Source organism: Heterocephalus glaber, unplaced genomic scaffold, assembly GCF_053883595.1.
Source record: "Heterocephalus glaber isolate CG9 unplaced genomic scaffold, H.glaber_assembly_v1.0 deba00001497, whole genome shotgun sequence".
NCBI lineage: Eukaryota > Metazoa > Chordata > Mammalia > Rodentia > Bathyergidae > Heterocephalus > Heterocephalus glaber.
In genome coordinates this window covers 69,445,629-70,433,707 of record NW_028258320.1, presented here as the reverse complement: position 1 = coordinate 70,433,707, position 988,079 = coordinate 69,445,629, and the positions used below count along the sequence as shown (strand labels likewise).

Here is a 988,079-nt window from a genome sequence, read left to right as displayed (position 1 = left end):
CTCCACTGAATCCTATACCCTACAAGACTGTTAGTGGAATCTCCCGGCTATGCCAAAATGTTATTGGGTAGCTCCTTCTAAAAATGGCTCGCCAATTAAACATTACCAAGCTCTGGGTTGCTCGCCTCTCCTCTGGAGTTAGCTTCCAGATTCTTCTTCTCTTGAACAAAGAATTGAATAAAATATGGAAAAAGCAGTGGCCAAGTTTATTTGAGAAAGTAAAAGTGAAGAGTGAAGGAGAAGCTGGCTCTGCAGAGCAAGCTTGGGCCCAGTAAAAGGAGAAAGAACAATAAAAGAACACCCTGGAGAAAGCAGGACAGACTACTGGGAGGAAAGTCATGATAGTGGGCTCCTTGTGGTGTCTGCATTCTTACATGTTGTCCAAATCTCCAGGAAACCTGTGAGGACTTCTACATATGAGTCCTAAGAGGTGGCTAGGGGATCCCAGGCCTCAGGCTGATGATAGTCCAGGACATCCTATTGCAAACTTGCTCGAGTTAATGAGAATCTGGGTGCAGGGCTTTGGGAACTGTTCTACGCGTGTGTTCTGGGATGTTGTAATAACTGGTCACGTTTACTTCCCCAGCCAGCTTTGCCATGCCCTAGGGTCCTATCTCAAGACCAAGACTATTGCTGTCCGCCACTTTTAGATGGGAAACCAAAGCACAGAGAAGTTAAATAAGTTGCCACAGCATGACTAGCAAATGCAAGACAGAGCTGGAATTCAAACTGCTTTGGAGAGCACAAGGCTGTCTCTACACATGTGAGAGCCACCAGGAAAAGGTGGTGAAACTGAGCTGCATAACAGTATACTCCAGCAAGGGACAGTCATGTAGGCAGAAGCAAGCATGGAGTGCACTTCCCAAGTAAAAACAAGGCATGTGTGGGATAATAGTTTTTTCTGATTTCAGTAACATGCATCATCTTCAGGCCTCTTGCCTAGTAGAACCACAAAAACTCACATCTTGCACTCCAGGAACCAGGGAAATTTTACTGAGGCTCCTATTACAACAAGTCAGTATGTCTTCCAACCTTCCTTTTATATGGCTACCTGGCTCTATGTGACAAACAAGTTAACACATATCAATGCATATCTCCACTGACAAAAGCATTAAGTTGGTCTTTCTGGATTGGAGATAAGGAATAAGGAATCCTTTACTTTGCGAACCTTGTCATCAAGCAAAGATAATACAAACATATACACAAAAAACTACAAGGTAAGTCTTGTTGTCCCAAAGTCTTTGTTAAGATACAAATTTCCTGACTTAAAGACTAATCCTATTTAGTTGATTTAGAAAAAGCTAACTGGGAAGGATAAATTGGTGGTAGGATTTCATATCTCCAAGAATGAATAGAATTTGTTGACATTTCAGAATAGGCCAGATCCCCATTGTACAGCAACTTAAGTGTAACTGCAGGGCCATGAACTTTTCAAGAACCTAGAGAACACCTTAATCAGGTCTCATTATTGGCACTTTTGAGCACTTCTTGGATTCAGGGCACTGTGCCAAGAACTAGTGATGTTGACAGGGCATAAAATGTATTCTCTAGAGCTGATAGCCTAATTAAGGATAGGGGTGTAGAAATTGTTTAGGGGTAAACATTTCCCATAGAGAATGGGAATACATATCCACACATAAACTTGTAAACACTTGTGACATAGCACTGTTTCATAATAGCTAAAAAGTAGAAATGTCCATCAATTGGTGAATGGAAAAATAAAATATGATAAAGTCATACAATGAAATATTATTTAGCTATAAAAAGGAATGAAATACTGACCCACACTAAAACATGGATAAACCTTGAAAACACTGGGCTAATTGAAAGAAGCTAAATCAAACAGACCACATATTATATGATTCTATTTATATGAAATATCTAGAATAGACAAATCCATAGAAACAGAAAGTATTAGTGGTTGCTAGGGTAGGGAGTGATTGTTAATGGGTTCATTTGTGGGAAGATTAAAATATTCTGAAATTAGTTATTGGCGATGGTTGTATAACTCTGTGGATATACTAAAAAACACTGAATTGTATACTTTAAAAAGGTGAATTTTATAGTATATAAATTATATCTCCATAAAAATACAAAAAAAAAAAACCCCACTCCAGCTCCAAACTAGAGTAAGGAAATTAGATATTAAGGCATCTCCCAACTTTGGAGACAAGCTTTATGTACAGTTCATACAGGCAGGGGCAGCCTTGCTAATGTGATAGCCAACCCGACTCCATCTTGAGCTTCAGCACCATTTTGTGCTTGTACTGGACAAAGTACCCAAAACCCACATTGTGTTTGGCAGTAAACTTGCTGCAGCTGCAGGATGTTTTGTAGCTCACCTAGTGTGTGAAACTTTCTCTTGCCCCCCACTAACCTGGCCTGGCTCTGCTTCTGTAAAATTCCACTTGTGCTCCCCTTGAGCCCTCCCCAACTGAAAACATGATTTAAAAGGAGAAACCAAACCGCTTCTCAGTGCCCAGAGTCCTTTCCAGGCACTAGTCCCTCTCGGTTGCCTGCTTCAAATAAACAGACTCAAATCTGACTCAAAGTGTGGCATCTCTATTGTTCCAACTCACTCGGTTAGAATGCTATGGTTCAGTTAATCAGCCTTTTCTAGATTTTTTTTTTTTTTTTGGTACCAGGGATCAAACTCGGGTCCTTGTGCTTGAGCAGCAGAATCAGCCTTTTCTAAAACATCATTTCATGTGAACCTGGTAAAACTATCCCTGTGTAAGAAACACTTGATGACTTGGTTAACAAGAATCCTTAATTTCTTTATGGGCCATAGTTCTTGCAATCATCATATCTTTTCAGGGGGAGGGATAATTGAACCTAGGGCCTAGTGCATATTAGGCAAGTGCTCTACCACTGAGCAGTATCCCTAGACCTTTTTACTTACAGTCGTTTTTGCTAAGTTGCTCAGGCTGGCTTAGCACTTTTAAACTTCCTACCTCAGCCTCCTGAGTACTGGGATTACAAGTGTGTGCCACTGCACCTGGCAAACCATCAGATCTTAAAATTACTACAACAACCAGTTTATGGGAAACCAGGTGTGAGATGAGGCTGGGGTTGAACTCTCCTTGAGACATGAAGGAGGGGATAAGTTGCTGCCCCCCTCCCCAAGCTGTTTGCTAGCATGCAGGTGTCAACCAGTTTCAAGGAAGAAACAACTACAGCTGAAGCCTAAATACACATTCAGGTATAGTCTACAAATGATGAGAACCTCGTAAAACTTCCCTGAACCCTGAATCACATGCTTGCTTGCTTTTTCTTTGTGCGAGTCGAATAAAAGTGAGGAGCATTAGTTCGGGGCTCTTTGTCCACTAGAGGCAAGAGTCTCCTGGACCCCCTCTTCCAAATTAACCTTGTATCTTTGTTCTTTAGGCCTCATCTGCCCCCTCTCCCACTCCCAGGTTGGGGATAAATTCATAGGCTGGCCTTCTACACCAGGTGTCCCACCTAAAGTTATACTAATGGATGACTGACTATGTGAGTCTTAATTTAAGGTAGAAGGATGGCAAGAAAAAGAAAGAGGGCACTCCGTGCTAGAAAGCAAGATACACAGAGCTATACTACAGAGAAAGAGGAACAATGCCAGAAAACGCACCTGTGACAAATACAATGGTGCCTTGGTTCATGAACTCAATTCTTTCCATGATTCTGGTCACAAACTGAATTGGATGAGAACTGAATCAAATTTCCCCGTAAGGTCAACATTAAACCTAACCATTGAATTTTGATTTGGTTCTCATCCATTTCAGTTTGTGACCAGAATTCTGGAAAGAATTAAGTTTGTGAACTGATGTAGCACAATAACTATTTCTCAACTTATCAATATTTAAGTAGCTATTGATACTGGCTAAATTATCAATACTCTAACCCCTAGGAACTGCTGCAAAAAATTGATTGCTATATTTGCATATTTACAGCTAGCAAGATTTTCCTCTATTCTAAAGAAAGGTAACTCTTTCATCAATAATTTTTGCCTTATATGCTAACCCAAACTTGACTTCTCATAGACTATCTTGCAGTCCCATTATCTTGCCACACAAAAAATCATATACAATTTAACACCCTAGAACAAAAGGTCTCTGAAGAACCAGAACAATGACCAAATCATGGAGACCCTACCTAGGACATGAGAAGCCCTAAGCAATGAGCTAAGTCGAGGAGCCATAGAGCTCCAACTGAAAAAGAAGGAGATTGAGGAAGAAATTGGTTTTCACCATCACAGATGGCTGGCAAGATGCTGCCAGCTCAAATCAGGCTGGATGCTGCAATCCCACTTTTCTTTAATTAATATCTCACACTTCTAAACAAAGTGTGTGAAACTACAAAGGACTCTTCCAGGATTCCTTCCAGCTTACATAACCCAACTTGAGGTAGGTTGGGGATTTATTAGGCAGCACTGTGAACATTTTTAATACAATATTTATTTACTGAGTTGTATAAATAGACTTGATACTAGTGTCACTTTCACTTTAGGAAAGATGCTTCACTCACACAGTCCTATGTTATCTGTTAGGCATCTGCACATTACTCACTATCCTCAGACTGTTTTCATGCTCATAATTTCGTGCCCCTTTACAATATCTCTCCCAACTCACTGGATTTGAGAGTATAGACCATCCATATCATTAAAATAAGATCAGAATGGACTAATAAATTCTCTGTGACATAGAAATGAAAAGTGAGAGAAAAGTAAGGCACCATGCTATGAACACGTTTCATATAGTATTTATATACAGGCATTCCTCGATAACAACCTACCTGCTTAATGACTCTTCGGACTTAAGACCAAGGCACACTGTTCAGACTTAAGACTTGCCACTTTGACTTATGACCCATCTTTTTTTTTTTGTACAGTTCTGTACATCTCATTTATAGAGCCTCAGTGTCTTTTTTGTGCAGTATACTTTATACAGTACTGTAATGTTTGCTTATTGTACTGTGTAATACAGAACTGAAGTTCTATGTTGTAATGCATTACAGTACTGCATGTAAGAGTTATGCAAATAAAAGCAATGTTGTCAAGTTAAGAGTTTCGTGTGACCATCGCTTTGTTCTCAATATTGTAATATACAAACTATATATAATTCCTCATTTAGCGACCAATTCAGTCAATCACCTAGTCGCATGAATGGGACTTGCTGTTCAATGAGGAGTCTCTGTACTTGGGAAACATTCAACCCACAAGGTCCAGCTCAAATGCCATCCTTCTCTACAGCTCTGTGCCCCGCCCCCTCTTCCAGGAAGATATGATCACCCCATCTATGTTTTCACATCACTTTATATCCATTTCCTCTGTGGCACACAAATCTACTAAACTTACTTGTAAATATGTAGTCATCCCTCAATATCCTCAGAAGATTGGTTCAGGATCCCCAGTGAACACCAAAATCCATGGATGTTCATTTTCCTTATATAACATGGGATAATATTTGCATATAACCTATGCACATCATATGCTTTAACTCTTTTCTAGAATACTCACAGTGCCAAATGCAAGGTACATGCTATGTAAATATTTGTTGTCCTGTATTGTTGAGGGAATCATGTCAAGAAAAAGGTCTGTATATGTTCAGTACACCCATAGTATTTTTTTTTATGTTTTTAATCTGAAGCTGGCTGAATCTACAGATGTGATTCTTATAAATATAGAGGGTCAACTGTAACTGCTGTTTCACACAAATCTGTGGCTTTTGTGGGAAAAGCCACATTCTGGACACTTTTATATTTAGGACTCTTTAAGAGTACTCAGAAGAATAATGAATACATCCCAAATTAAAATGAAATAGGAGATCACAGTCTCACAAGACAACGTTTTTGACAAAGAGCAGTTACAGTGTCCATGGGTCTACCAGGCCTCCTCTTGGTTTTAGCTACACAGATTGGTACATGAGTTTAGAGATGTGTGGGTCATGATGTGACTCCAGGGATACTAGAGTGCAACATGTGTCCCTAGAAAAAGTCTCCCACTTTGCTCTTGAATCTATCAACCAAGTAAGTAGTCAGGCTTAGTAGGCCTGGAGCTTAGAAGTTGTAGAAGACTCCTGTCTCACAAGCGCAAGGTCCTGAGTTCGATCCCCAGTACCAAAAAAGAAGTTGTAGAAGATAATTTGTCATTGTTGAAGACATAAAAAGGAATAGAAAGAGATCTGATTTTTTGAGCATCTACTCAACAACACTGGGCACTGTACTATGGGAGTTGTTTATATTATTACTTTTAATCTTCTCAATGATTCTTCAAGATAAGTTCTACCAGATTCATTTTATAGGCAAGAAAACAAAGTTCAGAGGTTTGAGTAATAGTCTCAAGGTTATAGATTCACATCTAGATTGGCTGCCTCCAAAGCCTATGTGCTCAGTCTTTGAAGTCTGCTCACCTGCCACTTAGTTGCTATTTGACTTGATCTTGAAAAAGTCAGAATTGCCCCTCAGTTACCACATCAGCAAAATGGGAATGCTACTACCTTTCTTGACAAGTGATAATGTAATAATGTAATTTTTTAAAGGAATCCTTGTAATCCCATCATTCTAAATCCATTCAGAGAGCTATCATTATCATAAAACAAGTACAGTGCAACAGAAAAAAATGTATTCAAGTGCTCAGATCCATCATATAAATCATAAACCATAAAAGATGCAGGAATTCAAAGGAAGAGAAAAAGCATAGAAGCTAATATACTCCAACAAGGGCCCTTGGAACAGACAGGGCTTACTATAGGACTAAAAGTATGAGTGACAAGGTGAATGAATGAAAAACAAGAGAAGAGCAGATTGACCCAAGGCAGAAAAATGAGTTTACAATGAGTATGAGAGTGAAGTGACCACTGCCTATATTGATAATAAAGTCACCATCTATTGAATGGGTACTACTACCCAGCAGGGAGCAGGCCACGGCCTCTATTTTATTTAAACCTCTTGCTAATTTTTATGAGGTTAAGGTTAGTTTTTTCCCATTTCACTGAAGGGGAAACTTAGGCTTGAAGAAGTGGAATGAGTTACCTGGGGTCACACAGTAGCTAAGTTGTGGAACTAAGGTTTCACTGCATGCTCTTGACTGACCAAGAAACATGACATATGCTGGACAGAGGTTTATGGAGAATACACAAAGCCAGGTGACCTCCACAGCTACTGGGAGTATCAGTCTACAAAAGCTAATTTTTCCCATGAAATGTTAAGAGATCCAACACCTTAAAGACCTTCAAGGTTGAGGGTCCTAGCAGTTTGCCCAGGGTGTGTAGTAGGAGGGAGCATAGGGGAAGCTGCTATGGTTATACCCTTAGTTGACTTTCTTGGGGTGCCAATTATTAAACATCCAGCGAAAATATGTCTTTTCAGATGGGAAAATTCTGGATCCTGTGGCTCTGGACAGAAAGATTGCATTTGGAAAGAAAGTAGACTGTTGAAAGTCCATGTCCAATACTAATCACTGCATTTGTTCTGAAGAATGCGGGCAGAGAGAGGAAGGTGTGGTGAGGAGGCGGAAAGGACACTTACAGCACCGTCTCCTTGAGTTCCCAGCTTCCCCTGGTGCCTCCAGTGAAAATCCAGCCATGACCTCTCCTCAGCTATGTGACGTGAGCTCTGCTGAGACGAGGACAGCATAGAGCAAACTTAGCCAGTAACCGTCATGGCCCTTGAAGAGTCCTTGTACTGAAATACTTAGTAACCAAAGTATCTTACTACAACATAAATCCAGTGTAAAAACCACACGGGAAATTATGCAGATAGCATTTTCTTTGAAAATGACTGGCAGGAGGAGAGGAATTGTGCTGCATTTCCCCATATGTTAACTCCTTTCATGTCAGATCTTGAAATAAAGGCAAACTTAATCACTGCAGCAGGACTGAATAGCAATGTCTCTGTTTGGTCCTTATGTTGATCCTTGCCCAGATTAACATTTGCCAAGAAGAATAGAAAGCTAATCTTACAATTTAAGTTCCCTAGACCAAGGTAACTCTATAAATATCCATTGAATAGCCACTATGTACAAGATACCCTGAAGACATAAAAGGAAATTTAAATATAACATTTCTATCTACAGTTATCTCTGGTTTTGCAAATGGTCAAGGTGAGCACATGACTGCAAATATATGGGCTGAGATTTAGGAAACACAAATCAATGTCAAAGCCAAAAATCCCTTCCTGACTTTCAAATGAATGATCAACCTCTACTTGAAACTGAAGACAAGATCCAAGCATTAACAGCTATTTAATGTTGGTGAATCCTGCACATTTTTAGTTTTGGCCACTTGCTACCAATTTATATTTGTGAAGAAAAGTCATACACTGAACTTATTTCTAACATCTATTACCTTCCAGGTATGATTCAAACCACAAGAGCTATTAGCAATGGACAAAAGAAGCCAAAATTGCTGCTTTCATGGACCTTCATTTTGCTGAAATCATCAACGGCAGCATAGAAATTATAATAACACCTTTTTTCCATGTAAGATTTTTAGAGACTATATATTTTCTGCCAGTTTTTAAGAGAATTTTTATTGACTGACATCTAAATTGAAAATAAAGTTCCCAGTAATATGCATATTGGTTATACTGTAGGTTGATCACATCCTTATTTTAAAAGTTAATAGTGTACTAACTCTAAATTAAGAATAACTATGCTATGGACTAAATAAATATATTTTAAGTTAATTATCTAAACTTTTAACAGCATGTGATTTTTTTTTTTAGTGAATTTGCTGTTATTCCTAAAATCTTGAGTCTTGCTGGATTGTAGTTTCTGCTGCCAACATAATCTTGGCTTTCTTTTTTCTGACAAATGTAATCTCTTGAGAAATAGCACCCCAACATGTGCATACTCTTATAAAGGCCCCAAATATTTTTTCACTTCAGAATTTTACTGCATTTTTTCAAAGTATTTTGGATGGCTCAGACATTTTCTAGCAACATCTTTTGGATATCAAGAGCTCTGGAATTTAACCTTCAAATGCTAAAATGAATTGTTTGGAAAAGGCAGCACCTACAGAAGTCTGCAATGTATCAAAGGAACCAAAAACAGGGTAACATCATCGATGAATTCAACAAATGAATTCACCCAAACCAGCTGGGTGTTGGTAACCAGAAAAACGTCTGTATTTAGCCTGACCTTCACGACTGACTAAGTATATAAATCTCAGCTCTCTAGCCCCTTCTCCATTTTAAACTTGGCCTTCAAATTGTTACACCCAGTGAGAGGGAACCAACCAGAGACCGATACTAAATCCACACAGGAGTTTATTACAGGCCGGGACCCAGCCGAGCACCAGACTCGGACTCGAGCCTCGACTTGGGGGGGAGATTAACATATTTTATACACCTTTGAGGCCAGCAGTTTCTAGGCCCCCCTATGGGATAGAACTAGTAAAGCAAGCAAAAGGTACAGAAGCAGAACGTCCTGCTGTTAGAACATTTGTAAAACAATAGTTGATCAATTGTTGTTTCTAAGAGACTCTAAGGGGAGGAGGTTTCTAAGCTTCCTCCTTTAGAGTTCATCTAAAGGGCAGGCAGGTGGGTCGTTCAGCAGCAATATGGAGTCTGTCTTGCCAACTAGGGTCCAAATAATGAGCCTTCTCTCCCGAACAATTGGGGAATGTTTAAATCCAGTAACCTGGATCTCTGTAAGTAGTCCTATTTAAAGAAAAGCAGGTGCAATAATTTGGTGATAGCATTTTGATTTATATTGACGTTAATCTCAAGAATTTAAAATCGGCTATTTACTTTTCAGTATCAAAGGGCATTGAAATGATTTCTGTGCATGTATAAAATAATTTTAGTGGAAATTTGAAAATCATATTATTCTCCTTACATGTATTCTGAATGATCAGAGCTGGAATCTCAATTAAGTTCAAAATTATAAAAAAGGAAAATTCACAGGAAAATAATCTAATCTTCTAGATAAAATAGGATGAGAGACTGGACTAGTGGGCTGTTTTCGCTCTCAATATCACATCTCCCTAGTTTTGTAACTCATTTCTTCAACCATGAAAATAAACAATTGCACAATATTTTCAGAACTTAAATCAGGTTGAAATCAGGCAATAAGATTAAAAACAACTGAATTTACCCTGCATCCTTGTCACATTTCCTTAATTTTTGTAGGAGCTGTACCTATGAAGAATCTTTTTAATTTCGGTGAAAATTTCAGATCCATCTTTTCAAGGGATAGGTTATATTCTGTTATTTAAAAGGGTTTTTTTCTCCCAATTAAAATTGCTATTGGGACTCACAGTTCTCTCCCATCAAACTGAGATATCATTCCTTAACCAACACATGAATTTTGTGTGTGTTCCTAAAATTTTTAAAGCTCAGAAAAAGTCTAAAAGATACTAGGTGGAAGCCAGGCCTGGTGGTGCATGCCTGTATATCCAGCACTCAGGAGGCCAAGGCAGGAGGATTGCCAAGAATTAAAGGCCAGTGTGGGTCAATAAGTGAGTTCAAGACCAGCCTGCACTACATAGTGAGACCCTGTCTCATAAAACAAACGAATGAACAAAAACAACAATAACAAAAAGATCTTAGGTAGGTTTTTCATTTGATTGTTTTGTTTTTAGTCTTGTTTTCTAGAAGGATCACACAATTAAGGTGAAAATGCAACAGCTATAGTTTTTTCAACACTGAGATGAGGGGTAGGACTCAGAAGATCAGAGGACCAAGGTCTCTTGGATACAGCTGAGGATAAAAATCTGTAACATCCTGTTCGGACAAGAGAGGAAATATCCAATTGAGAAGGACCTATGAGAAATTTTCATTTTGGCTGATGTCAGTGGGGTTTGCCAGGGTGTGGGGAGCTTCCTGACCTGCAGATCTATGGAATATCTCCAAGGAACACAGAAATAATGTTTGCTAATTTTAATAGATATTTTCTGGATCGTATGTTAAACTTACTTCCAAGAAAATCAAACCCTTATCCCCACTGATTTGTAATACTATGTGAAAATACATAGAATCTATATGTGATGTGAGATATCTTCGTTACTTTTCTCTCATTGCTGAGACAAAATACTTGATACCCAAAGCTAATGGGGAAAGGGTTCATTTAGCTCACAGTTTTTGAGGTTTCAGTCCATAATAGGCTGGCTCCAAGGGGGCGTCAGAGAGGACAAACAGTTCATGGCGCCCACCTGGTACCAAAAGCAACAAGGGAACCTTAACAGCGTCTTTCTGCCCCTTCTATCTTACCCAGACTACTGGGCTTAGAGCAGTGCCAAACCAATCAGTGCACTGGTACAGCAACCACACACCCTTAATCCCAGCATCACACATTCAGATTCAGCCACTTCTCAAAAAAGTCACCTATGACCACATGAGGCTTTGGGGAGACAGCTAGACCCAAACCATGAGTGTGTGTGTGTGTGTGTGTGTGTGTGTGTGTGTGTTTAAAGCTTATATTATTTTCTCCTGAAATTGTTCATTTTTCCTCATGACTGGACAGAAATTCAATCTCAAATAAATTGACTTTTCAATCTACCTGCTTACAAAAGTAAGCAGGCCTCCAGTTTCTTAGTCTACCATGGAACTCGTGGAAAAGGAATGCTAAGTTTATAAGAACATTAATATGAAATGCAAGCCTACGTCTTTCTAAATTATACATTTTTATAACTCATTTATTTTAGTATTCATTTATATCATGGTTTATAATATGAAATGTGACAAAATAATTGTGCTGACTTATTTTAGCCTAGATTCCATTTAGTCATGAGGAAAATCCCGAAAGCTTAGAGGGAAAATAATTGATTTCAACTGTTCTTAATCCATAAAAATCACATCGAGTTGAAATGAGTTGCATTTTGGATATGAAATGAATTGGCAAACTGGTCTAGAAATGGCAAAATTAAATGCAGATTTTTCCCAATTACATTAATTTAGTGAGATTTTATTACTTAGGTCAGTGGCTCTCAATGCTGACTACATATTAGAATTCTTTGGTGGGCTTTTCAAAAAATACAAATGACTTCCCCCAGACCAAATGGAATCAGAATCTCTGGGAGTGGGTCTTGAGCAGTCAACATATTTGCAAATGTCCCATATGACTCTAATATCCAGCTAAAGCTGAGAATCGCTGATTTGGGTCCTACAGACACATGAGTGATTGCATGCTCTACGTTTTGAAGTTGCCATTGCAGACCTACTACCAGCAGATAGCAGTAGAGGGAAATAAAAAGTCAAGCCAGATGCCAGCCTGTGGCTGAGAAGCCCAGCCAATGCACATTGAGCACCAAAAAGGATTCTTTAAGGATTGATACACTTGTTAAAAATTAGTCTTAGTGATGTGTTTTCTTGGCTTTTTATGAAATTTTACTTGGGTCTGATATTTGGAAAGCTCAACACATGCAATTAAGACAAGATATGTGAAATCCCAGAAAAGGGTAGGAAGGAAAAGAAAATCACAGAAAAAAAAATTTATTTCCTAAAGGCATTTTGTCTCCAAAGCATAAGTTATTAGGAGAAATGTATCTGTCTATCTATATTTTATTGTATTGTATTTTTATCAAATCTTGATGATTTGATATATTTATACATTATGGAATAATTAAATCCAGCTAATTAACATATCAATCTTCACTATTGCTATCTCACTACTTCTCATTTTAATGATGAGAAGGTTTGAAATTTTTGTCTATCATGCATTATGATTAATTATTATTATTATTATTATTTTTTGGTACCGGAGATCGAACTCGGGTCCTTGCGCTTGCGAGGCAGGCGATGGAACCACTGGGCTAAATCCCTGGCCCTATTATGATTAATTATAATCACCATGTTGTATAATAGATTTCCAGAATGTGTTCTTTTCTTACTGAAACTTTTTTCCCTTTAACCTACATCTATGTCTATTTACATTTATATCTGTATTTATGCTTTAAATCATGACTTTAAAAGAATTATGGAATTTAAAGTTAAAAGTAGAGGAATTTTGATGCCACAAAAATGTGATCTTGAGCAAGTCAACCTGTGTGAACCTCAGTTTCCTCAACTGTAAAATAGAGTTCATGAGGGAAAAATATGAAAAGGCAAACCACTTTCAAAATCTGCATATGCACAAGTCTTACTTTCTTTAATTAAAGTTGGCTTTTTGGTATATTGGAATTTCAAGATCAAATCCTTCGCTTTGTTTTTTTGAAGGCCTACCACTTGCAGAACTCAAAACTATTATTTAAAGAGGAACTTGTTTCATTATCAAATATAGTTAAGAATATTCACCCCAAATGTGGCCATTGTTCTAAATACTTGTTCGTGCCTTGATTTTTTTCTTGGTGTTTCAACCATTAGCTAATAAGGAGTTAATGATTCACTTAAAGGTAACTCCAATAGGATATTATATTTTTCAGCAACTGGAAAGAGAACTGTTGCATTTTGGAGTCTGGCCTCTGGAGAGCAGCTGAGTTTTTAAATGTTTATATCCCAGGTGTTCCCACCCCAAAAGGCTTAATAAAGATTCTGATTGGAATTAAATTTATAATATGGTGACTAGACATTTCATTTTTACTGAGATGCAGTATAATCCCCTTAGAGTATTGCATTTCATCTATGTAAATATCTAAAATTTGCAGATGTCTGTCCCTGTTCCAGCAAATTGCAAAAGACTGTTGATGGTATTTGGCCTCCCAAGAACTCACAGATTTGTTTACCAACTAGATTCAGTATTATTTTCAAGCTTTGCAATCAAAATTGTGAGCTTCAGCAGTCAGCTGCTTGGGCATTTCATAACACATAGCCTTAAACTGATAAAATGTGACTCTTGTTTGTATACTTAATTCTGCAACTGCACCAAAGTACTGAAGAGCAGACACTAAGGATTCTCTATAATACAAGGAACATTGGATTTGGAAAGTGTGTGGAAGGCCATCTGATCTAACATTCTCATCCACAGAATGAGACTTAAAGATACCAATAAGTTAAAAGACTTACCCAAGTTTACTCAATAGCAAAATAAGAATTTGAGCCTAGGACTCCTATTCCCAGATCTGTTGGATGAATCAGTAAAAAAGATTAAGAAGCTCACAGAAGACCAGATGGTCTGAGAGGCTGCCACTGAAATTGAATAAAGGGTGTGGAAACATTCTTCTTCCCCTATTTCCAAGCACATATAGGATACCAGGTTACAAGTCTGTGTAGAACACATGGAAGCAGAAGTACACATGACACTGGGGGATATATAAAAATATATCCCCAAATATATTTGGGGATATATTCGCGGGGACGGGGGAGAGTTGCTTTACCTCAACCTGCCTCCAGTAACCAGCTGGTCAAGATCCAGTGCAAAAAATAGAAAAACAGGCCAGGGATTTAGCTCAGTGGTTTTGCCACCTGCTGCGCAAGCACAAGGACCCGAGTTTGATCCCCGGTACCAATAAACAAACAAACAAACAAACAAATAAATAAATAAAATAGAAAGACAAACTGGTTCACCAAAATTCTGAGAGGGCTTCTGGGATATATGCATATTATGGTGTGGATTTGAGTGAGACAGGCATCTGTACAAAAATAATACCAGGCAAGCATGAGGGAGATCACTGACTCTCCATTATTTTTAATCCAAGAAAGACTTGGCTTTTGCCTACATTATTGAAATTTGGAGCCAGAATAAAACAACAGCAAGAATGCTACAGAATTTGGTCTTGGCTTTTAAAATGCAAAATGGCCACACTTTGCTCTACTTGTCATAAGAAAGATCCAGCTTACTATGGGTGAAGTGCCCTTGCTGTTTCTTCATTCCTACATACATGGGAAGCACATGTAACTCTTCCTGGATTCAAATCCACACAGGGTTAGTATCTCATAAGTTGAAAGTCACATAAACAAAACAGCTTTGTAAACAATCTGTGCAATGTAGTGATTTGAGGGATTTGGCACTTAAAAGTTTACAAAGTTAAATATCAATTTCAGCTTAAATCTCAGAAGTAATAAAGACAGTGAAACAATTAGTATTATAATTCATAACTCTAGCAAAGACCCAGCATATGCATACTGGCATCATGCCTAGCTCGAGGAGCGTTAGTGGAACTCTAACACGGGATGTCCTTGAGGATCAAAGGATACAGTTTCTCTAACCTGAAGGCCACATTTATCCCCAAATATGGGTCTCAAGAGCGAAAAACTAATTGTATACAAGCCAAATCTGCTAGTGTGGTGGCACATGCCTGTAATCACAGTAATTGGGAGACTAAGGCTGGAGGGTCACCACAAGTTTGAGACCAGCCTGGCCTACACAGTGAGTTCAAGGCCAGTTTGAATTACACAGGGAGACCCTGTCTCAAAAACAACAACAAAAAGGCAAATCCTAGTTACAGACAGAATGGGCATCTAAAGCTAACATGTAAATTAGCTCAGCCTAATGGATTTAGTATCTAATACAAAATCAATCCTGGCCAGAACTAAGACTCAGTCAAAGATTAGGGATAGATGGATTATCCTTCCCTGAATGGAAAATTGCAAATATTAATGACTTCTCAAGCATCAGTTTGCTAAAATCAGTCAGGTGATCAAGAATTGAAATCTTAAGTTGAACTTCACATTGATTTTCCTAGAAGCAGAATGCCAAACTAGTAAAAATCAGCAGCAAAAGAGCTTGCTGAGTTCTGAAAATGGCCAGGATGGAGGTAGAAATATTTCAATGTAGGCAAAAGAATAATGGAAACCGTGCTTAAATAATTATGATCATAAGTTGGCCTTGTGGTTTCTGAAAGTGTGATCTCAAAGTACTATAATTAAAAACAAATGTCAACAAAATGTTCTCAGGAAGAGATGTGCAAACCAAACTGTAATGAACTCACAATTTTTAAACAATCTGAATGGCCATATCAGGATTCCTCAGGATGAAACTTGGAGGGAACTTCAAGATGACTTTCTGTACAGTAAAAGCCCAGCAGAGTAAATAGTAGTCTAGGGCACCAATTGCACCAGTCTGTGCTAAGCACCCAGTGTGCAAGAAGCTTTTCATTTATCATTCATAGCACCTGGAAAACAGACAAAATATCAGCCCACTTTATAGAGATAAAAGGCTTAAAGAGGTTAAATAATGTGCTTCTAAGGTGCAAGAGTTCTGACTATACTAAACTGTTTTCTTTTGGGTTTTTATAACATTTTCATTTCCTTTTTCCTGGGGAGCCCAGATAGCAGCCATGGTAATCAATAGCTCTTTTTGTGTTTGGATAATGCCCCTCCTCATATCCCATCCTCCCATCCTCACCAGCTGGTCAGAAGGACTACGAAGTCCTATCATGTTGTTCCCCTCCTTCCTTGCAGTGCCCCACAGAAGCAAAGACACTAAGCCACTAAGCTTGAGTAGAAACTGAGAGTAGAGAAGTAATGATATTTTGAAAGTATAATTTGAGAGAAATGAATATGAGATAAGCAAATTTCTGAATACCTTATAAAATTAAAAATTCCTCATCCCACCAGGAGATATAGGTTGAAAATGTGAGTGATTTCAAGAGAGCTTTAAATAAGTTCTTGGATGGTATGTTCCATTGGCTCATTCAAGGACATTGTGAATGTCTATGGGGCATCTCTATTCCTTTGGAAATAATAGAGCATTCAAATCACATCTCTCGGTGTTAATATCTAAGATCATTTTTTGAGGAATATATTTGAAATTTTATTTCAAATAGAGGGTTAACATCCATAAAACATAAAGAATACATAAAAATAAATAAACTTCCATTAGACAATTTTGTCTAAGGTCATTTTTATACTAGATGAATTATAGTTTAGCTTAGTTGGAAAATTTTACTTAACTTCTTTCACGTTCCTGTGTGTCAACACTTTTGGGAGGAAAATATCTCAAAATATGTACTCAACAGCTCTGAAATTCAATAAGCAATCATCAAGCAACTATTATGATTCAGCTGGTTCCTGGCTACATTTTTAGTTATCCCCAAAGTGTGGTAATTTCTTTAAGTATTTTTTATTTATTTAAAAATAATATGAGAGCTGGGCCAGGGATTTAGCTGAGTGGTTCCACCACCTGCCTCGCAATCGCAAGGTCCTGAGTTCGATCTCTCGTACCAATAATAATAATAATAATAATAATAATAATAATAATATGAGAGCTAATCAGTTAGTGGCAATAAATAATCAACCAACCAAAAAATTTAAGGCAATAACAAAATATGGATTATTATATTATCTTCTTATTCTAACTTTATTCACTGCCAAAGTTTGAGCAACAGGTTTAGATTTTGAATGTGTGGGTCAGGTCATTCCCAGAGCCTCCGACGGCCTTCTATGTCTCTTAGCACAGAAAGAACCCAGTTTCCTTGTACAGTCAGCAAGGCCTAGAATGACAGCACCACCGCCAGGACTGTCACTGACTCTGGACCCGCACCCCCCCCACACACCAGCTTCCGTATTGGATTCTTACACAACCCAAATGTGCTAAGCCTTTCCCACAGCAAGGTGTTTACACGTGCTTTTCCCCTCTTCCTCACCAGCTTTTTCTTCCTTTCTTTTTGCTAGCTGGATCTTTCTCATCTGCCAGCTCTTTAGAAAAATCAAAATGCAAAGCAAACATAACATGTGGGGTCTGTAGGTAAGCAGTATTTGTCAAAATCTATCAGGATTGAGTAAAAATGGAAAAATCCCTAATTTATCAACATAAGCCCTTATTAATAAAAAACAGAATTATTTTCTATCCAACTCTCTATCCAACTTTCTATCCAACTCTATCCAATTTCTCCATGAAATTTTTTAAAAATCCACTCAAAGTGGATGATTGATCACTAAAATCTTTTAATTCTGGATACCAAATACAAACTATCATTGATTTTTTTCTTTTCAGTTTTTAACCCTTCATCTCAATTGCTTAAATGATCCTATTTTAAGTTTTAAAATATGAGAATTTCTTTATTTTACTCCCACCCGTGAAAAATAGGTTATTAAGGGATATAAAATGGAAAGCCAGGGGATCTTTGGGCTGCTGTTTATTTGGTTGGTTGGTTTTTGCCTTCTCGGATGAGGTTTTCAGTTGCACTCAATGATGCTTTATCTTTCACCACATTATTATCTGGGTGTCCTCTTCCCATGACCCTTACACTTCTCTCCCCTCTATTGGTCATTTATTTTCTGGAAGCCTCTGCATATTAAGCCAACAGCAAAGAAAACTCAGTGGTTTGTGTTTGCATAGTGAGAGTGAGCCAGTGACCTGGCTGGGCATTAGATCCCAAAGTTTTTTTCATCTCAGATCATAGTACTATTAAGTCGGCTGTATTTCCTGGCCCTACAATATTCCAACTGTGGGTATTGAACGGTGTGCCTATCAGAAGGCAGCTTATGCTAGAAATTCACTACAGAATGGTGTGTTAAGATAGTGTAACAAAGCTACTTCCTTTTTCACATTGCTTTCAGGTGTGTTATCCTTACACATGTTGTTTTCTTAAACTACCACCAGATGGGGTTCCTAATTCTCTTTCTTTTTCTTTTTCAGTACTGGAAATTGAACTCAGGACCTTAGGCTTGCCAGGCAGGCACATTGCCACTGAGCTAAATCTCCAGCCTCCTAATTCTTATTCTTAAATGGGTGATTACTCATCTTTTATGATGACCAACTCTGTGGCACAGCAGCCGAAAAACTCCTTTCTTTTTCAGTATTTGTATATACATATTCTTCAGTGTTTTAGGATACTTCTAGCTGAGCAACACCCACCTTTCTTTCCTTATGATTCCAGTGCTACCAAAACTGCTACATTTTATGTTTTATTGGGAGAAAAACAGCTCTGAGTTCTGTGGATGATTCTCACATTTTTGCTGACATCAAAAATTATCTTAAGCTTTTCCCTTTTAGAAACAAAAGAAAAAAAAATCCTGTAGATTATAAATTCCCAAACTCTCACACCCTACTCCTAGAAAGACTGACTTAGACCTAAAAACTTTTCTCCCTCCCCACTCCTTCCTCTTCTTCCTCCTTCTTTGTCCTCTTCCTTCTATCCCCATCCCACTGATCTTAGACAGCCTAGAATGAAGAGCTGTTTTCACCAATCTTGTCAATCTTGTCAGGCTGTCTCTGAGGTCATTTCTGTCCAAACAGAAAGAAACCCATGAGGAGTTTAAAAGTCCTTCTTCAGTGAACTGATTCTGCAATGGGAGGTTTCTGGATGCCTTAGGAACAGATAAAGGTAAATGCTTCATTTTAATTTTTTTAAATGGCCTTATTTTCTTTCTACTTCTTAATCCTCCTCCTCTTTTGGTTAATTTAGGCAGATATTCTTTTCTCCTCTCATTATCCAACCCTATATTTTTAAGAAGATGAAGGAGGTACATGTCAATTGCTAGCAGAGTGTATTGATTAGGAATAAATCACCTTTCTTATTTTTAAAGATATGTAGGCATGATATACAATAGTGGAGGAATTCAGTAGCATAGAATGTTCAGATCCTAGCAGGGAGCATTCTTCCCCATCCTACTCCACCCCCATGATGGGAACAGGCACAGTGTCCCACCAAGTTCAAAGCCATCACACACCGGAGCTAAGGAAGACTTTCAAACAGCCCCAGTGGAAACCTCCAGGAACTGATTATGAAAATTAGTAATCAGGGCAACTCACAGCCTAGGAAAGAAGCAGAACTTTTGAAGAAGTATTCGGGGAACGTAAGGGTAGCACAACTAATGTAAGAGTTTGCAAACGCAGTCAAAGCTATTTACAAGCAAGGCCTTTCATCGCTTTGTCAGTGAAGCGAACCAGATGCCCTCTTAGTCTTGACACTAATCTGAGCATTGAGATGGCAGTTGATTAACAACATCCTCTCTCCAAACCAGGAAATGATGAAAAATGTCTCCATGGACCCTTTAGGGATAAACAGAAGAAAATGCTCACTGTCTTCTGGACATTTCAGCTGTTGGAATGGAAAGAAAGGAGCTTCAAAAACAGGCTAACCATCAACAGTGGAGTTTGAATCCTGAGTGTCTTTTACTCACCTCCTGGAAGTAAAAGGTACTATCCTGGAAGAATAACCCTGGCAGAGCAAAGAGAATGAACTTTAAAAAGCTATTCCTTTCTCCCCCAAAGCAGAACATCTTTGTCCTCTGTGTTCCTAGGAGGAGCTAGACATCTGTATTGCCTTCCAAAGGAATCCAATAGGAATCACCAAAGAAGTTCCAAAGATCTGCTGAAGTCTGTTCATGTATTGCACCACTAAATTCAATCAGGAAACTGCAGTTCTGAACCATAAGGAAGTGTTTAGCAATTGATGTGATATATAGAATTTACCAATTATTTGTATCAACACACTCAAAAGGAATAATCTGCATTTGTGGATTTGCTCTTCTCTTGTGTGCTCACTGTACTAGCGAACTAATGTGCTCTTTTTGCTCAGTCTTTCACTTACTGATGGGCTGCTTCCTTGCTATCGGCTCATTCTGCAGTCAATACAACCGTATTACAGTTAATACCACTGTGAGAAGTGAATTCCTCCATTGCTCTACCTCCAAGGTCCCAAACCTAAGCAGAAAGACATTCCATTTATATACAAGAAAAATTAGATAAATATTAATAAAATAAATTGGTTCAAAATATTTTCTCACCTGACATATTTTTAAATTATAGAACATACCCATTGTGATAATCAGCTTGTACAATATGTTCATGTGCAAGATATGGCAGCATTAAACACTTTGGAAAAAAAATAGCAATTGAGCTAAAGACTCATAGAATTATAGGGGTCCTAGAGATCAGTTTTCTCATTCTAGCTAAACCTAACAGTATCTTGATCTTGGAATTCCCAACCTCCAGAACTGTGAGAAATAAATTATTATTTATAAATGACTTGTTATAGTAGCACAAATAGACTAAGATACGTTCTTAGCTTATTTGGCTAATTTCACCTTGTTTAATTGGAGCTGGTAAAAGTTTCTTCTTCCTTTGGCTGGTGATCTTTCCAATCAAAAGAGTTTCACCAGCTAAGGAGCTATGGTGGGGAGTTGGGGAGTTTTACCCATTCATGCCAATTCTTAAAAGGTCCTTGGATCTGCCATCCATCCACTTATTGGCCCATCTGGGTGACCATGGTAGAGACCATCACTTCCCTGTGGGATGCTGTCATGGCCTTATCTCTATGGATTTCCATGTGTGGGATCTAACTTATCTCTTCTTCCAAACATCCTACTAGAATCAGTGGCTACCTGATGTTTTCATTAATTCATGGACTAATTGAATAGGTACTAGGTGCCAGTCACTGAACAAGGGCCTGATGGGCTGCCACCCAGAAGGCGCTCAGTAAAGTATTTATACATTAATGTGTTGATAATAAGAGAGATGGTATAACAATGAAAACCATTGTTTGAACATGGTACATTGTACCATAAAACAGTCATGCCCTTAATATTTCCATGTAATTTGCCAAATCACTTATTGCTTCAAGGAGTTATTTACAAAGTGAAAATCAAGAAATGAAAAATGGAAAAGATGACACAGAAACTTTATGCTGCTCAAGCAGAAAAAAGAAATGGGAATGATTAATTATAAAGGACAAGTAATAATATCCTGGAATTGTGACTTTAAAAAAGAAAAACAGTGTCTTGAGGGAATAAACAAGAAGGGAATAAAATTTCTACTTAGGAAATAACTATGTGCTGAGAATGTCCTTGGTTAAAAAATTTGGAAAAATGTACACTCCAAATATCAATCAATAATCAAGAATATGATGTCAGCCTAATTTTTAATTTTAATGTTTTAAAACTTATTACTCTTTTTTGGATTGTGTATTTGTGTTTACTGTAGAAAAGGGTAAAAAAGACACTCTCTCTTGGTTCTTATTTTTCCCCCTTCCCCTGCTCTCCCTTCAATTGTATCTGTACTATATATATATTTCTTTTTTGTTTGTTTGTTTGGTAGCAGGGATCGAACTTGGGACCTCCCGCTTGCAAGGCAGGTGGTAGAACCACTGAGCTAAATCCCCAGCCCTAATAAAACTATTTTCATGGGTGTATTACACATAAAAGAATTTTAGAAGTCAATTCTTAGCATGTAGATAGATTCTGTCACTGTTCATTCAAGATTCGTTTAGGCATTTATCATTTATGAGAACAGTCTGGGCTAGACACTCAGAAAGGTATTGCATTATGAAATTAATAGAATATAGGCCCTGCCCTTAAAGTATTTACAACTCACAATAGGGAAGGATCGCAAAGGAGTCTGGGTTTTAGTGCTTCAGAAAAAAACCTGCTAATTGGCTTGACATTGATGAAGCTGGAAGTTCTTTAAAATATACTCTCTTAAGGGATAGGGATTTGGCTCAGTGGTTTCGCCGCCTGCTGTGCAAGCGCAAGGACCTGAGTTTGATCCCCGGTACCAAAAAAAATAAAATATCCTCTCTTAAATTTGGTTGGGGGGAGAAGAGGGGGAGAGAAGGGTACCGAAAATGATTAAGATACGTTAAACACGTATATATGTACTGAATCCCCAAAAGGAATGTAAACTTCATGACTGCAAACATATACCAATACAAATTCAGATTATAATATTTATGCTTCTGCATAAAGACAAAGCTAAAACAAAATTTTCTTTACAAGTTTACTTTTATTCACCCAAAGAGCAAAACAGCATAATGTAATGCTATGAATCAGGGACGGGCATAGAGTAAGGCAGACGGGTTTCCCAGTACAAAATTTAAAGAGGCACTGATGTTCAAGGTCCTGCAAGTGAGTCAGTTTTAAAAAGGAGCGGCCCTTTAACTCAAGCACCTATGGATCTGCTCTACCTCACCTTAGTTCTGGCCCAGTTATGAATGTTTAAGAGAATAATAATTTTGTGTTACACATGGTTTTGTATACTGGGCACACTGTAACACATGCTTTACAAATTATGTCTGGTTTATCCAAAGCTGAACTGTGAGATCATGAAGGGAATGTTTACCTCTGCACATCTTCTGGGAGGACAGGGTAGGTATGAAGGGGACAGAAGAGATGAACCCAAAGTAGCCTATTAAAATGATTGTCGAGTTAAAACTTCCTAGTATTCTTACCTATACTGTTCTATTATTTATAAATATTAACTTATTCCTTTGCTGACTTCAAATCACTTCCTTATTGGCACCTTTCTAAGATCTATACAAAATGAACTAAAAGAACATGAGTAAAGCAACCAGATAACTTATAAGTGCATATCAATTCTCTCAAACCAGACCACTTTGCAGTTTAGAACCTGAAGATGTTGCTTAGTCTAGTTACTGATGCTGATTCAGAACCAAATAAATTTGGGATCCACAGGAATATAACTTAAGAGTTGAATAGAGAATTAATTTAGAGGTCCTGAAAAAGTTTCATATTTAGGCACATTTTAAAATATGTAAGTGATACTTCAGATTTAATAGGCATTGCCAGTAAGGGAAAAGGTTTTCCTATTAGATCAATGTCATAAGAAGTTGAAATTCTTTCAAGTTTCACTGAACCTGGTAATATAATGTTCAATATCAGGGAAGATTGTAAAGAAGCTTTTTGAGAAGTTTGAAGGAAAAGAAAAGTATTTCTTTTGTTGTTAGCTTGATTCTACTTCCTCTTCTTTATACTTTTATTTTTTGGGGAGGGGTGTTAAGAGCTGTCATCCAACTATTTTGGGTCCATGGTAGATTTCTTCTTTCATTTCGCTATGAAAAGGAAATTTGGGGGCTGGAGATTTAGCTCAGTGGTTCCTCTGCCTGCCTCGAAAGCGCAAGGTCCCAAGTTCAATCCCTGGCACCAAAAGAAAGGGAAATTTTTTTACCTGTCAAAGTGTTAAGTATGAGAACTAAGAATTTCATATATAGCTCTCAAAAGGGCCTAGAAAAAAATTGGTTTTGGTTGTTACTTATTTATAAAACTATTTTGTATGGCCCCTAAATGAAGTTTTGTACCAATAAGCAAACCAAATCATTCCAAGCTGCCATAAATGGTGATGTTTCTGTAGAAAGATGTTTGTGCATGGGACAATAAAAAGGCCGCTGTTGCTCTTAAAACAACACAACTGAATTCTCAGAGTAAACCATTTAAAATCATGAAAAAAATTTTACTAATTAAAAAATACAATTCTAGGAAAAATTAATTAAATAAAAAATAACACTAACTTAACCATCAAATGTCTATAATTACAGACTAGTTTTTTAATTATAATTCTTAATAACTTCAAAAAGCTTAAAACAGCAAGCCAAAACAAGTTAAAATTTTAAATTTGTAATTGAGTTAACTGAGAATATAGTTAAGTAGTACCACCATGCTTCTAAATTCTCCCCCAAATATAATCCCCAGAACTCTGAAACCCCACAACAAAGTAAAATCCAAGCTTATAAAAATAACGTTCATGAAGAATACTATTCTTGCGAATAATGTTACTAAAAATTTTCTGTGACTGTTTTTCTATGAAAACATTTATCAAGAAATCCCCAAATTCATTTCAGAGCTAGAGTTAATGCAAAAATGCATGTATACATTCATTATACTAACCGTTTTCTTATTTAGATGCCATAGAAATAATTTTAAAACATGCATTGGCCTGCAATTTTCACTTTAGATCAACTAGTCAATTTATGGTGTTAAGATAAAGATCTTAAATTACATAATCTCATTTTTTAAATTTAACTCTGCAATTTAAACTTACAGTTATCTGTCTCTTGAGCAAATAATTCAGATAAACATCATCCATGTAAACTTTTCTGCATGTTTTATTGGATGATTAGGCTCTTTGAATCATCATGATGGATGTCACAGCTATAAATCCTAACAGCCAAAAGATATTTGATAACCTAAATGAAAAGAGCAAATTCCTTGAATGATATAATCTGTCAAAACTCTCATAAGAGACAGAAAATGTGACTGGGTCTATAGCTATTAAATAAATTGAATCAATAATTAACTTTCTAAAACAGAAAGCACCAGGCTTGGTAGTATGATGGTTCACTGGTGATTCTACCACACATTTAAGAAAGAAATTGTACCAATTCTCTACAACCTCTTTCAGACAACAGAAGCAGGAGGAATACTCTTTAATTATTTCAGACTAGCATTACCCTATTACCAAGCCACGCAAAGACATAAAAGAACTACAGAGCAATATTTCTCATGAACATAGATGCAAAAATCCTCAACAAAATATCAGTAAATTGAATCCTACAATGTATAAAGAATTATACATTAAAACCAATTGGGATTTAACTTAGGTCTGGAAAGCTAGTTTGAAAATTAATGAAATTCATCACATGGAAGTCTGAAAAAGGACAATCACATTATCATATCAATAGGCTCAGAACAAGCAAGTGACACAATCCAATACTCAGTGATGATCAAAATTCTCAGTAAACTATAAAGAGGGGAACTTCAACTTGATTAAAAAATATCTATACAGACCCAATTGCCAGCATCATATTCAACAGTGAGAGATTGGAAGACTTCCTAGTAATACCAGGAATAAGACAAGATGTCCTCTTACCACTCCTTTTCAACACTGCAATGGAAGTCCTACCTATTGCAATGAAACAAGAAAAGGAAATAAAAGGCATACAAATTGGGAATGGAGAAATAAAACTGTCTCTGTTCACTGATGACATGATCATCTGCGTAGAAAATTGAGCAATCATAACAAAGTTGCAGGATACAAAGTTAATACACAAAAGTCCATTGTTTTCCTACACAACAGCAATGAACAAATAGTTTGAAATTCAGAACACAGTATCATACTAACACCAAAAAATAAAATATTTAGGAATAATTCTAAGAAAATAGATAACTTTTATATGAGCAAAACCATAAAACTCTGATGAACTAAATAAAAAAAATAGAAACATGTCACATTCACAGACAGGAAGACTCAATACTGTCAAGATGTCAGTTTTTCCCAACCCGATGTAAGGGTTGAAAACTATCCCAATCAAAATTTTAGCAAGTTATTTTTGAGGACGTGAACAAACTAAAATTTATATGGACAAGCAAAAGAGCAAGAAAAATTAAAATAATATTGAAAGAAAACAAAGTTGAAAGATTGACATTAAAGTTATCACAAAAATGTAGCATTGATGAAAGAATACACAAATAGGCAGACAATAAAATGGAAAGGAGAATATTTTTTAAATAAATAGTGTTGGAACAACTGGACAATCACATACAAAAAATTAGACATATTCATTACAAATATTAATTCAAAATGAGTCATGGAGCTAAATGTAAAACATAAAACTATAAAACTTCTAGAAGATATCATAGGAGAAAATCTAGATGATCATGGAATTAGCAATGCGTTTTTAAATACAACATCCAAACCACAATCCATGAAAGAAATACTTAGCAAGTTAGACTTCATTAAAATTAAAAACACTTAAAAATTTCTGCTTGGTAAAAGACACTGTTAAGAGAATGAGGAGGGCTGGGGATTTAGTTTAGTGGTTCCGTTGCCTACCTCCCAAGTGCAAGGTGCCAAATTTGATCTCCCGTAACCCCCCCCAAAAAGAGAGACAAGGCCCTGACTAGAAGAAAATATTTGCAAAAGATATAACAAAGGATGTAATCCAAAATGTACAAATAACTCTTAAAATTCAAAATAAGAAAAAAGCCTAATTTAAAAAAAGGCAAAAGATCTGGACAGATACTTGAACAAAGATAGGTAGCAAATAAGCACATGAAAAAATGTCCCACACTAGTCACTAGGGAAATGTAAATTAAAATGCAAAATGTGGGCTGGGGATTTAGCTCAGTGGTTCTGCCACCTGCCCTGCAAGTGCAAGGACCTGAGTTCGATCCCCGATACCAAAAACACAAAACCACTTCATACCTATTACAATGACAAAAATCCAGTATGACACCACCAAATGCTAATGAGGATATGGAGCATTTGGAACTCTCATTCATTGTCAGTAGCAATACAAAATGGTAAAGCCACTCTGGAAGACAGTTTGGCAGTTTCTTACAAAATAAACATACTCTTACTATATGAGCCAGCAGTACTCAAAGGAGTTCAAGAATTAGTTTCACACAAAAGCTGCATATGGATGTGTTACAGCTTTATTCATAACTGTGAACACTTGGAGGTAACTAAGATATCCCTTGTAGGTGAGTAGATAAACAAATTCTGGTACATCAAGACAATGGAATAGTGTTCATCACTAAAGCAGATGAGCTATCAAGCCAGGAAAAGACACGGAAGAATTTAAATTCACGTTACTAAGTAAAAGAAGCCAATGTACTAGCCAGGCATGGTGGCATATGCCTATAATCCTAGTCCAGGAGGCAGAGGTAGGAGGACTGGGAGTTCAAGACTAGCCTGTACTACCTAGCAACACTGTCTTAAGGGGTGGGGGTGGGGTACCTACTGTATGATTTCAACTATCTGACATTTTGAAAAAGACAAAACTATGGAGATAGTAAAAAGATCAGTGATTGCCAGGGGTCATGAAGAAGAAAGGGATGAATAAGTAGGGCATGGAGGATTTTTAGAACAGTCAAAAGTTTGTATGATACCTCAGTGATTGCTATGTGTCATTATACATTTGTCAAAACTCACAGAATGCACACCACCAACAGGGACCTATGCACTATGGGTGGTTATGATGAGTCAATACGGTTCATTAACTGTAACAAACATAGTGCTGTGGTGGGGAATGATGATAAAAGGGGAGGGTAAAAATGTAGGGTATGGGCATATAGGACTCTACTTTCTGCTGAACTTTGCTATGAACCTAAAAGTGTTCTAAAAAACTGAAGTCCATTAAAACAAAATCCATCAAGACATTATAGCAAATTTTAAAATAATTTTTATTTAAAAATAATATATATGTTTTATCTCATAATTTTAAAGATACATAATTACTTATATATAATGCTTTTAATCTAGTTATCCATTGCCATGAATCCTTTTGGTCCCTGAACCTGCTTTTGTTTCTTTCCCTTAGGCTGGGTACAGAATGTAACTGTCTCCATAGGGGAAAGCAAAACTAATTAAGGCCGGGGATTTAGCTCAGTGGTTCCACTGCCTGCTGCGCAAGCGCAAGGACCTGAGTTCGATCCCCAGTACCAAAAAAAAAATTAAGGGTGCTAGGGAGATCTGTCGGCAGGTATCTCTGATGATGCTGAGAGGCATTCGGCACCATGAATATGTTATTCAAACATAAATGAAAAAAAACTATATGAGCGATCTTCATGTGGGGCTTTATATTAAGACCTATTTCATTATTACTATAGATTTAACAACTAACAAGCTACACCCAAGATACTTAATTACACATGAGTCCTCTATGGTATCATCAATATCCAGCTTCAAGTTTCCATTCTTTAAAATATTTCTCCATTGTGCTCCGAGATTTCCAGGTGCCAATATTTACAGTAGGAATGATTTTCTGAGGCTTCAGCCATTGGACAAAACGTTTCATTTCTAGGTAGCTGCTGTGTTCACTATAAGGAATGCCTGCAAGACCAAAGAAAAGACATTGCCTATTAAAAAATCAAACTAATAAACTCTCAAATATAAAATAAAACAGTAAAGCCACCCAGACTATTGTCAAAAACTCCTTTGTGCTTTTAGTTCTAAAAATAACTTCATGTCTTTTATGGATAATAAAGACTAAAACATTAAAATGACATAAAACTTACAATATTTAAACACCTATTACTTTTCTATGTGTTTGGCTAATAATATGCACTCCTAGACAGTCCAATTTATTTGGCATTTTCTTCTTTTTAAACAATTCTTCCCTTTAAACACTTAACTCAGCTATTGATTTTGGGAAAATCTGGAAGAAATCTGAGTAAAAATGTAAAGAATAACAAACAAGAGACTCTTGATTTCTAGAGCAAACAAGCAGATTCTAGTCCCAAGATCCCAGAAATCCCTTTATTTTCTTTAGTAAAGATCAAGTACCATAGAGAAAGGTTGGAACAGTCTTAAGTAAGCTAGGATCTTCAGAAGCTAATGTGAGTCACTGGTTTAAAGTCACTAAACATGTTTCCGTTAGCCATCAGTGTACTAAGCTGGTTGGAGGGTAAACGTAAACTTCCTCCAGGGGATGAAAACACCAAAGTCAAGTATGTTACTCCTTCTGTCACCTCAACTAATCATTCATCATCTTCCTGCTTGTAAGCTCAGGGCATCATTTAGATTTCGTTATTTTTTTAAGACCTCCAGTATTAAACCCCAGTATCTTCACTTCCAAATAATTCTACAATTTCCTCTAAGGAAATTACAGGAATGAGATGATCTGTATCAAATGTTTATCTCCTCCTTTGTATCAGCTTACAATGGGCCAGATAGAGGTTTAGAACTGTAGTGAGATTTGAAACTCGAATTGTTAAATTCTTTAGTGCCTGCTTTTCTTGTACCTCAGTTTTTCAACACTTTTTTAAGACATAAAGTAATTATCAACATCAAAAGTGAGAAGAAAACTTAATAACTATACCATATATTGAAATATTTCCTTTGGTCTGAGGAGTAACATCTGCTATGCAAGTTAACTTATTAGAATGGGTCCATCCTGTAGGTCGAAAAGCCAAAATCTGGTCATATTTCTCACCATACTTCTTCAAATGACTTTGTAAACTCTGTTAAATAAAAATAGCATAATGATTTAGCAGTAAGGGAAATGAGTTATATGGAATTAAATGATTAAAGATGTTATACTAGCATAGTCACAGGAAGTTTTTACTTGTTAAGAATGGCTTGCAAAAACCTAGTGCCATATTTTTTAAAGAAATAAAATCCCTGAAAAAAAACCTTCACTCATCTAAAGAAGCTTCAGTATTGTCTGAAAAAAAAGTACAATGGAAAAAAAATACAAATAATTATGTATGAGCAAATTATGGTTCAGATAGCTTAAAAAACCCTCTCCAAATCCCAATGCACAGAGACTAATATTAACAATGGTAAACATCAATGCAAACATGACTCTATGCATATAAACTCACAGAGGACTGAGACACAAAGAATTTTATAAGGAGATTATACTCAGCAACAGACACACACTTTAATGATGCATAATAGCATTCTTCTCAGGGATTTATTCCTTTTAGCCTTTTTGACATGAGCTAGATTCATTTTCAAACTCTTCATACCACTACAATTGGAAGTACTACGCTCCTCTCATAAATTTTGAATAGAACTTCTCCACACTAAAGTCATGATTGATGATGACATTTGATAAAACTCAGAAAGTCAATGACCAAAGTTCAGCCTTTGAAAGCTAAGAGAAATCCAATTAAAGATAACAGTGCTATAAGGGATTAAAAAAAACCCCAAAATCTAATACTTTTGGCTTTAAGATTAAAACCCACAGTTTCAAAGGCTTAGAATGAATTAATAATAAAACTCACTTCACTGATGAAATAACAATCCTTTGATTTCTCTTTTGTATCAAACAATAACCTTTTATTAATTTAAAGCCAATACAAGAATATCTACCACAAAACAATCATATTTCTAACTATTAGGCCTATCAGAAGAAAAAAAACTTGGATGCAGAAGTTTCCATTACAGCATCCCTGGCTCTGCGAACTTTCAGGTCCTTGTCCTGGTAAGTCTAAGCTCCACCTGATGTACCATTAGTTGGTTAGTTGCTATTCTTTTGCACCTTGGCCTGACAGATAAAGGAGGTAACAGGAGACTGTGGTTTAAAGCAATTATGCATGAAATATCATAAATTCAAGAGAACAATTTTCAAAATATGCCATCAAATCTATCCATTCCCATTTCTCTTCAAAAGCATCCAGTAGTGGGCTGGGATGTAGCTTAGTGGCAGAGCACTCTGTCTAGCATGCGTGACCCCTGAGTTTCATACCCAGTAACACAAAACATAAACAACATGGGAGAACTAAATACCCAGGGGAATTAAATGACAATTACTTTTGCCTTTTATGAGATAAGTTACAGTTACCACAAAAACATCATGTGGCATGGGGTAATGCTACAAACAAAAACTTATGAGGTTATCATATAAGCCAAACCTACAGAAAAGACTGCCAACAAACCACTAGTTGTCCATTTTCTACAATATCAGAACTACTAATGAGAAAATTTATTATAAACAGTTTAGTCAAAACAAAATCCCTAATCTATGACTGTTTCAGTTTACTAGCAACAAGTTTATGAGAAAAATGCTTTTGGGAATGTTACTAGACATTTTTTTCAGTATGCAAATCAGCATCTATAGCATTATTGTTACAATGTTTTAACACATTCAGTCAATCGGGTCTAAATGAGAGGTAGTAGTCAACACATACAGGACTCTGGGATGAAACAGCACAAATGTTATTATTGATAGCATTTGAAAGGCTTTAAAGAATGCCTTGGACACTGAAAACTGTAATTAAGTTTATCTTTTCATAAAAAGTCATTACCTCTGCAACAAAACTATTTTTGGCTGGTAAAAAAAACTATAATTACTAACTGAAACATAACATTATGATAACCATCAATTTCCACTATATCTGAGTTTTTTGCTTTGTTTTGGAGACAGGGTCTCTGCTCAGGCTGGCCTCGTACTTGTGATGCTCCTGAGTAAAGGACCACAGATATGTGCCACCTCTAGTGGTACACTACATCCGTACTTTGAAGATTAAGTAATCTTCAAAGAATGTGATCAATACTTGGTCACTTTAATAGAGGAACGAGAGGGTCTGTTAAGTATCTGCTCTAGCATTACGCCCAGAATGTCAGTGTAGCGGAAAGGGAACACAGATGTCACCTTCTAGAAGCTTACAGCCCAGTGGGCAGATAGCCCATAAGTCCCACCTTCTGGGTCTTTTCCAATGGAACTGTCCACCTCCACAGCTTTTTTTTTTTTTTTTGGTGGTACTGGGGGTTGAACCCAGGGCCTTAGCACTGAGATACATTCCCAGATACATTCCATTTTCATTTTTAGAGTCTCACTAAGTTGCCCAGGTGGGGCTTAAACTTGCAGTCCTCCTGTCTCAGCCTTGCAGAGTGCTAGGATTATAGTTGGGATAATGCATTATAGTTGTACATTCCTGGCTCTACCTTTTCTTGGCTTTCTCTAATTCTGATCATTTAGGAGCCTTAAAGATGACCTTTTCACAAAGGACTCATTTCTTAGTATAAATTCCTAGAAGTAGTAAAGTACAAACTTAATATTAAAAATACAAACTTAACACCAGATCATCCCTTTTCCAAGGACATTACCCATATGTATATACAAAAACTTTGGTTTTCAAAGTGTTCTGCTCATAATGCAAAGCACTTGTGTACCAAAGCAGTGAGACGGGGAGAGACAGAGAGAGAGAAAGAGAGAGATCTAATTGTGATCATGTGATGTTTAGCACGTCATACCACTTTTATTGCAAGACATCATTTGTTTATCAAGTTAAAATGCCTAGAAATGTTTGCTTGCCTTGCAGAACACTCATGGACCAAGTTACTCGCAATCCAAGGTTTGATTGTGTGTACATATATACAAATGTAGTGAACATTTCTTAATCATTAAAAACAATTTGAATTGCATAAAAACTGTACTTGAGCCTTCAATTGTCTGAAGCTTTAATTCTTGTTTTAGTTTGCAAATATATGATCTCTAAAGAAGGCCATGTGTTAGAGAGCTGTAAAGTCATATGTTGTGAGGGAACTGTCAGAGAGGAAGAGGTGGCCCTCTTCCTGCTTCATGGTGATGAATCTCTTTACCTGTGTTCCAAATCCTGCTCGGAAACCTTACCTCATCAATTATTCATCAATTATTGCCTTATCTCCTGTATTTCAATATCTCCCTATTACTCAACATAAAAATCCTCATTTCTAATGATTAAACAAAGCCCTTCCTGGGAACCTCCCTCAGACCATCAACATTATCTGGTCCTCTTCACAACCATGTTCTGTGCTTCTGCTCTCCAACTTCTCACTTCTCGTTTGTTTTGTTTTCAGCTTCAAGGACCACTTTCTTCCTAAGTGCTCAATGCAGCAGTTTTTAGAATATTCACAGTCATGTAACCATCACCACTATCCGATTCTAGACCATTTACATTATCCAAAAAAAAAAACCTGGTACCATTGGCAGACATGCTCCACTTCCTCTCCCTCAAACTTTGCAACCACTAACCTACTTTCAGTCTCTACAGATTTATATTCTGAACATTTCACATGAGTAGAATCATACCATACATATCCTTTGGTAGGAGCTTCTTTCACCTGGCATAATGTTCTCAAGGTTCATGCATACAGCAGCATGTGTTAGAACTTCATTACTCTTTATAGCTGAAAAGTATTGTTTTATGGTTATGTCCTATTTTATTTATTCATTAATTATTTTATAGGCACCTAAGTTGTTTCTACTTTTAGATAATGCTGCTATGAACAACCCTAGAGAAATTTTGTGTAGACATACGTTTTCAATTTTCTTGAGCATATGCATAGGATTTGGATTGTTGGGTCACATGGTCATCCACATTTAACTTTTTGAGGATTTACCAAACTGACTTTCCTTACTCAAGCAGTAGACCTAAAACATTCTTTTTTTTTTAAACACAACAGGTATTATTGATAAGGCAAAGAGAGTAATAAGCATCCTATTTCAAAAAGCTCCGTAAGAGTTACTTCATGAATGTTATACGAAAAGTGAAAACGAATTTCTTTGTGCATTATGTTCTGAATCACATTTAACACACAGGTTTGCTATATTTCATTGCCAGGGGTCAAAATGTTAGTAAATGGAATAAACCTTAGTGCATAAGTAAATCTGACAGATAAGGCCCTAAATCACAGTTGGGTCATATTGTACATGTCTTAGTTTATACCTTGGAATTAATCTCAGCATCTACTCCCACTATTTCATTTAATCTTCAGAATGAGTACATTTTCAATATATGCCAGTGCTGCATTGGCTTAATATTAATACAGAATGGAATGATCCGAAGAAAAGTAAGTATTTAGAATTCTTCACTCATTTCCCCACTCACTCAAAGACTGGAAAATGATCTGGAAATGGAAGGTTTGAATGATCTTATTGCTAGATACTTTCCTACTTTTGTTCCTTCCTGAATGGCAGTTTTCTAGGTCCTAAGCTCCTGGTAGGCATATGAATTATTCTGAAGAGCTGTACACACAAAAAAAACTGTAAAGATTAAAAATTCCCTTGAAAGACTTTTAGGGCTAATTTTACCATAAATGACACTCCGCTATAATAGAATTCCTTGAAGGTAAATGCGGATTAATTGTGATTCCAGTTTACAATCTCAGATTAGCTTTTCTGGTCAATCCTAAAAGCTATCTCTTGAATGCTTACCTTAAAATTAATTTGCATCATTGGGAGAAGGTGAACCAAAGAATTGCACATGTCTGTAGTGATGAGGGAATTAATTTCTGATATATTGAGGCAGCGTAATGTTTCATATTTTTCCTTGGACATGCCCACTTTTGAACCTAAAACATCAGCAATGGCTATAGACAAAGTAAAAGTTTAAAAATAGTAAAATGATGGCTTGTGAAAAAACATCAAGTTGCAACTTCAATTTTAAAATAAGAATTTATCACATAAAAGCAATTTCAAAACATTCGCACTTATACCATAGTATCTTTAAATGGTTGAATCATTTTATTGGTTAACTATGTGGACTAAATTGAGAAAAAGCCAAGAAATTTATTTTTAAAGGCCTATTGTAGAAAGGTGTAGAAGGAAAGGAACTAAATTTGAGAAAGTTAAAACCCTGGCCTAATCATTTCATATCTCAACATTTGACATAATGCAACCATACTTAAAAAAGAAACTGGAGGTATTATGCAAAAATAGTACAACACTCTCTAGACAAACTAGAAACAAATATATACAGACATTAGTGAGGTACAAAAATTAAAACTGTTCTATAAAATAATTGATGGTTATCCATAAAGAATAATGCACCTATGCTTTGATCATTTTTCAAAGATAATTAAAATAATATAAAGTGGACATTTGCTTTTAAACATAGATTGTAAAGGCTAAGATAAACAAATTTATCAAATATTTTTAAAAAGCCTTTCAAAGTTTAAATGCACCAAACCCACTAAATTTTCCTTTCACTTCAAAGGTAACATTGAATAATTTCAAGATATAAATTTCAAATGTACAAGGAGAGACTGATGGGGCTTTATGCAAAAAGAATCTGATCTTTATAATATATTAATGTAAATTAGATACAGCTACCACTCACCTAGGAAGACTTTCTCTTTTCCGATACAGTAAGTGCCACAGATAATAAGAGCGCGTGGGTTTAGGGTTACAGCCTCAAAGGCAGTGTTGATGGCAAACTGGATGACCTCTTGCTGGGATGGAAAGGTGTATTCTGGGCTGCAATATCTGTAATACAGAAATATGTACTTATTAAAAGAACAATAAGAAACCTATAGCGACTGTAGCTCTAACCTGGATATTATTTTAAAAAACAAACTTAAAAATTATATACAACAGCAGTATAATATATTAAAATAAGTTATTTCACTGGAGTTAAAATGTTTGTTAGCAGTTTTGCTAATTTATGATAGAATTATTATAAGTTTTCAATATATCTTTTTAATTATATTTCTTTTATCAGCCTCAAAAAAATGCCCCTTGGAAGACCTTTTTTCCCTCCAAGAATATGTATAGCTAGTCAGCTCTTTTAGCCATGGATTATAAACCTTAATATACCTTTTTAAAAACTCCAATCAGTATATAAGAAAATCCTACTGAAAAGGATTATATTTCAATTAAGGAATTTTGATTTAATACAAAATTGAAATAATAAAATTGAACATGAATTTGATGTAGTTTTTAATATTAATGAATATTCACGTGGATATCATCTCCTCTTACAGATACAGAAATAAATTTAGTATTATAAGAATACAATAGCTCCAATAAGGCCTAAATATAATAAAACCAAGTAAAAGATTAACCCTAAGCTACTTTCTATATATTTTTGATAAGAAAAGTAAGCACTATTTCACTAAAATGTAATAAACTATAAATACCAAATAAATATTTTTCCCAATTTTCAAAATTGTTTTTTTCTAGTCAAACACCAGGAAAGAGAGAAAAAACTCCAACTTTTCTACATAAAACACACACAAAGGGAATTTATTTTCTTAATTTATCTATAACTTAAAGTAGATATAAAAGAATGGAAAAACTACTTATTGTGAGAAAACTGGGTGGGGAAAGACTATCTTTTACTAAAATGTCCCATACAAACTTCTTTTTAATACAGTTTGAAATACTTAATATAATTCATTTTTAACAAATTGATGAAGTATTTTAATATACAATATTATACACATATACATATATAATTTTTACTTGTCAAGTATACCTTAATAAAGCTGAGAATATGTATATGTACTTAAAATATAATGGCTTATACCACTGTATATCACTGAGGATTTTAAAGCTGTCACTTATAAATTACCTTTTGGAGAGAAAAAAAAAGCAATTTTCAATACTCAGAATCACATTTTGGCCTTAGCTTTCTCTTCACAATTATTTGGAAGGGTAACCTAAGAGGGGTTTTCTCAAAGTTTCTCCCCCAGTTTTTCTCCCTTCTTTCAGGATTCAGCTATAAAGATTTTCAAAAATTAAAGCATACTCAATTAATCCAGCTGATACCAAATTGTCCTTTAGTGAGTGTATTTTTTTTCCGAACAGCATCCTTCCGATGAATAGCCTTGAAACAGTAACTGGCAAAAAGCCATCATCTTAATTACCCAAGCAAATGCTTAAATTATTCGTAAAACACAGAGCAAATGCTATCAATGGGCAAAAGAAGTACTCAAAGAAAGCTCTTACGTGGTGTCTAAGTACAGCGTGTGGACTTTCTGGCCTGCAAGAAGAGAACGCTCCATGCTGGGATCTGCTCTGAAGTCTCCAGTGTGTAATACAACAGTCCCATTAGGAAGGTAAAAAAGGACCATAGCAGCACCTGGACAGCTGAATACAAACACTTAAAGACATATTTGTTACACAGACAAAGCACCTATAGGAAGTGGTATTTCAGTACCAACAAGTTATGCATCTTATTAGCTGACCAACCAGTGACAACACTATACTACAGAGGAAATGCAGTATGTGAACTACAGGAAATTTACATCATAAAAAGAGGTGGTGTGCAGGAAAGAATTAATTGCCCAAGGGGTTGTTCAAACCCTGCACATTCCCAAGAAAGGCCTGTCTTCAAAACTCCTTGGTTGCCTCCTGAGAAATGAGATCTAAGCCCCTGGAATATTTTTTATGAGAAGAGTGTTTTATGTTTCTGAGGCATGGGCTAAATCATACCAGTTTGATCAGTAGTTTATACTAACTATGTGATTTATTGTGAATACCGCAATAAAAGTTGACTTAAAAAAATCAGACCTCAAGTTAAGGACCAAAAAAAGAAAGAGCAGCAAAGCTAGCTAATGAAGTGAAAAACAACCTGAAGTAACAGCGTTGGCCTGCATTTTAGGAAACTTAGGTTTAGCTTATTCCCTTCCCTAAGTATCTACGATTTCTACGGAACAGGGGACTAACAAACATTAGGAAAAGTAGAAAGAAGCATAGTTAAGGGTCATGTTGGGCAACATGAATGCTGATAATACTTTCCATTAAAAAGATGGGTGGGAGAAGGAAATAATTTTCAAGAAAAAATCTTCCAACTATTTGGTATTTAAAGTTTGAAAGATTTCTTAGTTTAAATGTAGCTGGTTAGAGGCAGAGGACCTCTGGTGTCTAAATGGGGCACAAATTATTAACTTATATATAAATAATATTAAAGAAAATGGCAAAAGGTTATCTGCACAGCAAGTTTTAATTTTTTCTCCCCCCTCCCTTTGCCAGTGCTGGGATTGAAGCCAGGGCTTTCATATTGGGCTATATCCTCATGTTTTCCCAGTTTTTTTTAAAGACAGGGCCTTGTGAAGTTGCCTAGGATGGGCTCCGACTCAAGATCCTACTTACTGCCTCAGCCTCTAGGCATGTGCCACCACACCCAGCTATTAATGTGCTTTAAAGAAATAAGCTGGAGTCTCATGTCAAGTGTAGCGATTTAATCCTCTAACATTTGGAAGATTTCACTACATTTAATCTGATTCTATAATTGGGTATGTTATTTTTTTCAAAAGTAGAAATGTTTTATTCAAATTTTAAGAAATATCAAGCATACCAATTTTAACAAAAAAGTTCTTAACCATCCCAATGTGTTTTCCTTTTGAATTTTTGAAAATAAGCTATTACTAAGGCAACTTAAATACTTACTGATTGGCATCAAGCAAAATGACTTTGACACCATTCACTATACATTTAGTGTCCATTGGCAACGGATGGATATATTGTTCTTGCACATGAAGCTTGCTCTTCAACAGATTGCCAGTTATCTGCAAAACAGGATGTGCTTATTGCTGATTTGGTAAAACACTAAACATAAGGTATGATTAAAAAAAATATAGCTAATGCTTAAATGTTTAAAAATGTATTGCATTAATCCCCCTCAAAATATACTCCCTCACTTTGATACACTTATACCATCATCTATCTCTTTCTGAAGCAGTTCTGGAATTCGTTTCTCATGTCTTTAGTTGCACTGTTGTGGCTGTCTTGATGTCTTGAATCGATTCAAAACATTTTCCTTTCATGGTCATTTTGACTTTGGGGAAGAGCCAGAAGTTGCACGGTGCCAGATGCTGTGAATAAGGTGGATGAAGACGCATCATGTTTTTATAAGCCTGCCTTTTTCCTGGATGGCACTCAACAGCCCCAGAAGGGAGACCTTCAGAACTGCTTCAGAAAGTGCCAAGAATGATACATATGTTGTGTTTGAAGCAAGGGGAACTACTTTAAGGGAAATTAATGACAATGTGTCTTTTATTATAATAAAATTTTTAATTTAAACATTCACTGTATATTTTGATCACCTCTGTATAAGCTATTTTTAATATATAAATAAAAAGACAAAAAGAATTTTAGTATTGTATTCTACTTTTGTATAGAAATAAAAAGACAAATTGACAAATTATATCTATTTAAAAAATGTTAGCAGTGTTTTCTAAGTAAGGGATACATTAGAAAATGTTAGGGATCTTGATCACAGTTTGTATTATGTTTTAATTCCAGTTTAGAACCATAGCATCTGAATAATCTCCCTACTTTCCCAGTTTGTTCACATAAACCTTCAGGGACAACAAATACTTCCTAGAAGGACAGTGTTATTCTTCTGCTTAAACACTGGCCCTCTGTCACCAATAAAATGCTCATCATTCTCAGCATGATGCACGAAATCCTGTCATATGGTCCCAACCCATTGCTGTGGATTTATCTCCTGTGCTTCCCTACAGCATGTTCCAGCTTTTCTAAATTTTCTGGGTTGTTTTTGTTTTTAATACATGGTCTCACTACATAGTTCAGGTTGGCCTTGAACTCAGTATACAGCCCAGGCTGGCCTCAAATTCCCAGCAATCCTCCTGCCCCAGCCTCCCAAGTGCTGGGATTAAAGATGTACACCACCACTCCCAACCTGAATCTTTTGAAGTAAGTATATTTTTCAAGCTCCTTCATACAAATTCCACTCTCTGCCGGGTATGTTCTCTTCTCTTTCCTCTGTCTGGGAATCAGACAGACCTGCATTCAAATTTAAACTCTGCCATTACCTACTCTGTGACTTGGAGGATTCACTTAACCTCTCCGAACATCACTTCCTTCACGAAGAAAAAGCAGATACTTCATGAATGCTGTGAGGATTAAATCAAATTCTGACTAAAGCCCTTAGTAACAGGGATTTATCTCCTTTTAATAATTAGTTTATGGTATCTATTTCATCATGATAATCCCTCTCCACCCTAGTGCACAAAAGAATAAAGTAGTCCCAGGCACTCTATTTATTTTTCTACTAATATAAATCCCAGTTGGTGTGATTTGTGAATGTTTCCCCTGGAGGCTGTAAATTCCTTGAGGTTAGTTATTTAGTCTTTTATATTTATTTAGGCACTCAAAGAATGTTTCCTGAAGGAAACTGGTTTTTTTAGTACATCATGAAAGTTCATCTGCTCTTAAATAATAAAAATGTTTTTTAAAAATAGGTTGCAACCATTGACATTAACTCATTTGATTTTAGAATCGCGATGTACAATCTGTTTTCTCATCTTTTCTAGTAGAATAGTCTTACAGTTTTAATTTTTTTTAATTAAATGTCTTAGAAACTCATACCACTCTACACAGTCAGAATTTAGAATACTCAAACTTACCTCACTACAATAAACTGGAAAGGTAGAGTTTTTGGACAACCCAGCATAGTGATCAGAATGAAAATGTGTGAGAAAATATGCCGTACAGCCTTCAACTTCGCCATACTGAAAGGCATCGACAGTAAAGCCAGTTCCTGCAATGCAAACACCAACACAGTAGGATGAGAAGGGCCAACAAAGACAACTGGTGGGATAATAAATACTGAACCCTCCTCCTCCTTACACCTCCTCTCCAATTTTACTATAATTTATTTAAAAGGTATGCTACATAATACAACAAAAGGTGAGAGAAAGTCTTGTTAAGTTTCTACGAAATATCTTACTATACAGATTTTTTTGTGAATAACTGCACAAAAAATTAGTAAATATAAAAAATACTAAGCCACAAACCAACTACTTCTCTATTTTGGTTAATACTTTCACAGTTATTTTCTGGACACCTGAAATCCTCTGCAAAAGAACAAGAGAATATTGTAGAATTTCTTCTAAAACATTAATTCTCCAAGAGGCAATACTGATACACTTCTAAGGAGGCAAAAATGGTTGAGGGCCATAATAATCCTAAATCTTCCAAAAGTTTGTGACCTTCCAAAGGGCCACTATACAATAAAAGATAAATAGTACTTATATGGTCTGAATTTCATTGCAGGGTGGTAGGTATGGGGGTGGGGAAAATGCCTAAAAATGTTCCCTAAACCGGAAATAATGAAAAGAAGTTCTAAAATGTGTTCATGAGAAAACTACCAAGTGTGTTGACAGACAAGCTGCATGTATACAAGCACAACGTCACAGTGCTACTGAGGCTCTCGACACGTGGCATAAAGGTTTCAGGCTCACTTGAAGTACAGAAAATTAATCACAATAATCATTAAGAACAAAACTGGTGCTATTCTCCACACAAATTCTTTTTTTTTTTTTGGTAACAGGGATCGAAGACACAAATATTTTTAACAAATTATAGATTTAGAACACCAATAAAAGTTTTACAAAACTCTTTTGAAACCAAGTGTATTTTGGCCACTTTAATGTATATTCAGAAGTTACTGGTTTCTTCAATAATAAAATTCATTCCTCTATACATTTTGCTATCAAAACTCATCTTTGAAAGCAAGCAGTTACAAGAATATGAAAAAGCAAAGAAACTAAGTTCTAAAATGGTTTTTCAATGCTTGGCATTAATTGTGACAGATACAACCTGTTAAGATTCCCTTCTCTACAGTTATTTAGTATTCTCTTTGAAGCTACTTTGTATTTCTCACAAGTGTGTAGATACTGCCTTTTATTATATTTACTTACAAAAATGCTTTTCCTCCTTCTGAAGTATGTTTATTATGTGTTACTTAATAGACTTTCTAGTCTGTAATATCCACCTAAGTAGTACAGTAACTTGTGTAGAGTATGTTTAATCAAAGTTTGCTGAATTGAATGGAGAGGAAAAAAAGGAAAAACCAAAAACATAAAGGCTCATGAAGTATCATTAAAAGCAAATGCATACAGTACAAAAAATTATTTCATACACACACACATATCCATGGACAATGAACATGATGATCAAAAATTTTGTGTCTGAGGGCTGGGGATTTAGCTCAGTGGTTCCATCGCCTGCCTTGAAAGCATAAGGTCCTGAGTTCGATCCCAGTTACCAAAAAAAAAAAAAAAAAAAAAAAATTTGTCTGTTGATACATTGAGCACTGATATTCCAACTTACCAGGTATTTTCTTATAGAATGGACAGGTCCTTTGTCTTAATTCCCCTGCATTAGATGACTGTGAAACCTTCGTGTTCCCTCTTTGCAGCCTGCCAGGAGCTGATTTTATGAAGACTTTATCTTTACTTAACTTGACTGTCCCAGATTCTGCTTGTGTATTAATATAGTGTCCTGACTTCTGACGTGTCCCTTCCTGTGATTTTGACGTTTTTAGTCTCTTTCTTTGATGCTGTGACCTGTCGTCAGACAGTTCCACGGAGGACTGACTCTCATCTAAATTCTTTGCATCAAATTCTAAATCACTTAAAGATTTTTCTGCTTTCCTCTTGCACTGCTGGGGCCTCTTTTCATTAGGACTTAGGCTCATCACTTCTAATGCACTTTCCTCCGGCAACTTCTCTTCTTTTCTCTTGGGTGGTAATCCAAAATATACACCTATATCCATTTGCTTCATTACCTTGCTAAGATGTCTTGCATTACCTTTAGGACTAGAAGACTTAGCAGCAGTAGATGCACTAGATTTTCCTGTACTTAAAAGTGTAACTTTACCATCTGGCACACCATCTAACATCTTTCTGCAGACACATGCTGAGTTGGCATTGTTCTTAGCACAGAAGTTCTCATTTGATAATTCTCTAATTTTACTTTGGCTTGGATGCAAAGAAAGACACTGTTCTCCTTGACTTTCTAAAGATTTTGACAACTCACAATTGAGTAATGGGAGAGAAGCTTGACTATAAACAGCTGATTCTTCAATTGCCTGTTTCTGTTTATTTGACTGAGATGACTGAAATTCTGGCTCATCAGGTTTTGCTTTAGTGGTCTGACAATTAGAAGCAGGCCGTTCCCCTGCTAATGCAGGTGGAAACAATAGAAAATAATCAGTGAATGCTGCATCATAAGAGATATCACTTTCAGCTTGGGAGAGAAAATGAAATGAATCATTTAGAGCATTGCACTTACACAGTCCTTCACTGTACTTATCCTGAGTTAAGAAGCTATTCACTTTAGGGTAGCTTTCCTCTGGATTCTTCAGTAAATGACCACGGAGGTTTTTAAACACAGTAGAGCTTTCGTCATCTTCTAGGCTACCATCTTTAGAACTTTCAGTAAAAAATAGTTTCTGTTGTGAATCATCCAGCTTTTCATTTATATCATAAGTTTCCTCATCACTTTGAAGTGGAGAATAGGAGATTTCACAGCTGCTGAAGCCATTTTCTGATAATGGTAGATCTGTGTGTTGTGAGGTGCTTTGGCCAACTGATTCTTTCCCAATAAGAGGCAAACCAACTCCAACCAGTTTGTCATTCTTAACAAATTCTTTAGGTTGTAGAGCTTTCTGGGAAGTATGAATATTTGTAGAAGAGGAAATCTTTTTATTGGTTTCAGTTGTAAGCTGAGATGTTTTTAGATTCTGTATCGTCAAGAAGGGATCATTGGAAACATTTTTTAAGTTTTCAGTTTGTTTCTGATGCAGAGACCATTTTTCCTCATGGGTAGGAGAAAAGGCTGGCTTAGTCTCACTGAAACATGTCCCATCTGGCACATGTGACAAGCCACTAACAGGATCGTTACTAGCTCTCCTTTGAGCAAGCAGAAGGTGAGTGTATTTCTTATAATGAGAAGGAATTGTTGAGGTACACAGAAGACCATCTGGACACTCTGAAAATTTTAATACAGAAAAGAGTATTGTAGGGCAAGCTCTGATGCATTAGCACCATAAATAAACCTGTAAGTACAAAACCATCAGTTCTCCTCTGAGGCTTTATGACAATAGCTATTGTGAACTGCACAGTAAACAAAAAAAAAATCAGCATTAAGATATTAACACTTAATCCAAAATGGTTTTAGAAAGTACTGGCAGCTGAACCCAGGGTCTTTGCTTTGAGCTACATCCCCAGCCCTTTTTTTAATGTTTTTTTTTGAGATAGGATCTCAAGAAGTTTCCCAGGTGGGACTCAAATTTGCTATCTTCCTGCCTCAGTCTCCCAAAGAGCTGGGATTACAGTGTGTGCCATCACACCCGGCTATTATTTATTTTAAAGTTAAATACTCTTTTATATTGCTCTTCAAATAATATTTTCTAAAAAAAATTGAGGTAACTTTAAAATATACAAATCGTTACAACTCAATTTCTATGTAGTCCAAGTAGAACTTTCCATATGCTAAATATGACACTTCTTTTAAAATACAATCAGAGCATTACTTGAGCTTTTTTGGCACATTTTTGTAAGAATTTTAATCACCTAAGATGCTTCCCAGTTCCTCTTCCTATACACTAGCATGAAAAATACATCACAACCACACTTAGAATCCAGAATGTATTTGTACTTTTCTATACAGTTCCCCAAAAGATAATAAATTGGGCAAGCTTTTAAACTTTTAAGAACCCTCATTTATTAAATGTCACTACCACCCACCTTACATGGTCATTGTGAGTCAAGTAAGCAAAAACAAACTGAAAGTACCTAACACAGTAAAAGGTTCAATGACTATTTATAAAAACAATTGAGATACTTAGGAACTTTTATGGAAAACCAAAATGTATTTAAACTGTTTTCAGTATAAATTTTCTTCGCGAATAGACCATTGACTGGTATAGTGTCTCAACTTTCTTCTGGTTTATTACTTGCCCTGCTGTTTCACTGAATAGGCTGACCTAATCCAAGACTTCCAGACTATTCGAGACCACTACCTTTTCTGTAATCTTACCTGTATCAGAGATGGGTGGAGAATCCAAACATTCAAAAACGTGCCATCGAGGGGTTTGACCTAACAATGTGGAAAAAGGCATCTGGCAGTTTGGACAGTGTCCATCATAAATTGGACGTATCTTTGGGGACACTTGTCTGTTTTTGTGAGTTTTACAGTGCTTTCTTGGAGTGGTCTCTTTGTCCTGGGACAACTGAATATCATCTCCACAACTCGAATTCTGACTAGAAGATACACTACTCTGGCTTTCTGTAAGACACATTTCATGGTCTTTCCCCTTCCCTTTAGCTTCTATAGTTCTTGGTTTTTTTCCTTTTTGTTTTGACTGGTATTTTCTATCTGCTGGTTTTTCAACAGATTTTGGGATATTCTCAGAGCAATTATTTGGATGTATTGGTTTTGGTTTTCTTTTAGATTTGTATTCCCAGATGTCTTCTTCCAAAAATGTGTCTTCTAACATAGCAAAAATGACTTTACCATTAAAGAGGCATTAATATTCAATAAATTGAGAGTCCATTTCTTGTTCTAAGTTTTTAAAATGGAATTCCTTTACTGAAAAAAGAAAGGTAACCAGAAACCTACTAACTTGATGAGAATCTATAGTTATGGTAATGACTATATTGGCAAACTACAAAAATTATACTTGAGAACACCTGCTGTCCCATTTATACCATAATAAAGTTACAAGAACCTATCACGGAGGTAGCAGTTGTAAAGTTTTTCACTGTGGCTATTTCATTCAGGTATTTTGGCTTTTTCTAGGACTTGATTTATAAAAACAAGAATCAATACTACTTTAAAAATTACGCACTACTGAGAAGTACAGATTCAACCACTGTCTTAAAACAAGTTTTGTGTAACTGTTGTGTGAAGCTACTGTCTGTTCTCTTTCAAGTGGACAGCTGTTCAAACAATTCACAAGTCCAGTTACAGCCTCTGGGCAGTTGGCTACCTCAGTTTACTAGTAAAACTAGTCACACAGTAATCAAAGTGTTGCGTGACTCTCCAAGAACCTAAGTGCCCTTCTCCGTGACTCGTAGGTAATCAACAACTTCAGTTTCTTCAATCAGTCCAGTGTCGTCCTCCCGCTTCACGGTACATCCCTGCGCAATGAACAAAGTTCAGACGCGTGAGGTCGGGCTCAGGCCGGGGTCCCACTGAGCCCCACTGAGCCCCACTGAGCCCCGCAGAGCCGGGAGGCTGCAGGCCCCATGCCGGACCCCTGCCGGCTCTGGCTCTCCCTTCTCTTTCGATCTTGGAGCTGCGAGGCCAACGACCAAGGCCTTCACCCTCTCCACGTTAAGCACAGCCAGCTCCAAAAGAGCCTCCAGAGCCCTCCCCTTCAGGAAAGCACAGCCGGGCGTCAAAGCCCCTCGTGGCCGCCACAGCACTCCTGGGCCCAGCTGCGTCCGCTCCCCTCTGCACCCCCTTCCCCGCTTTGGCTAACGGTATATTCGCGCTCGCACTTTCAGCACTCCCAGGTCACAAAATACAACCTTTGTGTACCAATCAAAGCCCTTCCAATTTAAAAAGCCTTCTCCCTGGAAGACACTGTATCCCTAGCGCCTTACCTCTTTTGTCTTGGCGGGAACCACTTCCCGCTGGCAGAGAGTGTCGAATCGGCTGATCCAGGTCTAAGAGGGGGGCTTAATTTTTTTCTTTTAAGTGGCCTACTGGTTTATTTTATTTTAGTTTTGTTCTAAAGCCTGCCAGTTTTCAAGGTGGAGGATGTAAGAATGGGTGCCACGGAGCCCGCAGAATGCAGCCCCTGAGGCTTCTGCCCTGTTGAATCTGGTGTTCTGAATGTCCAGGCTGGACCGCGGAGGGGCCTGGAAGGGGCGGGGTGGGTTGCGACAGTAGTTTAATTACGTGCCTGGGAATTGCAGCCATTCGGACTTTGGCATTCGATTGCATGCTTAAAAATCAAAAAACGTGTCTCCGGCGTAGAGTGGGGCTGGTGGGGGTAAGGCGGGGCACCGCGCCGAAGCCCTGGGCCCGCGCGCCTCCTCCCTGGGCGTCTTCTTGGCCAAAGCCTCGGCCCGCACAACATGGCGGCGTCCGGAGTCCGAAGCTGTGGCCTCTCGGGGCTGCTGCCCGCGCAGACCTCGCTCGAGTACGCCCTGCTCGACGCCGTCACCCAGCGGGAGAAGGACGACCTGGTCTACCAGTACCTGCAGAAGGTGGACGGCTGGGAGCAAGACCTGTCGGTGCCCGAGTTTCCGGAAGGTGAGGGCTGGCCTCGGGGTGGGGGCCACTCCGGGACCTCCCCTTCCTCGGGCTCGGCGCCCTCCCCGGACGGGGCGCGGTTGCGGGTGCGGGTGCGGGTGCTGGGCGCGCGTGCTGCGCGGTCCCCCGCGTCCCCGAGCGGCGACGCGCGCGGTGGGCTTCTGGAGGGCGGGGGCCTGCTCGGGCCTGATGTCAGCTAACAAAACTCGGAGAATGTTTGTGGCCCCGGTTGGCCGTGAAGGCAGTGTCCTCAGCACTCTGTCCCTTCAGTTGTTTCCCTGGAGCCGTCGTCCTCATCTCGTCTCTGCAGCGTCCTAGCTGACATTTACGGATCACTTTATACGTGCCAAACAGTTCTGAACACTTCAGGGGATATTATGTTGTTTAACCCTTCCTACAACTCAGTGACGTGCCCTTGTTCGTCCTGTTTTACAGTTGAGGAAAGCGAGGGACAGAGGGACTAAGAAACTTCCCAGCTGCTGTCTGGCAGAGTTGGATTACTGCTGTCTACAGCCCTCAGATTTTGCTGGTTTCTAGCTTTGCTGGTTTTTCCCATTCAGTATATTGAGAAACTTACAATTTAAAAAGTCTGAATCAATTAGAGCTTGTCTCCTGGGTTTGGATGCTGGCTGTGTGAGCCTCAAATAGATACTCCCAGCAGTGCAGTTTGAAATGAAACCGTACTTTACCTTCTTTGGTTGGAGTGGCATTGTTTTGCCTGGTAATGTTGGCATGTGTCCTGGTGTGATACTGAGACCACATGTATAGTTAATTGGTTGGTGGTGGCAGGGTTCATTTAGCTCATCGGAGGCATATCGGAACCTCCTCTGACAACAGTCTTGGGTGTCTTTCCGAGCCTTTTGTACTTGCCTTGAGAAGTCCTTATTTTTTCCATTACTAATCTTGTACTGGATTTGAAATATTGAGGAATCCTTAATCAAAAAGGGGGGTGGTGGTGGTGCATGAATGCTTATCCTATCAGACAAACTTCAAAATAGTACATATGTAGATATACACACACACTAGTGTACAGACTTTATAAAACCTTGCAAGATGGTAAATATTACGTACATGTATACATACTTTGTGAAAACATTGTAAAGAGATATATAGTACACTATTACACACAAGCAGGCCACCAGCTGGGATTTGGCAGTCTAGGCCGTCTCAGGCCTCCACCAGCAGTCTTGGAACATATACCTCATGGGTAAGGGAGGACTAATGAATTTACTTGCTCCACCCAACCCTAGGTTTCAGTAACTATGAAATATCCCTAAATACCTACTTCAAGGTATAATAAAGAATTTTAATAGCTACATTTATTTACCTACAAGCAAAAAACTTTGTTTTTGTAAGTTGTTTAAATAGGGATGCTGCACTTTTTTTTTTTTTTGGTACTGGGGATCAGAACCCCTGAGCTAAATCCCTGGAGGGATGCTACACTTTTAATATTTAATATTTAAAATCTTCATAGTACAGAGTTAAAATTTTGAATCATAGTCAAGTAATTATAAATTCTGATTTACAAAAGTACAGATTAATGAGATCCTATTTTTCTTTGGAGGGAAGGGAACACATTCTTCATTAATATTAATGTTGCCTCGGATTTTGCATTTAAAATATTTTGTATTTAGAGTTTCATCCAACTCCAGAATATTTCAGCTTCCTTTATATGAGATTGGCTTAGGCATTTTATATGTTTATCGTTAAATACATTTTGTTTTTTATATTTAGTTATGTCTTTTTTTTTTGGTACCAGGGATCGAACTCCGGTCCTTGCGCTCACACAGCAGGCTGCGAAACCACTGAGCTAAATCTCCAGCCTCTATTTAGCTATGTCTTAATACTTTTAAACTCAGCTTTCATTTTCAATACCCAGTTTTACCTAATTGTATATGCAATTTCTTAATATTTGATATTTCCTGTTGTTTTTGCCTGAATGTGTTGTTTTACCTCTTTTCACATACAGGCAATTACTCTAGCTGTGAAAGAATTTAGTAGCTTTTCCTTGCTGTATGTGCAGACTGCCTCATACATAAAAGCAGCTTTCCCATCCTTTCTCCTTCCTACGTGCCCTCCCCTGTCACCCTTTCTTTCTTTTCATCTTTCCTCTTTGAACCTTTAACCTCTAACAGATGTGGCTTTTTAGTCTTTTCCTTCACATCACAGGTACCTATGTAATTATAATAATGAAGATACATCATGTCTTTAATTTCATTTATTTATTGATTAAAAGGCCAGTTCTTATAAATGAAATAAACTACCACAGACTGTAGTGCTATCATCTCTTGCGATGTTGGACTAATGGGGCCAGGGGTTTAGCTCAGTGGTTCTGGCGCCTGCCTCGAAAGCGCAAGGTCCCGAGTTCGATCCCCCGTACAAAAAAAAAAGATGTTGGACTGTTTGCAGTAGTACTAGAAAGAACAAAAATTGTAATGGAAAGTTTTAGGTAAATTGTCTCTGTCTTTACCTTTAATCATTATAATTTATTTTGTATAAATTTCAGGGTTAGAATGGCTGAACACAGAAGAGCCTATTTCTGTCTACAAGGACCTACGTGGAAAAGTGGTCATCCTTGATTTCTTCAGCTACTGCTGCATAAACTGTATCCACCTGTTGCCTGATCTCCATGAGTTAGAACACACATACTCTGATAAAGGTATCTGCTTTTTTATTAGTTTCTAACAGACTGTCATGGCATAGGCAGTGGAAGAATAGCTGGCTCATTTGCTCATAGGAGAATGAACATTAGCAAGACTTCAGTGATTCTAAAAAAAATCTCTAATCTATGAGTGTACCTTTGCATAAAGGGTTAAATTTAGGTTTGCTTAGCTAAAGAACCTGAATTTAGGACAAGGTTTACTGAGAAGGTAAAGGCATGAATTACTTTTTTCATGATCAGGTATTTTAAAAGATCTTTTGTTTCTCTGCTGTTACCTAAATTTGTTCTATGGAGGAAAAAAACACAAAGGAATATCCAACCCAAATTTTATACTCTTCTCACTGTGAAATGAAGGTTTAAAGTTCTTATTAGGAAATATGATGAAGCTTTCATTAAAATTGAATGACATGAACCACAGTACAGTGCAAAGTATTGTAAGAGATACTTTTTTCTTTGACTTGCTTCATTAAAAAAAGACTTACTACCATAAATGTTTTCCAAAGCACACTGGAGAATCCTCTTTTGTTGTACTAAGGATTCTGTAGTTGCAAGGGATTATGCTTAGTATTTATTTTATTAGTTTGAAAGAGTACTAGATTTTGTTTCTTTTTTCTAAAAATAATGGGAGTAAATGAAATTGATTAAAGGTTTCATTTAATTAGGTTTAAATTAATTGAATTTCTATTCTTGAACTAGAGACAATAGGTAAGGTCACTGATTCTGTAAGAGTAAGGACGGGATGGAGTCATGGCTCACGCCTATAATCCCAGCACTCCATGTACTATGAAGAAATAAAAATCTCAGTAAAGGAAAATACATGGGCAATTATAAAAGCTAGTACTGTATTATTGTAACAATGGTGTATAACTTCACTTTTTGTTTTCTACATGATTTAGTAGACCAATACATTTTAAAAATTAGTCTCTAAGCCAGTGGTGGCGAACCTGCATGCTGCAGTGGGCTGTTATCACTGAAAACTCTAAAAGGTTCACCAACAGTGGTCTAAGATGTGCGTGGTGGTACATGCCTGTAATCCCAGCACTCTGGGAGGCTGAGGCAGGAGGTTCAGGCCCAGCCGAAGTGATTAAATGAAACTTTGTCTCAAAATAAAAAATAGACTGGGATGTAGCTCAGTGTGAAGGCCCTAGATTCAAGTCCCAGTGCTGCCCCCCCAAATCCAAAGCCAGTGCTATTTTAACTTCACTTTATATTGCCACACTTTGTTTTTGTATAATTTGAGAGACTAACATATTTGAAATAATTATCAGTTGATGGTTTTGGATACATAATGTATGAAGATGTTATTTTGAGACCTCAGCAGTTGGAAGGGGTATACATGGAACTCTTAATGTCAAATGAGTACTTTTTTTAGTGTTATTGAAGTTAACTTGGTAAAAGTTCACATTAGAGTGTTATGATTTTAGTGTTTAAAATGTAAGTACTGTGCTAAGCACAAAAAGTTGCAAGAGAATATACACAAAAGTAAATGAGAAAGAAATTTAAACATTTTACTACAAACAAAAGTCAACTAAATAGTAATGTTATATAGAAAATGAGGGACAGAAAAGCTCTGAAGTATGTAGAAACCAAAATGTCAGAAATCGGTTTCTCTTTATCAGTAATTACTTGAAATGTAATTGGATTAAGATCTCTAATCAGAAGGTGGAGATTTGCTGAATGGATACAAAATATCCAAAAACCACTCTCTATAAAGAGTCACCTTAAAGCCAAAGACATAAATAGGTTGAAAGTAAAAGGATGAAAAATATATCCACTGTAAATACTCTCCAAAAGAGAATAGAGGTGGTTGTATTAGACGAAATGTACTTTTAAATCAAAAAGTTGGTTACAAGAGACAAGGTCATTATATATTTTTAAAAGTTCAGTACAGCTAGGAGCTATAATAAACAGTTATGCATTTAATTACAGACTATCACAATATGTGAAGCAAAAATTGAGAGAATTGAGGCTCCCCTCAATTTTAGACAATTCTACAGTGGTGCTTAGGGAATTCAATAGCTCCTTCTCAATAGTGTTTAAAACAACTAGACAGAAGATAAGAAAATAAAGAATTTATAATAAACCAACTAGATCTAATAATATACATATACAGGACTTGCTATACAACATCAGATCACACAATTCTTTTGAAGTGCACATGGGAAATTTTCCAGGATAAACTATATGTTAGTCTGAGTATATTTTTAAAAAATAGGTATTACACAAAGTATATTCTCTGATTAGAGCAGAATGAAGTTAGAAATCAGTAATAGAAGAAAAAATGAAAAAATTTTAAATTGTGGCAATTAACATACTGTTAATCTGTGAACCAAAGAGGAAACCACAAGGCAAATTAGGAAAGATGTAAGATGAATGAAAATTTATGGCACACAGTGAACGCAGTGCTAAGACAGGAATTTATGCAGATTCTTACATTAAACAAGAGATATTGTATTTCAAATCAATAACCTAACATAACAGGAGGACCTAGAAAAATAACTAACTGAACCCAAAGTAGCAGAGAGAAGGCAATAATAACTATTTGAGTGGAGAGAAAGAAAATAGATAAATAACAGAGGCCCAAAGCTGATCTTTGAGAGTATCAATATAGAAACTTAGAGACTTAATTACTAAAATCAGAAAGAAAAGTGGGGACATTAGTACTGATTCTACAGAAATAAAAAAGAGTATTAAGAGACTGTGGATAAGACTAAAACAAGAATAAATAAAAACTGAATAAATCCATTATCTAGTAGCACTATGTATAATAGCCAAGATATGAAAGCAACCCAAGTGTTCTTTGATGGGTAAGGAAAATATGATTATGTGTACACAATGAACTATTATACAACCTTAAAGAGGAAGGAAATTCTTCTGAAAGCATAGATGAACATTGAAAGCATTGTGCTAAGTGAAGTATGCCAGTCCCAAAAAGGTAAATATGTATGATTCACTTACATGGAGTACTTAGAACAGTCAAAATTATAGAGATTGCAGGTGGAATGGTGGAGGCTGGAAGAGGGGGAGAATGAAGGGCTACTGCTTAATGGGCACAATTTTCAGTTTTTCAAGATGAACAGTTCTAGAGATAGATGGTGGTGATGGTTACACAGCAGTATGAATGTTTATAAAACTGAGCTGTGCACTTTAAAGTGGTTAAGGTAGTTTTATGTAAAATGGGGTTTAACTTTTAAAATGAATACAATAAGAACAAATTTGTGCCCCTCAGGAAAGGGTAGAGTAGGTGCAATCACCCTGACTCCTACAGTACACGTGGGCTTGTCATTTGTTAAATGTTAGGAAGTTTTATGCACCAATCAGGAGCTTGAAGTCTTCTGTAGTGGGATTATGTCTACCATGAAGTTACTGAATGCTACAAATTAAGGATGGAGGGGGGTTGCATCTCTCCCCCAACATCAAAGAACTAGTTTACTAGCGTGCCGCTCAGTATGATTTGTTACCCAAATAGTTCATTTGTTAGTGGCAGAATAGACTACTGACTAGTTTGATTTTCTGCATTTGGCTGTTCGAATATTGTTTGGAGAATAAATCTTAAACTCTTAAAAATACACTGTAAGTCATCTCAGTGTTATAATTTCAAAGAAATAATTGCTTCAATAATATTTTGCTGTATAAAAATCATGGAAACTAAAAGATTTGTAAGTTGTCAGAAGACAAGTCAACTCATATTCACAAAAGAAGACATACCCAGAGAGTATCACATGAAAGTTCAATGAGATACCACTGCATTAACTTTGCTTTCTTGGAGCTGTCTTCTTCCATTACTGTCTGATGTGTTTCTGAACCATATCTGGAGCAATGCTCTTTATGTTCTCAAAGTGTCATGTGGCAGTATATTTTAAATCCCATGCAATATTCATTCACTTCATTTTATCAGTAAGCCAGAAATGCTCAGCTTAATGAGGACGTGCTTATTATCTCAAAACACTTTGAAAGAGGCCCAGTTTAAAACCCAGACTCTTTCCTCTGTAAAACAGCTTTTAAACTGTTTTGCAGTAGTGACCAGTATCACTTTCACAATAGCATATGAGAAATGTTTGTGCATGATTTTGTGTGTGTGTGCATGTGTGTGTGTGTGATACAGGAGACTGAACACAGGGCCTTGACACTGAGCTACATCCCCAGGCCATTTTGTTGTTGTTTTGAAACAGGGTTTCTCTAAGTCACCAAGTTGCCTGAGATGTGGGGTCAAACTTGTGATCCTCCTGTGACGCTCAGCACTCCTAGAATGCTGGGATTACAGACGTGCACTGCCATTCCTGGCTAAAGCAAAATGCTTGATATAAATAAGTTGTTCTGATGTTTTAACATTTTTTGTAACTGTGCCCTAAGACTGTTACTAATTCATAATAATTAACACATTGTATTATATATTGTTAAGAACCTCAAGGGGTTTTTCTTTCTTTTCTATTTGACTTTCTAAGTTTAACTTTTTACTGTGTGTAATGACATGTGATTATGTAGTACCCAAATTGAACATAACATTTATCAGAAAACATTCATTAGGAGTATTTGTATATTTAACATGTGATTGGCAAATATAACTCAATCAGACTTGTAAAAACCCAAATATCATGTTATTGAGTAAATGCTAGTATTTTCATCATGTAATATATGCATTCCCCCTGTTTTATATTTTATGAAACACCAGAATATACTTCTAATTTTATAGTAAAACTAGGCTTTTAAATGAATTGGTATCTAATTTCATTTTGTTTCAGGGCTCACAAAACCACCCCTGTTCAATATTTCCTTAAGAGTTACAGGATTCAGCACGTAGTTAATACTCATGGCTGTAATTTATTACAGTGAAAGGATACAAAGCAGAATCAGGACAGAGAAAAGAAGCATGGAGCTAAGCCCAGGGAAGACCAGGCACAAGATTCCAGAGTCCTTTGTCAGTGGAGTTATACAGAACACACTTAACTTCTCCCAAAAGGAGTTGTAATAGCACATTTGAAATGTTGCTAACCAGGAAAGCTGATGAGAAGCTCAATCCCAAGGTTTTTATTGGGGACTGGTCACACGGGCAGGTTCATACCTGCTGGCATTTTCCAAAATTCCACACTCCCTGAAGAAAAACAGCAGATCGTATTGTTGGTACAATTTAGGCATAGTGAGCCACTCTTCCCATTTCTGGGAATGGTGAGAATGCTCCCAGAATCTACTCTCTCAGATGATAGGCAAGAGCCAGTCTTAGAATCAGGCCTTTCAGGCCTGCTTCTGTGTTAACTCTTTTCTGCACGTACTTCACATTTTCTTTTCTTCAGCAGGCCATCTATTTATTCTGTGTTCTTTTTTTGTTTTTGGTACCGGGGATCGAACTCGGGTCCTTGCTCTTGCGCAGTAGGCGGCTAAACCACTGAGCTAAATCCCCAGCGCTCTGTGTTCTTAAATAGCTAATGTACAGTGAAAATGTTGATCAACCTATGGCAAATTTTCAAAGTTTTTTGTGTGGACAATAGCCTAATGTCAATTTTTTATTGTCTTTAAAATTTGCTTCTAACCACTGCTTTAATTTAGTGTTTAGTGACTTTGATCCCCGTGTTTCATGCTTAGCATACAAACCAGAACCCCACCTCTCTAGCATCTTCTCCAGATACTTTCGTCCTCCTACGAGGCTGTTCTAGCCTCCATAGCTTTCCCCCAGTTGCTCTGTATCACCATTCCTATTATGTTAACACTGACCCATTCAGAGATAATCTCAATGTCTGCAATTTTTGAAACATCATCCTAAATATTTTAATACTCTCAGGCTTTGTATTTTAACTAGGTTATTATATTGCTTTTGGTTAAACTGCCACCGTATTTTCCATTATAGTATATACAGTTTTAATCAATTATAATTGATTCTGTATATGTATACCTCTTTAGGAAAATAATAAAATTGAAGCTTTTAAAATGGTTTATTTAAAAAAGTTATTTTAGAAATCAAATATTTTAGAATCTAATATTTTAGAAGCAGGTGTAGTTTATATACAGTTTCTCTTTTCTCCTTCTCTTCCTGCCTCATTTCTTCTCTTTTCTCCTTCTTTCTCTCTCTTTTCTTTTTCTTCTTTTAAATGGGGTGGTTTTGGTCCTTGTGTTGGCCTAAGATTCACAAAGGGCAGAATCTCATATATCCTACTTTTTATTATGTATAATTAACAGAAAAAGCAAAATAGTTCAAGGAAAATCTATACTTTAAGGTTCTTAACATTGAAAAACTGAGAGTAGTAGATATTTAGCCATTGTTTTTATATATAGATCAACATAGTTATACTATTGGGATTATATGATGTACACATAAATTTGTAAGTATATACATGTCTTCAGTATTTATATCCTGTCTATTCTTTTATTTCCTACTTACATAGTAGGCCCTGTGCTAGTGAATAATAAAACATGCATGACATAATTGGGGGTACAATAATTGAATAATCACATATATATTTTTATAATTTCTGAATTAGTGGTAAGAAGGAAAATTACAGGGTGCTATGAGGACAAATAGTGAAGTTTAATCTGGAAGAATTAAAGCTTTCTTATGAAAGTAAAACTTGAGGTCCGGGGATTTAGCTCAGGGGTGCCGCCGCCTGCCTCACAAACACAAGGTCCCAAGTTCGATCCCCAGTACCAAAAAAAAGTAAAACTTGAGCTTGAGATATAAAAGACAAGTATGGCTTTAGTAGGTTAGAAAGCATGAGAACATTCCATACAGTTTCAGGCAAAACCAATGCAATAGCACCTCCCACCTCCAACATCCATGGGGAATTTTTTCCCCCTGTAGATCCATGAAACCACTCATAGCACTAAACTGTACAATGCCTTTAAAAAAAAAAATCATTATAGCCAATTACCATACACAGTGGCCCTATGTAACCTTTACAATTTAAACTTGTAAAAAGCAGTAATAAAAATTAGTAGTTTCTTTACCCTTTCTAATAATTTGACAAGTAAAAAATTAATTCTTACCATAGATATTAGCAACCTCAGTATACGATTTTTTCTTTTTGAATTAAGTTGCAAACTTTCAAATTTTCACTTAAAAGAAGAACTTTATGGCTTCTCTGTGGCATATACAAGTTGTCAGAATCACTGATGTTGAGCTTTGGGGCCATTAGTAAGATAAGGATTACTTGAACTCAAGCAGTGTGATACCGCAACAGTTGATCTGATAATCATGAAGCTACTAAATGACTAAGGTGAGTAGTGTATACAACATGGATACCCTGGACAAACACATGATTCACACTGCAGGTGAGATGGAGTGAGACAACATGAGATTTCATCATATTACACACAATTTAAAATTTTTGGATTTTTTTTCTATATTTTTCTATTTAGTATTTTCAGATTGCAGTTGACCTAGAGTGCTTAGAACCATGGAAAGCAGATAAAGAATGGCTATCAGAGTGCTATTCTTGATGTACTAAAATAGCCTGAGAGAGGAGAGGAGGTGCTAGAGAAATGAGATTTTGGTTAAGAGCAGTAGAAAACCAATGATGCATTTTTTACAAGAGGGTGATATGATCAGATTTGTGTTTTAGATTTCTGAATAGATAACTCATTGGTGAACAAGAATGATACCGAAGATCTGTGGTAAGGCCACTGTGTCTCTGTGAGACCTGATAATAGCTTGAATCTACTTGTAGGTGATAGATCAATAGAGCTTGGTCATGGATTAAATATGGGGGATGCAGGAGGGCTGATTGGTTATTGCAGAGCTATCACAGATAAGTTTTTCAGTTGTATAATTGGATGGATGATGATGCCATCCAGTGGCAGGATGCAGTGAAAAAAGGATAGGTGTGGAGGGATAAGTCATGAGTCTAAAGTATCTTTCAGACTTTTATTTTGTTCTTCATACGATTTCCATTGCTCTTAGAATAAAGAGCTAAATCCTTACCATGACTTTCAAGGCACTTATCTGTGTGTTTATTTTCATTTGGCCCATGCTCCCCTTTGATCTCTGCTTGGTTCTGTCTCTTGTCTTTCATGTGCTGTTTTCTCTCCCTGAAATCTCCTTCAGCACCCTCTTCACCTAGTTAACACCTTATCATTCAGATGTCATCTCAGTCATTACTATTTCAAGGAACCCTTGGGGTGTATTGATTAGAAGGAAGGGGTGTGTGTGTGTGCGTGTAATATAAAAATTGCATATACGTAAAATCTGTAAAATATGTATGGATTTAACTCATAGATTCTTACTTAATTCAAGAGGTTATAAATCATTACTTTCATTATTTCCATGTTTGAATTGTCCCAGATCTGACTAATGGGATTCCCTTTAGGCTGTCTCCTATTTTCTTTTTGACATGTTAGCATTTTTTTCAGCACTTCCTTATTATACCACAATATTTCCAGATTTGTCTTATGCTTCAAGCCCCATCCCTGAATCAGCCATTTCTCTAAGAAGCTCTGATTCCTTACAGTGGAGAATGCTGTTCAGAAGCTCCTGGTTAGTGGGATGTCTTTGCTTTTTGTTTCCAGGATTACATAGTTACAAGCAATAAATAATCTTGGAAATGTATTTTTATATTGTTGATGGTATATCTTTTTTTTTTTTTTTTGGTACCGGGGATCAAACTCCGGACCTTGCACTTAGGAGGCAAGCGGTGGAACCACTGAGCTAAATCCCCTGCCGTTGATGGTATATCTTAAGGGTAAATTCCTAGAAATGGAATTGCTAGGTCAGAGTTAAATGCAAATGTAGTTTTCTTAGCTGTTGCCAAACTCCCCACCAGGAGGGTTGTATTAGTTTGCCATCTCACTAGCAGTGTGTGTGTTCCTCTTTACCTACTGCTACTCCAGTAAAATGTTTCGACATACTTTTTTAATTTTTACCAGTCTAATAGGTGAGAAATGATATCTTATAATTTTAAAGTACATTTTAGACCGAGGTTGAATATCTTTTCATATGTTTAACATGGTTATTTATTTTCCATGGGATTCTGTCTATCATTCTATCACTAACTGGTATTATAAATTATTTGGGTATATAAAAGCTACTGAGTTCCATGTGTTAATTTTATATTTTGCTACCTTCCCAAATTTTTTTACTATTTGACTTAGTTTTTAAATTGATCACCGGGATTTCCTTGCTGTATTATCTGCATATAGAAATTTTCCAGTTTTTATGATTCTAATTGACCTATCTAATGTTGGCTAACTCCCCACTCCTACCCCAACTCATAGTTAAATAGTAGTGACATAGCAAGCGTCTTTGCCTTATTCCTCACTTGGTTGGAAATATTTGTTTCTCAGTTAACTAAGATACTAGTTTTAGGACTTAGCTATATTTATTTAATCAGTTAACAAAATATGAAGATAAACTTTATGTATTTTATAAATACGTGTGGAAAAAAAGTCTATCTGTACTATTTCCAGGCCTGGAGAATAGTGGCCACCTAATTTTGAATCTCTTCATGTGCCATCTCTTCCTTCCCCAAACATAAAAATGAGCAAATAAAACCACACTTGAGCCTGCATTTCACAGTATTAGCAGATAGAGTATATATTATGGCTTTCACATCAAATGCAAGTTGAGAAATAAGCTAAATTCCAGTAAAGGTCCAGCTGCTGCGAGCCTGGTGTTGCTGAGAAAAAGGACAGAAGAGGCTTAAAAGGCTCCATGAAAAAAGTAGAGTGGTTCAAAATATTTAAGCAATGCACAAACAGAATAGTCCCTTTCCCCAGAGAGAGAAACTCCAGTATGAAGTGCAAAACTCTCAACACAGATTTGGATGGGCTAGGACATATCTATAGCTCCTGAGACTGTAGGACTGGGAATGGAAGCCTCCAAGAAGCATTGCTTTTGGGAGAGAATCAGATACATAGGCAAGGTGTAGCTTCCCTTGGAGACAGGCCACTGCAGAGAAAGAAGAAAGAGGAAAACATTTAGGATCCAGCAGAAATTAAAGAGAAAACACATCCATCCTCTCCAGCAGTACTCACCATAAATAAAATCACCACCAAAAAAGGAACAGTCAGAACAGAGCACTCTTAAATTGGGAACCCTGCCCACAAAATGAAGAGGAATAGGAAATAAAGCTATGAAAAGCTAAAGGTGCATTTCAAAATTAAAATGCTGTTGAAAATTCTCACTTTAACAATTACAGAATTGAAAAATACTTACACAAAGCTTTATATTGGATTAAATATCCTTAGGAAAAATAAACAACTTGAATCATACATTTAAAAACTACTATAGACCAAAAAAATGAACATATGCATGTTGATTAAACTCAGGAAAGAAATAGAAGAAAAAGTTCAAATTTATATTAGACTTGAAAACTAAATTACAAGGTGCCCAAGGAACAATGAATTCATATAAAGATATAGTAAGGGACACTTACATGAGGTAGAGGGGATAAAAACCCTAGAAGATAAAAATGAACTAAAGAAGTAAAAAGGTATAAGGAGGAAATGACTGAATTGGAACACAGGCAAAGACGGTCCAAAATCAAACTACTTGGAGGCCATCAAGAACAAAACAATTGACTAAAACTAGTATCTAAAATTAAAATCCAAGGAAACTTTGTGGAAATGAGAGAAGCCATACTGGTTACCATGTACCAGGGAGAATTGACTCATAATAATCCAAGATGTATCCTAGGAAAACCATTACACTGTAAAGATTGAAAAAAAAAATCCTCAAGATCTTCAAACAAAAAGATGATTTGTAAAGGTACAGAAATTAGACTGGTCTAACTTTTCAGAGATACTATATAAAGATATAAATCAAAGCAGCAGTAGAGGAACATATACACAGCACAGTGCTATTGTGCCATAAAGAAAGATAAACTTGAGGCATTGATCGGTAAATGGATGCACTTTGAGACTATAATATTACGTGAAATAAGTCAGACACACAAGTTTAAATATTACATAGTTTCTCTAAAATGAAAAAGAATATAAATATGAGGGATCCAAAATAGAAGATAGAAAATAGGAAATTGGGAGGTCATTTTCAGATAGACAGGGGAACAAGAGATGAGGGAAGAGGGAAGATAAGGGAATGGGAAAAATTGAGGAAAAAAATGAAAATAGAGCTTTTGCAAATGAGAAAAGGGACCAAGAGTTGGAAGGATCAGGGTGGGTAGGAAAGGGTAGAGGACAAACAAAAAGGAATTATGTATATGTACCAACTCCACAAGATAGATGCAATCATATGTAATATATTTTTGTTTGTTTTTTGAGAAGAGTCTTGCTATGTAGTTCAGGCTGGGCTTGAACTCACTATGTAGGCCAGACTGGCCTCAAACTTGCAGCAGTCCTCCTGACTCAGCCTCCCAAGTGCTGGGATTATAGGCGTGCGCCACCATGCCCAGCATAATATAAGCATGTATTAATAAAAAAAAAATTTTTAAAGAATCTTAAGGACTATAGGGCTATTATGAACCTTACATTTGTCCCTCAGTCATCACCCAGGGCTGCAGAAAAAGTTTGAATGTCAAGAACCCAGAAAACACTGCATTTATGTGCCCCTTTCTGCTGAACACAATTGAGGGAGAACTTCATCCACATAGGGATGACTTGGGAAACTACCCATGGATAGATGAAGATTTCATACACATAGTTTCAGAGCTAAGACCAAAACAGGGATGTAGGTGTGATCTGAGAAGCAGAAGCATAGGAGAAATGAAAAATAATATGGGGCTTATTATAGGTACTTGACCTTACATATTAGATACCTGTGGAACTGGCTAACTGGTCTTGTTTTAGGCTGGCATATATGTGTCTGCTGCCTCAGCTTGAAGATGGCAGGTCAGGCAGTCGAAAAGGAAAGATGGGTATGAAGTAGGGAAGAACAAAGAGCAGATTCGGAAGCATAAGCTGGAACCTGTGTAAGCTTCCAGGTTATTAAATGAGGTAACTAGCAGAGTAAGGTGGTATCCTTTGTCATGGAGCTGAATGCTCACCTGGCCCCAGAGTTAGAAAAGCTGAGGGAGGAGATCTGCTGTGTTTTATTTCCTTCTGTTCAATTGCCTGCTTGCCTTTGCCTATCCTTTATTCTTAGCCTTTTGGATCCACTTTTAGATGTACCTCATGTACACAGTGTATCCATCTTTTTAATAGATGAGTTAAGCTCATAGGTATATTGTACGATTAAGTATTATAAATATTCTGTGCCTTACGCAGATTAGCTCTTAATCTTCCTAACCTAGGAGGCAGTTACTGACATTTTCCCCATTTTCCAAATGAGAAAAGTGATAGAGAGGTTCAGTAACTCACGAAAGGTACAGGTGCAGTCCTTCTCACCCCTCCCTACCATCCCTACCCCAGTTTTCAGGCAGTCACACTGCACTATATTTTTATTCCTCTGGTTGCTTTCAAGATGTCTTTGTATCTATTTAATCTTCAGTTTTCAGTAATTATTTGATAATGTGGCTAGACCTGTTTCTCTCTGATTTGTCTCACTTGGTGTGTGCTAACTTTGAATTCTGTAACTTGTTATCTCTAACCACATTTTGGAAGTTTAGGCATCACACTCGCACATTTATTCTGCCCTGATCTTTCTCCTTTCCATGTAGGCTTCCAGTTAAACTTTAGATCTTTTAAATTGTTCCAGAAATTGTTCTGTTCTTTTTAATTCGATCTTTCTTTGCATTTGTTAGATTGGCTTGTTTCTGTTGTACTATCTTTAGGTTCACTGACTTTTTCCTCTGTCATTTTTTTTCTTTTTTGCCTTTGAGTAAATTTATTCCAATAGGTATATTTACTTCAGAGAATTTATTTCAAATAGATATTTTTAGTTCTTATGTTTTTATTTAGTTATTTTTTATGGTTTCCGTTTCTCTGTTTCCTGTTTTTTCATTCATTTTATGTATTTTTTTCTTTTACATGTGGAGCAAAGTTAGCATCATTACTTTAAAGTCTTTGCTAATTCAAACATGTACTTTATCTTGGCACTGATATCTATTGATTTTTTTATAATAAGCCTCATTAGCTTGCCTTTTTTTTTTTTTTTTAGGGTCCCGTTATAGTTCAGGCTGGTCTTGAACTCACTATATAGCCCAGGCTGACCTCACAGCAGTCCTCCTGCCTCAGCCTCCAGAGTGCTGGGACTATCGGCATGTGCCACCATGCCCATCTACCTTGCTTTTTTCAAGTAGTTTGAGTTTGTACCTTGGACATTGCAATGTTATGTAGACGAGGTTGTCATAGACCTCTGGAGAATATTGATAGCTTTGTGTTAGTAGACATTCAAGTCTGGTAGTTCAGATTGTAAACTCCGTCTCATCCTCCAGCAGCCCTCCTGTCAACTCTAATTCAGGTCTCAGGTCTCTGGTCTCTCAGCATTTACTACACTTTATTGGGTCTGGGTTGTCACATTCTCCAGTTTGCTTTTCCTTTTAGCCTCGTACTCTCCAGCTTCCCTGGTTCCTTGAAGTTTCTTTTGGAGTTTTAGCCACCTGTATACCTTCAGAACTGGGGGTCTGTTCTCAGAGCAAAGCCGGGGAAGGATAGAAGGAATAAAACTGGAAACATCCTCATGCATGTGATTTTTAAGTTTTGAACCCCCCTCTACAAACTACCTGCTGTGTTTACTTTTCTCAGTCTTCAAACAGTGATGTGTTTGCCTGTGTTTTGGTTTCAAGTTAGTAGTTATAACAGAACAGTGGGCTGTTGGGGAGTTAATGCCTCTGATTTGTATGGTTTTATTTATTCTTCATGCTAATTTGAGTAGGTTTTGATGGACATGTTGAGAGATTTGAGTTTATTATGTCTTCTACCTTAGTATTGTTTTTGCTCTGAATCTAGCCTAAATGCTCCCCTCCCATTCTAACTTCTTGAAATAATGCATTGATTAGATAAAGGAAGTATGTTATCTTTAGTTTGTAGCAGTTCTGTTTGCCAGAAAGTTTGTTACAAGAATGACATAATAGGACTTTCACATGAATTGAAAACCTTATATTATGGGGAATCTTGTTTATATTCATTCAGTTAAGCTGTAATGTAAGATTAGATCAAAAAATTTAGGAGAATAATATGATAATAGATACATAAAAAAGCAGTCATAGTCATTCTGAATTTCAAAGAGGCTTATTCTAGGTAAGAAAACTTCAATATCTAGACTATAATTGCTATTTTTCAATGGCTTTGTCTAGCAAAAGGACATAGTTTTAAGCCTGGAATGGCACATGAATTTGATCATGTTTCTGTATAGAAATCAAGATTGTTATGAGATTTAAATTTGTTAATTTCTGTACATGTGTTTAAATGCAGTTGACATTAATGTACTTATTTCTTTTAATCTACAAATTATTTATGTTTATTAGTGACATGAAACCTAGTGTATGGATAACACTATTAATATTTCATCATATTTAATATATACTTTTCCCCTTTCAGATGGTCTCCTGATTGTTGGTGTTCACTCAGCTAAGTTTCCAAATGAAAAAGTCCTGGACAACATTACAAGTGCAGTTCTCCGATACAATATCACCCACCCTGTGGTTAATGATGCAGATGCCAGCCTTTGGCAAGACCTAGAGGTGTCCTGCTGGCCAACACTGGTCATTCTTGGACCCCGTGGAAACATGTTGTTTTCTTTGATTGGAGAAGGACACAAAGAAAAATTATTTTTGTATACTTCAATAGCTTTAAAGTATTACAAAGACAGGGGACAGATCAGAGATAATAAAATTGGAATAAAACTCTACAAAGATTCTCTGCCACCTTCACCACTGCTGTTTCCTGGCAAAGTAACTGTAGACCATGCTACTAATAGACTGGTAATAGCAGATACTGGACACCATAGGATTTTGGTCATTTGGAAAAATGGACAAATTCAGTACAGTATTGGAGGTAAAGATCGTTTTCAAGTATCCTGTATAGTATGTTTCACAGTTAAAAAAATAGTTCAGGTAAATACATGAAAATTGAAATTTATAAATAAGAACTAATAGATGGCATGCATTGACTTCACTATAAAATTATATTTTTGTTATTTAACGTATGGTATCTGAACAAACCTCTACTAACTCCCTGAAACATTAACCAAGAAAGCTCTGTGTCAAAGGAGGAAATCATTAAGTTACATATCTTAAATATATTTGTATATCCATTTTGTTTTTTAAAAATTGCCAGTTATTATATCTTATGAAAATATGTATATTGAATTTCTGATATTTTAAGTGGAAGTATTATATTTTACTTTCTGGCAAAATTTATTCATATCTTTTTCAAGACCAGGACAATGTCCCAGCAACCTGACATTTAGATTATAAAATAAATAAGCTAGGATTTGTACATAATTTTATTATGCTCTCCTTCTTTCCCTAGGAACTTAAACATGCTTTGGGATGTATTCTCTCTGTAGCAAAGTAGACGTATCAGGCAAGGACATACCATTTTGTTCCATTTCTCCTTGACCTTATATCAAAACCTGCCTTTTATTTACATACACTTAATAAAATTCCTTAAGCATATTCTTATTAAACCTGCTTATCTAGGCTGAACGGACGTGTAACAACATATCAAAGAGAAAACTAATCCATCTCTGTAGTCAGTCTGCTGTAGTAATATATGCAGCATTGTACATAAAGTAGGGTGATCTGACTTACAATGCAAATAAGCCAATCATATTTCTGAGTCATGATGCCATTTTTAGTGTGCTAAGATAGGATTCCCTTTACTTCTTGAATTATTTGTGTTTCTTATTTGTTTTTATTAGAGTATGTGTTATGTTTTGTATTTGTTTTGACTACTTGATAATTTTCATAGGATAGGCAGTTATGAGAATTGTTACTCAAAAAGTATATTTTGAAGTAGCTCGAATTTAAATAATTTAAATAGTTTTAATAGATATCTATAGTTTTCAAAAACAGTGTAGGTTAATATTCTGTTAGAGAAATCATCAAACTGTATTTCTCAAACATGTTTCTAAAAATACTGATATTTTGTAATGTAAAATCGTTCTTTGGTCATATACACTTAGGAAATACTGGTTTGATGTGATTTAGCAGATTTTTTTGTTGTTTTGTTGGGAGTATCATTGGACTTCTCAAACCTTTTACTCTGATAACGTGCCCATGAATGTATAAAAGAGGGCTGCAGTGCCCAGTATTTTCCATCCAAAGTAACCACAGAATGCGCCGTCCTTTTTTTTTCAAGGAACTCTTACAGCATCAGCAACAATAATAGTATTATTGACTACAGTGGTAATGGCAAACAGGATCTGGCTAACTATCTAGCACAGTATCTGTGTTAACTTTTTCATTCTCATATTACTATGTGTTGGGTACGATAATTAGTTCCATTTTATAGAAAGGAAAAAAAAGAGTGAGAACTTGCCCAGACCTAGCATTAGACTCTTGAGTTCATTTTCTGGAGACTACATTATAATACCATTCTGAGTCACATCTACAACGATGGGGTTCTGCAAAGCAGTTTGTTTCTGTTGACTTTGGGGCTTTGACTAGCTTTTTCTTCATATCACAGAAGTAACAGTTATATTTTATTGTATCATACTTTCCACCTTTAAAACTCTAGATATATTGCAGAAGCAGGCCATTGGATCAGAATCATCACACTGTATCTATCTTAAAGTGTATATGTGATACTGTAGGATTTTATGGCAATGTGAAATAGGAAGGAGTCTGAAATTGTTTTTCTTTTTCTTTTAGCAGTATTGGCCAGCCTGCACTAGTCATTGTAGGGTCATCCTCGACTACATAGCAAGACCCTGTCTCAAAAAAAAATTTTTTTTAAAGAAAATTATTTCTTCTGATACATGCTATAACATGCAGTGAAATCTTTTATATTATAATCCCTGTCATTATCAAAACTCATTCTTGAGAAAAATACATACCATGAAAAGCATTTTAGTTTTTAGATAGAAATACAATGTTATTTATCTTCAAATCCCAGCGTTAAATACAATTTCTTTAAATTTTTGTTAATTTGAAATCACTTTTTAATAGCAAAATCTTGTCTTATGACTGTCTTATCTTTTAGGACCTAACCCTGGAAGAAAAGATGGACTGTTTTCAGAGTCAACTTTTAACTCTCCACAGGGTGTAGCCATGATGGATAATGTCATATATGTGGCAGACACTGAAAACCACCTTATAAGAAAGGTAATTTTCCTTTTTAAGTTTTTATTGTTTTTAATAGTTCTAATCAGAAAAACTAATACTTATTTGCTACATGAGATATTTGAACTTATAAGGTGTGACATGTAAGTATGTCAGAGCATCCTTATTCCACTTTTCTCAAGAGCATTTGCTTTAGTTTTAATATCTTGTTTTTCATTTTATCAGTATGTAGTTGCTATAGAAAAAAAAATCCATTAACTTTTTTTTTTTTAAGTCATGTGCCCAGTTACCAAACGCTTCCAATTTTGAGGTATTTTCCTAACCAGTAGTTTACAAAATGATACTTGGTCCTTTCCGGTTAAATTTTCTCAACCCTAGAAAAAAGATCATTCCATTCCTGCCTCCCTTCACCTCTTATGCTTTGGCTGAAAATTACTAGTCAATTAGTCTTAAAATTTATTTCATGGAGCCAGGTAGAGGTGGAGAAGGGGATGGAAGAAGAATTAAGAAATGTTATGTACACGCACCAACTCCCCATGAGGAATGTAATCATTATGTACCGCAAGCATGTACTAATAAAAACTTTTAAAAACTTATTTCGTCTCATTAAAGATATGGCCTTGTTTTTTAAAAAGTCAACTATTACATAAAGGTACAAAAGTTCCCTGACCATCAATTCTGTTTTCCCACAGGTAGCCAACTACCCTGAAATCTTGTGTCTTTCCAGAAAACCTCTACCTGCACATACATACAGAAAGATCCGTATTTAAAAGAGTCTAGCCAGGTGTAGTGGTGGTACGCTTTTATAATCCCGGCACTCTGGGGTGGGAGGATCGAATATTCAACCCCAGCCTGGGAATTTAACGAGACCCTGTCTTAAAATTTATAAAAGGGCTGGTGATGTTCCTTAGTGCAAAAGCCCCGAGTTTAATCCCCAAAACTGAAAGAAAGGCAGGAGGTTTAGAGATTTTTAAAAAAATTTTTTTATTTTGAGACAGGATCTCATTAAGTCACTAAATTGCCCAGGCTAAGCTTGAACTTGCGATACTTCTGCCTTAGCCTCCAGAGTGCTGGTATCACAGCTGTGCACCACAAGCCTGGCTATTGAAATTTTTAAATGGAATCATACTAAATATACATGTTTTGCCAGTTTTATTATTTCCCATATTAGTCACATGAATGACATGACTATCATATTTCATTGTTGATATACCCAGTTATTTTAAATATTCCCTCCCTGTGGCTCTTTTGGATATAATCCATTGGTCTTTAAGTTACCATCTATTTGGAAAATAACCAAGTTCCTCTAACCTATCCTATTGGATGAACATATTTTTTTCAGATACTCCCTTGTTTTTCTCACTGTTTCTTTCAGTATTGATATTTACCTTCATTTATTTGTCAATATTATCACTTAACGTACAGTTAATGGCAGATACACATATTGAATATCTAATAACTCCCTGCCATGTATATCTCCATGAGGGCAAGAAATAATGTTTACTTTGCTGTTAAAAATCCTGGCACTTAGGATAGCACCTGGCCTGTGGATGGCGTTCAGTAGCTATTTGTTAAATGAATTTATGAACAAATAACATCTGCTTAATCATTTTCAAAAGTGATTCTTTAAAGTCTTGGAGACTGTTTGTGGGACTTAAGTATGCTAATATATTGTTGAGTACTGTATATTAGTGGGGATACTTGTGCAGCGTTTCCAACATTTGATGAAGGAGCCTTGTTAGGCAGAGCTTCTCATAGACTAGTGTTTCTGTAGTAAATACTTTGCAGAAAAGTGTTTTTCTAATGTTAAACACTTAAAGTTCAATATTTCTTTATCACTTTTTTCTAGTGTTGAGTATTTCCATAATGAATCAGAATGTCATAGATATCCAGCTGTGGACTGAACCAGTGAGATAGCTGGCCTGCGTCATTCAGAGAGTACTTGTTCTTTCTACCTGTACATCCTCTCTCCTCCTTTAGAACTTAATGGGTTTTGGAGTATTGACCATGATGCTGCATTTTTAAATGCTTATGCATTAAGTAGCATAATCACAACGCATTTAGCTTTCCTAAACTTGTTCTATATTGTATTATTTAGTCTCTATAGAAATAGGAAGTGGAATTATTTTTTCTTTTCTTTTTTATAAAAATATTTCTTTTATTTTGTTTTTGGTTAAAACCACATTTGCAGAGAATTGTCCTGATCCTCCTCTTAACATTCATGCACACAAATGCATTGTTCCATTCAAATTCTTCCTTGTCTGGAATAATTTAATAAGTTACAGATTCTCTACATCCCCTTTCCCCACTCCCACTGCCCTTCCCTTTATGTGAACAAACCAGTAGGCAACCATTCTGCTAAGCTTACTGCATGTCTTTGAGACTTGTGAAACAGTGTTTTGTGTACATGATAATCTTATAAGACTTTATTTTGGTGTATCATAAAGTTTAGCCATGTAAGTATAATTTGTTAATTTTTTGTAGATTTGACAGGTTTTACAAACATAACCATCAGTTTTTAGAATGTTTCATCCCCCAATTAAGAACTCTCATAATAGTCACAGATAAACCCCATTCCTAAGCAACTACTAATTTACTTTCATTTCTATTAATTTGGTTTTCTTGAAATTTTTATATAAATAAAATGATAAGATACATGGTTTGTTTGGGTTTTTTTCATTTTACATGCTTTTGGGGTTCATCTATGAAATAGCATAGATGAACATAGTAGTTTATCCCTTTGTATTGTTGGGTAGCATTCTATTGTGTGGATATACCACATTTTGTCTATCCATTTACCAGTTGATCAGCATTTAGATTTTGTTTTGTTTTTAAGTTTTTGTTTGGTTTTGGAGTCTCACTGTGTAGTCCAAGCTGGCCTTGAACTCACTGTGTAACCCAGGCTGGCCTCAAACTTACAGCAATCCTGCTGCCTTGGCCTTTCAAGTGCTACGATTATGGGTGTGCACCAACACGTGAAACTATAGGTTGTTTCTAACTTTTGACTGTTACTAATAATACTGCTATAAACATTTGTGTACAAGTGTTACATGGGAATACATTTTCATTTCTCTTGAATAGATACCTAGAACTAGAATTACTGCTATATGGTCTACGTTTGACTTTTTGAGACTCTACTAAATTGTTTTCCATAGCAGTTGTGCCAGTTTACATTCTCACCTGAAATAGATCTGTTCCAATTTTTCTACTTCCTCACCATTACTTGTTATTTTCCTTTTTAAAAAAATTAAATTCTAACCATTCTATGACATATGAATTGGCATTTCATTGTAGTTCTTGTAGGCTTTTCCTGATGACTAATGGCATCAAACATTTTTTCCTGTGCTTATAGAAACATTTTTATCTCTTCCTTTGAGAAGAATCTATTCAGATTCTTTGCCAGGTTTTTTAATTGAATAATTTATCTTTTTTGTAATTGAGTTATAAAAATTCTTTATATATTCTGTGTAGAAGTTCTTTATCAGATATGTAATTTGCAGCTATTTTTTCACATTCTTTGTGTTGGCTTTTCAATTAATGATATCCTTTGATAAAAAATTTAAATGCTAGTGGTGCCTAATTTATCTACTTTTCCTTTTATTATGCATTTGGTATTATCTGGAAAGAAGACTTCATTGTCAAATCCAAGGTCACAAAGATTTAGTCCTGTGTTTTCATCCATAAATAAGTCTTTCATTCATTGTGAGTTGACTTTTGGATATGATATGAAGTAAAAGTCCACTCCATTCTTTTGTATGTGGGTATCTAGTTATCCCAGAGCCAATTACTGGAAAGACTGTTCTGCCTCTTTTAGTCTTGGCAAGCTTGTTGAAAATCAATTTATCTTAGATGCATGGATTTATTTCTGCACTTTCACCCCTCTTCCATTGACCTGTATGTCTTTCTATCACCCAGTACTACACTATTTTGATTGCTATATCTTTTAATAAGTTGTAAATCTAGTAGTGTGAGTCTTCCTACTTTCTTCTTTTCCAAGACTGTTTTGGCTATCTGGGGTCCCTTGCAATTTCATATGACTTTAGGATCAACTTAGCCATTTTGGTTTGGATATTTCTTAGGTAAATAATTGTCAACAAAAACAAATCATTTTTAATTTTTAAACTTTTCTTCCCCTTTTATTGTGTTGTTAGCTTGACTTCCATCACTCTTAAGCATTAGCAATGATGGTAGGTGGGTATCATGTCATCCTTATAGTCAAAGGGAATGAATGTAAATTTTCTCCAGAAAGTTAGCATTTGTTACAGCTTTGGAAAATAAAATATCTATTTTGTTAAGAAAATTTCTTTTTATTCCTAGTTGCAAAGTAAGAATTATTTTATTAAATATACTTCCTACACATACTGAAATAATTATATTTCTTGTCCTTGGTCTGTCAATGTGATGAGTTATATTAGTATATTTTTCTGAGATTAAGCTATCTTTTTATTCCTAAAATAAACCTTACCTAGTCATTAATTTTTTGGAAAATCAAGTTGGATTTGATTATCCGAAATTATATTTAATACTTTAAAATTCATGCATATGAATTAAATAGCTCTAATTTCTTCTACTCTTCTCATCTGGTTTTAGAATCAAGGTCACACTGACCTCATCAAATCAGCTAGTCTCATTCTTTTCCTCTATTTTAGAATAATTTGCCTAACACCAATCACTGTTTTGAACATTTGTTAGAACTCCCTTGTGACATTAACTGGACCTGGTGCTTTTTGTAAGATGAGTTACTTGATTTTCATATCAATTTCTGTGATACACTATTTCTTAAATCAAGATCTACTTCAGGGGCCCATCCCAAGCTACCCCTGTATTTTCACAGATTGGGTTCAGTGAATATATAGATAAGGTTAAACTGATGAATTTCTTTATAATCTCAGCAGATTATAGAGCAGACACTAAAGAAATAATATAAAGATGAATCGTTAAAATAAATCATTGTAGGGCTGGGGGCTCAGTGGCACTGCGCCTGCTTCACAAGCGCAAGGTCCTGAGTACAATCCCTGGTACCAAAAAATTTTTTTTAAAAAATACATTAGTGTAATTTACTATAGTTGTGGAATAAAAGCTAATAACTTTAGGATTGTTTTCATAAGAGTAGAAAAACATTTGAAACTATTACTTATTCATGAGAAAATCAGCAACCTTGAAAGGGAAGTTAATACCCTCTGTATAACTGTCTACAAAAAGCCTCTAGCCTCTCTTAATGTAAACTATTGAATGTTTTCATATTGGGGAGAATTGGATTGGAAGTCCCAGCCATTATAATAAGACAAGAAAGAGAAATAAAAGGTGTATAGTTTGTAAAAGAATAATTGCCTTAATTTTTTGATGACATCATATATAGAGAAAATTCTAAGAAATCTGTGAAATAACTACTCAGATGTGAATTTTGTTACGTACTAATAATAATCACTTGGAAATTGGAATGTAAAAATTTTATCTACATTAACAACAAGATAGAATACTTAGAACAAATGTTATAAAATATATGCAAGACTTGAATATAGTTTGCTCTTTCTACCTACAGGTTCTATATCTATAGATTCAGCTAACCATGATTCAAAAATACATTGTAACAACTATATACCTAGATTTGCATTGTATTAGGTGTAAATAATTACAATAATCTAGTCCTGATTTAACAAACACATAAAGTACACATGTAGGTTATGTATAAATACTGCACCATTTTATATAAGGACTTAAATTAGATACCACATCAAACTGACCTGGAACCAATTCCCCAAGAATACTGAGGTACTTAAAATTACAAAATATTACTGAGAAAAATTAATTATTTTAGTAATATGAACATATTAAATAGAATTAATATTAAAGACTCAATGTTAAGTTGTCAGTTCTCTCCAAATTGAAATTCAGCATAATCCCAATCAAAACTCCATTAGGCTTTTTTAAAAGATATTTATAAATAGATTCCAAAATGTACATGGAAATGCAAAATAAAGTATTCATATATCTAGAATAATCTCATGAAAGAACATTAAAAGACATACACTGTTTTTTATTTGAAAACTTCCTATATTGCTACATTAATCAAGAGACTGTGGTACTATCAGAAGGATAGACACAGAACAGTAAAAAAGAATGAAGAGCCTTAAATAGCCCCATTCCTATATGGTTCATTTGATTGTTTTAAAAACACCAAACTCAACTGCAGAAAGAAAACAGTTTCAGCAAACAGTACTAGAACAACTAGATACTCATGTGGAATTTGAAATAAATTGCCTTTCAAATAATATACAAACATCAGTTGCATCACAGACCTAAACGTAAAAGTAAAAGTAAAAACAAAGCTTTTAAAAAACACTTCTTAAAGAAAGATAGTACAGATAGCTCATACACATAGGGAAAGATGCTTGACATCTTTAGTAATCAGAAAATTGCATATCAAAACCACCATGAGAAGTAGCTTCATACTTCTAGGATGGCTGAAAATATCTTTGTGATTTGCAAGTAGGCAAAGATTTTTCATGACAACACAAAAACAATCATAAAAGAAAAATGATAAATTAGGCTTTAGTAAAATTTAAAATGTCTGATCATTAAAATTAACTTCAGAAAAGAAGACAAATCATAGGTTTTTGGCAATATTAGCAAAAATCTACAAAACATGTCTTTCAAGAGGCTGGTGTCCATGATATATAAAGACTACCACAAATGAAAAATGATAAGATAGCCCAATAAAAAAATGAGCCAAAGATTGGTACAGACTTTTCTTAAAAGAAGATACAGAATGACCACAAGCACATAAAGTGCCCAACATCCTGAGATAAGAAGGAAATGTAGTTAAAACCACAATGGTGAGCCAAGACATGGTAGTTTATGCCTGTGGTACCATTACTAGGGAGGCTGAGGCAGGAGCATGGCTTGAGTTCAGGAGTTCCAGATCAGCCTGGGTGACATAGCAAGATCCCTCGGGAGAAAAACCAAAACTACAGACAAAACAGTGGTATGCTGATCTTTTAATGACAGTGAAACTGATACTGGCAATTTACTTTGAAATGCATCAAAAAATGAGTGGGTTGAAGAATCGATAGGTGGATAAAATATGTGCTAAATCGAGTAAGTGAAATGTGGATAGCAGACTCTAACCAGGTGGTGATTATATGGATGTTTGCTGCAAACTCCTTTTAGTTTTTCTGTATGTGGTAAATTTTCATGGTAAAATGTTTGGAAAAGGGTCTAAAGAGATAAAAGCAGAGCATCTTGTTTTCAGTGGACTATATTACAATAGTCTCTCAATGTATGAAGTACAGTTAACATAGTGTCAGTTGCCTGGATTCAAATCTCAGATCCAACATACTAGCTGGGATCTTGGGAAAGTTACTTAACAGTCTGTGTCTCAGTTACCTGTAAGCTAATCAAAGTCACAGTCATTGGGTTAGTCTGAGGAGGGCTGGTTGTCTGACTCACTCTTGAGTTGTGCTGAACACCTATTGAGTTCTTTATGTGTTAATTACTAGCTAAGTGTGTACATAGCTGAAATATGTACATTTAATTCTAAGAAACATGCATTTAACTAGATTGTGTTTTTAAATTTCACTTTCTTTTAAAATATTTTATAGTTAAGATGAGGCCAGCCCTAGTTCTGATGGAGGCATGGTGGGAGTGGGGGAAAGAGGAGGAAAGTAGAGGAATAGACAGGTGGAGAAATGAAAGAGACTGATTGTGTGCACTTGAATTACAAGGTCCCCATTAGCTTTTTAAAAAACATTGTGTTGCAGGGCCGGGGATTTAGCTCAGTTGTTCCGCTGCCTGCCTCACGCAAGTGCAAGGTCCTGAGTTTGATCTCTGGTACAAACAAACAAAAAAAATTGTGTTGCAAATACTGCCTGTATGTTCTATTAGAAGTCTTCACAAACTAAAGGAAAAACAAAAAAAAAAAATAACATGCATTGCATAATACATCAATTAAATTTTTATAGATTGACCTAGAAGCTGAGAGGGTGAGCACTGTAGCCGGCATTGGAGTTCAAGGTACAGATAAAGAAGGAGGAGCAAAAGGAGAACAACAACCCATTAGCTCCCCTTGGGATGTTGCTTTTGGAACATCAGGTATGTAAAGTTTTAAATGTAAGTATACTTTGCTTAATCAAAGACTTTAAAAATATGCTTGAAGTATTCATTTGGATAATTGTGTTGGTAGTTATTTTATACTCATATTTATGGTGTGGAGTTTGTTCATTATGTGCAACAAAGTCAGCAATAATATATTCATGACAGAATATGTATTATATGTAACAATATACATTTTCTATACAAGACAAAGTTTAAAGAATTTCATGTTAGATACCTCTTCCAATTCACCTAGTCCTGAATATTCTTAAATTGAAAGGTTTATAGTTTCAGAACTTCAAAAGGTTATTAAAATTTGGGAGCTGCTTTTTCTTTTGATTTTAAAATTTTGTGTAGTATTGAAATATGATTACTTCTTTTGAGCAATTAAAGCATTTCATCCTACTGAATTATGCAAATATTGATAATGAATTAGACTTACATTATCCTTGTGATCTTTATTACCTATATTAACTGGTTTGAAAAGAAATCCAGGAGTACTCTTATCAGAGTTTTTTATTTTTTATTGGCTCTTAGCAATACTGAACTGGTTATTTATGTCTTTATGAAATCAGACAAGTGAGTAGAGAAAGAATACATTGAAAATGGAATTTAAGGCTAAATTCATGTGGATTTCATGTGGTCTTAATGTATTTAAAGACTGAATAAGTTCTAGCTCAGTTGATTTTATATTTGAGATAATTTTATTTTACGATGCCACTTAGATTATAATTCAGAGACTGTACTTGTACCATTGTGATCAACTTTTGGAGGGAATGTACAGTGGATTGAACCCAGAGACTTTACATTGAGCTATATCCCCAACCCTTATTTTATTTTATTTTTATTTTTTAAAAATTCAGTATTTAGGGCTGGGGATTTAGTTCAGTGGTTTTGCTGCCTGCTGCACAAGCGCAAGTACCTGAGTTCGATCCCTGGTACCAAAAAAAAAAAATTCAGTATTTACCGGTAATTTTTTAAATATAGAACTTTGGCTGGGGATTTAGCTCAGTGGTTCCGCCGCCTGCTTTGCAAGTGCAAGGTCCCAAGTTCGATCCCCGGTACAAAAAATAAATAAATAAATAAAAATAAAATATAGAACTTTGCAAGCTATGAATAGACACCATCTTTAACAAAATTTTCAGCAGGAAAGATACTGAAAGGTATAACATCAAAAATTCAAAAATAAGACAGACACATACTACTATAAATACTATCCTGCATTTCTCTGGAAGTTCTAGTCAACAAAATAAAATAAGCAAGGGCCAGGGATTTAGCTCAGTGGTTTTGCTGCCTGCCCCACAAGCGCAAGGACTCGAGTTCGATCCCCGGTACCAAAAAATAAAATAAAACAAGCAAAAAACAATAGGTTAGGGCTGGGGATTTAGCTCAGTGGTTCCACCGCCTGCCTCGCAAAGTGCAAGGTCCCAAGTTCAATCCCCAGTACCAAAAAAAACCCCAATAGGTTAAAACACTGAAAAGAGAAGAAAAAAACAGTTGTTATTAGATTATGTGAATGTCAACATTAACAAAACCAAGTGAATTAATAAATGATAAGTAATAGCAACCTTTACCAAAATACATGGATATAAAGTCAATATGTAAAAAAGTTTCCGGTAACTTCTATTTTTCCTGGGAATTTTTTTTTTAATTCAAAATGGACCATACTCATAGCAAGAGCAAAAACCTTAACACAATCCCAAGAATTGGAAATCCTGCAAAATGAGCTCTCACACCCTTGTTTCATTTTCACACAGGGTCACATTAAGTTGCCCAGGCTGGGCTTGAACTTGTGATCTTCCTGCCTTAGCTTTCCAGAGTGCTGAGATTACAGGCATGTGCTGTAAGGCCCAGCTATCATTAACTTTTACGAAGCTTTTAATGTTAATAAAGTGAATGGATGATTTTCTGGTATTACTTATATTTAACAAGTGTTTTATGTGAGTTATTTTTGAAATTCTCTTTCTAAACAATAATGAGTTGTTTTATGGCTCACTAAGGTAGATAGTGTAGTGGAAGCAGCACATCCCCAGTCCAGGCAATGGGAAACATATGATATGTAGAGAATTAAACATTAGTAGTGAACCAATTAAAGCACAGTCTCCTTTTTATTATCACGCATCAGCAATTCTAAACAATTTGAGAGTTAAGTGCCCACCAACAGTTACCACACTTCTTTCCTTGGCTTTGATGCAACACTGAGCTATTAAAACATACATCTGATAAGTGGAAAACAGTTATAGGTGGTACATTTATAGATGGAAAAACAGCCTGAAGCATAGTAAAACTGTCAGTAACATAGGCAAAGTGAATAAGAATTCCTGCTCATCTTTCAAGGGAAAAAAATTATGAACTTTGTATGTGCATAAGCCTGCAAATGCTTTATAGTCAGTAGTGCACATAGCAGTTTAGTTATTGATGCTTGCATTTTGCTACTTTGTATCTACTGTATCTGCTAGTAATTCCCATAGTTATGCTACATAAGAAATCATCCCAAGACTCGTAGAAATCTTGGCCTTTATTTCTTGCTCATATATGGGGTTGGGGTTTAGTCTGTTGAGGCTGAGCCAGCCTGGGCTTGGTTCCAGGCTGTTTATTGGGTCCAGATCTGATGCAAATGGTACTCATCTTTCCATGGACCACTAGCTGTCTGAGAGATAATCTTTTCTTGACAAAAGGCAGAAGTCTTACAGGGTAATCCCTGTCATACACACATGAAGCCTTTGTTGTTGTCATACCTACTTACCACATTATTAAAACAAGGCACATAACCAAGCTTAAAGTCATGGGACAGGGATGTACTCATTATCCACACAGAGGCCATGGCGGGGATGTGGATACAGATGAGTGAAGAAGTGAGAATAATTAATGTATCCCATTATCAAAATTAAACTGCTTAAACACTGACTATGTTTTATTTACTAGATGCTAAACTAAGTTGGATTTATTTAATGAAGGCATACCTAAAATATTGTCTAGGCTAAAATTTTTTAAATCACAGTTTATGGACACATCCAAATTACTTTCCAAGGCAATTCTAGCTTTATACAAGTACTCCATCAGGTCCCAACTCACAAGATGCCCATTTGAGATGTACACTTTTATCAAGATCAGTTTTCAAGGAAGGAGGTGAAGTTGGCTTGGCAGCACACTTATCTCAACACCCTGGAAAGCTGAGGCAAGAAGATCGAAAGTTCAAGCCCCATCTGGCAATTTGGTGACTTAGTGAGATCCTGTCTCAAAACAAGAAAAAGGGCTGTGGATGTAGCTCAGTGTGAAGGCTTGGCTTCAAACCTCAATACCATGCACACACACACCTAAGAAAAGAGGTGAACTCCACCTTAGCCCAACAAAGCATGGTTCTGTATTGAACTTAGAGCTGAAAATGTCTTTAATTCCAGGCTCTGTTGGAAGTAATGCTAGGTACATTTAGTGCCACACCTGGCAGGATGCTGGCTAAGAGAAAGGGAGTTTCCAAGCACTGTGTGCAGGTTCTACAGTCACAAAGGTCACTCTAGCCCAAGAATTTTTGTCTTAGGTTCGGTACCAATGAATAGTTGAATAGGTGTCATAAGGTAATTATAAATCTGTATTCTCAGAAATTCTCGTTAAGATTTTCAGGAATTGTTTATATTTTCATCAGACTTTCAAAGTGATATGTTACCCCAAAACATTTTAAGAGTGACTGTTTTAAATTATTCTAAAATCTCATTCTGGATTAATGTATATTGTACATTATAATCCATGTTGGACATTAATATATATATCAGAATATGGAGAAATTGCATCATAGATATTAACTTACAGTTGTTTTTAGTAACTTGCATTTTACCATGTCATTCTTTTTTTTTTTTTTGATAACTGGGATCGAACTCGGGACCTTGTGCTTGCGAGGCAGGTGGTGGCACCACTGAGCTAAATCCCTGGCCCTCACCATGTCATTCATTTAAAAATATATCAAGTTGTATATAAAACTCATATGTATGTATTTCATATCTGTTTCATCAAAACACAATCCTGTGGGACTTGTTACTAGTTTTACTATAGGAATTTGCTGACCTTATTACCTAATAAATGACCTCTGATTATCTACTGAAGAAACTGTTTTTTAGGCTTTGTGTTATGGATAACTGTACTTATTTTTCCTAAGAATTAAGGTTTTTTGTTTTGTTTTTAGGTTCTTTCCTTACTTGTTAAAATGTATTGTTTATTAAACCTTTATGTTTGTTTTTAAGCCCTAGGATATTTTGACTATCATAACTGTTTTATTGTATTGATTTCTAGGAAACAGAGACAGATTTATCCTTAGCAAAGTATAATGTATAACATAATGCTTATTTTTTAATACTACCCTGTATACATGTTTCTTTTGTGGCCTCATTTTCCTTTTTGCTTTAGTTTTCTTATTTCAAATTTTATTTATCTCATTAGACATATTTTCTTTGAGCTGGGTTCAGAGGTCCACACCTGTAATTTCAGCTACTGAGGAAACTGAGGCACAAGGTGTGACGTTAGAGGCCACCCCAGGCAGCTCAGCAAGACCTTGTCTCAAAATAAAAAATAAAATGATCTGGGGATGTAGGCCAGTGGTAGAGTACTTGCTTAGCCTGTGCAGCACCTTGTGTTCAATTCCTAACTCAAAATGAGAGAGAAATACTTCTTGCCTACAGGAATCCTTTGTGAAATAAAAGTACATGTAGTAGAATCTCTCTTTACTGAGGTGATTGAATCTTTGAATCTGATATTTGATCTATATGGAAAAAAAATACAAAGTTGGGAATTAAAAATTTTTTAAATACATTCAAAAATTAAAATACATTTTAATTTAAGAAATGTACAGTTTAAGAAATAGAAATTTGGGCGAGGGGACAGTGCTCAGGATTGAACCCAGAGCATTCCAACTAAGCTTCCTCCCCAGCCCTTTTTATTTTTTTATTTTCAGATAGTCTGCTAAGCTCCTGAGGTGTGGACATTGGCCTCAAACTCAGCACTCCTGCCTTGGCCTTCCTTCCTAGTAGCTAGGATTAAAGGTATGCACCACTGTGCCGGGCTTAAACCAATCTCTTTCTTTGCTGCTGGGGCTCAGACTCAGGACCTTGCACTTGTGGGGCAGGCAGTGGCACCACTGAGCTAAATCCCCGGCCCAGACCAATCTTTTGATGTAGGAAGAGAGCCTTTGAGAAGCCACTGGCAGTCTTTGTTAACCATTCATAATATATTGTTTTGATTTCCTTAAAGGGTAGTGAGAGATTTTAAAAATATGTGCAAAGAAACTTGAACATTGAAATCCACTAGATTTTTGTGAAAAAAAATTAACTCATTCTTTCCAATTATGTTTTCCATACCTACTTAAACAGTTTGACTTAACTATTTGCCTTTACTGAATCTTTCCAAAGTGGTGTACTTCTGTTCAAAGTAGAAACTGTTTTTGCATTCTTATCGCAGTAATTCATATATATCTAAATTATATAATTGTACAACTTTTTTAAACAGATGTGAGAATAAACACAAAAGGGACTGTGGGTAAGGAAAGTTGTTCTCCTTTTAAACACTTACATTTTGTTTTGTTTTGTTTTTCAGTTTTTGCTTTTCAGTTGAACTCGGGTCCTTGCACTTTCGAGGCAGGAGACGGAACCACTGAGCTAAATCCCTGGCCCATAAATTCATTTTTTTTAACACCTCCTTTGCCAAGTTTCTAAAATGTATTTTGCCCTGGGTTGACTCTATTGATGCTAGACAATAACCTGAAAAATGTTTTATCATAATGGCTAAAACCCCTTCCAGTTTCTAAGTACTTTAGCTGTTACCTGATTTAGAAGTATTTATAGCAAAGATAATGTGCCTGAGTCCCATTAACCTTCCTTGGCCCTTTAAATCAGTATTTTCCCTAGATAGAAATTTAGCTTTTCTTATGCAACCTTTAATAATTTAAATCCAATTATTTAATATGGTAGTCTGATAATCTACATTGTTGGTGATTATATGCTTAGATAATATGCTTCTGTGACTTCTGTTAATGTGCTGTATTTTTGCTTTAAAAGTAATCAATCTTACAGAAATTTTTGAAGAAATTTGTTTTATGTAATATGACCAGTGCATTTTTATTTTGAAAACTGGTTGTTGTAGCTTTATATCAAAAATTTGAGAGAAGACTCTTATACTAGTTTGTCACATTAACTTCATGTTGATGATTTTTTCATAGGTCAATGAGGTATAATTTACATAAAGCGGAATTTACCTTTGCTAGGTATTTAGTCTGAGAATTTTGACAAATGTGTACCATTGTGTACCTGTTACCCATAATTGAGATGTAGGGTGTTTCCATCACCCAAAAGTTCTCTCATGACCCTTTGCTGTGTCTCCCCACCTTCACCACACCCACTCCAGCCCTTGGCAGCAGTGATCCCCTTGCTATTCCTCAGGGTACTAGTCTTTTATGTCTGGCTTCTCTCATTTAGCATGATTCTTTCAAGATTCATCCCTGTTGTTCCACATATCAGAAGTTTATTATTTTTTTATTGATGAGAAGTAGTCCAGAAGCTGTACCAGTTTGTGTACTCACCAGTTAGTAGACATTTGGAATATTTCTAGTTTCTGATAATTATGAATACACTGAAGCCCCCATAACAGGGTTTGGTGGTGGTGGTGGTGGTGGTGGTGGTGGTGGTGGTGGTGGTAACCTGTATTTACTTCTCTTGGGCAAATGCCTAGGAATGGAACTAACTGCTTCTAGTCAGTTTCCCAAAGTGGCTGTTTTCTGAGTCCCAGGTGTCTGTCTGGAATCATTGCTTCTGCCTGAAGAACTTTTTCTAATCCAGGACTTTTCTTTCTAAACTTTCTTTTAATCCAGATCTACAGCATGATTTCTTTGGGGTTTTTGTTTGTTTCTGACCTAAAGATATTTTTACTCTATATGTTAGTCTAGATTGAGATTTTTTTTCTTTTAATACTTTCAGGATGTCAGTCATTCTTCTGGATAATAGTTTCCCAAAGGTTTGCTTTAATTTTCTCTCTTGTTCCTTTATATTTTTTTCTCTAGTCATCTTCAGACTTTCATCTTTGCTTTTCACCAGTTTGCCTGATACATCTAGGAGTTATCCAGCCTGGAATTCTTGAAATGTGGTTTGATGTCCTTTATTATTTTGAAGAAATTCTCATCCATTATCTCTTCAAATGTTTTTTCCTGCCCCTTTGTTTCTTTTCTTTCTGGGACTTCAATTTTTCTTACATCAGATTCTTTGATATATATATATATACTCTTGTATATTGTGTCCTTTTACTTTATTTTCTTTTTGTGCCGTTTGGTAAATTTCCATTGATTTATCATCAGGGCCAGTGAGCCTAGTCAATTTGTAAGCCAGTTGGAGAAATTCTTCATCTCTAATATCACAGCTTTTTAAGAAACAGCATTTCTGTTTTATTTTTCTTATAGATTCATTGCTCTGCTGAAATTCTCCATCCTTTTAGGTATGTTGGCTATCTTTTTCTATGGAGTGTCTCCCCCCCCCCCCCCCGCCCCGTACTGGCGATCTAACTCAGGATCTCTTGTGCTTGTGAGGCAGGCGTGGTGCCACTGAGCTAAATCCCCAGCCTTCTATGGAGTCTTTAACATAGTAAGCATAGTCATTTCAAAGTCTAGGTTTGGTAATTCTAAATTTTGAGTTATCACTGAGTCTGTTTCTGTTAATTTCTTTGTTTTTCAAAAATGAGTAATTTGTCCCTTGTTTTTATGTGTGTTCTTTCATTTTTATTAGATGCCAGTCATCTTGGGTAGAACTGTAGAGACTGAGATAAATAGCATTTATACCATTGTTATGGGAACTAGGTCAGCTTGGGCTGAGGATAGGGTGGGCTTGGGTTTTATCACTGCTGTGGTTGTCAGCGCACCAGAGCTTTCCACTTCGTCTTCTGGGCTGCTCTTGCCTGGTGGGGTAGCCTCAGTACAGGGCAAGTGGGGCAGTGCACCACCCTCAGCTTTGAGTCATCCAGCCCCTTGGAGCTGCAGAGTGGTTCTCTCTGAACACTCTTGTGGAGCTCCCAGGGATAGACTGCTGCTATTGCTTTGCACCAGGTCTGCACTGGGGGTGGCGGTGCTCTCTGTTGTTCTGGTAGAGCCCCAGTTGGTAGGGCATTGCGGGAAGGAGGTGGGGAGCAGTTGCATTGTCCCTGTCCCTCCTCTCTGGTGGCTAAACTCTGTCTTGTGTCTGTGACCAGCTGGAGAATGTGCTGCTGCTTCTCTCCCAGCAGAAGACCTCTGCTTGTTTGGTTGGAGTCTTTCGCAGAAGACAGCTGTGTACCCTTCCCTTGGGTGGAGTTTTCTCCTCTGTCCTTCCCCAATTGCAGTTGGCCTTTTCCTGTGTCTTGGGGTGACAGTTCACTGCTTTTCCTCAGCGGCTCAAGGCTTTGCTTCATAGGAGCTTTAGAGTTTGTGGAAACAAACCTATTTACACTAAAAAGAGGATCTCACAGAGCCCCTCGGGAGGGTGCTTAAAATAACATGGAATTTTAAAAAGTTAAATTTCAGGTGATTTTCATATCATTTGTTGATTTTTATTCCTGTTTTCTGAAACTGTTTCTTTAATCTTTATTGATAATTACAAGAGGTTTTGCCTTTAAAAATACTTATTCCCAAAACCATTTCTGTTTTTGGCATTGTCTGTCTGTGTGTGTGTGTGTGTGTGTGTGTGTGTGTGTGTGTGTGTGTGTGACTGTTGGCAGTAATAAGTATACTCTTAATTTAAAATTGAGATGCTGATAATTGCCACATTCTTGTTGAAGGATCCAAAACAATGCCATACTCAGTAATGTGGCTACATTCTTTGGACTCCAAATTCTAGGATAAACAGTGTAAATTACTAATATAACAGTTACTAATTTGATAGATATGGGAAATGCCAGGCCACCTTATTGTTTTCTTTTTTTGAACTTTGATTTTGTTTGCAAAAACAATCTTCAGCCCTTGGTGAAACAAACCATTAGGCAGAGTGAAAATTTGTTGCAAGGTTGGCTCCTGTGATTCTGGGAGATGGGCTCTGGAGGCAGACTGTCTGGACTCCCAAGTTCTGCATCTCATATTTTTTATTTATTTATTTATTTATTTATTCTTTTTTGGTACCAGGGATCGAACTTGGGACCTTGCATTTGCGAAGCAGTCAGCAGAACCACTGAGCTAAATCCCCGGCCCTAGGTGTATAATTTTGACAGGGTGGTCAGCCTCCTTATGCCCCACTTTCTACATCAGAAAGGAAGATACAAATAGCACATACTTCTCAGGCTGTGAAGATTATGATAATTAGTAAGGTGTAGTGCATACAAAGTATTGTGTTTTCTACTGTCTTTGTTTACTATAAGATAGTTTTGTCATAAAGGTCACAAAAAAGCCAGGTAATTTGAACCAAACCAACAACAGGAGGTAGAGAATTGGAAAATACACTTGTACAAGGTTATTCAACCATAGACTGCTTGTATGGGTCAAAGGAAGAAGAGTAGAAGGGGTAAACCTAGCTTCACATCCTGGAGTAAGAAGCTATGCATACATTTGATCACACCTCACTCTCTGATCATGAAAATGCTCTTGGCTGCATTGGCCCGAGCTAAGTTCATAGGTCAGAGCCAAGAGAGGAAAAAGAAAGGGGCCCAAGCAGGGGCTGAACAGAAGACCACAGCTCCCTTCCGTAGTTCCGTTCTTATCAGAACGCTAGTACCTAGATTCAATTCACTAATAAACCTATAGTCCAGATTTTTTGTGTGAATTTTTGCATACTATTTAATCTCTGAATGTAGGTTTCTTTATTCAATGAAGGTGATAATATTTCTCAAGTTTCTTTCTTTTTTTTTTGAAACAGGGTCTCGCTGTATAGTTCAAGCTTGCCAGGAACATCCTATATAGATCAGGCTGGCCTTGAACTTGCGGCAATCCTCCAGCCTCATCCTTCCGAGTGCTGGGATTACAGGCATGCGCCACCATGCCCAGCTTCAAGTTTCTTAAAGGAAATAATCCATGTATGGTGCTTAGCTTAGTGCTTAAATACAGAAAATGATCTGTATGGTTATCATATTGCCATCATTCTTATCATCATTTGTTTCATAGAATCCCAAAACCCCTGAACCCTGATCTGAGGCAGCCCCTGCTTCTACACTTTTTTTCACTGCTCTGGCTTCTCAAGGAAATAAGTACACAGAAACCAGGAATAGACAAGTGCTCATGCTTCATCACTGCAAAGCTTTTGCCAGCTGAGCTGGAGGCCATGTTTGATCTGGTGTTTATACTTCTCCTCTGCCAAGACAGAGGCTCTAAAACTTCTAAAGCTGAGAGCTAACTTTGCCTTAGCCTTCCCAAATGTTCTTAGAGTAGGACATTCATGAGAAAGGCAGCTTAGGGTGGGAATGGGATGGGAGGCTAGTTGGGAGGTAACCCTTGGTGAAGATGCTGAGAAGTGGTCAGATTCTGATGAATTCTCAAGGAGGTGCCAGCAGGATCTGCTGATGGATTCTGTGTGGCCTGCAGAGAAGGGAGTGCCAAGGATGACCAGGGTGTGTGACCTGAGAAGCTGGAAGGATGGAGACTTTCATCTGTTATTTTGTTACCATGTAATAGTGATTCTCAGTCCAGAGGGCATGTACATTTTTTATTAGATTTACCCTTAGGTGTTTGATGTTTTTCTGTTTATTTGCTGGTCTGGAAATAGAACTTACTCTTATTTATTGACCTTTTCTCCAACAACCTTGCTAAGCTCATTCATCAATTCTAGCAGTTTGTCTGTCAAATTTTTAAGATGTTCTATGTATATATAGTCATATCATTAGTTAATAGTTACGGTTGTATTTCTAGTCTATACTTTTTGGTTTTTGTTCCTACTTTGTTGTACAAACTAGAGCCTCCATATGCTGCTACACCGAAGTATTGATAGAAGGTGTATTCATCTTAATTTTGTTCACAGGGGGAATAGTTGCAGTATTTCACTATTAAATGTGATGTTTGCCACAGATTCTTTTGAAAGTATTCTTTATCAGATTAAATAGATTGTCTTTTGGTCCCACTGTGCTGACTATTTTTATCATGATTAGAAATATGTTAGAGTTGATGAAAGGCTTTATTTTTAAGTGTACTTTAGAGTTCTCAGTCCTATCAGATCCCAAATCCCTCTTCCCATAATAAATTATGTGAAAAATTGAAATTTGCATAATGTAACCCACCTACACTTACATATTTTTAAAATATAAAGAAGAAAAAGTGTAATTTATAATAAAATAATTATTCATCATATCAATGTTCTGGTATGACTGTATTACCATAGAAAGTATCCACCAAATACCCAAAGCTATTTTTAGGGTAGTATTTCACTCCCATTTAGAATCAGTGTTTTAGAGGATAATGGTATAGATTTACATTTATAGCAGACTTCTTTGATCGGAGATGAATCATTAATACTACTAGGAAATACTGTCATTAGGATAACTATAGGGCTGTAGGTATAATGACAAAAAGACCATTTTTCTTGTGATATCTGAGATAAAGTTTATTCAACAAATATTTACTGAGCATCTGCTAAGAGCCATGCACTGTTCTAGTTCTTGATAGTAAAACTGAGTAAAACAAGGCTGCTTAGATGATGTGCTCAATGGAAGAGTAAAGTATATAACATGTAAGAAAGTGATAAGTGCTACAAAGAAAAGTAAGTCAAGGTAAGGGACTGGAGAGCTGTGGAGTAAGTGTATATATGTTTTTAGAGAGGGGAGCAGGAATAAAGTCTGAGCAGAGATTTTTGGCATCTGGTCGTTAAGCATCCTAGGAAGAGGAAAGGGAGCATGCTTTGTCCAAGAGTTGAACAACAGCAAACATTATTTACTATCCAACATGTGCCAGCAGTCACTATTTGTTGCCTTATTCATCCTTTTAAATGATCGGATGAAGTTGCCAGTGATATCCTCCTTGACAGAGGCAACAAGGCACACAGATTACAAAGTGTTGCAGTCAGGATTTAAATCCCAGGGCACCTGGTTCCACAGCCAAGGAATTGGAGAACTAGATGCTTCCTAAAGCTCTCTTCTTTGCAGGTCTGTCACGTGACCATCAGAACAGTTTGTTCAGAGAAAATGGAGGACAGAGTAGTGAATTTGGTGTTGTTGTTGTTGTTGTTGTTTTTACAGTGTCTTGTTACACAGTCCAGGCTGGCTTTGAACTCACTATATCATCCAGGCTGGACTCAAATTTATGATTGTTCTGTCTCAGCCTCCTGAGTGCTGGGATTACAGGCCTGGCTCACCATGCCCAGCTGAATAGTGAGCTTGAAACCATAATCATTTGCAGTTCCTTATGTAGTGTTCTAAAATATTACTGAATAAAGATAGGGTTTTTTAAAAATATTATGAATGGAAAGCACTTCAAATTAAGTTAAAATTAATAAGAATTATTCATTTGGGGGGTATCTTTTTTATATTACTTTCTAACATTTTATTTTGGCCGTTTCCTTAATAATAATTGTCTAAACAGAAATATAAACTCATTTGAACTGATTAATGCTGAAAAATTTATAATCTTGGATTTATTGAACTTATTATAGATTTAACACAAATAAGCAACTGTAAACTGAGAGCTTTGTGAAATATCGTTGGTAATATGTACATTGTTAATACTTAACTATGAAATTTTAAAGTTCAAGTGAAAGACATTGTGTCATACTTTTGACCCTCAGGGCCATCCATCTAAGAGCTATTCAGTTTGTAAATGTATTTCTACTGCCCTAATGCTACAGCGTCCTGTGAAACTGAGATCCAGATACATTAAATAATAATCATGGCTGACATTTGAGGGTTGCTACCTCTAAGTATTATTCTGAGTTCTCCACATGCTTTGAACCTTTAATTTGAATGTCAGTATATCTAAAAGAAGGGAATATTTTATTAGCTTAGACGACCTGATCATTCTAGTAGTCTAAGAGTATTATCCTTAGAGTAACTGGAGGAGCAATGTGATATATTAAAAATTAATTGTGGAAAGCTTTTGATCTAGTTTTAAAGTGATTAAACAAAGACTGAATCCCAGGAGTATATGGACACCAGTGTCACTTTTAGTAAAATCGATGTTTACACACACATTTGAGTACTAAAAGTAAAACAGATTATTTTAGCCTTTATTAGGTAGCAGTTAAAAACAGGGAAAGAGGCAACATGTGCAGTGGTTGGGCCATAGATTTTTTTGTTGTGCTGCCGGGGTTCAGAGCCATTCCTTCATATGCTGCCTCAGTGAGCCGAGCAAGTTACCTAACCTCACCACGCCAAGCTTCGTTTATTCGCCTGTAATTTAGGCTTCCTGACAATACTTGTTTCAGGACGAATCTCTGTACAGTTCTTGGCATCCAGCAGTCATGGTTCCTTGGGAGCATCATCATACATTGGAGTCTTCCTTGTTAAATTGAAAGGCAGAGGAAAAATTCCTTATGGACACAGACTACTTGAAATTAAAGGAAACACAAATAAAATAGCCTTACTAAGAAAATTCTTTTATTATAAGACAGTGTCTGGCTAAGTTGGTTTTTTGGGTTTTTTTTTGGTACCGGGTATCAAACTTGAGACCTTCCACTTGTGAGGCAAGCGGCACCACTGAGCTAAATCCCCAGCCCCTGGCTAAGTTATTTTAATTAAAATATCTTGATTCAGAATGCATTATTAAAATAATTAAATAATGTAACAGAATTAATTTTAGCAATATAGTTTTGCCACGTGTTATGACAGGATTGACCAAAAAATAGAACATTATCAATGTTAGTAAATAGCTGTATTTTAATATATCATACTCTTAGTCTTTTCATATGTTATTACCTCTTTTATTTAGTTTTATAACCAGTTAGCTAGTGGATTTTTAAATAGCTGTTCTAATTTGTGTGTGAGTCCCAAATCTTATACTGTGATGGAATATACATTTCTTGAACTCTTAGTTCAGTTCTTGCATGGAAATTGTTTGGAGAACCTGATACTAGTATGTGTAACTTAGCAGGGTTGCTCTAGGTGTTTGACTGGCAAAGAGTTTCTTTGGAGAGTATGTGTCAGCCCATTTCTTCTGTCAGACTAAGAAATCAAATAATTAAAAACATTGTGCTGAGAGATACAAAGGCACATATCGCTATTAAGGAGACTTTGTATGTTTTTAAGGATATGTAGTTGCCAATTACCCTGATGTGATCATTATACTTTGTATGCATGTATTGAATTATCACACTGTGCTGCATTAAAAAAACAGAAAGATCACTTTGGAAATCCTTATAAGTAAAATTATAAGTCTGAAGAAGAAAACCTTTTACAAAGAAAACAAAATTTTCAAAAGTTAGAACATTGCATATATTTTTTCTATTAGATGATTTATGAATATATTGTTATTGCCCATGATTTTAAATATCTGAAACAATTAGAGTGTTCATATTAACCAAATAGGTGTATAATAACTACTATTTATTTTTATAAAGGTTCAGAGGTCAAGAGAAATAACATCTTGTGGATAGCCATGGCAGGAATCCATCAGATATGGGCACTCCTGCTGGATTCCAGCAAGCTGCCAAAGAAGAAGTAAGTGTCTGCACCTCTCTTTCAGTGGACGCACTCCTTGGAGTTCACAGGATTCCCTTTCCCAGCCATGTAACCACACCCACTGTACTAATCAGGATGTGCTGTATTAAAACCACTGTAACAAACAGACCACACTCTGAGTGGCTGAGAAGAAGGCTTTTTTCTTGCTAACTTGCGTAGGTTCAGTGGGAAGCATTACTTTACCAACCAGGATGAAGCAGCTACCATTTGAAGCTTTGCAAGTCATCCTGGCAGAGGAGGAGAGAAGGAGGTGGTGAGTCACTGGCTCCTAAAGCTTCTGCTCCGCTCCAAAGTGACACAGCACCTCTACTCACGCTTCCTCAGCTACAGTAAGCCCTGCAGCCACACCTAACTTCTAGGAGCCAGGAAGAACAATCCTCCTGAGAACCCTGTAGGAGAACTAGAAATATTTGACGGGCTTTTTCATTTAAAACATAGTTCAGGTATCTGTAGGAGTTCCTTCAAATAGGTGAGTGCCCCAAGGCAGTTATTAGTAACACAGGTTTTGTCATCAGGCCTGAAGTTGAATCCTGACTCTGCCACTCACTATCTCTGTGCACTCGAGAGAGGCCCTTTTACTCTCTAAGCCTGGCTTTCCTGACACATCACCTCATAGGCTTGCTGAAAGAGTTGAGCAAAGTGCCTGACACGCTGAGTGTGGGTAGCTCTGCTGCCACCTTTGGGTGTGTAAAGATGAAAAGGCAGTGTGCCTGCCCAGCCTCAGTCTTCTCCCTCCAGGGTCCTCCCTCCTGCCCCACACAGAGCGGCCGCACGCTCCTCTCTGGCCTCACTGAACCTGTGTGTAGTCACATCACTGCACTGACAGCTTTGGCCTGCCGCATTCCCTCTTCTCTCCCTCTCTCTCTTTGGTTGTACTTACTTTTAACGAGTTCTTCCTATCAGACTACCTTTTAAAGAAAGGAGCCCTGTCTTGTTCGTTTTTGTGTCTACACTACAATATCTGATACATAATAGGAGCTCATTAAAACCTTGTAAAATAAATACATGAGTGAAAGTCATAGACTATAAATGCTGAGTCGCCATGAAAAGTAAGTGCTGGTTATCTCTCATTTTTATCAGCAGAAAGGAGCAATTGTGTAGATCAGCCAAAATAGCAGATATTCCAGATAGTGTGTATGTGTATGGATGTTGCTTTGGAACACATTTATATCATGCTTTGTAATCATTTATTTAAAAATATTAATATACTATATGCTAGGTACTCTGCTGGACACTGAGGGTGAAATTACATGCTTACTGTTAAAGGTGAAATGAAAACATGTGGTGACTTCATTGCACTTAAAGAAGCAGAATAGATCAGCAAACAAGATGTAGTGTGTGTAAAATGAGTCACTGAAGTAACCCTTTAAATTGAAATTGTCCTGTATAAAAGTTAAGAGAGACACCCATTATCGGTAAGATTTGAGATGTCAAAGAAGACCTCCTGGAAGTGCCAGGAGTTAGGGAGGTTTTCCAGGCCCAGAGCTGACACGACTGATGTCAGTGGAATCCAGATCACGCCATGCCTTCTGAGTCCTTGTAGAGATTCGGACATTCTGCAGGCCTTACAGAAAGTTTTAAGCTGAGAAGTGACACGATTAGGTCTCTTTGAAAGAACCCTGGCAGCATTCTGAGAGACAAGGCAGGAGACCGAGATAGCACTAAGAGAGGCTGTTGCTGTTTTCCAAGCAAGAGAACAGCACAGCTTACCAATAACGAGCCTGTGAGACATAGCTAAACAGCCAGCAGAAGTAACAGCTTGCCAGAATGTGCTGTTCTGGGTGATGGCTGTATTGGATGTAGATGATCAAGGGCTGCCTAAACTTCCTCATAAGTGGAGTCGTTAACTTTTCTTCATAATAAGAAAATGATCACTCAGGTCACGTCGACTGCATCTTAATTTTAGGTATGTTTTATCCTTCTGTGTGACTGATCATCAGGTGGTAATAGCCCCTAATGTTTGTTTGCCAGTACTGGGTACCAAACCCAGAGCTTAGATAAGCACTCTACCACTGACCTACATCCTCAGGCCTCCTGATTTTTAAGTTATAATTTCTTGCCACTCCTTTTTTTTGGTACCAGGGATCAAACTCGGGACCTTGAGCTTTCGAGGCAGGTGGTGGCACCACTGAGCTAAATCCCCAGCCCTCCCCACTCCTTTTGTTAAGGAAGCTTCTTTTTTAAACTGTTAAGACTCCTTACCATAATTACTTTTTGGTTTATTTGTTTTGCATATTATTACCCATATTTCACTGGCCTATTGTTATAAGCTCCGTGGATAAATGCCTGTCTTTTATACACTCTTTGCCCCTTTGCTTTGTCCCCTGCTTCCCACCCACCTTAGCATTGGGAACCAATCAGTAAATGATGGTCATTTTACCTTCTCCACTTGCGTCATATTTAAAAGTTATGCATATAGCCCCTCACTTTGCATCCTAAGCCTGCTTCTTCCCTTCCCTCATATAGCATACTACCAGTCTTCTTTACAGTCCTTTGGGCATAAATTTAGAAATCAAGCTGTAAAACTTTCTCTAAATTACAGGGGTACCATCGGAATACTCCTTTAAATAGGCATTTCCCTAGTATACAAAAGAAATTGATTCTGTACACTTGATTCATTAATTTGGTATAGTCATTCTGTATCATCTTCAAGAGCTTGATCATTTTAGATCTCTTTTAGCACCTGCCATTGCATGAAGCTAAGAAGAAATCAAGAAATGGAAATAGATCTAATTTATGTCTAACTGTTATTCTTTTAATTCTGATCCTGTCAGGAATTTCCTGTGTGGCTTTTGAGAGACATTTCAGTTATTTGCATGTTGCAGGAAAGTAGGAAGGCCTGTACCTACCAGCTATATAAGTTAATGACTGGAAAAACTGCAGTGAAAGGTGCCTGGCAGAGTTTAGGCCAAGATCATTTGTTTTCTTTTCTTTTTTACAATGTTGTCACCATTGATTGTTTCCCTCACATGCATTTCATACCTACCTTGAACACGTTTCCTACTTGATGGCTCCACCTATGAACTTGTCTTTCAGTGAGCTAAAAAAAGGAACCTGTCTTCGGTTTGCTGGCAGTGGAAATGAAGAAAATCGAAACAATGCATATCCTCACAAGGCAGGTTTTGCCCAACCCTCAGGTCTGTCTCTGGCCTCTGAAGATCCCTGGAACTGCCTGTTTGTAGCTGACAGCGAGAGCAGCACTGTGAGAACTGTCTCCCTGAAAGACGGAGCAGTGAAGCATCTCATTGGAGGAGAAAGAGATCCCATGGTAAAGAAAGTCACTTTTACAGTGTGCCCAGACCCTGACCGTGCTAGCAGCTTTCTGAAATGTGAGATGTTATCATGAAGTCTAGGAGAGATGACTCTTGGCCTATCATCCATCCATTAAAATGGAAGTCAAATAAAAGGAAATGTAAATATAAAGAAACACAAGTAAAGCCATCTGAGAAAAATAATCTCATTCTACTTGTTCATGTATAAATGTTAAAGCCTCAGGGAAAAAGAAAGGATAAAATATTGATTACTAGAGAGAAGAGAAATATCTACCTTACCTAAACATTTGCCAGAGAATTGGAAAGAACACCAGACTAGTAGACTTGACCTGTTCCTGACCACGTCCCGGAACTGTTGTGAGTAAAATGACAATGCACCAAAAATTAGTACAGACTCAAAAGTCTATAATTTTCTAGTCTGCATCCATTACCCAGCCCTGTTTATATGAAAATCAGTCCTTTCCCCTCGAACTTGAATAGCACATTCAACTATCTTAATTTTTACTTTATAGCTTAAAACACTGTAAAAATTTTAATAACTGCTGTTTCTTTCTCCTTAAAAAAAAAATAAAAGAATTTATTTGCTTTTGGTGATGTTGATGGAGTAGGCATCGATGCAAAGCTTCAACACCCACTTGGAGTAGCGTGGGACAAGAAGAGGAATTTGCTTTACGTGGCAGACTCCTACAATCACAAGGTGAGTCTTTACAGAATTATGCAATACCTTGCTATCTGTCCATGATGTTCAAAATGCTGAAATATCAGTGTTCTTCTTGCAGGTTCTATTCTAAAACGTAGAGGAACAACGGCCCTTGGCAACTATATACCTTTTATTCTCTGCTTCTGTTCTCTTTCTTTGTCAGGAGGTTACGATGGTATCTGAACTAGGGAAGGCACTAAACCAATTCCAATGGCTGTGAACTAAAGTTGTGAACCACTTAGTAACATATTCAGGAAATAAGAGAAGGCAAGTAGCAGGGAAAATGATAGCTATTAAAAGATGAATGTTTTTGAGTTGTTGCATACTTGTAGTGCCTGGTGGCAGATAATCCCATCGTTAACTGCACTTCTATTTTTGTCTCTTCAGTTATTTTGGTTTTTATTGCATGTTCCTTTTTATAAAAATCAGTGATAATAAATTTAATTCTTTGTGGTGAGAGGCCATACATTTAACGTACTGAGATATAACTGGTAGTCATTAAGTTTAATACCTTCAGGTACCCTCAGGCAGTACTCATGAGAAGGAAGTTCAGTTGTGAAAGTGTGTTCTATTGTGACGAAAAACAATAAAATTGATTCATTTTAATTTCAGACATAATTTCATCCAAGATCACCTCTAGAAAACATAACTAGGGATTTTATAGTTTTTGGTCTTAAAATAGAGTATCTCCCCCTAGACTGTATAATTTGAATGTTTGGCTTTTCAAGAAAACAGTAAATTTCTACTTTTTTCTGAGATCTGTTGAGAATGCTAATGGCAATCCGGATTCTTCTTACTATTATTTTTTTTGATACTGCACCTTTCCATATGACAAACATGAGATTGGTCTTCAGATAAATAAATATTTTGTTCCTTCTTCAGATTAAAGTTGTGGATCCAAAAACAAAAAACTGTACAACATTAGCAGGCACTGGAAACACGAATAATGTTACTAGTTCCAGTTTTACTGAGTCGACTTTTAATGAACCAGGAGGCTTGTGTGTTGGAGAAAATGGCCGATTATTATATGTAGCGGACACCAACAATCATCAAATTAAAGTGATGGATTTAGAAACAAAAACAATTTCTGTGGTAAGTTAAAGCATAAATTAAAGGTGTGGTTTTGATGATGATGATACTAAAGGCTACAATACTTAGAGACATGTTTAGTTAGACCCTCTCTGGTGGTGAAATTGACACATTTAGATAGACTAGTAAGTGAATGCCTCCATTGTTTTGTTTTGTTTCATTTTGTTTTTGATAGCTAGACCAACAGGCCTGCTTTAAGGCTATACTAATTCTTGGAATAAAAGTTCTGTCTGTGCTGAAATTTTGAGAAAAAGACACTGGAAGTTGGAGAGAATTTGATGAACCTTCAAAAACAAAAGGAGAGGGACTTAGATCTGTTTTAAAAAGTATAGATACACTTACGCATGCTTCAGGCCTGTACCGTGTGGGTTGGATTTGTTTTATTCAGTGATCCTTAGAATATTGTGTAATCTTTGTTTTGGATGGTGAACCTATTACCAAATAATCTTCCAGAGGAATATTTAGAAGCTGTATTTCTGAAGACATTGAAGATTGGGAGAAAATCAAGTTCCAATCAATTTTTAACAATACGGACAGGGTCTCTAATAGAATTTTCAGTGAAAAATGTGGATTATAAATTACCTCTTGATGTATCACATTGACCTGAAAATAATGCAGAAGTTTTTTTCTAAAATTCCAATAATTTGCAAGATATTTTGAAATTTAAAAAAGAGATTAAAGAGTCATCCCTCTTCACTAGACCTCTGATGTATGAATATGCCAAATAACATACTTGACAATGAAAATTATAAGAGAGTATATATTATATCCACTACTTTAAAATTCATACAATTTTTATATAATTTCCTGCCATCTATAAAGATATTAGACAGTTTAATTCTGTCTCCTTCATAAGTGTTGGTAATCTTTTTGCTAAGGTGAACTATTTTTCTGTACCCATTAAATAATCTGGAGGTTATCTATATAAATGCATCCTAATTCAGATTAGATGGCAATTAGTTTCACTGATACAGAACTCTTTTTCTCCTAAAGTCTGAAAATAAGTTCTCTTACTCCAAAGTATTTGTGCTTTAATAACAGATTTTCTGATTTCCTAGCTGCCCGTCTTCAAATCTGAAAACGCTGTGGTAGATGGCCCATTGCGCCTAGAAAAACCAAAGTCAGTACCCAAACTACCGAAATCTGCCCCAAGCATCAGGCTTTCCCCAGTGACTGTTTGTCCTGGTCAGACTCTTCAGTTCAAACTCGGACTGGACCTCCCATCAGGAACGAAGCTAACTGATGGAGTACCCAGTTGTTGGTTTCTAACTGCTGAAGGTATGCATATAATCTTGTAAATGTAAATATTCAACAAATTCTTGATATTTAATCTAATAATTTTTCTGACTTGTTATATTTCTGACATTTGGGCAAGATTTATAATAGATGTAAGAAAAAATTAATCCTGATCCAACTCTACTTTGGCACTTTTCTGTAGTCTTCAGGATTTTTGCCTCCCTTTACTAGAGAAGTGTAACTCACTGAGAGCTACACATCAGTTGTTAGCAGAGTTTCTTTAAATATGGAGTTGCCTCTGTCTCTTCCCTAACCTTGTTCATCATTTTTGTTCTCAAGAAGAACCCCTTGGGTTAAAAATATCTGAAAGAGAAAACTGAAGTGGAGCCTCCTTATTTAATCTTTTTCCATAACTCTTCCTTCTGGTCACCGTCATGCAGTCCTGCTTCCCGACATCTGTGACATAGTAAACAATGATTCTGAAGTGAAATAGTGATGGTCCAGAAGTCCTAACATAGGACTTTGTATCTCAAGTGATCTTCTCCCTAGTCTCCCACGCTCTTTCACATGTTCTCCCTCCATCTTCCATTTCCTCTTCAGCTCCTCTCATGCCCTTTCACACACTTTTTTTGTATATTACCCAAATCCTGGCTTCATGCCTTTTTACCTTCGTAAAGGGCACTCTCAGGGCAGAAGCCACTGGCCTGCAACTGTCAATTCAGTATCCAAACCAAAAGGACACCGATCTTGGTAGAGTAGCCAGGCAGACTACTGGTTAGAGTTTGAGAGCCTGGCGCTGCAGTGATTGACTGAGCCTGAGGGGAAACCACCCCCCTGACTCTCCACAGGGAAGAAAGCTGGCCATGCATGCAGTACTCAGGTGGATGGGGCTGGCCCTGCGGACAGAAGAGTACTGAATCCCTGGCCACCCGCGGCCCTCCGTGGGCTCATAGCAGGTTCTAGATTGCTGCTTTACTGGTTGTGTCTGTGTCCATAGGTCTGAAAAGAGTGCATCAATTGGAGAGCACGAATTTAATTTCTCTTCGGGTAATTAAAGAGCAGTGTATTGATTTTTAAAATAGGTTATTGACAAATTAACATTTTAAATTCTCCTTGTTAAAGGCTCAAATTAGTTAATGTTAAGTCTTTGGGATGTAAAATACCAGATAGTATTAAAGTAAAGTAGGCTGCAGGGGCAATACTGAGCTATTTTATCACTTGCCCAAAGTACTGACTTTTTTTTAAATACAGAAACAAATAAGCTTTTCAGGCAAGACTCTTAATAATTTTAAAGGTTTTGAAAATTATTTTATTGAGTATATTTGCATTTATGATTAAAGGATATTTTTCCTTTGGGGCTGGTTGGTTAGAGGCAGATATTTTTAGGGTGGTTAGACTTTGTGAAGTTTTAAGCCAAAACAAGCAGCATGAAAAAAATGACTGGCATACTATAACTTCACAAATCCTAATATATACCAAAAACATCTAAAGAAATATTTTGTGCTTTATTTCTAGATTTGAATATTAAAATAGCAGTTTATTATTTTCCTGTCCTAATTTAAAATTTAAGAAGTTCTCTATTCTTCTCTCTAGTAAAATGAAGAATTAAGTAAAACATACTTCCCAGTCCAAAAATAAGCAAAGAAAGCCAGAGTTGTGGAGAGAATTATTTAAAAGCTCCACATAAAAGCTCTGCACTTAACTCTTCAGATTATTACCTTTCACCTTCTTATTTCTCTGATTTAACATCGTTTTCTCAAATCTGATTTTTCAACAGAATATTAGAGGCAATAAAATGAAGGAGCTATGGAGAGGACTGATGAAGGCAGGTGCTCTGAGTCCGTTGACTCATCCTAAGAGGGAAAACTGGAGACCAGAAAGCTACAATGTCAACATCACATCTGTCCCTCCTCCATGGATGCTCCAGTTTTTGTACAAATGTCCTGAGTCACTGATAAGTTGTTAGATTAGGGTCCATGTACTCTCTTTCAGATGGCAGGAGAGCATTTCAGTTATTTCCCAAATCTGGGTGCTGATGCCCACCACCCTCTCGAATGTCCACATGATGCTGTGCTCCCTCAGTAGGCACAAGTGTTTCTTCAGGGAGAAGGCTCAAGATGAATAAAGAAAAAGAAGGAAAAATTACAATAATAGAGGGCTTAAAAATTTTTAGTGGTTTCTTTGACATTTTTTGGATAGATATTTAAGTCTGTATGTTAAAGTCTAGGTAGAATTTCATATATTAAATTGAGGTAGATAAAATCTCTTAGTTTCTACTTTAACTCAAGTTATTTGCAGTATTACCATTTTCTAAAGGAATGGCTGGTTTTTTATTGTTCTTGGATATTTCAGAATTCACAGTCTTAACTAGAAAGTCACTATAGAGTTGTACATCCATTCATATTCCATTAGACAGAGTTCATTTTGTAGTTTTTATATTTTATCCCTAAGTATTTTTATCCATTTGATAAAAATGATCTACTGTCTCACTTATCCTATGCTTATTTGTACAACTTATTAAAAGATTTTATTTTTAACTTTGGGCATTAAGGATCTAGAGCCATCTTTGCAGTATTCTGTTTGATTTCAATAAAAATAAGTTCATGATATATTTTACAGTGTTCAAACAAAAGAATAATTGGAATAATTAGATATAGTGGTCATCAAACTGGGAACTTCTCATAGATGTCATTATATCGTACTCATACTCATGTCCTTCGCATAGGGTATAATGCCTGGCACCTAGAGACTTTTGTTGACTGAATGGATACTGTCTTCCTCTGATTTTTTTTCCAATTTCCTATTTGTCTTCTTATGCAGTCTTAATCATTTCCTTTTTTTATTTTCCAGGCAATGAGTGGCTTCTTCAAGGACAGATACCATCTGGAGACATAGAGAACATTTCCAGCCAACCAACAATTTCACTGCAAATTCCTGGCAATTGCTTGTCACTTGAAGTAGTTCTATCTATCAGCGTGTTTCTTTATTACTGTAGTGCAGACAGCAGTGCTTGCATGATGAAGGGAATTTTATTCAGTCAGCTCTTACGGATAACAGAGACACAAGCAGGTTGCATCGCTCCAGTGGAGCTCAAGCATGCATTTTAGCCAGTCAGCCAGCAGCTGCTTGCCATATCCCCCATTCTTCATCCCCACCTTCACTGTAACTTAGGAAAAAACTGTTTCTGCCCTGGATCCCAAGATGGATATTGCTCACTTCTAGCAACTTAACTTAAAATAAAGCTATGTTCCTTATTTACTTTTTATTATAAAGAATTCCTTCATTCTAGCTCTGCTATCTAAATCATTGACCATCATTCAAACCATGACAGTATAATCTGTGCTGCTCTTTGTTACAAGACTTTAGTCCACACTGTAGTAGAAAATACTACCATAAGATAATTTGCAGTGAATACTGAAAATACCAGGCATTTTAGCTAACTTTAAAAAACCTTTTTAAATAGCATTCAGCATATTTGAATATGTAAATTTCACAGTAACTTTACACAGACTTAAGCTCCAGTTCATATTTTTGTATTAGGACACCTGCCATTCAAGCCATTAGGTCTATTTTAAGCCAAAAAAACTAAAAAAAATTTTAAAAAGTGTTTTCATTACAGTAGAAACTTAAGAGTATGTGAGTGGCTACATATCTTTATTTTCTTCTGTGATATTCTCAGTTGAGATATTTTTAACAGAGTTTCAATTTATTTTATTATAAATTATTTGTTGTTTTAACATAGCACTATTAATGCCTTATATCTTTATATAGAAAAAGCTGAACGTAGATTCTCTAGGGGGATGGAGACCTACTCCTTTGACGTGTTTGGTGGTGGTAGTGGTATACTGGTAGTGATGGTATTGGTATTTTCCTTTGAATGAACACATTCTTATCAGATAATGACGGGTCCCCAGAAATAATATGACTTTCAAAGAGAAAAGACTTAACACACATTACTGTCTGTGATAAAGGAATTATTGTGGTAACTGAATCTGATAGAAACAGGTATGTATGTTATTTTAGAAATTTACATTTCACTTGAAAGTATCAAATGAAGATTTGTTGGGTTTGGGGGTTTCTTTGGTACCTGTATTCAGAATTTAAATTATGATCATTCATTGTGATGTTTTAAAAATCAGATTTGAGCCTTCAAATTGAAATTTTCAATGTAAAATACTACATATAGTTAACAAGTTTAGTAGACTCTAATATACTACTCTAAAATATTAGGACCGAAACATGGAATGAATCATTTACACAGTTTTTTGGGTTTTGCTTTTCTAACCCAAAGGAAACAGTCACTGAGTATTAGCAGGTCTGTAAAATTTATTATCATAATTTATCTTATTTTTTTTTGAGACAGTGAGTGTTTCTTTTAAGTTTCCCCACCTTGGTTGGGACTTGGAGCCCGCTGAGCCTTCCTCTTGCCTTAGCCTTCCCGAGTGATGGGATTACAGGCATGCACCACCCTCCCACTTCATAATTTAACTTGTAATTATTTAAAAGTCTATCCTTGTTTTTCCTAAAACTTATGCAATAAGTTTGTAATTTAATCAGCTTAGATTTTTAAAACATCAGGTGAACCATGTTTATTTAAAATATTTATAAGACAATATGGCATAATACGCTTCCCCTCCTTGAGAAACAGTGGTAAATTTAAAGTGTAATCTTAAACACCATTGTCTGTCCACTTCTTTATATTTTTTCGAAATACAGTTTTGAAATATTATTTGCTTATCTTATTTATAAGGTTAGCAGAATTTCTGAAGTAAGAGAGTATAGATTATGACTAAAATTTAATTAGCACGCTAAAGCTATTTTTAAATAGAAGTATAAATGTAAAATGGAAAGGAATCCTGTTTAAAATTATACATAATTACCTCATAAACCTACTCCCTCTACAACCAATCAAAATAATAATATTCTGTAATAAAATGATGTATAACATTGATGTTCTCTTTTGTGGAGAATAGGCCTTTTTAATCTCATTTGACACTGTACTTCTCATTTCCAGTTGGACAGGATGAGAATATTTCGGGCCAGTCATTTCCTGTTTGAGTACATAAACAGTTCACCATCTAAAAGAAGAATATACAGTTTTAACTTGCTGATGCAGAAATAATTGATAATTTATCTTTCAGTGTAATACACAGATATGCACACAGTATGTATTATATAGTTTCATATACATTAAAATCCCAAACTACTTTTTAGTATGCATTAATTTTCCCTTTGTCTAGGTTCATTTTAGGTTAGTCTTAAACTAATACTTTTCTTGATTTTTCAAAGTACAGTTTTATTGAACATTCTTATCCACTGCCAGTTTGCATTCTTTTACATTAAAAATATTCTTTATAATGAATTAGTATGATTTTGAATAAACCACCCAAGAAATATGAATAAGTTCTTAGAATTTATGACAATATAAACTTCTTACATAAGAGGAAGCACTAGAAGTTTATTTTAAAAACTTCTTGATCCATATCTGCCTTCTGTTTTCTATAGGACTTCTTAATGTTTTTTACTTTTGCTTTTCTTGCTGCATAAATTATATCCAGTGATAGTTTAAAGAGTAAAATTAAAGTGCCGGCAAGGTGGCATTACACAAATTTTAACGTATAATACCTGGAATCTTTTCCCTAAATCATTCTATTTTGTCCCTGTTTTTCCTCCTCCATGAGATCAGTTCACAAACAATAAGCTTTTTAAAAATTTATGCTCAGGATTGCTATGATCTTTGTAAAGAATTTTGCTTATCTTAAATACTCTGTCAAGCAAATATTTATATTTAACCTATTTGCAAGAGAAAATCTTGGCAGTTTTAATCACCCATAACTATAACTTTAATAAAGTATAATGACTATGAAAAACAAGTTTCTCCTTAACTGTCCTAATAATATATTATTTATAGTATGACCAGGCCTTCCAAAGGTTGTAAATCTTAACAAAGCCAAATAGAGTTTAACCCATGTGAATGAGTTTATGTGTATATGTTTATATGTGCTGGTGTATGTGTTTATGTACACAGATAAAAAGTTCAAGAAATAAATACATTTCTTTTATGGCCAGCCTTCTTTTGAGCCAGTACCACCGAGATAAGTCGATCTTTGCTTATTTTTCCAAAATTGGAAAATTTAAGAAGATAATAAAAACACTTATCTATAATATATTAATTTTGCACCTACTCAAAATTTATTAGTTTATATATGCCAATTATAAAGACGTTATGGTGTTTAAGAACAGTCATTAGGTGCTACAGGTATAGGTCAGTGGTAGAGTACACATACACAAGGCCCTGGGTTCAGTCCCCATCAAAGACTACATTTCAGGGCCAGGGATTTAGCTCAGTGGTTCCGCCGCCTGCCTCACAACCACAAGGTCCCAAGTTCGATCCCTGGTACCAAAAAAAAAAAAAATTCATAGTTCATAATTACATAAAATTATTTGCTGGGGAATATATTAATAGTGGTTCTGGATGATGAGACTTTGGAGTTTTTATTTTTCTTTTATGTATTTTTTTCAATCATGAGCATTTTATTTCTAAAACCAGAAAAAGAAAATTATAAAAAGTTTTTTAAAGATTTAAAATTACATTAAAAGCACTAACATATAATAACTTTACTAAAATCACTTTTATTACCAAAGATCAGAATATATTTTGGAGTCCTTTGGTCTACCAGTTCTCGTTATTCAAGTATGTGATTTGGTAAAGCTAAAAATAATTATGCCCCCTTTTTTTCTTTTTTTTGTAGTATAATAGTACGATGGTTAAGCACATGGACTTTGTGGTTAACTCAGTTCTAACCCTATAAAATGGGGCCAGTCTACTGCCTCATGGAGTTGCTGTATTTAATAAAATATTATTCACTGAGCATGTAGTAATTAACGACATAACTACCTAACAGCTTAAGTAATAATGGTAATAATTTGTGGCCACAGGCTTGCAGGGCTTGACATTTCCTTTGCAATTGCACTTTCTAAAAGAAAACATTTCTCTACCAACTATTTGATGGTAGTATTCTGTGTAGAGTTGGGGTTTAAGAAGAGAAAGATACTTTTATAATAAAACACATTGTTATTCTATAAACTGTTGTAAAGAAGCATACCTACAGTTGTATAAAATTTTTTAAAAGCCCTTCTAGAACTATGAGTAACAGACTTGCTTCAAAGACCGTTTAGTCACACTTGTATTCACCTTAAACCACAGTCTACAACGTGTGCTCAACAGCTTGCACCCAAATAGCATCTTGGGGTTTTTGGTACTGAGCATTGAACTCGGGACTTTGCGCTTGCAAGGCAGGCACCAGTACCACTGAGCTAAATCCCCGATCCCCAAATAGTGTCTTAACCGAAAAGATTCACTGTGATGGTGCTTTATAGGATCTCCAAAGTGCTTTCCTAGGTACTGCCTAAATCGAGCTTCAGATTACCCTTGTAATCCAGACAGGTAGCTGTTGTGTCCACTGTGGGAGTGAGGACACAGCTTTAGAGTGGGTGGCATGTCTGGAGATCAGAGAGCTCCCAGGATGAGGCTGATGCCCAGAGCAGGGCCTGGAGCCAGTAGATACTTAGTGCTGACAAGTGACTGAAGGGTGGGAAGTGAATGTCAAGTTGCTCATCAGGCAGTGTCTTAATTCCTGGTTCTACTACAAAATACAGAGTAGAAAGTCTGCTAAAGGAAGAGTTCTACTATAGACATTTTAAGCCTTCAAATAAAGGAATAAGAGTACTAGCCCTATTCATTGAGGTCTTACTATTTTGCCAGTGCTTTGTGTGTGTTAACTCATTTCATCTTCACACAGCCTCACGAGTGAGGTATCATGTTCCCTTAGTTGACTGATGAGCAAGCTGAACAGAGCAGTAAACATAATCAAGGTCACACATTTAGGCAGTGGCAGAGCTGTTATGTGAGTCTGCTCATCTACTTGCTGTATTGCCTCTCAGAGTCCTTTTTCTTTTAAACATAAATCTTTCATAGTTTTATGTAGTTAACTCTTCAAAGAACCCAAAAGTTATAACTTTTCATTATATATTCTCATTCAGGCCTTGGAATTGTCTGTATAGTTGTTTCCCAAAAGATTTTGTGTACCACTCTCCCTTCATTTCAGATATGCACAGTTTTTCTTAGCAAGTGGATGTAATAAAGGAACTCCTGTGTTCCATCCTTGCTGTTTCAGTTGATCTTCATTGGCACTTGAGACTTTGTTGTAAAGAACAACTAAATTCTAAGCATAAGACTGTCTCAAATCGTGAGTTTATTCCTGTCTAAGAAAATTTTGTTTCATTAGCTAAAGGAAGCTTAGAAATATAAAGTCTTCTGCTTTCTTCCAGCATAAATAATGCTGGTATGTAGACCACCCTACAGTAAAGTTTCTGCCAGGGTCAAGCAATTATTCCAGCATTAGATACTATTAAAAGGAATGAGGCAAAATCGTGCATACCGGTGATTATGACTCATGATTGTCCTTAACAGAATGCAAACATCTTTTCATTATTAGTTTGCTAGTTAAGCAGTAGTGTGGTGCAGTAAGGAATTTATCGATTTTGTTATAAAATCCCATTCTAAAATTCATAAGGAAATGTACTTAAGAAATTGATAGTAGTGTCACACTTTAAAAGTAATCACCCAAATTGCTTTTCCACCTGTTGCACATAGTTTATTTAAATGAAGAATTAGCACTAGTCTTAAGTCTCTGTTTTGTCCTGTATAATTCAAAGTTTGCTTTTCTTCCATTTCTTCACAATAGGGTAACAGAAAGAATAATATTAAAAGTTAGAGACTTGAATAATTACCTGTTAAGTATTCTGTGACTAACAAACGCTGGCTTTTGCATATAGTGGACCTGCATCTGAGACTGGCTGCCTGGCTTTCCAGTGGGCAAGTCTGAATGGAGAGCCTGGGTAAAGAGGCAGCTCTCCTCAGCTTTCCTGATACAACCCTTCTGTTTTGTAGTGTGCTGGTTTTTTGGTTTAGTCACTCAAAGGTTAGAGTTGAAGAGTTAAAGCCCTAGGCACTTGTGGAATGTTTGCCTAGTCTAGTTATTCATCGTTTGGTGTGTCCCTCTTCCTCCCTGGCTTGTGGCTGTCAAGTATACCAAAGGATATTTTGTTCTGTTGAAAGCCTCAGGAGTAAAAGGAAAGTGTTGCAAGCATTCCCAAACATACTTCCACCTGTCCAGTGGTGGTGAACCTGTGGCACACCACAGCAGGCTGTTTGTTATCATTGAAGGCTCTAAGAGGTTCGCCATCACTGACATCAGTGTTAAATTAAAAAGCACTAACCAAGCACAAGTGAGCCCTAAACAGCCTTATGAGTTTCTTCCTCTTTAAGCAGCAATTTAAAGGCCTGGTCATGAAATAGAGAGTTAAGGAAAATTGTCAGATATATATTTTTAAACAGTGAAAATGTAAAGGGTAGTGTGAACAAACATAGTTTACTCCCTTTTAATTTTAATGTCCTTGGTTACATATTTCCATATGAAAGTGAAAAGAGAACTATGCTAAGGAGTAGAGAAGAAAATCAGCTCTGATTTAAATATGACCAGTTTAAACAGAATTTTTGTTATTTCCTTTACCAAATTTGTGCTGTGCTCATGAGAAATATATAGTGAAGTAAACAAGACAAACCATTAGTTGATCGATTATGCTTACGAACAGTAAAAATAGACAAGTCCCTCATTGCCATGTAACTTCTATTTTTAAAATTTGTAGTCATTATCCTTAGTTCTACCAGAAACACTAGCCAGTTTTGTTTGTATTGAGTTGAAGGTATTGCTCATGAATGCCTGATACTTATCATTGCAGTTTACCTCCAAAAATTAAACTGTCACTTCCTCTCCTCACCTCAGGGTTCCCTCTTTAAAAACTAGTAGTTTCTCCAAAAGTTTTGGTGAGTTACATAAGCAACCATAGACAATGAAAGAATGATTTTGTAGAATAATTTTTTTCTAGAATTCCTAATCAGTTTTCAGAGAGGGAGAACAATACCCTGTGTGACTTCAAATTAATTTTCTCTACTTTGAGGTGTAACTTCCTGATTATATTTTACAAAGCCTATTATTTTAAAAAAAGTTTAAAAGCCTCTTGCTAGGATGTATCGAGAGCCAGTTTATAAAGCTTGTTATTGCTGCCTCAACTTTACATGTGAGTTGTAGACAGAATCAAAGTTTGCTGTGTAATTGAGATTCACCTATATTTCAAATTACAACATTTCATAAATATATGTCACATTATAGAGATGGAGACTCTTCCTGATCTTTTGTGTGAATAATTTGTGGTTTTATTTCTGAAACTAGAGTTGATCTGTGCTGATTTCATACCTATCATTCCAAAGATCTGATTATATTTATTTTCTTTGGTAATTAAAAATGCAATGAAAATCTAATTTCAAAGTCAGATATTGATATTTCTAGACATGGTCTAGTTCTATAAGAATTTACTTGTGAATTTTAAGTATTTGATGTAGATAGATTAATATATTTTCATAGAACACTTTTTCTAAACTTATTTCAGGACTGTATTAGTCGCTTTTTTCAGGTGTATGTGGTAACTGTTTGGAATGAGAGTGCAGTGCCTTCACCAACTCAAAAATGATGTAATACATGTGATATCATAGAAGGCGAATGTGTTTATACTGTACATGGAAACCTAATGCCTCTTTTCTAAAGCTTTGTACTTTTTCCATGAAATAAATATTTTCTCCTGAAGCCATATTTCTGTTTCAATATGCTTTCTCTTTTAAATATATCATGAGATGATTTTACTACTTGGAAACCAGCAAGCCGTGGTTTATTTGAACTTTTGGGAAAATAAGGAGCATAATAGTTTTTTAAAAATCTGTAACCATATACTTCAAAAATCAAATTGTAGTGGGCCGGGGATTTAGCTCTGTGGTTTCGCCGCCTGCTGCTCAAGCCCAAGGACCCCGAGTTCGATCCCAGGTACAAAAAAATCAAATCATAGTAATCACTATAGAAAAATTTTAATATGTTGGGAAATGATGATCTGTTCAGTAAATAGTAGTGGGAACCTTTGAAAAGAACAACAAAAATTAGATCTCTGCCTGACACAGTGCACACAGAATTTGAAAGGAAATAATGACTCAACATAGAATTATAAAAATGCCAGAAGGTAAAGGAAAAAGTGTGTTGAGGGTGTGATTGTCATTCCTGAGAATGACCTAAAATCCAAAAGCAGTGATTGGAAAGACTGGCGTGTATGTCCACGTACAATTTTAACCGTCTGTAACAAAAGAATAAAAGTAAAAATTTAAAAGGAAAGGACAAGTTTATTCCCAAAACACAAGGTAGATATAGAATTAATGTGTATACTCATAACATGTGAAGAGCTCCTATAAACCAATGAGAAAAACATTCTACTTGAAGAAGTAAAGGATGTGAGCAGGCAAATCCTAGAAGAGATACAGTAAAGATGTCCGGTCCCTCTAAATCAAGAGTTACAAATTCACTCTGCTACTAATTAAGTGGCTACTAACTGAGTTTTTTCGTCTTTTCTAGGTCCAGTGATGAACAGACTAGACAAGGTTCCTGTTCTAGATTTTGTGTTGTAGTTGAAAGAAATGAATGCCTAAACAAAGGGGTTAATTACTGTAACAGGGTGCCTAGGAGAGCTCAGGCCTCACACTTGTATTTGAATGATGAGAACTCATCCTGCGTGCACCTGTGGAAGTGCAGAGAATGTGTAAACCACTGTTTCTAAAGAGGATCTGCCAATTACACTAACACTGGCAAAGTGTATGAGAGCTGGTGAATCCACATTCTATCTGACTACTGTCAGACTTAAATTTTTGCCCTTCAAATGTAAAATTAATTATTGTGTTGATTTGTATTGCTGTGACCATTATTGAAACTGAATAGTTTATATTACTGATCACATAATTGCACTTCCAGAAATTGATTCAGTAGAATACTTGCGTATGTGCACAGGAGTATCAGCATTACAATAGTATAAAACTGAAAACAGCCTAAATGTCCACCAGTAGGGAAATAATAATCCAGCCTTGCAGTGGATACAGTGCAGCCATTCAAAAGAATTACAGATACCGTACTTACACAGTACAAAGAATGCAAGCTTCAGAATTAGTGTCAATATTCTAAAAATATGCATACATATATACATAAACACTCCTTTGTACAGTTAATACAAAACTAAAAAATGATCGTGCAAGCTGAAACCTCAAAGCAACCACAATAATAAGTGTAACAAACTATGGTTGTTTCATGACCTTTAAAACATTAAAAACTATAAATATATGATTATAAATATATGGGGAACTGAAAAAAATAGTAAAGCTAATACTTATTTAACATGACAAGACATAAAATACTGAGAATTAAAATTTTTGTCAAATATCTCTCCAAGAGTATTTGAACAGTGCCTGCTTTCTTATAATTTATGATACAGAGCAAGTATCATAACTATGCCTTGGCAAATTGGCATAGTCCTTTTATGCTTTCAGTTGTGAAGTATCTCCAAGAGTTCTTTAATGTGAAGTTTTGTGCCACCATCACGTCCTCTGTGGTGTCATCTTTTCATTGCAGCCACTTTCTTCATTTGCCTTTTTAAGTTCACCTTCACTGAGTTACTCTAGCTTCTTTGCTATCTCTCTCTGTGTTTGGTTGGTTGCTTGGTTGGTTGCTTGGTTGCTTGGTTGGTTTGTGTCAGGGTCTCACTGTGTAGTTCAGGCTGACCTTGAATTCACTGTGTAGCCCAAGCTGGCCTCAAACTCGCTACCATCTTTCTGTCTCACCTTCCAGACTGCTGGGACACAGGTGTGTATCACCACACCTGGCTCTGGGTTATTATCTCGAGTCTGTTAGTGACAGTATTGCCATCTGTAGGTCATTTCGGATTTCGCTTCCGTTGTTAACACTTTTCATTTCTTTGTTGTACTTCTTGTCTTTATATTCAATTCCCTCTTCTGACTCATCATTTTTGTAAAATTCACGTGGTTCTACCACTAGGAGACAAGAAGGCAACACAGCTACATGTCTACTGTCTGTGTAAGAATGCACAGTGCCTAGTCACTCACAGATTTAAAAGAAGTGCCATTAGTTTCTCGTGAACACATCTGTGATTACATGGTGAGTTGTGGACTGATGAACAACACTGAATTTTGTAACAAATTTGATCATGTGCTTGGAGGAACCAGTGAGGAGGTGCATACCAGAATTTTTCAAGGACTGCCTGCATACTTATTGAAAAATACGCAAAGGATGAGCAAAAGATACGGTGAATATTTACATTTTTAAAATTTATTATAGCAAAAGGCACATTGCCATTAATACCCCTCAGGATATTCCCCCTTGCCTCCAACACTTATCCCATCATCCTTGCCACTTCCTGAAGCAGTTCTAGAAGTCCTCTGTCATGAGTGTCTTTACCAGATGTGATCATAAAATGACAGATCCTGCAACCAAGTGCCAACCAAAGAAAGGCAGGCTCATAAAACAGTACAGTGGTGTCCTCATCCACCTCATTCACTGGATCTGGAACTGTGACTTCTGTCTCTTCCCCAAAGTCAAAATGACCATGTAGGAAATTGATTCAAGACATACAGGCAGCCATGACAGCACAACTAATGACACACATGAATGTACATGGCTAGATAGATGCTAGTATTAATCTTACATATTTTTATATCAGTTAATTTTTACAAATTAATTTTTGTCAAAATTTTAATAGAATTTTTACCACACTTAATAAGATTACTTGTTTCTCACAGATTCATATTTTTTCTTATGTGCATCTCTCGAAAAGATACCCAGAAAGATAATGAAGAGTGAGTGATACAAGAAACAATGTTTAGTAATGAATGTTTGTTGAGGGGAAGGTTATGAATATGTGCAGAAAATGCAAAATGAGTATAAACTTGCCTCACAGCCTAGTGTCCTGTCTCCTTGGTGCCAGCTGACCTGGCACTGACATCTAGCAACAGAATGATCTGGAGCAAATTACAGTACTTATCTCCATGTGCATCCAGTTTCCATCCTATACAAGAGAGATTAGTACCTCAAGAAATCATTTTATGTAATGTTAAAAAAGCATATAGCACAGTGACGTGTAATTGTTCAGAACACTGAATGGTTCACACCCCAGGGAAGTGAGTCTTCTGCTAGTGCATGTCTTCAGATAGTCTGTAGGACAGAGGCCCAAGGGTTTATCACTTCAGGTGTGACTAGATGAAGTGATGACTAGATGACCTCAAGTTCTGAGCCATCCTCACAGTTTGTTTTGGAATCTATAAGGACAAATCTGTTTAGTTTTATTCCAAAATAGTAACTTGTTATTGATACCTTTTAGGACTTCATAAAATAATTGTTTAGAATGAGACATACTCAACAAACCAACACAAGTAGTACACTTGCCAATAACAAAATTTTAATAGGACTAAAAATTATTTAAAATGCTTTAATGTTGTGTATCCACAATCTCTAACTAACTCTATTTATATTTTGAACTTATAACTAGGTAAGGAACTCAGAAAGATCTTAAGGTAAAAAAGTGGGTACCTGTATTCACTCTTGGTTTTGCTTTTGGCAGTACTGGGGATTGAACCCAGGACATGTGCGGTAAACTACAACCCCAGCTACCATAACCTCCAGCCCCCATTTTTAAAAATTTGAGACAGACTCTTGCTAAATCACCAAGTTGCCCAGACTGGGCTGGAGTGTGTAATCCAAATTATAGGCCTGTGCCTCCAAGCTCCAAACAGTTTGGTTTTTTTTTTTTTTTTGGTACCGGGGATCGAGCTTAGGTTCTTGTGCTTGCGAGGCAAGTGGCGGAACCACTGAGCTAAATCCCCGGCCCCACCTCCTCCTTTAAGTTGTGTGTGTCAGGTTATTTCTCCCAGCAGTGGGGAAGCTGACTAATACAATATGCAATATACATATATGGTATATATGTGTATATTGGACAAGTCACAATTTCTATTCTCTCATGACTCCCAAAGTCAAATTTAGTCATTCTCAAGTACAATTTTAATAAATAGTAACTAGTCAAATTTTGAAAGTTATGATTTTTAAATATGTTGAGTATATTTTAATTTCAGTTGCTAAGAGAAGCTAAGTGATAGTATCACTGTTTGCTGTTACTTCCCCTTACTGAAGAAACCACTCAACTGCCATTGGCAAAGTAGGGAGGTCCCTAAGAGAGGCGGAATTCTGTAATCCTGCCAACACATGATAAGCACTCATTTCCCCTAATATGTTCAGGATTTTAATTTAAAAAGAGTCACCCCATTTGGCAGGTTGAAATCCAGTTTTTCCAACACCATTTATTAAATAGGCTATCTTTCCTCCAACGGTGGTGGTTGGCTCCTTTGTCAAAGATGAGGTGGCTGAGCATATCTGTAGTCATTTCTGCATCTTCTAATCTATTCCACTGATCCTTGGGTCTGTTTCTTTGCCAGTACCATGCTGTTTTTATCACAGTAGCTTTGTAGTATAGTTTCAAGCTGGGGATTGTAATACCTCCAGCCACATCTCTGTTGTCTAAAATTTCTTTTGCTATTCTAGGTCTCTTCTGGTTCCAAATGAATTTTTGGATTGTTTTCTCTAGTTTTGTGAAGTATATTGTTGAAATTTCAATTGGCGTTGCATTAAACCTATATAATGGTTTTGGAAGTATGGCCATTTTCACTATATTGGTTCTTCCTATCCAGCAACAAGGGATGTCTTTCCATTTTCTTAAATCCTGCTCAATCTCCTTTTTTCAAAGTGCTATAGTTTTCAGTGTAGAGGTCTTTTGCTTCCTTTGTTAGATTGATTCCTAGATTTTTTTTTTTTTTTGGATGCTATTGTAAAAGGAATTGCTTCCCTAATTTCTCTCTCAGTGAGTCTATTATTTGTATATAAAAAGGCTATTGTTTTTTGAGTGTTAACCTTATATCCAGCTACTCTACTGAATGTGTCAATTAAGTCTAGAAGTCTTTTGGCAGAGTATTTTGGGTCTTCTATATAAAGTATCATATCATCAGCAAATAATGACAGTTTAACTTCCTCCTTTCCTATTTTTATTCCTTTTATTTCTTTCTCTTTTCTAATTGCTGTCACTAATGTTTTGAGAACAATATTAAACAGGAGTGGTGATAGTGGGCATCCTTGTCTTGTTCCTGATTTTAGTGTGAAAGTTTTCAGTTTTGGACCATTTAGTATGATGTTGGCTGTTGGTTTTTCATAGACAGGCTTAACCAAGTTGAGATAAAGACCTTCTATTCCAATTTTCTGTAAGGTATTTATCATGAATGGTGTTGGATTTTGTCGAATGCCTTTTCTGCATCTATTGAGATGATCATATGGTTTTTGTCATTGACTCTGTTAATATAGTGTATTATGTTTATTGATTTACAAATGTTGAAACATCCTTGCATCTCTGGGATAAATCCCACTTGGATACCTATCACCATGCACTAAATTAAGATCAAAGTGGATTAAAAATTTAAATATTAAGACAAACACTAAATTTGCTGGAAGATAAATTAGGTAGAACTCTTGAAGACATTGGTATAGGAAAAGATTTTATGAACAAAACCTCAGTGGCATGGGAACTTGCACAAAGAATCAACAACTGGAATCTCATCTTATTAAAAAGCTTCTGCACTGCAAGAGAAACCACCAACAGAGCTAAGAGACAACCTACAATGTGGAAAAAAATTTTCAGCAACTATACCTCAACCAAAGACTACTATCTAGAATATATAAAGAACTGAAAAAAATCAGACCCCCCAAATTTAAAGACCCAATTCAAAAATGAGCATCTGAAATGAATAGACATTTCTCAGACAAAGAAGTAAAAGCAACAAATAAATACATGAAAAAATGTTCAACATCACTGGTCATTTGAGAAATGCAGATGAAAACAACACTGAGATTCCACCTCACCCCAGAAAGAATAGCTGCTATTAAGAAATCATCCAATAACAAATGCTGGCGGGGGTGTGGGGAGAAAGGAACCCTTCTCCATTGTTGGTGGGAGTGCAGACTGTTTGCAACCACTGTGGAAATCAGTATGGAGATACCTCAAAGAATTAGGCTTAGAGCTCCCATTCAACCCAGCTATTCCCCTGCTGGGTATCTTCCCAAAAGAATTAAAAGAATCATACCACAGCAATATATGTGCACCCATGTTTATAGCTGCACAGTTCATAATAGTGAAAGCTTGGAAACAGCCCAAGTGCCCATCAACTGGAAACTGGATAAAGAAAATGTGGGGTTTTTTTGATAAAATGGAGTACTACTCTGCCATAAAGAACGAGAAACTAGAGACATTTATAGCTAAGTGGATGCATATTGAGGCCATCCTCTTAAGTGAAATAAACAGGACACACATGTAAATACCGAATAGTTTCTCTAGTGTGAGAAACTGAAAGTGTAATTAAGGATACACACGGATGAAATTGCCTAATAACATATTTCTCGGATTGTGTTTCCATCGCGTGTCATACGACTGTATCAAAATTTAAATTAGGAAGAAGCTTGGCTTATGTGGAGTCTGCTAACTAACTGGAATTTTTTCCAGACCACTATTTGTTCATTGTTGGTTTTGGAGATCTTTCTGAGACAAATCACATCCTCTGGTGTCTTGTTGGTGCTTGAGATGCTTTTTTAAGTTATATAGAAAAATGTTTAAGTGCTTTTCAGTTTTGTTTTGGTTGAGTTCTACTGTATTTGAATATTATTGTAGCTTTTTCCCTTGCATTGTTCTTCTTTGAATGGTTTTAATTTTTGAATGTGTGTGTGTTTGATAATAAAGTTATTTTTTTAAAAAAGACTCATCCCATTTAATATCTATTTCTTTAAATTCAAATTGTTCTATATTTAGCATTTTATTTGAAATGGCACTATAACCAAGTCCCCTATTAGAGCAGTCAAGATAAGGAGAATAAATATTTGAAGTAAAGTTTATCTCTCCATCCTGGAAAGGAAAAAACACTAGCCTGCCCATGTTCAGGAAACTGGCATGACCTCAGAATCCAAGCATTGCAGGGGGGCTGATGAGTCTGTTTACCCTGTCCCCTGTCTTTGGGCAATAATACGCCCAAATCTATTACCCAGGTCAGCTTTGCAGAAAGCCAAAGGGGGAAAAACAGCTGCTATTATTTGTTTCACTTTCTGGAGGAAGAAAAGAGTGATCATCAACATTGTCAAGAATCTTACTTGATTTCCTTACACCTTGCTGGTACAAGCTTTAAGATTCTCTTGGGCATTTTTGCTATGAGTTGAAATCATTTTAATAATTTGGGTTAATAACGCGCCTCTGTCACATTCTACCACAATGAATGAGGTGATAGAGAGGCTTACTCACGAGATTAACCCTAGAAAGATAAGGATTTAGACTTTTTTTTAAGAACATACTATTCTGCAGAATTTATGGGAAGTACATTTAATTATTTAATTACCAGGAGAACATTCCTTGCTCGGTGTCATAAACATTCCACTGGCTTGTTGGATGAATGTGTGTACTAGTTCTTCATAATCTCAGCCTTCTGCTCTCAAACTTGATCATTTCCTAATTTAACTCTTCAATTCAGTATTAACCCCCATATGTATGCCTGCTATTTGCCCTTTACTAATCTACCTTCTGTCAACCGTACCCAATCTGTTCACGGCCACTTTAAGTTATGAAGCCAAGAATTAACACATTCTGTGGAAAATATTACCCATGCCAGAGATGAGGGCATATATCCCAAAGGACACGCAGGAGCTCTGAAGTTTCTTACCAATGAATAACCATGACTGATAAAAATTATTTTTAAATAACCATTTAAAATCTCAGGAGATTGTCACAGGGGCATATAATAAATGGAACATTCACTTTTTAAGAAAATCTGCTACATTTCATTTAGAACTGTGAGAGTCTATGGCACCAGAGCCATGATCAGAGTGCCCAGGAAGATGGGACTTCTCCCCACCCACCCTCACCGCCACTCCCAGGAAGGAGCCAGTTCCCCACAAGAGGCAGGCTGTCAGCATGACTTCCTCCAGCTGTGTGTTGGAAAAGCTAAATTCCAAGTAAGTGCAGCCCAGAGGCCAGGGAATCTCTTCCTCCTCCCAGCCCTGAATCAGTGAGTGAAGGTTTTATCCCAAGTATAATGTTGGGATTTAGATCCAGAATGCCCCGCCAAAGCTTTATGAGTCCAGAAACAGGGCTAGGGGGAGGTGATTGGACTATGGGGGCACTACAGCTGACGTGCGGTTTGGAGGCAGGGGGCCTGATTAGACCCCTGGTAGATCAGTAGGGGTGTGACTTGGAAGGGCATTACCTCCCTCTCCTGCTCCTCCCTTGACTGCTTCCAGGTTACCTGACTGAGCAGCTTTCCTTCACCCAGGCCCTTCCACCACACACGCCATTTCTGCACTGGAACCTGTTAAGCACAGACTGAAACTTCTGAAACAGTAAGCCAAGATAATCCTCTCCTCCTTTAAGTTATGGGTGTCTCAGCAATGAGAAAGTGACTAAGACACATGGTAAGCAGAGAATACTGAAACCAGTACACCTTCACCTCAGCTCACTGTAGGGCACAGGTTCCATACCAGAAAAGCTGCGAAGACCAGAGGCTACTCCCAGCCCCATTCTCTGTTCAAAAACACGGTGTAACTCCAAAACAATCAGGGCATTGACCGCGTCTTCAGAACAGAGGCGTGGCAGAGAGGAACAGAAATGTAAAAGGGGACATTACTGCTGATTGTACAGAGAGAGAAGATTCTAAATAAATGCTATGAACAATTTAATTTAGATAAAATAAAAAATTTCTGTAAAGTCAAAATGAAAATGACTCACAAAGAAATAGAAAATTTGAATAGACCTTTATAGATAGAATTAGCAAATTTAAAACATGATACCAAAAAAATTCCCAAGAACGAATGACTTCACTCATAAATTCTACTGAACATTTAAAGAATAAATACCAGTTCTCCACAGAATTCTTCCAAAATAGTGGCAAATTACTGCCCAACTCATTCTGAGCCTGATACCAAGACAACACCCAAAAAAAATCACAAGAAAAGAAAACTACAATGTCTCATGAATAATAGATGCAAAACTCCTCCAAAAATACTAGCAAACTGTTTAGCAAGAATTATGACTGTTGTATAATAAAGACTTTGATCTTTATCCAGGTTCCTGGCATAGAGATTCCAAAGCTCTAGGGATTTCTTGAATGGCAGGAATGTATTTGTTATTTGTAAGCCTTTTGGATCACACCTGTGTTTATATTAATAAAGTAACTCACTGTACGCCCGAGATAGCCTCAGGATGGAGGTTAGAAAGACTGACTCTGTGGTTAGTTTGAGACATGTGATAACAGCCTGACCTCATAGCCTCCAGGAAAGGGAGGAAGGGAATAGAGGTTGAGGTCAATCACCTGACCAGTGTTCAATAAATCATCCCTTGTAACAAAATCCCAATAAAAACTCTGGACACAATCAGTAGAATTTCCTGCTTAGTGAACACATTGATGTACGGAAGGGTGAGGCACCCTGATTCTATGAGGAGAAGACACAAAAGCTTTGTGTCCCGAACCCTTGAAGCCCTCACCCTACGCGATTCCCCATTTAGCTATAATCATAAGTATAGAATTTTCCTGAGTTCAGTGAATCATTCCACTGAATTACCTAACCCACGGGGTTCATAGAAATACCTGATTTAGAACCAGTTGCTTTGAAGTGAGGACCGTCTTGTGGGACAGGTACTAACTGTGGTTGGTTAGTGCCAGAACTGAGTTGCAATACACTGGCTACTGTCAGAATAATGACCCACTGGGATTAATTCCAGGAGCACAGGGCTGTCTCAGCAACCAAAAATTAATTAATGTGATACATCATATAAACGGATACGGAATAAAAATCACATAACCACATCAGTAGATGCAGAAAATTATTTGAAAAAAATCTAGCATCCTTTCATGATAAAAGCAATAAACTAGAAATAGAAAGGAATTTCTTCAAACTGATAAAATCATCTCTAAAGCTCCACAGCTAACACTGCACTCAATGGCAAAAGTCTGAATGCTTCCCCACCCTTTCCAGAAATTGATAAGCTGATCCTAAAACTCCTGTGTAAATTCCAGGGACACAAAATAGCCAGAACAGTCTTGAAAAAAAAAACAAAGTCAGGGCACCTACACTTCTTAATTTCAAAACTTATTATAAAACAAGAATAGTTAAGACAGTATAGTGTCAGCATAAGGCTAGACATAGATCAATCGAATAGAATTGAGAGTCAAGAAATAAACATATTTGTGGTAAATTTTAAAAGCCAGCTGGGATTTTGATAAGGATCGCATTGAATCTATATATAAATTTTGGAAATATTGCTATCATAAGATCAAATCTTCCAATCCACGAACATGGCACCGTGGCACGTCTCTCCCTTAACTCAGATCTTCTTTGATTTCTTTCAATGATGTTTTGTAGTGTTCAGAGTATACATTTTGCACTTAAACTCTGGAATACCAAGAATTGCTGACAACCACCAGAAACTAATAAGAAGAAAGAAAGATCCTCTGTTAGACACAGAGGGAATATGGCCCTGCTAACACCTTAGTTTCAGACTTCTTGCTACCAGAACTCTGAAAGAGTAAATTTCTATTGCTGCAAGCCTTCCAGTTTGTGATACTATATTATGGCAGTCCTAAGAAACTAATATGGTTCCTCTACCCCTAGGAACTTGCGATTCATCTACTTACCTATCTGTTAATCTTCCACTGTTCATAGTATTCTTTGATATCTTTTTTATTTCTACAAGTTCAGTAGTGATGTTGCTGCTTTAATTTCTGATTCTAATAACTGGCTTCTCTCTCTCTCTCTTTCTGTCTCCTGTTCATCCCTCTGATTTAGCCAAAAGTTTTTCAATCTTTTCAAAGAGGCAACTTTGGATTTTGTTGATTTTTTGGTATCATTTTTCTAATTTCAAATTCATTTTTTCCAATCTTTACTATTTCTTCCTTCTTCTTGTTTAAGGATTTTTTTCAGTGTCTTAATGTGGAAGTAAAGTTTATTGATTTAAGATTTTCTTCTTTTTTAACATGGGCATTCAAAGCTATGAATGTCTTTCTCAAAAGACCTTTAACTGCATCTCATATGTTTTGATCTATTATTTCACTATTTTCATTCATCACAAACTATTTTCTGACTTTCCTTTGATTTCTTCTTTGGCCAATACATTAGTTAGGAGTGGGCTTAATTTCCATACATTGTGAGTTTGTTACATTTTTTTCTAGCTGTTATTTCTAATATCATTCCCTATAGTCAGAGAACATATAAAACATCTAACTTGAACCCCTGGGGTAAATGTTTTAAAATAGACATTTTTAGATTCACAGTAAATTGAGCAGAAATTACAGTTCCCATGTACTCCCACCCCCTTACACACACAGCTTCCCCCACTCTGAGTATCACTTAACAAAGCTGTCTATTTGTTTTCTTTTGTTTGTTTCTTTGTTTGGTACCAGGGATCAAACTCAGGACCTTGCCCTTGCAAGGCAGGCATGGTGCCACTGAGCTAAATCTCCAGCCCCAAAGCGGTCTATTTGTAACCACTGATGAGACTATTCTGACAGCACAGTATCACCCAAAGCCCATAGTTTATGCTAGGGCTCATTCTTGGTATTATGTATTCCATGGATTTGGACAAGTGTACAATGACATGTATCCACCATTATAGTTTCACATAGAAGAGTTCACTGCCTTAAAATCCCTGTGCTCCACCTATTCACCACCAATTCCTGGTAACTACTGATCTTTTCACTATCTCTGTGGTTTTCCCTTTTCCAGAATTTCATATAGTAGAGTGGCTTCTTTGCATTTAAGGCAATATGCATTTAAGGTTCCTCCAAGTCACTTCATTGCTTGGTAGCTCATTTTGTTTTAGCACTAAATAATATTCCATTGTCTAGGTTTACCACAGTTTATTTACCTACTCACTTCTCATAACACTGCTTCCTCTTGAGCCAGGCGAAGGGAGGTCAGGGCCCCATTATTCTCAGTGTACTTTGCCCCAGAAGGACTCCCATTCCGCTGAGTGAGGGCTGGGCAGAAGGGAGTTCACACTTCTTGACTGCACTTGCCAAGGACTTAGCCTCAGCAACAGGTAGCAGGGGGCCAGGTGAGAAATGCTGAAGTCCTGCTCTTCCCAGAAGAAAGCCTTCCAACAGGAAGTTGGGTGAGGAAGGCTTGCGTTCTTGGCAGCAGCAGATTGGAGTGAAGTCTTTGCCTCCCTGGGCTGGAGGAATGAAGCATGGAACTGTCCTAGTTCAAATACTCGGGATTTAGCTCAGTGGTTTCACCACCTGCCGCTCAAGGTTCCAAGTTCGATCCCCGATACAAAAAAATATATATATATGTATATATATATATATATATATATACCACACACTACCCTTTAACTGAATTTTTTTTTAGATTTTCTCAAATGAATACATTATTCTTTGTGTTTTGCAAAGCTCATGTGTTAGAGACTTAATCTTCAGTCATATGTGAATGCTATTTTGAGGTGAGGCCTTGAGGAGGTAATTAGGATCAGAAGGTCCCCCGTGATGGCATTAGAAGTTTCATAAAAGAAGGAAGAGACCCAAGCTGGCACGCTCGCTCTGTCTCTCCATGTGATGCCCTTCGCCATGTCATGCCACAAGAAGGTCCTCACCCAATTCTGAGCAGATGCTTGTGCCCATTCTCTTGGACTTTGCAGTCCCCAGAGTCATAAGCCAAATAAACTTCTATCAATAAATAACCTAGTCTCGAGTATTTTGTCATAGCAAAAACAAACAAACAAAACCAGATTATGGCAACATGTTTCTGCATTTACTACTTGCCCTTAGGACCATTTCCTGAAGCTTGAACTGGCTGCTGTCTTAGTCCATTTGCACTGTTATAGCAGAACACCATAGACCAGGGGGCTTATAAACAGAACTTTTTTCAGTTTTCTTAATAATATGAGTTCAGGTCTCCTGGAGCCGGGAGAATCCAAAGCCATCACAGCACTAGTAGATTCTTGTCTGGTAAAGGTGCTCTTCCTGGTTCATACGTGGCTACTTCCTGGTTCACAGGTGGCCACTTCCTGGTTCGTAGGTGGCCATTTCATTGCTGTGTCTTCATATGGTGGAAAGGGATGAGAACCTTCGGGGCCTTGGTGTCTTTTATAAGGGCTTTAATCCCATTCATGAGAGTGGAAGCCTCACGGCGTAGCCACCTCCTATAGGTCCCCTCCAATAGCATTCTGACGTCAGGGGTGAGAATTTCAACATAAGGATAGGAGGGGGACACAGACATTCTGTTTTTAGCAGTTGCATTTTTATCACTTTTACCAGTTTCCCTGGGCAGGGAGTCAACAGAGCTTCTCGCGCTGTTGTGGTAGAAACCAGTCTCCCCATATCCTCTCATGTTATACTCAAAAATGGGCCATCATTTCCTGTTTTATACTCATGAGATTATTCTTATCTTGATGTGTATCAATTTTAGCCAACTCCAAAGCCATCAAGAATCTTTTAATGTTACCATAGAAGGGAGACTTTTACCCAATCACTAACAAGTATAAAAGCAGCATCGGTAAAAATGCTAAAACAGCCACCCATTAAGCCGACATTTAGTGGCTTAATTCATAAAGAATTAATGTGGATCCTAATCTAATGGCTGGTATCCTTATGAAAAAGATGAAATTGGGCACAGACACATGAGAGGAGGAAGCTATGTGACAACATGGAGACACAATAACACAGAGAGAAGGGGATGTAAAGGAAGAGGCAGAGACTGGAGTAGCAGATCCATAAGCCAAAGAATGCCAAGGATTTTGGGAAGCTAGACAGAGAGGAATGGATGAAATCCTTCCATGAACCCTCAAAAGTAATATGGCCCTGTCAGTACTCAAGTTTGAACCTATAGTTTCCAGAAGTGTAAGAGAAAAAGAAAACTTGGGGTTGGGGGTATAGAGCCATGGTAAAGTACTTGGCTAGAGTATACACAAGGCTTTACTTTCCATCCCACTGGGTGGGTGGGGAGTTAGGCTATGCAGTTTGTGATACTTTTACAGTAGACCTAAGAAACTAATACAAAAACTACTTAAATTAACTCTGTGTGAGTATTTACTGTCATTTAAAAAACAGAAAGCAATATGGAATTCCAGTAGTGTAGTACTTGCTTACTTATACTAGTACGAGTTTAAATTTTACCTCAGAAATACTGTTAGGGATTTCTCAATCCCACAACCAGTGTTACCATTACCAGTGGATTTTACATCATGTTCTTTAAAGTAGCTGTGTTTGCTTCTTATGTGTCAAGTGCTCATGAATATGGAGTAAAATCTGAATTTTAGTTCCAGTCCAAACCAATTTTTAAAATGTATTAAGCATGCTGAATTCACTTATTCATTCTAACAATTTTAAAATTAATTTTATCGGTACATTTTAGATATGCAATATAATGACATTCATCATTGGAGATTTGTACCTTTATATGATATATCTTGATTCTTATTTTTTTCCCCTTCCCTTGCCCTCCCTTCAACCCCTCCCCCTGTCCCTACTTCTTTTATTTTTCTGTACTGGGGATCGAACTCGAGACCTTGTGCTTGTGAGTCAGGTGGGCAGGTGGCAGCACCACTGAGCTAAATCCCCAGCTCTTCTAACAGTTTTTTAACAGAAGCTTTAGGGTTACCTCTGTATAAAATCATCCATCTACAGAGACTATTTTACTGCTTCCTTTCCAATTTGGATGCCGTTTATTTCTTTTCTTGCCCAATCACTCTTATCAGGAGTCCCACCAATGTGCTGAATAGAAGCAGTGAGGGTGGGCACTCTTGTCCTTCCCTGATTTTAGAGGAAAAACAATCAGCTTTTTATCACTGAATACATGATGGCCTTTATGATGTTGAGATGCATTTTTTTAATGCCTACCTCATTGTGAGTTTTTAACCAGGGAAGGATGGTGAATTTTATTAAACAATGCTCACAACATGGAAATATCCTAAATGTCCATCCATGAACGGATAAAGAAAATTGTGTGTTCATACGAGTGTATGTTATGTGACCTTTACAAAGAGGGATACACCGGCATTTACAACAACATGGATAGAATGTAGGCAATTACGCTAATTTAAATAAGCCAGACACAGAGAAAACAAATAATGTATACTCTCATTTACATATGGAGTCTCAAACAGTGAAACTTATAGAAGCAGAGAATACAATGCCCATTACCAGGGACTGATGCTGGAGGAATGGGATACAAACTTTCAATTGTGGAAGATGAGTAAGTTCTGGTGATCTAATGAATAGCATGATGACTACAGGTAATATAGTACTATACACCTGAAATTTACTAAGAGAATAGATTCTTAAGTGTTCTCACTACCAAAGAAACAAAGGTACCTAATATGAGGTGATGCATGTTCATTAGCTTGATTGTAGTGATTACCCCATAATGAATATGTGTATTGAGTCTATCAAGTCTACTTGTACACCTTAAATGCATACAGTAAAAAAGATATTGAAATTCAGAATAAAATTTTATTAAGCAAACAAATAAAATTTACTTGTTTTTTTCTCATTCTCTGGCACATTGCCATTGCTAGTCAAGCTTGTTCTCCAAAGAAGGTCTTTTAAGGAGCTAATTCTTCAGAAACAACACATGATAATCAGATTAAAGATAAAAACAATGACAATAAATTGGTCTTTGTCAGAGGTCTTTACCCAATCTCAAACTTTATTATGAATGAACGTAATCTCCTAATCTACATAGGCCACTGGCCCCCAAAAGTAAGGCCTAGAAGAAATTTCATAAAATGTTTCCAGTCTACCTTTTTCTTTTTAAATATTCCTTTAAAGATTGTAATTCTGTTGAAGAAAATAAAGACAGCCTTAGGTCCTAGTGGGGAAATGTTTCTGTTAAAAATACTAATTGTACTGAAGCCATAGGCATAGTCTGTTCCTCTTGTTTTGGTGATGGTGGCAGTGGCTGCAGTTTGTTTTCTTGGGGGGAAATCCAGTAATGGTCTCTGCTTTGGGAAACTGCTGATTTTATTTACCACAGGGCAAGGAATAGGTGCAGACAATGGTACTTCCAGGCAGGGCCAAGTACATTCAGTAGCTTGGTGAAAACTCCCTTTATGCACATTAAAAGCTCTCAGATTTTTCATCACTTTCCTACCGGCACCACCCCCTTCTTTAAGGTTTTATCTGGAAGACTCAGAATCTCACCCAAACCTGTGAAAAATAAAGGCTAAATTCAATAGAAGAATCTGTTCCTTTTATATGACAAATAATTCTTGCATGTATTTATATATACTTCTTGTTATAATACCGATCTACTTAATGTTGTGGTAAAATCACAGTGAACTGTGTGGTTTTTCAAGAAAGAACCCGGGATGAAGACTCAGTTCAAATCTGATCCAGAGGCTCTGGACTCTCAGCTGACTCAGACAGCTAACGTCAAACCTGAGCGTGACTTCCATGCACCATCATTGCCTGCTGCGTAACCCCACCCTGCTCCCAGCAGCAGCCAGCACTTCTGGAGGTGTGGCAGGCAGAATAACAGCCCCGCAAAGATGTCCACAGCCGCGAACCTCTATGTTACCACACATGGCAAAAGAGACTTTGCAACTGTGATTAAAGACCTTAAAATGGGGCTTTGATCCTGGATCATTATGAGGGCCCAGAGTGCTCACATGTGGCTTTGAAAGAGAGAGAAAAGATATGATTACAGAGGCAGAGGCTGGGGTGAGGCTCTTGCTGGAAAAAGCTAAAAGCCAAGGAATGAGAGCAACCTCCTCCAGAGTCTGGGAAGGAGCATAAGATAGATTCTTCCAACAGGCGCACACTGTCCACACGTTGGTGTTAGTTCACCGAGACATTTTGGACTTCTGACCTCCAGAGCTAGGATAATATATTTGTGTTGTTTGAAGCCACTGTGTTCGTGGTAACTTGTCATAGCAGCATCGAAAACTAATATAGATAGGAAGTTCTAGTTTAAAGAAAGAAGACCCAAGGTCTTTGCCCTGAGATACATCCCCAATGTATTTTTTATGTTTTATTTTCAGACATGTTCTCTGCCTCAGCCTCCCAAAATACTAGGATTACAGGTGTGTACCACCACACCTAACTTAAGCGCTTCTTTTGGGGGTGGGTGGATTCGGCTTTCAGGTGAAACAAGTATCATGGGCACTTATGTCAGGAAGAAATAGCAGCTGGCACTCCCAGTGAGACAGCTGGCCTGCCTGAAGCACTGGGGATAAGGATGTGAAATGTGGAATTAAATATGGAAAATTCCAGAACTCTGTAGAAGACTGTGCTTCACTCTGAGCACTAGATAAGTTTTGCTGCCCAACTGGATAATCATGGAGGCTTCACTTAACAGTAGTTCTTCATGCAGGAGAGAACCTTCCTCCCCTATTTATCCACAGTGCCCAGAACCCTGATATTGGGCAGTGCACTTATCAGCATGCGCCAAAAGAGTGCCTGTGAGCCTGTCTTGTGTCACTCCAGGGCACAGCCGGGAGGGGTCTTTCCCTTGGACATAAATATCCAGGAGGAAGAACACATCCTACCTAGGGCCTCTTTCCGAGGTTAAGTTCCATGGGCTATCTCATCACTATCATTAAAATCCTCTATTAACTCCCAAAGTGAAAAAGTACAGCCCATGAAAGCTGTTGTAGATTTAGGAGCTCAAGAAACTGTAGGGACCAACTAGCCGACCCATCACATCTTAGGGGAAACAGACCTGTAGACCATGGAGTTTAGGACGAATCCATGATCCCATGGTTCATAGCTATTGTCTGAATGTGTGAACACCCAAAATTCATATGTTGATAATTAAATCCCCAATTCAGCACTAGTTAGCCTCTGGGGAGTGATTCAATCATGAAGATTCCACCCCACAAATGGGACCAGTGGGCTATACAAGAGGTTTTCGAGAGCTCTCATGCCCCTTTTGGCCTGTGAGGCTGTCACAGGAAGGCACTGAGAAAGAACAGGCCTCATAAGACAGAATCTGCTGGCGTCTCAGTCTTGGACTTCCCAGCCTCTAGAACTGTGAGCCATAAATTGCTGTTGTTTGTAAATTTCCCAGTCTGAGGTGTTTTGTCAAAGCAACCTGAACAGACGGAGGCAGCAGCAAAACCCAGGCATCCAGAAAACCCAGTGCAAGGCTCTCCCCTCACACAGACACCAGCACGGTCACAGGTACGGTATCACCAGTTTCCCCAGGCTGCTCTGAAACTCACACTGCAACTTCCTTACTCTACACATCAGGAAAAGTGGAAAAAATGATGTCCTTTCATCTACTGTTTACTTTGTCTGAAGAATGATAAAATGTTTCTGTGCCTGTAACAAAATGCACTTGCTTCCCATGAGATTAGATCTGTTATTTACTTAGGGTTTAAACCTGGGCACAGCAGGCACCGTCCCTGTCATCCGGTTTCCTCCTAGGAGCACAGGGGCCTTTTCAGATTCTGACGCTGGCCTGATGAATCACTCTTCGTGCCTTTTTTCTCGGAAATCCCTGGATAGTAGCTGATGTTCTTTGCAGCTTGCGCCCAACCCTGTTATAAGTGGTGATGTGCACTGTGTCATCTTATCTTCACAACATCACCAGGAAATGAGGACTGTCATTATTTCCATTTACCAACAAGGAAACAGAACCCAGGAGAGGCTAGCGTGTGCCCAAAGTCACCCACCAGTGCCGTCCAACCAGGGCTCAAACTACCAATTCTACTTCATTGTAGGCAACCAAACAGTTTTTAGTGAAATGTTATCAATGTAGACTCTGACACGTTTTGGGTAGAGATAAACTATCAAAAGATCATAGGAGGCAATTAAAATTGCCTTTAGGAGTAATTTGAAATATTTCAAAGTCCATAAAAAGACAAATGGCATATGTATTACCAATGTTTTTTTTCCATTTGAGCAAATCCCAGAAACTTCACTCTCCCAAGCAATTGCCTGTTTCTCAAGTTCAAAAGTAATGAAAACGCATTTCTTTTAAAATAGTCTAATCCTGACCTTGCATGCATTCAGGTCAAATTTGATTTCTTGCTGAAAAGACTATATTTGTTTACTAAAATACAAAAAAAAAAAAAAAAAAGAAGAGTTATAAAGAGTACCAAATTAGACAATCAATATATCAGGAAACCTTCAGAAATATACCCATGAGAGAGAGAAAGACACAACAAGGCCACATCCGGCGCTCATTAAAGTCACTAGTTGCTAATTGTCCTCACTCAAGAAACAAACATCAGGCTCCAAAAAATAAAAGGGAGAAAGAAAGAAAAGGACAAAGCCAGATCTGTGCGATGTCTGTGCCTAGCATTTATTTCTGCTTGCTATTCAAACGGGTTATTTCTTTGATGTCCCTTCCCTTCACATGTGCAGGTACAGTGTAACTTAATTTGAAACATCATCAGCCTGGTTTTTAAAACTAACCCCAATAATACTGCCTTAGTCTATAATGAGGATTAAGCACTTGAAAGGGCTCTTACATTTCAATTGAAAATTGCTATGTGTGGTGGCTGTCCATAATCCTTATGACAATTACTGGGAATTGGAAAGGGTAGGATTGCCTCTTCCTGGGGAGCAGAGGGCAAGCCGGTTTTCAGAAGGCTGTACTTCCAGGTGGTGCATTTCAGCCATCTCTGGATGTGATCCTCTCATCCAGCTTCGGTGTGTGTTGGAAACAGGGTAAGAAGAGGTAGCTGCAGAACTAGAGGATTGGGCAGTTTGGGGTCCTGCAAATCCATCTGCTGATGTGCTTCTAATTCTGGGCAAGGAGGTGGGAGAAGTGGGCTGGTGAGAAATGGAAAGCACATCTGAAGCCAAGGAGAGTTCTGAAATTGTATTTATGCTGAGCAATTGCAGAGGGCTTAAAACTGCAGTGCTTGGGGGATTTGTTAAGGGAGTGATGCATCTTACACCCTGAGAGCTACACCCGGAGAGTGCTCGGACTTAAATGCCTCAGGTTCTAGGACTGCTCCAAGGCAGCTGTGCTCCGCAGAAGAGCCCGCAGCCCCAGGCTCACTGACAGCACGTTCTTGTTGAAACTGCACCTCCAAATGCTGGGCAACGTAGGTGGTGTCTTCGCCCTTGAAGCAACCATATGCTTAGGCCAAAGAGGAATCCTTTTAAAATCTAGAGGTTCAGGACGATGTCCACATTGAGGAGATTGGAGAGGTTAGCCTGAGAAATGAAGAAAACTACTCCCTCCACTGACACCACCTATGAATTTTTTCCTTTATATTGAGATACAAATCCAAATGGCTTTAAAAAGAAATTTTTAAGAAACACCTAAGAATCTGTCACCTCTCTGGAGTCAAGTTGTAGAATCTGATTTAATTGCAATTCTTTTTTTATTTTTGGTACTGGGGTTCGAACTCAGGACCTTGCACTCGTGAGGCAGGCAGCAGCACCACTGAGCTAAATCCCCAGCCCTAACTGAAATTCTTTCAACAGCTCATCACCTAAAGAAACCTGTGGATTTATTAAGCAGCCCCAATCTGGATGAGGCGTTTGAATCTGGAATGGAAAATAGACACTGACAGTTCTTTCCCCTCATCTGCTTGCTCACTAAAATAAGAGAATGAAAACCTCATCTAGTGGAAACGTCAAGACTCACTCCTACACATACAACTGAGCGCTTCACTTCTCTTTTTCAGGAATCCTCTGCAATATCATTAGTCAAAGTGAAGTTTGCAACATAGTAGCTTTCATAAAATCATTTGGTCCTTGATTTTCCTCATTGTTCTTTTTCAGTTAACTTTTAAAAAGCCATTTTCTCCCCAAACATCTCCCACTTCAGGAAAGACCTGACCGCCCCTCATAAGCCTGCATATTTTGTGACAGATCTATGATTATGTTTAAGCAGCCTCGTCGAGAGGCACCCTCATGCCTTTTTTATTGCCCTGATTTTAAAGAGGGCAGTAAACTCACCGATGTTCTCATGAGAGCTTCTTGTACCTCAGGAAAGGGGGAAGGCAATAAAAGGTGGTGGTGATCACTAACAGATAAGAGTAAAATTAATAAACACACCAAGCTAAGCCACACCACCGATCATCAGTGCAGACCCAACTCTCAGGGAAACAAGAGCATCAGGAAGGTGACTTTTTCAATCTGGTAAAGGGATGTCAAGCACGTTAGGACCCGAGAGAGACAGGGGTTTGTTGCAGAAACTCTAGAACACAGCTGCCAATAATGCAGCAGGAAAGCAGGTTTCTTTTGATTACAGAGAAGAACTTTACAACAATTAGATGTGTCTGAAATGATGGATGGAAAAAAATTGTGCATTCTCCATCACTGGGAGTACAGGTGCCCGGGGCCCAGTGATCATCAGGCAACAAATGTGTAGAAAGTTTCTCCTTTCAGTCAGTGTGAGACTGGATAGCAGAAGGCCTGGAGTGGCCTCCAGCTCTCAAAATCCAAGATAACCCAAGCCGGGCCTCAGTTTCTTCATCTGAAGAATAAAACATGAAACAGGCTGGTAGGCCCCTCTCAGCCCAAGATGGTGTGAATTACCACCAGGTACCCTTGCTGTGCCGGGACAACACTCTCTGTCCAACCCAGCAAGGGTCATTGAACTGCTCTGGACCTTGCTCTGAAGTCTTTCCTGTAACCCATGGGCAGGATGGAAGCCAGGGAGACACAACACAAGTGCACAAAGCACCACGGTACAGGAAAGCAAAGGTCAGATGCCTTAGGCCAAACCATTGCTGAGACAAGTTTTCTGAACTTTATTTCAGGTACCAGGCACGAAGGGAATGGAGCCCATGCTTCAGGGCTCCTAGGCATGGAGTTTAAGAGAGCTCACCTTTCGGTTCATGTCGATAACTTAGCTTGCAGAGTAGGTTTCGGGTCTGAGAGGCTTGGAAAGAGGATGCCCCAGCAGGGGAGCCGCAAGTTCGGACCTCTTTCCCACAAGACTGTACTACCAACCTCACTCAGCTCTGAGTGTTTGGTGTACACTTGCTGCTCAAAATATGTTTGAAAATGTCTGTTTATAACAAGGGTATCCTAACATGTATATCCACTTCAAACATGCATGTAACATTTACCGTGACAGTTCCAACTGGGACGCCAATACGACGAAGTGAGGACGGTAGCACAGGGCTATCACACTGCCCCACATATGTGGTCTCACAGACGGGGCAAAGCCGCGGGGGACTTTAGGCCATTCCCTGACATGCTCCCTAATTTCTGGTTAAATTTGTCCATGAGTAAGTAGTCATTCTTCTCTCAGGGAGCTATTTGTCTCCATACATGGATACAAAATATATTGACTAAAGAAAAACCTTAACTTTTTTTTCCTCTATGCTGTTGGAAAGGAGAGAGTAGGGACTCCTTTAACTATCAACTGAAATGCAAAGGCTTTTAACTGTAATTCCTGAGTAGGATATGTTGAGTCTTCAAAGCCTAGCCATTCACCGAGAGCTGGCCTAGCAGGGTTTGTGCTGGGTCAAGGAATCGAAGGGGTGAACCGCTCTGACTCTCTCCCCCTCCTCAGGAGCTTCCCCTGCTCCTTTCCACTTCTCAACACTCATTCCAAACTCCAGCAGGAATCCTCCCCACGCACTTGCTGGTGCCTGATCTGAGCTCTTCGTCATATCCCCTCTCCTCTTCAGCTCAATACTCCAAACTTCTTGACGCTTTCATCCAGCTTCATGTTTCCTGTGTGGCATCTCATCCAAATCAGGGCAGCAGCCAGACGTTGGTGGCACATGCCTGTAATTCCAGCTTTCTGGGAGGCTGAGGCAGGAGGATGAAAGGAGAAAATAGCAGAGAGGGAATTAAAGAGAGCAGCAGAGAGCAGAGCCCTTTGTCCACCTGATTGGAGTAGGGCAGGGAGAACAAGGAAGGGACTGGAGAGCTCTCTGTGCCTGTGTATTTCTGTCTGCCACAGGAGTAAGCTTGGTTTATCTTTCAGTCCTTTTTAGCCCACTGGACCACAAACTGTGAATTAATAGCTGTGAATTAATAGCCGGATAGTAGCAGGCCTTTCTGAGCCCTATTTCAAGGAAAACACTTAAGCTTTCATCATGAGTCACACAATGAGCTATTTATCTTTCCACAAGAGGAGATTCTTGAATTTTGAAAAACTGCATATTCAAGCATGCCACGCCACTGAACCTGAAGAACATCTTTTTCACTCCCGTCCTCTTTGCACAACATGCTGATTCCTCCCTCTGTGGGAGTCTGCCAGCTTGGAGGCACAGAACGATGTGTCCCACAGCTGTCCACCATGCCCGCCTCTGCATCCAGCTCAACCCTGACCCCTGCTTCTTATTATAAATCAGCACAATTGCAGGCAGCAGAGATGATCAAAAACCTCTCTGCACATGTGCGCATACACAAAACTGCTGTGGAAAACCTGCTCAGGTGCATTCGAGTTCAAGAGGATGAGCAGGAGAAGGCCAGAAAGATTTCCATCTTTGGCCTATCACATGGAAGAGAAAAGACACTCTCACGTGACCCATGCCTGTGCCCCATAATGTTTATCATCTGAGATCACAGGCAATGAATCCACTGTGTCCCCTCTCCTCTCCCGGGCCTGGACTGGGGCTGCTGGCTTGGAATTAGAAAAGATAGGATTCGTGGCAGCCAGGTGGGAATCCTTGACGGAGTCTCTGGAGGCTGGTAGGAGGGGACTTACCTGGAATCACTGTGCCCCTTTAACACTCTATAGGCTTTGGGGGAGTCAACGGCTAGAATCTTTCTCTGGAAAGATAAGACTGGTATTAGTTTCCTAGGGTTGCTGTAACAAATTACCACAAACTGGAATGACTTGAGACAACACAAAATCATTCTCTCATGTTCTGGAGGTCAGAAGTTTGAAATGAAGGTGTTAGCAGGGCCACTGTCCCTCTAATGGTTATAAGAAAAACTCTGCCTACTTTCTAATTGGTGCAGGCAATCCTTGGCATTTCTTGGCTTGTTTTTGGATCACCCCAATTTCTGTCTCCCTCTTCATATGAACTCTCCTTACCTCCGTGTGTCTGGATCTCTGTATTCTAATGCCCTTAAAAGGACAGCAGTAGACTTCTTTATCTAATTACATCTGCAAACACCCTTGTTCCAAATCAGGCCACATTCTGGGTAGATAAGAATTTGATATATGTGTCTCTGCTGAGGTGCTAGAAGTTAGGTGATCTGATTCAAGCACTGATTCTTTTGCTTGCTTATTAGCTATGTGGAATTAGACAAGTCACATCAACTCTCGGTGCTTTAGTTTGCTCAGCCATAAAATGGAATAATGTTAATATTTTTTTTTTATTAAATTCTTTTATTGGTACATTGTAGGTATACAACACAATTACATTTCTCATTGGGAATTGTACCTTTACATAATGCATCTTGGTTCTTATTTTCTCCCCATTCCTAGCCCTCCCTTCATACCCTCCACCCTTCCCTATTTACAAAGACTTTATTTCCATTTTTTCCATTTCTCGTCATTTTTCTTTTCCCTTCTTTCCCTTCCCCTGCCTCTTCCACTACCCCTACCCCTTTGGACCTTTTCTTCCTATTTTGCATTATCGATTATTCATTCTAATCATTGGTATGGAATAATGTTAATAATATGAGCATCTCCAGCTTGTTGGGAGACTTAAGAGTGAGAAAGACTGTGAGAATTGTGCAGATACCTAAAGTGGTCACACTCAGAGAGACAGAAAGTGAAATGAGGTGACCAGCACCTGGGAAGGGGAAATGTTGTTCTGTGGGTACAGGTGTTGAGATTTGCAAGATGAAAATGTTGTAGAGATCTCTTGTACCATAATGTACAGATAGTTAACAACACTGTAGTATGCATTTAAAAATTGATAAGTTTATATGTCATGATTTGCCAAAATTTTAAAAAAGGAACAAGAATGGAATAACCTTCCTATAGTAGTCAGAGTTTGCAAGGGAATCGTTTAATACAGGGCACATCATTTATAGGATTATTTTATAATATTCACACAAAAAGTCAAATGCAGAGGAGTGCAAGAAATCTGTCCCCACACTAGAGATCCAAAGAATCCAGCTGAAGCCCTGGATCCCACAGCAATGCCCACAGGAGTCCAGCTGAAGGCCTAGAGCCCAAGGCAGTATCCTCTATGAGTCCATCCAGAGGCCCAGACCCCACGGCAATGTCTCACGCTTGTCCATATGGAGGATCGGCACCCGGCGGCCCAAAGACCAGTGGTGGAAGCTAGAAAGCTTGCACCGGGGTTGAAGGACCTGTGCCACCAGGCAGAGGGATCTGCACTGGAGCCAGGAAGCAATGCTCAAGGTAAAGACCAGAGTTCCCCTGAGAACAGCAGCCGTTCCCAGCAACAACGAGGACCCGAGCTCCTCCTCTGATGAGAACAGCTGAGTTCATACTAGGAAAACCAGCTGCAGTGAGCTTCTCCAGGAAAATCAACAGTGTATAATCTTCTGCTCCAGTTCTCACCTTATGCCATTGACAGCAATCCTTAGGTGGGTCTTCTATGCCCAGACCATGCTGACTCAGCTCAGCCGGGCGTTCCAAGTTGCTCATTAGTTAATCCACTACACTTTCCATTCGAGAAATGTGTGATTCTTGGACAGGTATTAGTAGAAACTAATACAAGACAATAACCTGTGTGCCTAATATGAATAATTCTTGGATTAGCTGTGGTTTTGAGATATCTAGGTCCTTCTGCACCACCATCCCCATGGGTAAGTATGAAGCATATTTAATGCAGAGCTCAAGTGTCTCAGAGGTACTTTCAGCTCAGGGACATTCGATACACTCTATGACAGCTTTATAGCTGGAAAAGTCTTCTCCTGTGTCATAAATGTGCATGCAGGAAAGGGATGGCCTCACATAGGGAGGATTGGGGAAGCTTGTACCCCATCACCAGTCAAGGCTGGCCAGTGTCCCCGGTACCTAATCACCCTCTGTGTGCACATTCAGACAACTTCTGTGCTCTACCCCCAGACAGATGGCTTCCTTCCGACAGTGGGCAGCCCGCTGGGAACCCCACCTTACATAACTGAGGAATTCTTTCGAGGAAAAGGAATTCCTTTCCCATTCACCCATTATCTTGTAAAGATAACATTTTTGTGAACAATGTTCCCACTGTAATCACATGGCATGGTGGGTCTGTAGCTCATGCCTAAGGAAGGTTGCTTTGATAGCCCTTAGCTGCGAGAAAACCTTTTATACTTTAGCCCCTCCTTTTTTTGGTACTGGGGATTGAACTCAGGACCTTGCGCTTGCGAGGCATGTGCAGTGCCTCTGAGCTAAATCCCCGGCTAGCCCTTATTTTTAAAAAAGGAGAGCTACCGATGTCTAAGATAGGGTCAGGTGCTACCAGTGGTCAGTTTTCCACGCAGATGTTGTCTTCCTGCTGCTTCCCACTGTCTACCAATCGGGGTCTCTTATGACATCTCCAGCTGAAGTTTATGCCAGGATGCTGTGAGGTCTACAGTGTCCCTCAAATGGAGTTTTAATGAACTTCAGAGACTGTCAATTATAATATTTGGTCCTCATTTGGAGTTTCCAGCTCTGTTTGAACTAAGCTCCATCCATCTAAAAAGAGAAAGAAAATACTTGATACATTTTTTTAACTGCAGGATCCAGCCAGATATTGACCCAGCTTTATTACCCATGGCACCAAATACTGTACCATCTGCTCAGCCTGGAGACTCCAACCCATTGTCCAAGGCCACGAGCCTCAAGTAGACTTGGGTCTGGGAGGAGACCAATGTGGATCTCCCAAGTGCATGTCAAGTCATCTCCTGAACATGGAAACATTTGTCAGAATGATTTTTAAGTCCAAATTAACACGATGATTTTATGTTATGATTTGAGGCATCCCTCTTCATGTATTTGTAGAGCTGGAAGAGGTTTAGCCCAACCCTCTCACCCTACAAGAGGGTCATCAAAGGACACCCTGCTGGTTGGTAGCAGAGATAGGACCAGAACCCAGCCAGTTCTCCTAACTCCCCAGGATCGCATTCTCTCCACTACAACCTGTCAGAGCTGCTAGATAACCACAGCATTGATGAGACGCTGCCAGCGGCCCTCCAATTTCAGTCAATATTTGCCACAACAAAATTCCGGCAGAACCTAGAGATTTTGAAATCTGCACTCATGTAATTTGATGTGTTCAACCAGGAAAAGACATTTTTTTTTCTTTTACTTTTCTATAAGTGATCAGGGCTCTCTGTTAATTTAGTTCATCCACACTGAGTGTTTTTGTGCTCCTTTACCAGATTCACATTCCATAAATGTTCCATAAACATCCAGCCCACTTCTCCCCGGAAAAGACCCACTCTTTCTGGTCCCCTGAGCCAGGCTGGCCGTGGGTGGCAGAATTAGGACTAGGACTTTCTCACATTTGGTCCTGGGAGTTTCGCTTAATGCAGCCTTGAAACAGAAGTCAGGGAACCTGCGTGTGAGTTTGGTCATAATGCTCATTCCTGGCCTAGCTAGGAGGAACTTAGGGAGTCTACACTGGGCTTCCTATTTCAAGTCAGGCTGATCACTCATTCCACAGATCAGTATCTGCACTTTGTCTAGGTCCTGAGTAGTCACTTGCTGTGGCTGCCAGGCTCTGTGCTTTGCCTTCCTTTGCAAACTTATTCTCCCCTCCTCCCCCTCCTTCTCTCTCAACCCTGCCTAGCACAGATTTCCTAGTGCTTAGTCCTGGATGCCCTGTTCCTGTCTTGCCCAACTCTCGGGACCTGTGACAATCTTGGGCTAGTCCTCTCCAGTGCTGGAATGGGCTGCAGTAAAGCGCCTGGTGATCCTGATTCTAGATGTCTGTGTGTATGCAGATCCCAAACCTGATGGCCCACCAGGATCGGGGACCACCAGACTAAACCACCATCTAGCTTCCCTCTCAGGCTTACGTGCTCTGCACACCCGCCTCCCATTCCTCCTGTAGCCCTTGGATGGGCCCAGTTCCCAAGTAAGGCCACCCTGTCTTACTGAAATCAAGGAGGCCAGGCTGGACACACATGATGTATGGAAGTGCTCTGCACACAAAACATGGAAACACAAAGATTATTCCCCAGGTTGTTGGCATGAGACACATATAGGACAAGGTGAAGAACTCTGCCCGTAGACACAAGGTAAATCATAAGAAACAGCAAGCATAAGGTAAGTTTTTTACTAGTATATTTTCAATGATCTGGTCTTGAAAGGGAGTTGAAATGTACCCATGAAATGAGGAAAACAAACACGTTGAGCAACTGAACATGCTGACAGGGCCATCCTGTCCCCAGGCTCACATGGAGGTCACTGAAATGTGGAAACTCATCAGCCGCAGTAGAGATCAAAGCAAGACTGAATTTTGAGGATCTATTTTTTAAGCATGTGTATGTTTCTTGTTAAAAGCACTAAATCCGGTAGTATAATGAAGGGCCTCCGTTTCTATTTAAGTTTTGTTGATCAAAAATCTGGGTCCATGATTTGTCCCCTTGACAATTTCTAAAAGCATGTGTCTTCCTTATACAGCTCTCAGATGAACCTTGCATGGGCCTTGTCCTACACCAGGGACTTTGTCTCTCTCCTAACGGCCTGAGAAAGGTCATGCAGGGAGTGTAGTGGGAATAAGCTGACGACCCCTGGGTGGAAAACAGTGCAGACCAAGCAGACCAAGCCACCCAGGCCCCCAGAGGCCTAGGAAGATAAAAATGCTCTGCTGCTTTGGTGACTGGCGACATGCATAAAGTCGGGTTGTGGCTGGAGTCATATGTAAGTGACTTACAGTGGAAATCCCCTCACGAGGAACCAGCAGAGAAGGGGCAGAGGCAGGACAGGCAGATGAGAAGAGATGCAGTGAAGAGGTGGTTTCTCCCAAGGGGGCCCCTAGAGTCTAAATGACACCTCAGGGAGTCGTACCCCGTCCTGTCTGTGCAGCACCCTCCCCTCTCCTCACTTCCAAATCGCAGCCTCCCAGCAGCTGGGACGCCCTCAGGCCTCGGAGCAGGTCTTCTGGCCTCCACCACCCAGGCTCGGGCCACCTTAGGAAGTGGCTGTACAGCTTTGGGGGCTGTAGCTCATCCTGTTGGTCTGTTAGTGTTTCTTCCAAAGCAAAGCTCTGACTCCTAGGCCCGGATTCACACAAGCTGCCGCATTCTCTGCAACCCTGCCCTGGCCAGCAGGATGTTGCCCCTTCAGCGCTTGTTTGGATAGCAGCTCGTCACTCGATGTTGGAGACAGAAAAACCTGAGGCACCAAGACCAAGCATGAGTCACGGGCTGTGCTCAGCTGGGAAGCAAGTCCCATCGGGGTTTTCGGATGGGCATTTCCTCCTTGAAACTGGGAAAGACCTGAGAGATCTTCTGTTCCAGACCGTCCCTCTGAGGGGCGGCAGAGCCAGGATTGGGCTCTGGAGTCACCATGCCCACCTGGGTCTTAACTTTGTGGCTGTAGACATACCTCGCTCCCCCTGCCTGTTTTCCACTCATCCATAGTAGTACCTGTCCTAGGGCTGCAGGGACAAGGTGAGTTTACTGCACATAAAGAACTCAGGAGGGAGCAGAGGAAGCGCTCTGAATAGACTAACCTACTAGTATTAATCTTGTCCTTTTTTTTACAAGAATCAGACAGCTAAGGAATTTACCTAAGCACTCCATGCCGGGAGATTCTGCTCAAATGTCACTCTGTCGCTGAGGTCTTCCCTCCCACCCTATGTTAAAAGGCAGCCTTTCCCACTTCCCATACACCTCCTTTTACCCTCTTCTCCTGTCTCCTTCTAACTTACTGTGTACTTATTATCCACCCACCATGGGGGGGATTTCCGCCTGCTTCATCCCCTGCTGCATCTCCCAATTGTCTGGCACACAGTAGGGGCAATAAAGATCGATTGAGTGGCAAAATGGCAAATCTGGTGTTGCCTGGGTGGCTTGAGTGATGCCCTTGAGTGTGGCTCCCAGTGCACAGGCTTCCTCTCTCATCCGCACTCTCAACACCAACAAATACACACGACATTTCAGCAGCTCATCACACAGCCACTGCCGGAACTAGGGGGAAGGGGCTGGCTGCCAGTCAAACATATCCAATTCCCAGCTCTGCCTTTATCTAGCTGAGTGGCTTGAGGCAAGGCTTCTGCCTTCTGGATCCTCCTGGTGAACATGGGCTGGCTTCCTCGGTCCTCGCTGGTAGGGGCCAGGAGTGTCAAGGTTCCTGGCCTTGCTAGCTGCCCCTGATCTAAACCAGGGGAGCTATGGGCAGCGCTCAGAAGGCAGACCCAGCTGCAGAGGAGGAAGTGGAGATGGCAGTCCTCTTTCTGAACTGAGGTTGAGCAGGAGGGGCAGGGACAGCCTCTGAATCCTTTGAAGCTGGGATAGTCCCCTGGCAGGACATGCATCTGGATGGGGAAAGTTTTTTCTTATTGGCAAGAATTTCCGCTTCCAATGGCATGCAGCATTCCCAGGAACTCCCTTCAGCTAAAAGAGAAAAGAAAAAGAAAACAAAACACTCTCCCTGAATAAGGAGATTTTCTTTCTCTGACTGTGAGTCCCTGATAAGAAAAATCCTCTGCCAATTGTGGCACCCTGTTTTAGACCCTCTCCTGCAACTCCTTTCCCCGGCCAGGCCTCTCGGACAAGATCAGTAGCCATGGAGCGCTGAGTGGCCTTCAGGTGGTTGCCACAGGGTCAGTGGTCAATGAACTTTTGGTACTGGGGCTCTAATTCAAGCTGCCAACCAAGTGTACAAAATTGTCCAGGTGTGACTGATTTAGGTTTCTCTCCCTCCTTCCTCTCTCTCTCTCCCCCCCCCCTTCTTTCTCTCTCTCACTCCCTCCCTCCTTCTCTCCCTGTCTGTTCTCCACGTCTGTTGTACCCATTTCTTAAAAACAACTTAGACACACTTCCCGGTAGACATTTAAAGGAGATTTTTTAAAATGACCACATCATCCTTCCCATTCTAAAATACCTCTCCTACTTTAGAAACAGACTACTGAGGCATAGATCTGTTCCCAGATGGGGCCTGAGGAGGTCCCCCTAAAAGAGAGGACGGGGACCTCAACTTGGCCCTGGTAGATTTTTGACTTGTCATGGAAAGAAAAATGTATGCTTTGTCAGTGAGAGGCACAGGCAGATTTATTAGGCAGACTCAAAGATCGAAAGTGGGTGCCCAAGGGTGAACTGGAGTTGGAAGCATTTATGTGATCTTAGAGTATCCTCAAAACAGATGGTCTGGGCATCTTTGTTTTTTGAGTTACTCATTGCTTATCTAGTGTCTGTTTCCTTCAGATCAGGCTGCTCATTAATGGGCTATTATTGCAAAACTGGCTTTAGCAAATAAGTTAAAAAGCAAACCATTTGTTTGAAGTTTGAAGATATGATAACCAGTTAATATTACTGTTTCTTTGAAAGTGGAAATCTTTGGAATTCATGGATTTATAGGGTCAGAAGTAAAACACCGGCCAAATTTATTGACTTATAGTATCCGTAAGACTCTCAGGGATTTAGGAGTGAGAAGCTTGGAAGAAAAACAGGCCTGGGCTGAAAAGTTTGAGTAACTTTGAGTGTTGAAGCTACAGGTTTTTAAAAATTATAATTTACTTTTCCCTTTTCTGCCTATCTTTATTTCTTCTATCCTACCTCATCTCCTCCTGAGACTGAATTCCAGGAGCTCTGCCATCCAGCAGAGGCACCTGCCACACGTGGCCACCAGGAACTCAGATGGTGCACAAGTGTGAAATACACCCAGGATTTCAAAGACTTAACTATGACAAAAAGAAACATAAAAAAGACTCAATAATCATCTTTATATTGATTCCATGTTGAAATAATCATGTTTGGGATATACAGGGTAAAATAGAATATATTACTAAAGTTAGTTTTTAATTTTTTCATGTGACACCTGGAAAATTTTAAATTACATATATAGTTTGCCTTATATTCTGTTGGACAGTGCTGGCGTAGAACTTAGTTTTCCTGGAATTCTACGTCAGTAAGACAAACATTTTGCCTTGCCCACCTCCCTTGCATATTCAAACCATTTTTCCCTCAGGTTCTGAGATAAGCAAGAGCAATGTCCTACATTTTGCTAATTGTTCACTCTGAAACACCTGTGAAGGGAGGTGAAATTAGCTATCAATCACTCAAAAGCTCCAAAAGGAATTAAACTTTTATTTTTTCCCCCAAGGCTAGCCATGGCAGTTTCTCTAGTGAGCACCTACACTTTTTGTAAACCACCATTTTTTAACCAGTTAAGAGAAGGTGCTCAGAAAGCTGTTTTTTAGTAGTTCAGCGAGATCCCTAGTAGGAAATGTTTAGGAATGTCATATCATAGTTGCTGTGTGCTACCCTAACCTAAAACTCAGGTGATTTCTATGTATAAGACTTAAGAGACAGATACAAGTACCAATACCAATACCAATAGAAGTAGCTCTGTGAGCTTGAGAAATCCACTTCCCTGGGCTACAATTTCATCATCTATAAAGTGGGTAGTTGGCTTCTATCTTTTATATTAGATTTAAAAACCTAGACTTAAAGTTTTCGATTTTTCAGTATTGCATCTTGATCAAGAAGTTTAATGATTTGTATCCCAACCAATATGCAATAACAAAAAGTTGAACTTTCCAATATTGCACAGCAGTTATCTGACTATCTTATAAAACTTTGTCTTCTTTTTAAGTGTGGGGCTGTCAAATCTAAGCAATATAAATTCCCTTAGCATATACCCAATTATTTTATAGTAAAAACCATATCCAGTTTGTTCAGCCATCCCAGGGTAATAATTTAGTAGTGTCTCCCAGGAATTGCAGAGGCCATCTTGCAAAACCTTGTTGTTTCTCCTTTTGGAATCTAGCATAAGAAAATTGTCAAAAAAAATCGAACAAAGATTTAGATGGAGCATTAATGAGCCAGACTACTTCACATAGCAAAATAATACTACTAATAATTGGAAAGAGCCCCATGTTCAATAACAGGAAAACAGCTTATAGATAGATGATAAAGTACGTCCACACCGTTGAGTGTTATTACAGCATTAATGATAGTTTTAAAAATCTACTTCCCAACATGAGAAAATTCTCCTTGTATCTATTTTTAGAATGAGGTTGGAAGAAAACTCTTCAAAACCTTAATAGCAATTCTCCCCAAGTAGAGTATTTATGGGCGGTTTTTATTTTTGTAGTTGTATTTTCTATATATTTTCAAAATCCTTAATAATCCTGATTACTTGAATAATCAGAGACATAATTACTTTAAACGAGAAAACTCTCCAGGCTCCTCTAAGCTCCACAGTGTTGGAAGGTTTGCTCAGTTCTCTGGCACATTCATAGACAAGCTGAAGAGCCTGGCCATCCTGACTTGCTTTAGAGCAGAGCCCAGCACATAGTAACGCTCAAAAAGATTTGGTTAAGGGTTAAATGAAGATCTGGAGAGAAAAGAAATAAAGCATGAAGAGCCACTTAAAATAACTTTTAAATTTCTGGTTTCACTTTCAAATGCATAGTCATAGAAAATAATTGCGCTGAATTGAAAGAAGCGTGATCACAATGGAATTAGCTGGAGAGGAAATGAAGGCAGACACCTGGATTAGCCAGCCCGGGCTGCTAGAATAAAAGATCACACCAGTGGGCTGGTTCAAACAACAGGAATTTAATTTCTCAAGTTCTAGAGGCCAGAAGCTCAAGGTCAAGGACCCAGCAGGTCTGGTTTCTCCTGAGGCCTTCCTCCTTGGCTTGCAGTCGCCGCCTTCCTGCTTGCTGTATGTTTGGGAGGCCTTTTCTCTGTGTTTCCATCTGATTCTAATTGTTCTTATAAAGACACCAGTCAGATCAGATTAGGACTGGCCCTAATGACCCCATTATAATTTCATTATTCTTTTAAAGGTCTTACCTCAAAAATAGTAGCATGCTGAGATACTAGGGGCTATGGGTTCAGTACACGAATTTCAGGGGGACACAATTCACCCAGTAACACTACTTGACTCCACTGGAGAGGCTGGGAGGCAAGGCAGCTGCGGGGGTCTTTATTCATCAATTGCCACCAACCACCAACTGTCAGGGTGAGGATGATTGGAGAGATGTTAATTCTCTGCCACTCCTTGTCAAAGGCTCCAGGCCTGTGCCCCACGCCATAGTTATGGGCACCGTAGAGAGAAGTTTTGGGAGGAAAATCAAGGTGCCAAGTAAGAATTCAGCATGCAACAGAGCCTTCTATCTTTGTTTAAGACATTGGACTTGATCCTGTAGGTAATGGGGAGTCACTAGACAGTATGAATATAACACTTGCGTAGCTTTCCTCTTAACTTCCCTGGTATTTATTGTGTTTTGTTTTTAACTCTGAAGGCTAAAGATGACTATTGTACGTGAGACTGTAGAGGTGTTGCATATTAATACAGCACATTTAAATAAAGATAATCTCGGCAAACAATTCTTGGAGTTGAAAGAAAAGATAGCCATTGTTCCCCAAATAAAAATATCACGGAAATGAATAAACACTGCTCTGTCTCACTGTGCCTACACAGCCAAAGCAAAAAGTCAAGTCCATTATTCCAGATAAGTCTGCTTTGTTTGTGGAGTTTTTAGCTGTGGTGGAGGATGCCTAGTCTTATTCCCTTCAAGAAAGCAATTAAATCCTGAGTTATTTAAATGCTAGGGCTGAAATAATCATTCCATCTCGAATTTTCTTTTTTAAAAAGTTGGGGTTCCTGTATTGTACAGGATGCCCCACTCTTTCCTAACCTTTGACTCCCTCTGTCCTATGAGTTGCCAAGTTTCCCAGGAAAAGAACCCAGGATGGAGGCAGTGACAAGAAAACTGTCAACTGGCTGTGATAGAGCCCACTTTTCTTATTGAAATGGAAATTTTAGATCAGGGAACCAAACAATAAATAAAACAAAACAAGCTCATCTAAATGCAGGCCCCTAAATTGAGAGGAACATTGCTTGACTCTTAATTTTAAAAAGAGATGGGACAGCATGCTATTGGCCTCCCAGAAACATGGCACTGTTCCCTACTTAAGCAGAATAGATTTAATTTGCCTTCTATTTTGAGACTTGGTCCACATTTTGTCCCTTCTTTTGTTTTCCTGATACCTTGTCTCTCTTACCAATGGTTAATCTTCTTATCATTGCAAGGCACCTTAAATCCAAACACACTCAACGCAGCAAACGTAGGTCCTCACTGATCATGCCATGGCTAAGGCTTTCTTCTTAGCCCAGCTTTTCTCCTAAAAGGCTGGAGAAAACCAATAGCTGGGTCTCGAGTACCTGTAATATCAAGTGGATGTTGTTGAATGTGAAACTCAGAGGGTCCATAATTTGCATCCAGAACAGTTGCCGCGTGTTATGTTGACTCTTTGAATTCACGTGTTGAAGCCCTAACCCCCAGTGTGATGGTGTTAGGAGGTGGGGTCTTTGGGAAGTGGTTAGGTGTAGAGGAGGCTATGAGGGTTGTCCCCATGATGGGATTAGTCCCTTCAGAGAAGGCAGAGCTTCTTCTGTCTGCCGGGTGATGACACAGTACGAAGGTGACTGTCTGCAAGCCAGGAAGAGAGCCTTCTCCAGGAGCCAAACCTACCTGCACCTTGAACTTCGCTTTGAGGCTCCAGGACTATGAGAAATAACTGATGTGCAAGCCACCCAGTCCATAGTATTTGGTTATAGCAGCCAAGCTAAAGAACAGGCTGTGGTTGCACTGGCCCAGCCTTAAAGGTAAAGTGGCAAACTTCCCAGCATGTATCCCCCTGAGCACCCAGCAGGCCTTGTGCATGGATCCCAAACAGCCCTGGTGGTTTCTACCAACTCTCTGTTGAGTACCTGGGACTGGTGTGCCCCTTTTTGGTCCTAAGGATCCCAGAGCTTCCATTGAGTTGTTTCTCTTTCCCTTAGAAAATCTGGAAGCATCGTTCCTGATAGACCCAGCTCACAAAGCTCGTGCCAGCTCCTTCTATTCCTGGCATTTGCTGGAGCTTCCCAGGAAGTACAATCACCCTCCTGGGTGTTCTCTTGGGAGCTGACCTTTCTCTCGTTGTCAGTGTTGCTTTTCCATCAAGTCCCACCATATGCCATTTTTCTAAATTTATGACCAATTTGCTTTTTTTCCCTTCACATTCAATGAAAAAGTCAATAAAATATATATTATGTTTTTTAGCTGGGCAGACATTCCAAGTTGATGGCAATATGTTAATTACAGAAGCTTGCCCTGTTCATCTAACTGAAGACCAATAAGGCCTAACTGCCTCAATTGGGAATGAAAGGGGGTGTCTTAATTACTTTCTCATGGCTGAGATGAAATACCCAACACCCGAAGTTAAAGGAGGAAAAGCTAATTTGGCTCACAGTTTGCAGCAGTTTCAGTCCATAATCAACTGTCTCCAAGGCAGGGTAGCATGGAAGACAGGCATCAGAAAGGAGAAACAGTTCATGGTGGGCAGAAGGTAGCAAAGCAAGCAAAGGACAACCATTGCTCTTTCTATCCCTTATATCTTATCTGGGCTACTTAGGGTGGGCAGCACTCACACCTTTAATCCTACTGCCCTTGATCCAAGCATTGCACCATGAATCAATTCCAGCATCACACACTCTAGATTCAGCCACCACTAAAAAAGCTCTACCTATAACCACATGAGGCTTGGGGGGGACATCTAGACACAAGCCATGACAGGACACAATTTTAAAACATGTGCCATTGCCTACTCAGCAAGCACGTCATGTTTCCCTGAAGTGGTTTACACAGCATGGTGGAATGAAGTTAAGATAATTACTCTGAAATTAATCTATATGAAAACCTACGTAAACTAGCATGACATTATGATCAAAGCACCACTTTAACTTTTCCTGTTTTTGTGTCTTCCAATTTTTATCAAGTGAAGGTAATATTTCCCTGTAGCAGAGTTGCACAGGCTTTTCTGCATCCTCCAGTCCCTTGAGGAACCAAACATTTGGTAAATGGAATAACCTCTCTCCTTCTCTAGTGTGGAATGATTTTTGAGTGGGAAGTTTAATAGTTCTTTTGATCTTTTTTGAGGGATACTGGCAGTCAAATTCAGCCTCATGCATCGTAGGCAAGCACTCTTCTGACCTTTACTCACTCCTTGATCACCTGCCAGATGTAGGGTTGCAGAGGGTTGGGGAGGGAAGAGAAGCAGAAGCTGAAAGGGAATCTTAAGCTAGGCCCTGCTCCTGGGTCTGGCAGACAGTTAAGACTGACCCTCTCTCAGGGCCTCTCTCCTGTAGTTTCCTTAGTAGAGTAGATACATTTCTATCTCCAGTGACACTTCATCAGCCCAGGACATCCTCAGCATTCCTCCTCCGAGCTCTCTCTTCTGGAACCTGCTGACCCCTCATAATCATTTAGACAAGACCCAGAATGGCCCCTGTCTGGACTGTTCCTGCTGCTATGATAAAATACTACAGATTGGGTAATTTATAAACAGTTCACAGTTCTGCTCACAGTTCTGCAGGCTGGGAAATCCCAGATCAAGGCACCAGGTTAGGTTTGGTGTCTGGTGCGGGTGACTCTGCTTCCAAGATGGAAGAGTTGTTGTATCTTCCAAATGGGTGTAGTGTTGTGTCCTCACATAGTGTAGGGGACTGAAGGACAGAAAAGGTCTAGCTAGTTTCACATTCCCCTTTATAAGACACTCATTCCACCCATAAGGATAGAGCCCTCATAGCCTAGTCATCTAAATGCCCCATACTTTGAGTTTTAACATGAATTTTGGAGGCCACACAAACTTTTAAATCCCCACAAATGTGGGGAGCAAGGAGCCCCAAGTCTAGCAGCTAAACAATCCTCTGGCCTTCAGAAACCCCTGCAGCACTCAGACCACAGTCCATGGAGTCAGTGGCCAGCCAACTGGGTCTCCCGACAGCATGAATACATTGCCAAAGCCCTAAAGGCTCCTCTGGAAACCTGCAGGGTTATATGCTGGTGAAAGGCAAGTGGAGCTCACCACATAACACTTACAGTTCCCTAACTACTCATTCCACCATACCTCAGCCCCTCTTTCTTCTTTCTTCTGGCTTTGGGGTTTAAGAGTTATGGGCCAGTTGCTAGGGTCATGCCCTTTAGGAAGTACAAATGAGAAGGGATCTATATCTACCCTATAGTCCAGTGGTTCCTAGTGGAACAAAGTCACCCCTCAGAACCATAGGGGAAGGGGTGGGGAACTTTTGGAGAACTGCTGAAACAGTAAGTTGAGGATTCTCTGGCATTTGGTGCCTGGGAGCGGGGTTGCTAAATGTCCCAAAATGCATGGAACACCACCTGGTGTCCAATGGGAACTTGATGCCCTCATGGAACTGTCTTGCCCCAAATGTCATTAGAGACCCTCTCCCATCCCTCCCCCCATCCTGGAGAAACACTGATCATCAAAACTAAGGCAAAAGAGTTCCATTCTGACGAACTAATATAACCTAGAGAGGCCTATAAGCTTCGTGAGACCTACTGTGAATGAAAGACCAGGCTGGGTTTGACTTGGGGAAAATGCCTCTGCTTATTTGTATCCTTCACCCCAACCATTAGAACCTGGAGGGTGGACGCCATTTCTGACCCCCTGAAGAGCACTTTACGCAGTGAGTTTCAATAAGGTTTGTGAGTTTGGGGAAGTGAATTACATTACACTACTTTAAGAGACTATGAACAGGGACTCAAACAAATGAAACCTGAAAAATAAAGGATGAAAGCCCCAACTTAATGGGAGAAAAAAACTGTATAGAAAGTGTGTCCACTGTCTCTTATAAAGGCTGTGCCCAAGTGCAGTCCTGAGTTTGATCCCCAGTACCAGAAAGCATGTGCCCTAGTGGCCCCCATTTCTGCTCTACCTATACCCCCTAGCGTGGCCAAGAAAAATTTGGTAAGTGTCTCCAAATCAACCCCTGGGCCTTAAGTTGATCAAGGAAGTAGTGAAGAGTCATGACAAATAAGAACAATGAAGAACATAAAAAAGCAACATAAAAGGGTGTGCTTTGGACCGGGCAAAGGTTAACATCCTAGAAGGAAAAAGTAGCATTGATAAGAGATCAAGAGAGGGGCTGAGCTACACAGGGTGGCTGGGAGGAAGGGAGGATGCAGGTTTGGGAACAGTTGCATACTGGGAAAATTTTCAATGTGGGAAAACTTTGAAATATAGGTGAATTTGAAAGCAGGTTGCTTTATGTATTTTAAAAAGCTTTCCTCTTAGGTTTGGGAGACCGCCAAAGGAATTAGCTCTACAAATAATTCCAACAAACAGTTCCTAAGGATCTGCTATATGAAAAGCTCAAAATGTCTTTGAAGAGCATGCATTTAAATATTTTTTAATTATGGTAAAATATACACAACCTAAAATTCACCATCCACCATGCTCCAGTGTTCAGCTCAGCAGTGTTAGGCATACCCACATTGTTGGCTAACAAATCAGCAGAACACTTTCATGCTCCATTTCCCGCTCCCCAGGCCCTGGCAACCACTATTCCACTTTTTGTTTCTGTAAGCTGGACTACACTGGGTAACTTGTATCAGTCATATCGTACAATAATTTTTGTCTCTGTGTGGAAGACTAGCATATTTCGGTCCTATGATAAATCCATTAGTGTATGTGACAAGGACCAAGGAAGGAAACGTTTGAAATGGACTGTCATCGCCACCACCAACATCATTGGTGGACCTGGGAAGAACCCAGAAGTTGGTTATGAACCCTTGCATCACCCCAACCCAGAGCATAGGTGGCTACACCCCAATTTCTATTACAGTCCTAATTTTCCTCCCTGCCCTCATCCAATACTGCCTGGACTAATTGTCACTCTGGACTATGGAACAAACGACCTCACATAAAACTGCTCATGGCTGATAACATACTAAATCGTCACACTGTGATTCAACAGAAAGGGCTGAATCTCTAAAAATGAGTTTCAGATGACAGCCGTGGTCTGGGAAGGGAGTGCCTGTCCACACAGCTTTTTACCTACACGTTTGCACAAAGTGACTGGGCCTTAAGCCTGTGGCCTGTAGATCTGAAACATGTTAGCTTGTGGACGCATGTGTCTAGAAGAATTTGTCTGCAGAACCAAAGTCAAAGGGCAGAGCACCTTCTGGAAATGTGACCTGCTGTTGCCCTGTTCTGAGCTGGAGTGGAGCCTCCATGACCTTCCCTGCAGCCCAGGCGAAGGAAACTAGAGAAACAAACAGAGCTGGCTGGGGAGCCATCTGTGACACCAGGTAAAAGACCCTGGGGTAAAACCTGCCAGGGAGTGAGGGAAGGAGAGCTGGGAAAGGACAGCTCCTTAGGGTAAAGCCCAGATGTGACCGAGGCTGAGGGCCACGGGAGCTTCTCCGTGTGGCAGTCACATTGTCCCGTCTCACAGCTGGCCGCTGCTCACAGTGGTGGGGCTGACTTCACAGGTCACAGTGCTCAGGATGAGCACCCTGTCTGGCAAGAGGATCTGGATGCTTCTCTTGGAGGAATGCAACATCTGCGTGACTCATGTATGCAAACCACCCACATGCTAGCGAGCCGAAGTGGTTGCTCCTGGAAACAGAAATAAACTACCATCCAATTATGAAGTTTTCCCTGGCTTTGTGACAACTCCAGCAAAGAACTTTCCAGTGTGAGGACTGAGCTTAAGGTTTAAGGTAACATGATTTACCTATGGGCACCTTAGGTATTACCTGCTATGTTATAAAAGATGGATATAGCACTTAAGAGGTAGAGAAAAATAACTCAGTACACAAGTCAATTGCCTGTAAACTCCACATCATAAAATCCCCTCTGATAAGAATCAGCACCAGGCAGACATTTAAATATTTAGCATCTTCTGAAATGTAATTACCACTCTGCTTTGTACATCTGTGTTTGCTGTACCCTCCGGATGGAACAGGATATAATTTTACTGATTTGGCAGATTTATCCACCTGGCTAAGCAGTGGGTCATTTTTCATTTCGGTGGTGAAGGCCTTCCCTAGCCCCTTTGGCACACAGCAGGTGACCCTCAACCCACCCACCCCCCACCCCATAGTTCCTACACCCAAAAAAAAAGCTCAGAAAAATGAACTGAGGTTGGCTGGCTTTTCAGTCAGTTGCCTGATTTATGATCCTTCCAGAACATCCAATGGCCATTCTGCTGTGACGTGACAGCTGAGAATCCAAAAATGACATATGTCTGAGAATCCGAGGGACAGCAGCTGCTTGTTGACAAAGTGGGTGGCTCACAGAGAGGTGTGGAAGAACAGGACTGGGTTGGACCAGCGAGGAAGACCTTGGCACGCAAAATGGAGACAGAAGCGAAGCAGGCATTGCTATTGCTGTCCTACAGAGCTTGAACCTCACCTTCTAACCCAGAGAGGCATCTCATCTGGGTTTCCCTTTGGTTTCTTGCAGGATTTTTAATCAGCAAGGCAGCACTAATTTCAAGGAAGTACAGTGGACCCTTGAACTCAATGGATTCCTGAGGGCTGGTTGTAACTCAAGTTGGTTGTCAGTCAATACAGCGGAGATCTGGATGCTTACCTTGGTACACTCTATAGATAACAAGAGGCAGATGACTCTTCCATTAACCCAATTAACCCAATTTGTTCATATGTCAGGCTGGTCATAACTCGAGGGTCCACTGTAGCTTCTCTGTTTCTTTATGAATGAATATTCTGCCAGGTAATGATTTCCCCATCTTTGACAGCGACAAGATTGTGCCCTTCAGGGTTGGGTGCCTGCTTTACCCTCCTGCAGCCCATGCTTACTGCCTAGGCTTTAATCCCCAGGAGTCAGGCTCTGTGCATAAACTTTCAGTGCTAAGGCCAGCCAAAAGGCCTAGATACCCAAATCACACAGAAAAAGGAGCCTCCTCCTCCTCTGAATTTCACTGTCAACTCTGCCCTGTGGTCCCCAAAGCCTCACCCCCACCCCTCACTTTTCATGGTCATAGAGTGTTGGGACTGGCAGAGAAGTGGGCATCATCCAGGGGAGGTGGCCTCACCCACGCTTTAGCTTGTGCTTCTCAAACCAAGGCAGCCCAGGCTGATGCTGAGGGGAAACAGAGCCCCACTCCCTCACCCTGCCCCATTCCCAGGCCCTGCAGGAGGTCTGTGGACCTCCAGGGATCCCCAGAGCACTTCAAAAGCCACCAACATAGTGTAATCCCTTTTCTGCACAGGAGGAGACTCGGACCTAAAAGAGAAAGGAAGCTCTGTTCCTAAGCAGCAATTCAGATCCTTCCTGTCACCCAAGAAATTGGCCCCCATCCTTCCTGCTAGAGCCACATCCTTTTACCCAGGTCAACTTCTCACTCTGATCACTGCTCAGCACAAAACACCTGTTGTAGAGTTTAGTTGTTCTCAGAGACCTTCAGCCCCATAACCCTCAGGCTTCTGCAAGCTTCTGTCCTCGCCCATGCATGTCAGGGGAGGGAGGCACCTAGCAAGGCACTGTTTACCTTCTTGAGGCAGGGGATGAAAGTGACTGCCTTGTTTGATGTTGCTAAGTTATTAGGGGGGAAAAACCAACCCAGGCTTGACAGGGCAGCTTTCACTATGACGGGGCAGCACCGTGGGGCGGAGCTGGGGCACGGAGACAGCAGGCTGTCACAGACTGTCAACGACAAAGGGATAGAAAAATGGCAAGGGGAGGATATTATTCCTGTGGGAGCTTATGCATCCACCTGCCTCCCATAACAGGGACTCATTAACATGGAAATAGCTGGGGATTTACCTCAGTGGTTCTGCCGCCTGCTTCGCAAGCGCAAGGTCCAGAGTTCGATCTCGGGTACCAAAACAAAACATGGTAATAAAGAAGGCCTGGCCCTATGAGATGTCTTTTCTGGCATCTTGGCCACAGTCCTCTTCTCTCCACTCCCTGCTCTCTGCCTTTGCCCGCTGTCACTCACTGTCTCTCTCCTGCTTCTCCCATTCATTCCTTCTCTTGCTGTTTGGCCACCTACCTGTCCTCCTTACATCCATGTCTCTGCCTTTGTCTGTTGGCTCTTTTATCTGTCTGTGTTTTTATCTCTTCCCTCTGTCTGTTTTTCCTTTAGGTGAAGGCCTGAATACACACTTACATGCACATATAATACACACATGCACTCACATACACAATCCCATACCCGTTCACACCGACATAACTACACACAGAAACATGTACATTTGTGCATGTGTGCACATATAATCCACACACATGTCTTTATCCATAATCGTGCATCATCCAACATAAACAACCACCCACAGCTCACACAGAGAGTCGCAGGTAGACACATAAATATGTGCATGTGCATACACACACACGCGCGCACACACACACACACATCGTTCCATTCCTAGGGCAAGCTAAGTAAACTCAGAAGAGACTAACTCTATACACACAGTCTTGTTGACACCTCTTTGTATTAAGAGTGATTAGCAACCATAGAGGTGTCTTGGTTGGTCAAATAGGTCTGAAGCTCCTGGCTCACAACCTGGGAGGCCTTGTGGGTAAGACAGATTCCAGCTACCTCATCCCCCAGAAAGGATCCTCCTGTCTCAGTCATTTGAGCAGGTGGTGACCTCAGCAGCTGCAGCCAGACTGCTAAGAAGTGGAACTTCACAGATGCCTTTTGAAGAGGTTATGGTTGGAGCGAGGAGGCCTGTTTGGGCTTAGATCTTCTGAGACCGGGGCCAGGAAGGAAGTTTCATTTGAAGGAGGGAGCTGGTAATTGTGCTGGTGTGTTTGGTTGGCTTGAAGGGTCCCTGGAAGAGATGCAGGGTTCACCTCTCAAGTTGAAGGCAGGAATAGGTCTACCAGGTCCAAGAACAGGAACTAAGGGAGCCCAAAAGCCATGGCCCTGCTACAGATCAGCTGCTGAACATCACACCAGGCACCTTCTCCCCGCCTCGTCAGTTGACCAATCTCATGCTGCCAGAAGCCCAATAGTTTATTAACTAGAAAGTTTAAGCAGAAAACTCTATTGGTGTTGAAAAGTAGCAAACAGGAAGCTACATAATATTTTTATTTCTGTTTAATAAATTTAAGGCAAGTAAATGGATTAGGGTTCCCTGCTAGATGACATTTGGGGGACATTTACTGTTAAAACAGTAGAACTACAACAACAGTGACCGTGGTACCTGAACCGAAAATCTGGAAAGGCAGTCTGACAAGAATAAGGAAAGGATGGAATATTTACAGTTGGGATCTTTGCTGCAGATCCCAGGAGTAATGACAGAGTATTGGTTAATAATTAACACTCAAAATAAGAAATTCTCCCACATATCATGAAAGGCTTTTTTCCCCCCTCGTGGTAGGTGTTAAACCCAGGGCCTTCACAATGAGCTACATCCCCAACATTTTTTTTATTTTTTTTTATTTTGAGACAGGTTCTCATTAAGCCCAGGCTAGACTTGAACTGGCAATCCTCCTGTCAGAGGGCTGTCAGGAAAGTTTTAAGTAAAGTTCAATGTATTCTGTCTAAGCAGAAAAGAGAGTGAGTGAGTGTGTGTGTGTGTTTATGTGTGTGTGTTTGTAATTACATATATATGTGTGTGTGTGGAGATTTATGGAGCTATATATTATATATAAAGACATATATGGAGATAGAATGCTTATATCTATATATCTATTCAATGCAGAAAGAATTTAATCTTTTCAGTGGTTAAAAATGTTCATCTTTTTTTTGTTTTGTTTTGTTTTTTGAGACAGGGTCTCACTTTGTAGTACAGGCTAGCCTTGAGCTCACTATATAGCCCAGGCTGGCCTTGAACTTGTGGTGATCCTCCTGCTTCAGCCTCCCGAGTGCTGGGATTACAGGTGTGTGCCACCATGCTTGGCTAAAAATGTTCATCTTTAAAAAGGCTTTAAAGTTTTAAAAAGCTCTCGGTCTTAAACAGGTAAGCTCTCAACTGTATGGAAAACTTCAGCTTTCACTGTGACATATTTTGTGAGAGTTCCAGATTTCCCCATGCATAATTTATAAACAGTTCTCAAGTACCTAGTCACGATGAGGAATCGTTTGCTTTTATATCTTTTGTGGGCATGCCAATCTGGACTAGGGCCTCGTGTAGTTGTCCAATGCCATTTGTTGTCATATTACAACCAATTTAGTAGCTTAAAACAACACATTTATTATCTCACAGCTCAGAAGTCTAAAACATGCCATACTGGGCTAAAATCAAGGTGTCGACAGGACTGTGTTCCTTTCTGAAGATTCCAAGAGAGAAATGATTCCCCAGCCTCTTTCAGATTATAGAAGCCATCCACATTTCTTGGCTCCCGGCCCTCCCTCCGTCTTCAAAGCGAGCAATGGTTATGGTACAAATTTGTCTCACATTGCACCAAATGGACCCCTTTCTTTCATAGTCATGGCTCCCTCTCTCCAAAGCTGGCCAGGCTTCTTCCCCTTTAAGGATTCCCAGGTCAGATAATTCAATGTAATCTCCCCATCTCAAATCTTTAGTTTTACTCACAGTTGCAAAGTTCCTTTTGCCATGTAAGGCAACATATTCCCAGGTTCCAGGGACTAGAAGGTGGATAGCATTGAGTGTCCATTATTTTGTCCCATAGGCAGGTAGTGGCCAGGATTCTATTCCTGGAATTTACACAGGTCAATTCCAATTCAATTAAGCAATTGCAGCAAATTATTCCATGACCAGTGTAAGACATGGATTTGCTATGAACTTGAGCTTTCTCCTCTGGTCAAATAAAAATAGGAGTGGCTTTCTGCTTAATTTACCATGCCAGACAGCAATTTGAGGCTGTCACGCTCCTAAACCATTATATGAAATCCTGGGACGAGGAGGCTGGCAGTGTCCTGGGAGAAACAGGGGACAGAAAGCGCTCAGGGAATGTCAGAGCGTGTCACAATCGACAGCTTCTGAGAAAATGCTACCAGATCTGTATTTGGAATTTGATACTTTGAGCAAATTTATGGAGTAAACTTGTTCACACTTCAGACGAGTTGGACTCTAGTGCAGAGACAGTAAGGAAAAGGTGATGAGGTTGAGGAGAAAATGAAGATAATTTCAACATTTGAGTCCCTAGGTTCAAGCTCTGTGTAGTTTAGGGAAGGCAGCAAACAGCTGCAAAACTTGGATGTGTGGCAGGATGCAGTGGATGATGCCACTCCGGGAGCACCATATCACAGGGCTTACACCTGGTCCATCCAGGTCTTTGCTGTCTTTGTTGGAGAAACAGAGGAGCAGTTTGGGATAGCTCAGCTGAACTGAGAAGGCCAATCAGTTTAATACATCTGATTTCCCTCTAATTGTCTATCTTGCATGAATTTTTTAAAACATGAGTTTTAAAAATCTAACATAGTTATATAGGGCCTGCAGACCCTAAACAGATGGAGAGTTGATGTGGTCCCTTCTTCCCCAGGAGAAAGTCATTGGTGAACTGCTTCTTGTCTTTGTTCCTCCTTAGGAGGATGGTGAATTGATTATCTGCCTTGCATGGATAAGAAGGCCATGGTGAGGCACCAGTTATTTGTTAGTGTCAGTAAATACGACTATTACCAACTTTCCAGGTGCGTACAAGGAGCCCACCATATTCTTTGCAGTGCGCTTGTTAATTCATGTTGGAATGAGATTTTTCAACGTGGAGGCATTGTTGGGTTTTTGTTTTTATTTTGACACCTTCAAATTGACATAAAAATGCAAAATCAAGGCATGCTGAGCAGTCCAAGATGAGGGAAGTGTGTGGGAGGAGAAGTATGGATGAGGATGGAAATATATCAAAATGCCCACCATAAAAACAGAATCAGGACATGAGGGGGGATGGTTGATGGCACAAAAAAATGAGGATCTACATGTGCATTTGAAGTTGTAGAGCTAAGGGTGGGAGGAATCCAGGGTAGGAATTCAACAGGGAGAGGGGAGAGGAAGAAAGGCAGAGAGGCAAGAGATGCACGGGGCAGAGGGTGAGAACAGAGTGTGGGAACCAAATCCACATCTCTCAGGGCAGGAAGTCACCAGACTGTGTCTAAAGTTGATAAAATGAGAAAGAGTGGTATAAGCATTTTAGTTAAGGGGAATGGCTAAGAAACAAATAGAGAGAAGCGATCCAATACAGTTAGCTCTGAGACTAGAGGACACCAGGACTGCAGCTGGAGAGGGATGGGCAGAGGTCAGTGCTGTTCTCTTAAGAGCCCTTCACCCCAACTGATTCCCTAAAAGCCAAGTGTATGTGTTATCCAATGAAAAAAGTGCTGGGCAAATCAAATGTAAAAACAGTCCTCATTTTTATAAGATCCTACTCATTCAGAAAGGTTTAGTTTTTTAAAAATTAGTTATATGACATGGACTTGTAATCCCAGCTCCCAGGGAGGCTGAGACAGTAGGACTGCAAGTTCAAAGCCAGTCTGGTCAATTCTTTTAAAAAGAAAAAAAAGGAAAAATTAATTACCAATATTAGGCACATATATATTTAGGGAGCATGAATAAAAATCTTAATTACTACCTGATCTTTTCATTCTTTGCTAATTTCATGCTCTGAAAAATGTACACATAGAAAAACTTTTACCATAAATAGTCATATAACCATTACCTAGATTCTACAATTAATATTTTAGTTGCCTTATTGCTGATCTTTTCATCTATCCATTCCTCCATCTGTGAGTTTATCTTAGTTTTTGAATGCATTTATTGCTTTGATTTTTTTATTGTGGAAAAACACATAGCAAAATTTACCATCTTGGCCATTTTTAAGTGATAGCTCAGTTGTGTTTAGTATATTCACATTGTTGTGAAACAGATCTCCAAAACATTTTCTTCTTACAAATCTGAAACTGTGTATTTATTAAACAATTCCCCTTTTTTTCTCTCCACTTCCAGGGCCTTGGTAACAGCCATTCTATTTTCTGTTTCTATGAATTTGACTACTTTGAATTCCTTATTCTGTATAAGTGGAATCATACAGTATTTGTCTTCTTATTACTGGATTTATCTCATTTAACCCAATGTCCTCAGAGTTAATCATGTTAAGACAGATGCCGGAATTCCGTTTTGTTCAGGGCCGAGTATATTCTGTTGCATGTACATACCACTTTTTAAAATCCATTCATCTGTCAATGGACATTTGAGTTGTCTCCTCGTCTCAACAATAGTGAACAATAATAATAGCAATAAGGGCCAGGGATTTAGCTCAGTGGCACCACACCTGCCTTGCAAACACAAGGTCCTGAGTTGGATCCCTGGTACCAAAATAATATGATGATAATAATAATAATAATAATGGCGATAAGAAGTGTGCAAATAGCTCTTTGAGATCCTGCTTTTAAATTCTTTTGGATATATACTGACAAGTGGTATCTTTGTTTTGTTTTGTTATTTACATGGTGCTGGGGATTGAACCCAAGGTATTGCATAATGTGGGTGAGCACTCTACCACGGTAATACATCTCCAACTTCTATTTTTAGTTTTTTGAGAAACCTCATACTGTTTTCCATTTTATAACTTGTATTAGTCAGCTCTCTGATTTCTGGAACACAATACTCACCACTCACAACATAAATGAGGAGAGGCTTAATTTGGCTAATAGTTTCAGAAGTTTCAGCCCATAATTGGCTGGCTCCAAGGCAAAAACACCATGTTAGAAGAGCACAGTGGAGTGAGGCAAGGACGCAGTACTAGACAGGAAAGGGTGAGTGGCCAGATATAGAACCCAAGGTCATGCTTCCATGACCCACCTGTACACATCCAAAAGTGTGTTCTACCAATCCCTTGAGTGGCTCCCAATTTAACTAAGTTGTCACAATCAAGCTTAACCATTACCTCCCACCTCTGCTCAACTTGACACCCAAATACATCTCTCTAAACCATACTTAATCCCCTAATAAACACAAGGTTATAATTTCACCTAACACAATACGACTGTCTGGAAAACAAGTGAAAATGAAAAAATCCTTTCCCCATAGTCTCAACAGTTCCAGCATTTTTTCAAAAGTCCAAGTCAAAAATCTCTTCCAAGACTCAAGGCAAATTCTTAGCTGTGAACTTCTTTGAAAATAAAAAACAAGTTATATAATCTCAAGGTAGAATGGCACAGGCTAAACATTCTCATTTCAAAAAGGAGTGGAGGATAGAAAAGAATTAGGCAAAAACAAGACCAAAAACCCAGCAGGGTAAATGTTAGTCGAGACCTGTAGCTCTATATTCAGCATCTGGAGCATGTAAAGGTAAAATGTGGGTTTCAAAGGGCTTGGTGGACCCCAACCCTATGCCCCTGCTGGCTGCAGCCCACACGGCATCTCCTCTGGGCTGCCTCCACTCCTGGCCTGTAGCATTCCTTAGCACATGGTCCATACTCTTGGCAGTTCCAACTTTCTTTGGTTTCCAGTGTATCTTTGGGGTTTTTTCCCACAGCTTCATCCACTGCCCTCTCAGGGGCGCTCTGCCTGGCCGCCCATGCCTTCCTTTGAAATCTGAGTGGAAGCCTCCCAGACCTCACAACTCTTACATACATTACAGTATTGTCAGTAAAAGCATTGCATAATGTCTGCTGTCAGTAGGGACAATAGCCGGGCTTCCTCAGACCATGGCAGCAGTAGTCTCTGAGTGCCTACATGGCTGAGAAGAGGGATATCAATCTAGGCAAACCAATGTCTAGGAAGCTCTTCTTGAGCAGGGGGCCCAGGGACTCTCTTCTCAAATGAAAGGTTTACACTTTTGCATCCTAGAGTTTGATGAGTGGAATCTTGCTCATTCCTAAGATGCCCTTGAGGCATCTTTCTTCTTGTCCCTGCACAAGGTTTTCTTTTTTTCTTTCTTTCTTCCTTTCTTCCTTTCTTTCTTTCTTCCTTCCTTCCTTTCTTTCTTTCTTTCTTCCTTTCTTTCTTCCTTCCTTCCTTTCTTTCTTCCTTTCTTTCTTTCTATCTTTCTTCTTTCATCTATTGGGCATTGAACCAGAGGCACTACCACTGAGTTACATCCCTAGCCCTTTTAGTTTTTTAGTTTTTGCTTTGAAACAGGAGCTTGCCAAACTGCCCAGGCTGTGCTCAAGTTTATGATCTTGACTCAGCCTTCCAGAGTTCTAAGATTACAGGTATGTGCCACAATGTCTGGCTTTGATTTCTTTCTCATGGGCACTAACCTCTTCAGCAACCGCACCTCTTTTGGCTCCAACTTTATCCATGGTTCCTTCAGGTCAAAATTTCAGTTTTTAAAATTTTTCTACTCTGCTGTTTGTCCCTAATTTTCACTGACTATTGACTTAAAAGCAGCCAGCAGTACCCACGCCACAGCCTGGAAGTTGGATTGGCTTATAATTTTTTTCTGCCAGATCAATCAATTCACTGCCCTTAATCTCAGGCTCAAAACATAGGCAAAATATAGTAAATTTTCTGCTGGAGGACAACACACATGGCTTTTAGTCCAAATGCTTATGGAGAATTCATTCCCACTTGAAACCCCCTGAGCCCGGCCTTTACTGCCTGCATTTCTATGAGCGTTCTGGTCTTCTGAACTCTGACCAGAATCATCCATCAGTTTCTGCTTATAGCATTCTAGGGCTTCTCTAGCCTGCATCTCCAAACCTTTCTAAATTCTTTGTGCAAACCACGTCCAAAGGCTTCTAAACCACATGATCAGGTACAGTCATAGCAATGACCCCACTTCTCAGGTACTCATTTTCTATATTAGTCACCTTTCCTGTTGCTGGGACACAATACCACACACTCACAACTTAAAGGAGGAGACATTTAATTAAGCTCATAGTTTTAGGGAATTCACTACATGATCAACAGGCTTCAAGGCAGGAACATAATGGTATAAGGGCATGATGGAACACAGTCTCTTAGTTAATGGTAGCCAGGAAGCAGAGCAAGGTAGCAGCACCAGAATGAGGGGGTGAGGTGTCAGATGTAGTATCCAAGGTCACACTTTCATGACCCACCCATACACACTCAGAACTGTGTTCCACCAATCCCTAGTGCCTCCCAAGCCAATCATGTTGACACAATCAAACTTAACTGTCAACAGTCTTAACAATAGTGTACAAGGGTTCTAATTGCTCCATTTTCTTGCTAATGATTTTTAGTTTCCATTTTTTAAATAGTATTTCTCCTATTGGATGTGAACTGTTTACCCCATTGATTTTTTTTTTAAAGTTCATATCAACCTTGTTCTGGGTAACGGAAACTAGGATTTCCAGGAGAAATTTCAGTGGCTAGCTGGAACTAGACTATTCTCAGTAAAAAGCTTTCCCTTAGAAGTGAGTGTTGGTCATGGAGCTCTGGAAAGAATTCCAGAGATGATGGGATTTCTCTTCATAGTAAATTTCATTCTTATTTCATTGTTAAATCAGTGTTGCCTCATAGGTCCATTAAAAAGGGCAGTTTTGTCACCACTGCAGGTGTTAGAGTAACTGTAAATTCTATGTGTTAAAAGTCAGATTAGAGACTATGTTTAATATTCAGACATTTTCAATTGATTCTGAACCATAGGGCTTCTTGTACTATCTGCACTGGATTAAGGCATTGTTCCCTAGTTGAACATATCTTTCAGATTAAAATTATATTGGCTTTTGAGCCAAAGTTACCTTTCAGGCTTCTGAAACTTTGACTCCATTTTCCTTATATGGAAATGTTTGTCCCTCTGCTAAACAGATGGTCAGTCTCTTTCCCGTTCCCTTTGTGTGCAGCAGCCTGGTGATCACCTATTTTAATTACCTCATAAAGAACTCAGGGACAGGACTGCACTCTGTCTTATGATATTATCACCCTGGAGTTGCATTACAATGGACTGATCTACACTAAACATGACCTTGGGGTGTTTGTGAAGCTAGTGAGGAGATTAGCAAACAGAAACCTTGAGAACAATTAATCCTTCTCTGCATAGCAGCAGGGTAGTGGCTCTGCAAAGACAACTCTGCAAATGGATTTCTGAGTCATTTTTAGCACTGTGCTTGCATTTTGGCAGATTGAAAGGCTGAAGCTGAGGAAGTGTGTGGGAAACCAGGTGATTACTGCTCCCCAAATACTGCATGACGCTCATCACCCCTGACAAATCAGCGGCAGAGTAATCCCACCATAATTGGCTGACCCTGGACTAATCTTATTTCTACATCATATTTCCTTGGCAGGTCATTTCACTCATCTCATTAGCATTCTTTAGGGTTATTCCACCACCCACAGATGGAGCCCTCTGGAATACCACATGCACTCTGACATTTGATAAGAAGCAAGGTATATGCTTATGGCACACCTCTCTTTAATTTCTAACTAATTAGTGTTAAGTAGCTAACAGAGGGCTTGCCATGTTGTACAGATCTGTGCTCAGCTTTGAGCAACAGTATGTCACTTAATTCTCACTATCCAACAATTGAACTAATGTTATATATTCCCATTGAAATGACAGACAAAGAGAGGCTTCAAAAGATGAACAGACTTGCCAAAGGAGAGCTAGGATTTGAGCTGGGTCTATTTCAGTCTGCAGCACACCCTCTAACCCTACCCGAATCACCCTTCTTTGTGCTCCTGAGTTCTCACAGCGCCTCTCACTTCCCAACCAGACAGTAAACTCTCCAGGAAAATGTTACCTGCTATCATAAGTCCTTGCTGTAGTGATAATGGAAAAGAAAGCTTCAGAATGACTTTACGGGCAAAAGCTTTAATTGGAAGTCAGGAAAAGATTCCAGCTTGAGAAGTTGCTGGTGGGGGTTGGCCATTGTGCTAAAGAGCATCAGACTCGCCAACCCACAAAAGCAGGGGGCCAGCTTTTAAGGATTAGCTGAAGTGGCCCAGGGTCCTTGATTATTTTCTGGGTTGTGGTTTCCATCGCTCCCAGGAACCTATGCCATGAGGGGCAATTCAGCTGTTGTGTTTGTTTCTGCTTGGGGCTCAGGCCCCTTGCAGTTAAGCCCCTGGATTGTCTCAGTCATGTGAGGCTCTCCTGGAATCCAAGGTGACCCTAGGTTTAGGTCAGTGGAGGCTTCTGGACTTAGCTGGATATCCCTGTAAATCTCTTATCTTGATGGTCTCAGTCTTGAAGGGGGGGTGAGACAGGTTAGGGATAATAAGCTTTGTTTTGCCAACTTTTCCTAAATGATTAACATACCTATATCCAAAGTCTTAAGGTAATAAAGGATATAAAATGAAGGTCAAATTTTGTTCTACTTTTAGTTACCTATTGTAACCTGTCTTAGGCCCAAGTAGAGTCACAGTTTTTAGGAAAAACTGCTTTTAAGTCCCTGACAGCCTCAGAAGAAAACACAAATCATTCTTCTACTGAGTAACAGGGTAAGAGCCCAGGAGTTTGTCCTTTGTCCCTGTGGTGGTCTCAGGCTGTGACTGAGGAGCCATGCTTTCTCCTCTTCCCTTGTTCCACACGGAACTGTCCTGCGCAGATGGTAACTATGCAGTGAGTACCTGGTGACTGATGAATATAGAATTCCACGTTTAAAATTACTTCCTTGGACCATTAGACCAGCTCCACCTAGCATCCCAGGCATGATGGGTTCCTTGGATTCCAGGGACTCTGGCCACTAAACACAGAGTGGCTTAGATGACTAGCTAAGCCTACTGAAGCCACTTCTTCCTTTCCTGCAAATAGAGTGTCAGCCATATGATCTCTCTGGAGTTTTCCTGCAATGAAATTTGCATTCATAAATATAAATTATAGCAAAATGTTGCCTCTACTATGGCCTCAACTGGTAATGAGGGCCTGTAGCTGAAAGGAGGTTAGCTATGTAACCCATCCTCTACAAGGAGCTGTCAGACACGGAGGCAGAACACACTCCAACACTCACAAGATGATGGCAGAACCTTCCTCCCCTAGCCCATACTTAGACCACAGAAGAATATACGAAGCACGATCTCATCGTGGTCTTCAATCTTTGGGGAGATGCAGTGTTTGAAAAAGACAATTCTCTTTCTTTCCTGTCAGGGAGAAGAGAGAATATTTCTCTCCATTATGTTCTGAACTAAGTCAGTTTTATGTTTCATGATTACTGAAGTATTTTTTCAACTACTGATATATTCTAATACTTTAAGGTTCCAGAGGACGAAAGGTCTCTTTCCCCATAATTCAGAAGTCCCAGTCAAATTCTGATACACGTATTAATTTTGATAAGCAAGCAGGCACAAAACAAAATAAATGAAGAAGTCACCCAATGTTCCTATAAACTTGAGAAAATCTCAGCAAGCTATCCTCTGACTTTCTGAGTACCTGAAACAAAAAATTCTCTTGAGAACATTTTAGTGGCAACTTTCAGCCAAACATCTCATCATCCCCAAAGTTCCTAGGCGAAACTATTAAGTGGATACTAGACTCAAAATGACAATCCAGAAGGAACTGGTGGACAACCTAGATTCTTACACTCTATTTCTGCAAGGGCAGTGGTGTCTGCAGTCTAGTCTAGCCAGCTAATTCTACTATCTGGATCATTCAGCTTACCAGTATAAAAATCATTTCTAAAAATCTCTATTCTAATTAATAAAGCCTCTAGAGTTGACTTAGAGAAAAGTGTTTGTATTGTCAAAGTCCTTGCAGAAAATGGACAACACACTCAAAAGGCTAATGGAGGAAAGTTTAATGACGGACTATTACAAAAAAGTGATTAGGGGTAAGAGAAACTAACAAAAGAAACGCATTCTGAGGCCAGCAATTTGAGAGGCTTTGCTTCTCTTCTAAGCCTGAAGGGACATAGGAAGAAGTGGTCTTTATGCAGTAGGACAGGGACCCTCAAGAGGACAAGAGATAAGATTCTCAGGCCTCAGTCCATGACCTGCTGCCCACTAAAGGGGAAGACACATCTTGCCCTATCCTCCTTGGTAACAGCATATGGAGTGCACCCTCCCCTTGTATCCCTACTCTTACTGTAAGGACTAGGTGCAGTGTAACAGCAAGGGACTCTCTAGGATGTCTCCAAGGGTGAGGATGGCTGCTAATCCATATCCTACAGGGAGGAAATCCCTTAAAACATGAGGGAGAAGTCTCAAACACCATATCATACTCACAACCCAATAGAAAATTACCAGCCCCTAGCATCCTCCAATTGCCACAAAAGTAGCTCTGTTCTTTTGTGAACATGTCTGATTTCCTACACCAAAGCTATGTCCCCTTCAGCTCTTCAAACTGAAGTCCCTTCTTCAGGTTCTTTTCCTTCTCAATTAAAGTTTTTGTCTGTAAATGCATGCTGTTGCTTCAGTGTTAATTTCCATTATCATTGAACCCTAAAACATGCTCTCACGGATGTCCTGTATCACTTAGACCTGGAAGGAGCCACATCCACATGGGCCACAGCCTTAGGCAGAGGGATGCAGTCACTGATAATCTGCAGCCCAAGAAGGCTTGGTTGGCTTCATGAGGGCAGTGATGAATCCCCAGAGTCTCCTTCTTCCTGCCCTCCAGACTCCTGCTAGTGTGATCCACTAGCTGAACACTATGGGAACCCAGAGTTGAGGCACTGAGTTGATGCTGTCCATAAAGGCCAACTTTTATGTTCTGCATACAGCAGTGTGAAGCACCACACAGCATAGTCTATTCGCTGCAATAGCTGATAGCTTGTAATGACTTCACAGTTTTCAAATGCAAATTCACTATCTCTAGAGGGTGAGTTCCTGACTAGGGTAGCTCAAATGCTAACTTCCCCGAAAATACAGTTCAATGCCAACATGTGTGTATATCATACTTTGTGCAGCAGAGTTTTTTACAGTAAACTACAGACAAAACCACCCCTTCCGTGAAGTCAAACATATCTCTTTCTCTTGAAAACTGGGTATACCTGCAAAAGGCAGACACTGGCATCTGATTCTCCAGTTGCATGTCTGCTTGAGCTGCTCACCTAGTGATCTGCACCAGAACAGCCTCCTCCAGCCTTTGAACACTGTGGCTAAGGCTCCAGCTCAAAGGAAACTCTCTGGAAGAGTGGGACTTGAGCTTCAGGATGCATTTTGTCTATTAATCTCTAAAGACTCCTTGGTGGCACTGTGCCTCCAGTAGAAAGGGTAAATAAATTTCAAAATGAAGGATTAGAAGCAGAACTAGCTTCACTTACCACACTCCTGATGACCCACTGGGGAATTTTGAGCTTTCTGTCCCTGCAACTCTGGACACTGCCTGGTTGAGGGTTCTGGTTTCCCAAAAGGACCCACTCTTGTCAGGGAACCCAAGGATCTTCCAGAGCTATAACGTATAGCTTTGTTTTGGTCCCAGTTTAGCTGTGCTAGAAGCTGGACCAAAATGACTTTCAAACTGGGGTCGAAAGTCCACTGTCCACTGGGCTATGTGATCGCTGTGGGCCTCGTCCTGAGGATTCCAGACTCCCCCCTATAACACAGTAAGTGTCTTGTTATAAGATCTGCACACATAGTCTGACTCTTTTCTATATCACCTACTTCTCTCTTTTAAATGTGATCATTCAGTGCCACTAGATCATAAGTTAACTCACAGCCACCACAGGTCATTGTATATTTCTAAATAACTCCAAGTAAAGCCTTCAAGTTCCATCCCTGGAGGATTCCATGGAGGCACCTTCTCCCTTATCAACTGTTAGTCACTTTCCCATCACCAGAACAAAATACCTGACACCCACAACTTAAGGAGAGGCTTGGTTTGGCTCATGGTTTCAGAGGTTTTTAATCCAGTTTCAGCTGGCTCCAAGGCAGAAGCATCATGATGGAAGAGCATGCTCATCTACCTCCTGGCAGCCAGGAAGCTGGTGGGGAGGGGACACTCAGAGGAGCCAAGAACAAAATACACCCTTCCAGGTGACTGCCTCAGTGACTCATCTCCACCTGTGTCCCACTTTCTCACTGCACATTGAGCTACAACTCACCAATGGATGGATCCACTGATGAGTGTAGTGCCCTATGATCCATTCATCTTCCAAACACAAGAGATATTGGGGAAACATTTTAGATCTAAGCCATAACACAAATTCACTTTCCAACTCAAGTATGCTCCCTGACCCAAGATTTTTAAAAACCCAAAACCAAAAAAAACCCCACTAAAATAAGTCTTGAGAAAACTGCGATTTTTGCTCATTGAGAGACTTAATTTTATTTCATTCTGGGAAATGTAGACTCTTTCTGCTTCCAGAAGAAAGGGTAACTGGTTCTTTGGAGGAGAAAAGACTTACGTTCAGCTCTATATCAAAATGTCTCATAATCTAGAGATGCAATCTAGGATAGTCTATATTTTCAAACTTAGTTCAAGTTCATGTCCTTTGGTTGCCTCAAACTCAGTATTTGTCTTGTTTGCTGACGCAGAGGGGAACATGTGCTTTACTCTCAAAAATAAAAAGGCCAAAAAAAAGAGGAAGAGGAAAAAGAAAGTTCACATCTCAGTGGTTGTGTATGTTCTGGATTAGGAACTAAATTCAGAAATGCTTTGCTTGAAAGATAGTTGGAATTTTTTTTACTTTGCAGCCCTCACCCTAGCTTAATCAATTTATACCTTCATTTTATTGGCTTCTGCCTCTATAGTTCAGTCTTATACCAATGGAATCAGTAGAATTAGTAATAAGCAAACATTTCTGTTGAACTGACATATGACTCAATTCAGTCCTGTTGGTTTTAGGATTTCAAATCCCAAATGGGCTACCATGTTAGATAGGACCAAGGAGCACCTCACATATGTAAGCAGCCAATGGAAACAGATCACAGGGGCTGGGGTAGATTTTTCCAAATTCTTCATCTTTCTACTTCAATTTAAGCCTTGAATTAGACATTCACAACTGAGCCCCTGTAGGTAGGAATGTCCCATGCAGTAGAGAAAAGCCCTAGGTACAGTTTTCATTCTCTTATTGTGCTCCTTGTCTGCATTTCTTCATGCATTCTCCCTCACAATTTAGTGCTGGTAGGCTTTCAGTAAATAAAAGAAAGAATTATAAGCCAGTGTATTTGCTGTTGAGTGATCATTCTGAACCCTAGATACAGAAGAAGTAGGTCTTCTTCAAAATAGACATCCTGGGAAACTGTGTTGTTTTGTTCTTTAACAATGCTATGGCTACTGAAAATAGTTTGAGAGTCTGCTTTTAGAAGTCCTTTGAAAGGCTGCTCAAACAGCCTTGCAGGGCAATGGGATGCAATAATCTGTACTAAATCTTTTGGTAGTTTATGAACACAGACTGTCACCCCCTTTGAAGTCAACACATTTCTCTTTGTCATTTTATGTGAGGAATTATCCAATACCTATGACACTGCTTTTGGTATCATCAGGCAGTTATACATGAGCTATTCTCATCTGTTTCTCGTATAGGGGAAATTGGGGATAGGCAGCAATCAATAACTAATACACCTTTGGAGCAAGAGTGAAGTAGAAGAAAATCTGACCCTCTCCCCACCTTTAACCCCACTTGCACTGGGACACACCTCTCCATGGATCTTTAATGTTTCTGTGCATCTTAGAAGGGAAGCACTCACTCCCTCCACTCTGGACTATTTTTTTTTTACAAGAATGTTTGTATAATGAGCAGCCTTAGAAGAAACAGTTTCTCCCTCCAGTTCAGCCAGAGGCCCACCATTCCATCAGTAAGTACACGCAGATCCCAGGGAGCAGCTGGGAGACCCAGACTGGCACCCCTGCAGGTGGATTCCAGCCAGGGCTCCTCCCCAACCCCAGAAGCTCCTGCACACCCTCCCAAGCCAAAGTCCTGCCCAGAAAAGAGCTTCACAGGTACCCAAGCTTCAGCCAGACCCCCTCCATACTATCAGCCACAGTCAAGGACCCACCTGGAAAACAGCTACACAGGCGCACAAGCAATACCCAGAGGCTTGCCCTGATACCATTCATAAGTGCATGGAGACCCTAGCCAAAGCATGCAGAGACAATAGAAACTGGGGTGCACAGCTCCCAGCCAAAGGTCCTCCCAGACATAGGGGCTCCAGTGAGAGGCATTCTCAAGTGTGCTCAGGCTCCACCCTGAAGCCTGCCCAGACAACAGGTCAGCTCAGGGATCCAGAAGGCCACCACTCTGAACCCGGGAATCGGTGTAGTGGTGAGCAGCAGAGTAAAGGCTGCTCGGTGGCTTGCTGAGAATTCAAGATCATTGGGTGAGCAAAAAGTCACCTCAACAAAGGGAGAGCAGGATGCATCTGTTGAAATGAGAAGACATGTAAATAAGTCTCAAAACCAGACTTCCAGATCACCTAAGGCAACCCAAAGAGCAACAAGAAGGAACAATCTGATACTCAATCACCTGGACTCCCTGAACTGGCAACAAAAGAGGACCTGGAAAAAATAAAATCAGAAGTAATTTCCTAGATAACAGCAGAGGTTGTGTCCATTGTACAAGATATGATTAATAAATCTAAAGTGGACACAGATAAAAAAAATAGAGGAGCTGAGGTACATGATGGAATCCCAACCTAGGAAGCAAATGGAATCTGTAAAACAGATGCAAACATATTTCCAGGAGATTAAAAACTCCATTGAAAGTTTACATAGCAGAATGAGCCAATACAAGGACAGAATTTTAGATATAGTGACCAGGAAAAGAAAAATTTCTTAAAAATAGTAAGAGACCACAAGAAATCAATCCAGCAGCTGCTAGACAATGCAAAGAAGAATAACATCAGACATATTGGAGTCAATGAAGAAACAAGAGAGAGTACAGATGACATAAAAAAAAAAAAAACCTGTTCATAGAACTAATGCCAGGAAACTTCCCAAATAGGGGAAAAGAACTTGACATACAGATAAGTGAGGCATATAGGACTCCAACTAGCCATGATCAAAAAAAATCTACACATAGGCATATAATAGTTAAGATTCCAGAAACTCAGGCCGGGGATTTAGCCCAGTGGTTCTGGCACCTGCCTTGAAAGAGCAAGGTTCCAAGTCTGATCCTTGGTAACCAAAAAAAAAAAAAAAAAAAAAAATCCAGAAACCCAAAAGAAGAACAAAATCCTACAAGCAGTTAGAGAAAAGAAACAAATCACATACAAAGGAAAGCCCAGCAGAATCACAGCAGACTTCTCAAAACAAACCCACAAGGCAAGAAGAGCTTAGAGTGATGGATTTCAAGCCCTAAAGGAAAACAACCTCCAACCCAGATTGATATACCCCACAAAACTATCTTCCAAAATTGAGGGAGAAATAAGATGCTTTCATGACAAAGAGCACCTTAGGAACTTCATGAATACCAAACCAGCACTCCAAAAACTTTTAGACAAAATCCTAGGAAAAGACGACAAGGATCACAACCCCAGGAAGCCAAGCAGAATAAATCTATCAGGCATGACAAGAAATTAAATGCAAAGGGGGAAAATCCAACAAAAAGAAAAAGTCATGACAAGAATAAGTCAATACATATCAGTTATAACCATCAATGTTAATGCTCTCAATTCACCAATTAAAAGAAATAGACTAGCAGAATGGGTCAAGAAGCAAGATCCAACAATATGCTGCATACAAGAAACACACTTCATTCGAAAAGAAACTCATAGACTGAAAGTTAAAGGGTGGAAAACAATACTCCATGCAAAAAGAATCCCCCCAAAAGCAGGAGTAGCTATCCTCTTTGCAGATCAAGTGGATTTCAAACCAACACTGATTAAGAGAGACAAGGACACTACATCCTTGTAAAGGGAACAATCCAAGAGGAAGAGACGACAATCATTAATATATATGCACCAAACACTAGTGCACCCAACTATATAAAACAAGTACTAATGGACATGGAAAAACATATAAGCACTAATACAATAGTAGTGGGGGACCTCAATATCCCATTATCACAAATAGAAAGATCAACTAGACAAAAAATAAGCAAGAAATACTAGAACTCAATCAAACTCTTAAACAAATGAACTTAACAGATGTTTACAGAGTGTTCCACCCCCACAAAATCAGAATACACATTCTTTTCAGCTGCACATGGGTCGTTCTCCAAAATAGATCATGTACTTGTTCATAGAACATGTTTAAGTAAGTGCAAAGGAATTGAAGTTATCCCGTGTATATAACCAGACCATAGTGTGATGAAATTAGAGATCAATAGCAAAAGAAACCACAAGAATTTCATAAACACATGGAAATTATACAACACACTTCTGAATAACCAATGGATCACAGAGGAAATTAAAGAAATCAGACAGTTCCTATAATTAAATGACAATGATAATACAACTTATCAGAATCTATGGGACACAATGAAAGCAGTCTTAAGAGGGAAATTCATAGCAGTGAATGTTCATATTAGGAAAACAGAGCAAAACCAATTAAACAACCTGATGCTGAACCTCAAGCTTCTAGAAAATGAAGAGCAGGACAAACCCAAATCTCATAAAGGAAGAAATTATAAAGATTAGGGCAGAAGTCAATGCAATGGAGACTAAGAGAAAAATACAAAACATTAATGAAGGCAAGCATTGGTTCTTTGAAAGAGTAAATAAAATTGACAAACCCTTAGCCAACTTCATCAAAAAAAGGAAAGAAAAGACCCAAATCCATGCAATTAGGAATGAAAAGGGTGAAATTACATCAGACCCAACAGAAGTGCAGAGGATCATCAATACCTACTTTGAGAACTTATACGCCAATAAGATGGAAAACACAGAAGAAATGGACAGATTCCTAGATACATGTGAATTACCAAAGTTGAACAAAGACGACCTAAAAATTCTAAACAACCACAATATCAATGAAAATGTAATTAAAAACTTAGCAACTAAGAAAAGCCTGGGTCCTAATGGCTTCACTGCTAAATTCTACAAGACATTTAGAGAGGAACTACTGCCACTACTGTTTAAACTCTTCAATGAAATTGAAAGGGAAGCAATACTCCCGAATTCATTCCTGGAAGCAAGCATCACCTTGATCCCCAAAGCAGAGAAAAACCCAACCAAAAAAGAGAACTATAGGCCAATCTCCCTAATGAACATAGATGCTTAATAAGATACTGGCAATCTCCCTAATGAACGTAGATGCTTAATAAGATACTGGCAAATAGAATGCAGAAGATCATCAAGAAGGTCATACACCCTGACTAAGTGGGATTCATCTCAGGGATTCAGGGATGGTTCAACATACTCAAATCAATCAATGTAATACACTATATCAATAGAGCCAAAGACAAAAACCATATGATCATTGCAATAGATGCAGAAAAAGCATTTGACAAAATCCAACATGCCTTTATGATAAAAACTCTCCAAAAAACTGGAATAGATGGTCTCTACCTCAATCTGATAAAAGCTATCTATGAAAAACCAACAGCCAATATCATACTAAATGGTCAAAAACTGAAATCCGTCACACTAAAATCAGGAAAAAGACAAGGATGTCCACTATTACCACTCCTGTTCAGTATAGTCTTGGAAACGTTAGCCACAGAAATTAGACAAGAGAAAGAAATAAAAGGAATAAAGATAGGAAGTTAAAGTGTCATTATTTGCAGATGTCATGATATTCTATATAGAAGACCCTAAGAACTCCACCAAAAGTCTTCCAGTCTTAACAAAATTCAGTAAAGTAGCAGGATACAAGGTCAACATGCAAAAATCAATAGCTTTCCTCTACATGAACAACAGACTCACTGAGAGAGAAATAGGGAAAACAATTCCTTTCACAATAGCTCCAAAAAACTGAAATACCTAGGAATTAACCTAACTAAAGAAATCAAAGACCTCTACTCTGAAAACTATAGCACTCTGAGAAAAGAGATTGAAGAGGATATCAAAAAATGGACAGACAGCCCCTGCTCCTGGGTAGGAAGAACCAATATAGTGAAAATGGCCATACTTCCAAAACTGCTATATAGATTCAATGTAATCCCAATTGAAATCCCAACAATATATTTCACAGACCTGGAGAAAACAATCCAAAAATTCATTTGGAAGAAGAAGAGACCCAGAATAGCAAAAGCAATACTAGGCAATAAAGACAAGGCAGAGGGTATCGCAATCCCCAACTTGAAACTATACTACAAAGGTACAGTGATAAAAACAGCATGGTACTGGCAAAGGAACAGACCTGAGGACCAGTGGAACAGATTAGAAGATGCAGAAACAACTCCAGACACACTCAGCCACCTCATCTTTGACAAAGGAGCCAAACACCCTCAATGGAGGAAAGATAGCCTCTTTAATAAGTAGTGACATTGGGTTTCAACTTGCCAAAGATTAAAACCAGACCTATATTTCTCACCATGCACTAAACTAAAATCAAAATGGATTAAGGATCTAAATATTAAAACAGAAACACTGAACCGGCTGGAACAGAGGTTAGGTAGAACACTTGAAGACATTGGTATAGGAAAAGATTTTATGAACAAAACCTCAGTTGCCCACGAACTAACACAAAAAATCAACAACTGGGATCTCTTCTTTTTTTTTTTTTCTTTTTTTGAGGGGGAATCTCTTCTTATTAAAAGGCTTCTGCACAGCAAGAGAAACCACCAACAGTGTGAAGAGACAATCCATAATGTGGGAAAAAATTTTCACCTGCTGTTCCTCAGACAAGGGTACTATCTCGAACCTATAAAGAACTTAAAAAAATCAGACCTCCCAAATTTGAAGGCCCAATTCAAAAATGGGCATCTGAAATGAACAGACATTTCTCAGACAAAGAAGTAGGAATAGCAAATAAACACATGAAAAAATGTTCAACATCACTGGTCATTTGAGAGATGCAAATGAAAACAATGCTGAGATTCCACCTCACCCCAGAGAGAATGGCTGCTATCATGAAATCAACCAATAACAAATTCTGGCGGGCCTGTGGGGAAAAAGGAGCCCTGCTCCGCTGATGGTGGGAATGTAGACTGGTGCACCACTGCGGAAATCAATATGGAGATACCTCAAAGAACTAGGACTGGAAGTCCCATTTGACCCAGCTATTCCCCTGCTGGCTATCTTCCCCAAAGAATTAAAAGAATCATACCACAGTGATATATGTGCGCCCATGTTCATAGCAGCACAGTTTGTGATAGCTAAAACTTGAAGATAGCCCAAATGCCCATCAACTGGAGACTGGATAAAGAAAATGTGGGTTTTTTTATAAAATGGAGCATTACTCACCCATAAAGAATGAGAAACTAGAGACATTTGCCACTAAATGGATGCACATTGAGGCGATACTCTTAAGTGAAATAAATAGGACACACGTGTAAATACCAAATACTATGAGAAACGGAAAGTGTAAGTAAGAACTAAAAGGTATAATAGGTAATGTGAAATAGGAAGAAAAGGTGCAAAGGGGAAGGGGAAGTGGGCAGGGTAGGAGAAAAGAAAGAAGAGAATAGAATTAATATGAGAAAAAGAAAAAATGGAAACAAAGTCTTTGTACATAGGGAGGGGTGGAGGAGTTGAAGGGATGCCAGGGGAATGGGGAAAATATAAGAACCAAGATGGATTATGTAAAAGAGCAAATTTCCAATGATGAATGTCATTATATTGTATACCTTAAATGTATCGATAAAATTAATTTTTTAAAATGAGGAGATGAAATCAGCTATGAAGAAGCTGGTCAACCAACAGGTGACTTTTCACTAAATTCTCGCTTTCCACAGGGCTACATGTTCCTACCCATTCACTGGATATAGCCTCTTTAATATGATTCTGTTCAAAGATCTCCTTCTGTGGTTCTGCCACCTGCCTTGCAAGCGCAAGGTCCTGAGTTAGATATCCGGTACCAAAGATCTCCTTCTGACATTATAGTTATATAATTGTAGTACATTATGTTGCACATAATTAATTTCAAATATATATATATATATATTATATATATATATATCTCCTAAAAGCCCTCAAACACATTTTAGAATAAACTGTATGATTTTGTTTTTTAAAACTAGCTTTATTTGACTAGTTTATTTGATGTAGAAGCTGATACAAAAATGAATTTTCATGTCATAAACATTGTTCAACAAAGCAAAGGGGAGATATTTGAGATACGGGTTATTTGACACAGGGAAGCTAGACAAGGATTAAGTAGTAAATACACACTGCATCTTTGGTCTGATTTTTGAAAGCTTGAGAAGAGGCAAAAAAACAAACAAACAAACAACCAAAAAAAAAACTATGAACTTGAGATCCTACTTTTTTTTCTTTTTTGGTACCAGGGATCGAACTTGGGTCCTTGTGGTTGCAAGGCAGGGATCCTATTAATTTTTAAAAATATACATCCTTTGTATTATGCTTTATGTTTTAATCTAAAACAAAAACACAAGCCAGTAACATTAAATCATGGAAGTTAACATAGGAAAACTATATTTTCTGGGTATTTCATGGTATATATGTCATTGTATTATATTTAACATGTATTGTATTATTAAATTACTATATTTTCATACAAAGATTCAATAAGCAGTGCATCTCTTAAAAAAAAGGTTTCTCCCTCCAAAGCAAAGAAGAGTTTTGCTTACAGCCTCAGAAAATAGAGGTAGTGCCTTCCTTCAGAGCAAAGGGCACCCAAGCTTATTATCCACTTTAACAAAGTTACCGTCTCCTTGTGGTACCAAAGGAAGACATGTTCATTGGTCAATATAAAATGTTCAGGTCACTCAACTGTATATTTCTTTCCTATGATGAAGCCAATTATACGTGCAGGTATTATATGATTGTTTCCATGTCACTCTTGGGAATCGAGAATGGGAACTGACACAAATTCAAATACTCTGCCTACTGCTATTGTATGAGTAACAACCTTTCCTTTGCTTCTGACGTGGGAATCTTAAATCTTCTGCCAGTATCCATGAAACGGTGACAGGCTAAGTTAAAGTCAAACGTTCTTCACAGGTTTTGAAATTCTCCATCCCAGGGGAAAGCAAGGGATGTTGTCTTGGCTGAGCTGGGCAGGAAAGGTACAAAGTCCTAGCAGAGGTATAACTGAGTAGCCCTTATGTGGATTTGGAACCTATATAAATTACTCCAAACTGGGTGGCTCAAAACAATGGACATCTGTTCTCTGACAGTTCTGGAGGCCAGAAGCCTAAAATCAAGGTACTATCTAGGCTGTGCTCCCTCCAGAGGTCTGGGGAGATTCTGCTCCTTGCCTTTTCCAGATTTGGGTGGCTCTTGGTTGGCATTTGGTTTGTGCTGCATCACTTCAACTTCTGCTACCTCTTCTTTATGTTTCTCATCTGTGTGTCCCCCATAAGCAACTTGTTTTTTATTTAGGATCCACCTGGATTATCCAAGATGACTTCAATTTAATTATATGGGCAGAAACTCTTTTTCCAAATAAACTACCAGGAGATTAGGAAGTGAGCATATTTGGTAGAACCACCATTCACTCCCCCGCAAGATCCCCAATTCATATTACATGGATGGTCAAAGTAATCTTAAGCTATTAAGTTGATTTAAAGTAGCCCTAGACTAATAGAGTCTTTAAGTATCTGGTAGAATAAAGTGCAAATATTTGGAAACGAAAATACATTTCCATTTTAGGTGTCAAAAATACTACAAATTCCATTCTACCCTGCTATTTCTCTTCTAGGTATCTTTCCCAAAGAGTTAGACATATCTCACAGTAATACATGCATAATTATGTTTATAGCAGCACAATTCATGGTAGCTAAACCTTGGAAATGGCTTATGTGTTCATCAACAGATGAATGGATAAAGAAAATTTGGTATTTATACATAATAGAGTGCTCTTTGCTATAAAGAAGAATAAATTTAAGGCATTGTTTAGGAAAATGCATAAACTTTGAGACCATAATAATAACCACGCTATATTGAATGTGTGTCAGATTCAATATGGCATGGTTTCTCTTATGTGAGAAACCCAAAATATAAATAAAGAGCAAAATAAAAGTAATAAGAAATAGGGAGATAGGTCTTTTGCAAATGGGAGGGGGGGCCGAAAGACAGAGGGAAGGCGGGGGGGGGATGAAAAAAGAATTAAGATGTGTTATGTACATGCACCAAATCCCCACAAGGAATGTAATCATTATGTCTCTCAAACACATACTAATAAAAATTGAAAAAAATACTACAAGTAATTCCCTAAGGGAATTTAGTAGGTCATGGTAAAATATAACAAAGCCCACAGACCCTGCTGCCCAAGAACCCAAGTTTTGAACAAGTTGATAGTGGCCTTTGCCCCCCACTTCAGCTGATAACCAGAATGGGCATCAGACTCAAGGGCAGCCCATCTACTGGTTGGCTCATGATCTATGATTTCATGCAAATAGATGGCCTGGTTCTTTCTCTCTGTCTTCCTCTATTACTCTGTCTTAATTACTTTTCTCATTGCTGAGACAAAATACCTGACATTCAAAGTTAAAGGAGAAAAGATTTATTTAGTTCATGGTTTGTAGAGGTTTCAGTTCATAATCAGCTGGCTCCAGGGTACAGTGGCATGGCAGAGGGGTGTCACAGAGAAGAAACAGTTTATGGCGGCAGAAGACAGCAAAAGCAAGCAACAAGTGACAAACTACAAGTAACTAGCAACAAGCCTCTTTCTGTCCCTTATATTGTAGCCGGGCTATCTGCCCTTAGGAGCTTGGTCTTTACTGGCAGGATTTCTGTCAGCATTCTGGTCTTCTGAGCTCTGATAGAAATGCTGATGATAAAAACCACACACTTAATCCTAGCATCTCACCTTGAATCAATGACACACTCTAGATCCAGCCACCTCTGAAGAAGCCCCACCTATGTCCACATGAGGCTTTGGGGGGACGTCTAGACACAAGCCATAACATACTCTACTCAAGAATTTGAACCAATAAAGTAGAACAGCATTAGTCAGTTAGAGGTAGAAGCTAACCCTAAATCTTACAATATATAAGAGCCTAAAGAGACTGTGATGGTCAGGTGCAACTCAGAATACTGGGGAAAAGACAGAGGGATCAGAGGAGTCAAGTGAAAGCACACCTGATACAAGCAGAGGGTTAGCCGATCTTTTATGTAAAGGAGCTTAAGGTGAAGACCAGTGAACTCAGTGAATAAAATATGAGGAAGACTTCCTTTGTGCTGGGTCCTTTGGGAGATACAGGTGTGAATAAGATGACTGCTTTTCTTATAGCTTAAGAGAAGTATAGAGCTAAAAACCATGGAGACACCCAAGTTTCTAGCAAGTTGTATGAAGAGGGCAAATGCTACTATTGATACGCCTGGCATGAGTCAAGAATCATCTCCTATCTCCATTTTCTGAGCTCATGTGGCCCTGTTCATGAATCTCCATGAAAGTGTCCTTATCTGAGCTCACTTGAGTAGGTCCCTGTTCAGACAATTGAGTGTCTCCTCTTCTGTTTCTTACCTGAGTCAACATACCAAGCAGTCAATACTGAGTGATATGAAGCAGTACAAGTGGAATATAGTCAAAAGTCCACTCCTTGTAATCTTGAGCATAGGTGATTTGCCGAGATGGAAAGGGAAGAACTTTTAATTAAATTTTCTTTCTACACCAACTTCAGCTCTGATGCCAGACTCTAGCACTGCAGGATCTTTTCATTATATACTCTTGGGCTATTGCCAATGCAATGCTATTTGGTGGACCTTGATCTTCCTAGAATGTGCATTAGACAGACCAGGATTTTCACTGGGATGTATGCCCTGTGCCCAAGGCAAGAAGATGAGTTGAGATCAAAAAAGAGCTCCTAAATGGGAGGTGGCCTGGTGACAGCAGGTAAGCAGGTAAACAAGGCTCAGAGGAAAAGTAAAGAGATGCTGCTACTGCTCTCTGGGTACCAAGGCAGAGGTTGTGGTGGACATCTGTTATTTCTGCTCAACTTGCTCCTCTTCCTCATTCTTCTGGAAACAATTTTGTTTTATTTTGGGGAGTTGCATCTTCCAAGCTACAACACCTAAACAATTTCTGGCCCCTTTCCATCCATTTTTGGTTCTTAAAAGTAATAATTGAAATTTCATTTCTGTCACTTGCCACCAAAAAAATTAGGAAGATTTCTCTTGGTACTCTCTGCCTTCAAGAATTGTGCACTTAAGCCAAGGAAGCCTGTGAGATTACTAAGCAGAGTATCCCAATGAGGTTAATAAGAATGGACTTCTTTATGGAGAGAGTCCACCCAGACTCTTATGCCCAGGTGTGAATGTGGACCCTGTCTGGGCCACATGTTGGACAGATTAAGTTGCACTGAGATACTCTACTTAAGAGGTACTTTGATTGAAAGAAACATATATATATATAAAAATTATAACTCATTTCCCTTACTAAGTTATACCTTTTTATGAAGGTGACTTGAAAATAAGAACCTTCCCTTTATGAATAAATAGAAATGAGATGCCTGGACAGGGCACACTATGAGTCATGCTTTATGGCATTTCCCTGTTCACTACCTTTATTGCTCTCAAAAGAACAGAGCACTTACATTTTCCTTTGGTTATGACATGATTCCTTTATTAGTAGTTTCTTTTACAAAAAGCTATTTGATTCTCATTATCTGTTTTTAAGAGATTAGTTCACTTCAAAACCACCTCAAAGCCTTACTGACTGCTAAGTGTCTACTCTTGCTAGTGTGGCCTAGCCTGGCATTGGAGCCAAGTGTCTTTCCCTCTGGCTGTATCATACATTTTCACATGGACAGCCTGTGAAAAGTGAGCCCAACAGGAAGTCAAACCTTCTGACATGTTGTCTTGCAAAATCCCTCAGTGCCCATGTGGAGGGAGAAAAATTCAACCTTCATTCTAGCCAGCATAAAGGAGCCCGGTGGTCAGGGGTGACCACCTGCTGTGCCCTGGACAGCCCTGGCCTGGCCAGTAAAGACTCCCTTCATAAGAATGGTGGGGGTGGCCAGGGGAAATGCTTGTCTGGCCTCCTGGGTAACTCACAGTCTGAGTCCCTCACCCACTGCTGCGCCAAGCAGGAAGTCCAAGAGGGACCCTTTTCCAACTCTGGCCACAAGGCTACACGGGGCCTGCAAAGACATTCCAAAGCTCCCTGAAAGAGCATAGAGCAACCATTGTCATGTAAAATTAGCCTGGGCACAGCCCCAGAGAACATACCGTTAGATGTCCTCCTGCTCTCCCTGCCGAAGGGCATGTGACAGATAAAGACTGTTCCAACTCCTGGTTTTGGTCAGTGGCATGTGCCCAGTTCCTCCCCATCCATCTGCCCCTTTTCTTCTCCCTCACTGATTCAAATGTGCTGTGCCGGACTCATTGATCGCCACATTCCTTCCCAGAGCATGCCCAGGATGAGGAAGGCTCATGAGGGCCTTGGGAGAATCCAAAGAATGAACACAGGGCATTGGAGTTGCCAAGGCTCCATTGAGACTGTCCTGCTGTTTAGTAAGCTGGTTTGGCTCCCCTTCCAAGCTGGCCTCTCTCTGTCAAATGTCTACTTTGCCTAAGATCACCCTTTGGCCTGATAACACAGAATGAGGGCACTGTTTGGATGTCCCCCTGAGGCCTTTCATTCAAAGCCAAGACTGCTGACACTCTGCCTAATAATGTCTTCCCCAAAGAGGGCTTCAGCTTTTTCTTCATGCCTATGGAAAACTCGGATCTTGCCAATAGTGAACTGTTCTGACCCACTACAGTCAGCTAGTTCCAGTATGGCTTTTTGTGGCTTCTCATCAATTACTTTCTATTTTTCAGGCTGGCCACTCCTTGTGGAGCAAGGCAGAAGGCTGAACCATGCTCAGAGAATACTCTGGCAATGAAAATACCAGAGTGGTAAATGAAAAATCGATTATTTCCACACTAACTTCTCCAACAGCAGGCCTCATAGGCCACAGCAAAGATGAATACGCACGCTATTGTTTCTTGGCAGCTCAAGTTGAATTTTTTTAGGACACAAAGATATAAGGAGTTCCATAATCTTGCTCCTTTTTATGATCTATGGGGAAATAGAAAAGAACAAATAATTGGATGCACCAAGGTACAGAACCAATGCAACTTCCAAAATGCTCATGATCCAGGCCTCGGTCCAGTTGACTGGCTCTTAAATATGTTAGAAATTTGGCTTTCCTCAAAATGAGACATGAGGACTACGCCTTCAGCAATGAGTCCAAAGTAAGTCTTTCAAAGGTTTGATAAAGCACACAGTATTTCTAGCTAACTATCCAATACTCAAGAAAAAGTGTTTTTTCTGACACCTTGTTTTCTGTTTTGGAGCTGACCATCCATGTAATCATCTTCCCCACTAGACTGTAGGCTCTAGGAGAACAGAAATCCAGCTTGGTTCATTTCTGTACCCTAAGTATCTGGCCTCTAGAGTGCCCAGCACAGAGGAGAAGCCAGGTAAATGTTTGTTTGGTTGATTTAATAAAAGGATGAAGGTAAATAAAATAATTAATACAAAGCTCTCTATCATACTTTTAGTTGTATTTAAAACTGTCTCATCTAAAGAACTGAAGAAAAAAAAAAAAAAGCAAATCACATCAAATGCCCACTGGTCTCTAGATCAGTAATGGTGAACCTTTCAGAGCTTTCAATGATAATAAACAGCCCATGCAGCATGCATGCCATAGGTTCGCCACCACTGTTCTACACCTTTTCTAGATCCTAGACATTTTTCCCCCTTGACTCTAAATTCCACATTCTAGGCTTATTTATCTCTCTCACTGCTTACCACTACATCCCCAAGCCCTCAGACAAGGTCTGTCAGGGAATACAAAGAAGTGCCTAGTGAAATATTAAGGCATCTGAATAGAGCTGCACTTAGGATTTCTGTCACTAAGGATTATAGGTGACAGAATTGATGCAACCAATGTATCACAGTGTATTTCAGTAACAAAGGATTATGGGATCAACACTGAATGACAGAAAGGTTCATGTCTTGAAAAGAATCTCCTTATAGGAGTAACCATTGTAGTATCTATTACCTTCTGCTATAATGTCTCTGTAGATCAGCTAAAAAGGAAGACAAAACATCTCATAGGCAATAAAACTTGGCTAACACTCTGCCAAAGTGCCTGGAGTCTGGGTTCGATTCCATGTATCCATTAGCTGTGTAACCTTGGGTCAGTCACCTAAGCTTTTAGAACTTTTTTCCTCAATACAAAATTAGGAGAGGATTGAAGCAGTGTCCTGACAGAGAGTCAGAGCCTTAAAAGTCTGTGCACAATAAAAAAGTCAGTACTCGAGCCATGGAAAGACAGGAACTGGACACTCCTAGCACTGCTCCTGTAGGCCCTTGTACGTTCTCGGCCAGATTTTTAAAACTCCACTAAGCCTCAGTCTCCTAAACTGAAAAAAAGAGTGTTTATAAGATGGAACTTCCAGAGCTGTTGGGAGGAACAGAAAGCAGCACTACGTGGTGAGGGGCCATTCTGGAACGGTTGAATTTGAGGGCACACAGCATAGTGATGGGAGTTCAGATCCACCTGTTTTCAAGTCCCAGTTCACTGGGTGACTTCGGGTGCAGGATTCACTTTCTCTGAGCCTCTGTTTCTTCCTGTCGCAAATGGAAACAATGATGGTACCTACCTCAAAAGGTTGGTGAGAAGTTACATAAAATAAATACAGCCAATACATTTAAGGAGAATACACAGGCTCTGTCAATGTTTTTGCTCACTTTTCTGTCTGAACTGGTCCTCTGGACCAGGTTTCCCTTCCACACCAGCTCCTTCTTAGCTCACTTCCCTGAGGTCAGAGGGCCTCTCCTTCCCATCCTGCCCAAGAGAAGAGGGAAAGGGGGAGCAAAGTCACAGTGACAGGGGAAGGGCCCAAGGTGACCTTGGAGGCAACGAGAAAGCAGGCCTGGAACTCATCTGCCCTAGGAACCCACTGGTTCACCCCACCTCACCTCCTTTGGTTTCCGAAGCTTAAAATAGCCTGAACCGGTATGGCCACATTTCACTGTCCCCTAGGGTGTTTTCAAAGCCTGCTCAGAGCTCCTCACTATCCAGGCTCCAGTTCTGAGCTATTCATACACACCAAGCTCTGCCAGGTCTGCCACAAGAATGTGTTCTGAGTGTTTTTCTGCTGAGGCCTTGTCTGCAGGCAGCTCTGCTTGCTCAGTGGGTTCGAATCAATCAGCCGCTTTATAGGCCAATAGTTAGGGATGGTGAGACCCTTCCTGAGGCAGAGGCAGGTAGGAGTGCTACTGTCAGGAGGGAAGGGATTGCAGGTCCTAAGCAGAGGCCAAGGCCATGTGATGTGAAAAAGCCTGCACTGGAAGTCAGGTAGCTGGAGTTCCAGACCTACCTTTGCCCACCCTCTGTCCTCTGACCCGAAACAAATCACCTCCCCACTCAGGACCTTCTGGTGGCATCAAGATAAAGCCTCTGTAGGTCTCTCAAATTGGTTCTATTCCCCACTCTACTAGCTTCATTCTCAAGCCAAACTAGGAGTCAAGATGGCTTTCTGCAGCAACAAACCTAGTTCTCCTGTCCACATCCGGCAGGAAATGAGAGAGCTGCTCTCCTCCTCCTCACGCTGTCCAGTGCAAAGTCCTGCCCTGATTCCCATGGGCTGAGTTGGGCTATGCACTCCTCTAGGGTGGGGGACACTGGCCCAGGAGCTCATGATGACCGTGCCCCGCCCCCAGGAGGCTTCCCCACATTGCAAACTGGAAAACAAATCTACATGCCCAGCCTCCTTCTCAAATAGGGTTTTGCAAGCAAACTGGGTCCCACCCACCAAATGCTCTAGCATGAGGTATTCGAGGCAGCAGTGAGAGGGACCATTTTCTTGTTGTATCAGCTGTGGCTCCTGGCAAGGGCAGTTGTTTCAACGTCTAGCCGCTTTACATGTGTCGAGAAGCTTCCACACCCTGAACTGCAGCAACTGCATGTGTTATCAGATGTGGGGGTTTCAGTGGGGATCCCTCACTTTTCACCTTCTTGTTGGACCCCTAGCAGGCAAAGAGCATCTTTCCCAGAAACCCTGCACCCTTAGCCCTTCCAGGGATTTCTGAGCACCCACCACCTGCTCTGAATACCTTTCAACTTAAGAACTGTCAGAGTGGTTCCTGGCCCGTGTATCTGACCCCTGGACAAGGCATTACCCGGAACCAGGCAGTGGGCCAGAGGGAGAGGAATACCCAGCCACAGGGCCTTGATTAGCATCTCTGCCAAAAGACTCAGGCTAAGAAGGAGAAATTTCCTGAATTTGCTATTATTTTAGTATTGCTAAAATACTTTAATCATTAAATTTCAATGATTAAAGGGAAGGAGGATGGAGATCCAGCAACCTAAAATAGAAAATGTCCATGTTCTCTCCCTACACCAACCCAGATCTTAGGGTAAGGACCCCAGGAGACAGATGAATAGTAGAGGAGGTCAAGATTTTGTCCAGGCCCAAATTCTAGTACAGAAGGCACTGATGGTTTCTCCCCAAACCCTCTTCCTGTTTCATGTGCCCACTCCCCCATTCTGTCCGGCAGAACAGGTTGGCCTGCCCAGGTTGGTCCTTACGCAATGACTGACCACTGCAGAGCAGCGAAGGGCCAGCTCCCTTGCCTTGAGGATGGACGGATGCGAGCATAATTATATCGTAGAGTGGCCCTGGAGGATCAGGCCATGGCTGAGTTTGGCCAGAGGTTAGACCTGCACCTGGCTTCTTGCCCTTCTTCATCCTGCTCCTGGGTCCCTGGAGAACTTCTGAACTGATCACACGCGCACACATCCTCATCCTAGGGTCTGCTCTGAGGAACCCAGTCATATTGAAGTGAGCAGACTTGTTAGCAGCCAATGAAAACCCTGACTTCTGCTCTGACTCATTGTGAATACGCCTTTGTCAACTTTGAGGTGAATCTTACCTCTGAGCTAAGATTCTGGATGCAACATAGCTTTCTTCTGTTCAGAAAAGAGATCATTCCATGAGGACTTTCTATAATTCCTTCTTTGCCTTTCAAGCAAGATTACAGCATTGGAAATCACAAAGAGCATCGATTCATCCTGGGATTAGTTTCACAGCTCCTTGATTAGGAAATGCTAACTGTTACCAGAGGTATCCACTTAAACCCCAAGTTCCTAAATAAATAAGGAAGGAAAGAACCACTTTTCTTTCATGAACAATACCAATAAAAAAGACCACTATCTGTGGTGGAGAGTGGTCCCCCGAGCTAAAGTGAGGCTGAGGAGAGAGAAGGAGCAGCAAATTTTGAGGAATGGGTGGCAGGACACATGGAGGATTCTTGTGGACTCTGATGGCGTGAACGAGAGGAACAACTGTCGGCCACAGGACCTTGGAGTCCATTTCCTTATCTACAGTAATGATGACCACATGGGTCCTTGGCTGCCTCAAAATTCTCGTCTCTTCTGGGAAAGATGTCCACACTGCTACACAGCATTATATTTTAATTCTGAATTTTATGTTTTTAATAGAAGGCAGGGAGCAGGAGAAATAACTGTATTAAGTGTCCTTTGATTTTTCTAAAAAGTAAGCACATTCATGGCATTATAAGCAGATACATAAATGTACAAAGCTGACCTTGCTGAGTCCAAGAACAATTCCTGGCCCCTGCCGAGATGAACATTGGGAATTTCCTTCGTAAGCAGCAGTTCAAGTGTCCAAATCAGAAATGTCTTTGTCTTGGACCCATGCAAGCCCGGGTCTCACTCCCTCCTACTGGGCAGGACCATTATTTGGAAGATGATTATATTGTTAAAAAAAAAAAAAAAAAAAAAACCCTCTACTTGCCAAATTGGAGGGCTGGGTAATTACAATTCCGGGACTTCTCGTAGGTGGTTTCTTCAAAGGCTTTCATTTATTTGCTGCTTAATGTAGAAAAAAGCTTATTTATGCAGTTTCTTTTTCTCTGGGAGGCTGAGAGCTTGGTACAGCTAATGGACTACATATCACTGACTTTAATACAGTTCTAGGCAATTTAATGCTAAAGCAATTTGATGATTTGATATTATGAAAAGCATCTATTTTTATTGGAAATAGAAGATTAACTACTTGGGTGTCCACTCAGAAAACAATGTAACTGATGAAAGATATTTGTGTCTAGAAAGAGAAGGGGAGGAGGAATGGACAAAGGAAGGGAGGGAAGGAGGGGAGAAAGGAGGGAGGAGGAAAGGAATACGTTTATACACGCTGGTAATTTTCAGTCCCGCAGACTAGCGCAGCTCTGTCCAATAGAAATACGATGTGAGTCATGTGTTCAATTTTTAAGTTTCTGGTAATAACGTTAACAAAGAAAAAAAAACAAAAAAAGTGAAACTGCATTTGAATAACATATTTGACTTAACCTAAAATATCCTGACTTTCCCTAATATATTTTCTGTGAAAAATCACTTTCACGTGTGATCAGTATAAGAATTAGTAAGTCATATTGCCTTCTTTTTCCCCCTAATTTTTCTGTCTTCGTAGTCCAATGTGGTCTTTACACTTGGAGTACATTCCACTTCAAGTGAGCCACGGTTTGACACTCGGTGGCCACCGCATTGCACAGGCCAGGTCTGTTCTCTATGCCGCAGGATTTTAAAGACACCAATGATCCCCTATGGCCGCCGGTCGCACCCAAGCCTCCTTCTCATTCTGTCTGCTGCATCTGCGTCTGCAACTTGATCACCTACCCAGGTGCATTCTGCCCCCTCCATTGACCTTCCCACTTCCTGTCTTGTCCTCCAACGCTGTACTCACAGTGCCCACACCACTGCATTCCAAATCTAAGTTCCTTCTGTGTGTCCCTGTGTCCCCAACCCAGTCTTCCAGGCTGAAGCCAGCTCCTCATTTCCGGTCACACATTGCTAGTTGCCTGAGGTCCCCACGCCTACGACCAAACATTTCTGACCAGCCCCCTCGATTCACTCATTAATGAGACACAATATCTGACACGGCAACGTAAAGAAGCAGATGTTTATTTTGGCTCCCAGTTTGTAGAGGTTTCAGTACCTATTTGGCTGGCTCCAAGGCAGAGGGCACACGGTGGAGGAGGGTTACTCAAGGCATGGCAGACAGGAAGCAGAGAGCAAGGAAGGAGCTGGGAGGGAGATAAACCCTTCCAGGCCACGCCCCAGTCTTCCGCCTCTTTTAACCAGACGCCACCTCCTAACAGCGAGTCAGCTATAAGACTTCATAATCCAATCCCCTTCCAAAGCCCCACATATGAGTGAGTACACAAGGCTTGGCGGGGGTGGGGGGCACCCAGATATAAACCATAGCCCCTAAAGCCCCTATTTTCTCCTCCCACCCATGCCAACTCTCTTCCCTGACATCTCAGTTTTGTCCACGACATCATCACCATTGAGCAAATATTTAATGAGCACTTACTTTGTGCCAGCTGTGCGAATACAGGGGTAGAATACAGCAGGGAACAAACCCTTCTTCACAGAACTGGCACTAATAAGGGCAGTCCTACAATAAAACATAACCAATAAGTAAAATGATACAGTATGTTAGAAAGCAATGTTCATGATGGGGGAAACTGGAGCAAGATAAAGGGAAGGGGGAGTGTGGGGAGGCCTGGTTAGGGGGCCTCGGAAGGAAGCTAACACTGGGCCAAGGACCTGAGGGAGGTGAGACCACAGACATACAAATGTCTGGGAGGAGCCTTTGGGTTGAGAGAACCCATGCAAAGGCCCCATGGCTGAGTTTGTCCAGTGTTTGAAGTTTGAAGAAACCACTGTGGTTGGAGCAAAGGGGAGAAAAGAAGGAAAGGAGGTGAGATACGGGGACCCCCGGGGTGACAGGCTCGGGGGGCCACTGTGAGGGCTTTGGTCTTCCAGGCTTGGAATGCAGGACTGGTTTCTCCCTTGCCTCCCCACTGACTCAGCTGATTCCATTCCCCCTCGCTGCTCACTTTATTCGGTCCCCACAACCCTAGCATTGTTGGTAGGTTACTCTCCTACAGCCCAGCAGCAGTCATAAACTCCACCTTCCGAGTAAGCTATAAAGCCTCAGATGAGCATCTCAGGGCCCCTCAGTCACCCTGTCTTCCTTACCCATGGCTACATTTCCCTGTGGCCCGTTCCCTTCACCTGCTGCACACCGAGACACTCCCGGTTTCCCTGAATAAACATTCTCTTCCATCCAGACCACCCCTCTGGTTAGTCATCACCTCCAACTTGTAGTGACTTCTTTGAAGTTTCATGGCACCCTGCATTTGTCTTTGATAGCACATTTGCCACATTTGACTTGCATTATGGTTATCCTTGTCTCCTCTCTTGAGTTTGTGCAGGAAACTTACCTCTTTGGTCTGGGCACATCTCATAGTTCCTGGGGCTCTACCTTCCTTAAATGGGATAGCATGTATTTGTTGAATATTCTAGTGAATAAAAGGCTGAGTTACAGTAATATAAACAGCTGCTGGGGAATTGGGCATTTTCTTTCTTTCTTTTAATCCCCCAAAATGGAGAGTATATCTTTCATTGTTAATAGATTTATAATTATTTAAAGATCACTCAGTCACACTGGGCCACTGGTCATCTGGCATAATTAATTAGACCTGTCTGAGCCTGACTTCTCCACTGTAAGAAAGGGGCACAGATTTTTACCCTATAGAGTGGAAGTGAGAATTGATATGAGATTGTGTATAAGTTATAAAATTTAGTACAGTACTGTATTTATTTTCTCCCTCTTCCAAACATGCCTAGATCAGGTTCATTTAATATTGATTTTTGACTTGAATTATTATTACTACATATTACTTCATAATATGTATCTTTTCTTTCAACAATTATTTTATTTACATTACATTTTATAACCACATTAGCAATAATTATTTATCTAAATAAATATTTGATAATATTTTAATAATATTTGCCACTCATATACTTAAACACTATCTATCCACTCTAATTTGCCTCAGTCAGTTGACTGGTACTCTTTTTCAGGTAATTTTTCTCAGGCAGGTCATTTTTTTTGGTACCAAGGATCCAACTCAGGACCTTACGCTTGCAAGGCAGGCAGCAGAACCACTGAGCTAAATCCCCCACCCATAGGCAGGTCATTTTTGTAGTTGACTTTCTGAGGTCTAAAATGTCTCTGTGTGTGTGTGTGTGTGTGTGTGTGTGTGTGTGTGTGTGTGTGTGGTGTGTGGGGGGAGGGGTGTGTATTAGCACGGCTGCATGTAGAATCAGTGGTTCAGAAACATTTCCCCTTAAAATCATCAGTATTGCTCAATTCCTTCATGTAATAGAGGACAAATGGAAAGGCACACTCAGATTCATGTAGTTGTAATCATTTACCTGGATACTACCTTTTTTTGTTTTCTTTACTCTTGAATTTCAAAAAGTATCATTAGGTTAAATTCATTGGTCTATTTAAATCTCGGCTAGTATTTAATGACCTTTTCTCATCTCTTGTCCACAGTAATTTAAGGTCCTCCTGTTTGGTAGCAGGGGCAGAAGTAATAGACTTCAGGGTATGGGAAAATGGGCAAGTCCCAAGCTCTCTGGATAACTATGCGATTGAAAGGCAGTGAGATGCGATGGAAGGAACCCAGCCTGCTGAGTCACCCCTGCAGATGGTCTGGCACCCGATGATGGGTATCTTACCTGATTCATCTCTGAACCTCAGATTCCCCATCTGAAAATGGAGACAGGAAACTCCTTGGAGACATGTGGGAAAGGATAACCGGGATACCGAGCAGACCCTCCATAAATCACCTATGATCTTCCGCAAGACAAACGGAGTACTGCCTCCCCTAGACTAAGGTCAGGGAACTTCGATTCAAGAAAAAGTAGGATTCTACATCGGGATTCAGGTGCTCTTGTTACAACTACAAAGGGTCTCATACAAGTGGCTTCAATCCACGAAGGATAGGAAGAGGATGAACACCAGAAGCTCAGACCTAGTTACAGAGCGTGAACTCCAGCCTTGGAAAGGGCAGAGGGGAAAGAAATGCTGTCTCCCTCGTGGTCGCTGATGTATGCCTTTGTCCTTGCCTTGTGTGTGCCTGTCACTCTTGTCCCTAACATTATGAGTCAGAACTGTGGGCGTGGTGTTGAGAGACCCCATTAGGTCACCAAGCCTGACCACTGGAAGAGTGGTCCCAGACCAGCAGCTTTGCCACACCACCCAGGAGCTTGTCAAAAATGTAGAATCAAAACCCTACCCTGGAGATACTGTGTCAGAATTTGCATTTGAACAAATCCTCAGGGAATTCGCAAGCACATCAAAGTTTGAGAAATTCTCATCCAGGCCACGTGTTAGTCAGAATTGGAGTTTTAAGTGACTCCTTTGTCACTAACCAGTAATTACATTTTCATGCCTTTATAAAATAGAAATAAAAGCACACCATAAGGTTCTAGGATAAATGAAAGTAAAGCATATAGAATTTTTAAACACAGGATAAAAGTCTAAGGGCTTCTCACACAGCCAATGGAAGCCATGGGAAGGCCTCATTCTCCTTCCCAGGCCGCCTTAAGCTGCTCCTCTACTCCTTAGCATTTGTCCAACACAGAATCATTCTTCTCTGAAGTGTTCTCAGCCTTCTTGTTTGACCGCAGTAATGAAGGACACAATTGCTGAAAGGCCCAGGCATGCCTGCACCTAATACCAGAGGATTATGCTGTGTCCATAGATGTGACCACAAAACAGGAACTGGCACCCAATGCTGCCTCTTCTGCAGGTGTTGTCTGGTCCCAGCCTCGACCTCTTTCTGCGCCCTAAGTTCTCTGTCACCTCTTCTCTAGACCCAGCCCAGAGAGTGAATCCGGTCCCCAGCACTGGCCACCAGTACCTTGCCAGAGGCAAAGACAGAGCCAGAGGGGCCAGGGATTTAGCTCGGTGGTTCTGTCACCTGCCTTAAAAGTACAAGGTCCTGAGTTTGACCCCCAGGACAAAAAAAAAAAAAAGCAGAGCCAGAGTAGATGTTGGGTGATGACAACTCTAAGACCTTGCCTCAGCTCCTGGGACTCCAAAGTCCCCAAGGTGGGCTGAACTCTGTGGCCCCCAAGCTCGAGAAGCACGAGCCCTTCTCTAAGTCTAGCCTACTTCAAAAAAGTAAACTAGTTGGAGTTCTGGGGTTCCAGGGTTCTCTGTAGTCGCCAGCTGGCCTTCTTCATCAGCTGCAGGGGGTCAGGAAACAGGCCTGTTTTATCCACCCTTGTCTCTGGAGTACCCACTAGAATGTCTGGTACATATTAGGCACTTAATGTATATCTGAACCTAAATCACAGTGCAGCAAAGAACCTGCCTGGCTCTTGTCTGGAAGACCGTAACATGGCTTAGTGAGAAACAAAGCTAATACCCAAACTGTTGATTGTGCCCGCTGACACCTTGTAGAAGAATGATGTGATTCCTCTCTGCTGCAGACTGTGGCTTCCTTCTTTCATCGTGGAGGATGAGCGTCCTCACTGGTTTGGTGGATCATTTGGTGGAGAGAGGAGAGGCCCTCTGGGCATAGTCTCTCCTGGAAGGGTGAGATTAGAAAGCCCAGGAGGAAAATAAAGGGAGAGGACTGTGATTTCAGAGCAGCCTGGCTGAGAGGATGAATAGGATAGCAGGAGGTGCGGGGAACCAATGGGAGGAAAGGTGCATGTTTTAAGGCCAGTTCCTGGAGATAAAGGTGGACCCAGCAACACTAATACTGCAGAAAGCCAGGGCCTGAGAAGGACATTCACACGTAGGCCACTGCTATGTACCGTTCTGTTGGGGTGCAACCCATCACCCCCACCTTCAGTGGAGTCTGCTGAGTGCCACTGTCTTGTGGTAAGGAACCTCCGTTGGATATTGGGGTGAGTGAGAGAGAGGGTCAGAGAGAACAGTCCCCAAGAGGCTAAGCTGGTGAGCAAGGGGACTCTGAAGCAGGGAAGTCATGGAGTCTGGAGCAGTGAGTAGAACTGCAGCTCTGTCAAGAATCCTCAGAGCCAGTGGAGCAGATGCCCCCACGTGTAGGGGCCCAGGGGCCAGTGGGTACTCACGACAAGAAGGAGGACCCCAAAGGCAAAAGACTTAGACACCCTCATGGCTGTTACAGCAGCTACATGAGACCCCACCCATTTCACAGAGCCCCCTCTGTGTTCTGGGGGAGTAAGTGAGTTTTAGTCCCAATGCTGTAAAACCTCTCTGGGGACTCGTGGGTGAAAGTGAGAATTGTCACTGTAAAATGACAAATGAACTGGGATAACCAGGGTTGGATGACCTCCACCAGTCACCCAGCCTGTTTCCCATGGTAGCCAAGCCCTCCCTGCTTAAAGGGACAGAGGTGCTGAGCACCCCAAAAGCCATCAGAGGCAGAAGCCCACCCACCAGGGGCTTTACTGGAGAAGCCCACCTGAGCTGGGGTGTGTGGCTCTCCAGGAAAACAGGAGTGTTCAGTGCTGCAGTGATAGAAAATGAATGATCTTATTACTTGGAAAGAACTATTTCAGAGAGAAATTAGACTTGAAAAACCAGACGATTCCTTTGTTTCCAATAGCTGTCTATAAATTCTCTATTTTTTCCGTTCTGTGGAATTACAATTGATCAAAATTGACATTTTTTTGGTCATGAGTCAGTTGACAAGAAAATGAGAAAACAAACCAACCAGTGCCAAAAGGATTTTTTTCTCTTTATTTCTTTCCAAACAAGTCAGTCCAGAGGTTCAGATAAGCTTTAAAAAAAAGACGAGAAAAGTAAAGGAAGTCGATGCTGTGTCTTTAGAAGTCTCCGGCGGTTCCTTTTCTGAAGGTGCTGTGCAGATTTGTGGGCACACAATTTATCCCACTGCTCCACATCTGGAACCTTGGCATGGTCCCTCTAGTGCTCCATGCAAAATAGCAAAAAACCAGCTTTTGGGTTCTTTCTGACCTGTGTGGTTTCACGGCCTTTTCCAGGAGGTAAAATCCAGACTTAAGCTGTGGAAAATTGCTGTTCTTGGCTTGAAAGTCACCGTTTAGCAAGTGGGGTGTTTCAGGGGGACTGGTGGCCCTGAAGATTAATTTGTATTTGCTGCCTCCTGGGGTTTCCTATCAGCCGCTTGGCTTCCAGAACCTCAGTCTCGGGTGTTGCAAGACTCACCAGGGGCAAGGAAGAATGCAGCACAAATGTCACCAGAAGGAACCGTCTTACTCTCTGGGTGTCTTCTGGCTTGTGCACTCCCCCCCCCCCCAGATCACCATCACATGTAAAAAACGGTGACAGTGAACAGCGATGTCTTCCACTGACCACAAAATGCCTCCCATCCGGGACCCCTGCAGGTGGCGGCACTTCAGTGCAGCTGTGTCTGGCTTCTCAGTGATCCACCTGGGCTGCCTGAACATGAACGTGAACAGAACCAGGAGCGTGAGCGTGAGCATGGGCAAACAGGCTGCAGGGACAAGCCTTTCTCTCCTTGGTCTCACCACCATTAAGATCAGGGGCCTGTTTCTCTATTCATGATATACATGTGAGGCAAAAGCCACTGGGGTCTATATTTTCTCATTGAAAATAAATTTTTGTGTGTTTTATTAGTACACGTTTGCAATACATAGTGATTGCCTTCATAGTGAGCCGTTTGTACATGCACGTAAAACATCTTGATTCGTGTTGCTCCCTCTTCCTTCCACTCCCTTGTCCTCCCTCCATCTCTAGACCCTTTCCCATTTGACCCACGTGTGTCGAATTAGCTAGCAAAGAGCCTTTCCTATTCCTTGGTAGAAAGGAGTTCCAAAGGATGCTGAATTTTTCATATATGAATTTTAGAAACTGAATGGAATTTTGGGTGGCGAATGAGGATAGTAGTGTAGATATTTAAATATATATAATATATATATATATATTTATGACCTGCCTTTGTTTTAAAGAAAGTCCGGGGGTCCACAGCATTTTGCTGATCTCTGTAGTGCTTTGGAGAATGTGGGATTTTTTTTTTTAGTAGGCTGGTATTATAACACTTATTAAAATAATGCTATGGGTTAACAGAAACAGCAAACAACCAAAAAATTAAAATGCAAGCTATGTAAAATCACAACTAAAACCCAAAAGTGTCTAATGTATTCATTCATTAGCTAACTAAAAGCCCAAAAAAGACAAGACACCAAGTATAATAAAGTACCGCAAAACAATTGTCAAGTTTTCAGTTATCAAAATTGTGGATTTTGCATTTCGTATCCTTTTTTCAATCAAGAAAAAAATTCTTTTTGAATGTTATATAACATATATATAAAACAAGACAGAAAAATACATTATGAAGTTGTAACAATACCTGTAAATACATTATCTTACATGTTTCTCATAGGCAATAGGTTGGTTATGATACATACGTAGCATGAAACTACTACAGTAATAAAGAATAGACAAAAAAATACATGTCGGCTGTACAATAACATACAAGTGACACTCCCATCTACCCATGCTAAAAAAATTACATAATATTGTCAGAAAAAAGTCTTAAAAACTACACTAATAAGAAATAAATTCAAAAAGAATAATACTGAGAACCAAGGCATTCTGAGATTTCAAAAGTCATGCTTTTTTTTTTATTTGATCCAAAAATTTGTCAACTAACTTTTCAAAACTTTGTTCTGAGCCAAAATTGCTTATAAATGTCACACATTTATTATTTCATACATTTACTTTCTTCCTCGTAAAAGACCTTTGATAAACATCTAAAATGTCCAGATATAACACAGTTGAGATGAAACTGGATCAAATACTGGTATCGTTTTTAACTATCAATGTGGGATTTTTTGATACAGTTTCAAACAAAAATGAGAAAAGCAAATGTTATCCTACCCCAAACTTTGAGTGGTGCTCAGCTTAGGCATTAGTATAGACTCTAGCTCCACATCTCGTCTGCAAACTCATCTAACTTTGCCTATTATGAAGCCCTATAGCATCCATTGTCTCTCAGTTTGCATGGAACATTTGGAATAATTGGAAAATAATAATAACTTCTCTGGATGTTCTTTCTACTTTTTTTCAATTCTTTTACAAGTCCCTGGAGGGTGGATTTGTGTCCTTTTTATCAGCAGCATCGAGGTGAGGGCCCTGTCTGTAAAGGGCTCAAAATAATTCAGTGATGCAAAGTCTCACATATAAGTGGATATGTGGCCCTCCCCAAGTGAGGAAAATAGTCTTACAGTAGGAAATGACAAGGACAGAGTTCAATTCAGCAAGCACTGGCTGATATCTTCTTATGGTCATGGCTGAAGGAGACCATAACAGGAAAAACCCTAACACTGAGATAAATATCATTGTACTGGGCATCCTGCCATCTTCAATATGAACTGGAGGCATGGATGCAAAGAATGGAGAAAATGTGACAAGTCACAAGAATCAGGGCTTTGAAAGTGTAGCCTGTCCATTATTATGGAGAGAAATGGGATGGTGTACTGGATCCAGCTGTTAAATATTCAAGAAAATTGCAGGAATTTTGAGAGCCCATTGTTAAACCATTGGTAACGTGAAATTAGCTATGGAGGAAGTATATACACCACGGAAACTGGTGAACACTGCAACTCAGGGCTCTTCTCTCACCTTATCCTACCTAGAGAGCTGCTTACCAAGGTACTATTGCTAGCATTCGACCATCTGTGAACAGGCAAGAGTCATTTTTAAGCACCACCCTGCAGCTGTGACCTTAAGTGGCTTTATTGCACAAAGTAGCATCCTCTGCCAACAACAGCCTATGGTTCCAGGAACAAACTTGGACTTACCCGTAACTAAGTGTGCCAAGAATCTTTGATCACTTCTTGGTCTTATCACCTACATCGGCACACCTGACGTTGCTATAGTCGCAGCTTTTCTTACAGAGCACTATAGTATGCGTGTGTGTAACAGGCAAATTGCATTTGTAAATTTACATCACGGTGAACCAACCCTCAGAGCACTAAATTAGAATTAGATAAACCATTGTTCCCTTTAGCAGCTCCCCGACATAAAGGAAGCACAACTGGGAAGAGCTGCAGATGTCTGGAGTGTCTGTGAACAACACCCTCTTCTCAGATCTTTTCTGCCTTCTTTCGCTCTTCTCTACCCATGATTTTTCTCAGGCAGAGCTCATCTAATCCTGGCACAGAGTACTATTGTATACCGAAGATACCCAAACCCTGGTCCGATTCTTCCCCAGAGCTCTGGACTCACATCCAACTTCCTCCTGATGTCTTCTCTAGGATGCGTGACAGGTGTCTCAGGGACGTAAGTCATCTCCTGTCCTTCTCCTTTTCCAGTCATTTCCCACCTCACACTAGACAGAAATCTCCAAAATGGTCTGAGGGACATCCCCCGTCTCTGTCCTGGTTCCCACTGCCCTCCCCCTTGCCCTGCCACGCTGGTGCCCTCGCTCTTTCCGGCAGACAGTAGACAGGCTCTGTCTCGTTCCATCTCCCTGGAAAGTTCTTTCTCCATTTGCACTCGGGGCTTCCTTCCCCCCGCCCCCCTTGCTGACCTAATTCTAAGTTACACCTTCCTTTTACTTCCCTCCTACCTCAGCTCCTACATTTTACCACCTCTCGGCACACTAACCCTTTCTGACTTTCTGACTCTTCTGATTATTATTTTCTCTTCTCCTAGAATGTAAGCTCCCTGAGGGTAAGAATTTTAGTCCAGCTTGTTCATCGGTGTATCCTCAAAATTTAGCATAGTTCCGAGACCTTAGTAGGGGTTCAGTATTTATTTGCTGAAAGAATAAATAAAAAATCGGATTTCTATCTTCAAAGCTGCTTCTCTTCCAATCTTTATTTCTGCTAATGGGTCCACCCCCTATCTCTTCCGGGAGCTCTGGATGAAACCCTGAGTTACCTTCATCCTCTCTATCCAAACTTAGCAGGTGCCTTAGCTCTACCATCAAAGTAGATTCCGGAATTCTGGATCTGATTGCCAGCCTCCAGCCCTCCACGTCTCTGCGGTCACCATAGCCCAAGCCATTCTCATCCCCGTTGGATGATTGCAGTCACTACTTCCTGCCTGGTTTTCCTGCTTCCAGGCTTGGTCCCACCCCACATGCCCAACACTACCACTCCACACACACACACATACACATACACTGCGGGCGCAATCTTTTTATTGGGGGGGGGGCGGGTACTGGGGATCGAATTCGGGACCTTGCGCTTGCAAGGCAGGTGGCGGAACCACTGAGCTAAATCCCCAGCCCCGTGCGGGAGCAATCTTAAAAATACCAAACACATCACTGGACTCCTCTGCTGAAAACCTTCCCAAGGCTTCCCATGACCCTCAGAATGGAGTTCGATACAAGCTGGCCACCACTGACTCCTCCAGACTCATCTCTTTCCCGTTCTCTTTCCCTTGGCCATGTTCCTTCTTTCATTCCACGGTAACTCTTAAAGGCCATTATGGGACAGAGCTGCTGTAGGTGTTTGGGACGTAGCAAGAAACAAAAGGGAAAAATAGTTATACTCCGTAAAGCTTTTGTTCTACTCATGGGAAACAAAAAGCAAGCCACAGACACAATAATATGTAATTAAACAGTATATAAGTGGGTGGGGAATGCAATGAAAAATAAAGTGAAACTGAAGCAGAACTGGAGATCATGAGTTGGGGCGAGAAGAGCAGTTTACATCACCAAGCAGGCCCACACCACACTAAGGATATGAGCAAAGGTGAGGGAGCCCAGCCTCCTTGGGCACCCTCCTGTTCCTGGGATAACCTGGGGTGACCTTGTCTTGTGTCCACTCGGCTAGCTGAGGCTCTGTTTCTCAGAATTCCCCTCCCTGCATAGTTCCAGACTACTGTGGCTCCCAAGAGAAACCCGTGCAAAGATTTGGAAAGCAGAGGCAAAGCTACCTACCTACCTTCCCCTCTCTCTCTCTCTCTCTCTCTCTCTCTCTCTCTCTCTCTCTCTCTGTTCCTTCCTTCCTTCCTCCCTCTCCCTCTCCCTCTCTCTGTCTTTTTAAAATTCCTTCCTTCCTTTTTTTCTTTCTTTTCTTGGAAGGCTGGGCCAGGGCACTAAGTGCTGTTTATCTGCTGGCTACATCTGCTGCACGGCAGCTGCCCACAGCTCCTCTGGCTCCACGGTTCTCTCCCTCACTCTTCCCATTCCCAGCCAGATACATGCCCAGCCCCCAGCCCCCAGGTTGGAGGCAGGGAGGTGCTGGGAGACCAAGTGAGCTCCAGCTCCTCCTTGTCCTCATGGTCTTCACTCCGTGTCCATCTTCCCTGTCCACCTGCCTGCCCACTGCCTCTGGACACAGGAGCGACTGCCTCACAGATGAGTGAACAGCAGCTCTCACTGTCCTGTGAGGCCCAAGCCCTCCAATTGCTGACTGATGAACTAATGACCTAGTGAGATAAAATAATCAAGCCATCATGCATGTCTGAATGTTGTCTTACCTATCCCACCCTCAAGGCGGAGCCTAAGGGAGGTGATTCAGTCAGGAGAGCTCCGTCCCATCAGTGCGATTAGGGAGCCCCTACATCAAGGCAACCACCACACCTGCCCGCCCACCATTTGAAGCAGAGCAAGAGCCCTTTAGGACTCAGGAGGGCGCCCTCACCAGCCACTGAGTCTGGTGGCATGTTGCTATTGGACTGCTGACTGTTTATAAGCCACCAGGTTATGCCATTTTGTTATTGAACCCGGGACAGACTAAGACTACATATATAAAGAGATGTTTGTTGTAGGGATAATATTTTATACTTAGTATATAAAAATGGCTCCTTATCATTCAATCTATGTCATATGCCATCACCTTTTCTGCAGTCACTCCTACTCCCTTAACTGTGTCATTTTCTTCATGGCATCTGTTCCTTCTAGTTATTTTTTTATTTGATTACTGGTGCACTGGGACCTATCCTATCCATTTCGCCTTCCCCTCTGCCTAGAATACAGGATTAAAAAAGATAATGATCAAATGAATGTTCGATGTCTTGTATTTTTGGTGGCTGTCAATAGATTTCTGAAACACTAAAATATGCTGAAATGGTTTCACCATAAGCATTTTGAATAGAAATCTCACAAAAGCCTAATGGAAAATTTCAACATTTATCCATATAGCCTACAAATGATAACCACACCATGTTTACTGATTTCCCTTGCCAAAATTACTTTTATCAATAGACAAATGTTAAAAGCACAAATAAATGAAATAAAAACCTTTTTATTATATCATCCTGTTCATTTTGTCATTTTTTTAAAAGTTCCCTCTTGGTTGAAGGGAGGGCAGAGGAAGGGGGAAAAAAATAAGAACCAAGAGAGTATGTAAAGGTGCATATCTCCAATGATGAATGTCATTATACTGTACACCTAAAACCAATAAAAGGATATACAAAAAAAAGTTCCCTCTTTCTAGGTTAAACACTGAAACAATTATAAGGTACTCTGGGTAATAGGTTATACTCAACCCTAAGAAGATTCTAAGTTAAACTCAACCTTTGGTGCTAACTCTAGCAGGAAATTGAATTTTCCCTAGCAAGATTTTTTCCCCCACAAGAAAATACAGATTTAGAAATTTTTAAAAATTAGACCAAAATAAAACACCCCTTTAAAACAAATGTCTTGTTTCACAGTTTAGCCATTTCAAATCACATAAAATTCCAAGTCAAAATTCTCTTGCCTATCTTGCATGGAATAGAGCTCCTAATTTTCCCAACTAACTCATTTCAATTGTCATTCGTTATTCTTTCTGTACACTTACTTGCCTGTTATTTGCTCATCTTACTTTCTTTCTTTTAAGGTCTATGCCTTCAGCAGCCTTCTTGGCTGTAGGTTTTATCCACTAGCAGAACCCAAATGCTTTATTACATCTTGCCATCAACTACAATTCCCTCTTTAAAAATGTTGTTTGTCCATTCATTTATTTGACCAATATGTATTGATCTGATCCTCTCCCGTGAGTTCCAGTGAGTTCCATGGGACTGGTTTAGTTTCAAGGTCATCTTCTTCGAGAAGCTCCTTTTTTTCCTACCCCATAAATGTTGCACCATTGACCCTAAGTAGCAAATCTAGCCCTTCCCTGGTTTCCTGAACATTCTCCTTCAGATCTTTTGGGGCGTCAACACTTCCTGCTGCTATTCCTACAATTCTCAGCCACTGATTTCTCTTTGTCCTTGGTTAAGTACTCTTCCTTCCCATTTTTGTTCCTGCCCTTATAAAATCTAAGCGCATCAGAGAATTTCCTGTCAGCCTCTGTTTTATTAGCTCCCTCCCCCCTTCTGCAGCAGAAACACTCACAATTGCAGATCCACAGTGACATTTCTGAGAGCATCCCAACCCTCCAGAGAGGCCATTTATTTGAAAGTCCCTGACTGTGACATCTGGCCTATCTTTCCTCTCCAATCTTTGGGAAATCTTCTTCCCTAAAGTCTAGAATGCATGTTTAACTGAATCTTTCTCTCTTGTTGTCAATCATGAGCTCAAAAATGAATTTACGATCCTAGTAACCATGGATTTGAAGCCTGGCTTTATTACCTATTAGAAATATCACCTCACCAAGTCATTTGTACCTAAGTCTCTTCATCCTTACGAAAGGCAACTGCTCTAAAGATTAGATTTTCCTAAGATGGCCACATACATAGAGAGATAGAGGTGTGTTCCATCAATATGCTTTCCTTACAATGTGAGCTTGACAGGCCACAGCCTAGGCAGGCAGGAGAATGCTATGCAACTTCTGGGATTAAACCATAAAAGGCAACACAGCTGCTGCTTGGCTCTCTCTCAGGACATGTGCCTTCAGAATAAGGCTGCCAGATTTAGCAAACTACAGGACATACTGCTAGCTTTCTTCCAATCCACTTCTTCTTGCTGGGCACCATTTAGACATCTTTTCTTGGGTCACCTTGCAGTCTGGTATGGCCTGTGACCACGGTAGCCAGTGAGATGTGCATAGATAATGGGTGCCATACCTAGGTTGCCCTGCCTCGACTTCCCCGTGCACGAGTCTCCATGTTTTTTACCCCCCTATTGACGTGATGCAGACAATCAACAACCTTGGAAACCATATGTTAAGATACCAAAAACAGAAGGAACTTTGGTCCTTGAGTTACTGATTGGAGAATTACCAAGAGATCAGGACCATCTGCTTTGGACTTCACATCAGTGAGAAACTAACTTCTACTGTGTTAAGTTTTGTGCCTTTAAGAGATATTTATCAGAGCAGCTAACATTATTTTAGGGCTACACACTGTGCAAATCCCAAATACTGGGGTGCGCGTGACCTGTTTTGCACACGGGATCTAAGCCACCTGGAAGAAGCTGACAGTGGCTGAAGTTTCACTATGGACACAGCAGGTTTTATAAACACACCTAGAAGAATAGTTCTTTGCAGGTTTTCCTAGATCAGCTCAATTAAAGCCACTGATGATACAACAAACTCTTCTCTCAGTGCATTACATAACTTCTATTAACAAAACCAGCATGGCTTTAATACTTTCACTGTGGTCTAAGTTGAAATGAGGAAATCATTTAGTACGCTTTAGCTTTGTCCAAACAGTTCTCAGGACACAATCATCCAAACCTCCCTTAGTGTCCAAGACAGACACTCTCCCACCCAGAAGTGTACACTGGACCCAAGGATCCCCGGATAGAAGATTGGGTGGCTTTTCATTTCAATTTGCCTGAGATTTAGGGCATTACTAGAATATGAGGCTTTCAGTTCAGAGAAAGTCCCAGGCAAACTGGGAAGAGATGGTCAACCTGTGAGACACTGTGTTGCTAGAAGCAAGTCTACATATTTGGATGGAAACTCAGAAGAGAACAAAGAGGGACTTTCCCTTCCTCCCACCAAGAAGGGCATATCCTCAGTTTAGGGAATGATATGTTCCTTTAAGTCATCACCAACCAGGAAAACCCCACAGTCCCAGATGCAGCTGATGGTTGCACCCAACCCTCGTAAAGGCCAAAGGCCCACACTGAAGGTAGACTGGTTGGGAATGTGAGTCTAATTTTCTTTCTCACACAGCAGGGCAGCAGGGCTGCTGAAGGTTACAAGAACAGTCGTGAAGCAGAATAATAGAGTCACAGAGGGAAGGGGGTGCAGATGGCAGCGAGGAAGAACTGTCTCAGAAGCACAGCTGGGGTGGGAGTGCAGGGGCAGCCACAGTGCCATGTGGTGCAGCCACCTGCTCCTCTGCAGGGTGCCCATCACAGTGCTAGCTCACAGACACTTGTTGTTACACTGGTCCATGAGGTGGTTCCTGAAATACTGAGCTATTCATTTATCAGTGTAGTTCCTACCCCACAGCACTGCCCGCCCACCTCTGGGGCTGACAGGCTAAACTCGCAGGCATGAAAGGAGCTCACTGTGCCTATGCCAATGAACATCAGGATGGGCAACACAAGGAAAAAGGGTACCCCCTGCTCTGAGTCTTTTCTACGTCATCTTCACCATTTTGATCTCATATCCAAACTAGTTCTACTATTATTTACCATAGATTTTTCTTTATATTGCCTCAATTTTTAAACTCACAACATTTTGTTTTAAAACAAACTTGCATATCACTAACATAAATGAAAAACCAGTAGGTATCACTTGACAGAAAGCTAACAATCATTAAAAAGTCAAGTACGATGAAAGCAAAGCAGTGTTACTAAATTCCTACTTGAGGTAATTTCAGTGGAAAAAGCTCCAGGTCTGAAGCTTGCCCCATCTGATTAAAAGGAGACCCACTTATATCACGCGGAGGATTTCTTCTTAGTTAACTGAAGAATTGGGAAAGAATATGGCATTCTCGCCCCAAGATTCACTGTTATTTAACCTTGTGTTTTGCGTCACAAAAAAATTATCTCACAACTGATGGACAATTGGATTTCACTTTAAATTAATTATCCTAAATGGCAATTGTGATGGTTAATGTTGCTTGAGAGATGCCTAGGAGAGAAGTAAAGCACACTTTTAGGGGTGTCTAGGTGGGTCTTGGGGGACTACACCTGGCTCCCAACCCTTCCCGCCCTGGCTCTCTTCCTGCTGTCTGCCCCCCGCCTGTTACGGCTGGAGCAGCTTTACTCCTCCAGGCCCCTCCGCAATGATGCTTCTACCTTGGATTCTGAAACCATGAGCCAAAACAAAGCTTTTCCCCTTCAAGTTGCAGGGGTCAAGTATTTTGTCCAAGCCATGGAGAGGCGACTCGTGTGGTCTTTAACAGAGCCTGATATTTCTGATTTCTAGTAAGCATATTTCCTCATTGAACAAAATAACCTCCCCAAAACTTTTCCTCTCTGTTCTCTCCACACAACAGTCCTTAACTGCTAATCTTGCCTCCTACATATTTGAAAAAATTAAAACAATCAACCAGAGATGTCTACTTGTTCTCACTCTTAAATCTGTGAGCCTGCCTGCATGGATTCACATGTCCTCCTTCCTTTCTTCTCTTACCTCTGAGCAAGTATCCATCTGCCTAGCACAGCCAGCAGATTTTGGGCTCCCATTCTCTCTCTCTCTCTCTCTCTCTCTCTCTCTCTCTCTCTCTCTCTCTCTCTCTCTCTCTCTATCGCTCTCGCTCTCTCTCGCTCTCGCTCTCTCTCCCTCCCTCCCTCTCTCCATTCCTCTTGCCTGGCTTCTGTGCCACCCACATTTCCTCCTCCTCTTTGCCTTCTTCTGAGTCTCTTCCGCGAGAATTTCTTTCCCCATCCAGCCTCTAGGTGCTAAAAGTCCACCGGGACCTGTCCTTGAGCCCTGTCCTCTCCACCTACCGCACTCTCTTGAGGGGACCTTAGTGTTTCTGTCACTCCAAGCATCATCTGCAGGCTGCAAGTGCCCATATTTGCCTCTGCAGCCTGAGCCACACCTTTGAGTAATGCACAGATGCTCATTTTCTCTCTCCATTTGGAAGCCATACAAGCATTTCCTGTTTCATACAGCCAAAAACAAATGTCATTTTTCCCTCCATGCTTGTTATTCCTTGGTTTTCTCAATTGCAGTGAAGGATACTACCATTCACCCTCTGCCTGAACAAGAAATCTGAGAGTTATGCTTGCTTCTCTTCCTCTCTCTTCGTTTCATCTCCTACACTTACACGTAAAATATACCCTCAATCCATCTTCCTCTCTCCATCTGTACTCTTGCCTCCGTAAGCCCAGCCACCATCATCTCTTTTCTGGGTTGTTGCTGTAGTATCTCCAACATTCCAGAGGTATCTTTTTTTAAACGTATCATGTCATTTCCTTCCTTAAGACCCAACTGTAGCTTCCTACTGAAAATAGAATGAAACCCAAAATACTTGCTACCAAACCTTCAAAGCTCTGCAAGGTCCACCTCTGCCCACCTCTCCACCCATTCAAGATTTCTCTTATAATCTTGCACCTTCTACCACGCAACCTACTGGCTTTCAATGAGTGAGTAGCTCTGAATGAATGAATGAATGAATGAATGGATAAAATGCCCATATTTACAGAAAAAATACATATAAAAATTAGAATGTGATCCTAGAACTAATAAAAACTATATATTTCAAATTTTCTCAAAGATACTTGGATGATACACACACTTATTCCTGAAAATTGCAGAACTCCTTAGTTTGAAGCAATGTTTACATCAGCCTAACTCAGATAATACACACCTAATTAGTACACACACACACACACACACACACACACACACACACACTGAAAACACCATCAGTATTCTTAGAAAGGAAACCTGGGATCTATGATGCCAGGAAGAGAAAGCTATTTCTCATAATAAGTTAGAATATTTGTGCTTTGCATCTCTCAGCCACAGGCTTCGCAGCCAGGTGTTCAAGATCTTTTTCAGGTCAATGCAAACTCACTATATGACTTTTTATAAGCAACTCACCATTTCATTTGGGCTCCATTTGCCTTTGTCTCTTTTCCCCTCAGAGTTACAAGAAGCAAAACCATTCCTAAGATGTCATATTATTTTGAAGAGAAGTGTCACATGCATGAATCCCAATCGATTCAGAAAACTCTGGAACTGAGCAATGAGAAATTGGTATATGCTAGGGGGATCTGAATGGGTTGCCTTTATTGGGTGAACTATAGCTATAACAAGGGTCCTAAAGGTTACCTGCCTGAGTTATATATAGGCTTATTTTAGATCAAATTTTTAAGAAAATTTTTTTCCACCATTAAGTTTATTGGTACATTTTAGGTATAAAATACAGTTACATACATCATTGGGATCTTGTACCATTACATGAGTATCTTGGTTCTTATTTTTTTCTCCCTTCCCCTGCCCTCCTAAGTAGAAGCTATTTTTCCTCAAAAATGTACATAGATAGAGTTACCATATAATCTAAGAATTCTACTCCTACATGTGTTCCAGGAGAAACAATACATGTCCATATGAAGATTGGTATGCAAATGTCCGCAGCAATATTATTCATGATAGCCCCAAATTGGAAACAACTCATGTGTGAGTCTATCAACTGATGAATGAAAAATATGTGAGGTATTTATAATGGAATATTATTTAGCAATGAAAATAAATGAAGTGCTAATACATGCTACAACATTCAGAAACCCTGAAAACATTGTGCTAAGTGCAGGAAGTCAGTCACAAAGAACCATACATCATCTTATTTCAATTGATATGAAATGTCCAGAATAGGCAAACCTAAATAGAAATTAGCTCTATGGTTACTTAAGGCTGGAAGTTACCAAATGAGGGGAGGGAGAGATTAGGGAGTTATAGCTAAGGGGCATGGAGTTTCTTCTTGGGTGACTAAAATGCCCTGTAATTTACTGTGGTGGTCATTGGACAACTTTGGACATATACTAAAGATCACTGACTTGTACATATTAAATGGGCAAATTGTATGACATGTGCACTCTATCTCAGTACAATTGTTGCAAGCCATAATCATATGCTGTTTCCCTTAAATTCGTTCTTCTCCACAGTCTTAGAAGATTCATTTTGTTAAATTAATTAATACTGTACCGTTAAATGCCATCTTATATATTTACATTTTTAACAATATCAAAATTAACAGAAGTAGATTAAACAGCTGATGTTTCTCACCTGTGGGCTGCATATGTTCATTTGTAATCACCATCTTTGGAAGCCTGCAGGATTGACCGAGCTGTTTGAAATCTCAAGGCTTTGTTTGTTCAGGCTGCTATAGCAAAGCACCATAAGTGGGTGGTTCATAAAGTACAGAAATATGTATTTCTCACAGTTCTGGGGGCTGGAATTTCAAGATCACAGTGCCAGCGCCCTGCCACCTTCTCACTGTATCCTCACCTGGAAGAAAGAGGGCAGGAGAGCTTTCATCCTCAGGACCTGATCACCTCCTGAATGCCCCAACTCCTAATGGCATCACTTTCGGGGACAGCGTTGCAACAAAGAACCAGAGAGACGGAAATGTTCAGTCCATAACAAAAGTCTGATTTTTTTTTTGCCTTTGGAGTTTATCTGCCTTCCCTCTAGAAGACAGAGCAAGCACTATTTCTGTCAGGGAAATTAAATGTCTCTTTCCATTGACTATCTTTTTTTTCTTTTACACTTTTAAATATTTAGATTTATTCCTCCTTATGAGGAAAATCTCACTGAAGGTCCACGCGGTCTTACAGCGAAGGTGTTTGATCATCACAGCACCGTGGTCTTGAGCTTGCCCTTCTTTCTTGTCTTCCATGCAGCTATAGCTAAGCTCTCGGGAACGGTCTAACATTGACCTTGAGACAGTGATAGCCCAACCATGTTATTGATCTAATGTCATGTAATGTCATGTCATGTCTTAATATTCAACAATGTCAAACAAGACTGTCAAGGGCGCATTGTGCTTGTGAAACTGACTTTGGTAACATGGGGTGCTCATTCTAGCAAGCACTCTGGATTCATTTTTATTTCAAGGTTTTGTTCCTCTATGTGTGATGTTTCAATCTTGTGGAGTCTCTGTATTAAACATCAAGGAACCAAGCTCGATCTCTAGTACCAGGAAGAAAAAAAGAATGCCAAAGAACACACTGTCATTACGGTTAAACCAAACAAAACAATATTCCCCAGTTATTGCAAACATATACTTCACTTCTTGATTGTAGGTTTTAATAATTTGGAGTTAAATTGTTGTTACACAATCCCACATGGATCCATGTCATTCAAAAGACATATAAATCATATTTAATATTTAAAATTTTCAAAGAATAAGATGCTTAAGCCATTGATGGCTTATATTTGTGAAACACAAATGTAACTATTCCCACAGAATCCTAAGTACTATGCCCTTCAAGAAAATAACCAAAATAAACAGTATAAAATACCACTTGTTTTGAATTGTTGATTTAATTTTCCTTTCGTAACAATGCTTGTGATGTTAACACCCAGAAGTATGTCATCAGCTTTGGTTTTGTTTGGAGTTTAAGTATTCCATACAATAGCAAAATGGGAGTACATTTTATTGGGGGGAAAGAGGACTCTTCTCTTTTCTGTAAAACTCAAAACAAAACAAATTCATAGTTTCCTGAAGTAACTGGTATGCAGGTCATAAACAAGCACTGGAATCCTGAGGCAGGAGTCACTCCTCTCCTCAAGTAAGGGACTCTAATGTGGGACAATGGGGTCTCAGTGGCCCTGGAGCGGAAGGCGGGTCTGCCCAACTTTGAATAAACAGTAGCGGGGGGGGGGGGGGGGGGCGCCTCTGGTCTCTGGTCGGGGGGTGGGGACACAGGAAAAGTAGAAAGATGAGAAAAATGTTAACACGATGATAAGCGATTGGACTCAGACACAGATTCAACAAAAGATGCAGATGGCTACATTTCCATCTTGAATCAGTGACGAACAAAATAAATGAGATGCCAACCCGGGATCTCTGGAGGATCAGTGGGCCTAAAACTACCACTCAGGGATGCTCTTAACACACACAACAGCCTCAGACCCAGGCCAAGGTCAGGGAGCAAGGGTCAAGGGCCCTGGAAATCAGTACCCATCAGCACCCCCAGGGATGCTACGCTAGACTTTCTCTATGTGCCAGAACTAACCTGCTTCACTTTCTTTTATTTATTTTTTTTAACCAGGCCACAACAAGCCTTTATTAGGGGACTAGATCTGCCGGGCCGTCTCTGAACAAAGAAGAGACAAAAGCAATATGGCTGGGGCAGGGAGAGTCTTTTATAGAGACTGAGGTGGGGTTTGTAGGGGCTGAGGTGGGGTTGAGTGAGGTAGTGACTAGGGAATGGAGGAGCCGGTGATGTCACTAGATGGTAGGAGGTGAGCGAGTATTAGGTTACTTTCTAGGCGGGAACAGGGGCATGCTGGGAAGAAGGGTTTATTCTTTGGTGGGAGCAACCATCTTGGCATGACGTCACACAGGGGAGGGGGCAAGGCACCATAGGAAGAGGGCAGCTACTATACATAATAGCTGCTGAGGTAGTGGGAGACCTATCATTCCAGGCTTTTGTTTTATGATAGTTGGGCGAAGGTCTCTTCTTCTGGAGCTGCTTCCTGCTGACAAGGGGCGAAGATCGGGGCTAGACCTGGATCTGATGAGGCCCGTGGCAAGTGGGGACCTCTTCCTTTTGTCGTACTGGCTGGTACCCTGCCATGATGAACTCTGTGACTGTCTGATTGGTGAATGCCCTCAATCGTTCCTGCAAGAAATTTTGAAAACAGCGAACCAGGCACGGTCCCAAACAGAGAATTAAACAGATAATACTGAGGGGTCCCAAGAGTAGTAATAGCCACGGGAGCCATGAGCTCCAGGAACCAAACGTGCCCCACCATTGATTAGTACCTTGGGGGGCATATCTGTCTGGCCCATTGAGTTTTAATTTTTTTCATTTGACGTGTAATTTTTTTATTCATTATTTACATAGGTTTTACAGAGACAGCTGGATGTTTAGGGGCTCATTTGTTATAGAAGTAAGAGACTGTGATGGAAGAGATCATAGCTCCTGATCTAAGGACCCATGTGTCATGTCCTTGCTCTTAGAGAATGAGTGGAAAAGTGATAAACACAATTTATATAATCTTTATAATCCTTTTTTTTTTTAATATAAAAGGTGTAACTGAGCAAATATCTTTTGGAGGCCAACATACTGATGAGTGTAGTGTTACTATGAACCTGACTGGTCCTTTAAATTCAAGGCCATGAAAACTCACATTTTAGGTTGACAGTTCCAGCAAAGCCATGGAATAGTTGTGTAAAGGACAGTTTTATTCCTGTATCTCTCAGTTTTTGGAGGCCTCCTAGATATATTTAAAAATAAAGAGAACTGATAACCTCAACAAGGACCCTGGCCAACTTAAGGCGATCAAGTGTAACATAAAAGGCTTGATCTTTTTAGACACGGGTAGGTATCCAGGAACTATGAGCACAGTGAGAGAAGAGGCATCATAAACAGAGAACAAGGATGTACATTATTTTAAAAGGAATAAATCTTGTAGCTGCTTGGTATAGAACTTATCCTGACCGTGGCTGAGAAGCAGGTGATTTTTTTCCCAATATTCTTACTTTATGGTTTTTTGTTTTTTTGTTTTTGATCACTACACAATAGTTAATTAGTTATCACAGAATCAGAAAAACACTTATCTAAAAGGAGAGATCTGGAGACCAGTGGTTTCTAGGATTGGACACCTGTAAAGAACTTATTTTAAGTTTTCTGGAAAGAATCTGTACACACTTGTAGCTAATTAATGATTTTCCCTTCTATTTAGTACCCAAAGTTTTGTCTTTTTGAAATGACTGTGTCATGAGTGAACCAAAAGATTTTAATGGGTGGGCTATGTCTTAATTTTTCTAAAGTCTAGCTTTATTATTATGTCATTGTTTTATACCTCTTTTGGTTATTTTTTCTGCTGGGTGTTTAAGACCAAGTTAAAGTGAGACCTGTGTCAATCAATATGAACCTCTTGTTATCTATCAAGGTCAGTTAAGTCTCCCCAGGCCATTACTTTAGAACCATGTATAGAGCCTCTCTGCTCCTCTGTCAGCATCAGCCATCTGGATGGGTCATGGCCTTACTTGACCAAGTTGTTTTCAGTGAAAGCGTGGGAGATCTTTTCTGGTGACCCTCCTTTGGCACACAGTACATTGTCCTCTGGTGACCAGCAATCTCCCTGTTTAGGAGGTTGAGTGACTTACCAAAGATGTAGGACCCTGTAGAGAAGGTTCCCTCATGTCCTGGATCTTTGTTGACCTTGAGGGGCCAGGGCCAAAATATTGGCTGTCCTCATAGCCCAGTTACCTTTTTAGTTTTGGTCTTCAAACTTTAGTTGTTGAACACCTAGAAGAGGAGGGCAATAGCATCAGCATTGTAACAAGAGTAATGAGTTTAACTATTATGGTTTTACCTGAATAACAACCATTTTGGAATTTAAATATAGAGAACTGTTATTGTTATCAGTCATGGTTGTTTTAGTAGTTGAATTCCTGTAGAATATTAACAGAAAAAGAGCCACAAATAATATTTTAACATGACAATTATGATGACTTTACCTTTGTAACACATTTAAATGTCCATCTTGATATAAAATAGCCATTGTTAAACACTCGTTTTTTAAAAAAACACCAAAAGTTCTTACCTAAATTATAATATTTAAAAAATAATAATAAAAAAATTATTATCTTTTGATAGGATGCCATCTAAAGAAAATATCTCAGCCTATATATGTATCTGTTGTCATAAATAGCTGGAGTGTATGAAAAAGGCAAATACCTGAATCAGAAAGAGGTTATTATCATAAACAAATATTAGAAAACCTGTACAGTCAGAAAGTATAAATACATTTAGTACATTTAGTACACCAGAAAAAATAAAACCTTGTTATTGTTGTTTTTACAGGATATTTAGTCCTTTGAAAATGACCAGTGTAAGCATACCATAATAACATATTTAGAATTTATCCCTATGATGACAACTGATGTAAACATAGTATAATAATATATTTAAGTAATATTTATTTCTGTAAGTCTTTTATAAGGCTATGAAAACTATCGGGTCAGTCTGTTGTAAGATGAAAACTATTGAGGTCCCCCTAGTGAACAAAGACTGGAAAATATTTCCGTGCGGCCGCTCCTTTGTTCACCAAGGGGAGCATGCCTTGAACTTCATAACCTTTATCTATAAACAAAACAGCTGTACGATTGGACAAAAAAAAAGATATTCTAAACAATTTCTAAAACTAGAGTGCACTCAAATATATTTAGCCCAATGGAATTATAATCTCTTTATAATTTTAGGTTTATAATTATAAATAAGACAATGTAAAACTTTTTGTAAGTCAATTAACAGAGATCTCTTGTAGAATTAGAATCAGAAGGAATGAAACCTCTATTCCTGTAAACCTTTATAACAAACTTAAAACCAACAAGCAAACATATATATTTCCTTCACAAATCACTTTTGCACACCTTCTTGACATACCTAGGCCTTTTGGTCTTGTCTTTTTAACCAGACGTATAAAATCCTTTTATATCAAAAATATATCTTTTATTATAGCTTTTTAAACATTTTGTCTCCGACTCACTATAAACCTTTTATGAGGCAGAGAGTCATATGGTCTCTGTGGCCTCTATCTGCCTAGCCTAGCTGAGAGTCCCATTGTCAGACAATTTTTGATATAGACATCAGGATTAGAGAAGAAGGAGCCTAAGCATTTTTTAATTTGAGAAAGATCAAAGAAAGAGAACGGCACATGTACTCTAACAATGCCCTCAGTCCCGGCAACCTCTCAGAGAGGCATCTGTGTGGGTGGGGCCCAAGTGGGAAGGGTGGGTAGCGAGAATGGGTTCGGGGAGATGGTGGGGATGGGGGAGGAGGAGGTAAAGGTGGATCACAAGATGGCGGAGAAGGGCCATGTGGTGAGGTGGAAGGAGACAAAGGAGAGCTACAAGATGGCAGAGGAGGACGGTCACAAGATGGCGGGGAAGAAGAAGCACGGGACGAGGCAGAAGGGTTTAGAGGGTTATAAGGTGGGGGAAGTGTGAGTGGTGAGTGATCAGCTGGATTGAATGTGTTGGAATCAGAAGGAGTGGAATCAGGAAGTGTGGACAGTGAACCTTCTTCACTTTCTTTAAAAAGAAAAAAGTAATAATATTTTATGCTTCTGAATATAAGAATGAAATATGTTAAAGAAAAAAAAGTATAAAAAAAGAAAATAATCAAATTGCCTCTCTTCTTTCTATTCTGAAATAATTCTCATTAACATTTTAGCATTTTCTCTTGCAACGGTTTTCAATACAGATACGGTTATAAAGAAACTGGAACAATGGTGAATATCCAGCTTTGTATCCTTCTTTTCTCTCATTGAAAATCACTTAATCGCCCATGGTGTAAATTTCCCTACAACATTAAATATCCTTAGAAACATGATTTTAATGTCTGCATAATATTCTAATATAGGGATGTTTCACAATGAACTACATGCTGACCTTCGGCATTTAGGTTGCTTTCAACTTTTCATTAAGACAAATGATTCTATGATGAGCACTCTTCCTAACTTCTGTTTAACAACCTAGGGGAGAATCTTTGTGTTCAGTGTGGGTAGAACTGCTGTCTGCTAGGGAAAGAAAAAAAAGTACAGTACATATGCTTGGTGGGTGGAGGTTGCCTCATACGTGTGTGTCCATCAAGGATGAAGGGCAGTTCTGCTGAATTAACATAAAATCAGCCTTGTTCTCTTTACCGTTGTGCCCCATGGCTCCAACTCATTTTGAAAAACATTTTGGTTGCAACGCCAGTCGACAGCTAGCTTCCTCTTGATGGGCTGCCACTGTCACCTACGCGCACTAACACAGATCTCCCTTGGGAACCTGGCTACTGCGTAGGCCTGTGCTCCTTGTGAACGACAATGACACATGACAAGGAAGGAGCCTGATCTCATCACTCTTAATTTGGTTATTTAGTGGCAAAACATACATAACCCAATGTTTACTGTTCTAAGTGTACGACTCAGTGGTAACAACTATCACCATGGTCCCTCTCTAGAAACCTTTCATCACCCCAAATGGCAACTTGTGAAATTAACCCTTAGCTCTCCACTTCCCCCTCTCTCCAGTTCCTAAAAGCCACCAGTCTTTCTGTCTCTGTGAATTTGCTTTATTCAGTACTGCCTGTCTGGAGCCTTACATTTGTCCCTCTGTGTCTAGCTTATTTCACTAATGTCAGAGGGATGACTATGTTGTAGCATGCATCAGAATTGCCTTCATTTTAAAAACTGAATAACATTCTGTTGTATGTATAAACCACGTTTTGTCTATTCATTCATCCATTGCTCTATATATGGGCTTGAGATCCTGCTTTCTCCTCTTTTGGGTTTGCATCTCTACACACAAAAGAAGAGTGGGATTGCTGGCTCATAGGATAATTCTACATTCAGTTTTCTGAGGAGACAGCAAACTATTTTTATTTTCCCCTTCTTTTTAATAACAGCCATTTTATGGGTGTGAAGAAGTATCTCCTTGGGGCTTTGATTTCCATTTCCCTAGTGACTAAATAGATGAATGTCTTTCCATGAGCTTACCATTTGTATACCTTGCCCGAAGAAAGGTCTATGTATGTCCTTTGCCCAAGTTTTAGTTGAGTAGCTTGAGGAGCCTGCTTTGGCGAATGTGCAAATTCCTGGAATCAGAATATTTTCCACACAGAGCATTTAGTGGAAGTAAATATTGATTCCCAAAAAAGGCACAATTCAGAGGCAGTCATTATGAGGCAAGGGGGCATGTCCTGGGATCATGATGCAGGAAGCTCTGTGACCCTCCTGGGACCTGGAAGAGCATCAGGCCCCTACTCTGTCCTTGTCCCTCTCTCAGAGGCAGTGTGGTCCTGTCTCTCCCTGCCCGTCTACTCCACGCTGAAAGGGCTTCACCTCTGCTCTTCACCCCTTCCCCAAGCTGCTGGCTTCCCATGATACAAGCCCAGGCCTCCTCTTCACATGACCTTGGGGCCCTAGGGGCCCCCATTGGATTCCAGCTTCTCTGTCTCCTCATTCAGGATTTGCCCTCGGAGGTCAGAAGCCCGACTTGACCTAATCAGCTGTGGCCAAAAGGCCAAAGGCAGAAGGCAAATACAATGGGCCTCTGCCTTCAGCAAGGGCTGTGTCGAGTGGAGGACCTCAAAGAAGGGCGTCTGGTGGGTGGGTAATGACAGCTGTGCTTGGCACATGGAGGAAAAATTGAAAGGTTTCAAATACTCTTAATATCACACAATTTATCGTACCCATTTCTCAAACACCCGTGAGCATTCTACACTTGACAGTATTTGCCTTTGCCTTGGTGTGCTTGTCTTGCATGCAGCCTCACTGAAGTGCTCTGTCAGCCACTGCCAGCTGATAGCATAGTGTGCGTTCAATGGTGAGAACAATCGCCAAGCACATGATTGCACTTCCTTTCCAAAGGCCAAATAATGATCTAAGAAAAGCAAATTGCTCAGTCCAGAATACTTCTACACAAATGAGCTGTCTGTCAATCTCCCTGGCGTTAAATGAAAATTATATTCTCTTCCCATACTTTCATGAGGTTCAAAGGGAACAGGCACTATTCTTACCATAAGAGTGTCAGAACTTGCAGAAGCCAAATACATCGTTTTTAAGCGCATATCCTTAGTCAGCCTATGTGGAACTTAAACACATTTGCGAAACACTAAATTTTCATCATTTCCAAGTAACTCACAGTCTGTGGTGAAGACAATAAGCAGTGTTGCCTCATTGTTAGAACAAGAACATATTACAGATGAATTTTTTAATCTGAAATGTGAATAAAAGATAAATTGAGGGTTTCCTCGCCGTGCCTCCCAGCCCCTCCTCGATCTTTGGATGAAATATCTATTTAAATGCTTCGCATTCATTTCCCATGAAAGGAGAGGTGGAAAGTGTCTTTTCACCAGTTCTCTGCTCCCAAAGGAGAGGACTGGGCTTCCTTTCTCAGCCAGACATCGAGAGATGTGACTGAAGTCACAATGGTACATACAATGGTGTCATAGGAGAGAAATTGGTGAAGAATAAAAATGGGGAGGAGGACAATCAGACAGCGAGAGAAGTTGAACACGGGTTGGTAGGTACACTTGAAGGACTTGTTTGCTCCAGGGTAAGGGGGCCTGAGGCGGTGGGATGACATGTATTCCATTTATTGCCATGCCTTAAAAAAAGTAGGCTTTATTTTTTAGAGTAATTTTAGGCTTACAAAAAAACTGAACAGATGGTACCAAAAATGCCATATACCACATCTGTGTCACAGTTTCCCCTATTATTAACATCCTGAAGTTTGAGATATTTGATATAACTGAAGAATCACGATTAATACATTATCATGTTGAACTCGTGTTCACAATAATACATTATCGTGTTCAACTCTTCATGTTGAACATCCTGCAAGTTTTGACAAATGTATGATAATATGTACCCACCTTGTCATACAGAACAGTTTCCTACCCTAAAAATGCCCCATCCTCCAGCCATGTATTCCCCTACCCACCTATGCAATCACTGGCAACCACTGCAGTTTTCACTGTCTTTATAGTTTTTGCTATCATGCCTTTTTAATAAACTCTTCTGGAATAGTAGTGAAAACTGGTCAACACAGGATTACAGTCGTCTCTTAGTATTCATGGGGGATTGGTTCCAGGTCCCCCAGAGACACTGAAATCTAAGGATGCTCAAGTTCATCATATAAAATGGCAGAGTATTCACATATAACCTATACACATCCTCCTATACACTGTTATCTCTAGATTACTTATTATACCTAATACAATGTATGTTGTTTTATATTGTTAAGGGAGTGACATGTTCTGTACAGAACCATTTCCCCTACTATTTTCCATCTGAGATGGGTTATATCCATGGCTGTGGAATCCACAGATGCTGATGGCTGACTACAGAAGAGTGGTGGCCTCGGTTTATTGACCACATCCCCACTTTGTGCCAGATACTCTCTCATGCATTTTCCATGCATTATCTTGCCTGATTTCATCACATGATAGATGCTCTTATTGTCCTGTTTTAAAGAAAGGGATTAAGGCTTGGGCATTGGGTGAGCCATTCAGATCACACAACTAGAAGGGGTGGACCGAGAACCAGAGCCTAGACAGACCAGAGTATCCCTACCCCTACGCTGCTCATCCTCCCTGATTTCTGGCTATTCTCAAATCGACATCATGATCATTGTTCCTCTTAAGCCAAATGAAAGGATACTATGACTTACTGCATTATAATTTACTGTGAGTAGCATAGGTTCATTTCATTGGTCTTAAAATCTACAAGTTTATTTAAAATATAACATGTACATTGAAAAAATAACCACACTTCTTTTATTTTAAGATAAAATGACCAACTCCCTCCCCCACAAAACCCAAATGACCCAATGAAACAATGGGCAAAAGAATTGAATAGACCTTTCTCCAAACAAGAACATATGGCCAAAAAGTACATGGAAAAATGTTCACCCTCTTTAGCTATTAGGGAAATGAAAATGAAAATGATAATAACTTTGAGATTCCATCTTATCTCAGCCAGAATGGCTATCATCAGGAAGACAAAACACAATGAACACTGGCAAGGATGTCCAGAAAAGTGAACTCTCCTATATTGTTGGTGAGAATGTAAACTAGTATGGAAATCAATGTGCAGATTCCTCAAAAAACTAGAAATAGAAATTCCATTTGACCCAGCTATACCTCTCCTGAGAACATTCCCAAAAGCATTATAGGCCTCATACTAGAGTGATACATACATACCCATGCTTATGGCCGCATGATTCACTATAACTAAGCTCTGGAAACACTCTAAATGCTCATCAACAGATAAATGGATAAAGAAAATGAGGCATATGTACACAACGGAATATTATTCAGCCATAAAGAAGAATGAAATCATGTCATTTGTAGAAAAATGGGTAGAACTTGAGACCATTATGCTAAGCAAAATAAGCCAGACTCAGGAAGTTAAATATCACCTGCTTTCTCTTATATGAGAAACCTAAAATAGGAAGGAAGGAAGGACTAGAAGATAGGCCCTTAGATAGGAAAGAAGATCAGGGGAAGGGGACAAAGGGATTGAAAATGAGCACGATATGTTATATGCATATACCAATTTCCCAAAATAAATATCATTATTCTTTAATATAAACACTCACTAATAAAAATAACACTAAAATAGAATAATTTAAATTGCCTAGGAAAAAACAGACAAATGGAATTACATCAAAGTTAAAAACTTTTGTGCATCAAAGGACACAATCCAGGGGGTAAAAAGACAACCTGTGGAACAGGAGAAAATATTTGAAAATCAACTATCTGGTAAAGGGCTGATATCTAGAATGTATATACAATTCCACAACAAAGCCAATAAAACAAAGCCAAAAAGTAACACAGTCACCTGCCTGGTGAGTGCAAGGTCCTGAGTTTGATCCCTGGTAAAAAAAAAAAAAAAAAAAAATGAGCGAAGGGAAGACAGCTCTCCAAAGATAACACACGTGTGCCCACAGTATGTGAAAAGCTGCTCAGCATCGCTGATCACCACTGAAACACAGCTTAAAGCCATGATGAGTTAATGCCTCTCACCAGGTAGGATGGCTATTATTTTTTTAAACTAAAAAGTAAATATCGATGAGGATGTAGAGAAGTCAGAACTCTGTGCACTGTTGGTGCAATTGTAGACTGGTGCAGCTGCTGTCATGTGATCAAGCATTCCCACTTCTGGGTGTACACATCCAAAAGAACTGGAAGCAACGTCTTCGAGGGATATGTGCCTACCAGTATTTTCATGACACCCAAGAGGTAGAAGCAGCTGTACATATGTCTGTCTGCAGATGAATAGATAAATGAAATGTGGTACATACACATCAGAATATCATTCAACCTTTAAAAAGGGGAATATCCTATCATGTGCTACAACATGGATGAAGCTTGAGGATATTTTGCTAAGTGAAATAACCAGTCACAAAAATACAAATACTGTACAATTCACTTATATGAGTTATCTAAAGCAGTCAAACTCATAGAAACAAAGTATATATACAAGGGGTTAGGGTGGGGGAGGAAAGAGAGGGAGTTGTAATTTAATGGATATAGAAATCAGATTTGCAAGATAGAAAAGTTCTGCCTATCTGTTTTACAACAAGGTACAACAATGTGAATGTACTTCACATTGCAGACCTGTATACTGAAAAATGGTTATAATGGTAAATTTTATGTTACGTGTTTTTTTTAACCACAATAAAGAATGAAGTTGCCTAAGGGACTCAAACAGATATTTATACACTAAGGTTCATTGCAGCATTATTCACAATAGCCAAAAGGTGGAAACAATCCAAATGTCTATCAATTGATAAGCGGATAAATATAAAATGTTCTAGACATACAATGGAATACTATACACCCTTCAAAAGCAATGAGATTTTGACACATGCTACTATAGCATGAATGAACTTTGATATTATGCTAAGTGAAGTAAGCCAGCCACAAAAGGTCAAATATTGTACAATTCTACTCATCTGAAGAACTTACAGTAGCTAGATTTGTAGAAAGGTACAAGAGGCTAGGGGGATGGGGTACTGTGGAGTTAGTGCCTAGTGGGTATCGAGTGTCAGTTCGGGAAGATGAAAAAGTTCTGGAGGTAGAAGGTGGTGTTGGTTGCAGGACAGTGTGAGCACACTCTGCGTTATTTTGTACATAATGAACTTAATGTCCCAAGTGAACACTTGAATTTGTCTACAATGATGCATTTCCTGTTACGTATATTTTATCACGAGTAGAAAACCCGAAGGTAACCAACTTCGTTTCCTCTCCAGGAACCAGCCTGTGGGGAGAGCTCACCTGCCGCAGGGGATCTGTCCAGGCAAAGGAGCTCAAGTTGGAGGCAAGCTCTGGGGCTTTCCGAGAAGTTTCAAGTAGGAACCAAGACAGCCAACCCCAGATCTCACTGGCATTCAAGTCCAGTAGTCTGAGAGGCTTCGCCGAGGAAATAAGCAATGGGAAGAGAATGGGTGTCAGGCAAAGGCCTGCTTCCTGGACCCTCGGGTGGCTCCGAAGGTTCCGGGACTCTGGGAGTTGTAAACATCAGCTCACTCGATGTGTGCGACAGCCGCACTCCACCCATGGCCAGCCCGAGGCACAGGCGCTGTGACGCGGCCTCGTCTGGAGTTGCACAGCCAGCAAGCAGGGCCCGGAGTCCAGCCCTTGATGGTCTGGAGGCTGCATTCTTATCCACTCTGCTGTTCTGCCTCCAAGAAGTGAGGGGTAACGATTTGAAGATGCAAATGCAGCCCAGATTTCCGTTCCATTTTACAGACAAAGGACGTGAGGTCCAGGGACAGTTAAGCCGGCTCCCCAAGATGTGGCAACCAGGGAATTCCGTTCCAGCGCCCCAATCCTGATTTGCACAGTTGTCAGTCTGTCATACTTGGAAAGTCAATAGAAGTTTCCCTCATTTCTCAGGGGCAAATGTGGATTCTAGAGCTGTTTTCTTTCTTTCTTTTTTTTTTTTTAACTTTGAAACCCCGATAATTCCTAATTATGGAGTGTTTGGGCCATTTCACCTCTTTCTTGAGAACTCTGAGACCACTAAACAACATGGCCAGAACACTGAGCCACCACATGCTGACGGGCAGGACCCCTCGCTGTGGAACTGATGGGTGGTCCTAACCACAATCCTCCCATCTGGGAATGCCAACCATTGAGTGAAAGAATTTGTAACACTAGCAGGAAATGTGGGAAATGGGAATCCCCTGAGGTGGAAGGCTGTACTCGAGATATTCGAAGCTAAACAGTCTGAGAAGGGTGGCAGATGGGGGGAGCATATTGCAGGGATTGGACCACACAACCAACGGCACCGGGTAACTTGGACCAGAGTGAGGAAAATCACAGGCTCCAAAATAGCTTAAATACAACTGAGGAAACTGTGAAATAAGGTGTTGTAGTGGAGTACAGTTAAACTTGTCACATGAACTAATGAGTTCGGGATACCCAAGGAAATGGATCTCCAGCCTAATTCAGCAGCAGCTGAGGCAGGAAGCAACAGGGTTCTCCTGAAGGCAGATGAAGGAGCTCATGGACTTCTCTGAAAAGGTTATCTTGGTTGGCCCCACCTGGAAAAGGTCCCTCTTGCCGGCCACCACGGTGGAAGAAGAAATGTGATGCTTTCTTTGATGCCTGGACAAAATCAGCCACCAAGTCTGATCTTGCTTCCTCCCACATTCTCAACATTCCTCTCCCTCTTCTTACCACTGCCTTCTTGAGCCAGATGCTTGGCATCTCCTGCCTGCTGCTAGACTGAGCTGCATCTGCTGACAAGGGCCTCTACTGATCAGAAAGCTCCAGGGACTCCCTGCTTCCTACAGAACAGACTTCCACTTCCTCAACTTACTCCACTGATCAACTTTGAGTAGTTGTCAGATCTTCCTGTCTGTCTCCACATCACACCGTATGATGTCATGAGCTTCTCAGGACTGGGACAGTTATCTCTGTCAACCTTGTGGCCTCAACTGCTCTACATAATAGCTTCTCAATTAATGTGTGTTGAATTGGTGCTGCCAATTCACTTGCGTCAGAGGCAGAAGGCATGGATTGCAATTTCAACTCCACCACTTAATAGCTTTGTGCTCTTGTGTAAGCTACCTAATGGGTCTGAGCCCCGTTTTCTTTACAGGTTGAAAATCCTCTATCTGAAATGCTTGAAAGCAGAAGCATTTAGGATTTTGTTGTTTTTTCTCAGATTTTTAAACTTTCCCACGTGCATGGGAGATTCCTGAGGATGGAATCAAACCACTCATTTAATTCATTTGTTTCTCATATACCTCACACACATAGCCTGAAGTTTTTTTTACTGCACCTCTGTTTTGAGTGTAACCTACCTATCACATGAAGTTAGATTTGGAATTTTTCACTTGCAGCAGACTAGTGCTCAAGAAGTTTGATTTTGGAGCATTTTGAGTTGGAGATTTGTAGATTAGGATTGCTCAATCTGTATTGGAAAATGGGAGAAAGGGTGTCTACTTCATTGGATCATTTTGAGAAAAAAATAGGACAAAGTATGTAAAATACTTAGTCAATGATAAACTCTTACTAAATGTTTAAAAATCCACAGCCTGTGGAAAACCTACTGTGTCCCAAGATCCCACCATGGAGCTGGACATCCTCAACCACAGGGACAAGAGAAGTGTCACCAAAGAGAAGATTTTGTGGCATTTACTGAAAGGAGCTCTTTGGTCTGGCGTGTAGTTTTAGATATTTCTTAAGTGAGACAGTTGAGAATAAACAGATGACAACAGGGAGTTTTAAAGGATTGCACTAAGGCAGGTGGTGAACGAAAGAAAGTTACTGATTCAGGAAAAGGACAGTCAGCCAACATTTTCAGTCTTCCAAGGAGTAACATAAGCTCAGGTCCAGTTCTGTACGTTTCAGCTAATCAAAGAGAATGATCAAATCTAAGGACAGTAAATTTAGAATAAGACACATTTGCTTTATGAAATTGGGAATTAGCCGGGATGAGGAAGGAAAATCCCTCCCCCAAATCACTGAGGTGACTGCCACTTCTTTAGCAACTCAGCTTCTTCAACACACAGAATTTACTGTAGCAATGACAGTGGTGAAGTCTGGCAGAAACCAGACTAATGAGTGCTTAAGAGGTCATTTACATCACAAAGGACCTCACATCACCTCTATATTCTACACACACACACACACACACACACACACACACACACACACACTGACTGTTCCCATACTATTTATTCTTCCATTCTCTGTTCTTCTATGTGATCAGCATAGTCCTCTCTTCTTTACCCTAAAACATTCATATTTTGTGAAACTTTTTAAAATTTCAAGATGCCACCCATGTGTGGTTGGTAGTGTCCATTCAGTGGGTTAAAGCAATTATTTTTTTTAAAATGAGATAGAAAATAACACTGCATCACATGTAGTAATGTTGAGTAATGTTTTATGAAATGTGCATCTTGGTTATGCATGCATAGGTAATATGTACTTTTTATTGTGAATCTCAGTCAAAAATGTTTAAAAACTGACAGGTACCTGTGCAGAAGCAGTTATGATCTTCCTGTTTGATTCTTTTTTTAGATTTATGTTAGCACCTGGCACCATGCCGTAACACAGAGGAAATATCCATGACATATTAGTGGAATGGATAGGAATGAGTGAATTGTTTTGTGAATGAATGGAGTGCCTGGTAGCCAGAGTAAGGAAGTACTTCAAGAATGAGAAAACAGGTATGATAACGGGACATGCTGGGCTAATTTCTTTTACTTCGAGGGATAGCTAGCTCTTTTCAAGGCTTTAAGATCTGGCTCATCTGGCATAAATGAAGTCTTAATTGGGCACAGAATCCACTTAGTAGCTTCCTACTTTTCATTGTACTTTATATTGCATTAATATAAGAATCTTTCAGAGCTGGTGCAGTGATGTGAACAACTCAAAATTAGAAGTGGTTAAATTTCCATTTAAATATTAGTGTCCTGTATTAAAATTATTGGTGACATTGGTTGTTACAACAAAATCTAGTAAAGGTCTAAACATACATCAGCTGATGAGTGGATGAACAAAAGAGTCTGTCCATACAATGGAAGTACTGAGCAATAAAAAGGAATGAAGTATTGATACACAAAACAGTATGAACTAACCTCAAAAACATTATGGTAAGTGAAAGAAGCCAAGCATAAAAGACAACATATTTTAGGATTCCATTCATAGAAAATTTCTAGACAAAAAAGCTGATCAATGGTTGCCTGGGCCTGAGTGTGAGAGTGGAGTTTGACTGCAACAGGTTGAAGGAAGGAACTTGGGGATATTGGAAGAATTCTGAAACTGGATTGTAGTGGTGATTGGACAACTCTATAAGTTACCAAAATCTTGAACTGCACTTGGAAGAGATGAATTTAATGCTATGTGAATTATACCTCAATGAAGTTTGAAAAAAATCATAGATGCTTTGAAATGCCTCCCTAGCCTGGCGGAACAAGAGAAAATTTTCTCTTATATTTCTCAGTTGTGGCTTTATTTATAGGAAAAGAGTCTGGACGTCTCATAAATTCAGACTATTATATAACCTCTGCACGCCCCCCTTTCCAGGGATGTAGACAGAACATCCGAGTCTATCTAAGCCTCCTTGTCAGCTTCATGAGCCTTAAAGGTGGCACAACCCACTTGGCAAGCATGGCCTGCCTGGCCTATTGCTCACCCACTCAGCCATGGAAATGCTACGGTGGAAATAGTTCCCACAAAGCCCTATCTACACTGTTGTGCTCCTCAGAGATGGGATGCAGAGCCCTTCCTATGCTGTCAAAAACAAGCAGAAATTGTAAAGAGAAAACACCACACCAGTACGATAAATCTGTGGGTTTTGTCTCCCTGAATAACTCATTTCACTTTGAAAATACAAAGTAGTTGTAATGTTGCCAACCCTGTAGCCTAGAATCATGGAGCCATTCAAAGCTAACCATCAAGGTGGACAGGTAGTACTTGAAGGAGGTGACTGTCATTCTCCTCCATCCTTGTTCATACAAAGAAGAATGTGTCTTAGGCAACTTTCCCCCTCTCCAAATTCCCCATCCAAATATTACCCTGGAACTGTGCTCAGTGCATAATAAGCCCCAGATAAATACTTGTTGACTTGATTGATTCTTTGTCTACCCCAGCGACATGGCCAAATTAGAATTGATGGGATGATTCCCGCATGCCTGGAATGGAATGGAACACCCTGTACGCTGTGGTCTCAGTAATTTGATTAATGATGGTGTGTTTTACAATGATTACTTTCAAATCTCAAACCTCTAGAACCTCTCTGATCCAAATCAGGAGCAGGGGCGGGGGAGAGAGCCTAATTGTCTTCTAGCTCACATCAGCTCGCATCAAAATTCCAGATCAAATCCAAGTAGGTGAAAGTTATTATAACTCACAATAATATGAAACCCAATTTCAGTTTTGCCCATGTTTAAAATGGATAAGACACTGCATTCCATTTGGGGGTTGTTTGTTTTTAAAAAATGGCACTAGAGTTTCCGAAGAGGTTTATAATTCTAACTCCAAAAAGTCAAAGTATTCAGGGCTAAATCCTTGGCACAATACACAAAATACAAACTAATAGGGACAATGAATAGCAATTTGATATCAAACTGGGAATTTCATTTGTGGTACTTTTAAAAGACTTTTTTGAGTATTTCTTTTAAAAACACCCTTCTCCATCTTAGATAAAAGAAGAAGACACACAGATGGCTCCCTTCCAGCCCACTCAGCAGCTGAAAGTGAATGTGATTCTTACACTCCCTCCGCAGGGATCGTCAGGGAAGAGGCATGCAGTAAATAACCCTCCCTCACTTGAAGTGAAGAGAGCCTATGGAGGGAACTGGCTCCAGTAAAGACTCCAAGCCACAGAGGTTGTTTTCTCTGGAGGGGATGAACATGAGCTAGAAAGAGAGGCCACAGCCACCTACATGGTGCAATTGTTTCCCCTAATTTGCTCCAAATCAGGCTCCAAGTCCCTCCCTTACTCTCAAATTAAAAATGAGTGGAACAATATAAGTGGCATCTCTTGCCATATACCTGTGATTTATTTTATTCTTTTCATACACTAAAAGTCTGCTGTATCCCCAACACATGTGTAACTCAATGAATTTTGAGATCTTGTCTTTTTGACCGTCTTCCCTGCTGTTTTGTAAAAATCCTTAGGGAGTGGGATTGAATCCTTCTATCTGTATATCTTTGACCTCCAGCTGAGGGCCTGGTAAAGAGTGTGAATTTAATTAATGTTGACTGAATGGATGGATGAATGAATGGTTGGAAAGCAACTGATGAATGGGTGAGTGACAGGTGAATGGGAGGAGGGATGGATGAATGGATGGATGGATGGATGGATGGATGGAGCGAAAGACCAACCAGTCAATAATTCTTCCCACTTTCAAGCTCCTGTATATCAAGGTGCCCTGCCATTATGATTGTTATATATAAATGCATCACATTATCATTAAGTTCCTATCAGCCATCTGTTTTGATGATAAACCTGGTGGGAATACTCAGAGAAAGAGTTTCTTGCTTCAGCATGCCACATGTGGAAAGCTCTCTGCCAAATGTGCTATTTATCACCTGAAAACTATTCTTCCTGATATTTCATTCCATTTATAGATCCTGGATCTAGAGTGTAAGATTTTATTTTTTGAATTAAAATGTGATAAGAGACCTTTCAGTTCCCAGAGTTTCTCCTCTGTCTGTAGGTCAGAAGTTATTGGCTGGAGTCCCAGTATTTCCCTTGAGCTACTGCATTCTTCTGCTGACCAAATCTCCTTGGCCTTAAAGCCAAATGATGTCATACTCTCTAGAGTTCATTTTTCTAACAAGGTACTTATATTGACATAGGTACATCTACCTTGAATTTCCTATTGCTTACAGAACTCGAAAGCATGTGAGCATATTTTAACTGTACATGGTGAGGGCTTCACAGAAATTTTTTAATCATTATGCTGATGATAAATGTGTTTGCTTTTGCTAAAATGACTACAGGCAGCTGTAAAGTTCATGGTATATTATATAATTTCATGTAATAATTGATGGAAAGGTGTCTCTTAGAGATATTATATTTCTAAAACAAAATATTTATGGTAATAATTAATACTATTTATTAAGCACCCACCAAATAGCAGTTATCCTGCAGGCATTAGTTCATCCTTTTCACGTTATAGTCACAGAAAGTAAGGAATAATATTTCCATTCTGCCGACAAAATTAATGAAGTGACTACTCAAGGACAATCATTAGCAACTGGCAAGTTAGGGTCTAAACTGAAGTCCAGCCAGTGTCCTTTCCACCCTACCACATGAGTTGGATTGTTCTAAGAGAAACATATTTCTCTTGCATATTACACAGGACGTTGCGGTACTGCTCATGCATTGAAAGTCACGCTCACGATGATTGTGGCTTTCAGGAAAAACCAAACAAAACAAAACCAAGGTCAAATGTGTAGACTTTCCTCAACTTCAGTACAACGTGATCTCAAAAAAATCATCGTCATCCTTAATCTTTGAGTACTGATTTCCACAATATGTACATTGACACGCACTCTAAAATGATTGAGCAGCATGAGTCTAGTTGATTGCTTCCAGAGCAATAGGAAATTTGTCCCAAATTGCAAGGAAACCACAAAATAAAATTGTACAAAGCTGAAAGGACAGTGGCTTGGATGTCACAACACTTGGTCAGGTTTGCCAGTGTTTGAGTGCCTAGAATGAGAATGCAGGGCACAGTTACAGCCCCTCTGTTTGTTTTTTGCTTTATGGGGTTTTTAACACACTGGCAACCGGAGGAGGCTGCCAGCTGGCTGGAATCTAGTTACTCTGAAGGTCAAAAAGCCACCTTTGTCTGACATACGCTGTCCCTCTCCACTGCTTTTTAATGTGTGCAGCCAAGACCCTGCAGAGAAAGTCTTCTGTCCCTGGTGTGTGGTGGAGATGTTGAGGTGCTAATATGGCTCAAGTGTTTGGTCTAAGGTCAATCTTCCCCATGTTTCATTTCATGGCCCACTGGGCACAGAGCTTGTGGTTTACACCCTGTCTCCGTGAGCTCATAAGGCTGAGGCAGGCTGCCCAGGACTGAGAACAAAAGAGCACCCAGTTACCCAGCACTGCCAGACCCATGGCAGGAGTGCCACTGGGCCTGGTACCCCTCCTCCTCCAACTCACAATCCCATAAGCCCTCACCCTCACCCGGCACCTTCTTGTTCCTTTTACCCGTCTCCATCCTGATTCCCTTAGCCCTACTTTCTCTTCAGCCATTCAAAAATTTTACTCCTAAAATCCAGCAAGCTATTTCTTCCTTGATGAATTGCTCTTTCTCTACTTCACCCTATAATCTGGCTCTGAGGTAATTTCCTAATTCTCTGACAAGACGGTCAACTCTTGACAAGGATTAGAGGTTATTTTTAACCTGAACCACATACGAGGAAATGATGCAAGGATTTCTTTGAGCTGGCTGAATGGTTCCTCTTTTTCAGCCTTTGAATTAATATGCCTCTGAACTTTAAGTTTTTTCTGGCCTCCGTGAGTAATTTCACAATCACAGAACAAAGTCGATGTCTTCCAATTTGAAGTGCTGGTTGATGGTGATTATCTCCAAAGTACTGGCATTTTTTATCAGACATTGATCCTGATGTCAAAAATCAGAATGATTTTAATGCGTCTTCTGCACAATAGAATATCTTTAGAATCCCAAGTGATCTCTTGGACCCTCTTTATCACTCTCACAAAGCCTGCTCCAATATTGGAAGAAAGATAATAACTCTGCCACCTGGGTCCATCAATTGTCTGCTGGCCCTGCAACCCCTCTAACCTTCAATTTAGCATATATATTTCTTAAATCCATCATTTTAAAACTTTGTGTGCATTTAAGACCATATGTCTGTATCAGCGTTTCCTAATCTAAGCACTACTGACATTTAAAAAAGAATTATAGAAAAGTACTTTATCCAACTTCATTAAAATATTAGGTAGAAATATATGTAATCATAATTGTTAAAATTGTATTATAGTTTGGTTTACTAGTATATGTACCCAGTACATAAGTTTTGCATTCCTTGCGGGAAGTTGGTGCAGGTACACAACACATCTCAATTTTTCCCTCCCTCCCCATCCACCCATCTCCTGATCCTTTTTTTGGTACATGTTTGTGGATATAATGTGTGTATTCCTTGTGTGGAGCTGGTATATGTGCATAACACATGCCAATTCCTTTTTTGTGTTTTTTTTTTGCGTTCATCTCCTATTTCCCCTCTCTCCATCCCTCGATCTCTTTGAGAAAGATCTCTCTTCCTACTTCCTATTATCTATCCTTTATTTGCCTCTTTATTTTTACTCTGGGTCTCTTATATTAAGAGAAACCACTACTGACATTTTAGGCCAAATAATTCTTTGTTGAAGGGGCCTATCTAGCAGCATCCCTCGTGTCTACCCACTAGATTCTAGCACCCATAAGCCTGTTTTTGTTGCTGTTGTTTTGGTTTGATATTGATTGATTGATCAAAGTACTGAAGATCAAACCTAAGGCCTCACATATCCAAGGCAAATGCTGTACCACTGAGCTACGTCCCAGGCTTGACAACCAAAAACGCCTCCTGACATCAACATATATACACTAGGGATGCAAACTTTCTCCCAGTTGAGAACTGGGCCTCTATATTGTTTTAACTTATAAGTTCCTTTTAGATAGGGACTAATGTAATTTACACAGACTCCTGCACACTCAGAAGGCGCTTAGAAAAGGCTGCTCAGTGATGATCACAATCACTAAAAACGTAACAAGAATTTTTGGCTCATGTCTAAAGAAAATGAAAAATTCAAACAGATGATCAAGGAAACAGTAGCTAATTTGTCTTATTCAGCCTTCCATTCCTACCAATATGATTAAAACAAAACAATAATTCTTAGCTCTCCCTTGTTAACCTCACAGGGGAGTTGAAAATTTGCAAGATAGAGTTCATCCCCTCATAGTTAAACTGTTCCCACAAAAATAAGAGCCAGGTTAAACTGAAATCACTCACAGCATCATGAATGATTGCAATCCTCACAGTGAAGTGTCTGCCGGGGATAAACATTCCTTTGTAATTACTGTTCTGAGAGGCTGGGGAATGTGGGGCAGCTCCTCAACTCTTGCAGAATATGCCCCTTGTAAAGTCTCTCAAGTATCTTTTCATGAGTGAACAGGCAAAGAATAGATATGAACTGAGACACCATTATAACTGTTGCTGTTATTCATTCATTCAAATGGTGTTGAGCTGCTGGATGTAGAAAAGGAGAGCTACTAAATGATCTCTTTGTAGCCAAAGAACAAACCTTTTATCAGTTAATCTGATTAATTACATGGGCTATTTTTATTCTATTCATAAGAGACAAGGCATGTAGGTCCTGATTGTTCTTACACACATTGGCTAACAATTCAATTAAACAAATATTTATTTAAACCATGAGTAAGACAGTCTGATAGTCATCAGTCACCAAATTGGAAATACCCAGATGAGCGAAAAATAAGCCTATGGCCTCAGCTTGCAATTTTGAGTTCTATGATAATTGGTTATGTATTTGTATTATGTCTCCATATACAATTGTCTTTGATATCTCAAAGCCAAATAGTGCAAGCTGCAGGTGAGTTTTTTTTTTCTTTTAATATGGTGGTTATCCAAAGCAATAGCTACCTTTTTTTTTTTTCTTTCGTGCTACTGGGGCTTGAACTCAGGACCTTGCACTTGTGAAGCAGGCACAGTGCCAATGAGCTAAACCCCCAGCCAATAGCTACCATATTGGATGGAGTGACCAACACAGAGTTTATGGAGACAGCTTTTGAAGGGAGGGTGGGCATCCAAAAGAGCATTAATGTTCTGGCTTGTGTCTGATTTAAAAATCAATGCATGTTTCTTGTTTTAAAAAAAATACAGTGAAAAAAAAACAAACCAAGCTTAAGAAGAATAAATTTGTCAAATGCCATAGAAGGAATGGGCCAAAGCATAGAACCTGGCCTGCTGGAGTGGCAGAACCTGTCAGGGAGTCCAGGGAGCGATGGTGAAGCATGAGATGGGGTCTTGAATGCAGATCTAATGAGGAAGGCAGGGGGGAGCACTGATGGTCGAGCACTGAGCCTGTCCTGATTGCAACCTCGTAAGAGCTGTGAGGAATCACAGGGGTTCTGCTCAATCTTCAGGCACAGAACTGGAAGACTGAAGGGGTGCAGCGACTTGCCCAGGGGCCCTGCAGCTAGTAGATGGGAGAGGCGGGCAGTCCAAGAGCCCAAGCCCCTTACACAAAGTGGGAATTCAACAGGGGAAGCCACGGATTGTAATGGTCCAGCTGCATGAAGTGTGCCTTTGACGTGAGAGAATGGTCATATCATGGAAAAAGGATTCCATAAACTCAGGCAAAAGACTGAACTCACTTTGTGGATAAAAGACCACTGTACAACCAGAGACAGCCCCACGGAGAAGGTGGCCTGGCAGAGCTCTGTGGTGTGGAAAGCGCCCTCTGTGGCCTTCAGGTACCCAGCTTGGAGACCACTGCTGAGGTACTGTCCCAGTAAGCTCTGAGCAGCTCCCTTCACTTCTCATGGGTGTCTTACGCCACTGGCCTGGCCCACCTACTCTGGACTGTGGCAGAAGACAGCCTGTTTACCGAGGGAAAGTGGCTGGGAAGCCCCAGCCCTTGTTGGAGGTCACCAGCACTGTCTGGAGATTCTACAGTGGATTCCCAGGATTACTACATTGACTCAAGTCTCGTACCAAGACAGGAAAATATTGCTAAAGAAGATTCATGTGTGTGACCAGGGTTAACAGTGTCGGACACTATAGGAACAGCCTGGTACACACTGCATCTAGTTTTGACTTTCACGGAGCTACTAGGCATCTTTGGAGAAGTGTTTGTGATGGCAAACACTGCATGGTTTGAGGTTACAGAGGGAAGGATCAGTGAATAAATACATTAGGTACTATGTACTCTTTCTAGAAGTATGCTGGTAGAAGGAGGAGAGAGGTAAGAGGCAGTAGTGGGGTTAAGAGGGTTTTCATAAGGCCAGGTGAGATATGAAATTTTTCTCCTCCACCAATAGCAAGAAAAAAAAATTGGAGCCTTTTGTATCCCAGCCACTGTCTTAGGATCTGGACCTGAATACAACGGACAAAATCCCTGCCCTTTTGCAGCTTATTTTGGGGAAGGAAATGGGAAAGGGGACAGCAAAGATGAAAATAAACACCACAGTAAGAAAGCCTATAATAAAAAAGAGGGAAAAGTGTAATGCAGGAAAGGGTACAGGAAAAGAGAAATCTTATACACAATTGCTGGGAACGAAAACTAGTACCAGCACTATAGAAGGTAGTATAGAGCTTCCTCCACATTGTCAAACATAGAATTACTATATGATCCAGCAATCTCATTACTAGGTATAAAGCCCAAGGAAAGGAAATGTATATCACAAAGACACCTACATTCCCATGTTTATTATAGCACTATTCACGATAGCCAAGATATGCAATCAGCTTAAGTGTCTATCAACTGAGGCATGGAGAAAGAAAATATGTTACACATATTCCAATGGAGTATTATTCAACCCTAAAAAATAATGATGAAATCCTGTCCTTTGAAGCATCATGGACCTGGAGATCATAAGGTTCATTGAACTAAGCCAGGCACGGGAAAATAAATACTGCATGTTTTCACTCACGAGTAAAATCTACAAAAGCTGGGCTCATAGAAGTAAGGAGAAGAAGAGCGGCTCTCAGAGGCTGGGCAGGAGAGGGGAGAGGTGTTTCGGGAGAGAGCTTTAGCAGATACAAAAGCACAGCCAAATATGAAGAAGGAGCTCTGATGTTCTGTTACACAGAAAAGTGATTATAGTCAACAACATGGCATTGTATAATTCAAAATAGCCAGAAGAGAGGATTTTGAATGTTCTCATTACAAAGAAATGATAAACATTTGAGACGATGGATTATCAAAATATTCCAAGTTGAGCAATACACAATGTATAAATATACCGAAATATTGCATTGTGCTCACAAAGATGTACAATTATTATCTGGCCATGAAAATAAATACATTTTATCAAATATAACCAGTGGGGCAAAATATCCAAATCAAGGGAGAAGGGTAAGAGAAACTGGAACCAGAACAGGCCTCCCAGAAATTAATTTGGATTTAACCCTAAGTGCAATGTGAAATACGGTGTGGGAAGGCTGAAGGAGAATTAAGTGATCCTCGATGTAACAAAGGACTTTGGCTACAGAGTGGAGAAGGAACTCTAGGGATGAGAGTGAAGGCCACTGGGCGTCTGCTGCAGTCTCCGCGGATGCTGACACTGGCTCAGATTAAGGCGCAACAGGCGAGAGAGAGAGAGAGAGAGAGAGAGAGAGAGAGAGAGAGAGAGAGAGAGAGAGGACAGTGTAGCCGAAGAGTTCATCGCATTTGTTAATGGACTGGATGTGGAGGGAATGGTAAAGAGGCAACGAGGACAATCCCTCAGGGTGTCTCCCTGAGTATCCTGGGTAGACAGTGGTGCTATTTACTAAGTCAGATGAGAAGACTGGTGGAGGAGTTTGCGGGGAGCTCAGAGTAAAAACTGGTTCTGGATGAGTTAACTTTGTAATGCAGGATGCCAGAGAAAAGCTGAAGATAACAGCTGGGATAAGTCGGGTGAGGGATATAGATTCCAGCTTACAGACGTTAAAAAGCAGTTGAATTGTTAAACAAACATAAGCAGTGGTCTGAGTGTTGGGATCCCCCCAAAATTCCTGTTAGAACTTCCTTCCAGTGTGATGGCATCAGGATTTTAGGAAGCACTTCCAGAGGAGACTGGGTCCTAAGGGAGCAACCCTCATGAACGGGGTTAGCAGCCTATGAACAAGGCTTGAAGGAGCCCTTCCCCCATCCTTCTGCCAAACAAGGATGGAAGAAAGGGCCACCTTTGCAGCCGAAAGTAAACTTCTACAAGACACCAAATCTGCTGGCATCTTGGACTTTCCAGTCTCCAGAACTGTGAGGAATAAATTTTTATTATTTATAAATCACCCAGTCTAAAGTGATTTATAAATAATAAGGTGATTTATTAGGGCAGCCTGAATGGACTCAGAGAACATAGAAATACCGTATGGCTCAACACTTCCACTCCTAGGTATGGAACCAAATGAACTGAGAACAGGTTTTCAATCAAAAACTTGTTCATGAGTATTTTTAGCAGCACTATTCACAACAATTAAGTGAGATAAACAAAATGCGGCATATCCACTCAATGAAATACTAGCCATACAAAATAATGAAGTACTGATGTGTGCTATAACAAACATAAACCTTGAAAACATTATACTCATCCACTGATTCCATTTACACAAAATAAGCAAATCTGTAGAGACAGAAAGTAGAGTAGTCATTGCCGGGGCCAAGGGAAAGGGGGCTTGGGGAGTGACTGCCCAGTAGGTGTAGGATTTCCTCTTGGGTGATGAAAATGTGCTGGAATTAGATAGCAGTGATGGTTGTACAACTTTGTGGATGGACTGAATGTCACTGAATTGTACACTTTCAAACACTGGGGTGTGTGTTATTTGTAATTTACTACACCAAAAAAAAAATGGCAATGTGACTGGACAGGGTGATCTAATGAGAGTGCATGAATAGAGAGGAGAATTCAGAGTGCTCCCTACTTAGAGAGCAGGTAGTGGTGGGAGAGCTGGTACAGGAGGTTGAAAAGGAGCTACGAGTGATAAGGGAGGAAAACTAGGGAAGTCATTGTCCTAGAATAAGAAAGAAAAACAGTTTCAAGCAAAGTAGAATAGTCACCTCTGTTAAGGAGTAAATACGTGCATGGTTCAGGCAGAAATGGCCAGATTTCCCTACACAGGCCTGAATCTTGTTGCACTCTGATTGGCGATGCATGATGCACTCATTTCCTCTAGTCTTGCCAACACCAGACACTTTGCCTTGTCAAAGCATCTGCTGAGCTCAAAAGTGAAAAGTGTGTCTCAGTGTTGTTCTTGCTTGCAATTTCTTTTTAGAGAATAGGGTTAAGAATCAGTTCAAATATTCAAAGGTCATTTCTCTTGCTTTTGTTGGGAGCTATCTGTTCACAGTCTTTGCCCATTTTCTGTTGAGCTGTTAGCCTTTTAACTATTAATTTCTGTGAATTGTCTAAGCATCAGGGAGTTGGTCTTGTGTGACATATCATCCCCTTCTTGTTTCTGTACCCATATGCCATCCTAGGACTTCTCTCCTCCCAGGATCTCACCTCTGCACTTTGAAATTTCTTTATCACTCGGGGATGTGGGTACTCTTCCCTTTGTACCTTTTTAACATCGGCATTGAGTGTCTTTGGCTGCCTCCTTTCCCTGCACACTCTCCTGTGGCATTCCTCCCCTCCCACCTCTTCCTCCCCAGCAATTCTAATTACAACTGTGTGCTCAGCTACCAAATCTGTATATAACTGTGTGTTAAAATAGGACTTTCTGATGCCTGGGACCAAATGGACACCTCAAAGCTGAGAAGAAGGAATGTGAGATGGTGTGTACACATGCTAAAGAGAGGTGCTAGTACATCTGTGCGGATGCTCCAAAAGTTGACCCCCAAAAGCTGCCCGGACACACCAGGCCTCGTACTTAGGTTCTTTACTGAGCCTGGGGAATTGATCCTGCAATTTTTGCAGAGTCGTGGGAATCCTGTGGCTCTCTCCTTACCCCTCAAACCAAGCAGTGACCTTTAGGAGGATCTTTTGATGAGCCCGCCTGAATCTTACAGAGTTGAGGGAACACAGAGATGGGTACATGACCCATGCTGGAAAAACTCTCCAGGTGAGAGGCTGGCTTGCTTCCAAGGAGCAGAGTGAGGACAAGGCTGAAGGAGGCGAGTGTAACTTCCACCAACACTGTTCCTGATGGTGTGGATTCAGGTAAGAATCCTTTCCTCACAGAGATTTGGAACAAGATCTTGAAGGTACTGAAAGGGCATAGTTGTTGATTTTGCAGGAAGTTGAGAAGAAGACTTGACATGGCAAGAGTAGAAGATAGGAAATGCCAAACAGGCAGAATATAGTAACTTTTGGAGAGCCAGCCTTACATGTCCATGGAAAACATCCTTACAAATAAAGATCTTACAAAAGATAAGCATAGAAAAAATTGATACAATGCTGCACAGTCATCACTTACAATTTTTAATGTCAATTGAACATGGATCTTAATCTCTAATAAATACATAGTTTCAAAAGACAGAAAATTGGATGAAGCCACCTTTTCCATGAAGAGCTTAGGCTTGGGGTCACACCGACCTGGGCTGAAGTCCTGTTCTGTCATTCACTAGTTAGGAAACTGAAGGCAAATCAACTTCTGTAAACTTTGGTAAAAATATCTGACAAGACTATAACAAGAATTACATGAGGGTCCAGGGATTTAGCTCAGTGGTTCTGCTACCTGCCCCACAAGCGCAAGGACCAGAGTTCAATCCCCGGCACCCAAAAAAAAAAAAAAAGAAAGAAAGAGAGAAAGAAAGAAAGAGAATTACATGAGATACTGAAATTGACACCCTTAGCATAGTATCTCTTACTTTGTCTTGAGGTTTGAAAGAGAACAATTAAACTACATTGGAAAGAACACATATTGTTCAATGATTCTATTCTAAGTCTTTAATTTTGGCCATTTTGTTGGGTATTTTCTGAGGGATGCTACTTACCTTCTTGGGTGCATTATGAATTTTCCAGAGACAGTGCTCTGTAATGTGTTCTGAAGGAAGTCAAGGGGAAAATAAACCAAACTGAAGTATGGAAACACAGCTTGAGAGTTCAGAAAAACTATTTGCTCATCATAAATTAAGTTAAAAATACAGTTGCACAAACAGATGACTAAATAATACTCAGACCCACAGATTTGAGCTTTTAAGAGCTGTCTTATATAAGATTGTTCAACTGAACTAGCCAAGCCATTAAAAAAAAACTTAGATATGACATTTTTAAAAATAGGGATTCATATACATCTAAATCTGTGCTGTTTATGTAACAGGGAGATAGCAGATCTATCTGCGAGGAGGAGCTGGCATCAGAACATATAGAATGGCATACTATGCTAGTGTGATCCCCGGATTGTTCCTACTTGGTAAGCATGGGCATCTGCTTGCACATTCAGCTCCTGCCATGGAAGGAACCAGGACAGTCTGAGCCATACTTAGTATCAAATGGCAAGACGAGTCATCAGTGTGAGTTCTCAGTCTTGGTCGGCTGAGGTTTGGGGGTTATGTTCTTTGGCATAAAAGTCAGGTTCATTTTGGTCCATGGCCAGGAGCAGGTTAAATTTTTTTAGCTTTGCCATCCGTATACAAAGGGTAATTAAATAAACAACTTAGGGACACAGAAAACTAAGATGGCCACAGAGCTTCAGAATATACAATAAATCCAGTTCAATATTCAAAGGAACTATTTCTTAGTCAAACCTCTGTTAGTCAATATTTTAGGGTCTGAAGCACTTTCTCAATCAAAATCATGATTTCAAAGTCATAAAAATCCTGTTTTTCAGTGGATTCTCTATGAGTGTCTGATTTTATCTTGCCTCAAAGGCCAGCTTTGTTCTTCCTTTATAAAGATTTGTTGTATCTTTCCTGCCCCTTTCCTGTATCTTTATTTGCTGTCTGTTACGCTGATTCTTACTTGGGAAAAATAACAACCACGTTTCAGCTAGGAGGAGAGATCTTGAATGTGTCTATGCAAAGTCAAAACAGCCTGCTGAAAAGTAGTCTACAGTAAATCAGCCAACTGGATTAACTGATTTTTCTCCTCGAATCCACATTATTAAAGTGAAACTTTTTTTTTCAAATCAATTTATGAGAAAAGTAGTTGAGTTTCATCCCCATCTTCAGCATATGCCTAAGAGGGACATGCCTCGTACTTTTCCCCCAATGCTAAGACCCATGCTGCTTACCCAGCATACATGTGAACTTGGTCTGACAACAATCAATTTGTGCTATTCATGGTTTTGTAACAGACTGCAACCTTATAAGAAATAAATTATGTTCATAATTTATATATGATGGATACCATTTATTTGGGTAGCTATTCTTAGAATGAGATAGGAGAAGTCATTAGATTTATTCTTTGCCCCAAAAGACAAAATAAATACGGCATGTATAAGATGACTAGGGATTATACATAAATTTTCTCATGTATATTAACACCATGTGGAAATGTGTTCCTCTAAAAAGAGTATGTTAAGGTCTTAACCCCTAGCACATCAGAATGTGACCTTCTTTGAAAACAGGGTCTTTACAGATGTAGTCCAGTTAAAATGAAATCATTAGGATGGAACCTGACCCAATATGACAGATGTCTTTCTTTATAAAAATGAGAAGTTGGGGCACAGAGACAGACAAACATAGAAGGAAAGAAGAGTCCTCTACAAGCCAAGAACAGGTCTGGAGTAGGTCCTTCTCTTGCAGCCCTCAGAAGGAAGCAGCTCTGCCAACACCTCCAGTGTGGACTTCTGGCAAATTCACTTGTTCCTCCTCGATCCAGCGCCACTGGAGAGCAAAGAGTCTATATAAATTCACTTTCTAGACGACTGAAGTCTTCTGGAAAATAAGTCCAAAATTTTCACTCTACTATTTCTTAATAAAAATGTTTGTAGGCAGGGGATTTAGCTCAGTGGTTCCGCTGCCTGCCTCACAAGGGCAAGGTCTTGAGTTCGATCCCTGGTACTAAAAAAACCAAAAAAATGTTTGTAAAATGCAACCTCTAGATTCTCAAACCAAGAACAGTTGAGCATCATCTAATCCTCTCTTGGTGACGTGGGTTTGGCCTTGATTGCTGGGGGACAGAGCACAGCCTCACTGGTTTCCCTGTTTCCTCCTTGATATGAAGCTCCCACCTGGCCTCTCCAACCCCTGCATCCTTCTCATTCCTTCACCGCAGTTTGCTTATCCTAATCCGTTGTGAAAGAACAGAAACCAGACAACCAAAACATTAAAATTATTTCTGAAGTAAAATTAATTGTTCTGAGTTAGAGCCTGAAAGACTCTTTGGTGTTGAACCTCACAGACTAGGAAAAACTGCTCTTTTCTTTGGTGGTTGCCTATGCATTTACTTCTTGTTCTCAGAGATGACAATGTCAGATGCCTGGTACTGAAGATAATGCGATGTTTTGCTACCTTGACCCAAAGCAGGTCACAAGAGTTTTCTGGCTTCCTTGAGATCGTATACATTTATATTTTAAAAAGCAGTTTGGATCAATTATAGCTTGGAAAATAAACTTCCCTATTAAAAGCCCAGCAGTGTTTTGATTTGTCATTGTTGTCATTTAATTTATTTGGGACATGGTTATACCATAGGATAGAACTCTCTGGAATGACCTTTCTATGATGCAAATTAATTTGGGGAATTCTAATTCCCCAAAAGGAACAATAATCAGATGAAATGACCACAAAGGAATAAATTTGCCTTTGAAATAAGAAAGTATTTACCAAATTAGATTCTTTACTACATCCTGTCACTTTTTAAAAGATTCCATGCATTCAGCTATTAATTTTCCAATGATTGGAAGCTGCCTCTTTTCCAACTCTTGGTTTTGCACAGAATGAAGATTTTCCTGCCCCATGCCACGATCTTGTGTTGTTACTACTCTGGAGCTGCTGTTGTTGTGTTTTTGTTGTATCAGAAACAAGCAAGTAAAATAAAAGCTAATGTTTAAATACTGATGATGAATCGACCACTATGCTAAATGTCTTGCATACCTTATCTTATTGAATATCCCAAACACACAGATACTATCATTCCCATTTAACAGGTGACAAAACACAGGCCTATGGTATTCAAATAACTTGTTGTGAGTCACCCAGCTACAAACTGGCAGAATCTGGATTTTAGCCCAAGTAGTCTGGGATAAGAGTTTATGTTCTCAGTTATTAAAATGTATATGTATGGAGGTATATGTGTGTGTATATATATGGAGGTAAATGTCCAAATCAATTACTAAAATTAGTATTATCTTGCCAAAATGTTATTATTTGAAATTACCTTTTAAAAAGTCTAATGCAAAAATGTGTACCCCCCCTCGAGATGTTTTAAAAATTTATCGAGGGCCAGGGATTTAGCTCAGTGGTTTCACTGCCCGCTGTGCAGGCGCAAGGACCCAAGTTTGATCCCTGGTACCAAAAAAAAAAAAAAAAAAACTATCGAGGCTGATTATATTAAAAAAATACGGATTTTTTTTCTTTTTGTAGGGCTAATTGTGGGATTTTAATTTGATTCGTAAGAAACTTTTATTCTAAGCTGTCTCCCAGATGGACACAGATGAAAATAATTGATAGGAGTATAGATGTGTGGGCATTTTTTAAACTAAGATCATTTTCCTAAAGATGAAGCTACAAAAGGTTATAGAATCCTCCCTAATTGGTAATGGGAGAAATGTCAAACACACGTGCTGCAGAGTGGTTGATTGGCAACAGAAGAAGGAAGGCAGGCAGTGCAAATGGTGACAAGTCAGAGCACAATCATCACTTTAGACATTTTCAGAATAAGAAAAAAACCCCAGGACTATTCCAATACCAACGCCAAACCATTTTAATGCATTTCCAGGGCTTTGCAGGCATTTCAGAACACCTCAGAGATCAATGCACATAGTACTTAACACCTGGTTTGGAACAATACTTACTAGGATGTGGAAATAACAAAGAGAATAGAGTTTGCCTTTTCATTTTCTGTTCCAAACTCCCTGACAGCTCTTAAATAAAATTCTCAAGGTTGTCACAACTTCTGAGCCTATGATTCTCACTCAGAGTTTTCTGTGAAACCTTAAAAAAAAAGAGAGAGGGAGAAAACTAAATTACTTAATTGCTTGTCTTTTCTTTAGTGTTCTTTGTCTTCAGAGGTAGTGTTCTTGTAGCACTTCTGGAAATTCACACTAACATGTATCCACAATGAGAATTTCATTTGTGTAGATAAACGTAATTGTTGTTCCATATGTATTATTTTTAAGCTAATTGAAAAATATAAATAAACATTTTGCATGATAGAATCTCTCTACTGGTTCAGAGCTATTTTATTTTTAAAATTACTCCACAACTTGCTCCAAGCCCCTAAATATATCATGCAGTGGGATTATTCTGAGAAACAGTAATAAAGGGCCAGTATCTTTTATGGATGCAGGTTCTGGTAATTAAAGATTTGCTTAGGAAGAAAATCAAGACCTCTCATTCCCTTTCCTTGAAATCTTACACATCTCTCTCCTTATGCTTAAAATTTCCTTATTAAAATGGAAAGAGAGCGGGGGAAACATTTCTCCATCACTGTGAAAAGTAATTCATGTTTAGAAGAAGTTTGCAAAGAAGGTCATTGCACCTTTTAACATTTAATTAAGGAATAATATTCTGGAAATAAAAAGCTATCATCACATAAAGGTCTCCAACAGGTTTTATTCAAGGAGCTGCAGAGCTAAGCCATCACGGAAAATAAATGTCATGTCAAAGGTTTGATATTTGTTTTCAAAGCAAGCAGACTGACCACGGTAGTTATCGAAACCAAAATAGTCTTTAGACTCTGCCCTTCTGAGGCAAAGGACTTGGCATACCTCAGCTTACTCAGGAGGTCCGGAGGAACATTTTCACAGTGTGTAAATAATGAGTAAGTTAACTACAAAAATTTCTATACAATACAAAGTAGGAAAACACGTGAAAGAAAACACCTATTTGGCTTCTTCAGAGTACTGAGTGAAGAGAAAGAAATGCAAATGGTTTGCTCTGTCACCCTGAGGCAAAGCCAACCATAAGCCTCTCCCTCTGGCTCCTCTGGGCAAACCTCTTCAGTTAGAGGCCCAAATGACATCTTCCATGGCGGACTGGAGAACACAATGCCTTATTTTATCATAGAGAATGTACCAGACCTTACATCTTAAGGGTTCCTCTAGTCCATGGAATTTATTAAGTATCTAATACAATGGCCAGGACAAATGAGAGGTAAAATGTTGAAAAGGTATCATTTCTGCCTTTGAGAAAATTACAACAGAAGGCTTGGAGATTCTTGTGACTATAAACCCCTCAGCTTCTTACAACATAGTTGGAAGACAGAAAGACTTAAAATAAAACCTAGGTTTTCAGTAATTAGCACAGGTTGTCATCGCAAGCTCTGGACCTGGACAGACTGAAGCACAACCTTCAGCCAAATGCTTATCATAAGTATTGGCAATATTCCTGCTGCCACTAATACTCTCAGGCAGGCAAGTCCAGCCCCACTGATCTGGACAGCCAGTAGGCAGCCCCACCAGGTCCTAAGCCCTGCAATTACATGATTTTTAGCACTGTGTGGTGCTCCAGCACAGGCCATAGGTGACAAGAGAATGCTGCAGAAGGGAAGACACACTGTGGTGTCAACTCCAGCTCCTGCGCATGCCTGCGACACACAACAGAATCTAAATCTTTGTGTATCAGATATTACATGCACTTGTGTGCTTGGTGAGTGAAACACAGCGATCACCAATAATAGCATCTCAACCTACCTGAACAAGTATGCACCCATGAAGGCAGGTGTTTATTATTATTAAGCAGACATGTAAGTTTGCTTATTTATCAAACTTGGGCTGGTGTTATTCTGTAAGGTATTTTAATAAGTTAAAATAAGAGAGTTTTTTAGCAGCTGTAATAAAGTACAAAACATTGTGAGTTTTCTGCTCACGATGTTGTAATTACACATATAACATCAACATATTAGAAAAATAAATGGTTGCTTATTTGTTTTTCAAACATAAAGAGTTGCAATCAGATACTCAAATCAAATCAAAATTTGACCATGTCTCTTTACAAGACTTTTGTAAGACCAATCTTCCCCAAGAAAAATATCCCTCCCTTCACAATCACACCTTATTCATATCATCACTTTTAGGCAGTAAGTACATTTGTGAACAACTGTTTTCAAGGATGAAGCATAAAAAGGGTAAGATTAGATTTAAAAATTTCTGAAGTGCACCTTGAGAACTAAGAATTGCAACCACTTCCATCAAACCAGACAGTGATGCATTCGTTTTGTAGACCACATAATGAGGATCAAAGGCTAATTGACCTTCTCTGAGCACACAAAAGAGAAAAACAGCAAGTTGTGCCTCCTTTGGCAGTGTGCAGACATGCTAGCATGCTGCAAGTTCCAGAGAAGAGTCAATACAGCTGAGATCTGGATGTTTACCTGGGTACATGGTACAGATAACAAGAGGCAGATGAATCTTCTATTAATCTAATTGTTCAATACCGTGTCTAAGTAAAAGTGAGGTGAACCAAATTCTCAGGGCTCTTTGTCCATTAGAGGCAAGAGCCCCCTTTCCCCTCATTCCAAATTATCTTTGTGTCTTTCACTGTTCATCCCCCATCCAAGGATAAGGATAAACTTGTAGACTGGTTCCTACGAGTTTCACAAAAAACATGGTCAAATATCCCACTGGTTTTATATTATGTTGCCCTCTTTTTTAATGCTATAAAAATATTTTAAAATAAAGGAAATTTAATTACTTATATATAACTATATTATATATTTTATATGCAGCCCAAAGACTATTCCTCTTCAGTCAATTCAGCCCAGGTGAGCCAAAAGATTGGACACCTATGCTTTAAGGTAAGATTTCAGCTGATCAATTTTTATTAATTACACAACCAAATGAGAACAGAATTTTTGGAAGTCGGTGTAAGTTTTGCATTGCATTGCCTTTCTTCCCCCTCACACTATTTAACTACCAGTCATGGCATTAAACAGTTCGTTGGTGAAAAAAAATCCTCTCTCTGCTGCTAATATTTCACTCCTGAAATACTGTAAAAGGAATTTATTTCACAGAATCACATAACCAAATACTTCTTAAAAGGATAAGGTACATCCTAAGGAAGGGCATAAAAAAGAAAAAAATTTAAAAGATGATTTGCCAATGATAAGAGCACTTAAAATTAGCTCACTGTCGTCTAGCCTCCGAGTCTCAGTAGTACCCACTGTGAGAAAGAAAGGCGTCAAATTGATCAAGAGGATCTTGTCTAACTGAATTGGCTCTTCCCATAAAAGCAAGTCCTGTTGTCTCTCGTGGTTTGAAATGTCACAGAGATTAAGACAGTAGTTGATGCTTTAAAAAACGTATAATGCTGAGATTTCAAGACGCTTCCACATACATTATCTCATTTTATTCATACACAACTCTGTGAGAGATCAAATGAGGAGTCCACTTTAAAGGCAAAGCCACTATGGAAGGTCAACAGAAAAGTGACAAAGCCAGGACACGAAACCTGGATCTTCTGCCTCCTGGTTCTGAACACTTTCCAATACATCCAAATTTTTAAAAATATTATTATTGGCTCTATCACTGTTCAGTGTACTTGTTAGACACACAAGGAAGAAAAGGAAGCAAAGAGAGAGGAAGGGGGCTGGGGAGAGGAGAACACCTTAGAATTTTCCAACTAGTCCACACTTTGCTATGATTGCTGTTTATGCTTCTCTGTGCTTGCTGCACTAATGATGGCTGGAGTTGCTTGTCCCTGTGTAAACTGTAGCTACACAGCCAGTATATGACCCTAAGTCCCAGCCTTGGTACAGGCTGTTCTTTGGTTAGTTAGTACCAAGTGACTGGTGTAGCAGTTGTACTGTTTTATGTGAAAATCTGTGTTTCCTCAGAAATAGCCATTTGACCTCTGATTAACAAATTATTTGATTTGTTATAGCTTGATTTCAAATAGATTGATGTTATCATCAGCTTCAAGGCAAATTTTGTTAACAAACAAGATTTGATATATTTCTTGGTTTTTCTTGGGAAATTAGTCCCAGATCTCCTGTGGCCTACCTCTCAGCAGTGGTCCAGTTAGGCTGCTTACTTTTATTTTTAACTCATTTTCTAGCAAAGCCAACTCAAGAATGAAAATGTCATTGCCAGGTTCATGGCTTACAACTATGGCTTGGTTAGATGCTTATTAATCACTGCTCTGCGTATCTTTCATTTGATCTAGAACCTGATTCCAGTCATCAGCAACTCTCCCAAGAAAGAAATGGCTGGATACGTAGTTCCATAAAGGAAGGCTAAGGAAAAAGTTATTTACTTCGATCATTTATGAAAAGTATGTAGTACTTTTATTGATAAGGACTTGTATGGCTCCTTTGGAAAACCCTACCTATGTTCTACTTTATTACTGAAGAGATATGATATAAATTTACACATCTCATGAGCTTACCCTGTATTTGTAATGCATTTTGAAGTGCTTCTATGAAAATATTGACTAGGCTATAGAAGTATGGATTATTTTGTGAATTATAAAACATGAGTAAAAATCTCCAAAACACTTATTTCTCATATATATAAAAATGAGAATGTTAAAAAAGTTAAATATCACATATTTATGAGTAAAAGCTAAATATTAATTAATACCAAGTAATTATTAGTAAACATGGAAAATATAAAAAATGTTTAAGGCAGTCTTGACTCTTATTGAGTTTATAATCTGTAAGGGGAAAACAGAGAAGCATACAAAAATTAAATAACAATATAAGAGCTGTCAAGGGCAACCTATTGCTAATCGACACAGGAAGTGCAATTAGTCGGTAACTACCATAGGTCAGGGGAAGGGGAGAGTTCCAGAAGCAGTGGGCTTATGACTGCAAGAGAAATAAGACCTCAGTCAGATTTCTAAGGCTAAATCTAAGGAGACAGAGAGGATTCTCAGTGAAAGGAACACATACAATGAAGAAGAGAGTTCAGATCCAAAAAGGAAAAAGAAAACCACACTTCAAGCTTTGGTGGGATGCATGAAGAAAGAGCAGGAGACAGTGCTGGAAAGGCTGTAGGAACTGGACTGAGGAGGCCTTGGGATGTCAAGTTGAGGAGTGAAGGTTCTGAAGCAAAGAGGACCGTGGTCACAGAGGCATGTTAGACATATTGATTTGATTTCAGTATGGTAGATTAAATGGAGCAGAGAGGAGTAGGGGCAGGGAGATGAAATAGAACCCAAGTCAAGACCTGGTGTGGGGTGAGGGTGACGGGATAGGAAGGGAAGGGCTGGGCGCAGGAAGTCTGAGGAAGGAACACACTACCTCTCAAGTGCACAGGTTGACACTTATTGTCAGAGCTTTCTGTTATAATCTAAAATATTATCAAACCCATAATTTCCTAAGAATAGATTTACTTGCAGAGTAGCAATGGGCGAATAAGGAAATGAAGGAATTTAACACATCTTGAACTTTCAACTGATAAATACCTGAATAAATTAGTCTGTCTGAATATGGCTTGTCACCACCCAAACTCATGTTGAGATGAAACTGTCAATGTAATGGTTATTGAGAGTAGGCAGTGTCTTTAAGAGGTGGGTGGGGTCACGGAGGCTCTGTTTGATTAATGAAAGGATTAATACAGTTACCATGAGAGCAGGTTAGTTATCGTGAGAATGGATTGTCCTTCACACACTCTCTTTTCGGCACAAGCATCTGCCATGTTATGACACCTCATGAGGTCCTCATCAGATGTGGCAGGCTGATCTTGGACATCTTGACCTTCAGAACAGTGAGCCAAAATAAACTTCTCCCTGCATTACCTAGGTTCCAGTATTCTGTTATGGCAACAGAAAACAGACTGAGGCAGTTGACATGTTGAACCTTTTTTCTTGATCTTGAATCCTTATCTAAATATAAGAAGTGTTAGCTAAAAAATGTAAAACAAATAAATAATAAGGTCCCATGAAGTGTAGGAACTAAAGAAAAACTGAGAACATTTTATTTTACCAGAGAGTTAACTCCAGTGGAAGATTCCAAGCCTCTTCTTGTCTTGTTTGTTTGTTTGTTTTGGTGGGGGGCAGGGGGTCTAAGACAACTGAAGGAAAGCTCCAAGAATTTTCCGGATCCCTTTCTGCCCATGGACTTAGGTTGGTGCTCCTGTTAGAAAAATCTTCTCATTTTGAATGTTTACAATATAATGTACTTACTCCACAGAAAGTCAGAGAAACTTGATAAATCTCTGAATGAGCAGGAGAATTTTCCCAACAATGCCAGCATCCTGGCTCCACTGCCTGCTGTGCTCATCATGATATGGTAGAATTATTGGCATCCTGATCCTCTACAACCAAGCCCTGGCCTGGCCTTATCACTCCCAGAAATGCAATGCCTACAGGGGCACTTAAGATCAGCACACTCCATTCCAGTAGCACCACTTGACAGAAAGATGGCGCCGGACAGAGAGCCTCGCCCCCACATTCCCTACACCCTGCAGCTCTCAGAACCCCTTTCCTGGGCAGCTTCCATTTCTATTCTTTCCAATGCTCCCACTATTTTATGGCTGCTCCTTGACCCTACCCATAACCCCAAAGAAGCCTGAAGGGAGAATGGAGAAAGGAAAGGGAGACCAAGCCTGCCAGAGATTGGGGTGACTGTGGGTACAGTCTTCTTCCCTCTCTAGCTCCTGTTTCCTGGCTCCCCCTCTTCACCCTCCCCAAGTTGGCAGAACTAGGCTGGTAAGTCCAGGGCAGGGGTGAATAAACAAATAAATCATTCCCCAGTTGTAACACTCGAATGGTCAAGTTTAAGCCTAAAGCAAGTTCATATGTTTGGATTGATGTAAGAGAAGGTGGCTAAAACTGCTTGGTTTTATAAACTTAGTAAGCATTACTTTTGGCTCTCGGCCTAGCCAGCTATAGAAGTCAGTCCCTGCAAGGTGAGAATGAGTTCGGTCCCCATGTTGATGTTCCTTCCAGATGCTATTCTTTTTATTCCCATACAAAAAAAGATGTGTGAGCATTATATAACACTATCTTGCACCTTTATACTGTACTGACAGCTAGAAAGCTATTTACTTCTCAAAGACTTAATTGCAGATTATTTTCAGGCCTGAACCGAAGATATTACCAGGGCCATTTTGGAGGGAGGCTTGCAGTCCTCATGGCTGTTCTGTCCTCCCATCACCTCGGTATGCCACCTATAGCTAGGCTGACCGTGCACTCATTTCAAACCAATTCATCTGCCAACTTTAGAAAAAAAAAGCACTGATATAACTTTAAATGCTTTCAGATTTAGTCCCCTGTGTATTTATATTTTTTCCCCTCTCATCCCTTCAAAGCTAATCCCAGAATTTTGAGAATTTGGGAACCTGAGCAATGGAGAAACAACCACACAGGCCCAAGAAATTTGAAATCTCAGTTACATTATGTCAACCAAAACTGATAGTACTTTTTGTATGTATTAACCCAGCTCACATTACAAAATCATATGAATAATAAAACACAAAGTACAGGTGTTAGTGCCGAATAAGTAAAGTCTAAAATGTCATCAAAATTTGTTCGGTTATTTACTCCGGACGCTAACTTGGAACACACCCTTGCGCCATACGCACACTAGCTGAGGCTGGGGCGTGTGTGTGTGTGTGTGTGTGTGTGTGTGTGTGTGTGTGTTTCCCAGTGGTTCTCGGCGTTAGCTGTTGCACGCGTAAGCCTTCTCTTTCTGTGTCTACCGCACTTGAAGTACAATACAGCCCCTTGCAAGAACAGCGGGTGTTGCCCCTGACAGAAGTTCGGTTTGCTCCAGCAACCTGCTCCGCTGGAAAGTTTCCTCTTAACCACCAACGCCCGCCTCCGATTCCACAAGCTGTCAGGGCTCGGGCTGGGGAAGTGCGTTACACACACCCTGCTAGGTCGCCCGCTCTGAGACCCAGTCTGGCAGTGGAACTCCCCCAACCCCAGCGAACGGACGCTTCAGAACTCCGAGGCCCCCTGGGCGCTAAAGGGAGCACGATCTCCGCGCTGCAGGGAAGCGGGCACTTGGACGCAGAGGGGCGCAGGGAGCTGGCGGAGCCCTGCAGGGAGGTAAAGGGGCGCGGGGAAACGCGGAAGGCAGGCGCGAGTAGGGGCCGCGGGAGGGAGCGGGGCGCAGCAGGGGGCGTGGGGAAGAGGGCCTGGAACTGGCCGGCGCAGGAAGGGACACCCTCGCGGCAACCGGCGGGCGCCGGGGCAGCGCCGGCTGCGCGCTCCTCCCGGGGACTCTCCCCCGTCGCTCCGTTGAGGGTGGGAGGGGTGCGGACGGCTGGGGGCCCGGGGCGGGGCGTGCCTGTGCAGCCATTGGCTGCGGGAGCCTGACGCGAGGCCCCGGGGGTTGGCTTGGGGAGTGGGGGGAGCGAGGTGGGGTGGGTGTTGGGTGCCGGAGCTGCGGGGCCCGCGCGCTCAGAAACATGCTGAGGTCCCGGCGGCTCTTCCAGCAGCGGCAGCGGCTCCAACAACAGCGGCGGCGTCGGCGGCGGCGACAGCGCTCGGCTCCGGCAGGGAAGGCGCTCGGCGCCCATGCCTCCGGCCCCGCGCCGCGGCAGCCCTGACCCGACCGCGACCTCCCCGCGCGCGCCCCGCCACCCCGACTCCTGGGGTGTTCCCCAGCCACGGCCCAGGCCCGCCACACCCCCCGCCCCCGGCCTCCGCAGCTAGGCATGGGCGCGGGGGCGCTCGCCCTGGGCGTCTCCGAGCCCTTCAACCTGTCGTCCACCGCGCCGCTCCCCGACGGCGCGGCCACTGCGGCTCGGCTGCTGGTGCCCGCGTCGCCGCCCGCCTCCCTGCTGCCCCCGACCAGCGAGGGCTCCGAACCGCTGTCTCCACAGTGGACGGCCGGCATGGGCCTGCTGATGGCCCTCATCGTGCTGCTCATCGTGGCGGGAAACGTGCTGGTGATCGTGGCCATCGCCAAGACTCCGCGGCTGCAGACGCTCACCAACCTCTTCATCATGTCCCTGGCCAGCGCTGACCTGGTCATGGGGCTCCTCGTGGTGCCTTTCGGGGCCACCATAGTGGTGTGGGGCCGCTGGGAGTACGGCTCCTTTTTCTGCGAGCTCTGGACCTCGGTGGATGTGCTGTGTGTGACGGCCAGCATTGAGACCCTGTGTGTCATCGCCCTGGACCGCTACCTCGCCATCACCTCGCCCTTCCGCTACCAGACCCTGCTGACGCGCACGCGGGCAAGGGTCCTCGTGTGCACCGTGTGGGCCATCTCGGCCCTGGTGTCCTTCCTGCCCATCCTCATGCACTGGTGGCGGGCCGAGGGCGACGAGGCGCGCCGCTGCTACAACGACCCCAAGTGCTGCGATTTCGTCACCAACCGGGCCTATGCTATCGCCTCGTCCGTCGTCTCTTTCTACGTGCCCCTGTGCATCATGGCCTTCGTGTACCTGCGGGTGTTCCGCGAGGCCCAGAAGCAAGTGAAGAAGATCGACAGCTGCGAGCGCCGCTTCCTCAGCGGCCCGGGGCGGCCGCCCTCGCCCGCGCCCGCGCCCGCGCCCGGGTCCCCGCGCCCCGCCGCCGACCCCCTGGCCAACGGGCGCGCCAGCAAGCGGCGGCCCTCGCGCCTCGTGGCCCTGCGCGAGCAGAAGGCGCTGAAGACGCTGGGCATCATCATGGGCGTGTTCACGCTCTGCTGGCTGCCCTTCTTCCTGGCCAACGTGGTGAAGGCCTTCCACCGCGACCTGGTGCCCGACCGCCTCTTCGTCTTCTTCAACTGGCTGGGCTACGCCAACTCAGCCTTCAACCCCATCATCTACTGCCGCAGCCCCGACTTCCGCAAGGCCTTCCAGCGCCTGCTCTGCTGCGCGCGCCGCCGGGGGGCCCGCAGGCGCCACACGGCCCAGGGCGACCGCCCGCGCGCCTCGGGCTGCCTGGCGCGCGCCGGGCCTCCGCCGTCGCCCGGGGCCGCCTCGGACGACGACGACGACGACGTCGGGGCCGCGCTGCCCGCGCGCCTGCTGGAGCCCTGGGCCGGCTGCAACGGCGGGGCGGCCGCGGCGGACAGCGACTCGAGCCTGGACGAGCCGGGCCGCGCGAGCTTCGCCTCGGAGTCCAAGGTGTAGGGGACCCCGTTCGGGGCGCGGGTGCCGGGCGCCCCCTGTCCCGCCGCCCCAGCCTGGCTGCGGACTCTGCGCCCCACGGGGCGCCCCTGAATGGCTTCCCAGGGGAAAGAGGAGACCTCTGTTTACTCCAGACCCAAAGCAGGTGAACTCGAAGCCCGCAGACCTGGTCTGAATCAACCAAGACAAACAGAAAAGCCGCGGACCGTTGCACAAAAAGGAAAGTTTGAGGAGGGGTTACTGATTTTTCCTGGGTTCTTTTCTGTTTGTGGTTCGGCCCCTATTTTTGTGTGTGTGCGTGTGATGCATCTTTAGATTTTTTCCCCAGGTGGGTCTTGACAGTCTGCGAGGACCCGAGTAGAAACTGGGTGGGTGGGGAAAGGGAGATGAAAGCCTTTACCAGTTTGGCTTCCATCCTATTCCCCGGAACAGGAGCGGTCAAACGGGAGGGTGGGGGGCGGGGTGGCAGTTTATCAGGACTTGCTTCTTTTTGCTTTCCACAGAAATTGCATTTTAGTTCCTGAGTAATGATTTCTCCTGTTCTTAAAGCCAAGGGAAAGGTCGGATGCAAAACACTCGAGTTTTAAGAAATTTTAAGCTATTCTTAGAACAAGCTTCACCTTGCTTTCCTTCTGTAGGGCAAACCCCTGCCCCTGCGCGCCTCGGTGGTCCTGCTGAGGGTTTTCTACCTCACCCTGTGCATATTGCACAGCAAGACAGAAAGACTTGTTTATATTAAACAGCTTATTTATGTATCAATATTAGTTGGAAGGACCAGGCGCTGAGCCTCTCTCTGTGACATGTGACTCTGTCATTTGAAGACAGGACAGGGAAAAAAAAAGGAAACAGTTCAGATTACTGCACATGTGCGTATAAACAAAAACAAAACACACTAAACAGGAGTGGTTCCACATGCCATTTTTGCACAGTGTTAGGAATTGTAAAGTCCACAGATGTTACTTGCACAAAAGAAATTAAATATTTTTAAAGGGGTAGGAAGGGGGGAGATCTTAAAAACTAAAATAAAATTCAAACTCAGCTTCTGTTGTCTATTATGTTATTGAGCTAATGATTTATTGGGAAAATACCTTTTTATACTCTTATCATGGTACTGTAACTATCCATATTATAAGTATAATTATCTTATGGATTTTTTATTATTTTTTTATGTCCAAGTGCCCATGTGAATCTGCTGGTAAAGCTTAGCACTTGTGTGTAAATTCTATTTCCTCTTGTATGTTTTACCAAGTATTTTTACTCTGGTGCAACTAACTACTGTGTGAGGAATTGGTCCATGTGCAATAAATACCAATGAAGCACAATCAAGATTACGTACCCTTGTGTCTGTAAAGTGTCAGTGAAAATGAAAAAGACAGTTTGGCTTTTCATTAGACTGCATTTCTCCTAGAGCTCTTTTAATAGCTTTTCATGACTCAGTAACTTAGCAAAATGCCTCTAGACCAAATACGATGTTCACCTACAGAGAGCTGCAGATTTGCCCTAAATTTTCACAGCCGGATTCAAGGTATTCCAGACTACTTGTAGGCGCTTTTCAAGATTCCATCTGCTGCACTTGACTTATGAAGTGACATTTGGGAAATGTGTCTACTGGGGGCGAAAAGCCTCGGAGCCAGGTAACTCAGCTGCAGTGTTGCTCAGAAACACAGGAAGGAAGACAAACTCATTGAACAGTCGGCCAACTGAAATTCGGTAAGTGGCTTCCACAGCTTATTTTTGTTTTCCAATCGAAAATCACAGCCTACAGATGATCCATATGTGCAGATTCTGTGGTGGTTGTTTATAGTGAAAGAAACTTCTGTGTCTGAGCAAACATTTATCAAAGGGCTTCTGAAGTAAATATTTCTCTTGTGAAATTCAGTAGCTCATTTCAGCAGAAATTTTGGGCAAACAGGTCAAGGTAAAAAAGCAAATGTGAAATCATTTTATTTCCTAATAGAATTACAACACAAAATGAACAGAGTGTTTTCATACAGTTAGTTCCTAAGGAAAGTATAGTGAAATTCTAGCCTGAAGTTGATTGTACATTCTCCAAAATAAGATGACATAATGTTTATATTCTTAAGCTTTTCATTTTGTAATCATACAGTAAAAATATCAAATGAAGAGTATAAAGTTTGTGCTCAACCTGGCCTTTAGCAGGAATAGACAGTTCTCTTCTAGGGAGTCAGAACAGATCCTGCCTTTTGACAGCGGCGTATCCTGAAGCCCAGGGGCCAGTCTTCTGAGAAAGGTTAATGTCCTCTGTGGTGTAGAGTCCAGCAAGGGATGACAGCAACACCAGCACTTCCAACAAAGGCTGTCCCCCCCTGGAGTTCAACCCCTTTCTGGGCAAAAAGAGGAAACAGGTGGGGGGGGCAAGATTACAAAGATTAAAAACAAAGATAAATACTTAAACTTATTTTGGAGAATGTGAAGAATCAGTCTCAGGATGAAATGTTACAATGATCTTCCTTGACCTAAAACCCGTTTCTAATCTTGTTCCCCCGTTTGTATGTAACATGCATTTTGTTGTGAGTTTTACCCCGTCTTTATTTTAAACTAATAGGTAATGTCTTTAGTTTTATCTGAAGAGCACTAGACTACCACGTTATTGCTTCTCTTTCTGGTTTATTGATTATTTTACCTACTCTGTTTAGATAAGTCTTCACATTTAAATAAAAAGAACTATTCTCATCTAAAAACATATGTACAGGTCCACCAAACTTCAGGTCTTAAAATCATGAAGATCCTTATAACTATTAGAACAAATGTGTATAATTTAACTACTTAGTAGATAGGTTTAGTTTCTTTAGTGAATTAGAGGAAATCACTATAATCTTGGAATCTGTATATATGTATTGGTAGGAAACAGAAAAAGATTTTTGTGTGATCTTCTGTATTCTGCAACTGGGGATTACAAAGATTCAGGAGCAGACCATGTCCCTGATTCCAAATAGCCATGAAAACGACTCTTTCTTATTTTTTGAGCAAGATAGCCATTGACTTGTAATGGGAAATGTGGAAGCTAGTCTCCAGTGTCAAAAACTATGGCAGTGGAAGGAGGAAATTGCCAGTCCTGGGTAGCCTGGCAAAATAGTAAACCACAGAAATGGCAGGAGGAGGGCAATGAGCATCAGAGTCACCCTTACCTGGGGGTTTGTGTGTATCAAAGAACCAAAGGCATAAAACTTAAAACCAAAGCAGTGAACTAAGATGTAATAAAGATTCATTGACTTGCTATTCATCAGAAATCAGATTGAGCACTGTAAAGTCCTCTAATGTGAAACAATCAAAAATTTCCAGGATATATAAATTCTCCCTTCCATGTAGAAGTGTGAAGTTGGTATAGCATAATAGCTTGGTCTCTTGGTGAGCTTGTCAGTATAAAACTTTGCAATAGAGTTTATTGTTTGGTCTGTGCTTTCTTTGGAACTGGAATTAATAACTTCTGTGAGGCAATTGTGAAACCTTTCCTTGTTAAGCACATTTTCCTAGCATATTTTAACTTCACATTTTTTTTGCATTTGCTTTCTCTGACAATATGTAAAATTTCCTGGCAGAAATTCTGCACCCAAAGTATCTGTGTAATATTAACATTTAAGTTTTTAATAAGAGCTTCTAAGGAAAGGTCTAAAGGAAAATTATTCTATAACTTTTGCTGCTAGTTGTAAAAGACTTATTTTCTTTTACATGTCTTTAACAAAGCTGAGCCCGTTCATTCTTTTGAAGGGAAAAAATTAAAACCTTAGCAGCAACTTAAACACATTGGCACAGATAATGTAGTTTTATTTGTACATGTCTGGCATAATGTGCTGAGAAATACTAATTCTTTTGACTCTCTGCCAATTTTCTACTAATCAAAATGGAGAAGATATGCACTGTTTGGATTACACCTAAAAATAGTTCTGCTACAGTCACATCAGCAAATGGAATTAAATTAATTTCTCTTTCTTCCCCTTCACATACACCCTCCATGTTATTTGAATTTCCATCTAGAATATTGCTCCTGAATCTCATGATTTTAGATTCAGTGTGTCCCAAGTAGCATTGCTACATTTTAGTGATCGTGACTCAAACTCCATTTAACCACTTTCTAAGGCATCCCCCTCCCCTGAAATATCTACATTCATTCTCCATTTATTTAAAGACTCTACCAGAAGCTCCTTATGATGTAATCATAGAAGTATTATTACTATAAATAGATGCTTTGTGGATTAATTCACCACATCAGTGGTCTTTTTTCCTTTTGTGGGAGGAGGGAGAGAGAGTTTCTGAATCTATCAGATTCAGTCATTTAATCAGGGAGTAGATAAGAGGTTTCCAAATCCAATTGCTTTAATGACAGACGGGGAAAAAAATAGTAGCCTTGAGACACTCAGGCTAGACTGATCATTACAGCATGGTCTTTGCAGTAATGTTAGCAACACCCAAGAAATCACTGGAAGTAACTGCCTTAAAACCTTTATCTTCCCTTAGATGCTGGACAAAGATCACATTTCCACCTTCTGTATCTGAAGCTAGTTCTTGTCTGGGACCTACCAGATTTTCTGGCCTCCTTTTTGAGCATTTCTTCAGTTCTTCTTGAATAATCTTGAAACATCTAGAACATCTAGTTTTAGATATTATCTTAATAATAACACTTAATTTCTCATGAATGGCTTCCTAAAGTTCTGATTTTCAACGTATTTTAGCACATGCAATTTTTTCCTCTCTTCTCCACATTCCCATGCCCATAGCTCTTAACTGGTAGTAGCAAGGTCACATTTCATTCTTCCTATTTATGACACAAAGTTTATACCTCTGATGAATTTTAAATGTCAAGTGTGGATTTCTGCCTGAGCATTTTTGTATCGCTCATAATTATGTGGCAATTCTGAGGAGAAAAATATTGAAGTTAATTGTTGGTACTTTTCTTATAAAAGTTCTTCATGATAGGTTTAAGATTTGGGGCATGGCACTTCCTTAATAGAAAGTCTTATTTTTTCTGGCACTGTCTCTTAACTATATGACCCTGCCAGTCTGTCCATATCCCAGTCTCGGAGTGTAATGTTAGTTGTTCCTCCTTCAGCTATTTGCAAATTAGTTTTACTAGTTATTATTAGACTAGCTCACTTGTGAGAATTGTGTGTACCTTTGAGAGAACAGAAAACTTTTTCAAGCAGATGGCCAACTTTGGACACTCTGGCTCCTTCTCCAACGGTAGTTCCCGCTGTGCCTGGTGACCTTGGGAAACTGATTCTGCTTCCTTGTGATTCAGGTTTACTTCCCACAAAGCCTGATCAGTAGCCTTTGCTTGTGAATCCCTTTGAGATTCTCTCATAGAAGGAGTTCTTTGCTTTGCGATGTCTGTCATTTCAGTACTTCCTCCTGACCTTCTTTTCCCTTTCCTAGCAGCTCCACCTACAAAAATCCCTCAGTATTTTTAAAGTGAAAAAGAACAAATACGAATTGCAAGAATATATAATACCCCATGCATCCAAACAAATGCTCCTTCATATTTTTTATTGCACTTAAAATTCCACAGAAACCACAACTGAATAAAATAATCTTCTTTCCAAACAGGAGATTAAAAAACCTGTTTGCTATGTACTTTGCAAAAGAGGTGGTTTAATGATTCTCAGCCCACAGCCACTTTAAGAAAAGTAAGGCAATTTGAAAAGTTCCCCAACTCTACAATTTTTGCATTGAGTTGTAAAAACTAATAGCAACTATCTACGTTGTTCTCTTTTTCTTGAAATAGCAATTCAGAGATGAAAAGTGCTGAAAGCCATAGGGAGTTTGTATTTTTGCTTACTTTTCTTTTATAGCTTGCAGGGTATAGGGTTTCTTTGTTCCCAATTTCATAAATGGTGACAAATCTACAGAAACCTTATTGACTTAAAATATCTGTTATGTGAGGTACAGGAACTCACCTGTAATCTTGAGGTCCTTGTTAAAAATGCTTTTAAAGAATAAACATTAATAGATGTTCCAATAACATTTTCTGCACTCTGAGGACTTTTTAAAGCCTTTGTAGGCAGTATTTTAGCAAGATGTTCTTTTTAAGGAACTCATTGTGCATAAATGATTTTGTGATCAATCAAGATAATACATTTTCCCCCCTTTTTCTTAAAATAGACACACCTAAGTAAAACTGAGTCCCACAAAAGAATTCCAGATACTTAGATCCATGCAGACCCCCAAGACTGACAAGATTTAAAGACTTGCTCTCCCTTTTAGTAGCTCACCCTGTCAACAGATGTTTCCTTTCAAACAAACCCAAATCCTTCATGGAGGTTTTTTGGGGGGGGTACCAGGAATCGAACTTAGGTCCTTGTACTTGCCAGGCAGGCGCGTTGCAACTGAGCTAAATCCCCAGCCCTCCTCATGGAGTTTTGATTCATGGTTGATCTCAGGGGCATCTGAAAACTGATGACTGAGCCGCTATTCTGTTTTAAAATCCTGCTGATGAGATACGTGAAACATACACACACACACACACACACACACACACACACACACGCTTTATAGGCACTAATTAATTCAATTTGTCCTTATAAACAGCTTCAAATCCTTTAATTCTTTCTGTTGTTCAATTAAGAGTAATCTCCAGTTACAGAGATTCCTTCTTGCTAGAGACCGAAATAAACACATGTACAAAATGTTAAGCTCAGCACCTGGTCCAGTGGCATTAACATGTCATCATCCCAGAACTATGCTGGTAATTTTTGTTAGTATCACCAAAGCCACAAAACTCTGAAGACTAGGAAAAGTATTGTATGAAGTAAAAATTGTAAGATAGAAACTAATCAGTCTTCACAGTACCATAAAAAGCATCCTGCAAGCACAGGACAAAACAGGCAATATAAGTTTTTCTCAAATCAGGCAACCAATATAACCTCTTGACCAAAAGGCACATGTGAACAGTACTCCTCAAATCAACCTGACACTCAGCCTGTCCCCAAGGCAGCCACTCTGACTGGGGAAACTAGACATCCACCTTGTGAGATGTGACAAGACAGAGGCAGGTGTGGTTGCGCGCCAGACATATGGGCTGGACGTAAGGACTCTAAACCAGTGCTGTCCAACAGCAACGGAATGCAAGCTATGTATTTGCTTTTATATTTTCTAGTAGTCTCTTTTTTAAGAACAAGTAAAAACAAAGATGAAATTAATGTTTCTATATGTAATTGATATAAAACATTAATGAAATGCTTCATTTTATACACAGCATTATATATATATGAAATTTTGGAAATCTGCTGTGTATCTTACAGCCCATTTCAGTTGCCACGAGCCACATTTCAAGGGCTGAGTAGCAGAAGAAGGAGCCGATGATAAGCTGACATAATCTAGAGGCTTGATAACCTTGCGTGATAACAGTGACATGAAAAGTCAGTCCACAGGAAGTTACAAGGGGAATAAAACTGCATAAACAAAAGCACAGAAGTCTGGGTGTAGAGATGAATAGTCATGATGAGTAGCCCCTTGCAGATATTTCCTACCGTTGGAGTAATTAGAAATGAAACTAGAAAGGTGGTCTTAGAACAGACCAGAAGGGTTATGCAAACATGCGGGACTCTAACCTTCTGGAAAGTGTAGAGATTTATGACAAGTCGGTCAGGGTTAAAACAGTGCTTTGGAAAGATTATCCTCCCATCATAAGGTATGATTGGTGGATATAGCATCTCACTAAATCTTCAAAAATATTTGTGAGTAAATTCAGTAATCTCATGCAAATCAAAAAACTAATAGTTGTGTAATCTTATATATGAACTCATTATTAAATTGGCTTTCTGATTTTTATTATATCAGTTGCAGGAGCTGACCTAGAAAAATGCACCCTTACCAAGCAGATTTCTAAGTGCATAAGGCCAAGGGTCATGCCCCCTGTGGAGGTAAGACATTTGAGCTCAGTTTGTTCAAGGCAACAAATAAGCAGAGATCAAGACTAGGTGGCAGACTCCTAAATTAGTCTTATTTATGTCACCAAACTATTCATCTTTTTTGTCCCTCACTGGACTAGAAGTTCCTTTAGTATAAAGGCTTTGTCTTTTTTTTTTTTCCTTTGACCTCCCTAGGCTTATGTATACTCTGAATATTCATTGAATTATACTAGAGTCAGAGAAACTAGATTTTTAGCTACAGCAATAATCTAGGTACGTAGTGGCAACAGGCCTTTATTAGTTAGCTTTGCATCAAATACTTCAAATACTTTTGTAATAAATACTTCAACGAATCAACTTATAAAGAGACGCTTTGATTTTTGGCTCACAGCTTTAGAAGGTCCAGTTCATGACCCGTTGGCCCTGTTGCTTTTGAGCCTGGAGAGAGGTAGCCCATCCTGCTGGGAAGCACAGAGCAGAGCAAAGCTGTTTGCCTTGTGATCAGGAAGGGAAAGAAAAAGATGAAGAAATGGGCTTCCATACCCCCGTCAAGGGCACAAGCCCCCCATACACCTGTGTCTCTCCCACTAGGCCCTCCCCACAGTGCCTAACAAGCTCCTAACAACTGTGCCTTTGGGAGCCACTCTAGATCCAAACACCACAAAAGCCTAACTGTACTGAAAGATGTGACACAACGCTGTTTCCTTTGTGAATCCAGGGTTTCACTACCCAACAACAGTTTCTCCAAGAAAGGTGCGAATCTTCTAATTGCAGTAAACATGGTACAGCTTCTGCTAGTGTCACGGGAAATGTTGAGGTTGTTATCCAAATATTTCTAAGAAAAAAAGTTTATTTCTAGAAATGGCACTACTGGAATTCGGTACCTAAGCAACCTAAATTCAGTGAGTATGAAGGTAGTATATGCTTCATGCTCATCCCTTTTCTTGAAAAATAGTCATCTCACCAGCTCTGTTAAATAAGAACTGCATATTCTAGGTTCTAGGCCACTTATCAATGTAAGAAATACCTGATTTATTTGTCATTTACTGTATTTATCCTACGTGGGCTTTTTTCCTTTTGAACAAAGAGATCCAGAGCTGTTTTTCTCCCTGGATACTACAGGGGGGAAAGCCCTTGTCACTGGCCCAAGTGTTCTCCCTGGAACCCGAAAGTCAACATGCCTAAGAGAATCAGATCACCGTTCACTGAGGTATAGGTTTCTGTTTTAGATTTTATTTTTGCAGTCTGTACTACAAGAAATTTTAATGTGTCCATTAACATTGTAATGGGAGCAAACACATGATGACCCTCTCAAAGTTTGCACATCCCTTTCAGGTCTTTTTCACTTAAAACAGATTCCTAAGCATTATCTTCATTATCTTCCCTTCTCAATGAGAGAGAGAGAGAGAGAGAAATCTATAGCTATTCCAAGAGAAAATTTATTGCCCAAATTCCGTTGGACAAAGCATTAAGACTTACCTGTTACTCTTTTCTCTGTATATTGCTATATATTGTATGTATACATATTCTCAGTAAAGCAGAGTACATTTTTTTAAGTAACATTATATTTGTATTAGCTTCCTGGGATTGTTTGTGAGACACTTTGCATGGAGCTTGGGGCTGGGAAGCTGAGAGCAGGGCCCCTGACTAGGGGGCGCTCCATGGGGGCGGAGGAAAGGCCTCTGGACACTTCCAAACCTATTTGGTATGGATGCATTTCTCTGCATCAGTTCCCGAGTTTGAGATACAAAATCAGAAAGCCACTTTAATAATTCACAGTGTAGCTGTCACATGGCCTGTGGCATACACTTGAGGATGATTAGACATTCTCTCTCTACATCCAGGGAAGACAATTATAACAAAAAGGTTCTTACCAAGCACCGGATCAGAACAAAGAGCTGGTAGCATAGATTTACCAATGCACCCTTCTGCACTGTGGCTTGGAATATTGGAAGTCCTCGGGCTTTGAGACCAACCTGCCTTTCTCCCCTAAATAAGGCTTGGATGAGCAGGGCCAACCTCTGACTCTCTCTCTCTCCTTTTTCTGTCACCAATAGTCAAGTGTTTACCTCTCACCCTGCCAAACTTTCCAACAGACCCGTTCTCCCTTTACGGAAATTAAGACAACTCTGAGGGTCATGGTCAAGTCTTGTTGACCTGGCTATGTTTTTATGAGGGCCTCATACTTCTGCTCTCATCCATTATTTCTGAGTTAATAGAGGTCTGGGAGAAAGGCAAATATTTTACTGCCTCCCCTGCAATTCTGAAATGGAAGCACATTTTCCATAGAAAAGCTCCTGATTCACTTTCTGCATTATAGGAACCACATATTTGATTCTGTTGATCTTGCTAACAGATAAATAGCATTACTTCCATTTCATTCAGTGATATGGTCTTTTTCCTAAAGCATATTAAATATATGTCTAGGCATCATTCATATCTTTCTTTCTCTGCTTTGCCTATTTGAACATTTTCCTAATTCACCTTAGCTAACAGTTCCTCCAAAAACACCACATAGGGTCACCCTAGGCCGGAACTCTGGCCAGGTGTCTGAGAGTAGAATCATATTTATGAGGGGAGAAAAGTTATGGATTTTGTGATGGCACTGAGGAACTGGGTTCAGCCTAACATTTTAGAGCAATTGTAGAGCAAAGTTGAAAATTGTTGCATAACAGACTATTATACTCTCAGACTTTTTGTTTTCAACCAACGTAGAAACATATTGTCATTTTACTATATTACAGATCAATTCATGATTATGCACCTATTTTACCAACATGTGCTAGACTATATAGAGTATAGATCAAGATAGACAATCTTCAGAATCAGACTGGTACTCTTTCTGTTGTTTATTTTTATTTTTGCATGTATTTATTTTTATTATTTAATTGACAAATAATAATTGCATATACTTAAAGAGTACAATGTGATATATATTTTGCACTGTACAATGATTAAATTAGGCCAATTAACATATCCATTACTTCACATACTTATTTCTTGGTGATGAGAACATTTACAATCTACTGTTTGAGCAACTTTGAATTGTGTAATATAACTAAATATAGTCACCATGCTATGCAGTAGATCACTAGAACTTATTCCTCCTGTCTGAATGGAAATTTTTACCTTTTTACCAACCTCTCCCTTTTCCTTTTCCGACCCCTCCCTTCCCCTCTCTGCTTCTAAGAGTTTGATATTTTTAGATTTCACCTGTAGTGATATTGCGCAGTGTTTATCTTTCTGTAGGCAGCTACTCTTGCTTATTTCCTCTACCTATACTTTTGAAACATTATTGGAGACAAAGTCAAGTACTTTTAAAGGTTCATTTTTTCACAAATCAAATTAACCTGCTATATGTAGAGCCAGTTTGGAAGGGCAAGGAAATATTTTGTTGCTTTTTAAGAGTGACCATATAAACTCACAAGTATTGAAAATATCAAAGTTAATATTACATATATGCATACAGTGTATCATTTTAAGGCAAAATATATGGCTAGGTCCACAAGCTCTATATAAGGACCTGATGGGCCAAATGTGTTTTGAAATTCACATTTTTTGAACTTTAAGGAGGTAATAGAGTACATATTAGGTATTATGTGACACCTAAGCAGAGTCCAGGTCAGCATCTTATAATCAAACATTAATGCCTCCATTGCAAAATAGATGATTATTTATACCAAGTAGATAGATACATAATGACTATAAATAGCCTCATGCCAGTTTAAGTCACATTTTGCTGGCAAATGAGTTCAAGTAAGGTCAGGTTAGCTGCCAAATGAGTTATGGAAAAACTCTATCTCACAGCTTTCTGGACTGGGGAATTCGGAACGTGAAATTGCAGGGTTGAGTTGTGGAAGCTTCCCTTGCAGAATGTCATCTTCTGATTAGGGACGACAGTGAAACGTATTTACACTTACCAAATAATAGTAATTACATACGTGATATTATTCAAAATGGAGACTGCATTTAAAAGGAAGACTTACACTTTGTTTAAACAGAGGAGATTTTGGAAAAACTAAGGCTTGTATCCTATTCACAGAAATTAATCGCCACAGGCATAATAGCATTTGGTGGGCAAGTTTTTGCTCATCCTCAACAGTTCAGTATATTATACAGGCAATCTGTGTTTGCCAGACCCAACCAACTGACTAAGCAAATTCCCTTGATTAACACAGAGCTGATTTCATGGACTCTTGGAATGGAAGAACCCTTTAAAACCCACTGAGTAGCCTATCCAGCTCTTCAGCGAGGACTCTTCCTGTTTTTGAACCACCGACTCTTTCAAGATTAAAAAAGGAAAAAAGATTATGATCTTCACTTCAGAATGGTGCACATGTGAGAAGTATCACAGTCGTTTTCAAGGGATCTACTCAGAACTCCTGCCTCATGTGTTTGCCATATTTGCAAAAAAAGAGAATGTTTTAAAATTTCAATCTTTGTTTTTTTTTTTTTGGTACCAGAGATCGAACTCAGGACCTTGCAGTTGCAAGGCAGGCACGGTGCTACTGAGCTAAATCCCTGGCCCACACAGCCATTTTAATACTACAGAGATTGGCTTTATTTTAAGCTGCCTCATAAATTGACTGGTCATGTGCCTCAGTGGCTTCTGTGACATTTATCACCACTTAGTGAATTTTAATGCAGTAATTATAAGATAAATATTTTTGAACTCATTGTGACCCTTTGTCTTAATGTTAAAGTTGGAAAGAAGACTTTATTAGTTTTTCTTTTTATATTTTTATTTCCCATATCATCCAAAACTCAGAGAGGGAAAAAAAGGAAAAGAAATTCTCTAAGGAAAAGGCATAAAATTTCCCACTCATAAATGTATCTAGCATCAATTTTCAATTTGACATTAACTGGGAAAGGAAATTATGAAGTAAATTTTCTAAGTGTTGAGCTGTCACTAGAAAAAAGATTTATATTTGTCTCTGGCATCAAATTATGATTTGAATTTCATAGTATTAGGCACACGATTATTTTTCTTTGACATTTTGAGGTGTCTGATAGAGAATTCTGGGTGAGTTGCAGTATACGTTTTTTTCTACACTCTTATCAGAACTGTTCATGAAGAGCATCCTTCTCCGTCTAAGTGTATGAAGGAGGCTCACCAATAGCAGTCTCGGCAGATCAGATCCCAGAAGGCAGCCGTGAACCCCCTGAACTCATTGAAAAGACTGACTTCTGTTTGCTGGAGAAGCTAAGTGAGCAAAGGCTCCCCTGGCATGGGCAGGGACCGTTCCTAGCCGCCTCTTTCTATTCAGTCCAGTGCATTGCAGTCCACCCACAGTCTCACCCTAACTTGACTTCGTCCGACAGCTCACCCCATTGTCCTCAGGTACATACCAGGGCTGGGTAAGCAGAAAGCCAGGTAGGCCTACAAAAACCTGGGTGCCTGGCTTCTCGCCCCTCACGCAGTGCTCCTTAGCAGGCTCTGCAGCCAGGCGGCCACTGACTTCAGCCCAGATCTGGGTGAGCGTGATGGGGAACTCCCCCTTAGATCAAGTAGCCCAGGGATTTGGAGCTTTTTCCCTCTCACTGTTACCAAGAAGGTCCATTCTCCCCTGCCAGTAAGGAAAAAACCCTCACTCATAAAAGTGAATGCATTTGGGGTGCCTCTTTGCTATTCACTGTCCAAAATATACCTTAAATATTCCAGAACACAGAATCTGATACGACCTGGAAAACAGTATGCTAAGTCATAGAAGCCAGACCCCACATTGCATCTTTCCATTTATATGAAAAACAACCACGTCTAGATGACCGAGATACATTCTTTGAAGTGTGACCTCAGGCAACTTCGTGGCTGTGAGAACACCGTAGAGAGTAATTACACAAACTAAGATGGTTACAGTGTCACTGGGTGATATAATGTTATGGGGCCACTAGCATGTATGTGACCAAAACATCACGCTTCACATTCAGAGCATGCAGTTTCACAAGATGTGGACTAGTGGTTGTCAGGAGCTAGCAGGAGGGAAATAGAGTTATTGCTTGGTGAGGACAGAGTGATGGAAATGTGGAAATATTTAGCAGCCATGGTCATACAACCTTTGAATGTTCTAAATGTCACCAAACTGCATGTTGGAGCAGTTTGAGGGGTTTTATGTTACACGTCTTTATACAATAAAAAATCTTACAGGGTCCTTTTCTACTATTCTTGCAGTTTATTTAGATAAAGTCATATAAGACAAAAGGAAGTACAGAAGAAAAATACTGTGGCTTAAATAATGGTTAAATGTGTTTTTATCAGTTGAAAACAACAAAGCAAAATCTTAGTCTTCGTGAGCCCATGTGGTTCCTTCCTTTTACAGACAAGGAGGTTAAGGTTTCAGCACTAATGTGGTCTTGGGGAGCAGACATCTAGATTCAAGTCTGCTTCTGCCAGGTCTGCTGGTATGAAATGCCAGTCAGTGCAATGTGACTTAGTCTGTCAGAGTCTCCGCTTCCACATTAATAAAGGGAGGCTGGAAACACCTAGTGCCGTCCTCCCCACTGTTTCTCCAGCTCATCTGTGGATACAGCAACACTAAATCGCTTGGAGAAGGAACACAGTCCTGAGAAAGTCTCGGAAGTGTCTCAGAAAGGGGAAGTGGAAATGACTATTCAGAGTGCTCCCGGGTTGGCACAGCAGGCCCTTCAAGGTATACCGGTTGAGACTGGCATTCTCCGTAACACGATCACGCAGAAGTGGGGGACAGCAGCACGAGGGGCTTGAGGCAAGTCTTGGCAAGTAAAGTGTTGTTTGAATAGCGAGTGGTTTGCCTGTTGTCTTGGGTAAATCACTCTGCAGGATTTCTTACAACAAACTGCACAGCTATTCGTTGGTTTACAGGCTTATCCCTCCAAAGGTAGGGGCTCCTGGAACAAACAGTAACTCCTCTTAATACAGGATATCTCTGTTCACGTCGGAGCTCTGCCATCTTTGACGCAGGAGCTGGGAGTTCCCAGAGATGCTGTTTGGAAATATCAAGCACACAGCCCAGGCATCTAATAAATCTTTCATTTCTCCCATTCTGACCACCATCCTCACTAAACCAGTATTCCAGACCTTCACCAGAGCTAGAACTGAGTCTCCGGCCTTGCAGAGCAGCACCATCCCCACTGGCCACCGTTGGATGGGATTCCCCCTTCTTCTCAAATTGGCAAATTAATTCTGCTACAATAAAAAGTTCTGAGTCCTTTCACCACTCTGAGTGAAGCCAGAGCAGAGCAGAGGGATTACGATGTCCACAAACCCAGGTCCTCGGTGCCCTGTACTTCATCCGGGGCCCTGGCCAATTCTTTCCCACTTCAAGCTTGCCTCCTCTTCTGTAAAAAGGGTGATGTGCTTCCCATGGAATACATACTCACCCAATTTTAAAATTAAGTGAATAAATTCTTTCCCTAATTATACAATGAATTTTTTGTGTGCTCTCAAGGCTGAGCGTAACATACATAATTTCTTTTTTCCCTAGTTAATATTTTATTTTTATTGGTACACATTTGCAGTTCATAGTGAGTCCTCGTGGGGGGTTGGTACATGTACAGAACACGTGTTAATTCTTTTTTTTAATCCCCTCCTCCCCCCTCCACCTCTTGGTTCCCTTCCTTTTTACAAAAGATCTTGCTCCCTGTTTCCTATTATCTTTTTAAAATGAAGTAAATAAACTCTTACTGCCAAATTCTCATTTTTTTCCTGAGGTTGGACAAAGGTGAAGTTTTTAAATTTTGTTTCCTTTTGCTTTCAGTTGTCCCTGGCCTTCTGGGAAGACCTGGCAAGAGGGTCCCCAGATACCGAGAGACCAGCCTTTCCTGTGAGTCCTGAGGCTGTCCCACTCAGAGGAAGAAAACAGGATCCCACGGGACAGGCTGGTCACAGGCACCCATGGACAGATTTTATTCAGACCAAAGGGTTTCATGTTGTTCTGTTCTTGCTGTTGCTGTTTGTGATGCAAGGGCTTGAACCCAGCCTTTTGCACTGAGTGATAAGCTCGGCCCTTTTTACTTTTTTCTTGAGACAGAGTCTCCTTAGGTCATCAGTTGTTCAGGGTGAGCTAGAGCATGTGATCCTCCTCCCTCAGCCTCGCAGAGTTCACATTGCTTCACTGGGCGGTCCTAAGTTTAGGGTGGTGATCTGCATGTGATGATCCGGCCTAAATTCTCACGTGTGGCTACTGGCCTCTCTCTCTTTTCCTGCGACTCCCAGCACCCCCTTGGGCTGCACTGTTGAAATGTGTGGACAGTCTTTTTCAAACTGATTTGCTGTCTAGAGGTCAAGTACAACAGTTTTTGTTTCAGTTTCAGAATTCAGTTGTATTAACTAGCAGTTTTCTGACCTGCAGTACTACCTACTTTCATAGGCAGGTTACATCTGTGGTATGAGATGTGACTGATTCCTATTTTAGACACTGAATGGAGACATCAGAAAAAGCTCTTGAACTGGGAATTTGGACTTGCATGGGATCCAATGCCTTCTGCCACCAGTTGGTTTAGGGGGTAATTTCCTATCTGGTACCTGTACTGTCCAAGGTGTAAGCCTGCTGATTGAAGCAGGTCCCTGCTAGTGTCTTTTCCTAGTTCTGATTAACTACCTTTCACCACTGATATCTTCTTAAAATTCAGGCTTTTCTTAAAGGCAAACCTACTTCCTAAGGATCTTTTAGAGAAGTCAAGTTAATCAATTTATATTTTTCTATCAATAAACATTGGTTGAATGTCGCTAGAGGCCAAGACTGTGTTAGGTAATGAAAACAAGAGTTGTCAGTCCTGGCCTCCAGGGAGCTGGAAGCCTGGAGGAGGAAGTGACCAATGTAAGCCTCTAATTTAATCACACAGGGTTTATTGTTGAACCCCAAAGAGGGAGCAGGTTCCCAGACTGGCTAGGACTGCCCAGGAAAGCATCACCTACCAGGTATCAATACACTGGAACTGAGATCATAGATAGTTTGGGCCAAGATGAAAAGGGCATTCTCAGCAGAGGAACAAGTTTCCAAAGGCATGAAAGCCAGAAAGAGCAGAGTATGTCGTGAAGATGGCAAGAGAATTTAGGGTTGGAGCATAAGGCTGCCAGGTCACCATAGTGGGGCAAAATTCTTGCTAAACAGGCGAAAAAGCTCCCTAGGTTAGGAAAGAGTTTATACATCTTAGCAAGAACCCTGGACTTGATTCTGTAGGAAGAGTGTCCCTGAAAGTTTTAAGGTAAAGAATAACCAAGTCAGATTTGGGTTTTATCACACACATTCCATAATAAGAGGGAAGGCAGACTTGTGGAAACAGAAATGGAGAAAGAAACACTAGTCAAGAGTCCAGACGATGAGAGGCCATAGATTATAAAAAGAATGCCAGGGCTAGGAGCAGGATTCCTTGGGGGAAATCCACAGCGAACAGAGTTAGATGTGTGGTGTGAAACTCTTGGGTCTATGTGGACAGACAGGGAGACAAGTCCAACAAGTGCTAAGAAAATAAATTGTGGGAACGCTGGGTGGGGGGGTGACAGAGATGAAGGACCCATTGGCCTGCCCCTCAGGAACAGCTAAAAGTTAAAATTTCCTAACATCATTAATAAAACCACCACATTATAAGATAGAAAATAATGGTGGCAGAAAGGGTGGTGAGGGAAGAAACAGTCTTTTCTGTGATTTTCCTAAGGCTGTTCTCCAGAATGACATTATTCCTTGTATCTTCAAAGATAAATGTCTCTTCTTCATAGCCAATGCAGATATTTTATAATGATAGATAAGGCTACAGACTGTGATATTATTAAATATACATGCACGTGCACTTGTGTGTATTGGATATGTGTGTGTGCACATCACCTTTCTCATTTTAGGAAAAGATGGGGGGCATCGGTTCCAAGCCAGGTTAGCCGCCTGACGTTAGCTAGGCAAAGGTCCTTCTCTCCTGCAGAATTTTAGTTTGTGGTCCTCATATGCACAATTTATGCAGGACTCTCCCTTCCGTCTTTCAGAGAGTGTTTGGCATGAAGGTCTTGGTATCAGGCAGACAACATATTTCTTACTTTAGAAGTACAACTGGTAGGATAAAGAGCCTGAGAACCGGAACTGTTGCCAGAAATAACCGGGCAAATTCACCCACTTCCAAGAAGGTCAGTCCATTTGATTGAAGCAGATTCTTGGCATAGCCACGGCCAGTATGCCTGTTGCATAACTCACAGCCCTTGGTTCCCTCCATTGAGAGTGCTGTGTTGACCTGGCATTTTCTGTTCCTGTCACAGCATTTTCAATCCGCGTCATCATAATCACTGTCAGGCAGCCTCCCCTAATAAGTCAGTCTCCCTTCTTTTTGTTTTTTTAACAGGTACCTGTTGAGAATCCTATTTTTAACCAACAGTTGTAACCTAAGAGATGTCATCTGTCAGGTTTTGAATGTTGTTAAACATAGGAGTCCCAGACATGTAGTCATTAAACGACAGGAAGCCGTAAACAATAGGAAAAGCAAGCCCCAGCAGGAGATGTTAATTACATCGGAATTCATTACTGAACTCCAGCTCTGAAAGGGCCAAAGTCAGTGTCCAATCCTGAGGAGATGGAAGGTCATTGTCCTTCGAAGAAGCAGTTGTACTGACTTTCAGGAAACTACATCCCTGTGGACCCTTGTTCATAAACTAGAGCAATCTTTTTTTTTCTTTTTTTCAGAACTGTCCAAGTCCAGGAATTGAAAAAATAGGATACTAGTTCAAGAATGATGCATAAGTCAAATGGAGAAGGCATTGAAGCAATAGCTAATTTTTTGTGTTTCTTTTGTTTTGTTTTGTTTTTGGTACCCGGTATCCAACTCTGGTCCTGCGCTTGCGCAGCAGGGGGCGAAACCAGTGAGCTAAATCCCCGGCCCTTTTGTGTTTCTTATTTTACTTAGCACTTCACTGACTGTTCTGTGTCGCTTTACTTGACCCAAGAGAACACTGAGATAAAGACTAGGTTACCACATTTTGCCGATTAGGAAACTGAGGCTTAGGGGGATCAAGTGACTTGAAGAGCTAGAAAACAGGCTTTAGGATAGGGCTTTAGGAACTCAGGTGTTCAGTCCAGAGCCCAGCCTCTTACCACTCTCTTGGGATGCTCGGAGCTGTCTCCTCCCTGCGACCCCAGAATGCCCTCTGATGGAAATGAAAGAGATGCACCTCACCTCTCCCCATGCCACTGCTGGGCTCTGGTTCAAGTCACACCTGGTCAGGTGGGTGGTAGAAGCTTGGATTTCAGTTGAGATTAAAACTCCAAATCACCTTCAAGTGGGGGAGCAAAGGTTAACATTTGTCCTACAGTTCCAGTCTGCCTAACTCAATGGTGCCACGATGCCCAGGTTAACTGTAGATGCTCGGGATGTAAAAGACTCAGGAGCCAAGGGTACATCCGCACAGGTCAATTCGGGATCACATTTTTAACATTAATGGCTTCTGTTTTCATCCAATGATTCTTTTTCTCCTCTCATGCACGGTGGAATATGTGCTTTTCTTTCACAGCAGGTCTTACCCCCAGAGTATTTTCCCACTATTTCCCCTGACTTAGGGAAATTCAAACTTGCACATCCACAGAACCCTAGGACATGGTAGACTATTATGTTCAATCGAGCAGAAGACCTTTAAATAGCATCGCCTGGTACACCGGATTCCACAGTGACAGCCGCCGGGGGGAGGGGAAGAGTCTTGCTAATTGACAGTCACTCAGAAATGATGATAAAACATCTCTGAAATGTTAATTGTTAAGTGTTTATTGAAGCCTGTCTACATGCATGTGCTGAATACTAAAGTAGAAAATCATTCCCAAACAGCTTCCAGTCTGATTGCACTTGACAGAGAAAACGTGGAATTATACGAAGTCGAGTGTCCAGATGTGTGGAGTGTGGTTCCACTGATGAGACTGTTTCAGACTCACACCTCTGTTATAAGTGAGCTGCTGTGTTCTCCTTGCAATCTTACTCATTTTTTTTTTTTTTTTTTTGGTACCAGGAATCAAACTCCGGTCCTTGCGCTTGCGCAGCAGGTGGCAAAACCACAGAGCTAAATCCCCGGCCCTCCTTGCAATCTTAAAAGTCCACAGTTTTCTGTTGGAAGCTATGACATCCTGCCGAAGATATCCATCAGAGCTTTCTTTCTGGCATTTAGGTTTTCCCTTTCTTTTAACATCTTTGAAATAGTTAATACAAAAAGCCGTCATTATTGTCACCAAGAGTTTGGGTTGCAAATAAAAACTATTTGCCCATTACCTATTTGTTTCTTAGAAGTTACTTCAAAAATGCATTCTCTCGGATGAGCTAGTTCTGAGAGTTTTGCATTTTGGGACCCAATTGTGGAAACCTCTTTTTCCTTGAAATGCATCCATTGGGAGCCCTGATCCCACCGAGTGAAGGCTGAAGGTCTCCTCGAAAGAAGGCTTCAGAAACAGCCGACTTGGAAGAAGAGAGACAACTGCAGCGGGCAAGGCCTGCACGGAGGACTTCTGAATTCCTTTTTCAGTCTGCAGAGCTGCAGATAAGTTTTTCCATGGAGCGGTCCAACCCCTGTCGCTGCAAGACCTGTTTTTTTTTTTTTTAAACACTCAGTAAACTAACTGGAACTTCTGTCGAGTGTGGTGTCTCTGTGTAACTGGGTGCAGATTGAACTTGACACATTAACTTCTTCCTAGAAAACAATTTATAGTCATAGAACTATGGAATCCCGCAGTAGGAAGGACCTTCACAGTCACCCCGTCCAAACACCAGTCTCACACTTGAGTTGTTGGTTTCTGAAGAAGTCTGTTTCGCAGGCAGCCGCCCTGCGGCCCCAGAGTCACTTGGCCTGAATGTCTCCCCAGCCTGTCCGACTGCTTGGCACGGATATCATCTTGCTGGTGATTCTTCCTGCTGGGTAGTGGCTACATTCTGAGTGGTAAGAAAAGTAAAGATTTTTTAAAAATCATATTTAAAGAAAGATGCCAGTGTTATTTCTATTTCCATTTGAAGACACTGAGCTTTAGAGACCTTAAGTAAGCAGAGTTTGAATCCAGGCTGGCTGGGTTTCCGAGCCCCACACCCCTTTCTGCCATACCACACTGACAGAATATTTTTAAGACAGAATCTCACTAAATTACTAAGTTACCCAGGCTGGGATCAAACTTTTGATCTTCCTGCCTCAGCCTTCTAGTATATTGGGATTATAGGCATGCACCAATATGTTCAGCCCCACACTGCCGGATGCTTTAAACTCAAGAAAGAAAGGCAGAGGGGGAGAATAGCCATTTTAAAGAGACTAAAATAGATTGTTAATATGGAGAACTAGAAACTGATTTTTTTGCCGTCCACCAGCTAGCTAGCTGTATCTTGCTCTGTATTTTTCTTTTCCCTATAAAAGTCTATACTTCTGAAAAACTCTCATTTCATATTTTTATTTTAAATCTCCCCTAAGAATATGCAGAATTGAAAAGTCCCTCTGCCAGCCACCCGTGAAATAGGATGAGTAGTTTCAAATCACAGGGCTGGAAAATCAGCCAGAGCAGAACAAACGCATTAGCTGGCAGCAGCACAGCAGGGGATGAAGCTCAAACACCAGGAGCCGCAGCAGACAGGTCTGCTAATTTGTCCTAGCAAACAGGTGCTCAGAAAAAGGAAAGCTACCTCAAGCTGATTGTTGCAAGAAGGAGACAGGGAGGGAGGGATTCAGTCTTGAAGTATCCGATAACCACATGGTGTAAGGTCTTCCAGAAAGAAACCTCTTGTCTGCCCAGTGACCAAGAGCATTGAGAGATCTGGCTTAGGCTGGAGACAGAACAAGGGGAGAAACAGCCGACGACAGAATAGAGGCCTGATCCGCAAGTGAAGCTGAATAATAGTAGAATCTTACTTGTAATGTACCTCTCTATATTGAGTTCATATTCACAAATCTGACACATACTGCAGTAAGTAGATACATGATAGATATATGATTGATAGATTGATAGATAGATAGATATAGATAAATAGATAGGAATTGTTACATTGGTTTTACAGAAAACACATAGAAGAGGGATTCCAGAAATGGAGAAGGAAGATTAGGTTCATGGCTAGTGAGAAGCTGAAGTTATCAACAGCAGCACTAGGTTTCTGCCTGGTGGCATCTGATTCATTTCCATCTGAAAATCAATCATCTTATACAAAGATCAGATTTTACTTTCTGTCATTGGAGTTTATGTTTGTCTCCCTCCGATGATAGCTGTTTCATTTATGGTTGGCATATTCATTATTTAGTTCCAATGAGTTCAACTAGGTTTTCCTTTTCTTTAACATTTTACATTTTATTAAACAGGAAGATACAATAAGAAAAATATAATCACAAACAGGTATTTCTTTACCTACTACCTACTAGAATTGATTAATGTTAGCATTTGGCCATATTTGCTGGAGATTAAAATATATATATGGTATATTTACACTACACATGTATATGTTTATATATAGTAATATAGATAATATAATATATACATATATATAAAATGATAAATCGAAGCCTCTCGGTTTCCTACTTGGGATCATTCCCCTTTCTTCCTCCCCAGAGTCAGCCTCTATCATGAATTCTGTAAGTATTCTTTACCAAAGTGTTATACTGGTACCATTCTATTTAAACACAGAGATATATAGTCTTGTTAATTTTAAGATTACTTTATTATATTATAGGTGTTAGCTCATATGTATACCATTCTGTAGGTGCAGACCTACATCTGGCTATTTGTCAGCAATCCATTTTGAAATCTTAGCATCTCTGTGACTAGTTTCAAGAAGTACTTAAAAAAAAGATGATTCCCATAGGACAAATGTCCCTGTTAGATAAAGATTAAGGTGACACATATTATGAATAAAAGGAAGGCATTATTAAAAGTACTCAACTCTTCCTACAGAATGCCTTGAGGATCTTTGATTTATCAAATTAAAAACCACGTTTTAAAACACTGCAGTGATTATCATTAGTCTAGATATTTTTGTTTTTCTTCATGGAGCTATTTTATTCAAATGAAAGTGCTTTAAAGATGAAAGCATGCTGTTTTCCCCTGCCAGAATTAAATCATTTCATCCTTCATCCCACAAAGTTCATTCAAATAGAAAAAAATAAATAAATACTTTTGTTCCTCCCTTGTTACGGAGTTTCAGCTTACTTATGTTGGGGCTTGCTCCAATTTTCTGTCCGTATTTTTTGTCACAGTTTGTAATTTCCCTGTGCAGGAGACATGCTCTTTCTCCACCCCTAATTCATGCAGAGTGGTTGTCTGGAGAAATGGGATCATTGACCTTATTTTTCTTGTGGTTTCCTCTTACTGTTTCATCATGTCATTGCAAGGCAGTATTTCTTAAAAGATCTCATGCTGGCAAATGCAAATTGACATAATGGAGCATAACAACTTTTTTGGAGTCTCAAGGTCTGTGATGTAAATACCTCAGTTTGTTTTGAAAAGCTTTTCATAATCCACTGCCTAAATATACATATTTACATAATTTACAAAACATGTGCTTTGAGCCCTTGCTATCTGTTAGTAACCAGTCCCTTGTAAGTACAGATCTGTGGGCTTGAACTCCTGACATGTCACTTTGCCATTTTCAGGTTTCCTGAGAGCTGGAACTCAGAGGGACTTCCCCGTTTTGCTGCAGAGTAAACAGTGTGAGTATATCATCTTCCTGGGAGGAAAGGAGACTCCTGAGTTTTGATGAACTTGACCTCTGGGGAAGTGCCCCAGAGGGAACTCCAGTGAGACGAACATTTTACGCTCTGACTTTAAATTTGCCCCCCAGGTAACATTCACGACTTCTCTGTAAAGCACTTTTTATGTTGCCCTCTATCTTCTGACCAGGGCAATGAGTATTTCAGTGGCTGGCAACAAAAGCCAGACACAGATCCTTAAAACTATGGAGAATATTTAAATATGAGTGGTTTCTGGTGGGCTGGATCTACCTTTGCTTAAGGCTGAGGGAGAGAGAGAGAAGGAGAGAGGAGACAGAGACAGAGGGTGAGTTTGGGGTTTACTTCAATTTGGTTTAATTTCAAGGTTGGGGGTGGAACACCCAAAGGAAATCTTTCTGGGTGTCCCGTGGTGCCCACCCGCAGTGGAAGCTAAAGAACAAGGATGCTAAGAGACACTTTGATAAACTCTCTGCCAGGCTTTCGCAGACATTGTACTTTCCCCTCCATCTTTCTCCCGAGAAGAATCTTCTTGAATTTTTTGCTTCAACAGCATGGGTCATTTGTTGGTATTTTCTGGTGTTTTTGTTTTGGTTTTGGTACCGGGGATCGAACTCAGGACCTTGCGCTTGTGAGGCAGGCAGCAGAACCACTGAGCTAAAACCCTGGCCCTGTTGGTATTTTCTGGACATTCCCATTTGACAGAAAATTCTGCTCTTTTTTTTTTTTTTTGGTACCGAGGATCTGAGCTAAATCCTCAGCCCCGAAAATTCTGCTCTTGACCCTTAGCAGATTTTCATTTTTTACTGCCTTGCAATAATTATTTTCAAATGTTACCTTTTATTATTTCTTCTCTTATTACAATTTTGTTTTCATTTTTGTCTTTTAAAAACTTAAATAGACAACAGCAAGAATAAGGGGAAGAATTTCACAGAAGAGGGGCCAGATGCCATTTGTCCCTCACCAAGCTCTGCCTCCCTCAGTCCTGGCCGTGCTTATCAGTAGATCTCTCATTTCGTTCCAGATGGTCCCCTTGACCTTAAAGAAGTCTGTGAGAAGTCTGTCGTGTCATACCTAAGTCATTATTCTTGGCAGCTCAGTGGAGATGGATGCTAAAATACTTCCTCTTGGGAGCTGTAACCCCAGCCCCGAAGATGTCTCATTGAAGCCTGTAACACTGTCTTATCTCCAAATGAGTAAGCTCACCAATTAAAATTCTTGTTGTTTCATACGAATAACTTTCTCACACTGAAGTGATTGAGGAGAATGCTGAACAGTCTCCTGCCATCGCTCCAATATGGCCTTTAAAAAATTCAACGTAGGCATAAGTGTATCCTTTGAGTTGGATAAGAAGCAGACCATCTAGGTCCTTGGTATCATCATCATCATCATCGCCACCATCATCATCATCTAAAACATTTATTAAACACCTGTTCTTTGGGGGGTTCCTACCATACACAGAAATATAAGGTGGCATCCCTGCCTCAAAAGCATCTCTAACAGCACTTGACTAGAAGACAAGCATACCTGTACATAAAATGAAAACTAAAGAGTTTTAAGGAGAATGATGTGAGCAATAAATACTACAGAAGTCCAGGAAAGGGAAAAAAAACCTATAGCTTGAGGTAGACAAAATGATCTTGAAGAAATGACTCTTGAGACTGAAATTCAGAGAGGAAAGAATATCACTCTTCCAAGGAATATTGTGAAACATTGGTACAAAGAAAGAAGGATCCAATGAGTCTGAGGTGGGTAATGGCCAGCGCTTGATGCTGAAGATGTGTTTTACCTGAGGGCAAGCCCTACCCCCTTTCTAGAGGTGCTGTCTAATGTCTAAGCCCCTTGGTGGAAGGAATATTACATAATAATGTCTGGGGCTTTGCCAAGGAAACAAAATTTACCTTTTGTCTTCTCCCCAGGTTGCTAAGAATGCTGTTTTTAACTTAGCAAAAATTAAGAACTGCATTTATTTTAGATTACTTATTCTTATTCTGGTAACACTGATATATTTTCCATGTTTTAAAATCAATACATACAGGAATCGGGTACATTATGTATAGGAATATAGTACAGGAAAAGTCACCTTTTTTTAGCATACTGTCTTGGAAGTTTTGACAAACGTACATTGTCATATAAATGCAACTATAATCAAAATATTGAAATTTCATCACCCAAAAAGTTCTCCTGTGGCCTTTGTAGGCAACTCTTTTCCTTTATTTCCAGTCCTTGACAACCTCAGATCCACTTTCTGTCCCTGCAATGTCCCCTTTCCCAGATATCATATAAGTGGAATCATACTTTCTATAGTTTTTTGTCTTTTTTTTCCCACTTAGCATAATGCATTTGAGATTCAGCAATGTTGTTTCATGCATTATAAGTGAGATTGGAGGAACTCTGTGTATTATACCACATTTATACTAAATAAAAATAGACCTAGAAAACCATTTTCAAGTGGTTATTAAACCTGTTTTGAACCTTCCGTGCACACCCAGGCTCATACCCCTCATCAGCTTGTTACTCTCCAAGATAAGCTCTCTCTCAGGTTTAGACATGTGCTAGTGCTGACTTGGGTAATTGGGCCTTGTATTTAATATGAATTAATGTCAATTTGTTGAGGTTTTCCTCCGTGACCAAGTTCATTTTGTGGTGAGACTTTGTATTATCAAATTTTAGCCCAAAGTAAGTCATGTTTGCATCATAAATCCTTGGAAAAGGCTGTAATTTATTACCCAAGAGGCTACTCACTCTCTCTATATCTGTCCTTGGCTGTGAAATAAGAGATCAAGAAGGATAGCTAGTGGCTGAGGCCACTTGAGCCTCTCACAGGCTCTGCCTCCTATAGAGACCTTTGGGTGCCACTGTGCTGTCCGACAACACAATGAAGTCACTCACGAGCCATTTGTTGACACCAAAGGAACATATTTACTTGACCTCCTTTGCCTCCAAACACCCAAAAACTAAATTTTAAGAAAGAGTTAACAGGCAAACAAAACTACACAATGTATCTATGAAGAATTTGGCTTCCTGTACCAATGCCTTAGATTCCAATTATTTAAGTTTTTAAATTCAAAGATAGAGTCATCTCCAGTCTGTGTTCCTGACCTCAGAAGTTTATCTTCCAGTTGGATGGAGAGAGAGCAGGGAAGCAAAAGACAAGCAACCTTTACCTGCTTGCTTGAGTCAATGTGGCTCTGATTCTCTCCTCATATTTCATACTACAATGCAGAGTAATCACTTCACTCAGTGAGAGATTGCAATGTGTCTGTTTTGTTCTTAGCACGGTGCCAGAGACTGGTAGAATCAACGATGATCGGGATATGGCATCTGTGCTTCCAGAGTCTGTCTTGGCACAGGGGAGGATTAGACAATCGCCCCTCAATCCTCAGGCTGTTAGCAGACAATTTGCAAAGCCTAGCTTGTTAGCTCCTTGCTGGGTTTTGTCCCTAGAGCTAACACTTCCACATAGTAGGCCTTACTTAAACATTTTGTTGATGAACTGCTAGAATACAGTGCTTTCCAGAATCCTCTATAGGAAAGAATCTTTTTGAAAATTCCTAATCCATCAGAGACCAATGCATTGGTAAAATACAATAAAAATGAGCTCGATGTCACAAGGCCAAATAGTTTTGCAAGTTTTTAAATGCTTTCTCTTGATTTCTGTGGTTATCTCATTGTAGACTAATAATAAAAATTATCCCACAGACCAGTACGAGTCACAGACCACAATTTAGCAATAGGAAGAAGAGGGCACGCTGTGCCTGAAGTGACCAAGGATGTGTAAATCCACAGTTTCCACTCTGTTCACCTTCTAAGCCCAGAGTCTGATGCAAGTAAGAAACTAAAATGATCTCAATGACACCCCATTCTCAAACCCCACCCCAGAGATGTGACTTTGCCTCCTAAACCCTCTTTCTCCTGCATCTACTTTCTATGCAGTCATTGGATGAGAAAAGAAATGAAGGCAGAAAAGGAAGAAAGAAACAAGGCAGGTGTGGGGCCCTGGAGTGGCCAAGACCCATTCTGAGGGGGCTGATACAGGTGTGGCTGTCCTCGCCTCCCTCAGGCTACCTTGTGTTTTCTCATCCTATAACCTCTATTCAGGCTATAGGTTCCCACGCCACCCTTATTAGTTATTGGGTGGTACCCGTCAGAAAGCGCCACCGTCAGGCCACTAGGAGGAGATTCCAGCCACTGACTCACAACTAATGGTTCTCTGATTAGCGTCTCCAGTTTGCTAAACTTCCAGTTTAAGGTGACCGAAGAGTCCTCTCCCCCTGCCTCCCAGCCTTGCCCATGGCCCCTGGCAGCCTCAGTCACCAGAAGGCAGTCAGATGTGACTTTCTTTCCCACTCCATCTGTGTCCGGCCGCAAACCAGTGACCTAGAGAGCAGTCACCACCTCCCATGAGCAGCCCAGGGCATTCATCTCTCTGTGGAAAACATTTTATTTTAAGAAACAAAGCAGACTGTCGTGGTAAGAACTCATCTACAACGCGTGATGACCCTCTCATAAAACAGAGTGCCTGCCGAAAGAAGACAGGAGTGCCAGGGCAGCATTCTCAACTTTCTGGCCAGCCAGGTTTGCTGAGAAGAAAATGCACCACGTTGAAGTTCCACTGTAGGTCTCAATACTTTGGGAACAGTGTCGAATATTTTTCAGGACACAGTAGCAGAGAAATTCTCTGCTAAGTGACCCATTATTTCAACCATTCTCACGGAAGGACAGGACAAAGAAATATTTGCCAGATTTGGGTCACTGATGTTCGGTTTTCAATGATGGAAATCACCCTTGTGTTTTTAAAATTATTCACCAAGGCAGAAGAGTCAAGGGCGGTGGTGCACACCTATAACCCCAGGCACTTGCAAGGCTAAAGCAGGAGGATCACAAGTTCCAGGCCAGCCTGGGCTACACAGGCAGATCCTGTTTAAACACATGCACACACACACATGCACACACACCTGCCTGTGCACACAAAAACAAAAACAAGGAGAGGGAGAGGGAGAAGGAAAATAAAAAAGAAAAGGAGGGGGAGGAGGAACAGGAAAAGGAAGAGGAAGGAGGAAAGGAGGAGGGGAAATTAATTTGCCCTAGAAACGAGATTGTCACATAGAGGCACAAACCTTGGCGTAAAACTCCGAGTAAACAATATTAAAGTTGAATGACATCATTTTGAGACAGCTACTGGAGCTGCTTCTCAGCCACTCTTCCCACCTTCAGACTTCCATCTAGCCTGCAAATTAAATTAATCTTCCTAACATACTCCTCTCATATCCCTTCAGTGCTCATGAATCTTCAACGGCAGCTAATAATACAACTCAAAGAGCCAGTGCCTCACAGAGGAGAAGGAATCTCAGCCATGTCATCCAGGCCCCTTATTCACAAAGCAGGAAGTAAGGTCCAGGAAAGATGGGTTACTCGTGGTCATTTAGCTAGGAAGTGATGGCCATAAGAGCTCAATCTTCAAACCCACCATGTGATCTGTTTTTGTTTTTGCGACATTATTTCCTTCGATAAACTCTCAGAGCACAGTGTAACCTCCCCATCCCTACAGATCATCTGCTCTCCATGTGAACATCCAGTTCCACAGGTCAGAGACCTTCCCAGCCCTTCCTCCCTGGGCCATACCACCCTGCTTCTCCACAACACTCAGCCTAAAGACTCGAATGTTCTTTGCCTGGCTCTGTTTGCAGGCATTGTCTGTACTTCATGGTTCAGCATTCTGTCATTGACTGCTTTGTTCACTCGTGTTTCTGGAGACTTCCTTTTTTGGTACCAGAGATTGAGCTCAGGACCTTGCACCTGTGAGGCAGGCGCGGTGCCACTAAACTAAATCTCCACCCCTGTGGAGACTTCTTAATGAGTGTCATCTATGGCCTTTTAGAGGCAGAAGTCTCTAGAAGTCATCCAGATGGGCCCACATGTGTACATGGTTGTCCCGAACCATGCTGCTCCGAGCTCTCCCAGGACACCACCAACATCAATGCTTGACCTCAAACTGCCCTTTTCAAGTTAGACAACTTCACTTGTCAGACAGCCCTACCCCACTAAACAACACAGAATAAATCAAATCCCTCTTCCATATAAAATCTTTTGGGATTTCTAAAGATAACTTGTATGCCTCCTCCCTTCTCAGACCCTTCCCTCTTCCAAGAGTCTCTTTTCTAGTCCACTTAATCCCATTTATCCGACTCTGCCCATGGCATGGCTTTAACGTGCTACATATGACACTCTTAAATTATGACCCAAAAAATGTGAACATGATACTGAAAATCTGAGCATCACACTGCTGAAGGCTGACTACAGTACCTTGATCACCTTCCTTGCTCTAAATACTATACCTTTGCCGATGCATCTTGCAACCTTACTAGCTTTCTAGAGGGCATATCACACTGAGGATCTTCATGGAGGTTTTTAAGCCCAAGATTTATCATTTGGGTTTGTGGTGGATTAACTAAATGGTCAATTTAAGTGGGAGCACCCAGCTGGTCTGAGTCAGTGTGGTTCGGGGCATGGAAGACCCACCTGAGGATTGTTGCCAAATTGACATAAAAGGAGAATGGGGGGCGGGGAGGGGGATTGCTGTTGATTTTCCTGGAGAAGCTTGCAGTGGCTGGTTTTCCTGATACGAACTTGGCTGTTCTCACCAGAGGAGCTCGGGTCCTCGCTGTCACCAGGGGTAGCTGCTATTCTCTTGGAGGGCTGGGGGAGCATTGCTTCCTGGCTCCGTGCAGATCCCTCCACCTGGTGGTACAGATCTTTCACCTTGCCGGAGCAGGCTTTCTGGCTTCCACCACTGGCCTTTGGGCCTCCAGGTGCAAATCCTCGCTACGGACTTGCACGAGACACTGCACTGGGCTCTAGGCCCTCAGCTGGATCCTTCTGGTCTCTAGTGCGTGGACAGATCTCTTACACTCTTCTACATCTGACTCTAGTAAGTACTGACTAATACTAATACAGTTTCATTTTCCCTTTTGAGTGCGCATGAAGTTATGTTTTCATATTTTTGCAAAATGTTGGTATTTCTTCTTATTAGTGAAAATAACATCTTCCCTTTTCCACTCAACATGTCAATTTTTTTATCTGTTTGTTTGTTTCTTTGTTTGAGACAGGATCGGCAGTGTAGTTCAGGCTGGCCTTGAACTCACTATGTAGCCGAGAATGGCCTTGATCCCTTGGCAGTCCTCCTTGGCTCAGCCTCTAGAGTGCTGGGATTACAGGCATGTGCCACCACACCTGTCTTCAACAAGTCATTATTGAATGCCTGGGCACCCAGTGAGAAAAAAAGAATTAAACATTGGTCCTTAATTGGATAGTGTTAATAATCAGTAAGGTGAGACTTCCATAAAGAATTTTATTCTAATATAAACATTAATAATATCTTTTTAGTGAATTGAGGGTGTCGTACTATGGGAGTTCCGAGAAAGGGAAATTGCTCAGAGGATAGACAGCCTCGGGAGGAAAGGTAGAATTTTAATCCCAGCACTTTAGGAGGCTGAGGCAGAGGATCACAAGTTCAAGGCCAGCCTGGGCAACTTAGTGACTTAATAAAATCTGTCTCAAAATTTTAAAAAATTAAATTAAAAAGGCTGAGGAAGCAGCCCCATGCCAAAGCCCTGGTTTCAATCCACAGCAGTGCAAAAAAAAAAAAAAAAAAAAAAAAAATCCAAAAATGAAAGGACAACTTCAGTTCGGAGGGGTGAAGGTAGAAGTCATGAGTTCCGGTCACCTGCAACTGCAGTCCAGTTTCACAGGGTCTCTGCTTTCCCCCTTCCGTGTCTGCGTATTCTTCCTTCCCCAGTAAGGAAGCTCCAGCTTCCACCACATCCACGTATTTATTCACTGCTCAGTCCCACAACAGCCACTGCCACCTTCAAGCCACCACACACCACAAACCTACTCAGAGTTCGAGGTTTGTTTGCATTTCCCCCTGGATGGAGATCTAGGGTGAAAGTACTGTGTTCAGAAACTTTGGATCTCTGCTCCCCACCACCACTCTTCACCGAGGTTCCTATTCCTTCGAAGTGTTCTTGGGTCCTTTTGTTTCTGTGTTCAGTTTCAGTTCTTTCCCTTTATCTTTTTTTTCTATGCAGAACAGTCATGTTCTTGACCAGAAATTTTATTTAATGCTTCTTTGCCAGCTTACTGGACCACTCATAACAAACAGTAGGAGTTTGTTGTTGTTGTTGTTTTCTGGTACTCAGGATCTTGCTTGCAAGGTAGGCATGCTGCCACTGAGCTAAATCCCCGGCCCAGGAGTTGTTTTTTGATTGACTGATGACTGATGCTAGCTGGGAATTTGGTATAGCAGATTACTGGAGAGATTTTACATCCAGGGCCTCTGAGGCCATCCCTCTGATATCCACTCATTGCAAAGTACAACGTTCCCCCCAAGAGCCACAAGGTACCCAACAGTGTACACCCAGATGGCAGCCCTAGGATGCCCCAAAGGAAACAGACTCCACCTGGGATGCCATGCAGTGGTAACTGAGTGAGGACATCTGTCCTGGGACTTTGATCTTGATGTAGTAGCAGCTGTTGAAGGACTTTTAGAAGCAGCACCTGTGAAATAAACTACCTCCAATAACTGCTGCAGTTTTCTCTGTGGGAGAGAAGAAAAAACTAACCTTCCTCAGAGGCCTGACAGTTCTGTGCATACACAGCATTGCTTGGGGGCAAAGAGGACAACTTTTTTTTTTTTGAGAAAACTGGCAACTGAAATGCAGCCGGGTTGACCTTTCTATGGAGTAGAGATAAAAAATGATATGACTCATTAAACAAATCATTCTCAGAGAAAGGGCCCTAGTTAATACAGGGACTGTTTCATTTTCAAATTATACTTATCAGTCACGGTAATCATTAACAAATTATTTACATAATTGACTGTAACTTGCAAACCCAGGGCCAAAAGGCAAACTACTTTGAGAGTCACCCAAGAAAATACCTTGAAATTATAAAGCTCTATTTTTCCCAAGAGATTCCATATGTTAAACATGATTGCTATCCTTACCTCTTTGTGGGAAGGGAGGAAGATCCGCATTGCTTGGTGGTGTCTGGGAATAAGAGTTGCTGTACCTCTTATCAGTAGTGCCTGGTGGGTTGTACTACTTACTCAGCAGGAAGGGTCCCTAAGGAGGGAACTTAGCCCAGCACTCGGGGACTAGTGAGATAGAAGACATTTGGTAGCTCAGCTGGGACCCAGACTTCTCCCTACAGCTCTCTGGCCATCTCACTGGAGAGAGAAATGTAGGTGGAGAATTGGGTAAACGTGTCTCCTTTGAATGTTGAAAAATGCCTTTTGACGCAATTAGAGGCGCAATTAGAGGAAACGGAACTCATTAACTCATCCATTTTTACATAAACTTGGCTCTGTAAGACAAGATCTCTAAAGCAGAGATAAACTAGAGTCACAGGGAGGTTAAATGACTAACCCCAAATCACAGCATGATCTAGCTATTCTGTACTATTTCTATTCTTTTATTCTGTACCTCCCTAAATAAAAGCTATAGGAAGATTCATTTACTGACTATACACTATGTGTAGGGCAAGGTGCTCATTGTAAATGTAATGAGAAGCACTTGAAATGGTGTACTAGTAATATGTTGCAGTAATAAAACTTACCAGCCCAGAACTCAGTGGTTTAAAATGACAGCTATGTTTGCTCGGGATTCTGTGGGCAGCAGATTGGGCTGGGCTTGGCTAGTGGTTCTTCTGCTGGTTGTATGGCCCTCATGCTGCTGATGTCATCTATCCAGCAACCTGATGGCCCTGAAGGGTCTAATTCAGTCTCACACATCTGGACATTGGTGTTGACTGTCAATGGGGTCATGTGTTTCTTCACAGGGAGCCAACATTCGGAAAGGCTAAGACCCAATTCACAGTTCACAAACTGCTTCTAATATGCTTGTTGGCATCCCATTGGTCAAAGCAAATCACGTGGCCAGGCCTAGAGTCCCGGGGGTGGGTATTACCAAGGCCATGGAGGTAGCATTCCCTGGGAAGAAGGACGGTGATCATCCACCACCCATTGTCTTCACAAGGCTCCAGGCCAGAACTCCTCCCACCCCACCTACGTTCTCTAGCCTCCCTAGTCTAGCACAACTTCCTGGTTGATGTGCCCTTCATATTAAGCTCCGGTCAACTGGGGCATCTTCAAGATGTAGAAGCCTCAACTCCTAGACTGAGCCTCCTACCTCTTTGTTCCTGGCCAGTAATCCTAGTTTATTGATTTTTTTAAAACCACCTTAACAATACAGTGAGGTAAAATCTGTGCCTGGTAGAAGATACACATAGTACACAAACAAATACAAATAAAAATTCTGCAACTTTCTCTTTATAATCTCCTCTTTGGGATTTTTCTTCCAGTATTCAAATTCCAGTATTATCTGAGCTCCCAAGTCCTTCCCATTTCCCACACAGGACTTGAAAGCTACAGAAATTCTCTGGGTCTGTGAAAGCAGCAGGAATGGGCTCTCCATGCCTATAATGGTCTTCAGTCTTCTGCTTAATCCCTCCCAACTGGCTCCGAAGTGCAGGTTTAACTTCAGAACCCTCCAGCAGGGTCACCTCCCTTACACTGGAGCTGATTCTCTGGGGCTGGTGACAAATGGCCCTGGGGCACTGGTGACGCACAGCACTGAGCCATGCTTCTGTGCCCACATGAGCACAGGGGTGAGGTTCCTCAGTGTGTGACCCAGGAGCCACAGCAGCCAGGAAGGTGTTGGAGGTTCTCCATGGGTGTGTCACGGAGCCCAGGTATCTGCCACCTGCAGACATGTTTTCATCTGGCCTTCCAACCGGAAATGTACTTTCCCCACCAAATAAGGCAGAAGTAACCCCTCCCAATGGCATAGTCCATGCCCACTCCACAGACCTACATGTCATGCCGCAGAGTGAGCAGATACCGGGCAGGGGACCAGGAGCACACGCCCAGGTCACAAGGAGGAGGAACCACTTAAAACTGATGGAGAACGAGGGCACTGGTAGAGAGGGACACAGTGATGACATCCGTCACTTCTCAGACCGACATGGGACCTGCAGCACAGGAGCATCTTGTCTCCAGCAGGCCCAGAGCAAAACTGACACCATTTTCTTAGCCACATTAATCAGAGGGTTTTCACCAACTCTGCTGTGCTCAGGAAGTTAATATCCTAAGCATTTACATCAGAAGAGCAAGTTACATAGGTACATCAAATGTACATGAATGAGCCAGGGATTTAGCTCAGTGGTTCCACCACCTGCCTCACAAGCGCAAGGACCTGAGTTCGATCTCCAGTACCAAAAAAAAGTATATAAACGATATAAAGAATCGTTCAATTAACTGCCATACCTGTACCTCTCATAACAATGGCTTCAGCAATTCTTAGCTGACAAAGGAAAAGGTCCAAGCTCTGCGCACATTGCTGCCCACACCCTGGTGGCCCAGAGTGGACGAGCCCAGCTTGGCTCGGTCTGCTTTTAATAAGGCTCCGCTCCACCTGTTCCCAAAACACGGCCCCTCGCTGCCAGGTAAAGTTCCTTTCTAGGAAGAGCCTCACCCCTCCCCTTTACAAACAAAACTCCAGCCATTCAGTGTCTCTTCCCAATGGCTTGGCTTTCGTTTCACCCTCTATTCCTCAATCTGTTTTGGAAATAATATTTCTTGTTATTAAACTCACCCTGTGATCTCTTTTTATTTTCCTTTGGGGTTCTGGGAGAATTTCTCCATCTCATCCTCTCCACCTCGGATGTACATTTCTGTGGTATCCAGAGTCCCCACTGGGGTTTGCAGTTTGGCAATCACACTTCTCTGCTGCACGCTGTCCCCTGCTCTCAGATGTGTTGCCTCAAGGCTGCCGGGATTGTTTCCCCCTCTGCCATGGCCTCTGGGATCTTACTGAAAACACAAATAAGAACATTTTTGCCCTGATTCTAGTTCATGGGCAATTATTTGCTCCATTCCTTAGACAGACCCCTTCTTTACTTTAATTTTTTCAAATTTATTTTTAATTGACATAAAATTGTATGTATTTTATGTGCAACCTATGTTTTGAGGTAGAAGGAGTGATGATATAAAGTGAATGTATAAAATATTATTACAGTAAAAAATATTGCCATTAACCCCCCTCAAAATATAATCCCACTTCAAAACACTTATCCCATTGTTCTTGCCACTTTCTGAAGCGGTTCTGAAAGTCTCTTTCTTGAGTGTCTTTACAAGATATAATAAAAATATAGTGAATTCTGTTGGTGAGTGCCATCAAACAAAAAGGCAGGCTTGTAAAACATTATGATGTAACCTCATTCACGTTATTCACCAGATCTGGCACTTCTGGCTCTTCCCTAAAGTTAAAATGACCATGAATGGTAAATGTTTTGAATTGATCTAGGACATCAAAGCAGTCTCAACAGTGCAACTAAAACCACCTATGAAAGAGGACTTCAGGGCCGGGGGTTTAGTTCAGTGGCGCTATGCCTGCCTGGCAAGCACAAGGTCCTAAGTTTGATTCCCCACCCCCCCAGTACCAAAAAAAAAAAAAAAAAGGAAGAAAGAAAGAGGACTTCCGGAAGTGCTTCAGAAAGTGAGAATGATGGGATAAGTGTGTTTGAAGCCAGGAGGAGTGTTATGGGGGTGATTAACGGCAATGTGACTTTCGCTGTAATCAATTTTTTAATTTTAAATATTCATTCATTGTAGTTTTATATCACTCCATCTACAGAGCTGAGAAAAGTGGTTAAATCTAACTAGTTAACATAAGAATTTCCCCCCCATAGTTATCATTTTTGTAGTGAGAACAAAGTTTCATTCTCTTCACATTTTTCCAGAATACCAAGCATGGTAATTAGGATCACCAGAGCTCTTACACTTACTTGACCTATCCAAGTGTAATTTTCTATCCTTTGGCCAACAGAGCTGCGGAATCTTTCAGCTCCGATGCATTCTAAGAAAAGAGAGATGAGTATTTTCCCTCCGCTTTTAGAACGGAGGTGCCATCTTTCAAAATGATGACCACTTATTTGAATAATTTTTAATGCAGGTAAAGAGATTCACTCTGGTTTCGCTTAGCTAGGTCAGAGGTCCACAGCCTCAACCCCTGGACAGAGGCTTCAGCTACATTCCAGGGCTCCCTGATCATGTTTGCAATAAGAAACACACTTTGCCGATGCAGCTGTCCTCCTGGCAGGCTGCCGCCCAGGTCTCTGACTCAGCCTGGCTCAGCCGTCCTTTCCAAGTGCTGGAGCTGGAGATAATTTCTCCCCATAGATACCACAGTGTAGGTGGAATCTCAGTGCTTTTTCTCCTCTCTTGCCTGCCCCTCACTGTGTCACATGTGCTCCCTGCTCTAGCTCTGACCCTCAAATTTGGCAGGTCTTGGCAAGGGTCTATGGGCTAGATATGGTTTGAGTATTTACCCCAGATGTTTGGGAGCTTGGTCTCCAGAGGGGTGATGTTGAGAGATGATGAAATGGTGTTTAGGTCCTTAGGGGTTCTGCCCTCAGGAAGGATTAATGCAGTTCTTTCAAGACCTCAGTTAGTTTCCACGAGAATGAGTTGTCATAAAATGAGCAAGCCCAGCCCCTGAATCTGTTTGGCTTCCTGTCTCATCTGTAGGCCCCTTCTCACACACATTCCCACCATGGTACCATCTGCCGTGTTGTGATATAGCCAGAAAGCCTCACCAGAGCTGAGAAGACATTTGTGCTATGCCCTTAAATCTCAAGACTTAAGCAAACAAGTCTCTTTTCTCTACGTATTACCCAGTGTCAGTTATTTTGTTATAGCAGCAGAAAGCAAACTGAATCTGGGTCTGAGTCTCTTCCATTTATTAGATAAAGTTCATCTACATATGTATAATAAGATCGAGGAGGAAACTATTTACCAGAATTCCTCCTAAAGAGTACAAGATACATGGAAGAAATAAATTGACAAGCTACTTGGTAGAATGGATGAGATTCCAAACCCATACTTTTATTACAAAAGGCCACTGCTTAACTATAGCCATGACAAAGGGAGAAGAGTTTTGTTTTGCTCTTGGGAGGTAAAACAGTGAGACAGAGAAAGGAAAAGGAGAGAGGGAAGTCACAAAGATGACAGAACACCATTCAGCATGTGGTGTCACCAGCCCTATTTGTGACCCTCAGTTCAGGTAGAGTGTTTCACAGTCCATATTATGATATTTTGGGCCAGATAATTGTTTATTGTGGGAGGGCTGTCATTGGCCCTATAGCATTCCTTGTGTCTACCCACTAGCCACAGTAATATTCCCATTCCAGCTGTGACAACTAAAAATGACTCCAGATATTGCCAAATGTTCCCTGAGGGACAAAATTGCTCCACAGGAGAACCACTGAGTTAAGGCATCTAAACTCTTGAGGTGCCTGGGATGAGTGAATTCTTTGTGCAAAGCATTGATGGGTTTGCATTTCTGACCAAGCTGATACAGGGCCAAGAAGAGGCTGCCTGAAAGACGGGCTGAAGACAGAAGGGATCATGAGAATATAAGCCCCAGGAATTCATAGATATGGTGAGCAGGGCTTTGAAGTTTCTCAGGCTGCAGTCTTTGGGGGCAGGATGTTGCATGATATCTGCTTTAGAGTCAGCCTTGAATTAGATCATCCTTTCCTTTAATCTGGCCAATGTGCTACATGCAACAGGAGTTTCTCCATGTTCTGTCTTCCCTTATGTCCAGCTGTAGGTCAGGCCATGCCTACTTTTCTGTGGGAATCTGGGAGGGAGCTAGAAGTCACCCCACCTAGAGGTCTCCCAGAGAGCCAGTGTCTCCACGCCAGCTTTGAGTCTCCTCCACAAGGCAGAGATCACCCTGGGCCCAATGATGAGTGTCTCAGGCAAGGAGGCAGGAACAGGTTAGGATCTCAGGAAAGCTGGATTCAGGCTCAAATGGACCTTCCTTTGAGAGAGATGTGTCCTGAAAACTTTCGGAGCCAACTGCATGCTTTGCTTTTGTTGGTTGGCATTTGGACTAGGCTGGTCAACGCTGAACTTGTAGGGATCCAGGGATCCAAGTTGATGTCCCACTAGCTTCTGCTCGCTACTCCCATAGGAATATTGGGACCAGTTTCTTCTAAATGGGACCTGCTTGCCTGCTGGCTGGCTTCTCTCTTCCTTTCCTTCCTTTCCTTCCTTTCCTTCCTTTCCTTCCTTTCCTTCCTTTCCTTCCTTTCCTTCCTTTCCTTCCTTCCTTCCTTTCCTTCTTTCCTTCCTTCCTTCCTTCCTTTCCTTCTCTCCTTCTTTCCTTCCTTCCTTTCCCAAGATGCAGTCTCACTATGTTGTGCAGGCTGTCCTTGAACTCTTGGCTCCTGGACTCAAGGGATCCTTTTGCCTCAGCCTCTCAGCAGATGGGACTACAGGTGCACACCACCATGCCCAAATTTCACACTCACTTCCTTTAGTCCCAGATCACTTCCTTCTTTCATCTCCTGCCAGAGTCCAGTTCTCTACCAGATTCCTAAAGTCAGCACGGCTTGAAGTATTGTGCATCAAATCAGTACGTACGGGTTGAGAGGCTAGAACAGGAGGAGGACATGGAGATCATGTCTTATGATTCAATGAACAGTTATTTTGTGCCTTCCAGTACTTTAAGGAAATAATCCGATGGCAATGCCCCATTTAGCAGATTAAGAAAGTGAGGTTTGGAGAGGTCAGGCAGCTTGCCTGTTGTCACAGTGTTCGTGACTCTCTGGTACGACCTCGAACCCTTTCTTTCTCTTCACAATTTCGCAAAACATAAAAAGAGTAAGAATCAGTTACAGTTTTGTAGTTTGGGGTGATGATTGGCATACATTTATGAAAGAAATGTGGCTCTTTTCAAAATTCTACCTTTCAAAGAGATTTGTAAAGGTAGAATTTGAAGCCAAAGGTGATGGACATTTTTTTTTTCAGAACTAATGGTACTTCTTGCCTAATTCCCTCCTTTTAAAATCTTTGCCACTTCAACAGGCAAAAATATCCAATCTTAATGTTTTATTGTGTATTCTTTATCTCTAGCTTTGAACATTCTTTCATGTTTATTGGGTGTCTGCACTTCTCTTTTTATCCTTTGTCTATTTTTTGTGCGGGCCTTTTTAATATTTTGTAAGGATTACTTATAAAATAAGGATACTGATCCTTGATCATAGTGTTGAAATATTTTTGGCACTTGCCTCTTTATTGCTTCGTGTTTCTTTAAATACATAAATCTCATTCTTTCTCATAACTTATGTAATATCTGTGGCACTTAGAAAGTGTTCAATGTGGAGATTTTCTCCTGCTTTTAAGAAGCTTTGTGTTTTACTTCTATGCTAATCCGTAATGTATTTTAATATTTCAGATGTGAGTGTAATGTCAGTCTTTTACAAATAACCAATTTTATCCATCACTTTTTGAATAATTCAAAGCTTTCTCCATTGGTTTCTTTATTATCTGTTAAGTGCATAAGTGTTCTTGGGGTGTCTCCTAGGTTCTATCTATCCATTTATCAATGATTGTGCCCATAGCATAGTATCTTAAGTATCTTTCCAATCTCCTTTAATATTTAAAGTCCCTTCCTCTCCCCATTACCCTCTTCGAACCTTTCTTAACTCTTCTGGCATTGCATTTTTCCAAATGAAGTTCAAAATTGTTACATCATTTTTTTAAGAGAAGAAAAAAATCCCAGTGTTATTTGTTTTTTGGAATTTTTTTTTTTTTGGTACCAGGGATCGAACTTGGGACCTTGCACTTGCGAGGCAGGCAGCAGAACCACTGGGCTAAATCCCCAGCCCAATCCCAGTGTTATTTGGATGGAGGTCATTTAGGTTCCTTACCTGTGGTTTCCCAAGCCTGTCCGGAGGCCTCCTCTCCCCCATCTTGTCACCTCAGTAACCCCAGCTACTGGTTTTAATTGTCCAGTTGCTCGTGATCTGTTCCATATCACCCTCCCCCAACTGCTGCCCTCTTCACTGTGGGCCGCTTAGGACCAGAGGCAGCAGTATCTTATCCTCTGCCACAAAGCCTGACACCTCCCAAAGGTGCTGAAGAAGAGGTTGTGATGGAGCAAGATGGAGGGGGATGTGAGGAGATCTGGGTCGATCGTCGATCAGCCTTGGCTCCAGAGAACTTAGCTAGGCCTCCTGAGCTCAGAGCTCCACCAGCTAACTTCTCTCCCGAAGACTTCCACCAAATCTCTGCCTCACTTCAGCCTTCTGCTGAGCTGTTGTAACACAACCCACGTCACGGGGATATTGTGAGAGGATTTCTGTCAAGGACCCAAGTCAAAGACTCACAGAACTGCATTTTAATTTTGACAGCAGAGTGTGAGTAAACATCACCATGCTTTATTGTTCTAAATCTGTTGCTAAATTCACTGCTTCTCTACGAATCAGAAGCCCGATGAACAACTTCTGTAATGTTCAAATAATTAGTTTAACTGTCATTCCACATATTCTGAAGGATGCATAGAGTCTGCTGATTTCAAACACAAAAGTACTTTCTGTCTAAAGCATTAAACCTGAAGATCCATAACCCTCAGGGTTATTGGAAGTAATTGGAGAAATAAGAACTGAAAACAGCAGCAACAGGATGCTACAAGCAGCATCTTCCTGTATGTAGATCGTGAACTCCATGGGGGAGGCTGGATGATTATTTTCATATCTGCCCTGAAGTTGTCTCCAGTTTCAAAGGTGTGGGAAAAGTCTCGCTCTTGAAATTGAGTGATTGTCTCCTTGTGCCTAGAATAGAACAAGACCATATGTCCTTTTGGTTATGTTCCCAACCAAAGATGCTCAATTTGTCCTGGGTAAGCAATCAAACCCTCTTGCAAATTACCACTCATACCTTGCATTAGAAAATAAGTGGTAGGAAGGCCCCTCATATGAGTGTAGGAGTGTTAAATCTTCAAATCTGTACCAAGATTTTATAAACAGATTACTCCATGGTGTGGTCCTATATATAGGAAGAGCAGGGCATTGCCTGAGAGCCAGGATTGAGAACACTGCTTACGTTTATTGCTCAAGCCCACACACCCACGCCCAACTGTCATAGAGCCTGAAATTTCTACCATTAGAGTTACTACTTTGGGTGGAGGCAGAGAGCCTCAAGACAAGCCTTCCTTATGTACAAATAGCACAGGCAAGGATTGGTCCATGACACTGAGTTGCAAGTAGAAATAACCCTTCTGTATTTTTCTATTGCAAGTATAAAATGGATTAGGGCAGTTTATAAAGCATAGAATGGGGAAGGAAAAATCCTTTACACTGGTGAAACGGAAACGTGGTGGGCATCCCCTTAACCGAAGGAGGAGGGCTCTTGTGAGATCACGTGAGAATCACATGCCTTCTGATGAGAAAGTCACTTCACCCTGTGCCATTCTTCTCCCACTCCCGTAACTCAGCCTAATCGTGACACAGACACCGACAAGCCCAGAAGAGGAGACATTCTACAAGATCACTGCCCATTACTAGTAAGGACTATGGTCACAAACTAGGGAAGACAGAAACTTGCATTAACCAGAGGAGACTGGGGAAAGATGACAATTTGGTGTAATATGGTACCCTGGTTTGGATCCTGGAACAGAGAGAGGACATTAATGGAAAAACTGGTGACATTCGGACAAAGTCTGGAGCTTAAGCAATGATATGTACGAAGGATGGTATCTAAGTTTTGACAAATGTACCATAGGAGCTTAACAATGTTAACAATGGTGAAAATTAGGTGAGAGGTAGATGTGAACTTTCTGTATGTTTTTACATTTCTGTAAATCTAACATCATTTCCATGCAAGTTCTCTTTTTAAGGGTGAGAGAGAGGCTCAAAATCCATTTTGTGCTCTTGGGCTACCACCTCCACTCTTGGCTGTACAGGAACTCTGAGAACTTAGAGGTGCCCTATGCAGTTCTCCAGGTATGGGTTCAATGCTCAGCTGCTTGGCCTCATACTTGTGAGTATGGTCCATGTTGGCTCAGTGCTGTGCTTTCATCTGAAGTGGGCCTTAGTTGCTCCACAAGCCCGTGCTAGCCTGGTCCTGGTGCTCCAGCAGGTAATGCTGAGCATGCCACCTCCTGCATGCCAGTCTGGGCCTTGGCCATCACTTGGCCCTGCACTACACCATCTTTCACTGCCCTCTGGGTAACCAGCCCTCATCCAAAGTATGGCTTCCATGAGGTGGCACCTGCAAACTGGACCAGGTCTTCACCATCCCAGAGTCTCACCTCCTCCTAATAGGCCAGCCATGGGGCTCCATCCTCTTCTATCTCCCCTTAAACATGTAGAGAGTGAACTGAGCCCTGACTCCTTCAGGAACCCAGCCTGTTGAAAACAAAGGCCTCTAAGAGAAGTCCAGACACCTGGATATGGAACCTGGCTTTTCATGGGAAAAGGAAAAAAAGACCCCTCATTCTTTCCTGATGAGCTTACAGCTGGAAAAAAAATAAGCCTAGTTCTCAAGCTAGTCATCTACCACCTTAAACATTCAAGGTATAGCCCTGCACCGTGAGCATGTGAAGGGTGGCACATCACATGGTAGGAAGAATGGGCACAGCACAGTGCTGCCCTCCACCCCCAAGAGGGAGGTGGGGAAGAATGAAAGGGTGAAAGAGTCCTCACCATAGATGGTCAGCCAGAAGCCATGGGAATAGCCAATGGAGAAGACTGTGGTCCTTTGCTGTCTTAGGGGGCTCCAAGGTGACCACTCAGCATAAAATAAGGCTCACAGCGCCTTCGGGAAAAGAGCCTTTCAATGAATATGAGAATTTTCTTTCTTGGTATGAGTCAAGACTATACTGTCCCCTGTGGCTCATCCCTCCTTTGGAGACATGGGTCTCTAACAGATTAAGTAGTTAAGGAATCAGGAGTACCTTCCAAGCTTGTGGCAGAATTGGGAAGAAGACTCGGGCTGGAGGACTCAGTGTCTGTTGGTTTGGACCCCTTCTCTAAACACCACTGACCAAGCTGAAGCCTCAGGGACCACTCCAGACAGAACAACTTCAACCTGGACAAAGGCAAGTAGAGTAGAGAGAGAGGAGAGAGAATGTGCATGCGTGTGTGTGTGTGTGTAATATGATCTCCTTCCACTGGATAAGGATAACTAAACAAAGTGTGTATGGGGGGTGGCATTTACATAGAAACCTTTGGAGAAGGACAAACCAGAGGAATGAGGTTCAAACCTGAGACGATCAGGAATCCTGAGTAGAATTGGGGAGCACACACACAGGATGCTGGCCACTACTGCCAGTTTACAGAGGATCTAGCAGCTGGTCCAATTAGAAGGTGATCAGGGCAAGCTGCTCCCTTTGCCCAGAACAGTCAGTGGGCACCCACCAGACCATCTCTAGAACTCACTGCTTCCAGAGTTCACCCTCCAGCCTTCCTGGGATTCCAGGAGTCACACAATATACTTTAATACATTCCTCTTCTCCTTCAAGGGGTCAGATTTGGTCTCTGTTATTTGCCACCGGGAACTACCATTGACAGATGTTAATTGCTTTTACCCCAAACTTATGTAGTTAAATGTCACATGGAAATCATTACCCAAAGCCTTGAAACATGAAATTAAATGGATATAGTGGAACAGGCTTCTGTTTTACAAAAGAGAATAAAAAGTGTTTTCGTTTTCTCCTTCCATAATACATATTAAATAACTTCATCTTACTTGATATCTGAGCCTCAGAAACCTAAAAACCACTAGAAGCTCATGAAGGCTTGTTAATTATAACAGTTTCTGCAAGGTTTGGCTTGTGGTTTTCCTCTTATAATAAAATGTCAAGAATGGGGGAGGCAGTCTCTGCCGTGTGTTGCTGCTGATGTTTTTAACCAAGGATCTAAGATTATTTGATATTTTTGGCTTCAGAATTCCCATTTCCAGTCCCAATTTGGAAATAAAGCAAGATTGAGGTCCAAAGAAAAAGAGTTTTCTTAGCCATAAATTAGGCTGGTGGTTCAAGTTTAAAAAGTTAAATTCTTGAAGTCTCCCTTCATCCCATTCTTTTGAGTGTGCTTTTTTCCATTTTTTTCACATAACAAACTATACTTTTCTGTTTTACTTTACCCACTCCTTCTTGATTTAGCTATGTAGGCTAATTTCTGCCTCAGTTTGTCACAGTATTTGTTTCATGGCTGCAGATTTCTTGTTTCTTCTTAGGCCTTCTCTTATACAAGGGCCTTTATACTCAGGAGTTAGCACAAAAAAAGTTTGAGGTGTCATCTCTCTACTTTTGGATGTCCAAGAAGGATATAGATTTTTCATCTTTCCCACACTCTGTCATATGAAGTAGAGCCCAAAAGAGATGGGGGTTCTCACAGCTAAGGTAGGAGGAAACCTGTGTGTTATACTTCCTGTTCAGCTTTGAAATTTCAAAATGCAAAAGATAGAGGTCAAAGATGCATGATTGTATTGCAGTCACACTCAATATCTGTGGGTTCTTGCATCTGTGGATTCAACCAACTATAGATAGAAAATATACTTTAAAAACATTTTCTCTACTGAGCAGACTTGTCATTATTACCTAAACAGTACATTATAACACCTATTTACATAGACTTTTAATTGTAGTAGTAATATAATGTAGAGATGATTTAAAGTATATGAGAGGAAGTATGTAGGTTATATGCAAATATTGCCAGTCAGCCTAGGGTTCTTTTGCTCAATTCAGATGGAAATTGTGAAATTATGAATTGGCAAAGTGCAACTCTGCTGGCAGTCCTGATGACACCGGATGCTGTGGTTTCTGTCTAGATGTCTCCACAAAGTCTCATGCACTCATAGGTGGAGGTTTGGGGAAGTGATTGGATTACGAAGGCATGATACTCATCATCACTGACAAGTTTATACCTAAATGTGATATTGGGAGTAAAGCCTGGTTGGAAGAGGTGGGTCATAAGGAGGTGGCATAAAGAGTTTATCTCCTTCTCTCCTTCCTTGATCTCTTTCTGCCATGCTGCTTCTCTTCTTCCATGCCCTACTGCCATGCCAGCCTGCCTTAGAGCCAGCTGACTATGGACTGAAAAGTCTACAAACTATGAGCCATAATAAATCTTTCCATCCTTAAATTGTGGGTGTTGAGTATTGTGAAAGTAACCAGGACACCAGATAATGCTGAGTCCCAACAGTTGACACAGCCAGCTGCTGGTTACTGCCGCTGCCAGTGTCACCATCCAATGCTGGCTTGTGCTAAACACCACACATCTAATCTGCCAGGTGCTGGTCTCAGCTGGTAGTCTCCATTGGCTGCTGGTCTGTGGAGCTCTTTGTGCTAACAGCTCTTAGTGTTTATTGCTCTTTCTCTTTCTTTTGAAACTTCTGCTCTGTCCACACTACTCAGGATAAAAATCTTGAGCTGATTTACAGGACTTCTGGAGCCCACACTACCTTAGAAATAAATCATGAAAGGGTTTACAGAAACACCAAAGTGAGTCTTTATTTTAACAGGGCCTGTGGTGTAGCACAGGGAGTCAGTACGCAGTAGGGAGCCCTTCTGGACTAAACCTCAGAACTGGCTGGGGAATGCTGCTTATATAGCAGCTACAAGCCTGTCAGTGAAGTGCAGGGCTGAAGCCAGGGAATCTTCTGGAAGGCTGGCCATGGGGGTTGCGGACGATCTTCACCATATCAGGGTGCCCCCTCCTTTCTGCAAAAAGGCAACAGTAGCCTCTGAAGTCTTGGGAGCAAGGGAAGGGTGCAGTGCCAACAGTCTGGTGGCACACATGGTAGAGTGGAGAGTGGCAGCTTCATAGCCAACAAGGACACTGAAGCAAACTGTGCCAGTCCATTGGGGAGCAAAGGGAGGGGTGTGACAGCCACCAACCAAGCTGCATCCCTCCTCCAGCTGGCACAGGAAAAGTGAGTCAAGTGTATCTCCTCTGTCTCACAAATACTACACCATTTTATACAAGGGACTCAAGAATCCATGGATGGTATCTGAGGGCTATCTGCCCTGACCAATCCCCGCAGACTCAAGGACAACTGTGAATGAGGAACGTTCTTCAGCATTGGTTGGAAAGCCCTGGGCTGAGGGTGTAGCTTAGTGGTAGAGCACTTGATTAGCTTGTGCAAGGGCCTGGGTTCCGCACACACACATACACACCCCTAACAGTAAAAATTATTAATGCTGCTTTCTCTGTCCCAGGATAGGTACCAAGTTACGTTTTGTGTGTGTGTGTGTGTGTGTGTGTGTGTGTGTGTGGCCGGCCTTTGCTTTCCACAGAACCCAGGATGATCTCACTGTTTGAGCTATCCAGTCTCTAAGAACCAACTGTTGTTCCAGACCCAGGAGTGTTATTCTAAGTCCTTCTGAGCTCCCAGACCTTGAGCAGTCTCTATGGCTGAGGAAGGAAAAGGCAGGGAGCCACTGAAGGTGAGATGTTTCCCATGAGAGTCCCTGTAACCTGCTTGAGGAGACACAGCAGAATCCCCTTCCTCCCAGTGGAGTCCTGCCACTCCCTCGCTCTCCCATCATCTGCACTGATGACCAATCTAGTGCCTAGCACAGAGTAGATAGGCAATTGGTCATGATGGACAAATGAGCAAATTATTTGCAATATCACTCTAGGCTCAAATGTCTAAAAGGCACAACATTTAGTAGCACTTGCAAATTTCTCTCTCCATGGGGAACTTGGCTTCCCGGTCTTGGATGTGTGCAGAGATTGCAACTTTGACACGGTCCTGTAAGACACTGTCGTGAGGGGTTTGTCCCATTTCTAGAGGACAAGAGCTTACCTTTGTAGAGTATTTGATGTTGCCTCTCCAGAACCCTTCCTACTTTACCCCATTGGAGTTTCAAAACAAGAAAAGAGAACAAGCTTTATTCCAGATTCCAATGAGGAAATTTAGACTCTGATATAGACTGAATTGGGTCCTCTCCAAATTCATATGTTGAAGACGTAACCTCCGGCTCATGTACCTCTGAATATGATTGTATTTGAGGTAGAGCCTTTAAAGAAGTAATTAAATTAAAATGGGATCATTAGAGTGAGCTCTAATCCCATCTGAACAGTATCCTTAAAAAGGGGAGATTAGGATGCAGGCACAAACACAGAGGAAAGAACACACGGCAAGAACATGGGCCATCTGCGAGACAGGAGAGCGGGCTCAGGAGAGATCAAACCTGTCCACAACTTGATCTTGTACTTCTGTCCTCCAGCACTGTTAGAAAATGTATTTCTTCAAGGACTTCTTCTCTGAAAACTATAGCACTTTGAAAAGAGAGATTGAAGATGATATCAGAAAATGGAAAGACATCCCTTGCTCCTGGGTAGAAAGGATCAACGTAGTGAAAATGGCCATACTTCCAAAATTGCCATATAGATTCAATGCAATCCCAATTGAAATCCCAGCAGCATACTTCATGGACCTTGAGAAAACAATCCAAAAATTCATTTGGAACAAGAAGAGACCCAGAATAGCAAAAGCAATTCTAGGCAACAGAGACACAGAAGGAGGTATCACAATCCCCAACTTGAAACTATACTATAAAGCTACTGTGATAAAAACAGCATGGTACTGGCAAAGAAACAGACCTGAGGACCAGTGGAACAGATTAGAAGATGCAGAAACAACTCCAGACACACTCAGCCACCTCATCTTTGACAAAGGAGACAAACACCCTCTCTGGAGGAAAGATAGCCTCTTTAATATATGGTGCTGGAGAAACTGAGTTTCAACTTGCCAAAGACTAAAACTAGACCCATATCTCTCACCATTCACTAAACTAAAATTGAAATAGATTAAAGATCTAAATATAAAAACAGAAACGCTGAACAGGCTGGAACAGAGGTTAGGTAGAACTCTTGAAGACATTGGGGTAGGAAAAGACTTTATGAACAAAACCTCAGTTACCCGTGAACTAGCACAAACAATCAACAAGTGGGATCTCTTTTTACTAAAAAGCTTCTGCAGAGCAAGAGAAACCACCAGCAGTGTGAAGAGACATCCCACAATGTGGGAAAAAATTTTCACTAGCGGTCCCTCAGACAAAGGTCTACTATCTCGAATCTATAAAGAACTTAAAGAAATCAGACCTCCCAAATTTAAAGACCCAATCCAAAAATGGCCATCTGAAATGAACAGACATTTCTCACACAAAGAAGTAGACATGGCAAATAAACATGAAAAAATGTTCAACATCACTGGCCATTCGAGAGATGCAAATGGAAACAACACTGAGATTTCACCTCACTCCAGAAAAGAATGGCTGCTATCATGAAATCAACCACAAATGCTGGTGGGGCTGTGGGGAAAGAGGAACCCTGCTCCACTGCTGGTGGGAGTGTAGACTGGTGCAACCACTGTGGAAATCAGTATGGAGATACCTCAAAGAACTAGGACTGGAAGTCCCATTTGGCCCAGGTATTCCCCTGGTGGGTATCTTCCCCAAAGAATTAAAAGAATCATACCACAGTGATATATGTGCACCCTCGTTCATAGCAACACAGTTTGTAATAGCTAAAGCTTGGAAACAGCTCAAATGCCCATCAACTGGAGACTGGATCAAGAAAATGTGAGGGTTTTTTTAATAAAATGGAGTACTACTCAGCCATCAAAAATGAGAAATTAGAGACATTTATTGCTAAATGGATGCACACTGAGGTGATACTCTTAAGTGAAATAAACAGGACACACATGTGTAAATACTGAATAGTTTTTCTAGTGTGAGAAACTGAAAGTGTAAATAAGGACTAAAAGTTATAATAGATAATATGAAATGGGAAGAAAAGGGGCAAAGGGGAAGGGGAAGTGGGAGAGGTGGGGGAAAGGAAAGAAGGAAATGGAATTAATATGAGAAAATGAAAAAATGGAAACAAAGTCTTTGTAAATAGGGAGGGATGGAGGGGTTGAAGGGAGGCCAGGGGAAGGGGAAAAAATAAGAACCACGAGAGATTATGTAAAGGTGCAAATTCCCAATGATGAATGTCATTATATTGTACACCTAAAATGTACCAATAAAAGGATATACAAAAAAAATGTATTTCTGTGGTTTTGGCCATGCAATTTGTAGTATTTTCTACAGCAGCCCTACCTAGCAAACTAATACAGTCTCGAAGAGGTTCCATAACGAACCTTAAAGGTGAAAATTGATCCATACACCCCAGTTTAAAAAACCTCTTCCAGATAAAACAATTACTGAATATATTTACTAACTTCAATGAAACAGTTTACTTGGAGGGAAAATAATGCTATCTCACAGCTGCTGGTGCACAGTGGGTCTAGGATCCACTCAGTTCCACACTGTTTAATTGCTCAAGAGGTAAAATGAGAGAGACTAGGTGGGAGTGTTGATTACAATGTTCCTTTGCTTTCAGGTGACTTTGATTCAATTAACATTTACAGCACAATATTCCTAGGCAGCACAGGAAAATAATTCAGGGTCCCTTGCCCCTCCTCGGGAAAGCAAAAACCTCTCTCCTTATCTGCTTTCATCCAATAACCCATGTGCCTTACTTGAGCCACACACACAGAATGCCAATGATCCTGAGGAAAATGACTTTGTGGGGTAGATCTAGTTTCAGTTAAAACAGCCCTTTGACAGGACATATTTCTTTAGGGTAACTGAAGTGCAGGCCTCTCCTCAGTGCTGGCTTGGAGAGGTGACTGCTTCACTTCTGCTCTGCCTTTCCCTTGTGGCCTCAGGTTGGCTCTGGCGGCTGCAGCAGGGCTGTGTCGCTTTGCATTCTCACATGGAACTGAATCTGGGGCCCAAGCATGGTTTTGCAGTAGGAACTCATTTCCCCCTTTCCTCCTTCCCTCAGGAGGGGAGGCTCAGGAGGTCCAAACGAGGCCCGAAAGGGCTGGGGCTCTGGGGGAAGTTCTCAAATCGGAGGAAACAAGAGTCTCTTAGTCATGGAGATGGCTCAGGAGCAGTGGCTGAGGACACTCTGTTGGGGCCAATCACTCCCCCTGCTGAAAGGGCAGGAAATGCATCTGTCCCTGCCTGTAGTAGGGTGGAGCAAGAGGTCTCTGTGTGGCTCTTTCCCAGCAGGCAGACATCAAGCACTATCCCCTTAAAATAGTAACTGCTGAAAGTGACAGTGACATAATCCATATGTGCAGCCCCAGGGGTGGTCACATTCTGGGTTCTGGAGCCAGACTCCGCCTAAACACTGCGTTGGAAGATGATTTTGCATCTTACTGTGGGTCTAGGACCAAAACCAAACGCTTTGAGAATTCAGATTCCTGATCATTTAGATAACGGACTACATTCATTCCAGGTATGCGTTGTGTCTTCATTATTACCATCCTACTAGCTTTCAAGAGAATCATTAGATCTTTATCAACACGTGCACAATTGCAAATGGTTCCAGACATGTCAAGAAAGGCCCATTTCAATTCTTCCATCTTCATGCCGGGAGAAAGAGTGGGCCCCCTGCCCAGACTGTGGCATGCTAGAGGGAGGTGTGCGAATCTTAGCCCTGGACGGCTGCAACTGTCTCCAGCCTCTACCGCTGTCCTGGCGACCTGGAAAGTAAAGCAGATTTAAATCTGCTAATCCCCAAGAAAGCACCATGAAATCAGGCTCCGGGTGGGGTGGTGAGTGATTTCCCATCTTCTTAAGTGTCCAAAGGCAGACTCAGTTCCCATTACCAACACAGCAATACAGAGCCTTTCATGGAAAAAGTTGTGTTTTTCACTGAACACTAACCGCAAGCCTGCGGATTGCTAGATATACCTGTTGTTGCTGCTGCTGCTGTTGTAGTTGTTTTGGCTCTAGGGACTGAACCCAGAGCGTTTCACATTTAAACACCACCCCCCACCCCCCACCCCCGCAAGCCTCAAAGCCCCGACCCCCATCCAGTTATTATTCTTAGCAGCAGCTAGCAAAGCAAATATCCCCCTACACCAAATGGAAATGGGCTCCGTGAGACAAACGCCCCAAATATTAATCCAGAAACCATGTAGAAGGGGCGAGGAGGAAGGAGGGGCGGTTTTCCTTCCTTGAGAGAACAGCCCTGAGAAGGGACAGGAAGGAAGCCTGGCTCGGCACCCCAGTGGGCTGCGAAGGGCCCGGCCCAAGGACGTTCGCGGGAAGCAGCCGCTGTAAAAGGCCTCGGAGGAGCAAAGTGTGGGCTGTGGCAGGAGGCAGAAGGCGGGGCGGCGGGGAATCGGAATTGAGCCTGGGGAGTCAGTCGCGGAAAGGAGTGGCGGGAAGCCCCAAAGAGGACCTGCTCCCAGCTCGCTCTCACCGCACGGCCCTCCCACAGCCTGGAGATACAAAGGCTTGAGAGGCGCAGTTTGGAAGCCGGGCTCCTCCCCGTCTTTGAGTGCAGCAGGGCCGGGTCGCCCTGGCCTCCCTGGCCCAGCTCCGCTGCTCTCGGCGTCCTTTGATTTGCAGGTGGCTCAGGTTCCACAACCCTTTTGAGGAAGCCAGAGCAGCCCAAGCGCCCAGCCCCCGGCTTGCGGGAAGATAGGGTTTCTCTAATGGGAGGAAAAGAATCTTTGGGACTTAATTTAGACGCTCTCAAATCAGGAGAAAGCTGGGTTTTCTCACCCACTTTTTTGCCCCCGGGCCAAAAAACCAAAAAACCGGAACCTTTGCCCTGAAGCCGCCCCGCCCCGCCCCAGGTGGAGCCTGTGGCGCTGTGGCCACCTCTGGCAGAGCGGCGGGTGGGTAGGAAAACTCTGCAGAGGTCTGGGCTGACGCTGGAGACCAGAGCCAGCAGTGGGAGTCACACCTATGTCGGAGGTGGAGACCCTGACCAGCGCCCCCTACAGGTGGCTCAGGGCACAGGTGAGAGGGAGAGGAATCCAGGACAGAAAGTCCCTCCTCTGCTCTCCCCAGAGCCCAGCCGCCTGTCCCCTCCAGGTGTCCCTTCAGACTGCATGGCCCCCATTCGGTCTCTGCACGAGCCTTTGTCAGGCCCTAAGTGGCGATCTTCAATCAGCATCTGCCACAAGAGGACAGAAGGGCCTCTACGGCTCCTAAACCGAGGGTCTCAGCATCAAGCACCTTGATTTTTCTCTAGAAATCAGAGCGATTAATTGGATGATTATAAATGATAGTGGGAAGAGTTTTGTCATACTTAGAGACTTTTTTGTGGGTTGTTTTTTTCTGGAGACCGGATCTCCCATGTAGTTCAGGCTGGTCTGAGCTCATAGCCATCCTCCTGCCCCAGACTCCTGGGGCTAGGATCACAGGCATGTGCCACCACATCGGGCTGCAATTTATATTGAGTACAAGCCCCAAACGGCTGGATTTCTGCTTCATATGGCAGTAACATGACAGTAAACAGCCCTTTTTGGAAGGGGGACGCTTCCTCTTTGTTTACAAGATTGTTTGATCAAGTCCATCCTGAACTCTTCCCAGATAGCTTGGCCAGAACTCAAAAACAAAAAGAATACCTTACAACTCACAACTTTTTGTTTTGTTTTTTGCGGTACTGGAGATTGACTGCAGAGCTTTTATGCTGAGCTGCATCCTTTTACATTTTTTATTCTAAGACAGGGTCTCACTAAGTCAGCAAGTTGCCCAGGCTGGGCTTGAACTTGCAGCCCTCCCATTTCGGTCTCCCGGAGTGCTAGGATTACATACATATGCCCCCATTCCAGGCTGGAACCTTATCTATTTGTGCACATGTTTGTAGTTTTTTTTATTAGTACATATTTGAGTACATAAAGATTACATTCCTCACGGGAAGTTGATACATGTACACAACACATCTTAATTCTTTTTGTTTTGTTTTGTTTTGGTACCAAGATTGAACTCGGGTCCTTGAGCTTGCTCAGCAGGTGCTGGAACCACTGAGCTAAACCCCCGGCCCCCTATTCTTTTTGTTTTATCCTTTTTCCCTCATCTCCCTCCCACCTCCCTCCATCTTTTGGCCCCTTTCCCTTTTGAAAAAGTTCTGTCTCAGGCCACGGATTTAGCTCAGTGGTTTCCCCGCCTGCTGCACAAGCGTAAGGACCCGAGTTCGATCCCCGGTACCAAACAAAACAAAAAGAATGAAAAAGTTCTGTCCCCTTGTTTCCTATTATCTGTCTTTTATTTTCCTCTTTATTTGCACTTTGGGCTCTCATGTAAGTAAAATCATGCGATATTTAAGCTTGTGTGCCTAATTTAGTTCCCTTAACATTATGGTCCCAAGTCCATCCATTTTCCTACAAATGACCCAAATTTATGGCAGAATAGGGCCACATTGTGTGTAAACACCACATTTTCTTTATCCATTCATCTGTGGATGGACATATAGGCCACCTTCAGGATTTTCCTATTATTAGCTTTTTGAGGAACCACCATCTTGATTTTTACAGTGGTTACACTAATTTTCATTCCCACCATCAATGTAGAAAGATTCCCTTTTCCTTGTTGTCTCATCAGCATTTGTTATCATTTGATTTCTTGATGATAGCCATTCTTTCTGGAGTAAGATGGAATCGTAGTGTTGTTTTAATTTGCATTTTTTAATGGCCAAATATAGTGAGCATTTTTTGTGTGTGTTGGCCATTTGTACTTCTTCATCTGAGAAGTGTCTGTTAATTTCAGTTGCCCATTTTTTGATTGGGTCTTTTGTTTGGGGGGATCATTTTTTTTGAGTTTTTTTAGATATTCTAGATACTAGTTCTTATTTGAGGAGTAGTTAGCAAATTTTTTTTCCCATTCTGTAGGTTCTTCCTTCATTCTGTTGATTGCTTCCTTTGCTGTGCAGAAGCTTTAAAATTTGATATAATCCCATTAGTTGATTCTGGATGTTATTCTTGTGCAGTTGGAGTTCTGTTCAAAAAGTCCTTGCCTATGACTTCAAGAGTTTTACCTATTTTATCTTACAAAAAATTAAGCTTCTATTTAATATTTAGTTCTTTGATCCATTTTAATTTTAGTTTAGTGCCTGGTAAGAGATATGAATCTAGTTTCAATTTTCTGCATGTGCATAGTCAATTTTCCCAAAACCATTTGTTAGAGAGGCTGTCTTTCCTCCAGGGTATGTTCTTGGCCCCTTTGTCAAAGGTCAGACAGCTGAATTTGCCTGGAGTTGTTTTTGCATCCTTTGTTCTATTCCATTAATCCACATATCTGGTTTTTTGTTGTGTGGGGGGTTTTTTCCCAGTACCATGCTGTTTTTATCACTGTAGCTTTATAATATAATTTGAAATCTGGCATTGTGATGCCTCCTTCTTTGTTCTTGTTGCCAGGATTGCTTTTGCCATTCTGGGTCTCTTCTGGTTCCATATGAATTTTAGAATTGTTTTTTCCATGTCTGTGAAGAGTGTTATAGAACTTTTGATTGAGATTGTGTTGAATCTACATGTCACTTTTGGGATTGTTATGGCTTATGTCTAGATGTCCCCTGAAAGCCTCATGTGGTTATAGGTGAAGCTTTTTGGAGGTACCTGGATCGAGAGTGTGTGGTGCTAGGATTAAAGATATGAAGCTGGGACTGATTCATGTTGCAATGCTAGGATTAAGGGTGCCTTACCCTTGGTGTGTTACCTGCCCTATGAGTGGGTAGCCTGAATAGACTATAAGGGACAGAAAGAGGGATACTGTGGTTGCTGCTTGTTGCTTGCTGATTTGCCTCTTTGCTCCTTGTTGCCTTTCTGCCTTCTGCCTACCATGAACTGTTTCTCCTCTGCCATGCCACCCTGCCTTGGAATCCACCAACTGTGAACTGAAATCTCTACAAACTGTGAGCTACATTAAACCTTTCCTCCTTTAACTTTGGGTGTCGGGTATTTTTGTCTCAGCAATGAGAAAAGTGACTAAGACAGGTAGAATATTATACTTTTTAATGAAAAAATAAGATCCTTTGAGATCACTCAAGTTCAATCCAAACTGGTGTTCCACATTTATAGTGACAGTAACTATGCTCAATACACAAAAAGAGTGATATCTGAGATGAAGAAATTCAAGACTGAGATAGCAGTAGAGCTGCCCTCCTCTTTGGAGTGGGTAGGTTGAAAGGCAGATGTGGCCAGTGCAAGGCAGGAAATGTGGTATGTATTGGGATCATCTTCTCTAATAAGTTCTCTGCAACATGCCTGCAAGAATGCTCTGTGCTAGAATGTCAAGGTCTGGAAGACTTGGAAATAAGATTCTCAAAGGTTGGGAAGCTCTTGATATTTCCTGGGTTAGAGCTTTAGGGAACAGTGAAGTCATACTTATCATTTGCTGGACTGTGTTAGTGGTGATAGCCAGGGTAATGGACTCTTGGGGACTGAGTATCTGTCTTTTCCTGACACTGGAAGATGAGAACTCCAAGTCAAGTTACAGGAAGTCTCTCGGGATCCTGTGGACAGGCAGGATGATAAGGAAAGGGATCTGTTCCCAGTACCAGGCTGTGATGATTGACCGATTTAATAACATTCCTCTGCCATCTAGTGGCATTTAGAGTCTAAACTTAGCTCCCACCAAAGTTTCTTGGAGCTCCTTTATGAGGAAGGATTGATCCTCAAGACTTATCTTTTTTTTTTATTCAATTGTAATTTTTTAAAAATCCATCATCAGGCTTATCAGACGAAGAACATCAATGAGAACCGACTGTTCTGGGGCCCTGTGTGATGACCAGAAACTCCTTTACTGTGGACACTGCCTGACAATTTGTGGCTTTTATACAAACTTGATCCATGGCACAAAAAACCACACACACACACACACACACACACACACATCCTTGCTATCTTCACCCTTGGAGACAAGGAGGTCCACAATAACTCCATGGCAGTGCCTTTACTATTTGTACTGCTTTTGTACTGCCTTTGGAATTCTTTTGTTAGGAGTAGGACAAGTCTTTAATTATATCATGCCATTTCCATGACTCCAGTCTTTGCCTAGTGCCTATAACCTTGTGGTGTCCTCAGGCCTCAAAAAGTGATGTTTAATGCTAGTGTTCTGAACTCTGCCATTACAACAGCTAACATGTATCTACTGCTTGACTATGTGACTGGTACAAAACATGGTTTATACTTATTATCTCATTTAAATACCCTAGCAATACTGTGAGGAAGTTACCTACTACCACCATGTTACAAGGAAAATTAGTCACAAAAATATCAAGCAATATGATTAAGTGATGGAGCCAGGACTCAAACTCAGCCAGTCTGATTTCAGGGTGCACACTTAGCAATTTTACCACAACTACTGGAGTTCTTATTATACACCTACTGCTGGAATTTTTGAAAATGTAAAACACTTCAACTAATTTTTCAAGTGATCAAATTGCTTAATAGTGTAAGCTTGTAACCACACACAAATACATATAAAGTCTTCCATAATAAAACAAATAAAGAAACCAAACACACTTATTTCAGGAGGCAGTTGTCATTTTCACATTGCATTTCACATTGCATGTGAAATCAAGGACTTCCTAGCACAAGAGCAAAGGCCTGGAAGTGAATTACACATGTGACTCATAGCACATTTCAGTCTACAAATCTTGGTTAATATTTCCCAGAATCATTCCAGGGAAAGAATTTTCCAATTGGTAGATGGTGTAACAGAAGTGAACGTGAGCCCAGCTCCAAAGTCAAATGCTAAGCTCCTTGTATGCAATCAAACAATTAGTAAATAACTAAAACTCAGTCTTTTTGGGGGGGATCAAACTCAGGACCTGGCACTTGCAAGGCAGGCACCGGAACCACTGAGCTAAATCCCCAGCCTTAAACTCAATCTTTTGATGCCACCCAAAATAGAAATAAACACTGAAGCTTAAAATCCTAAGCAAAATATGACAGTATAAAATACTACTTACAAATATCCAAGTGAGTAGAATGATTTTCTAATGATTTCATATGAATGAAATCATTAGGTTTGTGGTTCCCATTGTTTAAAGTCACTTGAGGTTTTAATGCTAAGTGCTGGTAAATTTATCACATATTCTCTTACCCTACGGAGCATCTTAAATCACCTGACAGTGTTTTCATTTAGACTCTGGTGAGAATAGGATGATGAGAATGGTCAAAATTAATAACATTAGGGGTAACACGCTCTGGAAAAATGTGTATTCGTGTCATTTGGGGCCATTTAAAGATATTTTTCAATTTCCATTTTTCATGATTATATACAAGGAAGTAATTTATTGAACCCATAATAGTTGAATCAACAGACCCCTACCTGAATATTTCTTCTATGCATTCTTCACAGGCAATCAATCCATGTCAATTAGTTGGATTGGAATAAGAAATGCTAATAAGTCGGCAATGGAACTTGATCTTGAAATCTATGAATTACTATAGGCAATATCTATTTTATAATATGTAATGGAATTTAAAATGATAAACCATAATCTTTTCCCACCCAATGACCATTGGAGCTTGGAGAGCTTTTATATTTTACATTTATTCTTGCCAAATCAGTCAACCACAGTAGTTAACTGCAAAAGTCTTTTATGTATCATTGAATTGTTAGCAAAATTTTTGCCAGGGGAACTTTTCATTACGGGAAACAAAATTCCTAAACATATATGGTATGTGACATCTAAGCTCTGTTTCCTTTCAGCTAAAATTTGGCCCAATATTAAGGGGCACACCACTTCCCAGAGTTTTTGTCCTTGCTGCAGCTGACGTCTACTCCCATGTCCTGCTTGCCAAAAATCTGGCAGACAGCAAAGAGCTTTCTAGGTACTTTAACACACTGGTAAGAAATACATGCCATTTTTGTATATTATCATAATATAGACCGAGCATATTCTTTTGAAATCACCTGCGGAGTAAATTGTATCTTGAGCTGCACAAATTAATCTGCTACCCAAGAAAAATGTGACCAATATAGAGATCTATTGTGATATAGTTTATATGCCCATATAATTATTTTTGGCAAGGTACACTTTAGCCTTGCAGCTGCTTAGATACATAATGGTTTAAAGATCAATGAAAAATTGATAGGTCACTCATTTATTTAGTAAGTAATGACTGTCCAATCTCTTTATGTCTGGCACTATGTTGGGGTTGATGAACCATGGTGACTAGGAATTTGATGTTGTGGCTGAGAGCATAAGTCCTAGAATCAGATGGCCTGGGTTTAAATTCTAATTCTCCAGCTAGTAAGCTAACTAGCTGGATGACCTTAAGCACGTTGCTTAACTTTACTTAGAATGTTTATCTCTAAAATGGATTTTTTTTTGCAACAATCAGGTAAGCTAACATAAGTCATGTAAAATAATACCCAATTTAGAGTAGGCATCTGCCATTTTCATTGCTACAGCCATTGATTAAAATAACTGAGAGAAACCATTGCCTCCACCTTGATGTATGCCATCAAAAGAGACAGGTGTGAAATTATCAGAGGCGCCTTTGCTTGCTAGCATTGTCATACTTACTGATATTTTTTAAAATTTACCTGTTCAAGGCCATGATCAATACCACTGACACGCTGATCTCACGTGAGTCTCTGAAGGTAGCCCCTGAATCATTTAGTTTATTCATTGGATTGACCCTGTTTGTTCAGCTGATAGTCATGTCTTCTTTTTACATCACTGGATAGGGCACCCAGAGCTTTGCACATGCTAGACAAGCTCTGTACCACAACTGTACACTCCCAGCCAGAAGTCTTCTTAAAATGGCCAGAGTTACCTTTGTTCTCTTACAACACTCTATGCTATTTCTTTGGGACACAACCTTCACCATTTTCTAAGCACTGTCATTTTTCTCAACAGTTCTCCATTTAACTCACTTGCTCTCTGGAATTCTCTAAGCACTCATTTTTTTTTCTCATGGTCTTGAAGAAAAACTATGAGGCTGAAGGATGCTTTGTGAACTGCGTTTAGATTTACTAACTATGCCCTCTTGACTCTCTTACCGCTAGGTCAGTCCCTGTATCCTAGCCCCCAAACCCTTTGTTGTTATTTTGTGTGTTACCTTGTACTGTCTGCCCTCATTTTTCCTATCCACTCTCAGCTATATTCCACTTGAATTAGGCAAAATGATGGGCAGTTAAAGCTCAATTTCTTGGTATCTGTTAGCAACAGAAAGCAACTCAAAGAAGTACTTCATTGGAAATAGGATAAAAATTAGTCAACTCAATTTAGAAGAAACAAATTTCTCTTTGGGGGAAAATAGTTCAAAATAATTTCTTAAACTGTTTCTAATTTACCTTCAGCCTAAAGTTAAGTAATAATATAATGACGATGATATAGAAGTATAACTTCCTACCTATTAGATATAAAATGTGTCAAGTTTGTGGTCTCACAACATCAAGGAATGAACTCACGAACCAAAAGAAGTTAAGGAGAGTTTTATTAGAAATAAGGTGAGAAGAATAGCTCCTGGATTTCCAGGATGAGTCCTGAATGAGAGTGCCACTGAGGCCCTTGGTCTGGGGTAATTTATACAGCAAAACCACAATGTGGGTATAGCTCTCTGCTTCCTATCTGCCATATTCATGGTTCCTCTGCAGTGCTGCCCTGCCTTGGAGCCAGCAAACTACAAAAATCTGACTTCCAGGAAGATGGTGGAGTGGTAAGCAGCAACAAATCAGCCTCTCAGAGATTTGGAGTCCAGATGCTGGAATATAGAGACTTGGAGAAGAGAAGGAGGGAGATTAGACCCAGGAAAGATCTGAAGGGAGAATTGGAGCCCACAGAGAGAGCAAAGTGATAGATCTCCTGGAGAAGAGGGAGATGGCGAACTTTGCTCTCTCCCTGACTCCCAGTTCATGGTGTGAGAAAAGAGGCTTAAATCTATAGCAGCACAGTGATGGCAGGTGACTTCAGAGGCCTCTGGGGAGAAATGCACCAGTGGAGCAGAGCAGTGGATGCTGTGGACTATAGCAGCTGGTGAGTGACTCGAGTCCAAAGGTCCCCAGGAGAGGGTGATTGGCAGATGCCACTTGGGGGAGGGGCCAGCTGTACCAGGGACTTGGAGCTTATCTCGGGGCTCCCAGTGTCTGAGTGAGATGCAGCCCTGAGAGACATCCACGGTCAGGGACCCAAGGTCAAGCCTGCAAGAAACATTTAGGGTGTTGTGTGCTGAACAACTTGGGTCTCAGGCCCACAGCCGGAGACCAGGATCAGCCTGAACTTCTGCAGAGTTAAAGGCAAAAGAATCACCACCCCACCCTGTTCCTACTACAGGCCTGCTGGGATCATCCAACATGGGTCTGGGCTCTGACTCCTTTGTCTACCAGTGACAGTAGAGACACCCTGAAGTGGACACTACCACAAAACTGTAGACCCAGAAGATAACCACAGCCTTGAAATCACAGAGAAATGTCTCACTTTTTTTTCTTGATTCCTTGTTCTTGTGTTTTCATGAGTGTGACGACTGTTTTTAGTTCTGTTTGTTTAGTTCTTGTTTTGGTTTCTTCCTTCTTTCTTCCCATCTTCTCTTCTACAGTTTCCAAAAGCTTGGATAATCTTCCCTTGTCCTTCAACCATGCTTCTAATCTCATTCTCTTTTCTATTTCTCTATTTTTTTCTTATCCCTTTTAAATTTTATCCCCAAAGTGTAAATTGCCCTATTGAGAGGATATTTACTGTATATAGTTTTCTAGTTTGTTTTAGATTTTGTTATATAACTATAAATCTTGTTCCTAAGCTTAAAGATGGCAAATTCATACTTATCACAGTTTGTCATTTTCTAGGCTGTTCTTGATCCTATTGTTATTACTGATTGTATCACTTTAGCCAAGTGACATAGTTGTTGTGATCAGTTGTTCTTCCTTGTATGCCAATACCAAGACTGTCTGAGGATCATAAACAATACCATAGTACAGTACCAAAGAACTGGGTACTAGGGCAAATAGGCAGTGACTTCTCATCCCTAATAAATTGAAGAGGTAAGATCTTGTGACTCAAAAGCCAAAAGTCAGCTATACCTAGAAGACATGTCTGAAAAGTAGTCATTTCCTAATGAAGTCTTCATACTATTAATAAAGCTACCTATCATAAGTAATTTACAGGCATCAATACAGAAAACAATTTTTTAAAACAGAAAATGAGAAGACATGGAAGCAAGATGCAGCCTCAGACTGCCAGATTGTTCAAGGCAAATCTAGGGGGCAGTGAGGTGGAAGAAATCAAAGGGCACCCAGCTGAACTTTCTGAAATGGTAGCAGTGGAAGTAACAAAGCTGATGAATGAAGCTCTAGAAAAAAATTAGAAATAATTTCTCATATAACTGAAGAGATGATGACAACTATGAAGGACATAGTGAATCCAGAGTAGACACATACTTTTAAAATTTAGAGTAGATACAGAGGATCTTAGGAAAATTATTGAAACCATGAATGTACAACATAGGAAAGAATTGGATTCCATGAAACAGATTCAAACAGATATCCAGGAGATTAAAAATTCTATTGAAAGTATATGCATCAGAATCAACCAATGTGAGGCCACAATATCAGATCTAGAAATCAGGGTTATAGTTAGTGATCATCACAAGAAAGACTTTTTAAAAATAGCAAGAGACTATTAAAATTCAAAGCTGCTAGATGATGCAAAGAAGAATAACATAAGATTGATCAGAATCAATGAAAAATTAGAAGATAACACAAAGGACATAAAAAAAAATCTGTTCACAAAAGTAATGGCAGAAAACTTCCCAAGCATAGAAAAAGATTTTGACATAGAGATAACTGAGGCATACAGAACTCCCATTAGCCATGATCAGAAAAAATCTATACCAAGGAATATACTAGTCAAGAGTCCAGAAATTCAACACAAAAACAAAATATTAAAAGCTGTTAAAGAAAAGAAACAAATCATCTGTAAAGGAAAGCCCATTAGAATCACAGAAGTCTTTTCAACACAAATGCTTAAATCAAGGAGAGCTTGGAGTGAAGTATTTCAGGCTCTGAAAGAAAACAACCTCCAACCCAGATTGATGTACCCTGTGAAACTATCTTTCATAACTGATGCAGAAATAACATACTTCCATGATAAAGAACACACAAAGAAATTTATGATCACCAAACCAGCACTCCAAAAAGTTCTGAAGGATATTCTACAAAGGGACAACAAAGACTACTATCCCATGAACCTCAATAGAATGAATTCCCCACCCAAGGCTAGCAATTAAACAGAGGGGAAAGATAGGGAACCAACAACAGGAAAATAATATGACAAGTATAAGTCAATACATATCAGTTATAACTATCAATGTAAATGGTCTCAACACACCAATCAAAAGAAACAGACTGGCAGAATGGATAAAAAAAAACCCCACAAAATCCAAAATTATGCTACATATAAGAAACACATTTAACTCAAAAAGAAATACATAGACTGAAAGTCAAAAGATGTAAAAATAATACTGCATGAGACAGGAACCTAGAAAGAAGCAGGGAAAGCTATTCAATTTGCAGACAAAGTGGATTTCAAGCCAATACTGATCAAGAGAGGCAAAGTAGGTCACTACAAACTTGTTAAGGGAATGATCCAAGAAGAAGAGATAAACATGCACCAAAAATTAGCACTCCCAAATACATAAAACAACAGACATGAAAAATCAAATAAGCACTAGTACAATTATAATGAGGGGTGTCCAATTACAGTTTCCAGTGAATTTGGGGTGTCCAGGTGAGGCCAGGAGGCTGGACAGAGTCTTGAGATGGCAGAGAGCTCAAATAACAAGTAGAGAGCAAGGGATTAATTGGACACACAGAACACTGAAACCTATCAGTGCACCATGGCTCCCAGCCAGCAGAAGGCTTCCAGGTAGGCGTGCTGCAGCTCCCAGCATAGAGAAAGCTTCCAGGAAGGTGTGCCATGGCTCCGAACCCAGAGGAGACCTCTAGATTGGTGCACCATGGCTCCCAGGCAGCAGAAGGCTTCAGGGTAAGCATGCCATGGCTCTGAGCCCAGAGGAGGTGAGCCACGCGGGCACCAGGAACACAGACCCACCCTACACCCCACACACACACTCGTCAAAATGAGAAGACATGTAAACAAGCCACAGAACCAGACTTCCAGATTACCTACAACAACCCCAAAGAGAAACGAGATGGAACACTCTGATACTCAACCACCTGGACTCCCTGAACTAGCAATGAAAGAGGACCTGGGAAAAATGAAATCAGAAATAATTTCTCACAAAACAGCAAAGATCATGCCCATAGTGCAAGACATGATTAATAAATCTAGACAGGATACAGATAAAAAAAAATAGAGGAGCTGAGGAACATGATGGAATCCCAACATAGGAAACAAGTTGAATCCATAAAACAGATGCAAACAGATTTCCAGGAGATTAAAAACTCCACTGAAAGTCTATGCAGCAGAATGAGCCAATGTGAAGACAGAATTTCAGATATAGAAGATAAGATTGCAATTAGTGACCAGGAAAAGAAAAAATTCTTTAAAATTGTAAGGAACGATGAGAAATCAATCCAGCAGCTGCTAGACGATACAAAGAAAAATAACATACGACTGATTGGAGTCAATGAAAGAAACAGGAGAGAGTGCAGATGACATAAAAAAACTGTTCACAGAAGTGATGGCAGAAACTTCCCAAACAGGGGAAAAGAATTTGACATACAGATAAGTGAGGCATATAGGACTCCAACTAGCGTTGATCAAAAAAAATCTACACATAGGCATATAATTGTTAAGATTCCAGAAACCCAACAGAAAAACAAAATTCTACGGGTAGTTAGAGAAAAGAAACAAATCACATACAAAGGAAAGCCCATTGGAATCACAGCAGACTTCTCAGTGCAAACCCTCAAGGCAAGAAGAGCTTGGAGTGATGTGTTTCAAGGCCTAAAGGAAAACAACCTCCAACCCAGATTGATGTACCCTGCAAAACTATCTTTCAAAATTGATGGAGAAATAAGATACTTTCATGACAAAGAGCACCTTAGGAACTTCGTGAATACCAAATGAGCACTCCAAAAAATGTTAGACAAAATCCTAGGAAAAGACAAGGAGGATCACAACCCCAGGAAGCCCAGCAGAATGAATGCACCGGGCACAACAAGAAATTAAAAGCAAAGGGGGAGGATCAAACAAAAAGAAAAAGTCATGACAATGATAACTCAATACGTTTCAGTTATAACCATCAATGTCAATGGTTTCAACTTACCAATCAAAAGAACTAGACTGGCAGAATGAGTCAAGAAGCAAGATCCAACAATATGCTGCACACAAGAAACACTTAATTCAAAAAGAAACTCATAGACTGAAAGTTAAAGGGTGGAAAACAATACTCCATGTGACAGGAACCTGAAAAAAAGTGGGAGTGGCTAACCTCTTTGCATATCAAGTGGATTTCAAGGCCACACTGATTAAGAGAGACAAAGAAGGACACTATATTTTTGTAAAGGGAACAATCCAAGAGGAAGAGATGACAATCATAAATATCTATGCACCAAACACTAGTGCACCCAACTATATAAAACAAATAGTAATGGACATGAAAAACCATATAAGCACTAATACAATAATAGAGGGGGACTTCAATACCCCATTGTCACAAATAGATCAACTAGACAAAAAACAAGCAATGAAATACTAGAACTCAATCAAACTATTGAAGATATGAACCTAACAGATGTTTACAGAGTCTTAAACCCCACAAAATCAGAATACATATTCTTTTCAGCTGCACATGGGTCATTCTCCAAAATAGACCACATGCTCACTCATAGAACATATTTAGGTAAGTGCAAAGGAATTGAAGTTATCCCCTGTATATTATCAGACCATAGTGTGATGAAATTGGAGATCAATAGCAAAAGAAACTGCAAAAACTTCATTAACACATGGAAATTGAACAACACACTTCTGAATAACCAATGGGTCACAGAGGAAATTAAAGAAGAAATCAGACAATTCCTTCAATTAAATGACAATTACAATACAACATATCGGAATCTATGGGACACTATGAAAGCTGTCCTACGAGGGAAATTCATAGCAGTGAATAATCATATTAGAAAAACAGAGCAAGACCAATTAAACAACCTGATGCTGAACCTCAAGCTTCTAGAAAGAGAAGAACAGGACAAACCCAAAACTCATACAAGGGAGGAAATTATAAAGGTTAGGGCAGAAATCAATGCAATGGAGACTAAGAAAACAATACAAAAAATCATTGAAGCCAAGAGTTTGTTCTTAGAAAGAATAAACAAAATTGACAAACCCTTAGCCAACCTTATCAGGAAAAGGAAAGAAAAGGCTCAAATCCATGCAATTAGGAATGAAAAGGGTGAAATTGCAACAGACCCAGGAGAAATCCAGAGAATCATCAATACCTACTTCCAGAACCTATATGCCAACAAGATGGAAAACACAGAAGAAATGGACAGATTCCTAGATACATATAAATTACCAAATTGAATGAAGAAGAACTAAAAATTCTAAATAACCCAATATCAACCAAGGAAATTGAAAATGTAATTAAAAACTTAACAACCAAGAAAAGCCCAGGTCCTGATAGCTTCACCGCTGAATTCTATAAGACATTAATAGAGGAACTACTACCACTACTTTTTAAACTCTTCAATGAAATTGAAAGGGAAGCAATACTCCCAAATTCATTCCTGGAAGCAAACATCACCTTGATCCCCAAAGCAGAGAAAGACTCAACCAAAAAAGAGAACTATAAGTGAATCTCACTAATGAACATAGATGTAAAAATCCTTAATAAGATAATGGCAAACAGAATGCAGAAGATCATCAAGAAGATCATACACCCTGACCAAGTGGGATTCAGCCCAGGGATGCAGGGATGGTTCAACATATGCAAATCAATCAATGTAATATGCTATATCAATAGAGCCAAGGACAAAAACCATATGATCATCTCAACAGATGCAGAAAAAGCATTTGACAAAATCCCACATGCATTTAGGATAAAAACCCTACAAAAAATCAGAATAGATGGTCTCTACCTCAATCTGATAAAAGCCATCTATGAAAAACCAACAGCCAATATCATACTAAATGATCAAAAACTGAAATCCTTCACACTAAAATCAGAAACAAGACAAGGATGTCCACTATCACCACTCCTGTTCAATATAGTTTTGGAAACATTAGCCACAGCAATCAGACAAGAGAAAGAAAGAAAAGGAATAAAGATAGGAGATGAAGAAGTCAAATTGTCATTATTTGCAGTTGACATGATACTCTATATAGAAGACCCCAAGAACTCTACCAAAAGTCTTCTATACTTAATAACCCAATTCAGTAAAGTAACTGGATACAAGGTCAACACACAAAAATCAATAGCTTTCCTCTACACGAACAACAGACTCACTGAGAGAGAAATAGGGCAAACAATTCCTTTCACAATAGCATCCAAAAAACTGAAATACTTAGGAATCAACCTAACAAAAGAAATCAAAGACCTCTTCTCTGAAAATTATAGCACTTTGAAAAAGATACTGAAGGGGATATCAGAAAATGGAAAGACATTCCTTGCTCCTGGGTAGGAAGGATCAATGTAGTGAAAATGGCTATACTTCCAAAATTGCTGTATAGATTTAATGCAATCCCAATTGAAATCCCAGCAGCATACTTCATGGACCTTGAGGAAACAATCCAAAAATTCATTTGGAACAAGAAGAGACCCAGAATAGCAAAAGCAATTCTAGGTAACAGAGACATGGCAGGGGGTATTACAACCCCCAACTTGAAACTATACTACAAAGCTACTTTGATAAAAACAGCATGGTCCTGGCAAAGAAACAGACCTGAGGACCAGTGGAACAGACTAAAAGATGCAGAAACAACTCCAGACACACTCAGCCATCTCATCTTTGACAAAGGACCCAAACACCCTCTCTGGAGGAAAGATAGTCTCTTTAATAAATGGTGCTGGAGAAATTGAGTTTCAACTTGCCAAAGACTAAAACTAGACCTATATCTCTCACCATTCACTAAACTAAAATCAAAATAGATTAAAGATCTAAACATTAAAATAGAAACTCTGAGCCAGTTGGAACAGAGGTTAGGTAGAACCCTTGAAGACATCAGTGTAGGAAAAGATTTTATGAACAAAACTTCAGTTGCCCGTGAACTAGCACAAACAATCAACAAGTGGGATCTCTTCTTATTAAAAGGCTTCTGCACAGCAAGAGAAACCACCAGCAGTGTGAAGAGACAACCCACAATGTGGGAAAAAATCTTCACCTGCTCTTCCTCAGTCAAAGGTCTTCTATCTCGAATCTATAAAGAACTTAAAAAGATCAGACCTCCCAAATTTACAGACCCAATCCAAAAATGGGCATCTGAAATGAACAGATATTTCTCACACAAAGAAGTAGAAATAGTAAATAAATACATGAAAAAATGTTCAACATCACTGGTCATTTGAGAGATGCAAATGAAAACAATGCTGAGATTCCACTTCACTCCAGAAAGAATGGCTGCTATCATGAAATCCACCAATAACAAATGCTGGTGGGTCTGTGGGGAAAGAGGAACCCTGCTCCACTGCTGGTGGGAGTGTAGACTGGTGCAACCACTGTGGAAATCAGTATGGAGATACCTCAAAGAACTAGGATTGGAAGTCCCAGTTGACCCCACTATTCCACTGCTGGAGATCTTCACCAAAGAATTAAAAGAATCATACCATAGTGATATATGTGCGCCCATGTTCATAGCAGCACAGTTTGTAATAGCTAAAACTTGGAAACAGCCCAAATGCCCATCAACTGGAGACTGGATCAAGAAAATGTGGTTTTTTAAAATAAAATGGAGTACTACTCAGCCATCAAAAATGAGAAATTAAAGACATTCATTGCTAAGTAGATGCACATTGAGGCGATACTCTTAAGTGAAATAAATAGGGCACACGTGTAAATACCGAATAGTTTTTCTAGTGTGAGGAAACTGAAAGTGTAAATAAGGACTAAAATGTATAACAGATCATGTAAAATAGGAAGAAAGGGGCAAAGGGGAGGGGGAAGTGGGAGGGGTGGGGGAAAGGAAAGAGGGGAATGGAATTAATATAAGAAAAGGAAAAAATGGAAACAAAGTCTTTGTAAATAGGGAGGGATGGAGGGGTTGAAGGGAGGCCAGGGGAAGGGGAAAAAATAAGAACCAAGAGAGTATGTAAAGGTGCATATCTCCAATGATTAATGTCATGTTGTACACCTAAAATGTACCAATAAAAGGATGTAAAATGTAAAAAAAACAATTATAATGAGGGACTTTAATATTCTATTTTCACAAAAGAACAAGTAGACAAAAAATCAAATCATATCAGAGCTGAACCAAATCTTTGAAGTAATGGACTTAGTAGATATCTACAGTGTTCTACCCTACAACAACCAAACTTGTGAACAAATGGACTTCATAGATATCTACAGAGTGATTCAACCCACAGGAACAGAATACACCTTCTTAGCTGCACACAGGACTTTCTTAAAAATAGACCACATACCAGCTCTTAGAACATACTTAAGAAAACACAAAAGAATTGAAATAATTCCATTCATATTGTTTGGTCATAATGCATGAAATCGGAAATAAATGGCAAAAGAAACAACAAAAACTGCATAAACACCTGAAAATTAAATAGCACCCTCTTGAACACCCAATGAGTCACAGATAAAATTAAAGAAGAAATTAGGCAGTTTCTACAATGAAATGATAATCCTAATGCTACATATCGGAATCTTATGGGATGTAATGAAAGCAGTCCTATGAGGGAAATATATAGCATTGAATTTCCACATCACAAAAACAGAACAAACTCAAATAACCTAATGTTAAATCTCAAGCATCTACAAATAGAAAAGCAAGTGAAACCCAAAGCACATACAAGGAAGAAAATTATTAAGATCAGAGCAGAAATTAATCCAATCAAGACTAGAAAACAATAAAAAGAATCAATGAATCAAAGAGTTAGTTCTTTGAAAGATTAAATAAAATAGACAAGTCCTTAGCCAAACTTATCCAAAAAAGGGAAAAAAAAACCCTCAAATTCATACAATTCAGAATGAAAAGAATGAAATCACAACAGATCCTGCAGAAATTCAGAAGATCATCAGTACCTGCTTTGAGAACCTGTACTCTAATAAGATGGAGAACACAGAGGAAATAGACAGATTTCTAGATACATATGAATTATGAAAGCTGAACCAAGAAGATATAAACATTCTAAATAGCCCAATATCAGTCAGTGAAATTGAAGATGTAATTAAAAACCAACCAACAAAGAAAAGCTCAGGTCTTTATGGATTCACTGATGAATTCTACAAGAAATTTAGAGATCTAGTGTGACTACTCCTCAAACTCTTCAATGAAACTAAAAGGGAAGCAATACTCCCAAACTCTTTTCTGGAAGCAAACATTACTGTGATACCCAAACCAGAGAAGAATCCAACCAAAAAAGAGAACTATAGGCCAGTGTCCTTAATGAACAAAAATACTCTGCAAAAATAATAAGACACTGGCAAACAGAATGCAGCAAATCATCAAGAAGATTATGCACCATGACCAAGTAGGATCTATCTGAGAGATACAGGGATGGTTCAACATATGCAAATCGATAAATGCCATACACCATATTAACAGCACCAATGACAAAAACCACATGATCATCTCAATAGATGCAGAAAAACCTTTTGAGAAAGTCCAACACCCATTCATGATAAAAACCCTACAGAAAGTAGGAATAGAAGGTCTTTATCTCAAAATGATAAAAGCCATCTATGACAAACCAACAGCCAATATCATACTGAGTGGTCACAAACCAAAAGCTTTCACTCTAAAATTAGTGTCCACTAACACCACTCCTATTCAACGTAGTTCTGGCTGCATTCACCAGAGCAATTAGACAGTGCAGGAGACCAGCTTGAAACCACAATGAGCAGGCTTTAGATACTATTGATTTGGCTTATAATTTGGCTATTGATTAAAACTATGAGTCACTCAAAGGCCTAAGCGTAAATTGCTAATTGGCCTTTTGGCTGGCGTACGGAGATAAACTTCCCTATACCAATGGTTACAACTGAGGCCTCAATGATTAATGAGGTTGTGACATCTCTAATAGCAAGGAAACACTGCAGCTGAGGACTTATGAGTCTGTGCAACCATTCTCCAAGAACAAATGTTACCTAAAGATAATGCAGGTGGTTCATTAGCTATAACCTGCAAGGTAGCACAGGTGCCTTGTTAACTATGACCTGTCCTTCACAAGAGTACATAGTTACCCCTCTTTTACAGCCTGGCTCATTAGTGCATTAGTTCTGCTATTCCTTACATCTACCTTCATGCTCCCTTGCCATGTTGTATAATCATAAGTACTGAGTAATCCAGAGCTCATGGTCTTAGCCAAGATAGAGCTAAGATCACATCTTAGCCAGGACAGAACTAAGATCAGGTGGTCTTTACCTAGGAGAGATCTAAAATTCAATCCTTGGTCCCCAAGGTAATAAACTATCATTCATTATTCTCTATTCCTTGTTCTTTGTATATTATTCTTTAATCCCTTGCTGTACCCTCCTCAGGAGACTGGGCATCGCCAGTAACTGGTCAGGCTATTAACCCAACAAGACAAGGGAAAGGAATAAAAGGAATAAGGATAGGAGTGGAAGAAGTTAAATTGTCATTATTTACAGATGACATGATAGTCTACATGGAAGACCCAAAAAAATCCACCAGGAGACTTCTAGATTTAGTAACCAAATTCAGTAGCATAGCTGGATACAATGTCAATACTCAAAAAACAATAGCCCTCCTGTACACAAATAACAAACTCACTGAGAGAGAAGTTAGAAAAACCACACCTTTCACGATAGTATCAAAAAATGAAATATTTAGGAATCAATCTATGAAGGAAGTAAGATTTTTACATTGAAAACTACAGTATTCTGAAAAAAGAGATTGAAGACCATATTAGAAAATGAAAAGATATCCCTTCTTGCATAGACAGAAGCAATATAGTGAAAATGGACATATTTCCAAAACTGTGATACAGATTTAATACAATCCCAATCAAAATACCAATAGCATACCTCACAGAAGTAGAGAAAACAATCCTAAAATTCATTTGGAACCAGAAGAGACCTAGAACAGCAAAAGCAATTCCAGGCAAAATAGGCAAGGCAGAAGGCATCACAATCCCTGACTTGAAATTATACCACAAAGCTACTGTGAAATACAGCATAGTATTGGGGGCGGGGGGATAGACCTGAGGACCAATAGAATAGAATAGAAGATGCAGAAACAACTCTAAACATATTCAGCCACCTTATCTTTGACAAAGGGGTCAAACACATTCACTAGAAGAAAGATAGCCTCTTTAATAAATGGTGCGAGGAAAACTGGCTTTCCACATGCCAAAGGCTCAATCTAGGCCCATAGCTCTCACCATGAACTAAATTAAAATTGAAATAGATCAAAGCTATAAATATTAAAAACAGAAACACTAAATGAGCTGGAAGACAGAAGAGGTAAAACTCTTGAAGGCATAGATGTAGGCAAAGACTTTATGAACAAAACTCTGATCACACAGGAACTATTACAAAGAATCAACCACTTGGATCTCACCATACTAAAAAGCTTTTGCACAGCGAAAGAAACCACCAACCAAGTGAAGAGACAACCCACAGAAGGGGAAATTTTTTTTTTTACCAGCTATTCATCAGACAAAGGACTAATACCTAGAATATAAAAAGAATTTTTTAAAATTAGACCCCATCCAAAGTTAAAGACCTGATCCAAAAATGGGCATCTGAAATGAATAGATACTTCTCAGATGAAGTAAAAATGCCAAATAAATATATGCAAAAATGTTTCACATCACTGGTCACTCGAGAAATGCAAATTAAGACAACACTGAGATGCCATCTCATTCCAGAAAGAATGGCTGTCATCAAGAAATCAACCAATAACAAATGTTGGTGAGGCTGTGGGGAAAAAAAGAATCTTTCTCCACTGTTGGTGGGAGTGTAAATTGGTACAATCGATACAGAAATCAGTGTGGAGATTCCTCAAACTAAAATTAGAGGTTCCATTTGACCCAGCTATTCCCCTTCTTGGTATCTTCCCAAAAGAGTTAAAAGCATCATACTACAAGAATATATGTACATCCATATTTATAGCAGCACAATTTGTATTAGCTAAATTTTGGAAACAGCTCAAATGCCCATCAATGGAAGAATGGATAAAGATGTGGTTTTTATACACAGTGGAGTACTACTCTTCCATAAAGAATAAAGTTGAGACATTTTTAGGTAAATGGATGCACCTTGATAACATACTCTTAAGTGAAATCAATTTGACACACATGTTTAAATATCACACTATTTCTCTTGTGTAAGAAACCAAAAGGGTAAATAAGGACTAAAATGAATGATAGAGACTGGGAAGGAGGAAGAAAATGTTCCAATGGGAAGGGGAGCAAGAGAGTGGAGTGGAGGAAGGGAAGGAAGGGAAAAATTTTTACAAAATAGAAAAATGGAAACAAAGCTTTTGTAAATAAGGAAAGTAAAAAGGGTTGAAGGGAGGGGAGGGGAATGGGGAAAAAAGAAGAATCAAGATCCATTATATACAGGTATAAATTCCCTAGGATGAATGTGATCATTATGTATATCAAAAGTGTACCAATTAAATTTTTAAAAACCAATGTGGGTACAGCATGGGTCAAACTAAATCAACCAATGAGATTACAAATACAGCTGCTTAAATAATATTGATCTAATAGGGAAACAAGTCAGGTAGCAAGGTTATGTGGAAAGAACAAAGGCATTTGGGGGACAGGACAGGTTCAGATGCTCTGGTCTCCCACCTGGGCATTTGATGCCTATCTAGACATAATGGACCAGGGGGTGTTAATTATACTATAACCTTAAGTTAATTCTTTATGGAGGCATGTATGTCTGTCCATTGCATCTTATCTTGAGGTCTGACCTTTTTTAGATGTATCTTTAGTACAATTCTGATGTGTGTGTGTGTGTGTGTGTGTGTGTGTTGACTTCCTTAAGGGCCCAGTCCCTCTCTGACTGTATATTAATTTTTTTTCTAACTTAGCTGCTCTTCCCCTTCAAAGAGATATCCCTAACCCTGTTTAGGGAATAATGAGTGTACTTGTAATTTAGCAGGTTTGATCTGAGAAGGGTCGGTGTAGGGAAGACGGCAGTCAGAGTCCTGTTCTAGGGAGCCTTGGGTAAGAGGCTTGTTCTAAGAGGCCTTGGGTAAAAGTCATGTTGAGGCTTAGCAGTTATGAACTCTCTTTAGAAGGTTGATGTAGTGAACCTGGGTAAAAGGAGCCTGGCACACTTAACATTGGTTGTATCTGCGTGATCACTTGAAGTCTGGCAACGTCTAAGCAAGAAAAAACAAATTTTACCAAGAGATTTAAAGCATATATGAGCAAAGCATGAGCACTAGAATAGAAAGCCAGAGTGGGGAAAGGAGCCACATCCAAACACTGCTCTGAAGGGATTGGAATAGGGATTGTAACCAGCTGGCTACTAGACCTGTTTACCAATGGAGGTTATTTATAAGTCTGATATTATTTTTGTCACGACTCCCTCCAGTTTTAGCTGTAAGAAGATGAAGAGTTTCATGATTTTGAAGGATAATTTTAGCTAAGAAATTTAAAGACTCTTGTTGAGCTTTTATAGCTTTTTAGTCTCTTTGAACCATAACAGTGGTCAGCTACAGGTGTAGTGAGAGACTCAATAGGAGTTAGTGATTGGAACCCCCTTTGTATATCTAGCCTTTATTACTATTGTATTATTTTTATATATCTTTTCATTATTTTTTTGTTGAGTGTTTAAGATCAAGTGTCTTAGTTACTTTTCTTGTTGCTGAGACAAAATATTCAACACCCAAAGTTAAAGGAGAAAAGGTTTATTTACCTCACAGTTTGCACAGGTTTCATTTTATAGTTGGCTTACTCCAAAGCAGGGTGGCATGGTGCAGAGGCATCACAGAGGAGAAACAGTTCATGGCAGGTAGAAGGCAGCAAAGTAGCGAAGAAACAGGAAGGAATAAGAGGCAATCCTCTTTCTGGCCTCCAAACCTCAGTTGTTGAACACCAAGATCAGTTACACCAGTATTGTAGTGGGAGGAATAGGTTAAATTTTATGATCTCATCTAGATATCAAGCACCTTGAAATATACAGTATAAGCAGAGAACTGTTGGTTTTTAAAATTAGTTATAGTTATCTTCAAAGCTGAATCCCTATAGAATGTTAACAGATAACAATTACAAAGTTTTACAGAGAAAATTTGAGATCAAGGGAAATACAACATTTTAGCATGACAATCATGGTGGCATCATTATATTAGAACAATTAGGCCTTTTTTTCCCCCCATTAACTTTATTGGTACATTTTAGGTATAAAATACAGTTACATTCATCATTGGGATCTTGTACCATTACATTTGTCTCTTGGTTCTTATTTTTTCCCCTTCCTTTGTCCTCCCTTCACCCCCTCCACCCTTCCCTATTTGCAAAGACCTTGTTTCCATTTTTTTTCTCTTCCCATATTTTTTCCTCTTCCCATATTTTTTCCTTTCCCTTTTTTCCCTTCCCCTACCCCTCCCAATTCCCCTGCTCTTTTAGACCCTTTCTTCTGTTACACAATATCAGTTATACATTTTTTAAATTACAGTATCAAGATCTAGGAGACATTACCACAGATTTTACAGAATTTAAAAGGATATAGAAAGCATATTACAAAAATCTTTTTTGAAATAAATTTGACAACTTCTAAGAAGTAACTTAGAAGACAAATGAATGAAACTAACTCTGGAGGAAATATAAAATTTGAATAGCACCTATTAAAGAAAGTATATTCCTAGCTTGAAAACCTACCTATATGACAACAGCAGGCTCATAAACATTTTAACTGATAAATTATACCAAACATTTAAAGCAGAAAAAAGGAACCCTTCTCCCCTCATTTAAGGAACTCAACATTGTGCTAATCATAAAACTGGATAAAGATAATAGAAGAAAAAGTATGAACATAGATAGAAATCTGTTTAACAAAACAAACTCTTAGTCAGATCTGGCAGTATGTAGAAAGTGGTTTTATTATAGGGATGGCAGTGTTGGTTCAGCATTGGAAGATCCACCTCCCAAAAGTAATCATTTTAACAGAGGAAAGGAAAAAGCCATATGATCCTGTCACTAGTTGGAGAAAGAGTATTACACTAAATTCCACAGCTGTTCATGGTAAAAGCTATCAGGAGACTAGAAGTAGAACAGAACCTTCTCAACAGATCAAAGACATGTACTCCATACTTCCAACAAAAACTCCTTCTATGAATGGAGACGATACAATGCTTTCTCCCTAAAGTGGAGAACAAGGGCATTTATGTTTACTCTTCATCTGTCCGTTAGACTTTGAAACATAGGTCTAAACCAAAATAGTCTGGCAATAAAATGACACAACTAGAATAGGATTGGCACGGCAGAAGCAAAATCTTTACATGTAGATGAAATGATCATCTACAGAGAAAATACTAAGAAATCTCTAGGAGCCCCTAGAACTTGTACTTGAATTTAGCAGGATTAGAAAACACAAGGTATATATAAAAATTCAGGTCTGTGTATACTTGCTATAAATGACGAACTGGATATAGAAATTTGAAAGTTATATAGGAGTACAAAGGACCCAGAAAAGCCAAGAACAGTGTTGGAAGACGTTTAGCACCCAATTTTAAGACTTCTTCTAAAGCTACAGTAATCAAGGCAGTGTTGATGTAAGGAAAGACATATAGACCATTTGAATAAAACAGAATCTAGAAATAGAACCACACATATACGGTCCACTGAGCTTTGAAAGATTATTTAACATTAGCATTTTATAGAATATAAACTCAGTTCAAGAGCTGAGGAAGAGATAGTGTCTTCAGCAAACGGCACTAGAACACCTGGTATCCATATGTAAAAACTTAACCTCAACATCTTTTTTCCATACATGAAAATAACTTGAAGGGATCTATGAACCTAAATAAGGAAGCCTAAAAGTATAAAACTTTAAGAAGAAATTATAAGGGAAAATATTTATGAATTCAGGGTAGGCAAGAACTACCTAGGATACAAAAAACATGGTGTATAAAAGAACAAAAATTGATAAATGAGATTCCATCAAAATTTAGAACTTTAAATGATATCATTAAAATGAAAAGTAGTCCTTAAACAGACCATATTTACAATGCATATAACCTATGAGTAGAATATATAAAGAATTCTTAGAGCTCATTAACAGACAACCCAATTAAAATGTAGACATAAGAAGATAAATAGCCAGTATAGCACAAGGAATGGTGTGCAACTCTAGAATCAGAAAAATACTATTCAGTACAATAATAAGATTGAATTATATACTCATTAGGAAGATGAAGTCAAAAGTTTTAAAAGCCTTGTCATGACTTTTTCTTTTTGTTGGATTCTCCCACTTTGCATTTAATTTGTCACGCCCAATGGATTCATTCTGCTGGTTTTCCTGGGGTTGTGATCCTCATTGTCTTTTCCTAGGGTATTGTCTAAAATTTTTTGGAGAGCCAGTTTGGTATTCATGAAGTTCCTGAGGTGCTCTTTATCATGAAAGTATCTTATTTCTCCAACAATTTTGAAAGATAGTTTTGCAGGGTATCTCAATCTGGGTTGGAAGCTGTTTTCCTTTAGGGCTTGAAATACATCACTCCAAGCTCTTCTTGCCTTGAGGGTTTGCATTGAGAAGTCTGCTGTGATTCTGATGGGCTTTCTTTTGTATGTGATTTGTTTCTTTTCTCTCACTGCTTGTAGAATTTTATTCTTCTGTTGGATTTCTGGAATTCTAACTATTATATGCCTATGTGTAGATTTTTTTTTATTAAGGCTAGCTGGAGTCCTATATGCCTCACTTATCTGTATGTCAAGTTCTTTTCCCCTCCTTGGGAAGTTTTCTGCCATCACTTCTATGAAGAGTTTTTTTATGTCATCTGCACTCTCTCCTCTTTCTTCATTGACTCCAATCAGTCTTACGTTATTCTTTTTTTGCATGGTCTAGCAGCTGCTGGATTGATTTCTCATGTTCCCTTACAATTTTAAAGCAATTTTTCTTTTCCTCCTCACTAGTTGCAATCTTATCTTCTATATGTGAAATTCTATCCTCACATTGGTTCATTCTGCTGTGCAGACTTTCGATGGAGTTTTTAATCTCTTGGAAATCTGTTTGTATCTGTTTTATGGATTCCATTTGTTTCCTATGTTGGTATTCCATCACGTTTCTCAGATCCTCTATTTTTTTCTCTGTGTCCTCTCTAGATTTATTAATCATGTCTTGCACCATGAGCAAAATCTTTGCCGTTACCCGAGTAATTATTTCTAATTTCATTTTTCCCAGTTCCTCTTTTGTTGCCAGTTCAGAGAGTCCAGGTGGTTGAGTATCAGAGTGTTCCCTCTCATTTCCCTTTGGGGTTGCTGTAGGTGATCTGGAAGTCTGTTTTTGAGACTTGTTTATGTGTCTTCTCATTTCCACGGGGGGGGTGGTGCTTCTGGCGCCCACGTGGCTCACCTTCTGTGCCCTAGGAGCTTGGGATGGCAGCGGGGGAGCTTCCTTCCAGGTGCTAGGACCGGCTCACCTTCTTGGCCCTAGGAGCCTGGGATGGAGGGGGGGAGCTTCATTCTGGGTGCTGGGACCGGCTGAGCTTCACTGCCCTAGGACAAAGTCTTGCGATCTCCAAAACACATTTAAATTTCTATCTTAGTGTAGAATAACTTTTACTCAGTTATGTTTGTCTAATTACAAGATGTTAAATAACATAAAGAAACATTTACCCAAATTTGTTATCTTTTAATAGAGTGTCATTTAAGAAGGATGTATTTGTCTATAGATGTACTTTATGTGTCATTAATGTCTAACTGTTAATTTTTAGAGTGACATCGCCTGGACTATACAGAGTTTAAGTAACTCTAAGTGTTATAACACATACATAACATACATATAACAATCACAAAAGCATAAGCCTTGAATAAGTATTTATATCTGGCTGGCTGTTCAATGTTGGATTGACATTTTATTACAAATATCTGGAACACAAGGGAAAGCCAGATCCTTGGGCTTGAAAACATTTATCATCATAAACAACTTCAGCTGGAAGTCACAGTGTGATTTTTTTAGTTCGAATCTTTAAAGGTGTATACACTTGGGAAACACAAATATATCATTTAAGTACTATGAAGTTAGCAATGATTAGTTATCACAGTTATATAGAAATCTTTGTATATATTTAGTTTTTTATTCTCAAGGCAAATTTTAGACACCTTTAACAGGTGTTATAGGGTGCAACTATATTATCAAGAATTAAGGGGCCAGGGATTTAGCTCAGTGGTTCCACTGCCTGCCTCGCAAACTAAGGACCTGAGTTCAATCCTCAGTACCAAAAAAAAAAAAACACCAATGAATTAAGGACATCTCTGGAGCTCTTATACATTTTGGAAAGTGTTAATGACTGCAAATAGACTTATAACCAAATATACAAGTGTATCTCATGTATATAATAACAAAATACTTGTTTAATAAAAGCTAATAGATGCAGATTAAGTTTGACTGTCAGGACCAAATTTAAAGAGATGTCAAATTTTGATCACTTTATATGTTTAAGGTCTAAATATATACTGTATAAAAGAACACACCTATGAGTTACTTTGAATATATTAAACTATGTATTCTTAACTCTATAACTTAACTTTAAAGCTTAGACTCACAGTATAGCATATATATAATATATATATGATATATATTCCCAAATTATGTTAAATCATAAACTAAGATAATAATTGTTTATTTTTAATAAATCATGAAATGACTTTTTTTTGGGTTTTTTTTATTAAATTCATTTATTGGTACATTGTAGGTATACAACACAATTACATTTCTCATTGGGAATTGTACCTTTACATAATGCATCTTGGTTCTTATTTTTTCCCCATTCCTAGCCCTCCCTTCACACCCTCCACCCTTCCCTATTTACAAAGACTTTATTTCCATTTTTTCCATTTCTCATCATTTTTCCTTTCCCTTCTTTCCTTTCCCCTGCCCCTCCCACTACCCCTACCCCTTTGGACCTTTTCTTCCTATTTTTCATTATCAATTATTCATTCTAATCATTGGTACATTTTAGGTATACAATATAATGGCATTCATCATTGGAAATTTGCACCTTTACATAGCCTCTCTTGGTTCTTATTTTTCACCCTTGCCCAGCCCTCCCTTCAACTCCTCCATTCCTCCCTATTCACAAAGATTTTGTTCCTATTTTTCCATTTTCTCATATTAATCCCATTCCCTTCTGTCCTTTCCCCTAGCCCTCCCATTTCCTTCCCCTTTGCCCCTTTTCTTCCTATTTCACATGACCTGTTATACATTTTAGTCCTTATTTACACTTTCAGTTTCCTCACACTAGAAAAACTATTCGGTATTTACACGTGTGCCCTATTTATTTCACTTAAGAGTATCGCCTCAATGTGCATCTACTTAGCAATGAATGTCTTTAATTTCTCATTTTTGATGGCTGAGTAGTACTCCATTTTATTTTAAAAAACCACATTTTCTTGATCCAGTCTCCAGTTGATGGGCATTTGGGCTGTTTCCAAGTTTTAGCTATTACAAACTGTGCTGCTATGAACATGGGCACACATATATCACTATGGTATGATTCTTTTAATTCTTTGGTGAAGATCTCCAGCAGTGGAATAGTGGGCTCAACTGGGACTTCCAATCCTAGTTCTTTGAGGTATCTCCATACTGATTTCCACAGTGGTTGCACCAGTCTACACTCCCACCAGCAGTGGAGCAGGGTTCCTCTTTCCCCACAGACCCACCAGCATTTGTTATTGGTGGATTTCATGATAGCAGCCATTCTTTCTGGAGTGAAGTGGAATCTCAGCATTGTTTTCATTTGCATCTCTCAAATGACCAGTGATGTTGAACATTTTTTCATGTATTTATTTACTATTTCTACTTCTTTGTGTGAGAAATATCTGTTCATTTCAGATGCCCATTTTTGGATTGGGTCTGTAAATTTGGGAGGTCTGATCTTTTTAAGTTCTTTATAGATTCGAGATAGTAGACCTTTGACTGAGGAAGAGCAGGTGAAGATTTTTTCCCACATTGTGGGTTGTCTCTTCACACTGCTGGTGGTTTCTCTTGCTGTGCAGAAGCCTTTTAATAAGAAGAGATCCCACTTGTTGATTGTTTGTGCTAGTTCACGGGCAACTGAAGTTTTGTTCATAAAATCTTTTCCTACACTGATGTCTTCAAGGGTTCTACCTAACTTCTGTTCCAACTGGCTCAGAGTTTCTATTTTAATATTTAGATCTTTAATCTATTTTGATTTTAGTTTAGTGAATGGTGAGAGATATAGGTCTAGTTTTAATCTTTGGCAAGTTGAAGCCCAATTTTTCCAGCACCATTTATTAAAGGGGCTATCTTTCCTCCAGTGAGGGTGTTTGGCTCCTTTATCAAAGATGAGATGGCTGAGTGTGTCTGGTGTTGTTTCTGCATCTTCTAATCTGTTCCACTGGTCCTCAGGTCTGTTTCTTTGCCAGGACCATGCTGTTTTATCACAGTAGCTTTGTAGTAGAGTTGCAGGTTGGGGATTGTGATACCCCCTGCCATGTCTCTGTTACCTAGAATTGCTTTTGCTATTCTGGGTCTCTTCTTGTTCCAAATGAATTTTTGGATTGTTTCCTCAAGGTCCATGAAGTATGCTGCTGGGATCTCAATTGGAATTGCATTAAATCTATATAGCAGTTTTGGAAGTATGGCCATTTTCACTATATTAATCCTTCCTACCCAGGAGCAGGGGATGTCTGTCCATTTTCTGATATCATCTTCAATCTCTCTTTTCAGAGTGCCATAGTTTTCAGAGAAGAGGTCTTTGATTTCTTTCATTAAGATGATTCCTAGGTATTTCAGGTTTTTGGATGCTATTGTGAAAGGAATTATTTGCCCTATTTCTCTCTCAGTGAGTCTGTCATTGGTGTAGAGGAAAGCAATTGATTTTTATGTGTTGACCTTGTAACCAGCTACTTGACTGAATTTGGTTATTAAGTCTAGGAGACTTTTGGTGGAGTTCTTGGGGTCTTCTATATAGACTATCATGTCATCTGCAAATAATGACAATTTGACTTCTTCATTTCCTATCTTTATTCCTTTTATTTCTTTCTCTTGTCTAATTGCTGTGGCTAATGTTTCCAGAACTATATTGAACAGGAGTGGTGATAGTGGACATCCTTGACTTGTTCCTGATTTTAGTGTGAAGGATTTCAGTTTTTGATCATTTAATATGATATTGGCTGTTGGTTTTCATAGATGGCTTTTATCAGATTGAGGTAGAGACCATCTATTCTGATTTTTTGTAGGGTTTTTATCATAAATGCATGTGGGATTTTGTCAAATGCTTTTTCTGCATCTATGGAGATAATCATATGGTTTTTGTCCTTGGCTCTATTGATATAGTGTATTACATTGATTGATTTTCATATATTGAACCATCCCTGCATCCCTGGGATGAATCCCACTGGATCAGGATGTATGATCTTCTTGATGATCTTCTGCATTCTGTTTGCCATTATCTTATTAAGGATTTTTGCATCTATGTTCATTAGTGAGATTGGCCTATAGTTCTCCTTTTCGGTTGGGTCTTTCTCTGCTTTGGGGATCAAGGTGATGCTTGCTTCCAGGAATGAATTTGGGAGTATTGCTTCCCTTTCAATTTCATTGAACAGTTTAAACAGTAGTAGTTCCTCTCTAAATGTCTTGTAGAATTCAGCAGTGAAGCCATCAGGGCCCGGGCTTTTCTTAGTTGATAAGTTTTTAATTACATTTTCAATTTCCTTGGTTGATAAAAATTTTTAGGTCTTCTTCATTCAACTTTGGTAATTCATATGTATCTAGGAATCTGTCCATTTCTTCTGTGTTGTCCATCTTATTGGCATATAGGTTGTGGAAGTAGGTATTGATGATCCTCTGGATTTCTGCTGGTTCTGTTGTAATTTCACCATTTTCATTTCTAATTGCATGGATTTGGGCCTTTTCTTTCCTTTTTCTGATAAGGTTGGCTAAGGGTTTGTCAATTTTGTTGATTCTTTCAAAGAACCAACTCTTGGCTTCATTGATTTTTTTGTATCGTTCTCTTAGTCTCCATTGCATTGATTTCTCCTCTGATCTTTATAATTTCTTCCCTTGTATGAACTCTGGGGTTGTCCTGTTCTTCTTTTTCTAGCAGCTTGAGGTGCAGCATCAGGTTGTTTAATTGGGCTCATTCTGTTTTCCTAATATGCATATTCACTGCTATGAATTCCCCTCATAAGACTGCTTTCATTGTGTCCCATAGATTCTGATATGTTGTATTGTAATTGTCATTTAATTGAAGGAACTGTCTGATTCATGCAATGATTTTTATGTTAGCATTCAAATACTCTAACTCTTAAAGCTCACTTTTTAGTAACAAAAAGCCTAACAATAAAAACACAAAAATCTATTTTAGTAAAATATAGAAACTTTGCTTTTAAAATCTAGTTTTGTAATTTTAACCAAGATCATCTCGATATTTTAAGAAAACCATATTGTGTTAGACATAGAAAACTTAACCTTTTAATTATAGCTAAAACGTTATTTTAGATGACTCATAACAGTTAAACCCTTTTAAAGCTATATATTATCTTTGGGCAAGGAAAACTCTTTAGTTATTATATACAGATAATAATAGACATTGTGCTTATAAAACTTTTTTTTAATTTTATCTTGTGTTGTCTAGCAACCTGTATGGAAATATATTGCCAACTTTAAAGACATCTTTACTCTTACCAACTGGTTTAAATTACCCTATTTTTAAACTATGTGAACCACAAGAATTTGAGATAATATCTTGAGTATTTATTTATCTATAACCCAATTTAAGTAAAACTTTTGGAGGATAATATATGCCTAAAAGTTAACATACAGAAACATACATGTTAACCTAAATCATATGTAACCTTTATGTTATCAAGCTTTAAGACTTTTATTTACAAATCCTATGTAAGCCTTCAGCCTGTCAGGCTTTATTTGGTAATGTTTTAAGTGACTTGATGACCCTGAAAGCCTATACCCATAGTTTTTCTATGAAAATCTCAAAAACAGCCGAAAGAAAGAAAGAAAGAAGGAAAAGAAATGAAATTGTTGAGCTCAAAAATTTCTTTCTAGAGTCTTTCCATTTTAAAATTTTTATTTGTACATGTTTGCAGTACACAATGCTTACATTTGTCCTGGGAAGTCGGTACGTGTACATAACATATTTTAATTCTTTGTCCCCTCCCCCTCCCATCTCCCTGCTCCTTCTATCTCTTGATCCCCTTCCTATCTGCAAAACTCGATCTCCATTATTTAGAATCTTTTTTTCCTCTCTTTTCTCTCCTCTCCCTTCCCCTCCCTCCATCTCTTGTTCTTCCCAACTGAAAAGGATCAGCCTACTTCCTATTATCTATCATATATTCTGGTCTTCTTTAATAAATTAAGGCTCTTTACAACAAAATAACAGTAGCAGGGTAGGCTAGTAGATGAGATTGTAATGAATTTAAATCTACTCTCTGTGACTCAGACCAAGATGAAGAGAAAGAGAGTAGCCCTATTTTTCTGTTCAAGCCTGTGGTCAATACAATAACTTTGTTCACTAGCAAAATGCTTAAAAAGAATAATTCAAGTGAAAAAGAAACAGAATTCATAGTTGATTCATTTAAAATAATCTTCACTTTTGAAAACTGTATATTAAATATATGATACATAGTATAATTTTGTGCATATCTAAAACATGTTTTATTATATTTAAATATGTATATATAACAATTCATGTAAGCAAAACCCCCCAAATATTATCAAAATCTTTATTCCTTGGTGATGGGAACTTGAGTGCTCAATTTTTATTTTTGTTTTGATTGCTAAACCTTTAGTATTTCCCAAATTCTGTTCATTAAATTTGTTAACTTACCATATAAAAATTAATTTTTTGGATGCAGGAAAGGAAGAGAACAGACAATAAATCATTTTTTGAATATCTTGAAGGTAACACATGCCTAAAGTCAAAAGGTCCCCTATCCCCACTAGTGATATAGCTACCACTATCAAAGATGGTGCCCCCTACTGTCCATTTTCTATTACTATCATATACTGAGGCTTTTCTTACCAGGAATCTCTTGGAGGATTAGTTTGTTAAATTGCAAAATCCTGAGCTATATCTGCAGAAAAGCTGAGGCTGGAGATCATCAGACTATGAGCTGAGAAACAAGCCCAGAATTTAGAAATATCTTGACCATAGTGTTACCAGGTTTTGGGATGCTGATGTCTCCTCCTGGAGGTGGTTTCTAGGTTCTTTATGATCCTGAGCAAAGAACTGGTCAAGATTACCCAGTCCTCGAGCTGACATCAGGTCTAGGCCATCCTATGGAAAACCTGCTCAAGTACTCTAGAGAAGTCCACGTACAGGGATTTGGGAACTGTTCTATGCACATGTCCAGGTACTTTATAATTAACAGGTCACACTTACTTCCCCAGCCAGCTTTGCCACCTAACCTAACCTCCTGTCTCATTTTCCCCTGAGAGACACATATCCCCCTAATTCATGGAATCCTGAGGGAGTGGAGGTCTCGGTCTTCTATAGTTTCTTCTGGCTGGAAGGGGCTATAGATCCTTCTCTGGAAATTATGTGCTCTCCAATTACTTTAGAATGTTGGGATTCACTGTCTGGGTTGAAGAAAAAAAAAACCTGTTAGAAGACAATGAGAAAAGAGTTAGTAGTATTGAGCTGCCTTTTCAATGGGAGAAAGAAAGCAACTTTACTATTATGTTTGAGATGTAGAACCCAAATATGAGAAGCAGGTCAGATTTCCATGCTTCTTATGGAGGATATATGGCAAAGAAGAAGGTGAGATAAATTATTGAGAGCTTGAGGGCCATAGCCTTAGAAAGATTACCCACATAAGGGAGCTAATTAACAGGAGCCCCAGTACAGGTGCCCTTTTAAACTGTGGCAAATTAGAGTCATTAGTGACTCCACTTATCTGCACCTGAAGCAATACTGAAGTCCTGATTTCTGGAGAGAAGCCTTGGGTCTTTCAGAGGTTCTTAGGAATAGCTTTCTATTAGTTAGCAAGCTTACTTCATTCCAGATCGCCACATGGGGATGTAGCACCAGAAAGGCATATTTGGAATCTTTATACATACATAGCTTCTTGCAATATCAATGCCCAAGTATGACCACTCTTCTTTGAGCAGAGGTCTCTGGGGGAAATTGACCTCCAAGGCCTTTTGTGAACTGACAACTGCATAACCTGCCTTTCAGTCTCCTTCTTGGACAAAAGCTACTTCCATTAGTGAACCACACTTCCTCAGGGTTGTGGAGGTGCATGTCACTAATGTCCTGCATACTTGCATAAGTCTGGGAGAGCTCTTGTTCACAAGATGACTGACCTTCTGGGCTTGTAGGCATCAGACAGGCAGAATTAATGGTAGTGAAAGTTTTTATAACAACCTCAGGGGTGTCTAAGAGCATAGCCTGATACTTGGAAGCCATTCCTCTCTTAACCACAAGGAACCTTTCATCTCAAGTATCACTCTGATCTGATGGTAAGTCAGAACTTCTAGTTTCTGATGTAAAGGTAGTTTTCCAGCTTCCTCTCTCAGTATAACTATAACAGTTACTTCTCTCAGGCAGGGTGGCCATCCAGCAGCCACTCCATCTAACCTGGGTTTTTTTGTGGTTTTTTTTTTAGTACTGGGGATTGAACTCAGGACCTTGTGCTTGTGAGGCAGGTGTGATGCCACTGAGCTAAATCCCTGGCCCTCCATCTAACTTTTTGAAAAGTATGACACTGGGCAGAGTTCTTATTTTAGCCTTTGTGTCAAGATAACCAAAGTCATTTATTCATTATACCATGTAGCAGGATCCACTTATTGGCTAATTAGGTGAAGGAAACATGCCATAGTCCCAACAGGTAAAATTGTTTTGGCTTTGTTGGAATTTTAGAATTCTCCCCAATTTTGCAAGTAAATCTCTTCCTAGCAAGGGAGTAGGACTTTGTGGGACAATTAAAAGCTCATGGTTAAACATCTGGCCCTCAAAGTGACACATCAGAGTAGGAGTAAAGAATCTTTGACTTGGGGTCCCTTTGACCCTAACCATGGCTATAAATCTGGGAGAATTTTCCAGAGAAGTAAAAACAGAATGAAGTAATTGAATTGGCTCACCCAAGACATCCAGTGTTACCCAGGGTTCCTCAGAGGAGATGGTGATATCTGTGGACAGGGACACTGTAGGGTCTCTTGAGAGCAGGAAGAGCAGGACTTTGGCTGACCTAGCTCCTCTCTGGGAGCAAGGACAGAGAACCCTCTAGTGCCATGAGTCAGGCACATTGGCCACCTCACAGAGCAGGACCTAGGCAGTCACTTGGAGATGTTGAATGCCCAGTTTCCAGACTTCTTGCACTTAAAACAGGAAACTTGGTTGCCCTTGGGTTTTGCCTTAGAGGACTTGTTCAACTGGTTGGCCAAGCCAAATATGTTAGCAGATTTTGGAGTGCTGGTATCTCCTTCTGAGTGTGATTTCTAAGTTCTTTCTGTTCTGAGAAAAGCTCAAAAGAATATATTTCTTAAATAGCACAGATGCAGTTGAGTTAACCAGTTATTAACACAGATTAAACAGATGAACAGACAAACATATACAGTGGACCCTCAAGTTACAACTGGCCTGACATATGAATAGCTTGGGTTAATTAGGTAAATGAAAGATTCATTTGCCTCTTGTTACCTATAGCATGTACCCAGGTAAACATCCAGATCTCAGCTGGTTGTATTGACTTACAACCAATTTGAGTTGCATCAGCCCTTGGGAACTGACAGTTCATAAGTCAAGGGTCCACTGTACAAGACAATTATATTTAAAGCAGAGTGCATTCTCAGATGTATTGGCCAAGTTTAACTACAATAACCCATTTACAGTTTTAAGGTTTTAACTATAAATAGACTAGTCAGAACTTTTTCTATAGGTTATCAATTAGCAAAGATCTATTGTAAGTTAAGAATCAGAAGAAGGGAAAAAAATCCTTTTACATCTGTGAAACCGTGGATTGTTTTTAAGAAGGGACCTAGGCTGATGGTTTATCTTGTTGAAATAGCCAGCTATACTGGCTTCTCCTTGTTGTTGCTCTGCTAGTCACAGTTGTTTGATAGCCACAGCTGATAGCCAAAACTGCTGTTTTGGTAGCCACATATAACTATTCCCTCTAAAGGGACAGAGCATTAAAGGTAACCTTAACTATTTTATTTTTAGGGGGTGCTCAGGCCAGGTTTTGAGTGTAGAAAGAGACTAGGTGACACTTTTTGGAGCTAAGTATGTATTCCAAAAGGTGAGGGAAGGCCTGCCAAGGTTCCATTCTGCCCTGGTGCAGATGTCTACCTATGACAGCTCCTTCCCATTGTGAAAAGAAGCAAGGGTAGAGAAAGTGTCCCTGTCTATCCCTCTTCTTCTGAGCCCCTAAAGCTTAGTGTCGTCCAGTGCCAGCAGTGATGAACTGGAGGTTCGAGGAAGTGGCCAGAACCTGATTTATCCACTCTGTGAATCTGGGCTCTCTTCCTCATGATCCTGTGACCTTTGGATCATATTTAACTATAGGGGTTTTTTTGTCCTCCTCAGTTGGCATACCTCCAAGCAAGGTAGCTGGCCTGGCAAGATGTTCTGGAGAGAAATCATGGCAAGAGAGAGGCAATCCTCTGGGGACTGGAGGCTGTAGCTACCCTTTAATATCCATTTCTGTTTAAAACTGCTATTAAATTTGTTAGGGTCCCTAGGAATATTTTTTGTTTCATCAATAAACTCATCTGTGCTATAAAAACCAGTCAGTCTGCCCTGTGGAGAAGCACTGTTGAGCAGCGGCGGGGTGTGTGTGTGTGTGTGTGTGTGTGTGTGTGTGTGTGTGTGTGTGTGTGTGAAAGGAATGGAGATATTCTCTGACTCCAGTTCTGCCTAAAGGCAGAAAGGCTGATAAATTCAGACTAAAACTTTCATATTTATTTTTTGAGAGTTTGAGGATTAAATTTAGACTAGATTTTCATATGCCCCAGGGATAAATCAGAGGTAATAGCAAAGAGCAGCTTCACTCTAGAAGGGTCAAAGGAAGGGAGAAACTCTCCATTTTGGAAACCTGGTCATTCAGGAGTCCTGGAATCTGGCAGCTACAAGGAAGTGAAATACCTTGGGCAAAATGATGCTCAGGGTTGGGGCAGGACAGAATGGTGATCTTATGCAAGGCATAAGAACCAAATTCTCACTGTCTCTCACAATCAAGACCAAAAGCTTTTCCAGCATAGGTCTCTAGTCCTTAGCAAAACACATCTCGAAAGACAAAAGCTACAGTGGACTCCACTAATCCAAGAACCTGAATGACTTTCTTGGGTTTTTTGGTTTGGTTTGGTTTTTGGTGTTCTTTGGAGGGAAGGGGTGAGATAGGGTGTCACTGTGTAGTCCAGGCTGTCCTCAATTCAAAGTGATCTTCCTGCTTCACCCTCCAAAGTGCTGGGATGCTTTTTAACTTTTTGAGAGAGAAACTCAGGACAGATTAAAGATGCTCCTTTAAACTGTATTGTTTTGGGCTCGTAAATATGTGTGCTTTTGGAAACAGCTCTCTCTGGTGTCATATACAGATCAGTTCCTTCCAGTGGTGTCTAGAACAAGGTCTCCTTTGGCAGGGTTTCTCGCATAAAAAACACCTGCCTAGGCACTGGGTCGGCCAAAACCTTCATGCGTGTCTTCCTGGATGAGTATGAATCTGATTCCCTTTTAACCTGAGGATGGGGATTATGTAGTCCATAAAAGAATGCCTATCTCTGGTCCCCTTAGAGATGAACACTTATTTTCTAGGGGTTCAAGAGCTTTCAATTGGAAAAGAAAAACAGATTTTCAAGATTGCAAAGAGAAGCACATTACCATTTCCTGACACATTGATAACAACCATCCCTAACAAAGGTGAATTTCCAAAACCTGTCCCATAGCCTCTGGCAGAATTCTCAGACACACTCAATAACTTGAGCTGCCAGCCAAAAGAACCATTCCAAAAAACTGTTAACAGCCAACAAACAAGTCAAGGAAAGAAATACAAAGCCCTGTTTACAAAATAAGATATTCTTTCAAAAAAGCCATCACAATCTTCTATACTCTTAACTTTTAATGTGGCACAAGCAACCAACAAAAGGCATAAGCAACTAGCAAACAACTGATAACAATTTTGATTACTTCCAGAATCCAGTCAAGATATTTAGGAGTGCCAAGAAACAAAACAAACTCTTACCTCTTTACAATTATCTCAGTGGGACTTCCAAAATGATACAGGTGAAATATAACTCCAGACCTATTAGATGTTAAATGTGCCAAGTTTGTGGTCCCACAACATCAAGAATGAAGTCATGAACCAGAGAAAGTTAGAGTTTTATTAAAAATGAGAGAAGAACACTTCCTGGATTTATTTCCAGGAAGGGTCACAAATGGAAGGCCCTTTGTTAGTGGTAATTTATTCAGCAAAGTCACAATGTGAGTACAACATGGGTCAAACTATAATCAACCTATAGGAGTACAAATATAGCTGCTTAGCTAATATTGATCTGATAGGAAAACAAGTCACATAGCAGGGTACATGGAAAGAGCAAAGGCATTTCTGTGAAGAGATGGGTCCAGATGCTCTGTTCATCCACCTGGGCATTTGATGACTATCTGAACTTACTGGACCAGGTGGTGCTAAGTATAATACAGTCTCAAGCTGTGGTTTATCCCTTATGGAACCGTGTAGGCCTAGCCTTCTTCAGATGTGCCTCCAGCCACAATTCTTATATTTTTATTGTTTTGTGCTGACTTCCTTGAGGCCTCTCTGACTGTACATGAATTTCTATCTACCTTAGCTGTCTGTAATAGCCAAATTGTCAATATACCAGTGTGGATGTGACCCTCATCTGTGGTCTTCTATTGAAGTGGCTTTTCTGGAAAACCTAGCACACTGTATCGTGTGTGACATTCAAAGCTGTTCACAACTTGACTATTAATTAACTTCTGAAGGCCCCTTACTATTTCTTGCTGAACATGACAAAGGTTGGCAATGGCAAAGGAGACACCATCTTGTGCCAAGAACACGATCTAAATGAAGTCCCAGTCAAACAGAACTACTAGTTATTCCCTGTATACATTCACACTGCCCTGAGCAAAAGGCATGGAGATTTCTTGCATTTGAGTTTCAGCTCTCATTTTCCTTGATGTGTAATTTCTACCTCTCTGTAAATGCCCTTCTAAAATGTGGTCTCTTGCAACCCAAAGCTTAACCCCCCCAATCAGTGCTTAGAACACTGTTCTCTTCCCATGTTCCATGTTTTGTATCACCTCCCATAGTTGCTTGTATGTAATGATGCTATATGAATTTTTAAAATAATAGAACAAATTACCTTTAAAAATACTTTTTGGTTTTTTGAAACAAGGTCTCACTAAGTAGTTCAGCCCTAGCCTTGAACCTACTATGTAGTCCAGGTTGGCCTCCAATTTGTGGTGATTCTCCCGCCTCAGCCTCCTGAGTGAGGTAGAAGAAATAAAACTAGGTAGAAAGGAGACAAGAAAATTGAAAGTTCCACTTGCAAGATGAACTGTAGCTTCAGGATGCAAAAATTATTCAAGTCTTTTTTTTCCTTCTAAGAAATTCATTCCAAAAAAGTTCCTAAAGGTCCCTTTGCAATAAGCCTGTAAATCAGGGCTTTTAACCTGTTCTTTTCACCTGTAAACTGCACTTGCTCCATCCTCAGGAAGCAGGAATATTGGTGGGCAGCAGAGCTCTACTTCAACCACATGTTGATGGCTTACACTGTAATTTGACAGTGAGAATACTCATCCTAGGTCACCCATCTTGAAGACACCCCCTCAAATGTACCCACTCCAGCTCATAATGTGTCTCGTTTCTCTGAGCACCCACACTCCCCTCGAGTGCATCTTGTATCTCTAGTAAACCCTTCTGTGTCTTTTTCACTTCTGCATCCTGCAAATTATTTTTCCACAATGGAAGTCAGTGAACCTGCAAACTTATTTTAAAGGGTTGGGATAGGTTCCTTATTTCAGCCTTGGGGACCTCTCAGATTCAGCCCGCTAACATGAGTACTGCAATTACAGGCGTGCACCACCACACTTGGTTTAAATTTTTAAACATAAACCTCTGTGTGAGTGTGTGTGTGAGTGTGTGTGTGTGTATGTGTGTGTGTTTCTACTGGGAATTAATCTCAGGGAGAGTTGAGTAGTACCCCCAGCTCTTTTTAATTTTTTTCATTTTGAGATAGTTTCATTTAACTGCCCAGGCTGACCTCGAACTTGCAATCCTCTTGCCTCAGCCTCTCAAGCAGCTCAGATTACAGGGGTCTGCCACCATATCCAGTTGGATTTATCTTTAATGAGCAAAATGAAAAGCAGCAAGTTCAAAATTTTGTTTTTAAAATTTTACTAATCAATTGAACCTGAGAGTCTGGTTATTCTAGAACTAGTTGTTTCCTCTTAAAGGTTCGTTCATCTCTGAGATTGGTCAAGAGGTCTGTTGGTCTTTGCTTCTTTTATCCAACATAAAAGCAGGCAGAAGAAAATCTAGAGTATATCTGAGTCTGTCACAGAAGACTAGCATGGCTCCTGCTCCTTCTCATTCACAATATATGAAGCATTTCACATCTTAAAGATGTCTTGTAAACTCTAGGGCAATCACTAAAAGAAGCATTAAGTCATAAACCACAGTGAAAATATAATCAAATTATATAACCCTCAAATAGGCAGAAAATCTAGAAAAAGATGGAAAGATTATTTTACACATGTATCTTGCTTAGCATTATGGCTGTCTTAAGGGCAGCAACAAGTTTAAATATCAAAATATGAATTATTTGAGGTAGAAGCAATGTTTGCATTATCTATATTGCTTTGAAAGCAAAACAGAACAGAAAATATTGACAATAAAGCTTTATTAAAGAGAGTAAGTGCTGACTAACTAAAAGGCAGGGTAACAGGTGTGGAGATGCAGCTACTTCTCTGTTCTTATCTTTACAGGCACACCACTATTTGTGTGCTAACCAAGCATGGCTGCAGAAATGACAACCCCCAGACTGCCCCAGCAAGGGAGGTGGTAGGGTGCACCTCAAGCCAACACCTCCTTTTTATTGGACTAGTGAAACTCCCAATATCCGTAGTGCTTTTTCTCCTTTTTCTTCCCCATTCCTGAGAAGGGGTAAGTCACTTACAGTAGGTATACAGCAGAACCAGGCAGCGAGGACAGAACTCTATGAGAATCTCACGCAATTGTTAAGAGCTCCAGTTGGACCTGGTGGTACACTCCTACAATCCCAGCTGAGGCGGAAAGACTGCAAGTCTGAAACTAGCCTGGGTAACCTAGCAACTTAGACTGTCTCAAAATATAAAATAAAAAAGAAAGAGCCAGGAATGTAGCTCAGTGTGAAGGTTCTGGTTCAATGCCAAGTACTGGAAGGGGAAAAAAAGCTCCAGCCACCACTTCTGCTGACACCCATGGTTGTGGAAGGTCAAAGGACTGAAGACAGAGCTGGATCCGAGATCTTCTCAAGGGATGCTGCTTAAAGGAGTATCCCTCCCTTTGAAGCAACCTGCAGCACCTTCTACTTTCCAAACTCAGGCTCTTCCAAGGGAACCAGGAAATGGAATGGGATCTTTTCAGACAGTAACTCTAATATGCACATAATATGCTTTCTGTATTCTCCCTTTTTCTTTTACTATGTATTCCTATAGTGCTAAACATATGACTGTTAATGGAATAAAATTTTAAAACTTAAGTAGAATGAAAATAACAAATATACTCATTAAAGTAGTTTTTAAAACAAAAAATATAAAGTATGAAAGTCTACCACTTGTCAGGGGAAACCACTGTTGAGTCTGCACCTATTGAAAGTTTTTTCTTTCCATATTCACATGGATATATACACACAGTATTTATCACTTTGCTATAAAGGTTATGCCATTGAAGCAATGATTTTTGCAGTGTATATATGTGTACCTTTCAGCTTTTTAAAAATTTTTTTAGGTACTGGGGTTTGAAGCCAGGCCCTTTGTATTGAGCTACATCACAGCCCTTTTTTGAGGCAAGGGTCACCAGATGGCAAGGCTAGACTCAAACTTATCCTCCTCCTGCCTCAGCCTCCCAGAGTGCTGGGATTACAGGCAGTCACCACGATGCCTGGCTAGTACTGTACTGTTTTTAAATTCCTTCCTTCCTTTGTCTGTCTGTCTTGTACTGGAGATCAAATCCAGGACCTTGCACATGCTAGGCAAGTGCTCTACCGTTCAGTGATGCCCTCTGGCCCAAATGTTGTATTTTTTAAAAAATTCCATTTATCTATCCATTCATTCACTCAGTTTTTTGAGACAGGATCCTTGACTTACGATGTAGCCGAGGCTGGCTGTGAACTCATGATCATCCTGCCTCAGCCTCCTTAGTGCTGGGATTACAGGCATGGATCATTATACCCAAGTAATATTCCTTTAGTTTTCAAGATTTAGCTTAATAAGATTCCAAGTCACAGAGCTTTGCAGTTTTCAAAGGTCTTTCCCATGCATTATCCTATGTGGCTCACAGAACTGCTCCATAAGGTAAGCTTTATCGTTCTAATTTTACCTATGAGAAAACTGAAGCTCCAAAAAAATTAAGTGACTTGTCTAAGGTGTCACGACAGTGGCAAGGCAAGGTCTCCCAGCCAAGGTCCAGAGCACTTCACAGCCTTTGTGTTCTCTGGTTGCCTTACATGAAGACAGAGCAGGAAAAGGAATCTGTTAACCGGAAGCACAAGGATGACATCTATTCACTGCCCAGACTGTCAAGAGAACTATGACGAGGTCAGTTAACTGTGACCCCAACAAACCTTAGCGTTTAACTGGCAACACAACTGATTTCACATCTCTTCTTCCTCACTGCACTGAGAAGAGCTAAATCGAAAGACAACCAGGAGAAAGAAAAGGGTCTAAGCTTCCAGTAAGAGTTTACCAAATCACACACTCATTTGTGCACATCTTTTTTTAACTGATAGTCTTTCTTAAGAATCGTATTAATGCAAAGAAAATGAATCTAAATATGACTTTAACCCATTTGTTATCAGAATTTCTGACCTTGGGGGAGGCAGTGAAAGTCCCAACTGAGTTCAAATTCCAGCTCAACATTTCCCTTAGCAGAAAGACGATGGGAAAATGACTTTCAGCCTCGGCTTATCTCATAGGGTGGTCTGAGCCTCACTCAAAGCAGCTGATTAGGAGTTCCCTGTCTCTATGCTCGTCTTTTTAATGTAATTGTGTTATCATCTCATGTGGAAAACAAACATTCTTAAAATACAAAAGCAATACAGTCTGCTGTATTTAATTTTTTACCAGAATAGCTCCTAAATGCTAGCTTGCTTTCTTTGCAAATGTAACACTGAGTATACTTATAAAACACATAATAGCACCTTTAAGGACAAACCATGTCCACATATGTAGCTACTTTTCATAGGCAGAGAATAAGTACCTAGAATCACAGAGGGTGTCTTTTACCTTCATTGTGGGATGGGTTTATCAGGAAGGGAGAACCATGGCCCCCGGGGCCCTCACCTGTGTTTGAACCGGGCCCTTACCTCAGACAATTCCCCTCACCCCAGAGATTTCAGTACTCTAGGCTATGCTATGTAATTACCTGTTATTGAGCAACTGAAAGCAGGTAATCTAAAAAACAAAAAAATCTCAGCACAATCAACAACGGTTTCTTAAGATGGATGGGCTTTTCTTCTAACTTTCACAAAAGTCAACTTTAAATTACATAATATACAAATGTATTCTTTAAAAAATCAGAATAGCAGTTTAAGCCCTCTATAAAATCCTCTGTCCCTCCTACCCCATCCAACCCAACACATTCATAGGAACCAGTGCTAGGATTGATGCTGAGGCGTATCTTTCCATAACCCCCTCCTTTACAAAGAACGTATATACATAAGCATTAGGCTGTTGGATCTCTAGTTTGACTTCCAATCATAAAAAGGTACCAAGTGACATAATGAGTCACTGTAGAATATTCTTTATAAAATATTTTATAGCAGCTCTACTAAAGGCCACCAGCCCTACTTTACATGACATAGTCCACAGCATGTGAGATGGAGCAGTTTTACCATCTGAACTGCAATGTGACAGATGAATAGATGGAAAAGCAGAATTTATATACAAAGGAGTACTACTTTGCCACAAAGATAAACTTGAGGCATCTGTAGGTAACGATGCAACTTGAGAATATAACATTAAGTCAGACACATAAGCTTAAGTAGCACATTTCTCTTATACAAAAGACTACATACAGATAAATCTATCTATCTATCTATCTACATATAAAGAGAGCAAAATAGAGGATAGATAAGTAGGAAGTAGGGAAAATCTTTTCAAATGGATGGGGGAACAAGAGGTGGAGGGTGGAGGGAAGGGAGATGAAAATAAGAATTAAAGGGGAAAAATAATGAAAACAGAGCTTTTGCAAATGGGAAAGAGTTGGAGGGAGTGGGGAGGGAGCAGAGGGAGGGCAATAAAAAAAGAATTAAGACGTGTTATGTACATGTACCAACTCCCCACAATAAATGTAATCATTATGCACAGCACACATGTACTAAGAAAAAATAAGCTGGAAATTGACAAATGTGCAAGGAATATTGCTTTTATTCCTTTCCAGTTGGTCCTCACTTAACTGACTTAGTAAATTAAAGCTCATCAAAACAAGATATGAAGGAATTGGTGAATGAGAAAACCCGGATACTCAGACTTGAACCTGCTCTGGACAGTTAAGTGTTCTGGTTGTTGCTTTGCGTGTGTATGTCTGCTGAGGGGTAGGGCGAAGTGGGCCAAAAGGAAGATATTTTCTCTCACACTGTTTCAAGTTGTTGCTGAAATGGGAAATGTGTTAGAACTGTGAGAAGCTTATGCTTTTTAAAAACCACCAGCGACATTTATGTTTTGCAGTGACACAAGTTCCTGCTGCATTTACCACTTAAACTTCAGAACACTTCTGTGAACCGGATCACCCAGCTTCTTGAAAGGGACCCGAAACCCTTGCTTCCACTTTTTTGTTTGAAAGCTGGTGCCGTGGCGCTTAGAAAGCATTTAACCATGTAAAAGAAAAAAGGCAATGTTTTCAGGGAAGCACACAAAGCCTTTTTTACTCACAAAATGCAACTAGTTCTTAAGAAAGAACTCATCGTATGAAATACGGTTTTTACCAGTTCTGAATTCCAATCAGAGATACCAGGAACAGACCCCTTCCAGCCTGCTGCACCCGCAAGCCCTTCCTACAGTCCCCTCACCCTCGCCCGAATGAACACACAACGCAACACAGGAACCACCTCGGTGAGAACCTAAGGCAGCAGCTCCTTTTTGGCATGGATGCTGGGGCCTGGTTTCCAGGGAGGAGATGAGATCTCTAGAGGCTGCAGTGGAGCTGACGAGACAGAGCATGGTTCACCCATGGAGGTGGCCAGCAACACAGCTCCAGGCCTAGAGCACAGCCCACAAGGCCGCTGGCCTCGGGGGAAGTTCATACGAGGGATATGAGAAACATGAAGTCACGTGGCAGGTTTAAAAGGTCTTTATTTCTTGGGACAAAGTGGGAGGAATATACATAGAACCTACTTCCTGCCCTTGAGCCTTTTCTATTAGTTACTAAGGACAAACAACTACACAGTGAAGGGTCAGGGATTTAGCTCAGTGGTTCTGCCACCTGCCTCCCAAGTGCAAGGGCCCGAGTTCGATCCCTGGTACCAAAAAACAAAAACCAACTACACAGTGAAGTGGATGTGGAAAGTCAGTCTAATATTTAATAATTTTCTAGTTACTGTATCTAGAAGTTGAATATCAATAAGCTGAGTTTTCTTTTGGTGGATCCTAAACTTTCAATTGAACTGTTTTTGCACTGCATTAAGAGAGTAGAGTCCTCCCTTGAATATAGCATCCTATCCCTTGTTGGAGCACAACCAGGGCAGTCTGGCACAAGTGTGGCCTTTGGACAATCAAAAGCCTGGAAATTCCTCAGAAATAGAGTATTTCTTAAATGTATGCTCTTCTCCACCTACAGGTGTTAAACCATAGGAAGAGTTTCTTAAATGGAACTTGCATCTATAGGAGCAGAAACATTACTTCTAGGCATTATGTTCTCAGAATCAGTGAAACTCAAAATGACCACTGGTCAGCCACAGAGGGACTGTCTTCAGTTGCTGAGCCCAAAAGACCAGATACTCATTTGCATTCATCCATTGAAGGTGACTTTATTATGAAAAACAAGACTTGGATATATTTATGGGAGCAGTTTTACAATCTAACTTCCAGTTATGTTAGTGATCTGAACGGGACCCACTGACAAGGATGGAAAGTTCAGGTCATATTCTTCTACTACATGGACCTAAATCAAGACTCAGCCAGTATCTCTTCCCCCTAATTAACCCTCTTTCCCTATATATTAATTTCTCTTGCAAACAAACCCACAGACTCTTGAAAGCAGGCTATTGAGGATGTCAGGAAAGCTTGCTCTACACTCTTACAATTTTAACTATATTCTACAAATCCTGATTTTAGGGGAATCTTTCTAAGAATGAATTCATAAGGAATGTGGTATAATTTAATTGTCCCAGGACTGTTAGAGAAAAGAAAAATAACTGTGGTGTGAAACATATTTTGCATATATTAATTCGATGAAATTAATGCCATTTTAGCATATAATTAGTTCTTTATTATTAAAGCTAGACAACTTGGCAAGTTCCATAATTCTGTGGAAAACTTGAATACATCATTGGGCTATGAAGTTCAGTAAAAAGCTTTCACATGCCTACAGGGATGGGGTGTTTCATAAATGCCAAGTTTTGCTATTAGTAATTTAAACAAGTTTTAAATATAACATGGCATTCAACTTAATCTGCTTACTACTGTTCATTAACTTCTAATCATGATTTCAATATTGGTAGGATGAAGGTAAATATGGAAAACAAAAACTCCCAGTCTGGTTTAAAAAAGAATATTCAAGCAATTTGAATCAATCTCACCAACAGTCTGGAGAAGAGGTCTTTTGGGTAAGTAGTGCATGTAAAGAAATAATCACAGATGCCATTAAAATACAAGTTGGTAAACAGGCATTATCTATTTAATAATATATACACAGAATCCTCTTGAAAAGCTTCATTTTATACAGAATCATATTTACAAAATGAACAGTGTAATCAAATTAAAAGATTATTTATACAATGCACACATATGTACTCTGGAAGATAAACCAGTTTTGTCATCACAGTCAAGATGGACAGCCATATGGATTTTAAAAAAGAATTTCATTCCAGAAGAATAATACATTTTTAATACGCAATTTTATTTTTCATTTATTTTCCTAAAAATCCATGTTTGGATACTTTTTCAATTATTTCTCTTGTTCAGCCTTGTAAATGTTCAGGTTTCTAGTGCCACCAACTGATGTTAGTTAAAAATTAATAATCTTAGTGTCAAAAAAGAATTCTTTTGTTAAAAAAGAAAAGTTACTGAAAAATAGGCTACTGGAGTCAACATTCATAAGGCATGAATGACAACATGATTTATAAAAATATTTCCAGCAGGGTAGCATACGTTACATTTACAACATTAATAATTTGTCATTTTCTTCCTTCCAATGGTAAAACTTGGTCTAAATGTATATGTAAAAATATTTAGAAAAAAATTAATATACTGCAAAACAAAGTTTGGAAACATACATGACAACACAAATTTCTTTGTGAGAATCAATAATTTACTAAAATGGTAAAAATCTTTTTATGATCTTTGGATGTTTTTAAGAATAAACAAACTATGACAAAAGTTAGGAAATGCGCAGAACCACTATGAAAACAGCAACTTTCTCCCAGTATGCCTCAGCCAGGATTCAGTTTCTGAAGCTTCATGGCAGAGTGAGATTTCCAGGCTGTTACCTGCCCAGGGAGATTAATGCTCTTCTCAGCCCAGTCTAAAGGGGGTTGGCAGGAGCTACGAAGCCCAAAGTCCTGCTCATTGGGCCTCCTAACTACCGTCCCTAGACTATAAGCTTCACGAGGACGAGAGGTGCTCTGTGCAGTCTGCTCATCAACGCAATCCCAGTACCCTGTCTGGTGCCTGACAGTGGAGGTTTTCAAAGTGTTTATTAAGTGAATAAATAACATGATCACAACCTGAAATCACTTTAAATGGTTACAAAGGTACAATATGAAAACAAAAATACTATCCAAGTTCAAATTCATTCTCCTGCCTAATCCCACCATTTTAAATCCTTAAAACTGTTTTAACAGACTAAAGTTTGAAGCGGTATGGGGAAAAGGGAGTCACAGCAACTATCACTTTCAAATTAAAACCTATGAAGTGTATACATATACATATACACACAACATTTCCTGCTCAAAGACACTGAAATATTACTAACTAGCCAAAATGGCCTTTAATGTATGCAATTAATAATGAACATATTGAACAAATTTCTCCACAGGTCTCAAGTTTATCCCTGTCATCCCATTTTCTCTCCATATATTCAATATAGTAACACTGAAGGCCCTCTAAATCCTTACATCAGGAGCTTTTGTACATCATTTTGCTCAGTCCTGACCCATATACAAAAGGATGCAGTAGATACTGAAGAGCAAAAAGAAAGCATTTCCTTCAAAACTTTTCTATAGTTTCTTAAATTTATGAAGAAAAAAATGTAATAGTCAAAATATGGCTTTTAATAACTTCTAAAACTGTTTTATCATTAAACTTCTCCAAATAGTTCATGGCAAATATATTAATACTGGAGTGTTCTTTTGTCTGTAATAAATGTATATATTTTTAGAAGTGCACAGGCAAAGGACATGATGGATCTGATCACTGTTTGGTCTCTATTATATATATTTTGTGCCTTGGAGAAAAAAATTGTAATGTATAAATCTGTATCACATGAGAAACTAAAAAGGTTTAGTATGTTTCCTACTCTAGTAGACTTCTGGAGTTTCAACAGTATGTCTAGAAACAAATGGGAAAATGATTCAGATTTTATTGCACTTCTCTTATTTATTTTGATAAATTATTAATAAAGCAAGACACATTAAAAAAGACTAATAGTTTTTACATCTATTTTAAAAATAAAACATCTTTGAATGTGTATTTTCACTCTGAAGTAAAAAGGTTTGTTTTGGGATGACAACATGTAACTCAGTACACAGAAAAAGACACTACACAGACTTATCCAATCTTTAGTAAATTATCTTTTTAAACAATGTTACGCTGATTTTTAAAAAAATGTTAAAACACATTATAAGGACATTTCCATCATGAGCCCAACTTAAGAGCCTATACAATTCCTTAAGGCTTCATCCAAAGCTCACGTCTCTTAATGTGTGTGTGTGTGTGTGTGTGTGTGTGTGTGTGTGTGTGTGTGTGTGTGTGTGTCGGTGGTGGTGGGGATCTAAAACGGAAATGAGGCTTGCTGCAACATCTGCATATGAGCCAAGGTACCCTAATATACAAATGATCTGAATACAATGCAATGTGAAAGAAATTATGATAGGTGAGAAAAATTCAATAGCAAATATTGATACTATGGCAAGATTTAAGTGTACATCTTAAATACTGTAAAAAATCAAAGAACATGCAAAAATTTAGCTCTAAAATTCCCATGATTCTAGACATATATTAAAATAAATACACTAAAACAGCACATTTGGGGGAACTTCATGGTCACTTCACTGTAATATGTAATTAACTGTCAGTAGTGAAGAATGATGCTCAAATGAAATGATTAATATGCTGGTTTCTCTTGGGAAACTGGTTCTTCATAAATATCTTAAGCACTATTATTTTTATCTTCATAAGTGTCAGTAGAGCTAAAGTATTTCCATTTCAAAGTAGTATTCATCTCCCTGTTCTAATGATTGGATCTACTTCACATTTTAAAAACAGAACTGAAGTCCATAGCAATTTTCTGAGTGTGTTATTGAAAATAGCGCTTTAAGAAACTAAAGATTTTTAGAATTCAATGATTAACTCAAACTATCCAAATCTGAAAACATGTACCAGAGAAGGAAAACTGACAAAAGACATATAATATGTAATCATTGCTAGTTACCAACAGCTGCCTTTCCTATTAAGTTCAGTTTTCATTAAAATTAAAACTGAAAGATTTAAGTACTTGAATGTATCCCTCAAGCACAGCTATACGTTACACTGGAGTGTTAAAACATAAAAAAGGTGGAGTTTTAAAATTTTTTGTTTGTTTTGAGATAAGGTTTTGCTGTGTTACCCAGTCTGGCTCTGAACTCCAGGGCTCAAATGATCATCATCCCTCAGCCTCTTGTGTAACTGAGACTCCAGGCATGTGCCCCATGGCCAGGTCAAAATATACAAATTCTTAATGTTTCTGTGGTTTTCTTGATGTTACAGAAACAGTGAATTACTGAATGACTAATATGTCTTTTCATGCATATCTTTAAGAAGATGAATCATTTCTGACATTATATATTTTAAACAGAAGAAATATGGAGAAGGGATTTTTCAAAGTCCTTATAGCAATGTTCAGCACTTCATGTGACTATGAGCACATTAAGTTGTTTAGATTCAATGACAGGCTGTTGTACTGCAACCATATAAAAACATTTCATCAAAGCCTACACTCTTACAGTATACACAGCAATGCATCCATTTGTAAAAGGAAACTCCTTTATACAGATGAAGCAAAACAAGTATTTGACTAGATGACACATAAAGCAGGGACGTTTCCAACAACACTGGTTAGTGGCACCTGCTCCAAGTGGCTCTTGCCTCACTGTATTAGGTCTTTTTTGTCCTTTGTTCTAGTTCATGCTGGTGTTTAATAAGGCGTTCTATTTCTGTTCCAAGTGTTTGTAGATTTTCCTTTAATAATTAGGGAAAAAAGAGAAAAGAGAACTAAGTGCAATAAAAAGATTCAGTTGTAACTATTTCTGAATTCTGAAACTGAAAGAGTGATGATTTGTTGTAAATGCTGAGATAAACTAGACAGATGTTTTTGGTAAAGTAGGCCTGTTCATCTCAAAGTCATATTTAATCTTTTTACTGCAACTATGAAAACTTTTTGTGCATACAATAAATACCTGGTAGATTTAAAAATTATTTTTAAAATCCATTACTATCAAGGTCCATACACAGCAAAAAATAGTTGGATCAGATAACAGCTGCAAAAAATAAAAGCAACAAAATATACTGAAATGCTACAATCTTGGAAAATTATGTTTCAGCAATTAACTATAATTAATTATAATGTACGCTAAAGGCCACCCATCCAAAGTAAACAATTTATCTTGGTATCCATATAATAACTAAACTGATTTAATTTTAAATATTGTACTTTTCAAAAGAGAAAAACATTAAGATTTTGTATCTGAGTAGGACAGCTGTCTTGCGTAACAGAATCAGCCTAAGTGCTAGATGAGACTACAAAAGAGGTCCCGTTTTACCATGTTTATCTACTGGTAAGTGAATGAAAAATACAAATACCTTCAATGTAATATTTTTTAGTAACGTATCCTCCAAAACAGCCTGTAATTTTCGGTTGATTTCCAAAGACAGCTCCAGTGTTAATCCACTATCAGCAGGATGGGATGTATATAAAGATGCCATAATGCCACCTCGCCTACTTAAATGAACTTTGTTAAAATCGGATGCCTCTGAAGAAAGAGTGCCTGATTCTTCTCGTAAAATGTAACTCTGAATTATTCTGCAAAACAAATTGACACTTATCAATTGTGTATCTGTAGAATTAAAAATACTGGAATTTGCAAGAATCATATCCATAAAATACCTATCAGGCTAATAAGCTAGCTATATTAGAAAATAATTTTTCTTATACAAATGTTGCTTAAACTATCCCACTTGTCCTATCACAGTATTTAGATGAAAGATACATAAACACTGCTTTTCTATTTCTTTCTCTTTGTATTTCTCTTGATTTCTGTTAATACTTCCTATTTTCCTATTATTAATCACATCTACCTATCTCCCTCCCTCCCTCCCTACTTACCATCTATCTCTGTTTTTTGAGGCGAGGTCTCACTATAAGTCTAGGCTGGCCTTGAACTCACTGTCTAGCTCAGGCTGGGCTTGAACCTGAGATCCTCCTGCCTCAGCCTCCTGAGTGCTGGGATTATAGGCATGAGTCATCACACTCAGCTACTTACTTTTCTTTAAAAAGTCACAGACAAACGTTTCTGTAAGTTTAAACTTATTTTAAATAGAAATTAAAGAAGCTTAGGAAAAGACCTGTAATATAAAACTATCAATTCTGGGCCGGGGATTTAGCTCAGTGGTTTTGCCACCTGCTGCGCAAGTGCAAGGACCCGAGTTTGATCCCCGGTACCCAAAAAAACAAAAACAAAAACAAAAAAACTATAAATTCTTATTTAAATGAATATGGTATTTGTGAGAGGAATCTTGCCATAGTATACACTCGGAAGTCAGAGCTGGGTTTGGATCTCCAGCTCTAGGTGTCTCATGGGATAAATGGCAACCCTGGCTCACTTAGTGATGTGAACTAAGCCCCAGTGACCTAGAAGCAAAATCAGAGAATTCACTTTCTTTCTTTTTTTTTTTTTGGAATTCACTTTCTTACTGAGTGGTTGCAAGGAATCAATGAGATAATGTTATAAGCCACAGCACAGGGTCTTGTACTGGTGCCCAATTAACTACCCTATTTTGTCCTGCCCAAGAAGAAAAGTCACAATCCCATATATCTTTCAGACTCAGAGTTATACAAATAAAAAACTAAGTAAAGCACTATCATTTTAAAATCCAAAATTATTTTATTGTGTAAAAGAAATTAACGTGTACTGAACTCTGTATCACAATAAAGGAGAGACCTGTGTTTTCTTTCATCTCTGTATTCTCAAAACTTAGAATATAATAAGTGATCATATAAGGTTGGAAGCTGAATGACTATAAAAATGATGATACCAGGCAAGGTACCACATGTTGATAGTCCCGGCTAATTGGGAGGCTAAGGCAGGAGGAGGTTGAGGCCAACCTGGCCAGCGTGACAAGATCCCACGTACAAAAAAAAAAAAAAAAATTACTGTTTGAAAGGTAGGATCTTGGTGTGATTAATTTTGAAAATATTAACCTTACAATGTGAAAAATAGTATTTTGAACACAGATTACACTACCATAATAATACATACTTTGTTTTCTTCCTAATTTCTTCCACCAACTGTTTGATGTGGTCCTCCATAAATTCTATCTTTTCATTTTTCCGGGCATGTGCTTTCTGCAACCTAACTATCCTCTCAATCAACATGGCCTTGTCCACTTCTGGAAAGCTATCCACAGCCACCGATGAACCAGTATTTTCTGGAGATCGATCTTCTGCACTGCTTCGAGCATTAAGGGAACCTGAACAAAGAAAGAAAGACAGAGGGAGGGGAAGAGGGGAGAAACCCGTTTAGATGTTATATGTAATCTAGAGTCATCTCTCGTCCTATACCTGAGAGACATAACAGAGAGACCCTTTTGTACTTTATCATCAGTACGTTCAGAAACAAGAACTCGGACCATTACTGACCCATGGTGTGTTCTATGTCCAGCTCAGTTACAGTGAGCATTTGAAAATGATACTGGAATAAATAATGTATGAGATGAGATGTGGCAATAGAGAAACAAGTCAGAATAACAAATGTAAAGTGAGATCAAATTTAAAGGACAAGTCATACTATGGTACCAATTCTTCCGGAACTCATGATCTGTGCCAAAACTGATGAGTGCCAAAAGAATTCTTCCCATAAGAGATACTGTAATTAGAAATAACTCGTGACGAACTTCCACATTTTACTGGGCTGAAGTTAGCCTTTTACTAATGTAAGTCTTTTAGCTTTAATGGTGTCACAACGTCTTTACAGCCCATAGCTAGCACTTAAAGTATAAGAAACTACTCAGTGGAATATGTGGGGATTCTGCACTGTTCGAGAGCTACTCTGAGGCTGAAGCAAGTGCCAACATTTTTTCTTATCAAAATGGGACAAGTCCTGGGTTCAGCATGTTTTGAAGCTGATGAGTACCAAGGTATGCCTGTATTATGAAGACAGAAAAAATTATGGAAAGAAGGAAGGAATAAATGTAAAAGAGGAAAAAAAGGAGGATAAAAAATAGTGGGTCAAGTTCTGGAGCTAGCCTGCATAGGTTCAAATCTTACTACTCTACTTACTAAGGTGTGTGACTTTGGACATTTACCTCTCAATGTCTTGGTCATTTCATCTTGAAATGGGAATAGTAATATTAATTTCATATGACTGTTATACTCACTTGGATAAGTTAATGCATTAAAGCACTTAGACTTGTGCATACAGTAGGCCTTATGTGAGTGTCAAGTCTTTTCTACCAACATCAGGGAGATTCTCTTTTCCCAACAAAGCTTTGCTTAAAAACTTCATTATAACAGCTTCTTGGCCTTTTGGCTAAGATCAAGTGTACTAAACCCTCATTTTATAGAGACAAATAATACACCTTAGTCAATATCATACAATTAATAAATGACCGACTGGGATCAGGCATAGCAGTTATTTCAATCTGTGCTTTGTGTCACATTTTTTCCACTACTGTAATAGTTGGTTTTGCCTCCTAATGTACAACTCCTAGGAGACAGTATCGTGTAGTGACTTAATAGCATGTGTCTACTCAGTTGGTCCCTCCATAACCATGAGTATCCCACATATGGATTCAACCAACCATAGGTCAGGAAAAAACAAAACAAAAAAACTGTGCCTATACTTAACACCCACAGGCTTTTTCCTTATTCCTTAAACAATACAGTGTAACAATTATTATACAGCATTTACATTGCAACAGATATTATAAATAACCTAGAGATGATTTAAAGTATATGGAAGGATGTGTATAGGCTATGTGCAAATACTACAACATTTTACATCAAAGATTTGAGCATATGAGTATTCTGGTATCCATAGGAGGCAGGGTGCTAGAACCAATCCCCTGAAGATACTGAGGATGACTATATATAAAAAAATCGGCTACTATATAATGACGACCATTTCATTACTCCTTAGGTGTTAAAATATAAAAGAAAAAGAGGGTCCATACTGCACCAAAACTCTCTGGATGGATACAAATCTGAATTTTTAGATATTAAAAGAAGTTGATGCATAGAATAAGAGAGAGAAAATAAAAAAGGAGGTGGTGAAATATGTAGAAGACCATGACAAACTAGAAATCCTGGATAATCATTAGAACTTAAACATTTTAATCAGAAACATTTTTTATAATTACATACAACTCTTTTTATACTTCAAAATGAAGCAAAGTATATCAATACTTTTTAAAACCAACAGTGCAACTTATTTTTATAATCACTAAATAACAACTAAAGCCATTAGTTTTTACCTGATGAACTAGAACGACTTCCCATGCTGCTAACTTCTTTATCATAGCTTCCATTCTCAACCTGATCTAATTTTCTTCGTGCTATAGGAAAAAGAAATGGATTACTTACAACAATTACCATGACCATTTGCCCTATCATCTCTGAGTTTTAGTTGCTAAAATGATGTGGGCAAAATCGCATAGAAAACAAGAGAAAGTTCCTGAACACATACCTGAGATAGAAGGCTATAGGTATAAAGTAACCTTTAGAAATGTATAGGTCAAATACAAAACACAGACATTACATCATGATAACTGACCCTAACATCACTAAGTTACACTGATCTTAAATTTTAGAATTCTGAAAGATTTAGAAGATCCTCCTAGTACCAGAAATTTCCCTTCAACTATACTCACATATAAAACAACCTGAATTCTTACAGCAAATAGCTGAATATATTCATATTCAATAATGCTAAGTATTTTACATCACTATATTTCACCATATTTTAACACAAAGCAGTAGAGAATAGTAGAGAATGGAAAGCTGGAATTTATGTCTTTTCCATCTTTGTATCTGAAGCACACAGCACAGATACTCATGAGTTTTGAATGAAAGAAACCTGGGTTCCAATCTTATTTGTTAACTGTTGTGCTCAGGTAACCTGCAACCTTTCTGGGTCTGTTTCCTGAGAACTAGGTGAAGGGTTAGGTCTCAATAATCTCCATGTTAGAGGTATGCAAAGCGGGGTCCAGGTACCCCAAACACTGCACAAATCACTTCCCAGGCATGTGTAGGGAGAAAATACTGGAATGGATATTTATACTTATGCTTAAAGACAAATCTTTTAAAATTAAATTTTTGTTTTCTTTTTGGAGAGGGAGAGGAGTAGTACTGGGAATCGAACCCAGGGCATCTGCACTGAGCTACAGATCCACCCTTTTCTCATTTTTTATTTTGAGACAGGTTCTCGCTAGGTCACCACGTTGCCTGACTGGCTCAAACTTGTTATCTTCCTGTCTCAGCCTCTAAAAGTCCTGGGATCACAGGTGTGTGCCACCATGTCTGACTCTAAATTTCTGTTTTTCTTATGTTTTCTCATATACATAAAATAGAATGACACATGTTTAAAGTTTATAAAGAAACACATAAATTGCATAAAAATGCCTCAGCACAGAAGACAGCAATTTATGGAATTGCAAGGTTAGCAATTTGGTCTATGAAAATTAATACATTAAAAGAACAGAAGGCGGTAATCAATTTGGTAGAATACAAAATAAAATGTATTTTTCTCAACAAAATTTGTTTGTTTGTTTGTTTGTTTGTTTTGGTACCGGGGACTGAACTTGGGTCCTTGTGCTTTCGAGCCAAGCGGCAGAACCACTGAGCTAAATCCCCGGCCCTCTCAACAAAATTTTTAATGATTAAAAGAAACAAACATACAAGGTCTAAGTAGAAGAATTTTATACCTTGCTGAAGTTGTTTGGTAAGATCCTTAATATTAGAGGCTTGCTTACGCCTTTGAGTTACTAGTTCATCTTTCAATTCTTCTACCTGGACACTCAATGCTTTAACTTCTGTTTGTCTACAAGTGAGTTCAGTTTGCAGAGTCTGGACTTCCTCTTTTCGTAGTTCTTCCTCTTTTAGCAATCTACTTTCCTGAATATTAAGTAAGATAAAAAACACCAACTTTAATGTTTGTCTTGATTATTGCTCCCAATTTAAAACTTTAAAAATAAAAAATCCTGAACAGCAGAGATTCATCTATTACTCTGCGTCAGGTTTTGTTTTACTGAGTTCCCCAAAATCATCATATAGCAAGGCAGGGGGTCACATTAATGGGTCCATTCTACATGTGCAAAACAACATGCAGTACAAGGCTTTGAACTTTTGGAGGGTTAATGATGAATTATTTTTATGAGTAACTTGAAGACACTCATAATTTGGAACTATGAAAATATTTAAAAATCCAGAAATTTAAATTAGTACTTTTTAAAAAATATAGTGATTCCAGTTAAGAACAACAGAAACTATGGTGTTCTTATTTTTAAAAGTGAAATATTCTTCTTTTTCATTTTAGGGAGAAATTTTAGTTAATTTTATCAGTTAAAAGGAAAAACTAACATTTTTAGAGCATTTAAAATTACCAGAAAGTGCCAACAGAAAGAAGCTTAAATTAACTATAACTACACTTCTGTGGTGCTGGGGAAATTTAATCTATGCTTCTTGCTCTGTTGTTTTAAGAGTTAAATGGACATATATACTCACCAAATTAATGTTTGTTTGTTTCATTTGCTCACATTGGCTTTGTAACTGACTTTCACTACAAGAAAGGTTATCAAGTTGAGACTGCAAAGAATTGGATTCAGACTGAAGCTGTGCATTCTTACTAGTGAGCTTTTCTGTGAACAGTAGTAGCTCAGATTCTCTTCTCCTACTCCCTTCGATGTCTTTTTGCAGGTCATTAATCAAAGAATTAAGACTTTCCACTTCTTCCTTCAAATTTTCAATTTCTTGTTTACCTCTAAAAAACAAAGTTTATAGCTAAGAAAAATTAAACTACTAAATGACATTAATGATTTTAGATTTTTCATTGAGTAAAATGTTTTCTAAAGGTACTTTTATTTATTTATCCAAGTATTTATGAATGTCTACCATATGGTTAGAACTAAGACCCAGGAATATAAGTAAGCAAGGCCAATAAACATGGCTCCTGCTTGCAAAGATTTTAATCAAGTAGGGAAATTATAAGTATGACAAAACATTTTTGATGAAAACAGTGTAGGTCACCTAAACTTGTATAAATGATGCTCAAATTAATGCTTCAAGGTAGATGGCATAAACTTTTCCTATAAAAAGCCAGAGAGTAAGTAAGTTAGATTTCTGGACCACACGGATTTTGTAACAAAAGTTCCACTTTGTTACTGCAGTATGAAAGCAGACATAGACAATAGAAGAACGAGTATGGCTATGTTCTAAAAAACTCATAAAAAGAAGTGGTGGGCTAGATTAGGCCCATGGGCCATAAGTTGGTGATCCATGACCTAAAGGAAAAGCAGGAGTTAGTGAGAGAACAAAATATGTTCTGGGTAGAAGGAACAGTATGTGCTAAAGCTAGGAAGAGAATAAGAGTAGAAAGTTTTGTTGGTATTAACAGACATTCGGTATTGATAATAAGGACTGTACTAGATACAAAGCACTTAATCCAAGGCTTGCCAAAATCCACAAACATCTGTTAACCAAAACAGAAGAGTTAAGAAGGGGAGGAATAAAAAAGCAAGAGACTGGTTAATCTTTAAAGCCACGCTAAGACATTCACTAGGTAATCTTTGAGGTAACAGGATATCACTCAAAGGTTTTGAGAAAATGTCATTTTTTAAAAAGATTATGCCAATGATAGTGTAGAAAATGGCTTAGAGATAGAGCAAGCAGAAAAGCCAGTGTAGGAACTGTGGCAGTTTTCCAGGTAAGAGCTGATAGTGGCTTGGACTATGGTAGTGGCAGTGGGGATGTAAAAAGTGAATGGATATAGACAGTATTAGAGTTGGTTTCACTAACACTCCGTGGCCGGTTAGCATGTGAGAGGAAGGAGGGAAGAACCAAAGATGACCCCCAGTTCCTGGGTTGGAGTATAACATATGGATGTTACACTGACCATAGGAACACAAGAGGAAAAGTGTATTTGTAGGCAGGAGAAAGGAATCAGTTTTGAACATTCTAAAGTTTGAAGTGTTTTGGTTATTTCTGTGCTTAAAAGCTAAGCTAAAAGGATGAAGACAATAACTCAAAAGACCTATAGCATATTAGGAAAATAACTGGCATCACTCAGGAATATGATAAAATTCAAATAAAAAAAGGCTGACAGAGAAGTACATCAATGAGAAAGAGTGGCCAGAAAAGTGGAGAGGACACCAGGAAAGCCTGATGAAAACAAAGCCAAAGGAACAGAACAAATCAAGAGAGATAAGTTCAGTGGTGTTTAAAAAAAACACTGAAAATTCATCTGGGCATGGTGGTGCACACCTGTGCTCCAAGAGCTAGGGAGGCTGAGGCAAGGAGATCGCTGCAAGTCTAAAGCCTGGACTACACGGTAAGTTCAAGGCCAGCCTGAACTACATAGCGAGCGCCTATCTCAAAAAACCAAAGACCTAAAGTTTCTAGTATGATAATGACAGCTTAACTGTTATGCTCAGATGCTATGTTTGCTCTTGATTTTAAATTTTCCTAGTAAGACATTGCAACTGTTGTCTGTTAACATGCTACAAGAATTTGACATCTAAGACAACTACGAGTGGTTAAAAAACTAGCAGTTTTCTGGCTATACTTTATATTTCAAAGTAGGCAATATCCAGATGAGATTATAATATCTAAACTTATCACTCCCACTTTAATACTGGTGTAATTGACCTTCTGGGTATTCAACATCTAAGGCTTGGAGACCAAAGTTAGAAAGGCAACTGGGCTAAGAAGATAGCCAATATTTTAGCCCTGGCCCTCCAAGATCAACAAGGACCCAGAAAATGAGGGAACCTCTCTACAGGATCCTACAACTCTTGTAAATCATCCAACCTCTAGAGCAGGGAGACTGATGGACCCCAGATGACAGGAGTCAACTAGTGTGCATTGAGCTAAGAGGAGGGTTACTAAAGAGGGAAATGTTCCCATGTGTCCAAGGGAAGTCGCGTGGTCTAGCAAAAACAGTGACTCATCCTGGCAGATGACACAACTGACAGAGGAAAAACTAAAAGAACTAAGAGGCTCTGGCCATGGCCTCAAAAATAATGCCTGAGAAACCTGAACTGACATTGATATATACAGAGAGAGTAAGGTTAATTCTTATTAGCACAGGTCTCACTTTGACTTGGTCTTTAATACTCAAAAGGAAAGTATAACCAAAATTATAAAGAGTAATTATAATATTAAATCAAAAGCTTGACTAAATATAAAAAGGGGACATTTCAGCCAACTAGTATTTCTTTGTTGGGAACAAAAAGCCATACTTTTGGTACATGGAGCAATGCCATTCAAAATATGGAGTGGATGCCAACCCTAGACTGTAATCACACTACCTGGCTAAAAGATGCTGACTTGTTTGCTCCTGAGCAACAGGCAAGGGCTGGGGTAAGACGGCCAGCACCAAATGGTGCCTGGTGGTCCTGCAGGACAAACCTACAGCCTTGGTTGCCTCCATGGTGGATAGGAAGTCAGACATTAGGGTAACCATGGGTTCAAGGGAACCAGGTTAAAGCCACAGATCAACCAGCTAACACCCAGTCCTGAGGCACTGACAGACCAGATCAGTTTTCCACTAGTATGACTATCTGGGCACTATTTTTATAGTGGCCCTGGAATAGGACTTGAGAATGTAATAGGGCACACTGAATCTCTTACCAACTATACACAAAGGGGATATTTCATTATTAAATCCAGAAGTAAAAATGATGAAAAAAAGGCCATTCTACAAAACCAAATGGCCCTAGATAGTCTAGCAGCAGCACAAGGTGGAATGTGTGGCATTATCAAAACAGTATGTTGTGTGTACATTCCTGACAACTCTGCAAATGTGTCTTCTCCAATACATGATCAACATTCACAAATCAGTGCAACGTCAGACTCTGCCAGAAGCTTTAATGACCGGCTGGCATGCTGGTTCCCTGGAGCAACCTGGTGGGAGAAAGTTCTCATTTTTCTGGCTATGATACTGTGCACTAGAATTCTTTTTGGTTTCATGATTCATTATTTTTGTGAGCTAATGTCTCATATGTCATTGCCCCCTTTGTGAGGCTACCAAAAAATGATGGTTTTTCAAAGGAGAAAACCGATTATTATATGTCTCTAGATTAGTCAGGGCTAGGCAGGGCCAACACCCTTCCTCAGCCTGAAGCAGTTACATGAAGACCGACTCTCAGGCCTTCTGCACCCCCTTAAAAATATACAGAACCCAGGTCTTAGAGGGGGAAAATGAGGTAGGATAGAAGAAATAAAACTAGATAGAAAGGTGACAAGGAAATTGATTTTAAAATTTATACTTTAAAAAACAAACTGCAGCTTCAGGACACAGGCCCATTATTTTTTCTTTCCTTTTCTTCTCCCAAAACATAGCAAACCTGGGTAAACCCCTTTCCCCTAAAAAGGGGTTTGCCCATTCCCTTTTTATTTGCAAATGGTCCTCTTTCAACCATGAATGGACCACCTTTTTGGGGCTTCCTGTATTATCTCACTATAAGTAGGCCACCCTCTCCTACTCACTGGACAAGACTAAGACTTGATTATCAAATTCCACAGATTCGCACCTCTCAGAACATATAAAGACCACCAGTTCTCAACTGTATCGTGCCTCATTTCTCTGAGCACCAGAACTCCACTCTTGGAGGGCATCCTATAGCTACTGCTAATAAATCCTTCTCATTTCTCTTTTTAAAAATTAGTGAAAATTCAAGGAAGGCTGGGTCTGAGCCATGTCTGCTATATAAAAAAGTATCTGTTTTCAACGGATAATGTTTAGGTAGAAGCTAGAATGAAATGGAGAAAAACAGAACACGGGAAGTGAAGAAATGAATGAGTATAGATGATACTATAAAGAAGTCCAATTATGAAGGAAAGGAGAAAAATAACTGGTAATAAACATATAATCACATTTAAACGTAGAAAGAAAAGAAAAATCAGTGGAGAGATGTAAGAAAAAAAGTAAAGAAGAAAGAATCAAGAAGGACCCAGAGAAAGCAGAAGACCAAGGGATTCACAGAAGTAGAATAATTCACTTCAGAGAGGAGAAGGAACATTTCTTTCATGAACCGCTGCAGGTGTCAGCAATTCAAAAGACTGAAAACAAGAAGTTGAGAGAACTGTCACGTGTCAGAGCCTATGCTTTCTGTAAAGAATTAATCAACTGTTAGGACCAAATATACAGGTAAAGGGAAACCTCAATTTGTGGAGGAAAGCAGTAAGGCTTTGAAGGAATAGCTCAGAAGATGGGGTAGAAGGCTCAGACCAAAGACACATGGTAAGATTAGATATGCATTAATATATTCCTGGCTGAATATGGTGACCACAAATTTATACAATCTGGATAATGCTGAGGATATTGTAGCACTACTCAGCAGCTTGGATATAAGTAAGGTGCAGAAAAGAAGACATTTGAATTCAACTTGAATCTAGGCTCTGCCAGGCAATAGCTTGAGTAGAGTTTGTTCAATGGTTTTATGAGAAGCCAAAGAATAACATCAGCTCCTAACATGGCAAGCTATAAACATGCAAAGATCTAGATCTAGATACAGCTCTAGATTTACCATGTAGAAGAAAAAGTAAGCACTGAGTGAAATTTGAAAGCTAAAGTGTGGATTTTAAAAATTAAATTAATCTGTCTTATAAATCACTACTCCAATGATTAGGGAACATAAACTTTGATTTTTAGAAGCCATGAAGGAGGGTAGAGATTATCCAAAAAAGTTCCGGTGAAGATATAAATTTTAAAACTTTTAGCTATAAAGCTCTAAACATTGTTCTTAATGCAATAATTATATTTTAAAAATAGAATCTTGAGATAGAATTAAAAAACTGTTTGCTAATACAAACGGGTTGCTCATTTTATACCTTTGAAGCTGCTCCTGTATTTGATCTGTGATTTTCACTTTGTCCAATAAATTCTGAATTTCGGCTTTTTGGCGATTAATTATTTCCTTATATTTCGATAATTCATCTTCTGTCCTTAATCGTTCATCTTCTAGACATTTTGCCTTTCAAATGATCATAATCAAGTTAAACTATGAATAATATCTTCTTGTTTCTTATAAACTATTTTAAATAGTGCCTACATATTGATAATCTAGGCTTAATTCTAAAGCAGTATTATTTCATGTGTAGAAAATATAATGGGCAAGTTATCAGTCCTAGATTTCAGTTTCAGGTTTCTTATTATTCAGGCATGGGAGTTTAGCACTTTACAGTGGACCCTCAAGTTACAACCAGCCTGACAATGAACAACTTGGGTTATGATTGGAATTTTAGTTTTAACTTACGACCAAATTATTTATTAACCAAATGGTGACCACTTGTGCTTCCAGATGGTCTCAGATACAGATTTAACCCTTAAAGAGTTCTGGGAAGGAACATCCTTTCCTGTGTGGGGTTAACTGAAAAATCCTGGGCCAATGTCTCTCTAAGGCACTGAGATCTGCCTGTATACAGGAGAGAGACTTTTAGGGTGTGTAGAGGAGCCTGAGCCTTCAATTGACCAATTTGAGTTACAACAGCCCTCATAAATGAATTGAATTTGTAAGTCAAAGATACACCTTATTTTTACAGAATTTCCATTTTCTCATCTAGAAAAAGGATATCTCTTCCCTACATACCTCAAATATCTGACACAGAGAACAGAGGAAGATATATAAAAAAACACTGAAAATTACTAGGTGATCTCAATTTCAAAGTGGTTACTTGAAAGCCTGTTGCAAATAAATAAATGATATATAGTAATAATATATCATACTCATATTCATATTAGAAGGGACATTACTCTGACAATAAAGACTATAAACACTGGATATTTAACTATTAAAAATTAAAACTGCATCCATCTAGGATTATTAAGTACATGCAGGAGAAACAGAAAGTCTTCCTATTATTTTCTGATAGCTATAGTTCTAAGGTCCAACTACCTTTCCAATTGATTTGCTGAAAAGACTGTCTTTAGATCAAAGGCCCAAAGATAAGTTACAGATGCAACAAATGTGCTATGAAATAGTAATGTTTGGCGAATGCTTCAAAGGGACTAACAAGGAAGGCACTTTCATCTCAACAAAAGTCAATTATGTTACTAGGGAATCACTACTGTAGAATCACTATTGTAGATCCTCTGAGTTCTTTTAAATTCCTAGATAAATATCCTTTCCCTACCACTTTAAAAATCAGAATAAATTCAAAATTACAATTAAAAGTTTTGATTACCTTTGTTCTCAGTGTCCGTAGCTCATCCATACCTTCTTTAAATGTCCTCTTAAGATCTTCTAGTTCCTTTATTTTCGCATGATGCATCTTTAAAAGAAACCACAAATCATAATGCACTAAACTATCTTTAAAATGCTCCTTCCAAAGTACCTTAAAAGCAAATGCCAATACCCACTCAATCTATCTTTCTGTATTTTATACATAACCTAGAGTACATAAGAGCAAAAGTACTCACCTCTAGCTGGTCAGATTTTTCTTGCATTTGTTTTTCAAGTTCTCCTTTTGTGACTCTAAGCTTTGCATCAAGTTCATTTGATTTAATTTCTTCTGATTCCTAATGAAAAGAAAATTTTTAAAAATATGACAATTTTTGGGCCAGGGATTTAGCTCAGTGGTTCCACCACCTGCCTCGCAAGCGCAAGGTCCCCGATACCAAAAAAAAAGATAATTTTTATACTATGAAAAGTGCAAAAGCTTTGCAATTAAGTACTGTGAAATACATATAGCTTACATATTTAAAACTGAAGAATGCTTTGAAAAATTTATCAATTTTGCATAAACAAAATAGCATACTTATGATATATAACAGTAATTTTTTTTTGAAGTTACACATTTCCTTGCACTCATTCTTCTGATATTTTCTAGAAATTTTATTTGAGCCATAGATACTTTAACAAAGGAGATAACTTCCATTTTATTTAACTGTTTTATCAAATCTACTACATACTTAAAATATTGCAGATACAGACACTGAATGAAACCAGAGTACTGATAGTATAATTTCCCACCAGTCTATCTGAAAATCCAAGCATACCTGATATGTTTTTATCATATCCTGACAGTTTTGTCGAATCTGATCTGCTTCTTCCTTTGCTTGTGTTAACTTTGTTGTTGTTTCTTTAAGTTTATCTTTGGTTTCCTGCAGTGACAAAAAGAACCAAAGTTGGCCACAGTGAATGACAAATGGTGTGGTGACCACAGAGTAGGAAAAATTCTTGACCGGGCACTGCACTGAGGGGTTGAATACTACTCTAGCAATAGTATTTTGTATTTCTGAGAAGTTAAAATGGTCTGTAGTTAACTGATAGCCATTAAATAAAGTTAAACTTGACAGTTTTCAGCAAATTAAAAAAGTACTCACCTAATAAAAAAGAAGAGCAAAGTGTTAAACAGTTTTTTGTATAATCATAAAAGATAGTATTTGGCTCACAGCTGTGGTATTTATTCAAAACTGATTTTTTATTGATTGATGCTACAATATGGTTTCTATTTCCAACCAGTCTCCTAAAATAGCAATTTTTAAGGTTTTCAGGGATTACTATCATCAAATCCCATTACATTTTTCTCTTTATTCTTACCTGCTCCAGTTCTGACCACCTGGGACTCTACATATTTTCCCTCTAATTCCAGCAAGACAATATTCTCCTTTCTTCCTTTACTGGGTTCCTACTCTCTGAGGATTTTCAAAGATATAACCCTTACTCTCAAGCTCTTTTCCTGCAGACAGCCCATCCGGTGTCATGGATTTGGCTATCATACAGATTTCAAATGAGTTCAGATATTATCCCTAGTAGCTTCCCTTCAGAAAGTGGTGGATGCTGCCACTCTGCCTTTCCATAGATAAAATCCAAGGAAGCCCTGGATTCTAACAAACCGATATACTCTACGATAGCTTATATGCTTCCCTAGCTGAGTATGTATCTTTTGGACAGCAACTAGCTCCATGATTAATTTGGTGAATTAATGGAGAAATACCTAATATAAACCTTCTGCTCTGCTTAGTCACTCCAATCACTGAATAATCATTTCCCTTTATTCTTGCTTTTTAACTTGGAATGCCTTTCCTTCCATTTCTTGAACCATTTAAATTGCAACTATGACTCACATGTTGCTTATATGTCATTTAAAAAATAAATCGATTATGGTTTATATCGAGATGCCTCTCAGGAGACTCATGTGCTCATAGGTGTGGCTTATGGAAGGTGATGGATCCTGAGGATGCTACAGATGACTTGCTGTCAGGAGGTGGGGCTGGGTAGAGGCAGGTCACTGGGGCCGTGACATGGAAGGGCGTATCTCCCTCCCCAGCTCCTCCCTGCTTCTGCTTCCTTGCTACCACCAGGTAAACAGCTTTCTTCCACTATGCCCCTCTGCCATGCTGCTTCTATGTTTAGCCTGCTGAACATGGACTGAAGGGTCTGAAACTGTGACCCAAAAATAAATGCTCCTTTAAGTTTTAGTGTCTAAGTGATGAGAAAGTGACTGAGACAAAATCTAACATAGAGTTAAATACTTAGCTATATACTTTGAGTTGCTAGTCTTTAATAATAAATTCATTTGTATTAAAACTATCCCTTTTGAAATATAAAGTCATTTGGATATTTTTCAAATGTTAATTTTTAAAATACTAAACTCAAGAGAAAAGAAAAACAGAATTTTTTCTATTACTAAATCACCAATAACTAAACTGAGCCTGGAACATGTTAGGTACTTATTTCATCTACTCAAATAAAAGTAAGAGTCACATTAAAGTGTGGTTAGGTTTAAGGTATTGTGTGTTTCATATGATCAGTCAGTATTAATGGAGCACCTACTATGCACAGGCACTGTTCTATGTTCTAGGGAAATAGCTGTATAAGAAAACTGTCTTAGTTACTTTCCTTGTCATTGGAACACAACACCGAACACCCACAATTTAAAGGAGGAGAGGTTTATTTTGGCTCACAGTTTGGAGAGGTGTCAGTCCTTCATCAGCTGACTCCAAGACAGGAAGACATGGGACAGGGGCATGGCAGACAGGAAGCAGAGAGAACAAGAGGAGAGCCTGGGAGCGAGATACACCCTTCCAGGCCATGCCCACGTGGCCTGGCTCTTCTGACCAGGCCCACCTCCTCACAGCAAGTCAGCTATAAGGCCCCATAAACCAATCATCTTTCAAAAATCACACCTTTAACTATATGAGGCAAAAAACGTAACAAAACCGTAACAAAACGTGACAAGATCTCTGCCCTCAAGAAACTGATATTCTAGTAACAGGGTATAAACGGAACATTTAAGTAAAAGATATATTAGGAACAAGTGCTAAGGAATAAAAATAAAGCAAGGACGGGAGAAAATCTGGGGGGAGGTGTCAAGGTGTTACTAGGGTAGCTAGGGGAAGTTTCATTAAGAAAGAAGGTGATAGTTAAGTAAAGACATGAGCTGAGGGATTCCCTACAGTGATTAAGAAATGAAAGCTTTTAGCAACTAAAAGGACAGAATGTAATTTATTGAGCCAGGGATGCAATGGGGGAAGTGGCACATTAGTAGTTTAAATTCTGACATGTTAAGTTTCAAATGCCTACAAGTCATCCAAGATGTCAGACGTCAAGCAGTTTATATGAATCTGGAATTCGGCTAGAAGTTATCAACACACAGTTTTCTAATGCTATGTTTTCAAGTACACAAAACTTGCCTTTTGTGGCGTCTAATCTAGTATTAATTCTACTCAATGTATTTTTTATCTGAAACATTATATCAATTTGGTCTTTTTTAAATAACTTCCATGTCTCTCCTTATTTATGCTTTTATTGCCTTGAACCTATGGAGTGCAGTTAAGTAGCTGTTTGGGGTTTTTTTGTTTTGCTTTTAGATTTTTGAGACAGGGTCTTGCTGTGTAGTCCAGGCTGATCCTGAATTACGTAGTCCAGTCTGGCCTCAAACTTGTGGTAATTCTGCCTCAGCCTCCTGAGGGCTGGGATTACAGGCATATGCCATGCCTAGCTTAAAGTAGCTGTTTTTAACATCCTTGTCTATTATAGATACTACTTACGCATTTTAACGACCCACCTGTTTCACTACTATTTGGACTTACCCATCCTCTTTTTTTTGTACAGTTCTGTACATCTTATTTATATAGCCTCAATGACTTTATTTTATACAGTGCACCTTGTTTTTACAAAACTATAATTTTTGCTGATTGTTCTGTACATTACTGTGGTTTTATGTTGTTATACACTACAGTACTGCATGTCAGAGTTAGGCAAATAAAAGCCAAGTCATCAAGTTGGAGTTTCTTTCGACCATTTCTTTGTTCTGAATATTGTAATGTATATATTATCTACAACTCCTCATTTAGCAACCAATTCATCTAATGACCTAGTCACAAGAAAGGAACTAGGTTGTTAAATGAGGACCATTTCTACTCTATATTATGTGTCATTTCTGGAATTGCGCCTATTGATTCCTTTCTTCTTACTATGGGCTACATTTTCCTACTTCTTTGCATGCTAGTAGTTTTTCATTAGATGCCAAGCATAATAAATTTAATGGTCCTGGGTGTTGAAGTTTTTATAGTTACTTTTTATAATTTTTTGTTTTAGGACCTAGTTAATTTACCTGAAACAAGTTTGTATGTTTAAAGCTCTGAACACTATAGACACTTACTACAAGGCTAATTAATCCCCACAACTAAAGTTATACCCTTCTGAGGGCTACCTGATGCCTTGTGAGTTGAGAGGTCCTTTCAGCTGGTGCAAACATGAACAGTTCCTAGCCCTGTGCGAGCTCTAAGGACTGTTGGCCCCATTGCTTTCTCTTCTCTGAAACTCTACAGGCCCTGCATACTTTGAACTCTGTCTCCTAAATTCAGGGAGACTGTTGGGCTCTGTTTAGGTTCCTCTCCTTGTGCTGTAGTCTTGAAATCTCCTAGAATTATACCTCATTTTATCCCCTCCCTCAAGAATATAGTTACAGTAGGACAGAATGATTACAGAACAGAACACAGAATATAGCTAAGTGGGTGGGATAAAATGAAAAGGCTAATTTAAAGTGTACTCTAGTTTCTAATGAGAACTGAACCACTTAAGAATGACTATTGGGCCAGGGATTTAACTCAGTAGTTCTACCGCCTGCCTTGCAAGCACAAGGACCTGAGTTCACTCCCCGGTACCAAACAAAAAAGAATGAGACTATTACTGCTAACACATTAACCTCAGGAGAAAAAGCATACTGAGTAGTGGAGTCTGGCTCTAGAAGACCTATTGGAAGAAATGAATCACATTACAACTGCAATACAGGGAAGTAGGAAGAACATGTTCAAATGGGAAGACAAAAAGGAGAAAACAAATGGAAGAAAAAAATGGAAACAAGGCCTTTTTTGTTTGTTTTCTTGAGATGGCATCTTGCTATGTATTTCAGCTTGGCCTTGAACTCACTGTGAGCCCAGGCTGGCCTCAGATTTGTGGTGATCCTCCTGCCTCAGCCTAGCAAGTGCTAGGTTTACAGGCATCTTCCACCACACCCAGCACAAGGCTTTTGTAAAAGGAGAGGGGGAAGAAGGGTTGAAGGGAGGAGTGGGGAACAGAAAAAAGAAAAAAATAATAATTAATATATATTATGTACAGCTACAAATTCCCTACAATGAATGTGATCATAATGTATAACAAATATGTACTAATTTTTTAAATAAAGTAAAAAAAAAGAACTGCAATACAGGTATATCACAGTGTCTGCTGGCCTAACACCCTAGCTTTCTCTGAAGGAGAAAATCTAGCAAGTCCCTACCACTCCAAACCATGTTGCTCAACAACCCTCGGTACATCTGCTGCCAGCCATATCTATACTTCAGTAAGATCATCTTACCCTGAGACCAGGCAGGTGAAAAGATAACAAGGTACATAATCAAGAGAAGGAAGTTCTTCTTTACTTACTACATTCAACATAAAAGGCTTTTGTTTTTAGAAGCTAGGTATTAAAAGTAATTTTAGTTAAATCGCCAAAGAAGTTTTAAGAGAAGGGAACAGTTTCTACTGTTTGATGTTGTGTCCAGTCTACCTCATCAAGACTTCTGTTTGGTAATATGGCATTAAGAGAAGCTAATGTTCACAATGGATACAGTGACCCATATCTACTACTTGGTGGGCAGGACCAAGAAACTGGAAAGGGAACCTAAAACAAATTTACTAAGAATCTCAGGTCTCTTGTCCACCTCTCAAGGGGTAGCTCAGACTACATAGATCATGATTAAATCTTGTATCCTTGGAACCAGAGACCCCTCTCACATCCACTAAGCACATAAAGTAGGTAAGCAGGGGCCTCTCCCAGGTACTGTTCAAAACTCATTTTGTCTTCCATGGTGTTTATATACTCCATATTACCTAATACAATGCTGTGCACACACCTAAATGCTTGCTGGTTAATAAATGCCTTTACTTAAAAGGAATTGGTAAATACCCAGTTTCTACATATCAGGTCAATACTGTTTGTTATTTTCACTTTTTAGCAATCCATAAAATGTAACCATACAGAAATCAGCCTTAACCTACCTCTCTATCTTCTTACAGAGTGTCTGGTTTCATCTGAGCTCAAAGCTATCATTAAAAATGTCTTATCAGGGCCGGGGTTTAGCTCAGTGGTTCTGCTGCTTGTTGCGCAAGTGCAAGGTCCCCAGTTCGATCCCTGGTACCAAAAAAAAAAAGACATTCTCTTTCTTTTGTGCCGGGGATCGAACTCGGGTCCTTGAGCTTGCGCAGCAGGTGGCGGAACCACTGAGCTAAATCCCCGGCCCCAAGAAAATGTCTTATCACCCATTCTTTGAACACACAGGGCTCACTGATCTTAACTTTTCCACTCTTCAATGCTAGTATTTCAGTAGGTTTCGGGATCCTATCTCAAAATATAGATGAAGGTAACAAAACTGATATAGACTTTGATACTGGAATAAGTGTATTCAGATCTTAAAAAGCAACTCGGGCAGTTAAAAATCATTACGAGGGCCAGAGATTTAGCTCAGTGGTTCCACCACCTGCCTCTCAAGCACAACATTCCAAATTCAATCCCCGGTACCAAAAAACAAAAAAAAAACATTACTGTCCACATGGATTTGGAATTTTAATTCTTCATTCTGTACCCAAAGTAAAGGAAAACTAAATGTGACAGCCTCATTGAGTTCTAGGGATTGTTGCCTTGCTCTTTTCTGGCAGTTCTTTCTCTGCCTTGTAGTTTTCTCACACAACTGTGTGTAGTTAGTTCACTTCAGACTTACGGGGAATACACTGTTCTCTATCCTATCTTTGACCACTGTCAATATGGACTACTCAGCTGGGTGTGGTGGTGCATGCCTAAAATCCCAGCCCTTGGGAAGCTGAGGCAGGAGGATTGCCTCAAGTTAGAGGCCAGCCTGGGAGGGAGATTTTATATATATATATATATATATATATATATATGTATGTCTATATGTAGATAGATGGATATAGACAACTTCCTCTACAGTTTTCCCTGATAAAATTAATATATAAATATGCAAAGGTTATCGGTTCTATCGATTTGGAGTTATTTAATGTGGTAATTCAACATTATGGTTTTAAATAATATCATACGATTTGTTATGGCTGTGTCTAGCTGTCCCCCCAAAGCCTCATGCGGTCATAGGTGGAGCTTTTTCAGAGGTGGCTGGATCTATAGTGTGTGACCCTGGAATTGATTCATGGTACAATGCTAGGATCAAGGGCAGTAGGATTAAGGCTGTGAGTGCCAACCGCCCTAAGTAGCCTGGGTAAGATATAAGGGACAGAAAGAGCTGTGGTCATCCTTGTTGCTTTGCTACCTTCTGCCTGCCATGAACTGTTTCTCCTTTGCCAAGCCACCCTGCCTGGGAACCAGCCAACTATAGACTGAAACCTCTACAAACTGTAAGCTAAATAAATCTTTCCTCCTTTAACTTTCGGTGTCGGGTACTTTGTCTCAGCAACAAGAAAAGTAACTAAGACAAGATCATTTTTGGAAATTGATATATTTTCAAAACATTCTCTTCTGTTTAAGTCACATTTCAGAGTTGTTGTTTTACTTCACATTTTATCAATTGTAAATTATTTTTTCAATTGTAAATTTTTATTACCTCAAATACTAGTCCAGTTACTATTTAAATTTATGGCATCAGTTATTCACTTTTATAATTATAAATTACTTTTCATTATGTTAACCTTTATTAAAATGATTTGCTAGCACAGTATCAATGGAATTATATATATAAAAACAGGTAAGCTGTCAGGCATGGTGGGCACAACTATAATTACAGCACTTTAGGAAGCCATGGCAGGAGAATCTCAAGTGTGAGCCCAGGGTTGGGAATGTAGTTCTGTGTGATACCCTTGGGTTCAATCCCCAACATCAAAAAAAGAAAAAGTTAAAAGAATTATGTCATCTTATTGATAAATAAGAATTTATGTCTCTAGCCAGGGATTTAGCTCAGTGGTTTCACTGCCTGCTAAGCAAGTGCAAGGACCCAAGTTCGATCTCCCAGGTACCAAAAAAAAAAAAAAAAAAAAAAGAATTTATGTCTCTTAATAGTAAGAACCTTAGCATCATTAATTATCCTTACAAATTTCAAGTTTATTTTCAATCATGGTAACTTAAAAATTACATCCCCCCAAATTTTGCATACCAAAAAAAATGTTTAAAGAACAAGGCAAGTTTGGATGTTGTAAACTATGAATGATAAAGTTTAACATTTCAAATAATTTAAATAATGTAAAAAATTTCTTTTCCATAATCACCAAATATTTAGGTATAAGTTATCCTGCAAGAGTCACTAAAGGAACCTCCAAGCCCCATTAACTGTTAACAGCATTTGCTCTTAAAACTAATTCTAATTATTATTCCACTGCATTATATGTACTCACCTTATGTAAATCCATTTCAGCTTTTAATTTGTTTTGTGCCCACTTTACTTTAATGATGTGAGAGTTGATATCTTCCTTTAGTTTGTCTATTTCTCTGATGAGTCTAGTTGTTTCACTTTCCTAAAATAGTATCATTCAGTCACATTTTTCACTTACACAATCTGCTATTTATCGGTTTCTTTTATATTCCCTAAAAGTAATCAGTGCAGTAACACTATAATTCAAGTGCTGTATGGCCATAAAACTGATTCAAAGTTCAAACAATAAAAAGGGCAGTAAATGCTATTAGTAATAATGAAGATAATTAACAACAAGATGTGTAATAAGCACAAACCTATCTTTTATGATTCTTAACAAGCTAACATTAAGGTGAAATATAAACTAAATTGATTTTTCTAGAATTCCTGAAGCTTGTAATAGTATTTCTGAATTAAAAGTTAACAATAAAAAATAAGTTAACAATAAGAGCTCTGAATAACTATCTCAGTAATAAAACTCCCTAAGACAAAATCTGAGGAGGATATGTCTATCTGAAAGAAAAAAAATTATATTCTATGGTTAGTAAGTCTTATATTAAGATTCTGGCCAGATTACACTTTTACAAAATTACTTGGCTCTAAAATTATTCATATTTAACACTACTGTATACATGTTGTACCAAAATATAGTCTCCACTTGAAGCATAAACTAATTTTTCCCATACACAGATTTTTAAAAAAAGTTTTTAAAAAGACATATCATGATAATGGGAAATTAGAAGGTAGACTTTAAAGAGATGGCAAAGGGGACCAGAGAGAAGAGGGAAAAATGGGGAGGGAGGGACAGGGATAAAAATAGTCAAAATATGTTATATACATGTACCAATATACCAAAAACTCATTATTCATATGCACCAATTTTAAAAAAGGCCTATCAAGAAATATTTCTCCAGCAAATATTTCTGTAGACAGGTAATGGGATGCTGCAATTCCTGAACCGTTCATGTTCTTAGTAGATAAACTAATAAAAATAACTTTGCATTTGAGTGTTTTAACCATGTTATGATTTAAGTAAAAGCAAAAAGAATACATTTGAAATAAGGTACAATAGCATAAGTTATACCTTTGTTTCATACAGCTGCTGCAACCGTCCTTTCTCCTGAGAAAGTTGCTTAATTTTGTTAGTGTTTTTCTCAAATTCCTTATTTGCATCTCTAAGCTTTCTCTCAAGTATTTCTTTTTCCTTTCGAAGGTCTAAAGATTCCTTCTCACCTCTTACATACTTCATTACCATTGCTTCTTTTTCTTGGCGTGCCTCTTCACATTTCTTATTGGCCTTGAAGAAATATGATTTAGCATTAATAAGAAGTATTTTTCAAATAAAAATATATGAAAGTAAATATTTTACTACATTATTATCAATTTAAAAAAAAAATTCCCAGGACTTGTGCCATAAAATTTGAGGATAAAGGGGAAAATTCAAAATTATGGAAAAACGATATGGGATTAATATTTGCTTTTACCCGCTCCTATTCCTTTTACTTTGGCTGATACGGAGGTTATTTTCATTTATTCCTCCATATCTGCCTCTCACTATTTTCTGTCCTGCCCTCAGGAAGAAGACCATCACAGGCCATATAAACAAGCACCTTTATTTTCAAACTTTCAGTTGGATTCCACCAACAGGAGGTGCTAGACAGTAGCTCAAGAATTAAGAAAAGTAAGATCTGCCTCCTCCAGTCACCAGTGGTTGGCCCCTCTATTACTGATTTGAACTGCTCCTGAGTCTCCAGCACTGTAAGGCAAATAAGCTTTTCTTTCTTGAGTACCCGGACTCAGGAATTTTGTTATAACACATAATAGACTAATAAAAAAAGATATATACATAAGCATGTATGACTTGCACACATATACATGATGTGATATATAACCAAAATATCAATCATTAGCTATGAAACAAGGAATGGGATGTAAAAAGCTTGGAGGCAGAGAAAGCAGAAACAGAGATGAAGGAGGGCTTTCATTTTTTATTGCATACACTTCCTTGGTTAACTTTGTAACAATTATCATGTACTTAATGTATTGGTTTAATTTTAAAAGGTGAATTTTTATACAAATAAAGTGACCTCTTCTTACAGAGTTAGTTTATTTTAATAAATAAGAAAGAGTCAAGTTACAATGATAATGAATTATGAATACCTGTTCCATCCTTTGAGCCATCTCTTTGTGTAACTGCTGAATTGTATTTTTAGCTGCAACATCCTGAGCTACTAGTTTATCTTTGGAAGCTTTAACTTCTTTATTAAGTTCTTCTATTCTTGTTTCTAGCTGTAAAGAAAATTTCTTTTAGATTATTTTTATAGCTATACCAAACAGACTTAATACCTGAAATAAATATATACATTATAAACAAATGTAATGAATTAACTCTAATTATAGAAATCAAAACTGTTAACATTGTTTCTATGTCGCACTGGAATTGGTATAAACCTGAAAAGACTGTGATATATCAAATTGTATTTATGATAAGCCCTATACTATCTACCAAGAAATAATTCAAAGAAATTATCTTAGTTACTTCTCTCCGGTTGTGGAGACAAAATACCTAATACTCACAAGTTAAGGGAGGAAAGGTTTATTTAGCTGAGAGATCAGAGAAGTTTCAATCCATAATTGGCTACACTTTTGTTTCAAAGATACAAGTAGACTGAATATAAATGGAAAAAGATAACTGTGTGTAAACAACAATCACAGGAAAGTAGAAGTGGCTATACTAATACCAGACAAAAGAGACTGGAATAAAAATATTACACTCTAGAAGTGAAGGACATTTTATAATGATAAAAAGATCAATTAATCAAAAAGATCTAACATATATCTAATAACACAGCATCAAAATGCACCAAAAAAAAAAAAAACCTAACAAAAATGAAGGAGAAAATAGGCAAATCACTAACAACAGGAGGCTCCAATACCCTATTTCTGAAAATGGACAGAGGCAGATGATTACCAAGGAAATAGATTTGAACTATGCTATAAAACATAATGTTATAGTGGATAACATACCAAAATTACTAAATGCAATGTTTAGAGGGAAATTACTAACTACATTGTAAAGAAGAAAGACGTCAAATCAATAATTTAAACTTCTATCTAAAAGAACTGGAAGAAGAAAGAAAATAATAAAAGATTAGAGTGAAAATTAATGAAACAATAAAAAGTGCAGAAACAATCAAAATTAAAAGGTGATCCTTTGAAAAGATTAATAAAAGTGACAAACTTTCACCTATACTGAGACACAAGACTCAATTACTAGAATCAAAATGAGAGACATTATTACTAAATTTACAGAAATAAAAAAGACAAATACCATGACCAGTTTAATTTAGATGAAATGGACAATTCCTTAGTAAAACATAAATCACCAAAACTGTCTCATGAAGAAACATGAAGCCCTGAATAGACCTATAAAGGTTTGAATTGAAAAATAAATAAATGGAGGAAGAAGAGGAGGATGAGGGGAAAAAAAAAAAAAAAAAAGAACCACTAGCCATCATGAAAAATTCAGTCTAGACGGCTACTCAGGTAAATTTTACCAAACTTTTTAAAAATTCCAATATCTCTACAGGAAAGGAACACTTCCCAACTTATTCTTTTCATTCCTAGGTATACATCAAAGGATAAATGAAAGCATATGTTCACAGAGGTATTAAACAGTCAAACAAAACAAACCAAATGTCCATCAACTGATGAAGAGATAAAAAAAAATTTGCACTTCTCTACTGTGACAACTTGATCGTTGGCTTAATTGGATTAAAAGATGCCCATGGAGGTGACTGGATTGTGAGGGCGTTAACTTCATCAATGGATTAACCCATTGATGAGTTCATAGCTATTATAAAATGGGGTCTGGTTGGAAGAAGTAAATCATTGGGGGTATGCTTTTGAAGGGCGTATCTTGCCCCATCTTTTTCCTTTCTGGCATTTTCTCTCTCACTTGGTTTCCTGGCTGCCAGGAGGCTAGTAGCTGTCCCCAACCATGCCCTTCCACCATAATATTTCTGTCTTGAAGCCAGCTGACCATGGAACAAATCCCCTGAAACTATGAGCCAAAATAAACCTTTTCTCCTTTAAACTGTATGTCAAGTATTTTGTCCTAGCAATAGAAAAGTGACTAATACACATAAAATGGAGCATTACTCAATCACCCAAAGAAAAGTACTGGTACACATTACAAGTTGAATGAAACTTTGAAAACATTATGTTAAGTGAAAGAATCTAGACACAAAAGGCTATCATATGATCCCCTTTATATGAAGGGTCCAGAACAGGGAAATGTATAGCAAGAGAAAGACCAGCTTTTCCATGGGGGTGAGGGTTACATAGATGGAAAACATGGATTGACAACTACTGGATATAGGGTTTCTTTTGGGTGATAGAATGCTCTAAAACTGTGGAGAAGTTTTTCAACTTCCAACTGGAAACTACTCAATCATATACTTGAAACGGGTGAACTATATGGTATGTATCTTTAAAAAAATTTAGCTGGGTATGGTGGTGCACGCCTGTGATCCCAGCACTTAGGAAGCTGAGGCAGGAGGATGGATGCAAGTCTGAGGCCAGTATGAACTACACAGTGAGACCCTGTCTGAAAAAACCTAAATAAATAAAGTTTTTAAACACCTCAACATTAGCTTAGGCACATGTGTTATCAATTTTCCTTATAAAATTACCTAGAGTAACACTGCCTAACAGAAAAACAAACCACATGCATAGCTTCGATTTTCTAATGATCACATTTTTAAAGAGCAAAATGAAATAGACAAAAATTTATTAAACCTCAAATACCCAAATTATCATCATTTCAATATATAACCAACATTTAAAATTGAGCTGTTTTATACTTTTTGTACTAAGTCTTCTAAATTAGATGTGTTTTACACCTACAGGAACTTTCAATTTGGGCTAGCCACCTTCCATATGCTCAATAGCTACATGTGGCTAATGGTTACCATGTTGGACAGAGCAGATCTAGAGACAAATAATTATTAAGAAGGAAAGAAAATCCTGCCATACTAATTTTAGATTCAGAAGTATAAACTTTTCTAAACGCTAGCAAAAGAAAGGACCTAATGTTCTCCCCACCCACCCCCACCCCTTTTTTTTTTGCCAGTGCTAGAGATTGAACCCATGACCTCATGCATGGCAGGCAAGCAATTTCTACCACTGAGCTACACCCACACCTTTTTAAAATTTTTGTTTGGGGACAAGGTCTTGCCAAATTGCCCAGGTTGGCTTCCAATTTACAACCCACCTGCCTCCATCTCCCAAGTAGCAGGGATTACACAGTAGCTGGGATTACAGGCATTGTTATGGGATTTAGAGCTAGAAATCACCTCAGAATTTCACATGATGATAGGTGGGAGGTGATTGGATTATCCTCCATCATAGCTGGCTATGATAGGAAAATAATATTGTCAATACAACATAACAGAACTTATGGGACACAATGAAAGCAGTCCTGTGAGGGAAATGTATAGTGGTGAATTCCCACATCAGAAAAACAGAGTGAGCTCTAATGAATAACCTAATGTCATTCAAGTTTCTAGAAATAGAAGACCAAGTTAAACCCAAAGAACATACAAGAGAGGCAATTATAAAGATAGAGCAGAAATTAGTGCAACTGAGGCTAAGAAAATAATATAAACCCTTAGCCAACTTTATCAAAAAAGGAAAGATGCAAATCCATATAATTCGGAAGGAAAAGGGTGAATTCACAACAGATCCTAGAGAAATCCACAAGATCATCAATACCTGCTTTGAGAACCTGTAGATGGAAAATGGAGAAATGGACAGATTCCTTGATACATATGAATTATCAAAGCTGAATCAAGAAGATATAAAAATTCTAAATAACCCAATATCAGTCAATGAAATTGAAGAAGTAATTTAAAAACTACCAACAAAGGGCTGGGGATTTAGCTCAGTGGTTCTGCCACAGGCCCAAGATCCGGAGTTCTATCCCAGGTACCAAAAAAAAAAAAACAATACCAACAAAGCCCAGGTCCTGATGGATTCACGGCTGGATTCTACAAGAAATTTAGAGAAGATCTAATGCCATTATTCCTCGAACTCTTTAATGAAATTAAAAGCTAAGCAATATTCCCAAACTAATTCCTGGAAGCAAGCATTACCCTAATACCAAAAACAGAGAAGGATCCAACAAAAAAAGAGAACTATAGGTTAGTCTCCTTAATAAACATAGATGTAAAAATTCTGAATAAGATACTGGCAAAGAGAATGCAGCAAATCATCAAGAAGATTATGCACCATGACCAAGTAGGATCCATCCCAGGAATACATGGATGGTTCAACATTTGCAAATCAATAAATGTCATACACCACACGATCATCTCAATAGATCCAGAAAACACTTTTGAGAATGTCTAACACCCATTCATGATTTTTAAAAAACCTACAGAAAGTTGGAATAGAGGGTCTTTATCTCAAAATGATAAAAGCCATCTGTGACAAATCAACTGCCAACATAAACTAAATAGTCAAAAAATTGAAGCTTTCACTCTAAAATCATGAACAAGATAAAGGATGTCCATTATCACCACTCCTATTAAATACAGTTCTGGAAACAACAATCCTCGGCCATAAAATATCTTACCTTTTAAGAGTTACATGTAAATTTCTGAATGCTATAATTTTTGTGGCCTCTTGAAAGAGTGGTGTTTTAAACAGTTTAATAGTTGAGTAAAGAATTTTCATATAAAAAAGAAAGAAAAAGCCTTGGCAAGTCAGCTAGCCAGATACCTAAAGTATAAGAGCCAGTGCTCATAGTGTAGTTTATAAAAACACTGAGAATGAAACTATATTATAATGTAAGTGTAAAAACAACCCAATGCTAGATATACAGTTTTAGTTATTGCTTCTCGTTTGGTTAAAAACAATCTAGCTGACTGTAAAATCAAATCATTTTTAGTATTACTTTGAACATAATTCTATTGTATTTAGTAGACTAATCATACAAACCATAAAAGTAGGAATTTACATATAAGAAAGTCAGGCTATGTAAGAGAATGCTTTAAATACCAACCAATCCTGTGCATTTAAAACATTTCAATTTACAGAATTTCAACTTACACACAATTTTAGGAATATATTTTCTGAATTAAGGTATGGTCTTTAAAATTTTTTATTTTTTTACCTGTTTAATTGTGCTCATATGCTGCTTCTCTGTTTCTGTTCTTTTTTTAAGTTCTTCTCTTAAATTGTCTTTTTCTGAACATATGTCTAAGATGAGCTCCTGATGTTTCTTGTTTTCTTTAATTAGCCTAAATATAAAAGGGTAGTATAAATAAAACATAATTAAAACTGGAGAAGTAATCAGTAGAATAAAATCTATTTAAAAATTAAAATATAAATACCTACCACTGTAAGTTAACATTTCTAAATATTTTTATAATAAAATCTTTTCATACAAGGACAAAATTGCCTAATACATTTCTCAGAAAATGTCCTCATGGTTATGTGACTGTACTTTTAATGCTAGGATGCCTCTAATCTTGTCAACTGAAGAAAAGTAGCTTGGCTTAGTCATCAACGTGAGCAATCGTTTTGTTGATCCATTCATCAGTTATTTTGAAAAACATTCTCTGGCCAATCAGGTATTAATTTTTTCCTAGAAATTTCAAATAAAAAGAAACAGGGTTGCTACTGCTACCTAGTGAGTAGAGATAAAAAATGCTAAGGCCAGGGATTTAGCTCAGTGGCGCTGCACCTGCCTTGAAAGGACAAAGTCCTGAGCTCAATCCGTGGGACCGGGAAAAAAAAAAAAATGCTGCTAGACTTCTTTTAATTCACAAAGCAGCCCCCAGGACTAGAATCATCTGGCCCAAAATGGCAACAGGGCCAAAGTTGAGAAATCCCGCTTTAGATTAAATTACTTTAATGGCATTCTATTAGTTACAGAAATATAGTCAATGTAAAAGAAAAAATTAAACAGAAGTTTCATTTTAAGTCCCCCTATAAAAATAGAAACAAAACCTTAAAAATTGCCCACAAAATACTCAGAACTATATAACTAATAAACAGCTATTCTAGATTAATAGCAATAGCTATTACCTAACACTTTTTGCACACCTATTGTTTGCTAAGTTTAGCCTTATAAAAGTGTTATTATTTAATATTCAAAATAAGTTTGTGAAATTTTCATCATCATTTGTATTATGAATTTGAAATAAAACAAAAGTGAAGCCTACAACTTTTCCAGGTCATATAGCTAGTAAGTGTTTAATCTGAGTTCTGAAGTCAGGTGTAATTGCAAAGCTCAAGCTTTTCTCACTTTTCATTGAGGAACACTCGTTCATTCAATAGATGGTTACTGGGTAGCTACTATGTGCCTTACTATTCTTCATGCAGATAATAATATGTCAGCAAACAATCCTTGCCCCTCTTAGAGCTTATATTCTGAGGAAGAAAATTAAAATAAATATGTAAATATACGTATGTATGTTAAGCAGTGATTAAATGCTATTAAGAAACATAAAGGAAAACAAGATGACAGAAAGTAGTCATAATAGGCCTCTGTGAGGAACTGGTACTTGAGTACAGGAATGAGGTGAAGAAATAAGCAAGCAATGTTTGGGAAAGAGGCAAATGCAGCATTCGTGTTTATTCAAGCCATTCATGATACACTGGTTTAACTTCGGATGTTTATATGATTAAGTGTATAATCAATTTGCTGCAGAAAACTTGAGATAAGAATCCTGGCTATAATTCAGAGTTAAAGGAGGGGGAAAAAAGGAGAAAGACAAGAGCATTCAAATTATTTTTGTTGATGTTGTTTTGTTTTGTTTATTGCAACGTTAGGTTTCAAACCCAGGGTGGCCTCACATATGCTAGGCAAGCATAGGCAAGCTCATTTTAGCACTGAGCTACACCCATAGACCAAAATTACTTTTTATATGTTAAGTACACATTATTGATATACCTATTCTTAATTTAAAACTTTGGTTGGGACACTAGACAACAATGTTGGTATGTTAGAAAATACAGGAATAGAAAAATAGTGAATGGTAGCTGCCAGGGGAGATGTTGGTCAAAGAGTACAAATTTTCAGTTCTAAGTTGAATAAATCCTGGAGCCCTAATGTACGCCACAGTGGTAACACTTAGTGACATCATACTGTATACTGAGAGCTTGAGGGGGTCACACCAGACACACAAAGTATGTAAGGTGATGTATGTGTTATCTAATTTGATTGTGGTAATCATTTCACAATGTATTAAATTATCATGCTGTGCACCTAAAATACGTACAGTTTTGTCCTTAGTAAAGCTGGGACAAAACAGAGGATTGGAACTATAAACAAAGATATTTGGAAATATATGCATTTGTGAAAATTTCAAAGGAAATGAAACAAATCTTTTTCATAAAAATTAAATGAAGACAAAAATTTTTTTTAAATCCTGAGTTATATCAGAGCATCTTATTTGCAATTAGTTTGGTGGTTTTGCCACTTGCTGCGCAAGTGCAAGGACCCGAGTTTGATCCCCAGCACCAAAAAAAAAACATTATGTATTTAACAAAAGATCAACCTAACTTTAATATGTGACAAAAAAAATAATAATATGTGACATTTGTAATGCCTTAATGTCCCATAAAAGTCCCACTCGGTAAGTACAGTGCCCGCCCCTCACAGAGATGAAAAATCTTTGAGTCAAAGAAGATGGCTTGGCCAAAGTAGCAGAGCTTCCAAAGAGTAAGGGGAATATTCCAGCTCCAGGATTTTGCTTAGAACTGTGCTTATCCTACTCTACCATGCTGCCTCTGGTCTGTCAGGCTGGAACAACAACAACAAAAATCATTTTTTTACACACCTAAAGTTAAATTTAACAATTTATAACTTGTTAATTTCCAATAGCCACATTTATAAAACTTCTGGAGCCAAACTAAAAAGGTTCAGATTTTAACCTCGTATGACCTGCATGTGACCCTGAAAACAAGTAACACAACACTGTTTCAGGTTCCTCATTTCTAAAATGGGGATAATAATAGCACTACAGGGCCACAGATTTAGTTTAGTGGTTTTGCCGCCTGCTGTGCAAGCGCAAGGACCGGAGTTTGATCTCCGGTACCAAAAAAAAAAAAAACAACAGTATTACATACCACATAGAGTTCTTGTGAAGATTCCCTGAGTTAATATATGCAATGTATTAGGCACATAATCAACAGCATCTAACTGTTTTCTGTGATTATTAAAAGTATAATCTTAAATTTTTTTTTCCTGGCACCGGAAATGGAACGCAGGACCTTGTGCTTTCCAGGCAGGTGTGGCAGTGCTAAGCTACATCCCTGTCCCTATAATCTTAAAATTTGTAAGAGATAAATGAAAGTGGTAAGAGTCCATATCTAAGCAAAATGGGACGATGCATCAGAAGTAATTTCAAGGGGATGATCTAAAACAGTAGGTATAGAGAGCAGGGAAATAAGCGAGTTACCTTTAAAAAGTACAAGTGGTAGAAACACTAATGGTGCACCTAAAAAAAGTACAGTATATAGTTTATTCGCATAATGGTAATAACAACAGTAAGGATACAAATAGAAGTATTAGTTTGGGGAGAGTATTAAGAAGGGCATTGGAATCTTGAAGGTTTTTTTGTACAGCTGTTTTCGTGAGCAGCATTATTCACAACAGTCAAAATGTAGAAGGAACTCAAATGTTAATGAATGAATAAACAAAATGTAGTGGATACATAGAAGGTTAAGTAATATTCAACTTTTAAAAGTATAGAAATTCTAGCCAGGTGTGGTGGCATATGCCTTTACTTCCAACACTCTTGGAAGCTTGAGGTAGGAGGATTACGAGTTCTAGCCCAGTCTGGGCAACTTGGTAACTTAGCAAGTCCCTGTCTCAAAATAAAAAATAAAAAGGACTGGGGATATAGCTCAGTGCAAAGGCCTTGGATTTAATCCCCAGTGCTGAAAAAAAAGTACGGAAATCCTGATACATGTAATAACATGGATAAACTGAGGATGTCACAGCAAGTGAAATAAGACAGTGACTAAAAGATAAGTACCACATGATTTCACGCACATGAAGTACCAAGAGTAACCACACTCACAGAAACAGAAAGCAGAATGGTAGCCACCAGGAACTGGGTCTGGATGTGATTAGGAAGATACTGTTTAATGGGTAGAGTTTCAGATTTACAAGTTGAAAAATTTCTTGAGATTGGCTGTATAACGTGAATATATGTTAACACTACTGAACTATACATTTTGAAATGATAAAATTGTAAATTTTATTTTATGTCCATTTTATCACAATCAAAAATAAAGAAATATAGAAAAGGGGGGACTAGCCCTGAATATTAAGAGATTAAAGTTCACTGGGTAAACTAATCCATTGAACAGGATATTCTGGCAGAGTAGAGAAGAAGCAGGGAGATCATGAAAAGCCAATTACATATCAAGTAATATCTGGACTGTGGTGTATTTTCCTCTGTCATCCTCCTGGCATGTGGACCTCCTCCTTTCTTTTCTCTATATACACACTCCCCTTAATTAAAAGAAAAGCTCTTTTGGGGGGGTGGGTACCAGGGATCGAACTCTGGTCCTTGCGCTTGCACAGCAGGCGGCAAAAACACTGAGCTAAATCCCCGGCCCCTAGAAAAGCTTTCTAAGTACTGTATTTTTTAGAAAGAATCAGTATGTATGTATTTAATGAAGGCTGATCTTTTGTTATAAAAGAGTACCTAAACCAATACATCACTTAGCTACACAAATCTAGAATGAAAATATAGAATGAAATTAGACCATCACTAAAACAGAAGTACACAAATCTGAGAAATCTAAAGACAGAAGTCTGAGTGCTTATTTACTAGATAATAATCAACTAATTTGTCTTCAAATTTTAATTTTTAAACAATTAATTTATACTGAGAATTTTAAGGAAACATGAACTTTATTCCTTTTAATTTTCTTCTGACTTTCTCTTATTTTTGACACACAGTGGTAAATTAATGAACTTAATTGGCTCCACAATTTTGGAAAAGATGGCCAGGTTTGTGTTTGTGGGAGAAAGATGGCCACAGTCAGGTTTGTCACCTGATGTAGAATTTGCAAACAAAAACAAAATTCTGCCAAATGCCTTTGTTTGCAAACCAAACTGCAAACAAAAGCATTTGGAAACAGAGATACTACTCCACTTCTACATCAGTGATGGCGAACCTTTCAGAGACGAGGGCCCAAACTGCAACCCACAAACCACTTATCATGAAGTCCCAACACTGCAATTAAACCTGAGCACTGAAGTTTCGGTTTGGAAAAAAAAACTCATACATTAACACCTTTTGTCTTAGGAGAAAAATTACACATGTGCCGTAAGTTTGCCTCCACTGTGCCACATTCGTACAGAAATGAAACCCGAGGGCTGAGTGTGCAGCTCAGATGGGAAGGCCTTCACCAGCATGCACAAGGCCCCTGGTTTAAACCCCAGAATTGTTAAAGAAATTTCTTATAAAGAAAAGCTTTGGTCACCATTATAAAAAGTTCTAGCTCTTTAATGAACTTAGATAATTTATTATATTTACTCTTTATATTTAGAATATTAAACTACTAAAAAATGTTGACATTTTTATCAATGATGTGCATGGCTCTACTATAGAATTAAAAGTAGACAAGATGGTATTTCCTTACAAGAATTCAATCTCTAATCCCTATGAAATGATGACCTAAAGAAATAAACTTACTTTTTTATAGTATGTTCCTGTTGCAAATACTTATCTTGCACACACTTTTCAAACAGAACTAATGCATGTTCTCCTTTATTCATTCCATTTGGTACTTGGTGTTCTGCAAACTCAGTAGATAAGAGTTCAGATTCTATTTGTTCCAACAAATCTTCTGATGCTGAAACAGTCTTTATTTTTGAAATGAGTTTCTTGGTGCAGTCCGTATCATAGGGACTTTCTGAATAAGTCTTTTGATTAGCAGCTTCTGTAAATGTAGATGACCTTAATTCTGCCAATATTTGTGTTACTGTCTGTTCAGTTTCACTTGTTTTTGACACTTGCTTTGCGGAATCTCCACTAGGAAAGTTAGCTATTTGTTCAGAATTTTCTGGGCATGTATCTATTTTAGCACAAGAATCCTCACCTCCACCATGATCTGGAACATAGTTTTCAGAAGCTTCAATTTGACAGTGTTCATTAGGCTGACATAAGATTTTGTCAAAGTTTAATGACAATAGTTTGGATTCATTTTCTAATTTGCTGCTTTCATCACCAGAAAATGAGTTACAGGAGTCTTCCTTTAACTCGGGTGTTTTTCCAATATGTTTCTCAGAAGGAATGGAGGCTATGTGCTCGGTCTCCGACATGCTGACTGGTACCAATTCACTTTGCATTTCTTCAAATCCACTCCTGATTTTTGTTTTACATCTAAGAAATTAAAACATCAAAATTTAAAAGTTTTTAAACCAAAACTTCATAAATCTTTGCACACACTCCATGATACAGAATAACTAAGATCACAAATTTTATCAGTAATAAATCATTAATGAAAGCTTTCCCTTGAGAAAAAAGACTAAGACAGTCAAGCCAAGTTGCATATAACCAGCAAGGCCACTGCAAAGTCTGTCTCTCCTCCTCCTCTTCATTCAGCCAAGTTCACTAATTAATTTCTGTTTCAGTCTGGCATTCCCCAGATCATCCCTTTAGGACATTAGATAGAGAATATTTGTAACGTAAAGTATTAGTGCTAAAATATATGTAGAATTTCTTTAACTCTGTGAGGGAAAAGAAAACAGCAAGACCTGTAAGACAAATATTAGAGAAAGAAGGCAGCAATGAAACGCACTGGAAGCAAAGAAAGGCAAGATAACAAAACAATGTACTTTGATGATGATAAAAATGTACTGAGAAAGAAAACTAAACAATAACAAGACATAACTACCTATAGCTCATAGGCCTAGCTCCAAAGGATCCCAGATAGGAATTAGTTTTTCATACAGGCAGGATCCAGGAAGTACCATGGTGATTTTCAAACATTCTCATCAGGAATAAAACAATGTTTGGTGCAAATCAAACAGAGCCCATATGCACTGCCTAGGTCAATAAAAGCACCATTAAAAATTAATTTGATAAGATTAGAATAATTTTGGTATCATTTATATAGGTTAGTAATTCAACTACCTTATAATTAGTCAACTTCAAATATTACCCTGTATAAATATAAAATCTCAGAATGATGTTTGACTTGCCAACCTCTTTGTCAGGTATCAACAAAGCATATACAGGATAGATGAATTATCAAAGCTATATGAAGTTACATTAAAAAGTAGCCAGATAAGGGCCGGGGATTTAGCTCAGTGGTTCCACCGCCTGTCTCGCAAGCACAAGGTCCCAAGTTTGATCCCCAGTACCCATCCCCTCGAAAAAAATAGCCAGATAATTGTTTGGACAGCAAGTAGGACAGAATTCCAGATGAGAGATACACAAATGGAAAACAAAAAAAGAGTAAAATTTTGCATAACAGAAAGTTGCATGTTTATATCAGCTTGTGATGAAGGTGGTGGTCAGAGAATACTAAGCAAACACGAATTTTGTTAATAAGGACAAATTATAAACCTTAAGACTTGTATACTTGATTATACTATAGTTCCTAGCACAGAGGTTCTGAAAGATTGCTCAAATGAAAATCTTTTTCTGCTCTTTTTTTTTGAGATAGAGTCTCACTATGCAGTTCAGGCTGGCCTGGAACTTGCAGTGATCCTCCTGCCTCAGCCTCAGGTGCCGGGATTACAGGCATGGGCCACCATACCCAGCTGTCAAATTAAAATCTATAAGCACAGAAATGATGTGATAAAGTTAGTATTTGAGAAACATTATTCTAGGAATGCAGAAAATTAGACAAAGACAAGTCTGTCTGGTAAGCATCCCTGTCTGTCAATTTAGACTGTGCTTTGGGGCATGGATTGATAAAGCCACTGACCTTAGTACTCTACTTATCTGCATTACATTTATTTCAAAGAAACTAAACAGAAATTATCATTATCTTGATGTGTGTATTTTATAACCAAGCCAAAGCTCACACTGGTATTAAAGGCTTGGTTTAGAAAATACAAATATACACAGTAAGTAAATAAAAAGCCTCAGATGTATGGTATCTATGGTAAAGTAAAATGGGTTTCAAACAGAGACACTGACCACTACCTTACCTATAGTAATGCACTTTAAGAAACAACTTGTGAATGTGTTGCTGATGAAATCAATTTAGAAATCAATCCAAAAACGAAGCAGTCTTAAACATAACTAGTTAATGCTATTCCAACAGAAATGGAGCCCAAAGCAGTCAAAAAGAAATGGGTAGGAGATAAAAGAATCTTTTTAAGGGAGAATAAGACTATAAAGGTATTGTAACTCCCCAGCATATAGCAACTGAGAAGAAACTTTATCAATGACTTGAAGGCTCCTATCTGTGTGTCATGATTTGTCAACAGAAAAACACTAAGCAAATATTGGTTTATTAGCCTCTCACATGAACCCAGAGTTCAGTCCTAGTATTTTCTCCTCCTAGAATTCGTCAACTTAGATAATTAGAAGCTACAACTCACAGCTGATGCCTACACAATTATTTTCAGTCCTGTGTCCTTGAGTTACAGATACCTACTTATTTATCTCCTCTTTATTCTATGTCTGTCCCTGTATTAAAGTTTCTCTGAGTACAGGCATTTCCACTGGAAATTTCTCCATAATCTCAAACTCAAAACAGCCAATCCAAAATCATAATTATAGTTCTATAATTAAGTACCCCCAGCTAATCTTTTCTATTCTGTCAATGGTATCATTTTTCTTAGTCATCTGATGTCTTCCTTTAATTTGTCCTCATATTCTCTTAACAATTCTACGTCTTCTACATTTCTATTGTTACCATCCCCTACTTGGAACATATCCAGGCCTCTGGTCACCTTGTATGACATTTAACTGTTGATTTGTCAATTTCCCTCCATCTCCTGTTTTCCTGTGTACAACTCTAAATAAAGGAGCAAGGTTAATACCAAGCACAGGTTACTTGGGAGAGCCCAGGGGTGAGACAGCATCAGATCAAGAAGCAGGCCATCCAATCCAGAGAAGAGGGTTAAAGTGTGAAGATTCTGGCTCTGCCAAACAGAGAGAAGCTACTTTCTGAAGAAGGTCTTCAGTGGCAGAAAGACCCAGGAGCTATAACACTGCCCCTACAACATCTACACACATCACAGATCACCATAAAAAGCAGCCAGATGAGGGGCTGGGATTTAGCCCAATGGCACCTCGCCTGCCTCGGAAGCACAAGTTCCTGAGTTCGATTCCCTTACCAAGGGAAAAAAAAAAAGCAGCTAGATGAACCAGAGAGAAGCCAGGGTTATTTCTCCCCTCTTTAAAAGATTCAGGTAAAAAAAGCTCTGCCTCTGCAGGCTGCTGTCTTCCCCCAACTCCTCAAGGGCTTGTCAGAGAAAGGGGTCTGAACCAGTCTTGGAGTCAAATCACACCTCTTCAAGCCAAGGAGCTGGGAACTTCAGTTTTCTTTAAGAAGAGGAATAAGTTTGTGATTACATTTTGTTGTTGTTGTTGTTGCTTGTTTTTGCTTTTTAAATGACAGGGACCTGTCCTAATCCTGTGGTCATCAAAAGTAGCAGAAATGTTATAAGATCAGAGCATAGGAGAGTGTACTTCAGAAGAAAGGGGACAGGCTGGGAGTGTCTTACACAGTCTTCTTACTAGAGACTCATTAAAAAAAATTTTTTTTAAAGCCAGGTATGGTGGAGCATGCCTGTAATCCTAGCACTCGAGACTGAGACAGTAGGATCACTGTAAGTTCGAGGCCAGCTTGAACTATACAGTGAGACTCTGACTCAAAAAAAAAAAAAAGATTCATTAAAAAAATAGAGCTGGAGAATGGTACAGTGTTTGCCTAGCATGTGTGAGGTCCTGAATGTGTTCCCCAGCAGCACAAAAAATAAAGCAAATAAAAACATGTAAAATCTTTTCATTTGTACACCCCTGAGCTGAGATTACTCAGCAAGCCATTTACAGTTGTACTACTTTTCCAATCTTATCTACTAACACATACCTAAAATCCTAGTGCTTCACTCTAATAAACTAATCCCACGAGTCTACTCAAGATTCATCTAAATAATCTACACATCATTTCCATGATGTTATCTCCATCTAAAATATTTTTCCCTTCTGGCTATCTAGAGACTAATCACATTTAATGACATGACTGATTCTAAGGCCATATCTTCCTCCAAATTTTCCCTCATCACACATACAAAAATGATATGTAAAATTAAAACATAATGCATTTATACTCATCAAGCAGATGGAGCCTTTCTTAGGACATATTTGAACAGGCAGTCTTCCACCTTTTAAATGAGTTCTGTTCTTGCAGAAGTGAATCAAAGTCCTTAAGTTTCAAGCAACATAATGGTAATAATAAATAGATAAATCTGACAAATAAATTGACTACATTTATACTCATTGTTGGAAATGTTCAGCAGGGGTTCTCAATGATGGTGGGACCCACTGAGTTTACATAATGACCCGGGACCCAAACAGCGATTAAGAGGTAACAGGTACTAAGCAGATTTAATAATCTGTAAGACAGTGCGGAACAACAAAAATTTACCTTATACCCTGCTCAATATTCTTCTGGGGGCAAAGGGGAGTATCCTACTTTATTAAGTTTAGAATACCCTGTAATTTAAAAAAGGCTAAATTTGGGCTGGGGATTTAGCTCAGTGGTTCTGGGCGGAAGGACCCGAGTTCGATCTCCGGTACCAAAAAGAAAGACTAAATTTAACCTCAAAAGTTAAGTATTTTCTATACCTTCTATCAGTAATATGCCCATGACCTTTGAAAAAGTCTTCAAACATTAGTCACAAAATTGCTCTTAATTCAAGTGTTTATTTTTCCCAGAGCTGTTTCTGACACAGTACTACAGGACCAATTCACACTTCAAAACTTTCAGTAGGTGAGAACTGGTTTCGCTCTTACTGGAGCTCATCAGCTGTAGGCAACTGGTCAAGAAACATTTTTTATTTGCCATAAAGCCAAGCATTACCTCTTTTGGATTTGTTCCTTAATGAAGGAAATTGCATTTCTATAAAATTATTTCCGTATACAAAAGCTATATAAGTGGGAGCATTGTTTTTAATAGTTTTTAGTTCTGTTCCGTTTTTCTTCTAATTAGCACTATACAACCAGAAAACTTCAGGGTTACTTTAAAAACCACAAATCAAATAAATCCAATCTACAGATATTTGGTAACAGATTATCAAATAAACAAGGCTCAAAGGTATCAAGTTAGAAATAATTCCCAAAGTAAATATTAATTCATTCATTCACTAAATATGTACTGAGCATCTGTTTTGCACAAGCTTTGTTTTAGGTGGTGGGAACATTGCAGTAATAAAATGTACAGTGGACCAATACATAAGTACTACATTAAATCTTTTACTCATTAATGTTCTGCGGCCAATAAACATTAAAACATTATAGTTTATACAGCATGTATTTTAATGTTAAGTAGTTTAAGATCTGTCAGTGTTCCACCAGAAACTATAAGGAAAAAAAAAGGTCAAGTGCTTTTAAGTCCAATAGAAAAGCCTGAGTTAGTTCGGCATAGTATTTTACACAACAAACTACAAGTTTTAAATTATAAATAGTACCATTCAGGTCCCCCAAATAATACAGCTACATACTTCTCAAATAATATGAATCAAATAAGCAAAAGGTGCCTGTGAGACCTGTCCTGTTCTCCAAAATAATGGTTTGCTGTCTAACTGTAGGAAAGTGTAAACAAATCAAGAGGCTTTTTACATATTTCGCAAATCCATTTTGAAAGTAGCATACACAAAAGAATAGTAAGATTCTGACATGGCAGTTAAAGTCAGAAGCAGTCTGGGCTCAGCAGCTCACGCCTATAACCCAACACTTAGGGAGGGTGATGCAGGAGTATCACAAGTTCAAGCCCAACCTGGGCAACTTGGTAATTTTGTCTCAAAACTTAAAAACAGAAATAAAAAGGGCTGGGATATGGGGGGGTGGGCAGAAGCAAAAGCCAAATTGTAAAAAACCACTCATACAGTCTGGTATCATCTGCTCACAACCCCCAAGTAACTTGTTTTCATACAGTATACATAAACTTTAAAAAGAAATCTTGGTTAAAAATTTTTTAAATAAAACAAAAAAGAACCTATAGTACACAAAATCCCTTGTTTCCTATGATGAAAATACCTGACACCAAAATTTCATGTAAGATGAATTTATACCAATCAAATTCTACTTTTAGTTTTTGGTACCGGGGATCAAACTCAGGTCCTTGTGCCTGCTGAGCAGGCAGCGAAACCACTGAGTTAAATCCCCAGCCCTCAAATTCTACTTTTAAAAGATAAACACTGAGCTATTTCAAAGAACTATAGTTCTACAATCTACAAAAAGGAAGAAAAAACTTTTTTTCTGGTACTGGGGATGGAACTCGGGACCTTGCGCTTACAATGTAAGCACAGCGCCACTGAGCTAAATCCCCACCCCAAGAAAGAACTTTTAAAGTACAGTAGTCACATACTAAGCTTTGGTGTAAAATTTAACTTTACTTTATTGCATTTCATTTATGTGCAACATGCCATTTTAAAAAGTTCCTTCAGTTTACCACTTTGAAAAGTGTTACATGAGGCCAAACTCAATTATCCCTGTAGGGATTCTTTAGCTTTCCACCTAAGACTCAGGCTAGTGTGAATTTTATGATATGTACATTATATCGCATACACACAGAGATGTTTTTTAAAAAGACTCAGCGTAATAGACGCAGCAGGAACCCCAATCAGCTACTAACTCCTCTGACAAGATAACAAGAAAAAGAAATGGTGGGCCATCAAGAGTCCAGGAGAAAGAGGGCCCTATATCACATTATTAAGTTATGTATGTCATATTATTGGTTTGGTATATTAGATCCATACAATTTACATACCTCTAATAACTTGTTAAATATTATGCCAGAAAGTAATTGATATAGAATTTGAAGTTGAAGCTATGTGTAAAGATCTCATCATTTGTACTTTAATGAACTTAAGAAAATATTAAAGTATTTTCAGTAACTTTCTTCCAAATCTGGAAACTAAAAGGAGGATAAAATGAAAAGATAATAACTAAATACAAGTTCCAAGTTTGCTTTACACTAAAGAGTTTTGGTTAATATTTACAATTTGAAGCTACTTTTAACCTGGGTTTGGTTAATTTGATGTGACAGTTTCAAAAAAAGTTAAATTATTCATTAGCACTTACTATGTAATACTATAGTAGATGCTTTAGTTTATGGATGAAGAACTCTTAGTAACAGACAAATGCCTCTTGGTATCTTATTACACCTTTACTCCATTTTTTTCTTTTGTTTACTTCTTAGCTCAAATATTTTTAAATCTCAGTAGCTGAGAAAATTCAAAGAAGAAGTATAAAAAAAATCAGAAAATGGTTTGTAGATTTTATCTATGATCACACTTCTGTCCCTAAAATGAATACTAAATATAACATTCACAATATATTGTAAGCCTATTTATGTCAAGGGAACATTAAAAAATTGGCTTTACTTAAAAGACAGAGATAAAAGAGCTGGAGGTCTCAAGGCATGCCTATAATCCCAGCACTCAAGAGGCTGACACAGGAGGATCACTGTGAAGTTCAAGGTCTTTCTGAATACATAGCTAGATTCTGTCTCAAAAAAATCATAAAAGAAAAACTTACATTTTATTAAAAGAAAAAACCCAGAACTTCAAGTTAAGGATTCTTACTTTAACTTGAAACTATTAGGTGACTTTGGGAAGCTAGGGCATATTACCTATCATTTTACAAAGGGAAAGATGGTTTTCTAAATTTCTAACTACAGCTGCTTTCATGCTTCAATCTACTATGTCTTCCCTAAAAAGTTGAATGCACTGCACTGGTTTACAATGTCAGCATGTAGCTATAAACATATGATTTTTAAATGAATATACTAAGAAATTATAATTAGCTATGCTGGCATTGTACAGCATCAAAGGGCTGCCCTTTATGGATGAAGGAACTCAAAGGTTAGAATGGTCACTGTGCCACATGCCAGCAACTTTTCAATTCGCAAAAAATAAAGATTCTGAAATGCCAACGGAATCTCTATGTTTATTCTATGTTTACATTCTATGGAATCTCTACTGTTTAAAGAAACTTTAAGTCTACATGAAGTTATCCAGGTGAGGCCTTAAAAAAATACATAACCCATACATCTTCTGGGAGATGCTTTTCACTAATTATACCTATCATACTATAAAATGGAATTTGAGCAGGAGCACTTGGTTGAGCAAAATCCTGGGTTCAATCCCCAGCAGAGAGTGGGACTGACAGAGGGGGAAGCAAAATGTATTCAAGTGATTACAACAACAGGCATTAAGTTTAATTTAAAAGAGGGAAAATTTCAATTTTTAATACTGAAAGATTTATGATCTAGCCAGTATTTCAGATAACACAAAAAGAAAGAAAAAAACCAGACCAATCATTGTTTGTTAGTCTAATGATGGTTTAAAAACGAAAAAATATGGAGCTGCCCAGGGAAGTGTGCGCTTTATGCAGAGATACCTCAACTTTACTACCAATGTCTCTGGAAACTATCTTTTCCCAAAGATCAACACTGCAAATGTAAAGGTTAACAATTGGGAGTTAATAATAGGGAAAGCCACACCCACAGCTAACATACCTAAACATTTACAGTAGATTAATTTTTCTTTTAATGACTACCAGCACCCCTCTTGAGGCATTGTTTCACTGATTTGCTACACATTTTTCTTAGAAAATCACCCAGCCTATCATTTTGGAAGAAATAAAAACGCTGGGCATCAAAGGAACATGATGCACACGCAGAGAAAACTGCGAAGGACCCGGCGGCCCCTTGCAACATATTTTTACTATATGCTTCATGCCAAAGAAGATTCTGAGATAATCTGACTGCAGGTCTAGGCTTCCTAACAAAGTCAAGATGTGAATATTTACTGAAGTTGCTTAAAATGTTAACAGTCGAGCGCTAATTACATCTACACTCTTCCTCAGGACTGCTACTTGAGAACGATTCACACGTTTGGTGGAGATAAAAGATTTGAAATTCCTTCCTTACAACTAAAGTTTATGAAATGCCTCGATGTCCTTGTAAAAAAAAAAAAAAGAAAAAAAAGAGGGGTAACAAAAACAGAATAGTACTACCTCTTATCACAACCCCAAAGAATCACTTGCAAGCAACTTAAAAGCACAGTAATGGAAGTGTTTGGAAGGAAATAAAAAGTCGCCACGGCATTAAACACACACACACTGCCAACTTCAAAACGAAAAGTGAAACAGGTGACTGAGTCTATCAAAAAGCCCCGAGCAGGCAGGTAGAGCTGAGCGATTCCCAGCTGCAGCCCAGGCAGTCGGCCCCGATTCGGTCGGTCCCTAAGCGCAGCTCCCGAGGCCCCGCCGCCCGTCTCCGCGCCTCGAGAGAGGAAGGCGCGGAGGGCAGGGGCTGCGGAGAGGACGGGACGCCGGAGCGCCCTCCGGCCTAAGTCTTAATCCCTCTCCCCGCGAGAACCGGGAGGGGAGGCGAGGCAGGAGGCGGCTCGTCCCCGCCGGGGGCCGCTGGGCTGCTCGAGAGGTCGACAGCCCAGCCCGCGCCTCGCCAGTCCCTCAGGCACTCACCGCGCTCCTCCAAGCCTCAGGCCGCACCCTAGCGGGACCTCTGGCGCCCCGGCGCAGGGTTCAACTTTTCCATGGCGGGGACCCGCAGACGAGTGGGTGGAAAAGAAAGCAGAGAGGATCGAGACAATTCCCTAGCTCTCTCCGCCGCCGCCGCCGCCGGCCAAAACCCCCGCGGAGCTGACACATCAACAAAGATGGCGGCGCCGCCGAAGCCGGCCCGGCTACAGCTGAGGGGGCGGGGCTTCCTGGATAAGCCAATCGCCGCGGCGCGGAAGGCGTGACGCAAAGCACCTGGAGCTCCGGGGTAACCTGTCCGCAGTGGGCGGGGCCAGCGCAGCGCAGCTTCCAGCCTCCCAGCCCGGGGAGGACTGGCTCCGCGCTCCGCCTCGCTGGGCCACGCCGCCCCCGGTCCTGGTCAGCCGGCTCTGCCCGCAGTCCAGTCCGACGGCTCACGCCTCTCCCGACCCAAGTGGCTGATTTCTTTCAGTGGGAATCACGCACTGGACATTGTCCTTCCTCACCCTTTGGCCCATCCTCTTATGAGTCAAGGGTATAAAATAATAAAAGAATTCGAAACTGGCTTCCGGGCGCTGAGGCGCAAACACTTCACCTGACGTGGTGGGCGGGGTCGGCGGGCAGCCTACCTGTCCGTTCCATAAAATATCTATCTACAGGAGTCCTCTGGAGGTTCCGAAACGCCCGAGTTCGTCTTCTCCGAGGGGCGGCTACTACCACTGTTTGCTAATAAACTCGGCGCCTGGGTCTCCTGCCGTGGGCTCGGCGGCGCGAGGACGGCAAATACCTAAAGGCTACTAGATGCAATTGCCAGGATCGGCCCGCAGGAGACTGCGAGTCTTCCACCAGTGAAACGACGTTCTTTGGTTTGCGATCTCTTGAGCAGAGCTTCTGAGTGAAAATAGTTAATTCAGATGTGTCACAGTTTGTGAAGCAGAATAATACCGTTCTGTTAAGTTTCTTTCATACTAACTGCTGGGAAAAATTACAAAGCTGTGTAACTCTATACTTGTGTCCCCTTCAAGAAATGGTATCTCCCTCTTCGAATGAAGGTCCTGTATTAAAACACACGTTGAAATTAGAATGTTTGTGACAGTGAAGAGATGATTTAGCTTTACAACAATATATCAACCAAACAATCCTAGTGAGGTATATTATTACAAGGAGAAAAAAAAAGAAACTAGTTTCTTTTAGTTTCAGTACTCATTTTGCCAGCAATGAGGATTATTTCTGAAATTTATTTCTGAACTTATAATTGGTATTAAACATATGTCTTTGAGAACCAAGTTTTTCACTATAAAAAATATAAAATTAAGGAAAAGGTACTACCATCTTGTGTTTGAATTTAGAAATATCAGAATGAGCTCATGATGCTTTTTATTTATTTAAGAAGTTCGAAAGTGTCCATCAACCGGAAACTGAATAGATTTTTTTTTATAAAATGGAGTACTACTCAGCCATTAAGAACGAGAAACTAGACATTAGCTAAATGGATGCATATTGAAGCCATACTCTTAAGTGAAATAAATAGAACACACATGTGTAAATACCAAATAGTTTCTCTAGTGTGAGAAACTGAAAGTGTAAATAAGGATTGAGATGATTAAAAAGAATTGATCATGTGAAATAAGAAGAAAAGGTCCAAAGGGGTAGGGGAAGTGGGAGGGGTAGGGGAAAGGAAAGAAGGGAAAGGAAAAATTATGAGAAAAGGAAAAAATGGAAACAAAGTCTTTGTAAATAGGGAAGGGTGGAGGGGGTGAAAGGAGCACAGGAAATGGGGAAAAATAAGAACCAAGCTACATCATGTACAGGTGCAAGCAACCAATGATAAATGTAAACGCAGTGTATACCTAAAATGTACCAATAAAAGAATTTAAGGAAAAAAAAAAAGTTCAGGGCTGGGAGTGCAGCTCCGTGGTAGAGGACTTGCCTAACTTGTTAGAGACTTCGGGTTTGATGTCCAGCATGGGAGTAGGCGGGCAGTAAGTGTACCTATTAAAAAGGCCTACAAGGGGCTGGGGATTTAGCTCAGTGGTTTCGCTGCCTGCTGCACAAGCGCAAGGACCCGAGTTCGATCCCCGGTACCCCCCCCCAAGGCCTACAAGAAGGACCAACCAGGACACACCCTGCTCTCCAGACTATGGAATTGACTATCATTTCCCACTAAAAGTTACGTGGACTGCAAAGTTAGGGGGTCTGGTTGCAAGTTGGGAACAAGAAATGTATAAGTTAGCCTAGGACATGTTGATGGCATCCTATTCGGATGTGGGCTTCACATAAGGGCTTCCTTCTGATGTATTTGCTGTGGAAGGGAGGTAACTACAGTAGCGAATTCTAGCAATCACTGTCTCAGCAAGATGGTCGGATCCAACATCGTCATAAATCCTGTGCATAGGGGGTACGTGTGACATGATACAACGAAAACCTCACTTTACCTCTTCCTTCCAATAACCCGTAACTCCATTCCTACATTAGTAAGACATCAAATTTCAAGAGTGGAGCATCCTACAAAAAGCCTGACCAGTAAGTACTCCTGGAAACTGTCAGGCCCCCAGCACAAGGAGAACCTGAAAAAGTGTAACCATCAAGAAGAGCCCAAGAAGTCAGGCTAACAAAATGGAATGCGGTATCCTGGATGGGATCCCAGCTCAGAAAAGGTAAGGGGTCGGTGGTGGGGGAGAGACCTAAATAAGTCTGAACGAACATAAACTTCAGTTTCCAAGACCGGCCAGAGATGGTGGCTTCATTTGGGAAACGCCGAAAGACTTAAGTGGCTCAAGCAACTCACGTTACTTTCAGAGGCAAGTCTTTGCGTTCACAATGTGCTCTGGGAGCTCCCGGGATTGCCTTCCCACAGGAATCTAAGCGAGCACAAGGTTTCCGCAGTGCTCCGGAGGAAACTGCAGCACTGCAGGGCGCCCCGCAATCCGGACGCTCCGAGGGCGCACGTGGGCGCTCGTGGGCGCAGACTGCGCAGGCGCCCGCAGGATCCGGAAGGCGCAGCTGGGCATTTGAAGCGAGACGAGTTTGGGAGGGTACTTGGCCCCAGGGTCTTGGCACTGGCAGCCGCCATCACCCCTAGGCTTCGAAGACGGTCGGGTCGGCGGTGCTCCCACCACTTTGCAGGTCTGGGTTCCCAGGCGCCAGGGTAGGGTGGGGGCAGCCTGAAGGCCACCGGGCTGTGAGCGCTGGTGGGCGGGCGTTGGGCACTGGACGTTGAGAGCGGGCGAGCGGGCCTTCAAGTTGGGCCTGGAACTCGAGCGAGGCCTGGAAGTGGAGAAAGGACGGAAGGGCAGGTAGAGCAGACCTGGGGACGCAGGCTGGGGAGGAAAGGTCTAGGGTACGAATTTGAGATGGGCGGATTCCGTATTGATGGAGGGGCAGAGGCTCGCAGGGGCCCTGCTGTGGGTTTGGAAAGAGCACTGCTTGTTTGTGGATTCCCTGCTTCTGTTTAACTGCAAAGCTAGAGTGCACACAGTATTAGCACTAGACTTTCCCACCAGGTAGGAGAGGAAGATGCCCCGCTGAGTTCCCGTAGATGTGAGTGGGCGCTGGTTTATTTAACGGGTGTTTGGTCCGCTGTGTGCCAGTTGCTGTTCTTGGTAGTTGGCTTTTCAAGGGCCCCTGCTGTATCTGCCCTGTTGGGCCTCTGGAGTCAGAACAAGTGCTTTTCCTTCCCTCGGTGAGACACCAGGGCACTGTGTGCAGAGTAGCACAGCTAGAAGTCTGACCTGGATTTTCTTCTCAACTGAGGGTGGTGCAGGGTGGGGTTGAGCGTGGGCACGTTATTCAACTTCCCAAATTCCCTCACTCATTTTGGGGAACAAAGAAATACTGTACTACTCAAATTACCTGCATTTTAAATGTACCAACTAGTTCCTTATAAGGGGGAAGCTTTTTGTATGTGAGGGTAGGTGTAAAAGTAGAAGGCTGGAGAGGCAGCTCAGTGCAGAGCGCTTGGCAGTAGCATGTTGGAGGCCCTGGTTTTGGATCACTAGTACTGAGGTAGAAAGTAGGGGCTGAAAATAGAAATAATAAATAGAAAGCTTGTTGTTTTGTTCTGTTCTGTTTTGTTTTGTTTGGGTTTTTTGGTGGTACTGGGGATTAAATCAGGGGTTCCCCTGTGCTAGGCAAGTGCTCAGCTGTCACTGAACTACATCCCCAGTCCTTTTTAAATTTTACTTTGAAATGAAGCCTGGCTGAATTACCCAAACTGGCCTCTTCACTTGCAATCCTCCTGCCTCATTCTTCAGAGTAGCTGGGATTACAGGCATGCAACACCCAGTTTGGTAATCCCAACCCTTTAAATACTTCAACAATGGCCACTGTGCTCCGTGGTTTAGGTAGTCACATTTAATCTTCATGTTTAGGATTTAGGAGGAAGTACTGCTGCCCACATTATACAGTCACTGAATCCTAGAAAGATGAAATGATTAGCTCAAGATAGCATTGCCAAGTGGGGAAAGTAGGACTTGGATCTGAGTTCAAAGATCATGCTCAACTGAAACATTTTTTGTAGTTTTAAAACAGTGTAGAATGACTCTCCTTGAATGTGTAAGGTTAGCAGAAAGACAAAAGCAAACTTTTTTTTTTCATTTATGGGGATTGAACCGAGGGTCTCCACACTGAGCTACATCCCCAGCCCCCCACACACACACCTTTCTCTGAGACAGTGTCTTACTAAGTCACTAGTGCCTAGGCTAGGCTTGAATTTGTGACCGTGGCCTCACCCTCCCAGAGTCTTGGGATTACAGGCTTGCAGAACTTTCAAAGCAAACTGTAAAGGAGAAAATTCATTACAGTTAAATATCTCTGTAGTCACTCTTGTTATTAAGAGAATTAACTCACTGGGGATTTGTTCTGTCCTCTAGGTTCTGGCCTCCTAGAGAGAAAACAGGGCTTACTTGACAGTCAGGAGCCTATCCAGCGTGCTCCCAACAGCCTGAGGGACAGGAATAGAATTCCAAGGGAAGGAAAGAGGGTCTGCCCCTAGGGGGCGTTACATCCTTTGGTCAAAACATGAAGCACAGAGGCCTGGCTGAGGACACATTTAATTCTCACAGTTATGGAGGCTGGAAGTTTGAAATCATGGTGTCAGGCAAAAATGGTTGAACTGGGGTGATGGTCTCCCTAGATAGCCTTCTCCCTGAGTATTCACAGGGCAGAGAGAATGGAGGGGACAGAGCCTCAGTGAGGGAGCTTGAGCTCTCATCTCTTTTAGGCCTCTTTTTTGGCAGTCATACCAGAGAAATTAGTGATTCCCAAACCTAAGAATTTAAGGATCCCACTTGAGATTCAGGTATGCTAGGTGGTTAACGTAGGATAAGGTTTAGTATGTAAATTGTACATGCAGTCTTGCAGGTGCTTTTAATGTCAAAATTCAAATTTAAAAGGCTCTTTGTGTCCTGATATGGTGCTTACACATAAATTTATGTATGTGTTAAAATTTATAGAACTCAGCCGACCTCAGTGGTACACACTTACAATTACTGCTATTTGAGAGGCTCAGTCAAGAGGATTATAAATTAGACACCAGCCTGAACAATTTAGTGAAACATTTAAAATGAGTAAATAAAAGGAGAGAGCTGGGGATGTAGTTCAGTGGTAGAGTGCTTGCCTAGCAAGCACAAGTCCGTGAGTTCAATCCCATGTACCATTTAAAAAATTATAGATCTATAAATCGAAAGAAAAGTGTCAGTACAGTGGTGTGATGGATTAGGAAATTAAGTTCCAAAAGATTGTAGGTGACTGAGAATTTCATTTGAACTCAAAACAGTCCTGGCTGCCAATGTTTGAAGTCTGGGATGTAGTGACTTTGCTGTTTTCTGGCCATCAGGCCACATCTGAAATTTTGTCCTCACTTTTGAGTGAAGTGTGTGGGAGGGTCTCTGACTAGAGAAAGTCTAGAATTGTGCAGAATTTAGAAGGCATTGTATCATGAGGTGAAAAACCTGGAGCAAAGGGGATATCGTGGCTGTCTCCGAGGATTGAAAAGTGGTCGCAGGCAGCAACAGAGGTTCAGTTGGGAAGAAAACGTATACATATATCCGTTAACTGTCCCCAAATAAAAGAAAGTTTGAAGCAAATAGGTCTGAATGTGTATTTGCCTGGGCATTGTAATGGGAATTTCTGAATAGAGTGGGACAGAAAGGTATCCTTCAAACTGAAACATTTCACCACAGGTGGACATTCTTTTAAGTGTAAATTCTATTTACTTGCTACTCTAAATGCTGTTTTACAGTGAGTCTAAGATCTATGTTATTAAGGTCAAATATATTTACAGACTTTTGGATTTGAGAAGAGCTGGTGCAAGGCATGAGGTTTTACTCCTAAATTTCAGTGAATATGACATAATCTAATTCTTCCTTTAAGACTGCTATAATGCTGTTTCATCAGTGAGTTTTATTTTCCCTGTCCAGGTTGTCATGAAAATATAAAATAGTTTTTATCATACAAATTTATTTTGAACGTCTCATTGTACAAAACACCATACTGGTTGCTGTGGGAAATCAAGGTGTTTTTAAAAATTTTTTGAAATAAGACATGGTTCCCACATTTAAGCAACTTGAAGTAACTCAGAAGACAAACCTATCCATAAGTAACAGTGATACAAGGTGGTAAGGAGCTGCCTGGATTAACTGGCAGCCTCATAGATCAAGACAAGTTAGGAAAAACTGTCTCTGGAGCCACTGTTTTGAGGAGATGGTGACTGTATGCTTAATTTTATGGTTTAGCTACTACTATGGTCTCTTTACTTGGGTTAGAATTAAGTAAACGCATTTTTGGGAAAAAAAGATACTTTTTCTATAAAAAGCAGTTTATCCTAGATACAATTCATACAGTGAAAAAGACAAAATTATTTCCTTATCATGTCACCTCCAGAATATTCATTATTATTTAAAATTTAGTGAATTTCATTCATTTTAACATGCAGTTCCTTTGCAGATATAATTATATTGAGTATACAGGATTTTTTTCTGATTTTCCCATTTGTATTGTAACAGACATTTTACAATTTGTTTGGAAACTAGTATTCTAAATGGTAGTTTAGTATTTTGTCTAGAAGAGGTATCATAGCTCTCTCCCTCTTTGTTTTTTAAAATAACATACATTTGTACATGAAATTGTACATATAGTATGTTTTTGTACTTTGGATTATTTTAATAAGATAATTTTTAGAAACAGAGTTGCCAAGGGCCGGGGATTTAGCTCAGTGGTTTTGCCACCTGCTGCGCAAGCGCAAGGACCCGAGTTCGATCCCGGTACCAAAAAAAAAGGGTGGAGCTTTCTTAGAAGTCTCACCAGAAGAACTTTGACTGTGGGCAGGATTAATAATAATGGTGGGCAAACCAAATAATAGTGGGCAGACTGAAAATGGCAGTCGTGTCAGTCAAGCATAGTGTCTGCTACAGTATCCTGATGTTTTTAGTATTTATCTCACGTTTGAAAAGATAGCAAATTTGTCATCTTCATGGTGATACTTATTTCCTAGCCTGTTTAACTCATTTTCATGAAGTTTTAATTGTTTTTGTAGTCATGTTTGCTGTCATTTCCTTTGTGATATTTGCCACTTCAAAAAATAGCAGCAAAACCCTTCACATACACATATATTGTGACGAAGGGATGTGGCCTATATGATACTTAGGGTTTTTGGAGTTAATGTGGTCTCTGTTTTATTATATGCTCAGTGGGAAGGTAAATACTGTTGTATTGATACCTGTTAGATCAAGTTAATTTTGTTACTCAAATACTCCACATCACTGCTTGTTTTCTCTTTTCTCAGTGTGTGTCTAAGGTAGCCATGTCTTTATCACTGTAGATTGAATTTCTCATCCAGTTTTGCTTCCTTCATCTCAGAGTGACACTATTTTGACTCACATTCCTGGCTACTGCTCTGTTTTTCCTTAGAGTGTTTCTTATATCCATGTAAAGTAAGTGTGTGTGTGTGTGTGTGTGTGTGTGTGTGTTTTGTCTCAGTATTTTCTGCCTTGAATTCTCTTTTATCTACTGTTAAAACTAACATTCCACCTTAATTTTGGTTATTTGCATAGGATCTGTTTTAGCCTTTTATTTTCAACCTAACTGTACATTTATTATATATGTACATTTTGTGAATAACATCTAACTGGATGTTTTTCTCCTTCCATCTCTCTCTGTCTTCTAATTGAGACTAACCCAGTGATGACTTGGGCTTGGTTCTGTCATCTTACTTGATGTTTTCAGTTTAGGCATTGTGATTCTATTCTAATATTTTGATGCACAGTATTTCTTGTACAGAGCTAGAGTCACTCAGTGCTCATAGTGTTCATCCTCACCACCACTGTCAAGGTTATTTCCTTTGTAATTTGACATGTCAGCCCCCCGCCCCCCATTAGATCCAATACTGTGGCTCTCAACCTGTTCCTTTGAATTAGTTGGGCTTGTTAGTACAGGTGCATTGTCCTCGGCAGCTGCAGAGTCTCCCGCCACGATTGCAGGCTTGGGGATCTTCTGTTAGGGATCCTCCCAGAATCTGGCCTACTGAGAGTGCTACTCCTTTTGAGTGTGCCTATGTGTTTCTTTTTTAAATTTTATCTTTTATGGATTATTACTGGATTAAGCTAGACCTAATTTCTGAAACAAAAAATGAGGCAGTTGTGTGAGAGTGAGAGGCAAAATTTTATTTTTTGTTCAAGACCGTGTTAAACAACAATTTAATCCCAAGTTCGATCCCCGGTACCAAAAAAACCCAAAAACAATTTAAGCATTTTTCTGGTTTTTTGGTACCGGGGATCAAACTTGGGACCTTGCGCGTGCGAGGAAGGTGGCAGAACCACTGAGCTAAATCCCTGACCCTTAAGCATTGTTCTTTAGTTTCAGTTCTCTTTAACAAACTTTATCCTCTGAGTAAGGAGAATAGGTAGAAATTTTGCATCCAGTTTACAGATAAAACTAGCCACTACTTTAAAAAAACAGTTGTTTGTTTACTTTAGATGGTTCCCAGGGACAGGAAGCTTACTATTCTCGAAGAGTAATAAAAAAATCCACAAGCCACCATCATTTCTCGATAGTTTCTCTGAGGCACTTTGCAACAAATTAAACATGAAAGCATGCAATAATGTCTTTATTTTCCACTAAAGGTGCACAGAGATATGATCCTAAAAGGAAAATAAGCACAAGTTGTAAACTATGGAAATTCAGCTGGAGATTATCAAAACAGGCTGTTTGAGAAAACCAGAGAGAATAGGGGTCAGCTGAGACGAGTCATCAAAGATGAGTGGGTTTGATGAGGCAGGTGGGAAAGTGAAGGCATTCTGGGTACTGGTGTAGCATAAAGTAGAAGGTAGAGGGGTTCTGAGAGGGTAGAAAGGTAGGTGATGACCTGATTTAAACAATAGCTTCTATTGTATCTCACAGTAAAGTGTAGGTTTTAGATTGAAAAAAATTTCTTTTAAAACATGAAAGACCTTTTTTATTCCTCATGCTTCAGAAGCTCTTGATTGTAAGCAATGGTGTGGAACTCTGAGATTAGTTCTTAAATGTCTCTTGTTGGTCTGATGGTGAATTCTTTTAAACTTGAAGCTTGTAGTTATCCATAGAGAAATTTTCTTTTCTTGTGCCTTTAAGCCGAGTTTTAATGTCAGAGTTAAATGTGCTTTGGAATAGTTTATGGGAATTACCTCTTACGTAAATCTTTGAAAGAAGTCATCTGTGCCTGCAGTTCTGCTTTTGTAATTCAGAGTTGCTTCTTAAATATATTTCTTTCCTTAGACTTCTGTGAATATTAAATTACCACTTCATATGATGTCAAGAAACTTGGAAGCATCTGTTTGTCAAATGACAGAGCCTAATTTTGAAAAAGATGAAGTCAAGCTTCCATCACACGATTCTTTAAGAACTCCTGGAGGACATCATAACCATCCTAATTTCAGATTGAAAAGTCCAGAGAATGGAAATGGAAACAATTTTTTGCTTTGTGAGCAAACCAGACAGTATTTATCTAGACAGGAAGACAATTCAGTATCTTCAGATGCTGGTGGCATCAATGGAGAAGTGGTCGGATCCAAAGGAAACAGAAAGACAGGTGAGTGAAAACCACTGGCTGGCTTACGTCTTTTCGGGAGGGGGGGGTTCTGGGGATTGAACCCAGGGCCTTTGTACTGAGCTGCATCATCACTAGCCTGTTTTTCTTTTTTTTTTTTTGAAATTTTGAAGCAGAGTCTTGTTAAATCACTGAGTTACCCAGGCTGGGTTTGAACTTATAGTTCCCATGCTTTAGCCTCCTAGAGTGCTGGAATAAGAGGAATACACCATCACACTGCCTTGGGCTTACTACTTCTTGATTCTGATAGTTTCTCTGACTTATCACAAAAATATATATTATTGGGACCGGGGATTTAGCTCAGTGGCACTGCGCCTGCCTCATAAGCGCAATCTCCCGAGTTTGATCCCTGGTTCTGCAAAAAAAAAAAAAAAAAAAAAATTTTATATATATATATATTTATATATATATATATAAAATATCATATGTGTTGAATATATGCACAAAGTACGATTGAAAAATATACTGAATGTTTAAATTTTTAAAAACTTGCTACAGCAAAAGACACATTGCCATTAATCCCCTTCAGAATACTCCCTGTTGCTTCCAGTACACTTACCCCATCGTTCTTGCCTCTTTCTGAAGCAGATCTGGAAGTCCTTTTTTGTGTCATTAGTTGCACTATCGTGACTACTTTGCTATCCTTGGTCACCTCAAAACATTTACCTTTCATGGTCATTTTGACTTGAGAGAAGAGCCAGAAGTCACACAGGTGGCACTGTGAGTAAGGTGGATGAGGACGCCGTGTGATTTACAGCCTGCTTTTCCATTGGATGATACTCAGCAGGAGCAATCACTATATTTTTCACCCCTCTATCTAAAGACAAAAAAGAGGGCTTCCGGAACTGCTTCAGAAAGTGGCAAGCATGGAGGGATACGTGTGTTTGAAGCAACAGGGAGAGTATTTTGAGGGAGATCAATGGCCGTTTGTCTCTTACTATAATAAATTCACTGTGTATTTTGATCACTCATTGTAACTACACATCAGTGGGCTAATAACTGAAACAGCCAGGTGACTTCCTTGCAGTATTTGTATTTAGTTATTAGTTCAGAAGGAAAATGAGTAAGTACAAGTAGTTATCTTTGGCTTGATTAATCACAGGAAGGATTCCCCTGGAGAGAATGACCACAGATGAGCTTTTTTCCTTCTACAGTCAAGAGAACTGTAGTAGGAATGTAGAAAGGAAGTACATTGGCTTTTTCGTGGGTGTTCTAAAGACTGGCCATATTTTAAAATACCACACAAATTTTATGCAAATAAGGGCTCAGAAAGATAAGATAACTGGTTTAATGTGATTAATTACTCTTTTTGCCCTAATTCTAAAACTCTGCTTTTAAAGGAGGTTAGGACTTGGTAGAATTTAGCCTCTTTGAAGGTATATGAGATGTGATCTTTTAATATTATGTTGATACACTTCTCAAACTATGACCCTTGGACCTCTGGGCTTCCTCAGGAATTCAAAATCATTTTCTTAAAGACATTAAAATATTTTTTGCCATTTTTTTTCCATGCTGACTTTACTCAAGGAGCAAAAGAAAGGATGAGTCAGCTATATTAGCTTTATTATACTGTAGCTCAGGTCAGGGCCAAGGCACTGTCCTGGGCTGGTGGTCATTGAATTTCGTTGCTGTGCCCTTGCAGTTAAACCCAGAAATGCCAATTTCACGTAATCTCTTCGATGAAACTGTAAAGATTATTTTTATTAAACCTTGAGCATTGTATACAGGTATTTTTCTTATTTTGTGTAATGAAGTAACTTCTACCTTCTGAAGTAGGAAGAGCATGGATGTGACTGAGTTAGGAATTTTTCTTAGAACATGCTTTTTACTTGAATGACAGACTTTGATCGTGTGGACTTAAATATTTACCAAGTATTTTCTAAAGAGTTAGCTAAGTGAGCTTGTTACTTCACGGACAAGATCTGACAACATTTTGTTGCCAGTGATAAAATTCAAACTTTCAAGCAAGGTAGGATTGCGGGAAATCTGTGTCTGAGCTTAAGAGCACCCCAAATATTTAAATCTTTTCTTGTGAGATACATGTGATAGTAACACAATTTTTGATATTGTATAATGAAATGTGTCAACATTTGAAAACTCTGTAACTGGATGAAGTAACCTTCTCATGGTTAAAAGTCTATTCAGAAGTCAGGATAAATCATTTGATTCTAATATAAGGGAATAATATAGTTTAGAGTCCTTGTTGTAATTAACAAGCTACATATTAAAGTATCCATAGTTATCTGAAAAGGCCATTAAACACTCCTCCTTTTGGCAATAACGTCTGTGTGAGGCCAGATTTTCTTCAGAAATACCAGCCAAAGCAGCATATGACAGATTGGATGCAAAGGCATGTATATTCATATATGTATAGTATGAATCCAGCTTTTTGTTAAGTCAAACATTAGGTATACAAAAACGTAAACTTTTTATCACTTTTTGGGGTTTTTTTTGGTATATCCTTTTATTGGTACATTTTAGGTGCACAATATAATGACATTCATCATTGGAGATATGCACCTTTACATACTCTCTTGGTTCTTATTTTTTTCCCCCTTCCCTGCCCTCCCTTTTTTGTTTTGAAAAAAATTTTTAATACAAATTATGTCAACATGTAATACATTTATTTTAAAGTAAATATTTTAAAATTTAGTTTTAATTTCTAGTACAGCAAATAGTGATAGACATAAGCCATGTAAACAAAGGCTCTTTGGGCTCTTCAGTAATTTTTATGAGTATAAAGGGGTTCTGAGTTCAAAGTTTGAGAATTGCTATTTTACGAATAGGGAAAAATTCACCATGAGAATAGCAATAGTCAAAATTTTAGACAAGTCCTTATATTCTGTTGGGAAAAGTAAGGTGTTGCTTATTTATGGTGTAGTTATAAGGCCATTACAGAGTAACTGCTGTTTGAATATCAGCCTATTATGGTACTTTTTACAGTATCTGGAATAACTCGTGATATTTGGGTTTTTGTTTTTTGGTGTTTTTTTTTGTCCTGGGGATTGAACTCGGGACCTTGCGCTTGCGAGGCAGGTGCTGGAACCACTGAGCTAAATCCCTGGGCCCTATTTGGGTTTTTTTTATTAAGAATTGTGTTTGTCTTTCCCAGGGAACTCGGTGTCACCATTAAGTGTTGAAAATAATTCATCACCTAGAGAAATAAAACCTGTAAGTCATTTTTTTCTATGTTGCATTTTTTGTTTGGGTAAAATATTCTAACATTTTTGTATTGTACTGATAATACTCAATTTGTTGATATTTCAAGGTCAGATCTTTTAATTTTTTATCAGCATATGTTTATAATACATAGTAATTACAGTCATCTTGGGAAATTGGTACTTATCTATATTGCATCTTGATCAGTTTTGTCTCCCCCCAGCCTAGATTCTTTTCTTTAATCTAGCACCTTGAATATTTTTTTCTTTTTAGATAAATGTAGATTCAGGTGCAGTTGTTAGAAATAGAGAAAGATTTTATGTAGCCTATATCGAGTTTCCCCCAGTGGTAAAAAGCTCCAGAACAATATTAAGACCAGGATGGCTGGGCGTGATGGTGCACGCCTGTAATCCCAGCACTTGGGAAGCTGAAGCAGGAGGATCGCAGTGAGTTCAAGGCCAGCCTGAGCTACATAGTGAGTTTAAGGCTAGCCTAAACTACATAGCAAGACCCTGTCTCCAAAAAAAAAAAAAGAAAAGAAAAGAAAAAAAAAAAGAAAGCAACCCTAGGATATTGACATTGATACAATCAAGATACAGAATATTTCTATCATTATAAGGATCCCTTGTATGCCTCTTTATGGCTACATTCACCTACCTTATGCCCCTTAATTCCTGGCAGCCGTTACTATCTATAGTTCCACAATTTTGATGTTTTAGGGATGTATAGATAGAACTAGTATATAATCTTTTTGGATTGGCTTTTTTCAATCTGAATGATTCTCTGGAAATTGAGCTAGGTTGTTTTATATATCCTTAGTTTGAGCCTTTCTATTGCTTGCTGTGTATGCATAGCTTGTTCACCTTCACCCACTGATGTATATCTACATTGATCTCAGTTTTTGTCTACTGAAAATAAAACTGCTGCATCCACGTTTTTATTTCTGTAAGATAAATGCCCAGGTGTGCAGTTTTGGGGTCATACAATTGTTGCATATTTTGTTTAAGAAACTTCCAAACTGTTCTCTAAAGTGACTGTACCATTTTACATTTTCACTAAGAATGTGTGAGTGAACTAGTTTATCTGCATCCTTATCTGCATTTGGTGATGTTCCTATTTTTATTTTACTCTCATAGATCTTAGTTACTTCTTAGTTCTGGGTTCTGTAGTTCTTTGCCAGTTTCTCTGTTGTTTTCCATTAATCTATTCCTCCACCAATACCATACGGTCTTGATTATTAGAGTTACGTAATAAGTCTTAAAATTGAGTACAGTGATTTATTCCACTTTTTCAAAATTGAAGTAGCTGTTCTAGATCCTTTGCCTTCAAATACATTATTCAAAATAATCATTCATATCAACAAAATAATCTTGCTAGGGTTTTTATGTGAACCTGTGTATCAACTTAAAAGTTATTGACATCTTTACTGACTTGAATCTTCCAGTTTTTTAACATAATAAGGTGTTTCCACTTATGTAGATCTTTGATTTCTTTCACTTTGCAGTTGTTAGCCTACAAACCCTGTGCAGATTTTGTTATATTAATGCTTAAGAATTTCACTTTTTGAATGATAATATTTTAATCTGTGTGTTCTCATATTCATTGCTAATATGTAAAAATATGATTTTTATGTGTCTATCTTGTATTCGTTGAGTAGAACTATTTTTCTACATCCCAAGCAGTTTTCTACATATCTGTGTTTGCATATTTTTTTATACACATACACACTTTTGAGGGGATATGAACACCTTTTAATGGCTCACAGTGGGTTTTTTTCTTTTTTCACAAGAGTTGTAATAAAAATACATGGAATTTCATGAATCACAGTACATTGAGGATGACAGAATGGAAACAGGACAAGTGTGAAGTATAGACCTTCTTGCGGGGCATAATATTCATCCACTGAGAATACCGACATGATTAGGCCCCTCTCTCTACTGCCTGTAGTTCTATTCAGTCTCAGTCAGTGGCAGACTAAGGCTAAGGAGAGTTTAAATTTTGTTTTGTTTTACTTTGTTTTTTGAGAAAGAGCCTCTCTATGTAATTCAAGCTGGCCTTGAACTCACTATATATTCCATGGTGGCCTCAAACCACAGCGAGCCTCCTGCCTGAGCTTCCCAACTGCTGGGATTACAGGTGTGCGCCACCACAGCAAGGGGAGTTTAAAAAAATAAATAAAACTGAATGTAACCAACTGCCTCCATCATTCTGCCCTTTTCCATTTTCTTCACATAAGCAGGTGGGACAAGGACATGAGGCAGGTCTTGTCTAATTGCACTGGCAAGAACTTTTGTATTGAATAAGGGTGGTGACAGTGGGTATATTGATCTTGTTTCCAATATTAGGGAGAAAGCACTCAGTTCTTTACCAGTAACTGTAGGCTTTTTCTTTTCCCGCTCAGTGACAGAGATTGAACTCAGGGCCTTGTACTTGCTAGGCAGGCACTCTACCACTGGTCTGCATCCCTGACCCTTAATTAGTTTGTTTATTTATTTATTTATTTTTACAACAGTGCTCTGGGAAGCTGAGTCAGAAGCATTCCAAGTTTAAGCCCAGCATGGACAATTTAGTGAGACCTTTTCTGAAACTTTTTAAAAAGGACTGGGGATGTAGCTAGCTCAGTATGAAGGCCTGTTGTATTGGTGCTTTTGTCATCATAATGTTCCTCTCTGGTAATTTCTTTCCTCTGAAATTTTTTATCTGATATTAACTCGACGACTTGTTTTTTATTAATATTTGAGGTACTTATCCATCTTTTTATTACCAGTCTGCTTATATCATTATACTTGAAATTAATCGCTTAATAGTTATAATTAAGTAACATCTTTTAATCCATTTGGCCAATCGGTCTTTTAATTGGTGCATTTAGGCCATTTACATTTAAAGTAATTATTGATATTTGGAGGCTTAAAATTTTCCATTTGTGTTTTGTTTTTCCTGCCTTCTTGAGGATTCTTTGAACGATTTCTACAATCCCATTTGACTTGTCTAGTGTTTTGAGTACATTACTTTGTAAAAGTTTTCTGGTGGTCGCCATAGATGCTGCTTTGTAGATGCACAGCCTACCGCTGTTATCATTTTATCATCTTGCGGATATCGACGCCTGTCCTTTTCAGCTTCATGTTTGTTTCATAGAAGAGTGTAGGGATTTCAGTTGTATTTATTGGGACGAATAGGGAAAATTCTATCTGATCAAAAGAAGAAGTCTCAAATGTAGTATTTAAAAGAAATTATTACCAAATTCTAATATGCTGTTCTCTCTACTTAATAGAAGCCTACCAATAATGTGCCTCCTGTGAAGTCCAAAAAATCACACCACTTTGTTAAGAATTCCTTGTCCATAAATAATCCAGCGCTTTTCAACTCTTTACGACTTCCTTTTCGGTCAACAACTTGCCATCGCTGTGGCCTGTTTGGTAAGCATAGTACTCATAGGTGTCCGCTAGATTATTCTGCACATTTTTAAATATTTGTATTATGGAAAATTTTAAACATGTAGAGTGTAAACAATCATATATATACATGTATGTATATGTCATATGTCTCATTTGTTCTTCAGTAGCAAAATCCACCCATGGTCATTATTTTTTGTTTGTTGATGAGTAGTATTCCATTGTATGATTATATTGCAATTTGTTTATTTTATTTTGTCTTACTTGCAGTACTAAGGACCAAACTCGGGGCCTCATGAACGCTAGGCAAGCACTGTACTACTGAGCTACATCCCCAGCCTGGTTTTTTTTTAATTGACAGATAAAATTGCTTGTATTTACCATGTACAATGTAATGTTCTGACACAATTTGTCTATTCATTTCCTTGTTCAAAAACATGGTTTTGTCCAGCTTTGGGTTATTATGAATAGAATGCTCTAAAAGCTTTTGTCTAAGTCTTTGTATAGACATGTGTTTTTATTTATCCTGCGTGTACACCTATGAATAGAATTGTTGAGTGAAAGGATAGGTGTACTTTTAACGTTATAACAGACTGCCAGACATTTCCAGAGTAGTCCCATTGGTAATGATTGCTGTACGTCATTGCCAGCATTCGAGATTGTCAGTCGTTTTAGCAAGAACTGGCCTCGTGGGTATATATATAGTGGTGTCTCTTTGTTCTAATGTTGTTCCCTCATGATCAGTGAGCTTAAACAGTTTTTCTATGTGTTTACTGGCTATTTGCGTTTCACGTTTTTTGTTTTTGTTTTCACCTTCTTTTAGAGTGGAAGTATTTGAGACCAGCCTGGTTTTTGTTTATTGTTATTTGTTGTTTTTTAGATTTCTTGTTTTCTTCCATCTGGATACTGATAGGTTTTTTTTTTTTAATACTTTATTTCAAAAACTCTAGTTTTTCTAAGTGTGTTCTCATCATCATTTTTTGTTGCTGTTTAATGATACATGATAAGCCATTTCAGTCTACTTTGTCTAGTTTTCACTACAACAAAGTTTTCTGTTTGCTTTGGTTTCTTTTATAATATATTTTCTAGGCTCTCTTTTAGGAAAACTCATTTGTGTCTCCAGTCTGACCTTTCTCTCATTTTCATCCTTGAATCCTTTTTCTATGCATTTTGAGAGTTTTAAAAGTTAAATCTCAATACCTGATGATGAGCAGCACACCTTTCTTCAGGTGCTCTTCTTGAGATGATTCGCAGAATGATGTTTGATATGTTTAGTTTCTGGAATTGTCTTGATCTCAGTGTCACATACTTGCATATACCTCCAGTGACGTCCCAGGTTATGCCCCACAGGGTCACTGAGGTGCTCTCAGTGCAAGCAGACGTACTACTGCTCCACTGCATGTCAGAGGAGGGACTGGTCCACCCACAGCATTGTGTGTAAACCTGTCCAGCAAAAGTAAGTGTGCATGCTCTTCATTCACTAGGGAATACTGAAAAGGGTTTTTTCTGATACAGGAGGAATCGAATCAGTTATGCAGGCCAGAGATATGTCGAAGTTACCTTTCTGCTTATTTATTAAAGTATATCAAGATGTATAAATCTGAAGTAGATAGCTCTATAAACTTAGTTTTTACTAATATAATTGCACCTGACAGTACATACTAAGATTGAGAAACTTCGGTGAATTTGTAATGGTTAGAATTTTAGAAATCTTTACTTTTAATCGTGTATGAGTGCCTGAATTTTAATAATTTGTGATTTTCACAGGGCCTCTTGAGCTGTAATTTTAAAATACATAAATTTTACTTGCGTGACATGTACCAGTTTACAAAACGTTATCATGTATAACCTCATCTGATCCTCAAAACTCTGTCTAGGTAACGTAGGGATTGGCTCATTTTACAGATAAGAAAACTGAGGCTTGGAGATGAGCTGTTTCCCTTTCACTCGGTAGCTTTTGGAGGACGCACACCGGGGCAGGCACAGTGTAGACCATTGCTAGGCACCACTGGGTTGTGTAACTTTGTTACTACTGTGACCCTTTCTGGAAGAAGCTGCTTTGTTCTTTCTGTATTTTGTTGTTTGAGATTCTCAGCTAATTGTGATGAATGGCTCCTACTCTTAGTTGCCTCTGTAGCATAAGTATTGCAATCTGTTGCTATATTTCAGTTTTCACAAATTTGAGGAGAATAAATCACCTTTTGAAATGAATGTGGAAGTGAAAAATGAGGTATGGTATTCTTTGTCTTCAGAGAAGATTTTAAATGACTCTCCTTTATTAAGATTTAAGCTAAATAAAGTACTCCAAACTCCTACATCTCACAAATGTTTGTTTAAAGACAAAAATTTCCCACTAACTCTGTATACCCTAGTGATGGGATTTGATAACTGGGAGGTCCTTGCGAATTGTTTCTTTCCAGTCTTTTCTCAAAAAGTTCCTGAGATGGCTGTCTCTCAGTATAAAATCTTTCTGTAACCCTCAAATACAGATTCTATTTGTGCATGCCACTTTCTACAGGGCCTGCCTTTCTAACTAAGCAGCATTTTTTTTCTGTTAATAGGTCTCTTCCATTTAAATATTAGAATCTAAATGACTTGCAATTCAAAACACTTTTATTGTATCCAACTTATCTTTATAGACACGTATTAGCTTTGTCTAGCTGTGCCTCTTCATGTATTTTTATTTATTTATTTATTTATTTTTTGTGCTCGCTTCGGCAGCACATATACTAAAATTTTTTTTTTTTTTTATGGTGCCGGGGATCGAACTCGGGACCTTGCAGTTATGAGGCAAGCGCCGGCACCACCAAGCTAAATCCCCGGCCTCTTCATGTATTCTTAAATTTTGACTTTCTACTTTAAATTTTAATTGATTTATTGATTGCGTTACAGGGGATTGAACCCAGGGCCTTTGCACTGAGCTACTTTCTTAGGCTGCGGTTTTTGTTTGTTTGTTTGGATAACCTTGCTAAGTGGCCCAGGCTGGCTTCAACTTGTGATCATCCTGCTTCAGCCTCCCAGGGTGCTGGGATTACAGGCAGTTGCTGCCACACCTGGCCCCAATTTAAAATGTTAACTGTGTACCTGTTAATGGACTACATCCCTTCTTTTTTTTTATTTAAATGAATTCATCATAATCCTGCCTGTCCCCTCATTCTGGGACGGTGTACAGTGCTGTGTGCATTGCCTGTGGAAAATGGGTTTGGGAATTCTTGGAGGCTGTCCCTGTTTGTGAACTGTCCCTATGCTGAATGTGATCACTGTGTGTATCTAAAATGTACCAATAAATTTAATTTAGTGTTTATGCACTCTTTTACTTAAGAGTCAGACTTTTGAGGTCACGAGTCTAGCAATTGGTGGCCATTGTATCATTGAAATGTGTGCTTGTAAGTTGACTTCTTTATGTGTTCTTTCAAACCAGAGCAACTGTCCACCTGGAGTTACTAAAGAAATAGCCATCGCTGCTGAGAAAATAATGTTTTCTGATTTGAAAGGTTTACATCTCAAGAAAACCATGGAAATAAAGGTATTTGTTCTTTAATTGTCATAGGTAGATATCCAAAGAACCAATTTTTATTTCCTCGTTCCCTATTTTTAATTTGAGATCATAGAGTAGCTGTAGAATATATCTGATTAAATTAGTAAAGATTGAAAAAACTGCAACACTTTATCTTAGTTATACAGCTTTAAGAGGGGCCAGGGATTTAGCTCAGTGGTTTCGACGCCTGCTGCGCAAGCTCAAGGACCTGAGTTCGATCCTGGGTACCAAAAAAAAAAAGAAAGAAATTCACATTTGCTTTTGTTTGCAGTGAATTATTGTATCTTCTCTGTCTCTGAAAGGGTACAGTTACTGAATTCAAACACCCAGGTGACTTTTATGTCCAGTTGTATTCTTCAGAAGCTTTAAAACACATGAACCAACTCTCTGCAAGCTTAAAAGAAACATATGCAAATATGGTGCATGAAGAAGATTATATTCCTATCAAGGGGGAAGTTTGTGTTGCCAAGTATACTGTTGATCAGGTAACTATTGATAAATTAAATTAATTAATAAAATGTTTCAACTTACCTTGGTTGTATCAACTCATCAACCCCAGAGCTTTTAATGATGGAAAAATGGCATAACTCAGACTTAAGTCACACTCATCATTACTCCACACTGTGGGACTCACTTTATTTTTTCCCTGCCCTATCCCTCTCCAGTTGTCTTTGGTTTTTAGGTAGCTAGTCTTAGAGCTTGTGTCTGTGGAGGTGAGGTATTCATGTGTAACAGTCAACTGGGATGAAATGGCTTTGGAATATTTGTGCATGTTACAGTGTCCTAATTAGACAATTTTAGATATTTCTTAGCAATATTCATAGAAAATGAAGTTGTCTTTAATTGGGTGCCTCTGAACAGGACAGAAGCCTTTCCTTTGCATAGTCTGTAAATTGGTTGAAGATCTCTTAAAGGTTGTGAAATGCTGTTTTAAAGCAGAATATTATGTTATTTCTTTTCCAGACCTGGAACAGAGTAATGATACAAGATGTTGATGAGCTACAGAAGACAGCGCAAGTCTTGTATATTGATTATGGAAATAAAGAAATAATTCCAGTAAACAGAATTCACCAGCTAAACAGAAACATTGAATTGTTTCCTCCTTCTGTGAGTCTTTTTCTTTAGAATTCCTATCAGTGTCTCAAAGTTTCTGTTCTTAATGTGTGATGGACACAACATTTTCTTGTATTTTGCCATGTTATTGTCCCTATGGGTATATCTTTTAGCATGTGAATGAATACCCATTGGTTGCCTTCACTCCATTTCTATTATCCCTTATTTAGTTAAGTAGAGCCTCAGCTGAGAAACTAACATTTGGGTACATCTTATCAATCTACTTTCGCGTGTGTCTGTGTGTGTGTGTGAGATGCTACTGATTGAACCTAGAACCTTCACATTAGGCTACATCTCCAGCCCCTTTTATCACTTATTTTAAGACAGAGTCTGGCTAAGTTGCCCACACTGGCTCAAACTTGCCATCTTTCTTGCTTCAGCCTCTCACAGTGCTGGGATTACGAGTATGCACCACCATGCCTGGCTTCAATCTGCTCTTTTCTTTGTTACATTATTTGAGAGTGACCAAAATCATGTATAGTTAATGTATAATTATTATCCTGGCATGAATTTCTTGAGCTTAACATACCAAAAGTTAGCATTGTGAATGATGTAATAAGAGAGACAAATATAATCAAACCTAAAATTGTTTATCTGGTTAGTATTCAAAGACTTTTCATAAATTGTCAGCATGAAATAGGTTCTTTTTTTAAAAAAACTTCACATAATTAATTAGAAAAACTTCATTTTTACATACTAATTCTCACAAGTAACTTACACACAATATTTCAGGCCATAAAGTGCTTTGTGGCCGGTGTTACCCCAGCAGAGGGTACTTGGAGTGATGATTGTATCAAAACTATTAAATCACTGTTGATGGAGCAGTACTGCTCTATAAAGATTGTCGACATCTTAAAAGAGGAACTGGTTGCCTATGCTGTAGATGTTATGCTGCAAAGTTCAGGTAAGTTCTGAGTCTTTCTTTGTAAATTAAACCCTTAATACCTTTTTTAGTCCCTCTCCTATTATTTGAGAAGAAATAAGTGAGGTCAAGTAAATTCCATCTGGAATCACATAGTTTTTGACTGACAACGGGGCCTTGGATTGGCAGTGTGTCAAGTATGTGTCACAAACTCATAGAACTGAGTGGCTTAAATGGCTAGATTTAGATGTATCTATATTAGTATCCTTAGAATATATTTATTGTAATATTTACTCCTGATTTCTCCTTTGAAAGGAATTCTTGCCTTTATTCTTTATCATCAGTGCTTTGCTTTGAGCAACTCCCACAGAACTGCATTTTGTTAGTCCACAGTGTTTAAGCTGTAGAAGTAGAGACATTTTGGAATGCTGTTTTCCATTCTGGATTCATATCTGTTTGAAAAGTAACTTCTTACAGTGTATGTGTAATTTCAAGTTCTCAAGGTTTTGCACCTCTACTTTTAGCATCACGGGTGACTTGTCAGAAAATGTAGTTGATATGCTGAAGTTTATGTATTTTGTTTCTTTGTTAAGTATATTTCATGCTGATTCAAGATTTTGGATATGATTTAAGAGAACTTGAAGTTCATGTCCGTGCTGACTAACGTTTGTTTCAGCCATACTGTCAGTCTGACAGAAATGGAGACTGGTGTCTTAGACTGATCTCTTCTCAGGAGTAGTGGTTATTCTGAGTATGCTTGTGAGATGATAACCAAACCTTTCACGTTCACAATTTTGAAGAGAAACAGGTTCATCATGTTTTCAGTCAAGTGACTGGGAATTTTGCTTCAATTTTATTTATTTGTTTATTGCTTCAGTTTTTAAAGCTGCTCATTATTACTAAACTATGTTTTGCCCATAGTAACTGATATTATAATATATGCTACTATATTAATAGCTACAGTATCCCTGTTATGTGATTTGTTTTTCATTTAAATCTTTCTATGCTTTGTAAAGTATTTCTTTTTTTTTGTAAAGTATTTCAATGGAGATATATTTTCTTGATTTTTAGGAGAATTCTTAGACCATATGCTTGTAGAAATGGGATATGGTTTGAAAGCCAAAGGACAAAATTCTAAGAAGCAATGTACAGGTCAAAGTGAGTATACAGATTAATATTAAAGTAGTGACTTTAGTTTTGAGAGTATCTTCTGTAATGAATCAAAAAAGCCCATGACTATCGTATTGTCAAGACTTAATAGTAACCATTCTATAAACTGTATAAGAAAGATGAGGTTTTTAAATGTAGTAATATATTCTTTCTTTTTCTTTTTTCTTTTTTGGCAGTACTAGAGATTGAACCCAGGGCCTTCACACTGGGTACATCCCCAGCCATTTTTTTTAATTTTTAAATTTTGAGTCAGGTCTCTTTATGTTTCCCAGGCTGGGCTTGAACTTGTTATCCTTCTGACTCCACATCCCAGAGTTCTGGGACTACAGGTGTGTGCCACTACACCTAGTTAACGATTTCTAATCTCAGTTTTCCCTGCCTGTTTCCTTCCTTCCCAGGTTTATTTTATGTTTTGCATAGTTGTATGTGTTTTCATAGTCTGTTTCCTCCTTCATTTTGCTCCTTTATCAATTACTTTATGTACAGATTATAATTCATTGTCTCTTGTTAATGAATCCAGGGGTGATGCCATAACTTGGGTGTGTCTTCCCCTTTATCTCCCATCCCTTGCCCTATCTAGTTCTTATTAACTAGATTCTTCTTCCCAAATACCCTTTGTATATGTCCTTTTTCTTTCTTTCCTTACTATCATTTCCTAGTGTCAGGAATCCTCATCATTGATGGACAGTTGAAACAACCTTCTGATGTAATATCTTCTCACCAGTCTGTATTTTTATGGCACTTTCCTGTGATATCCATGAAACATAAATCTTGGTGAAGCAGCTCTGCTGAAAACCTTTCAGTAGTTCTTTGCCATCTGGAGGAGAAAAACAGTGTCTGGTAGCAGTCATGGTTAAAACTGTAAGTGTTGGTGCAGAGTGAGAAAGAATAATGAAGAAGGTAAACCTAGGGTCCACAACATAGAACAAGAAGCTTTGATAAGAAAAGTAGGAAGAAAATAGGAACAATGAATGGGTAAATGCTTATGAGAGGAGAAGTCATCTGTGATATACTCTGAGAGTATCCAGTAGAAAGAACAAAGAAATACAGTGAACAGTGTCTACTTCACTAAGGCACTGTGGAGGTGCCTTCACGAAGGGTGTTCTGTGATCAGTACAGCCATATAGAGAACAGAGTATGTAACAATGTAATCAGCAAAAGTGCTGGATTCTCCCTTGAAAGGGGGAAGAGCACCTAACCAAGACTTGGAGAGAAGCCTTCTTGGAGTGGCATCACACTGAGCAGGAAATAGCAGGTACTGCGGTGGAGAGTTGTGTCCCAAGAAGAAAGAACACACATGTTAAGGCCTTGAGATATAAAAGAGAATGGTTAGGTCTGAAAACATAAGTATGGCTAGATTGACTATCCAAGGCAGGTGAAGAATAAGGATCAGAAGGTTCAGAGGTGAGTTAGAGGAAATCACAAAAGATCTCAGGAGCTGTGTTAAGGGAGGTGAACTTGATTCTGAAGCCAGTGTAAGAGAATGGAAGGGTGAGAAGCCCCTGGAGTCATGGCCTTTATTGGACATATGTGGTGTTTGTGGGTACAGGACAGTAGAGTTAGAAGGGGTAAGAGGAAGAAATGGGATACTGTTAAATCTTAAGAATTTAACCCTTAGAAGTAGGAGGACCGCTTTGAGTTCAAGGCCAGCCTGGGCCACACAGTGAGTTCAAGCACAGGCTGAATGCATAGCAAGACCCTGTCTCAAAAAAAAGAATTAAAGCCTTAAGAATCTGCCCGTGACCTTGTCACAGAATCCAGCCTGGGCTTCTGTCGTACCCCTTCGTATATGGCCCATTGAGTAGGCTTTATGGCCTCATCTCTTACAGGTTGGAGTACTGCCTCTTGTCATGCTTTTGGCCCTTCTTCTGCGGAGGTGCTCTCATGCCCAGCTCCACTTCCCATGCCTGACTCTGTGACTGTACAGCCCCTTGCCGGGCCCCCTCTGTTGAAATATTTATCATATTTAACTCCTGATGTAGACATTATCTGTCCCTCCTACAATATTCAGAACTTATAGGAACTAAAACCATAGCTTTTTACTGAACTATCTCTCCCCATTGCTTAGCATGGCATCTGACATGTGATCAATGTGTATAATTTTTTTAAAACCACAAGAACCCTTGATCCGCTGATGGAATCACGCAGCTGAAAGACTATTGAGATCATCTACTCCATCTTTTTACATGTGAGGAAACACACGCTGACATACAGTGGGTTACTCTCAGACTGGGGGGAGATCAGAATCCAGGCTACTTAATGCAGTTCAGTGCTCTTTCCACCAGACTATTCATCCTTTCCTATGAGACAACAAGAAGGTGTCTCATTCTTCTTGCTATTGAAAGATTTTTAGAAATGTTTTTGACTTTCAGTTTCTCTCTTGATGTTTTATATTTGAGACCATTGAATTTACATTGGCTAGTGTTTGGGATCATTTATCCCATTTCAGTGGGATTTCTGACATAACTTCAAGAAGCCCTTGTAATGTACTCTGAGATGTCATTTCTAAGTGGCAAATTCCTCCATTTGTGCATTGTGTCGTAGTTTTCCCTTGGTCTTCAAAGAGTCAGACTACATAGGTTCATAATGTGGATCATTTTCTCCAATAATTTTATAGTACTTTAGAAAATCTGTTCTCTCATATCTCTGAGTTTAAAACAATGAAGTGAACCTTATTTTTATCTGAGTATCATTAGCTCCTTAAAGCAGTTGTTTTTGTAGATTATGGTATGTGGATGTCATGATGCCTCTTAAATCTTAACCCTAAAAACACATTGGTTGAGAATGTGGAACTTTTTAGGCCACAGGCTTTTCATTCCTGTGAGTTTTCTTGTTCTGAAATGCTTTTCTGGCGCTTGAAGCCCTTCCTCCATCAGACTCATGTCAGCCCTGGTTTTCTTTTTTTTCTTAGTACTTATGTTGCTTGTTCTTCTTTTTTTGTTGTTTTAGTTTTTGTTTAATGCATTTTTTAATTGTGAAAAAAATTGTGGGTATTTTTGTGTTTTCATTTATGGTTTGATTTGGTTTGTTCTTTGCAGTACTGGGAATTGAACCAGGGACTTCACACTCAACTACATCCCTGCCCCTTTTGTATTATTTTGAGACAGAGTCTCACAAAGTTACCCAGACTGGGCTGAAACTTACAATCCTCCTGCGTCAGCCTCCCAGAGTGCTGGAATTACAGGTGTGCCCCACCATGCCTGGCTTTAAAATTGTGTTTCTAATTCAATTTATTATTTTATTGTGATAAAATTTTTTTGAATAGGATTTGTCATTTCACTGTAGAATGGGCCCTTCTCTGAAGTGTTTTTACTTCAGGATCATCGGAGGTTATGTATTCAAAGTTAAGTTTTCTAGAACTCTTTTTATGTGAGGCTTTTTTGGTTTTTTGTACCGGGGATTGAACTCGGGACCTTGTGCTTGCGAGGCAGGCGGCGGAACCTCTGAGCTAAATCCCTGGCCCTCTGGAACTCTTATAGAGACTAAAGATTCTAATATACAACTTTTTAATCAAATTTGAATTTGTTTCTTTTTATACTACTGGCCATCTCTCTTAGGGCTAGTCTGGCCTTTGGTGAGATAGAAAACTGACTTCATCTCAGACTGCCACCTTCTAGGAATTTTGCCCATTCGTATTCACATTCTCTTTTTCAAAACGATCAAAGTTTGCCTGATTTTTTAAAAATGTAGTGAAACCAAAATAACTTATTTTTCTGTTTGTGGATAAGGTGATCCTGCAGATGTTGGAATGATGACCGCTGAAAACAAAATTGCTGTAGACAGAAGTGACCTAATCCCCAAAGTATTAACTTTGAACGTAGGCGATGAGTTTTGTGGTGTGGTTGCCCACATTCAGACACCAGAAGACTTCTTTTGCCAACAACTACAAAGTGGCCGTGAGTGAATTGTCTTAATTTATTTAATCACAGTAACATACTTCAAGACTCAACACACAAAACTAAAGATAAAGCAGCAAGGTAGTGTTCCTTTTGTTTAAGATGTGATCTGTATCCACAGGTAAGCTCGCTGAACTTCAGACTTCCCTTAGTGAGTACTGTGGTCAAGTGTGTCCACGGTCTGACTTTTACCCAACCATTGGGGATATATGTTGTGCTCAGTTCTCAGGTAAGTAGAGAGAATATTGTGTTTAACTTAGAGCTGAGTGAAAATGAGACAGAATCCTTGGCACTGAATGGATGCATTTGAAGCTTGTGCATTTAGGTGCACCATTTATCTTTTTAAATATGTCCAGTTAAACTGGATCAAAGGAATGTATGGTATGTATAAGGGCAGAGAGCCTAGGGGTGTCGAGAGTAGGGATAATATAGGAGGTATTTTTTTCAGCCCTTTAGTGGTTGGAGATTGGTACAGATAATTCTGTTTATACAGACACCAGATAAAGAACCTCTAGGTTTGTATCCTCCCCAGATTAATTCGGAATAACAGGAGGACTTAGAAGGTTAGCAATGTAATAGTGCAGTCTTTGTAGCTACGCAAACCCACCTGTGATTGCCAGGTTCTGTTACTCTGTGCTGAAGGGATGATAGGTAGCTAATAAGCACCAGTATGTCAGTTGCTTGGCTGGGGGAGTCCAGTTGACTCATACTGCAGGTGTTCTGGAAGTATCCCTGATGGATGCAAATGGTTCATGTATTGATCAGGACCTTAGGATTCACACAATTAGGACATATTCTCTGCCCTGCTGAGCTGTCTTCTAGAGAGACAAGGCATACAAATTAATAATGACAGCATATGTCATAATTAGGAAGCTAATAAAGATTACATTTTAAGAAATGAAGGCTTTGGGTAAGCAGAATACAGTGTTCGGTAAGTATATGTGTTTAGTAAAACTTGATAGTTTTTAAGGTAAAATCTAGAAACGACCATCTAGTTTAGTCAGTGTTTACCTTCATGGAAAAAGTCATTTGAGATTGAGTCTTCTGTGTTTCAGAGGATGACCAGTGGTACCGTGCCTCTGTTTTGGCCTATGCTTCTGAAGAGTCTGTACTGGTTGGATATGTTGATTATGGAAACTTTGAGATCCTGAGTTTGACAAGACTTTGTCCTATAATTCCAAAGTTGTTGGAATTGCCAATGCAAGCTCTAAAGTGTATGCTGGCAGGTATGAAGTTTTATCATCCCACTGTGATTAAAGTATTAAAACCTATAAATGAAAATTGAAATATGAAAAAAATGCATGAGGCAGGGAAAACCTGCTTGACAAAACAATAACATATGATCATATGTTTTGAAATTATCGTGCACATAATTTGTCCCACCAGGATCAGGGCTTTCTTTCCATTTCAATAGATTGGCTTCAGCAGTCTTTATTAAAATGTGTCATATTTTAACTAGTATCTAGAATCAGAAAGATAGTACCGAGTTTTTGCTGTTAGCAGCAGTTCTTTTAACTACATTTAGCCACATATCCAAGATCATTTCCTTAGACTATATGGTAAGATCTAGGTGTCAGTGAATCTACTGCTTTTCTTTCATATTTGTGATATATACTCTTCATTGTCCTCTGGGAAGAGTTGCATTGGTTTTTATGCTCACAGGAAGGTATGAGGGAGTGAACTTCTTCATACATTCGTGTACCAGGGAGCTATTTCTTCATCTTGGCCACTGTTGATAAGGCAAAACCTAAATCATTTCAATTTGCTTCATGACTAGAGGTTGAACATTTTTTGTAAATTATTTGGATCATTTAATGATCTGTCTTAGGCATAACCTCAGGATTATTGATTTGTAAGTGCCCTTTCAGTACTGTTTGTGCCCCAAATATGTGTCATGTGTTAGTGAAGGGACTAGCATTTCTTCTGGATTATTTTATATTTTAGTATTTTCTTAACAGTTTTATTGAGGTATAATTTATACACTCTGAAAGTTACTGTTTTGGATATACAGGTCAGTACTTTTTAGTAAATTTACTGGGTTGTATGCCATCATCATGATCCAGTTTTAGAACACTTCCATCAGTCCAGTGAGATCTCTTGTACCTAGTTTATGGGTAAATCTTGCTCCCCAAGCAGCAAGTAGTATACTATAGATTTGCTTTACTAAACATTTTCTATCAGTGGCATTATGATTTTTTTACCCAGAAGTGTAAAAACATTTTACAGGCTTTTTATTCTGTATTCACTTTCATTTTTAGAAAGGAGAGACTTTTTGGTTCCAGTATTTGGCACAGATTTAAGCTTAAGTTTGCGGAAATCAGGAGTTATATGTCAGAATACTTGTTTTAGGAATTTAATGTTCTTTAAAAAATTGTTTGTTAGGAGTAAAGCCATCATTAGGAATTTGGACTCCAGAGGCTATTTGTCTCATGAAAAAAATTGTGCAGAACAAAATGGTCATGGTGAAAGTGGTGGACAAGTTGGACAGCAGTTACCTGGTGGAACTTAGAGACAAATCTGTGACACCTGTCATCAGTGTTGCTAAAGTTCTCATAGATGCAGGCTTTGCTGTGGATGAAAAGGAGACAGTCACAGATAAACCTAGTGGTAAGTGAATTATCTGCTAGATAATGTCTATGCTGGAGTTCAGTTGGTTCTGTAAATGTGTGGGTTCCGATGGCTTCCAAAAGAATTGATGTTGAGTGCCTTTTTGTCTTTTAAAATCAAGCATTCATCTAAATATGTTTAAGAGTGTGTTTGAAAACTGAAATCTTTGTTGAAAGTTTTATGGGTCATTGGCAGCTGAAGACTGATCAAAAATTCCAATTTGAAATTCAATGAGGAAAAAATGATTAATTGTTAAAACGGATCTTTAAGGTTAACTTTTCTGTAAAGTCACTTAGAATGTCAGGGGACATTTAGGTCTTCCAAAGTAGTTTCATTAGCAACCCATCCCCTGCCAGAGCCTCCCCATACTCTGTCCCTTTGTTGTGCAATATGTTTATTTTCACAGTTCCCCTGAGTGCAGAAGGAAAAGTAAATCCAGTGGAGTGGACATGGGTTGAACTTGCAGTTGACCAAACAGTAGATGTTGTAGTCTGCACGATGTATAATCCTGGAGAATTTTATTGCCATATCCTTAAAGAGCATGGTAAGTTGACTTACGTATTTCTTTTTTGCAAATATATGGGCATAGATAAAAATTTAAGATGTGTTTGTTAGTGAGTATTGTAGTTACTTTTCTCATCACTGATACAAAATACCCAACAACCAGACTTACAGGAGGAGAGGTTTATTTAGCTCACAGCCTGTAGAGGTTTCAGTTTACTTGGCTGGCTCCAAGGCAGGGTGGCATGGGAGAGAACAGTTCTTGGCAGGCAGAATGCGGCAAGGCAGTATGCAGCAAAGTAGTGAAGCAGCAAGCAACAACAGCAGTCCTCTTTCTGTCTCTTACATTTTCTCCAGGCTACACGCCCTTAGAGCAATAGCACTCAAACCCTGGGTGGGCCTTCCCATTATCTACACCCAGAACTATGCCACACCAATCAGTGGACTAATTTAGTAATCACACACTCTAGATCCAGCCACCTCTGAAAACCCCCACCTATGACTACATGAAGCTGGGGGGTGGGGAGTGAATCTAGACACAAGCCATAACAGTGAGTAATAAAAGTATTAGAAGGGCCAAATGAGTATTTGTATTTCCAAGAAAAATTTAGTTTTACTTGGCCTCTATTCTGTCTTTAGCCATTATATTTTCACATTTAGAAATATTTCATATTTCTCATCTTATTTAAAACAGTTTAGATTTCATAGACTGTCTCCCAAATTCATTTTTGGAAATTTATTGTTGACTTTATCAATGTATTACATACATATAGATGAGTTCTCAAAGTGCAGCATAATGAATAACCACAAGGTCAACACAGCCTTGTGATTATATAACCAGCCTCTAGGTCAAGAAATAAAATGTTATCAGTGTTGCAGAGGTTTTTTTCAGGTTAGCTCTTGTCGTTACTGCTCTTTTCTCGGAGAAGGAAATACTGTTTCACTTTCTTATAGCACAGATTTGTTTTTTGTGGGGTTTTTTTTTTTTTTTTTGGTTTTGAACTTTACACAAATGGAATCATACAATCTGTATTTTTCTTTACTTTGTTGCTGTTTTTGCCTTGTGAAATTGCTACCTGTAGCTGTAACTTACTTATTCTACATTGTGTTCTGTTGTATGAGTCCATTATTCTTGTCTACCATTGGATATTTGGCTTATTTCTAGTTTGGGGCTATAAAAATTATGTTGGTCATGCTAGTGTAATATTGTACAAATTAGGTAATACATTTCCATTGAGTCTATACCTTGGAATGAAATTATGACATCATAAAGAGTATATGTATTTTCAGTTTCAATCAGTGAATGCCAGTTTCTAAGTGATTATGACAGTTGTCAGTTTGAAAATTCTTATTGCTATTTATCCTCATAAACATGTGTATTCTTTTTCATTTCAGCCATTCTGGAAAGCATCACTGATTTTAACTTTTCTAAATCTTAGTTTTTCTTTCTGTCAAATGAGGACATTGAACCTAGATAATTGAGTCCAGCTTGACTGTCAAGTTGTGAGATTTGTCATTCCTTCATTTAAAGTTACTTGCTGGGTGGGGCATTATTTAATAGAGGATAAAATTTAAAATTTTCTATTTCCTTTTTATTTTCAAGGGTGGTTTTATAAGCATATGGTATTAAATTCAAAAGTTATGAAAGAGTATATAGTAGAAAGTTCCCCAGTTCCTCTTCTCAGTTTTCTAAACATCTTTTCAGAAGTACTCTGTACATATGCTTGTATGAATATATGTATTCCTTTATTGTGTATCCATAAGTAATAAAATACTTTAACTTTTGTACTTTTTCTCCCACTATATTTGGATATCAGTTAACATAGTGTTTTCGCCATTCATTTTTTAAAACTTTTTTAAAATTTTGGAATAATTTTAGATTTACAGAGAAGTTGCAGAGATGGTATGAAGAGTTCTGTACACCCTTCACCTAACTTTCTCTGTAGGTGACATGGTACATAATCATGGCATGTTTGTTTTGAGTAAGAGACCAACAGTATTACATTATTAGTAGCAGAAATCCAGACTTGACTTCGATTTTGCTAGATTTTCTTCAAATGTCCTTTTCCTGGTCTGAGATCCAGTGTTGGACGCCACATTATTGTTTAGTCTTCATTCTGTTTATTTTCATGATCACATGATGTCTTAGTTATGTTCCCATTATTGAGACACAATACCAGACACCCATAACTTGTGTGTGTATGTGCATGTGTATATGTGTGTATGTGTGTATACTGGGGATTGAACTCAGGACTTTGCACTTGTGAGGCAGGTGCAGCGCCACTGAGCTAAATCCCTGGCCCCAGACACCCATAATTAAAGGAAGAAAGGTTTGTTTTGGTTCACAGTTTGTAGAGGTTTCATTTCATAGTTGACTGACTCCAGGACGAAGCAGCATGGCATAGGGGCATGACACACAGGAAGCAGTGAGACTTTCTTTTTCTTTCCCTTTTATGCTGTCTAGGATACAGGCCTATTGGTGCCACCCACACCTGGGCTGGGTCTTCCCTCTTCAGTAAGTCCACCCACAACCAGAGCTGTGCTAAACCAATCCGTGACTAATCCAGTATCACGCACCATGATCCAGTCACCCCCAAAAGCCCTACCTATGAGTACATGAGGCTTTGAGGGGCCCTCTAAATATAAGCCATAATATATGCTATTCCATTGTGTGGATTTATCCTTGTTTAATTAACCTAGGTTTGGATAAAGGATTAGTACTAGTTTTCAAGGTTTCATTACTCAACAGTCCTTGTACTCTGTGATTTTACTCATTACAACCTTGGGACACATTCCTAAATTGCAGTTATTAGGTCAGAGGATAACATGTGCTTGTGCCAGTATCCTTCCAAAGGTTGACCAAGAAAAGCCCCAGCAACAGAGCGTGAGAGTGCCTTGTTCTACACCATTTCCCAAAACATGCCTTTATGCTTTTTTATTTGGTCTAATCTGAAAGGCAAAAATTTTAACCCATAAGTCTCATTTCTGTGACCTGACCCACTATTAGTATTTAAGAGATGTTGGCTTGTCTTTTACCTGCGTAGTGGCTCAAATCCCTTTACCTTGCATGCTAAAGTTCTGCATAGACTGTGTCTTTCTGAGTACCTTTCTGTAGTAGCTCAACTTTCCACTTCTAGGCTTTGCTCAGCTGTTCCCCACTAAGTAATTTTTGGCTGCCCAATTCTATAACTGTGTAATGTGTTTGAGTCACTTCTTCCAGTTGGAATGCCCTCTCCTTTCTGTCAAATCACACTTCAGATTCCTCTGTGAAACCTCCAGAAAGCAGAGCTCACAAGCTTTCTAAATTCCTCTAGCACCTATTATCTATGCCATCCATTTTAGTAATCATGTTTCTCTTGCGGGACAGCTTTTATTTAACTTCGTGTATGTTTGTATAGTGTTTCCTGTCTACTCACAAAGCTCACATTCTGGTATACTGATGATGATGCCACACCCGTGTATCCATGCCCACTAAATCATTGGTAATGGCTTTGCGAGTATTAATTAAATAAAAGCTTATTTACCCGATAATTTTTAGGTCAGGAAAAGCATTCAGTGTATTTCATAGGTGTTTTGGTATATATGTGAGATTTTTATAATCAAAATGTTTTCTGACTTTAAGGAAAACCTGTGTTTGGTATTCTTAATATTAAATCCTGTATGTATTTTTTTAGCCTTGGAGAAGCTCAGTGATTTGAATAAATCGTTAGCAGAATATTGCCGACAGAAGTTACACAATGGGTTTAAGGCAGAAATAGGGCAGCCTTGTTGTGCTTTTTTTGCGGGTAAGTTGCAGTCGATGACATTGTGACATTAAAACCTTTTTGTTTCTTGACATTCTACCCTTATTTCTACCCAGTACTTAAGCATATAGTTTTCACAGCCAAGAGTAAATGAATAAGATGTCATTGTTTCTTTTTTAACAAAGAACCTCCAAATTGTACATTCTTGCCTAGATTTTATTAAACATTTTAACGATTTTTCTTTCCAGAATTTCTAACATTAAATCAGGTAATGGAAGAGCTGTTCACACAGGGTCTCTGTTTCCTCTGGTCACCCTATACATGTTCATTTTGAGAAGTATTTGTTCAATTTGTGTGCTTCACTGCAAGAGTTTTTGTTTGTTTTGTTTTGTTTTTTGAGACAGAGTCTAGCTTTGTAGTTCATTCTGGCTTTGAACTCACTAAGTAGCCCAGGCTGGCCTCAAACCCTCTCTTGGTGATCCTCCTGTCTCAGCCTCCCGAGTGCTGGGATTACAGGCGTGCACCACCATGCCCGGCCTGCAAGAGGTTTTTATCCACAATTTATTTTTCATGCTATTTTACCAAGTAACAAGTCAATCTAAGTAGTTAAGAGTAGTGTAAGGTTTTTTTTAGGTGTGAGGATCGAACTTAGGGGTTCTCACATACTAGGCAAGCACTCTACTACTGAGATACATCCTTAGCCTTGAAATTACAGTGGTATCTCAGTGCATAAATACTTGTATTTGCAAACAGTTTGATTCACAAACAGAAGCATTTGATGAAATTTTGTTTTTGTTTGCAAACTCTGCATCGGTTGACAAACACTTCTGTGGCCATTTTTCTCACACAAACATAAAGGTGGCCATCTTTTCCAAACTCATAGAACAAATTAAGTTCATGAACTGAGATACCACTGTAATTCATATCAGATATAAAAGTGTAGTATTATAAAAAAATTGAAGATATTCTAAAAATGGGATTTTGAAAAGTCTTGATGTAGGGATTTTTGATTGAAAAACTAAAGGGATGAACTGGGGAAGAGAGCAAATTTATCTACTTTAAAACTGAAAGTGTAAATAAGGACTAAAATGTATAATAAGTAATGTGAAATAGGAAGAAAAGGGGCAAAGGGGAAGGAAGTGGGAGGGCTAGGGGAAAGGATAGAAGGGAATAGGATTAATATGAGAAAATGGAAAAATAGGAACAAAATCTTTGTAAATAGGGAGGACTGGAGGGGTTGAAGGGAGGGCTTGGCAAGGGTGAAAAATAAGAATCAAGAGAGACTATGTAAAGGTGCAAATTTCCAATGATGAATGTCATTATATTGTATACCTAAAATGTACCAATGATTAGAATGAATAATCGATAATGTAAAATAGGAAGAAAAGGTCCAAAGGGGTAGGGGTAGTGGGAGGGGCAGGGGAAAGGAAAGAAGGGAAAGGAAAAATGATAAGAAATAGAAAAAATGGAAATAAAGTCTTTGTAAATAAGGAAGGGTGGAGGGGCTGAAAGGAGGGCTAGGAATGGGGAAAAAATAAGAACCAAGATGCATTATGTAAAGGTACAGTTCCCAATGAGAAATGTAATTGTGTTGTATACCTACAATGTACCAATAAAAGAATTTAATACAAAAAAAAGATTGTTTTTACCCCAAGATAAAAATTTCAAATATTAATAGAAGGTAAACATTCCATCTCACAAACTTTGTGTTAAATCTAGGTGATGGTAACTGGTATCGTGCCTTAGTCAAGGAAATCTTACCAAATGGAAATGTTAAAGTACGTTTTGTGGATTATGGAAATGTTGAAGAAGTTACTACAGATGGACTCCAAATGATACCATCAAAATTTTTTAAATTTCCATTTCAAGGGATACAGTGCTGGTTAGTAGGTATGGTACAGAGTAAAAAGTTTTCTCAACTGTTCTTTACTACTTAGCACATAAACTCATTTAAGTATCGCTATTTATAATTTTAACATTTTATTTGAATATAATATTCAGTACTCATGTTAGAGAAGGGAAGAAGCTGCTTTTCTCTATTAATGGTAATAAAAGATGGATGCCACCTTCTTGAAAGCATTTTGAAGAATTCTTTAAGAGCCTCAAATAGTCATACCTTCTAACTTAGCAATTTTACTTCTAGTAATTTATGCCAAAGCAATCTGAGAACGGTTCAGCTACAGTAAAATTCATTACACTGTTGTTAGTAACTAAAAAGCAACTTTAAGTATAAGGATTGGTTAAATGATGACCTATATTATGGATAGTACCTATTTCATCAGGAGTTATGAGGATTAAATTAATGGTTAGAAAAGGGTCTGGCACTCCAATTTCTATTCATGTGTTTGCTATTATGGCACTGTCATCAAAATGATGTTAAATATATGTTATCAGTAGGAATAATTATTTGTGATTTAAGTGAAAACATGTTAGAAAAGAGATGAATGACTCTAGAGCCAACTTGAGTATAAGATATTCACCTGAGCATAAGATATTCAGGAAAACTAAACATTCTCTGCTTTCATTTCCTTACCTGGAAAACAATGGTACCTTTCTCAAAGAGTTGTTAAGAATAAAAGAGAAAAATACAAAGCACTTAACAGTGCCTGGTATTATGCCTATTAGATGATATTACAAATATTTTAGAGAATATGTATACAAGGGGTGATTACAAAATAAAGTGAATGTTTAAATTTTGAAGAGTTTTTTTTAAAACAGTAAAAGACATATTGCCAGTAATTCCCTTCAGAATACTATCCCTCACTTTAAACATGTTATCCATCCCATTGTTTTTTCCATTTTCTGAAGCAGTTCTGGAAGTCATCTTTTGTATCTTTATGAGGTATGCTCAAAATTACTGTGAATGCTGCTGCTTAGTGCCTGCTAACTGAAAGGTACCCCATAAAAATATTGTGGTCGGGCCAGGGATTTAGCTCAGTAGTTCCGCCACCTGCCTCGCAGGCGCAAGGATCCAAATTCAATCCCCGGTACCAAAAATATATATATATATATATATATAGTGGTATTTCCTCATCCACCTTATTCATAGAATCTGGCACTGTGTGACCTTTAGCTCTTCTCTAAAGTCAAAATGAACATGAAAAGTAAACATTTTGAATCGACTCAGGGCATCGAGGCAGCCACAACAGCACAACTAGACACTCAAGAAAGAGATCTTCCAGAACTGCTTCAGAAAGTGGCAAGAAGGAAGGGATAAGTGTGTGCAAAGCAAGGGGGAGCGTTTTGAGGAGGATTAATGCCAGTGTGTCTTTTATTGTAATAATTTTAAAGATTTTAAACATGGTATTTTTTGAGCACACCCTGTGTATATGTGTATATATCATGTGCACATAATATCTGTCAAAGCAGCTGGATGTGGTGGTATGAACCTGACATCCCAGCTGCTCAAGAGGCTAAGACAGGAGGATCACTTGAGCGCAGGAGGTTGAGGCTAGCCTAGGCAACACAGCAAGACCCTGTTTCCAACAAAAAACAAAACAAAACAAAACAAACCTGTGGAAGGTTGGATTCCAAAATCTTAATCATGGTCATGCTGGGAAGCATTAGGTGTTCGTTTTATTCTGGTACCCGTCTGTTATTGTACTTATTTTACAGTTACATGTTTCAGACTATTTTATTTAATTACCAAGTTTCAGGCTTCTTAAAATATGGTCCCCAGACCTACTAAATTAGAAACTTTGGGGTGGAACCTGGAAGTCTGTGTTTTAACAAGTCCTCTAGGCGAATCAGATGCTTGCTCAAGGTTGAAAGTCACTATTTAAGAAAAAGAGTGGAAAGCCTGTACTCCCAGCTATTCAGGAAGCTGAGGTGGAAGTCACTTGAGCTCAGGTGTTTGAGACCAGCTTGGGCAACACCATCTCAAAAGAAAAAGAGTGTAGGCTAAAATTACCAAGGAAAAGAATAATTTCAAATGAGATTTTGAAATTATCTTCAGAAATTGCACACAAGTGAAAGTATATCAGTTCACATCTTGGAATTGGTAACTCATCACTGTGTATGTAACAGAACATGATGGTGGATTCTAAAAGAAATAACACTCATTTTAACCTATTGGAAAAGTGCCAGGTCACCATACATTACTAGGAAAAGTAAAGGAAGATCTGGAGCCTTCCACTGTATTAGAGGATACATTATCTGTAATTCAGCCATGGAGTATGTAGATACCTAGGAGAGGATTATTTAAAATTATTCAAAATTGCTGAACTGAATGGCAAACTTGACAAGGACCCAGTCCTGGATACTGTAGAAACAAAAATTCAGCTTGTGCCAAGGGCTATTTTGATGCTGTTCTTATTTTCCAGATATACAGCCTAAAAACAAATATTGGACTAAAGAAGCCATAGCAAGATTTCAGATGTGTATTTCGGGGGTAAAACTCCAAGCCAGAGTGGTTGAAATCACTGAAAGGGGAGTAGGAGTTGAACTCACTGACCTTTCCACTTCATATCCCAGGATAATTAGTGATGTTCTGATTAGTGAAAAGCTTGTTTTAAAAGCTGGTTCACCATATAAGGATTTGCCAGATAACAGACCAGTTAATAAACACAATCATGAAACCTTCACCCAGGGGCTTCAAGGTAACACTTTTAAACCACTTGTTACTTAAATTCGTGTTAGCCTTTGCTTAAGTCTGAGAATTTCTCTATCCTAAATGAAACAATTTTCCTATAGACATTTGCATTGTAGGCATAGATTAATGATGAATTAAAGTTAACTTAATATTTATTGAAATATATTTTTTAATTGACCCAACATTGTACTAATTTTCATTTTAGTTAGCAAGTAGACATACATCATTCAGATATATACCCCTTAAACTTTCAGTAATTTTGAAGAATTTCACTGAATGTACTTCAGAAATAGAACTGTACTACAGAAATATACTGTGGGAATGTAATAGTTTAAGGACTGTCATAGACTGAACTTTTTGGTAACACCTACATAATCCCTCAAATTGAATAGATTGTTTTGTGAAATACAGAGCTTTCATTGTGACAATTTGGAAATGTTGATAGTTGAGGAACAGATTGCACATAAATATATTACTAGGAAAGAAAAATAGATTTTTATCTGTTTAACGCAAGAACTATGTTTCATATGTCTTCAGCCTTCTCTTCAGCAGAGCAGTGGAAGACGATAGAACTGCCAGCTAATAAAACTGTGCAAGCGAGCATATTAGAAATCATAAACCCAAACTTGTTTTATGCTATCCCAAATGACATGCCAGGTAAGGAACAAACATCAAAACATCTTATTCTCCTCTTTTAAGCTGGGTACTGAAAGACCTTACTGTGATCTCCTTAGGAAGTGAAAGGGAGAAGAGGGTGATGACTGTGAAGGACAGAACACTTGAGGCAAATTTAGTTCTGAAAATCCAAATGGGAACACCAAGGGAGTGTCCTACATTCAGCATCTATTCAGTAGCCTACTGTAATCCTCTACAGCTTTTTATAACAAAACCAGTGTCCTTAATTACCATGTAATTCCTAACTCCATACATGTATTATCTATATTGAATTGTATTTACTACACTAACCTCAACCATTTGAGTTTGAACCACTTCAAACTATTTCAGATATATTGAGTAATCAGTTCATAGTCATAGTTTTACCATGTCTTAGAAGCTTATAAAGTTGATTTTTAATTTACCTTTTTTTGTTTCATGATGTGTACAATCAAGGAAACTCTTAAATATAGATAAGGTTATGCATTGGGTACAAGTTGGTTGTGCCTATTCAAAATAATTTGCAGGTTCTTCAAAGCTGAAGAAATGAACCTTTGATTCAAATTGTCAAACCTAGAATTGCGGTAATCCAGTAACTGCTTTTAAACCTATCTCCAGTATTACAAAAAATCATATTTAATTAGTAAAAAGTAGTGGTTCAGGCTTATTCAGTCTGATAACTTAAGGTCTGTTGAATTGGAAGTAATATCAGGACAGTTTTTATTAGGTATAACACACTGAAAAGTATGCCAAACCATCATAAAAATACAGCTTAATAAGTTTTCATTGAATGAACACACTAGCATAACCACATTGGTTAAGAAATTGTCCCACCAAATGGTTCCTTCATGCCCCCTCCAAGTTTTACATCCTTTTCTGTAAAAAAACAACCAAATAGTAGGTACATTTATTTTTTAAATACAATATATTTTAATATACAAGGGGTTTTTGAGTGATTAGATTTGACAATATTTTATATACTGTTAATAGTAGCATTGGAAAATTTTTCACAAAAGGTTGCATCTGTCTATTTTAGAAAATCAGGAAAAATTGTCTATATTGACAGCTGAACTGTTAGAATATTGCAGTGCTCAGAAAAGTCAACCATCTTGTAAACCAAGAATTGGGGATGCATGCTGTGCCAAATACACAGGTAAACTTTTTTTAGGCAAACTATTAAAGGGAAAATAGTTCACCTGCTCTCTTTTACATGATATTATGTAGATTTTTATTTTAGATGCATATTTCATTTGATTAGGTAGAGAATTAAGAAATGTAAAGTTGTGGGTTTAATTCACATTTTAGTGTCATGGAGCTTTTCTGTTTGTATTGTTTTTGGACAAGGATACCAGGAAATGTATACAAATATTATCAGTATTTATAGATAACCAGCTCCAGATAAACATACTGTATTATGATGGATAAGTAACACTGAATGATTTACAGTCCTATATTTATAGAGCTGTGTATGTGAACATCCTGAAAGAAGAATATGAAGCAGGCTGGAAGTGTAGTTTTGTGGTAGAGCCTTTGTCTAGTATGGTTGAGGTCCTAGGTTCATTCCCCAACACTGCAGATAACAAAAACAAAAACCAAAACAAAACAGAAACCTGCAAGGACTGAAACATTAGCCAGGTGTGATGGCACATGACAGTAATCCCCACACTCTGGGAAGCTGAGGTAGGAGGATCCAAGTCTTGGGCAATTTAGTAACTTAGCAAGACCCAGTCTCAAAAGAAATAAAAAATTAAAAAGGGCTGAGGATGAGCCACCCCATCTTTGACAAAGGAGCCAACCATCCTCACTGGAGGAAAGATAGACTCTTTAATAAATGGTGTTGGAAAAACTGGATTTCAGCCTGCCAGAGGTTAAAACTAGACCCATATCTATCACCATGCACTAAACTAAGATCAAAGTGGATTAAAGATCTAAATATTAAAACAGAAACTTGCTGGAAGATAAATTAGGTAGAACTCTCGAAGACATTGGCATAGGAAAAGACTTTATGAACAAAACCTCAGTAGCACAGGAACTAGCACAATCAACAACTGGGATCTCTTCTTGTTAAAAAGCTTCTGCACTGCAAGAGAAACCACCAACAGAGCTAAGAGACAACCTACAATGTGGGAAAAAATTTTTACCAGCTGTACCTCAGACAAAGGACTACTATCTAGAATCTATAAAGAACTTTAAAAAATCAGACCCCCCCCCAAATATAAAGACCCAATCCAAAAATGGGCATCTGAAATGAACAGACATTTCTCAGACAAAGAACTAAAAGCAGCAAATAAATATGAAAAAATGTTCAACATCACTGGTCATTCACGAGATGCAGATGAAAACCACACTGAGATTCCACCTCACCCCAGAAAGAATGGCTGCTATCAAGAAATCCACCAATAACAAATGCTGGTGGGGATGTGGGGAGAGAGGAACCCTTCTCCATTGTTGGTGGGAGTGTAGACTGGTGAAACCACTGTGGAAATCAGTATGGAGATACCTCAAAAAACTAAGATTAGAGGTCCCATTTGACCCAGCTATTCCTCTGCTTCTTCCCAAAAGAATTAAAAGAATCATACCACAGCAATATATGCACACCCATGTTCATAGCAGCACAGTTTGTAATAGCTAAAGCTTGGAAACAGCCCAAGTGCCCATCAATTGGAGACTGGATAAAGAGGATTTGGGGGGTTTTTTTTGTAAAATGAAGCACTATTCAGCCATAAAGAATAAGAAACTAGAGACTTTTATAGCTAAATGGATGCATATTGAGGCCATACTCTTAAGTGAAATAAATAGGACACACAAGTGTAAATACTGAATAGTTTCTCTGGTGTGAGAAGCTGAAAGTGTAAATAAGGATTAAAATGAATAATTGATAATGTGAAATAGGAAAAAAAGGTCCAAAGAGGTAGGAGAAGTGGGAGGGGTAGGGGAATGGAAAGAAGGGAAAGGAAAAAAATATGAGAAAAGGAAAAAATGGAAACAAAGTCTTTGTAAATAGGGAGAGGTGGAGGGGTTGAAGGGAGGGCAGGGGAAGGGGGAAAAATGAGAACCAAGATGCATCATATAAAGGTACAAGTTCCCAATGATAAATGTAAATGTATTGTATACCTAAAGTGTACCAATAGAAGAGTAAAAGGGGGCGGGGCTGAGGATGTAGCTCAGTGCAAAGCCCCTGGGTTCCATGCCCAGTACTAGAGGGAGAGAAGAAAGAGGGAATGAAAACTGCCTCCGGTCAGACTCATTGGTTAGGGCATACTTTAACCATTCTCCTGTTCAATATTTGATGTTAACACAATTCCTTTACTAATGTAAATGATGCTTGCAGTGAACATTTTGGTTTGTTTCCGAGACTGAGGAAAACTGGGGCTGTAACCACGTCACACACACGCCAACAGTTGGGTCCAGTTTGGCAAGCTTCTTACTAGGGCACGGTTGCATGTGGCTCCTGCTAGTCCCTGGGCAGATGGAGCTGGTGGCAGGATGGCAGCTGGTGGCAGGATGGCAGCCAAGCAAGACTGGAGCCATTGGCCCAGGGGGACACTAGTGCCTGCAGCCCGTAGCCAGCACTGAATTCAGGGAGTCCGACACCGAGGTTCGGGCCTGCCTTCCCCAAGCGGCCCTCCACAGCCTTGGGCTCCTGGGGCTCTGAAACCGCCTTCCCGATCCCGCAGCCCACACACAGGTGCTTTTGTCCATGGGCAGCTGCCAAATTGTTCTTTTGGTGGGGGTGGGGGAGCCGCACAAGCTGGGGCCCTCCTCTTCCATCTTGCTAATGTCACTCCTACTTTTACTGTTCCTGTCTGTGACAGCTGGATCTGTACTTCCTCTCATTTTCTTCCCAATAGAAGTAGTGATTTTTTGGTTAGCTCCCTACCCGGTAGTGCTTTACAAACCACTTAGAGTTGAGCGGGTAGAATACTGTTACTTAATTTCTTTTTGACGCTTGTTGTTGTTAGTGTTCTGTATTATCTCACTCACTAATTATGTCCAGTTCTCTGTGTTAGCATAAATGCCCTCAAAGAAATGTTCGTGCACTTACTCATACTGGAGGCATCTTCAGGCTTCTGCCTGCCTAGTGTCCAGGCTGTTTATCCTCTAGCCCTGGGACTCTCATCCTCCATCGTTATGCTGAAAATTGTTCAGCACTGTTCCTCTGTTAACTGAATTTCTCTTTCTCCACCTAGTTAGCCAGATTCCTGCCTCCCTGTTAATTGATACTTTGCCTGGATGTAGAATTCTAGTTTGGAAATCATTTTCCCCTTAAAATTTTCCAGGCATTGCTTTTGTTGTGTTTTAGCTGTTGGTGTTTCTGGTCAGAAGACAGATGTCATCCCAGATTCTCCAAACTTTGTACATATTTTTTTTGTCCTTTCTGAAACCTTTAGTATCCTCTTCATTCCATGTCTTGAAGTTTATAATGTGACTTCATATGGTGGCTTTCTTTTTACCATTGTGCTGAGCACTGAGTGAGTGGATCCTTAAGTCCAGAAATTTTAGTTTTGAGAAATTTTCCTGAATTATATTTCTTCCATTTTCTGTCTTACGAACTCCAAGTCTTCTAACGTTGAACTCTCACTGTTGTACTAAATTTCACTTTTTTGTTTATTTTCTTTGTCAAGGGGATTCTTCAGTTTCATCTTCCAGCTTTTCTCTTGAAGTTCTCATTTCCAGCGCTCCATTTTTACAGTAGCTTTGTTTTCTTCAGGTGTATATATGTATATGTGTGTTCCAGTACTACCCTGTTCTTGTTCCAAGAATGTTCTTGTTACTTCTCCCAGGGTATTTACTGTAATTTTTAAAGCTTTCTTTGTCTCTGTTTGCCTAGGTCCTCTTTGTTTACTTTAGTCTCCTCTGGCACGTTCGAGGCTTTCCTCAGACACCTGGCGATCCTTCGCTGCTCACCTGTATAAGATGGGCACTCGGGGTATCTGGGAGTTTAGCCCAGGGGTGACCTGCTGTTTAGGGTGCTCGGCTGTGCCTTCTCCCTGGGCACTAGCGGGGAGGCTGGGCCTCCTCCTCCTCCGAACCCTCACCTGGCGTGGCTGTCTCCTGCCTGCATTGCGCAGCTCCCCTGACTGCTCTCCGTAAACCTCCTCTTCCTAGCCTCATACCCCCTAGCCCGGTCTGCCTACGGAGGGAAGTGCTCATCTCCTCCTCTCTGGTCAGAAGAGTAGTCTGGAGAGAGGGAAAGCATGTCCCGCTGTTCTGAAACATGCTGGGCATAAAGCTTACCATTCTCTTTAGCAACTTTAAAAGTAAGTATTATATGTGAATGTATTTATGAACTAAAGTCCATTCTAATAACTTGGGAAGCTTCTGATGTCTTGGAAAGTAACTCTGCTTCCTTAGCCCAATTCTTATTTCCAGTTCCATCTTTACTCCTGCTTTTGAGTGAGGAGCACCAGTTACTGAGCCTTGGGGGCCGGGGCTTGAGGTGGAAACTATGATGCTGCTTGTCCTCTCCACTGCTAGCTTTGGTTGAATTGCTTTGGCTGTGCTAAATCATTTCCATTCATGCATCTGTTTTCCAGCTTTCAATATTAAATGGCCTTTTTGCTTGGTCATCATCCTTGTTTTATTTAAAAAGCCCTGTTGATGTCTTTTTAGTAGGATTTTAAAGAAATAGAGATAAATCTAGACTCTTAACCAGAATTTTTGGCATGAATTTAAGTGACATAAGTGTAACTTATGAGTAACCATCATAAGGTATGGGGTCATTAACAGTAACTTCTTAGCTAAGATTCCATTCTGTTTTCAGGTGATGATTTCTGGTACCGTGCAGTTGTTCTGGAGACATCAGGTTCTGATGTGAAAGTTCTCTATGCAGACTACGGAAACATTGAAACCCTGCCTCTTTCCAGAGTGCAACCAATTACTGCAAGCCACCTGGAACTCCCTTTCCAAATTATTAAATGTTCATTTGAAGGTAGATATTTGAGTCACTTTCCAATTTGAATGTCTTGTGGCATTTTCTTCCTTTTGCTTCATAGCTCTGAGTCTGAACCAAATGTGTATTTCTAGTATCTGCTCAGATATCTAAATGTCAAGCCGAGTTTTCAAAGAAATTTCATATCCTTTATTCCTTTTTTTTTTTGGTACCGGGGATCGAACTCGGGTCCTTGCGCTTGTACACCAGGCAGCGAAACCACTGAGCTAAATCCCCGGCCTCATATCCTTTATTCTTTAACTCACAAAAACTATAATCAATTAAGTCTGTCTTTGTTCTATAGCTTATTTTCAGAGCACCAAGGTTCAGGGATTGTCTTTTTCTTCTACTGCAGAGTTGCAGTAAAAAGTGTCAGGAGCAGGATGTGAACCCAGGTGGTCTGACCTTTTGTCCAGGGGCCTTGCTCCTTGGTCATAGGTTTCCTTAAGGACTAGGGGGCATTTAAATGACATTTTTGGCATCTTTCCTATGTGTCTACATTCCAATTCCAGTTGGAATTTAAGTAAACTAAAATGCTTGCAGTAGCTTTTTATGGTTACTTCTGATCTCTTTACTCAGTTGTCCTCCAAGCTGATACCACACCAATTCTCATAGTCTGCTTTGGTTTTGACTCAGAATCAGAAAAATATTGTTGTTTGCTTCTCCCATGAGATCACTGGGTGTAGGGGGAGCAGATACTGTGTCTATTTTGTGCCCTGTAAACCTAGATTAGCACTTGACGCCTTATAGGTCATCAGTAAATAGTCACTGTATAAATTTGATTTTGCAGTTTAACAGCAGTACATCAAAGCATACGGAAACCTAGCTAAAGTCAGTCAGCCTTTTGTTTATTATCTTTAGATAATTTATCTAAATATATCTGTTTTAAAGGGTTTTGAAAACTAACCAAAGTCTTCAATTATTTTTTCTAGGACTGGTGGAACTGAATGGAAGCTGTTCTCAGTTAATAATAGAGCTACTAAAAAATTTCATGTTAAATCAAAATGTAATGCTTTCTGTCAAAGAAATTATTAAGAACATTCACACAGTGTCAGTTGAGAAATGTTCTGAGCATGGTACTGTCAGTGTACCTGATAAGCTGGTGAAGTATAATCGGGCACAGAGCATCACATCTAAAAATCAAAATGCTTTACATAAAGGTATTTTTTCAAGTGTGGTTAATAGCAGAAGTAGGTGTAACAGAGCAAGGATAATCATTTTAATTCACCAGGTCTTTCCTCCCTTTGTGGCCATGGTCCTCCCTTCCCCTCTTCTGCATCCCATGGCAGGGCTCTAATGCTCGTTGCCACCTGGGAGGAGCCACCTTGCTTCAGAGTCTTCCATTCCAGGACCCTGGCTCAGGCAGAGCAGCATTGTGGTGAGCTTTAGAAATGTCAGGTGTTCTGCCTGCACCTTACTCCCAGTTCACTTTTGATCCTGATAAAAGGAGAACTCAGATTGCTGAGATTGGGTTTTTCCAGACCTGTTCTCACCAAAAAGAAGTCCCATACATAAAAGAAGACCTAACCCTTGGAATGTCCGTGTTAATCTGTAAAAATTCAGATCACTGCATAGATAATATTAAAGTCCAAATGAGTGTATTATGTTCTTTGTACAGTGGATCCTTGAGTTACCACTGGCCTGACATGTAAACAACTTGGGTTACAACCGGAATTTTAGTTCTATGACCAAAGTCTTGAGTTATGACCTGAATGCTGGCCACTTGTGCTTCCAGATGGTCTCAGATACAGATTTAACCCTTAAAGAGTTCTGGAAGGAACATTACAGCATCCTTTCCTGTGTGGGGCTGAGAAATCCTGGGCCAGTGTCTAAGGACACTGAGATCTGCCTGTGTACAGGAGAGACTGAAGGCTGTGCAGAGGAGCCTGAGCCTCCAGTTGACCAACTTGAGGTTCAACCAGCCCTTGAGAACAAATTGAGTTCGTAAGTCAAGGGTCCCTAATTGGAACCCAGGCAAGAGGGCAGATACATACATACTTGTTCAGGTCCAGATTTCTCTGGACAGAAGAGACATATGTTGGACATATATTTCCTACTTGATTTTTTTTTCCATTTGCTTTTAGAAAAGATGCATAGGATGAATTGCTGCTGCACAGAGTTACAGGAGCAAGTAGGTAAATTTTTCTCTAAGTAGAATTATACTTCTAACATTTTCAGAAACTAAATTATACTATTTTTCACCCATAGGTTGAAAAACATGAACAGATTCTGTTCTTCCTCTTGAACAATCCAACCAATCAGAATAAATTGATTGAAATGAAAAAACTGCTAAAAAGTTAAGTAAGTCAAGTTTGGTGTTTTGGCCACTTGTCAGTGGGATGTCTCCAGTCGTGCTGTGAGGATAGAGCCGATGGAGTGGCACCTGCTTTAAGGCTGTGTTTGATTTTGTGATGTCATGATCTGAGTTTGGCTCTGACGTTAACGCTGCGGTCCAGGCTTTGACCTGATAGTTCGCTTGTGATACCCTTAATGAATTTGAGCCTAAGGTTGTTGAGGTTGCCAGGGCCTTTCCTTATTGTTTGATTTTACAAATGCTGAATGTTGTTTATATGGACTTGTAAAGATTTTTGGGGGAGGTGAAACTTAGCCTCAGACTCCTTGCATCCAGATTTAAAATCATCTCAGATCTCACTTATTTGCATCACTGCAAATAAGTTTTTTACTTTTTGTGAAGAGAACCTAAGGGCATGGCATGGAAAACAGTGCACTGACAGTAGATTTCATTTCCAGGTGAAACATTACCCCTCTTTAGGCTGTGGTGATGCCAGTGTTTAAAGGACATGTTTGGTGACTCTAAACCGATAGTTACCCTGCTTTTTCAATGTCCTGGTATCCTCTCTCCGAAGATGGCCCTCAGAAATTACTCTGTGAAAATATCCAATTAGAATTTCTGATAAAAATGGAAGTTAACTCCCTTACAATTTTGAGTTTGATATACTTTCAGCCAAAACGCAGGAGCTTTGCTTTATTTCAGATGTGTGTTTTTGTTGGCCCAAGTATAGTTTATATTAGATAGTTGGGAGGTAGCTCAAGAGGCCAGGTTGTTGTTTATTGTACTCTTATTGGCAAGGTAAATCTCAAATAGGAAACAATCGCGATTGAACACATTTTCTACACAATACTCTATTACATTTGCTTTTAAGAAAGTATAATTCAATTCTAAGCAAAATGTTATTAATACAGGATCGAGTTTTCTCAAGATGTATTTTTCTCACAAATTTGTGTTATTTCTTTTTCTTTTGGTACTGGGGATTAAACTCGGAACCTTACGCTTACAGGGCAGGTGACAGCACCACTGAGCTAAATCCCTGGCCAAATATGTTATTTCTAATAAGTTCTGATTTAACAGTTGCAATTACAACTTTCCATCATTTCTAACACACAGTTTTAGTGCTGACTGCTGTCTTGTGGGCTTGAGTTTAAAATCCTAAGTTTAGGGCCAGGGATTTAGCCCAGTGGTTCCACTGCCTGCCTTGCAAGCTCAAGGACCCGAGTTCGATCCCCGGTACCAAAAAAAAAAAAAAATCTTAAGTTTAATACTGATTTTGATTTCATAGATTAACATGTAGTGACATGAACATCTGGAATTTTAGTCCTAGCATCAAATCGCCCATATTTTTAGTCAAGTTGATTAACTTGTATGTGCTTTTGTTGTTTTATGTGTGTAATAGGCTTTTTCCATAACGACATGGAGAATGTTTACACACACAATTTAAGATGAAACCTTTTATTTTTTATTGTTGCTAGATTGGAGACAGAGCTTAGTAACTTTAAAAAACTTTGACTTAAAGCATAAATTGGCTTTCTCTCTAGGAATAGATATTTTGTCTATATTTTCCTTTTTTTTGTACTGGGGATCGAACTTGGGACATTGCACTTTAGAGGCAGGCACGGCACCACTGAGCTAACTCCCTGGCCCTTTGTCTACATTTTAATACAGTATAATACCTTGTATTTGGGTCGTACCTTATGTGCACTGTTACATCAAGGCACATACACAGCCTTCACAACACCTTTCAAAAGAAGGTAGGGCTCATAGATGAGGAAGCTGAGGTCCGCAGCTGCCCATACCACTTACTCAGAGTTCTTTCTGCTGCCAGGACTGCTGTCTGTATGCTGTGCTGTGGCATCATTTTAGATGAGGTCACTTGTATAAGGCATGAAATGAGAGGGGTTGTATTGAAAAAAGTTGCATACATGGTTACATAAACATTTTTAGTGTGTGTGGTAATGAGCATCGAACCCAGGCCCTTGGCACAGAGCTACATCTCTAGTCCATTTTATTTTATTTTATTTTTTTAAACTTAGTTTTATTTTAAATTTTTATTTTAATATTTTAAATATATTTAGGGGCCGGAGATTTAGCTCAGTGGTTCTGCTGCCTGCCTCACAAGCACAAGGTCCTGAGTTTGATCCCCAGTACCAAAAATATATATATATTTTTTTACTCAAACTTGCAATCCTCCTACCTCAGTCTCAGAATGCTGGGACTACGTGTATGTGCCACTGTGTCTGGCTGTATATTTTCTTCATTGTGGTGAAGGTACCATTTAATATTGACTCAAGCCATTAAATTATTCTTCCTACAGATAAAATGTGTTTTAAAATCTAAGTATGATGTCATCTCTGGAGGAATTTTTGTTGATAGTTTAATTGTAAACTGCCAAAATAGGAGTGCTCTGGTGATAAGAACATAAACCCTTTGTAATTTATTGCTGAAAAGTAATAATCAGCTACTTTAACACACAAGTTAATATCAGATACTTTTATCTGAAGGAGAGTACCAACATCTATAGTTTGTATTTGTGAAGGGTAATATAAATGGCTTTAACTAACATATAGCACTTACAGGTCTGAAGTGAATGTAATTTCAGTTGAAAGTGATTATTTTGTATGCTTGTACTTCAACTAGAAATTAAGATCCACAGGGATTGAGTTTTTATGTATGGTGTAATGATGGTTGATTTTTCTCTTTCAGAAACAGTGCCTTTTGGAAGCAAACACTAATGAGGAAGGAAACAAAGGCTAGACTATGAGAAAAAGTATACATCTTGTTTTCTGTTGTTGTTGTTGTTGTTGTTGTTTAGAATCTTCACCTACTTTTTCTTTAATGACATTTTTATGCCTCCATTTTTGCTTGCTTCTTTTAGTTTGGTTGGGGCTTTTTCCTCCATAAGTTCTTCCCACTAGATAAGTAAATCTTATATCAAAGATTTATACTAAATTCATAGGAATACCTGGAAGGGATAGATGGAGGCTTTCCACTGTGTATATAACTTGTTTTTGCCATAGAGGAATTAAAACCATGGCATCACTCATGCCAGGCAAGCACTCTACCACTGAGCTCTACCTCCAGTCCGGTGATGTTTTATTACTTGAAAGTATTAAAGAAAATATAGCTCTGTGTTAACACTGGATAAGTTGGTGGATATACAAGTTTTATTATTTTCTGTATGTTTATTTTCTAATAAGATATTCCCTCCACTCCTTATCATCTTCTGCATAATAAATGCTCTGCAGGACCAGGGATTTAGCTCAGTGGCACCACCCCTGCCTCCCAGGGGAAAAAGTCCTGAGTTTGATCCCAGTACCAAAAATAATAATTTAAAAAAATGCTCTTGCTTCTTCCCTCTTTCACCATTGTTCTTTAGCTGTCCACACTGAGGTCAGCAGCTGCTTTTCTCCACCCTTGTTTGGATTGGGCTTTTTGCCTCTGGGCTTGGAGTCTTTCCTTGATCTGTGGACCATTTCCCTGGAAAGGACTTTGTCTTTCTGCTCTTGCCATCCATTCCCTTCCAAATTTGTAGCCAGTTAGATTTTTGCTGTAGAAAGAACTTAATGTTTTCTCCTCTGATATGATGGTACACACCTGTAATCAATCCCAGCTCCTGGAGAGGCTGGGATAGGAGGATCACATGTTTGAGCCCAGCCTGGACAATTTAGTTAGATCCTGTTTCAAAAAGATTAAGCAGGCCGGGGAGGAAATGGGGCGTAGGGATGTTGCTCAGTGGTAGAGCACCCTGGGTTCTAAAGGATAAGTGCAGTAGTACGTATTTGTCTTGAAGCACATAATTTTAAATTCTCCTGAACACGCATGTGCAGAATTATGGGCCAAGTGGAAAGTTTACTGCCAGCCCCCCAAAGTTTCTATTTGGAAAATTTTCCATGATTTAATTATCAGACTGTGACAGTTTAAGGTGTGGTCACCAACTCAAAGCAGATCTTAAAAGATTGGTGTGGTTTTTGTTGTTGTTGTTTTACTTTTATTGGTAATGTATATTAGCTATTCTGTTAAATGGAATTTTTCTTTATGTAAAAAGCTGTTCAAAAGTTGATATGGTTTCTATTTAGATAAAAGATTATGCTTCTTTGCTCAATAAAATCCTTTCAATTGTCAACTAGTTTTCCTTTATGTACTTACTGCCAACATTTTGGTGATTTCCTTTTATTGCACACAATGGAGCACTAGATAGTTTATTCATGCTGTCTGCTCCATTCTTCTCAGAACAGAAATGCAAATGACAACTATGGAATCACAGAATTTGCCTCTGTGTTAAGGAAAAGTAGGGAAACTAGTCAAATAACAAAAAATCAAGAGCCAAAGTTCATTTCTTCAAATGCCAGTGTTGTATCATTTGGCCCTAGAAATTTGAAGATAAAATAATTTAATGGCGTTTTATATTATTTGGTGATTCAGCTATTTATCTTGTTCCCTAAAAGAGATAAATATCTCCTACTGTACCAGCCTGACAGCTAGAGGTATGGGTTGGATTAATTTAACACACTGAACTTCCATGTCCTTTTTTTTTAAGTAGGAAAAATTTATTGGGAGAAAGAAAGCTTCTGCCTGAGAGAGACAGAAGGGGGAGCGGAAAGTGGGTTGCCCGTCTACCCCGCTTTTCAAGGATGTTTTACACAGCAGAACCATGTGGTAAGGCAGGTACAAAGTGGGACAAAACTGTACGACCCAGTGGAAATTTACAAGGTGGGCATGAGGTGGGACAAAACCATGACCAATAGGATTACAAGTACAGTCACCAGGTAATAGTGATTAAATGGCGGTCAAATGGGGGAGCAAGTCCCATAGCAAGGGTACAAGGATTTTCAGTAAGGGTGGGTCAGGGATATTTCCTGGAGGGGCTGGGTTAAGACTTTGGCCCTCCACCCAGGTGATGGATACCTATTAGAATATCAGTCACCACTGTTCCTCCTAATGGGTGTGATAGTTTCTCTCCTTTTACAGTGCTGGTCTTCAGTGAACGTGTCTTCTCTGTCCTCCATGTTGGCTCCTCCTGGGCTGGCCCTGTCTAACTGCTTACAAGCTATCTAATTAACTTACCTATCTGCAATATTCCCCCCTCTGAAGAAGGACCCCTAACTGCTGTGAGGGGGCAAAGGGCGAAGACAGGTCTGGCTAATTCCGGCTGGAGAGGGTTGTAGTTGTGATCAGTAGTTAGAGTTACTCTACAGAGAGTCTATCTAAAGGCCTTCGATGGGTGCCAGGCATTGTCATCTTGGTAGCTGTATAGCTTTGAGTCTGGAGGAGATAAAGCCAAAGAAACAATTAAGAATACATGGGTCAAATTATACGGTCGGCAGGATTGCTATGAATATGGCCAACAAGGGTCTCCCATCAGAAGGAACTTGTAATAGCCTCCCACAAGGAGGATAAGGAGAAGGTCCAGGGGACTTCAGAATCCAACAGAGAAGTCGTGTTGTATAGTTTAGCAGTCATGAGCTGTTTACCAGGTCAATCTGGTGGATCCCAGTGAAAGAAGTCTAGCACATTTGTCATTGGTTCCATTTGTATGACTGCGTGGAGTCTGGCAGTCTCTAGGCAAGAATAAAAAAACTTTTAAGAAATCAGAGCATGTATAATCTAAGCATGAGCACATTAGAATCGAAGGGCAGGTTGGGAAATTGAAATAGTGATTGTAACCTGGTGGCTAGATTCTACCATAGATTTTTCCTAATGATCCATAACTGGTCAGCTACTGGTGTAGCTAGAAACTGCCAGAAGGGGTCAGTGACTGGAGCCCTTTTTACATCTAGCTTTATTACTATGGCATTATTTATACCTCTTTTGGTTATTCTTTTCTGGGTGTTTAAAACCAAGTTAAAGGGAGACCTGTGCCAATCAGGATGAACCTCTTGCTATCTATCAAGGTCAGTTAAGTCTCCTCAGGCATTACTTGGAACCATGCATAGAGCCTCTTAGCTCCTCCGTCTGTCAGCCCTCAGGATGGGTCATGGCCTTGCTTGACCATGTTGCTTTCAGTGAAAGTGTGGGAGATTTTTTCCTCTTTGTGACCCTCCTTTGAAACACGGTACCTTTGTCCTCTGGTGCCCAGCAATCCCCCTGCTCAGGAGGTTGAGTAACTTAGCAAAGATGTAGGATCCTGGATATTTGTTGATCTTGAGGGACCAGGGCCAAAATATTGGCTGTCCTCATAGCCCAGTTACCTTTCTAGATTTGGTCTCCAAACTTTAGTTGTTGAACACCCAAAAGAGAAGATCAGTGACATAAGTATTTCAGTAGGAGCAGTGAGCTTAACTATTATAATAGTTAAAACATCAAGCACTTTTGAAGTATAAAGCACAGTTAGAGGGCTGTTATTTTATCAACCATGGTCATTTTAGTAGTTGGATCCCTGCAGAATGTTAACAGACATCAGTTATACATTATGTAGAAAAACTTAAGATCAAGAGCCACACAAGGTATTTTAGCACGACAATCATGATGACATTTTCTTTGTAACACACGTCCATCTAAGTATGGAATAGTCTTTCAGTCAAACACCTCCATCTGATCACAAGACATTAAGTGACATAAACAAAACTCTTATTTGTTATCCTTTAGTAGGATACCATCTAAAGAGAACATACATATTGGCCTATAAATGTACCTTAGGAATTTATAATGTCTAGCCTCTAATTTTAGTGTGTGACACTGTTTCAACTGATGGGCGACTGAACATCCCTAAGTGTGGTGACACATATACATCACATAAGTTTTTAAGATAACTATTATTTGACTGGTTGTCTCATGCTGGCTTGACATGTACCTCTTATCACAAGTAGCTGGAGTGTAAGAGCCAGATACCTGAGACAAAGATCATCACCATAAACAATATCCCAGAAGACTTGTACACCCAGAAGGCATGAATGTATATACCATGAAATAACAATGAGTATCAATTACATGAAACCCTTTGTCCCTTAATTTTGTTTTGTACCAAGGGGATTTTAAATAAAACCTTGTTTTCCCACAGAAAACTTAGACCATGACCATTGTACACATATCACAATGATATGTTTAGCAATGTATTTCCCATGAGGCTATGGAAATTATTGGAGTTCCCTTTGAACAAAGGATGGGATAAATTTTTTCCAGGCAGCTGCTCCTTTATTTACCAAGGGGAGTCCTGTCCAGTAGTTTTCCTAAGCCCAAGAGTCTTTAATTATCTTAACAAATTTTTAGATGGCCTGTGAGAGCCAGATCATAACAATTAACATTATTTTGACCAATGAAAGATTCCCAAGTTATACATAGACAACAGTATGTACTGTATTTGTAAAACGAGTTGACATTATTTGGATAATCTATCTGGCAACCTGGGGGAAGCATGTCTTTAATTATATTTATCTATAAGCCAACTTGAGTTACAGGCAAACATCTTAAAAAATCCAAAATGCCAAAAGAAAAAACCTCAAACATAACAGCTGTACATGTTACAACAAATTGAACAGACCAGACACACACATAAGACAACTTGTTTATAAACCAGAGTGCACTCAGATGCATTTGGCTAAGTTGAATTCTAATAACTTTTATAATTTTAGGGTTATAATTATGAAAAAGACTAGTCAGAACTTTGTAGATCAATTAACAGAGATCTCTTCTAATAATCAAGAGGAGTAAAAATCTTCACCTGTGAAAGCAAAAACAGTTTTAAGATGGGCCCTAAGCTGATGGTTTGACTGGAATACCCAGCTACACAGGCTTCTCATGGTTGCTTTGATAACCACAGTTGTTTGATAGCCACATGTAATTGTTCCCTCTTAAGGGGACAGTCTATTAAAGGTAATTGTAACTATCTCCACTGGGGGTGCTCAGGCCAGGTTTGCATGTAGAAGAGACGAGGTGACCCTCTTTGGAGCTAAGTATGGATTCTAAGCAGTGAGGGTAGAAGGCCTGCCTAGGCTCCAAACTGCTGCACTACAGATGTCTACCTGTGACAGTTTTTCCCATTTGAAAATAAAAGGAAAAGAAGGCATCTCCTATCCCTCTTGTTCTGTGCCCAATCTAAGGTGGCCCTTAGACTTTATCTCGTGCAGTGCCAGTGGCGGCTGACTAGAGGTGCAAGGAAGTGGCCAGAGCCAGGTTGACTGTTCTTACCATTCTCTAATTTCGTCTGAGGGTTGAAAGACAGATAAATTTGGACTAAAACTTTTACATTTATTTTTTGAGTTTCAGGATTAAACCCAGACCAGTTTTCTATATGGCCCAGTGATAAGTGAAGGTCAGCTTTACTCTGGAAGGATTCCAGAGAGGGGAAACTCACCATTCTGGAAGCTTTGTCCTGAAGCCCAGCAGCCACGGAGGAGGGAAATGCCTTGGCCCAAACACTGTTGAGAACTGTTATTTCTCAGGACCAGGGCAGTGGAGAAGGGACAGAAGAGTGCCTTTAAGTATGGCACATGAACTAAATCTTAACCATCTCAGGTGTAGAAGGACAATTAAGATCAGGAGCTTTTCCAGAGTGGATCTGCGATCCTTAGCAAAACGTCTCCAGAGACAAAAGCTATGTTAGACTCCAAATGCACTGCCAAGCAGAAACATCAATAAGCAAAGAACCCGAATGGCTGCTTTTTTGCTTCTTGAAGGAGAATGAAAGTGTTCTAACTGTATTGTTTAGGGCTTTTTAAAAAATAAATTATTTTGAATCTATAATATCTTATTTATGATTTAAACATCCTACAGGCTGTGGAGCAGCTCCCTGATCTTGTAGAAACACTCCCAAAGCCATATTTTACCTATTATTAACATACAAACTGAAACGGTGTCCTGTAGCAGGCACTTAGAAGCACTTGTTTGAGCTTCTGGAATGTGGTCTGGAAACCAGGTTCCCAGGTTAAAATGTGGGTATCTGTCTTTTGGGTTTCTCTATAAGCTAATAAAGGGGTCACACAATCTCATATCCTGCTATCTGAAGGCCACAAAAGCCTGTCATTTCTAGGACTGTCCTTAGCTCTTTTAGTCTTGGGCTGTGGAAAGGAAAGAATTGGTTTACTTCTTTCTTTCCCCAGTCTTTGGGTTCCCTTAGATATAATAAGCCCTAAATATTTTACCTCAAGGCTGCAAAGCTGTGCTTTACGTCTAGAAACATTATAATCCCTGTCTGTTAGAAAATCCACCAGAGCACAGATGTCTTGGCTAGAAAGCCCTTCTGAAGAGGCACCTAATACTCTACCATCTACATACTGCAAGACTGTCACTTGGGAAAAACTATAGTATTTTCTTTTATCAAATCAGGATCTAGGGATGTCCTCATCTTTTTTTCCCTGACAAATAGTTGACAATTTAAATTAACTGAAGGACTTAGTTCTTGGGTTTCTTAGACCTTCAAGAATACATGCCTGAAAATGTCTTCTATTTAATCTCCTATCTGATTGGCAGGCCAGTGGGGGTCTTGGATAGGAACTGCTTGTGTTCTAGTAGGAACCAGTTGTTCCCCTGGCTGCCTGTCTGTTGAGCTTCCAAAATTAAGATAACATTTGTCTCTATGTAGTAGCAGCTTGTAATACTACTTGTCTCTCATTAGAAATCAATATTTAAGAGCAACATTACATCTTTCTAATCTAGTCCATAGGTCTGAGTAAGTCTTCTATGTTCATATCATGGTAATCTGAAAACTTTCTTAGGTCTCATTTAATCTGTCTTAGATCACTGAGAGAAAAAGACACATGAACTCAGGTAGTCCCCTATTTGCCATTTACTTCCTGCAAGGATGTTGTCTTTGAAGGGCCTGAACAACTTAGCTAAGGATGGATATGGCCTCATAGATTAATTATGGCTGGCCTACAAACTCCACCCTCAGTAACTGGTGGTTAGGGAAAGGAGTAGCCTCAGGCTTAGAGGTACTGAATGTTGTCTATCCAGTCATTTAGGCAACTTTTATTAGCAGCAAGACAAGGCCACTTCTTTAAGGTCCATTTTAAATTCACTAAATATTTGAAACTCATAGGTCCTCCCAGCAGCCACAGTCCACATAGTAAAGGCACCTTTATCAACTTCCTAGGCTCACAAGAAGGAACAGAAAGGCTGACCAAAATACTCCCATATTAGAATTAGCATGTAAAAACACAAATGCAAGTTACTGATTGTTAATTTCCCTAGTGTAAGAAAAAATAGTTGTTGCAACTTGACTTAGTCTGACTTTCTGGAAGGAGGAGCAGTCTGACTACAAGGGATTCTCAAATGGACTCTCAACAAGTTGGAAAAAAGTTTAAGGGGAGTTTTTAACTCATTAGCAGAAAGAAAAAGTCCAAATAAAGCTCAAGCTGGTTAAACATCCCCCAAAATCACCATATAGCATTTTATAAGTCCACAGTCAGCATTCCAAAGTCCACAACCTATTGGAAAAGGCATTTTCCTCCCCTAAACACATAAATGATGAAGACCATGCCTAGGAGGGAGAGAGAAGGTTCAGGTAGTTTTTAATCTATCAAAAATTTGATTTTTTTAACATTAGTCTAGAGGGCTGTCTTACTAGTAGTGGAGAAAGCAGTCCAAACCTGTAGCTCAGCTCTTAACGGAGGCTTAAGAAAGGGCTCTGATGACATCTTTCAGATCGCTCTGAGACAGGATGTCTGATGATCACTGACAGAGTTCCCCTTTTACCTCCCTGAGGAGTCCAGATAGGGACAAGATGTGGAGATTTTCTGCTGATTACCCAGATGGGCTGTCAGAAGCTAGTTTCTTCTGAGAGACCTTTGGGTATCTGCCAGAGAGTGGCCCTGCCCATGAACCCTCAGTTGTCACCTCAGTTTCTGCTAGTTCCACGAAATCAGAGATCTGTCTCCAAAAGGAAGCCAACTGCCTATCTGGTCAACATTCCACCTGCCATTGGCTTCAATGAGAGTGGGGATTCACCAGAGGGCAACTGGAGAAACCTGTCCTCTGCTTTGAGAGTGGCAGCTGCCCTAAAGGCAATTACTAGCTGGCAGAGTAACCACTGTTTGGCATTCTATAAGGGACTGTATTTGAGATGATTTCATAACAGACCCATTTGACAACATTTTAAAGCAACTAAATCCAAATGCAACACACACAAAACAAAAAACATAATTTTAACAAAAGACAATGCCTAAGAAAAACAAGAAATTTGCAAACATTTAAACCACACAACTAAAAATTAAGACACTTTTGAAACAAAAACCAAAACAAAGGCCAGAATCTATGAAACAAGTGTGGAGAGCCTATGAAACAAAAGTTACAATGTGTAAAGCAAAAAGACCAAACTTAGAACCTATGGAACAAAAGCAAACTCTTATGAATAATCTCGGTGGAAAACCTGCAAAATGGTACACGGGGAAGAGATGTAACTCTCAAACCTACTAGACATCCGAAACACGAGTTCGTGTTCTCTAAAATCTAAAAATGAATTCTAGGAACAACGGAGGTTAAAAGTAGGAAAAATTGATTGGAAGAAAGAAAGCTTCTGCCTAAGACGGAAGGGGGACCGGAAAGTGGGTTGCCCTGGACTTCCGTGTCTTAATTCTGCATAAGTTTAAGATGCTTCCAATTTTAATATGTCAACCTTATGTCATTCAACAAATACTTACTGAACTCCAACTATGTACCTGACATCATGGTAGATGCTGGATTTATTGTTTAATAAGACCACCTATGGCCTTGCTAATCTCACAAGTTGATTCTTGACTTTAGGTTCCCTCAGAATATCTAGTTCGGTCATACTGGTAGATGAATACATTAGAGCTGAGATACCATATATCCCAAGTTTATTCCAGGCCAGAGGCCTTGTAAATAGAGATGAATCACACGTAGTTCACCAGGGAAGAGATTTCTGTCATATGGATTAAACAGAACTCCCAGGGCCTGAAGGGAAAACCCCATGTTTTATGTGCCTTTTGTTCTGCTAGAATTCCTTTGCTACAACAGCTAGAAATGTAATAAGCCCAAAATTATTAATAAGGGCAATTAATATTCTGAAATGGGGCTCTCGTTATATAATAAATGCTCCAGAAACCAACACATGAGGAGCCTCACTAGCAGTACTGGCAACTTCCCAGAGAGGATGGAGAGGCTGCCTGCCAAAGCAGTCAGCCATTATTAACGTTTCCAGTGGGCTGGTCAGGAACACGGTGAATGAATTAGGCCTGTGGCATCCTTCTGGGATAAGCCAAAGAGGCCATCTGGGCGGCTCAGCTGTACAAGTGATTCCATAGCTACATTTGTGCCCAAGCAGTTCTTATCAAACACATGAGGACTATTCTCAGGAGTGATTTTCATTTTTTCAGATAAAAGGAATTGGAAGGCAGCCTGTGCTTCTAAACATGCAGAAGGAGGAGTGGTAGAATGATTTTGTTTGCGAGGAGGTCAGGTGGGGTTAGTGGCAAGATTACTGCTCAATACCTAGGGCGAGAGCTGCAGAAGGCTTCCCTACATAGGTATTAATGTCTCTTGCACCTGAGCATTGTTGGGGTACTGTTTAGGCCCTGCAGCCAACACCCCTAGGGATGCAGTAGCTTCTATGTAGAGAACAGGGGAAGGGGACGTTACCAGAACCTCTACAGTAAGTGCTAGTCTCCTGTGAGCCACGGCAGCACACGACGAATTACAGGAAAGGTAGAAAAATGAGACTCAGAAGAAGCTGAGCTTTGGGTCTGATCAGTGCTGCTCTGGGCGGCAAAGACCAAAGCCCCCTAGCTTACTACACCTTTTATTCAGTAAATGGGGAGAAACAAATGTAACAAGTGAAATATAGAGTTCAGTACTTCACATTGGGATAAACAAGGTGTAACAAAAGGCTGGGGGGCCGTGGAAATCTAAGAATAATGAGGAGCTATACAGATGAAGATTTGGTTCCTCCCTGGCGTCTCCCGCAGTGTGGTCTTGTCCTAGAGATTGCAGCATGGGGGGAATCACTGATGTCTCAGTCGTCACCAGAGGCCAAAATGCAATTATGTCTGGAATCTCCTAGCTGGGCTGTAGGCAGGAGAACTAGGCCTACTCAAGTGATTTTTCCCTAGAATTATGTACCATTGCTCCCAACACTTCTAGACTACCTCCTAAAACTGGTTCCATCCATGGTTTTAGCTCCAAGCCTCAGCCATTTTCCTGTGCTTGCTTTTTAACCAAGACCCTGAGAAGACTCCATTTTTACAACCTCAAAATTGATGAGAGGCTGTGAGGAAACAACAGATGCTTTTTGCAGGGCAGACACAACTGGAGCCCACTCTGCTACCTCCAAGGTGCATTGATTGCTATCAAAATTCATCCAGTTAATACTTCAGGCAAAAATAGATGCGAAGACAAAGCCAAATTCATGATCCTGGTAATCAGCAACAGCAGGGAAATTTGTTTTCGGTACAGGGGATTGAACCCAGACCCTTGTGCATGCTAGGCATGTTCTCCGCCTTGCTACATACCCATGTGTGTTTTTTTGGTACAGGGGGCCAAACTCAGGACCTTGTGCTTGCAAGGCAGGCAGCGGTGCACTGAGCTAAATCTCCAGCCCTCAGGAACTCCAGCTCCAACCACAGCTTGCTGGGCAGGCAGGCCTGGGACATTCTGGAGACCCATGTCCCACAGTTCAGGGGCAAGGCAGCAACCTCCTGGGATTCACTGGATCCTGCCAGAAAAGGTTGCATTTCCCGAGTCTTGTATGAGGCCCATACTTGGGGGCTAGCATCCCAGGCTCCAATTGGCTAAAGAAAGCGCCCCTGAGAAGGACCTGGTGTCTTCTGAGCAAAAGAGCTGGCTTCTGATCACTCTTCTAACAGGACCACAAGCCTAGCTCAGCTTCCAAGGGAATGGATTTCCTCAGGGGGCATTGTTAAAATGCACACACCCTGCAAGCAAGGACTGCCCCAGCACAGAGTATGGAAGGAAGGGAAGGAGGGGTGGGGACCGAAAGGCAGGAGTGTGGGGACACTGGATTTTTTTTCCTAGCCTCTGGGATACATAAAATGCGAAGGCTAAAAGGAGAGGGGAGAACAGTGAGTCAGAGGTGCCTGCTGGGCATCTTCCTCCATTTTCCCCTATCCTGGGAGGCCACTGACCCTAGGGCTGTTTCACTTCCCTTAAAGGATTCAATCTTGGGGCCTCCTCAGGATAACGGAGGAGGGTAGCATGGGGGCCTGGGGATTTAGCTCAGTGGCTCTGCCACTTGCTTCACAAGCGCAAGGTCCTGAGTTCGATACCCGGTACCAAAAAAAAAAGTCTCAATTGCTAAGGCTGGCCTTGAATTTGCAGTCTTCCTGCCTCAGTTTCCCAGGTAGCTAGGATTACAGGCATACATCACCATGCCCAGCTAGCTGGACACCATGCCCAGCTATAGCAGCTAGCTGTAGAGCACTGAGTAGTTTTGAATGTTGAATGAATTTTACCCAAGCCTTTGCCTGCACAGAAATTGCATATTTACTTGATTTAGCCACAAGCATCACATTCCCCCAAAAGCAAATCCAGTGTAACTTTGTGCATAATTCTTCCAACTTATAGAAGAGTTGGGCCATATACTTTCATCCTTAGAACAAACAGTGCCTGCTCCAGACACAGGGTGTAAGATGGCGGCATTGCTGCTTCTCAGGTTCCCACTAAAAACTTTGTTCTCTCCTCTCACTTGCTGCCTCACAGCTCTTGCTCTGGCTTAATTTGCTGCCGGTGGAGCACCTGGGGATCGGCCTTCATTTCCCCTGGAATGGGTGCTTTGCCGTTTAATAAACAGACATTGGTTCCTGTTCTTATAAACAAGGCTCTGGTCAGTGGCTTCTCTGGGGGTTTAGGGAAATACACAGCTTCGCAGATCTGTGAGGCATGCTCCTTTGTGCCTGTTCTTTTCATGTGCACTTTTCAAATAGGATAAGGACCCTCATGAGGACGAGGGCTGGAGGGCTTCTCAGGGCTTTAATCTATGACCTGTTATGCACTCAAGGTGAAGATGTCTTTTCCCTCATTCTCCCTTGCCAACAGTGTATGGCATGTGCCCTCCCCATCACCCCTACTCTTACTACAAGGACCAGATGTGCCCTAAGAGCAGGGAGCCATGGTGATGTCTCAGAGAGGGAGAATAGCTGCTGATCTATAACCTACACAAGGAAGAAATACCCTAAAACACGAGGAACAAGTGTCCAAAAATTCCATGTCCATGATCCAGTGGAAAATTACCAGACCCTAACTTACCCAGCAGCATCACAAAAGCTTGTCTCTTTCCTTTGTTAATGGGCCAGTCTGCTCTCCAAATTAAAGGGGCACGGTTCCCCTCCCTCTCAACCTGAAGTCCCTTCCCCACTTCCTCTTTCTTCTCCATTAAAGCTTTTGCCTGTAAATTCATTTTGTTGTCTCCATTTTAATTTCTGTTATCACTGAAGCAAGTTTCCACATGCATCTAGTATCACTTCCATCATTTAAGGGACTGGATGGCAAGAATGTGAGTTGGGGTCCCCCGGGGTTAGGAATCTGTACCTATCACCATCCTCTGTAGGTCAGGAAGCAGCCATCACAGTTAAGCACCTTTTCTGGGAAGAGCTGACAGGTGAGAGCTGGTGGGGGAACAGCAGACTGCTTCATCTCCAAAGCCATGGTCCTGCCACTACACTGAGTGCTTCCTGGTTGTGTACTGCTCAGTGCTGAAGTCCTCACTTAAAGTAATATCCATACCTTATGTGTTTACAACCGAGGCACCCTGTACAGGGTAGTTTGTGAAATAATTCACAATTTAAAAGGGTATTTCCTATGTACAGTGGACCCTTGACTTACAAACTCAACTGGTCCCCCGAGGGCTGGTGGTAACTCAAGTTGGTCGTAAGTCAATACAGCTGAGATCTGGATGTTTACCTGGGTACACACTATAGATAACAAGAGGCAGATGAATCTTCCATTAACCTAATTAACCCAGGTTGTTTTTGTGTCAGGCTGGTCGTAACTTGAGGGTCTACTGTATATCTTACCAGGCAAAGGGGTCAGAAAGATGAATAAGGCAAAGTAAATCCTGAGAAGCTAAGGAGCTCATAAGTCCTTTGAAAGGATGGCCCTTCATAGCAACTTTCTTTTCTCATTTCCCATAAATCTTCACAAAGGAAAGATTGTCATGGATGGCAAGTAGCTGCACAGCATCCCTGCATAAAAGGCCTCCAACCCTGTCAGAGGCACCCACTCATGCTATCCACAGCCTGCCCTTCCTGCCTCCCTACACTGGTAAGACCTGCAGGCAGCCGGGCCAGATGATGCTTTGGTTAAGCTTTGATAAGAAGTTGGCACCAACTGGTATCTCTTCCAGTATTTCTGCTTCTTGCTCTTTACTATGTTTTCAGAGAATGAAAAGATGGGTCATTTAAAGACTGATCAAAAGGCAGGTCTGCAGACGCGGTCCCGAGGTCGCCAGTCATGCTGAAAACACCGAATCAACCCGCACCCCGGCAACAATCCACTGGACCCCCCACCCCACGCTCCTTTGGGCTCTTCTCTGTACAGCCACCTGGTTCCACACTACAAAGACGCGGAGGACACTGGACCACCAGACCACTGTACTGGAGCTAATCAAATTCTCAGCATTTAAAGAATTCCTGCCCACCCCCGCCGCCATCCCAGGCTCCTAGAGCAGAGAAGCTGAACCAGTCCCAGCACCCGGAAGGAAGCTCCCCTGCTGCCATCCCAAGCTCCTAGGGCAGAGAAGGTGAGCCGCGTGGGCACCAGAAGCAACCCCCCCCCCCGGAAAATGAGAAGACACGTAAACAAGCCTCAAAAACAGACTTCTGGATCACCTACAGCAACCCCAAAGGGCAACAAGATGGAACAATCTGATACTCAACTACCTGGACTCTCTGAACTGGCAACAAAAGAGGATCTGGGAAAAATGAAATCAGAAATAATTACTCACATAACAGCAAAGATTTTGCTCATTGTGCAAGACATGATTAATAAATCTAGAGAGGACACAGATAAAAATATAGAGGATCTGAGGAACATGATGGAATCCCAACACAGGAAACAAATGGAATCCATAAAACAGATGCAAATAGATTTCCAGGAGATTAAAAACGCCATCAAAAGTCTGCGCAGCAGAATGGACCAATGTGAGGATAGAATTTCAGATATAGAAGAAAAGATTGCAATTAGTGACCAGGAAAAGAAAAAAATGCTTTAAAATTGTAAAGGAACATGAGAAATCAATCCAGCAGCTGCTAGATGATGCAAAGAAGAATAATATAAGACTGATTGGAGTCAATGAAGAAAGAGGAGAGAGTGCAGATGACATAAAAAACTCTTCACAGAAGTGATGGCAGAAAACTTCCCAAGGAGGAGGAAAGAACTTGACATAAAGTGAGGCATATACGACTCCAGCTCGCCTTGATCAAAAAAAAATCTACACATAGGCACATAATAGTTAGAATTCCAGAAATCCAACAGAAGAACAAAATTCTACAAGCAGTGAGAGAAAAGAAACAAATCACATACAAAGGAAAGCCCATCAGAATCACAACAGACTTCTCAATGCAAACCCTCAAGGCAAGAAGAGCTTGGAGTGATGTATTTCAAGCCCTAAAGGAAAACAGCCTCCAACCCAGATTGATGTACCCTGCAAAACTATCTTTCAAAATTGATGGAGAAATAAGATACTTTCATGATAAAGAGCACCTCAGGAACTTCATGAATACCAAACCAGCACTCCAAAAAATTTTAGACAATACCCTAGGAAAGGACAATGAGGATCACAACCCCAGGAAACCCAGCAGAATGAATCCATTGGGCGTGACAAATTAAATGCAAAGTGGGAGAATCCAACAAAAAGAAAAAGTCATGACAAGGCTTTTAAAACCTTTAACTTCATCTCCCTAATGAGTGTATCAGTCAATCTTGTTATTGTACTGAATAGTATTTTTCTGATTCTAGAGGTGCACACCTTTCCTTGAGCTGTACTGGCTATTTATCATCTTCTTATGTCTACATTTTAATTGGGTTGTCTATTAATGAGCTCTAAGAATTCTTTATATATTCTACTCATAGGTTATATGCATTGCAAATATGGTCTGTTTAAGGACTACTTTTCATTTTAATGATGTCATTTAAAGTTCTACATTTTGACGGAATCTCATTTATCAGTTTTTTTCTTTTATACATCATGTCTTTTGTATCCTAGGTAGTTCTTGCCTACCCCGAATTCATAAACATTTTCCCTTATAATTTCTTCTTAAAGTTTTATACTTTTAGGCTTTCATATTTAGGTTCTTAGATCCCTTCAAGTTATTTTCATGTATGGAAAAAAGAGGTTGAGGTTAATTTTTTACGTATGGATACCAGGTGTTCTAGTGCCATTTGCTGAAAACACTGTCTCTTCCTCGGCTCTTGAATTGAGTTTATATTCTATAAAATGCTAATGTTAAATAATCTTTCAAAACTCAGTGGACCATATATGTGTAGTTCTATTTCTAGATTCTCTGTTTTATTCAAATGGTCTATATGTCTTTCCTTACACCAACACTGCCTTGATTTCTGTAGCTTTAGAAGAAGTCTTAAAAGTAGGTACTAAATGTCTTCCAACACTTTTTCTTTTTTTTAACTTTTCTGGGTCCTTTGTACTCCTACATAACTTAAATTTCAATATCTAATTCTTCATTTATAGCAAGTATATACAGACCTGAATTTTTATATATAGCTTGTGTTTTCTAATCCTGCTAAATTCAAATGCAAGTTCTAGGGGCTCCTAGAGATTTCTTAGTATTTTCTCTGTAGATGATCATTTCATCTACATATAAAGATTTTGCTTCTACCTTGCCAATCCTATCCTAATTGTGTCATTTTATTGCCAGACTATTTTGGTGGGGCCTAGGTTTCAAAGTTAAAGGACTGATAAAGAGTAAGCATATCTGCCCTTGTTCCCCACCTTAAGGAGAAAGCATTGAATCTTCTCCGTTCATATAAGGCATTCTCGCTGGAAGTATGGCGTACATGTCTTTAATTTGTTGAGAACATTCTGTTCTACTTCTAGTCTCCTGATAGCTTTTACCATGAACAGCTGTGGAATTTAGTCCAATACTTTTTCTCCAACTAGTGACAGGATCATATGGCTTTTTCCTTTCCTCTGTTAAAAGGATGACTTTTGGGGGTGGATCTTCCAATGCTGAACCAACGCTGCCATCCCCATAACAAAACCACTTTCTACATACCGCCAGATCTGACTTCTAATAGTTTGTTTTGTTAAACAAATTTCTATTGTGGGACCAAAATGACTCCATTTTGGAGCCGTCTCCTTTGTTCTCTCAAATTTGTGCTTAAACTAGGAATTCACCACTTGAAATTCCTGAGTTTATTACCCAACCACCTGTGTACCCGGGGAGAGAGCGTTCCAGGCACACTATCTGTAGGATAAGCAGTTAATGAGCTGACTGTCCACACAAGATAGATGCGGCCATTAGTGGGTCTGCTAACGATCAGTATGTAACAACCGGCCGTTAATCTTTGCCCCTTTTCTCCCTCACAAAAATCTATACGTAACCCCCTTAACCCCCCCTAAGCCTAACCAATCAAAACCCTACACTTCATATGTATTTAGTATTAACCAATCACCTGGCTACTAACAACCAAAGCTTGTTGTATACTCAATAAAAACCCTGCTAGTTTTGAGGCTCGGGGCTCTCTCAATCTCGATCCGCTGCGTCGGTGACAATTGAGAGTCCCTGCTTAAGCTTGAATAAACGACCCTTGTGTGCTTACATCGGAAACGGTCTCCTGGTGGTCTCTGGGACTTCACAATCTGGGCACAACATTTGGGGGCTCGTCCGGGATCCCAAGACCTTCAGGACTCCCGTACCGGAGGGTCAATGCCGGCTGGTGAGTGTTTTTTGTGTTTGTAAAGTCTGGGCCTATTTTCTGGGAAGGTCGGCAGACGGTCTAGGCGGACGCGCTGCAAGGGCCGCCGACCCGGGATCCTGGAAGACGTTCCGGATTCCGCTGGTGGGGACGGAGTGCCCCAAGAGTACGAGTCAGTGAGACTCCTGGAGGGACGGTGCGGGTCGCTCCCGCGGCACGGCACGAGGCCGTCGTCCCATTTGCATTGCCTCCGATCAGGCGGAGGACGGTTTTGTCTCTCGTGTTTCTTTCTGTTGTGTTTGTCTGTGTGTTGTACTGACTTGGACTGAGACGATGGGACAGACTGTGACTACCCCTCTTTCCCTCCTGAAAGATCATTTCAAGGAAGTTAGGGAGAGCGCTCGTAACCTAAGTTTAAAAATTAAAAAGGCTAAGTTCATCACCCTCTGTAGCTCGGAGTGGCCCACCCTTGGGTCAGGATGGCCCCCCGAGGAAACTTTTGATTTGCAAATTATACGCAGAGTTCGTAAAGCCATCCTTCATCCCGACCAGGTACCCTACATTGCCATTTGGGAATTTCTGATCTCTAACCCACCCCCATGGGTTAAGCCTTTTTTGCCTTCACAGCAGCAGCAACCGGAGTTAATCCTGACGGCCAATGAAAAGGCTCCTAAAAAGCGCGCGGATGAAAAACAAACCGAAACCAAGCCAACCGCGCCACTTTACCCTGTCCTCCAGGGAGGGACCGAAGAAGATCTTATATTTCCTCCCCCCTATTCCCTCCCCTTTCTTCCGCCACAGCAGGCTGGAGGAGGTGACCCAGTCCCAGCCGGGACTAGGGAGCCCGCCCCGGGCGCCGCCGACAACCATGATGGTCCCGCCCAAAATACTCGTCACCGGCGCGCCGCCTCGCCGGCAGGACCGGCAGACTCAACTGTCTGCCCGCTGCGAGCAATAGGGCCCCCTGATGAACATAGAAACCAGCCTCATCATTACTGGCCCTTTGCTACCAGTGATCTTTATAATTGGCGCCGACAACACGCCAATTTTTCTGATAACCCTAGAGATTTGATTAACCTGTTAGAAACTGTTTTGTTTACCCATCAGCCCACTTGGGATGACTGTCAATAGCTTCTGCAGGTCCTGTTCACCACTGAGGAACGAGAGAGGATCCAGAATGAGGCCAGGAAATTGGTTCCTGGTGACAATGGTCAACCCACCACCAATGCTGACACTATCAACACTTCTTTTCCTCTGTCCCAACCCAACTGGGACTTCAACACGGCAGAAGGTAAGGAGAGGCTTTGGGTCTATCGCCAGGCTCTATTAAAAGGTCTGAAAGCAGCAGCGAGGAAGCCTACAAATTTGGCTAAGGTAGGGGATATACAACAAAAGTTAGATGAAAGCCCTGCTGCTTTCCTAGAAAGAATTCAGGAAGCTTTTCGTAGGTACACTCCTATGGACCCAGAAGCAATTGAGACAAAGGCAGCTGTAATAATACATTTTGTCAACCAGGCGGTGCCAGACATTAAGAGAAAGTTACAGAAAGTAGATAGGTTAGGAGAAAAGAGTATTCAGGACTTAGTGGCAGTGGCAGAGAAAGTGTATAACAATAGAGAAACCACAGAGGAGAAACGAGAAAAAGCTGATGACCGCCAGACCCGAAACTTAGCTCGGATCTTTCTGGCTGCCACTGCGGGAGAACAGAAGGAACGTGAACGTAGACTAAGAAAGATTGTGGTGGAAGGAGAAAACAAAGAGAGACGCAGAGAGCGCCCCCAGTTGGGGAAAAATCAATGTGCTCATTGCAAAGAGTATGGACACTGGGCCAGAGACTGTCCCAAAAAGAAACAACAGGAAGGACGCCCCAAGGCCCCTATCCTGGCTATGGATGAATTAAATGATTAGGGGGGACGGGGTTCGGCACCCCTCCCCGAGCCCAGGGTAACCCTAAAAGTGGAGGGGAGACCTATCGAGTTCCTAGTGGATACAGGGGCTCAACATTTGGTCCTACTTAAACCATGTGGCCATGTTTCTGATAAGACCTCCTGGGTTCAAGGAGCTACAGGCATGAAAAAGTATTCATGGACAACCCAAAAAACAGTAGACTTGGGAGTGGGCCAAGTAACCCACTCATTTATGATTATACCAGACTGCCCCTACCCCTTATTGGGAAGAGACTTACTGACTAAATTAGGGGCTCAAATTCATTTCCAACCCGGGGGCACAAAAGTCCTTAATCAGGAGGGAAGGCCCATTCAGGTACTAACCATAAACCTAGAAGATGAATATCTGCTACATCAGAAAAGGGCCCCTCCTGATCCTGACATGGAACAATGGCTCACCATGTTCCCACAAGCATGGGCAGAGACTGGAGGCATGGGGTTAGCTGCACACAGAGCACCAGTGTTCGTGGAAATAAAACCTGGGGCAGATCCTGTACAAGTTCGCCAATATCCTATGTCCCTAGAGGCCCAGAAGGGAATAACTCCACACATCAGGAGGTTGCTTGCTCAGGGGATCCTTAGGCCTTGTCAATCAGCCTGGAACACCCCCTTGTTGCCAGTGCGAAAACCTCATTCTAATGACTATCGGCCAGTGCAGGATCTCCGGGAAGTGAACAAGAGGGTTATGGACATCCACCCCACAGTGCCTAATCCATACACCCTTTTGAGTTCACTTACCCCGAGCCACCGATGGTACACAGTCTTGGATCTCAAAGATGCTTTTTTTAGCCTTCCGCTAGCACCCAAAAGCCAACACATCTTTACATTTGAATGGAGTGACCCAGAACAAGGCCTCAACGGACAGCTGACATGGACCCGATTACCCCAAGGATTCAAAAACTCTCCCACCGTCTTCGACGAGGCCCTACATGAAGACCTGGGTGAGTTTCGCCTCCAGAACCCCCAACTAACTCTGTTACAATATGTAGATGACCTCCTCATAGCAGCTGAAACGCGGAAAGACTGCCTAAGTGGAATCAAGAGACTCTTGATAGTCATAGGAGAACTGGGGTACCGGGCGTCCGCCAAAAAGGCCCAGATCTGCAAACCCGAGGTAAGCTACTTGGGGTACATGCTTAGGGAAGGACAGAGATGGCTGTCGGATGCTAGAAAAGAGACAGTTCTTAAGATACCCACACCAGATTCTCCTCGAAAAGTCAGAGAGTTCTTGGGATCGGCGGGCTTCTGCCGCCTATGGATACCGGGGTTCGCAGAGCTCGCAAGGCCCCTTTACGAGGCAACCAAAGACAATCAGGCTTTTCAATGGACAGAAAAGCTACAAAAATCTTTCGATCAAATTAAAACAGCCTTGCTGACGGCACCAGCCTTGGGCTTGCCCGATATTACTAAGCCATTCCACCTTTACATTGATGAAAACAAAGGAGTCGCTAAGGGCGTCCTGGTCCAGCATCTAGGGCCATGGCGCCGCCCAGTGGCGTACCTATCAAAAAGACTTGATCCAGTTGCATCAGGATGGCCCCCGTGTCTAAGAATGATTGCAGCAGTGGCTCTAATGGTCAAAGATGCTGACAAGTTAGACATTAGGCCAAGAACTGTGTGTGACCACCCCTCACGCTATTGAGGGAGTCCTAAAACAGCCTCCGGATCGATGGCTCAGTAATGCTCGCCTGACCCACTACCAGAGCTTACTCCTAAATCCAACCCAAGTTGTCTTTCAGGCCCCGGGTGCTTTGAACCCAGCCACACTGTTGCCAGACCCGAACTTGGAGGCTCCGCTTCACGACTGCACAGACATCCTAGCCCAGGTACATGGAATTCGAGCAGATCTGAGTGACCAACCATGGCCAGATACAGATGATACCTGGTACACTGATGGGAACAGTTTTGTTCGTGATGGCCGAAGGTATGCAGGAACAGCAGTGGTGACAGAGACTGAGGTCATTTGGGCAGAACCATTGCCCACCGGGACCTCAGCACAACGGGCGGAGCTCATAGCTCTGACCAAGACATTGACTCTAGGACGGGGCCAAAAGTTAAATATATACACAGATAGCCGGTATGCCTTTGCCACTGCACACGTCCATGGGGCCATCTACAAAGAAAGGGGACTCCTGACAGCTGAAGGAAAGACTATTAAAAACAAAGAGGAGATCCTTGCCCTCTTAACAGCCCTCTGGCTACCTAAAAAATTAGCCATTATCCATTGCCCAGGACACCAAAAAGGCGACACTCCAATTGCCAGAGGAAATAATTTAGCTGACCAGACAGCCCGAGAAATAGCCTTAAAGATTAATCTGACACTGGCCACTCAGCTGCCCGATCCGGGAAATGCAGCCCTACCAAAAAAACCCCAGTACACTGAAGAAGATTTAAATTGGATAAAACAATTACCTATGCCTCAGTGCCTCAACGGGTGGTGGAAATCTTCTGATTGTAAAGTCATCTTGCCTAAAGCGCTGGGAGAACAAGTTCTCTCCAAGGTGCACCGGACCACCCACATGGGCACTCGAAAAATGCAAGATCTCCTGAGACATGCTGAAATTAAGATCCGTGATGCTAATTCTAAAATTGAACATATTGTTGCTACCTGCAAAGCCTGTCAATTGACAAATGCCACCCACAATAGGGCCAACCCAGGAAATAGGCTGAGGAAAAGCCGACCTGGAGCCTATTGGGAATTGGACTTCACCGAGGTAAAACCTGAAAGGTATGGTTATAAATACTTGTTAGTTTTTGTAGACACTTTTTCAGGATGGACAGAAGCGTTTCCTACCAAACATGAAACAGCGCGAAGTGTGACTAAGAAACTGCTAGAAGACATCCTGCCAAGGTATGGTTTTCCAGTAATGCTAGGATCAGATAATGGACCCGCCTTTATTTCCAAGGTGAGTCAAACCCTAGCACAGATATTGGGGACGGATTGGAAATTACATTGTGCATACAGACCCCAAAGTTCAGGACAGGTAGAGAGGATGAATAGAACATTAAAAGAGACCTTAACTAAATTAACCTTAGAGACTGGCGGTGACTGGGTGACTCTCCTTCCCTTCGCCCTCTATAGGGTACACAATTCACCCTATAAGATGGGATTAACTCCCTTTGAAATCATGTTTGGAATTCCCCCTCCCATTATTCCCAACCTTCAATCAAATGTGCTTGTTAAATTTGATGACCAAAAGTTGTTACTTTCTTTAAAAAGCCTCCAAAGTGTGCACGAGGATATCTGGCCTAAATTAGAAGCCTTATATCAAACTGGACTGCCTCCCAAGCCCCATCGCTATCGACCAGGAGACTGGGTCTTCGTCCGGAGACACCAACAAAAGGACCTTGAGCCCCGTTGAAAAGGACCCTACGTCACAGTCCTGACCACGCCCACCACTCTCAAGGTCGACGGGATTGCCTTGTGGGTGCACTACACCCACGTTCGCCTTGCAGATCCTCACGCTGTCCTAGAGGACTTCGTTCCATCATGGCAGGTGTCCAAAGACCAAGACAATCCCCTCAAACTCAAGCTGCATCGTCGACGGTCATGATTGTGGTAACTGTACTTTTGACACCGATTTTAGGAGGACAGAACCCACATGCTCCCCTAAATTTGACCTGGATGATCATCAATACCGCCACAGGTGACATTATTAACAGCTCGTCCAAAGTGAGCCCACCATTAACCTGGTGGCCTGCTCTAGAGTTTGATCTCTGTCGGCTAGCCACTGGCAGCTGGGATATCGGACACTGGAGCCTAGAGTCACGGGGAAGGCCTGAATGTGGGGAAACAAAAAAGGGGTGTACCCTCCCCCCGGTCAATTCACAAACACTGGGTTACAACCATGTAATTCGCAGGGCAATATTACGAGACACCCCCTTCTACAGGGAGGACTCTGCGTTGCCTTAGGTGAAAAATGTTGCTTCTATGTAGATCATTCAGGAGTGGTCAAAGAGTCCATGGCTAAAGTTAGGGAGGGCATCGCCAAACGTAAGCGAGAAAGAGAACTATCTCAAAACTGGTTCGAATCTTGGTTTAATTCTTCCCCTTGGCTAACTACCCTAATCTCTACCCTGCTAGGCCCCTTGCTTATCGTGTTACTACTGTTGACCTTTAGACCTTGTATACTCAATAGACTAGTTTCGTTCATCAAAAAACAAATTAACGCTGTTCAGTTAATGGTGCTCAGGTCCCAATACCAGCCAATTCCTACCGACTTGATAAAATTAACCCCCAGAGGCCCATGATTGGCCCTCTATAGCATCATGAGAAGGGGGGAATGTGGGACCAAAATGACTCCATTTTGGAGCCGTCTCCTTTGTTCTCTCAAATTTGTGCTTAAACTAGGAATTCACCACTTGAAATTCCTGAGTTTATTACCCAACCACCTGTGTACCCGGGGAGAGAGCGTTCCAGGCACACTATCTGTAGGATAAGCAGTTAATGAGCTGACTGTCCACACAAGATAGATGCGGCCATTAGTGGGTCTGCTAACGATCAGTATGTAACAACCGGCCGTTAATCTTTGCCCCTTTTCTCCCTCACAAAAATCTATACGTAACCCCCTTAACCCCCCCTAAGCCTAACCAATCAAAACCCTACACTTCATATGTATTTAGTATTAACCAATCACCTGGCTACTAACAACCAAAGCTTGTTGTATACTCAATAAAAACCCTGCTAGTTTTGAGGCTCGGGGCTCTCTCAATCTCGATCCGCTGCGTCGGTGACAATTGAGAGTCCCTGCTTAAGCTTGAATAAACGACCCTTGTGTGCTTACATCGGAAACGGTCTCCTGGTGGTCTCTGGGACTTCACAATCTGGGCACAACACTATCTATGTTCATACTTTTTTCTTCTACTATCTTTATCCAGTTTTAGGATTAGCATGATGTTGAGTTCCTAAAATGAGGGGAGAAGTGTTCCTTTTTTCTGCTTTGTTTGATATAATTTATCAGTTAAAATGTTTACGAGCCTGCTGTTGTCATATAAGTAGGTTTTCAAGCTAGGAATATACTTTCCTTAATAGGTGCTATTCAAATTTTTATTTCCTCCAGAGTTAGTTTCATTAATTTGTCTTCCAAGGTACTTCTTAGAAGTTGTCAAATTTATTTCAAAACAGATTTTTGAAATATGCTTTCTATATCCTTTTAAATTCTGTAAAATCTGTGGTAATGTCTCCTAGATCTTGATATTGTAATTTTAAAAATGTATAACTGATATTGTAAAACAGGAAGAAAAGGTCTGAAGGAGCAGGGAAAATGGAAGGGGTAAGGAAAAGGAAAGAAGGGAAAAGAAAAAATATGAGAAAAGGAAAAAAATGGAAACAAAGTCTTTGCAAATACCGAACGGTGGAGGGGGCGAAGGGAGGGAGGGGAAGGGGAAAAAAATAAGAACCAAGATAGATCATGTAATGGTACAAGATCCCAATGATGAATGTAACTGTATTTTATACCTAAAATGTACCAATGAACTTAATGGGAAAAAAAAAAAAGACTAATCAAAAATGTTAGGAGCACCCAGGATTGAAATATGGTTTCTCCAGGGTAGACTTCACTAGGCAGAACTGTTCAGGGACCCGGGGCAGGAGAAATGGAGCGGGCTGTTGCGGTGGACTTTCCACTTTTACTAGGACTGGGTCTGGCCTCCTGTCTTGTCAGGAGCTGCAAGGCCCACTCACCACTTCTGGACACTGGGCATGTACAGTGTGGCCAGTCCAAACTGAAATGTGCTATAAATGTACAATGGGACTTCAAAGACAGTATAAAACATCTATTTTATATTCATTATATGTTTAGATAATATGTGGGGGTCCATGGGTTAATCTTACTAAAATATAGTTCACTTGTTTCCACTTTTTAAATGTGGCCACTGACGTATTTATAATTCCACATGTGTTTTGCATTACATTTCCCTGAAACCATGTGATCTGGAAGCAGAGCCCAACCCTCCCCGGTATTCAGACCCCAAGACAAGTTCCCCTATCTTTGGAATGGCATGCTGGCGCACCATATCCTGCCCTGTTTGTTTTTACTTTTAGGTGTTCAGTAGGTGTTACTGGGATGAATTAAGTGAAAAACGTTTTTCCTTTTTCCTCTCTTCAGGTTTGCAGCACTAAAGTTATCAGGTGCCAGTTTTGCTGAAGGTTGTTGGTGTGGGAAGGGTGGGAAACCGAGGACTGCAGTCTGAAATGCAGTGTTTTTTAACTTTGAAGAAGGAAGGATGTAAAAATAAGAAAATTGCCATTTGCCTATCAGTTTGATATTTGCAGGAATAATTGGGAAGGGCATAGACAAGAGGAAACAGGCAAACTTCTTGAAGGGCAATTTGATAATGCATACAAAACTTGAATTAAATACACCTTGTGGCCTAGAAATTTACCTCAAAGTTTATTTCAAGGAAGTACCTGGGCAAAAGCACAAAGATAACTAATTGCGTTATGAAAATGGAAAGTTTAGTGTTCAGTAGATAGGTTAAGTACATTTAGAGCATTATGTAGTGGCTAAAAACATGTTCAAAGAGAAGTGGAAAATCTAGTAAAGGCAGAATATATGTTACGAACTAAAATATGTAAAATCATATACATAGAATGACACTGGAAGAACATACACTATGATGTTAAGGGGTTCTCAACCTGCAATGGAATATCAGTGGTTTTCCAAGCTGCTTACTGGTATTTTCTTTCTCTTTCTTTTCTTTTTTTCTTCTCTTCTCTTTTTTTGGTTTTCTTTCTTTGCAATGAGCGCGCACAGTATACAAAGAACACTTTTTTGATGAAGTATGAGAAGGCACGGGTTATGTAGTAATATCCAACATTCACTGAGAGTTTACCAGCCATCGTGCCAGACATTATGTTATTTTGTTCTGTGGCATTTGACTTTTAACAGACCGGGCGCCCTCTAGATTTAACTGACAACGCTGGCCTAAATATCTGCGTATTATCTCCCACGTGCAATAACGAGCCAGACAATTGCCCTGACAAATAGAAACAGTTCCAAAGTCAACATTTCCTTTCGGGTCATTGCAAGCAAGAAAGCCTGCGGAGTAGACAGCTACTCAAGGCGCTTACCGCTGCGCGGCCCCGACAGGGCTGCGAACCCGCACAGAAGTACTTAGCTCATTTGCTCAATTTGGCTAACGCTTTGCTATCAAACGCAAGGGGCGAGGGGGCGGGGCGCCGGAAGCGCTGGCGGCGTGGAGCTTGCTTCCCGAGGAGCACGCCTCGGGGCCAGGCCAAGTCTGGCGCCGCCCTTTCGCCTGCGAGGACCGACAGGTGTGGCACCTGGCTGCCGCCCCGGGGCGCCCCGCCCGCGGCGCACATTGCCCCCTGGCCGGGACCAAGCCCGCGCCCGCGCCCGCGCCGCCCGCAGAAGCGCCTCGGCCGCGATCCTCGCTGCGCCCCGCCGGGTCCTTCGCCACCCGAGCCGGCTCCGCTTGCGCCCCGGGCAAGGCCGGCGGCCGATGTGTAGCGCTCCTGGGGGAGGAACCCGCTCTCGCCCGCCACCTGACCCGGCGCACGGAGACCGCGCCGCCCGCTGCGGCTTTGTTCGGCGTCGTCCGTGCCCACCCGAGGCCACCTTTCCGGGAAGTCGGCGATCGTGGCCACAGCGCACCTGGCGCCCGCCTGTCTGGACTCCGCGCGCTCCTTGCCCGCGGGGGACACGCAGGTGAGCGATGGGGGCTCTGCGTCTGGGGGTGATCAGGTCTGGCTCCCTGCCTTGGTGGCCACGGAAGGGGACCGCGTTTCACGTAAAGGTTTTGGGCACGTGTCTCACCCCCCATTACGAGCCGTGTACACAGGTGCCGCTGTGGCTCCCTGCGTGTTTTCCCCGAGAGCCTCGCCCTTGGGCGATGGAAGTCTAGGGGATTTGCCTCTGCGGGGACCCCACCTTCGAGGAGAAACTTCTGCCCCTCCCCCGTTGCCCCGCTTCGCCTGGCCACCTTCTGAGGTAGGAAAGCGAAGCGGCAGTCAGAATTGGATCTTGAAAACGTGTGGTTTTAAACGTTTTTCCTTTTCCAGCGTGCCCATAGCATTGCAGTCGTACCTTGTGTAGCTTTTTCAGATTGGCTTCTTTCACTTTTATGCGTTTTTAGTTTCTACTCCTGACTTTTTAATGACCATCATAGAGAGACAATTATTAATGGACTGATGACATTGTGGATAAGCTACCGGTGAAAATTCCTTTTGTTAATTATGCTCTAACTGCCCTGTGGGTGCATTTGGCAGTTACAAAGCGTTTTCGCTGTATCCCTAACACCTGGAAGTTAACTGGTCGCCTGGCAGATGCTAATTTTTGGGTAAATGAAATTGTATGCAGTTGTCTCCATGCAAGGTTCAGCAATACTATGAGGTATTTTAGAATACCCTTCATAGGTTAGTAAATATAAAATGATTTTAATTGAGAGGGCTGAAATAGCCTTGGGTAAAATAAAAATCAGCAATTTTATTTTAAGATACACTCAGTATCTTCCACGGCTGCTGGAGGGGGACTCTGCTTGTGCATTCCCTACAGTCTCCCACTTCAGTGCTGCAAAAGCCGGCTTGTAGGGAACAGGGAAAGGGGACTTTACTAGAGTCTCTGCAGTATGTCCTAGTCTCCCGAGAGCCAAAAGAGCACAAGGTGAATGAAAGATGAGACAGAAGAAGCTGAGCTTTGGGTCTGGTCAGTGCTGCTTTGGGCGGCAGATGAAAGCCCCCAGTTTACTGCACCTTTTATTCAGTACATCGGGAGAAACAAATGTAACAAATGACTTACAGAGAGTTCAGTACATCCGCATAGACAAGATGTAACAATCCAAGAACAATGAGGAACTGAGTAGATGTTTGTTCCTCCCAGGATGTTTTCAACTGGTGTAATATTGTCCTGGAGAATCACAGCATCACTGGATCATTGAGGTCTCACTTGTGACCGGAGGCCAAAATGCAATTCTGTCTCAGAATTTCATAGCTGGGCTGTAGGCAAGAGAATTGGGCTAACCAAATGATTTTGCCCTAAAATTATGTAGCGTTGCTCCCGACCCCGGCTCCCTGGGGTAGCTGAATACATTTGAAGCCTGTCCTTCTGTTTGCCTTTTCATGTTCTAAACAGCTCTGGTCCAGTTGGCTTCCTTTTTCTCCTCCACTGAAGAATTACCTGCCACAGTCCCCGAGGATGATTGCTACCCTCAGCCTCCTCTTCCTTTCCTACTCCCAAGTCTCTGCTCTTGATCTAAGTTTCCCTATTTCCAGTTAGGAAACTTTGCCCTTGACTAGGGGACTTTTGCACCCAGTCTCACGGAATCCTGGCAACAACTGTCCAAGTAAAAATGGGTGGGGCCACCCCATTTCAGGGAAAAAGGACTTGATAGACTGAAGTGAAGGAACTTTCCAGAAAGGCTCATGCCCAGGTCTCGTGCCAGCCAACTGCTGCTCTTTCCACTCCATCTGTGCACTGCGCCCTCTTGTCCTGGCTCAGAAGCCCTGGGCTGGACTGCAGGTGTGCAGTCTGCTAGCTGTGTGGCCTTGAACTTCACCTTCTCCAACACTGTTTCTTCATCTGTGAAAATGGAAACTGTGACATCTATGGGGTCGTGAGGGCTGTTAAATGAGATTGTGTTAAATGTAACGATAATCTTTTACCATCGTTCATCTAGGAAATGAACAACCACTTAGCAACGATTTTCCCACACGGTCTCGCTGTGGAACTGAGATTCCCCCCATTCCAGAGGGGAATGAACTAAGGCAGGGATGTCGTTATTTGCAGACTGGGCTATAATTCATTTTCCACTATCAGTCCTGTGTGTATTCCTGAACCTCAGAACCCCCTGCCCCAAACTCCGAGTGCAGTGCATTTGGGTCCTGAACAACATAAAGCATTTCCAGCTATCAGCCAGACAAACATGGAGATTTGTCTACAAGTGTGTCCCTGCAGGTTAGAGGGTGTGCGACTTATGCCTGTGACGTATACCCAACCCAAGGAATCCAAAATGGCAGATGGTCCCTGGGGGCTGCATTTTGGTTTTCCAACTGAAAATTTGCCGATTCTTTTAGGAAAATCATGACCCTTCCTAGGCGGCTCACTCCCTTGGTTGCTCTTTCTTTTTCTGTTAATTTTTTGAGATGGGATTTCACTGTGTTGCTCAGGCTGGTCTTGAATTTATGGGCTCGAATGATCCTCCTGCCTCAGCCTCCTGAGTAGCTAGAACTAGAAGCATGTAGCACCGTACCCAGCTCTTCCAGGCAGCTTTTAAAACTCTCCATAGCTACGTACAGTGTTGCATACCAGTAGTCACAGCTACTGAGGGAGGCTGAGTCTGGAAGATCAGATGAGCCCAGGAGTTCAGGCCCAACCTGGGCAACATAGTGAGGCCCCATCTCAAAACAAAAACCCCACTTTTCCTAGCATATCAAACTAGAAATGGGTTATCCACTTCCCTTCGCTCTCTGGGCCTGAGCCAAATATTTTACCAGTGAACAAGGAAGGTGATTATTACTGTGACAGACAGCAAGAACTTCCTGGCCAAAGACTTTCACCTCCATTTGTAGTCTTTCTGCTCAGGTAGTGCTGCCCTTACAGAGGGCTCAGATTCCCATCCTGTTGATTTGGAGAAGGCTGCCAAGGGCTAATCTCACATTTGGGGTTGGAGTTGCATTTTCTAAGGCAGTGGAAGTGGTTTCTTTTGTCACCCTGCTCTCCATTTCCGGTCACTGAGGAGAAGGTAGGCATTGTCCTGCTGAGCTGCCTTCCGCCAACACAGATCCAACCCTTCTTAAAAAACAGTCTTGTTTTGGCTTTTGTATCCTGCTGCATCGCAGGAAATGTAGTCCCTTGGCTCCTGCGCGTGTAACATGTTTGCAGCATCCTGCAGCAAACCTCCCACATCTGTCACAAATGATCCCGGCGCTATTTGGAACCAGGATCCAAGGGCAACAATCAGAGGCCAAGATCAGGGTGGGGAGCTGTAAGTCTGTGGGAAACTCACAAGTTGGGGTAACACATGGGCTTAGCATGAGTAATGGAACGGAAAGGAAGGACGATGAGGAGCCAGGTGTGTTGTAATGGAAAGGTTTGACCAGGTGCCCCTGGCTTGCACATCATCCCAGCTACTTTGCACAAGAATACAGAGGCCCTGGAAATCTTCTCCTGTCATGTGCTTCAGAGTGGGAGTTGCTGGCAGGCGTTAGCTGGTGGAAAACATCAGGGTGGCAGATGTTTAATTATGGGTCTGTTCTCCATTTCTGCTCAGAGCCCTTTTTTCTGGAGCCTGGGCTTCTGCCACAGTGTTGCCTTTTGCCCCCAGCCCCAGCATCTCTCCCTTGTTCAACATTCTCCCAGACTCTTTCCCCAGAATCCAAAAGACAGGGATTGAACAGATCACAGGGAAGCCAGAGAGGAATCTATGCAGCTGTGTGATGTGGGTCAAAACACTTAAATTCTTTGTGCCTCAGTCTCCTCATCTGCAAAATGGGGATAATATACCCTTACTGGCTAGCCACAAGGGTTAGGAGAGAAGACACAAATGTATGGAGTCTGGTGCCAAGCATGCAATAAGTGCTCACTAGATGATAGTAACTGTTGATGTTTTACAGTGGAATTCATCCTGTAAAGACTGTTGCAGGCTGGGTGCAGTGGTGCACACCTATAGATCCAGCTACTTGTGAGGCTGAGACAGGAAACTCACTTGAGCCCAGGAGTACAAGGCCAGACTGGGTAGCATAGTGAGAACCCATCTTAGAAAACAAACAAATGAACAAACAAAAAAACCTCAACAAACTTCTGCAGATATAGGGCAGTATTTTCAATGCCAAATGAGTATTGTGAGAAAGTTCTGATAATCCACTGAGAATAAGTGTTTGAGATGATCGGGTGATAATCAAAGAATGCAAATAATACTTTGCCGGCATTGAAATACCATGTTTTTCTTTTATCTTGGTAGAAAATGGAAATCAGCACAAAGATGTCCCTGGAAGGATCCTTCCCATCTTTTATGTGTAGGAAACAGGGAAAGGGGACGTTACTAGAACCTCTGCAGTAAGTCCTAGTCTCCTGGGAGCCACAGCAGCACAAGGCGAATGACAGGAAAGGTAGAAAAATGAGACCGAGAAGAAGCTGAGCTTTGGATCATTGCTGCTCTGGGCGGCAAAGACGAAAGCCCCCAGTTTACCGGACCACATCGGGAGAAACAAATGTAACAAATGACTTGCAGAGAGTTCAGTACATCTGCGTAAACAAGAGGTAACAATCCAAGAACAAGGAGGAAGTGAGTAGATGAAGATTTAAGATGTAATCTTGTCCAGGAGAATCACAGACAGCATCACCGGATCATTGAGCTCTCAGTTGTGACCGGAGGCCAAAATGCAGTTATGTCTCAGAATTCCACAGCTGGGCTGTAGGCAGGAGAGCTAAGCTAACCAAATGATTTTACCCTAAAATTATGTAGCATTGCTCCCGACATATAGTTGCCATCGTGGTGCTTTGTTTACCCTGCAAGTCTGTCTTGCCTTCACAAAAGACACCAGGCACAAAGGGCTGAGACTCAATCCCTAGTTTTAGGCGTTTGCCACTTGACACTCGAGACAGGGTTGTGGGAGAGCTAGCTGTACTGGGTTGTGTAGGGGTGGGGACTGGAGGGATGTGCGCTGCTGAGCTTCCCAAGCCTTCACCATCTGATCCAGCACGGGAGGAAGCGTTTGACATGTCACACCCATTTGCAGATTCCCAGCCTAGATTTTTGTTTTAATGTGCAAAAACTTAGAAGACTTGAAAAGCATTCAGCTGGGCAAGCAGAGGCACAGAATACAGCAGGATAACGTTGCTTAGGTTTCTGGCATGGTTTCAGACATGGAAGGGAGGGCCTGTGTTGCCGGTGTCTTCCTGTGCCAGAGGAAATTCTGTTGTCCTTTCCACTTTGTCTTCACAGGGAGCTCTGCGAATCTTTGTTTTATAAATGATTAACAGGCCTGAACTTCAGGCTCCTGCAGGCACCCACGGACAGAAGTGTAAACACCAGGTAATCGCTCTGAAGCTAAGGAATAGACAGCATTAGGAGGTCTTTCCCTCCGCCTGTGTCCCTGCCTGACTCCCCAGCAGGTGGGAGGCTGTTCCTGCACCCGGTGGAATATAAGAGGAAGCATGTACTTGGGACAGAGGGACTCTCAAGCAAGGCTTGCTGGCATGCACCCAGGCTGGAAGCTGGCAGGAAGCTTGTGAGCCCCTCAGCAGGCCACAACCTTCTGGGGCGGCTTTCTCCTCCCTCTCATCATGCCTGGGAGCCCCTGCCGTCCTCGCTGTTAAACATTGTCTATCTGGTTTTCACTTAGGCTGGGTCAAGACTCCCGCCTCAGTCATCTGAAGCAGGATGACCTTGCACAGAGACTGTCAGCTGTTCGGGATATTTGTTTTTTGTTTTTTTGTTGGGATATTTGATTTAGTTTGTTTCAGAACTGTTTTGAAATCCGAGGAGCTGGACTTAGAGCAGAGTAACTCCAACTATCTAGGCCCATGACAGGTGGAGCAAATGGGATTTTTAAAACCAGCAGCCTCTGGTCCAGCCTCCTTCTTTTGCAAGCGAGAAACTGCGGCCTCTCTCAAGGTCACAGGGCATCTGGGTGAGAACTAGGGTCCCTGGATCTGCATTCCACAGTGAGGTGGGTGTGGTTCCTGCCAGGTAGTGTTTACAGATGTGCCATCTCAGGGCAAGTGAAGTTCTTCTGAAGTTCTTCGTGTACTTGATTGAGTCGTTTTAAACTTTTCTGCAAATCAAAAGGAGCAACATTTCCTGGGTGACTTCAGTCTTCAGTGCAATTGTCGCTCTCAGCCTGTTCCACCAGTTTTCTGAATGTGGAGTCCTGCAGCTGGAAGACGTCCTGCAGAGGTGCTGGAGCACTCAAACAAGGAAAGAATTCATTTTGGTGCAGCTTATGTTGAGGGCACTTTGTGAGCTGCTGGAGATAACCAGGCATCTTCTGCTGTGTGTCCTGGAGAACTTATGTTCCTCAGTGGAGGTGGGAGCACAAAGGCTAAATGCCTGGCCCCTACCCCTCCATATTTCTGCTGTGGATTTTTCTTTTTAGAATTAGCTCCTGAAAGAATGTCAGTTATTTATTTGTTGGAAAGAAAATTTAGGAAGACGTGCCTGTAGCATTGTCATGCTCTTCTCAAGTCTCTTTTATTAGGCAAGTTTAATGCAGAGATGGTCTTGAAAATATGGGATTCCAAAAGGGCAAAATCTGGAATTTCTAAAACCTGTTAAGATATTTTTAGGTTTTCCCTGGTAAATTGTACTGGCAAGAAGTGCCTGACTCCTTTCTGTCCTTCCAGTACATACTGGCTTGCTTAAAACTAAGACTGTCTGAATTGCACATCATACTCGTGATTATACCTGGGTCTCACAGCTTAAATTAGAAATAAGCTCCAGGTATTTCTTTTATCAAAGGTATTTCTATCTCACTGGTCTATCCTTTATGAGAAGCTTTCACTTCCTGCCCTTTAATACTGTCCCCAAATGTGATCAGTAATAAGGCTTCATGGAATTGAATCTTACCTATGTTAGAAAGATCTTCAGGTTACTGTAATTATCGTGGCAAGGAGGGGCCTCCACAGCCCTGTTTGTGTCTTGGAAAAAGCCAAGTCATTGCCATCTTTGCCAGTGCTTTTTGGGCAGCTCACAGGAGTAATTGCTAATGCAATTTTTTCTCTTTCTGGCCCTATAGTTCTCTATCAACATGCCCTCTTTCTTGTTGCTGGGAGCCATCTGCATCTTCCTGTTTTCCAGAGGTAAGATTTTTTTTGGTGGGGAGTAAAGTATTTGGGATTTGGTTTGCTTCAAATCCTGTTAACTTTTTTTTTTTTTTTTTAGCTACATCCCCAACACCTTTTTGTATTTTTAAATTTTGAGACAGGGTCTTGGTAAGTCACTTAGTTGCCCAGGCTGGGCTCAAACTTGCATTCTTCCTGTGTTGGCTTCCCAGAGTGTTGGGATTACAGGCATGTTCCATTACGCCCAGCTTGATTTTAACTCTAGAGGCGTCTTGACTCCATCTGTGTCTCCACTCCACAGCCGCCTCCCTGCTCTGAACCCCATCACCTTGTGTTCAGACTGCTACTGCAGCCTCTGAGCTGGTCTGCCTGGGTCCAGCGGGTCCTCTTCCAGACCAACCTTCATGTAGCCATTGCCAAATGCAAATCTGATCATGTCTTGACCCTTCTCCGCCCCCACCGCATGCTTCTAAGTGACTTTCTGTCGCTCATAAGAGGTGCTGTCCAATCCTGTCCCGTGGCCATCTCAAGTCCCCAGTGATACCCGCTCTGCCCTTTGTACAACAGCCCCTACTTTTCCAGTCCTGCCTGGTACCTTTGCTCCCTGCCTTCAAAGAGAAACCACATTGCTCTGTTGGTGTCTCCTTGTAATCACACAATGTATGAGCCCCACTCCCTGCGCGCGTCGTGGGATTCCCTCTCCTTGACCTCTTTCCTTTCCCCAAGGCCCCTTGTGCCCCTGTTCCTTCATCTAGCCCCTGCCCTTCCCTGCTGCTGAGCTCAGCCACCCAGCCTTGTTTCCTCTGTGCTCACTCTGGGTCATTGGCAGCGATTAAGCATCTATAAGTAGACTTGTGCCCTTTGATACCCACCATGTGTAGCTACAGAGGGGCTGACTTTTCCAAACATCTCCCCAAGGTTACCACCCCTACTACCTTCAGGCCATTCACTGTTCAGCAATTCCTTGTTCCTAGCATGTTACCCCTGCCTTGGAAGTGTATTTTTCATTTTTATTTAATTTGTGTGTGTGTGTGTTGGGGATGAAACCTAAGGCCTTGCATGTGCCAGGCAATCACTTTGCCACTGAGCTGTCCCCTCAGCCCCAACATCTATTTTTGGAATTGTTACTCATTGCTGATATACCATTATTATAATTTTATCGCTCATATATCATTATTTATAATTTTATAATTTTTCATTTGGTATCAGAATGCAAAATGTATTCCTGCTTGTCTTAGTGACTTTCCTTGTCACTGAGGCACAATACCTGACACCCACAACTGAAAGGAAGAGAAATTCCTGTTGGCTCACACTTCAGCTCATAGTCGGCTGGCTCCAAGGCAGGACAGCATGGCACAGAGGCATAGAGGGGTAGCCGGTCACGTCATGGCCTCCAGGAAGCAGAGAATGAAGGGAGGAACTGGGCAGGGAGAGACGGCCCACGTCCCAGCCCCTCTGATCTGTGCCTCTGGCAGCCCCAGCCTCCTGACGTGACGTCTGGCTGTCGTGCCCCACAATCCAATCACCTTTCGAAAGCCCCAGTTTTGAGCACGTGAGGCTTTGGTAGAGGGGGCCTCCACATGCAAACCGTAACACCTACCTTGCTCTTTATTTATAGTCATTGCACTGAACAGATATACCAGCATTTACGTAGTACCTCTCTGTTTATCTCTAGCACAAGGAAGCCTGAAGAGGGTGGTCTTAATCCATATTTCCCTTCTCTAAAATTACTTTTCCTTCAGGTCTGTTTTCAGTTGTGATAGGGGCTCAATGGGGGTGAGCATTTTTAGGACTCTTAATTCGAAATATATGGTGAATGTTTATATGTTAAAAATGTATTATAATAAAAAATAGATTGCCATTAATCCTCCTGAAAATACTCCTCACTTCAAACTTATCTCATTGGTCTTGCCACTTTTTGAAGTAATTCTGGGAATCTTCTGTGAGTATCTTTACAAAATGTGACAAAAAATACAGTGTGTGTTTCTGCCAAGTGCCATCCCATGGAAAGGCAGGCTTGTGAGAACACAATTGTACGTTAGCATCCACCTTATTCATTGGATCTGGCACCTTGTGACTTCTGGATTTGCCCCAAAGTCAAAATGACCATGAAAGGTAAACATTTTCAATCAGTTCAGAACATCGAGGTAGCTACAATAGCACACCTAAAAATGCATTTAAATTTTCACATTTAAGATAGTACATCTTGTGGTTTGAGTTCAAGCATTCTGTTACCTGTTTGAACATTTCCCCCAGTGGTTTTCTGTGAATCTGTTTCTTCTGTGAATTACCTGTTCATATCCAAGGTTAATTTTTATTGCAAATGTTTTTGGTGAGGGGCTTACAGGGATGTACATAGATACATCCTTGTACAGGCAGAGAGCCGCAACCAGCGGGGGACACAGTTATGACAACTAATTAGGGACCAGGGTCTTTAGAATTACAGGCTCTCTGTAGTCCCCTATATGTTTGTTTTGTTTTTTCAGAGCTGGTATTGAACCCAGGTCCTCATGCATGCCAGGCAAATGTTCTACCACTAAGCTACTGCCTGAGCCCCCTCCGTGTAGTTATAATCTTTGTCTTCAAAATTCCCAAATCTGAATTCAAAGATACCTCATAGAAGTTGGGTAAGAGGGATGTTTCTTTGTCCTATCCATGTGGCAGTTTTTGAAGCGCAGATATCACTGGGCTCCTCCATAGTCCTATTGCCTGCACTGCTGGAGCCTGGTTCTGGTCCCATAACATGGAGGTAAGATTCCTCTCTGTTCCGCCTTGTCATGAATGCCCCTGGTGTCTTCTCTCCTAGTACCCCCATGCCTCCCTCTTCAGAAAGTCCACGTGAGCAAGGAGACCATTGGGAAGATTTCGGCTGCCAGTAAAAGTAAGCAGCTTTTACTTATCCTTCCAGACACCCATTCAGACACCCAGGAGATAGACCCGGAGGAGACCGTGTTACTTCTGAGAATTTCCACCCCACTCTCAGCTTTCTTCGGGCTGTCACCATATTCACCTTCCTCAAACAGGGGTCTGCTGGTAAAAACAACCTCTGCAAACCGCACCCCCCCACCCCATTTTAGTATTGAGGATTTAACCTAGGGCCTTCACATTGAACTGTGTCTCCAACCCTTTATACATTTTTTAAAATTTTGAGGTAGGGTCCCACTGAGTTACAAAGTGCCCAGGCTGGGCTTGAACTTGCTGTCTTCCTGCCTCCAACTCCGAGTGCTGGAATTACAGGCATGCACCACCATACCCCATTCTGTATAAATCTTTTCTCCTGAATTTCTTGGGCTGCACCTCAAGACCCTCTACTACCTGACCATCATCTACCTAGCCACCTCATCTCCCACAATAATCCCTCTTCTGCCTTTCTAGTCAGCATCTCTCCACATGCTCAAGCCACACCAGCATTCCCACACGCTTTGCCTGTTCCCTCCTTCTCTGGAGAAAACCCTCATCATCTACCAGCTCCAGTGCTGCCCTCTGGGGGCCATCTCTGCTGTGCTTCTCTGACTCCTGCTCCCTTCCTGCCTCCTGGTGAGCTGAGTGGGGGCAGTGGAGTGGAGTCAGAACACTCTGGGTTAGATTTCCAGTTCCACCGCTTCCAGATACCTTGCCCCTAGGGAAATTACTGACTTATTCTGTGTTCTGCTTTCCTCATCTGTCCAGGTGAGTAAAAAATAGCAAATCTCCTTAGGATTCAGGTGAGTATTTTGATGGTAGGTGTTAACTTTTCATTGCTGTTACCAGATACCTGAGAAGAACAACTTAAAGGAGGACATGTTTATTTTGGCTTATGATTTCAGAGGTTTCAGTCCATGGTTACTTGGCTCTGTTGCTTCTGGGTCCATGGTGAGGCAGAAACATGGCAGGGAGCATGTGGTGGGGCAAAGCAGCTCACCTCATGGTGGATAGAAGGAAGACAGAGGGAAAGAGCCGGAGGGGAAGAGGGGCCAGAACATGATACAGTCCCTGAGTTCACACCCGTGATGATCCATTCCCTTCAACTAACCCATCACCTCCAATAATGTCATCAGTTTATGATCTCTTCATAGATCAGTTGATGATCTATCTCTTCATCCACAGATGAAGTTAAAAGCCATCAAGGTCCAATCACTGCTCTAGGGCCTACCCCTGCACATGACTGCACTGGGGATCAAGCCCTCTTTGGAGGATGCATCATCATTGAACCACATCAGGATTGGAAATAGCTAAGAAGTACACAGTTCTTTCTGGAGATGATGCAAACTGCTCTACAGTTGGCTGTCGTAATGAGGGTGTGCATATGTGAATGTGCTAAAGACACTGAACTTGCCAAGTGTGGTGGTGCATCCCTGTAATCCCAGCTCTCCAGGAGACCGGCAAGAAGACTGCACATTGGAGCCCAGCCTGGGCAACTTCTCTGCTTAGCAAGACCCTGCCTCCAAATAAAACATTAACAAAGGGCTGGGGATGTAGTTGAATGCAAAGGCCTTGGGTTCCATCCTTAGTACCTCACAAACAATGAATCGTACACTTCAGATGGTGAATTTTGTGGTATAGGAGCAATTTTCAAAGAAATGAAAAAATAGTAACTGGTCTCACTGTGGCTATGAGTTAAATCAGCACAGCTAGAGTGTCTCAGGTGGCACTAGAATGGAGAAAATGTGCATCCGGTGCTTGCTACTTGAATGTCTGGGTAACAGGGCCTCATGAGGAGGCCGGTGTCCTGGACTAGATGGGCTGGCCATCTAGTAAACTCCTCAGAGAGCTCAATTAGTGTGGCTGAACTTGTGCTTCAGATGGGCCCAGGCATGAGTCTTTAGTTCACCCACACCTGTCTCACTCTTCCTAGTGATGTGGTGCTCAGCCGCCATGGACATCCTCTTCCTGTTAGATGGCTCTCACAGTGTTGGGAAGGGGAGCTTTGAGAGGTCCAAGCACTTTGCCATCACAGTCTGTGATGCTCTGGACATCAGCCCTGAGAAGGTGAGTATAAGTCTTTTCTATCATTGTATTTGGGTATCTTTGTTTGCAAGTGACAGAAATCCAATTGTAAACAGAGTGAACTTACAAGCTGTGGAACTGGAAGTCCAAGGGGCAAATCCTAGCATGGTGGCATACATGGGTCCGGTGGATTCCTTCTTTTTCTCCCTTCCATTGTGCTTTTTTTGCTTGACTTCCTGGTAGATTTTCTTCACATGGCAAAGATACTCTGCACTGTCCTTCAAGCTAGTGATAGCAGGAAAAAAGAAATCCTTGTGGATCTCAAAGAATTCCCAGGAGAGTTCTGGCTGGGCAGGCGTAGGCCACATGACACACCTTGGCTAATCACAGTAGCAGGGGAAGACCCTTTGGTCAGACCTGAGCCAAGTGCTTATACATGTTTTGGGTATAAAGAGGGTTCCCCATTGGAAGCAGAGGCTACATTTGCAGAACAATGGGAAAGGTGACACATTGAGAAGAGTCTCCACACACAGTCCTTTCTGTTTCCTTGAAAAGATCCCCTCCTGCCTGACTGAATCCAGACAGAATCTTCATTTCTTGGCCTTCCCAACTTCAAATAGTAGGTCTTAAATGTCAGCAGAGTGCGGTATGTATGGCTTTTGTTTTTAAAAGGGACAGTTTTGAGCAACCCAGCAGAAGGGGCCAGGAACACTGACAGTTCCCAAAAAACGAAACCCGAATGGCCTGCGGAAACCTCCCTCAGAGCAACAGCAGATCTCCCACTGACAGTGCCATTTTTGACTTACTGATTTGGAAAAATCTAAAATTTATTGATATGTGCCACTGGCAAATCTTTAAGAAACTGGTTTTCCCCTCACAATGACAAAGGCTTGGACTCTCTGACCCAGCCATTCCACTTCCACTTCTAGAATTGATTCTGTAGATATTTCCCCCCATGCAAAATAACACCCACACAGTTATACAGTGCCTTGCAGTATTATTTGTAATTGTAAAAGATTTCAGGAAACCCAAATGTGCATTGATCGGGAACAGGTAAATCCATTCCAGTGCGTTCACATAGTGAATCATGGGGCAGCTGCTGAAAGTGAGTAAAAGACATTAGAGCAAATTGAATGTAAAAAGTAAGGTGCAGATGACATGGAGAATATGTTGCTTTTATGTGAAAATGAAGGGAAATGAATGAAATCTGTATTTGTGTTTGTATAAAGAAAGGGAAGGCTGAGGGAGTGGTTCCTGTTGCAGAGGAGAGAGTGAGCTAAGCAGGTAAAATACAAGTCAAGGGGGGGAGACCCAGCAGTATAGGTTGTTTTATACTTTCTGGATTTTGAACCATCTGAACCTTTGCCAAAACTAAATACAAGATTAGGGGCATTTTGGCCTGGAAAGCTGTAATTATTTGAATTACAGACGAGGTACATATAGGTTGAGGAAGGAAGTGGTGCCATTCCTGAGTTAATCCTGGTAAAACCTGTAGGATTTAGGAGCAAACATGGCTTTTAACGAGGGCCAGGTTTGCTCCAGGCTGGCCTGTCATTTGGGGAGTGTGTGCACTTTCCCCAGGACTTCAGACACTCTTCCAGTCATCTGCAGACACCTGCAGACACTACAGTGGGCTTTATTTTGTCCAACCACAAGCAGCTAGTTCTGAGCATGATCTAAACCAGCATGGACCCCAAAAGGCCAGGGCAGAAGACTGCTGAGTCTCTGCCCTCTCCTATACAGGGCTTTTCTTTTAAAGTGACTCCTTACAAAGTTTACTGGTGATTCCTGGAGGAAGTGGCAAAAGTATTACTGTATTGGTATTAATGTAGTGTATCCTGAAATGAGCGGTGTACAGACCCCAGGGGATGGCAAGTTGGAAGAGAAGAGCTGTGTGAATTGCATGTTTTGCAGGGGAGGAAATGGCCTCAGAAAAAAAGGCTTAAGTCACTGCCTAGGGTTGCACGGCAATCTCAGGCGAGAGCTAAGTGTGGAAGACTCAGGGCTCTTGATTCTCAGCCCAGGACTTGCTCCATTAGGCCCTGTGTCATTCCCAGGGGATAACCTCTGAGGTAGGGTGAGGTAATGGCATTTGGAAATCACACCCTGCTACCACACAGCAAGTGGACAGCCAGCAGTGTGGCAGCGTGGAGGAGGGTGACTGGACAGTAAGAAAAACATGTCAGGAGTCTTTATGGCTGATGCTGTTAGGAGCAGATGATCAGAGTTTAGGAAATTTAGCTTCAGTATTGCTGGATCACATCCAGAATGTGGCATCGAGTTCAAGGGCTGATTTTTAGGTTTGATATTGGAAAAATAGCTCATCATAGAGCCAGGAGAGGGACACAAACCTTCATATAGGAAGGACCCTCGTTATCATTTTCATGCAAAAGAGTGAAATACGGCTCTGTTTTATTGTGAGGGCAGAATCTAGGTGTTTAGGGAGTTTGATCTGGGCTTAACTTCAGAAAGATTTTCTTGTAGCGGGACTCGGAGAGCAAAGGAGTTGGGTGATTATTTGGCTCAGTGAGTGTCTGATCTCTAGGGTGTGTGAACAGACCATTTGCTGCTGTAGAAGGGTTTGTGTGTCCGGGAGTTTAAGATAGCTCTGATCTGTGGCTTCAGGCTTTATTTTGTTTATTTCTTGTGGTGCTGGAGGTGGAAGCCAAGATCTCCTGCATGATCTACTTGCCCAGCCCAAGGTTTTACATTTTTACTGCTGCACTTTTGTGTCTCAATTTTGTTGTCTCCAGGTACAAAGGATTTGATTTGTACCTTGTTGTGCTTTCTGTAACTTTAGTCGTCAGGAAGCAAATTTCCAGTAGCTTTAATGAAGGTCTTTTATGGAAGCTTTGTTGTTGAGGTGGATTGAAGGTGTTTGAAGTCTTCCCCTTCACACTTAAAAGCTGAGAAGTTCGTTTCCTGGCTCTAATAAAGGATTGCAGCAGAGAGATTGCAGTGTGGTGAGAAATCTGGGCGGGCTTCCTTCTGAGCGTACAGTAGACTGAAGATAAAAGGCAGCTATTTTGATCCCAAACCACCAATTAAATTAAATGCCTTAACTACTGACTTAGGCTATTTCCTGCATGTTTTGTTTTGAAGTTGTGTCCTTCCTGTTTAACCCAAGTAAATAGACTCAGGTGTTGGTCTTAATGGAGTTGTTGTTGTTGTTTTAAAGTAAGTAATTCATGCACATGGTTCAATAAAAAGACGTATAGGGAAACCTTTCACCCACATTTTCCATTAGCCAGGTCTCCTGCCTGTTGCTCTCTAGAGTTGCTTAATGCAGATACAAGCAATATGAGTACACATTCTTATTTTCCCCTTTTAACAAAAAGGGTAGCATAGTCTCTACAATAACTTTTTTTCCCTACAGCTAATTATGTCCCATCCTGAGCATTTACTGAGGTTTAATAGCAAACCCCTCTACTGGTGGACATTTGCTATTGCAAATTGTGTAGCATGATCTTGTAAATATATTGTTTCACATACGTGGAAGTATGTCTGTAGATAAATTCCCAAATACCCTGCATTTTTAATTTTTAATAAACATTGTCATGGATGCTGTACAGATTCACATTACTACCAGCAGTGTTTGAGAATGCTTATTTCCTTTTGCATTGCCTCTAGATTTTTTGGCTAAACTGACATGGAAAAATGATATCTTTTTATGAAGAGGTCAAACCCCTTTCCATTAAAAAGCCATTTGTATTTCTCATTCTGTGATCTCTTTTTATGTCCCATTTTCTTTTCATATCTCATAGCCCATTTTCTGTTGGGTTTTTGGTCTTTTATATATCAGTTCCTAGACATTATTTTATGCATTGAAGAAACAAACCTTTCACTCCCAAAGATAGTTGCAAATAATTTTTCCATTTTATCTTTTTTTATTGTATAAAGGTGTGCTTTGCTGTATAGGAATTTTTAGGGTTTTTTTTTTTCTTCTTCTTCAGCTAAGTCAGATATTTTTCTTCAGAAAAGTCCTAGATTTCTTTAGGTAAAGTCAGTCTTTATAGCTTCCAGATTTTAAGTTAAAGTCTTTTGTACTGTCAGGTTAGAAAGGAATTCTTCCAAGAATTCTTCTAGAACGTTCATGGTTAGGTTTTTCACCTTAAATCTTGGATCCATTTGCAGCTTAGCAGTAATGTACATACAGCTGGTGGCTACCTGGTTGTGCTGATGTCACTTGCTCACTAGACCATCTTTTCCCACTGCATGGAGATGCCCCTTTTTATCCATGCACTAAATTCAAGGAAAATCTTGGAAGGGTTCTTACTTGGGAACTCCTTCCTCAGTTTGTCCACTTCTCTGTCTTCCATTATTCACCTCTCCATGTGTCCACCCAAGACTTAAATTCCTTCCTAGCTAAGGCATTCCTCAGCTCCTCCTCAGGATGCCCTGCCCATTGACAGTTCAGAGAGCCGAGGGATTTGGCTCTTTGTCTCCCAAGCAGCAGGCCGGTTAAAGGACTGCAGTGGGGAATTCAAGTAGGGAGCAAAAGGCCACGTAATTGCTTAAATGTGAACCACATGGCCTGGCTAAAATTTGGGCCAGAACTTGTTTTAGTTACGAAAGTAGTTACTGAGAATGTTGTTTCCCCAGGGGACTTGGAGAACCAAGAATTAGGGGCAGGATGTGGGCCCTCAACAGGAAACCTGGATGTTTGTAGCCTTCACTGCTTTAAGACACAGAATGACTTAGTTTCCCTTCTCCGTTTTTGAAAGGCATAGGGTTTTCTCTCATGGCCTCTTCAATTAGGACTCAAAATCTATTTGGATTTACTAGAGCTCTCGCTTCCATTGCTTGTCTCAGTTTGAGGGGTCTGATTGTCCCCGGGTCTGATGCTGGTCTAGAGACACCTAGCCTTTCTCTAGCTTGGCAGGAGCAAGCCTGGATGGAATGAGCACCCAACAAAGGACAGGAAGCAAATGGCAGCTGTAGCTAGTGATGAGCCACCAGTGATGACAGCTGGGGTTGCTTCGGAGGATCCCAGTAGCTGGCCATGAAGCATTTTGCTGAAGGGCTGAGTTGACTTCAGAGAAGGCGAGCAGTAGGGAAGATCAGAGAGCCCAGAGTCTTAATGTCCTGGCCCCTTTCTTGGAGGAAGCCTTTGCCTTGGGCCAGTTTTGTGTCCACTGCACATTTTAGCCTCTCCGCAGCAATGTAGGCGTTAGTCCTGCCTCTGTGGATGAAATAAGGTAATGTATGAGATTCCACACAGTAGTGCCTGGGAGGCAGTTGGCCAGTGTGTACGGAGCTCTGCCCTAAAGCTGCTTGCAGCTCGGCTGAGAAAGTTTCCAGAATGTACTGCCTTTGGGGGATATGGGTGAAGATTTATTGGGGGCTATCAGTACAGAACACAGGCAAATTTGACTGTTTCCTTCCAGATTCTCCAACTGGTAAACTCTGGCACTGGTATTTGTTGGATGGCCACGAGGCAGGGTTGTCGCCCCTTTTCCTCTTTGGAATGCTTGTAATATGACTCCAGTCTTGGCCCCCTGGGGCCACTGCCTCCTTTTGCAGGTCAGAGTGGGAGCATTCCAATTTGGTTCCATGCCTCATCTGGAATTCCCCTTGGATTCATTTTCAACCCGACAGGAAGTGAAGGCACAAATAAAGAGGATGGTTTTCAAGTATGTATGATTGGATACTGCCATAGTAGAATGAAGCCAGTGCTCTTAAAATTGTCCCTTTCAAGGAAGGCCAAGCCATATGCTCAGCTTTACTGAGAGGACCATGGGCCGCTCCTTGACCCCACTGTGCATAGTGGGTAACGAGAACTCCCTTCTCAAGGCTGCCCTTCATCATTACATAATGTCCCAGGTGGTAATTTAAATGCTAGTTTATAAAAAGAAAGGATTTGCTGCTATTGTGTCAGTTCCATGGAGAGAGAGCTTTTGAAGGTCCACGTCGGGTGAGTATGTTTCCTCTGGCTCAGACCACCTGTAATACATGCCTGACTGTCCCATCGGGTGGTAGAAGTATCCTGAATGTGTTAAGAGCGTACGGTTGGGGATTTAGCTCAGTGGTTCCGGCGCCTGCCTGGCAGGCGCAAGGTCCTGAGTTCTATCCCTGGTACCAAAAAGAAAAAAGCATGTTGTAGGAGAAGAGGGCTGGGTCATAGTCCTAGTTCTGTCAGAGGTGATCTCTGCCACTCGAGTGGTTCACTACACTTCTGTGAGCCTCATTTCTGCGATCTGAAAAGAAATTAGTGTGAGCAGGCGCTCTGTTATGTGAATGCTTTCAAACTTATAAATAGCTGTTTATATGCTCAACCATGTACACACCCTATAAATATATGTACATGGAGGCATCTGGCCTCGGCTCATTTGACAGATCGGCTGACAAGTTATATGTCAACACTTTTAAATTAAAGTGTGTAGTCTCTGTGCTCATATGTACATATATGTGTTTTAATTGTATGTGTATTATATATGCACACATCATTTATAGGTATCTGAATATGCATGTGTATATGTGCACACACACTTACATTTTTCACAAGTCCTAACAGAAAAAGGGACTTTGACTTGTTACTTGCCACACTGATCTTTTTGTTACTAGGTTCTGGGGTGCTGGAATCTCCTTTTAGAGGTGATTTCTAGGTCCTTTCCATCCCAGACAAAGAATTGAACAAAACAAGCAGAAATGATGCTTTAATAACAGTGAAACTCCAAAGGTAGGAAACGAACAGAAGGGTAGGAGAAGAAAGGGCTCTGCAGAATGAGTTTAGGTTGAGAAAAAAATAAACAATACCCCCTACAGTGTAGGTGTGCTACTGTGAAGAGGCGAGATAGCCAGTGCTTAATGGTGACTTTCTCTCTCTCATACTTGCCACAATGGACTCATGTTTAGGTCATCCTATCTCAGACCTGCTCCAGTTCTCTCAAGTCTACATGCAGCATTTTGGGAACTGTCGTGCACGTGTGTTCTGGGATCTTGTCACGCCTCCTTTCCCACCTAGTTTTAGCCGTGCCCTCCCTTCCTGACTCATTTGGAGCTGCTCTGGTTTCTGCTACCCTTGTGCCAGTATCCAGGGAAGTCCTGCTGAGGTCTGTGGTCCCAGCTATTTGTGGCTGTCACCTCCAGGTGGCAAGGCCTTGAGGCCTGAGATCCTTTTTCCAGTTGTTCTCAAGAAATCCAAGGTCGCACACTGGTCACTGCTGGAATCTGAGGACCCTAGAGACCCCAGGGAGCCCTAGAGACCCTCCGTAACTTAGACTGTCTATCCCAGTCTGTCCCTCTCACTATGGGTGCCCAGGACCGGTCATAGGAAAGAAAGTACAAAGGGAAAAAGCACATCAGTATGGTTTTAAAATTATATATTACTACACATTGGCCTTTCCTTTTTCCTTAGGGGTCTTCTGCCCTTGGGGCCTCCAAGAATTGCTCTCGTACAGAGGATAGTCTTAGTCCTGCTCTGTATTCTGGGCCCAGACCCACAGTGTAGCACTTGCCAACAGGAGGTCTTGGAGCCACCTGGGTTAGAGTGGTCAGGGAAAAGGGCCCAGTACAGATGCTGAGATCCTAGCTAGGTGTACTGAGTCACATTCTGGGCTGGGCTGTGGTGCTTAGGGGTCTGGAGTTTTATAATGTCTCTCTGCCTCTTTCTCTAGGACTGTAGCACATACTTTGGTTTAAAAGCCTTTTTGACATAATTTATACACCACAGGGGCCGGGGATTTAGCTCAGTGGCGCCCCACCTGCCTCATAAGCATGGGGTCCTGAGTTCCATCCCTGGCACACCCCTCCTAAAAAATATATATATATATACACACCATGAAATTTACACATGTACAGTTGAGTGATTTGGGGTATACAATAACACCTTGGTTCACAAACTTAATTTGTTGCACAATTCGGGGGAAGATGGCTGCAGTCATGTCACCTGATGCAGTTTGTGAACAGAAGCAAAGTCTTGCTGAATGCTTCTGTTTGTGAACCAAATTGTTTGCGAACAGACACATTTGTGCACTGAGACATTACTGTATTTACACAGCCATACAACTAATTGTTTAATATTTTTGTCAACTCAAACCTTTTAAAGGAGATATCCTTTATAGTAGATAAACAGCTAATAATTACATGAAAATAGGCTCAATAACACGAGTTAAGGAAAAGCAAATCAGAACCACAATGAGATGCCATGTAACACCGACTAGTATGGCTGAAATAGAAGACAAATAGTAACAAGTGTTGGCAAGGATATGGAAAGACTGGAACCCACATGTATTGGTGGTAGAATTGTGAAGTCACGCTTGCCACTTTGAAAATGATTTAGTAGTTCCTCCAAATGTTAAATACAGAGTAGCATATGACCCAATAATTCCATTTCAAGAGAATTGAAAGCATATGCCCACATAAAAACTTGTACACTAGTATTCATAGTAGCACTAATAGTAACAACTTCTAGATAAAAGCAACACAAATGTGCAGTTGATCACTGGATAAAAAAATGTGGTCTAGTCATACAACTAAATATTATTTAGGCATAAAAATGAGTATTGATTCATACTGCTTCATAGATGAATCCTGAAAAAATGTTAATTGAAGGAGGCCAGTAGCAAAAGGTCATATTCTGTATGTTTTAATTTATTCTTTTTTTGCAATACTGGGGATGGAACTCAGTCTCTCACATTGCTAGGCGAGTATTCTACCACTGAGCTATATCCCCAGCCCTGTACTCAACAGTATTTTACAGAGTTAACTATCAAAAGATTAACAAAGCTTTGTGGTTATACTAGTAAAGATATAGGGTTTGGGAATGGGGGAATGCAAGAGGAAAACTTCCTGAAACCTTAAACTCTATGATATGAGGAGGAGGAAAGAGAGGTGGTACAAAGGATCTTATTAGGCAGTAGAAGGGTGTTTATAGAATTAGATAATGGTAAGAGGAGGGGCTGATGAGAAATAGAAGATAAAAGAAAAAGGGAGGAAAAACTATATAGAAACTAAAAATTAGAAAAAATTAAAGGAAGAAAAATTAAAAACACAAAAAGAGAAGCAAGGATAAAGGACAAAGGAAAATTCCCAAGCCTCAGTAAATTGGTGAAAAAGAAAGGAAAGAAAATAGAATAAGGAAAAAAAAATTCTCTGTGATTTTGAATATATGGTTTTCTTCAGGCATCTACAGTTTTATGGCAGTGTCCAATTCAAGACCTGTCCCTGCTCACACTGGTAGATAAAAAAGGCAGTCAGCCCCTGGATCCGGGATGGATGCAGTCACCACAGGCAGTAGGATTAGAGGACAGGCACCAATTCTGCAGCTTTCAAATCCAGAGCGATTCAGGCTGAGCCTGGCCCCTGGAGGTGGGAGTGGGCCTGAGTCCTTTTGCTTAAACCCCTCAAGGAGTCTCTTGCAAGCCCGACAGTGGCTCCCTGACCACTGCTGTGTCCTGTGGCTGTCCCTCACCCAGGTCACTGTAGGAGAATAACACTGAGCCCTGAAATGCAGCCAGCCTGTGGGTGCTGTGAGCAGGTTCAGTCAACCCCTTCCTGGAATCTTGTCTGACCAGGCACTCTTTCCGGGAATATGGCGGACATTTGGCCTGGAATCACTCACCAGCCTTGCAATTCGCAGCACCTGCCAGTCCATTCCAGTGCTGCATTTCTCCCTGGAGCTCTCTGTAGTGTGGCCCCCGCCACGTCACTTTGTCTGTGTGGATTTGGTCTTCCTTTCTCACAAGCCACAAGCCGGATGCTGGGGAGAAAGTGTAGATCGTCCGTTCCTTTTTCTGCATTGTGTTCTGTTTCTTTAATTTCTCTGTAAGCTCCAATTTTCCCATCTGATCCTTCCCAGAAGTCTCTGCTGTGTATACTTCATAGGGTGAATTTATGATATATAAATTATATCAATAAGGTGGTCATAAAAAAATCTGTATCCATTACATGCACATTGCATTTAATGTGCATCTGCAGAAGAAAAAGTAGCTTGACTAGTTTAAATTTAGGACTAAAAATCAAAGATTGTTTGGATGACTTTGATTCAAATGATTCATCTGAAAACCAAGAATTGAAAACTAAGAACACACTAGAGATCCTCTGGTATCTATTCTAACACTGTAGTTTACAGAGGAGGATACTAGGTCCCACCCAGCTGACTTTCCCACCCCCCACCCCAGAAAAGAAGTTAAATCTCTTTTCAGCTGCATTGAGAGAGTCAGCTAAAGGCTTGAGTGTTATTCATGATGTATAAAATCTGGAAATACACTAAGAATGTGCAGGCAAGAATGCTGGGAGTTGAAGCCTCCATTTATCTGAAACAGTCCAGCTCATCTTTTGGAGTTGTCTGTCCCTTGTGTGACTATAAGAGGCAACAGACAAGGCAATGAGAGAGTAACTCATTTTTGGCCACAGTCCTGGGGTCACTGAGGACACTAAAAATGATGACATGCTCCTACACTTCGGAGCGGAGGAATGTTGGCCAGAGAGGAATGATGACTTCGCCACACACTTTACCCTTTATTTACAGTGAAGTTTTCAATGCTGGACTAGTCAGGAAAGCTCTGTCTACACTCAAGATCCACTTGCCTTTCCAGATGAAGCCCATCCTCCGAAAGTGTGGTTAAGAAACCACCCTGACAGCTGTCTTACTGATACCTTGGAGGAAGTTTAAAAAATATTCCAGTCAAGCCTCTCAATATCCCACCCCATGATGATGTAAAATCAGATGAAAAGCATAGCTGACCATTGGCTCCTGGGTGTCAGAGCTGGTGGCCGGCTAGCATGCCCAGGCTTGCCTGTTCCCTGCATTCATCTCATGGTAACACAACTCAGAGTTTTCTGTGACTGGATTGTCTACACAATCCCTCACAGTAGCTTTGTCAGGACTCTGTAGCTCTCTCACCACTTTAGTATAGAACCTTTTAGAACCTTCTTTAGACCCTTTCAAGCTGCATTAACATTTGAACATAGCTTTTAGAATGGTTAATTACAAGGCATTTTGTATCTATTTGCTTAATATTATTTGATATGCACTCCATAAAGCTGAATTATTTTCATGTTGATTCATTTTGATGATTATATAAGAATCGGAAGAATTTGGCTACTACAGTGCATTTAATCATTCTCATTCTTCCAAAAGGAAACCTTTAGGTTGATTCCAAGCTTTTTGTCAACTGCTTTTTAAAAAAAAAAAAGCTATAATTGATCTCCCCGAATATAAAAGGAATTTCTTATGACGTGTTTTTCAAAGGCTATTCCATGGCTGGCTCATTTGCCTCAGAATCCATTGAGGTGGGCAGTGCTGCTTTAAAATATACATTTTCAGGTCAGTTGCACACTTGCCAATTTGGATTTCCTGGGAATTAAATCTAAGTCTATTGTAAGTCTCATGAGGGATTTTTAAATGTGCATTAGAATTTGAGACTATACTCTAAAGATAAACTACTTGTAGGCTGCAGCTTTGTTCATAAGATAACTACCACTAATGGCACATTGGTAAGGTCCCAAGGCAGTGGTGGTGAACCTGTGACACACATGCCACAGTGGGCTGTTATCATTGAAAGCTCTAAAAGATTCGCCATCACTGTCCTAGGAGCTGCTTGACACAGCATTTCATCTTCAGTCAAATGCTACCCATAGAACTAATATCTGAGCCCCTCTCAGGAGCCCCTGTTCTTAAACACTTGGCTACACAGATAACAAAAGATTAGATTCTATTCCCCATGCCCCCAGAAAAGTGGCATGGCAAACATAATAACCCCCTAGACAGTAGCCCATCTGTAAACTTCCAACTTTCAACCTAGTTTAGTCCCATTTGAACAGAATTGGGAAAATCTTGGTGTGTTGACTTCAGACCCTCCCTGTTCAGAGCCAGCCCCAGATCTCAGAACAGACTGGGAGATAGAAATGTCCCATGGGATAAATAGGCACATTTCTTCTCACTGGCCAGAGGTCAGAACCCTTAGGAGTTGAGGCTGTCCTTGGCTGGAAGCCTGCAGAAATGCTCCCATGGGAGAGGCTGCAGAGGTGGAGAGGCCAGGCTGTGTAGGTGTTCGTGTGCTGAGCCAGGTGAAGGGTGGACACTGTCAGGCTCATGCAGTGGGTGGCTTGGAACCTCATGTCCTTGAAATTTAACTTGTGTCTAATCACAGGCTGGTGGCTATGAAGAGGCCTAGACCTACTCAGAAAATGTGGACTGAGAGTTTAATACTCTAATGCCTTAGGCATATAATGAATTTTGTATGTTCTTTTCCCTGTTAAAAAAGAAAAAAGAAAAGAAACTAGGTTGAACCCAAGATTTCCCCTGCAGGTGGCACATGGGAAAGAAAAACAGTAACTCTGAAGGGGGGTCCAGGGCAGACCTGTACGAGAAATGGGAACAAGGTCGTCATAGAGAACAAGTTCTTTTCCTTTTGGCCCTGAAGCTTGGCATCTGTATGAGGAGCAGTAGTGATCAGATGGGCCAGGAGGCAAGGGATGACTGGGGAGAGCCTGCCCAATGCCTGTGGGGTAGACGTGCTCCTTGGCTCCTGGTTGGGGCACTTTGGTTTCTGGGGAGAAAAGAGTTTTGTGAGCATTTAGGCAGAGCAGTCTGGAACAAAGGTCGGCAAATATTTTCAGTTAAAGCTTATATAGTAAATAATTTTAACCATTTGCAGGCCATGTAGTTTCTGCATAGGCAGCATATTAATTATTGGAAGTGGCTATTTTCCAATAAAAGTTTATCTATAAAATGGGTGGCAGACTGGATTTGGCTCATAGGCTATAATTTGCTGATGCCTGGTATTTTTGTTTGTATCCAGATGTCCCCCTAAAACCTATGCCATCATAGAAAGGTGATTGGATTATTGGGGGCTTATAGCTGACTTGCTGTTAGGAGGTGGGGCCTGGTCCAAAGAGGTAGGTTATTGGGAGTGTGGTCTGGAAGGGCTCATCTCCCTCCCTGACTCCTTTCTCCCACTCTGCTTCCCTGCCATCCTGCATGAGCTTGCCTCTGCCATGCCATTCTGCCTTGGAGCCAGAGGACTATGGACTGAAACTTGAGCCAAAATGAACCTTTCTTCCTCTAAGTTGTAGGTTTTGGGTATTGTCTCAGTGACAAGGAAAGTAACTAAGATACCTAGAGAGGAAAGCATTGGCTTTAAAAATCAGCCTATGTGGGTTTAAATTCCAGTTCTGACCTCCACTGGGTAGGTGAGAAGCCAGTAGCTTGACTACCAAAATGACCAGACAGTTAAGGATTTGGGCTGTGGGAATAAAGGGCCTAGGATGTGATTATTGCCTGGTAAGAATTACATGAGCATGTGCAAAGTGTGTGGGTGTGTGTGCGCATATGTGTATGCCTGTACATGCCTGTCACACAGAGCCTGCACACAGTCAGTCAATATTAGCAGTTATTACTGGTATTCTCTGAGCAGGGGCTCCCCCTCTGTGTAGTGAGGGGGATATTGGCACCTTTCACCCTAGTTGTAAGGATTTTATTCAGGAACAGGTACTGAAGTTCTGATACACGGTCGAAGCTCAGCGCTAGTGTGATCCCTTACACTTGGGAGACAGTCTGCTCTTCCAGGAGCCTGGGTGGGTGGAAGACCCTGCAGACACAGAGCTTTTAGTATTCATGAGAATAGGAACCTTCTCGGTTGTCTTTGGTGTCTAAAGTCCGATCCAGCACAAGGTGGAAGGAGCTGGTCACATTTGGGGCTCTCTGAGGAAGGGGCGCTGTATTGCTCTGTGATAAGCCCATTGCCGAAGCCAAGCTCTGTTCAGTAGCCCTGGACACAGCCTGTGTTTCTTGCTTGTGTCTTTGCTTCGCCTCTTCTCCTTATCAGCACGGCTCTCTCCTCTGAGTCTACTCGTTTACCCAGACCCCTTCAGACGCACTTTCCCCTCTGCAGCCTCTCCCCTCCAGCCCCACCCCACAAGGAACTCCCTCCCCAGACTACTTGAGATTCTCATTTTTGCATGGGTATTTCTTCACCTGCACTGGGAGTTCTTTGAGGGGTGAGATGATGTTATACTTCGTGGTTTCCATTTTACCATCCTCCCTCTAGTGACCCACAAATACTAGTGGGTTGAAAAAAAGTAAGCGGTTTTAAATCGATGGAATTGCTGTCGTATATTGTAGGCCAAGAGTTAATTCTAGGAGTTGTCAATTCTTGTTGACATTTATTAACTTAATGAAGCTCTACAAAGAGAATTGCCCTTTCAGAGCTTGCATAATAGCAATAAAGGTGAAGAATATTCTAGACTGGGTCTATAAATCCTTCCAAGGCACAATCTACATGCTCTGTTCCCATCTCGCTGCAAAATGCAGAGAACTTTGAGGACTGGGAGGAAGGTGGAACCACAGAATGAAAGAGCCTGGATGCCTGAGTAACTGCTTGGAAGAGAGCCAGCCAGGGGAGATGCCTGGACGGGAGGTCTGTGCTAGATTTGCATGAAAAATGAATGTTTTCAGTATCAAGTTAAAGCAAAACAACACCCACAGACTCACAGAGTATGGTGCCCAGGCTTCTTGTTAGTTGGATGTTTTTACTTAAAGGAATGTCTATAGGCCCCTCCAAAGGGGCTGAATTAAAGGCAGGCATTGTCCAAATCAATAGACTACAATTGAGCATAAATGTGGGTCCCCCTCTGTAGTCTGTGGCTAGTGGTTCAGAAACTTTTTTGCATGCATATAGTTAATTGTCAGAGTGATTCTGTTAACCCTCACACTGTCACTTGTGTTTGGATGTGCTATCTTCCCGCTGAGCATCTGGCCAGGGTGGGATGACAGCTCAGTAACTTCAGATCTATCTAGTGAGCTTCTGTTTTCTGCCCAACTGGCTCAAAGCCAGCAGTCTTTTTTTTTTGTTTGTTTTCTGAGAGGAACAATTTTCTTGAGCTTCTGTTTCAAAATTGAACAGAAATCATGCTCTGAGATTCCAAGCCCAGGCAACAGTCCCTACAGTGGGGCTGTGAAGATTAGAAGATCTTCAGAGCCCTTGGCAAATAGAGGATCATTGGTGTTGGACCACTGTCACCTGAGCTGTCGATGGTTGGACAGCTTAGGCTTCCAGCTCCCAACTCTGGCCCTGGATATGGCCCGCCAAGGTTGGCATCGTGGATCCTTACAACAAAGCCTGCCCATCGCTCTTGCAGATTCTTGGCACAGTTTTCCTAAGCTCAGCTGTCTGCATCCACAACCCCAGAAGATGAACCATGACAAGAGGAGGCAATGGTGGTGATTCATGGATGGGGAGGTGAGGGGTGGGTGTTAAACAAATGATGAATTGTCAGCCTGGAGTCATCACTGGGTTTGGGGGAGAAAATAACACAGCTACAAAGAGTGGCATTGTTTCATATCACAACTGAGATGTGAGGGGGAGCTCAAGTCCAAGGAAAGAGTTAATTTGTGGCTGCCGTTGTGGTTTAGAGCACGAACTTGTCACTTTGAGCCCCTGCTGGGAGTCAGCCATTCCCAGGAACAGGATCAGGAACAAGCTCTGTTTCCAACTTCACCTCCCACCTCATTGCCTTCTTTTTTCTTTCTGGGTGCACTCAGCGGGGGACGCACGGAGACAGGCCTTGCCCTGAGACACCTTCTTCGCAGAGGATTCCCCGGGGGCAGAAATGGCTCTGTGCCCCAGTCTCTCGTCATTGTCACCGACGGGAAGTCCCAGGGGCAGGTGGCGCTGCTGGCCAAGCAGCTGAAGGAAAAAGGCATCATTGTGTTTGCGGTGGGCATCCGGTTTCCCAGGTAAGGACCTCAGTCCGCCTGTGTCAGCCCTTACAAAGTCAGCTCGGGACAGTGCCAAGGCTGAGAGAGCCTGCGAAGCTTTGCCAGGAGCGGATAGGAAAACTGTCCCTGTCCTCGCCTGGTTCTGCCTTCTTACTTTGCTGACTTTGGCTCCTGTGGGCTGGTGTCTCTGGCTTTGGAAGTCTGGGAGTTTGTATTATCCCTGGTTTTGTCTGCTCACTTGATGGAAAGTATCTGAAATTGTCTCAGCTGAGATTTATTTGGGCAGAAATGGAAATTCATAGTCATTTACTTTCCCTGATGGGTCAGGGGTCCCTCGGGGTGGGGGAGCCACACAGCTTTGGTGCCGTTTAGACCACTCTGTCCACTGCACACCTCTGCTGCCCCTCCGCCTCCTCGCAGCTGGTTCTCCTGGGAAGCCGGAACTAGGCAGGGGCCGTGCCCAGCCCTCCCCTTTCCACCCTGGAGAGAGAAGACCCATTTCCAGTTTCAAGTAGTCTCATTCTGACTGGCTCGAGTCGTCCTGATGCCTACAGAGAGAGATTCCGTGACTGGCTGCCCCCTCTCCAGCCACATTTGTTCAGAAGCTGGGCAAATCTGCCTCTCCAGAGGAGCGAGACACCCAGTCCATGACTTTTAGGTATTGTAGGTCTTCAGTGAAATGACTGTGTTCCTGCCACTGAGTCTGCGCTTAGAATTTTTAAAATTAACTTTAATGCATTGTTCTCTTAATTACTATAGGCCATCTTCATCTGTGAGACACTATTCTAGGTTCTTGGGATACAGAGACAACAAAGAAAAATCCTTACCTTCATGGGTTTCTGTGCTAGGAAAAGAACTAGACGATTAGTGAGTGAATAAATAAGAAACAGTTTCAGGGCCGGGGATTTAGCTCAGTGGCACCACGCCTGCCTCGCCAACGCAAGGTCCTGAGGTGGACCCCCGGTACCAGAAAAAAATTCAGATAAAATGAAAAGGAGAAAAATAAAGTAGGGTAGAAGGTTAAAGACTGATGAGGAATAGGGAAGGCACCTACTTTAGACAGGGAGTCTGCCAAGGTTTCTTGGAAGAGTTGAATTTTGAGCAGAAGTTGAAGTGATGTGAACAAGAAGCCTTCCAAACACTGAGGAAAAGAGTGGGAAAGCTGGTAGCCAGATGGCAAGCGCAGAGGCCCCAGGACAGTAGCTAGCTTGGTGAGTTATAGGAGCAGAAAAGAGCCAGGGAGAGCTGGAGCCCAGCAGCGAGAGGGGAATCCTAAGGACTAAGGCAGATAAGTTGGACAGGATTAGAGCCCGGATGGCGGTGAAGACTTGGAGTTGATTACAAGTAGGATGGGAAGCTTTTGGAGCGTTTTGAGCAGAAAAAGATAGTTGAGGCTCAGTGTGAGACGTGGGTTGGACATCTCGGTAAAGAAGCCGAGCAGGAACGTGCTGTGAGGACCTGGCTCACAGGAGAGAGGACAAGCAGAGAGAGCAGCACTTGAGAGGGTTACCCGGGGAGCCAGTGCAGAGAGGGGAGACAGCCGAGGCGCGGCAGGTGCAGGCTGGACAGCGGAAGGGGACTGGGAAGCAGCCAGGGAGGGTGAGGACAGCCACGACTGTGCGACGTCCCGCTGGTGATGTATCATTACTGTCACAGCCAGTAAGTTGGTATTAACACTGGCTGCCTCATCCTTCCTGGGCTCTTCCTGTATTCTCAAACGTAAGGAGTACAACATCAGGAGAGAAGAGGGAGGGACTCGCTTTTAGGCCCTGCCCACCCTCCTCCCACGTAGTGCTGCAAAGAGCACCTGGAAGATGGCTGCTGTGCAGTTCTGTCCACCAGGGTGTCCGCGGCTGCACAGTGGAAGTGCACATCCCCTTCCCGTGCTTTTCTCTCCAGCCGGCTGCTGGAGTAATGCTGCTCAGACTCCAAAGCAATGGACCCCACCTTCCAACCCTCAATGGACTGAAACCTTTTAAAAATACAGAGAAACAAAAAAAAAGGCCGGTAGCTCAGTGGTTTCACCGCCTGCTGTGCAAGCGCAAGGACCAGAGTTTGATCCCCAGTACCAGAAAAATAAAAAAATACAGTGAAGTAGCAGGAAAATGACATGAAAAACAAAATAAGCTCAAACATTTATTGTTCAGCAGACATAAAATGACTGTGGCTGCTGAACAGGAGTTTCAGGTGCTCACCCTTGGGGTTGGAGCTTGCAGAGCTCTGCTCGGGCAGTAAGCAGTTTGGGGACTGGTGCTGTCCATTGGTCACACGCTTTCCCGCCCCCTTTCCCATCTGTCGTCATCATCTTTCCAACCTGCACCTGTGAGCCAGGTCCTCACAGCAAGTTTCTGCTTTGCTTCTTTACTGAGATGTCCAACCCGCATCTCACACTGAGCCTACACTGTCTTTTTCTGCTCAAAACTCTGCAAAAGCTTCCCATCCTACTCCCAGTCAACTCCAAGTCTTCACCACGATGCATGCCCCAATCCTGTCCAACTTACCTGCCTTAATTCTTATGATTCTCCCCATTGCCCAGGCAGGGCTCAGACTAATCCAAGTGCTGGAATTACAGGTGTGCACCACCATACCCAACAGTTTTGCTGGATTTTTAATGGCAGGATTCTTATCTACACATTACTGACTGCCCTGTCTTCTTACGGGTTTCTCAGAGCTATTTAGTCTTTTCTGTATGTCCTAGTGTCATCATCCTGACATGTTTTCCATTCTGGGCACAGACAGCAGTGTCCCCTGGCCATCAAAGCCTGCTGGCTGCCTGCCCTGGATGCCTCACATTCTGCCCTTGGGGTTTACGTGGCCAGTGTTTGTAACACTTAAGTATTTTAGTCTGTCACTAGCTGTCCTTGTCTGCTCTTCTGTTGCAGTTAGTTCAAACTGCTTTCTTTTGTGTGCTCTGATTTTTTTTCTCATAAAACTTACAGTTTTACAAAAACAGACCATTAAGTCTGTCAGGACTGTATCTCAAATATGAGGCAGTGGTCCTGAGGCTGTCCTTTGAGGAAGCTCGAGGGTTTGAGCATGTGCACATGGCACCCTATGGCTGGGCTTGCTTGAGGACTCTGTGGCTCACTTCTGGGTCTTCATCAGCATCCTAGATGGTGGGGATGCCGCCAAGTGGCCTGTGGTTCGGTAGGGTGCTGCTGCCATTCACAAGGGCCCCTCCTCCCCAGTGGGCAGGAAGAGGGGCGTGGTGCCACCAGCCGCAGGGACTTCTCTGCACAGGTGGGCGGAGCTGCGCACTCTGGCCAGCGAGCCCCAGGAGCAGCACGTGCTGTTGGCCGAGCAAGTGGAGGACGCCACCAACGGCCTCCTCAGCACCCTCACCAGCTCTGCCCTCTGCAGCCCTGCTGCTCCAGGTAGGACTGCGCACCTGGGGAACTGCGGAGCTGGGTCGGGAGGGGAGGTTCCCAGGAGGAAGGGGAAGGAGAGCAATGGCCAGCTCTGCCCTGTGCATGCCATTCTGTGTCCTTGGGCCCCTGTGGGTTTCCCTGCTGGTTCCCTGAGCTCGTATCTGGGGGCAGAGCCCCTGAGGCGTGGGGTCCAGAGCTGATGGGGCCCCATCTCCCACTTAGGAAGAGCCAAGCCCTCTCCCCTTGCCTTGGTCAGCACGGGAGGGGGAGGTTCGAGTGGGGGCGAGATCTCTGCAGTGCTAGAGTGACCGTGCTAGACGGGAAGTACAAGAGGGCACACTGCAGAGCAGGTGCCCGGAGACGGGACCCTCGCCTGTGTGCTCTGCCGGACGGAGAACGAAAGTGTCCCGGGTGGGCGAGGCATCATCCTTCTGACCACCTGTTCTCCGCCCTTTGTGCTGCTGGCGCAGACTGCAGGGCCCAGGCTCATCCCTGTGCGCACAGGACGCTGGAGACCATCAGGGAGCTGGCTGGCACCGCCCCGTGCTGGAGAGGAGCCCCGCGGGCTGACGCAGTGCTGGCCACACGCTGTCCCTTCTATAGGTTTGTCCCCGTGGTCGGGGTGTCCCCGAGGCATGGCCTGGGTGGGGTGGTCCAAGTGGTCCCCAGCCACAGGGAGAACAGCATAGCTCCGGCACTAGACATGGCCCTGGAGCCTGTGACAGAGACCCAGGGCGGCCCAGGAGGGAGCCAGTGACAGCTCTGGGGGAACAGAGCTTACAGCTATTCGGTGTCAGTTAACAGCCCACGTGTCTGGGGACATGGGTTCAAGGTGAAGTGGAGCAGCCAGGGAGGGCCTCACAGGGAAGGGAACAAGTCCAGACCAGGTGGTATGGAGATCCCCGTTAACAGGAAAGTCCCTGTTGGCAGCATTTGCTCAGACAAAGCCTGTGTGGGGCAGGGCTTGGAGCTTTCTGGGTTAGGACCTGAACCTGTGTAATGTAATAGAGACGTGGGCATTGGGGAGGGGTTCTCTTTAATGAGCAGATAGCTTGGCACACATTAGCTCCTTGGGTGAGGATCCTGGGGTGGAAGCTTGTTTGGAGGACTTTAGATGATTTTTTTTTTTTTTTTTTTGCCAAAGCTCAGGGGCTTCCCTGTAGCAGGGGCTTTCTGCCTACTGGCTGAGCTTTCTCTCCTGCTGTGGCAGGCTCCTGTCGCCCCAGAGTCAGGTGGTGGGCGTTTGGATCCCAGCCCCGCACAGCCCAGTAACCATACAACTTTGAGCAGCCTTCTTCAGCCCTCGGAACCCACTTCCCCACCTGCAGGATCCTGGTTTCTTCAGGTAGCTGTGGGTTCCAGACGACACCAGGGATACCTGGCACATGGAAGCCCCCCTGGGAATTTCTGTGGTTGTTGTGTTGTCACAGAATGCTAGTGCTCAAACAAGCCTGAGAAGTGATCCAGTCCCATGGTTTACAAATCCCCTCGAGCTTTGAGCCTCACTGGGACACTTGTGCAGGACATCTAGAAGGGGCGCTGGGCTGGAACCCTGCAGGAGGTCTGGCGCTGTGGCCTCTCTGTCTCCTTCCCTCGGCACCAGAGCTCCGAGGAACGCAGTTAAAGCCCACAGGTTGCGTTCTTGTCTAAGAGGGAGCTGAAGGCTGGAGAAGGGAAGTAATGTTCCTGGGTCATACAGCCAGTGCACCCTGAATTGTGGACGTCAGGAAGTAAATTTATAATAAAAGATTGTTCCCATAGTTGGAGATTAAAGACATGCATGTACACACACACACACACGCACGCACACACACTTTGAAAAAGCCCCCTATTCTATGTAGATAAAACTTAAGAAAACAGTCTTTTTTGAACCACTTCTCCATTAGAATCTTCCAGCAGCATTTAATATTATAATTTTTTGTTGTTGTCTTTGCCGCTCTGTTTCCCTGGATTGTAGCTGGAAGAGAGTATTGCTAAGCCACCCTGCCACCTGCTATAGGACCACCTGTCCAGGTATGACCTGCTTCTGGGATTCACCAGCTCTCTGGGACCTGGCATCAGGCTGGTTTGTAAACATGCATTGAGAGTCCTAGAGCAGAGGGTGGGGTTGGGATGGGCTCCAGCACAGCGGAGCCGGAGCATTTTGGAGGCTGGGGAGGAGTGTGCTTGTGCTGTGCTCTTCTTCACCCGCTCAGTGGTAGTTTTACTCTGAGAATGGAGTGCCAGCCTTGGAATTACTCCCTCTAACTAACACTCCTTGCATTGGTGAGGAGCAGAGAAGGGTATATACCATGTGCCAGCTTTGCACAACCTCACCTCCAGTGCCAAACTCAGGGCAAGATATGTGAGTGGGAAAATGGTGAAATGTTTGCCCGATGTCTGGGGTCCCCATTTTCCCCTCCATTCAACAGAAGAAGATCTCATTGAAAAGGTCCTAGAAAGCTTCAATATATTATGCCCGGGGATATGCTTTATCAGCTATAAAATTCCAAATAAACGAGGTATTGTCCACACGGTTGTGTATCGTTCAGCCCAGTTGCCCTGTGTCCTCAATGGTTCTCACCCAGGAATCCAGAGCACCCTGTACTGGGAGCTGACATTGTTCCCAGGTGTGTTGGTGTCCATCCTTGTATGAGCTCACGGGTGATCCCCTTGTCCTGTTGATGTGTTAAAACTTCCATCTCTGGAGACATAGGGGAAACTGCTGATAGGGTTGCTGCTGCTCAGAAGTTAGAGTTTGAGGACTTAAGAGCAGTGATGCCGAGCCTTTTAGAGCTTTCAGTGATAGAACCCACTGCAGCACCCATGCCAAAGATTTGCCACCACTGACTTTGACACGTGTTTGAGTCCTGCTCTGCCCCTCGCCAGCTACCTGACCTTCTACTTGTGACTTTTCACTGAGCTCCTCCTTGTCTGTAAAATGGCAGTCTCACAGTTCCTGCCTCCCGAAGTGGTTTTGACAGTGACACCAGGCCATATCTGGGTCGTGGTTAGCACAGAACCTGGCACAGAGCAGATACTCAGTTAAAGCTCTTTGTTGCTGCGGTTCATGAACCCAGGATATTTACATGCATGGTGCTCTAGCTGCTAGGACAGCAGGGCTGGAGGGTGCTGAATTAGCTTCAATAACTTCTCCCTTTGAAAAGTCTACACTTCAGTTACAGTGATATGATCAGCAAATAATATATTAATATTTTGAAGAAAAAACAGAAATCACCAATGCCGATCATGACCACATTCAGCTGTTTATTGAGCCCTTTGAATACATGATGACATGAAGATCCTGTTTCTCCTCTTTAACCTTGGGAGGGACGTCATGGGATTTCATCTACATTGGTAATGGGAAAGGAAGTTGATAAGGCATTCAGATAGTGACCACAGCTTGTCATCAATGAGACACTGCAGAATGGGCCTGATTTTGATGTAGGCGGTCGTTTCCTGTGCAACGTATCAGCTGTGTGGAGGCATTACTCAGAATTTGCACTTCATATCTAAATGCAAATATTATATTACCGTTAAGAAGTGTTTGCTTCATGCTAAGAACTTCCGTGGACTAATTGATTTCGTGCACACCATAGCCCTGTGAACAAGTGCAGGCACTAGCACTCTGTTTAGATGAGGGAAGCTTGGAGAAGTGAATTAAGATGCCCAAGAAATGGAGGTGGCCACATTTATCACTGAGTTTCCTGGCTGCCGAAATGAAGGCTCACTGTTTTGCTGCGTTAGCCTGCAGTGGGCATTAAGAACAACTATGGGAGAATTTTAAAAAGGCCCTCAGCACCCCCTGGCATTCCCTGAGTCTTAAAGACACACACACTCTCACCTTGAAGCTCCTACGTGCTTCATCCTTGGCAAGCTCCAGTCCAGCAAAATTAATCATCACGACCGCCCGAGCTCCCCCAGGCTTCCTCAGCAGCTGTGGGCTAGTGTGGCCTGTATTTTTGGTATTGGAGCCGGGTCCCACAGGCATGTCCAGGGCATGTAATTCACAGAGCCTTACCGAGCCCACCGATGTGTCTTGTGCCAACCACACCCCGACACTCCTCTAGGTACCTCCCCTCTCTGTTCCGTTGGTACAGCTGGGTTTCTAGTGGGCAGTGGGGGAGGAAAAGAGCTGGGCCCTGCAGCACTCACTCCTCCAGCTGGCACTCTACGCTCCTGTGCCAGTGTGCCTGGCTCTTAATGGGCATCTCTCTGACAGGTGCTTGTGACTCCCACCCTTGCCAGAATGGAGGCACATGCATTCCGGAAGGACTGGACAGGTACCATTGTCTCTGCCCATTGGCCTTCGGAGGGGAAGCCAACTGCGGTATGTACACGTGGGACTTTCAGGATTTACCCACTGGGGAACAGGTAGAGGCTAGAGTCCCCGTCACACCTCCCACCTGCCTGGTTTCTCTGTAGAAGCCAGACCTCGAGTTTGCGAGTCCTGCTTTCCCAGTCCTCCGTCAATCTGACATCTCAGGAGGTGGAGTCTCATGAATAAGTAATTCAGGTGGCGGGGTTCGGGCAGGACAGCGGCTCCCGGCTCATCAGCAGTGGAATGGCCACTGCCTGACGTTTAAGCTTCACTAAACCCAGCTGAAGGCTGGAGCCAGCCCAGCTCTGGGACCTGGTTTGGGCGGAATCTTTTTTTCTTGCTTCTATTAAGAAGAGTAAAGGGAGCCTCTGCCATTTTTGGTTGAAAGATATAAAGGTCATATAGGTGTTAGCTCATAGGGTGGCTGGGAATTTTAAATAAGCATATGTAAAGGGCTTAGCACAGGGCTTAACATACAGTAAGGGAGTGTTAAGTAATAACTTTTAAATATGTGGTGTTGGGTTCATTGGAGATCCATGTGGAAAAAATCTTGACCTTGTACCACCAAACCTAGCCCTAAATCAATCCCAGGTGGAACAGAGATTGGGGTTGGGGGCTGTGTCTCTCCATCTCCCTTAGAGGAGGAGGTTTCTCTGGCACCGAGTGGTGGTTGGGCTGATCCACGCTGCCCTGGCCACAGACTGACAGCCGGTGTTGCTGTGGTCCCAGCAGCCCCAAAGCTGAGCCTGGAGTGCAGGATCGATGTCCTCTTCCTGCTGGACCGCTCCTCAAGCACTGCCCTGGAGGGCTTCCTGCGGGCCAAGGCCTTCGTGAAGCGCTTTGTGCAGGCTGTACTGAGCGAGGACTCACGGGCCCGAGTGGGAGTGGCCGGGTACAGCAGGGAGCTGGTGGTGGCAGTGCCTGTGGGGGAGTACCAGGACATGCCAGACCTGGTTAGGAGTCTCGATGGCATCGCATTCAGCGGCGGCCCCACCTTCACAGGCAGTGCCTTGCGTCAGGTGGCAGAGCGTGGCTTTGGGAGTGCCGCCAGGCCAGGCCAGGCTCGGCCGCAAAGGGTGGTGGTCCTGCTCACAGAGTCACCCTCTCAGGATGAGGTGGCTGGCCCAGCGAGTCGTGTGAGAGCCCACGACCTCCTGCTGCTGGCCCTGGGCAGCGAGGCTGTGCGGGCAGAGCTGGAGGAGATCACAGGCAGCCCGAGGCATGTGATGGTCTATGCAGAGCCTCAGGACCTGTTCAGCAAAGTCCCTGAGCTGCAGGAGAAGCTGTGCGTCCGGCCACGGTCAGGTAAGGGCCCGGTACCTGACCAAGCATAGCCTTCCTCTTAGGCACCGGTTTCTCAAGTCTACTTGTCAAGAAAATGGGACTAATCAGCGCTTTCTGAGAGGCTTTGTGTGAGGATTAGAGGAGATGAGGAATATGCACACTCAGTATAGACTAATCATCTGCACATTTTAGGTGTGGCATTATTCTTAATCATTATCATTAGTGTTAACAAGGAGCTCTAAACCCATCACGCCTGATGGAGAGCAGCAGTTTGCAGGCTGATGGGATCCCACGAAAGGAAATGCATTCCTTGACACACATGTCCTCATATGCACACACACACAACAGCTCAAATATTTTGTGAAATGCTGCCTACCCTGTCTTCCTGGGGTGTACTGTAACACTGTTCTGTTCTGCTCTGTTCCGTTTCATGACCTATAAAGCTGATTTCATGAGGCACTGTTGGAGGGTGCTGTGGGGAACGGGGGCCTGCCCACTCTTACCCTGCCCCTCCAGGCTAGTCTCTCAGGGCAGCCAGAGCACCTTTGTTTCAAAGAAGAGTTGTAGATTTATAGAAAAACTGTAGCGGAGGTAGAGAGCTCCCATATAATCTCACACCCAGAGTTCTCTTGTTAACTCTCTTAGTAAATGCATCTGTTACACTGATTGAATGGATATTGACACATTATCATTTCCTATAGTCCATCCTTTTGTCCAGTTTCCTTAGTTTTTACCTGAGGTCCTTATGTTCCAGAATACCAACCAGGAACCTTCAGGACATTTGGTGGCCTCTCCTTAGTCTCCTGGTAGCTGTGACAGTTTCTCAGTTTTCCTTCTGCTGATGTAGTTCTTAGGAACTGATCAAGTCACCAGACTCTGGGTCCATACTCAGGCCTTCCCCAAGGCTCCCACTGCCACCCTCAGCTGGGCAGAAACTCAACTCCCCTCAGCCAGCTTCTGATGGCTCCACATCTGCTCCCTCAGGTCTCTCTGCAGCCCCTGCAGCATGGGAGAGGCCTTCTCCCTGCTTGGGAGGCATCCTGCCCTGCCAGTTCACCGGCGTCCTTGTCCTTCAGTTCTAACTTCAGTGTTCCTCTCCAGAGAAGCCCTGATTCCTCACACAGGCAAATCATGTTACCCCTGCGGGTCTCTCTCCTGGTTCCCTGCTTTGTTTCCTTTCTTTTCCCTCCATTTGTAATTCTACATTATTTCCTGTCTGTGCCCTTGAGCCCATCAGCCCAGGCATGAGCCCATTTGTTCCGTGTGGTGTAATTAGTGTCTTGTGTACAGCGGGTGGCACATGGAGGGTGTAAGATAACAGTACGGGTTAAGATGTTGTCACAGTGCCCCAAACTCAGTGGCTTATAAGATAGAATCCTCTTCCTCTCCTACGTGGTTCAGAGGTGAGTGGTCTGCACCAGCAAGGTGACTCGGCCATCGTGTCACTTCCATCTTGAGGTCCAAGATCTCCATCTCTCTGCCTGGAAGAAGGCTGGGGTGGGGAGTGGTAGGCAAGCAGCTTCTTGCCCAGTTTGAATTTGCACAATTTCACACTTGGAAATTATAGTTACTTCTGACCACATTTCCTGTATCATGGACTTTTGACACACATCCACACCCAGCTGCCGGGAGGGTGGGGAATGCCGCATTCATCTTTCTGTCTTCTAGGAGAGAGGGGTCCAATGGCCACAGGAGGGCGGGTGGGTGCTGCGTGGACAGACAGCAGACTGGAGTCTCCGCTGGCTGTGGCCCCGGTCCCAATGAGGGTTCCACTCTGCTTGCCCCTGCAGGCTGCCAGGCACAATCAGTGGACCTCATCTTCCTGTTGGACGCCTCAGCCTCAGTGGGACCTGAGAACTTTGCTCAGATGCAGAGCTTTGTGAGGAGCTGTGCCCTCCAGTTTGATGTGAACCCTGACGTGACGCAGGTCGGCCTGGTGGTGTATGGCGGCTGGGCGCAGACAGCCTTCGGGCTGGACGCCCATCTCACACGTGCTGCTGTACTGCGGGCCATGAGCCAGGCCCCCTACCTGGGAGGAGTGGGCTCAGCCGGCATGGCCTTGCTGCACATCTATGACAAGGTGATGACCGTCCAGAGGGGCGCCCGGCCTGGGGTCCTCAAGGTCGTGGTGATGGTCACAGGTGGGAGGGGGGCAGAGGATGCGGCTGCCCCTGCCCAGAAGCTGAGAAGTAGTGGCATCTCTGTCTTGGTCGTGGGCGTGGGCCCTGTTCTGAGGGATGCACTGAGGCGGCTAGCCGGTCCTCAGCATGCCCTGATCCATGTAGCGGCTTACTCTGACCTGCAGTACCACCAGGACGCACTCATCGAGTGGATATGCAGAGGTGAGCAACTTCACGGCCTTTGGGGCTGCCCCCAGACAGGACCTACGTCTGGGGTGGTACGTGGGGCCTTCATATGTATCCTTACAAGGAGAGCAGTGCCTTCCAGCTCGTGAGTGCTCACTTCCCACGTACCACCTTGTGTGTTAAATCCCATACTCCCATAGAACTCCCCAGTAGGTATATCCATCCCCATTTCAGGGGTAGAGAATTTAACCCAGATACCTCCTTTGCAAACTTGAGATTTATGCATTCTATTGAAAAGGATGACATTTTTAGGAAACCCACATCCCCCAGTCACAGTGCTGGTTGACACTGACCTAGGAAATGAATGACAGAGCCAGGAGCCAATAGGGAGGCCCAACTCCAAGGCCTGACTTTATCAGTCACCTTCTTTCCAAATATTTTTTTTGGTACTGGGGATCCAACTCAGGACCTTGGGCTTGCAGGCAGGTGGCAGAACCACTGAGCTAAATCCCTGGCTTTCCAAATGCTTCTAAAAAGCGCATGGCAGTAATGACAGCAGTAAACACTGCCTTGTGCACGGCACATGGAGTCTCCATTTCATGTAGGAGAGCTGGGTGGGATTTGATCCCCTTCAGCCAGGTAGGACAGACGTGTCTTCCATCGCAGAAGCCAAGCGGCCCGTCAACCTCTGCATGCCCAGCCCATGCATGCACGAGGGCATTTGTGTTCTACGGCGAGGGAGCTACCTCTGCAAATGCCGAGATGGCTGGGAGGGTCCCCACTGCGAGAACCGTGAGTGGCTCCCACTCTGCACGTGTGAGCTAGGGGTGCAAAGTCTCAGACTCAGCCGAGGGCAGGCTCTTCAGCCATTTATTCACTCACCCAGGAAAGAGGAGGATCTCCTATATCCTGGGCTTTGTTCTAGGTGCAGGGAATATAGCAGCAAACAGAATGAAAATCTGCCCTCGAGGAGCTTCCATTCTAGTGTGGAAACAGATGTTAAACCAGATAAGTGGAACGTACAGCATATAGACAGGGCTAAGCCCCCTGGAAGACATAGCTAGGCGGGAGGCCTCGGTGAGCAGCACTGTGAATCAGTGATGGTGACAGGGACTGGAATGCGGGCCCACAGGCAGGTGAGCGGGAGGATGCAGTCTTGGGACCTGGTGGTCCCCTTGAGTCTGCCTGCTTAGTGATATAGGAAGAACAGCCATCAGCTGCGAGGACAGGGTGGAGGAGCCGATGGGCAAGAAGGGTGACTATCTGAGGACACATGGAATGACAGTACTGGGCAGCATTAAGGGCCACCTGTGGCTCCTGCTCCTGAGCTGAAAGTTGGATCAGCCAGAAATCCGAAGACAACTGCAGCTCAAGCTCTGGGTGTTCAGCCCCTGGCACAGTGGGGTCTGTGTCGTCTTCTGCTTGGAGGGTTGGTGGGTACGAGGAGGACGTGAGAGGCCCCCGGGGGTGGTGACAGGTTGAGGAGGGACTCAGACACTCATGTCCTCAGGCTCACATCCTTTTGCAGGGGTCTTGAGAGGAGACGCCCCCAAGGCACGTGGCTCCCGCCAGGATCCCGCTGGAGGGCTGCACACACCTGGCTCCCAGCACCTGCAGTGGCCTGGGCACCCTGGGAGCTGAGAGGGCACTGCCTTGGGCAGAGCTCATCTTCTGGGGCCTTGGGTGTCTGCTCCCTGCTCGGTGCACAGCCCCCTTCCTACTAGCCTCCACCAGGGACACGCTGCAGCCTGTGGTGCGTGGGACAACAGGAGCAGCTGATGTCACCTACTGCCAGGGATAGGGATGCTGAAAATGCTTCTTGATGTGTGAGTAAATACTTTGTGTACCCAGTTTACCTTGTCGAGGATGTCGTCTGCCACTTTCCCCGTGAGGATAAACAAGGGATAATGGAGGATCCTGATGGCTTGTGTGAGGTTCACTTTTTGCACAGTTTTGCCAGACAGAATTTTATTGAGACAGAAAGCTCCAGTAGAAAGCATTATCTGGGCCACCCAAACCATGGCCTTTCTGAACGGAAGTGTGGACTGCATCACATCCCAAAAGATCTCCAATATGCATATGCTTTTAGTTTGAAGAGGGACTTAGATGGCACTTGTGACTTCTGGTGACTGGATCTGTGTGACAGAGAGACTGGAAAAGGTCTCCAACTGCATTTGACCACTTGATCTGTTTGGTTGATGATGGGGGTAGGAGCTAAGTGTGCAGATGGCCCCGTCTGGAGGGGCCACGTGGGACCAGTCCAGATACCAGGCATCAGCTCCGTGGAAGGTCTTCCTTTTCAGCGTGTTTACTTGGGAGGGGCTCACTGTAGGTTCTTACTGAAACTTGTTTTTTCCAGCTTTTAGTGGAGCAAAGAAGAGTAGAATTCTTAAATCCAAATAAAGGATAAAGACATTTGCAGAGTTTTGCCTTTTTAAGCATAGAGGGTATTCTAATACTTTTGTTTTTGCTTTGTTTTTTATGCGAAGTTTTAAAAGAGCTCTTTCAAGAGATGTCAGTCATTTAGCAGAACTATTTGTACATATGTAGCAAGGAAGATTGGAATATTTTCTGGACAACTAAGTACTTACCCCTGCAAGTGTTAAGAGTAAGATGGAGGTACTTAAACAATATGACCAGGGGGGAAAATTGATACAAGTTTGGTTTTCAGTAGAAGCCCTTGTAGTGTTCCGACATAAATCCAGAGACATTTATCCTAACTTTTCTTTTTAGTACCAGGGATTGAACTCAGGTACTTGTGCTTTCAAGGCAGGCGGCGGTCATAAGTTTTCTTTTTAATATAAATATTTTAATTTGTTTTACATACAGATGTTCAAGGCTATCTTGATTTAAATGGCATTGAGCTTTAAGAAATTCAGGATTTCTGATGCTAGAAAAGTGCTTGAAGAGGGATCACCAGGTATCGTTACACATAAAGTCTGGAGACCCAAGCACTGAATCATGACAATCATTTGTGTTTGAGGGATATATTCATTCATAATTAATTTCATAGAAGGCGACATCAGCATAGGTCCACATTCCCATCTAGGGGATGCTAATCAGTGATAGAGTAGAACTTGTATAAATTCACTGTCTTTAATAGTAGTTTAAAAATTTTATCATGTAAGCTCTTTGTCCTGTTGAGGGCTATTTGGATGCCTCATTTGAATTACTTACATATTAAAGAGACTTTATAGTTTGTTTTTAGGAGACAGGGTCCCAGTCCTTGACTAGTCTTTTACTAGTAAAATTGCCACCCTTTTCAGTATCCCAGTAGTGACAGAGGGAATTCTTGTTTTCTGGCTTAACCAGCCATGCCCTTTTCTCTCATTTAATTTTTAGGTCTTATTTTTATGTTTTTGTACAAAAACAGATTGCAGACGGGCCATAAATCTCTTTATTTTCTCTCAGTGATCCTGATCCCATCACCTTGCTGAACACTCTAGTTCTAATAATTGAGTTTCTTGGTTTTCTAGGGAAATATTCACAAATAATCACAGTTTTGTTTCCTCTTTTTGAAGTTGAATACTACTTTTTGTCATTTTGCTTTATCTAGGCCCTCCATAATAATGTTTTGGAAAGTAGTGGTAATAACATGTATCCATATCTGATTCTGGACTAAAGGGACTTTTCACCATTATAGGTACAATTCCTCTGAGTTTTCTGCAGGTCACTTTATCAGGTTATGGATGTTTATTCCTGTCCCTAAATGACTATTTGTTGTAAGTGTTGAGATTAAGTTTTTTCACATTTAATCTCAATGTGATGAATTACATATTTGTATACTTTCTAAAAATTCCTTGGATAAACCCTGTTTGGTTAGGATATATCATTTTTTAAACATTGCTGAATTTCATTTGCCAATATTTTCATCTGTGTCTAAAAGTGAGATTTGCTTTCTTTTGCAGTATATACAGACTTTTTGATATGAGAGCAATGCTAAATAAACATTACCACAGAAAAATCCTATTTTTCAGAAATCTTGTCCGAGGGCTGATGTATATCTTAGTGGCAGAGTAAGAGCATGTTTGAGGCCTGGGTTCCATTCCTAGTAACCCCTACTCCCCAGTAAAAAGAGTTACTTTTTATTCTGCTATTTTATATAGCCTTAGGTTGTCTTTTAAATTGCATTAGTCATTTTTCACTTTGCTATGAACTTCCTTAATTACTATTTAAGCAACTGTCCAAGTATTGATATGTTTATATTTTCCAAGACTTTTAGGAGTATTGGTTTTCAATTACCAAATACATTCAGTTTCTGCAGATATGGTACCTTGGTTCATAAACTTATTTGTTCCATGATTCTGGGAAAGATGGCCATGGTCATGTTCATCACTCAATGAAGAGTTCACAAACAAAAGCATTCATGAACTGAGGCACCACTATCTGTATCTGGTACCTTGTTGTATACGATATTAAAATCCTCTTCCAGATTTACCTAGGTTACTTCATTTCAGGAGTCTTAAAGTAAAATCCCACCTTTCATATTTTGAAGTTAAAGTTCACTAGGCCCTGCCCCAAGTCATTCCATGAAATACAAGGGAAACTCCAAATACAAGGAACATTTTATTTTTTAAAAAAATCAAACCACTTGGTAAAGACCACCAAGTGTTTTATGACATAGGAAATAAATGCCCTGGGATTAATTAGAAAGACAATATGAATAAAAAAGACTTAGCTCTCAGGAACCAGTGTTTGAGAACTCTGATTCAAACCCCCCTGAAATGTTTCAACCTGTATTAACAAAGAATGCCATTGCAACGAGAGACAGGACAACACACAGAATAACACTGCCAGAGAAGAGGGAGGCCACCCTCACCAAAATTCATGACTTTTTTCCTGCAGAGGGGCTGGAAATTAGAAACTTCACAACATGAACTATGAGAGCATTGTATTAAATAACTTCCCTTAAAAATGGCCTGACCACGAGACAATTAAATAAGTTTTGTCTACATAATATAGCATCACTTACCATTTTATTTAAAGGCAGTTCACTGAGGCCTGCCTTGGAGTGGGAAGAAAACACATTATTTGGATCAGTGTCTCTGCTTGGTCCCAAATATTTCTCCTGCTACTGTTTCTTTAAAAAACACAACAGGTTGCAGGTGGTTTTACACAGGTGCTGCCACTGCTCTTCAAAATCATCAAAGATACAGTTGGGTCTAATATGGATTGGTGAAAACAAACCAGAAGGCAAGGATGGTTTAATCCCTGATACTGCTAGGTATTGGATAAGAGATGACAGGAGTTCAGTTCTTCTCAGTCATCAAAGCCGAAGGGCCCTTGTACTGTCTTCCACCAAAGTCTAAACATCAGAAGCTTTTTACTACTAAAAAATTTTGATAAAGCAATTGATGAAAACTTCAAAAAAGAAACAGAACATCCCTAAATACAATGTCCAGTAGACTTAGGTCTCCAGAGAAGCCTTTTTTTGTGGTGGCTGTAGTGTTCCCTCTGGCTCAGAAAAAGAACACAGCCTCCTCATGGCCAAAGCTCTCCATTCAGAATACCCCAGTCCTTGCTTTTTCTTTGAAACAGACTCACCCTTCCTCAGAGTTGCTGTTTTAAAGAAGACTTTACCGAAGCAGGATTGTCACCAAAGTCCATACTGACAGTCTTTAGATGTTTCTAACTTGCTCCTTTCTTCTCCCATTCCTAGAGCACCATACAAATAGCAGCACCCGCCCACCCCCCAAAAAGATAGTTATTCTCTGTAGCAAGCTTATAAACATAGAAAAAAAGTAGTATTTTAAGCAGAGAACAAGAATAATGATGGCCAAACTGAAACCCTGTGCGTTCCTCTCTGCATGGATTACATATTAAGAGATTTTAGGGATGTCTACCATGGCACTGAGGCAGTAGAGGTTCAGGTATGGAAATGGATTTAACAGTTTGCATACTGCTGTTACCTCTAGCAAGTAGGCAGGACAGGGACAAAGGACAGTGTTTGCCAAAAACCCAGGCAGTTCCTAGCATGTTCTTTATTGTACAAATAAGTTAAGGATTAGTAACAATTTTTGTCGAGCCCTCAGGGTGAACCCAGTCACAGGATCCATTGGTTGCTTATGCCTTGCTGAGCCTTTTACCACTAGCTGGTTGGGGGACTGGGCAAACTGCATTGCTCCTTTGAATCTGCTTCCTTAATAGTTTTAATAGTAGAAGTCCATGGATTCACTGACTTTTGAGTTTGAAAACTCTTCAGTCACAATCTGTCCCTGAGCTGCAGCTATCCCCAGGGATCCACTGCGAGGTTTAATTAAGAGAGGTCTGGGACAGAAGTGTCCTTGGGCTTACTGGTAATAACACTTGAATCCAGTACAAGCATTCTTGTTATCAGTGCCAGAGACTTAACTTCCTGCTGAGTATAGAGCCCTCACTCAGGGCTGGCACCAAAAGCCACAAAGTGCTACCTGCATCATAAGAGGTGCCCCTCCTTAGCCGTTCTGCTAGCCCTCAGGGAGGGTGGGGGTGACTGCTTACCTTGGCTTTCTGGAGGACAGTGCCTTTGCCTGTGACCATGACGGAAAGAGGCCTATTCTTGAGCGCAGTGGCAGAGTTGACTGGGGTGCAGTCTTGGGTGGGGGCGGTGGCTTTAGGCTGTGGTTACAGAAAGAAAGCAAGGGACTAGGTCAAGAGGAGGGAGACAGGACCCCTCTCTGCCCCCCCCACCTGTGTCCAAGAGGCCCCACCCAGAGCTCAGAAGAGCTGCAGCTCCCACCACTCACTCGGGGGCTCATGTTGTCCAGGTGTGTAGTGTCTACTGTGGTGCCCAGTGTCACAGGTCCAGCCTCAGCCTTCTTCAAGTTGTCCTTCACCTCCATGATGTTGAGCTCAAGGTCCACACGCCTGCTCTCCTTGATCCGGCATTCCTCATCAATTTCCTTCAGCTTCTGCTCCAGGATGGCCAAGATGCCCTTGTCTGGGGAGAGAATTAAGCTGGCTACAGACACAGCGCCTCAGACAAGGCCAGAGAGCCAGGCTGGGTGGAGGCAGGGTTTATATACACCCCTACCCGAGAACCCCAAGTTAACGTGGACCATCAGTCTAGCTCTAATACACAGATGGGGGAGAGCTCTGCCTTCACAGGAGGCCATGAGTGCGAGGCCTGAGTCTCTTCTGGAGAGTTCCCAGAGGCTCTCAGTTCTGGAACCTGCTATTGTTATAGGATCCAAAAGCTTAAGAACCACTTTACCAGTGGCCCTTCAAGGATGACTGGGCCTTCTGACCTGGCCCCCACATCCCTCTGTACCCTTCCAGCAGGGGTCCTCAGCCTTGAGATGTGCTCAGCCCTGTGGTATGCATCTTCTTTTAACCCCAGGGTGCGGAAATCATGACCTGTGGGCGTCCATCCTAGGACGGCAGCCTGGGTTCAATCCAGAGCCCCAAGCTCGAGGCCACAGCCACCAAAACCCTCACGTGCTGTTCCCAAGTGTTACGGTCAGTGATCCCCTGTCAGCCTTCGTCAGAGTGAGGTAGCAGAAATTTTAAAAACAGGCAGAAAGGAGACAAGAAAAATCGTAATTTGAAAAACTGCAGCTTTGGGACACAAGCCCAGTTTAGCCGACCCCCCCCCCCCAAACCTGGACAGTTTCCTTTCACCCGCAAGTGGATTCATCCAGCCCTTTCGTTTTTGCAAATGTCTCTTTTTACTGTGAACAGATCATCCCTTTTGACCTGTAAGCTAGACTTTCCCCTACATTGACAAATTCCAGATTTCTACTGCTCAAAACACAAATATTCCCGGTTCCAAACTGCAGTGTGTCTCATTTCTCTGAACACCCGCACTCCACTCGAGTGTGTGCTTAAATTTCTGTCTAGTAAACCCTTGCCTGGCTGCTACTGACACGTCCTGAAAATTCTTTTTCTGCTACAGAGTCAGCAAACCTATTCTACAGGTAAGGTAGGTCAGGTTCCTTATTTCAGCTTCAGGAACCTCCTTTTGCCTTGACCAGTGGAATAGTGGCCCTATTACTGCTTGTCCTCTTGTCAAGATAAATTCATAGAGAAAAGGAAAGTGGAGAACACGTATTGATGTTTTGGGGACCTAGAATTGTTTTAAAAAATACAGTTCACACTTGGTGGTCACTGCCAGTACTCTGATAATCATTCTTTCTGTCTGTGACTTATTAACCTAGGATCTACAGGGCTTCACTCCCAAGAGCGTAAAAACATAGTGAGGGCCAGGGATGTAGCTCAGTGGTGCCGCCGCCTGCCTTGCAAGCATAAGGTCCCAAGTTCCATCCCCGGTACCAAAAAAACCACCTCAAAGCTGTTTTCTCCCATCTGGAAAATCCGCCTGGGAGAAAAGGTGGGGAGCCCTTGGCCTCCAACAGCCCCAGCTCAGCACCTTCAGGGGTTTCAAAATGAGGCAAGAGATCAGGGTGTGTCCAGCCAGCTGGGCAAGTGGGTGTGGCCTGTCAATGACAGATCCACGCGCAGAAAACCAGTTCTCGAGCCCAGCCCCTGGGACCAGTCAGAAAGTGCTGGCTTCTGTTTTTCGTGGGATGGCCTAGATCTGCGGTCACCCCAAGGAGTGGGGAGTACAAAGGACTGCGGCCTTAACCTCATGGCCGTTGTGCTCTCTTTCTCAGTGGCTCTGTACTCTGCTTTTCCTACCTTTAATAAATGTAAAACCTCCCTACCTTCTGCATGTGTCTTGACCGATTCTTTACTCAGATCAACAAGAATCAAGAAAGAATCTCTAGAAGGAGCCCACAGCACCCCAGAGCCCTGGTACCACAGTGTCTCAGATGAGTGTCCGGTCACCTTCATCTGCTCACATCCAGCCCTTAGTCTTGGCTGGGTGAAAGGAAGCCAAGCCACTGTTTCCTCATCTCAGAGCACTCACAACATCCAAAAACCTGGAACCTCGTAACTAGAAAATTTCCATCTATAGACAGTGCTTGCTTAGGGGTAGGAGAGAGCTGGGGGCAAATGGGGAGTTACTGCTGATGGAGACAGCTTTTCTTTGTAGTGATGTCTGCATAGCTCCAAATATACTAAAAACTACCAGTGTACACTTTAAATGGGTCAGTTGCATGATATGTGCATTAGAACTCAATAAAGCTTATGAACGAGCGACTGTCCTCACACCTTCCTTCATCGATCCTATTATAAGCTTCCCAAGAATCAGCTGTTTTCAAACCTGCTCTGCCAGTTCTGCCTGCTAGTGCCTCTCAGCAATTTAAATATTAAATGAGCACAGAGCTACAGATGTGAGATCTGAATCAAATGCTTCAGAAAGGTTCCACAGAGGTGAGTTGCTAGGACACAAGATATGAGAATGATTTAGAAAGCAATCTAGAAGGCCTCAGATTTCTCTGCAAGAACCTTAGAATTAAGGGTGAAGCCAGCCGGCTGGCCCAGTTTCAGAAAGCCTTGACACTACATCGAAAGATTGGTTTCCACTTAGAATATATTTCTAGGGCCAAACATTTCAGGCCTAAACATTTTCTTTTCTTTTTTTTTGGTACTGTGGGTCAAACTCACGATCTTGTGCTTTCGAGGCAGGTGTGGTGCCGCTGAGCTAGATCCCTGGCCCTGGCCTAAACATTTTGAAAGATTACCTATCTCAATTAGCCCTAGTACCTGCTAGTCCTGTTGACATTGGTCAGAGGGTCCCTCCTTGCAGGGTAGTGGCTTCAGGCAGGACCGGAGGGGAGGGGCTCAGGCCCAGGGCTCTGGAATCCCGCTGGCAGATCCAGGTCCTTCCCTACAAAGCCCAGCAGTCCCTGGCTGTCACCCAGTGGTCCCTTACCTATGCATTTTAACAGGGTCTCTTTCAGCTCCCGCTTCTCTTTCCGGAGCTGAGCCAGGTGGCCTCGGATCTCTTCCTTCATCTTCTCAAGTCTTTCCTTCTCCTCTGTGTACCGCTTCACCTCGGCCTCTGTCCGATTCTTGCCAAGTTTGATCTCTAAGACGGAGATGGGGGAGGCCCTGAGTCAGCAGGCTGGATCCTGAGACCTGTCCCCAGCCGCCTCTCCAGGCTCAGACAAAACCCAAGGCTTGGGCACAAGATGAGCTGGACCCCAGGCCAGCCCTGCAGGGCTGGGAAAGGGAAATGGGCCCACACTTCCTTTGCTGTGTGAGTTTGGGTAAGTCCCTTCACTGCTCTGAACCTCTTGTTTCCTCATCTGAAAGGGAGGGAATCAGGCTAACTTCTCCAAGTCATGTCCAAGACGTTCAGCTCAGAACTAGGACAGGCACCTGCACTGGTCACCCGCAGCCTGTCCTTCACAGGTGGGCTGCTGCTGGCTGGGGCAGCCGCCATGGTGTCAGGGCAGTTGGATGGGAAAGAGATTCTCTGCTGCTCAGCCTGCAGCTTGACAGTGGCGATTCTCAGGGCAGGCTCCTCCGGCTCCTGGCTTGCCAGCTGCCTCTGTGGGGAGAACCAACCCTACTCAGCCAGCTGGAGGGCAAGGACGGTGGGTGGCTCTCCCTCGGAGGGCCCCTGTACCTGCTCCTCTTGGCTTTCTGCAGATGTTGTGCGGAGCTCCTCTGGGGCTTGGCCAGGGTCTGCAGGGAGGACGTTGGCCATGTCATCCAGCTGCGGTGACACGGGGGAAGAGCCCCGGGCCTGCACACTGCCGGGGCCAGGGCCGGGGCCGTGCATGGAGGGCTTGAGTGGCGTGAGGTCCAGGTACAGTCTGTCAGGCTCGTTCTCACTAAGGGCATCCACGGAGGGGGTGGCTTCCTCGGCAGGTTCCACCTGCAGAAGGGGAAGTCAGCCGGCACTGACCACGGCCGGCACCAGCCCTGCCTCAGATGTGTCCCTACTTCATATCCTGGTGGAGTCCTAAAGCAGAAGGCCCAGGACATAGTGCTCAGCTTCCCTGGCTTTCTTCCCCACTCTGTAAAGAGGAAACCAGCAGTGTCTTCCTGGAGGTTGATTAGGATGAGACGAGTTCATCTACGAAGCTCTTAGCACAGCAAGAGCTCAGTGCCCAGTACCAGAATCAGCCATCAGCACGGTCACCTCTCCTCAGCCTCTGTGTGGCCCTCGAAAGCTAATGGTGTCCCCGCTCTGTCCCTGACCAAGGCAGTCCACCAGCTGTCCTGTCTAGCCAGGCCCCAAAGCCAGGCCACCTGCACAGCCCCTCACAGCATGAGCTTGCTGCACTGAGGTGACTTGGAATGCATTCCTCTTAGGGATGATCTGACTGTCTCTGCCGTGGAGGTTTGGCAGGAGGCAGACAGGACAGCTGCAAGCCGCTGCCCACAGCATCCTTACCGCCAGGGTCAGCTCTGACATCTCCACGTCGTCATAGAGCTCTTCCTGGCGGGCCTGGGTGGGCAGGCCATCGATGTAAGTGTTGGGCTCTGAGAACTTTCTTTGCATGAGCCTGGAAGACAGGGCCAGAGTCAGTCACTTCCTTACAGGGTGGCAGCCAGGCCAGCCTCACAGGATTCCTCCCAGATGCACAAGAACCTGGGGACAATGTCTGCCTCCATGTGTTTGGGGGCTTCTCCCTGTATTTTGAGAACCTTCTTCCCAGAACAACAAACTCCCCTGCCTCATACACCCCTCTCCCCCCAGCATCCTGTGGCCAACTTCTCTCCCAGAATCCTCCCTTTTGGAATCTCCTCCTTCCCGATAACACCTGGGGAGGCACGGACAGACTCCACCCCATTTTGTGCAGAGGAAAATGGATTCAGTGGCTCAGCTGGCTTGCACCTGTACTGGCTCTACCTCCCCAGCCTGGGTGCATTTCTCCCAGAGCCCCAGTTTGCTCCTCTGAAAAGCAGAAGTGCCACCTCCTGCCTTGCTTATTCCAGATGTGCGAGGCACCCAGTGAGGGGGCCAAGAAAAGCACTGAGTCAACAGGAAGATCCGCAAAGGTGCCCACTCTGCCCCAGGGAGCTGGAGCGAGTCTGAGAGCTGCAGCTGCTCCTGGGACCCAGGACCTGGCTCGGCCCTGCATGAGAGCTGCTCTTTGACTGCAGACTCTGTACCTTCCTGCTGCTGGACACAGCGGGGCTGAGCCCTGTGCGCTCAGCGGCAATCGGCTCCAGCTGCCCACCACAGGCCAGGCTGGGCCAGGGTCTAGCCGCATGCTGGAGCTGGGAGAGCACCCAGTGCAGAGCCCCTCTATACTCACAAGAAGGAGTTTTTGGCCGCATTAACAATACAGGAAACCCGCTCAGCATCTACGTAGTCGTAGGTGAACTCCTCTGGGTCTGTCTTGGAGCCGGACTCAGACAGCAGGAGGCCTAGCCAGTGGCCCATCTCTTCCGAGGACTTGGCCTGCAAGGAGGCCAAGGGAGACCTGAGCAGGGCCAGTGTGTGTCACCCGGGGAAGTCCCACTGCCCAGTGCCAATCCTGTGGTCAAGCCTGGAGTCAGCCAGGGCTCGGCTCCCTCACTGTCAATATCCTGTCTCCCCCCGGGGTCCCATGTAGCATTCCCTGTTGGTGACATCTTACTGCTGCCTTAATGGTGTCCTGGTTGCTTGGGATTTATATACCCGTGTCTCTAAAAGGTGATAACAATTTTTAGTATCTATGACCTTGTGACAATAGTTATTAGCTCTTTGTTAAAGTAAAAAATGATATGCCTAGGTTGAGACCTCTATTTCATCAACGATCACTGTCATTTTATCACCGTAGTCCATCCATATCCACAGGACTGCCTGGATTCTTGCTAAGAAATGGCAACATTCAGATTTACTTTTGTTTATGACTTCAATAAAGTCAAGGTGTCTTAAAGACTTTATACCATGTCAAATAGTTCTGCTAAATTAACTAAATTCCAGTGAGTTTGAGATTTTTTCCCCCTTAGGGAGCAAAACATTCTAATCAAATGCACATGCTGGGCACTACTATTAAAATGTTAACATTGTTTCTTGCCTTTATAATAAAAAAGGGGAATTCTATAAAACCTATAGGTTTATCTTCATGAGGAAAACCAGCTCCCCTTTGATTAGACTTATTATTATTTTTTCCCGGTACCAGGGATCGAACTCAGGACCTTGCACTTGTGAGGCAGGCGTGGTGCCACTGAGCTACATCCCCGGCCCTCAGCTCCCCTTTGTTAACATTCAATACAGCTCTACCACCCTTACTGCTTTCCCTTAATGAGATGAATTGGACATCTAGGCGGTTTGCTTTTCCCATTTATTTTCAATTGGATTTCTCAATGCCACTTCACAGGGCATCCATCCCCTAGTTCAGGCCACCGCCATCTCTGCCCTGGGCAACTGTGGCAGGTTCTTGTCAGGTCTCCTTTGGTTCCTTCTTGTCTCTTTTCCATCCACCCCTAACCCCAAACCGGAGGAAGCATCCTAAACTCTAACTCTGAGTACCACCCCCTCCCCCAGCCCCGTACCAGGGATCAACAAAGTCAGGACTTTGCTTTCGAGGCAGGTGTGGCACCACTGAGCTAAATTCCTGGCCCCTAACTCTGAGTATGCCACCTCCTTTGCAACCTTCTAGGGCTCCCACTGCCCCTAGGATCAAGCCCTGCCCTACCCAGCCTCATCATATGCCAACCCCAGTAAACATTCACAGCACCGCCCCACTCCATTCCAGAACTGTAATTAAGTGATAATTGTGTCATCAGGCAAATATCACACTCTAAAACCAGAATACAAGTTCCTTGAGGACAGGAGGCATCTTTTCTACCTACCATGTTATGGCTTTGAGCAGGTATTTGCTAACCTGGCAATGAATCCAGGCTTTTGTGGGATGGATATTTTAGCCACCAGAGGGCAGTGTTGGAGTAAAATTTGGAGGAAGACTCCTTGATATAGGACTCCCGGAAAGGAGTTAATGGACAAGCCTGTGCTTAAGTGTGTGTGCAAAGAACTTGGGCTCCGCCTCTGGGGCTCACTGCAAGGCATTATGTCACCTCTTATTTCTGTAAATGCAACAGCACATCAAACAGGGTGGGGAGTGGGAGAAAAGCAGTTGTATCAGAGCTACTCCCAACCCCAGCTAAGCTGACAGCGGTCTTTTCTATGTTCTGGGGCTCAAGGCTCTCCTGGCTGGTGACACATAAACTAAATAGCACCTATTTAATTCCCAGAAGTACTGCTAGCAGCTGTTGGAGTTATGAATACTCCTCCTGCCCTAAGTGGAGGGAGCAGCTCATTGTCCCACTCTTCCACTCCTATAACACAACAACCCTGAGGTCAGAACAGAGAAGGACATTTAAAAAAATGCAAACAATCACAGGCAAAGGAAGGAAGGAAAATAAGATGCAGCTACACAGATTTTCCCTCGGTAGGACTTGGTCCTTGAGACCTGCAGGCTACAGGTCAGCAGTACCTCGAGCTTGGCCAGCTCCTCCCCATTGTGGAGGATGCGGAAGGAGTAGAGGTGGTCAGGGCTTGGGTCTGGGACCACTTCACAGCCTACCAGGCTGAGGGGCTGCTGGGCCGCCTTGCTCCGGTTCCGGTCCTGGTAGAAATGTAGGTGACTGTCCCTGACGGAGCACCAGCGGGACTTCCACTGGCTGTTCACCAGCACGTTCAGGTAACCTGCCAGGGACAGGGAGGCAGGGAGGTGAGGCTGCAGCAGATGAGACCACAGGCTAGGGTGGGGACAGTGGGACAACACTTGTCGGAAGGGACCCAGCTGAAGGAGAGTCAGGCTGCCAAGGGTGTCTAGGGCTGCATGGCCTCTGGGCCTCCTGAGCGTCTCCCCCATCAGTTAGAACCTTTCATGCCTCTCAACTAAGGGAAACTGTGGATCTCAACAGTGCATTTCTTCTTTCTTCATGGAAGCAGCTGGACCAGTGGTGGTGAACGTGCCGCAGCCGGCTGTTTATCATTGAAAGCTCTGAAAGGTTCGCCATCACCCAGCTGGGCCCTTTGAAGGTGAGCAGGAAGCTCATGGAGCCATCTCCTGGCTGCAGGTGCAGCCTTAGCCTCCGAGCTCCCTGGCTATCTTACTGTCCCTGGGCTCCTCCTCAGCCCAAGCACCCAGCTTCTCCTTGTCTGCCTGGTGAGACTGCCCCAGGCCCTCCCTGGTCCGGGCTTCTTGCTCTGCCTTCCGTCAGGTCACCTGGCTCCTGGTACAGTGAAACTTTCTGCTTCCACTCCAGCTTCCCCAGTGGGACACATGTGGTTCAGAAGGGCAGGAACCGGACCAGGTCCTCTAGTGCCTGAGGTGTGTGTCTGCAGCCTTTCCAGCAGGGGCCCCACTGCCTCTAAGGCACAGCACTGGCTCCACCAGCACCGGCACCGTGCTGTCCTTTCTTGTTCTCAAATGGCTGCATGGATTGTGTCCAGCTTACCAAGGACAGAACAAGCCTTTACCCCCAGCAGATACATGTTCACTGAGCTGACACAACACACCACAGCCTTGTCCCTGACAAAGATGAGGAAAAGCCAGCTCAGTGCCACCTGCGTGGCCCTGTGCAGGGCTGACATCTCCGCTCAGCTCAGATGTACTAGCTTACAGAGTGGGCACCTGCCCCGTGGTAAGGGGCCGACAGCTGCCCTGCACTCCTGCCGGATGAACCAAGTGCACAGCGACTGTCCTGCCCTGTCCAGAGCTGGGCACACCGAGGACCACGACTATCTCTGAGCCGTATTAACATCACATCACGGTGGCCAAGTGGACAAATGAGAGGCCACACATACCCATCACAATCCTCAGGTCACAAGGAGATTAGGGTCAACAGATCTGGGAGTCCAGCCCTCAAGCATCCAAGACCTGGGTCCCCGGGGACAGCCCACAGCCAGCAGCCAAGCAGACTTCCAGCTCTAACCCAGTCGTCTGTCACAGTGACTCTTGGGGACCAGGCAGGCCCCAGGCCATGAATCGTACCTCCCGACGGTGCAGGCACAGGCAGAGCTGGGCCACTCCCAGTCCGAGTGGGAGAAGCAGGAGGATCTACAGCTGCCTTCCCTTCCACTGCACCACCCTGCCAGTCTCAAGCAACTGGACCACTTACCTGGGACTCAGGAAAGAGCCCAGGATCGAGCCAAGGCTGGACAGGAAGGGCCTTGAGGCCCCAGGAGGGTCGCAGCCACAAGCACCAGCTTACCAGCTACCTCACTGCAGGACATTTCCCAGGCCAGGCCTGTCTCCCCTCCTGACCTCGGTTTCCACAAGTATGGTGAGGCAGAGAAGAACCCACTGTACCCAAGCACCCTGTAAGCCAGCCACACAGGTTTCTTCCTGTCCCTTCCAGAGGTCTGGCCCATGTTCCTCTCGGTCTTGGCTCCCACCCACCCTCCAAGGCTCAAGCCTACCAAGCCATCCCTGAGCACCGAGCAGGAAGGGCCGCCATATTCCTGAGTCCTGACAACCACGCACACGGCCCACTGTGTACTTAGGGTATGCAGCAACGCTGGGTCTTGGGCTGAAGCTCTCGGGTCTGTGTCTTCCACCGGCCTGGGCCTGCCCGCCTCATCCTAACACTGCCTGTCACACCCCACAAATGCAGATCCAATGAACAGCATTTTATAAGAACATTAGGAAGGTGGGCATGGTGGTGCACGCCTATAATCCCAGCATGCTAGGAGGCTAAGGCTGGGAGATCGCAAGTGCAAGCCCAACCTGGGCGGCTTAGCGAAACTGTCCCAAATGAAACGATCAGAAAGGGCTGGGATGTAGCTCTGTGCAGAAGCCCCGCATTCAATCCCTGCATTACAAACACAGCCCACACATTAGGAGGGTACTAATTGGTGACCCTAGTTCCATGAAGGACCCAACACTGTAGAAGACAGCACAGTTCTGCACAAAGAGCTACTGCAGTGAAGACAAACTGGACCCAGGAGCTGCACACTCTGCAGTTCCGGGGAGATTAAAACCAGCCCAGACACCCCTGCCTTGGCCACCTGGGCCTGCCCGCCTGGAGATGGGCCCCGGGTCTGGGTCCGGGTCTGGGTCCGGGTCGGGTCCGGGAGGGGACGGCAGTCCTTACTGGAGGTCTCAAGGGGCCTCTCCGGGGGCTCCAGCGAGGTGGATTTCTTCCTGCCCAGGTTCATCAGGTTGCTCAGCTTGAGGCCAGCAGAACACTTCTTCTTGACTATCAAGACAAAAGAACGCAATCAGCATGCATATGGCCACCCCCGTGCAAACTCATCCCCATTCTTTCCACCATCCCTACACACACACACACACACACACACACGCACACACGCACGCACACACGCACGCAGGCACGCACGCACACACAGCTGCTCCCTACACCGGGATCAGCAGGACAGTCAGCTGTCTCCAAAGGCACAGCCCAAGGGCGTGCAGACTGCTGGGAAGAGGTGAGCCCTACAGCATCTTTATACACTCTGCCTGCTGGACGGGGGGTTTGAAATAGGATTGGCAGGCAGGAGGAGATGCAAGAATCTTCTTTCCCCAGCCTCTCATAAAGCTTAACTGCACTTTGGCCATTGCTTTCTCTCTGCAGGACCTATCAGCTATGGCATTTTCCCAGTAGTTTCTAAGTTGGAGACCGTGTAAGAGTCAGCTGCTCAAACCCAGCCAGGGCTCGCTGTCATCCCCCAGTCCATGGCTGAGCGGCCTATTGGTGTTACCGGTATTACCGTCTTTGATCTCTGAGACCTCAGGGTGGCCATCCATGGAGCTCCCGTACTCCGAGGCTGACAGGTACTTCTCAGCTATATCTGGCTGTAGACAAAGAGATGTGGGTGGGGTCATGGCTGGAAATGGTTACCATGGAAACTACAATTTAAGGGAAAATAGGTGGCTCCTGGTGTAGGCCAAAGGTCACCTGACCAAAGCCTCAAGGCAAGAACCCAGGCCACTGGTAGGACACTGGCCAAGCTTCCCTTGGGCTCTCTAGGGGACCTGCCCTCACCCACTTCCCGAGGTCCTTCAGCTGTCCCCCGCCCCACTGCAGAGCACCTTCCCTGTCTCCAAGCCACCACTTGCTTGTTCACCAGTTCCCCCAATCTCTGCCCAATCTGATGTGACAGTGGCCCCAGAGCCAGTGGGAAGGGCAGGGGCCTGGGGGTGGCATTCTCGTTGGCACCTCGCCAGATGCGGAAGTCTTCTGAGACCTGAACACACGAGCAAGGTGTGGGGCTGCGGGGAGGTGCTGGTATCTGCACAGGCTCAGGCAGGACAAGGCCAGCTTGAGCCCCACAGCTGGGCCCATCTGGGACAAGTCAGAGGACCCTTTCTGAGCCTTACTCTGCATGTGGGTCAGGGAGGGGTAAATCCCAGTCTGCCATGGCGGGACTGGTGGGGACCAGGGACGACCCCTGGGAAAGCACAGCTGCCACCGGTTGGTCAAGGCTCGACTGTGAAGGGCTTAGAAGGCTCCAGTGAAGCTCCTGCCTGCTCCAGACTGCCAGAATGCAGGCTGCCAGGTGGTGCCGGCAACCACCAGGCCAGCCTGAGGCAGGACGCTGGGGACACAGACCCCAGCCAGGGGAGCACGGCAGTGGCAGCTCTGTCTGCAGGCAGGCTCCCGGTCCTCAGCTCCGCAGGAAGAAAACCCGAATTCTCTCTGACTTGTTTTCCTGTCAGTGGCCAAGGAATGAGCAAAACCACACAAACACCAGCTCCTCAGGAGTCACCAAGGCAGGCCTATGGGTCCCTCGCCAGGTGGCCCGTGCCTGCTGGAGAACAAAGGGCCCCCTCCCTGCCCAGCCCCCTACATGCCTTCTTGCTGTCCTCCCTGGCAGGGCTGGATCCCCAAATGAGACACTGTACCCCTCTGGGTAGGCTGCATGCCCTGGCCCCGGGAGACTCGCCTGCAGACACTCAGGACATGAAGGGTGACCCCACAGATGACAGCCTTCCCCTTCAGCACCCAAACCAACTTCCTGGACCCCTAGAGTTCCATGCAAATGATCTCTGGAGCCCTTTTGGGGATCAGATGGAGACCATGCCATCCAGAGGCTCCAAGGGGGAATAGCAGAGAGAAAGAACCTCAAAAAAATAAATCTCCCGGCTTAAGAACGTGAAGTGACCCCTGCTGTATTAATGCATCCCCCAAGCCCATTAAGAAAATATTTTAGGGCTGGGAATTCACCTCAGTGGCACCACGCCTGCCTTGCAAGCACAAGGTTGTGAGTTCGATCCCTGGTACCAAAAAAAAATTTTAGATCTGTATTTATTTCATCTGTCTTTCTGACAAGTTAATTAAAGTTCCTGCCCCTTTCCAAGCACGGCTTGTTTCTTATTAATTGGGCTGAAATACAAAAACAAAGCTCCCAATTTTACACTTCTGATTTTTATGGAGCAAAACCATATGGATCCTCCTCCTCCTCCAGGCAGTGCAGAGCCTCACCTTCTGACAGTTCGGGCGCTGGGCCTCTGGCGTGTACTGGTTCCCCTCAGATGTTCCCTCAGATGCCAGACCGCTCACCTCCTGGATGACCTGGAGCAAGAAGAATGGCATCAGCAGCAAGGGGCCCTTCCTGCCTGCATCCACCCGCCAGACCAGAGTGGAGGCCCTGGGGGCTTGGGACAGGGTGGAGGTGAGAGGAAGACGCACAACTGCCAAGGTACCAAGGCGACCTCGGCCCGGCTCGGCCCACAGGTGGTCTCGGGACATGGTGCGCAGGCTGCGGTGGGGAAGGCCAGCTGCTCAGGCCCTTTCCTGCAGCCCCCCTGTGTTGCGGGGGTGAGCGAGGCCTATGCAGCACAGCCATGACGACCTGGCCACCAGCATCTGGGCACGGGTGCTGTTCTGCTGTGGGTGCCATGAACAACTGCATGTGCTGGGTGGTCCCTGGCTTTGGGGGGAGGCGTGGGCACCCAATGGAGGCTCCAAGCTGCTTGGGAGCAGCCCTGCAAACTGCACTGGTCTGGCAGGTGTTCTCCAGGCTTATCTGCTGCCACTGCCCCCATCCTCCCAGGAAGGAGCATTTTAACTGGTACCCAGCACCAGGGCTGGGGCTCACACAAGTCAGAGGTGGCACACGCTTCACTAAGCAGCAATGTACCCGGCCCCCCTTTCTGAGCCTTGGGATTCCCAGAGGAAATGACCCAGGCAGACAGGCAGACAGGCAGGCAGACAGACAGACACACACACACACACACACACACACGGAGCCATCAGAAGCTCTTTGCAGGCAGAGAATCGGTAAGAGCAATTTTGAGGACCCGCTTGGTTCAGTCTCTGCTCACAGCAGTTTGTGGAAATGGGTTTAAAATCAGAAGAGCCAGAGGAAGCAGGCAGAAGTGCCATGGGGAGGGGAAACACGGTATCTCTCTCTTCTTAGATGGGCTCCCGTCAGGGACTTGGGCTCACAAAGTGTCAGGGAAAGAGGGCAGGTGCTGGAGTCACCAGGGTAGCTGCATGACCTTGAGCCTGGGTCTCAGTCACAGGATCTATAGGATGGGACCACACCTCCAGGCTGACGGTGAGGACTCATGTGTCAAGAACCCAGCACAAGGCAGGGGTGGTGGCTCACACCTGTAATCCCAGCACTTGGGAGGCTGAGGCAGGAGGATTGTCATGAGTTCAAGGCCAGCCTGAACTACACAGCAAGACAGAAAAAAACCAAAACAAAACAGAAAAGAACCCAGCACAGAGTAGCTGTGTTCTCTGCAGTCCTCATTAGCTTGGGCCTGAATATGGAGATGCCCTGCCTGGGCAGCGCCAGAAGCCGGAAGCCCAGGCTGAGCGTGTGGGGGTCTCTGCTTCTCTGGAAGGCCTTGCTGTCCTTTCTTTTCTGGGACTCTCACCCATACTCTGAGCCTTTCACTTACTGTCCTAACCCTGTCTCATCCTGAGCACACGTGTGATTATGCAAACTGGGAGACAGAGGCCCAGGGAAGTGGGCAGGTTTGACAAAGGCCATGTAGCTCAGAGAAAGGCCCTTGGGCAGGCTGGCCAGCCCCACCTCACTGCAGGAACAGGCAGCCTCTCAGAGCCGGGCACGCAGAGCTGGGCACCACTGTGCCCACCTGTCCAGGGAGGAGAAGGGACTCTGTCAAGACCGGACAGGCAGGCTCTACCTTTGAAAGTGCTCTTGTCTTTGAAGCCCGCAGCAGGGACCGTGGAGGCCTGGGGCTTAGGAAGAGGGTATGAAAGTCTGTGGGGGAAGCTGGGGGCCAGGGAAGGGCAGGAGTGTCTGAGAGGTCAGAGGGACAGCTCTGGAAACTGGGGCAAGAACAGTGTGCATGTGCATGCAAATGTGTGCACATGCCTGCATGTGCACGTGCCCAAATGTGCGTGTGTGTTTACACAGTGGGTAAAATGAAAGGGCTGGCATATCCCAGAGGGAGATGGGCTCTGGGCCTCAGGGGTCTCATCTGTATTAGCAGAATTTCCTACACTCAGTATACATCAGGCACCGTGCGAAGCACTTCGTACGCAGTAAGGGATCAACTCAATACCACACGGCTAAAAAGGGGTGAGGCCAGGATTTGAAACGAGAGCACTCGCTCTACGATGCCAGGCCTTTCAGAGCTAACAATCTCAGGAACACACAGAGCCACAACCCTGTCTGTGCAGCAGCCCTTTCCGTCCTATGTGGCTGTCTTCAACCACCTGGAAACCTTGCAGGAAGGACCGAGGTTCCTGGCAGCTCCTTCTAGAAGCTTGGCTTGGTCAGAATTCTCAGCACATTTAGTGCTTTCACAGAAGCACCTCGCCTGCTCACAATCGGGGGCACTCAGCACTTGGGCCGTTTAGTCACATTTTAATAAGCAGTCTCAGTCTGCTTCTGAGCAGCTTGCCATGGGGGCTGTCTAGCCAGCACGGCAGGTGGGAACAGATGTAATAGTGGAAATACGCCAGCGTGGCCATGACGGCAGGCTGGGCAGCAGGACGGAGGGGAGGGATGGCCATGTCCCACTGGACTCCCCAGGGAGGTTCATTATCCCTCCAGAACGGTGAGTCCCCTGTGGGTGCAGAGCACCACCTTCTGAACTGTCAAGTCACCTCTGATGCGGGGAAGTCACCTTTGTCCCAGGAGCTCGGACAGCCTGGCACATCTGGGGACCGTGACAGCAGAGCGTTTCTGGAAGCAGAAAACCCAGCACTGTGGCCGCACGGCCCCAGGTCAAAAGTCCAGCACTACCACTCACTCGAAGGGTGACTTCTGCCCTGAGAACCTCAAACTCCATGCCTATAAGCTCCGAGCAGGAACATGGCCCCGCCCCTCCAGGGTTAAGCCTGCTAAAACCCATGGTCCCTGTAAATCCTTCACAGACGGCAGGGACGTCTATTCTTTAACCAGGACGCTGACGACCCCTCACTAGAGGCAAAAAGCCAAGTGGTTCCAATTGCACCCCAAGTCCCGGGTTCAGCCTGAGCGGCAATGTGCTGTATCTGTTTCCATGACACCACCTGGGACATACAGGCACCAGCGCTGTACCCTGTAGAAAACGGTGGGAGCCAGCAGTCAGGCCTGGAAGAAGCAGCCTGGGGCTTCCTTACCCGGAGCCACTGCTCGGCTTGGTCCCTGCTCTGCAGGCCCAGCACGATCACATCCGCGTTCATGGGCATGATCTTCAGCTTGTGCTCCTGCTTCCGTACTTGCTTCTCCTTGTGGACAACACTGCTGCCCAACAAGTTCACATCCAGCTGAGGGCTGTGGTCCTTGGACGATTTGTAGCACTAGAGGAGAAGAGAAAAGATGCCACTGGGCGGGGGGCTGGGCCTAGCTGCATTCTGCAAAAGAGGGACCCCTGAACCCTGAAAAGATCCCCTAAGAGCCTGACTTTACCCCCATACCAGAAGGCTGGCCTTGGCCTCAAATATCAGCCACTCCCATTCCCAGCATCAGACCGCCTTCCTCTCCTCGCAGGCATGCCCCAGGCCTGGCCTATCCCAGTGGCTTAAACCTGCTTTGGAGCTCAGGCAGGAGGATCCCTAAACACAGCCATGTACCACTTAATGAAGTCTCTGTCAACAACAGGCTGCAATGACGGCCAGTGGCCCGCTGAGATCGAGGTACCCAATGATGAAGGTGCTTTAGATGAACTACACACTATGACATTCACGGTGACTGGATGGCCTAAGGACACATTTCTCAGAATGCGCCCCATTCCTAAGCAGCACGTGACTACACATTCCCTGTAGACAGCTCTCATCTCCCAGGGTGGAACAAACTGTTACCATTTCTCCACCTCTCTGCTCAGCAAGGGATCCATCAGGTACAAAAACTAAACTGCCTAAAGAGATGCTGTGTTAGCAAGGGGAAAAAAGGGCCTTCGTTTCCTACAAGAGAGAGACTCTGCCCCTCATTTTCTCATTGTCCTTGGGAGGCTGCCCGATAGGATCACCCAAACAGCATAAACAGCATTTGTAAAGAACAGGGACATTGTGATCAGAGGAGAAAGAGTATTTGTTTATAATAATTCCATGGAACTTCAAGTCAGGACATAAAACTAAAAAAAAATTTTTTTTTGATATAGGATCTTAATTATGTTACCCAGGCTGGCTTCAAATTCCTGGACTGAAATGATTCTCCTGTCTCAGCTTTCCAAGTAGCTGGGCCTACAGGCGTGGACCATGGCAGGTGTGCCTGGCTCAGAACTATGAGGTTTAATTTAAAAAAACAGGAAATAGGACTGTTACCAGAGTAATATCTCTGGCTCCCTTATGGATCTTGACTGACAATCAGTCATCCAACGTATTGTAGTTTCTGAGAAGATGCCTACAGTTCGCATGTGGCTTGGCCCAAAGCAGCAGTCAGAATGTGGCCGGGGACTGAGCTGGGTGCACCACTGGGCTCTTCCACTTGAAGTGAGGAAGGACCTGGGGACAGGTCTCTCAGAGAAAGGTGCATGGTACCCTGAGGTCCTGATGAAAATGACTAGATCTTCCTAGTTTGGGGGAAAAAGCACACACAAACTTCTGCACAGTTTTAGATTAGGGAGAGGTTTAAATCCCGACACCAGAAGGCTCTGAGCCTTTGGAACCCCACCAAGGAGCTTCCACCCAAACACGCCCAAGAAGAAAAGGCGAGCACTGACCAGGAGCCGGGTGTCCCTGATCACACACAGCTGCTTGGCCCACTGGCCCAGCCACTTCTTGCGCCACAGGAAAGCACAGATGCGGGCGTCCCGCATCAGCTCGATGCTGGCCTCTGGGGAGGGCCACTGGTAGGGGGCTGACTTGCCCTTGCTGCTCTCCTCCTCATCGTAGGATTCATAAGAGCTGCTCACAGCCTCTCCATCCTCTGCAAAGAAGACCCGCACAGTCAGGGCCGCAGGGCAGGGGCCGTCCCTAAACAAGCAGCACCGGGGAGGACAGGAGGCAGTAGGCAAAGCAATCCATGGCCCCAGGCCACCACCCCTCTGCCCTTCATGCCCTAGAATCGGCCACTACCCCAACACCACAGCTGGCTTTTCAGCCCGAAACCTCCTTCGAGAACCTTCTCGGATGCTGCCTTGGACCACAAAAGACACATAACTTAAAACAAGAAGTCCCACCTTTCCCTCCTCAAATCCTATCTTCTCAGACTTCTGGGATACCCCTGAGATGGCGCTGCCCCAAGGACCCACTGTGTGCTCCCCAGAAACTGGGTCTCCCCCTTGCCCTCTGGCTCTTCACATGAGAAATAAAGCTGGAGGGCGGAATTGTTTCCAGGTCCTCTCAGCCTAGCACTCTACTATCTCAGGGGTCCAGAGGAAGATAACCCTTGCTGCGGGCTGTTATGATCCCTAGCAGCCACTAGGCTGAACCTGGTTCTGTCCCAGGTTGGGGTAAGGGACTGTGGCCCCTCCGAAAGAAAAGGCCACACCAACCATGGCAAGAAATAGCTTCCTGGGAAGACAGCCACCTTCTACCCCTGCATATCCACTCCTGTTCAGAGCCCTTTTTAAGGAATCCCTACTGGATACCCCCAGGTCAAACTGAGCTCCTTTAGATCTTTTCTAACTAACACCCTTCTCCTGTTGCTGGCAAGGAGCCACTTTGGGTTTGTCATTTGAAAGAGTCCACAACCTTACCACAGCACAAACTATGAACAATTCTATGCATGTACCACCTGCCTGGGTCTTTACTTTTCACCCCTTCTGTCCTTGAGTTGTTCCCCTTCTCCAGGCCTCATTGCTGTATTCAAGGCCAACAAAATGTGGGAAAAATGAACCAACCAGTCTATATAAATTTTTGAAAAGCAGGGCATAGAGAAGAGGGAAGCCCAGCATCCCTGGTCCAACCCCTGGCTCGGCACAGCACTCCTGTCTATTAGAACCTTGTGGCTCACTACCTGCTGATCATTGGACACTTTCTTCCCTTTCTCATGTGGACCCAGCGCTTACTTCCCTGTGAGTTCCATAGAGCCATCTTTGTCCTGCTCCAGGTCAGGCTGAATGACACCTCTTTCTGTCCCCATGACACCCTTCAGAAGAGGGGCAGCCCATGGGGCCCCAAAGTGTTCCCAAAAGAATCCAGAGGCCCCTGTCCAGCTGGATAACTGTGTTCTTGCACACTAAGGAAAGAGCAGCTTGTTTGTATTAGAATAGAGGAAAACAGAGATGGGGCGGCTGTAATACTTATTCCAGCCATAGTGCCAATGAAAATATATTCTATTTTAATATTTCTAGTAACACTTTAAATATTGTAATATCAGTTTTCTTTAAAAGTAGTGTGGCTGCTTCTCTCCCTGGGATAATTTAAAAAGCTGCACTGTTATAGGGGTTTTTTCCCCCCATACCAGAGACTGAACTCAGGACCTTGAGCCTGCAAGGCAGGCGGGGCGCCACTGAGCTGCTAAATCCCTGGCCCCCATTATAGGTTTTCATACCTAATAAGCAAAGATGGAGATAAGCAAAGATGGAAAATTGTGGTACTATCCCCTGGGGGACCTCAAAGCCTGTTGCTGGTGGCAACATACATTTCCACAGGGAGCAATGTGGCTCTGTTGCTTCAAGAGCTATAAAAGTACTTATAGTCTTCCCTCTAATAAACTGGATCCTACGCGTTTGTCCTAGGAAACTAGTTTTTCAAAAAAGGGGAAGAGGGCTTAGAGATATACCTCAGTGGTGAAGTATGTGCCTCACATAGATAATACCCTGGGTTAGATTCCCCCGCATCAAAACAAATAAATAAAAAATAAAAAGAGGCGGAAGAATGTCACAGGTGTTGTTCTATTCATGCAAGCGCTAGTTAGCAATCAGCACAGGACTGGGGAAGTAAAGCACAATTTCATCCGCTTAAGAGCATCCATGTGACCCCAGTCAATGAAAACTCTGAAAACCAGTGTGCAGCTCAATAAAGCCTGCAAGATAAGATGGCAGGTGAGAAAACAACAATTAAAATTCTCTATGCAAACAGACCCATACTATAAGGCAACACAGAGAACTCAAAATAGTTTGATAGGGAGGTAGGATAAGGGTGATTTAAAAAAAATTTCCTCATTGTCAGTATTGCATTATCTGCACAAAAATAATGAAATAAGATTGATACTGTTAAAAGTCAGTGGGTTCCTCCTTCTGGAGCAAGAATTAATGGAGTGGGACCATGAAGCTCACTGCGAGGAAGCTGGAGCACCCCCCAGTTTGTGTGCCTGAGGTGATCCTAGGTGTTTCAGGGAGAATTCTGACTCCTGCACAGTCTCTTGCGTGTGGTACGAGGAAGCCAGCTGAGAAGTAACTGCCATCACTGTATCTGGAATAGCTTGAGGAATTTTAGGACAAATGTATCAATAATTTCACTTATCCCTAAGAAGGATCACAGCATACCACAATGTGGAATTTTCCTAAAACAGATTCTTGGCTTGCAGGGGATGCAGGGTGAGCAGGAATGAAAGACAGGCATTCGGATAGTTCTAGCAGGACCGAATCCCACTGTGTCTTGAGGAAAGTGCTCAGCAACCAAAGCAGAACAACCATGCATACTCTGGTTTCCTGATGCCACAGGCAGGCGTCTGAAGGAGGGAGACAGTCACTCTTGGACAGGATGGCACATGTGCACACATGCAGGAAGCATGCATGAGGAAGGTCATGGCCACTGCTGGGACATGCCCATCTCTGTGAGCCAGGCAGCAGACATGGAATCACTGGCGTCCCAGGTCTGGGGACAAGCAGTACCCAAGGTGATCGTGGCATAAATGACTCCTTCGGGCACCTGCACCCAACTAGGGACACCAGCAGGGAGCAATCCGCCAGAGTGACCTGTATGGTATCCAGAAGCACAAAGGCAAGAAGAGAGGGAAAGGTGAAGACAGGGGCACATCCATGTGCAGAGGCTCAGATGGGGAAACATGGCTGCCCATCCCCCAGAGGTCAGTGCTGGCCGCACAGAGGTTCGAGTTGTGAGGAGAGGCCACAGCCCAACTATGGATATCCTTTCCCAGGCCGTTTGATATCCAGAGGTGACAATGTGACCTGTCACTAGTGGAATGTGGGCAGAGCAGTGTGTCTTTACTTCCAGCTGGTGCTTTTAAGAAGCAGAGAGGGCTTCTGTGCTCTCTAATCAGAGGATTCTGTGGCTCTCAAAGGTGGTAGAGCTAAACACGGAAGGAGCCTGGTACTTAAACTACACAGAACCCGAGATACCACATGGAGCTGCTGAGTGAGAAGTGGGTTTTTATCATCACTGTAAACTGACTCTGGGGAGTTACCTGTTCCAACAGCTGGCACCCCTAGCACGGACATCAGGAACGACGGCCCAGTGTCTGAGAAGCAGCAGAGCCCCTCCTCTCCAGCACTCACTAAGCACTCAGAGAGAGGACTCTGACCCAGTGCAGCAGTGTGGGGACACTGCCCATAAACCAGGACAAGGGTTCGGCAGCTGGCCTTTTGCAGGAAGTCAGCAAAATCACTTGTGATCATTCAGATAGAGCAGGAGCTGGAGCCCAATACTCCTTTCTCCTGCTGGAACCTGCACATCACACTGCTCAGGCCGGAAGTGAGGACGGGCCAGCTTGTCGTGCAGGGGAAGAGCTTCTCTGTAATACATGCGGCCACTTCTCCCCATGTTGACCCAGAAGGAGGGACAGGTAATCTTCCCACCTACTACTATGGATTCCCATAGCTGGATTTCCAGCTGACCCAGTCCCTGGCCTAGTCCACATGGTGTGTCCAAGCTGCCCTGTGGTAACCCCTAATCCTGGCCACAGCCAAAAGGCACCCATAGGTGAGAGGCAAACACAGAGATGCCGGGTCTGACCACTTGTTTGGGTTGAGACGAAGTGTCTGTCCCACAGATTGGCCCCTGGGTGCCTCTTGGAGGCAGGTCCTGGCTGGCCAGGTCACACCTGAGAGACAGCCTTATGATGCAGAGGTACTCAGCAGGGTGAGTCAGTGATTCTACCTTCAAGATTCGCCCAGACAGCAGCACCACACCCCTCTGTTTTGGTCTGAAAATCAAGCTGGGCTGGTGACACCCAACACATCACATGCTTTGTGGTAGAAGCTAAGAGACATCTGCCCATAACACCAGCCTCTTAGAATATCCTCAATCCAAACAGGGCCTTGCCACCCACACAGTTCCCAGAATGGAGATGGTGGGTAAGGTGTAAAGGAAGAGAAATCTCTGATGTGGCTCCCAGTTCCATCTCATCTGGGTCCTGTTGTTTACAGAACCAGCAACACCCCCCATTGTCCAAGTTCATTCCAGTCCCTGGGAGTCCTGCATGCTGCTTTATCCTTTCAATGCCTTTTCACTTACAGAGGGGAGAAAGTCAGGAGAAGTGGGTGCTACAGTTTGGATGGTGACTCCACATGCACCACAGGCCCAGTGTGCTGTCACTGGGTGTGCTGTGGACTGCTAGGAGGAAGGGCTCTGTGGGAGGTTCTTAGGTCTTGGGGGGGGTGTCTTCGAGGAGGATTATGGGTCCCTTCCTCTTCCATTCTGTTCTTGGCTTCTTGGCCATGAGGTGAGCTACCCACTCTGCCATCTGCAATCCAGCAGGCCCACTGGAAGCCCCAAAACAATGCTTTTTCTCCTCCTAAGTTACTATCCTACTACATTCATTACAGTGACAGAACACAAACTTCTGACCCAGCTTCTACAGGCTGAGGGCACTGGCCAAGAACCACCAAATGAGTTTCTGCCAGCCTCTGGGTTAAAGCAGTCAGATCCCCTCCAGGCCCCAGCTGCTGGGTTGTACCATTGACAGACGTATCATATGGCTCAGCCTCTTCATAGTAACCCTCCGAAGACTCAATCCTTGAGACACTGAGCTGTTTCCGTTCTGGAATCTGTGGCATGAACAAATAAAACAAACATCTTTAGATATGGTACACTGGAAGCAACCTGGAGTTAGCTCTTCAGGTGGAAGGAGGAGGAAGTCCAGAAGAAACGAATGCCCAACTGGACTTTAAGCAGGTGAGGAGGGGAGCATGGAATACAAGGAACCCAGACTCAGATACAGGATAGCCTCTCACACCTTGCTTCCCTTCTCTGTAGAAGAGGAATCATATCAGGGCTGTTTTGAGGATTCTGTGAGACACACATGGCAGTTTCCACAGGGTCTGTCTCTGTACAAGGCAACAACTGCTGTTGTCAGGGGCCGTATAAAACCCAGGAGTCCACAGGTTGGGCATGGAGGGCAGTTGTCACGACAGAAGCCAAATCATTGGACTAGTGTCCTGCTCACAGAGATAGGCTACATGAAGAGGGTCAGCCAAAGCCATCTACAACCTGGGTCCAGCACCTGACACCTTCCTGCAGGAGCTGGCCTCACCCCAACATCATCCCTGTAAGAAGGAATAGTCATCTGGTCATTTCCTAAGCTGATCAGGTACTGTACTTGATGGCAGATGGCTGCTGAGGAAGATACCTCAGGCCAGCTCCTTCCTGAGGGCCAGAGCCTCACACACAGTGGGTACGAAATCCAGAGCTACTAGGAAATGACTTTTTGCTCACTGCCTTAACCTGGTGACAAGTCTCTGCCCTCCCAGCCATCCCTTGTCCTGGAGAGCCAGCAGCTTGAAAAGGGTCTGCCTGTGAGATGGGCGGGGTTCTACCTGGGGCAGAGGGGAAGTGTCCTCTCCTCTCAGCAGTGGCAAGGTCTTCCCTAGATGGGCCCCGGGGCAGCTCATGCATCCCTACCTAGCTGGGCCTCCAGCCCCAGCCTTCAAGGATCCCCATTCCCAGAAGGTAGAGCTGAGACCCTTTCCTCACTCTGGAGAGAAGCCCTGCACACCCAAGGTCTGCTCTGGGTCAGGATTCCCACAGTTAGAAGAGGACAAAGCAGGAAGGAGCCCCTCTGCCTCCATAGTAGCTTCTGTAGGTCACTGTACCAAAGAGCCCATCACTGGGGCCCATTCCGTCTCAGGTAGAGCAGTAGGCAAGATTCCACAAAAGTGTCCCAAGAGCCTCTCTCTGACAAACCTACTGCGTATGGATCAGTGTTGAGAGATGGTATAGGACAGAGGTGAAGAATCCCATCTCCAAGTGCAGCCCAAATCCTGGCACTGACATGTCCTAGCTGTGTGACTCTGACCAACTAATGAAACTTCTCTGGGCCTCCATGTAAAGTGCAGTAGAAATATCTGTCACATGGTACTGTTGTAAGGATTAATCTCTGTTCAGCAACATTAAATACTCAATAAATACCAGTTTTTATCAACCTAATATACAAATACCAAAGGCAAAAATGTTTTGTGTACATGTGTATGTTAGAGGACTTTTAAAAAAATAAGTCTTTATTATTTTGTTATTGAAACAACAGAAATTATAGAATGTTAAAATAATAGAATGTTGTTTGTTCAAGTAGCAGAGGAAAAATTTAATTGTGCTATATGAATTCATGATCTTGAATTTTATTTATTTTAATGTAATACAAGTAGATATTAATAAAGAACATACAAAATTACTCTTTTTCAGGGGCCGGGGATTTAGCTCAGTGGTTTTGCCGCCTGCTACGCAAGCGCAAGGACCAGAGTTCAATCCCCGGTACCAAAAAATTACTCTTTTTCTATGAAAAAATAAAACACAATTTCATAACACAATAATTATTAGAGTATAACAATTAATACACTGTGTATCATGATCTTAAAAGAATAGCCAATATGTTACTCAGAGTACAAGTCATGGACAAGAAAGACTCTTACAAATTAAAAACAAAAGGACAAAAGTTTCTTTTCAATGAATAAGAGAAACTAGTAGTATTATACCTTGGTACTTGACTGTGATACTCTGGTACTGGACTGCTTTGAAATTTGTCTCACTTGGTATTCCATGTGAAAGTTTTGCCCTGGTACTCACCATTTGAATATTTTTTTTTCTTTTTTGTACCGGAGATTGAACTCGGGTCCTTGCGCTTGCGCAGCAAGTGGCGAAACCACTGAGATAAATCCCCAGCCCTTACTCACCATTTGTTTAGTGTTCAATGCACAAGCTAGAACTTGTGAGCTACCCTTTCCAGCCAAGACAATCCGGGACTGGCTGCACCTCTCAGAACCAATTAAGGATGAGTAACAAGGTACCACTGTATTCTAGAAGGATACAGAGGAGAGTATGGGCCTGGTCTGGCTATACATACCAAGCTCTGCCAAAGGGAACGGTGCTAGCTCTCCAGGCTGCTGGGACATAAGCACTAAGGTCAAGCAAAATGTGAAATCGCGTAACAATTCAGAAGAGAACCTCATAATTACAGATACCATGATCTTCTTACTAACAGGGATCAATGAAAAGAGATCCTAATCTCCCAGGGCTAAGGAGAAAGGGCTCTTATTTTAAGTACCAGCATCCTTGTGTTGAGGAAGAGTGTGAATACTAAATGAAGCCGCAAAAGGGATTTGACTTCAGTACCTGAAACAGCTCTGACTATCCAGAGGAAGTGAGTAAATTGCCCTGCTCAGCAGGATTTACCAGAGAGCCACAATCTCTTTCTTGTAAAGGGCCAAGTAGATTTTACAAATTTGTAGGCTACGGGAGGCCTCTTATCTCAGCTGTTCAGCTCTACAGTTGCAGCACAGCCACAGGCAATGCACGCTAAAGCAGCACACTGTGCTCCAGTAAAACCTCGTTGGCAGAAGCAGGCAGCAGGTGGGATTTAGCCAGTGGGCCATTTGCCAAGCCAAGACAGCAGAGGTAAAGAGAGGTAGCCCAGGTGACGCAGGCTCCCTCGCAGCTCTAAGCACCTGCCCCAGGGTGTGGCCCCTGAGCAAGGTTCCCGGTAGGGGAGGGGGTGGGCCAGGCATCCACACTGACCATGGCAGTGCCCTGTTAGGGGCCAGCTGCTTCCCCAAAGAGGCAGCTCAGTGGAAACCAGTGCTCGTGCGTGCTCAGGCCTCCAAAGGGACGTGGGTGGAGACGGCTGTGCTCGCCAATAGCCAGAGGAGGGGCCAGCAAACATCTGTTTCTCCTGCAGTGACCGCAGCACCTGGCTGGGAAGACAGCGCCCTGGAAAGGCCACAGCTGCCTGAGTCACTGCCCACACTTGTGAGGTTTTTCCAGACCCGTGGCTGCCCTTTTATCGCTGGGCAGGCTGTCCACTGAGGCCATGGGTTGCAATGAAGACCCAAGCCACCATGGAGAGAATTGGGGCTTGTGGCCAACAAGTACGCTGACCCTAGGACAGAGGCCACAGTCCTGGCCCAGATGGTGGCAATGAAGACCCCAGGCAGACATCCAGCTCCTGCTGTAGCTACCAGTGGGTGGCAGTGGCGTGGAGCCCAGACTTCAGTGAACAAGGCCCCATCACAGCCTGATGCTCTAGGGTCAGAGAGGAAGGGAGAGGCTTTTTCTGCCTGAGGAAGAAGGGAGCCCACAGGGTCACTCCAGGCTCAGGCTTTGGGGCGGAGCTGACACAGGCCCTCCCTGGGAGGCTGCTGCTTCAGCCCTGGATTTCCTCCTCTTCCCGGCCTCACCCGACACCACTCCTCCAGGGACCTCAGACTGAGTTACGGCCATTCAGTGGAGAATCACCCAGAGAGGCCCAAGGGAGCAAAGGCGCACCGTGCACCTGTGTGGGGACAGACAGGGCACCCCTGGGGGGTTCCAAACTAGGAGGGCTAGGAAGTAGGAGGGACCAAATGAGGGAGCTGCGGGTCACACCCCGTCCTTCTAGCAGAGCAAGTCCACAGCGGGGAGGGGGCTGGCTGCCCTGCACAGTCAGCTGGCGTGGCTGGAAGTCTCCCCGGGCCTGGACTCGGTCCACTCGGCAATGACCACGCCTCAGAAAGGGCCCCCAGGACCATGCTATTCCTGGGTGTTGACATTTTCCTCAACTCCAGCACCAGGTTTCTCTCAGATGTGGTCACGAGCAGCCCCCCGTCCCAGAGCCCCGGAAAGCTCCCCAGAGGGGAGGCTCCTGCCTCCTTGTCTGTTCGCCACCCCTCGCTCCACTCAGATGCTCTTCCTGCAGTTGCTGCGGGGGACAGAAAGCCTGCACCAGGATCCCAGGGGCTCCTGGACTTGCCACAGTCCAATCAGGTTAGGGTACCCAGTCCCAGGCCCTGGCCTCTCGGTTCACAGTGCTTGTGAAACAGAATTCTAGGATGCTCAGCACTCGGTGCCCTGGAGACCCAGGGTGGAATGCCCTCCATCATTTGTTGACCTAGAAGCAGCAGCCCCCTGCTGTGGCAGATGGGGCACTTCCACTGCCAACGCTGAAGGCCTCTGGGTCAGCTCAGGTGCTAGACTCCAGAGAGGAAAGTTCTAGCTCTTGCTGGGAGCCGCCACCTTTCCACCCCCATCACTCAGGGAGCCATGTCCGAGACACACCAGAAAACCTCCTCTCAGAGAACCACAGCTCCACTCAGCTGCTGAAAGCCATAAGCACCTCCATGGGAGAGCAGAAGGGAGGCCTTCAAAGCACCTGGGGCAAGAGCAAGGGGCAAAGGGCAAGCACAGCCCCACCCTGCCCTGCTGCAGAGCCAGCGGCACACCTCCTTTCCAGCTCTCCTCGGAGCCATCCAGCTACGGGGCCTCCTCGGCCAGTGGTTCTCACTCGCTGAGCTTGTTTTTTCATGTGAGAAATGCTGACAAAGCTGGGTGGGGGTAGGGCCCGGGCTTCAGCATCAGCATCATGGGGATTCCTAGGGACTAAGGATCAGTCCAGCAAGTCTCACCCAGCCCAAGACAGAGCCCCGCTAGCACCCAGCCTATGCAAGGGGGAACCGCAGCAGGCTCTCCAGGACTGTCCCCAACCTACATGGTGACTCACACCCCAGTCTGAGGACTGGTATCCCTGCTGCCCGCAGGAGAGAGCAGAGAAGGGGCTGGTCCAGAGCCATCCTGGGATTGGGACCCCACTCAGTGAGCACGAGCCCACAGATCAGGGGACAGGTCACGTGGCGGGAGCACAGGGACCAGAGTCGGCGTCCTGCTGGCATTACCCTCAAGGCCTCCTGACGCCTACATAAAGCCTTCCCTGCTGTGGCCCTGTATACCTTCTCTCGAGGAAGAACCTGGGTCCTAATCCTGACGCTGCCATGTCAAGGCTGCGAGGCGTTGCCTGTGACACATGAAACCGCCACTTACCTCACTGAACACTACGGGCACAGCGCGCCACACACAGTGCGATGTGGCCTGCAGAACGCGACCAACTGATGAGACAGACACCGACATCCTTTCCACTTTAACTCCAGGACACAAAGGGCTAGAGACCCTAAATAACTTTCTTGGGGTCACAGAGCTAGTCCCTGGCTCAGCTGGGATCTGAGTCCACGCCTGTATGGTTCTCCGTACTCATGATGATGTCCAGCACAGGCATTTGATAAAACCTTGTTCTCATCACCTTTCATGGGGGGAGGTGCCCCCCAGCAAATGACAAGTGGCTTGTGCAGGTTTCCTTTGTCTCCCTCAGTGCCCTGGCCCATGCCCTGCCCACAGTGGGTGCTCGGATAGTGCCAGAGGCTGGGCAGAAAACTGTCTGTGAGGACAGTGGGAGTTCCGAGGGAAACTGGGGTCCTGGATGGACACTTACCATCTTGGGCGGTGGAAGGTCTGGAAGACTCTTCTGAGGGGCCGAGGAGGGCTGAACGGGCTCCCCATTGGTCAGTGGACCCTGCTCCTCGGACACTGTGGGCAGCAGGAAGAGAAGGCTTCCAGGAGGGGTACTGAGCCTCACAGCACGGTCTCATTACCTAGGAATGTCTGGTCTCTCATCCTGTCCCCTCTCCTGTGAGTTCTATTTGAGCAGGTGTTAATTACCCAGGCAGGCTGTTCTTCCTCCAAGAATAGGGCACAGCATGCCCAGTCACAGGCAGATTCCTCAGAGGGAACCAGCTTGGGTTTCTGGCAGGCTCCCCTACCCAGCCCAGGTCAAAAGCAGCCCAGCCACAGAGCTCCAGTGAGCAGAGCCACTGCCTGGCAGTCACTACATTGAGCACTCTTGGCACTGACCCTGTGATTATGGCTTTTTCCTCCCACAGTTTACCGAGAGGGCAAATGACCCTGGGCAGAGTGGCCGCCGCCGGGCTGGGCAGCAGGAAGTGGAGAGGGGCGCAGGTGGTAGAAGAGGTAAGGAAGGTGCACCGAGGAAGTCAGCCCGTCAGCCCTCTTGCCTGGAAAGGCACCACAGGCTCTCTTCTCACCCTGGGTGTTGTAGCCGGCCAGGCCAGGTCCGGGACAGATAGCTCAGCAGGGCTTCCTTAGGGCTAACGCGGCCGACGCCACAAAGCCAAGACCTCTCTGGGACTGAGTGTTTAGGGGCCGTGTTCCTGCCTCTCCCTAAGACTTTCCATTTGAGTCAGGCTTGCGAGCTGGGAGATGAGCTGCTTATGCCCCTTCCTCTGCCGCTGGGGAGCTCTGCAAACTGCTGGGTCCCCTGGGTTCTACCAGACCCACTCCGGAAAACTGAAGAGCAAATCAGTGAGCAAAGAGTGAGGAGCCAGGGAAGACACCATTGTCCTTCAGTAGAAAAGACAAGATGTCGTGCCCGAGAGCATCATTTCGGAATGTCAAGGCGATTGCTGACGCCACCATTTCTCCTCCCTCCTCCCCAAACAGACATCTATCAAAAGACACGAAGCGGGGCCGTGGGACCAGCACCACACACAGCTGCTTTCCTAGAACATCTGAATTATGACTTCCTGTTCTTGGGAGAATGCTGGGAAAAGCCAAGAGATTTTAGGGACAGATTTCTCATGCAATGGGCAAGGAGGTGGCAGCCTGTTAAAACATCCAAAAATACATCAACCCAAAATACCACCAACCAAAATGCGTATTCCAAAAATAACTCCTCCAGGCCTGTCTGTATGCTGGCTGGGAGGAAAGGCGGGAGGATGGAGGCCAGCCTTCTGCCTTCCCCTCCTAGAAGCCAGTCCTCCCAGCACCCACCTCGGCCCCATACCTCTGTCCTGACACTCGGTGTTCTGTTGCTTGTTGATTGTGACTTTGTTCATGTAAATGTACTCCTCATCAGAACCTGCAGAAGACAGAAGACACGGGGCTCACAGGACTTTGTGAAGGCTCAGGGCCTCCAGGGAGAAACAGCGACCCCTTGAGACATTTTCATCTGTTTGGATTCAATAAAAACACTCAGCATTCGGAGTTGATCCATCACAGATAGCTGACAGATTTCCACTCAAGAAAGGACAAGTTCCAGCTGCTAATCTTCTAGCCCAGGAGGATGGGAGGAGAGAGGGAAGGGCAGGGAGTAGAAAGATGGCATTAGGAATAAATATTATATGTTGAAATGTACCCATACTTCAAAGGTCTGCCACATGTTCCATCAAATAGAGATGTCTCTGACCTTCCCAGCATTTCATCCAGGCTACATTTTTTATCTGTCATTCTCACTGTAGCCTGAATCACCTGAAGGGAGTAATCAGAGTGATGTCTGAGAAGTTTAACTCCCAGGCCCCCAGGACGGTGGGGGAAGGGGGAGCTGAACAGGCAAATCAGATGAGGTAGGAGTAAAAAGGGGTGAGGGGGCACCACAATCCTGGACTTCAAGTTATACTACAAGGCCACGGTGATAAAAACAGCATGGTACTGGCACATACACAGGTGCAGATCAAGGGAACAGAACAGAGAATGTAGAAGCAACTCCAAGCACATTCAGCTATCTGATCTTTGACAAAAAGGCCAAAACCATACATTGGAGGAAAGAGCTTTTCTAACCAACAGTGCAGGGAAAATTGGATATCCACATGCAGAGGATTGGATCTAGACTCATATCTTTCACCATGTATGAAACGAAAATCAAAATGGATCAAAGGTCTAAATGTTAAAACATAAACATTTAATCTGCTGGAAGACAGAATTGATAACTCTTGAAGACATAGGAGCAGGCAAGGACTTTCTGAACAAAGCCCCAAATGCACAAGAAATAGTAACAACAATCAACAAGTGGGATATCAAATTAAAATTTTCTGCACAGCAAAAGAAACACCTAACAGATTGAAGAGACAACCTACAAAATGGGAAAAAAATTTTGCCACCTATTCCTCAGACAGGGGACTAATATTTAGAATGTAGAAAGAACTAAAAAGAAATTAGATCCCCTCCCCAAAATAAAAGACTCAGTCAAAAAAATGGGCAACTGAAATGAACAGACACTTCTTAGAAGTACAAATGGACAATAAATATATGAAAAAATGTTCAGCATCTCTGGCCATTAGAGAAATGCAAATTGAAACAACACTGAGATTTTTTGTCTTACTCCAAAAAGAATGGCCATCATCAAGAAATTAAATAATAACAAATGCTGGCAAAGCTAGGGGAAAAAGGAAATCTTCTACATTGTTGTAACAATATTAACTAGTACAAGCAATATGGGATACAGCATAGAGATTACTCAAAAAACTAAAATCAGAAATTCAATTTGACCCAGATGTTCCCTTTCTAGGTATCTTCCTGAAAGAGTTAAAGACGTCATTTTACAGTGATGCACGTAGACCCGTATTTATAGAAGCACAACTCATAATAGCTAACTAAATCTTGGAAGCAGCCTATATGTCCATCAACAAAAGAATGGGTAAAGAAAATGTGGCATTTCTACCTAAAAGAGTACTACTCTGCCCTAAATAAGGATAAATGAGTCATTTGTAGGAAAATGGATGAACCTTGGAACCATAATGTTAAGCGAAATAAATCAGACACACAAGCCTAAATATTGCATGGTTTCTCTTATATGAGAAACCTAAAGTATAAATCAAGGGGAAAATAAAAGATAAAAAGAAATAGATAGGTTTTCTGCAAAAGGGAAGGGGGTCAAGAGATGAAGGGAGAAGGAAAAAGGAGAGGAAGAAAAGAACTAGGATGTATTGTGTACATATGCTACTCCCCACACAGAATGTAATTATTATGCACTGCAGACCTGCACAAAGAAAGAAAGAAAGAAGACTCTCCCTGTGCAACAAAATGATTGCATCCTGCAGTGGCACAACCCTTCCCCTCCTTTAAAAATCACTTGTACGCATATAGGGTCACCTTTCCAACTTTGCAGTGGGCAGAGAATAGCAAACTTCCTGCCATACGCTTGGTTCCTGACCCACAGGCACCATTTCCCAGAGGCTGCCCAGGAGCCTGTCCCAGCCTTTTTCCTCGAAGTTCTTTTGCAGCCTGTTATGGTTTGTGTCTAGATGGCCTGCCAAAGCCTCATGTGGTCATAGGTGGGGCTTTTTCAGAGGTGGATGAATCTAGAGTGTGTGCTGCTGAGAGTGAAGGTGTGTGATTACTAAATCAGTCACTGATAGGTTTGGCACCGCCCTAATCCTGGTAGCCTAGATAGAGTATAGAAGAGGCAGAAGCTGCTAAGGTCCCTTGTTTGCTTTTTCTGTCTTATGCCTGCCATGAACTGTTTCTCCTCTGCCAAGCCACCCTGCCTTGGAGCCAGCGATTACGGACTAAAACCTCTACAAACTGTGAGCTAAATAAACCTCTCCTCCCTTAATTTGTAGGTGTTGGCCATTCTGTCGCAGCAAGGAGAAAAGAAACTAAGACAGGGCCTTTCATTTACATTTCCTAGAAAACTGTGACTGATAAATCCCAGTGGCTGTAGAGCGTTCCTGAGCTGAAGGACTCAATTCCAACCCCTGTGGAAGGAAGCAGTTCAGCTCAGTCTGTTCCACGGCCACAGACTGCCCCAATTCCAGCCAAAGGCCTGCAAAACAGAGGCCTGAGAACCACGAGGATCTGGAGGAAGCAGATGGGTCCTCAGCCATCAGCCCTTCGGATCATCACCTCAGTGCCCGGCCCCGTCAGGGCAGTGGGCAGGGTCACCCGTATGAAGGACTGCAGCAGTTCTGGAAGGAAACTGAGATGCAATGGAGTTGACCATAGCACATCCTCTTCTACCACCTGAGACTCAGAGAGGGGGCTTCCAGCTTTTCCAGAGCTCAGCCCCCGGGGACCAGTGCTCAGCAGGAAGAGGCAGGAGACGGGGGTCTCATCCACGTTCTGCCCTTAACAGCATAATTGAGTGTAAAACATCTAAACCCTGTGCTTCTGTTGGAAAACACTCTTGTTTCTACCTACCTCCCACGTTTTCAAAAGTATAAAACTCAAACATTAGGGAATTTGAAAAAGTACGTTAAGCTTATAGCAAATAAAGGTTTAAAATGACAGATTAGAGATTTAAATGAGATTTAATAAAGATTAAAAATGGCAAATAGTTTAAAGGCTCAACAACAGGAAAATGATAAATTGGGCCACATCAACATAGAGAATGGCGTGTCACCTCTAAAAATTAAATGGGGTGGGCTGGGGGCTGCCCAGTGATGTTTGGAGGAGCCGGGGCACTAGTGACCTGGGCTCACAATCTCTCCATTTAAGCTCATCATCATCAGGGTGGAACAAAGAAGGGTATTCCTGTCTGCATAGGCACAGCTACCATCTTACAGATTTCTACTTCTGGGCCTTGTTCCTAACCCTCAGCTCTTCAGTTCTGTTGTTTCCTTGTTGCTGGGGGCTGGCTGTTGAACCCAGGGAGTGCTAAGCGATATTTGCAGCCCTTTCTACTAGAGTTTATCTTCAGTCATGGTTTTATTATGTGGCCCACACTAGCCTAAATACTGTCATACTCTTGCGTGAGCCTCCCGGGTATTTGGCACTAAAGGCCCCGAGCCCCCACACCCAGGGTCCTCCACTGTTCTCACAGGTACATTTGGAAGTATCAGCCAGGAACGTCTCATGTGACCGCATGGCAGTGACAAAACTACCTGGCATCTGGAATGCCACAGTTACATGATTTTCACCCCATCGGTAATTTTCTCCCTCCCAGTGTTTCATGGGTATCAGGCTCAAAGTAATCCTATTGCTTAAACAAAGTATATAACCTGCCTCAGGGAATAATTCTGACATGAGTGGCAAAGTCTCCAAAGAGGGACAAGTGTTTGGGTTTCTGTCCAGTGGTAGAGTATGTGCTTTGCATGCTCAAGGCCCTAGGATCAATCCCTAGCACTAAAACAACAACTGACAGCAATAAGCTCCTGGAGCATGTATAAATTGGCACAATGATTTGGAAAGTGATCTTGGAGAGTAAATTTTATGTGTTCATATTCTTTCATATGTCCACAGCCAGAACTTTATCCTAAACTTTAGCACATAAACACCATTTTATTAGAGGATGTTTACTGCAATGCTGTGTGAGTTTTCTTTTGTTTTGAGGTAAGCATACAACTTAGATGCCTACCAAGTGGGGAATAGTGAATGAGGGACTGGGGATTTAGCTCAGTGATGCTACTGTCTGCCTCGCAAGCGCAAGGTCCTGAGTTCGATCCCTGGTACAAAAAAAAAAAGTGAATATTAGGGCTCAGTCATGAGTGGACACTGCCCAACTGCGAAAAATAACAAAAGACCTTCACGTTCACTGTTCGCAAAGGTATCCAAGACTTCAGAGTTAAATTAAAAGATCATGGTACAGAATAAAAAAGAAAAATATGTCAACTGCTAACATGTGGAAATGAGTGTGTGCAGCAATTCCAAGTGTACAAATACTGTAAAGCAGAAACCACAACTACTCAAAAATAATTAGGATGACTGACAAGGATCAGAAAAGGAACTGGAGATGCCTGGTACATAAATGTTGCTCAGTGGTCAGTTTTTGTTCATTTCTTTTTCTGTTCCTATCCAGAAAAAAAAATTAAAATCAAGATATTGTTACTATTTTGTTAGATTCCATCCAGGTGCTTTCTTCTCAAGGTGGTGATTGGTAAAGTAGAGAAATGTCACGATGACTACATCAGCAGGCTGCATGTCCCTGCCTTGGGATCTGGAAGCCTGTGGTGAATGTGGTTAGGTGGTTGGTTTTTGAGGTACTGGGGATTGAACCCAGGGTCTTCACACTGAGCTACATCTAGAGCCCTCCCCCTTCTCCTCTCCTCTTTCTCTCTTGCATTTTATTTTGAGACAAGGTACTGCTAAGTTGCCCAGGCTGGGCTCCAACTTGCACTAGTCTTGCTTCCCTTCCAGTAGATGTGGTTTTGAATCACACATGGTTGCTAATCCAGAAGTAACAAGCCTGCGGGTGTAGCTCTGTGATAGAGTCTTGTCTAGTATGCAAGAGGCCCCAGGTTTCATCCCCAGCATCACTCAAAAAAAAAAGAAGGAAAAAATAAAAGAAAAACTCAGTAAGGACTATCCGAGTTGGTTACAACAGGGTCTCGGGACCTTCTGCAATTGCGGGGAAAGCATGGTGAACTTGGCCCTGGAAGGCAAGGCTGCAGAGCAGTCCCAGCTGGGGAGAGCTTCTGTTATTCACTCATTCTCAGACATGCACGGAGAACAACAAAGACACTGTCTCTATCTTCATGAACCCAGCAGTCTGGTGGGGAGAAATGAACCCAATAGCGAAATTCGATAATTCCACAATGGATATGAGATGACAGTGGCCACAGCAGGTGCTGGAAAGATGAACTTGCAGTGCTGGGAGAAAGTGTGTAATTCCTGGGGAATCTGCCCTCGTCTGCAGGGGGTGGTTCTTCTCACAGAACTGGGGAAAGGAGGAGGGACGTGAGCCTCTTTGCTAGCATTGGATGGACAGAGCATTTGAAGTGCTTCTCACCAGAGGGGCAGCCACTGAAAGGTGTCGAACCTCTGAGCAAGGCGGGTGGAGGATGTGGCTCTTGCTGGCAAAGCCGTGAACACACCACAGACAGCCATGTTCCTGACAAACAGCCCTCAATCTGTGTCTTGTCACCACCCACATCAAAAGTAGAGAGGGTAGAAAATCCACGTTAAGCTATAAAGACAAAAGCTCAGAAAACACAAACAGATGATTGATTCCATTGGAAAGTATAAATGCATGTTCACACACACACCTTCCGAGCCACATATGTAAATGACTGCCCAGCCCAGTCCAGCCTGCCTCTGCCTACAAGTCCTGGGACAAAGATAAGCTAAGTTTTTGGTAGATACAAAAGGAAGTGGGCCTGGGAGGCTAATAGGAAGATGGATGCTTTACTTTCAGAGCGGGTAAGGGTGCTTAGGATCTGCTTGGGCAGCACAACAATTAATCTAATGCAGCAAAGCCTAGGGAGGTCAGGGCAGTACACTCCTTAGATCCAACCTGCCCCAGCTTGGCCACTCATGGCCGTGTGCCTCTGGGCAAGTAGCTTTCCAAGCCCTGGTTCCTTCATTGGTAAAAAGGGGATAACAGCAACTGCCTCACAGATCTGGGATGAAGACTAAATGAGGTAATTCACATCAGTGAATGCATTAAGTGCCGTGCTGGAACATGGCAAGTACACAGTCAAGGTTAGCTTTGGGCCTACCTTCTCCACAGTCTAAGAGGGACTGAAGGGAAAATCTCCGTCATACAGCGGTATGAATGAGGGGCATCACCCCTGAGAATACAAGTAGCCACAGGCTTGGCACACCCGAACACTTTTATCAGCAATCCGGGACACTCTGGGGCTGGTACCCACTCTCAGGTTCTCAGGAGCCTCTCAATATCAACAAGCTGCAGGCCTGGGAAGGCCTGACTTGTAAGGGTGGACCAGGGTGGAACAAAGGTCTCCATTGCAGAGGCTTAGCCACATGTTAAACCAAAGAGGGACCTCGTAAGGGAGGAACAGAGCAGTCTGTTCCAAGAATCATGGGTCAGATGGATCACAAAGAGGTGTTTTCCAATTGCCAACAGAGGCAGTCTTTATAATTGAATGTTCTCCAGTCAAAGCACATTTTAAAAGGTCTGGGGAGCGTGCTTTTTAAAGGACTCCACTGATGAATCCTTCCATGGAATGAATCATCCCCCTCTAACGCCCTGCTTTGTAGTGTGGATTTCCCCTCTTGCATTCCCACCGAGTGCTTCTTTGATGTGCTGCCTGGCAGACAGACTCTACAAAGCCAGGAGGAGCCTGGGAACTGGGCAAAGGTGAGGAAGGGCGCCAGGAGACCAGCCTGATGACAGAGTGGGGAGCCGGGATTATTCCTCCAGAAGGGAAGGCTGCAGGGCATATAGCGACAGCTTTCAGCTTTACTGGAGCTGTCTTTCAGGGAATCGAAACAAGTTCCACTGGGGAGGGGAGAAGAAGCGGAAAGGGGCCTTGAAATGCAGGTTGGAAGATTCAGGCTAGATGCAAGGAGCATTTCCGGGCTGCGATGGCTGGGCAGGTGGAGACTGTCCATCCCTGGCACAACTCAGGGTGCACCTGGTGAGAGCCAGATGGATTCAACGCCCTCCAAGAGTCCCTTATTGTCCCCAAACAGCACTTCTAATTTTCAAACCCTTAATGTAAAATTCAACTCATCTGCTAGGTCTTCATAGGGTTTTGCTTAAAAATTTTTTTGCTAGAAATAAAACATAAGAAGATTGTACAAGATTGTACAAGAATGTCCATAGCAGCCTTATTCATTATAGCTCCAATCTGTAAACAATCCAAATGTTTATCACAAGTGAAAGAAAAAAAAAGATTGTGGTGTATTCCCAGCATGGGCCACTCCCCAGCGATAAAAGGAACAAACTACTGACACATCCATGAACATGGATGGATCTCTTAAACGAAGGAGGCCAGACGTGAAGCACATACCATATGATTCCATTTATACAAAGCTCCGGCACAGGTAGCTGCTCCAGGGGGAGAGACATCAGAGCAGTTGTTGCCCTGGCGTCAGGGTGGGAAGGGAGTTAACTGGGATGGGGTTAGAGACAGAACTCTCTGGATGACAGAAATGGTCTACGTCTTGTTTTGGATGTGGGTACACAGGCATACAATTATCAAAACTCAATGAATTGTATGCTTAAGACTTGTATACCTTTTTGTATGGAACTGCTACTACAATAAAAATGTGGAAAGATTATGAACTCAGAGTTCTGTGATTTACAGTCATAAAGGTATGCTTCCCTCTTTTTCCTTTGGGCTATATAATACTGGGCAAGTCACTTAAACTCTCCAGACTCTGTTTCCTCATCTGTAACAGTCACATTGACCCTGTGGGGGCATCTTAAGGAGAGGTTCAAATGAGTGCATGTGGAAAGTGCTCAATTAAGCCTCAGTTATTATAATAGCTCATCACCCCTTCTCTACTTTGAACCAGTAAGGAGAAGTACTCTAAAAATACTTCCTTTACAACCTTACTCATGGGCTACTGTGCTGAACATTCAGGATTTCTGAGGCGCTCCCTCAAGTCAGAGCAGCCCTGCACTTGGGTTTGTTTTGTAGGGCCAAGAACTGACACATCTAGCAAGTGCTCTACCCTCCACCACTGTCATGGGTTAAACTGCATCTCTCCCGAATTTACTTTAAGCCCTAGCTCCCACTACGTCAGAATATGATGTCTTTGGACATGAGGTCTTTAAAGAGATAACTAAGCTAAAATGAGGTCATGGGGTAGGCGCTACTACAGTATGACCGAAGTCCTTATAAGATGAGAAGATGGGACACGGACAGGGAGTAAAGACCACAAGAGGACACAAGATCACCATTAGCAAGCCAAGGAGAGAGGGGGTCAGAAGCAACCAGCTTTACCGGCTCCTTGATCCCCAAATTCCACCCTCTAGAGGTGTAAAACAATAAATCTCTGTTGTTCAAGCCACCCTGCCTGTGCCCGTGTGTCATGGCAGCCCGAGCTGACTGGTACTACCATCTTCCCAAGGCCCCAGGGCCACACTCACTGCTGCTCTTGGTGTAGAGCCGGAGGAGCTCTGCCAGGCCACTCTTCTTCACCACCGCTGTGCTGCTCAGGTTCTCCTGGTCCAGAATCCTGAGGAAGTCATCCAGCTCTGTCAGCAGCTGATCCAAGGCTGGATACGGAAAATGGGAGAAAGCTTTCAGTGGCTGCTCCTCTCCCAAAGCCTGGCGTGTGTGCCCCTCCAGACCCTGCAGCTTTCCACCATGCCACCTCTGGTCACAGGAGGTAGGGTTCTCAGTCCTGAGAGCTCAGTGGGAGAGAGGCAGGGCCCTGCTGTTGAGATGGACAGCCTCGGCCAAAGCTCCAGGTCTTCCTTTTGCCTGGAGGGATGGTGGGCAGGTTGGTCCAACATTCTGAGGGCATTTCCCCCATCACCAGTGTCTGCCCTCACACAGTTCTCGTGGGGAAACAGAACAGCTGCCAAAGAGCTTTCCTGGCTACTGAGCTCTGCCCTCAGAACTGTGGTTAGAATCAGGGTTATCTGATCTTGATCTTGATTCCCTCCGGGGACTCCAGAGACTATTGTTTAACCATTGAAGCCCTATGACTCCAAGACTGACCATGGCTTGGCTGCATGGCTTTCTAAAACAAATCTGTTCTCAGATGCCCATGATTAAAAGCTGCCCCAGCTCCCTAGATACCTACTAGCTTTCCTTCAAACTGCTACAATGTCACCCACTGCATCCATCATCTATTTTGTGGCCCAACCTCTGTACCCAACTTTCTCTGGTGTTCACAAACAATGGACTTCTCCCCTGACAAATCCTACTCATCCCTTAGGTCTTGGTCTAGATAATGTTCTTCCTGGGACACCTTCTCTGGGCCTCTGGGACAGTGAGGGCTCCTGTGACAGATAATCCCATGTGACTGCCATTGGCCCTTACAAAGGCTGAATGGTGGCCTCCAGCGATGTTCATGTCCTCATCCTCTGAAGCTATGAATACACCACTTTACACAGGAAAAAGGGCTTACCTGTGGTTGGATGGAGTGAGGAGAGGACCCTGGATTATCTGGGTAAGCCCCAGGCAATGACCAGACCCCTGATAAGAGGCAGGAGGGTGAGAGTCAGAGAAAATGGGAGGCAAAACCAGGAGCCAGAGAGGAGCAAAGAAGCTACCATGTTGGCTCTGAGGCTGGGAGAAGGCAGGGATCAGAAGCCAAGGAATGCAGGCGACTTCTAGAAGCTGGAAAAGCAATACTCTCCTCCCAGAGCCTCCAAACACAACAGAATCATGTGGACACTTAAGACTCTGATCTACAGAACTGCGTTTTAACGAACTTGTGTTGTTATAAGTCACTAAGCTTGGTAGTGCGTTACAGCAGCAATAAGAAACTAATACAACCTGTCACAGTTCTGACTGTGCTACATATTGTAACTGCCTGTGTCACTATAACTACATGTTCCAAGGACAGGCTTTGCATCTAGTTTACATTCCCAGAGCCCAGCACAATGTCCAATAAATACTAACTGATGAAATGAATGAACAAAAGTAAAGTAAATTCACCCTCTTATTGCATATCTGAAAACACTCCAAGAGCAGTGTGTAAGACAAATAAATCCTAGCCTGGATTGGGACCAAAGAAGAGTCTACTGAAAAGCCAGGTATCTGGCAGGTCCTATGTAACTAAAACACTGGAGCACATAGGCTTTGTGAAAAGCCCTACTTTTCCACTTCACATACACAGTACCAACACTGGGAACCCAAATAAGTCTTCCCTTAAAGATTTCAACCTACTTTTCTACTTCACATCATACAGCACCAACCCTGAGAACCCCAACAAGACTCCCTCCGTGGTCGAGATGAAACCCCTCGTCTACCGAATACACTGGTTGTTGTAAAACTTGGGCATCTGAAGCTTGCCCGCCATCTGGAACCTCTGGTGGCACCTGCTTTTGTCATGGTCCCTCCTCTTTGCACCAACTTGAGCTCCTTAGCTCCTTGGGCAATCTTTTAGCAGTGTCACTCTGGGAGGTAATCGATGGCTGAGGAGAAACAAGCATGGTCTCTGGAAGTCCGCACTCCTTTGGTTACTCCACCCCATTGCTCATCAGACCCACAATCCAACTGAGCAGATTTACAATAACCAGAGGGAGAGAGGAGAGGGCACTGGACACCAGAGGATGGGGCGGAGATCAGGCTCTCCCAGGTGGTCAAATGTTTGCCCAAGGAGGATGCACCACAGGGACTTTCTGAACAGACAGAAAAGCATGGGTAGGGGTTGAGCCCATGGTGGTGACCACGGGTGTCATGAGAGGCTGTGCCCAGTATCCCTTCAACCTCAATGGCTCTTGCCATCTGAGCCAATGGGGCTTCTCTGCTGGAGCCACTGACTCAGCCCCAACTCCTGCTGTGGCCAGACTGGCTAAGTAAGGGCTGAGAGCCTCACTGCCAGGGTCACCCTGGCCTCATCCAACTGAGGGCACTGCTGGGCCTGGACAGAAGAGCCAAACCAGAGAGCCTCAGAGATGGCATAGACATCGAAGGACTCAATTAAAGAAGGAACAGCTGGAGAGAGATGACTTTTGCCTGAAATAAAGTCAGGAAGGCCACCCCATAACCCAAGTCACAAACCTGAGTGGTGGCAGTTTGTGCACGAATATTTACTGCTACTAGGTCCATAAGTGCTGGTTCAGGGAAAGATCTCAAAGGAAAAATAAAGCCAGGTCCCTGAACTGAAAGGCCTTTGGTTGGGTTTTGTTTTGTTTTCAACAGTTATTCATGAGTTTCCTGTTGGTTGCAGGAACTCAACGGGCTTTAGCAGTGAGTTTAAAGAAGTCAACCCAGGGAAAACAAAGGAAAAATATGAGGAAAGTGACTCTGGGCCTCACTCTCAGATCCAGCAGACAAGAAAAAGCGAGGGAACTGGGGACTTGGCTACATTTCTCTGACCCTCTGAACTTCTCAAGGCTGTGCCTTGGCAGCTACTTCAGAGCAAGGTGGAGAGAGGAAAAAGCAGAAAAACTCAAAGTGTCTCTTCCCGTGTACATCCTTAGCTTTTCCCAAAAGCTGTTGGATTCCTGAAAAACAGCCTCTGTTTATATTCCATGTGAGCAAAAACGGACTAAGCCCAAGGGCAGAAAATGTGCAAAGGAAGGCAAAAGTCAAAACGGGTCCTCAACTCTTGGGGGGGTGCCCAAATCAGTAGAGGGGGCACCCAGTGAACATAAACAGAGGTGAGAACAAGATTAATTTGGAAATGTCTCCAAGGAACAGGAATGAACATGAGAGGCCACCTCTGGGCTTATCGAAGAGAAGAATTTATAAGCTGGTCCTTTTGGATCACATAGGAGCTCACCAGAAAGCAGCAGAGGGATTTTAGGAAAAGACAGTGGCATTCTCAGGAGAGTCCAGTGCTGAGCGCACATAGCATATTTGAGAAACCATGACCAGCTCTGTGTATCAGGGACATCAGGAGCACAGGGGTGGGTGCAGACGAGCCTCAAAGGGCAGGAGGTAGGCTCCGAAGCCAGAACTGTGGACTGGGGTGAGGCAGATGGTGTGGCTTTATCTACTCTGGTCAGCAGTCACCGCAGAGTTCTGCAGGGCCTAGAGCAACGTAGCAGGTAGGGCCACAGAAAAACCCAGTTGTGTACCCTCTGCAAGTGCACAGCCGTGGGAAGGGGCTACTGAGGCTGGAATACAAGCCAGCTTGGCACTTCCCCAGTGAGCAGCTGAGCAGCGGTGCTGGGGCTGGGGCTCTAACCCAGGTGTGTCCAAGTCCGAAAGACTCACTGCTGCAACCCACTGGCTGGAGTCATTCCCAGCGAGTGGGAGGGGTTTATCTGCTTCCTGGTCCTCCGTACTCCACAAGGAAGAACATGGGGGCAGGCACAGGAAGCAGAGTCAGAGGAGACGCACGACAGGCAGGGCCAGTGGGAGCTGGCAACCACTCGGTTAGAGGGAAGATGTAAGGGAAGACGTCCCAAGGGGGAGCTGCAAAATGCAATCACACAGAGGCCTGGGGATGCTACGGTGAACTTGGCAGCCATGGTCCCTGCCTTGGAGAATTAATGAGACTAGTACTTGGGGTGCTCTCTGCTGAGGACAGTGTTGATACCCTCCTTTGCTTCTGGAACAGTTGTTTAGGTAAATGGTAAGCACCAGGGTTGAAGAAACACAGGACTGGGGACCAGACTGAGTCATTTTCCTTCCTCTCTCGATCCACAGCATTCTTCAAGGTCCACCCAGGTCCACACTGCTTCCCTCTCCAGGAAGCCACCTGTGACCTGCAGCACTGGGCTCCTCTGCCAGCTCTACCTCCCTAAATCTTTCGGTGAAAACCAGTCGTTCCCAGTCATCTGAGCATATGTCAGGTCTACGCTGCGGCAGGCTAGACAAAGTCCTTCCTGGTCAAGGGTCAGGCTCTGTAGGTTTGGGAATCTAACAAGGTGCCAAGTACACCCGAGCCTCTTGGTGATTCCTCTATGGACACATCCTTTGAGGGGCAGTGCTACAGGCTCTTGGAAATAACAATCAATAGGGCCCAGGCCCTGAGTTGCACCAAGCCCAGTGACATTTTTCAACCCTCAGGGCTCAGCGGGGCTGTGGGCCACCCCTCCTAGGAATGTGGCGATTCCATTGAGGCTCTGGAATGCGCTCATCACATTTCCCTTCTCCTCCACCATCCCCCACACTTTTCATTTCAGTCTCTTCCTCCTTGTGGTCCAGTGGAGGGAGGGAAAAATAAGCGTGTTGTTCATTCTGGAAACTGTAGGCCCTTGTACAGGCTTTCCATCCTGGCTCTGTTAAAGTTCAGAGTTGTCTGCTCGGGGTCTGACAAATCATCAATAAGATTCTTGTTTAGAACTTCCAAGGCCCACGCAGAGCTGTACCGCTCAACTGCTCAATTCATTGCCCTGGGCCTGGCGGGGCCCTGCCTCCCAATGACCTCCTTCCCTGGCTTCTCTCATCTTGAGGCAGTCTCGCTTCTTGGTCAATAGGTTCCCAACCATAAATGTCTTCCCAACACACTAAGAAAGTTGCTTTTCATGGGTCCCCTGCTGTCTCATGCACAAATTTTTATTTATTCAGCTGCATCTGCTGATGACCCATGATTGAGCAGGATTTTCCCTCCAAACATCAAACTGAGCAGACCTGTTCTTTGTTTGCATCCCCCTCCCTTCTCCCAAACAGTTCCCAAGACTGAGTTACTGGGCACAATATCCTCAATTGCTGGGGACCAACAGCAGTTCTGAAGATTTTGAAAAGCAACATCATCATGTTGATGTGGTAGAAGGATGCAATATGCTAAACAGATATCTCCTGATCAGAGACGATCCTCAAGTCCTCAAGATAGGATTTGGGAAAACATATTCCTTCACTCTCTCTGAGAAGGAAATGCAAAGACCCAATGCTCCCTTTCTTCAAAAGTGCCCAAAATGGAGTCAGCCTCTAAGAAATACCTAAGTTGTGCCCAGCATGTTTTCAGTTTTTATGGTAGTAAAAAGCCTATAACATTTGCCATCTTAATCATTTTACAACCCCATGGTATTAAGTGGATCTATAATGTTGCATAACCATCCCCACTGGCTAGTTCCAGAACTTTCTTACTGCCTCAAACAGAAACTCATTAGTCAGTCCCTTCCCACTACGCTCTTCCCTTCCACCTCTGGCAATTCCAAACCTGTTTTCTGTCCTTCGTCTGCCTATTCTGGTATTTCATATAAATGGAATCACACAATATGTGACCTTTCGTTTGGGCTTTTTTCACTTAGCATGGTTTCAAGGTTCATCTATGTTGTACCGTGTGTCAGTACTTTATTCCTTCTTGTGGCAAATAAAATTCCATTGTGTGGGTATACTACACCCTATGGGTAAGGACCACTAAGCTAAATAAAGGTGTGATGACTTTCTTTACGAAAAGTGTATATTATATGATACTACATTCTGTTCATCTATTTATTACTGATGAAGGTATTTTTAACAGATATTTTTAATAAGGACATAACACACAGTAAAATCCAGTTTTACTGTACATATGTTAGAACCATTTATTGTACTGTTCTGTTTCAGTTGTGGTAGCCATCACCACAATAAAGACACAGAAAAAAAGATACAGAGCACATCCACCACCTAAACAAGTTCTTTTGTGCCCTTTAAAATTTTTTTTTAATTTTAAATTTTTTTAAATTTTCGGTACTGGGGATCAAACTTGGGTCCTTGTGCTTGCGGGGTAGGTGGCAGAACCATTGTGCCTTTTTTAACAGCCAACGCTTCCTCCACTATCACAACATGGCAACTACATGGTCTTTGAAGTCTGATTTCTTTTATGTAATGTGAGGCAGGGACCCATCCATGCTGCATGTGTGAAAAGTTTGTTCTTTTTCCTTTCTTTGTAGCTTTTCATCCTATGACTAAAGGGCACGTTTTTCAGCTCCTCTGCTGGACACTTCTGCACAGACTCAGCAAAGCCCCGTGTCTCCACACCAGTGTGCCATGCTGTTGAAGGCACCTCACTGTTGACCTCCAAGGACATGCCTGATCATACGTAAGTCCACCTAATGTGTGGCCAGGGAGGAACGGAGGAAAATATATTCCAAAGGCAAAGCAGTGGCTGCATACTGAAGTCAGCTGATGTTATGGTTTAGATCTAGAACATCCTCCAAAAGGCTCATGTGTCCAGAGGCGGGGCTTGTGGCAGGTAACTGAATCACAGGGCACTGCACTCCTCAACAGATTAACCCACCAATGAGTTCAGAGGTAAATGTGCTATTAAGAGGTGGGGCCTGGCCAGAAGAGGGGGTCACTGAGGTGTGTCCCAGAAAGACACATCTCCCTCCATGGCTCCTCCCTTCTTTCTCTGCTTCCTGGCCACCCTGGGGTGAGCAGCTTTCCTTAGCCCAGGCCTGTCCACCATGCTGTTCCTGCCTTGGAGCTGGCCAGCCATGGACTGAAAACATGGGCCAAATCAACCTCTCCTCCTTTAAGCTTAGTATTTTGTTCCAATGACAAGAAAGCAGGTATTAAAAAAACACCCCCCAAAAACTTCTGGTGTTTCTGGGTGTGGTGGCACACACCTGTAATCCCAGCACTCTGGGAAAATGAGGCTGGAGGATCACTGGGCAATTTAGCAACACCCTGACTCAAAAGTTTTTTAAAAAAGCGTGCTGGGCATGTAGCTCTGTGTGAAGGTGCTGGGTTCAATTCTCAGTATCAAAAAGGAAAAAACAAATCCTGGTGCCTGAGTCCACCCAGGAAAATTCTGCTCTCACTTCTCTGCGTATGACCTGGGGCCTCAGAATCCCTCGAAGCTTTGCTGGTGATTCTAATGCACAGCCAGGGTTTAGAGGCACTGGGCTGCATAAAAGATGAAGTCTTTTTAGTTCATAAAAGTATGCACATTTTCCTTCAAACTTTCATAGTGCTTCTACGTGACTCAATTCTGATTTACATGTAGAACTTTCTTGGTTACACGAAGTCAGATGCACTGGAAACTATTTTTCCTTTCCCTTCAGGACAGAAAGAGTGTAAAAGGGGAGGACTAAGATGTCCACGTGTTTATAGTCACTGAACTCAGTTCCTCATTTTGCTGATCGGCACCCAAAAGATTCAGAGGCTCCCCCTCAGCAGACGTGGACCTCAGGAGATTGGGCCAGGAATGGAACTTTCCCTAGTATAAACATGCCAGGAGATGTTCTTTATCTCTGTCTCTGAGAAATGGGGAGGGGCAGGTCTTGCTTCATTTAATAGCAGTGTAAATGCTCTGCTCTCTGCTGGGCCTGACCTTCAAGGGTCATCTTGTCATCATTTTTGTGAGATCTGCTTTTTCTCACCTATCTTTAAGTCTCATCACTTAAAACACTTTCTCCAAGAGAAGCCCGTCCTCAGCATTCTCAGATTAGCTGTTCAAGCAGAGATGGGACAGATGCTTTTCTGCAGCTTGCACTACTGGAAAAACAACTCGAGCTGCTCTCTGCTGACCTCTCAAATGAAACAAACCTCCCCAAGAACAAAATTCCAACTCTAGCTAAGGAGCCAGCTGGAACCAGAGCCCCTCGAATAGGGCCCTTTGGAAATTCAAACAGTCACAGCTGAAAACTCAAACCAAGCATAGTGAGTCAGGAAAGACCCCAGGGCTGCCAAGAGTCACCTCTACTGTGCCACACTTCCCAGGGGCAATGCCTCTCCATCCAGCCCCAGAGCACAGGGCCATTACTTGGTGATTCATATTGTTTTCTGTTGGCCCCATGAATGCAAGTCTTTTGTGCCCAGGGAAACGGAAAGCTGTGTGTGGGTAGGGGCCGCCACTTCTGGGTTGGATTCCTCCACTGTGCCTAAACAGAGCTTTGTTCATCAAAGTTAGTGCTTAGAAAACACCTGCTGAACACGATGCTCACACACACACACACACACAAGCTCCTCCCACTTAGAGGGTCTGGACAGGTCAGTCCAGTAGGCCATAATTTCAGTTCCCACCTCGGCCAGTTCTCACTACTGGGAAGAGCAGTCACAGGCCTCCCCTGGGGGCTGGTGGGGCTGGGATGACATGAGACATCTCACTCCTGCAGAGGGGACCACTCCTCTAGGAATCTGAAGCCAGGATGAGGGGCGTTCAACCTTCAGCTTGCCAGCAATTCATGGAGGCCAGGAGAGTGGGCTCCAAAGATCCCAGATTCCTGCAGCTACCAGGGTCCAGGGCAAAGAAGCTTTGGGGCCCAGCAGGCTTCTGTTCCCCAGCCCTGTTAGGACATTCCTGAGATGCAATCTGCCAGAAGACTGGCTTCATTCAGAGGCAGCAGGGGCCAGTTATGCGGTGGGAGACACAAAGGTTTAGCTGGATGTTTCCCTGTGTGGCAGTCACACAATGGGCATGAACTGCAGCCACACACTTCGGTCTCAGAATAAGAGGCTGCTGGAGGTCACTCAAGTTCACACAGGGAAATACTGTTAGGGAAAAAGAACACTGGAAGATTATCACAGCGGTTCTCTCATGGTAGAAGGACAATAGGAAATTCCTTTCCCGTACCATCCCCTAGTCCTTCCCAGAGACAAGAGCATTGGTTACAACACAGGAGAAGGGACTGTCAGCAGCCACTACGGTTTCAGTTCAGGCTGTAAATGCAGGCTTTTCCCTGTTCACCTGATTAGAGACAAACTAAAGATGTATGGGATAAAAAAAAAAAAAATCACTGTACTATCCAGATTTACTTACTGCTGCTTTCCAGGATTTGGCCAAAGTGATGGAATGCCATTGAACTGATGTACTGCTGAGAGCCTCTGCATCCTGCTCAGGACTCAGCCCTCAGGGTCAAAATCAGCCCAAGGATCCAACCAGCCTGAGCCTGGAGGTAACGAGTGGAGGCCCCAGAGGCGGCCCCTCCCTCAGCCCGATTCAGTGCCCACAGGACCACTGGGCAAGAGCCCTTCCCTGGCGCTCCACGGAAGCTGAGCTAGGGAAACAAATGCCTCCCAGAGCCCCCAAGCCTGGAGCCCAAAGTGTCTCTCACCTGCCCTCATGTTCCCCTTAAAATGCTGGAGAGCCCTGGGGTCCCAGCTCCTCTCATCCTTGGTTCTTGGTCTCAAGGGGAGCAGTCGCCTCCATGTCTTTCCCACCTGCATCGAGTTCCAGGTTCCAGCTCCCTAAATCTTAGTTCCAAATCTTGGTTCACTCTTGGCTTCACAGCACCTGGCTATGTGGACTTGGAGAACATAAGGAACCTCTCTGGAGCTTAGTTTTCCTCATTTATAAAGTGGAATTAAAGATAGTACCTACTTCATGAGACTGATGAGAAGACTGAAAAACAAGACCAAAGCCAGATGTGGTGGCACAGGCCTGTAATCTCAGCACTGTGGGAGGCTGAGGCAGGAAGACTGCAAGTTTGAGCCCAGCTTGGGCAACTTCGTGACAGCTTATCTCAAAATAAAAAAATAAAAAAATAAATTAAAAATATAGTCAGTGTCAAGGCGGGTTCGATCCCCCGTATTGGAAATAAAAACTACAAAATGGTTACACTGTTACATGTTAGCCACTAAATAAGATCTGAATTCTGTCTATAAAATGGCTATGAAAAGCTTTCACTATTTTAAATATAGACCTGCACAATATAACTGTAACAGGGCAGCTTCAAAAAGCAAATGGAGATGTCCCTGTTTGATCTTGCAGGGCTACTAAATTATGTCCGACAGAGGGCAACAGCAGAGGTGGGATCTGGGTTAAGCTCTTCCAGGGAACCACATTCACAGAAACACTCAGTGCTGAGAATGGAGGAGAATTTTCCGAGCTTCCTACAGTGCAGCCCAAGCTTCAACAGGTTAAAACTGATACAGAGTCAGCACCATACTGTGATCAGAGAGGTGGCTACCAAATCCTTCTGCACCTTCTTTACCCCTCTTTCTACTCCCCCTTTCCACCACCATGCCTGCCCTTCTGTGACCCCACTACCATCCACCTGCCTTGACAGTCACCATGAGCAGTGTTCCTTTGAGGAGACAGCACGACACCATGAATAACACTGCGCCCCACAAGGGATGATCCGTGAGTATTTGCAGAGGACACTTGTGGTTTTCTTCTTGTTCCTAGCATCCGTTCACCCTTAAATGCAGCTGATTTTACTTTGGGAAACCCTTTTCCCCATTGTCCATATTTGTGATTTTGGTGAAACTGGAAAACGTACTCTTGAGCCATAGGCAGTCACATGACTTTGGACCTAACCAATAAGAGCATTTCATTCCACCAGACCACAGTGATTGGCTTAGGAATGAACATGTGACCAGAGCCAAGCCAATGAGCATCTGCCTTGGGACTCTTCCTCAAACTATTACCAAATGGGCATCTCCTTTGTTAATTTTGCGGAACTGCTAGAGCATCAACAGCCTGAAGCAACTGTGGCCATCTGTAGGACCAGTCGCCTGAGAAGGGAACAGACACTAGATTCTCCACAGCATCATTTTACTACTTAGAAACAGCCATCTCTCAAACTATCTGTTCCACTATACTGTTTAGTTATGTGTGACTGGCATCCCATTTTTTTGTTTAAGCCAGATTGGGTTGGGTTTCCTCCGAATGAACTGCCATAGCACATTTTTTGAGCCTGGAATCTGAGCCAGGCAGCCTGCATATAAAATTCCATTTCATCCTGTTAGACAGGCATAGATCTGAAACCAAAGGAAGCTGCATGGTCCCAGGGTCACAGAGAAAGTATCAGAGCTCAGAATCAGCACGTCTTTCTGGACTCGAGCTGAGTTTATTCCACTAATCTGAGCCTGCCTTGCACTGGTAAAGATTTGCTTAATACAACAGACTGTATAGGGGATAAGAATGTAGTCCAGCGGCAGAGCATGTGCTCAGCATACATGAGGCTCTGGGTTCCAAATCAGCACCACCACTTCCCCCTGCCCCCCAAACTGACTATGCCTAAAGGGAAATTCAGAACCAGGCTACCAAAAGCCAAGTATGGAGGAATGTTCCAAAAGAAAGCACTTTGAGAAGGCTTGGCTACAATGTCATCAAGGCCTGGAGACAGGGGGACCAAGGACAAGTGGGGAGGGAACAATGCAGACAAATCCCCTACCAGCCTTATGAGTAGAAAAGGGAAATGTCACAAGCTGGTGGGGAAAAGCTGAGCTGGCCAAGCCTCATGAAAGGGAAGATGTGAAGGAAGGCCTGTGCTTACTCCAGGGACTGCTGATAGTAGAGCCCTGTAGGGCAGCTGGATGGCAAAAACACAGCTGAACCTATAGCTCTTGGCCCATGGGCTACAACTGCTGAAAGAAGCCAGCCTGATGGGCTAGTTCAGTGGCACACACCTGTAATCGCAGGTACTTGGGAGGATGAGGCAGGATGGCAAGTTTAAGGCTGGCCTGGGCAACTTAATGAAATGCTATCTCAAAGCAAAACAAATTTTTAAGGGACTAGGATTTAGCTTAGTGGTAGAGCACTTGTCTGTGAGTGTGCACCGAGCTCAAGTCTCAGTACCCCACCACCACCAAGAAGGAATGCCACCCCGAACTCCCACACATAAACCCCAGTGCCAGGGACCAGAACCTGGAGGACAAAATAGTTCGTGGAAATGGGTAGAATGTGATTGTTATGTTAGGGAGAGTCAAGAAAAGGGTCAACCTAAAGTGATCCCTGATAGTATGAAAAGTGGCCTCACTTTAGCAGCTATTTTATTTTTGTGGGACTGGGGACTCACTTCAGGGCCTCCACACTGAGCTATGTCCCACTCCTATTTATTTTAATTTTTATTCTGAGAAAAGGCTTGCTAAATTGCTCAGGCTAGGGTCGAACTTGCAATCCTCCTACCTCAGAGTGCCGGGATTACAGATGTGTAACACCATCCAGCAGGTGTTAATAAAGCAGGCAGTCGTGAATGGCTGCCCAGCTTAGACTAGGCTCACTTCTGCTGATCATAGCATCTCCAGTGGTTAAGAACCAATCTTCAAGGATAAAGTCTGTATACAGGTGAAGCCCAGCAATGTCACAGTAGGCCCTCAGAAGTCTTAACTGACTTGAGAATCAATAATGAGTGGAAATTGGTTATCTTGGTCTACTTAGCATTATTTCCCCATTCTTTGAGTAACAGGAGGACCTATTTCACATAGTTACGATGTGGCTGATGCTACCTCTGCCATAGGAAGTGGAACATGACCGGAGTCTGGCCACCCTTCAAGCTCTGGTGATAGGTTCAAGTAAGGCCCGGATTGTCTCTGGGATTTGCTACATATATGGGCTTCAGGAGAAAGACTTCCTTCTCTTTGGATTATAAGCCATGAGAATGTATCCTTGGAGCTGCAGGAGAGCTCTTGCTTTCTAAGAAAGGCTGAGGATGAAGTCAGTGCTCAGAGGAGAGCAAACCTGGTAACTCCAGGAAGAGACAAAGCTGTAACCACATGGCTAGGGTCTTTTAATCCAACCATGATTGAAGCTAACTTTGTATCTGCCAGTTACATGGACCATTAAATTCCCTCTCTCATAGAATATAGTTTTTCAGTCACTGACAACAAAAATATGGAAGTGAAAGATGAACAAATGCTGGCTTCATGTAAACTACTCCCTTTATAAGGCATATCCCAATTTTTCAAGGCCATAAAATGGCCAATGGTAAGACTAATTTCCTGCCTTCTTCACCCAAAATCCCACTGACACTGGGCAACATACACTGAGGATAAGGCTGTCAATCAGAGATGTTTAAACTACAACAAGAAGTAGCAAGCCAAGATAGGGAGGTGCTTCCCCACCACAAGCCCGTCTCCTCTTTTTTCTGAGTGATTCCCTTGTCTCTGCACTAGCCTCCATGGTATCTAGTACTGTGCTTTGCAAACTGTGGGCATGACCCTTTAATGGGCATACACACACACACGCACATACACACACAAATATAGTAAGCAGTTCTGAGCTGAGTGAGGTGGTGCACACCTGTAATCTCAGCTACTCGGGAAACAAAGCAGGAGGATCCTAAAATGAAGGCCAGCCTAGGATACACAGTGAGACCCTGTCTCAAAATAAAAAGAAAATCTCAGAATGCACAGCATCTGATAATGGAGCATACACATAAAAACTTTATTAGTCCTATATATGCGCATGTTATGTGTGTCCTGGGATACAATGGATAAAATACATTTCTGACCATGGTTACAATCATAAAGTTTGAAAAACACTTCTACATATCCATGATCTTTTTTTTTTTTTGGTATCAGGGATCGAACTTGGGTCCTTGCACTTGCGCAGCAGGCGGCGAAACCACTGAGCTAAACCCCCGGCCCATGATCTTTTATTTGAAACCCCAAAGCCAGAGAAGTTTTGTAATTCAGGACATTTCAGATTTTAGAAATGTAACATGGTACACATTGCTCCAGCAGGGTCCAAATTGCATTACTATTTCTACACAGAATATACAAACATACTCAATGGGATAAACAAATTATAAATTGCCTCATATCATTTCAGGCAGGTTTTGTCTCCAAATTTCTTTGTGCTGGCCTTACAAAAAAAAAATTTCCCAAATTATGGGATTTCAGGATTAAGGAAATGGGATTGTGGTCCTAAGGAGGGATTCTGGAGATCTTTTTTTCTGTCTTGGAATTGACTTTTAACATTCTAATTTTTTTTTAAGACTCTGTGAATGATGGTGAACCCATAGTAGGCTTTCAGTGGATTCATGCAGAGCCACAATGCCTAAGAAATTCATGGGGCTGTAGGGCCTTTCAACCCACCTCCTCAAATAAACTTTGCTCCTTAGAGGGACTCACGCAATGACTGATGGTCTACACTAGAACTATCCAATTATTCAGCCACTTGACACATGTGGTGAATGAGGACCACATGGGAAGTGTCTATTTTAAATTGAGAAGTGCTCAGTCCGGCTTGCTCTGCCCACTTTTGACCAGGGGACCTAGCCGGTGAGGACCCCCGGGCACGCCCACCAGCCTCCAGCTTGGCTTCACAGGCGCCTATAACAACAGCCCCCCCCCCCACTGGCTGTACAGCTACTTGGATCCACAGTATAGAGGCATAGGGGAGCATAAAGGCCATTGTCCTGAGCTGCAGAGTGAACAACAGAGAGAGGGCCTCTCTCAGGCTCCCTGATGAAAACTGAAGCCCACTGGAAAAGTGAAGAGAATCTCTGCAATAAAGGCACACCAGACCACCATGCTCGATAAGTTGGAGGGATCATTGCCTCCCATGGGAACCTCTGGACTATCTTCAGGGGAAAGGCAGCTAGAACCTGCAGTAGATCCTTGCAGAGTTCAATCCTGCAGGAGGACAGGTAGCTCAACTTGAGACTTGCAGCCAGAAATCTGCCTGAATCTCACGAGTCTGTGACTGCCTTACTGAGACTCATTGACTTATAACTGCACACTGCTGCCCACATTGTCTATTGTGACAGCAGAGACATACCCTGAAGGAGGCTCTTCATTTTTATCTTTTATTTTCAAAGTTACCACTATTTTTTTGCTCTTATTTTTAATTTTTTTCTGTTACTCTTTTAAAATTTTTCTTTTTCTCTTTTTTCTTTTTCTCTTTTCTTTCTCTCTCTCTGCCTTGCTCCCTTGCTGTCCCACACTGTTCTTCATCTCCCTTTGTGTTCCTGTTCTGCCCCTAATTCGTATTTCTTCTTTATCTTTCTTTTATTCTCTTTCCTTCTCTAGCCTGTGTCCTCAGGCCTCACTGGTAACCTTCCCCTATCCTTCTACCTACCTATCCCTCCCTCCCCAACTCCTTCTAACTCCCCATCCCAAAGGCTAAAGTTGCTATATTGAAGAGTTTATCCACTATAAACATGTGGGGTTGGTCCTTGATTTTGATTTAATCCACACAGTTAAAGGTGACAGATTAATAACTACCACGAATTGTCATTTTCTAAGAGGTACTTGATGCTAGGGTGTTGCTGATTGTATCACTTGGGCTAAGGCGTTGTGATTGATCTAATCAGTTGTCCTTCCTAGTATAATGAAAATGAGATAGCCTCAGAGTCATTAGAGACTCAAAACCTAAAGACCAGCTAAATCTGGAAGACACCTCTGAGAAGCAATCATTCCATTAGGTCTCTAATTACGAGCAAAAAAGATACTTACAATAAGCAATTTCAAAGTATCAACCCAGGAATTAAACCAAGGACAGTAACAAAAACAAAAATGAGAAGACATTTAAGCAAATCAGAAACTCAGACTTCCACCCCACCAAGGATAAATTCTGGGGGAAACAAGGTGGAAAAGTCTGATAATCAACCACCTGGACACCCTGAACTGATAGCACAGGAAGTAACAAAACAGATGAATGAAGCTCGAGAAAAATTCAAAGCAGAAATAATCTCCCAGATAACTACAGAGATGGTGAGCAGAGTGAAAGACATGATTAGAGGCTCTAGAACAGAAACAGTTTAAAAAAATAGATGAGCTCAGAAATATGCTGGAAGCCATGAATGCCCAGCATGAGAAAGAAATGGAAACCATGAATGCCCAACATAGGAAAGAAATGGAATCCATGAAACAGATTCAAACAGATATTCAGGAGATTAAAAACTCCATTGAAAGCATGCAGAGCAGATTAAGGGAATCTGAAGATAGAATATCAGATACAGAAGACAGGATTGCAGTTAAGGACCATGAAAACAGAGGTCTCTTCAAAATAGTAAAGGACCACGAGAAATCAATCCAACAGCTGCTAGATGATGCAAGGAAGAATAGCATAAGACTGATAGGAATCCACGAAAAAACAGGAGAACGTACAATTGACATAAAAACAACTGTTCACAGAAGTAATAGTAGAAAACTTCCCAGAGAGAGGTGGAGAACTGGACATACAGGTAATTGAGGCATATAGAACTCCAACTAGCCATGATCAAAAAACTCTACACCTAGACATATAACAGTCAAGATCTCAGAAACCCAACAGAAGAACAAAATCCTACCAGCAGTTAGAGAAAAGAAACAAATCACCTACAAAACAAAGCCCATCAGAATCACAGCAGACTTCTCAACACAAACCTGCAAGTCAAGGAGAGCCTGGAACGAAGTATTTCAAGCCCTAAAAGAAAATAACTTCCAACCTAGACTGTTGTATCCTGCAAAATTATCTTTCAAAATCAATGGGGAAATTAGATACTTCCACAACAAAGAACAACTGAGAAATTTCATGAACACCAAACCAGCACTCCAAACAATTCTAAACAATATCCTAGAAAAAGCCAATGAAGGCCACAACTCCATGAGGCCCAAGAGAGGGAAGCCACCAGGCAAGGTAAGAAACTAAAGGGAAAGGGGAAAAAAAAAAAAGAAATAGAAGAGCCAATAACAGTAAAACATCATGACAAGGATGAGTCAGTATCTATCAATCATAACTCTCAATGTTAATGGCCTCAATTCACCAATCAAAAGAAATAGACTGACAGAATGGATTAAGAAGCAAAATCCAGCAATATGCTGTATAGAAGAAACAAACCTAACTCAAAAAGAAATTCATAGACTGAAAGTAAAAGGATGGAAAACAGTTCTCCACGCAATAGGAACCCAGAAAAAAAAGCAGGGGTAGCAATCTTATTTGCAGACAAAGTAGACTTCAAACCAAAACTAATTAAGAGAGACAAAGATGGTTACTACATCCTTGTGAAGGGAACAATCCAAGAGGAAGAGATGACAATCATAAATATATATGCAACAAATACAAATGCTCCCAACTATACGAAATGAATATTAATGGGCATGAAAAATCACATAAGCACTAATACAGTTGTAGTGGGGGTCCTCAATACCCCACTATCACAAATAGATAGATCATCTAGACAAAAAATTAACAACGAAATTTTAGAACTGAACCAAGCTATTGAACAAATGGACTTAATAGATGTTTACAGTGTTCCACCCCACAAAATAAGAATATACATTCTTTTTGGCTGCACATGGGTCATTCTCCAAAACAGACCACATGCTAGCTCACAGGACATGTCTAAGTAAATGTAAAAGAATTGAAGTTACCCCCTGTATATTATCAGACCATAGTGCAATAAAATTGGAGGTCAATAACATAAGAAACTCCAAAACTCCCACAAACACATGGAAACTGAATAACACCCTCCTGAACAACCAATGGGTCACAGAGGAAATGGAAGAAGAAATTAGACAGTTTCTACAAGTAAATGATAATGCCAGTACAACATACAGGAATCTATGGGACACAATGAAAATACTTTTATGTGGGAAATTCATAGCAGTGAATGCCCATATTAGGAAAACAGAGAGAAATCAGATAAATAACCTAACGCAGAACCTCAAGCTCCTATAAAAAGAAAAGCATAACAAACCCAAAGCTTGTACAAGAAAGGAAATTATAAAGATCTGAGCAGAAATCAATGCAATGGAGACTAAGAGAATGATACAAAAAATTAATGAATCAAAGAGTTGGTTTTTTGAAAGAATAAATAAAATCAATAAATCTTTAGCCAACCTTATCAAAAAAAGGAAAGAAAAGACTCAAATTCATGCAATTAAGAAGGAAAAAGGTGGGCCAGGGATTTAGCTCAGTGGTTTTGCCGCCTGCTGTGCAAGCACAAGGACCCGAGTTCAATCTCCAGTACCAAAAAAAAAAAAAAGAAGGAAAAAGGTGAAGTCACAACAGACACAGCAGACATCCAGAGGATCATCAATACCTACTTCGAGAACTCTATTGTACTTTATTGTACTCTAATAAAATGGAAAACACTGAAGAAATTCCTAGGTACATACGAATTGCCAAAGTTAAATGAAGAAGATATAGAAATTCTAAACACCCCAATTACAATGAATGAAATTGAAAATGTAATAAAAATTTACCAACAAAGAAAAGCCCAGGTCCTGATGGCTTCACTGCTGAATTCTACAAGACATTTAAAGAACTATCACCATTATTCTTTAAACTCATCAAGGAAATTGAAAGGGAAGCAAGGCTTCCAAATTCATTCCTGGAAGCAAGTGTTACTTTGATTCCAAAACCAGGGAAAGACCCAACCCAAAAAGAGAACTACAGGCCAATCTCCCTAACAAACATAGATGCAAAAATCCTCAACAAGATACTGGCAAACAGAATACAGAGGGTCATCAAGAAGATCATATACCATGACCAAGTCGGATTTATCCTAGGAATGCAAGGATGTTTCAACATTCATAAATCAATAAATGTAATACACTATATTAACAGAGTTACGGATAAAAACCATATGATCATCTCAACAGATGCAGAAAAGGCATTCGATAAAATCCAACACCTATTCATGATAAAAATGCTACAGAAAATTGGAATAGAAGGTCTTTGTTGTTTTTTTTTTTGGTATTGGGGATCGAACTCGGGTCCTTGTGGTTGCGCAGCAGGCGGCGAAAACACTGAGCTCAATCCCCAGCCCTAGAAGGTCTTTATCGCAACCTGATTAAGGCTATTTATGAAAAACCAACAGTCAACATCATACTAAATGGTCAAAAACTGAAAACTGGGCCGGGGATTCTGCTCAGTGGTTTCGCCGCCTGCTGCGCAAGCGCAAGGACCCGAGTTCAATCCTCAGTACCAAAAAAAAAAAAAAAGCAACTGAAAACTTTCACACTAAAATCAGGAATAAGACAAGGATGCCCACTGTCACCACTCCTGTTCAATATAGTTTTGGAAACATTAGCCACAGCAATTAGAAAAGAGAAAAAAAATAAAAGGAATAAAGACAGGAAAGGAAGAAGTTAAACAGTCATTATTTGCTGATGATATGGTACTTTACATAGAAGACCCAAAAAACTCGGCCAAAAGACTTCTAGACCTAGTTCACAGGTTCAGTAGAGTAGCTGGATATAAGGTCAACACTCAAAAAACAATAGCCTTGTACACAAATAGCAGACTCACTGAGAGAGAAATTAGGGAAACAATTCCTTTTACAATAGCATCCAAAAAAATGAAATGTCTAGGAATCAACCTAACAAAGGAAGCAAAAGATCTCTACACTGAAAACTACAACATTCTGAAAAAGGAGATTGAGGAGGATATAAGGAAATGGAAAGACATCCCTTGTTCCTGGGTAGGAAGAACCAATATAGTGAAAATGGCCATACTTCCAAAACTGCTACATAGATTTAATGCAATGCCGATTGAAATTTCAACAATATACTTCACAGAGCTAGAGAAAACAATCCAAAAATTCATTTGGAACCAGAAGAGACCTAGAATAGCACAAGCAATTCTAGGCAACAGAGACATGGCTGGGGGTATCACAATCCTCAACTTGAAACTATACTACAAAGCTACTGTGATAAAAACAGCATGGTACTGGCAAAGAACAAACCAGAGGATCAGTGGAACAGATTAGAAGATGCAGAAACAATGCCAGACACACTCAGCCACCTCATGTTTGACAAAGGAGCCAACCACCTTCATTGGAGGAAAGATAGCCTATTTAATAAATGGTGTTGGAAAAACTGGATTTCAACCTGCCAAAGATTAAAACTAGACCCATACCTATCACCATGCACTAAACTAAGTTCAAAGTGGATTAAACATCTAAATATTAAGACAGAAACACTAAACTTGCTGGAAGATAAGTTAGGTAGAACTCTTGAAGATATTGGCATAGGAAAAGACTTTATGAACAAATCCTCAGCAGCATGGGAACTAGCATAAAGAACTAACAATTGGGATCTCATCTTATTAAAAAGCTTCTGCACTGCAAGAGAAACCACAAACAGAGCTAAAAGACAACCTACAATGTGAGAAAAAATTTTTACCAGCCATTCATCAGACAAAGGTCTACTATCTGGAATATACAAAGAATTGAAAAAAATCAGACCCCCCCCAAATTCAAAGACCCAATTCAAGAATGGGCATCTGAAATGAACAGACATTTCTCAGACAAAGAAGTAAAAGCAGCAAATAAACATATGAAAAAATGTTCAGCATCACTGGTCATTCAAGAGATGCAGATGAAAAACAACACTGAGATTCCGCCTCACCCCAGAAAGAATGGCTGCTATCAAGAAATTAACCAATAACAAATGCTGGCGGGGATATGGAGAAAAAGGAACCCTTCTCCATTGCTGGTGGGAGTGCAGACTGGTGCAACCACTATGGTAATCAGTATGGAGATGCCTCAGAGAACTAGGGATAGAAGTCCCATCTGACCCAGCTATTCCCCTGCTGGGGATCTTCCCAAAGAATTAAAAGAATCATACCACAGTGATATATGCGCACCCATGTTTATAGCACCACAGTTTGTAATAGCTAAAACTTGGAAACAGCCGAAGTGCCCATCATCTGGATACTGGATAAAGAAGATGTGGTTTTTTTAAATAAAATGGAGCACTACTCAGCCATAAAGAATGAGAAACTAGAGACTTTTATAGCCGAATGGATGCACATTGAGGCCATACTCTTTGTGAAATAAATATTACACACATGTGTAAATAAAGAATAGTTTCTCTGGTGTGAGAAACTGAAAATGTAAATAAGGATTAAAGTGATTAGAACAAATAATTGATAACTTGAAATAGGAAAAGGTCCAAAGGTGTAGGGGTGGTGGGAGGGGAAGGGGAAAATAAAGAAGGGAAAGGAAAAATAATGAGAAAAGAAAAAAAATGGAAACAAAGTCTATGTAAATAGGGAAGGGTGGAGGGGGTAAAGGGCACACAGGTAATGGGTAAAAAAATAAGAACCAAGCTATATCATGTATAGATACAAGCACCCAGTGATAAATGTAAACGTATTGTATACCTAAAATGTACCAATAAAAGAATTTTTAAAAATAAATAAATTGTGAAGTGGTAGACTTAATGCCAAAACATTAAAAAGAATGAGAAATAAATTTTATATTGATTACACATTGAAATAATGGTATTTTAGAAGTACTGAGTTAAATATACTCTTAAAATTAATTTCGCCTCTTTTACACATTTAAAAAATTTTAGACATAATTTAAAATTGTATATATAGTGCATTTATATTTTTAGTGAATTTTTTTGGGGTGGGTACCGGGGATCAAACTTGGGATCTTGCCCTTGTGAGGCAGGAGCCGGAACCACTGAGCTAAATCCCCAGCCCTGCATTTATATTTTTAACGGGATAGCACTGGTCTAGAACATCTATTGTAGATGGAGCATTTTGCTGTTGTTTGTGCTAGGAACTGACCCCAGGGCCTTATGCATGCTAAGTTCAGATTCTACCATGGAGCTACACCCTCAGCCCCTGGACAGAACATTTTAAGAGCATGAAAAATGTCATCTTTCTGATGAAAACAAAACAATGTTCAGAGAAGGAAAAGGAATTCACCCAAGCCACACAGTGAGTTTGTGGAAAATCCAGATTATCTTTCTGTTGTAACAGTTACATCTTGATCCATTTTTATTTTAGTTCAGTATATGGTGAGATGTATGGGTCAATCTTCTGCATGTGGATATCCAATTTTCTCAGCACCATTTCTTAAAGAGGTTATTTAATAAAAAGAAAATTTAAAAATTATAGGAAAAAAAATCCAAATTTCTTATCCCAGTCCACAGCTTACTAAATCTTAATTTCAAGTAGGTTTGAATCTGGGGCGGGGAAGGAAAGAATAGATCCATTCTTTAACAAGTGCTTCATGTGAACAGTGAAAGGAGCTTGGGGAGGACTTTTCAATGTGCTGGTCGTGATTTACAAAGGTGAGAAGGAGCTAAAAAAAAAGGAAAGTTTTCTGCTCAGAAAAATAGGCATGACCTGGCTGAAGATCTGGTTACTCGATGCATCCTGCACTTTGTTTACATGAATAAGAGCCAGTTATTCATCACAAAAATATTCCAAATTAAACACTTGAAGCCCTATTACATAAACAATTTAAAGGTATCAGAGTGTTGAGTTGGATCATTGTTTTTGTTTAATGTTTCAGCCAAAATTGGTCAAAAGAAACTGCTGATGTACAATTTCAGACTCTTCCAGTGTATTTCATTTTGGGACAACACTTTAAGCTTTCACTTGGCTTCTCATTCAAATCTCCCTTTCTTTCTCTGGCCAGTCTCAAAGCTTCTTATCTCCCTGCCCTACCCCTCTCTCTGATCCAATTTCTCCAACGTGGTGGCCTCAACCTCAAACACTCAAAAGCCACTTTTTTCACTGGCGTAGCCACATTTTCTAACACAGCAGCCATGCATAGCTGTATCTTCTCGGAACTATTATCCCTCTGACCTTAAAAGCAGGCTTTATCAGTGCCCCAAGGAGTGGTCAGCGTGACCGCCAACTAACACTCCCTGCCTCTCACTCACTGCAGCCTGTCTACCCCTAACAGCTGTTCTGCAAATGTTTCCTGGTGGTGACTGTGCATCCAGTGGTCCATCCAAAGAAGTTCTGCCCACCCACTCTCTGCCAGGGCCATGCTAAGCAAAGCAGTGGCAAAGGCAAACAGGAAGATCCCTATTTCCTTGCTTCTCGAAGTCACCCAAGAAAAATGCATGCTGCAATTCTGTTTGCATACAATATCATAACACTTCCTTCATTCCTTCCTCTCAAATAAGGTGCTACTAAATTGAGGCTACTTCTCATAACCCATGACATCCTAGAATCCATCATTCTTCAATCAGTACCTCTCTTTCCAACCATGGTTATCTTCTATTCTCTCAAAGGGGTAATTGGCATTGAGATGTTTCTTTCAACAACAGGCTTTCTCCCAGTTTTCAAGTTCCCTAAATGCTAAAATTGTGTCTGTCTCAACACAAACATTGAATCTCTGAATTCAGCACCCCAAAAACAATCCTAGCTCTGATTCCCAAATTTCCCCAAGGAGTCGCTTTTTTTTTTTTTTAGTACCGGGGATCAAACTCTGAACCTTGTGTTTGCAAGGCAGGTGCTGGAACCACTGAGCTAAATCCCCAGCCCACAGAGTAGCTTATTTCTAAGTGAAGCTTAGGTGTTAAAAACCTCCGAATGCAGCTGGGGATTTAGCTCAGTGGTTCCGCCACCTGCCTCGCAAGTGCAAGGTCCTGAGTTTGATCCCTGGTACCAAAAAAACCCCCTACGAATAATATGTACATGTAACCATTTTCCCAGATGACTGTAAACTGCAAACACGTACTAATAAAATTTTTTAAAAATAATTTTTAAAAACCTAGGAATGAAGGAGCCTTTCACCCTTCAATATTCTGAATATAACTGGACATAAAGTAAAAAAAAAAAAAGAACTTTAAATTCAGCACCAAGGATTAATACATTTTATGATGAGCAATTTCCTACTGAACCAAATATGAAGACAGAATTATAATTAACACAAAATATTATACTAGTAAACCAGTAAAAGAGAAAGAATGCAAGTCAAAAGAGGAAAACTGCTTTGATAATAATAAAGCCAGCCAAATGATGACCCAATTTCTCTCACTGAGCTCAGGCTTATAATAAACCTGTATGGTTTATGATCCCTTAGATAAAGAAACAGACCCAGGAAGCTCAAGCAACTGTCACCTAGCTAGTAAATCCAGATCTGAATTCCCGTCACCTTAGCTGGCCTCCCTTGTAATTTCTTTTTCCATGTACAAATAGTAAAATAAAATAATTCCCAGTAATTTGAAAGCAGACCCTACAAGAGCAGGTACATCTAAGGGAATATTGTTTGCCTAGATTTGTGCATAAATTCACAAAAATTCTCCTAGTCCATTTCAATCCTGTCACTATAAATTGCCAGTGACTAAATCATATCCTCTGAGAACAGTAAAACAATAAAAGAAAATTATAAGACTCTGGAAAGATATTACAACAGGTGCTGATACCACTGTTATTAAGATTTCTGGTGTGTGACATTGAGTTGTTCAAATGCTTGACATGTTTATCAGCAAAACTTGCATAATAATTATTTTGCTAATGTATTTGCTAAGCATGGGTGGCCAGATTGCAAAGCATATCCACTTTATCACAAGGTTTAAGATGACTTTGGGTATTAAAGAGACTAGATGACTTCTATTAAAGTTAGCTTAAAAAAAAAATCTGCCCCTCAAATGTAGTTTATAAAGTCCATGTCTAAGCATATCTTGTACTTCTCAACACAGCACCTGAGAAAGGAAAAGTGGCCAGAGGAGGCTAGACCAGCTCCATAGGTGGTAGACATCTGAGTCACCTGGAAAAGCATCCATTTTCCCAAACCCTGCACAGGAGGTATACTTGGCAGAGTGGGTTCATGGCAAGGATGTCTGCTAATGGGAAGGTAAAACCTGGCTGGTACATGATGTTTTAATGAAGACTTCCCTCTGTCTATTAGAACAGGTTTCAATCAAGCAATCTCTTGGCTTAGTGTACAGGTCAAGGAAATCTAGACAGTGCTCTTGCACTGTAAGTACATATCTTTTCCATCATTTCCTTCATTCCTTTGAAAAAAGTGTACTGACAGGGTCAGGGCAAGAGGAAAAGGAGGCCAATGGAATCTCAGAGAACATTCCATCTCACAAAGCACTCCTTTTGATTTCTGCCTTGGCTTCTCCAATCCATTTCCAATTGCATACGACTTCACCAAGGACACAAAAAGGGTCATGTATATGACAGTGCCACCTCACAAGAGCTGAGAGTAAACAGCTGCCATAGCAAGAGTGTGGTGGCTAATTTTAGCACCAATTTGACTGGGCCACAGGGTGCACAGACATTCGGTCAACCATTAACCCAGGTGTGTCTTCGAGGGTTTCCACATGAGACTGACATCTGAACCAGTATACTTGGCAAGGAAGACTGTCCTCCCTACTGTCACTGCCCTCATCTAATCAAATGAAGACCTAAATAAAACAAAAAAGATGGAGAAAGAGGAGATTTCCTTCTACTTGAGCTGAGACTATCAGTGTTTTATTTTTTCCTGTATTTGGACTTGAACTGAAACATTTGCTTTTCTTGGATCTTAAATTTGAAGGCCTTTGTACTAGAACTTAGCCTAGCAGCTCTTCTGATTCTCAAGACCTCAGACTCAGACTGGACCTACACCACCAACCCTCTTGGGTCTCCAGCTCGCCAAATGCAGATCTTGGAACTTCTCAGCCTCCACAATCATGTCAGCCAATACCTTATATCATATCTCCAAATATATCTCTCTAGATAGATATATCTTTAGATAGATAAACAGATATCCACTGGTTCTGTTTCTCTGATGAATCTTGACTAATATAGAGAACTTTTGCAAACCAGGCAGATGTTCTATTTAGGTTGAATTACACTTAGAAAAAGGCAAGAAAAATTCTACATGGCTAGGAGTAAAAACATTTACTTCTATTGTCCTGAAGCCTAAAACCTCCTACTCATCTATCCTAAACTTATTCCAGTGAACACAACTCAAAATCCAAAAGATACGTACAGTACCTTGAGTGCTGAGGCTCAGTTCACACAACACGGGGCATTTAGTTTCTATTCCAAGCAAAATTTTTCTATCCACCCATGGATTTCCCTCCTATATTCTGTTCTGGTGAAATCATAGGAACAAGTGTCAGAAAATAAACATGGTCAGAAAACAGTGGCAAGTCTCTGTCTGGGAAGGTGTGGAGTTCTATAGCATTACTGTGAAGTCTCAACCAATGCCCGTCCAGAAATATCAATGGGACAATTGGAGATGGTCCCCAAACTCCTGACATGTGTCTGTGTCTTCTAATACAGACTCCTATCCCAAAGGAATGGAGGGAAATAGTAAACTGCAAGTCTGGGGATGGAACTCACCAAGGACAGCATTAGCACTGACATGGGACCATCTTCACTCCTTTTCAGCACCTGAGGGTTCCCATCCCATATGGAGGTGCTGTATGAGGTCTTATCCCATAATGGGCCATTGTCTCAAGCCCAATGTACCACTGTGCTCCATTTTTTTATTCTATTATGGAACACTCGGTGTGAATTATATCTTTAGATTTAGCCACAAAATAAAAAGGTTCGGCCCTCTCAGTATATGCCTACATGGCTCAGTAGTTGTCTTGCTATAGTTACAGTGGTTTTCCTGCACCCTCTGGAGAGACATCAGTACAGGATTCTTGGTGTTCTCTACATCCCAGTATTATTCTACAATTCTCCATGCATGAACAGGTGGCAGAAAAACTTTTTTCTACAGCTATTTTACTATGATAGCTATTATTTTTTTTTTTTTCTTGTGAAGAAAGGTGACCCAGTGCAGTAAAAAGAGCTGGCTTGGAATCTGTGGCTGTGCTGACAAGCATAGGACTTCAGCAAATTTTATAACTTCTTTGAGCATTAGTTTCCCCACAGAAATTGGGGATAAATCATAACTATTTTGCAAGGTTAGTGTGAGGATTAAGTGAAATAAAATATGAAAATAACTAGACACAAAGCATTGTTCAAGAAATGTTTTATTTTTATTCAACTCACTCAGTGGGCCAGATTGTGCTGTCCAAAAAGACATGGTTAAATCCTAACCTCTAGTACCTGTGAGTGTGCTCTTATTTGCATTGAGTCTTTGCACATACAATGAGATGAAGGATCTCAAGGTGAGATGAATGCAAACAGGGAGGGCCCTGAATGCAAGGGGGTCCTCATGGGAGAAAGGAGACTTGGCCATGTGAACATGAAGGCAGAGACTGAAGAGCTGCTGCCAGAGCCAAGGAATAGCTGGAAAAGGCAAAGTGCTCCTTGACAAAAGCGAGAAGGATTTGTCTCAAGAGTCAGCAGAAGAATGGCCCTCTTGACACCTTGATTTTGGACTTAACTCCTCTGGAGCTGTGCAGGAATAACTTTGGTTGTTTTAAACCATCATAAACCACTCAGGTAATCAGCTACTGCGGTCTTAGGAAACTAACAGACTCCAATCGACTCATGGAGTTAGGGCAGAGTGTTCATATGTGGCTTTAGGAAGAAAACAAAGACCACTGTGAGCAGCAGACTTCCCAAAGATTGACCTGCTGGAAAAAGTCTGCTTTTCCACCAGATGATAACAAACTGATTAGGCTTAAAATCAATCAGGATAAAACAAAATTCAGAATTTGGAAAAATCCATTCCAGTGTAAAAAGCCCACCCCCCCATTTTACCACAGGTAATTATGGACAATATTCATGGAAAGCTGAGCAAGAGTCGGGCCTGAAGTTTCCTTACAGTAGCCCAATAGGTACAGTGTGAGGCACAGCTGAGCAGAGCCTGATGGGAAGGACCTTGCTCAGACCACTCATGGCCGGGCCCTGCACCTTACTTGGTGACAGCAGGGAGCCAGCTTCTCCCACACTCGAGTCCTCTTATAGAGTAGGTCCTGGCCATAAAAGCAACATACTGGGGAAATGGGTTCCTGGGAGTCAGGAAGAAGCAACTCAGAACATACAGACTCAAATTCCACAGTTGTGTCCTTCTAAAGTGCTTGAGACCACCAGCCTCCCGTACCACATGCAGCCTGCCACAGTCCACACACCCGCTGCAGGGCAGCACTTTGCTGGAACCAGAATCACACCAGAGGGTCCGTCTGCCAGGCCCTCGGCACTTCCAAACAGGAAGAACAAAGTTGAGCCCCTGCTCTCCCTGCCAGCCTGAGTTCATTCAACTTCATTTAATCCTCCACAACAAATTTTTCTATCTTTTCTTTCCATTAATTTTTTAAAATTCTCTTTGACTTTTTCTCCTGGTCTTCTGTTATCCTCTCTGCAGGTGGGTTCTTCAATCCCCTCATTTTCCTTGTTTGTAGCTTGCTTAGGTCATATTTCTGCATATGAATCCTTCCATAAGTTGTACCAAAAGTATCATGGGACATAGTTTTCTTCTTCTTTGGCTTGAGAGCTTTTGGCATTTTCATAGATAACTTATAAACGTCATCTGAGGCCTGGTATGTCCTCCTCAGAACCAGATCCAATGAAGGTCCCATCTCTTCTAACTCAGTCCGTGGTGTTCTGCAACCAGATTTCTTCAACAGCAACTTATAGCTTCGAAAGAAAACCTTCCCCTTCAGAGCAGTGAAGTGCAGAACATACTCTAACCCAGCCAGGCGGATATTTGCTACTGAGGGGCCTCTGAAGAAATCAATAAGAAGATTTTTAGTCTTCTGTAGTGTCAAAATCATCACCGGCAAATATTAACATGGGTTTTGTTCCCTCAGGACATTTACTGTTCTTAATATCGTTTAGAGACACCAATTTCTCAATACTTAATTCAATCATATCCAGCACATGGTTGTCATACATACAACCTATTACTAGGTTATTTTGCCACTTATTATGGGATCCAAACATAAATAAAGAACAATCTGACTTCTTTGAAAAGAACTCCAGTGATGTCTGATTCTCAAATGGTCTTGTAATATTTTTCTTTTTATACAGAACTCCATATGGTTTTCTCAGTGCATACACGTCTTTCAGTACTTTTGTTACTGTTGCATTTACATTTACCCTTTGATCAGCATACCATTTTTATTATTTTCACTAAGTTTCAGTTCTCTCTTCTCAAGGAATCTCTTGGCCCTTTTTGTTTTGGGTTTTATAACTCGGTCCAAGACATCCATCCCAACCTTTTCTATCTTCTACTTATCCTCCTCCTCTTCCTCCTTCCTCTTCTTTTCTTTCTTTTGTGGTACTGGGGATTGAACCCAAGGCCTTTGCACTGAGCTACATGTCCACCCTGATCTTTAAATCCTGAGACAAGATCTTGTTAAGTTGCCTAGGCTGGGCTCAAATTTAAAATCTTCCTGCCTCAGCCTCTGAGAGTGCTGGGATTATAAGCATGTACCACCATGGCTGGCTGGCATCCACTACCTTGTAAGATAGTTGTTACTATCCAATCTCAGTGACGGACACTGAATTAAGTAACCTCTCTAGGGTTAAAGAGCAACAACTGGCAGAACTAAAATCAAAGCCCAGATCTTTGATGTGGATCCAGTGCTCATCCCCTCCTCCTGGAGGCCTTCCCTGATCAATCCACTTACCTACCCCCTGCCCCGCATGTAGCCAATTCTGTTCATACCATGAAAGGAACAGTGCTATCGTGTGATGGGCTACAGTGCCTGGGCACTCTTCACAATAAGCTGAAGTAAAATAGCACATCATCTCCATTTTACAGATGGGGAAACTGAGGTCGAGGGGGGCCTGGCCTGAAGCAGAGAGCTAATATGGGACAGAGGAGGATTGGAGCCAGGCTACCCAGGCTGTGCCCTTCCCCGCAGGCCCATGGTGGTGCTGCTGACTCCATCACAAAGGCATCTTCGAGCAGCAACTGGTGCCGTGGGACTGACTGAAGGTTAAAGGGCTGACAGCCAAGCTGTCACTTCCATTTGCTCTTTGAGTCCCTTTTCCCATGCTGACATTCTCCAGTGCAGGCTGCTGCTTTATTAGAATTTCAGTAAAATCACAGCTGTGACAGCTGTGGAGGGTTTGCCCTGGGCTCCTGTTGCTGGAAGGACTGAGAGAGGGGCCTGGCATTTAACCTCGTGACCTTGGGACCTCTGTCCCAGAGCTGCTGGAACAAAATAGCTCAGACGTAAGACAACAGAAAGTAACTCTCTCATGGTTCTGGGTCAACAGGGCCGTGCTCCTCCAAAGAATCTGGGAAGAACGCTCCCTGCCTCTTCCTAGCTTCTGGCCGAGAATCTTTAGCATGCTTTGGCTTGCAGCTGCACCACTCCAATCTTGGCCTCTGTTGTCACATGAGGTTCTCCCCATGTGCCTCGGGGTCCAAAGTTCCCTCTTATAAGGACATCAGTCATTGGATAAGGGCCCTCCCTTACCCAGTTTGACCTAATCTTTACTTGTTTATGTCTGCAAAGACCTTGTTTCCAAAAAAGTCACATTCTAGGGGTTAGGATTTGAACATAACTTTGGCAAGGATAGGAGGAAGCCCAAACAAACAAACCTCCTTCTCCCTGCCTCCTTGCTCTTCAGCTACAAGGAGCTGGGCTGATGCTGGCCACCAAGGGGCAGGATGAGGGCCTCAGTGAGTCCTCCTGCTCCCCATCAGGCTACAGATATTCTTCTTTTAAAACCCATTCCCCAGACCAAATAAATCAGAATCTCTCTCAGGGAGTCCAAGCTGCCAGAGGCTCTCTAGTTGATTTAAATGACAGGACAGGATTAAGAATCAGTGTCTTGGGGCAAAAGTTCACTAAGCCGTTGGTTCAACTGAGGTAGAACATTACGGGCAACCTATGGCCAATGGCCTTCTGCGATGCGTGGCCAGGTTTCCCCCCATTCCATCTACCATGACCCTCCTGAACTGCAAGGCTTGTTAGAGGCCAGCCTCTCCTCCCTCCCTCCTGGCCCATCAGCGTCATAGAGAATGAACCTTTGTGTCTTCTTGAGCATTACTACCACTCAGCGCTGTTTGGGGAGTGGCACATCCCAGCTGCTCAAGACAACTTGGTTAAATGAATGAGCAAGGGAATGGATGAATAAAGGAGCAAGTGAACAAATGGAGGTGCACTTCGTGAAGGGCATTTTGGAAAAGACAAAAGCTCTATCAGGAGTGTAAGTGGAGTCCTGTCATCCACCCAAGAGTTCGTAAGCCCACCCAGCTCACCACCGCAGCTCAAGCATTCACATGTTACATACACATGGCTGAGATCCATGGGGAAAGAAAGGAGAGTGGGAAGGGCTGGGATGCTCGGCGAAGGCAGGATGGTGTCAAGCTGGATCTGGGAGGATCTGGATAAACAGAAATGGGAAAGGAGTGTTCAAGGAGGTGGCAGAAGAGCTGAGTGTAAGGGTGGTACCAGGCATGCAAACAAGGAAACATGACTCCCCCCTCAGCAGCGGATGGAGAGACTCTTGCCAAGCAGTTGAAGATGGTCCACCTGGCTTTCCAGTTGAAGCCATCTAGCTGGCAGTGAGAAGGGATGGATGGCTTGGAGCAGAGGAGTGGCAATGAGAACAGAACTGTATTAGAGTTAGCTGGTTGTGACATGTATGGTGACACATAAGAGAAGGAAGAAGACCAGCATCCAGAAGTCTGTCTTTGCTTTGGTCCAGCCACAAACTCAAGTCCACAATTCTCTGACACAGGCTATGCATGAGCACTGTGCAGTGAGCCCTAAATACTGTCCAGAAACCCTAGTGAGTCATATGTTACAAGGCCAACAGCCTGAAATCAGGACTTCAACACTTTTCCAAAGAAAGGAGTTTTCAAAAGGAAGGGATTCCCTTCTCCTTTTCAGTATACATACTTATTAAATCACTGTGGTCACTCTGGCACAGACAGCAGCTAAGTTCTCCAAACCCTGCTCAACTCTTGGTGATAGAATACAGTGTCAGACAAACGAAATGTGCAGAAGTGTCCAGGGATGTATCTTGTTCTCTTCTATTCCCAAACTGACACATAACCCAATCCTAAACACTGTGGACATCCAGGGAGTCGAGTTAGTATCGTTATCTTTGTTGAACCCTGAGCACCAACCTGACAGTAAACATAAGTGAGACACCAAGCTCTCAGTCATAGGCGGCTGTCTGGATGACCCAGAATGTTTGAAATAATTTAAAAACTTATCACGAAAATGAAGATTTAAAATCCTCACAGAGAACTGATACAATATCTAGGGCTTGGCCTGAGAGACGCAATCGCATGGTAGAAACCCATCTGCCATGGTCTCCGATACACTGGAGCCCCATCCTCCACTGCAGTCCCCCCAAGAGCCACTACCGTCACAAAGATCTTTCCAGTTGAGGTCCATACAAGTTCCACTACCATCACTGGCTGAAGGGACAGCCCGTCTCTGACCATTCCTGATCATCTACATTTCATCATGTATTCATAACTGCACCTTAGGGGCTGAGATTGATGACAAAGATCCAGTAAGTGTGTTCCTAAGAGGAATATTTTGTGAGTAGATTCATCCATTTCAGGGAAGTGCCCTGTATCATAATTCTCACTAACAAGATGCTACTTCTTAGCACACAGGTAGATTCTAGACGCTTGTGAAATGTGCCAGTGAGGCAGGCTGGTGAGGATTGTGTCAAGAAGATGCCCATGGCAGACTCCAGCAGGTGGGGTATGGGAGACCCACTGCCTTGATCGGGCCGTTTGTTTGTGCTCTGCACCGCTCCCAAAGGATTTCTGAACAAAGAAACAGAAAACCAAACCCAAACCAAAAGAAGGGTAAAGAACATGAAGTTGAACTCCACCTTTCAAGGCAGTCAAAACAGGAAGGTAAAGAAGGGAAGGTAGTTACTTATATTTGCTATAAAGAAACCTACCAGTTCTCTGGGCATGACCAGCTTTCTCCTGATACAGTACTAAGCCGGACTGGACACATCAGAGCTCCCCCAGTGCTTTTTCATGCTAACACTAAGCAGCAGGGCCGAGCTGGTTGGCTAATATGGCCAGGCCACACCGCGCCCATGGACGAGGCCCCAAGTGTGTGGGAGGCAACAGCCCACATCACTTACTGGCTGAGCCAAAAGGGAAACAGAGCTTTGGGTGACTTCCCATCTCCTCTGTGTAACAGGAGACTTCTTGACAAAAGGCGAGAAGACAAAGAGCCTTCGGGAACACCCTGCCTGTGCCAGGGCAGGACTCCACCAGCTGTGTGCAGACAGACAGGCGGGCATTTAGATTTGCATCAGACTGACCTCAGGTTCTTTGAGAATTTGCTACAGAAAGCAAATTAGGGGGGACATTCCATGCCTAGAATGCCATTGGGAAAATTTCCCAAATCCAGATGAATTTGGTCCATCTGCCAATGGGGGCTGCCTTCACCCACGCCCCTCCTCTACTTCAATTTGGAGAGGCCTAACCCCATGTAGCACCAAAGGGACAGGATGTGGTTGTGGGCAAGAGCTAAATGTGCAAAGGGTTGTTTGTGGAGCAGCAGGACTAACCAATAAGGAGCCTCATCCTGATAACAGGAGGACAGAGGCTAGCATAGAACGCAGCCCCCAGTAAATCATTGTTAATTGCCAGTGAGAAAGGAATGAGGCTCTGCTTGAACTTGCAAGTTTATTTCAGGTTACTCCAAACCCTTCCCAGGCTCCTTGGCAAGAAGGCAGAGGCGGGCAGAGGGGTGGGAGACAGCCTGCTCTCCACCCCTAACTGTGGGGCAATGTTTTGCAATACCAGCAGCAGCAGCTGAAGGCTGTGGGAGCGCACACACATTTAATACAAACAGAAAATCTACTTATCCTTCCCAGCCTCGCAGGCCAGACTGAAGCATGGCATGTGGGATAATTAACTGCACTGACACATTAATGCACACCATGCACAGGCAGATAAGCAGTGTGAATCACCAGGAGTGAGATTCCACAAACAGCTACGAAGAGTAAATTGGTGCAGCACTGTTCTACTTGGCAGAGGAGATAAGAGAATGTGCGAGGCACACGAATACATAACGAAAATGTCCAATATATACACAATGGAATATTATTCAGCCATAAAAAGGAATTACTGCCATTTGTGATGGCATGGATGCCTCCGATGTGCATTATGGCTTCTGAAATAAGCCTGGCACAGAAAGGTAAATACTATATGACCTCACTCATATGGGGGCACTAAAAAAAGTTGAACCCAGCAAAGGAGAAAACAGGTTGGGAGGCCATCCCAAAGGCTGGGAGTGGGGGAAATGAGAATATATGGATCAAAGGTTACAAGCCAGGTAAGACCTTGTTCTAGAGTTCTAACGGACAACAGGGTAATGATAGCTAATAATGTAGTGCATACTTAAAATCTGCTAAGACATAGATCTCAGGGGTTCTCAACACACACACACACAGAGCTGTGCTAATCACTTCACAATGCATATATTTGTCGAATCACCACAATGCATACATTTTATTCTGTCGATTATGCCTCAGTAAAGGTGGGGCAGGGGGAGACCCTGTGCCTGTTCTCAAAGAGTGGGCCCCTCTAGCACACATAAAGCAAAAAGAAAATCTTATCTTTTGTGAAAATCGATTATGAGATTATGGTGGATAAATACAGGTGTTCCTCACGATACTAGTTTTCTGGTCCGCTTAAGAAAAAAATCGCTTCTGATTTTAAAATGCATTATTTATGAAAATTTCTATGCATACCAAGTGGAGAATAGTACAACAAACCCCTACAAAACCATGTGAGCCCATTGGTGAACTTCATGACTTATAAACATTTTGCCATTCTGGTATCTCTGTCCACCTTGGGGTACTGAAAACAATTCCAGTTGAGATAGCATATACATAAGCACTACAATGTGTATAAATACTTCACTGCATCTCTATCAGGTTAGTCTCCCAGGTTTCATCCAAACACCAAGTGTTCCAAATACTGCCTGCAATTCACTTTAATAGCCTTATCTGAACCACGCATATAAGTTAATTTATATCTATACCCCAGGGATGGGAAACTAATGTTTAAAGTATTCTAATCAGATTGCGCACACAAGTGGCTTCTTCATAGTTCAAAAGCTTAAATCAGGGCCGGGGATTTAGCTCAGTGGTTTCGCTGCCTGCTGGGCAAGCGCAAGGACCCGAGTTTGATCCCTGGTACCAAAAAAAAGGCTCAAATCAGAAGTCCACACCCCAGGGGCAGCTTACTACAAGCCTTTGGCTATTCTTATGAATGTTAACAATGTTTCTTTGCTGAAATGAATGGTATTCAGGACAGAGAGACTGGCTGGAAATCCTGCTCAGACACTTCCACTCTTGCATGCCCAGGATAGAAGGATCTGGCTAAGCTCTGTCCTCTATTCTGTCCCCAGTCACATCCTAAGCCCAGGGCCAAATGCAGTATAATCAGCCCATAATGGAAGGTTCTGTTGCCTAATCAGCCTGGGTAGCTCAATGCAGCCATTAGCATTTTCTTGCACTTACCTTAACCCTGCGGAGGTCCCCAGTCAGGTATTACCTTAACAATATGAAAGAACAGTTAGTTTGCATCTCTCAGACAGCCCGAGCTCAGAAGGGTTAAGGGAGGTGCTTTTGGTATAACACTTTAACACCAGAGAGCTGTGGCTTCATCAGGTCCGTAACCAAATCAAGGGACAGACTAGCACCTAAGTTTACTGTTCTTGAGCCTGCTTAGGCTAACAGATGTTTGGGGTGCAGCTGAGTTTGGGCTGAGGCTTGGATTTTTTGTTTTGGTGTTTCTGAGATAGGGTCTCACTATGTAACCCTGGATGGCCTAAACTTGCACTGCTTCTGCTGCCTCAGCCTCCTGAGCTCTGGGATTACAGACATATGCCACTGTGCCAGGCTTGCTTTCATCCTACCATCACCTGAGAGTGAAACGGTAGGGAGCGGACCCACAGTGCCCCTTGTATATCCTACTAGTGGAGGTCACTCGTGTTTGCCAACAGCACGCTCTGAATGGCTCTCTTGGTGCACTTCTACCATTTTACGTGAGTGATTTCTCTCTGTCTAGAACTGCCCCTGTCCCCTTCTGCATAAATTGCATCCATCTGTAAAAGCCCAGATCAAGTCCTCCTCCGTCCCAAAGCCTTCTCCAGCCATCAGGTCTTAGGCAATGGCAAGACAATAATGGAGTGGTACTTGCCATTTCCCACGACCATGAAATAAGAACACTGCACATGTCTCATTGTGACAGGCTGGTGTCTGGCAGGCCTTCTGCAGGGCCCACGGAGAGGACAACCCTAGATGCCTGATCACTGGCTTCTGGGGGCCAAGCTGGCATTCTGCATCTTCCTCATCTCTCCCCCCTGGCTACTGGACACAGAAGCTAAATAATACTGCAAACTTTTCTCAGTCTGGTTGTCAACACACTTAGCTCTCAAAGAAAAGAGCTAGGTAGCTAAGGGAAGAGTGGGGGTGAAAGGGGCAGGGATTTGACTGCCAACTTGGAAAGCAAAATGCAGCTCAGTGGGGAGCAAGCGACTTGCAGGATGAAAGGCTGCTGATATGGGTGGCTCTTAACGCTGATTCTGAAGAAAACAGACTGGAAGGACAAAGCCCCTCATCAATCCAAAAAAAAGAAGAAAAGATTTACTAAGGTCAGAATATGGGTCTTGGAAAATTCTGTTTACTCATGTTTTTAATAGCACAAGAGCAGAGGGAAGATTATTTTATAGTGAATGAAAAAAAGGGCCCCTTTACAACTCATAAGCCTAGTGAAATAAATAGGACTCCAGCGTGAGGGTAATATGAGTTGATGCCACCAAATTTTATCAGAGAAATAAAATGGAATCCTTCTCCCCAGTACATTATCTTCTCCCCTGCATATTACATCCTGTAGAGACAATAGCAACCAAAAGGTTTCTTTTCCTTAACTTGGATGAAACAGCAAAATTCTTGACTAATTTGTTCCAAATTGAAGCTTTATCCTGGGGTTGAGGATTGATGCTCTAAAGTTGTTTTGTGAAGAATCTCAGGGTGGCTGGGAAGGTTAACTCCAGAGGGACCAACAGTCTTGTCCCTTGGTCCTGGTCGGACGTCTGGGAAGGGCCTGGTGTTGTTCTGGGAATCTCCCTTCCTCATCCAGGAGCTTCAGGCACCATTGCCATCGCCTATTCAGTGGGTTCCCAGGTTTCCCTTCTGTCAACACCAAGCTGAGCCCTGGCAGCCTGGCCATTGTTTGTCCCAGAATTTGTGGCTCAGATAAGGGAGCTGCCCAAGCTGGGTGGGGTGGGAGGGGCAGGGGTTGCCATGAGTGAAATAACCCAGTATTTTCTTTTGCTTTATACTCCGTATCTTGATATCCAGAACAGGCTGAGGGTGGCCAGCTCCAGAAGCTTTCATGACACCAAATACCTTTTTAATGACTTCTATTGCGTATTTTCTATTTGTATTAATTTAAGCTCTTATTGGAAAAATGGAAGGTATATACATCATATATATATATCATATATATATATATAAAGAGAGAGAGAGAGAGAGAGAGAGAGAGAGAGAGAGAGAGAGAGAGAGGGGCAGAGACAGACAGACCGCCAAAAAAATGTATACACACTTCAGCAGTTCACCGTACTAATAAATGTCTGGAAGCGAATGGCCACCACTTTGAGCATCTCTTCTAATTGTAGAGGCCAAATGTGACTTGTATGAATCTCATGATGTCTCAATAAATTTAGTATTAAAATATTTATGCAAGTTTTTCTTTTCCTTATATATACTTTTTTTGGGGTGGACTCTGTATATATACGAAGCAGAACAACAAACCTAAGCAATGAAAAGTTTTCTTCCCATCTTAGAAGCCCTAGCTTCATCCCCCTTCCTAGCAACTATATGTTGTGTGTGTCCTTCCAGGACACACTATGCGTACTATTCTAGATATAAAGTATTCATAGAAAAATATAGATAAGCTTTTTTACCCAAGTAAGCACACATACTATATAGTATTATGTACTTTGCTACTTTTACTTGGCAATGTCCCGTGTTGGTTTTTGGCAGTACTGGGGATTGAACCCAGGGCCTTCATACTAAGCCACATCCCCAGCCCATTTTTTATTCTGAGACAGGGTCTCACTAAGTTGCTAACTGTCCAGGCTAGGCTTGAATTTGGATCCTCCTGCCTCAGCCTACCAAGTAGCTGGAATGGATTATTGCATGGCATGTGCACCAAGCCTGGAGACCTCATTCTTTTTCTTGTTTTTTTAATCTTTACTTTTAGAAATATAAATCACTTAGTTGTTTATTTGAGAAAAGTGCTGGAAAGAGCAAGATGACCTTATTCTTTAAAATGGCTACATGGTGTTCCACTGAATTGATGTAATGCATTATTTTAAAATATATCTTTTTGTTTATAAAATGCTAATTATCATTGTGCAAATCTGCATTACAGGAAATGCATATGAATGAAAAAAATATTAATGCATGTTACGAAAATCCCTTTGCCTCCCTCTTTTTAATCCCAGCATTTCACTTAGTCCTCTAAAAATGACAGTGGAATCTTCTCTTGGCTGTCAGCAGAGAGAAGATAAAGGCCATGCCACTAGAGCTCTGGCTCCACAGCCTCGGGCCCCTCTTGGAAGACTCCAGTCCTCTATCACTATGGTTACTCACCAACCAACCCCATCAACTCCACGTAGTAAGATAATCTTTTCCCTTCTGTCCCAGTAAAATCACCAAGGCCCGGCCCCCCGTGCGCAGAACATGTGGACCAAGACTGGAGTCAAGTCCCCTGGACCACATCTGCCTGGCATCCGTAGAGGTCACAAAAGCTAGGAGCCCCTGCCCTCCTGGAGTTTACCAGCCGTGCCAGCCCAGCGAGTAATACAGCATAGCCCCACAGGTTCAAACCGGCTCACACAAGCTTAGCCCTCCCCCTCCATTCTCACTCCGCCTCTGCTGCTTCAGCATTCTAGGCTCGTGAGGACGTTCTGTTAGTCATTTCACAGACCTTACCCGGCTCACCCCTTGAATCTCCTGGGCAACACAACCCCAAACATCCTAGCTAAAGTTACAGATTTAAAACGCCTGCACATTATCATTGAATGTTTCTGAGACTTGGTTATTCAGGCAGAAAGAGGAAAAAGTGTCTCTGGAAATTTTCTCTGTGAGACAAACAACACAGCTGGGAAAACCACTGGCACAGAACCACCACGCTGGGACAACGGGCCAACAGTCAGGCCGTGGGGTCATCACAGAGTGGCAGATGTGCCTTCTTTCCCGGAGGTCTTCAGAGGTGCCTAGTAGAGAAAGACAGCGCCCTACTAATCTCCAAGGACCCTCTGCCCTGGCTTCAACATAAAGGCGGTGCTTCAAACCCTGGCTCGCAGGAAGCCATTCTCACGGGTTTGCAAACAGCAGCCTTTGCTCCGGATTTAATCCCCATCTTTAGCTGCTCAGCATTTACATAGGAGCTGCCAGAGTCCTAAATTCACCCCCTAGCTGGATGATTCTAGAGGGAAAAAAATTCAGCTGTTTCAGCTTCTCCATCCTTGGGAAAAAAAAGTTTTCAATGAGGAGCTGGAAGGGGCCCAGGACTGATGTCTTTCCTAGACAGATGTCAGAGAACTAGGCCTGGGGCAGGGCGGGGAGACCTGGGCTGAAGTCCCAGGAACATGGTGAGGTGACAAGAGTCTGTCGCTAGCCCAGACAGTACCTGTATTTGACTCCAGGGTTACTAGAGTGTCTGAGCTAACTTGATCATGTACAGCATCACTGGGGGCTTCTGTCTCCACCCCCTGAACAGGGGTGAGCTGACTACAGCCTCTGGCCCAGGTCAAACCCATCTCACGCTTCTCTATGGCTCTCAAGCCATGCAAATGGTTTCTACAATTTTAAATAGTTGAAGGAGAGTATTTAGGAAACTCATATTTCAGTCTTCACAAATAAAGTTTTATCGGCACACAGCCACGCACATTTGTTTCCCTAGCATCTATGGCTGCTTACACATACAGTACCAAAATTGAGTCATTGCTACCCAGACCATACGGCCACAGCTCCTTAAATATTGACTATCCTTTATGGAAGTTTGCTGGCCCCTATTCTAGAGCTGCCAACAGGTGAAAATCAAGGTTATTACATCAGCACTACTATAACAAGAGAACATAAATGTCTGCAAACTTTTTATTGACAAAATTAAAAACAGAATAATAATTTATTGCAATCTTCCTTTTTAAAATGGGCATAATATTTTGCTTAACTGGAGTTCAAAGTCAGTGTCATTATCATCAAATTGATGGCAAATGTTTGTGTGTAAAAACCATTCTTAGCTTGAAGGTCATATGGGCTGTAGTTTGCCAATTCCTGCTATACAATAAAAAAGAAAGTGACTTTGATTTTACTTTTATATTTCAGTCCTGTAAGAGTCTAATTAGAAATAAATATTATAATTTTAATTGGATTTGGAACAGCAAAGCATTATATAGACAGTTGTGTAATTGTCCCCTAACCGCCCCCCCCAAAAAGTCACTTTTTTTTTTTTGGTACCGGGGATCAAACTCGGGTCCTTGCGCTTGCGCAGCAGGCAGAGAAACCACTGAGCTAAATCCCCGGCCCAAAAAGTCACTTCTTTAAAAGAATCACCCATACAAAACCTTGTTCAAGAGATTATGAGATCTTCCAGAAGAATCATGTTTATTCATTGCTGCATAAGCATTCTGACTTGGGAAATAAGCCAAAATATATGGAGCATCAAGTATGAACCAAACCTTGTGCTTGGAGCTGGTGGAAGAGGGGTTGGGGTAGCGAGTGCAATACAGAGAAGTATGAACTTCTATTTGCACTTATGGTTTTGCAATTTAGAGGAGAAGAGAGGAATCAGCGCCAGTTAGATGACAGAACTACTGATACTAGTGATGGTACTGAGGCAGCACTGAAGTAGACGCACTACCTGAGAGTCTTCACCAGGTCTTGTAAGTGCAATTTTTCCAAATTTGGGGTAGAGAGTATTCAGTTTCTGTTACTCAAATTGAAGAATCTCTAATTTCTACAATGCTCCTCTTGGAAAAGAATTACAGCAATTACATATCTCAAGAACCACAGGGAAGGTCATTTGGAAATGATCATAGGGGCTGAAATGACAGAGCAAATTCAGACCCTGATAAAGCAGTTGCCAAACCTGTTATATCCAGAACTGTCGACACTCAATGAAAAACACAACAATTTTAACACTATCCAAGGGATAGAAATACTTAAGAACAGAGAAGCATGGGAAAAATAATAGACCACCCAGGCAAAATCAGCTAGAGACTAAGAAACCATTGGAGCTTTCAGGCCTCCCTAGAAGTCACCACCCACAAAGCCGTGAGCTAGGAGGGATGGGAGGGAGATGGTGGAGAGATCCCAGTAGGCGGGGCTCGGCCTATCTGTCAGCTGCCAACCCAATACAGCAAAGCAGAAGGGCACTCACTCCACTTGGTGTTTTCAAACATCATGAGCATAGCCAGGTGGCACACACCTGTAATCTCAGGCTACTTGGGAGGCTGACGCAGGATGATTCTGTGTTCCAACTCATCCTGGGCAAGTTAGTAAGACTCTGTCTCAAAATAAAGAGGGCTGGGGCCTCAAAATAAAAAGCTCAGTGGTAGAGGGTTTACCTCCCTTGCATGAGGCCCTGTGTGCAATCACCAGTAGCTAAAAAAAAAAAAATTCACTAAGGGACATTAAATAAGTCAAGACTACACATGTAAAGCATACCCTCTGGTCCACAGTCTACTAAGTCACACTTACCCCTTTCCTACTTTCAGAATTCCAAGTCAAAGAAAATGTCTGAAAAACCAAATGTAAGAAGCTTTGAACTTCAATTTAACTAGCAGCAAAGAGTTATCATACAAGTTTAGTAGAAGGAATATTTTACTAGATTGTCTGAAAAGCTTAGCAGAGATATTCCTCCTCTAAGACTCAAGAGGCCAGTCTCATAGGTGTAGGCAAAGACTTTATGAACAAAAGCCCAATTACACAGGAAACATTACACAGAATCAATAAGTGGAATCACGTCAAATTAAAAAGCTTTTGCACAGCAAAAGAAATGTCAACAAAGTAAAACAACAACCCACAGAAGGAGAAAAAATTTTTGTCAGCTACTTCTCAGAGGACTAATATCTAGAATATATAAAGAACTCAAAAAAAAAATTAGAGCCGCAAATTTAAAGACCCAGTGCAAAAATGGGCATCAGAAATGAACAGATACTTCTCAGATGAAGTATAAACAGCAAATAAATATATATAAATACATGAAAAAATGTCCAATATCACTGGTCATTTGAGAAATGCAAATTAAAACAACACAGATTCCATCTCACTACAGAAAGAGTGGCTACTATCAAGAAATCAACCAACAACAAATGCTGATGGGGCTAGGGAAAAAGGAACCCTTCTCCATTATCGGTGGGAGTGTAAGTTGGTTAGTTCAATCAATATAGAAATCAGTATGGAGATTCTTCAAAAAACTAAAACTCAAAGTTCCATCTGACCCAGTATTCCCCCTCTTGGTATCTTCCCAAAAGAGTTAAAAGCATCATACCCAGTGATACATGCATACTCATGTTTATAACAGCACAGTTTGTAATAGCTAAAGCTTGGAAACAGCCCATATGCCCACCAACAGATGAATGGATAAAGTAAATGTGGCATTTATATACAATGAAGTACTACTCTGCCATAAAGAAGGATAAACTTGAGACATTTTTAGATAAATGCATTCATCCCAAGACCATTTCACTTATTTCTTAAGTGAAACAAATCAGACACACAAAATCACATTATTTAAATATCACATCATTTCTCTTGTGTGAGAAACCCAAAGTGTAAATAAGGAGCAAAATGGAGAACAGATATTGGGAAGTAGGAAGGAAGAACTTGTTCAAATGGAAAGGGGAACAGAGTTGGAGGAAAGGGAAGGGAAGGAAGGAAAAAGAATTTTTTTTAAAAAATGGAACAAAAAAAATGGAAACAGAGCTTTTGTAAATGAGGAGGGGAGAGGAGGAGAATGGGAAAAATAGAATTATTCCCCATGATAAATGTGATCACTATTTATGGTAAACATGTACTAATGAAAAATAAAGATTTTTAAAAAGGCCAGTCTCAAGGTAAGGATCCAATGTGACACTGTCTTAGTTACTTTCTCATCACTGAGACACAAGACCTGACTTCCAAAAGTTAAAGAAGGAAAGGTTTAAGGTAGCTCACAGTATGTAAAGGTCTCAGTCCATAGCTGGCTGTCTCCAACGCAGGACAGCATGGCAGAGGAAGAACAGTCCATGGTATGGAAGGCAGGAAGCAGCGAGTGCTCAAAGCAGGAGGGATACATATATGTGCCCATCCACTCATCCATCCCACACCAACGGTGACCCAAGTCCTCCCACCATGCTTCACCTCCCAGCATCACAACAGTGGACTAATCCAGTACCACACACCATGATCCAGTACCACACACCCACAATCCAGGCACTTCCAAAAAGCCCCACCTATTAGCACCTGAGGCTTTGGGGGGACATCTAAATATAAGCCGTAAGAGACACCAACCAATCTGTAAAGCAGATCACTCTGGGTGAAGTCCAACTAAAGACAATGATGTGCTTTGTACAAAGAAGTTATCACTGTGTCCACTGGTGTAGCTGACAGACAGAACACAGCATTTGCTGCTGTTTGCTCTATCACAGACACTGAACCATATATATGTAATCAAAGGAGTATAACTATGTATTAGAGGATATTATTATTCACAGAGCCAAGGCTTAGGAAAATAGCAGTCAACAGTATATAGAATAGTGACTGGTTTTCCCCAGTGTGAAGAAAAGTTTATCAACAATTATGTATTGAGCTCCATGCATTTCTAGATATAAAAAAAATGATCAAGATGCATTTATGCCCTCAAATGCCTTGATTTCAGTCTCCCAAGACAGCTCTGAACCAAGTGCTGAGGACGCAGAGTGAAAGAAGGGCCTATTGGCCTGAGAGGCCTATCTAGAGAATGAGATGTAGGTGGCCCCTCACCCAAGGACACTGCAGCCCTCTGTGTGTCTGAGAGACGCCGCAGAGGACTCAAGTGTATTCTCTGCCAACATTTCTTAGCAGTGCTTCTCAAGAAACTCAGTCATAGCTTTTCTGGGTCTTCATTAATGCCACACCTACCATGGGCTGTATCCCCACGGACCTTGGAGCGTCTCAGGCAAGGAGGGCTGCCAGAGCAAAAGCAGCCCAAAGAAAGGGGCGTCAGAATGAGAGTACAAGTCATCAAATGAATTACTCTTCTTGCCAAGACTTGAAGATGCCTTTCTTTACACTGTTTATGGAATTCACAAGACAAATACTTAAAATTCTTTCCTGCTTCAATGCTAAGGATGTTTCTAAAATAAATAGTTTTCACACAGGAAATCGACTGGGGATTTTCAGTCTCACGCTACTGAAGCTTATACCAGTTACTCTGTTAACCTTACAGACACTAGATGGAATCCAGAAAAGGTAAAACACATACTAAAATCAGAGCCCTTTCTAGGACAAGCTGATAAGCACTCTCTGAAAAAATATTTGTTTTCATTATCTCCCAGGAGATTTAGAATGTAAATGAGTATCTTCTGACACAATGGACTACAAGCTGTACGTGAGAAAAGGTGTCTCTCCATGGAGCAATTCCAGATTGTCAGAAATCTGTACATCTGCAATGGTATCTGAAATTACATTAGCTGCTCCCGACAAGACCAAAGCTATAAGGATCTGGAGAAGGAGATACAATGTGCCCATCTTCCAGCTGCCCGAGACAGCCCAAAAAGTCTCTAGAGAGATCAGGTAGAGGAAGAAACTTAGTCTCCAGGAATACCCTGGTCACTACTGGTCAGCATTAAATGGGTGTGGGCACTGAACCCCAAGACCCACAGAGGAAGAGGAAACTCCTGTCCCTGGCTCAGGCCATGCACCAGAGAAGTGTCTACAACAGGTCCTCTGCAATAGCAACATCTGTGACAAAGTTAGCAAAACTCGGATCTTCAAAACCACCTCACACTGACCTGGCTGAAATGTCCCAACTATTTTCCGTGATGAAATAATGAAGAACAAGTCACTCACCGCACAGTGGGATAGTTAAAACTTTGAAAAAAAAAGTTGTCGCATGAAACAAATGGTCTTGGGGGATGAAAGGGAGAGAGAGAAAGAAACCCTTTGCTCCCTTAGAAATTCAGAAATACTGAGGCAACTTGGATTGCATTTTTATTGCTATTTCCAAGGAATATTCTTTTGAGATTTCTTGTTCCACGTGGGTTTACCCCATATTCCTAAGAAGGGAACGCTTCAAGGGCAGTCACGTGATGCTTTCCTAATTCAGTAACCCCAAGTATTTGACCAAGTCTGAGGATGTGAAAGTTAAGTAAGGCTCTTCCTCCAGTAAACCAGTTCCCTTGCCTTACAGCTCCCCCGAGAGTGGACAACAGCCAAGGTCAAAGACTGGGTCTGCTTGGGAAGAGATGAGGATTTCATTGGTTGGGACTTTATGGGCCTTTGTATGTTTTAGTGGCAAATACTTTTGTTATCCCTTAATAAAGGGGTGGGGGGGCAAAACTTCATCCCTGCCAGTGATCTTGAATCACACAATCTGGGAAGAGAAAGAAGCAAAAGCCAACCCCCTGCTTTCTAGATTCTCAACTGCAATACATGCTGGGTGAAGACCACATTTATGTCTGAAAGGCTCCCATTCCAAGGTATGGGACTCTCCACACAAGACCAGCTCATCCCAGGTATTCTACCACTTGGAAGCAGACATCAGCTGCAGGGAAGCCACTCAATAAAACCTCCCGCCACTGGACAGTCTCACCACTGACAAGGCACCTGATCCAGTGCTTTCTGTAACATTGCTCCCAGATTTGTCTCAAATCCTTGGTTTCCTCCTGTCTATGCTAAAAATGAAAAACTCTACCCAGCCTCATAGACTTATAAGGATTTAATTCATGCAACACATTTGTTATAAGGCTTGGGAACAAAATTAGCTCTCATTTTCTAGAAGCTTCTAGGTGGCAGGGATGATGTTGGATCTGATTTGTACAATCTGTAACCCTGTGCTATATATAAAGGTCTAAGAAATGCTCAGAATGAATGGGTTTTTAAAAAGTAAGCGTGAGAGAGCATGCCACAAAAACATACTATGATAATTAAAACAGTATATTAATGGCACATAAAAGGACAGAGAGTTCAGTGGAAAAAATATATGTATTTTATGATACAACCACTAGGAAAGATAATTTTTACAAATACTGTAGGTGCAACAGGGGTAGCCATCTAGAAAAATATTAATTTGGATCCCCAGATCATACCTTATGAAGAGGAGGCCTGAGGTGAGAGATTGAAGGAGTGATCTCTAAATGGTTTCTTTCTGAGGTGAGGAAAATGTTCCAAATCATGATGTAGTAATAGTGGCACATTTCTGTGAATAAACTTAGAACTACAGAACTGTATACTTTAAATGAGTGAATTTTATGTATATATGAATGATATCTCAATAAGGCTGTTTACAAAAACAGAAGATTCTTAAAATATAATTTTAGGGCAAGACTTTCTAAGTATAAACAAAACCCTGAGCCATAAAAGGAGATACATCTGACCACACCAACAAAAAAATTTCACACACAAAAAATCCTACTTTGGAAAAGCAAACATAAAAGTCAAAAGACAAGAAAATAGGGGAAATCTCTGTAGTTCATATCCATATCCAAAGGGATAGTTTTCCTAACACATAAAAAGGTCTTACCAAATTAACTTAAAAGACCAATAATTCCACAGACAATGTACAGGAACAGAGTCGGAGTGTGTCTGTCTCTCCCTCCCTCCCTCTCCCCCACATACACATGTGCTCTTAAATTAGGAAGAGGCAGCCTACAGATACCCTTAGCATTCTGAGGGGCAAAGATGACAAAGGCTGGCAACATTGCATTACTGAAACTATGGGGAAACGCTCAGACACTTTGAAGATAGAGTAAAAAGGCTGGCATGGTGGGCCATCCTTGTAGGCCCAGCTATCTAGGGAGCAGAGGCAGGTGAATCATTTGAGTTCCGGAGTTTGAGAGGACCCTTGGTAACATAATGAGCCCCCACTTCAAAAGAGGAAGAAAAGCTGTATGTTGTGGCACACACCTATAATCTCTGTACTCTGGGAGGATGAGACAGGAGGAATGCAAGTTCAAGCCACCCTGGGCCACTTAGTGACTTAGCAAGAATTTGGCTCAAAAAAAATTTTTTTTTTGGTACGGGGGATCAAACTCAGGTCCTTGCGCTTACGAGGCAGGCGGCAGAACCACTGAGCTAAAGCTCAATGTGAAATCCCTGGGTTCAATCTCTATTACTGAAGAAAAAAAAAAAAAGACACAACCTCCCAAGAGAACAACTTGGCAATATCTATATAAACTATAAACACACACATCCTTTGACCCAGCAATTCTACTTTGGGATTCTATGGTATAGATCTCCTCCATGTGTCAAAAATGACCTATATGCAAGGAGATGTATGGTGACATTGTTTGTTACAGGAAAACCACTAGGGAAGAATTTAATGTTCAATGACTACTATATAAACGGCATGATCTCCACACAGAGAAAATACCAAGAGGCAATACAAGGGTCATGGTAGTCCTTCAGTTCAAGGTCAACAGCGTTACGCTCCATGAGGGGAAAGGAGAGGAATTAAGCATACGGTGCCTTATATGTGGACATGTCTGGAAGGATACAGAATAAACTGGAGCAAGGGATGGCGGATGAAAGGGGGTGGTATTTTCCTACAGCGCTCTCTTGCTTTTTAACTTTGTATCAGAGTTGGAAAGAAGGAAAAGGACAGTAGAAAAGGGAAAGAAAGCAAGCAAGGGAGGGAGGAAGGGGGAGAGAGAAAATATGAGAGTAACAGGAAGGAAGGAAGGGAGGGAGGGGGGGAGGAAGGGGCAGTTAGAATTATTAAAAAGAGGAGACAAAATACATGGATGAATATAAGTCTGAAAGATATTATCAAGGATAGAATTCTAGAGATTTGCATTTCCAGTTTGTAGACTTCTGCTGCTCATGCATAAACTGTAATAAGCATGTATGACTTTTGCTTTAAAATATAGATGCAAAGGTATATTTGCATGAGAGTACAGACATGAAATTACGACACTGAACTCCCTACTGGGTAAAATGGTCATTTGCTTGTGTAGTTGTTGTTTATGACACTACTGTAAATTATTTAAAATAACTCCATCTGAAAAAAAGACAACAAAGAAAAGGAGAGAGAGAAATTGAGTTTGTCCAGTCGGGCCCAAACAGTTTAGAAATCTGACCTTTATCTTTGCCTTAGCTAATCAGGAGACCCAACCCTAGTGGGGAGCAGAAGCAGAATGAGGTGGAGGCGCAGGCTGTGGATACCTTGCCCCAAGGCTCCAGAGTCTGAGGCACCTATTCCAGCCCCAGCCACGTCCAAGGCCAGAGCTCCTGTCCTCCTTGAATCCCCAGTTCCCCTTGTCTTCCTCTCCACCAGGCCCTCCCACTCTAGCCTGGTTTCAGGAAGAATGCAGTCCACTGACTCCAGCTGGTCACGGGGCCCCCAAGGCCAGGGGCTGGCTCACCCTCCACCTCCCTCAGCCCCAGTGCCCTGGTTTTCTCCACAGCGGGAGATGCAGTATCACACGCTGCCCTAGAACGCCAGACCCTCCAACACCCCTGACCCAGGGACTTCAGAGGGATACACAAACATGGCCTCAGAATGAGCCACCATCCTGCCAGCAAACTTCTGGAAGACAGCCTCTGAGAGGTGGGGCCATTCACTCGGATGACTCAGGGCCTCTCTCGGCGACCATGAATCCTGTCCTTTGCACAGACTCTGTCTTCAGCAGCACTCTCCCCATGGCTGTGGAATCAATGGCATTTTGTCTGTGCCTGACTCCGCTCCAAGGGATGAACCAACTTCATTCGGAGCGTCTGCTGAGGGCTCTCTGAGAAGGCCCATTGTTCCCCCACACTTGTCCAAAGGCTCCATTTAGGGCCGGCTGTGAGCGAGGACGGAGGACATTTATCGCTGGGAACATTTGCCAACAAATGAGAGACAGCTGTTGGGCCCGAATGGCGTGTGGCTGAACGCTGCCTCTGGTGAGATTTTCCAAGTAAGAACAGCCTCCCTTATCTTTGCTTTCAAATTATAGGAAGCGGGAAGAATGCTTACCTTCCCCTGCCAAGACAGAAGCAGGAACCCACAGCAGGAAGATGAAGGATCGTCCCCTGATCACATAGCCCTGGAGGTGCCCAGAGCACACCACCTTACCTGCCACACCCACCTCCAGGTCCATGGAGAAGGGCACAGGTCAGGGTCAAAGCCGCCACCACCTGTAAGCTGTGCCCACACAGCCAAAGACCATGCCTTGGCTCTCTTGTCCCTGTGCCTACAGTGGAACTGGGTCCCACACTCATCAGGGGGTTCCAAAAGCTCCAGGCCTACTTGAAAGGGGCAGGTGGGAAACTTGACAGAAACTCCCGGCAATCATCAGGAAAAAGTGGGCACTTGCACAGGTGCCAAACACTTGCTGACTTGCAGACAGAACAGTATGCCTGGGGACAAGACCAAGGTATGGGGAATAGGGACATACCTAGGCCGCTGCAGCGAAGTACTGACTGGGTCCCACACAGAGTAGGAGCAGCTGGAGCCAGATGTGATGGAGGAAAGGTCTCAGGAGGAGGAGGGGCAGTGGATGAAGGCGAGTGTGACCAGGCAGGTGGAGGTTGGCAGACCGCTACCTGTCATATGGCACAGAATGAGCAAAGGCCTGGCTGGAGCAGCTGGTGTCAGAAGGGAGACCTGGAAGCCAGGCATGCAAAGAAGGGTCCTTATCCGGCCAGGGCTCTCTTTCAAGACAGTCAGAGTCCCGCGTTCAGGTCTGAGCAATGCTGAGGAATCCTTTGCCCATCTCAAAGGGATACACTAAGATGCCTAGACTGCAGCCGGTGGACCTGACACCCTACTTAACTCAGATCCAAACCTGGCTGCAGGCCATGTTTGAAGCCGGCTGAGCACAGAGATCATGTGTAGGTCGATCAGGCCAAACCAGGCAGCAGGATGTGCTCTAGAGTCAGATGGAGTCTAGGGTCCTGCTGGCCTAGCTGTGACCTTTGGCTCGGGCTGCTGCTGGCCTCGATTTCCTCCATTCCCAGAAGAAAGCTAGTACCGTTTACACGGATTCCGGCCTCCCCACGCCCACACCAGTCCTGGTTCTGCTGGCCTGGAATAAGATAAAAGCGTCTGACAGAAAAGCTTTAGGAGACCTTTTATTAACATTCCTAGCTCAGTCTAGCTTAGGCGAATAAGTCTCTGCATTCCAAGGGACTTCTCCCTCAGAAAAAGCAATGCCAAGAATGTCAATGGAAGTTCTAAGATGCTTTTCCTATGGGAGCCTTGCCAGCTACTCAGCCAATCTTGGGAAGAACAAGAACCCGGTGGAGGGTGGGCACTGGGTAGTTCTCATCACTTCTTAGGAGTCTCCAGGGATTGAACAGGACAATGAGCAGAAAATGCCAAGGGGAGGACGTCGATGAGAAGCCAGCACAGTCAGTGACAGGGGTGGACAGAGTGACAGCCTTCTAGGCAATGTGACAGGTAAGGTAAAGCCTCCAGCCCTCACTTAGCCCTAACAGAAGAAAAGAAAACAAATCACAGAACTCCCGATACATCTCCCTGGGATATCTGTGAAGGGCAGAGATGGAACATATTTTGAAATTAAAAAGTAAAAGGTACGAGTATTAATTATTTTAATAGCTACTCTTGATCTTGATCTCCATTTAATATCAAGAAGCCGGCAGCAGCTGCAGAGCAGGAAGTTGAAGAACCGGGGCTGACATTGGGAGCTTTCCCCCTGGCAGAGATACCGCTAAGGGGGAGCAGTGAAGTGAATGTGTCCTCAATCAGCCCTGCCCTACCCAGGCAGCAGCCGTTGCTGCTCCGCCCCACCATGGCTCCCACGGGACTCAAGGGTTCCCATGGCCAAGCTAGAGAGTAACTAAGCAAAACATACCCAGCGACAGTGTCCCCAAGCAGAGGCCCTTTTCGAGGTGCACTCAGCATCGAGGCTGTGCAGGGCTTTCCCTTTGTGCTTCCAAAGTGAGGGCCGAACACCATGGACAGGCCAGCTGGCATGGAAGGGGCCACTGTCTGCAGGACTAAAATGCACCTCACTGGCCTGACTAATCCTCTTACTGAGCCTTCCTTTCCCTGTCCACCAGGGTCCTCTATTAATTGCTCATCTCATCAGCTAATCTCAAAAAGATTCCACCCTCTGTCCTGGTCTCTGTGACCAGGAGAGTCTGCTGCCCAGCTCTAAATACTCCAGGGTTGCGAATGAGTCAGGAGCGAATTGGTATTGGCAAGGGTGGCACTACAGACTTCCCTTAGCCTGGATTGCAATTCCCAAAACAACACTGAGACAGTCCCCTTCATATCTGTCTAGTACCTTCCATTCTTCAGGACACTTACGTAGAGTTTTCAGTCGATCTTCCCAACAAGCCTGTGACAGGAGGAAAGCAATGATTGCTGCAGGTGGGGAAACTGAGGCCTGAGCAACCAAGGATTATGAGGCTCAATGTTTTCATGCTGTTAGGTTTAGAAATAGGAGCGCTCTCTTTAATGACTCTGCTCCCTCTTCCCAGACCACAGCCTAATGGCAGCATTATTGAAAGCAAAGGTTGTAGGCGTCAGAAATAGACACGGAGGATATACGATAAATACAGCCCAAAGTCTTACCTTACTAGCACTCACCACCAACAACTAGCACTTCATAGTTCTGGGCACATGTGCTACGCCTACCACCAAGCTCTCCAAGAACAGAATTTCGTCCAATCCTTGCAATTCCCCAAAGACGACGTATCAGCCCTTTTCTGATGAAAATATGAGGCTCTGGAAGAGTGATTGTTCAATCCCAAGTGCCTGGTAATGATACGTACCAGGTCTAAATGAAGCCAAGCCCTGAAATTTCAATCATTATACTTCCTACAACTAAGGTCAGACCTCAAACAATCTGAGCGGTAGAGAGTGAAACATTCATTACTTCTTACAGAGAAGCAACTGAGAGAGGTCAGTGATGTTCAGAGGCCAAGTAGCTGCATTTCCTCCTTGGCTTTGCCTGGTGGGAAGAATGTCGACCATCATTCAGGTGTCTCACAGGGAGCTGAGGGACCCTCGGGCGTTCTTCATGCCTTCCTGCACCCTCAAGCCCTCTTCAGTAGAATGTGGACAAGTGCATGAGGCTTGTAGCCCTTCCTGGGAAAATATGAAGGAGGCTATTTTTTTCAGGATGTGCCTGGATTTTTCCTGTAGAAAACAGAATGTCTTGAATCCAAGGTAGTTGAGCAGGTGGTGGCCCAACCATTCCAAAGAGGCAGTGGCCACGTGGCTGGGGCTGGGAAGCTCAACCTCACAGAAGATGACCAAAGCTCACCGGCATGGCCCAGCTCTCTCCGATCAGTCCCTCCTATCCCTAACCTCCACATACACCACTCTAGCATGTGGTGGCCTCAGAACCTTTGCACTTGCTGTTGCATCTGTTGAAACAGCCCTGGATGTCCACACAGCAGGCTCCTCTTCCCCATTCATGTCTCAATCAAGTGTCACCTCCTCAGAGAGGTTCTCTACGGCCACCCTGGCAGATGCAGCCTTGCCACCCCATATTGTTCTCACAAAACACTGCTTTCTTTATGTTCTTCTTCTTATTATCTGAAATTATTCCGTTTTTGAACTATGTTTGCTTGTTTAGGATTTTCTTTTTCTCTAGCAGAATCTAAACTCCATTAAGGAGCTCCAGGGACTTTGTTACTGTTATGCCTGGCTTACCTCAGCACCCGGCTGCAACACCTGGCACATAGTAAATTCAAAACAATGCCTGTTGTGTGAATACCTGGAAAGTCTTGCATGAAAGGGACTATTCCACTTTTAACATCACAAATCCTTTGAACCAGAAAGCACTATGGGACTGCCACATGAATGTGAGCAAAAAAGAAATGAAAATCATTACTGTTCCATCACTTGAGCAACCAACATTCTGGTGGACCCAGGAACTGGGCACGCAGGTCCGGAGAGTGGAGCAGAAAACAAACACTGTCAAAAAATGGACAGGCCGGATGCAGAACAGCTGGAAGGAAGAGAGAAATACCTATTGATAGGTAAGTAACATCCACTGCCCAAAAATGAACAGTGGGAAAATAGTCGCACCATCAGACCCAGCCTCAGAATTGTGTCCATTTTCTAAAAACCTTAAGGTTTAGTTCTTGGCTTTAAGTATTTGCTGCCCACCTGCTGGGCCCACACCCAAAAGGGTTAGCTGCTGCTCTTCTGCCCGCACTCCAAAACCCCAGCAGCTGAAGTGCTACCTCCTGGGCCCATGCGAACACAGCACAGGGCAAAGCAGGCGGGGACGCTTCTTCTTCTGGTTCAAATGGCTTTTTACCGTATGAAGCCCTGAATCTCAGAGAAGACTTTAAATGAAGGTAAAGAAAAGCAATCTTATTGATTCCAGCAGAAATAGAGATGATGGAACAAAACAGATCAGGAGCCAGATCTGCCCAAATAATCCAGAGCCTAGGTGGGAAAGGAACGTTTGGATACACTCATTTCAAGTGAACTTTCCAATATCCAAGGTGGAGGGGAACAAAATAACCCTAAGTCAGAGTCCCAGTCAACCAAGTACTGGAAAAAACAATTTTACTGCCTTCTACTCAATCTGCCAAACATTTGGTTTCTGGCTCTTGGCCATGACCTGTACCTAGCAGCGCAGGCCCAAAGATGACTGAGAGCCCAGGCACTCAGAGTGGCGGAAGGCATCTGAAAAATATAAAACTATTAAGAACCAGCCCAAATATCCTGGGCTTACGGGAGTATAGGTAGGAGCCTCCTCCCTTCTGTGAGGATGGTACTCTGGTACCTTCCACTATGTGGAGGCCAAATGTGAACTTTAGAGTCAGATGTAAAGGTGGGCTGTTATCACCTCCTGGGAAAGGGCCTTGGGCAGTCCAGCGTGAGAAGGGAGACTCTTTCATGGGGTGGACACGGGGCAGGGAGTCTCCTCCCATTTTTCCCACAGCACACTGCTTCAGCTTCTGGTGCTGCCCTTACATGACAAGTTCTGCTTCAACTCAGACTTATCGGTAGGCTTCTGGTATCATAAATAGACTATAATCAAACTCTTACAATTTTCCTTTCTTCTCTATACTCATTCTGCCCTCCCAAGACCTTTCAAGAGGCACCTTTTTGTTTGTTCTCCTTAATGTATACAACCTTATTCATCTTTAAAGGCTATAAATGCTGTTGTCCAATTTTCTATTCTTCTTCCGACTCCTCAGTCAGCCCTATGTCTTAAAGAGCCATCCAGGTCTATGGACAGCTGACCCACTGTTTCTACCGCTGGAGAGTTCTCTATGATGTGCAGCCGCCTGTTTACCTACTCCCTCTCCCAGGGAACACCTAGAAGCCTTCTGCCACTCCAGTACAACAAATGATGCCTCAGAGGTCGTGCTCAGCCCTGCCCGAGCGGCCTGAACAGATACCTCTTTCGGAAGTGCTATGCCACACGTTAAGGGCATATTCAATGCAACCTACGAAAACCTGCCTGCTTTCCAGACTGGCAGCACTATGCCCCCTCAACAGGGTATGAGGGCTGTGGATCCCAGCATCTCGGAGAGTACTTCACATTCCTGTCGGCCTATAGGAGCTCAGGCATTCTTCAGATGCTTGTTAGGATTCTGGTGGCTTCCTCACATGTAAATGCCTGATTACACCCTTTATTATCTTCTTTTCTATTGAGATTTCTTCCTCTCACTGGTTGATGTGCAGGAGTTTCTTGTATAACCTAAATGTTATATATCTCCTGAAGATTTTAGATACCCCTTTCCTATCTAGCAGCTGCCTATTAAGTTTTCCAGGGTATCCATGGGTGGATGGGCCCCTGAACCTTGACATAATCCAATTCTCAGAAAACCTGAGAGCAAAGACCTTTTCTCAGTCATCTGAGTCCTGTGTCTTGAGCCCTCATGACATATCACACATAGGTTAAGGTGCTGTGAGCACCTGGAATAACGTCATTGATCCTCAAGGAGCTTACAGCCTTTTGGAGATACAGACCTTCCATCCAGTGACCATGGTCAGAGGGGGCTGTGCAAAGGGCACTGAGGGTTAAGAGCTTGCCAGAGGCTGGGTGGATCAGCTGTGCTCAAGGTCAAGGCGTCAAGGCTCAGTGAGCCCTGACAAATAAGCTTGATGGGCAGTTCTGAGGGGAGGGCCTTTCAGGCCAACGGACCGGCACATGCAAAAGCCAAGGTAAGTGGGTACGAGAAGTCCAGTGTGGCTGGGGCACAGTGTGAAGTGAGGGATGACCACAGAGACTGGACTCGTAGGAAGGGGCTTGGGCTTCCTCCAGTGCAGTACAGGCACAACACACTTTCTGGCTATTTCCACAGTCACTAGAGAATCACGCCAGGCACTATCTGTATTTGAGGAAGAAGGCCTGGTTCAGGGGCCCTAGAAATCTGGACTTGTGTTCACTCTGGTGGCAGTGAGTTAACATCTCTGAGAAAGCCTTGAAAGAAAAATCCTAGAAAGAGAAACGTTCATACATATCCAAGTTAAACTATCAAGGTAGGTAAGAGACAGTCTGGATTGTTCTGAAAGAAGAGTTTCCCTTCTTGGCCTCCATTCACAGCCACAAAACTCCTCGACTACCAAGTGTATTTGTGCCAGAAAGGCACCGAATAAAAGTCACTTATGACACATCAGAATCCTACCCAAGACCCCACCAGGATCCCTGCCAGCCAGCTGTTTCCTCCTGAATGTAAACCACTTTCACACTCAATAATGGTAAATATTTTGCTCTAAGTGATGTGACTGCCCTTACTGTTTTTCAAACCAGAGAAGAAACCCATATCCATGGACCCATGGCAGTGGGCACGCAGGCATGGAGGAGGCATCCTGAGGACTCAGAATCCCTCCATCCCTACAGAGCCAGGGCTCCAGAACTCCCTTCCTCTCCTTCATGCAGCCTCACCCTTCCCTCAGCAGGAAAGTGACCTTGTTGGACAACCGTCTTATCTTTGAAGGCATTAGGTACACAGCTCCAGGAGATAGGGCTGACTGCTCTCCCACCCCCCTGTCCTCCCATACACGTGTGTGCACATGTATGTTCTGATCATACCTAGTGTCCGTAAATGCTTAGGGATAAAGGGAGAGGAGTAGGCCAGGGCTTCTCCATAGACAGGGCTCCCCCGTAGTCCCCCAGTGTACCAAAGGTACTCTCCAACACAACCCCATTCACTTTTCCTGAGATAACTCCCAATCTTATTGTCAGGGATGAGGAGTCGGCCAGTGTCCAAGGTCACTTTTACTTTCCGAGGGCTCCTGCTTAGAACAAAAGGTGCCCCCTGCTATGGTCCATGTGAGGCTAAAACATACCAAGTCCACTTATTTGCCCTGATCAGTGAGAGCTGGCCTCCCCTAGAGAACACAGAATGTTGGTCTGCTCTTCTCAACAAGCCTCCTGTGCCTCCTGCACACTTGAAAGAGCCGGGGTAGGAGTGGGGGCGGGGGTCCTGCACTCTTCCCTCCGGTCAGAGAATCAAAGGTTCGCTGCTGAGACTTGCTAACCAACCACTGGAGTCCCCAAAACATCTTTCAGTCCTGAGTGGAGCCCTGCAGGGGGGAAAGAAAGGGAGCCATGGCCATGCTCCTGGAGGGGCAGCAGCTACACTCTCGCTCTGAGAACACAGCAGCCTTCACTCTCGAGGGAACCACTGTGTGGTGGCCCAAGCAACACCTGGATCCCATAACTCTCCGAGATCTGCTCCCAGGCAGAGCTGTTTACGGTTCCACACACCAAACCACAGCAGATGACGGGAGATGGGCGCTTGCCCGCTGGGGAGCCAGGAGGTCAATGGGAAAAATTATTTTAGTCAATGCTGAGCCTCCATGTTTGGAACTTTTATCCAAACAATGCAACGTTCTCATGCTCCCCCTGCACAGTGCCCATGCCTCCTCTGACACTGGTTTCCAAAGAACTGGGCTGGCAGAGGGCGGGGCCACACACAGGCTGGGATTGTGGATCCCACCCCTTCCCTTGTGGTCAGGAGGTTATGGGGCTCCTTAAGGGCCCACAGAAAGAAGGTAAGAGCTCCCTGTCCTGGTCACTGTGATGCTCACCTGAACTAGGCCAGCTGGGGCTGGCAGCGTCCCAGGTTAGCAAGCCGCTAGGCCCCCGAGGGCTGCAAACTTGGCCTTCTCTGCAGCAGGCCACGTGTGGCAATGCCTGTGGGCCTGATGAGTAGCAGAGCTGTACTGAAGGTCTTGGCTCCTCTTCCGGGTGGGAGCAAGATGTTGAGAACGAGCTCTGGGTGTCCTACTCCAACTCTGCTGGGGGAAGCCTGGAATTCTAGCCATGGCCACTCTCCATGAAATTAGCGCCTAAGACTATCAGAGACTTGGGGACAGGATGGTGGGGGTGAGTGCTTTTTTAAAATTTTTCTGGCCTCAGATCCTCAGTGGCACTCGCGTTTCTGGACTCAAGACTCCTTGAAAAATGGAACTGGCAGAAAAAAAGGAGAGCGAAGAAGTGTGAGACAGCCAAGAGGGGTAAACAAAGCAGGAGAAAAGAGCAAGCGAGAGGGAAGGAGAGAGAGAGAGAGACGAGGGCCCTGGCCACTCACCGGCGTAGTGAAGCAGCCCACACTCCCCTGAGCACATGGCTTTGCGACCGGCCTAACCTGCTTTGTCCCAGGCCAGCTCAGTAACATCCCAGATGTGAAGCAGAGACAAGTTGCCCAGAGACAGATTTCCATCGACTCCAGTGAGGCATGAGCCCCACCCAGCTCAAGTATGGCTGATACTTCTCTTAGGAGATCACCAAGGCTCCAGTCACCTGGAGCTGTCACGGTGCAGCTGAGTTGCAGCCATCCAGACAATGGCACTTGACCGCCTCTCACATGATCCTCAGCCTCCAGGCCAGAAACATACACTGCAAGGACGCCCCTCTCTAAAGCTCACTGAGATCCAGGCATCAAGGCTAAGTGAGCCCTGACAAACTTGAGGAGAGCATTTCAGGCATTTGCAAAAAGTTCAAAGTGGGCAACTAGAAGGAGTCCAGTACAGCCGGAGCGGAGAGTGAGGCTGAAGGACAACTCTCCTGGGCCTGCCAAGGACTGGCCATACTGCATGCACTAGGCCGTAGAGCAGCAGGCATGAGGCTGTTTGATACTTAGTGCTTCCATCCAACATCTGCCACCTTGCCGTCATTTATTTCCACTCCCTATAGCAAGAAACAGATACAGTGGCCCACATCTACAATCCCAACACTCGGGAGACTGAGGCAAGAGGATGGAATGTCCAAGCCTAGCTTGGGCAACTCAGTAACTTAGCAAGACCCTGTCTCAAAATATAAAAGCACTAAAGATGTAGCTCAATGTGAAGGTCCTGGGTTCAATCCCCACACTTGCTGCCGAGGAGGAGGAGGAGGAAGTGGAGAAGGAGGAAGAGGAGGAGAAAGAGAGGAAGAAAAGGAAGGGGAAGGGAAAGGGGAGGACAAGAAAGGAAGAAAGCCACAAGGGGCTTCTGTAAACTGCCGTGCCTAGTGATGCTGCACATCTTTATTTTTCCAAAGTAAGTGCTAGCAGGGGATGGCACAGAGGTGCTGACAACACGAAAAGCTCACAAGGAATCTGGGACTGCAACAGAATATTTTACCCTTAAGGAGACCCAAGACCACGAAGGTGACGTCGAGATGCCCCAAGCAAACTTGCCACCCAAAAGGTGCCAGCCCTGCAACCAGGGACACCAACTCTAGCAGAGTCTCTTCCACAAAGATCACATCTGAGATTCAGTAAATCAGCTCAATATGTTCTAGGACTGTGGGTATTAAATAAAAGAAGTCAGTGAAACCTCCAAACAATAAGCTCATTCAACACAATCTTTTTTTCTGCCCCCATCTGGGGACTTGAATACAGTTGACATGAATAAATTTTGTTGTGTAAAAACCGGGTGGGGGGAAGGGGGTGGAAGGAAATGGCAAGGCTCCCACTTATTGGTCTAGCAGGAAGGCGAAGACGGCCCCCAAACCCAAAGGATGCCAGCATACTGGGTAGCCCTGGGAGATGGTGGCAATGGATTACAGTCCAGGTAAGCACGTATCTGGGATCCCCTCACCCACACATGCTTGGCTGTTCCTGTGCATAAGGCAGCCCTCCATTCTTGCACTCAGACCGAAAGTGGGTCCTGAGCTGCCCCGGCTTGGCCCTCCTTAGGCCGACTAGCCTCAAGTCATACCTGAGCCTACATCAAGGAAATCTCACTACAAATATGCACAAAATCACCTCCTACATGTCCAACCTCTGCCCTGTCAGCAATGTCAAGACAACTGAAACTAAATTCTGTACCAGGTATTACTCTGTAATTCTTCCAAAACATCCTAGGACGGGTGGAAGAGAAGTGCCATGGACACGTGGAGATTAAGAAGAGTTGCATGTGTGAAACCCACCTGTGTAATTTCACAGCTCACCATGACCTGGTCCTCAATGGCCAGCCATTCCAACCCACGGTACTTAATGAAGACCCAGGTTCCCAGGGCACAGCCCAACAAAAGTCACCTGAAGCTTTGCGCAGTGGCAGTATCGTGGCCAATGAGGTTCATCCGAGGCACAATTATTGCTAAGTGAAAACTTTTCCCAAAATTCACCTGAAGAACAGGCCAATTTGACATGGGCTTTTTTAAAAAAAAATAAAGGAAACAGCAAGATCTTGTGATTTCAGGAGGACCAACAGAGTGATATGCCTTCATTCTTGGAGACCATATCCTGTCCTGTGAGCTGGTGCAGTGAGGACTGGTAATGCTGTCCTTGCTTCATGAGGCTCCTTCTTGCCTGTAAACAAAAAGACTAACCTCTTACATCACAAAGCACTAGATGCATTATTTGGATACCTCATGGGTTCTTCCGTCTCAAAGTCAATCCTAGCTAACATTGCTAACAACAAAAAGTCAATCAGGAAATAACTATGGTGCAGACTTGGGCACTCAATTCCAATCCAGTAACTTCACTGAAGATCAAGAAGACTTGCAGAAAGGCTGCCAGAGCCAATCCATGTGAGAGGAGCAGCAGAGCTCCCAGGTGGGAACCCAGCTCTCTTGGGTTCATCTGCTGCTGGTCTTTAAGGGAATTTCTCTTCCTTGTCTTTAAATGGAGGGACAGCTTCCACCAGCACAATGATTGTGCCTACTGGAAAAGTCTCTGGCATTTGGGATACTGTCAAGCATGGGCCCTTTTGGTTTGGTGCCAGAATTTTTCACTCTTCTGCTCTACCTCCAGGCTCCACCATGGGCACAACCACATCAAGACTTCGTTTCTTTACAACCTGCAATGATCACCCTCGTGGTAAATGAATCTTTCATCTTATACTGCAGCATCACACTGTGATAGGGTATTTTATTTAATGATTCTTTTAGACAGGGTCTCACTATATAGCCCAGTCTAGACTCAAACTCACAATCCTCCTGTCTCGGCCTCCTAAGTGCTGGGATTACAGGTATGCACCACTGGATCTGACAGGGAGTTTTTAAAAGGCAGATTTACTCATGTGTAATTTATGCACAGAAAAAAATCAACAAAAACAAAACAGGGCTGCCCTATTAGCTACCTAATCTTTTTTTTTTTTTCCTAGTACAGGGGATCGAATTCAGGCCCTTGTGCTTTTGAGGCAGGGGCAGTGCCACTGAGCTAAATCCCCAGCCCTTATCTAATCTTGAGTTCCAACAAATACTGGGTAACCACCACCACAATAAAGATATTGAACATTTCTCTCATTCCAAAAGTGTCCCTCGTACCCCTTTGTCCATGAAGCCCAGTCCCAGTGGCCACGGTGCTTATCTATATTTCTTCCCCTCAGGTAGTTTTGCCTTTCCCAGAAAGATATATACACAGAATCATAGAGTGTAGGCATGTGAGTCTGGGGTCTCTCACTCACCATCCTGGTGTGTATCCTTAGTGTTTATGATCTGCTCATCTTTTAGCTTCACATTTTCTTGTCAGAGACTAAGTGATTGCCTCTAGCTCACTTTTGCAATAGAGAAACCAAATTCTTAATGTAGAGGCATTCAATAAAGCTGAGGTTTGGGAGCAGGGTAACTCATCATGTCAGTTTCCCCAAGACTAAAGGCATTCCAGGGATGCGACACTTTCAGGGGTAAAACTAGCAAGGTCCCACTGGAATGGGGACAGCTGGTCTTCTGACTTGTGAAAGCTACCTCCGGGGCCTGCCTGCCGGTGCAGCAGGGTGCTTTCTCCAGCTGACAGCTGACTCCTTGGTTTAATCACCAGCAGAAGGCTGATTTGAAATTGCCTCGGGCTGAGCTTCCATACCCTCCACCAGGCCTGCAGCTGCCCCTGGAAGTCCCTAGGAGGGCCTGGAGGAAGTGAGATGGAACTCTGGGGTCTGTTTAGAAAAGAGCAGGGTTTCTGCGGGGGGAGGGGGGGTGCCCGGTCCCTGCTCCTCTCTAATACTTAGCCCCATACAGAGTTCGGGCATCAAGGCGCCCTGGCCCATCCTGTCTTTGCAGTTGTCAGCGCATCCAGGGCCATCCCAGTTCTTCCCTGTCTCGGAACATTCTCCATTCCCTCCACTCAATGACATTTCTTATTAGTTTGTTTTGCAACTAAGGAAAAATTGAGAGCCAAGTGATAGAAAATTAGCAAAGAGCTCAAAGCTACTGTTAGAATTTAAGGGTCTCTCCTAGGCAAATGATCTGAGACATCAGAGAAAAGTCAGGCAGCCCAGGCTGTGGCTCCACGGATAAGGCTGTGCAGTGAGCACGTCCCTGCCTAGCTCTTTTCCAGCCAGCAGAGTAGGGTTCCGGGGTGCTGTGCCTGGGAACTGGGTGGGCAGCCCCAACTCTGAGCTCCCAAGAGCTTTGAAAAGCACATCTTGGATGTAGTGGGCACCCAGATTAGCTGTAAGGACTCGCACCTGGCAGACAGCACGGATGTTTTAGGGTATCTGGTTCCTGGGGTTAGTTTAACATTCCTTTCTCTAAGTATTTATAAAGAGCTCTTACAAACTATTCGACCAAGTATCCCAGGAGGCAGATTCGTAATCATTACCCTCACTTGCACAGAGGAGGAAACAAGGACCAGAAAGATTAATTGACTCGCCCAAGGTCACACAGCAAGTTAGTCGCAAAAGCCAGATTAGAAGCCCCAGTTGCCCAGGCTGGCACAGGGCTCATGATCCCCCGGCCCCCATCCAGAGCACAGGCTGAGCTATCTCCAGGTCTTTGTCCTGGGGAGCCGGGGCGGGTGGGGGGGCAGGGGAGCTGCTGCAGAGGCACAGACAGGCTCATACTCACAGGCAGAGACCTGCAGGATCCTTCTCTGTACCACCAGACAGCAACACCCCTGGGCTGGAAAGGACAGAAAGAAGGCTCAAGTTGGGGCAGCCAAGGGCAGCCATGTGGCTCCTTTCAGAATTGGCTCTGAGAGCTCTTTCTCAACCAGGTCTGCTCTTTACGGCCAGAGCACCAGTCTGCACTCTGGGCCTGAGATTCATTCACTGATGACGTTCCTGGCCCCTACTATGTGACTGGGGTCTGGAAGAGTCCCCTGGAAGGGAAAGACAAAGTCCCTTCTCTGAAGGGGCTCAACTGAGCAGCCAAAACAGACATATACACATAATTCTAAGATAATGTGCCATTAATGCAACACATCTGTTGACTATCTACACTGTATCGGGCAATGAGGCTATACCAACAGTAGTAAGGGGACCCGGGGACCCGGGGACCCAGGGGAGGCTTTGTGGAAGAAAAGGCTTGTGGGTTTGGTCCTGAGACTGAAGAACGTTTAAGTGAGCAGCTAGTTCCTTCCAGGCTGAAGGAATACTGATAAGGAATGAGTAGTACACTACTCTGAGCCCTTCCTTCTAAATAAATTCTTGAACAAGTATTCTCCTCTTAAAAACTCAATTCTCAAAGATACTGGATCCTGTTTCCGACTCCTTGAACTGTGGCTTAATCGCTGTAAATTCAGTTGACCTGTCTCTCAAACTGGAGTGAATCATGTTTTGTGCTTCTGACCACATCTCTGGGTTAAACAATCTTTGGAGACACAGTCTCATACAAGTCCTCGAGAGACAAATTCCTCGCATACCCTATGGCATTCTCTTTCCCACCAAGTCTGCAACTCTCCCGGGCGCAACAGGAAATTGGTTTTATTTATAAGAATCACAATCCTAAACTGACCCTTGCTGGGTGACCCACCCTATTCCCTCTCTCACGTTGCTCCCCTCCCCAGACACATCCTCCCTCCAAAGACTGCTCAGTGACCACAGAGCAGCTAGCATGGAACAGCGCTTGGAAAATCACATGGAGAACACTAACCCAGCGTTCTGGATGGGGAGACGGAGGCCTGGAGAGCTCGAGGGTTTGACCAAAGACATGGAGCACTCGGGTCTCCGGCTTCCTGCACTGCTGCTTTCTGCACTGTGCATGGCTGCTCTCCTTCTAGACCGAACAGGCCATCCTGGCTTGGTTTGGGGAAAGACTCCCTCCCCTGAAGGACAGAAGCCTTTAGAGAAACATTTCCCATCATTATAGGGATTTGGAAGAAAATGGGCACAACTTCCTCCACTTTGAAGCTCCTTGGCCCCTCCTGGCCCTGTAACTGTGCTGAAACCAGTCCAGTTCCCAGATCGCCTACCCCTTCAGGAGGGGAGGGTACCAAAGCAGAACCCCCACAGATGGGCCTCTCTGCACCAACAGTGACCTCTCAGTCTCTCTGTCTGAGACCACTAAATCGCCATGGCATCCAGGGCCCCCACACAAAGAGCTTCACAGTCAGCCCTGAGCTCAGGGTCAAGTACAATGAGCAAACCCTGAGCTCAGGGCTGACTCTAAAGCATCACGATTCAGATGTTTTTAAACAGCATTCTTATACCTTTTAAAGCCTCCAATAGCTGAAAGTAAATGACATTTGATTTCTGCAGGTGTTACAAAATTTGGTGGACACATCCTATGAGTACAAGGAGGTATCCATTTCATTCCACATTTGTTATTTTTTCCAGGTGAGGAACATGGTTATGTAATTACAGTCTGCACTCCATAGCACCCTCTGATTCAACCAACCAAGGTTCAAAAATACTTGGGGAAAAATATGTTTTGTTGCCTACAGTACTACATAGCTAGCCTTACAATGGCTTCATCTGTATTAAATGTGTACAGACACTTTTTCTTGTCATTATTCCTTAAACACCACAGGGCAATGACTATTTCTACTGTATTAGATATTCCAAGTAATCTGGAATGATGAAAAGTAAACTGCAGGTTGTGTATAGGTTATATGCAAATACACCATTTTGTATGAGGGCTTGAGCATCTTTGAGGATTCTGAAACCAATCTTCCTTGGATATCAAGGGACAACTACACTTCTTTTCTGTTTGGGCATTTCATTTCTTAAAGGAAATACGGTTCTCAAATGTGGCTATTAGGATCCCTTGCAGAACCTTCAAAACTACAATGCCCAAGCCACACTCCTAAACAAATCAGAATGTCGGGTGAGGCCTCTGCATCCATATCCTCAACCCTCATCTGTATTTAGAAACCCCTGGAGGAGTCCATGTGCAGCTAAGATTAAAAACCACTACCTTGGGTAGAACCTCAATAAGGGAAAAACTTAAGCTGGTAGGCATGAAAAAAGATGGTTCTGAAGGTGGAGTGAAGGTTATCAATCTGCCCTTCTCCCTTAATTTTTCCTTCTTGGACCTTCCCTGACCATAGATTTCTGAAGCTCCAGGCAAAGCCTTCAAGCATTTTTGCCTGGCTGACTCTTCAGTTCCTCTCCACCTCCAGTACCCCAGAGCAAAAGGGGGAAGCAGGGGATCAGACTCAGAAACTAGAGAACACAGAAAAAGAGGGATTGCATTATCAACCAATTACACTGATCCAAAGTGAAGTCTGAATATTTCAACCAGGCCTGTTTGGATCCAAGTGTGATGCAACTTCAGGAAGCTTCAGCACGATGTTCCAAGTGCAATCCACAGATAGTAGGTCAGTCACACTTGGCCCTGGACCCACTCACCAGCTGGGAGAGCAATAGGAACTAGAATCTCTGACCACATGAGGCAAGTTCAGCCAATGGACTCATGTACAGGAATACAGGATGCTCTTAGGAGAGCCATAAACATGTAAACACCCAAGGATGGGAACCTTTTCAAGGCACCCTGTCGGAAGTGATACCACATCCGGGACATCTGTAAGGGTCAAACTGCTTATACAGCACCAAGAGATTCATATACAAGACACAGCAACTGTGTCATCACTTTTTATGGCAACTCTCATAAAAGCCCTATCCCTCTAGAAAGAGAACTCACATACTACACACCCCTTATTTTGCTTGGGAAGGGTCTGGAAGTTTTTCTGGATGAGACATAGGGTGACAGTCCAATGACACGTTCGCTCTCTTTACATCCTATAGGACAATGGGAAGTCAGCCCAGGGCCAGAAAATGTAAAGGACAGCCTAATTTTGGAGAATGTATAAAGGGTAACAAGCAGGCTGGGGAATATGGAAAAACCATTCCTCCTATAGCAATTACTTCCTTTTTTTTTTTTTTTTTGGTACTGGGGATCCAGCTCGGGACCTTGCGCTTTCGAGGTAGGCACTGGAACCACTGAGCTAAATCCCCGGTCCATAGCAATTACTTCCTAAGATTTACAAAATAGAGAAAACCTCTGAGAATCTGAACACAGTCGTGGGTGTTCTACCTTTCTGGAAGAAAGAGATCTCAAAATTGGGAATTTAAAAACATAGGAGGCATTATCGTAAGAATTGTGCTTTATAATTTTTTACATAGGTTGAGAGACAAAATAAACCTTGCTTTTCCACTTAACTTTATTGTTTAAACCATTATACCTAGCTAGTCTGTACCATTCAATTTCACATCTAAAAAACTAAAAAGCTCCCCATCTCTGACAAGCCAAAGACCACTGATTCCAGTCAAGTGGCACCAATTCATCAGAGATCCTTCCTTTCCCACAGATTTCATTTTGCAGTTTCTACTCAATGAGTTTTCAGAGCACAACTCATCAGCTTCTCAAAAGCATAGGGGAATTCTACATCCCTGGGGAATGGGTGGGGGGGGCATCCTCAAATTCCTAATTAAAATGTACAGCAACAAGACTAGGAGGATGAGACTTGAAATAAAAAACTTTTTCCTTGTGAGTCAAACAGTGGAAAATGAGTTGGATTAGCCTCTGTAATCCAGATAATTCTCGAGTTTATCCTTTTATCTCTGTGTGCCTGATTTACTGCAAAATAATGAGGCAGATACATGTGTTTCCCAAAACAAACACAATTCCTTTAGTTGGCGAGAAACTCTTAACTGATCCTCTCTGAGGGTGGGAGGATTTTCAGCTCCAGAGGACAGAAAGGTAAACCAATAAGTTTTACTGGCCAAAGACAGAAACTACTAACAGAAAAATCTTCTGATAATAAGTAGGCATTAGGCGTTTGAACCATGCATGGTGGCACATGCCTGTGAGCCCAGCACACAGAGAAGCTGGAGGATTGCCATGAGTTCTAGGCTAGCCAGGGCTACATAATGAGTTCAAAGCCAGTCTGAACTAAAGAACCTAGCAAGATCCTGTCTTTTTAAAAAATGCATTTGAAAAGACCCCCAGGTGTTATCATTTGCTAATTTCAGAAAGTAGTTTGCAACTAGGCCCCTCAGTCTGCGGCTAACAACCTCAGCTTCACAGTTCTGGGAGCTGAAAGGACCTTAAAGGCCAATGCTGCCTGTCAGCACAAGGTCTGAATTCCCTGAGAGGGCTCCTGTCAAGAGTGGAGGGGCCCAACACTGCCATTTTGGAGGAGAGAGAGTACGGCCACTTGGTGATCCCAGCAGAATCAGCATAAAAACCCCACCCAGTTAGAAATATGAGAGGCTCCAGGGAGGCATCATAGAAAGAAATCAAAGGTTGCCAATTAATCAAACCCTGCTGCCCACCTCCCCACTTCAGCCAGCACCTGCTGCTGGCCTAGGCTCTGCCTTCACAGGTGAAGCCCTAGCTAGGATTTGGCTCCTCAGCCCTGACCAGTAAACCAAACGACCCAGGTGAGAAAAAAAAAAAAAAAGCCAAAAGAAACCACCGTTCAGGGAACTAAAGCCGGTCCCAGAAGGTCCTTTCAACCCTAGAGGTACTGATTCCTTGAGAATCTGATCTTTCTCCCTTATTATTCCCCTCTCCCAAGGGAAAGCACACATAGAAGCAGTGTTTCCTCACAATTTTGGCCAGGCCAGCCCAAGACGGCACAAGAGGTTTTTCCAAAGGAAAGGCGGGATTGGGACGCCCGTGGTGTCCAGCTTAAAGGGCAGCTCTCTGAATGCCTTTTTAAAAAGAGGCTTACTAGACACCGTGCCCCAGACTCCGAAAACGGGTGCTATCCGGGCACCGGGCCGGCCCGCCCACCGGGGTTTGGCCAGGACAAGACTCGGCCAGCTGCGCACTGGGCTGAGCCTGCGCTCCACCTGCTGGGCACCCCACCCAGCCTCCGACCCCCACACCCCACCCGGCTCGGGGGTGCGGAAGCGGAGAGGGCTAGGGAGAAACGCTCACCCAAGCTGCCGGACGTCGGGAGGGGCGACCCGGGCGGGATGCAGCACAGAGCCACCCCACCAGCCTTGGCTCTTTCGGGGGTCTGCGCGAAGCCCACCACCCTGGCTGTCCGCGAGCGAGCGGACCCAACTTGTCGCTCCCTACTCAGGGCCTCCCGGGCTGGAGACAGCTTTTTCTCCGCAGGAGATTAAGAGCGGCGGGGGGCCGGGCGCTCACGCTCTGCCCTACAGGTGGAAAGCCTCGCGCGACCCTCACTCAGGGACGCGAAGATCAAAGGCCTGGGCCGCGGCCAGCACCTCGGAGCCCAACTGCCCAGCCACGCTGTCGCGGGCGCGTCCTCTGGGATCCAGGTCCCGGGTGGGGGGCAGCCGGCTCCGTGCGCTCCAGCCCCGGGACCAGCCCGTCCCCCCTCCCCGCGCAGAAGCGGGCGGGGCCGTGGGTCGCGGGGTGCCCGCCGCGCCCTCACCTTTGTACCGCTCCATCGGGGCCTCGCCTGCGCTCCCGCCGCTCCGCTCGCCCTGCGCCGCGCCCTCCGCGCTCTGCTCCGCGCCGCCCGCCGCGCTGGCCCCTCCCCGTGAGGTCACGCTCGCGGCCGGCCCTCCCGGGCCACCCCGCGCCCGGCCCTCGGACCCGGTCCGCCCCCTCCGGGGGACTCCGCGGCCCGTCGGCGCGGACGTCGGCGCTGCAGTCCCGGCGCACCCGGGACTCGGCAGCTCACCGCGGCCGCCTCGCTCTGCCTTCAGGTCCGGGCCCCGAGGGCGGCGGGAGGGAACGGGGCCGAGCAGTTTCCAAACCCTGGGGGCGGCCCGCAGGGGAGCTGGCGCCGGTGCGCCCGTGAGCTCGGTTCGCCCAACCGCGGGGCCGAAAGCCCACTGCCGGGAGGAGGAGACTGAGGTCCGAGGCCCGAAGTGGAGGCGAGCGGAGAGCGCCTCCTGCTTGACCCCCATGCCTGCGGGCTGCCGTCCTTGGGCTCCCTCAACGCGCGCCTTAAGGGCTGGGGTGGGGCAGCGGAGTCCTCGCCTGCGCCTGCTCTGGGTCCTCTGCGGATGGCTCCCACCCGCCTGGGTCGGCTTTGGGCGGCTGCTGATCGAACGCACACAAGTCAGGACTTGCTGCCTTCCACCTGCTCCCGGGTTTCTGGGGCCCAGGCCCTTCTGAGAAGGGCTGAAAACGTCTAGGGCCACCTCATCCAATCTGAGAGCACCTGGCCGCCCTGGAGAGGTGGCCCCGATTCCATAAAGTTCAGACCTACCCTGATTCTGCCCTGTGGGCCCCCACCGAGCGGCAGACTTCCAGCCTTGACCTCTCCTGCCTTTTACCAATCAGATCCTCATCTGATCTGCCCCTCACAGAGATCCATATTTTGCTTTAAAATGTTTGGGTTTTCACTTTTTAAAAAATGGTTTGTGCTGTGTACCTGGTTTCTGGACACAATTTCCATCTTCCTAGAAAAAAACATACTTAAGGAAGATTTGTTGTTTTCTTAGAGACTTCCTAATTCTTTCGTGGGACAGCAGCTTTAGCTCTGACGCTTGGAGACCTGCCCTGGCAGTCTGCAGAAATACTTTTCTTAGTCACAAGCAGCTAACACGGATGTAGCCCTCTCAGGCAGTTAGGTGGTGTGCTGAGGGCTCACACACCCTGCCTTTAATTTTCCCAGTAACCCTGTGAAGTGGGTATTACTGTTATCCCTATGGTACAGTTGGAGAAATGGAGGCCAAAAGAGGTAAAAGATTCGCCCATGTGATACAGCTGGAACAGAGCAGAGCAGGCATTATATCCAGGGCTGTCTGCTTCCAGGTGTGCATTCGCCACACTTTCTCGGTGCCCATGGGAAGTGCCCGGCCACTTGTTACCATCTCTCAGAGCACACAGACAGGTGGGTCCTCTGATAAGAGGGAAGCACAAAGGTGCTGGGAAGACAGGTGAGCCAGCCTGGAGAAGCCTAGGGACTCTAGGAAGAGGTGCTGGCCTGGGTGAGTTAGAGCTGGGGAGGTGACAGGAGAGGTGGCATGAGCGCAGGCTTCCAGGCAGAAAGGAGCAGAGCAGGGACGGAGGCTGGGAGGTAAAGCACTTCGAGGCCAGCCAGTTCTGTTCCTGAAGCCAAAAGGCAGAAACCAGGTGTGAAGGAGGAGAGGCTGGAGAGGCAGGCACGAGACTGCTGAGCTGGGAGCGGCGGGGAGTGGGCAGCACCGGAGAGGGTGGGACACTAGGGATCCCCAGGAATCCCTCCAAGGTGGAATACAGAAGGCCCGGGGAGAAGTCGGAGCAGTGGGATGCAAGATGGGAAAGAGAAAGCTGAGCACAGGGTGTGAGGGAGGGGGAAGAGCTGCTGAGGTTGACCTGGCATTTTCAGCAATGGACAGTGTCACCCACCGAGTCGCCGGGGCTCTCTTCCGTGCCAGGTGTCACCAGGTATGGCAGAGAAAGCGTGAAGTGCACAAAGGTCCTGCTGCCATGGGGCTGCTGTGAATGAAGCCCAATGAAGAGACGAGCGGCCCCGAGTCAGAAGTGACAGCAGGTTCGGGGGACAAGTGCAGGGCCCGTGGCACCTCCAGGGAGGGAGAGCTCTCGGGGTTATCCACATAGGACAGGCACTCTTCCGGGGAGGCCTGGCTGGGGACAGTTGTTACAACCAAAGAACACAGAGGTTGTGGCAAGAAGGCCGATGTCTCAGGGAACTGGGGTCCGGAACTGTGCCGTACGCTGCTGCAGGTTGGACCTGGACCATGGCGAACACAGCTGCTCTTGCCCTTTCGCGTTTTCTCTCTTCCTTCTGTTCTTCCTTTCCTCAGGGGGCAAGGGGCCAGCATGAACCCGCCCGGTGCCACTTCCTAGTCTACAGCATCTGGAGACTGTTACCAGGGGCCCCAGTTTCCTCTCAAATTCTCACGAATCTGGCTGTGCAGCTCAAATCTTGGAGAGAATTCTCAAGTCTCTGGTCACCCGTGGCCATACGCCAGCTCTGGGCCTAGCAGAGCAAGGTCACAAGGTCTGGTCCCCACCCAGAGGGGCCTGGGCCCTCCCATGAGGGGATGAGGGCAGCCTAGTGCTAAGAGCCGAAGGTTAGCGTCTCCACTCTACAAATGAGGACACAAAAAAGTTAGGGGACTCGCCCAGAGTCTCAAAGTTAAGCTATCTCTCTTTCAGAGTGAGGACTCAAAAAATAAAAATTTGAGTTTCCTGATTCCAAATCCTGTGGTATATCAGCCCCCCTTGGTTCCGGCTTTCCCACGGCTGTCACTTGACAGGCCTGTCCCTCAGTAAGTCCTCCAGTAGTCATTGCCTTAACCCCTTCTTGAAACCACAGCCCATGCCTGCAGCCAGGGGCAGCTCCTTGGTATCTCTCCTGCCTGTCTCATCCCTCTTTCCCCCACCAGCTCCAGCCTCTTTAATTACTTCTTCCCCCAATCCTTTCTAGACAAACAAAAACCAATCAGAAATGTACACAGAGTGAATTTAAAACTGAAAGCCATCACTCTTTTCAAGAATAAAACTGAAACAACACTATTTAAAACCAGTAGGCCTTGCATGGTGGTGCATACCTTTATAATCCTAGCTACTTGGAAGGCTGAGGCAAGACTGGAAGTTCCAGGCCAGCTTGGGCATCTTAGCAAGAGCCCATCTCAAAATCAAATTAAAGGGGTGGAGGTGTGTGACTCAGCAGTAGAGTGCCCAGCAGGTACAAGGCCATAGATTCAATCCCGAGTACTGTGAGAAAAAATCAGCAGGAATTTTAGGTCCGTTAGTTTAACACTGCTTCCCACCTCTTCCCCAGCACAGCACAGTGTCACCCCTGACTTTGGTGGCTTTACAACTTCTACCAAAGGGTCACTCACATTCAAATTCAAATTCAGAATCAGGTGATCTGGTTTTCAATTTGTTCTCAACACTCTACTATGGAGCCCACCCCAGACAGACCCCCATCAGAAATGAGCTCTTCTGATGCAGACAGGCCTCAAGCCAAACTGGAGTCTAGGTTTGGGGGTTCCCACCAAACTCAGCTGGGGGCTAATGGTACCCCAGGCTCTCTGGGTGTGTTAATGAATTTGTCCTAAGCAAGAGAGCTGAAGGCCAGAAAGACCTGTTGTTTGGTACAGTACTCCTTTATCTGCAGGGGATTGGGTCTCAAGACACCCCGTGAGTCCCTGAAACCATGGACAGTACCAAACCCTATATAAGCACTGTGATCCACAGCATTACATCAGGTGATCAAGCCAGCTACCAAGTGATCTCTGGGTAACAGGAAGGTAGCATATACATCGTGGATACACTGGACAAAGGGCACACATCCTGGGTGGGACACAGTGGGATAGCACAAGGTTTCATCACACTACTCTGGGTGGCATGAAATTAAACCTTATGAGTTACTTATTTCTGGAGTTTTCCATCTTATATTTTTTAAGCTATGGTTGACTGGGGGATACTGCAAAAAGTGAAACTTCAGATAAGGGGGTACTGCAGTAATTCCTAAACCAGTTCCCACCAGCAGAGATGTTTCTTCAAACACAAGGGGGCTTCTGCAGCTGAGCAGATGAGGACTGGGTGCTGTCTACCCCTACTCATTCTTTTACCTCCAGCTCCAAGCCACCCCTCTGAGGGATGTCCTCTCCCCAGTCATCCTCACCCCCACTTGGCACAGTCCTGACCTCTGGCTCTTCTGGCAGGCTGCCCTCCTCCCAGGATAGCCCTCCCAATTGTATTGCCTTAATCCCTGTCACTGTGTTGCTATGGCACCCGGCACACAGTAGGTGGCCAATCATAGTGTTGAATGAATAAGTAATTGACTATTCCATGTTTATTCTCTTGGGGTTTCTGTGAAAAGAAAAAATAAAAATTATAAATGTTTTATAGCTGAATGAGCTGGTTTAACTGAATGAGGTAATTTATAAGGAACAATGGCAGGTCTGGCTGGGCATGGGGTGGGGTGAGCAGGAGGAAGGGCTACTCGGACCCCCTCCCTTTCCTTCTGAGGTCATGAATCCCACAGACAGCTAAGCAGCTCTTAGGTAATAAGAGTCTCCACCTCCCAGGGCGCTGGGGCTGGGGAGCAAAAGGACAAATCCCCCAGGATTAGGCATCCTTCTCCTGTCTCTTTTTTTTTTTTTTTAGTTCTTCTATTGGTACATTTTAGGTATACAATTCGTTTACATTTATCATTGGGTGTTTGTACCTGTACATGATGTGTCTTGGTTCTTATTTTTTCCCCATTACTTGTGCGCCCTTCACCCCCTCTACCTTTCCCTATTTACACAGATTTCATTTCCTTTTTTTTTTTCTTTTCTCATAGTTTTTCCTTTCCCTCTTTTCCTTTCCCCTTCCCCTCCCTTCACTCCTTCGTCTTTGGACCTTTTTTCCTATTTCAAATTATCAGTTATTCATTTTAATCATTTTAACCCTTGTTTACACTATCAGTTTCTCACACTAGTGAAACTATTCGGTATTTACACATGTGTGTCCTATTTATTTCACTTAAGAGTATGGCCTTGATATGCATCCATTTAGCTATAAATGACTCTAGGTTTTCAGTCTTTATGGCTGAGTAGTACTCCATTTTATAAAAAACCCACATTTTCTTTATCCAGTTTCCAGTTGATGGGCACTTGGGCTGCTTCCAAGGTTTAGCTATTACAAACTGTGCCGCTATGAACATGGGTGCACATATAGCTCTGTGGTATGATTCTTTTAATTCTTTGGGGAAGATACCCAGAAGGGGAATAGCTGGGTCAATTGAACCTACAATATGGGAAAAAATTTTTAGCAGCTGTACCTCAGACAAAGGACTACTATCTAGAATATATAAAGAACTTAAAAAAATCAGACCCCCCAAATTCAAAGACCCAATTCAAAAATGGGCATCTGAAATGAACAGACATTTCTCAGACAAAGAAGTAAAAGCAGCAAACAAATATATGAAAAAGCATTCAGCATCACTGGTCATTCGAGAGATGCAGATGAAAACAACACTGAGATTCCACCTCACCCCAGAAAGAATGGCTGCTATCAAGAAATCAACCAATAACAAATGCTGACGGGGCTGTGGGGAGAAAGGAACCCTTCTCCATTGCTGGTGGGAGTGCAGACTGTTGCAAGCACTGTGGAAATCAGTATGGAGACACCTCAAAGAACCAGGACTGGAGGACCCATTTGACCCTGTCTCTTCTTTTACTGTGTCCCTTCTGTCTTTGCCTAGCACTTATCCCTGCCCAACCCCCAGGACCTTTGCCTCCTGTCCCCTGCTGTGATTTCCAATCCACAGGTACAGAATATTTCAGGGTTGTTTGGAGACTTGGAACCAAAGGTGAATCCAACCAGGTAATCGGATGTTACCTGGAATCCAGAGCTGCATGCCTCAGAGCCCTGATGCAGTATCCCAGCAAGCATGTTTCTCCACCAGCCTCTCCTCAGAGCCAGGCCATCCTTTTTCAAGAGGGATGAAGGGGTGGATATGCTCCTCACATCAACTGCTCATCGTGAGCAGTTGCCAGGGTCTCCATGTGGGATTCATTTCCTTGATTTTTTCCCCTGACTTAGGAGGCCAAGGCAGAAAAGCAGGCAGACAGGAACTGGCAGCTCCACAGGTTCCCCAGAGCCCCCGACACGGGGACCTGAGAGGAACCCTTCCTTCATGCCTGGCAGCTGCAAGTGCTTCCTCATCAGCACAGCCTGTGCCCTCTGGCACACTCTTCCTCATCTGGGCACAGTCCCAGAGCCAAGCCAAGTGCCTGCCTCCTCCTCATGTCTTCCAACAACTGCTTGAAGGAATGAAGGATGGAAAAGTAACACTTAGTCAAGATTCATTTCTCTTCTAATGACAGAACAAACATAAAGACCATCTTGTTAGGTCACAGACCTCTAAGTAGTCTGTAGGAGTGTGTGTGCAGAAACTCCCTATAGGCCCCTGGGTAGCCAGTGGGGCTGGCAAAGCTCTGGTGGTTGGGTTTATGGTCAGCTGTTGGCCCACAGACCTGCCACAAGCCTGCAGCCTTCACACTGACTCACGCGCTTCTCTGTAGTGGGGCTTCCCTGAGTGCCCACTGCCAGCCAGCTCAGCTCACTGAGGCCTCTCGGGGCTGCCTGAGGGACACGCCGGGCCGAAAGAGCTCAGCTCTTGTCCTATCCCCTTTGGTGCGGTTGCGCTCCTGGGTTTTAGAAACCACCCTCCTGGTCTGTGGGCCCGGCTCCTGCTTCTTCTAGCTTTTAGGTGGGCTCCTTCTGGACTCCTTTTCCCATAGTTGGACTGTGATGGGGTGAAATTTTAAATCACCTGTTCTCTAAAGGCTTCAATAAGAGTAAAGGGTAGAAATAGGGGAAGACACTTATGTATCCGTTGCTCCAAAAACAAGATTTGACTAGTGTTCAATAAAAAGAAGATCGGCATGAGGAGGCTTCCCAAGCAGCCCCGTGGCCGAAGGGAGCAGAGCAGAGGGTGCCTTGTGCCTGTCTGACCCCATCCCAAGATGCTGCTGTGCCTGTGTGCTGCCTGCTGCTCACCCCCGCTGCCTGTGGACTCCCAGCATGTGCATGTTTTTCAAGTACCACTGAAGACAGCACCTCTCATTTTCAAGGCTGGTAACGTGCTGAGAGCTGGAATGACTTTCCAGAGCCACAAGGGCAGATCATGGCAGAGCCAGGGGTGCACGCCAGGGCTGCTGCCTCCCAGCTTCCACACTGAGGGGAAACCACGGTCCTACCCCTCCCTGGTGGGAAATGCTGCGAAATCTGCCCAGGGCCCCCACTTTGTTCTTCTCAAGGGCAGCCTTTCTAGAGCCCCAGACACTAGGCTCCTCACCATCACCAAAGTCCAGACTTACGAGTACCGACAAATCATTCGTGAATGAATGAACCAGCCATTCCTGTTGGAAGTGCGTGTGCCCCCAAGGGCATAATATTAGGATCTTGGAGGAGGGTGAAAAGAAATCTTACATTATATAGACATTATATAAACGTGTGTATATATAGAGAGTATATAAATAGATTTACAGTATATTTGTGGCATTAAAATTTATGGGAGAACAATTGCAACAAATGTCGAAAAGGCTCCTGAGAGGAGGCAATAAATGGGGAAAAGTTGAGAAACACTGCATTACACACTCTGAGTTTAGATTAGAATCTTCCCTCTGCCTCTTTCCAGCAGAATCTAACCTTTTGGTGCCTCCGTTTCCCCATCAATCAAATGGGAATAAAATTAACTCTCCTCAGAGGGTGTTGCAAGCATTACATGAGACAGTACATGCTGCGTTTGGCTCAGTGTCTGATGCATAAGTTTCACAGCAGACATTAGATGCAATAATTAAGATTGCTGAGGCAAGCAAATCCTCCACCAATAGTAAGAACCACAGGCCTCCCGTGGCAGAGCAAACAGGCTACCAGCTGTTTCAGCTGCAATCACCCTATTGGCAAGAGTCCTACTAGGTGCCATGTACTGGAAATCATTAGTGCCACACAGTCACCCAGCTGCCATCCATCTACCCACCACTGTGTACCCTCCTGTTAGCTCAGTATGGAGCCAGGTGTTGTGTTGGGTAATAAATTGCATAAAGCCCTGAAGGGATTTATGGTTTCAAAGGGGAGACAAGAAATAGTCTACTGTCAATGCTTCTCAAACTTCAGCTTGTGTAGGAATCACACAGGAACATGTTAAAACATAGTAGGTCTGGGGCTGGACAGAGCCTCTGTGCTTCCAACAAGCTACCAGGTGATAGTGCCACACAGTTTGAGGAGCAGTCCTTCCTCCCACAGCCAGTCAACCCGAGGAAATGTTGTTTTCCTCTCTCTGCTCATGTTCTGGCTGCACGTTACTTTGACTTCTTATGGGGCCCATAATACATTGTCTACAAAATTTCATGCTGAAAAATTCTGGAACAAAATCTTCAAGGAGCATTCATCCTGCAACCTGGAGTCATAACTAGTCTCAGAGTACAGTGAACACTGCATTCTCAGGAGCTTGCTTCTGTTATATTTATTTTTCTTTCATGATCAAAATCCTTGTGGGGAAAGAAAGGAAAGGAGAAAGAGACAGAGAGGAATCACTGTAATGCAGCTTCCTAACTTCCGGCTGGAAACAGTCTCAGGTACCCAGTTTCTTCTGGCAAAACAACTGAGAGAATACAAATAGCAGTCTTTCACAGAGGAACCCCTAGCAGGACAGGACATTTGAAACCAGGCCACTATACTTGCACAGTGTCCAGGGATCCTGCTTTGTTGCTTCAGTAGAATCTTTGGTCTAATTCAAATAACATTTATGGAAGATCTCAAAGCAGAGGGGTTGGGGGAGGGGAGTCCAGGGCTAAGAACCAGTAAGTCCCAGACAGCAAGAAACACTCGTCATTTTTCATTAATGCATTTGTGGAGCAGTTTGCTTTACACAAGAAGAGAAGCCTGTTGGCCTGTAAAGACATGGCAACTTGAAAATTCAGATGCCTAAGTCACAAGTGTGTTCCTCTGTGGAACTGCTCTTGGATCTGCCCCTGGATTCATATCCTATCTCACACAACTATTGTGGCTTCAAACAGCTGGAAAGTGGTGATCTGTTAGGATCTGTGGTCTAAACTCAGCACAGTGGTGCATACCTGGGGAACTTATTGATTTACTGACAGGATACTGGGATCAATTCCCAGTATTGGGGGAAAAACATTTGTTGTCTAGTCATCAAGTGGGCCTCTTCCCAGGTGGGGTGTAAAAGCAGGGCAGTTTTATTTGGGTTTCTGAGAGAGTCTCGCTTTGTAGTTCAGACCGGCCTTGAACTTGTGGCGATCTTCTTGCCTCAGCCTCTTGACTGCTGGGGTTACAGGTGTGCACCACCACACTGCTGGCAGAGTGAGACAGTCTGGAGAAGCGATGAGGAAGGCTTTCCTGAGCAGGGATCCTGTCTTGATTCAGATGGGTCCTCAGACTGGAGCGCACTGCTTACGACACGTGTTACAAATGAAACAAACACGTGGCTAATAAAGACCCTTCCTTCAGAAACATGTTGCAAGGGTTCTACAGGATAAAGCACACAAATGACGTGAGTGTCTTTATGTAGTAACATGCTCTGTTGTGGGAGGGAGTGGGTGATCAGGGTGAGGAAAGAGCTAAGGGCTTGGGAAGTCATTAGTCCTTCCAGCGCAGAATCAAACTCAGTGCCCTTGACGTTGGTCGTAAGTGTTCATCCCACCTGCCCAGGCTTCCTGGCCCTCCTCACCAGGCAAGAAGCCGACAGCTACTCGTGAGCCTGCCCTGCGGGGGCTCTGGGAATACACTGCCTGGCCCTTGGTTCCCACTTGGCCAACCTCCCAGGGTCTTCTCTGGTGACTGGATCTTTCTCTACTGTAGTTTGGTTTTGGTTTTTTCCAATAAAAACAGAACTTTACAGCTTTCCCATTTGCTCTTGTAGTGGTTACATTTTTAGTTGTTTTATTGAATTCTATCTTACTGATAGATTATAATTTTTATAACCATTCACCCAGTGAGGGGCACTTAGGGTGATTTCCAGCTTTCAGTATTCTACATAGAATGTCTGAGTATCATTTTACAGATCACTTTTCTTTCTTTTCTTAAAAAGCACCTTTATTGAGAGATATGTATATGTGACACATCACATAACTTATACATTTGAAATGTATAATTCGATGGTTTTTACTATGAGTTTATAACTATTCTTGCAATTAATTTTGGAACATCACACTAGAAAGTAACCTCATACCCTTAGTAATCCAGCCATTCTCTCCACCGAGTCCTAGGTGACCACTAATTATCTGCTGACTATAGATTTTCCTACTTAGGAAGTGTCATGTAAGTAGAACTGTGCAATGCCTCAAATGACAATTTTATTGCATGATCTTTTGTGACTGGCTTATTTTACTTAGCATGCATGCTTATATGTACTTTTTTCTTTCCTTTTATTTTTAAAAACTGTACTAGGAATTGAACCTAGGGCCTTTGTATTCCCAGCTGTTTAAACTGCCTCGGCTAGTCTCAAACTTGTGATCCTCCTGTCTCACTTAGCATGTTTTCAAGGTTCATCCATGTTGCAGCCTTTATCAGTACTTCTTTTTTATATTGCCAAGTAATTTTCCATTGCAAGGTTGTACTCAATTTGCTTGCTTGCTTCTTTGTATGAGACAGGGTCTCACTATGCAGTCCAGGCTGGCCTTGAATTCTTTCTGCCTCACCTTTCGGAGAGCTGGAATTACAGGGATGCACCAGCACACCCAGCTCATTTTCATATCTGGGTTGTTTCCACTATGGGACTACTACGAGTAATGTTTCTATGAGCATTCTTGTGGAAGTTTTTTGTTTTGTTTTGTTTTTTGGTACTGGGGATCAAACTCGGGACCTTATGCTTGCACGGCAGGTGCCAGAACCACTGAGCTAAGTCCCCGGCCCTCTTGTGGAAGTTTTTATGTACACACGTTTTCATTTCTATCGGGGCCCACCGCGTGGCTTTATTCCTGTGCAGGTGTTGCTACCCGTGTTTCATTCCTGCTCGAGTTATGTTGGACTCTTGATTTCCCACTCGACCCCAAATCTGCTCCTACAACAGCAAACACTGGAGACTCGGTTTCCCCGCCCAGCCTGTTGCACACACCAGGAACTCAAAAGCCATCCTGCCACTTCCCTGCACTCCTCTGTCCTTCACCCGAATAGCTGGTGTCCCAACCAGTAGCGCCTCGCGCGCAGAGCCTTCCCCAGACAAGCCTTCGCTGATGTTCTAGGGTCAAGCAGGCCATGAATGCTACACAGACTCACAGCCTGCGCTTCCATGGGTAGGAGCGTGTGATTAACGTCTGTCTGCTCACTATGTATCTCAACTGCTGAGCACAGGGCCTGGCAGACAGCAAGACCAGTAAACCTCTCAAGGTTGGATGCATAGCACTCTTCCTTCATAACGATTCACAGGTCCCGATACGGTAGTGTCTATACCAATTTGTTGAACTACTTTAAATTTTCAATTTTTAAAACCAAAGTATAATTTATGTACAACAAAATTCACCCTTTTTAGTGCACAATTCTGTGATTTTTTGCGGGGGGGGGGGGCAGTGCTATGGATTGAACTCAAGGCCTTCACACTGAGCCAGATCTCCACCATCTGGTTTTTTCCCAGGCTGGGCTCAAACTTTCGGATCCTACTGTCTCAGCCTCCCAGAATGCTAGGATTACAAGTGGATGCCACCACACCCAAGTCCAGCTCTGTGAGTTTTTGCAGTGTCAACAGTCATGTGATTATCACCACGATTAAGACAGAGAACAGCGCACTACTCTCTAGCATGTCTCTGTGCTCCTTCAAAGTCAACCCTTCCCCTCAACTTCAGCTCCTGGAAACCTCTGCTAAGAGACTGTCCGTCCCATTGATTTACTTTTTCCAGTGTCACAGAAATACAACCATGCAGTATGTAACTTTTTGATTCTGGCTTTTCTTTACTTGGCATAATGCACTGTGGGTTCATCCATGTCTATAATAATTCATTCCTGTGATGGTTTAGATCTAAAATGTCTGCCCATGTCTCACTCTTATGTTCGGAAGTGGAGCTTTGGGGAGGTGATGGGATCATGGGGTGCTGTCAGCTCAGAGCTAAATCTGCTGGTTGGAGTCCATCACAGCATGCGACCTGGAAGGATGGAGCTCCCTCCTGGCTCCTCCCTCTCCCAGCTGAGGTGTCTGGGCAAATGAGAAACAGTGCCTGCGCAGGACCAGGCCCATTTCTGACCTCCAGAAGGATCTTAAAGAACTTCAAAGCTTTGATAGAGATTGTTTCATCTCAGACTGGAAAGGATCCTTTAAATACTGTGGAGTTTTTTCCTATTCTTTTTACAATACAAAGATTGAGAAATAGAGAACGTGCACCTTAGTAATTTCAACTCAGGCACCTCCTGAGCACCAGAAAAGATTCATTAGGATGAACTTTATGAACTTGGCATTTTAATTCTACAAATAGCTGTTATGTGTATGTAGAGAACTGTATCCAACATGTTTTGAAATGTGTATGCATTATGGAATGGCTAAGCTGAGCTAATTAATACCTCATTTTGCTTTGCATACTTATATTTTGTGGTGAGAACACTTAAGATCTAGTCTCATCAGTTCTCGAGTACATCATACATTGTTATTAACTGTAGTCACCATGTTGTACAAGAGATTTCTTGAACTTATTCCTCCTATCTAACCAGAATTTTATACCTTTTGATCAAGAACTCCCCAACTGTGGGGTGTGGTGGTGCATGCCTGTTATCCCAGCACTTTGGAAGGCAGAAGTAGCAGGATCTCAAGTTTGAGCCCAGTCTGGGCAATTTACTGACTCAGTGAGACCCTGTCTCAAAATGAGAAATAAGGAAGAGCTGGGGATGTAGCTCAGCGTGAAGGCCCTGGGTTCAATCTCTAGTATTACAACAACAACAACAACAACAACACAATAACACAACAACACAAACAAACAAAGTTCTCACCCCCAGCCTTACTCCAACCCCTCATTATACTCTCTCTCTCTCTCTTTCTGGGAGTCTGCATTTTTAACAAACTCCCTGGACCTAGATATGTTCATCCACATTGGAAACCACTAATATTATGGAGTTGTTGTTTTTCTCTCATAGGGATAACACCCAAAACACCACTACTACTGATGCCATTTTGCTAACCTTTCTTGAGTTCACCATGTGCCTGGTGCCACTGTAAGTGTATGATGTGCATTTACTGAATCCTCACAGCAATTCTCTGGGATAAGCATCCTTCTCATCTTCAGTGTGGGGAAGAAGAAACTGAGGTACAAGCCACTTGTCCAGGTCATGCTGCTGGTTGGTGGTTTAGACTTAAAGGAGTCAGTAGTCAGGGCAAGGGCAGGGATTTGTGGGTCCCTCTGCCCCTGACTGCTGGTACAAATGGAGCACACTGGCATCAACATTTGCCCAGAGTTCTACTCTAGAGCATGGCCAGGCTCCATCCTAAAGAGCCAGAGAGTCCCTTGCTGACGGAGGTCAGCTGCTGCCTAGTGGATGGCCAACTCTCCAGCCCAGAGGTGGGCTGTGTCTGCCTCAGGCCTCACCTGTGAAAACACTCCGGCTAGGTCTCGGGGACAGAGTAACTGATAATGACACAAATCTCTCTTGAGTTGCACTGTCATGGCTGCCTTGGTGTCTTGATTCAATTCAAAATGTTTCCCTTTCATGACCATTTTGATTTGGGGGAAGAGCTACAAGTCATAGGGTGCCAGATGCCATGAATAAAGTGGATGAAGACACACCTTTATATTTTTAGGAGCCTGCCTTTCTGTCAAATGGCACTCAGCAGCATTCATATCTCATAAAGACACTCACGAAAGAGGACTTTCAGAACTGCTCCAGAAAGTGGCAAGAACAATGGGATAAGTATGTTTGAAGTGAGAGGAAATAATTTAAGAGAGAGTGATAGCAATGTTTTTTCCTATAACAATTTTTTTAAAACTTAAGTATTCATCATATATTTTGATCACCCTGTATGAGTATTTGTAGGAAGGAGAAACCAGGTTCCAATCTGCCTCCCTGGGGTTGGAGACGTAGACTTCATGGTGGCTGGGCCAGAGCATGGTCATCTAGAGGCCGCTGGCCCAGACTTCTTCAGGTTCCACCTTGTGGAAGAGTTAGAATTTTTTTGCCAATACAGGTTCTCACAGTTTTAGAGGCCAGAGACCCAAAATCAAGGAGAGGGCAGTCCTTGCTTGCCTCTTCTGGTTTGTGGCTCCTGGTATCCTTGGCTTGTGGAACCTCTAATCCCTGTCCTATTGTCCCATGGCCTCTTCTCTGAGGGTCTCTCTGTCTGTGTCTACTTGTCTCTTCTAAGGATGCTTATCATTGGGTTTAGGGCCCACTTCAATCCCTGATGTTCTCCTCTTGATCCTTTCTTAACTACATGGGCAAAGGCTCTTATTCCAAATAAGCTCATTCTGAGATTCCAGGTCTTATGGGAGACACTACTGTATTTCAATTCACTGTAGATGCTTTAATAGGTAAAGGCTCAAAAATACAAACAACCACTTTTACGTGAAAGAAGAATTTGTCATCACCACCCCCTGGGTTAGTTATCTTTACTCTCCCTCGGGCCACAACCTGAGGACATGTACTGAGTTTCCCTAGAGTGACTCTCTCAATAGAAAAGGCAGCTGACCATGGTGCAAACACCTGTCATCCCAGCTACTCAGAAGCCTGGGGCAAGGGGGTCACAAGTTCGAGGCCAGCCTGGGCAACTCAGTGAGGATTTGTCCCAAAATGAAACTGGAAAAAGGCCAGGGATGCAGGCCCTGAGTTCCATCTCCACTACTATCAACCCCCTCCTCCAAACAAAACTTGAGCGGGGGACATAGTATACCTGCCCTCCTAGCAAACAATGGAACAAAGCAAAAGAGAGTACAATGGAAAAGAAGGACGTTGGTCTCTCAGCAGGATTTCTAACCCATTTTCTCAGCATTGGGAGTTTCTCAAGGTTGTAAGTGTAGACAAGCTACTGTGCACCTAATTGTTCTCTTGGTCCATGCTGCTCTAAGTGGAAACAATCCCTTGGCCTTTGGGGTCTGATAAAATTCGGTGGAGAAGGGGGCAAGGGCCAGCTGTGCTGAAGGAAACTGTCCCGTGGCAGCAGACTTCTGGAGCCTTCTCTGACTCCTGCCCTATGAATTAGGGCGGTAGCAAGTGAGGAAACCTGGCAGTGGATGCTTGGCTTGTCCCGGGTCGCGGTGTCCCCATCCTGAGGTGATGTGGCGTGGTTGATCCTAGGAATACCTGGAAGCTCTTTAGGCTTGGGTGCCTGTGTTGCTAAAGATTGAAACCAAAGCTTCGCATATGTTAGGCAAACACTCTACTACTGAACCATAGCTCCAGCACTTTTTAACACTTTATTTGGGACAGGGTCTCGCTATGTTGCCCAGGCTATCTTGGAATTTAAGATTCTCCTGCCTCAACATTCTGAGTAGAGGGGATTACAGGCATGTGCCTCTGTACCAAGCACCTAGAAATGTTAAAATTTTGTTGTAAGATATAGCTTCCCAGCTCCCAATCCAGATCTAACAAGTCCAAACTTCCTTGAAGACTGAAACAAGAGCTTTGCAGTTAGACCTGTGCCCAAATCTTGGTTCTTCCATTAAGGGTTTATTGGAGACACCACTCACCTGTGGATCAGAGGTCATAACACTTACCTAGGATGTCTGTGAGAATCAGAGGCCGTGACTCTGCAGGTGTTGTGTGCAGAGGAAGCCAATGATTAAAATAATTATTAATACTAGCAGTTCAAGCTGACTGAAGTGCTTTGTTTTTATGTGGGGGAGGGGAGGGATACTAATTATTTTTTAGAAGCCAGACGACTTTTGCTATTATCTGATGGGAATGTAACCACCATCAACTTTCTAACTTTTCATTACGAAGTATAGGTTTTAAGACAATAACAGGAACGAGAAGACCTATTCTTTCCATGCCAGCATCTATCCAGTGCAGAACAAAGTGTTGTTATTCATGGCCAGGCTCCACCTTGAGAGGCTGGCATTTGTCTCTGCAAACACAGTCCTTTTGACAAATTCTTAGAAAATCACGTGCTAGCCATCTGGAGACCCAAGACCTGTGACTGTCTTAGGCAGAAAGAATGTGCCATTTGGGCCTGATGGGCAGGGGCTAGAGTACTACCCATGTCAGTGCTGGGTTTACCCTTTTCAGACTGAAATAATCTGCATTGATGATTTAGCTCAGCATCTGGCATTTGGCACCCTCATGACCTTCAAAAGCTGCTGGCTACTTCCATCATCCCAGCCTCTTATCATCAGCCCTTGAGTCCGAGTCCTACTAGCTCTGGGTCTGGAAGCCGCCCCAGGCTCTGAGCTGCCGAAGCCCCTTAGGGTGTTCTGGGAGGGCTCTTGCTTTGGCAGGGAGGATTTCCCAAGCCAACTTTCCTTTTTATCTGATGGGAAAGGCTGAGGTAAGAGGTAGCAGCTGGAGACAGCACAAATAAATACAGAAAATCCTCTTTGGGGCTGGCATTGTGCTGAGGACAATGGCAGGCCCTGGAGACCACTTTCATCCAGTTGAGACTGGAAAGGAAATGCGGTCACAGTACACTCCCCTCCACTGCTACAGCCTACCCTGGGCCCATAGGAGAGGGATACATTATTTTTTCTCTGAGTCCTCATCTCAGGTTGGGCAGGAGGGAGTTTGGAGGTACAGAAGCAGGTCCTCAGGGTGGGGTCCAGACTTCCTGAAGCTTTGGCCACTGTTCTGTCCATCCCTCTGGGCTTTCCTAAAAGCTGCCAACCCCAAGACTCCACCTTTCCTAGTTCTTCCAGCCCACAATGGGCCCTGAGCAACAGGGCAGGCAAGTGGACACACCCAGGCAAGGCTGGCTGGCTGGCTCTGTGGGCGTGTCGAGCCCCTTCCAGCAACTGAGGCTGATAAGGGGGTGCTGAGCTGCAGTGGTAGCTTTCCAGAGCTGAGGAAATGTCCCCAAATACTCTGGACTGGCAGCTCTGTCTGTGGAGCCTTTGGTTGCTTTCAAGTGAGGCATACAGTCAGAAGCATCTTTCCAGAACCAGCACCATCCCTCATGGGAACAAATCCCAGCTCTTTCCCTGGAGTAGGGCAGGGAGTCTGCCACACCTAGGAAGCTGGCATTTTTGGTTCTGAGCAGTCTGTGACCCTGGCTGGCCACAGCTCTGGACACCTGCCCAAAGGTGGAGCTTGGGGCTGGGAGATGGGGTTTGAATCCTCAGACTTCACTCAGCAGGCAGATCTTGTCTGAGACACTTAATCCGAGTCATTTCCTTAATTCTAAAATATAAGCGATGTAAGGAAGTGTACAAAAAAAACCCCATAATATGCTTAGCTCAGGGCCAGGCAAGTAGCAAGTCCTTATTACATGGCGGCCGCTTTATTAATAAAGGCTATCTGAGGGCTCATTTGCATCAAGCTGGATCTTGTTCTACAGGGAGTCTCAAAATAACCCTTTGAAGTAGGCATTATTATCCCTCTTTTATGGAAATGGAAATTGAGGCTTAGAAAAGCAGATCATCACTAGTTATGTAGCTAGTTACTGGAGGAGCTGGGACTCAAACCCAGGGACTTCGACGCTCTGCCCAGCACTCAGCTGCTGTGTAATGCTTTCGGTTATTACTGTTAATCAGCACATTGACAGGGATCTCAACCTCAGACTACTGCTGAACAAGGACAGTGCTGTAATGGGATAGAAGAGGCTGAGAGCTCGTTTAAATGCTTGGGTATTCATATAAGGGTTACTGTAGAAGGGAAAATGCTCAGAACAAAAAACTAAAATTCTCAAGTAATTTTTTTCTTGCAATGCTGGGGACTGAACCCAGGGTCTCACGCATGCTAGGCAAATGCTCCACCACTAAGCCACATGCCCAGCCTCTCAACTGATTACTTAAAATAGTGCTACTCGCCCTATCAAACATGAGAAGCCATCACCACGATATCACTGTACAGCTTCCCTGCCTCTGAGCACTTTTCTTACTGCATTTGCCTTCAGCAGCTCAACACAGCCAAAGCGGGCACCCATTCCGAATTTATCTGTAAGGACACTCAGGCTCAGACAGCTTACATGGTTCTTCAAGTCTAAGCGGCTAATTGCTCTTCATAAAGATCACTAACATTTCTTGAGCAGTTACTATGTGCTGGGTACTGTGCTAAGTGTTCCGCATGTATTATCATAATTTAACAATAGTCTTCTGGTGGGTATTGATATTTTGTCCATTTTGCGGATGAGCTAATTGAGACTTAGAGACTCTAAATAACTGGCCCCGAGACAAAGCTAGTGAGTGACGTCCTGGCCATTGTTCCAAACTGTCCCTTAGTGGTAGTAATGGAGCTCATGGCAGACTAATAGAACTGGCCCTGGGAGGCTTAGACTGGGACACAATCCTGTCCTCGCAAGGTCAAAGGCGGTGGGACTTGGAGGAAAACATGGTATTTGAAAGGGACAGACCTAGACAGCCCCACTTCTGTCGCTGACAGGCTGAGTCATCGGCACATTTGATGAGCCTCTGAGCTTTGCGTCCCTTAGCTGCATGGCTGAGCCACAATTACCTGCCTGGGAGATGCCCTAAGAGATGCGTTAGTACAAAGCTACGCTGCCTGGCACTGAACATAGAGCTCAACTGTAAAGCAGAAACACACACGGAGCTAGTAGTACCGGGTAACCCTTGCTCAGCACCAAATGTGGGGTTCAATCATAAGCAGGTGAAGAATCTGCTGGGGCAGGTTGGCTGGGCCATCCAGACAGGTTCAGAGGAAGGGTGTGAGTGTGGGCTTGTCTTTGATTTAGGGCCAAGGCAGCCCATGGGAAATTCCCGTGGGTAGCTCCAAAAACTGCTTTTAGAGTCAACATTCTCCATGACCTCCTCTCCCTGAGGCCAGACTCCACTCTGGTGTCCAGCTCCTTGAAGAGCTGGGCATTGTCTAGAGGAGATGTTGTGGCAGCAGGGAGGGACCTGGTATGTCTGGGGAAGTTGCAGTGGTCTGGAAGAAGCAGAGGGTGAAAGCCAAAGGCAGAGCTGGGAGGGAGGGGAAGCTGGGCAGTGAGTTGGGGCCAATCGTGAAGGTCCTTGGACTCCTGAAGAGGGCTGGCTACAGGGGCAGAGTCATCTGCCAGTGGAAAGGTAACCCCAGAACCTAAGGCCACAGGGAGCTAGAGAGAAGGGCTAAACATAACCGGGCTGGGGAAGGTAGGGGCCAGTGCTGGTGCTAATGGAGGCAGAGGTGACAGAGAGAAAGAATGAGGAGCCACGGCCTCCTGAATGAACTGTTTCCCACAGTAGCACAGCGAAGATGCCACTTTCCACAGAACGACCCACGTCAGGCTTCTGGGCGGGGGACCCCGGAAACGCCAGTGTGACTGCCCACACTAGACAGAGTAGGATGAAGGTCCTGGCCACTGCAGGCCATCTTGAGACCAGACCCTTGCCTTTTCTGGCAAGCCCAAAATTCTGGCAGTGCAGGTAAGTGAAAACTAGATTTTCTTGGTGTAAAGGTCAAGAGTGCAGAGGAAGTCCGATATCCCAAGATGCTTTCCTCTTGTGCTGCAGCTCCTTACCGGGATGGTCCACACTCACGGTGGCTCAGAAGCTCTTGTCCCCAAGCCTCTCCAGATCCCCAGTTTGGTCCAAATGCTGAGACTGTCACTGCTGTGTCACAAATAGAACTGACATTGGTTAACAACCAGCACAGCGTAAGAAAGAGCTCTACTCAGAATTTATTTCCTCTCCTCAACTTGGTCATTGTGGTCTGTATTGCAGGACAGTGTTGGAAAATACTGTCATTTGTTGTGTGCACGCACACCCGCTCTCCTGCCACCTACAAGATAAATATGGATTCCCAAGGCTTCAGTTTCATTCTGATCTTGGTTTGGTTCTTGGAAGCTAGGTGGGTAGTTTCAAAAGCGGGAGAGACCGTCAAAAGGTGCCTGGGAACAAGAAACGAAGCAGCCATGGAGGAGCCTGCGAATGAAGCACACAGCTTTATTCACCAGGTTGTGAGTGGGACAGCGATCCAGAGTGGAGCAGGCCAGGAACTGCGCAGCTCAGCAACATGGGAACCGGCAGGCCACCCACTCTGCCACACACAAGCACAAGGTCCTCAGGTACAGACACGCACTCGCTCAGGTTCACAGGGAACAAGGCGTAGCTTCTCAAGGTTTCTTCTAAACATTTGCTTTCCTATGTCTGAAAGGGGAGGGAGGCCAGGAAGGCTGTATGCCTGTCACCGGTTGGAAAGAAAACTCCATAAACCCAGCTCAAAATGAAAGAACTCCAGAGATCTTCAATGCAGAGTCGATGGCAACACATGGAAACCACTCACATTTATTACTGGACAAGTCTGTACACAAAACCCAAAAGGAACATGAGTTTTGGGGACAAGTCTTTCCTCTTCCGCAGGGCAAGGAAACATATGCATACACAGTCGGGCAGCGGCCTCGGCCTATCTACACGTTAGGGTACACAGTGCTGTCTCCTTCCATCTCCCACTGAAGGGCTCAGGAATTTACTCATGGGAACCTCACTCTCGGGAGGGACACTTTGGGATGAGTTTTATTTAATGATAACTAGCACTCAATTACACTAAGCTTCAGAAAACATTGGATTTAATTCTATTGTGTATACATTCACTGTTTAAAAAGTTTCAACTTAAAGTGACCACCTCCCCCTTTCTGAGTTTGCCAAAAACCTACCCAAATGAAAATATAACAATCCATATGCAAAGCATATCTGTCACCATCTCCCTCTGCTTCCTGAGTAGCAAATGGAAAGATACTGTAATTTTTTTTTTAAATCCCGAAGTAAAGCTTTCTCTTCCTTGAGTCACAGTGTAGTTAGTTGGTTAGTTCCCTCAATGTACATTATCAGGGATGATATCACTGCAAATCTTAAGCCCCAAATAATCTCTTTTTCTGGACAGAAATGTTCTTCAAAAGGAAGCATTAAAGGACAAACTTCAGGGCACATAAATAAATACTCGGTTTGTCAAAAGAAAATAATTTTGAAAATCAAATAAAATCAAGGCTGGCACAGGAAGTACAGATTAAATAGCTACCAGAAATATAGACAAAGCGATTTAAAATCTGAACTTGCTTCAGGACACAGAAGGGTGGATGCGACAGAGTTCATTTCCCTCCTACCATCATTCTGATGGCCAGAAACAGGGCTGGGAGCGAGTGCCCACGCTGGGGCCAGGCTTGTCCCCCCCACCCCAGAATGCCAATGCTAAGTTTGCACTAAGTAATTTTTTAGAAAGACTCACCTAATCAGAAATTGTTAATTTGAATTCTTTTAAACTTGCAAAAGCATATGTATTTTCTATCATCATCTGAGAAGCAATTCTTAGAAAAAGATGCCTGCTTCAAAGTATAAAGAAATCAGGTCAGAGTTTTAGAAACATTACCAGCTGCACTTCTCTGAGTTACAGGTGACTGATACCGACTAAGATGGGAGAGGTGATGGTTGGGAGAGAAAACTCCTCCAGCCTGTGGCTCAGAAGAGAGGACTCAGCCTGGGGGCAGCAGGGTTAGGGTTGAGGGAGAATAGAGGAGAGTGCAGATAGAAAACTATCCCTAGTTTTTTTCTTTTTTTTGCACCTTATTATCCATCAACTTTAGTTTTTCTCTTCGTGGTTTCAGAGAACAGGCAGTTTGTGTTTAATTAATGAAGAAGTTATATTAAAAACATTTCATAACAACCCCCAAACCAAAACTGAAATGCATAGCTAGCTGTACAGGTTTCCAGATGCTCTTCGTATCTCCTAATAAATCACACGGGAAGAACACATGACTTCCTTGAAGACATCTTAAAGGAAGCACGAACTCTCATTGTCATAGAGGCCTCTTCTACCTCAGGCAATTAATATGCACTTCAAGTTGTAAGTCAAATGCTTGAAAATGTAGCCCTTAATATAGGCATCGAGCCTGCCGCGTATGTAATTCTTTTTCTACAGTGAACAAGCGACTTCAATTGTGTTAACAGTTCACATTTTCCAGTGAAATACAGGGGAGGGTTAAGCAGAGCGTAACAGGAGGGTTAAGCACCTCTCCTGTGCTATGGCCTCAACATTTGGAGGTCAAGGATGCTGAGCCTAGTTTAATAAAATGGAGAGGGCACCGTAACCACCCATGCCCTGGGCTGGCCAGTCAGAACCAGACAGATCCCTGACCATCCTTCCAGCTGGAGCCTTCTCCTGGGAGGGGGGTGCACTCCAGGTAACGTCTCCAGCAGCCCCTCCCCAGGGCAGAGCATTACTCTGCTTGTAGACGGGAGGCCACTGATGTGTTGTAGAAATTGCATTTCCGCACAGTGTAGTTTAAATGAACTTTATATGGAAAGCAGCTTTATCAAAAATTTTAAGCCAGTTACAGAACTGAGTTCAAAAGATACAAGAAAGGCAGGGTTTCTTTAATGGGAGCAGAATAGAGTCCAGTTCTTTAACTGGCACTGCAACCTTAGGCAGGCCCTTCTTTCTGAGTCTCTGACATAAAGAGGGTTGTCCCTTCTTTGTCTGATTTTCCTACTCTGTGACAAAGCCATGTCCTTCTGCAGAAAAGCAAGAACTGGGCCACCCCATCTGATTGCATCCATCCTTGGAAGAACCTTCATTTGTCTCACCCTGGCAATGTGATTGCATGTTTATGGGTGAGGGCTCATTAACCAAAGGCAAACAGGCGGGTTCTTTACTATCGCCATAAGGAAAAATATCCTCTCCATCAGCCAAGTGCTGGGACCCACGTGGCCACCAGTTAGTCACTATGGTGGGGGACACTGAATCCACCATAGTCCCCATCTCTACACTCTGCCAGGGCAAAGCAAGAACTGCGATGTACAGGCTTTGTGCAGAGAGAAAGGACAGTGAAAACACAGGAAAGTGAGAGGTAACTAAGGCCTGCAGGGGAAGACAGCAGGCTGCCTCCGACCAGGTGGAAGCCAGTCTCTTTGCTCAGGCTCATTCTGTCAGAGCCACCTGCTGAATATGTCCATGAGTCCAACACATAGCCCCTACTTGGATTTGTGAGAGTAGTTCTCAAACTCAGATTCCTTCCATAAGAGCACAGAAGAATACTTAAAGCAACCACAGCATTCACCACTGCCCTCAAACCTAATGGGCAGAAGTGCCACAAGTCCAAGGGCTGCAGCACAGGCTCCGAAACTATGCAGCTTGCTCCTTACCACTGGGGTCAGGTGGATGGCTGGTAATCCTAGTCCTTGGTGCAGTGGGAAGAATCTCTGAGCTTCTTTTCTCAGAGGACTTTGCAGGTGAATTCAAAAGCTTTCTCCTTTGGCTTTAACAAAGAGCTTAAACTCTTAAGCACAGCTTCAAAGTATGAGAACAAATGCGATTGCACCTTAGAGATTTTCCCTTATCCAACTCACACCAGGCCTCACAATGTGGTCTTACTTGCACACTTTAGTGAGAACGAGGCTCCAATTTGAATTGAGAGTTGTGGAGTACGAGGGCTCCAGTGTGATGCTCTGAGCTCCAAACCAGCCCAATCCCACCAGGAGCTGCCCCAGCACATGGATACGCTGGCTTCCTAGGACCAACACCTTCCCCACAGAGGAGGTGACATTGGGGGCAGAGCCTAGCCTCATTCTTGATGTTCGAGTCACATGCACTTGTGTGAATGTCCTTTAGAAGCAGCAGCACAGTGTGACATTCAAGCAGAAATTATAAAACACATGCAGACTCACAAGACTGCCCCGGGTGAGTTACACGCTCATGTCTACACGTGCACACACACACACAAACACATATCTCCACTCCATGATGTTAACAGTGCTGGGCAAAATAAATCTGTTTGATGCAGTCTACTTTGGAGTTGCAGGGATTTAAGAGAAAAACGTGCCTTTCCTTAGCCTGTTACTGAAGAAAATCAGTATGGGCTTGATCTGATTCATAGGATGCTGGACAGAGCAAGGGACACAGAGTAGAAGAGCTTGGGTTGGTGACAGGACATTAATTTTTTTTTTCTAAGACTGACAGGATCCATGGACAAAAATCACCAGCAGCATGCAGCCAGGCCACTGGAGATAGTTTGTCTGTCCTTTCTTTGCAAAGGTGGCACCCAAGCCAGCTCCTGTCCTTAATGGGGAGGAAGGATTCAGCACACTACCTGAAACAGGAAAGAACTCCAGGATGGTTTCCATCATTCCTTTTCCTTTTCTTTTCTCCTATAAAAATTTGACTAATGAGGGCTGGGGATTTAGCTCAGTGGTTCCGCCGCCTGCCTGGCAAGCTCAAAGACCTGAGTTCAATCCCCAGTACCAAAAAGAAAAAAAAAAAAATTTGACTAATGGCCAAGCAATTAGCCAGCCTGTTCCCAGCAAACGGGAGAGAACAAGGAGTTTGTCAAAAATGGTTTTTCCCAATAGTCATCTACTTGATCAGAGCTGTCTGGTTCCCTTCCTGATTTCCATGTCAGCTCAAGCACAGGCACTGCTGAGGCTGGCAACAAAAGGTGGGTAGAAAACAGTATGGACTCCTCACTCCTCCGATTCCTCCTCCCCAGCGCAGTGCTACATAATAAATACAGTTACACTTTGGAATTAGCACACTCCTTCTTCCCAAGCAGCATCCTAAGGGCACTTGCTGGCTCGTATCAGTACAGTCAGCACTACGTTGGACAACAGTTACAGGAAAACAAAAGGGGAAAGAGGAAGCTCCTGTTGTGGAACAAGGTCATGTAAAAAGGTCACATGTGGACACTACTGCTAAGTTTTGGGACATAGAAATCCCTAACCCATTGCTGCTTGGCCAGTGTTACCACTGGTTGGCCCAATGTTTGGCTCACGGGTTGGTGTTGTGACCAGACTTTCCCTTTTTGTTGTTGCTGAGAGATGGGAGTTTGTAAATTCTCCAATCAAGGTTGGGCCTTAAAACACATCCTAGGCATTGCTGCCTTGACAGTCCTTTTTTTGCTAACTGCCATGTATGTGCAGGACTTAGAAGAGTTTTGCTTTTTTCTTCATGTCGTTGCGTCTCCAAAGAGGTAACTTGTCAAACTCCTGTATGGACATCCCAAAGATTTCCCGAAACACTTCTGGGGCTAAGTGGCGCTGGGAAGACAGAACAGAGCAGAGGTCAGTCCTGATGGCCACATAGATGGCCTTGGAGAGCTGCTCTCCCAAATACAGGGGCCCTCCATATGGGTGAGCTCCCCATCCTCGGATTCAACCAATAGTGGATCACAAATATTCTCCCTGCCAAAAAAATTGCACCTGTACAGCATATGTATAAACTTTTCCTTTGTCATTTTCCCCTACACAATACAACTACTTATACTGCAGTTACATTGTACCTGTTATTATAATTAATATGAGATGATTTAATGTATGTAGAAGGATATGTGAAGGTAATATGCAACGATTGCTTTATTTTATATAAGGGATTTGGGAATCCATAGATTTTAGGATCTGAATGGAGATCCTCGAATCAGTCCCCTGCAGATATGCAGGAACACAATCAGTATTTTGAAGAGCAAAGCAGAATGACAGGAGAGGGGGTCTGATGCTTGTTACCAAGCATAGATAGGGGTGGAGTCGTCCTCTCCAGATCAAAGAGCTGTAGAAGACTAACAACATGGCTACAGTTCAGTGTCACACCAGCGAACAATGACGGGGGACCAGGAAGGTGATTTATCATGGTGAGGCAACCCCGGGTGCTCGGGATGTTGAAGATGCAGAGAAAAGGGACCACAGCAATAGAAAGTCAAGGAGAGACAGACTTCCAAAGTGGTCTCAGGAGCTCAGGGCTGCTTCCTGGCTCAGCAACAGGGGGAAAGGTGGGTGTCACTGTCACTTCCCCTAGGAAAAGTTCCTTTAGGGCTCTTGGGCCAGTATTCTTGGAGCCAGCCTGACCTCTGATGCAGAGGCATTGCCTTTCGTCAGGGAACAGTAATGCTTCTTCCTGAGACTTGCAGCCAGGATTTTTCTTAATTATAATCATTTGGATGGAAAAGTACCAAGATCAGTCTTCCATGTCTAAGGAGCCTGGGGTATGTGTACCCAGAAAACCCTCAGCATGGAATGCAGAAACAACCAAAGAAAGACACCTGCTCACTACACGCCTCCTTCTGGAGAGCTCCTCCCCTCCCCTCCTGGACTCAACCCAGGCTGAGAGAGAGACAGAAATCCGGGAATATCTGACGACTCCCATGTGCACCCCCAGCTCTAATTATGGCCGTGTCCTATTTCTAAAGTCCATGGCCAAAATCACACTGTGTCTCCAGGGTCATTTTAAAAAATATTAGTAGGGATTTTAAATACTAATATATGTAAATAAATTCAAATCTAAATCCTGTACTACTTGGCCTGGCCGAAGCCAGGAAATGCCTGCCTCAGTGTAGAGGTCAAACATCCTCTGTGCTCTCTCTCCTCACCATATGCATTTCTGAGAGCAAGGAGGGTGTCTGGTTTCTTATGTATGTCCAAGTATTAACAGAATAACAGCAGTGAATGAATGCTTACAAACTTGCTTCTCATGGTGTTTGTTTTTGGCAGTACTGGAGATGAAACCCAGGGCCTTCATACCGAGCTACATCCTCAGTCCCTTTTCATTTTTCGCAGGGTCTTACTAAGTTGCTAAATTGTCCAGGCTGGCCTTGAACTTGGGATCCTCCTGCCTCACCCTGCCTGAGTGCTGAGATTACAGGTGTGTGCCAGCACGCCTGGTGTCCCATGGTTTTATCTCATTAGAGATCCTCTGAGGTCTGAGTTCCCTCTTTGTTCTGCCTACAATTTGAGATTGATAGATCTGCAGCTGGATATGGATTTTTGTTTTTACCTCCAGTCGGGTTCTGTCTACATCTCTTAGGATTTTGTTGCGCCCTCTGTTGGTCACCATGAGCATCTCGTATGGAAATATCTGAGAAGGAAAGAAAACATCTCTTGAACATTAGGAATAAGCAGAGCCTACCTCAAATCTGGTATTTCCAAGACAGAGCTTATGAGAGCTTATCAAGGCAGCATCTGAGTAGAAGGTATTCCTCCTGAGGACCAAAAGAAGCTCCAGTGTCCAGGGGACAGGGACAGATTCTTTCTTTCCCATCTATCCCCAACTTTCTACCAGTGTCTCCTGCAGCACTGTGCCCTGGGAGGGCTTTGCTGAGTACAGAGCACTAACTTACTATGAATGACAAAAGTCAGAAGAGAACTGAAGTTACAGGTGCACACGCTGTCTCTTATATCATGCTGTTAAATGGCAGGAGACCTTTGTGGTTCAACAATCTTGGTTCATGAATGGCTCCTGACTCCAAGTAGCTAGGTAGGCCCCAGAAGCAGAGTGTAGGCAGCTGACACACTGAAATAAGCCCTGGTTATGGTCACCAGGGAGCAAAAGCCCTTGAACACCTCCAGAGGTACAAAATGTTCTGGAGCTAGGGTGATCAGCCATCCCTGTTTGCCCAGTACTAAGAAGGTTCTGGGGGTACATGACTCCTGGCAAAGGTGACACATTGGTCCCCCCTACCTCAGCAGTCTGTAGCTATTCCACTCAGCAATAGACATGCCTTACAGGACACATGGGAGGGTGTCAAGGTGACACCTAGATCATAAGGAGAGAGGTGCTGGTCAATACAGTGCCATGTATACTATAGGCCTGACCTGCAGACTTAATGTGGCAAAACAGTAAACTGTTAAGATGCTTTATGATATGGTTTGTCTGAATGTACCAGCCTAGAAAAAACGGGCCTCACACTCAGAGCATGGTGAAAGGTAGGAAATTAAGTCTTCTTAGGGCTGCGTCATTCCAACATAAGGGGAAAAAAGCAGCTGCACTTGCCTTTGGTTCCAACATATTGGGCATGGACACTCCTCGGTCCATTCTCATTGCAGGCATGTGGCCATCCGGGAGGGTCTGCAATAGAAATGCCGGCTCAGGGACAAGAACCAAATAGCAGGGATCTCAAGGGAGGGCTTTGTGGGCTCCCAAACATCCCCTTTGTATCTGAATCTTCACCATCATTTTATCGACCTGTCATGTTCATTGCCATGTATTTTTCAAAATGAGATCCTTAATGAATAAGAGAGGGAATACTGTTCTTCTGTAATGAAGTTGGGGGAAAAAAATTCCCAACTTGATAACTGTGGCTTAAACTCCTGAATTTCAGCTGCAAGTCTGAGAGTACATAGTATGTGAAAAACTGCCCAGCCTGTTATTATTTTACATTTAATTTTTCTTTGCATTTTTCTCTTTCTCATTTCCCATTAGTTTTATAAGCTTTTGGCTGCAAGGTGGGAGTGTAGCTCAGTGCTAGAGCATCTGCCACCACCTGTGAGGCCCTGAGTTCCATCCCTAGCACACTATGCACACATGTGCACACAAGAGAAAACTGTTCCTTCCTATCGGCCAACACCTAACTTTAGTTTTCTTCTTGGAACAGGCAGGAAAAGAGAGGATAAAAACACTGAAAAGTTATACAAAATTTTTAAAAGTTCAAATAAACTGCACACAGGCAGATCCGCGATGCTGGTCTACTTCCTCCTTGGAAAGCTCCTCTAAGCCACAGCGAGACAGTCTCCCACCCTCGGCCTGCTCGTGCTGTCCCTGGGACACAGGGACAGTGTGATGCAGGCACCAGGCATGCCTGCTCTGTATGATATGGAGCTGTGATGAAAGATCAACCACAACACGCATCTTCTCAGCAGAAATCTCTCCCCCGCAGCAAGCAGCCTGGACTGGCACATGGCCATTGCGCTGGTGTGGCTAGCTCCAGAAAGACAAAGTATTCATACCTGGTAGTCTGGAAAGAAAAGGAAAAGAAAGTATCATAAGGATGGACCATGGGGAGACATGGAACTATTAACAGAGAGCCTATATTCTATGACTACAAGTCCCATGATGTCCCCCAGAGAGCCACACTCTCCATCCTCAGTCGGTACCACCAGCCTCCCTGGAGCCAGGAAACCCTGCACCAGCTTTGGGTATCAGTTAAAACATCTTCTTTTCTCTCTCCTTGTCAGACAAGGTGATCAACAATACAGTGACTTTTTGGGGGTTGGCAGTTTTGAGACAGGGTCTCACTATGTAGTTCAGGCTGGCCTTGAACTCATTATGTAGCCCAGGCTGGCCTTGAAGTTGAGGTGATCCTCCTGCCTCAGCCTAAGTGCTGGGATTACAGGCACATGCTACCATGCCCAGCTAAAATAGTTTGTGTATCTGAAGCAAGGACAGTATTTTGAGGGGGATTGGTGGCAATGCATCTTTTACTGTAAAATTTTAACTTAAACATTTACTGTATTTTTTATCATATTGCATTAAATAGCTGCTTATAGCAATTTCTGTCAAGGAAAAACATTATACCATGCCCTTATCTACCATATTCACCAGATCTGGAACCTTGTGACTTCTGACTCTTTCTCAAAGTCAAAACACCCCATGATAAACGTAACAATTATGTAGCGCAAATATGTATTAATAAAAATAAAATTTAAAGGGTCCATGAGAGGTAGACATTTTGAATCTACTCAGGACATGGGGGCAGACAGAATAGTGCAACTAAAGATGCTCATGAAAGAGGGTTCCAGAACTCCCTAGAAAGTGGGATAGGTGTGTTCGAAGCAAGGGGGAATAAGCTGAGAGGGATTAATGGCAATATGTCTTTTGTATTTTGTAATCTCTTATGTATTTTGAGGGCAGGGGTCGTGTCGGGCTCATGGCGGCCCCTCCAGGTGTCTAACAGAGAGTATGCAGCACACAGGAGGAGCAATGAGCGGATAAGCTTCTCAGGGCTTTGTTCCATTAAAGATCCTCTGGGATTTCAGTGATTGCTCCACCAGCTCACGGGAGCCGTCAGACGCAACACATCGTGAACAGGCAATGCACCTGTGATTATGTGGCCTCCTGTGAGCCTCAGGCTCGGGAAGGCGCACCATGGCCAGCCCAGCCCTGGGGCCTCACCTCGCATGCCCCTGCTGACGTCCCCATAGCTGTTATACTGAGCAAAGTCTGTGGAAACGGGCTGAAATGAAGAAAAGCAGTGTTACCAAATCTTCATGGCCATCATTTTGGAGTCAGGTAAAAAGGAGGAACGGACTTAAAATCCTAAGAATCCTTCCCAGGCTAAATTCCTGGATCTTCATTTTTCTTTTTCTTCCCTATTTATTTTTCTATAACTATGAAATTTGTCTTTTGTAGTACCTCTGTTGCCTCTGCCCACAGATTCTATCTATCTCTTCTTCATAAATAAAAATACATTTCTTATGAGTTACGTGATTACATTTGTTCTATACCTTGGAAAGAAGACAATTGCAATAAACTTTATTTTTAAACAGAGACAATAAATCAAATGATTGTTTTTTGTTTCACTGTAAAAATATTTGCCACAGTATTGCTGAATCTAGTTTCCTATTAAGCTTACACAGGCCATTCATTTATTTAAAGTGAATAAAGTCTTCTTCTCTTAATAGAAATATTTTACTTTGCCGGTAACTTGAAGTGATTTACCAGGTGATTGGGGAGACTACAGTTTTCACTGTAGGCCAACACTGAGACCAAGAGTCCCATGTACTTAGACAGTATGGCAGAACTTCAAGCAGGACTGAGGAAGGAGTAATGTAGAAACAATCAATCGAAGAGAATTCTTACCCGGTGAAGTCCATTTCTTCCATAGCCAGGGAGAGATGAGGTTTTTGATGATGGAGCATGTAAAGCTGAATGAGAAAAAGTTTTTTTTTTTTAAGAGCAACTGTTAGGAAATCAGAAGTCCAATTCTTTCAAGAAATTGGAATCATACCTGCTTCCTTTGCAGAAGAGAAGATTTAACACAAACAATTCAATTCACATCGGGCTCAAATGGTCACAAGTGCTACCGCCATATTTGGGGGACGCAGGGAATGGTACCTAACTAATTTTGCTGAGGAGGGACAGGGATAGGACACACATCACAGCTGGGACTCTGCTAGCTGTGCTTCCTACAATCCCAGCATGCATCTAAGCAGCTGGCATGCTTTACCTCTTTGGATTCTCAATACAAACTCTAATAATACTATTATTATTTCCATTTGGTAGGATACTTCAAGGAACTTCTATTTCTTCCTCTGTAAAAGGGAGGTCAGTCAATTCTAAACAGCCTGGCGAGGACTGAACCCAGGCCTATGTGAATGCATAAGCCCGATGCCTGAAGCATGGCAGCAGTAAGTGACCCATCAGGAGGCCACTGGGTGAGTTATCAACCACAGCAGGCTCCCGGAGGCCTGTTGTAGGGCACAGAAGCATGACAGGCTGTTGGGATTAGCAGACCTGAGCTTGAATTCTGGTTGTGCAACTTAGTACCTCTAAATCTTTAATCTTTTTGAAGCTTTCATTTGTTGACCTATGTGTGTATACAGAACAGTCTCTCAGAATCAGAAGGCGCTCTGGAGATTAGTAAACCTCCGTAAGTGGTCCTGCTTCTTTTGTCACAGGCCTGGCAGGCTCTCAGCTTGGGCAACGCAGGGCCCGCCACTCACCTGAGTGGATAGGAGAGTCGTAGCGACTGGTGGACAGGTAGGCCCTCTCCCGGCTCTCCTTTTCCATCTCCTCCTTCAGGATCAACTGCCCCAGGCCTGAGTTAAGCTAGCCAATAAAAAAAAAAAGGAAAAAAAGAAAAAGAAAAATGAAAGCAAAGCCTGCAATCACTTTCACAGGACTATAGTTTTTTTCCCCCACTGGTACTGGGGATCAAACTCAAGGCCTTGAGCTTGTGAGGCAGGCATGGTGCCACTGAGCTACATCCTCGGCCCTAGGACTATAGTTTTGTTTTTTATATATATATTAAATTCTTTTATTGGTACATTGTAGGTATACAACACAATTACATTTCTCATTGGGAATTGTACCTTTACGGAATGGATCTTGGTTCTTACTTTTTTCCCATTCCTAGCCCTCCCTTCACCCCCTCCACCCTTCCCTATTTACAAAGACTTTATTTCCATTTTTTCCATTTCTCATCATTTTTCCTTTCCCTTCTTTCCTTTCCCCTGCCCCTCCCACTACCCCTACCCCTTTGGACCTTTTCTTCCTATTTTGCATTATCGATTATTCATTCTAATCATTGGTACATTTTAGGTATACAATATAAGGACATTTATCATTGGAAATTTGCACCTTTACATAGTCCCTCTTGGTTCTTATTTTTCACCCTTGCCCAGCCCTCCCTTCAACCCCTCCATTCCTATTTACAAAGATTTTGTTCCTATTTTTCCATTTTCTCATATTAATCCCATTCCCTTCTATCCTTTCCCCTAGCCCTCCCACTTCCTTCCCCTTTACCCCTTTTCTTTCTATTTCACATTACCTATTATACATTTAGGACTATAGTTTTTTAAGAAGGTCTTATAGGAAGTTCCTGACCCTGAGAGCCAGAACACAGGCCCACAGCGTGGTGGTTCTTCAAGTCTCGGGTCAGCTTGGGGGCCTTAAACCCCTCTTGGCTTCTCCCTGTCAAAGCTCCCTTTCCCCAAGCCAGGCTCTGTGTCTGAGGGATGTTTTCTCTTTCTTTTCCCTCCCCCAAATTGCCAGCCTGAGACCTGAGAGGGCATGTGTGAGTGTTTATGGATTTTTAATTGGGGACATGGAGACTGGGAATGGCATCCTTAAAAAAGAAATTACACCGATTTGTTTAAAAACAAAGCAAAACAAAGACAAGGAATATATGCTCCTTGTATGTATTTTACAAAATCCAGAAAAAGAACCTGTAGTCTACCACCCAGAGATAACACCATTTGCATTTTGACTTATATCCACTTATTATACGTATTTATACAAAACTGGCATTGTACTTTGTATCCTTTCTTCCCATATAATTAATGCCATGTGCATTTGTAATCTCTGGAAAGCATCACTCCAGGGGATTCATCAGCCCCATTGATGGGAAGAGGTTATAAATGGTTATCTTTTGGGGATGCTGAAAGGCAGGAGGATATGCTGGGGGTGTCTTGGTGGCAGTCCCCTCCATCCCTGTTCTCCTGGTCCTGACACACACGCAAAGCCCTGAGTCCCAAGGATAGACTTGGAGAAATGCACCAGCCCGAGGGAATTCCTCCAGCAGGTCCCGCATACCCGGGCTGGGTACCACCTTGCTCTAGCCAGCACAGGCACCCTACACACTCAATCCTTGCCGTGTCCCCCTGACCTCCAGCCTCAGTGACATCTCCTCTAAAGCCAGGCAAATTCCTTCCTATTCTCATTACTGAATGCCTGTCGTGTCTCACCTGCCAGACTACAAGCTCCTTGAGGGCTGGGACCACCTCCTTCTCATCTTGCTTGCTTATACTGATCTTAGAGAGCTAGACCCAAAGACCACAGCAAGGTAGATTAAGGACAAACCTTCATCAATTGTTCTTCTTGAAGCTGCCGGCGTCTCAGAAATTCCTCCTCATCTTCCTCTCTGCTACTAGATCTGCGTCTCATGTCAGTTCCTAATTCCACAGCAAAGACAACTTCTCATATCAGGCCCACGACAAAGGAATCCTAACAGACTAGTTCATCTGTGCACATTTGTTAGGGCTTCAACATGTTGAAGTGAACAATTTAAGGGCAACCCCTGACCCCCTAAATAAGCATCAAGGCTGGTTTCTCATGAAAATTGGCCCCTGTGTCAAGCTACGTGGTTGACTATGTATGAGGGGAAAGTGTGAACTTGGGCCTCCCTACAAGTGGCTGCTCAATTATAACTGTGTACATCATTGGACTAACCACTGTGGTAAATGGGAGGGGCATCGCTAGCCACTACTAGATGTTCCGGATGTCAAGTTTTCAAATACAGGATAATCCAAATTTGTGTACATACCAACAAATCAGTAAGACAGTCACTCTATTTGGCAAGTTTTAATATCTTGCAGTTTTCTCTTTTTCTGAATATTTGACTTTTCATAAGACTATCACTCTATTCTTAGTAAATTCATTAAAAAGCACATTTGTTATATTTCTTTTAAAGAAAGGATTTCTAATTTTCCTTTTTCTCGTACTTTGAAAAATGTTCAAAGGAGCTTTATACTGATAAGTAAATAAAAAGTGTTAATATAACTAAAGAGTTACTTTGGAACACTGTAACAAATTTCATACAATTTTTAAGCGTCCAAGAAAAAGGGATACAGGGAATGGAAAGAAGGACTCTGTCTGAACAGTTGGAAGATTAAGATAATTGCTGTTTTTCCTAAATTGCTTGGACTAATCTGGCTGTGGGAGGAAACAGGAAAGTTTGCTAATCTAATCAAAATAAACTTTAACTAATAGTCTTAGTTTTCATCATTGTAATTAATGGGCCAGATATTTTCCTCAATTTGGGACCCAAAGAAGCTTTAATCTACTTAGTGATGGTAATTTCAACAATAAAAATTTAATTTTTCCTCTCCCCAAAAGCTTAGCTCCTTTAATGAGCAACATGATTGAGCTAGGAAATTCAAGAACCTTACACACTTCCTGAAAGGCATAGATTGACAGATTCTTAGTTCTTAAAATTATAAATGTGAATGTGAATTTTCTTTCTTTAGTTTACACAAATAAAAATTAATAGATCCAAGTTTGCATGAATTAGATAAATCACATCAACAAAATTACAGAATACTTGGGAATAACAAACTAAGCAAATTATCCTGGAACTATTTCTATAAATATTGTTTTAAAATCTACTTATATTGCCTATAAAAGTTATCCCAAGAATAATGTGGTAAAAAATAGCCTGATTCAGATGATTAGAAAGTTTTGGAAAATTGAAGGCCTTTTAAGTATCAACAAAAATGTGAAAAATACTTTTTTTTAAAAGGCTAACTCACTAAAGTTTCAGTCCAATATTAGCTTCTGTATTTATTAATATTTCTTTTTCAGGCTGAGTGATTTTACTATTGACAAAACAGTAAAGACACAGACACAACTGGAAAGCACAAAGCAAAGAATGAAACAGCTCCAATGTGACATTTTAGCACAGGACTCGTGGAAATGATAGATGTAAAATCATGTAACTTCACACAAGTCATATTTTATTATACTCACTCTCCACAATAGCCCTTCTTAGTAATGGAGAAGGTGATTTTGCATGAAAGTCAAAGTATTCCCGTGTTAATACTGCTTGTTAAGAGAACTGTGACTACCCAGCCTAAAACAAATTTAACTGAAAGAAGTCACACTTCCACGGACACTCGGTAAATTCAGCCACTAGACTCTAATTATACGGAAAAATGCTCTTGCCAGAAGGCTTTGGCTCAGCTGTGTTCAAAAGTTACTGATACTACTGTGATAGGTCCAAGAGTCCACACACACCATCAGTCTCAGACCAGTTCTGGATCTCGTGGATTTGGTTAGAGACAGGCTCGGGTAGGTGTGCTTTTGTCACCGGGAAGCATTTTTCACGCACACTAACACCACATTAGTTCTCATCACTCTCCTGCCTCTTGGTCATCTGTGCTTAAGAGTTATCACAATAGGACACATTTTCTCCTGTTTCTCAGCATTGCGTTTTGAGCAGCCGAAGCCACTTTCGCTTGCCTTAGCGGCATCAGGTGCCTACCTATGGCAGCCAGTGAGGGGGGACCAGGCCAGTGATCTGTTTCAATCTTTGGTATCTCGCTGGGGTCTGGCGCCTGGGCTGCTGGGAACTTGGAAAACTTGATGATGTCTTCTGAAGACTTGCTCTGGGCTGCCGAGGCGGCTGCATCTAGGTGGGAACCAGGGCTGCTTAGCTACTGGTCAGTAAGGCACCGGCGGTACAACCCCAAAGACAGTTTTCTCATTCTCTGGCAAAAGCTAGCTCCACAAAGCTCTGCTGATCACCATGAACGACAGCCAGTTACTTCTGGGCAACACTTCAGCTATTTCCTTATTTTAGATCAGAAGCAAAGCTTCATTCTACATCTGAAAAAACTTGTTCTAAAGCTCCACACGTCTATTTAAATCTAAATGAATGAAATTAAATAAAACCAAAAAATGAATAAAATCAAAATTCAATTCCTTGGTGGTGCTAGCTGTACTTCAGGTGCTCAGCAGTCACATGAGATCAATGGCTACTGTTCTGGGCAGCAAAGATACAGATCATTTCTACAATCATAGGAAGGTCCATTCCTAATCAGTCTCCAAGAGTAAATACACTTGGAATTAGAAAACTTGAATAATTAAAAATTTGAGTAACTAGGAATTTGAATTAAAAATTGGAAACTAAAGAGCTTAATTAAAAGCACACAATGTCACTGGACTGCAGTTATTAATCCTTTAGAGGGGTGGCTGGGTTTGGATCTTTGGGCCAGAAGCCATGAATAAACTGGTCCAGTTCATTTGGATCCTTACACACACCTTCATCCTTACACAGGCCCTGGTGTCTTAGGAGAAATGGAAATGGGGAATCCCACTTTCAGTTTGCAGGAATTTAGCACTGTGATTATGTTTACCATCCTCCCTCACTGTATAGTTCCAGGGTCTGTATATTCAAGTAAAGCAACCACCTATAAATTAACAAAAGCCACGCTAGCATGAACGTTAGTTCACAAACTTCTCAACGGCTATTCTGTGAGGAGGCAGCCCTGGCTTGGAGCCCTAAATAATTACAGCTGGAACAAAACAAACCAGGTTAAATGGTCGTTCTCTGATTCTGGCTAATTTTACAAACTGGCTTGGGATGTTACTAATATGTAAACGTTTCTTAATAATGCCTTAAGTATCTTTTTTTTTCATTCTCAGCTTCTATTTTAAAATCTGGAAATGATCTTTTGACTCTTCGGCTCCAATTTTCCAATATTTCTGGTAACCTTCTGGGTCTCGATTTGCTTACATGACTTGACAAAGGAGACCCAGTAACAAGGGGGAAAAATCTTGGGAAGGCAGGGACAGTATTTCTCAGTCTTTAACCTCATGAGAAAAAAAAATCTCAAGTTTAGGAAACTGATAGTAGTTACCTTGCCAGAGATAGATAAAACATGTTAACATAGGAAAGACTAAAGTCTGCATTATAAAAAAAAAAGTGATTTAATTTAAATTTAGCATTTCTCAAATGCATGAAGGCAGACACCAGTTTGAGGCATGGCATCTATTTGGTGTGGATAGGCAATCCTGTATTTGCTACAAAGTCCCACTTTGGCTGTGATACTATTAATTAATTACAACAACTGAAACACTTCAAAGTAAATATCATGGAGAGAAGCCAATTAATGCCTTCCAAGTAAAGTGTAACATTATCCAATCTCCTTAAATCTTAATTATTTTATTATTTTTGTTCAGAGTGATAGGGCCTATTTTAATATTTTTTAAAATCTCTAAATCAAACTCTGGGAACCTTATTCATAAATTAAAAAGTATGACTTCAAACAGTACTTACACATTAGAATTGGTGAAGTCAGTAGTTAAACATTCACATGTTAATGAGTATGTGGGAAGACATTAAACCATAAAAAACAGAAACAAAAACAAAAGCAACGTTAAACTTAAAATGCAAGCAGGTGATGTAAAACTTTGAAAAATAATGAAGAAAACAACACATGGCTTTAGAATCATTACATATATACTTTTTCATTTTCTCCCTACAGTTTGCCCTAATATTTTTTTGTGTTATTTCCAACTTTATTCACTTTTCATAGCATCCTGTCTTAATAACTTGTTAATATCCACTAGAGTTCTAAGGGCGGCCTTCAAATTCCCAGGCACAATTTTTGTATAATTTTCTGGAATCACTATCTAGTCACAAAGATTTATGGGAGACAAATCCAGATACCTATAGATGGTAGAGGAAAATGTCATTTACATAAATTAACATGATTTACTGTATTTAAAATATCTGTATTCCCAGAATAGGAGAACACAATTACAAATCCACTTCAGTGTTTCTCATTTTGTATGGATTTCAGAGATAGACCCATCTAACTCACGGTCCTCAGTGGTGAGAAAACTGAAGCCCAGAGAAATCATGTACGCCCCTGACCATACAGAGCCACAGAGGTAAGAAAAGGGACCTGGGCAGGCACCTGTCCACTTGTGCCCTGTCCACTGCATGGTGCAGACATCTCCACACCTGGTAAGAAGCTAGGAGTGGCACAACTAAGTCCATGTAGCCGGCTCATTTTCACTAGTTTTAATTAGTCAAGCTAATTGCAAGCTCAAAGTTGTTTTAGAGGTTGGTTAAATTATTTGATGGCAAAAAAAGAAAAAAATAAAGTCTTGTTAGGATGCTCGTGGGCTATTGGCTGATTCCCTTCTCTGTGAATGGAACGATACACAGTTTGATGGGCCTGGAAATATGCTGGAAACTTCTAATGGAGCTAAGTGTTTTCTATCCAGGAAGGTTAATATCTGCATCTTATTGGACCATAAAGGTAAACTATGTTGGATGCTTCAGTTTGGCTCTCAAAAGCAGCAGTAGGTGAGCTTTCAGAAGACAGCAAAGAAGAGTCCAGCTGACTCTGCTACTTAAAAGCTATGCAGAGGGAAGTGAGTTTTACCATGCTGTTTGTAGATGGGTGGTTTTCGGTAAATGTTGATCCCTTGATCTGCAGAAATGAAAAGCAAAGGTGTGTGATTATGGGAACCAGTCCTGCGATGAGAAACAACAAACCAACCAAGACACCAAACAAACAGAAGACTTGTGAACAAAAATAACCCAAAAGGCTAACTTTTGTATTACAAAGATTGAGTTCACTGGAAGAAGAGATTACAGAAATGGGTGAGTTACTATAGACAGGTGACATGAAAAGTCTTTGTAATACATCATAGCATACAGAGAGATGTGACTTATTTATGAGCCATTTATTTCAAATACTTCACTGAAACTGGGATTAAAACAGGAAAAGATGCAAGCAGCGGAGGCACTCAAATGGTAAGGAAGGCATAACCAGTTTGGGGAAAAATCCCCAAATCGCTACTGTCTAGAAATTGAGCTCCCAGTAGATACCAGTGGCTCAATTTACCTTTTCAGTTAATGAGAACAGTGGGAAGCAATGTAGACAAATTAAAAAATGTTTTAAATCACAGAAATATCTTTTATGTGCAAGGCCAACCCAGTGTGCTGATGGGATGTTCAAACAAAACCCTTACTTATATTGGTCAAATTTTTTTTTAAAAGGGGGGAAGAAAAAGAAAAGTGGTGCTAACTACTATTCTTATATTCAGAGAGAACCCCATTTAATTATGCTACCATTTCACTTTAAATGCAAATACTCAAGAAGTTTCAAGAGGTTTCTGACTCGATGGAGGCATTCTTCATGTGAAAACTCCCAAATGTAGAACAATGACTTTAAGATTCAATGAAACTTTACAAAAAGGGCAGTACCAATGTCATTAAACTTTCCTCTGTTTTTATTAGGTTAAGTTTGCAATGCCAAAGAAAAAAACCACGAATACAGATTCCAAATATGGATACTTACATTAACATGTTGGTAATTCATTAAGCCACTTTCAACAGGTAAAAGAAGCAAAACTGTACTTCTGATGAAAAATAATATCATCACTTCTGATGACCCCACCCTTACCAATTGAGCCAACCCTAAATAGCAAGCAATTGATGTTTTCTTTTTTTTCCAGTGTCTGATGATGGCAAATTACTATATATGCTGTGACAGCAAATGCTTGTGACTACTGGAGCAAAGCCTGCAGTGCCAAGCCTAAATTGCAAGGTATCTGTGTGGGCAGTGGAGGTGGCTTGTCAGCTGTGAAATGCAGAAAGACCATCCAATTGACCCAACGCTACACCTGCTTCAAAAGAAAAATCCATGGAAAAAAATGTCCGCACTAGAGAAACTAGAGACAAGTAGGAAATACAAATGTGGTGACACTGTGGTTCAATCTTTAGGATAACTAAATTGCCACGGCAATAATTAAGAATACTTAACCACAGACTGATTATGTTAGAAGATACTAAAATAAATAAAAAATGTTAACCAAAAAATAAAAAAACCCAAGCCAAACCATCCAACTCCTCTCCTTTATTCCTTCTCCTATCCTTTTCAAAAAATTGGAGGGCTGGAGATATGGTTCAGTGGTAGGACATTTGCCCAGCCTGCATGAAGGCCTGGGTTTGGTCCCCAGCACTGCAAAAACAATAACAAAAATTAGGAAACCTTCAACACAACCTTGGTACTTCACATTCAGCTCTTTTGAAAGGCCCTATGGGTCAGATCCTGCAATTTAGGGTTTGTCAACTGTGTGCATCCCAATTAATGAGCATGAGAAATGGAGACGAGACAAGACAAGGCTACAAGGCTACATTCTACATGGCGACAGGACACCAAGACAGACTGTGTCAGCTCCTACCTGGAACATGGAAATGTTTAGGGGCCTGAGCGTAAGTTGGAGTTAGAGGGCGGCTGTCGGGCCGGTAAGGGAGAGGGGAGTTCCGGCCGCTGGATGGCTCATTGCCTCCAATAAGAATGGAGAAAACAAAATGAGAAGAGAGAGCAATAAAGAAAACCAAGCAAGCGTAATCAAAATTCAACACAACAAATGGAAGGAGGTACGTCAGGGAGGAGAAGCAAAGGAAACACACTCGATTTATCAACTTGGCTTGCAAAGGTGGTATCAGGGTTAGTTTTCCAAAGGGGAGATTTGAGTCCACGTGGGCTGAGGTTCAAAGCAGCTAGCATCAGATGTGTCATTGCAATGGCATGCGGCTGAAGGCTGTGAGCTAGTGGCAAATGATTAGATGCAAGTCCACTGGGAGGGATGGAGAGTCACTTGCTACTGATTCAAGATCAGCCGTCAGGTGATTAACCCCCAAGCATGAAGAGGGCTGGGATATGCGGCACCCCCACTCCGGAAGGTCCAGGTGCTCCCAGGCAGAGGCTGGCTATTGGACTCGTGTTTCTCTAGTGAGGGCTAAGTCTGGGAGCACCCAGGTCACCCAGTCCTTTCCCTTACGAATACAAAGCGCCTTCAATGCAGCATAAGTTTCTGTTTCCCTCACTTTGAAATATACAAAGTAGCATCAGAACCCTTTCTGTCAGGTACGTGGGGACCACTTATAGCTTCCTCCGCCTTCTCTTCCAAGACTGCTGGCTCTACCGGGGCTATTGGCTTTATCACTAGTACACTTCCTGAACACCCACTGTGGGTGGGCACTGGCTACTATCGAGGACAAACAGGTGACTGCAATATAATCTCTACCCTGTAGGGCCTCAGGGTCTACCTACTGAGGCAGACTGAAGACACACACAGGCACACATGCGCACGCGCTCGCTCACACACACACACACACACACACACCCCTACACCCATATGATCGACTACTCAAAAGGTATAAGAAAAACGTGAGGAGATGAGATGCAGGGAGGAAAGCTCCCTGGGCCAGGCACCAGAGAGGAAGCTTCCTCGGGGAACAGGAAACCCCATGTTCTGGAAGGCAGGGACATAGTGAGCAAGGGCAGCGAGGCAGGGCCATGGTAAGGGGGCGACAGGCCCGGCCACTGTGGCTAGACAGAACTGTGCTCTTGGAGGAGAAACTAGGGATGTGGCTGCAAAAGGCACAAGGGCCCCCAGGACGACCACCAGCCCTTGTAACCTCAGGGGAGAACTGCAGGGATGAAGGGAAGTTGATGCGAAGTGGAAAGGGATTGGCTACTGCTCTAATTTTTCCTTCCACCACCACACATCTGGGCAAATATCCTGTCCCCAAAACACATCAGAAGATGTGGGACTATTAAAAGTTAATGAGTTATAATGCTAATTACTTTAACTATTAAGTTGTAATGATACATGTCTTATCAGATATGATTTGCAATTATTTTTTCCCATTCTGTAGGGAATTGAAATTTCCTTTCAATGTGAGCACAGATGCTTCTAATTTCAAAAAGTCCAATTTATTTATTAATCCTAATAATTTCAATTAAATGATAGATCATTAACAGAGAGAGCTCTAGCCAATTTCTTCAAGTCAAACTGTCCTTTGGCTAGAAAAGTATGAAAGAAGTCAATTGCTAGAGTTCTACAACATGCTGAATAGTTTTAATTCCTCAATATGTACACGTTTAAGTAACTAGAGAGTACATCTGTACCGAATGACCAATAAAATATTCCAAATATGAGATCTGAATTTGTTACTAGCTCAGATTTAGATTCTAGGCTTTTGGTGGTATTCTGAAGCTTCCGTCCCTTCTCAAGACTCTTTAGCAATATGTTATAATGTTGATTTGGTCATTTAAGTCAAATATTAGTTTCCAAAAATTATGAAGCAACTCAAACTGCTCATTTTCTAAAAAGCTTAACCGACAGCTAGGCGTGGTGATGCACAATTGCAATCCCAGCCCTGGAGAGGCTGAAACAAAAGGGTGATTCAAGTCCAGCCTGGCAACTTACGGACTTAGCAAGACCCTGTTTCAAAATAAAAAATTAATGAGGTGGGAGAGAGGTGTTGAGGCTGCAGCTCAGTGTAAAAGTAAAAACTGCTAAGTTATGAAAAGGCAATCACATTTAATCTTACTCTCCCAAAGAGCAGTAACTGGCTCATGTTTGAGAAAAATGCATATAACAAAAACAGGCAGAGGTGAGCAGGAGCAGGAAGGTTGTGACTTGCACTTAGAAGGAAACGCTGTGTTAAACCCACGGCTAAACTAGAATGGGGCCCCTTCATCCTCCCCAGCGCTCAGCCTACTGGCTGCCCTAAGTAAGTGCGGCGTAAATGTGAATGAATCATTGAAGGAGGCCAACTAATTAATTCCACAAGGTACTTACGGCCTAATTTAGCAAGCAGCACTACAGGATTAACCATCATCTCCCTGATCTCTTAATTAAAAGGAGCCAGATGCCACACTAGGGCAATAGGACCACAGCAGTGCCCACTTTATAGCTTTCCCCTCCTAGGTCATCCGCAGTAACTCCAGTTTAATTGTCTCACTTCAGAAGAATCCTCTAATCCTATAAACATTAGGAGATTGCTAACAAGAAGAATCCGCAATTGAAAACCAGAATACTTCTTGGGGCTTTTCTCAGAGGAAGGCACAGAAGTTTCCCCTTCTTGCCTTATTTTAACTGTTCTTTTGAAGACTCTCATATGTCCTTGCACTGGCCCCTATTGCTTCTGAACCACATTGCTCCTTGCCCCTAGCCCTTCACTTCTAACTGTAGCGTCCCTACACCTGATCAGGCAAAATGCCACTGAATCTGTTTTGCTAATCGCTAGTGTCACACACATGCAAAAATGTCAGCATATATGGGACACAATGGTTCAAGGCTGTCGGAATGAGACATTTGTCCAGGTATTAAAATATTTGTCAATCAGATTCTCTGCTGCAGGTGGCAGCAGAAGCCCATCATTTCTCAGGTAAGGTCAAAGCCTGAATTCCCAGTGGGTGAATTCTGGCTGAATGCTTTCACCAACTGGGTGCTGCTCTTCTTTTTGGTTGTGTATCTTTAGCAGTCGCAACCTCTCCAGTTGTTTAAAAAGAAAAGAACAATTAATATACTCATCTTTTAAAGTACATTTAACTCTATGATCATTTAAAATTTCCCCCAAAAGCTCTTGGAAGGTAAAGCGCAATTCAACAGCACACTCGCATTCTGTGGAATGTGATTTTCATGTAACACAGCGACTCAGTGGGGAAGAGATCTCCAAATAGAAAATGTTGCTAAGTACCGACTTGTTAGCTCTTAAAATACCAAAGGCTTGAAAAATTTGGGGGCATTTTTAAAAGAAAAAGAAGAATCCTCTTTTCCTTTTCTAACATACATAACCTATCTTTTGGAGGGGCGGGGGGTACCAGGGATCGAACTCAGGACCTTGTGCTTCTGAGGCAGACATGGTACCACTGAGCTAAATCCCCGGCCCCTACACCATATCTTTAAATGATAAAACCTTCAAACTCACCCTGGCAGAAAATTTTGAGCTTAGTTCCTTACTTGGGCAAACTACAGTATGAAGCATCGGATGAAATACATTTGGAAGGAATCAATATTATCATCGTTGTCATCATCATCACCATTGTTACTCATTAGCCTAGAATAAGACACTTTTTTTGGGGGGGGTACCTGGGATCAAACTCAGGACCTTGTACATACTTGCAAAGCAGGCGGTGAAACCACTGAGCTAAATCCCTGGCCCCTGGAATAAGATACTTTAAAAAAATACTATACTAGTATGTGTATATATATGTGTACATACCATACAATAGTGTTTTGTCCCTCACATAGGTCTTTGGGTTGGGTTATTCTAAGTTTTTGGTGACCTTAGCTATTGTAATGAGAAATTAATCCCATAGTTATATTCCTTGGCTTTAATGTTTAGCTTTTCCCTATTAACCTGAAGAGACAATTTTTTTGGTACTTGGGAGATCAGTCATTTACAGGCTTCTCACTGTAATTATGACTTCAAATGCTTTCCTCGATTTCATTCTTCTTGGTACCATGAGAGCCTGAATAGAGATGGAGGTGCATGATTCTGTTGTGGAAGCTGTTGGAGTACTGCCTGGCTTTCAGGATTATGTGCTTGTATTCTAAAATATAAATATGTATTTGCAAGGGGCCTTCATGATGGCAGCATCTAGAATATTTTGTGACAGGGTTTCAAATTATTGGGCCTTCAGCAATCAGAAGGGTCTAGAACTTCAAAAAGAGGTTTAAAATGTATTTTGTAAATACTGAATTTGTATTGGTATCATAGTAACTCATATCTATGGCAAAACGGCAACCATTCCTTTCAAAGAGTCTTAATCTAGGTAGTCCACCACTCACAAATAAAAGTTATACTTCCTGGACAGCGTAGCAGTATTTCAAAGAGGAAGGAAGAGAAACTCATCAAACATTGCACAAACACAGCCCAAAATAAAGTGAAATTTTTTTTTTTGCAAATCTTTCAGCATGACGTTGTCCTCAAGGCCCAACAACGACACACTAATAAAGGTTGAGGCTGCAAGGAAGGTTAGACAAATAAAAACAAACCTCAAAACAAAGATGGGCACTACAGAAAACGAATGGGGAAGCCAATGGAGCAGAGAGACAGTCTGTGACGTGCACCTCAGCTTTGCACCCATGCAGGCATCCTCAGCTCCCTGAGCCCCAGAGGCCCGGGCCACATGCAGAAGAAATGAGCACCAGGAAGTGTACTTGGATTGCCGAGGTGAGGCTGGGCCCCTGCTCCTTCTCGACACCTGACACGGTTCCTGAGCTGGTTATCCTACTACAAATCAAGATCCCCAGCTCACATCCACTTAAATAAATAACTCCCCTATGATCGCAGGTCAAGCTCCCAGACACAAAGGAAAAGTTTAAATCTGGGCCATGGAAGATTCTGGGTGCTGCTGGCCCATTTGAAAGATCTCTTGTTTGTGTTTCTCAAAGGGCTGTAAATTCCCTCCATTCTGAAATTTCCAAGTGCTGGAGAGGCCTTCCTTGTAAATGGATACGCTTTTCAAAATAACCAAGAAGTGATTCTTTGAAGAATAAGCATTTATCCATTCAAATATATTAGGTTTTTAAAACAATATCTTTATACAAATTCTCCGTGATTTCTTAGGTTAGCAGAAAGCTCATCCAGTTAAAAAAAAGAAGCATATACTGTTATGTACATGACATTTTGTTTTTGAAATATATAGAAGACTATTTTATATGAACAAAATACGGGCATATATCTAGTAAAAAGAAAATGAGAGGGAGGTCATAAGATTTTTTTTTTTAAAGTGTAAGTTAAGGGTCATTTTAATTCCCCTTGGCCTAGTGCTATTTATAATTTTGACTCATAATATTTGTGTCAAAAACTTCAGATTCAGACTGAAAATAGAAGCGAATGTATATCTACATTTTAAGCAGTGCAATGTGTAGGCACACAGAGGTACTATAATTTTTATAACCATTTGATATTTTTGTAATAAAGCAAAAAAACTGATTTTGTAATTTAAATGATTGAAGAGGTTTTTTTTGTTCTAGCTTCAATAAGAATGCAATTTTCTCGTTGAAAAGAGATGGAAAATAAAAGACTACTTTAAAAATTATATTTCATGGCTGAGTGTGATTGGTACACACATAATCGCAGGACTCTGGGAGACTAAGGCAGGAGGGTCACAAGTTTGAGTCCAGCCACAAGTTTTTGGTCAACTGGTAACCACAACCTAGCGACACCCTATTTCTAAATAAATAAATGAATAGGGCTGGGAATTTAGCTCAGTGCACAGGCCCTGAGTTCAATCCTCAGTTCACCTAGGGTGCACAAGCACTGCTCGGGACGAGGAGGCCTGCGGTTTGGTCCAGGGGCTGCCTCTTCCTAGCGGTGAGCCTATGGCCAGTTATGAGCTGGGGCCTCTGGTGTGAGCTCTTTCTGCTGGGGCTGTTTCCCAGGGTCGCTATGACGAGTAATGGAATGATGACCAAAACTGCTTCAAGAGCCTCATACTGACCATGGTGTGCTCCACACCATGATCTGGCACCTTACAGAGCCCAACGGCCTAGGACCTAGGGCTCGCCCGGCCTGTAAGCAACACTCAGAAGGATAACAACCCTAGGTCACGCCGCCAGCCAGTGACACAGGCAGTATTTAAATCCAAGATGCCAGTGTCCAAGGACTTTCTGTCTCTTCCGTAGCTAGTCACAGATGTGAAGTATTTTAGTCACTGACATTTTGTACAAACTTTATACAACTTTATAGGCTCCATCATGCTTTTCATTCTGCATTCTGAAAGAAGAAACATAATAACCAAATGAGGAAGCTTACATCTTAACGATAAAAAATGTATTTTTCTCTTGAATGTTAGAAATAACTACAGACTAACTTGGCCAAGGGCTTCTATACTAAGTTGTATTTAGAATACATGCTGACTCTCATTCAATAATTTCTTTATGGGTTTATAAGCATTCTCAAAAGTATCATCTTGACATTTACATGATAAAATTTTTTCCCAAAATACTAATTAGCAACTAGCTTTATACACTCTGTCAAGAGTTTTAGAAAGCGCTGCGCCTACCAAAAACAGTGCTAATGGCAGATGGTGTGGTTCTTCAATAAGCATGTCAGCAATATTATTTTTGAAGCATGGAAAATGCTGAAATAGCAAATCTGTAAAATAACTGCATACTGATAAACTCAGGGCATCTACATTTGAGGACTCAGTTGTTAAAAAACCTAAGTGAGCTAAAAGAAAGACACTTGGGTAGACTGATAGTGAAAGTTCAGGTAACTAGACCAACACTTAGGCTACTTCATCGATGCATCAGTGATGGGAGCACTCGGAACACAGGGCCGGCAGCCTTTAAGATTGCTCTGACATCCACGGTAACATCTGTGCTTGCATCCTCTTACTATTTCTGTTGGTTAATTTGGTTCAAATCAAGACTAAGGAACAAGATGGTGTCCCTCTGGGAGCACATACTTAAATTGTGGCCCCTGCATAGCTTCTGGGCTCCCCAACCTGCGGAGGGCCCCAACTGAGAACAACTACAGAAGCATAAGCAGCAATGAAGAAAACAACAGAAATGCCATAAAGGGAATGGGGCAGCAATGTGAGGCAGGAACAGAAAACAGAAGGCAAAGCCTCTCTTCTCCATCAGATGGAAATTAGGACAAATTGAAGTACTCTGAGAGTTGGTGCAAAGAGAGAAATTTGAGTTATGTTGTCACAGATCATTTTTATGCTGCCCAAACATGTTACTATAGTAAAATGGCTTATCACCACGAAGATGACCTTTGGATATTCATGATAAATACTCCTGTGCTTTGCTGAGATGTATTAAACCCAGAAAATGCACCGAGTATATAACATTTTGCTTTTGATACAAAAACAAAATAATAATACATACTTTTTTCCTAAGTGGGGGATGATAAACTTACAGTCAAATATACTTCCTGTTTCTTCATCTAGAACCCTTAGAAATGACATATCCTTCGGAATGCAAGATACTATGCCAGTTCTAAGGTCACCTTTCGGTACAGTCATGACACACACAGGCATGCTGATGGGTCAGAAGCTCGGTGGCACTAACTCTTGGAGATACACCTTATTAGCCTTGCCAGGGTGCTAATAAATCTCCACTACAGGTGCGCCTGCCTCCTTACCTTTGAGGTGGGGGAGGAAGTGGTGTCTGAAGGGGGGGTTGGGGCGGGAGTCACTGTGGGTGGAGCTGAAGCTGCTGGTGCGCAGGTGAGACAGCCTCTGCACACCAGAAGACAACAGCTCTGCGCGGCAAGGAATCGGGCAGGGCGAGGGGAAACACAAAAGAAGAACAGAAATTAACACAGGAGCAGGGAGAGTGGCATTGTTCCGAGGGAGGAAAATAAAAGAGTGTTAATCAGGAATCGAAAAAAGGAGAAAGGAAAAAGGGTTACAGATGCACCTGCGGACAATCAGGCCAAGTGGGGAGAACCTGCAGATAGGGTCGGGTGGACAGAGTCAGCCTCTGAGAATAAACGGCTGTGACGAGGAGGAATGGTTCTCAGGACATTCTCTGGCAGGACGACACATCACGCAGACTCAACAAAAGCCGTTTCTAAAAAAGCACCTAACAAAACGGAACCCTCTGACATGCATGTAAAAAAGAATGACAGTCACTTTAAGAAACTTGAAAAGAAGAACCCACATGAAAGGATCAGACTATTTTTATTGTATTTATTTATTTTTTTGGTACCAGGGATCCAACTCGGGTCCTTGCGCTTGCGAGGCAGGTGGTGGAACCACTGAGCTAAATCCCTGGCCCCAGACTATACCTATCCCTTTGGAAATCATTTTATTTCACCTACATAGAAGAAAAATCCTTTTGTATTCCTCAAGTGACAAAGCTACGTTTGGTCCTAACGGCTGTGCATGGAAATGCTGGGGATGGAAAACTCAGCATCTCAGAGGGAAGGACCATCAAAAAAAAATGGAACTCAGGCTCAAGGGGATGGAAATCATCATCTGGTATCCAGCAGTTAGAGGTCAACACTTTGGGGTACTGTACATGGATCACAAGTAGGACAAGAGTTTCTCTTTGGAAGGGTAGACCTCAAAAATTATTAGAAAGCCTACCACCTGGTGTCATGCATATCTGGAAGATGAATGAGAAAGGAGAATGTTCTAGACTCCTGGCAACAGAAGCATGATTGGGAAGGATGAAAGCTTCTTACTGCTAAGGACAGGAGCTTTTAGGAGAACCAGTGTGGCCGGCCGGCCAGCCACCCCTCTTGTGTTCAGGGCTCTCAGGGAGAGAGACCCTGCAGGCCCTGCCGCTCTTGGTGCTGGGGTCTCAGTGATCACGGCAGGTGGACATACATGCAGTGGCTGCATAAAGCATTTCCATCACCCAGGCAGATGATGGCCTAAATTGAGACCCACGTCCAGGGAATGAATCAAATAGGCATAGCTGTGCATTAAAAAGAAGGAGATATCCTGAAAACTTTCATTTGATATAATCCAATAGATACTAATTAACATATATACAATGTACACCTGGAGAAATCGATACATTACCCAAGGGTACATTATTTTCAATCTTTTCTGTTAAATCCTTATCTTTAAGGACAGCATTGTAGCCTTTTTTTTTACATTGTTAATTTGCTTCTGTTTTATTTCTTGTACATTTTATTGAAAAGTTAGCACCGAATGAATCTGTTCTCATCAAACAGGCCAGAAGCAAGGAGCTCAAAATGAAGCCTTCAGGGATGTATATCATTACCAAGTTTGTGTAGAGGCCAAAATCTCCCCTATGACTATTTCTGGAGAAATTCTGGATCTGTGCTGGGTTCTCCATTCATCTGCCACACACTTGTGACCCCACTAAGGGTCACAGGAGCGAAATTCTCTGCAGATAAAGGTCTCCTACAGTGTCACATTCTCCACAGAGCACCTCCCTGAGGTTTTTGTTTTCCAAGCCTGAGTCCAGAATCCTGGGGTTGGAAGTTATCTCCAAAGTTACCCAGTACAACCCTTCTAGAGTCCTCCTTCTAGAAGTCCCTAACTGAGCATGGTTAGTAACACATGTATGCATCTGGATATGGGCGTTATGAACTGGTTAACAAATGGCTAACATTGGATTTTCGATGATACTGATCTGCCTAAAAAGGACATAAACTTTTTTCTTTTGGAAATCATTTTCAGTCTCAAAGTGATGGGATGGTCTTTAAGGAAAAAAAAAAATCTCCTTTGCTTCCAGTACCTCACTTTTTAAATACAATTTAATAAATCAAAATGAAAGTAGCCACAATGGGACCGATATTTCAAGAAAAGATACAATACAAAATACAAATGGATACCAGTTTTCATTTTGTTCCAGGAGAGGTGTAGAAATATCTAGCGGTCAGATTTATCAATAGGCTACCAATGGTTGGGGGGAGTCGCACAGAGAAAGCTTCTTATGCGGAGTGGATCCCGGGAGAGTGCCTCTTACCAGGTCTGTGGAAATGCTGGGGCGAGTGTGACGTGGTAGGAGTGTAGCTGTGACGGCTGTAGACAGGGGAGTTGATGGAGCCCTGGCTGGTGGACCGGTGGATCACCCGATCCCGAACATCCTGGTAGCCCTGGGAATAAGGTATGAGAAGCTGTGAGCACAAAACACATCAGACCTGTAGCACTTCCCAAGGAGACCTAGTCCACAAACACTGCTAAGAACCTGTCCTGTCTACCTGTTTGTTTTTACTGGGGGACTATTTTATAAATACACACACTCATCAGCATTCGGTGGCTAATGTATTTTGGGTTTGCAGTCCTTGTAATGAATTTTTTTTTTTTTTTTTTGGTACCGGGGATCAAACTCGGGACCTTGCGCTTGCGAGGCAGGTGGCAGAACCACTGAGCTAAAGCTCTGGCCCTAAAATGTTAAGATGTAAAATAGTAAGTTCTAATCCCTGGAGAGCTGTGGGAAAAGAGGTAATAATCCCAATGAACACATCTATATTGTGCTTTTCAGCTTCACAGAGCACTGTCCACCTACAGCAGATTCGACAGCAGCAAGGAGGGGCAGGTCTCCTCGCATCGCCTCCCTTCCTCACTGATGGAGAAACAGGCTCCACGCTGGTCAGAGACCCATGTTAGGCCACTGGCTGGGACAGGCGGGGCTCGCTCCACAACTGGCACCCTGATGCTGCTCTTGCCCACTACTCTGACCACCAACCCGCGGCACCTAGGACACTGATCTGGTGACACTGTCCTTAGATGCTCCCGGAGAACGAGTTGGTGGCTGATTTATGGCCAGCAATTCTACTTCTCGCCTTGGGAAACACAGGCCAAGAAAATAATTTAAAATGATCTTTAAGGAGAATAATTTATTCCAAGTTTTTTTTATAATACCACTAGTCATAAGGGCAAAAACTGGTACTTCATTCAACAAACTGGAGAATAATTAAGAAATCATGACACATCATAATTCAGTGAAATTTAATGGTAGCACTAGTATATCGCTTATGCCCAACCCAGAAAAGGATGTATTAGGTAATAATTACAAAAAACCAGCAATATAAAACCATCAAAATCTGAAGAACACAAAGAATATTTTATATTTTAGGAATCTGTTGTCTTACAAAGTTTCTACTAGTGCAATAAAAGATTGTGAAAGATTGCACAAAGAACAACTAAATTAAAATCTCATTAATCATAGCTTTGTGAAATCTGAAAACAAGGAGTTAGGGAACTTTAGCTTTATCCTTAAATTGGCTTCAGAATAAATCATGTGATGACAAAACAGTAAGTCCCCAAAGGATGTGCCTCACTCTCGAATCTGGACAATAAGAGAATCTAAATGTTCCCAACTTCAGCTGCAAAGTCTTAGTGTAGTAATAGAAATTAACTATTTATGGCACTTAGCCATAAACCATGAAAATATTTCAAATTACACAGAGACCCCAGATTAGTCTAGTTTCATAATAGAGTACCCAGAGAGCTGTTTGGCTTAAGGTCAGGCATATTTTACACCATCCGGAGTAAATATAGGTGGGGCACAACTACATTCCTGGCAGTCTGAGACAGGAGGATCACACGTTTGAGCTCAGCTGAGATTTAGTTACTCAGTGAGATTTTGTCTCAAAATTAAAAAAAAAAAAAGCCAGGGATGTAGCTCAATGTGAACATCTGGGTTCAATCTCCAGTACTGAAAAAAAAGTTCCGCTTAGAGATTCCACTAGGACCACTGTTGACCACTTCAGATAAGCAGAGCCCCATGCAGACAGTGGCTTCAGTCCTCGCAAACACTTCCCCAGCACTTCAGAAGCACAGGCTGAGACCACTGGGAGACCACTTCTACAGGAAGAAATTTGCTGCTGTCCTAGGGTCCTGCCTCACAAAAGGGATCCCTATGTCCACTGTAACCTCACAGTTTTTCTGCTCCGTGGTGTGCTATGTTCTTTTGCAAAAACTCCAATCTAGGCAAGGCCCAAGCAACTCCCCGATTCCACTAATTCAAGCGGCCAAGATGGTACTCACTTCCGCTGACGGAGTAGGAGACAAAGTCCTTGGAGACTGGAATGAAAAAGAGAATTCAAAGTCACAAGGTTTGCTAACGCTTCACTCGGGTTCATTAGAGCTGATCCCTGAATCAGCCGGAAGCACCCTACACATACGTGGCAGCTTCCCTGCTGGTCCCTGTCCTTGTCCCAAGATGCCGTGTGTAGCGGGCTGACGCTAATGCCCCGCAGTTCCTGGAGGTTCTGGTGCACACTTCTGCCTGAGAACCACAGCTTTAGTGAATAATATTAACAATGTTAATTTAATAAATATATGGATGCCTTAGGGACCGGGCCAGATAAACTGGAACCGCTTTCCCCGAGATAATCAGACTATGCTGGGTTCACTGCTATGAGTTTCAGCATCTACAAAGACATGGGATCTTGTAAACATGGCTGCTAAACTGTAAGCACAGCTCTCCCTGGAACAGTCTACATGCCAGCCGTCATGGTGCACACCTAGTAGCCCATCATGGCTGCCTCACCTTCACACACCTCGCCACCTCCATCTTTCCAGGCACACAGGCCAAGCCCTATGTCACCTCAGGGCCTTTGCACTTGCTGTCTCCTCTGCAGCCCACCACTTCATTTAGACACCTTCAGGGCTCCTGCCCCATCTTCAGTGAGGTCTCCGCTCAAACTCGCCTTCACATAGTGCTTTCTGTGACTCTCCTATCTAAAGGAGCAACCCTACTCCAGCAGGCTTTCTTCTTACTTTGCTTCATTTTTCATCATGGCACTGGCTCCCTATAGAATTTACTGTTTCCCACGTGGCACTGCAATGGCCTGTCTCTAGGGTGTCTCTGCCCACGAGGGGGCCCCGCTGAGGCCAGGAGCCAGCTCTGCCCCTGCTCTGCCCCTTCTGGGTCCAGCCCACTCAAGCCTTCTGATGGCTTGGATGGCAACCCAGAACTTTAAGTTTACTCCTCCTGTGTCTCTAAAATGGCAATACATGGATTCTACAAAAGAGGGATCACTACCTAACGGAATAAATACAGTAGTAGGATAGTTTATAGTGTTTACTTTGATGCAAGATCTACATGTTGCAGATTGAGTTCACTAATATGTCTGATTTCTGCTCCAAAGATACACTGATTACGCATCAAGAAAACCAAAGGTCACCGTTTCAGATTATGACTGTAATAATGTTTTTTTAAAGTAGGAAGATATTTATTGATAGGAAAGCTCCTGAGGGCCAGAGGGGTCCCAAGTGGGTAGCCTGTAACAGTGCTGATTATGAGAGTGGCCAGCATTTCTGAGCATTTTGTTAACATGTGTCAAGTACTGTTCTCTGAAGATCTCACAGAGCCCTATAAAACCTTTGGCGGTAGTATTATTGCTCTCTACCTTGAGTTCACAGATGAGACTGATGTATATAATTTCCCCAGAGTCATATGGTTGGTAAATATCAGTCTGGTTTATCAATGCTGAAAATTTCAATTCAAAGCCCAAACTCTTGAGTGATGTTTTACTACCTTAAATGGAGCCATTGGAAAGCACACACAAACACGAGTCTGTAACATCATAAATAAACTCAGCTCCGCCTTGGCTATATGACTTGCACATTAGTAAACCAGCCCCTAAGTACTCTGTTTCGGAAGCTCTGCTGACCAGGGCTCACGGATCAGCTAAGACCAATCAGCCTGCATTTGAGAGCTGCTGCAGAGGCAGTATAGCTGAGCTATCACTAGGTGGCACCACACAAAAATGGATCTCACTTCCCAGAGCTATGCTCCTGAACAAAACCCAGATTTAAAAATAAATAAATAAAAGGAATACTATAGAAATATAAATAAAGATAATCATAAGTCAATGGATAATATATGTATATAGCTAATAATGAATGAACAGATTCACCACATTTCCACGCCTGTTCTTTATCTCATTTAAGCCTGAGAACACAGTGACATTTGGGTTTAACCTCAGCTGAATGACTGAGTAGAATCCACTACTTGGGTAACACCTCTCAGAACGGATCTGAATCAGTCTAGAGATGATTCTAATTTAAAAATGAAAGAGGGGGCTGGGGTATGTAGTAGAGCATGTACTTAGTCGGCTCGAGGCTCTGGGGTCAAGCCTCAGCATCACAAGAGTAAAAAAGTAAAAGAAGAAGAAATGAGAGTGGGCCCAATAGACAGAAGAAACAGACCAGAGCCCAAGAGACCTGAGTAGGAGTTAACAGTGGGGAATCCCCAACTTGGGATGGGCCAGGGAGGGGAGCCCAGGGCCAGAGGAGCTCTTGTCCAGCAGTGGGAGGGGTCTGCTGGTGGGGCACTAAGAAGCCGCAAGAGACAGTAACAACCACAGTAGCTGCCACCTGCTGTGTATTTACAAGTATGGTGAGCCCTGCGTTAAGCCAGGTCGTTTATTCTGTAACCCTGGCTCCCATACCGGGCTGTATTAGCCAGTTGTCTCTACTTTTTCTTTTCTTGAACACTCTAACTCCAGTGAACTGCTAAAGACCGCAGCTACCAATATTTAGGGGGTATGTTCTTTCTCCCCATGATCCCCATGAATCTACTTCCAACTTACGTCAAGACCAAGACCCCAGAAGCCTCTCCCCCTTACCCTCCCCTGTCAACATCAGCATTCACCCCAGCACCTGGCTCAGTCATCCCACAACCTGACTGAGCCTTCACTGCTGTTTTGTGTGCAGTGAGTCGACCCTCCCACCTTTTAAAAATCTCCCTATGGCTGCAAGCATGTGATAGGATTTTGAATATTTCAAAGAACCTGCTATAGAAATCTCCAAGTAGTAGACAATCGAAAGACTGGTTTAAACTCTAAATGGTAGTTCTTATACCCAGGACTAAAAAGAAAGTGGCTGTTCCACACCTCACAACCACTAGAAATGTATTACCAACCTCTCCAAGGCTCTGCCTCTCCTGTTTGTCATCGTAGCCTGAAGTGTAGAAAGGTTCATAGGTAATAAGATCTGGACGTTCAATGTCATAGATTGCCTTGACCTTGGGAATGGCTGCTAAATCCTTGTAATCCAGAATTTCATTGTCTACTTTTGCCTGGTAAAGTTGAACAGAGAGAAAAGTTACTCTGTAGCTTTATTTCTTCGAGAAACTATGTCAGTGCTTTTAACGTCTTGTTTAAAGTGTGAAGACCTTTAAAACAAACCAAAACATTATGCTTATACTCTTCATAAAACTGCCAATTTATATCACATATCCATTATTTTTTTTAAATTATCAAAAGCTTAAGGAAAAGTATGTGTAGAGTTCATTAACTAGAGAAATGTGTAAACCTTAAGGATACTTTCTTAAATTATAATGAAGGAAAAAAAATCTCAAACAGATGGTCAAAAAAAATCCTCCCAGATGGCTAAAAACAAGAACCGCATCATATTTAATAAATTAAGTATTCAAATACCTTTATGTCAGAATTTAAGAACACTCAGTAGTAGCCTTATAAATGTATAGTGAATCCCCAGGTCTCTAGTGTAATTAGGTACAGTAATGTAAGCCCTGCTTCATACTACTGTATTTTGAGGTTATCTTTTGATGAGATGATCATCTATAAACTGAATTACCTGAAAAAATACATGATTGAGACAACTGATACTCAAAAATGAAAACCAGATTCCATAACAATTAGAAATCATTTTGAATTAGCTTCTGTTTTAGATTATCAGAGTGGCTATTCCAGTTCTCACACCTACCTTCCCTTCCAGAAGTAGATACTCACATAGATGGTGTGGCCTGGTGAGCCAGGGATGCTGGATCCAGGTCTAGAATAAATACTATCAGAGGAGGTCCTGGTAGGCTGTAAAACAAACAGTGACTTCTCAGAGTCCAGACAAAGCCTTCAGAATCAAGAGTGCCCTGGCCCTGAGCTTTACTAAAATCAGCTGGGTGAAAAGGAGAGATCTGACCTGTGTGAACACACAGCCCAGTGGGGAAGCCCAGGGAAAGTAGGTGGGGACTGGCTTTGAAAGTGCATTTGAGGCTCCCTCGGTCCCCCGCCTGCCCTGTCCGTCTGCTGGAGCATGCCCTGTCCATGCTATCCACTCCCCAAGTCTGCAGCCCAGTCCCACTTCCTGTCACCCTCTCTCTCCTCCCAGCAATGCAGTGGCTCCCTGTGGCTTCCTCTCTCCAGTCCCCACCTTCTTCAGATCCTCCTGGCACCCAGTGGACCTTTGAGGAGAGATCTTTTAGGAACAACTTGTATTGTCAATATCCCACTTTCGGCTTCAGCATCCACTAGGACTAGAATAACAAACCCCAGGCCTGGGAATCACGTCCCTGCTTTCTCTTCCTCCCTTGTGCCCCGTCACTGGTCGCAGTTTATAGAACAAGGTGCACAGCCCTGCCTCGGGGTTCACTTCCTGGCCTCGCTCCTCCTCAGATGCTCTTAACCCAACCTCCCCTCTTGATTATTTTGCCTTCTTCAATAATGGCTTAAACATCACCTTCTCAGAGAGTCCCCCTGATCTTCACTCCACTCAGTTCTCTTGGTTTCTCTTAGCGTCAATCTTTTCTTTCCTTCACGAGTACGGTATTTACTGGCTTCCTCGCAACGTGTCTATCCCCTTCATAAACTCTGGTTGTGATCTCTGCTCCCACAGAGGGTTTCTCACTCCCACACATATCCATGCTCTCCACGGGCGCACAGGAGGCATAAACACAGAGTGAAGAAGCTAGAATCTATCTGTACACAGATACTTGGTTTCTAGGCGTTTGACTTACGTTGTGAGCTTAACACCCAGAGTCACTGAGGGAAAGTTGCCCAGGGGAAGATGGAAACAACTGAATTTTACAATAATACATACTTGGAAATCCATGAGAGTGAGTGCTGGTTTCACAAGTGAGATGGAAGGGAAATGTACAAACTAGGATCACCTGCCTCCCACCTCTGCCTGGCATATTCTGGAAAGCTCTACAGAGAAAACCCAAGGCCTAGTTTTGGAAGACCTCATGTCTGTGCAGCTATTCCCTGAAGAGGACAATTTACACCAGGAATAGGAACTTTTTCTCATCAGTACAGTTTCTCCCAAGACATGACACCTTGAATGTGGGTGTCACTGGGCCAGGAGAACTCCTGGAGACACAGGTGTTGCATCACTGAGTATCCCACTCCTGAAACAGTGAACACACACATCTGGCCAGTTTACAGCAGGCAGTGGTTAGACTCACTTTCAGAGCAAGCACTCACTGGAGGACTGCGACTGACCATGCTGGCCAATGTGCCTGGCATCTCAGGGATACCTGGGTGGGTGGCGGTAGGAGAAATCACACATGCTCAGGTGTTGCTCTGCCTGGCTCACTGTTTGGGGGGCCTCCTCCCTGGGATATCTTCCTCCAATTGTCACTGGAATTAATATTTTCCAGTAACAGGCAAATCTCAATATGAGAAATTCTGAATATGCCAGAAAAGACAGGATTCACAAAACACTAATCAAAAGACATTTCTACATCTCCTATTCTTCCTAATAAAAATACAACCCTCCTCAGAGATGCCACTCTGTGAAAGTGGAACCAATATCCATCCATGTCTGTGGGATAATTGTTAAATACAGCTAGGCATAAAGTTCCAACTGGCCAGGATCTAACATTTGCCAAACGTGATATCAAAATGAAACCTCTCCAGCATCAAACCAAGGACATCAATAGCAGCTATAGTTTACTGTCCACTATGTGGCAGGGCTATGCTGGCCATGTCCCAGGCTTGCTTGCATTTCATCTGCTCAATGACCCTGCTCAATGGCATAGGAATTAGCCCATTTTACAGACGAGTTAGAAGTGCAAGTGCTGCTGGCTACCCACGAAGAAATGGGGTGAGTCAGGATTTGAACCCAGACACCTGGGGTCCAGGGCTATGCACTTTGCCCCTGCATTCCACCTGCGTCTATGTTGTAAGGTAAGTGCATTCATTTGTTTCCCAACACCACAGCTACGGGGCAAAGAGTGTGAATGCAACAGAAACCCACTGAGATCAGTAGCTGAAAGGAATGTGTGCTCACTGAAAATATTTTTATTGCGCCAGAGCTACACGACACTGCTTTAGCTCATGGGGGCAGGTGGGGTAAGGGAGGGTGTGCTGTAGGAGGGCACCGGGGCTGCTGTGACAAGGGCCTGTCCTCATTAGCCAGCATTTGGGACATGGTGCAAAGAGCCAAAGGGCATGCTGGAGCTTGGGGCCTCCCACATTACTCATCCCTGCTTCTGCCAGGTGTGGGTGAGGGGCACTTTCTACATTTCCAGGAATGAAGCACCTGGGAGGCTCTGAAGGTGTGGTTCATGCCAGTAAGAAGCCAGCTGAGACCAACCTGAGCGTGGGCCGAGGGCGGCCCCTTACATTCTCATTCAGGGAAAAAAAAAGAAAGGTGCTGCGGCTGAACTAGTGAGTTTTGGTTCACCTTCGCCCTCCTTCCACCTTGACCCCTTACCCTGTGAGTTTTATAGGTTTCTCTGAGCCTTTCATCTTGTTTACTTGCACTATGAACATCGCTGGGCTAAGGGTTTTCGGGGTTATTTAATAATTTCAATTTGCCAAGTTCTATTATTGAAAGGTTTTCAGATCTAAAACTCCCCCAACTTGTATACACCTGCTCCTGAGTTCTCTGTTTCCAAAATAAATACTTCAGATTTTTATAGTGGGACAGTTTTCAAAGTCAGCTGGTCACCAAATCTGCCAACATTCTTAAGAGTGGCTGTTGGGCCTCGGCCTCCAGAGGAGCTGGAATGCCAGGTGTGCCACCCTACTGGAAATTACTCTTTCTTTCTTTCTGAAAGGAAACTGACCACTTACCCTAGTTTATTTTTGCTTCATTCTGACCATCTAACTTCCTGTAGAACCTTACTTCCATAGGCTTCTTACTGATGAGCTGAGCTACATTCCTGCTTGTCTAATTCCTAACAGTGGCCTTCTTGTGACTTCCTGTCTGCATTAAAATAATAGGATAAAAAACAATCATGCATAGTGTAATATGGAACAGGGGAGTTAAAGGCTGGCTTTGGAGTCAAATAACCCGATTCAAATCCACATTCCACTAGTTGCATGATGCCACGGTGAGTTTTTCTTTGAACTTTCTTGAGCTTTGACTCTCCATTATAAAGCAGGGCAGAAGGTATCACCAACAACTGCTGTTATTTGGTATTTGGTGAGATGACATAACACATATAAAGCTCTAAGTACTTTGACAGGCACAAGGCAAATAGTATTTTTCAGACATCTGACATAAGACCATTTCTCAGCTAGTTATTTTCAAATAACAGACAGCAGCATTGCTTGTGTTCTGCTCCTCGTGATAGAATATTCTTTTCAAATGTGTGATACACAGATGTGGCCATCTATAGTTCTCTACAGCTATCATGTTTGGGCTCCTTCCTACCAAGATTCAGATACGTTAAGTAATTTATCACAGTCTCGGGCAGCAGAGTCTGGCAGGACTTGACGAATACCCTTCCCCTCCTTGAGAACTCTGAGAGGTGACTGAATCCTTTTGCTACTAGTGACTTCCTGCCGTGTCTTAACTTTAATAATTAATGCCCCTCCACTTCTGGGTGGCAGTGACTTTGCACAGGCCTGTTTCATCTGTCAGGACAGTTCGGGATCTGCTGCCTCTTGAACTGTGCTCGAGGCTTAAATAACATGCACAAATTGCCTGCTTTTTGCCATAGTCCTTAATGGCTTTTGAAGTATATTTGGTCAACTGGTGGAGATGAGAGGTCTCTCTCTTATAAAAGGAGTAAAATTACTATTTAAAATTGAATAATTATCTTTGGAGTTTTAATCCTGAAGATTTACAATTTTACATTCAATTGGAAATGTTGAATTTTTAATTAACATCTTCATTATTAATAAAAGAACCCCTTTTATTCTTCCTGCTGTGGTTTCTCCCACCAGCGGACACATGACTTGCTAGGATATCTTCAAGGGCCACAGAGCTGTCCTCTGACACAGGAGCACAAATCCAAGCAAAGTGAAATTCATCTCAACTTCAAAGTGGGAAATCAGTCCCATGCTGCCTGCCTCCCTGCCAAATTCCACTGACTGTTTCTTCATCGGCATCTAACTCCAGTGTCACCTTCCTGGCTGCAATACAACCACAGACAGTCCACATTTCCATGTCGAATTGTACTTTTTCAACCTAAATTACCATTTCAACCCATTCGGATGTCCAAGATGGCCACCTAGTAATTACGAACTGAATTCAATGACTCAACAGGCCAGAGATCTCTGTTTCCGAAACTTTCAACAAGAGTTAAGATAGAATCACTCTTGTCTATATTATAGATATAAAATATATACAAAGATGCCTTCAAATATTACTAACATTAGTCCACTCTGTTCTACAGGAATTAGCGAACAGCAGAGCTTAACAGCTACGATAAGCTGTTAAAAGCAGATACAATTTGCTTTCCTGTAAGCACCTTTTTCTTGTAGAAAACCAACTTGAAAGCACAACTGGGAAAATTTAGTTATTTCTTTGAAGTTATCTTTGGCAACAATAACAACAACAAAAAAGGTAAACCGGGGGTAGGAAGAAGAGTACAAAGTAGATAAATAATGGATTACACATAGCTGGGATTTCTCCAAGTATTTTGCCAATAAGATTATGCAAATGGTTTGATCTTTATTTTGGTATCAGGAAAACAAGGACTCTTCACTAGGAACTTTCTGGTTGGATGAGTGGTCCTCACTCAGCCTCTCATGAAGGGGTTCATTTTCTCTACATTTATTTCCTCAGCACACCTTCCCATATTCCCTTTTGATTTTAATGAACTTTTTATTTCCTAAAAACGAAAAAAGACTGGAAGCATTGGCACATACCTGTAATCCCAGCTACTCAGGAGGGTAAGCAGGAGGATCGCAAGTTCAAGGCCACCCTGGGCAACTCAGTGAGATTTTGTATCAAAATAACAAAGGACTGGGGATGCAGCTCCGTGGCAGAGTGCTTGCCCCGCATGCATGAAGCCTTGGGTTCAACTCCTAGTACCACATGCATACAGTTTTCTTCGGAAATCCTTTAAAAGCTATCTTAACTATCTTTCAGTTGATTCTTCTCCCCAAACTTTGAACTTGTCAATTTGCCCTATTATTTGGAAGGCAGTCACAAAAGGATTAATTGAAGGAGATCTTTTGATGTTTCCAACCCCAGTTCGGATCACTTTTCCAATACTGATCATTCAAAACACTTACCAGAGCTCTGCCTATGAGTAAGGGGAGAAAGATGTTTCCATTAACTTTCAATTACAGGCCACAGTGCAGGTGGGCCACTTCAGGGAGCCCTGGAAAGCTCTCTGTGCCCCACCCCCCCACCCAATCCCCAGCACGAGCAGGGATGTGACAACTACGTTCATCTAATTTGCATTCATCCAAAGCCATGCTCTAAGAAGATGAAAGCAGCTACAGGCAATGGGCACCAGATGGGATCCATCTTAGGAGCACCTAGAGGATAACTACCCATGTGAGGCAGCCAGCATCTTATGCCCAGTGCTGCTGCTGTTGACAGTACCTACCCTGAGTTTCTGCTGATGTTCACCAGACGAGGTGGTGCTAACAGCTGCAGAATAAGCAGTATTTGAAAAACTGCACACATCAAATGTAAGAAAAGGATGAAATAATGTCTTGGAAAAAAGAATTTGTGTTTGGAAAGGAAGCAAGAGGGGCTCTGCACACACGTGCCTTCTCTGGAGGCCCGGTGGCCTGCTCAGTACATACCTTACTACTCTACCGCTGACTGCCTGCCAAGCTGTGAAGTCACCCCGGGAGGACAAAACCCCCCCAAAAGTGAAAACTACAAGGAAAGCAGTATGAATAGTACTGACATTAATAAAACCCACAACTACTTCCTTGCTCTGGACACAGGTCTCTAAACAGCTTTTTTTCCCTTAAATTCTTTTATTGGTACACTGTAGGTATACAATACGTTTACATTTATCATTGGGTGCTTGTACCTGTAAGTGATGTATCTTGGTTCTTACTTTTTCCCCATTCCCTGTGCGCCCTTCACCCCTCCACCCTTCCCTATTTACATAGACTTTGTTTCCATTTTTTTCTCTCTTTTCTCATAATTTTTCCTTTCCATTCTTTCCTTTCCCCATCTCCTCCCACCACCTCTACACCTTTGGACCTTTTCCTCTTTCAAAGTATCAATTATTAGTTATTAATCCTTTTAATCCTTATTTACACTCTCAGTTTCTCACACCAGAGAAACTATTCGGTATTTACACGTGTGTCTTATTTATTTCACTTAAGAGTATGGCCTCAATATGCATCCACTTAGCTATAAATGACTCTAGTTTCTCGTTCTTTATGGCTCAGCAGTACTCCATTTTATAAAAAACCACATCTTCTTTATCCAGTCTCCAGTTGATGGGCACTTGGGCTGTTTCCAAGCTTTAGCTATTGCAAACTGTGCCGCAATAAACATGGGTGCACATATATCACTGTGGTATGATTCTTTTAATTCTTTTGGGAAGATCCCCAGCAGTGGAATAGCTGGGTCAGATGGGACCTCCAGCCCTAGCTCTTTGAGGTATCTCCATACTGATTTCCACAGTGGTTGCACCAGTCTGCACTCCCAACAACAATGGAGAAGGGTTCCTTTCTCTGCACACCCCTGCCAGCATTTGTTATTGGTTGATTTCTTGATAGCAGCCATTCTTTCTGGGGTGAGGTGGAATCTCAGTGTTGTTTTCATCTGCATCTCTCAAATGAACAGTGATCTTCAACATTTTTTCATATGTTTACTTGCTGCTTTTACTTCTTTGTCTGAGAAATGTCTGTTCATTTCAGATGCCCATTTTTGAATCAGGTCTTTGAATTGGCGGGGGGTGGGGTGTCTGATTTTTTTAAGTTCTTTATATATTCTGGTCGGTAGCCCTTTGTCTGAGGTACAGCTGCTAAAAATTTTTTTCCCACATTGTAGGTTGTCTGTTAGCTCTGTTGGTGGTTTCTCTTGTAGTGGAGCTTTTTAATAAGAGGAAATTCCAGTTATTGATTCTTTGTGCTAGTTCCCGTGCTACTGAGGTTTTGTTCATAAAGTCTTTTCCTATGCCAATATCTTCAAGAGTTCTACCTAACTTGTTTTCCAGCAAGTTTACTTCTGTCTTAATATTTAGATCTTTAATCCACTTAGATCTTAGTTTAGTGCATGGAGATAGATATGGGTCTAGTTTTAATCTCTGGCAGGTTGAAATCCAGTTTTTCCAACACCATTTAGTAAATAGGCTATCTTTCCTCCAGTGAGGGTGGTTGGCTCCTTTGTCAATGATGAGGTGGCTGAGTATGTCTGGAGTTGTTTCTGCATCTTCTAATCTATTCCACTGATCTTCGGGTCTGTTCCTTTGCCAGTACCATGCTGTTTTTATCACAGTAGCTTTGTAGTATAGCTTCAAGTTGGGTATTGTGATACCCCTAGCCATGTCTCTGTTGCCCAGAATTGCTTTTGCTATTCTAGGTCTCTTCTGGTTCCAAATGAATTTTTGGATTGTTTTCTCTAGCTCTGTGAAGTATACTGTTGGAATTTCAATCAGCATTGCATTAAATCTATATAGCAGTTTTGGAAGTATGGCCATTTTCACTATATTGATTCTTCCTACCCAGGAACAAGGGATATCTTTCCATTTTCTTACATCTTCCTCGATCTCCTTTTTCAGGGTGCTGTAGTTTTCAGTGTAGAGGTTTTTTTGCTTCCTTTGTTAGATTGATTCCTAGACATTTCATTTTTTTGGATGCTATTGTAAAGGGAATTGTTTCCCTAATTTCTCTCTCAGTGAGTCAAGCAGCTCCTTTAAAAAATACATACACATGGCATTCCTTCGGGATGTTACAGATTTGCAAGAGCATATGTTATATTATCTGAATGTTAGTTTCAAAAGAAGAAAAAAATCTCATGCCTAGTTTGTGAGTCAATTCATGCTTTAACCTTCAAGGTATAACCAAGAAATTCCTTTTTACAACAAAGACAAGTGACCCATCCAGATTGTTACAAACCTGTTTTGGGGAATACCATGAGCATTGCCTCCAATGAGTTAAAAATGTTCAGTACTGACTTTTACCTAGAGATAAAAATTACTGCCATTCACAAAAATCTCTTCCCAAGGAAGTAAAACTAGAATGTGTTTCTGTACGCTAACTCTATTTTCATCTTTTTTCTCCTACCTGCAATTCAGAGGATAAAAAGGAATATTTTCTGAACATAAATTATAAACTAACTTGCCTTCCATAAATTTAATTTTCATTTCCAACAAAATCGGGACTTTTTTCTGGGGCACAGTATACTGACCGTCCCTGAAAAGGAAGTGAGTGAATTCCCTAATAACTAAAAGTGCTTAATTTTATGTCGTGAAAAAGAGCTGCTGTGTAGGTCAAAGTACTTAAGAGATCAAAACTTGAGGCCTGCATTGCTTCGGAGTATTGGTGAGCTTCCCCCATCCCTCGTCACCAGTGGGAAAAGGAGGTCTCCACAAACAGCACCTCTCTCTGCCAGCTCCCAAGCTGTTGACAACTTTCTGTGGTGGAGCTAACGTTGACTTCATTGATATTTATGGCTAGATAACGGGAATCAGATGTCCCCTCTGAACAACAGGACAGAAAGAAAGGCTATTCAAAACAGATTTCTCTCTCCCCCAAATCTCTTAAGGGTCTGAAGCAAAGGAAAACAGTTTCACACTTGATGATGATAATTTTCTTCAAGTCATGAAAACACATCAATTGGGAAACAAAATATGACACTAATTAAGAGTTCATTATTAGAAAGAAAAAAAACAACTAAAACAGCAACTTCCGGCCAGGTAGAGGCACTAGGTTTGAGCAGACCGCCCTTGGAGCATCATCTTGAACTGCTCCTGTGGGTTCATGAGACACACTGTCTGTGTGTGGGAACTTTGCCAAAGGAGCTGGGCTTTAAAATAGGCTGGAGATCCCACACAAGCCCAAGCTGGAGGGCATTGGCACCACCGCGGTTGAACACCAGGCCCAGGTCTGCAAACCCGAGTCTGCGGTGGTCTTGTGGGCAAGGCCTGTGCAGCCTTGGGGACGCAGCTCCATCTGTCTGGCTCTCTTCTCCAGATGGAGAAATGAGGGAGCTGATGCCTAAAAGGCTTCTTCCCCCTCTAGAATTCTGCACTTCTATCTTTTGATTCATTTAAAGAAAGAACGTGATGTTTTAATGAAAACAGATGGGAACCCAAAGTTTTCTCGTCCTGAGCGCAGCTCTGGCAGGCTCGGCGGAGGCACAGGTGCAGAGCGCGGACACAGGGCTGCACTGCGGGCCGGGGCCGTCAGCAAGGATGCCCAGTGGGTTTCATCTTGGCTGGTGTGGCGGCACGCGAACAGGCCCAAGTTTCTACTGGTTTCTTAAGGACCTCAAAGAAGGCGAAGTCAGGCATGAAATACAAGGCCTTGCTTTGCTAGACCCCACCCGTGGGCTTCTGGAGGGTGCCCTGGCCAGGTCCTGCTGTTCTTTTCCTCTTAGCCATTCCGGACCCAGACAAGGGCCTCAGCTGGCATTGAAGACTCTCCTCTTGGTGGTGCCCTTGGTTTCTCTCTTGCTGTCCCCTTATGTAGAGTGGGAAGGACAGGACTGTGGGCTCACAGACACTTGGGTACCAGTCCCAGCTCCTCCACTCACTGGTGTGGTGTTTCTGGAGAAGTTATCTAACCATGGTGGGCCTTGCTCTTAGTCTCCTTATCTGCACAATGGGAATAGGGTGGTCTGCCTCACAGGAATTCTCAGGAGAGCAAATGAGAGTGCAGGTGGACCCCCTGCCACCGCTTCCTCGTAGTGGGCGCCTGCTCTCATTTGTGCCCCCCACCACCTTCGCAGTTCCTTTTTGGAGACAAACCACACCCTGCCCTGGGACTGCTTTCCCAGCTCCAACTTTCTGTGTCTTCATGGGGCTCACCCCTTTCTCCTCATCGCCACACGTTCATATCTCCTCCAACCTCCAGAATTCAATTCAAGACTATTCCTCTCCGAAGTGCCCTTGGGACCTGTCCCTCATCCGACATTCCAAAGCATGTGATCTATGCAACCCATGTCCTGTGAGATTTCTGTCTTTTCTGGACATTACTTGTTTTGGGTTCATCTACAAGGCTAGATATACAGTGTCCAGCCCTGCACCATACCTGGTGAACAGATGTGGGCACGCAGGACCAAATGACAGAGTCCCATGTGCTGGGCTGAATCAAGACAATGCTTCAGCCTCTGCTCTGAGGGAAAACAGCCTGAGTCAGACTGTGAGGCACACTCGTTGGGTGAGGAAAGCATCTGCTTTTTGCAGGAGCTGCAGTAAGTTATATGAGAAAAGCAGCTGGGGTGGGGGGTGGGAGTGGGGGGATGGGGGAGGGGGCGACACACGAACAACAGAAGCCTGGGCCAGGACAGCGACTCCTAGTCTCAGCCCCCACACTGCGCCAACCTGAAGAGATGGAGACCGTCCTGTGCGGCGAATCAGACTTTTGGGATAAAAGAAATCAGATGGAGAACGATGAATGTTTGGTGGCTGCCATAAAAGATGAAAAGAGGGAAGAATAAACAAGATCCTCATTCAGAAACTAGAAAAAATTTAAAACCCACGGAAAAATTAATATGATAGTAAACAGCAAGTGACATCACTTTAGTTGATGGGCCTGTGCCAGGTTTTTGGGTCAATTGTGGGCCCACATGAAATGCACATTAATGCAAATTATAGCATATTTATCTCCATCCCCTTCCCTCTGAATCCTTTCCATTTATTTTGGCTAAGATGTATTTATAGTATATGAAGATTAAGGAGGGAATAAAGTCAACTGAGATGTGTTCTTAAGAATCTGTTGTTACAAACGCCCCATGAGTTCTTAAGTATCAAGAATGTGGATTACTCAGTAGAGTTGCTCAAAGATTCTTCAAACATTTTCATTTTGCTATGGAAACTGCTCTACTGTGACATTCGGTGAAAGGCTTAGAAAGCTTAGCTCAAGATCTGTGTGTGTAGACACACCCTTGAGGGAGCACAAAACTTATTCCTCCACTCAAAATCTACTCCTGTCTAAGTCCCACCAACCCAGACCCCAACTCTGGGCACGTAGAATCTCTTCCCTGTGAGGTACATCTTCCTCACTACTGGGTTTCCCAATGACAGTGAGCCAGAGGGCGGAGGGTGACCTGACCTCCCACGTAGTTAAGTGTTGAGATTAGGATAAGAGCTCTGGAATGCTTACTACGGAACAAAACAAGAGCTCCTCTTAGCCAGAATGAAATACTTCACAAGTTGTTTTCATAAGCTTCTCCAGAGAGTTCCATCAAGATGTGATCAAGTATGTTTTTTTTTCCTTCTTCAAAACATTTTACGAACATTTTAGGATTCACAAATTCAAGCTAACCTCACAGAGGAAAAAATATGCATGTCATTCAGTCTTGGCCTCATTAGCCTTCCCTTCTTTATCAGGGAAAATACTTGATTGGGAATAAAGTAAAAATGAACCCTCAAAAATGAAAAGGAACACTGTAGAAAGAGTACAAATTACTGACTACTTGGGTGGTTTTAGGGCAGCTGTCTCAAGCTATGTTTTGAATTCTACACACTTAGGGGAAAAATGACAATAAGTACTACCTTTAATGTTCTTATAGTTTACAAAGATAACCTGTTTCCCAAGCATCCATGGTTCCTCTAAATCCCCAGAGACTAGTCTGTCTGGTTGATGAACTTCAGGAGCAACTATACATGCTCAAGCTGAAGCTGTATGTCTGAAACCGAGCAAAACCACTCTAGTATTGGTGGACAGTTTCTTCTTCTGCTACTCTTGTCTTTACTCAATTATTCTCAGGAAAAGTGTTTTTCCCCCTAGTTAAACATTGCTATCATAATAGTGACTGTTAGAAGAACTGCTTTTGCTTAAGGTCCCAGGCAAGGGACAAGTCTCTAAGATGTACAAATGGCAAAATGTCTCCATCTGATTTACAGATGCCAGCTGAGAAGGAAAAAAGAAAAGCAAAGCCAAGTGGGTAAAAACCCACTCTGCATACATGTGCTTCAATGAAGAGAATACATAAAAGACACTAGACAATAAGAGCAGCAATCCTGGGGTGACAGGCATAGGGATCTAAAAATCTGAGAATCATTTCTCGAAAGTCAAGTCATCCCTTCATAAGTTACATATCAGTGATCAGGTCCTACGGATAAACCGACTGTGCACTGCTGGGAACTACATATGCCACATATAAACATGCCTACTAAGGGCAGGTCAAGAAGAAATCACTCCACACACCAGGGTCTTGGCTCCAAAATAAATCCAGACCATTCATTCCTCCCCCTGAGGTGCCAGGTGAAAGGAAGGCAGACTCCAGTTTTTCCACAGGTGCCACTAAATTAGTTAAAAGAAGAAACTGGGATTCAATCTGATTATCCTCTGAAAAATACTTCATAGCTCAGGAGAAAAACTAGGAACATCCAAACAGGATCCAGATTATGATCATGAATATCTGTGTACATCTTCTAAACCAGATGAAATACTGGCATCTAGCGGTATTCTGAGCTTTGACCAATTTACACATCAGGGATCATCGTTGTTTTCTCCTAAATTTTATGTTTTAGGAGTTAGATGGTACTCTGGCCAATCTGGATTTGAGAGCAAAGTAAAACGTACGACGAGCTGAGCAATGGATGTAGAATTCAAGTGGAATCAGTGCTTCATGGGCTAAGCACAAAAAGTCTGGCAAGAAGGTCACCAGGTGTTGAATGTAGAACTTGATGGGTCATTTTTTCCCCATTTTTTTGTTGACTTTTCCCTTAAATGCTTTCATAGAAAGCCAACAGACAAGGCAAGACTTACTTTGTTCAACAGAAGCATTTAGAACAAAGAAATGACAACAACAAATTCAGGGAAAGAGGGGCCTACATTAGCTGGTCAAATGGCCTTTAAATTTGGGTTCCTATGAGGAAAAAGTTAGCCAAAAAATAATTTCACCCAAACCTTAGCCCCAAGAATTAGTGACTCTGAAGCATGTGGCCTCCAAGTGCACTTGGCATCATGGTTCTAATTGTTTCCTTACCCGCAGCTTTTCCTCTGTCTTAGTCGATTGCTTACAGTCGGGATGCCAAACGGTGGAACCTGGAAAGACACAAGGCACAGTGTGACGGAGATGGAAAGATGCCATCGTTCCGTTCTCCCGAACTGCTGAAAGTGGCTCAGATTCCTCTTTCCCATCACTGGAAACCCACGACAGCCCTGCATCCAAGTGATTTATGACACTGAAATCAACCCCAAACTTTAGGTGAATATTTTTGTCTAACCCAAGCTTGTTCTATATAAAGATCATAACTCTGGACCAGAGAGACCACTAACTGGGGACAAGATTGTTTTAATGAAAGGGATATTTAGCTTTGGTTTTCTAAAAACCGTATTATTGTCCTTCAAAAGTAACGTCTGAGTGCTTAGTATAAGCTGCATTTGATGTCAGAAATAATAAGCCATATTTACAGAACATTGAACAACAAAGCAATCTAGTTGAGAGAAAACCAAGCTAGACTGTCTATATGCAGAAGCAAAACTGACTGTTTTCACTGATGCAGTTCTACAGTCATCTACACCAACATGGGTAACTATATTAATTGTCAGGTAGGTTAAAGTTACACTATAAATCCTTTAATCTTTTAACTAGCTAAAAAGTCTTTGCTTTTCAACTAGTGGAGTGACTATTTAGATGTTATTTCCTGTTCCTGCTTCAACAGTCTCCCTTTCTGAGACTATGAAGCACTTTCATGAGTAGTCTCAGCATCACAGAATTAAGAACAACATTTGTTTCCAAAAGACAGCTCTGATCAAGAATCCACTGCCTGCTCAGGTGATTTTATATGACCAGATGTAACACATGCCATTTACATGACTATGTACCAGGCTGGTAACTGAGTCCTATGTGCATGTGAGGGTTTGTTCAGATGAAGGGTGGGGCGGAGGAAAGGAGGGAGCACTTGGAAAGACTCAAGCCACTAAAGTCGCTAAGTGGAAAGTAGTGAGCAAACGACAGAAATAGAGTCTCAGATGAACATCAGTCTTTCTACATTTCATGGTTTCAGCCTTTGTCTCTTCAAACAGTAACCTGTGTGTACTTGAAAAGTCACCAATTTAAAATAACTCGTGAACTGCTTTATACCACTGAGCTAAGGTAATACACTACATTAATAGCAAGAAAATACATTTTACATCCGAATACTTTAATTTCTATTTAGCAATCACTTCTACCTTGTTTCACTGAGGACTGGGGTAGGGGGAGAAAAGAAAAGAAAAAGGAGGAAAATCAAACAAGTAAATCGCAGACAAACATGAGACCCTTGAGCACTAACACTGGCTGGAAGGCTGACTACAAAGCACAGGAAATCTTTTAATGTGGAGAGGCGAGGGGTCAGGCCCAGGCCAGGAGAGCAGTACTTTTGCCGAGGTCCTGCAGGCGGAGCAAGAGGCGCTGTCCAACACACCCAGGGGCTGCACACAATGTCAGCATTGTTCTCTCCGGAATGGGACTCAGAGCAAACATCAGATGCTTTGGAAAATGAAACTACTCCTTCTGCAGGGATGTGCGAGAGGGAAGGCAAAGGGCAGCAAAGCACAAACCTAAAGGAGACTTGGAATGACCCCTGGAATTCTGAACACGCCTATCTCACGACGTGCGGGATCTGTGCAGTTTGAAATGGGCCCGTCTCTTCAGCTTCCGGAACCACCAGGAATGTGCAGAGAGCTGCACCCAAGCCCGAGTCTCAGGCCAGGCAGACAGACTGACATTCACTCCCATGTCTGTTTTGGGAGAGCTGTAATTAAAACACTGAGTCTAACAGCAGGCTTGGGGACATCAGGAAGAATCAATCTGCTTGTGCAGCCATATGCAAAGTGACACTTCCTACTGGCACTGCAGCTGTGTAGCCTGTTCTTGGGAAAATGTGTCTCTGAAGCCCTCATGAGACCACTGAGGCGGAGCTTGTCACTTTCACAGAGCGCTTCAACGTTCGGTGGTGTTTTTCGTCACATTTTTTCGGAGTAGTCATGCTCAAGCTGAAAGAACTAGGCTGTCAATTTATCACCTATCTAGCATTTTTAAGACAAAGTAGCAAACATGGTGATTTAACACTTGAGTCATTTTTATAGACTTTTCTTAGTTATACAAAAACAAAACAGAGCGGAGCAAAGCAAACCATTCATTGCAAATACACTTAGTGTTATGTGTAACAAGGAATGAAGAAATGACATGCAGAGACAACTGAGAGCCAGTAATTACCCAAACAACCAGCAACTGCTCTTAACAGTTCTTGCTAATTTTACTGATGAAACCTTATCTAATTAATGAGTCTTTTCCCAGCTAAAAATAGTAAAATGCTTTGCACAGATGGTGCCATTTGACTGGAAGAGAATTCACTCCTAAAGCTTTTCCAAGAAGCTTGGAATTTTGGAGGAGATAAAAACAAATCATAGTTTTACTCTAGGAACATTTCTCAAAATTATTTTCAATTAAGAAAAGTCTATGGGCTCCCTGGGAATGAGTACTTCCACGCCACCAGAAACTGCTTAATTTCTCTTTCAGGGACTTTGGGTGTGTTCTCTCTCCTTCTATTTCAGTATGAACCATGTCATTTAGTGGGATGAAATGTGTCTGTGATGTAATTCATCAAACATGAGGTTTTCTTCTTCTTGAAAGCCCAGAGAAATAGTAAGTGGAGGGACTTCAGATAATCTTTCTCATAAAATAGTAAAAAGGGAAAAGGAAATGTAGCCATCAAATAAGCAGCACTTCTAGAAATTTCTAGGAATGTGTTCTCGTTTTTGATATTTTGTTTCTCAAACATATTCCTGGAGAAAGATGGGGAGGAGAAATTGCTGATTTTCACTTATCCCTTACATTCACAGTATCAAGCTTCAAGTCTGATTCATTTTTTCCAAGCAACAACACAAGTGCAGAGCTTTCTTCAACAGCCTCAGGTGCTCACTGCCACCATGTCAATTGCTTGGCTGGTTAACACTAACTGACGATGAGGTAGCTTTTGGCCATATTTATGTTGGCTTTGGGTAGCCTCTTAGCTAATAAAATGTCTCCTTCTCTACAAACAATCCAATGAATACAGCAAGATTTCTTTCCCCAAGTACAGAAAATGTACTTTGTTCTCCAGTCCATCTTACCTTGAAGATACATTTCCTCTCCTTCTGTGAACATCTGGTTGCATCTGCTGCATCGTGCACAGCTGGGGTGATAATGTTTGTCACCTGCCTGCAAGAAAAAAAAGGCAGGGAACTTTTAGTCTACCCATTCGGTCATGGCTCAAAGACTCTTCTGGAGTTGTGCATTTAGAAGAAAAGAGAAGTCGCTGAGGAAGGAAAATAGTGACCAAACTTCCTATACCAGTAACCCTAGAAGTTAAAGGCAAACTCACTGGAACTGAAAAGGCTGGAAGACCAGCTACTCACACCCACCATGATGCGGCTGCTTTGCTTCTCAGTGTCTCTGGCCTCCATTTTTCTTTTCACCTACGCTTTCCTGGATGGTTTCCAGTTAAACACCACATGCCTGAGATGAGTTCACTTTATGTCCCAATAACGCCACTTCAAAACATGAATGCACAAATTTATGCTGGAGGCTAATGTTGGCTTGGCAGGTTCTTGCTTTCTCGGCTCAATGATCAGAAAATAATAAAATCCACTCAGCTTGCATCAAGGTAAGAAAAAACATAGTAAAGGACATAATCCACTGTTCTTGTTTCAGAAAGAGACTAAATTCTCCTTTGTGCTGCTTACATCAATCTTTTTCCAATGTCTTACATTAGTTTTCCAAAGAAGGCATTTTACTGAAGTGGCATTTCACATTCCTAAATATGACAGATGCTATCACTGTAGGTGCTGACTTTCCTGAAGCAAAGCATCACTGGACACAGGGACAATTCTCTAGGCAGGTGCCAGATCATATTAGAGTCATGCTCCAAATGCAAGCCCAGCAAAAAATGCTTTCATTTACAGCTTAGCAAAAAAAAAATCTTCACTTACAAATTATCAAACGTATTCTGTAATGAAATCATTTTTATTAATCAACTATGAAAACTTTCTTTTGCACTGACCATGTGCAATGACAGTGGTGAGAAAGTTAGAAGTGGTTGCATCCTGCTTCTGAACCTGCATAAAACCACAACAGGAAGTCAGAGTCAGGTCCTGATTTCATTCTCACGCCCTTCTGTAAAAACTGTAAAAGCCCTTTAACAACTACAGCGTGAGACAGGGGTCAGCTACTTAAGATGATCAAGAGGGAAACAAATATTAAATTACTTCAATTAAAAATCTAGGAATGACACCTTTTTAGTGATGTCTGCCAGAAAATCACAGAAATGGTGCTCTTATTCTTGTCCATTTGCTGCTGCTGCTTAAAATTTTTGTGGGGGACTGGGGTGCAGGTATGAGTGCAAAGAGAAGCATGAAGTAGGTCCTGTCCTTAAGACATCTGGGGTCAAATGTGAGTAGAAGGAAGAAAGAAATTCTCAGTTCTAAGCCAGGATGGCTGAGCTAGGATGTCAGTGCTGAGGTCCAGGCTGGACAATCTCTGGATTCTTAAGGAAAATGTAAGTAAAAGAATAAAGTCTCCAGAATCTCTTGTAGTGTGTGGTGAAAAACATAGTTTATCTTATAAAAGCAGAACAGAAAGAAATTTTTTCATGCTAATTAAAGCACATTTATATTTAGTGGTAAAACATCAGAAGTGTTCTCATTGAAGACAGGAGTGAGACAAAGATGTACCCTTTCACCAATATCATTCTACATTGTTTGGGTACTAGCCTGTGTGATAAGTTAAGAAAAATAAATAAGTATAATGATCACTGATAAAAAAGCTCAAGCAAGTTGCTAGATAAAACAATTAACATTACAAAAACTATTATTTCTCATTCATTAGCATAAAAAAATGTGGTGGGTAAGCAGGTCCTCATTTGTAACAGCAACAAATAAATCCTCTAATGTAAGATCTACATAAAGAAAATTATAGAACTTAACTGATGGACATAAGAGATCTAAATAATTCTATTTCTAATAGAAACATGCAATAATATTTCTAGGTGCAAAAACTGAATAACGTAAAGATGCTGATTTATCTAAAATGGACCTACTCCTGTGGTGCTTTTACAATCAGAATGCTCACAGGCATTTGCTTTATAAACCTTGACAAATTGTATCTGTAAGTTCACATGGAAGAAAAGAAAGTACAAATAAAGACCTTTTCTTCCCAAGAAAGAGTATTCCCAAAAAAGGGAACTGTCCCTTCCTGATTTTAAAATTTATTGTAAAGCTAAAATAACGAAAGCACTTGAATACCCATATAGAAACAGAAAATAAATCAAACAAAAGAGAGGAAACAGCCACAACTACAAGAGAATTTAGTTTATCGTAAAGGTGGTAGTTCAAATGAATTGACAGAGTGGATTATTCAATAAACGGTGAGGTTAAGGGGAAATAGCTTAGGCTTAGGGTAGGGCACTTGCCTAACTATAAGCCCTGCCTGGGTTCAATTTCCAGCACAGGAAGAAAGAAAAAGAAAAAAAAAGTAAGAACAATTAGTTCTCAACATAGAGAACGATAAATCTAGATTCTTAACTCATAACCTATATAAAAATAAATTCTAGAAAACTTAAAGTAGAAACAAAGTTAAAGTAGAAACAAAATTGTAGCAGTATTAGAAGAATATATAGAAGACCTTTAATAAACATGTGGTAGGAAAGAAAGCTTTCCTAAGCAGGGCAAAACCTAGAAACAATAAAGACGAATATCAGCCTATCTGTGCCAAACACTGCACAAAATAAAAATCTCTCGACATAAAATTAAGAGAAATAACAGAATAATCTTGCCACACATTTCAGGCAAAGAATTATTCAGAATATGTAAATAGTGTATAATGAAAAATAAGTGGCAAGATGGGCAAATGGCAATTTCCAGAGAAAATGGAGATAATCAAAAAAATAATCTGTCCAATCCTACCAGTAATCAGGGAAATACAGTTTAGAAAAATCTTTTTCCTTTCATAAAATTAGCAAAGATAAACAGAATACAAATGTGAGGAAGCTGACTTTCTCATACACTGTTGGTGCCCAAAATCATTCCTGGAAGGCAACTTGATGGTATCTATTAAAATTTAATGTGCACATAACCCTCTGACTCACAATTGCACTTCTAGGTAGCCATCCCACATACTCCCATATATGTGCCCCAGAGTATATGAATTAAGGATATTCAGTACTATTTTACTTAGAATAGCAAAGAACAAAGAAACAGAAAGCAACCCGCCAAAAGGAAGACGTTAAATGAAATACTGAATCATATGCAGCCATTAAAAATGAAGTAAATGGGCCGGGGATTTAGCTCAGTGGTTCTGCTGCCTGCCTCACAAGTGCAAGGACCCGAGTTTGATCCCCGGTACAAAAAAAAAAAAAAATTCAAAGTACCATTACAAAGAAAAACCACCAAACAGAAATACTCCTGTTCTATATCCACATTAAGTAGTGCAAACACTGCATAATATGGCTGGATTCAAATCCAGTTTCATAATCTTTAGCTTCCACATCTATGAAATGGATAATTACATTTATCTTATGGAGTTCAAGAGAAGATTATTAGGAATCTAGCCTATGTCCTGGCACCATGGTAAGTGCTTTAACCTCCTCATCAGTCCTGTAAGGCAGGCACCATCACTACTATTTATGTGCAAAGAGGCACATAATGTAGAAGTAGTGAATGTGTGTGTATGTAGGGTCCTGGAGATCAAACCCAGGGCTTTGCATATGCTAGGCAATTACTCTACCACTGAACTACTTCCCCCCCCCTGCATATTCATTTTATATATGTGCCCTGCATGGAGCAGACAGGAAGAATGTAAACCAATTAGTGTGCTGTGGTTACCTGTGAGGAGAGAGGTAGGAATGGGGAAAGAGAAACTTTCTGTATTATCTCACTCTTTTACATCAGGAATATATTTTACGTCAGTGTGCAAATAGAGAGTAAAGACCAAGAGGAAGAAGCCTATATCTCTTGGAGTCCCAGCACCTGGGCTTGAGATTTTACCCCAATCTATAGTTTTTAGACAAATCAAAAACTCTTGGGATTTCTGTTGCAGAGTAGAGGTGACAGTGGTGGTGACGGTGGTGATGATACTAATAAAAATAAACATTTTTACTGTGCATATTCTGTGACCATTACTGGTTTACATATTTCATGAACATTTGGTGAATTTTTGTCACAATCACCTCAGAAGGCTGAAACTCTTATCATCCCCACTTTTAGATGAGGTACCTGAGGCTGGAGAGGTTTAGTAACTTGCTCACGGTCACACAGTCAGAAGCGGTGGGTCTGAGTCTGGAGTAGATGTTCCTAACGAGCACCACAACTAACGGCCATACAATATTCCACTGCAGTGACTAGGTCACACTGTTCTTGGCTGAATATCAAATGGTATTTTGGAACTGGTGCAATGCACTGCACACAACAACAAAGATGATGATGGTGGGCCTAACAACTTAACAACTCTGCCCAGAGATGGCCCCAGGACCACTCTCAACAAGAAAGCTCGTGAGTGTGGTCTGGGCTACTGGTAAAAGGTTCTCTGGATGTCACCTTTTCCAAGCACAGGCACTGGGGACTAAACATGGTGAACAAGGTGTCACCCAAGAAGGATGAAAGCTACCTCAAGCTCATATGAGGCGGGGCTTTGTATACCTGAGAAATGGTATCACACTGCCCAGGACATCAGTCCTGACCCATCCACTTGCTTCAGGTGCTGCTCATGTCAGCAAATTCACATCATGTCAAGAAGTTCCGAGTCAGAGGTAGTTTCAGAGCCACCAGTGAGGCTCTCTGTTCCTGCAGCAATGCAGGCCTGAGGGGCTACAGGGCCAGGAAATCAAGGACAAGGGAGCCCCTCCTCTGCAGGGCGAGCCACCCCCTCTCTGTTTCATTTCTCCTTATCCCAGCACTGGTGATGGTTCACAGACAAACCCTGTGCACCCAGCCAGAGAAAGTACCAGAGCTGAAAACAGGTTATATGCAAACTAACCAGAAACCAGAACTAACGGAATCAGTCATTTACATTGGAGTCACTTTTAGAGGAAGGAAAAGAATTTCAGATGATAAAACGAAAGAGTAAGTAGCACCCATATAAGAAATGCTATAAACCCTATTTACTGTAGAGATTGCATACTTGTAAAGCAGCGCAGCAGTCTTGCTGTGGCAGGTAATTCTGGGAGTGTTGGTACTTGGCCCTCGGCATGCAACCTGCAACTGGGGCTATGTTGGAGTCTGAAAGGCCAGAGGAACTTCTCGAGTTCAACAGACTTGCCATCACTATTCTCCATTTTTGTACCCAGCTACTTAAAAAAACTGGGAACTTCATTTCTGCATTTTCACATATTTAAAATGTGCGTGTTAAATCAAAAGCCTACACTGTGGCTAGCATTAAACTCTATATGAACAACAAACAATTTTCTTATTAGGTGAATTTTATAAAGTACCTGCCTACACATTCAAAGTGCTAAAAATTGCTCATCTCTACTAGAGCTAGTTAAATTAGATGCTGCTGGTTACTAATACTGTTTGGGTGATCTCTAAATTGAAGAATGAACTTCAGCACACAAGCCAGAATTCTGGGGAAATGCCATCTACTCTAAGGCAAAATTTAGTGTAAGAGACCAGATTTTTGATGAACTCTATTGTCTGGAAGTTCTGAATTTCTTGTGGACATGGGGTATAAGAAGGAAGCTCCAAGATTTAGAATCAGGTTTGGGTAACATTCCCCCTGTTAGCCACAGGGCCTCAGCTATGTCACTACTTACTTTCTTCAAGCCCCAGGACCCTTATTTGAAAATGTGAAATGCTGGACTAGATAATTTCAACTTCCATTCAGCTGTAAAATTCTATGTTTCTGTGTGAAATCCCATGTCACTACATGCTCACAGAAGAGCATTAATAGAAAGCCATTTGAATATTAAAAGGACATTCTGGATGGCAAGGAGTGGAGCTTAAGCAATAACTTCTTAGTGTCTGATACCTCAGAGGAATTGTGAGATCTGGAATCAGCTCCATGCCTACTGAACAGGTGACTAGGACGACAGAAAAAAACATAATTATGGAGCCCATCCCTGGACCGATAATCCTCTGCATAATGATCTACTTAGCTCTCAAATGCAAACTGTCCTTCCAAGTTTCTCTTTCATGCCTTTCCTCTTGGTTTCCTCTACTCATGACCCCACCCCTGAGGTCAACCTTCATTCATTCATAGCTTATGCCTCTGCCCACTGTCAGAAAAGCTTTGCAGATGCTTATTAGAGGAGGCCAGGATTTAAAAACAATTGATCAAAGACCTCAAACATGTTTGTTGTGATTTCAGCTTCTTAGTAGATAAGGCCAAAAAGGAAGATAGTAAGTCACAAAAGTCTCACTGCTTGAAAGAAAAAGGCCACATGCAACATGGCCACCCACACATACCAGAGAGGCAAGGTACGCTGAACTTCAGTCAGCAGCAGACCCTGTAGGCTGAAGTTCCAGAAGGTGCCAAGCTCTGTGCCAAGGCACTCTCCCCGCGTACTTTCCGTGACTTGCCTTACAACAACCCTATAAGGTAGGTGCTATTTTACAGTCTTATTTTGCAAGCAAGGAAATGAAAACTCAGTAAGAATCACTTACCCAAAGCCCCTAGTTCTTCTAGAAGGCAGAGCTGGGTTTCAAACCCATTGATTTTACCACTCTGATAAACTGCCCCCTAAAATTCCTGAAGGAATGAATTCTCACACAGGTTTCCTGACCTACAGAACAGAAAAATCTCCTCCACAACAATTTCGCTGCAGGCGGAACACATTCGATTTCTTTCTCACACAGACCCTTGAGACATGCTAGAGTGTGGCACGGAAAGATTCCTGCAGGAAGTTGTGTTCACAGAAGTTAAACCATCAAGGTCTAGGTCTGTAGCTTTTTTGTTTTTTTGTTTTTTGAAAGATCTAACTCGATTCAGAGACAGACTGCTTTCAGGTCCCTAAGATTCTTCCAAACTCAGCTTTGACTGATTGGGATTTCAGATTAGGGACATGCAAACATTCAGAGGCTGGCCTAGTTCAGGAGTTTTCAAACTTTACTGTGCATAAGCAACACTCAAGTTTTTTTTGGTACCCGGGATCAAACTTGGGACCTTGCACTTGTGAGGCAGGCAGCGGCACCGCTGAGCTAAATCCCTGGCCCAAAACTCAAGTTTTTTAAGGAAACTTTTAAAAAAATGTCCAATAGCCCTAAGGTGGGGTCCAGAAATCAGCTTGATTTAAAAATTTTGTAAGCACTGGATTTATGCAGATCACCTTGAACTAGAAAAACAATTTGGGAGGGATCAAAACCCCAAACACGAGAGCAGATGAAGCCAGAAGGAGGTGCCGCCTCTGTGTTAAGTGGCAGGTACATGGTGGGGAGGGAGGTGTGAGTCACACACATTCCCTGTTTAGCTCTTGCAGAGAGGCAGTGCTGGGGCTGACTCAGCCTCTTTGCAACCACCGGTTTCTCCCCTTGAAGTGGGAGAGGTTTCTAATGTGACTGGACGAGCCTGATCACCTCTTCCAGGAGGCCTTTTTGTCTGATCCAGCATCAAGAACAGGCAGGATAATGAGGGTGTACCTGGGCCTGAAGCTTGGATCCTGGGCAAAGGTAAATACATCAGTCCACCCAGGCAGCTTGCACAAAGCCTGGAGGACACTACAAGTCTATGCAAAGCTAATCTGCACAGATGAGAATATCCTGCTGCCCCACTGCATTACCTACCACCCCCCACCCCCACCCCACCCCCGGGGGGGGGACAGACCGCGGCAAACAAACGTGCTGCGTCAGAGGAAGGGTGGCAGCCTGTGTTTCTGAATAAGGATGCACAAAATAGTCAGAGAGAAATGAATCATTATCTTCTGACTCTCTGGTTCCCTCTAACCACTTGCTCAAAACTTAAGAGACAATAGCAACTCTCTTTTTTAATGGGGGTAAGGAATAAAGATACAACATAGAGCAGATGCGTGTCAGTTTCTTGAAGATGGTTACTGCTTCCTCATCTACTTCTAAGAAATTAAGTCCAAAAACTTTAAATCAGTCTTTGTCATTTAATGGTGTTACAGAAATCTTGTCTGTAAATGTATCATCCCTAAACACTGCCAGTTGCTAAGTTGATTTATAGATTCAGGGCCATCCCTTTTAAAATCTCAGAAGGATTGTATGTAGAGAGCAAGTTGATTCTGAAATTTATAAGGCAATGCAAAGAGCTAGAAAACAAAAAAGAATAGGACCTTAAACTACTTGATTTCAAACTTACAATAAAGCTATATGTAATCAAGACAATGTGGACTTGCATAAGGACAGACTTACTAACTAGTGGAACAGAAGAATGCGTCCAGAAGTAAAACCATACATTTATGATCTACTGATTTTCAATAAAGTATCAAGACAATTTGGTGAAGGTATAGTCTTTCCAATAAACGATGCCCCCAGAACTGGAAATCCGTATCCAATTAAATCCCTACCTCACCCTATACACAAAAATTAACTCCAAATGGATCATGGATCTAAACATTAAAAAACTAACCCTATAAAACTTCTAAGCAATATAGGAAAAAATCTTTATGATTTTGTTTGAGGCAATGATTTTCTAGAAATCAGACCAAGATCATTATCCACAAAAGAAAAAGCTGATAAACTGAATATCATCAAGATTAAATTCTCTTTATCTTAAAAAGACATTAAGAAAATGGAAGGATACGCCACAGACTAAGAAATAATTTTGGAAATCATATATTTAAAAATGGATCTGTATCCAGATTATATATAGAATTCTTACAACTCAGTAATAAGAAGCAAACCAACCAAACTAAAAACTGGGCAAAAGACTTAGGCTGGGGATATAGTTCAGTGGTAGAGCACTCACCTAACATGAGGTCTTGGGTTCTGTCCCTAGCACCAGCAAGAAAAAAAAAGACTTAAATAGATACTTCACCAAAGAGATATAGGGATGCCTAATAAACACAGGAAAATACTTTACATATCATTAGTCATTAGGGAAATAAAATTAAAACCACAATGGAATACCACTACACAGTAACAGCAATGGCTATAATTTAAAAGATTGACCATACCAAGTGTAGAGGAGGATGTGGGGAAAAGAGAACCCTTAGGCACTTCTGGTGGGAATGCAAAATAGCACAGCTACTGTGGAAACCTCTTTGACTCTTTTTCAGAAAGTTGAATGTAAATACACCATGCAACAGAGTACTTCTACCCCTAGGTATTAAACTAAAGGTACTACCCATAGATATTAAACTGAAATAAATAATATATAGCTTATATGTGTAAATTCGTAAGTGTTACTCTTAACAGCCCGAAGTGGAAACAATTCAATTGACTCTCAACAGGTGTAAAGATAAATGAAATGTAAAACAATTTAAGAAATGGGATATTCCTAAGCAAATAAAAAAGAATGGTCTTACAATGCAATGAGATCAATAAGCCTCAACAACATTACATTAAGTGAAAGAAGCGAGACACGAAAGACTACATATTGTATGGTTCCATTTATATGCAATCTCAGGAAAAGGCAAAGCTGAAGGGAGACAAAGTAGACCTGGGTGCCTGAGGATGGGAATGGGGGTAGGAGTGACTGCAAATAAGCAGGCAGCCCAGACTGATGGGAAAGTCCTCAAACCGCGTGTGGTAATGGCTGCACAACTGTATACATGTAGTAATCACATTGTGCATGTAGCAAGTACATTTTATAAATGGAATGTAAACTATTCCTCAATAAAGAGGCATGACAAAAAATCAAAACCAACAAAAATTAAAATAGGGCAAGGAGAGAGGAGGTGAAGATCTTGATCAGAAAGCTAGATAAACTCCTTTACTCACTGTCCACAATGATGATCAGGGTACACAGACGTTCATTCCCGTTTAGAGGTCCAGATTCCTCAGGGAAGCTGTTAAAAATACGGTTTCTTTTTTTCCAGAGCAAAATATATTTGCACATACAGATGGTTATATATGTACACACACATACACATATACAATATTATATTATTAGCAATTATATGAAGATTTTTGTTTATTTTTTGTGGTGCTAGGATCCAACTCAAGACCTCCGAGCTCTGCAAGAGCCCAACCTCAAAGCTATGTCCCAGCCCTAGGTGACGATTTTAAACATTTTCAAAGAGATTTTAAAAACAGTTTGCTTATCTAATCACTGTTTCTCTGTCTTCAGAAGAAATACTATTCCTTTTGGATAAGACAAGAAAGTCAACTGCAGAGAGATGAACTATCTTGCCCAAAACCATAGGAAAGGCGAAAAAAGAACCTGAATTATTGTCTTAATCTTCATATAGCTACTACTAATCTTTAGCTCACTTCATATTTTGTGACTTAACATACAATATTTCTTTTGTTTTTTGTTTTGTTTTGTTTTTGGTACCAGGGATGGAACTCGGGACCTTGCACTTGCGAGGCAGGCAGCTCAACCACTGAGCTAAATCCCCGGCCATAATATTTCTTTTCTGACCCTTTGGACTAGGTGAAATCATTCTTGTTTTACAGTGATTAGATCAGGATCAGAGGTCAAACGATTCGTTGCACTAATGTCGAGGTCACACAGCTACTAGGAAACATTCCATCGGTGGATATAAATTCCCCTGTCCTGTACACCAAGAACACCATACCACACTGTTTCTTGTTTCAGAATTCTTAGGCACCTCGGTAAATAATTCCTATATGATGTGAAAAGATCAATGATTAAGGACAGAATATTTTATTAACACATATCATGGATATTTTGCCAAACTTCAATGCAGAGCAAGTAACTACATGAAAGGCAAAATGGATCTGTGCACTTGAAATTAACCACTTCTCCTCTGGGCTCATACATCTGCTTGATTTTGTCTTCTATATCATGGCTGGGCTGCCGGCCCCAGCCCACTGTGCATTACAGAGCAGGGAGGTAGGCTTTGGAACCAAGAGATTCCAGGTTCTAAATTCTGACTTGCACATGGTGGATCCCTGGACACTTTTCTGGACTGACTTCTTCATCTGTAAGAATCTGCACAAGAAAATCTACCACGTGGTACTTTTATGAAAACTGAAATAACCAAAGTTGAGCTAGTAGCAATGCGCCAACCGGTACCCATCAAGGCAGGTGAGCTTTCTCCACTTCTCACTAGATTACAAATTCCCTTAAAGACATGGTCACACCTGTATCTTCAGAAATCTAGGAGCTCTCTTACTTTCCACATGGCAAATTCTCCACACGGCCCAGTGAATCAGTATGTCCTCAGAAATTCATCAGAAAACCGCTACATTGATTAGTAACCATTCCCTGGACAAGCATAGTGGGCAAAAGAGCAGTAGAAGATGGAAGATTGGGCCCTAGCTCTAATTTCAGAATTTTCTTGTTTCCAAATACTATTCTAAGTCCCTCGCAAATCTTGTCCATCTGACTCTCTTGCCAATACTGGGAGACAGGTATTTATGTCCATTGGAAAGATGAGGAAATAAAGCTGTGGGACAGGAAGAAATCACCCCAGGTGTTCCAGTTAGCACAGGGTGGACCCGAACCCAGGCCTGTCCGAGAGCACGGAGCCAAATGGTGAGAACCACCAGGTCCTTTCTGCAGTGCCCTCCCCTCAGCAACTTGGTTGATGTGGGACAGCCTTGATGAAATCTCCCGGGAAATGCAGATCTCCTATGTTTATTTGTCATCTTTCAACTTATTTTTTGAAGATACAAATACAAGTTTATTGTACAAAATCAAGTCTTCATATTTCACAGTTCATTAAGGGTAAAGAAAGTCTAGGTAGTTTTTTAAGCCTTTAACAAAAATCTTACTCTATCCTTTCTGCTTCCAACTATTGAAAGAGCCTTATCAAATTAAACAAAACTATAGTACAAATAATACAAGATCTTTTAAAATTCAACTATCCCAGGTGTTGTTTGTTTTTAAATGGGTCCTGTTAGGGCTATTTTAAGTTCACAACAAATTGAAAGGAAACTACAGAGTACCCATATACTCCCTGCTCACGCATAGCTTCCGCCAACATCAACAGCCCATACCTGGCTGGTAAGTTGTTAAAACTGATGACCTACATCCATACGCAAGTATCACCAAAGTCCATACTTATTGTAGGGTTCACATTCTGTGAGTCTGGACAAATTTATAATGACATATATCTACCATTATAATGTCATACAGAATTGGTTTCCCTGTTCAACCCGCCCTGTGCTCTGCTATTCACTCTCAGCACTATTTCTTGACATAGATCAACTTTATGGTATGGGATACCGTGACTCTTAGACCCTTGTAAACATCCCAGGCAGCTCCAGCCTGCCCATACTTTTCAAATGCAATTCACGCCCCCCAGAAACCCAGCCTCCTTTCTTGAGGGCAGGAACTGACAAAATAGCATGAATATAATCATCTCATTCCTTCTTCTAAATTAAGACACACAACATAGTTCAGAGGGTAACGGGATCAGAGGTGTGGTACTGAATTTCCTGGGTGTTAACTGAATTTGATGTTCCCACACAAGGTTTGTTGTGAAGCCTGTTCCCACAGCTTTTCTTTTCTTCATCAGCAAAAATGGCAGCATTGTACATATTATATCAGAACGCTCTTTTTTATAAGAAGAAAGTTGTGAGGCTTTTTTATTTTGTTTTTTTGAGGCAGAGTTTTGCTATGTAGCCTGGGCTGGCCCTCAAAGTTTTAGTCCTCCTGCCTCAACCTGCTGAGTGCTGGGACTACAGGTGTGTACCATCATTTCCAAAGAGGAGAGTCATGAAAAAACACTTTTTTCCTTCCTCCTTTGGAGAGGGAAAGTAATGTGACTTTCTCTTAAGTAAAATTCTTTATTGAAGCAAATTGCATTCTAAGGATAATGCATAAATGTACATCATAAATGTACAGCTCAATGAAATTTTATAAATGCAAACACTTTGCAACCAGCACTGAAATTAAGCATGTTATCTGTCCCCGGATATACCTGCATGCTCTCTCCAAATAACTATACAGTATCTTCTGATCACTATGTTGACTTCTAAGCCACATGCTAGTTTAGATTGTTTTGAAACAGAAGCAAATCTACCTCGTTTCTTTCACTAAACACTTTGTGAGATCATCCATGAGGCTGCATGTAGTTGTATTTCATTAACGTTCATCATTCATAGTATTTCTTTGTGTAAATATACTGTGTTTTATTTATCTATTCTATTCTTGATGGACATTTGAGTACTCAAAATTTTTGGCTGTTCCGAGTAGTGCTGCTGTGAAAACCTCTACCTGTGGTTTTTGGTGAATGATGGTCCCATTCCGCTGTCCATATATGTTGAAGGTTGTATGTGGTATATACATGGCAAGGTTATAGGGTATCTTTAGGCTCCACTTCAGTAGCTACTGCCAAACACTTGTCCAAAGTGGATTTTGCCTTGCATTACCATTTTAATCCAGGAGGAATTTGAGGGAATTAAGTAAGAAGAATCACATTAAGAGCACTTTGGCAAATGGATCTCCAAAGTGTTTTTCTAACCTCTGTAAAGTGAGTGATCTTTTATAAAATGGGCTCTAAGCAAACGCTCTGCAGCTTAATCCCATCAGGTACTATGTCCATTATCCTAGGGCCTCCAGAGTGCCACAGAGCATTCATCAGTCCTCCCTCCAGTCTTGTCCCTCTGTTACTGGTATCTTTTGAACTGACGGAGAGACCTAGATGGAATGAAATAACCCCATATTTAATCCCTAAATTGACTTGAAAGCAGCAAGCAATGGATGACATTGCTGGGGTCACTTTGCACTAGTGTTGCCTTTAAGTCTTACGGCTTCTTCTAGTTAGGACCCAGGCCCACTGGAAACAGTAAAAAAAACAACAACTGGGTTTGGAAGTTTGAGGACTTTAGTGGTTTCTGTAAGATCTAATTTTTCCTCTCCTGACTGAGTTTTGGCATTCATTTCCTTATCAATTATTAATAATATCTTTTGCATCTATTCTGTAGGTGAATGTTTGGAAAGTATGTTCATATTTACTTCATCCAATACTTTGCGAGGTATCCTACTATTATTATGCCCATTTACAAGCTGAGAAGAAAAGTCTCCAAAGTTATGGATCCGGTGTTCAAATCTACGGGTTTTTATTACTTCATTCTCCACTTCTTCCATATCCTGCTACATGTCAAGGCTAAGAAGAACTAGATGTGATTTTGGCAGCTTAAAAATAATAAGCATTCTAGATTCTTCTTCCATAATTATCATGACAGCACAGAAGCTAACCATCCAGGTAAGAGCCAATGGATTTTTATAAGTTCATCTCTTGAAAAATAGTAACTCACTTGGGGTGATCATGTTAAACTGTTGACAAGCAAAAGACCCTACGCCCTAGGGTCTCCAGAGGAGCGGGTCAATTGGTTCGCTTTAGATTTGTTATAAGGCCATGCTAATATCTGTAGGTCCAATGTGAGGAACAATAAAAGGGTAGAGGGGTGAGCAATCTGTTAGGCTGGACCCTGTACTAATCTTATGGAAGGACTAGATATCTTCTTTATGCTCCCCAGTCCTATGCACTTTCTGAAAAGACCTTGTTCTACTGTATATTCAATAATGTTAAAAGGCTCTCAAAGTATTGGTTCTCCCTAGCTTATAACATTACAGGGTAGACAGAGGGATAGAGGTCTTGTCAATTATTTATAAATTCGCTTCAAATAATTTTGTAAATAGGTTGCAAAACACCAGATGACTCCTAGCCACTTTCTTTCCAAATACTTTAAAATCTGAAAAGAAATTTTAAAGGAGTCTTTTCAGGATATTGGATCAATGAAGGGGAGACTTGAAATCCAACAAAATGTTAGTGTGAACACCGAGTATGGTATCAAGATGGCTACTGAGGCTCTGCATGTGGTAAAAAACATTAGCATAGTTCCAGGGAAGGAAGGATGAGAAATTCACCATGCTCATAGCTTCATATGACTCAGATGCTACCCTTCCACTCAAGGTCAAAGTTTTCATATCCTTGTTTTTCTTAATACCAGAAGACAAATGCTTGCCTTTAAATTCCACATTCTTGAAATTTAACTCCAAATGGATAATTTTTGTCTCTTGTGCAAGGGCAAGTGCTTCAGGTTTCTTGTTACTCCTGATCTCATTCCGGGTCTCCTCTCTAACACAAGAGCATGCTGGAGTCAGGGCTGCGCAGTCATGGCACTCCAAAGGAGCTCTTTTATGCCAGCTGCGCCAGGCAGTCAGTAAGTGCACACTTCTCACTGGCCAAATGGTACGATTAGGTGCATTTGGTGGGAGGAGGGGTCAGAAGGTGTACTTCGTACCAGGTAAGGAGACAAGTGCCCTTTAATATTTCAATCATAGCTGTATAAATTGGAGCAAACATGCCACAATAAAAAAAACCTAAACCTGTTATAGAATACACAGCAAACGGTTAGCCCATTTCAGTGTAACAGTGAGGTTAAATTCCAGTTTGTCAACTGCTTTTCTTCATCAAGCTGCTATCTCTAAAGCACATTCCAGCTCCGGATAGCTATTCTTCCCCAAGGAATTACAAATATTTCCCCACTGCACCACACCCTGCCCTTTTTCCTTCCTCTGTATATCTATTCTACAATAAATCTCAAGGAACTTCACAGGAGTTGGGTCACACAGAGCTCTGCACATGGTTGGTGCCCTGGCTATGGAGTCTTAGGTGACCCTTTACAAGGTATTTCCACTAAGAATCATTCCTCTGAGTTAGGAAGACTGTTTTACAGATGGTTCAGCTCTGAGCTGCCCATCAGCCCCTATCAGACTAAAAATATTTTTTCTTCCCTAGGGTTAGAGGAGCCTTCAGGGTGGGAACCAATACTGGGGCAGTCAGAAAAACACAGCTTGCTTTTAAAAACATCCTTGTCTGATTTCCTCTTCCATTGTGGCTGGACTTCATCCCCTTCGACAAACAACTTTGCCTGAGGCCTGGAACCCCCCAGCACAGATTCCAGGGTCTCACCAGGAGCAGCAGGAAGGAGTGCCTCTCACAGTTACTGCCAGTGCCAAAGCCCAAAGAAAGAAAAAACACGAACTGAAAAATAAACCTGGAGAAGGAAGGAAGATGTGTGATAGGGTTCAGGACTCCCAAGCTTGGCAGTATCCCAAGCGAGAGTACATTTAAGGCAAAGTACACACCTTTAGATGACAACCAAAGCATTTCTTTAATCCTACAAAAAAAGGGACCTGGGATTCACATTCCAGACTTCTGCATGCTGGGTGGGTGTCTGCCCTGCCTTGAGCCTCTGGATTCCTCTGGAAGGGCAGCCCTCAGGGCCTGCAGCCAGGAGAAGCACTGCACACTGGGTAGTTCGGTGGCCCATCCCACACCACTACACCAGGCTCCAGCCACAATGCGGGACAGGAGGACCTGCCAGAGGGGAATCGGTGTCCTTCGCACTGCTCGATGCTGAGCCCCGGACGGCAGCACAAGCCACATATATCAACTCTGGCTTTGTGAGCTCTGGGTTCCCCCCCTTTTGTGTGGTGACATAGCTCTGTAACCTTCCAAATGTTGGACAGCAGCTGAAGGGTAGGGAAGGTCTGCACCGTGCCTTCAGGAAGCAGAGCCCCCTGAGCTCCAAGGCCAGGCCAAGGCCAAACATGCAAAACTGGGGCAAAGCCAGACGGCCCCAGCCCCATGACACAAAGATGGAAGAGCTCAGCTAAAGCAGCCCCTTGGGACACAAAGGCAGGGGACCTCTCTTGGGTCGGTCCTGCTCCCCACAGCCCAGCAGCCTGTATTCAAGAGACCCTTTACCAAGCTGTAACACTGGGCTTTGTTGCACCTCAGAATGTAACAAATTCTCTTTCTACAGGAGATCAAGATGTCACAAATACAGACCACTACAGGGCATGGTAAGGTGAAGGAAGAGCCCTCAGCACTCAGGAGCCCAAGAGGTTGTCATCAGGCCATGCAGGTCCTAACTCATGAGACTCTGGCCTGGCCACTTTTTCCACTTCTCAGTCTCCTTATTGGGGGGTGGGGGTGGTGGTGAAGCAGTTGAACTAAAGCAAAATTTAAAAAAAAAAAAGTCTCCCAGACCTTAAGCAATTCCCTCTCAGTTTTCTCCCCTCCCTATGGCTATTGTTTCTTCTTCTATTACAAATAAAATTAGTAACTTTGTTCCTATAAGTAAGGTTTTATGACTCCTCACTTCCATAGATCCTGGGTTTTTTTCCCACCAAAATATGCTAAGTAACAAAACTGTCACTACTTGATTCACTGCCTTGCCTTGCTTCCAGAAACCCACTTGACCACCCACTAGTTTCTCGTCACTAGTAAACCGATCTCTTGGACCACATATATAAAACTACAGCCTTTTCTTTGTTTGGGGCTTAGCCTTTGGATGCAAATCCATTGAGCCAGTGGACACCTAAATAAATCCTCCTGTTTCACCCATTGGTCTTTCCGGTCTCTTAAATTCTGCAAGAGAACTACAGGTCTGTTAGGAAAGCTTCTAGTTCCAAAATCCTACATTCCTATGAAATAATAAAAACAGGGTAAAAGAAATTAACTGATATCTAACCATTATTAAAACAAAGAAGAATAAAATGTGAATGGGTAGAACATCTTTTGTGGCAGTTGCTATAAATTAAATAACCTTATACAATAGGAAAGTGTACATTGTGACCACAAAGATTAAACATTGTGCCCGAGTGACAATTAATTGAAAATTGTACAAAGAGATGACTGTAGCAACAGTTAGTATTTGCACTGTGCTTTTCGGTTAATAAAGTACTTTCGTGTCTCTTTCCTCCGGGAAATCATTCCTGCTCGATGGGACAGAAATATCAAGTACTATTGTTGTTCTCATTTCATAAAAGAGCACAGCAAGGCTCACAGAGCTGTCTTCAGCATATTTATTATGGATTGCAGGCATAAGCTAATTTAAATAAAAGGGAAAAATTAAAAAATTTTTTCTATATACTTGGATGCAGTCGTTAACCACTGTACACAAGCACACGTTTAGAAATGCGTTATAGTTTGAACATTACTTCATTGAGAAGGCAGAAAGGTCAATGGTTACAGTTTTAGCTAAAAATCTATGGTCTGAAAAATAATAATTAAAAAAACATATAAGCCAGGCATAGCGATGTTCATTTATAATTTCAGAATGTGGGAAGCTGATGCAGGAGGGTCATGAGTTCAAGGCCAGCATGGGCTATAGAGAGAGACTCTCACAAAACAGAACCACAATTTAATTCTGCAATAGGATTCTACTTCCCTATTGTACTTAAAAAAAATAAACTATTAATTCTTTGTGAAAAAAATGATTGTGAAGATACAAGGAAAAGAAATTCTGATGGAGGATACTGAGAACTTGGGAACAGGAGGAAAAGACAATGATAAACTGCAAACCTTGGAGACACAACAGCTTTACAACCAGGGCCACTTAATTACATTCAGAAAGTGTGGCAAGGACACAGCCGGGTAAGGACAGTGGGAGAAAGGTGCTCTCAGAACACAAGTCAGAAGCTGCGCTGGCAGTCACCGAGGTGCTAGACAACGTTCTCTGTGGCTGTCAGTGTCCCTGAGCAGTCACAGCACATCTCGCATTTGCTGAGGTGACCAAGGAGCTGGGCTTCCCCCCGTCACACTGATTGTTCTCCAAGCTCCATCAATGCTTCATCAATGCTTCCTCTTGATATCCTTCTCCATCTTTTCAACTCAAGTTCCAGGGTCACTATTTAGGCTCAGCTTGGCTCATGCTTGCTCCACAAGCAACAGCACCTGGCTCCTCTCTTCCTCCCTAAGGGATGGGTTTGTACAACCAGGTTAATTTTTATTAAATACCAGGTGGGTCACAGTATTCTCTGGATGAGAAGACCCTCATGTCTTCCCATTGCCTACTGAAGAAAGTTAAACTTCATGACCATGGTGTTCAACAGCTCCTGCAAGCTGGGTTCGGGATGCCCATCCTCAGTAGCGACACACCTTGTGCAGACCGTGGTCACTGAGGGGGGCTCTGCTCAGCCTCAAATACATCAACATGTCTGTGTTCTCACATCTTGAATTTGCCAAGTCAAGGTACTCTCAAACCACTCTATGCATCAGAGTCAACGGGTAATTGTTTCCAAATTATAGTTGCCTGTGGTACCTCTAAGAGTTAGAGGAAGTCTGTGAAGGGACTGGGTGGCACACTTTTTAGGAATCTCTCCAAGTAATTCCAAGACGCAGCCTTGGTTGCAAACTTCTAGACTGGAATGAGCCTTTTCCATCTCCCCCAGACTTAGGCATTCCCTTTGATTTACTTCTTGACAGGAATGTTAATTTTCATATATTTATACAAAGTACACACAATTTATATAATACAAAAAAAATTATAAGTGGTGGCTATTTATGATGTTCCCCCATTAGACTTTAACTTCTTGGGAACAGGATACTGGCTTACTCATTTTTTGCATTTCCAGAGCCCAGTGGGTTGTTTAGATTTTTTTTGTATAAAAATAGTCAATTTCATATAATAAAATACCTATGCTCCAGGCTTAATTCAAATGCTATCTTTTCTAGGGTATCTCTTATCAATCTCAGCAGGACGTGTTTTCTCCCTCCTCTGTGCTCCTGTAACACTTATTTATTCCATTGATATATTACAGAACTTACAGCTATTTGTTTAATGACTTCCACTAAATTTTAAGTTCCATTAAGGCAGGGATTATGCCTTTTTATAATTGTGAAACTATACAATCAGATATCATAGTAAGCAAATGAAATGTTAAATTCTTATTTAAAGAATGAATTACACATCAAATTACTATGCCAAAAATCTGCAAGTACATTGCTGAGAAAAATTCTAACACCGCAAAGCAACAGCAGAACAAAAACTTAAGAGCAAACTATATTGCCGAACCCACATTGGGATTTTATTCTACTCTAAGCTGCTTTCCTGTTTACAGTTCTTTATATACCCCTCTCGCCTCTTTCTAGAATAGTCTCATTTCCCGTAATTTTGCTCCCAGTGTGTTTCTTGGCAGAGAGTAACTCTAATTCTTTTCATATGAAGCAAACGGGTCACCTGTAGTGAATACTCCCAGCTCCCAGCAGAAAGACCAACTGTCTGTATTCTTTAGTTTTCCCTTTCAGCTGCTCAGAGCATTACACAGTTGAAATATTTCCCTTTCCTGCTGGACCCAGCAGGTTTCCCTGTGCCATCCTCTAAAACCCGAAAACATTGGCATCACTTTCTTATCATCAAACAGTCTCGGGTGGGCAGATGCTCTCTCAGCATCTTCCTGGAGCACAAAAGCCTGGACAATCCCCCTCCAAGACAAGTTGGTTTCCTTCTGTCCAATTAGGGCAGCAGAGCCCAGACCTCTTCCTTGCGGCAGGCCAGCCACGCTGAGCACAAGATGATTCAGGTGAACTCCCTGGGGTGGAGAAAGCTACTTATTTCTAAAGTAATGAGTCTATTAAAGGCAGGAGCCTGAACAAAGTGATCTTTTCTCTAGTGTATGAAGAGGGCCAAAATCAGTGATCTAGGGAAAAGAAAATGTGTTAAAATTCAATGCAACGTACATTCTGAATAACTTAAGTGTCACTGACATGCTGAGTATTTTTCTGGACCAGGGGCCTGCCTAGAAGCCAGAGCCTCGTCCATATTTCAACAAATACTGTGCAATAAGCATCTGCTGCATGAAAGAGCCCGTCTTTGGGTGAAGAGATGGGACATTGGTTGTGATTCAGGGGTCAAGGAGAGACTTTATGGAGGATGGGATCAGTAAAGTGAAATTAGAAAGACAACAGAATGTCAACTTTATGACTGTATATACCAAAACCCAAGGATTTTTTCCCCTGTCACTCACTTTACAGTCAGGAAGATATCCACACGCACCATTCCATTTACCCTCCCTTTTCCCAGAAAACCAAACCAAACTCACAAAGCCTAACCTTTGGAGGAACTTACCAGATATTTCATCTAAAATTACTTTTCTATATAATTTTTTTAGGTACAGTGATCAGCTGAAACGGATTCCCAAAACTTCTCTCTTGGACATTTAACTGATAAATGTGATGAATTTAGACAGAAAAAAAAAATGAAAGAAGGGACAGCAAAGAGAGAAATATACTTGTTCTTCATTGTGGAAATGCAGCTATCTCAGGAGAAAAATGTCATTCAGATGCCCCCCAACATATGCTATCATGGCTCAGAACAAGAAGAAAATAGCTTTATTTCAGTAATAGTATCTTACCATCTCCTAAATCAAGAGAAATAACTATCACAAAAAGAAAACAACAACAAAAAAAGAAAGATGGAAAGAAAGAAAAGGAACACCCATTGGCAGGCAGCATCCGGCAGTAATGATTTCACACTCAATTTCACCCCAAGCTGGTTTATACTACATTGTGGCGATTCCATTAAGTTGACATGTTTCAGCTCACCCTTCCTAACCTGTAGTAAATGACCTGCAATAAAAGCCCAACTTGGTCTGCATGCTGGTGTATTCGGGGTAACGTGAACTCCAAATCCCTCATTAATTCTTGTGGCTGGTAAAGCAAAGGCTATCCCTCATTAACCAGGAATAAAAGAATTGCTAAATGAGTTTTTGGTATTCCCTCTCTAGCTTAGAGCTGGCAGACATTAATAATCTATTTTTTCATGACAAGTGATGAACCAAGAAATATGTCCCTTGTCAGACAGAGACAGAGACAGAGAGAGAGAGAGAGTGAGAGAGAGAGACAGGGAGAAAGAGACAGACAGACAGACAATTTCCAAGACAGAGACACTCATGAAAACATCACTGCAGGCCTGAAAAGTTCTCACACGGTGCCATCACCCAAGTGACTATAGCCAGCAACACATGGCCTGTGCTGTGTATTTTCGGATCATCTGTAAATTAGCTATCTTGGGTATCTTTCCCTATGCTGTGCACAATAGAGTGTAAGAATAAAAAAAATTTCCGGAATCAGCTAGAGGTAAATATAATTAAGAAATGAAATAAGTATTTTGAATTGAGCTGTTTTGATAATCTTTGCAGTCACTCCCCTGAATTAATCTTTAGAGTTGAAGTCACACAGCGCCTTTTCTCAAAGTATGTGAAAACACATATAAAAAGGCATTTGAAGGACAAGCAACAGGCTTCCACAGGCACCTACCAACATTTAAGAATGTTGCCACACTACTGTGTTCCCGTCTAGAAGTTTAGAAGCTTCAATTTGAAAATGAAAATAGACAAAAAATGCCTCTCAGTGAGATCAACCCATCGTGGGATCCTTAGCAGTTAAAGATTAAATTGCTGATCACCATGAGCTTCTCCCTGAAGGCAAACACACTGGCCTTTTAGAGGAATGAGAAATATGATCAAACTTCTGAGGGCATCGCCCAGAACTTGAAAGTGGTTCAGTCCAGGTTAATGTAGCAGGGGATGGGAAGGGAGGAGCCTGGACTTAAAAATCACATGAAAGAGAGTCAAGGCAAGGGCAAAGTAACATGCAACCGCAATGCTCCATTCAAATAGGCAAGTATGTTCTGGCTACTCTAAGCTCACTATTTCCTCACTGGTCAGGTCAAAGATTCTTTCCTTCATTCATTTTTTGGTGCTACTGGGGATTGAACCCAAGCAGCACTGAGCTACATTTCCAGCCCATTTTGAGACAGGCTCTTGCTAAGTTGCCCAGGCTGGCCTTGAACTTGTGATCCTCCTGCCTCAGCTTCCCTAGTAGCTGGGATTACAAGTGTGTGCCACTATACTCTGGCTAAGGATGCCCTGTTTTTATGGAGGAGTTCCACCTTCTCCTAACTCCAGAACCACAAGCTGCCATTCCCTCCCATCACCCATGCCCTGTCCCTAGCCATAGATGATATTTCAAGGGACTCTTTCCAGGACCTCCTGACATGAGCTGGGAGTAAAAGAATCCTTTTCACTGTGGGACAGGAGCCCTGAGCTGCTGCAGTCTTGCCTTTCTGACCCACAGGAACTCTGTGAGTGTGAATGATATAGGAAGATAAGCCAGCAGATCTGAGAACACACTAATGACATCTGAGGTCCTGTCCCCTCCAGCAGCTTGGTCATGTGAGCTACTTTATGCTTCAGCTGAGGCTATGGGCTATGTGCCCCCAAAAGGTATGCTGAAGTCCTAACCCCAATCCCTCAAGTATGACCTTATTTGGAAGCAGTCGTTGCAGATGTAGTAATTAGTTAGGGTGAGCTCACCCTGGAGTGGGTTGGGCCACTAATCCAACATGACTGGTGTCCTTAGAAGAATCTGAGAGGGAGGGAGACAGACAAGGAGAGAGCCCCGCCCAAAGAGAAGGCTGTGGTTGCAGTTACGTTGCCACAGGCCAAGGAGCACCTAGGGCCACCAGAAACTGGGGGAGGAGAGAATGGCTCCTCCTCCAGGAGTCTTGGAGAGACTGTGGCCCTGCCAATGTCTTGATTTCAGACTTCTGGCCTCCGGGATTGTTGGAAAATAAATCCTGTCAGCCCTAAGAAACTCATACACCTGGTGTGAGGTGTCTGTCACTTATGACCAACGACACTGTAAGAACTTGAAGTGAGCAGATCTCACTCTTCGGTTTCAAAAATTACAAACATCTTTCATCCAGATTCCTTGTTCAAAACAAATAAGAGCTGTGTCCTCAAACAATTAGCAACAGGTCACATGCCCAGCCACAATCCTTTATTTTTGCATTAAACAACTTTCTCCTGAGAAATTATACAAATAAAAGCAGTGGTTACCCTGACCCTACGTGGATTCAGGCAAACTTGGAAACTCTGACACTCAACAACTGACACAGGTTAACTCCAGGAAGGGCCACCACACAACTAGCTGGAAACTCCCAAGGATTACATATGAAAGATTTCCCTTCCCGTGGTTTTCTCTTCAATTCAAATATCAGACATGCAAAGACTCTTCTCACTAGCACTGCATTTTGCAGAACTCAGGAAAAAAATTCCTAGAAGCCTTGCCGTTCTGGCTGGTGCTTTTCTGTGATTGACCTCAGACTGGTAAATAACCAAGACCAGATGTCATTCCTAGGCTGTTGGTTTTTTCCTCAAAGAGCAGGGCTGCTTACCAGGACAAGAATAAGGCTTTGCCCTTTTTCTCGTTAGGGCAGGGAAAATTTGAGAGGCAAAGAGTGCTCTGACTTTTAGACAAAGGGCATGGGGCGAGCTGAACAGTGTCCCCCAAAGGCATGCACACACTCCTTAGCAGAAGTAAGCAAGGTGGATCCTGAACACAGCTGCAAATCCTCAAGAGAGAAGGGAAAGCAGAGTCAGAGACGCAGCTGGGCCTGTGTGGAGATGGAGGAAGAGATCTCAGTGATGTCCTCAAGCCTAGTGACTCCAAGGCCCTCTGGCCACTGCTGCAAGCTGGGAGGAAGCACAGGGCAGATTCCCCTCAGAGCCTGTGGGAGGAACCAACCTGACAGCACCTTGATTTCAAACTTCCAGTCCCCACGCCTATGAGAGAATACATTTCTGCCGTTTGAAGCTACCAAGTTCCTGGTAATTTGTCATGACAACCCCAGAATATGGCAATGCAAGGCATCACTGACAACACAGACCTAAAGGGCAGCGTATGCAGTGATCTGTCCTTTTGTATTTGGCACTGTTTCTTGGTGTGAGGTACAGAGTGATCCCACTGTGTGGCAATTAAGAAGAATGTTATTATCTATAAGAACCAATCCTGAGTCACTGCTAAAGGAAGAAAACTGCAGAACAACCTGCACAATCTGCTCCTATTTATGCAAAACAGAAGAGATTCCTTCCATCAGGTATCTGCCCAGGAAGCAGGAGAAATGCAAAATAAAGAACCACACATCCTACATGACAGAATGTATCTGACCAAACTTCGTATTTGCAAACACTACTTCTCTGATGGTAGAAGCCACCTCTGGGAATAGGATCAGGGAGAGAAAGGAGGAGGTTTACTTTTCACCTAATACCGGAGATGGCCAATTGCAGCCCATGGACCAAATGTGGCTGGCTGGCCATTTTTGTCAGCACACAGCCATGTCTGTTCATTTCTATGGTGTCTGTGGCAGCTTCAGCCCTGCAGTAGCTGACAGTTGACAACATCGCCTGCAGAGCTGAAAATCTTTAGTATGCGGCCCTTTACAGAGAGAGCTTTCTTCCCTGCCTTATGTGATTCTATACCACGCACTTATTGGCTTATTCATTTATTTACAATTATGTTATTTAAAAGAAAACCTCAACTTTTTGAAGCTGTCTTCTTACACAGTAGCAGCAGATCCCTGAACAGTCACTGACCAAGTGGAAATGCTAGCATTTTCAGGATGAGAGAGGAAAAGATCTAATGGCCTAAGAAAGGGAAGGTGCTTGAAAATAAAGAGTGTGAAACATATATTGGTACTGGGAATCGAACTCGGGTCCTTGAGCTTGCACAGCAGGCAGCGAAACCGCTGAGCTAAATCCCCGGCCCCCAAAAGGCTTTTGGAGAGAGCTGTGTGTCTTTGTACAACAGGCTGACATACAGTTAAAGGAGCTGCTTGAGGAGGCAGGAAGGGGAGAGAGCAGCTCTGGACTGCTCTGAGGTCTACTTTTGGCTCACTGACCAATGGACTGGTCTTGGAAAACCAACTGTGATTTCTGGGTCTCAGCGTCCTTGACTCTCAGAGGGTCAGACTACAGAGAATCCTTGAGAATCTATGGATATTTCTGGAAGTCTTGAGCAGGAATCACCTTGAACACAGGAAAGGATGTAAAGAAGAGATCTGGGTTGGTACAAGGCCAGGTCAGGGAACACCTAAATCACAGCCTATTTAGTGAGTGTGGATTAAGCAAGGCCTCTGAATGGGGCAGTATGAGTGAACAACAAGTTAATCAGAGAGTGCTTTCTAATATTCTCTTCACACTGTCAGCTAAATTGCAAACCACAATGCATATTTATCAGTGAGTACATCCAAGACAAAGAAAGTCCCATTTTTGGCTTTTTGATACAACTTCTCAAATGGCATCACTGGCTGTGTTGAATGTACTCACTAACAAGTATCTCACTGAGGGATGGTTAAAGGGTTAAGTGGTTTGTGTTATTTGTGATGGATAGAGAAGCTGGATGACACGTCAGCATTCACCGGCAGATCCTCCATGCACGCCTGGACTGAGCACTCCTCCCTGGTCACGTCCCAGTGCTGGAGGCATTTTGAGCACTTTTTTTTTGACATCTACAAATAACAGCACATGAGCCCCACCTTCCTGCTTATCACACCTCGAATCCAGGACAAAAGGAACCAGCTAGGTTAGCCCCAAACTTGGGTGAAACTTGATTAGGTGCCAAGGAAAGCTTAGACGGACCAGCCTGACAAGGTGGCTGCTTCTGTCTTGTTAGAATTCCCATCAGGACTTGTGTGCTGGAAAATCCGAGCTGTTAGACAATGAGGGACTTGTACTGTCAAGCAGTGTAAACTGTGAGCTGGCTCATCACAGAGGACACCCCCCCCAGACACAAACCCCTGGGTACACCCACAGTAAACAACACCCTCTTCAACGCTACATGATGATACACATTTCAATTATCTGCAAATTGGATCCATGGAGCCAGAGCTCCAAGCCAGTTTAGAGCATTACATTCATATGTTGGCAACAGTTGCTAATCTTGACTGTGTAACTCAGTAATGGACCACAATAGGTTCAAACAAATCACAAGGACTGGTATCCAGGAGAGCAGGCCATGAGTAACACTGGGTTATATTAAAAACACAAGGACACAGAAATAAAAGGCTAGCTTGTTGTCCTTAGAGATGTCACTGGATTACAAGCTCAGAAGTTCTTCTTTTATATAATGTTTATTCATAACGTTTACATTGTACTACTGTATTACAAATAGTATAAGCTCAAATACTAAGAGAAGGGCTGCAAAGTCTGCAGTTTCATTTACTTGGGAAAAGTCTGTAGGAGACCTGTGGGTCGGGCACCAGGCCCCCGAAGAGGAGGACAGAAAGACTACTGAGTGTGGGCTTTGAAGCAGACAAGCTGGATTCAAACCCTAGTCCTGCCAGAATCATCTGTCTGCTTTCAGAGAAGCTGCTCTGGGCCTGTTTATTTATCTGCAAAACAAAGATGAGAGCAACACTTGGAACACAGAATTGGTACGAGGACTCTAATGACACATGTCTATAAAGTACTATGGTAATAAGAGTGAAACAATGCCTATCGCCATCACTACCCTTTCTAACATATTCCTGTCCTCAGGGACTTCCCATGCAGGTCTGTGAACCAGTGACTACACTGGGATTAAACGACCGTGTAATGTACAAAGGCAGTGGGTGGAGGCAGAAGAGTATCCAAAGACTATCTTGGGGGGTCAGGGAGACATCACTGAGGAGAGGGACCTGGTGGAATTTAAAGGAAGGTAAGAGTTTGCTGGGACATCAGTCCATTCCTCCCGCCTCCCTCCCAAGTCACCTATCCATCCATGCAGTTTAATTGTTGGCACCAGGGAAATGCCTGTCACAAGCTTACCTTCTTCAACAAGGACAGACAACAGGCATGTATGTGAACACACGAATTACAGACAGTGGGGGAAAACAGGAAGAAAGCAGGAGAGAGCCAGGGACAGAGATGACCTGGGGGTTGGGCAGGTGGAAGCAGCGTCAGGTAGATGATCAGGTCGGGAGGAATGAGGAGCACGCAGAGATCTGGGGGAAGAATGTTCAGGCAGAGGAACAGCAACTACAAAGGCTTAAAATGGAAAGAACACGCACCTGAGGGACAGGAAAAAAGCCAACAGGGCAGGAATGAACAAAAGGGAGACAAGTAAGTGAAGAGGAATCCAAGCACAGAGGGCTGTAGGAGCCACGATATAGGATTTTGATAGGTTCTTACAATTCTGAGGTTTAAAGGCAAAACAAAAACCTAGTCAAGCACATTTTTCCTCTTACGCTTTAAAACTCTTTGCAAAACACCAAGGAAACCTGGAAATCTACACCTCTGTCCCCTTTGTGCCCTAAACTTTGTTATGTAAGAACCAATATCTTTAATCTGTTGCCAGACCAGATACATTTGGCATCCTCAACAAGCTGCCAAAACAAGGCAGAAAGCTGGCTCTGACTCTGTTAGAGGATGTTCTAAGCTTTGCAAAACACATTTCTCTACTTTTCAAGTATGTTTATTTGGACAAGGTATACGGATGTAAGCATGGATGCAAGGAGCCAGCTGCACAGAACCAAAACAGCCTAAGAAAACTATTATTTAGGAGTATGGAGAGATAAAAGGAGTTTTAAGCATAAGCCATCTTTCTGCTTCATCTAACGTTTACGAGCAAAAAAATGGCCTCAATATGAACTAGCAGTGCTGAGGAGGACCGGAACGCGTATTTGCTAAAAACATTCCAGGCTGGGTGAACAATCAGAGGCAGGGTTTGCATCCTGTCATTAGAGGTCCCTCTCCCAGGGCTACACCCAAAGCCTCTGCCGCTCAGGCCCAGGGAAGATGGGAAACCCAGGGAAACCCTGAACATGCTGCCAGCTTCACTTGCTTTTTAGCTGACTGTAAAATTAAAATCACTGATTTTGGAAATGTATTACTGGTCTCCCACTAGCCCTGCTGTAGGTGGTTGTGACCTACGGGTTATGATGATGACAGTTTACGAAGGTTACCTCCTAGCGACCTAAAGACTATTTCTGTCGAAACCACCAACTCCTCCTTTGGGGCTGCACAGGCATCTGATGGTGACATTTTGATGTCAGGAGACCAACAACTGCTCTCAGATCAGGATAATACCTGCCATCCTCTGAACAGTGTCCTACAAAGAGCCCCGCAGTTTGACTACACACCACAGACCACTGATTGCTTCCAATCACATTTCCCCACACTTCAAATCACTCTGCTTCTTTATCGCCTAAGTCTCCCCTAACCCCGTCCTCGGGGAGACAGCTCTCAGCCTTAGTCTTTCTGTGCTAGGCTGCCTTGTGAATAAACTTTCTCTTTTGCAAAACTTGGGTGTGTCTGTGATCCGCATGCCATGCAGCCAGGGAAATAGGTCTGGTTCAGTAATGACCTGAGCTCTGTTTGTAAACTGAGGTAGGAGACTGAGATGGTCTCCAGCTTCCTTACCTCTCACTACAGTATTTTTTACATCCCACGTGGAACTTCTGAGTTCGAGTCTCTGTCCCAACTGCAAGCTCCAAGTCCTAACTCCTGATGCAGGAAACATGGGGCCGTCGGTACAGTGCCACTCTGACGCCTCGCATAAAACTTCTCACCCCTGAGGCTCTGCAGGACACACAGCCAGGCTACACAAGAGGTCTGTTCACTGCTGATCACAAGCTCTTTCTTTTGGCTGAGTAATTTTCTTAAAAACAAGGAGGCTGTGAACACTTCACCACTGGGTCAGGTTCTATGGTCAGTGCACTATTTATCTTACTATTTATTTATCTCGAGAGAAAGTGTTACCCTGCGGGGCTTTAAAGAACAGCAGAAATTCAATGAAGAAAGATGTATCGAGCTTTCCTCTCTCCCAGATTCTATCACCCACAGGCGCACATTTCCTGCATCCTTAAAAATTTACTGGCAGCCTCTTAAATATTAAAACATGCCTGGATGGGAACTGGTTTGTCCTCTTGAGAAAAAAATACAGGACAGACAACGTGCACAGGACACGGGTTATAGATAATGGGGTTCAGAAAACAGTACCACATGGCATGACACTTTGGGCATCCCGAATACTTTAAACTAAAGGATCCTGGGAGGCCTCAGAACTGAAGTCTCTCTGACTGAAGTCTCCTGCCCTCCCACTCTCCCAAAGTACTAGTGATAGAAACTAGTACTTCTCTTCCCCTAAGCAAGCCATGAAACTGAGAAATACTACTCTCATCTTCCTTTGTTCTTTTGTGTAAGAGCTGGCCATAAAGAAGTTCTCTGACCTATTCTGTCTGATAGTAGGTTCCAGAGGGTTCTTATCCTATGCACAGGAGGAAGGAATGCTACACAAAAAGCCCAAGAGGAATCTGAATACACAGGCTATGCTGGGAGCCCCCTGTCTCCTACCATTAGCTCATCAGTCCATCACATTTCTTTGTCCAATCACACTTCTGTACGACTGTCCCTTCTTATCAAACCAAGGCGTAAAGATTGAAATTTTTTTCTGGGTCTTTGGGCCTTCAGTTTGAGGGCCTCTGTATCTTTTGATTAAATACTTTTATGAGGGTATTCTTTTACCCACCTTTCGTTCCAGAAGTACTGGCCGTGACAATGAGAAAAGATGTCACTCACACCTTTCTGCCCTGACCCAAACAAGTGAGCTTCTTGCACAACAGGATCCTGGTGGTCTTTCCATGACAATCACTGCCATTCATTTGTTTGTTTATTCATCAACTACTGAGCAAACAGTATGTGCAAGCACTATGCAACATCCTGGGGACAAAAAGATTGAAAATACTAACATTCTCTGCACTTATGCACCTGAGATCTAGTGAATGAGGGAGTACAGTTTAATAATGAAGAAATGTCTCTAAGAGGACGCATGGTGTTTGACACATTGTACCTCCATTTGGAAGTAAACACAAGATCTACTTTGTGATCAAAAGCACAGCAATGCATTATGTTCTTGGACAGACACCACGAAAGCATGACATACACAACTTCTTTTCTTTATAAGACAACTCTTTTATGAGACCACAACTGTATAAATATGAAATTTATAGTATTAGTGGAACATGGGACCATCAAAAAAAAAAGTAAAATAGAACTATGCAAGATGGCCTGTTTTAGATGTTTTGGATCAGTATTGATTGCTTTCTATAACTTCCTTAATTTTGTAATTTGTAAACTTTTGAGAGTAAGTACACAGTAACATATGCTAAAGGTAGAAGAAAATTTTTAAATGGAAAAAAAAATCCCAGCCATTGACTTCACTGTCCTCCGTGTACTGGTGAAAGGCAATGAATAGTCTATTTCATTGACAAGAACAAAGTCCATTTCCTATAAGATCTGAAGAGTTTGAGACCCATTAGGAAAGAGGTGGGGAAAACAAGCAGGGGAAAATAAAAAAGAAATGAAAACATTTATCAGCAAATACCAGGGGGAAAAAAAATCAAATAGGTGTGTCCAAGTTCATCCCACACCCACCTAATAAAAAAGCCTGTATTTGCAGAATGAATAAGCTAAGAATCATCATCAGCTTTGTAAAATGGGTCACTATATGGGTTTCTTTTCTTGCTTAAATAGTATATACCCAGATGCACTTAGTCTAGATGAGAAGCTTGTCTGCTATACAACCACAGCACTGTGAGAGAAACAAAATAAAAACAAAGTGGTAAGGCCAAAATATTTTTCCTGTTAGTCTCCTTAAATTGCTGTACAGCTCATCTGGGGTCCAGTGCCTCTCCTGTCCTTCCCCTCCTGCCCTTCAGCAGACTGCCTCCAAAGTGGGTTCTCTCTTTAACCAGAGGCATTCTGCCCTGCAGGGAACATCAGGCAGGGCTGGAGATATTTTTAGTTTTGCAGCTGGGGAGAGAGTGCTTCTGTTATCTAGAGCGCAGCCAACAATCAAGGACGCTGATAAACATTCTTCAGGATGGTCCCCCACAAGAAAGAATGACTACATCTGAGATGTCACCAGGAATGAGGGCCAGAAACCCTGCAGGAGGCAAAACCCTTAACAGGACTTGCATCTCTCTAGAGTCAGGGAGCACGAACTGAGGAGCTCTGACTGCTTTATCCTGTTGGGTGAGCCAGGGTTTACTGATGTGATACTCCCTGCTCCTGGTTGAGACACCCCGGGTGCAAGCTCATTGAGTCAGGAAATCCCTGAGCAATACATTCAAAAACATTTGACCACAACTTTCATTCAAAGTGCTACCAAGAGATTTTCGAGGCCACACAGTCCTAAAAAGCCTTCTCAAAAAGTAATTTATACCAATGAGCCATGGCAAACTCACCTACTCTATAAGCACATGACAACTCAATAAGCCTTTTGAGCCAGTATAGAATGGCAACAATTAGATTTTAATTAGTTATTTTTTACTTACTTGTCAGAACCTGTTTGGATCATCTACATGACTTCACATCCTCTTAACATTCCTCTGCGACCTTCAGAGAAAGCAGGCTCACATTTTTTTTTTTTTTTAATCTCCAATCTCAGTTAAAAGATAGATGAAGCTGCTATAGGACCACACTCCTGCTGGGCTTGGGCAAACTCACTTTTTTTTCCTTCCCCAAATCTTAAATCTATTTCTTTCACAGTTGGGATAATTTTCTTGTCTCATTTCTTCTTTACTGGCAGTATAGTTCACTTTAAAACATTTTTTTTTCCGAAAAAAAAAAAAAAAAAAAACCAAACAACTTTAGAACATGGTTTGATCACCAGATTTTTAGAAAACTTTTTTCACTATAAAGGTCAGAATGTCCAGATTTCTTTCATTCATCACAAACCCACAGGTGGTAAAAGGTCATACACAGTCAATCTCTTTCAGATTGTAGCTGTATTAAAATGTGAATTATAAGCAGTTTGCAGCCTTGTTTTCATTAGGGAACTTTTTAAAGAAGAAAAAACCCTCATACATTTACAGTAACAGATAAATCTATTCATTGTCTCATACCACTTGTACTACCAAATCTCCCAAAATGACTTCAAAATCTTTTCATCTTAAAAGTCAATTTCAAACCAAGCACGGTGTCACACGCCTGTAATCCCAGCACTCTTCGGGGCTGAGGTGGAGGACTACAAGTTTAAACCCAGCCTGGGCAGCTCAGTGACTTAGTAGAACCTGATTCAAAATGAAAGACAAAAAGGGCTTGGGGATGTAGCTTGGTACAAAGACCCTGGGGTCCATCCCAAGAACTGCAAAAATGTAAATTCCACAGTGCTCTACAGACTACAGGCAAAACAAAACCAGCTAAACATATGAAAACCACTTTCTTTTCAGCCTTTGGAGAAATAATCTGAAAATCATAGACCTGGTTTAAAAGGAAATACTCTACCCTTCTCAGAAAAACAGAAGTTTTAGTAAATGAATCTCAGGGCAACACAAGTAGTCTGTCACCAGCACCCAGCTGCCACATCTAGAGGACGCTAGGGGCCTCTGACCACCCAGGAAGCCAGAGATTTCACATCTGCCTTGCAAGCCACAGGGCACCTCTGCAAAGCCTGCTTTACCTTATGCCAGGGCTCCTTTGCTTCCAATCCTGTCCCTTAGTTGTGCTTGGCTCAGGACTCCTCCTCGAAGAAGCTCTGCAGACCGAGGCTCCTGCTTGCCCTGGTTACATACCCGGGTTCTCTGGGAAGCTAGCCTAAGGCAGCAGTGTGCATCTCTCCTGAGACACACACCGGAAACAGAACAGTGAGCCTGAGCTGCAGGCACTCTCTCCAACGCCTCCTCTCCTCACTCCACTTACTAAACACACTCTGCAACCACACCGGGCCAGACCATGTCTCTAAAAGAGGAGGGGGGGTAGATATTCTTTTTGCAAATGCAGGTGAGGAAAGTACCATTTCTTCACATCCACTGGCAATTATGTGCATCGTAAATCTGACAGTAATTGTTCCTGAGGCAGAGGCTTGCGTTGAAACCATATTCTTATGCTTTTTAAAGTTTCTTTCTTGGATTTGAGGTAATTGAGAGTGTACAGCTAGCTGATCACAGCTTTCAAACAGCCAGCAACCCTCTCTCACAAGTCATTCTTTTGGGGCACATGTAGAAGTTTAGTAAAACTCAGTCTGTCGATTTCCATTTATTCCACTTATTACTTTGATCTTTCTCATTTTCCTGGAGTATTTTGGGGGAATTTGGATTTTAAGAAAAAGACTTGCTTGTCAAGTTTCCTTGATTCATATATATTTTGCATTGTTTGCTTTCATGGCAGCAAAAAAGTGGATACCTACTATGTTACAGACATTTTATTAATTTGTTTTCAACTAAACCAACCCACAGACGTCTCAGATGAACTGGTGACAGTCAGTGGGACGACAAGCTCCTTGTGTGAACAGAGAGGAGGAGCCAGAACCTTTATTCGCATAACACAGCTTTTTTTAGGTGCCCTTTCTTAGGTTTACGGGGAAGATTCTGTAACAACTATGGTCATTTTCAACAAGACTAAGACGACTTAGGAAAATTTTCATGGAGATTATTTGGACATAAAGATCAGCTGATCAAAGACCTTTTAAGTATGGGTGGAATCTCTGTGAGCTGTTTTGGAAGCAATCCTGAACATTGTTGAAGAAATGTAAGGGTTTTAACAACAAAACAATGCTTCTAAAAATGAAGAAGCAGCTACTGATTATAAATTATAATAATTATAGGAGTGTAAACTAAATATGTAGTGTGCTTTTCTTTTGAGGGGTCACAAGTCTCTCTACTAATGTGCCTTTACAATGTAATACAGGGCCAGATTCTCATACTGGCATCTGTGGCCTCTCTGCCCCAAAATTACCCAGAGCAGGATGGCATGTTAGCATAGATTCCCAGGCTCATCCTGGACCCCCTGAATCAGAATCTTTGGGGTGAAGTCTGGGTACCCATATATTATTTTAAAACCACAAGTAACTATTTTTTGTTGTGTAAAAACATCAAACACGAGATTTACCCCCATGCAATTTATAAGTGCACAATGTGCTACTGTTAACAAAGAGGGCTGTGCTCAAAGTCCGTACCATGCTGTACTGAAAACCCATGCTTTACACAAGATAGCCAGGTAGTTCTTATGCACAGTGGTTTTTAGAACCCCAGTCTTGAATTCTAAGACTCTGGAGGTCAGGGATGGTACTTATAACCTCTATAATCCCAGCACCTCCCTTTTGGGACATTAGCAGGCGCCCAAACGTTTGTCAAAGAAGTAAAGGAATCCCAGCTTACAAAGAAAACAGGGAAACAATGTGGCTCTCAGCCACCTGGTTAGAAGTAACTCAACCATTAGAACTGAGCTCACTTCCCAACAATCTTTAACCTTTCCCTACTTGTCTATATTTGGATTATCAGTTACTCATCTGGGTCTCATTTATTTAACCAACTCTAAGGCTCCCTCAAATACACCAGGCAAATTTCAAAATGTGTGAGTTTCCAGATGAAAAGGGACAGAAATCATGACTTTGTGGAGTCAAGAGGTTCAAGTAATCTACCACCTTGGGCAGCCCTTAGTGAGCAACCTGTCCAGTGGACGGGTCTCTGTGCATGTGAACAGATGTACGTTTGGTGAAAGAGACAGAAGATAAAGGGTGGACTAAAACTTGTTCCAAAGCAACTCAGGGAGGTTCAAGGAGCTGAAAGAGCAGGAGCCAAGAGATCTCTTCACTTTATCCTGAGTATCAGTAAAGGCCTCATCAGGGCATTGTGCCTGGCATTATACAGAATGATTTGAGACCACCAGTAACCTGTTCAATTTCATACTTAAACAGATGAATACAGTGAGTACAATAAGAGAAACATTAACAGATAGGAAGTAGGCATGTGGGCATTATTTCACAGGTGAGTAAAAGGAACAGGTATTTAGTGGATTGGTGAGAAAGTTAGGTTACGTAACTCTTTAATATTTTTGGTTAAAAGCAATGGCAAAATTCATAATGGGAAAAGTATTCATCAACACATCTCTACTTAATCACATCAGAGAGGAAATACAGGTGAGCCTACCTCCTTCCTTCACACAGGAAATTTTAAGTACATTCAAACAGGACTTTTGCAAAACATGTTTCTTCCTTTATAAATGAAAGAAATGAAAAAAACACATTTTTTTCTTGAGACCTGCTATGTCGGATACTATCTCAGGTGATTCATTTTTTTAACCTGTTTTAAGCCTGCGAGGTACGCCTTATTGTCCCCACTTTACAGCAGAGGATGATGAGGTTCAAAGTCTAAGCATCTTGCTGAGGACTACTGAGCTCCAAGTGTGGCTGTAGGCATCACCTCTGATGTGTCTGATTTGATCTGTCCTCTCTACTCACATTTTTCTCTTCGACCTCATCGCTAAGCCACATTAAGATTCCAATATTCTAGATTCTGTGTTCCCAAAATGCCAACAGCTTCGCATTTTGCTATAAAGCCATTAAAATAGCTTATAAACAGTTCGTAAGGGCACTGGAGAGTTTCCCTTTTCGCAGAAGAATCACCGTACCAGTTCACTCCTGGCTGGCCTGGATGGGCCCAGCTCTAACTTCACTCCTTCTGAGTAGCTGGCAAACCACAAGCAGGTCCATCTACTGGGACTGGCACATTTACCACAAGGTGGGACAGCAGGAGGTCCAGGAAGCGAGCACATTCAAGTGTAAAACAAGGGAGAAGGGAACTCGTCTCCAATATGAGAGGTATGACGCCAGCGTCACCACCCAGGTCCAAGGGACCAAATGCTCCCGTTTCATCTTGAATATCTGTCATTAGATCCTGAGCCCAAGGCAACTGTGCTCAAAATACAAACTATCCTGGTGATCTCTGGATGGTGCCATTTTTCAACACATTTTCCCAAGTTAAACATTCATGGAAAGAAATGAGGTAGACGAAGTACAAGAGTGAGACGGAGTGGAGGTAGCTTGAGAAGCCACCTTTCCTAGGAGTTTTCATGGATTTGGAAGCTCATGGGGATTGCTGGAGGCCAAAGAGGTAGCTAGAATGCCTGGCAGGGGCCCACCCCAGACTCCAGGAGGCAGGCAGGGGCTGGGCAGGTAGACAGCCCCTTCTCTCTGTCTCTCCAGCCACCACAGGCCAGCTGGGAAGATCCAAGTAAATTAATGAGGATGCTCTTTCAAAAGAGAGTGGAACCTAGTGCAGCCTCAAAATTCATTTTACCTCACAATTAAATCACAATAATGTTAGGCTGTAAAGGAAAATATTTGTATAAGAATAAGTCTAAAATATAAGAATATAAAAATTTGAATAAGAGTATTTAAGTCTGACTATTGATTTGGAGCAGAAGCTAACACATTTTTCTAAACCTGGAGCAAAATCAAACAGTAAAATTAAATCGTGTATTTCAAATCAAAGAAACAAACAAGGAAGGAAAAAAAGTTCACTTGAGCCAACTTTCTGAAGTTAAATAAAACTGAAAAACAAAACATCTTTTTAACTCAAGATAAATACAAATTCTTTTCAAACTGTCATTTCCGGATAAGGAAGCCCTTGCATTTGTGCTGACAGGAAATGGAGTGATTTCTCCATAAATACCAAATCTTTGCTGCTTGTGAACAGTCTTCTGTTACCCTAACAACACATTTCCTCTGTTGTTAATGGAAAAGAAACTGGGTAGCTTTTGGGGGGTACATAAATGATTCCTTAAATCATTTATCATGTTAATGCACTATGCCTGCCTGGGCTGATTCCCAATCTGTTAATGATGGAAGGGACAAAATATTAGCAAGAAGATATTCTTTGCAAATAACTGCATCATAAACCATTTGTTGAATTTAAACTTGGGGTCACTTTCCAGTACTGGGGAGATTTTACATCAATCAAGTCATACTCTGTGATCAAAGGCACCGTTCTGTGCAGGAGCAACCAGTGACCAGGCAAGAGAATGAAAATTTAACTGCCACAAAGGAAGAGAACCGAGCACAGACTCTTGCATTAGGACATTTTCTGACTCAGCTTCTCATTTTGTGCCTTACTCACTGTTCTTATACCCAATAAGTTATACTGTCTGAGACTAGAAAAGAGAAAACAGAGTAGAGAGCTAACTCAGCTACTACGTATACCTGGAGTCTTACATGACTTTTTTTTTCAAATCCCACAGCCCTGTGAGGCAATGATCAATATTATTTTGTAGGTAAGGAGACAGAATGACAGGATACCTACTCTCTCTATATCTCTGCATAGTATTAGGTCAGTGTGTGCATGTATACATGCATATATGTGTATGTGGGTAGAGAGAGCAAGAGATAATGTGTATCACAAAATACCCTATTAAAGTATACAATCAGTGGTTTTTAATATATTGAGAGATGTGTAACCATCACCATCATCTAATTCTAGAACATTTTTATTACTCCCAAACCAAAAAACCACAACAAAAATCTCCATATCCATCAGCAGTCCCTCCCCTTTTTCTCCCCCACCCCAAGCCCTGGCAACCACTGGTCTACTTCCTGTCTCTGGGTATTTTGCCTATTCTAGATATTTCATACAAAAATAGAATTGTATGACATATGATCTTTCCTGATTGGCTTCTTTCACTTGGCATAGGTGAAGGTCATCCGTGTTGCATCATGAATTAGCATTTCATTCCTTTACACAGCTCCATAATATGGAAACACCACCTTCTGCTTAATTCACATTTAAACCAAAACCATTTCAAGCTAGGCACAGTGGCGGGTACCTGTAGTCCCAGCTATTTAGGAGGCTGAGGTGGAAGGATTACTTGACTCCAGGAGTTTGAAGCTAGACTGGGTAACATAATGAGACCTCCAGCTCCAAAAAACAAAGCAAAACATGGAGCCATTTCTCCAGTTGAAAGCGTCCAGCGAGAGTTTGAAAGAGAAAAAGTGACCACTGTCTATGAGTCCTGCTTCATAGGAGCTTCCCAACTATCCACAGAGCTGTGACGAGCACTAGAAAAGGTCTCTGTGAAGAGAATGTGCTTCCTATCCCAAGACAGCGTCATCTATCTGTAACACTAGTGGAGCTTACAGCTGAATAAAGGAGCCAAGACAACATGAGGTCTGCCTCCATAGGAATGCAGCCGGTCACAAGCAAAGTCACTGATCTGCAGTGACACTTTACCTTGGTAAAAAGTAAACCACGCAGCAAATACTTATTGTCCCCAAAATAGGTATAATAGGGCTAATGAGACACTAATGAGACAGGGCTTCTCCATTCCACTAGGTCCTTCAGCTACTTATACCAAAACTGATTTTTCTTTTTTTTCATACCGGGGATCAAACTCAGGTCCTTGCGCTTGTGCGGCAGGCAGCGGAAACACTGAGCTAAATCCCCGGCCCCACTCAGATTATTTTATACAATGGTTATCGTCAGCTAGATCACACAGCTGTGTGTGTGTGTGTGTGTGTGTGTGTGTGTGTGTGTGTGCGCGCGTGTGTGTGTCCTATCTTCTGAGAATCAAGAGACCTATTTTCCAATTTCAGTCTGTCACTAATTAGCTCCAGAAATCCTAGCACTCAGCGGCTTCATCTATAAATGGAAGGCAGTTGTAATGGCCTTGACCACTCCACAGGCCCGCTGTGAGAACTAAATATTTATGAGATCACTTGTAAATGTTGAAAATACTACACAAAGTTCGGATATTGTGGTGGTTCACTGTCTACTGGGGCACAAAACATCTTCATCAACACTATGAAGATAATTCAATTCTTTCCCTTTCCACAATCCTCAAAAATAGTTGGATCCATAATTAAGTAGAAGAAAGCATCAATTTATCTGAGCATAGTGAGAAGAACAAGAATACAATTCATTTTCTGCACAGGTGTGGGTTATGATTCTTGCCTTGTATGTGTAGGATATGCATACAAAAGAAAGGACTTGCCATTTCAGCCTGTCTTTGGCAAGTTATAGCTTCAACAGTGACAAAAAGACTGTGTCAGGCAAATGCCATGGGATAAGCAATTTCTTTCACCAGCTAATAAATTAGCCCAGGCACAACAAGACCATCTCACTGTTATACCTACTATACCAAAATATGCTTAAAATACCTATGCTAAAAGGAAGAAAGGGGATAAGGACCTCCAATTTATGATGCAAATTTGTCTCCCAGGAATACTATAAACATTTGTCCTTGGGTTTTATGAAAAAGCAGTGTTTTAATCAGTTAAAAAGCAAAACAAAACCAAGCCACCTATTTTAAATCCCTCAGAGAATGAAGGAAAAGGATTTGACTGAATCCTGTTGTGATTCCATTTCCTCCACTCCAGGCATTCAGCGGGACGGGTCTAACTGCAAGTATAAATCCCATCCACGTTAACAGACAAAGGCAGTGACGGGCCCTGCTATACGCATGGAACGGCATGGAGGGGTCTGGAGGACTGCTCTGTTCTCCTCAGGGTCTCTTTCTCTCGTGGAGGAAACACAGGCCTTGACAGACACCAGTACGTGTTCCTCATCAGGAAGCACAGGCGGCAGAGTAAACACCACCCCAGGAAGACAGGTGCCACCACCTCTTCCAGAAAGACCAGTCACACCCAGGGGCGTTGGCTGATTGCTGGGTGTGGTGACAGGAAAATGAGAAAGAGAAAACCTGTGAAACACAAGCAAGAGAAGGCTGCCCCCCGCCCCCGTGAGAATCCAGACATGACCCATGCACTGGGTTCCCCAGAAGGGCTCAGGAGAAGGCTCCAGCAACCAGCCAAGAAAGCATCTCTTGCTCTCTGCAAGGGGTGTAATGGGTGGGAGCATTTGTCTGGAATGAATAGTGTACCACGGAGCCCCTGAGGTGATGGGGATTGTGCAAGAGAGCATGAGGGAGGAACAATAAAGCCACCCTCGGTCTACAGGTGGAGCAGTCACTCTACAGGTGGAGGGGACACCAAACAAACCCTGTCCTTTTACTCTTAAAGTTTGTTTTCTGTTTGATATTCGCTCCCTCTGTGCTGTCTTTACAGAACTATTCTGTGGCTGTTTCTTCAGGAAGCTGGCAAGTAACACTGCACTCAGGAAAGCAAGTTTGCTAGTGTAGGGATCTATCTCCTAGGGCCGGCCACCTGAGATGGAAGGACATCTATACCACAGGAATTCTCCATTTCCACTGACATCTGTGACCTAATCTGAAGTCTCTTGTAGCTTCTACAGCAGAGGGGAGGTAGAGGAAGGGAAGGGGGAGAAGGGGTTAGGAAAGTTGTTTCAGAGGAGTTTAAAAGAGGGAGCAAGTTAGGAGGCGATTAGTGAACTCCAGTGTCTCACACTAACTTGCTTCTGGATTCTTAATTAGGAGACACATTGTACACATCTAAAGAATCCTCCTGAACTCATAGGTCAATTTAGCATAAACTTTTAAAGACATGCCCTTTATAGTAAGATCTCTCTAAAAAGAGAATCTTGCTGGTGAACAGAAAACTGAAGGCAAGGGATGACAGATAAAGCCATAATTTCAGTGCATGCTGTATGCTGAGCTTTACATGGCAGTTTCCAGAAAACACCTCCAGAAAAGGACTGTTGGCTCTGATCCCTTGGATCTAAGACAAGAGAACCACAGAATTCTGATCCATAGAGCCAAGGAGACTTTAGGAGCCAAGCAGCCCAAGCCTTGGGTTTACATCTGTATTTCTAAGGCCTGTAATTAAGGAAAAGGAAAACTGACCCTCAAAGAAGTTGAGAGGCTCACCAAAGGTCCCCCAGCTGGTAAGTCCCAGAGCCAAGAGCAGGCCCATGGTTCCCTGTCACCCGGGGCCCTTCTCCTTAGGCCACGTGATCTGCAGACACCCGCAAACCCACCACAGGCTGCCCAGATGTGTGGGGTTTACAACTACTAAGGAATGACAGAGATGAAAGCAGGGTGAAGCTTAGAAGTCACAGGCCGTGGAGCTTAGAAGTCACAGGCCATGCAGCTATAGGCCCTGCCCAAAGCATCTGGGAATCAGAGACACAGCAGTGCCTGGATACAGCTGCACCTGGACACAGCCACATCTGGAGGAGGAGCGTCTCTTCTCATCACCACCCTGTGGCTTCTCCTTCTCAGAGGCCCCTCAGGTGTCTGGTGGGACCTTGTGCGAAACCATATCCAGAAAGGTGCTAACAGGACTCTGATGCTTGGTGAGCACTGAATTAAACCCCAAAGGGGCTGTGGCTCCCCACAGGCTGATCCTTGGGTGAGTCCCTGGTTTCCTGGAGGAGGCTGAATGGTAAACTCCTCTTCCCCAAAGGGTGTGTCCACAGACATCTCTGGATGGCTAAATTATTTGGAAAAAGGGTCCTTGCAGATGTGATTAAGCTAAGAATCTTGAGATGAGGTCATCCTGGGTCATCGGGGTGGGCCCTAAATCAATGACATGTGTCCTTCTATGAGAAAGGCAAGAGGACTGACAGAAGTGATATAACCACAGCCCACGGAACAGCAGGAGCCACCAGAAGCAGGAGGCAGGGAGGCCCCTCCCCCAGCCCTCTAGAGGCTGCACAGCCCTGCTGACACCTTGACTTCGGATGACTATATTCAGGAATGGAGAGAGGACAAATTTCTGCTGTTTTAAGCCACTGCCATTACATAGCAGATATGCTTATAATCTCTATGGGTGGAAAAAGACACAACAAAGGTTCACAGATTTACAACAAATCCACAGTCAGAATGGCTCACCAACAACAGGCCAGAGAACAAGAGCAGTGTGGAGACCAGCTCTGTTTATGCCTGGTGACCAAACCCAGCTGACTCACCAATAGTCACAAATCTTGTGTTGACCTCGCAGGACATGGTTCTAAATCACACACCCAGCTAAGGGGGATGGCACTTGGGTGGACCCAGAATCTGAGGCTGAGTGCATGCAAACTACTCCCGGATGGTCCAACTTTGATAGCATTGCGTGGAAAGTTGCCAAGCCTTGAGCCCCACAAGTGGCCTTCCCTGAAACCTGAAGCCAATTTGGGAAAAGGCCTCTGTGGCCCCAGTGAACACTGAAATACAGAGTTCTGCGTACAGAGTAAGCAGATGTTTCTTCAATATGGCATGTTCTTGGATCCAGCTTTATTTTAGATATTTTTTCCTGCAACTGTTGAACTAAATCTGAAGATGATCAGCACACAGACACACATGCATCCAGCCCTTCTGCATCCCAATTCTTTTGGGGGAACACGTTTCCATGTGTGGACTAATGAGACAGCTGTTTTGATCTGTACCTTCTGCAAACACCGCAATCTCAATTCAGGTGCTGTGCTCAGTATCTTCCTGGCTCTCTTCCTACAGCTGAACATCTGGGAAACGGCTCTAGTATTTTGTTATTGTTCTAAAATGAAATTTCCTGCTCCCAACTCAACAGGTTTATTTCAGTCCTATGCAGACCACACTTGGGAAGTCCAAGGGAAATTCTGTTGGGCCTCAGTCTGGCACCCCTTGATGGGCTCTCTGGGGCTTTTGGGGAGTGAAAGATAGATTTGGGTGACAGGCAAGGGAGCACTAATCAGCACACTTTGAGCACTGTGACATCAGCACTCAGACTTCAAAATGGCCTTCACTGGGTCACATCCCCTTCTCCAATAGCTTCCCTGGGGATGTGCTTCTCCCTGAGCCAGAACCCAGCCTTGAAGTATCATTGGACTGCCAATTAAGCTTCACCGCAGAGGCCACAAGGACTCCTGCCACCTCACTGTGTGTGTGTGTGTGTGTGTGTGTGTAGGCCAAGCTAACACGGGGACTCCAGCTGGTGTCACACCTCAATGTGTGAATCAGCGGGGCTTAGTCACCATACTAAGGGGGCAGGACTGGTCTCCAAACTCCTCCTCCCCACAAGATGTGCAGCAGGCTCCTCATCCACCCTCATCCCTTCTCAGCTTCTTAAACAAACTTCAAGTGAGAAATCACATGGCCTACAACGAACACTGTGTGGCACTTTAATACATTCTCTATGCCCTTCTCTCCTCTGGTTCCCAAGTATTTTTTATCCCCCCGAAGGAAACCCTGAATCCATTAACCATTCTCCATTTCACCTTCTCCCTAGCCACTTGCAGCCATCCAACTGTTTTGTTTCTATGGGTTTATCTATATAAACAATCATATAATTTGTGGCCTCTGTGGCTGGCTTGAAGTCTGAGCAGTCCGACCACAACACTGGAAGCGTAATGGTTGCTGCTCTCCAACCTGTCACCTGGCCTTTTCCACCTAGCATGTTTTCAAGGTTGGCCCACATTGTGACAAGCATCTCTGCAAATATTCCACTGTGTGGAATTTTATTTCTCCATGCATCCATTGCTGGGCACTGGAGTGGCTCCCTACTTTCACTGTTGGGAACAGTGCTTCTGGGAACACGTGGACCTGCATGTTGGAGCACTCCCATCCGTCTCTGTACAGTAGCCTGATCTAATCCCATGACACTCCTACTACCTTGACAGGATGGCTGCCCACCCCTCTTAGGACAAAGCCCAGCCCATGGGATGTGGCCTGAAGGCCTCTCCCCACTTTTCCAGCATCACCTCTCACACCATCTTCCCGCCGGGCCACTTTCTGTTCTTGCATGTGCTAAATGTGTCTTTGTCACCAAGCCTCTGCAGTTGCTCCTCCCCCTTCCAGAATCTTCTTTTTCTGGCTAAGTGGCAGCAGCATCTGGCCACAGTCACTTCCTTATCCGCCACATACAATTACACACACTAGATGCCAGCACTGGGGCACCACTGGCCCCTATGTTTCATGGGAAGAGCCCACAGCAGGATTTAGGAGGCTACACGGCCCTCTGTTGTGAAATCCCACAGGAGAGAATGGCCAGACACAACTTAGGGACCCCCTGGATATAAGTATCCTGTGTCCTTGAAACACTCTCCTCGGAAGTCTGGATGTGGCCAGGTGGATTTATGTCCTGGTGCCTGAGGAATGATGTTACAGCCCCACGAGAGTCCTACTCTGCACACATTCTCCACCCCAGAGTGTGGCAGGCGTCTTTGCTTTTCCTCCAGACTTGGTTGACACCCCACAGGCCTGTGAGAAGTGGGGCAATGACTCCTCCGAACTCTGGCCCCAGAGCCTGGTGAGAGGAGCCAGAGACAGGTGGCGCTGGGGGCTGCTGAGATGGCAAGGACTCTCTGACTGACCGCAGTCACACCTGAAGGGTACGGACTCGACTTAGACCCAGATACAGGGTGCTCTGCGTCACACAGGATGTGGTTTCAGAGGGTGGGGATATAAATGCCTCTGCCTTTCACCCCCTCTTCCTTTCTCAGCTCCGGTTCTGAGCTTCTGTTCCCCGGGTCTGTAACTTCGACACACGTACACTTACACACACACATGTACACGCATATGGACATATGCACACATACACGCCTCTAACGCCCGCGTCTAACTTCTAAACGTAAAAATAGTCCTCCTAATTCCCAACATAGCCTTTGTCACTGTTTTTCCTTTAAATTCTCCATCATTCCAATTTCCACACAAGCATTTGATAGCAACTGCCTCTGAAGAGAGTACAGCACACAAGTCCCTGTGACCATCCGCAAATTCTTTTCTTCTTCCATAGGTGACTCAGATGGACAAAGAGACCCCCTTTTGTGCATTCCTGGGGGCCTCTGAGGAAAATGACCGTGGCTTGTGGAACTCCCTCACTCACTCACCTCCAGCACCTTCCCTGTGATAAACTGGTGACAGGCTTCACACTTCACCCCGAAGAGCCGCTGGTAGTCCTTCTCACAGTATGGGGCGCCGTCCCTGCAAGACAAGAGTCAGCTCCTGAGAAGAGGCAGCTGAGGATGGGGGAGACCCAAAACCCTATGACTCTGAGCTCTTTTCCTCGGAGAGTAGAACTTGCTTCTCTTTTCCTGAGCATTCAAATACCCGGTGACATGTCCAGATACAATCAAAACCACAGACCACGGGCACAGCCAGAGCGAGCAGGGTCTTCCAGGCCACACAGAACAGCCAAGGCGCCCCATGGTCACCGATGCTGGCTCCTTGGTGGTCTCAGGACGTACGACCAGAAAACCCAGCATGAGTTCCTTTCTCGGGGGGCCAGCTGGGCTCAGACGTGAGCTCAGTGTTCATCTGCCTCAGCCGGCCAGCCAGGCCTTCTCTCCCATACCCTCTTGTTGGACGTGGCTCACAGGCCTGAGGGGCCTCCCAGCAGCCTCCACACACCGTCTCTTCAGCCCTCCTTAGCTCTGAGGACCCAGCACCCTCTCCAGCTGGCGACCTCCATTTACTTCAGCGCACAACCCAAAATGCCATTTCCCACCTGTGATAATGTGGAAAAGTTTTAATAAGCAGCACTTTCGACAGCCAAGATGGCTGCTACTGCCCAGCTTTTGATGTGAGCTTAAAGGCCGCACACTTTTCTTGTCTCTCTTTGGTAGCCTTCCCAGTCACCTGTGGAGCTATTTAGTTTTTCTTCTAACACAGGTGTTTCAGTTTGATGCCTGAAGTACCATGAGATTAGATTTCTAGGCTATGGAACTCGAGCCACTTTTGGTTTTTTTCCTCTATATATTTACATCAAATTCATTAATTTTTAAAAAGAGGTGATTCTGTGCGCTTGGGGAAATTTTTTCAAAGCATAAAAAGATGTAGAACAGGATATTCTCCTTCATGGCCAGGGTGCTTAACTCTAGCTATCATTCCGAGCACTCCATAACTCACTCACGAACCTCTCCCTGGCAGGCTCTTAAAAGGTTAAGCGCCCAGGCCTTGGATATTTGGAGCAGGGGGTCCTGCAAATATGCTGCTCCTGGGGAGGAGAAAGGTTTACTAGTCTCCCATAGGGGAGAAACTAGCAAAAGGGAAATTATTAAATGCTTCATTGGTTACAGCAAAGGGTGTACTATTATGTGAGCTTTATTAATTTTTAAATTAGGCAATGATTAATATTTTATTAGGGGTATAGTAGCCAGATTATAGCAAAAGTAGGATAAAAATTCTTTTAAAAAGTTTTATAGCAAAAAGTACTTGGGGATGGGAACGTCCGTTAGCAGGCGTGGGGGTGGGCACCTAGGACGTCCATCCCCACCGAAAGGACCCCTGCCCTGGCCCGTCTTACTTGCTGATGTACTCGCCCGTGAGGACCTTGCCGCAGGACTTGCATTTGAAGCAACCCAAGTGCCACTGCTTGTCCAGTGCCAGCAGCGCCTGCCCATTCTTGATGTCTCTTCCGCAGCCAGCACAGTCTGGAAGAGAGCGGCAGGCAGCAGTTATACCAGGTTCCCTCCGCTAACTCCAGCCCTGCAGTGCAGCCCTCCCTCACACCCATCACCTGGTACTTAAGCACCCTTTCACCGCATTTTCTTTTTTGCACAGAACCTTTCCCAGCAAATCTCCCAGCACCTGTCCTCAACAGTACAGCACCTGCTCGAACCCCCAGTGATCCACCAGGAAAGACGTCCTTCACCTGGTAGTTGGTGCAGGTTAAGCACCCTCAGGGCTCAGCTGCCTTGGCTGTGGTTCTAAGGAAGTGCTCATAGGCCTTTATTAATTGAGGACACGTGGGAATAGCTGAGCATGGCCTGCTCAACACAACGTATGCAGTTCCTGGACTGCTGCCTGCAAATCTCATTGCTCTAAACGGGTCACTACTTGCTTATCAACCTAAAGCAGACTCTCAAACATTTCTAGTCATCAGTTAAATAGCTCTTCGTTCCTTAGCTTTAAATTGTCCTTGGCAGGTTCCCATAAAGCAGAGAGAGGAGAGAGTATTTCTTCCTGGTGAAGAGCGTGGCCCCTGGAATGAGCCTGGTCCCACCCCTGGCTCCATCCCTCGCCTTTCACTGTGTGACTCAGGCAAGTCACTCGCCCTCTCTAAGCCTTGGCTTCCTCATAGGGAGCTAGAGAGGTTACTGAGACCCATCTCGAGCCTCTGATGAGGGTTCAATAAAATAATGGATGTGGTGCAGCACGTGGCCCTATCAATATTTGCTGTTATAGTGCCCTTATTTTTCTGATTATTGTATAGGGGAAGCTGAGTATTGTTTTAAATCCAGAAGAATGTATATGGGTGCGAGTTATTTGGAAACCAAATGCATCGTCTAAAAACATTCAAAATCTATGAATCTAGGAAAGCAAAAGCGGTTGAAGGGAGTGGGGAATGGGATAAAAAGAAGCAAGATATATAGTGTACAGGTACAAATTCCCTATGATGAACGCTATTGTGTTTATCTGAAATGTACCAATAAATGTTTTGCTTTAAAAAACCCCCCAAAACAAAAGCAAACCCTCCCGGCAGGTTGATCATAATGTCAACTACATACACAACGCTCACGGAGAAAAGGAATGAGCATGCCAGGCCATTGAGTGGCTGTGAGAACACAAAGTAACTAAACATCTCCCTCTTCTGACCACATCCATGACTGCTCCTCCTTCACCCAAGACATTCTGAGCCCAACTTTCATTCACAGAAACCGAAGAGGCCTCGGCATCCACGGTTCCTGCTTCTTACCACCACTCAGTTCATCTCTGCTCCTGTTCCCCCGAGCCTCCCGGAAGGTGTCCAGACAGGCAGAATCCTGAAACTCTTCCCCACACCCCATCCACAGCCAGCTCACAGTTTTCTGGTTTTTCTCCTGGTGGCAGCTAGTTAAGTAAGCCTGCCTTTTTCTTTTGACTATAAGTGTGTTTCTGATGATCTTGGTCAGTGGGTGTGAACATTACCTTTTAGACCTAGAAATTTCGTGTGTGTGTGTGTGTGTGTGTGTGTGTGTGTTTGCTCCTTGCAGCATTTCTGGGGGTTTTTTTTGGTACTGGGGATCGAATTTGGGACCTTGCACTTGTGAGGCAGGCAGTGACACCACTGAGCTAAATCCCCAGCCTCTTGCAGCATTTCTGCAACAATAGGAGCTGCAAATAACCATATGGATATCAATGACAACTAGCTAAATCAATTACAGTGTGGTCAATGTTGAGATACTATGTGCTGTTAAAAAGAATGAGGTGGGTTTGTGTGCAGACATGGAAAGATATCCAAAATAGATCAAGTGTGAAAAGCAAGCTGTAGAACAGGATTTGGGGCATAAGCTCATTCATAGAAAATAGTAAAGTGTATGTGTGTTTTCTATGCCTAGAATAGGAACATAAGAAATTCTTAAGAAACTTCCCTCTGTGGAGGAGGCCTTCATTTTTCAGTTCACATATTTTGTGTTGTTTGAATTTTTTTAACCGTGAGCATGTAAAATAAGTACTGAGTAACTATGTATGTATAAAGTTAAAAATCTAAGTTCTTAATGTCACAGATTAGAATTTCTTTTTTTTTCTTTTTTTGGTACCGGGGATCAAACTCGGGTCCTTGCGCTTTCAAGGCAGGTGACAGAACCACTGAGCTAAATGCCCAGCCCTGATTAGAATTTCTTGAAGTATAGCCCATTACAAACTAAGTATATATTAGACGGTCACAAAGTACTAAGCATTTTTAAAAAGACTAAGGTGTGTGTGTAGCCTGATATTTCGCCAAAAATATAAAGGAATCTCACATCTAGCATTTTACTACGAAGATCAAAATGGAAGGCCATATTTATTTAAAATATATTTCGAAGATAGGAGGACAGTATAGACTTAAGATATGTTGTTTCAATTTGGCATATTTTTTCAAGTGTTCTATGTATCTTTACAGTTGTTACTGTGGAATCACCTTCTCTCCTAATAGCTTTGTTAGGCACAACTATTGACCTCATAGGAGCTGATGTCAGTGAGCTTTTTGGTCAACGTAACGTGGTCTTTGGTGAGCCTGTAGTTCTTCTTTGTATTCATAAAGATTTTTTTTAAACTCCCAAAGAAAATCTGAACTCTTCTTGATCTAAAAACTCATCTTTGGGGTAGAGTTAAGTGTGTACAGGTTGTCACAGTTCATGAGGTCAGAAGGAGCTAGGCTGCACCTCGACTCTGCCCCTCCACAGCTGACGGGGGCGGGGGGGCTGGGTTAAGATACAGGCTACTGTATTTCAGCCAGTGGTTGTTGGGGAGAGGTGCCTGAAGAAAGCAAAGCCGCTTCCTTCTTTTTTGAAACAAAATAAACTTTAAAAATGTAATTTTTGGTTTATTAAAAATTGGAGAAAATTCCAATGTCCGTAACCACAAAGGACCAGTTCCACTGAGAAGTGAACACTTGAAACTCAAAATTTAGAAGACATTTAGGGACAGAGAAAATTGACTTTCTGCTATCGGCAAATGTTCCAGTGGGGATCCATTTTTGTTGGAATGTGTTATGGTATACGCACATGTATACGACCCAGAGTCTACTGAGTTTTATAAGGTTCCGAAAAGACGGGTGGAAAAAATCTGGATTTTTGTTCATTTATCTCAGTCAAAGCCCACTGGAACTCAAAAACCAAACAAAACGAATAGAATAGTCTTAGAGCAGGTTTAGGCTCCCAGCAAAACTGAGCAGAAGGTGCAAAGTTTCCATGAGCCCATCCTCTGTCCCCCCCACCACAGCGGCAGATTTTAAATAACTGATGAAAGAACCTGACGTAACATCATCACCCGGAGGCCACATTCTACACTGGGGTTCAGGCTTGGTCCAGACAAGCTGGACACCATGACGGACGAGTTTATAATGACATCTATGCCGTGCTATCATACAGCGCAAGTTTCACCACCTTAATCAACTTGGGCACCTGTCTATGCACCCCCTCTCCCGAACCCCTGGGACCACTAACCTTTTTCTTTTTTTAATCTTCATAGCTGTGCTGCTTCCATGATTGTTATTATTATTATTATTATTTTGTTTTGGTACCGGGGATCAAACTCCTTGCGCTGGCGAGCCAGGTGGCGGAACCACTGAGCTAAATCCCCGGCCCTGCCTGATTAAATAGTTTTTGACCCAAGTTAGAGTGAAATTTTTCTTCCTTTCTCATTAGATAACTCCCACTAGGTGGCAGCAAATACTTAAACATTAAGGAAGCTACCGTGCACCAGAACCTTTCAAAGCAGAAAATAAACTTGAGAGATGGCTTTGCAGTTCTGCAAATGAAGACCGTTGAATGAAGAGAGCCTGACAGAGTTGTCTGAGGTCTCTCCTTGCATGAGCAATGAGGCCAGGGACACGGGTGGCTGCGGTGAGAGGGTTAGGGCACAAGGGCTTTTGGGTCGTGAAGACTTGGGCAAGTCACCCTCTCTCTGAACTTTCCTTCGTCATCTGTGAAACCCTAACAACAGCTGCTTGTTAAGTCGCTCTAAGAGAGAAAAGAGATCCTTCCCTGCAAGGTGCTGTCCTTTCCATAATGCAAGGCTGGGTACGGCTGAGTCCTTGAGTAAGTGTCCCCCTTCCTTGCCTAGGAGCAGAGCTAGGACTCCAACCCAGGTTTCCTGACTCTGACCTTTGCCCTCTTACAAGCACCTCCCAGAGGTACGAAGGAACCACAGACACAATTTGCAAACAATGGCCCCCAGGATCATTCTGCACTGAGGACTTTTTAGGAATCGGCAGGGCTCCGTACACATGGTGCCCGTGAGTCTTCAGAATCACACCATCAAAGTGCCCAACAGTCTGAAGAGCCCTTCGAACCACAGGTAGTGTCTGTAACACTCAGATCCTGTGTCCTCCCCAGTGCTTCACGGAGGGAAGGTATTTTCATAGCATTTTCTAGGGAAGTGATCATCCAAGCTGACCGCTTAGGGCCAGCTGGCTGGAAGCAGAGGCTGGGGTTAAGCTTCCTTTGTCCTAATCCTTCAGGCACAAAAGAACAAAAGCTGACCTCAGGTGTTCTGGTATATTGCATGCAACCGCCCATTCCTCTCTGGAAAAAGTCTGGACCTTCCCCTGAGCCTGCTGCCTTGCTGGGGAGAATGTGAAAGAAGCCAAGACCAGAGATTTGTGCTGAGATGTTCATTTCTCCATGCTCACTCCAACTAAGCTCTTTTAGACAGAACAAAATGTCCTACTCTCCATCTTCATGTTTTTCAGCTGTTGAGAAAATTGTTTCCACATCACTGAAGCAGCTGCTGATAAATATAGAAAGCTGGTGATTGGCACTGGAATTATCATCAAAGTCAGAAATAGGTGAATATGGAGAAGAATCAAGGAAATAAAACACACTAGCAACTTTCCAGTGTTCTACCAAGGAGAAATAATGACCTAATGTGAAAACCAAAAAAATCCAACACTTTGTCCCAAGCCCTTTACTCTTGGTACCAAGAGCCAGAGCAAAGAAGGAATTTGGCTACTCATATCCAAGGTAAACTAATATCCACATTCACACCTGATTCCATATTTATAATATCATTTTGCTCACGATCAATAAATATCCTCAACAATAGGCATCCTACCTGCCTCCTTTAATCTATCTGATTCTTGTGGCAGAGGACCATGGACATCTGGACTGCAGAAATATTTAAGTTGAGAAGGACATATGGCTTTGGGGAGGAAACCAGAGTTCCTAAGCTAATAGGCATGTCATCTCTTCGGCAGCACTTAAGGTCTTGTCAACTTGGATGTCTGTATTCTCCTGGAGAATGATTTCTGTCTTCCTGGGGTTTTTTTCCATTCATGAAATGGAAGGGCCAAAAAGATGTCCTACTCTGTGAAGGTGCCTTTGTGGGAAGGAGGGCTGAGGATACAGATCCATAGGAAAGAAAACTGTGTGGTAGCTAAATTCCCATTCCACCTCTCCCAGGTCTTCTTTCTTCAGTCATGTCCCAAAGGACTCCTGAAGGTAGGAACTGCTAGTTAGAGCAGCTACCCATCTAGGACCCAAGCTTCCACAACATGGGACAAAACTCTTCCTAATGTCTCCAAATTTTTGGCTAAGGCATCAGGGCTGAAAATAGTACTGATAAGTGCACCATCTTCCAAAAATGGGTGCCAGGAATAGCCTTGTAGGACTTATCAAAGATAGTAGAATCTGCCTCTATTGCCTACCTACCCCTGAAATAAAAAATTCATAAAGGGACAGGGAAGAGGTAAAAGGAGCTTTCCACACAGCAGGGTGATAGGGTTTCCTTCCTTCTGCTGTGGGAGGGAGCAGGGGGTCCTAAAGAAAGGGGACAGTCTCTCTGCTCTCTTCCTGTGTGGATCCAAGCGGAGCTTTTGATGTTCATTGGCTTTGGGGGAAAGACTGGCTTGAGTGTCCTGAAGCTCGGAAGCATTCATGAACAAAAAGTCTGGAGCCTGTAAAGTTCTGAAGGCAGGAAGCTAACTGGAGCTGCCCCTGGGGGGCAGACAAAGGAGAAGACAGAAGTGGAGAGGTATGGACGTCCACCATTTGGCCCACTGGGAATAAGTGAGTGTCCTATGAACAACCCACTCCAAGCATCCTGAATGAAACTCCCTGAGAAAGGTGGGGACTTCATTAGTAAGAGGATGTGAGGAGACCAGGAGAGAGCAGGATTTGAGTCCTGCTCAGGTGGGCTACAGGAGATGATCTAGAAATTGCGTACCTTGGTCAAGTACTCAAATGTTTCCACCCAGTGTTAGCAGAAAGAAAAGCACAACAACACTGGAGTTAAAACACCTGTCCTGGGTCCAGCCTGACCCAGGAAAAGGGTGAGGTTCCAAAATGGACCTGAGAATAGAGTTTCACTGGACTGGGCTTCAAGGACCCGGAAGAGCTCAGGAAGCTAAGGAATCTACTAAGATACATTAAGGGTGGGAATGAGAGCTCTGATGGGGGGTAATGGAAGTAGAGAAAAGTGAGGCTCTTCACTGTTTCATCCTCCCAGTTTTCTGTAAGTTAAGTCAGCAACACAGTTAAGGACTTTAGAGTCAAAGAGACCTGAAGTCATTTCCAGCTCTGACACTGGACTCAGGGACCCTGGGCAAGCTGGGCAACCCTTAGCCTTCGTTTCTTCATCTGAAAATGGGAAGGTTAACAATACCTATCTTTCCAGGCTGTTGTAAGGATAAAAGGGACAACTGCATAATCCTTAAGCTGAGTTTCAGGCACACACACGCATACACCCTCAGTGTCTCTGCTGACATCTCATCTTTCTCTTAATAAAACACAAATGGCCACCATCAGTCTCTGGGGAAGCCAGTTTGTTTTCTCCTTAGATCCATAATCATCCTCATAGTATGAACACCCCAAAGTGCACAGTTTTGAACATTTGAAAGGTCTTGTGACCTCAGGCCTTGTCATCTCAGTCCATTCTAGGGCTCCCACTCACCTGGCCAAATGAGGATTGTCCACATTTTACAGACCACAGATTTTACAGACAGCCAGGGAAACTTTGTAGAACATTTGATGCAAGTACTTCATTTTATACACAGGAAACAAAGGGCCCAGAGGAGGCCCAGGCTCTGCTCAATGCCCACAGCCAAAGAGCACCTGATTGATCGTGCAGCTTGTCTTTGGTTCTCAATGCCATTGAAGCCAGGCCCTACTCTGCCAGCCTCTGAACTTAACCTCCACTCACGGGTTTGGTTCTCTGGCTATCGCCTTTTACAACTGCAAATGAACAAAAACACCCTCTTTGGAATGAGAACAGTAACTGTTCACTCATAGGTAAAGACTCCACCAATAAAGAATTATCATGAAAAGAATACAAATCAAAAAGCCTAAGTTGAGTTAGAGTTGTAGCTCAGTGGTAGAGTGTGTGCTTGCATGTGTGAGGCCCTGGGTTCAATACTGAGAAACAAAAAACAAAACAAAACCAAAAACAAAACAAAAGACCCACCGACCCACCAACCAACCAACCAACAAAAACTAAAGAAAAAAGGGGTTGGGGATTTAGCTCAGTGGCACTGTGCCTGCCTTGGAAGCACAAGGTCTTGAGTTCAATCCCCAGTACCAAAACCCCCACAAAAAACAAAAAGCAAAAACAAAAAAACTAAAGAAAAAAAAATCTTGAGGAAAACTCTGCTCATCTAAGCAGTGCTTGCTGAGATACTGAGATGTTGCTATCCACAGGGATTTTGAGACAGTTCAAAGCATGCTCTTCCTTTACTGTAAAAGTTTTAAAATTTAGAATTAAAAAAAATCAGTTTCAGTATTGAAACTATTGTTCAGATATGTTCCTCAAAATTCAAGCTTTCTGGGAATTCTTTTCTACAGTAAGAATAAAAAAATTTTTAAGTTATTTGTCCTAAACAAAATTACTACATAAATTCATGGGCTTCATATAGATAAAAAATAAAAACAAACCATTTCAGATTTAGGTTGCTATTAATAAAAAGTGAAATAAGACTTTGGAGACCCTAAAAAATATCTTTTTAACAGACTAGAGATACTTTATCCCTGGGAAGAACTCAATCTAAGTTCCAGTGTTTGGCTAATTTGAGCTCCTACATTTAATATCTTCTCATTCAAATGTTCCTATGCAACATGAGTTTCCCAATCTTGTGAGATAAAATGATGTCAAAAGAGGACACGAAAGAGTGACGTGAACATGGGATCCAGGTTAACAAGCTGCCTCCCAACCATGCGTTCAATGCTTGCTGCCTGCTGCATCAATACCCGGCTCATGCCCTCTAAGTGTTAGGAGGTACACAGCTTGCCAGAGTCCCTCCCACCCCTTCAGTGGGTCTAGGTGTCAGTTGCCCCTGCTCTCATGCTTGAACTGAACACATGCATCTAGGTCACAGCCTGGCCTTTGCAGGCCCTTGAGCTTGTGACACATGCTCTGAAAAGTTCAGACATTTCTTAGGATATTTTTAAACATAAGAGTTGGCCTATACTCTACGAACTTGAAGTTCAAAGGTTTTGGGTATTTGAAATCCTTTCCTTAACCAAAAAGGCCCCATGATTAGTAATGATAAGGATGTTGGTTCAGCAAGCAGGTATTGTTAAATGTTGACCTTCATCTCCATCTGGGCCACTCAACGCTGCCAGGTCCCAAATTAGACACCTATGACCAGTCATGGTTCATGTTTCACATTTAAACCAAGTCACTGAAATGAGTCCACAATTTTCATTTTTAGCATGTTACGGCAATACCATGGTAGGGGGTAAACATAGCAAAGGATAAAATGCTAGGCTGGAGGTGTAGCTCAATGATAAGAGTACGTGGCCCTGTCTTCAATCTCCAGCACATATGTGTGCACACATACACACACACAACACACACACACACACACACACACACACGGAAGGGTAAAGGATAGGGTCCAACAAAGAATGTGAAACTGAATTTGTTAGACTAAGCACTTTTCAATAATTATTTTTAAAAACTATGGATTTTAACTTCTGAATTCTATGCTGCCATTAGCCCAAAAAAGCAACACAAGATTAGAAGACAAACACAAGTCTGGGGGAGTCAGAACTTTCATATACGCACAATGTATTACCACTCTATGGCATAGGGGGGTTTCAACACTCTAAACAATTTACATCTCTGGTGCTAAAAGTCACCTAGAACGATTCTGAAAGTCTTGTGTGTTGCCTGAATACATAACCTTGAACTAGACTTTCCATATCACCCATGCCCCCACTGAGGTCAGTTGCTCACTTTGCTGCCTTGATGGCCACGATGGAAACATCACAAACCAGAGAAGCCTCTGACATGCTATTTTAAGTGGAGGTTCTTGTTGTCTTTGGAAAACAACTAAGCAACGAACAAGTTTTCCTGGGCCATAATAGCAACAGACTGCCAGCCTTTAATAGACAGTTGAAGCAACCTGGCAGGCGCCACCCTCTAAGCTCTTTAACATTTAATATTTGGCAATATAGCCTATGTTTCTTTTGGTCATAGTTTTTATAAATATAGACCGTTTATATCTTTCAAACTTGTTAATCAACACTCTTAAGCCAGTTCCTACAGAATCCTATGAGGAGACCATGAATTTTAAAGGTCAAGAAGCTCTCTCCTTTAACTAGTGTTTTTTTCCTATAATCATGACCAGGAGTCCTTCCTTCTCAATTAATTGATTAAGAATTTATTAAGTAGGAATTCCATGGAAGGGCTACTAGCCATGATGGTGATCACCAAAGAAATAGAAGAAAGGCTGAACTCCAGCCCCAAATTCCAAAAGCAATAGGATCAAGAGTCTGAAACTTTCTGCTAATTACCATTGGAGGATGGCTTTGGATGCCTTGGGACTATACTTGATAATTGATTCTGATCTATCTAAGAAGGCTTAATTCCTCAAGGCCTGCTTGAAACAGGCTGAATGATATGGGTACATGAAACATAGTAAACGCTACACATTTGAGAGTAGGCATTTATTAAGCAGAATATGTACTTTGGGGGCATATTAAAAACTATTCAGAGCCAAGAATTTTAATATCTGCTTAGAGATGGTGTCTGCTGCCTTGCATATGAATCTCTTGAAGAGCCACTCTTTCTACTACTTCAAGCAATAAATAAAAATAGCGCACAGATGTATTTCCTGGGAATGTAACAGAGTGTTTTAAAGGAAATAAAAGAATATTAGCATAAATATTACTATTTTGTCACCTGCTCCAACTTTTAGTTTTAACATCTTGTCAATGGGAACTCTAGATCATGTATTTTCATACGGATGTTTTCAAAACTAGAACTAAAAGAAGGGGCTATGTGTAGTGACTAAACCATCATCCTACTAAATACACTAACAACTTCAAAACTCCCAACTCACAGTTCCAACAGGCCAGGTGGGAGAAGACAGGACCAAAAGATCACTACCTTCTGGTTCCTTCTTCATCTGTCCCAACTGGTTACTCACCACTATTTTGGATGACGCAAATACCATTAAAAGAAAGCACAATCCTATCATGCTTTGTTGGGAGCCATTCTACATAATTTTGGGGAAAAATCATTTCACAATTAAATTATGATTAGGGCTGGCTGAGGCCTCAATAGTCCCATGATGATGTGATGCTCAAGGGCAAGAGGGCATCAGCTGAAGATCCTGGATCTTTGAGAACCAAGTAAGAGAAGGACAAATTCCTTATCAGCTTAACTCATCCCACCTACTGTTGTAAGAATATTTTGCTCAACTCACTGTCCTAATCAACATAAGCTCATCAGCATAAGCTCCTCATCAGCATAGGCTCATCATCACCATAAGATCCTCATCAGCAAAAGATCCTCATCAACATAGGATCCTCATCAGCATAGGATTATCACTGCCCTGTGAGTCATCTGATATTCCCTATGAATCCAATAAATAGTGGTAAGCTCCCAGTGCCCTTGTCTTTGCGGCCCAGAGCAGCACTGATCAGGCCCCAAACCCAGCTTCTTCTCTAAGTCTTATTTCTTGTCTTTATTCTTATCAGCTTTGTGTTGTAGTGGCTCACAGGAGACCAGGACCCACTGTAGGGATTTTGGTAACATCCCCTTTCCCTTCCCTATAATGCTTGAATCTGTTACCTACATAACAAGAGGAAGGTGGGAAGCGGCAGAAACAGCCAAGCACCACCTAATCATGGGAGGCTCTCAGGAAAGGCCATGATCACACGACAACCTCAAGGATACTGATTTCTAACCTGCATGGGTGGAAAGTTCAGGTCATAACTTCAGTATAAGTGACTACTCAACAAACATGGCCCCTACTTGTAGTCCCTTGTGTCACGTGAGCAGTTCTCTTTTCTGCTTACAGTTCACAACCCTCAGACATGCCTTGCAAACATTATTTGGTTCCTGAGTTAGCCCTCAAAAGACAATGGTTACACATCTTTCTGCAGAAAGAGGTAATGTGGCTGAAACTCAAAACCTATGTCCTCAGCTGATCCCCTTTTTGCTGGCAAGTTTGGAAATTTGGGGGCACATTTCTACCAGAAAGTTGAGCAATGGCTGTGTAGTCATCTGCTCACATCAGCAACAGTGGAAGAAAATGGGTAGGAAAAGGAAGGACCACAATTTGGGAGAGAGATCAAGATAGATACCTCAGAATGAGGTCCACTACTTGCAGTCACCTCAAGCCATTCAACAATGCTTGGCCCATTGCCTGACACACTGTGAACACCAGTGGACAATAATTTCTGGGACAGGTTTGGAAAACTGGCAGCCACGGCTGGGTGTAGTGGAGCACATCTGTAATCGCAGCACTCAGGAGGCTGAGGCAAGAAGATCACTGTGAGTTCGAGGCCAGCCTAGGGGACACAGTGAGTTCAAGACCAGCCTGAAATACAAGAGATCCTGTCTCAAAAAAAACACACAAAAAACAAAAAAACCCCACCAAACGAAACCAAACCAAAAAAAAGAGAAAGAAAGGAAAGGAAAGGAGAACGATTTACTTGGCACCCACTGCTTTCAAGATTTGGGATAGTCTGTAGCAAAGCTCTCTTAAAATTGCACCGAATTGCAATCAAAAGACAATTATCCAGACAAATATTTGTAATGCATGTTCACTGAAGCAGCGTGCACAACGGCCAAAGATGGAAATGACTCAAATGTCCATTAACAGACAAATGGATAAACAGAATGAGATACAGCCATATGATGGAATATTAGTCACAAAAAGAAATGAAATACCGATAAACACTACGACCTAGAAAAACTGGGGAGAGATTACCCTAAAAGAAGAAGCAGGCACAAAAGGCTACATGATTTCATTTGCATAAAGTATCCAGAACAGATAAACCCATACAGACAGAAACCAGACTGGTGGTTGGCAGCTGGGGAAAGACTGAAATGCGGAATAATTACTGAATGCTCATAAAGTTTTCTTCTATGCTGGTGGGAACGTTTTGAGATTAGATAGAAGTGGCCTTTTGCTAATGCACTAAAGGCCACTGAAACGACCACTTTAAATGGTTACTTTCACTCTCTGTGAACTTCACTGCCAAAAAAAATTATGCCCAGAAGGCTTTCTCTTGAGTCGATTTCCCTAATTTAGTTGTAAACTTCAGCATGACGAAAAGTTTTATGATAAATCTTTAACTGGCTGTGGTTTCCCAGTATAGATAGATAGGCTCTTGCCAAAAAGGAAGTCATACTTGAGTTCCACGTCAGCATCTCAGATTTGGGACTCATTCGCAAACATCGATTCATTTACTATATCCCAAAGGCAGGAAGAAAAACAGAAGGCATTGAATGTCAGTTTCAGTACTTTCCTCATGTGACCAGGCAATACACCGCCTGAAGGTCACTGCAAGGGCAAACCAGGGAAACTGCAGCCTGAAATAGGCCTTTTGTTTTCTTTTATAAAATCAATGTTACTTTATTTTTAATACACTTTAGTTTTATACAGGTAAAAATACATGTGAAACAATTTTTTTTTCACAGAGTAAAAAAATCACTTTGCTTCCTTCCCTGTCCCCAGCCACCTAGTTCCCTTTCTCCTTACCTAGGGAAAACTAGTAACAGTAATTTCTCCAATATCCTTTCAGAGAAAACCTGTAGGAATATTCCACTTAGCACCCTTTTTGAACAGATAAATTTCTACTTCTATTTAAAAATTAAACGAGGAAATGACCGCTGTTCAGCCATTAGAATTCCAGTTCTCCTGATAAGTTACAAGGCGTGGGCCTTATTACGTAAGACATGTATCTATTGAAGTGAAAACAAAATAACAAAATGCCATTTAACTTTCCATCCACTGAAGCACTTTTTAACTCACCTTTCAGCTGTACCCACTTCCTGTAAACCAGAAACTTTCCTTCCTCTCTTGCAACCCAAGTTAAATGAGCTTAAGGGCTCTTTGCCTGACTCATAATTGTTAAAGATTTCAGCCTGAAAAATGTTTAATGTTAATGTTTCTCTTTGTCACATACCTTGCCTCTCTGCAATGAACCTCTGGCTACTATATAAATTCCAAACCCTCTCCCCATAGCCTACCCTGTACCCAGAAGACCGACACTCAAACTGGCACCCTAGGCCATGCCCCTGTCCTTCAAGCCAAAGGCTTAGGAGGTGTGCCTGCTCTCTACTGTGACACTCAGGACGAGAAGACATACTCCACTGAACAAGTTTTCTCCAAAACTTGTGATTCTGTGGTCAAAAATTTATCTGAAGCAATCACTAACTCTTTTACTTTTCATTAAAGAAGAATGCTTGCAAGATGAGAAAATCAAAGTGAGTTTTCATGGCAATACACTTTATTCCTCATGCCCCTGACTGTACCTGTACTTAACCACAAAGGCATCTTCACTCAAGCAGTAGTTTCAGACCCCACCACCGGGCCCTTGGAAGCTAAGATTTATTCTCATGAAAGCTCTCCTGTACACAGACATCACTGTGCTCACAAAATCAACACTGGTGTGTTTAGTATGTGTACAGTGCTATTTATAAGAACCAAAACCAATTTCAAGTCTTGCCATTAAGTAGTAGATAGTCTAGTGGGAGAGATAAATGTACCGTGAAATAACAGGGCTATATGGCAATAATAATTGCAGTAAAAAAAAATGCAAGTCACAGCCCGGCCAGGGCACAAGCCCTCTGCTGCCAAGGTGCCCCGGGGACTTCAGAGCTTTCAGCTTTTTAAGACCTGGAAGAATAAGTGCTTTTTTGAGGAAGAAGACACATGAACAAAACGCTATGGAAAATTTCACACATGTCTGTAATTACACATGACTATAGCACTGAGAGAAATATCCAGAAGAATGTTCACCAAAATGCTCCTGGAGATGATCTCTCAGTAATGAAACTTCAGGGGCTTTTTATCATCTTCTTTGTACTTTCTGCACTGTTTATATTGTTTTACAACAAACACTTAAAACCAACCATTTAAAAAGAGAAGGCTGGACACCATAATGTTATGCGAAATAAATCAGACACAAAAGCTCAGATATCACATGGTTTCTCGTATGTGATAAACCCAAAGCATAAATAATTAAACAGCAAGGCAAAAGCTACACTAAGAGGGTACAGGGAGATAGATCTTTTGCAAAAGAAAAGAGCCAAGGAGGGGGGGAGGGAAAGGGACAAAAAGAAAAGAATTAAGTTATGTCATATATTTGTACCTACTTCCCATGAGAAATGTAATCATCATGTACTGCAAATATGTACCAATAAAAATAAAATATTAAATTAGGGAAACAATTCCTTTGACAATAGCATCCAAAAAAATGAAATATCTAGGAATCAATCTAACGAAGGAAGCAAAAGACCTCTACACTGAAAACTACAACACTCTGAAAAAAGAGATCGAAAAGGATACAAGAAAATAGAAAGGCATCCCTTGTTCCTGGGTAGGAGGAACCAATATAGTGAAAATGGCCATACTTCCAAGACTGCTATATAGATTTAATGCAATGCTGATTAAAATTCCAACAATATACTTCACAGAGCTAGAGAAAACAATCCAAAAATTCATTTGGAACCAGAAGAGACCTAGAATAGCAAAAGCAATTCTGGGCAACAGAGACATGGCTGGGGGTATCACAATACCCAACTTGAAACTATACTATAAAGCTACTGTGATAAAACAGCATGGTACTGGCAAAGAAACAGACCCGAGTACCAGTGGAATAGATTAGAAGATGCAGAAACAACTTCAGACATACTCAGCCACCTCATCATTGACAAAGAAGCCAACCACCTTCATTGGAGGAAAGATAGCCTATTTACTAAATGGTGTTGGAAAAACTGGATTTCAACCGTCAGAGATTAAAACTGGACCCATATCTATCTCCATGCACTAAACTAAGATCTAAGTGGATTAAAGATCTAAATATTAAGACAGAAACACTAAACTTGCTGGAAGATAAGTTAGGTAGAAATCTTGAAGACATTGGCATAGGAAAAGACTTTATGAACAAAACCTCAGTAGCACAGGAACTAACACAAAGAATCAACAACTGGGATCTCATCTTATTAAAATGCTTCTGCACTGCAAGAGAAACCACCAACAAAGCTAAGAGACAACATACAATGTGGGAAAAAATTTTTAGCATCTGTACCTCAGACAAAGGGCTACTATCTAGAATCTATAAAGAACTTAAAAAAATCAGACCCCCCCAAATTCAAAGACCCAATTCAAAAATGGGCATCTGAAATGAACAGACATTTCTCAGACAAAGAAGTAAAAGCAGCAAATAAATATATGAAAAAATGTTCAACACCACTGGGGTCATTCTAGAGATGCAGATGAAAACAACACTGAGATTCCACCTCACTCCAGAAAGAATGGCTGCTATCAAGAAATCAACCAGTAAGAAATGCTGGTGGGGGTGTGGGGAGAAAGGAACCCTTCTCCATTGTCGGTGGGAGTGCAGACTGGTGCAACCACTGTGGAAATCAGTATGGAGATATCTCAAAGAACTAGGACCGGACGTTCCATTTGACCCAGCTATCCCCCTGCTGGGGATCTTCCTCAAAGAATTAAAAGAATCATATAACAGTGATATATGTGCACCCATGTTTACTGTGGCACAGTTTGTAATAGCAAAAGCTGGGAAACAGCCCAAGTGCCCATCAACTGGAAACTGGATAAAGAAGGTGTGGGGTTTTCTTTTATAAAATGGAGTATTACTCAGCCATAAAGAACAAAAAACTAGAGTCATTAATAGCCAAATGGATGCATATCGAGGCCATACTCTTAAGTGAAATAAATAGGACACACATGTGTAAATACCGAATAGTTTCTCTAGTGTGAGAAACTGAAAGTGTAAATAAGGATTGAAATGATTAAAATGAATAATTGATAATTTGAAATAGGAAGAAAAGGTCCAAAGGCATAGGGGAAGTGGGAGGAGAAGGGTAAAGGGAAGAAGGGAAAGGAAAAACTATGAGAAAAGAAAAAAATGGAAACAAAATCTATGTAAATAGGGAAGGGTGGAGGGGTGAAGGGAGGACAGGGAATGGGGAAAAAATAAGAACCAAGATACATCATGTCCAGGTACAAGCACCTAGTGATAAATGTAAATGTACTGTATGCCTACAATGTACCAATAGAAGAATTTAAGCAAAAAAAATATTTAGAAAACCAGAAGAGGATTAATTTCAAGACAGAGAAAGTTCTGGGTTCATGTCCAGCATATTTATCTAGGATTTTATGTGCTGATCCTAGCACAAGGAGGATAACAGGATCCTTGCATTCAGTGAGTTCATTATCTTGGGCGCGGAGGTGGGCACACACACAAAATCAAGGTGCAGTATTACATGTCAGTTTATACACCCATGGTTGGTTGGTGTGTCTCTCTTTCTCTTTCTTCCTTTCTTCCTCTTCCCCTCCCTCCCACCCTCCCTCCCTCCCTCTCTTCCTTTTCTTGTATTAGGGGATTGAACCTGAGGCCTTCACACTGAGCTATAGTCCCAGCCCTTTTTTATTTTGAGATGGTCCTGCTATACTGCCAAAGCTGGACTCAAACTCCTGACCCTCCTGACTCAGCTTCTCAGAGCTTTGGAATTACAGGGCTGCCCCACTAAACCTGGCTCATCTATGGTTTCTTCATTGTATCTCTCAGTTGTGATAAATGTATCAAAATAATGTAACATGTTAACTGTATCCTAAAGAATCTATCTGTGTGTAGAGCAGTGCCTGGAATTCAGTAGGTAGCGCTGTCTGTTGGATGGACAGACTCTTACATCTTTCTTTAACATAGTCCTTTCATTCGCCCTAACCATCACTTCTCACAAACATTTCTTGGGACCACGCACACCAGTGTCTCCTGGGACCTGATCTCAGACCACGGATTTTGCACTCCACTATCCCCATCACCACCTTCATCTTTCTAGAGTGTTTTTCTCTTTTAATCTGGTCATGCTCTGGATTAAAAACCATTCTCAGGAGCTACACCTGCCAAACTCCTCAGGCCTCCCTAGACTTGGCCCTGTCACTCTGTCCTTTCAAGTTCACGTCTCAGGGTCCAGAATGAAGAAGCCAAGTTCACTTCTCAGAACACTAAAGCCTTTGTTCTAACTGGGGTCTCCTGCACTGTGTCTGGAAGCCCCCTTTCTCCTCAGGCTGCTCTTCTGAGCAGCACCTTGTTCGCTCCTCAGAAACAGTGCTGTGAAGCAGCTATTTTCCAGGCTGCAGACGAAGACGCAGAGGTTCTGAGACATCAGATCACCTGCCCGAAGCTATGGGGCTGGGGAGAGAGAGGTAGGACAGTGTCCAAATTCAGGCACTGTGAAATATAACCAACGTTCTTATCCACTATGCTGTGTCCATGTCTGTCTTTCCTTTCTGATTCTGAATATATCTGGTTCTAGTCCCACAACTGCTTTAAAGAGTTATGGCTCAAACTTCTATGTGCTCACGGTCTGGATCTTTGAAGCACTTCACTTACACTGCTCTCCACAACAACTCAATGACAAAGAAATGATCACTGTTTCCCATTTTATAGGCAAGGAAATGGGGATGTAGACAGACTGGGTTCTCCAGGCCACACACCCTGAAAGTGGAAGAGCAGGGATGAGAACCAGCCAGTAACCTCTGAGAACCCACATTCTTCAGCAGGCCCTGCCAAGCCCCTCTGCTATTTTGCCCTACAGCAAGAATGCGTCTGATGCAGGCGGGGCAGACATTTTTTGGGATCCAGCCATAAAATACATTGCCATGGGTCAAACTGCAATAAACTATGGGCTATATGTGGGGCTGTGTTCTGGCCTTTCTTGGTTTTTATACTGGTAGAAAATATCAGATGAGTGGACAAATGTAGCTGTCATGAACAGCAGATGAAAATGGAAGTTCCACAAGAAATGGGGGCTGTCCTCCACAAAAACCCAGAAATCAATGCCTGAATAGTGACAGTATCGTTAGAAATTATAAGTAACCAGCACTTTGATATATTTACTCATGTAATCCAATCCTACAAGGTAGGTACTTATTACTACTATCTTATTTAACAGATGAGACAACGGAAGACGGAGAGGTAGACAGTGACAGGAAGTGGAAGAGCCAGGATCTGGCCCAGGTATGAGCTTTACCATTCCACCCACTGTTAGGTGCCTCGGCAGACAATTCCCACTCAACTTGCAAATGATGTTTTGAGAGAGAACATGGAGATAAATGAAAATGATCTTGCGACAATGAAAAGCTATGGCACCAAACAGAAAAGTAAAATAATTGAAAATGTCTTCCTCCCCTTTGAAAATATGCACATGACTCTTTATCTGGAATGATTTAAATTCAGTCCCACTACAGCATTTGCCCTGATACCTGTGGGAGTTCCAATGGGAGTGAAAATAATGACGATGCTATATATAGAGGTCTGCATAGAGGAGGGAGAGAGAGACAGGTTTGGGTATGTGTGTGGGGGTGCGCATCATGCCAATCTGCTGAACCCACACGCAATCAGACACTAGTCAGACACCCTTTGAAATGGGAAGGATGACGGTAGACAGCAGCCCACTCCTGCTCAGGTGCCCGAAATAGACGGGAGCTGTGGAGAAAACCACAATCTGAACCCAAGTCCCTACGCACGAGGTTGCGCGCGCGCGCACACACACACCCCCCCCCGCACCACTCCATAGCCCATGGGAATCCAGTCCCTCAGGTCCTGGTAAATACATGAAGAATGGGGTGGAATTACACTTTGGAGACTTGTACCGAGAACAACGGAAGAGAATGATGTCTTGTCTATGATATTTTTAAAAAGCGTGAATCAGCTCGTAAAGCATAAGCTAATGTTCGTTATAACTCTAGGAGGCACGGCCTGCTACGATCTCCATTTGAGGTTATGTTGATCACTCACTGAACTGAAACTGCATTGGACTGGATGCAACAATCATTTTAACTAATTTGGGGGCAGTGATCTTTTATTGAAGTAGTGCTTCTAGGAATAACTTGCTGAGGGTTTCCATTCAACAAACTCTGATATAACAGGGAGGCAACGGTGGCATATACCAGAAGCACGGTCTTGAATAAGGACTCTCAGGTCATCTGCAGACAAGACAGGTCACTGCTGCAAGGTGCAGCACACGTGGTAAAATAACTATGTCGGGAGAGGGCCACGGCCTCTGGAGCCCCTGTGTGTGGGCCTGTGTGACCCTGAGCAAATTACTTCATCTCTATGTTTCTTCATCTGAAAAGGGAACAGTCTTAATACCAACCTACAGGGTTGTTATGGGAATTTAAAATATGCCCAAGGTAAACCAGTTACTAACGTGAAGAGAGCCTGGTACAACATTGAGTACCATGTGCACGTTCATGAAGAAAATAGAGGTACAGATCAGAAAAACTTTGGTAGGGAAGGAGGAGGTGTGGAGCAGAGGTCTCCTGCATTAGGGCAATGCAGACACAGTAGCCACCGAACAGGGGAAGCAGAACACTACACCTTCATTTGGTCAGCTCAAAAGGAAAGTATTTTGTGCGTACTTTCATCATATCCTGGACTTAGCTTCTGTTTCCACTCGTTTCGCCCCTGCTTCTCTCCCTTTCATGTGGTCTTCACCTCCTATTCAGTGACCTCTCATTCAGAAACTAGCCACAGAATATGAGATAAAGTTATGGTTCAGAAGAGCAAACTCATTTCTGAAGAAAGTATTTTAAAGGGAAAATAGGACCTTGGACTCGGATATATTTCTAGGACTCTGTGAACATTATTAAGGAGAAATTTCACATACACCCATAAAAAAGGTCATTTTCTGCTTCTATTTAGGAAGCCTCTTGCCAAGCTGAGAAAGTTAAAAACAAAAACAAAACAAACAACCAGAACTGAAGACATACCAGGGTAGTTTTGAAGTATTGGGCAATTCTTGGAGAACTACAAATAACAACCAAATGTTTTCTAATTATGTTCCAATGAAATTTCAGCACCTTGCTGAAAATTCCTATTGCTCTAGTATTTGTGTCCCTGTCTAGTTTGGGTATTTTGCATATGCGCCCTTTTTCATAGACACCCACACACCCTATAAATGGCTTTGAAAACTTGTCTAAATAGATAAACACTTCTTAAAAATAAAATGTTCTGACCAAATCAGTTGCATAGAAATGAGCTCTCATCTATTGGAAGCAAAGAGAAAATATGATTTGGCCTAACAACTTGCACATAAGCAGTAATTGTTAAATTTATTAAAATGCAATGGACTTAAATTTGATTAAATTTTTCACTTACAGTGTTCATTTTTTATGTGTATATGTATGTTGTATAAACATAGAAAATATAGATGAGGCCAATTTTTTTTTTTTTAGTTTTTTGGACAAGGTCTCACTATGCAGTTCAGGCTGGCCTTGAGCTCACTATGTAGCCCACCATGGCCTGGAAATTGTGGTAATCCTCCTATCTCTGCTTCCCAAGTGCTGGGATTACAGGCATGCACTACTGTGGTTGGCTTAAAAAATTTTAAATAACTATTAGAACAATCATTTTGGTGGCGGTATGACAAGGAAACACAGTTCCCCAACTGTGTGGCCAGAGAGCTCTTGAAGCCTTTAAGATGACTTGCTTCTGTTTCCTACGCCAAACAACGAGGAGATGAAACAAAGTAGCAAAAAGCCAGGGATCAAAAGACCTGCACCTGAGTCTATGTCATCATTGGATAACATGACCCTGAGTACAGTCATGGGCCTCACTGTCCACCTAGCAACACAGATAGCTGGACTAAGGGCCTTCAAACTATTTGGGGACACTGTCATTCCTATTATAGGTCTTATGGACATGAGCCTCTGCCACAGTTGTCATCTTATCCTAGGGCTCAGGAAACCCTATTTTTCTTAACTAGACTGAAGAATCTTCCAAATATTTTGCCAATGTACTTTTTCACAGTGAGCCCTCCCAAACAATGGGATGACTATTCTTATCCCAAGTCACCTTCCAGCAACCTGGGGCTAATTGTTTCTCTTGTGCTTGAGGGGTGATAAACACTATAAAGGACTAGGGACCGAGGATCACAGTGGTTGTCCTACTCAGGCTGCTGTCACTTATCAGTAGGTCATATAAATCCAAATCCACTTTCTATGCAAATACTTTGGTCATAACATTCTTATTTTTAACAAGTATAAGGGTTCTACTTTAATGGGAAGATTTGGAATCATTGTTACAATTGCGCAGAATTCTCCTGGAACAGAAATGGGTTACCTCATTCTTATATATTAAGCCTCACGGAACCTAAAGGGATTTATTCCTGGGCTCCCAAGGACAAGCAAACTCCACGGAAACCAAGGTCAACCTTGGGTCCAACTCCTAAAGGAAAGAGATGAAGCCAAACTTCCCAACCTAGTGCCCAGAGTTCAGAATACACTGACTTATAAAACTTAGCAAATGATCTACAAGATGTTATTTCCGGGGCTGGGGATGTAGCTCAGTGGTTTTGCCCCCTGCTGCGCAAGTGTAAGGACCCGAGTTTGATCCCCAGTACCAAAAAGAAAAAAAAAAGATGTTATTTCCAATGTCTTTATTAGAAGGAGAGTGCAACTGGCCACGATTTGGGGTGAGAGGGGAGGAGACTTGGTTCTCTTCGGGTCCCCACAGTTCCCATGACACCAAGGCCTAAATGACAGCAAATCCTTGACGTATGCCTAAATCGCCCCCACGTTTTCAAATCTCTCCTTAGGAGTCACCATCCGACAGAGACCTCCGATTGCCTCACATAAATGTGGTCCTTCTCCTGCTTTAATTTTCTTCACATACTAGATATTTCTGTGTGTGCATCTGTCCGTGTGCTTTCACTAGAAAGCAAGCTTCTTGAGGGTGGAAGAGGTTTATTTGCTCATGGGTCTGTCTCCACTTCTAAAAACAATACACACTGTAGGTACTCGGCAAATTGTTAAGTGAATAAATGCCAGACTCCCTCCAGGTGAATTATTTAAACAAAGCATTTATTGAAGCCTTAGCAGAAATCACCGACCTTGCACCTTGGGGAAGCAGAGACAGCTATTTTAACACAGAAAACTACCAATCACATGCTCACCAAGCATTCTTATATCTCAACCTCCATGACTACAGAAGGTCATTTCTAATGTAAAGTCTTACAGTTATTTTTCTGTCCCTGTCAAGATGGACAGTATGATATCCAACTCTGTCTCTGTGACACAATGGGTTCTCCTTGCATGGGATTTACCAGCCATCACATTTTGCAAAGGAACACGCCCTAGATAGGACCCATCTTGGTTCTAGCTAACAGGGTTTCTCAAAAAGGCAGAGATCTCCCAGAGGGAGCTACCTGTGAACTACAAAAGCACTCATGTCGGTGCATCATAGGGCACTTACTGCTGGAGCAGGTGGCTTCTTTAGGGCTGGAAGACATCGGCTGGGCACAGAGCTGACAGAGGCAGTCTCTTCCATTGAACGTGACTCGGTCTCCGGGTGGAAATGGGCGCCTGAGACAGAAAGACACCCCCTCCAGGTTATTCCAGCAGTTTCACTCCTTCTCTTTACTCCTGCTTGCTGCCCTCTGGTGCAAATTTATTTCTTGGAGGAGCACCCACTGAGATGTCTGAAATGCAGCCATGCCCAGCTGGCTCTGGTCCAGACAAACAAACATGCCTCATTATAAGAAAAAGAATGCACTGGTTCTATAGCAACCTGACAGTAAAATGGAATGATTTACATCCACTTACTAGTGCAGGGATGTCCCAACAAGTCACCTATCAGGGCAGGCAGAACAGTACATTTCCAAATGGAAAATCTTCATAAAGAAACGTTTTAAATTCCATGAATTCCGACTGAAGCTTAGGGCCGCGCCCCACTGGTTACTGGCCAGGCATGAGCCTTTCCAGCTCCCTGGGACCATGCCCAGAGTCCTGCGATAACTGTTCCAAGCTAGACTTTGTCCTTTCTGGTCATGTGAATGCGGCACAGAGTTGGAGAACACGTCCCTTACAGGCTCAAAAGAATGGCACAGGCGATAAAAACATCTGCTTAAGAATTAGTAGCAGCTTCTTTTCAGAAAGGTAATTTCTTGTGACCCTGGAAATTTATCAACAGCAGCACATTTTACAAAAATATTACAGCCTGCATGTATGTTAACAGGTTCTCCTCTCAGGTCACCAGGCAGACAGCCTTTAGAAACCAGTCATGAGCTGGGGATTTAGCTCAGTGGTTCCAGTGCCTGCCATGCAAGCGCAAGGTCCCGAGTTCGATCCCCAGTACCAAAAAACAAAACAAAACAAAAAAACAAAACAGAAACCAAAGTCATTCATTAACAGATGTGGCAGTTTCCATGCCCACTGACCTGCAACTGGCCCCTTTGCCATTAATCTTCATCAACGTGAGTTTTCAAGTGTCTGATGCAGTCAGTTAGGAAATGTGAAATGCACAAGTCAGACATCACTGAATTATCTGATTCGGTTCTTGTTCAATTCAGTTTGGGACCAGAATCACAGAAAGAATTAAGTTCATGAATGGAGGTACCACTGTACCTCCAAATATTAGAAGTTCTAAGGAGAAGTGGTGTTCTAGGTAAGACTCAGAGAGGGTAAGTGATTTTCCTGGACAGAGCAGTAAAGAGACAGCCCCAAGCAGGTACAGATGGCGTTTTCCAACTCAGAACCTGCCCTGTCTTTAATAATCAACGTCAACCACTTTCTGGTGATGGCAGTGGTCCAGTCATTTTCATGATCATTAGTTAAACCTCAGCAACCCTCTGAGCCATTCTGTAAGGAGGGTGTGAGAGTTTAGAGCCCTTCACAGCAAGCACGGGCTGTTTTGCCCCTGACCAGCCCAAGGCCTGGGTGAGGCCAGTGGGGCATGTGGGTACCACTCATACCTGCACTCACTCTGCAGAGCGGACTGGCACCTGCATGACATGACAATGAGCACCCCCTTACACGCTGCATCCCAGCTGCCTTGCTTACCTCACCTGAATTCAGGACCTGCTTCTGATCCATGCTTAGACCCGAATCCTACACGAAGCCCCCCATGGCATAGGCCAGAGTCCAGTGCTCAACATGGGGCCGGGCCTTCTGAACCTGGAGTTTTGTTGCTTTATAATGACACTTCTCAGATTTTCCCTTCTGCCTTATGTCCTCTGCCCACACAGGTCTGCTTTCTCTATGCATGAATTTTGTGATACAAAAACTGAATTTAGAGTCAGAAAACCTGAGTTCAAATCTCAGCCTTCCAAGGTTAACCTGCATGAGTCTTATACTCTGAGACTCTCATGAATAGGGTTATTAATTCCAGACTGACTTCACAGAATTGCTAAGAGGGCTAAATTAAATTCTATGTGAATGCAATTAGTAAACCATAAAGAAGGCCCCAATTCAGATCCAGTTATCATCATTTGGAAGCAGTAGCTGCCACTGTGTAGTACAGGCTGAGCAATCTTTATCCAAACATCCAAAATACTCCAAATTCTGAAATGTTTTGAATGCTAATGTACTGCTCTTGTGGAAAATTCCACACCTGACCTCATGTGATGGGTCACAGGCAAAATGCAGGTGCACTAAAAATACTATATAACATTACCTTCAGTCTATAAGATATACTGTATATGAGAAAATTAATTTCGTATTTAGACTTGGGTCCTCTCCCCAGGATACCTCATTGTGTATATGCAAATATCCCCCAAACCTGGAAAAATATGAAATCTAAGACACTTCTGCTCTCAAGCATTTCAAATAACTGATACTCAATCTGTAGCAATCCTGAGCACCTCTGCTGGCTCAAACGTCCAGAGGTAGGCTCTAGTTACTACATTTGCCCATCGTTACTCTGACTTTAAAACAACAATCTCTTGGGCTCGGGAACAGATGGCTCTCAGAGTCTACCTGGACCAGGGTCTTCTAACTGGGCTGCACAACATCATAGTTGGGAACCCTCCAGAAACTAGCAGATTGGGATGGGCTTTGGATATTTTTAAAGGGACTGCAAGCTCACCAGACCCAGGAGGTTCCAGCGAGCAGCCGGACTTGGGGATCACTCCTACTTAGTCCATAGCACCCCCTCCTCCTTTTTTTTTTTTTTTTAACAGCAGAGGCTTCTGGCTTGGAAAAGCTCATTCACAAAAGCTTCAACTCAGCCCAGGAAGTGGGGCCAGATTTGGGTCTTCAAGGCAGCTACATGTCACACCCTGAAAAGGGAGAAGCTAGGGTGGATCTTTACTTTGACTAAACAAGAAAAATATTCTGCTTGTGAGTCTCGAATTTTTAAATTATGATTTTAAAAACAGTGATTCAGAAATGAGCTAATCCTTATTAAAAACAACAGAGTACTACTCTGTCACAAAGAAAGATAAGCTTGAGTCATTTGTAAGAAAATGGGTGCACTTTGAGTCCATAATGTTAAGTGAAATAAATCAGACAGAAAAGCTTAAATATTGCATAGTTTCTCTTATAAGAGAAACCCACAGTATAAATAAGAGCAAAATAAAAGGTAGATAATAGGAAGTAGGAAGATAAGATCTTTCACAAAGGAGTAGGGGATCAAGACATAAAAGGAGAGTGGAGGAAGGGAAGGAAGGGGGAATGAATAAAAGAATGAAGATGTGTTATGTACATGCACCGGCTGCACACAGGAATTTAGACATTATGTACTGCAAACATGTACTAATAAAAAAAGTAATTTTATTAAGAATATTGCATCTGACTTCTGACTTATCTATCAATGTTACTACTAACTGTCCAAAATTAAATCTACCCTTCCAGCATTTGCATCTATCTGGCTTAGAAACACGAAACACTGCAAAACAAAACATCTCCTTCTGAAGGGTAGTTCTGCACTCAGGCATAGGAGGATGGAGCCCCAGCGCACAGGGCACGAGACTGTGACTGAAACTGACCAGCTACGGAGCTGATCCTTGTGGGCCAATCTCCAGTTAGAGGCATCAAGTCCATCTCAGTCTTATAATGTGTAGCACCCAGACACAATACCACAGTTTCCCACTTACACTTCACATAGTTTTCTTCTCTTAGACTGATCATTTTAATCAAGCTCATTTATGCAGCTAAGATTCAACCTTGGCAGATGACAGACTCCTAAATAGCAGGGTTTGGCAAATTTTCCCCTAAAAGACCAAATTACAAATATCTTCTCAGGCTTCGTGAATGATAAGGACCCCATCACTACTTCTCAACTCTGCCACTATAGCGCTCCCATAGCAGCCCTCGATAGCATTCAAACAAACGGGGATGCTGCATGCCAGTAAAACTTTATCACAGAAACAAGGATTGGGCCTACTTTGATCTGTGGGCCATCATTTGCCAACTCCTATGATACAGAAAAAAGAGATGATTTTCAATCCACATGCCACATACATAAGCACTTACACTTCCAAATAAGCTTTGTCTTTCAAGCAGGTGTCCAATCCTCCACCAATGACTTCATTACTCAAAATGTTCTGAGGCCCTGAGCTGCCTGCAGACTTGGTTTTAAGTCCCTTAGGGTCAGTCATGTCCCTCCGTACAGGACATCATGTATACAGTTTCCTAACTAACCTACATTTGGGCTAGGACTGAAAATTCAGCAGGAAGGGGCAAAACAGAAAAGGGATATTTTAAGAATAAGTACTACTCGAGACCAAGTTTTCACTGCTGAAGCCAGTGTTTCCCTGTTGAAGGAAGCTATAGGCTTGGGGAAGACGGTCACTTACTTGCAGATCGTACAAGCAAAGCAGTTGGGGTGGTACGTCTTGCCCAGGGCAGTCACCACCTCGCCCTCCACGAACTCCCCACAGCCATGGCAGCGTGTCCCGTACATCCGCTGGTAGTCCAGGGTGCAGAGATATTCTCTGTTCTTTATGAAGAAGCCCCCCTGGGCCAGGTCACAGCCACACACTGCGGAAAGACAAGTTTACATCTGGTCATTATCTGCCAAGCTACTGGGCAGCAGCTGCCTTCCACTGAATATGGGCTGCTCACTATGATCTCAATGGTTTGGGGCTAGGGGTGGGGACTGGTACAAAGAGCTATTTATTGTTGGGCTCCGCTTTCTCTCTCTCCTCCCTCCCCTTGGGAGCTATGCAATATCTCATACTAGTAAAATCCCCTGGCTGGGTCTCAATGGCTTCTGTCTTATGGAAAGGTATGCTGAGTTCAGGCTGGCTCAGATGTGAGCAAAGGTGTCCATGGAAGACCCATTAGGAAAGGTGCCCACTGTCTGCCCACACAGCTGCTTGGTTTGGGCCAAGATTGTTACTGAGTTGAGTAACAAATTCCCACTATTCCAAAAGCAGTAGCTGAAATTTCCAAAAGCTATTTTTTCACCCTCTAGAAATACTTTTCCATAGCTAGGAAAAACACACAGCAATTTTTCTCTTTGTACAGTAAATAAGATATGCTAATTATTTATAAATTATACATACAGGAAAAAGGGATAGGCAAAAGAGGAAGGAAAAGGGTCATGTCTAAGATAAGACTCATTTACAACCTCAGTACATGCAAAAGAGGATGCTTTGTTGTGTCTGGATTTTGGTATCTCTTTCCACATCGTGCAGTTATGGCAGTGGGAGATGGCACAAAAAGGCAGGTCTTGGGCCTGCTCTGTGTGTCCAGACAAGACCCAAAAAGGTCAGGACAACTTGTCCACAAATAAAGCCTACAGGGACCCTGTGATAGCTAAGATTTTCCACTGCCAAATGACAGAGAAATGACAGAGGAAGCCGGGGAACCTCCAACCTGAACTTCCCTATTCCCAAGGTTAGGTGACTCTTCTAAAATTAAAGGCCTGGGGCAAAGAATCCAGTAATGTTCTTGTTTATTCCTGCAGCGGTGTAGGAAAAACATTCAGTTGGGGTGGGGAGACAGAGAGTTCAATCACAGAATTTCTCTCTGAAGGCTCTGTGACACTTCCAGGGTTCCTCTGATCAGTTCCCATGACTCACTGATGCATGTGATGAACTAGTGCTGAGCACAGCAGGATTCTGATGGAAGGACTCCCCTTGCCTCAGCACTCTGTGAACTGCAAGCTACTAAAGATATTCAAGGTGACAAAGCAGCCACAAATGAGCTTTCCACTTGGACTCATTGGTCTTTGTTCAGATTAACACTCCGCAGATATGACGTTCTTCTTTCCAATTTATAATGAACTAACTCGAGATTATGGCGGGAGTCCATCAGGCCTGAAACTGACCACCCTATAAATACTACTGTGATCCTATTCTCTGGAAAACAGCCTGTTGCCACCTGCTGCCTCCTGTCACCTGCCAGCATCTCCTCCTGCCCTTACGGTTCTCACACCTGCTTCTTCCTTACCAAGTGGGTCGTGTGGGGAGCCCGAGGAGGGACTAGCATCAGTCTCACCTCGATTCTTTCAGCAACAGGAAACAGTCCTGGGGGGTGGGCAGCCACAGAATGCATTAGTTTCCTTCAGTATTTTTCTAGGTACATATGTTATTTTTTTTTTTTCCAAGTGATAAGGTACTTTATGGGTAAGAGTTGTCATCTTTACTCTCTTGGATTCTTTTCTTCAGGAACTTCCAACCATAATTATCTAATCTAATGCAGCACACACAGTTTTTAAAACTGAATTCTGCCTTAAGCTTGGCAGGTTCCCACTGATTTCACACCTCTGTGACACCAGCCATTCTGATGACTCAGTTACTCATAGAAACATAGGTATTTCTCAAAACCCTGAGAAGTGACAAAAGAATGCGTCTGGATCACTAGTCACTCCCTTTACCCTTGCCTCCAACACCCAAGCTTGATATAAAAATTCACAGACCCTTTACAGAAATATCTGGTGGCAAGAGGATAATCCTTATGCTAGTAGAGCTCAGCAATGAGAGGTTTAAAGCAAAAACTGAATGTCTTAGAAATTCTCTGTGTCTACTGCTTCCTCGGGGCGTCTCTAGCAACATTCTCTGGCTCACACGGCTTTGTGCAATTGACATCTCCTCTCCTTATTAAATCCTAGTTTTTATGAACCTAGCGTAGGTTTAAAAATGACTCTGTAATACTGCTGAGATGCCAAACTGTGCCCCACTGAGATCTGATTTGCCTTTCCCCTAAATTCAAAGCAGTGGTGGCCCAAGCTGGTTTACCAAACTGTACCATTATTTCTGGTGGTTTAGACAACAGGGAAACCAGTGTTTAAGAGGCAGGAGTCCTCAACAGGCAGTGGAGAGAAAGCCCAGGTAGCCGACACCTAGGGTACACTTCGTATTATTACATTTCCTAGGCCTGGAGTGGCCGGGACGTAATTTCAGGCTCTTTCTTCTTTTGTATTCCAGCAAAAGGGGCTCAGTCTCAGGGCTCTAAATGCAGGTAACTCCTGCAGATGCCACCTCTTTCCCTCAGAGCCAGATCTCAGCCACTCTCATAGCTTCAATAAGGCTCTGGGCAGTGGATTCTCAAATCAGTGATCTCTGTCTGTGATTTTATAGACAGACAGACACTGACCTCAAACTGAGCATTTTCCAAAGAGGATCTAACCGCTCAGCCTGCTACCCTCCCTTCAAAGCCTCTGTTGTTTTTCTGTTCTCTCTCAATAAATTAGTAGCAGCAGCCACTTCTCCACTCTGACACCAACATTTTCAACTGGCTACTAAATCCAATCTGGTTCCCCAACGAAATGATTCTCAGAGCCATTCCCCTCTCTGCTGTTTTATGGCTGTCACCCGAGATCCTGGCCTTCAGCATCACTCTCCAGCATTGAAACGGTTTTGTTTTAATCATGTTTGTAATGGCAAAACAACAACAACAAAAAACAAAATTGAAAAAAACCCCACCAGAAGTCTGCGAACAAACTGAATTTCCATCCATGGAGTAAGAGCTGAATAAATTATGATACATGTAGTCGGTGAAGCCGGCATTCAAAAGACTGGATAAGATCAACAGACAAAACCAGCATGCAGGCTGTGATGTATCATTAAGTGAAAAGAACAAATGTCAGACAGTAAAGAATTCTAAGAATCCTATTTTTAGAAAACTCTACTTACATCTTTATAAACAAGGAAAAGTGAGTTCACACAGAGGGTTATTAAGTTCTTTCAGGAGGATGATGAATTACTAATTTTTCATAAACCTATGTGTCAGCTCATTCTTAATTTTCTTTTCAGTCGTGATAACATATAAAAAATTTACCAACCTAATTATTTTCAAGGGGACTGCTCAGTGGATTAATTCATCTAGCTCCTAGCAATTCTCCATTCTATCTTCTGTCTATGATTTTGATTGCTCTAGGTACCTCCTATCAACAGACACTCACCTTATTTAACAGTAAGATGTTCAGAAAAATAATCCAAAACTCAGTAACAAGATCAAAGGAGGAAAGTATGTTTTTTCAAAGTCATTCTGGAGCATTTCTTCAACAGCTTAGCAGGATTATTTCATTATCCAGGGGGAACAGAGAGGGTGTTTGACCAGCCCTTTACTGCTGATTAAAGGCCCCAGACTCTGCAAGTTAATGTTAACTGCATCCAGAAGAGATGCAGTTGATTTCTTCCCGGTGTTATAATCCGGTTGCAGCACTAGTGTTTTATCTATCCAGCAATCTCAACCCCACACTCTTTCTTGAATGACTGTATGACCCATTCCTTTAGTTCGTCTTCAAGGCAGCTTTACCACCCTGCTGGTTCTGTCACTAACGAATTGAATAAATCTTTGACACATCTTCATTCAGCATTTGTATGAGAGTCAGAGATTTAACTTTTTAAAAAGTATACTGACAAAGGTGTTACTCTTTTTAATCAAAAATATGTAAAGATGAACATTAAACAAATTTTTAAAAAGATTTTGCCCATTTTATATTAACAGCTTAGCAAATACTTATAACTGATGGCAGAAAGCAAAAATTTCACATCTATATAATTACACAATCTCAATTAGTAAGGTCAAATTTTAGTATGAGATATTTAGATTTTTTACTTTAGGGGCTCCATTTGTCTTTGCTCTAGTTGAAAGTTAACATAAGCCCAGGCAAAAGTATAGATTTCTTTCATTTAAACACAGGGATAAGAGAAGGAATGAGTTCCTTTCTTCTCCATGTTCAGTCACTAGAACATTGCCCACTAAAGGCCCAATCCTGCTCTGAATCCTGGTCTGCTTTGCCATCCATGAAGCCTGGCTACAAACAGCCCTGTGTTGTTGTTGTTGTTGTTTTTAATCTTAAGTTCTTGAATTCATTCTCTACAAACTACTGAACATAATTAACTACTACATTAAGTGGGAATATTTACACCCCAAAATTTTTATATGAAAGTTGCAAAATTAATAACAGACACATTTTGGGGGGTGGGTACCGGGAATCGAACTTGGGTCCTTGTGCTTGCACAGCAGGCGGTGAAACCACTGAGCTAAATCCCCAGCCCAGTAACAGGCACATTTAAAAAAGTCTTTTAAAAAATTAACAAGAGATGCCTGAGTTGTAAAAATATCATGGAACAGGAGGGGAACAAAGTTAGATAGGGGTGAAAACAGAATAGTGTTTCAGTGGCATGAATAGGGCTACAGTAGCAACTATTCCTTCAACTTTCTAAAAGCAGCAGTTATATGTTCCAATAAACTCATCTCAGTGAAATTCCATCTGTCTGTCACCAGTTCACAGTGCTCAACACTTAGTAGAATGAGTCATACTTAAAACCCTGCCCCAAGGTGAGTCTGGGGAAAATGCTACAGCAGGGGACTGCACACCTCTCTGCTGTGGCCGCTGCTCTCACTGGGCTTTTGGTACTGGGGGGTTGAACTCAGGACCTTGCACTTGCAAGGCAGGCGTGGTGCCACTGAGCTACATTCCTGGTCCTCTCACTGGGTTTTGATCAATTCCTGGCAGTAAGAGAGGGTGGGGATGGAATATAACATGATTAACGTTTCAATTTTGTTCTGGGCAACCCAAGAATTTTACTGGGAAACAAGCAGTGTTTGGTGGGGTCGTTTTTTCTCTTTTCTAGGACAGGTGCTGGCTGTCTGCCATTCTGCCAGTGATGACTCCATCAGAGGGTATAAGGAGCTATTCTGAATTTGACCCGTGAAATTAGGCCCTGAGACCTGGGTTACCTCCTTTCATTTCTGGGGATAAGGACCATGTGCTCCAGAAGTGCTACTTTATCCTCTGTGAGATCAAAACCTTGTTCTACCCTGCCTGGAGCAGCACATCCTTGCCCCCTCCCAGGATGCCATGTGCAAGAGACTCACATTGGGTAGACCAGAACTCCCAAACACTTCACCACTGGATTAGCACTGTAAATGCTACCTTTTTACCTTCTTCTATCTTCTACTCCAATCAATTTCTAAAAAATTATTTCATCCAAGGTATACTCTAATAATTAAATTCTTTCTTCATAAAGATTATAAAGATAGACTTCTATAGCATCTTCTCAACTACCAAAATTCCATTTCAGTGGGGGGTCTGAGTCAAACAATTTTTGTTCTGAAACTCAGAGCAGTGTGTTTGAAACAACCACACAATGTAGCTTGGAAGGCAATCCACTATAGCCTGCAGCCCAAAATAGCTGGAACACAGACTCATCAACAATAATGTGAGGGGGCAGTTTCTCTCCAGAAATAACTTTTGCTAATGCATTATCCTGGAAGCAAATACCAAAACTCAAAAACATATTTTAATAGCTTTTCACAATAAATTTTAAACACACATCAAAATCAATGATCATTTCTGGGTAAGAAGATAGTTATAAGCTCAACCAGATGGTAAAATGAGATGCCAAAGCAAGAGATTTGGGAGGCTGTAGTTAATTCAGTTTGAATTACAGTAATAAGAGCCTAGGCTGAAAGGAAACCATTTCAAACCTCCATTTATTAATAAAATCTTTGAAAATATGTTTTTTAGCACTTGTTATGAAACTTCATGTGCAAACATTAATTATAGACGGCTCAAGAAACAAAGATATCATCCAGAATAATGGCTCCTTGAAGTTTTCCACCAAACTTTATTTTCAGGAACCAGGGCTGAAAATATGCACAAGGTAGAAATGATGGTCCTGGTCACAGGACCAAACTTGCTTACCCCCAGGAGTCAGATCTCAAAGTAAGCCACAGGCCTACTTTGGGTTTTGGACCCACAGGCAAATTTAACTGAGGTCTCTATTCTCTTATCCTTTTCCCCTTTCAGTCTCCAGAAGGAACTGGTGTACCTATACCTTTTATGAACTCCCAAACACCAAGGAAGACGCTCCAGAGATGGTTATATTTGTCTATAAACTGACCCTACAGAAAACAGGTAAAGACACAGATATCTCACCACAGGATGCAGTTTGCATGGGGGGTCTTAGAGACCTCCTAAAAAGCTCCTTCAAATTAGTCTAAGAACGACACTTTTATCTAGTAGCTTCCCTGCTCTGCTCTGCCAAATGTTCACCTGACTCTTCCCAGCACTTTACTCCAGTCAAACTGATCCCCCCATTCTGTATCCCTCTAAGTTACTTCCACTCCCTGCTGATGCCAGGCCCCTGGCTCCCCAGCCTACAGGGCCCCTTGATGAAGCTGAAAGCCTCTTCATACCCCTACACCTCCATGCACACCCTTGGGCTCCAGAGCAACTGCTGACATCTGGCTCTTAATCTGATCTCTTGCAATATTCCATATATTGGCAGTGCAATTATCTCCTTTCCATTTTGAGCTTACTGGAGGCGAAGACTACTTTGTGTGCTATTTTGTACCTTCCACAATGCTTGGGGAAATGGAAGATTGTCCGCTTTCCCCTATTTCATACTGCTTTAAGTGAAGCTGGTGTTTGGAGCTTGGGCTCTCTTGGCATAGCATAAGGTCAAGGGCATTGGGTCTGACTCAGCCCACAATCCTGTCTCTTCTCCTGAAAGTACCTAACTGACACCACAGTGCACTGCCAAAGTTATGTGACTCTACTTATGCGATGTCTTTAGCCTTATGAGACTCTTGAACTTCTAGCAACTGAGGCTGACCACAGCTCAACAACTCAAGAGACAACTTCTGTTCATGTATGCCCTGCACAGGGTCAGATTATGCTGTGTTGAGCTTAGCAATTGCAAGAAGGCCTCCAAGAGAGACAGTAAGACTGCTATGAGTTAAGTGTGTCAGAATTTAAGGTCGATGAGAAGAAACTAGAACAGGACCATAAGTACCAACAGGAATAATTAAAGGAATGGAAAAAAACACAAGAGTAGATAGAATAGGGATTAACCCCCCTCTCCCCCCAAAAAGTGGTCAGAGTAATAATGGTCTCTAAGCTTATGGTAGATTATTATTTTTTTTTTCTTTTTTGGGGGTACCAGGGATCGGACTTGGGTCCTTGCGCTTGCGAGGCAGACAGCGTAAATGGTAGATTGTTTTAAGGAAATCAATCATCAGCTCTTTTCCACCTAAGGAGGAAAACATGGGGCAAAGTTTGTTTCATGTATACCAAAAGATGTAGCTTAGATAAGGTTACAGTTATAGCCACAAAGGTGACTACAAACGAGAGGATGCTCCTGAAGGAGGCTGTTCTGCATCTTTGGGTAGAAAATATTCAGGGTAGAATTCAGGCCTTTTTACTCAGGATAGCTAGCACAGGCCCCTTGTGGACATGGACAACACGATGTCCCTTTCTTGACATGTTTATCTAGGTCAAATCATAGATTACAGTGGAAAGAAAAGAACATCAAGTTCACAGTTTTAACCACTTTCCAAAGTTCCATTTCAGAAGTGAGACATGTAGTTAGTTCTTATAAAACCACATAATACAATTACAGTACAGTTATACTCAAGCACAGAAAACCCTGTGTCCTTAACCCCACCTCACCTTTCAATTTTCATCCATTTGCTCCATAAAAATCCTTGTACCTTAGAAGTGCATGTGTTCTATGTGGAATGATACTGATCTGGTAAACACCATCCAAACCCTATGGAAAGTGCTACCAGAGATGGAAGGTTTTTCAAGCCTTTTCATAGAACCTAGTTTCTAACAGACTAACCCTTGGAAAATATATTCTAGCTCGTTTACATTAGAAGTTGTAGTCTGAATTTTCTAATAGGTTTAGAGAAACATTTCTAAATAATTTTGATTATTTATAGGCTTTCTTGACAACTTGAACACTATAAGAGGAGAAAAAGATCTTAGAAAGCTACCAAAATAGCATTTTTCTTACTTTTAAACACATGGTTAGACTCACTTTGCTAATAGCAACAGCCTCTATTAAAACATAATTCTATGCGCATTTCTGCAATGATACCCTAAAAGAAGAGTTCATGTATGCTTTTTAAAACAAGTTTAGACACACATGTTCAGAAGTCTCTTTAAAATGATGTTGACTATAAATAACATACAAAACTAGTTCTATAGTTGAAAAGAAATAAAGTTACTACAATTAATGTTTAAAGTGCCAACTTTTAAACAATAGAAACATCATGGTTCCATTCATTTCTACTAGAAAATCTGAGCCCAAATTAAGGCCAGAATCAACTCTAGTCACACTTCTGCCCTCACCACCCATTGGCCTTGAACCAAGCAGCCCCAGCCCTGACCTCACTGAGCATGCTGCTCCCTCGTTCTATTCCTGGGAAGGTTATTAAGTTTTATAGAATATTCATGCTTTCATGTTCATGTCTTGCCCCTTCGTTGGCAATATCCCTAGACTACCGAGCTGTAGGTGGCCTCTCACTCACGCCCCTGGTGTCTGGACCACTTGCCTGCTTCTCTTGCCTGCGTTAATTCCACTCATAAGCACTTTGCTTCCCAAAAGATCACGGGTTCTTAGGGAGGCAGTTACTGCATCCTATGTACCTCCCATCGCACAGCTCAGCGAATGGATAGATGGTGGATGCTCCCAAACATTTCACACGGCAAAGGTGTGAAGGGCATCAAGGTCCACATTCTTAGGTTAATTTGTGCAAAAGTGAAGTGACTTTGAGTAAGAAAGAATGGAGATCTGCTCTTTGGATTAACGAAGTCCATTTAGTTAACTTTTACTACAAGGAGGAATTAGGTGGTTATTTTTTTTCATCCTCTGCAAGTCAGCTGAAATATCTCTTCTTAAAAAGTAGAGTTGGGCAGGAGATCCTTCCTGACCACTGGGCCCTGGCCCCAACACACAGGCCTCCTTGGCGCAGGCTCACATCTCTCCTACACCTGCATTTTTTCCCTTTTATTTCACCCATCATAGCTGTAAGTCATATTTCTATGATTGTCTGAATGTCTGATTAATACCTCTATGAAGACAGAGATAAATATCTAATTTATAACTGAATCGTGCCTAACTTATTTTTGAGTACTTAAGCACTCAAAAAATTTGTCAAATAAGCACATGCTTTTTGCTTATAATTTACATAACACCTCTTGATTATCCAGGGTTTTCCTCTCTGATAATCATTTGATTTGTCAGCCTTGAACATAGGATGCAAAGGTAAATTGTATGAATTCAGACTGTAGCCATCCTGAGTTGCAATCCCCATGACTGTCCCACAGTAACCCTACTATTTCCTGCATAGTTTCCTAGCAAACTACAAAGAGGCAAAACTGTAAGTGTCACGTGTGGAGCTTTACAACTGGACCCTGGTGCCAGGAATATGCTGGAGTTTTTTGTTGTTTTTTTTTTGTACCAGGGGTCAAACTCGAGACCTTAAGCTTGCAAGGCAGGCACAGTGCCACTGAGCTAAATCCCCAGCCCCTTGACTCTTAAGATACTAGCTGAAGGTAGACTCAGATGAAATCACTTTGTCTTAAACCATATAAACACCGATCTTTCTATCCCAAATTAAAGGGATCCAACTAGTCTTGCTGTTGCCTGGAGCCAAGCTTCTTAAATCCCCCTACTAAACTGCATTTTGTGCAATCCTAGATTTGTCTTTCTTTGGTCTCACGGCACCTTGAGGCCAGTCCTCACTCACAAGGGCTGGGTTGTTCATGAGCAACTGTACAATTCTATGACCTTGCTTTCTTTGTCATATTCACAAGAAGCTGGGCATGGTGCCACATGCCTGTGATTCTTGCTTCTTGGGAGGCTGAGGCAAGTTCAAGGCCAGTTCAGGGAATTTAATGAAAGCCTGTCTCAAAATAAATTTTTAAAAAGCAGGGGGAGGAGCTGAGGTATAGTAAGCTAGTGGCAGAGCACTTGCCTAGCATGCGTAGGGCCCTGGGTTCAATCCTTAACAATTTCCCCTCCACAAAAGTCACAGGGGCCTATGTGGTTGCCCATTTCCACATAACTAGCCAGATATGTTTAGAACGTGCATTTCTACGTCTCCTTAGCTGAGTGTCTCAAGTGTCTCCTACCTAAATTCTATATTTAATGAGACTCTTCTAAAGAAAAAATCCCAATGCCATGGCATTTCCTAGGCCCAAAGAGCCACATTGCTTCTGATCGAGCAGCTGAAACACTCTTTTGCTCTTTTCATGTATTTCTATTATTTTCTCTCTACCACTCCACCGCCAACTTAGGCTAGACACTCCATGCCCAACAAAGCAGTGGTTCTCAACCTGGATGCAAATTCCTACCTATGGAGCTGGTTGAAATGCTAGACCACAAGCAGGATGCTGATCATCGGGGACTCTGGGTAAAATCAGGAAAATGGAATTGTTAACCAAAATCTAGGTCATTCACAGAGATGCTTCCTAGACCATATTTTATAAACCCTGCTTTAAGGAGTTTCATAAGTCTCTCCCGGAAGCTTTCAAACCATACAGGTGGTATCTTCTGATACATCATCTCTACGGAGGGTCTCCCCACTTCTCACTGAAGGTACTGCCACTTGTAATGTGAAAATTCAGTTTTCAAAGCTCACAGGCACAGTGAGAATGCTGCTGCCTATCCTCGGGCCCACTGTACATATGCTTTTCTGGTTTCTGTGGTCAGTGGTGGGACTCTGGGGGAAGGGCTGAGGAGGAGGGCATTTACCTTCCAGAAGGACACTTGAAGATAGCCCCAAAGGCCATTTCCACTGCGGAAAAGGCTACTGCAAGTCCTTTGGCCTGGGTTTAGTGTAGACAAAAAGGTTTTAAGGTCTTGATTGACCTCATCAAGGAATCCTACTAAGAATCCTACTTTCATCCTTTATCTCTCAGTTTACACTACCTCTCTACATGTGATCAAAATGCTTTCTTAGATTAAAAAGGATCAAGGCAGAGTAAACTCTTACATGATTCTTTATTTTTGTTGTTGTTGTATTAAGGATAGAACCACAGAGCTACATTCCCATCCCTTTCTAAACTTTGCTTTGAGACCAAGCTGACCTCAAACCTGTGATCCTGCTGCCTCAGTCCCCTGAGTATCTGGGATTCTACCATGCTCCCCATATTCCATACTTTTTAAATTTATAACCAAATGCTCATTAATTCAGTTTAATTAATGACCAACCTCACCATAATACTTAACATTTACTTGATGACATAATACTTACCATAATACTTAATGACACTTACAAAAGGGCAGTTATCCTACTCTTCAGTAGACAGCATGGTTCTGAGATGTCAGACTGACTCCTAAAACACCACCACGCAAACGGTCTCATCGCTTCAGACACAAACACCAGCACAGTGTTAGGACCAGTGGTTCCCAGGCTTGTTCGGCCTCACTCACGTACCACTTCCATCGTTTGCCACTGTTTCACTCTATCAACTCTATGTCCTTCATTCTGAAAAGATCCCACTTTTATTAAATACAATTATTTTAAAAGGCAAACACACTGGTGGGGGAATAACAAGCGTTAAAGCACTTGTCTATCATGTGTGAGGCCCTGGGTTTGATCCCCAGTGCTGCCAAAACAATAAAACAAATTTTAAAAGGCAAATTTACTCCACTACCTTAAGTCAAATGCTAGTGCTACTTCTCTGTGTATATATATAGCAAATCTATAGAAATAAATACTGCACAATATAATTACATTTGAGCTTTAATACCATTTCTGTGGACCTTAAAAGTTATGTTTCTTTGTTATAAAGACTGTCAGCTTCATGAAAATTTGGATTCAAAAAGTGATTGAAGGGAGACTGTTTTCTTGTATGAGAAAGGTTGTGTTTGGAGGCCAGGTGTGGTGGCGCACTCCTGTAATCCCAGTACTCAGAAAGCCAGGGAAAGATATCACAAGTTTGAGGCCAGCCTGGGAGACATAGGGAATTTAAAATCAGCCTGAACTACACAGTGAGACCCTGTCTCAAAAAACAAACAAAACAAAACAACAAAACACCTGCTACTTTATTCTGCAGTTTTATGAGTTTTCCAGTTGAATCACAAAATAACCTATAGCTAGTCTGCCCATGTGAGGCCAGATGAGACAGAAAAGGGTCTGAACCAGGAAAGATTACACAGGAGCAAGAACTGCCAGAGAGTAGCCTTCAGCACAACTCCGACCTGCTGTCTCTGCAAGGCAGACAGGTGGCTCTGTAATAAGGGACAGATGCCTCTACTTGCACTCTTCAGAAGATAGTACCACTGTAGTGACCATTTGGCGACATGTGTCGTAATAAGCACTTGATAGATCTTTCTGACTAGCTATGCCATTAGAAACATTTACTGATATTCAAGTTCTGAAGAAATCGTTGTTCATTCATTCCCTTATGGTGGACCTGCCAGGTCAGACATTGTTGTAGGCACTGGGTAAACAGTAGTGAATAAAACAACGGAAATCTCTGCCTTCAAGAGGGTGAAGACAAATGAATAAGATATGCTAAATAAGTATAGGTACTAGGGAAAATGATAAAGAAGAGCTGCAATAAAGGAACAGTTGATATTTCATATAGGATGGTCCAGAAAAGGCTTACTGAAGGCGGAGAATTTGGCTAAGCAGTTATCCTGGTCTCCGGGAGCCCTCCGCCCACCACTCCTGCATCGGTCTCCTCTAAATGCTCTAGAATGTGGTGTCCAACATTCTGGCCTCCCTGGCTGCACTGAGTGAACAGGAACTGTCTTGGGCCGTACATAATAGAGTTGACATATAGGAGTAACAAAAATCCCCTTTAAACATATTTTAAGTTATTACATTATTTTATAAAATGGCACAAGCCCAATTTTAATAATTAAATAAGAAAACTTACACGGATGCTTAATAATAAACACCTGTCTTCACAGGTGAATACGTGAGCAAAAAAAGTTGAAATATCAGTAATCACTACATTTTACTCTCCAGGTCACACAAACACAGGTGGCAGCAGATCACAGGAGGTGGAGTTAGTGGGCCATTGTGTCACCCCCTACACAGGATTTTGTTGTCATCTCCACAGTCTATGTTTGAACACTACATGGTGGGATCATGAAAAATATCACTAAAAATCACATAACAATGGTAAAAATGTATGGGTTTGTGGAGCCATAAGTTGGACACACCAGCTCTTAGAACTTTCTGGAAGAACAGAATAGATTTAGGGAGGTACCCTGAAAAATGCTCAAGAGAAACAACAATTATACTGAATATCAAAAGAATGCACAACAAAAATACAGTATATAATTAAAATGAATTATGATTTACATTTGAGAAATACTTAGAAGTGTCAGACATGGCTCATTTATCCCTCCTTAGAAGCCATTCCACGCAGAGAAGAAACCAGCAGGTACACCAACATGACACCCAATGGAAAGTTCCAAGAACCTTGAATTTGTTTTTACATTTCGTATTCTCACGGGGTACCTAATACAACCAAGGTGAAGACAAGGGGATACATTAACCTACCAGATCACTGAAATAATATTGCAGAATGAATGGAGAGCACTGAAACAGCTCCTTGAAGTTAGCACGATGATTGCTGCTAATGGGCTAGAAGAAAAACAAAACTGGTGCGAACTGAAGACAGAACACCTCCACCCAGTACCCTGCAGTCACGTTCTACTCCCTCTGGGTTATTTTAAGAAACAGCAAAAGGAGAATAGCAGATCTCCCTTTCATTTAATTATAGAATCCACCCTTCAATTAAACCACCTTCTTCATCTCATTGCCAGATGGGCACATTTTCCAATGTGATAAATGGCTCTACTTCCTTCAGACACTGACATTCCTTAGTATTCCGTTTCTGCCTTTTACCCTGTCCCAAGGAAATTTCACACAACCGTGTAGCTTCAGAATCCAGATGCCAAAGATTTCCAAACCCTTCCAGCACAGATCAGTACTGCTGGAGTGCTAAGTCCCCTGAACCCTGGAGGTACCATGTGACTTGACCAAAGTGACTTCATTATCTCTCTGCCCAACCGAGTGCACCTGTATTTTACTTGGTGGCAACTCCATTCATCCACCCAAGCAGTCCAGCTGGAATCCTGGGTCCTTCACTCCTCCTATTCAGCTGGTCACCAAATCCTATCACCTTTAAGTGACTCTTAACGTTTGTCTCCTGTTTTCTAACGCACTACTGCTACCTTACATTATTTCTACCTGCAGTTCCTTTACATCTCCCCTGTGGTTCTCCCAGCCTCCACTCTGTGTTCTATGCATCTCCCCATCCAGGACATACTACTCTCAACATCGTAAGTGTTGCTTATTTATATGTGTCTTCAAATAGCTCCTGATTTCTTCCAATGCAAACATGGTATATTATCTCTTTTTATTTTCTGCAATTATATAATACCCTGCATGGAGTATACATTCAATTAACATTTAGTAAATGGAAGGATAATTCTCAAACCAGCAGATCCCAAGATCTCAGACATTTCAGGAGGTGAGATGGGTTCACAAAATTCCTGCTCACCCACCCTGTCTGATCATATTACAGCTAACTAACTATCTGACTACTATGGCTAACTAGAAAGTTGTAGAGACTAAATGTTGATTTAAGCATGTGCTATACGTAATCTCTAATTCCTCCACAGGAATATTTTCCCATTTTCTACGTGTTTACCTTTCAAATAAAATGTTCAGTGTCCTCTTTACTCCTTCTTTCAAGACCTATTTTAAACAAAAAGCATTCATCCTTGTTTTTTATTGCTACAAAGCTTCATATTTTAGTCCTTTCATTCTAACTGCAAAACACAATCACTGCCCCACTCAAGAAATAAGGCTCTGTCTACACAGTGTATGTGTGAAGGACAGCAGTGGAGGAGGATTCCAGGGAGAATTCCCAGTCAGCATGTGAAGATACTCCCATGCACTCTGCCAGCTCTTGACTCAAAGCCAAGCTTGTTTTGGTGTGTGATCCTCACCCAAAGGCCTTTGTCCCAGGACATAAGCTCACTCCCTAGCTAGGCATCACAACTCTGCTTCAGATGTCACAGGAAGAAAAGGAAACTGTTGTCGGAGGGTTGGGCTGCAGTCAGCACTGTGCAGATTAGAAGGAAAACAGCCTTCATCAGAGAGCAGACTACAAGTTCTTCTGAAAAACCATCCTAACTGACTTACAAAGTAGAGGTCCTAAGGAACTCTAGAGTCCTGATCTTATTGGGATGGAGGGAAAAGTCTGCATAGAGGAGGAAGCACAACCAAAATGGCAGCATATAAGTTCAGAATAAGTATGAAAAGTGGCCCTGGCCTGCATTTTTTGCTCAATTTTTCTGTAAGCCTGTCTGAAAATGAGTCTTTTAACTAAAATGAAGGAAGGGGGTGCGGTGGGAAAGAAGGGGAAGGAAGGAAGACAGGCAGGCAGGAAGCAAATGTGGGGGAGGGCTGGCCAGTGAGAAATTTCTGTCATTGCAGATGATCTGAAAATATTAAAGCAGTTGTTGTCTATTCCATGCTAGTCCATGCTATACTCTCCCTGCAGTACTCCAGATATTCAGCAAAGTTTGCTGAAAACAGATGCCAGGTGTTAGTGGTACTTTGGGAAATGAAGGAAGGGAACGATGGCCAGTGTGGGATGAAATAATGAAAAAGGCTTAGCACTCACAAGGGAAGACCAAAAATTTAATACCAGCAAGAATGGAGAGGAGACCACAAGAATGCAAACCTCACTGACACTGTGCTATCCAATATGGTAGCCACTATGTGGTTATGAGCACTTGAAATGTGACTAGCTCAAATCAAGATGTGTTAAGTATGAAAAAAGTCAAATACCTCAATATTTTATACTAATTACATATTGAAATGATAATGTTGTAGATATATGGGGTTAAATAAGATACATTCTGAAAATTAATTGTACTTGTTCTTCTCATTTTTAATATAGCTATTAAAATATTTGGAATTACACACATAGTTTTGCCTCATATTCCCTTTGGGCAATGCTAGTCTAGAATTTTTGGGAAAGTCATGGCTTTTCTATTGTAAAAGCCATAGGGAACTTAAAACTGTTCTGTTTGGGTATTAAAGAAAAGGGTGACCCTAGGAAGATGGGACGCAAGATGGTAGATAATGGCAGATTACGGGAGAGAAAATACAAATTTACAAGAACAGATGACTTGTTCATTTTAGCAACATTTCGTTAATCAAAAATTATTCCTAGGGCTGGGGATTTAGCTCAGTGGTTTCGCTGCCTGCTGCACAAGCACAAGGACCCGAGTTCGATCTCCGGTACCAAAAAAAGAGAAAAAAAAAAAAAGAAAAAAATTATTCCTATAAATAGTAGGTGCTCTTGAGCAAAAATTCAACTTTTCAGGAATGCATGTATAGTGTGGAGCAACTTTTCATCATAAATAAGTTACATTTGGTCCTCAGTTTTAAACTAGAAGAGAAAAAACCCTAAACAAGAAAGCATCCACCCCATGTGACATGCATGTGTATGTATTCTAACACCTAGATGTGTTGAACAGAAACTTCCAAGACCTGAGTAATTTCACTAGAAATATCAAATACATATAAGGACCACAGTCATTTATGGGCTGTATTTATTTCCTACCAAATCTACCCCTCGAGCCATGTCTCACAAAATTTATGAGAAAAAAGTAAAACAAAATATAATGCTGATGCCAAGTTAGCTATACTGTATGCAACCAGAAAACATGCTACCCACCCCAGTACCTCTGGGTTCTACAGTACACACACATCTGGTTATCTGTATACAGAATCTGCAGACTTCAGGGCTGGAGTGATTTAAACGTCATCTGGTCTACTCTCTGTACTTTGGATAAGGACACTGAGCCACAGAGACACAAGAAACTTGCTCAGGTTGCAGAGTTGCTGACTAACAGCAGCAGGACTCAAGCCCCGTGGTGAGGCAGCAGCCTTGCCATCCTGGAGTCACGCTGATGTTTTCTGATCGACCTTAGACTTCCCGAAAACCTTGGTTTGATTATCATACTTATTCAGAGAGGAATTCAGGAGGATTAAATATAACCTTTATATGACATGTATATTACATCATTTGGTTTTAATACATTTTATTGCATGTATTTAAGGTATATGGTAAGGTGCATATATAGTAAAGGAGTTGCTATACTGGCACAAGTTAGCATCTCCATCAGCTCACACGGCTACCCATTCCACCACCCCCAGCGGCCAGGGCAGCTCTGTCTACTCATTTAGCAAAACACCTGGTTATAATACCCTAACCATCCTCACACAATGAGCAGTGAGCTCCTCCCCTTCCCTCTCCTTCTCCTTTTCACCCAAGATTCTGATGCTGACCCTGTTTCTTTCTGGAAAAGTTACTCATTGAAAAGTTACCATACTCACTGAAGCAAATAGCCATGGACTCTGGAAAAGCTCCCCTTCTGTTTGTTTTTTTTTAATCTTTGAGGGTCAGTAGGTAGCCTGGGGTCTATCAACTTGAGAGCCTCCCCAGCCATGGATGGATAGCTTGGGAGGGCAGTGCCTAAGATGCTCAAAACAAAGCCCAGTTTCCAGAGATGGGCGATGACCATGCATATGGTGCAGAGTAAAGCTACAAACAAGCTCAGGGTCTTGCCCTCCCTTCCATCTCTCCTTATTTTACTTATCTGCATCCTGAGCTACCCAGACATGCCCTCAGCTCAAGTAACCTGCTTCTGCAATAAACACACAAACCACTTTCTTTTCCCCTTTTCCCAAGTCAGCCATGCCCTGGCTCTGGAATAACAGGTCAGCATATTTCATACCGAGATGCTGCCCTTTGTGAACTCACAACAGGAGCTTGTTAATGGAAATTAACTTCAAATTGATAGCTTTTTGGATGGGAGATGTTTTTCTGCCTGGAGGCCTTCCAAGTGTTCTCGTTTAAGTAGGAACTTCTCAATACACATGCACAGGCACACACACACACACTCAGAAAAGACAATGACTTAGCATCCAATCTTACAAGTTTTTCAGTCCTCCTTTAATGAACAGATGCTGGAACAAGGTTACTTTGCAGTAGGAATCTTTCACTTCAGAGGGAAATGAATAGAAAGTACAAAACACAAAACCGGATCTTCATTGTCCTTCTATGGAGTTAGTCACTCCACCCAGGATCGGGGACCTCAGTGAGCACCCACAGACCTGGGAACTACCAGTCTTGAGGGACCCTGTCTCCCCCCAAGAGTCTCATCAAACTGCAAACCAAGATGTAAGTGACTCCTCAGGGCTTGTGAAAGCAATCATGCCATCATCCAGGGCCTGGCAAGGCACTGCCTGTGATGTGCTACTAAGCAGGGACGTTGGAGGCACTGTACCTTTGCAGGTGAAACATTTGATGTGGAAGTGTTTGGTCTGGACCCGAAGCACTTCTCCTTTGCATGGCTCCCCACATTTATGGCAGTGAATGACAGGCCTCTCTGATGGATGGTGGGGGTCCTGAGGGTGGGCCACTGGAAAAAAACACAAGATCCAGGTTAGGTGGGAGCATTCCTGCAAAGGGGTCCCCACGGGGTGCATAGCTATCCTTATCATTTGGAATCAATGAGTCACATATTGATTCAATAAGCATGAGCTGAGCATGAGCCCTGCCCCATGCCCTGAGCATCCGATCCACAGATAAGGAAGACAGCAGCGGCCACTGGGGACAGTAGTGTGGCCACTGGGGACACACTGGGCTGGTTCAGCTGTGGAGCCCGCTGTGCTCTGCCCTTTCCCCAGTCCTCTAGGACTTCAAACTGGGCCATTAAATACACAATCTTGTTTGTTTCAACATTCTTAAATGTGCATTTGTAATGTCTTTTTCTTGAGCAAGGATGTTTTAGCTGGAATTTGCTGTAGATTATAAGTTCCTTGAGAGGGAGGACTATTTCTTTGGTCCATTTCTTCCCACTTGGACCTCTCTTTCCTCCCCAGCTCCTATGACATAGCAGATGCCCCTGCACCAAAGAAATGCAGAAGACATTCATTTACTTTTTAATTAGTATGTTGTTGGACACTTTGCGGTCAACTTCACTAGAGAGCATTTCCTTCTCCTAATTTGGCAACTTGGCCTGTAGGAAGCCAACTATGAGACTCCTATGATGTGCCCAGCTCCTGATACACTGCAGGCAAGAATTAAATAATGCTGGATGCACCTTGAGACAAAAATGCTAAGTGAAATAAATCAGACAAGCTTAAATATGGCGTGGTTTTTCTCATATGAGAAACTCAGAGCATAAATAATTTAAAGAGAAAAATAAAAGATAATCGGAAATAGGGAACTAGATCTTTTGCAAATAGGAAGGAGACTAAGAGTTGGAGGGAAGGAGAGGAGGGAGGAGGGGAAGTAAAAAGAACCAAAATGTGTTATGCACATCTATCAACTCCCACAGCAAATGTAACCATTATGTATCACGAAAACACTAACCTTGGAACCACATGAATCCCTCTGAGCCTGTTTGCTTTCTGATTAGGGAAAGGGGGTCAGACAAGGTGATTTCTAGGGTCTTTTCAGACTAAAGTCACACAGTGGGACTTTTGTGGATTATTCTGCCGCTTTCCAGGGCCCCCCTGGCCTGGGAAGAGAATGTACCTCCCTTTACAGAAGGCCAATGGAGAAGGCAGTGAGAGGACACCTGTGGCTTTCAGCCAATGAATTTGCAGCTTCTTCAGCCAGAGAATGCAAACAGGCCCTTTCTGCTATCAGATTCCTTTTCTGCTTTGGCTTCTCATAACCCATGTAACATATACAAATGTCTTAAGTAAGAACCCGCATGAGCATAATACGGGACAAGAACGGAAAACCTAAAATGAATCAACCAACATAAAGAACAATGATGATTTTTTTCTCAAATGGTAAAATGGCACTGGGCAAGGGTATGGAGGCCGATACTGCCGAGGTTCAATTTCAAAGCCACTTATGAACCGGGTGTGGTGGAGCACATCTGCTAGCCTGGCACTCTGGGAGGCTAAGGCAGGAGGATGGCAAGCTGGAGGGCAACCGGGAAAACTTAGCCAGACCCTACTTCAAAATAAAACATTAAAATGGGTGGGGGCTGGGAATCTCGCTCAATGTGAAGACCTGGGGTCAATCCCCAGTACAGAAAAAAAATAAAAAGCACCTTACAGTAAGGAGCTCACTGTGCATGCAAGTATAATAGCTCATTGTTGTTTTTCCTCAGACTTCTGTTATGCTCTCATTTCACATGGAAAGAGTTTGAACAAGACAGTCCAAATAATCCACTGCTGGCTAAATTCTGAGCAACAAGGTTCTTCTTGTGAAATCTGGACTAAGAGCAGAGGCAGTTTCGGGTCAAACACCCGATCTGCACTCTCTGTACCAGGACCTGAGACTGCAAGGCGGCTCACCTGCATTTCCTTATCTACCTGCGGGATCTCGCTCAAAAACCTGAATTTACAACACAACACAGCATTTTCTAAAGGAATGAAGGAGGGGGTGCATGGTATTGATCACTGACTTTGAAAGTGATTTTGTACCAAGGCCAAAAATATATTTGCCTGGGCATTAAGAAAATATTTCTTAACAGTACCTGCTCCAAGTGCTGGAAGGCAGTATGTGACGTTTTCTTAGAGTTAATTCCTACTTCCAAGGGAAGTAACATTCCACCGAGACCAGCCTCCTCTCTCAGTGAGGTGGGCAATATTGTTCCCATTCACTGGATGAGGAAATACAGCCCCAGGGAAGCTGAACAACTTGCCTGAGTATCAGTAAATGTGAACACAAAGATTTATGTCCAGGCCATTCTGACTCCTAAGTTTGTCCTCATACTATATAAATCAGGAAATTATTACAAGTCGGGCAATAATTTATTTAGCAGTTCTAAAAGCAGCAGGTAGGACGTGGCTTATAAAGGAAATATCCACAGTATGTGTGGTAAGGTATCCACAGCTTGGTGCAGCACCCAGCTGATAATTCTCAAGGTGACCAAGTTGACCCCTGAATCAGAATCCCTTGTGCAAGTATTAAAAATGTACTTTTTTCTCTCACTCCAGTTAGAAACAGCTATTACCAAAAAGTCCGAACAATAACAAATGTTTGTGAGGATCTGGAGAAAGAGTAATTATCCTACACTGTTGGTGGGAATGTGAATTAGTACTACCACTATGGAAAACAATGTGGAGGCTCCTCAAAAAACTAGAAATAGAACTGCGATACGATCTAGCAATCCCACTACTGAGTCATTAGTATGTTGAGGAAACAACTGCACTTGCAGTAGTTATGCAGCAAGCAACTGCAGCACTGATCATAGAAGCCAAGAAATGGAACCAAACTAGGATACAGAAAATGTGGTACGTGTACACAATGGAATACAATTTAGCCATAAAAAAGAATTGAATTCTGTCATTTGCAGCAAAATGGAACAGGAGGACATTAAGTTAAGTGAAATAAGGCAGGAAAGGAAAGACAAATAGTACATGTTCTCAAATATATAGAGAGGCTAAAAAGTTAATTACAATAGAAACAGACAATAGAGTAGCAGTTACCGAGGTCTGGAAATGATGGATGTGAGGGTGGGTTGGAGAGAAGATAATGGATACAGGGGTACAGTTAGGTAGGAAAAATAACTTCCAATGTCCTATAGCATGGCAGGATAACAATGGTTCACAATAATTATTTCAACAGAGCTAGTAGGACTTGAGCATTACCAACACAAAGTAATGATGAATGTTTGAGGTGACAGATATGCCAGGTACCCAGACCTGATCAGCACGTACTGCGTGAATGGATTGAAATGTCACACCACGTCCCATAAATATGCACAATTACTGTGTCAAGAAATAAATATTTTAAAATGGTTCTAAGCAGAGGAAACTCAGAGTAGCTACTCGTACATGGCTTGCTGGGTATGTTCACTAGCTTGACTGTAGTAGTAGTCACTTCACAACCTGTAAGTATGGGGAAACTGAAACAGAAAGAGTTCACATTCTTGCCCCAAGTAACCAGTGGGTTACTACGAGAAGTGCCTTTCATCCGCCAGTCTCCCCAGGTCTCCCCAACTCTTCCAGGGATTTATCTTGGAACTTGGGAAGACACAGATAAAGACTCCAAAGCTCACCAATTTTGTTGATCAAGGAAGAAGAGTACAGTGACAAAACAAGAGTGTGTGGCTGCACACTTTCTAAATAATGGAGATATGCAGAGGAAGAGCCAAGGGCGTGTTTGCTTGAAAAGATAAAGAGATTCTTCCACTACCTACGGTCCAGTTTGGAAAGATTTTGGCTACTCAGACAAAACTTCCTACTGTAAATCTAACTGAGAAGTTTTATATTTTCTTTTAATGTCCAACAGAAGCAGATCAGCCATATCTCTGAAACTCCAGTGTAGCTGAGCATGGTGGTGCACACCTGTAATCCCAGAACTCGGGAGGCTGAGGCAGGAGGATTGCCATGAGTTTGAGACCAGCCTGGGCTATACAGTGAGCTCAAAGCCAGCTTGAACTACATAGTGAGACTGTCTCAAAAAGAGAGAGAGAAAGAGAAAGAGGGGAGAGAGGAGGAGAGACGGGGAGAGAGGGGGAGAGAGGGGGAGAGAGGGGGAGAGAGGGGGAGAGAGGGGGAGAGAGGGGGAGAGAGGGGGAGAGAGGGGGAGAGAGGGGGAGAGAGGGGGAGAGAGGGGGAGAGGGGGAGAGAGAGAGAGAGAGAGAGAGAGAGAGAGAAATTCCAGTGCAACACAGAAACCCAAAGTCCCATTTTTAATACGTCACCTTTTAATATCTCAGGGAATGAAACTGAGCTTGAGGCCTCAGATAATCCTATTTCAGGCCTTAGAGGAAGGTCACAAGGCCCGGCCCAGGCCTTTGACATGTTGGGATGATTGGGCCATCCTTCAAAGCCATAGCCCGCCTTGCTTTGCCCAAGCTATGTTACTCTGGGGAACAGATTGTGAGCTAGACCGTGAGAAACAACACATCCAAGAAAGCATTTTTGAAATTAAAACCTTAGCAAGTAGAAAGCACAAGTGTATGACAGAGTTTCAGTATGAGTTACACCTTGCTCTGGGTTACCTGAAATACTCAGGATCTCTCCGGTGACAAGGGACCCCTTCCAAGTCCTCTTCCATTTCCAGATCCTTGAACCAGTCTTTGAAATGACACTGTGCTTGATGGGCTTTCTAAGCTCTCATATCTACTCAATATCGTCTCTCTCACAGAGCTCCATGAGGTAGGAAGAACAAGATGTCGGCCCCATTTTACCAATGGATAAATGAGGACCGGGAGGATAGGCTGACTCACCCAAGGTGACACAGCCAAGGAATAGTTTGCAGTAAATTTATGCCATGACTTCTGATGCAGAGCAATCCCCTACTCACTGACACTGACAACCTCGCAGTCATGCTGGATTTGCTCTTTTATCTCCCACTACAGTGGAAGCCCTTGTGCCTTCTCTCCCCACCCTCGTCCAGGCCCTCAAGCCCTTTCTTAGGGCTGCGAGTTTTCTCCTCCTGGCTTGTTTCTTTCTTCTTCAACACAACCTGCAAGTAGTCTACTAAAGATTATTACTTGTGGGCTGCACACAGTGACAATATGGAAAGGGAGAATAACTGACCAGTGGAGAAATCTGACATACTACCTTGGCCAGGTAAGTAAGGTCAACGTTCACAGTGGTTAAGTCATGTTGACAGACTGTATCTTTGATATGATGGAATCAAAATTGGCACTCTGCCTGTGGTCTTCCTTTCCAATACCCCCAGAATTTTAGTTTAATGAGGAGAAAAATCCCAAATTGAGTTATTCTATAAAATATGAAGTATGATAAAAATACAGTAAATATTTAAACTTTTGAAAAAATGATTACAGTAAAAGATACATTGTCATTAATTCCCCTCACTTGGAACACATTCATCTCATTGTTCTTGCCACTTTCTGAAGCAGTTCTGGAAGTCCTTTTTTGTGAGCATCTTTAGTTGCAACGTCACAGCTGCCTCAATGTCCTGAACTGATTCAAAACATTTACTTTTCATGGTCATTTTGCCTTTGAGGAAGAACCAGAGGTTACATGGTTCCAGATTCAGTGAATAAGGTGGATGAGGATACACCATGATGTTTTTATCTGACAGAAATTGCCATACATGATCAATGAGATAGGATAAAAAAAGGTGAATGTTTAAATAAAAACATTTATTACAGTAAAAGATACGTTGTCATTAATCCCCCTCAAAATACTTCTCTTTGCTTTGAACATCCATAGCCCATAATTCTTGGCAATGGGTCTTTCATTGTAGGACTTTTAAAAAATTTAAACATTCATTGTATTTTTAGATCACCCCTTGTATCTGACCACTACACTTCAAAATTGTCCAGATCATCTAAAACAAGTTCTGAGACACTATCCCAAGAGAGTAAGGAGAGAAGACACTGATATATAACGTACTATCCAAGAAGGGATCTTGGCACAGGAAAAGGACATCTGATAAAAACTAAGGAAATCTGAATAAAGCATGGACTTTAGTTAATATGTATTAATAATGGTTCATTAATTGTCACAAATATATTAATATAAGATGTTAATAATAAAGGAAATTGGCCATTAGGTATATGGGAATGCTGTAGTATAGTCTCAATTTTTAAATCTAAAACTTTAATTTGAAAAATAATGTTTGTTAAAAAGAACAAAAACATTTTCGATAACTCTCTGTGTCACAATCTATCAAGTCTGAAGTTTCCTGCCTGGCTTCAGAGAGGTTCAATAAAGTGGGCCATGGGGGCCGGGGATTTAGCTCAGTGGTGCTGCCACCTGCCTCACAAGCACAAGGTCCTGAGTTCGATCCCTGGTACCAAAAACCCCACAAAACTCCCATCCAATAAAGTGGGCCATGGCAGCCTTTTAGATTTCTGAGATGAAAGTATGTTTACTGAGCACTAATCACTGTGCTAACTGGTCCTGCACTCAGCCTAACCCCAGAGACTGGGCACTAGAATAGTCCACTACCTCTTTGCATTACTAGCCGACCACCCTTCAGCTGGGGTTGGACTACTTCCTGGTCTGGCCTTCAGTTCCCTCAAGGGCTTGGCTCAGCTCAGCTGTACGCCTTCCTTGGCATGGCTCCTCCTTGCCTTGCCTGCTCAAGTCACAGAGCCCAGATGGAGCCTGATGCAACTCTGACACAGTCACCGGGCATAGGCTGAACAAATATTTCCTTCTTTCACATCCTCAATGATCAAGTCAAACTCAGAAGGTACAAGAATAAATAGGACTTTATTTGGGGATCTTAGGAAGGGAAATTTGGGAGACACAGATGCAGATGGTGGAAGTGTTCAGTGTTCTGAACAGGCAGGGAGGTGAGCACTTTCATGAGATTTATTACAAAATCATAAAAATTCTTTTATGGTGAACATCCATTGGCGTTAAGAGCAGGTACTCTGTGGCAGGGTCATGTGACTGATAAAGAATGTATATACTGAGTAAAAATGTCCATAAAGCAAGAGTCCAATTAGCTCTTGATACGCTTCTTGAACATGAGGCACGTGGAATTATCTGCGCTTCCTGCCTGTGGTCAAAGGATGGAATGAACCAAAGCTCCCACTCGAGAAAGCAAGAGCAATCACACACAAGCCCTGTTTCCTAATAGCTTCTCATCTCCATTTTGGAAAAACTCTTTCAACGTTGCTTTCAACATAATTTGCCTTTTATTTCCGCATCTTTCAGCACTGAATGTGTGTACCATCAACCAACATTTAATTTTCTCTTGTTTTGAATTTTGCTTTTGTTTCACAATGCATCAATCCTGGTTTCACAACTGTAAGGTCCATGGTCAATTTCTCCAAATTTCTGGGGTAGTTCTGATTTCAAATATCATATAAGCTAAACTGTCATCCCTGTGTTACTGTTTGATTACTGGGTTAGGGAAAATAGAGTTATCACCTAATACCACTACTGCGACTCCTCCCACACGAAGGTACCAGGTCCTGCACTTCTGACATCAAAATAAATAACTTAAGAACAACACCATTATATTTCAGTAACAGGTAACATTTTTTGAATACCTATTTTCAGACATAGTGATAACTAACTGATACCCATAATCACAGACAGTTCTCACAGATGTCTTATGAGGGTATTTTTGCATTATTTTTTCCTGTTCTGTAGAATAGGAAACCAAGGCTAAAAAGAGTTAAGTGCCTTGTCCGAGATCACACTGCTAAGAAATGGTCCAACCCCAAAGCCCAAGCATAGATGTAGTATCCTGGGGATTTCCACAGGGAAATCTTGTCCAGTGGGGAAGGACATCCAGCTCATACAATCTGCTTACTAGATCCTGATTAAACACCACAGAAGCACTGAACACCCAGTGAGGTGCATCATCATTCTAAACCCAATACCTACTAGTAAATAAGCAGATGGGAAATAACACTTCACATATAAAAATACATTAGTAGGCTGGAGCAATTGATGGGGAAAGAACTCTTACAGAGTAAAGGGGAGACAGCAAGGAAACACAACCTACAATCAGGAGGAGCTTCCTTGCAGCCTGCAGGTTGAGCAGAGGCCTGGATTGGAAATCTGCCTCTGGTTAAGATCTGTTTGCGTCAGCAAAGACAAGATGGCACTCTGTACACTAAGGTTAATTTCTGCCTAAGACAGGGATCCAATTGTCTCTGTTTCTGAGAGACTGCTTCATTACCTAGAATGTTTTCTCTGTGTCTATCCTGAGTTCCCCATTGAGATGCAAGCACACATCTAGAGACGTGCTCTCCCCCACCTCCTACTCTCTCTCTTTGTGCTAGAATGGCCTAGGAAGCAACAAATCCAAGAGTTTAACTAAATGCACAGGGTGCTTAATTTGCAGTTTACCCAGAAGTTCATTTCCTGCTGTGGCAAGTGGTAGTTATTCAAAGCTATGCACATCATTACCCTGTTATTAGTTGTCCAAAATGAGCCTTGTCTTGAATTGGCCTCTACAACCTAATTTCCTTATACCTTGTGAGTTTGGAAATCAGGATTATTACTTGGCACAAACAGTCCCAGCAGGCAGGCTCTGTTCTAGCCTCCCTGCCACTTGTGGCTTTTTGCTCCAAAGATGTCCTCATTCTTGCTTTGCCCTTTCTATGACAATGCACAGTGTCCTCCTTATTCCTCTGAACATAAAAGACACCATCAGCAATGTCTCAAATGGACTCCTGACAACAGAAACAGCCTAGGCTCAAATCCAGTTAATCTGATCCCCCACGGCAAAGACGAGGTTAAGATTCTGTCATCCAGTCAGGCAATTTCCTCCTTGTAATTCATTTGACTCACTCGTTCTGTTGTGCCCCACCTGCCTTCTACAGAAGCCGGTTCATCTCAGAAAGGGATTTTAGCTCAGCTTGTTGCCTTATCTTTCCCTTCCTAAGAGAGTGCCTTCTCAGAGACACCTGGGACTGCTATGGCTCATGGAGACAACCCCCCTTCCCGTGTTAGTGAATTTACCCTGGAGGACAGTCACTCATATACAAGACCCATCACTTCTGCCCAAGATGATCAGAAGGGACCTAGCACTAGAAGCTGGGAATTCTGCTTTGCCTGTCCCATGCTGCACCCCACTGAGACTGTAAGGAGGGGCAGGGAACAGCTGTCTTTGTCCAGGGCGGTGATGGTGAACCTTTCAGAGCTTTCAATGATATCGAACAGCCTGCTGTGGCACGAGTGCCATACATTCGCCACCCCTGGTCTAGGGTAGAAGCTTCTCCCCAGAGCCCCTATGGCACCTGGTGCCTGGAAGCCTGTGTCAGCTGAATGTCAGGACAGTCACTGACCTCTAGGAGCAGGAATATCTCAAGTATGACAAAAACCACTTCTGAAATTTGATAGAACTTTTGAAATTTGATAGATCTATTTGAGAGAGATCTCAAATTATCCTCACACCAGCAATTTCACTTAAAAATGGATCAAGTCAAATAACTGGGCAGTAGCTTCAGTCTAAACCCTGCTGGCAGAATACCACATCTTAATGGACCGCAGGAGAGCCACATCCACCCTGATTTTGAGCCAGGAAGGGACTGCAGTCCGAGCTGAGCCATTTATGGGACTACATGGCACGACACAGGGTCAGGTCTATCCGCATTTGAGCTGAGGGTCCTGAGATAGGACTGACTTTGGTATGGCACCACTACTGCCCTCCATCTAATTCCAAAACCATCCATACATCCTAGAGGTATTAAAAGAACAAAGTCCGAGAACTAAAATGTCGACTGAGATGTCCTGAGTGGTGCAAGTCTGTCTATTAACAGCACAGGGGGCCTCTCAGCTGCCCTGGCCTTTTCTTTTTTCTTTTGCAATACTGAGACTGAATCCAGGACCTTCACACTGAGCCACATCCCTAGTCCCTTCTTGTTTTATCTTTTATTTTGAGATAGGGTCTCACTATGTCATTAACTTGCCCAGGCTGGGCTTCAACTCGTAACTTTCCTGCCTCAGCCTCCCAGAGTGCTGGGATTATAGGAGTGCACCACCACACCTGACTTCCCTAGGTCTTTTCTTTTTGGATGCTTCCACTTATGCCCCGGGACACACTTGGAGTCATTAACTAGTTACAAAGCATTTTAGACAAGCTAGTAGAAATGGTTATTATGTCTATGGCACTTCACAATTTATAAAGTGTTCTAATACAGTAAGTCCCTGGAGCCCCTCCATCCCATTCTGCAGATATGAAAACTGAGCTTCCAAGATGTTAAGGGACTTGACTCAGCACTGGGACCTCTGGAAAGGCCAATGGTGTGGTCAATGACCTCACTGGCAGCGTGATATGGCCATGCACTTACACTGGAAATCTGCACACTTCACAAATCCGGGCCTCCCTCTGCCTGCCCTCTGCAGGGCTGGTTGTTATACATTTATCAGCACCTCATTGTGCCTAAGGTCACTGCTAGTAACTAGCAAAATTAGGCTTTTAATTCAGGTGCTTCTACATTTTAGAAACAAGCATTGAACCCTTTCAGAAAGGCGTCTGCTGCTGGAACAAACACACAAACTCACCTCCCCCTGGGTCTACATACCCAATGGGGGACAAAAGCCCAAGACTTGTGTTCACAGCCTCCCAGTGTCACATCAGACATGTTTCCAAGTGCTGCAGCTGCTCTCTTAGGTACACTCCAGCTCCAGACTCTTCCCAGACCTGAAATTCAGGCCCATTCACGCTCTTACTGTGATGCAACTTTGCCGGGTGTGACCTTTGCCAGAAAAGGCAAACACACATAATCCACACCTGTCACCTTGCTAGGCATTCTCCTCTTCACTCAAGTGACAGATTATTAACCCTGGCGGCTTCTTCATTCTCTTGTTTAACTTCACAGCTTCATCTGCTTAAGTGGAGCCCTATTACGTGACAAGAAAAATAATACATTTGAAGTCCAGCATGAGACTGGAGGTGGGAAAAAGCGGAGGAGACAATTTTTTAAATGCCCCCATGAACTCTCCTAAATACAACCTTCCAGCATTTTGGAAATAGCTTATTAGCAGATTCTGACTCAGTGCAGCCTGTTGCACATGCTCTGCTGTCCCAGGGCTGGTGGAGCTGCAGGACAGTCAAGCCAGCTTCTGAAGCAGGTCCCAGAGATGGATAGGGTGCACAGTAGCCCCTCCAGGGAGCTGCCCCACACAGAGAGGAGGTTACAGAACCAGGGGCGATTCTAGCCATGCGCTAGGACTTCTGCAGTAGGGTGGGCCAAAGATGGGGAAAATCTCAGGGAAAAGAGAGTACACTTGCCTCTTGGGGGTGGGGGGTGGGCAGAAGTGAAAGGGTGACAGGAAATGGGCGGTTCAAGTCAGGGACAGCATAAGAAAGGAGCTGCGGGTGAGAGAGCCCAGGGCACATCTGGGTGCTGTAAATCTGGCAGTCTGCAGGGGCAAATTGAGGGGAAAGTTGTCATCTCTTCTGTGTACACCATGTCAATCCCAGGTCCCACCCTCCAGAATTTACCATTTAGTGGGGTAGAGGTGGGAGGAGAAAGACAATGCATGGGGGTGAATGGATGAGAACACGAGGTAGAGACAAATCATATTCTGGGAGAGAAGTGGAAAAGGGAGAGAAAAGCCAGAAAAATGCTTCAAGAAGGAAGTGCCCTTCCAGCTGCATGGGATTTAAGTAGGAAGGACGAGGAAGGCATCTTAGACAATGGGAGGGGTGGAATGGGGTTCATCTGGGAGATGTTAGGAAAGATGGTTTGGCTGAAGGACAGGGTAAGTGAAGGGCAATGTGGAATATGAAGCAGTAAAGAGATTGGCCTTGTTTGTCCCTGAAGGAGAAGCTAAGGAACATACTTTAAAGGCTCCTCATTTAGCTGTGGCCCAAAGTCTTTAGAGGAGTGATCCAGTCCAGGACTAGTCTGGCCTGCTAAGTCTGTCAGTTCACAGTGCGGGCAGTGCACAAGCCTCTGGCGTACAACAGGGTAGCCGGCAGGGCTCCGTCCTGAGCGGGTCACGGTCACAGTACAAGTGCTGCTTAGATGGCTCGGCACCATCCCTGTTTCTTCCCCTTTTACCTCTGTGACCTTCAGCAAGTTACTTTTCTTCTCTAAGCCTCAATTTCCTCTTCTGTAAAAGGAAGGTGGATCCTACTTTGACATTTAGGAGGATAAATGAGTTCACGTATGCCCAGTGCCCAGCCCTTTTCCTGACAGATGAGTGTGCAAGATATGGAAGCCACGGCTGGCTCCGGGTGTTCCGATGTGGGAAAACTGTGGCTCATACTTCAAGGTCCTGGAAACGAGTGCCCGTGCACACTGCCTCAACTCAAATACGTTGAACTCTGCGCCCTGTTGTCCACTGGATTTTAGCACTGGATACCTGCTTTTCTGCAGTGTAGCACCCAGCAAGTACCCGCCCACCCAAGCGATCTCACAGCTCCCAGGGTCACTGTTTCACTTGATCACACTGTTGAAAGCGACAGTTTCTGGTTGCTCAGTTTGGGTTGTTGGGGGGGGGGGCTACTCAGGATTGAACTCAAGGCCTTTGCTCTATACTACATCCCCAGCCCTTTTATTTTGAGAGAAGGTCTCATTAAGTTGCTAAATTGCCTGGGCCGGGCTCAAACTTTTGATCCTCTTGGCTCAGCTTCCCCAAGTGCTGAGATTATAGGTGTGCACTATCACACTTAGTGGCAGGTTTAGTTTCAACAGCTTGATTGAGATATAATTCAAGTATCATGCAACTCATCCACTTTAAAACTCATATGTTTTTAGTATATTCAGAGTTCTGTGGCCCTCACCACAATCTAATTTTAGGACATTATCATTACCCCAAAAGGAACCTTGTGTCCTTTAACAGTCCCCTCTTACTTCCCCAAATTCTTCAAAATCCCAGGCAACCATTCACCTACTTTTTATTTTTATGCATTTTAAACAAAGCAACAGGTTTGATTGGTATCTATTAGTGTCAGCTCCTCAACATCGGCATAGCAATCAGAAGGAACAACTGTGTAAACACAGACTGGAATCGCCCGAACTCCTACTGTCTCACACCTTGTTAATACATGCGATCCTCCAAGATACTGCACATGTTTTCACTGACACATCTCCCGACAAATGTCCTTGCTATCATTCCATCTCTGCCACCTTCTTAGGAAAGAAGCCATGGGGGAAAAATAATAAGAACCAAGAGAGATTACATAAAGGTACAAATTTCCAATGATGAATGTCATTATATTGTACACCTAAAATGTATCAATAAAATTAATTTTAAAAAAAGGAAAGAAGCCATAAAAAAGAAGAAATGAAATACCAGAATATCAGAATGAGATGCCATCAGACCCAGTTCAGGTCTCCTGTGGGAGTTTTTAGAAACACGACCTGCCTCGAAGTGTGTCAACATGAGTGTCAGCACCAGAGGTCCTCCAGCAGATGAGCAACAGGATATGCCTGTAGGCAAGGGGTCCCTCACCGAAGGCAAGGGCTAGGAGGGATTCAGGGCACAGTTACTGAGAACAAAAGGGGTTTTGTCTTGTAACAGTGTGGACTTTCAACTCATTTCTCAATCCTTTTGCCACACAGCAACCAGAATGATCTCTCAAGGATATACCTGGAGCAGACTGCTCCACAAACTAACCCCTCCCAGAAGCTTCCAGGTGCATAAGATGCCCTGAGTCTCCCCAACTCTCTAGCCTCTCCTCATCTCTCCAATCCGTGTGGCTCCCACGCTCTAGTTCCCACTGCTTCAAGGTCTCCCCACACAGCTCCTTCTCCCTGCAAGGCTGGCTCCTTCTCCTCCTGTTGGTCTCATCCTAAAGCAGCTTCTGTCACGTCCCTGACACATCTAAGGAAAGCCACAGGCCCTGCTTCCCTGTCCACCCTAGCTCAGATTTCTTCCTTTTATATTCCGTGTGTGTGTGTGTGTGTGTGTGTGTGTGTATGAGTGTACATGTGTGTGTATGTGCTGGGGATTGAATCTAGGCCTTTGTACTGAGCTACCTCCTTGGCCCTTTTTTATTTTGACGCAGGGTCTTGTTAAATTGGCCAAGCTGGGATTGATCTCGCAATCCTACCTCAGTTTCCTTGAGTGCTAGGATGACAGATGTGCTCCACCATGCTCAGCTTTTAGTTCCTTTCTTTATACTGCATTCTAAACATTCTACGTCCTTTCTTCTTTGTCATGTCTGTATGTATCGCCAAGGTTCAGGTGATACAAAGCTATGTGCTACAGATACGTTTAATATGGCCATGCATTTAATACTACTCTTATTTTCTAACTGTTTTGCAAAGCAACAGCCTTCAGGTGAACCTGAAAGCCAATTAAGTGCCTTGGGTTCACCAACACTATCAATTTTGATGATGTCACTACAAAAGGTGAAAGACTTAAGTCTCTGAACCAGGAAAAACAAGGGCTGAAAGAACAAGCATACTGACAGATGGATCAACTCTGGCAAAGCTCTCTGCTGAAAGCTACACCATGAAGCAATGTCCAACCAACCTGAGCTGTGCGGAGGGGCTGAGGTGGCTCCAGAGCCTGGGAAGAGCTAAATGATGTGTCCCAAAGCTGGACAGGGTGATGTGGAGTTTGATGCGTGTGACGTGTCCCAGGAAGGACTGCCCCAGTGTCCTCCTTCCAGAGCCTCAAACACATTAAATCAACTGTCCTTATGAGCCCAATACATTCTGCGCCGTTACACATCTCATTTCACTGCACCACATGAAGACAGAGGATGAGATTCATCAGCTTGCTTGGCCAAGGGCTATGGCATCAAGAACACAACTTGTTGCTTTGCAAGCACAAGGTCCCGAGTTCGATCCCCAGTACCCCCCCGCCCCCCCCAAAAAGAACACAACTTGTACAGTTCCTTGGAGAACTCCTATCACAGAACAGTAGGCAATACTGGCCACAAGAAGCCACTTGTAGTCCTGGACTATTATGGCACGATGAAGCTGACAAAGCTTTGCTCTGCTTGAGGTACTACAAAGAGTGAAGCTGGGCAGACCCTGCTTGGTTCCTCAACCCATCTACCCCATCTCTCTTTACTTTCCTGGGTCCTGAAATACTCTGATTCTAAACTCCATATCAAGCCTTGATTTCACTCAGTCTGGAGGAATAATAGTAGCAACAGTGCTAGCAGATAATTCCTGAGCCCTAGCTATGTGCCATAGTGGTTTCAAATGTTTTACATAGATTGATTTAATATTCACAAAAACCCTATTAAAGTGATACCATTATTGTCCTTATTTTCTGATGAGGAAACAGACGCTGTGGGAGGTCAAGTGACTTAACACGGACACGCTGTATAACAAACAGTTGAGTTGGAATTTGAACCCAGTCAGTCTGGTTGTAGAGTTCCTACTTACAAACTTGACCAATTTTTCAGGGAAACCTGTAATATCTCAGAGGCTTAGAGGATAATTTTATAAAGCTACCAGAATACAAGAATGGCGTCTGTGTCATAACAGGCAAACGAAAAAGAGATTGACACAGGGAAGGGGTTCACAATCTCAGGCCCAGAAAATCCAAGCTGAAGGCCATTTGACCCTGGATTTCCATCCAGTGACATATTTAATTCTTCTCATCACCTACACCTTAGTCCTACTTTATCTACAAAGAAATGGGCCATTCCTTTGGCTCTGGAGTGCGCAGCCTACCACGCTACTTAAATAAACTCTACAGACAACTGCTCCTTGTTAGCATTTATCGAGCACTTGCTGCAGGACAGGTGCCCTCTTAAGTTTTCACATCTATTATCTCACTTAGATTAACCCTAACAATAGACACGTGCTAAATGAATTTTTTTTTCCTCCTCATACATTTTTATCAAACATTTTTAAAGCTTAAAATATCAAACAGGCTTATGCATATAAAAATATGCTTATAATGCAGGAAGACAACTGCCTGTCCTTCTCCTCTCACATCCAGTAAGCAAATGTGCTCAACTTTTGGGGTTTTTCCAGTCCTCCTTGCTACATTTCTTAACATTATGCTCATACCAATTCAGCTATCACTTGTGAACATCCTGCTTTACTGGATGACAATTCAGCTCTTATCAGTATGGCTACAGCACAATTTTTAGTTAATTTCTTTATACTTTGAGAATGTAATTATTGTTCTACTAGACTTTTCAATGCATCCTCTGAATAGCACTCCCTTTCTTGTATGTTTTTGTCTGCTTAGATTTGGTCATTTCCTTTCCTCTCTTGCCTAGTTCTTAATGACGAATCCACCACATTTTCTATTGTGATCACATTTGTTACGTGTTATTATTATTGTGACCCACCAATACCTCCTCCCACCCTCACACCTATCTGATAACTGATCAAATCTCTGCACAGAGAGGAAAGTGGGCTTTCTCTGGACTCTTCACTAGAGAAAAACCAGACTGGCAGACAGGTGAATAGCTTGGCTCTATGCCCTCTGGGAGGTGGTAGAGATGTGGTCTGACACCAACCCCAGAGTTGGCTCCCTGGTACCACACTGCCCCAAGAAAAGATGTGCAACTGAGGGCTGTACAACTCCAAAGGGCGCTGCCCCCTACATTAGGATGGAAATATTGTCCTGGAAATGCAATGGATAGGCCCTGTAAGCAGGGCACCTTCCAAAGGTCCCCAAACATCCTAGTCATCTTGCACTGTCCTGGCCCCTCAACCTTGAAAGTATCTCTCAGCCACCTGCTCTGTGACTGGCCTTCCAGTCTGCCTCTTGCTCAGTAGCTGGCTTCTAGTAGTTTACTCAATATGCAAGACCATCACATGAGTGTTGCCCACTGTGGTGCTCACAGCAGGCAAAGTCTTTCCCTGGGCACGTCTCATTATATCAGCTCCTTCCAACCACAGAAAGCCACTCTTGTACACATGTTGCCAAAGCCCAAGTTCTTTTTAAGTCATGTTGTATGTTGCATGGGTGCTTCCAAGTCAAGACAAGTGTGATGATAGACGTGTCCTAGACCTGAGGAATGGCCGCCCCCTTTCCTACTGCAAAGGAGGCTCACTAGGACAACTCACATGCATCCTTGAGGGGAAGGGGAGCTCTCACCAGTGCCTTGCATTATGATTTTTCTGGAAATGTTCATATATGTCAAAAATGAATGCTAAACAGCACCTCATGCTCAACAGTGGAAGTGAAGTGCTCAGGCCCTGATGGGTGGGACAGTGTATGACAGGCTGTTCAAGTCCTGAATGGTCCTCTGTCCTCTCTTTGTGGTTTCCAAGCAAGAGCAAGGGAACCAGATGAACACCAAGAAAGTGAAGTGGTGATGCAGAAGCACAGGGACAAGGCCTCCTTCATGAAACAGCAATGCCACAAACACCAGGCCGAGTTGCTGACACAGCCTAAGGAGGGCAGGGTTTGCCTTGGAGTTTCTGCAGAATGTCAACATTCTACTCTGGATTTAGCATTTGAGTCTGTTCTTAATTTTATCATGAACCCCAAACAGTGGCATCAAATTCGAGTCAGCTTCTGTTTAGGACAGAGTGATAAATTCAGAAATTGTCCCATGAAAACTTTTGCAGTTGCAAGCGAAGAAACCCAACTTAAGAGAAACATACCTATCGGTACTGTCATAGGAGTCTCTAGGACGGAAATGTGATTCCCAGGGAAGTACTTCATTCTGTTTAATGAGAATTTGGTCAGTCTAGATGTCCTACTATAATGGCTCTGAAAGTTTGGGTCTTGACACATGAGAACACAAAATCAATTTAGTGGGTCATGATGAGCATATTTAAAAAAGAGAAGCGAAAACAGCAGAGAGTGGAGGTGAGATTGCTTCACATGGCTTTTATCTGAGCCATTCCTAGGTATCTTTGCCGGGGTCCTGGGTGGGAATGGCATTTCCTCCTGTAGGTAGGGTTGGTGAACACTGGGTAAGCCCCAGATCGTAATCTGCAGGCCCTCTGGCAAAGTCCTGCCCACAGGCTTATTTTGCTTGGCCCATACAATGATTTTTTTAAAGGGAAAACTGATTCATTTGCCAACATTAAAACTTCCAGAGATTTTGCATAAAAATTCCCATTTCTACCCATAGCTCCTCTTGAAGACTGCAGGTCTGGCAACTTGGCTAGTCTTTCTCCGCAGGACCTAGGATGGGACAGCAAATAACTCCTCCCTGTGAGGAAGTCCACGCTCCCCAGTTTTCCCCAGTCCCTGCTTATTATTTATTAGGTCACCTGCCTGGTTCTTGGAGGCCTTTCAAAGGACCCCAGTTCTCACCCTCCTCAGTTCAGTGCAACTTACAAAGCCTTCCAGTTCACCTTCCTTACATCCACTGCTATCCCATGCAGCCAACGGTAGCCCCTGCCAAGCTGAGCTGGCTGTATTTCCACAGATGGCTGCTGCACTGCCCTGCTTCTGTTTCACCAATATGAACCCCGGTCTCTCAACACTCCTTTACCCACTACTGTACTCCTGTTCATCCTTCAAAGCCCCATTACTCACGACTGTCCCACAGAATTAAGCACTCTCTGGATATTACTTCAATAGTTCTCTGCTGTGAGCATTTCGCATTGCATCATGATTATTTATGTGTATACTCCTTGCCAGAATGCGAGTGCTTTCGGGTCAAGAACTGCATTTGGTTTCCACATCTAGATTGCTTATTTCATATTAGATTGTAAAGAAATATTTCTAAATAAGTAAAATGGCCTCCCCCACCCCTACACATCATGCATTCACTAGTTAGTGCATTCAGTACTCAACGAAAGGGTACTGTGGAGCAGACACAGTGTAAGGATGCAAGCTGGATCAACCACCATCCCATTCCTGACAGCAAGAAGTTTATAGAGCCCCTCAAGGCCGATCTTCATGCTCCCTTTCTGCAAAGCCTGCTGAGCTTCCCTGAGATGGGAACTCTTCCTTGTGTGAAGCCCCTGAACGTTGTCTTTACTCACAGCCATTGCCTTCAGCCACCTCTGTGTTTTGATCAACACCCCTCTCAACACATTAACCAACTAAAGGCAGGAACTTACCAGTGTGTCAGATTAACCCCAAAATGCCTCACAGAGAACAGACCCCACTGCCCGTGTGGTGTGGTCAAGAACACTATTGCTATGGTTCATTGCTATGCCCAGGCTGGACCTCCACACACGGCAGGGGTGGCAGAGCCTTCTGGCTAAGCAGGAGCAGAGAGGCACGCCCTTCCTCAGTGCTCAGCCTCGTGGGTTCCATTCCCACCCTTAGTCCTAACACGCTGCTCTTGGACGCCTGTTCAGAAGGGGTCCTATGAGTGACACAGGAACAGCGGTCCAGCAGATACCCATGTGTCACTTACGCGACCCTCCTTGGACCTGGGGACCCACAGCCCCTGCCTTCTTCTGGGGAATATTCAGCCCTCTCTCACATCAGACATTCCAGTGAGAAATAACCTTGCTAGCTTTTCCTGCCATTCACTGTTTTTCATTTTTTCTTAAGCTTCTCCCTTCTCATAATGTCTGAAATAATAAACAACAGAAAGAAATAAGAAAATACACATGTCACTAGAATATAATGGCAGGGAGTGAAATGCTCCATGCTTTAATAATATATTTTAACTCCCCAAAGATTAAACAGGGATGAGTTGACTTTGCAAGCCAAGACATCAAATGTACCCCCTTTTACCCCCAAATCCAAGCAGCCCCACAAACCCCAGTAAACTGTGAATCATGCCTATAGAACAGCACACCTGTGCACACCTGTACCTTGACTCTAACAAATGCCACCTTCCTCAACCCATACAAGCCCCAAGTCATCGATGAAAAATGCCCTGTCACTTCCTCCCACCCTGTACACATCCAGTGTCAGGTACTGACACCAGTTTCTTAGGCACAGGAAACTCACAGGTCTGCTTCACTATGAAATAACAACTTCTTTCTGTCTGCAGGAGAGTCAGGTGAGAATGATGTCCTTTGTCATATGTGCATCATGAGCAAGATAAAGTTTGCAAAAGAGAATGGAGAGGCTACTTCTGTAAAATTCCAACTTACTGAGCTGCAGGGCTGGTAATGTTACCCACAGAAACCACAGGTCACCTATCCAGTGTCAAAGTGTGGTCCCTGGGCCAGGAACAGCAATACCAACCTAGGAACTGTTAAAAATGCAAGATCTCAGGCCCTTTCCCAGACCTGCTGAATCAGAAACACTGGGTAGTAAGGTCCAGATATCTGCACTTTAACAAGCCCTCCAGGAGATTCCGATGCCTGTTTTAGTTTGAGAACCACTGGTCTAGATAGTGATCTCTCTGGAAATATTAAAAAACAAGCACCTTCCTGGTTAAATCCAAGTTATTCAAACAAGTCAGCCTTTTATATGGCAATGGGACACAGAAACTCACTCCTAGTGCCCCCTAGGGCACATTGGACCATAACAGCATTAATCATGTCAGTCCCAGCACAAATATGTTTCAGAGAAAAGAGATCATGCATAACAAATATTCGCTCTCCCCACTCTCAACAACATTTGCCCTTGAATACACAACTCCTGCCAGCTTGGGATAAACATACCTCTGGGTCTGAGTCATCCTCAGCCCAAAACACAACGAAATAGGAAGGTGGACTGGTTTCAGCTATGGTGTGCCCAAATCAGGCTCAACCACAATGGGAAGAAATCCTGCACCCCTCGCTAACCACTGAGTCTTCTGAGAAGTCCTCTGGCTCAGGAAAACACTCAGCACACAAGAGGTTAGCAGGGATAGGCTCCTCCCTCCTGCCTGACACAGGGCTGTGACTGTGAGGAGCACAGAGGAGCAACCTCCTCAAAGTGAATCACAGGCCGAGCTTCTCCCTGTGGTAGCACGAGTCTCCCACGGTACATCTTTGGTGCAGGGATTTTGGAAAAGTCATCTTGACATTCTTTAAAGGGAGTTTTGGTGACAAAATACAGGTGGCTCAGCTCTCCTTGGTCACTTGAGCAGGTAATGGAAACAGCAAGAGGCAGGGCCACCTCCCAAAGGCTAGGAGCAGCTAACACAGAGTCAGCCTCACGCCCAGATGCCCACTGTCTGTGTATTCTTGACCTCATCAAAAACTGCTCTCAAGAGCTGGGAACAAATTCAAATTCATATGCTCCTTCTCTCAAGTTTATTTACACTGTCAGCCTTAAATCTAATTGTGCCAATGACATGTTTTTCTTTCTGGATTTATATCTAGTAGATCTCAATGAATAGATGGCAGAGGGCAAGGGATTTGTTATGATTTTTAAATGCAAATTTCCTTCCCTTAGCCTTGGAAATCTTATCATTCAGACAGTTCTTCTGAAGTGAAGAGAAGATGGTCAGAGCTATACTTTCCAGTAAGACTAGCACTTTTATTTATAAAATAGTAAAGGCAATTTACACTTGGATTTTCTTTTCTCAAGTGGAACACGATGACAAAACCTGAAGCTTTCCTCTCTTGAAGATGCAAACTTCACAACTGAGTTGTGTGGATGAGTCACCAATGAAGGCAATTGATTGTGAAGCCTATAGCTTGTAACTGCTCTCCAGCTCTTTCTTAGGACATGTCCTTGTCATTGGTGTCCCCTTAAAAAGCTTAGAGCTTTTCAGGTTAAGGCCAAGAGGAAAAACCTAGACAAATCCAGGAACTGGGCAGGGGAGACATCAACATCAGCCTGGGAAGCATTGAACACTCAACCTGAACTCAGAGCACCTACTTCCCAAGGAAGAGGGGCAGGAGAGCGGACTCTTCTGCAGTCATCAGGCACTCGAGGAATTCCCACACCACAGTAAAAGCCCTACTGTTCTCACCCTTCCCGGGATGGAGGAGCTAAAGCTTGTTTCACAAGTCCACATAGGAAACCAACAAATGCTTGCGGAGAAACAGCATTCACTCTTCACTAGCACGGGTGGCAACTGTTTAATGTCTCTGCCGGGTACTTAGGTGCACAGGGCAATTCTAGAAGAATCACAGAAGGGATGCGTCTTTGGGGAACTTTACAAGAAAGCAGAACTTGAGTTAGATCTTTGGTAAATATGGAAAAGGGGGATATGCATATTTCTCATGAGGATCAGAGGTAGTTTGGACAAGGTTGGAGAGGAAAATTCTCCTTCCCAGGACTACTCAAACAGGAGAGGTGGAAATACAATTAGCACAGTTTTTGGAGCCACAGAGGTAGAGAGCTAGGAAAAATCCAGCTCTTCTGTCTTCTAGCTGTAGGATCTGTTGCAAGTGCCTAACTCCCACGAGCCTCCTTTTCCTTAAAGGAGGATCACCACCAACCTGACAGACTAAAAGACTAGAGACTGTGGATATAAAGCTCTCAGCACAAAGCCCACCATTCCGTATGTGTGCAGTCACTGACAGACTTAATAATAACATTAAAAATTAAAATCAAGGTGGGCTTTGATTTCATTTCATCATCTTTCATTTAGATGGGGGTGGGGAGGAGGTATTTGAAAGACTTGGGGAGATGCCTGCATGACAAGCAGGAAGCCTTGAACTTGACCTTGTCATTTGCTTAGGGTTTTGAGCTGGGAAAAGACAGGCAGGTTCCGTGTCCTCAGAGGAGTGCCTTGGTACCAGCCTGCAGGTCACAGCTGAGACACAGTACACCACTGGGCTAGGAGCTGCCAAGAACAAGAGTACAGTAGTTTTCAAATGTGGCAGGAAGGAGCGACTTCCAGCCGTTGAAGGATGCTGGATACAGCAGGGTGTGACCGTCAGAGCGAGGGTCTGCTTCTCCATGGATACCTGACCTCTGAAGTACCTCCTACTATTCCAGAGGAAAGTAGTCTGTTGTTACAGCCTCCTTCAAGGGAGAGTCTAGCAAGACCACCTGAATTTGCCCAGTAATCTCAGTATCCTGCCTAGGACGCAGAGCCGGGACTGCACACTTCTGATCACTCGCCAGAGACGTATCCCCAGCACTGGCCCAAAGTTTATAAAACCGATCTTCTCTCTCCTTCCCACCACTAGCAACTCTCTTCTATCCCACTCTCCCTCCCCGTCCTTCCTCTCCCTGAGTCCTTCCCCGGCTTTATCCACATCTAAGATGAGTCTGAGGATAATGCGTTCAAGTGCATCTCCCCTTCCTCCCAGCCAAATTCACGTGTTGAAGTCCTAAGTCTCAACAAGTCCGAATGTGGCCTTGTTTGGAGAAGGTCTTTAAAGAGGTGATCAGGTTAAAATCGGTCATTACGGTGGGCCCTACTCCCAACTGCGCTTCTATAAAGGGGAAATGTGGAGACAGTCATGCACAGGGTGAAGGCAGTGTGGATTTGAACACAGAGATGAGATGATGCTTCCACAACAAGCCAAGGACCACTAAAGACAGCTAGCAAGCCATCAGCAGATTTTTTTTTTGGTACCAGGGATCGAATTCAGGACCTTGTGCTTGCGAGGCAGGCGGCAGCACCACTGAGCTAAATTCCCAGCCCTATCAACAGATTCTTACTCAAGGCCTTCAAAAGCAATCAACTCTGCTAACACCATGATCTCAGACATGTAGCTTCCAGAAGTAAGACAATAAATTTCTGCTGTTTGAGCCACCTGGTTTGCAGCACTGTTAGGCAGCCCAACCAAGACCCTCTGATTTCTCTAGCCTATTCATCACATATATCAAACCTATTAAATCTGCTGTTGGTCCCATCAATTCTAGTGTGCAGGCTTCTCTTAAAACCTATCACTTTGTTCTCATTCAAATTTATCACATGTCTAAATAGCCCAATCTTTCAAAGTCCAGTTTAAGAGCCACCTGCTCCAGGAAGCCTTTCCTGATCAGCATAGATGGAAGCCAAAATGGACCCATAGAGCACTGTTCTATGCTTCTTTAAAATATCTACTTCCCACTAATCATTTGTGAGTCTATTTTCCTTCTTCAATAGATGGTAATGAAGCTGAGGGCAGCCACTGTGTCCTTTAAGTCTTTAAGACCCGAGACCTGAGTTCGAGACCTTCCCTAAGCCAGGAAAAGCTGGCTGGTGGTGTACACTGAATCCAGGATCTCTGACCATTCCCAGTCAGAATCTGGAAAGAAAGTAAGTGGAGAACTGAGATAGACCATCTCTATAGACATATCTGCTTTGACGAACAAGATTATTCCATTTGCAGCAACTTGACACATCCTGGGAAATAAGGCACGTTGGTGTTTCTCTATCATTTGAAATATCTATTTCTGCCAAGAGCTAACAGGCTTCTAGGAGCAGTTGTGGTTTGGTTGGCTTCCTCTAAGGATTTTTTATATCTTTCACTTTCAGTGCTTGAGGGGCTATAAGGACATCTTAATGACAACTGTGCTCAAGGTGTCCCAGAGCCACCCTGTTCCCAACTAGGGCAACTGAGTGTCCCAAGGGGCATTTGATCATGCCTGGAGACATTCTGAATTGTCATGAGTGAGAGGCTAGTTTGTTAGTGTCTAGGGGGAGAGGCCAGGAGTGATGCTAAACATCTTGCGATGCTCAAAATAGAATTACAAAGAATTATGTCAAAATATCAATAGTGCTTATGCTGGCAGCCATGCTTTAGAGAAAAGATTTGCCTTGTGAGTGTGTGTGTGTGTGTGTGTGTGTGTGTGTGTGTCTCCATACACTTAAATGTCAGGTGAAGAATGGACATCCCTCCCTTAAAGGACTGAGATGAATTTTATTGGGTTCCATTTTACCCTACGAGCAAGTTGGGCCAGCCAACAGTGATAGAAAGCTTCCAGGGAACAAAACAAAAAGTGAGGTGCACAAATGTAAAATTCCATTTACCTTGATGTGTCTCTCTTGCTGCTACATTCCTACACTTCCCCATGGTTTCCAAGCCATAAGCATCAGTTATTATTTACTTTGGATGAGTATTTACATAATACAATCTGCAGGATTCCCTTATTCTCATTTTCTCTAACAAAAAAGAAGCAATAACTCCCTTTCATATTTTTAAAAACTACACTAGGCCACATATCAGGCAATTACAGCTTTTCAGTGAGTACAGTGGGCCTCTGGGTGTACGTAGATGAGCGTGTATTCAGAAAGGCAGATATTGACTGATAAACCCACAGAACCCTCTCATGCTTTTTTGTTACAGGATACAGTCAGGGTAAGGTGCCCTTGATCCCATCAGAGAAATAATCATTTCATTGAGATTCTGGATCAATACGTGTCTGCGACTTGAAGTAAACAGCTGACTGCTTAGGAGCACAAGAGTTAATGAGGGTCACAGGAAGTCAGCCAATGGCATCCTACCCTAGGAGGCTGTGATGAGCCACTGCGCTTTTTCTCAGCCTGTGTCAACCTCAACCCAAAGGTTTCACAGAGCAACAACAATGGCAAACCGACTTGGGCACTGAGCAGTAAGCAGCACAGTGGGGAGGTCTAAAGGCCTCCATGCTCCTCAGAGTGGACACTGCCATGTCCTGAGCTTGCTCAAGGGTGGTTTTTGTCCACTCCAGAAGAAGGAAGAAGTGAGGGCTTCCCAGGGGCAAGAGGAAATGGAGGAGACTGGAAAAGTTGCAAAATTGAGAAGACATGGATCCTGTCTCCCTCTGAAAACAAGCCAACCTATTTTCTCTGTTGGAGAATCTACCAGGGGGCAGAAATGAAGCCATGCTGGTTACGGATGGAGACAATGCAGCGTCTGAGAAGCTCACCGTCTAGTGACAGAACAGCAGATGTCCACACTATGGTAACTGCAGTCACTGGTCCACCCACACCATATGGTGGGACACAGAGAATGAGTGTGCAGTCCAGTCATCTGCTGTGTGACTTTGAGCCATTTACTTATCTTTTCTAAGCCCCAGTTTTCTCATCCCAGGATGTATATCTGGGTTCAATGCTCCCCAATACCCTTCTTCTCACTTTCTAGGGCCATAGTGAAGTTCTCTTCCATCTGTGGAAGCGCTGCACAACTAGTCAACAGCCCTGCTTTCCTGCGCTGTTGGATTAGATTGATGTAATCAGAAAGCTGGGAGGCAGCAGTGGGCCTGACACAGACCTCAAAATAAAAAAGGAAACACTGCTAATCATTGGCCTAAGGGCTAAGATAATACTAGTATGTGACCTCCCAGTGGCCTGGCCAAAGTATTCCAGTTCGAAAGTGGCCACTGATTTGCCAAGCAAATGCCAACCCAGGCAGTTTAAACGTTGGGAAGTCCACAGGGATTCTGAAGAAGAGCTGTTACTTGGGGACTCCTGGCTTATAATACGCACCAGGTCTAGCAAGTCTGGAACTGCCATGAGCCCACAGGAATAGAATAAAGAAGCAGATCTGTGATCCCTTTTCCCATCACAAATTACTCTTACTGGGAAACTCAAATCCATTAGCCACAGAGGTCAGGATCACTTTATTCTAGTTGGGCAAGAGGTTCAAATGAAGAGTCAACTTCTAGTAAACGCCAACATCTGCAGTTGGTAGGGAGGGTTTCTGAGAGCATCCTCCAAAGAGAGGAAACATTACAAGCACTTTTATTTGCACCAAATTATTTCACTCCATTACCATTTATTCACTGAGAGACCAAAGCTAAAGCAGGTGGGCATTAAAGATCCCTTCATGCAGAATGAATGCAGCAGAACCACACTTCTTTGTGCTGAGGTGGAACCTTAACATTGCTAACCTGTCAGGGTGCTGTTTCTCCATCCACCCATTAGTATAATAAAAGCGAACCATGTTTCCAGCAGCAAGGAGCAACTGAAGTTCAGCATTTTCATCTCAAATGTATTCCCTTAGTAGCTCTACAAGAAAGTAGACATAATCTACTGACATGGTTCAAGACAGCCCTGAAAGGGCAAATATCTGCATTAGTGGAGGAAAGTATGTCCCACAGTAAGAAAATGTGACAATAAATCCAAACTTACCAGAAGCAAAACTGGCGGTCATTTACATTATAAAATCATTTAAGGCCTCTAACACATCAAGCCACAGCAAAATGATCACAGGGTGATCCCATTTTTATACTCCTCACTTGTATGTACCTAATTCCAGTTTAAAAGGATCTAGAAAGTACACACTAACCACTAACAATTAAGGCTGATGTGTGGGGGGGGCGCTTCCACTTTTCTATTCTCCGGTTACACTTCACTTTAATACAAGTTGTATTATTCATTAAAACAAGTCCTTGTTATGTTCTTTTACATTCCCTAAATAAATAATCTAATTCTGAGAGATTTATCTTAATGTCAGGGCCATGGCTAGTAGATAAATAATATACACCTGCACGGGCACGCCCCCTCCTTTTTATATTCTTAGGATGCTACTTTGCTGCCTTTGCCACGTACAGCATCCTGGAAGAAGGCGTTTGCAGGAGCGGTTAGGGACAACACTAAAATGACTGCTAGGCGTGGGCAAGGCCCGACACGGCCCCACTCAGTAGGAAGGTCCCTTCCATCACAAATCTTAATTACTTCATTGATGGGGGGGGGGTTGTAAATGAGGAAGAGAATGAGGCTAACATGGGGAGAAGAAGGCCAGTTGCAAAAGGCATGAACAATCAAAAGCCACGCACAACCCCGGAGCTCAGCCGTGCAAACACTCCAGAAATAAAACGAGGTTCACACGCCGCGGCTAAACTAAAGGTTCTTAATAAAGTCTCGGTTCAGCAGAAACCCAGGCTTCACAGTACAGATTCTTGCACCGAGAACATGTCTGCCCGGCTTTAGATTGATCTTAGCCCATTAGGTAGCCGAGCTCCGCAATGTCATTCCAACTTCTGCAACCGCGCGCCGTGATCGATAATTTTAATTACCTTTCTCCTTCACCATGGCAACCGGGTCCTTAGCCGAACGGGGCTGAAGGCAGCAGGAATGAACTCCTGGAAAGCAAGCGCGCCTGGGCGGACAGACCCGCGGCTGCACCCAGCGGCGGCCAAGTCCAGGCGGCTTCCCGAAGTCCCGCCCCGCCGGCCGCGCCCGCTGTGGACTCTGCCCTCGCGCCCGCTGACACCACTCGCTACAGCTGCTGCCCTAGCAAATGCAAAATTCCACCGCCCCGATCTCTGGTCACCGACACCACCTTGCATTCCTCACGCCGCCGAGCCCAGGGAAAACGGGCAACGGAATCCACCTGGGCCCTAGCCCCTCCCAGGGTCTGATAAATGATTACCAGAGGAGGGAGCCTCAACTACAGCCAGCGAAGGTTTCCCTAAGTAAAGCCAGTCAATTGTTACATTATTAGTTTCCTATGACAGCTGCTTTCAATTCCTATTACAGCTTCTTTCAGGCAAACTGAATAAGCAAAATTGGCCTTAATAGAAAAATAATGCTAGTGGCAACTTCATTTTCCTACGAGAAATGAAGAGTGACACTTGGTTTGCCCTACTGCTTCGCCCTATATTTTACCTGAATCCCCACGGGAAGGTGGAGAGGACTGAGATACTGAAAGAGTGCCCAAGAAGAGGATCTTCCAGGATTCAATTCCCTATCCGGGATCAAATTCAGGATCAAAGTAAGAACCTGAATTATCCAGTTAGGTAGGATTCTGACTTCCGTTTTCTCCCTGCTTCTTTGGTGTTTTCTAGACAAACTCCTTTGATGTGTATCAGCCAGGGAGATGGCTCAGCGGCAGCTGAGAGGCAAACAGCCCTGTCGAGGACCTTGTGCAACCAGGACCGGCCTGACTTGGATCTGCAGTGGCAGCTCCTGGCTTTTCTGACCCACCAGGTCTCCTAGGAACAGAGGACTTCTGGTTCACAAGGCCTTCCTCCCACCCCACCCAGCACCTGTTCCCCAAATCAGACCCTGGGGTCCCTGCTCTAAGTCATGTATGTCTATCTTGTGGAAGAAATGTGAGGACCAAGACAGACGTCGCTCCACTCAGGGAGAACAGCAGATGGCCAACACATCCTTCAGAACCAGAATGCACAGCCAGTATTACACTGTATTTACTGCAAATATTGTAACGTGTTGGGTCTAGGAGAGCCAGGGGAATAGAAAGGAATGGAACCAACCAACCTGCCTCAGTCTTGACTCAGAGGTTGGTCACGGCTGAAATAAGCTACTTGGGGTGGGGCTGGGGAGAAAGAAAAACGTTTCTTTCGTCATCTCCATCTGGGGCAGATCTTTCTTGCTGGCTTTCTGATGTGTAACAGTAGCAAAGCTCAAACAGCTGTGACATTCTGACATCTGTGACTCAGGGCTTTACTATTAATAGCTTGGGCTGAGTCCCCTTCAGCCCCTGGGTCGCTTTTCTATGACATGCTTTGTCCGCCACCCCACTGCCCTACCGGGTCATGTTTTTCCTATGTCAGCAGCCAGCTGGAATATAAGCACTGAAGAGACTTTACGCAGCTTCTTTAACCTCCATTCATAAATAGGAGCCAGGCATGAGAGGGACGCAATCCAAAATGCAGAGGGATGACATGGTTCAAGAGCACCATGGAGACCAGGCCTCTGCATTCCCCATTTTTCATGGCTAAAACTGCACTTGTCTCCTTTTCAAGTCCTGATCACCCTCAGGGCCTTTGAAGAGATGCTGACAAGCAAAATCAACTGCAGAGAGCTGGAATTAGTTTGTGCTATGAGCCTACCAGGTGAGTTTATTTTGTTACATTTTTGCTGCATAAACAGCACCTCGTTTGGACGCATCTCTCTAAGGCTCTTGGTCATTGAGCCAAAGCTAAGGGAACAGTGGGGCTGGGGGTGTAGCTCACGGGTAAGAGCACTCGTCTAGCATGCAGGAGGCCTGGGTTCCATCTCCAGCACTGGAAAAAAAAAAAAAAAAGCTAAGGAACAGCTTTCTTCCTTTTACCATGCCCTTTTGTTCCCTGCTGGAATGTGACTGTGAACACTGTTGGTTTCCAGTCCAACCCCAGTCATACACAACCGTTCCAGATACTGTAGATGCCATTAGTTCAACTCCTCTTTTTACTCGGGATGACAGCTTTTAATCCTGAGATTTAAGTTTATTAACAAGCTGGTCTCTTCTTGCAGTTCCTAATCTACCTGTAGACCTTTGGGGATAAACTTCACCATCTAGAAAGGTTCTCTGGCAGCTTGGGAGACTGAGAGGTCACAGTAATTACCTGTGCTTATGCATTTCCAGAGAAGCCTTTTCTATAGGAAAACACTACACAGTGGATCAGGCAGAGCTCCCCCTCCTGTGTTTTCCATGGAAAGAATTTTCCTGTATCACAGTCACCGTGAGTGAGTCACCAGCAGTTAGCTGCTAAATAACAGTCATATGGCAAAAGTCCCCCAACAATCAGATGCTGCTACTTTAGGATAAAAGCATCCACGCTGCACTTGCAAGATAACCAGAGGGTATTGCTAAAGTTATTTTTGGAATGTGGGAGAGTAAAACCAAATTGTTTTTGTCTCCTTGCCTCAGGATAGAATCCTTAAGAGCTTGGAGAACAGAAGCAAAGTGGAGATATTTTCTACTTACAGTCAAAGCTGCAAGAAATACAGCAAAATAAATCAGGAAAAAAAATTAAATTCATAGTTCATAAGAAAAGCTTTTTATTCTTATTTCTAAAGATGGTTTGCAAAGAAATTATCTCAGTCCCATTCCACTCTGATGAGATAAGTCTTCATAAGACAGACTGACCTGGGGTTTTATTTGTTATTTTACTCCACTCCCACCCCTCAACTGACTCACTGCTGCCTTCTCATTCACTTGAAAAATGAAGCAAGGACTGTCTACCAGCGACCAAAAGACAGAGACCAGTTTGTTGGAGAGAAAAGCTCGTTAGCATACAACCACTCTTGGCAAGAATTCAAGCATGCATCATTTCAATAGAAATGCCAACAGAGGAAAATGTTACCACTGGAAAATAAGCATCCAGGAAGAGTCCACTTCCTCACTGTGTGCCTTTTGCAGGGCCCCTGTAGGCAGGAATTTCAGAACTCTCCCCTGCTCCAGACCCAGGTGTCCAGGGACCAACCCTCAAAACCTACAGACTCTTTAGCAAGTGAGCACTCCATATCCTCTCTACAGAAATCAGGGACAGAAAGCTTGACAAGGAGCCTCTTATTTGCTCTCTATTAATGTTCACACCCACTGACCTTACTTTAGACGCTGATGTATGGACAGTACAGAAAGGAGAGGAGAGAAACAGCTGCTTTGGAGGAGCTTGCTGTCTAGTGCAGGAAAGGCAGCTCCACGGATACTCCCAAAGAAATGAGGATGGTGCTAAGACAGAGTGAGGCACAGAGCGAGAGCACACCACGAGAGGGGGTGAGGATGGGCAGCCAAGCGAAGAAGGAAAGGTCACTCCAAGCAGAGGAAATGGGGCAAGAAGTTCACTGTTCCCGGGCAGCAGGAGGAGCTCAAGATTAGGCTGGTGGTGGGAGGTCACAGAGGGCTTCCTCAAAGGAGGCCTGACTTAAGAAGTGATGTCTCTAGAATCTCAAACATGAGCTCTTTCTTTCCAAACTAAGTTCCACAGGCTGTGTTGCCAAACCGTCCTGTGATCTGTTTCCAACCGTGTGGCTCCTTTCTGATTGGGCTGCAGTGGCTCTCATGCATCTCCAGTGGTTAGCAGGCTGTCTGATGGGTAACAGAGGCCCAGGAAGCCTCGATGGTTCTTAGTTCTTTTAAACATTTCTCTTTCAAATTGGATAAAAGGATAGCCACAGAGATCACACACAGAATTGTAAGATGCACAACCCATTTGGGATTGGCTTATCCTTCTGTAGTCATGGCTTCCTGTCCACCATGAAGGCTGTGAGCTCCGGGAAGGCAAGGAAGGTTTCATGCTCCACCTCCCACCATAGTCCACAGACCTCCAGGTCCGAAATACTCAAAGTGCTTTAAAAACAGACACCTGTCCTGCACCCCAAGCCTGATGACTCAGGCTCTGCAGAATGAGGTCTGAGCTATAGCCAGTTCCCTCTGTGACTGAGGATCACTGCCCCGAAAGACTGATTTGCAAAATGGAAAGATGGGTTGAGATTTATAAATAGCCGCACGCATGCTATCACGTCTGAAAAACAATCCTTACAGTCTCAGTTGGCCAAAATAACAATGTGCCTGACATTCACTGCAATTTTAATAAAGATTTATTAGAACTGGTGGTTCCAAATTTTCCTAGTGTGAGACAAATTCCTACATGTCTGATGCTACTAACTTTCATGTCCTCAACTTACAATTCTTAGAATTTTTTCATATGAATGTCATATGAAATTTCAATTCCCAGCAAAGTTCTTTAAGGTAGAATTATTTTACATTTGTATCCAAAACTTCCCTGGGATCTTTCTAAGAGCCGACTCTGAATTTGGACCTAAGCAATGGGTTGCAGCTCAAGAAAATGAAAAAAATTACTACAGTTTATCTAAAGGTCACTATAAACAACTCACTAAGGATAAAAATGGCAGGGTAAACATAAAATTTTCTACAAGTGTACTAGAAACTATTACTGGAATTCAAAGCATCTTTTGATAGAGCTTCACAATTTTTAGACTAATTTCAGGCATGTGAGAAGTTCTCATATATAGAAATAGCTCTGAATTCTTTGTGAAGTCCATTTTTAAAAAGTTTATTATTAGCTTTCTTTTCCTTAACATTTTTTTTCAGTAGAAATCCAGTTATTAGTATATATAATCAGTTGCTTTCCATCAGGTAGAATTACAATGTCTTTCCTGGCAATATTTTCTTCTTTTTGACACTTAACATCACCAGTGCTCTGCACTTGACTACAGTACAATGAAAGATCTACATGGTTTTTTGTTTTTTTTTTTAAAGATTGTGGGCTGTCAGAGGGAAGTGGTTAATGTTATGATATCTGCATTCATATAGTAACAAACACAAAGTAGGAATGCAAGTTTGGTTGAAGAGTGCACCAGGGATTGAACTAGGACCTTCATACTGATCTACGTCCTCAGCCCCTTCTATTTTTTGAGATAGGGTCTTGCTAAATTCCCCAGGCTGGCCTCAAACATGCAATCTTCCTGCCTCCTCCTCTCAAGTAGCTGGGATTATAAGCATGCCTGTGCCCAGCTAGGACTGCAACACTTGATGAATGCTAAGTATGTTAGCTTTCCCTTGTTGCAACTAGTACCTAGGATAATCAATTTAGAAAAGGTTTACTTTGGGAAGTATCTTACTTTGGGAAGTCTGTGGTTGGTTGGCCATAGCAGCACATAATGGTGGGGAACACATAGCAGAGCCAAAAGCATCTCTACCCCTGGCCATGACACAAAGGAGGAGGGGGGAGAGGAGCGGGGGAGGGGTGGGAAAGGGGGAAGGGGAGGGAGAGGATTGTCCTCAGTGACTGGAAGACCTCCCATGAGGCCCCACCTCTTAAAGACCCCATAGTTTCCCAGAGCACCCAGCGGGGGACCCAGCCTTTCACACAGGGACAGTCCAGATGCAAACTATAGCATCAAGGAATAAGTGTTGACAGCTTGCCCTATAGTGAGTCAAAATTCTAAATGAGTACTCAGTTTTTATAATCTACTAGGCAGATTTAAAAATCCAACTCAAATACATGAATAAGAAATTCAGAATCTTAAACAAAAATCAGTTTAGCAATTAGTCGAAAATATTTCTCAAGATGCAAACCAATTATTGAATTGGCTTGGAGAGAAAGCAAGCTAAAAAGAAACTTAATCGGGTTGTCATTTTATGAAATCTTAATAATCTACCCTCACTATCACTTTCATCTCTGTTAACTGAGCACCTATTATGTGTCAGCCACCACGCCAGTCTCTTTATGATTGTCACCTCATTTAGTCATAAGAAAAGCATGGAGTACAGGAGCAAAGTGGCAGGTTTGTCAGAGTTCACAGCTACAGGCTCTGCCTGTGGGATGCTGGGCCTTCCCTTCTACACGAGATATTAAAGATCCACTAACTATACCCACACACACACAGACACAGTCACATACACACATTTATACACACACACACACACACACACACACACACACACACACACATTGATTTCTTTGGAAGGCCTGGAACAATGAAAATGAAGTTGCATTTGGCCTTGTCTGTGTAAAACAATCTTCCCCCTTGTTACTTTATCCTTTGCTGTTTCTTGAACTTCGTGTGATGGGACCTGACACCTAAATCCTAACATAGCTGTGGCCTGCTGGTCTCCCCCTGGGCTGGACAGGGGAAGATGGTATACCAAATCCACACATCAAGTCTTCTAAATGCTGTTCGATAATCTACCCTGTCCATCCATGCTTAAGGAAGGGCATTTCTGTGGTTTTGGTTCCAGAATTTTTACAAGCCTTAGAAAACTCCCATCTTCCCCTCTTGTTTGGCCTCACAGTTCTCCTAATTATGCCCTGGCACACTCCCCCAAATAGCTTTTCTCTTATTCTCCTGGGACATTTCAATCGTCGCCCGAGGGACAAGCCAAATCCAACAAGCAACAGGCACCACCATGCCAAGGGCCGGCCTGTCATCTGACAGTTCTTAGGACACAGAGGAAGAAGCCATGCAGCCAACAGGATGCTTTGTGAAAATCTACAACTTTTATTAATAAGCAAGCTCCAATGAATTTGGAAACTAAAGTCCTTAGGCAGACTTGACAAGGGTTACACAATTACTTAGAAATAGGTCAAAGCTCCTCAGGCCTGGCCTCCTACCAGTGGTTATTCTATTGTGCCACCGGGGCCACACAAGTGGGCTGATCAAACACAGGCCACAGCTCAACTTCAGCTCCAGCACGCGCTGAACGACCTTGTGCACACTGTGGGATTCAGCGGCCTCATCTGGCAGTGGCGGTGACACAGTCACGCCAGTGAGGGTGCACTGCGGACAGGGCCAGCCTCGTAGGCGTGCGGACTGTGCACTTGTGGAGGTGGTTGTGGTCAAACTGAAATCTGAACTTGTGTTCTATAAGTGAAGTCCAAGGGGGCAATGGGGCACACGTGCAGCCAGAGGCGAGCCGTGTACTGTGTGTGTCTCCCATTCTTGCTGCCCGTTATCTTAGAGGTCTGCAGCGTCCCAGCAGCACACAATCCAGCGGACCTGACACACAGGGATTCAGGAACACTCAGAAGCGAGGACAAGGAAAGTGTGTCACATCCATGACTGATGGAACAAGGCTGCTAAAGGCCATTTCCCTTTCAAACCATTTGCTTTGAATTCAGAAAGAAGGCAGTGGGAGCCTTATCATTTCTTTTCCTACTTCTGTTCCCTCCCTGGATTAGCCAACCATGTCACACACACAGAAAATGATGGCACAGAAGGAAAGGGAAAGACAGGGCCACTCAGTGCCCCACTTTCTTTCAGACTCTTCTGACTTAGAAGTTAGACAGAGGTAGACCACTGAGATAGTTTTGTGCAGTATTTCCACTGCTCTGGAAAGAATGAAATGCACATACATGCACAATCTATGAAATGCAAACTGCATAATTTCAGTGATCCTACACGAGTTACATGCTCTTATATTTTCATTTAAAATTGGCATTGCATAGTATAAAGATGAAAGGCAAAATTCATATTAACAATTTGCAGTTTTAATTTTACTATAGGACAACACTGAATAGCAATCAAAACACTACAAATTGAAGCTGAACACAGTGGTATACACCTGTGACCCAAGCACTTGGGAGGCTGGGGAAGAGGATCATGAGTTCGAGGCCAGCCTGAGCTTCATGTGAGACCCTTTCTCAAAAACAATAACTAACTAAATAAATGCATACATAGTACAAGTTGAGAGTCCACAAAATAAAATAGCTTTGTATTTTAGTAACTTTAATGGCACGTTTTTCCTGCACTTTGAACCCGGAACCCCCCACGTTTTTCTTTGGCCCTGTACCTCCCATATTAGGTACTCAGCTCTGATGAGAACAGGGAGGGGATGTTCGTTATGCCGGGCACAAGGAAGAAATAAGACGAGTAATAACAGCTGTCACTGTTGACTTTCCCATTACATCATCAATCTATAACAAAGTGAGAAATTTTCATCTGAGCGAACACCTGACAGAGAAGAAAGAAGAACTTCTCTGGATGCCAGAGTGGGCAGCAGAAGCAAATGTCCTGAGACAGGAGCTTACCTGCTGAGTCAAGGCAGGGTAGGCCATAAGAACAAGCATGAAGTCAGAGAGGCGGAAGAAGTTGTTAGAGGCCTAGTGGTCATGGTAAAGACCTTGGCTTTTCCTGTGAGTGAGGCGGGAAGCCACTGGCAGTTCCGAGCTGCAACTTGCAGGATCTTATTGTCATCTCTTTGAGATCCTCTGGCAGCTGTGCAGTGACTGCAATGAACAGGAAGTTGAACAAGTGCATGAAATAAAAAAGAGCTCAGCGTTGAGGAGAGGACACAACAGAATTGGAGGAAGAAAGACTTTAAAAATTAAGAATGGAAACTGAGGACTAGGAGTGTATCAATACTAAGCAATGAAACACCAAGGAACAGATGCCAGCAAAGTATACCTTTATCCTCTCCTAGCATAAAAAAGCTTGAGATGAGGGCTGGGGATTTAGCTCAGTGGCACTGTGCCTGCCTCGTGAGCAAAATGTCCTGAGTTCGATCCCCGGTACCAAAAAAAAAGCTGACTTAACAGTAACACTGATGTTTATAAGACAAAGAGGCCATGCCTGGAAGTCTCAGTAGAAGGAAAGAGTGTATCCCCAAGACCTTACACATAGCCAAAATGGTGTTCAGATGTGAAGGCAGACACTGCAAATGCAAAGCTTCTCGGGCAACACAACACCGCAGACCCTTCTTGGGAAAGCACCGGGGCAACAACACCCAGCCAATTAAGAGATGTGTGAGAACAAATCCAGGAGCTCCAATGCAGTGAGAGAACTAGCAGTGAACGGTGACATCAATTACATACAAAACTGCTACCAGTTACTGAGTTACGGTTACAGAAAAGGATGAGAATGTTTTGAGCAAAGAACAAAATGCAAACAATAGCACAACTAACAAAACTCAGGAGGTAGGTGGAAGAGAACCCAGTGCTGCTCTCGTCAGTTTCGCAGCAGAGAGAATGATGCGCACCAGCCTGTCCTGGACGGTTCATCTCGGCATCTCGCAGAAGCAGTCTCTGATCACATTACCCGGTCACTTCATCTTTACTTAGAGATTATGCAAAATCTCATTGCTGCTCTTATATCTCAGATCTACCCATTTCTTGGACCTGGTAAGACAAAGGGTAGCAAAAGGCAAATTTCTCTTCAGGGTGATCATTATGTACTGCAAACATGCACTAATAAAAAGGGGTAAAAAAGAAAGGTAAACTTTTTTACGGATTATACACAGATCCTCAATGTAAGAACCAAAATTGTTTCTCATTTCTTTCTATCTAGGATTTCCCTAGCCTCTTTCCTTCATAGATTGATGAATGAAAACAGCCATGATACATTGGTTCTCAGGATGGCCGCATGAGGTTTTGGTTTATCTTCTTAGTCACTTAGCCTGCGTATTCATGAGAACGCCATGGAATTCTTATATTAAAACTTTCATTCTTCAGTGCAGAGTCATTGCCCAGGTGTAAGAATATGCCTTGGGAGACCCTGCCTAGCCCCTCTTCTGTCCTCAGTCTACCCCTCTCCGCCCCTCCCCAGCCCTGTGGTACTGCTGTCTGACCTTAGGGTTTTGCACTGAGCTACACCCCCAGGCCTCGCCTCTCTTCCCTTCCCTTCTCTTTCACTGTATTTCCCTATATAGCGTCTTGCTATATAGTTCAGGCTGGCTTTGAACTCACTATGTAGTTCAGGGTGGCCTCAAACTCACACCAATCCTCCTGCCTCAGCCTTCCTTGCTGGCATTACAGGGCTGTGCAACCACACCCGGCCTTCTACCTTTCTTTTGAGAAGGCACTGAGCCATGTCTCTTCCCCTTGGCCAGAAATGACTGGTCTGTCCACACTCACTGGACTGGAAAAAGACCCATACATTGATTATGTAAGGACTTATAATTTATATCATGTCTTAAAAATGATGAACTTTCATTTCTGAGAATCTAAAGAACGAGATACACATAAAAGCCTTGGGCTGTGGAGGGACCCACGTGAAAAGATAAAACAAGTCCAGATGCAGGGCAGGCATTGCAGACCGGTGTGTGTACGGATGCGCTAAGGGCTGGAGTGTGTGGAGGCCCTACAGACAGAAGAGGAAGGACATTCCCCAAAACTATACTGCTGGTCCTGGAGCAGCCTGAAAAGAAAGGAATCTAAGTTCTCCCTATTTTCTGCTAAAAAAAAAGGCTAAAAATTTTGCCTTGATGCACTGATCACTTTCAACAATTCCTCCACTTCTGATAAGAACAATAGAATGATACTCTGAAGAGACCAAACATGTTCATCGCACAGAATGTATTTTTTTTCTCAAGAGAATCAATGATTTATTGCATCATGGTATTGTGCAAACATAATGGAATTTGTATGCACACATACTGTACTAAAGTGCTTCTTGTTTAAAATATGTAAATGAGGGCCACGGATTTAGCTCAGTGGTTCCGAAGCCTGCCCTACCCAAGTTCGATCCCTGGTACCAAAAACAATATATGTAAATGAGCCTACTTGGGTAAACTGTGGTGATGGGGGCTCACAACTGCCTCATAAACATACATGCCCCTAAATGTGTTTTTAGCTATTGCTATGTTTGATGGGAAGAATGTGATTTATGACATTTATCAGGCCCTGCAGAAATGAGTCATTTTATAATGATATTCTACTGCATTTAAATTTTTTAGGTACATGGGCTCTCTTGAAAAAATTTAAAGAGCTGTGTATTGCTGCAATTCAACCAAAGATTGTGCTAGTACTCTACGACATATACTAGGTTGGCTTCTAAAAGAAGTAAAGAAAATAGTTTTCATCACTTCTTCCCTCTCACCATCCCTAACAAGCTGGAAAATATTCTACCTAAGAATTGGATTTTTGGGGTCTGAGGGAGATTAGAGGAAGCACAGGGAGGGAAATATTTAGAACTTCAATTCTTCTTGGTTTGGGGTCTGGATTTACAATAAATTTTTTCCTTTCTGAATAATATATACTTAGAGCCCCAAGCATTTACCAATACGTTTCATTGGCTATTAAATATGCACACACACAAAAACAAAAACAGCATTAAACCACTGTATCCACAATCATGAGCCAGGTAAGCCAAAGGGGAAGAATAGAAAGAAGTGAATGGCTGTCAATTCATTAACATGCTAATGAATATTTACTCATCATCTAAACATGCAAAGCATTGCCTCTGTGGGACTAACCATGGCATACAGATCAAAGAGGGCTAAACTAAGCCCTCAGTGAACTTACATTCTAGTAGGGCAAATGGCACAAATTAACCTTGTAAATTAAAAATGAAGGAGAAAGAGATTCCAAGCAGAGATACTGAGAAAATTGTACACAGACATGAAAGGAGAATACTTGCCACTCAGCAAAAGGAAAGGTTCAAGTAGAATGTGGTCCTCTCCAGCTACAGGAAGAGTCACAGAAAGTTAGTTGGGTTCAATATCTTTTCACCAACAGCTGTAATATATAGAAAGTGAACTGAATCATTCTTAGGATTTTTCTTTTCGTAAAGAAGCTAACCAAGAAAGGTACTGGAGCTGGCCTGGTGACATTCGCTTGTAATCCCAGCCACTCAGGAGGCCATGGCAAGAGCATTCCAAGTTTGAGGCAAGTCTATGCTACTTAGCAAGACCTTATCTTAAAATAAAATTTAAAAAGGGCTGTGGAAGTAGCTCATGGTAGAGTGTTTGTGCAGTGCCCCTGGTTCAATTGCCTGTAGTGGAAAAGAGAGAGGAGAGAGAAGAGAGAGAGAGAGAGAGAGAGAGAGAGAGAGAGCGAGAGAGAGAGAGAGAGAGAGAGAGAGAGAGAGAGAGAGAGAGCGAGAGAGAGAGAGAGCGAGAGAGAGAGAGAGAGAGAGAGAGAGAGAGAGAGAGAGAGAGAGAGAGAGAGAGAGAGAGAGAATGAGAATGAGAATATTGGAAGTAGCTGCTTGCAGCCTTGTTAAACTCTTCAAATGGTCAACTGAACCATGACTTATGTTAGATTGAGTTCAGCTAAAGTATTACTAAACAAACTGACATCACATAATATTTCTATCAAGGATAATATTGGACCAGCTGATGACCTCGACAACTACTGTTACCTATTAAGTCGCCCCTACTGCTACAGTACTGCTGGCTACCAAGTGATTATGGAGTTTATACCCTCTAAGGACAAGACTGGCCCGAGGAAAGGATAAGAGGTAAACATATCCAACTACACACTCGAATCATACAATAGCACTTCAGGGAAAGGAATGATATGAAACACAACTGGGAATTGTCCCACTAGACCAGAATATTCTAGTGTTGTCAAAAATGACCTTAGAAATTATCTGGGTCATGACAGACAGAAGGGAGAAGGCTGGGTGCTGGCAGCGGCCCCAATAATTTGACCTTTCTTTCCAAGCCCATCTGTATCCCATGGGGTTGCATTCTATGTCATGAGAATTCTCCCTTTCCCTTAGGGTGTGTGCAAACCCTTGTGACCTGGGTTTTCTGGCCACTGTGAATCAGAACGTCTCTGATCTCCTCTGATGGATTTCAGCTGCTACCTATGGCTACAGAACTTGGAGGAGGAAAGACTTCTAAACATCAAACAAACAAATCTTGTGGGCTACATTAAGGCACTTGCAGCATTATAGAAACCAGCTAGCCAGGGATTTAGCTCAGTGGCATTGCACCTGCCTCGCAAGCGCAAGGGCCTGAGTTCAATCCCTGGTACTACAAAACAATAAAAAATAAAAATAAAGAAACCAGCTAAATAATGTCTCAGAGTAAAAACTCTACCTTCTTTTACACAGTCTGTTTGCAGAGCTCTGAGTTGTAGGGCTGTAAGGGATTTTGAAAAGTAAAGATAAAGGATGTAAACAGACATGAATGTACATATAGGATTTTTCATTTTAGTGAAAACTAGTTACATTACCTGGGGGAGGGGGCTTTGATTTAATTTTAAATTGTGTTCAGTGGTGAAAATGTGAAATAATGTAGCCACTCTAGAAAACAGTTTAGCAGTTCCTCAAAAAATTAAATACAGAATGTCTATGCCCCAGCAATTCCACTCCTAGGTGTATAATCAAGAAAATTGAAAACATATGTCCACACAAAAGTTTGCAAAAAAGTGTAGCAGCATTATTCATAACAGCCAAAAAGTAAAAACAATGCAAATGACTATCAGCTGGAGAAACAAAATGTGATAAATCTGTACAACAGAATATTATTCAGCCATGAAAAAGAATGAAGTACTGATATGTGCTATGACATCAATGAACCTTGAAAAGAAAGAAATTACATACAAAAGGCCACATGATGTTTGATTCCATTTATATGAAATGTCTGGAATATACAAGCCCACAGATAGATAAAATAGATCAAGAACTACCAGGGACTGGGGAATGTGGTTAGTAGAGAGAAATTCCTAATAGGTACAAGGTTTCTTATGGAGGGAGGCTGATAAAAAATGCTCTGGAACCAATTAGTGGTGGTAGTTGAACAGCTTTGTAGATATACTAGAAAAAAAATCATAGAATTGTACAAGACAAAATGATGAATCTAGGAATTGTAAAGAATATCTCAATTAAAAACATATGACATACCTTCATTTACCAAGCACTGTATTACACACTGGAGAAACAGACCACTAACACAATTGTCCTGCCAATCGGTGCTTACTACCTGGTAGGAGGAGAAATGCAAACTAAGATACAGCCAAGCATGAGGGTCTCAGGGGGGCATTTATGTGTTACACGACGTGGCCTCAAGCCAGAGAGGCCAGGAAAGGGTTCACAGGCAAGTTTCCCCCAAGTGCAGTCTCAACTCAATCTGATAAACATTCAGTCTTCTCTTCTACAGTATTAAAAAAGGGGGGAGTGGAAGGCTAGGATCTCGATCTAATCCCACCTCTGACTACTCAACAGACCCCGGGAAAGCTATTTATTTCTCTAGGCCTCCCTCTTCCCACGCCCTATAAAAATTAAGTGTTTTGTTTCTTTTCTATAAAATCTGAGTTTTATTTCTATCTTTAAAAAACACCTGGTGATATCATAGACCATTTAGAGCTCTGACCTATTTAAAGTTGCAGATTGCATGAATTCGATTCCACAAAGGATTTCAGGAATGCACAATGGGGGTGCTGACTTTTGCAGGTTGAGAAGGGCGTTCACACTGTCCTGGGCCCTCCAGACCCTGAAGGACAGCATGCAGGCTACACGACCTCCTTGACTGCCACTTTCACCTCGTATTCCACTGACAGAATCACCTCCTTGCCTGCTATCCCTCCAATGAGTAACATGCAGTCTATACCACCTTTCAGTTAAGTGGCTTGGTCTTTATCCAGGGCCACAACAGGCCCGTGGCTGATTTGCTAAGTGAACAAGAATCTACAGTTATGGAAACGAGGATGATGGAAAATAAAACACAAGTTTCCAAAAAAAAAAAAAAGAATCTACAGTCACAAGGACTGGGTCCTGTTCAGCGCAGCTGGGATCAAATAAGTCGACATCAGGATTTTTCTGAGGTAAGACACGGTAGGTAAAGAGCAATTTTTTTAAAAGCCAGAATAACAACAGTGCTAAACAATACACTTAAACCATTTACTCTCTAACTTTAAATAAGATTTGTTTTTTAAAAATACATATAATTAAAATAAATCAGGCATTTTAGCATATGTAGTTATGCAAGAGAGTAATTTACACTTGATCTTAGCCAAAAGGCTGAAAGGTGACCAGAAGAGCTATTTAGATGGAAAAGTTTCATATGAAAACAGCTACTCATCCATTTTCCTGCAACTAAAAATAAGACAAAGAAATAAGAACCAACAATAAAATAACAAGCAAACAAACAAAAATAAGACTGGTTTAGGTAACGAAACTAAATGTTCTTACCTCTGCTTTTATTCTCTTTTTACTCAAATCATTGAGGTATTGTCCTTTTATTCACATTTTTGTGTAGATCTTAAACAGTGTCCAGCTCAAATCTCAAATCTCAGATCCTACTTTCTTGTTCCCTGGCTACTTCACTGATCTTTCCTTCCTTTGGAAATTAATTGTATTAGGTAATTATTTCGCCTCTCACACATTTGGGTTGGGAGAAAAAGAAGAGGAAAAGCATTCATTGAACATGTACTAAATGCTGAAATATTTTCTCTTTTATATCTTCTTTTAGAGCTCATATTTCTGCAATGGAGGTGGTATTATCCTCAATTTATATGTGATAAAACTGAGGCTTCAGAATGAGAACTCTGGGAAGTTAACAGGATTATTGATAACTAATGCTTTCAGGTTGCACAACTAAAAAGAGGGCTTTGAACTTGGCAGGGCAATTCAACCCCACAGCCCTGAATCTGAAGCTACCATGCTATACGGCTTTTCCTGCCTCAGCTGCTTGGAGGCAGGAGGACAGTTTTATCCTCAGTATGTCCTAATGTAGTGATTCGATTTCTGCAAACATTCATTCATTCACTTACTCATAAACATGCAGCTCTTTTTCCATGCCAGGTACTGTAATGGAATGAAACATGAACATAGCTCCACCTGCACCCTCAGTGAGGAACTCTCAGTGCAATAAAAGAGAAAGGCCTGGGTCCAAGGAATGGGGAAAAGTGCACCAGGCCATGGAACAGCAGGTCCAAAGAGGGGCCTGGCATGAACGGGCCCTGCAGACATCTGTGACATCCAAGTCCACTGTGGGTGTTTGGGGCTTAACGGTTGGACGTGACAGAAAGGCTGGGCTTGACTGGCAAGGGCTTGAGATTCTTGATTCTGGGAAATACCATTAAAGCGCTGGAATGAGAGCTTTGGGAAGTTAACAGGATTATTGGTTAACTATAAATCAAAGGAAAAAAAAATAAAGCAAAAGCAAAAATGCTTTTCCAGATGCCTGACAACTCAAATCTCTCTCCATCTATGCTCTTCTGGCTACCGTATCATTTCCATCCTTAACAGAGCAGAAGACAACAGGAGACTGCTTTGGGAGGGAACCACACCTCCTCAGCTCTGGATGTGGCCCTGGTTCCCCAGCACATGGAGGGGCAGGAGGCCATTCACTGCTCTGTGTCTCCGAACAGTCTCCGGTCAGTCTCTAGCCAGGCAGCAGGCCTGAGGGGAGGAATGAGACATTCCTTGCCAATCTCTTAGGATATATTTTTTTCACAGCCAGGTAAAACCTCTCTCCAATTTATTTTTTTCTTTCTTCCCTTTCCTTCCTTCCTTTCCTTTTTATTTTTTGAGGTACTGGGGATTGAACCCTTATCACTGTGTTACATCACAAGCATGCTTATCCCCCCTCCCCTTTTAAAGTTTCTATTTTGAGACAGGGTCTTGCTAAGTTGTTAAGCTGCCCAGGCTGGGCTTGAAATTGCAATTCTCCTGCCTCAGCCTCTCAGAGTGCTGGAACTACAGGTCTCCGTTACCATCCCTGGAGGATCTTCACACTTGAGTCTAACATTTGCAAAGACTCAGGACTTTTTCTCCAACTAGCATCTCAGTAACACCAGGAATATGCAATGGAAAAGCTCCAGGAAGTCTTGAAGAATCTGCTCTTCAAACTCAAGACAACAAAGCCCCTTTTAGCCTTTGCCCCACAATACCAAAACCTTCCCTGGGGACTTCTGACATTTACGTCTGGGGTTGTGGATTAGTGACAGTGAAGGGAGTAAGAAGGAGGCATGAAAAAAAAAGCTAAACAATTGTAATATTATGGTTAATCTGAGAACAGGTTGAGATTGCTTGAAGAAACAATGATGTGCGCTGGAGGTTCTCTCAGCTACAAGAGGTCTAAGTATTGGGGCCTTGGGAGGCCGTCCCAGTGATGACAGCGCCTAGGGGTGTGCTAAACATAACAGGAAGCTCCCAGCAAGTGCTTGGTGCAGAGAACTGCCTTTCTATCGTCTGGGATTCAAACTGCTTTTCCAGGGAGGAAAATGCCGAGTCTGCTTTGGTGCCCGGTCTCTAATCTAGAGCATTCTGCTTTGGGATTTGTCCTCAGCTGACTAAATAATCACTGAACCCTCTCCAGATAGCCTTAGAGCATTTGATAACAGAGTCAGGCTCTTCTTGTCTGCCTGTCAAGAGGCAATTGCTCTTTTATATTAAACCCAGACACTCAGAAGGACAGAAAGAAACAGATCAGAAACTTTTTGAAAGGTTTGAATCTTACTTTGGCAGGACTGGAAAACAGTCTAATTTTCTACAGTGGAGTGAGGGAAAAAAATCCCATACAGAAAATGTGTTCCTATGAACTAGAAAAAAGAAATCCTTGCTCATTTTCCTGGCATAGCAATTCTTTTTCTGAGAGCCTTCAAATTTGAGTTGCTAGAGGCTTTATTTATTTACAAACTAGGTGTGCCAGGGCTCAGCAGGCCTCATGAGTGAACTGTCTTCATACTACTCAGGCTGAAGCAGTAAGCAGCATGGTGAAGACCATGAAATGAGGGGAGGCAGACCTCGGTCCAGATCTGGCTCTCTTATTGACTGTGTATGTGACTCTCCTCGTTATGTATTTCTCAGTTTTCCCATCCCAAAGTGAGGGTAAAAGCAACATGCACTTGGCCGAGTTACTGAGAATATTAAAGAAGGAAACTTATGAGATACTTGGCATAACATTTGAGACACAGCAGACCCCCCATAAATGACAGCCGGTCCCCTGAAACCGTGCTGCATCCACAAGCAGGTTGCTTATATCCATTTGCAGGAGCTATTTTATGTTCACGGATATATTTTGTTGTGTGCATACATTCCAGCTTCTAATGCCTTTCCAGTTCTTAAATGGAGAAAACAGTTCCTTTCTTACCGACTTCCAAGGGTTGTTTTGAGCACAACAAAGGACAGATACATGTGGGAACATTTTGAGAAGCAAGAAAGCAAGGAGCACTGCATAGCTCAAAGCTGGGGTTGCACACCAGAAAACAACAGGAAGCTGCAGCATCTTGAGGTCTTGCTGGCAGCTGCGAGAGACCTTTGCCAAATATTCCCAAGTACCCTGCCAGGAACTGTTCCTCAGCACTCTGGGGCTTTGCTAGCACAGGAACAGGCGTGGTTATGGGAGGTGCACCTCCTCCACGCACCTGTCCTAAACAGGATGCTCCAAGCACACACAGTGGCTTCCTGGGAATCCCACTTCCTGTGCTGCATTTATAGTCTTGGGCTCCAGCAGCACAAAAGCTAGGATTCTTTTGCTTCATGCCAGTGGAAGCAACAATCAAAATCATTTTTAAAAATAAATGATTATTATTGATATTGCAGCTAAAATCTACTGGTTGCTTGTGTATGCCAAAATTGCAAACACTTTGATATGTATGTTCTCCTTTAATCCTCCTATTCAGTACTGTCTTTAGACCTGGACAAACAGGGCTCCTCCCTGACCCTGTGCCTTCATTAAAAAAATGTCTAAGTCCTTTTCTGGTATCTAGGTCAGCTGAGGTTGGCAGTGCTGTCAAGGATGGGACATCCCAGACTCCTCCTCTGAGCTCTCTCCCATCATGATGTTCCTCTACACCTCTCCCAGGCTCTGCAGGGATTGACCAGGTGCCCCAAGGAGACCTAGAAGTCATGCCAATGGAATTGAAGGGGGTCATAGAGATGGCTCTGTTCCAGAAAGAAGCCTGGCAAGCAGGCACCCTCAGGCTGTTGTGGTATTTCTTTCTCATGATTGACCAAGATTGGGTTACAAACACATTGATTGAGGGTGATTCAAATTGTTCCTACAGACAGGCTTCCCATTGAAAATATTTGCAAAGAGTCCCACAAGAGGGGCAAACTTGCTCACAGCAATCATATAAGATGTGCTTTCTTCTACAAACCTTATGGACAGAGAAACTGACTGACTTGGAGACATTAACTTCCCAAGGCAACACATTTAGTGAGTTGCAGAGCTGGGACACCAATTCTGGAATGTTCAGTCTCAAAGCAAAATGTTTAGCTAATCACCCAGATTTCCTTGTCTTCCTCCACAAAGATATGGATGTCCCAATGAGGTTCACCCTTTCCTCTATCCAGAGCTCTTCGATTCTGTTCAATCTCTTGTTCTCTTGTGAATGAACCTGCTGACAAGCTATTGTCCAGGACACTCTTACCCAACTACAGTTTACCTGGTTTCTCCTTGACTTCCTGCTTTCTACTACCCACAGACCTTATCTCCTTCAAGAGCAGCCACAGCTCATTGCAAAAGCATCTGATCTGAATCTCTTTCAGTAAAAGCACTCAGTAAAGGGATCGCAGTCTTACACCCTAAATTATTACTTCAAACAGAAATGTGTGTACTTTGTTGTAAACATCTATTTGTAGAATAAAACTCTTTTTTTCCTCAATAAAGGATTTTAGGCACCCACCAGATGTGGATCCAATATTTGAGGAAGGTGCTGTAAACTGCTGCTTCTGAACAAACTCTTTCTAGGGCTGCTCGGTGACAGGCTGGGGTAGAAGTTAGTGTTCCTCCATTCCCATTCCTTGCTGCCTTGAAAGGGAGGAGTCTGGAACAGCAAAATGGAGACTGCTGAAAAGTGAAAGAGCCTAGAAACTGTCACCATAGCGTCAGTCAGAATCAGTTCCTGCCTCAGCACTGCTCTCTTTGTCAGCCCCACCCCGAACTCCGTGCCACAATGAGGTATCAAGTCACGGTCATTAGGGTGGCTAGAAACAAAAAGTCAGATAATAACAAGTGTTGGAGGAGATGTGGAGAAACTGGAACCCTTAATACAGTGTTGGTGAGACTGTAGAAGGGGTAGTTGATTTGTAAAACGGTCTCAAAGTTCTTCAGGAGATTAAACATAGTTAACCCACTCCTAGGTAATTTACCCAAGAGAAATGAAAACACACTGTCACATAAAAAATTGTACATGAATGTGGTAATATTCATAACAGCTCAGGTAGAAACATCCTAAATATCCATTAACCGATGAAGGGATAAACAAAATGTGATATATCCATCCAATGTAATATTAGTAGGCCATAATAAGGAGTGAAGTATGGTGCATGCTACAACTTGGATGCACCCAGAAAACATTATGCTAAATGAAAGAAGGTAGATACAAAAGACCAGGTATTTTATAATTACATCCACATGAAATGTCTCTAATGGGAAAATCTATAGAAACAGAATATAGAGTAGTGATTTCTTAAGACTAGGGGATGGAAAAAATTTGGAGTAGGGAGGTAACAGCTAAAGGACCCAGAGTTCTTTTTGAGGTGATGAAAATATTCTAAAATTCACTGTAGTGATGGTTGCACATGTCGGTGAGCATACTAAAACCTACCAAACTACAAACTTTATATGGGTAAACTAGACAGCTAATGAATTGTATCTTAATAAAGCTATCAAAAATCAATTGCAACAAAACAAAATACCTTAAAATAGATGAGCTCCTTCTATCACCTAAGCTTAAATCAACTCTGCTCTCCTCTCTGGCTGTCTATGAATGACAGGATATGTAGTATGGTTTCAGGCTGATTTAACTCAACTCCACACATTTGTAGGGACCCTGTGCAATAGCCTTCTGGGCCCTGTACAAATTCAGGCACCAATTTGGACAGGGCATGAGCAGGTAGGTCAGTATCCTCGCCATTAGTACAGGTACCATGATAACTTCAAAGTCTGAAGACTCCCATGTGCAATCCATCATTCCACCCTCTCACCAGGCTTCACCTACCTCCTTCCCAAGCAGAAGGATGAGTAACCACATCTTAATGAGCATCACTGAAAAGAAGCCTCAGTAAGTCCTCTCACTATTAAGAAAACGCTGTTTTTTTAAAAAGTTATTTCACAAGAACTTAAGCAACAACACTTTTTCATATGAAAGAATGGCCTATATTGATGGGAGATCTTTCTTTTGCACTGCACTTCCTATTACTGATAATTATTTGTACCAAGTTTGGAATGAGACACATTTGTTATTAAGATCATAAAATCGTAGATAGGAATACCGTTGGAATTGAGTCCATAGCGGTACTTATGTTACATTCTCCATTTCTCCCACCCTTACCCCCATTAATTATATATTAAGGATAGTGTTTCCTTTGAAGAACACATTACAGAAGAATGATCTCAAATAGTACTTTATTACTTATGCCAATCACAGAACACAGAACCATGTCCAGGGTGAGCTCTTTTACTTACCAAAAGGACTGCAGCTGTTAAACACATGCTTAGATGGGCCACAGTCCCCGGGATAGAGATACAGCACATGGGTGATGGTAGCGCACCTCTGAGCAGGCACACTCGGGTCCTCAACAATCAGTCTCCTTCGGGTTGAGCCCCTGATGCTGCTTCTCTCAGATGAGGTGACTTTGCCTTTCTCAGCACTGCACAATTTCCCCAGACACTTTAAACCAAGGAAGGCAGGCATCTCGGCATTGATAACAATGCAACAAGGAATGGACACCAGGAGCCCGAGAAGCTGTCTTCTCTGACAGCCCTCTCTCAGCTCTCCTGGTTTCCTATCGTCTCTTTTTCACACTGTCCAACAAAGGAGATTAAGAGAGATATATTTAAGAGATTACCCTCAAGAGCTTAGAGCTCCACGTTACCAGTTAGATGATCAGGTATAAAAACAGCCACTACCAGAAACTCACAGCTGTGTCAGTCTAAGACACGAGTGCATATTTGAAAATAAGATTAATACTGTATTTAGAGCAATACCTAGAAAGGATTCTTCTGCAGGTATTGCCAGAATCTCCACTCTCATCATGTAAGATTACCAAAAATATCTTTAGCATATACACACACACTGTATAGAATCTAGAAATGCATATTAGAAAACAATTCAGGATAATAATTCCAGGTTCTCTAGCACTTTAGATCTTGCAGAGGGGAAGACTCAATTAAAGTTTCTCAGTTTCAACTAGTGAGAATTCCAGCTGCTGGCCACAGTAAACAATCACTTCCTTTCCATGTTCTAAAGGGGGAACCCTTCCCCTGGTACTATGAAAATCCTTCAGCCTCATTCCATTAATCCAATGCTAATAATAGTCCTAAAGTTGTTTCATGGCTTTTCTGCTATTGCAGAATCTCTACCTGAATCATAGTACGGGAACAGAATTGCCACGAAGATAGCTCCATGCTTTCACAGTTATATGCTAGTAGGACCCTCATGCAATGGAGGGCTGCAAAAGGACAACCTTGGCAACAAACATTTACCTTCTGACATCCACAGAGAAATGCTAAGGTGAAACTCAGGAACTTCTTTTCCCCAGATCAGGACCAGCATTATGTAAGCCCTCATCTACTGCAGGCTTTAAAATGTGCAAGGTGACCTCAGAGAATATTAGGGACTTTCTCAGGACAACCCAGAAAGCCTTGGCGGGGTCGGGGGGGGGGCAGTCCCAGGTCCAGAGCTGTGACTGTTCTTACCATCCTCGTCAGGCCTTTCCACAACAGCCATGGCAGCTGAAGAGAGAAAGGGAATATTTGCTTCTTCTGTTATTAGCTCCTAATCTTTAATGCACTATTTGGCAAAAAGAATTCAAGAACCAGAGAATTCAAATGTGTTAGAATTGTTCTAGCCCAGTGGGAAGGACAGGGAATGGAAGAGCAAGATGGTGAGAGACCTCTCAGCCAGGGTTGGAGCTGAGGATGTGGAAACACGGAAGCTGCAACTACTGAAGTCACACCTCAAAATTCTTATCTAAAAGTTTACAAATTAAGCCTTATAATCCCTCCTAAAATTCTTCCAAAGTCTTTCTCAAAAACAGTTTATACGACAGGTAAAAGAAGCTGTAAGGACACCATCCATTTTCTGACACATTTACAGAGTCTTTGATCTAGTTCAAAAAAACAATTGCCGGGTGAAGGTGGTATGTAGCTCAGAGTTAGAGAGCTTGCTGGGTACATGTAAGGCCCTGGGCTTGATCCTCAGCACTGCAGGAGAAGAGAAAAGGAATTGTCTCCTGAGCAACTGTGAAAAGAAAACATTTAAACTCTTCTTCAATAACAGGGTTATATAAAAGAGGTCTGATACATTTTAAGAATTTTAGGTCAGGATGCAAAGTACTGTAAATGTGGAACATAAAAAAGGCTGATGATAACAACAGATATCTGCTCACTTTTAAAGAAAACCAAGACTGGCACAGTGGCCCATGCCTGTAATCTCAGCTACTCAGGAGGCCAGAGCAGAAAAACCACAAATTCAAGACCAGCACAGACAAGTTAAAGATACCCTGTCTCAAAATAAAGAGGGCTCGGGCCATGATAAAGTGCTTGCTGAGTATACTTAAGGTTCTGGGTTCAATCCCCAGAAATACAAAAAAGGAAAAAGAGAAAGAGACAACTTCGCTACATACAAATGTGAAGAGGCCGACTCCTCCTTCACATGCTGGGGATAACAAGCAGCAAAGGCCGAACCGCCAGTCTTCCCCCAAGAAAGCCCAGTCTGGGAAGACCCTTCAGAAGCATCAGTGCATCCAGTTCTTCCATTGCTGTACACACTAGCTACCTGCTACAGGCCCTGTGAATTGACAGTCACAGCAATGCCAAGGGAGTTCAGGGATCTGGTGACAGCTTGTATGGTAGTATGACAAGATATCACAATAATCTATACTAATAAAGATAATTAATAATGATAATTCCAAATGTTTAACCCTCACCCAACATTTTCCTGGCCACTGTATCTAATCATCTAGGAAGTTCCTAATCATGCTAAAAATTATTCCAATGCACCTAAACAAGCTCTTTTTCTATGAAAAACTATGAAAAGAAACCATCAGCAGCCACACTCTCACCAGTACTTCAGTCTTCACTGAGAGGCACTGAGTGCTCTACCTCTGCACACTTTAGAGCTCTATAAATGTCTGATGAAATGACCCCCCAGCCTAGAGCCAAGTGGCTAGGGCTCCACAGTGCTCAGGGAATGGGGGCCATAAATGCTGCTCTTTTGTCAGTTATAGCTCAATCCACACTGCAATTCCCTATAAATGAACTCTTGATTTTTCTTTCATTTTATTCTATGTAACAACCTAGGTCTTTTTCTCCAGGCAAGTGCCCCCTCTCCTCTTAAATCATCTGCTAAAATCTGCTTCTTGCTAAGAAAAACAATTCAGAAAGAAAATCGCCACCTTAAAATGTGACTGTAGGAATTGGTTTTCTAAGGAAACGGTCTGGAGTTAGCCTAGGGCTTCATTAATGGCAATGCAGTCAGTTGTTCTTTGAGCAAACAAGAGTTCAGCAAACCCTCCCTAAACACCTGCAGTTGCTCCCCATCAGGATGATCTTTGCTGCTGAGCAGATGAAGCAGAGAAAGAGCATTTTTTAAAGTTGAGAGGTCCAAGAAAGAGGTGCCATCAGACTCCCCGATGAACATGACTTAGCCCACAGGCTTCTCTACCTGCAGCAGCGGCACCTGTTCGCTACCACCAGTAAGTCCTAAAGTTAGTCCTTCTGCTCATCTGTATCACCAACCCCAGGTATCTCCTCTGCAAAGGCCAAGACTTGGTGGTCTTACCCATCCCTCCAAAGCAGGCTGTGATTTTCTGGGCATAGTGGCACAGGCTCCTGTCTGGGACGAGCTCCTCTGGAAGGCCTGCTTCGTCCATCACTCTGTAAGCAGCTGCTCTTCTTCCTGTAACACCACTCGCCTGAGACCTGCTCAGAATGGAGCAAGCAGCCAAGCCCCCTCTTCCATATCGTCTCCATTAATAATTCAGTTACTACATAAAATCTGCTGACCATTCAAGATTGAGAGCACCAAGGCACTCTGAGGACTGAAGCATAATTAGTTTAACAGACATCAAGCGTCTCAAATTACTCTCTGACAGTATTCTCCATAGGCAAGATTTCCAAAAGGCAGCAAGAGGCAGGCTTGGAATGCCTGCAAGGAAGCAGCCTCAGACAAGAGCAGCTTGGAGCAGAGTCACAGGCATCCTCTGGGCTCAGAGCTTGCATGCTGGAGAAGACGCTCCCAAGAATCTGCCCCACAGAGCACTACGCAGCTGCACACACCTCACAGTCGCCCACACCGGGGCCTCCATCAATTGCAAACCTTTTCTATGCCCTGGACACATCTCATACTTTCCTTATTTCCTATATTTCCCTTTACCTGAAATTCCTCAATCTCCTTCTTACTGGAATTCTCCACCTGTGTTTAAAAAATGTAGCTCAACTGTTACCTCTTCCTTCAAACCTTCCAGAGTCACTCTGACTAGAATCAATTTCTTCCTCCCTTGTCCCCAAATAGCAGCTCACCGTGGTATGGATCATATGCTACCTTATAATAAGGCGACCTACAGACTGACTTAGTTTGCCTGCCAGCTCCTAAGCTTCTGGAGGGCAAGAGTCATGCCCTTGTGCCCCTACTTCCCCCACACAGGACTCTACACATTCTGGACACTCAATGCTTTCAATGTGACAATTCTCTAAAGAAGTCACTGTGAAATAGGAGTAACTAGTACTTGAATCAAAGTGTGCATTATCAAAGACAAAATACACACTGGCCATTATTTACTGCTCTTCTAGGAAAGGAAAATGTACACATTCTAGGCCCTGTTGTCTGAGAGCTCACACTGCTGCATATATAACTGTGAGCTCCTGGGCAGAGCTCAGCTAAATGCCAGGGAACTGGAAGATACTAAGTGGCAGGCGCCAGCCCAAGGGGCCCCCACCAGCTGTGACCATAGGAAGTTGTGCTAGTGGCTAGTAATTAGGAGACAGGCTGTCCTTGCTGATAGGATAAATAGCTGAGTGCAGAACCAGAAATCCCAGAATCAGCACTCTCTCCTCATCTGCTGACAAGGTGCTGACCCGGAGCAGGTGCGTGGTGCCTGCCTGCTCCAGCTTCCCCTCCATGGTCCTCCCAGGAGGAAACATGCAGAGGGAAGTGCTTCCAATGGCACAGTTTGGAGTATTTATTATTCACCTGTGTAGACTCCGAAAAGCTCCAACTCATTCTGACAAACCTCATGTTCATTGTCAGTTTACTAGAAAAAAGTCCAATAGCCCAGACAGGCTCTTTCCTGGCTATACTATAATCAGAGCTTCTTGCTCATGGGCTTATTTTTTTGAGATCATTCACCTTTGGATTTAAACTTTGACTCCCCAGAACTTCCTATAGTTTAGGGTCACAAGAAATCCATACTGAAGATAAAGAGTAGAAGAAGATAAAGAGTAAATCAGGGCTGGTCGCGCCAAGCACACCAGTGGGGCACCAGAGAGAGGTCCCAGGTCGCGGGGAGCCCCGCCCCATCCAGCCTGCACCAAGCACACCGGCCACCCTACTGGGTAAGTTGCAGGGATCATCACCTCCCATCAGAACCTGTACTATCTTCAGGGGAAGGGCAGCTGGAACCTGCAGTAGAACCTTGCAGAGTTCAACCCTACGGGACAGGAAGCTCAACTTGGTGCTTGCAGCCAGAAATCTGCCTGAATCTCATGGGTCTGCGACTGGCTGGCTGAGACTCATTGATTGACTTATATCTGCACACTGCTGCCCACGTTGTCTACTGTGACAGCAGAGACATACCCTGAAGGAGGCCCTTCATTTTCTTTTTCACTTTTTATTTCCAAAATTATTATTGGGGTTCTTTTGCTCTTATTTTTAATTTTTTTCCCTACTCTTTTCAAATTTTTATTTTTCTGTTTTTCTTTCTTTTCTCTTTCCTTTCTCTCTCTCTTACACTCACTCTCTTGCTGTCCCACACTGTTCTTCATCTCCCTTTTTGTTCCTGTTCTAGCCATAATTGGTATTTCTTCTTTTTCTTTTTTCTTTTTCCTTCTCTCGCCTGTGCCCTCTGACCTCACTGCTAACCTTCCCCTATCCTTCTACCTATCTATCCCTCCCTCCACAACTCCTAACTCCCCATCCCAAAGGGTAAAGTTGCTATATTGAAGAATTTATTCACTATAAACATATGTTGGGTAGGTCCTCGATTTTGATTTGATTCACAGTTAAAGGTGATAGATTAATAACTACCACAAATTGGCATTTTTTAAGATGCACTTGATGCTAGGGTGTTGCTGACTGTTTCACTTGGACTAAGGTGTTATGATGGATCTAATCAGTTGTCCTTCCTGGTATAATGAAAATGAGATAGCCTCAGAGTCATTAGAGACTCAAAACCTAAAGACCAGCTATATCTGGAAGACACCTCTGAGAAGCAATCATTCCATAAGGGCTCTAATTACAAGCAACAAAGATACTTACAATAAGCAATTTCAAAGTATCAACCCAGAAATTAAACCAAGGACAGTAACAACAACAAAAAAGAGAAGACATTTAAGCAAGGCACAAACTAAGACTTCCACCCCACAATAGGCAAATTCTGGGGGAAAGGAGGTGGAAAAATCTGATAATCAAACACCTGTACACCCTGAACTGATAGCACAGGAAGTAACAAAACAGATGAATGAGGCTCGAGAAAAATTCAAAGCAGAAATAATCTCCCAGATAACTACAGAGATGGTGAGCAGAGTGAAAGACATGATTAGAGGCTCTAGAACAGAAACAGATTTTTTTAAAAAAAAGATGAGCTCAGAAACATGCCAGAAGCCATGAATGCCCAGCATAAGAAAGAAATGGAAACCATGATCACCCAACATAAGAAAGAAATGGAATCCATGAAACAGATTCAAACAGATATTCAGGAGATTAAAAACTCCATTGAAAGCATGCACAGCAGATTAAGGGAATCTGAAGATAGAATATCAGATACAGAAGACAGGATTGTGGTTAAGGACCATGAAAACAGAGATCTCTTAAAAACAGTAAGGGACCACGAGAAATCAATCCAGCAGCTGCTTGATGATGCAAAGAATAACATAAGACTGATAGGAGTCCAGGAAAAAACAGGAGAAAGTACAATTGACATTAAAAAAAACTGTTCACAGAAGTAATAGTTAAAAATTTCCCAGACAGAGGCAGAGAATTAGACATACAGATAAGTGAGGCATATAGAACTCCAACTAGCCACGATCAAAAAAATCTACACCTAGACATATAATAGTCAAGATCCCAGAAACCCAAAAGAAGAACAAAATCCTACAGGAAGTTAGACAAAAGAAACAGATCACGACACGCCGAATCAGCCCCCTGCAGACAGGCAGGTCTGCCCACACCCTACGGAGGTCCCCAGTCGCACGGAACACACACCGAATCAGCCCGCTGCAGACAGGCAGGTCTGTGCATGCCCTACCAAGGTCCTGAGTTGCGCAGAAGACACCAAATCACCCCGCTGCGGACAGGCAGCCATCTGATTCCACAATACAAAGACGCAGAGGACATCAGACCACCAGACCAAGGTACTGAGTCCCACTGTTCCCGCCTCAGAGGTAGGGGCTTCTGAGCCGGCATCCCACTGCTCCTGGTCCAGAGGAAGGGGCTTCTCGGTCACCATCCCTCCCGCTGCTCCCAGCCCAGAGGAAAGGGCTTTTGGGCCACCTTCTGCCCTGCTGCTCCTGGCCCAGAGGAAGGGGCTTCTGAGCCACCATCCCACTGCTCCTGGTCCAGAGGAAGGGGGTTCCCGGCCACCACCCCTCTGGCTGCTCCCAGCCCACAGGAAAGGGCTTTTGGGTCACCATCCCTAGCGCTGCTTGCGGCCCCTGTCCCACCTCACCCAGCTCAGAGGGGTTAATCCGTGCAGGCGCTAACAGCCCCCCGCCCCAGTCCAAATAAGAAAACACATAAGTCTCAAAACCAGACTTCCAGATCACCTATAGCAACCCCAAAGGGAAATGAGATGGAACACTCTGATACTCAACCACCCGGACCCACTGAACTGGCAACAAAAGGGGATCTGGAAAAAATGAAATCAGAAAGAATTTCTCAGATAACAGGAGAAATTGTGCCCCTAGTGCAAGACATGATTAATAAATCTAGAGAGGAGCTCAGGAACATGATGGAATCCCAAAATAAGAAACAAATAGAATCCATAAAACAGATGCAAATAGATTTCCAGGACATGAAAAACTCCATTGAAAGTCTACACAGCAGAATGAGCCAATGTGAGGACAGAATTTCAGATATAGAAGATAAGATTGCAATTAGTGACCAGGAAAAGAAAAATTGCTTCAAAATTATAAGGGAACATGAGAAATCAATCCAGCAGGTGCTAGATGATGCACAAAAGAATAACATAAGACTGATTGGGCTCAATGAAGAAATAGGAGAGAGTGCAGATGACATGAAAAACCTCTTCACAGAAATAATGGCAGAAAACTTCCCAAGCAGGGGAAAAGAGCTTGACATACAGATAAGTGAGGCATATAGGACTCCAAATAGCCTTGATAAAAAAAATCTACACATAGGCATATAATTGTTAAGATTCCAGAAACACAACAGAAGAACAAAGTTCTCCAAGCAGTCAGAGAAAAGAAACAAATCACATACAAAGGAAAGCCCATCAGAATCACAGCAGACTTCTCAACACAAACTACCAAGGCAAGAAGAGCTTGGAGTGACATATTCCAAGCCCTAAAAGAAAACAGCCTCCAACCCAGATTGATGTACCCTGCAAAACTATCTTTCAAAATTCATGGAGAAATAAGATACTTTCATGACAAAGAGCACCTCAGGAACTTTGTGAATACCAAACCAGCACTCCAAAGAATTTTACACAATATCCTAGGAACAGACATTGAAGATCACAACCCCAGGAAGCAAAGCAGAGTGAACCCATCTGGCATGACAAGAAATTAAATGTAAAGGGGGAGAACCCAACAAAAAGAAAAAGTCATGGCAATGACAAGTCAATATTTTTCAGTTATAACCATCAACGTTAATGGTCTCAATTTACCAATCAAAAGAAATAGACTGGCACAATGGGTCAAGAAACAAAATCCAACAATATGCTGCATACAAGAAACACACTTAATTCAAAAGGAAACTCATAGACTGAACGTTAAAGGGTGGAAAACAATACTCCATGCGACAGGAACCCAAAAAAAAGCAGGAGTAGCTATCCTCTTTGCAGATCAAGTAGATTTCAAACCAACACTGATTAAGAGAGATGAAGAAGGACATTACATCCTCGTAAAGGGAAGAATCCAAGAGGAAGAGATGACAATCATAAATATCTATGCACCAAACACTAGTGCACCCAACTATATAAAACAAATACTAATGGACATGAAAAGTCATATATGAACTAGTACAATTGTAGTGGGGGACCTCAACACCCCACCGTCACAAATAGATAGATCAACTAGACTAAAAATAAGTAATGAAATACTAGAACTCAATCGAACTCTTGAACAAATGAACTTAACAGATGTTTCCAGAGTCTTCCACCCCACAAAATCAGAATACACATTCTTCTCAGCTGCACATGGGTCATTCTCCAAAATAGACCACATACTCACACATAGAACATGTTTAAGTAAGTGCAAAGGAACTGAAGTTATCCCCTGTATATTATCAGACCATAGTCCGATGAAATTGGAGATCCATAGCAAAAGAAACTCAAAAAATTTCATAAACATGTGGAAATTGAACAACACACTTCTGAATAACCAATGGGTCACAGAGGAAATTAAAGAAGAAATCAGACAGTTCCTTCAATTAAATGACAATGACAATACAACATATCGGAATCTATGGGACACAATGAAAGCTGTCTTATGAAGGAAATTCATAGCAGTGAATATGCATATTAGGAAAACAGAACGAGCCCAATTAAACAACCTGATGCTGAACCTCAAGCTTCTAGAAAAAGAAGAGCAGGACAACCCCAAAGCTCATACAAGGGAGGAAATTATAAAGATCAGAGGAGAAATCAATGCAATGGAGACTAAGAGAATGATACAAAAAATCAATGAAGCCAAGAGTTGGTTCTTCGAAAGAATCAACAAAATTGACAAACCTTTAGCCAACCTTGTCAGAAAAAGGAAAGAAAAGGCCCAAATCCATGCAATTAGGAATGAAAAGGGTGAAATGACAACAGACCCAGCAGAAATCCAGAGGATCATCAATACCTACTTCCAGAACCTATACGCCAATAAGATGGACAACACAGAAGAAATGGACAGATTCCTAGATACATATGAATTACCAAAGTTGAACGAAGAAGACCTAAAAATTCTGAACAACCCAATATCAACCAATGAAATTGAAAATGTAATTAAAAACTTATCAACTAAGAAAAGCCCAGGCCCTGATGGCTTCACTGCTGAATTCTACAAGACATTTAGAGAGGAACTGCTGCCACTGCTGTTTAAACTCTTCAATGAAATTGAAAGGGAAGCAATACTCCCAAATTCATTCCCGGAAACAAGCATCACTTTGATCCCCAAAGCAGAGAAAGACCCAACTGAAAAAGAGAACTACAGGCCAATCTCACTAATGAACATAGATGCAAAAATCCTTAATAAGATAATGGCAAACAGAATGCAGAAGATCATCAAGAAGATCATACACCCTGATCAAGTGGGATTCATCCTAGGGATGCAGGGATGGTTCACTATATGAAAATCAATTAATGTAATACACTATATCAATAGAGCCAAGGACAAAAACCATGATTATCTCCATAGATGCAGAAAAAGCATTTGACAAAATCCAACACGCATTTAGGATAAAAACCCTACAAAAAATTGGAATAGATGGTCTCTACCTCAAACTGATAGAAGCCATCTATGAAAAACCAACAGCCAATATCATACTAAATGGTCAAAAACTGAAATCCTTCACACTAAAATCAGGAACAAGACAAGGATGTCCACTATCACCACTCTTGTTTAATATAGTTCTGGAAACATTAGCCACGGCAATTAGACAAGAGAAAGAAATAAAAGGAATAAAGATAGGTAATGAAGAAGTCAAATTGTCATTATTTGCAGATGACATGATACTCTATATAGAAGACCCCAAGAACTCCACCAAAAGTCTCCTAGACTTAATAACCAAATTCAGTCAAGTAGCTGGTTACAAGGTCAACACACAAAAATCAATAGCATTCCTCTACACCAATGATAGAGTCACTGAGAGAGAAATAGGGCAAATAATTCCTTTCACAATAGCATCCAAAAAACTGAAATACCTAGGAATCATCCTAATGAAAGAAATCAAAGACCTCTTCTCTGAAAACTATGGCACTCTGAAAAGAGAGATTGAAGATGATATCAGAAAATGGACAGACATCCCCTGCTCCTGGGTAGGAAGGATTAATACAGTGAAAATGGCCATACTTCCAAAACTGCTATATAGATTTAATGCAATTCCAATTGAGATCCCAGCAGCATACTTCAGGAACCTCGAGCAAACAATCCAAAAATTCATTTGGAACAAGAAGAGACCCAGAATAGCAAAAGCAATTCTAGGTAACAGAGACATGGCAGGGGGTATCACAATCCCCAACCTGCAACTCTACTACAAAGCTACTGTGATAAAAACAGCATGGTACTGGCAAAGAAACAGACTTGAGGACCAGTGGAACAGAATAGAAGATGCAGAAACAATGCCAGACACACTCAGCCATCTCATCTTTGACAAAGGAGCCAAACACCTTCACTGAAGGAAAGACAGCCTCTTTAATAAATGGTGCTGGAAAAATTGGGCTTCAACTTGACAAAGATTAAAACTAGACCTATATCTCTCACCATGCACTAAACTAAAATCAAAATGGATTAAAGATCTAAACATTAAAATAGAAACTCTGAACCAGTTGGAACAGAGGTTAGGTAGAACCCTTGAAGACATCGGTGTAGGAAAAGATTTTATGAACAAAACCTCAGTTGCCCGTGAACTAGCACAATCAACAAATGGGATCTCTTCTTATTAAGAGGCTTCTGCACAGCAAGAGAAACCACCAGCAGTGTGAAGAGACAACCCACAATGTGGGAAAAAATCTTCACCTGCTCTTCCTCAGACCAAGGTCCACTATCTTGAATCTATAAAGAACTTAAAAATATCAGACCTCTCAAATTTAAAGACCCAATCCAAAAATGCGCATCTGAAATGAACAGACATTTCTCACACAAAGAAGTAGAAATAGCAAATAAATACATGAAAAAATGCTCAACATCACTGGTCATTCGAGAGATGCAAATGAAAACAATGCTGAGATTCCACTTCACTCCAGAAAAAATGGCTGCTATCATGAAATCAACCAATAACAAATGCTGGTGGGGCTGTGGGGAAAGAGGAACCCTGTTCCACTGCTGGTGGGAGTGTAGACTGGTGCAAGCACTGTGGAAATCAATATGGAGATACCTCAAAGAACTAAGACTGGAAGTCCCATTTGACCCCGCTACTCCACTGCTGGGGATCTTCCCCAAAGAATTAAAAGAATCATACCACAGTGATATATGTGCACCCATGTTCATAGCAGCGCAGTTTGTAATAGCTAAAACTTGGAAACAGCCCAAATGCCCATCAACTGGAGACTGGATAAAGAAAATGTGGTTTTTTTATAAAATGGAGTACTACTCAGCCATAAAAAAGAGAAATTAGAGACATTTATAGCTAAGTGGATGCACATTGAGGCGATACTCTTAAGTGAAATAAATAGGACACACATGTGTAAATACCAAATAGTTTCTCTGGTGTGAGAAACTGAAAGTGTAAATAAGGACTAAATGTACAATAGGTAATGTGAAATAGGAAGAAAAGGGGCAAAGGGGAAGGAAGTGGGAGGGCTAGGGGAAAGGACAGAAGGGAATGGGATTAATATGAGAAAATGGAAAAATAGGAACAAAATCTTTGTAAATAGGGAGGACTGGAGGGGTTGAAGGGAGGGCTGGGCAAGGGTGAAAAAATAAGAACCAAGAGAGATTATATAAAGGTGCAAATTTCCAATGATGAATGTCATTATATTGTATACCTAAAATGTACCAATGATTAGAATAATCGATAATGTAAAATAGGAAGAAGAGGTCCAAAGGGGTAGGGGTAGTGGGAGGGGCAGGGGAAAGGAAAGAAGGGAAAGGAAAAATGCTGAGAAATGGAAACAATGGAAATAAAGTCTTTGTAAATAGGGATGGGTGGAAGGCGTGAAGGGAGGGCTAGGAATGGGGAAAAAATAAGAACCAAGATGCATTATGTAAAGGTACAATTCCCAATGAGAAATGTAATTGTGTTGTATACCTACAATGTACCAATAAAAGAATTTAATACAAAAAAAAAAAAAAAGAAACAGATCACCTACAGAAGAAAGACCATCAGAATCACAGCAGACTTCTCCACACAAACCCTCAACTCAAGGGGAGTCTGGAGTGAAATATTTCAAGCCCTAAAAGACAATAACTTCCAACCTAGACTGTTGTATCCTGCAAAATTATCTTTCAAAATCGATGGGGAAATTAGATACTTCCACGACAAAGAACACCTGAGAATTTTCATGAATACCAAAACAGCACTCCAAGGAATTCTAAACAATATCTGAGAAAAAAAACAATGAGGATCACAACTCCATGAGGCCCAACAGAGGGAAGCCGCCAAACAAGGTAAGAAACTAAAGGGAAAGGGGGAAAAAATAAGAAACAAAAGAGCCAACAAAAGTAAAACATCATGACAAGGATGAGTCAATATCTAGCAATAATAAACATCAATGTTAATGGCCTCAATTCACCAATTAAAAGAAATAGACTGGCAGAATAGATTAAGAAGCAAAATCCAACAATATGCTGTATACAAGAAACACACCTAACTCAAAAAGAAATTCACAGACTGAACATAAAAGGATGCAAAAACAGTTCTCCACAAGACAGGAATCCAGAAAAAAGCAGGGGTAGCAATCTTATTTGCAGACAAAGTAGATTTCAAACCAAAACTAATTAAGAGAGACAAACATGGTAACTACATCCTTGTGAAGGGAACAATCCAAGAGAAAGAGATGACAATCATAAATATATATGCACCAAATATGAATGCCCCCAACTATACAAAACAAATATTAATGGACATGAAAAACCAAATAAGCACTAATACAATTGTAGTGGGGGACCTCAATTCCCCTTTATCACAAATAGAGAGATCATCTAGACAAAAAATTAACAATGAAATTCTAGAACTGAACCAAGCTATTGAACAAATGGACTTAATAGATGTTTAGAGAGTGTTCCACCCCACAAAATCAGAATACATTCTTTTCGGCAGCACACGGGTCATTCTCAAAATAGACCACATGCTAGCTCATAGGACATGTCTAAGTAAATGTAAAAGAATTGAAGGTACTCCCTGTATATTATCAGACCATAGTGCAATAAAATTGGAGATCAATAACATAAGAAACCACAAAACCCCCACAAACACATGGAAACTGAATAACACCCTCCTGAACAACCAATGGGTCACAGAGGAAATTAAAGAAGAAATTAGACAGTTTCTACAACTAAATGATACTACCAGTACAATATATAGGAATCTATGGGACACCATGAAAGCAGTTCTACACGGTAAATTCATAGCAGTAAATGCCCATATTAGGAAAACAGAGAGAACTCAGATAAATAACCTAATGTAGAACCTCAAGCTCCTAGAAAAAGAAGAGAATAACAAACCCAAAGCTCGTACAAGAGAGGAAATTATAAAGATCGGACCAGAAATCAATGCAATGGAAACTAAGAGAACGATATAAAAAAATCAATGAATCAGAGTTGGCTTTTTTAAAGAATAAATAAAATCGATAAACCTTTAGCCAACCTTATGAAAAAAGGAAAGAAAAGGCTCAAATCCATGCAATTAAGAATGAAAAAGGGGAAGTCACAACAGACCCAGCAGAAATCCAGAGGATCATCAACACCTATTTCAAGAACCTGTACTCTAATAAAATGGAAAATACAGAAGAAATGGACAGATTCCTAGATACATATGAATTGCCAAAGTTAAATGAGGAAGATATAGAAATTCTAAACACCTCGATTACAATGAGTGAAATTGAAAATGTAATAAAAAACTTACCAACAAAAAAAAGCCCAGGTCCTGATGGCTTCACTTCTGAATTCCACAAGACATTTAAAGAAGAACTATTACCATTACTCTTTAAACTTATCAAAGAAATTGAAAGGGAAGCAAGGCCTCCAAATTCTTTCCTGGAAGCAAGTGTTACTTTGATTCCAAAACCAGGGAAAGACGCAACCCAAAAAGAAAACTATAGGCCAATCTCCCCAATGAACATAGATGCAAAAATCCTCAACAAGATACTGGCAAACAGAATACACAGGGTCATCAAGAAGATCATACACCATGACCAAGTCAGATTTATCCCAGGGATGCAAGGATGGTTCAACATATGTAAATTGATTAATGTAATACACTATATTAACAGAACCAAGGACAAAAACCATATGATCATCTCAATAGATGCAGAAAAAGCATTTGACAAAATCCAACACCCATTCATCATAAAAACCCTACAGAAAATTGGAACAGAAGGTCTTTATCTCAATCTGATTAAGGCTGTCTATGAAAAACCAACAGCCAACATCATACTAAATGGTCAAAAACTGAAAACTTTCATGCCAAAATCAGGAACAAGTCAAGGATGCCCACTATCACCACTCCTGTCCAATATAGTTCTGGAAACATTAGCCACAGCAATTAGAAAAGAGAAAGAAATAAAAGGATTAAAGATAGGAAAGGAAGAAGTTAAACAGTCATTATTTGCTGATGATAGGGTATTTTACAGAGAAGACCCAAAAAACTTGGCCAAAAGACTGCTAGACCTAATTCACAGATTCAGTAGAGTAGCTGGATATGCCACTCAAAAAACAATAGCCTTCTTATACACAAATAGCAGATTCACTGAGAGAGAAATTAAGGAAACAATTCCTTTTACAATAGCATCCCCAAAAATGAAATATCTAGGAATCAATCTAACAAATGAAGCAAAAGACCTCTATACTAAAAACTACAACACTCTGAAAAAGGAGATCGAGGAGGATATAAGAAAATGGAAAGACATCCCTTGTTCCTGGATAGAAAGAACCAATACAGGGAAAATCGCCATACTTTCAACACTACTATATAGATTTAATGCAATGCCAACTGAAATTCCAACGATATACCTCACAGAACTAGAGAAAACAATCCAAAAATTCATTTGGAACCAGAAGAGACCTAGAAAGCAAAAGCAATTCTAGGCAACAGAGATATGGGAGGGGGTATCACAAGCCCCAATTTGAAACTATACTACAAAGCTACTGTGATAAAAACAGAATGGTACTGGCAAAGAAACAGACCTGAGGATCAGTGGAATAGATTAGAAGATGCAGAAACAACTACAGACATACTCAGCCACCTCATCTTTGACAAAGGAGCCAACCACCCTCATTGGAGGAAAGATAGCCTATTTAATAAATGGTGTTGGAAAAACTGGATTTCAACCTGCCAAAAATTAAAACTAGACCCATACCTATCACCATGCACTAAACTAAGATTGAAGTGGATTAAAGATCTAAATATTAAAACAGAAACATGAAACTTGCTGGAAGATAAGTTAGGTAGAACTCTTTAAGACATTGGCATAGGAAAAGACTTTATGAACAAAACCTCAGTAGCACGGGAACTAGCATAAAGAATAAACAACTGGGATCTCATCTTATTAAAAAGCTTCTGCAATGCAAAAGAAACCACCAACAGAGTTAAGAGACAAGCTACAATGTGGGAAAAAATTTTTAGCAGCTGTAACTCAGACAAAGGACTACTGTCCAAAATATATAAAGAACTGAAAAAAATCAGATCCCCAAAATTCAAAGACCCAATTCAAAAATGGGCATCTGAAATGAACAGGCATTTCTCAAAGAAGTAAAAACAGCAAATAAATATATGAAAAAATGTTCAATATCATTGGTCATTTGAGAGATGCAAATGAAAACAACACTGAGATTCCACCTCACCCCAGAAAGAATGGCTGCTATCAAGAAATCAACCAATAACAAATGCTGGTGGGGGTGTGGGGAGAAAGGAACCCTTCTCCATTGCTGGTGGGAATGCAGACTGGTGCAACCATTGTGAAAATTAGCATGGAGATACCTCAAAGAACTAGGACTAGAGGTCCCATTTGACCCAGCTATTCCCCTGCTGGGCATCTTCCCCAAAGAATTAAAAGCATCACACCACAGCGATATATGTGCACCCATGTTTATATATAGTGGCACAGTTCTTAATAGGGAAAGGTTGGAAACAGCCCAAGTGCCCATCAACTGGAAACTGGCTAAAGAAGATGTGGGGTTTTTAGTATAAAATGGAGTACTACTCGGTCATAAAGAATGAAAAACTAGAGACATTTATAGCTAAATGGATGCATAATGAGGCCATATTCTTAAGTGAAATAAATAGGACACACATGTGTAAATACCAAATAGTTTCTGTAGTGTGAGAAACTGAAAGTGTAAATAAGGGTTAAAATGATTAAAACAAATAATTGTTAATTTGAAATAGGAAGAAAAGGTCCAAAGGGATAGTGGTGGTGGCAGGGGAAGGGGAAAGGAAAGAAGAGAAAGGAAAAATTATGAAAAAAGAAAAAAAATTGAAATGAAATCTATATAAACAGGGAAGGGCGCACAGGTAATGGGGAAAAAATAAGAACCAAGATACATCATGTACAGGTACAAGCACCCAATGATAAATGTAAATGTACTGTATACCTATAATGTACCAATAAAAGAATTAAAAAAAATAAATCAGGGCTGGTCTTTCCCCCCATCTTTTGTGTCTATGAAACAACTTCATTCTGCAAACATGCATTGAGCACCTATAATATGATATACATGTATAGTATACATGTAGCCTTATTGATGAATAAGAATGGGGCCCTTAAAGAGCAATTAAATTAGCAGACAATCAGATGTGGATACAGCCAACTAAAGTACAACTTAGCAAATTACCACCTCAGTGTATAGTTACAGCAATAAAAAATTTGGGGTTGGCTTAGAGTTTTGGAAGATAGTCCCTATTAATATTCTGCCTTCTTTTGTATATCCTTTTATTGGTATATTTTAGGTATACAATATAATGACATTCATCACTGGAGATATCCAACTTTACATACTCTCTTGCTTCTTATTTTTTTCCCCCTTCCCCTGCCCTCCCTTCAACTCCTCCATCCCTCCCTATTTACAAAGACTTTGTTTCCATTTTTTATTCTGCCTTAATAAAATGTTTCAGGACACAGAAGTGGTTTATGTTTCACATTTTACATGAACAACTTTATGTATTTTTATTACCTTCCCAACAATGACATGCACAAAAAAAGCTTTTTCCCTTCTAAAGAGTGGGCAGGGGTGTGTGTCAAACATGTTCTCTTGAGTTCCCTCAATTTCACACTCTGATTTTATGAAAGCACATGAAAAGGAGAGATTAAGGCAGCGTGGTGCTCATGAGATTACAGAGAACATGATGTTCCAACTGGACTTGGAGGCTAACTTACTGAGAAATTCAAGGGGCTTAGGGCAGAATGAACCTTCCAAATAGAAGACGCTCCCAAAGAAACCTTTATTCAGCTCACACACGATGAGAGGGAGGTCAGAGGACATGGGCGAGCTCTCAGGCAGAAGAACCCATCCATCCACATGTAAACAACTCTTTTCAGAGAGAGAGACTGTGGCCTTACCTTTGTGCAAATACAAAGCATGCCTTCAAAAAGCATGCTCACTTTCTTGAGAGAGTACCAGAATTCCAGGAAAACGGTTGGTCTCTGCCCACAAGTGTATTTCACACTGATTCATTATTCACAACCTCTCCCAGCATTTGTTTCTGCCTAAGTACTTTAAGACCACAAATTTGTTAATCATGGCAACAATCCTGGGAGCCGAGAGACCCATTCTGCACCAAGCCCTCACATCTTAGACTGAAAAACTGAGACCCTGGAGGATACTGGTTCCCTCTAAACTGAACCCACTGTCAGAATTGGATGTTTGAAAAGAACCCAAACTCCCACGGGCAAACCCAAGGCCTTAATATGAATAAAAGATGCCTTTGGCTATTTTGAAGTTCACAGCTGTGGAAGGTTTCAGAACACAGTGTTTTAAATGCAGCTACAGACGGACAATACTTTTTCTAACAATGGAGAACTTTCCATAGTCTGAGCTGATAATAGTGACCTTTTTACTGCATCCTCTATCTGGAAGGGACAATTTATTGGATACAAAATTGGCAGTCCCTGATATGAAAATGCTTTCAGGCAGAATCATTGTCCAGGCATTCTCTAATCTATTGTTTGCCAAAATAGAGTGTGCAATAACTATCAGATAATCTGCTGCATTATGAGAGGAAAATTCTATGTAGAAATATAAAAGAAAATTACATATATATAAAAAATGTGTTTAACAGTTTTAAATATACATATATTTTAGAATGTACATAATATAAATATAATAAAAGAGTATTATTTGTCAGTAAGTAATATTTATCAATTTTTTTTTTTTTTACTACAAGGGATACAAAAATCAGGAGTTCAGAGACCAGGGATTATACTATTAAAATAAAGCACACAGAAACTAACAAGAACTCAATTAACCAGAGGTAAGTAATATATTTTTACTAAACAATGCATGAAATCAAATTTTAAAATAAACAAAAGGAAACCACAATGTAACTAATAAATTCATAGGCTCTGGTCTAGGGTAAGAAAACATAGTTCAAATTCTGACTTCACTATTTGTTCTGGGCAAACTCAGGTGAGTTCTTTCTTTACTTCTTGAACCTGCAAAATGGATATAATACTGGTATCTCCCTATGTATCTACTAAAACCCTTCACAGTTCTTGTTACACAGGAGGGGCTCCATAAATGTTAATTTAGAGGCTGCAAATTAAAATACACATAGGATTTACAGTAGAAATTTATTTTACATGGAAACATTAGATTTGTCCATTAGATCATTGTGAGTGGTAGGATATGTGTAAAGTAAATTATATTTTAATTTATAATAGGAAGAATCACTACTCATATCTAGGCAATTACTGTTGTTTTGTAATTCAAGCCAGGTATTTACTACCAGATGTTCAAATTTTTATGTGAAATTGTCGAAGTTTCAGACATTTGCAACTAATTAATAAAAACAAAACACAGTCTACATCTCCACCTCCCAACAAAACCAAACAAAAGCACATTTGCAGGCCTTCCCTAGCCTTCAGGCTATCAGTCTAGGGTTCTATGTATCAGTTATTATGAAACTTGTGCTATAAATCTCCCCACTCCCACCCACACAGCTTAAACTAAACAGCTATGATTTATTTCAGCTACTGGAGGAAACACTGAAGTTTTCACATAAAAGGTTCCTAGCTTCTGATTTCTAAAATCAGAGTTTAATCTGTTATGAACCACAGCAAAAGTGTCCTCATCTTGTATTGGCAGCAATTGAGTGTATACAACTAGCAGCGCTTCCAAAGCCAATTTTACCCTTCTTTTCTGGTCACAAATACAAAAGCACATTCTCTCCTTTCCCCATTATATTATTCAGTTTATAACTACCCATGTAATCTTCCCTCTTTAACCACTAGTAGAATACTATTATAAATTTTACTCTGCATTTTCGCCCTTGAATTGATTTTTTATTTCTTTTATGAAGATATAATGTACACATAAGTGAAAAGCATAACTCCTGAGTGGACAATTTGATGCACTTTAACAAATGCATTCACCACTGTAACCCACATCTCTGCCAAGGTACAGAACACTTCCAAAACACCCCCATTGTTCCTTCCCCGTCCATTCCCACACCTGCACCAGAGATAACTGCCCTTCTGATTCCTCTTTTTGTGCATTCCAGAACTTCCTATAAACAGAACCCTAAAATATGGTACCCTTTGGTCTCCAGCTTTTTTTTGTTCAGCATGCTCTTCAGATTTGTCCCATATCTCTCGACTAGGTTCTACTCCTAAAATTTATCCCAATGCACAAATCAAAGCTTTTCTGTAGTAACCTGGTGCTATTGGCTCACAGTAAGTACCCATTCCATGAACTTTTGGAAAGGAGAAGAAATACAATGCCTTTGAGGTCTCAAAGTATGCCCCTGATACCATGTCACTGACAGAGGCAGGCTAGATTTGGTGTACGTCCTGCTGGGCAATATTTGGGGATGGGCAGACTTTAGACTTTAGACGGTGCCCAATTGGAAGGGGCAGAGCTTAAGGGAGCAAATTCATTGGAAGAGGTGTCTCCAAAAATACTGAATCAAAAAGGAAACTGGAAAGGGGAGCATAGACAATTAGATGGGTAATTATTGCATTTGGGAGATGGAAGAGAGAGCTGTTAGTGTAGGTTCTGATGGGAAGAGAGATTAAAAATTTTGAAGACCAAGGGACAAGTAGAATGAAGCAAATTTATCACTACAGAAGGAAAACAGAGAGTTCTAAGATCTTACCACAATGCATAATACCCCACTGAGCCAATCCCTTCTTACATGGATTCATACAGTCAGTCACCCACACTGAGGGGGACACTGTGGACAAGAGGGACCCCAAAAGACAAACAGCCAGAACAAAAGGATGCAAATGTGCACTCATGGGGGATATAAATCTTTATTGTAAGGAGTGACACACACAAAAAAACCAAGGTTAGTGTCTTAGTGACTACCAAGAAGTAGACATTTAGATTTTTTTTAAAAGCATAAGAATGAATGAATTTTTGTGAAAAGATTGATAATAAGCTAATTTCAGATATAAGTAATTATGAGTTTAAGATCCATGGAATGGAGTCCAGCAGGTTACTGAGTCTCCTGCTCGGGATCTCCGAGGAGAAGTCCACAAAAAGGGTACAGATTTGGTGGTGGTGCAGGCTGGAGCCACACGGTGGATGAAAGAGAGGTCACTGAATTATGAGCCTCTTGAAGGCTCTCCCTGTTTCTGTGTCTGCTTTGGGGGAGGTGCTTCACAAATATTTGTGAACTTTACACCTTTAAATGAATATTTCCTGTAGATTATCTTGAGAAAAATAATTATTAAATTGCCCAATTAGCCTCAAGTTTTCTCAGATTGACCCACTGCACATAAATGTCTGATCCCCTCAGCTCAATGATCCCACTCAGCAGTACTTCCTAGCATTCCAATTAAAAACATGTAAATATATATGTATATATATATATATATATTTTTTTTTTTTTTTTTTTGATACCAGGGATCGAACTCAGGTCCTTGCGCTTGCACAGCAGGTGGCAAAACCACTGAGCTAAATCCCCGGCCCATAAAAACATGTATATTTTATTGACTAAAATTTCCAGTAACTTGGCAGAATGCTATTACTTACCCTGACAAGAAAGGGAAAGGAGCAGTTAAAAAAGAATCCCACTCTCAGAAGATTTTCTTTCATTCCTGGATATCGCAGAGAATTTTACAATTTTGTAATTAAACTCACAAGGATATAGATTTGTGGAAAATAGATAAAAAATACTGGATTCTAAAAAAAATTATTCCTTTCACCACCATTTCATTGTTATAAATGTGCACCCATCAGTAAGGAAAAGTAGGCAGAAAATAATCCAAATGGGGCCGAGACTATGATTTCTCGGAAAGCCAATCCAGTCACCATTTATTGTGTATCTTGTGCATGGCCCTGCGATAGGTATAAAACAGAAGAATAACACGCTTTGCTTTCCATTTTCTGATGGAAACCAAAATACTGTCTTTAAAGGCTCCCAAAAGGGAGTTCTCAAGACAAAGCAAACAAAAATAGCCTGCATCAAGATGAAGTGGGAGGTGGATAGCATGAATAAATAGGACAGATGGATCATTTGGGCGTGTGTGTGCATGTGTGTGTGTGTGTGTGTGTGTGTGTGTTTTTCTGCGGTTCTTTTATTTATTTATTTTTCAGGAGGAGAGCATGGCTTGGCACAATTAATTTCTAAATTCACATTGGCATATGGAGCAGTAGGGGAGAAAAGGCAGCCTCAAAATAGAAAATGGAGCAAATGGAAATGCCTGAAAATGTAAAGGGCTAGGAAAAGAACTTTAAAGAATAAAAATTATAAATGGTTTAAGAGCTCATGATGTTAGAAGCCAGGCATGGTGGCGCACACCTGTAATCCCAGGTCTGGGGAGGCTGAGGCAGGAGAATCGTCTTGAGTTTAAGGCCAGCCTGGGCTACATAGTGAATTCAAAGCCAGCCTGCACCACAAAGTGAGACCATGTCTCAAAAAACAAAATGAGAGGGAGGGAGGGAGTGAGGGAGAGGGAGACAGAGAGAGAGAGGGAGAGGGAGGGGGAGGGAGGGGGGGGAGAGAGTGAGTTATGAATGAATCATGTTATAGTTTAAGAAAACTCTAAAATACCTGAAGGACCACAGATTCCATGAAGTAGAAACAGAGTCAGACCAAATACGGGCTGAGAGGCACAGGCTCAGGACACATCGCCACTGACGAATCCCATCCCTGCTTTCATGGTTATCCTTCCCTAAATGCCGTCCCAGCTCCTCTTACAGTTTATGTACCTAGGAAGCCTTGTTTTTTCAGTCTTTCTCTGAATCGCTACCTCACCCCTAAAACTCCAAACCTGATATGTAATTCCCTCAAATTATGTCAAATATCGGCTCAGTCATTTTTTCCATTTTTATTTTTCTAGTATAGACATAATATACATTCATTAGAGACAATTTGGAAAACACTGAAAATTACAGAGAAATGGAAATGTAATCCTCCCATCCAGAAACCACTATCATTCTTTGTTTTCTTTAATTTTCTTTGTGTTTTTGTTTGTTTTGTTTTGCTGTACTGCAGATTAAACACCAGGTGTTCCACATGCTAGGCAAGAACCCTACCACTGAGCTGCACTGCTAGCCCTTTTTATCTTCACCCTGAGAGAGATCTAAAGTTTGGCTAATTTTTCCAGACTGATCTAAAGTTTGTGATCCTCCTGCTTTGGCCTGAATAGCTAGGATTACAAACATGTGCCACTGTATCCAGCTTCTATTTCAATTTTAATGTTAATTTTTACTGAAATATATCTTGCCTATAATACAGTTCACAAACCTTAATATGTACAAAGCACAGTGACTTTGCGTATGTGTACAACCATGTAACTACCTCTCAAATCAAGATCTAGAACACACCTAACAAGGCAGGTGGTGTTTTTTGAGTCCTTCACAGCCATTTTGCATTCACATCCCTCCAGGTAACTAGTATTCTGACTTGCCATAGATTAGTTTCACTAGTTTTTGAACTTCAGAGATGCTTCACACGGTAGGCACTCCTTTATGTTTGGCTTCATTGACTCAATATTATGCCTATATGATTCATGTTGTATGTCTGGATAATCTTGTGATGGTTAAGACGGCTGTCAACTTAACTGACTTAGGAGCTGTGTAGGGGATTAGTAAAGAACACTTCTGGGTGTGTGGGGGTGCGTCATGGAGGCATAACCTTTGGATATATATCTGATCTCCTTCCCCTTCCTCTCTGGCTCTGTTCTCCTGCTGTGCTTCCCTGCCACCATGAACTAAGCATCTTTGCGCTGCCATCCCTTCTGCCATGATGTTACTGCCTTGGAGCCAGTTCACCATGCACTGAATCCCCTGAAACTGTGAGTCAAATTAAACCTCTCCATTTTTTAAGTTGTGAGTATCAGGTATTGTATCCCAACAAAAGGAAAGCTGACTAATAAAATTCCCTAGAAAGAAAGCACCACAATTAATGTGCCTGTTTTCCCATTGGGGGTCATTTGAGTTTTTCCAGTTTGGAGCTATTAAGGATAAAGCTGTTATGTATATTACTGTACACATCCACCAGTGTACATTCACACTATAGATATATGGTATATACATGTGTATATACATATACACATACATATATACATAGGGTATGGAAGTATCATATATTTTTTTCTTTTGATGGTACTGCCAAACACTTTCTCAAAGTCATTTGTTCAGTTTATACTTCTGCCAATGTAGAATTTCAGTTCTGCCATGTCTTTGCCAGTATTTAGTATTGCCGGTCATTTTAATTTTTATGCATTTTGATAGATGTATAATGGTGTCTCACAGAGGTTGTAGTCTGCATTTCACTGCTGCTTACTGAGAGTGAGGCTTTTCTCAAATGCTTCCTGGTCATTTTGAGCGTACTCCTCTGGGGAGTATTTGCCTTTGTGAAGTACGGTCCCAGAGAAGAATCCCCGCCAGCTCTCTCACTGCTGGATTCCCGGGTCCCAGCACAGCAACTGGCACATAGCAGCTCAGCAGACAACGGTGAAATGAGTAACATGCAACCATGCCCTTTATGCCCTTTTTCACTGTGTGTATTTTGATATTTCTACCAGAGCTGGGGGGTGGGGTAACAAACACTTGAGAAAAACAAAAAGTTTTAGAAAACATTTAATAGAATTAAAACTCTTCTCCCAGAAGCCTTCTTCTATCCCACCTTTCCTAGAACTACACTCCAAATTCTTCAGTATCTGGATTTAATCAGCAGAAATCTGTCAAACTACAGGCCATCAGCTATAAGCTAACTGTAATTTAGGATGCAAGTATTAGAGATTTCTAGCAGGAAAAAACCTTTATTTTCTAGCAGCATTCCAGGCTTTAGTCTATCCTTGAACATGGAAGAGTAACATGTGAAGGTCACCAAGGAAAAAATCTAAGTGAAATACAAACGAGGTAGAAAAATACCTACTTACCCACTCGAATTCTGTGTGTTTTTTCCTAATGGCTAAAAAGAAAACATCCTTTGTAATTTCTTTAGTTCCTTTACATAAATCTAGGTCAAAGTAAAAATTTAAAAGTGGCATAAAATCAAATCATTTTAATTAGGTATTACTTTCATTTTGTTTCTAATCCTTTTTTCTCATTCTCCAGATAAGCAAAAACATTAACATTCCTCCTTTCAAAGAGGCTTTCTGAGGGCAGATGTAACTTGGAGCAAGCTACACTTTTGGAGAATGAGTTTTCAACATTGTTTTCATTCCGACTGAACTACATTAACCTACTGAATTTATCACTGAACAACCACACAGTTTTTTTTTTAACTTCATTTCTAAAATGTATCTTAAGCTAAACTAATCTTTATTGCCACTGAAATCACTGTTCCTACTTCAAAAAAGTCTTTCACAGCTTTTCTTTTCTTATTTCTTTTAATAGTCTAGGCTAGTGGCATGTAAACTAACATCTGCTACCTGTTTTTGTAAATAAAGTTTTACTAAAACACAGCCATGTCCTTTCATTTATGTATTGTTTAGGGATGCCTTTGTGCGATAATGCAACAGAGATCATTAGAGAAGAACATTGCTTTAGGCTACTCACACAAAGCATCCACATCTTACATTTCTTAGATTTTGTCCTATGTCCATCCCATTCACTGGTTTTACCGGAATACCATTTCCTTGCACTTGGTTAGAAAGATCCTGAGGGTTAGAACTGTCATTCCCTTCCCCTTTCAAATAAAAAAAATTAGTCTTTCAGGCTAACAGGGCAAGAGACTTATTTTACTGAGACTCAGTAAGTGTTGTTTCATGCCAACACTACTGCCACCACATAGCGGGTCCAGTCTATTGCACAAGGGGCTGTCCTTAGAGCCACACCCTTTGCCACAGATCTGTCACCTGTTACTTGAAAGCTGGACTGGACCAGATGACTTTCTCTGGCCTACAGAAGAAGGGGAAAGTGACAGTGTGTGGGTCCTCGGCTCAGGCCTCAGGTGGTCACGTGTTTCTGCACACGCCCTTGCCCTTCTGTTTCACCAGGACAAGGACATGGCTAGAATAGCCAGCTGTCCAAAGAGGACCATGACAGAGTCATGGAGCAGAGCTATCCCCAAACATGTCTGCGAACCTGCCAAACTGTCCACCAACTTCGTTTAAAACAGCCAATCCCAGCCAAGCCGGCAAATTCATGGAACAATGATAAATGGTTTTTGCTGTAAGCTTCTGAAGTTGGGGATGGTTGGTAAAGCTGCGATAGCTAACTGATACAAGGGTGCCTTGTCTGAAAGTATTTCCATTGATACTTACATTTCCCTGGAGTCTTAAAAGCAAAAATAAAGTTGCAATATTTCTTAGTTGCATGTTTAAAAAAAAATAGGACTATAGTATTAAAGGTAGTGTACATAAATGTTTTCTCAGCCAAATATCAAAAGAAATCAAATAATTAATAAGAATTTAGTAAGCACACACCATGTGTTCATTACTGAGATTTTTGAAAGATGTAAAAGTCATAGTCTCTCATCTCAATGGATTTACGTTTCTGTCACAGATGAAATAAAATGTGACAGTGTGTAAGACAATAATTGAGTGCTAAAAGCTACAGTCTCTATGGCTTTCTGGTTGAACACAGATCTCTGAATATATTTTATCTCTGGGCCTCCCCTCAACTCCAAAGGGAACACAAGAAGACCAACTGCAGACAATACATGTCGGCATAATTTGGAAAACCGGGACGTGAACGGGTGGTATAACCAAAGAGGAGAAGGCAGAAACAAGCTGAGGGCAGGGGTCAGTGAGGGCCAAGCTGGGAAGGGTCCAGGAGTCACGGACACCCAGTGCTGCTGAAGACAGGGATGAAGGCTGGCACTGGGAAAGGGTGGCTTGGCAGTCGTCTTCGTTCTGCCAGGAGGCCAGGCTTTGCCAGCACTGGCGGAAGGTGACATGAGACATTGTGCCAAGCTGGAAGATTTCTAGTCCCTTTCCCAGCATGTACAGCTGGAATTAGAGAGGAGGCAAACTTTCCAACTATTTTAGCTATGTATTCTGCTACTTCATTCTATCTTTCTAAATAAAATACTTCTATGACCATCTCTTGGTATTTTGCTTACTATACACATCATCTATCGATTTACTACGAAGAAAGGTTAGGATTTAATTTTTACACTCTTAACAATAGCTCAATGCAAAGTCTAGAAATAGCACTCCAAAATACTGAGAAAATGTAAGGGTCACGTATCCCAGAAAAATTGACATAATGAAAGAGAAGGGATGGGCCAAGGTACTGTGATTTATAAAATAGCTTAACAATACTATTTGACTTTGTTCATTCTATAAATTTTTGTCAGGTATCTATTATGTGCGAAAGGTTATACTAGAAAAAACCGCAGCATACAGTGATGAATGGAGGGCATCACTTCTTGCCTCGTGGCACGTATAGTCTAGTGAATGGTGAGGACAGAGAGAGGGCAGCATCAGTGATCTCAAGCATCTGAACCATTTTTATGTAACTGTTCATTTCATACCCATTGTTCTGCTAACATTCCACGGCAGGGGTCAGCTGTCAATGGCCTGCAGCCCAAATCTGGCCTACAGACCATTTTGTCCGGACTGTAAATTAACAATGCTGGGTTCTGTTTTTGTTTTTTTTTTAAAGGATTGCTTTAATAAAACAATCAAACAAAACCTAGAAGAAAGAAAGAAAAGCAGCAGTCTAAGAAGCAGCAACAGCAATACAGACCACAGATGCTGTGAAATCTGAAATCTTAGGATCTGGACATTTATTTTTTTAAAAAGTCAACTTCTGCCATAGGGGCTTACCAGACCACTTTGGAGGACTCTTAATTTTCTTCCCATACAGGTCAAGTTAGAAATGGTTAAATCTTTTAATAAATTATCAGTTTATTCAACTATGAAAAGTAGAAAGGCGCACAGTCTCATTTAGAAAAGACACATTCTGTACTGGAAATGCCTCACTTTTGGTCATCTTTAGGAAGTCAGGCCTGAACAACTCTACATACCATGCCTCTCTCATTCCTTAGCCTCCCCTTTATGGGAGAAGACGCAATTAATTAGACTTTGTAAAGCAGGACTCTACATTACTTTGATGCAAATAAGGTAAATAAATAAAACTGATAAAAATGGTTATTCCTTAGGTTTGCATGTCAGTTAAGGGAAGCTTTTACCTCTAATGCACTATTTGAAGTTTCTCAATGAAATCTTATTCTTGTATGATTCACATGAATAAATGAATAAATATATAAGTCATACATACAAATCACCAAGGTAGAAGTAAAGCTTTGGATTCCCAAGAACTATGTGGCAATATATATAATCTGTAAGGATCAGAATTTTCAAAGGAAACTATAATTGCTCATCATGTAACCCATTCATTATTATGGGTGAGGTACTGTGCCGTGAGTTTTATAGATGGTGTCATTTAATCCTCATAATCTCATAAAGCACACAGTATTGTCACCTCCATTTTACAGAAGCAGAAACTGAGGCCTAGGAAAATTAAGAAACTCGCGTGGTTACACAGCTGGTAGCTAATAAAGCTGCAATTTGAACCCAATCTCCAACCCTAGAGCTCAGGCACTTAAACGTACCTTGTCCAAAAGGAGCACATTTTCCTTCTGCAAGTCCATATGCTGCATGTTTAGAAGAAATAATTTTGAAAACCGCCAAAGCACAGTCACGTTAAACATAAGTCCTCTGGCCGGGGATTTAGCTCAGTGGTTTCACCGCCCGGTGTGCAAGCACAAGGACCCGAGTTCGATCTCCACAGCCCCCCCGCCCCCCCGTACCAAAAATAAAATAAAATAAAAATAAGTCCCAACCCCTTGTGGCCCTGGAAGTGGGGAGGGGCAGAGATGGCTCCATGGTGGAGCCAAGGTGAGCGGTGACTCACGGTCAGACTGTGCCCCTGCTAAGCAGTGGGAGCCCAGGCCTTCTCTAGGTGGCACTGGAAACTCTGCAGGTGGCCACCTTCTCTTCACCCTGCCCAGGTCTTTACATAATGTCTCATGATGGTTAGCTGCCCGGCACATCTTTGGCCCACCCAGGCCAATTCTAAATGACACAGATTCATTCTGAACAACACTGAGCATAGGACAGTACCTGCCAAAAGGTGCCTGGTAAGTTAATTATAATGAACAGAATATTAATGAATGACATGTTGAGGAAAACTCTATGACCCGTGGGGGAAACCCCCACCAATGAGGCTACCAATTAAAGACAGACAATTACAGGGAGAATAACTTTAAAGTTTAAAAAAAAGAGATGAGGGTTAAGGCAAGAGCTCAAAAGGGAAATGGCTGCTTCAATTCATCAATCTGTGCACTTGGGCGTTGACGTAGCTAATAACATCACAGTATATATGAAAAGGGGTATAGTAGACTACTTAATCCATTTAAAAACAGTCAATAGAAAGATGCTTCCCACTGCACCAACACGCTGAGCAAAAGCTCCGTGTGACTCACCTCCAGCTCACACATCAGCATGAGGTATGGTTCCCAGGCAAAGTATCATAAAGACAGAAGGGCCATACCAGGCTTGGGGAGTTGCCATCCTTCAGGGTCTTTAAGGAGTCTCACTATACTCACAAGCCTGGGGTGTGGGCAGCCAGCACTGGGGGAACATGAGACTCAGACAGACAGCAGCTCTCAAAGCCCTGTACGCTGTTGACTGAAACCCAGGGCTCCACTCTCCAGCTGCTGCCTGCTCCCACTCCTCAGGCATGTTCCTGGCAATGTCACGCTCTGATTGACCCACTAGTCAACAACTCTGCCAGAGCTCCTTTGCAGTAGCATCTACGACTGCCTCTTAAAGCAGAAAAACCTGTCCAGCATTTCCATTCTCTCCCATGAAACCTAAACGGGATGTCAGTGAGCACATTGAATTTTCTCCTTTTTGGGAATGAGTATTAAGGAAGTCTTGTTAAATCCCAATATTCTAATTACTATCTAGGCTCTCACCTCAACCTTTAAAGTAGATTAACAAAGGAGATCTACATGTCAGCAGTAAGGTTTTAATATAAAATAGAAGGATGAATATCTCAGATGCCTAAATTACCATTAATTGCATGTGAACACTAGCTCTAAGTAGATCCTTTAGAGTAGAGGGTTTTAAATCACTGTATCAAAGTCTTAAATCAACAGCCATTTAATTACCTAATGGTCTCAAGGTGTGCAAAGAGAAAAGGGGCAGGGTGATCTACTCTTACGAATGGAGAGATGGATAAGGAGGTAGAAATTTTGCTATTTTAAAACATTAGGGAACTGGCTACTGAGAAGGAGAAATAAAATTTAAGCTTGGTCAGACTTGGTTATTATATATTCTTCCAAAATATCCCTTCACTTAAAAAAAGTTAATTAAAATGTATTGCCAGTATTCCCTAGGGAGAATAAGATTTTTAAAATGCAGAGTAGTGAAACCCCTTATGTTTCAAGCATAAGGTGTGTCTGCTTTTAAGTCTCAAAATAATTTGCCAAATTCCAGTTTAATTATGACTGAGATTCAAGTCAGTGGTTGAGTGTTCTAGAAATACTCTTTCTGTAGGTTCCAGCTGGCAGCAAGTGAAAAGAATCCAAATACCTTCAAAATAAACCATGGAGTAGAAAGGAAAAGGAGTAGTAAAAAAAAAAAAATAGAGAAAAGAAATAGTTTTCCTTTCTGGTTTGACCACTAAAATTACAGTCAGATGGATGGCCTATTCTATGCACTTGAAATCTCTATAAGATTTTCCAAAATCTGCTCCGGATTTCTTCAACATCAAAATAAAAACCCATTCTGTACAGTATGAGAATAACATAGGACTTTAAATGTATTTAAGAATAGATATTGAGATATTCTAATTTTATCACTAAGACTCTTTTCACTTAGGAAATTCATAGAATCAGTTTTATTACTCAAAATGTCAGTAACACATTAATGTAGTTTAATGAATATGTATAGTGTTATACATATTCAGAGTATTATTAAAATTCAGAAACTGTCTTTGAGAAGGGCCCAGAGAGAGTCAAAGAATCTCGTGTAAACATTAGGTGACGTTGCACTTTGGAAAGAATGAAGGAGGAAGGATTTGAGACAGAGATCTTGGCCTACAGCCCACATTGTCAGCTTTCAATTTTATTATCCTGATATTTGTCAACTTTTGTCTCCCCAGTAAATGTCTAAGGCAGATCAATAAGGAATATGAAACCACACTGCTGGACTTTTAAATGAGCATGGTCTTTCAAAATAATGTTCATTTACAGGAGAAAATGTTATGGTACAAGAAGCCACCATGAATTATTCATCATCTACAGTGTGCCAACCTTGATTCCTCTGTGCCTCTTGGCAAGTAGGTACATGTGAAGCGTAGCAAGTTTCAGGCTCCCAGTCCTCCAAGTCCTGGGAAGGAAGGCAAAGCCACCAGCTCCCTGGTGGTGCTGGGCATGCAGCAGAGCAGAGCGATGGGAAGTGAAGAAGGGAGGGGACATAACCCATCTGCCTGCTGTGGGGTTACCCACTGGTCTGCTCCCCGAAAACCAAAACAAGTCCCCTTCTCTCATCTTACAGGGCCTAATATCAAAACCATCAGCAGCGACTCCCAGTCTGGGTTTCAATGGAGAGATTTCAGCCTGAGTGTGTCAGGCTCCCACTAAGGCTGTCTGGTGGATATGGTGTGGACTGCAGGCCCTGAGTATGCTGAGCAGGATGTGCTGGGTTTCTCCTAAAGCCAGTTCCCCAGGGAAGGACTGCACCCCTAAACACAAAGGAGCATCCTAGGGATGTCATCCAAACTCGCACAAAATACCCAGAAACACAGTCACAATTGTTTGCCTGCAGTCACCGAGGCGACCCCTTAAAGTGCCCAGCAGATCTGGCCCACCCACTTGCTGCTGGTTACACTGAGCTGGAATCCTGCTTCGCAACAGTCAGGTCATTTTAATGTCCCATTAAAGTAATGATACATGCGAGTACGCTGATATATAAGACAGCATTTTAAGTAAGTGTGTATTGTGTACTTAGATTATCATATTATAATAAGAGTAAGACTGCTTTATTCAGGGGAAAGCCCTGTATCCCTTCTCATCTTTAAGGACCTGGTCTACCCCAGAGAGTATGTATGCCAAGTGTACAGAAAGGACAGTCAAACCTTTGTAGTTTTCAGCGATGTGGCGAGGGTCCATGACCTCAGTCATGTCCAGGCTCCTCCAGGATTTCAACGCTTCTTCACCTGGGGGCTGACGCACGGAAGCCTGCATCCACTCCTCAGAGGGAAGGCTTGATCTTGGCCCTCCTCCCGGGGAGTCTGTAGACTGAATTACACTCAGGGAGGGGTGTGCCACTAGTGGGCGTGGCACCGCCAGTGCAGGAAGAACAAAGAGCTTCCTGTGTGGTTCCCGCTCCTTCCTCACCTACAGAATCCCTGTCCCCTTCTGCCAACCCCATCTCCCACCAACTCCAAAGACCACTGGTAAGAGCACATGGGTTCACTGACACCAGTCACAGAAAATGGGCAGTTGTTTCTGGTGCTGTTAAAACACATCAAGATTGCTCCTGGGATTTTCCTGAGTCTGCACAATCCGAAATCCTGATTTTAGCCACTGTCATTACACAATAACACAAACCCATGAGACCAAGAAAGAAAACGGTTGATTTTCCCCAGCTTTCTGCCTCCTCTTTTTCCTTAATGAATTATCATTTCAACCAGATGGAGTTTTTGTTATTGTTGTTTTTTGCTTTTTTTTAAATACTAGGGTTTTAAAAATACTATAACTTGTGGCAGCTTCTTTGTTGTTGTTTTTACTATCACCCTGAATATTCATCATGGTTTTAGAAATTGTTCTCTGACAAAGTGCTGGTGTGAGACAAAGCATGGACTTCGACTCACTTTATATCAGGTACACACAGGCTGAAAACAATGACCTCATCGGGAAAGGCTCAGGAAAGAGACATTTTTTCCTTTACTCAGTAATGTCCTGACACCAGGGTTGGATTATCCGCTACCCATAATCCAACTCTTTTCCCAGCTATTTTTGAATACAAGGGATTTTGCGTATTGGAAAAGTTATGAAGACATGGTTTAAATGGCAAGAAATGCTTAAGATAAACATCCTCAGCTTTAGATATACATATTAGCTAAAAGGTTGAAAAAATCAGCATAATTGTTTTTAAGAGTGAGGGTCGATCTCCTAATTCCTCTAATAAGGATATAACCACTGGCACCAATCTGAGATATTAATTGAATACAAGGCCCATGATTTATCCGCTGAAAGAGAAGACTAGTTCAAACACGTAGGTTAAATACAGACTGGGATTAACTGAAGATTCCTGGTTTCCTCTCTCCCTATCTACAGAGTCCACCAAAAAGAATGTATACACACTTTAGGAAAAGAAAAACAGTATGATGCTTTTTCAACAAATGGTGTTACCCTCATATGGGGGACCTTAGAGGATGTCATATATCGTAGAAAACCCGCTACACTGCCGGCCCTTAGAAAAGAAATTGAAAATGCATGGGCAGCAATCTCAATGACCAAAGTTACCCGAGCAGCAGGTCGCCACACTGATAAACGTCTGGAAGATAATGGCCTGCACTTTGAGCATCTCTTGCAATTGTAGGGGCCAAAGATAACTTGTTCATGTCTCAATAAATGTAGTATTAAAATATTTACACAAGGTTTTCTTTTCCAGAAATGTGTATACACTTTTTTGACAGAAAATGGCTCTGGTGGATAGCCATATCCTGGGCTCTCTATGCTCCCTTCCCCTAAGCCAGCCCACTGCCTGGAACATGGTGCCTCTGGTAGCGCCCTGACTTGGCAGCAGCACCAGGCACTGGACAAAGGATCTCGACTGGATCACCCACTGATGAAATGCTTGGCATCTGCAGAGCTGTCATGTGTTAACTGGTGTCGAAAGGCCAGTGGCACTTACTGAAATCTGATTTTGCCCAATGCCTAGCTTTCGCATGACAGTGACTCCATATTTTAGCCCTAATGTTTTATTTTCTTATTAGTGTCTTGAAATTTTTGGCAAACAGATGGAATGAGTGTTTAATAGTTGCATTTAAAATCTTTCTGGCCTTCATTTAAAATGTAATAGAGGCTAGTTTTTCCTACCCCCCCTTAAATTTCAAATTATTATTCCTGTCTAATTTTAAATAAAAGTTGGAAGAAGGTACCAACTGCAGTGCTTCAGTTATTTTCTGGGGGCTAAAATAGGGTTCTAATTTAAAATCATTGGTTCCTTGCCTTTTACAAGGCAGGACAGAAAGGGAAGAAGGCAATCAAATACTCAAACTTTTTAAACAGTTAAACAATAAAGTATCTCCTTCTTAATTATAGTCCCTTGAATTTGACTTCTGTTAGTTGAACTAGAGATAATTCTATTGGCAAATTATTAGAATCAAGAAACTACTTAAAAACTGCTTAAAACACATAATCACTAAATGGCGATGGTAGTTGTACAGTGTCATTCAAAATCAGACACGGCTGTGTGATCCTTACCTTAAAAACAGTCATCTTCAAAACAGGGGGAAGTCTTTCACAAGCCACACTCCTAGAATTCTTTGCAGGAAAGTGACTGTCTGCCAGAAAAACTAATACATAAAGTGTTTTAAGTTGTGTATTCACCTATATTTAAGAAACCCTCAACTAAACATTGTTAAGCAGTTTTTCTGTTTGGTTTGGTTTTGACAGTCCTGGGGATTGAAGTCAGGCCCCAACATATACTGAGCAACTGCTTTCCCTCTGAGCTACATCTCTTGGCCTAAACAGGTTTTTATCTATGGGCTTAAGACATAGTAATAACCAGGTATGCTGTGTAGCTAAGAGATAAAGAAGAAGCTTTTCCTAAATTAATTAGACCAAAGAAGCCCCAATCCCAGCATAACTATAAACTACAAAACAGAGTTTGGAAATCTCTGCTCTTAGCAAGTAGAAAAGTAATAAGGATTTTAGAGAAGACTTACAATTTATAATTTAGAGTTTGAAAGATGAGAGGTCTTAAACCCCAAAGAACTTATGTTCTTGCCCAAGGCTGCACAGAAATTATGAGGGCAACTCTTCTCCCCAGAGACTCCGGGTTTTGGCGCCGGAATGGCTGTGATGTGCTGGCTTCCTGCTTCTCTTTGCAGGAAAGGTATGGCCCAAATGATGTCATCCTATCGTGGCCTGGGAACACAGACAAAAGGAGCACCTGGCAGCTGATCATGGTAAAAGGCCTTCCTTGGGTCTGCTTTGCAATTACAGAATGGGAGATGAAGCCTATCAGAATGTAATTTATGACAGGCTGTGAGTGAAAATAGCAGATATCAGTAATGAAACATTCACAGGGCCCTGGCCTCGTTTTTAAGCTAAGTAAAAGAGACAGAAACTTGAAAGCAAATTGAATTCCCTAAGAAAAATGATTCTACTGGGAAAGATGAAAACTAAATTTCTTAAAAGGTCATATATTCAATAAGGAAAAATAACCTTCTAAACCTTATCTAGCAACTCACAGGAAAATATTAAGCACAGATGTGTCATTTCCCTTTAACTTGCATCCCGATGATTCTCTGTTATAAACCCAGGTAACTGCTCCCTACCAAAGATCAGCCAGGGGACTTGGAGAGAGAGGTCAGTTGCAAGAGTAAAAGGGCCCCGCAGTCTGCCCCACATTTAGACAGAAAGCTTAGACTAAAAACAGCCCTTGTGGCACACAACTACTGTATTTCTCTGCTACTAGACCCAGTTTCTGCTGAATGATTTCCAGGTGGGTCCCACGAAGTTATTTTTGTGGACTGGCAAACACATTTTATGGGCTTTACTAAGCTACTATATATCTCAGCTTCATAAACTATGAAAAGAATGGCCTTATTATTATTCATAGATCACGTTTCCTGAGGGATCACTCTATAGATCCCTTCTTTGATTCCTTTTTCTCTTTCTATGTATTTATTTAATTTTTTGTGCTGGGCACATTCATGCTAAGCACGTACTCTACCACTGAGCTCCATCCCTGGCCCGCCCTGATTTCTCAGTACTCTTTGAGGCAGGTACCAGTATGATCTCCACTGTAAAGAGGAGGTAACTGGAAAGTTAAAAGAAATTGCCCAAGGTCACTCCGATGACAAGGATTTGAACACAAGCAATCAGAATCAAAGATGATGCCCGGGATGATATGATGACTCCAAGAATATTAAAACAGCTCAGGGAGAGGTATTAAATCAGAGAAGATGCCAAAGCCATTTCTATGCCTGAAATAATCCTGGGGTAATAGAAGAACTAGTTTGGCACCATAGAAAGTTAGCATTTATCCAAGGGCTGCTTATGCTTTTTGTAAAACGTCTAAATACTGAGGACTATACGGAGGAGGTGGTTCTTATTATTTATATTTTCAAAATCACTTTTCTGAGTCACATTGTGTTTCCATGAGGTTCTCCTGAATGACTCTCATCCACAAAGGCAGTCCTTGTCTCTGTCAAGGCCAGGGGAAGGGAGGACCACCACGGCACGCTGCTTCCTCCCCTCATGGCTACTGCACAGGGCAGCACGCAGAGTCCAAGCGGAAGCTGCCATTCAACACTGACCACAAGGAAGAGGCAGAAGACCCACTTCTCATCCTGGTCCTACTAGCACCTCATCACAGACCTGAGGTAAATCACCAAATGGTCTTCCCAATCTGTAAAATGGGCCATTAAAACCTGTCTGTCTATCTCAGAGCAGATGAGACAGGGCAGAGTCCTCCCATCTTTTCTGCCAATTTCTTTTCTTCTTTCTTTCTAGCTAGCATCTGTTCAAAAAGACTTAACATAAAATCCCAGCATACAGAAACTGAACTCTCCGTATTAAAGAACAAGCTGGATGGAGAAAGAGTAATGAGTACATGATTTCCATCACGCAACTTATGCTTATCCAAATCACAAATCACCGCTTGACACTGTCCCTTAACATCTGCCACTGCCACCTCAAAATGGGGCTGGCTAACTTTTTTGAATAGCTATTCGACACAGGATACATGAAGCATTTCTTACATCTCTCAACCACTCCTCTTTACAATCTTAGGAAGTAAGACTACTATTAATCCCGCTTTAACACAGAAAGCTAAGCTTAAAAAGAATAATATTTTTCAAGGTCAGAGCTTGTAGGCAGAAGAGCAGGGACTTGAACTTAGATCTGTAGCTCTTGATCACAGAGCTGCAGGGAGATTTGATCAAAAAGGTTGTTGCCCTCAACATTCTCAAAGCTTTTCCGTGTAGATCTCCTGAAGGAATCCATGTGGACAATTAACCAATGCCAGTACAGTTGTTTGCATGAACTTTTCATATAAAGAAGGAATAACCAGAAGCAAAATTCACTTGGCAGTTGCCATAAAACACTTTCTACAACATGTGTAGGCAGCTAAGACGTTCACATTGATGGACTTGCCCCATCACCCTTCTCTTGCCTCTGAAAAGATGTGCTGACAATGTATATAAGGAAAAAAATACAGTGGTGCCTCCGCTCACGAACTTAATTTATTCCATGATTCTGGAAAAGATGGCCGTGGTCGTGTTCCTCATCCGTATTTGTCACCTGTTGCAGAATTTGCAAACAAAAAAAAATTTGCTAAATGCTTCTGTATGCAAACCAAGTTGCAAACAAAAGGTTTGCAATTGAACCAAGGTACCATTGTATTAATGCTGAAAAAGGAGCTTCTACTTTTGCCTCTTTGTAAGGAAAGCAAATGTTAGGTTAAATCATAATGACTTATTATAGTGTGGATTTTTATAACTTTCATATGAATTACCATTTTCATTTGGCTCAGGAGTGATATATGATGGCAGATATTGCAAAATATTCCACATCTAGCTTCACCCCAGAGAATGAAGAAGGGTATTTGCTGACAGTGCTATAAACAGAGGACTATTCTTTATGCAGAATCTCTTGTTGCTGAAGGGTAGGAAAACAGAATAGAAACAGCCAGAAGAAACATAGCTGCCTAGAAATATTACTTAAGTCATTCTATCTCTCCAGCGTCTCTAATCTGGTGTGCATTACTACCACTACCATGCTGCTCAAGTACATTTGCTTTGGAAGCTGCATTCACAGGGAAGAGAAAATGAGCCACATCTGAATGAGAATGTTACCCCCAACCACCAACTCCAATTTGACTCTCCAATTCAATTTGGGGACTTTAAATTAAATATTATCGATTAGCCTCCCTATTTAACAATTTGATGACAGTAAAACAATTATACCTAGTCTCTAATAAAAAAATTTTATTAATGGTCTCAATCAGACTAATTACTTCAAAGACTTTCCTATTGACTTTGGAAACTCTTGATGTCTTATAACCACCTGCTTACTTTCATCTCTTCTAAGAATATCATTTCCTTACTTCACCAAAGGGAGCCAGGCTAGTCTGTACCAATATGTATCACAGCTTTATAGCACTAAAAGATCCAAACAAAACAAAACAGCTGAATGTGGTGGTACATGGCTAATATCCCAATTACTGAGGAGGCCGAGGCAGGAAGATTGCAAGTTCCAAGACAGCCTGGTCAACTTATAAATATACTGTCTAAAACAAAAAGAAAAAAAAAACCTTTCTACTCTGTTCCTTGCAAGGACCTTCACATTTTCCCAAAAACCTTTCCCAATAAAACACTCACTAAAGTCCAGTTTCAAGAAGCTGAAGTGTTTATTTTCACATTTCCCAGCACTGGTTGTATTTGAAAGAACTACACTTGAGAAGGTACCATGTCTGCATACCCACAGTGCATACGAGAAGCCCAGAATGGGGTACTAAATAAACACCCCTCCCCAAAATACACATACAGGTGCACACATCCGTATGCACAAATCTCCTCAGTCCATGGGGCACTCACTGTACAATGAGCAAACTTCAGGGATGAGAAGATAAGGTATTTTTAATAGTACAGCAAGAACCAAAGTGCATTGAAATCTTTCAACATAAGTCTACACGGAGGAAGCTTGCAGAATCTGCTTAGGGTCCCTAATAACCATCCACTGGAATCAAGAACAAAAGTGCCTTTTGCAGTCAAACTGCACCCCAAAGGAGGCCTTCTGACCTCTCATGTCCTAGTGCTTGAAACACACAGCACAGACGCCCAAAGTGGAGCAGGAGCCTTTCCAGCACCCAGGCTAGCTGCTCTCTGGCCAAGGGGCAGAGCGGAGGTTTTTCAGGGACCGGTGAAGAGAACAAGGAGCAGGAGGTGGTTCTGGTTCCACCTCAACTTCTACCAGAGAAATTTCAATTCTTACTTTCCTTTCTGGGCTTCCAGACAAGCCTTCATTTACAGAAATGGTTCCATAGCTAAAAATAAACACACATTTGGGAAAATTCCCATCCTGCCCACACCTCATTGGAGAAAGGAGGAAAGAAGACCAGTGAGATTGACTAGACCCAACTTCCAGAGGGACGGCATGATCGAGGCAGGGTCTGGCCAGTTCCCAGCTTGGAGCAATGCACTCCATGTCCACACTGCCCCAGATCACCAAGTGCATGGCCCCTGAGGACATGGCCCTCCTCATCTATCACAGCACTCAGCCTCCCATGCAGCTACTCCGGGCTCAGCCTGCAGCCCTGTTGCTGCAGGCTTGCTGGTAAGGCGGTGGTTATTATTCCTATTATTATTTTAAACATTTGAAAAGTATTAGACAGACCAAGCAGGACAGAATGTAGCAAGAGCCCTGCCAATTTAAGGTAAAAAAAAAAAAAAAAAAAAAAGATAAATTTCTAAACTTTAGTGTAAGTCAACAGAAAATAATATTTGTTTGATAAAAGTTGAATTCACACTCGGATTAGGACGGTACCAGGTGGAAAGCTGATGGACACTCTTCAGGATCGGTGTACTTGCTGTGACCTTCAATCTTACAGGCTTCATTCTTAAAAGTTTGGTTACTTAGCAAATCACAGCTGGGCTCACTATGTGGGGCCCAGGACCTCAGTGTGATTCAGAGGATATCACTGAGAACCTGAGTCTCCGCAGTCTGTCTCTGCGATCATGCGACAGTTCAGAAACTGAGTGCTGAGTGTTCTCCCTTTGCTTCCTGGCTGACGATAAAAGCATTTTGCTCTACCACACCCTCCCTCCATGACTGCTGCCTTGCCAGGGGTCCAAAGCAGTGGGGCCAACTGACCATGAACTGGAACCCCCAAAACTGTGAGTCAAAACAGACTTTTATCTTTATAAATTGACTCAGGTATTTTGTTACAGTAATGCAAAACTGACTAATACAGTCTGCATTCCAGATACATATCACAGTCACTGGCAACTAGTGGGCTTTATGTTTCATAAAATGTGATGAAAATCAAAATAGGAGTAACAAAACTAATAAGTGAAGTGTACTACATCAGGGCATACTATACTAGGGTCTCTAATTTACAAAGGGAGTCCTTTAAATAAATAAACTCCTGAACTGGCCCTGTCTTGTCACACATTAGTTGAGCAATCTAAGCAAGTTATTTTATTTCTTGGAACCTCCCTTCTCACCTGTAAGATGGGGATAATTAGAGTACCTACCTCATTTGGGGTGCTGTGAGAATTTAGTAAATGATTCCTGGTACATAGTAACACTTACAGAAATATTACTCATCTTTGTTCTTATTCTTTTTTGTTTTTTAATATTATTAAGTACTAGGCAGAAGCCAGGGGCAAGAAAGTAGCAAGAACACAGCCAATTTTAAATTTTTGTGGCCTTTAAGGTACATTGATAGAAAGTAAAAAGTGGGTTCATAATCGTGGAATTTACACACAAATCTGGATCACAGAGAATTTGCTATGCCATCTCCTCCATGGCCTGGCTACTCAAAACCCAGGGCCGGAGCAGCCGCACTGCCCTCACTGGGAGCTTGGCAGGAACATGGAAGCTTGGTACCTTCCCCTGTGCCCCCGTATACTGAACTGCAATCTGTATTTTAAAAAGGTTCCTGGGGAATTTATTTACATATCAAAGTGGGAAAAATTCTGCTTGATGACAGATACTGAGAGTTTAGCATTTGTAGGACTAAGCTGCATCTCCATATATTAACCTACATCTTATACCTCTTTCCACTAACTCTCATGCCAAATGGTTTTAAGTAACAGGGGTCTTAAAGCAGATGTTCTTTTTATGGGCTAGAACAGTGGAGGCAAACCTATGGGGTTTGGTTGTTTTTTTTTTGTACTGGGGATCAAACTCGGGTCCTTGTGCTTGCGAGGCAGGTGCTGGAACCACTGAGCTAAATCCCCAACCCCGAGGCAAACCTATGGTATGTGTGCCACAGCTGGCTATTTCTTATCATTGAAAGGTCTAAGAGGTTTGCCATCCCTGGAATAGAATAACATCAGGACTAGATCTATTAGGATCCAATACTTTTTAAATTAAAGAATAAAAGCTGCTCTATCAGTTTACTAGAGCTGCCACAACAAAACACCACAGACTAAGTGGCTTAAGCAACAGAAATTTATTATCTTGGGCTGGGGATTTAGCTCAGTGGTTTCGCCGCCTGCCTTGCAAGTGCAAAGACCTGAGTTCGATCCCCGGTACCAAAAAAAAAAAACCCAGAACAGTAACGTCTACCATAAAAAGGCAACAAAAGAGATCCTTGAAGTGACAAAACTCTCTGTACCTTGCCTGAATCAGTGTCAGTACACTGGGTATAAACTTGTACCATCATATTTCAAGGTGTTGCCCTGTCCTGTGACAGAATTAACCAAAAATGTTAATTTACTGATTCTATTCTTGATTATACCAAAGAATTCTATCAAGCATTTCTAGGTGCATAAGCAGTAAATTAATTTGTCATACGTGAAGGACACATTAGAGAACTGGGTATTACTTCCTTTGTAAAACCTCACTGAGAAAAGACATTCTACACAGAACACTAAAAAGCACTGCTGAGATAAAGCAATAGAAAGCCTCAATAAGTGGAGATATATATCACATCTACGAATTGTAAAATTCAACATTACAATATTCATTTCCTTGAAATTAATTTACAGACTTACTGTAGCCCCAGTGATATCCTAAGAATGTGTTTTTAAACAGAAGTTGACAAACTGATTTGAAAATAGACATGGAGGGCCAGGGATTTAGCTCAGTGGTTCTGCCGCCTGCCCTGAAAGCGCAAGGACCAGAGTTCAATCCCTGGTACAAAAAAAAAAAAAGAAAAGAAAAGAAAAAAAAAAGAAAGAAAATTGTCAGACATGGAGACATAAAGGGCCTAAGATTACCAAAATAATTTTTTCCTCCATTTTGTGCTGGGAATGGAACCCGGCCCTTCATACATACCAGGCAGGCATTCCCACTGAGCTACATCCCCAGACTTTCCAAAATAATCATTAAAAAGATCAATATAGAGATCTTATACTATACGCCACAAAGATTTTCTATAAAACAATAATAGTCAAGAGCCAGGCATAGTGGCACACACCTGTAATCCCAGCATTTGGGAGGCTGAGGCAGGAGAATCACTGTGAATTCAAGGCCAGCCTGAGTTACACAGTGAGTTCAAGGCCAGACTGCACTCCACAGTGAGACCCTGCCTCAAAAAAACCCCAAAACTGTAATAGCCAAGACAGTGTAGGATTTGCAGAATGGCCAACAAAACAGAACAGAAATTTCAAAATAAATCCATACTTAACAGTTTATTAATTGATTTTCTACAAATGTCCTAATACAATTCAATGAAGAAAGGAATCTTTCCAACAAATGCTGATGGGACAACTGGGTATCCATTTGGGGAAAAAATAATGTCAATCCCTACCTCACACCATGTAGAAAAATTATTTTAAGATGGACCATTGACATAAACATAAAACCTAAACCAAAAATCCTTTTAGAGAAAAAAATCCCATAGGATAGCTCTGCTATCCTGGAGTTAGGGAAAGATTACTTAGGATACAAAAATTACAAATGATAAAAATTCATAAATTAAACTTCATTAAAATTAAACACTTACATTCATCAAAAGACAGCATTAAGAAAATAAATAGGCGGCCTCCATCCCAGGCTCCTAGGGCAGAGTAGGTGAGCCGGTCCCAGCACCTGGAAGGAAGCGCCCCCACTGCCATCCCAAGCTCCTAGGGCACAGAAGCTGAGCCAGTCCCAGCACCTGGAAGGAAGCTCCCCTGTTGTCATCCCAAGCTCCTAGGGCAGAGAAGATGAGCCACACGGGCACCAGAAGCACCCCCCGCCCTGTGGAAATGAGAAAACATATAAGCAAGCCTCAAAAACAGACTTCCAGGTCACCTACAGCAACCCCAAAGGGAACAAGATGGAACAATCTGATACTCAACCACCTGGACTCTCTGAACTGGCAACAAAAGAGGATCTGGGAAAAATGAAATCAGAAATAATTACTCAGATAACAAAGATTTTGCTCATGGTGCAAGACATGATTAATAAATCTAGACAGGACACAGATAAAAAAATAGAGGATCTGAGGAATATGATGGAATCCCAACATAGGAAACAAATGGAATCCATAAAACAGATACAGATTTCCAAGAGATCAAAAACTCCATCGAAAGTCTGCGCAGCAGAATGAACCAATGTGAGGATAGAATTTCACATATAGAAGATAAGATTGCAATTAGTGAGGAGGAAAAGAAAAATTGCTTCAAAATTGTAAGGGAACATGAGAAATCAATCCAGCAGCTGCTAGACGATGCAAAGAAGAATAACGTAAGACTGATTGGAGTCAATGAAGAAAGAGGAGAGAGTACAGATGATATAAAAAAACTGTTCACAGCAGTGATGGCAGAAAACTTCCCAAGGAGGGGAAAAGAACTTGACATACAGATAAGTGAGGCATATAGGACTCCAGCTAGCCTTGATCAAAAAAAAATCTACACATAGGCATATAATAGTTAGGATTCCAGGAATCCAACAGAAGAACAAAATTCTACAAGCAGTGAGAGAAAAGAAACAAATCACATACAAAGGAAAGCCCATCAGAATCACAGCAGACTTCTCAATGCAAACCCTCAAGGCAAGAAGAGCTTGGAGTGATGTATTTCAAGCCCTAAAGGAAAACAGCCTCCAACCCAGATTGATGTACCCTGCAAAACTATCTTTCAAAATTGATGGAGAAATAAGGTACTTTCATGATAAAGAGCATCTCAGGAACTTCATGAATACCAAACTAGCACTCCGAAAAATTTTAGACAATACCCTAGGAAAAGACAATGAGGATCACAACCCCAGGAAACCCAGCAGAATGAATCCATTGGGCGTGACAAATTAAACGCAAAGGGGGAGAATCCAACAAAAAGAAAAAGTCATGACAAGGCTTTCAAAATTTTTAACTTCATCTCCCTAATGAGTGTATAATTCAATCTTATTATTGTACTGATTAGTATTTTTCTGATTCTAGAGTTGCACACCATTCCTTGTGCTATACTGGCTATTTATCATCTTTTTATGTCTACATTTTAATTGGGTTATTAATGAGCTCTAAGAATTCTTTATATATTCTGGTCATAGGTTATATGGATTGTAAATATGGTCTGTTTAAGGACTACTTTTCATTTTAATGATGTCATTTAAAGTTCTGAATTTTGATGGAATCTCATTTATCAATGTTTTTCTTTTATACATCATGTTTTTTGTATCCTAGGTAGTTCTTGCCTACCCTGAATTCATAAATATTTTCCCTTATAAAAAAAAAAAAAAGAAATAGGCAAACCTCAGGCTCAGAGGAAAAAAAACTCACAAAATATAAGGTAGACATAGTATGTGTATTTAGAATATATTTTTAAAACTTCTACAACTTAGTAAAATGAAAAACAATACATTTTTAAAAGGGAGAAAAATACTTAACAGGTACTTCACAAAAGAAGATATGCAAATAACTATTAAGCAAATAAAAAATTTCTCAAATAATTAGTTATCAGGTAAATCCAAATTAAAATCACACTGAGATGTCACTATAGCAAATGAAAAAACTAAGTGTTGGTAAGGATGTAAAATGACTGAAACTCTAATACATATCTAGGGAGAATATAAAATAGTATAAAATATATATATATAGTGTAAAATATAAAATAGTACAATAGTTTTAAAAAAATATTTGTCATTTTTCTTACAAAGTTAAACATATAACTCCCCTTTGACCGACGAATTCTCCATTCAGGTGTTTATCTAAAAGAAATGAAAACATTAACCCACATTAAACAAGAATGGCTGACTGCTAATTTGTTGAAATAGGTAACAGGTATGTAAGCTTCATTATACTGTTTTGCTTATTTTTATTATAGAAATATAACATATATGCAAAGTAAATGTACACTGAACTTAACTCTGTAATATAGCAAGATAATCTGATGAATTCTAATATTTTGAGCTTTAAAATTCATCCAACTAATTTTTATTATTTTCATACTTTCTTTTTGAATGGCAAGCTAACAAAATAAGAGTTTCTATTTTCAAGCTTTTCTCTTAAATATTAACACTGCAGGTGAGGGAAGTCTCTATTGCTAATAACAGACAAATTGTAGAAATACCATTGTTAATGAGTTATTGAAGAGTTTTACTGAGATGAGTAAAGCCTACAAATCTGGTGCAGATCAACTGAGCATAAGAATTTGCAGAATCAAAACATTTTAATAACAAAGATGATTCACTTGCATTTTAACATCAAGTTTTTATTTTTCTTGTCTTTAGCTAATGGTCTATCATGACTATACGTGAAACACAATATATGAGTGCAAAGAAGGGAATGGAATTAATATGAGAAAATGGAAAAATGGAAACAAAATCTTTGTAAATAGGGAGGGATGGAGGGGTTGAAGGGAGGGCAGGGGAAGGGGGAAAAAATAAGAACCAAGAGAGTATGTAAAGGTCCAAATTTCCAATGATGAATGTCATTATATTGTATACCTGAAATGTAACAATAAAAGGATATACAAAGAAACTTTAAAATATATATATATATATATATGAATAAGAAGAAAAACATTTTAAAGTGGCATAAAACTCAACACAGTTAAGAGCATTTTTTTTTTGGTACCAGGGATTGAACTCAGGACCTTGTGCTTGCGAGGCAGGCGGTGGAACCACTGTGCTAAATCCCTGGCCCAAGAGTCCTTTTTAAGACAGGGTCTCACTATGTAGTTCAGGCCATTCTTGAACTCACTGTGTAGCCCAGGCTGGCTGCAAACTTACAGCAATCCTCCTGCCTCAGCCCCCCAAGTGCTAGGATTCCAGGCATATGCCATGCATGACTCCTGACCTGCTAGAGTCACTTATATAAGGAAATCAGATCCATAAATCATAATACACTTTTGTCTGACGGCCATTCAGAAGCTCTCAAGCCATTTGCCCCCCCTCCCCCATTGCTGGGGTTCTACCCAGGGCCTCACACATGCCAAGCAAGTGCTCTATCACTGAGCAACACCCAGACCCCATTAAACCATTTGTTCTTAAAAAGAAAAAGATTTAACTATTTTGTGGATTTTTAAAACTAGAAATTATAACATGTACTATCACTGCTTTTAAATACATGAACTTCCGGAGTACCTAGACAAATTAACTCAGCCATTTATTTGTAAGCCCCTTCCCTTAATAGGAAAAATGTATCTATATCTGTCTCTATATATCTGTACAGCTATAATTTATGCTGAGTAAAATTTAAGAGTTACAATGCATGGAATAGCCTTTGTAAAATACTATGTGTTTCATAACCTTAGAAATAACCAAAATAAAATCATTTACATTTCTTCATCCCAAATGTACTTCATTCTCCCTCCCAGACATATGCTTTATCCATGACGAAAAATTTTACTCACCTTCAAAGGCCATTTCCTCCTTGAACCCCTTCTACCCTCAGTCTACCCACTGCTGCTGCCATGGCAGTTAATATAACCTGGAGTCCAGCACACTGGCCTGGCAGGACTACTTGTCTGTGTGTGTCTCCTCCAACAAGTCTATGTTTTCAGGAGTGGTGCAAGAAGTGGTAGGATCATTCTACTCACTTCATGGCTGAGAAACCAGACACTGAGAGATGAAAAAACTTCCTATACGGTCCCTTTGCTTATAGCAGTGGTACCGGAATCCCATGACCAGCTGTCCATCTCTCCAGCCTCTAAGGTATGAGGTCCATGCTTTACACATTGCCCACTCTATAAATGCTTGTTGAATTTGGTCTTAGTCTACATTATGGACCGTGAGAATAAGATATTCAATTAAAGTCCTTCATCAGTTCATTCACTTTGAGTCCAGAACATGGACTCTTGGCATGGTCCACCACCGCCCTCTACTGGAGAACTAGTGGCTCACAGGAAACTCCCAAGGCTGCTCGCTAGAAGTGAACGCGACTCCTTTGCAGAGTCAATGTACTTGCTAAATCTTTATTTCTTGGGGGAATCTATGGATTCTCTTTGAAGAAACAAAGTGTGCAGAGTGTACCTTCACATGCCATGGAGTGACAGAAAATCAGATACTGGACTTATGCTGTCATGAAACACAAACCACTTTTTACAGGTCTAATTACAGTAGATCAGCAAGGACTGATTTATGAAATATGGAAAGCCTATGCCCAAATTCAAGCTGTCAGCCTGCTAGCATGATTTATTTGGCATTTCTGTGGTTAGGTTTTTCTAGTTACCCAGTGACTGCAATGCCTCTCTCTCTCTCTCTCTCATATATACACTCACATACATACATGCATACATGTACTTTACATCTGTGAGGTATCCTGGAATAAGAAGAGCTTAAATTGTTAGCACATAACTATAAAAAGTACTGTAACTTATAGTATTTCTCAGCTGAATATTTTCATAAATGGGGATTATCCGTAACTCTGCTTTGGCCAGCTATTAAACCAGAATTTAGTATAAGCATTGCGTACTGGCGGAGGCTTCCTAACGCCTCGATTCAAGTTTCCCTCAAATTGTTTGTAGTTCATTTATATTTCATATCATTTTCTATAAAGTGATTCTCAGCCAAATATGTCTTTGGTCATTCTCGGGGAGACAGAATTAAATGGGCAGACCGATTAGCCTCTCCTTTCCTGCATGGCCATGTGGCCCAAGGTCTTTTCTCTGCCATGCCAGGGAGTGTGAAAGTCCACTTTGTTCTAGGCCATTGCTGTAAAGAGAATCCACAGACTGTTTCCAAAGATAAGATTTAGAGGGTCATTGCCTCTAATAGAGTCAAGTCCAACTTAGTGCATTCTGGTTCTCAAAGACACATTCATGAATAGTTCATAAGCTGAAGTAGAAACTGCTTTATATAGAATTCCTTGCAAGGCTACCAGTCTTAAGACATGTTCAAAGGATGGGGTAGTTATGCTAAGAATTTCCAAACACACAGCAGTACCTCAGGCAACACTAGGTAATAGGAAGGTGAAGTCTGAGTCCTCTTTTTCTTAAGTATCAAGTCTAGCTCTTGGACTAAAATATGTGCAGAATCAGCCCAAACAGAAAAATGCAAAGCGTCTGGACCATGCCAGGACACGCAGGTAGAAATGCCTGTAAGCCATCTTAGATATCAGGATGCTGTGCTCATGCTAAAGGCTCCTAGGGAAGCGCACAGGAATTTTTAAATGTCAAAATACACTAGTGGAAATAATCTGACTTGACAAGAGCCAAACAGTATGAGTCATGTGTTAAGGCATCTTCCCCATCCCAGGAAAAACAATAGCAAAACTCATCTTATTTCTGAGGGTTACATACAAAGCAATGGCTACTGCTGTCCTGACTCCCATTAGAAAGCTGGCTTCACTGGGTTTTTTTTCTTTTACTGGTTGTTTTCTGCCATCCTACTTCAACTTACTGTGAGCCTTTCTGTTGCTATACAGTGGCTTTTAGAGGCATCTAGGTGTGTTCAGAGCGTCTCCATCCATAGCCTTGCCTTGTCTTGAGGTTCAGTTTCTGTTGTGACAGTGATAGGAGCGCTTATGACAGACCCAAATCTCACAGTCACAAGACCCCTCTAAGATTAACAGTAGCCCAGGCTACACTGCATATCAGTCAGGGTCTTGGCCGGAAACAGATGGAACATTCAAACTGCAAAATTTGGGGTGGGGGGAGTTAAACAAAGGAGATAGTTACAAAAGTGTAAAGGTTAAGTAAATCCACAAGGAACACGTACTACTCTGAGGCCAGCAACAGTGGAAATCCATTGCTCCCTAAGGAGACAAAGGGTAAAGAAGATGCTAGAATCTGATGAATGGAGAGGGCTACTTGTCAAGCCCTGTGGTCTTCAACAGATAGATAACCAATAGCGACCTGGCAGAGCAATCTAGAATACACATACTCCAACCGCATCCTCCTCCCATCCTCAGGTCTCCTGCCAGTGATCCTACAGCCTGGACTCAACTGGAAGCAGAAGCCAAGGGAGACACTGCTGCACCCACAGAGCTTAGCTTCTGGAAGCACATGGCACGGAGAAGGGCGGAGGCTGGAGTTGGAGGAGCAGTGGAAGATATTCAGCATATCCTGTCTGCAGTTCTTCAGGATGAGAGGGAACCTGCTCAGCAGAAGTGCCAATGGTTTTATATTAGTACTTCTTACTGATTACAAATAAAACTCTAGGGCAATAGATTTCCCCCCATCTTGCCCAGTTATTTCCATAATATAGCTGCACAGAGCGTTCTGATATCTGGCTGGGGATTTAATAAGGAAGTGAATGGGCCGGGGATTTGGTTTAGTGGTTTTGCTGCCTGCTGCGCAAGCACAAAGACCCAAGTTCGATCCACAGTACAAAAAATAAGGAAGTGAAGGGCTGGCCACATAGGAGACATTATCCTGGAATGAGAAAACACCTGGGAAAAAGGAAGTCAGCTCCTGCCAGACTGTCCTCCTCCTGGGGTGTGAGTGCTACTTGCCAGGAATGATAGGAGAACAAGGCTTAGGTCTCTGTTCTGGAAGCAGGATGAGACAATCACTTCCAGTGGAATGGCTAGGAGATATTCGAGTATCTTACATTTTGGGGCAGTCACATCCCCAAGACAGAGCAAGCAGGCCTTTTAAGTACATAGCAATATGATCCAGCAATAACCTTCGCATCCCAGAGAGATCAAAGCTAAGGGCAAGATGAAGAGAAAGGGAAAATAAAAACCAGGGGTCCTCAGTGTTTTTATTGCCCAGTGAAGGGGATTAAAAGGCTTCTATCCCCACATTTTCTACCACTAGTGTTTACATAGAGAAAGCATAACATTTTCATTTGTGTTGGTCTTTTTTCTAGTAACACCAGAGAATCTTCAGGGAGTTATACTTGCTTCCCATTTCCATCTGCCAGCTTCATTCAGCAGGACTGGTTCCCTTCAAGGTACAGCTTTTAAGAAAACTTCACTCTTTTCAATTAAAGAATAACAAAAACTGCGAGGAATTCACACACACATTTCTCTAAATGCAAACAATAGTAAGTGATCAAAGTCACTGATGCAGAGGACATCGCGTATCCTTGCTTAAAACAAACTTCCACAGTGGATCGAGTGACAACTAAAAGGGGACAAAATGAGACTAAAATGGGAAGCTGACTTCAACCTAGTCTGTGTTCACTACCTTCTGGGAAGGTGCTGAATATAGAGGGTCAATAGATCTTTGGACTTGATAATCATCTCCCAGAAATGCCTAGGGAGGAACAACAGCACATACAATCGGCCCTCACAAACATTTTACGTTCTAGAACATCCTGCCCCAAAGTGCACCTTCTAAAGTGGTCTCTGAAGGCCTGGGATTGGGAACCTTCTCTTCCTGTTTATTCATCACAGGGTTGGAACTGGTTTTTTAATTAACTTCACTTGGATCGCGAAATCATCCATTGAGTCAAACTTCACATCTCATTTCATAGCTGAGAACACGCTGAAGTCCACTGAGGGAAAAGTGCCTTGCTGCAGATCAGACAGCTAATCAAACTGAGACCAGGACACAATTATTTGGACATGGAGTCCAGGGCTTTCTCTGCTATAGCACTTTTGGGTCCCCAGCCAAGCACAGCCATTCAAAAAGAGGCTGTCAGCAACTGGCACTGAAAGAGACCAGTGCTCCTGGCCTCTGGAATTGAAAGCTGCCCTTGAGAAAGATTTGGGAACTCTGGACATGTGATGTCATTGTGACTGATACCACCAAAAGATTCCCCAGTCAGAGCTGGAGGTGTCCAGTAACCGAGTGCTACTGATACTGTGCCATTCCCGACCTGTAACCCGAGCGGGCAACTTCGCAGAGGAATGTGAAACACTCCGCTGCTTATCTTGGAATCACAGGCACTGGGGGTGGGGGGGGGCGGGGGGGGGGGGGTTGGCTCGGTTTGATTTTGTATGGCCAGCACAGAAGTCAATAGTAGATTATTTTCTGGAAACTATTTACAGAGTCAGAAAACCAAGAGAAAGCCTTTAGGACACAATTCCCCATGTGTGGCAATAAGAAACAAATAAATGGATTCTACATTATGTCCTTATACTATCTACAGAAGAGGGAATCCTTTCTAAGTCAACTTCCAGTTTCTCCCTTTCTTCTTCCTTCTCTTCCTTCCTCTCTTGTCTGCCACGAAGGCAGAGTGCTTCCAATGTCAATTTTTGAGTACTTTTAAAGAAAGAGTAAAGGAAGGGCAAAGAAAAGAAAAGAAAATCACAAAAGCCAAAGCAGAAAGCGGATCTAAAATTTCAGTACTTTGAAAAGTCGCTCATGTTTAATATAATGTCACTTTTAACAGACTCACTTTCATGCAAGCACACTTTCTTATTTGGAGCAGGGGAAGAAAAACAAAAAGATTTCCCTGACAGGCTGAGGGCCAAGGAAGTTGGAAGTAAGAGCCAAGCACGAAAATTCCAGTCATCCTAGTTGCTCTACTGACGAGGATTGCCCTTTCCTCCTAATTAACTAGCCAAACACCATTAATTTTCACAAACACACCTAAGATCAGTATCCGAACCCCTTCCTTCAATTCTTTCCAAGTAAAATCAGTTGCTAGGAAAGGACAAGCCTGGGAATTTGAGGCTCTTCTGCTCTTTCCCTAGTAGAAAACACTTAGTGAAACCGAGTAAAAAACAAATTACGTTCCTGAAAGACACGTATTTCCTAACAATGCCTCCTCCCTGATAAGCCAGGCAGGCTAATGTCGCTGCCCAACTCACAGGGGACAAAGTAGAGGATTAGGGGTAGAGGGACAAGCAGGCAGGTCAGGGACACCAAGAAATGTTCTTGGGGACCTCAAGCTTCACTGTGAATTTTTCTTTTCATAGGAAACATATATTTAATTCTTTTCGTAGGCACATATTTAATTCTTAGAGACCTTGTCTATTTAAGCTGAAAATTCAAGTATGTATATCTAAAAGAAAATATTCCTTCTGAATACTATTTTTTCATTCTCAATCATATACTTTCATTTGCAAGAATTCTTTCATTTGCACAGCAAGACTATGGAAACTGTTACCAGAGGTATAATGTGAAAGTAAACACAGCACTGATGTGTTATAGGTGGTTCCTGAGTTAGTCCTGAGAGTTAAGTACATAGGCTAACATACAGAGCCACACCAAGTTCTGTCTCTCCCCACTTCTCCATTTACCAGCCAAAGCAATTATGTGTTTCTATGAAAGGATATTATAAAAATAAAGCAGAAAATCTCTCTGTCATTTTTAGAGGTACTTTCTCCACCTATCTCAAGAGTCCCCATTATGCGTCTCAGACAATCATCTGTAGTCCTTCAACCAGGAGAACAACTGTCCTATAAAGAAAATGGGCTGGGGATTTAGCTCAGTGGTTGCGCCACCTGCTGCCTAAGCACAAGGACCCGAGTTCGATCCCCGGTACCCCCCCCCCCAAAAGGGAGAAAATGCAGAACCTTTGGTCATCATCCAACACATGGACCATGCTCCTCTACGTAAGGAAAGCCAGATCCTTCCATCTTTCATGGGCAGCAGCTCTGCAGCTCTGGCTGCCACTCTACAGCTGCACTAGCTACATAAGATGCAGACGCACTGAGAAGGTACAATGGTGTTTCAGAGAGGAGGGTCTTAAATCAATGGAGAGAGAAAAAAACACAACGCCCTACCACACAGCCCCCAAAATAAAAAAGAGATCAGGGGTTAAGTTCAATCTTTTCCTTGGACTGCCTTATCTGGAGGGCTCTAACCTTCCAAACTGAGAAGGGATGTCTTCCTTGGATTAATGCTCTCATACACACTGTTAAGATCACATGGACTTTTCAGGTTAGAATCATTCTGTCTAAATGAGAGCAAAGGTTTGGGAAAAGCAAGTTCCTTAACACTCCAAGAACAGGCCAGGCACATGGTACATGCCTCCAGTGTTTGCTACTCAGGAGGCTGACCCAGGAGGCTATCTTGAGACCAGGAGAGCAGGAGATCAGGGGCAGCATAGGCAACATAACAAGATCCTGACTCAAAACAACTCAAAACAACTCAACCTAAGTCATTTTATACAGGTCTTCAACAATGAGTTCATTACATGGTAATTGCACCTACAGATGCCAACTGCCAATTATGTATAATTTTTCTATAATTGCTTGTACTACTTGGAACTATTTTACTAATAGGAACAGCAGGAAGATGCAGAAAAAATGGTGAGCTCCATTAATGGCAGCTATCACATGAACACTGAACTGTCACAGAAATTATATTTACCACAAAGCCAAATATATACAGGTACAAATTTTTACTCAGACCAGTGCTTCAAGTCCATCCAGTGGTACCAAAGCATCACAGTATCTCATTCACTCGTTCATTCAACCAGTGTCTATTGAGGTGCTAGTACCACCTGCAGCTGGGGCTACTACAGCAAATAAGATAGGTCTCCCATGTGAATGATTCACCAGGGAAATAATTTGTACCGTCACTATTGGTTAAGAGAAAGTAAATTGCTCTGTGCTGCTATGGTGGTGATAAGAAGAGATTCTGAGAATCATACTGATGGAAGAAATAGCTGATATCACAAGAAATATTTCAGCATTGTAACAAATTACTTGGTGGTCATTCCTGCCCACCAGTCAAATGCAAAACCAATAAAATGGAAGAGATGAAGACAACATTGAACTAGACCAATCAAATAGAATTCCTCAACGTCAGTACCTTTGGCATTCTGGGCCAGATAATTCTTTGTTGTTGGGGACTGTACTGTGCATATTTCTAGTGGGAGCTAGTAACAACCCCTCCCCTAGTTGTAACTAAAAAAAAGTCTCTCCAAAGAGTGTCAAATGTCTCCTGGGGACAAAACTGTCTCCAGTTGAGTAACAGATGAAATTACTCATCAAAATAGGTGACCTCTAAGATCTCTTCAAACCAGAATTTTGTCAAATTAAAAAAATAAGTGAAAAGAGGGAAGTAAGCATGTACAATGTTCCTTCAAATAAAACTTCCAAATTATTAGCCACCAGCCCCAAAGAGATAAGTGATTTACCTCTTTCTGGCCCATGTGATTTCCCTTCTATTTTTTAATAGGAACCCCAAGATGGAAACACTTTTTATCATCACCTGGTATACATTCTAAAAAGAATCACATGTGGTTCCACTCTGTGCAAAATTTTCCTTCTCCAAAAACTATAGGTAATGAAGACAAAGAATGGAGCATTCTCTCCCAATTCAGGGCAGATGATTAATTACCTCTGTGAAACAGCAATGCAGCAGCTGTGTCTGCCAAGTGTCGCTGGGACCCATAATTAACCCAGAAGGTCTTCCAGGGGGAATCAGACTTGCAGCCAAAGGAATATAATTAAATCCTCTGCAGTTTTAAAGGTGCTCAAGTCCTAGATTCTTAACCAGATTCATGCTTTGTATTGAGCCATGAGTGCTCCCATTTTTGTCCAAAGTCTTCCAAACAATTTGGATTTGTGTTATTATTTTGGATGTAAACTAAAAAACAACAGTAACAAAAAGCAAGGCACAGAAGAGTATATATGGGTTGCTCTCATTTGTGAAAAGAAGAAACAAATGTGTACACATGCCGGGGATTTTTCTGGAAGGAACAAAGAAACCGTGAACAGTCGCTTTCTCTAGGAGTATACATGGGACCTACAGTCAGAAGAAGTGCATTTCATTGAAAAGCCTCCCATGATGATTGATTTTTGGTTGTGCACTTGTACGTATGTTCTTGTATAATAATGGTCCACCATCATGGAGAAGTCTGGCAAGAATGCCTGGGAGATAATGAAAAACAGGAAATATAATGAGACACCAATGGATCCAAAAACAAGACCATTGATCTCCCTGCTGTAAGTGATAAATTTTATGTTGGCTATAGCTTCACAGAGTCTGAAAATTAAATACCTAGGCTTTCTCCATAAAATGTGAAATAAACACATCTTGATTGCCTCTTCTGCCCAAAGTGCTACACTGGACAGTTTACATAAATCATCTCAGTTGAGCCTTAAACAACCCTGAGAAGTAGGATCTCTGTTCCCACATGAACTAAAGGATATTGCCCAAGGTCACTTACTTGGTTAACATCCAGGAGAGTTAGCTTATTATCAAATCCTATCCTCACACTTCACCGCATCTTCAGAGCACTAGGTGAAAGCAACCCATTAAGACCACTGACTCCATCTCTTGTTAGACTCTTTTCAGAAAGATCAATGGCTTTTAATGGCTGGTATCAGGCACACTATCATACGATTCCAGGTATTGTAGTTACCAGGGCATCCATCCTGTGTCGAGGTTTCTTTCTGTGTCACAGGCTGGGATTAGGAAACAGAGAGGCTTACATCTGTGTTTGGCACATTCTTCTTTTGCAGAACCATCCCAGTAGCTTTGTGCAGGGATCCTGGTATCCTAGTGGTTTCTGTTGACAAGCCCATCATGCCAAGGTCAAGCATTTTCAGATTCTCCATGCTCTAATCAAACATACCTGCCTTTCCCCTCTTTTCTGAAGAATAATTCCCTATCAGGCCTGCAAATTAAGCCATTGGGAAGTTTCTATGAACATAAGAAGGTCAATAAACATTTCTTTTTCTTTTTTTTTGGTACCGGGGATCAAACCAATAAACATTTCTTAACAAGTATATTTTCACATGATATCTAGGACTCAGGCTACTCTGGCCAAAGGGAAAAGTACAGAGAGGCATCTCTGGGAAGGAATAATTTCCAGTAGCTTTGAATCTTAATATTCATCTAGATCTTCCAGTTAACTTCTTTAGCCAAAGTCCTAATGGAGCTAGCAAGATGGGAAAAATAATTAAACTCAAAAGCAGCAAGCATGAAAACTAACCTTACAGAAAATATGAAAACCAAATCTGCTATCTGCACACCATGAACCATAAAAAAGAATCCTTCCCATTCAGCGTCAGACCTCTGATGGCCAAAAGTCTTCAACCTTTGTAATTCCTACTGTGTGAATAAATAAGGGTAACTAATTGTGTGTCTAAATGAAAGACTTTCCCGGTAGTGGCTTAAAACCAAGCACAGTATGAGACCCTGACCCCTACTTTGTTCCTTAAGGGTCCTCAGCCCATCTGGCACGTCTGGCTCACACCAAATGTCACTGGTGACTCCGTGAAAGCCCGCTCTACGAATTAGTTAGAATTTGTCCTCTATTACAATAAGGAGGGTTGTCACACTGCTCATTAATAGATCAAGTAGCTTTTCAAAGCCTAGTTTGGTGTCATGAGGGAATTCATGGTGTTTTTTCCCGGCACATTACTGGCTTGATCCCATTTGGAACAGCTTCCTTAGTTAGCAGTAACTCCCTGGCAGGTAAGCATCACCTCTGTGGAGTGTGAACAGTGCTAGGAAATCTTGCCCTCAGGAATGAGTATTTTACAGCTCCTAGGATGAAGGCCTAGGGACTTAGCTTGGTCAGCAGGGTCTTGCCGAGCACTTCCATCAAGAAGATACCTAGAAATATGCCCCTGCCTCATCCAGACCCGTCAGTGTGGAAGGACACCCTTCCCACACGAGCAACCAGGTCCTGAGATCACTTAGTCAGAGCAGATCATTGTTAAGCCATATAATCAAAGTTCACTATCGGGTCACATTTTTTCTAATAAGAGTCCAGAGATCTGAACTTCTAAATCACCCAACCCATTAATTGTATTTATTAAGAAATAAAGAATAGTCTCATTTACCCATCTCATATTTATAAATACACACATACTTTAAGGAAACAAGAGGAAGTAGAACATTTGTTTTCCTGGTAGATTTTTGGCCCCAAATTGTTTTGTTTACAGGAGCCCCACCAGTGCCCACAGAGGCCTCTCCAAGCCGACACGCTTTGTCCTCACCTAGGCAGATGCAGAAGCAAGACAGCAGCTAGTTGCTGAGGCAGGAGGACTCAGCACCTGGATTGCTCTTGTCCTCCTTTTCTCCCTGGCAAAATTCCACTCAATCTGTTTTAGTGTAATGACTGTCAAATGGGGAAAAAAAATTTGTATTTAAATTGATATGTTCATTTCAACATTCTTTATTAATAAAATGTATTTCGGTATCAAAAAAAATTTCATACTGGGGATTTAGCTCAGTGGTTCTGTTGCCTGCCTCACAAGCACAAGGACCCAAGTTCAAATCCCGGTACCAAAAAAAAAAATTCCATTCATGCTCCCAGACTCAGCTCCAGTGAGCTAATCCCTCCCTCTCTGTCATCAGAGTATGCTGTGTGTAGATCTTGAGTGTAGCAGTGAGCACATTGTACTCTAATGACTATTTACACCTCTGTCCCACCAATAGACCAGGAATTCCTTCCCCTGATATTATACCTTCAGCACCTAGCACTATGCACAACCACAGAGCAGCACAACACATCTCTGTGGAATAAATGAAATGCCCACCCTAATGCAGACTTGCTTATTCAGTTCTTTCTAAATGCTGAGTCAGATTTTGGTGAGAAAGAAAAATGAACAGGCCAGAAGCACAGAAATGCACAAGGGAAGTAGACTTAGCAGAGGACCAGAGGCTCAAGAAGCAGTGGTCAGAGGACAACTCAGCCTGCCGAGAGGGACATAAAATAAGAGAGGAACAGGCTTCTATTAGCACTTTTGTTCTCCTGAAAGAGGAATCTATAACCTGGCCGAAAGCTGGAGTCTAGGGTAATGAAAGATGGGGCAGGTAAACTGGAATGGTTGAAACATGAATAAAAAAGCTTAGGCAACTCTGGGTCCACTTGTACTGGGCGGGGGGGGGGGTGAGCTGGGCCAGCATGAAACTACTGTCCTTGGCTGACTTACACATCCTCTTCCTCACCACCCACCTAACTAACATGGAAGCAAGGCTCCTCTGCCTTCTCCACCTGACAGGCTGGCGTAACTTAGGTAGAAAGAACTTGTGTTCAGTGTAGAACTCTGCATTGTCTACATGTAGCACATACTTCATGGCTAGGTGATTCTAGCCCTATACACGAGTCTGTGAGCTATGCAGTGCCCTTTTGCATTGTGGGTAATTCATGGACTGCAATCTCTACCTGGTCTGGTAGAGATTCAATTACCCTCCTCCCACCCCATGGAAAAAGAAGCTCGCTTCCCTTTACAAATTCATTTCACTATGCCTGATCTAGAAATGTGTCTGTTTTCAATTCTCTTTTGAATTGATTATAACATCTGCCTGGTTCCCTCGCTGATTAATGAATGAAATCAAACCTTTGATATCTGCAAAAGAGTCATAATTTTACCTTTTCTTGAAAACTGAACAACTGCAATTGCTGCTGTCTACGATTTTGGTCCCATTTTTTAAAAACAAGCATCCACAGTTTACATCTGGAAAGATACTGGTGGCGTTTAAACTGCACATTTATTATTACGTGCAACAGAAAGAACCTCACGAGAGACTCATTCTGTGGTCCTCAGTTATGCCACTTACTAGGTGTGTGTACATTGAGCAAGTTAGTTAATTCCTTTGGGCCTCAGTTTCTTTTTCTTTCTTTTTTTTTTTTTGGTACCAAGGATCGAACTCGGGACCATGCGCTTGCGAGGCAGGCGGCAGAACCACTGAGCTAAATCCCTGGCCCCGGGCCTCAGTTTCTTCATCAGCAGAATACAGTCACTGTGAGGATCAAAGGACAATGTACAGATTACAGTGCCCCAACTTATCGACTTAGGATATTTCAACTTCACAATGGTGCAAAAGTGATACACACTCAGTAGAAACTGTGCTTTGACTTTTGATCTCTTCCAGGCTAGTGACATGCAGTGCAAACCTCTTCCAAGATGCTAGGCAGGGGCAGACCTGCGATCATGGCAGGAAACAACCAACTCCCCACGGTACACTTGTAGCTAAGCCACGATGATCAGCAGGGTAGGTATATTCACAGAATTTTCCACTGAAGATATTTGCAACTCACAAGAGATATATTGATACAAAATCTCACTATAAATCGGAGGAGCATCTAACTATGAAAGTTTAAACAAGACTATAAAGCACTTCATACAGGGCTATGCCCACTGCCATTTAGGAAGAAATGAATTCTTATTTTTCCTCCATAGCACTGGAGGAAAAAAACCAGGGCCTTCCCACTGAGCTATGTCCCTAGCTCCCTTTATATTTTTATTTTGAGACAGGCTGAGTTCAAAATTGCAATCCTCCTGCTTCAGCCTCCCAGAGTGCCGGGATTACAGTCATGTACCACTGTGTCTGGCTAGGAATTCTTGTAATCTGGAGAACTCAGCTCCTTTCTTGTTTCTACATAAAGCCATTAATGAGCAAAGCTTTCACACAAGGGTTGTCCTGAATCACCCTGCCACTCCCAACCTTCTCTCCTGCTCCCCCTGTCTCCTTCCCATCATTTCCTAGATGCTGTTCTGCAAGGTCTCTGTACTCGATGCTGTCCAGGCCTCCAAGGTGAGCACTTCCCAGCCTACTAACAGAATAGGCCGGGGGAGTGCCACAAAGCCCTCCTTCCTCCCATGAGGCAGCAGGGACATTTTGCCACAACTTTCTGAAGGCCGGGCTCTAATCTAAACTGTCCAATTCTAAGGAAAGAGTCAGTCTGTGAAGCCAAGCACAGGCAGGGGGACAAGCGAGTAGGCCATGAGTGCTCCTGGATCCCACCAAGTAGAAACACCTGATGGTCAAAGTCTGCATGGATTCTGACAGTAAGGGAGTCTGGGCATTCTCTCGTAGCCAAGGGAAGCATGCTGAATTAAAACATGGGTCATATTTTCATATATTTAGATACACCGTGGATAAATTTATGTTTCCCATTGCTCTTTTCTCCCTTCATCCTGGCTACACAAAATAACTCAGCGCTGTTTAAAAAGAAAAAAAAAGAAGAAAAGAAGCAAAGAAGGAAGGAAGGGGAAAAGAAAGAAAGTTTTAATCCTGAAAACTAGCATTTAGGAGTGTATTTTTAAATCATCTGGTTTAAAAATTGATCAATATCCCACAGAATTTAAAAAGCACATAATCTGTGAACTAACAAATTCCACTGCTAGCAATTCACCCAAAATGTATCCACAAGGATGTTTTCTGCAGCATTAGTTTGTAAAAAGCAAACCCAAACAAAAAAACACAACAGCAACAACAACAAAAAACTGAGTCCTAGAAACACCTAAGTATCTATTAACAGAAAATGTGGAAGTGTGTTTTTTACACACGCTGACCATTCATACCATAAATATGATACCATCATTGACAAAGGCTGGTGTACATGTATGTGCTGGTGTGACACAAACCCAAGGAAGACTATTACATTTCTTAAAAATACACAATGATATGTAAAGTATTCTTTTTGAGAAGTGAAGGATAGTTCTTCTGCAGGAAGACAAGGAAATGATTGTTAAGGAGATATACTGGGAGGTAGAAAAGGAAATCCCTGTTAAGTACTATGCAGATATAAGCCATAAATGTATACAAATACTGTGTGTGTGTTTTACTGGGGATTAACACAGGGCCTTTGATCTGAGCTACATCCACAATGCTCTTTTTAAATTTGTATTTTAGAAAAGGTCTTGCTAAATAAATAGTCCAGATTGGGCTCGAACTTTGTGATCCTCCTGCCTCAGCCTTGCAGAGTGCTGGGAGTGAGTACTTTTCTTGTTTATAGATAATACAGGCATTATCTGGATGGTGTGACTTGGGTTTATTCTTTCAAAGCCTTCCATATTTTAAAGAAACTATTTTTAAATAATTGTTATCTTTATATCTCCAAAAATATGAGTGTGTAATTTGTGTAAAGTTTTAGGGAATAGGCTTAGAGATTTGTGGTTGTTACAAAACAGCTGTTATGAGTATACAGAAAGCTATTTTCTGCAGTTTTCACAAAAATGCTTCATTTGGCCAGGGAGCACAAAGTTTTTGTGAGTTACAACAATTCAGCTCCATCTACCTGGCAGAAACAGTGTCAAGTATGAATTCATACGAATAATGGCCATAAAGAAACCCCCAAAGCTCCATGGAATGTCATCGTCAAGTCTTTACCTTGCTTTGGGAGGCTGATATGAGTCAGAGGATAAACAGATCAAGAAGTTCTTCCCAGGCCCCTGACATCTTTTCTAAAGTAAACCTGCTGGCACGGTGTCACCTGCCAAACTAACAAACGTTTAAAGAGAAAGTTTTCACCAAGAAAGGATAGTTTTACCTTAGGAGCAGGATAATATTTCAGGTGACATTTGAAATGTTTCTATCTGTGTTATGACACAATATTTTAAAAGTAGAGGGCCGGGGATTTAGCTCAGTGGTTCTGCCGCCTGCCTCGCAAGCGCAAGGTCCTGAGTTTGATCCCCGGTACCAAAAAAAAAAAAAGTAGAAAACAAATTTTAGAACATCTAAAACAAATGCACAAAGATGTTCCTCTGTTATCTACAAAATGAGAATTTTCCCAATGTTAAATAAAGTGATCTTTCTCACTGACTGCCTGTGTTGAGAAAGAAAAACTAGCTGCCTACTTTATAATATATGTACAAATAACTTTCAAGTGGATTAAAAGTTTTAGTAATGGGGCCAGGGATTTAGCTCAGTGGTTCCGCTGCCCGCCTCGCAAGCGGAAGGTCCTGAGTTCGATCCCCGGTACCAAAACCACGCCCCCCAAAAGTTTTAGTAAGAAAATTAAAACTATAAAACCTTAAGGAGAGAATATAAACTTTTATGACCTCTCGGGAATAAGGATTTCTTAAACAGAGATCAAAGAGCTCAAATGATAAAGTAAAACTTTAATAAAACTGACATTAAAATTTAAAATGTCTATTTACAAACAGCCACCATAAACAAAAACAAATTGACAGGTGTGTGAAATATACCTACAAAGAATTAGTGTCTAGAATTTATAAATAGCACCTACAAATAAATTTTAAAAGACATAGTAATCCATTGGAAAATAGATGAAGCTATCAATAGGCAATTCACAACTGAGGAGGAAATGCCATGAATATATGAAAAGGTGTTGTTAAGAACTACTAGTAATCAGGAACATGCAAATTCACACTGAAGTGGGTATATTATTCCACACGCAAACCTGATGGGGCCAAGTGTTGGCAAGTTTGTGGAGAAACGAGAATGCTGTTACACTGTTGGTAACACAAACCCCCACAGGCACGTTGGACAGTGAATTTTTAATGCCTGATAAAATTAACCACACACAAACTGAAAGCCCCGATGGTTGCTCTTCTGTTTATACACTCTGGGTTCAAAGGGCACCTTTAAGAATGCTCACTGCTTCGCTGTTATGCATGAAATCAAAGAGAAAGTGGATCTAAATATCCATCAACTGCAAGGATGGATAAATTATGACTTAGTCAGAAAATACTATAAGGCAGTAAAAACAAGTGAGCTGGGCACAGTGGGGCCCTTGTAGTTCCACCTTCTGGGAAGCCGAGACAGCCAGGAGTTTAGCGCCAACAACATAGTGAGACCTTGTGTTCTAAAATTGCAACAACAACAAAAAAGAACCACAGGAACACATATTAATATGAACTGATCTTAAAGACACACTGGTGAGCCATAAACAAAACAAAAAAATCCAAGCTGTTTCTATATAAAGAATGAAACTATACAAAAAGCTTTGGTGTGTATTGTTCATTTACACACACAAACAGAAATACTCTAAAAGCATGGTAGTGATAACAGCAAATTTGGGATAGAAATTACCTCTGGGAAAAAGAGATTGAAAGGACTTGGGAGGAGCCTGTTAGGAAATTCAGCTGTATTTATAACATTTCCCGTTTTAAAAAATTTGAAGCAAGTATAGCAGAACTATAGAATTCCGTATTGCAGGTTGCTATCAGGTTATTCTGACTCTTTTCTGTATGTTCCAAACGCTTCTTATTTTGTTAATGGAGTAGTGTTTTTCAACCTGTAGTTGGAAGTCAGTCCATTCATTCATTCGCTCAACAATTATCTACTGAACACATGAGGGCACCTCTCTATGTGTTGCAACAGTAACTTTTACTCTGTATAACCACCTGCTGGGTGCTGCGCTAAGTACCTTTCATGGTTTAGCTCCTTTAATCCTCACTTCACCCTCGCACTCCTATTACCTTATTTTGTCCAGGAGGAAGCTGAACCTTAGAGAAAGGTATCACAGATAGCAAGTGACACAGCTAATTTACGAACCTAGGATGACTCCAAAACCACGCACTTCACCAAACCACTCACAGACTGGCCCTACTGGCGTAAAGTGGATATAGCCTGAGGTGCAAAACATGCTGGGGCTTTCCATTCAGCCCGGACCCACAGGTGACCACATGATCAAACTCGGGGTGTGGGGGGGACTCAGGGAAAGGAAGCCCTTTTTAAAAAAGATTAGGGACTTTTGGTCCATTGTGACCAAACTAATTATCTAAAAATACTACAAGGACCATATCTTGAAGCAGTTTACACAATCTGATTTCTAAATTGAAACAAAAACTGCTGATAAGTTTCTAAGGCCTTAATTATGAATGTCCATAACTGCCCTCATAATGTGGAATACAGGAAACTGTGGAGCATGGCTAAGGGATGGAGTCTGGACATAAATCTAAGGTGTTTTATAACCCTAAACCTGAGAAAACGAGACTGTGTTATGAGAAATAAGAAGAAAACATTTTGATGAAATAAAAGTTTGCTAGTCAAAACTCTTCTGATCTTTTGCCATGTGGTTTACTATTCAAATTGGTCAGCGCAATGATTAGGTAAAACTATAAACCAATTAAAAAGCAACAGTTTTCTTACTCTTTACGTCACTTCAGTAGAATACAAACAATCTGAGAAAAGACTGATGATGTGAGCAGCTTTTCTCCACCCAGGCCCTTCCTGCCCTGGAGCCAGCCAGCCATGGACTGAAAACATGAGCCAAAAAAAACTTATCCTCCTATAACAGTGATGGCGAACCTCTTAGAGCTTCCAACATGACAACAAACAGCCAGCTGTAGCACACGTGCCATAGGTCCGCCACCACTGTCTTATAAATTGTGGGTGTCAGGTACTGTATCTCAGCAACAAGAAATGTGACTAAGATACCAACTAATAAATAGTAAGTATATGGATCTTTACATAGCAATACTAGTTCTATTGCTAAAGCAATTTTATATCTATATGCTTGTTTCAACTCTTTCACCTACTTGATTTTTGAGAATTAACTAATGCACATCATAAATCATCTTTTTAAAGAGTACAACTCAGTGGTCTTAGTGAACTCACAATCATATGTACCCGTCATTGCAACCTAATTCCAGAGCATTTCCATCACCTCCAAAAGCAAACTTGTATCCATCAGCAATCACTCCCCATTTCTCATCCTTCTCCTTCCAAGCCCTGGCAGACACTAGCTGCTTTCTATTTTTCTATTTCTGTGGATTCACCTATCCTGGAGATTCCATATAAATGGAATCATAAACTATGTGATCATTTGTGCTGCTTTCTTTCACTGAACATGTTTTCATGGCTCTTCCACATTGTAGCATTTATCAGTGCTCCATTCTTTTTTACTGCTGAATAATGTGTCATTTTGTTATCCATCCATTCATTATTTTATGAGTAACTGAGTTTGCATTTTTTGGCTATTATGAATAATGCTGCTACAACATTTATGTACAAATTTTTACACAGATATGTTTTCAATCCCCTTGGTATACAGTGTGGAGTGGAATTGCTAAGTCATATGGAAACTCTATATTTAATTTGTTGAGGAAATGTCAAACTGTTCTTCAAAGAAGTCGAATCATCTTACACTTCCACCAGTGATGTATTAAGGTTCCAGTTTCTCTATGTCCTCACCAGCTCTTGTTATTATTTATCTTGTTTATTATAACCATCCTATTGGAAATGAAGGAGTATCTTTGGGTTCTGCTTTGCATTTCCTTAATGACCAATGAAATTGAACATCTTTTCATGCATTTATTGGTCACTTGGCCATCCTCTTTGGAGAAAGGTCTGTTCAAGCCCTTTGCATACACTTTCAGTTAGGTTATAGTTTTCTGTTGTTTTTGTTGAATTCTGAGTTCTTTATTTACACTGAACAATGAACCCTTACCAGATAAACGATTTGCAAATACTGTCTCCCATTCTGTGAGCTATATTTTCATTTTCTTGATAATGTACTTGGAAGCACAAAAGGTATTTTTTTAATGAAATACGTTTTATTTATTTTTTTCCCTCGGTTTCTCATGCTTTTGGTGCCATAGCTAAGAAATTATTGCCTAATCCTAGGTCATAAAGATTTATACCTATGCTGTCTTCCAAACACTAATTTTTTTTTTTTCTGGTATCAGGGATCAAACTCAGGTCCTTGCGCTTGCAGAGCAGGTGGCAGAACCACTGAGCTAAATCCCCAACCCTAAAATAAATTTTTTATAGCAGCTTGGGTTCTAATTGAATGACAGATAATATAAACTGAGCTTAATGGTCATCTTCTGTGGTTTATATTATTGTATTTATGTAGTATAAATACAATCATTAAGATTATGCTACAATCACTGATTACATATTATGAATCCTAAAGCAGGATAGGATTGTATTTATGAAATGCCATGAATGTAAAGTTATAGAGTTTGTACTTTGCAAAAAAAAATTTCTTTAGAAGCATTTTTTTTTTTTTGGGTACCAGGGATCGAACTCAGGTCCTTGCGCTTGCGCAGCAGGCGGTGAAACCTTTAGAAGCATTTTTGAGGAAAGGAGTGATACAATCTCATTGATATTTTAGGAAGATTTGGCAGAATACCAGGTACACAATGGATTAGGTACTAATAGGTGATAGGGTTAAGGTAGGGGAAAAGAGAGACAGAGCTTTGATTAAATAAGGGCTACAGGGAAAACCACAGGTATTCTAAAACCTTTGAATTGGCTAGCAATAAAAGTAAGCTTTAAAAATGCCCTTCAGAACAATAAATTTTAACCTAATACTCATGTGGCTTGATCATATGTAATTCACCCACTGTAATGCTCCACCTCAAGCAAAAATACCTCCTTTGAAGATCTACAGTTTTGTCTTCAGAATTAATTTAATTAGCCATACTAAACAATTTAAAAGTCAGCCTTCTTGTAGCAAGCCGAGCAGAAGTTATTTATTTATGTTCAGAACTAGAACCTGCTGAGAGAAAACCTTAGAGACGTCACACCCCATTTCCCTCAGTACCCTAGGAACACAAATGGTGCCCGGAAAAACTGATTTATAACATCCAAACTCAGATTTCTTATAATTAGAGAAAGGACTCATTTGCTCCTAACAAGTAACAACCGGGCACTTCTGTCAAACGCCACCTGTATCAGAAACAAAACTTGCTGCTGCCGATTTTTCTAGCAAAATGTTTTCACCATCTCATTCTTTATATTTTACTAATAACTCATTATTTCAGGACCTAACAACTTTTATGAGGTCTCACTGTACTGCACAGGCTGGCCTCAAACTCTTGGACTCAAGGGAACCTTCCACCTCAGCCTCCCGAGTGTTGTGCCCTTGAGCGCAGAAAACCACACCTAAGACCTTCCATCTTCAATAACTGGGTTCCGTAATTCCATTCCGTCATCATGCTTCCGTTCCTGGCCTCCACCTCTAACTCACCCTGCATATGGTTCCCCAGCTAATCTTCCAAAAATACCATTTAGAGGATGGCATCCCCTCCCTCGGAAACCTTCCAGCTGGTTTCTGCTCACACAGCAAAGTCCAAACTCCTTAAGCATACACTCCACATGGTTCTTCCACAATATGGCCCTAAACCACTTTCCAAACTTCTTCCAAAGACTCCTGCTCCCTAAGTCTCAGTTCTATCAAGTGGCTCCTCTTCTGCTTCTCCAGTAACCCTTCAACTCTAACACTCTGTTCCTCTACCCTCCTGCCCTGGAAAGCCCAGCCCACATTGCTGTTTTCCAAATCCTTCCAATCCATTGAGCCCTCCCTGTGGGAGGAACCCTTCCTCGATCATCGGACACATCCTAGTGCTATGTGTGTGCCTGTCTGGGACATGATTTATAATTCCCATTAGATTATTTTAACATGTTATTAGATTTTCTAAAAGGTTAGACCTTTTCTTCATAATTAACTGGTAAATTTCGCAAAGAGAGGTTTCTTCAGGCTATCTCTCACAGTGCCCGCCAGAATGCCTTCCATCTAGTAAAAAAAAACTTTTTAGCACATATTTAGTAATTAAGTAAATGTACTTAAAAGGTTAAGAAAATTCTTGGCTGGGATAATTTTTAAGTGAGCATATGCTACCCACACTGGTTCCAGAAAAGATTTAAAGTAGCTTACAAAACACATAAAATGTAGCAAGTTAGTAAGTATGAACTTGAAAGCTTTTTGCCACCTGCTACAAAATGTAGTTGTAGGTCAGCGGTGGGAAACCTACCTACAGTGCGCCTGCCCCGCCGCAGCAGGGTGTTTGTTACCACTCACAGCTCTAAAAGGTTCATCATCACTGTCTATGAGGTTATATCCTTACGGCTTTGAACTCACGAGTTTCTCAGTGATGTGTGTTACTTACACAGTTACTCAGTTACTTACAAGAGCACGTTTCATAAAGAGGGAAAAGCATGAAAGGAGAGAAGTCGTTTACTTTTGGGGTAATACTAAAAGGTCGCAATGTTTTCCTTGAGTATCCATTGAGCCAGCAGAGTACTATGTCTTTCAGTTTCAAATTGAATGCAAATAAACAGAAAAAGAAACCTTTTTCACTTTCAATATGTTCCAGGGATTTAGCAGCCAATAAGAAATCCCATAGGTTTTTTTTTTTTTTTTTGCTGTGTGTGTGAGTGTGTGAGGGGGCTTGTATTAATAAATGTGCTGGTCTTAGAATGAAAAATTTTAGTAAAATTGCTGCTGGCATCAAATCAAAGTTGCATTTACAAAGCTGGAACAAGAATACAATCATCGAACAGAAACTAACACAATGCAGGTGCTTCTATCACTAAAGAGCCTGGGTGAAGGAAAATGGATTGGAATATTAATCTCTATTGCTCTCAAAACATCTAACTGCATATCCTAGTAGACAGCCAGTAGATCTGTCTGTATCACTCCCCTTCCACCCCGGATCAAACTTAAGACCTTGCGCTTGCCAGGCAGGTGCTGTGCCACTGAGCCACATCTCCAGCCCTGCCTGTATCACATTTTCAGAACAATGTGGTATCTAAAACTTGCTGGTGAGGTTTTGTTTTCATATATTTTATCCACAGAGAGTTGGAGTTTCTGCAAAAGGGATTTTGACAAGTGGTAGTGTTTTTCCAGTACCATTTCCATAATCTTAAATGGCCCCCGGAATGAGAAGCCTCGGGTTTTGAAATCTACTATTATACCATTTGTCACCTATGAAAAATAGCCTGCTCTTGCAATATAAGATAAAACATTGATGCTGCTTGCATTAAACAAAGACCCGATAAATAAAGATGTAATAAATGGGCCATGGTGCCTTAATGTTCATTGTAATTCAGGGTTTGATTATTAAGCCAAGGCAAACACAGACCAAAAACTCCAATGAGTGTGTTGGCTGACTAGGTTGTATATTAAACAATAATAACCCTAAGCTACCATTTCAGACCCTGCTTAAAAAGTAATAAAACCAACGATTATACATTCACTAACCATTGTTCAAAAATAACAAAAGAGGTATCTGTGCTGGGAAAAAATATGAAAGGCACATCCGGTGACAGGTATCTAAATATGAATCCAGGGACAACACTGAGATTAGAAGTACACATGACAAGGTAGTCTAAAAATATATAACGTTCCTAAATCTAGTGACCAGCACACAGCTAGAAACATTCCTTCACAGCTCTGTGCTCATGCACAGCCAACTCAATGCATGAAGCTTCGAATTAGATCTGCTGAAATAGTTTCAGTGTGTGTTTCTGAACATACGAGCAAGTCTGGGAGAAGTGACCCTGGCATGTCCCATCAGTGGGAGTATGGCAGCTGGCACCAGCAGGAATTTTAAATGGGAGCAGAAAACAGGTCCTGATAAGAATTTGGGAGAGGCACTTTTTTTAGATCTTCCAGTCTGCTGAACTCTAAAGCCTTTTCCGACCTTGACCTTTGTGGCTTCCATTATCTTTGGTACTTTTTCAACTCAATGCCAGGTCTAATTCCAAATCCCTCCTACCTGAACCTTGCTATCCTCCAGCCCCTACATCCTGCCCCTATAAATGAGCCTGTTGATATTTTGAGCCTCACCCTAACTGACAGATTCTAATCAATAGGTACAAATACGATTAAAAGTGTTTTTTCAAGAACTTTCATCTCACACCTCAAGATGATGGACTAAAGGAACTAAAAGCAGACTGAGTTCAAGACCACCCAGTGACTTCTAAATTTGTTGACACACAATCCAGAGAACATTCAAATAGATTAGAATGATTGTAGGAGTGGCTAAAAAAGGAATGATTTCTTCTTTACTTGGTCACATAGTACAATAATGTTTCACCAGTATTAGTTCAGCCTCAGAACCACTGTAGTTTAAAAAAAAAAAAAAAAGGTACTATTGTGTAACTAATCATTCTCAGTGATGGATATATAGATGTTCACTCAGCTATTTTACATAATTGTACGAATATTACATTTTTCTATTAAAAATTCACTAAAAACCACCAAACATATACTTTCAAAAGGTAAATTTCATGGTGAGTGTATTGTATCTTAATAAGGAAAACAGTATGCTTTCCAGAGGGGGGATGGGAGAAACCGAGGCAACTAGAGACTCAAGGTCACTTGTGGGAAGCCAAATAGGATAACCACGAAAAAATGTACAAGTGTGTGTAAAATCTAAATCAGCATTTTATTCTCTTCAAATATTTAATTAAATAATGACATAACCCTTTTATTCTCATGGTTCAAGAAGGAAGAAATGTAAAAACCCTACCAAAGCAGAGTTCAAAAGATAGTTAACAGCTTTTGGTAACTTTACACAAATAGCCATGGGTCTTCTTTAGCTCATTTATCCTTCAATAGCTGGGTATTACCTCCAAAGAGAAAAGAATAAAATGACAGCTTCATGAATAAACTATCTGAATATACAAGAGTTGAAAACTAAGGCACAGGTTCGATTCCCTGGTACCAAAAAAAAAAAACAAAACCAAAAAGAAGAAAACTAAGGCACAGTAATGAAAATAAGAGAATGCTGGATGGTAGAAGAAGGGGCTAGATTTATTATTTTTATACAGTGGTTAGGATAAGCAAAGGCATATTCTGTTTAAGACAAATAAGAGAAATGATTCAAGTGATACCGCAAGATTGAAAAGCTAAAATAACCTTCGTAATAAAGGGGGAAAGTATTGCTTCTGCTCCCATGAAAAAATAAAAAGGCACCTAACACTTCCAGAATAGGCACAAGAAAGGCATTATCTGAATAAAAACAAGTGAAACAGTGATGTGATTCTGAGTGACTGTGGAATATACTGAAAAGAGTATCCACTTGCTCTTAATGTTCTGCACACCTTCCTTAGAGCAGCACAGGCTGGGTTAATAGAACTGCAATTCTTTCTCCATTTTCCAAAGTTTAGAATAAGCCTAGAGACAAAGCACAGCAGCAGTCACCATAACCACACCAGGATGTAAACATCAAATCCTGATCGTGTGAAACCTGTGACAGACCAGAGGGCTCTCAGAGTTAGGAGCTGATAATGTCTAAGGGACTAAGCGACATCAGTTTTTCAACTTATCCCTAGACCAGGGATGGCAAACCTTTTAGAGCTTTCAGTGATACAAATAGCCTGCTCGGCACGCATGCCATACATTCACCACCACTGCCCTAAACAGCCCACTGTGTCCAAATTGACAGAACAAGAAGGTGGGCTAGGGTTATGAGTGGCAGAGTACAGTAAGTGTGTTACATCTCTGTCTTTCATTTGGAGAAGTCTCTGGGTGAGGAATGAAGAAAGAACAAAGAGATTTGGAGATGTTATCCACTAGACAAGAGCACTGTTTACAAGGACTACTTCTGGTATCTGGAGCAATGGTGTAGGGTGTTTTCTTTTTACATAACACCGTTTGATACTGTTTGATTTTTTTTTTACATCATAAGTGTAATGCTTTCACATTGTTTTGATTTTCTGAAATCACAGAATCAAAACAAAATAACTGCATAAAAATAAATACATTGAAGATATTTTTTGCCAGCAAAATCATGAACCCACTGGATATGGCAATTTCTCACTTTAATCCAGATGGTTAAATGTCAAATCGACTGGCATTCAGACAATGTTAGGTCCTTGCTTTGAACCTAGAAAATAAGCTGAACACAGCCTATCAGGCTTAAGGAAGCTCAACCCAGCTTTTTTTCATTCATTCATTCATTCATTCTTTTTTTTTTTTTTTTTTTTCTTTTGAGACAGGGTCTCACTATGTAGCCCAGACTGGCCTTGAACTCTCAGGGATCCTCCTGCCTCAGCCTCCCAAGTGCTGGGATTACAGGCCTGCATCACCATGCCTGGCTCCAGCTGTTTTCTTGGGAAGATATATTTCTAGTAGTAAGAATAAGTAAAAAGAAGCAATAAATGTCTTGGCCTTGAGAATAACAGATGTATTCCTGTTTTCAGCTAGAATGTGGATAAGCATTTGTTATTTTGTTTTTATTGTTTGTGCTATTAAGGACTGAACCCAAGGCTCCATCCTCAGCCCATTTTCATTTTATATTTTGAGACAGGGTCTTACTAAGTCACTACGTTACCCAGGCTGGGCTTGAACTCGTGTTTCTCCTGTCTCAGCCTCCCAGATGCTGGGGTTATCGTTTCTTAACAGAAAACCAGTAAGCATCAAGTTTTAAAGTCTTAATTTGAATATACAAGGTACACTTCCAAGACACAGAAAAAGAACTCTCACTAACATCATTTAACCCAGGCTATAAATGAAGAATTTCTTACCAGAGATAGTACAAACCACATTCATGTGATTCTTAACTAAGAGTGGCATGTGCTAGTATGTGTCTTGAAATTTTAGTATTATCCATTTTGTTAGTTATTAGTAAGAATTACTTTTAAGTATAGGCATATTAAGCTTTTCTTACTTCAGCTTACGCTGCATGTAACAAAAGCAAGAACGATAACAAAAGTGGCAGTTAGACATTTCGAGCATTTTGCCCCTTCCTTACATTCTCTTAGGAAATTTTTTTTTTATTATTTTGCTTGGCACTATGTAAAAATAAGTAATCCTAGGAGACAGCTACCATTTTCCCTTAGAAGTCTTTTTTATTCTGCCCAGGAGGAAATCTGGGCATTATTAAATCCTAACTCCTACACATCCTCCTAGGGGACTCGTTAAAATGGAAAACTGTGAGAGTGGAAAGGAAGAGGCTGCAATTTGAAATTTACATTTACAGGAAAACTGGTACTATACTGATCAGATACTTGGATACTGCTGTAATAACTTGGACAGTATATACACTAACTAGATATAGTAACTTGGTCAATGTATTTAGTATACTAGATATAGTAACTTGGATACTAATTTGGACAGAGCCAATATGGAAGCAGTCTTTGAAATGAGAAAAAGCTCTGCTTTTTAGGAGTGACAAATCAGAGAAGATGCTGTTTTAAGCATTGCGGAAACCATTAACAACGGTACACTACTTACAAGTGACCCTGCAGAATTCTAATAGACAAGACCTCAACAGGCTTTTCTTACTATGGATACTTGAAAGTAATAAAGAGTGCTAGATTTAAAATCAAAAGGCTATCCAATAACTGGGAGGAGCTATACACAATTTATATGAAAAAAAGAGTTAATATCCTTAGAAAGAGAAAGGGAGGGACATTCTTCTGTCCTCTCATACCTGCCCTCCCAAATCAGGCAGCTCATAAAATGAAGCATAGTGGTTCCTTCTTACCCACTGGGAATATGTTCCAAGACTCCCAAAGGATGCCTGAAACCATAGCCCTCTCTCTCTCTCTCTCTCTCCCCCTCCCCTTCTCTCTCTCTCCCTCTCTCTCTCATATCATGAGAGATATGATAGAGATCTCTATATATCTTATATATAGATAGATACATCTCACTATGTATCTCTTTTTATATAAATAGATACAAATTTTTCTTACACATATAGATCTATAGTAATAAAGTTTAATTTATAAATTTGGCACAATCAGCGATTAACAATCATAACTAAAATTATTACTATATATATATATACACACATATACGTTATGTGAATGTGGTCTCTTTCTCAACAAATCTTACTGTACTTTCACCATTTCATTTAAATTAAAAGAAACTCTTTACAACTTCTCCTTGTCATATTCCAATTGCCAACATCCCTATTTTTGCACTCTGGGGCTATTATTAAGTAAGATAAGGGTCACTTGAACACAGCCACTATGACACAGTGCCAGTTGCTCTGGTCACTGGGATGGCTACTTTATAAGTAGTGGACAATGTGGATATGCCGAACAAAGGGATGATTTGCATCACGGGCGGGATTAAGCACAACACTATAAGGTTTCACCACACTGCACTGAAGATATGTCTTATGAATATTTTTATTCCTGGAATTTTCCACTTAATATTTTTGGACCCCTGTTGACTAGGTAACTGAAACTGGAAGGTGAACCATGGACAAAGGGGGACTACTGCAAATGAATAAAGGTCAGAGATTTCATTAATCAAAATCATGTAGGGCCAAGGATTTAGCTCAGTGGTTCTGGCACCTGCCTTGTAAGCACAAGGTCCCAAGTTCAATCCCCGGTACCAAAAAAAAAAAAAAAAAAAAATCATGTAAGTGGAAACAATAAAGTTCTTTTTTGCTCCACAACTGACAGAAGTCATTTTAAGTTAAAATCCAGAAATGGCAAGAGCACCATTACAAACCACTAAATACTGGAAGTCCAAATTGATCAACCTCTCAGAAAAAACAAGTTGACAGCAAGACTTTAAATTATGGTACATTTCATCACTGCAATATGCAGGTCTGAAAAGAAACTTGCCAAAGGTTTTATGGACATGGAGAGCTGCTTATGGAAAACCATAATAATACAGATTAACTATCTTTCACTGTTAATTACATAAAACATATGTATCTTTGTGGTGCATGTGTGTGTGTGTGTGTGTGTGTGTGAGAGAGAGTGGTACTGGCTATCAAACCCAGCCCTCTGGCATCCTATGTACACACTTTGTATCCCAAGTTACAGACTTTCTACATTCAGCAAGAACTTTAAGGGCTACTATTAGAACAAAGCAGATTCCTTTAACCCTTAATTCTTACAGATTTTGCTAACTCTGGCAGAAAGTTGGCCTTGAATCGCAAAATGATTTCCTTTTAGTGAAATATGAAGGCTCGCAAATAAATCAGCAAAATCACTTTATTTTTAGACTTCCCATTATAAAATAAAGGCCACTAAGTATTCTTTAAAGTCCCCTGGATATTTTTAATTGCTGTATTTATTTTACCTTAACTTATAAAACTAGTTAACTGCAAAATGCTAAAGGATCTCTAAGTGACAAACTGCCAAACCACACTTAGAACACTATTCGCCAAAAATGAGGGGAGATACAACTGAGCTTTTGGACCCATCATTGCATTATTGGAATTTCCCAACCATTTATAAGCAAAACAAGTGGAAACTTCAGGCCAGTAAATTGAATAAGAAAACAAACCTCTTCCTGATTCAATAATTTTGAGCCAATTACTTAACTTTACTGTGCCTTAGTTTCCTCATCAGTCAAGTGAAGTAATATTATCTATCTCAATGACTGATGTGAGAATTAGTTAATATATGCAAAAATCTTAGAGCATTGCTTGGCAAGTAATATCTTAATAAATGTTAGTTTTTATAATTATTACCATTACTACCACTACTACTAGTGTTCGCTTCGGCAGCACATATACCACTACTACTAAAAAGTAGTGTACCTTTAAAATTATTATTAGCAGGAATATGTATGCGACTATAAGTAGTAGCACTAATATGGCTAAAGCATAAGTAAAGCAACTAGAAAAAGCAACTCCAAGGTCATTTTGCCTAAGAGTGGAGATTTAGAATAGCTTTTTTATACACTAATTTTATTGGTAGATTTTAGGTATACAATATGCTGGCATTCATTATTGGGAATTTGTACCTTTACATAATATATCTTGGTTCTTATTTTTTTCTCCCATTCCCTTGCCCTCCCTTCAACCCCTCCACCCCTCCCCAAAGACTTTGTTTCCATAAGGATCAAAATGTATAATAGATAATGTGAAATAGGAAGAAAAGGTTCAAAGGGGAAAGGGGAAGTGGGAGGGATAGGGGAAACGATGGAATAGCTTTTAGTGTTAGGGATTTATACTCCATGATGATGCTGTAGGAGTAAAGAAACCTAGCTATTACTTAGGTCCTAGAAAATATGTTCTGAATATTGGAATAAAAGATTCTCAAAGTCAGTGGCTCAATTAACTTTTAGGCTATATATTTTGGAACTCAGAAAATACGAAAGGTCAAGAGTGGAACCATTTGTACATTCTGAAGTTCACACTGCCAGACTTGGATAAACTGCCAGATTTCTTGCACAAATTAGACTTAACCATCTTGGATCTTTCTGTGAAATAATGTGCTTTGTAAACTCGATTTTAAATCAGTTCAAAGTGGTAGATAATAATTCTTTTAATTTCTTTGTCCCCTCTTTTACATTTTTTCTTTCTCTAAAGAATAAGAAGTTCCTGAACCTCTAAATAGCAAATCAATCCTCTTTCCAAACTTCTCCAGGGAAGTTACTGTGTTCATCAATAACATATTTGAAAACAAAGACTTTAAAGTGTGTGTTAAAGAGCAAGCCTGGCTGAATGAGATGTCAGCTGTGGCTGCCTCCTGTTCCCCTGCTGAGATCTTTGTTTGTACAGTGACGCTGGAGAGAAGATGGCTGTTCTCGGTGGTGCCACATGGACCAACTCTAACTTCCCTTTAAGGAGGTTTAAAGAAAGGAGGGAGAGAAAAAGCTACTTTCAAGATGTACCTCCCCAAACATGAAAAGCAGAAAGCAACAACAGGGCTTCTCTGAGGACCCAAGACAAAGACAGACAAGAAGTTGGTGAGAAGATTCTCACTTTTTAAGGACCAATGGGAGTGCACCCTCTGTGTTCCCACTATATGGGGAAACCACCAGCCATCATGTGGGCATAGAAGCAGTTTTGTGATGGACCACAGCTCTGTGGACGCAACATCCCAGGGCTCATTATAGGTCTCTCCTTGGGGAAGAGAGCTGTATAAACTTGCAATGAAGCCTCTGGGATTGGAAGTTAGACTCACTGCTTCAAATGAAAGTTTCAAATCAAAGGAAAAGCTAATGCTTTCTTTCCATTTCACTGGCCATGTATTCTCGTGTTCTATTCTGCCTCTTCCTCTTCTGTTCAATTTCTAAACTTTAGAGCAGTGTCCTCAACTACCTGGTGAAAGGACCAGGCATTGTTCTCATTTCTAAACCACTGTAGACATCAACTAGTGTCTACCATACTATTTTACCATAAAAATTCCCAAAACAATGAAACCAGAAAGCTTACGAAACACAACTGATCATTTGTCCTAATTGGTAACAAAGATTCTAATGCTTACTGTCAATTTCTGTTTCTATGGCATTGTAGATAGCAGCAGACAGGCTGTGAGCTCTGCTGCTCTAGAGAACGTGTTCCCACCTATATGCTTTTTTCTACCTAAGGCATCCAAAGTTTATGCTGATGAATTTTCAATGTAAAGTTTCTACCTTGCTGTAGAACTATGCTGTAGGCACACTTCTGTAATCCCAGCTACTCAGGAGGCTGATACGGAAGAAGAGTTTGAGACTGGGAGTTCCAGATCAGCCTAGCAGCATAGCAAGACACCATCACAACACAGACACACACGCACACGCACACGTACGCACACTCACACTAAAACTCCCACCTTGACCCTCCCCTGAGATACAAACTTGGCCAGCTGCCTGGCTGTCCACCCCTTCTGGATGGTTTGGAGTCATCTCACGCTGGGAGGTGCAGACAGAACTAGTAATGTTAGTCCTGCTCCTAACCCTGTTCTCCCCAGCTCCCCACGTGGCAGATGAGGGAGAGGCAGAGCCAGGCCCTCCCTGCCCTGTGCCTCGGGTGCTCTCTCTCTTGGTTTCCCTCCACTCCACCAGCGATTCCTGTCTGCTCCCCCTCCCAAATACACCAGGAATCTGTCTACTTGTCCTCCTGCCAAACCCCGCTCACCTCCACTGTATCACAGAAAAGCATACCCTTTCCCCCTGCCTACATGCAATCAACTCCCCACAAAGCAACAAACGTGAAATTTTAAAATGTGAGCTGGATCCCATGATGTTCCTACTTAAACCCTCCTGTGGGTTTTCATTGCTGAATAAAATCAAACGCTATTCCCAGGGCAAGCAAAATCCCTTCTGGCCAGGCCGGGGCTCTGCCTACCTCTTGTGGATAACTCTATTCCAGCCATACAGACCCTTGCTCTATTCCTGGAATGCGCAGCACCCGGCTCTGCTTCAGGATATTTGTGACTCTTGTTCCCTTTGCCTGTAGCACTCATTCTCAAGGTCTTTGGGTGGCTGCTCCTTTCCTGCATTCATACTTCAGCCTCCTTCAGTTTCCCGATAGCTCCAATGATGCCCATCCACACAGCAGTCTCCTCCTCCACAGAACCCTGGTCGACATTCTTCAGGGCCTTGATTACTACTTGAAATTTTCTTTTTGTTTCTTATTTGCTTATCAGTCTCTACCTCTGTCCAACCCCAATAGATTACAAACCCCTGAAAACACTGATCAGGAGTGGAAACAGTGGTCAGGAATAGAATTACTTGTACATTCTGAAGTTCAAATTGCCACGCTTGAATACAGTGCCAGATTTCTTGCACAAATTAGATTTAACCATCTTGGATCTCTCTGTGAAATAATTTGCTTTGTAAACTTGATTTTAATTCAGTCCAAAGTGGTAGATAATAATTCTTTTAAGTTCTTTGTCCTCTCTTTTAAAGAGCCCAGCACTCTTTTTTAAGAGCCCAGCACTTGAATGCGGTCTGGACCATAGTAGCTTCTCAAAAAAGAACCTTCAATGAATTAATAAATGAATGACTCCAAGAAATGCATTTAGTAACTACATTATCTTAATGCTTCTATTTCTTCATCAATAAAAAATAGAAATGCTAATACCTGCCCATCTGGTGACTGAGAATTCATCCATTTATAAACAAGGTAATATATGTAAAGCACTTGGCACAAATGCACTTTCTAAAGTAATTCCTTTGTAGTGGGCACAAGCAGACACTGGAACATGGTAAATTTATGACAGCACACATGAGATACCTCCTTGGCTCTCCCAGAAGAGATGGGGAGAGACTTTCAGCGAAGGAAATGTATAGGCTCTTTCAGTTTTTCAGGAAAGGGCCACCAAATTATGGATACCTATGTGAATATCCAATCATGCATATACAATGATTTACAGGTGCTGGGGAGACTTGGTATGCATCCCCATTTTTGCATTTTTCCCACTAAAATACCAACCTGTGTTTGCAGATGTCTAGATATAACTTGTTTAGAGTTTAGAAGAAAACTTATGTGATAAATAAACATTTTTCTCAAATATGTCATATAGAATATAAATCCAGTTTTAGGATCTTTTTCAAAAGAGACAGGTGATAAACAGTTATGGTCTTTTGTGTAATATCTCAACTATACTAAAAGGAGTAAGGAAAATAGAATTCATGTTCTCTCTAATTAGTTCCCTCAGTTTATCCTTTCATAAAATTCACATTGAGCGTGTTAGCATCACATTACTATAACTAGACCAAGTAATGAATTTCACTCTCTAGCATTATTATACATCAGTGCTTTCCCTCCTTAACCCTCCTGATCCTGCTAACCTTTAAAAGTATATCTCACCAAGGCCAACTTATTTGATTCACTCTTAAAGTGATCTATTTGTCTTTCATTCTTTGAAGTATTGTTATCATGCTTCGTAAATCTGTACTCATCACCAATTTTAATTGAATGAACAGTGAATTAGATGCGATTAGAAATCCCTTCCTGATGTGGTTCCTAGGAATACATCAAAGATACTAGAGATGGAAAGATGATCACAAGTCATTTTTAGATTAAAAATCTAAGTAGATTAAAGATCTAAATATTAAAACAGAAACACTAAACTTGCTGGAAGACAAGTTAGGTAGAACTCTTGAAGACATTGGCATAGGAAAAGACTTTATGAACAAATCCTCAGTAGCACGGGAACTAGCACAAAGAATCAACAACTGGGATCTCATCTTATTAAAAAGCTTTTGCACTGCAAGAGAAACCACCAACAGAGCTAAGAGACAATATACAATGTGGGAAAAATTTTTTACCAGCCATTCATCAGACAAAGGTCTACTACCTAGAATATATAAAGAACTGAAAAAAATCAGACCCCCCAAATTTAAAGACCCAGTTCAAAAATGGGCATCTGAAATGAACAGACATTTCTCAGAAAAAGAAGTAAAAGCAGCAAATAAACATATGAAAAAATGTTCAATATCACTGGTCATTTGAGAGATGGAGATGAAAACAACACTGAGATTCCACCTCACCCCAGAAAGAATAGCTGCTATCATGAAATCAACCAATAACACGTGCTGACAGGGTAATCGGGAGAAAGGAACCCTTCTCCATTGTTGGTGGGAGTGCAGACTGGTGCAACCACTGTGGAAATCAGTATGGAGATACCTCAAAGAACTAGGATTGGAAGTCCCATTTGACCCAGCTATTCCTCTACTGGTTATCTTCCCAAAAGAATTAAAAGAATCATACCACAGCGATATATGTGCACCCATGTTTATAGCAGCACAGTTTGTAATAGCTAAAACTTGGAAACGGCCCAAGTGCCCATCAACTGGAGACTGGATAAAGAAGATGTGGTTTTTTTATAAAATGGAGTACTACTCAGCCATAAAGAATGAGAAACTAGAGACATTTATAGCTAAACGGACATATATTGAGGCCATACTCTTAAGCGAAATAAATAGGACACACGTGTAAATACCGAATAGTTTCTCTAGTGTGAGAAACTAAAAGTGTAAATAAGAACCAAAATGTATAATTGATAATGTGAAATAGAAAGAAAATGTTTACAGGAATAGGGGAAGTGGGAGGGGAAGGGGAAAGAAAAGAAGGAAAAGGAAAAACATGGAAACAAAGTCTTTGTAAATAGGGAAGGGTGGAGGGGGTGAAGGGAGGGCAGGTGAATGCAGAAAAAATAAGAACCAAGATACATCATGTAAAGGTACAAGATCCCAATGATGAATGTAACTGTATTGTATACCTAAAATGTACCAGTAAACTAAATGGAAAAAAAAGGAAAGAGGGAGTTAGAACAGTACAAGAGCACACAAGGAAATAGGCATGCATCTGTGCAAGTTGGGTTTTTTTCATGTTTTAAGAAAAGAAGCCGGTAAATTATGAGCTTGTGTAAAAATTGTTATGGCAGAACTTGTTATTTCAGCAAAGTGCATCTCAGTCCTCCAGTCCTGGAATTTCTACATAATTGATTCAACTGAACCAACAGCCAGCCACAGGCCCTTCCTATCCTTCAACCTGCAGGCACAACAGACAGGAACACTGACTCCGTGGGTCTGTGGGAGGGCAGGATCTGACATGTTAAATCAAAATAAAAATTTATGAAATTTGAAGATGGGTAGAATACAGTAGAATTGTTACCAAATGCATGGATTGCAGGGAGAATGAAGAAGAGATTACCCAAATTTTTCCACTGCCATCTTTTAGTTTTCTGAAAATAAAAAACTATCTATATTATAGCATCAATTTATCATTGACTTCATTTTGCCAAGAATTTTTTTTTAAGCAGCACATTTTAATTCCAAATTCTTTATGGCTCTGTGACAGGAGGGAATTGTTCTTGTTCATTGGATTTGTCCCTTAAGGTCAGATGGGATAAAAAGTTCAGTGTCATAGCCAAGTGTTATTTAAGGGTTAATTATCCAATCTGGGAATTGTTTTTACTATAATTATCTTTCATTTCTGCTCCTTTAGTTCATGCTTAGGTCTATCTTGTAGCTTAAAAATGACCTTTCCCTGATGTTTCTTTCCCTCAAACTAAATCTCTTCTTTTCACTGCTGTTTGATTTAAGCTAAGTCAAAAGAAAAACAATTTGATTAAAGTAACTCATTTATAAGCTCTTTCCAAGACACTACATTTTCCTTCTTCTTCTTTTTTTTGTTTTTTGGTACCGGGGATTGAACTTGGGACCTTGCGCTTGCAAGGCAGGCAGTGGAACCACTGAGCTAAATCCCAGGACCCGAAGTTTTTTTGTTTTCGTTTTTGGGTACCAGGGATCAAACTTGGGTCCTTGGACACTACATTTTGAAGTAGGATGTTGTTATGGGCCGTGGCTAGTTGTCTCCCCAAAGCCTCATGTGGTCATAGGTGGGGCTTTTCAGAGATGGCTCAATCTAGAGTGCATGATGCTGAGATCAAGGATGGGTGATTATTAAATTAGTCTACTGATTTTTCTGGCATAGTTCTGGGAGGGAATAATGGGATGGGACAGAAAAGAGAATTGCTTGTCACCTGTCACCTGTCACTTGCCACTTGCTGCTTCTGCTGCCTTCTGCCTGCCATGAACTGTTTCCCCTCTGTGATGCCCTTCTGCCAAGCCACCCTGCCTTAGAGTTGGCCAATTATGGACTGAACCCTCTACAAACTGTGAACTGAAATAAACCTTTCCTCCTTTAACTCTGAGTATTGGGTATTTTGTCTCAGCAACCAGAAAAGTAACTAAGACAGATGCTGATTAGTGCAATCCAATCTTTGATAAATATAACTTCAGGAAACATAGCCAAATGAAATAAAGAAGGGATATTTTCAAATTGTAAAATCATGCCCACTAAGATACAATGGCCTCTATCATGTTTCATGACCATTACTAGAACAACAGTGACCAGCCTTGGGTTTAAAAGGCTGATGTGACAGTTCTAATCAGAATCTTGTTTCTCCTGTTTTAACAGGACTTAAAAATATTAATAAGGGAAGTGAGTGGAAGAACTGACACTCTTTGAGTACTTTCCATACTTTAGGCCTTTGACACTGGGTATCTCATTTAATCTGCTTATTTGCTCCCCTAATTCTATGGAGTAGTTGTAACTATCATCCTATTACAAAGAAGGAGAATCTAAAGCTAGGAAAATTAAAATATATAATGAAATTTCCATAGCTGGTAAGAGGCAGAGTCAGAACTGAACATAAAACCCATATTCTTTTCATATGCCCCGTGGCCTTATAATTTCAACACAAAAAATTTTATTAAGTGACTACTAGGTGCAAAGCACCAAACCAAAATTTGGAAAATAAGCAAGTGCAGTCAAACAGATGAAGATTTAATTCTTGGCTCTGCCTCTATGAGCTGTGTAACCTTGGGCAAGTTGCTTAAATTCCCTCAGTCATCTTTAAAATGGGGATAATATAATTCCCATAGAGCTTTTGTTAGGATGAAATATAATACCTGTAAATACCAACTGCTAATATTGAGTGTTTACTGTGTGTCAAGGGCTGTCCTAAACACTTTTTCTGTACCATTGTTTCAGCAACACTGTAAGATACTTGCTGTTTATATACCAGAGAACAGGCACAGAGAGGTGAGGACACTTGTCCAGGGCCACGGCTAGTAGAAGCAATACTGGGATTTGAACCCAGAAAACCTACAGTTCTTAACTACAACTCTATCCTGCCTCTCACAGCCTGACATGTAAGTGAAGATGAAAAATGGTAACTGAAAAATATTTTCTTTCTACTGTAAGTACAAGGAATACAACTAAAGTAAGTATCTAATTCTCTAAAATGCAAGGAAGATTACACCTCAAAATGAGACACTTTTTAAGGCTATGGAGGAATCTCTATTCTGATTTCCATAGTGGTTGTACCAGTTTACATTTTATAAATAAGGAGGGGAAGAGGGGTTAGAAGGAGGGGAGAGGAATGGGGAAAAAAAGGGGGACTCAAGATACATTGTGTACAGGCATGAATTCCCTATGATGAATATTATCATTATGTACATCTAAATCATACCAATAAAATTAAAATAAAAAAGAGTTCCTTTAAGTGAAGTTAGACACACAAACTTTAATATCCCATGGTTTCTCTTATATGAAAAACTCAAAAAATATAAAGAGCAAAACGGAAGATAGATAAACAAGAGGTGGAGAGATCATTTAAAAATGGACAGGGGACCAAGAATGGAGGGAGGGAGAGGGAGAAGAAAGGGGATGAAAAAAAGAACTGAAGGAAAAAAATTATGAAAACAGAGCTTTTGGAAATGAGAAGGGGACCAAGAATTAAAAGGAGCAGGGAAGGAAGGGAGGAGTAGAGGATGAAAAAAAAGAGAGAGAATTAAGATGTACTGTGCATGTATATCAATTCCTCGTGATAAATGTACTAATACAAAAAGGATGAGACATTTTCAAACACCAAATCTCCCCAAAAAAGCAAAAGTCTCCATACCATGTAGGATGAACCTTTAAAATTAGACATCATTTTGTCAGAAATTGATGAAGAAAAGGGCCCTCCAGCTGGAAAGAGCCAAAAAGCATAGCTGTGTTTCAGACAGATAAACAGGCTAGCTTGAATTAAGCAAGAGTTTTGAACTTAGAAAAGGGAATTGGATCATGTAGGTCATGAAGAGTCTTGAATACCAATGTAGAGGAATCTGAAAGAAATTCAAAAGGTCATGGATGGGTCATAGAAGATTTTTGCTTAGGGCTACCAAGCAATCAAGGCCAAGCTATAGAAAAATTGACTAACACGGCAGTTGTATCTGCTGTGTGTACTTGTCTCTCCATTCTATTAAATATGTATATATATGTCTAATGAATTCTTTTCTGCCCTCCATTTTGTCTGCTTTTTAAAAATTAAAACTTCCGGGCCGGTGATTTAGCTCAGTGGTTTCGTCGCCTGCTGCACAAGCGCAAGGACCTGAGTTCGATCCCAAGTACCAAAAAAAAAAAAAAAATTAAAACTTCCTAGTACATACCACAAAGGGCCTTGAATGCTACCTTGGAAGAATCTGAAGGTAATTTAAAAGGGATTTTTATGGAAGGGAGCCACACATTCAATCAAGGTCAAGCTTGGAAAATTAATTTGGCAGTAATGTGAAGAAGAAACTAGAAAGGGGAAAGATGAGTGATACTGATAACAGCTATCCAATGTACAAATGACCCAGTTTACAATTCTAATTGCTTTGCTTCTATAGTCTCAAAATATAGGAAAGGCATTATATTAAATTATTTTAAAACCGCTGAAAACCATGGCATGATCACACTCGAACTACTGAACTACTGAAAAGATGGGGGATATGAAAAACATGTGAATTCTTGTCCTTGAATAAGTCTCATTTTAGTAGAAATCATGAACTAGCTGTGGAGAAGTAAGTTGACTACTTTATCACTATTATTTTTCAGTTCTTAAAAAGTATACACAGTGGGAAACAGAAATGAAGTTAGATACCTGCTCTAGTTTGCCAGCTTACGATACGCCATCCACACAAATGTGAACTCGAAAGGAAAGTCCAACACAATTCTGCATTTATGCTTCTACTCTCAGGTACTCAGAGACTGATGCAAAAACAATGAAGGTGTTACCTATGCATGTTTTAATATAGCCCCAAGCCTTTGGAAGTCTTATCTGCTATGTACACCTGTCTGTGCTGTGTCCTGTATGTATGCCTGTCCAATAAATTCATCTCTTCCCTCCATTTCGTCTGCTTTCAAAAAATTAAAGGAAAAAGAAAAACTATGAGAAAAGGAAAAATTGGAAACAAAGTCTCTGTAAATAAGGAAGGGTGGAGGGGGTTAAGGGAGGGCAGGGAAATGGGGAAAAATAAGAACTAAGATACATCATGTAAGGTACAAGTTCCCAATGATGAATGTAACTGTATTGTATACCTAAAAGGTACCAATAAACTTAAGAAAAAAATTAAAACATCTTGGTGCATGTCACCAAAGCATTCATGTGACCTCCATCCCAGGGGAGCTCTGTCCAGCTCAAGTGGCATGTTAGAATTAAGAATGCCTAATTATTTAATTGATATACCATCCTAAATTCCCAGGTAGACTGAAAATACGATGATTTATCACCAGACATCTTGATTTCTAAACTTGGTTCCACCCTTCACAGGGTTGTTATCTGGTTTCACAGCTTTTCCTCTATGAAATCAGAGAAGGAAGGGGTTTGCCTTCCTCTAGCATTTATTCCTCTGGACTACATCAAGTGTTTTAAGCTTAATGTGAGACAGTAACTGCTCATTACACATTGGCTGCCTTTGCTTCTTTCTTGTTTCAATAATGTAAGTGAGCTGTGGTACAGGATATACTCTTTGTTTGCTAGCTACAATTCTTACAAGGTTAAGTTCTGTTCATATCCTTATTCACAAATTAAAACAATAAGCACACAACACACACAGGATGGGGACTAGGGTGCAGGGTGCAAAGTTAAGAGGCCATCCGTCAGTTCTGCTGATTCCCCCACCTCCCACGATAGTCCTAGCCCTGCATGCACAAGCACACACCACAAAACCAAATAAATCCAAAGACACAGATTAGGGGTTCTCATGTTTTCTTTAAATGCATATCCTGTTCAGGTCAACATTTAACTGAGGGGATGTGTATAAGCCAAAATTCTTCAGGTGGCTCAGAAGGCAGGAGGTGGCTTTTCACCTATCTCTACCATCCCTCTAACCTCCCCTCCAACTGGTTTCACTGCACCTTCAAAGCTCCAGTGTTTCTAACTCTGGGCCTTTGCAGTGGTCTCCCCTCTACTGGGATGTTCTCAGCCCTGGTACTCCCATGGCTGCTCTCTATGGCTGTTCTTCTCCTTCTTTGTTTAAATGCCATCTACTCAAGGAAGACTTCCTTGATCACCTCCATCCCAGGCCCACCATCTCTCGTCCCTGCTTCGTTGTCTCTAGAGTACTGATTAGCTGATACGCAGTGTATTTTACATGCCTGTATTTCATAAAAATAATCTTTACACAAGTAAAATAATGTGGCTCAAAATATTAGCTCCCAGTAAACTCCTAGTGGAAAGAATTTTTTAAAATGCTTTGTGTACTGCTGTAACTACATTCCTAAAAGATTAAACAGACACTTAATACATGTTTATAGAAGCAAAGTACTAGGTGGTAGGCATTTGGGAGTGACAAAGATATCATTCCCATTATTTAGATAGTAAGGGTTTCCATGCATATGGCTCCCCAAATAAAGCCAAGCCTGTCAAACCATCTCCACTACGGTCACTGTCAGTCTGGTGATGCAGTTGAATCATCATCAACCCTTTTTTGGAGAAGTAAATTTAAATACTGTCCATAATATGGGCACATATATGAATAATCTTGCTCAAGCAGAACACAAAACCTGAAGAAAGACTTGGAAATAAATTTGAAAAAGGCTGCTAGGAAAGTAAAAATATCGTTGCTAATATTCTCCAACAAAGCCAAATGTACATACTACACATCCCTGTGCCAACAGCTTTATTTGTTAAGGTTCATACCATCCAACATTCTTCTGAATTTGAAAAATATATTACATACAACAATTTCCTATAAAATTTCTTTCTCCCAGCATTCTATAATGAAATATATTTCCAATAAATGTCAGGCCTTTTTTTTTATGACCCACTCAAACAATAAGATAGTAAAAATCATTTCTAAAAACAAATCATCCTCAAAATGTATAGATCCCATTTAACATCTCAACATTGATTTCATAAGGAATATTTTCTCCTGCAATAAATAAGAGCAGAAGACATTGTGTTTATTATTAAAAAAAACAGCCAATAAGCACATGAGAGCCTTTCTGCAATTCCCTATTATAATTCCTTTCTTAATTGAGTAGAGTGTTGTATACTTTGACTCAAGATGCTGAAGGCTGAAGTGTTTGATAGAGAATCTGTCTTAACTATCAAATTTATCAAAAGGAAGAAAGGGGAAAACATTGAGTTATTGATGCTTTACTGCAAAGTCAAAGAAATATAAGGTAAATAAACACTACCCTGAATGAATACCCAATAATCCTAACTTCTGAAATTTTCATTTGTTTTTGTTTATTTTTGTACCAGAAACAATAGTAAAAGGCATGTGGAAAAAACAAAGAAGATATTACCATTTTCCTCTTCCTTCCTTCCTACTTCATACCAAAAAAAATGGCATTTAAACTCTTTTGTAAGTATACGTGGTAGTCTTAGATGAAGTCTTGTCAGTCAGTGCTTTTAAATAAATTTACTCAATTAACATAATAAACATCATATGACATTTTCCAAGTGAAAATCAGGCCTCTGTTAGCTCTCTGGGCTCCTTGATCAGAATGTTATAAGCATCATTAAAAAGGATATACAGCAAAGTCAAGTGCAGGAAAGATGAAAGGACAATAACTACAAGTACTTTCTCTCACTAACAAACTTAATTTTTGTTGGCTTGAGAATATAAAGTCCGTGTTCAGGCTGCTCAGAAATTGCATCAACTCTCCTAGCAAACCACGAGTGTATTTAATCACATTATGCAAAGGCAAAAGTGATAAATGGCCCAAAATCTTAGTGCTATGACTTGGATGGCAGCCAGCATCTTTGCCAAGCCCTCTGCCCAAGTACCATTACATAAGATTCTGCCAGTCTCCGTTCCTGCCTGCTGAAACTCCAGCCAAGACTAAGCATTACGGGAATTTAGTCAAAGTAAATTGAGTCATCTGATCTGGAAATTCACTTTTAGTTTCATGACTGGGAAGTGGAGGGGTCTTCTGAGATCACCTAGGGAACAGATGAGAATAGGGAAGAGGGGTACCGGAGGGGCTCTGCCATAGGGTATGTCCCTGGCACACAGCTAGGGGAGGTGAGCTCAAGCTAAACTCCGGTCTCCTAACTCTTTGTCCAACTCTTTCCACAGAATGCCCTGCCTCCTGCTGAGTAATTGCCATTTTCATTATTGTTAAGTGGGAAAATTGGAATTCAACTTGCAAAGAATTCATTTTCAAGTTTCATTTTTTAACTGAGGGTAACATATGATCATGAGTAAGAATAGTTCAACCTTTGGGAAACATATCCACTTCAGATTTTTTTGTGGATTATCTTAACCTAAAAGCAATGGATCTGGCTGTCAGTCATTCTGGAAAATATAATTCTGCAGCAGGCAATGAGCTTGGCTTTAGGTGAAGTGAAGAAAAGTATTCTTTTTCCTCTGGGCTAAAAGTGATCTGTCCCTTGGTATACATGAAAGAAAATACCCATGATATTTTACTGTGCTGGAGAAATAAGCTGCTCCTAGCAAAGCAGAGAATGTACGTGGGCAGAACAGGGGGCAGCATAAGAAGAGAGTGGAAGGAAAGTGAACAGTGGTGTTAAAGGAATCCTCTGACTCTGCTCTCCTTCCATTACCTCTGAATCATCCATAAAGCCTCATTAAAAGTTACAGAAAAATTTCCATTTCTGTGCTCTAAAAATCTCAACAAGATATATGCACAGTTGTAAAACGCAGCATTGTCTAAAAAACCAACAAAAAAGTGTCCATCAATAAGGGATTATTAAATCAGGTACAGCACTATTATATGCTTGAACACTAGCTAATCACAAAAATGAGCTACATAGGTATGTAGTAACATGTCAAGATCTCAAGTTACATGTGAAAAGGGCAAATCGTGTTTTGGGTTAGTATTGTAGATAGTAATTTCATAGGTAGATAAACAGATCCATTTAGGGTTATAGTAGACATCTGATTTTCCCTGGAAGAGAATTCCAAGAAACTTCTAATAGTGATTAATAGCTTCTACTTGGACAAAGGGGGGTTGACATGCAGGTTATAACCCAACCCACTGTGTTCTTTTGGAGGCTTGATTCAAGGAGGAGCTGATCTTTTCATTTGTGCTATTTAAATTGCTCTGTTTAGAGAGACGGGGAGATTTTGTTATTCATGTGTGTTGTGTAAATTGTTCTGTTTCAGCACAACTATATGTGTGTATTACTCTTTATGTCAAAAAGAGTGAGATTATAGCTTCTAGGTTTAAAAAATAAGAAGTTTTTCTTTAGTTTCCTGAGTTGCACCTTGGTCTCAAGGGAAACAACCTCTCATCGTGCTTAGTTCAAAGCAGTTCAGAGGGACTTACGGCCAGACTGAGTGCAGGAGGGACACTTTGAAGGGGGCTACCTTCACAGGACACACCCAGTGTGTACCCCAGTGTCCTTGCTACATCCCACAGCCCAGTGACAGGTGGGTGCGAACAGGGATGAAAGCTCAGGGGACCGTCTGTACACATTATTTTGTATTAAGACAGGGCACAGGGCCATGAGAGGTGGCAGTGCCCCATCAGAGCAGCCATATTAACATGGCCAGCTTAATTCCTTCCAGAACCCATCCCCCTGACAAACACTGTGGATTGGGTGAGAATGTGCATGGCAAACTCTCCCTGTCCAATTAGAAAGAACACAGCTGCGACCTTGATCAGGTTTAAGAGCAGAGATGTATGAGGAAAGGGACTTCTAAGTTATTCTGTTCACTTCCAAATGAACAGAGTTCAACTCAGGACCGAGAAATCCCTACCCCAACACCCTCTCTCACCTCCACCATCCGTTTCTACACATCTCTCTACTCCATCACACTGTGCATTTCTTAGCCACCTTTATCCACCCAATTCTGTCGATAGCTATTCACTAGAGGAATACTCAGCCTCAGGTACTGAGGTAAACTAAGTTCTGGGAATACAGGTGCATCATTTGGTCCCTGGCTTCACAACATGCACCGTGTAGAAGACAGAGCCGCCTAGACAATAACTCTCCACAACTCCGTGTGGGAGATGCCAAAATGAAAGAGTCTGGGAGTGGGGGTGCATGCAAGGAAAGAAGTACAGCTGTCAGAGGAAAAACAAGTTGTGGTCAAGTTCAAAATGCATTTATTAGCAGAAATATCAGTAGAAAGAATACATCCAATACAAGCTCTGATTTAATCAAAGGACTTAGGAGAACCAGGGCAGGCTAATCTCCAAGAACACTAATAGAAAACTCACTTAAATCAAATGTTCTGAACCTAGCACACAAATATCCTTATTTTCATGTTTATCGTTGTAGACAGCTTTGCTTGGGAAGGAGAAAATGCTGCGATAAATGAGTTAATTAAACTGCCAAGTCCAGCCTGGCCCCAAGTGCTTCTCTGTCCCTCTTTCCAGCAGGCAGTGCTTCTCCAGTCCCTGGAACAGTGCACACCCACTGTGCCACCTCTTCTTCTACGGTAAAGGTGTGACAGTGTCAAAGGATAGCCTAGTGTTAACTTCAAGGAAATAATCATCCAGAATTAGTGTCATTTCTACAACTGTCCAAAAAAAGGAGATAATAAAGCTCAGGCCTAACTACCGAAAGGGAGATTTAAGGCAAAGATGACACCTCAGTCTCTCCTGTGTCCCTTCTATTTGGTACTAAAATTTCTCCGTACACATTTTCAGAATGGATGAATGAATATTACCCTCAGGACTCATCTGCCCTGCTGTGTGCAGAGAGGAAAACACCAGTGAGGTGATTGTGTAAACTATAACACTAACACTGCCGAAGTATTCATCAAGCTTTCAAAAGGCACTCGGCTGGATCTCACACTTCCCTCAGTCTCTGCCCCTGTTACGTGCTGCCTGAACTTTCCTGGGAGCAGTGGCCAAGTTCAGGCCATGTGGGACCATGGCTGGAACTTGCTGGGACCATGTGGGAATTACGAGCTAGAAGGCAAGGTGTGGTATTTTTAACCACCCGGGACTTCTCTTACTCATATGCAGTTAAAGGTGTCTACCTTTTCTTGTTTGACTTTAAGGCTTTCTGTCCTGTTTAGAAGGTCAGAATGCGGTCAAGTCAGGTCAATCATGTTTTCCTCTCGAACTTCTGTCTTTGTGTGTGTGTGTTGCTGAGGATAATGGGGATAAAACCCAGGGCCTCACACATGCTAAGCACACATTCTGTCACTGAGCAAGAGGAATTCTGTGCATGTGTGTGTAAAAATAAGAAGATTCAGATTTATTTTTTCAAAATAGTTGTTCCAACATTATATGTTGAATAATTGTTCTTCTTACTGATTTTAAAATGTCACATTTCCTACAAAAAACAAAACCCCTTATATTTGTTCAATGTTCTCTAATAGCTTTCATTTTTCTGTCTAGTTTTTCTCCAATGCTACACTATTTATTGTAGGTTTATATTATGTCTTACTATCCAATATAGTTCATCTCCCATATTTACACTTCATTCTTTTAGAATTTCATATATTTCATTTTGCAAAACAGAAGAACAGTATCATTCCTCCACATCCCTAAAAAAAGATCCTGTTGGCATTTTAACCAGGATTTCATTTCTTTTATAGAGAGATTTTGTGAAAATGAACATTTTTACATTATTGTGTCTCATTATTCAAGAGCTTACTACATCTAATGACTTTAATCTTTTACACTCCCTTGTGTAGTTTTAAATTTTCCTCATATTGTTCCTGTATGTTGCATCTAACTTCAAATGTTTTATGCTAATGTTCATTGTGTTTAATTACCATTTTAAAAATTCTAAAAGCATACTATTTCCTGTGTCTTGAATATTTTTTCAGCACTTTTCCATTTGGCAAATTCCACTCATTCTTCAAGGCCCTGTTCGAATATTACTTATTTGTCAAGTATGCCTTGTCTTCGTACTCAGTCTGGATGGACCTTCCTCTGTCCTCCTGCAACATTTTATAAAACAGTATCACACCACTGGTCACATGATGCACTTCCTATATACAAGAATTTCACTTCCATTAGTCTGCGAGTCACAACCCCAGTCCTGGCTCATTGCAAATGCTCAGGTTACAATGCATGAATAAATGAATGAATACCAAAATAATAGGATTTTTATGTCTCAGTAGTGGTTTTACAGGGCTAATAATTACAATACTGCTAAACTTGTTAAATGATAGAACTTGGAATAAGGCAACTTTTCTTCCTTAAACCCAAACCAAGCCACATTCAAAAATGCAGAAAGTTCTAGCAGGCTGAGGCAGGAGGATCACATGTTCAAGCCCAGCCTGGGCAATTCAACAAAACCCTGTCTCAAAAAAAAAAAGAAAAAAGAAAAAAAAAGAAAAAAATTACTCCATTATGAGAAATCACAAAAAATTAAGAAACAAAAATTACATATATTCTTCTCCTGGCATTTTGTTCTGCCTGATGTAAAGAGGCAGATTTGTGGTAAATGGAGAATATTCTGGCATTAATAAGACTCGAATTAAATCCTGGATCGAATCTCTATTAACTGATGTTGATCTCAGGCAGGTCTCTCCATTCATCTATGCTTCATTTTCTCTACCTATAAAATAGGTATCATAAATATCTGTATAACAGGACATCTAGGAGGTACATCAGACCTACACTGAATATCCAAAAGGCTTCCTTCTGCCCCTTCACCCCACCTCACCTGGCCTCAACACTCTCCTTCTACACCTTTCTCCATCCCAGGATATGACACACTACTACATTCTTGATTGCTGAAAAACTGGGATATATCCAGGATTTTCCTCTTTCCTTTACTCCATGCTTCCAACCCACCAGCACATCCTAAAAGCAATTCCTTGGAAATACTTCCAGAATCCAGTGACTTCTCACCAGCTGTGCTCCTATCATCTGGCCCAAGTCACCATTTTCTCTTCCCTTGACTGTCACAATAGCTAGTCTTTCTGCTTTACCCTTTGCCTTACAGTCTGCTTTACACATTGTGGACTGTGTGATTCTTTCAGAATGTACCAAATCATGTCATGCTCTGCTCAGAAATTTCCAATTTATGCAAAGCATGTAACCACAGACTAGGTTCTTCTGAAATGAATGGTCTAAATAACTGGTGAGAAAACTAGCCCTTCACCAATGTTCGTGAACATTATTCATTCAAATGCTTCAACGACTCAAAATAAAGATGCCTTTGTTTTATAGAGAATAAGAACAAAAAACATCTCCCTGGAACCTATTAGAGATTGCCAATCTAAAAATCTCTTGTACATTTTTTTCACTTTTAAAAATTATAGCTGTCTCCCCTCCCCACTTCCCCCAGACTCAGACTCCTCTCCTTCTGTTCATTCCTACTTGGTGCTGAAAGCCAGAAATAGCTGTTTACCTCATGTCCTCATTTCCCTTCATTGTTACCATTCAGTTCTCTAGTGATTCCCCTGTTGTGGATGTTTTTAAATGAATTCCCAATATGTTGAGAAAGAAAAACACCAGTAAAGACCTTGGGTGTAGATTAAAGTAAAAATACTCTATAAGGTATTTTCTCTAGGAAAAACTATGTAAAAATTGAGCCTGATGCAGTTACATACATGCCATCAAATGTTATTCTAATATGTAATAATGCTAGAGAGCTGGAGAAAGAACACACAGTACAGAATAAAGGACTAATTCCTTTTAATTTGCTAAAAATGTGAATAACAATAATTAGGCATGCAGAGTTCTTCCTCCTACAAGTCTGCAAAAATTATCAAACAAAAAGACTAAGATCATATGATCTTAAATCAATCAGCAAATAATTTGTGAGTGCTTCACCTGTAACTCTTGCTTTCATTTTTATTTTAATGCAAGGCTCAATAATATGAAGGCTTTTCTAGATCCATCTACTAAATAAAGACTTGCCCATCCAGTACTTGTCTTTTTTAGGAAAAGACAATTCCCTCTAGCATTAAATGCATATTAAATAATTTTCCCAATAACATAATACTGGAAAAATAAATCTGTAGCATATTGGCAGAAAACTGTCAAGCAAGTGGCAAGTACAAGAATAACCACAGTTAAATCAAACTATACATTTTAAAGCTACTTTGAAAATGCATTCTCACAAAGAAATAAAGCCATTTGTTCAAGTGACCATCGAAGAACCAAGTACTTCCTCCACATAGTAATTTTTCTTTCAAAAATTTACCTCAGTAGAAGGAAACCATCATGCAAACTCCCCAAAAGGAAAAAACAAATATTCTGAAACTTCATTTGGGTTTTATTTATCTATTTAGTCATGTATTTGTTTATCTGCTTTGCAATGCTGGGGTTTGAGCCCAGAGGTGCTCCACAACTGGGCTACATTCCCAGCCTTTGTCACTTTTTATTTTGAGACAGGGTCTCACTAAATTGCCCAGACTGGCCTTGAACTTGTGACCCTCCTGCTGCAGCCTCCTGAGAATCTGGGACTATGGACATGTACCATCGTGTCCACCTTGGGTTTGATTTTACAATAAATGTCCCCCATCCATAATAGTAATTATGTCTGAGCATGCCAAATTCATCACTTAGAAAACAGTCTAGAAATGTGGTGAACTGCAAGGAAGGAAATAGCCAGCTCAAGTTTTAAGTTTAAATTTTTATGTAGGTAGTCCACGACGCAAGTAATCCTTTTGAAGCCAAGGAATATATTGACACCAAAATACATGCTGGCTGGAAACATTACAGTTAGAAAGGATGCAGTATGATTTATCCAAAATAACTCTACTATACATATGCCTGTTGTCCCAGCATCCCATCAGGTTTAGCAACTGTCCTAGACAGAAGGGTTCCAGTTTGAATGATAACTTACATGGTGTTTGTAAAATCTCTGTTTAAATGTGAGTAGTAAATGTCGGCCCAGGCAGTTGCCTGTGACAGAATGATGACATTGTGCTCTAGGCCAGTATGTATTCACAAAGACAGAAAGGAGCTCACCTTAAGTGGTAGAAAACAAGACCTGAAAAACAGGAGCTTCCATCAGAAAATGCAAGCCTTGCTCTACCCTGAGGGTAGAGTCACAGGTATCTTTTTAGCACTGTCACACTGTCCCAAGATGAGAGGACAAGATGGCAGCAGGGTCTGCAGGAAAAGATCACAGAGCTTCGGAATGCCTCCCAAGGGGTCCTTAAGGAATGGGTATAAAACAGGTTCCTCTTGGTATCAGCTGCAGTGTGGTTAATGCTGCATGGTTTAAGGAACAACCCCATTGTGCTAGTACAGTGACCACCTGGGCGTATCAATTCCTTGTGACATTACAAAATTTAACAAGTACTGACAATGGGATTTTAGATGAAGTGTATTTCCTTATGAACTCGGTTCAACAGATGTCTATGGGATGAGTGGATGGATGGACGGATGGATGGTTCTAGATATTACTGCTTTAATCAAATGAAATGCTGACCACGCCCACTCTTTTTTTCTGTACTCAAGTTCATTGGAAAAAACTGCTTACCCAGATAATGGAAGAAGTATATTTCAAAGTATTTAACCAGATAATGGCAGAAATATATTTCAAAGTATAAAAAAATTTAATGCTCCTAACAGATACAATGTGGGAATAATTCTACCTTCTGAAAACCTTTGCTAAAACATATGATGCTCTTACATGTGAGATATTGATGTTCAAAACTATCTCTCGCACATTAAAAAAAGTACTTATTAATCAGAGTCCTTTATTTTAAATGCAAAAAATGATTTCTGGTAAATGTAATTTATTGCTCTTTTAATATTTTTTTAAATAACAAACCAATAATGGCTACCCTTGGCTTTCAATGATATTTTCTTCTTTGTTCAGCTGGAAGAACTGCTTGAGCATTCTATAACTCAAAGAGAAGAAAAATTGTAGCTCATACAGGCCAGAAAATGGTCCTCACATCACACCAAATAAGAACCCTTAGTGCACTAATCTTTACCATATCAATCATAAAAAAAACTAATGCAGCTAGAATGATACAACCAGGGCTGTAAGAGGCGTACAGTTACAAGCAGAAGCAAGAGAAACAGAAGAAAGATGAGACCAAGCAGGGTCTCCCCTTTATCAACCAGCGAGTACATGTTTGTTGAGCCCAGGTGTAAACACTGAAGCTCAGAAAATCAGCAAAAACTGAGTGTGGCTGGATTCCTATTACCCCTCTGCCCCATGTCCATCCTGGGCCTCCAACACTGGATGAGCTGCGGACCAGCAGAGGTCTTCCACCTCCAGACAGCCCCCCATCTCAGCTCTGTCTGCAATCCAAGCTCCTCACACCTAAGTGAGGACATTTGGGGCCAATGATGAGCAGCCATCTCTCCCATCCCCTCAGTCTTCATCACCGAAAGGATGAGGACCCCATACCTGCTTCTGCACACTCCGGTGACATATCTCTCACCACTAACAAGCTTTCTTTGTGCTCCAGCCTTCCCACAGTGCCCTCTCCAGCTCCTGACTCCACTGAGACCTGGAGCTCCTTCCCATCCATGGTCCAATCCACCACGCTATTTCTTTTTTATGCCTCTCCCCTTGGAAAGCCCTTCCTTCCATTCCATCCTTTATCACCTGTCTAAATCCAACTCATTTTTCAAGAAAACAATTCTACTTTCTTTAAGACATCTCACCTAACTGGGTGGGCATCATGGTGCATGCCAGTAATCCCAGCACTCTGGGAGGCTAAGGCAGAAGGATCAGAAGTCCACCCTGGGAAATTTAGTGACTGAGCGAGACCCCATCTCATTCAAAATAAAATAAAATAAAATAAATAAAAGGGCTGGGGATGTAGCTCAGTGTGAAGGTCTCTGGGTTCAATCCCAGTACTGAAGGACGGGAAGAAAGAAGCCTTGCCTGATCTCATGGTCTTCACCTCAATGGCTGTCACTCTCTAACACTCTAACACTCTCACAATTCCATGTTATCTCTTTCTGCACACAGTAAATCCTTTTCTAGATACTTGTGTATTTGTCTTTCCAACTGTGAGCTCCTTAAGATGTATGAGGTGTGATTTTTAAAAATACATGGTGAATGTTTCAATATTTTAAAATATTTTCCAATGAAAGATCTCTCAAACACATTTATCCCACTTTCTGAAGCAGTTCTAGAAATCTTCTTTCTCAAATGTTTTTAGTTGCACTGTTATTGCTACTTCAATGTTCGGAATTGATCCAAAATATTTACCTTTCATGACCATTTTGACTTTGGGGAAAAGCCGAAAGTTCTATCGTGCCAGATCTGATATATAAGGTGGATGAAGACACACTGTAATGTTTGGACAACCCTGCCTTTCAGCATTCACCATATTTTTTATCACATCTCATAAAGACACCAGAACTGCTTTAGAAAGTGGCAGGAATGATGGGATAAGTGTGTTTGAAGTGACAGGGAGTTTTAGTGGCATTAATGGTAATGTGTCTAATAATTTTTTAAAATTTAAACATTCTTAGATTTATACAAAATTTAGCCATTATTTGGTCTCTCTTTGTATATTGGGTCTTATTAACCAATTGATATGTGTAACAGGTGTTCAATACATGTTCATTGAATGAATAAATGAAAACCTGATGTCCTTGACTTAAATAAATGAGATAAAAGAATTAGGATAAAGTGAATATTTTTCTTTGATTGGACTTTTCTCTCTAATAACGCTATACATACTTGCTACTAAACAAAGATATATTCAAAGAAAAGCCAGCTATTTTCCCTCCCAACCCTTGCCTTTGAGGTAGCCATTTATAAATGGTTGGTGTACACTGATCTACGATTTTTATCTGTGCTCACAGCACATACATACACACGCACCTATAGAGGTTATTCTCAGTTTACAAAGCCGGGATCACATATTACTTCCACTTTATTCTAAAACTTTCTCTTTTCACTTAGCAAGGTTTCACGGCCATCTGTCCAGACCCGTGCCTACGGATCTAACTCATCCTTTCTAATGGCTCCATGCATAGTTCATTCTATAATCACACATAGTTTAATCACACATTTGCCTGTGGATGAACACACAGGTTGCTTCCAGTTTTGTAGAAGTTTTAGAAAGCAAAGATGGAAAGACTGATCTAATATTTCCGGAGTGTACAAGCTTTAAAGTCCTCTGTCAGCGCAATGGAATCTATACACACACACACACACACACACACACACACACACACACCCCTACCCCTTTCCTCTCAAGACTAAGCTCCTAAAAAGCTAGTATGCTCATGGAGTGATCTCTTTCTTTGCAGTGTTTGTTACCTGCCATATGTATTGCTGGGATAGGTATTTAACATTTATTGAATTGAACCAAAAGTTAACCAAGTAGAAAACTGTCTGGAAAGACCTACATTGGTAGAGCGTTGTCTTGGTCACTTTCCTTGTTACTGGAACAAATACCGACGCCCAGAACTTAAAGAAGAGGTTTATTTTGGCTTATGGTTTCAGTCCATGTTCAGCAGATTTAAATACAGAAATGGCATGGTGGAAGGGCTTGGATAGAAGAGAGCTGCTCACATCATGGTGGTCAGGAAGCAGAGAGAGAAGGGAGGAGCAAGGGGGGGAGATATACCCTTCCACCTGTAGTCTGCTGTATCATTTCCATGATTTAATCACCTTCCAAAAGCCCCGCTAATGAGCATACGAGACCTTTGGGAAACACCCTCGATTCAAATCATAACAAGAGTAAAGCTAGGAAGTTTTCTTATTTAACTTTATATACTTCTATTATGTTTGAATTTTAAATATACTTTATGATTTAAATATTTTAGTTTGTCCCATATATATGTTTATATCATTTTATTATATCAATATATTAATATATTTTAATAATTACTTTCATAACTTGAAAGTTATTTTTTTTAAAACTTGCTGGATGATCCAGACTCCACACTGGAAGAAACAGGCTCTAACTCAATGGCTCCTAATTCTTTCCATACACAAGAATCAACTCCAGCCTATGGAATATTCATATTCTCAGCCTATCCTGAATATTCTAATTTGGTATCTCAAACACAAAGTCTAGACTGATATATGTTTGATAAATTCTCCAGATGACTCTTATGTTCCTGAAATTTGGGGACCTAATGATCCTTAGAATCACCTGAAAAGCTTTTTACATACATGGATTTGGGGGCTGTCCCTTCAGATTTTTATGATCCATTGACCTGGAATAAGGCCTGATAATCTCATTTTTAAAAGACTGCCTAGACAATTTTCCGTGGGTATGGGCACTCTGTTCTATGTGTTACAATTCCCTGTAGCTGGCAACTCAAAACTCAAGATGTGACAGATCCATTTAGGTCTCTAGTGATAAAACTACACTACCAAGTTTAAAATCCTTGATGAGAATATTTGAGGTGACCATAGATGGGATGGTTTTACTTCATCCTATCATGGAATTAAAGATCACATTGTATTGTTAATTTGAATAGTAAATTGAATTTTAGTACTCTATACTTTAAAGAGTAGATTAGTGAATAATATATTTTCTCTAAAAAAATTTAATGATGCTTATTTTCTTATGAGATTAATCTGATTTTGGTGTTTCCAATTTGTAAAAAGTTCTGTCGCTACCATAACCTACAAGCCTAGATATTAGAAAGCAGAGATCATTTTTTATATCAGTGGGATTTATCTTTCCCAGGGACTAAAGACCTTCCTACTTATAAGTTGCACAATTAAGTAGACACATTAATTTTTTGATCCTGCACGTTTAATCTCTATTTTCAGGAGTAGAAATGACAGCAGATATGGAACTGAAAAAAACATAGTGAAACTCAGCATTGACATGTTTTATAAAAAAAAAAAAGTGACAAAATAGACATTTTTCCAGATAAGCTTAATTCAGCAGCTACTCTAATAAGTATTCTGTTAATTATGTAGAATTGTTTTTTCCAATTTCATATAAATGAAAGTACTTCACAAAGATACAAGAAAAATCCTCAGTCTTTGACAATATCTAGGAAGTTATGGTCCTTAAAATGGACATTGGAGGAACAGAATAGGAAAATCAAATCAACAACATCCAAAATCAGTAGGAGTCTTGTTCCCTCCATTTTGTCATCACTCAGGGCCCATGAAGAAGTTCCTAAGTGTGCTGGGACTTCCAAGTTATTTATCTAGGCTACTTCCTTAATTTCCATGGACATTTTCTCTCAATTCTTAGCAAGTCCATGATCTTGCTGTCTATAGCAAAAGACTAGTAATAGAGGTAATAATACAAGACTTGTCAAAATCAAATAGATTTACGTAGAAATCAGAACCTGACACTATTTAAGCTGAGGCAAGTTACATAATCTCTCAAGATCTCAGTTCCTCCATTTGTGAAATAGGGAGACAATGACAGTATCCACTTATTTGGATTACTGTGAGGATTAAGATATATAATACATGTAAAGTGTGTGATGTAGGATAAGCATAGAATAATTAATATTTAGTATTATGTCTTACCCTCCTGCAAGATTAAACGGCTAAATTCAACATTATCAACATGGATTTGAAAGGGAAACAGGACAGCTGAGGGAAATGTCTCTAAGTCTAAATCATCCTGCATGAAACTAGGTTCCGGAAAAAACAGCTGAGAAAGCCAGTCGAAATCCAGGGCTTACGCCTCTGGGAATCAGTGGGCCACTTTCACCCCACATCCCCAGATGAACCACAGAGACCTGCGATGGGAGGAGTCAGAGACTAAGTGAAACCAATGGCATCACCTAATGGACTTGATGCTTTCTAAGAGGGACCAACGTCCCCAGTGGTCTCTTGGCTCCTACAGGGTGCAAGGCTCTGTTTCAATGGATTTTAGTGGTCTAAACAGAATCTGGAGGTGGACTCTGACCTTGAGAGTACTACCATTTATAAGAGATAGTCTTCTCCACCTGTTCCTTGGAACTTAGGGTGAAGGTCCGGACCAAAAGCCTCATCTTAGAACACAGTTCAGAGACTGTACACCCGGAGTCCCTGAGTCTGAAGATCCCATTCATACTCACAAATGTCTTATACTCATCTCTCTCTTGTCCTCTTTGCTTCCTCTAATAGACACTAATTATTAGACATGATTAGGTATGTCATCTCTCAGGGCCTCCTGTCACCTCTGCAGCCTACTCTCTACAACATAAATTCTGTCACTCCACCCAGCCCTTCCCACCTGATTTGCAGATGTGGAACCGACCAACTACATCGCCATAACAATCAACAAAGATCAGATTGCTTAAAAAGAAATTAAAACATGCCGGACAGAGATTATTCATTATAATCCCCAGGATGAACCCTGAAAAGCAGTGCTTAATTATCCAGCCCATGTTATTAAATTCCTAAAGTCCCCTCCAAAAGCAGAGTTTAGGCTTCAGATTAAAAAAGAAAAGAACAAAAAACTCTGCAACTCCTCTTACAAGTTGCTGTAGGGTTTCAAAGGGAGTGTGCTTATTGCTCTGCAAATACACTTTCTAAAAATAATCAATATTTGCCTTAAATGCTTATGGCAAAGCAACCAAGTCACTTCGTTTTAATTGCTTGCTAGCTGCACGATGACTTGATCTCTTTAATATTTCACTCATAGCAGCAGCCATTGAGCTATGACTACCTTGCTCTCCCCAGCATCGCTGCTGGCTCCAGATGGCAAGAAATGCATTCCCTTCACTCTTGCCTGAAAAGCAATTCTAATTTGTTTTTCTTCTGCCCAGTTCACCTGCAGTAATTGTTTCACTCCGAGAAAATAAAAATTTTAAAAGTGGGGAGGGGGAGGGAAATTAATGCAAGGGGTGGGTTACAAGTAGGGAATTTACTTTTTTGTTTCATGGAGTATAAGCACTGCAGCTTTAAATCTTGCTGCATCAAGCCCTGGATTCTTTCCATAACCAAGCTGCAAAATGGTAACAAGAAAGGAGGAAAAAAATACCTCTTCCTCCCTCTCGGCCAGCTCTTCCACAGCTCCCCAGCCCATCCCCCACGCCCTTCCAGCACCGAAGAGCAGCAGGTGCAGGTGGGCTGGGCACCGACCTTGGCCCGCAGGGTTCGCCCACATCCGGGGACCAAGGTCAAGGGCGAAGGCTTCCTCTCCAGCGAGCTGCCGAGACCCGGGATCTGCCGCCAAAGTTTCAGGCTGGTTGGGGCCGGTGCGGCTGCGGCAGCCCCTCGCCCTCCCGCACCTGCCCGGGCCCGCCCAGGTGCACCCCGCTCCGGGCCAGGGTCCGCAGCCGCGCCCGCCTGATCCGCACTTACCTCTGGTGGACATGGCTCAGGCAGCCGGAGCCGAAGGAAGAAGAGAAGCCTCAGGGCGTAGGTTCAGGGAAATCTCCGCGAAACACACTCCGGCCCCGCGCGCCCGCTGGCCCCGGCGCCTCGGGCTCGCGCGCGGACGCGTCCCGCAGGACACCTGGGCCGGCGGGCGGGAACGCGGCGGCCCGGAGCGGGGCGCGGCCGCGCTGACAGCTCCCGGCCCGCTGGGCGGCGCCCGCCTCCCCCGCCGCGGCGCCGGGCGGAGCTCTGTCCCCGAGCGAGGTGGGGCGTGTGAGCGATCTGTGCCGCTCCCCCCGGGTGAGTTCTTGCTGAAAATAATGTTGCTGTTCTTAAAGGCTCGTTGGCTTCCTGCTTTAGTTCCGGAGAAGGAAGGCGAGAGAGCTGTTGCGACCCTGCTCTAAGTGATGCCCTTGGCCGAAAGGGGCTTGGCCCTGGTGGACGGAAGGCGTGGGCAGACCTCTGCGGGGCGCCAACCTGGCTGCAGGAAAGCTCGAGGGCGGGGTGCGATGCGGCGGGACAGCCACCTGGAGTAAGCTCCGGACGCAGGGCCCCCACCCGGGTCAACCTGATTTGTTGCACCAACTCTGAAGTATAGGACAGGGCTGGGCTGGGCTGGAGAGGGAGGCGAGCTCTGGAAACAAATGCACGCTTTCTAGACGTCAGGTAAAACGAGAAAAAGAAGAAAAATCTCCTACTGCCCTGGAGGTTTAGCAACTCGAATTTGATGCTGGTTGTCAACATAACAAAACCCACCTGTCCCCAAGTTCTAAATTGAAAGATGTGCTCTCACACTGGCTCGCTCCCCTGCACACATTCGCAAGCAGACAGGCTGGTTATTTTCTGCGTAAGCACTTCCCAAATCTCTCCTGAAATGGTGAGAATTGTATAACAAGTCTGACGATTCAGAAATGCTCAAAGGATAGGCGAGCATAGTTCTTCTGGGAAAATAACTGCTGGAGAATTGAGCATCATTGACGAAATCCCAAGCTTTAAATGAACATGTGGGAAAGGAAATACTAGGAAAAATAGGTAATGAAAAAAGAAATTCTCAAATGCCAATTACTAAAATCAGCCCATTGTTTACCTTTAAAAACATCCCTTTCACTGTCTTTTAGGCAAAAAAAATCACAATCAAATTGCTTACATCTCAAAGCAATTCTTCTTTCCCACTCTCCTTGGTTCACTATTGGCCATTCTTACCCAACTAACGGTCACAGGAATAGACTAGCTGCTCTGCCTCCCATCCAGCCTTCACCCCATCCACTTTCTTCTGCCCATGACCTTGTAAAGTTTCCTGTTTATAACATGACATCTGCATACTCCAACATCTCCAGTGGGTCCCTACTGATCTCCAGATACACACTCAACATTTCAAAATATCTTCAAGTCATGAATTCATCCAACAAAATTTTATTGCATATATGTTAGGTGCCAGTCTCTATGGCAGGTACTATGCTACAATAATGAACAAGACAGACTTGATTCATGTTCACACAGAGCTACAATCTACTGAAATTTTAGGGTCCTCTATGATCTATGCTCTCCTATCTCTCCAGGGTCATCTTGTCTACTCCACTAAGCAAACACCACATGGGCTACTTTGCCTTCTGTTTCTCAGTAATGTCACAGGTCTTCTGCTGCCCTGCCTTTGTTCATTCTCATTATTCTTTGCAAATGCCCTCCTCTCTGCTCCAATGAACTCATATACCATCTCCTCACAAAACGTTCTTCACCCACTTTAACCCACACTGACCCCGTTCTCTCAACTTCTGTAGCAGTATTTTCAGAACTACCTATTTGTACTTAACATACACCTGCTTATTGCATAACTGCTTCATGTTGCTATTTAATGATTTTGTTGTATGTTTCCTGTCTCCTCTAGTGACTGGAAGCTCCTTGAAATGAGGTACTCGACTGGTCTTATTGAATTGACTTTGTTACAGAAGTATGTACCAGACACCATAGTGGGACAGAAGGAAGTCCAGAATTGTGTCTTTCTACCTTTATCTTATAATTAATATTCAGTTCTTTTTTCCACCTGCCATAATAGTTCTGATTCTTACAACCTCATCCCAGAGGTGCTGATACAGTACAACAGATTTTACTCTTGTCATTAAGATAATGGACTGCTCATAATAGACTGCACAGATAATTATAAAATATACTGCTAAACATAAACAAGGCACCTGACACCAACTAAGGCACTTTGTTGTGTTTTGGCACACAGAAAGTATAGTCAGCCCTCTCCATCTCTTCAGGATCCGTATCTGCGGGTTCAACCAACTATGGTGGAAAAATAGTCAAATAAAATAATTGTATCTGAATGTGTTATGAACTTTTTTTCTTGCCATTATTTCCTATATAATCCAGTATAACAACTATTTACATTGTGTTTACATTGTATTAGGTAGTGTAAGTAATTGAGAGGTAATTTAAACTATATGGGAGAGGATGTATAGGTTACACGCAAATACTATGCCACTTTATATAAGAGACTTGAGCATCCACTGCAGTGGTCCTGGACCAGTCCTTCTAACACTGAAGGACAACTCTACTCATACCTCATCCAACTGACAGGTTTAGAAAATGGTAAGTTTGTTATCAAAGATCACTTTTTGTTTAAAACAAAAAGGTTTTCCTAAAAATTTAGAGTTAGTCTTCCTTGGGTTAAGTATTGGTTCAGATTTTAAAATACGCATGACTAGATTACATTTTAGGGTTATGATGCTCTGAAATGCCCCTTTAGAGTCAATTATATCATTCCAGAATCTCTGTCTACATCTTAGATAACTAAACCTAATTCTTCATCAGAAACCAAGTTCTTGAGAGTAGCTTGAAGCTTATAATAAATGTCTCATCTGAAATAACTGAGAATACATTAGAAATCACTGCAGCAATGAACTGCATGCAAAGTGGAAAGAATTTTCGGAGAGATATCTTCCTTCATTTTTATTTTTATTAGTACGTATTTTCAGTACATAATGATCATATTCGTTCGATGGGGAGTTTGTACGGGTACATTACACATCTTAAATTTTTACATCCTTTCTTCCTCCTCTATCCTCTTCCTCCACCTCTTGGTCTCTTTCCTATTTGAGAAAAACCTTTCTCTCTGTTTCCTATTATCTATCTGCTCTTTGATTTATTTATACTTTGGGTTTCTCATATAAGAGAAATCATGAAATATTTAAGCTTGTGTGTCTAATTTATTTCACTAACATTATGGTCTCAAAATGCATCCATTTTCCTAAAAATGACTCAAATTTACACTTCTTTATGACAGAGTAGTACTCCATTGTGTATAAATACCACATTTTCATTATCCATTCATTTGTTGATGGACATACAAGCTACTTCCAAGATTTGGCTATTATGAATTATGTTGGTATAAACATGAGTATGCATGGATCTCTGTAATATGATGCTTCTAACACTTCTGAAAAGAGATCTATAAGGAGAATATCTGGGTCAAATGGAATTTCTAGTTTTAGCTTTTTGAAGAATCTCCATACTAATTTCCACCGTGGTTGTACTAGTTTACATTCCCACCAACATTGTAGGGGGGCTCCTTCCTTTTTCCTCCTCAACCTCACCATAATTTGGTTTCTTGATGACAGCCATTCTTTCTGGAGTAAGATGGAATCTCAGTGTTGTTTTAATTTGCATTTCTCGAATAGCCAGTGATGTTAAGTATTTTTTCAGGTATTAACTGCCATCTGTGCTTCGTCTTCTGAGAAGTATCTATTTATGTCAGTTGCTCATTTTGTGATTGGGTCTTTTATTTTGGGGGGGTTAGTTTTCTTGAGCTCTTTATATATTCTAGATATTAGTCTTTTACTATATTTCTGCCTATCCAGTCACTTTTCATTCTCTGATGTTCTCTTCAATTTCCTTTTTCAGTGTACTATAGTTTTTGTTGTAGAGGTCTTTCACTTCCTCGGTTAGGTTAATTCCTAAGTATTTAATTTTCTTTTTCTTGTTGTTGTTTTTTTTGTACCAGGGATCGAACTCGGGACCTTGTGCTTGCAAGGAAGGCGCCAGAACCACTGAGCTAAATCCCCAGCCCCAGTATTTAATTGTCTTGATGCTATTGTGAGTGATATTGTTTGCCTAATTTTAGAGAAATATTAAATGCTACTTTTTAAGGCTAGGAGATAAAGTGTAGTTTACATTATAAAATGTAAAGAGGAATTTGTGTAAAAACATTCCATTCAGTGTCTGGTAAAAGATAAAGACTTTTTGTACTCTTGCCAAAAATATTTTTTCAACTTCACATGGAAGGAAGTTAGTGTAATTATTTGTGCTTTCTGCCCTTTTTGATTTTTTTAGAAGACTGAATATTGATTGATTCATTCTCCTATCCAGTTTTTTAGCTGTTGACTTACCATCACTTCTCTTTCTTAACCTAAACTTTCATGAGTAGATGAGAATAGTTCTACTATCTGCATAACTTCAAGGAGAATAAAAGCAGACTGAGCTACTTAATAATTTCTCATCAAATATTTTTATAATACTTATCTAATAGGCAATAGGGAAGCCAAACCAGTAGATAAGCGCTCAGACAATATACAAGATGGAGATAGCAGAAATAAATACGAAGTATTTTAGATAGTATAACTCTCATATAACAAATATAAGAGATAAAATACATAAGTAATAGTGGGCCGGGGATTTAGCTCAGTGGTTTCACTGCCTGCTGCGCAAGCACAAGGACCCGAGTTCGATCCCTGGTACCAAAAAAAAAAAAAAATACATAAGTAATAAATGATATATATCACAAAAACGAGACAATAGGGACGCAAAATGGCATGGCATAGTGGCACACACCTGTGGTAGCAGCACTTGGTGGCTGAGGCATGAGGATTGTGAGTTCAAGGCCAGGCTGGGCTGCACAGCCAGCTCGACCAGCTACAGAGCAAGACTCAATCTCGAAAGTACCCCTCCCCCAGAAAAGAACATGTAAATTTCAAAAAGAAGCAAAGAAAAGTTTAAAATGCTGTTAAAATTAAAAGATTCAATGAATAGATAAAACAAAAATAGTTAGAACCAAAGACAGTAATAGTGAAATGAAAGCTAGATATTAAAAAGTTACTAGGAATGTAGTTCTGAAATATTAGAAAATGGATAACACAAAACAGACATTAAGATAGGTGGAAGATGGGATGAGCCTTCGTGTGTAACAATAAATTCTAAGAATTTAAAAAGAGAAAAGGCAATATTTGAAGGAAAACCAGCTGAGAATATTGCATGTTTCAATATATAAAGAAAATATAATATATACAAAGTAGAATGAATGAGAAGAAATCTAGACCTAGACACTTGTATTGAAAATGAACAAGACTAAAGATAGAACTAAAAAGCAATGAGAAACAGCCTCGAAGGACATTACAGACTTCTTAGGCGAACAAAGCAAACCAGAAGACAATGGAAACACTGGACCCACCCTACAAAGCTTTAAAGGGCCCTTGAAAAGATCAAACTGATCCATGAAGAACTTCATTGCCTACTAGATCAGGAGACAACAATAAAAGAAGAAAACCAAGTCTAAGACTCAATAGTGATTACACTGCTAGGCATCCAATCAAAAACTGCTAAAAATATCAAGAAACAGGAGAACAACGTATGAAAAAGTTAAAGAGGGGCCGGGGAATTAGCTCAGCAGTTCTGGTGCCTGCCTCGCAAGCTCAAGGTCCCGAGTTCGATCCCTGGTACCCAACAAAATAAAATTAAAAAGTTTAAAAACAGTGATCATTAAAACAGAATGACAAACAACTAGCAGATAATAATGTTCAAATATGTTAACTATATTCACATATTAAAAGGATTCTAAACACGTAAATAAGTCTCAAAACCAGACTTCCAGATCACCTACAGCAACCCCAAAGGGAAATGAGATGGAACACTCTGATACTCAACCACTTGGACCCACTGAATTGGCAACAAAAGGGGATCTGGAAAAAATGAAATCAGAAAGAATTTCTCAGATAACAGGAGAAATTGTGCCCCTAGTGCAAGACATGATTAATAAATCTAGAGAGGAACTCAGGAACATGATGGAATCCCAAAATAAGAAACAAATGGAATCCATAAAACAGATGCAAATAGATTTCCAGGACATGAAAAACTCCACTGAAAGTCTACACAGAAGAATGAGCCAATGTGAGGACAGAATTTCAGATATAGAAGATAAGATTGCAATTAGTGACCAGGAAAAGAAAAATTGCTTCAAAATTATAAGGAAACATGAGAAATCAATCCAGCAGGTGCTAGATGATGCACAAAAGAATAACATAAGACTGATTGGGCTCAATGAAGAAATAGGAGAGAGTGCAGATGACATAAAAAATCTCTTCACAGAAATAATGGCAGAAAACTTCCCAAGCAGGGGAAAAGAGCTTGACATACAGATAAGTGAGGCATATAGGACTCCAAATAGCCTTGATCAAAAAAAATCTACACACAGGCATATAATTGGTAAGATTCCAGAAACACAACAGAAGAACAAAGTTCTCCAAGCAGTCAGAGATAAGAAACAAATCACATACAAAGGAAAGCCCATCAGAATCACAGCAGACTTCTCAACACAAACCATCAAGGCAAGAAGAGCTTGGAGTGACATATTCCAAGCCCTAAAAGAAAACAGCCTCCAACCCACATTGATGTACCCTGCAAAACTATCTTTCAAAATGGATGGAGAAATAAGATACTTTCATGACAAAGAGCACCTCAGGAACTTCGTGAATACCAAACCAGCACTCCAAAGAATTTTACACAATATCCTAGGGACAGACATTGAGGATCACAACCCCAGGAAGCAAAGCACAATGAACCCATCTGGCATGACAAGAAATTAAATGTAAAGGGGGAGAACCCAGCAAAAAGAAAAAGTCATGGCAATGACAAGCCAATACGTTTCAGTTATAACCATCAATGTTAATGGTCTCAATTCACCAATCAAAAGAAATAGACTGGCACAATGGGTCAAGAAACAAAATCCAACAATATGCTGCATACAAGAAACACACTTAATTCAAAAGGAAACTCATAGACTCAAGATTAAAGGGTGGAAAACAATTCTGCATGCGACAGGAACCCAAAAAAAAGCAGGAGCAGCTATCCTCTTGGCAGATCAAGTAGATTTCAAACCAACACTGATTAAGAGAGACAAAGAGGGACACTACATCCTTGTAAAGGGAAGAATCCAAGAGGAAGAGATGACAATCATAAATATCTATGCACCAAACACTAGTGCACCCAACTATATAAAACAAATACTAATGGACATGAAAAGTCATATATGCACTAATACAATTGTAGTGGGGGACCTCAACACCCTACTGTCACAAATAGATAGATCAACTAGACTAAAAATAAGTAATGAAATACTAGAACTCAATCGAACTCTTGAACAAATGAACTTAACAGATGTTTCCAGAGTCTTCCACCCCACAAAATCAGAATACACATTCTTCTCAGCTGCACATGGGTCATTCTCCAAAACAGACCACATACTCACACATAGAACATGTTTAAGTAAGTGCAAAGGAATTGAAGTTATCCCCTGTACATTATCAGACCATAGTGCGATGAAATTGGAGATCCATAGCAAAAGAAACTCAAAAAATTTCATAAACACGTGGAAATTGAACAACACACTTCTGAATAACCAATGGGTCACAGAGGAAATTAAAGAAGAAATCAGACAGTTCCTTCAATTAAATGACAATGACAATACAACATATCGGAATCTATGGGACACAATGAAAGCTGTCTTATGAAGGAAATTCATAGCAGTGAATATGCATATTAGGAAAACAGAATGAGTCCAATTAAACAACCTGATGCTGAACCTCAAGCTTCTAGAAAAAGAAGAGCAGGACAAACCCAAAGCTCATACAAGGGAGGAAATTATAAAGATCAGAGGAGAAATCAATGCAATGGAGACTAAGAGAACGATACAAAAAAATCAATGAAGCCAAGAGTTGGTTCTTCGAAAGAATCAACAAAATTGACAAACCTTTAGCCAACCTTGTCAGAAAAAGGAAAGAAAAGGCCCAAATCCATGCAATTAGGAATGAAAAGGGTGAAATGACAACAGACCCAGCAGAAATCCAGAGGATCATCAATACCTACTTCCAGAACCTATACGCCAATAAGATGGACAACACAGAAGAAATGGACAGATTCCTAGATACATATGAATTACCAAAGTTGAATGAAGAAGACCTAAAAATTCTGAACAACCCAATATCAACCAATGAAATTGAAAATGTAATTAAAAACTTATCACCTAAGAAAAGCCCGGGCCCTGATGGCTTCACTGCTGAATTCTACAAGACATTTAGAGAGGAACTACTGCCACTGCTGTTTAAACTCGTCAATGAAATTGAAAGGGAAGCAATACTCCCAAATTCATTCCTGGAAAGAAGCCTCACCTTGATCCCCAAAGCAGAGAAAGACCCAACTGAAAAAGAGAACTATAGGCCAATCTCACTAATGAACAGAATGCAGAAGATCATCAAGAAGATCATACACCCTGATCAAGTGGGATTCATCCCAGGGATGCAGGGATGGTTCAATATATGAAAATCAATCAATGTAATACACTATATCAATAGAGCCAAGGACAAAAATCATATGATTATCTCCATAGATGCAGAAAAAGCATTTGACAAAATCCAACATGCATTTAGGATTAAAAACCCTACAAAAAATTGGAATAGATGGTCTCTACCTCAAACTGATAGAAGCCATCTATGAAAAACCAACAGCCAATATCATACTAAATGGTCAAAAACTGAAATCCTTCACACTAAAATCAGGAACAAGACAAGGATGTCCACTATCACCACTCTTGTTCAATATAGTTCTGGAAACATTAGCCATGGCAATTAGACAAGAGAAAGAAATAAAAGGAATAAAGATAGGTAATGAAGAAGTCAAATTGTCATTATTTGCAGATGACATGATACTCTATATAGAAGACCCCAAGAACTCCACCAAAAGTCTCCTAGACTTAATAACCAAATTCAGTCAAGTAACTGGTTACAAGGTCAACACACAAAAATCAATAGCATTCCTCTACACCAATGATAGAGTCACTGAGAGAGAAATAGGGCAAATAATTCCTTTCACAATAGCATCCAAAAAACTGAAATACCTAGGAATCATCCTAATGAAAGAAATCAAAGACCTCTTCTCTGAAAACTATGGCACTGTGAAAAGAGAGATTGAAGATGATATCAGAAAATGGACAGACATCCCCTGCTCCTGGGTAGGAAGGATTAATATAGTGAAAATGGCCATACTTCCAAAACTGCTATATAGATTTAATGCAATTCCAATTGAGATCCCAGCAGCATACTTCAGGAACCTCGAGAAAACAATCCAAAAATTCATTTGAAACAAGAAGAGACCCAGAATAGCAAAAGCAATTCTAGGTAACAGAGACATGGCAGGGGGGTATCACAATCCCCAACCTGCAACTATACTACAAAGCTACTGTGATAAAAACAGCATGGTTCTGGCAAAGAAACAGACCTGAGGACCAGTGGAACAGATTAGAAGATGCAGAAACAATGCCAGACACACTCAGCCATCTCATCTTCAATAAAGGAGCCAAACACCCTCACTGGAGGAAAGATAGCCTCTTTAATAAATGGTGCTGGATAAATTGGGCTTCAACTTGACAAAGATTAAAACTAGACCTATATCTCTCACCATGCACTAAACTAAAATCAAAATGGATTAAAGATCTAAACATTAAAATAGAAACTCTGAACCAGTTGGAACAGAGGTTAGGTAGAACCCTTGAAGACATCGGTGTAGGAAAAGATTTTATGAACAAAACCTCAGTTGCCCGTGAACTAGCACAAACAATCAACAGGTGGGATCTCTTCTTATTAAAAGACTTCTGCACAGCAAGAGAAACCACCAGCAGTGTGAAGAGACAACCCACAATGTGGGAAAACATCTTCACCTGCTCTTCCTCAGACAAAGGTCTACTATCTTGAATCTATAAAGAATTTAAAAAGATCAGACCTCCCAAATTTAAAGACCCAATCCGAAAATGGGCATCTGAAATGAACAGACATTTCTCACACAAAGAAGTAGAAATAGCAAATAAATACATGAAAAAATGTTCAACATCACTGGTCATTCGAGAGATGCAAATGAAAACAACACTGAGATTCCACTTCACTCCAGAAAGAATAGCTGCTATCATGAAATCAACCAATAACAAATGCTGGTGGGGCTGTGGGGAAAGAGGAACCCTGCTCCACTGCTGGTGGCAGTGTAGACTGGTGCAACCACTGTGGAAATCAGTATGGAGATACCTCAAAGAACTAAGACTGGAAGTCCTATTTGACCCCACTATTCCACTACTGGGGATCTTCCCCAAAGAATTAAAAGAATCATACCACAGTGATATATGTGTGCCCATGTTCATAGCAGCACAGTTTGTAATAGCTAAAACTTGGAAACAGCCCAAATCCCCATCAACTGGAGACTGGATAAAGAAAATGTGGTTTTTTTATAAAATGGAGTACTACTCAGCCATAAAAAATGAGAAATTAGAGACATTTATAGCTAAGTGGATGCACATTGAGGCAATACTCTTAAGTGAAATAAATAGGACACACATGTGTAAATACCGAATAGTTTCTCTGGTGTGAGAAACTGAAAGTGTAAATAAGGACTAAATGTATAATAGGTCATGTGAAATAAGAAGAAAAGGGGCAAAGGGGAAGGAAGTGGGAGGGCTAGGGGAAAGGATAGAAGGGAATGGGATTAATATGAGAAAATGGAAAAATAGGAACAAAATCTTTGTAAATAGAGAGGACTGGAGGGGTTGAAGGGAGGGCTGGGCAAGGGTGAAAAATAAGAACCAAGAGAGACTATGCAAAGGTGCAAATTTCCAATGATGAATGTCATTATATTGTATACCTAAAATGTACCAATGATTAGAATGAATAATTGATATTGCAAAATAGGAAGAAAATGTCCAAAGGGGTAGGGGTAGTGGGAGGGGCAGGGGAAAGGAAAGAAGGGAAAGGAAAAGTGATGAGAAATGGAAAAAATGGAAATAAAGTCTTTGTAAATAGGGAAGGGTGGAGGGCGTGAAGGGAGGGCTAGGAATGGGAAAAAATAAGAACCAAGATCCATTCCGTAAAGGTACAATTCCCAATGAGAAATGTAATTGTGTTGTATACCTACAATGTACCAATAAAAGCATTTAATACAACCCCCCCAAAAATAACAACAAAAAAAGGATTCTAATAAGAAAAGAAACAAGATTAAAGAACAAATTAACCAAATTAGTTTCATGAAATGAAAATGTCACAAATAAAAATTTCACCAAATGGAATGAATAGAAAATTATATGCTCCAGAAGAAAAGATCAGTGAATACGCAGAAATAAAATCTAGGATTTTTAACACGGCTGATAAGAGAAGCCGGTGCATTGGAGACACTTGAGGAGTCACCAGAAGACACAGGTGTTCTGAAACAGAGGAGGCAATCACACCCAGAATCGGAAAAATCAATCTGAAGATGAGCCTCTAGCTCAAATCAAATATCTGGGTTACTGAAAAGGGGAAGTGGGCCTGTCCCCTTCACCCAGGGAGCAGTTCTAACACCCTGAGGGAAGGGGCCAGTCTGCCGAAGGCCAGACTCCAGGATAGGCTCCTACATATCTTGCCTCCTATCTGGAAGTGGAAACCCAGCTTCCAGTAAACAGTGGATAGGGCCCCAGGAAAGCCATGAATGGCAATGGGAGAAGAAGAGAGATAGCAACACAGAAATGGGCTGTCCCTCCCACCCTCATCCTCCCAAACCCCGGAATACTGTGTTCTGGAGGTACCCTACTCACCCACCACCCCGCTTTGACAAGGGAACTCCCCCCACCCCACCTCACCCACCCTCGGCTGAATTCCACTAACGGGGTGGGCCCAGGGACCCAAGGATCACATCCCTGGAGATTCGGGGGAAGGAGGGAGCCTGAACAGAATCATCCAGAGTGGGCCCTTCCCTGTTGTTTCCCCAAAGATCAGAAAGATCTGAGTCACCAGAAAATCCTAAACACCCACCATCCGCTCAGGGAAAGGAAACCCTCCGGGTACCCCGGTTAGAAAGTGAGGCTCTTGAGTCAGGGACGGTCTGGGATCTGGGCACAGAGGACCAGAGAGAGTCAGCAGGGCCAGAGAACTTCTGGAGATACCCTAGGAAGAAAGGCCCTGGAGGGAGCACATGGAGACAGCCTGGGATTTGCCCAGCAGCAAGGGCAGCGGGAGCCATAGGTCACCGGTAGAAGTGGGGGGAAAGCTCGGTGTTAGACAAACTATTTCACATCTCCCTCTTCCCAAGTTGATTTAGGTGGGTGGATCTTAGAACAGAGACAGAGGTCTGCAGTTAAGCTTGCCTAACGTGTGACTTGTGGCCAGGAAGTAGATACAGAGAATCTCCCAGGCAGACTCAGAAAGTGGGGCGACCTAGGCGTGGCTGCCCGGAAGTGAGCTATGAGGACAGCAGGAATGCACTGCCTGGAGCTCTGGCGGGCTCCAGGGTACAGTAGCCGCGTGCGTTGTTTTTATGCGTTTTCTTGCTTGTGTATCTGTTCTGAGCTCTCATGGTTTTTTCTTTCTTTGTTTTTCTCTTTTCTTCCTTCCTTGCCTCCATATCAATATTATTTTTTTCTTTTTCTTACTTTTGTTAGTTTTTTAAATTTTTCTCCTTTATTCTGCTTTCAGTCTTTCTGCTCTTTTCTCCTTTTAACTTAGTTTCCTCTCTATTCTCTTTGCTTTTCCTTGTTTTACCTATCTTCATGTCTTCCCTTGTTTCTTCTCTACCTTGCATGAAATACATATATGTATGTATATATAAAACTATATATATACATACATATATGTATATGAAGTACTGTATATGTACAAAAAAAAAATAAGAATAGACCAGCACATTAACTTGAATGGTACCATGCATGGTCCAGTTGGGCTAACTTTAACAAAATTGTGCTTAAATGATTCAAACAAAACTAACCAAAAAAAATTTTATGGGATGAATCAATGTCTTCTCTTAACAAAGTATTTTTAAAAATCAATTATAAAGCTAAAGCCATTAAGATTGCAGCAGACTTTTCAACATAAACTATAAAGACCAGGAGAAATTCCAGTGAAGTGTTTCAAGCCAAAAAAAAAAAGGTGGGGAACAACTTCCAACCCAGAACAATCTATCCTCCAAAGCTATCCTTCAAAACTGATGGAGAAGGTAGCAGCACACCTCTCTTGTGAAAGAGCAGGCCCAGAGTGGGGCATCCACCATATGAGAGAGCTGGCACAGAGTAGTGGCCCCTTACTTGGGAAAGCAGACTTTCAACGGAGGAGCAGGGTCACCCCATGTGAGAGAGCAGCTCCACCAGGGAGGAGCAGTGTACCGCCCCAGGGGGGCACAGCATCGGGCAGCAGGGGCAAAGACTAACGACCGACCAGCCCACTCTGGGGGAAGTCAACACCCAGCAGAGTAGGGAGCAAGGAGATCCCACAACGCTGACATTAAGTCCAACAGCCCACTTGAGCCCCAGACCTATGGCCTACATTCAGCAGAGAAGAGAGGGCTGACCATGCTCCCCATCTACCAAGGGCAGCAAGGACTTGCCTCGGCTTGAACAGTACCCAAAGTTTGGGGGAGATGAACAGAGAGGTCTCCTGAAAGGAGGCCTACATGCCCTAAGGCTAAGCATAGAAAACCAGGTCTGGCTGGATTCCAAGAGTGCAGACTGTGGAAAGAAACCGCTTGTTCAATAACACAGGAATTTTTTTCTTTATTCAATCTTTTTTTAAAATTTTCCTAATTTGTATTATTTTTCTCATTGTTTCATTGGGATTTTTCAGGGTTAGGGAGTTTTCTCCCACTTTCTTTTTTCTCTTCTTTTAATTTCTTTTTTCCTTTTATCTCTTTCCCCTCCAACTTTTTTCTCCTTTCTTTTATCTATTTTTGCTGTTTATCTTTTTTCTTCTTTTTCTTGCTCATTCTTTTCAGTGATGGTTCTTTATTACTATTAATTTCCTCTTATTCCTTAATAGGTCCTCCATAATACTTTTCTCTCTTTCTCATAACTCATCAATTAATCTTATAAATTTTACTTTTTCTTTTATTCTCTGGTTCTCTACCTCCTCCACTTTTACAAGTATAACTGCTAAGCTTTATGGACCTCTAGATAAATAAATAACCTTACACTATTGCTGTTGAATATTGTGTTATTATTAGTAAAGGTAAAGTTATTCCACTCAGTAGATATTTACTGTAGGTCAATATTTGGTTTGTCTTCATGTTTGTATTATAGTTATAGATCTCTTTTCCATGTACAAGGACAGTATTTATTGGTCCTTAGGGTTTGTCAATATTATTTATATTTAATGCTATAATTGATGTTGATATTACTATAGCTAAGGTGTCACAGCTGGTGCTATTAATTTTCTTATCTTTTTTAGATGAGGTCTCACTAGGTAGTCTAGGCTGGCCTTGAATTCACTGTGTAGCTCAGGCTGGTCTCAAACTCATGGAGATCCTCCTGCCTCAGCCTCCAGAATGCTAGGATTGCAGGCATGCACCACCATGCCCAGCTTAATTGGTTTTCTATTAGATGCCAATATCTACTTTGCCCAGGGCTCATCATCAATACCATGGCACATTCTCTGAGAACTGGGTACTGGGCCAAACAAGCTGCAGCCTCCCATCTCAAGTAAATGAAAGTGCTGGATCTTGGGAAAGAGGCAAAAGCCAGTAGCACTACTGAAAAGTACATGTTAACTAAAGACGTCTTTCTACTAGGAACACAACTTTCCACTACGACAAACCTCCGAGGCTCAACAAGACAAAAAAACAAATAAACAAAATTAGAAACATAAGAAGACAAGCCAACAAAATGCCACGCAAAATTCCCAACTCACCCAAAGCTGAGCCAGGGCGTATCCAAGGGGAGGGAACCAAAAGCCTCACACCCAAATTATCCAAACCAGTATCGGAGAAATAACCAAACAGTTGAGTAAGGTAACTGGCAGGGCCACAGAAGATATAAGTAATAAGATATTGGCCCAATTAAACAAAATCTTCAACTCTAAAGATGACATTAATAAAAAGAAGAGCTAAGCAAAATAATGCAAAACATGTTTGACCAGCATACAAAAGGAAGAAAGTCCATAAATGAACTCTAAATAAATAAAAATTCAGAAGGTTAAAACTTTTATTGAAAGTATGGGGAGCAGAATTGCCCAATGTGAGGAGAGAGCCTCAGAATTAGAAGACAGGGCTGTTGTCTGACAAATTAATGAGAGATACCTTAAAAACAAGAGAACATAAGAAATGGATCCAACAGCTCCTAAATGATTCAAGGGAGACTAATCTAAAACTGATTGGAATCAGTGAAAAATCAGAAGATAGCACAAATGCCATAAAAAACCTGTTTATAAAAATAATAGGTAGAAACTTTCCAAATCAGGTGAAAGACTTTAACATACAGATAAATGAGGCATCTACAGCCCCAAATAACCATGATGAGAAAACAATCTCCCCATGACACATTGTAGTCAGAATTCCCCAAAGGAAACACAAAAACATAATCTTAAAAGCAGTTAGAAAAAGGCAACAAATCACTTAGGAAAAACCCACTAAAACTACAGCAGACGTATCAACACAAATCTTAAAAGGCCAAGAGAGCTTGGAGTGAAGTGCTTCAAGCCCTAAAAAAAACCCAAACAAACAAAAAAACAATTTCCAATCCAGGCTGACATATCCTGCAAAACTCTTACAAAATTGATGGAGAAATAAGATAACTTTCATGATAAAGAGCCCTGAAAGAAATTCATGACCACCAAACCAGTGCTACAAAAAATTCTCAAGGATACCCTAGAAAGTACACAATGAAGCTAAAGGTGACAAAAAGTCTAATAGAATGAGTATACCAGGTAGGGTAAACACTTAGGTAGAAGAGAAAGATAGAGAATGAAACAGAAAAATAAGGTAAGGCCAGGAATAATTAGTCAATATCTACCAGGAAACATTCTCAATGGAAAGGGTCTTAATTCCCCTGTCAAAAGACACAGACTGGCAGAATGGATTAAGAAACAAAGTTCAATAGTATCCTACTTACAAGAAACACACTAACACAAAAAGAAACTCATAGACTAAAAATCAAAGGATGGAAAACAATATGCTATGCAACAGGAACCTAAAAGAAAATAGGTATAGATAACTTATATTCAGACAAAGTGGACTTCAAGCCAAAACTGAGCAAAAGAGGCAAAGAAGGCCACTACATACTGGTTAAGGGAACAATCTAACAGGAAGAGGTAAAAATTATTAACATGCACGTACCAAACAATGATACACTCACAGTTCTTCACAGAACTGGAGAAAACAATCCTAAAATGGATATAGAGCCAGAAGACACCCAGAGGCTGGGCATGGCAGTGGATGCCTGTAATCTCATCACTTAGGAGCCCAAAGTAGGAGGACTACCACAAGTTCAAGGCCAGCCTAGGCTACATAGTGAGTTCAAGGCCAGCCTGAACTACATAGCAAGACAGTGTCTCAAACAAACAAACAAACAAATACAAGAAGAAACTCAGAATAGCAAAAGCAATCCTGGGTAAAAAGAGCAAAGTGGGGGCCGGGGATTTAGCTCAGTGGTTCCGCAGCCTGCCTCGCAAGCGCAAGGTCCCGAGTTTGATCCCCGGTACCAAAAAAAAAAAGATCAAAGCGGGAGGCATCACAATCCCAAACTGCAAGTTATATTACAAAGCTACATTTATAAAAACAGCATCATACTGTCACAAAAACAGACATGAAGACAAATGGAACAGACTTGAGCATCCAGAAAAAACTCTAAGTAAACACAGCTATTTGATCTTTGACAAAGGGGTCAAAAACACACTGGAGAAAAGATAGCCTCCTTAATAAATGTAGTTGGGAAAGCTGGCTAGGCACATGCAGAAGACTGAATCTACACCCACATCTCCCCGTGGACTAAACTAAAATCAAATGGATCAAAGAACTAAATGTTAAACCAGAAACACTTAACCTGCTGTAAAACAAGATAGGTAAAACTCTCGAAGTCATAGGCATAGACAAGGACTTTCTGAACAGAACCTCAGTTACACAACAAATAGTTTTGAGAATCAACAAATTGGATCATATTACATTTAAAAGCTTCTGCACAGCCAAAAAAAAAATCCTGACAGAGTGAAAAGACAACCTACAGGATGGGGAAAAAATTACCAGCAATTCCTCAGACAGAGGACTCATATCAAGAATATATAAAGAGGGCTGGGGATTTAGCTCAGTGGTTTTGCCGCCTGCTGCACAAGTGCAAGGACCCAAGTTCGATCCCCGATACAAAAAAAAAAAAAAAAGAATATATAAAGAACTCCAAAAATTAGATGCCCCCCAAAACAAAAGACTCAATCAAAAAATGGACAAGCAAAATTAACAGCTAACTCACAGAAGAAGAAATACAAATGGCCAATAAATACATGAAGAAATGCTCAACATCACTGGCCATTAGAGAAATGCAAATTGAAACAATACTGATCAGAAAGAATGGTCATTATCAAGAAATCAAATAATAAGAAATGCTGGAGAAGCTGCAGGGAAAAAGGAACCCCACTATACTGTTGGTGGGAACATGAACGAATACAACCAGTATGGAAATTAGTATGGAGATTCCTCAAAAATCTAAAACCAGAGATTCCATTTGACCCAGCTATTCCCTTTCTAGACATCTTTCCAAAAGAGTTAAAAACATCATATTACAGAGATACATGCATACTCATGTTTATAGCAACACAATTCATACTAGCTAGCTAAATCTTGGAAGTGCCTCATATGTCCATCGGCAGATGAAAGGATAAAGACAATATGGTACTTAGATATCATGGAATACTACTCTGTCATAAAAAAGATAAACTTGAGTCCGTTGTTGGGAAATTAATATACCTTATGACCATAATATTAAGTAACATTAATCAAACACACAAGCTCACAAGTTTAAATATCACATCGTTTCTCTTATATGAGAAACCCAGAGTAAAAATGAAGAGCAAAATAAAAGACACATAATAGGAAGTAAGAAGATAGATTATTCTCAAAAGGAAAAGGGATCAAGAGACAGTGGGAGAGGAGAAGGAGGGAAAGGATAGGGGATGAAGAAGGAACTGGGATTGTTACGTACATGTACTAACTCAATATAAGGAATGTAAACATATGTACTGCAAACATATACCAAAAAATAAAAGGAAGGGCATTGATCAACCAATGGGTGGAGAGGTGAGGGACAGAAGTGAAATGGGGTAAAAAAATAATTACAATATGTTATGTACATGTACCAATTTCCCACAAGGAGTGTGAACGTTATGTACTACACACATGTACTAAGAAACTAAAAAAAAAAGATGAAAAAATAACAATGGATATTAAAGTATTTGGCTTAAATTGGATGCAATTAAAAAATGAAGTATTTTAAAGCAATTATTAAAACTTTTATGGAGAAGTAAGGACATTCCATGACAAAGAACACGTTTAGTAGATACATGAACACCAAACCAGCACACCAGAATTACTCAAGAATATCCTACACAGAAACAAAGCCAGAAAGTTGGATATAATAAATACATCAAGGATAAGAGTAGTTTAAAAAAAAAAGGAAAAATAAAGGAATCAACAACAGAAAATGCAATGACATAAAGAAGTCGATGCCATTCAGTAAAACAAAGTAAACGGCCTCAACTCCTCAATTAAAAGACACGAATTGGCAGTCTGGATCAAAAGACAAAATGAAACAGTTTGTGGTATTCAAGAGACTCATCTAATCCAAAAGAAATTCGTAGGCTAAAAATCAAAGGATGGAAAACAATATTCCATGCACCAAGACCTAGAAAGCAAGCAGGGGTAGCAATTTTATTCTCCAAATAAACAAGCGAAAACCAACCAGAAAAGGCAATGAAAGAGACTACATAATAGGAAAAGGAACAATTCAACAGGAAAAGATTAACAATTACAAATACATATGCACTGAATATCTGGGCACCCAACTTCATAAAACAAAAACTACTAAATATAAAATATTAAATAAACACCAACATCATCATAGCCAACTTTCATACCCAACTTTCACAAATAGATTAGTAAAAAAATTAACAAAGAGTGCCAGGGATTTAGCTCAGTGGTTCCGTCGCCGGCCTCGCAAACGGAAAGTCCCAAGTTCAATCCCTGGTACAAAAACAAAACAAAAACAAAGAAGTATCAAAATTTAACCATACTTTCAAATAAATGGACATAATAGATATCTACGGTTTTCTAGTCTCCTACAACAGAATACACATTCTTCTTAGCAGCACATGGGACTTTTTCAGGACAGACCACATGCTAGCCCATAAAACCTGTTTAAATAAACAAAAAATAATCAAATCATCCCATGAATACTCTGAGGATCATAGCACATTAAAACTAGAAATCAACTGCAAAAAAACCCCCAAATTTTACAAACACATTGTTTGTTTTTACATTAAATAACATACTCCTACACACTCAATAGGTCACAGAAGAACTAAAGGAAGAAATTAAACAATTCCTAGAATCAAAAGACAATGCCATTACAACATATCAGAACTAGTGGAGAACAATGAAAGCAGTCCCAAGAGGGAAATTTATTGCTGTAAATGCTCCTTAGAAAGAGTGAGCTCAAATAAATAACCGAATGATATACCTCCCAGGGACCATAGGAAAACAAGAACAGTCCAAATCCAAATCTCATACAAGGAAGAAAATCAAACAGATCAGACAGGAAATTGAGATTTAAAGAGCAAGATAAGGGCTGGGGATTTTGCTCAGTGGCACTGTGCCTGCCTTGCAAGCGCAAGGTCCTGAGTTCGATCTCTGGTACAAAGATAAATAAATAAATAAATAAATAAATAAATAAATAAATAAATGCAAGATAAAGTATCAATGAATTGAATAGCTGGAAAAAATAAACAAAACAGAAAATCGTTAGCTAAACTTACCAAAGAAGGAAAGTGAAGACACACATCACTCCAACTAGAAATGACACAGACGAAATCACAACAGACACCACTCAAATCCAGAAGATCATTAGTAATACTATAAAAAAAAGAATTGTACTCCAGGCCCAGGGATTTAGCTCAGTGGTTTTGCCACCTGCTGCGCAAGCGTAAGGACCCAAGTTCGATCCCCAGTACTAAAAAAAAAAAATTGTACTCCAATAAATTGGAGAATCTTAAAGAAATGGACATATGCCTAGACACACATGAATTAGCAAAACTGAACCAAGAAGACATTAAAAACACTCATCAATCCAATAATAAGCAATAAAATTGAACCAATATTAGAAAATCTATCAACTAAGAAAAGCCTGGGACCTGATGGAATCACCACTCAATTCTACAAGACCTTCAGTGAGGATATAATGCCAATTATCCTCAAACTCTTTACTGAAATTGAATGGGACTCCATACTTATTCCTGGAAGCTCCCATTACCTTGATTCTAAAACCAGACAAGGACCCAACTAAAAAAGAAATTACAGGCCAATTTCTTCAATGAACAAAAATGTAAAAATCCTCAACAAGATACTGGCAAAAAGAATGCAACAAATCATCAAAAAAGTTATACACCATACCAAGTAGGTTTTATCCCAGGAATGCAAACATGGTTCAACATATACAAATCAATAAATTAATTATAATACATAAACAGAAGCAAAAACAAGAGTCACATGATTATCTCAATAGAAAAAATGACAAAATCCAACATTCATTCATGATAAAAATTTTTAAAACCCTGAAGAAAATAGACATGAAAGGACCTTATCTCAACCTGATAAAAGCCAAACCAATGGCCAGATGACCAATAACAAACCAGTGGCCAATTCTGCATATTAAATAGGGAAACACAGAAGTATCTCGTACTCCAAATGCTCGGGGCCAGAAGTGTTTTGGATTTTGAAATTTTTTTCAGATTTTGGAATATTTGCATATGTACAATGAGATCTTGTGGATGAGATCCAGCTCTAAACAATAAAAAATTCATGTTTCATATACAACTTATACTCATGGCCCCAAAGTAATCTTATACAGTATTCTTAGTGCACCTGCATTTTAGCTGCAACCCAACACATGTAGTATCATGTTAGTTCTCAAAATATTACAGATTCTGGACTTTTTGACTAAGAATGTTAAACCTTTAATATGGAGATGGCACGAAGTAAGTGCCTCAGGGTATTAAAGAATGTTCCAAAGGATCAACAAATGGTCACAAGATTAAATGGTAGACAACAAATCCATTTTGGGAGTAGGAAAAATCACTGGTGACTTTTTTCCAGCAGTTTAAAAATTTCATTCCATTACCTTTTTTTCTTGGTTCCTGGGGGGATTTTTTGGATTTCATTTGCTTGCTTTTGCAGTACTGGAGATTGAACACAGGACTTTTCCACTGAACTATATTTGGAGGTGAGATCTCACCGAGTTGCTAAGATACCCAGGCTGGGCTCCAACTTATGACCCTCCTGCTTCAGTGTCCCAGAGTGCTGGGATTACAGACGTGCAACATCGCGCCTGGCTCATGGTTCTTATGCAGATTGCAGTTAGTCACATTGTTGTTTCTTCGAAGGTAAATTATCTTTTCTCCCTCCTTTTTTTAAGATTAAAAAAAAATCTTTGGTTTTCATCAGTTTGGCTATGATATGCCTATGAGTAATTTTCTCATTTTTTTATCTTTACCATTTCTTTTTTATCTTTAAGTTTGCACATTTCTTTGCACATTTACCTTTGCACATTTCTTCTGTCTCATTCTCCATCCTTGTCCCCCTCCAATTATAAACATGTTAGAAACAGCTCTCTGGTGCATTTTCTACTACAATTTCTGTGACTTCTCCCTTCCCCTCTCCTTGTACCAAGAACACTGGCCTGCCGTGACTTACTGTACTCTACCTAGAAGCAGGAGTCAGAAAATAGCCTGTAATATTTTTTCAAAATGTTATTTGTCAAATTTGACATTCTTGAATAAAGACATCTGCTCAATTAGGCAAATTGTCTTCAGTACTCTTTCTATTGCAATCTTGCTTTCTACGCTTCCTACTATCTTGATAGTAGGAAATTAAGATCACAATTGGTCACTGCCTCCTCAAATGTGTTATCCCTTACCTCTATTATCCCTTTTCACCCTCCCATTTGCCACCTCAACATGCACATATTTGTGAAAACATACATTCTACATTTCAACAATACCAAAATATTTATAGTCCCCTAATAAATTGATATTTCCTCTAACTGGAGTGCCATTTTCTTCCTTATTTTCAAGCTAACTCTTCCTCATTCTTCCAGAGTTCTCGACTCTACTGAAAATTTTCCTTGTTCCCAACTATTCCTTCCTTCTCTAACTCCATTTATTGTTTCCTATAATCCTATCTGAGCATTGCATTGTATTGAAATTACCTGTCTACTGATTTGATTCCTCTACTAAACCCCATCATACTAGATGTTCCCCTTAAAGGTAAAAACCTTGCCTCATTAGTCTACAGTACCTGAAGTGTCCGGTATTAATGTTGGTTGAACTGTGCTCTCTCCAGTATGTTGTGCCACATTTTATTCCAGGATGTATTCAATAATATCAGGACCATTAGAAGTTGCATCTCCAGGGCTATTTGACATTGATTTTTTTTAAAGTATATTTTCTAAGATCTCATCAACGCCAGAATATGAAGAAAGCAACCATTCTCTGACCAAAGTGCAGTTACCAATAATTAATTCTCTCCTTAACAATGCTAGCTAACATTCCATAACCCCTACTAGGTGCCAGGTACTTTAAGCATATCATCACATGTCATCTTATTTTGTATTTACAGCCAACTGTTGAGATAGATACTACTGTTATTCTCCAGTAATAGAGGAGGAAACCAAAGAGGAGAGAGGTTAAACAAGTGGCAAGCTGCATCTTGGATGCAGGCTTTCTGCATCCAGACAAACCTCTGGGTCCCTGCAGTTAACCATTGTGCTATGCTGCATGGCTCCTTGCACTCCTTGACCTTTTTTCTTACAATTTTAACTCCATACATTGTATATCAGTACATTCACACTGGAAAACATTTAGAAACAGAAAACTTGAATCCACCTTCTGAGATAGAAGAGGAGGACTGGGCACTCTCCAAGAGATACTTTTAAAAATATATTTCACTTTTCTTCCATCTTTGATGGCCATAACCATCTTGAGTGTAGACACAGTCACCGCAAATGCCTCAGGAAACTTTTACATTGGCTGCAGCAAGCTTGGTCATAGGTTAATCTCAGATGCCTTCACCTCGCAGCCTGTAAGGAGCCTCCCCCCTACCTATGATTAAGATACAGTTATACACAGTTAGCTAGTAGGACACTGTGCATACATGGGCCCACATTTTCTTCTAAATAAATGATCTTTCAAAACCCTTATCAGGTCAGTTTGTGCAATGTTCCCCCTTATGCTGCAGCATAAGCCCTAATATACCCTAATATACCTTTTGGATGGTATGTTTTTGCCTATTCATGATTTCTATCTCAAATAGAGTAGGCTGAGCTGGTAATACCAAAGGCCACTGGCACTGAAGGCAGTCAGCAACTGAATAACACTAAAGGCATCTGGCAGAGAATGATAGAGAACAATGGAGGGTGACCAGAAGCTGCCATCTCTGGTCACTGGAAGAGGTCCCAAGGGCCACTAGTAGCTGCTGAACCCCCATGATGAGAAGGGCTGCTAACCCTAAGTGCTGACAGCCATTGACATTCAAAGCTCAGAGATGTTAATGTTAAAAGAGCTGCACTTTGCCAATTAATGATTTCTCCTTAAATTGTGCAAAAGAACTCTCAGTCAATTGGTAACACTTCCACTCAACTCCAACTTTCCCAGAAATAATTACGACTATTTGTTTGATGGTGTATTAGTCAGCTTTTTTTGAGTATAACAAATATATAAGACAATCAATTTATAAAGAGAAAAGCTTTATTTTGGCTGTGGGAGACAGTAGTGAGAACAGGAGACACTACTTCCTGAGTGGCCCTCCAGAGTCAACAGTTGGTGAGTGATTGCAGGACGAGTGGCCAAGGACAAAGTCATGCAGAGCGGAAGCTGTCAGGGAAGCCATTGTGCAAATGGATTGTGTGTTGGAACCTGGGTCCCAGAACAGTTCCTTGGCTGCTCCACACTGCCAAGTTCCCAGAGTGGATGAGGGAAGGACAGTCACAGGAGACTGCAGTTGGAGAGCAGACTGGGGGTGTTCCACCGAGAGGCAGGGTCCAGGGATACAGACTTGGCTCCTGCACTCAGAAGCCACTTTCAGCCTGAGCTGCACAGGACAGGGTGTTCACACTGGTGCCTCACTCCCACTGTTCATAGATCTCTGTGCCCAGCACTGTGCAGACTGCCACAGGTTGCGCATGAGCAAAAATACATCCCGCCCTGAGCTCTGCTCCTGAACACACTCCTGAGGAAAGGAGCCACGTGTCCAAAATGATAGACATTTTTCTCTTACTATTCTTCACTTGATTGTATTATTTTCTTCATTTCTTATTTCTGTTGTACTTTTGTAAATTCTTTTTACACTTTTTCTTGGTTTTTACTTAGTTGTTTTCCTCCTTCTTTGCATTTTTTCCACATTTTAATCCCATTATTTTGTACTTTTTTCTTTTATGAGCATATCTGTATATGTGTGTTTTGCCTACTCTTCCTTTTTTCCTGTCTCCCAATATAGTTTATAAAGGGTAAGGGAATTCTCCCCTGTTCATTTATATCCCTTCCTACTTTTACCCATGTCTCTTCACCTGACCTCTTCCTCTTGAGTTTTATTCATTCTCAGTTTTATTTTTCTCTCCTCTCCACTTTTCAATTGTCTCTCTTAAACTTTTTCTCTAATATTTATATCAATCATAGATTGTTTTTCCATCCCCATTTCCCACTACCAATTTTATAAACAGTTTTCCCTGTTATCTAAATATATTACAACAACTGAGAAACTGAGAGTATAAATAAGGATTAAAAGGATTAATAACTAATAATTGATACTTTGAAATAGGAAAAGGTCCAAAGGAGTAAGAGTGGTGGGAGGAGATGGGGAAAGGAAAGAATGGAAAGGAAAAAATATGAGAAAACAATAAAAAAATGGAAACAAAGTCTATGTAAATAGGGATGGGTGGAGGGGGTGAAGGGTGCACAGGGAATGGGGAAAAAATAAGAACCAAGATACATCAGGTACAGGTACAAACACCCAATGATAAATGTAAACGTATTGTATACCTAAAATGCACCAATGAAAGAATTTAAGGCATAAATAAATAAATATATATATTACAACATGTCTTTACTATCAATAGGACCCTTTGCTGCCCGCTTATTCCCTCCTTCTTATACTACAGAGCAGAGGACTTAATTTTTTTTCCTTTTTTTCTTTTTCTCTTCTCTTCCCCGCTCTGGCATTACTTAGGTCTCCCAATGTCCTGGGATTTAGATAACTGATTCTGCAAAATTACTGCTGAATGCTGTTTTTCACCAGCAGGGGAGACACAGCCACCGTATTTAGTGCACGTTATCTGTAGGTCAAGACTTGGGTTGTTATAACACTTACACTATAGCTGTGGATTTCTTCTCTAGGCTAAAGGGGGACTCAAAACAGGTGTTATAGCATATTATTTCTCAACTAGCCCTGATAGATTCCACTGCAATAGATTAGCCTGTTTCTGCTGTAGTGGAATTGATTCCATAGGAATAATCCTGACTCAGTGGACAGTTGAGTGCCAGTGAACTTGTCTGCCAAACCCACCATCACACTCAGGGAGAGGGACAGCAAGAGTTCCTAACCCAAGCACTTGGACTTAATCAGACTCTGCAAGAATGCCTGCAACCTGGCAGAAAGAGGTCCTGAGTGTGAGTTAACGCCAGTGTTGCAGTGGAGGGATCAGAGGGATTTCTGGGGTGACTATCTGGCAAAGAGGCTACTTGGAAATCAAATATACAATGTCTCACTGGAGTATTTAATCTTTGTTCTCATTGGACATCTTATTGGTTTAAGTTTTTGTATGTTTCTTGAGTTATTTAGTAACATGGGGTTGTTATGTTCTTTTATGATTTCATGTGTTTATCAGGTTGTTATTCATATATTTGTACATTGGCTCTGATTTAATAGCTTCAATGCTTCATCTAGTTTCCTCTTCTCAAACCCTTATGACAATATTATTAACATATTTCTTTATTTTTTCCAAATTTGTAAAAACTCCTCCTCTCTAAGGCCAGGGATTTAGCTCAGTGGTGCTGCCACCTAGCTTGCAAGTGCAAGGTCCTGAGTTCAATCCCCAGTACCAAAACAAATAACAAAAAAAGCTTCTCCTCTCAATTTCTTAAATTCACATACTTAGCTCCCTCATAGTCACTCCTATCTTCGAGTATAATTCCTCAATACTCCCCATCCTAAAGCTTTGGCTCTTCCATGTCTTACCTATCTTACTACCCTCCCTATAAGCAAGTTCTGATAAGCTTTCCTTAACACAAAGTGAACCCCTTTTCTCCCATCTCCCACCCTTGCCCCCACAAAATATCCTCTGAAACCCCTCAATACTAAACCTTCAACTCAACTAAAAGCACTCCAGTAGAATCAGAACCCACATCAATCTTTTATTCTCATCTACCACTAGTCTCCCCTTTTAGCCTGCCCCTGAGTGCCTAACACTACTCATCCACACACTTCTCGTTCTGTTCAACTCACCTCACCCACCTCACTGGAGAGCAATCACGAATAATGAACTGTCTTGGTGTACAAGGAGAATGACAAGAGGTGGAAAATAACTGAAAAGACTATCATATAGAAGTGCTGTAAGATTGAATCTGTGGATGCTGTTATAAATAGAAGCAATTTTTTCAGCAAAACATAAGGACAAAATCGAAATTGCTTAAAGTAAAAACAGGAGGGTAAATATTAGCACTGGACATATAAAGCTGAAAATTATTCATGAGGAGGCACTAACCTACTAAACTTCTCTATAGAAGCCACAAACTCTCCTCACTTCACCAGCCCCCAGCCCGCAGTAACCCCACCAAAAAGGGGAGGAGAAAAAAGAGGGGGCCATATATAATTTTAAATATATATATATATATATATATATATACACACACACATAAAAATCAGAACCAAGATGCATTATGTAAAGGTACAATTCCCAGTGAGAAATGTAATTGTGTTGTATACCTACAATGTACCAATAAAAGAATTAAAAAATATATATATATATATGTATATACATGTATATGCATGCACAAATAAGCACAGGTACAAGTAAGTAAGAGAATGGGGAAGCAAGGAAATAGAAGTTCTCTGAACCCACCCCGCCCAACTCTCCTGAGGCAGACCAAGGTGTCACAAAGGGAGAAGAAAACAAATACCAGGTAGCAGAAATCTATGAAAATTTCTTAGAAGAAATGAAGAAAATAGATGAGTTCAAAGAATAAATGAACCAAAAGTGCATGGCAATTACATTCAATATGCCCATGGTGAATTTGGGGGGAAGAAGTAAAAAAAATTGGAAAAGCTAACCAAAACAGTTCAAAACAGAATCAACAAGAATATGGAATCCTCAAAAAGATATCAGACAGAAATGCCTCAAATAAAAAATAGTATGGAATTCATACATTGCAGAAATGATCAATGTGAAGAGAGTGTCTGATATTGAGATAAAAAGAGTGAATTATGATAAAGAGCTCAAAGAAGCCAAAAAGAAAATTAAGGAACAAGAGAAGACTATCCAGCAGCTACCAGATGACAATGAGACCAATCTAAAGTTCACTGGAGTTAGAGAAAAACTAGAGGATAGCATTGATGGATTCAGTAACATGCTTACAGAAATTATGGAAGAAAATTTCCCAAACACAAGGAAAGAGTTTAAATACAAGTAAGCAACACTTATAGAACACCAGACAATTATGATGAAAGGAGAAGTTCACCAAGGTATATCCTTATTAAATTCACAGATATAACAGTAGTAGAAATTGTGGAATGTCCACTATCAATTGAGTCTTCTACAGTCCCTAAATCTCTACTTTTTGTTGAAGAATTTCAAAACATAAAAGGTCCAATATTGAAGACAGACTTATATGATCTGCTGGATTTCTACAAAGTAACTGGTGAATAAGGTCTTTGGCCTCTCTTGACAAAAAGTTGGCATTTCATAATCTGCCAACACTACTTTATTTAATGTGCTCTTGACTGTATCAGTGTCAAAAGGTGGTCTCCCAATAAGTAACGTGTAAAATATACTGCCCAAGGACCAAATATCTGATTCCAGTCCTTGTGCACTTTGAGTTGAAATTTTTGGTGAAACGTAATTAGGAGTTCCACATAATATATAGTGCTTTTCGTGTGGCATTTGCAACTGAGTTGCCGGCCCCAAATCAGCAATCTTGATGTTCATATTACGAGTAAGAGATTAGAAAGTGTGAGGTCCCGGTGTAATATACCATGAGAATGAAGATACAACAATCCTATGATGATCTGGTGCATGAAATGTCAAGCTTCATTTTCTGAGAAAGGTTTCGTTCTGTTCTTCAGATACCTGTTCATTTCTCCATTAGGACACATTTCTAGGACCAGGTATACATAATTGTTATCTTCAACGTAGTTATAAAGTTGAAATGTGAAAGGGTGCAATGAATTATAATATACAAAAATTCGGTCTCCTTGGCTACTTCTATAAAACATGAATCTCATAGATGGGCCAGGTGGCAAATACCTGTAATCCCAGCTACTGGGAAGGCTGAAGCGAGATGATCACAAGTTTGAAGTCACACTGGGCAACACAGTGAAACTTCATCTCAAAAACAAACAAACCAAAATTTTGTGCCTTACCTCCAAGATAGATGGATGCTTCAACTGGCAATGTATTTTCACCTCGTTTTGCACTCGCTGTATCATTCCAGTTTTGTACATGGCTTTTTTATCTATCATTTTTATTGCAACTTCCAAACCAGTGTGGATGGACTCAGCTCTGTAGACACCAGCAAACGATCCTTTACGAACAGATTTCCAACTTTAAAATCGTCGATCTTTTCCCCGATGCAGGTCGCCATGTTTCCAGGGGCCGGCGCACCCAGGATGAGCTCCCTTCACACAGCCCCTTCGAGGTAGCGCTCCAAGCAGCCAACGGATCTTGGTGCCCAACAGGCTCCGCCCTTTAGGCCACTGCTCCCAGTGACGACGCCAAAGCCACAGATATCTACCAAAAAAAACCAATGGAATTTTAAAGGCAGCCAGAGAAAAACAAAAACAAAAACAAACTGCACATATAAAGGTCAACCAATTAAAATCACAGCAGACTTCTCAGCACAAACCCTGAAGCCTAGAAGAGCTTAGAGTGAAATATTTCAAGTCCTAAGAACAAATACTTTCAATCCAGATTAACTTACTCAGCAAAGCCGTCCTTCAAAATAGATGGAGAAATAAGGTATTTCCATGAAAAAGACCAGCTCAGAGGATAAATGAGTTCTAAATCAGCTCTAGAGAAAATACTCAAGAATATTCCTGACAGAAACAATGAATTAGGCACAGCTAAAAACACAGAGGAAACTAGTGAGGTCGATGAATAAATTGCAACAAAAAACATAAGGAAAAGAAAAACAATACACCAACAGATAAAGAAAACAATGAGAGGAAATAACAAACATATCTCAGTAATATCTCTCAATGTTAATGGCCTCAACTCTTTAATCAAAAGACACAGACTGGTAGATTGGATCAAAAAATAGAATCCCACCATCTGTTCTATTCTAGAAATTCATCTAATCCAAAAAGATTCATAGACTAAAAATTAAAGGATGGAAAACAGCATTTCATGCACTAGAACCCTGAAAGCAAGCAGGGGTAGCAATTCTAATATTAGGCATGGTAAACTTCAAGTTAAAACTAATTAGAAGAGACAAAGAAGGTAACTACATACTAGTTAGGAGAACAATCCGACAAGAAGTGATAACATTGATAAACATATACGCACCAAATACTGGCACACCTATCTTCATAAAACAAAAACTGCTGAAATTAAAAGATCAAATAAACATTAACACAATCGTAGTAGGGGACTTTAACACCTTACTTTTGCAAAGAGATAGATCAACTAAACAAAAATTAATAAAGAAATTTCAGAGCTGAACTACACCCTTGAACATATGGACTTAATGGATATATACAGAGTATAGCACCTCTCTACAACAGAGTACACATTCTTTTCAGCAGCATATGGTACTTTTTCCAAAATAGATCACATAGTAGTCCACAAAACCTGCTTAAATAAATATAAAAGAATTGAAATCATCCCATACATACTATCAGTATCCCTGATCCCAATGCAATGAAAATAGAAATCAATGACAGAAGAAATTTCAGAAAAGGCAAAGGCTCCTGGAAAATTAACAACATATTCCTAAACAACCAATGGGTCACAGAAGGAATCAAAGAAGAAATTTAAAACTTTCTGGAAATTAATTACAATGACTGTACAACTCAATGAAACCTCTGGGACACTATGAAAGCAGGAAAATTCAATAGGAAAATTCATTGTAATCAGTGCTCACATTAGGAGAACAGAACAATCCCAAATAAATAACCTTATGAGAAATCTTAAGATACTTGAGAAACTACAACAAACCAGCCTCAAACTGAAATTAAGGAGGGAAATTATAAAGAAGAGAGCAGAAATCAATGAAATTGAGACTAAAAAACTGTAAAAAAAAAAATCAATAAATCAAAAAGCTGGTTCTTCAAAAGAATGAATGAAACAGATAAGCCCCTAGCCAGACTCACCAAGAGAGAGAAAATACTCGCAGCAATGCAATTAGAAATGAAAAAGTAGGGGTGGGGATTTAGCTCAGTGGTTTTGCTGCCTGCTGTGCAAGCACAAGGACCCGAGTTCGATCCCCGGTACCAAAAAAAAGAGAAAGAAATGAAAAAGTGAAATTACAACAGACACTGTCAAAATTCAGAAGGTAGTAACTACTTCAAAAAATTATATTCCAACAAATTAACAAATTTTGAAGAAATGGACTGATTCCTAGATATATATAAACTACCAAAACTAACCTGAGAAGATATAAATATGCTTTAACAAGCCAATAACAAGAAATGAAATTGACTCAATAATCACGAATCCACCAACCAAAAGAAAGCCCAGGACATGATGGCTCATTGTTGAGTTCTACAAAACCTTTAAGGATATTATATCACCAATACTCCTCAAGCTCTTCAAAGAAATTGAAGGGGATAGAGTGCACCCAAACTCATTTATGGAAGTCAGTATCACCGTGATCCCAAAATCAGATAAGGACCCAACAAAAAATTAGAACTATAGGCCAATCTCTTTAATGAACGTAGATGCAAAAATCCTCAACAAGATATTAACAAATAGAATGCAGCACATTATCAAAAAGATGATACACCATGATCGAGTATGTTTCATCCCAGAGAGGCAAGGATGGTTCAACATACATAAGTCAATAAGTGCAATACAATCCATAAACAGAAGCAAGATCAAAAACCATATGATCATATTAATAGATGCAGAAAAGGCTTTCAACAAAGTCCAACCCCCTTTCATGATAAAACACCTTGAGGAAAACAGGAATAGAAGGATCATACCTTAATATGATAAAAGGTATTTAGGACAAACCAATAGCAAGAATCATACTAAATGGAGAAAAACTAAAAGCATTTGCCCTAAATTCAGGAACAAGACAAAGATGTCTACTATTACCTCTTCTATTTAATATAGCACTAGCCAGAGCAACTAAGAGAAAAAAATAAAAGGAATACATATAAAAAAAGAACTCAAATTATCATTTGCAGATGTCATGATACTCTACATAGAAGACTCAAAGAACTCCACCAAAAAAACTCTTAGAATAATCAACTTCAGCAAAGTAGCAGGATACAAAATCAACATGCAAAAATCATTAGCATTTTTATACACCAACAATGAACAGAATGAAAAGGAAATTATGAAAACAATACCATTCACAGTGGCTCTAAGAAAAATGAAATAGCTAGGAATTAACCTAATCAAGGAAGTGAAAGAACTTTACAAAGAAAACTACAGTGCTCTGAAGAAGAAAGTTGAAGATGTCAGAAAATGGAAAGATGTCCCCTGCTCCTGGATAGGCAGAACAAATATTGTCAAAGTAGCCATACTTCCAAAACTGTTATACAGATTGAATGCAATCCCAATCAAAATACCAATAGCATACTTTATAGATCTATAGAAAACAAGCCTAAAATTCATATGGAGCCAGAAGAGACCCAAAATAGCAAAAGTAATTTTGGGTAATAAGAGCAAAGCAAGCATCATAGCAATACCTGACTTCAAGGTATACTACAAATCAACAGTGATAAAAAATGGTATGGTACTGGAACAGAAATAGCATGTGGACCAATGGAACAGAATTGAGGATACAGAAACCTCCCCGGATATATTCAACATATTTGATTTTTGACAAAGGGGCCAAAAACATATGTTGGAAGAAAAATAGCCTATTCCACAAGTGGTGTTGGGAAAACTGGTTATCTGTTTGGAGAACAATGAAACTGGACCCTTATCTCTCACTATATACTAAATTAAAACCAAAATCAATCAAATATCTATACAGTAAAACAGAAACTTTAAACCTTCTGGAAGATGAAGTAAGTGAAACACTTGGAGGAAGGGATTTTCTAAACAGAACTGCAATCGCACAAGAAATAGCAGCAAGAATCAACAAATGGAATTATATCACACTAAAATGCTTCTGTACAGCAAAAGAATCCATCATAGAATGAAGAGACAACCTATAGAGTGGGAAAAAATTTTTGCCAGCTACTCCTCAATAAGAGGACTAATATCTAGAATATACAAAGAACTCAAAAAAATTAAAACACCTAAGACCCAGTCAAAAAATGGCAAGAGAAATGGACAGATACTTCACAGACGAAGAACTACAAATGGTCAGCAAATATATGAAAAGATTTTCAACATCTCTGGCCACTAGAGAAATGCAAATTAAAACAATGCTAAGATCCTACCTTACTCCAGAAAGAATGGCAATCATTAGGAAATCAAACAATAACAAATGCTGTATCACAGTTTAATTATCTTTCTTTTTTGATCATTTATGTTCTTTCTCATTTCACTGTTACAAAAAATGCCACACTGACTATTCTTAAGTGAGTCCCTGTAAGCTTGTTTCCAAATACATGTTTAGGAAAGATACTTAGAAATAAAATTTCTGAAACGAAGTTCCATTTGTGACTTCCAAGCTGCCCTCAAGAGAGGCTGTGCCTCTTTCTTTTCACTCACAGATTAAGAGAGTTGTGGCTGCAGCAGGTCCAGGAAATTAAGTCTGCACACAAGCACTGCTCATACTCTGAGATGCAAAGGAAAACGAAAGCCTTTTGTCTTCAGCACCCCATCTCCAGGACAGAGCGTTTTGATGCAAGCTGTAGGACACCAGGATCTTTGAGAACACTCAATAGAATTCCCAAAAAAGGAGGTGGTAGGCAAGAAGAAAAGGAAACCTTTTGTGCTAAAAAATGAAGTGGCTCGGAGCTTCTTTTTCTCCTCTGCACTCTCTCATCTCTACGTTTCGTAACCCTCACGGTAAAACAGGGCCTTCGAAAGATCACATTGGATAGGTCAAGATTTGAGGTTAAAAGATCAAGGAGCAAGCAAATCAAGAGGGTTCTGTTCCAATCCCCTAAAAAAGAACAGGAAAGCAGGGAGCATGAAGGCTGAAGATTTCAGCAGAAGTCGCGCGCAGCTGTCAGGAGAGGGCCCTGCACATGCATCTTTCATGGCTCCAGAAAGGTCACACTGGCAGTCGCTAGTGGTTGTGAGGGGCACCAGGACCGCTTCTTATAAGAAACAGCCAGCACATAGCTGAATAAATGTCTTTCCTTAACTACTATTAAAATTTCATGCTAGCACTAATGTTACTTAAATTTTATATTACTTGAATGTACTCTTCTTAGTATAGTAAATTGAATTTACTCCCTGAGCTACCCTCATCTTTTTTTAAAATAATGAATGCAGATCTATCCTTGTACTTTCCCTGGTGCTGTAAACAAGCTGCTGCATTTTTATTATAAAGACTAAAGGTGCAGAACTCTCTGATATCAAACTAAATGACAAAACTTAGAAGCAGAGTCTTATTGGTATCACAGTCTGACCAGTCAAGTTGCAAAACCTTTCTATATATGTTTGATCAGGGAAAAACAAAAGGCATTTATGGCCTTTATAGCTTTATTAATGCTCTTCTCTTTTAACCTGTTGGCATCACCATAAAAATTTCAATTCCTAGCACAATATCAACTTTCCCTCTTCCTGGCACATACTTAGTAAATGAAAGAAAAAGAAAACTAGGAATGTTCTGCTTAAATATGTCTACATGTGTGCTTGCTTTGGCAGCACATATATTAAAATATAATGTGTCTACATCTATGTGAAGCTAGGACGTGAGAATATTCTGAATTTTTAATACTGCCCCCTTCAGGACATGAATCTTCATTCAAAAACTCCAGAATGTTTTAAAATTAAATTGAAAATAGTAGCAAAAAATAAAAGTGCTCTTGATATAACACATTTCTGCACAAGGCCTCATGCTAAGAACTTTTTAATATGTTTTCATTATTTATTCCTATGAAGTAAATTTATCACTTCACTCATTCCACCAAGAAATAAATAAGGGGCTGAAACAAAGAACAATGGAAATGATACATCCATATTTTGATAATTAGAAGACTCGAAGGAACTAACCACGGCAAGACCAAGGAAAAGCTAATTTCTGAGCAGGTGTGTTTGCACAGGCTTTCCATGGGAGGTGGGAGGGGAGCTTGGCCTTTCAAGGACTGGGAAATTGACCTCCCTGGCCTTGAGCAGAACATAAAGCATAAAGCGATCATATTTCAAGTTGGAGAGATAAGCAAAGACTAGAGAAAAACTCTAAAATTTGGTTCTTAGAGTAAGCATCATGGAAGATGTTTAAAGCCATTAAGCAGAGAAGTGGTGCGATCTCATTAACACTTCATGATTGCTTTTGGAGGGGGGCGGGTACTGGGGATCAAATTCAGGATTTTGCGCTTTATAGGCAGGGGGCACTAAATCTCCGGGCCTGCTTGCTTTTGCTGGTAGGCAGAGGATAAACTGGAAGGGAGGAAGACTCAAAGTTCAGACACCAGTTGGAGGCTGTTACAGTAATTGAGTTGAGAGCTGTAGCAGTCTAAAGCCTCATGGGAAGAGAAATGGAGACTAAATATAGAGGCAAAAGAGATTTTTGGAGGTAGAGCTGCCGAGATTTGCTGATGCATCACACCTGGATGAAAGAGAGGGAAGTACACAGGTGTTGCTCAGGTTTCTGGCTTCAATAAACCAAGTGTATGGTATTCCATTTACTGAAATGGAGGGTGCTGTGACGGAGAGCAAAGGGAGAGGTTTGTGGAATTAAACCTGGAACTGTTTTGATACTGAGTTTGAAGTGTGTGTGAGACATTCGGTATGAGTTCAAATGAGTGGCTGAATCTTAGAGGAGACTCCCGGACTGCAGCTACAAATCTGAAATTGATCCACAGGATGGTAGTGTTCAAATACATGGAAATCAGTCAGATTGTCTTTGAAGCTAGTGTTTGAAAAGGAAGAGCAGGGGCTAAGGACCGAGAGCTGAAGAATGCTGCATGTGGCTGTAGGGTGAAGGAGGAGTCAGCAAAGAAGGTGAAGGAGCTAAGATGGGAAAAACCCAGGAGGGTGTGTACCGAGTAAACAAACAAAAACTTGTGTTCTGTGAAGGCAAACGTGGTGATCTCTATAACTAGCTGTGTAATAAATGTTTAACAACTGGCTGTCAGGGGAAAATGCCCAGATTTACAGCATCTGCTGATTTCTGTGGTGTAGCTATCCTCACTAATTTCAGGCTACTATGCCTCCATTGAACCTGGAGTTGGAAAGAAAGAAACAATTAGCTGTCAAGTACAATTCCTGTGGGGTTCAGGGTAGCATGCTGCTGAGAAGGAGCATGAGATAGAGACAAGGAAATGTAAACTGAATTTGGCAATATGCATGTTATTAGTGACTTTCCTAAAAGGCATTTCTGGACTAGGGTACAGCCCAGATGGTGGTGAGTACAGAACAGTAATGAGGATAGAAAGGAAACCCAAAGCATAACTCTCCTAAAGAAATCAATGGATGGTAGCTGGAGGGAGAAGAGTCAAATTTTTTTAAATAATAAGCTCAATGACATATACATCAAGTAAGCTGAAAGAGCAGGACTTGAACCCAGATTTGATTGACTCAAAAGTTTGTGCCTGGGCTGGAGACTTAGCTTAGTGGCACTGTGCCTGCCTTGTAAGCGCAAGGTCCTGAGTTCGATCCCCGGTACCAAAAAAAAAAGTTTGTGCCTTTTAAAAACCTTTGGGGACCATAGAGAAAAAGTTTTGCAAGCTACCTAAACATATAATTCCAGATAGTTTTTCTGTTATATTTTTCTGTATTTTCTGATTTTTTTCACTAAGGACAAAATTACTTTTATAATCATAAAAATATTGAATGCATTTTTATTTATTTGCGGAATAAGTACTGGAATAGAGCAAAATATTATGAAATCATTAGTCAAATTCAACAGAACTAGCTTATTACTAAACAGTGCCACCTAGCGTAAAATTTATATCTCAGACAAATATTTAAGCTTTCATTCCATTTTACAGCTTATAAATCAGCACACATTAATATATCTGTGAACTAAAGGTGCTACTTTCAAAACTTAAATTCATAGATTCTAATTATTAGGTGGTTTCACAACATTAGACATGGGCAGGGCCTGGGTCCTGTGTTTGGTATAGCTTTAAGTACACTGCCACAGCTCGAAAGATAATGAATAATGGTAGGAGTTAGAAAGTGGCTTAACTTTTCTATCAAAAACAGAAGGCTTTTGCATTGAAATGCAAAATGAATTAAAACTATTCTCCTCTAGAATATAGTTTGCAATAATGAATGTTACTTAGAGACTTGGTTGGATCTATTGGAGGATATTTTTACCTTTGGCTTTCTGTGAAGATATATCTCTGTGACAAGACTACAAATTCTTGGTATAATGTACAAGGAGGGGGGTGGGGAGATGCAACATATATTCAAGGTCTTGTTTCTAAATTTCTAAATTCTATATTATTCATGTGTAAATACAATTATAAGGTTATAGATGCATTTCTGGATTATAGCATCAAATTTTTTACAATAATATTTTGAATGAATATAAAATTACATATTAATAAATATAGTTTTAAAGATGATCAATGTGTTTTTAATACCAATATTAAATACTGTAAATTTAATACCAATATTAAATTACTGCGTATTTAATTTTGAAGTAGAAAAAAGATTTATTGCTACTTGCAAAAAGAGAAAAAATATTATTTGCAGCTAATTTAATTATGTATCAAAAAATCTGAGATTTTCTATAGTAATAGTACTTGAACCAATACAATGTAGTCTAAAATAAAGATAAGCATACAAAAATCAATAGCTATCTTACATAGCAGAAGTAGTTTGTTAGAAAATATAAGGAAAGAAGATACCATTTACAACATCATAAAAACTACAAAAATATCTCAAAATAGCCTTTGAAGTTTAAAGGGCACTGTAGCTTGCTAGAATTTGACCGTGTGTGGATTAGAATTTGTTGCATGATGCGTTATATGAAAAATGACTGAATTATATTTAGTTTGGAACACCTTTAAAATTTATCTTTCTTTTGTGAAAATTTCATAACACATACATTTAAAATAGGCTTAATAGTAGGTGGAATTAACAGTATTAAACTTGTACAGGACAATATTAAATTTGAATTTACCGAGCATCTCCCATGAAACTATCTGATCAAACTGCCACCTATGGGTAACAAGAGAAAGAGTGGCCCTGAAATATGTTTATCAACTACCATTGTATCAGGCATTAGATAACAGAAAATGGCAGGGTTGCTAGATAAAATACAGAAGCCTCACATCAATTTGAATTTAAGGTAACGATGAATACTTGTTAGGAAGCCGGTCATGGTAGCACGCGCCTATAGACCCATCCACTTGAAAGGCTGAGGCAAGAGGATTACAAGGACCCTAATGAACTTAAATTATGTATATGTGTCTGCGGGTATGTGTTGAGGGAAGTGTGTTTTCTGGCTATATAATTCTGAGACCCCCATGAAATTTGAAAATGTGTAGCCTCTTGTTCAGAAATTAATAATTTCGGGCTGGGGATTTAGCTCAGTGGTTCCGCCGCTTGCTTCGCAAGCACAAGGACCCGAGTTTGATCCCTGGTACAAAAAAAAAAAAGAAAGCAATTAAGAATTTCAAGTTGTTAACAGCACCAGCATTAACTGCTTCTGAGCCCAGGCTATGCAGAACTAACTCTCTCTCTCTCTCTCTCTCTCTCTCTCTGAATTGAGTTTAGAATTCAGTTTTCTCTCAGGGAAGCTCCTTTTTGATTACACTCGAAGCATGTGAGTGAATTAAAATTCATGAAGTGTTAAGATCTTGGTAAGTGGACCCACTAAAGAAGAAAATAAAACTATGAGAATAGGGACTTTGCAGCCAATCAAGGCCTGGCCTCATGGCCATCTTGAAGGGTGGTATTATGGACCCACAACTTCTTCAAATTGTAATCAAAGCTGTGTGCATGTGTGCATGTGTGTGTTTGCATGTGTGATTTTCAGGGGGAGAACTTTCATCAGATTCTCAGAGGGATCAAGAACCTAAAAGGTATAAAAACTACTGTTTTATGAAATTATTTCTTTATTTAAATAAGTCTCAGGTAAACCATGCTTTGCTTTAAAAAGGTTCAGCTGGTAGCTGGTTTAAAAATCTTTAAATACAAGAAACTATGCAGAATATTAAAAGTACTTTTGTTGCAAGGTATTTTAAAAAAGAAACATGAAATAAGGAACATAGGAATAAACAAATTCTGTACAAGATCCTAGTCAGAGAAACGAAATCTGAAAGAATCTACAGTAAAACCTCATTCCCTAGCTGTCACCATTACAAGACTTGAGGCGTAGTGAAATCAGTCTTTAACTGTAGCATATCTTACACAATAATACATAACATTTATTGAACATATCATGTATCTTGATGATTATTTACAATTCTTTTTAAAATCATACACAACTCTTAATTCACATAATCCTCTCAACAGGTGAGCCCTTTACCAATGAGCTACATCTCCAGCCTCTAAAAAAAAAAATTTCTTTAAAAAAATTTTGAGACAGGGTCTTGGTAAATTGCCCAGGCTGGTATCAAACTCGCAATCCTTCTGCATCAACCTCTTGAGTAGCTGTGATTACAGGTATGTGCCACCACACGTGACCAGAAAATCTTTTCGCTTGGCTTCTATTTCTTTATGGTGTTCCAGTCTCCCACTGGCTCCTCCTTCCTCAGTCTTTCAGGGGATTCCCCTCTTCTCCCTATCGGGCCTCAATCTTCTCTACGTCTGTATGTACTCCTTAGACAAACTAAACCAATCCCATAACTTGAAATACCATCATATGCATGTTGATGATTTCCCAGCTTGGACCTCTCCCTTGAGCACAGACTTGTATATTCAGCTACCTTCTATCGCTTCATTTGGAGTTCTAGTCAATGTCTCAAACAAAACACTGCCAAAATCAACTCCAGATTTCCCTCCTTGGAAACTCCCACTGTCTTCCCCCTCTCAGTAAACAGCAACCTCATTCTTCTGATATTCAGAACAAAACTTCTTGGAGGCATCTTTGTCCCTTTTTCCTCCTTCACACCCCACACCAAATCTATTGGCAAATAGAGTCAGCTTAATCTTCAAAATATATCCATTCAATATAGATCCCACATCCATCTACTCCTTCATCCAAGTCACCATCCTGCCTCCTATCTGGATAGTGACAAGACTCTGCACTGACCATGAGAATGTGCCTCTTAGATCTCCCGACAGGGAAGCATAATTGACCAGTGACATCCTACAATCCATCACTGTGTTCTCACTGAGGCCAGACTTCCTGAGGGCCACCCACAGCTAATGACTGGGAACAGCAGGCCCATTCCTGAAAGATGGCGACTCATCTGATGGTTGATTTTGCCAAATTTTCCTAGAACTGCTATGCACTCTAAGAGTCTTCCATTTAACTTTCCTACCTTCCTTCTGCCCCTCATTGGGGTCAGAACTACATTGCAGTCAGAAGGTTCTCAAAGCCTGTTCCAGCACCTTCCCCAGCTCCCCTCATAGATGATCCTCTTAATAAATCTCTTGGCCAGGCGTGGTGCTGCATATCTGTAATCCCAGCACTCTGGGTGGCTGAGGCTGGAGAACAACAATTTAGCAAAGTTAGTGAGACCTTGTCTCAAAATAAAAAGTTAAAAAATGATGCAGATGTAACAGTGCAAAGGCCCTTGGTTCAATCCCCAGTACTGAAAGAATTTTTTTCTTGCATGTATAATCTCTCTTTTGCCTCTTGGAAGATCCAGACTATCATAGTCTGCCAATTGTACCATTTGCTGCCACAATTGCAATCACACAGCAACTAGAGATGCCTTCTGGCACTGCACAATTTTGTCATTGCCTACCTACAGATCTCATCCCCTCTTTGATGACTCTTCCATGACCACGCAAGTCTCCTGGCCATTTCATGACCCACTGGCTATGGTTTATGTGTTTTTATGTTTGTCTTTTCCTCTAGAATGCTTTACCCCAGATATAGATATAGATTTAGATATGAGTATGGATATGAAGATAGATGGATAGATAGATAGATAGATAGATCGATCTCCTGATCTCCTGATTCAGGATTGTCATTCTCTATCCTCTTATTCAGCTTTATCTTTCTTCACAGTATTTAACCACCATTTGACATACTTTATATCTCTTCTCCTTATATATTTATTCTCTTCCCCTTACAATAGGACATGCACCATGAAAACAGAGACTTTGTATGATTTATTAACTCCTATATTCCCAAACCCAAAACAGTATTTGGCATATAATAATTCTCAATAAATTTTTTTGAGACACCAGCCCAAGCGAAAGACTCACCCAGAAAAGTGCTGCACAGGTGCACAAGCTTCAGCCAGAGGCCCACCATACCATCAGCTACAGCCAAGGACCTGCCTGGAAAAGAGCTACACAGGCACACAAGCAATACCCAGAGCCTCACCCCAATACCATTGATAAGTGCATGGAGACCCTAGCTAAAGCCTGTGCAGACAACAGGAACTGGAGCGCACAGCCCTAAGCCAAAGGCCCTCCCAGACAACAGCTACACAGGGGCCCCAGCAAGAGGCATGCCCAGACAACAGGTCAGTTCAGGGATCCAGAAGGCCACCACTCTGAACCCAGGAATTGGTGTACTGGTGAACAGCAGAGTAAAGGCTGCTTTTGGTGGCTTGCTGAGAATTCAAAACCACTGGGCTAGCAAAGTCGCCTCAACGAAAGCACAGCAGGCTACATCTGTTGAAATGAGAAGACACGTAAGTAAGTCACAAAACCAGACTTCCAGATCACCTAAGGCAACGCCAAAGGGCAAAGAGATGGAACAATTTGATACTCAACCACCTGGACTTCCCGAACTGGCAATGAAAGAGGATCTGGAAAAAACAAAATCAGAAATAATTTCTCAGACAACAGTGCAGATTGTGCCCATAGTATAAGACATGACTAATAAATCTAGAGTGAACACATAAAAAAAATAGAGGAGCTGAGGAACATGATGGAATCCCAACATAGGAAACAAATGGAATCTGTAAAACAGATGCAAACAGATTTCTAGGTGATTAAAAACTCCATTGAGGGCCGGGGATTTAGCTCAGTGGTTGCGCTGCCTGCTGCACAAGCGCAAGGACCCGAGTTCGATCCCCAGTACAACAACAAAAAAAGAACTCCATTAAAGTTTACGCAGCAAAATGAGCCAATGTGAGGATAGAATTTCAGATATAGAAGATAGGATTGCAATTAGTGACCAGGAAAAGAAAAATTGCTTCAAAATTGTAAGGGACTATGAGAAATCAATCCAGCAGCTGGTAGACGATGAAAAGAAGAATAAAATAACATCAGACTGATTGGAGTCACTCAAGAAACAGGAGAGAGTACAGATGACATAAAAAAAACTGTTCCCAGAAGTAATGGCAGAAAACTTTCCAAATGGGGGAAAAGAACTTGATATACAGATAAGTGAGACATATAGGAGTCCAAATAGCCTTGATCAAAAAAAATTTACACATAGGCATATAATAGTTAAGATTCCAGAAACCCAACAGAGGAACAAAATTCTACAAGCAGTTAAGAGAAAATAAACAAATCACATACAAGGGAAAGCCCATCAGAATCACAGCAGACTTCTCAACACAAACTCTCAAGGCAAGAAGAGCTTGGAGTGATGTATTTCAAGCCCTAAAGGAAAACAGCCTCCAACCCAGATTGATGTACCCTGCAAAACTATCTTTCAAAATGGATGGAGAAATAAGATACTTTCATGATAATGAGCACCTCAGGAACTTCATGAATACCAAACCGGCACTCCAAAAAATTTTAGACAATATCCTAGGAAAAGACAACGATGATTACAACCCCAGGAAGCCCAGCAGAATGAATCCGTTGGGCACAACAAAAAATTAAATGCAAAAGGGGAGAATCCAATAAAAAGAAAAAGTCATGACAATGATAAGTCAATACATATCAGTTAAAATCATCAATGTTAATGGTCTCAATTCACTGATCAAAAGAAACACACTGGCAGAATGGGTCAAGAAGCAAGATTCAACAATATGCTGCATACAAGAAACACGCTTCATTCAAAAAGAAACTATAGACTGAAAGTTAAAGGGTAGAAAACAATAATCTATGCAACAGGAACATGAAAAAAAGCAGGAGTAGCTATTCTCTTTGCAGATCAAGTGGATTTCAAACCAATGCTGATTAAAAGAGACAAAGAAGGACACTATATCCTTGTAAAAGGAACAATCAAAGAGGAAGAGATGTCAATCATAAACATATGAGTGAAGCTCAGCCAGTCCCAGCACCTGGAAGGAAGATCCCTGCCTCAATCCCAGGCTCCTAGGGCAGTGAAGCTCAGCTGGTCCCAGCACCTGGAAGGAAGCTCCCCACCTCCATCCTAGACTCCTAGGGCAGAGAAGCTCAGTCGGTCCCAGCACCCGGAAGGAAGCTCCCCCGCTGCCATCCCAAGCTCCTAGGGTAGAGAAGGTGAGCCATGTGGGCGCCAGAAGCACACACACACACACCTGTGGAAATGAGAAGACACATAAAAAAGCCTCAAAAACAGACTTCCAGATCATCTACAGCAACCCCAAAGGGAAATGAGATGGAACACTCTGATACTCAACCACCTGGACTCTCTGAACTGGCAACAAAAGAGGATCTGGGAAAAATGAAATCAGAAATAATTACTCAGATAACAGCAAAGATTTTGCTCATGGTGCAAGACATGATTAATAAATCTAGAGAGGACACAGTTAAAGAAACAGAAGATCTGAAGAACATGATGGAATCCGAACATAGGAAACAAATGGAATCCATAAAACAGATACAGATTTCCAAGAGATTAAAAACTCCATCAAAAGTCTGAGCAGCAGAATGAACCAATGTGAGGATAGACTTTCACATATAGAAGATAAGATTGCAATTAGTGAAGAAGAAAAGAAAAATTGCTTTAAAATTGTAAGGGAACATGAGAAATCAATCCAGCAGCTGCTAGACGATGCAAAGAAGAATAACATAAGACTGATTGGAGTCAATGAAGAAAGAGGAGAGAGTACAGATGACATAAAAAAAACTGTTCACAGAAGTGATGGCAGAAAACTTCCCAAGGAGGGGAAAAGAACTTGACATACAGATAAGTGAGGCATATAGGACTCCAGCTAGGCTTAATCAAAAAAATCTACACATAGGCATATAATAGGATTCCAGAAATCCAACAGAAGAACAAAATTCTACAAGCAGTGAGAGAAAAGAAACAAATCACATACAAAGGAAAGCCCATCAGAATCACAGCAGACTTCTCAATGCAAACCCTCAAGGCAAGAAGAGCTTGGAGTGATGGATTTCAAGCCCTCAAGGAAAACAGCCTCCAACCCAGATTGATGTACCCTGCAAAACTATCTTTCAAAATTGATGGAGAAATAAGATACTTTCATGGTAAAGAGCATCTCAGGAACTTCATGAATACCAAGCCGGCACTCCAAAAAATTTTAGACAATACCCTAGGAAAAGACAAGGAGGATCACAACCCCAGGAAACCCAGCAGAATGAATCCATTGGGTGTGACAAATTAAATGCAAAGGGGGAGAATCCAACAAAAAGAAAAAGTCATGACAAGGCTTTTAAAACTTTGAACTTCATCTCCCTAATGAGTGTAAAATTCAATCTTGTTATTGTACTGATTAGTATTTTTCTGATTCTAGAATTGCACACCATTCCTTGTGCTATACTGGCTATTTATCATCTTCTTATGTCTACATTTTAATTGGGTTGTCTATTAATGAGCTCTAAGAATTCTTTATATATTCTGGTCATAGGTTATATGGATTGTAAATATGGTCTGTTTAAGGACTACTTTTCATTTTAATGATGTCATTTAAAGTTCTACATTTTGATGGAATCTCATTTATCAATTTTTTTTCTTTTATACATCATGTTTTTTGTATCCTAGGTAGTTCTTGCCTACCCTGAATTCATCAATATTTTCCCTTATAATTTCTTCCTAAAGTTTTATACTTTTAGGCTTTCTTATTTAGGTTCATAGATCCCTTCAAGTTATTTTCATGTATGGAAAAAAAGGGTTGAGGTTAATTTTTTATATACGGATACCAGGTGTTCTATTGCCATTTGCTGAAGACACTCTCTTCCTCGGCTCTTGAATTGAGTTTATATTCTATAAAATGCTAATGTTAAATAATCTTTCAAAACTCAGTGGACCATATATGTGCGGTTCTATTTCTAGATTCTCTGTTTTATTCCAATGATCTATATGTCTTTCCTTACACCAACACTGCCTTAATTACTGTAGCTTTAGAAGAAGTCTTAAAATTGGGTGCTAAACGTCTTCCAACACTGTTTTTGTTTTTGTTTTTGGCTTTTCTGGGTCCTTTGTACTCCTACATAACTTTTAAATTTCAATATCCAGTTCTTCATTTATAGCAAGTATACACAGACCTGAATTTTTATATATACCTTGTGTTTTCTAATCCTGATAAATTCAAGTACAAGTTCTAGGGGCTCCTAGAGATTTCTTAGTATTTTCTCTGTAGATGATCATTTCATCTACATATAAAGGTTTTGCTTCTGCTGTGCCAATCCTATCCTAGTTGTGTCATTTTATTGCCAGGCTATTTTGGTGGGGAGTAGGTTTCAAAGTTTAATGGACAGATAAAGAGTAAGCATATCTGCCCTTGTTCCCCACCTTAAGGAGAAAGCATTGTATCTTCTCCATTTATATAAGGCATTCTTGCTGGAAGTATGGAGTACATGTATTTAATCTGTTGAGAAGTTTCTGTTCTACTTCTAGTCTCCTGATAGCTTTTACCATGAACAGCTGTAGAATTTAGTCCAATACTTTTTCTCCAACTAGTGACAGGATCATATGGCTTTTTCCTTTCCTCTGTTTAAATGATGACTTTTGGGGGTGGATCCTCCAATGCTGAACCAGCACTGCCATCCCTATAACAAAACCACTTTCTACATCCTGCCAGATCTGAATTTCAATAGTTCATTTTGTTAAACAAATTTCTATCTATGTTCATGCTTTTTTCTTCTATTATCTTTATCCAGTTTTAGGATTAGCACAATGTTGAGTTCCTAAAATGAGGGGAGAAGTGTTCCTTCTTTTTTCTGCTTTAATTGTTTGATACAATTTATCAGTTAAAATGTTTATGAGCCTGCTGTTGTCATATAGGTAATTTCTCAAGATAGGAATATACTTTCTTTAATAGGTGCTATTCAAATTTTATATTTCCTCCAGTGTTAGTTTCATTAATTTGTCTTCCAAGGTACTTCTTAGAAGTTGTCAAATTTATTTCAAAAAAGATTTTTGTAATATGCTTTCTATATCCTTTTAAATTCTGTAAAATCTGTGGTAATGTCTCCTAGATCTTAATATTGTAATTTAAAAAATGTATAACTGATATTGTGTAACAGGAAGAAAAGGTCTAAAAGAGCAGGGGAAGTGGGAGGGGTAGGGGAAGGGAAAAAAGGGAAAGGAAAAAATATGAGAAGAGGAAAAAAATGGAAACAAGGTCTTTGCAAATAGGGAAGGGTGGAGGGGGTGAAGGGAGGGCAAGGGAAGGGGAAAAAAATAAGAACCAAGAGACTCATATAATGGTACAAGATCCCAATGATGAATGTAACTGTATTTTATACCTAAAATGTACCAATAAAGTTAATGGGGAAAAAAAAGTCATAAACATATATGTACCAAACAGTAGTGCACCCAACTGTGAAAAACAAATACTAACAGACATGAAAAATCAAATAAGCACTAATACAATAGTAGTGGGGGACCTCAATACCCCACTGTCACAAATAGATAGATCAACTAGACAAAAAATAAGCAATGAAATACTAGAACTCAATCAAACTCGAATGAATGAACTTAACAGATATTTACAGAGTGTTCCACACCACAAAATCAGAATACACATTCTTTTCAGCTGCACATGGGTCATTCTCCAAAATTGACCACATACTCACTTATAGAATATATTTAAGTAACTGCAAAAGAATTGAATTTATCCCCTGTATATTATCACACCATTGTGCAATGAAATTGGAGATCAATAGTGAAAGAAACCACAAGAATTTTATAAACACATGGAAATTAAACAACACACTTCTGAATAACTGATAAGTCACAGAGGAAACTAAAGAAGAAATCAGACAGTTCCTACAATTAAATGAGAATGATAATACAACATATCAGAATCTATGGGACACAATGAAAGCAGTCTTAAGAGGGAAATTCATAGCAGTGAATACTCATATTAGGAAAACAGAGGGAGCCCAATTAAACAACCTGATGCTGAACCTCAAGCTTCTAGAAAAAGAAGAGCAGGACAAACCCAAAGCTCATACAAGGGAGGAAATTATAAAGATAGCAGAAATCAATGCAATGGAGACTAAGAGAATGATACAAAAAGTCAATGAAGCTAAGAGTTGGTTCTTCAAAAGAATAAACAAAATTGACAAACCCTTAGCCAACCTTATTAGAAAAAGGAAAGAAAAGGCCCAAATCCATGCAATGAGGAATGAAAAAGATGAAATTACAATGGGCCCAGAAGAAATGCAGAGTATCATTAATACCTACTTCAAGAACCTATATGCCAATAAGATGGAAAACACAGAAGAAATGGACAGATTCCTAGACAAGTATGAATTACCAAAGTTGAACGAAGAAGACCTAAAAATTCTAAACAATCCAATATCAATCAATGAAATTGAAAATGTAATTAAAAACTTACCAACTAAGAAAAGCCCACTGGAAAAGTGAAGATAATCTCTGCAGTATAGGCACACCAGATCACCATACTTTGTAAGTTGGAGGGATCATCACCTCCCATTTGATCCTGGTCTATTTGCAGGGGAAAGACAGCTGGAACCAGTAGTAGAGCCTTGCGGAGTTCAGCCCTGTGGGAGGGCGGGGAGCTCAATTTGGGACTTCCAGCCAGAAGTCTGTCTGAATCTCATGGGTCTGTGACTGGGACTCACTGATTTACAACTGACAGTACCAAAAACAAATATGAAAAGACATTTAAGCAAGTCACAAACCCAGGCTTCCACCCCACAAAAGGCAATATCTGGGGAAAACAAGATGGAAAAGTCTGATAATCAACCAGTTGGACAACCTGAACTGATAGCACAGGAAGTAACAAAACAGATGAATGAGGTTCGAGAAAAATTCAAAGCAGAAATAATCTGGCAGATAACTACAGACATGGTGAGCAGAGTGAAAGACATGATTAGAGGCTCTAGAACAGAAACAGATAAAAAAAACAGATGAGCTCAGAAATATGCTGGAAGCCATGAATACCCAGCATAAGAAAGAAATAGAAACCATGATCACCCAACATAAGAAAGAAATGGAATCCATGAAACAGATTCAAACAGATATTCAGGAGATTAAAAACTCCATTGTAAGCATGCATAGCAGATTAAGGGCATCTGAAGATAGAATATCAGATATAGAAGACAGGATTGTGGTTAAGGACCATGAAAACAGAGATCTCTTAAAAATAGTAAGGAACCACGAGAAGTCAATCCAGCAGCTGCTAGATGATGCAAGGAAGAATAACATAAGACTGATAGGAGTCCACAGAAAAACAGGAGAAAATACAATTGACATTAAAAAACTGTTCACAGAAAAATTCCCAGACAGAGGTGGACAATTGGATATTCAGACAAGTGAGGCATATAGAACTCCAATTAGCCATGATCAAAACAAAATCTATGCCTAGACACATAATAATTAAGATCCCAGAAACCCAACAGAAGAACAAAAGCCTACAGGCAGTTAGAGAAAAGAAACAAATCACCTATAAAGGACAGCCTATCAGAATCACGGCAGACTTTTCAACACAAACCCTCAAGTCAAGGAGAGCCTGGAGTCAAATATTTCAAGCCCCAAAAGAAAATAACTTCCAACCTAGACTGTTGTATCCTGCAAAATTATCTTTCAAAATCTATGGGGAAATTAGATACTTTCACAACAAAGAACACCTGAGAAATTTCATAAATACCAAACCAGCACTCCAAACAATCCTAAGCAATATCCTAGAAAAACACAATGAAGATCACAACTCCATGAGGATAAACAGAGGGAAGCCACCAGGCAAGGTAAGACACTAAAGGGAAAGGAAAAACAAAAACAAAAACAAAAACAAGAAATAAAAGAATCACCAATAGTAAAACATCACGACAAGGATGAGTCAATATCTATCAATTATAACCATCAATGTTAATGGTCTCAATTCACCAATCAAAAAAAATAGACTGACAGAATGGAATAAGAAGCAAAATCCAACAATATGCCATATACAAAAACCACACTTAACTCAAAAAGAAATACATAGACTGAAAGTAAAAGGATGGAAAACAATTCTCCACACCACAGGAACCCAGAAAAAAGCAGGGGTAGCAATTCTATTTGCAGACAAACTAGATTTCAAACTAAAATTAATTAAGAAAAACAAAGATGGTCATTACATCGTTGTGAAAGGAATAGTCCAAGAGGAAGAGATGACAATCCTAAATATATATGCACCAAATACGAATGCTCCCAACTATACAAAACAAATATTAATGGACATGAAAAATCAAATAAGCTCTACTACAATTGTAGTGTGGGATCTCAATACCCCTTTATCACAATTAGACAGATCATCTAGACAAAAAATTAACGAAATTCTAGAATTGAACCAAGCTATTGAGCAAATGGACTTAATAGATGTTTACAGAGTGTTCCACCCCACAAAATCAGAATACACATTCTTTTTGGCTGCACATGTGTCATTCTCTAAAATAGACCACATGCTAGCTCATAGAACATGTCTAAGAAAATGTAAAAGAACTGAAGATACCCCCTGTATATTATCAGGCCATAGTGCAATAAAATTGGAGATCAATGACATAAGAAACTGCAAAACTCCCACAAACACATGGAAATTAAATAACACCCTCCTGAACAACCAATGGGTCACAGAGGAAATTAAAGAAGAAATTAGACAGTTTCTACAAGTAAATGATAATACTAGTACAACATATAGGAATCTATGGGACACCATGAAAGTAGTTCTACACGGGAAATTCATAGTAGTAAATGCCCATATTAGGAAAACAGAGAGAACTCAAGTAAATAACCTAATCCAGAACCTCAAGCTCCTAGAAAAAGAAGAGCATAACAAAGCCAAAGCTTGTAAAGAGAGAAAATTTTAAAGATCAGAGCAGAAATCGATGCAATGGAGACTAAGAGAATGATACAAAAAATTAATGAATCAAAGAGTTGGTTTTTCAAAAGAATAAATAAAATTGATAAACCCTTAGCCAATCTTATCAAAAAAGGAAAGAAAAAGCTCAAATCCATACAATCAAAAACGAAAAGGATGAAGTCACAACAGATCCAGGAGAAATCCAAAGCATCAATTCTTCCTTCGAGAACCTGTACTCTAATAAAATGGAAAACAGAGAAGAAATGGACAGATTCCTAGATACATACCAATTACCAAAGTTAAATGAAGAAGATATAGAAATTCTAAACACCCCAATTATAATGAGTGAAATTGAAAATGTAATAAAAAATTTACCAACAAAGAAGAGCCCAGGTCCTGCTGGCTTCACTGCTGAATCCTCAGTGGTTCTGCCGCCTGCCTTGTAAGCATATGGTCCCGATTTCATTCTCTGGTACCAAAAAAACAAAACAAAAAAACAACAAAAAAAAATGGCTAAACTCATCAAGGAAATCGAAAGGGAAGCAAAGCTTCCAAATTCATTCCTGAAAGCAATTATTATTTTGATTCCAAAACCAGGGAAAGATGCAATCCGAAAAGAAAACTACAGGCCCATCTCCCTAATGAATATTGATGCAAAAATCCTCAATAAGATACTGGCAAACAGAATACAGAGAGTCATCAAGAAGAGCATACACCACGACCAAGTCGGATTTATCCCAAGGATGTAAGGATGGTTCAACATTCGTAAATCAATAAACGTAATACACTATATTAACAGACACAAGGACAAAAATCATATGATTATCTCAATAGATGCAGAAAAGGCATTTGACAAAATCCAACACCTATTCATGATAAAAACTCTACGGAAAATTGGAATAGAAGGTCTTCATCTCAACTTGATTAAGGCTATCTATGAAAAACCAACAGCCAACATCTTACTAAATGGTCAAAAATTGAAAACTTTCACACTAAAATCAGGAACAAGACAAGGATGCCCACTATCACCACTCTTGTTTAATATTGTTCTTGAAACATTAGCCACAGAAATTAGAGAAGAGAAAGAAATAAAAGGAATAAAAATAGGAAATGGAAGAAGTTAAAGTGTCATTATTTGCTGATGATATGATACTTTACATAGAAGATCCAAAATACTCTGCCAAAAGTCTTCTAGACTTAATTGACAGATTCAGTAGAGTAGCTGGATATAAGGTCAACACTCAAAAACCACAGCCTTTTTATATACAAATAATAGACTCACTGAGAGAGAAATTAGGGAAACAATTCCTTGTCACGGTCCAGCCACAGCAGTCTAACAGGTTCCGAGTGGGGGTATGAGGATGAAAGAGAAAGACAAGAAACGGGAGGCTCATGAAAGTTCCGAGCAACTTTATTGACTTTATTATTCTCTTATATAGTACTCAAGAATAGAAAACATCTTACATAAGGCACATCTGGAGATTCCCCAGTCCTTGAGACAGTCCCGTGTTTTCCTTACCCTATCT

The 988,079-nt window shown here is 41.5% G+C and overlaps 8 protein-coding genes, 4 long non-coding RNA genes and 2 pseudogenes across 58 annotated transcripts; 8 read left to right on the top strand and 6 right to left on the bottom strand.

Annotated features, from left to right (window-relative positions):
- Window positions 1-15,805: 15,805 nt before the first annotated feature.
- Window positions 15,806-24,719, bottom strand: LOC147825748 (uncharacterized). Its single transcript, XR_015440465.1, has 4 exons — window positions 24,575-24,719; window positions 20,334-20,446; window positions 18,656-18,786; window positions 15,806-15,968 (listed from the first exon to the last, which is right to left on the bottom strand). It is a non-coding gene; the product is annotated as an uncharacterized LOC147825748 (long non-coding RNA).
- Window positions 24,720-27,693: 2,974 nt separating this feature from the next.
- On the bottom strand, window positions 27,694-46,295 carry Dclre1a (DNA cross-link repair 1A). Of its 2 annotated transcripts, XM_004838888.4 has the most exons (10): window positions 46,109-46,295; window positions 44,538-45,640; window positions 41,826-43,487; window positions 40,118-40,251; window positions 38,136-38,254; window positions 36,693-36,833; window positions 35,083-35,228; window positions 34,179-34,333; window positions 29,355-29,496; window positions 27,694-28,366 (listed from the first exon to the last, which is right to left on the bottom strand). In XM_004838888.4, exons 2-10 carry the CDS (start codon window positions 44,995-44,997, stop codon window positions 28,206-28,208), a joined length of 3,120 nt encoding a protein of 1,039 aa, XP_004838945.1. In that variant the 5' UTR covers window positions 44,998-45,640; window positions 46,109-46,295; the 3' UTR covers window positions 27,694-28,205. The 2 variants fall into 2 exon arrangements, with proteins under 2 accessions (XP_004838945.1, XP_087041412.1); XM_087185286.1 differs by lacking the exon at window positions 46,109-46,295 and having other exon boundaries at window positions 44,538-45,952.
- Window positions 46,296-46,585: 290 nt separating this feature from the next.
- Window positions 46,586-98,695, top strand: Nhlrc2 (NHL repeat containing 2). 3 transcript variants are annotated; one of them, XM_004838886.4, is made up of 12 exons: window positions 46,586-46,763; window positions 49,270-49,422; window positions 63,784-64,239; window positions 66,391-66,512; window positions 74,432-74,561; window positions 89,024-89,123; window positions 92,181-92,412; window positions 92,991-93,113; window positions 93,999-94,208; window positions 95,264-95,483; window positions 96,290-96,397; window positions 98,292-98,695. In XM_004838886.4, exons 1-12 carry the CDS (start codon window positions 46,586-46,588, stop codon window positions 98,546-98,548), a joined length of 2,289 nt encoding a protein of 762 aa, XP_004838943.2. In that variant the 3' UTR covers window positions 98,549-98,695. The 3 variants fall into 3 exon arrangements, with proteins under 3 accessions (XP_004838943.2, XP_021109072.2, XP_004838944.2); XM_021253413.2 differs by lacking the exon at window positions 96,290-96,397 and adding an exon at window positions 97,219-97,266 and having other exon boundaries at window positions 98,292-98,466; XM_004838887.4 differs by lacking the exon at window positions 96,290-96,397.
- A 144,744-nt stretch (window positions 98,696-243,439) lies between these two features.
- On the top strand, window positions 243,440-246,336 carry Adrb1 (adrenoceptor beta 1). The gene has a single exon (XM_004838882.3). The coding sequence runs from the start codon at window positions 243,607-243,609 to the stop codon at window positions 245,011-245,013; it is 1,407 nt and encodes a 468-aa protein (XP_004838939.1). The 5' UTR covers window positions 243,440-243,606; the 3' UTR covers window positions 245,014-246,336.
- Window positions 246,337-345,712: 99,376 nt separating this feature from the next.
- Ccdc186 (coiled-coil domain containing 186) lies at window positions 345,713-392,260 on the bottom strand. The gene is made up of 16 exons (XM_004838881.3): window positions 392,036-392,260; window positions 382,052-382,741; window positions 376,504-376,630; window positions 371,487-371,615; window positions 370,411-370,623; window positions 369,310-369,429; window positions 361,464-361,568; window positions 360,885-360,983; window positions 360,650-360,736; window positions 359,297-359,439; window positions 353,972-354,227; window positions 353,173-353,362; window positions 351,724-351,804; window positions 349,512-349,722; window positions 347,836-348,055; window positions 345,713-347,214 (listed from the first exon to the last, which is right to left on the bottom strand). Exons 2-16 carry the CDS (start codon window positions 382,705-382,707, stop codon window positions 347,131-347,133), a joined length of 2,721 nt encoding a protein of 906 aa, XP_004838938.1. The 5' UTR covers window positions 382,708-382,741; window positions 392,036-392,260; the 3' UTR covers window positions 345,713-347,130.
- A 2,756-nt stretch (window positions 392,261-395,016) lies between these two features.
- Tdrd1 (tudor domain containing 1) lies at window positions 395,017-443,704 on the top strand. Of its 4 annotated transcripts, none has more exons than XM_087185267.1 (26): window positions 395,017-395,176; window positions 401,801-402,113; window positions 405,244-405,302; window positions 408,562-408,706; window positions 410,033-410,138; window positions 410,852-410,912; window positions 412,104-412,208; window positions 412,523-412,705; window positions 413,184-413,327; window positions 414,066-414,237; window positions 415,267-415,353; window positions 419,094-419,261; window positions 419,383-419,490; window positions 420,317-420,487; window positions 421,644-421,868; window positions 422,275-422,412; window positions 426,044-426,154; window positions 427,832-428,002; window positions 430,435-430,710; window positions 431,241-431,360; window positions 432,394-432,510; window positions 437,122-437,289; window positions 438,222-438,449; window positions 439,374-439,420; window positions 439,498-439,585; window positions 442,289-443,704. In XM_087185267.1, the coding sequence occupies exons 2-26, from the start codon at window positions 401,831-401,833 to the stop codon at window positions 442,315-442,317; spliced, it is 3,510 nt and encodes a 1,169-aa protein (XP_087041393.1). In that variant the 5' UTR covers window positions 395,017-395,176; window positions 401,801-401,830; the 3' UTR covers window positions 442,318-443,704. The 4 variants fall into 4 exon arrangements, with proteins under 4 accessions (XP_087041393.1, XP_087041394.1, XP_087041396.1 ...); XM_087185268.1 differs by having other exon boundaries at window positions 439,498-439,590; window positions 442,289-443,703; XM_087185270.1 differs by lacking the exon at window positions 426,044-426,154.
- Window positions 443,705-444,172: 468 nt separating this feature from the next.
- Afap1l2 (actin filament associated protein 1 like 2) lies at window positions 444,173-620,550 on the bottom strand. 11 transcript variants are annotated; one of them, XM_087185660.1, is made up of 20 exons: window positions 620,415-620,550; window positions 552,679-552,807; window positions 543,970-544,044; window positions 542,602-542,696; window positions 536,833-536,923; window positions 534,809-534,892; window positions 531,749-531,954; window positions 530,208-530,387; window positions 527,106-527,195; window positions 525,382-525,475; window positions 524,772-524,876; window positions 522,164-522,375; window positions 519,998-520,143; window positions 519,130-519,241; window positions 518,356-518,607; window positions 518,106-518,277; window positions 517,657-517,812; window positions 514,625-514,818; window positions 514,380-514,496; window positions 444,173-445,143 (listed from the first exon to the last, which is right to left on the bottom strand). In XM_087185660.1, exons 1-20 carry the CDS (start codon window positions 620,428-620,430, stop codon window positions 445,102-445,104), a joined length of 2,568 nt encoding a protein of 855 aa, XP_087041786.1. In that variant the 5' UTR covers window positions 620,431-620,550; the 3' UTR covers window positions 444,173-445,101. The 11 variants fall into 11 exon arrangements, with proteins under 11 accessions (XP_087041786.1, XP_087041790.1, XP_087041789.1 ...); XM_087185664.1 differs by lacking the exon at window positions 620,415-620,550 and adding an exon at window positions 619,949-620,089; XM_087185663.1 differs by lacking the exon at window positions 620,415-620,550 and adding an exon at window positions 587,811-587,829.
- Window positions 458,666-466,102, top strand: LOC147825747 (uncharacterized). Its single transcript, XR_015440464.1, has 2 exons — window positions 458,666-464,038; window positions 464,531-466,102. It is a non-coding gene; the product is annotated as an uncharacterized LOC147825747 (long non-coding RNA).
- Window positions 468,334-510,320, top strand: Vwa2 (von Willebrand factor A domain containing 2). Of its 14 annotated transcripts, XM_021253404.2 has the most exons (16): window positions 468,337-468,980; window positions 473,230-475,297; window positions 476,006-476,069; window positions 478,858-478,932; window positions 480,886-481,019; window positions 486,501-486,610; window positions 496,465-496,659; window positions 499,882-500,015; window positions 500,480-500,612; window positions 501,967-502,022; window positions 504,211-504,318; window positions 505,039-505,614; window positions 507,384-507,673; window positions 507,899-507,935; window positions 508,566-508,691; window positions 509,428-510,320. In XM_021253404.2, exons 2-16 carry the CDS (start codon window positions 475,214-475,216, stop codon window positions 509,538-509,540), a joined length of 2,235 nt encoding a protein of 744 aa, XP_021109063.1. In that variant the 5' UTR covers window positions 468,337-468,980; window positions 473,230-475,213; the 3' UTR covers window positions 509,541-510,320. The 14 variants fall into 14 exon arrangements, with proteins under 14 accessions (XP_087041798.1, XP_087041794.1, XP_087041792.1 ...); XM_087185672.1 differs by having other exon boundaries at window positions 468,334-468,980; window positions 508,566-510,320; XM_087185677.1 differs by lacking the exon at window positions 473,230-475,297 and having other exon boundaries at window positions 468,339-468,980; window positions 505,042-505,614.
- Window positions 561,608-583,580, bottom strand: LOC147825746 (ribosome production factor 2 homolog pseudogene; annotated as a pseudogene). Its single transcript, XR_015440586.1, has one exon. The product of XR_015440586.1 is annotated as a ribosome production factor 2 homolog pseudogene (transcript).
- Window positions 611,944-612,075, top strand: LOC147825745 (U4 spliceosomal RNA; annotated as a pseudogene).
- Window positions 620,551-621,834: 1,284 nt separating the features above from the next.
- LOC101703891 (uncharacterized) lies at window positions 621,835-624,807 on the top strand. The gene is made up of 2 exons (XR_015440588.1): window positions 621,835-622,469; window positions 622,744-624,807. It is a non-coding gene; the product is annotated as an uncharacterized LOC101703891 (long non-coding RNA).
- A 15,926-nt stretch (window positions 624,808-640,733) lies between these two features.
- Window positions 640,734-936,699, bottom strand: Ablim1 (actin binding LIM protein 1). Of its 17 annotated transcripts, XM_087185690.1 has the most exons (24): window positions 785,095-785,229; window positions 766,366-766,549; window positions 762,045-762,154; window positions 739,208-739,334; window positions 737,793-737,886; window positions 692,811-692,898; window positions 689,698-689,756; window positions 687,086-687,169; window positions 676,401-676,478; window positions 675,569-675,724; window positions 672,685-672,720; window positions 670,658-670,787; window positions 668,352-668,471; window positions 660,635-660,739; window positions 658,828-658,875; window positions 655,914-656,054; window positions 653,735-653,826; window positions 651,877-651,982; window positions 651,014-651,078; window positions 650,327-650,387; window positions 649,162-649,169; window positions 648,209-648,283; window positions 647,213-647,293; window positions 640,734-645,486 (listed from the first exon to the last, which is right to left on the bottom strand). In XM_087185690.1, exons 2-24 carry the CDS (start codon window positions 766,470-766,472, stop codon window positions 645,373-645,375), a joined length of 2,085 nt encoding a protein of 694 aa, XP_087041816.1. In that variant the 5' UTR covers window positions 766,473-766,549; window positions 785,095-785,229; the 3' UTR covers window positions 640,734-645,372. The 17 variants fall into 17 exon arrangements, with proteins under 17 accessions (XP_087041816.1, XP_087041813.1, XP_087041814.1 ...); XM_087185687.1 differs by lacking the exon at window positions 668,352-668,471 and having other exon boundaries at window positions 655,914-656,060; XM_087185688.1 differs by lacking the exons at window positions 655,914-656,054; window positions 668,352-668,471.
- On the top strand, window positions 813,472-817,066 carry LOC147825744 (uncharacterized). The gene is made up of 3 exons (XR_015440587.1): window positions 813,472-813,486; window positions 813,560-814,570; window positions 815,368-817,066. It is a non-coding gene; the product is annotated as an uncharacterized LOC147825744 (long non-coding RNA).
- Window positions 936,700-988,079: the final 51,380 nt, after the last annotated feature.

Excerpts from the sequence above, each read along its gene's own strand:
- Dclre1a (XM_004838888.4), bottom strand. The coding sequence starts at position 44,997 with ATGTTAGAAGACACATTTTTGGAAGAAGACATCTGGGAATACAAATCT. Across the intron at positions 36,834-38,135 it reads ATTTTGCTTGATGCCAATCA|CTGTCCAGGTGCTGCTATGG; the intron begins GTAAGTATTTAA and ends GTTTGTATTCAG. Across the intron at positions 35,229-36,692 it reads ACGCTGTACTTAGACACCAC|ATATTGCAGCCCAGAATACA; the intron begins GTAAGAGCTTTC and ends TCTGTATTACAG.
- Nhlrc2 (XM_004838886.4), top strand. The coding sequence starts at position 46,586 with ATGGCGGCGTCCGGAGTCCGAAGCTGTGGCCTCTCGGGGCTGCTGCCC. Across the intron at positions 74,562-89,023 it reads TGTTGCTTTTGGAACATCAG|GTTCAGAGGTCAAGAGAAAT; the intron begins GTATGTAAAGTT and ends ATTTTTATAAAG. Across the intron at positions 96,398-98,291 it reads CCTCCGTGGGCTCATAGCAG|GCAATGAGTGGCTTCTTCAA; the intron begins GTTCTAGATTGC and ends TTTATTTTCCAG.
- Adrb1 (XM_004838882.3), top strand. The coding sequence starts at position 243,607 with ATGGGCGCGGGGGCGCTCGCCCTGGGCGTCTCCGAGCCCTTCAACCTG.
- Ccdc186 (XM_004838881.3), bottom strand. The coding sequence starts at position 382,707 with ATGCAAAGTGAATTGGTACCAGTCAGCATGTCGGAGACCGAGCACATA. Across the intron at positions 359,440-360,649 it reads TACGGACACTGAGAACAAAG|GCAAAATGTCTAGAAGATGA; the intron begins GTAATCAAAACT and ends ATCATTTGAAAG. Across the intron at positions 351,805-353,172 it reads TACCAAACAACTTCAGCAAG|CACGAAGAAAATTAGATCAG; the intron begins GTATAAAATTCT and ends TTTTTCCTATAG.
- Tdrd1 (XM_087185267.1), top strand. The coding sequence starts at position 401,831 with ATGATGTCAAGAAACTTGGAAGCATCTGTTTGTCAAATGACAGAGCCT. Across the intron at positions 421,869-422,274 it reads AGTCACAGATAAACCTAGTG|TTCCCCTGAGTGCAGAAGGA; the intron begins GTAAGTGAATTA and ends TTATTTTCACAG. Across the intron at positions 431,361-432,393 it reads TATCCCAAATGACATGCCAG|AAAATCAGGAAAAATTGTCT; the intron begins GTAAGGAACAAA and ends TGTCTATTTTAG.
- Vwa2 (XM_087185665.1), top strand. The coding sequence starts at position 475,214 with ATGTTGAGGGCACTTTGTGAGCTGCTGGAGATAACCAGGCATCTTCTG. Across the intron at positions 500,613-501,966 it reads ACACGCTGTCCCTTCTATAG|CTGGAAGAGAGTATTGCTAA; the intron begins GTTTGTCCCCGT and ends CCTGGATTGTAG. Across the intron at positions 505,615-507,383 it reads GTGCGTCCGGCCACGGTCAG|GCTGCCAGGCACAATCAGTG; the intron begins GTAAGGGCCCGG and ends TTGCCCCTGCAG.
- Afap1l2 (XM_087185660.1), bottom strand. Across the intron at positions 530,388-531,748 it reads TCAGGGACACCCGGCTCCTG|TGCTACAAATCGTCCAAGGA; the intron begins GTCAGTGCTCGC and ends CTTCTCCTCTAG. Across the intron at positions 514,819-517,656 it reads GACCCTGTTAAAATGCATAG|ACAAGGGCATCTTGGCCATC; the intron begins GTAAGGGACCAC and ends TTCTCTCCCCAG.
- Ablim1 (XM_087185678.1), bottom strand. The coding sequence starts at position 866,656 with ATGCAGGCTTCCGTGCGTCAGCCCCCAGGTGAAGAAGCGTTGAAATCC. Across the intron at positions 785,230-866,547 it reads CATCGCTGAAAACTACAAAG|TGGCCCACCCTCAGGACCCC; the intron begins GTTTGACTGTCC and ends GTTTTTTTCCAG. Across the intron at positions 651,983-653,734 it reads AAGAAGAACAATTGATGAAG|CTTAACTCAGGCCTGGGGCA; the intron begins GTTTGTCCTTAA and ends TTTATTGGCTAG.